This window comes from Homo sapiens, chromosome 7 (genome assembly GCF_000001405.40).
Source record: "Homo sapiens chromosome 7, GRCh38.p14 Primary Assembly".
In the NCBI taxonomy this organism is placed as follows: domain Eukaryota; kingdom Metazoa; phylum Chordata; class Mammalia; order Primates; family Hominidae; genus Homo; species Homo sapiens.
In genome coordinates, this window is record NC_000007.14 from 156,087,144 (window position 1) to 157,110,155 (window position 1,023,012).

At 44.0% G+C, this 1,023,012-nt stretch overlaps 4 protein-coding genes, 16 long non-coding RNA genes, 1 other non-coding gene and 3 pseudogenes across 90 annotated transcripts, besides 79 other annotated features; 14 read left to right on the forward strand and 10 right to left on the reverse strand.

Moving 5' to 3' along the window:
• Positions 4,660-5,159: an enhancer, noted in NCBI's record as "H3K27ac hESC enhancer chr7:155884497-155884996 (GRCh37/hg19 assembly coordinates)". NCBI's record gives its function as "activates a minimal SCP1, AML or CMV promoter by ChIP-STARR-seq in primed H9 embryonic stem cells {active_cell/tissue: H9 hESC(primed)}" and the evidence as "EXISTENCE:reporter gene assay evidence [ECO:0000049][PMID:30033119]".
• Positions 18,516-19,313: an enhancer, noted in NCBI's record as "H3K4me1 hESC enhancer chr7:155898353-155899150 (GRCh37/hg19 assembly coordinates)". NCBI's record gives its function as "activates a minimal SCP1, AML or CMV promoter by ChIP-STARR-seq in naive H9 embryonic stem cells {active_cell/tissue: H9 hESC(naive)}" and the evidence as "EXISTENCE:reporter gene assay evidence [ECO:0000049][PMID:30033119]".
• On the reverse strand, positions 52,848-58,846 carry LOC105375603 (uncharacterized). Its single transcript, XR_928250.2, has 3 exons — positions 58,248-58,846; positions 54,406-54,527; positions 52,848-53,167 (listed from the first exon to the last, which is right to left on the reverse strand). It is a non-coding gene; the product is annotated as an uncharacterized LOC105375603 (long non-coding RNA).
• Positions 56,308-56,885: an enhancer, noted in NCBI's record as "H3K4me1 hESC enhancer chr7:155936145-155936722 (GRCh37/hg19 assembly coordinates)". NCBI's record gives its function as "activates a minimal SCP1, AML or CMV promoter by ChIP-STARR-seq in primed H9 embryonic stem cells {active_cell/tissue: H9 hESC(primed)}" and the evidence as "EXISTENCE:reporter gene assay evidence [ECO:0000049][PMID:30033119]".
• Positions 58,847-60,225: 1,379 nt separating the features above from the next.
• LOC105375602 (uncharacterized) lies at positions 60,226-71,024 on the forward strand. The gene is made up of 3 exons (XR_928249.4): positions 60,226-60,344; positions 66,413-66,559; positions 70,958-71,024. It is a non-coding gene; the product is annotated as an uncharacterized LOC105375602 (long non-coding RNA).
• Positions 80,945-81,158: a silencer, noted in NCBI's record as "fragment chr7:155960782-155960995 (GRCh37/hg19 assembly coordinates)". NCBI's record gives its function as "represses an EF-1alpha promoter that drives an FKBP-Casp9 reporter gene in an ReSE screen in K562 erythroleukemia cells {active_cell/tissue: K562}" and the evidence as "EXISTENCE:reporter gene assay evidence [ECO:0000049][PMID:32094911]".
• Positions 81,479-81,633: a silencer, noted in NCBI's record as "fragment chr7:155961316-155961470 (GRCh37/hg19 assembly coordinates)". NCBI's record gives its function as "represses an EF-1alpha promoter that drives an FKBP-Casp9 reporter gene in an ReSE screen in phorbol 12-myristate 13-acetate-treated (for megakaryocytic differentiation) K562 erythroleukemia cells {active_cell/tissue: K562(+PMA)}" and the evidence as "EXISTENCE:reporter gene assay evidence [ECO:0000049][PMID:32094911]".
• Positions 91,589-92,089: an enhancer, noted in NCBI's record as "H3K4me1 hESC enhancer chr7:155971426-155971926 (GRCh37/hg19 assembly coordinates)". NCBI's record gives its function as "activates a minimal SCP1, AML or CMV promoter by ChIP-STARR-seq in primed H9 embryonic stem cells {active_cell/tissue: H9 hESC(primed)}" and the evidence as "EXISTENCE:reporter gene assay evidence [ECO:0000049][PMID:30033119]".
• LOC105375601 (uncharacterized) lies at positions 106,921-116,521 on the forward strand. The gene is made up of 3 exons (XR_001745444.2): positions 106,921-106,983; positions 108,885-109,029; positions 116,441-116,521. It is a non-coding gene; the product is annotated as an uncharacterized LOC105375601 (long non-coding RNA).
• Positions 116,522-116,669: 148 nt separating this feature from the next.
• Positions 116,670-121,602, forward strand: LOC124901790 (uncharacterized). 2 transcript variants are annotated; one of them, XR_007060616.1, is made up of 3 exons: positions 116,670-116,889; positions 120,950-121,035; positions 121,341-121,602. It is a non-coding gene; the product is annotated as an uncharacterized LOC124901790 (long non-coding RNA). The 2 variants fall into 2 exon arrangements; XR_007060615.1 differs by lacking the exon at positions 116,670-116,889 and adding an exon at positions 117,642-117,729.
• Positions 121,603-136,327: 14,725 nt separating this feature from the next.
• LOC124901791 (uncharacterized) lies at positions 136,328-149,024 on the forward strand. The gene is made up of 4 exons (XR_007060617.1): positions 136,328-136,409; positions 146,788-146,892; positions 148,673-148,751; positions 148,867-149,024. It is a non-coding gene; the product is annotated as an uncharacterized LOC124901791 (long non-coding RNA).
• Positions 181,214-182,011: an enhancer, noted in NCBI's record as "SBE2". NCBI's record gives its function as "enhancer in the ventral diencephalon" and the evidence as "EXISTENCE:transgenic organism evidence [ECO:0001131][PMID:16407397]".
• Positions 181,371-181,377: a protein binding site, noted in NCBI's record as "SoxB1 binding site". NCBI's record gives the evidence for it as "EXISTENCE:protein binding evidence [ECO:0000024][PMID:22421044]".
• Positions 181,667-181,676: a protein binding site, noted in NCBI's record as "Six binding site". NCBI's record gives its function as "required for enhancer activity" and the evidence as "EXISTENCE:protein binding evidence [ECO:0000024][PMID:18836447]".
• Positions 314,527-315,027: an enhancer, noted in NCBI's record as "H3K27ac hESC enhancer chr7:156194364-156194864 (GRCh37/hg19 assembly coordinates)". NCBI's record gives its function as "activates a minimal SCP1, AML or CMV promoter by ChIP-STARR-seq in naive H9 embryonic stem cells {active_cell/tissue: H9 hESC(naive)}" and the evidence as "EXISTENCE:reporter gene assay evidence [ECO:0000049][PMID:30033119]".
• Positions 315,028-315,528: an enhancer, noted in NCBI's record as "H3K27ac hESC enhancer chr7:156194865-156195365 (GRCh37/hg19 assembly coordinates)". NCBI's record gives its function as "activates a minimal SCP1, AML or CMV promoter by ChIP-STARR-seq in naive H9 embryonic stem cells {active_cell/tissue: H9 hESC(naive)}" and the evidence as "EXISTENCE:reporter gene assay evidence [ECO:0000049][PMID:30033119]".
• LOC105375599 (uncharacterized) lies at positions 345,226-345,863 on the reverse strand. Its single transcript, XR_928244.2, has 2 exons — positions 345,827-345,863; positions 345,226-345,736 (listed from the first exon to the last, which is right to left on the reverse strand). It is a non-coding gene; the product is annotated as an uncharacterized LOC105375599 (long non-coding RNA).
• Positions 345,864-350,645: 4,782 nt separating this feature from the next.
• Positions 350,646-358,445, reverse strand: LOC285889 (uncharacterized). Its single transcript, NR_038232.1, has 3 exons — positions 357,106-358,445; positions 354,087-354,237; positions 350,646-351,852 (listed from the first exon to the last, which is right to left on the reverse strand). It is a non-coding gene; the product is annotated as an uncharacterized LOC285889 (long non-coding RNA).
• Positions 353,113-353,987: an enhancer, noted in NCBI's record as "H3K4me1 hESC enhancer chr7:156232950-156233824 (GRCh37/hg19 assembly coordinates)". NCBI's record gives its function as "activates a minimal SCP1, AML or CMV promoter by ChIP-STARR-seq in primed H9 embryonic stem cells {active_cell/tissue: H9 hESC(primed)}" and the evidence as "EXISTENCE:reporter gene assay evidence [ECO:0000049][PMID:30033119]".
• A 14,769-nt stretch (positions 358,446-373,214) lies between the features above and the next one.
• Positions 373,215-377,958, reverse strand: LOC124901792 (uncharacterized). Its single transcript, XR_007060618.1, has 2 exons — positions 375,307-377,958; positions 373,215-374,032 (listed from the first exon to the last, which is right to left on the reverse strand). It is a non-coding gene; the product is annotated as an uncharacterized LOC124901792 (long non-coding RNA).
• A 6,997-nt stretch (positions 377,959-384,955) lies between these two features.
• Positions 384,956-553,392, reverse strand: RNF32-DT (RNF32 divergent transcript). 2 transcript variants are annotated; one of them, NR_026865.2, is made up of 4 exons: positions 551,805-553,392; positions 518,045-518,237; positions 393,522-394,477; positions 384,956-385,568 (listed from the first exon to the last, which is right to left on the reverse strand). It is a non-coding gene; the product is annotated as an RNF32 divergent transcript (long non-coding RNA). The 2 variants fall into 2 exon arrangements; NR_103858.1 differs by lacking the exons at positions 393,522-394,477; positions 518,045-518,237; positions 551,805-553,392 and adding an exon at positions 515,908-516,052.
• Positions 404,515-405,041: an enhancer, noted in NCBI's record as "H3K27ac-H3K4me1 hESC enhancer chr7:156284352-156284878 (GRCh37/hg19 assembly coordinates)". NCBI's record gives its function as "activates a minimal SCP1, AML or CMV promoter by ChIP-STARR-seq in naive H9 embryonic stem cells {active_cell/tissue: H9 hESC(naive)}" and the evidence as "EXISTENCE:reporter gene assay evidence [ECO:0000049][PMID:30033119]".
• On the forward strand, positions 436,483-438,167 carry LOC112268012 (uncharacterized). The gene is made up of 3 exons (XR_002956590.2): positions 436,483-436,720; positions 437,499-437,638; positions 437,754-438,167. It is a non-coding gene; the product is annotated as an uncharacterized LOC112268012 (long non-coding RNA).
• Positions 452,500-453,001: an enhancer, noted in NCBI's record as "H3K4me1 hESC enhancer chr7:156332337-156332838 (GRCh37/hg19 assembly coordinates)". NCBI's record gives its function as "activates a minimal SCP1, AML or CMV promoter by ChIP-STARR-seq in primed H9 embryonic stem cells {active_cell/tissue: H9 hESC(primed)}" and the evidence as "EXISTENCE:reporter gene assay evidence [ECO:0000049][PMID:30033119]".
• Positions 453,002-453,501: an enhancer, noted in NCBI's record as "H3K4me1 hESC enhancer chr7:156332839-156333338 (GRCh37/hg19 assembly coordinates)". NCBI's record gives its function as "activates a minimal SCP1, AML or CMV promoter by ChIP-STARR-seq in primed H9 embryonic stem cells {active_cell/tissue: H9 hESC(primed)}" and the evidence as "EXISTENCE:reporter gene assay evidence [ECO:0000049][PMID:30033119]".
• Positions 453,348-453,958, forward strand: LINC00244 (long intergenic non-protein coding RNA 244). Its single transcript, NR_024119.1, has one exon. It is a non-coding gene; the product is annotated as a long intergenic non-protein coding RNA 244 (long non-coding RNA).
• Positions 497,769-498,283: an enhancer, noted in NCBI's record as "OCT4-NANOG hESC enhancer chr7:156377606-156378120 (GRCh37/hg19 assembly coordinates)". NCBI's record gives its function as "activates a minimal SCP1, AML or CMV promoter by ChIP-STARR-seq in primed H9 embryonic stem cells {active_cell/tissue: H9 hESC(primed)}" and the evidence as "EXISTENCE:reporter gene assay evidence [ECO:0000049][PMID:30033119]".
• Positions 498,284-498,798: an enhancer, noted in NCBI's record as "OCT4-NANOG hESC enhancer chr7:156378121-156378635 (GRCh37/hg19 assembly coordinates)". NCBI's record gives its function as "activates a minimal SCP1, AML or CMV promoter by ChIP-STARR-seq in naive and primed H9 embryonic stem cells {active_cell/tissue: H9 hESC(naive and primed)}" and the evidence as "EXISTENCE:reporter gene assay evidence [ECO:0000049][PMID:30033119]".
• Positions 520,442-520,953: an enhancer, noted in NCBI's record as "H3K27ac-H3K4me1 hESC enhancer chr7:156400279-156400790 (GRCh37/hg19 assembly coordinates)". NCBI's record gives its function as "activates a minimal SCP1, AML or CMV promoter by ChIP-STARR-seq in naive H9 embryonic stem cells {active_cell/tissue: H9 hESC(naive)}" and the evidence as "EXISTENCE:reporter gene assay evidence [ECO:0000049][PMID:30033119]".
• Positions 525,798-525,967: an enhancer, noted in NCBI's record as "active region_26907". NCBI's record gives its function as "activates an Ori minimal core promoter by ATAC-STARR-seq in GM12878 lymphoblastoid cells {active_cell/tissue: GM12878}" and the evidence as "EXISTENCE:reporter gene assay evidence [ECO:0000049][PMID:35858748]".
• Positions 526,078-526,197: an enhancer, noted in NCBI's record as "active region_26908". NCBI's record gives its function as "activates an Ori minimal core promoter by ATAC-STARR-seq in GM12878 lymphoblastoid cells {active_cell/tissue: GM12878}" and the evidence as "EXISTENCE:reporter gene assay evidence [ECO:0000049][PMID:35858748]".
• Positions 532,318-533,007: an enhancer, noted in NCBI's record as "H3K27ac hESC enhancer chr7:156412155-156412844 (GRCh37/hg19 assembly coordinates)". NCBI's record gives its function as "activates a minimal SCP1, AML or CMV promoter by ChIP-STARR-seq in primed H9 embryonic stem cells {active_cell/tissue: H9 hESC(primed)}" and the evidence as "EXISTENCE:reporter gene assay evidence [ECO:0000049][PMID:30033119]".
• Positions 532,478-532,678: a silencer, noted in NCBI's record as "peak6867 fragment used in MPRA reporter construct". NCBI's record gives its function as "represses an SCP1 promoter by STARR-seq MPRAs in K562 erythroleukemia cells {active_cell/tissue: K562}" and the evidence as "EXISTENCE:reporter gene assay evidence [ECO:0000049][PMID:32103011]".
• Positions 533,008-533,697: an enhancer, noted in NCBI's record as "OCT4-NANOG-H3K27ac hESC enhancer chr7:156412845-156413534 (GRCh37/hg19 assembly coordinates)". NCBI's record gives its function as "activates a minimal SCP1, AML or CMV promoter by ChIP-STARR-seq in primed H9 embryonic stem cells {active_cell/tissue: H9 hESC(primed)}" and the evidence as "EXISTENCE:reporter gene assay evidence [ECO:0000049][PMID:30033119]".
• Positions 546,171-546,677, forward strand: RPL26P23 (ribosomal protein L26 pseudogene 23; annotated as a pseudogene).
• Positions 553,061-589,987, forward strand: RNF32 (ring finger protein 32). Of its 33 annotated transcripts, none has more exons than XM_047419894.1 (10): positions 553,631-554,891; positions 555,834-555,944; positions 556,658-556,749; positions 557,356-557,614; positions 567,433-567,575; positions 570,398-570,430; positions 570,985-571,109; positions 571,319-571,427; positions 588,553-588,720; positions 589,276-589,987. In XM_047419894.1, exons 3-10 carry the CDS (start codon positions 556,735-556,737, stop codon positions 589,510-589,512), a joined length of 1,089 nt encoding a protein of 362 aa, XP_047275850.1. In that variant the 5' UTR covers positions 553,631-554,891; positions 555,834-555,944; positions 556,658-556,734; the 3' UTR covers positions 589,513-589,987. The 33 variants fall into 33 exon arrangements, 30 of the variants coding, with proteins under 30 accessions (XP_024302434.1, XP_011514113.1, XP_047275860.1 ...); XM_047419899.1 differs by having other exon boundaries at positions 553,631-553,861; positions 589,152-589,987; XM_011515805.4 differs by having other exon boundaries at positions 553,631-553,861.
• Positions 553,062-553,653: an enhancer, noted in NCBI's record as "H3K27ac-H3K4me1 hESC enhancer chr7:156432899-156433490 (GRCh37/hg19 assembly coordinates)". NCBI's record gives its function as "activates a minimal SCP1, AML or CMV promoter by ChIP-STARR-seq in primed H9 embryonic stem cells {active_cell/tissue: H9 hESC(primed)}" and the evidence as "EXISTENCE:reporter gene assay evidence [ECO:0000049][PMID:30033119]".
• Positions 553,222-553,531: a silencer, noted in NCBI's record as "silent region_18851". NCBI's record gives its function as "represses an Ori minimal core promoter by ATAC-STARR-seq in GM12878 lymphoblastoid cells {active_cell/tissue: GM12878}" and the evidence as "EXISTENCE:reporter gene assay evidence [ECO:0000049][PMID:35858748]".
• Positions 563,936-564,155: a silencer, noted in NCBI's record as "fragment chr7:156443773-156443992 (GRCh37/hg19 assembly coordinates)". NCBI's record gives its function as "represses an EF-1alpha promoter that drives an FKBP-Casp9 reporter gene in an ReSE screen in K562 erythroleukemia cells {active_cell/tissue: K562}" and the evidence as "EXISTENCE:reporter gene assay evidence [ECO:0000049][PMID:32094911]".
• Positions 567,042-572,816, reverse strand: RNF32-AS1 (RNF32 antisense RNA 1). 3 transcript variants are annotated; one of them, NR_189274.1, is made up of 3 exons: positions 570,733-572,816; positions 570,312-570,548; positions 567,042-567,276 (listed from the first exon to the last, which is right to left on the reverse strand). It is a non-coding gene; the product is annotated as an RNF32 antisense RNA 1 (long non-coding RNA). The 3 variants fall into 3 exon arrangements; NR_189275.1 differs by having other exon boundaries at positions 567,042-567,544; NR_189273.1 differs by lacking the exon at positions 567,042-567,276 and adding an exon at positions 567,995-569,891.
• Positions 569,471-569,520: an enhancer, noted in NCBI's record as "active region_26909". NCBI's record gives its function as "activates an Ori minimal core promoter by ATAC-STARR-seq in GM12878 lymphoblastoid cells {active_cell/tissue: GM12878}" and the evidence as "EXISTENCE:reporter gene assay evidence [ECO:0000049][PMID:35858748]".
• Positions 569,761-569,810: an enhancer, noted in NCBI's record as "active region_26910". NCBI's record gives its function as "activates an Ori minimal core promoter by ATAC-STARR-seq in GM12878 lymphoblastoid cells {active_cell/tissue: GM12878}" and the evidence as "EXISTENCE:reporter gene assay evidence [ECO:0000049][PMID:35858748]".
• Positions 569,999-571,198: an enhancer, noted in NCBI's record as "MED14-independent group 3 enhancer chr7:156449836-156451035 (GRCh37/hg19 assembly coordinates)". NCBI's record gives its function as "activates an origin of replication core promoter dependent on BRD2, BRD4, P300/CBP and CDK7 cofactors, and independent of MED14, by STARR-seq in HCT116 cells {active_cell/tissue: HCT116}" and the evidence as "EXISTENCE:reporter gene assay evidence [ECO:0000049][PMID:35650434]".
• On the reverse strand, positions 581,869-806,040 carry LMBR1 (limb development membrane protein 1). 28 transcript variants are annotated; one of them, XR_007060133.1, is made up of 22 exons: positions 805,785-806,040; positions 749,670-749,742; positions 746,610-746,649; positions 739,462-739,601; positions 709,246-709,349; positions 676,526-676,652; positions 675,965-676,033; positions 674,991-675,055; positions 669,250-669,322; positions 647,034-647,114; positions 641,501-641,577; positions 640,787-640,864; positions 638,621-638,694; positions 638,292-638,382; positions 636,969-637,035; positions 600,887-601,048; positions 594,686-597,020; positions 593,300-593,431; positions 591,934-592,163; positions 590,760-591,207; positions 589,243-589,481; positions 581,869-582,144 (listed from the first exon to the last, which is right to left on the reverse strand). XR_007060133.1 is itself a non-coding variant. In NM_001350955.2 (19 exons), the coding sequence occupies exons 8-19, from the start codon at positions 676,617-676,619 to the stop codon at positions 596,935-596,937; spliced, it is 1,017 nt and encodes a 338-aa protein (NP_001337884.1). In that variant the 5' UTR covers positions 676,620-676,652; positions 692,512-692,589; positions 709,246-709,349; positions 739,462-739,601; positions 746,610-746,649; positions 747,335-747,432; positions 749,670-749,742; positions 805,785-806,040; the 3' UTR covers positions 590,648-596,934. The 28 variants fall into 28 exon arrangements, 18 of the variants coding, with proteins under 18 accessions (NP_001337884.1, NP_001350342.1, NP_001337882.1 ...); XR_007060131.1 differs by lacking the exon at positions 590,760-591,207 and adding an exon at positions 649,350-649,472 and having other exon boundaries at positions 591,934-592,067; XR_007060130.1 differs by lacking the exon at positions 590,760-591,207 and adding an exon at positions 649,350-649,472.
• Positions 666,715-666,774: an enhancer, noted in NCBI's record as "active region_26911". NCBI's record gives its function as "activates an Ori minimal core promoter by ATAC-STARR-seq in GM12878 lymphoblastoid cells {active_cell/tissue: GM12878}" and the evidence as "EXISTENCE:reporter gene assay evidence [ECO:0000049][PMID:35858748]".
• Positions 672,772-673,066: an enhancer, noted in NCBI's record as "tiled region #13578; HepG2 Activating non-DNase unmatched - State 15:Elon, and K562 Activating DNase matched - State 15:Elon". NCBI's record gives its function as "activates a minimal TATA promoter and a strong SV40 promoter by Sharpr-MPRA in HepG2 and K562 cells {active_cell/tissue: HepG2 | K562}" and the evidence as "EXISTENCE:reporter gene assay evidence [ECO:0000049][PMID:27701403]".
• Positions 678,035-681,014: an enhancer, noted in NCBI's record as "human sZRS fragment used in the reporter transgene". NCBI's record gives its function as "activates a minimal gata2 promoter in the ZPA domain of developing fins in transgenic zebrafish" and the evidence as "EXISTENCE:transgenic organism evidence [ECO:0001131][PMID:29556077]".
• Positions 678,068-678,270: a silencer, noted in NCBI's record as "fragment chr7:156557905-156558107 (GRCh37/hg19 assembly coordinates)". NCBI's record gives its function as "represses an EF-1alpha promoter that drives an FKBP-Casp9 reporter gene in an ReSE screen in HepG2 liver carcinoma cells {active_cell/tissue: HepG2}" and the evidence as "EXISTENCE:reporter gene assay evidence [ECO:0000049][PMID:32094911]".
• Positions 697,011-697,060: an enhancer, noted in NCBI's record as "active region_26912". NCBI's record gives its function as "activates an Ori minimal core promoter by ATAC-STARR-seq in GM12878 lymphoblastoid cells {active_cell/tissue: GM12878}" and the evidence as "EXISTENCE:reporter gene assay evidence [ECO:0000049][PMID:35858748]".
• Positions 697,361-697,430: an enhancer, noted in NCBI's record as "active region_26913". NCBI's record gives its function as "activates an Ori minimal core promoter by ATAC-STARR-seq in GM12878 lymphoblastoid cells {active_cell/tissue: GM12878}" and the evidence as "EXISTENCE:reporter gene assay evidence [ECO:0000049][PMID:35858748]".
• Positions 703,565-704,888: an enhancer, noted in NCBI's record as "1324 bp sequence that was swapped with the mouse sequence via CRISPR/Cas9 editing in ZRS knockin mice". NCBI's record gives its function as "controls Shh gene expression and limb bud development when it replaces the mouse ZRS in knockin mice" and the evidence as "EXISTENCE:transgenic organism evidence [ECO:0001131][PMID:27768887]".
• Positions 703,565-705,936: a biological region, named in NCBI's record as "ZPA regulatory sequence". NCBI's record gives its function as "regulatory_interactions: SHH".
• Positions 703,708-705,936: an enhancer, noted in NCBI's record as "2.2 kb fragment used in the ZRS/pre-ZRS transgene". NCBI's record gives its function as "activates a minimal Hsp68 promoter in the posterior margin of developing limb buds in transgenic mice" and the evidence as "EXISTENCE:transgenic organism evidence [ECO:0001131][PMID:29543231]".
• Positions 703,724-705,891: an enhancer, noted in NCBI's record as "2.1 kb fragment used in the ZRS/pZRS Hsp68-LacZ transgene". NCBI's record gives its function as "activates a minimal Hsp68 promoter in the posterior margin of developing limb buds in transgenic mice" and the evidence as "EXISTENCE:transgenic organism evidence [ECO:0001131][PMID:22495965]".
• Positions 703,945-704,732: an enhancer, noted in NCBI's record as "VISTA enhancer hs2496". NCBI's record gives its function as "enhancer in: limb[5/5]" and the evidence as "EXISTENCE:transgenic organism evidence [ECO:0001131][PMID:17130149, PMID:27768887]".
• Positions 703,959-704,732: a conserved region, noted in NCBI's record as "conserved region; highly conserved ZRS region". NCBI's record gives the evidence for it as "COORDINATES:sequence alignment evidence [ECO:0000200][PMID:12837695]".
• Position 705,639: a transcriptional cis regulatory region, noted in NCBI's record as "position of the TPT-PS associated G>C point mutation in the ZRS/pre-ZRS transgene, where the mutant allele exhibits ectopic ZRS expression in developing limb bud". NCBI's record gives its function as "important for restricted expression of an Hsp68-LacZ reporter gene in the posterior margin of developing limb buds in transgenic mice" and the evidence as "EXISTENCE:transgenic organism evidence [ECO:0001131][PMID:29543231]".
• Positions 733,545-734,045: an enhancer, noted in NCBI's record as "H3K27ac hESC enhancer chr7:156613382-156613882 (GRCh37/hg19 assembly coordinates)". NCBI's record gives its function as "activates a minimal SCP1, AML or CMV promoter by ChIP-STARR-seq in primed H9 embryonic stem cells {active_cell/tissue: H9 hESC(primed)}" and the evidence as "EXISTENCE:reporter gene assay evidence [ECO:0000049][PMID:30033119]".
• Positions 767,511-767,744: a silencer, noted in NCBI's record as "fragment chr7:156647348-156647581 (GRCh37/hg19 assembly coordinates)". NCBI's record gives its function as "represses an EF-1alpha promoter that drives an FKBP-Casp9 reporter gene in an ReSE screen in HepG2 liver carcinoma cells {active_cell/tissue: HepG2}" and the evidence as "EXISTENCE:reporter gene assay evidence [ECO:0000049][PMID:32094911]".
• Positions 777,576-777,770: a silencer, noted in NCBI's record as "fragment chr7:156657413-156657607 (GRCh37/hg19 assembly coordinates)". NCBI's record gives its function as "represses an EF-1alpha promoter that drives an FKBP-Casp9 reporter gene in an ReSE screen in K562 erythroleukemia cells {active_cell/tissue: K562}" and the evidence as "EXISTENCE:reporter gene assay evidence [ECO:0000049][PMID:32094911]".
• Positions 784,935-785,075, forward strand: RNU4-31P (RNA, U4 small nuclear 31, pseudogene; annotated as a pseudogene).
• Positions 785,913-786,155: a silencer, noted in NCBI's record as "fragment chr7:156665750-156665992 (GRCh37/hg19 assembly coordinates)". NCBI's record gives its function as "represses an EF-1alpha promoter that drives an FKBP-Casp9 reporter gene in an ReSE screen in K562 erythroleukemia cells {active_cell/tissue: K562}" and the evidence as "EXISTENCE:reporter gene assay evidence [ECO:0000049][PMID:32094911]".
• Positions 790,682-790,902: a silencer, noted in NCBI's record as "fragment chr7:156670519-156670739 (GRCh37/hg19 assembly coordinates)". NCBI's record gives its function as "represses an EF-1alpha promoter that drives an FKBP-Casp9 reporter gene in an ReSE screen in K562 erythroleukemia cells {active_cell/tissue: K562}" and the evidence as "EXISTENCE:reporter gene assay evidence [ECO:0000049][PMID:32094911]".
• Positions 805,132-805,631: a silencer, noted in NCBI's record as "silent region_18852". NCBI's record gives its function as "represses an Ori minimal core promoter by ATAC-STARR-seq in GM12878 lymphoblastoid cells {active_cell/tissue: GM12878}" and the evidence as "EXISTENCE:reporter gene assay evidence [ECO:0000049][PMID:35858748]".
• Positions 805,682-806,261: a silencer, noted in NCBI's record as "silent region_18853". NCBI's record gives its function as "represses an Ori minimal core promoter by ATAC-STARR-seq in GM12878 lymphoblastoid cells {active_cell/tissue: GM12878}" and the evidence as "EXISTENCE:reporter gene assay evidence [ECO:0000049][PMID:35858748]".
• LOC102723795 (uncharacterized) lies at positions 806,255-834,838 on the forward strand. 3 transcript variants are annotated; one of them, XR_428274.4, is made up of 4 exons: positions 806,255-806,520; positions 808,262-808,369; positions 816,162-816,361; positions 834,148-834,838. It is a non-coding gene; the product is annotated as an uncharacterized LOC102723795 (long non-coding RNA). The 3 variants fall into 3 exon arrangements; XR_928253.3 differs by having other exon boundaries at positions 808,289-808,369; XR_001745446.2 differs by lacking the exon at positions 806,255-806,520 and having other exon boundaries at positions 807,211-808,369.
• Positions 808,564-808,643: an enhancer, noted in NCBI's record as "active region_26914". NCBI's record gives its function as "activates an Ori minimal core promoter by ATAC-STARR-seq in GM12878 lymphoblastoid cells {active_cell/tissue: GM12878}" and the evidence as "EXISTENCE:reporter gene assay evidence [ECO:0000049][PMID:35858748]".
• Positions 827,547-828,746: an enhancer, noted in NCBI's record as "MED14-independent group 3 enhancer chr7:156707384-156708583 (GRCh37/hg19 assembly coordinates)". NCBI's record gives its function as "activates an origin of replication core promoter dependent on BRD2, BRD4, P300/CBP and CDK7 cofactors, and independent of MED14, by STARR-seq in HCT116 cells {active_cell/tissue: HCT116}" and the evidence as "EXISTENCE:reporter gene assay evidence [ECO:0000049][PMID:35650434]".
• Positions 831,671-831,730: an enhancer, noted in NCBI's record as "active region_26915". NCBI's record gives its function as "activates an Ori minimal core promoter by ATAC-STARR-seq in GM12878 lymphoblastoid cells {active_cell/tissue: GM12878}" and the evidence as "EXISTENCE:reporter gene assay evidence [ECO:0000049][PMID:35858748]".
• Positions 831,751-831,820: an enhancer, noted in NCBI's record as "active region_26916". NCBI's record gives its function as "activates an Ori minimal core promoter by ATAC-STARR-seq in GM12878 lymphoblastoid cells {active_cell/tissue: GM12878}" and the evidence as "EXISTENCE:reporter gene assay evidence [ECO:0000049][PMID:35858748]".
• Positions 833,829-833,968: an enhancer, noted in NCBI's record as "active region_26917". NCBI's record gives its function as "activates an Ori minimal core promoter by ATAC-STARR-seq in GM12878 lymphoblastoid cells {active_cell/tissue: GM12878}" and the evidence as "EXISTENCE:reporter gene assay evidence [ECO:0000049][PMID:35858748]".
• A 15,432-nt stretch (positions 834,839-850,270) lies between the features above and the next one.
• LOC105375604 (uncharacterized threonine-rich GPI-anchored glycoprotein PJ4664.02-like) lies at positions 850,271-852,538 on the reverse strand. The gene is made up of 3 exons (XR_928255.2): positions 852,045-852,538; positions 851,598-851,647; positions 850,271-850,879 (listed from the first exon to the last, which is right to left on the reverse strand). It is a non-coding gene; the product is annotated as an uncharacterized threonine-rich GPI-anchored glycoprotein PJ4664.02-like (transcript).
• Positions 854,280-855,045: an enhancer, noted in NCBI's record as "H3K27ac-H3K4me1 hESC enhancer chr7:156734117-156734882 (GRCh37/hg19 assembly coordinates)". NCBI's record gives its function as "activates a minimal SCP1, AML or CMV promoter by ChIP-STARR-seq in naive H9 embryonic stem cells {active_cell/tissue: H9 hESC(naive)}" and the evidence as "EXISTENCE:reporter gene assay evidence [ECO:0000049][PMID:30033119]".
• Positions 855,414-858,641, forward strand: LOC105375605 (uncharacterized). Its single transcript, XR_001745007.1, has 4 exons — positions 855,414-855,473; positions 855,585-855,815; positions 855,967-856,162; positions 857,437-858,641. It is a non-coding gene; the product is annotated as an uncharacterized LOC105375605 (long non-coding RNA).
• Positions 861,721-862,249: an enhancer, noted in NCBI's record as "H3K27ac-H3K4me1 hESC enhancer chr7:156741558-156742086 (GRCh37/hg19 assembly coordinates)". NCBI's record gives its function as "activates a minimal SCP1, AML or CMV promoter by ChIP-STARR-seq in naive H9 embryonic stem cells {active_cell/tissue: H9 hESC(naive)}" and the evidence as "EXISTENCE:reporter gene assay evidence [ECO:0000049][PMID:30033119]".
• Positions 862,310-862,659: a silencer, noted in NCBI's record as "silent region_18854". NCBI's record gives its function as "represses an Ori minimal core promoter by ATAC-STARR-seq in GM12878 lymphoblastoid cells {active_cell/tissue: GM12878}" and the evidence as "EXISTENCE:reporter gene assay evidence [ECO:0000049][PMID:35858748]".
• NOM1 (nucleolar protein with MIF4G domain 1) lies at positions 862,569-886,033 on the forward strand. Of its 4 annotated transcripts, none has more exons than NM_001353366.2 (11): positions 862,569-863,581; positions 865,328-865,455; positions 866,960-867,155; positions 872,708-873,031; positions 875,008-875,118; positions 875,865-876,032; positions 876,762-876,883; positions 879,127-879,259; positions 879,818-879,949; positions 881,944-882,053; positions 882,386-886,033. In NM_001353366.2, the coding sequence occupies exons 1-11, from the start codon at positions 862,595-862,597 to the stop codon at positions 882,558-882,560; spliced, it is 2,586 nt and encodes an 861-aa protein (NP_001340295.1). In that variant the 5' UTR covers positions 862,569-862,594; the 3' UTR covers positions 882,561-886,033. The 4 variants fall into 4 exon arrangements, 2 of the variants coding, with proteins under 2 accessions (NP_001340295.1, NP_612409.1); NM_138400.2 differs by having other exon boundaries at positions 865,331-865,455; XR_927511.4 differs by lacking the exons at positions 879,818-879,949; positions 881,944-882,053; positions 882,386-886,033 and having other exon boundaries at positions 865,331-865,455; positions 876,762-877,045; positions 879,127-879,201.
• Positions 862,940-862,989: a silencer, noted in NCBI's record as "silent region_18855". NCBI's record gives its function as "represses an Ori minimal core promoter by ATAC-STARR-seq in GM12878 lymphoblastoid cells {active_cell/tissue: GM12878}" and the evidence as "EXISTENCE:reporter gene assay evidence [ECO:0000049][PMID:35858748]".
• Positions 881,187-881,378: a silencer, noted in NCBI's record as "fragment chr7:156761024-156761215 (GRCh37/hg19 assembly coordinates)". NCBI's record gives its function as "represses an EF-1alpha promoter that drives an FKBP-Casp9 reporter gene in an ReSE screen in HepG2 liver carcinoma cells {active_cell/tissue: HepG2}" and the evidence as "EXISTENCE:reporter gene assay evidence [ECO:0000049][PMID:32094911]".
• Positions 912,624-912,743: a silencer, noted in NCBI's record as "silent region_18856". NCBI's record gives its function as "represses an Ori minimal core promoter by ATAC-STARR-seq in GM12878 lymphoblastoid cells {active_cell/tissue: GM12878}" and the evidence as "EXISTENCE:reporter gene assay evidence [ECO:0000049][PMID:35858748]".
• Positions 913,171-913,341: a silencer, noted in NCBI's record as "fragment chr7:156793008-156793178 (GRCh37/hg19 assembly coordinates)". NCBI's record gives its function as "represses an EF-1alpha promoter that drives an FKBP-Casp9 reporter gene in an ReSE screen in K562 erythroleukemia cells {active_cell/tissue: K562}" and the evidence as "EXISTENCE:reporter gene assay evidence [ECO:0000049][PMID:32094911]".
• Positions 915,715-916,421: an enhancer, noted in NCBI's record as "H3K27ac-H3K4me1 hESC enhancer chr7:156795552-156796258 (GRCh37/hg19 assembly coordinates)". NCBI's record gives its function as "activates a minimal SCP1, AML or CMV promoter by ChIP-STARR-seq in naive H9 embryonic stem cells {active_cell/tissue: H9 hESC(naive)}" and the evidence as "EXISTENCE:reporter gene assay evidence [ECO:0000049][PMID:30033119]".
• On the reverse strand, positions 917,711-923,520 carry MNX1 (motor neuron and pancreas homeobox 1). 2 transcript variants are annotated; one of them, NM_005515.4, is made up of 3 exons: positions 922,517-923,520; positions 919,336-919,496; positions 917,711-918,730 (listed from the first exon to the last, which is right to left on the reverse strand). In NM_005515.4, exons 1-3 carry the CDS (start codon positions 923,205-923,207, stop codon positions 918,377-918,379), a joined length of 1,206 nt encoding a protein of 401 aa, NP_005506.3. In that variant the 5' UTR covers positions 923,208-923,520; the 3' UTR covers positions 917,711-918,376. The 2 variants fall into 2 exon arrangements, with proteins under 2 accessions (NP_005506.3, NP_001158727.1); NM_001165255.2 differs by lacking the exon at positions 922,517-923,520 and adding an exon at positions 921,855-922,292.
• Positions 918,138-918,790: an enhancer, noted in NCBI's record as "H3K27ac-H3K4me1 hESC enhancer chr7:156797975-156798627 (GRCh37/hg19 assembly coordinates)". NCBI's record gives its function as "activates a minimal SCP1, AML or CMV promoter by ChIP-STARR-seq in naive H9 embryonic stem cells {active_cell/tissue: H9 hESC(naive)}" and the evidence as "EXISTENCE:reporter gene assay evidence [ECO:0000049][PMID:30033119]".
• Positions 918,559-918,753: a silencer, noted in NCBI's record as "fragment chr7:156798396-156798590 (GRCh37/hg19 assembly coordinates)". NCBI's record gives its function as "represses an EF-1alpha promoter that drives an FKBP-Casp9 reporter gene in an ReSE screen in K562 erythroleukemia cells {active_cell/tissue: K562}" and the evidence as "EXISTENCE:reporter gene assay evidence [ECO:0000049][PMID:32094911]".
• MNX1-AS2 (MNX1 antisense RNA 2) lies at positions 919,164-919,977 on the forward strand. The gene is made up of 2 exons (NR_147077.1): positions 919,164-919,281; positions 919,734-919,977. It is a non-coding gene; the product is annotated as an MNX1 antisense RNA 2 (long non-coding RNA).
• Positions 922,682-922,731: a silencer, noted in NCBI's record as "silent region_18857". NCBI's record gives its function as "represses an Ori minimal core promoter by ATAC-STARR-seq in GM12878 lymphoblastoid cells {active_cell/tissue: GM12878}" and the evidence as "EXISTENCE:reporter gene assay evidence [ECO:0000049][PMID:35858748]".
• Positions 922,742-922,811: a silencer, noted in NCBI's record as "silent region_18858". NCBI's record gives its function as "represses an Ori minimal core promoter by ATAC-STARR-seq in GM12878 lymphoblastoid cells {active_cell/tissue: GM12878}" and the evidence as "EXISTENCE:reporter gene assay evidence [ECO:0000049][PMID:35858748]".
• Positions 923,322-923,931: a silencer, noted in NCBI's record as "silent region_18859". NCBI's record gives its function as "represses an Ori minimal core promoter by ATAC-STARR-seq in GM12878 lymphoblastoid cells {active_cell/tissue: GM12878}" and the evidence as "EXISTENCE:reporter gene assay evidence [ECO:0000049][PMID:35858748]".
• MNX1-AS1 (MNX1 antisense RNA 1 (head to head)) lies at positions 923,714-929,281 on the forward strand. The gene is made up of 2 exons (NR_038835.1): positions 923,714-924,164; positions 928,746-929,281. It is a non-coding gene; the product is annotated as an MNX1 antisense RNA 1 (head to head) (long non-coding RNA).
• Positions 929,606-929,715: an enhancer, noted in NCBI's record as "active region_26918". NCBI's record gives its function as "activates an Ori minimal core promoter by ATAC-STARR-seq in GM12878 lymphoblastoid cells {active_cell/tissue: GM12878}" and the evidence as "EXISTENCE:reporter gene assay evidence [ECO:0000049][PMID:35858748]".
• Positions 929,766-929,855: an enhancer, noted in NCBI's record as "active region_26919". NCBI's record gives its function as "activates an Ori minimal core promoter by ATAC-STARR-seq in GM12878 lymphoblastoid cells {active_cell/tissue: GM12878}" and the evidence as "EXISTENCE:reporter gene assay evidence [ECO:0000049][PMID:35858748]".
• Positions 929,866-929,945: an enhancer, noted in NCBI's record as "active region_26920". NCBI's record gives its function as "activates an Ori minimal core promoter by ATAC-STARR-seq in GM12878 lymphoblastoid cells {active_cell/tissue: GM12878}" and the evidence as "EXISTENCE:reporter gene assay evidence [ECO:0000049][PMID:35858748]".
• Positions 929,976-930,025: an enhancer, noted in NCBI's record as "active region_26921". NCBI's record gives its function as "activates an Ori minimal core promoter by ATAC-STARR-seq in GM12878 lymphoblastoid cells {active_cell/tissue: GM12878}" and the evidence as "EXISTENCE:reporter gene assay evidence [ECO:0000049][PMID:35858748]".
• Positions 930,256-930,415: an enhancer, noted in NCBI's record as "active region_26922". NCBI's record gives its function as "activates an Ori minimal core promoter by ATAC-STARR-seq in GM12878 lymphoblastoid cells {active_cell/tissue: GM12878}" and the evidence as "EXISTENCE:reporter gene assay evidence [ECO:0000049][PMID:35858748]".
• Positions 953,286-953,985: an enhancer, noted in NCBI's record as "H3K27ac-H3K4me1 hESC enhancer chr7:156833123-156833822 (GRCh37/hg19 assembly coordinates)". NCBI's record gives its function as "activates a minimal SCP1, AML or CMV promoter by ChIP-STARR-seq in primed H9 embryonic stem cells {active_cell/tissue: H9 hESC(primed)}" and the evidence as "EXISTENCE:reporter gene assay evidence [ECO:0000049][PMID:30033119]".
• Positions 958,264-958,764: an enhancer, noted in NCBI's record as "H3K4me1 hESC enhancer chr7:156838101-156838601 (GRCh37/hg19 assembly coordinates)". NCBI's record gives its function as "activates a minimal SCP1, AML or CMV promoter by ChIP-STARR-seq in naive H9 embryonic stem cells {active_cell/tissue: H9 hESC(naive)}" and the evidence as "EXISTENCE:reporter gene assay evidence [ECO:0000049][PMID:30033119]".
• Positions 962,438-962,638: a silencer, noted in NCBI's record as "peak6868 fragment used in MPRA reporter construct". NCBI's record gives its function as "represses an SCP1 promoter by STARR-seq MPRAs in K562 erythroleukemia cells {active_cell/tissue: K562}" and the evidence as "EXISTENCE:reporter gene assay evidence [ECO:0000049][PMID:32103011]".
• Positions 967,405-967,905: an enhancer, noted in NCBI's record as "H3K4me1 hESC enhancer chr7:156847242-156847742 (GRCh37/hg19 assembly coordinates)". NCBI's record gives its function as "activates a minimal SCP1, AML or CMV promoter by ChIP-STARR-seq in primed H9 embryonic stem cells {active_cell/tissue: H9 hESC(primed)}" and the evidence as "EXISTENCE:reporter gene assay evidence [ECO:0000049][PMID:30033119]".
• Positions 967,906-968,406: an enhancer, noted in NCBI's record as "H3K4me1 hESC enhancer chr7:156847743-156848243 (GRCh37/hg19 assembly coordinates)". NCBI's record gives its function as "activates a minimal SCP1, AML or CMV promoter by ChIP-STARR-seq in primed H9 embryonic stem cells {active_cell/tissue: H9 hESC(primed)}" and the evidence as "EXISTENCE:reporter gene assay evidence [ECO:0000049][PMID:30033119]".
• Positions 990,716-991,273: an enhancer, noted in NCBI's record as "H3K4me1 hESC enhancer chr7:156870553-156871110 (GRCh37/hg19 assembly coordinates)". NCBI's record gives its function as "activates a minimal SCP1, AML or CMV promoter by ChIP-STARR-seq in naive H9 embryonic stem cells {active_cell/tissue: H9 hESC(naive)}" and the evidence as "EXISTENCE:reporter gene assay evidence [ECO:0000049][PMID:30033119]".
• Positions 991,274-991,830: an enhancer, noted in NCBI's record as "H3K4me1 hESC enhancer chr7:156871111-156871667 (GRCh37/hg19 assembly coordinates)". NCBI's record gives its function as "activates a minimal SCP1, AML or CMV promoter by ChIP-STARR-seq in naive H9 embryonic stem cells {active_cell/tissue: H9 hESC(naive)}" and the evidence as "EXISTENCE:reporter gene assay evidence [ECO:0000049][PMID:30033119]".
• LOC645272 (adenosylmethionine decarboxylase 1 pseudogene) lies at positions 1,000,965-1,001,234 on the reverse strand (annotated as a pseudogene).

Below are 1,023,012 nucleotides of genomic sequence, written 5' to 3' on the forward strand. Positions count from 1 at the left end.
TCAACCATGCAAGCACCATAATTTATTTAAGGGTATTTCTTTTACTTTTTCTTTTTCTTTTTTTTTTTTTTTGAGACCAAGTTTTGCTTTTGTTGCCCAGGCTGGAGTGCAGTGGTGCGATCTCTGCTCACTGCAACCTCTGCCTCCCAGATTCAAGTGATTCTCCTGCCTCAGCCTCCTGAGTAGCTGGGATTACAGGCATGTGCCACCACACCTGGCTAATTTTTGTATTTTTTAGTAGAAACGGGGTTTCTCCATGTCGGCCAGGCTGGTCTTGAACTCCTGACCTCGGGTGATCCGCCAGCCTTGGCCTCCCAAAGTCCTGGGATTATAGGCGTGAGCTGCCACACCTGGTCTATTTAAGTGTATTTCTATCGTTTGGCATTTAAATCATGTTGCATTAACTGCTATTATAAGTAATGCTATAGTAAATATCTTCTACTTATGTATTGGTGTAGCTAGTGATTTTCCCTTAGTATAGATTCCTAACTATTGGAGCAAAAGGTAAAACACTATTGAGACTTGACACATATTGCCAAATTGCTCAGCCGTGGGATTTCTCTAGCTGCACTCTGTAAGCATCAGTTTAATTTTACTCACACCAGTATTGAATAGGAGCATTTCAGAGTGGCTTCCACTGGATTCAAAAAATCATATTACATCAGCACCTCATTTTCATTTCTTTTATTGTTACTGAGATGGAATATTTTTTGATATTTATTGTTTAATTTTCATTTCTTTCTGGTTTACCTTGTCTTTGTTCATTTTCTAATAGGATGTTGTATATTACTTATTGATATAAATATGAACCATCTATTATCATATATATTGTTTTCTCAGTGTGTCATGTGTTTTGAATTTTGTTTCCTATTTTATGTCCATGCGTTGTTAGTTCCCAGGTGCGAGAAATCAGTGCATCCTGCACTCTGAGTTCCCTTTCGTCGCTTTCATGTAGAGCTTGGTTAAATACCCATCTACATCTTTCCAGCTCATCAAAATTCTTACTGTTCACACTTAAATTTCACTTATTCTGAAATTAAGTTTTGTGTGTATCAACCAATAGTGTGATGGTAATTGTTTAGCAACTGTCTCTAGGGGGAAAAACCCACACAACCTTGATGTGTAACATTTGCTGCTTTCTGTGGTGTAAATACTCCCAGATGGCCTATTCCCAAGCTATCGCTGCCAGTGGAGCAGGGAGGGGAGGTGCACAGTTGACTCTGGTTCCAGCACACTGGTGGATTTGTGAGACATTCCCTTGGTGAATTTTCCCAACATCTTATTGTGTATGCATTTCTTTCCTTTATACTGTAGAATCCATTTTTATATATCCCATGATGTGATTTAGTTCTGTTTATTCTGTTCCTTGAATATATTTTTAGCTCAGTTAATAGTTGTTGAGTGCAGTACCAGTCTTGGATTTGTTTTTGTTTTTTTATTAGAGATTTTGGTGGGATTAGTATCCCAACTATTTCACCCACCATCTCCATTTTTTGAATTTTTTTGTTATTGTTGCTCGTTTGTCATTAAAGTGTATGTTGGGATCATTTTTTAAAGTTTCCAAATAGACTGAAATTCTGTTAAACCTGAATTGACGTGAGTGTAAAATTCAGCCTCGGCAGCACTGCTACTCTGTGCTTCTCCTGGTGCAGTTTTGTGGGTCCTCTTCCCTTCTCAGATACCTCGTGGCACCTTCTTCTCAGTGGGAAAATGAAGAGACAGAGGAGGGAAATGACAGAGAAAGAACAGGAGGGGTATGTGGTGGGCAACGGGAGGTGGAGACACGGCATCACGTGGCCTTTGCCCAGAGCGGGAATGGCGGCAAAACCGGGGAAGGAGCCCTAGCAATGTTTTGACACAATTATATTTTTATAACATTTGCAAAAGAAAGATGCGTTAATCACAATGTATTTGAGTTGCTGTCTTTCTCTATCACATTTGCCTTCATGTTCTGTGGTGCTGGATTTGCCACGATACCTTGGGTCCAGCTAAGGCAAAGTTGAGCTGGAAATACAGTAATCTGGGTTAATGAGACAGATATTGTGATTCACAGCCAGCTGGGTATGGGGCTGTGTTACTGCTACCCATCCAGGTATATAAATGGTTTCCAGAAATACCTCTCCGGGCCAGAGGTTCCGCAGCTGTGTGAACGTGCCTCTGGAATCTGCCCCAGGAATACTCAGCAGTGGAGGAGAAACGGTTTCGAGTGTCAGGAGCAGGAGCTAGTCTACGGGAAGTTCTTCCAGTCATGAGCCACGTGAAGAGCACGTGGTTGCTCTGAATGCCCAGTCAACATGCTCGTGTCCTCTTGATGAGAACATACTTTCTCATGCAGTGTGTGAACATTTAATGCAGCCTACACCCCTCTGACGATGTAAATTGTGAGAACGAGAATGCATGAGAATCCCTGCAACTGTGGCCTGCCTCCAGACAGTGTGGGTGTGTGGGGAGCTGCCCTCTCAGCCATCTGACTCCTCTTGTTCCATCATAGCGCACTCGGTGCTTCTGGTCTTGACTCATTCTGCCTGTTCCCAACAAAATGGCAGGAAAAATGGCCACCAACACAGTGACACAGCTTGAAGACATAAGCGCTCCAGTGACAAAAATTATAAACACACTCACAAATAACTCAGTAAGATGTCTGATGCTCAGTTAAGTTGCTCAGGGAAGCAGAGTGGCAACTTTAACATCCACTCAACCTACTCTTACCTGTGCCTCTGTTTCCTATAAATTTCATGTTGACCATTACACAATTACAATACAGTAGGAAGCAATGATCCCAGTGGAAGACACAAATATAAAGTGAAAAATGGGAGGCTGGACTTTCAAAATGCCATCAGCCCTTCTACACCACAGCAAATAAAAACTCTGAGTGTCTCAATAATGAAGAATCACAGTATCCAAAAACGAAAGGCAATTAAAATAACAACGGAAGAGAAAAAGAAAGTTGTAAGGATCTTCTTAAACAAGAAACAAAGACAGTAGATGAGAGGGATACAAAGAAAACCAATCGGTATAATCCATAGACACCAGATGTGAAGAACCGATTCTACAAAACTGTCACACGAAGAGGGCGGAAAGCGCGGGAAGAAGTGTCAGGAAGGTGTGCTGCCGAGTAGGTAGGTAAAAGTCTCATTTTTAAAAATGCTGCAGCATCTGCTGCATTTGTCAACTTTTAAGAACTTGTAATTTGTCGTATTCTCTTCTCATTCTAAGTGAAGATTCATTCCATATGTGGTTTTGCAATTAGAGTTTGTATTATTTTTCTTAGGTGTCCCAAAGTGCAATACCTTGGGCCGAGAGAGCTCAGATCTGCCCTTTTGTTAGGTATGGCTTTGCTACTGGTGATTCCTCTCACGTTTATTTCATTTGCTGACAGTGATCTTTGCCTGGTCCTTGGGCTCCCCAGAGGCTGGTCCTGGTGAGGCATTTTGCTTCCTCGCCTCACCATCTCTCTCCCCACATGTGACATCTCCTCTCTGCTCCCAAGGTTCCTGGCCTTCCAGGTTCGCTGGGACCGGTCACCCGGTGCTACCTGAGAGGCTGGAGAAGGGGGTGGCAAGTGGATCCGTAGCTGCAGGACTGCTGTGTCATGTCCGTTGTGCCTTAACTCCATTGCCTTCCAAAGTGCTTAACGTCTATCACACAGTTCAAGAGTTAACCAGTTGAAGGGTACCAAGTTGTTTCAGGCTCAGGAGAATGGAGAATTCTTGAAGATTGGAGCAGGAGGGGAGGGAGCATCCCGGCCTCGAAAAGATGCTGCATCCTGCCTCCTTGGCTCCACTAGGCAAACAGCACGCAGCTGGGAAAGGGATTCAATTCTTTTATGTATTTATTTATTTTTGAGCATCTCAGTCCTGTCTCTTATCTGCGTATCTACACCTGACTGGCTCACAACCCGGCCTTTCCTCCCTTCTGTCCACACTCTCCCTGTCTTGTCACTTTTATCCTTCCTGAGGCTCCGAATCAGGTAAATGCTATCTGTGTTAGCATGTTGAGGGGGGATGACACCATGTGCCTTGGGCCACGCACCTGGGGGCCGTCAGCCCACCCACCCCAGGACACCAGGGAGCACTCTCAGGCTCTGATCTTGCTAGACCAGGCCCCTCCTCCAGGGGCCCCTTCAGAGAATCTCCAGGGCCTTGAACCACCATCAAAGCTGTATTCCCAAAAGCAGCCACGCAGGAAGCTCTAGCACAGCCTCTAGTGCTGGGGAGCCCTGAAAACTTGATGTGCAGTGACAGAGCCACACACAGAAAGCCATGCAGTGCATGGTTCCCTTCCATGCAATGCCCAGTACAGGCAGATCCAAAGAGACAGGAGGCGGATGAGTGGGCCGCAGGCTGGAGTGGAGCAGGGAGGTTGCGAGGATTGCGAGAGACTGTGAATGGACTCAGGGTTTCTATCAGGGGTGATGATAGTGCTCAAAAGGTGATTGTGGTGATGGCTGCATAACTCTGTGAATGTTCTAGAAACCGCTGAATTGTACATCTTAAACCAATAAGTTGTGTGGTGTGTGAATTGTATCTCAAGAAAGCTGGTGAGGACGGGGTAGACTGCTCCCCACCTCAAAAGCAGCCACATCAGAGCAAATGAGGCTGCCTCTGAGTGGAGTGAGACCTCAGCCAGCAGAAGATGGGCCCCGGCACCTGCCCAAGCATCGGCCCCCAGGAGGCTGATCCCAAGGGAGATGACTGCTTCTCTGACCTCACAAGCAAGACGCGCTCCCTGAAGGCTGCCCAGGGGTGTCAGGAAGAGTGTTCGGCCCAAGGAAAGACCCCCGGGTCCTCACCTACCCTGTCCTCTTCCTCTCCCTATTGCATTCCCTGCACGTGTTGAGGAAATCTCTGCTGAAGTAAATTCATTTTCTAAAGAGGGAGCCCAGATTTGCAGGCGTGGCTGCCCCAGCACAGGGAATAGAGGCTTCTGGTCTGGGATTTTCTAAAGGCAGTGAATGCAGCCTGGGGACTGAGGGAGAAGAGGAAATGCACCCCCACCCTAAGGCCCTTTCCAGACAGCTCTGAACCCTCACATTCCTCCCTCCTCGTACTGGAGGCAGGGCAGGTGCCCCCAAAAATGGAATACTGGCCCGCATTACTTAACAATGGGGATGTGTTCTGAGAGAGGCATCTTTAGGCGATTTTGTTGTCATGCAAACTTCCTAGAGTGCTCTCACAGACACCTGGACACCTGGATGAGATAGCCTCTGCACGCCTGGGCCGGAGGGTGTAGCCCACGGCTCCCAGACAGTAAACCTGGACAGCATGGTACCGTACCATGCACAGTAGGCAACTGTCACACAGCGTTGAGTATTTGTTCATCTGAATACATCTGCACAGAAAAGGTACAGTCAAAACACGCGTGAAAGATAAACAGTGGGACGCCTGTGTGGGGCCGTCACCATGAGTGGAGCTCGCAGGCCTGGAAGTTGCTCTGGGTGAGTCGGGGAGTGAGTGGTGGGCAGATGTGAAGGCCTGGGACATGGCTGCATACCACAGTGACTTTATAGCACTCTACACTTAGGCTGCACCCCACTGATTAAGACATTCTCTTTTTTTCTTTTCTTTTCTTTTCTTTTTTTTTTTTTTTTGAGATGGAGTCTTGCTCTGTCACCCAGGCTGGAGTGCAATGGCGGAATCTCGGCTCACAGCAACCTCCGCTTCCCGGGTTCAAGCGATTCTCCTGCCTCAGCCTCCTGAGTAGCTGGGACTACAGGCATGCACCACCACACCCGGCTAATTTTTTGTATTTTTAATAGACACGGGGTTTCACCATGTTAGCCAGGATGGTCTCGATCTCCTGACCTCGTGATCCACCCGCCTCGGCCTCCCAAACTGCTGGGATTACAGGCATGAGCCACCGCGCCCGGCCAGCATTTTCTTTATTTAATAGCAAATTAACCTTAGCTTGCTGCACCTTTTTTACTTTACACACTTTTAACTTTTTCAAACTTTTTGACTATTTTATCATAACACTTAGCTGAAAACACACATTGTATTGCTGTACAAAAATATTTTCTTTCTTTATATTCTTATTCTGTAGCCCTTTTTCCCTATTAGAATTTTTTTTTTTTTTTTTTTTTTTACTTTTTAAATGTTTTTGTTTCAAACGAAGACACAAGCATTCACATTAGCCTAGGCCTATACTGGGTCAGGATTCTTAGCGTCACTGTCTTCCACCTCCACGTCCTGTCCCACTGGAAGGTCTTCAGGGGCATAATGTGGAACTGTCATCTCCCGTGGTAACAATGCCTTCTTCTCAACACCTCCTGAAGGGACCTGCCGGGGATGCTTTACAGTTGACCTAGAAGGAACTCTCTCTAAAATAATGATAAAAAGTCCGTGCAGGAGGTTTGTTTACACCAGCATCGCTGCAGACGCGTGAGTAATGGGTGGCACTGTGACGTTGTGATGGGTGATAGGAGCTTTTCATCCTGTTGAAATCTTATGGGGCCACCATGGCATAGGTGGCCCATTGCAGAGGGAAATGTCATTAGCAGCTCATGGCTGTGCGGTGGTAGTTTTGTTGGTCACGTGGTGGGAGGTAGGGGCCAGAGAAAGGAAGGTATGGGTTTCTGTGGCCTGGGACACCCAGGACCCCATGGAGAGGCAGGCTAAGAGGGGGCCCCAGGTCCCTGAAAAGTTAGGGGGTGATATGGTTTTCGTTGTGTCCCCACACAAATCTCACCTTGAATTGTAAGAATCCCCACATGTCAAGGGCAGGGCCAGGTGGAGATAATTGAATCACAGGGGTGGTTTCCCCCATACTGTTCTCGTGGTAGGGAATAAGACTCATGAGATCTGATGGTTTTAAAAATTGGAGTTCCCCTGCACACGCTCTCTTGCCTGCCGCCATGGAAGAGGTGCCTTTGCTTCTCCTTTGCCTTCTACCACGATTGTGGGGCCTCCCCAGCCATGTGGAACTGTGAGTCCATTAAACCTCTTTCCTTTAGAAATTACCCAGTCTCGGGTATGTCTTTATTAGCAACGTGAAAACAGGCACACTCTTCACAGGGGGAATGCTAGCTACTCCACAGTTCTCCATGATTAAGCTCCACAATTCTCCATGATTAGGCTCCATTCTGATGGACAGGACAGGCATTTTGGAGTTGGAGGTGTAGGGTGTGAGGAATGTCTGGTGTAGGAGAAGCTCTGCCTCATGTAATGGAACCGTTATTTAACTCCACTTAAAAAATTCAATCAAATCTCATAAAAACGCATGATAAAGCCAATGGCACAACAGGGAGGTGTGTGTGGTGAGGAGCCCCCTCCCCAGCCCACCCCAGTCCTACCGCTCAGGTTCATTGTGATCTGTGGCTGACCAGGTGGGAGGGGACCCCGTCTCATTTGGTCTAAACATTGAGTGACAGCCGGTAGGCAGCTCCCAGCCTGCCCACCCCTCAGGGGTCACAGACACTCCCTAGAGGCACCTAGGGTGGGTGTGTGCCCTGCAACACTCACAGTGACTCAGCAGGTGCTAATTTGCCTGGGGTCTGGGACAGCCCTGAAGAGCAGCGTGCTCTGTCCTTGAGCTGACTGTGAGCCACCAGGCCTCCCTCCTGCCATCTGGCTGGACTTACCCAAGGCCATAGGACTTGGCTGGTGTCGGCCCTCTAAGTAACAAGTGACTGTTTGCTAATCGGCCACCACATGCCCCGTGTCAGGCTGAGTTTGATTCCTGGATGACCTGAACATCCACCGAGCAGAAGCTTCGCGGGGACATGCTGAGTGGAGGTAGCGGCAGGCAAGGAGCATGAAGCCAGGTCTGCAGTCAGCCTCATGCCAGGGTGGCCAGCAGTCTTGTGGCCAGAAGGGGGGCCTCAGAGAGCAGACCTGGAGTGACTGGGAGCTGCAGGTGGACCTGAGGTAGGCAGGCCTGGGGCCAGGCGGGCATGCAGGAGACGCTTAGGCATGGGACCCTAAGGAAGCCGGCTCCACTGCCTCCTGTGTTCCCTGGGCCCACTGCACCCCAAGCCATGGCACACAGACCCCTGGGAACCCCATCTCCTGGGCTTTCCAGCCCTCTGCTTCCAGCCAGGTTTGGCCAATGGGAAGCCCTGGCAGAGAGGAGAGGGGTCAGGTATTTACTGTCCCTGGCTCTCCAGCCTTACCCAGCACTGTTGATTTCTAGGGCTACAGCTCCCCCCACCCCGGCCCTGGATGTCTCTGGTTCCCTCTGATTCTCCATTCAGCTGTGCCACCGTGGCAGCGTGTTCTGTTTTTACACCCGGAGTGCTCTACGGCCTGGCTGGTGGTCTTAGCCCCTCTTATGCATCCAAAAACAGTCACATAACTCAACTCTGGGGGTCCCAAGGGAATTTGGGTCAGGATCAGAACCAGGGGCAGAAGATCAGCATCCTTGACTGCTCAGCGATGAATCCATTTCCTGTCCCCGCTGCTGGGTTCTCCTCCCACGGCTGCAGAAGGAAGCCCATTTCAGGGACACCTGCATGTGGGGTCCTGCAGCCTCTGCATGTGGAATAGAGACATCCAGGGCTCCCAGAAGGCGTCCCTGCGGAGCAGACCCCAGGCAGGTGTTTGGTTTCAGGGACAGCTTTGCATCCTTGGTGCCTCGATCCATGCTGAGTGCATAGAAGGTGCCCAGCCCACACCGGTCAGGAGGAAGGAGGGGTCCGGGTGACAGACAGACAGGATGCAATGAGTCCATGGTGATGGTCCCTGAAGAACGGGCCCAGGGAGGGGTGTGCTCAGTTCCACTTCCCCTGTGGAAGGCATCAGACCATCAGCCTCAAACCTTCCCTGGGTCTGTCCTCAGAGCAGGCTGGATGCTGCAAGCACCCCTGTGCCTCTGCAGGCAGTCGAGTCAACAGAGGTGATGATCGCCATCAGGGAGGGCCCGTGAAAAGAGCCCCAAAAAAACAAGTGGCTTTCACTTGCCACCAGCCTTTGAAATCTTCACCACTTTGTTCAAACAGCCTTTGAAGCCACTTCTGGGGCCTGGCTTGTCTCTAAATTACCTGTTGTTTTGGTTTCTTGAGTGCTTTTGGCCAGGAGTTGTTCCCTTGAAAATGCAGTGGCTTCTGTAAATATGCTTTCCCTTCCACAGACCCCAACAGACAGCCGAGGCCCTCCCTGTTCTTCTCTGTCCCCTCCCATCCCACCTGGGCACCCCTCCCCCCACGGTGATCTTATTGCTTTATTTCTGAAACCACATACATAACTTTTTCCTTTGAAACTTCCCCTGCTGCTGAAATACAAGAAAAGCAACTTCTGCTCTGCAGGGGCTGGGGTTGCTCAGCTGGGCTCCCACACAGGTGCGTCCGTGTGAGTGGTTACAGCAGAGGCCCTTTGCCGTCCAGCGATGCTGCTGGAACCTCTCACCACTGGGTTGCAAGCAGGCCTAAGTGGGCAGAATCAAGAATCAAGCCCACCTCCCAGGCATCCGTGCCGCCCTTCCCTAGCCTTCTCTGAGTGCTGGAGCTGTGGACCTGGCATTCCTGACCTTGAGGAGGAGGGTGTGTAGGTCTAAGGGGACATCCTGCAGGACTCAGTAGGACTGTTGGGATAGGGAATGAGATGAGGGGCCAGGACTCCCACGGAGTGACAGCCAAAACAAAGGTCCCAGCCCTGGTGGGGCAGCCTGTTTGGGACAATGTGGCTGGAAGGGGAAGCTAGAGGTCTTAATAGGCGCTAAGTATTGAGCCAAGACACTGGTGCTGTGCTGTAGTGTGTGAACTCTAGGAAGCCTCTTGTGGGGACTCCTGCCATTTCTTTGTTTATATTGGCTCTTTTAAGGGTAAAATTTATGCAGCAACACATGTCTGCTGAGGAAGTCTTATGTGTCAGCGAGACTCCAGGCACGTGGGGCCCGTCATCGCACAGAGCAGAAAACACTTCCCTCACAGCACTCGCATTGGACTGAAGCAAACACGGACCTGGGTGCCGTGTTGCCGTGGGGGGTACATACTGGGGAACCAGTGGGTGGGAGAAGGCAGATGGCACTGCCGTGGGCGGCCTTTCTCCCATGGTGCAGACCTGACCCCCACCCCTGTTTCCACAGGGCTGTCCCGCAGCCCCACAGACGGTGGCGGTAGAGGGATAGCTGGGCAGGGAGCCTTGTGGAAGACCACCGTGGTAGGGACAGAGGGAGAGACACCGGGGGGTCTTCAGAGCTTGGCTTCTCGTTCTGAACACTTGAGAAATGTTGTGCTTTTGACCAAAAGAGAGAACACAGGCTTGGGGGCTCCGGCAGCAGAAAGATAACTGGTGGGCATCTGAACCTGTGGAGTCCCTGGGGCATCCACGCTGGTGACATCACGACTGGATTGGAGCAGGGGAGGGGTCCCAGATGAAAAGTGGAAGGGTCACCTGCTTGTAGCTGAGAGAGAGCAGGAAATTGGAGTTCTGCCCCTGCCTCTCTACTCCTTACTTCTCAAAGATCCCTCTGTGTCCTGACGGGCTTGGCCTCTCCCTTGTCAAGCCTTCTCAGAGGAAAAATCTGATTTGTGTTGGGATGGAAGTAAAAGTAGCTGAAAATAAACTGTTAGGCCTATGTCCACTACAGCCTTCCAGAAGGGTTTGCGTTTGCGTGGGGATTAGAGCATCAGGCAAAGGGGCTTTGCATTCTCAGATGGAATTTAGAGCCTGCCCTGCAACAGATCAAGAAGGGTTTTCTTGGTGCCATAAAACTACAACATACAGGCTGCCTCCTCTTCTGCCATGACAGAGGTCAGCCCTGAAAGAAGAAAAGACAGCACATTAGACTCACTCTAAAATCTTTGCTCTAGAAATGGTCTTTGGCAACTCCACCCACCTTTCAAATTCATGTCCACTAAAATTTCATCCTCATTTTCCCTGGCAGGCTTCCCCTGTGTTAAAAGTACACATTGTGACTATTTTCTTGGGATGAGTCATGGTTTTCAGGTTGGACTTTACAGAGAGGTCTTCTGGTCCCAGGACTCTGTTTTGCAGATAAAGAAACTAAGGCCCAAGGAGGAAAAATGCATATGGCCTTTGGCATGTCAATTAGCAAAAGGATGAAGGCCACAGTCTTTGGGTTCCTGATTCAAAGCAACTTTAACTTGTGGGAGTTTTGAGACAGAGTCTCACTCTGTTCCCCAGGCTGAAGTGCAGTAGCGCCATCTCGGCTCACTGTAGACTCAGCCTCCTGGGTTCAAGCGATTCTCCTGCCTCAGCCTCCCGAGTAGCTGGGACTACAGGTGTTTGCCACCATGCCCAGCTAATTTTTGTATTTTTAGTAGAGATGGGTTTCACCATATAGGCCAGGCTGTTCTTGAACTCCTGACCTCAGGTAATCTGCCTGCCTTGGCCTCCCAAAGTGCTGGGATTACACGTGTGAGCCACCACATCTGGCTCACTCTTCTTTTCACTGATAATTCTAAGGGACAATCAGGATATTTTAAGACTTTCTTTTCTTTTCTTTTCTTTTTTTTTTTGAGACAGAGTCTTGTTCTGTCGCCCAGGCTGGAGTGCAGTGATGTGATCTCAGCTCACTGCAACCTCCACCTCCCAGGTTCAAGTGATTCTCTTTCCTCAGCCTCCCGAGTAGCTGGGATTACAGGCACCCACCACCATGCCCAGCTAATTTTTGTATTTTTAGTAGAGACCATGCTTGCCAGGCTGGTCTCAAACCACTGACCTGAAGTGATTCACCCACCTAGGTCTCCCAACGTGCTGGGATTACAGGGGTGAGTCACCGCTGCACCCAGCCAACAATCAGGATATTTTGGAGCTCAGTGAGACTTTAGGGATGATTTAGTTTCTGGTGCTTTCTACCAGCACAGTCATCACTACCTTCGCCATCTTACAGATGGGTAAACGGAGGCACGTCAATGTGCTAGCTACTAGAGGACCAGAGACCAAAAGCAAGCATCCTCCTCCTCCACCCGGTGATTTCTGCAGGAAGACATGCCACTGGTTTTGTACAACCTTTTGGGTGTGTTGGCGGGGAAGGGTATTACTGGCCACAGAGCTCCAGGGAAGGTTAGAAGGCCATGTCTTGCCTTGGTGTGTGTGCTTTGTGGCCAGTTGATCCCTCCTGAGTGAATCCTGCGTGTCGGTTGTGAGGAGAATGAAAGAGAAGATTCCGGTGCCTTCGAACATCACTCAATAAACGCTTGAGAGACTCCTGTCTTAGCACAAAGCCGGGGGCTCCACTGCAGACAACCACAAGAAAGGAGCGGCCGGGCCTGCGCTCCCCTTAATTCTGGAGCAAACACAATGGTATTTTTTTAAGGATAATGTAGAGGGAGAGACTGTGACTGCTAATTTCTTTTTGGAGACAACCGAGGCAAAAAAAGAATAGCAAAGAATTTATTTTGGCAACAATTCTTGATCTTCTTTTTACAAAGAAAGTTAAAGCCATAATTCCCCCAGGTGCAAATGCTGTAGCCTGAAAAACCTTCCTTGAAACATATTAAACCAGAGCGTAGGTGAGTAAAGAGGAAATCCACCTGGGCTGTGTCAGATGGCCTTAGGTTTTCTCTTGTTTATGAGATGAGAAAACTGAGGATAGTTGCAGAAAAACATTTCTATTTCAAAAATCCAAATTTTGTGCGAACGTGGGAAATGTGTACTGCACATTATCTTTTTGGTAGATCCTGAAAGACATCAGCCTTTTTCTTTTTAATGTGCCTTGGGAGAATCCCTGGGGAGGGGGATGAGAGGGGTGCGGGGGCCTGGATTCCAGCCTTTGCCCTGCCGTGAAGCGGCTCCTTGAGGAAGCGGCTAATTACCTTGGGTCAATCAGTGGCTTTGTTGGGCTTTAGGACAGGGTGACTTGTAAATGACAATACTGCAGAACGTGTCACCTGGAAAAGGCAGGATTCTGCTGGGGAGAGCGCTCCCTGGGTCCAGGAGCACCTTCCAAGGGTGCTTTTTGAGTCCCAGATGCTTAGGAGGTACCTTCTTTCCTCCGGGCTTGCCACCTTCAGCCCCACTCAATTCTGTAAGTTGGAAGATGGAGTGTAAGGTTAAGCCCCCCTTAGCTAATCTGGCATGCCTTGGATGTAGTGAGCAGTGGCCTTCGCAAATCTCTGGGAGCCCGGCTGACGGCTCAGCCAAGTCAGCAGTGCCTGCCTCAGCTGGACGCTCAGGCCCAGTGCCTCGCGCTTTCCTGGAGGAAAAGCTGCTAGAATGTAGGGCTTCTCCCAGCTCCAGCAAGCATGGTTTAATTGGCATCCATCCCAGAATTCTACACATGGAACTAGAAAGTGAACCTGTATCATTCCAATAAGTGTACAACTCCCCTGGGCTTATTCATGTCCTTTATTAAAGAACTTGTATTTTCTAAATATGTGTGTTTTTCTAAGGCCCTTAGGAAGGTCCTTAGGATGGCCTTAGTCTACAGACATTCCAGAGATGGTTGGTGCATCTCTGTTCCTCTCTCTCTCTCTCCCTGTCTCTCTGCCTCTCTCCCCTCCTTTCCATCACCCCTCATTCATTCACCATTTATTAATCACCCACCACGAAAATAGAGAGCCTGGGTCCAGAAGGGAGAACAGGTTCGAGCAGGTGGTTTTTTGGACAGGTCCTTACTGAACACCCACATCTTCAAGGCTCCAGGCTGAATGCTGAGGCACAGCAGAGAGTTGGATCTTAGCCACAAGGACTAGCCCGGATTAACGAGGAGGTGCCCCTATAGTAAATGCTATAATCGCAAATTAATTTCATTCCAGAAATGTTTCCACAGTGGAGCACATCTGGCCAGAGGGAGATTAGCTGGGGTGGGTCCAAACAATAGGAAGTTGTCCCCAAAACTGAGTGAGAATGGCCCAGGAAGCAAGAAAAAAAAAAATCTCCATTCTGTACAATGTTAGAAAAGACAGCAGAACTCATTCTTCCCTTGGCGAGGTCAGAGTTTGCCTTGGAGCTCTGGGATCCTGGGGCGGTTCCCAATGACCCCTGAGCAGCCTATGCCACATTTTGCATGGGAGACCCAAGACCGGGGGGTGGAGGGACAAGTGGAGAGTGTTTCATCCAACTCTGCCTTTCTTTACATTTCTGGCTATGAAAGGCAATATGATACAGTTTATTCAGGTTAAGATTCAATATTCTTGGAGACTATTTTGTAAAAATTCAATACTGAGGGTAAGATTCCAACATTAAATAAGCAAAATATGACATAACAATATGATATATAATATATAACAAGCATCTAGGTGCTGTCTGGTGTGTGTGTGTGCATGTGCGTGTGTCTGCTGTGTGTGTCTGGTGTACATGTGTGTGTGTGTCCAGTATGTGTGTGTGTCTGGTGTGTCTGCTGCACATGTGTGTATGTGTGTGCATGTGTGTGTGTCTGGTGTGTGTGTGTCCAGTGTATGTGTGCCTGTGTGCATGTCTGGTGTGTGTGTGTGTGTGTGCATGTGTGTGCATCTGGTGTGTGTGTCTTCTGTACGTGTGTGTGCATGTGTGTGTGTCTGGTATGTGTGTGTGTCTGCCGTACGTGTGAGTGTGTTGCGTGTCTGGTGTGTGTGTCTGGTGTATGTATGTCTGTGTGTGTCTGGGGTACTTGTGTGTGTCTGGGGTACTTGTGTGTGTCTGGTGTGTGTGTCTTGTATGTGCGTGGGTTTGGTGTACGTGTGTGTATATGTGTGTGTCTGGTGTATGTGTGTCTGTGTGTGTGTGGTGTACATGTGTGTGTATATGCATGTTTGTGTCCATGAGAAAATACGTGATGGGAGGAGCAGATGGTGAGATGGAGGAAAAATCAACTGATCTCCACTCAAGACCCCGAGCTTTCACTTTGGTAAAGTCACTTAAGGTCTTTCAATGAAGAGATTGTTCTAGATTATTTCAAAGTTCTTTATATCCATCCCATTGAGTCTCAGAAGGTTTTGATTGTAAGATGCTTCATTTTTTAAGGTAACATTAAGAGAGGAAAAACACCGTCAAACTATTTTGTGTCTTTACTTGTGAGATATATTCTGATTTCAGAGACACCAAAATGTGAAATAATGTGTCTTAGCATTACTGCAATGTAATGTCTAGTATTTTATTATTTGATTTATGCATATGTGTGTATGTCTGTGCATATGTATATGCAATGTCTTACTCAGTTAGCAAGAGAGAGGGGCCTAGAAAGATACATAGATGATAGATCAATAGATAGATACAGAGAGATGGGTGGATGGATAGTTATACAGATACACAGATAGATACACAGATATAGATGATAGATAGATACACAGAGAGTTGGATGGATGCATAGATAAACAGATAGATTGATAAATACAGAGAGAGATGGATGGACAGATGGATGGACAGATATACAGATGCACTGATAGATAATAGATGGATGGATGAGTGGATGGGTGGATGGATGGTTGGATGGAGGGATGGATGGTTGGATGGATGGTTGGATAGATGGATGGATGGATGGATAGATAGATATACAGATACACTGATAGATAATAGATGGTTGGATGAGTGGATGGATGGATGGATGGATATACAGATACACTGATAGATAGATAATAGATGGATGGATACGTGGATGGATGGATGGAAAGATAGAAGGCTGGATATGGAGGATTCCTGTGGCACTTCTGGTGCCAACCTCATTAATTTCCAGCAGATGGTCTGTGTAAGGTCTGAAACCTGATCTTTCCAAATATCCTTTCATCAGCTAGAGACTCTAATCTGACCCATCTATGCTTCTCTAACCCATTAGTCATTGATATTTTTAATGCTGTTGTCTTATACACAGGCTAAACAAGTACTAAACTGTGTGAGTCATTGCAGGGCAACCTGTCTGTGACATTAGACAACTGTTAGGGAGCCGATTTATTACGGACAGAGCACTGTGTCCAGGTCTGGGGAGGCCAGGTCATGGAGAACCTGGAGTGGTCCCTGAAGAGCATGGACTCCAGTTTTTTCAAAATGGAAAGACTGTGCAGGTCCTGGCTGTCCAACATTATTCCAGGCTTAGCTCAGCATGGCCTCTCATAGGAGCTTTCTCTGATGCTCTCTTCCCTAAATTCATCTCTTCCTCCTCTATATTCTGGATCATTTTCTTTGACTTTTGTTATTTATTTCAAGATTACTACATACACCCTGCCTGACAGTAGAGATGGAAAAGCACTGTCTCATTGCTCTCCCATTGTACTAGCTGGCATCATGGACTTCACCTAACCCTCTTCACTTTCCCCTAGAGTTCAGCCTGGTGGTCTCCATACAGTGGGACCCAGGTGAAATAGCTGAACTTAAATACCTGGTAAAACAAAGTATAAAATAGTCTTTAACTTCTGATGGCTTAAAATTAAATTATGCAAGGAAAGGGGACACAGGAAAACCTTTAAGTAAGGCAATATTTGCTAATACTCTGAGTGGCCCAAGCAGCCTCCACCCTGGGATTTAGGAATAGGGAAAGATGGTGCCAGATGGAAAGTCATGCAGGGATTTGTGGATAGGGTGCATTTTCAGTGCAGTGACTACGCGTGGAGATCTTGAGGGTGTTTTATTCTCTTTGCCACTGCTAATCACTTTGTACTAGACCTCCTTATAAATAAGAATAGTTGATCAAACCATTCCCTGAACATGTTGGATACCCACCTTCACCAGTTGACTGTTGCGATGTGGCTTTGCTCCACACTTTTCGTAGCAGGGAATGAGCCAGAGAAGGAACTGGGATCTTGAAGAGAATTATGGTGACAGTCCTCAGACCCTCCCAGAGTAGTCCCGTAGCAGTGCAGCCGGCTTTGCTGCCTGAGGACACTGTGCACCCTGATGCCCAGGTCAGACTTGTGGTTACTCACCGTCCTAGAAATGGGCATCTGGGCTTGGTGCCTTGTCTGCCAAGTGGGTTCCAGCGGTTCCCACACATAGAGAATGTGGGAGAGAATGTTAATTTCAAGTGATGAGCTTGGAGTTATAGCTGTAAAGCAACAGTGGATTATTTTCAAATGACCCAAAGTTTATATGGTAAGAACTCAGTTATCTGGAGCTCTAGAGAATGAATCACTGGACGTAGCAGAGGCAGAGTTTAGTCCTTTATTCCTTGTTAAAAAACCTGAGCATACTAGATGGACATATTTCTGCTGAGTGTAGAAACCAGAGGACCAACCAGCCCCTTACCCTGGCATCCACCGCAGCAGGAAGCTTGGCCAGGGCTTTGAGGGATCCTCTGAGAGTACAGCGTAGAAACGTCATTGGTGCAAGACTGTGACCTGCCCTGCGTTTTGGGGACTGCTCCTTCACGATGCAAACCAGAGCCCAACAGCCACGCCAGCCACCACTGTGAGCTGTGGTTTGCCTCCTCCATGCATTCACTGTGCTCTTCTCTACTTGTTGGAACCATGGCCGTCACCAACCCACTGGTCTGCTTTCTTTCCACCGCGTCCCCCACCTTCTTGAACCACTCCATCAGCATACAGCTGCTAGAAAGATCTTTCACACTGAAGCCATACCATATCACGCTCTTTCTTCGGAATGTCATCTCTGAAATGACAGGTGTGCACCGTAGCTTGGTGTGCAAAATTCCAAGCCGTGCAGAGCCTGTGCCGCCCTGTGTTTGTGTACTTCACCCATGTCTCCAGGTGAGCTGTTTCTCCTCTCAGGGGCCTCCGCGCGGCGCTCCCTCCTCTGCCACGCTCCTCAGACACCCGCAGGCCACCCTGTACGTCACACTCACACGTGCCCACGTCGCTCAGTCCACGATGGGCGTCTCGAAGGCAGAGCTGGTGTCCTTTCTTCCTCCCCTCAATCCAAATCTTTTTATGGAGCCTCTAATTGTGCCAAGCACCATGGTGGGTACTGGCACCAGAGAGGTGACTTGGAAGACAGAGATGGCAGTGCCCACCAAGCATGTCCTTCCCTTCCCTTCCCAGGCCCTTCCCAGGGCGCTCCAGCCCATGAAACAGGGGTGAAAGGCAAGCGCGCTCACTCCCGGCTGAGGAAGTGAAGCCCAGCAAGGGTTCTCCGTTCTCTCTCTTCCCCCGAGGGGAATGCAGAGACCTGTGTCTCAGATGGTGCCACCCAAAGTGGCAGAGCCCGTGTCAGCGGTGGGACAGGGCCCTGCCGAACCACCCCGGGAGCACAGCGTGGGAAGAAATGCGCGCTTGACAAGCGAAGCCCCGTGTGTTCGCCCGTCTGATGGCAACAGCTGCGCGTCCTTCCGTCTTCCACTCTAGTGGGGGAGGCCAGGGTCAGAACATGCCTGAGAAAGCAGATAAACAAAGGAGACAGGGCCAGGGAGGTCCCACACGGAGAATGAAGTCAGGTGACTTGGCAGAAGGCAAGGGCAGGCCACGTTTGATGGCGCGGCCTGGGCAGCACAGCTGAGGACCCCGACTGCAGGGTGAGCCCTGAGTGATGAGAAGGAAGCCGCGCGGCCAGCCAGGGGCAGGGACATTCGTCAGAGAAGCACGAATGCGAAGGCCGAAAGGGAAGCAAGCCTGGGGAGCTGGAAACCTGAATAAGACCTGCGGGGCCACATGGAGGCGAGGGGAAGTCAGAAGCAGTGAGGGTGGAGCCCCGCGGAGCCTGTAAGTCCCTGTGAGGGCTCCGGACTTTGTGCCGTTCTCCGCACCCCTCAGGCCCGGTGGAGTGCGTGACCCCTACGCCGGGCCCGCATCATTTTGGCTCCACAGCTGCCTTTACTCCCAATTACTGCTTGATCCGGGTTGTGCTCTGGATCGATGAGATTGTCAGCAAGCTCCAGGCAGCCAAGGGGGCCCTGTGTCCGGGAGAGAATGCCTTGCCTGGCAGAAGATGGCTGAGAGGATCAGGTGAATCCTAAGTGGATGAGCGTTGGGCCAATCAGGGTTCATGCGCGAGCAGCCACAGTCCATCTGCTGCAGCCACGTCCTTGAGGAAACCCGTCAAATCAGGAGCAGCAGCTCTCCAGGCCCCTTCATTCCAGGACAGTCGGCAGAGAACTAGCAGAACCAGATATGCAGCTCCAGGAGGGAGACCTGACCCTTGCACGTGGGCTCCTGAGCTGCATAATTCCGAATTTGTGGTCCCTCTCTTGTATCATCAGGGATGGAGGTCCCAAGGCAGTGTGGCAATAAGGAGCTATGTTTCCGGCCCTCTCCTTTCAGCTTGGCTTGTGGGCGGAGCAGCCCTGGGGCTCCCTGGTGTGAGGGTGGCTCCGGGCTGCGCCTGCAGACAGGCTTTCTGGGTCCTTGCAGAAAGGGCACCGGTCCTTGCAGAAAGGGCCCAGCAGGCAGGGCACCGGTCCGGCGTAAGCTCACTCTCAGCTTTCAGTTAGATCGCAGCTCCTGGATTGAGCTGTATACCCAAACCCAGCTATATGCTCTTTACAAGCACATACAATAAAGTGACAGAAAGGGATCCAAAAAGTGTACTGGGTGCGTGCACGGAGGGAAGAGGAGACCACAGGGTTAACCTGAGGCTCGGAGGCAGCACAGCGAGAATCACTCAAGGACAGAGAGGATAATTACAGATTATAAAGGGCACCATTCACATCAGAGATATGTAATTGCTATAAACGTTTAAGTATTAAGTTATGCTGTCTTTAAATAGATAAATTAATGTTGGCGATTTAAGGGACGTACAGAAACTGAATGTGGTAGGAGACTCAATATTTAGTACTTCTGCCTGGCTTAACAGATCATTCAAGCAAATTTTAAACAAAGGTATAGAGGGAATGAACAAAGAAATTAGAATGATTTCATATAAAAATGACTACCTTAGAGAAAATATAACTTTTTTTCCCCACACAATGTCTCTGTCACTCAGGCTGGAGTGCAGTGGTGTGATCACAGTTCCCTGTAGCTTTCATCTCCTGGGCTCATGTAATCCTCCGACCTGAGTTGCTGAAGTAGCTGGGACTACAGGCACATGCCATGTATCAGATCATTTTTTTTTTTTTTTTTTGTAGAGACAAGGTCTCGCTGTGTTTCTCGGGCTGGTCTCAAATTCCTGGGCTCAAGCAATCCACCTACCTCGGCCTCCTAAAGTGGTGGGATTACAGCTGGAGCCACTGCATCCGGGCTGCAACTGTTTTTAATGTCCATTGAAAATTGGCTAAAATGCACCATGTATTATGCTATAAATTACATCTCAAGTTGGCAAAAGCAGAATGTATATGGGTTGTATTCTATAGTCACAACATACAGACACAAGAAGAGAAAAGAAGAAAAGGTAGGAAAGAAGGGAGGAGAAATAAATTAAGCTGTTCACACTCAAAAATTTTAACCTTTGAAATTAAAATACAGACTTCTTTACAACCCTGAAATTAAAATAAAACATAAATGAATCAAAATTTCAATTAAAGTTGCCATTACACTGGGCGCGGTGGTTTATGCCTGTAATCCCAACACCTTGGGAGGCCTAGGTGGGCAGGTCACCTGAGGTCAGGAGTTTGAGACCAACCTGACCAATATGATGAAACCCTGTGTCTACTAAAAATACAAAAATTAGTTCCATGTGGTGGGGGGCACCTGTAATTCCAGCTACTTAGGAGGCTGAGACAGGAGAATTGCTTGAATCTGGGAGACGGAGGTTGCAGTGAGCTGAGATTATGCCATTGCACTCCAGCCTGGGCAACAAGAGCAAAACTCCATCTCAAAAAAAAAAATAAATAAATAAAAATAAAGTTGCCATTACAGACTCTACCTGTGTTATAAGGACATTGAAAACGCTGCTGTGGTGGATTGAGTGGCTGCGACACTGCCCCGTCCACGGTGGACTCTGCTTTCCCTCCCCGTGCGTTAGGGCTAGCTCTGTGCGCTCGTCTCCTGTTTCTCTGCAATGTGCCAGCACCACTGCCCCATCCACGGTGGACTCCGCTTTCCCTCCCCGTGGGTTGGGGCTGGCTCTGTGCTGCTCTGACGGACAGATGTGGTGGAAGTGCCGCTGTGTGGCTTCTGGGTCTGGGCCTTAAGAGGTCTGCAACTTCGGCTTTTGCAACTTGGAAAGCTCACTGGCGGGATTCTCTCGTCAGGAAGCCTCCTGAGCTAGAACGTGGAGCATCGACCTCAACAGAGCACCACGCGTGGGTGAAGTCATCTGGGAGCTTTGAGCTGTCATCAACTTCAACCTGCGGCGAGACCTCAGCCAACACCACATGGAGCGGAGGAACGGCGAGCAAGTGCAGCCTGAAATCCTGAGCATGAAACAGGATGCGTGTGTACACCGGTTGCAGAGCGGCACCTGAAGCTGTGCTGACCTGCCCTAGCATAGATGCCCGTGAGGCACAGCTGCAACCGGGGCTGAGTTTGCAGTCATCTGCCATCCACCAGCATCCATCTGGTTTTGCAGGGGCCAAACTGATGACTTGAATGGAACATGATGGGGGCTATTCCCTGCATTCTTGAAGTCTTGAAGGATGTTGTTGGCCTCTGCCATCCCCGCCCCGGGGTCCACGGGGTCATGCTGTTGTTTTTGACTCTCTCTCTTGGCAGGAGTGAGAGCAATTTCATAAGCTTCTACTAGGCTTTTACGCACCGACGAAATCACCAATGTGTGGGGTTTTCTGACTACCACATTCATGTATCCAATTACATATTCAAGGACCAGAGAGTTGATCTCTAAGTAGGGCTGTGGGTCCAGTGGATCCAATGTGAGCTGAAACCAGGCCTGACTCCATTGACTCTCCGGTCCCCAAATGTTCCCCTCCCACACTGGGCCGTGATAGCACTTTGAGAACCTGGTATCCAGGTCGGATCAGACCCTGCGTCTAACGTTCTCCAAATGTTTGTGCACTCGCCTTTTCCCAGCCTCTGGTTACCAGAGTGAATGGCTCCAGGTTCCTTTGAGGAAATTCCTGAAGAATTCTCACCATGTCTGCCATGTACTGCTTTACGATGGTGACACATCCTGAGAAATGCGTCGTTAGGTGATGCCACCATTGTGTGAACACCATAGAGTGTAATAACACACCTGGATGCTGTAGCCTACTACGCGTGTAGGCTGGATGGTATGGCCTGTTGCTCCTGGGCCACAAACCTGCACAGCCTGTATCTGCACTGCATGCTGTAGGCTATTGTAACTCAAAATGGTAAGTGTAAGTGTATCTAAACATATCCAAACAGAGAAAAGTTATACTAAAAATACGTATGATAATCTCAAGAGCCCACCATGGCACATGCCGCCTGCCATTGCCCAGCACACCCCTGTGTGGCACATGATGTCCCTGTGGCACCACAGTGCTTCCCACCCTCCCTTCTGAAGACCCTGCCTCTGTGTTCATGGGTGGGTCCCCGGTCTGGGAAACTGGGCAGTAATATAACGTTGTATTGGGATGCCTGCCCCGTTCCTCCTGATCTATTTTGTCATTGATTTCTTTTGATAGGTGAAAGCATACCCATGCTGGCCGCCCATCTGTTGTGCCTCAGGAACACCATGTTTTACTGACCGTCTCCATAGTTTGGGGAGGGCGCTCTGGGCCGGTGACCCTTGATGATGCCCCATCCCATGATAGCACCCACCCTGCTGATGGGGAAATGCCACCCACACCAGCCTCTCCCCACTCTCAGTTCTGCCATGGCATCTCCCACTGTCATCCCTGCCTACAAGGACAGTCACTTGCAATGGTTAACTTTATGTAACTTGGCTAGGCCATGGGGTGCCCAGACGCTGGGTCAAACATTGTCCTGGTTGTGTCTGAGGCTGTTTGGGATGAAGTTAACATTTGAGTGGGGAACTGGGGAAAGCAGATGCCTTCCTGAATGTGGTGGGCCATATCTGATCCCTTGAAGGTGTGAATAGAACGAAAGGCCAACCCTTCCACAAGTGAGTGGGCGCTCCTCCCACCTGACTGCTTGAGCTGGGACATGGGTTGTTCTCCAGCCTTCAGACCCAAAGTGAAAAATGAGCTCTTCCAGGCACTGGAGCCTCCAGCTTTCAAACTGGAGCCACGCCATCGGCTCTCTTGGGTCTCCAGCTTGCTGACTGCGATCTCAGAACTTGTCAGCCTCCATATTTTTGTGAGGCAATTCCTTATAATAATTTCTTTCTTCTCTTTATATATGTGTTCTGTTGGTTCTGCTTCTCTAGGAAACCCTGACTAACCGTGGCTGATGATCACCCTTGACCCTCTTGGACAGAGTCCCTTCCCCAGCATAGTTGTCAGTATTCTGGCGAATGGAATGTTTGCCCTCCATGTCCTTGTGCAAGACAGAGTTGGCCAGTTGACTTTCTACCCTTATGAAGCACAGGCATACTTTGGAATATTGCAGGTTCAGTTCCAGACCACTGCAACAGAGCAAATGTCACAAAGCAAGTCACATGGATGTTTTTGGTTTCCCAAAGCATATAAAAGCTACATTTACTCCATACTCTTACATCTTTTTTTTTTTTTTTTGGTTGGAGTGCAGTGGCACCATCTCGGCTCACTGTAAGCTCCGTCTCCCGGGTTCACACCATTCTGCCTCAGCCTCCCGAGTAGCTGGGACTACAGGTGCCCACCACCACGCCTGGCTAATTTTTTTGTATTTTTAGTAGAGACGGGGTTTTACCGTGTTAGCTAGGATGGTCTTGATCTCTTGACCTTGTGATCTGTCCACCTTGGCCTCCCAAAGTGTTGGGATTGCAGGCGTGAGCCACCACACCCAACCCCTCTTACATCTTTTATGTATGCAAGAGTGTTATGTGTTAAAAAACCAACATGTGTAACTTAATTAAAAATACTTGAGGCCAGGTGCAGTGGCTCACGCCTGTAATCCCAACATTTTGGGAGGCCAAGGTGGGTGGATCACCTGATGTCGGGAGTTCAAGACCACCCTGACCAACATGGAGAAACCCTGTCTCTACTAAAAAATACAAAAAATAGCCGGGCGTGATGGTGCATGCCTGTAATCCCAGCTACTCGGGATGCTAAGGCAGGAGAATTGCTTGAACCAGAGAGGCAGAGGTTGCGGTGAGCCAAGATTGCACCATTGCACTCCAGCCTGGGCAACAAGAACGAAACTCTGTCTCAAACAAACAAACAAAACAAACAAACAAATAAAACTTTTGCTAAAAAACGCTAATGCCTTCAGCAAATTGTGATCTTGTTACTGGTGGAGGGTCTTGCCTCGATGTTGATGGCTGCTGACTGATCAGGGTGGTGGTTGCTGAAGGCTGGGATGGCTGTGGCAACTTTGTAAAATGAGACAACAATGAGGTTTGCTGTATCGATCGACTCTTCTTTCACAAAGGTTTGTCTGTAGCATGCAATTCGATTTGATAGCATTTTACCCACCACAGAACTTTCAAAATTAGACTTAATCCTCTCACACCTCCCCTTCTTTATCAACTAAAATTATGTAATATTCTAAACCCTTTGTTGTCATTTCAGCAACCTTCACTGCCTCTTCACCAGGAGTAGAGCCAGTCTCAAGAAACTCCTGTCTTCGCTCATCCATAAAAATCAACTCATTCTTTCCAGTTTGATCATGAGATTGTGGCAACTCAGTCCCATCTTCAGGCTCCACTTCTAGTTCTAGTTCTCTTGCTATTTCTACCACATTTGCAGTGACTTCTTCCACTGGAGTTTTGAACTCCTCAAAGTCATTCATGAGAGCTGGAATCCACTTCTTCCAAACTCCTGCGAATGTTAGTATTTTGGCCTCCACTCATGAATCACAAATGTTCTTAGTGGCATCCAGAATGACGAACCCTTTCCAGAAGGTTTTCAATTTACTTTTCCCAGATCCATCAGAGGAATCACTATCTATGGCAGATGACCTCACAAAATGTATTTCTTAAGTAATAAGACTTGAAAGTCGGAATTATTCCTTGACCCATGGGCTGCAGAATGAATGTTGTGTTAGCAGGCATAAAAATATTAATCTCATACATCTCCAGCAGAGATATTGGGTGACCAGGTGGATTGTCAATGGGAGGTAATATTTGGAAAGGAATCTTTTTTCTGAATACCAAGTCTCAACAATGGGATTAAAATATTCAGTAAATCACGCTGTAAACATATGTGCTGTCATCCAGCTTTGTTGTTCCAGTTACAGAGCACAGGTAGTGTAGGTCTATCATAATCCATAAGGGCCTTCGGGTTTTGGGAACGTTAAATGAGCATTGGCTTTAACTTGATGTCACCAGCTGCATTAGCCCCTCACAAGAGAGTCAGCCTGTCCTTTGAAGCTTTGAAGCCAGGCACTGACTTCTCCTTTCTAGCTAGGAACGTTCTAGATGGCATCTTCTTCCAATAGAAGGCTGTCTCATCTACATTGAGAAATCTATTATTTAGAGAAGCCTCCTTCATCAGTGATCTTAGCTAGAGTACCTGGATAACTTGCTGCAGCTTCTCCATCAGCACTTGCTACTTCACCTTGTACTGTTATGTTATGTTATATATGTTATGTTATGTTATGTTATATATGTTATGTTATGTTAAACCTCATGAACCAACCTCTGCTTACTTTAAACTTTTCTTCTGCAGCTTCCTCACCAATCTTAGCCTCCAAGGAATTGAAGAGAGTTAGGGCCTTGCTCTAATTCAAAGCCTGATGGCATAAGGGAATGTTGTGGCTAGTTTGATATTCTATCGGGACCATTTAATCTTTCTCCATATCAACAATAAGGTTGTTTCTCTTTCTTATTATCCATGTGTTCACTGGAGTAGCACTTTTAATTTTTTCCAAGAACTTTTTCTTTGCATTCACAACTTGACTAATTATTTGGCACAAGAGGCAGAGCTTTCAGCCTATCTGGAAGCACAATCATTTCTAGCTTTTGATTGAAAGTGAGAGACTTGTGACTCTTCCTTTCACTCACAGGCTATTGTAGAGTTATTAATTGGCCTAGTTTAAATTTTGCTGCATCCCAGGAAATAGGAAGCCCTGAAAAGAGGGGGAGAGACAGGGGAACGGCCAGTCAGTAAAGCAGTCAGAACACACAACATTCATGAACAAAGTTCACCATCTTCTATGCGTATGGTTTGTGGTGCTCCCAAACAATCACAGCAGTCACATCAAAGAGCACTGATGGATCATCATAACAGAGACAATAATAATGAAAAAGTTAAAATATTGTGAAAATTACCAAAATGTGAAACAGAGACGTGAAGTGGGCACATGCTGTTGGTAACATTCCACCGATGGACTTGCTCAACTCAGGTTGCCGCAAACCTTTCATCTGAAAAAAAAAAATGCAGTATCTGCAAAGCACAATAAAGCAAAGTGCAATGAAAGCAGATGTGCCTGTGAATACACGCTAGTGTGTACACTTCCCTGAGCTTCTGTGTACACCTGTTACTGATTCTTTTTGTATGAACCATCACCCTTATAAAGTTACCAAGAGCTTAATATCATCCCCTTGGGTTATTGCCAGGGCCATCCCGTGTCCCATTAATGTCCCCATATCAGTAAGCCCTCTCTTACTCACTTTATAGTTAGTTTCCTTTGAACTAGCACCCCTGAATCTAATCCCATAATACTCTCCTTGCTACATCCTGCAGTTCCTTTGGGATATACTCCTTGATGTCCAGCAGAGGAGACTGGAGTAAATCCTGAGGGATGAGAAAGGAAGGGAGTCGTGTCTTGCAAAGCAAAGTTTTCTTCCTTGTCTTGAAGCTCCCTGTCTTGTCAGGGAGCATTGGACCACATCTGCAGGCCCAGAAGGCTCAGGAGGACTTGAAATTACAGTGCATGGACCAGCGCCTTCCTTCTAAGTCTTATGGGCTCTCTCCTTTCCAATCAGGGCATGCCACTAGCCTATGACACTGGTCCTAGCAGAGTATCTGAACTTCTCAGAGCTCGGCTGCACTTATTTTTAACTCCTCAGCTTTTATCACGGCTTTTTCTCTCTTCCAAATGTAGGAGATGAAGTGTTCATTATACATGCTCAGGAGTCCCTTGAATCCCATGCTTCCCCTGAAGGCGGTGATTCATCACCCCATCCCTGCTTTGTCTTTCTCCAAAGCAACAGCCGTCTGCTACCACAGTCATAATTCACACTTACCCCTTCCTCCGTGAAGCCCGAAAGAGGCCACACCCCCAGTGCACTGCCCTTTACTGGAATCTCATCCCAGTTCATTACCAGTGAAAGTTTTAATAATTTCACCCCAAAACCATGCCGGGGATATCACTGCCACCAGTGGTGAAGTCTCTATTCAGCTTCAAAATTAAATAATTAAATTTCAAAATAAAATTGGAAATTGCTGAGTAAGAAAAGAGATACAATAACATTGGTTAAAAAAACATGAGTTGGTTCTTTAAAGAAAAAAATAAGGGACACTTGTGGGGAGAGAAGGAAAAAAGAAAGAAAATCGTAATGAAATAAAGAGTTTAAGAACAGAAAAGATAAGGAAGAAAGAATAGAAGGAAGAAGGAAGGAAGGAAGGAAAGAAAGATTAGAATGGAATAATGAAAGAAAGAAAGAAGAACAGAAAGAATGGAGAAAGAAAGGGGGAGGAAGATTAAAAAAAAAAACCTTGGTAAATCCAGTCACGTACAGTGGCTCATGCCTGTAATCCCAGCACTTTGGGAGGCCGAGGTGGTCAGATCACTTGAGGTCAGGAGTTTGAGACCAGCCTGGCCAACATGGTGAAACCCCATCTCTACCAAAAATACAAAAATTAGCCGGGCATGGTGGCGTGGGCCTGTAATCCCAGCTACTCAGGAGGCTGAGGCACAAGAATCGCTTGAACCCAGAAGGCGGAGGTTGCAATGATCTGAGATCGTGCCACTGCACTCCAGCCTGGGTGACAGAGTGAGACCCTGTCTATTAAAAAAAAAAAAAGTAAATCCAAACAAGAATAAAAGAGCATTGCATTAACCACCTGTGTGTTCTTCAGCAAGTAATTTCACCTTTTAATTTTTTACCTATAAAATGAAGAGGAAAATAGTGCTTACAAATGATGTTGTTATGAAGATTAAATAATATTCAATATTACTTTGCACATTCAACATTGCTTAGCACATTTTGGGGTACATAATAAAAATACTTAAGAAACGAACTGTAAAAAGAAAGCATACATACTAAGTCTTACAGACAAGTTTACTTTTCAATGTAAATGAAAAAAATCTTGAGTAAAATACGAGTAAACATTAATTTAGCATTAAAATGAAAGAGTACACATAAAGCCCAAGTTATATTTAATTCTTATAATATTGTTTTTATTTTAGGTTATGTGTTAATACAGTTCAATCTATGACAAAATATAAATCATAAACTCAGTAAATATTGAAAACACATTGGTTTAAAAAATCCATTCCTGATTAAAATGAAAAGAAAAGCCTCTGAATAAACTAGAAATCTCATGTATGGAATAGGTCTCTCTCAAGCTATATCTAATACCACCCTTTAAGGTGAGGTAGGCCCATCACTCTCCAAGGGGATACACAGATAGTTGCTGTAGCAAATGTCATTAACAATTATTCTTAATGTCCAAGACAAAGCAATGAAATAAGAAAACAAATTAGAGTTATGAACACTGGAAAGTAGTATGGGCTGGAATACATCACCCCCAGATTCACATGTTGAAATCCTCAACCCATACCTCAGAATGCAACTTTATGGGGAAATAGTGTCTTTGTGAATGATCCATTAAAAATGAGATTTTGAAAGTGGCCTTGATCCAGTATGATGGGTGTTCTTATACAAAGGGGAAATTTGGACACAGAGACACACAGGGAGAGCACCACCTGAAGATAAAGGCAGAGACAGGGGCGATGCTTCTGCGAGCCAAGAGATGCCCACGACCCGGCCACCAGCAGACGCTGGAGAGAGGCCTGGAGCAGACCCTCCCTCCCCGTCCACAGAGGGAACCAACCCTGCCAACACCTTCACCCCGGGCTTGCCGCCTCTGAAACACCGTGTTAGAGCCATCCAGCTTATGGGACTCATTATGGCAGTCCTAAAAAAGTAACACAGAAAGCAGGAGATGCAATTATTCTTTCTCATAACTGAAACAAATATTTTTCAAAAACTCAGAATTATATCAGCTAAAAATATAAAATAAACACAAAAATGAGAGCTTACCTGTAGAATAAAAACAACTAGTTTGAAAATAGAATAGGAAAAAGATCCAATTCCCAGTAGTAAAAATAGAAAATAAAGGCGAAACACATCTGGTGGTTCTTCGCTGGGGTGTGTGGCGGATGCACGATACGTGGTGTTTCGCGACGATATTGACAGCAACAAAGACCGTCTTAAAATATAATCCTGGGTGAAAAGAGTAAGAAGCTGAATAAGATCTCTGGCAAAACAGAACACGCACACACACGCACATGCCCACAGCATTCATGTGCACACACAGGCACACACACGATGCTCTTTTTAAGAAGCACATGTAAACCAAAAGGCACACTTAGGATGGTTGTCTATTCCAGAGGATGGTGAAAGGGAATAAAGGCATTGAGTAGAGGAATAAATGAGACAGGAAGTGGGCCCCGCGGGAGCCAGTGATGAGACTGTGACACAAACTGAAGGACCTGATGAATTCAACTCGTGGCTCTTGAGGTTAATACACCACCATACTTAATTTTAAATGTATGCAGTTCAGCCAGACCCCAGTCATATATATGTTTTTGATGTTGTTAAACCTTGAGAAAAGGCTTCATCTGGAATAATCATTTTATGAAAATAAGATAGGTCCAACGCTGAGGGCCATGATGGTGGCCATGACCAGCATGGCAGGTAGAGTCATGCCACCTCTGCATCAGCACCACAAGACAGCCAAGCCCCAAACCTGTGATGAGTGATCTTCCACAGCAAAGGGGACTGTGCAGGTGTGGCTAAGGGTCCTGAAATGGAGATGACACTGGATTATCTGGATAGGTCCAGTGTAATCACAGGTGCTTTGTAAGAGGGAGGCGAAAGTGTCAGAGACGTGGTGACGAAAATGTGGGTGGAGAGAAACAGAGAGAAAGAGAGAGAGAGAGAGAGAGAGTAAGAGGAGAGCACGTGATCTGAAGATGCTCCACAGCTAGCTTTGAAGACAGAGGAAGAGGCCGTGAGCCGTGGAACTCAGGCCGCCTCTGGACGCTGGCCAGAGCCGAGGGCCTCCAGAAGGAACGCAGCTCGGCCTTAACCCAGCAAGTCCATGTCTAAGATTTATCTGTAAGAGATTACCAAAAAATGTATTTAAAAATGTATGTTCAAAGTTGTCTATTCATTGTTTATAATATAGCCAAAACTGGAAACAAAAGTCCAAAAATAATAAAGTTAGTGATTTAGTACTTATTTAGACTGGAATAATAGGTAGTATCCAAATATGATGATATATGTCTATATTCATTGGTATTGGCCAAAAGATCCATGATACATACTTTAGTGAATAAAAAGTTACATAATAAAGTACATACAGTAAAATGCCTTTGTATAATATTCTAATTCACACAAAATGTCTGGGAAAATTTTCACAAACATGTTAACTGTGGTTTTCTGTGGTGCTGTAATGTAATTTTGGGTGATGTTAACTCTCCTCCTCCTATTTTGTATGTATTGTTTGTATTCTCTTTTTTCTTTATTTGCAGTGAACATGGATACTTTTTATGGTTCATGAAGACAAAAAAGATATATTTTATTTTGAAGAAAGAAAACAGCATACAAAACTGGTTAAGCAGATGAAATATATGTGACAAAAGAGGAACAGCCTTTATAGATCAAGGACATTATGAGTCACTAAAAATAGACAAAAGACATAAACAGACAATTTACTCACACAAAAAAATGCATAGTCAATAAAGGCCTGAAAACATCACACACCCCATGAGCAATCCGATAAAACAATAAGACAATGAGTTTGCATTTTCTTCTACCATACTGGGAAGAGAAAAAATATTTTATCTTCATTAGTTTACAACTCTTGACTATTTCTGAAAGTCAAATCCATTATCAGAAGAAAATTAAACGTCACGACAGCTGCCTTTTAATCTTGAACCTACTCAGATTAGCATTATTAATATGATTGCAACTATTAGTCGTTAGCATTGGTTCCACACCACTGCAGCAGCTCTGCAGAGCCAGTCCCTGGGTGAGCAGCCCCGGAAACCAGCGTGTCTGTGGCAAAGAAGGGTTCGGCATTCTGCCATCAAAAAGACCAGGAGCTGGTTGGCCACTTGGATAGAATCCCACTGAGAGCCTTCTCAAGGCTCTTTTAATTTGATTAATGTCTCTAATTTATAAAGCTGGAAAGTTTTTTTGTGCGTTTTTTCAGCACAGTTGCATTATCTCATGCAGTCTTTATAGATTTGAGCCACCAATATGCATTAAAATAGCCACAATTAAAGCAAACAAAATGTCTTTGTTGGTAGGGTCTCTGCTCTTTAGCCTTTAAAACTGCTATCTATATGCTTTATCTTTAGTGGCGGGACGGAACGTTCTGTTCATTCTAACACATCTATTCATCACAGTGGAGATGAAACTCAACTTCAAAAAGTGACCTTGCAGTTGGGAGCTGGATCCTCAGCCAGCAGGAAATGGAGACTATTATTGGAATGCTGCAGAGGCCTGACGAGGGAGTCCCCAAAACAGATTTGCAGAGACAGTGTGATTTCAGGGACACCCGTGATGTTCACCCTCCCGTGCTGAATGAGTTCCTCTTCTTTTTTGCTGTCTGATGCCTGAATTTCTCCAACCAAGCCTTTTTTTGACTGAAGGCCTAACATACAAATGCTCCAAATAAGGAACGCAATGCTGTGTGCTCAGAACAAGGTAGATATGACTGCTATCAGGCATTTTCTAGAACTGAAGGACATGGGGCAGCTGATGCAAGTCATTACTGCTGGAAGAAAGGGTTTAAAAAAAAAAAAAGCAACCAGAAAGGATGGAACAGCAACACTTGGGGCTTGTCCTGGTCACTTGGCAGCCAATGTTGCAAAGCCAGTGGGCGCTATGGATGGATAGATGGATATGTAACCAGCCACGGTCGGCATGGGCCCCTGATCCGCTTCAGCACACTCAGATGATGACGTCTATCTTCATCTTTGAAAATAAAAGCTATCTTCTTGTGTATAGAGAAGAATTTCCATGATAAGAGACCAATAAACCCAAGCAACTAATTAGCCAAGTTTCTCTATTTTTCTTGTACCCTACTTGAAATAAAAGGGAAATGGCAAATATTGAAAGACAAGCAAAATATTCTATACCAGATGACTACACAACATCTAAACCTTCTTTTTCCAAAATCTAGTCCTGGTCAACTAATATTTGTAGTCCTAATGTGGCCCTTGTGATTTGGCAATGTTCTTAAAGTTGTAGTCCTCTTCACTGGATTCTTTTATTAAGGGAAAGAGACACAAACATTTTAGAAAATGTTCAAGAAGGTCTCTATCTCAAACACTGGTCCTTCAAATTCCTTGTGGCTATGGTGCAAGGGCTCAAAATACATGTAACCTCTAAAGCAAATTAATGTGTATTTTTATGTAAGGTTTGCCCTGGGATGTTAGGAAAATATAATCCAATACACCCTAAGCTTTGGAACACTATTAAGCCCAGTAGTTGTTTTGAGATTTCAAGGAGATTTGGATGTGACATTGAAAAATAGGAGGAAACAAATGTGTCCCTATTTAAATTTTTAAAAAAGGATAACAGTCCCGTAATTTTAAAAATTACTATGAAACTCAAGTACTACTAAAACAATAAACATATAATCATCTTCCAAGCTCTTAGGATGGAATAAGATGCTAAGCAGAAACTGATAAGGTTGAAGAAGGTCAGATTGGAGATGGGAGACCCAACAGACTTAGATGTTATTCAAGGTAGGAGGGACTTCATGGGCTAGTCAAGGTGTGACTTGGAGTCCAGTCCATGTGAAATCAAGGGGCCACTCTAGACAGCCACTACTTGAGATCCTGCAATTCCATTTCTAGGCAGCTCCAGCTGCTGGAGTATCCTCACACCCAGCCAGAACCTGTTTCGAATTTCCGCCTGCTCATCCTTGCTCTGGTCTGGGGAGTTGCTGAGACCACGTCCCTTCCTGCCATTGGAGTGCGGCCCTCTGAGTCTCCCCTCCTCCTGTTTCCCTCCAGGTTGAAACCTCATTTCTCATTTCACTCTTCACACTTGCCAGGTGCCTGACGTCAATGAACAGCAACCTTTGCCACTCAAGCCTGGTGCCTGGACCTGAAATTCATTAGTGCAGACCCACTTGTTCAGCTCAGCGAGGAGGGCTGTTAGTGCCCCTTTCTGGGCCCAAACAAATTCTATTACAGCTGCCTCTGGCCGTGCTTCTCCTAGCATCCAGTTCTCACTAACACATCTCTATGAAGATGCAGTAAACTTAAAGAAGGATCGCGTTTCTCCAATAAAGCATCAGGCTCTGAAAGAAGTGGTGCTTTCATCTATTTTATCTTTGATGAGTAAAAGGCTTCTGGTGCACACAACGATTTTCACTAAATGGACGAGACACCTTGTGGATTGCAAAACTATTGTGTGAAGAAAGGCAAGGAGTTGTTATGCCAGAGACACGTGTAACCTGGACTCAGGTGGTTTACATTTTGTATTTTATGTGAGCATACATTTATAGATATAGCCCCTTTCCTCTAAAAGGCATCCTGAAATCTTGACCAAGAGTCGTTGCAGAACAAGTGAAAATACACACTGCCACCTGTGGACAGTGATCCCTGTAAGGGGCAGGGGTGGGATGTATAGGGAGGAAAAGATCAAGGTGGGAGGCGGGGAGGGAGATACAGAGATGGCGAGGCGCTTCTTCACGTGTCCCACCTGCTCTGATCTGCTCCCCGGGAGATACAGAGATGGCGAGGCGCTTCTTCACGTGTCCCACCTGCTCTGATCTGCTCCCCGGGAGATGCAGAGATGGCGAGGCGCTTCTTCACGTGTCCCACTTGCACTGTTCTGCTCCCCGGCTGCTCACTCTCCCCCTGATGTGACGCGTTGTCAGACATGACCAAATGCCACGGTTACTTGGGAGACAACAGCAGAAACGGGGCTGGATTCAGAATAAAAACTTTACATGGCTTATGTGAGAAAGGAAAGTCAGTAAGTTCACGGAACTCATGAACTTCAAAATTTCCCAATGAGTCTAGCAAGCAGTGCGCTGTTGGGAAGACCCTGGACGGGGCCATTGCTCCCAAGTCTGCTGGTGATACTGAGCCACTGTAGAGGGGCCACTGGCCAGCAGGGCGAACTCTTGGTGTGGGTTTCCTGCAAAGCAAGCCTGAGGGAAGGGCTTGGGTGCAGATGGGTTTTTGGAAGTTGATGTCATGAGACCCAAGTGGAGGGGTGGGGATAGTGGGATGGGGAAGGGAGATGGGGGCCCCATCCTGCAGGAAGCCCTCAGAGGCGCTGTGTGAAAGCCATGCCAAGGAATGGTCGGGGGAGCCGGCACCTTCATTTCCTCCCACACTGATGGAGGACTGCCCGGTGTGTGGAGCCTCCACAACTCCAGGTGCCTGTGCACCTGCTGAGGAAGAGCACTGGTCCCCGGAGAAAGCCAAGGAAGCAAAGCCGTCTGTGCACATGGGACCGTCTGTCCACGTGGGACCATCTGTCCCTCAGCTCTGCCAAGAGAAGGCCCTAAAGCACCCAGGCAGGCCCTCAGAAGCACCTGCTCCAGATGAGATGACAAAACCAGCGAGGCGGGTGCAGAAGGCGCCCCTCAGCTGCATGCCTCTTTCTAGACTCTACCCTGTGATGCCAGGCTGGGCCCCCTTGGCCAGCAGGGCCCCTGTGAGGAGCTGCCAGACGGGTGCTAGTGACGCCCCAGTCCAGGGGAGGAAGGGCTGTGTGCCCTCTGTCCTGCAGCCTCACCTGGGAAGTGCCTCCACCTGCAGCAGGAGCCACCCCGCTTGTGTGGTGGGGTTTAGTCATCCCGGCCCCTGTGGCAGGCCACTGCTCCATGGCCTGAGTCCAGCTCTGCCCAGATCCTCATCCTCCTCTGGATTCTCATCACCCCACACCTTTCCTTCTTGCAGAAGCCATTTCACGGTTTCCCTCCAGCCCCATTTCATCAATTGCTTATGTCACTCAATTCCTTGTACTCATTTTCGTGTGGAAACCTGGTGCTGGTGCTTCCTCCTGATTTGGATCACGCCTGCCGTGCTTGGAAAGCCAGCAAAGGCAAGTGAAGGAAGCTGGGCTCAGGCAGTAGCTGAGGGGGAGAGAGCCAGGGGCCCAGGAGGACGGGGACAGGTCAAGGGTGGCGAGGAGTCGGCGGGACAGCAGGGACAACTGGAGGCGATGCACGGCGGCGTGGCCCGCAGGGTGGTGGGACCGGACCCTTCCGTCAACACCTGCGTGAGTCAGAGCCTTGCCAGAAATCTGTGCCTGGTCTTGGTCCAGTGCAGAAGAGAACCCCACGTAAAACTGAAGGCCTGAGCAGCCAAACTCAAAAGAAAGGGGACAGCCCCCACCGAGGCTGAGTCTGGAGCCTGTTTTGAATTACTGGGCTCAAGAAGAGTTCTTTAGGTGAGGGGCGGTCTGCACTCCTAGGTACAGCACGGCCCTGCTTGCTCCCTGGGTCATCCACTCACTCATTTGTTTCATGGGATATATAGAGAGCCTGGCATAGGTCCCCGGAGCTGTCAAGATCCAGGACAGACAGGGGTGAACAAGCAGGGTGGGCGCTTTTCTCCCGGAGGACTGACATCCTGGTGGACACGGGGCTTGGTTGCTGGGAGGATGAGCTTCCTGCATGAGGGTGCACTATCTCATCATCAGCAGGTGGGACGCAGAGGCTGGAAGAGATCGGATCCGTCCACAGAGACCACAGGGGGAAGGTGCTTCTGTATTTCATGATTCCATGGACCCCTGGAATCCGTGAACGAGTCAGCAGCACACAGGGAGACGTCTCTAGGAGGAGGGCTGCAGCCAGGCCCCTTGTGGCCGCGTGTGACTTCCGATCCGCCTTCTCGCCATGCTACCCACAACGTCAGCATGTCCGTGGCTTTGGAGGGAAGTCTGCGTTCATTAGTGAAACAGGCGTGCACTCAGGTGGGCCACGGTGAGCTGAAGAAAGGCCGTCGCCAGCTCCATGTCCTCCCCCTACACGAGGCTCCTCCCTGGAGTCCACGTTCACGACCTCTGCCGTGTTCAGCCACACTTCTTGTCACAGGAGTTTCAGGTGTCAGGAAAGCCATCCCAGGGCCCCCCACTGTTTGGCATCATTTTTAGCCTGTGTGTCCTGCTGAAGCCACCCTGGTCACTTTGGGTTGGTGTGCCCAGCCTCACCCCTCACCTCATCCTCAGGTGACACGGCCAGGACCCACCCTGAGAGAGGAAGCGGCCATGGATGCCCTTCTGGCTGGCATCTGGGGCACCCAGCATGCATTGCCTGCGTGGTCGCTCCACGTGGCTGTGGCTCACTCCTTCTTGGGTGGCCTTAGCCCTCTGCAGCTCCCATGTCTGTGGACTTTTTATGCAATCAAAGGAGAAGCCACCCCAGAAGGACCCGCCATCTCCCTCCGCCTCCCAGGAGTGGTACTGTGGAAACTGACGGCCTCAGGAGCCATGGCAACCAACCTCCGGGTCACATCCATCCAGATGTCTCCCACAGGGAAACGGGTGTCACACGGAGCACCAGGAGAGCATCAGGTCCCTGTCCGCCGAGCTCACACGCAGCTGTTGCGTGGAGAGGGGTCCGCGTGTTGCCCGCCGAGCTCACACGCAGCCGTTGCGTGGAGAGGGGTCCGCGTGTTGTCCTCCGAGCTCACACGCAGCCGTTGCTCGTCAGCGCTGCCGCCTGGCTGCACACACCCTCTACATTAAGTCTTTAACACAGCTATGGCCTGAGTGTCTGGGCCTCTGGGATTTTGCCTCCACCAGTAACTTTTTTAGGATTGCCAAGTCCTAGACAGTGGGGCATTTAGGTGTAGACTGTTCAGTACCAAGCGGTGTATTTTCCTGAATTAAGAAATTATCAGATGCCACTGTTTCCACGCCAAACTGTTCAGGGCCCCAGGGCTCCAAGACCACTCACAAGAATCAGAGCAGAGAGCACTCGTGGGAAACGCCCCCACACCCTGGCTCCCACTGCCCCAGTGCCCTGGGTCAACACGGCTCCTGGGCAGGACACACAGGCGGAGGCAGGTGTGGGATGAAGCCCCGGTCTCCCCGGTTCACGACCTCTGCCATGTTCAGCCACACTTATTGTCACAGGAGTTTCATGTGTCAGGAAAACCATCCCAGGGCCCCCCACTATTTGGCCTCTTCTCCATGCAACGGCTGTGTGTGAGCTTGGTGAGGGCGAGTTTCCTTGTCACGGACCTCAAGCATTGGCGTGAGAGGTCGCCCATGATAAGCTAAGGTCACGTCCACTTACTGGTGAATAAGACGAGACTCTAACATGCAGCCTTTCCATGGATTCCTTTCTGTTGGCCCCAGAACGTGGGAAGTGGGAGGTCCCTCTCTGCGCCGCGCTGTTTGAGGAAGAAGCTGGAAGAAATCCGCACTGAATATGGCCCTTTAGTTTCTTGGGAAAACCAGGCCATGCCCTCCCTGGGCCTCAGGACTCAGAGAGCGCGACACCGGCCAGACGGCCAGAAAGGAGGCAGGGCCTGGCCGTGGCATCGCCATTCCTTCTGACGTCTTCCAGTTCCTCCCGAGCCCTCTGCACCTCGCCCGCCCCCGCCCCCACCTCCTTGTGCTGTCCTGAGTCCCCCACCGGGTCCGGGGTCCCGATTCCAGCAGTGGTTGTGGGCAAGTGTCTGCTGACGGCTGCATCCTCCCCACCTCTGCGTCCACCCCGTCCCTCAGACATGCTGGGTCCTGACCCTTTGGTGCTCAGCTCCCTGGGGCCAGGATGGCCCTGGCATCTGCTGGTCACTGTGGAGAGGCTGTTGTCAGTGGGATCAGGCATGGTTTTTTGATTTGTGGGGCAACTCTAACACCCTCAAGAGCCCTGGAACACAGACCTGCCCACCAGGCCCCGAGAAAAGACGGCCCTCCCAGGGATTGTCCAAGCTCAGAGGCAGGCAGACCAAAGCTCTCCTCCCAGCTCGGGCAGCAGCCTCTCGCAACACCTGTTTCTTTACGGGACTGGTAATCCTGGAAAAGGAAAGGACTGAAAGCTCCCATCCGTGCGGAGCTTCTCAGTGGGACTTGGTGAATTTCATTCAGCAGATCCCGGCCTCTCCCTTCTGCATGGACAGAAACACCACGGCATTTTCTGGGGGGCAGAGGAGATGCCAGAAAAGTGTTCTCAGCAATTAGGCCATGGTTAGCAACCTGAAAGAGGTGTGAGCGAGGCTGAAGAGAGAGGACCATGGCTGGTGTGTGCTGTGCAGTGCTGGAGGGCTGCGGGGGTGCTTCTGTCTGATGTTAGGGACTCAGGCTGCTGATGGTGCCCTCCAAGGTCATGTGTGTGGTCGACAGCAAAGCTCCATGGAGCGGGCTGTGCTGCCGTCACCTCTACCACAGGTGAAAGCCTGGGGACAGAAAGAAAGGAGGCGACCTGCTTACAGCTGCAGGAAGAGTGGGGAAGTTCTGTCCCCAGGCAGGCATGGCTTTGGTCCAGAGCCTGGGCTTGTCACTAGCTCTCCCGACTTCACCTGTGGCCTCTGTGCTCATTCTTGTGCCCTCTGCCCCGAAGGGGACTTCCGTGCTGCCCAACAGTAGAAGTTCTCCCCACCACCTGCACCCGAGGATGATGGAGTCACCTGTCGTCATCCCAGGCAGGTGGGGACCGTGTTGCCTGATTCTGAATCCCCAGCCTGGCAACCCTTTGTTTAGTGAATGCATAGAAATATTAAGCAGCCGGCCTACTCTCTCTTTTCAATTGGGAATTTTGGCGGCAAGAGATTAAACAATGTTTGATTTCTGGAAGCTGCTTTCTTTATAAGGACAGCAGTGCAGTGGAGGTGTCTGCCCTCCCTATTCGCCACCCCACTCCACCCTCCTCCTCAAATGGGGCCCTGAGAACTCTAGGGCAGCTCTGAGACAAGGTTGCTGGTCTTCTGTTTTGGGGGAAATCTTGGAAGGATCCTCCGTCATGACGGTGCTTCAAGTGCACCTGCACAGCCGGGAATCCCTTCTCCAGTCTCAATTTCCAATAGTCAGAACCTCAGTTTAGCAAATCTAATGGCATTAGTTTGTTTTAATTCAGACAGGATGCATGGGGGTGGACTACTGCGGCCGGGTGCAGTGGCCGGGTGGTGGACCGTGCCAGAGAAACAGCCCTAATGCCACACTGGTGGAACACGTCCCTGACTGTGACGTTGGCAGGCCACAGCCTTTGTGCCCTGTTTTTCTTCTTGGTAGAACCAGGATAAGAATTCTCTTCCCGCATATCACAGGTACCTGTCGGCATTGGGGAGGGTCAGATGGGACCCAATGAGAGGATCGTAGGAAAGTGCTCTCAGGGGATGGGCTCAACACAAGGCATGGTGCTGCTGACGTCACTGTGATGGGTCATCCTGGAGCCGGGCTTCTCTGGGCAGCATCCAGAGCGCAGTGTTGGGAGGCCGAGCTTGGCACAGGAGACTGGAGAGTAACTGCGGGGCCACTGCCTGAACAGCTGGGGAGCCCTCTGCGAACGCTGCCAGAGACAGGCAGAGAACGCACTGCTGAAGGGGCACTTGACCGCCCACAGAGGAATGGATCAAACTCTGAACTCCTAAATGGGCGGCCCATGTGCATACTGGTGGCATCATGGGAGAAACATGCTTGGCTCAGGATGATGACCTGGAAGCCGAAGGTATTTTCTAGGCTCATATGTGCCACAGAAACTGCTGTGTGGTGGGAAGATGGCCACCAGGGAGAGGCAAAAACCAACTTCTGGGCCCTTGGAGCAATATAAGGCCTGCAGGCAATGAGGGGCTTCCCTTTCAAAACTCACCCACTGAGTCTTAACATTCCACTATTTCCGATCCGTTCCTTTGAGGTAAGTTTGCCTTCGTTCATTCTGTGTTCTTTTTTTTTTTTGTGAGACGGAGTCTTAGCCCTGTCGCCCAGGCTGGAGTGCAATGGTGGGATCTTGGCTCACTGCAACCTCTGCCTCCTGGGTTCAAGCGATTCTCCTGCCTCAGCCTCCCGAGTAGCTGGGATTACAGGCATCTGCCACCACACCCGGCTATTTTTTTGTCTCTTTAGTAAAAACGGGGTTTCGCCACGTTGGCGAGGCTGGTCTGGAACTCCAGACCTTAGGTGATCCGCCTGCCTTGGCCTCCCAAAGTGCTGGGATTACAGGCACGAGCCACGGTGCCCGGCGTGTGTTCTCTTTTAAAATGAAAATACTCCTGGGAAAAGTGATGTAGTAAATGTCTAGACCTTGGTGGGAATTAAGAAGGAAAAGCCTGTGCTCGAGGCCGTGGATGTGACAGAGGCTGGGGGGTCGTCGGGATGGGAGGTCAGACAGGAAGAACAGGAGCAGAGAGGGAAAGGGTAAACCACAGAAGGCCGCACGCAGGCCCGTGGGGCCCGCAGGAGTGAGCAGTGGAGACAGAGACATGCACATCCTAACAGCGTTTCTGGGCAGTGAGGGTCCCATGGTAGATTCCTGTCAAGCGACAGATCTCCCCGCCTTGGCCTTTTCCCGTTTCGCCGTTGCCTCCCCACTTTGAGATTAATTGACTTCCCTTTAGAGTCATCTCATGGAGACTCGTTCTCCCAGCTGGGGGAGGATTCCAAGGCCAGTTGCGAATTCCTGGCACCGGGAACTTGGCCTCGCCCCTTATTCATCAAGTCCAGGCACGAGTCACTTTCTGCTCAGGTTTGGCCTTTAAGATTACGCACTCCGTGCACCCTGGGGTAGCCAACCCCCCGAAGGAAAACACGATGGAAGTCTTCATCCTTAGAACAGGAGGACAACGGGCTCGGGTTGAAGCAGCTGACCCGGTGCTGGGAATGAGTGAGAGGAGGCGCGGCACCTGCCCCGGCCCGCATGGACGCAGGCACATTAGATGCCAAGTAGTAGGGAGCCCTGGTTCACTTCTTACCTGGCTCGCTGCAAAGAGAACACCGCAGCTGGCCAGGCTTGGTGGTGCATGTCTGTAATCCCAGCTACTTGGGAGGCTGAGTCAGAATTGCTTGAACCCAGGAGGCAAAGACTGCAGTGAGCCAAGGTCGCACCATTGCATTCCAGCCTGGGTGATAGAGCATGACTCTGTCTCAAAACAAACAAACAAACAAACAAAGAAAAACCGCACCACAGCCTTGAAACAACTTTCTGGGCTGTCTCCCTAAGGGAACCAGGGTCAGGTGGGTGGGGGAGGTCTCCCTGCCCAGCACTCATTGTAGGAATGAAGAGAGAGGCCCAGTTGGCCTCCTCAGTTGTGACTTCACAGCTCTGCCACCAGAAATGTGTGCCAAAAGGAAGCATATTTATTTATAAGCAATAGTAACTATTAATAATAATTAATTACTAAGTTCTTCTGTTCCTTTTTTCAGGCGAGTAAATGGTTTCCATTCTTTGCATCTGTTAACAACTTCGGGAACAAAATTGTTACACCCATCTCCAAGTTACAAATCTATTGGGCTCCAAATATTGATTTGCATGTCAGTGGCTTGTCATTTAGGAAACATTTTCTCACGGAAAATGCTAGCCCTGGCTAGGTTCTCAGGCTAGCTCACCAAGGTGAAGCATTTCGTATTGGTAGTTTATATCTAAAAAGTCTTCGTGTCAAATGTAGAAACAAATAAATATGGAAACAAGTGTAGAAGTAAAACAGCTCAGCTCGCTGATGGTTTAAATGGGTGTTTGCGGCAAGCCTGATTCGTGTTTAAAACATTATTTTGAGGTTTGTGGAGAAGTGCTTTCTGTTTCCACCCTGCCATGATAAGAGAATGTTCACCCCAAAACGACAAAGCCCACAGTGCAGGTGTTTCGTTATTTGTAAAGTTTCTGTGTGACATTGTAGTCCGTTTTCTTTTTCATAGGGAAACTGGTCCTAAGAATGATTAAGCGTCCTAGAATCACAATGGCTATTTTTGATTGGTTTTTGTTTAAATTCTAAACACATGATCTTCGCCTCTTCATTAGGAACAGTTGGTGGCTGCACAATCGGGGAGTCGTGGATTCTGCCTGCTTTCTGGCCACTCCTCCCACTTTGTATTCCCGTTTCTTCCAGTTCTGGTTGCTCAGTGTTCTCAAGGTGCCTGAGTCCATACAGACAAGAAGTAGCTGACTTCACATTCAGCTGCATTTTCAATCATAGTCTTCAGGAGGAGAATTGGAGTTTTCCATGTTTTCTGAAATTAATGAACAGGGCTGAATGTCAACAGCCAGCATTTTAAAATACTAAAACTCAGCATCCTCTCCTGAAATCCTAGATCTGACAGCCTCCCATGAGCCTCAAATGGTTTTGTGTTCAAGTCCAAGTTTCAAAAGCAAATGAAGATAAACCGACCAATGCCCAGAAAATCTGTCCAAGAAAAAAGCAGCAACCACATGGGAAATTTGAACAAGGAGACTGTCCTGTCACTAAATTCAGGATATGTAGCCAACAGGGACAACAACCAGCCCCCAGAGAGCCTCTAGGATGAACCTTCAGGGCAAGGACTTTAACAAACAGGCATCGCCTCCACTGTCAGTCCCTCACTAAGTTGGTAATGACAGCAGTCGCTATCTCTGAGACCAAAGGCCTCTGTGCTTTCAAAACTCCTGTTACATAGAGTACAGGCATTCCGAGGTGAGTCCATGAAGTCTTAGGTGAGGACTCCAGAGGAGAGCCCTAAACAGGCAGAGGAAACGCAACTTTGCACTTACAACACCGACGGTTTCTCAGTGCAGGCCCGAGCACACGCACGCCCTGGTCCTCATGCCCTGGTCCTCCCTGCATCTGCATGGGTCAGTCACTGAACTGCTCTGGACCCGGCTTCTCTGTCTGCTCCAGGGGCCATGCCGGCAAATGCTCCCAGCAGCCAGGGAGGGCTCGTACTGCATGAAAAAAGGTGTGGGTTGTTGGGGCGGTCTGGACCTTGCCCTGTCTGCAGGCAACAGCTGCTGCCCGGCTTCAGCCATCACTGGAATTTCTGGGTGCAGAACTCCAGGCTGTGTGTTGCTCTCCCCAGAATTCTGAAGGCGTTTTGTCCTGACCTTCCACTATCTTTGGTTGCTGACTATTTGCGCTTGCTGTAATTATTGTTCCGTTTGATAATCTCTTATTTTCTCACTAGTGGCTTCTAAGATGCTAAGTTCTTTATTCTATATTTATGCTTTCAAACGTTGTATTTTGCAGATATATGGTAAATAGTGCATAGTCTTTATGCTGTTTTTATTCTTTATTATTAATGTTTTACAGTTTCGTTATGACGTCTTTAGATGTCAGCTCATTCTTATTTAAGCGTCTTTGTCTTCTGAGTGCATTTATTTTCAGTGTGAGGACTAAGGTCTTTTTACAATCCTGGAAAGTTTCCAGTCATCCAAATATTGCTTCTTCATGATTTGTTCTTTTCTTTTCTTTTGGAATTCCTTTTTGACCTAGATTGGAAATTCTCTCCCTGCATGTTCTTTTTTTTTTATTTCATTATTATTATACTTTAAGTTTTAGGGTACATATGCACAACATGCAGGTTTGTTACATATGTATACATGTGCCATTTTGGTGTGCTGCACCCATTAACTCGTCATTTAGCATTAGGTATATCTCCTAATGCTATCCCTCCCCACTCCCCCCACCTGGGTATATACCCAAAGGATTATAAATCATGCTGCTATAAAGACCCTGCGTGTTCTTAGTTGCTTTCCATGTGCTTATTTTGCGGGTCTGCCCTGCACTCTGGTGAATTCTTGAGTTCTAACTGAAGAACATAAGTTTATTAGTTTGTGCCTAGGATAGAGTACATTCCATCTATGAAGTACATTCCATCTATGAAGTTAAATGACTATCATTAATTTGTAACAGCTCATCCTGATTTGTTGTTTATGTCTGTTATTATTTAATTTCAGCCTGTTATTGCTTAATTTCTCTGGGTCCTTCTGAATTGTTGTATTATTTTTCTTTCATCTGGTGGGAATTTGTGCTCTGGGGGCTATGCTGGTTGTTTTCTACATTACTTTTCTTCATGTATGGTAGTCCCAGGTTGAGTGGAATACTCTAGTTTCTCTCTGTCTTTTTCGTCTCTTCTGAACCCATTCCTCTCTGTCCCGTGCCTTTTCAGCTGTTTCTTGGGTCCCTAGTCCAGAGCCAACTCACAAAATGCTTGGGGTCCTTGCCCTGTGCTGATGCTGGGGATATCACAGGTAGCTTGTCTCAGTTCCTGGTCTATGATGCGTCTGGATTCACCTCTCCCTTAGGCCTGCAGCTTTCTCTGAACCACAGCTCAACGCAGGGCTCCACAGAGGCTTGTATTTAGCTTTCCGTCCTAGAACTCCCAGTATTTAATGGTGATCCCAGATCTGGTCTATGACATTGCCTGGGGAACGTAACCCTGTTACCCCTTAGAAACCCAACTACGGACACCTCTGCAAACTTCCGAACCTCAAAACTTTGGACCTTTGTCCCGTCACTGTGCTACAAGCTTTTGTTCTAATTAAACTTTTTATTTGAGATAATTGTAGTTTCATATGTATAAACAACACAGAGAGACCGTGTGTGCACTTTATCCAGTTTCTCCCCAGTGGTCATATCTTGCAGAACTATAGTACACCATCACAAACCAAGACACTGACATTGGTATGATCAAGCTTCAGAACACCTCCACCACAAAAGGATCCTCGTGTTGACCTTTTACAGTTAAACCACTTTCTTCCCACCTCGCCCTCTCTGTAACCCTCAGCAACTCATCTAATCTCCATTTCAATGATTTTGTCACTTGAAGAAGTTTATACAAGTGGAATCATACAGTATGTCACCCTGTAAACTTTTGGGACTGGCTTATTCTCACTTAGCATAATTCTCTGAAGACTCATGCAGGTTTTTGCATGTATCAATAGCTTGCTCTTCTTTGTCACTCAGTGGCAGGGAGGCACCACAGTTAGTTTAACCATTCACCTGATGAAGGGCATCTGGGTTGACTCTTAGTTGGGGTTATTAACAAAGCTTCCATAAATATTTGTGCACAGGTTTTATGTGAATATGCTTTTTCATTTCTCTGTGATAAATGGCCAGGAGTGCAATCTCTGGGTTGTATGATAATTGCATGGTTAGTTTTCTAGGAAACTGCCAACCATTTTCCAGAGAGTCTGTGCAGCTTTCCCCTCCAGCGACGTGTGAGTGATCCAGTTTCTCCACTCTTGCCAGCATCTAGTGTTGTCATCATTTTTCATTCTGTTTGTATTAGTCTGTTCTCACACCACTATAAAGATACTACCTGAGACTGGGTAATTTGCAAACAAAGAAGTTTAATTGACTTACAGTTCTGCATGGCTGAGGAGGCCTCAGGAAACTTACAATCATGGCAGAAGGGGAAGCAGGCACGTCTTACATGGTGGCAGAAGACAGAGAGGGTGTGAGAGTGCAGGGTAAACTACCATTTATAAAACCATCAGATCTCATGAGAATCACTCACTGTCATGAGAATAGCATGGAAGAGCCACCCCCATAATCCAATCTCTTCCCTCCCTGAACATGTGGGGATTACATATCCTTCCCTTGACACAAGGATTACAGTTCAAGATGAGATCTGGGTGGGGTCACAGAGCCAAACCATATCATTCCACCTCTGGCCCCTCCCAAATCTTATGTCTTTTATACATTTGAAAGCCAATCATGCCTTTCCAACAATCCCCCAACGTCTTAAGTCATTCCAGCATTAACATAAAAGTCCAAGTTCAAAGCCTCATCTGAGACAAGTCAAGTCCCTTCCACCTATGAACTTGTAAAATCAAGGATGCCCACCCTCACCCCTTCTCTTCGACATAGAACTGGAAGTCCTCCCCAGAGCAATCAGACGAGAGAAAGAAATAAAAGGCATCCAAGTCGGTAAAGAGGAAATCAAACTGTTGCTGTTTGCTGACGATATGGTTATTTACCTAAAACCCTAAAGACTCTTCCAGAAAGCTCCTAGAACTGATAAAATAATTTAGCAAAGTTTCTGTTTCCAAAATTGATGTACACAAATCAGTAGCTCTTCTATATACCAACAGCAGCGACCAAGATGAGAATCAAATCAATAACTCAATCCCTTTTACAATAGCTGCAAAAAAATAAAATAAAATAAAATAAAATAAAATAAAATAAAATAAAATAAAATATTTAGGAATATACCTAACCAAGGAGGGTGAAAGACCTCTACAAGGAAAACTACAAAACACAGCTGAAAGAAATCATAGATGACACAAACAAATGGAAACACATCCCATGCTCATGGATGGGTAGAATCAATATTGTAAAAATGACCATACAGCCAAAAGCAATCTACAAATTCAATGCAATTCCAATCAAAATACTACCATCATTCTTCGCAGAACTAGAAAAAACAATCCTAAATTCATATGGAACCAAAAAAGAGCCTGCATAGCCAAAGCAAGACTAAGCAAAAATAAATAAATAAATAATCTGGACCTATCACATTACCTGATTTCAAACTATACTGTAAGGCCATAGTCACCAAAACAGCATGGTACTGGTATAAAAATAGTCATACAGATCAAGGAAACAGAATAGAGAACCCAGAAATAAACCCAAATACTTACAGGCAACTGATCTTTGACAAAGCAAATAAAAACATAAAGTGGGGAATGGACACACTATTCAACAAATTGTGCTAGGATAATTGGCAAGCCACGTGTAGGAGAATGAAACTGGATTCTCATCTCTCACCATATACAAAAATCAACTCAAGATGGATCAAGGACTTAAATCTAAGACCTGAAACTATAAAAATTCTGGAAGATAACGTTGGAAAAACCCTGCTAGACATTGACTTAGGCAAGGATTTTATGACCAAGAACCCAAAAGCAAATGCAATAAAAACAAAGATAAATAGCTGAGACTTAATTAAACCAAAGAGCTTTTGCGTGGCAAAAGGAACAGTCAGCAGAGTAAACAGACAACCCACAGAATAGGAGAAAAATCTTCACAGTCTATACATCTAACAAAGGACTAATATCCAGAATTTACAACAAACTCAAACAAATTAGCAAGAAAAAAAAACAAATAATCCCTTCAAAAAGTGGGCTAAGGACATGAATGGACAATTCTCAAAAGAAGATATACAAATGGCCAAGAAACATATGAAAAAATGTTCAACATCATTAATGAGATTTAGGTGCAGACACAGAGCAAAGCCATATCACCATTCTAATAGGCGTGTGGTGGTTTTACTTTGCATTTCCAAACGGCTAATGATGTTGAACATCTTTTTATGGGTCTATTTGCCAACTGTATATCCTGTTCAATGAAATGTCTCTTCCTTTTTGTTCTCCATTTTCTTTTCTCACTTTTTTTTCCTCACTGTTGAGTCTTGACAATTTTTATATATTGTAGGTACTAGTCCTTCTTCAGATAGGGTTTGCAAATATTTTCTCCTGTCTGTAGCTTATCTTTTAGAGAGCAAAAGTGATCTACTTTTATGAAGTCCAGTTTATCATTTTTTTCTGTTGTGGATTATGCTTCTGGTGTCAAGTTCAAGAACACTTTGCCTAGGACTAGACCCTGAAGATATTCTTCTGTACTTTTTTCTATAATTTTACAGTTTGCATTTTAATTTATGATTTTTTTAATATAAAGTGTGAGGATTGGGTTGAGGTTTACTTTTTTTCCTATATATTCACAATTTCTCCAGCACCATTTGTGGAAAAGGCCACTCTTCCTGCAATAAACTTCTTTTGCACCTTTGTCCAAAGTCAGTTAGGCCTGTTTGTATGGGTCTATTTCTGTGTTTTCCGTTCTATTCAATTGAGCTATCTATCTGTCCCTCTGCCAAAACACATGCCCCTGATACAGTAGCTGTATAGTACATCTGGAAATCAGTAGACTGATTCATATTGTTTTAGCTGTTCTATCTCATCTACATTTCTATGTAAGTTTAGAATAATCTTGCTTGTATCTTTAAAAAAAAACTTGCTGAAATTTTGATAGGAATTGTGTAAGACTTTGTCAATTTGGAGAGACTTGACATTTTTTTATTATGTTGAGTCTTCCTGTCCAGGAACATGGTATACCCTGCAGCACCCAAGCCCTGTGCATGTTTCAATAGATTTTCTTATATGTATTTAGTATGTTGAGCCGTTCTAAATGGTACTGTATTTTTAATATTGGTATTCATGCATTCATTGATATTCTATAGAAATACAATTGGTTTTGAATGTTTATCTTATATCCTGTGAACTTGCTGAACTCATTAATTTTAGTTTTTTTTCCAAGCTGTCTTAGATTTTTAAAAATGTATATAATCATGCTGCCTGTAAATAGGCACTGTCTTATATCTTCTTTTTCAATGTTTGCCTTTTATTTCCTTCTCTTGCAGTGGCTGGAGCTTCCAGCACTATGTTGAATAAAAGTGGTGAGAGAGGCTGTCCTTGCCTTGTTCCCAATCTTAGGAGGAAAACATTCAGTGTTTCACCATTAAGTATAATATTAGCTGCAGGTTTTTTTTTTTATAGATGCCCTTATCAAGTTAAATAAATTATCTCTTCTTTTTTTTCTGAGAGATTCTATTATGAAAAGGCATTAAGTTTTATCAAATGCTTTTTTCTGAATTTATTGATATGATCCTGTGAATTTTCTTTAGCTTGTTAATATGGTGGATTACCTTGATTGATTTTAAATATTGAACCAGTCTTGCATTCTTGGAATAAATCCTAATTGGTCATGGTGCCTACTTCTTTTCACATATTCTATTTACAGATATTTTTAGGGCAGTTTTTCAATATGTATTCACGCTTTCTTGTTTTTTGACTATGCTTTAAAATTTCCTCTTTCTAGTTGTATCTATAGTTGCTGTACGTTTGGAGCAGGGAAGGGTGTGCTGAAGAGGAAGCTTAGAGAGTCATCTAGAGGGAGGGCTACAGGGCAACTTTTTAAAACTATGGACATAAAATGCTTCGATAAAACTAAACATGATTCGGACTTGGATTGTGTGGAATATCCACATAGCAGATACCGTTGGTGCTCATCCCTGTTCCTCACCCACCACATCAGTGATGCCACCCCAGCTCCTGCCCCATCCTGCCTGCCTCCGTGCCTTTGTCTGACGCCTCCTTTGACTGCTGAATCCCATGCTACTTGTGCATGTGGCACACCAGAGTGCAAGGAATTAATGTCCCCAAGAGTAATTTTCAACCAATGCCTGACAGAAGTTGGTGCATAAATACTCCAGCTCCCTCCTCCTCAGGTCTGTAACTCTAAGGTGTGTGCTACATGCTGGCCTTGAGTCCCTGGTAGGACTGGACTCTGTGTGCCCACAGTGATCCTTTGAGAACGTATCATATCCTCTACTGGCTGCCTTCCTTCCTCAGTTTCACTTCTCCCAACAATGTTTCATGGGATCCTATACCAAACAAAGCACTTCACTGAAATTGTTTTCTCAGTATCGGCTACTGGGGAAATGCAAATTAAGACAGACAAGAAATGAGTCTAATTCAGCCTGGAAAACTGTTGGATCAAAAGGTAAGGCACTTTGCTCACATGAGCAACTTATAATTTTGATATCGAGAGATGTGTCTTCTAGAGAGACAGAATAGTGCTGTGGCTAAAAATATGAGTGTAGTCAGCCTGATCTGGACTTGTACCCCAGCATCTCTGCTTCCTAACTGTGCTTTATAGCAAGTGACCAAACTCGAAGCCTCAGTTTCCTCAAAACAGGTGTAATGATACCATCTTCCTCATGCGACTGCCCTGAGTGCACACAGGGGCCTTGCACAGCAGATCCAGTTCTGGCTCACAGCAAATGCTTCACAAAAGGCAGCTCATTTTTTTATCCTCAGGAGAGTGGCTTAAAGAATGGAATGAGCCTATAAAGGTGGAAAAGTAGAAGGCCAATGTGAACTGTGAGTGAATTAAATAGACCAGTGCAACAAAATCTCAACCTGTGAGTGAATTAAATAGACTAGTGCAACAAAATCTCAAACTTTTCTGGACCAGTCCTTGCAAATGTGTCAGCAAAACTAAGCACTTTTGGAAATACTCCTAAGATGGCATTTCAGAAGAAAGGTGACCCTGACTGTAAGAAGATCTAACCATAACGTGCCTGTTTCACTCACTTGAGGTATCTTGAAGTGAAGTAAAACTAATTTAAGTGATACTGTTCTGGGGAAAAAAGTAAATTATACACTTCTCAATTCTTGAATAATTAAAGCATTTTTTAAAGAAAAATAATTCAATGATGTTTTATCAGTTAGGAAGGTTTTCGGCTGCAAGTAAATTCAGAGCAGTGGCATTAGCAATACAAGAACAATGTGAACTGTGATCGAATTAAATAGACCAGCACAACAAAACCTCAATCTTTCTGGGCCAATCCTTGCAAATGTGTCAGCAAAAGTAAGCCCTTATTTATTTGTAAATACTCCTAAGATGGCATTTCAGAATAAAGGTGATCCTTACTATATCTAACCATAATGTGCCTGTTATGCTCCCTTGAGGTACCTTGAAGCAAACTAGTCAAGGAAAGCTATTTAAGTGATACTATTCTGGGGAAAAAGCAAATTATACACGTCTCAAATTCTTCACAAATTAAGCATTTTTTAAAGAAAAAATAATTTGATGATATTTTATCAGTTAGGAAGGCTTTTGGCTGCAAGTAAATTCAAAGAGTGGTGGCATGGGCAATACGACCTTTTACTTCTCTCCCTTGGTATGAAGTCTGGGGCGATTATCACAGCTTCTTATGCCATGAAGGATCAATATCCAACTTTCCAACCTCCTCTTCATCAATTCATTGATGCAAAGAGGCTGCCACAATTGTACAAAGAAAAGAGAGAGAGGGAGAGTTTCCATGTTCTTCCTCTCAGTTCCATCTATTAAAGATGCACGAGCTTCCCGGATGCCTGTCTGCAGCTCCTTCTCTGGGTTGCTGACCACGACGCATGGCCCACGTACACTAGCTTTATGGGAGGCTGAGACATGCACACCTGGCCTTGTCAGCATCTCTAATGGCAGAGCAATGAGAGAGAAGTGGTTTGTTCCTATTGGTCACTGCGTCAGCCAGCCGCCAGGGTGTACCTCCTCTAATGCCATTGCTTTCTGAGCTCCACCAGTTTATAGGATAGGCACGGCCTTTCTTACCTGTTCCTTCCAGCCATCACTGGGACTTTGCTTTGGCTTCCTTCCCCAAAACAAGTTTTGATCCAGAAATCCCCAAGTTGTCCCAAGTCATGAGCATAACTGGGCTTTATGAGAAACAGGTTTGCTCTGAGGGCCCTCACCTTTCTCACTGTGGTCCTGTGTGGAAGCTGAATGCTGCTTTCAGATGGCCACATTCCTCCTCTTGTGGTTTCTTTTGGGTTCATCTCCTACACTGGGTTCTAGGCTGACTCTTAACCATGTTAAGGTTCAGGTATGCCTGACTAACCCCTGCAGTGGCTCCTTCCAGCTGATGTCATCACAGTTACAGGCCTTCTGAAAACAGTGCCTGACCCCAGTGGTCCTCAGACATGAGCACCTCAGCATCCCAGGGAGGCTCCAGAATGCACAGATGGCAGCCCCTCACCCAAAGTGGGTGGGAAGGAGGGAGAATTTGCACTGCTGACAGGCTCCCAGGTGACGTGGATGATACTGGACCGTACCACATTCTGGGAACCACCACCTTACCCCAAGTACCCAGCATTCCTCCTATGTCCATCCTGGCTGCCTGTGGGTGAGGGTCCCTGAATGTGCTGATGGAGGAGGGAGGAAGGGAGCCCCTGAGAGTATTGTTGACGGCAGTGGCCCCTTCAGTTAAGGGAGGAGTACAGTTTATCACGGGGATAGCTTCCATTTAGCCAAATGGAAATTCACACTCTTACTTGTTACTGCTCTAGAGTGATAAGAAATTCATCTGGGCAAGGTGGTGCACAAACAGTACACCAAGTTCCAGAGCCTTTCCAGAAGCCTCGGAGGACATCACCTGAGTGCATCTGACAGTCATCTGTCCAACCAGTGCACCCCTCCTACTGCACCCCGTTTGTAAATTGAGTACATTTTAGTTACTGGGATCATTCGCTTCTACTGTTAACTTCATTTTCTGATGGTGCTGTTTAAATTAGATGTTGTGATTGGTATGACCCAATTTTTCCATTTCCAAAAGTTGTTTTGCATTTTGTGTACATAGACATATGGAATTATTGATGATTTCTATGGTGCCTCCACATTTTCAAGCAGTCTGAGCCGAGGGAGGAATTGCATGCTGCCTTGATGCTGATGGACATGATCTCTGCTCTATCGACTGGCCATCATCTTCATGCACCTGTCCCTTCAATTGCTGGCTTGCCATGGTCCTTCAGCCGGTGTCACATATCTTGGCATTTTATTTTGTCAGGTTAGCACTTTGCTATGGTTGTTACCGTACATGGTCTTTGCAATGCTCTCAGATTGTCCTGTAGGTCACGTGGTGAACACTTTGAAGCTGAAGGACGGGACTCATTTTTTCTGCAGCAAATGCATCTTTTGGCAGAATGGCCAGTCACGTTTGTTGCATGAGCATTTGCAGGTATGGGTTCTCTCTCCTTTTGTCTTGTTTAAGTGTCTCTAGGAGAAAGGACTGGTTTTCTGTGCTGGTTCTCTCCATGGCACCTCATAGGGTAGCAACATCTGTTGAAGTTCTGAGCTTATCTCAACACAACTCAAACGTAGCTCACAGCAAAAAGCATGATGGAAGCCATCATTTCATGCTCTTTAAGATGCTTGAATTGTGGTGGCTGGAGCCAGAGGGTGAGTGAATGTTTGTCATGTCCACGTGGTTAGACACAGGGGGCTGAGGCTCTCACATCTTTGTGTCTCTGGGACCTGCCTCATAACAAGTGACTGTGGCTAATTAGCAGTGGGGCAAATTCTTTGCTCATGTCCCCACCCAGAGGGAGGCCTCTGCTTTCCCCTTGGGTCTGGGAAGGGCTGTGCCTCCGTGGAGTGTGATGGACATGAGGCTGGGCCTTTGCATGGGGGATCCTGCTGCTTCCTATGCATGGAGGTCCCTCCTGTGGGCCAAGGCTGTGTTGAAGTCCCTCTGCCACAAGGACGTTGTGCTGTGAGGAAGCACAGTGGAGTGGTGTCCCCCATGAAAGTTATGTTCAAATGTAAACCCCTGGTATCTGCGAGTTTGCCTTTATTTGGAAATAGGGTCTTTGAAGATGTAATTAAGATGTACATTAAGATGAGGTCATGCTGGAGTAGAGTGGGCCCTTAATCCAACATGACGAGTGTCCTTATAGGAAGAGAAGTGACACAGGCAGAGGGAAGATGGACAGGGGATAATGGAGACAGAGATGGAAGTGGTGCAGCTGCAGTCAGGAACGCGAGGACTCTGGCAGCCCAGCAGCCAGGAGGGCGTGATTGCCACACTTTGACCTCAGGCTTCTGCCTCCGCAACTGCAAGAACATGAATTTCCATTGTTTTAAGTCAGTCAGTTGGTGGTTCTTGGTTACGATAGCCCAAAAAAACTAATGCAAGCCCGAGTGGGGCATGTGGATTGGTTTCATGGAGATAGAGAGAGAGAGAGAGAGAGAGAGAGAGAGAGAGAGAGACAGAGACAGAAACAGAAACTGAGGCAGAGAGAAGGGGAAGGAGGGGGTGAGAGACAGAGACGTGGAGGGAATATGAGAGACACCCAGAGACAGGGGCAAGACAGAGAGAGGAGAAAGAGGCAGGTGGGGGGTGGGGTGATGGGGAGTTAGTGCTCAGCCAGCCCCTGCGGTTGCAGCTGTTGCAGCCGTCTTAGGTGCTGAACGAGCGAGTGAGGATACACCTCTGACAATGTTGCCCCAGCTGCTAGAGCAGTGGAAACACCAGGCTAAGCGCAGTCCAGACTACAAAACTGAGAGGAGTCATAAGTTGTTGTTTTATGCCACTATGTGTGGATCGTGGTTTGTTACACAGATAACAGAAACAGCAATGAAAATAATTTGCTGAAATGAACTAATGACGCCCTCTGTGTGCTTGTTGACCGATTGAAAGTACCAGCTTCCACTGGCAAGGCAGGCGGCTGCAGTGGACTTTATCTGCAAAGGGTCTGTGGCTGTGTAGATCCTGTGTTTGGTTTAGCACTCAGGATTTAAACCCAAAGGCTGAGTATTTAGATGGTTTCATTCTGAGCTGCCAGTTTGCTGTCTGGGGGAGTACACTGGGAGGCTGCACTGGACTCAACTGCATCAACATCGGCTGCCCACCGTGGACAGTGTGTGCACATGAAGATCATGTGTCCCAGTTCATTCCCCCAAACGAGCCTGCTACTGCATCATGGGTGTTGAGAATAAAAATATTTGCATCTGAAGTTTTCTGAGATGATGGGCCAAATTCAGAACTTCAGAGCCCGGATGAGAGACGTCTCTGAATGACCCTCCACACCTCCCCTCTTCCAGAGCAGCTCAGTCCCAGCAGAGCAGTTTTGGTAGTGATGGCTGTGGCACAATTTCAGAGGTGCCCAGGCCCAAGAATGCTTGGGTGAAATTCTGGAAAGCATGCTTGTGGGCCAGGTTGCAAAAACAAGTGAGTAGATATTTTTTCATTTTCCTATCATGCTTCCAAAAAAAAATCTCAATATGGGAAATTAAATCAAACTATAGACCAGGTTAAAAAGTATTCTGCTTAGAAGTAAAATACAACACACCATCATGAAATCAACGAAGGGCACATTCAGGCTGGGATAATCTCTGCTCCTCGAACTCCTTCCTCTCATAGCAATGTCCTCTGACTGCCACTTCTAATTCGTGTTGGTGGAGTCGGAGTTTTCTTATGAATAGAAAAAGAGGGACTTAATTTGTCACCAAAGCTTGATTCCTTTTTTTTTTCCTGCACATAAATCCTGTCAATTAGGTTAATAATAGAAGCAAACTTCATCATGAAATGAAATCTCCCCCAACATTTAAGACTGTGCAGTCGTCTCTTTGCCTAATTGTATTAATAAAATTTTTAGCAACATACTTTTGGGGATCAATGCAGCAGGCCCTGCCAATCAAGGACTTTTCTACTTACTGAAAAGGTGCTAGACTTTTTAGTTTCTTTGTGACAAACTATGGAAAGGCTGCGTTGCCCCCAGAAGATTAAATCTTTAATTTCACATTATTTCCAGCCATCTCTATAGAACAAAGTGGGCTTTACCTGTTGAATATGGGGCTTACACGACTTGAAGTACTCTTGAGACATTAAGAGGCGGCCGAGAACGGTCTCTGAGATTTAAGCTGAGGGGAATTCTAAAGGGATTACTGCTGCATTTTCCATAAAACGAGAAATAAAAACAGACTTAAGCAATGCATGATCATAAATGCATTCCTGCCGTGATGGAGAGTCCCATTCCCACTGCCACTCTGAGGCCCAGGCAGGAAGCTCTTGTCAAAGGCACCCACACTTGTAAGGATTTGTGCAAGTCCAATGTATAATGAAGTTAGGGCTGAATACTTTGGAAAGATTGGCTATTTGGGAAAAAAAAAAAAAAAAGATACTCTTCCATTTTCTCTGGCCCAAAGGTGAGAAATGTGCACATTATTTTGACATCATTAAGATATCTTTTGTTTGGAATGCTAACCTGTCTTGACCAGAACCGGATAATGCTCTCTATGAATAATTAAGAACAAAGCTCTTCTTGGGAAGATTTTCATGACTGATTAACTATGTGGGCTGAAAAAAAAAACCCTGATGTCTTCCAAAGATTAAAAGAAAATGAGGACCCCAATTAAAATCCTGTCATCCTTACTAATCAGCTTAAGAAACTCAACTAAAACAAAAGTTGTATTAAACATGTAACAGCATTCTCGAGCGTGCGTTGATTACTCAGCAATGCACATTTTGTATAAACACCCTCTAATGTTCTAAGCATATCTTGCTTTGAAATTTAAGATTAAAACAGTGAAAGAAAACTATCATGCACTTGGAACGGTATGATGTAAAAAATGGAATTTTTGTTTTTAAGACCCTGTATTCAAAGTAATGTTCTGACTTTGTGGTAGTTTGGAGAATGTTGAGTGAAGAGGAAACAGTCTCTCTATGATCATGTGTCCCATTTAATGAATGAATTAAGTTAACTCATCCATCCTGACCACACATTTATTCATAAAAAATAAAAATGTGACGGTACATTCGCTTCCTACCCTTGCTCTAAAGGAGGTTGTTATGCTTTCCAGGGGTATTAGTTCATGGCTAGATTCCTCCAGCTCTGAGCTTCTGTAATTCTAAGTATGACACTGTGGTTTCCCAACAAGACAAATACAGGCCAAATATGTGAAAAGAAGATGTAAGAGCTGCATGATTTTCAGAGCGCACCTTCTAGAATTTTATCATTCAATGGACCGACTTGCTCGCGACCACAGACCCGGTTAGTGGAAGAGCGGATATAAAATCCCGAGCATGCTGGGCCTGGCCGGCCTCCGTCTGCGCTTCCGTGCTCCTCTCCTCATTGCGTCGTCCCGAGGTGACCACCCCGTGCCCTGGCTGCCCTGCGGGGATGTGAGCGGCAGGCCCCGGCAGCCCTGCTTGGGTACCTTGCCTTGCAGTGAGGACCTCGGAGGCTCAGGAAGGGGGCTGTCTCCTCCCTCGCCGTTCCCAGTTCCCTCTCCATGGCGGGGACACCAGTCTCCCAGATCCTCGGAGGGGGCGGGCATGTTGGAAGACGCCTGCTTACTAGAACAATTTTGACCAACACCCACCTCAGAAAAGGAGAGTACTGAAGGCACATCTGGTGTCAAATCGTCCCTGTCACCCTGAAAGCTGCATCTGGGACCTTCAGGGACCTCTCACTGCACACGTGGCCTGAAAGGAGGGCCCCAGGGAGCAGGGGTCCTGGGCACTTGCAGAACTGCTGAAGGAAGGGTCCCCAGAGGCAGGAAGCAGTGCCAGGGGCAGATGGGAGCCAGCAGGAGATGGGACGCCTGGCTCACCACCTGTCCCAGCCCAGCAGGAAGGGGCACTCTGGCCCTCACTCCCGGAGGACCCCTCAGCCCAGATGGGCACCTTGTTCAGGAGGACAGGCTCTCCTGGCTCACAGTCTGCCCCAGCCTAGCAGGAAGGGGTGCTCCCGACCTCACTCCCGGAGGACCCCTCAGCCCAGATGGGCACCTTGTTCAGGAGGACAGGCCTCTGGCAGAGGGAAAGGATGGGGCCGTGTATCCCCGCCTCCCACATCCTCATTATTCTTTATTTCACGAGCTCTGGGGTGGGGAAGGACTGGAGGAGTCAGCCCAGCCCTGGATTCTCTTCCACCACGGCTGGGTTTGGGGTCCCCTGACTCTGGCACGTCCTCCCGGGAGTTGGACCCCGCTCTTGGGAGGCCTTAGAAGGACTGTGCAACTCCTCCCCCTGCTTTCCTGCCCCTTCTCTCCATGGAGCCTGGACCCTGGAGCTCCGACCCTGGAGCTCCAGCCCTGGAGGCAGCTCACAGCATTTCCTAAATGATGAAGACAACTACTAGCTGCTTTTCTTCAGGACAAATAAAACCTGTCAGTCCATGGAGCTCATCCCTATGTGACACGGTCCACAACCTCTTGCAGCCTTGTCACCTCTGGGGACGTTGCAATGTATCCTGCGCCTTTTATGTGTGACAGCCCACACTGGATGCAACTACAGGGACCAACTGATCAGCAAAGAGTGAGGTCGGGCTCTTCCGTCTGTGATCCCATTGAAGCCCGGGGGCTTTCTCATCTGGATCCCCAAACCAGGTTTCTCCATTTGGGGCGTCAGTGCAATTCAGTTTCTTAATTTATACTGGATCTTACGAGGGGGATGCTTCCTTTTAGCTTAATATTTTCAAAATTCTCCCCCCAACTTAGGAAAAGTCTACCTTGAAAATGCTCACTCAAAAATAAATACAGTTTTTTTCTCTCTCATTATTTCAAGCCCATGATATTTTGCCTCAGATTTGTTCTAATAGATTTTTCTCGATTGCATTTCAGTGATCAATTTAGGAGCAGAGGTGTGTAGAACATGGAGGGAGGGATACAGTGTTATGGAAAAGCACGCCGACAGCAGACTTGCATACTGTATGACACTGTATGCGTTTGAATACTGCTTTTATCTTCATTCTATTTTTAGGCTGCTTATTAAGGAAGATGGGCTTTCAATGCTCCTTCCTACCTCTTTCACTCCTTGGGAAACATCATTTTGCCCGTGGACACAGGAATCCATGTTCCCTTCTGGGTTCCCGGCTCCCCGCACAGGTGGCACTTAGACCAGAAGGGGTGGTGCCGATTCTTCCAGGAGCCCAGGCTCTTCTCACAACAATAAAATGTGACCTAGAGCTTTACCTTGCTTTGCTGTGCCCAATTCTATCTTTGAAAAATTGTTAATTGACAAATAATAATTATATATAGTTATGGGGTACAATGTGAGGTTCTGAACTATGCTTTCGTTGCAGAATGATTAAGTCAAGCTAATTAACATATCCAGCACCAGATGAACCTGGAGGACATTTCGCTAAGTTTAAAAGCCAGGCACAGAGAGACAAATATCACGTGATCTCACCTGGGTGTGGAATCTGAAAGTGCCGAACTCGTAGAAGCCGGGAGTAGGAGGGTGGTTACCAGGGGCTGTGGCTGTGGGGAGCAGAATGGGGACTGGGGAGACACTGGTCAATAGGTCCACAGTGTCAGTCAGACAAAAAGAACAAGTTTTAGTGAAGCATTGCATAGCCTGATGACTGTAGTTTATAATAATGCATGGTGTGTTTCAAATTTGCAAAAAAAAATTGATTTTAAATGTTTTCGGTTCAATTTGCCTTTTCATTAACGCACTTTGATTGGGTACCTCCTTTTTGGCATGCGGTCTAATTAGGGAAATATACACACATTAAAAAAATCATGAACCCCATGGTACGGACTGCACATTTTGTTCTCCCAAAATTCATCTATTGAAACTCTAACCCCCAGGGAGATGCATAAGGAGGTGAGGCCTCTGGGATTGGTAGGTTTAAAGGAGGTCAAGAGCCGTATGCAAAACTGGAAGAGTACTTGCCAGACATTGGATCTACCAGTGTCTTCATCTAGGACTCGCCTGCCTCCAGAACTGTGAGACATACGTGTTTTCGGTTTAAGCCACCCAGTTTGGGGTACTTTGTTACAGCAGCGCAAGCAGATTAGGATGCCCCGTGGAACAACCCAGGTTCCGTGGATGTCATAGTTAGGGAGTTCTATGGGTAGAAGGAGTAGAGAAGAGATTGCTGTGGCTGGGAGGGCCGGGGAAGGCCTCTAGGAAGAACAGGAAACCAAGATGGCCCCTGAAGGGTGACTGGGATTTCGATAAGTTGGAGAGGAGCAGCAAGGAAAGTTGGGATCAGGACCCACATGAACTCGGCATAAACACCAGCTCACATGGGCTGCGGTGTGGGGGAGCCAGCTGAAGGACATGGCAACAGGTTCTCTCCTATGGGACGACCTTGGAAATGAGAAGGGGAAGGCATATGAAAGGAAGAGTCAGAGGTGGTGGATTCTTCTTATTAATTGTTCCAAAGAGGGGTTGAGACCGTGAAGAGCAGCACATGGGGCTCCGGGAGGGCTGGGAGCCGGGAGAAATAGAAAGCTGTGCTGCAGCTTGCTCTGGCAGGTGGGAAGGATGCCAGGAATGGGTGACAGTCAGCTGAGATGCTCTCAAGGGAGCTGTGCCTGCCTCTGGTCATCCCAGTCCCTCCCGGTCAGCACCTTTGCCATTCTGCTTAAATTCTGCTTTTAAGAATAGCAAAATTCTTAAAAGAAAAAAAAACCAACTAGAGGTGAAATCAAGCTGCACTGCGAATCTGACTGTTAAGAATTTCAAAGACCCAGAGAAAATGTTACTGTGTGCCTTTCTAGTGGTCACAGGCTGACCACCCTCCGTGAATATGGGATTCTTCCTTGGCCTTAAAGAAGTGGAGAAGGGCATCTTTTTCATACACCTCAGGGGAAAAATCACCAAACCCTCAAACAAAACAAATCTTCCTCATTTCTATTATCTTGAAACATTAGCTTATTACTTTCTGGCATTCACACAAGTCACTGAAAACTATTGCAGAAGACTGAAACTGTTTAAAGCCACTTTCAATAAAAGTTCACTTAGCAAAACTTAAATATGACAGACAATTCCTCATGGCCCATTCCAAGCACATAGACGCTGTCCAGTGACAGGGGCCAGGGTATTAAGTGGGATTAAGGGTCTTAATTACACTAAAGATGTAAAAACGATTCATGGTTGGACATTAAATAGGAGGATTGGAGTGACATGGCACTCTCTCCATCCCACGGGAAGAATTCACTGGGGAGATCGAGAAACTTACTGGAATCTCTGGGCTTCTGAACTGGGGTGTCAGGTTAGTTAGTGCCATGACTCTCAAATCCTGAAGGCGCTTTTCACCAGGCACAGTGAGGCAGAGGCCACCCCAGCTTACCGCAGGAGTCACCACAGCCAAAGCCTGATTAGTGGGAATGCGATTTATCAGAAGTCCAAAGTCCAAACTACATTTTTCCCAGCTCTGAAATGACTAAGAGGCTGGTGCTACAAAATATTGTATCTAAAGAATACGATGCAGCCACTCTTTCCAGCTCAGCCTTCCCTTCTGTATGTCAGGGCACAAGTCCCTCCTGGTCTTGGGTAAGTCACAAAGCTTCTCAGAGCCTCATGTAAAATTAGCCACTCCCTAACATTTTATAAGGAGAGTTGAAATCATAGATGGTGACCCAAGGAACTTTAAGAGCCTTCATTGCAGAAATTAAGTATATGGAATTGCCATTTTTGTGGTCAAAGATGGTCAAATATGAGTGCTCCACAATGGTTCAACCTAAGGTATTTGATTTTAGTCACTAGACTCCTCTAAAAAGAAAAAAAAAGTGAGAATGCAGGTAATTTGCAAAGATTTTTACCCAAAATTGAATAAGCTCTCAGTCTCCATCAGCCCCCACTGCCATTTCCAGTTGGTCTGCGGCTTCCTGCAGAGTAGCTGCATTTATGGCCTTTCAGTTACTGAGGAAAGACCTGCCACATCAGACTTGGAAGGCCAGCCAGAGGTCACAGCCAAACACGGGGCTCCAGCCAGCCGTGTAGGTCACAGGGAGTTAGGGGTCTGCCCATGAAGCCCTCAGCTTGATGGAGCCCTGCAAATATGATACCGGAGTGTGTGGAAGGAGGTACACGTAGGAGGGGCCAAAGAAAGTCAGATTGCCGTGTGCTCATGCTTCCTGCCTTCTCCTCTATGGAGGTGGCCAAGGACACTGTGAGGGGGGCCCTGCACCTGCCATACCACCGTGGGCCTGGGCTGTGGACACTATGAGGGGGACCCTGCCCCTGCCGTATCACCATGGGCCTGGGCTGTGGACACTATGAGGGGGACCCTGCCCCTGCCGTATCACCGTGGGCCTGGGCTGTGGACACTATGAGGGGGGCCCTGCACCTGCCGTATCACCGTGGGCCTGGGCTGTGGACACTATAAGGGGGGCCCTGCACCTTCCGTATCACCTTGGGCCTGGGTCGTGGACACTGTGAGGGGTTCCCTGCATCTGCTGAGTCACCGTGGAGAACTGGAAAACCCACCTGTATTTTGGGCCACTTGTCTGCCTGCTTGCTTTGCTTGAGCTTGTATTTTAAAAGCTTTATTTCTGTAGCTGAAAACTTTCCTAGTGAAAATCCGAATCCCCAGGAAGATGACATTATAGAACTCTTAACAGTATCACACTTTTTATGGAAAGGATTTGGAAGGGATTAGAACTTAATGTTCTTGAGAGGGAAAAGGCACAGGCCTGGGATTTGCAGTGAATAAAAAGATAAGTTACCCGAATGAGTTCCCGAGAAAACTGCCCACACGTGGAGGCCTTCCTGCCGTGCTGCTGGTTTGCATTGTGCACCACGGGCTGGAGACGGCTCTTCTCTCCTGGGGTGAACACACCTGCCCTCCTCCCTCTCCAGCCAGGACCAGTGAGTGCCCTGCCTGGCTGTGTCTCCATCATAGGCAAGGTGCACCCCTCACGCAGAGTCTGTTCACCTTGGTCATTTCGTTGTGTGCCTGCTGGTCTTATTGCAGGACAGCCTTGTGTGCTGTGTGGGGTGTGTGCAAAGCTCTATGAGGTTGGCTTTGCACAGAAGTTTCACCCTCCTGGCTGCACATGTGGGGCCTCTTAGGGGCTCATGGCCTCCCTGTGCCCCCTTCACTGGGCTCCTCACGCTCGGCATCCTGAGGCAGAGCTTCCAGACCATCAGGACGGACACCAAGGGCCCTCGAGCGCGCACACACAATACCAGTTTATGGAGGTTTCAAAACCTAGGAAATGTTTCCATGCTGAGTATCTAATTCCTTCCACGAGTTCAACAGGTGAGGAACTGAAGCCTGGCCCATTGGAGGGAGTGGCAGGATGTGGACTCCAGGTCTGGTTCATCGATAGTCTCAGCTCTTCTTTTCACCGAGTGAAGCCCATTAACCAGGACCAAGGGCAGACCAACCAACACAGAGACAACAAACCATTGAAGGCACAGGAAGGATTGTTCCAGCTCCAAGGACTTCTCTCTCCAGAGCTCATCTTCCTGCTTTCACGGGCCTTCCCCACGCCTGTGTTGTTCATATCCACTGTTCTTGCCAGAACCCCGTGGTTCTGAATTCTCCTGATTCGTGCTTCCTCCAGGGCTCACCAATGGGCCAATATTTTCTCTTGAGGGCCACCTGGAGACATGCTGTGAGCATCGCAAAATCTCCTTCCCAGAGCCACGTCTCTCCCTTCTGATTTCATCTTAGATTTTTCATTGCTCCCATAATCTAGGGTTCTTGACTTTGGTTTCACAGTAACAAACACCCAGGAGGCTTTTGAAAAATGCTTAGACCTAGGACATCCCATGCCTGCAGATACTGACACATTTGATCCAGTTGAGGCCTTGGCCTCTGTGTTTTTTTTAAATTCCAGATAATTCTAACATGCATATGAGAACGAGAGACAGTTAATGTCATTGCAGGTTCTCAGTTTATTCCACTTACATCTTTAAATGACAGCTGGGTGATGTCGTCCAGAATTTATCACATCCAAATTAAAGGAAGGAAGCCTCAGGCACGGACTGCAGTAGTCCTTGCTGCCATTTACTGAGCATCTAATACACGCCACACAGCATGCTGCGTGGTTTACAGAGAATCTTATTTAAACCCTATGAAGCCCTGCAAGTTACTATTGCTTTATTCCCCCAACAGGTGAGGAAAGTGAGGCTCTCCGTGCTTAAGCGCTTCCTCTAATCACACTGCTTGTGTTTGGCAGGGCCAAGGCTCCTGCTGTTTGAATGGATCAAAAGACTGTGGTTTCCAGCATACGTCTGTGCCTCACAATCACACTGCACTTTCCGTCTGTTTAAATGAATGTGCCTTTAAGTCAGATACTCCCAGAGGCGCCTTTCAAGGGGCCCATCAGAATCCTAGGGAGGCTTTTCCAAACTGTACATGCTCAAGCTGCTCCTTGCCCCATCCTTGACGCCCCCTCCTTGACGGTGAACCCCCTTCCAAATTACTGTCATGGCTGCGGGGGCGAGAGGAGGTGTTGTTCGATGGGGCCAGCATTTCGGATTTGCAGGATGAAAAGGTTCTGGAGACCCATTACACAGCAATGTGAATATGCTTCACGCGACTGAACTGTACTTTATTTATTTATTTATTATTTTTTTTAGACCGAGTCTCGCTCTGTCACCCAGGCTGGAATGCAGTGGCGTGATCTCAGCTCACTGCAACCTCTGCCTCCTGGGTTCAAGCGATTCTCCTGCCTCAGCCTCCATGAGTAGCTGGGACTACAGGCGCCCGCCACCACACCTGGCTAATTTTTATATTTTTAGTAGAGACAGGGTTTCCTCATGTTGGCCAAGCTGGTCTTGAATTCCTAACCTCAGGTGATCCACCTGCCTCGGCCTCCCAAAGGACTGGAATTATAGGTGTGAGCCACCACTCCCATCCTCGAAATGTACATTTAAAAATGGTTATGATGGTAAAATTTATATGTGTTTTTTACCCCAGTAAAGAAAAACAAACAACAACAACAAAAACCAATCTTTAAAAAATTGCTTATATGAGCCACTACATCTTTTGGGGATGTGTCTTAGCATCAGAAGTATTAGGTCAGATGAAAGGTTGAACATAGGGTCCCTAAAAACTCTGCATGAGAAATTGGATATAATTGACCTTTCTGTCTGGAATAAATAAATTCTCAATGCACCTGCAGGAGATCATATTTTGTTATTAGGATAAAGTTAACAAAAAACTTCAGTGTTTACTGTCCCTGCCCGACGCTCATGGAAATCTTGGGAAAGTGGAAGAGCTACCCCCAAATCACCTGTCACTCTCTGCCTCCTCCTCCTGCTTGGAGTGCTCGCCATGGTGACTTAATGACTTAGCTGCAGGTGACTGACGTGCTCTACCCCCTGCCGTGTTTCCTGTATGTGCACCGCCTCCTCCTTCAAGATTTTAAGTTGTCCGAAAGAAAATGCTTCTCAGTGATCTCTGTTCTGCATTGCACATGTCCCTGGTACACACCCATGGGGTGATGGACGTAGGGACTGATATGACACTGCATTTGACCTGGATTTTGGATGGGACAGCAGAGGACTCAGACTTCTAAATCCTAAACCATTCTAGCTCTTCTTTCTCTTTCTCTCTCTCCCTTTCTCTCTGGCTCTATAAAGCAGTGGTTGTTGGCTGATTCATGGACACATTTCAGCTTGTAAAACTTAGAGTGCTTGTTCATTTTTCTCAAAAGGAGATGTTCTGTCACATCCTCCATTGTTATAAATCATGAGAAGAGCACTCGTCTTCACTGAAGAGAAGGAGAGAAGGCGAAATGGTCCAATTCTTACTGATGCTTTATTAGAAAGCCATGGTCTTCCTGACTCACGTAGTAGCCTCTAGCTGGAGAGACCAGTCTGGGCAGTATTTATTTCATTGTGAGGCAAATTAATTTTGTTATAGATTAAAGGAATTTTTGTCATTTTTAATGTCTTACTACTAGTACTTTATAAAAAGTATTTGTGATGATGTGGACATGCGTTTTACAACAAGAACAGCTTCAGTGGTATTTAATGGATAACTTATTACCAAGAAAAAATTCTTCGGGCCTGCCTTACCTTGTAATTCGTGGCATTATCTTTGAGTGTTTTTGCTGCATAGAAGGAGGCGTGAGAAGTAGTGGGGAAGACAATGATAATCATACATACTTTGCCTGTTGATCCAGAATCCCTAAGAGCCACTATGAGAAGAAGGGAGTTGTCACTTGTCCACGAGGGAGAAACAGAACCTGGCTTTCAGAAGTGTTTCTAAAGCATGACTCCAGGGAAAACAAATTGATAGTGACTTCCACAAAGTCTTAGAAAACTCATTTCTGCCCTTTGGATACAATGCAGTAAGTTCAGGTCAGCTCAGATCTGCAATAAGAAATGTTATTACCACATTGATAAGATGCCTCAAATTTCAGAAATAAAAATGACAATAAAAATTCACATCCATTGACCTAAATTGAAAAATGATCATCAGCTCTTTCCAGTTTCTGATGGACTTGCTCCAGGGAATCAAGGCTGAGTACAGGAAGCTGTCTCTGTGGTCCTCCACAGACCTCCGGAGTGTTTCCACGTCTTCCCTGCTTAGGAGCTTCGACTCTAAGTCAACAAGTTGAGAGGCCAATGCCCATAAAAATCAGGACTCACATATTTCAGTAAATCCGGTAGGTTTTTCTGCTCACATATTTCAGTAAATCCGGTAGGTTTTCCTGCTCACATATTTCAGTAAATCCGGGAGGTTTTCCAGCCAGGCTTTCTAACAGGAAGAAACACAGATCTTCTGAAAGCACTTTCTCCTTCCATCCTCCCATAAATGTGATTCTGAAACCCCTTCCACTCAGGGTTGCCAGGTAGAGAGAGCCAAGTTAAATTTGAATTTTAGATCAACAATGAATTTTTTTTTAGTCTAAGTATCTCCCATGCAATATTTGGGACATACTTATACTTAAAAGTATTTGTTGTTGATCTGAATTTCAAATCTAACTGGGTGTTCTTTATTTTTATTGGCAAGATCTGGCAACTCTGTCAGAGCAGACTTCAATCAATTCTTGGGACTAGCTAACTCCATCCAAACCTGGTGGCCATTAGATAGCAACTAATATGTTTTAGCTGTGTTCCCACCCAAATCTCATCTTGAATTCCCACGTGTTGTGGGAGGGACCCGGTGGGAGGTAATTGAATCATGGGGGCAGGTCTTTCCTGTGCTGTTCTCTTGATAGTGAATAAGTCCCATGAGATGTGATGGTTTTATAAAGAAGAGTTCCCCTGCACAAGCTCTCTCTCTTTGCCTGCTGCCATCCATATAAGATGTGGCTTGCTCCTCCTTGCCTTCCACCATGATTGTGAGGCCTCCCCAGCCACATAGAACTGTAAGTTCAATTAAACCTCTTTCTTTTGTCAATTGCCCCATCTCGGGTATGTCTTTATCAGCAGCATGAAAACAGGCTCATACAGCAACTGAACCATGCCGCTCTGCCCTGGGAGCCATGAACGGCATGACATAGAAACAAGGCTCCACTCTCCACTCTCTTTCTGGAACTTGAAAGAGCACATTCATTTTCCACTCACTGAAAGCTAGGAGTTTTGCACTTTGCCTTCATTTCTTTCAGCTAATTCTTATTCTAATTCTAAGAAGTTGATATTTTATTCCCATTTAGGACTAACAGGGAATAGGTGGAAGGACCAACCTCTGAACCTGTCTGTCGGCTTCCCACTCTTCCCTTCCGCTTCTCCCTCCAGAGAAGCCTGCCATAAAACTGGGGAGAAGACACATGGATAAACCAAGAGCAATGGAGAGATGCAATGTGAGTGAGTGCTGGCTTCAGGGCAGCCAGGCCTGTAGGAGGGACCAGGTTCATTCCCGGGCTGCCCATATGCCAGGAGGCTGCATGCCCCTGGCACCTTCTCGTCCCATCCCCAGGGCCCAGCTGTGAGCACCACACAAATGGCAGAACCCCCCGTCCCCCCCGCAGCAGTCTAGAAAAACATCAGAGTAGGCTAACAGAATACAACTTTGGGTAAAACAAGACAGCAAAAGATAGGATCCGATGACCTCAACGGGAGAGACCCTAGGGAGTCAGCTGAGAAACAGTGACCCCAGTTGTGCAGGAATTTCTAGAATTTTGTTCCTGAACGGCTGGACCCCATACATCCCCATGCACCACACCAGGGTGTTGTCTGTGGGTGCCAGGTTCCGAGGGGACATCACAGGTGTGGACACAATGCGGGTGTAGACATAGAACAAGTGGGGACGTCACAGGTGTGGACGTGGTGCGGGTGTAGACGTAGAACAAGTGGGGACGTCACAGGTGTGGACGTGGTGCGGGTGTAGACGTAGAACAAGTGGGGACGTCACAGGTGTGGACGTGGTGCGGGTGTAGACGTAGAACAAGTGGGGACGTCACAGGTGTGGACGTGGTGCGGGTGTAGACGTAGAACAAGTGGGGACGTCACAGGTGTGGACGTGGTGCGGGTGTAGACGTAGAACAAGTGGGGACGTCACAGGTGTGGACGTGGTGCGGGTGTAGACGTAGAACAAGTGGGGACGTCACAGGTGTGGACGTGGTGCGGGTGTAGACGTAGAACAAGTGGGGACGTCACAGGTGTGGACGTGGTGCGGGTGTAGACGTAGAACAAGTGGGGACGTCACAGGTGTGGACGTGGTGCGGGTGTAGACGTAGAACAAGTGGGGACGTCACAGGTGTGGACGTGGTGCGGGTGTAGACGTAGAACAAGTGGGGACGTCACAGGTGTGGACGTGGTGCGGGTGTAGACGTAGAACAAGTGGGGACGTCACAGGTGTGGACGTGGTGCGGGTGTAGACGTAGAACAAGTGGGGACGTCACAGGTGTGGACGTGGTGCGGGTGTAGACGTAGAACAAGTGGGGACGTCACAGGTGTGGACGTGGTGCGGGTGTAGACGTAGAACAAGTGGGGACGTCACAGGTGTGGACGTGGTGCGGGTGTAGACGTAGAACAAGTGGGGACGTCACAGGTGTGGACGTGGTGCGGGTGTAGACGTAGAACAAGTGGGGACGTCACAGGTGTGGACGTGGTGCGGGTGTAGACGTAGAACAAGTGGGGACGTCACAGGTGTGGACGTGGTGCGGGTGTAGACGTAGAACAAGTGGGGACGTCACAGGTGTGGACGTGGTGCGGGTGTAGACGTAGAACAAGTGGGGACGTCACAGGTGTGGACACAATGCGGGTGTAGACGTAGAACAAGTGGGGACGTCACAGGTGTGGACGTGGTGCGGGTGTAGACGTAGAACAAGTGGGGACGTCACAGGTGTGGACACAATGCGGGTGTAGACGTAGAACAAGTGGGGACGTCACAGGTGTGGACGTGGTGCGGGTGTAGACGTAGAACAAGTGGGGACGTCACAGGTGTGGACGTGGTGCGGGTGTAGACGTAGAACAAGTGGGGACGTCACAGGTGTGGACGTGGTGCGGGTGTAGACGTAGAACAAGTGGGGACGTCACAGGTGTGGACGTGGTGCGGGTGTAGACGTAGAACAAGTGGGGACGTCACAGGTGTGGACGTGGTGCGGGTGTAGACGTAGAACAAGTGGGGACGTCACAGGTGTGGACGTGGTGCGGGTGTAGACGTAGAACAAGTGGGGACGTCACAGGTGTGGACGTGGTGCGGGTGTAGACGTAGAACAAGTGGGGACGTCACAGGTGTGGACGTGGTGCGGGTGTAGACGTAGAACAAGTGGGGACGTCACAGGTGTGGACGTGGTGCGGGTGTAGACGTAGAAAAAAAAAAAAAAAAAAAAAAAAAAAAAAAAAAAAAAAAAGTGGTGCGGGTGTAGACATAGAACAAGTGGGGACGTCACAGGTGTGGACGTGGTGCGGGTGTAGACGTAGAACAAGTGGGGACGTCACAGGTGTGGACGTGGTGCGGGTGTAGACGTAGAACAAGTGGGGACGTCACAGGTGTGGACGTGGTGCGGGTGTAGACGTAGAACAAGTGGGGACGTCACAGGTGTGGACACAATGCGGGTGTAGACATAGAACAAGTGGGGACGTCACAGGTGTGGACGTGGTGCGGGTGTAGACGTAGAACAAGTGGGGATGTCACAGGTGTGGACACGGTGCAGGTGTAGGCGTAGGACAAGTGAGAACCTCACAGGTGTGGGTATAGACATAGTCCAGGTGTGGACACAGTGCAGATGTAGACATGGCGCAGGTGTAGACCCAGTACAGGTGTCAACACAATGCAAGTATAGACCGTACAGGGTGGCCACAGTGTGGTGTGAATGCAGTGCATTCTGGACACAGGGCAGGTGTAGACACAGTGTAGGTTTTGGCACCATGCAGGTTGAACATAGTACAGGTGTGGACACGGTCAGGTGCAGACACAATGCATGTGTGTAGTTGCAGGGCTGGATTACGTGGGACTGACCTGGGCGTGTTCCCAGGCCCCTGGCTGTGATATGTGTGTGCTGTGGAGACAGAGAGAGGTTGTTTCCACACTCCTTCCTTCTATGTCTCCATGGCCTTCACCTTCCAGGGGCAGCCATGCCGAAGCTGGTTAAATGGAGGTGTGGGGACGAGAAACATCTGAGTCTGCTGTTGCCTGTGGCCTGAGAATGGCTGAGAGATGAACAATGGTCCTGAGATCTGAGCTGGGCCGTGAGGAGGAGGGTGAATTGCTTGGATTAGGATGCAGATGAGTGCCGGGCAGAGAGCCAGACAGGAGCTAGACACAGAGAGGCCCGTAGATTGCCATTTGTGGATGTCTCTGATTGATTAAACAGAGGGGAAATCAACTGATTTCTTGAGAGCAGAAACTATAATGGATGCTTTAATTTGGGCTCACTGCAAAGCAATTTGCTCCCAAGCTCCAGGCTGGTTGTGGCCACCCTGGGGTGCACGGCTCGCCTCTGTCTCCTCTCTCCTCCCAGGTGGGCTCCTGGCTGGGGATCCAATGCTCTCTCGCTGCCCCCCACTGCCCAGCTCTGCTGCCAACTCACTCCTTCTTCCCAGGCCCCCTCCACCTGGAGTTGTCCTGATTCCACTCCCCTCCCCCGCCTATGCCTCAGGGATCTTGCCTCTGCCAGGGCTGGGCTGACGAATTCATTTGGTCACTTACTGGCAGATCACGGCCTAATGAGCTCCCCCTTCCGGCCCCACGGGATATTTTCATTTCCTCGGAGGATTTGCAGGGCCTTAGCCCAGAGGCTAAGGCATAACGTGGCCTGCAACCCACCTCCCACTCCAGAGATGAGCCCCTGGCCACATCTCGGTGCCACTGGTTCACTGGCCCATAGTGATACAGAGGTGGGCGCTAGGGAGGAGTGGGGACAATGCCAAGAGGAGCAGGGGAGTGCGTGTTCCCTTAGATAGGTGAGCAATGATTACGTGGCAATGAATGACCACCCTGGCACCTCCAGCCGCCCGGCGAGCACTGCTGGCATCCCGTGTGGGACCTGGATGCTACCAGCACGCAGAAGGGGAAAGCCAGGCAGGTGCGGCTGGGGCAGGAGAAGAGCACAGAAAGGAAGATGTTACCTGAGGAACCGGGCTCTGCTGCAAGCCGGGCAGGAGTGTGAGCAAAGACGGAAGGGGAGAGCGGGATGGAGGGAGACCACCGGGCACAGTCAAAGGCATCGCTGTGCAAGGAGGCAGCCTCTGGAGAGCCGGATGCCACAGGGTGTCCTGGGGGAGGTCTGGAGGCTGTGGTGGGGCCCTTGGGAAGAGCACCTGTGTACTCAGGTGAGCAAATGCCCGTGGGGACGGCTTGTGGGGCAACCTCCAAGTACAGCTACCCCTTCCTCTGTCTCAGGAGGAGACGGTGAGCAGCAAGTTCTCAGCTGGTTGACTTCCAGGACTCACTGTTCTCTGCATCACCTGAGAAATTCCTGAGCAAGCTGGCGACCCAGGGCTCTGGCATTTGGAATGAGGGACTGGTGGAGGCCAGGGCAGCAGAGTTTACTGAGATGACAGGCAAATGGCTTGTGCAAGGGTGGAGGTGCCGAGGGGGGGAGGTGAAGGTGGCCTGCCTCTTTGGAAGTGTATTATGGTTGGAGGGGCTCATTGTGTGTGACAGGAGATGGGAGATCTCGCAAAATGGCAGAAGAGCCTCATGAGGCACTCAACTCCTGCCCCACCCGGCAGAGACGAGGGAGCTGGGCTCTAGGTCAGGTCACCAAGCATGGGTTCTTGGGCAAAACCACTTTGTTTCTATCTGTCTGCAGTACCTGAGGACAAGATTAGAGGCAGAAACAGCGTGATCCAAGAGCATGTTCTCTTGAGGCATTTCCCGCTTCAGGAACCCTGAGTTATCCACGACAAGGGAAGATGGGATTTTCTATAGAAGAAAAATACATTTTTTTTTTTTGCAAAATCCACAGCAATAGTAGGTGTCACACGTGTCTACATATCTCTGCATTATTCTGGTGGCCACAGTGCTGACTGGGTGCAGCCACTGCTTCCCTCTCTAGATGTGCGTCTCCAACAAGAACACAATGCCACCTGGAGATGCCTGGCCTCGCAGGCAGAGTCCCCAGTGGGTATCCCTGATGACACAGGGGGACCCCTCCAGGGCCAGCCCATGTTGTCGTTGCTGGTCCATGGAGGTCTCTATATTCATGTCTGTGTTTCTGAGATTGTCAGGAGACAGGAGAGTGTGGGCAGAAATGCCAGGAGTGAGAGCCTAGTCCCGACCCAGACGCAGCCTCCATCCTGGCCTGCAGCCTTCTGTCTTCTCGCCTCGGGCCCCAGACAGTAGGAATTCGTTTGCACCTTTGTTTATCTGTTCACCTATTCTTTCAAACACACAATGTGTTCAGCGTTTCCTATGTGCAATGCCATCATTAATCATTAGATCATTAATTGTTTCTGCCCTGGGGAGGCTTTAATGGACTATACGTTGGGGTATTGGAGCCCTGGACTGGCAAGGACAGTGGCCTTGACGTGTTGGGGGGAATGTTCCTCACGATCATTTCTGTGTGTTAGTGTAGGGGGAGCAAATGTCAGGATGGGGCATAAAATACCTGTGTCATTGTCTAAGGCTGAGTGTCAGGTGAGGCGGAGCCAGGCCTCGGCCCGGCCTCCCTAGATCCCCTCATCTTTCCAGGCCCCCAGCGTGCAGGAGCACCCCTCTCCAAGCTGACTGTGTCCAGTTGCTTTTCCAATCACCGAGTCGGCTTCTATTTGATCACCAGATAAGAATGGGATTAGTACGATTTGGGCTGTTTGAATGATTTTGAACAACCCCAAACAACAACAACCCTGCATGTGGCTTTGAAATAAGCCTTGAATATCATCAGGTGACTGCTGATTACCTGTAGCAACCGCTTATTAACATTGGAAAAGCAAGCCCTCTAGATGCTATCAGCGAGCCTACCGAGGGGATCAGCTGGCTGCCTCACCCTGCCCTTGGCTGGGGTGCTCAGGAGAGATGGCGGGCCCCTGGGAGGACGGAACTCAGGCGCTGCCTGGTTCCGACAGGCAGGTTCTCCAGGAGGCTACAGCTCTTCTTCCCAGGTGTGTGGGCCAAGCGGCCACTCCTGCAGCATGGGGATGGATCATTTGGTTAGACTCTCTGGGGAAGCGGAGCAGGCTGCCTGTGCATGTGCACACGTATGCGAGCATGTGTCTCCCCGAGAACACCAGGCCCACCAGCTATGGCTTCTCCCTCCTTCCACCTTTCTTTGTGACCTTGGGCACTCTTTGATGGCAGATAATTTCCTCTTCCAGTGCGGAATGCCCTGATGTTAAACTATTAGCTAATATCCTGGGCACCCATTCACACATCTGCTGGGCTGAGTTGCGTGGGGAGGCTCAGAGCTGAGGATGTGGGAAGCACCTGAAGCAAGAGCAGACAGGCTGGGGGGACAATGAGGCCCATGGGCCGAGGGGGCATGCCAACACCTGTATGGACATACAGCCCTGGGTGACCCCAGACCATGCATTTCTGTGTTTTCTAAGTGAAAAAAAAAAAAAAAAAAGCCCAACTCACTCTGCAGAAAATTCGCTCTTCTCATAAGGGGCCTTCACCTCTAGGACTTAGCCACACGGTCCCTGAGGGAGACACACTGTGTGATTTGAATAGCATGGAAGGGCTGTAGAGACCCAAAGCCCACCCTGGTCCTGGCCTCGGCTCCCAGACACTCCACAAACATCTCCCAAGCCTGTTGGCCTCACTGAACGTGGGCCCAAACCAGTCATAAGAACACAGCAGGACCCGTGCTTGTCTGGAGGGCTGGGCAGGCAGGGCAGAGGTTTGACGGTGGGCGCCCAAGACGATGTGCCTGGCGATATTTCTCACGTAGCTCCTTCCACATCTCCCTGCCGTGGGGCTCCTTCTTTCCCTGGACTTCTAAGCACTTCAGGCCTTCCCTGGCCACCTTTAGGAAGGATGCAGAAAGTACTACTGAAGTCAACTAAATATCACTTCCATAAATGACGGGGCACAGGTTTCCTGAGGATCCACTTTCCACACTGTGCTTATCCTGTTTCCCGGTTCTCTGCTCCTTTCCAAATTTTGGAGTGACAGCAGCTTGTGAAAAAAACAAGACGGCCGGGATCACCCGTGTAATCCCAGCACTTTGGGAGGCCGAGGTGGGTGGATCACCTGAAGTCAGGAGTTTGAGACCAGCCTGGCCAACATGGCGAAACCCTGTCTCTATTAAAAATACAAAAAATTAGCCGGGCATGGTGGCACATGCCTGTACTACCAGCTACTCGGGAGGCTGAAGCCGGAGAATCACTTGACCTGGGAGGCGGAGCACTGCACTGCACTCCAGCCTGGGCGACAGAGCGAGACTCCATCTCAGAAAGAAGGAAGGAAGGAAGGAAGGAAGGGAGGGAGGGAGGAAGGGAAAAGAAAAGAAAAGAAAAAAGAAGGAAGGAAGGAAGGAAGGAAACAAAACAGTTACAGAACAAGACTTTTCAGAATTTAATTGCCAGGCTGTACGTAGGACTACACGAAGAGCCTCCCTCCTCTTCTGACCCTGGATGTCTCTTAACCATAAAGCAACCTGGGTTTCCCTTTCTCTCTCCTTGTTGCCTTGAGCGACTCCCACCCCTTCACCCACCAGCTGTAATGCGACACCCTCCTCTCCGGCCTTCTTCTAATGCCACGCCCTCCCCGCCCGCCTTCCTCTAATGCCTCGCCCTCCTCGCCAGGCTTCCTCTAATGCCACACCCTCCTCGCCAGCCTTCTTCCCGGCTGCCTCTCCTCCCGCCAGGAATTCTTCAGTGCTTCTGACCCTCACGTGGACCATTTCAACACCTCCCTCCTCGGCACAACAGATTATTTTTAGAAGTAACCACAGATAATCAGCAATAATCTTTACTCCCTTGATTTGTTCTTTAGAGTCAAAGCAAGTAACAATTTTAAAAGAAGAACACATTTTCAAAATGTGGCACATATACACCATGGAATACTATGCAGCCATAAAAAATGATGAGTTCATGTCCTTTGCAGGGACACAGATGAAGCTGGAAACCATCATTCTCAGCAAACTATCGCAAGGACAAAAAAACCAAACACCGCATGTTCTCACTCATAGGTGGGAATTGAACAATGAGAACACATGGACACAGGAAGGGGAACATCACACACCAGGGCCTGTTGTGGGGTGGGGGGAGGGGGGAGGGATAGCATTAGGAGATATTCCTAATGTTAAATGACGAGTTAATGGGTGCAGCACACCAACATGGCACATTTATACATATGTAACTAACCTGCGTGTTGTGCACATGTACCATAAAACTTAAAGTATAATAAAAAAAAATCTATCTTGAAAAAAAAGAACACATTTTCATTTTAAATATATGATTCAAGTTCAGGGAAATATCTCATGTCTGAATAACAATTTGTAATTACCAAACAAAAATATTCTACCTCCACAGGTTTGCCATTTCACTGTTTTAAATTTTAAATGAAATTGAAAACTACAAATGTTTGAAACTCAAGTTTCGTATCTTCGTCTTTCTGATGGGTATGTCATGATTGTTTATTCTGAATTGACTATTTAAATGCAGAAGTTGGAGATGTGACTTCACCCAAAGCCAACTCAAAGGTTCTGAACGATTAAAAACCTGCCCATTGGGTCAGGAGCCCACCTTGTGAAAGGCAATTCTCCAAATTAACTTCCATGTAAATAAAATGATTAATTAAGAATAAGTGATAGCTGGGCACAGTGGCTCACACCTGTAATCCCAGCACTTTGGGAGGCCAAGGCAGGTAGATCACCTGAGGTCGAGAGTTCGAGACCAGCCTGGCCGAGATGGCAAAACCCTGTCTCTACTAAAAATACAAAACAATTAGCTGGGCGTGGTGGTGCGTGCCTATAATCCCAGCTACTTGGGAGGCTGAGGCAAGAAAATCCCTTGAACCCAGGAGGTGGAGGTTACAGTGAGTTGAGATTGCACCACTGCACTCCAGCCTGGGTGACAGAGTGAGACTCCGTCTCAAAAGACAAACAAAAAACAAGAATAAATGACAAAAATGCACTCCTTTGAATCTTACATATATATCACTAAAAGTCAGCAATAACCACAGTAATCGTTTCAAACAAAGGTTCTTTTGTTAGTGGAGGTCTTTAAGTCATTGCCAGTGTTCAGAATTGCAGGCGCACAGTACTAAGGACGGCAGGCTCACTCCCCCTTGGCATTACAGTGATTGTAAATTCTCCACAAACAAGGCACCTATGCCATGCACTGGAGGGGAGGGGAGCACTCCCACCGCCGGCCCATGGCCACTCACCTGGCTGCCACGCTCATCTTCCTGATGCTCGTCTCTGAGCCTTCAAGAAACCACTTTTACCCATCACATCAAATCCAGATTTTACAGCTCCAAGTCAAGAGTTTCCAGCCAGACATCATCCCTCCAAGCACATCTGCTGCTCTCCGCCCTTTGCCCGTGTCCCCCGGGGCAGCCTGTCTCCTTGGCATCCCTCCACCAGCCTTATTCTCTTATTTACCTGAGAAGTCCTCTCATCTCTGCACCTCCCCGACCCTAACTCTGCCTTGTCTTAAGAGACCGTCTCTGTGTCCTTCCTCTGCTCTCTTGTTTCTTTGGACAATCGCTTTGGTAAGTGATTGCATATCTTACATACTATCTGTGTTACAGGTGTATATAAATATTTCCCCTCCATAAAAGGATAGGCACCATCAATATTTATTTTAGATGGTGCACATAACCTAATACACATCTAGATACAAAATAGGTACTTAGGGAACTTAATCCTAATATGTTGAGCCAAAGACATTTGAAGAAAATATGAGCATTTGGGAAAAACATCACCCCTTCACTGGATTTCTGCCACTAGGTGGTCCATCACAAAGCACTTAAACCTCATAGTACCTCAGTTTCCCCCTTCAGAAAACTGAAATGATAATATTTACCTCCCAGGGCTTAATTAATATTTGCAAGTTACTTTGAAATCCTGAGATGAAAGGAGATACACCAGGCAAAACCTCATCCACATTTTTGAATCTATCATTATAGTTATGGCTGTTGTTCATAAAGATTATTATTATCACCAATCATCATCATCATCATCGGAGGGGTGTTGTGGGATCTTTTCATTGGATCCCTGGTACCTCTGGACGCAGGGCTAGGGGGTTAGAGAGAATGCAAATCCCGGATCTGCCCAGACAGTGTCGGAGGGAAGTGTGCATCTCCCCAGCACACAGATAAGGACATCCAAAATGTTACCTCGGCCATTGTATTCTCCAGCTAGAAATCTTCAGTGGTTCCCTTGGGATGCCTATAGGAAGCCCACAGAGAAGGAGGACCCTGCACTTTGGATCAGCCTGGATCCAAATCCCTAGGTCCTGACTCTCACTACTGAGCTGTCTTGCAAGCAGCACATCTCTCTGGGACTCAGCCTGCTCATCTGTAAAATTGGGATGATTATGTCTACCTTGTGAGGCAATGTGAGAACCAGCAGTAATGTGTGCAAATCATACATTAAATTTTAAAACAATAGAAAAGGCACAATGTGCAAACCCTGTAACTGACTGAGAGAGGGCACAGCCTCTGCATTTGGATGACCTGAGTCTGAATCATGCCCAGCCGCTGTAACTGACTGAGAGAGGGCACAGGCTCTGCATTTGGACGACCTGAGTCTAATCCTGCCCAGCCGCTGTAACTGACTGAGAGAGGGCACAGGCTCTGCATTTGGATGACCTGAGTCTGAATTCTGCCCAGCCACTGTTGGATGTGTGGCTGTGGGGAAGCCCTGAAACAGTCTGGGTCCCACCTGTAGATAGAAATGAGAGTAATACCTGTCTCATAAAGGAAGTTAATGCAAATGGTGAAAATGTTGCTGTTGTTAACTATCATTATCATTATCTTCATCACTTAGGGCTCAGTGCAGGATGCAACTCATACTCAAGGGTACGCAAATAGCAATTATTGATAAAAGTTAAACATCTCAATTTTAGGCCAGTACCATGCTATTTTAATTACTACAGCTTTAGAGTTTGAACTCAGGTAATGTGATGCCTCCAGCTGTTTGTTTGTTTGTTTGTTTTGCACAAGATTGCCTTGGCTATTCAGGATTTCAGGGGAGTTGTTCCTATGAATTTTAGGATTGAATTTTTCTGTTTCTGTGAAAAATGACATTGGAATTTTGATAGGGATTGCACTGAATCTGTAAATCGCTTTGGGTAGTATGGATGTTTTAACAACATTATTAACTCTTCCGATCCATGAACATGTATCTTTCCATATGTTCACATCTTCTTTAATCTCTTTCTCCAAAGCTTTATAATTTTTAGTGCATGGATCTTTCACCTCCTTTGTTAAATTTATTTCTAAACATTTTAATTTTTGGAGCTGTTGTAAATGTGATTTGTTTTCCTGATTTCTTTCTTGGATAGTTTGTTGTTACTATATGGAAATGGTACTAAATTCTGCATGTAGATTTTGTATCCTGCAACTTTCCTGTACTTATTAGTTCTAACAGGTTTTTTTTGTGTGTGGAATCTTTAGGGTTTTCAGCATATAAAATCATGTTGCCTGCAAACAAGCATAATTTGGCTTTTTCCTTTGCAATTTAGATGCCCTTTATTTCTTTCTCTTGCCTAATTGCTCTGGCTAGGGCTTCTAGTGCTTATTGGAAAGCAGCGGTGAGAGTGGACATCCTTGTCTTGTTCCCGATCTTAGAGGAAAAGCTTTTAAGTTTTCACCATTCAATGCAAATGTTAGCTGTTGGCTTGTTATATCCTTTATTGCACTGAGGTACATTCCTTCCACATAAAAACAGACATGTCAACCAATGGAAGAGAATAGAGGCCCAATATGAACCCATGGATTTATTGTCAATTGATTTTCAACAAAGGTACTCAGAATACACAATGGAAAAAGCACAGTCTCTTCAACAGAGCATGTTGGGGAAACAACACCCACATGCAGAAGAATGAAATTGGACCCTTATTGCTCACCATATATCTCTCACACTTTATCCACAACACAATCTCAACAAAAACCAACTCAAAATGGATTACACACTTAAATGTAAGGCCTGAAACTACAACTACTATAAGAAAACATAGGGGAAAACCTATATCACATTAGTCTGGACAATGATTTTTGAATTTGACCCCAAAAGCTCAGACAATAAAACCAAAATAGACAAATGGGATTACATTGAACTAAAAAGCTTCTACGCAGTAAAGGAAATAATTAACTGAGTGAAGAGCTAACCCACAGAATGGGAGAAAATACTTGTAAGCCATACACCTGATAAGGGATAAATATCTAAAATATATAAGGAACCCAAAGTACTCAACACCAAGGTAACAACCCACTAAAAATGGGCAAAGGACCTAAGTGTACATTTCTCAAAAGAAGATATACAGGTGGTCAACTGATACATAAAACATTCTCAACATCATTAATCATTAGAAAAATGCAAATTAAAACCAGAAGATACCACTTCACCATGAATGATTGTTATCAAAAAGATGAAAGACAGGTGTTGACGAGGATGTGGAGAAAAGAGGATTCTTGTACATCGTTGGTCGAAGTGTGAATTAGTACAGCTGTTATGGAAAACAGTATGGAGCTTCCTCAAAAAAACTAAAAAGGGAGCCACCGTACCATCCATCAATTCCACTTCTGGGTATACACCCAAAGGATTTGAAATCAGGATGTTTAAGAGCTATCTACACTTCCATGTTCATTGAGTGCTATTTACAATAGCCAAGTTATCATATCAGTCCAAGTGTCTGGCAATGAATGAATGGATAAAGAAAATGTGGTATATACGCGATTTGGCCTTTTAAAAAAAGAGGAAGATTATGTCATTTGTGACATCATGGACCTGGAGGACATTATGGTAAGTGAAATAAGCATAAAGACAAATGCCACTTGTTCTCACTCCTATGCAGAGGATAAAAAGGCCAAACTTGTAGAAGAAGAGTAGAAGTGTGTTTACCAGAGTCTGGGGACTGGGGTCAATGGGTAAGTGTTGATCAAAGGGTGTGAAGTTTCAGTTAGACAAGGAATAAGTGATGAGTATTTGAGGTGAAGGACATATTAATTGTCTTGATTCAATCTTTCTGCAAGGTACACATATATTATAGCATCACATTGTACCCCCATAATCTATAATCTGGCCCCAAAGAGCAGTGGCTTGGGGGTAAAGACCCTGGGTTCCAGCTTGCTTCTAACCCCATCAACCTTTGAACAAATGACCTGGCTGTGCTTCAGTCCATAAAACTTCAGGGCTATGTTACCCTTAAGCTGGGAAGGCCATTGCTTCTAGGACTTGTCCTCTATCGCTTCCTTACACAAACACTTCAGCCAGAACACAATCCCAACACTGCCCCAATAAATTGCACACTCCATTGTCCTAGACATTTGCTGATGATCTGATGCCTCCTCCCTGTCCTGAGGGGTCTTGCCACATCCTTTCCAGGTATACAGGACTCCTCCTTCAGGTCCAGCTTTTCCCGCCTTCCCTGGTTTTCCTTGAGGACCCCACCTCCAATGTTTGCCTCATTCACAGGCTCTCAGGGGTCCCTGCCACCTCCTTCCCTGGCTCTCATACCTGACCCACAGTGGGTCCTGATTCGTGATCACCCTAACCTGAGCAAAGAAACTGCCTGTGTCCAATGGTACTGAACACACAGCTGGGATTAACATGCCCGTGCTTCTGCCTGGAATGGAGTTCATTCCTTTTGTTCACATGGAGAACACCAGTGTTTTCTTCAAGACCCTCTTCAAACCGTGTTTCTTTCCAAAACCTTCTCTTATCCCAGCAGCAAGGATCAACTTATCCATGTGCCTAAATCTTTCCCTCCAATGCTGGACACGCCCGCTCTGCAGTGCGGATCCTGAGACACGTGAGGAAATGGTGCCTGACTCAGGAAGCCGCACTCCGTGCGCAAGGTGCTGGCTGCAGCCAGTTCTTAGCAACTCTGCGGCCACTAGTGGAACTGGAGAGTGGGGGAGTGAGTGAAATTTTTTCCTACTAAGTTCTTTTAATTAAAAGGATAGTTTGATCAGTTTATAAGTCTTTGCTTATGGGCCAAGAACAGGCAAACATTGCAACCTCTGATAACAGATGCCACTTCAGAATCCCAGATCCCAGGCTTGAGGCTGGAGAGGCCTCAGATGGGTCCCCAGCTGCCATCCTCGTTTCTCAGGTGAGGAGAGTAGGGACCAAAGGCACCAAATGAGCTGTTCTAGGTCACGCTGGACTCTGAGTTCTAGCTCATGTCTAAACTCTGGGCATCAAGCTTTCGAAGGTGGCTTCTGCGAGTGCACATGTAACAGGCCCACTAGACCCGGGAAGTGTCGCATACACAAGGTGAGGCGTTTTGGCCACATGCCGCAGGATGTGAGCTACTATCCCGCAGCCCTTACAGAGCTTGCATTTGCTGCTGGCACGAAGGCCAAATTCCAGTCTCTTGTGATGCAGAAAGCACACATCTGAGAAGAAATAGACATTTCAGAGAGAAAGCTAATTCAGGGCTGCTAAAAGGTGTTTTGCTTCACAGTAATTACATAGCTCTGGAGCCTTTGAACTTCTGCAGGGTCTTTCATCAGTTTATGTGCAGTAAGAGTGAACGGCTGCATATCCTCTGGGGTAGATATTATCACCGCTCCCGCAGCTGGGCAACTGGAGACAGAGAGGAAGCGGCTTGGCAGCTGGGATGGAGGTGAGTGAGCCGATACCTGGATCTCAGTTATTCTGCCAAGAGCTCCTTCTGGACAAAATTGTCCTCAGGGTTCCATCCACCTCCTCCACAAGCCCAGCTCCCAGCTTCCTCCATCTGGGTCCAGAGCCTCAGTGGGGCCGCAGTGTGCTTTGGAGTGGTGGAGGCTTTGGAGTGGTCCAGACCTAGGTTCAGGCCAATCCTGCCTGTTTCCCAGCTAAGGGATCTGACGCATTTCCGCCCTGCACTAAGCCTTACCTGCTGCACTTGTGAAATGGAGCTAATAGTAAGTGTCTCAAATGAATGTTGCAAGGGTTATGCCAGGTAACTGAGCTAGGATAGTATCCTCACCTGGTAAGAACTCAGCCATGAACGCAGTAACTGCTGTTTAGTAATGACAACAACAAAAACACCACCGGCAATGCATAGCCTTCCTCCAGCCCGGGGAGCCCGCGGCCCCTTCCCATCTCACCGTCCACTCCACTCCAATACTTTTCTGGAAGAGTCTTACGCTAGTGACACACCCGGCTACCTCCCTGGGGTGCTGCCGGGTGAACAGTTTACTCCATTACTTCATCTAAGACGAGGGACTGATGGGTAATCAGGCTGCAATGCGGCCCCAAAGCCCAGGAGCTCTGCCATCCACGAGGCCTTCCTACAGCAGCTGGAGGAGTGGACGAGGCCAAATCCGGGGTGCCCTGGTGGGCAGAGAACACGTTTTCCTGCTTGTCTGCAGAGGGCAGCGGGTGGGACACTCCCAGCGGGGGGCAGTGGGTGCGGTGAAACATCCTGGGGGGGGGCGGGGGGAATGGGGGACAGTGTGTGGGGTGGAACGTTCCCAGTAGTGGGGGCAGAGCAGTGGGTGGTGTGGGACGCTCCCAGCGTGGGTAGGGGGGCAGTGGGTGGGGTGGGACGTTCCCAGCTGTGGGGGTGGTTGGGGGCAGTGGGGCAGTGGGTGAAGCAGGACGCTCCCAGCAGGGGGCAGTGTGTGGGGTGGGATGCTGGGGGGGGTGGGCAGTGGGCGGGGTGGGATGTTTCTAGAGGGGGGCAGTGGGTGGGGCGGGACATTCCTGGGGGGACAGTGGGTGGGGTGGGAGGCTCCTGGGGGGATAGTGGGTGGGGTGGGAGGCTCCTGGGGGTGGGTAGTAGGCAGGGCGGGACATTCCTGGGGGGACAGTGGGCGGGGTGGGAGGCTCAGGTGGGGGAGGCAGTGGGTGGGGTGGGAGGCTCCTGGCGGGGTTAGTGGGCAGGGTGGGAGGCTCCTGGGGGGGGTAGTGGGCGGGGCAGGATATTCCCAGTGGTGGGCGGTGGGTGGGGTGGGACATTTCCAGCGGGAGGCAGTGTGTGGGGTGGGATGTTCCCGGCGGGAGGTCACTGGTCTGGGTGGGATGCTCCCAGCGGTCTTGCCAGGGACTCCATCCATGTTTCTTGATAGAAAGAAAAGAAAAGGAACTGAGATGGTCTAAGTGACTTTGCACTTTCACCTCTTTCTATTTCACGGGGTCACAGGTCAGGCGTCCGCAGCTTGTCCCGGGGGTAGGTGGAGGGCTCAACCTGTCCCTGCTCCTGGGGAGGGAACCCTTGTTGGGAACGTGGGGCCCCAGCTCCCCTCCTGCAGCCCATTGTGCCTCTCAGGCTTCCGGCAACCTGGTCCTCCTTGGTCCCCAGGGGGCTGACCTTGCCACTGAGTGGGGAAGCAGCTTCCGTCCCTCTTCAGCCCCTTCTCATCGACCCCTGGGGTCGATGCCGGAGAATCTACACCACGCAGGTGGCCCAGGACCCCTCTGCTGCCACCGGCTGACACCCTTAGAGTGTCGCAAACACCCTCCTCTGAAGTGGGGGCTCCCTGCTGCGCTGCAGGAAGAGGCTCCCCTCAGGGGTTCCTGCTCCTGGTGGCCTGGGACAGCTGTGCCTGAGCCAGAGCGGATGTCGGTGGGGAGTGGGCCCTGAGCCGTCCTGGGACCCGCCAGGACTGGAAGGGCAGTGGGGAGCACAGAGCAGACGCCTGCCCCACCCCTCCCCACATGGTCACTTTCTCTGGAAGCCCAGCCGGTCTCTGCAGGGAGCCCCGGCTCGGCAGTTCCAGCCTGGCTGGGAAAGCACAGTGTTGGGCCCGACTGCGTGTGGACACACCCTAAAAAAGGACACATTCCCACCCCCAGAGCCACTCACAGGGACAGGCCCTCCAGCTCTGCGGCGCTGCCTGTCCTTAGCGAGGCCTGGCCCCTTCCAGGCAAGGCAGGAGTGCTCTCCTCTCCATCGGTCGCCAGCCACTGCTCCAGGACTTTGCGGCTGGCTCTGTGTCCTCACCCTGCGTGAGGACAGCCGGCAGAGACAGAAATGATGCTTGGACGCTATGGTGGCCAAAGCCCAGCGCGGCAGGTCCTTCTGAGATGTCTGCCTGCCGGGGCCTGCACGGCCACACAGATCAAACAACGTCCCTCCTTGAGGGGCTTAGAGGAGAGGTAGGGAGGTGGCCCCCAGCTTGCCCTCATGTAACCGTCAGCAATATCCATTTCAAGGCTTAATTGCTGAGAGCCTAAGCCCTGGAATCAGACAGCCGGAGGTGAACCCCGCCTTCCTCTCAGAGGGCGTCCTCAATTGGGTCCGTCCACCTTGCTGAGCACCAGCTTCCTGATCTGTGATATGGGAGATGGCTGGTGCGCAACTCACTGCTCACTGTGAGGACTCAGCCTAGAAGCAGATGTGCGGAGTGCCCAGGGTGTAGCAAGGCCTCTGCTAAGTCCCTGCGTTTCACGCTCAGCCGTGCACACGTTCATCACTGTGCTCATGGCTCACCTGCAAGGGCCCTTCTTGCCTACTCCACCACTTCCAGGCCATTTTCTTAGATCATCATCATTCTTAAAGCTGAAAAAGAGGCCAGGTGCAGTGGCTCACGCCTGTAATCCCAGCACTTTGGGAGGCCAAGGCGGTGGGGTGGGGGGGATCACCTGAGGTTGGGAGTTTGAGACCAGCCTGACCAAAATGAAGAAACCCTATCTCTACAAAATTAGCCAGGTGTGGTGGAGCATGCCTGTAATCCCAGCTACTCATGAGGCTGAAAAGAAACATCCCTCCCAGGACGCTGTCTCTGCCTTCCCGAGTCCCAGCATGCTCCCTCTGCTGTGAACTCCTAGAGCACCTACCATTTTGGAGCCTAGTGTGGCCCCTCAGATGTGGCCTCTCCTGGAGAGAGCTGTGTGCTCCTCTCTGTTCTAGGCTGACACTGTCCTCAGACAACCAAGGGCAGCTTCCAGCACAAGCTGTGTGTGACATGGAGGTTTCCTAGTAGCCATGTTGTTGAAAGTAAAAAAAAAAAAAAAAAAAAAAAAAAAAAAAAAAAAAAAAACAAAACAAAACACAGGTGCAATTCATTTTAATACTATATATTTGAAACTGAACAACCTAAAAGATTAGGTTTCAGCATAGAATTAACACCAAGAACTCTCAGTGGTGGGGTCACATTCTTTTCCTAAGTCTTCAAAACCTAGAACGGCACATACCAGTTTGGGCTGGCCACCTTTCCAGGACTCAGGGACGACGGAGGCAGGTGGCAGCCACACTGGGTGCAGCTCGAGACCAGAGTGTTCTTGGGAAAGACAAAAATGAACTTTCACAGGATAATCTCACATGTAGGACCTGCAAGAACTTTTATGAAAATGGGACAGAGTACTCAGTAAGTTCTTTGTCATACTTTGCCATGATGCATACCAATTTGTGGCTGCCCTTGTCCTATTTTAGGTATCATACTTTCTGGCACTGATTTTTCAGGAATGCCATTAAAAATCAGGTATGCATCAAATCCCTGTGTCTGCCCTGTCTGCTTTAGACAGTCCTGCCTTGGCTCCCAGTAACTTAAAGACTTGCTCCATCATTGGCCTGTTCCACGACACATGCAATAGTTTCCTGAGCTTTTAAAACACCAGAGCTGCCACTCAGTCCACAAATGTTATGCAAGTGTGCAGGAGACCACAGGGAATGACAAACGGGAGATTCCTTCTTCTCCCCAGGAACTTATATGAGCAAAATGGATGCCCACTCATTCCAGCGAACTGTGTATCATTTCCAAGTGGCAAAGGTTCTACCTGCTCTTCTTTAAACTCTGGAGCATTTTAAAGCAGTCCAAGGAGCATAGCAGAGGCCTTTCTCAGTGGAATGTACAAACACGTTCTGCAGAAGAGGCTGGTTTGCAAATGAACCTCAGCATCTTTCAGTTCCATGTTAGTTTATTTTAAGTCTTAAAGAAAGACACAGCAAACTAGTTTTTCAGGTCTCCTGAGGGGATTTCAAAGGCAAAAATCCTGAATTGCTCCATAGAGTAGAGGTCTGGTTGAGTTGTAAATTGTTGGTTATACCAGAGGCATTAGAACACATCTATAAACTCATGTCAAAAAATAATATCTCACCAAGGAAGACTCTGATATTAGGAACATTAAATAATCCACAGTTATGAATGATTTGGTTCTTTCCTATTGATACGTACATTTGCACCTCTTAGTCATAAACATTGTCAACATGTTCCTTCGGTGAACATCATTTAGACTCATGCTCTTTGATAATGTTTTTAAAAACACACAGGTCCTTCTTTAACAACACCGGATATTGCTGTGTTTGATTGCTGTCTGAAAGCTTAAGGCATTTTTATAATGAAAGAGTTATGCTTTCAAAAATCCCCCAAATTATAAATAGAGCATCCTGCCTCCTGCTTTGCCACAGAAGGTAAGGCAGATGCCTCACCTCAACACACCCCTGACAGCAGCCGCCACCAGGCCTGGTGGACTGCATTGCTAGGGCAGAGAAAGATGGAAAAATTTTAGGATGAGAGTTACGGAATAAGGTGGTCCGCGTTGACCAGCAAAGAGAAAGCCTGTACCTGGCGGACCCAAGCACACAGCCACCCGAAAGGTACTCTCAGTCACAGAGAAGTGATCCTGCAGGCAGCACACTGTTGGGAATATCCCTTCTGTCCTCTTGCTGCCTGAGTGAAGGCTTGCTGAGCAAATGTCTGATGAGCCCATAGCTCTCTAGGAGAGAAGTGACCTGGGTACCTAGGAAGGGACTCAACTCCCTTTCATCATTGATATTGAACTGGTTCTTGGCTCATTCGTTCCCTAAAGTTCAAGACCTGGAATGTGTTACCTAGAGTTCTGCAGCTTGCCAAGAAGGTGAGAGAACAAAGCCTCTCTGTCTCCTCCCCAAGGGCCAGGCTGTCCCCACAGTGATTGTCCTGCTCTGAACTGTCAAAAGTAGACTGCAGCCTCTGGAATTTCCTTGGTTCTCCAAGATAGGTGTGAGATTGGGTGAGACATCAAGATCAACGGGACATTTGGGCCTCCGAGAGGAGAATAGGGCAATCTGAGGAGACGGGCACGGCAGGGCTGAGGCTGGAGGAAGTGAGAGGAAGTGAGAGAGGGAAAGGAAAAGAGAATGGAAAGTGAGCAGTGAAAAGCCTTGAAGCTGCTGCCGCGTCTCCTCTGGGAGGCCTGACTGGCCCGTGCTGCCGGCCCAACACGCTCCATCCCTCTGAGCTGAGGCTGGGCCAGGCCAGGCCATTTTGTGTTGTCCTAGACCAGCACGGTGGTGGCTCTGAATGCCAGTGCCCTCCAGAGACAGGGCCAACCCGGCTTTCGGATTTGAGGAAAGAGCAAAGTCCTGGCTTTGCTCTGTCCAGGTCCTGTTGCCCCTTTCACAGAACACACAGCCCGAAGCTTCCAGCCCCTCTCTCTTGACCTCCAGTTTCCTCTCTCTCCCTCTCATTTTTACGTGTGTGTCTGTGTTGAGCGTGTATGTGTGTGTCTGTGTGTTGAACGTGCATGTGGGTGTGCAAGTGTGTGTCCACTCCCGAGGGGGCAAACCCACCTCTGCTAGGGGCAACTCTGTCCCCAGCCCTCAGGAGTGCCTGGCTCATGTGAGAGGCTCAGGGCGCATGTGCTGAACGGGTGACAGCTGCTGGGTGGTTCTCGACAGTGAAGGGTGAGGCCAGGGCTCCACATAACGCAGTCGGCTGAGACCTTCTCCAAGGCATGTGGGATCCCAGGGTCTTCAACGTGGTGGGCACTCCATAAACCTCGTCACGGACCAGCGAGCCTGTGAGCTGTTGACTCCAAGAGGTATCCCTGCTTCAGCTCGTCTTTCCTGCCCTGCTGCTGAAGACACTCGCACTGCTGTTCAGCTTCCAGAGGACCCCAGGTGCAGGGCTTCCTACAGCCGTCCATGCTGAGCCCAACACCCCAGGGCTGCGTGGTGGGCAGCAAGGGCTATTTCCAGAAGGCCCTTCTGCTAGGGATGCTCTCCTCCTGCCAGAATCCTGACAGCGTGCACCTGCCAGCCCCGGGAAGGGGCTGAGATGTCAGCAGAACACCCTCAATGCACGGCCAGCTTTGAGTTTGTTGGAACATGGAGGTGGAAACAGAGAGGGCTGGCAGAGAAAGGGGCTACAGAGGAGCAAAGGGCAGAGGCCGGGCACCTGGGAGGGGGCAGGGTTCCCATCCAGCCCAGCTGGGCCACACAGCACGGGGAGCAGAAGGAGAAGAACGGGACAGAACACTTGAGGCGTGGCCTACGCCGCTCTGGATTGCCGGCTCACAGGTCGGGGGTCAGAACCCAGGCTCTCTGGCATGATGAACAGGAGTTTACAGAAATCGGAGAAGAATGGGGGCGTGAACAAACCCACTCAGGCGGGCCTTCGCCACGCTGTCCTGGAGGCAGTGGGGGCTGGGGCCCCAAGACGCTGCCCAGATCAGATAGGCTATATCGGCCATCGTGGATGTGGCTAAATTCCCTCTCTTGGCGTTGAAGGGAAGAAATAATCCCTCAAACCACAGTGAAATCTTGAACATCCAAGAAACACCCTCAGCAGTTCTCTACCTACCAGAGCACATTTCCCTGAGGTGGGTGGGTGTGGAGAGAGTCAGGGGCTGCTTTGGGGCATCGCCTACTATACGGAAGCTGGGCCCGGTTCTGGCTCCAGTGGTGCAGGGGCCCTGGGTGCTCAGATGGAAGGGCCTGAGCCAAGTGCTGGGCAGCAGATCTTTCATCTGCTCCTCTCAACAGCCCTGCCCCTGGGGACCACATCCCGCACAGCCATAGAGACAGGAACTGGAGACTGGCTACAGCTACTCGGTGAGCCCTGAGCCTGAGCTGTGTCAGGCCTTTCCCAATCCACGTGGCACCACTCCGTGGACCAGCTGAGGCCTTGAACATCCTCACCGCCGAGGCATCGAAGGGAGTGTAGCTATGGGGGTGCGGGTGACCCTTCTGTGCCTCCGCACCAATGGAACTCCCTTCCTGCGTGGTTCTCAGCCCCTGAATGACTGCTGTCCCCAGCCCCTGCCCTCTAATCTCAGACACACACTCTATTGCCCAAGGTGGGCAGTGCTGGGCCCCCGCCACAACGCCTGTCTGTCAGTCTTCAACCTGTTTCCCCATTCCTGTTCTTTTTGTTGACTCTGTCTGGTGGGCCCCGGGGGAGTGGGGGTAGAAATCCTGCATGGCTGAGAGTTTCTGGGCCCACAATGGGCGGCCTGCTGTTCCATGAATTTTCAACTTTCACCCACACAGACTCAGGCAAATATTGTACATCATGGCAAATGAATGGGCATCCCACTGAAGCTTAATAAATCAGTTCTGCCAAACTGCCACCTCCCAATAAAAGTCAGTCATTGCCAAATTTCAGTGCTCTAGTCCAGGAATTGGATGGTGTTTTCTCTAGAGGGCCAGATAGAAATGCTTAAGGCACTACAGGCCATACAGTCTCCATCAACTCTGCATGGTGGCATGGAGATAATGTATAAGTGAATGAGGGTGGCTGTGTTCCAATAAAACTTTATTTACAAAGATAGATGGGGGGCCGGATGCAGCCTTCAGGCTGTAGTTTGCTGACTCTGTGTTCTTTCCTGCATCTGGTCAACATGGGGTGTGTCGAGGACCTCCAAGGTCACTTACCCCACCCCTTCCTTTCATAGAGAAATGAAGTAATCTTCCCATGCCACATGAGTTTGTGAATAGCTGAGCTGGGTCTTGGGTCCCTGTCCACACCTCTGCTCGGTCACTTTATCCTTTCCTCCTCTTGCCATTGGTGAGCTCGCTCCCAGGACAGTCAGAGTGGCTGTGTTCCAATGGCCTGGGCTAAGGGATAGGGGACATATATGTCACCCTGGAGTGGCCCTGGCCTGCATTCTGGCTGGAAGGTCCGCATTGCACACCCTCCCTACAGGCTCAGCTTGTGCCGTGGCCGCAGAGTCATAAGCTGCAGCCCAGACCACAAGTCCCTCAGAAGGTGGCTGCATTTGGAAATGGGGTCTAGACAGAGGGAATCAGTGAGGTCACTAGGGTGGCCCTTGTTCAACGTGACTGATGAGGAGAGGATATCAGGACACAGACTCGCACAGAGAGGCTGTGTGAGGATGCAGGGAGAAGACAGCCATCTACAAGCCAACGAGAGAGGCCCCAAGAGGAACCAATCCTGCTGACATCTTGATCTTGGGCTTCAAGGCTCCAGAACTGTGAGAAATAAATTTCTGTTGTTCAAGCCCCAGCCTGTGCACTTTGTTATGGCAGCCCCAGGGGGACTCACAGCGTGTCTGCAAGGAAGGGATTGCATTGGCGACGTTCCTAAGAGGAAGTGAGGCCCAGGTCTCCACCTCACTGGCTAGGACATCACCTTGGCTCTTCCTCGGGCCGCAGTCTTCACACCCTCCCTCTGCAAGCTGCACTGGGAAGTCCATTTCATGTTCAAAGATACGGGGTCAGAGTCTGGAGATCGAACGCTGAGGGTAATGTTAAGGGGCCTGCAGAGCTGTGGCCAGGAGGAGGGGGCCTTGAATGAGGTGGGTCGTCTCCACACTTTGGGAGCCATAGAAATGCTCAAAGGCTAAGGTGGCTGCAGGGCCCTTCCTGAGGTTAAATCCTCTCAAAGCAAGAGTGGTCCCACATCAGGACTCCGGAGGGCTCCAGGAAATACCGGCCTCATGGCAATCCAACAGCAACAATCCTCATTTATCGAACAGAGCAGGAAATACTTCAGGCCTCCTGGAGGAGAGCTACTAAATTAAAATAAGTGGCCAGAATGTCCTTGAAGACTTTAATCTTTCTAATTTTTTCCTATATCTTCTAAGATTATTTTCGTTCTGAAATGAATCGGGAATGACACCAATTGGCAGGAATTTCTTATCCCCCACCCCAAGATACACAGACCCAGATTGACAATGTCTCTTTAAGACTCCAACCCCAAATTTTGCTCTCGTGGTTTTCAAAATAAAAACATGTGATCAGTCCTTTTTATTGAAAAGAAATTTTTTAGGAAGACTAAGAAATATTACACTCGATTAGGTCTGTCTCTGCCCAGAATTGGAAGAGAAATGGTGAAACAAATTATTTTCCCCTACAGAAAAAACATTGCCAGAGGGAGAAAAATAAAATGATTTGACAGGTGCAAGGAGCCCCGAGGTGTGGGCTCGTGAGGCTCGTCCCCGTGGTGCAGCGCAGACCTGAGAATGAATAAAAATCTTTCCTAAGCACTCCAGGATGCTCTGTGTACGCGTGTCAGAGACAATGCGGACCGGCTCGAGGGGCCTCCGCGTCGTGGCCTCGTGCCAGCCTCACCACAGCTGTGTGGTACATAAGAATCACAGCAGCTGTATTTAAACTAGAAATTAAATCTCCTTTTATTTAATGTGCACAGTCTTTTTAGTTATCAAAAGGAAACATTAGCAATTAGGGAATGTGTATCTCGTGGATGGCGTTGGATTTGCTGTTTTTGTTTTGGATGTCTATGATGTCTAATTCTAAGGCAGGATGACGGCGGCGGCCAGGTCTCTTGAAAGAGGGAGCTTTTCACTACCTTTTCCTTTGTCAGCAGACAGGGAATTTCAGACGTGCCCTTCTCCCCACTTTGGGAGAGGGCTGGGGAACCACAGGACTTTTATTCTTTATTGCGTTTGGTTTTGATTTGGATGCTGAAGTCGGGGAAGAGGGAGAAGTGGGTAGGGAAGAGGAGAGAAGAAAGAAGGGGAAAGTGAGGAGAGGGAAGAAGAGAAGAAAAGAGAAAAGTATTCGGGTGATGAGTGAACCAAAATCTCAGAGATCACTGAAAACTTACTGATGTAGCCAAACACCACCTGTTCCCAAAAACCTACTCAAATAAAACATTTAAAATTAAAAAATAAAAAGGAAAAAAATAAAAGAGAAAAGTGAAAGAGGAAGAGGAAGAAGAAAAGCAGAAGAATGCACACGCTGCACACTCAGACACACGGAGGCTGAGAAGATCCACGCTTACATTGCGTGGGGACGGGGAAGGAGCAGGCCTCTCCGGGGACATCTCTGCAGCCTCTGCAAGGCCATCCTGCTCCGGAGGGTGACTGTTAGCATGAGCCTGCGGTGACAGGGAGGCAGGAAGACAGCGCTCCCCTGCTAAGCTTTGGCACATTCTCCCCACCAGCCAGGCTGGAGTTCGTATAGAAGGGAGAGGCGGGATCGGGGGCGAGGAAGGGAGGGCGTGAGAGTGAAGGCAGAGGAAGGAGAGAGGAGGTGAAGGCTGGGAGGGAAAACCGAGGTGGCAGCATCTTCTTAAAAGCTGAACTTGAAATTCTCAAAAAGAAAACTAAAGGGGCACCTTCCTTCCTTGCTGTCTGTTGAAATCTGGCCCCTAGTGTTGCTGACGATGGCGGGAGCATGTCGTGGACCCGAGGCAGCCACAGGCTTTCCTGATGATTCATGATAATGGTAATCATTTCTTCCATAGCATCTCCCTTTGCACTAAAGTGTGCTCACTGCATTCGTCAATAGACCTTTATTTAAACCTCGTGGCAGGACAGCTCAGGCCTCCACTCCGTGCAGGAGGAATCCAGGCCCAGGCCCAGTCCTCCTCAGGGCCACGGAGGCACTCTACGTCTTTCAGGAGGAAAACTGATACAGATCATTCTCATAAAGTCCATGCAGGCCCTGAGGTTACCACAGAGGGGCCGCTGCACCCTTTGGCATCATTAGAGCCCAGAGTCAGGGCCCTTGCCAGGAATAAGAGCCGCAGAGAGGCCGGGGCAGCAGGGCAGGCGGGGGAAGAAGTGGCACAGGCTCCTTTCTCCGCCGCCCCACAGGTTTCCACCTGTGCCTCCTGTTGGCCAAAGCTACAGAGGAGCCGGAGGTCAAAGGCATCCGGGAAAATGTAGGGCCCTGTGGCGTACCCCACAGCGGAAAAGGGGGACCATGGATCTGAGAGCAACAGGAAGCTGCTTGGGGCCCAGAGGAGCAGAGACGGGGAGTCGGATGTTGCCCGGAGCTCCCAGCTGGCAGATCGAAGGCTCTCCAGCCTGTGTGACGTGTCTCCCGTGTGTTCTCCAGTCCTGGCAAGGGACTCTGGCAACGTCAGCACCAGAAGAGATGGGAAGCCTTCCAGCCCTGCTTGGGCAGGTTGAGTAGCTACAGCCCAATAGGAGCAGAACATTCTCGAGACACATCAGAGATGGCAGGAGCTGTTCCTGGGGATCTGCAGGGTCGCTGGGGTAGAGGGCAGGCCAGAGGTGGGCATGGGAACTGCCTTCCTGTCATCTTGAGCCTTGCTGGCTCCCAAATGAAACTTCCAACGCCCTAAGACTCCAGGACCTGTCCCCGAGTGATGGAGAAACCTGGCCAGAGGTGACATGTAGGCGAGGATGTCTTTAAGGCCCCAGGTTTAGACTTTTTAAAGTGGAGAACAGCTGACAGTGGTGCATACCAATTTCAGCAGTGTTCTCATTGGTAGTAAGGCTCACAGAATTGCCCTCGCAGGACTGTCCTCAGAAACACTGTTTACAGCCATGAGCCACAGTTCATCCCAAATAAAGTCACCCAACTCATCCCCCAGCCATATTCCTGAGTGATTTTTACTATTTCCAAAAATTAAACCTAGACTTAAAGGATCAATACTTGCTGCTGTGAAAATATTCAAATGCTATGCTGTACACATTGAAGCCGCGCTGTAAAAGGACTCCCCAAAGTATTGTGAGTGAAGACAGCCACATTCAAAAGAGACAGCAGGTTCTCAGCAGACCCTTCCCGGGGGATGTGCTACACACGCGTTCTTGTCATCACAGTCTCACCTCGCTGCACAGACCTGTGGAACTGGCCACCTTGGGGTTGCTACGAGCCACTGGACTCGTCTAAATGACCAGGAGATGCCGAGGCTCAGGCAGGCAGCCCAGTGTGCTCAGGAGACTCTCCTGGGGTGGAGACAGCACTGCTTAGTTTTGGAAGACGTCCATGCCAGGTGAAGACAAGGGGAGGAGGAAACTCTGACGGAGAAGCACATAGAAGGGCCAGATGTATTTGAGAGGCCTGAGGTGGAAAGCACAAGGTGATTCGAGACGCCCAGGGTAGAGAGGGAATCAGGTGAGAGATATCAAGAATTGTGACATGTGCCATAACAGTTCTTGATGTCTCTAACCTGATTCCCTCTCTGCCCTGACCATTCTTAGAATAAAAGTTGATGAAAATAAGATATAAAATAAAATAATAAAATAAAATAGTAAAATAAAATAAAATGAACTGTTACTCGAATCTGAGAACCATGGGCTGCTATGGGAAGGTCGTTAGCAGGGGTGATGGGACCGATCTGCCTCTGCAGTGAGCAGCCTCAGGGAGGAGGGTGGGAGCCAGGGCAGCCCCGCAGAGGCAGCCTGCAGAGGAGCCTGCTCACCTGCACAGGTGGGAACACCTGGGGACTGACAGTCCCCAAAGGGGAGGGTGGTGGGTGGACAAATTCTTCAGGAAACTCCTCGACCTTCTTTTACGCACCCTGCCCACCTTCCCCTCCCTGTATCACAGGCACTTTTCAATCCTTGGGAATCTGTGGCGCTTCACCCCTCTTCCTTTCACCAGCATGCCTCTTCTAGGAGAGAGTCAGCTTTCTTCCCCAGGCGACCTGCCTCAGCCGGAGGGTCTGGGCCCTGCCAGGCCAAAAAGAGGCAGTGTCTGGAGAAATGAGGAGAAACAGAAAGCACGAAGGCACAAATTGCTCACAGCAATGCCTTCACAGTCTCCACCAGGACACCCTCCAGCCCGCAGCTGACTCCTTGCTCTGCACCAAGACACCCTCCAGCCCGCGGCCAGCTCCTTGCTCTGCACCAAGACATCCTCAAGCCTGCAGCCAGCTCCTTGCTCTGGAAAAAAAGCACCACTTAATGAGACTGACTCCTGCCACTGGAGTGCCCTAACATGACAGGGTTGGAGCTCAGAGGATGAAATACTTCCAACGTGGCCAGATGATTGGCTCAAAGCATCTAGTCATGTGGCCATCCTTGGATTCTTTTAGAGCAAATGCCCACACAGCACCTTGTTTTCTGAGCTGACTGAAATGTCGATGTCCCCATTGGTGGCTTTTGCACATGAAGACACAGAAACAGATAGTATCTCCAGCTCATCTGCTCCACTTTATGCCATGCAGCCACCTTCAATAACACAGATAAGACCTGGTTTGGGGGTTTAGATCCCATAAAGCATTCAATTAATGTGATGTCAACATCAACAGAACGTTAGTCCCATGGAACCAAAGCTTTACAAGATTTCCAGGCTTCTCCCATCCAGGCGTGAGCAGCAACACCCAGGAGGATGAGAGAGTCCGGGGAAAGGGACAGAGTCAGAGATGCTGCCATTCATGCTTCAGGATTCAGGAGCAAATGTTGCTTTTAGAGCCAGAAGGTGGGAAGACAGACTGGATACAGAGAAACTTGCTTTCCTAAACAGCTTTAGAAGCAGACGCAAACCTCACGTGCACATACTCAGCCTCAGTGCTCCCTGCCCCCTGCTGACCACATGTTTCCCTTAGAGGGAAAGTCTGAACAGCCTCCTGAAGACCCACGCCCAGTGCTCTTCCCCTTTCCCAGTGTTTACACATCTGGTTGTTGATGGAGTCATTACGTTCTTCTGCCTTAGCAAAGGCAAGACCTAACTACTGGCTCATTCTGTCCCCCTGAATGTGTCTGACTTTAAGAGAAAATCACTCATCATGATAACGGGTGAACTTTCTGGAGGTGAAAAACGATGCACATTCTTCTGTCTCCCCACCCCTCACCACTCCAGATATCCAGCAGAAACACCCGAAAGCTGGTCCTAATTGAGCCATTTTCTGAATGCTAGCCTTGGACCGGCTGGGTGAGAGGCAGGCGGAGTGGAATGTGAGCTGCGTCATTAGTGGGAATGACAGCTCTCCTGGAAGGCATGATGGAGATGCATTGAGTGTGCAGGTGAAGACGTGTCATTTGCTGCAGGTATACATTATGCTTGGCCTGTAGACTATTTGGTAGTAAGTTGATATTGAGAGGAGTTAAAATACAAGGGAAGGCTAACATAGAAATAGCCATCATTTAAATACAGGCCCTGGAACATTTTAATGGAACCATCACCGTGGACCTGACCTTCAGATTTAAAATCACCTTTAAGAAAATGCAGGTATTGGCTATAAAAGAGGAAAAATGTAAGGTGATTTTCCCTTTCTCCCTTTTTACCTGCCTTCTACATATCACCATTGATAAAAGCTTCCTGAATATCTAAAACTCCCAATAGACACAGATGAAGTCACTGGGTTATAAGGAAATGATTTGCCCACATGGCAGTTGCGTGGAACTTTGCAGGGGTTTCAGGAAACTTTGTAAAGAAATAAGTTTCATGGGACCCAAAGTCTGTTTGGTTTTAAGACATGTGAAGCCTTTGGCATGAGGGGCACTCCTGTTTTCACTTCTTTGCCTGTGAGGTGGTATGTGAGGTGGCTTTTTAAATTCCCTTTTACAGCCGTGGGAACTAAGGCCAAAGGCCACACAATTAGAACAGATAATGTCAGTCCTGGAAATAAACCCTCTCAGTTCGGGTTGAGCATTCTGTCTGCCACGCAACCTAACACATAAACACGCATCATGGTTTAATAAATGGCTTACGAAGTTGATTGTGACATTTTTCTTCTAAGAAGTCTCCCACTGCAAAAACTAAGCATACTTTGAGACAGAGGACATTAAATTCCCTGTCTTTTTTGTGACAAGTAGTTACAATTTCATCTTAACTGACTCCAGGTCATATTTTGATTACAAAACTAGGAAGCACTAACAAATTACCATATAGGAGTGGAATCAAGATTTGACAAATGTGCGATATTAATGTTATTTAAACTGTTTCAGGACATAGAAAACTCATTTTATGAAAGCAGCATGACTTTTAATACAAAAACCTATTGATGATAAAAACAATATTAAAAAGTATAAACTAATCTCACTTTAAAATATGTGCCAAAATTATAAATATAATATTAGCACTATATTAAGAAAATAACACACCATGACCAAGCAGAATGCAAGACTATATCAACATAAAAAAGGCAATCCATATACCATTATCTCAACAAATTAGTCACATCAATAGATACTTCAAAGGTATTTGAAAAATACAGCCATAATTTCTAATGAAAACTTTATGTAAAATACAAAAAAGGAAAAAACATAAATATCAATTATTTAACAGAAAACAAAAGCAAATGTTACAATACTAAATGTCGAATAACAAAATATTGAAATAATTGAAATTGAAATCCAGAACTAGAAGATTTGTGTATAATAGCATTACACTTTAACATTATCTTAGAGATTTTTAGTGAATTCAATAAGACAAGAAAGTGAATTAACTTGTATAGACGTTGGGAAAAGTAGAAATGAAGTCATATCTGGTTGCTGAATTTGCTGAAGATTGATTGATTGTATACCGGAATCCCGAAGAAGTTACATTGAAACAAAAACTACTAGAATTAATTTGAAAGCTTAGTAAGTTGGCATATATATGTTAATCATACAAAGAGAAAAGTTCTACAGTTTTTTGGAAGGAGCAGTGGGGACAATATGGCAGCCTACATTAAAATTAAAAATACATTTGCTCTTTGACCCAGAGATTCTTCCTTGAGAACTTCTCACAGAAGAAAGACTTTGTCATGTCAGGACTTATATTCTAGAATGTTTATTGCAATATTCTTCACAGCAGAAAAAAAATCTAGGAAGAAAGAGAAGTCTGTCAATAGAGGAATTGTTGGCTGGGTGCAGTGGCTTACACCTGTAATCCCAGCACTTTGTGAGGCCAAGGTGGGAAGATCACTTGAGACCAGGAGTTGGAGACCAGTCTGAGCAATGTAGTGAGACCCTGTCTTTACAAGAATAATGGAGGAAATGTTAAATTAATGATAGCACCCACCCTATGGAATAGAAAGCAACCATTAAATTAATAAACCAGAGGTAAGCAGAGTCACTTGGTGAGATCTCCATACGGAGTCACTGAGTGAAGCAGGAAAGTGTATGATGTAATCCAGTCTTTGCACAACAATGATTGCCTGTCAGATGTAGTCATCAGAGTACAGCATGAGAATGGAAGGGAGACTACTGGGTTGTTACCACAGTTACTGAAGGATAGTGAAGTATGATGAGTAGAGGCAAATGAGGAGAAGTCAAGCTTAAAAAGAAAAAGGGAAAGAAACCACTATAAAGAAAATAACATACCAGAGAATCACATTTTTGCATTCACAAAATTATATATTGCACATATGAGCATATGTGTATGATTCAATAGAAATTAAATTTAGAAGTTAGCGAAGCAATGACCAACTCCAAATTGATATTCCATCTCCACTTGGATGTCCAATAGCAATCTGTTTGAAACAAAACATGTCAAAAATGGAATCCTTTATTTTTCATGCAAATATGCTCTTCTCGAAGTTGGTACCATCCCAGTAACAGGCACCACCTTCCATCCACTGGCTGAAGCCAGAACTCTAGGAGTTGTTCTTATGTTCACTCTTTCCTTCACACCCCACATCCAGCAACCTTGTGAACTGTCCTGCCAAAACTTATCTATTTTTCTGCTTCTCTCTCTTTTTATTGCTGCAACCACCCCGATCTTCCTGTGCTGTTACAGTAGCTTCCTAAATGGCTTTCAGCTTCTAAATGTCCCCTGTGATAAGCTATTCTCCACACAGGATTCAGAATAGTCTTTTAAAACTGTAAACAGGATTGTGTTTTTCATTTACTTTACCATTGGATGTGTTCACATTGCACAGGATTTTTGGTTTTTGTTTTAGATAATTTTATTGAAGTATCACATACATACCTAAAGTGCCCAAATTTCAATTGTACAGCTCAGCAAATTCTTGCCAAGCTATTACATCTGTGTAACTACCACCCAGATCAAGATGTAGGCTGTTACAACATCCCTCTTTCAAGATGCAATCCCATTGTCTTCCTCGTTCCATCATTTCCATTGAAACATCAGCGATTTCTAATCTTATTGCTTGTTTAAAAGCAATACTTATTTTCTCTGCTTTCTATTAAGAGTTATTTTTGTCCCAATTTTTCAGCACTTTGACTCTGATGTACAGAGTGTGATTGTCTTTATTTCTTTCCTGCTAATATTTTTTAGGGCTTCATGAATCTGTGACTTGTTGCCATCCATCAATTTTGGAAAATTCTTGGCCAATCTCTCTTCAAATACTGCTTATTCCCCTAATCTCTCTTTTCTATCCTTCTTAGACTCTAGTTACTTACACATTAGATCTTTTTGTCACCTCTGTGGCCGCCATGGAGGTGTGCTTCTTGGATCTCCTTTCAAAAGAAGGACTTGCAATTCATCCAAAATGAATGCATTTAGTTGACAGGCCCTAGTTCAGTGTCTCCGGGATCCACTTCAGCTTTCAGTCTACCATCACGCTCTTCCTTCCAAGTCCTCTGCTGATGACCAGCCATTTCTACCTAATGCAGGATTCCTCTAAAGGGAAATCTTTGCTCTTATGCTCCCTTTAGGATTGGCCAAGACTTTGTCAGGCCTGCAGCTCTCCCTGTCCAAATCCTTCTTACTCCCACCCCACTTAATTTTATGGGATTCATACATGCATCCTGGTCCTATTCTGCTTCCTCTGTCTTTTGTATTTCATGGGAATCATCCTCAAAACAATTGCATGCACTCCCAATTTTGTTTGCTTAACCCTAACCCTCACCCTAACCCTAACGGATACAATGTTTTGTATTAATAATTGTCAAATTTTCTGAGGAGAAATAGTGCTGGGAAATGTTGGGCTTGCCTCAATTTTAGTTTATCTTTTTAAGGCTAGTCAAGTGAAGCTGTGGGAGTGGAGAAGGAACAAAGAAATCTGTAACTGGTTGTGATCAATTAGGTGTAAACACCACTGCACTCAGACCAGCAGAGCGCTCACCTCAATTTTATGTGGATTCTTTAAGGATGTTGGCTGTTTAGCCTTGCCTATCTTAACTATTTCCTGATGCCTGCCCACAGATGTTTTGTATGTACATATTGTATAGTTGTCCTTAGTGGGAGGATAGCCTAAAACCAGTTATTCCACCATAGCTAGAAGTGAAAATCCTTCCCACCAGGGCTTGAGACCTCTTCTTGTTAACTTGAGTTGGTATTCAGCAGCCAATCTTAGGAGCTCCCTCTTAAATTGATGTAGGAATTTTAAAAACGGATATCCTTGTAGTCTATGACAGTTGAAGAAATCTTTAAGTAGAAAGTAGACCTTCCTTCCCAAAGGGAAGCCTTGGCTCAAATACCACTATATTAATTTATTTTAGAACTCATATTCCTCATCCATAAAGCTATTTTCCCTAAATTCCAAGAATCTCTTTCTCTACTGAACTTTCACTCATTAATTCATTTTACTCAGTGCTATGGTCTGAATGTTTTTGTCTCCCCCAAATTCCTAAGTTGACACCTAATCACCAATGTGATGGTGTTAGGAGATGGGACCTTTGAGAGAAGATTAGATCGTGAGGGTGGGGCCCTCATGAATGTGATTAGTGCCTTTATAAAGACTCCATGGAGATTCCTCACCCCTGCCATCATGTAAGGACACAGGGAGAAGGTGCTGTCTATGAGCCAGAAAGCAGGCCCTCACCAGACACCACATCTGCGTTGACCTTGAACATCCAAGCCTCCAGAACTGTGAAAAATAAATTTCTGTTGCTTATAAGCTACACAACTAACAGTATTTTGTTATAGCTGCCCAAATAGACTAAGACACTATGGAAATATTTACTGAGTATCTACACTGGCTTGGACTCTCCACTGGGAAAGACATAAGCCTCATGAGTGAGTCCCTGCCTTGACTAGCTCACAGTCTAGTGAAGAAAACATAAAGGTTGACATCGTAACACACAAAGTCCTGGAACAGAGTTGGGATTACCAATGCATTGGCTACTGATGCAGTGGAATAGGGGTGAGGGATTTGAGGAAACTTTGGACTACTTAAATGCAGTACCGACAGCATGGCTTGGTACTGTTTACTATGAATATTCCAAATATAAGTTGGAGACCACACAAGAAGTGGGGACATCCTGCACTATCTACAGTAAGCCAATCAGCATAGCACAGCTCCACTCAACCCACAAGTGTCATGTGTGTGTCTGAGCCTGAAGTCCTTCATGTCACTCTACACGTGTGACTCCTGGCAGCAGGCTGCTCAGCTGTGGGCTTGCCTACCTGGGCACTGAGCCCTGGGGTGCCCTCCAGCAACACTGCAGTCCCCAGGGGGTGCTGGGCTTTGACAAGGCAACATCGGCAACATCTGAAACTTGATTTTTATAAAACATATTCTTTTGCTCATAATTCCCCTTTAAAGGAGATGCACAGATAGTTAAACCAGGGAGATCAGCATTCTCTTCTTTTATCCTGGAATTCATTGTTCTTCAGATAAAAAGAAATGGGCCACTGAATATGAGCAGAATTGCTTGCCGTATTACGATTGTGAGCAGAGTCTAGTCAGACTGCCTGGGTTCCAGAGTGGGTTCCAGACTCTACCACTTCCTAGCCCTGTGTCTTCAGGCAATTACTCCCATGCCTCAGTTTCCTTACCTACAACATAGCACTTTTAATAGCACTTATCTCAGAGAGCTGCCATGAAGATTAAATTATTATAAAGTGGCAGTTAGAATAGTGCCTGGCACATCTAAACACTGAATGGATGATTGATACTATTAGGACTATTATTAATATTACTAAGAAAGAGCATTTATGTGCTTGGAGGCATTACTGCAATAATAACCACTTCTAATTAATAGTCACTGATAAAAACTATCCAGTGATAGAATTTTCTTAAATGCATGTGGTATTTTCTATGAAAAATAAAGGAGTTTGATTTAAGCAATAGGACATTATACAATTCCAAAAACTCCCTGCAAGATCCCTCTAAATGTCACTTTGCTGAACCACGTCCTCCTCCACTCACCCCACTGGCTGTGTCTCCTGCTTCAGCAATCGAGGGCACATGTGCCCACAACGCAGCATCAGAGATAATGGCCACATAAAACCTAGATGTGCAAGGATATCGTGAAAGATTTTTGGCAAAGTCATTGTTCACATTCACTGAAAAACACTAGAACTTTCAGAAGTCACTTGGGGGACAGAACACTCAAGAGACTCTTTAGACAAAAGCGGTTCATATCCTACCCTGAGCCCTGGCAGTGGTAGAAGTTTCATGCTCAGTCCACCCAAAATCTTGAATGTTGGAGTCATCAGGAAACCGACTGTCTTTAGAGGAAATCTTATAAGGAATCCCCACATAGGAAGCAGGTAACAGCAGAGACACTCAGGTAGATTTAAGATAGAATCCTCGGAATGTGTCCCTGTAGTCCACCCACACTTCCAAACTCCAAGACTCTCCTGCGTATTCACCCCTTGGATATTCAGGGGTACATTTTGAAAACCATGAAGATAATTACTTAAAAGCCTTTCATCAACCATAAAATGCGCCTTCACATAAGGTCTTCTGTGTTATAAATCATCGCAGTTGCATTACCAGTGGTGTTGTTACCTAATGTGACACAATTAGTGGCATAGCCATATTTTTAAACGGCATAGTTCTGACTATGTCAATTATCAAATGGATGGCTATTGGAGGTCGCAACTTACTTTTTGAGACTCAAGAGAAGAAAGAATTGCTTGGCTTATGCCTCTGGTGCCAATCGTCCCCTCTGTCACTCTGCTGCAGCGAGCACCTTTGCTGCTTTAAGTTGGTGAATGAATAAATCCAAATTGTGTGAATATTAGTGTGTCCGGGATGAACAACACAGGAATTGAGACAAGAGCCTATCCAGTGGATATTCTAGGAAAGTTGGGAGTTTCCCAGGAAAAAGCCTTACAGCCAGGAACTTCTCTACTCAGATTTACAGATTAAGTATCTGGGTAGAGACACAGTCAGGAATTTTAACGTTTGCCTACAATAAACCAAAAATAAAATCACCCTGTAACCCCAACACTTTGGGAGGCCAAGGCAGGTGGATCACCTGAGGTCAGGAGTTCAAGACCAGCCTGACCAACATGGTGAAACCCTGTCTCTATTAAAAATACAAAAATTGGCCGGGCATGGTGGCGGGCGCCTGTAGTCCCAGCTTCTCCAGAGGCTGAGGCAGGAGAATCACTTGAACCCGGGAGGCGGAGGTTGCAGTGAGCCAAGATCACACCACTGCACTCCAGCTCTGGGAGACAGAGAGAGACTCCATCTCAAATAAATAAATAAATAATAAATAAAATAAATAAATAACAATTCCAGAAATGGTATTTCTAATTTTTCAAAAGCAGTTCCAATCATGTGTCATAAGACAGGTTCACTAAGAATCAGCCCCCAGAAGTTCTGACCTTTGCTACTGCAGTGGCCTTGAGGCTACTCCACACTCGCATGGCGCCCTCAGCCTGGCCAGCACCCCTGCTGCCCTGAGTGGCTTATCAATGTGGAGAAAAACCATATTCCCACCTGTGATAATCATGCTCTTCTTAGCATGTAACTGCTGTGCTTGCCCATTTACCACCAAAGCTGGGCACAGTTCCAACAGATGCCCCAGGGATTCATCTTCAAGCCAACGAGTTCTCCATCAGGTTGATGGCACTGGGATGGACCAGTTACTGCCATGATCTTGTGCCTCCTGCCGACTTTCTTTGGTGAGATGTGGCTTTCATCCAAGGAGATATGATGGCATGTTTTGTGTTAGCGGATCCAGCCTTATGTTAGCCTGCAGGTAGGGAAGACAGTCTTATCCTATCCCTGTAATGTGTGTCCATCCCAGTCCAGATGAATCACTGCCCCTCTCCTCCAGAAGGAATCCAGTGCAGTCAACTTGCCACTGAGTGGCTGGTAAGTGTCCTCAAGATATGGAGCCTTTTTGGGGGGTGAAGCATGGGTTTCTGTTGCTGATGTGGTGTGTTGGTTGTACCAGAAGCCTGGGACCCAATGCATGACTCCCACCCTTGCCAACAGCATTACCCTGTTCAGGTGCCATTGGGCCAGCATTGTGGTTTTGTGTCTTCTTTAGGTTTTAGTGCCTCCTCCCTGATGGGCATCGTTTGTTGAATACTAATATTCCACACAAAGATACTTGCACTTCTTGCCCACTCCATATGTCCAGCCACAAGCCAAGATTTCCTTGTCCCCAGTATTCGAGCTTCACCCCTTCCAAGCCCCTGACTAGCCAGCCAGACTGTTTGCCATTGCCCAGGTGTCTTTTCATTTTCTCAAAATTTATTCTTACTTTGAGCTGCTTCTTGTTCCACATCAAGTGGACGGCCATGGACTCCCCGCAGCCTCGCCCACTGGGAGGACATTCCTGGCCAGGTCATGCAACATCACTCAGGCAGAAGACCCAAGTGCAGTGCTCAGGTACTTTTGGGTGGCACCTACATATCGGGATCAAAGCAACCCATTCATAAAGCGAGTGCTCAGGCCTTTCCTCCCCACCAGCTGGTTGTACATGACCCTCCACGTGGCGCTAAGCATGGGATGAGGGAGTGGTGGTGTTGGAACAGTCGTGAAAGTCCCAGGACCCCAGCTCCCTGCCTGTGCAGCCTGCTTGTGCCCTGTGGTTCTTCACGTGCACGATCCACATGATGGATCGCTGGGCTCACGCGAATCTTTGATGTGGTGGGTCTGTGACCTGCAGTTGTCTCTGCGAGGTCAGTCTGTGTCTAATGGCCAGGTGCTCTGTTTCCACTGGAACCCAGTAGAACACCAGGAACTGTTTGTCAACAGGCATGTAATTCTCTGCTGCAGAGGGCATGGCCTTCTTGGAATCCTAGGGGATTGCCTGAGATTCTCCCATTGCGTCTTCTCCCAGCAATGACATCTCTAATGCCATGGGAGCTGCCAAGTTCTCGGTTGCTTGTACCACAGCCTGGGCATGCAGAATAGCTGTTTCCTGCTCTGGGCTCCACAGAAAACTGGTGCGGGGAGCACCGCTCACAGGTACAGTCTATGCTGCCTGTGGAATCCTAGGAGGCCTACTACACACTGCACTTGCTTCCTTGTGGCAGGATGGAGTGTTTATTCTTTACTTTAAATGGGACACTCAGCATGTCCTTGGCCATTGAACTGCCTAACATTTTATGCTGCAGCAGGCATGGAAATTTTTGCACCCTTTATCTTGTCATGATACTGCCTGTGGCCCAGGAGCTGCAATGGGGCCACTACTCAGCCAGGCCTGTGGTCAGGGCCATCTACTGTCAGCTTCCAGCCTCTGTCTGGTTTTGCAGGGAAGGGACTGGGGAATTAAATGGAGATAAGCCGGGGCCACCATGCTCGCATGCTTTCCATCTTTACGAGTGGCACTGATTTTCACCATCTCCACTGGGAAACAATACTATTTTTATTTACTGCTTAGCCAGGTCAGGGAGTCACTGGACATTTTTGAGTCTTCCACTTGAAGTTCCTCAGAGGGGAAGCGAAGCAGCCAAGTGTGCCTGGTCCCCTTGTACATTGGGGCTGGGAATATGGCTTTGAGGCAGGCCTGTGGACCCGGGGGTCCAGGTGAGCCAGTCCTCGGCCAGGACACCATGTGTTGCCTGATCCCCTCCCGCTATTCTAACACAGACAACACTTCAGTCTCTGGGTGCAAAATATCTCCCCTGGCTGTGCCTGCTGGAAGTTGTCACATCCTTGCTATTCCTCTTTCCTCAGGGTGTGACCGCCTGGGCAAATGGCTGCAGAGCCCTGTGGGATGTGTTGGAATCATTGTTAGGAACATCTGCTGGGTTACCGGAGGCCTCTTTCAGGGACCCACTCTCTTCTTCTGTCCATGGGCTCAGGCCCAGAAACGAGGAGAGAAGCTATGATGCTTGCTTGGAAGACCTACGCCCAGCCACCCTGGATTTCATCTGATAGCACAAACTGTGTGGCTCCTCCTTGGCTCTCCATTTATTTTCTATTTAAATACTTTTTTTTTTTTTTGAGATGGAGTTTCAGTCTTGTTACCCAGGCTGGAGTGTAGTGGCACAATCTCAGCTCACTGCAAGCTCCACCTCCCAGGTTCAAGCGATTCTCCTGCCTCAGCCTCCCGAGTAGCTGGGATTACAGGTGCCTGCCACCATGCCCGGCTAATTTTTGTATTTTCAGTAGAAACGGGGTTTCCCCATGTTGGCCAGGCTGGTCTCAGACTCCTGACCTCAGGTGATCCTCCTGTCTCTGCCTCCCAAAGTGCTGGGATTTCAGGTGCAAGCCACCACACCCAGCCTTAAATACTACATTTCTTTGAAAATATACGTGTTTCTCTAAAACCGCTCTCTGTAGTTCAGGCCCTGAGCTACCCCTCCAAACGGGCCGCTAGTAACAAAAATGCCTGAGTGCTGCCGTTTGGCTTCTGTCGCTTCTGGTTGCGTCGTTGCTATCAGCATGTCTAGCTCCGTGATGGGCTTCTTTCCGCCAGGGCAGACCTACTGAGAACGGTCACCAAGGAGCTTCTCGGAGATTCCTACGTCCAATCCCCAATACATTCCCTATGGGCATTTATAGTTTTTCAGGGAACTTGTTCCTACCATCTAAGTGTTGTTAAGTTTGTTGGCATAAACCTTTTCATAATATTCCCTCTTTATCCCCTTAATTCCCTAGGATCTGTAGTGATAATCCTTCTTTTATTCCTGATCCTGGGAATTTATTTTTTGATCAGTGCAGGGAGGGGTTTATCAACATGGTTTATCTTTGCCAGACTCTTGCTTGCCCAACTTCGGGTCCTGAATTTCCCTTTGATCCAGCCCCCAGGTATCCATGTCCACATCTCCTCTTCTAGCCTCTGCTGGCCCTGCTGACTCAGCTCTCGGCTGTGCTGCTGAGTCATGCGCTTCCTCCCTTCCGAGGCCCAGCACCTTCATGGCTGGGATATGCTGAGCCTGGATCCTAGCTACTGGTCCAGGGCCTAGGAGAAAAAGAGGGAGGGTTCCTAGGGGATGCTGTGCAATTGGAGGGAGATAAGATTCTCTCTATATATTAGTCTGTTCTCACACTGCTAATAAAGACTGGGTAATTTATAAAGGAAAGAGGTTTAATGGACTCACAGTTCCACATGACTGGGGAGGCCTCACAATCATGGTGGAACGCTAAGGAGGAGCAAAAGCACATCTTACATGGAGGCAGGCAAGAGGGTGTGTGTAGGGGAACTGGCAGGAGGGTGTGTGTAGGGGAACTGGCAGGAGGGTGTGTGTAGGGGAACTGCCCTTTATAAAACCATCAGATCTTATGAAACGTATTCACTATCACAAGAACAGCATGGGAAAGACCCACCCTGTGATTAAATTACCTCCCACCAGGTCCCACGTGTCACGTGGGAATTATGGGAGCTACAATTCAAGGTGAGATTTGTGTGGGGACACAGCCAGACCCTATCACTCTGTGTGCTTCCCAGGAGGCCTTGCAGCACTCACACTGCACCTCCAGGCTTTCATTGGCTGCCTCTGACACCTCTGTGACTCCCAGCAGAAGTCATCCAGTTCCATGCCCCTTACCATTACTCCTGCCCCAGCACCTCTCACACGCCTGAGATGTGGCACTTATGGTTCTCTTCCATGGTGCTTCACCCCAGTTCACCCTGGTGCAGTTTTAGCAATGCCCCCCTGCATGTCAGGGCCATCAGCACCTCATCCACCACCAATGGTGCATTCTCACTTCCAGCTGGCCAGCAGGAGATCCAATACCAAAATCCCAGTTTAGAGTCTGTGACCTACGACTGCCCCGCCCATGAATTGTTCAGTCAGATTCCCCAGGAAACAGACTCTGAGATGGAGATGAGTGTGCAGGGGTGTGTGGAGAGCTCTTGGGAATAGCACCTTTAAAAAGGTAAGAGAAGCAGAACTGGGCCGAGAGAGAAGTTGACCTGCTACGGAGTTATCCCAAATCCGGGTGGGACAGGGCCTTGAATCCCTGTAGCAGTACGTCAGTGAATGTGGGTGCCCCCGGGAAGAGGCCCTAACCCTGGCAAGGCAGCTCCTTCATTGGGGGACAATTCCTGGAGAAGGGGAACCCTAGGACCCCGCAGGCTGGAGATGAGTGTCTTGCTTGGAGGGTCTGGGTGGGACAGGCAGCATCCCCTCCATGGTGACCCAGCGATCTCCTCCAGAGGCTGGAGCTCACATGCAGAGACTGCTAGATGTGTTTACTCATTTCTTTTCCATACTTATTCTTCTTGGAATAAATGTATCTCACGTAAAAACTAGTCCTCTCGCTGACTACTCGTGTGATCTTTTTAAATTGCCCCTTCGGTTAAATGTGGATAATAATAGAATGTAAACCATAGTGTTTTTTGAGGGAGACAGAGGTGATGTGTATGAAACCTCCTGCACAGTGCCAGTACCTCATAGGAAGAGTTCAGCATAAGCTGCTATTATACACATTTAAAAGTGATATATGGTCACTGTGCCCTCCTACACCCTTTTTAGAAGTGCAGTTAAACCTTAGAGTCTTGTCACTCAGAAATCCTGTTGGCGTCTTTCTGATCTTCTTTCCCTAACCCTGATATCTTCACTGGAGTTTTCCTCTGAAATGACCGCAGCTGGGCCTTTGCAATGGGGCTACATGTTGAAAAGGATTTGGGGAGCAAAGATGAGCAGGGAGAGACAGGCAGAGCCAGGTCCCATCTGATTACCAGGTTCAGCGTTACTAGTGCAGAGCCGTGGCCGGGTCTCAGGCACCTCCCTGTCGGTCTCCAGGGCTGCCCCTCCTGCCAGCTGCGTAAGGCATCTATTTCCTGCCATGCCCCGGGGAGCCACAGAGTGCCACTGTGGGGGTCAGAGCCAGGGCGGGAATGAGGACTCAAGGCAGCCACGGGTTCAGAGTCTGTTTTTTCCCTTAAGTGGAATGGTTCCGTTTCCTGCCATGCCCCAGGGAGCCACAGAGTGCCACTGTGGGGGTCAGAGCCAGGGCGGGAGTGAGGACGCCAGGCAGCCACGGGTCCAGGGTCCGTTTTTTCCCTTAAGTATAATGGTTCTGAGGACACCGTGTAGATCATTCAAAAAAGTCATTTTACACACTTACGAGAGGCTGTTTGCAACTGCTGACAATGCCTTTTGGGGCAAGTTAACTGTAGCCTCATCAGAGTGTATTCCACAGAACCAATTTATTTTTATTGGTTTTATCACTAGGATATTAGCAAGAAGACTCCACTAGGAATTTCCTAATGGATGGTAAATCACTGTTTGGGGGGTTAGAGAGGTAATTGGGGCAGTTAGGTGTGAGCTGTATTCAGAAACTGACAGGGGAGACAAGGAAACAGGGCTAACAATGCCCACCTCCAACACCAGGAAAACCCAACTGGAAAGAACCCCTGTTGTTTGAAGCAAAACACAACGTTTCTCTCTGTCAGTTATCCGTAAAATAAGATACACCCAGATCTAACAACCCTCATTTGCAGTAGGCTGACAGCTCTGCCTGTCAAAATTGTTTGGATGTCCAAATTAACTTGAAGTTAATCCAGCTCTCAAAGGCCTATAAGAATCAGATCACAACATGTCTGCATAATAAGTTCTTTGTGCCAGGAAATAGGAATTAAATTGTTTTAAAGCAATAATGTTAGGTAAGTAAAGGAAAAAAGGCTTCCTACTGAGAGATATTTGCTGAACAAAATTAAATATTATAAAACCATATTATTAAACTCTGTCAAAAAGGTATTAATCTTGTTACTTTGGCACAGTACTTTAGGACTGTGGATCACTGTAAACTTAACCTTTTGTGTTATCTTGCAGCCAACATGAACGGAGGATTGGAAAGAGCGAAAGAGTAATACATCAGAAGTAGATGTTTGCAGTGTGCTGAGTTTGACCAAAATCAAAGCCGAAGCTGTCTATTGGACGGGTAAAGTTTCTGCTACAAGGCGTTTTGGAAACCACAGTAAGTCAAGCACGCACCCTCACACACACTCCCACAAATGCATGCCCATTCCACTCCTTCTTTGCTGTTTGATTTTTTCATCTGAAACCTATTCAAAGTGTGTGACAAGAGAATAGCCCCTTTCCAGGGTGGAATGTGCGCCGTGTCTCCTTATATCTGATGGTCTATACTCCTTGGTGCTGGAGTGAGTCCACCTTCCAAAAGGATCTTCTTTGCAAAAATCTCTCAGCACGGTCAAATGTCATCACAGCTCATGGTTTTTTGTTTGTTTGTTTGTTTGTTTGTTTGTTTTAAATAAGTAATAACCAACGTTTTCCACTGACTCACTATGTGCCAGTCACACCACTAAGTGCTGTTCATACTCACAGCAAGCCTACAAGATGTACACTGTCACTAGATCCATTTTATAGAGGAGGAAACTGAGTCCAGTGTTGGTCTGAGGTTTTGGTCATGCTCCAAAGGCCACACTCACCATCACGACACGGTGTGGCCTCGGCCAGTGCGGGGAACGTGGCCTGCATCAGCAAACGCTCAGAGGTGAGGTCTGGTCATGCTCCAAAGGCCACACTCGCCATCACGACACGGTGTGGCCTCAGCCAGTGCGGGGAACTGTGGCCTGCATCAGCAAACGCTCAGAGGACAAGGAAGCTTTCCTCCCACTTGTTTCATACCAAGGCCCTTCATTTTCAGGTTCTCTCCCCGACTCTCTTCACTTCCTCTTTCTTTCTCCTGCTCCTTTCCTCCTATTCTCATTTTTTTCTTAGCTTCTCTTTCTTTCTCCTCTAAATGGTTCTGTAGGCAACATGACCACCCCGAACTAAAAATAAAATCCACCTACACTTTCCAATGATGGCCCCACATCCAAGCATCTACCCATTTTCCCAGCCAGGGAAGGATGCGTGATTTACAAGAAACCACAGAAACACTGGGATCACTGCATTGTAAAATAAAACGTGTTCTTCATATGATTCGTGCTCTGTTAAAACGTATGGCATATTCGCTTCCCGCAGCTGCTGTAACGAATTACGTTTCGTGGCTTAAGACCACACAAATCTCTTATCCTACAGTTCTGGAGGCCGGAGGTCTAATATGGGCTGCAGGACTGGTTCCTGGGGGTTCCGGGGCAGAATTCTCCTTGCCCCTCCCAGCTTCTCAAGGCCACCTGCCTTCTCTGGCTTACGGCCTCCTCCTGGTATCACTGAGCTCTGCTTCCAGCTGTGCGCCAGTGATCTCTGACCACGCTCCCTGTGCTACAATCATTAACAACATTGGGCATGTCCTGTGCAAATGGATTTGAAACAAGTCAACTCAGCTCTCAGTAGTTACGCCTGGGCATCGGCACTGGACACCCACTCCTTAGGAGGTGCTAACCTTGATAGGAGTCGAAACGTGAAGCATCTCCCCCCTTGGACTTAGGACATAGCTTAGGATACAGGACACCTTTGTAAAGAAGAAATAATAATAATAACAATACAAGTTTGCAAATGCCAAGTGCCGTCAGGGTTGTATGAGTTAAGTTACTTACAAGCTGTCTCCTGTGGGAACTTGACTTTGACCTAAGCCTACTGTGGTCCCAGGAATGACCTGTCTCACCAACAACTCCTGGAGGTTGAATTTCCAATCTCTAAGTAGGAAGGTAGCAGAGAGTTGTGGGGGACACCGTTCCACCCATGATGACATCTGTCTCAGCCCTAGTGGGAAAGAATTGTGTGATGAGGAAGTCCCTTAAGCTCCAGTGCCTGTGTTTCCCCATCTGTAGAATAAACATATCAGTGAGAACCACTCTATCTTCATCCCTAGGATGCTCTCAGTTTAGGGAAAACTATAAAAAGTAGAAGCAGCTGTGATGGCTTGGGCCCTGAGACCTCTCTCCATGTGTTCCTCCAGTAGTCCTGCCGCGGGAGCTCTGCACAAGCCGCAGGGTCACATGTGAGGCCATCTCCACCTTCATCCCTGGGCCCAGGTGCAGTCTCTCTGTGCCGAAGCCTCTGGATTTCCAGCCCCTGGAACAGTGCCTACATCACAGTAAGGGCTCCAACGCTGTGTTGACCCAACACCGGAACAGAATAAAGCGACGGTGGAGGACACTGGGGGGTGCCTCAGGCGTATGCCCTAAGAAAAGTCAGAACGGGAGGGACTCTTTCCCAGCACAAGTCACTGCCTTTATTCTGCTTTGAGTCTGCATTTTCTTCCTTGGCATGCCTGTGATTCACGCATTCTCAGCCTCCCCGAAAGTGCCCATCAGGGCTCCCCTCTGTTTAATGAGATCCACATATGCTTTGTTTGATTATTTCTGTCAATGACTCAAGCTGGACTTACCATAAGGTGACTCACCTGTGTTTAACACAGGTGCCAATGCGATCTCCCGGGACCACAAGGAGCCAAAGGAAGCTGCCCCCAGGTGTCTTCAGTTCACCTGTTCCACAGGGGTGGGCCTTGCCCGGGTCAGCCCAAGTCCTGCGCCAGTTCAGGGGAGCGGATATTCTTGGCTTATTCTTAAAGGGAGCAGGCTTTAGATTTCCTAATATAGAATTTAAGTCCGGATTTTAATGAGCATACGTCCTTTACTGGAGAAAACAGGACCCTACTGGAGACAAATAAATAAATGATCGCACTCTGGCATTGTATGATCAGTGATAAGGAATTTACACATCACTCATAGCTCGAGGAAACCATAGGCCTTAGGAGAGATAAGGATGTTTATTTGCAGCCGTTAAGAGAAGAAGATGGTACAAAGAGGAACTGTGAACAAAAGGTGAGGGGTTAATTTTAAATTAAGAAAATGTGAGTCTAGAAGACTAGGGAGAAAAGAGAGAAAGAAGCTGAAGAGAAGGAAGGAAGGGAGGAGGGAGAGTGAGACAGAGGGGAGGGCAGACAGGCTCAGTGGGGAGAACACCCGGCAGAGGCAGGGCCTGCACATGCAGCTGCACTGAGAGTACCGCCACGATACCCCTGCCCCGGGGTGAAGGGCTGTGTCCCCAGCCATGGGAGTCCCTGCTCCTTGAGTCCTCACAGTCAACTCTGGGAATTGTCTCAGGTGAAGAACAAAACTGCCTCACTCAAGGCCACAGTTCCAGGAGCTGCCTACATCCTAGATCAGTCCGTGTGGGGTCTTCATACCACCCAGCCCTTGCTCCACGGCTCTGGACACCTCGGAAGGGCCCTCCAGCTTTAGTTTCCCTGGGGGCCCATGAGGCCACTCACCTTCTCCCTCTGCCTCACCTGCAGGTGTGGACCCTCTCCTAGGCACCAGGCTCCCTTCCAGAGCTGGTTCCTGGGGAGCCTGCCCTGTGGCATCTCCCTGTGGCATCATCTCCCTGCAGCATCCCATTCAGATCCCTGTGTTTGAGCTGGGTTTCTCAAAGGGTGGTCTCCAAACTCACTGAGAGCCCCACAACGGTGAAGAGTTCTGCGCCACCCAGACCTATGGAGTCAGCTTCTTTGATGATGTGTCCTGAGTATCTATACTTTTAACAAGCTCTTCAGGTAATTTGTTGCAAGCTAAATTCAAGAACCACTATTTCAGAAAGTGCAGAGCCAAAAAGACCAGACGAAGAAATGTAACAGAACTTTAATTTCTATCTATGGCACCGATAAAAGATACTAGGTCCTTTATAAAATGTTGGCTCCTAATAACATCAGGTGAGTGCTCCTCCCATTTCATGAAGGAGGTCCCTAAATCTTCACCTTGAGCCCTCATTTGGCATGGACAAATTCAACACATTTCTTTCTCAGGGCGCATCTGTGTCTCGCTCCCACTTTGCTGCAGTGAGCTATCAGGCAGCTGTCGCTCTCCTCGTCCTTCCTGCTACCTCTTGGGGGATAGCAGCGAATTGATGTCATTTGAGATTCTGTCTTAATCTATTTTGGCAGCATGAGGATGGCATACTGAATCCTATAAAGAATGCCAAGTGACTTATCAAACTGAGTGATGTCGTATGGCCAATAAATTGTCCCGGGCCACAGCAATGTGATTCCACCCAGGTCTCCACATCCAAGCTGTAGTTCAGGTGACTCCTGGCTGTGGATGACACATCCCCAACCCTTTCCTTTTCTGCAGCTGATCCGCATGAATCTGTAGTTTCTGCCCTAGGCTCTTCTCCAGGGGCCAGGGCTGCTGTTCCTGTACTTTACTCTCCTTTGTTGGGGAAAGAGGATCACAGAGAACTGCGGGTGTGTCCTTGGATTTCTTCTTCTCTGAAGCTGTGTATTAGAGCTTGCTTGTAGGTGAATGAGTCCCCCCCATTTCGATGACTCTTGTCCTTTGTACCTGAGTGTTGACAGCAGGTTCCATTGCTTGCCCAGGAGTGCCACTCTCCAGGTCATTGCAGTGTCAAGGGAGCAGCACCCGCCCTGAGGACCATCTCTCTGGCCTGGGGGAAACCCTTGCTCTGCCTCAGATCACTGCAGCCCACAAAGACCTCGTTTTGATTTCACTTCAGGACTTGTGCTGAATGGCCTCATGTACTCTGTGGCCTCATGTATTAATCTTCCTAAGGAGAAAGCATCAAAAGCTTTCCTTAAAGATAAGGTAGAGTGCAGCCACCCCTCTCCACATAGCTTGTTGGAGAAGAGCAGGGCAGTGGGGAGCGTGGCCATTTGGGTCAGGGGGCAGCGCAGGGTTGGTGTCCTGCAGTTTCCCAGCTAGCTGAGCAGGGGGAGCAGGGGCTCGGGTCTGACTCTTGATGGCTGAGTGGCTCTGTTCTGGTGCCAGCAACTGGCCCCATGGTGACATTTATCTGTGCGGGCCTATTTTGATATGCTGGTGAGCTGGGGAGTCAGAAATCAAAAATAGTGGGTTTTCCTTTAACCAACCCCAAATTGTTACAAGGAGAATCAAAAACAAGACAGCAAGTCTCTGGGGACCAAGATGGACTCAGAAAGCTTTTGTCTTGTGGGAAGTTAGTCCGGAGTATTACACAGAAGGACTAGTAAAGCACAAAAGATTCACATGTGGCTCATTTACTAATTCTTCACAAGAAAAATAATGTGGGCCAGTGAATTATACCACATAGCTTAGATCCAAATACTGTGTCTATTTGAAATATCCAGATAATTTAGGGAGAAGGTTCAGAATGATTTGGCTTTAATTAACTGGATCTAACTAGAGGATGTTAAGTAACCCTAAGAATTTCCCAAGAATATATGGGAACACTACGTCTATTTGTCCTTGAGTGCTACCTGTGTTCTAAAACAAACAGTATTCTAAATCCTTTCCTATTGGTTTGTCTCTAGAAAATGTTTGTTATACATTTAAGGCCAAAGAGCAAAAACAAACATGGACATATTAATTCACAGAGGGAATGTAGGACATCTGACAGGCAAAAGATGAAAGGCTGCACTTTTTTCCCTCACCTTTTATCCTGAAGTGAACACCTTCAGGAAGCTGGCTTAAAGAGATGCTGAGATTTAAGAAATAAGCTGGAGGCCTGTTATTACACAACTTGTTTTTACACGGATGTTGCATAGATCAGACCACGCCCTTTGGAGCATCCCAACGACCCCCTCGTTAGAGTCCGGAGGGGCCGGCTTCATTTGACCTGAGCTCTGAACTCCACCCTGACTCTATCACTGAGAGTCGCAGTGCTGTGCTGGAGAGAGCTCTCGACGGGAGAAAGCCCCCTGGTTTGTAGCACGTGCTGATTCCTGTGGTGTAAACGTTCCTGAAAGTATTTCCCCACTGGGTGTCAGGAGCCAGTCCAAGGTGGCTCTGCACACCACTGCCTGCTGCAGGATGATGAAGAGAGCTTGTCACTCAGGTCGTCAACAAACATTTGTTAATAATTCGTCCCATACCTCTACTCAGCAGACCCAGCCTCACCTCTGGAGAGACCAAAGGGAGTCTCGGAATCCCCCAAGGAGCCTCACCTGGTCTCTGACTGTAATTTGGGCTCCAGATAGTGCAGGCCCACTGAGCACACATGAGATGCCAGACTCCAGGCTCCCAGTGTGTCCCAAACAACCGGGATGCCTGCTTTTCCCAAGCTCAGATGCGCCAAGGCTTAAATCTTGTTGGAATCTTCAGCTGCAGATTCCAATAAGAACTTTTAGGGCCTTATCAACCAGAAAGTGGAAAGAGTGAGAGGGAAGCATTACCATCATGGGAGTAAAAACTCACTGGGTCAAAATGCTGATGAATTTATGGAATGTTGGCTCCGCTCCAGGAGAGAGATGGCCCCAAGGTTCTCCATCATCTCATTGGCTCCAAAACAAAATCCACTGGCTGGCAGATTACTGCAATGAGCATTTCGTGACAGGTAGCTTCTAATTGTCTAAAATGTCGCTTAAAAGAGTCAAAGTACAAACAAGTAAAACAGCATATGAGGCTACCATAGATGTCTGAGCCACATCTGCCAGGCCCACATCTGTGAGGAGGTGACTGGGGGAGTTCCCACACCTGCAGGGGCTGCAGGCTCCAGCCCAGTCCTCTCCTTACTGACCCTCAGCATGCTCCCGTGAATGAGATGGTGCTATGTGCAAGGGAAAAATGTATGGCCATTAGTTAGTCATCAGCAACTTATCTCCAAACAGCAAGTCAGGTTCCAGCCTGAGGAAGGGGTTTCTAGAGGACGGAAGCCCAGGATCTGGCTTTTGATGGGAAGGGTCACTTTGGCAGGGCTAATAAAAAAAGAAAAGACAAACATCAAAAATGAGAAGAAAGAAGAGGCAGATGTCATCTTAAATTGAAAAAACCAGGAATTATTGTTTGTCCTCCATGGGCACAGTGCTTTGTACATAAGAAAAGTTAGGGGGATGTATTCTGATCGTGTTCTACAGAAATCTGAGGCAGTCCCCCAACCCCCACAGGCTCTTCTGCACCTGGCACGGCCCTGACCAACCCCAGCCACAGTCGAGTGCTTATGACACAAGATTATCCCCCTTGACAGACCCCTCCCATCTAGAATGTTCTGCCATCTTCTGAGTTTCGGTGCCATTGGATCTCTGAGGTCTGCGGAACCCAGGACCTTCTAAGATGAAAGTGGTGCTGTGGCTGGCGTGGTCCTGTTGGTCCCGCCTGCGCAGTGGATTGCCTTTAAAGAAGAGTCAGGTGTCCCCGATGCCCAGGTTTCCTCCTCTGAGTCCGCTTTCCCCACCCCCAGCCCCATAGAATTTACTTAATTAATGTTTTTCACGGGAGTGTCTCACCGTTCCCATGTATTTACTGAACTATTTGCCGCTGCAAAGGAAAATGATTGTTTTTATTTATTTGAACTTCTGAATATCTCCCATTGTCTGTTTTACTATTCAAAATTCCAGCACTTTAATAGTCTTAGGAGAGGGGAGTTGGAAATCTTTGTATATTCATAATTCTATGAAATAATTGTTTACCGAGATTATTTCAGTCTGTAATCGTGTCTTTGTTTTCCCCTGTGAAACATACCGTGCTCAAATGCCTTTGTTCAATTCTCAGGAAGGGAAGAGCATGACACCAGTTCTCCCCGAAAGATCAAAGGGAGATTCCGATGCAGGTCTCCAGGCCGCTGAGTAAAGCGTCGCCTAACTTGCCCTCCATTGATCCCCAGGATGTAAAGCTCTACTTGGCGTCTTGGACAGCGAGATTGGCTGTGGGAAGCTTCCCTTCCGCTGTCTGGTGCTTAGAGGCCGGGCACATAGAGACGTCTCTCTGAGCTCTTGACCTTTGTGGGTTTGGAATAACAGGCAGGAAGATGCCCCGAAGGGAGCATTTGGAGAGAGAGAAGCAGGACCCCGGGAGGCGTCAATGTCCTTGCCGTGGCACCATCATGTCTTTGCTCCATGGAGAAGAGATGAAAACGGGAGCCTCTTTGCTGCAAAGCCGATGAGGCCAAGCTCCCAAAGCGAGAAGCAAAACATAGGCAAGGAGCAGCATCTCTCACCCCGGTACGATGCCCGCCCTGTTGCAGGGTCTGGGTTTGCTCACGATATGTCTGCTCGGGGTGGATGACAGCTGGAGACTGGTGAGAAATCCTCCCTGCCTCAGTCAAGGCCCGGGCCCATCGAGCCATCTTGCCCATGGACACACAAGGCAATTTCCAGAGGCCTGCAGAGCCCATTGCTCTCACTCCTAGGAAGGGGGAGGCCAGGAAGGCTGGGCTGCTCAGGAGAGACCTGTCCCCCAAGGAGGGAGGGGCTTCAGGAGCAGACCCAGGTCTTTTCTGTGGAAATCCTTATACCTTATGTAAAGATCCCATTGAGTCAAAGGCTCTTGAATCCACTGCTGACCTGCGGTCACATAGTCAAATTCATCTCAGCCTTTACTGCATCCTATAAGCTTTCCTGACTCAAACCCACATTCATCCCCTATCCATCTCAAAGCTATGGGATTTTGTGAATAGAACCCATGGTAATTTTTTCAAACACTCCATCTATAGAGATCTGTGTACCTGAAGAAGCAGTAGAACTACAGGGAGCCTGATAGGGCAGGATAACTCCAAAGTTAGTTAAGAGTGAAATCAGGGCTACCAAAGTTTAAGTCAGCCCAAGACAGACTGACCATGCCCAACCTGTATATGATGACCCTGTACGTCTGAGCACAGGGCCGCTCACCATCACCCCTCCATCTCAGTGCCTGAGCCCTCCATCACCTGAGCACTGTGCTTCTAACCATTATTGCACCCCCAGACCCCAGTCTGCCTTCAGTCTGGCATTAAACAAAGAGCACTACATCTTTTCCCGATGGCCAACCACACAGATCCACCCTGGCACATGCACACCTGAAAGGTAAGGCCCCTGAGTCAACGCTGAATAAGCTCTTATTTCCCTAATGCGACTTGACCTCAGAAGTCCTTTTCACCAATGCAGCTTAATGTTTTTGTAAATAGTTCCCAGTCCATGTGGAATTCAACCCTGAGTGGTTCTCCTGTTAGAATGTGTCATGTATGTTCACTGCCTAGCCTGTCAGTTCTCATTACCCTCTCTGCTCGCCATTCGTCTCTCCCTGCATTTCTAAGCAGAGTCTGCCGTCCTGTCAGGAAGATCCCCTAATAGCCTCTGCCTTGGTTCCCAAGCCCTTTCTTTTCTTTTCTTTTTCTTTCTTTCTTTTTTTTTTTTTTTTTTTTTGAGATGGAGTTTTGCTCTTGTTGCCCAGGCTGGAGTGCAATGGCGCGATCTCAGTTCACCACAACCTCCACTTCCCAGGTTCAAGTGATTCTCCTGCCTCAGCCTCCTGAGTAGCTGGGATTACAGGCATGTGCCACCACCCCTGGCTAATTTTGTATTTTTAGTAGAGACAGGGTTTCCCCATGTTGGTCAGGCTGGTCTCGAACTCCCGACCTCAGGTAATCCGCCCCCCACGGCCTCCCAAAATGCTGGAATTATAGGCGTGAGCCACCACACCTGGCCTTCCCAGCCCTTTCTCCTATGGGGATCCCTGATTTCATATTTTCCTACTCTGTCAATTCCAGCAGATCTAGAATGTGTTTCAAATTGCTTCAAAGTTTCAGAATACTGCACAAATTAAAACTAATAAAAAGCCACAGAAATCCTAGCAGGAATAAGGAGGCAGTGGAAAAGTGGTTTCCTGGGCTCTGAGAAAGGGCTCAAATTACTTATGGGAATCAAAGCAAGTAGGGAACCAGTTTGGTTCGGGTCCTAGCTCAGAGGACAATGAAGCTCCACTTAAACAGACTTCCAAAGGTCGTTAATGACAGCTTCTTTCTACCACGTGGAACCTGAACACGACAGGTGCCTTCTGGCCTGGTCCTCTGTGGTACTGAGGGCCCACTCAGTTCTGTCCGAGCAGAGAGAAGAGTTATCTGGGAGGACATTGTCTGGCGGATCAGACCATTCCAGCTGTTCAGTCCCAATAATTCAGTTCCAAATTTACTTTTTTCCTTAACAGAAGAGTCTTCATCCCTCCAATGCTCCATTTTAATGTGCCTTATATAGAGTATTGATTTTTTTTTTTTTTACTCTGCATCTTATTTATTTATTTTGAGACAGAGGCTGGCTCTGTGGCCCAGGCTGGAGTGCAGTGGTGTGATCTCAGCTCACTTTAACCTCCGCCTCCTGGGTTCAAGCAATTCTCCTGCCTCAGCCTCTTGAGTAATTGGTATTACAAATGCCTGCCACCACGCCCAGCTAATTTGTTTGTATTTTTAGTAGAGACGGGGTTTCGTCTCTGTGGCCAGGCTGGTTTCGAACTCCTGACCTCAAGTGATCTGCCCAACTTGGCCTCCCAAAGTGCTAAGATTACAGGCGTGAGCCACTGCGCCCAGCCTGCATTTACTTCCTAAGTGCAAGGCAATAGTTTGAATGCAGGCTTGGGCTGAGAGTATAAAGATGGTCATCGTCATGGCCATAGACATCTGTGATTTCTGTGATGACCGGCAGGACAACATTCAGGAGCAGGGCTCTTTTGTTAGAAGTCCCCTACACTGTTTGAGGAAGGATGAAACATACTTTCCCCACTCACCTCTTCAGACATATACCTCACTCACTGCTCCTACATTGTCTAATCACAATGCAGCCTGGATCTCAGTTTAACATAATACAACAGCAAAAACAGCAACACAGACAGAGCTGAGAAGGCCCAGCCAGAGTCAGACAGAGGCAAAACAGTGGCAGCCTATACAATCCAGCTTCACCCCCACCTCTAAATTCTTCTCCTGCCAGATCAATGGTATTTGAAATTTCTTTAGCTAGAAAGAGGTACTTTTGTTTTGTTTTGTTTTGTCTTCCATAATTGAAGAAGGCTTTAAAGAGGAAACGCTCTGAGTGAGATGGAACATATTGGTAACCATTTTCTCCTCCAAGTGGTGAGAAGTTGGCATCAAATTCCTCCTTTCCTGAAGGTTACCATTAAAGGGAACAGAAGGTCACTAAACAGAGGGGCTGCCACCCCAGTGAAAGACTCCCCTGTGTTCTGGTTTTACTCCCCTCTAGCCTTGTTTTGGTCACAAGTCACGTTGGTGGAAGAGGCGATGGTTGTCTCATGGCTATGTACTGAAAAAACTTCCAGGATTGTGCCCCCGGCCCTGGAATTATGAGCTCTCATTACCAGACAGCTTGGTGTTCAACAGAGAGATTATCTTCCAGGGTATGCGACTCTTTCTCCCCACTGAATTGGGACCTCGGTCTGCCACCAGACGAGTCATGTGGTGCAAGGTTAACCCGGGTGATTTCATTCCTGACCAAACAAAGCGACATACAACTTCTGAATCAAAATCGATGGGAAGTATATGGTGAAATATGGCGACTCTTGCAGGCCTCTCCTTAGAGTATCGTGTTCAGTGATCACAGCAGTGGAAAAGCACCACAGCCCTCTTGAGGAAGAACGGCCAAGACCCAGCCCCTGTAGGAATAAATGCTGCCACCCCTGGCAAGCAAAATGGCCCAGTCCACAGGAGGAGGAAAGAGACAGAGCCAAGGACAAGGACGAAAGCACGTGATACTGGCTGTAGCCTAAGCCAGCTGTCATCACTAGGCTTCCTGATTTTGCTTTACCTTCCTGGCTGTTTCATATAATTTAAAAAGTACTTCTTTTCTTCTTTCTGCTTACCATTTTTAAATATATTGTGCATTGGGCTGGGTGCAGTGGCTCACACCTGTAATCCCAGCACTTTGGGAGGCCAAGGCAGGGAGATCATTTGAGGTCAGGCGTTCAAGACCAGCCTGACCAATATAGTGAAACCCCGTCTCTACTGAAAATACAAAAATTAGCTGGGCATGGTGGTGCACGCCTGTAATCCCAGCTACTCAGGAGACTGAGGCAAGAGAATTGCTTGAATCTGGGAGACGGAGGCTGCAGTGAACAAAGATGGTGCCACTGCACTCTAGCTTGGGCGACAGAGTAAGACTCTGTCTCAAAAAAAAACATATATATACATAATTTTATATAAATATATATATACGTCGTGTGTGTGTGTATATATATATATATACACACACACACATATATATAATGCATTGATGTTGGCAAAACATGCCATGTATTCCACAGGCAGGATCCTGCTAGGATCACGATGGGATGCACATCAGCCGAGATCGTCCACCTGGAGAGCTGTGACTCCATGGCACCAACTGTGGGTGAGAGGGTTGTATATAACCTTGGGTTTTCCTCCCATGGGTGAGAAAGTGAGCACATGGTTGCAGTTGTAGCAGCAGAACTCCATTACGTTGCGGGTGGAGGTGGGGGTGACGTGGACATCAACACGAAGAAGAGAGTGTGGTATGTGCTAGGTGGCCAAGCCGTGGACCATACCATGGCTGTGTCTTTAGTCTTCCTAGCAACCCCTCCCGACCCTATTCAGGTAGCAAGTCCTATCTCTTGGCCACAGGGCAGGCATGTGAAACTCACTGGGTTGATCATAGCATCTTATCTCCCCAATCAGGTGGCAGGCCCACTGGGTGAGCACCAGAGGAAATGAAGAAGTGGAATTCTCTCATGGGACTTGTACATTGAGTGCAAATAAACAGAAGACAGTCAGTGCCAACACATCTGATGGTGGCACCTAATGGGAAGTCCACAGGACCCCCTGCAGAGATTCCTAGAGCTGCCCTAATCCCTCCCTTTCCCGAGCACTGGTTTTTCTGATTTTCTCAATTTTTTAATAAGTTAGAAGTCATTCCTGTGGCTTGCAGAATAGAACCTAAACTGACACTGGGTACCACCTTCTGGAAGAGAAGCAATGGCCTTAAGATTCTTCAGAAAGAGAGAGATTTCCTGAGTAATGGATCTTTAACCCCTGATCTAGTTTGGTGAATATGGACAGTTCATGGTGACCTTAATTCTTGATTGTGGCAGGAAGCACCAGTAAGCTATGCCACTCAGGAAGACCTGACCGGGTTCCGGTGGAGAAGCATTTTAATCCAGCCACATGCTGAGGCTTGTGAAGGTTTTCCTTTTGGTTGACCATAAAAAGAGCCCCAGTGGGAACAACATCTTCCCAGGTCCCAAAAATATAAACAGGGGTCTCCCAGACTTCAAATCCACCCTTTCAGACATGGGTGTTTTCACGTCTCCGCATCTGTGGCAAAGGGAAGGGGCTCAGAACTGGAAGTTACCAGACAGGATTATCTCCAGCTTGGCCAGTTGTTTGGTGAGAATTGCTCTTGGGAAACTTCTCTTCCTTATCTTTGGAGAAAGGCCAAGGTCAGAGGCAAAAACAAAGTCTGATGCAGATTGCTATCTCCATTTTCTTGGAACCAACCCTCTCGTTTTCCAAGGCTGGAAAAGAGGAAGAGAACATCGCTGGAGGAAAGAGACAGAAAAGGGAAGGCGAGCTCAGCCCCCTCGCCAGCCTGGCTGTGCCGAGTTCCTGGAGCATCACAGGACTCTGCTAGTGCTTGTGGGTTTCTGATCCTCTTGCCCATGTTTTGGGGAAATTTTCTGTACTTTTAGCCAGACTCCAGGCTTGGTTTGGCATCACCCAGGATCCCAGATCGGGAGTCCCAATCCCTGCACCTCCTTCTTCCGCCTCAGGTCATTACTCTTCCCCAGCCGCAGGCTATGCAGTGAATGAGCTTCTTAGATCCAATTTGTCTAGGACTCTGACACCCATCAGCTCTTTTCAGGTTCCTTTTTATGCTCTCCCGATTTGTGCTTCCAGGAGCTAAATTCTTGACCATGGTCACTTCTTACCTAGACCCTTCCTACCCTATTGAGCGCTCTGGTCTAAATGATCCTGCAGTTCCCAGGGTCCTGGATCCACCCCAGACCTGACATCAATGTCTGAAGGAGACTTTTTCCTGCAGAAAAGCTTTTAAAGAGTGGAGACACTGTAAACATTGTGGAATAAATGAAAGATTGAATTAATGAATTGTAGACCACGTTGGATACATTAAAAATTTGTGTTTTTTTATTTTAATGTTTTAAAAATTCATCCCTATCACATGTCAGACTACACATGCAGTATGAGGTAGCTGAAAAAAATACAGTTTCTCAGATAAAAGTTTTGGTTTAGTTAACGATAGAGTGAGGGTTGGAGAACAATGCCGGAGAGACAGTAGGTGCTTGGTAAATATTTATCATATTTGCCAAGTGAAAAAAGCCTCAGACACAGGCAGAAAAGATGATGGGGGAGGTTCATGTAGACCTGGTGGATCTGTGATATTTGGGGGCATCCATGGGGCTCAGGAAGGGAGTTTATTTCCCACAGCAATGAGAAGTGGGGGCTGAGGGAAAATGGCCTGCTTCACAGCCACGGTGACAAGCTTCCATCTGATGGTGATGGATATTGATTTTTTCCTCCTCTTCTTGGCCTGTAATGTCCTAAATCACTTCCTTTGTGCAATTGCCCAAACTCCTACCCCAGCTCCCACAGTGAGGGACCTGAAGGTTAGGGCTCCAAGGGGTGGGGCATCCACATTAGGAGCGGCAGCGAGAATCCAGCCGAGGCGAGCAGATGGCGCTGAGACAGAACCCCCATCCTGGGCAGCTTTCTCCATAATGGAATCCACATTAAAAATGATATTATCTACACTTTTAAAGGCCCTAATGGATGATATTTATGTCTGTGAAATATGTCCCTGACTAAGCCCTACACAGTAGAGGAAGAACAAGCCGTTGGGAGAAGGCTGCTTCTGAGTGAAGGAAACAGTGATGGATAAATTTCTTTTCCAAGCAGCCAATCAGTAAAATAGGTTTTAATACATGACAAAAAGTATAGTTTGTCCGTTTTCCCCACAGAGATGGCGAGTAGTCGAGCTTTAATGTGACTTGACAGCCTTGTGATCCTTTCTGCCATCCTTGTTCTTAGCAAAGTGCTCTAAAAACGCACCTATAATTTATTTATGGGACCTGTCAGTTAACTCATGAATAACCAGAATGTTCCAAAGGGCATTGAGACTCGACACTTCTTCCTTTCTCTGGGAAACACTGCCGTCTGGATCCCAGGGAAGTTAAGTGACGACTTACCGTACACTTTGTGCCAGAGAGAGAGATGGGAGAAGACACAGCCAAATTACCGGCACTCACTAGAGCAGCACTCACTAGAGCAGCACTCACTAGAGCATCTCAGGAATTATGGTTAGGTTGAATAAATTAGGGAAATTTATTTAAAGTCCCCAAAGCTCCAGATTCTTTTCATTAATGACCAAATATTTACAAAGAAGAAAAATTTTCAACTGGAGACTGAATTTATAGCATTCGGCATCAGAAAATCTCTAATATCCAAAAGACAAGCCAAAAAATAAAATCACACTCTCAGAAATTTGAAGGTTGGACTCCACAGTTGAATTCTTGGTAACATGGGCCTGAACCAAGCACAACACAATAACTTCACTGAATGTAGTATTTTGCCCAATATGATCAAGAAATCTTAACAGAACCACAAACTATTTTTATTTTCAAGTATCAAAAGAAAATGTCATATACTGTTTTATTTTGGCATAGGTCTCTCTATATTCACCAAAGAAAGAAGATAAGGAGCTGTTCTTCAGTGGTTCTGGCCATTGTCAATAACCAAACCAGATCATTACAGGTGGATGAAAGTTATTGTCAACCTGCACCACCCAGAGTCCCCAGACAGCTCCCCTGGCCACCCCATTGGTTGGAAGCAGATCAGGGCTCAAGGTTTTCGGTGTGGGCTGGACACCTGCGTGCTGTTTTCACAGTTAGGGATCTAACATTGCACATTTGCTCAAACTTCAGGCCTGTTGCTTTACACACGATATGCATACACACAACAGTGGATATCCTGAGTAATCCTTCAATGTTTAAAATGTTTGCGTCGTAATTCCCAGCTAAGACAATAGTGATCACAGACACAATACATAAAGGCAGTGAAGCTAAGGTGTACATCATATGCACCCTTTACTCATAGATGCCAAACATTTCATTGATTCTCTGCCAAAAAGAACATTCAATATTCCAGGAAAAAATTTCCTAACAGGTGACGTAGAATATATGGCATTTAATTGAACAATAAAAAATAAGGTACAGAAAGATTCAGACTTTTACTACTTTTACTATGAATCTTTGAATTTTAGTATGAATCTGTACCACTCCAAAACAGCTCATTGGTTCACTCTAGATGTACACACTAGCCCTAAGTGTATGGAAAATTATAGTTACAAATCATTAATAGAGCAGCATTTGCTAATCTTCACACAATGATCGACTTCAGCCTTGGTGGAATTAGGCTTCTGCCACAGTATGAATAGTAGGCAGTTTTAGGAAGCCCAGCCCCGCCTGGTCAAGGTACCCTGAAGGTGCTGATGACAATGGTGATGACAGCCAGGGGCTGTGGGGTTACCTGTGCCACCTGCTTCAGTCCTTACAACAACCCAGGTAAGGCACTGTCAGGACCCCCGTTTACAAATGAGGAAATGGACGCTGAGAGAGGCCACTGACTTGTCCGAGCCCAGCCCTCAGTTTGCAAGTGACGGACAAAGGATGTGATCCCAGGAAGTTTGCTTCTGAACCTGCTCTCTTCTTTTTATGAACCTGCTCTCCTAACAGCTAGAATGTGGTCTCTGATCCCCAATTAGCAGTGGCTGTAACTGATGGTTGAGAGAGAAAATTCACACACAAATGGTATGCAGATTTTCATGGAGGTAGGGCAGGGGCCCATTATAAAGAAAAGATGCCACACTGGAGACAGAATTTTTAGCAAGTATTAACATGAGACAGCACAGGTGAGACAACTGAGTTACAAGCCTCCATCAGAAGTGATCAATCAGCGTACACGCTGAAAATGCTTAAACGACACCTGCAAAGCCTGAGCATATTGCAAAGCCTGCAGTGACTCTTTTAGACTGCAGTAACCTAATTCATGATGCTTACTCCCATCTTCAAAAACTCTTCTCTAGCTCCTGACTTTCTACAGCAAGAAGTCTCCCCAGTCAGACTTCAGGGCCTCTCCACAGCCAGGTCACCTGATTTTCCAACTTGATTTCTTTTTCCACAAGTGCTTTGGCAAATCTGTCTGCTAGACACTTTCAATCTCCGTCGCAACATTCACGCTGCTCTCTCCCGTTCATTCTGCCAGTCTGCATTCTGTTTTTCTATCAATGCCTGCCTTAAGAATTAATGAAATGTGCAAAACCTGATGGTACATTTACAACCCCTTATGGGGTGGATTCTGTTGTTATCTGCCAGAGGAGAATCTGCCAAAACCATGAGAAAAGACCTAGGATTCGAACCCTGGTTGACACAGGCCCAGAGCCAGTGTTTATCTACTGCCACACAAGTCCCAGAGCCCACGTCTCCCATGAGGGGTTCTGAGACCTCCTGGATTTGGTTTGCTTCTTTCTCTAAACTCATAGCCTTGAGGAAAAGCCAAATTGTGCATCTCTCTTCTCAGTGTTTCTATGTCTCTGGGTTAGGAGCTCCATGACAGGAATTGTCAGATGTACCCCACAGAGCTCCTGGGAGACACCTGCTGACTCAGAAGGTAGGCACAATGCATATGAGGTCTTGCCCAAGCACAGACTTCAGTTTACAAACTCACTCCTCCTTCCTTCCTTCTTTTTTTTTTTTTTTTTTTTTTTGATGGAGTCTCACTCTGTCGACAAGGCTGGAGTGCAGTGGTGATCTCGGCTCATCACAACCTCTGCCTCCCAGGCTTAAGTGATTCTCCTGCCTCAGCCTCCCGAGTAACTGGGATTACAGGCAAGCACTACCATGCCTGGCTAATTTTTGTATTTTTAGTAGAGATGGGTTTCTCCAGGTCGGCCAGGCTGACCTTGAACTCCTGACCTCAAATGATCCACCTACCTCGGCCTCCCAAAGTGCTGGGATTACAGGTGTGAGCCACCTCGCCGGGCCACAAGTTAACTTTTTCATAGTGAAAAAATAATTTGCAACTTCCGAAGATTTACTCTGAAGGCAAGTATCGCAATTTCCAGTTTTCTGCCTAACACACCGAGGCTGGGCTGCCTCTGAAGCCCAGCTTTGTGGGGTCGAGGCCTTGGATAACAGGCAGAACTCGTGAGGGACTGGCCCGAGGCCCAACTGCAATGATGCTGGGACTGACGTGCATTTCTGTGGGTGAGAGGGTAGGTCCTTGGCCTGGGTTGGAGGGATGTACCCCCCTTCTCCCTGCTGCAGGGCTTGGATTGTGCCGCAGGGCCGGAAGTTGAGTCTACAAGGAATCGGTAGAGACCTTGATCGAGGACCTCGTTCCAGCTGCTGGGTGCCACTCGTGGGCCTGCAGGAGGGGTCTGAAATGGCCTGTGAAATCTAGATGCATGATCTGCAGCTTAGATCACCAGCACAGACACTCTCCTCCTTGCAGAGCAACCAGAAAGTATTCTGTCTGGGAAGTAAAAGAGGTTTTCTGAGTAAAATTCAAGTGAAACTACTGTTAAGAATGACTTATTTAGCCCTGTTGGGAGCTGGGGGTAGGGGGAGGCAGAATTAGGAAAAGGATCAGGAAATAGAAAACCTGAAATCTGTGCCTAATTGGAACTAATGTGTTGTGTGATCTTAGACAAGTCATTTAATCTTTCTGTCTCATGTCCTTATCTGCAAATGATTATAATAATCACTCTGTCCCTTTCATAGAGATGTGAGGATGTCCAATGATCTAATAGCTGTGTAAGTGCCTTAAAAAATAAAGATCTGTGGAAACGTGTGGTGGGATTGGCATGGTCCTTGCCATCGCTGGTGTTTGTTCACCCATTTCCTTCATGAGCATGTCTTCAGTATTGACCAGAGGTCCAGAATTTGGAGTCTTTGCTGACACAAATTCAGCCAGCATATTCATTTTAGATACTGTGTATGGGAAGGATATGCATGCTACTTCAGATACTATGTATGCTTCAGGGATGGCTCCCCTGTTTGGGCAATGCCTCCTTAAACTTGAGATTTAACTATGGCTCACACCTGCAATCCCAGCACTTTGTGAGGCCGAGGTATCGGGGGATCTCTTGAGGCCAGGAGTTCGAGACCAGCCTGGCCAACATGGTGAAACCGTGCCTCTACTAAAAATACAAAAATTAGCTGGGTGTGGTAGCACACGCCTGTAATCCCAACTACTTGGGATCTGGGGCAGGAGAATCACTTGAATTCAGGAGGCGGAGGTTGCAGTGAGCCAAGATCGTGCCACTGCACTCCAGCTTGGGTGACAGAGCAAGACTCTGCCTCAAAACCAACAAACAAAAAACCTTAAGATTTAGAGAGTTCCCAGTGGTGTGTGAGGCTGACTGGAGAGAGCTGAGCGTGAAATGTGCAAGAATTTGGCCAGCCAGTTTAAGTGACACGGGTCCTAGCAGGAATATTTACAGTGTGGAAACCAGTAAACGCTGCAGATGAAGGCCCCACCCTCCTGCCCTCAGCCACCCCAGCCCCTGGAGCTCTGTGAGAAATACGGCCCCTGGCATGTTTCTAAGGGCAGAGGAGGAACGCCTAGTGACCGACCACCTGGGACCAGAAACATGCTTCCTGGATGGATGGTCCTCATTTCCCAGTTCCTTTTCTTGGAATTGCTAGGACAGTTGGGGCCTGAAGTCCAGGAAGGCCCTTCCGAGAGGTGAGACATCAGGGTCTGACACACAGCCCCTGTAGATCTTTCATCTCTCTCTCTCTTTTTAAAATGTGGAATTCTTGTTGATGTGTAACCTTGTATTTCAGTTCTCTCCTATTTTGTTTTATTCCTAGGGGCATGGAGTCACCAGTTTCTAGGCCCAGTTAGAAAGCCCCCTGTGTTAAAATCCCCCCTTGGCTTTTCTCTCCCAACTCAGTGGATCATTCATTCCAGAAATGTTTGTTGATAACTCGCGATGTAACTCAGCATTGTATGCGAAGCCCCACAGAAGTGTCAGAGATGAAGAAACATTTTCATCGTACAGGAGCTCAGGACTCCTTGAATAGCTGAAGCAAACACACGAAGCGCTTTCCCCAAGGTGCAGTTGTGCTAGTGGATTTTCTCTGTGGCTTTCCAGGGTTCCCCTGAGTGCCCACTGCAGTGACAGTTACGGACCCACCTTAGTCAATACGACCCCAAGAGCTGGGTGTGGCAGAGAACGCGCCGGAGTCAGAGACAGAAGACCTGGGTTGGAACACAAGTTCCACCACGAGCTGCATAAATAGGAACAGACCACAGGATCCTCTAACCTCGAGGTCCTCAAATGCAACATGCAGTCCAGTTCACAGCCTCGAACCCCGAAGCCCAACCTCGACACCCTAAGCACTGAACATTCTCACTCATTCGGTGAATCCTCTTCTGAACTGACACGGAACTATTTTTAGTCTTTATTTATTCCACTTAATGTGAATATTCAGGTTTCTTTGCAGAAGAATTCATGTGCTTGATTCGGGGGCACTCCAGATTCTCTGGGTTTGTTGCATAATCCTCACTGTGTGCACTTTATCACCTTTCTAAAATCACAGCCACTCTGAATTCTGAAACACTTCTGGTCCCAAGGGTTTCAAATGTAGAAGGAAGAGTGAACCCCACTGGAGGTAGCTTTTGTCTTCCATCAACAGAACAGGTTTCCTTCACCCGAGGCCCTGTCTGTCTCTGAGTCTCCAATGCCTGCCCCGCCTGCAGGTGAAATAAATGGTCCTGATTCCCCCATGTTCAGCATCTGAGCTCCTTCCATCGTGAGGCTACAGACAGAACAAGGAAACATCGAAGGATTAAAACATTCACTAATGAACTTAACGCTTAAAATATGTAGCCTCCATTCTTCTATCCATGAGGTCAAATTCTCCCCTGGCCAGTGAGTCAGTGATGGTCTGAGGTTGCAAACACCCAAGAACACAGGGCAAAGGCAACAGGAGTCAGTTCCAAGGAGACGCTGAGAGCGTGACACAACATGTCAGATTCCAAGTCAGTGAAAGGGACGTAGAACTCTCCACGTTCTAAGCAAATGGACACAGCTCACAAATGAAGATATGGCAGAGTTTGACTTATGAACAACAGGAGAGAAGACATTTAAAAGATAGTTATAAAATATGCACTCAGAAGAGATTGATTTAAGAAGTTTTAGAGAACCTCTTGGTAAAATTGATGCTACTCTTGATTTTCTTGTTGTATGTTAAAAAAAAGATTCTCTTTAGATGATGTCAGGAAATTCAAATGTGAAGTATGGGATACTATATAATGCTACCTTACAACTTTATCCAGAAGATTATGACATGGCTAGTCAACACTTCGTTCATTTATTACTTTAAAAATTAGCACATAATTACAATGATAGCATGTTTTGTTGACTAGAAGAAAGGAATATATTTTCATATTTTTAGCTTCCTATTTTTCCTAGACAAATTTCCAATCGACTCTTTTTTTTTACTATTTACTAAAACATACTGGCTTATGTTTTAACCGAATTCTTTCTGAGCGACCTTTTCCCTGTGCTGAGTGATCTTGGATGATAAAGACCTTCTGTCTATGTTCTAGAACCTCTTTGTTTTTCTGAGCAGCTGTCTGCTCCTGTAGCTTCTTCTACCCAACCCGGCTGCCACCCATTGGGCCTGGAAGCTGGGGAGCAAGCACATCAGCATCAGTCACCCTGGCCATTTGCTGTGGTCAAGGGGATGGAGGGTCTAGACACTAGTTGACACGGCACAGGGACTAGGGAAGGCTAAACCTGAAAAATACTCCCACGCCTCCTGGAGAGGGACCCAAGGCCTCCGGGCTCCTGCTGTCCCACCCTCCCTGGTGATCCCTGCTGAGGAAGCCAGCATCATGCTCAGCAAGCTCCGCCTCCACACAAATTTTCACCCTTAGTTCTGGAGACTTCCCGCTGGAGCCAGACAGGAGAAGCCTGGTGACAGCCCTTCTAGCCCTCGAAGACACCTTTCCCATCCTCTCTGTATCTTCTTTTCCGGGGCATCTTTCAACTATCTCCATGGCACAGGTCCCAGGACCCCTACCTGGCTTCTCCACCTCCTCAGGCTCCTTATCGACCCTTCTCCTACAACTCTATCGCCAGAAATGATGTGATTCTTGAGATATGTTATGAACTGCCTCGGTCATCAAAAATGAAGAGTAAATAATAGGCTTTAAGAAATATTCCTGGGGAACTTATGTCTCATTGACAACTCCTATCGAGGTCAGTGAAAACAAAATCTCTCACAAAATGATATTTTAAAGTATTTTTCTCTTATTTTTTTTTAACAGAGTTAACTTTTTGGACCCAACTACAAAAGACTGTATGAACTCATATTCCATTTCTTCTTGTCACAGTTTAGTCATTTTTATAGACTTCTGAGTTATTTTAATAGTCTTCCTTTATTTCTAATAGGAATTTTAGAAAGAGAGAAAAGTATAACCAAGGAAATAAAAATGATCCAAACTCTTATTGTTGGATATTTAGGTTGTTTCTAATCTTTGCATAGTATTAATCAATCTGCAATGAACACTCTCATAAATCATTTTGTGCACTTCTGATTATTTTCTTACTGTAAATGGCTTTAAGTGAAATTCATGCATAAAGACCTGGCAATCTTTAAAGCTCTTGCAATCTTGTTGAAACTGGATTAAATATGCAACATGTTAATTGTGTACATTTACATATTTGATAAATATCCTCCAAATTTTAGCTAAGTGTTCAAAGGCACAGTCTTGGGGCAAAGTAGTTTCTGCTTTTGTAATTTTATCTGAACCTTTTTTCCTCTGTTATCCTAAAATGTGGGTACCTGTACACTGAGCAAGCGTTGTGTATTAGACTATGCCTAACGTTCACCTGCTTCATCTGGCTGAGTCCTTGCAGCAGCTCTGAGTGGCAGCGTCATTCTTCCTGTTTTTTAGAGGAAAAGCTGAATCTGGTAGACTTTGCTCAAGGTCACATAACTGGAGATCAACAGAAGCAGCCTCCAAACTGAGGTTGGTCACACTCTGAAGGCTTAATTCTTACATGCCCTCATGAAGACATCTGCCTACGTGTCTGAGAGGTGAGCTCTCTTTCTGACGAGTTGCTGGGTTTATTTCAGGTTCCTTTGGGTGCCACTTTCATTGCCACATGCGTCAGCAGATGGACAGCTGTCAAGGGGGGTGCACATTTGCTGATGCGTCCCGGCTGAGGCCCCACAGAAGGAGCACCGCCCCACTGTCCCCTCAGTCTGCAGAGAGCACAGAGCAGGAGGAGGTCCTCAGTCTGCAGGGAGCACGGAGCAGGAGGAGGTCCTCAGTCTGCAGGGAGTGCGGAGCAGGAGGGGGTCCCAGTCTGCAGGGAGCACAGAGCAGGAGGAGGTCTCAGTCTGCAGGGAGCACGGAGCAGGAGGAGGTCCAAGTCTGCAGGGAGCACGGAGCAGGAGGAGGTCCTCAGTCTGCAGGGAGCATGGAGCAGGAGGTCCTCAGTCTGCAGGGAGCACGGAGCAGGAGAAGGTCCTCGGCAGCAGGAGGTATTGAGGCTGCATCCTCTGAGCCTGTGATTCTCCCTACCCCACAGTGACGCATGGGCCCTGCTGCTTCCTCCCCAGCATCCCCGCCTTGTCCCATGGGCCCAGGACTTCCGACTCTCCTGCTTCTCCTTGGTCTCCTTTGTTCAGACATTCAATCCAACGCGGACTTTGACGTCCCCCCCATCCCTTAAGGTCCTTTTATTTTGGTCTTCACTATTTATTCCATTCTGTGCGCCCTTTGCAATGGGTCCCAGGGGATCCCGAAGGCTTTCACCTTTCCTTTAAGCACCAGGCTGACTTACACTGGTGAGTCCGGCTCGGATGACAGCAGCACCTGCTTCGCGAGCCTCAGATGGCCCACTCCTTCTCAGAGAAGCTGGGCTGGAGGTGCTGTTGTTGTTGAACAATTTCCTCATAAACTGTGACCGATGTGGTAGACAGTTTGATTTTCCCACACCTGCCCCTCTGGGCCTCTGAGGATGCTTTCTGTAACCTGCACGGCCTCTGCCTGCCCGCTCCTTGCCAGGGTGCAGTCGGGCTGAGCCACAGAAGCAGACACTGCTCCTGACCCAGTGCTCCAGCAGAGGCCACAGAAAACCCAGGGAAAAGAGGGGAGTTGCCTTCACATGTGCCTAGGATTTCTTCCTGCTCTTTTTTGTTTAGTAAGACTGAGGATTAAGAGACACACAGGAGAGGGAATTCAGGAAAATCCAAGGAGAAAAGGGTGCTAATAGAGTTACCCTGCAGGCTGTGTGCTGTCTCCAGAGCATGTGAACGTGGTGAGCCGCAGGCTGTGTGCTGTCTCCAGAGCGTGTGAACGCGGTGAGCCGCAGGCTGTGTGTGTCTCCAGAGTGTGTGAACATGGTGAGCCGCAGGCTGTGTGCTGTCTCCAGAGCATGTGAATGCGGTGAGCCGCAGGCTGTGTGCTGTGTGTGTCTCCAGAGCGTGTGAACACAGTGAGCAGGCATTCGGGGTGAGCGCTCTGGGGTGTTGTGAAGCCAGTCCTGCACCAGGAGGATTGGGGACTCCATGACAACTTGATTTTTCCAAGAAAGGCACGACATGCAAAATGCATCTCCAAAGAGCAAGAAGGTGGCTCCGGAATGTCCTACTGCCCTCTGGTTTGGGTGAATACTTGGCACATCTATTCCGTCCCCAGCTCTCATCTTCTTACTTGAGCACTCCCTTCCCCGCCTCCTCTTATCTCCCTGCTCTTCTCACAGAGACCCTCTTCCCTGCTCCTCTCAAACACCCAAATGCCAAGAGGATGTTGGGGTGCAGGGCTCACGGTAACAAGGCAGAGGCATCAGGCTTTTCTCCACCCTGTACCGCAGGCCCCAGCTGCTCCAGCTCCAGCATGAGCTTCATGGACGTTACCACGACAGTAACAATATTAGGATCAGTGACGCTTCCCTGGGAGCCACACGTTAACATTTTCATATACTGGGGCTATTAGCTGCAAAGAATGGGACAGAATTGAGACACATTCATTTCTGTGATGCCTTCCATTAATCACTCTTAACAGCCAAAGACTGTCAAAACAGACAGGTGATATGCACTGTGAGAACCCACTCGTCAGCTCAGAGCTTTGACATTTTAATCTCCGTCATCTCAACTGCTGGAGAAACGAGGCCGAGATAACCTGGAATTCATAGACACACATGCACACACAGCATAGATGACACCACACACACTGTGTGTGTAATGATGCGTGTGCACAGATGGCTGTGTGGTATGTGCATAGAACAAATACACAGCACACACAACATATACGCACCCATGGTATACAAAGCAACCATGCTTATAAAACAATTCTGAAGGTTAGAATGGGGAGAAGACACTGCTAGGAAGAATAGGGTTGGGGCCACGGCCACACTGACCACTTCTACTCCCCGGGGACTGGCCTGTGGCCTGCGAAAATACATGCCTTTTTTTGTACATTTCAGAGCCATGTAATCTCTCACAGCTCTTAGCTGTTAGCACACACATGCTTTTAAAATGAGAGACTTTTAGGGCTCAGAGAAGAATAAGATGCAAGGGAGTTCCAGCACAGGCAGAAGGCAGCTGAGTTCATGGAAGCAAGGATTTGACTCGTAGGGTTCTTATCAACTGGGTCTCTGCACTGGACACAAATCCCATGGTTTAGGCATCCTCTAAACAACTTTGAAATGCGGGGCCCTCCCTGCTGAGATCGTCCTGCTAAAGGAAACACCTGGATTGATCATGTTCCCCTCTTTAATGTTGGTATTGACTTTGGCCTAAAAATGACAGGTTTCAAGACTGTCATTAGTCTAAATTACAAACAGATTATATGTTGATATAATAAATGTTTTACCTTTAATTTTTGTTTTAGTATCTTCTTATAAATGGGTATCAAACTATGCTGAACCTATTTATTAAGGCTTTCCTCTGAAAGATGATTTGGTTGCAAAAGAAAACCTTTCTTTATCAGAGGCTGCAGTAAGGTTCCTGTTCTGCTGGAGTGGGCTTCGGGCTCTGGACGGGGCAGCCGCTTGTGCACACTGTGTACAGCCCACCATGCTGCCTCTGCTCCTGTTATCTGTTGCTCCACAAACATTACTTCTTTTTCCCTGCCTGTAAAAACCTCCTCATCTTAAAAAAAGCCTGGCATTTTGGCACAATTTTATCCCACCCTATCCCCGGATTCATATGCTGGAGTCCTGAATCCCAGTACCACAGAATGTGACTGTACCTGGAGATGAGGACGTTAAAAAGGTTATTAAGGTGAAATGAGCTCATTAGGGTGGCCTCAATCCAATATGACTGGTGTCCTTCTAAGAAGAGGAGATGAGAACAGAGACACATTAGAGAGGACACCAGGAGAAGACGGCCATCTGCCGGCCCAGGAGAGCGGCCTCAGGAGAAACCAACCCTGCTGACACCCTGATCTGGGACTTTTGGCCTCCAGGATGGTGAGAGAAGGAATTTCAGTTGTCCAAGTCCTGCAATCTGCAGGACTTGATTGCGGCAGTCCTGGCAGGCTTGTGCACCTGGCTGGGGACACTGGCCCTGTGCTAGTTCCAGAGAAGAGCCTGCCCCAGGCATAATAATGAATAGCACCTTCCCATTACATAGGATTTCCTCCATTTCTAAAATCTGCTTGAGGGCAGAGACTTCTTTTCTCTGGCCACAAAGCTTCATGCCTTGCACATAACTAGTGCTCAAGACACTCTGGGTGACTGGGGATAACTAGACTCAGATCTCACTTCCATTTGAAGACCAGCTTCCCCTCCCCTTCCCCTGGACCCACACCATGGGTGCTGCCTAGAAGCTACCTGGCAGCCCCTATGATCAGGCCTCATCCTGAATTGCAGTAGGCCAAGCTGTGATTAGTGAACATGGAGGAAAAGCACAACGGGTTTTTGCAGAAGCTGCTCTGTGCACGGCTTTCCTCTGCTTGTAGAAAGGGTCAAATGCTCAGGACCTGGGGGGCTTGAGGCAAGAGGAAAGGCAGATTCCTTTCCAGCTTCCAACGTAGTGGATGGTGCTGAGGCCAAATCATTCACTCCTCCTACGAGAAGGCAACAATGACCAAGCGAACCCACAGGACACAGGCTGTGCAGGAAGCACGAGAGGCCCAATGGTGCGGACAGGTTTAACTGCAGGGAAGGGCATTTCAGTTTATTGTAGTAACATGACTCCTGTAAGGCGGAATTAAGATTCTGAGCAAAAACTCAGCAGAAGCTGCATGAAAAATGTCATCACAACTTAAGTCTGCAAATCAGCAACTCCGCTGATCAACCACAAAGTAATAAGGAGTAACAGCCTAGGAAGTTATGTTATTGAACCAGTGGGCAAACGTCTATCTGAGTGTAATGCGTTGATTTGTCACACTTGTGTGAAACCTTTACTGTTTCTTGACTTCCATGTACTAAAAGTCCCCATTTAGGACAATAGCTATGAGTAAAAAAATAGGCTGTTCTCCAGAAGAATCATATGCAGACACCTTTGCTTCTGATTCTTGGTGCATTTGTCTTTCATTGTAACAGTGATACATTCAATTGTGTCACAATTGCCCTTTAATTTGGAGCAACACCAACTGTAGCCAGCTACTCACAGGAGGGGCTGCACCACCCTGGGGCGTTTTCAGGAACATTGGCTCACCCTCTATCAGTGTCAGTGATAATGCTGGGATAAAACACCACAGGTTGGTAACAACCATCTTCTTTCGTATTCTCACTTGCTCTTCTCTTTTCTCTTCTTCTCCTCTCCTCCCCATCTCCTTCTCTGTCTCTGCATCTCTCTCTGTTTTTCTCTTTATCTCTGTCTCTGCGTCTTTGCCTTTTTCTCTCTCTGACTCTGTCTCTTTCTGTCTCTGCTCTCTCTGTCTCTATGCCTTTCTATGTCTGCCTCTTTCTGTCTTTGTCTCTGATTCTGTCTCTCCATCTCTATCTCTCTCTACCTCTTCCATCTCTCTCTATCTCTGAATCTCTCTCTCTCTCTCTCACTGTCTGATACACACACACGCACACACATACACAATTGTTTCCACTGGTTGAGAAGTAGGCTAAGCTTTTCACAGTTGAAGGCTCAATCCCAAAGTCTAAAGCGAAGCCATTATCAGTGAAAAGTTTGCTCAAGGATTTTCTGGTTTGTGGGGAACCAGGCAATTCCCTGGCAAGCCCCGCATTCTGGCCTCTGCTTGCTGGTGTGTACCGCGGCAACAATGCATCCCCCTCCCACTGGGCTGTTAGTGGAGCAGTGACAACGTCAGCCTGGAGCCCCAGAGGCCTCGCAGGCTTTCCCAGGGGAGACCAGCCCATGGAGCCACACAGTGGTGCTCAACCTGGGTGCAGCAGGGGTAAGATGCCAGGGGCTTCAGAAGCAGGAGGTTCCCAGCCTTTTGGAAGATTAGGACACAGACTCTCTAGCTGGCATGAACACTCAGGCAGCTCTCTAGCCAATGATTTCCACTGGCAAATGAGCAGGTTTCCATGGAAAGTCATTAATTATCTCCTATTTAATCATCCACTTTAAGAGTTTCTGTGGGTTGTGTAATTAAAGACACAGTACTTTATGGGGATTACTGGGGTACATAAAATCCCCAGCCCTGTGCCAAGGCTGTAGCGTTTGTCTCAAACACTGAGAATCTGTTCTGATGGTGACGAGGCATTCCTAGGCTTGCTTTGAGGCAGTGGGGCTGCTGGACTCACACTTCCTTAGCTTCTTGCTGCCTCCCAACCCACTCCCAGACTGAGGGAGGCAGGAAGGAAAAGCCCAGACTGTCTTTTGTCATGAAAGGGTTCCAAGGAATCGAGGAGCAGGCTGCCCTGCCTTGCCAGGACCAGATGAAAACTGCTAAAGAACAAGAAACTGGGGTGAAACGCAGGCAGACCTTGCTGTGGCAGGCATCTTTCCAAGATGGTCTTCAGTAACCCAAGCTCCCTTCTCTTCACTTCTCTGTGATATCCCCTTATTTTAAGTGTGATCTGCATCTAATGACTTGCCTTTAACAAGGAAAATAAGACAAAATTGATGAGATGTCACTTCTGTGATGAGGTGACAAAAGACTGTCACTTCCATCTCTGTGGCACTCTCTCTCTTGACTTCTTGTCCAGCATGCTTTCATGAAGCAAGCCGCCATGTTGGAGCAGCCCTCCTGGAAAAGAGCTGAGGATGGCCTCTGGCCAACAGCCAGTGAGAAACTGAATTCTGCCAACAGCCATGTGAGTGAGCTTGGATGCAGATCCTTCCCCAGTCAAGTCTCAGATGAGACCACAGCCCTGGATGACACCTTGTCTACAGACTTGTGAGACCCAGAAACAGAGGACCTGGTTGAGCCATGCCTGACTCCTGATCCATAAAAACTATGAGATAACAAATGTTGTTCTTTCAGGCCACTAAGTTTGTGGTAATTTGTTACGTAGTTATAGATTACTAATCCACTCCAACTAACTAAATAGAGGTTATGACTGTAATGAATCTTTATATTTTCAACACAATTATTTTTCAGAAGGAGAAATTACAGGCATAATAGTTATGTGTTCAGTAACTAATGTTGAGCTCCATTTTTAATAAGTTGGCAAAGGGGAGAATGGCCAAGTTGAAACCAAGGCATTTCTCTTTCCTTCATACTTTCAATAGGTTATGCAACCTTGTGCGGTAGCAAAATCCTATTGAATATTCAGTTTATGAGCCATTCATTTCTTGGAATCCTCCTGTTTTACCTGGTACTTGCAAATAGGTACTTCTTGTCCTATTTTACCATCAGAGTCAAAGAAAGGAGAAGCTCAGCTCAAACTTCCTGTATCTATATAGAAATTCTGATAGGCTTAGCTACTCATTTGTAATATTAGGAAAACATTGGTGAGACACATGGCAAAGGTAGCTGGTACATCCTTAGAAATTAGAAGATGTAGCCAGACCATAGAACAAGAGAAAAAGAGAGGAGGTGAAGGGTACCAAAGAAAATCAGACCACTTCATGAACTTACTGAGCACTGGTCCTGCCTGCAATCTTTGAGAAGTGACCCTTCCCTTTTTTTAACCCTGGAGTTTCACTGCCAGGGCTTGTGTGGCCCAGCTGAATGACAAGGTGCACCAGCTTGGAAGAGGAGGAAGAGAAGGTGGTAAGAGCCTGACACAGCCATTCATTTCCTCATCTACGTACCACAAAACTTCAGGCTCCATAGGAATATGTCTCAGAAGTCAGCTTAAAAATAATAATAACAAGCCTTCTGCATACTCATTTTCAAGGGCTCATACTGAAGCAACTCCAAGTGCCAGTCATCTCTACATAGTTGTCTAAACAGAGCCATCTTTCAAGGCTGACCAACAACAGAAATGTGTGCCACAGAATATAAATCATAGAAGGCAACTGTAAAACATGCACAATTTCACAATGTACCTGGCATTTTTTAGTATAGTGCCTTCTTTTCTTTTCTAGTTTTTTTGCTTTGTCTCTTTTTAAAACCATGACCAATGTTTTCTTTCTTCAACTACCCTTCAAAGCTCTGGAAAAGAACAGGCCACTGTGAGGTGAACATGGCACAGAATTCCAAGGGTATGACACATGTGATTGCTTTTTTGGTTTCTATCTGAAAGGATTGTCAGTGGAGGTTTGCTGTTTCTGTGAGTGTCATGGGATATTCTTCAGACACTCATTCTGTTTTCTGAGTATAAATTCCGTGAGTATATATAAGTCACCACAGAAGAAACTCCATTGGGCCCTTGTTGGAGCGCCATGTGAGATTACGAAGCACCACATTACAAACCCATTGTGATTAAGCAGCTTCTCTCAGCACAGGGCTCAGGTCATCGCCAGCCACTGAAAACCAAAGTTCAAGCTGTTCCATGCCACAACTCAGGATCTCCTTGTGAAGCGTGATGTTCTTCTTACAAATGGCAGTATAGAGGGGGACTGAATCAGAAGACAGAACTCACTTAAGAGACAGTACTACCGCAGAATTAGAAATAGAAGAGCAGACAGGGTTACAGGAGCCAGAGATGGTGCCAGGATCATGCCCAAAAAAGTGAGCAGCAGCCCTTAAAAAATTGCTCTACTGAGCCAGCAGAAGAATGAGGGTAGGAGTGTCCCAGGCAAGTGCCAGAGGGGTCAGGGATGGGGGCATCAGCTAGTGACCTCTTGGTTCATCAGGCCTAATAGAGAAGAAAGAATAAGACAGAAGCTAATTCCGGACTTGATAAACCAGGTGGACTTGACCTTTGGTTCCCATCGCCTCTCAGGATTGGAGGAAAGAGGACAGTGCTCAAGGCAGCCTGAGGTGTTTAGAGGAACTCTCTCCATGAACTTTCATTGCCCTTATTAAAGGACTTCAGATGAAGCATTTAGGAAAAATACCTCTCAGGAGACTTGGCATTTTCCATCTTGAGTAGAAGAGGTGAAAATATCTCTTGTGAGTTTTCAAAACTAAAAGCAGTCCCCATGCAAGTTTGTCTTTCAAATTTGTATTATCCAGTGGTCCATAAAATCTCAAGCCAACATTTTTGTTCTTGGTGAATTGGGCTTAGTAGTAACCCAGGCATTTGAAGAAGCAAATGAAAATCCTCTCCACAAGAACTTAACTTCAAACCAGGCCTCAGAAAATCCCCATAGATAAAATTCCAATAAATGTGAGCTCAGACTCAAAAACAAAAAGTGCACAAGAAAGCAAGACACCATGAAGAAAAGGCAGCAGAAATGATGCACATGCAATCAAATCTGCACAGACTTTAATCACAGAAATATCAGACCCATGTTTGCTTCATTTTGTATGAATGGGTTGGACCCAATTGTGGTGTTAGAAATGATTACAAGTGGTTAAGTTCTGGGTATACTTTGCAGGTAGAGTTGACAAGAATTGCAGACAGATTGGATGTGAGATATGAAAGACTGAAGTTGTGGATGAGTCTGAGTTTGGACCTGAATAGTTGAAGGAATAGATTTGCATTGTTCCAATAGCTGTGGTCCATCACTGCCACTTCCAGGACCCTTTGACCAATGGCAGTCCCAGGGCAACACCTTATTTTCCAGGAACAGCCCAGGAGTGGTCACTGTTTCAAGAACTGCATTCTTCCAGTGGTTTGGGTTCACTTTCCAAGTAGGAAAGACATCAAAAGGAGGAGGGCAGGGAAGGGATAGAGATCAGCCCTCTGATCTACCAAGTTTGCAATGTCCAAAAACAAACAAATGATGAGGTAAGGCATTCAGATAATGTAACTCTAGACTTCAGGGTAGACATATGGGCTCAACGTGTGATTCTGCATAATTTTTAGCATATAGTATTATAATATAGCTCCCAGGTCAAATGAAATCACTAAGAGAATGAAGGTACACAGAGAAGAGAAATGGACCAAAGGAAGCCCCAGGACAAGAAAATTTTAGGGGCCAAAAGATGAACCATCAAAGGAAATTGAGAAGGAAGAACCAGTGAAGTAGGTTGAGAACAAAGAGAGATGGATATCCTGGAGGCCACCTGGACGTGTCTTTTAAGAAGGAGGCTGTGAGCATCTTAGTGAAAGCCACTGATAAGTGGAGTCAGGTGAGAACTGAGAATCTACCCCCGGACTTGACAATTTCCAGACCTTTGGTGGCTTGAGGAGGAGAAATTTCCATGGAATGGTGGAAGGCTAAATGGCTGGTTGGAGTGAGCTAAAAAGAAAATGGGAGAAGAGGAAGGTCAGACAAGGATAGAAAAGCATTTTGTAGAGTTTTGCTATAAGTGAGGCGGGGGAAGGAAGTGGCACATGAAGTTAGTGGTTACGAACACAAAGTAAGACCCCCGTCAGAATGGATCAGGAGCTGGAGGCATTCCAGAAATGAGCAGAACACAAAATCACCACAGACCAGAAGTCATATCAGAAACAGCACAAAGGAGATGAGACACATCTGTGAACACAGTGACAGACATGGAGAAGTGAAAATGAAATAGAACTACTGCATAAAGAGAAAAAGACAGGGACAGAATGTTAGATTTGAAAGCTAGACAAAAGAAATCTCTTGACATACATACATTAACATCCCTGAGGAGAACTAAAATAACAGGGCATAAAAATATTTCAAGATATAATTCAAAAAAACTTTCCAGAAATAAAAACAAATCTATAAGCATAAAGAACACACCAAAGCAAAACACACAACAAAATAATATAACAGACTATGAAACAAAAGAACCAATAAATATCCAAAGCCTGACATATGTCTTGGGCTGCAGTAACAAAATACCTGAGACCGGGCAATTTATAAACAACATGACTTCATTGCTCACTGTTCTGGAGGCTGGGAGGTCCAAAATCAAGGTGCCAGAAGATTAGGTGTCTGGTGAGAGCCTATTCCTCATAGATGGCACCTTCTATGTGCCATCACGTGGCAGAAGCTCAAGAGGAATAAATAAGCTCGTTCTCTAAAAGGGCACTAATCCCATTCATAGGGCTCCACCCTCATGACCTCCTCACCTCCCAAGGCCCCACCTCTCAACAACACACTGGGGATTCAAATTCAACATATTATTATTTTGAGAGGCACACAAACATGAAGACCACAGCAACATCAAATATGGATCAATGTTACAACCAAACATCCATTAGTTAAGAAGTATACATGTAATAAACTCCCATATTTAAAGAAAAAGATCAGGTAGAGTATATCAATAGGATACCATGGCAGCCAACGTAATACACAAGAAGCACACCTCAACAGTGACTCATAAATTTTGAAAATAAAAGGATGCAAAAAAAAAAAAAAAAGTACCAGCCAGATTCAGGTCACAAAAAAAGAAAAGAAAGGAAAACCTGCAAAAATTATTATACTAGGACAACTTTGCAGAAGAGAAATGAATGGAAAGGAATCAAGGAATCAAGCTACAATTATCAAACTGCATTACACTGGAACGTGAATAGATAAATAGATCAGTGTAACAGAAGACAAAGTCCATTAATAGGACCAAATACATATAGAATTTCATGTAGAATAAAAGTGAAAATTCAAATCAGTAGAGTGAAAGATGAATGGTCTCATGAATAGTGTTGTAATAAGTGGGTTGGCATCGGAAAAAACAGTTATAGCACTGCTTACTTCTTCAACAAATGTAAATTTTAGAATGATACAATTTTACACATAAAACCCCAAATATAAGAATAGTCTAAGAAAATATGGGGTGGTTTCTTTAAATCTTAGAGTATGATACAAAAATCAGAAGTCATAAAAAATGATATAATATTTAAAATATAAAATATTATCTTTATAAGGAAAAGTGTGGGAAATATAGTCAAAAAACAATTCAAAGTAGGAAAATAGAAAATATTTGCAAGATATAACATAGAAAAGAGAATTTTTATCTATAAAGAGTTTTTCAAATAAACAACCAAAAAATACAATAGAAAAATTGGCAATTTTTTCCAAGCATGTACTTCATTGAAAAGGAAATCCAAATAACTCTTAGGTATATAAAAAGAAACTCTCACTCAGAATAAGAGAAGTATACATTAAAAATACAAGGAAATAATTTTTAGAAGTCTGTCAGTTGGACAAAGATTAAAGGACTTGACGACATATTACGTTGTTAAGAGCTGGGGAAGCGGGCTCTGCGGTACAGTGATGACATAAATAGGAGCAGCTTTGAGGGGAACAACCTGGTAAGAGCTATAAACACTGAAATCTCTCAAACAATTGACCCTGCAATTCCACTTCTAATGATTTGTCCTATACATGAGAATGGCATACATACAACGACACTCAATGTAGCACTGATTTTAATTGCAAAAGATTGAGAACAGCAGAGGGAACAGGTCAAAGAAGTCACGCTATAGCCACGCAATGAAATGTCATGCAGGTGTGAAGAACAGAGCCATTTTAGATGCTTTTATATGAAACAAAATTCTACTATAACTGTTGTTAATGCAGGACATACAGAGCATGCGACATAAGGGGGACGGGCATGCGCTGGTGTGCGTGCCCACCGTGTGCCCGCCGCGCACCCACGTATGTGTAACTCACCTCTGGAAGAGCCCAACAGCCACCTCCATGGAGGGTTCCAGATGGCAACACGACAGCAGTGGGAAGGAAAATCCTTTTTTGCTCTATATTTTTTATAATTTTTGAATTTCTTTTTACATGTGCATATGTGACTAAGAAAAGGCCCTCAAAATATAAACTATGGGTTTCTTTTTATATATACATAAAGAAATGGATCCTTTGGTATCTCTGGTAGAAGGAACTTTTGAATTCTGATTGGGCAGGGGACTCTGGGCTGATACAGTCTAATCAAACCATTGTCCCACGGTGGGGGTGGGGAGGGTAGAGAAAAGAAACCCAGGACTGTGTTATAGTAAAGTGTCCCATTGGCACCGCTATTCCACGGAATGGCAGGGGCTCGCGACCAATCAAGGTGATTTTAGCTGCTCTTACTCACTTCAGGAGAATAACAAACAACTCAGCTTCAGTTCTACCCCTTTCTGGCCTATATTTTCTATAAATTTAGGGCAGGTCTCTGAGTGATGGCCGTGCCTTGCACAGAATTTTCTCTGTGGTGGGACAGGCTATATTTTTTGTAGCATCTCCCTTTGCTCCTCCAATGTCTGCCTCTCAAACCAAATAAATTCCTTTTTTATTGAGAAAACTTTTGCTGCAACCTACCCTGTGGTCCCCGTTAGGGAGCTTTTCTCCATTTAATTTTCAGATGTCTGCCTCTTAAACCAAAGACATTTTCAGTGTTTTGGGAAGAACAGCCACTGTGGCTTACCTGGTTACCGTCCCTTAGGAAGACTGTTTTTAATCTTTTGCTTCTTAGTCTCAAACGAGGCAACAGATGAATTCGAAATTACACCAAAAATAAAACACTTATAGATGCTTTCTTGTTTGTTTTAAGGTAGCTGTGAAAACCACTAAAAACATGGGTAACTTTAAGCCTTCTTAATGGGACTTAAATGTTCATGGTGGGAAAGGATAAAACTAGAAATTACGGGCCGAGCGCGGTGGCTCACGCCTGTAATCCCAGCACTTTGGGAGGCCAAGGCGGGCGGATCATGGGGTCAGGAGATCGAGAACATCCTGGCTAACACAGTGAAACCCCATCTCTACTTGGAAATACAAAAAATTAGCTGGGTGTGGTGGCGGGCACCTGTAGTCCCAGCTACTTGGGAGGCTGAGGCAGGAGAATGGCGTGAACCCGGGAGGCAGAGCTTGCAGTGAGCTGAGATCGCGCCACTACACTCCAGCCTGGGCGACAGAGCGAGACTCCTCTGCTCAAAAAACAAACAAACAAACTAGAAATGACAATGGAATTCAATTATCCATGACATCATCATCTAGTGAACCCAGGGAACAGAGAAATGCCACAGGGGCAGGTGTTCAGGTGTGGCTTGGAGAGGCATGGCAGCTGGAAGCAGCTTGAGATTGGCATTTCCCTTTGGGCACAGTGTCAGGACACCCAGGTTCGGGGCCAAGCTCTGCCTCTCACTAACTGTGACTTGGGACAAGTTGCTCAGACCCATCTTTTCTTCTAGGTGTTTTGCCTTTATCTCTCCATTAAGCCAAGACACTAAAAAGCTGTCTCTTTTTTATCTCCCCTTGAAGAATTCTTTGGCCTGAAATCCCAGGGTCCTCTGTGGGTGCGGCCAGCCTGCACCCACCTGGCCGGCTGTAGAACGCTCATGAGGGCCTGGCTGCCGCCTGGCTGCACCCACCTTGTGTCCCCTTCTGAGCACTGAGATCCTCTTCAGTCACCTTTTCTTGACCTTGCAACTGGTGTGACTTTAGCTCAAAACAAAGATAAACTTTGGAAAATGTCACAACTCCTTTTTCATTTTCCCTCTTAGTACAATCAGAGCTGAACCTACAGCCCCGTCTTAAAAATCACGTTAGATCTGACAGCACTTGCTTGCTTCCCTGCTGGCTTCTGGTCCTGTTGCAATTCTGCACATTTGTTCTCCACCAGACACGCTTACATGTGTGTGCACACATATGCATTTCTTAATGTCCGTTTAGTTTTTTAATTCATCATTATATGTGCATTGTAATTGAATTGTGATAGGTCCTTTTTGGGAATATGTGGGGCTTAAATTACGTAAATCCATGAGGACACACTCCTGCCCCCAGTCCCATTCTCCAGTCAGATTCCATGTTGTAAAGGTGGAGTGGGGACCGTAGTGCCCAGTGTCCACATTAGAACCCTGCTGTTCCGTGACCCAGAACCAGGACAGGAGCCACCTGTGGTTCAGGTGAGGGCAAGAGTCCACGGAGCCCGGACAGGAGCGGCAGAGCAGGCCGCACCTCCCGGGCACCTTCCGGGGCTGAGCACCCGAATGCAAATGCGCACCCCCCTGTCTGTCGCGGGCGGCGGGCGGGGTCGGGGGGAGCAGATGCTGTCCTCTGACGAGGCGGCTGTTCTTGCTGAGTCTGAAGAATCCCTTCAAGAGCCAGTAATGAGAGGAGCTGAAGCTTGCGTTGATTACAGACTGTATCAGAATGTCAACGACAAGGGCAGCACGTGGGAAGCGGCGCATTCCACCCACAGAGCCCGCAGGGAGCACAGAAGTGGAGCAGGGGGGGCTCTCCCCGAGGTCCCGGCCTCCCTGGATGGATGTGCCCCACCGCTGGCAGGGGGTGCTTGGGCGGCTTAAACGGCACAGGACAGGTCTGCATGGAGGCCCGGGCCTCGTGATGCCATTCTGGGGAGGGGGAGGGGCAGCCCCAAGACCTTGCAGGCGGACTTGGCCTGGAAGGTAGAGCCACCACCAGGACCCGTGCAGGGCTGCGGGGAACGGGGAAAGAAAACAGGTGTCCTCCCTGGAGAGGCTGCTTATGTGATAAAGTCAGGTCCCCAGAGCTTGGAGGGCCCTGCGGGAGCGTGTTCTGGGAGGGAGTCAAAGAGAACAGAAGAGATGGTTGGACAGAGGTGGGGGTCACAACAGGTGGAACTTCCAATGAGGGCAGCCATGGGACATGGGATGCGGCTTCTCTGTCTCCCCTGTGGCGTCTGTCCACCGTGACAACCTCTAGGTGACTCTCAAATTCAGTAGACGGAGGAGAAGCCACACATGTTGCCACCAGTTCTGACTTGCTGCGTGGGATCTTTCTCCCTGCTCTAGGATGCAGAATGCTAATGCTAATCACATGCTGCTGCTGATACTGATACCAATAGCAACACTAATGCCAATAGTACCACCAACGCCAGTGCTAATGCTAGTACTAATGTAAGTAGTAATGCTGACGCTAAGAGTAACACTAATACCAATGCAAATGCTAATACTAACACCAGCAGTAATGCCAATAGTAACATGGATACTAATGCTAATGCTAATACTGATACCAGTAGTAATGCAAATGCTAGATGCTGATAGTAGTACTAATGCTGATACCAATAGTAACGCTAATGCTGGTAATATTATTAATGCTAGTGCTAATACTAATGTCAATGCTAATGCCGATACTAATGCTGATAGTAATACCAGATGTTAATGCTCATACTAGTAATAATGCTAACACTAATGATAATGCTAATAACAACACACACTAATGCTAATTCTAATACTATGATTATATAGGTAGTGATGCTAATGCTAATAGTAACACTAATGCTGGTGCTAATGCTAATACCGACAGTAATGCTAATAGTAACACTAGTAATAATGCTAATGCTAATATCACTAGTAATACTCATGCTAATAGGAACATTGATACTAATGCTAATACCAAGAGTAAAGTAATGCTAACGCTAGTAATAATCTTAATGCGAATGCCAATGGTAATGCTGATGCTAATACTAACAGTGCTAACGCTCATGGTACCACTAACACGAACGCCTGTGCTAACGCTCCCATGGCAGATGTGCTGGGCACTGTTTTGTGTGCTTTACAAGTACGAAACCCTTTAATCTCCATAACAACCCTATGGGGTTATCAGCCCCACTTTATAGTTGAGCAAAGTGGTAAGGCTGGGAGCACACACCCAATGAGTGGACTCCACATGTTACCCCCATCTTATTGGTTACAGACCCTGAATGGCATGGCTGCAGGAAATCAGACCCCAGTCCTAGGTGGGGAGGGGCCCTCACTGCTTTTACTGGACCTCTGCCCTGGAAATGCCCCCTGTCTCACGTGGTCACTGCAAGGAGAGCGAGCGGATCACACTTCTGCGTTTATTCAGCTGCAGTGTGGAAAGGGACCTACCAGGCTACATAGTGGACAGCATCCTAGCAGACTGCGCTTGTGCATTTATTCAGCCGCAATGCGGAAAGAGGCCTCCCAGGCTTTGTAGTGGACAGTGTCCTAGCCAAGGGCCCCTCTTGGGCCAGGTCTGCCTCTTTCTGCTCCCTCCTTTTCAGGATGTGGCTTTTCTACTTTGGGCCTCAGTGGTGAACAGGGTCCAAGCCTTTCCTAATCTCATAAAAACCAGTGGCTGCATGTTGTGAGGGGACAAGCCACCAAAAGCCCCTCCCAGAAAGCATTTGGGCTTCTGCCCTGGCCAGCCTGCTATCGGCCCAGTGAATAGAGACTCACGTGGCCAAGCCACCCAGATGCTTATTCTGAAGACCCAACCCCTAAAAGACCAGTGAGTCTGGGTATCTTTGTGCACATAGATTATTGTAGCAAGTTCATCATTCAAATGGCTTTTTTTTTTCATGGACCTTACTTTACTTGCACTGTTGTTCAACAACTTAATGCAGCAACAAACCAGACAAAGTGGTCATTTAGGGATGGAGTCTTTGCACGGACTTTGCTGAAAGTCCAGGCTGGTTCAGGTAGGATAACAGAGAACTGCAGCAGGGCAGTGAGGACAAGGGACCCTTCACTACCCTTTGAAATATTATCACCTTGACAACCACACATGTGAGACCAGCCCAGGGACCAACTGCCGCTTCCTCAAATGCATTCCCTACTTACCTGCTACTGAATGCACCTGACCCTGTAGCACTAGAGCATTCCTAAAACGAATGCTTCAGAGACCATGACAAAATGCACATTCCCTCTACAGGAGTGACATATGGAATGATTATCAACTTGGATGTTTGAGGATTGGCAGCATTAGCTCCACCACTGCAGAGTTCTGAAGGGTAGGACACAGGGCAAGAAAGTGCTGGCTGGGAGGAAGGAAGTGAAAGTGATGGAGAATATGGCAAACACCTTCAAGTCTATGGACCTATTCCTGATGGCTCTCCTGTTCCACAGGGAGCACTGTCATGCCTGATGCAGGGGGACCACGCTGGTTGGAGACGCTGAAATGGAAGGGGAGGGGGAAAAGAAGATCGTGCCCACGTCAAACCCTCCAGGTGAAAAAACAAAGCAAATCTGAAACGCATTTTGCTTTTGGAGTAACAAAAAAGTAAATGGAGATGGTGTTCCTATTTTTGTCTTTATTTTCTTTGACACAGGGTCTCGCTCTGTTGCCCAGGTCGGAGTGCCATGGTGTGATCCAGGTCACGGCAACCTCGACCTCCTGGACTCAATCAATCCTCCCGCCTCAGCCTCCTGGGTAGTTGTTCCTATTTTTGTAACAAATCCCAACCGTCCCCGCCTGCTGTTCAAGGAGGATAAAAGAGAGAGGAGAGATGAGCAGCTCCATGGGCTCTGCTGATTGAGGCGCAGAGGATCGGTGCTGAGAGTGGCATGGGTTGAATAAGGGCAGTGTCCTCACCACCAGTTTGCATGCACTCTTTGTGCTGGACACAGCATAAAGTCTCGTCAGTTTGGGCAACTGGAAATCCTTATTAAGGAAGTGAGTCCCAAGCATCCTCAGTCGTCCCTCTAAAAACAGGGACAGCCTGGAAGAGCCTGGAAGCTGACGAGGCTGCAGCGCAGCTCCCCTGAGCGTGCCCCGTGTGGGGCAGTTGTCTGCAGCGTTGACACCCGTCCCGTGCGGTGCACACTGCCCTGGAGCTGCCGGAGCCTCAGAGCCAGATTCTCGGCAGATGTTGGAGAGAGCAGGTGGCCTAGGGAGGCAGGCAATTTTAACATCATCTCTCCCAGGCCAAGAGCTTTTGTCAACGTCCCTGAGAGCAGCATAGACATCAACCTTGATTCCCGAAGGTCCTTAATTGTCCCCAGCACTCAGGATTTCATCACCTGGATGTTCAGGCTGAGCAAGAACAAAAAAGGCAAAGGCGGTCGGGGATGTGGACCATTTCACCAAGGTCGGCCTCCACTTCAGCCCCAATTTCCAAACCCATGTCGGGGGCGACTTAGTTAACACCAACAAGGGGACGTGGGGCTATACAGTGAGACTGTGGATTCTGATGTGCCAGGGTTGAGTGAACTCCCCAACACACACACACACACATGTCCATGCGTGCCAGGCTGCTGAAGAGGGGAGGTCTGCCCTCACCGGCTCAGCACCACTCCTGCCCGGGCACCAGGCTGCCAGGCCAGACCAAAGGAGGCATCACAGTCAGGGAGCTTGCAGGCATTTCTCACTAGAGCAGAAAGTGACAATCATCCTGAATCCTTCTATTGAAGATTTCAATAGAACTGATCAAGATCACCACCGCATCTGTGCAACGCAGAGGCCTTCAAGAGAGCACGTGGCACTCTCACTGTGTGGTGTGTGTGTGTGTGGGGGGGGTGTGTGCATGCATGGTGCTTCGGTGTGGTGCATGTGGTATGTGGGGTGTATGTGGGATATGTGGTGTTTGAGGTAGTGTGTGTGTGTTTCATGTACGGTGTGTGTGTGTTGTGTGTTTTTGTTTTGTGTGTGTTGTGTGTGGTGTGTTTTATGTGTTGAGGGCTATGCATTATGTGTGTTGTGTCTGCACGGTATGTGCCTGCATGCATGGTGTGTGTTGTGTGTGTGCATGATAAGTGCCTGGTGTGTGTGTGTGCATGGTCTGTATTGTGTGTGTAGTGTGTGTTGTATGTGCTGTGTGTGTGCCTGGTGTGTGTTGTGTGCCTGGTGTGTGTTTTGTGTGCATAGTGTGTGTTGTGTGCCTTGTGTGTGTGTGCATGGTCTGTGTGTGCACAGTGTGTGCACAGTGTGTGTACATGGTGTGTTGTGTGTTTGTGTGCACGGTCTGTGCTGTGTGCCTGGTGTAGGTTGTGTATGCTGTGTGTGTGTGCCGTGTGTGTGTGCATGGTCTGAGTTATGTGCCTGGTGTATATTGTGTGTACTGTGCGTGTGCCGTGTGTGTGTATGCATGGTCTGTGTTGCGTGCCTGGTGTGTGTTGTGTGCCTTGCGTGTGTGTGCTGTGTGTGTGCATGGTCTGAGTCATGTGCCTGGCGTGTGTTGTGTGCCGTGTGTGTGCATGAGCCATGTTGTGTGCATGAGGTGTGTTGTGTGTGTGCCCAGTGTGTTGTGTGCATGGTCTGTGTGAGGTGAGGTGCCGTGTGTGTGCGCTGTGTGAGCCAGGTGTGTGACAGGCACACCTGGTGAGGATGGGCAGGTGGTCGGCTTCCAGGTTGGGCCCTTGGAGCCCTTCCTGGAGGTCCGGGCAGGTGGAGCAGCCCCTGTGCAAGGAAAGCGGCAGGGCCTTACCCGGGAGCAGAAAGCCCTGGGCCATCTCTTCCCCTTCTTTGATTCTGCAGCAGCACAGTTTTTATGACCTGTGTTCCCTAAAAGTTTCTGCAGAAAAATATCACTGTTTCACTTTTCCTGAGGTAAAAGAGTTCATTTTAGGTAATAAATGCTGCCTCGCCTAATCCAAGGAAGCGATAGCGGCGATGATACAGACAAGGTACTATTTTTCTCAGTCATGATTTAGGTCACAGCTTCCTCAGATTGGCTATTGCCATAGCAACCAGAGCTTTTGCCTTTGTGCGGGGACTTGTAATACTATTCCTCAAGGTAAAGGCAACATCCAGAATCCTACAAAAGATGCCTACCTGACACCCAGGACACACCACCCCTGCACATACACCCCGCAAAAAGGAAAGTCAGCATCATCTCATTTGTTTAAGAACCCACTTCATCTTCTTAAAGATGGAAATGTTAGCAGCCATCTCTTTCCTGGAGGCCTTCTGGAACTAAATATAACTAGTGTTCTGTAAGGTCTTGGAAAAATCAAATTAGTGGGAGATTATCAAGGCTCAGAACCCCCGCGTCTCCCGCAGTGCAGTGAGGTCACCCAGCGAACGTGACGCTTGAGCCTCATGCTGCGCCCGCCTCCATGGTCCAGCCCTGAAGGCCTCCTGCGTTCTGCTGCTGGTGACAGAGTGCCCGTCCTTGTCAGGGCATGTCATATTTGTTGTCCAAAATGCACACTTTTGAGCTCTCTCTGCATTCAAAGAAATTATATTCCAGACAGCCCCGCAGTTGTCTGGTTCAGATCTGGACGGCTCCCTTGTCGTTCATTTGAAATGCACCCAAGGGTTAACTGAGCACAACACTGGCTGATAGAGGAGAACGGCTTCACCACCTACACCCCCCTCTGCCCACGTCCCCAGGAAGCCATGTCAGGGCAGACCAGGCACCTTCTCATTCTGAGGAGAGTGCATCTCAGCCCAAATATTGTGTTCCATTTAGAGAACACTGAACAGATTAACAGTGAAGCTTCTCCAAGAAACGGTGGACAGAGAGCACCTGGAGAGTCCCGGGCTGTGGCCACAGAATTGCGCCAGTGAAGCTGGCGGTTGACTTCAAATACCAGAGCATCTTACTTGGGGAAGGATTGGCCTCATTCATGTGATTCTAACCCAAGGTAACATTAGAAACATGCTAGGGTTTATCACATGCCAAGCATGCTGTGGGCTGTGTTGCGTGGGAGCCCTCATCACGGCCCTGCAGTAAAGACGCTTTATCTTTGTCTCTGTCTTTGAAGACTCTGAGAAGCAGGTAGATGAAGCACAGCACCAACTGGATGTAGCCACAGTCTCCAGAGGTCAGTCCTGAAGGCAGGTGTGCTAGGAGGCTTCTGAGCCAGCCCAAGAGTCCACCCCAGGTGTATACACCTTGTGTAGCCCCTCTTCCCCAGTGTGGGGAGGCCTGTGAACAGGCTAGGATGCCACTCCCAAGATCAGGTTATGTCTACAGTGAGGGTGAAGGGATTTTGAAGATGTAAATAAGGTCCCTATTCAGTTGACTTTCAGTTCAACCTTAGGGAGATGGCCCTAGGTGTGCCTGACCTACCCAGCAAGCCAGGCCTTCCCTAAAGGGGAGACAAGAAATCAGGTATTCTTCTCCCAGCCTTCTAGAAGCAAACTGCCATGAGTTCTGCATGAATTCTGCCAACAAGCCTGTGAGCTTAGATGAGAATTTCAGCCCCAGCCTGCAGCCTTGATTGTGGCCCTTGAGAGACCCATGCAGAGGAGCTAGCCCACCTGACCCCAATCTCCTGACCCACAGAAGCATCATAAATGTGTTTTGCTTTCAGCTGCTGAGAGTGTGGTACTTTGTTAAGCTGTGATAGAAAACTAACACTTGTCTGATAGCCAAGTCCATGCTTTTATGGCTGAGGATAAACTGCCTTGCTCAGTGGGGAATTTTCAACAAATCGGGGTTGTCCTACGATGAACCCATCTGCATTGCCACACGTCAGTGAAAACAGCTAGGCAGAGGCTGAGAGACAATCTTTTGGAAGAATTTAGAATGAGGACGACTAAGTCACCTCCAGGGTCCTATTTAATTCAGATTTTATGACACTTATGAGAAGTATAATAATGACAATTTATTGATTTGAGAAGCTTAAAATAAATGTATGGCTCTAACTGTTCCTATAATATTTATACACCAGAAGTCATTCTAAAACATGAAAGCTAAGCTAATGGAAAGCTTAGGAGATAGGTAAATAAATACACTTTAATGCTTGTATTAGTCAGTTCTGCTGCAGTAACCACAATCCCCATCCCAGGGGCTGGTCATAACCAGCCCTTATTCCCTGCATGTGTGGTGAGTTGGCTGCTGCACCTCTACCACAGGCCTTTTCACTCAGGGATCCAACCTGGCAGGGAGCCACCTGGGGCAAGTGGTTCTCAGGACACAGGGAAAGAGCCAGACAGCCAAACTGGCACACCCCACACACACAGGCTGTGGGCCCAGTGGCTTGGGGAGATTATTTGACCTCCAGAAAAACTTTGCTGATCTCATGGGAATACACAATCCTCTAACATGGAGTAGAATAAAGTGGCTTGGGAACCACATGGCTGGAAAAAAAGTGTAGACAGGATTAAGTCATTGACTTAGTGAACACACTTTCCTAATATCATTTTAAATTTAATTATAAATATTCCTATGCTGTCTGTCCATAATTCTCATTCATAACCTTTTCCATGGAATGAATTACTTTAGGGTTAATTTATAGTATTAAATTCCTACTTCTGCTTTTTACTTACCTTTTACATTCCACAAGTTTTGAAAACTCCCAGGGATTCTCTACAACTTAGATATGGCCATATTGCTCATTTGAAAGTTTTAAGGACAAATATTCTATAATACCCTAATTTATTTAGAGGCCCATTATCCAGAAACCTCATCTACCTGCAATCACTGGGAAATGTCTCTCTAGGTTCACACACTGGGCTCAGAAGAGATGCTTTTGGAGGCCTTTTTTCAGACCCCAAAGAGCTTCATTTTGCTGAGGATTACAACAAGCTTTGTTATCTCATTTTCTACAACACAGCAGAATGACAGGAATTTAGGAAAGAGGAAAGTGGGGCTTCTGGACACAGGGCAGGAAGCAGACCATCTCCTGACAGATTAACAGGAAGAGAAGAGAAAGAAAAACCATCAAAGTAGGCTCAAGAACTCAAAAAGCAAAGTAGTCTGAGCTCCTTCGCTATGTGACAAAAGCCCTCACATGTCAGCAGCCCCTAAGGCTTGTATTGTATCTCAGCAAACATTTATTGGGAACTTAGCCTGTGCCAGTTCTTAGCAACATGAAAAGGAAGAGCACAACAACCCCTGCTATCTGGCAGTGTATGTCCTTGGCATCTTTGTTGAAAATGAGTTCACTTATAGGTGTGTGGATTTGTTTCTGGGTTCTCTGTTCTGTTCCTTCAGTCTGCGGGTCTGTTTTTATGCCAGTAACATGCTCTTTTGGTTATTATAGTTCTGTAGTATAATTTGAAGTCAGGTAATGTGATTCTGCCAGTTTTGTTATTTTTGCTTAGGATAGCTTTGGCTGTTCTGGGTCTTTTGTGGTTTCACATAAATTTTAGGGTCTTTTTTTCTATTTCTGTGAAGTATGTCATTGGTATTTTGATAGGGGTTGCATTGAATCTGTAGATTATTTTGGCTAGTGTGGACATTTTAACAATATTTATTCTTTCAATCCATGAAGATGAAATATCTTTCCATGTTTTTGGTGCCCTCTTCAATTTCTTCAATTTCTCTTCAATATTTTATAATTTTTATTATAGACATCTTTCGCTTCTTTGGTTAATTCCTAGATATTTAATTTTATTTGTGGCTATTGTAAATGGGATTTTTTAGATTTCTTTTTCAGATTGTTTACTGTATCATGTAGAAATGCTACTGATTTTTGTGTATTTATTTTGTATCTGGCAACTTTACTGAATGTGTTCATCACTTCTAACAGGTTTTTTGTGGAAATTTTAGGTGTTTTCAAATATAAGATCATATCATCTGCAAACAAGGATAATTTGACTTCTTCCTTTCCAATTTGGATGCCCTTTCTTTTTCTTGTCTGATTGCTGTAGCTAGGACTTCCAGTGCTATGTTGAATAACAGTGGTGAAAGTGGGTATCCTTATTGTGCTCTAGATCTTAGAGAAAAGGCTTTCAGTTTTCCCTTCAGTATGATACCAGCTGGATCTATTGCATATGGTGTCTATTATGTTGAGGTATGTTTCTTCCATACACAGCTTTTAGGATTGTTTTAATTATAAAGGGATGTTGACATTTTATCAAATGCTTTTTTAGTATCAATTGAAATGATCATATAGTTTTTGTTCTTCATTCTGTTGATATGATGTAGCACATTGATTGATTTGCATATGTTGAACCATCCTTGCATCCCAAGGATAAATCCCACTTGGTATTGATAAATGGCCTTTTAAATGTATTGTTGAATTTGGTTTGCTAGTATTTTGTTGAGAATTTTTGCATCAATATTCATCAGAGATATTGACCTGTAGTTCATTCATTTTCTTTCTTTCCTTCTTTCTTTTTCTTTCTTTCTTGCTTTCTTTCTTGCTTGCTTGCTTGCTTTCTCTCTCTCTTTCTGTCTCCCTTCCTTCTTCTCCTTCCTTCCTTCCTTCCTTCCTTTCTTCCTTACTTCTTTTTTTTTTTTTTTTGATGTGTCTTTGTCTGGTTTTAGGATCAGGGTAACACTGCCTCATAGAATGAGCTTGGAAGTATTCCCTCTTCCTCACTTTTCAGAATAGTTTGAGTAGTATTGGTATTAGTTCTGCTTTAAATGTCAGGGGGCAGTAGGGGGAAGAATTCAGCAGGGTATTCATTAGATCAAAGAGTTAACTGGGAGACTTTTTACTACAACTTTGATCTTGTTATATGTTATTGGTCTGTTTAGGTTTTCTTCATGATTCAATCTTGATAGGTTGTATGTGTCTAGGAATTTGACTATTTCTTCTAGATTTTCCAATTTATTGGCATATACTTGCTCATAGTAGCCACTAATGATCCCTTGAATTTCTGTGGTATCAGTTGTAATGTCTCCCTTTTCATCTCTGATTCCATTTGTTTGGATTTTTTCTTTTTTTCTTAGTCTGGCTAAAGGTTTGTCAGTTTTGTTTAACTTTTCAAAAAGCCAACTTTTTGTTTTTTATTTATATTTTATATTGTTTTCTTCCTATCATTTCATTGATTTCTGCTCTGCTTTGTTTCTTTTCTATTCATTTTGGGTTTTGTTTGCTCTTGGCTTTTTTCATTAAGATGTATCATTGAGTTGTTTATTTGAAGTTTTCTTCCTTTTTGATGTAGGCACTTATATAGCTACAAACTTCCTTTTTAGCACTCCTTTTGCTGTATCTCATAGGTTTTGGTATGTTGTGTTTCCATTATTTGTTTCAATAAATTTTTCAATTTCATTCTTAATTTATCCATTGACCCAGTGGTCATTCAGGAGCATATTGTTTAATTTTCATGTATTTGTATAGTTTTCAAAATTCCTCTAGTTATTAATTTACAGTTTTATTCCATTGTGGTCAGAGAAGATGCTTGATATTATTTCAGTTTTTTAAGTGTTTTAAAACTTGTCTTGTGATCTAACATATGATCTATCCTTGAGAATGATCATGTTCTCAATGTGCTGAGGAAAAGATACATATATTCTGCAACTATTGGGTGAAATGTTCTGTAAATATCTGTTAGGTTTATTTGGTCTATAGTGGAGATTAAGTCTGATGTTTTGGTGTTGATTTTCTGTCTAGAATATCTCTTCAGTGCTAAAAATAAGGTGTTAAAATCTCCAGCTGCTATTGTATTGGGAACTGTCTCTCTCTTCAGCTCTAATAATATTTGCTTTATGTATTCTGGGTGCTCCAGTGTTGGATACATATATATTTACAATTTTTATATCTCCTTTATCATTGTATAGTGACTTTCTTTGTCTCTTCTTACAGTTTTTGTCTTGAAATCTATTTTGTCTGATATAAGTAAAGCTACTCCTGCTCTTTATTGGTTTCCATTGGCATGGAATATCTTTTTCCATCCCTTTATTTTCAGACTGTATGTTTCTTCTAAGCCATAGATCATTGGGTCTTATTTTTTTTAATCCCTTCAGACACCCTATGTCTCTTGATTGGAGAGTTTAGTTCATTTATCTTCAATGTTATTATTGATAAGTAAAGACTTACTCCTGCCATTTTGTTATTTGTTTTCTGATTGTTTTGTGGTCTTTTCTTCCTTCTTTCTTTCATTCCTGTCTTTCTTCTAGGCAAGGTGATTTTCTCTGGTGGTAGATTTAGTTTCTTGCTTTTTAGTTTTTGTGTATTTGTTGCATATTTTTGGGTTACCACGAGGCTTGCAGATACTATTTTATAACTCATTACTTTAAGCTGGTAACAACTTAACACTTTTTGCATAAACAAACAAAATGAAAACTAATAAAAACTCTAAGCCTTGAGTTCGTCCCCCCACATTTTAACTTTTTGTTGTTTCTATTTATATCTTATCATACTGTCTTATGTCTTGAAAAGTTGTGGTCACTATTTTTTTTATTTGTTCATTGTTTAGTCCTTCTTTTTAAGAGTAGTTTACACACCACAGTTACAGTGTTGTAATATTTTGTATTTTCTGTAAACTCACTATTACCAGTGAGTTTTGTACCTTCAGATGATTTCTTATTGCTCATCAACATCCTTTACTTTCTGACTAAAGTAATCTCTTTAGCATTTCTTGTAGGACAGATCTGGTGTTGATGAAGTCCCTCAGCTTTTGTTTGTCTGAGAAAGTCTTTATTTCTCTTTCATGTTTGATAGTGAATAGTATATATTGTTTGATTTGAATACTATATCTACCAGATATACTATTCTAGGGTAAAAGTATTTTTTCTGTCAGTGCTTTAAATATGTCATGCCACTCTTTCCTAGCCTATAAGGTTTCCACTGAAAAGTCTGCTGTCAGACATATTAGAGCTCCATTTTATGTTATTTGTTTCTTTTCTGTTGCTACTTTTAGGATTCTTCTTTTATCCTGAATCTTTTGGGGGTTCATTATTAAAGGCCTTGAGGTAGTCTTCTTTAGGTTAAATCGGATTGGTGTTCTATAACCTTCTTGTACTTAGATATTGATCTCTTTCTCTAGGTTTGGAACATTCTTTGTTATTATCCCTTTGAATAAACTTTCTACTCCTATCTCTTTCTCTACCTCCTCTTTAAGGCCAGTAACTCTTAGATTTGCACTTTTGAGCCTGTTTTCTAGATCCTGTAGATGTGCTCCATTTAAAAAATTATTTTCTGATTTGTGTCCTCTGACTCTGTATTTTCAAATAACCTGTCTTTGAGTTCACTAATTATTTCTTCTGCTTGATCAATTCTGCTATTATTGCATTTTTCAGCTCCAGAATTTCTGCTTGGTTCTTTTTAATTATTTCAATCCCTTTGTTAAATTTATCTGATAGAATTCTGAATTCCTTCCCTGCGTTATCTCGAATTTCTTTGAGTTTCCTCAAAATAGCTATTTTGAATTCTCTGTGTAAAAGGTCACACGTCTCTGTTTCTCCAGGACTGGTCCCTGTTGCCTCATTTAGTTCATTTGGTGAGGTCCTGTTTTCCTAGATGGTCTTGATACTTGTAGATGTTCATCTGTGTCTGGGCATTGAAGAGTTAGGTATTTATTGTAGTCTTCTCAGTCTGGGCTTGTTTGTACCTGCCCTTTTTTGTGAAGGCTTTCCAGATATTCAAAAGGACTTGGGTGTTGTGATCTAAGCTGTATCTGCTTTAGGGGGCACCCCAAGCCCAGTAATGCTGTGGTTCTTGCAGACTCATAGAGGTACCACCTTGATGATCTTAGACAAGATCTAGAAGAATTTTCTGGGTTATCAGGCAGAGATTCTTGTTCTCCTCTCTTACTTTCTCCCAAACAAATGGAGTCTCTCTATATCTGTTCTGAGCCACCTGGAACTGAGGGTGGAGTGACAAAAAGCAACCCTGTGGCCAACACCACTAGGACTGTGCTGGGTCATACCTAAAGCATTGGGGTCTCACTTAAGGACTCCTGTAATCACTCCCTGGTTATGGCATATGTTTGCTGTATGCCCTGGGGCTCTACAATCAGCAGGTAGCAAAGCCAGGCAAGCCTGTGTCTTCTTTGGATGGCAAGCTCCCCCAGGCTCTGGGTGGGCCTTGATGTGCTATCTGGGAGCCAGAGACTACAGTCAAAAGCCTTAGAACTCTACCTGGTATTCTATTGTACCGCAGCTGAGTTGGCACTCAAACCACAAGATGCAATTTTTCTCACCCTTCCCTCCCCTTTCCAAAGGCAGAGGAGCCTCATCCCATGGCCATCACTGTCACAGGCCCATGGAGAATACTAGCAGACTATCACCAATGTACCCTTAAGGTACAAGGGCACTTCAGTCAGCTTATGGTGAATGTTGCCTAGCCTGGGACTCATTTTTCAGGGCAGTGGGCTCCCCTCTGGCTCAGGGCAGGTCCAAAAATGCCAAGACCCACGTCCTAGAATCAGTGACTCCAAGAGCCTACTTGGTGCTGTATCCCTCTGTGGCTGAGCTGGTCTCTAAGGTGCAAGACAAAGTCCCCTTTACTTTTCCCTCTGCTTTTCTCAAGCAGGAGTCTTGCCCCATGGCCACCACAGCTGGGAATGTGCTGAGTCTCACCTGAAGCCATCAAGCCTCAGAGTCTCACCCAAAGCCCTCAATGTAGTATCTGTGTATCACTGCTGGTTATTCAGGGCCCAAAGGCTCTTCAGTTAGCAGGTGATGAATCCTGCCAGGACTGGGTCCTTCCCTTCAAGGCAGCAGGTTCCCCTTCTGGCTCAGGGTGTGTCTAGAAATGTTGTCTGGGAGCTAGAGCCTGGAAAGGGGGCCTCACAAGTCTGACTGGCCCCCTAGCCTCCTGTGGCTGAGCTGGTATCCAAAATACAAGACAAAGTTCTCCCCATGCTTCCTTCTCCTCTCCTTAGGGGGAGGGAAGGGGTCTCTTTTGGAGTTGTGAGGCTGTGCAGCTTAGGGTTAGGGGAAGAGTGATGCCAGTACCCCCTTAGCCACCCCAGCTTGTTTCTCAGTAGGTCACATGTCCTCCCCCTGCCACTTCCCAGTCCACTGTCTCTGGGCCCAGTTCAGCACTAGGACTCCCCTTGGAGTTGCAGTCCTTATGGCCTAGACTGCCTTCCAAGTTATTTAGAGCCCAGAGCACTTTAGCTTGCAGAGGCAAGGCTTAGCTCAGCAGTTCCCCTCTGTGTAAGGCTGGTTTAAATGTTCCCTCCATGTGTGGGCATCAGCTGAGTTTGGTCTGGTTTTGTTTTCTGTTATAATAGGGCAGCACTGAATCCAAAGCCTCACAATTGCTGCACTCTCCCCCTCCCTATCACACACTCTCCACTCTCCACTCCATGCCACCACTGCTGGAGGTGGGGAAGGGGTGGCATCAGCGATTCAAGACTTTTTCCTACCTCTTCAGTGCCTCTTTCAGTAATATGACATTAAAACCAGGTACTGTGAGTACTTATCTGATTTTTGATTCTTATGAAGGTGTTTTTTTGTGCAGATAGTTGTTAAATTGGTGTCCTTGCAGGAGGGATGATCAGTGGAACCTTCTATTCTACCATTCTGCTCTACCCACCTTCCAGGATCCCTCAAAGGTTTTCAGCATAAGGGTAACATAACAGTTTTATATTTTTAAAAGATAGCACTGTGATCAGAGTAATGAGTAAACGAGAGAGAGAGGTGTGTTGGACACTATTAAGTACCCATGGACTGGGAGTGGTGGGATGGCCATGGGGTGCAGAGAAATGGACCACAGAGGTGCCTCACAGGTAGTGTCACAGGCTTCTGTGTGGGTAAAAAAGAAGGAGGACTAAAATCTTACCTGCAGTTTCTTGTAGGACAAGATAGAGTGATGTCTTGAACCATGATAGAGACCCAGGAAGACCAGAAGGTTTTGGAAGAAAGATAAGGAGTTCAGTTTTGTTAATACTTTATTTGGGATGCCTGTGAGACATTCACATGGCTATTTCCCATAGAAAGAACATTCAGGTTTGGAATTCAGGAGAGCTACGGTCTCAAAAATCATCAGTGTGTAGATGTTTGAATAGATCAGATCATCCAGAGGGATCTCAGAGGAAAAGGATGAAGAGAGATTGACAGTCATTTAGGGGTCTAAGCAAGCCCATCCCTCACCACCCTGCTTCCCATGCCTCCCTGTGCAGCAGAGTCCAGCCCACACGCCTGCCCTGCCCTCCAGATGGAAGGTCTCCAGCACCCTTTCTGGATCACTGGCCAGTGACCAGTCTTTGTCCATTGGGCTTCACAGCATTTTAGACTTGAAGGAACTGTGTTCCAGTTCTGATCCACTGAACACTTTTCATGGACAGAGAAAAGACAGAATCGTACTGGGTAAAATGCTGTTTTGTTACTAGACATATTGATGATCTATTCAAAGATGTCTTTTGCATAAACTTCAAAGATAGGCTTCATCCTGGATATAAGGAACCGCAAAGATTCCTCCAACCTGAAATTAGTTCACTTCAGGGGAGCAAAGGCTGGATTCACCAGGAAGTGTAATGTGGATATTATAAAAGTAGCAGACAAAAGTTCAAGTTCAGGGAAGTCAGAAATGGATCCAATTAAGTTACTAAAATGTACCAAGTTCAAGACACTGAACCAGAAATTGTGGAAACGCTATGATGTGTACAAGACACTCCCTGCCTCCAAGAGAACAGGAGCTCGTGGGGAGACAGACACATGGAGAAATCACTCTGGAGAAAAGGTAAATGTGGTACATGCAGCAGTCGCTGTCACTAAGAAAATCCATGAGTAAGGAAGGAAGGAGGGGTTGTTCTGAGGATGGAAAGTTGGAAGGTTTTGGGAAAAGCACCAGAAATGGCTACTTTAGCTGGAACTGTCATCACCAGACATGAACACGTTAGCTCACAGAAGAGGTAGAGGTCTACAGGCAAACACGACAGTAGCGAAGCTGAGGCTGGCCCCAGGGAGCATCTATACCAAGGCACCACCGGGAAGGCTGCGGCAGACTGTGCCATGCGCTGTCTGTTGGGCCTGGAGCACCACGAGAAGGAAGGCGGCGTGGGGAGAGTGAAGCTGCACTGAGGTTCTGCTAAGACTGCTGTGAACTTTCACATACAAGACTTTGCGTGGGTGTATCATTTCAGTTCTCCTGGGTGTATGCTTAAGAATAGAATCACTACAATTTTCAACCATTCCTGTTATTATTAAGAAAGTAATACATGCTTGTAGGAAACGGTCAAACAACACAGCAGAGAACAGGGGAGGAAGTGTGGGGACACCCACTGCATTTCCCATCCACAGAGACAGCAACTCAGGAGATTAGTTTGCATCCTTTCCATAGCTTTTTATATGCACACACATATTTATTTTGTAAATACAATTATTCTATACATATTGTTCTACAAATTGTTATATAACTCTGCCTACGTTGTGGCCATATTCCTAAGTCAGAACACACAGATCTATCTTATCTTTTTTAATGACTACCACATATTTTCTATTGCAGATGTACCGTAAGTTTTTAACCAGTCCCTTATTAATGTATATACAAGTTGTTTTTACTTTTTTACTATTACAGATAATGTACAAAGAATATCTTTGTGTGTGTGTGCATATAGACATACTTTTCCTGTATATTTTGGTCTGTATTTCTGTACTCTAGTATCTTTTAAATAGACCAGCTATGTCAAAGAATTGTTGAAAATATTTAACCTAGCTATATAAAAACATGCCAATAAGTAATGGGAAACAAAATCTGAAATAAAAATATTAGAAGTAGTAGCCAAACTCCACCCCTGCTTTCTTTCAGAGCCTCCATTCCACGCCCCTGGAATTCCTCTACTCCCTCCGAACCTATTCCTTCCTCCCCAGCCACTCCCCTACTCAGTAGCCTCAGTTGACTTCCAAGTATCTATTGTAAGAAATCCAAATTTGTGGCAGGGCGTGGTGGCTCATGCCTGTAATCCCAGCACTTTGGGAGGCCGAGGCGGGCAGATCATGAGGTCAGGAGATCAGGACCATCCTGGCTAATATGGTGAAACCCTGTCTCTACTAAAAATACAAAAAATTAGCCAGGTGTGGTGGCATGTGCCTATATTCCCATCTACTCGGGAGGCTGAGGAAGGAGAATCACTTGAGCCCAGGAGGGGAGGTTGCAGTGAGCCCAGGTCGTGCCACTGCACTCCAGTCTGGGCAACAAGAGTGAAACTCCATCAAAAAAAAAAAAGAATGAAAGAAAGAAAGAAAAAGAAGGAAAGAAAGAAAGAAAGAAAGAAAGAAAGAAAGAAAGAAAGAAAGAAAGAAAGAAAGAAAGAAAGAAAAAAGAAAGAAATCCAAATTTGTAAATCCTTTCCCATTTGCTATTTCTTTTGGTTCCCCATTAGAGTTCCTATAAAAGTTACTGATGAAGCACTAAAACCTCCCTGACTTTCCATTATCTTCCAATAAGGCTTAAACTTTTTGATAACAGTCCTACAATTATTAATGAGTTTTCAGCCTACAGAAGTACAATTTAGCAGCTGTAGGTGAGATAAAGGTAATACAAGAGATTTTGGTCATCAAGGTAAGAAAAAGGAATCTATCTAGAGGGGATCCCCCTGCCAAACCCATGCAGTTGTGGAAACGGCAATGCCTGGTGCTCTGGTCACTGGTGGCCTTTGAAAGGGCAAGACAAGGCTGGGATGTGCTCTCGTGAGAGCCGCAGTGTGTGTGCAGACAAGGCAGGGGCCCGGGGAGGGCAACTGCAACACTGGGATTTCTAGCCATGAAAGTCACATATAACAACTGGAAAACGGAAATTAAAACTACCATAACAAAGCCATTCTGTGCGTATTGAACTAAGAGATGCATTTGCAGCTTGGTCTGGCCTCCAAATCCATGCTGGCCCCGTGAGTGGAGAAGCAAGCTTTTGTTGACTTGCCGAGGAGGCTCCACTGTGCGTGGATCATAATAGAGGTGATTGATATTCATGTGCTGCTGTGCCCACTTCTGCTCGTTCCCGTGCCGCTCTGTGAAAGCTAACCAGCACTTAGACGTCTATTCATAGAGAAATTACAAGTGCGTCTACATCAGGATCAGCAATGCAGAATGAGGGATTCCTGTGCAATTTGCATCAGAGGTAGGTTATCTGGAAGCCAGAAATTATGAACATTCCAAAATAAAAAGCCGAGAGTGTCAGGATACTGGACAGAGGGTCAAGTTTATTCTCACTACATATTTTGCTAAGAGATAGAAGGGAGCAAAGCTCAAGGATTCCCAGAAGAAGCAGAAGTCCACGCTGCAGCTCAGTCAAGGAGACGCTGGTCCTCTGGCCAGAACAGACAAAGTTGAGACCTGGACCCTGGTACCTGCTGCTGCTGTGGTCCCTGGTGCATGACCTCTGACTAGGACTTAAACATCAACACCCTCAGCTATAGTTGAGAAAAGTATCTGCCCTATTGACTTTGCCACCTTAGTGGGAGGCTTAACTTGCATCCTGGATGGGAAAGCACTTTGGGCCTGCAGAAGCTCACAGACACAGGAGCTCATCAGAGACACATTCGGCATGGCGCAGCTCTTCTGCAGCAGCATCCGAATCGAAGGCACATTGAGGAGGCACCGAGCCCTCCAGGGAGGCTTGTGTGTGTTCCAGTCATTGCTATCAGGCTGGAGGGCTTTGGGCCACAGGGGTTCTCCCAGGGAAAGCTGAGTTAGCTAGTGGACCTGGAGAGTGCGCCTTGGTGGTTACTCTGTTGTGCATCCCATGGCCCTCGGCACAGCACTTGGGGGTGCCTGGGTATGTTGTAAATGAGTGATTTAGGACATAATATCCAGGTAGAGAAACATAAGAAGGGGGGAGGAATCGGAAGAACAACGAAAGGGAAAAATATAAAGGGTACAAAAGAGTCCTGTTCCCAGCTCCGCCTCCACCTGGTGGCTGCAGGGCCCTGGGCCATTGAGCTTCCCTGGTTCTCAGTCTCTCCATCTGTACAGCAGGAAAAGTGAACCCATTGACCTTTGTGGTTCCCTCCAGTGACAATTAAAATATATATATATAGGCAGGCCAATGGCTTTAGTGAAGGAGGCTCATGTATGGGCAAGGCCAGAGAGAGCAGCTGTTTCCAGGGAAGCCCCACCGTACTGGGGACTCAGTCCTTGGAAACGTGGCAAAGGTGTAATAACTTACATCTCTATGCATGCCTCCTAATTGATCAAAACAGACACACAACTCAGGCACAGGAAAGGATGTTGACCATAGTTGGTTGAGTCTCACTTCTACATAGAAAACCTACAATTATTTTAAAAAACAGAACTTTTCAGCCTCAGTAGCTAACATTTGTGGGCAAATGAAATTGTTGTCTGTAAATCATATTATAGAGAGCGCACACAGGGGCTCATTTTTCAGCTCTGAGGGGTTTAGGGGATGCCTGACACTTCTAAGGTGAACACAGAGGAAATCCTTTGCATGAGTTAATTAAAAATATGTCTGGCTCAAATAATAATGGGATGCTCAAATAAAAATGGCTTAGATGATGATGGTAGTTAATGATGTCACAAAACGAGAGGAACAGAGGTAGGAGTGTCCACACCCCGTCAGCAGCTCAGCGTCACTGAGTGTCACTCCCTCTTCCGGGGCTGCTGGTGGATGGAGCAGCTCCAGGTGTCCTAAGTCAGAAGGAGGAGCAGGAGCAGGTTTTCTCCTGAAAAGGTCATTCATTTTTGCCAGGAAGGATGTATTTTCCCAAAGCCTCTTGGGAGACTCCCTTCATTGGCCCCCAGCTCCAGAGAGAACAGGAGAGCAAATATTTGGTGAATGGGAGGGGCTTAGACCACCTTGGACCCGTGATTCTCAACGGCAGGCAGTTTGGCAGTGTCTGGAGACCCCATGTTTGGTTGCCATAACGTGGGGAGGGGTGCTGCGAGCATCTCATGGGTGAAGGCCCGGGAGGCGCTCATCATCCTACACCGCACAGAGCAGCCCCCACAGCAAAGAACTATCAGTCCCCAGGCCCATCGTGCCGAGGCTGAGAAGCCCTGATGCAGAGCAAACGTGATTTACCTCCTGGGGATGGTGAAGACCCAGGGGCCTCCATCACCGCTGAACAAATGTCCATGTTTACTACTGGGAAGAGGGATGCTGTGCCTGTGGGGTGGCTTACAAAGAGTGCCTGCCACTCTGAACTTTCCAGAGCCAGTTTTAAACGTATGGAATGTTTAAAAGAGATGATGGTCAGGTTTGGATGTGTGTCCACTCCACGTCTCATGTTGAAATGTGATTCCCAGTGTTGGGGGTGGGGCCTGCTGGGAGATGACTGGATCAGGGGAGGGGATCCCTCAGGAATGGCTTGGTGCCAACCTCTTGGTGATGAGTGGGTTCTCACTGGGTTAGTTTACAGGGGATCTGGTTGTTTAGAAGTGTGTGGCACCTTCCCCTTTTCTCTCTCTCAGCAGGTGGTTTGTTGGCTCCCTGTCACCGTCTGCCATGGTTCAAAGCTTCCTCAGGCCTCACCAGAAGCAGGTACCAGTACCAGGCTTCCTGTACAGCCTGCAGAACCATGAGCCAGTTAAATCATTTTTCCTTATAAGTTATGCAGCCTCAAGTATTTCCTTATAGCAATGCAAGAACGGATGGACACAGACAACAACTTGGAAACCGGTGTGTGCATCTCCAGACTTTCCAAAAGGAGGAGCGACATGACGGGAAGCAAGAGACCACCCGAGAGACACTTGGGCTCCAGTGGGAGCCGTCGGAACAGATGCCAGGGTCTGCACTGAGAGACGGTCCTGGAGAGGAATGGTGGAGGCGGGATGAGGCAGGAACCACAGAGTAATAACAGATACAACCTTCACAAATAGCATGTACTTTGCAACAGGCCGTGTTTTAAATTATTTACAAATATTAACTCAATTCATCCTTACCACCATCCAAGGAGGTAAGAGAGTGTCCACATTTTACAGCTGAGGAAATGGAGTCACAGAGAGTTCAAATTGGCCAAGGTCACTTGGCCAGTGGCGGGTGAGGCTGGAATTTGAACTCGGTCAATCTAGCTGCAGGACAGCCTCTGTGATGACGAAGGTTGCTATTATTTTTCTTGAGCGTGGATGTTTCTCTGACTTTCCGGAATCGATCTACCTCCATTACATTACAGTCCATGGGCAAGGAGGGGGTTTTCAATGGCAGTATCTGCTCTCTCATTCCCGTCTTCCTCCCAGTGGCTGTCAGCTTGCAGGGGATGTTGCTACGATACAGATGCCACGGTCTGAATGTTTGTGCCCTCCCAAAACTCATGTGCTGGAACCTAACCCCTAACTCCCAAAGGCAGCGGGGCCTTTGGGAGATGATGAAGTCATGAGGGCAAAGTGCACGTGGATGGGGTTAGTGTCCTTATAAAAGACCCCAGGGAGCTCATACTCTCTCTTCCTGTCCCCATAGCCATCCTGTGAGGACACAGGAAGACAGTGGCTGTCTATAAGACAATGAGATAGCCCCTGCCAGACACCAAATCTGCCAGCGACTTGATCTTGGACTTCAGCCCCCAGAACTGGGAGAAACACATTTCTGTTGTTTATAAGCTGTCCCATCTGTGGTCCTCTGTTACCGCAGCCTGCATGGACTGAGACACCAGCTGACTGCTTCAGGACTGGATGATCCACGCTGGCCACCCAGTCTTGGAGCTCCCATGGCCAGGCTGAGGTCTGGTGGTGGCTTTCCAAGCTCAGCACCTCCCTCCACCCAATCCTGCCGCCTCACTCTTCCCCCCGGGTGTGGGTCCTGGGCCTCTCCTCCTATGCTTCCTGCTTGCCAGTCTTCCAGTGTTGGCTTTCTGGGGAGACCCCCTCGATAAACAGGGCCATTCTCCTTGTCTCCTTCCTCCCATGCCTTGCACTCAGATGGTGGGGAAGACGGTGTAGTTTCACTTTCTGCAACATACACTGGCCCAGAAAACACATTTAACTTTTCATCTCATCGACCTCCTAACACAGTGCTTAGCACAGCTATAAATATTTATTGTTGACTTTGATTTGTAGAAAAGTATATTTTACCTTCATTATAGGAATCTCAACAGATTAAGAATGCTTTTTTGATCATCCTTGAGTTCCCCTTAATAGTTGATTTTGAAATGATTGTCAACAAATTTATGTAAAATGCTCCTTGAGCTTGTTTTTTCTCCTGGTCTCAAAGGTGGGGAGTGACTGTATTGCTCTCCTCTTTCGGAAGCTCATTTAAGTATGCCTAGTTATGTTGCATTTCCTGGCGATTCTCTTCCTCACCTTGACATGCTTAAATCAAGACCCTCAAAATGTTAAAAATGTGGCCATGTAAGCCAAACCTCTTTTAAAATTAAAATGAGTATGAAAAATGTTCCCATTATGTAATGTTTATGTAATGGTTTTGCTCTTGTCCAAACTAAGCAACAGCTTTGTAATAGTCTAAGTTAATGAATGATGGAATCATCAAGAGACACCTCTCCCATCTTTAGAGATGAGGCAAGTGCGGGGGAGACCGGCAGGTGTCCGGGAGTTCTCCATGGGGCTCAGTGCAGCGAGTGTTTACACCGGAGGAAGGCTGAGAGTCCTGAGCTTAAGAGTTTTGGTGCATGACTATTTGCATTTATTTTTTCTGAGAACTGATTATGCATATTCCTTGTCTATTTTTCTAAAGATGATCAACTATGTTCTTTTAGGCAGCAACATAAAAAATTTTACCTATCCAATTGACAAAGGTTAAAAATGAGTATAGTTGCATGCAGCATTAATAAACCCGTGGGGTGAAACATACTGTCACACACTGTGAGTGGAATACAATCATTTATATCCACACAGTCTTTCAGAGGGAAATGTAACATCATTTATAAAATCTACAGTGTGCACGGTGTTTGACCCAATGCTTTCACCGCTAAGAATTCAGCCTACAGATTTGCTCACACAAATAGGCAAAGGTGTGTGAGTGGTGGTTATTGTAGCGTTATGTGCAATTATAAAATATTGGAAACAAATGTTTTGTATAGAAACCTACTTGAATGGGCCATGATATAGTTATACAATGGGATATTTTGTGACTGTCTGGATTGATGAGGCAAATCTATATGAACTTCCATGGAGAGAGAGTGGAGGTGTCTCAGAAATCAAAGACAGCAAGCTTCAGAATAATGTTTATCTTTCTATGTTTAGAAAAAAGATTCTGCATGTGTGCAAATACACGTACATAAATGGCAAGGTGTCCAAGCAGTGGTCGGTAATGGTTACATGGGACTGAAGGGCCAGGCAAGAGGCAAGACTTTTATTATTACTGTAAATCCGTCTCTTCTAATTTTACTAGAAAAAAATATCAATTTTAAATTAAAAAGAACTTAGTGAAAACCCACAATTTCTAAAACTTTAAGCTAATGAAGAGCATGTTAAAAAAAGAAAGACATTAAGCATTGAATTAAAAAAAATCATGTTTGGGGCTGGGCGCAGTGGCTCGCACCTGTAATCCCAGCACTTTGGGAGGCTGAGGCAGGAGGATCACTTCAGGCCAGGAGTTCAAGACCAGCCTGTCCAACATGGTGAAACCCCATCTCTACTGAAAATAGAAAAATTATCCAGGTGTGGTGGGGTGCACCTGTAATCCCAGCTACTCAGGGAGGCTAAGGCACAAGAATCACTTGAACCTGGGAGTTGGAGGTTGCAGTGAGCTGAGATCTTGTCACTGCACTCCAGCCTGGGTGACACAGTGAGACTCTGTCTCCAAAAAAAGTGTTTTGTAATGTTTATAATTAATTTATCTTACTTAATAAAGTTTCAAGGAATTTTTAAAATCTTCTTTTTGTGATTGAGGCTTTGATATAGGATCAATGTATCACTAGGCCAGTTAATTATTCTAGGACATTACACCACCTACTCTCTGGGCGAAAAGAATGTGACTGTGTTGACTTGTAACAAGAATGTTCTAGTTGGTTCAGTTTATTCAAAAATTATTACATGAGTTATTGTTACTGACTTATGGACTGATGATAGTCAATTAAGAGTTAAGGCAGCTTACCAAGGTAGAAAGAACCCAAATCAGATTAACTTCAGATCCAGCAGAACAGCTCAGCCTGCCCACGAGGCTGTTGCTTTCCTAGGAAATTATCCCAGGGAAGTAAAAAGTGTTAGTAGTGGAGGTTTGGGCTGCTGGTTGCCCCCCAACATCCATTCTCCCTGTATTAGTCTGTTCTCACACTGCTATAAGGAAATACCCGAGACTGGGTAATCTATAAAGAAAAGAGGTTTAATTGGTTCGTGGTCTGCAGATTGTACAGGAAGCATGGTGCCAGTATCTGCTCAGCTTCTGGGGAAGCCTCAGGAAACTTACAGTCATGGCAGAAGGTGAAGGAGAAGCAGGTACGTCTTACACAGCCAGAGCAGGAGGAAGAGAGGGACGGGGGATGTGCCACACACTTTTAAACAACCAGATCTCGTGAGTACTCTATCAGAAGAACCACACCAAAGAGATGGTGCTAAATCATTAGACACCACCCCCATGGTCCAATCACCTCCCACCAGGCCCCACCTCCAGCACTGAGGATTACATTTCAACATGAGATTTGGGTGGGGACACACACAGATCCAAACCATATTGCTCCTCCTCTTCCAGTAACCTCTTGTTTTAGCAAGACACCTGGCTACCTGCTACAAGAGGATGTTTGTCAGCCTCCTTTGGAGTTAGGTGCAGTTCTATGAGTAAGCCCAGTGAGATGTGAGTAGAAATGTTAAATGAAGCTTCCAGAAGGAGGATTACAGGAAGCTGACTCAGCCAGAGGCACAGCCCTTTAGTTGTTCTGCTTTTGCTACTGCTTGTGGCTTGCAACACAAACATGATAGCTGGAGTTCAGGCAGCCACCTTTCACCATGAGGTAACCTGAGGATGGAAGCCAGCCCTTACGAACACTGAGCAGAAGACCAGAAAGATGGCCAGTGATATAATGGAGCTGCCATACCTACCCATGGACTTTATATGTGTGCTCTTCCTAGAGGAAGAAATAAACTTGGTGGCTACCAGTTCAAGCCTGGCTTCCAAATATCTCCTAAGGGTTCCTCCACCACCTCTCTTTTCCTATCTACAAGCTGAATGGGGATGAGAAGAGAGTGAAGCCCTAGAATATGGCAAAGTCACCCAAAGTAGCACAAATTATAAGGCTGAAAGTCAGCATGGATGTGCTCTCTGAAGCCTGCAGAGGAGACGCCCTCTTTGCCCCTCCTGGCTTCTGGCGTTTGCCAGCAATTCTTAGTGTTTCTCGGCTGTTGACTCATCACCCCAGTCTCTGTCTCCACGGTCACCTGCTGTTCTGCCCATGTGTCTGTGTCCTGTCCAAATCTCCCTCTTTATAAAAGGACACCAGTCACATCACATTAAAGGGCCCTTCTACTCCAGCATGACTTCATCTTAACTAATTCCATCTGCAATGACCCTACTTCCAAATGAGGCCACATTCTGAGGTACTGAGGGTTAGGACTTCAACATGTCTTTTTAGAGGACACAATTAACAGCCTGATTAATTGATCTTGTGTAACTTTGATCTTGTTTAGAGTACTATTATTTAAAATTTTACTGTTATATGCAGCTGAACTAATCCTAACTGGTACCCAGCGGGGTCAGCTTATTATTACACTCTCTCACTCTGTGTATTACTTTATTAGTATTACTGAGGAATAATTATAGACAGTAAAAAACTTTAAAGGACAAATAACTTGTATAATTGTTAATAAAATGAAAATATAAAAGGTTCTCTGTTTAAGATTGCAGACTGTGTTAACAATTCTTCTCTCCAAATCCCAAATCTGTACTTAGTAGCTTTTATAACCTTGAACCCGTTACTTGGCCTCTCAATAATGCCTTATAAGATTGAAGATGATAAGATGATTAAATGAGTTAATACATGTAAAGCACTTAGAGAAGTGCCTGGTAAGTAATAAACACTCAATAATTGCTAGATCTGATCCTGAGATTTTTACAGCTGATATTTATTGAGAGCTAACATGGAATGTTAGAAAAAGATAAAAATTGGAATAGATCAGTACATAGCACTGCTAGAAAAATTAAAAGCGAACTATCATTCAATTAGAAACTCTTACCATTTTTGAGACAAGATAGGGTTGGAATTACAGATCTGAAGAGTTTGCAACTCAAGAAAGGAAAATATGGTATCGATAGTCCCTGCAGATCTTTAAAAGACATTCAAGCTCAGCATCAGAAGAGCTGGGGAGGGGTGGCGAGGCTGAGGTGCAATTTAAATACATCTTTGCCATACCAATGTGTCACTCTGCACACACAGACTAGTGCGCTGGGGCTGGCAGGAATGACCCCAAGTATGAGATGTTTTTAAAGGAGCAGGTCTTCCAGTAGACTTTGGTCCTGAGAGAAGAGGATACGGAAAAAATAAAAGAGAAGCTTTTAAAGAGGTGGCTGAATTAGCATGTGTTCACTTTTCCTGCTTCTTCAAATCTCATTGAAATGACAAAAGAAATTTTTAAAAATTGAGTTTAGGAAGGTTTCCACCAGCAGAGCGAGCAGTAAGGAATCGCTGGAAGATACCTCGTGAATGGACAGAATGGATCCATTTGGAGGATGAAAACCAACAAAGAGTCAGCAGTCCCGACCAGGCCAGAAAGAACCTGGGGAAAAGTGGCTTTTCCCACAGAATTCAGTCAGAATAGACACAGAATTTGAGACATCACAGGTTGGAAGAAGGAGCCCGGGGTCTCATTACGTCAGTGATTAATCACAAAGTGGGGTCCTGCTTCTGAACTCACTGGCCTCGGCGTTTCCAGTTAGGCGAGATCTGCAAATATCTTTTTGTGACTTGTGAATCCTGTGCCCAGACGAAGCCACAGCCATCATGAAGAGGGAGTTCCTGCACCCAGAGGCCTAACACCCTTCAACAGACAGATGCTCATCGGGCCACCCCCATTCCCCGCTCACTGCTCCCTGTAAACAGCCTGGGCCTGGGCCCCTGCACTCCCTGCAAGGAGAACCGATTCCCATAGTTAAATCTGCTCAACCCACACCCTTGTCCAGAAAGCTGTATCCACAACAAGGGAAAGAATCATTCAATGTTGGAGAAAACAAACAATACGAAGAAACGTGCCAAAATCAATATTTAAAAAATACATTCAGAGAAATTGGAAAGGATAGCTCATGCATACAAATAGAAGAGATGATATGAAAGTGAATTTATCAAATATATTATGAATTTAAAATATGAATGTAAAAACAAACAAAAACCTCCGTAGAAGGTTCTAATAGCAGGAAGAGCCAGATTAAAAAACAGGTTAGTAAATATAGCCATTATGAAAAACAGTACGGCGGTTCCTTAAAAAACTAAAAATAGAACTACCATATGATCCAGCAATCCCACTTCTGGGTATAGACCCAAAGGATTGAAATCAGTATGCAGAAGGGTGTTTGCACTCCTGTGTTCACTGCAGCACTATTCACAATAGCCAAGACACAACCTAAGTGTCCATCAGCAAATGAATGGATCAAGAAAAATGTGATACAATGGCACAACATAACAATACTATTCAGCCATATAAAAGGAGGAAATCCTGTCATGTGCTACAACATGGGTGAACCAGGAAGACATTATGCTAACTGAAATAAGCCAGGCACAGAAAGATAAATACTGCATGATCTAACTTAGATGAAAAATCTAAAGGAGTTTAACTCATAGAAGTAGAGAGTAGAACAGAGGTGATTAGAGGCTGGGGGTGGGGGCGGGAGGATTGGGCGGGAAAAGGGGAAATGTTGGTCAAAGGGTACACAGTTTTGGATAGACAGGAGGAATAAGCTTTAGTGATCTATTGCACAGAAAGTGATTATAATAAATAATGATGCATTATGCCTTTCAAAATTGCTAAAAGAGAAATGATAAGTATGCGGGGGGGGGGTGGATATGTTAATTAGCTTGATTTAATCATTCCACAATGTAAACATATATCAAAATATCACATTGTGCCCATCAATAGATACAATTATTATTTGTCAATTAAGAAATAAAATTAATAAAAGCAAAGAACTGTAGATATTACTTACATATTTTAAACATCGAACGTGCAAACCTGTCATACTTCCAGATGCTGAGAACTATGACTGAAACATGCTTGAAAATAAAGGAAACAATAATAATTAAGAAAGTAGGCTGGGCATGGTGGTTCATACCTGTAATCCCAGCACTTCGGGAGGCTGAGGCAGGAGGATCACTTGAGCCCAGGAGTTCAAAACCAGTCTGGGAAACATAGTGAGACCCTGTCTCTACAAAAAAAAAAATTAAAATTAAAAAATTAGCCAGACATAGTGGCACATGCTTGTGGTCCCAGCTACTTGGAAGGCTGAGGTGGGAAGATCACTTGAGCCTGGAGAGTCAAGGCAGCAGTAAGCTGTGATTGCGACACTGCACTCCAGCCTAGTCGACAGAGCAAGATCTTGTCTCAAAAAAAAACAATAAATAAAAAGAAAAAAAGAAATTAAAGTTGAAATGGCTATTGCAAAACAATTTTTCAAAATAGGTTAGGACACGAGAAGCTGGAGCTAAATTGTTTTCACAGAAGACAATGCAAGAAAAGAAGAAAATGAGAGAAAGACTGAAAGAAGTGGGAAATAGATCCATACATGTTCACAGCTGTGGAACAGAAGATATGATCAGAGAAATGACAGAAGACTTGCTGTGTAAACAAAGACTCCGAGTTTCCCATGGGAAGGGACTCACGGCGCCAAGCATGCCCACTCCCTCACATGACTTACAGAGATTTCAGGTTACCAAGGTTCCAGAAAAGCCATAGACTTGGGAAGAAACCAGCTTACGTACAAAGGTGCAATGATCACACTGACATGAAATTAGTTACTGACAGCATGGCTATGTGAGAATGAAATAATGCCTTTAAATTTTATTAGAAAAATTATTATTTAAAACCTAGAATTTGACACCTAGTTAAAATTTGATACAAGCACAAAAATAAGATAAAGATAATATATTTCAGATTCAGATTTTTAAAACTTACCAATATTTAAATCTTGCTGAAGGAGCTCATAGTGAATATATTCCAACAAAAGCAATAACAGAGATGCAGGTGAAAATGCAGATGTGGGACACAGAAAGACAAAATAGCAAAGGATACATACTTAACTGTTGTGGGCACAGCTGAAAACATGAAGCCGAAAATGAAGGCAATTGTTAAAAAACTACTCTTTTTTTTTTTTTTTTTTTACTTTAAGTTCCAGGATACATGTGTAAAACGTGCAGGTTTGTTACATAGGTATACATGTGCCATGGTGGTTTGCTGCACCTAGCAACCCATCATCTAGGTTTTAAGCCCCACATGCATTAGGTATTTGTCCTAATGTTCTCCCTCCCCTTGCCCCCATGTCCCGACAGGCCCTGGTGTGTGATGTTCCTCTCCCTGTGTCCATGTATTCTCATTGTTCAACTCCCACTTATGAGTGAGAATATGCGGTGTTTGGTTTTCTGTTCCTGTGTTAGTTTGCTGAGGATGATGGCTTCCAGCTTCATCCATGTCCCTGCAAAGGACATGATCTCATTCCATTTTATGGCTGCATAGTATTCCATGGTGTATATGTACCACATTTTCTTTACCCAGTTTATCATTGATGGGCATTTGGGTTAGTTCCATGTCTTTGCTATTGTAAATAGTGCTGCAATAAACATGCATGTGTCTTAATAGTAGAATGATTTATATTCCTTTGGGTGTATAACCGGTAATGGGATTGCTGAGTCAAATGATATTTCTGGTTCTAGATCCTTGAGGAATCGCCACGCTGTCTTCCACAATGCTTGAACTAATTTACATTCCCACCAACAGTGAAAAAGTGTTCCTATTTCTCCACAGCCTCACCAGCATCTATTGTTTCTTGACTTTTTAATAATTGCCATTCTGACATGTGAGATGGTATCTCATTGTGATTTTGATTTGCATTTCTCTAGTGACCAGTGATGATGAGCATTTTTTCATGTTTGTTGGCTGCACAGATGTCTTCTTTTGAGAAGTGTCTGTTCATATCCTTTGCCCACTTTTGGATGGGGTTGTTTCTTTCTTGTAAATTTGTTGAAGTTCCTTGTAGATTCTGGATATTAGACCTGTGTCAGATGGGTAGACTGGCCAAAATTGACAAATGGGATCTAATTAAACTAAAGAGTACAAAACCGTGGCAGACGTCATCTTCATATGTGGATTCAGAACCCAACTGGGAGGTGACAAGGCCACTGACTTTGTCATGACTTGGGGTTCCTGGGATTACGCAAAGAAAAATGAATTCAGACATAGACTTTCAACACGTGGCCTGTCTGAGGACAGAAAGATCTCAAAGAAGCAGCAGAGGGAATGCAAGGGCAGAGTGAGGAAGTGAGGGGTGCTGCGGGGCTGGTGTTGGCACTGACAGACAGCAGGCGGGAGACTGCAGAGTGGCCAAGGGAGATTCTGCATGACTTCAGCCGCGGTTGTCGTGTGCATCTCTCAAGAGGAGTAATAAACTGTAAAAACTTAAAAAAAAAACCCCACTAAATTCATATTCTATAACATTTGTAGATACACAAAAATGTAGATAAAGAATAAAACTGCACATGGGAGTGGTGAACGCTGCACTGGTGAAAGTCTCTACTAGAAAGGGAGAAACAGGGGCCAAGTGTATTTGTAATTCTTCATTAGAAACAAATAATAGTAAGACGCAATATTAAGATACACAAACATCATCTGCATACGTGCGTGTGTTCATTACGCATTTATTTTTGTTTATTTGAAATGTAAATCTAAAAATGATGATTTTATACTACAATTACCACAAAAACTAAACCCAGTTCAATTTACCAAAAAATAAAAGATATGTCACTGGTGATAGCAAAAAGGTATTCTCAAAGAACAGATTAGAATTTTACTGGGTTTTGAAATCCCTGACTTGCCCTATCTCATCAGGGTGTGACTAGAGGGTAACTGTGCGTGTCTCAGGCCAAAGAAAGATTTTTATTTTTGTGCTAAAGATCATTTATTTTGTTCATCTTAAGGAAAAGGTAGCTGTTCCTCTATCTACTTTCCAGCTGTGAAATTTGTGAAGATAATCGTGTTGGTGAAGAAGCTGGGCTCATGGTGCAGGTAGGGTCAGCGCTGGGGGCAGCAGGGGTCGTCCTGGAAGCCGTTTCTCCCTGGATGGCCATGATCACCCCACTGTGCATCCAGAGAACTGCCTGTCACGTCCAAGTCCCCCTCCAAACAAAACGTGTGCGTCCCCCACCACAACATCTCCTGGACTCCGCTGGCTCTGTTCCTCCCCGTGCCACCCAGCCCTGAGATTTAGCAACATGCACAACATCCAGCGTCTCCCCACTGTCTGCCTTGGGTTCCTTGGTTACTCTTGGGGTGCTCTCCCGTAGGCTGACTTCCCAATCTATGTCTCCAACTCAACCTCTCCCATCAGCTCCACCCTGACGTTCCAGCTTAGATTTCCCATCAACAGCAGAAGTTCCACCATTTCAGAATGAGCCCATTTGCCCCTAAGCTCAGACCTATATGCTGAGTCTGTCTACCTGCTGGAGACTGTCCTGTTTCTCCTCTATGCTGAGTCTGTCTACCTGGTGCAGACTGTCCTGTTTCTCCTCTATGCTGAGTCTGTCTACCTGGTGGAGACTGTCCTGTTTCTCCTCTATGCTGAGTCTGTCTACCTGGTGGATACTGTCCTGTTTCTCCTCTATGCTAAGTCTGTCAACCTGGTGGAGACTGTCCTGTTTCTCCTCTGTGCTGAGTCTGTCTACCTGCTGGAGACTGTCCTGTTTCTCCTCTATGCTGAGTCTGTCTACACGGTGGAGACCGTCCTGTTTCTCCTCTGTGCTGAGTCTGTCTACCTCGTGGAGACTGTCCTGTTTCTTCTCTATGCTGAGCCTGTCTACACGGTGGAGACTGTCCTGTTTCTCCTCTATGCTGAGTCTGTCTACACGGTGGAGACCGTCCTGTTTCTCCTCTATGCTGAGCCTGTCTACCTGGTGGAGACTGTCCTGTTTCTTCTCTATGCTGAGCCTGTCTACACGGTGGAGACTGTCCTGTTTCTCCTCTATGCTGAGTCTGTCTACACGGTGGAGACTGTCCTGTTTCTCCTCTATGCTGAGTCTGTCTACACGGTGGAGACTGTCCTGTTTCTCCTCTATGCTGAGTCTGTCTACCTGGTGGAGACTGTTCTGTTTCTCCTCTATGCTGAGTCTGTCTACATGGTGGAGACCACCCTGTTTCTCCTCTGTGCTGAGTCTGTCTACCTGGTGGAGACTGTCCTGTTTCTTCTCTATGCTGAGCCTGTCTACACAGTGGAGACTGTCCTGTTTCTCCTCTATGCTGAGTCTGTCTACACGGTGGAGACCGTCCTGTTTCTCCTCTGTACTGAGTCTGTCTACCTGGTGGAGACTGTCCTGTTTCTTCTCTATGCTGAGCCTGTCTACACGGTGGAGACTGTCCTGTTTCTCCTCTATGCTGAGTCTGTCTACACGGTGGAGACCGTCCTGTTTCTCCTCTATGCTGAGCCTGTCTACCTGGTGGAGACTGTCCTGTTTCTTCTCTATGCTGAGCCTGTCTACACGGTGGAGACCGTCCTGTTTCTCCTCTATGCTGAGCCTGTCTACCTGGTGGAGACTGTCCTGTTTCTCCTCTATGCTGAGTCTGTCTACCTGGTGGAGACTGTCCTGTTTCTCCTCTATGCTGAGTCTGTCTACACGGTGGAGACTGTCCTGTTTCTCCTCTATGCTGAGCCTGTCTACATGGTGGAGACTGTCCTGTTTCTCCTCTATGCTGAGCCTGTCTACACGGTGGAGACTGTCCTGTTTCTCCTATATGCTGAGTCTGTCTACCTGGTGGAGACTGTCTTGTTTCTCCTCTGTGCTGAGCCTGTCTACATGGTGGAGACTGTCCTGTTTCTCCTCTATGCTGAGCCTGTCTACACGGTGGAGACTGTCCTGTTTCTCCTCTGTGCTGAGTCTGTCTACATGGTGGAAACCGTCGTGTTTCTCCTCTATGCTGAGCCTGTCTACACGGTGGAGACTGTCCTGTTTCTCCTGTATGCTGAGCCTGTCTGCATGGTGGAAACTGTCCTGTTTCTCCTCTATGCTGAGTCTGTCTACCTGGTGGAGACTGTCCTGTTTCTCCTCTATGCTGAGCCTGTCTACATGGTGGAGACTGTCCTGTTTCTCCTCTGTGCTGAGTCTGTCTACCTGGTGGATACTGTCCTGTTTCTCCTCTATGCTCAGTCTGTCAACCTGGTGGAGACTGTCCTGTTTCTCCTCTATGCTGAGTCTGTCTACACGGTGGAGACTGTCCTGTTTCTCCTCTATGCTGAGCCTGTCTACACGGTGGAGACTGTCCTGTTTCTCCTCTGTGCTGAGTCTGTCTACACGGTGGAGACTGTCCTGTTTCTCCTCTATGCTGAGCCTGTCTACATGGTGGAGATTGTCCTGTTTCTCCTCTGTGCTGAGTCTGTCTACACGGTGGAGACTGTCCTGTTTCTCCTCTATGCTGAGCCTGTCTACCTGGTGGAGACTGTCCTGTTTCTCCTCTATGCTGAGCCTGTCTACATGGTGGAGACTGTCCTGTTTCTCCTCTGTGCTGAGTCTGTCTACACGGTGGAGACCATATTGTTTCTCCTCTATGCTGAGTCTGTCTACATGATGGAGACTGTCCTGTTTCTCCTCTATGCTGAGTCTGTCTACACGGTGGAGACTGTCCTGTTTCTCCTGTATGCTGAGCCTGTCTGCATGGTGGAAACTGTCCTGTTTCTCCTCTATGCTGAGTCTGTCTACATGGTGTAGACCATATTGTTTCTCCTCTATGCTGAGCCTGTCTACATGGTGGAGACTGTCCTGTTTCTCCTATATGCTGAGTCTGTCTACATGGTGGAGACCATATTGTTTCTCCTCTATGCTGAGTCTCCTCTATGCTGAGCAGATTTCTCAGCCATCTTCTTGAAAACTTGTCTTTATAATCTTGGCTTCCACGACCCTGCAACAAGAACGTTGTGTTTCTACTAGCTACACCTGCTCTTTTACTCTAAATGTCAACACCAATAGTTTGATACTCATGATAGACTGCATGATCTTGCTTTTGAATTTGTGTATCTGTTCTCTCTCTTTGGGTCATGAGTTTGTAAAAGTTGGGCATTACTGCTTTCTATTTTTTCTCTCCTTGATAGACACAAGCTGTACATCATCATAAATGAATAAATGAGAATAAGATTTTATGCATCTGCAAAAATTTTCATTTCAATGACTGAAAATGAGCATATCAAAAATGTGTCACTTTTCCTTTCAGAATTTATTTTCTTTATTGCTCAATAACGTTGGACTGTTAGGAAAGGGAAATAGGGATCCTATCCCATTAGGGATAGGAAATTGAGCTCACATTCTGGTTTTGCTTGGGAAGCATGCATAGAAATAAACAGGCTTTTGAAGTTATTAAAGACAGATGTGAGCGTCACTGTATAAACTGAAACTATTGAGAAGTGAAATACTCATCGAGTTAGTTACTTTTCATGCTGGCTTTGAATACTATGGAATCCAACCCTTTAACAAAGTGAAATTCGGGGACTCTGATTGTAAAGGGGTGTGCGTGTTTATTTTACATAACTGTTAATTGCCACAGTGACCCCAATGGGATGAATTAGTCAAGGATAGTCATAAAGAAATTCTGGCTACTAAGAAAGCTACAGGGTATGCACCTAAGACATCCTAGGTTCAACATTTGTCTGGGTTTGTTCTACACAATGTAATGATAGATTTTATAATAGTCATGTCACGGTGGCTAAAAACTTAAATGTCATATCAAGAGAGATTAACCTAAAAGCAAACCATCATCTTCATGTTTTTCAATGCACAGCTTAATTACTTTTAAAATTCCAGTCCTGACGATGGAGATGCAGATGACCTCGCAGTGCGTGAGGTCACACTGTGCGGTGCCCATCCATTTGCCTAGCGTTTCCAACATGCAGCCTCACCCGAGCAGGCTAACCTGGAGGCCACCGTGTGACCTGGTGTTTGTGTGTCTATCTGCATATTTTTTTGATGAGTGTGAATGTGAGTTGCAGGACAACAAAGCGACTTAGAGAATCTTTAATTTCATATTCTAACTAGTTAGCCCTATTTGTTTGCTTTGAATTACTCATTTCAATAAGGTGAAAACTTGTGCTAATCCTCTATTCATCAGTTGCCTGGGTGCGTGTGAAATGGATCATGTGGACAAAACAAACCCCGGCCAGACGCAACCTGCCATTGTCTCCTAAGCTGCTTCGAGGGGACTCTTCGCAGGTACCAAGAAGCCACTTTAACCACTTCACATATTTCTGAAGATCCTCTCCTTTTCTTCGCATCGCACATGACTCAGGCACAGAAGAAAAGCCAAAAGCAGGCATCAGATGAAGGAAAAACTCAAGTAGGCCGAACTCATTTTCCACACACAGAGAGATAATTGGCACTGCGGCGATTTTGGAGAGCTGAATTAAATGAATAAATTGTGACATGGGAAAAACTGAAAAGGACAACAGTTTCCTGGCTCACACGGAATCCTTACCTTGGGTAGGCATTTTTCTTGAAGATCAATTGATAAAACAGGACAACAATGTTTTTCCCCATTAATTGCTTTCAAACACTGTCCCGTTAAACACCCAATTAAAAGGTAGAAGTGTGGTCCTCTGTTTGCTTCTAATGACCACACATGAGAGGCTGGGGGCAGATGGGGAGGAGGGATGGGAGAGGGAGAAAGGAATGAATGGGAGAGTCTAGCATTTTCTTTTATGGGTTGCAGAATAAAAAGATCAATGGAAAAGGTTTATCACGTCTTTAGCCTGCAGCAGCCTACCGAAAGACCAGCACCTTAGAAACACAACGTAAGCCACATAACTCTTCTGAAAGAGAATGGTTCTTTGGAACTTCCTTGGAATTGACATGTCTAAAGACACTTGCACATCCAACCAAATATCCAGGTTAATTTATGCACAAGAAAATATGTGGTCAGCTCAAAAATATATTAAATCTGCCGCTTACCCAGTAATTTCAAATTGTGACATTCTAAACATTGTCTAAGTCACAAATGTAAACAACAAAATAACAAAGTAAGCAGAATTGGTTGTATTTTGACCACGGCAGAACTTCTCATCTGGGAAGAGACCAATGAGTGCTTTACTGTTAGAGCCGTAGCTTGTGTGGAGGGTTCAGTTGGGGTTGGGATGTGAAAGAGGGAAAGAGGGGGAGAATCTGTGAATGGCCAGTGTATCTTGGGCACAGATCCCAGTCCTTTCTCTCTTCCATATCCTTCACTTTCTCCCATTCTTTTACCCTCTGAGTCCTGTTTTTATATCTATCTTGCAGTGTGTAGAATTTGATAAATGAAAATAGTGAAAACTACTTCCAGCTTTGCATGGCATCAAATAATTTGGGGGTAGGGAGAGCAAGGAGACAAATTTTAGAATACACTTTGTCTCTACTTATATGGATTCTTCTTGGTTAGGACAGAAAATTGACCATAACAGAAAAGATACTGAGAACAACTGTTCCATTTAAAGTTACCATTTGAAGATAGTATGGCGTACCCTGGGGAAGCCCATTCAGGAGTTGGTTGAGACGACCCTATCTACAAAGTATGCTCAGGGCAAGTTAGGTTCAAATTTGACATGGCTAGCCCATTGTAACGCAATATTGTCTGTAGATTTTGTATTTCTATTTGGTTAATAAATAACAATGATGATGACCATAGCTAATATTTCTTGAGTGCTTACTACAAGCCAGGATTGTCTAAAGCATTTGTGAACTTATTGATTCACACAAAAATCTAGGAGGTGAGTCCTAATAGTATCCTCATTTTATAGATGGAAAATCTGGGTCACCAAAATGTAAAATAATACTTTTGTGTACACACAGCTAAGAAGTCTTAGAGTTGGAATGTGAATTGTTTTGTTTCACTTTTGTGTGGGACTTCGTCTTTAGCCAAAAATCTGTGCAAGGTGATTACCATCTTATTAATTTATCCCATGATTATCTGGCCAAAGATATTAACCTTTAAAATGATGTGGTTACAAGAAACATGTTGAGTCAAAGTCAGTTTGGGATTTTGCAGAGCTTAATATATAGATGAGAAGAAGGTTGGCAGGAATGATCCAGTTTATAGATGGGACACGATTTCCCTGACAAAAAGCCCTGATACTTCCTCTTGAGTCCTCAAAGCTGAAGCAAGGCTGATTCACTGACTGCTAGGATTCATTTAAATTCAAGACATCATAAAAGTAACAGGAAAATTGAACAACAACAACATTAATAGAATGGGACACATTGTGAGATTGCTTTTGATTGTATCCACAGGATTTCTGAGAACAAGATGAACAATCGCTCCATGAATCAGGGCAGTGTAGTTGGTTTTGAATATTAATCCATACCAATGCTATAACTTTCCACTTACTACTTAGAACATTCAGACAAAAGCAGATCTTGGAAACATACATTAAGTCATCTTTATGAGGACAAAGCCATCCCTGGCCTTAGGACACAGATATGGCCCAGGGGGATACTCCAGGACCGACCATTTTCTAATGCCGGTCCAGCTGACACAGGATTTTCCAGTGTCACTTCACCAACTGGAGGCCTCCATTGCTGGTGACGCCCCTGCCCAGGCCTTGCTCAGCCCCAGGCTCGCTGCTGGAGGTATCCCACCCACTGGGCCCATTTATGTTACAGCTCATTCAGTCCCCCTGCCCCACTCTGGTCCATGGCTCTGGGGCTGGCCTGGCTCTGTTGCTGCTTCCTGTCATGTGGGGAAGCTCCCTGGCACTGGCAGAGGGCAGAGAGCTACTGTGTTACAGCCTTTTTCATACCTGTTTTTAGAAGGTCCTGAGTTCTTGTCCTACATCCAAGAAGAATGAGGTTATGCTGACAGCTGGCAATTGAGCAAGGTGAAGAGTTTTATTTAGTGACAAAACAGCTCTCAGCAGAGAGGTGACCCAAGTTGGGCAGTACCCCCTACCAGAAGGCAGGGAGTCCCCAAGTGTGGCTGAGTACAGGGCTTTTATGGGGTCAGAATGGGGGAGTATGTGCTGATTGGTTTGTGAGTATGCAAAAAGGCTACAAAAAAGGCACCACTCAAAGATGGGAACGACAGTGTAAAAAACTAATTAGGGAAGGGTAGGTATATGTAAAATAGGTGAAGGATGGGAATCAATCAGAGGAAAGTGCACCAAATGGGGAGAGAAGTTCTCAATCTCATTTGTGGATTTATCTGAAACTTGTGGCTGGGTTTTCAGGCTTTGAACTGTCTTTGGTTTGGAGGTCAGGTTTCCCCTGGACCTGCCCCTGTCTGCTTAGGATCTGTCTGCCTCCTGCCACTATCACAGCCACTGACCATCTCTGTAGCTTGTGACTGTTGTTAATTTTCCTTCCAAGAATGTTGTTGAGACACGTCCCTAGCCCTTTCTTTTAAAAAGGTAATGGCAAAACCTACAAAAAAAATCTGCTTAGAAAACTGGGTGTCCACTCAGCTTCTGTGCCATCCAAAACTCGGGGAAAAAATGGCAAAAGTGTTCAACTGCGAAGGGTAAGAAGAGCAAGGGAATGCAGAATCCTGAGGTCTGGTCACTTCTCCATCTTGAAATCTTAGCTAGTGGAGTCCATAAAACTTAAGGCAAAACAAGTAGGAAAAGGGTAGCCATAATTTCTGGCCTCATGTACCCCTCACAGTTCTCTTGCAAGGGAGAGACCTCATTATGTCTGCAGTTACCTTCTTTTTCAAAAGTCAGCAAGCATTTGTGAATTCTACTCTGTCCACAGGTTACTTTGCTTATGCAAAGATCATAATACAAGAACACAGCTGGGCGCAGTGGCTCATGCCTGTAATCCCAGCACTTTAGGATGCCGAGGCAGGGGGATCACGAGGTCAAGAGATCGAGACCATCCTGGCCAGCATGGTGAAACCTTGTCTCTACTAAAAATACAAAAAGTAGCTGGGCGTGGTGGTGCACACCTGTAGTCCCAGCTACTCGGGAAGCTGAGGCAGGAGAATCTCTTGAACCCGAGAGGCAGAGGTTGCAGTGAGCCGAGATTGCGCCACTGCCCTCCAGCCTGGCAACAAAGCGAGACTCTGTCTCAAAAAACTGGGCAGGTTATTTCAGGAGCAGAGAAACCAGTATCTCTTTCTCCCCAACTTTCAGCTGTAAATGTGAAATAAATGAACATTTTAAACTGTGATTTCACTGATTACTGGTAAATCATGAATTACATTTAACATCATTCAGCTTCTTCCTTTGCACTAAACACAGTGGGCTTATGGAAGTTACCGTTATAACGGAAATGTGTGCCATCTCACTCTTCAAGATGACTCCTGGGTGAAAAGGTTGAATTTGTGATTCACGACAGGTAATTTAGTTTCTAATGAACAGTGGTAAACATTAGTTTGCTTTGAATTTAATATTTTAAAAATTCAAAATAAAAGGCCTTCAAAGCACAAGTACATTTTTATAACAAAAGACAAATATAAAATAAACAATACCCCTAGAAACAAAAATCTCTGGACTTGGGTGAGACCCAAGTCCAGAGACCTGTATTTGGACGTTGACATTTCATCAAAAGTGATGCATGTTACATCCTTCCTCCCTTTACAGAGTAACGTGACTAAATATTATATGCAAGGTACTGTGAGGGCTATAGAAGCAATAACAAATTAAGCAAAATACAAGCTCATGACCAGGGGATGGGGCTTACTATGGGGGTCACTGAAAGGAAGAGGCATGGGGGGCTTCACGGGGATGGGTGTGGACACACCTAAAACTCACTGAGCTGCAGGCTAAAGATTTGTGCAAAGAGCCTTAAGCTAAATTAATACCAAGGGGAGTGAACAACATGGTTGGTGAATTCAGGGGAGACTGGATCCTGCCTCGAGCCAAGCCATTCCTTCCCTTGCTTGACAATCTGCCACCTGGGAAGGCCTGCACATCAGGACAAGAGACAACACTTCCCGAGAGCCTTTCCCTCTGCTCCAGACCCTCCTCCCTTTGGAAAAGGACAGCAACATAATAAAACCACTTTGGAAGGATCAAGGTGATATCTCCCAGATTCTGGAAATAGAGATGGAGCCTAATGGACAAATAGAAAAAAGAAAAGAAATCAACAAGCATGGCTGATGGATCCCCTCAGGGCTGGGTTAGGGGACGGCCCTGAACCTTCAGGCTGACATGACTCGGAGAATGACCACAACATTCCTGAATGTGTGCTCTATTGGCCCAGTGTTAGAGATTTTAAGTCACAGATAGTGAAATGTGATTTCAATGGCTTATCTCTTCTAGGATATGTAAGTTCTATGTTCAAAATAACTCCCCTTTTTTCTGCCTGAATTAAAATATCAGAAATATAATCTTTAAAAAGTTGTGGCATCACACAAGGAGACATGCAGAGTCTGCAGCAGCCTAAGGAAAAGACGGCATTTGCCAACGTCCCTAATTTGCCTTGGGATTGGTGCCTGTGGCATTTTCCTGCACCTGGGCTGTACTCCCAGGACAACATAAATTGACAACTTACAAAACGTTTGGATCATAGCTGGTGGATCAGAGTAAAGACAAGAAATCAAAATAGACAAGATCACAATAGAATAGAGACCAATACTTAAAGGAAATTGCTAAGGCTTAGATTACTACTAAATAGTTCCATTATTTTCCTAATTATTTCACAAGAAATGTTGGGCATCTCATTAAATTACCTTTAAATTACCTGAGATGTATGTCACATTCAAGATGAATCTTAAAAGCTAGCTTATCAACAACACTCGCATTTTTAAAGACCTCATTAAAACAACTCTATTAAAGTCCATAGTTCAGAAATGAATTTAGGACCTAAATTAACAGGAAAAGAAGAGTAGGGGGAAGGGATAATTACCATGACATATCACAGAGAGTGTTATTTAATTAAAATAATAAAAAGAATTATGTGCTGTTCCACATTTGTAATTTCTTAGCTCTTTAGCTTGCCATGAAACATTAAAAGAAAATAAAGAGGATCTAAAAGAATAATTGAGGACAGAGCATTATAATGAGCTTGTTGATGTCTCATTCCCATTGCCAAACTGATCGATGTTGGAATCCATTGTTCCATTAGTTATTTTATGTACACTTAAAGGGCCCATCATTAAAATCAAGAGCCATCTCTGTGGGCACGGGAGTGGGAAAGAGGTAATGTGATGTGGTGACGGGGCTGCAGGGTGGGGTGAGACGGGCTGGGTTAGACCCTCTACAGTTTCAAGAGTTTTATCCACTCCATGATGCTCACTGGTACAACTTAAAAAGCAGCCAACTCATGTAAAAGTAATTTCGATTTTATTCCTACCTTTTAGACTTGGGCTGGGCCTTACATAACCAACCTGGTGGCATCTCATTCCACTCTCTGCCTATCACCTGCTGGGGAATAATAGTTTGAGCTCAAAGGCACAGAGAGATGAATAAAGACCATTTGATGGGATATTTAAATGTAAGTAGTATTATGTAATTAGCCACATGTAAGTAACCATAATAATAAGAATTATGTGCTTTATTTTTAAGATACTGGCCAAGACTGTGTAGATGCTTTTATTGTATAAAAATCTGTTTGCATAAGCATGAAATCCCTTATTAAAAATTATTTTCATCTCAACACTTTATTTTTAATTCAGTTACTTTAATTTAAAAACATTTTCCCATAAAAACAATGTTATAAATGGTGACAAGGTTTCTAGACTCGCCCACAAGGCTTATTTAAACCAAAAATACAGCTGCAATACCATGGCTGCTGGAAAAAAATAGTAGAAATTAGGATGATGGCACCAATAATTTTTTTTAAAATCCTCTGAACTCCAAAAGTGATAGTCATTTTTTCCTCTGCTGTAGCCTAAAAATAGATTGCTTTAGTGGAAGAAAGGCAGTAGATACGGTTTTTTGGTGGGGAGGGGGAAAGAATTTCTGAGCCTTTCCAATTCTTTAGAAATTGAAGTCACTGGCACTCTATTATGGATAAATTACATACATAGTACTATGTATGTAATTCTTTATTGTGTATAAATTAATTTTAAAAACTTGGAGCTCCCTTTTCTCTTTGTGTGGGCATAGTACTATCATGACTAAGCACTAATTGTCAAGAATTCTTGTCAGTTCCAACAACCACTGCTTTTACGACTCTTAACAAAAGTCTTTCCTTTGAGACTGATGCCTGGCTATGGGGCTGCTCATCAGTTCTGTTGCTCTGGTCTAGCTAATGTCCAGTTTCCCCACATATTAACTGAGAATTTTGTCACTCGTCTCTTTGAGGACGTCTTCTCTTGCCCTTGGTTCTACCATTTTCTGAGCAGCTTCTGTGGCCTCACAAATCCCAAGCATTCTGAGTTCCAGCCGACCTTACGCTTCCCTCTCCTTTACAGGCACCCACCTGGGGACATGCTGAGACCCCTGCACCTGGTCCCTCCTCATTCTTCAGGTCTGTCAGCCCACACGGCCCCAACTTCCTATAGTCTCTCTGATGCTGGGTGCAGAAATGCTAACATCTATTGAGCCTTCTTTTGTTTTAAAACATTTTTATTGTATTGGGGGTAATATTGAGGCAGGAGAATAGGGTCTGGAGGCAGGGAACCTAAGGCCATCTCCCACCAACTTCCTAGAACTAAGTTAAAAGGAAAACCCTAACTTTCCATTCCTAAGAAACAAAAGGACCAGAAGCTACTCCCTTTGCAAACTCCAGCCTTTTCAGCGCTGCAGATGGGAAATTGAAAGTACCTTTGATTGGTTGCTTTTTGCTGTCGCTCTAGAGGCACCTGGTGGATGTGTATATCCTGGGAAATGTAGAGATGACCTACCTTGTTTTCATGGACCTAGTACTCATGAAGTGAACGATGATAATGTGACTGATAATTTTTAAAACTGATTCTATATTTTTTTTTATTCCCAGTGAGTTCCCTGTTTAAATTCACAGCAACTTTTCCTGAGCCCACATTGTAATATGGGACTTTTCCCAAGTCCTAAGTTCACAACAAAAATTATAGAAAATATGAAAGCTCTATGATGGCCTATTTTAATAGACATAACTATTGAGGAGAGATAAAATGAGTATTTGCATCTCTGAAAGGGAATTTATACAATAGAGTTTCTAAATGTCTACACCACTTTAAAGGGAAATTTTAAAAGTAATATATTACCATTACACATTAGCCATCAGAAACTATCTTAAAATTGATTAAGCTATTACTTATCTTAAGTACTGTTGACCTATTTTCCTTCAAGCTTGTCATCTATACCTCTAGAATATACAGTTTGTAAGGAAACAGAATATCAATCTGGACACTAGAAGCTTCTTCCTAGAGAATAATGACCATGCTCAATAACTTATCACTCCACTAAATCATAAGCCAGTGCCCAAGGCTGAAGATATTGTATTGCTCAGGGTTCTCTAGAGGGACAGGACTAATAGGATAGATATGTACATGAAAGGGAGTTTATTAGAAGTATTGACTCACATGATCACAAGGTGAAGTCCCACAATAGGCTGTCTGCAAGCTGGGGAGCCAGGAAGCCAGTCGGGGTCCCAAAACCTCAAAAGCAGGGAAACCAATAGTGCAGCCTTCAGTCTGTGGCCAAAGGCCCAAGAGCCCCTGGCAAATCACTGGTGGTATAAGTCCAAGTGTCTAAAAGCTGAAAAGCTTGGAGTCCAATGTTCCAGGACAAGAAGCATCCAGCACAGGAGAAAGATGGAGGCCAGAAGATTCAGCCAGTCTAGTCCTTCAAGTTCCTCTGCCTGCTTTATCCGAGCGGTGTTGGCAGCTGATTAGATGGTGCCCACCCAGATTGAGGGTAGGTCTGCCTCTCCCAGTCCACTGACTGAAATGGTAATCTCTGTTGGCAACACCCTCACAGACACACCCAGGAACAATACTTTGCATCCTTCAATCCAATCAAGCTGACACTCAATATTCACCATCACAGATATGTAACAGGAAAAGAGATTTTTCACTTGATGTAGGAAAAATGTGGGGCATTCAAGCCACCAACTTGGAACTGATCCTTAAATTAATTTCAAATCCTGGGCATACATGTGAAAGAGATCAAATGATCCATGGTTCTAACATTTAGGCCAAAAAATCCAATTCATGCTTACCTGTAAATTTTTCTTATTTGCTGTCTTTACTGTCTCATGTTTTATAACGATAATCCAATGTAATGAAAAATGCTTTCTATTAGCAATTAAGAGAACTGGGTTCTTTTTAAATCTATCATTAACTGACTGTGATGGTTAATTTTAGGTGTGAACTTGGCTGGATTCAGGAATAGCTGGGAACCTGGTAAGGCATTATTTTGGGAGTGTCTACGAGGATGCTTCCAGAGGAGATCAGCATGTGTGTCTGAGTGGACAGGGTGGGAAAGATCTGCCCTTGGTTTGGGTGGGCACCATCCAATCTGCTGGGGTCCTGGGGGGAACAACAGAGAAAAGGCAAATGTGTTGATCTGCCTGCTGAGCTGGGATACCCTCTTCTCCTGTCCTTGGACAACAACCCCAGGCAGCCGGCCTTTGGACCCCAGGACTTGCCCCAGTGGCCCCCCAGGTTCACAGGCCTTTAGTCTTGCACTGAGAATTACATTCTCAGCTTCCCTGGTTCTGAGGCTTCAAGACCTGGATTGGGCCAGGCTACCAGCACCCCAGGGTCTCCAGCTTACAGACAGCCTGTTGTGGGACCCCTCAAGCTTCATAATCACTTGAGCCAATTCCCCTAAGAAATCCCCTTTCATTCACCTATCAATCATATATATCTATCAATCATGTATCTATATATGTGATTATATCTATATATGTGATATATATATATCAATCATATATATCTATCAATCATACATCTATCTATCACCTATCATCTGTCTACCTATCATCTATCTACCTATCCATCTATCTTATTAGTTCTATCTATCTCTCTGGAGAACCTTGAGTACACCAACAGAGTATTTGAAGGCAAATAACTTATTATATATGTTAATAAAAAAAGGAATTGAGGTAGACAACTGGGTTTCAAACTGAGCTTCATGGAGTTCTAGTCATAATTTCACCACAACTTCATCATTAGGAAAATAGGGAGAGACAGAAAAATTGAGGCAAAGCCACTTGTATTGCAACAGAGACATCATACTTTTCCCTACTTTGTATGTTAAGAATCTGTATAGGATTTTGTTTGAACAGAATTGTTCTACCATTACAATATTTGTAATTCACTAGACTCCATTTGATTTTCAATAATATGGTGGACTAGATCTCCTGATAAAACTTTAACCTAAGACATCTGGAAATTCTGGATGAAATGAAGCACAGGTCCTTTTAATCCGTAGCTGAACTAATGGGAAAGTAAGAAATCTTCAGGGAACCAAGCAAAGAGGGGCTGAAAGGCAGTGTGTGAAGCCACCTCTGATGCTGGGGCTGGAAGAGGCACTGCGCTCCGAATAAAGGGGACACCCACACAAGGCTGAGCATGTCCATCAGGATCCTTCCCTGGCTAGGATTTTACTGTAAATTCAAGGAGGAAGTTACGAACAGAGGAATGGGAAGGGTTGAGGGGCTGGCAACTGTGGGAAGCCCCTGAGCAGAGGAGACCTCAGTCCGAGTTGGAGCCACAGGAGGAGGCCACCCATCCAGCAGAAAACGCAGTGGACAGGGTTCATAGTCCTTGGCCAAACAATGCCACTGGGGCATGGATGGGTAGGGCAAGACGGGCTATGAGTTCTTCTTCCTCTTGCCCTCTGATCTCCTGCCCAGGGCTTCCACTGGCTAAACCCAACCAGAGCCCAACCAGTGGGCAGGAGGTTCCTTGTGCCATGGTCATAGTGTAGCCCTCCACGGACAGTGTAGGGACTAAAAGGAGAAGGGTCTTGGGGGTCGGCCAACTGGAGGATCAGCTCAAAGGCAACACATTCCGGGAATGTACAGACGAGGACACACCTGCTGGTGAAGGGGAGTAAGAAGATTTCTCTGACATGGCTTTGAAGAGTAAAATTTACTCCCCCCAAGGATGCTGAATCATAGACTTGTCTTCCTATGTTTGTGGGAGGTTCAGCTTTACAAATTAAGTGGGGTGGGTTCAGGGAGCCCCAAGCTGAGAAATGAAAATACAGTGTCTAAGCCAGTTTCTGATCTCAATTTGCCTTACAATACTTACCTTAGCAGGAACTAAGTACTGTATATAAAATGCTCTGCCATGGCCCCTGGGACACAGGCAGAACTGAGAAATATTAGTGGATCGATCTTGTTGTTATTATGACAATTTAATTTGTTTAACAAAATTTATACAGGCTTACCATGTGCCAGGAACTGTCAACTATTAAGTCATTTACTCTTCATAACGACCCAATAGGGTAATTATTATTATCCTATTTTACAAATGAGGAAATGGAGACACATAAAGATAAGTAATTCGCTCAAGGTCACGCTACTAGAAAGTGGGAAGTGTTCCCAGTTTTCCTGCTCCTTAGAGGAGCTGGTGCCATAGTGACATTATTCTCTCCTTAAGTATCTGGTAGAATTTACCAGCCTAAGTAACCATCCAAGCAGTTTCTCTGAGGAAAAATTTTTAAATTTTTTCTTAATTAAATTTCTTTAATACTCATAGAATTATTCTTATATTTCTTTTGGGGTCAATTTTTGATAAGTTTTAGTTTCATTTCATCTAGTTTTACAATTTACTGACATAAAGTGGTTCTTAAAAACACTTCTGCTCATGCCTGTAATCCCAGTACTTAGGGAGGCCAAGGTGGGTGGATCATTTGAGGTGAGGAGTTCGAGACCAGCCTGGCCAACATGGTGAAACCCCGTCTCTACTAAAAATACAAAAAAATTAGCCGGGTGTGGTGGTGCATGCCTGTAGTCTCAGCTACTCAGGAGGCTGAAGCAGGAGAATCGCTTGAACCCGGGAGCCAGAGATTGCAGCGAGCCAAGATCATGCCACTGCGCTTTAGCTTGGGCGACAGAGGGAGACACCGTCTCAAAAAAAAAAAGAAAAAAAAGAAAAAAGAAAAAAACACATTTATTTTGTTGTTAATGTCTAAAAGATCTAGAGAGGTGAATCCTTCATTCTAGACACTGGTTAACTACTTCTTTTCTCTTTCCTCTAGTTAATCTTTCCCAAAGTTTACTAATTTTCTCAGTCTTTACAAAGATCCAAATTATGCACCTTTTTGATCCTCTCTCTTGCACATTTTTAAGCTTATTAATTTGTGTTTTTTAATCATTCTATTTTCCTTGAGTTTAATTTGCTGTTGTCATCTAATTGATTAAGATAGATTCTTAACACACTGATTTTATGCTTTTTTCTTTTTTTAAAGTGCACATAAACCCATACATTTTCTTCTAAGTAAGAAACTGAAACTTTAACTGAACCCTACAGGTGTTGATATATTACATTTTTATTATCATTTGGTTCAGTGTATTGTCTAATTTCCACCATCACTTTTCTTTGCACCCATAGATTATTTAAAAGTTTATGTCTTAGTTCTCAGAGGAATCTTTTTGTCTTTGTTCTTGTTTCTTAGTTGTCCTATTATTACTGGTATTCAGTTTAAGTAAATTATGTTCAAAATATACCCTCTTTTATTTTAGTTTATTGAAATCTTTTGATATGTGCTTGCTTTGTGGCCATAATACATCAACTTTTATAAATCTTTTGCATGTGTTTGAAAATAACTTGTACTCTGCAGTTACTATTGGTTGCAGTGTTTAAAAATATATCCGTAAGATAGTTTTCTCACTGTTGACATGTTTAATCTTTATTGATTATCTTAGTCCATTTGTGCTGCCATGACAAAATACCTGAGACTGGGTAATTCATAAGGAACAGAAATGTATTTCTCACAGTGCTGGAGTCTGAGAAGTACAAGATCAAGGCCCCAGCAGGTGCAGTGTCTGATGAGGGCTGCTCTCTGCTGTGACAGTGCCCTGCTGCTGTGTCCTCTGGAGGGAGGAACGCTGTGTCCTCACATGGCAGAAGGGACAGAATGGGTGAAAAGACCTGAATTTCTCTGCCAAGCCCTTTTAGAAGGGCACCTAATCCCATTCATGAGGGTGAAGACGTCATGACTTAGTCACCTTCTAGAGGCCACACCTTTCAATTCTGTTACCTTTGGGATTAAGTTTCAACACGAATTTGGGAGAGAACACCAACATTCAAACCATAGCATTGATTTTACAACAAACACAAGTCTTTTTAAAATTTATTAAGTCATTTTATCAGATAATTAAGAGAGACATGTTTTTTAAATGTCCATTATGATTATGACTTTGGCTCTTTGACTCCATGTAATCTCCATGTCAGTTTGTGCTTACTAGAATTTGAGGCTGTTAGAATTGTTATATCTTCTGTGTGACTTCAGCCTTTTTTTAATTTTGAAGCATTCCTGTTTATCTCTAGTAACACTTCTGAAATTAATCTCTATTTTAATATTACTGGAACAATACCACTTTTAGAAATTTAGTTTACAGGTTCCCAAATGTTCCCTGTTCATGGCACCCGTAGTGTCTCAGTAATTCCGTCAGGAGGGCCCAAGACAAAAATAAAACCCAATAGTTTTATCAAACAGGTCCAAACAACTGATAAATATTTCTGTCCTAAGAACTTGGCACTTATTGGGCACTGTACAACTTCTCAGAACTTGGAATCAGATCAGACACCACCCCTTTGTTTATGGGACCACAAGAACTTTTCCACAGTATTTGCTCTTTTATTACAGCAACTAATGAAAGATCAACTTCGCAATGACACAACATCATCAAAAGAAATCTAACACTGAAACTACAAACTTCCGAAAGCTTATGGTTTGTGTGGCATACAACGGATTTGATATGTTTTCTTACAATTTTTTAAATATTCCATGTAATCCTGAGTTGGCTATGGCAACACAGGACACATCAGTGCACCACTTGGAACTTACAGGGTTAGTATTTGAAAAATATATCTTTACCCATCTCTTTACTTTTAACCATTCTGTCTCCTTATATGTAAATATGTCACTTGTAGGCAACATATAGTTGGCTGCTATTTTATTTTTTAACCCATTGAGAAATTCTGCCTTTAATTGAAGTGTTTAGTTCATTAATGTTTAACATGACAAGTGATATATTAGGGAATATGAATATATTCATACCATCTTAAGTGTTTTATATTTAGATCACCTGTTTCATGTTACTTTTTCCCTTCTTTTGGATTGAGTCTTTTTTAGTAATCCTTTTATTTTCTTTGTTGGATTAGTTGTTAAATTGTTTTGGGGGGATTTTGTGGGTGGGGGGGTGGATTTGGGTTTATAATATACACCTTTAACTTATCACAGTATACCTTCAAGTTATTCATACCATGTAGCCTATGAAATAAGAAGCTTAAAATAATATGCTTCCATTTCTCTCCTCTCAACCTTTGTGATATCATTGTCATCTATATTTTCTCTTACACACATTATCAAACTCAACATACATTGTCATTTTTGTATGTCTAAAAAAGTATTTATTTTTATCTTTGGTTTAGAAAGATATTTTCACAAGATATATAATTTTAAGTTAACAAGTTTTTCTTTTAGTATTTTAATGACGCCATTCCACTGTCTTCTCAGTTGCACTGTCTTCAACAAGAAGTCATCTGCCATTCCCATATTTTTTCCTTGCTATATAACCTGCATTTTTCCGCTCACTGCTTTATAATTTTGCATTACTTTGTTTTTGCAAAATTTATGATGCTAATTGAATTTATTTATTGATTGATTTTTCTAATTGAATTTGAGAAATTAGATTATGATGTGCTTCTGTATAGTTTCTTTATATTCTTGTGCTTGGGATTTGCCAAACTTCTTGGATGTGTAGGCTCAGAGTTTTAATCAAATTTGGAAAGTTTTTGTCATTATTTCTTCAAATATGTTTTCTGTTCCATCCTTTCTTCCCTTTGGGGGGTGTGTGTTTGTGTGTGTGTGTGTGTGTGTGTGTGTGTGTGTGTGTGTGTGATTGAAGTGGTTCAAGCTGTTCAACAACAGTTCATTGATGTTCTGTTCATTTTCTAAGATCCTTCTTTCTCTGTATTTTATTTTTTTATAGTTCCTATTGCTATGTCTTCAGGTTGCCTATTCTTTTCTGCAGTATCTAATCTGCTATTAATCCCTTCCAAGTATTTTTTATCTCAGACACTGTATTTTCAAAATCTCTACATAGTTACTTCTGGTCTTCTTTCATATCTTTACTATTTCTACTTAACTTTTTGAGCATATGAATACAGTCATAATAACTGCTTTAATGTCTTTGTTGGTTAATTACAATACCTGTGTCAGTAATCAGTCAATTTCCAATTGATTGACTTTTCTTCTCCTTATGTATTATATTTTCTTGCTTCTTTGTATGCCTGGTAACTTTCTATTGGATGTCAACTATTGTGAATTTTACCTTGTTTCGTAGTAGGTATTTTAATATTTCTAGATATATTCTTGATCTTTATCTTGGAACACAGCTAAGTTAGTTGGAGACAGTTTGATTCTTCTGCATCTTGCTTTTAATATTTGTTAAGTGGGACCAAGACAGTGCTTAGTCTGGGGCTAACTGTTCTTCACTGAGGCAAGATCCTTCTGACTATTCTACCCATTGCCCCATGAGTCATAAGATTTTCCAATCTGGCTGGGAAAAAACAGGCACTTTTTGCAACTTAGTGTGAGCACAAGACATTGTTCCCTCTAATCATTTTGGGTCATTTTTGTGCTAGCCTTTGGTATTTTCCTCATATGTTTATGCTGATCAAAACTTATATAAATAATTGAGGAGGGCCTCAGTAGATTTTCACACTTCTCTCTCTATGCAGCCATCTCCTCTTTGGTACTCTGTAATATGAACTCTAGTAGCCTTGGTCTTCTAAAATTTTTAGCTTCATCTCTTCAAATCAGGGTGTCTTCTGAGTTCTGTATGACTTTCCTGCATCTGTGTCCTGACCTGGAAACTCTTATAAGGCTGTTTGTGAGTTTACTTGTAGGACTTACCCTGTTTATTTCCCATTTCTCAGGGATCTGTGTTCTTTGTTGCTTGATATCTAGAATAATAAAAGCTGTTGTTTCCTATAGTTTGTCTTTTGTTTGTTTATTTCCTAGAAGTTTAAACATACACTTACCATATAACCCAATCATCCTTCTATTTTACTCAATAGTAATAAATGCATATTTTCACAGGAAAATTTGCACACAAATGTTCACAACAGCTTTATCTGCAGCACGCCAAAACTGGAAACAACTCAAATGTTAATCAACAGATAAGTGGATAAACAAACGCTTTCTATCCACAATGGAATACTATTCATCAATACAAAGGAATATTACTCACCAATAAATCCTTAACATACATAACAACAAGGTTGACTCTTAAAATAATTAAGCTGAGTATAGGAAGCTAAACCAAAAAGAACTCATTGTGGCTAATTCCATTTAAATAAATACTTTAAAATGCAAACTAAACTATGGTGACAGAAAGCTGACCAGTGATTGCCTTGGAATGGGATTAGGGTAGAGAGAAGTGAATTGCAAAGGGGCATAAGGAACTCTGGAGCGTGGACCATCTTCATTGTCTTGGTCATGGTGATGGTTTTATAGTCTTATACATGATTCAAACCTATCAAAACCACATAGTTTAAATATGCATAGTTTTTTTTTTTGTTTTTTTTTTTGTTTGTTTTTTTTGAGACAGAGTCTTGCTCCCAGGCCAGAATGCATAGTTTTTTATTTTTTTTTTTTTTTTGAGACAGAGTCTCGCTCCCAGGCCGGATTGCAGTGGTGCTATTTTGGCTCACTGCAAGCTCTGCCTCCTGGGTCACACCATTCTCCTGCCTCAGCCTCCCAAGTAGCTGGGACTACAGGCACCCGCCACCGTGACCAGCTAATTTTTTTGCATTTTTAGTAGAGATGGGGTTTCACCAGGTTAGCCAGGATGGTCTCAATCTCCTGACCTCGTGATCCACCCGCCTCGGCCTCCCAAAGTGCTGGGATTATAGGTGTGAGCCACTGCCCCCGGCCTAAATATGCAGAGTTTTTATACACTAGTTACACCTTACTACAGCAGAAATACAGAGAATTGACTATTAAGAACAAAAACAATAACACTAAATTGCGGGGTTTGTAGCATATGTAGAAGTAAAAATGTATGCCAGCATTATACAACAGAGAGCAGGAATTTACAGAAGGAAAGCCTCATAAGGTCCTTACACTATATGTGAAGTGGAAAAAAGGTAACAAAGATCAGGTAGGACAAACAAAACAAAACCAAGATGGTAAATTTAACCCAAGCATGTCAATAAATGCTGAAAGATAGATGGTGTCAAGTTGAATATAAAAAAGCAAGACCCATCATTATGCTGTCTACAAGAAATCCACTTTAAATACAAAAAAAATATGGAAAAAGGTACCATGCAAACACACACACACACACACACACACACACACGTGTACAGCTTGAGATGTTCTATTAATAGCAGGCAAAGCTGATTTTAGAACAAAAAGTATGACCAGGGCTAAAGGGAAATATTTCAAAATGACAAATTGGTAACCAAAAGGATAAAAAAATCCTAAATAGGCACACACCTAATAACGACACTTAACGAAATGCGACAAAAGGTGAAACAATTAAAAGATAAATGTACAACTTCACAATTGTAGTTGAAAATTTCAGCCTTACTTTCTCTCTATTTGACAGAACAAGAGTGACATACTGAATGCTTGTGCCCTTCCCCCTGCCAAATTCATATGTTGGAACCCTCACCCCCACGTGATGGCTTTAGAAGGTGGGGCCTTTGAGAAGTGATTAGGTTTGGAAGAGGTTTAGATGGGATTAGTGTCCTTATAAGAAGAGAAAGGGACTACAGCTCTCTCTCTTCTATGTGAGGACACAGCAAGAAGACAGCCGTCTGCACACCAGGAAGAGAGCCCTCATCAGGAACCAAATCTGCTGGTATCTTGATCTTGTACTTCCCAGCCTCCAGAACTGTGAAAAATAAATTGCTGTTGTTTAAGCTGTCCAGTCTATGGTAGTCTATGGTAATTTGTTATAGCAGCCAGAGCAGACAAGGACAAGTAAACATAAAACCAGTAAGGATAGAGAAGATTTAAACAACCCTGTCAAGCATTTTGACCTAACTGACGTTTATAGAACCCTCCACCCAAAATAGAAGAACATTCTTTTCAAGGGCATATGGAATAGTCACCAAATAGACCATGTTCAAGTCTTCTAAACAAGCCTCATAAAATTTAAGAGGATTGCAATAAAGTGTTCCCTCTGACCGCAAAATAATTAACATAAAATATTAACAGAAAGATTTGGGGACATACGGAAATATTTAGAAATTTAACAACATACATCTAAATAATGTATGTATCAAAAAGAATTAATATGCAGCCATAAAAAAAGAATGAAGTCATGTCCTTTGCAGCAACATGGATGCAATTGGGGGCCATTATCCTAAGCAAATTAATCCCAAAACAGAAAAACCAAATACCACATTCTCACTTGTAACTGGGAGGTAAAAACTAAGTACTCATGGACATAAAGATGGTAAAAATGGACACTGGGGACTACGAGAGGGAGGAGTGAAGAAGGGGGACAAGGATTGACAAACTAACTGTCAGATACTATACTCAGTATCTGGGTGACTAGATCATTTGTACCCCAAATCTTAGCATCACACAGTATACCTAGGTAACATGTACCCCCTGAATCTAAGGTAAAAGTTGAAAAAAAATAAAAACATAAAAAACAATGAATAGAGGGAATGAGAAAATAGTTTGAACTGAATGAAAGTGAAAACACAATATATTGAAATTCATGGGATGAATTTAAAACAATAATTTTAGAAAAACATGCAGCATTATGCCAAAAATATACCAGATTGACTAATACACCAGATTGTTAAGATTGATTAACACCAATCTTAATAGTAAAAAATGAAAGTCTTTCTCCCTGATTGAGAACATGTGCAGGATGACCACCCTTGCCATTGTTACTCAGTGTTGTATTTGAAGACCTAACCAAAGCATTTCTGCAAGACAAAAAAATAAAATGCATACTATTTGGAAAAGAATAGGAAGAACTATATTTGTTTGAAGATGACATGATTGTCTAGGTAGGACATCTTAAAAAATTAACTCCCCCAAAAAGGTTCTAAATGAATAAGTGAGATAAGCAAGTTTTCAGGATACAAAGACACAATCACCAGTGATGAACAATGGGAAATTAAAACCACTATAATGGCAACAAAAAGATTAAATGCTTATGGATACATGTACGCATATGTATATATATGTGTGTGTGTGTGTATATACATATATGACACGAACGCTGACAACTGTAAAATGTTGCTAAGAGAAAATTTTTAATCTAAGTAAATTGAAAGATACATCATATTTGTGTATCAGAAGACTCAGAATTGCTCAGATGTCATTTCTCACCAAATTGATCTATAGCTTCAATGGAATACCAGTACAAATCTCTTGTACATGGAAATTAACATGTTGGTTCTAAAATTTATATAGATCTACAAAGGATTTAGAATAGCCAAAATAGTTTTGAAAGTAAACTAAGATGAAGCATTTAAATTACCTGATTTCAAGACTTAGTAATCTATAGAAAACAACATAATATATTTTTGGCATAAACATAGACACAAAAAGCAATGGGACAGTATAGAGTCAGAAATACACCCACACAAATATCGTCAATTGATTTTACACAAAACTTCCAAGAAAACTCAATGGGAACAAGAATCATCTTTTCAATAAATGATGCCAGATATCCACATGCAAAAAAAATAAATAAATAGGCCAGGCATGGTGGCTCAAGCCTGTAATGCCAGCAGTTTGGGAGGCCAAGGCAGGCAGATCACAAGGTCAGGAGTTCAAGACCAGCCTGACCAACACGGTGAAACCCCATCTCTACTAAAAATACAAAAATTAGCCAAGCGAGTTGGTGCATGCCGGCAATCACAGCTACTTGGGAGGCTGAGGCAGGATAATCACTTGAACCCGCAAGGCAGAAGTTGCAATGAGCTGAGATCACACCACTGCACTCCAACCTGGGCAACAGAGCAAGAGTGAATCTCAAAATAAACAAACAAACAAACAAACAAACAAACTTCAAACCTTACTTCACACAATACACAAAAATTAACTTGAAATTGATTAGTCTTTGCTAGATCACTCCTAAAGAGTAGGCTTTCAGGGCCTCCACCCCTACAGAGCTGTCAGCTCTCTACCCTTCCCCTAGTCAGCCTCTAGCTGCTCCCTTCTGAATCAGAGAATTTCCCAGGGATTGAAGTTGCCTTCATGCTGGGTTACCTGCTCCTCTCAATTGTCCCCCAGGCCCTGCTGCAGGACTTCTTCACCAGCTCATTAACTCTCCAGATTCTTCAAGGAGTGTGTGAGAGAGAGGGTGTGTGTGTGTGTGTGTGTGTGTGTGTGTGTGTGTGTGTGTGTGTGGTCTTCCAGTTGTTCTCAGCATATGCTTTGGTCTGAATTACCTGGTGCACCATTACTGGAAGTAGCCATGTTTGCTTATTTCATGTTTGCTTGTCCATTACTTTCTGAAAGAGATGTACTAATAAATCCAATAAACTTTGTTCATTTATCTATTTTCCTCCAATTCACTCAGTTTGTGATTTATGAAAGGATTGCCTTTTCTTCATTCCTTTTATTTTAATGAGTAAGGATTTTTCCCAAACACATTCTGCCTCTCTCTGCCCCTTCACTTATTTGTCCCAAGCAAAACACATCTACTTTTTTATATTTTTACATTTTTCACAAAATTATACTTTACACAAAATTAAAGTTACTACTTTGCCTTCCCTTAGTTTCACATTTGTGTGGTATATTATTTCCCTTTGCTGTATTTTCAGCCTTCCTGGATCCTTTTAAATATAAATCTTGCTAATGACATATTTCTGAGTCTCCTTTGTTGGTTTTAGAATCTGAGAGTCTCTTTTCTTTTGAGCAATGATTTTAAACCATTTATATTTATTCAAATACTATAATATTAGGCAATTTGTTTTATCTTATTGCACATTTTTAACTTATAAATTTTATTTTTTGTTTTCTTTTTCTGTCTTGCCTTGAGTATAGACATTCATTCTACTGGTTTGAAAGTTATTTATTTTATTTTTGTTACTGCTCTCTACACATTGTTAAGACCTAATATCAGCTTATTCCTCTTATTAATGTCTAAAGCACAACATCTATATCTTTAAGGGCTTCCCCTGTACAAAATGAGAAGCATAACATTCCTCGTATCAATATTCACACCTTGCATAGTGTATTTGTTATCTATTGCTGTGTGACAATTTATCCCAAAGTTTAGCAAATTAAAACAACCAACATTTTTTGTCTCACAGTATCTAAGGATGAGAAATGCAATCATAGCTTTCTTGAGTACTGCAGGTATACTATCTAATAAGACTGCAGTCAAGGTGTCAGCTGGTGCTCTAGTCATCTTGCGATGATGATTTGATTCCCAGCTCCTTCATGTAGCTGTGACAGAGACATCAGTTCCTTGTCACGTGGGCCTTTCCCTAAGGTTGTTCACAACATGGCAGCATGGTCCCCTCAGAGCAAGTGAGCAGGCAAGTGAGTGAGAGACAGAGCCCAAGACAGAAGCCACGGTCTTTAGGTAACCTAACCTAACCTAAGAGACAGCCCATCACGTGTGCTGAAGTCTATCCATTCAAAGGGAATCACTAGGTCCAGCCCACATCCAACATGAGGAGATTACACAAAAGCATGAATATCTGGAGGTGGGATTGTTGAGCTTTCTGTCACTACAGAATACTTTGCACTTTTCAGAGTGCTACATAAATGGAGTTATACAATCTACTCTTTTGTGCCTGGCTTCTTTTGACTGCGGTTATTTTGAGTTTCATCCTTTTTTTTTTTTTTTTTTTTTTTTTTGAGACGGAGTCTTGCTCTGTCACCCAGGCTGGAGTGCAGTGGCACTATTTCAGCTCACTGCAAGCTCTGCCTCCCCAGTTCATGCCATTCTCCTGCCTCAGCCTCCCAAGTAGCCGGGACTACAGGCACCTGCCACCATGCCCGGCTAATTTTTTGTATTTTTTAGTAGAGACGGGGTTTCACCGTGTTAGCCAGGATGGTCTTGATCTCCTGACCTCGTGATCTGCTTGCCTCAGCCTCCCAAAGTGCTGGGCCACCGCACCCGGCCCATCCGTTTGTTTTGAGTATCAGTCATACATTTCTTTTCTTGCTGAGTGGTATTCCATTGCAGGATCCCCACAATGTGTTTGTCCATTCAGCTGTTGATCTGCATGTGGGTTGTTTCTAATTTTTGGCTATTATGAAGAGAGTTTTTATTAACATTCATTCACTAGTCTTTTTATAAAAATATATTTCCTTCTTCCTTTTGTCTTGGGCAAATACCTAAAAGTAGAATGGCTGAATAAGACAGTAGATGGATGTTTAACATTTTTTTTAAAAAACTACCAAACTATTTTCCATTGCATCATTTAAAATCCCAAGTAGCAGTGTATGAGTGTTCCAATTCCTTTACATCCTTCCCAACACTTAGTGTGATCAGTCTTTTTATTTTTAACTAGCCTGCTAGATATGGTATCAGATATAGTATCTCATTATGATTTTAATTTGCATTTTCCTAATGCTTAATGGTGTTAAGCATCTTTTTCTGTGCTTATTTTTCATCTTCTTTGGTGAAGTATTCAAATCTTCTCTCATTTTTAATTGTGTTGCTTATTTTCTTGCAGAATTTGAGAGTTCTTTACATATCAAGGACACAAGTATTTTTATTAGATATGCGATGCAAAGTTTTTCTCCCAGCCCATGGCTTGTTTTTTATCATTCTCTTAACAGTGTCTTTAAAAAGTGTTCAATTTTGAGAAAGTCTAATTTACCAATTTGTTCTTTTATGGATTATTTTTTGGTATCATACTGAAGAAATCTTTGCCTAGCCCAATGTCGCAATTATTTACTCTAAGGATTTCTTTTAGAAGTTTCACAGTTTTAAATTTTACGTTGTCTATGATTAATTTTGAGTCAATTATTGTATACAGTGTTAAACATGGATTCAAGTGTTTCATTTTTTTTTTTTTTTTTGCCTATGCAATTATTCCAGCACCATTTATTGAAAGAATATTCTTTCTAAAATGCATGGCCTTTTGACATTTGTCAAAGATCCGTCTTCTGTGGGTTTATATGTGTGAGTCTATTTTGGGATGCTCTGTTCTCAGAAATTGATCCATCTTCTATCACAAGTCCAATTCCTCACTGCTTTGATTACTGTAACTTTATAATCATTCTTAAGATTAGATAGGGTTAGTCTTCCAATTTTGTTTCTTTCCATCAAAGTGTTTTGTGTCTTGTTTTTTGTTGTTGTTGTTGATTTGTTTTATGCCATTCTACATCTTTTGCATTTCCATATACATTTTAAATTCAGTTCAATTTCTTTTTTAAAAAATCTGCTGGCATTTTGATTGGGATTGCACTGACTCCATAGATAAACTTGGGGGCGAGTGGCATCTTAAAAATATTGAGTCTTCTGACCTACAGACAAATAATAACACTCCATTTATTTAGGTTCTTATTCCTCTGTATGTAATATGTCTGTGTCTGACTGTGTATCCATCTGTCTCTCTCTTGGTTACACTTAAGATTTTCTCTTTATCACAGCTTTTGAGTAATTTAAATATAATGTGCCTCAGTATCATTTTTAAAAATATGCTAGGGTTTATTGATCTTCTTGGATCTATGGGCTCATAGTTTTCCCCAAGTTTAAAATATTTTGGTAGTTATTTCTTCAAATATTTTTATGCTTCCCTTTGGGTATTTTAAATACCCATATATTAAGCTACTTGAATATACCCCACAACTCACCAATGCTGTTTTAATTTTCTAAAAATTCTTGTTTCTTCCTGTGTTTCCTTTTGGATAGTTTCTATTGTTTTGCCTTTAAGTTCATTAATCTTTCATTCACAATGTCTAATCTACCATTAATCCTTTTTAGTGTATTTTTTCTCATAAACACTGCATTTTTCATCTCTAGAAATTCTATTTGAGTAATTTTATATCATTAACGTCTATACTCATATAGAATATATGTTCTTTTAAAACATGTAGTTATAATAACTGCTTCAATGTCTTTATCCACTATGCTAACATTTTGTCAGTTCTGGATTACATTTGATTAATTGATTATTCTTGTAGTTATGCATGTAATTATCTTGCCTCTTTGTAGACTTAGTAATTTTGATTGAATACCATATATTGAATTTTACATTGTTGTATAGTTAGAACACACATTTTTACATTGGTGTGTGCTGGATATTTTTGTTTTCTAAAAATCTTGAACTTTATTCTGGGATGTAGTTTAGTTACTTGTAAATAATTTGAGCCTTTTGGCTTTTGCTTTACAATTTGTTGAGTGGTTCTTGAGTAGAGATCAATGTAGGGTAATTATCGCCCTGTATTCAGGCAAGATCTCCCTGAATGCTCGACCCAGTTTCCCATGATCTATGATTTTTTTCCAATTTGGCTGGAAAAAAAACAGTATTTCCAGAAAAAAACAGTATTATCCTGAGACCTATTTGAAGACTGGACACTGTTCTCTCTAATTCTTTTACAGGGTTCTTTCTCTGCGACCAGATAATTTTGTCACATGCCTATGTTGATCAATACTCTGTGGGATATTCGTTGGAAACCCCCTGTAGATCTCTGGAGTTTTCTCTCTTTGTGGCTCTCTCCTCTGGTTCTCTGTCCTATGAACTCTAGTAACCCTCTTCTCTCTGACTCTTAGCTCTTTCTCAACTCAGGCAAGTCCTCTGGGATCCACCTCAGTTCCCCCTCCTGTACCGTGTCTGGGAAGCTCTCTCCAGGATGCATACCCAAGCAGTCACGGGGTCCACAGTTCAGCCCCCATCTCTCAGGAATCACTGTCCTTCATCGCCTGATGCCCAGTTTCTTGAAAACCATTGGGTTTCTTTTCTTTTCTTTTCTTTTCTTTTCTTTTTTTTCTTTTCTTTTCTTTTTCCTTCCTTCCTTCCTTCCTTCCTTCCTTCCTTCCTTTCTTTCTTTCTTTCTCTCTCTCTCTCTCTCTTTCTTTCTTTCTTTCTTTCTTTCTTTCGTTGGTTTTCCCAGGCAGGAGGATAAATCTGATCCCTGTTGCTTTATTTTGGCTACAGTATAAGTCTACAAGTTATTTATTCATAGCTAGTTGTTCATTTTCCACATTCCCAATATCCTCGTTCAGCTCTCAAAACATATTCAGTCCCTAAGAGCACCTTCCTAATTTCAGTTATTATTCTGTCTATTCCACGACATCTGCTTCCTCTGGCTTAGACTGCTCTGTTGGTTGTCTTTCACAGTGCTTGAGTTTATTGTATGGCAGGTGATGTTCCCTTTGGGCTCGATTTCATTCTCTGGGCTGTCAATTGATGTCTAACAGTGAGGAGAGGTGGAGAGTTGAGCTTACTGTGTTCTTATCCAGGTGGGTGGACAGGACAACCCCAGGGAAGGGTGTCCCAGTTTCGCAGCATGGTTTCCACCATTCTTTGTTTTCCCCTAAGAAGTCTACTAGTAGGTCCGCCTTAGGCATTACTTCACCCGTTCTTTTCAGGAGCAGTTGTGCCTAACTCTTGCATTGGAAAGGAGTAGCAGAGACCATTAAGGGTGGGCCAGCCACCAGGGCATTTTACTGTTGACTGCTTGGTCCCCAGCCAGTTTCTGCTGCTGTCCTGATAATAAATTTGTCTGGCTGGCACTGTAGTTTTCTTGATACAATTATATTTTGCAGGAAATGACCCATTCAGAGCAAGGTAAAGAAGAAGAAAGAGCACAACTAGGAAGACAGGCCAAGCTGATCCCCCATTTGTTGTCCCTGACCCTCTCTAGCCTTGTTCCCTCACATCTGGACCCTCCCACCATTTGACTGCTTGAGATCATGCTCACGTCTGCTGTTGAACATTTCCGACTGTTCATCACCTCATAGCTCGCATTACATCTGCAGGGTTGGGTTTGGGAGAAAGGCTCAGCAGCTCCATTTGTTCTTCATAGCATCCAGACTTTCTTTTTCCTTGTTGATAACTTAATTATTTAACTACATAATTCTCTTGAATTATAATTCAAAACTTTTATTCATGATCCTGACTCCAATTGGTAATCAGCAGGTAGAAAGTGTTCCAATTAGAAAAATCAAATTAATTCTTTTTTTAAATAAGGAGAAAAAACTACTTATTCTATACCCATGGGAAGTAGAAATTAGGTAGAATTCTTAAAATGAGAGGGACAATTATATCTCCCTCATTTATTTTATCTTCTCTTTTTTTTCTATGTTCTCTGCTCCCTAAAGCCCAAGAAATTACTAGGGGAGGAGATTATTCCACATATTATACTTCCCACCCACTGAAATTCTGCCACAAGTCAAACCATTGGCATGGCTTATGGATTAGACACTCAAGTCTATAAAGTCAGGAAATTGCTATTGGATGTTTAGAAGGCTAAAGGTGATCCCTCTGCTTTTATTTATCTTGTATCAGTCAAGGTCTGATTAAAGGGGTGAAGCCAGTTGCAGCAGAATACTGTCAGTGCTTCCAAATCTCTTCATCTCCCCACTTTTCTAGGTCCATAGAATTACATGCATCATTCTAAATGTTTTTTTAATCAGGTATTTATTACATTAGAATGTGTTTTTAATAAAATCCTATAATTCTTCCCAAAGATGAGCAACTGAGAACCCATGCTGAAATATAATTAGTTTAGTCAAGGTATACTGTAACTCAAAGATCATTTTTTTCAACTTCACAACACAACTATATTTAGAAATAAAAAGCACTAGGTGGAAAAGGCTAAAATTCTGGAATTCCTACTGTCACCATAAGTAAATGGCAAATCTCATTTGAAAGGGTTTTAAGTGTGCTTTGGCTACGGCGATTCTTTTGTTAGCCTGTTTCTCATAGCCCTCATTTCTGCAGCCAGCAGACAAGCTCTGTCCCAGACAAAAATTTCATGAAAATCACCATTTTGTTGAATGTTTTGTGAACTTATTTTAGGCCTAACTCCCAACAATGCATTCCCATCTAAACATCTAATGATTTACCATGTGAAACTAAAACACTCTACTGTATTTTAAAAACATCATAAATCCTGGATCATTCATTATTCCATTTGGAAAGAATCCTCTGAGCAATGATTTGAACAACATGGCAACCGTGTATCCCAGACGACAGTGATCCTTGGGGACATGAGAAGCTGGGCATTCAATACTCTCGTTTCCCTAAGGGTGGGGGAGGCACAGGGCAGGGGAAGGTCTCTCAGCATTGTTCACGTAAATAATAACAATAGGAGTTTCCAATCATGACAACCAAGATAACTCAGAGATGAAGAAAGGAAAGTAGTTACAACTGGTGGCTCTATTAAGAGGAACAAAAAAGGTTTGTTTAATAATTGTGGGACTTTGCAGCAACCGAATAAAGAAACTATGGTGCTGTCTTGCTCCAGGCCAAGTGAGTCTTGGAACGATCTCAGTGTTAACTGTAGAGGAAGCTAAAGTTGGATTATTTGATAGTGGAGACCATAATGGTTTCTATGAGATGAAGAATAATTAGGAAATCAATATAGGATAAGATTTCCAAATATTAGTAAAAGACACTTTTTTTCTTGTAACTCTGGCCCTCCCTTAGGAAAGCACATTTGAAGGTGTTTTGCTGGAAGTACAGATTGGGGAACAGCTGGCAGTGAACCCTTGCTTGGATTGAGTATGAGCCGAAGTGTTAGAAACTCCCAAGGTACCTAAACATGGAAACAGTAGGCCAGGCAAGCCCACCAAAAATAACATTTTATGCTATGTGGAATTTTGCACTTTACAAAGCGCTTTCACATCCCTTGTCTCATTTGCTTCTCGAGAATAGTTCTGTAGATAAGGCCAGCATTTTCACTTTCCCTCCATATACAACTGAGGCCCCCAGTGCTTCAAAGAATTGTCTAGATTCAGACATTGAATCAGAGCAGATCCCAGTCTTAGACCTGTAATCTAAACTCCTTTTATCTTCACCGCACTGTCTCTCAATATTGCCAACACAGTTTTTGGTAACTATTGTCTCCTCTCATTGCTAAACTTCCCAAAAGAGTAGTCTAAAGTTGATCTTTCCACTTTGTCACCTTCCACTGTTTCTGTATCCCATTTCTCACTGGCCTCCTGCCTTTAATAAAGTTAGGTTCCCCAGTGGCCACCTTGATTCTGGATTTAGTGGAACTTCTCTGCGTTTATTTTCCTTGACCTCTGAGCAGCATATTTCCACTCTGGTAGACAGAATCATTTCCCTTCCTTAGAGAAGCCCATGTCCAAGAAACTGTGAATTCTAGATTCTGGGACCTGTGAACATGTTAGGCTTCATGGCAAAGGGGAATTAAGGTAGCAGACAGCATTAAGGTTGTTAATCAGATGAACTTAAACTTGGACATTCTTCTGCATTACCTGGGTGGGTCTGAGGCAATCCTGAGAGTCTATAAGTGGAAGAAAGAGGAAGAAGAGGAGGAAGATGATCATGAACGAAGGAATGAGGCAACTTCTACAAGATGGAAATGAAAGAACCATATGCATTTAAAACACAGCCCGCTTCTGCAGACACACAAAAGTGGGCAGAGTTCATCACCAGAAGACTTACACTACAGAGAGTATGAATGGAAGTTCTTTGAGCAGCACGGAAAACAACACAACTTGAAAACCTAGATCAACACAAAGAAATGAAGAGCATCAGAAACGGTTACCACATGGGTAAACATAAAAAAATTCTTATTACTTGAATCCTATTAAAAGACAGTTGTATTATGGAGTTCATACCATGTGTAGAAGGAAAATGAATGACAGTAAGAGTATACAGTCTAGAAGGGGAAAAATGAAAATATATGCTTGAAAAGTTCTAATACTATACATATGTACTACATTATAATTTGCAAGTAGACTTTGATAAGTTCAAGACATATACTATAAACCCTAAACAAATCACTAAAATAACACAACAAAGGGTAATAACTAAAAAGACAAAAAAGGAGATAAAATAAAATTACAAAACATACTAAATCAATCTAAATAAAAAGAGCAAAAGAAAGAACAAAGAAACAGAATGAACATTAGTCAAAAGAAAACAAATAGCGAGATGATAGACTTAAATCCTACCATAGCAATAATTACATTAAATATAAACAGTCTACAATGGCATAGAATAGAGAACCCAGAAACCAATGCTCACATATATGGTCAACTGATATTTGACAAGATGGCAAGACGAGTTAATGAGGAAAGGGCAATCTTCAGCAAATGGTACCAGAAAAACTGGATATTCACATGTGAAGAATGAAATTCAACCCTTACCTTATGCCCTGTAGGTAAATTAACTCAAAATGGATCAAATACCAGAACCTAAGAACTAAAACTATAAAACTCTTAGAAAAAAAGAGGAGAAAATTTTCATGATATTAGATTTGGCAATAACTTCTTGGCTATGAGAAATAGTTAAATTCGATTTCATAAAAATTGAAAACTTTGAGGGCATTAAAAAGACAATCCACTGAGTAGGAGAAAATATTTGTGAATCATATACCTGATAAGGGATTAATATCCAGAATACATAAAGAATCTTAACTCACCACCCCCAACAACAACAACAACAGAAAAAAGCAATTTAAAAAATGGTCTAAAAACTTGAAAAGATACTTCTTTAAAGACATACAAATGGCCAATAAGCACATGAAAAGGTTCTTAGCATCACCAGTCATTAGGGAAATACAAATCAAAACCACAGTGAGATCCACACTCATTAGGATGGGTACTATCAAAAAACAGAAGATAAGTCTTGGCAAAGATATGAAGAAACTGAAATTGCTGGTGGGAATGTAAAATGGTACAGCCTTGGAAGAAAACAGTAGGACAGTTTCTCAAAAAGTTGAACATAGAATTACCCTATGGTCCATAAATTTCACTTCTGGGTATATCCCCAAAAGGATTGCAAGCAGGGACTCAAGCAGATGTTTGCATGCCAATGTTTATAGCAGCATTATTCACAATAGCCAAAGGTTGGAAATAACCCAAACGTCTATCAGTAGATAAATAGATAAACAAAATATAGTATATCCGTGCAATAGATTTTTCAGCCTTAAAAAGGAAGGGAATTCTGACACATGCAACAACCTGGATAAACCTTCAGGATGTTCTGCTAAGTGAAATAAGCCTGAACACAAAAGGACAAATACTGTATGATCTCATTTGTATGAGGCAAGTAGAATGGTGGTTACCACGGGCTGGGGTTATGTGTGATGGAATGAGAGAGGGTAGAATTGGGAGTTATTGTTTATTGGGTACAGAGTTTCCATTCGAGATTATTAGAAAAATTCTGAAAATTGATAGTGGTAGTGGTTACACATCATTATGAACATACTTAATGCCACTAAACTGTACACTTCAATGGTAAAAGTGATTAATTTTATGTCATGTATATGACAATAAAAAACAAAAAATACATATAAAGACTTTAACCATTCCCAAGTAAAAGGCAGAGATTGTCTGACTGAAAGAAAATAAGAAAGACCAAATGTATCTTACTTATAACGAACCTACTTTTATTTAAAAAAAAAAGACATCTCCCATGCTATTGCTAATCAAAATAAAGCTATCAGACAAAATAGATTTCAGAGCAAAGACTATTATAAGGTCTACTAGCTTTCTATTGCTATGTAACAGTATCGCCACACACTTAGCATCACACTTTTGCTGTCTCACAATTTCTGCAGGTCGGGGTCCAGCATGCCTCGCTGGGTGTCTGGTCATGAGGACTTCCCAAGCATGGCTTCCTGCCTCCACAGTCAGAAAGGAAGTGCAAGAGAGATGCAAGCAAGAGGGGCACTTTAATTATGAAACAAAATTACGTATTATTTACTTATAATTATGCACATGTGGTCACCTTTGCTGTAGTCTTTTGGTTAGAACCAAGTCACAGGTACTGCCCCCGTCATGGCAACGTCACACAGGGCATGAACTCCAGGAGGCAGAAACCATGGGGACTCTGTAAAACAATGCCCGTTATACAGAGATAAACATGGCCATTTCCAAATAATAAAAGAAGAATTCATTAAGAGGACACAGAAATTTTAAGTGTTTATGGATGTATTAACAGAACCTCAAAAGACATAAAGCAAAATCTAATAGAAAAAGGAGATACAGAAAACCCATACTTATAGATCCAAATGTCAACACCCCTCTCTCGAGAATTCAAGTAAGCAGAAAGTCGGTAAGATATAAAAGATTTCAACAACACTATCAACCAACATGACTTAATGGATCTCTATTGAAAACTCCATCTAAAAACAGCAAAATACACATTGTTTTCAAGAGTACTTGGAACATTTTCCAAGACAAACTACATTATGGGCTATAAAACAAGTCTAAATAACTATAAAAGCATTCAAGTCATACCACAATGTTCTCTGATAACAATAAAATGAAATTAGAAATTAATAACAAAGATATTTGGAAAATCTTAAAATATTTAGGAACTAAATAACATCTCTAAAAAAATTTTTTTTAAAAACTTATCTTCAGCAAAGAGAGCAAAAGAGGAATTAGAAAATATTTTGAACTGAAAAAAAATAAAAATTCAACATGTTGGCCAGGTGTGGTGGCTCATGCTTCTAATCCCAGTGCATTGAGAGGCCAAGTCAAGAGAATAGCTTGAAGCCAGGAGTTCAAGACCAGCCTGGGCAACATAGTGAGACCCTGTCTCTACAAAAAAATTTAAAATTAGCCAATGTGGTAGCATGCACCTGTAGTCCCAGCTACTCAGGAGGCCGAAGTAGGAGGATCGCTTGAGTAGGCTTGAGACTGAGGCAAGATGATTGCTTGAGCAAGTCAAGGCTGCAATGAGCTATCATCACACCATTACACTCCAGCCTGGGCGATAGGGAAAGATGCTGTCTCTAAAATGCACACACACACAATTCAATATGTTAAAAAAAAGTATGGGATGCCACTGAAGCAGTACTTATAGGGAAATTTATAGCACAAAATATCTATACTCAAAAATAGACAGGTCTCAAGTCAATGATCTTAGCTTCTTAAGAAACTAGAGAAAAAAAGAGCCAACAGAAACCGAAATAATAATAATAAAAATCAAAGTGGAAAATAATACAAGTAGAAAATAGAAATATAATAGAGAAAATCAATGAAACCAAAAATGATACCTTGAGAAAATTAGTAACATCAGTAACTTATAAAAGACTGATTTTTAGAAGTGAGAGAGGAGGAAGATGCAAATCACCAATATCAGGAATGAGAAATGTGACATCATTAGAGATCCTACAGATATGAAAAGTACAATAAGAGAATATCATAAATAACTTTGCACCAAGAAATTGGACAACTTAGATGAAATGGTAAATTTCTTGAAGGACACTATCAGATTTTACTAAATAAGAAACAGGTAAATTGAATACCCCAAAATTTATCAAAGAAATTCAATTCATAGTTGAAAAACTTTTCACAATGAAACCTTCAGGCCCAGAAGGCTTCACATCTGAGTTCCTCAAATATCTAAGGAAAACCAATAACAGCTCTATACAAACTCTTCCAGGAAATTGAAGAGAAGGACATACTTCTTAACTCATTCAATTCAGTCATCATTATTCTCACACTACAATCAAAGACATAACATTTAAAAACTCACAGTCAATATCCCTCATGAACATAATAATCAAGTGGAATTTATCTCAGGAAGGCAAAGTTGTTTTGGCACTCAAAATCAATCCATGTAATTCAACTTATTAACACACTAAACACCAAACCATACGATAGTCTTGCAGAAAAGGCATTTGGCAAAATCCAACATCCATTCATAATTTTTAAAAATCTCATCAAACTAGGAAAAAGAATCTCCTCGGCCTGATAAAAGACATTTATGAAAATGATAAAGCTGACCCATACCTAATGGTAAGAGACTGAGTGATTTCCATCTAAATTCAGAAACAAGACAAGGATGTCTGCTCTCATCCCTCTATTCAACATTGCATTTGAGGTTCTAGCCAGTGCAATAAGAAAAAAAAAAGAAAGAAAGAAAAGAAAAAAATAAATTAACATCCTGTTGGAAAATTGGGAGTTAAGTAGCATTTCTTATGAGATGACATGACCATCTATCTAGGAAATCCTGTGGAATCTATAAAGATACTACTGGAAGTGAATTGAGTGAGATTGCAGAATATGAGACGGATATTGTTTTGGAGTGAATTGCGTCAGCCTAAAATGTATATGTTGAAGTCCTAATCTCAGTACCTCAGAACGTAACCATATATAAAAATAAAAACTTTAATGAGATAATTAAGCTAAAATAAGAAAGAGCTCAGAAGAAATCAACCCTGAGGTCATCTTAATCTTGGATTTCTCCAGAACTGGGAGGTGAGAAAATAAACGTCTAATGTTTAAGCCACTCAGCCTGTGTGGTATTTTGTTATAGAAGCCTTAGCAAGCTAATACAACATACATAAAGCATTTGTATTTCTCTATTCCAACAACAAACAATCAGAATTTGAAGTTAAAAACGTAAGACCACCTACCATAGATCAAAATATAAAGTGAAATTCTTAGAAATAAATTTGAGAAATGTGTAAAAACTGTACCTTGAGAACCACAAAACATGCAGAGAAAAAAAATAGCAGAATTAAATAGACAGCTACAAGATGTTCATGGATCAGAACACTTAGTATTGTTGAGATAATGGTTCTCCCCAAAGTGATCTACAGACTCAATGTACTCCCAATCAAAAGCCTAGCTGGCTTTCTTTTTTTGAAGAAATTTAAAAAGCTGATTCTCCAACTCACATGGAATACAAAGGATCTCAAATAGCCAAACAACTCTGTAAAAGCACAATTTGTAAACATATGTACTGATAAATTAGGTTTCTTCAACATTTAAAACTTGTTCTTCAGAAGACACTGTTAGGAGAATGCAAATATAAGCCACAGGCTGGAAAAAAATTGAAAATAATATCTGATTTTAAAAAAAAGTATCCAGAACTTTCAAAACTCAATAATAACAGAACAATCTAATAAAAAGTATGAATGAACACTTCATCAAAGTGATAGACAGGTGGCAGATAAGCACCTGAAAAAGATCCTCAACATCATTAGTCATTATAAACATGCAAATTTAAACCATAATGCGATTAGACACCTATAAGAATGGCCCGTGTGAAACTGAGACATTGGTCATACCAAGCACTGGCAATGACACAATGCCCTTGGAACTCTCCCACCTTCTGTTTAGAATATGAAATTAAGGGCCGGGTGCAGTGGCTCATGCCTGTAATCCCAGCATTTTGGGAGGCCGAAACGGGCAGATCGCAAGGTCAGGAGATCGAGACCATCCTGGCTAACACGGTGAAACCCCATCTCTACTAAAAATACAAAAAATTAGCTGGGCATGGTGGTGGGCGCCTGTAGGCCCAGCTACTCGGGAGGCTGAGGTAGGAGAATGGCTTGAACCCGGGAGGCAGAGCTTGCAGTGAGCTGAGATCACACCGCTGCACTCCAGTCTGGGCGACTGAGTGAGACTGTCTCAAAAAAAAAAAAAAAAAAAAAGAATATGAAATTAAGACCTCATTTTAACTTTATTACGGTACTTTTAGAAACAGGCAGTTTCTTTAAAAAGTTAAACATGCACCCATTTTACAACCCATTTTATGACCCAGCCATTCCATTCGTAAGTATTCCCCAAGAGAATTGAAAGCATATGTCCACACAAAGAATTATCCATGATAGCTTACAGCATCTTTATTTGTAATAGCCACAACTGTAAACAGCCCAAATGCCCACCAACAGGTGACTGGAATAACAAATTGTGCTATATTATAATAATACAGTAGAATCCTACTAGCAATAGAAGAATGAATTGTTGATATGTATAGTAATATCTCAAAATAATTATGCTGTGCAAAGAAGTCAGAAAAAGTGAATGTATACACCTTATATTTCCATTTACATAAATGTCTAGAAATTGTAAATGAATCTCTAGTGACAGGAAGCTGATCAGGATGGTCGGGGTAAGAGCAGGGACCAGGCCTTACAGAGCAGCATAAAGAAGGTTCGGGGGCTGTGTCCATTGTCTTCATTGTGATGACGGCTTCACAGGTATATACAGATGTTACATTTGTCAACTTGTACACTTTTTTTTTTTTTTGAGACAGAGTCTTGCTCTGTCACCCAGGCTGGAGTGCAGTGGTGCGATCTCAACTCACTGCAACCTCTGCCTCCCAGGTTCAAGCGATTCTCCTGCCTCAGCATCCCAAGTAGCTGGGATTACAAGTGCTTGCCACCACGCTCGGCTAATTTTTGTATTTTTTTTAGTAGAGATGGGGTTTCACCATGTTGGTCCCTGTCTGGAACTCCAGGCATGAAGTGATCCACCCACCTTGGCCTCCCAAAGTGCTAGGATTACAGGTGTGAGTCACCATGCCCAGCAAATTGTACACTTTTAAGGGGTGGAGTTTATTGTGTGTATCAATCTTATAACCCAAGGATACTGTTAAAAAATTGTGATAGTATATTTTTCCAATTTTGATATCTACAACAACAAATTGTCATCAACAGGTCATTCAAACTGGCGGTGGCATCTTTTTGACGCATCCCCACCATGCTTCGAGCACTTCCTATTGCAGGCTCATCTCATTCCCTGGCCCAGCCCAGCCCTTAAATCAACCTTTTCTCCAAAGAATGCTCTGTCCTTTCATTGCAGAATGGGATTCAGAAACCAAAGCCTGGGCACGTGGCATGCTCATTGCTTTAGGGTGTCTGAGCTTCCAGGTCCTCTTAGCAAAGCCAGGAATCTACGTAAGAAACACAAACACAGGAACACTCACCTGTATCTGCTCCCCCAGCAAGCTGGTGACCTACCTAAGTATATTAAAACTATGAGTTCATACTAATACCTCCAATTCCAGTTCAACATGCAGGGTTTATACACAATTTCTGAAAGAAAATGCTCACCTTTGAGCCATTCTATTAAATGAAAGAACAGCATCAAGAAGGTGGCTTAAGCCCACAAAACCAAGGGCACATAAAAAATAAAGGGCTGGCTTGCAGGCCTATGGACCAGGGCACCCCCACCGAGACCAATTCTGCCGTTCTCGCTCTGTATCTGCAGACATCCCTTCCGGATTTTCTTCCTAATTCCACATATGCAATGCTTTCGAGGCCTACGATATGGAAGAGTCTTTGCTGGCCATTGAAGTTTAAAGAGGTGATTAAGGAGACCAGACTTCATCCTTAAGAAACCTACCAAATAGGGGGAATAGGAGACACATATACTACACACACACACACACACACGCACACACACACAGGCACACCCCTCTAAAATAAAGCAGTGTATGCTAAGAACCAGGGAGGAAGGTGTTGACTTTGTGGCTCAAGGTGGCACTGAATGAGATGATTTCTGCAAATCATTTGGTGCAGTGCCTAACGCAGGGTAAGCACTCAATAAACAATACCTGTTTTGTGGTAAGAAGTGGAAAACCCAGCCCAGTCGCCTCTAGAGCGTCTCATCTCACAATGAAGATTGCAAGATCAAATCCACCAGAGAGGCTGGGGAGCCTTGGCGTTCTCTCCAAGCTCACAAGACTAAAAAGGCAAAATAAATTTCACGCAATCAAGTGTAATCAGCAGCTCTTCTTGTGAAATCCAGGGTCTCGCATCTTCCTCCTGGCAGGTTCTCTTCTGACTCATCTCTTCCCTTTCCCTGGAATCCAAGGTCCCCCATCCCCGCCTTGGAGTCCCTGCCGTGTGTCCCACCAAGTGATGGTTTCAGGGCCCCTCGAAGCAAGAATGCATCCTCTCCTGCTTTTTCCTGTCCAGGTTAGAGGAGGAAAGTGAGTATATTCAGTCTGGAACCTGAGCACCTGTCCTTTGTATTAAATACCTACGCCAGGCCAAAGTTCTGATTCCTGGCTCAGAGCAGGTTTGGATGGGAGAGAGAGGGAAACGGTACAAGGGCAGGGAGGTGGAGGGGCCTCAGGACCGGGTGCAGCAGGAAAGCAAGACGAATGGAAAAGCACTTACTAATCATCCCGTGAATAAATGAACACAAGGAGCCAGGAATAAATGCAGGCATGCATCCGCGAAAGAATGTGTAACCCACACGTCACGGTTCTTACCCCACCTGCTAAACCTGAATCCCTTCCAAGATGTCTCTGACTTGCCTGGATGTCTCTGTCATATTTGCAGGTGTTGCCTCCAATGGCTTCTGGGACCTATTCCTGCTCGGGACATGGTCCTGCTGGGCCCCACTGTCCCCTCCCCACCCCAGGGACTGTGACAGCCAGCACAGTGCTGCAGGGTGCATGCTCTGCCCAGAGCCACAGAGCGCATCTCTCGTCCTCTCAGCATTTCCACCACCACCCACATCCTGCTGCAAGCTTGGGGTCTGGGGCCTCCAGCATCTCCAGCGTCCCACAGCCTTTTTACAATGGAGTTATTGCATTTCTGTCCACAGCTCATGATAACGAGGGGAGCTGAGTCTGATGCAGCTGCTGAGGGAAGTCCTCCTGATGGTCCCTGACTTAGGATGGCTCCACTAACAATTTTTTCATTTTTCAACCTTACAATGGGGTGAAAGCAATAGCAATTCAGTAGACACCATCATTCCAGTTTTGCATGGTGATCTTTTCCTGGGCTACGGATATGCAGTATCATACTCTTACTATAAAAAAGGACTTGTGTTAGCTGCTTTTTCCCCACTGTAGGCTAATGTAAGTGCCTGAGCACACTTGTGCTGAGCTATGGTGTCCTGTAAGTTAGGTGTATTAAATGCAGTTTCGACTTTTGGTATTTTCAGTGCAATTGGCATATTGGGATGGGGCCCCACTGTAAGCTGGGGGGCATCTGTAAAACTGAATGCTGCAGAGAAAACAATAGGATGACAGTGTGAGATCATGACTGTGCCCACAGTTCCTGGTGGGAATCAGGACAAGGACATGAACAGGGAAGGGAACCACATGAAGCAACACAGGATCCCACAGTCACAGTCCCTGGTGGGAATCAGGACAAGGACATGAACAGGGAAGGGAACCGCATGAAGCAACACAGGATCCCACAGTCACAGTCCCTGGTGGGAATCAGGACAAGGACATGAACAGGGAAGTGAACCACATGAAGCAACACAGGATCCCATAGTCCGTTCTGCAGCCCATCCCTCCAGGGTCAGAGAGGAGGGCTTGTCACAATAATAGCCTGGACAGAGAGCTGGGAAACCAGATTCAAATCCTAGTTTTGCCTCCAGCTCATCAGCAAAATAAGAAAAAAATCATCAAACCGCATTTGAATTTTCACAAAATCGACAGTGCTTCTAACCAGCAAAACAATAGCAAAGCCATATTATCTGTGATTTGCAGCAATTTATTGAGTTAGTTCGTTAGTTACTTATTCATTCGTTACAGACGGCTTTGAGAATCTGATGAAAGCTCTAAGCCCACTCTCCAGACAAACGCCTGCGTGGACAGTCCCATGACATTTTGCATCCAATTGCTGGTTAAGCGTTAAGGGTCCCTAATATACATTCATTTAGAACTTTCCATTGTTCAAAGTGCTTTCATGCCTGTTATTTTATCCTACCCTTTTCTTGAGATCGAATAAACATATTCAGTAATGAGCACATTTGTGCTGAGCTATGGTGTCCTGTAAGTCCTAAAACCCTATCCTGATTCAGGTGTCTAAACTGTAACAAAGCACATACTGCTACCAACCGCAAGATTCTGAGGCCTAGGAAATCGTGGATTACCTGAAAATGTCCTCTTGTATTTCATAATCCAAACTCCAGGGCTGAAGGAAGAAAACATAGAAGACAGGGTAGGGAGAAGTTTTGATGTGGTTCTTCATCTCAAAACTACTAACAGTAGAAGGTTTTGAAAACAATAGAGCCCTCCCCAGACCCCGTCCAGTAGCGTTGACCACCCATAACCAGCAGGTGGAATCCGCTGAACTTCAGAAGAGAGGCTGGCCTCTGGTAATCACGGGCAGGAGAGGAAAATCCTTCCATGGCAGAGGGTTTGGTCTTGGGAGTCCCAGGATCTCCCGGCACCCCCACCACAGCTCAGCAAGGGGCCTGCCGGAGGAGGCAGGGGGCCGAGGGACTCATTAGCACCCCAGAGAAAGGGGCGGCTCCTCGGAGACAGGCCCTGAGCAATTACAGGGTGGCCGAGATGAATCAAAGGGGAATGATGATGGATTCCCCTCATATCGGGAGCAATCAGCATAATTTATCTCCAAATCAGCAGCGAGACGCGGAGGCAGTGTGCCTGACGCATGGGCAGGCGGTGTGACAGAAATTGTTTTTTAAGTAGTTGCCCTCTGAAAATATTACCCTCTCCCTGACACTGGGTATAATGAGACCTTGATTATCTGTCAGGCCTGTGAAATTAGGAGTGGTTATCGAGGATACGGGAGCCAGTTGAAGCTACCCCTTTCCAAAGTGCTCTCATTTTTTTCCTCTCTGTAGCATCGCTCTTTGTTCTTATTCATGCCCTTCCTGCTTTCTTTTGGACTTTCTCTGTTGCCTGCCCTTGTGAGAAGCAACGTGCCCTTTCCTGCACCCACCATGCAGTGCTGGGGGTGAAGTCAGTGCACACAGAGTGGCAAATCCTGAGAAGTAATGAGGCCGTAGTGGATGCCAAACAGTCCTCTGATAACACTTGAGGAAGGCAGTTCCTCGGAGAGCCATTTCTCTTTGCTAAGTTCTATCCATATTTCCGATTTTGTTCTAACTCAAGGAAAACAAAGACGGAACAGGCTAAGACTGATAGGGAACTGGCCGTCCCTTTCCCAATACATTTTATTCACTTATGGAAAAAAATGATAAGGAAAAGAGTGAACAATAGGCTTTCCTCTTCCGGGGAGCAGACCCTTTTGCTGTGAGTCCCTGGAGGAAGTCTGTAAAATGCAAGGGGGTGGGTGGAGAACTAGGTAGCAGGAAAGACCACGGAGGCTGAGTGCTCCCTGCTCTGAATTCCTTCTCATTGCCCCACTGGCCTGGGGTCAGACATCTGCGAGTGTCATCTTTTATTACCTCAGATTATTTGCTCCATCTCAACAGTGACTTGTAGAGGTTAGAGACCTGCCCGTGAATCTTCACACAGCAATACTGTTCTAGGCTGGTGAGGAAATTTCACTTTGCTTAAAATTGGGCATTCATTCATTCATTTCTTCAATAAATATTCAGTACTAACTTTAGGCAGGGAGACTGGAGGAATAAAAAGATAAATCTAAAACAAATCCTGCCATCGAGAAACCTAAATGAATAGTTGATAGAAAGATCAAATTAAATGAAAGATGGTGCTTTGCAATTGCCAATGTTGCAAATGTAAGATGTTGTTGTTTTACTTCTCCGGCTCCCCAAATGGCAACTGATGTTTTGCATGTAGACTGTGCTCAGTGTTTGCTAATTGATTAAGCTGTACTGACTTTGGCAGAAAGCCTTAAAATGTTTTCTGGCAGCAAAGGAAAAAATATATTTATCTACAAAGGAGAGATTTAAAATTCCATTGTATCAAAACCAGTGACAATGCCTTAAGACTTGCATTCTATTTCCCAAATAATCCTATGGTGTTGAAGGACCTTCTCTAGTTGTCGAAAGCATCACTCAGGAGAAGCAGCAGCAGTGTCTGGAATACTAAGTGGGCACGAAGGCAGCTCTCCAGCAAGCCGCTCTGAGCTGCTGCTGGGCCAGAGACGGCAGCCAAGACTCCAGCCCCAAAGGAAGGAGCCGCTTAACTCACTCCCTGGAAATCCACTGGCACTGAATAACGTTCTCAATCTGAAGCTGTTTGTTGTAATCGGCTGGAACAATTTGATAAATCTCTCATTACATCCCGAGAAACTATGACATCTATTCTACTATCAGCCAATTGAAATGGCAAACATAACAGGACCTTGGCTCTTCCTGAACAGTCTGGCACGGTTATGGGACAGAAATTCCATCTCTCACGGAACGTTGTTGCTGCTTCATGGCGGGAGAGAGTGGGAATGCGGGGCTGGTGTGACGATGGAGGGAGCCCTTTCCAGGCATCCTCAGCTGCTAGCACTGCTGGGAGAAACTAAAGCACCTGTCCATTTGCTTCTTTTATTTGTCACGGCTAGACTGGATTTGAAAATAGAACTCCCTGAGCAATGAGAACACTTGGACACAGGGAGGGGAACATCACACACCGGGGCCTGTCAGGGGGTGGGGGCCTAGGGGAGGGAGAGCATTAGGACAAATACCTAATGCATGTGGGGCTTAAAACCTAGACGACGGGTTGATAGGTGCAGCAAACCACCATGGCACATTTATACCTATGTAACAAACCTGCACGTTCTGCATATGTATCCCAGAACTTAAAGTAAAACAATAAATAAATAAATACATAAATAAATAGAAAATGGAACTTTTTCTCCAATTTTATTGAGGCATACTTGACAAATAAAAATTGTGTCTATTTAAGATATATAATATGATGTTTTGATATACCTGTACATTGTGAAATGATTACCACAATCAAGGTAATTAATACATCCATCCCCTCACATAGTTACCTTTTTTTCCATTGGTGACAACAGTTAAGATCTACTTGCCTAACAAATGTCAGGTGTGCAGTGCAGCATTGCTAACTGTGGTCCCATGCTGTCCCAGAAGTTATTCATCCTGCATAACTGAAACTTTGTACCTGTTACCTGAATATCCACATTCCACACCCCACCCCCCACACTCTGCTCAGCCCCTGGACACCACCATTCTACTCTCTGGTTTTATGAGTTCAGCCTCTGTAGGTTCCACATATAAGTGAGATCACGCAGTATTTGTCTTTCTGTGTCTGGCTTATTTCCCTGAACATCATGTTCTCCAGAGTCGTCCGTGTTACAGCATGTGACAGGATTTCCTTCTTTTTTAAGGCTAAATAGTATTCCATTGTGTATACATACCACATTCTCTTTATCCATTCATCCATTGATGACACTTAGATTGATTCCACATCTTGGCTGCTGCGGATAGTGTTGCAGTAAACGCTGGAGTACAGACAGCTCTTTGACACACTGATGTCATTTCCTTTCAGTATATACCCTCCAGTGAGGTTACTGGATCACATGGTCACTCTATTTTTCATTTTTTGAGGAACCTCCATACTGTTTTCCATAACGGCTGTACCAATGTACACCCCCACCACAGTGTACAAAGATTTCCTTTTCTCCACACCCTCACCAACATTTATTATCTTTCATCTTTTTATAATAGCCATCCTAACAGATGTGAGGATAGCTCACTGTGGCTTTGATTTGCATTTCTCTGATGACTAGTGATGCTGAGCATGTTTTCATATACCTGTTGTCCATTTGTTTGGAGAAATGTCTGTTCAGGTCCTTTGCCTAGTTTCCAATCAACTTTTTGTATTTTTTGGTTCTGTTTTCCTTCGGGTTTTGCTATTGACCTGAGTCCCTTATCTATTCTGAATATGAGCCCCTTGTCAGATGAACAGTTTGCACGTATTAATTTCTCTCAGCCTATAGGTTGTCACTTCACTCTGTTCATCATCCTCTTTCTTGTGCAGAAGCTTTTCAGTTTGATGCAACCCGACTCGTCTATGTTTGCTTTTGTTATCTGTGCTTCTGGTGTCCTATTTTTAAAAAACACTGCCTGGACCAATCAAGGAGATTTTTCCCTATGTTGTCTTTTAGTAGTTTTACAGTTTCACATCTTACTTTTACACCTTTAATTCATTTTTGGGCTGATTTTATTAAGTGTGAGATAAAAATCTAATTTCTGCATGGGATTGTTCAGTTTTCCCAGGACTGTTTGTTGAAAACACTATCCTTTACCACTGCGTTCTTGGCACCTTTTTTGAAGATTACTTGACTGTAGGTGCATGAATTTATTTCTGGGCTCTCTATTCTATTCCATTAGTCTGTATGACTGTTTTTATGCTAGCATCATGCTGTTTTAATTACTGCCATTGATAATATTTTAAAATCAGAAAGTGTGATGCCTTCAGTTTTGTTCTTGCTCAAGATTGCTTTGGCTATCTGTAGTCTTTTGTGGTTCCATATGAATTTTAGGATTGCTTTTCTATTTCTATGAAAAATGTCATTGGAATTTTGATAGGGATTGCATTAAATCTTAAGATTCCTTTGGGTAGAATGGACATTTAACAACATTAATTCAATATGTGAGCAAAGAATATATTTTTATTTATTTGTGTATTTCTTTCTTCAATGTCTTATAATTTGCAGTGTACAGATATTTCACCTCCTTAGCTAAATTTATTCCTAAGTATTTTATTCCTTTGGATGCTATTGTAAATGAGATTGTTTTCAGATAGTTTATTGTTATTGTCTAGAAATGTAACTGACTTTTGTATGTTAATTTTGTATCCTTAAACTTGGCTTATCTCACTTATTAACTCTTACAGTTTTTTGGTGGAGTCTTTAGGGTTTTCTATATGTAAGGTCATATCATCTGCAAACAGAGAAAATTTGACTTCTGCCTTTGCAATTTGGGTGGCTTTTATTTCTTCCTCTTGCCTAATTGCTCCAGTATTATGTTGAATAGAAGTGGTGAGAGTGGACAACCTTATCTTGTTCCTAATCTTAGAGGAAAAGTTTTCAGCTTTTCACTAATGAGTGTAATGTTAGCTGTGGGCTTGTCATACATGGCCTTTATTATGTTGAGATATAGTCTTCTACACCTGATTTGTTGAGGGTTTTTATAATAAAAGAGCATTAAATTTTGTCAAATCCCTTTTTCCATTGATTGAGATGATTATATGATTTTTGTCCTTTATTCTATAAATGTGGCATATCACCTTTATTGACCCGCATGTGCGGAACCGTTCTTACATCCTAGGGAGAAATCCCTCTTGATCATGAGGTATGACACTCTCAATGCATTGTTGGATTTGGTTTGCTAGTTTTTGTTGGGGGTTTTTGAATCTATATTCATCAAGCATATTGTCCTTTAATTTTTTTTTCTAGTGCCCTTGTCTGGCGTTGGTATTTGGATATTGCTGGTTTTGTAAAATGAGTTTAGAAGTATTTCCTCTTCTTCAACTTTTTGGAAGAGTTTGAGACGGACTGGTGTTAATTCTTCTTTAAATGTTTTGTAGAAGTCACCCATGAAGCCATCTAGACCTGGATTTTTCTTTGTTGGGAGGTTTGGGAGTACTGATTCAATCTCTTTATTGGTTATTGGCCTGTTCAGATTTTCTATTTCTTCATGATTCAGTCTTGGTAAGTCATATGTTTCTAGGAATTTATTCATTTCTTCTAAATTCTCTAATTTGTTGGCATGTAATTGTTCATAGTAGTCTCTTATGATCCTTTGTATTTCTGTGGTAGCTGTTATAATGCCTTCTCTTTCATTTATAATTTTGTTTATTTGCATCATCTTCTTTTTTTGGTTAGTCTAGCTAAGGGTTTTTCAATTTTGTTTGTCTTTTTAAAAAGAGCAAGTACTGGCCGGGCACTGTGGCTCACGCCTGTAATCACAGCACTTTGGGAGGCCAAGACAGGCGGATCATGAGGTCAGGAGTTTGAGACCAGCCTGGACAACATGGTGAAATCCCGTCTCTACTAAAACTACAAGAAAAAAAAATTAGCCAGGCCTGGTGATGCACGCCTGTAGTCCCAGCTACTTGGGAGGCTGAGGCAGGAGAATCACTTGAACCTGGGAGGCGGAGGTTGCAGTGAGCTGAGGTTGTGCCACTGCACTCCAGCCTGGGTGACAGAGTGAGACTCCATCTCAAAAACAAAAACAAAAGAACAAAAACAAACAAAAAACACAAGTACTAATGTTGTTGATTTTTTTCTATTGTTTTTCAAGTCTCTATTTCATTTATTCCTGCCCTGATCTTTCTTGTTTTCTTCTTTCTCCTAACTTTGGGCTGATTTTGTTCTTCTTTTTCTAGTTCTTGGAGGTCTAATGTTAGGTTGTTTATTTGAGATCCTTCTTTTTTTCTTATCATAGACATTTATCATTATAAACTTCCCTTTTCAAACTGTTTCTGCTTCATCCCACAAATTTTGGAATGTGTATTTCCATTTTCATTTGTCTTAAGGTATTTTTTAATTTCCATTTTTATTTCTTTTTTGATCCATTGCTCAGGAGTATGTTGTTTGATTTTTACATACTTGTTAATTTTCTAGTTTTCTTCCTGTCTTTGATTTTTAGTTTTATACCACTGTGCTTATGAAAGATACTTGATATGATCTCAATCTTCTTAAATTTGTTGAGACTTGTTTTATGACCCAACATATGCTCTATCCTGGAGTATATTCCATGTGCACTTGAGAAGAATGTGCATTCTACTGTTTCATTAAATGTTATGTATAGTCCATTAGTTTCATTTGGTCCACAGCGTTGTTCAAGATTGCTGTTTCTTTATTGACTTTCTGTCTGGATAATCTATCCATTGTTGAAAGTGGGGTTTTGAAGTCCCTACTATCATAGCATTATTGTCTATTTCTTCATTTGTTTCTGTTAATATTTGCTTTCTGTATTTAGGTGCTCCAATGTTGGGTGCATTACAATTGTTATATAGTATTCCCCCCTTATCAGTGGTTTCACTTTCAGTGGTTTCTGTTACCCACAGTACAGTACAATAAGATATTTTGAGAGACAGAAACCATATACACATAACTTTTATTACAGTATATTGTTATAATTGTTCTGTTTTATTATTATTGTTGTTAATCTCTTACTGTGCCTAACTTACAAATTAAACTTTATCATAGGCAGGTATGTATAGGAAAAAACATAATAAATACAGGGTTTACTACTCTCCATGGTTTTGGGGCATCCCCCATGGATAAGGGGGACTACTCTATACGCTTGATGAATTGACCCCTTTATCAGGATAGAGTGAACTTCTTTGGCTCTTGTGACAGTTTTTGACTCAAAGTCTATTTTGTCTCACATAAGTATAGCCAGCCCTTCTCCCATATTCATGGAATATCATTTCTTTATTCCTTTACCTTCAACCTATTTAGGTTCTTAAAGCTAAAGTGAATCTCTCGTAGGTACCATATAGTTGGATTTTGGTTTTTTTTTTCTATCAATTCAGCCACTCTGTGACTTTTGATTAGAGAATTTGATCAATTTATAATTAAAGTAATTATTCATAGATAAGGACTTTCTATTGCCATTTTGTGAATTTTTTTCCAAATGTAGTTCTTCATTCCTTTCTTCCCCTCTTGCTGTCTTCTTTTGTAATTGATAATTTTTGTAGTGATATAATTTGATTTATTTCTCTTTATCTTTTGTGTGTATCTGCTATACCTTTTTTCTTAGTGACCACTGAGGCTTACATAAAATATAGCTATAATAGTCTACTTTAAGCTGCTTTAAGAGTTTAAGCACATACAAAACTGCACTTTTATTTCTTCACCACATCTTTTATGTTATTGATATCATAAATTTACATTTTTATATTGTGTATCCATTAATAAATTATTGTGGATATAGTTATTTTTAATATTTTTATCTTATAACTCTTATACTAGAGTTAAATCTTTATGTACCACCATTACAGTAATAGAATATTCTGAATTTAACTATATACTTACCTTTACCAATGAGTCCTATACTTTCGTATGTTTTCATGTTATTAATTAGCATCCTTTCATTTTAACTTAAAGAGCTCTCTTTAACATTTCTTGTAAGGCAGGACTAGTTGTGATGAACACTCTCAGTTTTTGTTTGTCTAGAAAAGTCTTTATCTCTTCTTCATTTCTGAAGGACAGTTTTGCTACATAAAATATTCTTGGTTTATAGTTTTTTTTTTCTCAGCACTTTGAATATACCATTTCACTCTCTCCTGGCTTTCAAGGTTTCTCCTAAGTAATACACTGATCATCTTATACGGACTTCTCTTGTACGTAATAAACCTCTTTTCTCTTGCTGCTTCCAAAGTTCTCTCTTTGTCTTTGACTTTTGACAATTTGAATATGGCCTGGTGCAATCTTCTTTGAGTTGGTCCTGTTTGGACACCTTTAAGCTTCATGAACCTGGATGCCCATATCTTTCCTAAGATTTGGAAAGTTTTCAACCATTATTTCTTTAAATAAGCTATATGCCCCCCTCCCCCTCCCCTTTTCTCTTTTTGGAACTTCCATAATGTACATATTGGTTTGATTAATAGTGTCCCATAAAATCCACAGGCTTTCTTTATTCTTTTTCATTCTTGTTTCTTTTCTCTCCTTTGAGTATTTCAAATGACCTATCTAGAAATTTAAAGATTCTTTCTTCTCCTTGAGAAGTCTGCTTTTAAAGCACTCTATTGTATTTTTCATTTCATTCATTCTACTCTTCAGCTAAAGAATTTCTGTTTGGTTCTTTTTTATAACCTCTATCTCTTTGTTGAACTTCTTGTTTTGTTCATGTATTTTTTCCCTGATTTTGTTGAATTGTCTATGATCTCTTGTAGCTCACTGAGCTTCCTTATAATAATTATTTTGAATTTTTGTTATTCAATTCATAGGTATCCATTTCTTTGGGGTTGGTTACTTACTGGAAAAGTATGCTCCTTTGTTGGTGTCATATTTCCTTGATTTTAATGTTCCTTGAAGTCCTGCATTGCTGTCTTTGCATTTGTTGTTGTTGTTTTGTGTTGTTTTATTTTGTTTTGTTTTGAGATGGGGTCTCTCTCTGTAACCAAGGTGGAGTGCAATGGCATGATCTCGACTCACTGCAACCTCCGTCTCCTGGGTTCAGGCAATTCTCCTGCCTCCGCCTCCCGAGTGGCTGGGATTATGGTGCCCGCCACCATGCCCATTAATATTTGTATTTTTAGGAGAGATGGGTTTTCACCATGTTGGCCAGGCTGGTCTCAAACTCCTGACCTCAGGTGATCCACCCGCCTCAGCCTCCCAAACTGCTAGATTTACAGGCATGAGCCACTGTACCTGGCCCTTTGCATTTGAAGACATGGTCACCTCTTCTAGTCTTTACTGACTGGCTTTGAGAGAGAAAGACCTGCAGTCAGCTCAGTGAGGGATTTGAGGGTCTCTCAGATCTTTTCTGGAGATATGCCCACTTCACTCCCCTTGCTTACTCTTGGGAGTGGACAGAGTCTTATAATTATAAGCCTTCCCTTCATTCCCCAAAGCCAGGTCAAGTCCAGAGTGTCTTCCATTTATTTGTCCTAGTGTAGTGTCCTGACTTGTTCAAAGTTGTGTGCCTTCTTCCAGTCTCGCAGAGTTGAGCCAGCTATCTACATGTGTTTGTGCACAATCTACAGAGACTAAGACACACAGTCTGCAGGGCTATGCACAGACTGCCAGCTATAGGGGGTGTAGAGGAAATGCATGGAGTGTGGGGAGTATGCATGGGCTATTTGGTGGGGGAGGGGGTCCACAGTTGATCCATCCTACATGGTTTGTGGGCAAACCTCTTGGTGAAGTGCATAAAGTTGTTAGTAGAAACTGAACCCATTGTTGAGTTCTGCACCCAAATGCTGTGAGCCCCTGCTCCCTTTCTTTGATCACAGCTACATCCAAACTGTTCAGCCATGCCAATCTCCTCAGTGTCCTGGTATAGCGAGAAAGGCGTGAGCCTCTCAGGTAGGTGGAGAATCTGGGCACTCACTACATTCTCATGTTTCCCCTTGGGAAAAATCACAGGCCAAGGAGGTCTCCTATGACACTAAGCAGTGCCATTTTGAGGGAGAGGTAATGTGGGTAACATGAAACTATTCTTCTTACCCTCTTCAATGTGTCTGCTATTGGATTTTTTGCTCCAAATGGGTGCTGGGACCTCTCCACTGAACTCTCAGGCTTCCACGAAGGTACTCTCATTCATGGATGTTTGAAAACTCCTGCATTTGGCCTTTAAACATAGTGTTCCACTATCACATTTACTATAATAATGAAATGAAAAATAATGTATTTATAAGATCTTATAGAAAAACTTAAAATATATAAAAATAGTGTTTTATAAAAACACATATGCGCCATGGTATAATTAGGTTTGGTGGTCACATAGTACATTTCATTACCTGGGTTCTGATGGATATAAAAAACTTTCTTGCTTTTGTATACTTTAATTGCTTGGCTTCCAGAATGGGGTCTGTCAGAAAGCCTTTAGAATAAAGGGAAATATTATCCACAGGAGCAGAGTGATCTTGTGGGAAGAGCTCGGAGTAAAGTTTCAGGGCCCAGGTTCTACCCCCAAGCTCATCATCCGCAAACTATCTGGCCATGCACAATTCCTCAACCCTATATATCAGTGTCAATAAAACAAGTCAAAGAATCTTATGGTAGTAAAGCCTAGACTATGAATGCCACAAAACTTTGGTTATTCAATAAGATTAGTGAATAAATATTGAAAGACCGAAGTCCCATTACAATGGCAGAGGTTTCTACCGTGATTATGTGAGCCTGAATATTTAAGTAATGACAGAATTTTTTCTTCAAAATCAGACCTTGATTGAGCCCCAGCTCTAAGAGGAGTTTGGGTGCCAGGACAATCGCCATTCTGATTCACTGGAGATCTACACCGGTAAATGAGGCAGACAGCCTCTGCCTGCTATTGCCATTCATTGGTAGAAAGTATATGAAAACACAAGCTTTCGCAAAAAGTAACAAAAGTAAAAGATGATTGTTTCTGTAGTGTTATCTTTTTCCCTCTACTATAAAGGAGGATGACGTTTTGTGACACCTCATCCTATTTTCCTTGGTTCTCCTGTAACTTTATGGACAGAGATGAACCGAAGCATCCCCTTCTGGTGGTGGAGTTTCATGTTTATAAAAGATGTGAAGTTTCCATATGTAAAATATGATCACCAGACCTCAAGAAACACATAAAATAAGCAGGAAGCAGTCAGAAAAAATAACAGTTATCAAGAAGGGGATTGGAAAGAAAAGAGAGAGAGAAAAGGAGAGAGAGAGAGACAGAGAAAGAGAGAGATCTTTAACCAAAAAATGCCAAAGCTTGGAAGAGAAGAAATTTAAAAATAATCAATAGTAGGATAAACAGCTGCAGTAAAACCCAGAATGCAAAATCTGTGTGTTCTCATGAAGCTTGAGAAGGTGAGGGTAGTTTAAAACAAAGTTTATCAAGTGCACCCTAGAATGTAAAGAGCTCCAAATCACGAGTAGCCCAGCTCCGGCGCTCCCTCACTGAGTGCCTGGGAACAGCTTCCGGATGGCTCGGTACCTGACCCGGAGATGAGGCCCCTTCCTGACTTGCGCACACGGACCTGGAGATGAAGCCCCTTCCTGACTTGCGCACACGGACCCGGAGATGAGGCCCCTTCCTGCCTAGTGCACACGATCACGGGGATCTATAGGCACACGATCACGGGGAGAGAAGCAGAACCACTCGGAGAGCACATTGCAGGGGTTCAACCTCACGCAGTGATGGGAGCGGGCTGGACACTGTGTGTGAAGACTTTCTTTCTGTGTCTGGTGCTGGGCTCTGAAATCCATGGAGCACACAGCCAGGAAGGGGAAAATGAAAATGAAGTGAGGAAAACAGGCACAACCATGACACGGAGGCTGAGCTGGACCCGCCAGGGCAGCCCGGAACTGCATCCTCTTTCTCCCCTGGCAAGGCCCATGCTTCCTTACCGGGCTTCCTGCAGGAGAAGCGGATTCCCTCCGTCATCCAGCTAAACACACGGACACTGAAGGCGGCTCCATCTGGCAGGAGTGGAGGCTGCTGAGGGCCCAGTGGCTGCCCCACCCACCCGGTCAGCCAACAGCAGGCACCCATGTGGGAGCCACAGGGAAGCCTTTGCCCTCGCTCTTACCTTCTGAGTCTAGAATCATGACAAGCCGCCAAAACACCACACCTGCTAAATATCACACAAAATGTCTCTGGGCCTCACAGCCCAGGACCAAGCAGGGAAGGGAATTCAGGTAAACACAGCTCCAGTGTACTTGTGTTGACACAGCCTACGTCCTTCAAAACCAGCGCCGAGCTCAAGGCACAGAGATGCTGTTTCTGGCCTCTGAAAACTGAGTCTGCTGGGGAAGACAAGGTGTACGGGGCTTTTCAGACTACACTGAGTGTCAGAGCAATGATCATGAGAGCTCAGGCCCACAGGACGGAAAAGGGCTCCCATTTGACTCTGTGAAGTGTTTGGGGAGCACAGAGCAGGGTGATAAGGGTTTCGTGGCTGGAGGGGCCGTCTATTCCTGCACAGAGGAGCAGCCGTGGGAAGATGGCTCGACGGCTCAGGGTACGGTGAACAGCAGAGCAACACTTCCTGCAGTAAGACATGTACTGTAGAGCCGGGCGCGGTGGCTCACGCCTGTAATCCCAGCACTTTGGGAGGCCGAGGCAGGTGGATCACCTGAGGTCAGGAGTTCGAGACCAGCCTGGCCAACACGGCAAAACGCTACTTCTACTAAAAATACAAAAATTAGACAGACGTGGTGGGGCATACCTGTAGTCCCAGCTACTCCGGAGGCTGAGGCAGGAGCATCATATGAACCCGGGAGGCAGAGGTTGCAGTGAGCCGAGATGGCACCACTGCACTCCAGCCTGGGTGACAGAGTGAGACTCAAAAGCAGAAAAGAAAAGAACTGTAAGCTATGTAAGTACTTCTCATATTTCCTAGTTATGATGGAGGACAGCCCTGTCTTTCCCGACGCCTTCACTGGCACCTGGTGAGCCCCGACATGAGGCAGGTGTGGACCATGCCTGGCCCGGTGCAGCAGCTCTTGGACACTTAGGCAAGGCCCTTGGCTGCAGCTGGAGAATCCTAAGGTCTTCCGGGCCAGCCTCAGAGACCGCTGAGGGGTCTGAAAGACCAGCTTCTGAAAGTGAGTGATTCAGAAGCCCTGGTTTTAACTGAACAGAATAGTTATTAAACATAAAAAAATTTATCCAGAGGGCCAGCTTAGACATAAATGTGTAAGTGAATGTGGCTCTTCGTCTCTGGAGAAAATCTTGTGAGTTTATTTTCTGTTATTATTTAGCTATTTGATATTGATATTTACACCATATATTGGTGAATTGGCATGTGGACTTTACTCCGCTGTTGTACAGGAGCTAACCTATTTGATGTTTCTATAGTTAAAGACCCTTGAAGGGCATCAAGATTCTAAAGGTTGGCTTTTTTTATTTGACAATATGCAAAAGAAAACTCAAATAGGGACTGTGACCAATGCCCAGATGTATTTTTCATGTGAAGCAGACATTTCTTAATGTATTTGCTTCCCTTTTTTTGCATTAATCCCTCAGTTATTCAGTTTACTGTTAATAAAAGATTATCAAAAGAGCGTTTATAACTCAGCATGGTAGCAGCCAAGGACTTAACGCTGAGATTTCTGGAAATGTGCTATCAAAAGCTATGTACTTGTGTATGCGTGTACCTATAGATCCCCATGAACACACAGACTTTAGTTTTTGTTCATTTTAATTCTATAATCTCACTGAAAGAAAAAGCACCTGCATAAAATAAAAATCTCAAAGAATGGGTCAATAGCCATTGAAAATAATGTTGGAACAGGTGTTGTACAAAAATCTTTGATCTTGAAGACCCTTTTAAAAGTGTCAGGAACAAAGTACATGTCTAAGTCAAAGAGAAAACCCCACAAGTATTGTTTTCTAAAGTAAGGGAGGTTTTTTGTTTAATGCAAACTTTGTCCTATTACCTGATATTTCATCAGTTACCATTGAAAGGACAAAATCCATGGGAATTAGAAATATGGTGCAGAGGGACGCTGTTCTTTCCTTGAACCACAGATACTACAGCGAAGAGGAATGGCAGACAGGCAGAAGGAAGTCCTGGGCACATTCTAAACATTAAGCTAAGATGTAGACAAGCATCTCCTCATCATACCATTACAAGTGCCTAGCTTCTTCTTCTTCTTTTTTTTTTTAATACTTTAAGTTCTGGGGTACATGTGCAGAACGTGCAGGTTTGTTACATAGGTATACACATGCCATGGTGTTTTGCTGCACCCATCAACCCATCATCTACATTAGATATTTCTCCTAATGCTCTCCCTCCCATTGCCCCCGTCCCCCAACAGGCCCCAGTATGTGATGTTCCCCTCCCTGTGTCCATGTGTTCTCATTGTTCAACTCCCACTTATGAGTGAGAACATGTGGTTTTTGGTTTTCTGTTCTTGTGTTAGTTTGCTGAGAATGATGGTTTTCAGCTTCATCCATGTCCCTGCAAAGGACATGGACTCATCCTTTTTTATGGCTGCATAGTATTCCATGGTGTATCTGTGCTACATTTTCTTTATCCAGTCCATCATTGATGGGCATTTGGGTTGGCTTCTTCTATCAGCAACCCTCAGAGCAGTTTGGAAACCAGAAGACGATTAGTTGAGTTTGGAAAGTGGTTAAGAGAGAAAGGAATGGTAGAGGAAGTGCTAGTTTCCTAGAATTTCATGGTTGGATCCCAAGCAGTTGAATTTCCACTTTGCTGACTCCAATGCCTTAAACACCTCCCATTAAAAGTGAAAGGTCCAAACAGTATTTGGAAAGAACCTGGAATTTGGAGTCAGGCACACTCAGGGCAGTTGCAGTGGTGGGCAGCACCCCCCATGCCCACATGAGCTGGCAATGCCCTAGATAAGCAGCTATCTAAGCACGCTTCTCCAGCATTTTTGGTCACAGGGCCCCTTCTCATTCTTAAAAATTACAAAGAACTTCAAAGAGTTTATGCTTATGTGGGTGATGTAGGTCAAGATTTACTGTATTAGAAATCAAAACAATTTGGAGTATATATATATGTGTGTGTGTGTGTGTGTGTGTGTGTGTGTGTGTGTGTGTGTGTGTATAATTTTTTTTTCTTTGAGATGGAGTCTCACTCTGTTGCCCAGGTTGGAGTGCAGTGGCACCATCTCGGCTCACTGCAACCTCTGCCTCCCGGGTTCAAGCAATTCTCCTGCCTCAGTCTCCTGAGTAGCTGGGATTACAGGCATGCGCCACCATGCCTGGCTAATTTTTGTATTTTTAGTAGAGACGGGGTTTCACCATGTTGGTCAAGCTGGTCTCAAACTCCAGACCTCATGATCCACCCACCTTGGCCTCCCAGAGTGCTAGGATTATAGGCATGAGCCACCGCACCCGGCCACATATATATTTTTTAATTCACATAAATATTCTATTTATAAATATTTTTTAAACAACATACTGTTTTGGAAAATAGTTACATTTTTCAAAGCAAAATAGACATTTCTTAGGAGAGTGGCATTGTTTTATATTTTTACAAATCTCTTTAATGTCTGACTTAATAGAAGATGGCTGGGTTTTCAAATCTATAGGCACACCTCACAGATATTGTGAGTTACATTCCAGATCACTGCATGAAAGGGAATATTTCAATAAAGCAAGTCACACAACTTTTTTGGTTCCCCAGTGCATATAAATATTATATTTACACTATAGTAGCCAATAAACTGTACAATAGCATTATGTCTAAAAAACAATGTACATACCTTAAAAATACTTTATTGCTTAAAAAATGCTAATAGTCATCTGAGCTTTCAGCAAGTTGTAAACTTCCTGCTGATGTAGGGTTCTGCCTCACTGTCAAAGGCTGCTAACTGATCAGTGTGGGGGTTGCTGAAGGTTGGGGCGCCTGTGGCAATTTCTTAAAGAGGACAACAATGAAGTATGTCATATGATTGACTCTTTATTTCATAAAAGCTTTCTCCGTAGCATGTGATGTTGCTTGATAACATTTTACCCACAGTAGATCTTCTTTTAAAATGGGAATCTACGCTCTCAAACCTTACCACTGCTTTACCAAATAAGTTTATGTAATATTCTAAATTATTTGTTGTCATTTCTGCAATGTTCTTAGCAACTTCACCAGGAGTAAATCCCATCTCAAGAAACCACTTTTCTTTACTCACCCATAAGAAGCAACTCCTCATCGATCCAAGTTTTATCAAGAGATCACAGCAATGCAGTCCCATCTTCAGGCTCAAGTTCTAATTCTAGTTCTGTTGCTGTTCCCACCACATCTGCAGTTCCCTTCTCCACTGAACTCTTGAATCCTTCTGAGTCATTCATGAGGATGGGAGTTAACTTCTTCCAAACCCCTGGTCATGTTGATATTTTGACCTCCTCCCATGAATTACAAATGTTCTCAATAAATGGCATCTAGAATGGTGAATCCTTTCCAGAACATTTTCAATTTAGTTTGCCCAGATCCATCAGAGGATTCACTACCCATGGCAGCTAGACCCTTATGAAATGTATTTCTAAAATATAAGACTTGAAAATCAAAATTACTCTTCAGTCCATGGGCTGCAGAATAGATGTGGTGTCAGCAGGCATGAAAACAACATTCACCTGCTTGTACATCTGCATCACAGCTCTTGGGTGACCAGGTGCATTTCCAGTGAGCAGTAACACTTTGAAAGGAATCTTTTTCTGAGCAGTAGATCTCAACACTGGGTGAAAATATTCAGTAAACTAGCCTGTAAAAAGATATGCTGTCACCCAGGCTTTGTTATTTCATTTACAGAGCACAGGCAGAATAGATTTAACATCATTCTTAAGGGCCCTAGGATTTTCAGATGGTAAATGAGCACTGGCTTCAACTTCAAGCCACCAGCTGCATTAGCCCCTCACAAGAGAGTCAGCCTGTCTTTTGAAGCTTTGAAGCCAGACACTGACTTCTCCTCTCTTGCTAAGAAACTCCTAGACGGCATCTTCTTCCACTAGAAGGCTGTTTTGTCTACACTGAAAATCTGTTGTTTAGTGTAGCCTCCTTCACCAAATGCCTTAGCTGGATCTTCTGGAGAACTTGCTGCAGCTTCTCCATCAGCACTTGCTGCTTCACCTTGCACTGTTATGTTATGAAGATGGCTTCTTTCCTTAAACTTCATGAACCAACTCTGCTAGTTTAAAACTTTTCTTCTACAGTCTCCTCACTGCTCTCAGCCTTCATAGAATTAAAGACTGGTAGGACCTGCTCCGTATAAAGCTTTGGCTTAAAGGAATGTTGTAGCTGGTTTGATCTTTTACCCAGACCACTCAAACTTTCTCCCTAGTGACAATGAGGTTGTTTCACTTTCTTCTTTATCATTTGTGTGTTCACTGGAGTAGCACTTTTAATTTTCTTCAAGAATTTTTCCTTTGCATTCACAACTTGGCTAACTGGTGCAGAGGCCTAGCTTTCAGCCTATCTCAGCTTTTGACCTGCCTTCTCCACTAGGCTTAATTATTTCTAGCTTTTGGTTGAAAGTGGAAATGTACAACGAATCTTCTTTTCACTTGAACACCTTAGGAGGCCATTGTAGGTTTATTAATTGGCCTAATTTCTATATTGTTGTCTCTCAGGGAATATGGAGGCCTAAGGAGAGGGAGAGAGTGGGAGGAACAGCTGGTTCACAGAGCAGTCAGAACACACAATGTTTATCAATTAAGTTTGCCACCTTATATGGGCACAGTTCACTGTGCCTCAAACCAATTACAGTAGTAACATCAGAGATCACCATTACAGATATAATGACAAGGGAAGAGTTTGAAACATTGAGAGAACTACCGAAATGTGACACGAAGAAGTGAAGTGAGCGCAGCCTGTTGGAAAAATGGCGCCAATAGACTTGCTTGGCATGGGTCACCACAAACCTTTAATTTGTAAAAAACATGGTATCTGTGAAGCACAATAAAGCAATGCACCATAAAACAAAGTGGCCTGTAATAATAAGTAAGGTGACAATAAGTTTCTGTTTTACCAAGCTCTTGAACATGTTTGTGAGCTTCTTTGAACTTGGTTATAATTTTCAGAGCCTTGGGTGACAAGAGCTCTGAAATAATTCATGTGCAACTAGAAAAATAAGCTTCTCGGTATGACACAAAAAAATTCAAATTCTTCTGCTAATAATCATCAAATGCAATTTTGGAGATAGGGATGGAGGCTGGGACTCAGGTCATCAGATTCAGAGGCCTCTGTGTGGACATATCAAAATACTTTGAGAACCTTGGAATGGCTCTTTCTTGGTCTACAGATCTATGTATTTAGTGAGCTCTCAAAAATCAGAGTCCAAATGGCCTGCAGTATAAAGTAAGTTACTATATTTTCAAGTTAAATTTCAAAACATATGTGTGTGTGTTTTGTTTTAAATTGTAAAATAGATTATACATAGCGACATGTTATTCAAGGGATGATAGACCCACAATCTGAAACAGATGCTGTGTTCCGAGGGTTTTGTGGGAACTTGCAGTCTGGTGAGTGAGACCCAGGAATGCTGCTGCTGATACTGAATGGGAGCCTTCATCTCCATAAGCAAAGTCTTCCCAATGTTAGGTTTTCCAATACAAAGTAGTATTTTATTTACCCCCCAAATTTTCCAAAAGTCTTGTGATAAACAGAACACTGCAGATGCCCTTACATCAGAAAACATTTGTCAGTTCCTCTCAACTTAGAGACATGTGCTGAGGGAAAGCCTGGAGCTTTGAGACCAGTACTTTCACTCTGGAGATACAGATGTGAGACTCCCAGCACCCTCACCACTGCCCCAAACTGCAGCAACAGGGCTATTTTGAACTATTCACTTTTAAGGTCCAATTCAGATGGATTCTCCTCTGTGAAGCCCTCCCCAAACCTTTAGTCAGAATTAATAACTCCTGGCTGGGCATGGTGGCTCACACCTGTAATCCCAGCACCTTGGGAGGCCAAGGTGGTGGATCACCTGAGGTCAGGAGTTCAAGGCCAGCCTGGCCAACATGGTGAAACCCTGTCACTACTAAAAATAAAAAAATTAGCTGGTTGTGGTGGTACACGCCTGTAATCCCAGCTACTCGGGAGGCTGAGACAGGAGAATCACTTGAACCTGGGAGGTGGAGGTTGCAGTGAACCAAGATCCCACCATTGCACTCCAGCCTGGGCGACAGAGGGAGACCCTATCTTAAAAAAAAAAAAAAGAAAAAGAGAGAGAGAATTAATAACTCCCTATTCCATATATCCCAAATGCTTTGTAACCTTGACCTTTTTAAGGCCTCTTCCACCCTGTAATTGTGTGTTTTTGTAATCATGTATCTATCATGCTAATTCCCAACATCTGAGGAGTTGTTTGCAGTTTGTATCCCCTATTGGATTATGAATTTCCTGAGAGAAGATATTGCCTTACCAATTGTCGTTACTCTCAGCAGGTAACAAAATAGCTTACATATATTGGGTGTCCCTAAAGCATTTATTAAATTCACTAAGTTATGGGGTTTTTTTTCATGTTCAAGTAGCCAGAATGTAGAAGAGCCAACATTTGAACCCTGACCTGCTGGTCCAGTTTGTAGCTCATTGATGTTTCCTGTACAAAATGCTCCCCCTTCTGCAAAATTAGGTTGCATGTTCAGCTAAATGCTCCCACCTGCAACTTTCAATCAAACTGGACACTTTGGGCCAGTTTACATGAAGTATGAAGCATCAAACTGCAAAAGAAGGGCAACTTCAGGAACCTTCCGCAGAGATGTCCATAATCACAGCTCCTCCCCCATGCATAATACTGTACCCCAACTACCAGGCAGCTCCATGGGCCCCTTACTGACAGGCACTAAGAAATACTAACAGATAACAACAGACACCATCAGATATCAACAGACACCATCAGATACCAACAGATACCATCAAATACCAACAGACAACAACAGATATCATCAGATATTAAACAGATACCAACAGACACCAATATATATTGTCAGATACCAACAGATACCATCAGATACTGACAGACAACAACAGATACTATCAGGTATTAAACACATGCCAACAGACACCATCAGATACCAACATATACCATCAGATACCGACAGACACCATCAGATACCAACAGACAACAACAGATACTGGCAGACAACAACAGATATTATCAGATATTAAACAGATACCAACAGATACTATCAGATACCAACAGACACCAACATATACCATCAGATACCAACATATGCCATGAGATAGCAAAAGACACCATCAGATAATGACAGACACCATCAGATACCAACAGACACAATCAAATACCAACAGATACCATCAGATACCAACAGACACCATTAGATACCAACAGGTGCCATCAGATACCAATGGATACCATCACCATACTTGTGCCCAAGGCCATGCTGTTGCCTTAATCACAAGATCTACTTCAAAACCTGGCACCCCAAATCCCTTCTCTTTGGTAGGTAGATTCTTGACTCCCTTCCTAGGACTGGTGACACCTTACGGGTTTTCAAGTCAGGCCACCATCTGTATTTCCAATGCACAGCACTGGCCTTACCTGCAGAGCTGGCTGGCCAGGCTATTGCCCAATAGTGAAAGCAAGTCTAGACATGGTATTCATGCTCACTGGAATGTCCATGTTAGAACTAATTTCTTAACTGTTGGTCATGATTTTCAGCAAGGACACTGTTCTTGGGGATCACCCATACTGACTGCATTCTATTGTGAAGCTAATCCCCTACAACTAGCCTATGAGCTCTCACGGCCAGGGACAGGGGCTTTACAAAGCCACATTTCCACAAAAACCAGAGTGGCTAAAGCCCGAGTAGCTCAACATTCCCTGAGGTGTCTTATGAAAACATTCAGAAGCTTAGCAGGGCACTTAGTTTGTAAAAAGGTTTGTCTCCCCAGCCCATGTCTGCAATAAAAAAAGCATTGAACATCTTGGGATTACAAGAGCAACAATTAAAGCAAAGCCTAAAAGCTGACCTCACTCTCTCAGAGGCCTGCGCTCTTGCAGGCAGGAGAAACTATTTTAGACTGAGGTGCCAATTTTTACATAAGCCCTGAACCTTCCTTTAGCAAACAAAAGCTAAAGAAAAATTCAGGGCCCTCCCTGGACTGGAGAAGAACATAAACAAGGGAGGTGGGGGAAGGGGCTGCGCCGATGAAAGCTGGTCCTGTCCGGGGAGGGATCCACAGTTCACTCTGTGCAAGATCCCCCAACTCCTTTCAGCCTGAATAGGAAAACATGAAGCTTTTCCACACAATCCCTTTGGTCAACTTAGCAAGGATGGCACTTTAGCGACTCCTTTTCACACCCTCCTGCTATAAGTTTGACTTGAAAGTGTTCTTTAATGTCTTGAAAGCAAAAAGCAAATTGAAGGAAGAGTTGAAGACCCTTTGATGGGCGTGGGAGCTGCTTGAGGTCTTTAAAGGTACAGTACAGCAACTAAAAGAAAAGCCTTTTGTAGTCGGGCGGTTTCTCTAAACCAAATGCTTGCTTGCAGTTCACCACACAATTTCAGGGAATATTGAAACCCTATGGGAAAACTTTTGTTGGCTTCCTGAGTCAGCCCATTATTAAATGTCTAAAATAATTAGTAAGAATATCAGTGGCTCCTTGCTTCTTCTTGGCCAGAGACAATGAGAACAAATGATTCTATTGTTGGTATAATTGGGGTTTTAGTGTGATTATTTTCCCCTATAACTCACCTATTATGTATTTCATGCTCTTAAATTAAGGAGAATTACCAGGATAACAAATACCAACGTGAACAAAATAGCAGCAAAAGTAAATACATAAGTGTGTTTCCACATTTCTGCACCAAATATGGACATACATTTCCAGGGACCAGAGTCGATATGAGTTTGTGGGATGCTGGCTCCAAGACATCCACAAGACATGGTTTCTGGATGCAACTGTGCTAAGGACATCTCACCAGCATAGTGGGAGGCACAGCTCTGGAATAATGATGTGATGAAATTACAACAGTCATTTTCCCTGGGTCCCTCTCATAAGCAAAGCTGTTGAAATGCTAAGTCCCAACTCATCACTTCTGGTGCAAGGGATCATGACAGTTTCTGGGTCTTCTGAACCCCAGACCCTTCTCCACACCCTCCCTGGGCCCCACAGCCCCAGGCTTCCCATCCTGCTTGTGGCTGGCACCTGTACCAGCCTGTGGAGGGGACAATGTCCACCTTGCCTCTCAGCAAATGCCACTCTCAAACTTTACAAGGGAGCAGCCTTGGGCTGTTTTCCATGGCCCTCTACAGGGGTGATTCCTTCATCTGGTTCATTCTTGATTACACTTTCCCACCTCTGGCAGCTGACACAGATATCCTGAGGCCAAGTGAGCCACGATTTGAACCCTGAGCCCCACAAGCCCCTGGAGCTCAGTGTGTTCCCTCACGATCCTCCAGCTCAAAGAGATTTCTCTGCCATCCAGCATGCTGCCAAGGAAGCTGCGGGGGCCTCAGCTTCTGCACATTGCCTGGGAAATGGACATCTTTCCCGTGAGGGTAACCAGGTTGTCTTACGCCTGCTCAGCTCATCCTAAAACTCCTGCCATGTTTGAATGTGCAGGAATATATACGTGAAGCCTCCCCAACCGTGGGATTATCTGTAGAGCTTTTCCACAAACTTCCAACATTTCAACCAGCCTTCCACCCTCTGCTCAGAAAAAAAGAGGGAAAATTTCAAAACAACTAGGAACAAATACCCTGTCAATGGGAACAGTAACAGGGCAAGTGTTGTCTTTGTCTGAGAGATGAGAAAATGAACTTATGGGCAGTCCAGCGAATTGCCGGCTGGCCAGAGATGCATAACTGACCCTGGAAGTCACATGCGGAGATGACCACGCACAGCCATTCCCTTCATTCCCACACCTACACCATTGCAGAAAAGCATGCAAAGGTTAAGTTCTCCTTAACGTAAAGAAAAAAACAGTAGAAGTTACAGTGTCTGCCTACTTACTCCCTATGAAGACAACATTCAATTAATCTTATCCCAATACTAAGAGAAATATGAATTTAGACTTTTAAAAAAGTATTTTACAGGCTGGCTTGTTTGGTCACGTAAACGTACAGTGAACATTTCATGTTTCTGCAGCAATGAGCTGTGTACCGTGTATCTTAGTGGGAAGAGAAGCTTCTGTGAGGGTCACAGTGTGCTTGGACCCTATTCTAGGTGACAAGAGACACCGAAGGTAAACTGAGCTCTCCTGGTGCATTTTGAAAACTGACTTGGAGACCTCAAAGCCAGACGCTGCTTCAAAAAAGAAATCCCCTCAACTCAAAATTCTTTGTTGATTTTATTTTCTAACACAAGATGACCTGATTTCTCTTTTGACTTTCAAGAACCTTCAATATGACCCCAGACTAAAATAGCCATTGCTGTTTCCATGCTTCTCCCATGCACACTGCCTGGCCTCCAGGGCAGGGTCTGCAGGGCTGTGCGCCCGTCATCGCCTCCTCTACAGTCTTCCTCAATTTTCCAAATCCTCCCTGTCCCAGCCCAAGCCCTACGTCCCCTTTCAGACCCTCTCACTCCTACAGCTTCAATACGCTTTTTCATAACTAAGAGCTGTCTGATGACTGCTCCGTGAGCACCTATTGCATGCCAGACCTCAGCTGTGGCCCAGTGGATGGCGGTCCCTGTCCTGCGGGACTCAGCCTCAGGAAAGGACAGGCTTATCACAGAATTGCCCAGGTGAGCAATTCCTTACCAAGAGGGCAAGTGCCCCAAGGGAGGAGGTCAGAGGCTCTCAGTCTATGGAGAGGAGCTCACCCCATCCAGGGATGGGGGGTTTACTTTGGAAAGGGACCTCTTAGTCCAGCACCGCAATGATGCACAAAACCAGCCAGAAGAAGGCACGGGGTCTGCAGAGGGGTCGCTGAGGTGGAGGGACTCCTCAAGCCTGCACCCTCACCCCTGCCGGCAGGGGAAAGAGGCCAGGTGGAGGCTGTGGTGAGAGAGCTGAAACAGACTTCTCTGGAAATTGAGTTAAGAAGGACAGCAGAGGAACACAGAGTTGGCAAGGCCATAGGGCAATCAAAACGGAGCAGAGAGTGTGCAGAGCCAGGAGGCACGGTGCCGAGGCTGAGGATGGGGAGGCCCCACCATGTCATGTGCGGGCTACAGAGTCCAGACCACTCCTAAGTCAGCAGAAAGCCAGGCAAGCACCTCACATTCCCCTTCTGGACACACAGTGGAGAAGTGAGTGTGGGGGCAGAGCCATAGCAAAGGTCTCAAAGGAGTCCCAGCAGGAAGGAGCCAATCGGACCAGTCAAGGTCAGAGCTGGGAGAAATGTCAGAGTTGGGAGAAATGTCAGTCAAAGGTGGGTGAACAGGACCTGGAGACTGATTCTGTTTGGGGGCGAGAGAAAGGAAGGTGCCCAGGCTAGTTCCCAGGCTTCCATTGTGAGCAAGGTGGGCAGACACTGCCATTTATCTGAGTTAGGGGCAACTGGAGGAAAGACGGGGAGGGGTGAGGGCACCGTGGGTTTACTTTGCACACGCTGAATGTGGGATGACTGAGGTATGTGAGAGGTGTCGGGTAAGTGGCCGAGAGTCAAGACTGGAACCAGCAGTCATCATGGGAGACAAGTGCCCACAGTCAGCACACTGACGGCAGGTCACAGGATCACTGACAGGCACATCACGGGATCACTGATGGGCGGGTCATGGGATCACTGGCAGACTAGGCATGAGATCACTGACAGATCGTGGGATCACTGGTGGGATGACTGATAAGTCGTAGGATTACTAAGAGGTCACGGGATCACTGACAGATAATGGGATCACTGAGAGGTCACAGGATCACTGACAGATCCTGGGATCACTGGCAGGATCACGACAGGTTATGGGATCACTGACAAACAGGTCATGGGAATCACTGACAGATCATGAGATCATGGGTGGGATCACTGACAGGTCACAGGATCACTGACAGGTCATGGGATCACTGGTGGGATCACTGAGAGGTCACAGGATCACTGAGAGGTCACAGGATCACTGACAGGTCATGGGATCACTGATGGGATCACAACAGGTCATGGGATCACTGACTGATCATGGAGTGAGGGGAGGAAGGCTCACCCCTTTCCCAATGTCTGTTGCTCTCAGAGCTCACATGGCGTGGTGCTGCCCTCCATTATCCTTTGTAGCTGTTTGGCTGCAGGTATCCCATCTACTAGATTAGAAGGAGAGTCCTTAAGGAATGGAAACCACAGCTTACCTGGCTGGGTGACCACTGCAGCACCCAGTGTCCTGGAGGAGCACTTTATACAGGCTCAAAAATCACCTAGGGAGTGATACAAACACACTTTCCACATGAAAACAGTAGTGACAGCCAAGCACAGGGGCTCATGCCTGTAATCCCAGCACTTTGGGAGGCCAAGGCAGGAGGATCACTTGAGGCCAGGAGTTCAAGACTTGCCTGGGTGACATAGCAAGATCCCATCTTTACAAAAATGTAAAATATTAGCCAGGCATAGTAGTGTGTGCCTGTATTCCCAGCTACTCAGGAGCCTGCGGTGGGAGGATAGCTTGAGTTCAGGAGTTTGAAGTTGCGGTGAGCCATGATTGCACCTCTGCATTCCAGCCTGGGCAACATAATCGGATCCCAATTCAAAAATAAATAAAGAAATAAAATAATTACAGTAGTTACTCTATTGTATAGTGTAATGCACTGTGGGTAGTATACTAATAATAATTGCACTCACAAAGTGGATACTATGTGCCAAGCACCATTCTAAACACTTTACATAAATTAACTAGTTGAATCCTTACAAAATATTATGAAGTAAGTCTCATTTTATAGATATTTCCATTGCAGCGGCTGGGGCTACACATATGCTCTCATGGCTTTCCCTCTGTGCCAGAGGCTTCGACCATGATCTGTGGTGTACAGTGCGTATGCAAGGCTTTCCTGAACAAATAATTCTATTTTTGGTAAAAGCCACTGGGCCTTTTTATTTCCTGTACCAAAGCAGTCAGACTCACATTGCTGGCAAGAGGGGAGATGGTGAAATGATGAAGCAGGCTGCCGTGGTTTGCTTTCTCTCCCTCTCCTCTCGGCTCCCTTCTCACCAGCCCAAAGAGCTAAACTCTTCCCTTCTTTCTTTCGTCAAAGTCCATTCTAAGCTCCTTCACTTTCACTGGGATGTAAATGACAGGCACTGTTTAAAAAGCTATAAAAACCTCTCTCTAAGCGGAGCAGGACTGGGCTCTCCATCTCTCTTGGGTCTCGGTCCCGTCTTTCAAGCCTCCCCGTCTTGCTCACCATTTTGCCCTCTCTGCATTTTCCACCCCAGCCTCAGATCCCAGAGACATCCTGGTCTCCCATTATTCTGTGACTGTGTATGGAGTGAGCTCCATGAGCTCCTTGAGAGAAAACTGTCCGTGGAGCACACATGCTGCCTTCACATGTGGCGGCCACAGGCCACGGTGGTTGCAATGCCTGGATGTGGCTCCTCTGAGTCCATGAGTGGCAGGGGCAGGTGTGGAGTACACATGGGGTTCGAGGAACACACATGTCTCATTCCTAACCTCCACACTGATTGCCCACTGAATGGTGTTTTGGACAATATATTGGATTAGGTGAAATATATTGTTAAAATAATTTCACGGGGGCAGGGCATGGTGGCTCATGTCTATAATCCCAGCACTTTGGGAGGCCGGGGTAGGTGGATCATGAAGTCAGGAAATCAAGACCATCCTGGCCAACATGGTGAAAACCTGTTTTTACTAAAAATACAAAAATTAGCGAGGTGTGGCGTTGCACACCTGTAGTCCCAGCTACTCAGGAGGCTGAGGCAGGAGAATTGCCTGAACCCAGGAGGCAGAGGCTGCAGTGAGCTGAATTTGTGCTACTGCACTCCAGCCTGGGTCACAGAGCGAGACTCCATCTCAAAAAATATAATAATAAAAAATAATAATTTCACTGGGTCGGGCTCGGTGGCTCACACCTGTAATCCCAGCACTTTGGGAGGCTGAGGCAGGTGGATCACAAGGTCAGGAGTTTGAGACCAGCCTGGCCAACATGGTGAAACCTTGTCTCTGCTAAAAATAAAAAAATTACCCAGGCATGATGGTGGACACCTGTCTTCCCAGCTACTCGGGAGGCTGAGGCAGGAGAATGGCGTGAACCCAGGAGGTGAAGGTTGCAGTGAGCCAAGATCGTACCACTGCACTCCAGCCTGGGCAACAGAGCGAGACTCCATCTAAAAAAAATAAATAAATAAAAAATAATTTCACTTACAAAAACTGTATATGGCGGCTACTGTTGAATGTAAAGGTGCAGGTGTGTCTCACAGCGTCCATCGCCCCCCTTACCTGCATCATGCAGGTGAGAATGGGGCCATTGGGAAGCTACACGTGCAACCCTGGTAGCAGCTGAGGGTCCCCATGTGAAAGCCCCTCGGCTGGACTCAGGTGAGATGCTGGGGCCAGGGGATGCAGCAGGGGCCATGTGGAGGGTCCCCTGCTATCTAATCTCACTGTCAGTGGTGGTTTCTGAATGTCTTCACTAGATGAGGAATGAAAAGCATGAGTTTTCGGAGGCTTTACAGGAGCTGTTTGGCAGGGAGTTCACCTTGTTGCATCAAGACTCCCAAGTGCGAGTGTTCACATACATTCCTTTGTAAGCCTGGAGGCAGCACCGCCCACCCACTTCAACCCAGCACTGCAGTTACAGGGAGGAAGACAGGAGATGGGGACCTTCTGGCACACAGCAGGCCTGGCTTTGTGGGTGACGCACAACCCAGGTCCAGACATCAGGTGGCAGCCAGCCCATACTCACCGAGTCACCAGGGGAACTGAAGACACTGTGCCATGGCCCCAGGAGGCTCTGCAGAGTCCAGAAACATGGGAGAAGGAAACTGACTATCTAGTTAGTCATGCAGGCAATGACACAGAAGATGCCTGGTGCAGAATTTCCCTGCCTGATCAGTGAGCAGGTAGCAAAAACTGAGGTCAGCAGAGGCTGGGTCTAGGAGGCTGGCACGGGATAAAGTCTTCCACTGGCCCTAGCCACATGGGTCAGAGTGGAGACTGCGTAAGGAAAGGTCCTTGATTACTCTTCCCTAGCTCATGGGTCCCCATCACAGTGACTTACCAGAACTAAACCAACGCACATGCAGCTGAGTCTCACTACTCATGGTTGTTACACTCTGTAAAGCCACTGTGAATGCTAAACTAGAGGCTGCCAAACCATCGCTCCTACGGTAAAAACAAGGTTAGGTTCCTGCAAGCCTCTGCAAGCCTCTGGGCACAACACTTTGATCAACTGATCAATACGTACCATGTTTGGTGTGTGTTTCTGTCCCAGGACACCTTATTGAATAGGTGGATATTGCTGGTTCATCAACACTGAACTCACAGACAGCAGCATGGTACAAAGCTTCTCTGACACACGTGTTTTCTGTAAGGCACATCATGGCCTTTCTGCACTTGGGAACATGGACAGCGCCTCAGCACTGAGCTTGGGGCCATATTAAACAGCAGAATTACCAACAAAAAGCACAAAAATGTGAAACTAAACAGATAACGTAAAAGACACTTGTTTACAGCTTGAGCTGGAGCAGGAAGGCAGGGCACTGCCTGTTTCAGCTCAGCTGGGAACCTGCACATGGGTGCCTCACACATTCTGCTGCTTCACGCTTGTTTGTGAATGACCACGTCAGCACCACGAGTACTAATCTGGGGGCTAAAAATGTCAGTGCATACACCAATTCACAAATATGGAATCCACCAATAATGAGGATGGACTGTATTTATAATGAACTGATTACTCTAAGTTTCCTTAATGTTCTCTTCTCATTATAAAAACATGACATTTAGAAAAAATTTTAAATAACTAAAAGTATGAAAAAAATTCAAATCTATTCTCACTACCCAGAGACAGCCATATTCTATTTCCATTCAGTCTTTATAATTTATACTTTTTTTTTTTTGAGACGGAGTCTCACTCTGTCACCCAGGCTGGAGTGCAGTGGCACAATCTCGGCTCACTGCAACCTCCACCTCCCGGGTTCAAGCACGGTGGCTCACACCCGTAATCCCAGCACTTTGGGAGGCCCAGGCAGGTGGATCACCTAACATCAGGACTTCAAGACAAGCCTGGCCAACATGGCAAAGCCCTGTCTCTACTAAAAATACAAAAATTAGCTGGGCGCAGTGGCGTGCACCTGTAATCCCAGCTACTCGGGAGACTGAGGCAGGAGAATCACTATAATCTATACTTTTACATATAAATTAAATTTTATGGTGTTTATACAATTCTGTTTCCTGTGTTTTTTCACCTTATATCATGAGCTTATCATCATTAAATATCTTTAAAATGTGTTTTTAGCACAGCTAATTTTTATTACGGAAATAAGAAATGACCATTGTAGGAAAACTTGAAATACAGGGAAAAGTACAGAGAATAAAATTGAAATCCTTTCTGCCCCTACTTTGCCACGAAGAGGCAGCCAGCTGAGAACCAGCACATTTCTGATAGTGTTTTCCTGCTACTAAAAGCATGTTAATAATGATAGCTAATGTTAGCTGAGTATTTATACTTACTGGGCAATTTGATGCCTATAAAATTTAAGCCTGTGCATACTGTGTTGTTACTCCTATTTCATAGACCCAAAATGTGGAGCTTGGAAAGCTTGGTTAACTATTGAAGCAAGAATTCGAACACTGTGCCTGCTGCCTCTGATGTCTGTCCCCTGGGTCTCCGCAGTTGTGTGTCATGTGTGATGCTAATGGGGTGCTGCCTCTTCAATGTTCTTGAAAAACAAAATGCTACATCCGTCTTTTGGGGAGCCATCACTGGCTTAACCACCTCATGATCATGTCATACAGTCAGCCCTCCATACCCATGGGCTCTGCATCCTCAGAGTCAATCAAGAGAAGATCAAAAGTATTTTTTAAAAAGTGAATATAACAACAATTAAAAATAATATAAATGAAAAAACAATGTGGTATGACAACTATTTACATAGCATTTACATTGTATTCACTATTACAAGTCATCTAGAGATCGTTAAATTACACGGGGGTATGTGTGTAGGTTATACACAAATACACCACCATTTCATAGACGGGACTGGAGCATCCAGGAATTTTGCTACCCATGGGGGTTTCTAGAATCAATTCCCCGCAATCGTGTTATTCACAATTTCAGTTTTATAAAGTTCTGTTGTACATACCAATCTAATTGTACATAACTCTAGACTTCTCCATGCGGAAATTATTTTAAGACACTTGATACACAGAACGAAGTTTATTTTCCAAGTTGGTACCTCCGTGCCAATTTTCTGGTCTCTTTGACATTATTGAATATTATTTTTTAATTTTAACAGTTTAATAGGCAGAAAGTGTTGTTACATTATTATTTTGTATATAACTTATTTTATGTTTTGTAGTTGTAACATATTACTCTTGTATGTATTTTGTGAGGTGTAACCCTGATTCTTGATGCTGTTGCAAAAGGTATTGTTTTTAATTTCACTTTCTAACTGTTCATTGTCAGCATACAGAAACACAATTGTTTATAGTCTGACCTTGTTTGCTATACGAGTCCTAGTACACTTTTTGTAGATTATTTTGGTTTTCCTATGTAGATAATCACATCATATGTGAATAAACAGTTTTATTTCTTCCATCAGTATATATGAATTTTACTAATTTTTCTTTCTTTACACCACTGGTTACAATCTCAGGTCCAATGTTGAACAGAAAGCATCACTTTTGCTCTCGTCCTGATCTCTGGGAAAAAGTGTGTGCTCTTTCACCAAGGAGGATGTTAGCTGTAGATTTTTCACAGATGCCTTTATTAGATTAAGACAGAGCTTTCTATTCAGAATTTTCTGAGAATTTTTTTAAAATCATGAAGTGGTGTTGAATTTTGTCAAAACTTTTTTGTTATTTATTGAGATGATATATGGCTTTTTCTTTTTTAGTGATGCATGATGTATGTTGACATACAGAAATTCTTGATTTTTACCAAGCCAAATATATATTTCATGAGTACAGGCAAAGTATCTCTCATCATGATCATATTGCAATTATCCTAGAAATATGATGGTTTAACATTAGAAAATATAAGAGCATCAGGGAGAAAAACAGGTGTCAGTGATATCAACACACAGTCAAAGGGAATATTTGATGAGCATTTCAGGTTAAATATCCCTTATCTGAAATGCTTGGGACCAGCAGAGCTTCAGATTTTAGATTTTTTCAGATTTTGGAATATTTGCATTATAATCACTGGTTAAGCATCTCTAATCCAACATTTAAAATGCTTCAGTGATGCATTTTCTTTGGGTATCATGTCAGTGCTCAAATAGTTCACCATCTGGGAGCGTTTTGATTGTTGAATTTTCAGATTAGAGATTCTCAACCTGTACCCATTTTATGTTTTAAAACAACATTTCTTCAAAATCTAATATTGGAAACTTTAATATTAGCTACTTAATAAAAAAAAACAAGTTGTTTTCATTAAAAACAGGGACCAAACTCATCCCTTATCATCATTAATACTTAGTGATTTTTTGGAAGTTCTGTTCAAATTAATAAGAAAAAACACTGGAGACCCTATAGAAAAACCGGTAAGGTGCAGGAACAAGAAATTCACAGGAGAAAGACCACAGGCCAAAAACCATAGAACAGGTTCAATCTCACCGACCATAAAACAAATTCCATGTAAGATAATGTGATTGGATTCTCTGCCTATTAAACAGCCAAAATTTTAAAATTTTGGATATTAATCCAGTAACACCAGTGAAGTGAGGAAATCGGCACTCCTATTGGTACAAACTTTTAGGGGAGAGATTTTGCTGAGAAAAATAAGAGAAATGCTAAGTCAATGGATAGATGTACATTGGACTTCATCAGAATTAACAACTACTGCTCTTTGAAAGATGCTATTCAGAAAAATAAAAAAAGCAAGATAACGATTGGGAGAAAATGTTTCCAAACACATATCTAATGAAGACTTGCACCAGAATTTATAAGGAACTCTTACAAATCAATCATGAGACAAACACTATGATTTAAAAAGGGAAGAAGGAAGAGATTTGAACAGACACTTCACCAAAGAGGATGTATCTATACATCTGAGACCATTTGTCATCAAGGAAATGCAATTGAAATCACAATGAGACATCATTACATATGTATTAGAATGACTAAAGTTCTGGTAAAGGCTGGCTGTTGGAACTCTCACACATTTCTGATAGGAATACAAAATGGTGCAGCTATTTTAGAAAACAGCTTGACATTTTCTTATGTTTAGTAACCATATCCACTTACCCACTCCAGGTATTTACCCAAGAGAAACTAAGACCTACACAAGAATGTTGATATTAACCTTATTCATAATAGCCCCAAACGGAAAACACCCAGATGTTCATCCAATGGTGAATGGATAAACAAATTGTCAAAAGTAGTATAATCGGATATGACTCAGGAATTATTAGAAGCAACACACTACTGTCTACCATACCTGCAGAGGAATTTTAAAAGGATTCTGTTAACTGGAGGAAGGCCAGACATAAAACCCTGCATAGCATATGATTCTATTAATACAATATTCCAGAGGAGATAAACTATAGGGACAGATATCAGATCAGTGGTTTCCAGGGTCTTGGGTAGAAAGAGAGAATTTATTGCAAAAGGCAGGAGGAAATTTGGGAGATTGTGGGAGTGTTTTCTCTATTGGCTGCGGTCATCGTGGTTACACAACTGTAAACATTTGTCAAAACCCTAACTGTACACTTTAAAGAGGGTTTTTTACTGTATATAAATTAAACTTCAATAAACATATCCAAGGGAAAAGAACAGACCAAAATTCCAAATATAACCCAACAAACAGAGAAGTAAAGCACACTTCTCCACATGTTTTAAATTGTACCATCAGACATCTATCCTTTGGACCATGGCTTTAGGTCTCCTGGGTCCTTATTAGAATGCAAACACCCTTACAGTATGAGTCACATCCAAATTTTCTCCATTATTAATGCATCTGCCCCTTCAACTATCAGCAAAGCTAAGGCTGGGGATTGCAAGGGACAAGCATATCCGGGGAGGGGCCCTGACCACACTGGGCAGATGGAATGAGAGGCCTCAGATGTGAACAGGAGGAACCCAAGAGGACGCCTGAAAGCCCGTGGAAAGGCTCCCTGCTCCACTGCCTTGGCTTTCCAAGCTCCACTCTGCTCACAGAGTCTTCCTTCTGTCCTCAGGCAGGTTCTTCCCACCACTGGAACACTGACAGTGTGAAAACATCATCATGGTGTCACTGTCAACACGTAATTACACAAATGCAGAAATATCCATGTCGATAACAGAGTCATGGTCTTCAGAGAGCAAAGCCAATCCCCATCCTCAAGGGTTTCCTCCATGTTCACTCAGACATTAAGAGTGGACTCTATCAGGCCGGATGCAGTGGCTCACGCTTATAATCCCAGCACTTTGGGAGGCTGAGGCGGGCGGATCACCTGAGGTCAGGAGTTCGGAGACCAGCCTGACCAACATGGTGAAACCCCGTCTCTACTAAAACACAAAAAAATTGGCCGGGCATGGTGGCACGCACCTGCAGTCCCAGCTACTAGGGAGGCTGAGGCAGGAGAATCAATTGAACCCGGGAGGAGGTTGCAGTGAGCCCATATCACCCCACTGCACTCCAGTCTGGCAACAGAGCAAGACTCCATCTCAAAAAAAAAAAAAGAGCAGTCAGAGTGGACTCTTAGCAGAGAGGTCTTTCCCTGGGAGGCACTCTAGCTTCTCTTGACAGAAAGGAGGGAGAGACTTTGGCTTTTATTTTCTACTCTGGCCTTTTCTTGGCAGCACATTTTGGCAAACGTTGGTGCATATCATAGGAGGGTCTTGCACATTTGGGAGAGAGTCTCTCCCTTGCCAACTCCAACACCCCAGGCCAGGAGCATCCTGCTGCCTGCCCAGCGCTCCAGCAGGGAAGCCCTTCTACATTCAAGGGGCAGAGTTAAGCCAGAAAATCCTACTGCTAAAATGCAGTCCTGGGACACTCACAACAGAAGTTGTACGTTTCAAACTGTGCAAAGAGCAGCAGCAGAGCCTTCCGAGATGCAGGAGCGACTGGACCCCACATCCTGCCCAGGTGGGCCCACACTCTGTTCAGGATGGCCCAGGCCAACCCCTCCTTTCTGGACTTTGCCAAGGCTGCTTTGGTGTGAAGGCAAGAGACCCTCATTGACCCCAGCTGCATGGAATTGTTCTTTCAGAGCAAACGTTGTTCATTAGAGCATGTGAAAACCTTGTTTAAAATAGGTCCAAATGTCCTAATTTATTTTTTAGGGAAGCGGCCCTTTTAGAAAACAATTTCTGAAGAGCCAATAACAGTTCAGCCATGGATGTAGGGGTCAGGGGCTGGGCCAGGTGCTGGTCGCTGAGGACAGCGTGTTGTCAGTGAAGGCCCAGTGAGGGCGTGGGAGCCTCGGTGCCCAGGATGGGGACAGCTTCAAGAGCCCAAGGCAATGGCTCCAGAATCCCAGCCACAGACCCCAGGCAGGCGGCGGCTCTACCCCACATCTATGGGGCCCAAGGCCAGAGAGGACAAGGGCAAGCCTGAGCCCATTTTCTGTGAATGATTTCTGTGCAGGGCCTGAGGGACACCCAAACTCTAAGCAACCCTTGGGATTGACCGACAACACTTTGTGGGAGAGGAGGAGAAGAAAGTGGGATGTGTTGTACTGAAATACAGTAAATGTCTACTAAAACTGTAAATTTATTTTAGAACCAGAATTAAAGTATGGCAGGCACATACCAAGACCCACATAAAAATCTATTTAAAAATCAATAAAAATCTTCATAATAAATCCCAAACTTGCCCTTTCTATCACTCAAACTCGCAACTTTACACAAACTTGCAACTTATTATCGTAAAAGCATCTAAACAGCTAATTTTATGTTAACCATTTGCTGTTCCATTTCGCTAATGCATCACATTTGAGAATGATGTATTTAAAAAGATAATAACCACGTGAAAAAGTGGTGTTTCTTTATATATTCTTCGAAATTCTTGAATATGCATTATTTTATTTCTATTAACATAAGCCTATAGGATAATTCTTAGTTCTCATTTCATACATAAGGAAACTGAATCCCAGAAAAAAATAAAATAAAAGATTTGCTCAATACAACCAAGTTACGGGCACAGCCAACATCAAAATCCAGTTTCCCCGATGGCTAGTACTTCTGTTTACACAACACCACATCTCGTGAACTAGAAATATGGGTCTTGGAGCTAAAAGAAAGCTGCAGACAAGCCGTTCACTGGGCTCCTTCCAGCCACACCACGTTGCCTCTGCTCCCTATCACCCAGTCTCCTCCATCCTAGCCCTAGAGTCACCAGAGGAGCTTTGGGCTCTTGATGAGCTTGCTAATCCTCCTTGTCTACCTGGAGAAAGGAGAGGGCTTTGGTCTATGTTGCTGAGCTTGCGAATCCTCCTTGTCTACCTGGAAAAAGGAGAGGATCTCCAAGGATGTGGTCAATGTGCAGCCCATTCCAGCCAAAAGTTCACACTCACCCAAATCCCTGGCCGGTTTCTCAGAATCCACACGTGCAGAGAATGCAAAGTTCCAGATAAACACCTGAACTGTCAGGGGCTTGCCTGAGCCTAAGCTAAACTTGACTGGGGTGTCTACTTCTCTTCTGCAGTCTTATCTAATGCCCATCTCTTGATTTGCCAGCAGGGAAGTTGTGGGAATATTCCCAGGCACTGTGATGAAAGTATTTTGCTGTGTTATATTCCTTGCACAGCTGCAAAAGCAACATGTCCAATTGGCTCAGTGGGTTGGAACGCTGCAGGTGGCAAGGCGCAATTTGAGCTCTCTGTCCACCATGGCCACTTGGTCGGATGCCCGCTTCCCTGGTGTCCAACCACGTCAATCGACCAGCCCTCCTGAGTGCAAAGGGTGGGAGCCCTGATACTCGTGTGTCAATCAGAGGAAATGACTCGAAATGAGATGAGCGGGAAGGCATGCCCCAAGAAGGAAGAGTGCCACACTAGTCATGTACACACGTGTCGTGGGAGCTCAGATGGCAGGTGGACTTCGTGTTACTCAAAGAACATGAGAGGAATCCCTCTTTTTCTTCTCTGTCTTCTCTCTTCAGTAATGTTAGGAAAGATGATCCAACAAGCTAAGATCTGGGAGGATGATGCCATTTTGAAATAGACATTGCCAAATATCCCTAGACCTCAAACTAACTGTGCAAAGGAAGATTTGGGTGTTGGGAGTGCTGCAGAAAAATATCTGGGATAGAAACAAAATGTAACCCGTGTGCGAGTTGTCCAAAGACTAAGGTAATTGCTATAAGAAATGTCACTCAGATTTCATCTCCAGATGACTTGTTGCTACTGTTGCTCCAGCCCAGTAGGTCTAGATAATTACAACAAGCCCAAATGAAATACAAAATGGTCTATAGCTGTGGCTGGAAAAGTCGCTGTTTTCAGAATAACCATTTAAAGATACAGAAGAACCATCCAAGCATCTGATTCTCAAAGTTGGCTGCGCCAGGAATCACCGAGGAAGCCTTGAAAATCCTAATGCCGGCCGGGCGTAGTGGCTCACACCTGTAGTCCCAGCACTTTGGGAGGCCGAGGTGGGCGGATCACGAGGTCAGGAGATCGAGACCATCCTGGCTAACACAGTGAAACCCCGTCTCTACTAAAAATACAAAAATTTAGCTTGGCGTGATGGCGAGCGCCTGTAGTCCCAGCTACTCGGGAGGCTGAGGCAGGAGAATGGCGTGAACCCGGGAGGCGGAGCTTGCAGTGAGCAGAGATCGCGCCACTGCACTCCAGCCTAGGAGATAGAGCGAGACTCCGTCAAAAAAAAAAAAAAAAAAAAGAAAAGAAAGGAAAAAAGAAAAAGAAAAGAAAATCCTAATGCTGCCAGGGTCGCATCTCCAGGATGCTGATTTAATTATGGTGGGTTGAGGTGTGGGTGTGGGATTTCTGAAACTTCTCTAGGTGAGTTTAGTACACAGAGGGTGTGGGGAAGCCCTGAGCAACTCAAGTCAGGCTGCAAAGCTGCTCCTGTGCAGAGGGCTCCTCGGGGAGCTGAAGCTGTGCAAAGCCCAGTGAACGTTAATGACTGCGCAAACATAACCCAGGACTGGGCCAGGCTGGTCTTCAGTTCCAGGTCATATATTCAGAACCCAGAAACGTTTTGGTCACAAGGTCAGACAAGTACTCAGCCCCTCTTCACACGTGCAAAGCCAGTGCAGTTGGGAGCTACCAGCTCCCCAGAAAGATGCATGCACAGCAGCGTCACAGCCAGCTCTGCACCAGGCCACAACTGTGTGTGTGCAACCACAAGCCCTGGGGCTGGGCCTGTCCTATGGAAGAGCCCTACCGAGCATCACACATTCACACACACACGCTCACGCATGCTCACACAGAGACACTCATGTACCAAACACACTCACATTCACAAAACACACACAGTGACAGTCATGCCGACACACACACATTCACACTCAAACTCACAATCACACACTCATACACAATCACACACATGCTCACACAGATACACTCGCATACCAAACACACTCATATGTGCAAAACACACAGTGACACCCCACACACACAAAACTCACATTCATACCACACACGGTCACACTCACACTCACGGTCACACACATTCACACTCACACATAGTCACTCACACACAGTCACATACAGTCACATGGTCATACACACATTCATACTCATGCTCTCACACACACATTCACAGTCACACACCCAGTCACACTCACATACACACATTCACACATAGTCATTCATATGTTCACACTCAGTCACATTTATACACATTCACAAACACATTTTCACACTCATGCACACATTCACACTCACACAAGCTCTCACATGAAATATTCTCATGCACACATTCACAGTCACACACTAACACAGTCACACACAGTCTCACTCACAATCACACTCACTCTTACACACAGTCACACTCATTCCCGCATAGTCACACTCACAGTCACAGTCACACACACATTCACTCACACACATTTACCCTCACACAGCCACACTCATTCACCCACAGTCACACACTCACACAGTAACACAGTCACAGTCACTCACATAGTCACACTCACTCACACTCATACACACTCACACAGTCACACTCATTCTGTCACACTCTCACAAAGTCACATTCATTTTCACACAGTCACACTCACAGTCACACTCATAGTCACACTCATACACAGTCACACACACTGTCAGTCACACACACCGTCACACTCACTCTCACACACACACTCATTCTCTCACAGTCACACTCTCAGTCACGCTCACTCACACTGTCTCACACAGTCACACTTTCACACACACGGTCCCACTCACACACAGTCCCACTCTCTCACACACAGTCCCACTCTCTCTCACACACACACACCTCTTAATCACCCGCATTCGCCCTGGGAGGACAGCAGCTGTCCCCTTGGGGCCTCTGCCTGGGCCGCAGCGGGTCTGACTGGCTTAGACTGGCACCTCCCCGGAGTCCTGCAAAGGAGCCGCCTTCCTTGTTTGCCAGCGAGCGGGGAACAGCGGCCTCGTGCTCTCTCCTGTCTCAGTCTTTAGTTGATTTTACCCAATCGACCACTTGGCACCTGTTCACTCTTTCTCTCGAACTGAATCAAAGCCCATAGCTGTGAAGGGAGTAGGCCATCCCATCCTAATTCTACGTCGACCATGACAAGTGGGCTCACAGAAGGAAAAACCCCAAGAGCCAATAATAAGAACCAGGTCACTGCAGCCAACAGACCATCTCGACAGCCAGCCTTCACCAGCTCCCCTGAGGAGCCTGCAGGCCTCCCTGGAGCTCACAGCAGAGCTCCTTGCAGCCCTGGTCAGCTTGGTTACTGCTGCAGAACCAGGCACCGCTCCCTTCCTTCCACCAAATGCCACCTTTCACCTCCCTGGGTGTGCATCGTCCCACACGGGATAGGCCCAGGGGAACGCGGCTTCAGCCCTGTTCACTCCACTCCTTGTCATCACGGGCCATCCCACCCGGCTTGCAGAGAGATGTTTGGGGAATATTTGGAAGCGTTAGCCTGTGACCTGGCAGGTTTTCTATCTTGTTCCAGTTCCTCAGTGACAGAGCTTGCTACTTCTGTTGCTACAGAACCCTGGAAAGGTAACATTTGTCTCTGTTCTGACCTCGGCCATAGCAGGGCTTGTCAACAGCCTAATGCCTCTGATTCCTTCACTCTTCCACGAAGAAGAGCAGAGGCTCTAGAGTCAGTGCTGGTCTCATCTCCCCGGAGACGAGTCACACATCAGCAGAAGGAAGCAGGGAGAAGGAGAGAGGATGGGGCCAGGACTCATCAACACTCCGGATCTTACACAAAGGGCCTTTGCAGGAAGCTGTGGTGAAGGACTGGGCCAGGACTCAGAGCGATGCATGCCAGAAAGTTCTCAGTACGGAAGCCCGCCTTTCATCCAGTACTCACTTGAACCCTGCAGCAGGGAAACTTTGTCGGGATTTTTGCTTACGCTCGAGAGTGGGCGAGCCTGAGAGAGAACCACTTGAACCATCTTGTACCGTACCAGGGTGTACCTACCTCAAAGGGGTGTTGTACGGAGCTTAATTAATTAATGTTGCAAAGTGCTCTGGGCTCGTCGGATGAAAGGGAGCTCGAAAAGTGCAACGTATTATTATTATTAAAATGATATTTAGTATTTGCAGGCGGGCCAGATGCTGAATGCAGATAGGCCTCGATAAAAGATGGACCACAAAAGAAGAAAAAGTTAATAAGGTGTTTCGGGCATGCTGCTGATAGTCTCACTGAAATTGCTTCTCTCTCCTGTGATGATGATTTGAGCAGAGATAGGATCTTAACTGCTTTGCAGAACCAAAGGGTATTTCCATGGCAGGCGTTCTGAGGACCCAGAGACTGGTACAAAACAACAAATGCCCACCTTGCCCTACCTTCCCTCGCAAAAGGTAAAACTGCCCATCTCTGAACTAAAGCAATCCTGCTGCAAGCCAGGGAAACCAGACTCAGATTTGGTATTTTTAGATGATTAAGAAATAATTTAATATGTTATTACGGCCTCCGTCCAGTAAGCGACATGCTAATGTTTGACAGTGATTTGAGAAAATAAGGAAATGAATGAAGAGTTAAAACGGTGTGTGGAGCAAGTTAAGTAGTGAAAATCCCTGACTGCACAGTCGAAAGCCCGGCCCTGCACTGCCAGCTACAGACAGAGGTGCTGGCAGAGCAAGTCCCGACACGCACGTCTTTATTAAATCTTTTTTAAAACACAGAAGTTAACTGTCTCCTGAAATATTTCGGGTGTTTAAACGTGCCACAGCTGACAAAAAGTAATTTTTAAAAGTCCTGGCACACGATTACACTTGGTAACATGTATCTGTTTCTGCTCCAGAAAAAAAAAAAAAAAAAGCAAGGCAGTGATTCAAACACCTTCTCTGCACGCAATGAAGTTTGAACCTACACGTTCTAGGGGATAATTACCACTCCTTTTACTCCTTAAATTCATGGCATTTTAGAGGTCATCTAGTTGATTTTTCAAATGAAGACGTAGGCCCAGAGAGATAAAAATTTCTTAATCAAGTCTATATATGTAGTCAGTGATTTAGAACTGGAATATAACCAGTTCTATATAACTGGAATATAACCAGAGGTCATTAAGGGGCCCCCAAATACAAATTTGAGGAGAGCCTCCTGTGCTCTGTTAACTGCCAAATAAAGGACGGTCCCCTGGGAATGGAGTCCCTGTCCACCCATGTGAGTATGGTTAGAGTGACGGGCACTGCGGCTGGGTGGCTCTCGGGCTGGCACTGCGGCTGGGTGGCTCTCGGGCTGGCACTGCGGCTGCGTGGCTCTCGGGCTGGCACTGCGGCTGCGTGGCTCTCGGGCTGGCACTGCGGCTGCGTGGCTCTCGGGCTGGCACTGCGGCTGGGTGGCTCTCGGGCTGGCACTGCGGCTGGGTGGCTCTCGGGCTGGCACTGCGGCTGCATGGCTCTCGGGCTGGCACTGCGGCTGCGTGGCTCTCGGGCTGAAGGGGTTCCACACACATCGCTCCTGGGACCTTGGCTTCCACCCTAGAGAGAAGGTCCAGTTCCCCTAGTTTACCCACCAGGACACAAAGCTTCCAAGCCTCCAAGTGACTTGTTAAAGGACAAACACACACCTGGGATCTACCGGCCCCACCTTAGTGTTTGTTAGTGGGGGTGATGGACCCCGTCATTCTTGTCCGTCAGCCTCTGCCAGTCTTTCTCATGCTGTGCTAAGCAGTGCTCTAGTTGTTTAATGAGATATTTTTCTTCCTTCTAAGTTGTAAGTTACTTGATAGTAACGGTGGAATTTATGTTCCCTGGTGTTCTCTGTAGTGACTAGCAAAATTAACACCTACATATTTATTACTTTTTTTTTTTTTTTAATGGAGTCTTGCTCTGTCACCCAGGCTGGAGTGCAATGGCATGATCTCTGCTCACTGCAACCTCCGCCTCCCAGGTTCAAGCGATTCTCCTACCTCAGCCTCCCGACTAGCTGGGATTACAGGCGCACACCACCACGCCTGGCTAATTTTTCTATTTTTAGTAGAGACGGGGTTTCACCATGTTGGCCAGGCTGGTCTCAAACTCCTGACCTCAGGTGATCCACCCACCTCGGCCTCCCAAAGTGCTGGGATTACAGGCGTGAGCCACCGCACCTGGCATTTATTGCTTTTATACCCACCTCTGTAGGAATTTTTCTATTTGCTTGTACGCATATGTAGAAATGCAAGAGAGTGAAAGATTTTGTAATTAGATGTACAATCTTCTGAAGCGAAAAGTGCAGGTGGAATTTTGGGGGGGAAATAAATATAAGTAAAATGAGGTCGTCCGTAAATATTCACAAGTAGACTAGGGCATCAGAAAGGGACCTTCAGGTTCAGCCAGCTCCTTCGTGGAAGTAGAGTCAGGACTCAAAGAGTCAGGACTGGCATCGGGCTGCATTCCGTCAGTAGCAGAGGCAGGACGAGTGTCCGGGCACTCAGGTGTCCGGGCACCAAATCTGTTGTCCTTAGAAGGCAACAAGGAACCATTCACATCTCAGTGGAAATGCTGAGCTTTAAGAAGTGAACATTGGGATCATAGTAAAAGATTGTGTTTTCTTGAATTACAACATCTTAAGAGATTTGGCAATAGATACACATCCAAAGATTCTTGAAACCCAGGTTGTGTTCTTAGCTCTGTCATCGGTTCTTCCTGACTTCCAGATGGCGAGACGTCTATAACCAAGGGCCACGTCTCAAACTGAGGTCAGTTCTGTGTGATGAATGTCGCGAGGGATACTTCATTTCACAGAATCGATATGCTGCTCCCAGATTTGCCAGAAGTGGAATGTTTGTGCTAGAAGTCATATTTCTTAAACGGAACTTTATGATAGAGGTGTGATCGTCACATGCAGGTCTCTATGCACATGTATTTTGCCTCAAGATAATCGTGAAGATCATGGTGGCAATGACCCGATCATAGATGCACAATCCTTCAAAGGCACGTATTTAAAAGACATAACAATTCAACATGTGAAATGTTTAGGACCATTTTAAAATTTGACCCCACAGCTCAGTACCTAAGGGAAGACATCTAACTGCAGGGGTGGATTGACGTCTAACCACAGGCGTGGACTGCACTCACTGAAGAGCCCTCACCTCCTATTGCCCACCCTCTCCAGACCCTACAGTGGGCTTCCTGCACCTTCCTTTAGTCATTGTTTGCTAATTTTAGAACTTTTGGGGAATTACTGTCTTTTCAAAATGGACAGGCAGAGATGGCCACAGCAGGAAGACACACTGGACCGTGTCATAAGCAGAGATGTAATACACATTCCGAAATATGTCATCTGTCACCCTACCCCTGGGTCAACAGGGTTTGCACATTTAATGATAAGGGTGGATGGAGACTGATGGAGAAGCTCTGGATTTTCTGTTTTCTTCTGTGAGAAGGATGACTTTAATTCCAACAAGCCCAAAAGGTGCTTTCAGCAATGAAAGGGGTCATGAAACTCAGATGAAAATCCAAAATCTCAGCAAAATTTAATTGGAATTAAAGTCAGAAATTAAATTTGAATTCAATTAAAGCAGAAAATCCAAAATTTCAGCTAAAAACAAAGGAAACCTGTCCACAGTGAACATTTTAATTAAAAACCTGCTTCATCTAGTATAAAACTCTTATAATCAGTTTCTAAGAATTCAGCATTTATTTCCATCCTGAATTACCCACACTATTTTTGGTGTGTTCATCATTCTGCATGTCTATGTTCTTTAAGTCCTAATCAATCTCTTAACAACACAGAGAACAGCCATTGGGTATGAATTCATCCATACTCCAGGAAATCCTGATCACTTAGAGAACGATGCTCTGTTTTCCGGGCCACGTTTAGACTCCCACGACACCTCTTTGTTGCCTATCTGACATAAATGTTTGTTTCAATCAGAGCGTGAGTAGAAAGTGAATGAAACTTATCAGCTAGTTGTGGTTTATTGGTGCTCTGATTAAAGCTTTAATGGCAGTAAAATTTCTGATGAAAATTAAGTATAGTCCCTTCACTTTGGAAATGAAATCCTACGTATAATTTTGCCACAAGCAGAAAATGAAGGACATTACTGCTGGAAAGCAGAAGACCCCAGGACTTGGTGACCAAAAACAAATACAGCCTCCAGGTGGGGCCCAACAGAGCAAACCAGTTGTAGAACAAACACTGGGGGCTTTGGGGAAGCCTGAATACAGGTTAGATAACAGATGAGAACAGAGTTTTTCTGTTAGGTATTTGCCATTGTGGGTATGAGGAAAACTACCCTTATACTTTAGAGATGCATATTGAAGTAATGAGAGACAAATTACCATTATGTGTCAATTTTCTCTAAAATGCTCAAGTAGAAAAATAGCTAATGCAAAGATGGCAACATTTTATTAAACGCCAGTCATAGATACTTTGATATTTAATATCTTCTTTTCCTTGCTTTTCTAGAAAGTTTGGATTTTTTCTTCTTCTTTTTTTTTTTTTTTCTTTTTTTTTGAGTTGGAGTCTCACTCTGTCGCCCAGGCTGGAGTGCAGTGACATGATCCCGGCTCACTGCAACCTCCACCTCCCAGGTTCAAGCAATTCTCCCTGTCTCAGCCTCCCAAGTAGTTAGGATTACAGGCGCCCACCACAATACCTGGCTAATTTTTCTATTTTTAGTAGAGACGGGGTTTCGTCATGTTGGTCAGGCTGGTCTTCAACTCCTGACCTCAGGTCATCTGCCTGCCTCGGCCTCCCAGAGTGCTGGGATTACAGGTGTCAGCCACCAAGCCTGGCTAATTTTTTCTTAATTAAAAAGAATTAATATCCACTTTATAAAAATGGGAAGGTGCTCTGTGCATTCTCTGAAACACTGAGTAACAATATTGAGGACCGATGAAGAAACAATCTAAATGACTGTGTCTCACACCAACCTGGAAACAACACAATTCTCATCTGTGTTTTTGATGAGATTTCTAGGCCTTTAAGTATTCAACAGTCAAATATTCTTTATTAAAATTATAGGAACAAAAGTAACAACTGGTTAATATTCAGAGGGTGGGTTAAAATGCTTACAGTCTAATGACTCAGGAAAGGTATTTGTGGGTCCTGTCTGCATCCAAAACCATCCATTTCATGGAAAATAAATACTTTGACGTTTGATGGTGGCGTCTCCCACCCGGCTAATAAGCAAGTTCTGCTCATCAATCTTCTAATATATTTCATTTATTTATTTATTTTTATCTTTTTTTTTTTTGAGATGGAGTCTTGCTCTGCTGCCCAGGCTGGAGTGCAGTGGCATGATCTCAGCTCACTGCAACCCCCGCCTCCTGGGTTCAAGCGATTCTTCTGCCTCTGCCTCCCAAGTAGCTGGGACTATAGGCACGCACCACCACGCCCAGCTAATTTTTTTGTATTTTTAGTAGAGACAAGCTTTCACCATATTGGCCAGGCTGGTCTTGAACTCCTGACCTTGTGATCTGCCTGCCTCAGCCTCCCAAAGTGCTGGGATTACAGGGGTGAGCCACTGTGCCCAGCCTAACCTATTTTATAAATCAAGTCCTTCTTGTCATCCTGGTCACTGTTACCCAGAGGAGCACTTCATCCTCCCTCTTCTAGTCTACCTCAGTAGATGCATAGCACATCTTCCCTCACTCCGTCTCTCTCTTTCATCATATTACCCTTCATGAGAACCACATCGGAATAAACTGTCCAAAATGCTAATTTGTCCCCATCAATTCTCTATGTAAAACTATCTTTTTTTTTTTTTTTTTGAGACGGAGTCTCACTCTGTCACCCAGGTTGGAGTGCAGTGGTACGATCTCGGCTCACTGCAACCTCTGCCTCCTGGCGAGTAGCTGGCACTACAGGCACCCACCACCACGCCCAGCTAATTTTTTCTTTTTTCTTTTATTTAGTAGAGATGTGGTTTCACCATGTTGGCCATGTTGGTCTTGAACTCCTGACCTCAGGCGATCCACCTGTCTCAGCCTCCCAAAGTACCCGGATTACAGGTGTGAGCCACTGCGCCCCACCTAAAAACAATCTTTCAAAGACTCCACCTTACCCAAAGGCTCGACTCAACCATCCTGCCTCATCTAGTACAGTTTAGAGTAAGTCCAGACCCAGTCTCTCTAAACCAGGGTGGTCCAGGGAAGAGCAACTCTTGTGAGATATAAGGGTGGTGCTGATAAAGGGGCTTTCACTGAGCATTGATTAACAAAGCTGGGGCATTCCAGCAATATAGATCAGCGAGAACAGAAGTGCAACAGGATAAACGGAAGCAGACCCGCACGAAGAAGGAAGAGTGCTTCAGCTTGATTTCCATCTGAGCTCCAAATATGGAGGAAACGTGGGGAAGGTGCTGGAAAAGGTTATGTCGAAGTGAGACAATAACAGAAAAATACTGATTTTTGTCATTTTATTTAATTGTTGTGGGTACATAGTAGGTGTATATACAATATTTATGGGCTACATGAGCTATTTTGATACAGGTATATGATGCATAATAACCACATCTGGGTATAAGGGGTATCCATCACCTCAAGAATTGATCCTTTCTTGTTTCTTGTTTCCATTTGTAAGAATTTATCCTTACAAATGACCCAAGCATATGCTTTTAGTTATTTTTAAATGTACTGTAAATTATTGACTATAGTCACCCTGTTGTGCCATCAAGCACTAGATCTGATTCATTCTCTCTACCTATATTTTTGTGGCTATTAACCATCCCCACTCCTGCTCCAGTTCCTGGTACAGGTACTCACTGCCCCTCACTACTGCCCTTGCCACACATGCTTGTATCATTCCCAAGCCTGAGTTTTACTATGTTCCCAAATCTTATCCACATCACTCCCAACTTAGTCACCCAGATATGCACACACGCACACACACTGTCATGCACACACGCACATTCGTGCACACACACACTCGTGCACACACACACACTCGTGCATACACACTTGGCTCCCATCTGTCCTTGGTGAACATCTATTCATTCCTAGTAATTTTACTACCGTCTTTCCTGGGACCCTTCCCTGTTCCCTCCATTCCTTGCGCTGCTCCTCTGTGTTCTCCCAGAACTGTGTGTACCCCTCTGTCCAGAACCCAGGCCCACCTTGAGATATGTTCGTGTGTGTCTACGCCTCCCCCCTCCTCAAGCAAGTTTCATTTTTATTCATGTCCACACCACCCAGATCTAATTACAGAGTTGGCACACAGCAAATGTTCTCCTAAACTGAAGTAAAGTAAAAACGAGATCCTGAAATGTTTTCCTAAAAACTATTTCAATGAATCCAGAAAATAAATACCTGTTCACAATGCACTGTGGATACGTAATGCAGAAAGGCTTTCCACAGCACTGAACCTCCACCAACGAGGTCTTTGCTTGTTTGAAAGTCAAATATTTCATTTTTAATTTTAGTTGATTTCTTCTTGATCTCACAGATGTCACAGAAATTAGGCAGGACCTATGAGATTTAAGATCTTACTAAATAGTTCTAGGTAGAAATATGCATAGATTGTAATCAGATTAGATCCTCCGGCCATTTCTTTTGGTTTAACAACCCCTACACTTAGATTGCTTGCTCTTTTTCCAAAAAAGAGGTGAGATGACAAGTGTCTAGAGGCACTAATTTCTGCACTGTCACTAAAAGAACCAGTGCCCAAGGCCACGAGTGATCCTAGAACATGTTTTACCAACCCAGGTGCTGAGATGGGTTCGCTTCAGTGTTCCCAGTTTTCCAACTTGGTCTGCTTCAGTGAGGTGTTGTTAGGGGACATGCACAGATTTCTGACACCTTTTAAATGGGTGTCTCACCTTCCTTATCATCCGTGATTGTGTGCTGCAAATACCAATAATGTTTCTGTTGATTATTCTGGAAATCTATGTGTCTACTGATCACCTGGCTCTTTTAAAAATATTATTACTTACTTATTGTATATATGGTGAGTTTTTGTCTGTGTTTGCCAAAGGTGTCAAATCAATGATTTAAATCTTTTTTGAATAACTTTAGTTTTGGACATGCCTGACCTGTGTTTGCTTGGTTTTTAAGTAAGCTGTCCGTTAACAGTTCAGTGTCCTCCTCTATTGTTCAAAGACTTCTCAACGCCAGCCTCTCTAGTCCGTCGTCTTTTTATTTCCGCACCTTAAGCTCCACTAAGCCTTAAGTGTCAAGGGCCAGGGCTGCGGTTGCTTTTAGCTATGCCCAGACCTAGGAACGCTTCACGAGAACTTGCTACTGAATGTGTTTACTTCCTTTGCTTTATTTTTCCTCTTGCAAATCAATAGTATTCATAATATAGTTTTATAAATTAAAATAACTTATTAAAATATTGAGTTAAAACATGATTATACAAGGTTCTTATATGTATATTTCAAGGTGTAGATTTTTGTATAGATGAGTTTGATGGGCATAAAATCCTGGACATTATGTGGGTTAGATTCTCTTCTTCAGTCAACACCAGCATTCCCTACACCTGCAGGCCCTCGTCACTCCCAGGCCATCTCACCATGTCCTGATTTCTCACCCATGGCATGCTTTCCATGCTGTCTTGTTTAAATTCTAATGCTCTGGGGCCTCTTGTCCCATGGTAGGGATCTTACAGTCAGTCACCCCTGGGGACCTTCCTCTCACTAAATCTAACTGTAAACTCTGGTTATTCAGTGATAAATCAATGCACTTTTTTCTATACCTTCTCATATCAATTTTGAATCAGATAACTCCAAAATTATACTGCAGTGCCTACCTGTATTTTTTCTGCTATTTATTTAGTATGCCTCTCTGAAGAATTCTCCTTTTGTGACTAACAGTCTTACCACCAGTACACCTGGAGCATCCCATCCTCTGCTGGAATATTTGTCCTTATATACCAAACACCTGTCTTTGTGGGTGTGTGGGGCTAGACTTGGATATGCAAACTACTCTTATCAGATTATGGTACCCTTCTTGAGGACAGGTTTCTGATGTATACGTAAAATGAGAGAAACTTTTCCCTGAGCTACTGCATTCTAAACCAGCTTGAGAGATTTCCATTGATTGTAAAAGCTGTGAGATAAAGCATGCTTGCTTTGGGAAACCCAAAGACAAGGTCGAGTATTTTGAGATCTCTAAAGAAGAATAAATGTTCTCATCTTCTTATTTTCACTGCCTCCGGCTGACACTGGGTGAATGCTCATGGGGGCCACTTTGCAAAGCATCTTCCCAGAATAACCTGCTGCTCGGTGGCATGACTTGCAACATGAGCTATCTTCCAGCCTCCCCGCCCTCACAGGCACAGCAAGATGCACTCTAAGTACACGCTAAATGGACATCTTGGCCCAGGAAACGACCATGTCAGCAGCAGCCACCACCTCTTTGATGATGAAGGGCAATGATACAGGTGGGGATGGAGGCAGGAAGCAGATGGTCCCCTGAACTCCCAGCATGCTTTGGCGCCCTGTGAGGTTGATGTGTGTTTCCTTGTTCTGATGGTTTCCCTCTCGATGGCCTCTCTCATTGGTCTATTTGGAGGCCCATTTCCCATATGCCAGATGTCTCACTATACCTTGGGTAATTGTAACTATTTGAGGAATTTCAAGAAAATGCCAGCTCATTAGTGACTGAGAGTACTTGACATTCTCTCTGATAAAGGCCAGTTTGTTGAGGAGTTTAAAATTCAACAACATGTAGCACAAAACAGGACCCAATTTGAAGGAATCAGAGTGTAATCCAAATCTGAATAATGGAGGTATGACCATCGAAAGCCACGGTGTTTTCTACTGAATTGGATTTTCATACAATGTGATCCCATCCTTATATTTTTTATAGATGTCAAAGTGATGACTGGATTCATAGACCTATAAAGTAGGAAAGTAAAAACTCTATTGAATGGTAATACTGGAGGAAGACACATTCTAACCAGCAAAATACAATGTTTACCTCAAAATCACCAGAAAATAAAAGCCCTTTTATTCCTCTCCTTATCACTGCTCTGTGAGCAGGACTTTACAAGTGGATTTTAAATGACTTTTCTTGTTGAAGACACTGCAGTTCCACCCAAACTTGTTGCTTCAAAGCTCAGCAGCCACTACCTATGAGTAACATCATGGCGTCAGTATCTGTGTTTTCCGCCTCGGGGGACCATTGTGAAATACGAGAACCAGGCTAAAGCCATAACAACTCCAGGAAAGCAGCTGTCAATACCATTTTTCAATGTATTTGCCCTTTCATTTTAAAAGAGAACGTGTCACAATGGTGATAATATTGCACCTGACAGAGTGTGCTGCAGCTGGATGGAAGAAAACCTAAAGAGCAAATTTATCCTGGAATGAAAAATGTCGCGTAAGACTGCCTCCATCCTTAACAAGAATATTATGAAATCATCCCCCAAAGAGACCATCTACCCCTTACTTCAAATTAATCCAGAAAAGAATTTGACCACTACCCCTGACACAGTCAATAATTATTTACAGCACATCAGACACCTGATGATATTTAGCACCAAATCCAAGAGTAAGTCACAACCACAGCATTCAGGCCAGTCTGTAGGACTCAGAGCCAGCTCCCTGACTTTCCAGTCTGTAATTTGGGGAAATTTCTTGAACATTTCTAAGTCTCAGTTTCCCCATCTGTAAAACAGGGCTAATAATTGTACTCAATATATAGGTTCCTCGTGATAATTTAGTGCCACCTCTTCACACCGTGTTGTCAGTAAGTGTTGGCTGCCATCACGGTTGTTGAGATCTCACATCTGCATGCATGGTGCCTTTGTGAGGCTTTCTCTCAGTGATGATCCAGGATGTGGATGGTCAAGAGCATTGTTACACAAATGCCTGGTTGGCTGAACAATGAATAAAGGGTATGGGCCCGGTGTCGTGGCTCACGCCTGTAATCCCAGCACTTTGGGAGGCCAAGGCGGGCAGATAACGAGGTCAGGAGTTCCAGACAACCCTGACCAACATGGTGAAACCCTGTCTCTACTAAAAATACAAAAATTAGCTGGGTGTGGTGGCGGGCACCTGTAATCCCAGCCACTCAGGAGGCTGAGGCAGGAGAATCACTTGAATCTGGGAGGTGGAGGTTGCCGTGAGCTGAGATGGCACCACTGCACTCCAGCCTGGTGACAGAGCAAGACTCCATCTCAAGAAAAAAAGGAAAAAAAAAGGGAACAAGGGTCTTCATTGTTCTGGAGGAAAGTGGTATATGGCAGGATTTTGCGTTGGTCCATGTTCCATGTTGATGTTTGTGAATTGACTAGAAGAAGACATAGAAGACATGTCCTTGAGTGGAGAAAATGCCTGTAAGCTGGAAGGTCACATTCATTTAGAGGTGTGGGGTGCCGGCTGTGCAGCCCTCAAATGCTGATACAACCCTGAAAATCAATGAAGAAAAGATGCAGCAGCCAGACCAGCCTCGAATTTTAAAATAAAATCTGCTCAACCGAACTGCAGGTGACATGCAAAGCTAGGAGAGACAGCAATAAAATCAATGATGAATCAAGATTCAACTCTACCTGGAGAAGCTGAGATGAGCCCTTGAGAGCGTGCCTGCAGTTCAACTGGAAGGAAGGTGAAAACCCTGCCCTTGAAATTTTAAATCAGCTACCAACTACTGGGGTCAGGAAGCCTCGTCTACCTCAATCTCTCAAACAAACGACACTCTAGGGTTTGTGGTTGAATGACAAATTCAAGAAGCCTACATGGAGATATGTATCACATCATGGAAGGCTGCACAAAACAGGTACAATCAGGCGTCCTACGTAAAAGTTCAGACAAAACCATGAACTAAAGCCACTGCTCATTTTAGATTGACATTCAAAGCTCTGCTCAAGTCCGAATGCTTTATTTGAAACGAGGTGGCGCACAGTCCGGATGCGTCCAAGCGGAGCTAACGAGACAGAGGGGGGCCCGCAGCTGTTTACTGACCCACTCCTGCTGTCATAGCAAACACTGGCTGTGCCCAAACATGTGCCAAATGTGTGTGGCACGTTCACACAGGTGTTCTTTTTGTTTCAGTTTGGTTTGGTTTTGTTTGAGATAGAATCTCTGTCTCCCAGCCTGGAGTGCAGTGCTGCTATCTCGGCTCACTACAACCTCCGCCTCCGAAGTTCAAGTGATTCTCCTGCCTCAGGCTCCTGAGTAGCTGAGATTACAGGTGTACACCACCATGCCCAGCTAATTTTTGTATATTAAGTAGAGACTGGGTTTCACCATGTTGGTCAGGCTGGTTTCAAACTGCTGATCTCAAGTGATCCCCCCACCTTGGCCTCCCAAAGTGCTGGGATTACAAGCGTGAGCCACCACGCTCGGCCCGCATAGGCATTCTTGATTTATACTCAGAACAACCTTATAAGGCACGATTTTTGTTCTCATTTTACAAGTGAGCAAATACAGGCTCGTAATCAATCTCAAAAGTGTTCAATGAACACACCCAGTCTCATGCAGCTAGAACGTGTCTCAGCTTCAACTCAGACTCCAAAATCCCAATCATTTCCATTGTGAAAAATATTCACAGACGCTGAGAATGACTGTAGGAGACTGGGAAGGCAACACTTGGGTGGAATGGAGAGTCTCGCTAACTTTCTTCAAATATTCGGTACTTTTTGTGTTGCTCTAAGACAAAGAACTAGAAGAACTATTAAGTAGGAATAAAAGAAGACACATTTGGGCACAATATAAGGAAGCACAGCATAACCAAGCTGGCCGAAAATTCAGTGGTGATGTTACCAGGTGGTCAGTGCCCATCATAGGAGGGGCAGGATCAGAGCTGGCCACTGGCCAAAGTCATCCCGGCAGTGCCCCCTGTGTGACCGTGACATAGACTGTGTGACTTCTGAGACCCTTCCACCTCTCCTGGTTCCATCCAGAATCTCGCAGACTCTAAGGGATGATGTCTTTTTAACCTTCATATCCTCCACGGTCAGCACATGCCCTAGAACCTAAGGGGTATGTAAGAGTTTTTTTTTCAATTAATGAATGAATTGAATAATTGGAACTATGATTTATCCATGGAGACTGTTCACACATTGGTAAAGAAAGTACATCTTTGTACAATGTTATTTTGCAGATTTTTTAAAGCCATCATAATAGCAACATTTCTCTCAAAAAGCCATGTTTCTCCTTTTAACCATGTCCTCATGCCTCAAATTCTATTAGGGACCGCCCCTCCCCCCTTGAGTTAATCATTGTTACTTTTTATTAAAATATATGTTGGTATCACTTTAAGTTTTCTTTTGGAAAACTTAAATAATGGGTTTTTGGAAAGAACAAATCCAGCTTCTGTGGGAACAGTGCACAGAGCAGACAGATTTGATTGGGGGACATGTGGGAGAAAGACCGGAATTCTGAGGAGCACATGAGTGCAGGGGCACTTGGTGTGTCCTTGGCGTGGGGTCCTGGGGAAGGCGGGAAGGGAGGATGTCGGTGGGGACCCATGAGCCGCTCTCCTCTGGGCAGCCTGACCTCCTCTCCAACCACCTCCCCTTATCTCACCCTGCACCTGGGGACACAGAGGCCCGTTCCACCGTCCTCCTCTCATTTACCTCACCTCCTTGGTGCCTCTGCATTCCAGACTCTTCTAAGACATGCATGTTACTGAAGAGCAGGGAGGTTTAGGGATGATGAGGGTGTGGGAGGAAAGAGAGGGCATCCCATCAAGAAGTAAATGCCACAGTAGCATCCAAACAGTAGAAGATGCTGGTGATGTGGTGCTGAGTGACAGCAATTTTACTATGATGTGCCAGAGAAAAAAATCTATCCCAATAGCTAGAGTCAAAGAAGTACGAGGGCCCCCCATACAACTGAGCTGGGCTTCAAGGAACAAGCCGTAGAGAGGGTGGTGGGGATGGGCCCAAGCCAGGCAGTCAGGGCTTATGCGGCCCGTGATTGTCTCCTGCCCTGGATGGGAGCTGGGGGATCTCGACGGGATTGAGACTGCAGAAGTTAATAACTCTACCTTTGAAAGGACTGTGACAGCAGCACTGACTGAGACGGCCCCTGCGCCATGAAACAAAAGACTACAACTCCAGGGCTAAGGCGAGGAACACAGTGGAGACCCGGGTGATTATCAATTGACATAGTTTAACTTGAAGAGTTACATTTGTGTGGCCCTTTCTACAATGACCTTGGTCAATATGTACAGAATTTTGCTTTACGAAATGCCTCTCTTGGTGTTTTCTTTAAAAAACTTTCCAAGCACCAATAAGCATTTGCTTACAGCTTCTTAATTACTCAAAGGAATCAGGCAGAGAGATTTTTAATGTTTTAGTAGCTGATGTTGATTGAAAATCAATCAGAAATTAGGGTAGGATTTCCATCTCTGAGAGGATTACATAAGTCAATAGAGAAATGCATTTAGATTTTGGAAGATTCCATTTTCAGACAACTTTTACGATGACATCATCTCCATGAAGTCAACACTCGAGTCATAAATCAGCACCTAAAAATAGAAAATCCCTAACCGAGCCATCCAGTCCCGTCAGGACTTTCATGCGTCTCCTAAAACAGGAGCAGCATTGAGGCTATTTCAGGTGAGCAAAACGACCCCTGAATGGGCAGTGAAGCATTAAGTCACTTCTGCTGCAGTGGAAAGGCTCTGCATGCTAATGAGTCCTTTAATCCTCCTTCCCAGCCCACGGGCCACAGTCAGCAGAGGCCTCCATCCCACGGGAGGCAGCGTTCTCACAGAGAATCCTTACACAGCTGTAGGACATACTGGAGAGCCAGGCCAGGTCTTGCAAGGTAGAGCCAACCCATGCCCTATCATCCCGCAGGGGCAGTGGGCCTGGCCAAGAAGTTTCCCAGGGTGGCGCCCCTGCCTCAGCTGCCCTCCTGACTCAGCAGCAACGCGTGAGTGAACAGTGGGGATGGGCTTGCTCTCTCCCTCCTGCCCAACTGCAACCCACTAAAGCCCTACTTCCCCTACTGCCTCAGGATCAGCCCTAGATCTGGCAACCAACCAGGCCAGGCACCAGCTTGTGTTTGTGAAGTGTCCACCACGAGCAGGCGTGATGCTAGGCACAGTGACAAAATCAAAGATTCCCCTTCAAAATATACCCCAAAAGGTCATCCACAGCATAAATTAGCCTCCTCCTAGAAATCATCAGACCATGGGTCTCGAAGGAAACAGCAAGGGCTGAGGACGTTGGACAAGGTGTCTGTGGGCTCAGAAGGAGTGCAGCCTTGGAGACTGGGCAGACTTCGCAAAACACAGCGGCTCCCAGTGAAGAGAAGGCAGGTGCAGAGCACAGGGTGGGCACGGCCTCAGCTCGCCCCTGCTCACCCCGGCAAGGAGTTGCATGCATCTGTTGCTCTCCTGTTTCTGCCTCTAACTATGTCCCTCTGTGTTTTACGGATATGGCAGCTGTGCCAGCTTCAAAGAGTTCCTTTCCTGGAGCAAAGTTTCCTCTCCTGTGAATCCTGCAGCCGCACTCCATGGGAGAAGGGCTCCTGAACAGAGATGTGACCCAAGAGCAGGCAGCTTCTGAGGAAGAAGAGCCTTTGACTGCCGTGAAGGGGACAAGCAGCCCCCCAAGTCACCGCGGTCACCACGCACTGATGCCCTGTCTGCACACGCTTTCCACAGCCGTGACTTCCCTCCAGCCAAAACCACCACAAACCAGTCTAGCGTGTCTTGAGCCCCAAATAACATAGGAACGGCAGGCCACTGGGGTCAGGCAGTCACGCAGGTACTTCATTGCTTGGTTGGGTTAATCATATTGCTTAAGGAGGTTTCAGCAAGAGAAGTGACAAAACCAGCCACGGGGATGTCAAAAGGCATCAGAAAAGGGATCCGTCTTGGGAATTATTATTAGGACACAATTTTTATTGCCTAGTAAGAGCCACAGATACTGCTGGAAACACAATAGAGCCACGGGGACTTTCTATGTCATCCTAATAGGCCGCGGCCCGCTGGGGTGGGAGCAGTTCCGATCGCTGAACAGGAGGTGGAGAGGGTCAGACTTCAGTTCCAGTTTGAGATCACATGCATCATTTTCACCATTAACCCTCAATCTTCACACTGTTGTTTGTTTGTTTGTCTGTTTGAAGCATGGAGGCATACACAGAAACGCCACCTGCCTTTGTTGCTGCTGCTGTTATTTTGGTTTAGTTTGGTTTTGTCCGGGCTCAAAGGCAGCACTAGGTTTTGGCGGAAAAATGAAGTTGGACCCCATGGGACACGTGTCGTGGTTGCAATTTTATCATTTCAAGAAGCAATTCAATGTTTTCATTAAAACATGTAGAAATACAAAAAGGACATTCGAAATGTCATAATGGCTTGGCTAATTTCCTATCCACAACAGGCCTTTCGGCACAAACTTCTTGGAAGACTTTAGTCTCTTGAGTGAGGCTCTCTTTAGAACTCCTAGTTATTTCGTAGGGAAACGAGGTCAGACTGAGATGTGGCATTGCAAGCTGCTCTGAATGGAACGGCAACAAAATGACCAAGGAAAGCCCAGGCCCCAGGGCACAGCTGCCAAAGTGCATTTCCGTGTCTCTCAACTGCACCCTTTCCATCTGGAGCAGGCTCCTCTTCCAGTGAATTCTGATACTGAGGAACTCCTGCCACATGGCCTCTCCTGAATATCAGAGCCCAGGGCCTCCCTTGTATAGATTTCTGGACCCTGCTTCCAAACCTCAGACCAAAACTTACACTTCCTCACCTGCTCTGTAACCAGGACACCTTGCTGACCGATCTGGCCTCCTTCGTTCAGAGATGACCTTGTCCCGAGGCGTCAGCTTCTGCATAACCCAGGAGCCCAGCATTGCTGAGACGCATCAGCTTTGGTCAGAGCCACTGACCAACACAGCAGGGACCAGGGCCAGTTACCCTCTGACTGGCACTTAAACTAGCTGGACAGCCTCAGTTCTCAAACACTTTTTTTGTGGATCACTTTTGCACTTATGGTTTTTCTCCATTTCTTTGAATTGGTTCAGGCATTACTAAGAGGTTTTAAAATAATATGCTAGTGTATTTTAACCACTAAAGCAAGGAAAAAGCAACAAGCAAAATTTTTCCCAGTGGCAGTTCCAAAATATTGCCCCACTGACCTACCTCTCCTGCTCCACTATGCCACCCCAAAAGAGAGCTCAGAAAAAGAAAGTAGAGCCCAAATCCCTCTGTTTCAGACACCAAACAAGAAGTGTCATTTTTTCTTAAATTTGCATGACTATATTATTAATTAATTAAGCACTCCACAAATCTTTTAATTAAGTGCCTACTCTGTTGCCAGGCATTATTCTGTGCAATTTATCCCAGAAGCCTTGAAAGAAAAAGACAAATTCCCTAACAGGGTAATCATTTCTAATGGCAAGTCATTGCTGGGAGCGTGTGAGCTCCTTGGGGAAGCACAGTAATATCTTCTGTTGCGTTACTATTTAAGTGATCACGTCGGGAAGCATTTGTTTCAGAAGTCCTCAGTAGACCGGAGGATCAGAATTAGGCAGCAGCAGTTAAGAGCTGGGGGTGAAAAGGATTCATCTCCAATCTCTCCCCAGGGTGAGCCTGAACTGGGGGGCACTCTGCACCCAGCACAGCTTAGTCATCATTGTCTGTGTGTGACCAGGCTCTCCTGGCACTGGTCTCATGGAATCTGAGAGATGTGTCCTACTGTTCACACTTGGGGGGTGGGCACCTCCAGGAAGGTGGGTTCGTGTCAGGGTTTTACCCAAGGGTTCCCCGCAGGTTCCAGGTAAACAGGCACTGAGCTTGAAACCAAGAAACTGGGTCCTGCCCCACACTTGCTACCCAGGTGCTGTTGTGCAACGGTTTACCTCTCTCTTACAGTTTCTGTGCTGAAAATGAGGTTAGAAATGCCTGTCTTGGGATTGTCATGAGACTCAGATTAGAAAATAACTCTGAAAGTGCTTTTGTGAACCAAACGTCACCACTCAAGGATATAGTTATGAGTATGGTTACTAATGCAAGCTTGGTGGTGGGGTTTGCAAGAAGACATCTGGACCTGGGCCCAGCCTGGAGCCATGCATTTTAGCTCCCCTCCGACGAGGGGGTGAGACGGCAGAAGAGGAGGAGCTCCAGAAATGACACCAGGAAGATGGGTGGTTGGGGAAAGGTCATAAAGGTCGTGCATGTATTAAACAGGATTCAAGACATGGAAGCAGTAGTGTTGGCGCCAAGAGAGTTGAGGATGATAGGCTGCTGAGAGACGGGAGAGGGCAGAGGTTTGGGAGCAGATGTGTTGGAATCATTGCTGGGCAGGTGAAGAATATTCACCTCTTCATCAACAATTGAAAAACTCATGACTGCCCGTTAGACTGGGAAGCCGCCATTGGAAGGTCAATATTCCTAAGCGCATCTTGCTCCTGTGGTGCTTGCCAGTCGTGGCTGGTTCTCGAGCCTCCCATCCGTCCCCTGGGGCCACGTTCAGACACAAACTCTACGCATCCTGATGAAAAAGTGCACCTGCTAAACCACGTGCAGAGGATCTCTCACAGAATCTCACAATTACACACGCGAACGGGCCCCTCTCCTGCATGCAAACCAATGAAATAGATCACACCCAGCTCCGCGTCCCCAGGCTTCTCACCGGCTGCCTTGGATGCCCCATCAGGAGCCTTCCAAGACAGCAGCGCTGCTCATGAATATGTCACTACAGCCCCCTGCGCTGACTCAATGGTTTGCATTTTTTATTCCGTGTTCTCTGACGTGGAATTTACAAACAACTGAACCAGAAGAAACTGGATGGTGCCCCCTGCCTGACCCCTCTTTGATGTACAAGGAAACTGAGGCCCTGAAAGCAGAGGTGGCCCCATCCCCCTGCAGACCAGATTCTCCGTGGCACCACCGGGGCTCACAGGAGAAAGTCATGGTCCCTGCCTGGAAGTCAGCTGCATGGCAGTTGGTGACGTCCTGTCCTCACATTTTGAACTCTCAATGAGGAGACGCACTGTGTGTGTGAGCCCTGCTTCCAGGTGGGGCCCACGTGTGGTCAGGACCTACCCACCGCAGCCTCCTCCTGCTCGCATAGGCACATGCTGGCACCAAAATGCTGAGTTCAGCCCCAGCCCGCCGGCAGCTCAGGACCAGCCCGGCTTCTGACCATCACGTTTCGGCTGCACTGAGGTTGAGGCTGGTCCCGGGTGTCTGCTCTGCGTCTCCCTGGGAAGGCCCACCCCCTCGGTCTGAGGGGCATGTTGGTTTCTCACGTGCCCCAGCCCTTTGCAGGGTCCTGGGCATGCAGCTGGCGCTCATTAAACCAACACTTCATTGAATTGGCTGTCCCCTTGTCAATGCTGAGATTTTTCTCCTGACTTTCCCCGCCAGTTTCACTGTGGGTTTTACATTTCAACCTAAATTGGTTTGAAATCTCACAACTGATTTAAGTAACCTGGAAGGTGAGTCTTTTCCCACTTTGCAGATGAGGAAACTGAAACACGGAGAGTTTGAGAAGCAGGGCTGAGGCCCCCGCGGAAGAGCAGCTGGCCTGTGGGTGCCTTTCTTATCAGGAATGAACCAACGGTGAACAAGGCCAAACTCAAGCCTTCCATTTTCTGGCTGATCCTGGGCAAAGCAGTTGGTGGCAGAGCAGGTGGGAAAATCCGTCTACAGGAACGGGAGGTGGCGGAGCTGCAGGTTTCGGCTCCAGCAGTCACTTGTCACCTTAGGCTGTTTGACCCCTCTGGGCCTCAATGCCTCATCCATAAAATGAGAAGTCTGGACAGGAGCAGTGGCTAAGACCAGATGATTTCCACCATCCTAGGAAATGAGACATGCGGACCACTCTGTCCACCTTCCTTTCGTGGTTAAGAACCTGTGTTTTCCTTTGTGCTGAGCTGACAGGCTGACCTTTAAATGATAAACTGAGCACTTGTTGAAGAGAAGGAGTGCTTTCCCTGAAAAGCAGACTGATGGCCATTCACAGCAGCCACGGGAAACAGGAGAACCAAGGCCCAGGTCCAGACCAGGACTCGCAGGCAGGGTGAGAAGGCAGGGCCAGGCTCTATGCTTTCCCCCTGGGGCTGCCGCACTTGGAGGTCCGGTGTCCACACACCCTCCTTCTCTCCCCGCTGCAGCCTGCCCCTGTCACCCTGAGTCCTCTCACCCAGGGAATTCCACAGAGGGAATCCTCCTGCCTTCAATGGGTCCCTGAGCCCCTACGAGGAGTGTCGGGAAGAGTGAGAGGGAGGAGGCTTCACAGTCCGGCATTCCTGGGGCCTTTATTCCGAGTGACATGTTGCCACGTGGCAGCCACTTGTGAGGCGACTCCAGTCACCCTGCACAGGATGGCTTCAGCGGCACTGCGAAAGAATCTCACCCTGAGCATGCCACAGCCTCCCACATTTGCTCCACGGCCGTGACTGCGGCAACGTTCCTAGCAGACCTTGAACAGACGAGGCCCAGCAGCATCCTCAGAAGAGGAGAGGGAAGCTCGCAGCGCAGGCCCCAGGCCACAGCCTTAGATGACCTTCTGTTTGCTCTCGGGACACGCAGACGGGCCGGAGCGTTGGCTGTGTCCGCACCCTAGATCATCTGGTTCCGCTTCTTCATTGTATGGAAAAATAAGAGACCAGGAGGGTTTTGATAATTTAGGCAAGGTCATAAGCCAGTCAGTCAAGGCTTGAAGAAGATCCACGCTTCCTAATTTTTTGACTGTGCTCTCTGGCCTACTGTGATGTCTTTGTTTAACACCTCCCTGTGAGGGATAGCCTCCTTTTATGAATGGAGAAATGAATTAATGAGTATAATATAAATAAATTAATAAAGCCCTTCCAAATTGGACGATACTGGTAACGCCAAAGAATGTGCCTACTAATACATAAAAATTAAAGAAAGACAAATGCAACTTGTGAACACAGCATCTCAAAGACACGGTTTTAACTGAGCCCCAGCTAAAGAGCTTAGCTATCTACAATAGTTTAACTAATTGGTGATTTACTTATATTTATGCAAATTCAACCAGCACTGAGCACCATTTACTATCTAGCACCATATTACAATGTGAAAGTCACAGTGGAGATAAAAATACATAAAGAACATTCCCTGCCATCAAGTAGCCTATTCTTCCAGTAGAAACAACGAGGTAGAAAGAAAAAACAAGGGCACAGTGGTTAAACGCTCAGACAAATTTAGAAAGTGTGAGAATGGCTGGCCAGTTAAACAGTAAACGGTCATTGGCTGAACGTCTTGGGTGGAGTTCAGTGCTCTTTTCCAGGTTTCAATTCCTTCATCGATAAAGTTAGGGAATTTTAATTTCCTAATAATGTCACTTCTGAGATTCTCTGTTCTGTATGATCTCAGGGAAGACTGCTTTGATGAGGTGGGACTTAGGAGCTCAGTAAGATGAAAGGCACCTCACCATCTTTGCTGCAACTCCAAGCTGTGGACCCATTGATGACAATGTCAAGCCTATCTTTACCTCTGAACAATACCTACACCAAAAAATCTCTTTAAAATCTTTATTACTTTCACTTTAAAAAACCTTTCCCTCAACATTTAATCTTTCATTAGACGTGCCAGCCAGTCACTTGGGATGCCCAGGCAGAGCTGGCAGGCGGAGGACGTGGGACACTGGAAGGGCCAGCTGTGTTAGGCAATCACTGTAATTGCCAAACTGTTTTTTTCCACTCCAGCCTAATTTTCTGTTGTAATTTATCAGTTACGCAAAGGTTGGATCAGCTCTTGGAAAAACAACCCCCTCTCTGAATTAGAGGCATTGCAAGAGGTGAGTTCTAAAGAGAAGGTTCATGGAGCATTCGACGGGGAGGACATTGCAGGGAAGTGGATTCCTCTCAGCACAGGGCTGCCTGCAGAGTCATCATCCTTCCCTTGCCAAAGCCTTAAAAACTCATCTCTGCTTTCACTTTTACAGCAATTATTAATCTTCTGCCACTCAAGTTTCCATCCTTCTTAAACCACCAATATTTTAACCTGCATATCCCCTAAGTCAGTTATGGATAAACTAGGACAATTTAGGAAACGCACACACAATACAGGCTATTAAACATCTGTACAATAATTAAACCCAAGTAAGCCAGGCCTGCATGGTGCAAGATTGCTGACATGCTGGGCCGCCTCGCTCACTGCTTGTCCCCAGGCGACACCCTGCAAGCGTGCATGTCAATCAAGCAGTGAAAAGACAGTCATTGAGCCCTTCCTGGGTGCCCAGCTCACTTCAGGTGTTGTTTAGAACATGAGAAATGATGCTCAAGGGTTTGTCATTTTCGTAAGGCATCAAGTCTTTCCAATCAAGACAATTTAAAGAGCAATATCCTAAATGGGAATTCAGGGAAAGAAGAGATTGGAATTAGAGATTGGAATTGGTTGAAGTAGTTGAAAAGGTTTGGAGGGGGAAACAATGAGATTTACATGATCTTGGAAAGAGGCATAAAATGTGGATCCCTGAGGGAAAACAGGGACATTCCCAACAATGAAAGGTGAGATTCTTAAAGACCGAGGCGAAGAGAGAGTGGAAAGGGTGGGACTGCCAGGGTCTTACCCAGCAGAAACAAGAGTCCATGATCCAGAGCAGAGGACCCAGGGTTCAGTGAGGATTTCAGGTATCTAAGATCCTGTACACGACCTGTTCAGAGGGGACAGAGAGGACCTAAGACATGATCCCAGCACTCAATGAATCAGGACGACTGGCACTGTCTCTACAAAAAGAAAAGAACATTTTAAAGGCTTTGTAAGAACCTCACCACCCCTTCTTATGATATGAACAATGATATTTTTGTGATAAGACTGTAATTTTAAAATGTCACCTCCAAGACAAAAGGAAAAAGAAGAGATGAAGTCAGTCAGTCATCAGGGAGAATCTAAAATCTGGCAACTGAAGAACAGACACATAGCACAGGAAAGGCTAAATTATCAACCCAGTCAACATCTGTTATCATCTTATAAACATGGAACTATGAGCCCAATAGCTCCCCAGACTGGAGACTGGAACCCTCTTGAGGTTCCCAAAGTACACAGGGTGCTCAGTTTGTGTTTTGACAGGGAAAAACGACACGTGAATGGATTAAGTTCTAGAACTGGGCTATGTGAGGGTCCATAAGCTTTCACCACAGCGGAAACAGCAGGCGCCCCTTATCTGTGATTTCACTTTCCATGGTTTCAGTTACCTATGACCAGCTGCAGTTTGAAAATAGGTGAGTACAGTACAGTAAGATATTTGGAGAGAGAGAGAAAAAGCCACATTTACTTAACTTCTATTACAACATATTGTTACAATTGTTCCATTTTATTGTGTGTTATTGTTGTTAATCCCTTACTCTGCCTAACTGATGAATTAAACTTTATCATAGGTAGGTATGTGATATGATTTGGCTGTGTCCCCACCCAAATCTCATCTTGAATTCCCAAGTGTTGTGGCAGGGACCTGGTGGGAGGTAATTGAATCACGGGGGCAGGTCTTTCCTGTGCTGTTCTCGTGATAGTGAATAAGTCTCACGAGATTTGGTGGTTTTATAAAGAGGAGTTCCCCTGCACAAGCTCTCTCTCTTTGCCTGCTGCCATCCATGTAAGATGTGACTTGCTCCTCCTTGCCTTCCGCCATGATTGTGAGGCCTCTCCAGCCACGTGGAACTGTAAGTTCAATTAAACCTCTTCCTTTTGTTAATCGCCCAGTCTCAGGTATGTCTTTATCAGCAGTGTGAAAATGGACTAATACAGTATGTATAGGAAGACACATAATATATGTATATAGGGTTTGGTACTATCCAGTTTTAGGCAACCCCTGGGAATTTAGAACACATAGCTAGAGAGGGACTTCTGCACTTATATGAAACGATCCCCCCTGACTTTAAGTAGAGAAGGAAGATGCAGGATAGTGTGTGTAATTTGCTACAACTTTTATAAAAAAGAATGTATATATGCATATAATTGTATATGAATATATGCATATACAATTTCTCAAGGGATTTGTCTATCTTTATCCACCTGCCTATCCTCTCTCTAGTTATCTATCTCTCAGCTACCATGAGATGCCTCTGGGAAGGGAGATTTTTCTTCTTCCCTTCTATCCTTCAGGACATTTTGAGTTTGTACATATCCACATATTATCTGTTTGAAAAATACCTTTTCAAATTTTTGAGAGTCTAGTAGGCTTCTCTTAATCTGGCTGATGTGAAGCCCGCTCACTAAAGCTGGATATTAATGATCTTCTGGCACTTTTGATGAGTCCAAGCCCTGAACCATAATACAGTGGCTCTCCCTTATTCAACAGAGTTCTGTTGCAAGACCCCTAGTATATGCCGAAAACCACAGATAGTACCAAACCCTATATATACACACTATGTTTTTTTCTATACATACATACCTATGATAAGGTTGAATTTATAAATTAGGCACAGTAAGAGATCAGTAATGATAACTAATAATAAAATAGAACAATTATCACAAAATATTGTAATAAAAGTTATGTGAGTGTGACCTCTCTCTCTCTCTAAATGTATTACTGTACTGTACTTGGCTATTTTCAGACTGGGACTGAGCTCAGGTAACTGAAACCATGGAAAGCAAAACCACAGCTAAGGGGGGACTGCTGTGTGCATCTTAGTTCAGGCTGCAATAACAAAATGCCATAGACTGAGTGGCATAAACAACAGAAATTTATTTCTCTCAATTCTGGAGTCTGAGCATCCAAGATCAAGGTGTCAGTAAGGTAGGTTTTTATCCTGAGGTCTATTTTTGTGGCTTGTATAATAGGTGGCCACTATCTCATTGTGTGTTCACCTGACCTCACCTTGTACAAACTCAGGGAGGTGGGGGTAAAAGACAGAGAAACAAACACAAAGAGAGAAAGAGATGGTGGGGGGGAGTAAAGAGAGGACACTCTCATCTGTTTCTCTTCTTATAAGGCCATCAATTCTATTGGATCGGGGCCCCATCCTCCTGACCTCATTTGACTGTAATTCCTTCCTTAGAGGCCCCATCTCCAAATACAGCCATACTGTGGTTAGGGTCAACAGATGAATTTTTGGGTCAACATGATTCATCCTTAGCAGTGCACGTAAAGGTACCTCATTGTTTTTAATAACAAAGAGCATTCCATTGCACTGATGTAATGATTTGTTTTGACTTCCTCTTTGATGTAAAAATTGTTAAATAGAGATGTCTTTAATTTTGAGTGGTAGAGGGTTTTTTTCATTCGTTTGTTTTGTTTTCTACTTTTACTATTACGTTCTAGTTTCATTTCACTGCAGTCAGAAAAATTTATCTGTGCTATTCCTGCTTTTGCAGAATTTTTAAGGTTTTATTGTACCCTAGTATTTTATCATTTGGGGGAAAGATGCACTGTCTCTTTTTAAAGTATAGAACTCAATATGTATTTACGTATCTACCTCATTTTTTCAAACCACTTTTTCTCCCATAGACCAAGTTCAGGATTTCTCCCTAATGTGCTTCTATTTGTCCTGTAGATTTTGTTTTAGGAACGCTAACATTATGACATTAGGTACAAATGTAATTTGGTGCATAACTGTCCCTCTTTGTTTCAGATAATGCTTTGGGCCCAGAATTCAACTTTAATCTTTGTGTCTTTGTATTTAAAAATTCATTTTGAGACATTTTGTTTTAGATGCATGTCTTACACACAGTTTATAGTTGACTTTTGTGTTATGACATAATCTAAAAATCTCATTAACAGGTGATTTAGCTCACTAACTCTTATGAACACTGCAGTTTATTTTCTTTTATATTTTTGTTAGAGTCTCTGTTTTTAATTCTTTTTTTTTATTATCTGCTGGATGGTCTTTGCCTTTGTTGTATCAGTGTGTGTGTCTTAGTTCATTTTCTGTTGCATAACAGAATACCATAGATTGGGTAATTTATAAAGAAAATAAATTTATATAGCTTACAGTTCTGGAGGCTGGGAAGTCCAAGAGCATGGTGCATGGTGCTGGCATCTGGTGAAGACCTTCTTGCTATGTCATAACACAGTGGAAGGCATCGCGTGGTGGGAGGGTGAGAGCATGCATGTCAGCTCAGGTGTCTTCCTCTTCTCTTAAAACCACCAGTCCCATCATGGGGTTCCACCTTGAAGCCTTTATCTAATCCTAATTACCTCCCAAAGGCCCCACCTCCAATCAACATCTGAATTGAGGGGTTCAGTTTCCAGCACGTGAAGTTTGTGGGACACATTCAAACCATAGCAGTGTGTTTCTTCTAATAATTTTAAATGTCTTTAATTTTGTTCTAAAGGTGGCTTTAAGATTATAACTTTATACAATATTCTGAAAACACTATTCCATGGACCACTGCTGTCCAGTAGCACTTCCTGCTAAGATGGAGATGTTCAATAACTGTGCAGTCCAGTATGATAGCCCTGGCCAGATGTGACTATTGAGCACATGAATAGTGGCTTGTGCAACTAAGAAAGTGATTTTATCTAACTTTACTTGTTTTAATTTAAATAGCCACATGTGTCTCATGGCTTCTATTGTGAACAGCACAGTTTTAGACAATATCCATGGACACCTTACTAACAGCCAAGCACAATGAGGCTTCCACATCTTCCTGATGAGAGCCAGGATAGCAGAGTGGTGAATGGAGTGCAGTCTGGAGTGTGATTGTGTGTGTCCAAACCATCTTCCTCTTCCTCCCTAGCTGAGTCTCTGGGAGGCTTACTTAACTTCCTTGTGCTCAGTTTCCTCATCTACAAAATGTACCTACTATTGTTTTTGAAAGTAAATAAATTAGTATCCACAATAAAGTAAAACTGACACTGGCATATAATAAATACTATTATATAAGCTAATGATATTATCGCTATCCTCATTCTCATTTTCTTCTTACCCTCTACCCAAGTATTCTCATACATCACATAATTTCTTATAATCTTTATCATTTAAACTTTTTTTTTTTTTGAGGCAAGGTCTCACTCTCTTGCCCAGGATGGAGTACAGTGCTGCAATCACAGCTCACTGCAGCCTCCATCTCTCAGGCTCAAGTGATCTTCCCACCTCAGCCTCCTGAGTAACGAGGACTACAGTTTTGTCATTCATCTCTTTGACTGAAGTTTGTCATCTGCTAGTATCTTTAAGAATAATCTTTGGTATGACCCATGGGAATTATATTATCTGAGTTCTTGTATGTCAGAAAAGCAATTGCCTGTCACCTTTCATACCTAAACATTAGTTCAGCTGTGTTCTGCTTATCTGTTGCTGTGTGAAAAACTACCCTAAATTTAGAACCACCCTCATTTTATCATGTTTAAAAATTCTGGCTGGGCACAGTGGCCCATGCCTGCAATCCTAGCACTTTGAGAGGCTGAGGTGGGCAGATCACTTGAACCCAGGAGTTCAAGACCAGCCTGTGCAACACAGTGAAACCTCGTCTCTACAAAAATACAAAAAATTAGCCAGGAGTGATGGCACATGCCTGGAGTCCCAGCTACTTGGAAGGCTGAGGCAGGAGGATCGCCTGAGCCCAGGAAGTCGAAGCTGCAGTGAGTGGTGACTTTGACACTGCACTCAGCCTGGGCAACAGAGCGAGACCCTATCTTTAAAAAAAAAAAATCTGTGTGTCAGGAATTCAGAAAAAGCCCAATGGGGATGACTCTTCTTTGGTCTACAATGTCCTGGACAACCACTGAGATAATTCAAAGGGCTGAGCTGGAGCACCCCGGCTGTGAGTCCATTCCCAGAATGCTGGCACGTCTGGCCTCTGGGCTGGGCTGGCTGACTGCTGGGCCACGCTGGGGCTGCCTCCCAGAGCACACAGCTGTGGCTTCTCCAGAACAGTGGCCTTTGGGTAGTGAGCCTGTTTACGCGGGGGCTGTGGCTCCATCCATGAGTGTTGCCAGGCACAGCTTCATGACCCAGCTCAAGGGACACTTCCACCAGACTTCATTGTACAAGGAACCACAACCGCCTGCATGCAAGGAGTGGAGAAATAGACCCAATCTCTCAAACAGGGGCATGTCAAAGAATTTGCATATGTCTTAAAACTGACACAGACTTGAAATACATTTTTCTTTTGTTGTGTTTTCATTTCCTGAGTAACTTGTGGGCGTCACCTCACTCCTAACATAGAAAGCTATGCTAAGAAAGTCTATGGCTGGTCAGATTTTATACCTTCTATTGGTGTCTCCATCTTCTTTCTAGATCCCAAAGTACTCTTTCTTTATATTGAAGTGCAGTAATACTTTCAGGCTATCTGGCAGATTGCTCACCATTTGTCTTTTTTTAGCATCACAGTGTGCTTTCTAAATTATTTAATTCTTCTATTTCTTTCTTTCTTTTTTTTTTTTTTTTTTTTGAGATGGAGTCTCGCTCTGTCCCCCAGGCTGGAGTGCAATGGCACAATCTCAGCTCACTGCAACTTCTGCCTCCCAGGTTCAAGCGATTCTCCTGCCTCAGCCTCCCGAGTAGCTGGGATTACAGGCACCTGCCACCATGCCCAGCTAATTATTGTATTTTTAGTAGAGGCAGGGTCAGGCTGGTCTCAAACTCCTGACCTCAAGTGATTCACCTGCCTCAGCCTCCCAAAGTGCTGGGATAACAGGCATGAGCCACCATGCTAGAACTAGAAGCCTTGATTCTTCTAGTTCTGAAACACTTTTTAAAGTATACGTATTTTTAATTTACCTAATAATAATTTTGGTTTTTTCTTCAGTGAGACAGTGATGTGCATCATGGATCTTTTTTTCTGTCTTCTCTCATCTTTTCATTTGCATTTCATTTTGCTCACTTTGTCTCAGTCCTATCCTCCATGTTCCTTAGAGTGTTTTTTACAACTATTTCTTCTTTCTGAGGCTCCCAATTCAACTTTCCTGCCTATAACAGTTTTATGGTTTTACTCAACTCTTTCCTGAAGTCTGGCAGCCTATAGTTGATTATTCTCTACAGCTAGACAATATTTCATGAGCTCTTATACCTTGTATTCATATTCTTCTTTTACAGAAGTAAATTCCTTTCTTAGTGTTAAAATTTCATAGTGATTTGTTTGCTCACAATTGTTGTTTGCCGTTTAGAAATATTTTACAAATAAGGGCTTTCACTTGCTGTCTGTTCATCCTGTTAACTTAATACACTTCCCTCTGGTGTTTTAGACCTTTAAGATTATAATTTATTATTGAGCAAGAGGATTAATTCCTAGGTGCCAATGAATGAAGCTACACATGGTAGAAAATTGCAGGCCTTATCCTAAGCAAGGAGGAGTGCTCCTTACATCTTAGGTTCTCTGTGTGAGTAAATTCATTTAGATTAACTCAGCTCCAGCCAATCAAGACAGGACTGCACGGCTGTGCCTAATGTGGAGTTTCTCTCCACCCTGCCTCACCAATATGCTGGGGTTTTTTATTTTTATTTTGTTTTTGTTTTTCACAAATATAGCCCCCTGCATAATTTCTCAATGTCTCCATGCCTTCTCTGCTTCTTGAGACTTCATGGCAAACTACACCCAGGAAACACCTGCTCTTAGTCCCATCATTTTCTTCCCTCATTCCAAACAAACAGTTGTTGGTCATCCCCATGGGATAGGTCACTTTCTCTGGAAGGGGTGGTTCTGTCTGCATTTCCTGAGATCTGCAGCTGTGGGTGTTCTCCCTAAAGTCTTCCTGAGCCTCTCTCTGACCTTCTCTCTCCTTGGCAGCCTTCCCTGTATATTGTGTTTCAGGCTTACAGATGTCTCCTGATTTTGTTGTGAAGATGGCATTTGCATTTTTTATTCTCATTCTTCTCACTGCTTTTGGGTGATTTTCAACAGGATAAGATGGAAAATGCTGTCTTTACATAGCTAGTTCTAAACTGGAATCTCTCAATAAATTCTGAATACATTTTTTAAATGCACATGGGCAAAAGGGCAAAAAGGAGATGAGCAGAAGTCTGATCACCTTCGCGGGGACAAGCAGGCCCAGGCTGAGCTGTGCGGGTGGCAGAGCAGACGCCTCGTGGGTAAGTTTCAGAGAAGGCTTCTCTCCCCTGGGACCAGTGCTTAGGGAGCAACTGCAGCCCCAGCAGCTCTGCAGAGATCAAGTGCAGCCGCTCAGAGGTTTAAAAATGTGCTGTGATGATCTCACTCCAAAGAGACTAAAAACTGTATTCTCACAAGAACAAGGGGCCAAATATCAATGTGAACTTGTCGAGGTCTCTCCAAACTGGCAATGATCTAAGATGTCCACCTTCAGCAGTTTTATTTTCTTTCCTTTTTTATAAAGTTTCTTTTAGAAATAAATTACAACCCTTCTCCGCTTTCTTGGAGTAAAACAAAAAATATTTTCTGCTTTGTTTTGTCCAGCTAGAAAAGGATGAAAAGTTAAAAATAAATGGATTCAGAAATAAACACACAAGACATCAAGGGTGTGTGTGTGCCTGTGTAAGCATGTGTGTGCATGTCTGTCTGCCTGCACATATGTGTGCACACACATGTCTGTGTCAGTGTGCACGACAGACAAGGGACACCAGCTTGTTTCTGTCTACGTAGTGGCCCTCTCTGACCAGATCGTGTCCTTCCTGCCCCCATGTGCTCCAGAGGACATCTGTGATGAAAGCACCATTCCATGAGGGAGCCAGGCACTCCGGGGGGTGGTGACGAGGGACACAGCTCCCCAGACAGTGGAGCAAAGGGGTTGGGGCTAGAAAGTGAAGAGTCCTGAATTGCAAGTTAAAGAGAAAGCATCCAGCATGGCTCGTATCTCACAGATGTGGAAGAGTAGATGCCATTTTTCTTACTACTTGTCTAATTCTTTCTGTATGACACCTGCACTCTCCATTGTAGAGATGAGAAAACTGAGGCCAGGAGTCCCCAAGGTCATGCAGGTGACCTTCCCAGGGCTGAGAAATGAGATCTATGCTTCACACTCATCAAGCTCGTCCCAACCCCACCAAGCCATACGCTCCTGATGCATAATTAATCATGGGAAATGAATAACTCCATTTCTGTTATTTCTGATTCCCAGATGGCTCAATAATGATTTTTTTCCAAAGGACATATCCACCTAGGAGATGGGTATTAGCCAGAACATCTAGCCGTCCCTTCTAGACTTACCTTCAGGTAAAACCGAGGCTGGGACTTCAGCACTGCAGAGGAAGACCTTCCCGTGTAAGGAAACAATGGGAAACAATGTGCCTTCTAAGAGCCGACTATTCTCTGATCGAGTGTGATTCCTCTGAACGTCACACGAAGACCAGGCATCTTGCAAGGGTCTCATCACAAAATGACCCATTCTGGGCTGGCCGCAGTGACTCACATTTGTAATCCCAGCACTTTGGGAGGCCGAGGCGAGCAGATCACGAGGTCAGGAGATCGAGACCATCCTGGCTAACATGGTGAAACCTCGTCTCTACTGAACAATACAAAAAAATTAGCCAGGCATGGTGGTGAGCACTTGTAGTCTCAGACACTCAGGAGGCTGAGGCAGGAGAATGGCGTGAACCCGGGACGTGGAGCTTGCAGTGAACCGAGATCGCGCCAGTGCACTCCAGCCTGGGCAACAGAGCGAGACTCCATCTCAAAAAAAAAAAAAAAATGACCCATCTGCATCCCCAGTCCCTTGTCTTCAGTAACCTCACAGCAATTCATATCACTCTGGGTGCCTCGAGTTTTCTATTAAGAAGTGCCAAGATCTTCTCCAGATTTCACACTATTTTTTTATTCTTTTAGCTGGTGATATAATTTGCATCATTTCTAATTTTTCATAGAATGTATTCTTTGGAGTCAATTTGTTAAAGAATGGCAGCACAAACAAGGAAAAAAAAAGAAAGAGGAAATAAGAGGTGTCTGTTACTTTCTTTACACTCTAGTTATTCAACAATAGAGGAAAATGCTAGCAGACACTATCACTCATAAAACATTATGTACAATAAGTGTGTCAGGGAGACCGAGCTGTTGCCGGTGGGAATGACAGTCAGGTTGGCTTTGTTTGAGGTGGTTTTTTTCTGGCTGGTTTACTTATTGTGGGGGAAGTGGCAGCCCCAAGCCATCAGGAAGTGTCCACACCCATGTTCCTTAAAGATTCTGAACCCGGAGTCCAGAAACCTGAGCTTGAGACCCAGGCTGCTATGGAGGGGCTGGGTGGCCTCTGCGAGGGAGTCCGCCTTGTTGGTCCTGGCTTTCTTCATCTGAAGACTAGTGGATCCTATTCACCCATCCAATCATCCACAAATGAAAACTAATTGTCCGGGATGTGCTGAGAGTGAGACAGGCCCCGTGGCCGCTGCCCCCGTGTGTCTGGGGGTGTAGGGGAGGAGGCGGGAGGGTGAGAGAAAGCAAGCATTTCACACCCGTGGGGTCCTGAGAGGCTCCCATGTATGGGACGGGAAGGAAGGCACACTCCCCGAAGGCCGTTGCTTTATCACACCCCAAAATTCAAGCAATTTCTTTCCTTAGAAAAGACCCTACGTGAACATTCTAGACTCCTGAGAGCTGATCAGAGGAATGGCGGCTGTCCTGAAAGCGGCACCAGCTTTGTCTGGGAAAGTGACCAAAACGCCCCAGGAGTCGCTGCTTTTATAGTTTCTTCCTGGAACAAAACTGGAAGGAAGAGAAACACTCCTCTTACCATTAGCTACTATAGGGAGAATTGTGGCTTTTTTCACCTAAAACACAAAATTTAATTGCCTGCAGATTTTTTAAGACCAGGTAGCCCGTGTACATTGTAATCTTACAATAAGCACTGGCATTGAGGTTGCACAGTTGAGTTTTTGACACAAATTATTTGAAGCCATTTGTATTTCATCTCAGTTGATTCAAGAAATTACAAGTGTCCTAATACTTAGTGACAGAAGCTGACATATCAAAGGATTCGTGGAACATAAACAAAAAATAAATCACCATTTCACTGCCCCTCCCCAGAACGAAATTCCTCATTTTACAAAGACCATATAATCCTTTCATTTTCAAACAAATACCACTGCATCATTGTTATTCTAGCATAAGCTAGCATAAATCTTACAGCAAGGAGCATGGTTAATGTGCTTTTTAATAGCCCTGCTTGAAGAGCTCCTGCCTGACATCATACCAGAGCCGCATCGGAGGGGATTACACGTGTCAGCCCCATCAATTGGTGGCAATTGCCACACAAAAGATCTACCTGAGGACTCACCACAGGAAACTATGCACTATATTTTCCTGCCTTGTAAAAGGAAGAATTAAAAAACAGCTATTAAATTAATTGGCACTAAAAGCATGTAACGGTTATCTAATCTATTAATTTTGAGTTTAACATTAACTCCAGTGTCTGCTGTGACACGCATTTGACCCACACAAGGAGCCAGCGCACCGTTCCAGCCTTTGAAGGGAGACGAGTGGTTGGGGGAAGCCAGAGGGAGATGCCATTCTTTCACTTTGACCTTGTATTCGAAGATTGTATTTGCTTTTAGACAAGTATTGACTTTATGCAAGGCCGGCCTCGTTGAGCCTGATGTAGCATGTTCCTCCGTAAATTTTAAAGGACTGCAGGTTCAAGAGGCAGCTTTTAACTCTCAGACATTTGAAAAAGTTAAGGTGATCCCATCATTCTTCAAAGGAGGAGAAAGCATTAGTTTCTAAGTAGGACGGAGGAAGAGGCAGAGTCCCCATGGCTTTTTTTTCCCCATGTTTCTCTCATTTTTGTTTAATCATAACCACAGAAAAAGCACTGCGACTTTCTGTCTTGCATTTCAGGAACAATGCTCAACTCTAGAAGAAAAATCGTAGCAATAAGACTCATGCAATTTGCTCCTACTTTTAGAAGACATGTCCCCAAACAGTCACTATTTAACCCATCAACAGCCTTCAGAAGGACGATGGTGGAAGATTATAAAACTCCCTGGAAAATATTTGATGGTCTAAACCATGTAAAGGACTTCCTGCTGAGTCACTCGGGTGCTTGAATGAAAGTAGAATGGCCTCTTGGCTAAGGCTACCTGAGACCTGCTTCCTGGCTGTTCATCAAATTCGATCAAGCCCTGGCACAGGTCATTTCTTACACTGTGCAGTCCTGGGTTTCTGAATTTCGTAATCTTGGGTTCATAGTACAACAAAGGAAGTTGAGTGTTTTCATGAAATAAATCTTCACCAAGCAATTATATGGCTCTATTTTAAAAAATGGTCTCCACCTGATAGGTACATACCAAAGTTACAAAACACATTCAGGAACACAGGAAAGCAATCTGGGAGGCACCTTGCTGCACGTTTCAGGAGGGGAAAAAACGAAGATGAATTTCTTGTTCTCTGGAAGGAGGCATCGGTTGACCTAAGCCGTGCAGCAGAAGGCTAAGGATCAACCAAGTTGTTCTCCTAAACTGTCCATGGTGGAGACAAGCCTGGCTTGTGGGCTATTCTCTGAGAGGCCATCTATTAATCAAAGACCACCTATCAGAAAGCCATTCGTCCTGAAATCAAGTGTGTTTGTGATCTGCTTCGCAGCGGCAGTCTCTAACCGAGGGCCACCCTTCTATGTGAAGGGGGTGGGCGGACTCAAGGCAGGACCACCCCAGGTCCTGTGCAAGCCACTCTCAGCCCAGAACATCAGAAGCTCTGGAGCCCAAGCTACCAGAACCACAGGTGTGTTTCCAGCTCTGAGTGACAGCTCTGAATCCACCAGTCCCCAGTGGGTAAATACAGCTGAAATATAGACTGGTAGTTTAAAGATGTTTTCACCCATTGGTGCTGCGATCCAGCCACCACACAGGGCGTTGCGTGTCATAGTAAATGTGTTTTAATTCTGAACATTGGCTCTGCAGAAACTGCAAGTTACCCTCATCTGGCAACGTGAGAGCAGCAACGCCTGCGGTGGAGAGAAACCGCTTAGCTGACAGGGCCTGAGCTCCAACAGCTGCCTGGAGACCCTCTGGGCCAGTGGCCCTGTGGCCCCCGAGAAGTCAGAGGCAAGCAAACATCCTGTGGGTAAGGCTCCCTTTTGAAAGTGGGAACTGTTTCCAATGCTTCACCCCTCACGGCTCCTTCCCACTCCTCCCAGGATCTCATTCCTGAAGAGCCCGTCACAGGCAAGGAGGGAAAGCCAGCCACATGCACCCTGCAGCCCATCACCCCTGCACCTGAGTGCTCCTCCCAGCTGGGCCCCGTGTTGATATTTTGTCTGGCATGCAGCTTCAGATGGTGTGAAAATTCCTGACACTCCAGTAGCAAAAGCATAGGACACGGAATAAGATGAGGGGAGCTGAAAGAGGTGGCTGTGCCCGGAACGGTGACTAGAATGGCACGAGTGCACGCTGAATCATGGCCCCTGTTCATGGAGAATGTGTTTACTTCGTGTAGTTATTTATACATTACAGACACTTAATAATAGTTAACATTTGCTAAGTACCAAGTGCCAGGTATTATGCTAAGCACTGCACAAGGATGACCTCATATCGCTTTATAAAAGATGACATTATCGTCCCCATGTTTTATTTATTTATTATTATTATTATTATTATGAGACGAAGTCTCACTCTGTCACCCAGGCTAGAGTGCAATGGCATGATCTTGGCTCACTGCAGCCTCTGCCTCTCAGGTTCAAGTGATTCTCCAGCCTCAGCCTCCCGAGTAGCTGGGACTACAGGCATGTGCCACCGTGTCTGGCTAATGTTTTGTATTTTTAGTAGAGACGGGGTTTCACCATGTTGGCCAGGCTGGGTCTTGAACTCCTGACCGCAGGTGATCCACCCGCCTCAACCTCCCAAAGTGCTGGGATTACAGGCTTGAGCCACCACCCCCAGCCCCGACTTTTTAGGTAAGGAAAAACTCAAGTGTCGAGAGGCTCAATAACATATCCAAAGTGACTCAAATCCAGGCCCTCTGCCTCAGAGCCTGAGCTCCCAGCCAATGGGGGATATTGCTGGGGGCTCCCGAGTTGGTGCTGGGGTCCCCTGTTCTGGCCACAGGTGGTAGCGTGTGTCACGGTTTGCTACCCGTGGGCATCGCATTCCACATCGTCGACCACGGGATGCCCTTTGCTGCTCCTGAAAAGTCCATCTACCAGCTGTCCCTCTGAGGCCCTCAGCCTGGCGGGTGGAGGGCAGTTCTGTTGGCATTTCTGGCTCCAATCCATGGGCAACACGGGGCCCTCGGGGGTTTGTGTGGGGTTCCCTCAGTTCTCACTCCTGGCAGCAGCCTGGACCTGCAGGCCAGCACAGCTTCAAACGCACCTTGCTGGAAGGAGCTGGGGCTTCCTCCTCCCCTGCTGGGGGTGATGTACGCCTGTCCATCTGTGGCCCCTGTAGGTCTTGGGGAAAGTTGAATCAGACAATCTCTAATCGCTCTCTCATCCCTGGCCTTTCTTCTTTTCTATTTAAAGGTGGTTGCTATCCTGCCTTGCCTTCCTTGGGCCATGCACTACGAAGTGTTTTTGTCAGAAGCTAGGACCCTGTGCAGTTCTCATCAGTGTGCACAAAAGCTGAGGTTCCTGAAAGGAGGCCAGGCTGAGACCCTGCCCCATGGGAGACTCGATGCTGTGACTGTGGCCTCCTGACCTGAAGTCTGACCCTGGAGGCTGGCAGGGCCTGCTGCTCCCGGGATGCTCCAGCAGATGTGTGCATGATGTCGAAAGCCACGCAGAGACCAAGTTCTCAGCCTCGGCAAACCCCGATTCCTCAGTAACAGATTACTTTTTACTGCCCTGGAATGTTGCTCGCTGTATATGACACATCCACAGGTGTAGATATCAACAAGCTTTCTAATGCACTGGCCTGTCCTCATGAGGGGCCTAAGGCACAGAGAGACCCGCCTTGCTTCAGACCACGCCCTAGTGTGGCCGAGGAGGAGCGTGCCCAGAAAACACACCTTCAGTTACAGGGCCCAGCGCTCCGAGCAGCCACCCTTCATTTCCCTCCCATGCATTTGGACAAACATGTCCTTTCTCAGCAAACTGATTCCCAATCAGCAGGTGCCAACTATAACAACGTCAAGAAATGTTTATCAGGTACCGGCATTTAATGGGATTCTGCAAAATCAAACTGGCTTTGTAGCTCACAATGAAGTCTCCATTTGGACTAAAAAGTGCACGATTTGCTATTCTCACTTAATTTTGGCCAAATTAAAAGATGCATAGAAGGCTGAGGTCTGCTTTTCTTGAATTCTTGCCGATAGACCAGCAGTGCACTTCAGAGATAAGAGCCACGAAGCTCAGAAGACATGGAGATGCAGAAGCATGTTTGGAATTCAGAATGACTATAGAGATTATGGAATGTGTGTCATTCCAAGCCCAAAGCCCTTTGCAATGGAATGAAATGCTAAAATGAGGAGCGAAAATCTTTCTTTCTTTTTCCATCATGTGGGAGAAAATGTGAAGCATGCTTATGGCGGCTTCCTTGGAAAAGATAACATCATTACCTATGTTGTTTACTATGCCAAAGCTACCCTGTGCTAGAAAAGTAACATACTTTATTACAGAGAAAGCACAAACAGTTTACCAAAAAAAATCACACACTCTTTATTCTGTTCTCTGTCTTCTATACAAAAGAGAAACAAATTCTTAAGAGACACAGGATACAGTTTACCTCCACCCTGAGCACCAAGAACAGAGCTTCCCTGTCCCCTTCCCACAACCCCAGTGGTCTGGGCCAAGAAGTCACTGAAAGCGAATCTGGGAGGAGCTTGGTTTGCAACCTGGGAGAGTGAAGTGGGGAAGTCAGAGACGCTGAGAACTTTTACGCACACACAAAACTTTTACCAAAAATAAGTTTTTGCAAAAGCTGCCATGCAGCAGAATTTGTGAATGGGGTGCAGTTTGCCAAGAGCTGAGCTTATGAATGGGGCATGCCCCAGGATCAGATGCAGATGTAAGTGTGCCATGTGGCCCACAAGTGGCTGAATGTATTTCCCCCAGGGAACCATCCCTTATAACCTGGGGTGTGTTTATGGGGCTGCAGGAGGCATCACCAGCCCATCCTTCTTGGGTTGCCCTCAGTGCCCTCAAAAGTTGAAGCTCTGGGCTCCACTCTGCCAGACCGAGGAAGCTGTCCCCTGGGACGGCTCAGCACATGAGTGCCACCTCCTCCCCACCCTGGCCTGGGGCTGCCAGGATTCCATCCACCCTGGATGGGGTGTCCTCATGTCCACATTTGCCTGACACCACAGCAGAAAGTAGAAGTGCTCAGTAGACCCTGAGGTCCTGCCGGGCAGGAATAGAAGGACTCGTCCACCTACTTAATTCCCTCTCCATCCCAACCCAGGCACAGAAAAAACACCTTATTAAAAACAAAACAATGAAATGGTGCTTCCAGAAGCAAGTACACACAATAAAAATAAAATTTAAAAAGAGGCACTACCACCAGAACAAAGAAAAAATAAGGATGGGAAAAATCAGATGAAACAGGGGCCACGTGTGCATATTGAACACGCACTGGAAGCCCCACGCCTGGGCTGACTGCGGCCGTGTGGCTGCACCTGCGTCTCCCCTGCCGGGCGGTTCACGTTTTGAAGGGACGTGCCAGCCGTGTTGTGTACTCATTCGTCTCCACTGCTAGCAAGGTCCTGGGCACACAGGCAGCGGTCAGTAATGTTTGTCGAAAGAAGAAAAGTTGCCCTTTTGTGAATTGCATTTTAGCAGTGGAGGCCCCTGTAGGAACAAGCCAGGTAACCTCACTGTTCCACGTCCTGTCGGGCTAGGAGAGCTGCTGTCATTGCATCTCAGTGGCCGACGTGGGGACCTGCCTGGGAAATTCTCCATCTCAGGACCAGAAGAGCTGGGGTGCACTACATTTTGCTTGCCTCGGTTATGCTGTTTGTCTGTGCGGACACTGCTGAAGCTGTCTCCAAATGCCACATAGGCTCAGTACTACTGTAAAATTATACTGCCTGCTGCTAGACCTTGTTAGCAAATGTTACTCTAAAAGTAACATTGTACTTTTAGAGTTACCAATTTGTTTTAAATTTTTAATTTTCTTCCTTTGCAATGACATCTTTCAACAAAATTTGTTTCATTTAAAATTCTCTATATTTTATTTGATTTTATGCTCTGGGAAATTTTATTCTGAGAAGGAGCCCAGAGGCTTCACTGGAGGTATGTGGCCCATCAATCTGTTAAGCAAACAAGCAAACAAAAACAATGAAAAACAATTCTTTTTAACATTCTCAGTGGTGCAATGTGTGAGCTAAATATCTTCCAGGGGCTCCTCCCTCAATGTTTTTTCTTGCAAATGACCTTTTGATAATAACTGAATAGCAGTGAGTTCCAGTGTAGTTTATCATGAAAAAAAAAAAGAAAAAGGAAGAAACAGCATTTCTATAGAATAAAAAAAAATTAGTAAACTTCAACATCCACTTTTGATTTAAAAACTCCTGGAAAACTGTGAGAACAGAATGCTCTCAACCCAATAAAGAATGTCACCAAAAAACCTACAGCAAACATCCTGCTCTAACTGTGAAATGTCTCTTTAGAGAAAGGGAGCATTGCCCGTCCTTACCACTTCTGTTTGACATTGCACTGGAAGATCTAAGTACTTCAATAAGGCAAGAAAAGGAGTAAAAGGCAGGGGACTTCTATAGAAGAAGTAAAACTGTCACTTTTCACAGATGATATAGCCGTGTAGGTAGAAAATCCAAAATAATCCATAGGTAAATTACTAGAATTAATGAGGACATTTTGAAAAGTTCCTGGGTTGTGGTCAATATATAAAAATCAATTGGATATCTTTCTACTAACAGCAAACAAAATTTTAAAAAGAAAGAAAGAAAACGTGGCAGATGCTTGCAGTGCCTGAGCTACATCCCATTGGCCAACCTGATTTCAGCACAGCCGTGGTGGACAGTTCCACACGCATTCCAGGGACCGCATCAAGGGAGCATCTTGGGGTCTCTGGGTTTCCGCCTCTGGGCATTCACCCAAGCCACAGAAGTCCCTGCACAGGGGGCTCAGAGGCACGCAGAAGGCCAGGAGCATCCATATCCCTGAGGCAGCCCTCAGCCACTGGAGGGTGGGACCACTGGCAAATGTGCCAACCTGCCCTTTTAGGGGGAAACCCTGAGGCCCATTCATTTCTGTGAGACCAAGCTGTGAGTGTCCACAGTGATTCTAGTTCAATAACACTCTTTTTCGGCTTCCCTCTCTTCCCTGTCCCACCCTGCCTCTCTGGATCTTGGGCAGTCCTCTAAATAAACTCCCTGCTGCCACGTTTGTCCTTCAGAGGTGTGTAAACGAAGGCCGATCCAGCATCGGCCGATACCAACAACTGTGAGTGAATCTTCCAGGAGGTTTGCCAGGCCTCTCTGCACATAGTAAAATATTATCATGAGAAGTTAAAAAATAAATGAATGGAAGTATATAAAGTACTCATAAATTAGAAGACTACATAGGGTAAAGATATCAATTCACTCAAAATGGATCTATATATTAAATGCAATTTCAATCAAAACCCAAGAAACTTGTTTTAAGGAAACTTGGCAAGCTGATTCTAAAATTTTATAAAAATTCAAAGAGTAAAGAAGAGCTAAGACACTCTTGAAGAAGAAACACAAGGCAGGAAATGTGTGCTAGTAAATATTAGGATCTTTTCAATTTATAGGCATTAATATAATGTGGTACTGGTGAAACTATAAACAAAGAGACCAATAGAAAAGAATTGACAGCCAGAAATAGACCTCTAAATTTACAGTTAATTTATTTATGAAGAATTAATAAATGAAGAAGATGGTGATAAAGAGTGAGGACAAGCTATTCTTTTTAATAAAAGATTCTGGGACAATTAGATATGACTTTTTTTTAAAGAAGGCTTGATTAGTACCTCATACTGTGCATATAAATCAATTACACATAAATTGTAGAACTGCAAAAAATAAAACTAGACAACATGTTGAATATAATATAGGAAAATATCTTCATGAGTTTGGGACAGGAAAAGACTTCTTCACTGGGACCATCTCCACCCCCCACAAAAAAAACTGTAAAAGATTTGATAAGGTTGTCTTTATTAAAATGAATAATTTCTGTTTGTCAAAAAGTCCATTAATCAAGTGAGAATGAGAGCCACAGATGGGAAGAATTTGCTTACAATACAAAGTACTTGTATCCAGGGTAAATAAATCTGTAAGACTAAGAAAGACAACCCAAGAGAAAACTGGGCAAGAGACTTGTTCCCATCACATCTAAACACCGGAGCCAAAACAGCCACAGTCTTTGTCACCTCTCACTACTTCTGTAGGTCACAAAATCAGCAGTGGCCCTGCCGGGCAGCTCCGACATGGGGTCTGCCCAGAGGCCACCTTCAGATGGCAGCCGGCGCTGGGCCCTCTCAGAGGGATTTTCCTCACTATTCTAGTGCTTGCTATGAAACAGCTGGGACACCCTGGCATCTCTCTTTATCCCCAAAAGGCACACATCCAGACCCAACACAGAGAGTGCTGCACGGAAGCCACACCACACTTCCCAGCTACTCACGGAGGCTGCCACAAAGTCTAACCCAGATTCGGGGGGCAGCTGCACCCCACCCTTGTGAGAGAAGATGCTTTAAAACCATTGCAGAAGACTTTCTGCCACAGGTCATTTACATTCTTCATACAAAGCACACTTGCCTCCAACGCCACGCAGGCCACTGCTCTCCTGGCATTGAGCTCAGGGGTGAGATACCGGAACCCACTGTGTGCGTGCGTGATGACCTCATGGGGTGCAGTTCCTGGAGGGCGGCACCTCGAGGAGAGTTTCTCTCTGTCTGAAGACCGGAGAACTGAAGAGACAAGGTATCATCACACACCCCCATGAAGACCTGGGCAGACACAGGTCAGTGTGGTGGGCGCCCTCTTTCTAAATGGAGGAGAATTGGAGACATCGCAGCCACCAGGCCACAGAAACTCAGGAATCCATGTGGGCAATTGCAGTCAACACATTGACAAAGCTTCATTCCTCCTGCCCAAGAAAGCCCCTCACGGCCCCAGGCTCTGCCCCCTGGACTCCGGGCTCTGTCCTCTGAGCCTTTTCCGCAAGAAACAGCCAGTGGTTGCATCCGTCTCTTCAGTGGCTACACCTGTCTCTTCAGCAGGCTTCTTTCACTCAGGGGTTTCAAGGTACAAAGTCCTCTTTTGATTTTTTACTGTTTCTGTTCCTTTTAGTCCACATTGATATAATTTTTTTTTTAGATGGAGTCTCGCTCTACTGCCCAGGCTGGAGTGCAGTGGCACAATCTCAGCTCACTGCAACCTCCGCCTCCCAGGTTCAAATGATTCTCCTGCCTCAGCCTCCCAAATAGCTGGGACTATAGGTTCACACCACCACACCCAGCAAATTTTTGTATTTTTAGTAGAGATGGGGTTTCACCATGTTGGCCAGGATGGTCTTGATCTCTTGATCTCGTGATCCACCTGCCTCGGCCTCCCAAAGTGCTGGGATTATAGGCGTGAGACACTGCACCTGGCCAATACAATTCTTTTCAACATTTTTTGGGTTTTTTTTTTTTTTTTTTTTTTTGGTATATACATTGGCTCGTAATCCACTCCATCGGACAGAAGAGCCCGCCTTGAGCGCTCCACTGAGGCAGCGCCTCCTCTGCCTTGAGCCTCCTATGAGGCTGCGTGAGAAAATGCCCTGAAGACCCTGAGAGAGACGCCTGCCTGTCTGAGGCATCGCCCGTCCATCTGCTGTCCCCACCAAGGCCTGGCCGGCTCCCTGGCCTCCTTCTTCAGACCAGGTTTCTCTGACACACTCACTTCATGGTAGTCTTCTCTGCCATCCAGAAAAGCCTGGAATGAGAAAGGTTCATTTTCACACCGGTACGTCCTGGCTCCTTCGTGCCCGGCAGTCCTTCCTCCAGCTGGTGTCCCTGCCCTCCTGTGGTCCTGTGGGCGGTGAGGGCGGTGAGGACAGTGGGCAGCAGCCCCGGTGCTCTGGCTAGAAGCCACCTGCACCCACCGTGCGGTTCCTGAGGCACAGCTTCTGCTCTCCACGTCAACACAGGTGGCCATTTTCAAAACATTTCCTCACTCCTTCTTCATTCCTCACCAACACACACCTCATGGGGCACCCCCCGCCAGGTCCACCCTGTTCCCTCGCCGACCAACTCCAAAGCCGCCCGTGAGGGCCACAGGTTTTGATGGAGCACCGCCCTAGCCAGCAGTGGTGAAATCTGTGCCAGCCTTACTGCGTGATGCTGAATCGCCACACGCGCAGTGCGTAACACGGAAGCTCATCATTCCTTCTCTTCCCAGGTCGGTGGATCAGAAATTCAGGAGGGGCTGCTGTGGGCCACGCTGGCTCTTTTCATGATGCGGCCAGTGGCTTGCATCTGGGTCCTCCCTAAGACTCCATTTAGACCTCTGGCACCGGGACTGGGATGAGTCTGGAGGGGAGCGGGAGCAGCTATGGCTACCCCAGCACTTTGCTCTCCCTCCCCCTCAGCCTTCTTCCTCTCTCTCTTTCCCCTCCTCAGAGCTTCTTCCCTTTCTGCTAACCTCCTCCCCTCCTTTCTCTCCTTATCTCTCTCTTCCTCCCTTTCTCCCTTTTTCCCTCCCTCTTTTCTCTCCCCTCCCCCATTTTCCTTCCTCCCCCTTCTCTCCCTCTCTCTCCCTCTCTCCCTGTCTTTCTGTCTCTGTCTCTCTGTTTCTCTCTCTGTGTGTCTCTGTCTCTCTGTCTCTCACTCTGTCTCCCTGTCTCTCTCTCTGTTTCTGTCTCTGTCTCTGTTTCTCTCTCTGTTTCTGTCTCTGTTTCCCTTTCTCTCTCTCCCTCTCTCTGTCTCTCTCTCTGTTTCTCTCTCTGTGTCTCTGTTTCTCTGTGTGTCTCTCTCTGTTTCTCCCTCTCTGTGTGTGTCTTTCTGTTTCTCCCTCTCTGTGTCTCTCTGTCTCTCTCTGTGTGTCTCTGTCTGTCTCTGTCTCTTGTCTCTCTCTGTGTGTCTCTCTCTGTCTCTCTGCAATTTCTCCCATGCTCTCTTCGAGCTTCAGGAAAGCAGGCCCTCTTAGACAGTAACTGAGAGATGCAGAAACACACCCCCAGGGAAAAGAGAGAAACAGGTGGAAGCTATGAAGCCATCTGAGGCCTGCCTTGACCATCACACAGCACCACCTCTGATGAATTCCATTTGTTGAGGGAGTCACAAGTCTACCCCACATTCAAAGGGAGAGGAATTGGTATCGCCCCTTGGAATGTCAAAGAATTTGTAAACATGTTTTAAAACCACTATGTCCTGCACAAGTGATTACCAAAGAGGATACCCACATGACTCATAAATAGATGGAAAGACACTCAACCACTTCAGTAGCCAAGCAAATTCAAACACACATCACAATGAGGTATTACTATACTCTGCAAACACCAAGTATCGGCAAGGATGTCGAGCGACAGGGAGTCCCGTGCACTGCCAGGGGAGGTGTGAATCGGCACATCCAGGTGGGAAAGCAAAGTGGCCATAGACAGGAAGGGAGCCACATGCTGAGCCCAGGGCTCCCCTCCTGGGTCCACCTGGGTGTCCATGTGCAGCAGTGATGGTGAGGTCCCGGGCACGCTGACAGCCTCTTCCCTTCATGCCAGCGCCTCTCCCCTCCTTGCTCTTGTGTGATGGAACTCAGCCCACGTACGCGGCAGCCAAGAAGCACCGAGAGTCAGATGTACCTGGAACAGCCTTCACCAATACAAGAGAGGAGTGCGTACCACAGCCGCAGGATGAGAGTAGAGAATGGTTATTAAAGGGGTGTGCTCTGTGCTTCACCAGGCAGTGCCTTTTCTCTGTTTCTGGTTAAGAAAGAATTATGGAATCTTTCACTCCAAAAATAAATTCTGCTCCCATGGGATGAGCAGACACTTCCTCGAGCCACGAGATGGATTCTAAATGCAAGACTGGGAAACCTTTTAGGCCAACCAAGGGACACACCCCGACCAGCCCTCACTACACGAAGGAAAATTCTTCGAGCAGCCAAGTTGAACATGAGTGGAATGAAACGAAATATTAAACCTTGTTCATGGGAAAACACCAGAATTACAAGGATGTATCATCCTAGATTAAATTCTAATTTACCATTGCAGGAGTGAGAAAATGGACAGAAAGTAACTTAGAAACAGTGAAAAGATTTTGTGACCAAAAAAATTAAGAAGTATGAGCCTTTAATAGAGAAGAAGAACATCCCATTGGAATGAAGTCACTAAATGCTGCCAGCAGGTCGTAAGGAACTCTACCCTATTTGCGTTCCCAATGAAAATCAGGAAAACTATGGATTCTCTCATGAAAAGTCAAAGACGAAATGGCAAGACAATGAGCTGAAATGGAAAGTAAGTTGGCTGGGATGAAGAAGGATGGCAGAGACCGTGATCACGTGGTGAGATCCCCATTAGAATCAGCACATGGAGAGGGCGGGAGATGACGATCCCCACAGAAAATTATTCATCCACCTGGAGTCCAACCTGTAAAGCTTTCAAATGCCAACACAATGAACAGTGATAAAAGTAAAATGGGAGAAGACGGTAATTATAAAAGATAGAAAATAAAGATCCAACGTAAAAATAATTGGAATACTTGAGGAAAATACCAAAATAAATTTTAAAAGAGCAGTATCATAAAAGTCATTAATTATGTTGATCTTCCCACATACATTGTTGGGGACAAGAAGCCATCTGTGAAACTGAAAATGGATTCGTGATGTCAGGAATAGAGGGGGAGACGGGAAGAGATGGAGAGAGGCAGAAGGAAAAGGCCAGAAGGTTTAACCAGAAATTGTCGAATACAATTCAAATTGATATCTGGAGTGCTTTTGGTGGGGCTCTCCCAGAAGACACCCTGAGGTGAGGGTTTGTGCATGGATGGTTGCAACGGTGCTTGTGGGGCATGAGACGATCGTGACTCTTGGGGCCCAAATTCTCCAGCAGCTGCTGGGAGAGAGGTGTATTGTGTCCTTCAATGTCGCCTCATTCCAGGGAGGAGGAAGCTGGGTGTGACTTGAGGACCCTGGAAACGGAACACTCCAAGGGCTTGACCTCCAGAGAAATCTCAGGCAGGGAGTTGGAGCTGCTTCCCGGGAGCCACAGGCATGGAAGAAAGCAGTGGCTGCTCAGGATGCCGGCAGAGCACGCATGGCACCTGGTGCAGCTTACAAAAGGAAAGGTGGAGATGATTCTTCCCACCATATTAAAATATAAAATGTGGCCGGGCTCAGTGGCTCACACCTGTAATCCCAGCACTTTGGGAGGCCGAGGTGGGCAGATCACTTGAGGTCAGGAGTTTGAGACCAGCCTAACCAACATGGTGAAACCCTATCCCTACTAAAACACAAAACTTAGCTGGGCTTGGTGGTGGACACCTGTAATCTCAGCTACTCAGGAGGCTGAAACAGGAGAATCGAACCCAGGAGGCAGAGGTTGCAGTGAGCCAAGATCGCACCACTGCACTCCAGCCTGGGTGACAGAGCAAGACTCCCTCTCAAAAAAATATATAAGTAAATAAAACATTCCACACTCATGGGTAGGAAGAATCAATATGGTGAACATGGCCATACTGCCCAAGGTAATTTATGGATTCAATGCCATCCCCATCAAGCTACCAATGACTTTCTTTACAGAATTGGAAAAAACTACTTTAAAGTTCATATGGAACCAAAAAAGAGCCCACATTGCCAAGTCAATCCTAAGCCAAAAGAACAAAGCTGGAGGCATCATGCTACCTGACTTCAAACTATACTACAATGCTACAGTAACCAAAACAGCATGGTACTGGTACCAAAACAGAGATATAGACCAATGGAATAGAACAGAGCCCTCAGAAATAATGCCGCGTATCTACAACTATCTGATCTTTGACAAACCTGACAAAAACAAGAAATGGGGAAAGGATTCCCTATTTAATAAATGGTACTCGGAAAACTGGCTAGCCATATGTAGAAAGCTGAAACTGGATCCCTTCCTTACACCTTATACAAAAATTAATTCAAGATGGATTAAAGACTTACATGTTACACCTAAAACCACAAAAACCCTAGAAGAAAACCTAGGCAATACCATTCAGGACATAGGCATGGGCAAGGACTTCATGTCTAAAACACCAAAAGCAATGGCAACAAAAGCCAAAATTGACAAATGGGATCTAATTAAACTAAAGAGCTTCTGCACAGCAAAAGAAACCACCATCAGTGTGAACAGGCAACCTACAGAATGGGAGAAAATTTTTGCAACCTACTCATCTGACAAAGGGCTAATATCCAGAATCTACAATGAACTCAAACAAATTTACAAGAAAAAAACAAACAACCCCATCAAAAAGTGGGCGAAGGATATGGACACTTCTCAAAAGAAGACATTTATGCAGCCAAAAAACACATGAAAAATGCTCATCATCACTGGCCATCAGAGAAATGCAAATCAAAACCACAATGAGATACCATCTCACACCAGTTAGAATGGCAATCGTTAAAAAGTCAGGAAACAACAGGTGCTGGAGAGGAAGTGGAGAAATAGGAACACTTTTACACTGTTGGTGGGACTGTAAACTAGTTCAACCACTGTGGAAGTTGGTGTGGCGATTCCTCAGGGATCTACAACTAGACATACCATTTGACCCAGCCATCCCATTACTGGGTATATACCCAAAGTATTATAAATCATGCTGCTGTAAAGACACATACACACGTATGTTTATTGCAGCACTATTCACAATAGCAAAGACTTGGAACCAACCCAAATGTCCAACAACGATAGACTGAATTAAGAAAATGTGGCACATATACACCATGGAATACTATGCAGCCATAAAAAATGATGAGTTCATGTCCTTTGTAGGGACATGGATGAAGCTGGAAACCATCATTCTCAGCAAACTATCACAAGGACAAAAAACCAAACACCGCATGTTCTCATTCATAGGTGGGAATTGAACCATGAGAACACGTGGACACAGGAAGGGGAACATCGCACAGCGGGGACTGTTGTGGGGTGGGGGCAGGGGGGAGGGATAGCATTAGGAGATATACCTAATGCTAAATGACGAGTTAATAGGTGCAGCACACCAGCATGGCACATGTATACATATGTAACTAACCTGCACATTGTGCACATGTACCCTAAAACTTAAAGTATAATAATAATATAAATAAATAAATAAATAAATAAATAAGATATAATACAAAATGTCAAACCCTATTGGGATGTTCCTAAACAACATCCAGGATAGCAATAGAGAAAGCAAGACCCGTGTCCATCGAGTGAGCCGTGCATGATCCAGAGTTGTGGGGAAGGGAAGAAGATAGGGAGGGAGAACGTGCAGACACAGAGGGCAGGGGGCATCCAGCTCGAGGCTGGGGTCTTGGGATATGTGGCTCAGTGATCAGGCCAGGTGTGTACAGAGGCAGGGCTGGTCCAGGGGGCAGGGTCTGCCAGGCAGGATTGCTTTTACATCAAATCCAGAGAGGCAGAGGAGGCTGAGGGAAAATGCCAGAGGTAGAAACCAAAGAACCTATGAGGCAAAGTGCATGGAGAGGTGAAAATGATTGTTCTAGAAACTTAGCATTTATCAAATTAGCTAGAATCCAGTTGTGTGAGGCAGAGTGCATACATCCCACAAAGCTACAAGGCATCAAATGCAACCTGTCCTCTGCCAGCTCCCTCCCCTCCTCTAACCCTCTAGTCCAGATATTTATAGATATAACAATCTAGTAATTTAAAAGTCTTCAAATGTTCTGCACTATGGAAGTCAGCTCGCCCTCCCAGCTATATTCAAGAGCAGGAATTGATCTCTAATATTGAATGCTGTTTACTCTCAAGTTACAAATGGCACCTGCTTTTTGCCACAGTTTCTGCACTGTACTGCCCTGAAGGTCTCTTCTCACTACCATTTGACGGCTTCTACATAGGACACAGAGTAGGACTGAATAGACAAAATAAGACAGACAAGATGACACATAACATTTCTAAACTATCTGGGAGAGCCGGTATATTTCCCTCGGGGCCACCCTGCATGCTGACCCATTCTTAGGGACACGGTATATCTAAAGTGGCTGACTGTACTACTTAGTTCTAACTCAAATCTCACCTGCTGCAATTTAAGCCTCTGCAATGATATTATTAGTGAGTGCTCAGCCTACATCCCAACAGGAATATAAGATGACAACTGAAAGTTGAAGTGACACCAAAAAAGCTTAACAGAGGCGCTTCTGATGGGTATTCGGGCACCAGCAGAGGCTCCATGATGCCTCGAAAATCCAATAGCAAATTTGTAAATCAAATCAAAAGTAGGTGAAATGAGCCCAAGTGGGAGAGCTAAGTGGAGCTGAAACAGAAGAAGGGGGAACATATTGCATTTGGTTGCTGAATTTAAAAATGAGAGGCCATCTTGGCATGAACTAATCACTTTTTGGCTGACCACTTTCCTTCCAGTGAAGGTTCCTGTGTGGACTATCGAGTGTTATTAGAAATAGTTTCTGCCTCATATTACCTATTTTCTGGTCTTTTTTAAACCTGCTGTTAGGTTTCATTCAATTGTCACTTCTTCAGCACAAAGTCAGAGCTAATGGGGTCATGCGGACAGAATATATTGTCAGATCCAGAGCCACCCACACTCCCCAGCCTCCCCCAGTCCCTCCCACCGCCAAAAAACTTGAAGTGTCTCTACCAAAGCCACACATACCACCGCAAAAAAATGTATTGCTTGTGATGGTATATATGAATGAATGTGTGTGTTATATGTACACATCTAATCTGAATTTTTTCACAAACAAAATCAAAGGACAAAAAGTTACTCAGACGGGGCCCCAATGCTGCATCCCCCCACCCCAGGCTCCTCCAATCTCCCCATCTCTGAGTTGTGGACAGGCCTCGGGGTTTCATGAAGCTCCTGGATTAGGAAGGTGGTTGGGTGTGAGCAAGTAGGCAGGGTGACCGTGAGAGCACAAGGCAGCTCTTCTCATTCCACCACCGCTCACACCTTCTCCATGTATGTGCACTGGTGCGCACACACAAACACACAATCTCAGAGTGAACAGAGGTACACTTCAGGCACTGACAGTGTTGACTGAATAAAAGGCATTGAGTTTAGCCTGCAACCTATAAGTGAAAAAAGCTATAAATACACTTGCAAGTGTGACCACGTCCCACGGTTACACACCCAAGGAGCGTTTACCTTGTCAAATGGAAGCAATGGGCTGGGCGCAGGGCTCATGCCTGCAATCCGAGCACTTTGGGAGGCCAAGGTGGGTGGATCACTTGAGGCTAGGAGTTCAAGACCAGCCTGGCCCACATGGTGAAACTCCATCTCTACTAAAAATACAAAAATTAGCAGGACATGGTGAGGGGTTCCTGTAGTCCCAGCTACTCAAGAGGATGAGGCAGGAGAATCACTTGAACCCGGGAGGCAGAGGTTGCAGTGAGCCAAGATCATGCCTCCAGCCTGGGCTACAGAGTAAGACTCCATCTCAAAAAGAAATAAATTCATTAATTAATAATAATAAAATGGAAGCGATATGTACCTTCTAATTGGACTTTGAATCCAGAAGTGGCTGTTTTGACTTTGGGCTGTGAATCTCCCCCATGGAAAGGTATCTTTTCCCAACTGCATCCATGCTGTGCTCCTGGAGCAAACTCCCAGTGTAACCAGAAAACACAAGCAGAAACAGAACAAAGCAAAAATCCCCAGCAACTGAGGACGATTTTTTTTTTCTCCCCCAGACTCCGACAACAGCCCTTGGTGTCTACTTCTTATCCTAGACACACAGTATTTCAGGTGGCCACGCGTGATGCTGCTCCTTCCGTGTTAACATCTGCTGCATGTGGGCTCTGTGCTTTCTCCCTCCCTGAGAATTCAGTGTGTGCAAGAGGCTTCCTCTTCCACATTCTTTGATTCTTTTCTCGCATCCTGTGCAAGTCGGCACCTTCTTTCCAGGGCATGCGACGTGATCATTTTCACGAATGCAGCGTGTTTTCCCGGCACTGCCTGTGCGCATCGCGTTCTCCAGCCAAATCAAAACATGCTCCGGGCCCAGGGTCCTGATTTGCGCTTTGTACCCGCATCCCTAGCAACATGCAAGGCGCACAGCAGGAGCCCGACGAGTATTTTTGATTAATGGGGCTTCAGCCATGAAAGACAGCCCTCTTTGGGGAGTGCTATCCGTTAAGTGGGTCAATTAGCTTGTCTGCGCCCCTCATGACTGATGGGATATTGTGAATTACTCATGTCTACAATCAGCAGATTCAGGTACTCATCACTGTGAATAGCTTTCCACTATTTCAAGCGACCAAAAATAGCTGTACAGTAAACTCTCATTATGCAGAATGATGGTGAGATGGGATCTTCTAATTAATTAAACATTCTGGTCAGTGAAAAAGAACCTATATATGCAGAAGACCCGCTTTCACAAATTACGATAAAATTATACCAAACATGATGTAAGTGCATCATTCGAAAATGACCTAAAGGACTCATGTCAGACCCTGTGGGGAGTGTGCAGGGAATCAATTTGGAGAGAAAAATCCATAGTCCTATAGGCACAGCAAGTTACAGCACAGGCTTAAATCTCTTCTGGCCCCCCAAATATCCATGACATTCCCCCTTTAAAATGTTATAGTATCATCATGATTTTAATAACAGAGACTATAATTAATTACATGAACTTCCTGGATGTTATAATTCTGGATAAAAAATATATTAAAGAAGATCATTTCTAGATGTTAAAATGAATGAGAGGATATTTTGAGAGCAAATTTTTAGGGGGCTTGAATGTTAAGCATTTTCCACTAACAGAAGTTTTTCTGTTTTACAGTATTCTCTCTCTGAAATCCTGCTCCAGGTCACACAGTTGACCAGCCCCCTCAACAGAAATTAAAGTGGACAAAACTAAATTTTTAGTATGTTGATATAGCTTTCATGAAAGTTTTTATGTATTCATTCAAAGGTTTTCTAATAAACAAAAATAACATACCCACTATCATTTCCAATCTGTTTTTCTCTGGGAAACATAGGTTTCTTTATGCATATGTGCTCATGAGTCTTTGAATGATGAGTTTTGTTTTGTTTTGTTGTGTTTTGTTTTGTTTTTTGAGACAGAGTCTCTCACTGTTGCCTAGGCTGGAGTGCAGTGACGTGATCTCGGCTCACTGCAATCTCCGCCTCCCGGGCTCAAGTCATTCTCCTGCCTCAGCCTCCCAAGTAGCTGGGATTACAGGTGCCGGCCACCACGCCCAGCTAATTTTTTGTATTTTTAGTAGAGATGGGTTTTCACCATGTTGGCCAGGCTGGTCTGGAACTCCTGACCTCGTGATCCACCCACCTTGGCCTCCCAAAGTGCTGGGATTACAGGTCTCAGCCACCGCACCTGGTCAAGTATATTTTTATATGAATAAAATAACATGAAAAGATAATGTGACTCAGTAGATCTGCGGTTCTAACCCAGTTTTACATTAGAATGACCCAGAAGCCTTTAAGACAAACTCTGCCCAGGCCCATACCTAGAGGTTTTTAAAAATTATTATTACTTAAATGGTCTAAGGCAGGGTCCAACCATTCATGTTTTTTAAAAGTTGGGAGATCCTAACCAAAAGTAAGACCCAAGAATGTGACAGAGAGAAAAACTGAGCTTTCTAGTTAAAGTGTATTACAATGAGAAGTATCTGTCTGAGCTTTCTAGTTAAACTTGTATTACAATGAGGAGTATCTGTCTGAGCTTTCTAGCTAAACGTGTATTACAATGAGAAGTATCTGTCTGAGCTTTCTAGCTAAACGTGTATTACAATGAGGAGTATCTGTCTGAGCTTTCTAGTTAAAGTGTATTACAATGAGGAGTATCTGTCTGAGCTTTCTAGTTAAACATGTATTACAATAAGAAGTATCTGTCTGAGCTTTCTAGTTAAAGTGTATTACAATGAGGAGTATCTGTCTGAGCTTTCTAGTTAAAGTGTATTACAATGAGGAGTATCTGTCTGAGCTTTCTAGTTAAAGTGTATTACAATGAGAAGTATCTGTCTTACCTAAACAGGAGAAGGAAATTCACATTTTTATCAGTGGAGGAATACTCAAGTAGGTGTTTCTGCTGTGTTGAGGACTTACCTTTGTGCCTAGAAGTAGTATATTAACTCTTTACTTAGGTTCTGACTTTTATTTCCCCATTTTAACAGGCTTTCTTTACCTTGATGCTCAAGCTGTTATCCTAAGCATTAAAGAAAAACATATCAACAAACTCTTCTCATCTTTCTATTAATTTAGAAGCGGACCAATTCCTCATAAAAAGTACTGAAAACAGGAATATCTCGCAATTGGTTCCCATGTATTTACACAGGGAACACACGTTTACGAATGAGATAACATCTTGGGTGCATGCCTGGAAGGAGGGGCACCAAAGCTTCATATCACGACATCAAAGCTGCAGAAAGATGAAAGGACATCTTTATATTTGCATCATAAACAAGTTTTACATATTATGATATTCCAAGAATCTTTCATTTTAACAGGTGGAAAAACAGTGACAGAGGCACCTATGTAAAACGCAGCCTTCCTTGTGGTTGGTGATTATTTTATATCGCTTTGATATAACCACTGCAATTAAGTGCTCGGATGAGCAAGGACTTGTTTCACTCTTTATAGGGCACACATTGTTTACTGATCCCTGGTTTAGGCGATAAATCCATCATCACTGGGCACAGCTGCAAATGCATTTTTAAAGGGATGATTTTTGTTCTGTAGAACAAATTTTAAATTTTGAATCTCCTTTTCTGAAGCCTTGTGACTTAAATCAGGCAGCTCGATCAGTTTCCAGCTGCTTGGTACAAGTGAGGATGTGCATTCTAACGGACACTCTACATTGGGACGTCTTCTCTGCAGATGCAGGCATTGTGATTCCATTTGCTGGCTGGTTGGTGGTGAGCAAGGGCTGTCACTCTTTACGCCTGTTAGAGCATCATGGGAGAGGTGGGTGAATGCCCTGGCTGTTGACTTCTCCTCCACATGCCACCCTCTGAGACTGATTCTGTGAAGGCCAGTCAGGAAGAGGTGTCTTACACCTGCCCTCCCTGTCGACCTTCCCCTCCCTTCCTCCCCCAGCCAGTGGCAGAAGGAGGGAGTGTCACATCACAGTCCTCCTGTCCTGGGTCTTCTCCACCTCAGACCTAAAGTCTTAGCAGTGGTGGAGCCTGCAGGGTCACAGGGCCTCACACCTGCCTCACTGGGCTGAGGCTAAACACACAGCACACCACTTATTCATCGCCTGTGGGGAAGGGCAAAAAGACAAGGAGCTTGACTCAGGAATGAGGGAATTAGGTTCCTTCTAATTGTACCTAGAACCTTTCAAAGAGTCCTACTCAAGTTTATTTGATTTCTCTCTCTCTTTTTTTTTTTTTTTTTTTTTTTTGAGATGGAGTCTCGCTCTGTCACTCTGGCTGGAGTGCAGTGGCGCAGTCTTAGCTCACTGCAACCTCCGCCCCCTGGGTTCAAGCAATTCTCCTGCCTCAGCCTCCCTAGTAGCTGGGATTACAGGCATGTATCACCATGCCCAGCTAATTTTTGTATTTTTAGTAGAGACAGGGTTTCACCATGTTAGCCAGGATGGTCTCAAACTCTTGACCTCAGGTGATCCACCTGCCTCAGCCTCCCAAAGTGCTGGGATTACAGGCGTGAGCCACCGCGCCCGGCCTATTTGATTTCTTAATTACAGAAGCACCTCTCTGAAATGGCTTCCACTTTCAAAATAAAGATGCTGTCATTCATTGCATACTATGGTCTACCTTCCAATGAGAAGGGTAAAATCATTAAAAGTTCCAGGGTGCAGCAGACTTAAACAAAAAATATTTCACTAAAACAGTTTTTCCTAGTTTAAACAATGTTATCTAATACAGAAACTGAAGTCTGTGTCAGAGATACATTCTGAAGACAAAGAACTTTAAAATACTTAAATAAATTAGATTTCTAGTGAAACTGAGAAGAGGCACATTTCACAGCAGCATCATTAAAGATAAACATTGCTATTTCATTAAACGCAAGAAGGAAAAGCAAACAAGGACTTGTTTCACGGGGCATTCCAAGAAGACACCGGGTGCCAGTTAGAATGGATTTCAGGGCAAGAAAACATCGATGACACAGAAAGGACCAAGGTCTTGCATATCTCTTTAATCAGCTAATATTTACTGGGCATGTACTTTTCTAGCACTATGCTAATTGCTAGGGAGTGCAAAATAACAAATGCCCTTTCTCCGAACCCTGGATATCCTTTTGGGAAGAGGGAGAGGAGAAATCATATTAAGTCAGTAAATGAGACAATGTTCTGGTGTGCGCTGCGGGTTCCACAGTAAAAACCAATGATCACATAGTATCAAAGTGTATAGCAAAGATGAGTTGGCCAGGAACATCTAATAATTCACTAAATCCCCAGGAAGTTGGACCAGAGACAAGGCCAGCAGCTCCCCGTGTCCCGCCAGCCGCTCTGCTGCGCCACACTGCCTGGTCCCTCCTCATGGTGACAGTCACAGCACATGGGGAAAAAAAAGTGTGTACTTTTGGAGTGGGTGGAAGGAGGACCACAAATTACAACAGTGCAAGACGTCGTCCCAGTCTTCTCCATAGTCATAGTCTCTTGCAGGTAAATGTGCAGTATTCCTAAGATGTCTGAGGTTTCTGTGACCGAATGGCAACAAGAAGGAGAGGCACCTGGTAACATTCAGGGCTCTCTGGACCTGCTGGTCTCAGCTCTGCAGGCTGAGACCCTGTGACCTCTGAGCAGGTCACTGCTGAGTTACACTGAGACCTCAGCGACCCCTGAGCGGGTCACTGCTGAGTTACACTCAGTCCCATCAGGCCTGTGGGGGCCACAGGGTTCTGGCCATTACACCCTAGTTATGAAATCCTCACACAAACAGCTCCTCTTTGCCCTAACTCCAGGTCTCTCCCCACACCCTGGGCCACTTACCCCCACTGCATCCCTTCAGCAAGACCCCAGCGGACACCTGGACTCCCTTCCTACCCCAAGGAGACCACGGGGAAGCCAGGAATATGTCCGCAGTTTCATCCACCGGCCAGTCCCACAGCAGCTGTGGCGCCATCTTGGGTGTGGCTGCAACTCCTGCTAGAGCATCATGGGAGAGGTGGGTGAATGTCCCGGCTGTTGACTACTACACGCCACCCTCTGAAACTTTGACTCTGTGAGGGCCAGTCAGGAAGAGGCGTCTTACGTCTTCCCTCGCTGTTGCCCTTCCCCTCCCTTCCTCCCCCAACCGGTGGCAGAAGGAGGGAGTGTCACTTCATGGTCCTCCTGTCCTGGGTCTTCTCCACCTCAGACCTAAAGTCTTAACCACAGCCCTTGTCCTCAGTGGGTTAATGGGAATAAAGGAATTTAGAGATTTTCTTTCTTGACTAAGCCTGGAATTCATGATCGTCTTGTCATTGTAAAGATCCTATTTGGGACATCAAACACTGAACATCAGCGTGCTTTGACCCTTCCCACTCCTGTGCACCAATTCTAGTCCTCCTGAGCCACGGGTGTCTCAAAGAAGAGGAAAGGCAGTGAGCTGAGATCGCGCCACCGCACTCCAGCCTGGGCGACAGAGCGAGACTCCATCTCAAAAAAAAAAAAAAAAAAAGGAAGAAGAAAGGTCACAGAAAGTAAAGCGAACGACAATAGCACATTTATATACATGTTTAATATCCAAGTTTTATTATGGTTATTTTACTTATATTTGCTATATTACCCCAGATCACCAGGGAAGCCTTCGTGGACAGAGTCGGATTTGAACTTGGCGTTTATGGATGAATAGAATGTAGTAGAATGTAGTTGAATGTGCTGGACTGGAGAGCAAAATGGAGACAGACTTGAGCAGAGGAACAGAAATAAAGCTATAATGAAAAGCGTAAACTATCTAAACATTTCTGAAAATGAACATTGATGCAAACATAGAATTTCCCAGCGTCTATCTGGGATAGACCTATCACCTTAACTTTCTAGCCAGTAAAAAAACTGGTTTTGAAAATGGTTACCATGAGGCTTTTCAAGATCTTCAGTTGTCAAACAAATATTCAACAATGACTCCAATAAATAGAAAGATTCAACTAAACAAACTACCTAATGTTAGTAGCTGAGGTTATGATGGTATCAGTAAATACAGTAAAAAAGAACCACAAATTACCTAATAAACAGCAGAGCAGAACTCCAACATAATTCTCCAAACTTTGAACTCTGGATTCTTTCCGTTATACAACATTGCCTCTCTAACTGTCAGCATCAGTAGAATTTTATAAATTGCAAGACAATGGAGAGAGCGGCCTCCTACTTAGCAGTCGGGATTGGCTTGGACACTGCATACCCACTCTCCTCCAGCCAATCAAATTGCTTCCCACTTTCCCAGGTGCAACGTCCATGGGTCATAATCTGGACCTCTGGGCTTAGGCACCACATCCTGCTACTCAACAATCTACCACCTTGTGGCTTGTTTCGTTTTATTTTGCATGGGTGGAGGTGGGGGTAGTGGGAAGGGAATTCCTAAAATCTCATCAGTTCCAGGAAGCCTAGAGGCCTAGGCCTTATTCTCCTCCTCATATGGTACAAATGCCAAATCCTACATTTCCTTGAGTCCGCGTCCTCCCTGTAGATACTCTCAGTGAACTGGACCTGTTGTGGAGGAGTAGAAAATAAACATGCCTCGAATTCTCCAACAGGGCATTCAGTGTCTGCATGGCCTGTGCATTAGGATCTCTTTCTTAGCTCTCCATCTAGTGCAGGTACACGTTCCTGTGATCCGTGTTCCAGTTACTTCACAGTACAGTTATCAACACCTGCCTTAACACCACCAACAAGATTGAGTGGCGATCGAAACCAAACAACTAGTGAGGAAAGGCAGAGGCACCACAGCCTCCTGACTTGGTCATTGCAGACATGCACTATGGGTTATACGTGGAAGTCTCAAGATCCAGCACCAGTTTCAACAATTATATGCCTTCTACCATTTTTATTTCATTGACCTCCAACCACTTTCCACTTTCTACTGTCCACTCAATTATTATCATTATAATTTTTTGCAGTCCTTTTTGGAGAATAAATCTAAGCACATTGAAATGCATGCCTCATAACTGAATAATTTTGACAAATAGTGACACCTGTGCAATCCACACACTCTCATGATCTAGAACATTCCCACCTCATGAGGACATCATATCCTGTCCTTCCCCAGCCAATGCCCCACCTCCTAGAGACAATCAATGCTGGTGTATATTTCACCATTGATTAGTTTAGCCTGTACTTGAACATCACTTAATGGTGTAATACAAAATGTGCTTCAGGGGGTCTGGCTTCTTTTCTCAGCTTAATGTCTATGCCAATGATCCACATTGTTGGCTCTGTCCATAGCATGTTTCTTTTTATCGGTTAGTGGCCTTCATTGTATGAATAAATACACCACAATTTATCTTTTCACCCATCGATGGCCATTGGAGTTGTTTCCAGTTTTTTATCATTGTGAATAAGGGTGTTATGACCATTAGGATACAAATATTTTGGACATATTTTTCTTTTTTTTAATAAATACATCGGAGTACAATTACTACATCAAAGGTTCAGTGTGTGTTTAATAAGAAACTGTCAAACATTTTCTGAAGTCATTATACCACTTTACATATCTACCAGAAATATGTTAGAACTCTAATTGCTCCTTTTTTAAAATTCTAGTCATTCTAATAGATGTGTAGTGTTCTACTGTAATGGTTCTGATTTGCCTCTGATGACTGTGATATTGAGCACTTCTTTGTGTGCTCATTTGGCCCTTTACAAAGGAATACATATCTTCCTTTGAGAAGCAGCTCTTCAAGTCTCTTGCCTATTTTATTATTATCGAATATAGGAATTATAATCTTACTACAAGTCCTTTGTCACCTACATATATTGAGTATATTTTCTCCCAGTCTGGGCTTGCTCATTCTCTTCTTAAAAACTGTCTTTTTAATAATAAAAAAGGAATTTTGCTCCAATTTGATTTTTTTCTCTTATGAATACAGTTTTCTGTGTCCTAAGAAACCTTTGCTTACCTCCAAGTAATGAAGATATTCTTCAATGTTTTCTTTTAAAAACATTATTATTTTAGGTTTTATGTCCATGATCCATCTCCAATTAATTTTTGCTTACAGTGTTAAGTAGACCAAGTTTCTTATTTTTCTACATGAGTATCAAGTCATTCTAGTAACGTTTGCTGAAAAGACTTACTTTTCTCATTGAATTTCTTAGATTCCTTGGTCAGAAATCAATTGGCCATACTCGTGTGGGCTCTAGAATCTCTATTCTCTTTCATTGTTCTACTTATTTATTCTTACACCAAAACCACACTGTTTGATTACTGTACTTACTAACAAGTCATAAAGTCAAATATCACAAACTCATAATTTTCTGGCTATATTCTTTTTCATATCAATGTTATAATCAACTATTTAAGTTTCTATGGACTTACGATTGAGATTGTGTTGAAAATATAGATCAAATTAGCAATGAGTAACAACATTTTAACAATATGGAGCCTTCCCACCATTCATGAACATGGTATATCTCTGTTTATTTAGGTATTCCTTATTTTATCTGTTCAATATTCCATAGTTTTTAGTGTAGATCTGTTGCATATGTTTTGTTAACTTTATTTCTGTTCATTTATGCTTTTTTGATACTACATTAATTTGTATTTTATTTTTTAATTTTTTGCTGCTAATACAAATTCAACTGTATTTTTGAATATTGATCTTTATCCTGAGACCTTGGTAAATCCACGTATTTGTTCTAATAAGCTTTTTTTGTTGTTTTGTTTCATTGTTGTCATCAATAATTTTGGATTTTCTGTGTAAACAATTATATTGTCTGTGAATAAGGCAGTTTTACTTCTTCATTTATAGTATGTAAGCTTTTTATTTTTTTTCTCTTGTCTTTCTACACTAGTTAGGATCTCCAGTACAATGACAAATGGAAGTGATGATAGCAGGTATCCTTGCCTTGCTCTCAATCTTAGGAGGAAAGCATTCAGTCTTTCAACATTAAGTATTATGTTACATGAAGGTGTTTGTAGACGTCTTTGATCACATTGAAGAAGCTCCCTTTTATTCTTAGATTCCTGAGAGGTTTTATCTTGAATGGGTTTGAATTTTTGTCAAATGCTTTTCTGCATCTATTGAGATGAATATATCACTTTCTTGTGTATTAAATTACTATGGTGGATTATATTGATTTTCAAACATTAAACCAACTTTACATTTATAGGAGAAAGCCCAGTTGGTTATGATGTATTATCCTTTTTATGTAATGCTGGACTTAATGTGCTGATATTTTGTTAAAGATTTCAGCATCTATGTTCATAAGAGATATTGGTCTATAATTTTCTTTTCCTGTGATTCTTTTGTCAGGTTTTGATGTCACAATTATGCTGCCCTGATAAAATGAGTTGAGAATACTGTCTTTTCTCATTTCTAAAAGAATATTGTAAAATTGGTAATATTTCTTCCTTAGGTGTTTGAAAGCATTTACCGGTGAAACCATCTGAGTCTAGAGTTATGTTTGTGGAAAATTATTTTGATAGAAAGCTTAAGATCTTTGATGGGTATGAAGCTATTCAGATTTTTTCTTTCATTTTGCATCATTTTTAATAAGCTAGTTTTTTTGAGGAATCTGTCCATTTCAACTTGTCATTTATTGACAAATTTTCAATGTTTGCCAAGTTTATTGGCATAAAATTGTTTATAAGACATATTTTTAGGTCTGTAGCATCCATAATTATCTCCCTTCTTTTATTACTAATATTATTAATTTATGTTTTCCATATTTTTTCTGAATTATTCTTGCCAAGGTTTTATGAATTGTATTAATATTTTCAAAAGACCAAATTGAGCATTGTTAAATTCTCAACTGTTTTGTCTGTTCCCATTTTATTTATTTCTGCTCTTGTCTCTATCATGTCCTTCCTTCTAGTTACTTTGCATTTAATGTGCTCATTTGCTTCTAGCTTTTTAAACTGGAAAATTAGATCATTGAGTTAAATCACTTCCTTTCTAAAATAAGAATTTTGACTTATAAATTCTTTTCTAAGCATTGCTTTAACTTTAACTATATTTCATAAAATTTTATATGCACTATTTTCATTTTCTTTTTTTTTCTGTTGCCTATACTGGAGTTCAGTGGCTCAACAATGGCTCACTGCAGCCCCAACTTCCTGGGCTCAAGCAATTCTCCCATCTCAGCCTCCTGAGTAGCTGGGACTACAGGCACGTGCCACCATGTCTGGCTAGTTTTTTCATTTCTTTTGTAGAGATGGAGTCTCGCTATGTTGCCCAGGCTGGTCTTGATCCCCTGGGCTCAAGTGATCTTCCTGCCTCGGTCTGCCAAAGCACTGGGATTAAAAGCATAAGCCACCATCATTTTCATTAAGTGTGAAATATTTATTGTTTCCATTGTGATTTCTTATTTGATATGAGATTTATTAAAGATCATAAAACAAAAATATTTGTTGCTTTCCTAAAGCTGTTACTCTTATTGATTTCAAATGCAATTCCACTGAAGCCAGAACACAACTCTAAACATATTTCAGTCTTTTGAAATTTATTAAGAATTGTTTTGTGGCTCAACATGTGGAGTATCATTTCATGCACACTTGAAAATGATATGGATTCTGCAGTGTTGGGTGGAGTTCCCATAAATGTCAATTATGTCATTTAAATTCTATAATTTAGATTTATGATTTAAATGTATATATTTACAAATAAATATAATGCATTTCTCACTTTCTCTCCCTCTCACTTCTCTCATTTATTAGCCCATATATTTGGAAGTTCTGTTACTAAGCTTGTAAATATCTTTAATTATGTTTTGCTGATGAAGCCTTTTATTATTATGTGATATGGTTTGGCTGTGTCCCACCCAAATCTCATCTTGAATTGTAGTTCCCCTAATCCCCCCATGTCATGGGAGGGACCCAGTGGGAGGTAATTGAATCATAGGGGCAGTTTCCACCATGCTTTTCTCCTGATAGTGAGTAAGTTCTCATGAGATCTGATGGTTTTATAAGGGACTTCCCCCTTCACTCGGCACCCATTCTCTCTCCTGCTGCCCTGTGAAGAGCTGCCTTCCACCATGATTGTAGATTTGCTGAGGCCTCCACAGCTATGCAGAACTGTGAGTCAATTAAACCTGTTTCCTTTATAAATTACCCAGTCTCAGGTATTTCTTCACAGCAGTATGAAAACACACTAATACATCATGAAATGTTCTTCTTTATCTTTGGTAATATGCTTTGTCTCGAGGTAGCTTTGTCTAGTGTTACTGTAGCTATTTCAGTTTTCTAATAGTTGCATATATATATACAGAGACTTTCCACCTATTATGTCTTTGAATTCAAAGTACATCTCTTAAGACAACATATACTTCATCTTGCTCTTTAATTCAATCGATAATCTGCCTTTTAAATGGTGTATTAGTCTATTTATATGTTTCTAGTTATTAATATCATTGAATTTAGGCTCTACAATATTATCATTTGTCTTCTATTTGTCTCATATGCTTTTTGTTTCTCCTTTCTTGACTTTTTTTGAGTTCATCAAAGACTTTATTTGACATTCCTGTTTAATTCTTATATTGACTTTTTAGCTATATATACATTTTTTTAATTTAGTGGTTGCCTTAGAAATTACAATATACATCTATAATTTCTTATATCTACGTACAGGTAATATTGTATCACTTAATGTAAAATACGGTAATAATGCAACACTATAGTTCAATCTTCACATGTGCTATTGCTTTCATATATATTGTGTCTACATGCATGATAAATCCTAGAACACAGTTTTATAACTTGCATTTTAAAAAATCTTTTGTTTCCTTTAAAAAAAAAAGTTTTTTGAGACAGGGTTTCACTCTGCCACCCAGGCAGAAATGCAGTAGTGCCATCTCAGCTCACTGCAACCTCTACCTCCTGGGCTTAAGCGATCCTGTCACCTCGGCCTCCCAAGTACTAGGACTTCAGGTGTCCGCCACCACACTGGGCTAATTTTTAAAGGTTTTATGAAGACAGGTTTTTACCATGTTGTCCAGGCTAGTCTCAAACTCTTGGGCTCAAGCAATTCACTCACCTTGGCCTCTCAAAGTGCTAGGATTATAGGTGTGAGTCACTATGCTTGGCCTTCTTTAAAAATTTAGACAAGAAAAAAAATCAATATAGTCTTTTGTGTTTACCCACATATTTACCATTTCCAGGGATCATCACTAAATATTCTAGATCCAATTACCATTTATTATTTGTCTTTAACCAGAAGAACTTCCTTTAGCATTTCTTATAGTGTGGGTCTGTTATAAACTATCTTAGTACCTGCTTATCTGAAACATCTTTCACCTTCATTTTTATAATGCTATTAATATGTTTTATTTAACCCAATATACTCAAAATATTATCATTTCAACATGCTATAAGTATAATAAAATTATTACTAATGTAGTTTACCTTATTTTATTCACTTCTTTGAAATTTGATATGTGTTTTACATGTACATCTCCATTCAGACTAGCCACATTTAGTGCCCAATAGTTTTCATAAGCGGCTACTGAAATGGACAACACATCCCTGGAATGTCTCTTTCCCTTTCATTTTAAAGACTAGTCACATGAAAATAGAATTCTAAGTTAACAGACCTTTTTTCATTGCATCACTTTGTCATTCCATTGTTCTCTCACCTGCCTCATTTCTGCTAAGAATTATTCAGTCGTTTGTATAACCATTTTCTGTATGTAACATGCATTTTTCCTCTGACTGCTTTTTAATATTGTATATTTATATTTGGATTTAATCAACTTGATTATTATATGCTCAGGTGTGGTTTTCTTTGTATTTATCCTGCTTGGTGTTCTTTGAGCTTCTTGGATTTGTTACTTGATGTCTTTAATCAAATTTAGGAAGTTTTTAGCCATTGTTTCTTCAACACAATGTTTATGCTGCATTATATTTCTTATCTCTTTTTTGGAATTCTAATTATGGTTATATTAGACTACTTGATACTGCCCCACAGGCCTCTGAGGCTCTGTCCATTTCCAAGGCTTCTTCCGTTCTTTGAAAATCATAATTTCCATTGATCTATCTTCAAGTTCACTGATTCTTTATGCTACCATCTTCATTCTTCTGTTAAGTCAATTTTATACAATTTTGTTTATTATTATTGAACATCTAAGTTTTTAAAATTTTATTTATAGGCCAGGTATCGTGGCTCATGCCTGTAATCCCAGCACTTTGGGACACCAAGGCAGGAGGATCATCTGAGGTCAGGAGTTCAAGACCAGCCTGGCCAACATGGCAAAACCCCGTCTCTACTGAAAATACAAATCTTAGCTAGGCATGGTGGTGCGCACCTGTAATCCCAGCTACTTGGGAGGCTGAGGCAGGAGAACCACTTGAACCCAGGAGACAGAGGTTGCAGTGAGCCGAGATCGTGCCACTGCACTCCAGCCTGGGTGACACAGCAAGATTCTGTCTCAAAAAAAAAAAAAAACAAAAAAAACATTTATGGTTCTATGTCAGAGTTTCCCATCTATTCATTGATTATGCATTTGTTTTCCTGCAAGTTCTTTCACACACTTTATTTGCTGCTCTAAAGTCTCTGTCTGTTCATTGCAACATCTGGCTCACTCAAGGTTAGGTGTTACTTGTTTCTTCTTTTTTCTTGAGTATGGGTCACATTTTCTAGTTTCTTCACATGTCTAGGGTTTTCTGTTATTAGTAAATGCAAGTCATTCTGTATGAAACATTGTAGAGTCTCTGGATTTTTTTTATGCTCCTCTGGGGAATAACTTTTATCTTACCAAGCAGTTAATTTGGCTAGACTCAAACTCCATAATCTACAGGGGGCAACAGACAAAATGTCTGTTTAATCATATTGGCTTCCAGATGCTGCTTTTTCGCCAGCTCATCTGTGATCTCCCCGCTACTAGCATAGCTTAGCAGTCACCTCTGATTTGGGTAGATTTTGGATACAGATTTGGAGCAGTCTCTGGGTTTTCCCTCTAACTTTCTAGATTGTCTTCCAGCCCAAAATTCTCTCTTCTGACACCTCAATCCTGTAACACTGCAGGTTTCCGCTGTCCAAAGCCATGGACTGGAGAGTAGCCTCAGGCAAAAGGTTTTTACAAGTGTAGACCCTGTATTCCAAAGGTAGATTCTCCTCCAGTTTCTACCTATTATCACTCTCCAGTACTATCAGAATATTGATTTGTGCATTTCATTCAGATTTTATAATGGTTATCTGTGGGAGTGTTAAGATGACCCACCTATTCTGCTGCCACAGACTTGAACTCCCATGTTCTGGGTTTTGATTCTTGCCTTCCGTTAAACCCAGTGATTCCCCATATCGAGTTGTAACCTGAACTAGCATTGGCTAGTTTTCTTCCTGTATCTTTCCCAGCAGAAGTTCTTATACTACTTAGAGTATCAGAGCAGGTCAGGATTGCCTCTCAACGTTTCTCTCAAACTCTGAAGACAAGTAGAACAGAAAGTTGAGAAGCACTATCAGAAAATTAATCTAAATTTGTCATGCTCCTCCTCAGAAAAGCAACCACAATCACTTCTCATAGACAGTATTTTGAAGCTCAGGTTGAGACTGTATCCCTTTTTAAAACTAATTTGGTAGAAAAAAAAAACAGATGAGCTGGGAATCTTCAGAAATTCTGTTTCTGGGAATAAATGCTCCACCTTGTTCCCTTTTCCTACCTATCTTACAGCTGGCCAACATTTTATCACATTACTGTGTTTTTTAAAATTGTGACCTGATGTCATTTTATTAGATCCTAGACCTGAAAAAGCAGAGGGAACGGGCTGTGACCATTGACAATAGCCAAGCTGATCCTGGACGTGCACCCAGGCTTGCCATCCCTGCAATCTGCGACCGTTGACGACAGCCAAGCTGATCCTGGACGTGCACCCAGGCTTTCCATCACTGCAATCATCTGTCCTTTTCTTTTTCCTCTGTAGGGCAACATAAACTTAAGAGAAAGGTGCTCAATAATTAATTCTGCCATTTTAAAGGAAGCCAGCGATCATCGCTGTGTATTTTGAGGAAAATAATATATTAATATTTAAGGAAAACATAGAAGGAAAAGAAACACATGCCCCACCAGAGTGACAGTGCTAAGTGTTGCAGAGATGTGGAGTAATTGAAATGTTCATCACTGCTGGTGGATGTGAGCATTGGCACAGCCATTTTGGAAAATATTTTGGCATTATCCTGTAATGTTGAACATACATATACCCTTCAACCCAGAAATTGCTCTCTTCATTTATTCCCTAAATAATCTCATGCATATGTGTACCAAGGCCCAAGAACACGTAAAAGAATGTTCTTCATAGCATTTTTGTATGATAGCCAAAACTTAGAAACAATCCAAATAGTGACCAGTAGGAGAATGAATAAAAGTATTTGAGTATATTTACATGATGGAACACTATACAGAAATACAATTAAAACTAAATGAAAATGAAAATAAACTATAACAACATGTGACATCATGGGTGAGCTTTACTAACATATTAATGGCAAAAACTGCAATTAATTTTGCACAAACCTAATATTAGCCAATAGAAACAAGATGCCAAAGAATACAGACTACATGACTCCACTCATATAAAGTTCACAACAAACCTTTTTAATTCTATGATTTAGCGATGCATAGATAGGTGGTAAAACTACAAGGCAAAGCAAAGAACAATGACCATAAATGGGACATAAATAGGGGAGGGGAGGAGGTATGGTAAGAGAGGTGGGTTCACATTTTGTTTATAATTATTTATTAAAGTATGCATTTATGCTTAATGCACTTTGCCATACGTATATTTCACAATGACATCTTTAAAAATATAATAAAAATAGGGAAATATTAAGGACCATGAAGCCCTCTGAATATTTGGTACTTTGGTATTTTTAGTGCCTTGAGAAAGTTTTGCAATACACTGGACTTTCAGGGCTTCCGGGCTTCCTCTGCCCCCACTCACACTGGCCTCTCTGACTATCCTGGGCTCACCAGGGCCCTCACATGCACCCTTCTCTCTGACTCCCCTCAGATGTCTGGGCATCTCTCTCCTCACCTCCTCCTTTACTCAAATACAATGGCACCACTTAAAATCGCAGCCCCATCCCCCAGACACTCCCCACGCTTATGCTAACAAGGTGCTTTTTACTCATTTATTTTGTTGATTGTCCTTGTTACGCTAAGTGCTCCATGAATCAAAGTTTCTCCACTTTGCTCACTGCTGTGTTCCCAGTACATAGAATAGGGCCTTGTACATAGCAGGGTCTCAATAATGTTTGTTGAATGAATAAAGAAATGAGTGCAGCGATACGTCCATGGTAGAGGCATGAGGAAATGCATGCAGCAATGCATGGTGGATGAATGAGGAAAGGAGCACAGACATGCATGTTGGATGAATGAGAAAATGGGCAGAGCTATGCATCTGTGGTGGAGGCCTGAGGAAATCCATGCAGCAATGCATGGTGGCTGAATGAGGAAGTGTGCACAGCCATGCAACCATGGTAGAGGCATGAGGAAATGCATGCGGCAATGCATGGTGGAGGCATGAGGAAATGAGCAGAGCCATGAATCCATGGTGGAGGCATGAGGAAATGCACAGCGATGAATCCATGGTGGAGGCATGAGGAAGTGTGCAGCAATGCATCCATGATGGACACATGAGGAAATGCGCGAGGAAATGAATGAGAAGCAGCCTCCTCCTCAGACTCCCATCCAAGGGTCCACTGAGGCCACAAATTGTTCCATTGTCCCTGATTCCCTAATACCCATGAGTTCAGCCAAGAACACTGGGCACACTCAGCACTATCCTGACCCCTGCATCCTACAGCACTACCCTGACCCCTGCATCCTACAGCGCTATCCTGACCCCGGCTCATCAGAGGCTCCATCTGCTTCCTGAGCTGCCAATTGGCCATGACTGTGGTATCGAGCAAGACCAGGACACAGCAAACCCATCGGGGCCAAAAATCATCTTTTTGTGCCCAGAATAATACCATTTCCACTAATTCGCCTGAAAAAAAATAAAAACCCACACCTTCCAAGAGAGTTAGCATCTTTAATGCTCTTGTGAGTGTTTACCAAAAGCACTGTTAAATGTTGACATTTCCCGAGGGCTTGTTATTGGCCTGTGGAGTGCTGGGCCTCTGGGGTGGGAGAAAGCACAGGGCACATCTCTGTCCTCCACCTCGACTCATGCAGACGAAACTGACCTAGAACTATGGAGGCGCTCAAGCTCAGAGGAAAGTGATGATTTAAGCACAGTGCAATTTGTCCATGGACAGAGCAGGCAGGACACACACTGGGAAAGTGAGAGAGGGGGGCCTCTGTGCTGGGGGACCTGGGAATGAAACGTTGTGAACAGCGCAGAATTGGCTGAGCTGAGCAGAGACAGTGAGACCGAGGGAGGGGACTTGAGGGCCAGAAGGGAGGGACATGTCTTCCACCTTTCCACTGCCACTGTCCCAGGGAGGCTGCCTGCAGACAGGGCTCAAAAGTTGAGAAGGAATTCACACTCTGTGTTCCTACGCTGTGAGTTTCCTCCATCTGACTTCACCCCGAAGCTTTGTGTTTCAGTAATGTCAGAGCTAAGCACTGGAAAGAGCACCGAGGCCACCCGCTAGGACGTTCAGAATTGGAAAGGAAAGGGATGTGTTTTTCACTTGCTTTTTCACTCAGTCACCACTGACTGTACACTAAAGTAACAATCACAGAAGCTGCTTCACTGAATCCTAGCTACATAAACGTACAACACACAGGAGAAATCACAATAACCCTGCAAAGGCAGAACTTGTACACAGATGAGGAGGCTGAAGTTAGGAGCGAAGGGAAATGGCTCCTCCGGCACCCCAGAGCTGGGCTGGCAGGGTTCTGACTCAGGTCCAGTCGATAGCAGACGCCTTCCCACTGTGCTGTGATGTCTTCCCATGGAATCCCATAGGAATGCCGGTGCCAGGGACAAGAACAAGACCCATACGTTAGACTTTCCACTTTCCATTCTACACGACTCGCTATTGGAAACAGCACCACTACCTAACAAAGACAAGACACGCTGCCTGTCATTCAGCCTCTCTCACCGTGTGGCTTAACTGCCTTTTCAGGCTCACTTCCCACCTCCTCATGGCACCCCATGCCACAGCTGACCAACACAGCAAAAGTCCCAGCAGGCAAGATCCCCTGTGTCTGCTCCTTTCCTTAGTCAATTTCCTAACCACCTCCTGACCCACCTCCTACTGCATGCCACATCCCAGTCCACATAAAACGCCACCTTAGGAATGTCTGCATCCTCCTAAATGCCCAGGGCTCCTCCAAAGACAGTTACGCCCTTAAGTGGAAGTTGTATATGTTCACGATGGGACAACTTTGCCATAAAAGGACACGCGCTTTTGAAATTCTGTATTATTTGCAGGACTCAGAACTAGCAAAGTGCTTGTCCCGCTGTTCAGTCGTCATTACCGCCCTGATCAGCAGGTCCTCGACACCGTGGCCCTGGGAACACATGACGGTTTCACCATTTTTACCAAAACTACAGCAGAACAGTGTTTTTCCTTGGATGTGACTGTTAGCTTCAATGGGTGTTTTAAGGGAATTTGCACAGCAGCTTCCTGCTGACCACAAACACCAGATGCCTAGGCAGCACTGCCAGCAGGGAGAGCCTGGCCTAGTCTCAGGCCCACGGAGGATGGGGCGTGGCCTCTGTCCAAAATTGCTCCTCTGTCCCTGGACTTATCCTTTTAATTCAAAGCCTGCTCCCCGTCTGAATTGCAACTATGTCCAAAAGGGGTAACACAAATTGATTCTTGTCACTAACATTAGGTCCCCTGTTTGTATGGCATTTCCCTCCAAGAGCTGCCACCCTGGTCCCCACCTGAGGCCCTGGAGGAGAGAGGATCACTTGACTGTGGGCCGCTCAGCCCCGACTGTCTGGGATTCGCCAGCACAAAGTGCCCATGACCTGGCCTGGTCCTGCCTTGCCTCTGCTTGCTCTTGAAGTTTAGCACCCACCCGGAGCCCAGCTCTCAGATGGGGCTCTCGCCTTGTTCTCTGTCCTGTGACCCACCTGCTGCTCTGCTCTTTGATGCCCGGAATCTGATTGTATGCTTGCAAGTTTTCCTCTCTGGCACTAACCCAGGGACTGCCCCTTCTGCCTGGGACTGGCCTCTCCAAAGCTGGCTGTCAACAAGCTCCTCCAATTTTGGCTTTTCCAGATTTCACTTGCCCCCAGCCTCTCTGTCCAGCTGTAGCTAATCAGACGATGCAGCCACGGCAAGAAAATACGGCATAAATATTTCAATCAAAGCAAAGATCCTGATAGAGACAGAGTTTCAGGACTTTGCGTAGGTGGGTGCGTGCACACACGTGTGCATGTTCTGTACAAAACCCCGTGTGAATCAGTACCCTGTACAGAGGAAGGAAAAGGTGGAAGCTGGAGACCAAAAGCCAACTTCACCAACCCCACAGTTTTGCTGCAGCCACAGGTGACGGGTATCAGAGCCGCTGATTTCCAATCGCTGTGCTCACATGTGACGGGCCAGGGATGCCACCCTGAGATGCAGCGTCTGCAGGCATCATGCTCTGTGCAGGCAGAAGACCATCGCTAATAGGCCCAGGATGAGCATGCCAGCCGGGCCCCCCCAGGGCTCTCGATCATGAGCCATCACAGCTCCAGGCTGATGCACATACAACAGCTCCAAGTACTCTTACTCCCAGCTCAGCCAGGAGCTCCCCCAAAAGTCATAACGGTCCTCATCTTTCAGGGGAAGAGCCAAACGTGGAGGTAATGGTCAAGAGCTTGGCCACTTCTGAGATTTTTTATTATTGTCCTTTGAAAGCAGAGAACAGGAGAGATGCACTGGTGCATGTACAGCAAGCAGGTGCAGCATCAGTGCAAACACACACCCAGGCGGGGGTCTGATCCACACTAGGCAAGGTTCTGCAGGCCATCACCTTCTCCATGGCAAGCTCATCTGAAGCCCAATCCACCTGCTCTTCACTGTGTCCCTTTGACACAAACCACTCAACTCAGAACTGACAAGAGAGTTGGTTTGGGGCGCACACAATCAAGCTTGTTTGAGACCAGTTCATGACCAACCATTCTCCAAAGCCTGCAGCTGAGACTCCAGGCCTCAGTGGTCTCCTTTCTCCTAAAATCCGATTGTCCCTGCTGTTTGAAATAACCCATGGTTCTATATGGTCCCATCATGGTCACTAATTGTCTGCTGTGAGTCCATCTAGACCTCCTAGCTGGATCATGGACTTCTGATTGGCCACCCTCTTGCCTCTTTTGTAGCCTCCACAACACCAAGGAATGGGGTCAGCCACATGAGGCCATGCTTACTCAGCCATGTTGGTTCTAAAATCTCCCATGGAGGGACCCTAAAGATTCCCCAATCCGGCCAGATGCAGTGGCTCACGCCTGTAATCCAAGCACTTTGGGAGGCCGAGGCAGGTGGATCACCTGAGGTCAGGAGTTCGAGACCAGCCTGGCCAACATGGTGAAACCCCATCTCTACCAAAAATACAAAATTAGCTGGGTGTGGTGGAACATGACTGTAATCCCAGCTACTCGGGAGGCTGAGGCAGGAGAATCGCTTGAACCCAGGAGGCAGAGGTTGCAGTGAGCTGAGATCATATACCATTGCACTCCAGCCTGGGCAACAAGAGCAAAACTGTCTCAAAAAAAAAAAAAAGATTCCCCAATCCAGCCACCCACATGATGTTTGAAGATGATATAGTAACATAATTTTGGAGGCCATACAAGAAGTTTAGATTTTAGATCTTCACAACAAACTTTAATTCCAATTTTGGTTTTAAGTTAAGTGCCTACCCTGGGTCAGGCACCTACAGGGGCCCAAGTACACACTGACATCTAAAACAAGACACAATCCCTGACCTCAAAAGATTCAGAGTCGATGAGGAAGAGAGACGATCCCATGTAAACAAATAAGTAAATATGTGATTGTAAATATTGTAAATGTCAGCAAAGGAAATGAACAGTGGAAAAGCATAGTCAGTCTGGAGGAAGGAACTTTCCAACAGAAATATTTATTACAAAGCTCAAAGGTCATCTCTGAGAGCTATAGTTTAATCTTAATGGAGGGTAATACTACTTTTGACAAACTGCACAGCCATAATTCTCCATTAAAGCCAGGAAAAAAGCATAAGAATCTCTTTACCTTGGTAAAATGTAAGAAAATGTGAGACTTATTCTACTAAGGGCCTCTCCAGGCTTGTGAATGTTTTTTCGCCCCCTGCACTCCCTGTTCCTTACAGGCAGACAATCTCGAAGATCAGCAGAGAAAATGAGGCCATGCAATTTAAGATTACATAAACACAGAAGTCAGGCGAGGTGAGAACATTTTGAATCTGCACTTCTGTTTAGCTGAACACTCTTCATTAAGAAATCCATGAGCCTCCAAATGCCTCTCCTCATTGTCTGAGATGTTCATCGTCTGATGCTAGGAACAGGGTCTGATGAAAGTGATGACACCACAAGTTCTCACTGGGCCCAGTCAGGCCGCTGAAATTACCTGGGGTGGATTTTGAATTCCTTACTAATTTGACTGAGTGTATTCCCAAATCCAGCTCTTAGGCTGGAAAATGCATACATTATGTTTCTTCATGATCACAAAGCTTTTCATTTCTCCAGCTCGATTATAATTTGAAAGTATCTAAACTTCACCTTGGTGGTTTGGTTTATCTATTAATAACTGGATCTTCAGAATTAATCTCTTGTAAAAAAGCTCTTCTTCAGACACCTAATTCTAGTTTCTCAACATGCCATGGAAAAATTTCTGGTTTTCTACAAATTTTGGAGTCTCTGAAAGCTTCTGGGGTTGGACGGAGAGTGCTGAAGGCTTCCTCTTTTTAACCAGAGTAATTGTCATGCTTCTACTTCTATTTGAGCAAAGATACAAGGTACTTATTAGAAGATGCAAAAGTATATCATTGATTGATCCAACATCTTGTCACAGTGTACTAACCAAAAAAGCAATCTGCACAAACAACTGGGTTTCTAATTAGAGTAAACCACCAATCAAATTCTTAATTTCAACCAAGCTCCTGGGAAACATAAATCATGGACTGAATGGTGTGGAAGGTCCATGTATTGATGAAGGCCCTCCCGGAGGGAAGCCTCCAGGGCTCTGCCAGAAGGCTCCATGTGTGACCCTGTTCTGACGGATATTCTTATCAACAATTTGGGTAAACTACTGCAAAGTACATTCATCAAGTGCATCTGTGACAAGGCTGAGGAGAAATAATATGTGGCATTACAAATAATTGACAGGCTAAAAAAAAAATCTCTAAACAGCTGAAACTAACTGTCTATAAAAAGTCCTGCGATTCAAAATTTCAGTGGCATTGTTCAGAATCTAGGGGAAACTGATGATAGCCATTTATGTTCAGAAAAAAAAAATTCAGAGTTTTTTTTAATGACAGCATTTAAATCCAGTCCATCAGAGGACAGGTGATTAAATTCCCCCATCCGGGGCTGTGCCTTGTTTGCTCGGCATCACACCCAGTAACAAGCACATATTAAGCACTTAGTAAACATATGCTGGGTGAGTTAATTGTGAAACCATGTAAAGTGGGCATGAAAGAAGCCCCGGTATGGCCTGTTCCCATGACACTTCTCTGTCCAGGCAAGAACAGAATGGCCCCATGGGGCTAACACTGGCCAGCATCCATTGGTAATTCCAGTTTGGTACAGACACTGTGTTGCAAGCCCAAAAGTAGAAAAATGAGATATTGAGGCAATGTTGAAACTGTGTTGTAAGATGAACCTGGTGAAGACACTGTAAGTATTCATATTGCGGAAAAAAAAAAAAAAACAAGCAAAAACCAAGGTAAGCATGATGACCGCTTTCACTGACTGAAGGACTGTCATATGGAAGTGGGTTTACTTTTTGTAGAACCTGAGTTCAGAACAAGGACCAAGGGATTGACCTCCAGGGAGACATATTTTTGTTAGAGCAAGAAAGAATTTTATCCAGACACAGAATTGCCAGGCCATAAAACAACCAGCCTTGGACAGCGATGATTCCTCTGGACAGCGATCATCTCTCCATCATGGACCTATCAAAGAATGATCCAATGACCTCCTACAAGAACTGCTAAAAGAGGAATCTATCTGCTCTTACAACAAAGCCTACAATGAGCACCTACTGTGTGTCTGGTGTACCATGAGGATGAGGCAGAGAAAGACTTTGCCAGGAAATGTTGCCACATGTGGATGTCCTCAGTGTTGGGAGAGACGTACCTCATGCAGAGAACTCACCTGTGTTGAGGTTTGAAGGGGGAGGTGGGGCAGGAGGTGGTATGGAAGGTGACAGGAGCCAGATGTGTGGAGAATGTCATGCCAGACACCTCTTCCCTGGGGTCTTTCATAAGTCTGATGTTTCAAATACCCTGGTATCAAGTGAACATCATTGAGTATTTCAGAATCTCCAAAGAAAACAGATTTAAGATACAACTCCAGGCCCTGACTGGATCTTCCAGGCAGATCCCCTGACCATAACCTCAACTCTAAATAGAAGAGCTTCCAGATTCACCCAGCAATAGATCTATTAAGGAGTTTCTGCTAATAAGCCATCTGTAGTCACACCACCACAGCATGGAACACACTTATCCATGGAAGAGGGTCATTAATCCTTACAAGGGGCATGACTAATGGAGTCCATCATTTCCACTAATTTAAAATCATCCAGTAAAGCTTCCAAGAGCCTCCAGAGGTTAGAACTCCCAGGATTGCCTGGGACAAGCCAATGCTGCAAGCATTGGTAAACATGTGAATCTAAACGTTTTTCTGTTTGTTATGTAGAGTTACTCCTGAATATATACCACATTGTTTTAAAAAGTTTAAAAAGCAATCCCACCTTGCTATAGTTTGGATGTGGTTTGTCCCTGCCAGAACGCATGTTGAAATTTGATCCCCAGTGTGGCATTGTTGGAGGTGGGGCCGAGTGGGCAGTGTTTTGGTCATGGGGGTGGATCCCTCATGAACAGATTAATGTCTTCCCTCAGGAGTAAGTTCTGGCTTTCACAGGAATTGATTAATTTCCATAAAAGCTGGTTGTTAAAGAGTTTCACTTCCTCCGTTTCTCTCTCTTGCTTCCTCTCTGGCCATGAGATTCCTCTGTACACGCCTACTCCCCCTCCTCTTTTCACTATGAGTGGAAGCAACATGAGACCCTCACCAGACACAGCTGCCCAATCTTGGACTTTCCAATCACCAGAATCATGAGCCAAATACGCCTCTTTTCTTTATACAGAATACCCAGGCTCAGGTATTCTGTTATAGCAACACAAAATGGACTAACATAGACCTCCAGAAAACAATAGTCAAGATCTTTGGACCAAGTGACTTCCAACAGGAAAATCCTGAAGGGAGAAAATTGGGCAAAATGAACCTTTCTTAATATTACAAAAGCCTAATGCCAACAATGCATCTACTCAAAAGGAAGCTGCCCAGCAGTTATTTCACAAACACATTGTGCTGTGCAGACAATTCTTTCCAAATATATTGTTCAAAGTGTGTGGAAAATCATAAAATATGGTTTGGTTGTGAAAAACTTGTTCATCATTGAGCTAGTACACAGCTTCATTTCATATGTGAGAACAGCAAAAGAAAAGAATTGACTTAGATTAGCATTTTCCAAAGTGATTCTGCAGAATGTTGCTGTCTAGTGAGCTGTTAACAGGTATTAGGGGAAATAAGAGCTCCCATGGACAAACAAGTTGAGAAAAAACAACAAACCTTCCTTTTGGAGTCAAAATATGTATTAATTTATTAAAATGTCTGAGAGGTTCTGCAATTTATCTGTTTAACCAAACATTTTCCAAACATGTGTGATCTCAAGACTATTTTCCCACCACATAGCAATTAATACCTTGGAAAGACTCTGAGATTTTGACTCAGACACATAGAATGTTGGGGTGACTGTCCCTTTTAGTATCTTCAGTCTACAGTCGAGGAAACTGAGGACCAGAGATAAGAACACACAGGCCAAGACCACACAATGTGATGGGTAGAATGGAAACACAGCTGTTGATCTCTAGGCCAACTCTGAATCTTCCATACCAACCCAATATGCTCGTCAGTTCTGTGAACTAAAGTTGCCTCAACATATAGCTAAAACGTTTTGTAAACTTTTGAAGGGTACAGAAAAACAATATGAGAGATAACTACATTTATTAAAGATGTTTTGTTGTTTATTTGTTTTTATATTTTTTTACTTTTTTTTCAACTTTTATTTTAGATTCAGGGGGTACATGTGGCAGGTTTGCAACCAGGATACATTGCAGGATGCTGAAGTTTGGGGTATGAATGATCCTGCCGCCCAGGGACTGAGCATAGGACCCAATAATTCGTTTTTCAACCCTTTCTTCCTTCCTTCCCTCCTCCATCTAGTAGTGCGCCCAGCTTCTATTGTTGCTGTCTTTATGTCTATAAGTACCTGATGTTTAGCTCCCACTTACATGAGAACATGCAGTATTTAGTTTTCTGTTTCTGTGTTAATTCACTTAGGATAATGCCACGTTGCTGCAAAGGACATGATATTTTTTATGGCTGCATAATATTCTGTGCTGTGTATGGACCACATATCTTTATCCAATCCACCATTTAGGTTGACTCCATGTCTTTGCTATTATGAAAAGTGCTGTGATGAACAGGCAGGTACATGTGTCTTTTTGGTAGAAAGATTTGTGTTCTTTTGGATATATACCCAGTAATGGGATTGCTGGGTCACATGCTAGTTCTAAGTTCTTTGAGAAATCTCCAGACTGCTTTCCACAGTGGCTGAACTAATTTACATTCCCACCAAGAGTGTGTAAGCATTCGCTGTTCTCCACAGCCTCACCAGCATTTGTTGTTTTTTGACTTTTTAATAATAGTCGTTCTGACTGGTGTGAGATGGTATCTCATTGTGGTTTTGATTTGCATTTCTCTGATGACTAGTGATTTGGAGGCTTTTCTCATATGTTCATTGGCTGCTTGTATGTCTTCTTTTGATAAGTGTCTGTTACTGTCTTCTGCTCATTTTTTAATAGGGGTATTTGTTTTTTGCTTGTTGAATTAAGTTCCTTATAGATTCTGAATATTATTGTTAGATGCATAGTTTGTTAATATTTTCCCCATTCTGTAGGTTATCTGTTTACTTAATTGGTAGTCTCTTTTGTTGGACAGAAGCTCTTTAATTAGGTCCCACTTGTCAATTTTTGTTTTCATTGTAATTGCTTTTGAGGACATAGTCACAAATTATTTTCCAAGGCCAATGTCCAGATGATGTTTCCTAGGTTTTCCTCAAGGATTCTTATAGTTTGAGATCTTACATTGAAATCATTAGCCCATCTTGAGTTAAATTTTGTATATGGTGAAAGGTAGGGGTCCAGTTTAATTCTTTGGCATATGGCTTGCCAGCTATCCCAGCACCATTTATTGAATAGGGAGTCCTTTCCCCACTGTCTATTTTTGTTGACTTTGTCAAAGATCAGATGGCTGTAGGTGTACAGCTTTATTTCTGGGTTCTTTGTTCTGTTCTATTGTTCTATGTGTCTGTTTTTGTACCAGTACCATGCCTATTCTCACCACTTCTTGTCTTTTTCCACTTCTCAAGGGGAATGTTTCCAGTTGTTGCCCATTCAGTATAATGTTGGCTGTAGGTTTGTCATAGATGACTCATTATTTTGAGGTCAGTTCCTTTGATGCCAAGTTTCTTGAAGGTTTTTATCATGAAGAGATGTTGAATTTTATCCAAAGTTTTTTCCCTGTCTATTGAGATGATTGTATGGTTTTTGTTTTTAATTCTGCTTATGTGGTGAATCACACATTTATTGATTTATGTATTTGAACCAACCTTGCATCCCAGGAATGAAGCCTACTTGATCGTGGTGAATTAACTTTTTGATGTGTTGTTGGATTTGATTTGCTAGTATTTTGTGAAGAATTTTTGAACCTATGTTCATCAGGGATATTGACCTGTACTTTTCTTTTCTCATTGTGTCTTTTCCAGGTATTGGCATCAAGGTGATGCTAGCTGTGTAGCAATGTTAGAGAGGAGTCCTTCCTCTTCAATTCTTTGGAATAATTTCAGTAGAATTGCTAACCACTCATAAAATTGGTAATAGCTCTCTTTTTATGTCTGGTAGAATTCAGCCATGGATCCATTTGGTCTGGAGCGTTTTTTGATTGGTAGGTTTTTTATTATTGGTTCAATATTGGAACTTGATATTGTTCTGTTCAGGGTTTCAATTTCTTCCTGATTCAATCTTGGGAAATTGTGTGTTGCCAGGAATTTATCCATTTCCTCTAGATTTTTAAATTTGTGTGCATAGAAGATGTTTATAATGGTCTCTGAGGATTTTTTGTATTTCTGTGGGATTGCTTTTAATGTCACTTTTGTCATTTATGGTTTGGATTTTCTCTCTTTCTTGTCAATCTAGCTAGCAGTGTATCAATCTTGTTTATCCTTTCAAAGAACAAATTTTTGGTTTCTTTGATTTTTTTTATGGACTTTGGGTCTCAAGTTTGTCCAGTTCTGCTCTAAATTCAGTTATTCTTAAAACGAGCAAGTTTTGTTCATTTCTTTTAAGCCCATTCTTGTTGTTTGTGTTGTGTGTTGTGTGTTTGTGTATGCGTCTGTGTGCATATATACATATGCACACACACACTTGCAGACAAGTTCCCGATTCACTGGTGTTTCTGTAAGCACAGTCTGATTAAAATGTAAAAAAAAAAAGCATTCTGGCTCCCTACAAAGGTTTCAAATGCAACCACTGAAAACACTTTAGGCTAAACCTGAAAAGGGCAGGGGAGGGGAAATCTTATGCAACAATTTCTTGTCTTTGCCAAACACTAGTGCTTCGAAGTGAAGAAGAGAGCTGCACACCTGTGTCCATTGGCATCAAGTTAAATAGATACAAAAAATTAGGCAAACAGCCAATCATCTGTCATCTAAAGATTCACTTGAAGGATTTTAATAGAATTTTTACAAGTAGGGATTTAAAATTTCCATACTTGGAGAGTCTTCCTCAGATATTTACAGAGACATTACAATTTTTTGTGACATTCATGCAAAATTAGGAAGTCATATTAATTATAGATATTTAGAAGCAATCATGTTAATAACTTTGGGGAAACCCAGGTAGGTTTGAGTAAGTGATTGTTTATCACACTTCACCATTTACTTTTGTTTTTACCCTTGATAATTCTGTCTTCATATAATGATAATCATATATCGTTGACAACTTTTATCTCAAATACTCACTGGTATTAACTCTCTGTTACAGATTTCATCACTCATTTGTTCAAGCTTTATGGAATTCCATTCTTTGCCAGGCACTGTTCTCTGCACCAGGGATAGAACTGAACAAACACATAACTCTGTCCTCAAGAAGTTTATGTTCTAGAGAGAATTTTTAACATTTTCCTAAATTTTGTTTTGTAAACCAAACTTCCTCTGTTCCAACAGCAGAAAATAAAAATAAATGGACTATCTGTGAAATCTATTATGAATCTCATTTTGGAAAAGCCATTACCTGGAATTCTGAACTCTGAAATATGTACTTGCTAGGGATTTCCATGACCAACAGGCAATGGTAAGAAATAAATGTCCCTGTATGGATTGTCTCAGGGGCTTCAGGTGCTGTGGCGAGAGTATGCCATTTTAGTTATTTATTTTCATAAGACTCAGGAAGTAGGTATTTTTAAGAACAGTTCTAATAAGACAGGTTTCATAATATAGTGGATAAATAACCACTGGCAGCTTTTAGCACTTTAAAATTTCTAAATTGCTCTCTAGAACCACTTTGTCATTAGCCACATATAGTCCTATGGGGTCAGGTGGGGTGGGAGATAACCCCACTGTAAGCACACTAACTTCTAGCCTCAGAACAAGGCAGCCCACCAGGAGATGGGGCACCTACCCTTGTCACTTGGTCTCTTGCAGAGTTGGCTTCCTGGAGCAATGTGTCTTACTGAGGGTCACTGCAAGAAATCTCTTTATGAAAACGGTCACTCCAAATCTTTCATGGAAAAAATGAGAATATAAATAAGTAATTTCTTGTTGCACTTGTTACTGTTGTGACACTGCACACTAACCCTCAAACCTGATAGAAAAATCCAAGGTAATGCCTTTCGCATTTGGTTTTCAGAAAAGATTTCCTTCTTCCAAAGAACTAAAATGTTTTATTCATGTCTAATGAAAATGTTGCTTCTCACCATGTCTCTACTTTTTTATGCATTCCAAGAAACTCTGAGTCAAATTTGAAGGTGACATATTATGTTTTTGTAGGGCTTTTGGTCCACAAAAGATGGGCCTTTTCTACTAAGTAGGACCACTTTCCTACTTCCATTTTCACACTACTAATTCTTAGTAATGGTGTTTTTTCTGCCTGTTTCAGGCTGTTACGTTTTAATAGTATGATATTTTTCTGCTTGTCTTAACCTGCCTCAAATCCTTTTTGGAGTGAGTAGAATGAGATGGAGTATACTTACATTTATATGCATCCTAAGTTTATAAGTAGAGAAATTAATCATAGACATTATAAGTGCTGGGTCCAAGGTAACAAAGCTTGGATAGACCTAGACTTGGAACCCAGATTTCTGAGCAATTAGTCTGTGTTCATTTTATTATGCCACCTCCGTTCCCCTTATTTTTTTTTTTGGATTGGCAAATTCTTTATTTTTTTATTCCCCTTATTAACTATAAGGTAAATACCAAAGACATCTTGATTGGAAAAGTGTCTGAACTTTACAGAACCATAACACATTTGCTGCCCCCATGAATCTTCTCCGCAAATTGACCCTGTCTAGCTCTACTGTTCAGATTCTCTTCATCAGTCCAGGTCACTAGCACCAGCACAATAAAAATTCACTTCAATTTATCCAAAACCTAAGCTGGTTTGGCCAAACATTGATGATTTAACTATGTGGTTTCAGTCAGTCAGGACTTAAACATTAAGAAAGAAACACAGACCCTAAGGGAAAAAATTGGTTGGCTATGAATGCCGCTGAAGCTAAGATAGATGTCTATGATGTACTCGTAGCTAAAGATAATCTTTTCTTAAAGTTCTTCTTCTGCCTAACAGAATCCCCTTGGACTTACTTAAGTCGAAGTCCAGACATTTGGATTTCATCCAAAATGCTCAGTTCCCAGTTTCAGAAGGAGAACTCAGGCAGTCCCGTCAGTTAAAGAGCGATAGCAGCACAAGAAATGCTGCCATGTCTTTATCAATATTCAAGCCCTGGCTAAGCGATCCAAATCCGGTGTAGGAGTTTGTATTTCTGTCTCTCCATTGATCTAGGAGCCCCAGTGGTGTCATCCCAGGGAGCTGAATGCCAGTTTATTTAATATACTGATCTCTGAATTCCATTAATATAAATGGCCGCCTACAGTGTTAAGCCTGTCCATCGCAAAGACAGATTTCTGCTAAAGCGATGACTACTTAAGGTGCCACCTCTTCGTGATGGTTATTCCCCTGCCTACAATCTCTGGAAATAAAGATTTAATAATAACAATGGGTTTCCAGTGAAGAATTGTAAAGGTCATCAGATGGCCCCGGGGTAGCTGGCCAGTCCAGGCTCTCAGCACCTGACAACAGGCCCACAGCATAACCTAGGTCAACTGAGAGAGGTAACCTATCCCGTTGACTATTTCAACCAACAGATACCCGTGGAGCCCCTTCTAAGATTCAGGCTAGAAATGCTTGCTGTGGATACTGTCATAAATATAAAAGACACTGATGGTTTTCAAGTAAGCAGACTTTCCCAGCTCTGACAAAGGAAGTGGAAGGAACATAGATGGCTGGAAGCCACTATAGATGGACTTCAGAGAAGCTCAGCCTGAGAAAGGGTCTCAGGGAGGGAAGGGAGGGAGCTGCACACAGACAGGGAAGACACAGCCCAGGGAACCACAAGTGCCAGGGCAGAGCCAGGAGCATGTGAGCCCTAAAGTGGCTCCAGAAGCCCACAGATGAGGGGACACACCACTGAGTTTGCAGAAGTGGGAGAAGGGAGCTCAGAGCCACACAGAAAATGGCTGGGAGCTCAGATTGGAAATGCCATAGAAAGCAACTAAAGTCTTTTAAGCAAAAGAATGACAAGATCTGAGTCACATTTTAAAGTCACCAATATGACTTCTGTGTAGACTATAGACATGCAGAGCAAAGGCGGGAACACCAGGAAGGGGCTCCCAGAATCCAGCGCTCATTCTGCAGAGCAAAGGTAGGAACACTAGGAAGGGGCTCCTAGAACCCAGCAGCTCATTATGCAGAGCAAAGGCAGGAGCACCAGGAAGGGGCCCCTAGAACCCAGCCGTTCATTATGCAGAGCAAAGACAGGAACACCAGGAAGGGGCCCCTAGAACCCAGCTGTTCATTATGCAGAGCAAAGGCAGGAACACCAGGAAGGGGCTCCTAGAACCCAGCTGTTCATTATGCAGAGCAAAAGCAGGAACACCAGGAAGGGGCTCCTAGAACCCAGCTGTTCATTGTGCAGAGCAAAGGTAGGAGCACCAGGAAGGGGCTTCTAGAACCCAGCTGTTCATTATGCAGAGCAAAGGCAGGAACACCAGGAAGGGGCTCCTAGAACCCAGCTGTTCATTATGCAGAGCAAAGGTAGGAGCACCAGGAAGGGGCTTCTAGAACCCAGCAGCTCATTATGCAGAGCAAAGGCAGGAGCACCAGGAAGGGGCTCCTAGAACCCAGCTGTTCATTGTGCAGAGCAAAGGCAGGAACACCAGGAAGGGGCCCCTAGAACCCAGCTGTTCATTATGCAGAGCAAAGGCAGGAACACCAGGAAGGGGCTCCTAGAACCCAGCTGTTCATTATGCAGAGCAAAAGCAGGAACACCAGGAAGGGGCCCCTAGAACCCAGCTGTTCATTGTGCAGAGCAAAGGCAGGAGCACCAGGAAGGGGGTCCTAGAACCCAGCAGCTAATATGACTTCAGGAGTGCTTCATGTTCGTCTTTGACTCACCTTCTGGAAGTTTTGCTGTATTTTAGCACTTGCCCAGAAGTACAGGGCTACAGAGAGGTAGAAATGAAGTTAGCTACTCACTAGTAACTCAGATGAGGGAAAAACTCAGGGCTATGTTTAAAGGTGATCAATTACCTGACAGCCAGTTACCAGGCACAGCTGTTCACTGGATATATTTTCATCACTACCATGTCCCAAATATATCCGCTAGAAAGCAACCGAAAATGAAACCATGGCGACTACAACAATTCTCCTACCCACTGATAAAGTTTGCAGATCTTGCCCATAAACCTGAACTAAACTTTAGTCATTCAAGTTAGCCCACAAGGAGTCCCTGCCGTGCCATGGGAGGTCAATCTCGCATGAGGAGCACCTGGTTGCCTTGGCCTCTCAGCTGTGCAGCTCCCAGTTAGGCCTCTGAGCTATAGCTCCCTCAGAGGTCAGATGGTTTTCAAACTGTTTCCTCAGGAGATGCTCAGGGCCCAGGACATGAGAGGGAGACCAAAGGGATGGGGCTCCAGGCCTCACCCCTGACTCAACTGGATCAGCCAGGTAGTATCTGTTTCCTCCCTGAGGCTCTGAGATTTCATTTTAAAGTAGGATTCCCCTGTCCCAGAATACTGCAAATTATGTAACTAGATGATCTCAGAGGACACTTGTAATTCTGCAATCTGCCATTTGTCACTTAGCCAAAGCCCAAGCGACCAGCCTCTACTTTCACTGCTGCAGCCAAGACCGCCATGACTCTTTTCGCTGGACCCACAGTCCTTGTCCTACTCGACCCAGAAGCAACATTTGAGGCTGTGGACCAATGGCCTCCCCCTGGGGACTCACTTCTCACCCACACTTGTGGCCTCGAATGCCATCAGCAGACTGATGCTTCCACAATGTATACATCCAGCCCAGGTCCCTCTCCCCAGTGGCGCCAGGTTGTATACGTCCAGCCCAGGTGTCTCTCCCCAGTGGTGCCAGATGCACATTTCAGCTTCTGGAAACCTCTGTTTGCAGTTCCCACAGCAACAGAAACTCAACATGGTCACAATGGAGCCTCCTACTTTTCCCAAAGCCTGGCTTTCCTCATTTGCATATCTCATTGTAGCTATGCGTAACAGTCTTCTCATGCTTAAGGTCTCCCATATAATGAGCTCGGAAGTTGTGTGTGTGTGCACTTTCGCATATGTGCACATTTGTATAAAATCTGCATCCTCGGTTAAGGCTAGAGCTTAATAAGCTATTAATTTGTCATCTCTCCTCTCCATTATCCTGACCCCTTACATTCAGTATCTATTTCCTAGACCAAAAACGTACTAACCTAGGCACCATTTATTCAGGACCTAACTAAGGAGCAGCCAGTCAGATTGATAAACTAATGTGACACCAGCTGAGTCGATGGGGTAATAGACCAGGCAGCATTCTTGGATGTTATAGAACTCTTCTGGAAGCAAAGGCTAAACCTAAATGGCTTTGACCCTTAATTGTGGACAATTTTAGACATCATAGGAAGCTGGATGCTTAAAAATCACATTCACTGAGCAGAGCCCTTGGTAACCTCCATATTCCACCGCCTTTGGGAACGCCTGCTCACCCTGACGCACACAAGTTGTTCCTCACCACTTTAATAAAATTTTGCTTTGTTAATCCTAAACAATTTTGCAGTTCATATTAGATAGTACTTTTAAGCCTCAGACATATCTCTTATATAGTAGTGTTGTGTAGACAACAAAGATTCTGGAAATAAGAGGATAAAGGAGAGGACTGTGATAGCAATATTGCACCACCAGGGAGAAATCACAAGGCTGCAGGCCATTTCTAAAGCACTTGTGATCAACTCCTGCATATACAATGCCATAGTTACCCAAATCAATATTTCAGGACAGCAACCACAGAGAATATTTTCTAAGCATTAATTATAGCTAATGTGTAAATCAAAGGATAAAAGCACTGTCACTAACTGCCCTTTATTTGTTCTTAAAATTCTATCTGCAGTTGCTTTATATTTGAATATCTTCATTCGTTATCAGAGACCATTCACAGGGAGAGAAGGCAATTATTGAACACAATCAACTTTCTTTGCCCATATGTTTCCCTGTGTCATTAGATGAATAACTCTCTCTATTTCATCCCTCTGATATCTTCTCCACACGTGTAAATCCTAAAGAACCATTTTGGTAACCTCACACTACTCAGACTATTTTGGAATATTCTATCCAACTATGGATGTCATATATTAAAAGTGTTGGCAAGCTAGGTGATATGGTTTGGATCTGTGTCCCCACCAAAATCTCATGTAGAATTGCAATCCCAAATGCTGGAGGTGGAACCTGGTGGAAGACGACTGGATCATGGGGGCGGGTTCTAATGATTTAGCACTATCCCCCTAGTACTGTTCTTGTGATAGAGTTCTCATGACTGTTTAAAAGTGTGCGGCACCTCCCCTGTCTCTCTTCCTCCTGCTCTGGCCATGGAAGAGGTGCCTGCCTCCCCTTTGCCTTCCACCATGATCGTAAGTTTCCTGAGACCTCCCCAGAAGCTGAGCAGAAGCCACAATGCTTCCTGTACAGCCTGTAGAACCATAAGCCAATTAAACCTATTTTTTTTTGTAAATTACCCAGTCTCAGGTATTTCTTTATAGCAATGTAAGAACGGATTAATACACTACAATTCATCCAGAAGAGGGTGATGACGAGGATGCAGTGATAGAAACTGCCACTTAAGGAACTATCAAAAATGAGGACAGAGAAGAGAGGGTTTGGAGAGGACATGATGGCTGTTTCGAAGCACCTGCAGGTCACGTGGAACGGGAGGAGCACGTTCAGGTCCCTCAAAGGGAGCGCAGTAGCTAATGGTGCAGATAGACTCTGGGTTCCAACCCTGACTCCAGCCAGCGCTCGCTGCATGGCCTCACGGGGGTCCTGGGATCACCTCGCCCAGCTGTGGGGCAACTGCATGAGACAGTCAAGGAAAGTAGTAGTTCTTGGCACATGGGAAGGCACTCAATAAATTTTATTGACAAACTAATCAACAGCAGTTTGAAAATCTACAAAGAATTCCCTGCAAAAAAAAAAAAATTTCCAAACTGAAGTCAGAGGTAACTCTATTTGTTGACCGTGGTGAAATCTGAGGTTGTCCAAAGGCAGTTGGCAAAGAATATCATCCACACCTGTCTGCCGGGGTCCGTAGCACCTTGCTGCACTGCACCATTGGCTCTCACGGGCCCCCAGCTCCCCAACTCATCCCACGGATCTTGGGACTCATCAGCCTCCATAATCATGTGAGCCAATTCCTCATCATAACTCTTGTTCTTTCCTTCTTATTGGTTCTGCTTCTCTAGAAAACCCTGACTGATAGATCCAAGTCTCTCTGGCTCCCCCGTTCACACACAGCCCTTCAGACCACAGCTGCAATCTCAGTCCTCTCTAGCTTCCAAGCCTGCTCTTGAAGAGAACAGCTTCCTAACGGTACATTTGTAGGCCGGTACTGCAAGGAGATTTTCAGTAGGCTTGGAAAAGAGGAAAAATATTATGATTAATGACAATCTGGGAGTTTTTACTTAAGCTAATTTTTTTATTCTAATATAATGTCCTCGTACCATTTTGCTGTTTTGTTTTGTTTTGATGGAGTCTCACTCTGTTGCCCAGGCTGCAGTGCAGTGGTGCTATCTTGGCTCACTGCCAGCTCTGCGTACTGGGTTCATGCCATTCTTCTGCCTCAGCCTCCTGAGTAGCTGAAACTACAGGCACCCACCATCATGCTCAGCTAATTTTTTTTTGTATTTTTAGTAGAGACGGGGTTTCACCATGTTAGCCAGGATGGTCTCGATCTCCCTGACCTCGTGATCCACCCACCTTGGCCTCCCAAAGTGCTGGGATTACAGGCGTGAGCCACCACACCTAGCCCCATTTTGGTTTTAAATGCTATGTCTTTTGTGGGATTGTGGTGAGAAAAAAACAAACATTATTTTAATCAACATCTTCACTTAGAAAATGTAAAGATGGCGACCTGAATGTAGTTTACATTTTTCCTGCAATTTTAATGGTCTATGAAATTCCTAATTCTGGGAAGCCCTGCTCTTAAAAGCATTGAATGTTTATGACCTTGATGGCAGTGATGGTTTCACAGGTGTATACATAGCCCCAAACTCATCAAGTTGTATACATTAAATATGTGCAGCTTTTGACATATCAATCATACCTCAATAATGTGGTTTAAATATGTATATACATATATATGTACACACATATACATGGACCATATATACATATTTAACATATATATTTATATACATGTATATACACATATACATATATGTGTAAGTAGAGTCCAGGAGCATCCATATGTATATCTGAGTGCGTGCATATATACAAAGCTTGGCACTCCAGTACCTCTGAATACACTTATTTGCTCATTCAACTAGCATTCATTGAGAGTTTACTATGGCTCATACTCTGACCAAGCCCTGAGGATCCAAATCTTCTCAAAGCTATAGACCAGCAGGGCTATATATAATGTAAAATCAGCTTCAACACAGTGTCACGGGGTCTATGCTATAGAAAGTGAGGGTGCTACAGAAGTGTGAACCTGGAGCCCTGCCTTGGCTAGGATGGGAAAGAAGGTTACTGAGGGAGAGCTGTACCAGCCAAGAGCCAAAGGGCTGGGCAGAAAATAGCCAGAGAAAGTGAGGAGGAAGAAGGAAAAACACACAGAACACCTTGAGGAATCAGAAAGCCAAAAACAAAGTATTTGTACGATTAGAATATGAAGAGTGTGGAGGAGGCAACTGAGGTCTGGGAGGAGAGGAAGGACCAGAAGGATAGAAACACAAACAGGAACCAGACCAAGAGGGGCCTGAGCCCTGCCTTTAGGACTCGGGATTCCAGCAAGGACAATGGGAAACACGCAAGAGTTTAAACAGGATTGGATCAGGTTTACGGTTGGATCTTCGGTGTGGACAATGGGTTAAAGGTGGACATGGTGAACACAGGGAGACCAGCTGGGAGTAAGCAGTCTCAGACAGAGACATCCAGAGCTTGGGCCAGGGACAGCAGGGAGCCTTGGGCATGGTCATAGTCATGGAGAGAGGATCCCATGTTTCTTTCTAGGCTGCTGGGGTGGCAACCTCGGACAGAAACATCCAGAGCTCAGACGAGGGTCGGTGGGGAGCATTGGGCATGGTCATGGACTGAGGCTCCCACATTTCTTTCTAGGCTTCTGGGGAGACAATGGCACCATTCGTTAAGCCAGGCAGCTTCAGAATGGATGAGTTCGTTTGGGGACATGTTTGAGATATTTGTGGGACACGCAAAATGCAATGTCTCTCGAGAAGACAGGTGGGCCTGAGGCTGAAGAGAGAGACCGAGCATGAGATGAGGATGCAGAAGGCACCAGTACAGAATGTACAGCCTGGAAAAGCCAATGCCAAGAGAAGGTTAGAGCCTGGAGAAGCCTGAGGACCACCTGCGTCTAGGAAGCAGCAAGAATGAGGTGGGGGCAGGGGGATCTCAGTGTCTCAGAAAGAGCCAGGAGCCACCAGATTGGTGAGGACCAGAAACCCCTTCGGACTGGGTGGTCAGTCCAGGGACTTAGGGGCAGAAGCCCCATGAGGGGGCACTAAGGAGTGTGTAGGAGCAAGGGACGGCTAGCACGGGTGGGCTACTTCAGAAATTTGGTGTGACTGGGAGGAAAGAAATGGAGTTTGGGGTGATGGAAAACCAGGGTGCAGGGAGAGGTATTTTGAGATTGAACTCTTCCGGTCTAGATAAAAGTGTCAAAAAAGAGAGAATTTTGCAGAGACATCCATAAGGGAAGGTCACTGCAAAGGCAGGTGGCCAAGTTGCCCCTAGTAGGAGGGAAGGAGGACAGGTTGGGAGGACGCCAGGGAGGGGTCAGGTGGCATTGCCTGATGTCTGTTCACTCTGGAGGGAGGCAAGGTCATCTTATGAAGCTGCATGGAGGAGAGGCTGCATGGAGGAGGCAGGCAGGTGAAATGTTCGAGACTGGTGTAGAAGGTGAGGCATCCATGAAGGAAACAGAAGAGGCAGTGTCATGTTTCTGTGTCACACTGACAGAAATCAAGTGCAGCCCCCACCTTGTGACTTTCTGGATAGTACTTCCCCAAGCCCTCCTTTACATCATGTTTTACTTTTTCTCCCCACTGTCTTGAGAGTGAGACCAGGTCCTTACCAATTGAATCTCAACATTTTGTGTGTCCCAAAATACCCACACAGCACCTCACACATCACCATGACTCAAGAAAGCCTCGATCGAGATTGGCTGGTGTGATTTCCGCGCCTTTGCTCCCAGCGGCCCAGCCCCCGCCCCACAGCCTCACAGCCGCCCATTCTCCCCACTAAGGAGCAGCAGTCCCTTTAACTCACTCACGCAGCTCACAACATGGCAGACAGGTGACAGACAGCTCGTGTGCACCTAAAGAAACGTGGGGTCAGTCATTTGAGCACAGCAGAGCAAGGCGCCCAAAGGAAGTTATTGGACTAGACCCATTCTTTGTCAGGAATCTGAAAGTGAGAATTGACGGTATATTAATAAATAATATAATACAATTAATTAATTATTAGTTAATATAATATGTAACTATGAATGTATGTTATGTATTATATTAACTAATAATTGTTTTATACTTATATTATTTATACATTAATTTGATTTATTATTAATCATTAAATTGTATGTTAAGAAATACATAAATTTATGTATTAATAATATAATTATATTGTTATTAATAATTAATTAATTGATAATGTGGCCAGCATGCCAGCTTGTCCCTGGGTTCTTCAGAGTTCTGTCCTGTGGGCTGATCCCAAATTGTCCTTTAATCCAGACCCATCCCCCTCACCTACCCCTACAAAAGGGCTCAAATCACCAGGTTATTATTAGTTAACTGATCAATAACCCATGGAGGGGGAATCCCCAGAAAACCCTGCCTGTCTAGACCATTGTCCCCTTCACACCAGGAAAGTTTGGTTTTGCAAGCAAGACCCTCAGAACCTACACACAGTAAAATCACAGTTCTTCTCCCATAGACCCTGCAGTGAGTCAGATGTCACCACCACCAGCTCTCACAGGCAGAAGGAATTGTCGAGACTGAGGCCTGAAAGAGAGAGAGCTTTCCTTCAGGTTGCCGGCAAATTCTAGCAGATCTGAAGCCGTAAGCCGGGGCTTTTTAATTCCCAGCCAGTTCTTTCCACTGCATTCGTCCCAATCATTCAATTTTGAGCAGATAGGGTAAGAATCTCTTGAGTTTGGGTGGCCCAAGCCAAGATCAGAACGTAGCCCGCCTCGTTCTCCCAGCTCCTGTTTTGTGTCCCAGAGCTGGGGGCAACACTTAAGTCCTTTCCTCTGACTGGGCCTGGAGGCCCCCAGAGCCGAACATCTCCCATCTTTATTTTTCTTACATGGTGTCAAAGTCAAGTTAAGCTGAGCACTGAAATTGGTGTTTTCTGCCTCAGAGATAAAAATAGTTGGTGAAGCTTAAAGAAGTTCTGCCCCAGTTTATTTAAGGCATAATCTCAAATATCCCTTTGTCCTAATTATCATGCTATCCCCCGAAGGCAAGGAGCACAGAGAAAATCGGAGAGCAGTGCTAGGTTTTATTTTTGATCTTCAATTCAACTCTGTCAAATATTTACAAATCCCCTCAGAGCGTGAGTCCACTGGGCGAGTGTCATTGGGTTCACCAAGTGGGAGAAAAAATTAAAATGAAATGAAGCAAGGGCAGAATTCCTAAGGAGTAGGAAGCCTTCATTCCAAAGCCGTTCGGGGATGGTCGATGGTTTTAATGCACTGACAGGTGCTCAGCCTTTTTCACCATCTCCCTAACCTTGAACCAGGAACTCAGAGCACTTCACAGGGTGCCCCATCCACATCGCGGTTCAGCCAGGGCCAGCAGAGCCAGCTGCTTCTGCATTAGTCCTGTCCCTGGTAAGACTGCCCTAACATTTGGGTTCTACCACAAGGCAAATACCATGGAAATCTGAATTTATGATGATGAGGGTATATATTTTTATGGAAAAAAAAATGCCTAGGCAGACATTTTCTTTTAGGATGCTGGATTGAGCCATAAATCCAGCCTAAGGTTTACCTTTGGGCCTCTTAGTGAAGTACCTGATTCCATTAAGAGTAGAAACATCCTTCAAAAACAGCTGTGGAACAAATACAACCTGCAAACAGCAGGTCTGAAACAGACTCTCCCTCGTCAACCACTTCTCAATTCCTGCAGCCCTACGTCTATCAACACAGACGTCTTAGAGTCTCTGGGACCTCGTTCTATACGGGACTTGTCTTTTTTAGAGTCTGAAATTCGCATTTCTCCCTTCAAATTCCCCACTTTAAATTAACATGAAAAGGCTAAACTTTAATAGAAGAGCCGCTCAATTATGATCTGGGCAATGGATGGGTGTGAATTCCTTTATTCTACAAATATTTATTGGGCCTTCGATATGGAGAAGGCCCATGCTAGGCAATGAGAAATGCTGTTACACTATGAAATGTTCTAACAATTAAATGCTTCTGTGTGTAGAATGGTTTATAACTAACTCAAAGTGCTCTGTGCAAAGGATCCCCGAAGTGAGCGGCGTGCTGGCCACGAAGAGTTTCATCACTTACTGTAAATCACATAAACAAATAACAGCATTATTTAAATGAGGGCCCTTTACTTACAGAAACCCTATTGCAGTTATTTTCTTTCAAGATCTAATTAGATTTAAAGCTTCATTTGGAAAACAGAAGATGAAAATGAACCTCTTATCCTAAGGGCATCTGGATGAGAATCAAATGCATACATGATTTTTTTTTATCATACAGCATATTTGCCCAGGTCATAAGCAAACAAAAGAGCTCTGTTCTACGGTGTAGTAAGAAGGAAGAAAAAATAAACTGAGCCATGTCTTGTGACAGTCGATGCTCATGCTTAGTGTGTTCATGATTGATTCCCTTGTTTTTGACACTGTTTTAGGAAAATTAGCACTAATTTGATCAGTCCCTGTACATTTGAGATACATAAATTTAGGGATTGTATTGAAACTCCCAAAACAAACATACACTACACCATACTTTTAGGAGTCAATATAAAGTATTCTGAAATTGAAAATAAACAGATAAGTAAGTTACACCCATCCTTAAAGATGTACAATGAGTAACATGGCCCTTAGTGGGGCCTTTAAATATTTGAATGATTGGCTGGATGAGCCAGTGAGACAACTCAGCGGACAACTTTTGAACTTGGCCCACTTGGAAAGCACATGCCTTTGTCAGAAGCTCATTCTATCAGGCCACAGTATTTGTTACAAAACATACAAATATAACTGCTTTCTGATTGTAGTAACTATATTTTTTTAATGTTCCTAAAACAAAGCATATGAAGAAGAAACACGCTTGTATTCTTCATTTTGCCAAAAGATTCTTAAATTTAAAGGAGCTGCAGGAAAGTTCTTGCGTACATGAAGCTGCCAGGTGCATTTAAGTGGTGGTCTATAAAGCAGTGGCTTTCTGGCTGGGCGCGGTGGCTCATGCCTGCAATCCCAGCACTTTGGAGGCCGAGGCAGACAGATCGCTTGAGCACAGGAGTTCGTGACTAGCCTGGGTAACACGGCAAAACCCCATCTAAAAAAAATAAAATAAACAAATACAAAAATCAGCCAAGCATAGTGGTGTGCACCTGTAGTCCCAGCAACTCAAGAGGCTGAGGTGGGAGGATTGCTTGAGCCTGGGAGGCAGAGGCTGCATGAGCTGAGATCATGCCACTGCACTCCAGCCTGGGTGACAGAGTGGGACACTGTCTCAAAAAAAAAACAAAAGAAAAATTAAAAAATAAAGTGGTGCCTTCTTGACCACACTCAGCAGAGACGGATAAGGCACAGAAATGTACAGTTCAGAGGAGCCACTGCTGAGAGATTGGTCGGGAATGACTATCAGGCCACCTCTGGAAAGACCAAGTCTGTGTGAGTCCATTATAGAGATTCTATCCACACTTGCTCTGTGACCACATCTACCCCGTCACATCCGTTGGTCCCTGTGGAAGTTGCCTCTTTGCAGTGACACTTTCATAGATTTCTTGAGGAGTCACTGACTGGCAGACAGTGGCACTTTTAACAAGATGGAAACTCCCTGTGCAGATAATTAAGAGTCCCAGAGAGAGGAGAAGTAGTGCTTCCCGCATCTGCTCCCACCTCCAGCCTCCTGGGTCCGCTCAGCTCCATCCACTTACTCCGTCTGAGCTTCCCAGGGACTTCCAGCCACCAGGTGAAGAAAGCATGTGAGAAGCTGTTCGCTGGTCAGTGTCCTTCACTGGCTTCTCCAGGTTTCCCCTAACAGGAAAGGGTTTCTCATTCCAATCTGCGTTTTAGGGTGCTGAGCACCTCCATGTAGGGGTGCCAAGCCACCTGCGTGTCTGGGTGCTGAGCCACCTGCATGTCGGGGTGCTGAGCACCTGTGTGTTGGCGTGCCAAGCCACCTGCGTGTCTGGGTGCTGAGCCACCTGCATGTCAGGGTGCCAAGCCACCTGCGTGTTGGGGTGCTGAGCCACCTGCATGTTGGGGTGCTGAGTGACCTGCATGTTGGGGTGCTGAGAGACCTGTGTGTCGGGGTGCTGAGCCATCTGTGTCTTGAGGTGCTGAGCACCTGCATGTTGGGGTGCCGAGCCAACTGCGTGTCGGGGTGCTGGGCACCTACTTGCTTGTCCTCACTTATGCCCCTTCCTTCTCTGGCCCTGGACTCTCAGCCCATGCCTGGCCACCTGGGTGTAGACCTCACATGGCTCCAATCTGACTCACTTCTGCAGTCACTCCTGTGCCCACGGCTGCTCCCTGGGAATGGATGGAGTGTGGGCTTGGTGCCTGGCCTAGAAGACGAAAGAAGAGGGGGCCCTGTATGGACACCTCCACTCTGGCCCCGCCAGAGTTAGGGAAGAGGGAAGGAGAACGGGCTGGCTCAGATGGGGCACCAGGTCCCTTAGATGCCCAGGAAGGAGGCCGTCGAACCCCTGGCTCACAGTGCATCCTCCTCTCCTGGCTTCCCCTAACAGCTGTTTTCCACACGGCCTATGTGATAGCAGGCTTGTTTGGTCACATTTCTGCCTAATTATTTCATGTTCAAAAATCATTACTGACTAAACGATGAGATCCTTAAAGGCCCCTGGCACTTGCCCAGTGGAAAAGTCAGTGAGGAAATCGACGCTGATGCCTCCCAAGCCCAAGCTGAGGTCGCAACAGCCCTCCCTTCTAGACCGGCAGGTCCAGCTGCCAGCCCCTCCACGGGTCCTGAAGGCTCTACACCCAGGCGGCGATTCCCCTGCACCCCGGCCTCCTTGAGGGTCCCTGTCTCAGCGCCACCAGCTACACACACCAAAAACCAGGGCACACTCCTTGACACACTTTCCATTTCATCCCCAAAATCAAACGCAAGCTGCTACCAACGTCCCATCGGGCTTTCCCCTGTGCCTGTGCTTTTTCCACACTCCACACATTTGCCTCGGCCCTTCTCCCACCCCCATCCGAGACACCGCCGCTTCTCACCTGCCCCCCCGGCAGTAGGTCCTGGTTGTGTAGGATGGACCACACTCTCTGCAGCCCATTCCCACACGACAGCCAGAGTGTCTGATCTGCCACTGATCTGACTGGGTCACTCCTGCACCCAAAACCCTCCCATGGCTCTCCGTGACCCTCCAAAGCGATTCCAGACCCATTCTCCTGCTTCATCATAAGCCCCCATCGACCTCACCTCCCATCCCCCAAGGCCGTGAGCAGTCCCTCTGGCCTCCTTCCGCCAGCTCGGCAGCATCCTTGCACCTCCGGCTTTTGCACAAACTGCCCCCATTGCTCTTCACCCCCCTCACTTACCTCATTCTCGTTCTTCCAAACGCCACTTCCTCAGCAAAGCCTCTCCCCGCTGTCAACTTCCCTCTGTACATGCTCACGACACTGCACTTGTCCTCCCTTCGTACCCTGTGATGATGGCTCCACTTCCTGCTGCATGGACTCCTGAATACACCTAATAAATAAATAAATAAATAAATATAAAACAGCAAGCAAACAACAGAAACCACCGCTGTGCACTCCTGCATTACATCAGATCCAATTTACCTGAACCACAAGAGGTTAATTGCTTCCAAAGGTGGTGTGTTTTCTAACTGGTGCAAAAAAGACCATTGCAAACTCTGGGATTTAGGACTTTTCTACGACAATTCATGACAGTGATGATGAGACTGTGTGCTCGGAGGAGCCACAGAGCAGAGGGTACACAGACCCTGCAGAGGCACAGCAGGGCCTGGAATTCAGCAGGGGACTAAGGCACCCGGAGTCACACAGTGGGAGGCCATCACAAACCCCAGCCCTAAGGGACCAGGGAGAGAGTGATTACCCGAACCCACTGGCCGCAGAGAGAGAAATGAGACCCCATCCAAACACGACCTGGCAGGAAAGTTGCCAGGAAATAAAGGCCCCAGCCTCTCCCCTTACCCCCTTCTGATCTTACACCAGGGCCTTCCATTGCCCAAACCCAACCGAAGGCCAGAGCCCTGGAGGGTGGAGTCCCTAGAGACCAGCCTCCCAGGGCCCAGACCGGACGTGGAATGTCAGCATATGGGTCTGAAAGGACAAAGAGGGACTTCCAGGCACACCTGTTCCTTTTGCCAGGTGGACATAAGAGAAAGATGATGGAGAAAGCTCCCACCTCCAAGAGCTGAGGTCTCTCTTCTCTCACACACAAGGCCTTGTTTTGTGTGGGGTTTAGTGAAGCAACAGGTGCTGGCTGTTGGCACGGCTCAGAGCTTATGCATCATACACAGGTGTCCTGGGAGCATCTCTCCTCAGAACCACAGGAACCTGGTTTAGGAACCGCACTCCTGGGGTCACCGCTGCCCTGTCCAGGAAACAGGGCTGACCATGTGGCCCTTGCTCGTCTTCCCCTTTTTTTCTTATGATACAAAAACTAAAACTGGAGGCATTTTGAGCACCTTACAAAATGTGCAGCTTCCAAACTTGTGTGACATTGGCCAAGCTGCCTTTCTGAGCTAATCAGGTGCGTGAACATCACGGCACAGTAGACAACCTCCAGGGCTGGCCTCAAACAGTCTCCCTGCTTCATCTCCTCAAGTGCATTAAGACATTTTCGAGCTTGCTTGCAAGTTCCAACCTTAAAATCCTGATTATTTATTTATGCCCTTTTTGTCTAAGAAGTTAAATCCCCAAAGCATCTCAATTTAGATCAAAAGCAATTTACCAAACTTCACCTGGCGCACCTGTGCCTTGTGATTTGTTAATTACCTGCTTAGCATTTCCAGAGCTGCGAGGCAGAGCCGCAGCCTCGTTGGCTGCAGGGAGAAACCTCTGATACTCGTCTCCTGCATCACAGCCTTCCAGAACGCCTGGGGTGTTCACCGGGTGAAGCTACTCCACCAACTAAGTCACATGCACTTCTGCAAATTGCTCTTATTTTCCAGGGTGAAGAACTCGGCGTGGAGCAAACACACACGTGAATGCAGTAAGCTGCTGACATATTTCTTGGCTACCTGATCAAATTCTACAATGGTCCTAATCTGTCTTATCAGCAGCGTCCTATCACACGTGAGATCATCAAACAGCAGCACCCCGTTTATTCCCCCAGCGCCTTTGGTTGACAATTTGGCATTAGAATATTAGGAATAACAGTAATTATGGCTTTTACAATTGCTTCAAATGAAAGAGATCATTAAAGTGCACACATGAAAAGATTATCTCATTTCTGAGATAGCTCTGTTAGGTTTTCTTCCTTTTTTTAATTTTTTCTCCTTCAAAGTTCCTAGCAATCATCCCTGTGAGTGTTTTCTCTGTAGCTGGGGAAGCAGCAGAGGAATGAAAAAGATAGGGGGTTTGTTAAACAGCACAGTGCCCTGACGTTTTTTGTCCTTCCTCCCACCCCCCAGTTTTCTTGTGAAGAAACAGAAAGCATAACCTTTTCTGAACTCAACACTGCCAGAGAGGGCCAGGGAAGGGTGGCATGTGCCAGGTGCTGGCCTGCCTGGGTCACCTGCATGGAGTTTTTCCTTTTTAAGTTAAGCTCTGGGCAAGTTAAGTATACTCCATGCTTTGAGGCATCTAGAAAATTAAGATTATAAAATTCACTGGCTTCCGGAAGTAATAATAAAGACGTAGCTCAATGCCTCTCCTCTGCAGAGGCGCTCTGATCCTCCATGTAGAAGTGATCACTCCCCCATTGAGCTCCCACTGTACTTTATTTTTATCTCTTCCATGAAACTTGCCACGTTTTGACTTGCACCCTAATTGTAATTATGTCCCAGCTCATTCATGATGCTGCAAGTCCTTTTAAAGCCAGATCCTATCGCTGACTCCTCTGTATCCCTCTTCCGCACCCAAACTGCCTCCCCCTTGGACCTGCACATGGGCACCACTCCTGGCCTGCGCTCAGGGCTGCCACTGAGCCACCTCGTTTACCAGCTCTTGCATGGTTCGTGTCTCTTGGAGTCTTTACTCGTCTGCAGGATTTGCAACATATTCCCAATCAGAACTTGTATTTCCAATCTCGCTTCATGTTCTAAAACTCCATCAGAATTTCTTCCCAAATATCCCACACTATCCCAGTCTTACTGCAAGATCTTGATATATTGATTAGAAGAAATGGTACCTTACAGCAGGGGGCGGGGAGGGAAGTTATCATAGCAATCACAGTTAAATAAATCCTATCCTTCATAAAATAATGAAATGAGTAATCTAAAAAAAATACAATGAATAATGAATCAAGATCAATTGACTTCCAGCTGCTACGAAGAAAAACAGGCTCTGGTTGGTTTTCTACAGGAGCGTGAAATGAGTGGAGCTGCTTCATCCACAAAATGTGATTCATTTGGATAACGGCACTCACCTGGCTCTACATGTGTTGAGTGTTCCAGGACCTGGGGGTGTCTTCACACTAATAAATATTCATTTATGGTTGTAGTTGTGCAAACTGAAAAGATATATGTCTATTTATTCACATCGATGATGATAGTTGGACTAATTCCAAAGCAATACAAAACCAAACAACGCAAGCAGTGCTGTGCTGTATGTGGTGGGAGAGAGTCCTCGCGTCGGAACACCTGGGTTCAAGTCCCTCCTCAGCTAAAGAGCCCGTGTGTTCCGGCCACTGGCTTCCCTCAGGCCCTCAAGCTCCTCAGGCCATAAACTGAAGGGGCCGTAGTCAGGACTTTTCAGATCTACACTGTGCCTGCCCAAAGAGAGTTTTTATCCTTTACAGAAACCCCAGAACTTCCAACAGGTCAAATAAAAACCACAGTAATTTGAAGGTAGAAGCTGCTTGTATCTCTACTGTGGAGCCGTTTGCTCCTATTTCTTCTGTATCTCTCAATGAGCCTACCAAAATGGCGGCCTTTGGGAAGCCTCCAAGCAGCACCGCTGACGGACAATGTACCAGAGACTCTAGGATCTAACCAAAGGTGGGGAACGGTTATTTGAGTTACAGCCTCTCGGACACACCAAAAGTCAAAGCAATCAAAAATTGTGAAGGAGGAAAGCGTCTGCATTTCCGCTCTTTCTAGAGTGGCAGTGTGAAAACATCCCGGCCCGCCATGCTCAGCCACCGAGGTGCAGACTTTGGACGAAATTGCTTTTGGCAGGAAGGTGCGCCCTTCCCAGCTCCATTCCAGTCTAGAATTAAATTGCCTGTGGTTGATATCAGCACCCAGAGCAAATGACGATGGGCCAGAAGGCACAGACCACGTCTCCTCACACCCAGGGTCACCGGGTGCCCCAAACACTGCGCTGAATGCTCAGAGTGAGCCTGAGTGAGACCTGGAGGAGCACAGAGCCCCAGCCTCTTGCCCCCCTGTCCTGGCATGGAGCCACCCTGTGTTCATCTCCTGGGGCTGCTCTCACAAATGACCACAAACTTGGTAACTTCAAACAGAAATGCATTTTCTCCCAGTTCTGCAGGACGGAAATCCAGTATCAGATTTGGTTCCTTCTGAAGGCTCTGGAGAGCGTCAGCTCCATCCCATCTCCTCCTGGGAGCTGCTGGCAATCCTTGGTGTTCCTTGGGCACAGATACATCACTCCAGTCCCTGCCTCCACTGTCACATGGAACTCTCCCTGTGTCTCTGTCTGTGTCATGGGGTCTCGGGCCTACCTGATTAGTCCAGGAGGATTTCATCTTGAGGTCCTTAATTACATCTGCAAAGACCCTTTTGTCCGAATGAGGTCCCATTCATGGGCTCCAAGTGGACTAATTTTGGGGGGTTGGGGAGGCATCATCCAACCCCTTGCACAGCATTCTTCCTCAGGATGCTTAAAATTGCGAAACCTTTTACTCCTGTTTTTCTATATCTCTCAATGAGCCTAACAAAATGGCAGCCCTTGGGAAGTCTCCAGGCAGTGCCATTGACCAACAAGGTTATCGCCAACCCAGTTTTCCTGTAGAGCATGCTGACCTTGCCTTTCCAAACTCCTGGAAAGCAAGAACAAAAGTTTTTTTAAAAAATTTACATAGAATTGGCATATATTAGACACTTCATGTTTAATTGAACGGATCATTTTTGAGTAAACTTTTCTTGTGATAGCCTGTGGTCGTTGCATTATTTCCCCAAGAATGCATTTTGTGAATCTGGATCACGGATAAGAGAAAAGAAAGAAGAATAGAGAATGTTGTCTTTTCAAACATTCATTCAACAAACTGATTGCCAGCCATGCACGCAACCTGTGTAAAGGGCTGGAAAGAAGCAGCTGAACCGAGAGCCCGGTCCCCTCAGAACTCACAGCCCATTTGGGAATTCACTACTGATCCATGTGGTCAGGCAATCATGCACTTGCACACAGGTAAGGGCACAGGGGAGGAAGCAGCTCGCTCCGGAGTCGGGGAGATGTCTCAGGAACGGGCCTGCACTGGGTGGGGAGAGAAGGAAGTTCAGAGCCAAAGGAGGAGATTTGGGAATTCTACAGGTTTGGGGTGGGAAATGGAGGAAGGCAAGGCTTAAAGTGTGAATGGAAGCTGGTTTGGGAATTATCTCAAAGGCTACCTTGAACCCCTCCCTGTAGGCATGGGGTGTGATGAAGCCACTGGGCACAACAGCTCCCCGCTTCTGCAGTTGGCAACACCCTCGCCCCCACCAGGGTCTCTGACATGGAGGTGAAGGCCGCACAGAACACCCTTGCCCCTGCTGGGGCCTCTGATGTGGAGGTGCAGGCTGCACAGAGTACCCTCACCCCTGCCATGGTCTCTGACATGGAGGTGCAGGCTGTACAGAGCACTCTTGCCCCTGCCGGGGTCCCTGACGTGGATGTGCAGGCTGCACAGTACACCCTCACCCCTGCCGGTGTCTCTGACGTAGAGGTGCACTACAGAACTGCAGGGGTGGCCGTTCACATCGGAGTCTGTGAGAATGATGCTCCCAGGCTTATGCAGTGTTCAACAGTTCAGCCAGATGGGGCTGCCCTGCTCTTCACTCTTTCTTCCCACCTGTCTTGGTCCATTTTCTGTCGCTTATAACAGAATATCTGAAACTGAGTCACTTGTAAAGAAAAGGAGTTTATTTCTTACAGTTATGGAGGCTGAGAAGTCCCAGGTCAAGGGGCCACATCTGATGAGGGCCTTCTTGCTGGTGGGAGGTCTCTGCAGAATCCAGAGGTGGCCCAGGGCATCACACAACTTGGAGGCTGAGTGTGCTGGCTCAGGTCTCTCTTCCTCTTCTTACAAAGCCACCAATACCCACTCCCAGGTTAACCCATTCACCCATGAACCTATGAATAGATTAATCCATTCCCAAGGGCAGAACCCTCATGATGCAATCACCTCTTCAAGGCCCCACCTGTCAATACTGCCACATGGGGGATTCAATTTCAACAAAAGTTTTGGAGGGGACTTTCAAACTGTGGCACCACCCCTAACAGTTCTTCATATAAAAAGCAGGGTTTTGCAGTTACATATTTTGGGACTTGAAACTATCACCAGCCATGCATTAGAACTTATCAGAATAAAGCTGACAGACTGTCCTAAAAGCTTGCTTGGTAACTTATCCTAGCATTTATAACATATAAATAAGTCATGTCTATTATAGCTGTGCAGAAATCCCGCAACAAGAGGGCAAATAAGAGATGATAAAAGGTTGCCAAACTGGAAATGTGTCTACCCGGGTATTACAGGAATTATTTTAAGGTTTCATTTACGAAGGGAGCATAAGAACAGATTTATGAAATGGGAAGAAGCTCAAGTTACGCACAGTGGCCTGAGCAGTTGACTTCCCGTCTTTCTGAGCCTCAGGTTGCAACACCTATAAAATGGGACATCAGATGTTGCCTCTCTGTTTTATGAAGTGACTGTCAGGATCTTACATGAAAGCTCGTGGGGAAACTTAAAGGGAGAGATTCGTGTAAAATACCGTTATCGTCAGGGAAGGAGATAAGGGGCACTGACTCTTAGGACTGGGAAGGAAGTAACGCACACCTCCTTTTACAGTACCGAGCTTTCTTCTCCTCCCCGTTTGCATTCCATTCTCTAACACATTGGGGAGATTATTAAAAAGCAATAATCCTGCACGAAAAAATAGAGTCGGCAGAGAGCGGAGAATCTGGCTTATACCTACAGATAGAAATGGGAGATGAGAGAGAGAAGACAATCTTAGGAGACCTGGGCCGAAGTATTACCATGCTGCAAGGGTGCATTAGCGAGTCTGTACGCATTACAACAGTGCTTTCAGCTTACTCAGGCCTGGCAGCTCAATACAAGAAAGATAGACAATTTGGAAGAGGTTCAGAGAAGAACAGAGTAACAACAATATTAAGGGGCTGGTTTCAAGGATTGATTTAGGAAGAAAGATTAAGGACGCTAAGTGTGTACAGCTTTCCTAATCACGGACTAAGTGAAGACAAGACAAACATCATCAGATATTTAAAGAGTAGAAGCAGTGAGGATAGAAGGGGATTATTTCGACGAGATTCTCAATTTATGCAACATGGTGTAAACTGTCATAAAAAGCTCCAGGATGAGGACTTGGCTCATTCAGATGAAGTGGGAAATGGAGTTCAGCTGGAAATAGTTTACGGCGCTACACTTACTCTCACAGAGAAGTCTCTCTCTCAAGACATTAAGGCTGAAAGCTGAAGTTGATCTTCATTTAGAGAATGGGAGGCTACATTTACATTAAAATAAACCAGCATCTTGGCAGTCCATAAACTGGCATGGATGGGATTCAGGCAAGGACACCAATTGCCCATCCCAGTCTCACCATTTCCCAGTGAGCCACCATGGAAGAGTGTAAAGCCATGGGCTACTCATGCCTACCAAGGAGAAAGAGATCTCACAGTGTCTGACTTCTTAACTCATCCCCCTCCTCCATGCTCTGTTGACCAGTATTTTAGCTCTACCATGGTCCTACCCACTCACATCAGGTATTACTATTACTAATAATAAACATGCTTTTTTGATTTCTTGTTTGCCATTGCCTTTGGTTGTTTCTCATGAATTTTGTTAAGTTTTGTTGCTGTGGTGGTTGTGGTAGTGGGGTTGGAGGTGGTAGAGGTGATGGTAGTGACGATGCTGATGGAAGTGATGGTGGTAGTGGTGGTGGTGGTGATGACAATGATGGTGGTAGTAGTGATGATAATGGTGGTAGTGGTGATGGTGGAGGTGATAGTGATTATGATAATGGTGGTGGTGATTGTAATGGTAGTGGTGGTGGAGGTGATAGTTATGGTAGTGGTGGCAGCAGTGATAGCAATGATGATGGTGATGGAGGTCATAGTGATGATGATGATGGTGGTAGTGGTGGTGGAGGTGATAGTTATGGTGGTGGTGATGGTGATGGTGGTGATGACAATGATGGTGGTAGTGGTGGTGACAATGATGATAATGGTGGCAGTGGTGGAGGTGATAGTGAGCATGATGGTGGTGGAGGTGGTAGTGATTATGACAATGGTGGTCGTGATTGTAATGGTGGTAGTGTGACAGTGATGATAGTGGTGATAGTGGTGGTGACACTGATCATCATGGTGGTGGTGGTGATGGGAACGGTGGTAGTGGTGGTGGTGGAGGTGACGGTAATTATGGTAGTGGGGTGTAGATGTTGTGGTGGTGCTGGTGGTGATAGCAATGATGATGGTGGTGGTAGAGGTGATAGAGATGATGGTGGTGGTGGTGGTGGTGGTGGTGACAGTGACCACGATGGTGGTGGTGGTGATGGTAATGGTGGTAATGATGGTGATGGAGGTGATAGTGATGATGATAATGGTGGTAGTGGTGGTGGAGGTAATAGTTACGGTGGTCGTGGTAGCAATGATGATGGTGGTGGTGGAAGTGACAGTGATGATGATGGTCGTGGGGTAATGGTAATGATGGTGGTGGTGATGATGATAGTGGTGGTGGAGGTAGTAGTGACAGAGGTAGTGGTGGTGGTACTTTTTCTTTGTAAACCTCAAGAATGGACAGTTGAGTTAACTGTATTTTATTTATTTATATACACATATATATACATACACACACACACACACACACACACACATATATATGTATATCTCTTTTTTACAGATATTGCCACTTAACATAGGCAATATATTCTTAAAAATTGTGAAAATGCTAACTGGGAACCTATATCTACTATTTTCAAAGGAAATTTTTAGCCAATAACTCCAAGCCAACTTTTCCAAATGTAACTACAACACCTCCATACTGGAAAGCAAATTATTGTGTTCAGATGAGTTATGCTCCATGCAGCGATGTGGCCTTACCCAGTGTTAACAGCATCCAAGACACACAGCCCTGTCTTTCACAAAACATCCACTTGGGACTCTGACCATCCAGTCATTGAATTTAGAATGGAATGAGATCTCCCTGCTTATTTCCTGTTTTGTTTTAAATACTGTATTCATATTGACATTTAGAATCCTAAACATAAGATTATTTTTTGTAAAACATCAGGTGGAAAATGTTGCATTGAAAGAAATGTGCCTCTCTGACAAGTGGGTATTTAAAAACCAAGAGATATTCCACTGGAGGATAAAACAATGTTACCCAGGAAGACTCAACAGACAATACCTGCAGCTTTTTGTGTGTATGTTGTACATTGATCTAAGTGGTCATGAAGTATAGATCTCATTCTGTCTGTTATTTTTTTGGCTGACACATTTTTAAGATCTGTTTCTGCTACTCAAGCCATGCCTCATCCATCACTTACCACTGCCCCGTGTCCCACAGTGTCCATTTGCCACATTTGACCCAGCCATTCCCAGGTGATGAACCCCTAGGCTGCCTCCAACACCTAGCCTCGCATTCAGAGCTACAGCAAACACCCCAAACATGGGATACATGGACCTGTATGAGAGTTCCTCTGGGGTATGCCCAGGAGTGGGGTTGCTGTATCATCAGATATATGAATATTTAATTTTGCTACGGAATTCCAGATTGCCTTCCAGAATGGCAGCCCCACCCACCCCTCTTCCAATGGTGCATGAGATCTCCCATTTCCCCACATCCTTGCCTATCTTGATATTAAAACACTTTCTACTTTTTGCTAACCTGATGTGTACAGAGCAGTGCATATAACATTCTCGTCCTGATTTGCGTTCCTTTAATTACTAGTAAAACTGCCCATTTCAAAGGCAGCATTTCCTTCCATTGTCCATGGCTTCCATAGGATAGAGCTCCTGAGCTTCTGAGAGATTCTGGGGCTCCCCTCACCCCTGCATTTCTCAGCACATGTGACAGGAAATGTTTCTATTTTTGATCTGCTTTTACAAAAATTGCTGGGTTATCCATGTGCCTTTATCCTTCTAAATCAATCATCTTGTTGAGTTCCTAAAATTATTTGCTGAAATGTTTGTTGGAATTACATTGAAATTATTGATTAATTTGGGACAAATTGACATCTTTATGGTATTAAATTGTTCCGTCCATGAACCTGGTATGGCTTTCCATCAGTTAAAATCCCCTTTTATGTTGTAGAACAGAGCTTTCAATATTCTTGTAAAAGTCTTATGCATCTCTGTCAGTTAGGTTCTAAATATTGTATAACTGTATTACTATTTCGAGTGTTGCTTTCTTTGTATTATATAATCGAGTTGCTTTCTGTTGATGAAGAAAAACATTACTGAAAACTGTAAGTTAATTTTGAATCCAGTTTCTTTTCTAGACTTTCTTATGAGTTTAATAATTTATCTGTTGATTCTGTTAGGTTTTCCATATAGACAATCATATCATATGAAAAATGATAGTTGTGTCTATCTCCTATTATCTTTACATCTATATCTTTGTGGGTTTTTTTTATCTTTGTGTCTTATTTCTTGGGTCGGCACGTCTGTTGAACATTAACAGGGATAGCAGTCATCCATGTCTTGATTCTAATCATAAAGAAATAATCTTATATTTCTCTATGAACTATGTTGCTTACTGTTCATTTTTGTTTATACAGACCTCACAAGGTTAAGGAAATTTCTTTCTATTCCTAGTTTCTGAGAAGGTTCATCATAAGTAAATGTTGAACTTCATCAAATGCTTTTTCTGTGTCTACTGAAGTAATTATCAATTGGTACATTAATATGGTGAATTGCTTAGAGAAATTTCTGATGATAAAACAGTCTTGTTTTCCTGAAATGAACCATGCTAAACCATGATGCATTTATAATGCACTGTTGGATTAAGGAAACTAATATTCCTTTAGGATACTGCATGCATGTACATTAGTAAAGTAGGCTTAAAGTTTTCATTTCTTCTAAGCTCCCACACAGGATCCTTGGCCTTGTTCCCTCTGCCTGGAATGTTCTTTCCTGGTCTTCACCGACATGGTTCCTCTGGACATAGAAACCTCAGCCCACATGTTCTGTCCACACAGAGGCCCTTCCTGACCATCCAGACCCCTCCTTGTCACTCTCATCACATTGTGCTGGTATTTTGAGTGAGAGGGGAAGCGTGGTACTTATCCCAGTGCTTCCTTATTCCTTGCTGAGCTTGCCCAATACAATATAAGCACCTTGGGAACACAGACCTCCTCTGTCTGGTGCCATGTTGTGTCCTCACTGCCCAGAACACTTTCTGGAATACAACAGACTGTCAACAAATATTCAGTTATTGAACAGATGCAGCAGCAGGGACGCAATGCACAGACATCGTGCAAAGCAAAGTTACGCAGGGACAGGGACTGACTGAGGACAGCTCTGATTCCCCAAAATGCCTTACAAAGGCTCAGTGATACTTACATTCAGGTGGGGCAGGGGGTGTGTGGTGTGTAAGAGATAGTGAGAGAGAAAGAGAGAGAGACTTTGGTTAAAATTAGAAAAACACAGGCATGAATACAGGTTCCCTAAAGATATCTGTTCCTAGCATACATCACTAAATACATCTTGGTAGATACTTGCAGAAACCAACCATTCAGTAAACATTTTTCAGCCTTAACTATGTGCTCAGCACCCTGCTGAACACCAAATGAGACAGAGAAACCAAATTCCCCGATCTTCAGAAGCTTAAATTACAGTCAGGGAAAGGTATGGGTACAGAAAGCTACTACATACCAGAGCAAAGTCATCATAAAAATGATAGCAGTCACCTGTAGAAGGAAGAAATATGTGATCTGGGGATGGAAAAGAGGCACTCCCAGAGCAGCCGAGCAACTTCCTAAGGGTTGGAGAGTCACAGGGTAGAGGATGGGCCATTTGGCCAAGAGGAACACGGGAAAGTTTCAACGTGGGGAATGAATATACATGGTTCCCTGGAAATGGAGAGCAGCCTGCTCAGGTTGGAGGTGAGAGCTAAAAAGGTGAGAGATGATTGCTGCGAACATCATCCAAATGCCCCCAGAAGAAAATCATCCTTTACGGAGTGCACACCCTGCAAAAAGAAAAATGTTAAGAAAGGAGAACGAAGGAGCATTGACAATATATTGCTTGATTTTACATAAGGCTCCAGATACATTTCATATTAAACGGTGTTTATCACTGTAGCAGTAGATGACTTTCTGTTGTGGAGATGATTTCTTTTTGGTGCATTTAGCATGCACGGTGCCAAAGCACCCTGTGCCACAGGCCACAGTGGGAAAACAAACATATTTGTCTATAATATGCGTGGGTGGGAAGCCCACACAGATTATAGGGGCCACGGGGCTTCTCCTGCCTGGTGGAAGTCTTGAATGGGGCAATCGGAACTGTGGGATGAATTCTGGGCATCTTAGATCATTCTCCAAAGGGCTGAGAACCAGCCTTGCACTCAGGCATTCCCGACATGGAGGGACGTTTGTCCAGAGACTACAAAAGGGATGAATTGTGATCCACTTAATTCCCTGATCTGGAGGGAGACAACAAAGTGTGCCCACTTCACTTTGCTGTCCACTGGAAGACGGTTTTCAGGACTTTCAGTTGACTACGTGAACTAGTGAAGATAGTAATTAGTTTTTCATTATCAACTTACCTAACTAAAAAATGAATAAGCTCACACTATTAGGAAAATGTCTTCCTTTTCCATATTTTGTGGGTCTCCCACAGGTGCCAAGACTTCGTTAAAATGCTAATTGTCTGTAAATCATAAGAATATGAGTCATTTATCTATCATGCAGTATACTGTGGTCATCCTAGTGGTTCAGATGAGCTCATTATGTATTTAGCAACAGATGGTCATTTTTTGGAGGCAAGAATGCACTCAAACTCAGGCAACTATGTTCATTTTAGCTCTTCAACTTCTTCTGATTCTAGGAAGCATATCATTAATTTGCACAGCGTGAAAAACTCTCCCATATTCTTGCTTACCCTATGTGTGTCTTTAGTTAAACTTGTATGTGCAGAACGTGCTCCCCCCCTCAGTGTTCAAAGGACACAAAGCAAAAGTGTCTGCAGGAACAGAGATGAGGCAGCCACAGGGATGTCTGGTAGGCTGGCTTTCCTCTGCAGCACTGATTTTTCTTTTCGCTGTTTACACATCCATAGCACCTTTTTAACACCCCTCCCCCCGCCTTCTAACATCGTATGTGCTGTCAGGATGAAAACATCGAAGTCACCGTCACCCTAGTGTTCACGAATGTTTGTCTTCCATGTCCATAGCTTCAGGGAGTATCACTGACACTTCTTATTTCTTTTCTTTTCTTTTTTTTTTTTTTTTTTTTTGACGGAATTTCACTCTTCTCACCCAGGCTAGAGTGCAATGGCGCAATCTCGGCTCCCTGCAACCTCCGCCTCCCAGGTTCATGTGATTCTCGTGCCTCAGCTTCCCGAGTAGCTGGGATTACAGGCCTAAGCCATGCCACCATGCCCAGCTAATTTTTGTATTTCTAGTAGAGATGGGGTTTCACCATATTGGTCAGGCTGGCCTCGAACTCCTGCTGGGATTACAGATGCATGCCACCATGCCCGGCCAACACATTTATAAGTGTGGTACTGAGTCAAGGGGAGATAAAGACCTTTGGAGCTCTGGAGCTCCCGAAAAAATTGCTTCAGCCCATACCCAATTCTTTAATAAAATGGTTGTGAAGAAGTTCAACAGGTTCTGATTTCTTCATGAGAGTTATTTCAATGCTTAAAAAAAAAAGAATCTAATTCCTTCTACGACCTTTTCTTCCCTCTCATGACTTTGGAGCTTCTGTTTTGCTTGTGCCCTAATCCCCTGTGTGGAGACCCAGGGCTGGATCAAACTTTTTATTTCTTTATAAAGAATTCCATTGAGCAGGTAAAGGAGACTCGAGAAGGGATTGCCTGGTGATTTTCTTTACTCGCGAGTCAGGCTCTGTCTGGAGGTGCCGCACTACCTTTCTGATTGTGACTCAGAACTCCTTACTGGGTCTGTGAAACCTGTTTCAGAAATTCTAACATGAGCCCCCAGCAATCCAGAACCCATAGGTCTGGAAACGTTCAGAAGACCTGAGTCAACTGTGAGCAAATAAATAAGATGGAGGTGTTGAAATGACAATCTCCCCAAAACTCCACAAATCACTGATGCAGAAGTGGGTAGACACAGTGGTTGATATGCATGTGGGGAGTCGTGCATGTAAGGCAACAGGTGTCTCTGAGCCCTGTCACTGCAGGTGACTCCGTGAGACACTCGTGCTACCAAAGGCATGAGGGCACTGAGCCCCCTGAGGCCCCCAGGTCTGCACCACCAGCCACGGGACCAACTCCAGCAGCGAGCCGATGTCAAACGGCAGGTGGAACCTGGGCTCTGTTTGAATGGCGCCTCTCCCAGGGCAATAGAGTCGAACTGACGTAAATTAAACACATGCATGATTTCACTTCATTGTAATCCTCGTATTTTGTGAATGCTCTGTTTTCCCAAATGTTATTTTAGATGCTATCTTGTGGTTTTTCACGAACCCCATGGGGTGGGTCATAGCTATATCACCCTCGCACAGATGAGGAAATCGAGGATCTACAAGGATAAGCAACTTTCCCAAGGGCAGAGAGCAAGCTCATGACAGCTTAGAACAAGATTCCGAAGCTCAGAGCTTTCAGGTCTCAACTCCTCCCATATTCCTTGTCAAAATGAAATTCAACCAGGAAAGCTGAAACGCACCTCAACACAATGTGCCTGTGCCTCCGTGGCCTCCACACTGGTGCACAGCTCCTGTCACCCACAGTGCAGCAAAGGGAAGACTGCTGAAATGCTTACGGGCTCAGAGGCTTACGGCAAATCCATCTTTTTAATGGCTCACAATTATCAAATAAACATGAAGGGAGAAAGCCTTCAGCTTTTGATCTGATGTAGTTTTGGTCACATTAAAGTGCTGTGCAATTGAGTGAACGGCATTTAGTCTTGGCAGGCCCCTTAAAGATTCAGCCAAATAATTTAAAAGTCCATTTGGGGAAACTGAGCAGTCTGAGAGCATTGCGTTGACGTTGCTGATCTCGATCAGGGATGGTTAAATTACTAAAAGTAACTACAGCTTATAATATTGTGCAATCCCTTCATAAAAATGTAAAAGTAGCTCTTCCAGGGTTACGGAAACTAGCAGAACTTTCTCAGTGTGAGGTGCAGCTGTGACTTTGGTGGGGTTTTCTACGTGCATGGGCATGCATGGGGGCGAAATGTGAACATATGTGAAGTGTTTTGGATGCCAGGGGAGAATGACAATAGCAATAACACGATTCCAAGGTTTACAGTGGGAACCCAGAGAGGCTAATCCTAGCAGGGTGTCTGTCTGGAATGGAGAACGTAGCACGTACGTAGCAGGGATTTGCACATGTGCCATGCCATTAGGGGCAAGAAGAGGACTCCTCCAAATTTGGGAGATGGGATTTGTTTTGACTGCCTCACTCTTAAACACCACACCTGGCCCAGGGTGAGGGCTCTGTCCTGCTGGCTGAAGGAGTGGAGTGGGGTCAGGTTGCCTTGGATGGCACCTGTGAGGTGTCTCACGTAAGCCATTCTCATGGCCAGAGCCCCAGGGACTTACCTTGGGAAAAGCACATTCCTCTCTCTCGCTTGTGTTTTGCATACTGATAAAGTGAGACCTGTCCCAGCCGCCCTGCCCACCTCAGCAGACTGTACCGAGGGCTAACTCGGAGCTGCGAAAGGGCCTTTAAATGCATGGCACCCAGGAAATAAGATGTCATTGCTGGCTGGAACGAGTCCACGATGAGAACATGGCTCTCTTGCCTAATCATTAACTAACCTGGAGGCTTCTGACTCCACTCCTGCATCAAAGCCTTTGTAACACATCCCAGCTTTTGATTCCAGGTCAAGACTGCGAAGCCTTCCCAAGTTTATGGGTAAATTTCGAGGCGCTTAAGTGCAATGTATTATTAGCTTCAATGGCTTAATGCTCTCAATTCCATTTTTAACGGATACGTGTTTCCACATCACAAAACCACATAGCAATGGACTGTGGAGGCTGAAAGGCTGGAGCCACGCAAGACAGGGACAGTGGGACAAGGGGCTACAGAGTTCACAGGACATGAAAAGTGGGCCGCCGGCTCACCCACTGCCCCTGACAGGCATGGGAAGAGGGGACAGAGGGAAGTGGCTAAGTCCTGAAAGGTAATCCTTTTAAGAATAAGGACAAGACTGGCTGGGCGTGGTGGCTCACGCCTGTAATCCCAGCACTTTGGGAGGCCCAGGCGGGTGGATCACCTGAGGTCAGGAGTTCGAGACCAGCCTGGCCAACATGGTGAAACCCCGTCTCTACTAAAAATACAAAAATTAGCCAGGTGTGGTGGCACATGCCTGTAATCTCAGCTACTTGGGCGGCTGAAGCAGGAGAATTGCATGAACCTGGTAGGTGGAGGTTGCAGTGAGCCGAGATTGTGCCACTGCACTTCAGCCTGGGCGACAAGAGTGAAACTCTTTCTCAAATAACAATAATAATAATAATAATAATAATAATAATAATAATAATAATGACAAGACTGCAGGAGCCACGCAGAGCCCTGGGGCTCCCTGAATCCCATTGCAGAAAGGATGCAGGCCTCTGGAGTAGAGATAAGCATGTTTCCCACAAGGTCCATCTTTTGTATGAGCACATGAGTTATGAGTTATGATCTTATGTTTTACAGAGAAAATTCAGCTGTTACTTTAGGCAGCTCACTCTGAAGTGTCAGTCAGGTATTGATTGAATAGACAGGACCAGGATTCAAAAGAAGGTGCAACCCCTGCCCTCAGGATGGAGATGTTTCAGCTAAGAGTCTAGGAATAATTCAGGGTGTGCCACTGATGATGGGTAGAATAGGAGTTATTAGTGCTCTAAATCTGTGTGGGGTAAAATGAAAAATAAGCAAACATACACCGGGGAGAATGACACCAGCCGGACCTTCCGAGATGACAAAGCATCAGACAGGAGGAGGGGAGCATTCCCAACGAGGAGCCCGAGGAAGGTCTGCAGCGGACAGAAGGGACGGGGCTGGGTGTGCCGCCAGTCCAGGGCCAAGCTCTCAGGGCAGCATTGGGCGGGGAGGGCAGAGGAAGAAAGGGCCGGAGAGAAGCCCGAACAGGAAGTGAGCTGGACCTCAGGAGGAAGTTGTCAACACCACTGAGAAGAGATGAGGTCTCCGACAAGACACTGGCCCTCCCCAGCCACAGCCTCCTCAGCAAAAGCGAGGGAATCACCTGGGCGTTACCTTCGACTGTCAGTTCCGTGGGGCAAACCGTGGCCCTGGGCTTTAAGGAGGCAGATGGAGCTCTCTTTCCAAAGCCCTCGGTCTGGCAGAGCCACTGAGCATCCACTCAGGAATTTCTGCGATGACAATGGAAATAAAGGTGACACTGCACAGAAAATGTCTGTGTGCTCTGAGGTTTCCATCTGAGGACCCATGATTTTCAAGAGCTCTTGATCACTAGGAGTCGTTGGATTGACGAAAGTCATCAGGATTGAAATTATAATACTAAGAAATATAGAAGAATCAGAAAACTGTTAATAGAATGACCTGGCCAGCTCACCATCCCAAATCATCCTGCCCCCAACTCAGGTGGCTTCACTCTCTCTCCCGCACCCACCTCCAGCCCGGTCGTCCGGAGCATGGCAGTTCTGCTCTTCTCGGTTCTTTGAGATCCACATCCTGGCTCTTTTTAACTATGTCCTTTTTGGCATGGGGCTGATTGCCACAGCCCAAAAACGCTGAGACTCTGCCAGCACCCTGCCTTGAAATTGCCTTGAATTACTGCCTTGAAAGTTGTCCTATCTTCCCTTCAGGAACTGAAGTAGTCCTCCCTGCCTGTCATGAGTTTCCACCACAGCTGCTGTTGGGTCTCTCCTCCAGCACTTGCCCCTGCTGGGCAAAGTGTCTATTCCATGAGACCCAGAGACTCACCACCTCCACCCTTGAAGCAAACCCTAAGGGCATCCAGAGAAAGGAATTGTGCAACTCTTCCTTGACAAGGCCAATCAACCAATGAACAGGGCAACTCTTCCTTGACAAGGCCAATCAACCAATGAACAGGGCAACTCTTCCTTGACAAGGCCCATCAACCAATGAACAGGGCAACTTTTCGTTGACAAGGCCAACCAACCAATAAACAGGGCAACTCTTCCTTGACAGGGGCCAATCAACCAATGAACAGGTGTTGATGGGCAGCATCTTAGGTAGGTGAGACATGTTTCTGAGCACCTATCATATGGTGAGAGAATAAGGCAACTTCAAATCACCAGGCACAGGGATGCCACAGGAATCCCACAGGAATCCAGAGGGAGAGGAGAAAACATTTCAGAATGATGATTGCACAAAAGGGCATTTGAGCTGAAACTTCAAGAAGGGAATAGGTTCTGGAGAGGTGGAAAGGATGAGAAGTTAGCCCATCTGAAGCCATGGAGTCTGGAGGACACGGGATGTGTTCAGAGACCCCCAGATATTCGCCCAACACACTTGTGGCAGGCATGAGTCCAGGCGCCGGGATCCATCAGTGGACAAAACAAATAACCCACCCTCGCGTGCACTATATTCTAGTAGCCACGTGTCAGGAGTAGGAGTCCATGTGGGAGAAGCGGAACTGAGGTTAGAGTGGGCTATGGACAGCTGCAGCACCGCCTGACAAAGCCCCGCCGCCCTGTTCTGCCCCTGGAGAGACCTGGAGTTATGGCCAGAAACCGGCAGCACCTGGCCTGCCTGCCACCCACTGCCACAAACCCTGACCTTGGGCGTTTAACCCTTCAGCACCTCAGTTTCCTCATCTTTAAAATGAGGGGCTGGAGCCAGGCCTAGCTCAAGAATTCTGGGATGCTGGTTATATCCTGGTGTTCAAATCATAAAATGTGTGGGATTTGTAGGGGAAAATCTAAGTCGCTGTTCATTTTTATTTCCTTTGCAAGTTGCGGTTGTGTTTATTTTTCTTATTTTGTGATTAAAGTTCTCCCAGTGTGTGTTCCTCAGCCCTCATTTCTACTGAGCTCGGGATGCCCACCTTACACAGGCAGAATTGGTAGCTAGCTGTGTGCCTATCGTTTGAAGAGAACTAAAAGCCACCAAAATTATTTTCTGTTCTGAAGTCCCTGTGAAAATAAGGCCTGGGTGGATAAAGGGACACCTTCTGGAAATGCACCCACTACTTTGGAAGCTACATTACATTACAAAAGGGTTTGTCGCTATTGGCAAGTCACACTGATTTATTTATCAGACGACTGGAGGTTGGTCAGGAAAAGAAAATGAGGAGTTGAGGGGAAAAGGCACAAGTGTTTTGAATGATCAGGGAGCTAAGTTTCCTCCTTCGGTGAATTAATGGACAGAAAAGCCCAGAATCCCAGGATAGACACAGGATGATCCCATTTTCTCAGCTCCATCTCCTTTTGCTCCGTCCTGGGCTTCAGTCTTAAACCAAAAGAGCCCTCCAAGGTCAGAGAAGTGCATGAGGACTGCCAATAAATGTCTCCAACCCATGCGGGGCCCGAGGTGTCTGTCTTGGGGTGCTGAGGCAGGTGAGGATTTGAGCAGCAGAGGCAGGCTGAGTCCAGGCAGGTGGTGGTTGGGGTTCGTGGGGCCCTCTGAGGTCCCGGGGCACAGTGGGTTATAAAGAGAATGCAGGCACCAAAGCATTGAAGTTCAAAGCCGGTGACACAGAGAGAAAACTGAGATACTAAGTTCAAAGTCAGCCAGCAGCAAGAGCAAATTAACGCTGCGTCCATGAGCTGCTAATTTGGGTTCCTTAGAAAGCTCTGCCCGCATCTCTGTCTGGGTGCAGCTCAGCTGTGGGTGGAGTTCCAGCTTTGAAGTTCATGGAGATGCCTGTGAGGGAGCCCAGATCAGGGTGCAGGTGGAGCCCACAGAAAGGAGAGGGCATCAAAGACACACTTCGCTGGCTGCACCATTTGCTCAGGGTTGGGCCCAGCTCCGGTTACAGCTCCATAATCCATTGTGTTCACCACTGTTTGCTTAGGTTTAACTCGGAGTTAGAATTCTGGTTTTGTTTCTCACTTAGGGAAAAAAAATAGCTTTGTAAAGGGAGGTTACTAAATAAAACTTTGAGAACTCTATTCACCCTCACAGGATGACTTTTGGCTTGCAATTCAATCCCTGGCAGGTTACTGTTCATGTATAGAATTTCCAGGCGACTAGAAGGCATTTGAAAGGAATTCTTACCGAACATTAACCTGCCTTGGTAACCACAGAAGGCATTTCTACCTGCCAAGCTCAGGCTGGGAGCTTTGGTGCAGTCCGACCTCGGCAGCATTCTCTTACTCTTTCAGGAAGCAGGTGTGAGCGCCTGCTGTGGACTAAGCAGAAAGTCAGGTGCCCAGGGACATACTCGGGTATATAAAACACAGTCTCTGCCTGCAAGGAACTCATAGTGTAACACAACTTCATGAAGAATTCTGCTCATCAATTTAAAGGAAAAAGACTTCTAGCTGATTAAATGGTATCAGATCAAATAGGAAAGGCAAAAGCCCTGAGCTAGGTCTTTGAGAATAAAAACAATGGAAAGGGGTAAGACACCAGCTACTACGATGGGACCCACAACACAGTCAGGGTGCCCTGAGAGTGTCTCCCCACAGAGAGATGGTCAGATGCTGCAGATGGAGCCATGCAAGACAGGGACACTGGGACAAGGAGCCATGGAGTTCACAGGACACAAAAAGTGGGCTGCCAGCTCACCCACTGCCCCTGACAGGCACAGGAAGAGACAGTCAGATGCTGCAGCCTAGGGTGTGCGGGGGAGTGTTAAAGATGTTTGGCATCATCTCGAACCCAGAGGACTCACAACACATGTGCACATGTGCAAGGCCCCTGTGAGACCCGGTTTTGTGTACATGTTACTTAATTCAGATGAATTGCAGCATCCAGGGTGATTTACAGATGAACTCCATCTGAGTACACCATGCTTACTCTGGGGGGAGAGCAGGCTTGAAGGCCAAGGTGGTGTTGATGGAACTCACGAAGGCTAATGCAAGGTGCTGTTGGGGAGTGAACAGCCAAGACGCCCTGGGGCTGTCCTCGTGGGTTCCACAAGAGGCAAACCCTGCACAGGAGGCTGGCACACAAGGCGTATGCCAGGACAGCCTCCAGAATCTCAGCCTGCAGGGAGGAGGAGAGCAGGACTACAGTTTCAGGGAGCCCTCCACCTACCCCACGGCCGTCGGCATTCTCCCTCACAGGGCGAGAGACCAGGCCTTTGCACACCTGCTTCTCTCTGTCACTGAATGTGGGTTTCTCTGAGGAGACGTGCACTTGGGCAGGTCTGTCCACTCACCTGAAGCGGTTCCCAGGGAATGCCGACGGTGAGTGCTGTCTGCTGGCAGCATTCCCGGGAGCTGGAGGAATTCATCCTTTTTCCTGAAGGGAGATCCGGGTGCTGCATTGCAGTGGCTCTGCGTGGCCTGAGATGGAGGCGCACACCCGGTGCTGTGTTGAGAGGCGCTTCTCCTTGCCCTCATACTATGCGGTCTCACTGAAACATCTGGAGCACGCACTGGGCTTCTGAGACACAGTTCCTCAGTGCTTGGGCCAACCAAAGACACACATTCCTCCAACACACCAACGTCCCATGTCCCCAAACATTTGATCCTGGTGAAGATTCAAGAGTAAGATGGAGCCAGTTCTGCTGTCTTCCAAAGTGCACAGACCCATCTTAGCTCTAGTTCATCGCCAGATCTCCATGGGAGCATGGGGCCAGGTTAAAGCCTCCCACAAGGAGCTCTTTGTTTCCACATCCAGACACTTGTACCGACATTAGATTGAACTACTGGCAGGAAGATGACCACCGTCACCAAAAACAATGGGCCATCTTTCAGGGTAATCTTGCTTCTGTTATTGTTTACCCTGTAATGCCCTATAAGAAGCCATCTATTTATGTGGAAGAAACTGTGAGACACCCTCATGTGCAAGGTGTATGAAGGGTAGGCTCTGTCTCTCCTTCAACAATACTGGTGGAGCCTGTTCTGATCTGCCCACCACGGGGCCAGAAAACCAGCAGGAGACCAAACGAATCACAGACATGACCTCTATCCTCAGAAGCTCTGCCTGTCAGAGTAGAAGAGCAAGACCTTCCCACAAAACAACATGATTACATGATCAGATGGCTTGAAACCAGCAACAACAAAAGAGCTTTGAGATTTCAGAGAAGTGGGAAAGAATACAGGCTGTGATGGTGAGAAAGGATCTTACAAAGGGGGCAGGTCTTGGAGTACCCTGGAAACCTGGGAAGAACCTCAGTGGTGGTGGGAGCAGGGGGAAGAGGTGGGAAGAATTGGTTATCATGACATCATCTCATGCAGGGAGACAGCTGAAGTGAGGCCCAAAAACGAGACGCTGGGGGGACGCATGGGGGGCTGGAGGCTTCTCCAGCTCCAGGGAGAGCTCCAGCCAGGAAATCACACGGGCAGATTCCATGTGGGACCTGTTCCTCTCGTTCCCACATGGCTGACGCCCAGAGAGCCATCAGACCATGAACATAGGCCTGACGAGAAGACACGAACATTCGTCAGGTTTGCATAAGAGTTTCCATAATTAAGACTCGGTGGCTCCTAGCTGCAGCTTGGGATATGAAATGGAAATCACTGTGACCTGAGAATAAAAGGTTTCTGTGAGACCTACAAAAGGAATTTCTTGGCCCTCGGGATTCAGGTGTCACCTGGGGGAAGAGGGGAGATTAGGGGAAAAGGAGGGAGCTGGCTTAAAGGACAGAGGAAAGACCGAGAGGTACAGAGGACAGGGGAGGATGAGAAGACAAATGCCACAGCCCTTCCAAGGAGGAGCCTTTTCTAACGCTGCTGCTGAGTGGCTGTTCTCACGTTCCCTCGCTGCATCCCATCAGGTGCTTTCTGTGTTTCATTCTGTTAGCTGGGTCATTATGTGACCAGAGATACACAGGTCACAGCAGACCCCTTTCCTCGTCTCATAGCCAGATGCAGGCGGTTCACAGTAGACTGCATTTGTATCTGCAGCAGAAACTTCCCTCGGAGCCCAGTCTCACCCGTCCACCTGCCACTCAGCCCTAACCCATCCCCACCACATCCACAGCCAAAGAGCATCTCAGACATAACGCATCCAACTCTAGCCCTCTGGCCCTCCTGTCCCCAGCTGCTCCTTCCACATCCCTCAGAGCAGAGGAAATGCCTTCCTGTCTGTTGCTCAGGCCAAAGACACTGGACCCCTCCCCGGTGTTTCCTTTTCTCTCAACCCAACGTTTAACCAAGCAGCAACGCCTGTGCCCCACCTCCCACCATCCCAGGACACAACCGCCACTCAGCACCTCTGCTCCCACCTGGACAGCTCCTCCTGCCCTGGCCCTTGACCCTACAGTCTTGTCCCAAAGAGAAGCCAGTTTATCAAAAAAGCAGAAAATAAGCATCGGTGAGGATGTGGAGATACCCAGGCCCTTATGCACGGCCGGCAGGAATGTAAAACGGTGCAACACTGTGGAAAAGGGTGTGACAATCCTTCAAAATATCCCACGGAGTCACCACAGGACCCAGCACTTCCACTTCTGGGTGTGCATCCAAGGAAGGGAAAACCGGGACTCAAACACATGTCTGTGACAACGTTATTGTCAACAGACAAAAGGTGGACGCCACCTAAGTGTCCATCAACAAATGAAGGGATAAACCAGACATGGTCCATCTAGACAGGGGAATATTCCTCAGCCTTAGAGAGGTAGGAAATCCTGGCACACACCACAGTGGGTATGAACCCTGAGGACACAACACTCAGTGAAGGAAGTCAGTCACCAAATGACACACACTGTCTGATCCGCTCGTATGCGGTCCCTGGAGTCCTCAAATTCAGAGACACAGAAAGTGGAAAGGTAGGTGCCAGGGGCTGGCAGGAGGATTGGGAGTGAGTAATTTGATGGGGACAGAGTTTCAGTTTGGGAAGATGAGCAAGTTGTGGAGATGATGGTGGTGATGGTTGCACAGCAGTGTGAATGTACTTAATGCTGTTGCACAGTTACAATGGTAAATTTTATGTCATGCATATTTTACCACAATAAAAAAAGAGAGAAGCCAGAGCGTGATTTTCAAGCTCAGATCAGCCCCGTCTCTGCTGGGCATGACCCTCAGGGCTCCTGCTCACCACGCTTCTGTGCTCACGACACTGCCCACTGGCCTGGGCCAAGGGCACGTTCTGCTCTCTCTGTCCCCGACATGTGGGCCTCTCCCCACAGCACCTGCAGCCACCCGGCAGACACATCTCCCAAGAGCCAGGGGATGCCCATGCTCCTGCACCCTCTGCCCAGAGAGGCCCAGGCCACCCTTGGCCCCCACCCCACCCAGTACGCCCTGCCTCGGTCTCTCTCCACAGCACTCATGGCCAGCTGACTTAATGGGCATGGAACTTATTCGCTTATTTACTGTCTGTCTCCTCAAATGAGAATGTGATTTCTATTAAAGCTCAGATTTGATCTCTGTATGTTTAACATTTCCCAAACACCCGAACAGTGCCTGGCACAGAGCAGGTGCTCTGTGCCCACCTCTTGTACCTGCTGAGTGAGTGAGTGAGTGAGTGAGTGAGTGAGTGAGTGAGTGAGTGAATGAAACCTACATCCGGCTTGATTATAAAAGGAGAGGAGTATTTTCTCTGAAATATTAGCTTTTTCTAAAACTCGAAATCTGTGTATGCTGATTGTTTCCCTTTATGTGAAGGTAATGTTGTTAAAAGAAATCCATATGATGTGTGTATCAAGCAGAGGAAAATATAATTAGCTAAGCATAAAATGGCTTTTATAACAACACGGCACCTATTTACCCTGTTTACGATAAATTACAAGGTCACAATTTCTAGGTTACAAGCACATTAGTGAACACATATGTGTTTATATGTGTGTGTATTAAAGAGTCTTTAACAAATTTAGCTTTAAAACATAGTTGTAAAAGTTAGTGGGAAAAACACCTTCACTCTACATTTTACTTGCAGGTCATTTTTGTAATAAAATGTCCAACGGTGGTTGTTGCTACACTGGATTTCCCAAGGCTTCAAAAAGCTGAACTGAAGGACTACATACTTGAAGCTCTGCACATGTCTGAAAACCCCTCTTGAAAATGCCGATAATATTCAAACAAATAGCTGGATGTTTGGGAAGAGAATGGCATTCTTTACTCCGAGCATTTTCTCCTAAACCTCAGCTGTCAACACTGGCTAAGACCCCACCTATCAGATACCGCGGCTGTACCTGACTTCCCCTCACCCACCAGCCACTTAAAATACTTTGCTTCCTTTTAATCAGAATAAGCTCTGCTGATCTCCCTTCAAACCGAGATTGTTGTTTTTACAGCGTTAACAGTCTGAACCGGAGCATAACGATCGGCTGTCTCAGGCGTTTCATGGCCCGGGACAGGCGGCTCTCTTCTTACAGATTACAGGGAACTCACACAATTAAACAGCATAAACATAGATGAGGCTATCCCGTAAACAACAGGGGACATACCTGCAGCTTCAGGGAGCACAGCATGCTGCAAAAAATGACAGAGGAGCGGAACCTTTTTGCTCAGAAGTGAATTGTATCTGGATGTTAATCAGTGAAGTGAGAGGGTGCGGGGAAGCCAGAATTTTGCTTTCTCATGCATTGTTCTAAATTGATGAAAAATACACTATCAGCTCACTACCTCTGAGGAGCAGAGGTAAATATCTGAGTAACCAAAATAAATCTGAAAACAGAGAAAATGAGGACGGTTACCCTGACATTACGGTTCGCGATCAATCGGGATTCATTAAGCTGCTAGTAGTAAATGGTTTCTGTGCAGTAAACTAGAAGAAACCCAAGAAGCGTTTGTTCCAATCCTCTCCTAAAAACATTTCCCTCAAATTATTTTTAAAAGGACCAGAGCTCCTATTACCTGCATGATCTGATTATGTAGGAACATAAGGACAGTCACTCTCAGTGACATCGTGGCCCGACAGAGCAGAAGGAGAAGAGGGAGGAGCCTCCGTTCCTCCTGCAGTGACCCCGGGACTAACGGGCCAGTCACCATTCACTGTCCAGCTGCACCCACAACTCGGTGGACGGAGCTTCCACATCACTTCCTCACTTCCTGGGAGGAAACTTTCTCTTTGTTTTAAGGGAGTGGTTCCCTCGTTTTTAGTCCACCTGAAATGTTTTTCTTGAGGGGAGATGTGGGACCTAGAATTCTATTTAAGAATACTGGAATTTCAGGAATAAATGGTTATTTTCTCTTTGTGCCACCCTCCAACCTTTGGGGACTCTGCTAGGTGCCCCAGTTTTGCCTAGTCCCCTCGGCCTGGCCCACACATCTGCGCCTACCCTTTCTCCATCAGGTCCCCTGTACTGTGGGAGTGGTAAGAACAAGATTTAACATGAAATGAAATCTTTTGATTGTTCTCTAGCACAATTGTATCTATACTGATTCAGTGCAAAACTAGAAAAAGAAAGTTCTAACTTGATTAGGAAAACCATTAGCCATGTACTACATTACCCTGATAAGGTTCTAGGCAGAAAGACTGAGATTCGCAGCGTTAATGCTTTTCCTACTTCATATTGCTGCAGCCAACATCCACAGGTGCAATATCTTGTGCTCCAAGCTGCGTCCTGGCAACTGACTTGTTAGTACAAGGCTTTGACTGTCGTTTCCCATTGAAATGAGAGGTTTTCAAGATTTCTGTCACATCATTAATAACTTCATTCAAAGATCACACATCTTTACTTCAAATAAAGCATTCAACCATGTCGTCAACATGTTGTTGACCCCACTTATAAACAGCCTGAGACAGTTCGGCAGAAGTATGAGTGATTGCTTGTCACGTCTCTACTTTCAAAATACTTTCTATATGTTGCTAATTATCTTTCCGCAGCTGCACAAAGAAGGCATAGAAAAAAGATGCATCCATGTCTTGGAAATAATTTCATAAAATACATGGATATAAGTATATGTCCAAGAGACACATACTTTTTGCATATTAAATTCTAAAACAAAATGATTAGCTCTAACCTTTCATACAATAGTCCTTAAATGAGAGATTCTATACTATTATCCCAAGGCAATTATTTCACATCTAAAGGTTAAATTATTTGGTTTTCTTAATTAAATTGATAAAAAAAAACTGAACAGTGATCTGATGGGTTCTGTCAAGTGGTTCAAACCGAAGCTCCAACGCCCTCTCCACCTTCAGAGAGCAGGATGCAGCGCACGGTACTGGGAAAGTTTCTTTTCTTTGTATAGTCTTTAGCTGGGTTAAACTGTCACTAAAAAATTTACTAAGCAGGCCGTGCGTGGTGGCTCACGCCTGTAATCCGAGCACTTTGGGAGGCCAAGGCGGGTGGATCACCTGAGGTCAGGAGTTTGAGACCACCCTGGCCAACATGGTGAAACTCCATCTCTACTAAAAACACAAAAATTACCCGGGCATGGTGGTGCACGCCTATAATCCCAACTACTCCAGAGGCTGAGGCAGGAGAATTTTTTGAACCCGGGAGGCAGAGGTTGCAGTGAGCCGGGATCATGCCACTGCACTCCAGCCTGGACGACAAGAGCAAAACTCTGTCTCAAAAAAAAAAGAGAAAAATTTTACTAAGCAGCTCTTACGGACCTAGCATTTGACCCAGCCCTCCTATTATTAAACTCAGAAAAGTCTCCCTTTTCAGCATGGTAATGACAGACTGTGAATCACCCACAGTATTTGTTCCGTTCTATCAATTGACTTGTAAGCATCATTTTAAAAATGATAAAAATCTTGAACCAACAGACAGTGTTTAGCGGAGCTGGTAAGAACAATAGTGGCCCCACCAACATGTGGGGCAAAGAACATGCAAAATAGACAGAAGTGAAAAAGCAAAAATAAACTGAAATATGAAATCAACAGTAACACCCATCTACAACTTTCTCTTGCTTCTCCATCCTGTATTACCTGGAAAGCCCTTCTGGAGTTTCCCATTTTTTTAGCCTCCTTTCAAAATTTTAGTTTCAGAGTTTTCTGAGTTTTATAAAAAGTATTTAATCTCAGAAGAAAAAAAAATGCCACTGAATATATACATTTAGATTTGCCAAATGTTGTAATCTGCTTCTGTTTATCTTGATATTCTTGGGAAGACACTGAATGAGATCATTTTAAAACTTGACCAGTAGAAATATAAATGTGATTCAATTAGATTTTTGTTCCTGAATGCAGGTTATCTTTGAGTTCATTTACCTGTATTATCTTCACTTTGTGGGGGCAGAGGGTATGGAGAAAGAAAAATGTGACAACCTTGAAATTCAAAGCTCTGTTTATCTCAAGAACAGTATGTCAGAGTTCTTTCAATGTCCAGAAATTATTTCAGTGTTCTAAAAAAAAATTACTGGAAGTGCAGAAAGCTCATCGTTGTAAAAATTATTATACCTTTAGTTTGCTTCCTGCAAAAAGGTCAGAGGGCCTAGATCCAATTAATGGTAAAAATCTACTTCAGTCCATGACATAATTTAGTAGTGACTACATTTTATTATTCCTCCAGTCTGTTGGAGACAAAAGCTACTCCTGCGCTGTGTTATCTAAACCCATTTATAAAGGGACTCATTATATGGTCTAAATCCCTACAAATAAAACCAAAAAAAATTCTACAGGTTCTCTTAAAATGGAATTTTGTCGTAACAAATAAACTGTTAAAACCACATTCGTGATCTGCAAGACAAAGTGAGGCAATACACGAATCCCTGGGTTCCTACGGTAAATTAGTAATTAAAATGAAACACTTTGTACCCAGGAGAACAAGAGGGCACCATGCAAACGTTTCTCCTTCTCTGGGATCTGAGGGCAGCTCTATGTGTGTCTTTGCTGTTGGTAGCTGAGGAGCTGAAGTGAGTTTTCCTGGCTGGAATGGTTGGAATTCTTAAAGTGGTAAGAGGCAAAGTCAGGATAGCAGAGTAGAAAAATCACAAAACTCAGCAAAGATCGGTCAGCTCTAAGGCCCTTCCAGCTTATGAAGTAAACTGCTATACAGAGCTTCTAAGAACGAGGTGTTCTCTGATTAAGATGAAGCATTTTTGCCAAGGATCACCTAACATCAACTGTTGTTCACTGAGCTGGAGGGACACTGCACTCTACGAAATTTCTCTGCAGTGGTTTCTATGTGATGATGTTTCACCTGAACTGTAGGTCCCAGCGAGACACCCGGGCAAAGACCAAATGACTGGCAGGTGTGCTGTGCCAGGAGGGTGGCGACCTGTGGGGCCGCAAGGATGTCTCGGTCCTGACAGTGACGGTCATCATGGCATGCAGATGACAGCTGCTCATGCACGGGCCCTGGACGGGATGGGCCCCCACAAAAGGCTTCTCAGGATTCTTCCTGTGCTCTCAGCCTTGAACTCAACAGCACTAATGTGGCCCAACAGAAAAGCCACTTCCCAGGCCACAGTTCAGCGGACTAGCAGGGATGGCTGGGGCCGGGCCCGCCCAGTCTCTCCATCCGGGTCAACAGAAACCCCGCCTCCACGAGCCCAGCTCAGCTCCCCTCATCCGCGGCTGCCCTCCGGCGGCCTCCAGTGCCCTCAGACACCCTCCCTCATCTCCCCACACTTGCCGCTCCAGCCATCCTGCCCACTTTCTATAGTTGGGATGTGTGTCTCTGCCAAACCTCACATTGAAATGCTATCTCCAGTGTTGGAGGTGGGGCCTGGTGGGAGGTGACTGGATCACAGGGGTGGTTTCTCATGAGTGGTTTAGCACCGTCCCCGGTGCTGTTCTCGTGATAGTGAGGGAGCTCTCACGAGATCTGGTCGTTTGAACGTGTGTGGCAGCTCCCCGCTCTCCTGCTCCTGCTCCCGCCATTAAGACCCGCCTGCTTCCCCTTCACCTTCTGCCATGATGATGTTTCCTGAGGCCTCCCCAGAAGCCCAGCAGATGCCTGCACCATGCTTCCTGTGCAGCCTACAGAGTCATGAGCCAATTAAACCTCTTTTCTTTCTAAATTACCCAACCTCAGGTATTTCTTTATAGCAGTGCGGAAACGGCCTAACTCGCCCCACTTACTGTGGACTCACTGCCTTGGACGGCTCGGCCTAGTCTTCGTCTTTATCCTGTTTTCTACAGTTCTCCGCATGGAGTTGACAGTAAGCAAGCCTCCAGGTCGCCGGAATCAAAGACCGAAACCCTTCATCCTGAGGGCTGCAGGATCATGTAGTTGAGATGGAGAACAGTTCAGCACAATGTTCCTTTGAGACTCACCGCTAACACCGAAAGTAAGTGGTTGAGGACAGAGCCAGGCAGTGAGAATACAAGGAATGTCTGGAACCCGTAGCAGTGCCTCTCTGGGCCTCCCCTGCATGTTGAGGAAGACAACAACGCAAGCACCAGCAGCAGAAAATGAGAAAATTGCTTCACAGCACAGGGCCCTTCCTTTCTTCTCTCCTTTGCCTCTGCCCTTTGCTGAGAAAAAGCCTCTTCAGCAATCACTCATTGCTTCCCAGCCCGTAGAGCAAGGACAGGCTACTTGGCTCTCTCCGTCAGAAGCTTTAAAACAAGAACCAAATCCTGAAAGGCCTGAGAAGAAGGAAAAAGCAGAAAAAAAGCTGAAAGCTGACGTGGAATCCCGGTTCCAGGAGCCGCTCTCATTCTGCCAGGCCGGGATGCAGTATGAGCCTCTTTCCATCTGATTTGTCTTTTGTTCCAGTACCTGGCCTATTAAGTGCTTGTGAATGAAGAGAACTGATATTCACTAAATTCCTACTATGTGCCGAGGACTACTCCACGTTCTTTCCATAGCTCATCTTTACCAGTTAGCTCATCTTTACCAGTGGAGGTGAAGAGATGAGGACGCCCAAGGTCAGAAAGCTTGCAGGTGGCTCAGGTTGGCAAGGTTTATAAGCGTGGGGATTGCAGTAGAAGACCTAGCCCGGTACAAGCTTAGAACACACTTCATCAATACTCATCGAATGCTTGAGTCAATACATGTCAAATAATAGAACAAAGGACTTAGTTCTGTTCCCATACTAGGAGAAACATGGGCCTTTATTGCACCTCAATAGGGAGGGGGTTGGAGGGACCAGATATGCATGCTTGAGGCTTTGTGGTGGTGAAGACGTGGCCCCTTCATGAGCAGAGTTAACATGCAGGTGCACTAACATAATACTCCCCCACTGTGGAGACCGTTACGACACATGCCTATGTTCCTTATTCTTGAGGATTTTAAACCTTCGGAAAGACAAACCCATGGGGACATTACGTGCTCATTCACGTCCCTGCCCTGTTTCCAAAAGATCATCATGTTCTGCAGATTCTACTTCCAAAATGTCTTTGAACCTGGCCCACCCAGGGGAACTCCCTTCCTCTGATTCCACTGGTCAGAGCCTCTCACAAATGAACTCATCTCTCCTCACTTATTACTGACTACGATATCCCCATTGCCCGGTACAATGCCTGACACACAATAGGTGCTCATTAAACGTCTTTGGATGAGTGATTGAGGGAACGAAGCCATCTCCTGGTCCTGCGTGCTTTGCCTGTCATTCCATCCTCCTCACCGCTGCAGAGTCCTCTTTCTAAAGCACTCATCTGTCTTGAGAACGGAGGGCTGAGAAATATTCTTCCCTGAGAAAGAAAAGACACTGCTTAATCTCAAAATATATGTTCAGCAAGAGGAATATTTTTATAAAAATAAAGGATAAGCTGAAAGAATGTAAGCAGAAGCTGTAATTTCAGCAGTGGCATTTACCCCGTTTGTTTTAAGCATTGGCAGTGTATATTACCCTGCATTAGCCGCAAGGATAAACAGTGTTTTCAGATTCAAATATGTCAATTACAACATTCCTGGATATTCGGAGGTCTTTTCCTGTTCTATTTCTTACGCTGTTCCTCTCAGAGTTCAAATCAAACCTCCAAAAACTATTTTTTTTTGTTCATTGTGAGCTCAGCGTGGCTAATCTTAATTTTACTACTCTTGTGAAAACATCCAAAACCAAATTTGCCTTGGTAAGAAAAATTCATCATACAAAATGTCATATGTTTTTATTATCTGTTCACATAAAAACAGTATTAGTAAGGTTAGAGGTAAAAAAGTAAATGTAAATCTTAAACATAGTTTCTGAACTGCCTTGTCACTGAGAGTTAAAAATCCTCTAGCAACCTAACCCTTTGCATCTGACATTATTTTTTGTGACTATTCCTCTAGTGAAATAAGTCACTGACACTTTAGTGTAAGTTACTCCTAGTAAATCACTTTTACACAGGTTAAAGGGAAGCACAACAGAAAAACTGTAAGGAAGGTGGTGCAGATATCCAGATTTTGCCCAGGACAGCCTAAGCAGAAAGCTGCTTCCCTCACTTCCCTCCAAAGTCAAGAATTGAGAGGGAAGATGGCCTTCCAATTCCAGCCACTGATGAGAATAAATTCCGGAAAAACATATTAAACATAGCGTTTGACGCTTCTATCCACAGCTGGAAACATTACACAAATTTTAGTGAGCCCTGAATGCCAGCAGCCATAATTCCCAAATTCTTTTTTAAAATAATGAACTAATCCAGGTGAAGGACCTGCGGCTTGGCGCCATCTGGTGCCTGCACAGAGAAAGAACGTTCCATCGAGGCTGCAGTGCTGAGTCCCTTTGTTAGTCCAAGTGGGGAACACTTTTTAAAAACACAACCGTTGTCTTTCATCACAGTAAATCCTAAAGTGCTACTAACAACAAACTCAATCTGAAAATAAACTTGAAAATTATTTATAGTTTTTCCAACAATGATCTTATTTTGAGAGAGAATACATTAAGTTCTGCTAATACCAACCCTGGGCTCTTACAACATAGTGACTTCTACTAACTCTTTCTATGTGCATATGTTTTTTTAAATGATAAAAGCATTTTCCACAGGGGGATGCCAGTGAACTTTCTTTATCATTGAAGTGTACAGCACAAATGAGAACTTTTTCAAACACTGTTCCTAAGGCAACAAGATGCTACTTCCTAAAAGATATATTTAAGGGGCTAAATCTAAAGTTGATTTGAAAATTGGAAAAAAAAAATGAAAATGTTGATTATCCAAAATAATTAGGGAAATAAAACTGCAAAGATCTCAGAGTAGAATATTTTTACTTCTCAAAATATGGGCCTCGTTTCCTAGTTGTATCTGCCTGCAAAGGAACGGAACTAAAAGGCCAAAGCTCAGGGTCAACCCGGCTTCCTCAGCCCTGGTTGGATACATTCATCTGCATGCTCAGAACCAAGCTGACACCCATGAATGGAGATGAGTCACTGCGTTTACAAAGTTGTGGTTAAACATAGAAGGGTTTACTTCGCTTGTTTCATCCTTGCTTCTAATTTCTTCTTGACTTCAGTTCATCGTACAGACAGCCACTGAGTTAACTCTTCTCCAAGCAGTAGTTGGCTTCTGGGATGATGCTGACCCACCATCTTATTTCATCAGTTTTCTCCATGGTTCACCCCATATTCTTCCACACAAACTCAGTATTTCAGCCCGACTGGCACAGGAGGTGGCTTCCAAATACATCATAAACCTTCTCACCTGGTATTCTTCCTTTCTAGAATATTCTCTCCCTTCCTCTCTCATTACCTAAAGCCTCCAGGCTCCCGTTCAAGTCCCATTGTTTCCCTAAACACTTTCTGCAGGGGCTCCAAGTTGTGATCTCTCCACGTTCCTTGGTGCGGATAGTAGATTCTACACATTCATTTGGGAATTTCTGTACAGAATTGACATTTTTATTTTTATTTTTGAATTACACATTATTTTCCCAGCTAGACCATGAGATCATTCAATTTAGGAGCTATTTTATAGGTTTGGACACTAAACATTTTACAGTGTCCAATGATGATAACTAGTACTTGTTGGCAGTTGTTACATAATTGCTATGTTTTAAGTGATTTATCTAAAAACTCTTTAAGGTAGACGCTATTATTCCCTTCACTTTAAAGATGAGGAAACTGAGCAAAAAAGGTAAAGCCATTGAGCGGGAACATGATGGAGCTGGAATCCCACCCAGCTCTGCCTGCTCTGCAACCCACGTCTGCATGGCCATGTGAACCTACACCTCAGCACAGGCTCGAGGAGACGGCAATCAGTGACAGACAGCAGGCTTGTGCATGTTTAACTGAGAAGGCTGAGAGCAGCCAATGCTAATGAACACTTCAAGTCCACCACATCCTCCAGCCACAGCCATGCAGCCACACACCACACACTACTACCACTGTCCACACTCAATCCCTGCGGCTCACCACACACGGAGGGGGGTGCTGGCATGAAGGAGGAAGCATGTCAGGCTTCTCAGCCTCACGTCACCCACTGGCCAGGTGCTAACCTCAGATGACTGACTCCACCTCTCTGACCCTTGGCTTTCTCGTTCCTATAATGGAGCCAATCATGCACTCTGTGCAGGGTTGCTATGAGGGTTACAAGAAACCCATACAAGGAACGTCAGAAGCAATGTCCCCAAGGCAGCTGGTCACTGGCAGTTATCTGTTAGTCTGTACAACAGGTCTGGCATCTCCCTTGAGCTATAAACCAACCATAGACTGCAGTCCCACGTCTACAGGATGGATGGCCCACAGGCTCATCCCCACCACTCCCCATGCTCCTGCCACACTGAGCTCCGTCGCTTGACAACCTCAGAGCTGCTTACTGCCCCAGGAATAACAAACCTAATTCTTTCAGGACGTGGCCTGGCCCATTTCCCTTGCTTCCCACGTGCAATGTGCCTTTCTGGAATGCCTGTCCACTTGGCAGACTCCTACTCATCTGGATGACTCAGCCCAAAGCCAGCTCCTCCCAGGAGTGTCCTCAAGTCCCTAAACAGGGCCAGCCCTGCCTCCACCCCACCCCCCCATGCTCAAGCAGCTCCTTCCTCCATTTTGATCTTATTTCATGCCTGATCAACCTCATTGATGTGTCCTGAGCCCTGGGCTGCAGGCTCTTGAGGGCAGAGTTCGCATGCTTGCCTGGTACAAGGTGCTCAGTAAACGCTGATGGAATGAATGCACAAATGCACAAGCAGATGAGAGAGAAGGAAAGAAAACAACAAGAAGAGATGGAGACCAGGAGAGGCCGTGAGAAGGGAAGAAGGAAGAACAGGAAGGGAAGGGCACGTGGCCTAGGACCTGAAGACAGCAAGTGGGCACACTGCCATCCCCCCAACTTATAGGGTCCACATGGGAGACACCCATGCTTTGTGTCCTCAGGGTCCCATCAATGCCCTACTCAGGCAGAGGAGAATCCCAAATCCCACCTTCCTTCTCCTCCAAAAGAAACCACTCTGTGTCCATCTCTCATGGTGCCAGATTCCACTAGAGGAGGTGGGAAGAGTGGTTAATGAGTTTGAATCCAACATGGCTTTGAGAGCACCAAAAATCCACACCAGGTTTTTCTCTCTGCAAAGCCCTCTGTCTCCTCCAAGCAACCAGCTTACAACTTCCCCAGTGAGCGAGTCATGGAGCCAAAGTCAATCCATTTCTATCTCCAACCCCTGCCCACAGCACGTCCCTGCATGGGGAAAAGCACGGACAACAGGAAGGTTTAGCATGGGTATTACAAAAAGGGCTTCAGAAAATTATATTGAGAGGCTTTGCAGTCTTCAACTACCTATAAGTCCACCTCATTTTTAACTTTGGGGGGCATCATCCATGTTTCTGTATGATTTTTAAAGCTTCGTCCAGCAGTAGGTTCATGATCAGGCAGCCTCTCTCAGGTCCCAAGAACACCGTGGGGAAGTGCACAGGGCTCCCAGCCCAGAATCCCTGTCTGTGACCACAAGGGTTTGCTTTCCTTTGTGAAATGTATGTCACTCTCCTTCTCAAGAAACTTCAGCAGGGGAAAGCTCAAAGCTTTTCCTCTAAGATCAGAAACAAGACAAGGATGTCCACGCTCACCACTTCTACTCAATGTAGTACTGGAAATCCTAGCCAAAGCAATTAGGCAAGAGAAAGAAAGAAAAGACATTCAAATTGGAAGGGAAGAAGTTAAATTATTGTTGTTAGCAGACAACATGATCATATCTATGGAAAACCCTAAAGACTCCATCAAAAAACTATTAGAACTAATAAATGAATTCAGTAAAGTTTCAGGATACAAAATCAACATACAAACATCAGGAGCCTTTTTGTACACTAATAGGGAAATATTGGAAAAAGCAATGAGGAAAACAACACCATTTACAATAGCTACAAAAAATAAAATAATTAGAAATAAATTTAACCAAGGAGGTGTAATATCTCTACACTGAAAACTATAAAACATTGATGAAAGACACTAAAAAGGAAATAAAAAGATATTCATGTTCATGGATTGGAAGAATAATATTGTTAAAATATCCGTATGACCCAAAAGTGATCTACAGATTCAATATAATCCCCATCAAAATATCAACGATATTCTTCACAGAAATAGAAAATATATAATTTATATGGAACCACAAAAGAACAGCCAACGTTATCCTGAGCAAAAAGAGCAAAGCTGGAGGCATCACATTACCTGACTTCAAAATATACTACACAGCTATAGTAATTAAAAGAGCATGGTGCTAGCACAAAAACAGACACACAGACAAATAGAACAGAATAGAAAGCCTAGAAATAAATCTGTGTGTTTATAGCCAGGTGATATTTAGCAAACATGCCAAGAACACCCAATGGAGAGAGGAGAGTCTCTTCAAAAAATGATATTGGGAAAACTGGATAGCCACATGCAGAAGAATAAAACTAGATCCTTGTCTCCCACCATGTGAAAAACCTACTTAAAATGGATTAAAGATTTAACTGTAAGACCCAAAACTATGAAACTACTGGAAGGAAACACAGGGGGAAACTCCAAGGCATGGGCGTCTGCAGTGATTTCTTGGATATGACCTCAAAGCACATGCAACAAAAGCGAACACAGACAAATCGGAATGCATCAAACTAAAAAGCTTCCATACAGCAAAAGAAACAATCGACAGAGTGAAGAGACAACTTAAGAATGGGAGAAAATATTGCAAAACTGTGCATCTGATAAAGGGTTAGTCCCCAAAATACATAAGGAACTCAAACAACCTAATAGTAAGAAAACAACCCAATTTTTAAAAATGGACAAAAGATCTGAAAAGATCCATCTTTGGATCCCATGTTGTCCAAGCCTGAATTCTTGAGAAAATTCTTTTCTGTGAGGGACGAGCCAGGAGGACTGAGATGGAAGTGAGGATAAAGGAGGTAACAAAGTTGTGTTTGATAGTGACGCTTCGGACGACGGCCTCAGAGATTCTCCGAATGGCAGGGTGGGAAGGCTATAATGGTCCTAAACTACTTCTTCATGTCCCAGTAAAGAAACTGAGGCACAGGGAGTCCAGTGGCTCACCCAGGAACCCCAGGTCAGGGCCTTGGACCAGGGCTTGGTAGCTCTGCCTCTGCTGACCCTGGAGGCAGTGACTTCAGGAGGTGAGGAAGCCCTGGGTGCTGCCCAGCCCGAGGCAGGCCTCCTGGGTCAGACGTTCCTGCTGCCTGAGGTCCGTTCATCCCAGCCACCCTCCCCAGCTGCCGGCTCCCCTTGCCTTGCAATTCACATGCCAGCCTCGGGGCTGCCAGCCGAGCTCATCCTTGTGTCCTCCAGCACCCACCACGTCCTCCCTGCCCGCTGCGGGCCTTGGCACCTTTGCCAGGGCTGCCCCCACCCCCAGCCCCAGCTGTCTCGGAGGTGTCAGAGCCTGAGAGTCACCCCCAAGAGCAGCCCTCTCTGACCCACCAGGCAGGCCATGCGACTGCCTATGTGCTCCTACAGAGGCCTGTGCCCCACCCTGGTCCACAGCTGACCTGTGTGCTGCACACTCACCTCCTTGCTTATCTGTGTGACTCCGGTTGGAGGGCTTTCTCCTCACTAGGCTGTCAATTCTGAGGGCATGAACCGAGCCTATCTTGTTTCTGCATCACTGTGGGGCCCAGCAGGGCCCAGCACCCAACAAATGTGTGTTGAATTGGGCCCCCTGAGCCGAGGGTGTGGATTAAACGACCCCCACAGAGCCCTTCTAGCCAAAAGGTCTGCCATCTCAGGGGTGTGTGTGTTGACAGAGAGAGGGAGGGAAATCAATTTAAAGTGAGAGAGAGAAAAAAAAATGCTGCATCTACAGTTCTTATTTATTTTTCCATTCCAATTTTATGTAATTCACAATAAAAAGATGCTCAATGTCATTACTCATTAGGAAAATGCAAATCAAAACCACAGTAAGATAGCACCTCACACCCACTAGGATGCTATAATCAAAAACTGGGAAAGAAGTGTCGGTGAGGACATGGAGAATGGAGGTCCTCACACAGTGCAGCAGGAATGCAGAGTGGTACAGCTGCTATGGAGAATAGCTTGTTCCCCACAAGTTAAGCATGGAATTACTGATTGGTGGTATCGTTGGATATTCACTGGAATATAATACTCGCCATCATGACTGCTACTGTTGTTTTACTCAATAGTTATGAAAAGAGGGAAAAAACAAAGCTTTATAAATTAAATCTATTATATCAACCCTTGAAGGAACACTGTAGTAAATTATTTTATAATTGTTCTATAATTCACCCTGTAATTTATTGATCTATAATTCTTTTGGGAGAGGCAGACCTGTATCATTAGCACTGTAACATCAGTTAACACTTCCCTTAAAGCAAAGGATGTAGCAATATCCCCCAAATTAAGTAATAACGTGCAGCTCTTACTGACAGTGTTTTAAATGACACTCTCTTGGGCAAGTAGAGGCATAATGGCTGGGCTAGTGAAACAAGAAAAAGAAAGAGGAGGGGAGAGAGAGAGAAGGAGATGAAGACAGAGGGAGGAAAGAAGGAAGAGAGAGAGAAGGGGGAGGTTGGGGTGGGGATAGTTATCTTGAACACTTGAAGCGTGTGGTCAGACACTCAGCCCTTTCAGTGTCACAATGATGAGTGTGTAAGAGTGTGCGTGTGTGTGTATGTTTAGATGGCTAGGGAATGCGATTCTGAAAGTTTCCAGAGATAGAGAATTGCTCAAAAGGGAATCCCAAACCCAAGTAACAGCCAATAAGCTCCATTCCAGGACACATGAGGTTCTAAGAAGGGTGAAGGAGAATTGAGTTGTACTTTACCCGGTTCACTTTCTGGCAAGTGCTTCTTCCAAATAAGGGTGCACAAGCTACTGCAGAATCCCTAGGGGAAAAGATATTCTAAGACATAGAAACAGAATCTGCAGGGTGACTTAGAGATGTTCTTAGTGGGTAAAGAACTTCTCGGGCTAGTTTCCTGTCGGAGACACTATCATTCAAAATATCTGACTGCTATTTATTTGGGAGTTCCAAAATTTCCTAAAGTAGGGAATGAAATAATGGTAGGACATTTTTAAAATAAAAATGGGTTCTGTGCAGCTAATTGGTTACTAATGTTTAAATTGTGCAGACATATGCCAAGCATCTGAGCTTTTGGAGAGATAACACATCATCCTTGCTGATAGACTGCTCCATAGCAGACACTGTCGCAAAAGCACCCTCAGAAATGAAACAGCGCGGGCCAGGGAAAATAGTAAATTCAACCTCACTCACGAAAAAGTAAGAAAACACACCACGTTAGGCATCCGCATGCTCCGTGGAAGCCCAGCCTTCACCTTCAGAGATGTGTCAGGAGGAGGTGCCACTGCTGTCCCAGTGCCAACCTCGAAAGGCTTAGCCATACCTCTTCCACCCATTTTACACTCGCTGCTCGTGTTTTCAGGCTGTATCCCATCTTGAAGTGAAGACATTCTTTAAGTTGGCTGCCCCACGGCGTTGGTGGCCATGAGAGGAAACGTGAGGCTCCGTCATTCTGTGATTAGGTGGAGACGTCTGAGGAGCTGCGTGAGGAGCAGGCAGGTGCTCTGGATGTAACCTGAGACAGCTTTGGCTTGTTTCCTACTGTCCCTTTTAAACCTGTTCTCTGGACACTCTCTGTCCCTGGATGAAAACCCAGGTGGGACGTATACATTTTCTAATCAGTCCCAGGAAATAAGAAGCGCTTTGGCCACGTGAAGTCAACAAATGCATCCAAAGTCAGCAATTTAAAATGCCCAGTCTGCTCCAGACACCAAAAACTCTGCCCTGAATAAATCGACCTTTGCCACCCCACCAAGGCCGCTATGGCCACCCAGCTCCTGCTGCAGCTCCACGGTTCATGACGCTCCTCCTCCAGCTGGCAGCTTAGGTGCCTGATGCCATCAGCCACCACCAAGTATGTCTTTCTTGTTGGGGTTCAAGGGGCTGTGGGAGGCAGGAGAGATCCAAGGGCAGGCGAGGTCTTACCCGATGACACCATCATAAGTCAGCTTTGGTCCCGCAGCCTGGCCAATGGTTGATGCTGCCCTTTCTCCAGTGGGTCAGAGCCCATTGATGGACTTGACACCTGTATCCCTGGAGGGTCTGTCCTCAGCAGTGGGCTGCAGCCCAGGTGAATTCACTCCTCTCCCAAACTTGCTCCCTCCCTAAATGCCTCCAGGAATCTGAAGACCATCAACAGGTTCTTTGGAAAGAGTTAATAGGAAAACTTCTGGAGAAACGGATACAGAAAAAGACAGAAGATACAACAAAGAAATGTTAGTCATGAGTAAAGAAACAGGATGCCAGATATAATTCTTAAAATGATTTAATGCCAAAAATGGGAACACGTGGACAAAGATAACTTTTTATAGTATAACTTAGAAGAACTTGAATATAAATAGAATTCCTGAAGAATCTGTTCACTATTAAAGAAACCAAAGCCATAGTTAAGGGTTTTCCTAGAAAGAAAACACAAAGCAAGATAGTTTTTACAAGTGAGTCCTAACAAATTTTCAGGAAACAGGTCATTGCAATCTCATGCAATCTTATTTTTCTAGGGAATAAAAAGAGGACTATCTCCACCTTATTCCATGAGGGTAGTGTAACCTTCCTGTTGAATTGAGGCAAGACTAACCTTATTCATGAATATACATGCCAAAATCCTAAACGAAATATTAGTGAATCGGCCCCAGCAGTGAATAAGAAAATACCTCATGCCATGGCCATGTTTGATTTATTTTAGAAATTCAAGAGTGTTCTAATATTTGAAAATTCATGAACTTCATTCATCATATCAAAAGATTAAAGAAGAGTAGGCTGGGCACGGTGGCTCATGCCTGTAATCCCAGCACTTTGAGAAGCCGAAGAGGGTGGATCACCTGAGGTCAGGAGTTCAAAACCAGCCTGGCCAACATGATGAAACCCTGTCTCTACTAAAAGTACAAAAATTATTCTGACATGGTAGCAGGTGCCTGTAATCCCAGCTACTTGGGAGGTTGAGGCAGGAGAATCGATTGAGCCTGGGAGGCAGAGGTTGCTGTGAGCTGGATCACACCACTGCGCTCCAGGCTGGGTGACAGAGTGAGACTCTGTCTCAAAATAGAAAGAGAAAGAGAGAGAGAGAAAGAGAAAGAAAAAGAAAGAAAGAAAGAGAAAGAGGAAGGAAGGAGAAGAAAGAAAGAAAGAGAGAGAGAGAAAGAAAAAGAAAGAAAGAAAAGAAAGAAAGAAAGAAAGAAAGAAAGAAAGAAAGAAAGAAAGAAAGAAAGAAAGAAAGAAAGAGAAAGAAAGAAAGAAAGAAAGAAAAAGAAAGAGTATTACCTGGTTATCTCAAATGGAGAAAACACATTTGATCTCATCAAACATCATCCAAGCTAGGAATAGAAGGACACGTCTTCAGTCTGGCAGAGTGTGTATGAAATACTTCCCATGAACATCGTTCTTCATGAGAAAACCGTGGAAGGAACATTCCCTCCAAATCAGGCCCAGGCCAGATAGGCCCAGTGGCTGCCGTCAGCACCGCCCCGGACATCAGAGGTAACGCTATAAGGAAGCTGGAATGTGTTAAAGTCAGAGGCTTGGAAAGGAAGAAATAAAGCCAGTATTGACTCCAAAGATAGAACTGGCCATAGGGAAAATCCAGTCCACATGGGAAAAGACATTAGTCTCACTGGTCATCAGCTGCATGTAAACGGAGCACAGTGAGACCCACTCTATGTCTACTCTACAAGCAAAAGTTAAGAGTTCTGACAATACCAAAGTTTAGAGAGCATGTGGACCCTTGAATCACAGAGAGAAACTTGCACAACCTCTTTGGAAAGCAACTTGTTATCATGTTGTGAAGGTGAGGGTTTGCCTAGACACAACAATCCCACCTCAGGGTACATATCCCAGAGAAAGCCTCACGCCTGCACCTGAAGAAGCATTCAGTGTGTGAATAGCAGGAGAGTCTGCAATAGTCAAAGAAACAATTCCGGTGTTCTCAGTTGGGGAATGGACAAATTGTGGCAGAGTCACATAAAGGAATGTTATGCAGCTGCAAATGGATGGATAGCGGCTCTATGCAGTAACAGCTAAATCTCACCATTATCCACATATTTCTAGAAGAATAGGAGCAGGCAAAGCAGCTGGGAGAAAATCGTCCAGCATACATGACAGACGCCAAGAGCAGAGACTCAGGTATAGGCCAGAGGTGAGCAGATTGGAGAGGTGCTTAGGGGTCACATGAAGAGGGCGTGGTAATCCACTCGCTATGGGAAGTGCCGTGCTGAGGCCTGGGTTTCATGGGTTAGGTGATGCTGTTCTCTGAGAGGGGAGACAGGAGGAGGGGGAGACAGGAGGGGGAGGGAGAAGGGGGCATGACGTAGATCCAGATAGGGTGGGGAGAGACACACTGAGAAGGGAATGAGGGGAGACCACGCAGAGAGCAAGAAAGACACATGGCCAGGAGGCATACGTGCCAAGACCCCAAGGCAGGAGACGGTTTACTGTGTTCAGAAACATTCAGAATCCCAGAAGCCTGGAAAGACGCAAGGTGTGGGAGGCAGCTGAGATGGGAACAGCCTGGGAGCAGCAAGCACTCAGCAAATGTTAGCGATCGTCCTCTCTCAGCTTCTCAAAGTGCCTCAGTGTATCAGGTATCCCAGCTTCAGAAGCATGGAGAGATTGCCCTTCAGTAATTCCAACAGTTACTGGAATAACACAAATAATCATTTCTTAATTTATGTTGATGTCATCTCAGTTGTGTTTTGTTTTGTTTTGTTTTGTTTCTTTTTGTGAGACAGAGTCTTGCTCTGTCACCCAGGCTGGAGTGCAGTGGTGTGATCGCTGCTCACTGCAACCTCCATCTCCAAGGTTCAAGCGATTCTCCTGCCTCAGCCTCCTGAGTAGCTGAGATTACAGGCGTGTGCCACCATGCCCAGCTAATTTTTGTATTTTTAATAGAGATGGGGTTTTACCACATTGGCCAGGCTAGTCTCGAACTCCCCACCTCAAGTGATCTGCCTGCCTTGGCCTCCCAAAGTGCTGGGACTACAGGCGTGAGCCACCGTGCCCAGCCCTCATTTCTTAATTTATTTCTACATTACTGAATTTTCCCCCTCAGGCTATGTAAGTTACGTGTAAATCAGTATTCTGTCTCATTCAAGCTTCTTCTTTCAAGCCTAAAATTTCCAATTTATCAAATTTTTTTCTAAACAAGGAGCAATAATGATGAGATAGAATGGCATGTTGATATAGTTATCCCAAAACCCAAAATTAGACTTTCATCTACAAAACAAACCCACAAAATCCATTAGCATGCTATTCATTTTGCCATTTTCCTCTGGGTCGAGCCCATTTCAAAAAGAACCTTCATTACATAAAATCACAGAATACCTGTCCCACAGCGAGAAAGAGATAGATCAGGTAATTGAAGCCCACGGGTAATCCAGAAACCTCATTTCAGTTCAATTTCAAACCCTTCTGTCATCAGTACTTTATATCCACACTCAGGTAACGAAATTGGTTGATTTATGAACTTGGACAAGTTCCTTGATCTCTCTAGGCCTCCATATCCTCAGTCGTCAAGTGGAGAGGCTGACAGATGGTCCCTGCAAAACCCCAACAGTCCCAGCACCCACACCTCTCCTCCCATCCCCATAGGCTGGAGTGCTGTTGAAGAGACCTCAAAAATCGATCATCAATGGATTAGCAAAAAAGACATTGAAACTTAGATTCAGAATTTACGCATTTTCAGGCTATAAAATATCATGCCTAAGAGTAAGACAGTACCAGCCAAGAAAGTAGGATATTGTGACTTTATTCTGTGCCAACCATAAATAAAAGGAGAGAAAAGCTAAATAGAGAGGGCTGTAAGTGAGTGTCAGGAGATACTTATCTAGGAGATGACTCTGTGGTAGAAGAGAAAGAAGAGATAGAGGACAACAAATAGAACCCAGTATATAGGATATACACCCACGTTTTCAAAGTGCAACAAAAATGTTTAGAATGTCACCAACTTTAACTGCTTAATTTACCAAAGACTGTCAACTCAGTTTAGTGGCTAATACTTTTTATAGTTATTTGTTCTGAGTTTAATCACAACAAAGTGCAAGAAATTCTTTCCCCAAAATTCACATTACACCCAACTTTGCCAGAACACATAGCATCAATAAGGAAGGGAACCGACATAGACCAGTGGTTCCGCAATCTTGGCTGTGGACTGGAATCACCAAATCTTTTCTGCGGGTTTTTTAAAGGCTACTGCCAGAGCTCCACCCTAGGGAGTCTGATTTAATTGCACTGGGGTGAAACCTAGGCTTTGAAATTTAAAGAAAAATCCCAAATGATGCTCACATGCAGCCCAACTTGAGAATCACTGAATGGTCCAAAGACAGGAAGCAAACAGAGGTGGGACATATAACAGGATGGCCCGCCCATGTCAATCAAACAAGGAAGGAGACACAGGCCAAGCCAACTCAAAGCATCCCCTTCCTATCCTGCAGAAGTGCAAGAGGAAGAGAGGCCTCAGTTCCACGGAGCACTCAGTTCCAGTCCGGTAACCAGGTCATGATCTTGCCATTTCTTTTCTTCAAGCAGGTTTTCCCACTGCAAAGGATGCAAATATATTACCAATCCATCCAAAATATATAGGTCTGATTGTCTGATAGCTCTTTTAAATTTTCTTTTAACTGACTAAAGTATGTGAAAACTGTGCCTCACGCTGATAATTTTCCAGCTTGGGTCGATAATTTTCAGGCAGGGTCGAGGTCACTGGCTCCCAACCCACACACGTGGGCAGTTGTTTCAGCCCCGGGTGGGATTCAAATCCCAGCTTTGAAAATTATCAGCTATGTGCCCTGAGACAACTCCATGACCTGAGTGTTTCGCATGCGGATAAAATGAAGACCCTACTATCTGCTGCACGGAGCTGGTGTGGGGGACCCGGCAGGCATTCTCTTACGGCTGCATATCCATCGGTGCCACATTTTGATGGTCTGGAGGGAAAGCCCAGACAACATCATGGATAGAATACAGAGGCTACAATACAGAGATGCTGTAATTGTCTGATTAATTTCAACCAGCATTTTAAACGCAGGGTCTCTACTGTGCTTATAGGAAGAAAAAGATTCATGAAATCAAAGTGTCCCTTTATCCAGAATACTCATTCAGAAAGCCTAAAAGTGAGGCTCATGCCGCTGGCCAGCCACCCACCCTTCCAGCCCCAGCTGTGTGCAGACCCATGCTCTGCGGAGGACATTGCCCCCACCCCCTTCTCCCCTCCACCCTGCTTCACTGAGTTGGGTGTCTTTGTGCCTCGAACGCTGAGATATTGAGCAGGGAAAGTGAATGGGTGCTTTTACAAATATGCATTGATTTTGTAATCAGAGAAAATTAATAATACATATTTTTAAAAGAAAAACTCAGTGGTCTAGAGTATAGGCATGCTCATGAAATACTGACGGAAGTGCAGATGGGTCAAAACATTCTGACGGAAATTTAAATTTTTTCTGGCCAGGTGTGGTGGCTTACGCCTGTAATCTCAGCACTTTGGGAGGCAGAAGCAGGTGAATCACTTGAGGCCAGGAGTTCAAGACCAGCCTGGCCAACATGGCAAAACCCCGTCTCTGCTAAAAATGCAAAACTTAGCCAGACATGGTGGCATATGCCTGTAATCTCAGCTACTTGGGAGGCTGAGGCAAGAGAATTGCTCGAACCCGGGAGGCAGAGCTTACTGTAAGCCGATATCACACCACTGTACTCTAACCTGGTAGACAGAGTGGGACTCCGTCTCAAAAAAAGAAAAGGAAATTTAAACTTTTTCCAAATAAGCATTTTGGTTAGACCTACCCTTTGACACTGCAATTTCACATCTAAGAATCTGTTTTCAGGAGATAATTTAGGATGTATGCAAAGATTGAGCCACAAGACTGCTTATCTCAGCATTGGTTTTCATAGAAAAAATAAAAAATTTGATATTCAACAATAGGGAATTGTTGGGAGAAATTATGATCTAGTCATGGGAGAAATAAACACTGGGTATTAAAAATTACATCTGAATGCTCAAGTAGTGCTCTTAATTCTCTTCTTAAAATTTCTGAATCTCCTGAAAATTTTCCATAGGTATGTTTATCATCAAAATAAACTCTACAGTGTTGTGGAAAAATAGTTTTTAACATAGAAAGATGCTAATAATATATTATTAAGCAACATTTACAAAAAAGAATTTGTAGTCTGTAAATTTATGTAAATATATGTGCCTATGTACACACATATATTTATATGTTATAGTAATAATTAGATGAAAGACAGAAGCCCAGAAGTTCATTTATTACATCAGAATGTCAATGTATCTGTCTCTTAATAGCTGAGTTGTGGGCAGATTTTATTACCTCTTATTTGCTTATCTATATTTTCTACCAAGAGCACATGCTATTAATAATTAAGTACTAATTTTTTTGAATAATGAGTTATTTTAAGTAAGTATTTATGGAATATCTCAGGCCTTGTTGCAAATATGATGAAAATGACACTCTTCGTGAAAAGCAAAAGCTAACAGATGATATTCACAGAGAAACACACAAGTGGCTGTAAACGCAGGATGTGGTGCTGTGGGAGGAGCCAAGGGCCCAGGGAAGGGGATGGGACAGTGCAGGGTCCTGAGGAAGCGTGGGCTCAGTGGGGAGCACGTGGGCGAGGGGTCTTCTCATGAGAGAACAGCGCCTGTGCAGAGAAGCACCGTAGCCGGCCCCTGCCTGAACACAGCCCCTAACAGCCCCTCTCTGCTGCAGAATCCAGGAGGACTCCGCCTGAGCACCTCCCGATCTTCCCCACCACTCAGCCTCAGCCTCCCCACAAGGCCTTCCCCGCCCCAGGCAGGCAAGCCCCTACACGCTGCCACACCACACCCTCTGCTTCTCCATGATGATAGCAACCACACTGCAACTTAATTACTTGACTATAGGTTCAGGAGGGCAAGGGCTGCCACACCACACTCTCTGCTTCTCTATGACAATAGCAACCATGTTTCACCTTCATTACTTGACTCAAGGTTCAGAGGGCAAGGGCTACCTAAGTTTTGTTTGCAGCCACATCCCTCCCACCTACAAGGGTGTCTGGCACACAGTAGAGACTCAGCACACATTCTTTGAATAAAAATGAATGATGTGCCTGTTAATTGTCCACTAGGCAAATCAACAAGGCTGTCACAAGAATAAAGCTTCACAGGATAAAAGCTTGCAAAAGCTAACAGCTATGGGCTTTTTGGATTTAATTTACACACTCCTTTTCACAGGCACCAACGACTTATGTGAGTGGCTCAGTTTTCTTCTCTAGTTATATCTGGTTAACTGAAATCATGCACGGGCCATGAAAATATACAACGAGCCTCTCTCTCTCTTGCAGTAGGTTGTCTGAAAGTGGGGCTCATAGGAAAAGGCAGAAATCCTTCCCTGACTCTTAAGTAACCTCCCTGCCATTTACTATCAGGGATTGAAATCCAAACATGAGTCATTTATTTAAATTTAAGGCCTATGCTAAAATTCAAATATATTTTCAGAGAGGTGATTAGCAATATTACACCATAATCAACCATCAACATTTGTAACTAATGGGTTCTCTTTCACTTACAGTCTATCCAAATGGGATTTCAGATGGCTTACAACAATATAGACATAATATGACCAAAATTAACCAACACTGAGAAAAAAAAAGGAAGTAAAGACTGACCGTAGGGGTAAGGAAGGTCACTATGTCTTTCTACCTACATGGGTGGGTGGGTGGGTGGATGGATGGAAGGATGGAGGGATGGATGGATGGACAGATAGATGAGATAGATAGATGGATAGATAGATAGATAGATAGATAGATAGATAGATAGATAGATAGATAGACAGACAGACAGACCGACAGACAGACAGATAGATGCATGGATGGATGGATGGACAGATTAGATAGATAGATAAGATAGATAGATAGACAGACAGACAGATAGATGCATGGATGGATGGATGGACAGATTAGATAGATAGATAGATAGATAGATAGATAGATAGATAGACAGACAGACAGACAGACAGACAGACAGACAGATAGATGCATGGATGGATGGATGGACAGATTAGATAGATAGATAGATAGATAGATAGATAGATAGATAGATAGATAGATAGATAGATAGAAAATCAATAGAGGAGATGGATGGATGGATGGATGGATGGATGGATGGATGGATGGATGCATGCATGGATGGACAGACAGATGGATAGGATAGATAGATAGATAGATAGATAGATAGATAGATAGATAGATAGATAGATGGATGTTGCAGAAATTAAATGCAAAACTTTGCTCTGAATAAGCTCCCCGGCAGTCAGGCTAGAGTTACTTTGTCCATATTTGGAGGAAATACACAGCTAATGTGAAGCTGGGGTTCTTCTTGGTCATGAGCTATCAGAGGGACACTGAGCAAAGGAATTCTGAACAATACCGTCAATGGAAGTTTTATTAAAATGCAAATTTAAGTTACATATGGCTGTTTCTTTTATTGGCCTTCTGGGCATAATGTAAAAGCATAATTATGCACAGTTACTTCTCCAGGGTCAGAATGATACAGTGCAGGTCACGGAGCCTTATCTATCTTGAAAAATAGAGATATCAATGGGGAATGATATAAATTATTAGCACTTCCCTTAAGTATCTTTTATACATCCTCATTTCAGTCAAGCCTTCCATAAGAGTTACAGGGAAGGCTGTTCAAAATGAGAGATTTTTCAGCCACGTAGATGGCAAAGATTATTTCACTGGCACAGGAACCTGGCTTGTGTCCTTGCCAAAGTGGAGGGCAGCACCTTTCTGCAGGGAGGTGAGAAGCCCGAGAAACCCTAGGCAGGCTCAGTGTTTGTGGCTTCATAGTGATTTCTTGGAGCTAAAGTTCTCTACCAAAGAAGTATGACCTAGTTAATCTGTGTTATGGGTGATATCGCCAAGTTCCCACCTACAGAACTTTCGTGCGCGTCTTGTATTATATGTGCCAGTAGATTGCATACAAAATGAACAGCTGAATAAGTAAACTTATTTAATAGAATTATTTCATAATATCCATCTAAATGCCAAAGGAAAATCACCAGCAATGATTATTTCTGTTTGGACATAATCCCAATCCACACGACATTCTTGCCCATAATTTGCTAAATCAAGGGCTCTTGGACACCACTCCAGAAAGCATGGATGCAGGACTGGGATCACCAGCCAGCCGTGAAAGCACTCAGTTCATCTGAACTGTGTAGAAATGTGAAAGTATGCATTAGAAGTAAAAGGAGTTAAGTCTCAATGTTGGTTTACACCATTTGATGTAGAAATTTGATGAATTAGAAAATCATTTTTGCCCTCCTGATTCTCATGATGGCATTAGGATAAAATGTCTAAAAAACCATTTAAAAGCTTAAATCAATATTAAGATCATTCGAATTGCCCAATTAATAATTTCTGTCAATCGAGTCAAAGGTTGATGGTAGATACTAAATTCTATGAAATGTCTTGAAAGATTCTTGACACGCGCTTTCTATTATTAAAGCAATTGGTGTTTTGCAATTAGAGCTCGGAATTAGGAAGGAGCAGCAACGGAAGAGAAAGTGATCCGGGATATGTCTTAAAGGACAGATGAGCCCAGGTAGCCACCACAATTTGGGACCCTGGGTATGCTGGTGCCACTTGGCAAGGGACATCTGACGCATGTCAAGTTAGCAGAATGGTTCTCTCAAAACCGTACTTGGCTACTGAGGGGGAGTTGGGGGATGCGGGGACTGCTTCCCCTCACCACTCTCCACCACCCTCAAAGGAAGCATCGATCTCCCAATCCTCCTCCGCACAGCGGGTGAAAATCTGCAATAAAGCGGCGTCTCAGAGCGGGTTTCACCTGTTAATTTTTCAACAGGCTCAGCCTGGCTGACCTGCACCTCGCAGGTCATGGGGTTCTCATCTATTCTTTGAGTCTGGTTTTAACACCCTCACCAAACTTAAACAGCTAGCTGGAAAAATCTGACTCTGGCCAAGATTAATAAGAGGAGTATCTCCTTTTGAGATTATAATGGATTTTCATATGCAGAATTTTTTTAATATTCTACTAGGTACATGACACGGTTTTAAATTCATATTGAACTGAAGCAGGATGCCTTCCTAGATAATGGTTACCGGCTGCATTTTTAAATAGCAACTTTCAGGGTGTAACTTTTCCATTAATCACACGGGCACACACTTAAAAACGCTTACTCATCATACACCAATTACACAGTTGCCACCAAAAAAGTGTTTTTTTCTAAACTTTAGAAATTAGAAAATCTTGAATGTTGCTCTAATACAGAATTTGGGTCTAAAATAGTATAAAATGTTTTCTCCCCAAGCCAAACTTTCATAATTACACTTCAATCACGTTCTTGGGTAATTATCAATGATGGTCCTAAAAAAAAACATAAACTGACAAGGCAAATTAGTGCTGGTGAGATTCTGTCAAGAGTGTAATCATCTACCCGTCTCCATCCCCGCTTCCTTCCTGGGTGAGCCCACCCGATCCCACTACTTGGCTTAAAGCAACCTCCTTCCTGCAACCTTCCCTATCTCAGCTCGCCGCCCAGATCCAAGGGACAGAGGCAGGCCCTTCCCCTCAGCAGGACAGACATGCTAGCCTCACCCCAGACTTCAGCGTGCAAGGCCACCTCTGCTTGCACCTGACCTGCTGTGCCCCGGCCTTCCCGCTCATGCCTCCTTGGTGTCCCTAAGCCTCTCTGCTCCCCACCTTTGCACAGCTCACTCCTTCTGCCTGCTCTGACCTCCGTTCAACTGGCACCTCTTCTGTGAGTTCTTCCCTAGCCCCCATCTGAACCAGCCCCTGGCTGTCTCTCCCCAGCACACCTTTTGCTCCTTCACAGCCCTGCTCACTGTCCCCACTGCCAACCCACTGTTCACTTGCCTGGGCTTTGTGTCCCCAGCAGGACGCAGGCTCCGTGAGAGCCGGGCCAGTGGGACTGCTCATCCCAGAAGCCCCCGCCGGAGAGCACCTTCAGGGCGGACCCCCAGCAGTGTGTCAAGTGGGTGCATGTGTGCGGATGGGTGCAGGGGCTGTGGTATTGAGGAAGACATGGTGTGGTTAGATAGCAAATGCCCACAGCCTGGACAATGCGATTCCCACCTGAGACACCATTGCCTAAGGGGCCCAGAGGCTTGGCTTTGATGAACAGGGGTTTGTACGGACAACAGGGACTGCAGGAATACAAGAGGGTGGCCTTGACATTCCCTATTGTTCCAAGAACCATCCAGCTCAGGGCCTTTGTGCCCCCGACCCTTCTGGAATGTTCTTCCTTACACAGCACTACATGATACAGAGAAACGCAAGCTTGCACTCACACGGCTTCCACATCAGCCAGGGCTGAGTACTCTCATGAGGATTCCTGGCTTCCCCGTGATTTACCGCAGATTCCCTCTAAGCCCAAAATCCCCACGTGCACGAAGAGCTTTTCCTTCCTTTCCATCTTCACATGCACTCCTTTCCAGGGCACAGCTCTGCTCCAAAGGAAAACATGCCTTTCCCACCGCCCCCCAAGCTTTAGTGAGGTATGCTTCACAAATAAAAACTGTACACATCTAAGATGTACAATTAGTGAGGTATGCTTCACAAATAAAAACTGTACATATCTAAGATGTACAATGTGATGTATTGGTGTGTATGTTCATATATAGTGAAATGATAATAAAAATTACAGTGATGTCAAAATTAATTTCCAAAATGCATATTGTGTGTCACTGCACTATAATTAGGATGTTACCACTGTCCATTTGATCTGCTAAACTGTAGAATCTCTGAAGACAGAACTGTAATCTTACAGATATTCTATAATCAGAAAAAATTATATCAAATATCCAGTTTGGGCCATTTCCTGGGACAGTATTCGATGATTAACTTGAGCCTGAGGAGACTATATAAAATCTTAACATTAGGGGCAACTGAAAAGAAAGGTTGAGATGGCTAAATTTTTTTCTTTTCCTGGGAAAATGCCCCATGTCAACTCCATATTCACTACATTACAGTTAATAATAATTTCATATTTTAAATCACTGATTCCATCAAATTTAACATGTATTTGATGATTACCTATTATGGGTTCAACATTGGACTGGACATTTAAAAAGTACAAGATACATTTACAATATGTAGTTCCAGCCCTCAAATAGTTATAAAAGTTCCAGCCCTCAAATAGTTATAAATCTGCCTGGGAAGGTAATTTGTTTACACTTGAACATTCCGGTTACATTTAAAAAAATCTATATGGACAATAATGTATACTGAAGGAGAACGACAGATGTTTCCTGAACACACCAGGCACACTCTTACTTCAGAGGCTTTGCACTCATTATTCCTTCTAGAATGTTCTTTCCTTAGGCTACCTCCAAAGCTCCCTCACTCACTCAAGTGAGGGTCTCTGCTGGAGCGTCCTGTACCAGTGGGCCCTCCCTGACCACAGTGGATGGCAACCTTCTACCTGTTTCCCCTCTCTCCCTACCCTACACTCATTCTTCACAGCACTTGTCAGTCCTAACTTATATTATTTATCTATTTTATTAGTATTTTCTGCCTTCCTCCTTCCCATGAAAGCAGGGACTTGCTCTGTTTTGCTCATTCCTCTGTTTCTAACATCTGGAGGGTGGCCAGCTCATCACAGACATTCAATAAATATTTCTTAAATCAATGTCTAAGGGATGAATCACACAATGCATGGTATTGCCCAGTCGGATGTCACGTGAATCAAGACATTTTTCAGGAAGGATTACAACTACCATGCAAATTGCAAGCTCCCTGGGAGGCATAAGCCCTCTCTCCCAGCATCCCATCAGCATTGCAAGGTGTGCCACCAAACTCCACCGCGACTTGCTGATGTGCACGTGTATTTCAAATCAATACCGGGTTTACGTGTATACAAACACACAGCCAGCTAAACACCTTCTAAACTCGGAACATTAATACCTAGACAGGTGCCGATTTCAGATGTTCACACAATTGAAGCAAATGAATTCCATCTCTATCTGAGCCACATTTTCTAAAGACAAACTTCTTCTTCAGCATGGATTATAAAGAAGAACAAAAACAATTACTCAGCCATCTAACATGCCTCATGTTAGTCAACCACGATGTGAATAGAAATGCCCAGGTCATGTTAAGGTTTGTTTCATTTGTTGTGTTTGTGTGTTTATTGCATTCCCAGGTCATGTATTGCATTCCCAGATTAAGGCTGGAATACCTTGCACGTGTAATCTTCATCCAACAAAATAAAATGCAGACACGCACCCTCCCAGAAAATCCTCCAGTGGCAGCGGCATGTGAGAGCCAATGGAAGGCCAGGCCCAGGGCCCATGCGAGGATCGGGAAATTGTGAAAAGAGTGGAAGGAGTAGGGACTTTGAAATCAGACCAGGGTGAGGAACGGCCTCCCTCCCTTTCGGACTTTCCAGCTGCTGGACATCTCCGAGCCTAGCCTGTCACTCTCAGAACATCTCAAATTCATCATCTTCCCACCCCACTTAGCAGCTGGTAGCCACTGCCCTGTGTTTCATGATGTGAAACACACAAGTGCTACCTCCACACCTAGCATGTACACCATCCTGTATCAGAGATGGCCACACCTTGTATTTCCTAGAGCAGGGGTGCCCAGCTCCCCCACGATACCTGTCCATGGCCTGTTAGGAGCTGGGCCACACAGCAGGAGGTGAGCAGTGGGCCAGTGAGCAAAGCTTCCTCTGTATTGACAGCCGCTCCCCATAACCCGCATTACCGCCTGGGCTCCGCCTCCTGTCAGATCAGCAATGGTATTAGATTCCCATAGGTGCACAAACCCTACTGTGAACTGTGCATGAGAGGATCATGTTACTGTAATGCCTGATGATCTGTCACTGTCTCTCATAACCCCCAGATGAAACCATCTAGTTGCAGGAAAACAAGCTCAGGACTCCCACTGATTCTACATTATGATGGATTTTATAATTATTTCATTCTATATTACAATATAATAATAATAATAGAAATAAAGTGAACAATAAATGTAATGCGCTTGAATCACCTCAAAACTATCCCCACTCCCTGTCCATGGAAAAATTGTCTTCCACGAAACTGGTCTCTGGTGCCACAGAGGTTGGGGACTGCTGTCCTAGAGGCTTTCAGGACCAAGTGCACAGTGTAACTGGTGTTTGTGTCTCACAGCCAGGTGGGCACAGCCTGCAGCATCCACGTTCTATAGACTCAGAATCAAAAGCACTTATTAGGTACCCCAGCATCAACAAACACCACCCACTGGCACCCAGATGTCCTCAACGTACTCTTTGTCCACCTGAGCAGATTTATCTTCATGACACGGTAGAATCTTTAGCTAAATACTAACAAGTGAAAACTTTTGTCACTCTGGTTAAACATTAAAATAATCCTGCTGCGACATGAAGATGCTCATTTCAAAACAAAACAATGGGAAGTGTTTTAGAAAGCATTCTCTTCACGGGGATGGAGGGAAGGCAGTAAAAGGAACCCCATGTCAAAGGAACCCACAAACCAACCTAAGGAACAGACCAAATGTAGATGGGAGATGAAGAAAGCATTGTGTGTGTCAGTTTCCATCCGTCTGTCTCCCCGCAGCCCCCACCTCCTGTCCTGGAGAGTTGTACAGAAAGGGCACATCACACCCACCCACTGGAAAATGGACAATTGTTGTGTCCAATTTCACTGTCATCCCAGAATGGAAACCCTGAGCTGAGGAGAGCTGTCAGGTAGGAAGGACAACGTTCTCTCCACCGCTTTGATGTAAACCAAACTCTGGGTGCTGCCAAGGTTTGACTAATTCTTCCTTATTCCAGGCTTACCTTGTTGCCTAATTTTTTTCATATAATTCTGCAAAGCTTTAAAACTGGGTTTAGAAACTACAAGGGCAGGAAAATGCACCCATGATATGCTTTACATGATATAAAAATCCCCATGCCCTGTCCTCTCCCAGCCCCACTGTAGAAAGCAAGTTTTATTAACACGAGGCAAGTGCTCAGTTTTCAAGAGGACTCTGAGCATTAAAGCAGATTGTTTTATGTCTCTGACATGAATACTCCGGGTGGATGAACTATCAAGGCCCAGGTTTAAGTGTGATTAATGCCTAGTACTTGGAAACCATCCAAACTTATTAAATCTGATGGAGTAAAACAGCATAACTTTCTCATATTATTTCCAGGAGATGTGATTAGGCTGAACGTGGTAGTGAATGGAACTGCAGGAATAAGCCACGGTAGCGGGGAGGGGGAGCTCTATTTACAAAGAATTAAAACAGAGTGGAGCGTTTTAGCAAGTACGGGCAGAGTTCGATCACCTCAACCCAAGAAGAGGGGTGAGGACTGAAAACAAAGTCAACACAACCTTCCTGTATATTCCATGACTTTGTCCACACACTACCAAGAGTAAGAGTTGACTTATTGGAAGAAAAAGAAAAAGAAAGTATTTGATAAATGTTCCCTTTCGCCCACCCCAAAATGAATATATCAGTACACACGTGTACTTACACACACACACACACACACACACACACACACCCCTGTCATTTTATGTTCTGGTATGTAACAGAAGCATCAGAGATATATTCAACGCTCCCCTTTCCACACAGAAAACAGGAGCCGTACAATCTTACAGTCCAGTCTGTCTACAGATCCAGGCAAGCGTGTCTGAAATTGATTACTGGTAGATGTTGCAGCTTAGGGGCAGTGCACGTTTGTCTTTCTAAGGTGTGGTGTGCTTCTCCAAGGCCAGTAGCTTCCAAGCACAATACCTGTACTTCGTTAATTCCTTCGGTTCTGCTTTGGACAAAATAACATTCCAAAGAAATGAACAAGAAAACTACACAGGGATGAATGAGCAGCCAACGTCCAACAAAGAGGAACTTGCCGAGCACCTCCACGGACCAGGAGGCAGCTGGGTGCTGAGAGGCTGAGCCTGGGTGGGTACGGCCTCACTTTGGGTCAAATGCTCTACGGGAAGATGTGGGGAGCGCAGCAGTCAATCCTCCGGGGACCACATCCCTCAGCCCAGTGCAGACGCGGCTGCATTAACACTGGACATCTAGACACTTGGACACTTGCATTTAGGGCTCTTATTGAAGAAACAGAAACATAACAAAAGTATTTGTAATCTTAAAATCTGTCCATTATGGTCCCAAGGCAAATCTGGGCCGTGGAGAGGAGAGAGAAGGTGACCCCCACCACCCCCCCGCCACCAGTCTCTGCACTGATAGAAGAATAACAAATATAAAAAAATCTGCCAAACAACAAAGCTTCAATTTATTATACATGCTCATCAATTTAACCCAAAAAAAAAAAAAAACCCTTAAAAGCCTGAGGGTGATCCAGCCCCTTTAATACCCAGGCCCTGAGCATGCCGCAGATCAAGGCCCAGGCCCCAGCCTGCTTTGTCTGCGAAAGATGAAAGCCAGGCGCAAACAGGTGAAGGCTTTTTTGAATCATCACCTGCAATTAAGCAAAGGAAAACCAAGAGAAGCAGAGGTGAGCTGAACTCGCTTGAAAAAGGCGCCCGCGGAGCAGGTGGATGCTTGCTGCCGATGGCTGCGGTGTCTGCTGACACTCCCAGATGACGAGCCCTCCCCGGGCTCCCTGCATGCACGGCAGATTGCCCGGTGGGAAGGGGGGTGCACAGGGAAACACACACAGGTGCACACCCAGACACACACACACACAGATACAGACACACAGACACATAGACACACACAGAGACACAAACACAGACACAGAGACATGCACAAACACACTTACACACACCCAGACACACACACACACACACACACACAGATACAGACACACAGACACACAAACACACAGCTACACCCTCACAGACACACAGGGACACAAACACCCACACAGACAGAGACACGCACACGCAGACACACACATAGATACAAACACACTCACAGACACACAGAGACAAGCACACACAGAGACACGCACATAGATACAGACACACACAGAGACACAAACACACAGACACAGATACACACACAGAGACATGTACAAACACACACCCAGACACACGCACACAGATAGACACACACAGAGACACAAACACACAGACACAGAGACACATACACACACACCCAGACATACACATGGATACAGAACATTCGCTATCACACGGACGCACAGATACAGACACACACACAGACGCACAGAGACACAAACACACACAGACACAGAGATACACACACAGATACAGACACAAAGACACACAGATAGAGACACACTACAGTCACACAGATACAGACAGATACAGACACAGACACAGAGACACGCACAGACACACACACAGACACACTCATAGACAAATACACAGACACACAGATACAGATGCACTCACAGACACACAAACACACACACAGACACAAACACACAGAGACACAGAGGTATGCACAAACACACAGACACACACAGATATGCACATAGACACATACATAGACACATAGATACAGGGACACAGGCAAGTACACACACAGGAAAACACACAAACAAACACAGATACACCCACAGACAAATACACAGACACACATAGGTGCACAGACACAGAGACACTGACACACAGGTCCACACAGACATGAGGACACTCACAAACACACTGACACACAAAGACACACAGAGACAAACAAGTGCACACACAGACACACTGACACACAGAGACATAGAGACACACACGAACACAGACACACACACAGAGACACATAGGTGCACATAGAAACACACAGACACACTAACACATACAGGTGCACACAGACATGTAGGCGCACACACAGATATGCACAGAGATAGGGACACACATAGACACAGAGAGAGACACACACAAATACACAGACAGGTACACAGTCATGCAAACACACATGGGCACAGGAAAACATACACGCAGACACAGATACACACAGACACACATACAGACACACAGACACACAGAGACTAACACAGAGACACACCCAGAGACAGACACACACACACCCGTATGCTGCATACCACCTGTGTCTCGCCACTCACTCTTTCCGTGCATTGTTTTGACTGGTTCCTCTTTCCATTCTTTTGGAAACACTGTCCCAAACTCAAGTTTGCATGAGACTTAACTATTAATATTGGCATCTAAATGTTTTCCGTTCTCCACGGAGACCCAGAATTCTAATAACCACAATTATTAAGGTCTTTTCAAAAGGTAGAGGAGCATTGACCCAGAATTTTCAGATTTGACTCATTCCACGGGAACAGTATTTCCTGAACAGAGCTCCCTTTGCTCTGAAAGAACATGGTGATTTTAATGAAGAGTCTAGCACCATGTTACGCCTCTGTGTTGTCATTTTTGACTTCTTGTAGAAAAATTCCACCGTTTGAAAGCGTCTGGTGTGTACATTTTGGATCAACTCTTCTGCGACAAATGGCACGGCACTGCTCAGATCCATTGTACCTCTGGGCAACTCCCTCTGCCAAAACTTCGTATTGCTTTCTCAGACGTGGAAGAAACCTCAGAGCCAGCAGCATATCTTGCTTACCCATTATATATATTTTAAAACATACATTTTTACCAAAATATGTATTGGGTTTAAAGGAATTTACTGTAAAAAGGAAGCTCATCCTCACTAATGCAGGCTTCAAGTTTGTGTGATGCCAATGAGACGTCCCAATGACAGCTCTCAGATGAGCTCCGATTTCACACAGAAACCTCAATTGCACCAAAATGAATGAATGAGCAGGAGATAGGGCTGGCTTGCTGTATGATATTAGCTCAAAACTCTTCATCTTTTTCTAAAGATCATTTGGAAGAAGATGGAAGAAGGCTTGGCTCCTTGTACCAGATCTGTTTAGAAGCTTCGAAAATTCCAAGTACTGCTTTCATATTTGGAAATCGATACCAAGAATCAATGTGAGCTTGCTTTCTGTCATGTGGAAGCCAAAGGTGAGGATAATGCATTCGACCAGCAGAGAAAATTGCTGTTTTTTGGCCTCTGGGAAGTATCTTCTCCAAGGTAAAGTAGCAGGAATGCTCCAAAATATTTTTTCAATCCCACAATCAATGCAGACAACAGAGAATTGTGGCGGAATTAGATACACTTTGGCCTCATGCTGGTCTCCAAGGCCGCTGCCCCAAAATGTCAGAATCAAACTTTCTCACCTTTCTTCTTTTTGTCTCTCTCCACTCTCCCATGGAACATGCTTGGTTCTTCTGTTCTTTCTAGCCCCGTCTCATGTTCCCTTTTACCCTCCCTGTTATCCGTTTCTCAAGGCTCAGGCCAACATCCCATTCACCTGTCTGTCTGCCCCATAAAGAGTGACCTGGCCTGGGCATGGTGGCAGGTGCCTGTAATCCCAGCTACTTGGGAGGCTGAGGCAGGAATTTCTTGAAGCCGGGAGGAGGAGGTTGCAGTGAACTGAGATCAGGCCACTGCACTCCAGCCTGGGCAACAGAGTGAGACTCCGTCTCAAACAAAAAAAAACAATTAAGAGTGACCCAGCCATGAAGTCTTTGCCCATGCCTATGTCCTGAATGGTATATTGCCTAGGTTTTCTTCTAGTGTTTTCATGGTTTTAGGTCTTATGTTTAAGTCTTTAATCCATCTTGAGTGAATTTTTTTGTATAAGGTGTAAGGAAGGGGTCCAGTTTCAGTTTTCTGCATATGGCTAGCCAGTTTTCACAAAACCATTTATTAAATAGGGAATCCTTTCCCCATTGCTTATTTTGTCAGGTTTGTCAAAGATCAGATGGTTGTAGATGTGTGGTGTTATTTCTGAGGCCTCTGTTCTGTTCCATTGGTCTATATATCTGTTTTGGTACCAGTACCATGCTGTTTTGGTTACTGTAGCCCTGTAGTATAGTTTGAAACATCAAAAACAATGGCTACAAAATCCAAAATTGACAAATGGGATCTAATTAAACTAAAGAACTTCTGCACAGCAAAGGAAACTAGCATCAGAGTGAACAGGCAACCTACAGAATGGGAGAAAATTTTTGCAATCTATCCATCTGACAAAGGTCTAATATCCAGAATCTAAAAGGAACTTAAACAAATTTGTAAGAAAAAAAAAACCCATCAAAAAGCGGGAGAAGGATATGAATACACACTTCTCAAAAGAAGACATTTATGCTGCCAACAAACATATGAAAAAAAAGCTCCTCATCACTGGTCATTAGAGAAATGCGAATCAAAACCACAATGAGATATCATCTCATGCCAGTTAGAATGGCAATCATTAAAACGTCAGGAAACAACAGATGCTGGAGAGGATGTGGAGAACTAGGAATGCTTTTACACTGTTGGTAGCAGTGGAAATTAGTTCAACCATTGTGGAAGACAGTGTGGCGATTCCTCAAGGATCTAGAATCAGAAATACCATTTGACCCAGCAATCCCATTACTGGGTATATACTCAAAGGATTATAAATTATTCTGTTATAAAGACACATGCACATGTATGTTTACTGCAGCACTGTTCACAATAGCAAAGACTTGGAACCAACCCAAATGCCTATCAATGATAGACTGGATAAAGAAAATGTGGCACATATACACTATGGAATACTATGCAGCCATAAAAAAGGATGAGTTCATGTCCTTTGCAGGGACATGGATGAAGCTGGAAACCATCATTCTCAGCAAACTAACAAAGGAACAGAAAACCAAACACTGCATATTCTCACTCATAAGTGGGAGTTGAACAAGGAGAACACATGGACACAGGGTGGGGAACATCATACACCAGAGCCTGCGGTGGGGTGGAAAGCTAGGGAAGGGATAGCATTAGGAGAAATACCTAATGTAGATAACGGGTTGATGAGTGCAACAAACCACCATGGCACATGTATACCTATATAACAAACCTGCACGTTCTGCACATGTACCCCAGAACTTACAGTATAATTTAAAAAAAAAAATAAGAGTTACCCAGCCTGAGTCAAGTCAAATTTGCTGAGTTAAATAAAACTGGATTTTCTGGCCAGATCTGTGTCTTTAGTTCAGAGCCTGCAGGTCTCCAACCTGCCTAAGCCACAGTGATCAAAGGGCCCAAAGAAATTGTGTTTTCAAGAACTTTGCTACTTGTCAAGGAAATGAATATGCAAATAGCACCACGTTGGATAAAATGATTTTTTTTCTCAAAACAAGTAAAACCAACATATCCAAAATAATACAATCTTCATTCTGAATCTGTTCTTTTTCTTCAGCCAAATACCATCTTAGCCACCATATGTTTTATAGCCCAGCAAACAACCCCAAGTGACTTCTACATTCTTAACTAAAGCATCAAAATATGAAAAACAATAGCATTGTATGAAAAATTCAGTTAAATGGGTGTTCCAGGTAAAATCTTAAGGAGTATCTCACAGAGGTGCCAGGTCCGCTTCCTGCAGATAGGAAATGAATGCTTTGCTCTCAAGAAAAAGGAACTTGGAGAATTTGTCATCTCAAACTAAGTGTGAATGAAGAAGGCATGGGGTAACTGATATTGTTTTCTCCCCTAGGTATGTGGGTCTCCTGGCTTGCCAGTAACAGGTAAGTTGCACATGAATGGGATTAAGCAAAACTCCTACCCATGCCTGGGAACAAAAATTACCTGCTTTAGAAAACAAGGGATGCATTTGACCCAGCAGTCCCACTACTGGGTATCCACCCAAAGAAAAAGAAATTTTTGATATATTAATTTCCTTTCCTTTAGCTATATATTCAGCAGTGGAACTGCTGGATCACAGCATCATTCTATTTTTAAGTTTTTGAGAAACCTCCATATTATTTTTTAACAGTGGCAATACTGATATACATTTCTATCGTCAGCCACAAGGGTTCCCCTTTCTCCATATCCTCGTCAGCATTTTTTATTCTCTTTTTGATTTAAAATATTTTAACTGTCAAAATAAAAGAGAGAAAACAAGGGATGGATTTCCCCTTAGGAATGAGCTCAGGCAAAGACTGACTAGAGCAGCCTCTAGTGTCCGAGTGAAGCTGGACCAAGTGCTCAGCCCTTTAGGCCCCTCAACCATGGGATTCTGTGAGTCCTAGAGGCCATCCACGCAGCGGTCACTCTGGGGATGTGAGATGTCGGGTTGTAATTCACTTCTTCATATTTGATTAACTTTGTAATCTCCAAGCAGCTGATTTCATTTGCCCTGTATCGTTCAAGGTGATATCAACAGTTTGTATTAGTGAAAGCCAAGTCCCTTTCTCAAACACAGCTGCCCGCGCCATCTTTCTCTCATAGATCACTCTGTCTCGCGCCTTTCAGAAGCAATCATTGTTTTCCTACACGTACATTTACAAATGCCAGCTTCAAACCTGAGAAAAGCCAGACCCTGGCTATGTTCCAATAGCACCAATCCTCCCATCTGTCCCTGAGCGTGGGGACGATCGGGCAGGAGAACCGTGAGACTCATCATTGAGTATTTCATTGAACCTTCTCAGCCTCAGTTCCCCATCTGCAGCACAAGGCGATGTAACAGTGATGTGGATGCCTCCTTTCAGCAGTAACAATGTGTGGTTTCTAAGCATGGGTTCGAATCACTAGTCCCTGCTCTCCCTCCAATAATTCTCAAGAGTCTAGGTCAGAACACAGAACTTCAGACCCTCTAAGTACAGTCACAGGAGTAACTCGTGCCTGAGCTGGAAGGAGAATCCCAGGAAAGGTGGGGCCTGAGGTCTGAAGACCGGCGTCTCATCCTCCCCACCTGCGCCCCCGTGCTCATCCCAAACCAGGCTGCCCTGGCAGTGTGAAGACGGCGCTGCGCTGACGGGGCAGCTGCTCCCGAAACTCTCGTAACTAGCGTCCAGTAGCAAGTGTCTGTGGGAAGGCACTGGAGGCGAGGGCTCCGGTCTGCAGCTGTGAAAAACACGTCTTTCCACATGAGACCGGCTGCTACCTGCAGGCCTCCAACCCACATCCCAATTTCATGAGAACCACATTCTAGCCACGGTTTCAAGAAACTCAAATTACCTGGGCATCTTGGATTTTACCTGGCAACCTTAATTCTTGCCAACTTAGCATCTGACCTGGTCAAACCTGCTGTCCCCGCCCTTCCTTGTATTACCCTCCCCAAGTCACCGTCGACCTCTCTGAAGCTCTGGAAAGGGAGGAGAATAAACGTTTGTGGCCCTACTGCGGGCAACGTGACCGACACTCTGCTCTTTGAGGAAGAAAGGCTTGCTACGGAGAGGTCACACATCCGGGCCCTCCTGAAGGTTGGTTCTAGGCCATTCCTTCCAAACACACCACCCAGCACCTCCTAAGTCCAGCTCCGTGCCAGGCACTGAGGGTGACTGAAGAATGAAGAGGCCGGGTGGGGCTGCGGGGATCCTGTCTTTGTGGGAGGCACCAAGCGATAAGTAAATACCCCTTGCCTCCCGCCTGCCTCGTCCCCACTGACTCAGCTTGTAGCAACCTGGCCCGTGGGTCCCCAGTGTTCAGTTTCTTCAATAAGGCTGTATTGTTCTCACGGGGAAATGCTTCTCTTGGGGAGCTTCAGGCAGTGCGTGCAGGAAGCCAGCTGAGGTCTGCATTGCACCACGTGAGCAGGGGTCAGCCGCCCTGGCCGCTGACTGCCCAGTAGCTGCGCCTAGGGAATGGCGGCCTCTGGACACCTGGTCTCTAAGCACAACCAGGTTGGATGTGTGCATGTCTGCATTTACAAACTCACTACAAGATCAACAGAAGCAGGGCACTCACCCCTTTTATCAGCTCATGCACACTGGCTCTGAATTTGCCTTCAGTTCATCAGGCTATGGAAAATATACTGTTCCCCATGGTTGGGCACAAGGAATGCCCTCCTCTCTCCTGCTCACGTGGTCTCCTGGCAGGCCTTCCACACTCTGGAACAGGCCTGAGAAGGAAGCCACAAACCGCGCGTCACATGCCAACCTGGCGCAGGCCTGCAGTGCTCCACGAAGGCCTGCACACACCAGGCGGTCAAGCTCCACCTAGGCCTGGCTGTCCCTATGGGGTCTGCAGGGCTGGCCTCGCCCCTTCCTCACGCTGTGGGTGCTTGTCACATGTTCCAGAGCAAGGAGGCCAGGGCAGCCTGGGGCTCTGCTGGGGCCGGTGAGTTCTCCCTCGTCGGGCAGGCTGGCGTTTTCCTCCTCTGGCCACTCTCTCTGGTGCCTGGGTGGAAATTCAGCACCTGCAGACACACACGCTCTCTTTTTAAAGCATTCATCCAGATCCAGACGCTTCAGTCTCAGCACGTGTCCATCATTTACTTTTGACCTCCAACATCCAGGACACCCAGCCCACTCGCCAAGCTGCTCTTGGCCTTTTATCCCCCAAACCACCTCGTAATGGACACGGGCAGGGGACTTTGCAGGAAAGACATGAGCCTTCAGCTTTATCCACTCAGTGAGCACCCATGGCGTCCTACATCTCACACTGTGGGAGTCCGGGACTGAGCAGAAGTCATTCCTGAGCTGGGGACATCACGCGATCAGAAGCACAGGAGGTTTCAGGGCAGCTGCTGCTAGTTCCCGGCCACAGAAAGGAGGTCCCAGGGGAGTCTGGGGGCACGAAGAATCAGGGGAGTCCGGGGACATGAAGAATGCTACCTGTGTTTCAAGGTCAGGGCAGCTTCATCAAGGAGGGGCACTGGCTCCAGAAGTTGAAGGAGAGAGTTGAACGTACGACACAAGGCAGGGGGCTCTGCAGGAGGGAGAGGCAGCCCCCGGGCAGGCGGGCAGTGCTGGCCCCGCAGGCAGCTGCCCCTCGGGTAGCAGCAGCAGGGAAGATGCAAAAGCAATGTCAAGGTGATGGACACGTGCTTTTTTAAAACAAAATGTTTACTTCAGAATAGTTTTAGACTTAAAGAAAAGTTGCAAAGATAGTACCCTCACTGAGCTTCCCCCAGACTTAACATCTTATATCGCCAGACAACAAGGGCCCCACCACTGCTCCATTGCTGGCAGAACTCCAGACCGTCCAGGCGCCACTGGTCCTTCCACCAATGTCCTTCTCTGGTGCAGCTGTCACAACACTGCCATGTCTCTTTAGCCACCTCTGGTCTGGGACAGTTCCTCAGTCCTTCCTGGGTTTCCATGTCCTCCTCCATTTTGAGAGATACTGACTGTCCCACGATAGGGGTTTTCTGGTCTTACTCTCATGGTCAGACCGGCTTAGGCAGTCTTCCCCAAAGACCGAGGACACTCTTCCCCAAAATGCATAACCCAGTTTGACTATGCGAGTGAGGCCAGACAAAGCTCCATGGAGGGTTGGTCAGTGTTTCTTCTCGTCCCACCTCAGGATAGGGTGCACAGGGAGGTCTCGAGGAGAAGGTGGTCTTTCAGTAAAGCCCTGAGGGGGCTAAAGCAAGACAGGCTGACGGCTGGGAGGGGAACAGCCCTGAGGCTGCAGACGGCCAGTGCAGACGTCCTGTGGCAGCAGCGGGGCGGGAAGATGGAGGCAGTGCACTGGGCAAGGAGAAATGCAGCAAGTGGGATGAGAGAAACACCGCGGGCCATGTCGTAAACAGTCTTGCAAGAAATAAGGATGTTTTTTTGAAGTTTTTGGTGCAAATGAATGACAAAATCAGAATAATGCTTAGCATGCATTAGAGGCAGCCACAGCTGCCGCCCCACCCTTCTAGAGTCTGCAGGAATCCCCTGCTTGACTCTGGGGTAGGGACCAACAGATTCTGTGACCTTCACCTTCTGGCACAGCAACTTAAAGGGTCACCAGGTGCAAAGGACTCTCCCCCAACCAAGTTGAGCTGAGTCCGTAAGAGTATGTCTCTTAGAAATTTGTCCAGGAGCAGTGGCTCACGCCTGTAATCCCAGCACTGTGGAAGGCAGAGGCAGGCAGATCACTTGAGGTCAGGAGTTCAAGACCAGCCTGGCCAACATGGTGAAATCCCGTCTCTACTAAAAATACAAAAATTAGCTGGGCATGGTGGTGCCCGCCTGTAATCCCAGCTACTCAGGAGGCTGAGGCAGGAGAATCTCTTGAACCCAGGAGGCAGAGGTTGCGGTAAGCCAAGGTCTCACCACTGCACTCTAGCCTGGGCAACAGAGTGACACTCCATCTCAAAAAAAAGAAAAGAAAAAGAAATCTGAGCCAATCAATACAGAAGGAATCAGGCAGTGAGAGGTGGGCACCAGGCCTAGGAGAGCTTAAAGACTGGGGCCAGGCTGGCCATTTTAGGTCATTCTTTAGCAGAGGAAGCCGGTCTACCAGATGAGAGGAATGCAACTAAGATGTTACAACAGCAGCCGTTGTTCTAATTCCTGGCTGTGTGATCCCCACTTTCAGCTTCCAGGGGACCCAGCTGTCCTTCACTCCCTGTCTCTGGCTTTCATGAGTTCTTCTGCTCCTTAAAATAAACCCCTTTCCCCATCTTAACTAGCCTAAGGAGTTTCTGAGTTTTTGCAACTAAAAGCACTCTGACTATAACAGGAAAAGTGGGCCAGCAAGTGTATGTGGGACAAAGTAGAAGGAAGAAGACAGGACACAGGTAGCCCAGCTCAGGAGGACCTTTGCAGTGACACATGAAGGCACTTCCTGCAGGTCATGTCCCCTTCTCCACGCCGTATCACTCAAGTCACCAACAATGTGATATTGCCCCATGGGACCAAAAAGTGTGAAATAAACTCAACCCCATTACAGTGTCAAGGGTGTAATCCATCATTATTTCCATGAAGCACTGAGTTTCTGAAAATGAATCTGGGAAATATAATGCCTTGACCCTTTGGAAGGTTTTCCTCAGGGTAGAATTCCAGGTACCAGAGCACCTGGAGATGGAATATGATTTTGAGCAGGTGAGCCTTTTGAGTACCATCACTCAAATCCCCCCATCTGCAGGATTCTGTGGCCACTCACAGGTGAGCTCGGTTGGACTGCACCCCAATATTAATATAATGCCCTTCATTAGAGGCAGGAATTCAGCAAAAGAAGAAGCCATGTTGAACATTGTCTGTATCCATCTGTTTTCATGCTACTAATAAAGACATACCTGAGACTGGGTAATTTATAAATAAGAAAGAGGTTTAATGGACTCAACTTCCACATGACCTGGGAGACCTCACAATCATGGAGGAAAGTGAAGGAGGAGCAAAGGCATGTCTTACATGGCAGCAGACAAGAGAGAAATAAAAGCCAAGTGAAAAGGGAACCCCCTTATAAAACCATCAGATGTCATGATAACTCACTCACTATCACGAGAACAGTATGGGGGAAACTGCCCCCATGATCCAATTATCTCTACCTGGTCCCACTCTTGACACATGGGGACTATTACAATTCAAGGTGAGATTTGGGTGGGGACACAGAGCCAAACAATATCATTGCCATAAGGATTTTAACTAAATCTCAAGCTTTGTCACAAATGTGAAAAAAAAAGTCTTGTTATAAAACAATCTCACCAATTTATTATGAGGCAGCCTTTCTTTTGCACATACACCAAAGAAGAACTAATACAAGATCTAGAAGTCTGTTGAAATACATATTCCCCAACCAGACCACAAGAATCATTATAAAGTATGTATCTGTGCCGGTCTTTAGATATCATCAAATACTATTTATCGGGGGGAAATGAAAAAACTGCTGGGCTGAGATGAGAAATTACTTAAAAGCCAGGTCCCACAATTTCCAGTCAAACACTGTTCATGACCCACACTCACTCATGAGCTCACACACACACCTGACAGCAAATTCATGTGTCCTCACCAATGTCAACTACATGATAGGTCATTTTTCTACCTCCTTAAGTTGACATTTACTGATCCAGATCAAATATTCCAACTGGCCGTTCACATTCTCCCTTTTTCCACTGTCTGCACAATTATATCCATAGTCCTAGAAAGAAAAATACCCTTTCTTCCTCTCAAAAAAGAAAAGCGGGCATTCATAGGAAGGAGAAATGTCCACTGTCCATTTATTCAGTCAGTGATGGTGCCAGCTCCCTCAACCAAAGAGGCAAGGTGTGCATCGTCAGGCAATGTTTGGAAGACACTCCTCTCAGCTTATCACCATCTAAGCCAGAACAAAGGCTACTGTGTCCCAGATGTAATATCCAGATGAAGTGAACACAACTTCAACACTATGTCCCCACATACAGCTTTCTTTATTCTTTGTCTTTAGCCTCTCCATTGAACTTCCCTCTCTGCCTACCAGGTTGCACAGGTCACTTTCATCTTAAATAATACATCAGTTGCCCTGTCTTCCCTTCTAGCTATTGCTATCGCTCTCTTATATTTGCCTTTTTAATTTCCAGCAACCTGGTTTGGAGCTTTTGTGAGTTCCAGTAACTTGCCCATGTTCAGTCACACCACACCGTCTGTTCCTCCCTCTCTCTTCTCACTGCCCGCACCTTGCCACCTTCTCCAGCATGACCTCAACTGCTCCTTGTGTGGCCCCATACCCTGCCTCTCACCATGGCTCACCCTTTTCACACATTCACCCCGTTCCTCACCCTGACACACCATCCAGGCAACTTCTAAAGCAACCTAGCTTCACTATGGTGGTCTGAGAATATTAGACATTCTCCCTCCACAGAAAACATGTACTAAATGGAAAAAAAAAATTAAAAATGTCCATTTTGAGGCACTGGAAAACAACCAAAGGCAGGTAACAACTTGAGAACTGTTTACAGTTCTCAACAAAGCCAGCCTGCACCAGGTAAGACTGATGAGCCTTCAGCCTTCCTTCCTGGGGCATTCCCACACCACCTCTCCCCACATCAGGTGGGGAGGGTGTGCAGCCTTATGGTCAGAAGCCATGGAGTCTGTAGCTTCTGACCATAAGCTTCTGACTGCCTGGTTCAGTCGTCAGATAAAATGAGAAATTACTTAAAATCCAAGTCCCACAATTTCCAGTCAAACACTGCTCACTACCCACACTCACTCATGAGCTCACACACACACCCAACAGCAAATTCATGTGTCCTCACCAATGTTCAGGGTGGGTGGCAAAGCAGCTAGAGATGTAAGAAGGAGGTTGTGGAGGGAAACAAGCCATGAAAGAGCCGAGATGTGCTCATCACATGTCACTGCTGCCAAACTACACGCGGAAGATGCTGGAAAAGTCTGTCAAAATCACATGCATGAGACACTTGTGAAGTTGCCATGCCTTTGAATACATCCTGCAGTCCACACACAGCCACATAGCACAGCAGAAGCTTTCCTGGCTTGAATGGAACAGCATGACCTCTACTCAAATCATTGGCTGACTGCTAGCCTATGCAGCCACTGGGAGACCACTGGGGAGCCAGGCCAAAAAGAAAGTGAAAAGAAAAACAAAATAAAGATATTAGTGGCTGCACACACAGTGGAGACACTTTGCATTTTGAGTCCAGGCAAGCTAATTGTCTACACCCTCAGAGGAACAAACCAGAATTCATAGTCATTTCAGTGTGGTACTTAAAATGTCCAGTTTTCAAACACAAATTATGAGACATGCAAAAAGAAAATAAAAGTATAACCCATACTCAGGGAAGAAAAACAAAAACCAATCAATATAAAGTGAGTCCATGAAGGGCCAGAAGTTGAACTTAGGAGACAAAGATTTTTGTAAAAAGCTATTATAAATATGCTCAACAATTCAAAAGAAAATACATCCAAAGGATTAAAGTAAAATGTGCTAAACATGACTGAATAGGTAGAGAACAAAATATTGGAAACTATATAATAGAACCAAACAGAAATTCTAGACCTGGAAAGTAAAATAACTGAAATAAAAATTTCACTAGATGGGCTCAGCAGCAGCTATGAGGTAGCAGAAGAAAAAAAAAAATCAATGAACTTAAAGAAAGATCAGTAGAAAATATTCAATCCAAAGAAGAGAGAGAAGAAAGACAAAGAAAAATGAATAGAGCCTCAGAGCCTGCAGATCAATGTTAGACATACCAACATACATGTAATTAGAGCCCCAGAAGTAGAGGAGAAAAGAAGGGAAAAAAATTATTTGAAGAAATAGTTTACAAAAACTTCCCAGTTTTGGTGAAAAACACTAACTTACAGATCCAAGAAACTCACCAACCCCAAGTAAGATGAACAATAAGAAAGCCACAATTGGACACATTATAGTCAAACTGCTGAAAGCCAAAGATAAAGAGAAAATCTAAAAAGCGGCAAGAGAAAAATAACATATCACATATAGAGAAACAGAGATACAATTTAAAGTTAATTTCTCACCAGAAACCATGTGGCCAATAGACATGACATATTCAAGTGCAAAAAGAATAAAACTATCAACCAAGAATTCTATATTCAGTTAGACTATCCTTCAAACATGGTAATGAAATTAAAACTTTCCTAGATATGAAAATACAGATAGAGGCCAGGCGTGGTGGCTCATGCCTGTAATCCCAACACTTTGGGAGGCTAAGGCAGGAGATCACTTGAGGTCAGGAGTTCAAGACCACCCTGGCCAACATGGCAAAACCCCATCTCTGCTAAAAAATACAAAAATTAGCCAGGCATGGTGGCATGCACCTGTAATTCCAGCTACTCAAGAGGCTGAGGCAGGAGAATTGCTTGAACCTGGGAGGCAGAGGTTGCAGTGAGCTGAGATTGCGTCACTATACACCACCCTGGGTGACAGAGCAAGACTCCATATCAAAAAAAAAAAAAAAGAAAAAAAAAAACAGAGTTTGTTGCTATTAGAACTTCACTACAAACAATGATAAAAGAATTCCTGTGGGCTGAAGGGAAATGACACCAGATAGTAACTCAGATCCATAGGAAAGAATAAAACATGCCAGAAATGGTAAATACGAGTTATAATCTGCATAAATACACAAGAATATATACTTTTCTTTTTATCTCTTAATTTCTTTTAAAGAGTGTTTAAAGCAAAAAATATATACTGTGTTGTTGGATTTTAACATATACGAATGTGTGTGTGTGTGCATATGTGTGTATGTATATACATATGTGTAATATTATATATATTTTAATTCTAATTGTATAAATATAGATTTTATACATATATACATCATGCACATATATGTTATACATACATATATATATATGTACGTGTGTGTGTGTGTATCAACAACAGCAAAAAGAAAGGGAAGAGAAAATGAAGCTATATGAGTACAAAGTGCCTATATTTTACCAGAAGAAAGTCAGTAACAACTTGAAGTAGATCGTGATAAGTTTAAAATACTTACATAATCCCTAGAACAACTACAAATAATTTTTAAAGCACACAAAGAAATATAGCTAAGAAATCAATAGAGATATAAAAATGTTCCACTTAAATATTTAATACAAAAGAAGGAAGAACAAGAGAGCAAAATGACAGACATGAATCTAAGCATATCAATAATTACATTAAATATAAATTTACTTGCCACTCCAATCAAAAGGCAGAGATTGTGAGACTAGATCTAACTATATGCTTTCTACATAAGACATATTTTAAATCAAAGCTACAAAGACAGTAAAAGTGAAAAGATATGCAAACTGTACATATGAGAGCAGTAGATTGGCTATGTTAATATCACACGAATAGTTTTAAGCTAAAGAATATTACTCAAGACAAAGAGGTACATTTCATAATGATAAAATGTCCAATGTAGAAGAAATATATAATAATTTAGGCATATATGCACCTAACAATAGAACTCCAAATACAGGAAGCAAAACTGACAGAATCGAAAGAAGAAATAGACAACTAGTTATAGCTAGATGTTTCACTACTCCTCCATCCATAATTCGTAGATCAAGTAGATAGAACACCAGCAAGATCATAGAAGACTTGAGCAACACTGTCAAACAACTGACATCTGGAAAGCATTCCACTCAACAACAGTAAAATATACATTCTTTTCAAACACACAGGGAACATTCAACAGGATAGACCACATCCTGGGATAAAGCAATTCTCTATACATTTAAAGAGACTGAAATCATGAAGAGTATGTTCTCTGACCACAGCAGAATAAAATTTTAAATTAAAACAGAAAAAATATTCTGGCAAATCCCCAAATATGTGGAAACTGCACACACAATGCTTATACATAATCAATAGGTCAAAGGAGACATCATAAGGAAAACATATCTGGAACAAAATGAAAATGAAAACACAACATACCAAAATTTGTGAGACGTAGCTAAAGTAGCATGCTTACTGCTGACAGCTTAAAGTCTATAGTCAATGATATGAAATGCCATTTTAAGAAGCTAGGAAAAGGTCAAATTAAACCCAAAGTAAGAAGGAAAGAGATCATCAAGATAGTGTAGAAATCAATGAAATGGACAAAAGGCAAGCAATAGTTAAAAATCAATGAAGCCAAGAAATGGTTCTTAGAAAGATCAATAACATTTATAAACCTTTAGCTAAGTTGATGAAATAATATACATACATTATCGCTGGATGTAGAAAATGGAAACAGTTTTGGCAATTTCTTATTAAGTTAAACATACACTTACCAACAAACCCATCAATCCCACTTCTAGGCATCTACCCAAGAAAAATGAAGAAATACGTCCACATTAAAAGTTTTATGTGAATGTTCGTAATAGCATCATTCATAATAGCCAAAAACTGGAAAGAACCCAAATATCCATCAACTGGTGAGTAAACAAAATGTAGTATAACCATGCAATGAAATATTACTCAGCGATAAAAACAACTCAACTCTTAACATATGCAGCAGCATGGGTGACTCTACCATGTCATGCCCCAGAGGGAAGCCAGTCATGGGAGACTCCATACTGTATGATTCTCTTTACATGAAATTCCAGGAAAGGTGAAGCTATCGAGGGAGAAAGCAGGTTAGTGATTGCCAGAGGCTGGGGTAGGAGCTGGAATTACCTGCAAAGGGACAGGAGGGAATTTGGGGGGTGATGGAAGTATTCTGAAACGTTATTGTGGTGGTAGTTACAGGACTTCACATCCATCAGAACCCAGTGAATAGTACACTCTAATGGAGTGAGGTGCATTTTAGGTAAATTATACATCAATAAAGCTATGGGTGTGTGTGTGTGTGCGTTCACGTGTGTGTGGGAAAACCCCCACATTGCTTACTTAGTAAAGGACACTTGTGCTGGGAACCCGGGGCCTCTGCATCCTGGCCCTGTATGGTCCTGTCTCACTCACCTGCTTACCCATTTTTGTCTTCCACAGACCCATTCATTTGGTAACCACAGACATCTTATGCTTTTCAACCCTAAATGGTTTACGTATCTGATCCAGTGACTTCAAATCCCATTCCACCGTCTCTACCCATTCAAACCCCAGGACTTTGTCAAGACCATTCCCATTCTTTGTCCTCTGTTCCATGTCCCGCCTTCCGATGCTCCTCACCCTCCCATCCGCCTCTGCTCTCGGACCTTCCAGAGCTTGGAGCAGCGTTTCCCTCCTTCGAACATCAAGAACAACCTGTACTTACTGTGTTGCTCCTCACTGCGCACCGCGTGCCATGGTTATTTGTGTTGATGTGTTGGATTTCCCTTGCAGAGGGGTTGCTCAAGTAATTATTGTCGTAATCCACATAACACTATCACATGACTTTGCAGACAGAAGACACTTAATAAGTATTTGTGAACAAGCTTTTGGGGATGCCAGCTGCGTTACCTCCTTCCTTCAGTGTGCTTTTCCATCCTCCCAAAGTGCAGAGTATTTCATGTCTCTCCTAGTCCCACATATTCTAATAGCTCAGAGCTGAGGACTTTCGACTTCTAACAAGATTAGAAGGGCCTCGAAGTGCAGAGCAGGGCTTTCATGTGTGGCCCTGCTAACTCCCAGTGCCAGTCTTCAAGATGAAATAGACATATTGCATCGAGTGAAACGGTTGTTATGCTCGCCTCAAACAAGCAGGACACAGATGAAAAAGAGAATACAGAAGCTATTTTCCTAGCCATGCCAAATCTCTCCACTGTGCCTCTCTTATGTCAATTTCATTTCAGTTTGAACCCCAGATGTTTTCCCAAAATTAACACTTTTTTGTTTCTATTACATTGGCTTTCCCAAGAAATCATTCACAGGGCATTATTTTTACTAATAATTTAAAGGAAAAAATTAACTTGCCCAAATTCTTGGGTGGGACAGTAAGGTTTGGAAAATTGAAAAGTGAGTTTGACAGTTTGATTCCTTCAGGCTACCGATGCTCTCTAAGGGGCCTTATAATTATTAAAGCTTATTCTTCCCCCACAAAAGCCACCAAGAACAGTGTGAATCACAGGCCTGGGAAGTCAGTGGCAGTTTGGGGTTTCCTGAGTCCCTGAGGGAGAGGAGCCCTTCCCAGAACAAACCAGCGGGGTCCAGAGCTACGTCAGATGAGGGAAGGCAACAGAAACTCCATAATGCGCGAAGAGTCAGACAGGATCAAAGTAAGAGTGTTCTCTTGCATCCGAGAGACACTTCCCCCAGACCCCTAGGGAAGGAGAGCTGGGAATTCACACTCCATCCCACAGTCGGTATTCCCACAGGCTGCTGTGTGGGCCTCTCGCAGCTGGGGACACAAGTTCTGGAGGCCATCGTCTGGCTCACATCCTGGCTCCTGTACTTCCCATCTGTATAACCTCAGGAAGGAACTCGGTCTTGACTCAGTTTCCCTCTAAGAAATGGGGACAATGACCGTGCTTAACCCCACTGGGCGGCTGTAAGACATGCAACCATCTTAGACCAGTGCCCGACACAAAGTTGGCACTCCATAAACGCCACATGCTAATGCTGCCATTACTACTGTTCATGCTCACATTAGTGCTTGCCATTCTCACTGCACTGTATAGGCTCACCCAGCCTCATCGGGACCTTTGGCACCAGCAGGAGGTTCCACGCAGACAATGCCAGGCACAGCTGCAGGCAGCACCCACACTGGAGCGGCCCATGGGGCTTTTTCTATGAAGATTCTGCTGCCCAGACCTGGAGAGGCCGGAGAAGCCGAACCCCACCAAGAACGCTGTTTTCACAAAAGCCGTTTGCCTTCACACTGGGTGGCAGCACATGACACTAACTCATTCAAGGTCAGAGCGACCAGACTCTCAACCCTTATTTTCGTTTGCTTGTTCGGCTTTTTTTTTTTTTTTTTTGCATTCCATTTTGTTGACATTTCTGTTGGACATGACCTTAGGTTGACTATCATTTCAGTCACTCACGACACTGAGCGTCTAAAGTCCACAGTCCTTTTTTAAACCGTTTCTACTCATTCACTTGCCTTACAACTCCACAGCCCGCCCCAGGGCTCTCCAACCAAAACCCTTCCTGGCCCCCTCCATCCTAACAAAGCCTGAGTCGAACACGAAAGGAAGATGGTCGCTGAAGCGAAGGGGAGTCATTTGTGTCCGTTCCATAAATCAAGACTGTCGCCTTTCGAAAAGGGGAGGTGTCGCAGTCTGACAGCCTGATCTGTTTCTAGGACGGCGTGTTTCCAGGAAATTCTGAGCACATATATATGCAGGGAGCAGTCATCGTTTTCCTCCTGTCCAGCCTTCTGCCTCCTGCTCCTCCTCTAGCTGCCTCCCTTGTTTCCAGGCTGGAGGTTCAATCCCTCTTCACCATCCCTGCTGAGGGAGGCTGTGTAGCAGGCTGTGTACGGGAGGCATGTGAGAGAGGCTATGTATGGGAGGTTCATGAGGGAGACTGTGTGAGGGAGGCTGGGTGAAGGAGGCTGTCATGGAGGCTGTGTGAGGGAGGCTGTCTGGGAGGCATATGAGGGAGGCTGTGTGGGAGGCTGTTTGGGAGGCTTTGTGGTAGGCTGTGTGAGGGAAGCTGCATCAGGGAGGCTATGTTGGGGAGGCTGTGTCGGGGAGGCTGTGAGGGAAGCTGTGTGAGGGAGACTATGTGAAGGAGGCTGTCATGAAGGTTGTGTGAGGGAGGCTGTGTGAGGGAGGCATGTGAGGGAGGCTGTGTGGGAGGCTTTCTGGTAGGCTGTGTGAGGGAAGCTGCATCAGGGAGGCTGTGCTGGGGAGGCTGTGAGGGAGGCTGTGTGAGGGAGACTATGTGAAGGAGGCTGTCATGTAGGTTGTGTGAGGGAGGCTGTGTGAGGCAGGCTGTTTCAGGGGGGCTGTCAGGGAGGCTGTGTGAGGGAGGCTGTGTGGGAGGCTGTGAAGGAGGCTGTGTGAGGGACGCATGTGAGGGAAGCCCGTGAGGGAGGCTGTGTGAGGTAGGCTATGAGGGAGGCTGTGTGAGGGAGGCTGTGTGAGGGAGGCTGTGAAGGAGGCTGTGTGAGGTAGGCTATGTGAAGGAGGCATGTGAGAGAGGCTGTGTACCAGAGGCCCATGAGGGAGGCCATGTGGGAGACTTTGTGAGGGAAGCCCGTGAGGGAGGCTGTGTGAAGGAGGCTGTGTGAGGGAGGCTGTGTGAGGGAGGCTGTGTGAAGGAGGCTGTGTGAGGGAGGCTGTGTGAGGGAGGCTGTGTGGGAGGCTGTGTGAAGGAGGCTATGTGAAGGAGGCATGTGAGAGAGGCTGTGTACCAGAGGCCCATGAGGGAGGCCATGTGGGAGACTTTGTGAGGGAAGCCCGTGAGGGAGGCTGTGTGAAGGAGGCTATGCGAGGGAGGCTGTGTGAGGGAGGCTGTGTGAAGGAGGCTGTGTGAGGGAGGCTGTGTGAGGGAGGCTGTGTGAAGGAGGCTGTGTGAGGGAGGCATGTGAGAGAGGCTGTGTACCAGAGGCCCATGAGGGAGGCCATGTGGGAGACTTTGTGAGGAAGGCCCGTGAGGAAGGCTGTGTGAGGGAGGCTGTGTGAGGGAGGCATGTGAGGGGGGCGTGTAAGGGAAGCTGTGTATTGCAGGCCCATGAGGGAGGCTGTGTGGGAGACTGTACGAGTGAGGCTGTGTGAGGGAGGCTCACCAACAAGCACACCTCTGACGGATTCTGCCTGTGGGGCAGGCAGGAGGCCATGTCCTTGTGATGGCCGCAGTCACCACGTTCATGGCGGTGCTATTCACAATGGCCACATGTCTGTCAGCAGAGGAACACACAGGCAAATGGTGGCTCTCCACACCATCCATCTCAGACATCAATAACAGAATATTTTATGAATGTAATGGCCTGGTGGACACCCCAGAGGGACTTCAGAGCCATAATGAGCTCTTGGATTAAAATGACCAGGAAAAATGAACTTCAGATGAAATACTTGTTGTAGTTGAGTAAATTAACAAAATTTAATTAACTTTCAATACACAATGACACCGAACAATATCAAAAATATACACTAAGATGATGAGAAAGATAAAAGCCTCTGTGCATATTTGAAATGGCCACAACCTCTCTGACCCACACCTCATCTACCCGCACGTGCTCCATCCCCACCTCTGGAGTATGGGCAGGGCCTGTGACTGCTGGGCCGACATGAGGAGACAGAAGTGATGGCCCAGGTCTGGGCCCAGGCATTAGCATGACGGCAGCGTCCACCTCCTTCTCACAGAATCCTTGCTCTAAGGGAGGCCAGACACCATGTGAGGCCCTTGGCCACCCAGAAACCACCATGTGAGGAGAAGCCCCTGCCAGCCAAGTGGACAGGCTGTCTGGAGGGAGCGAAGTCCCTGGCCAGCCCCAACTCTTCCAGCCACCCCACCCTAGAGGACAGAGAAGCAACTGACAAAGCTTCTAAGACGTTCCAGCACCCGAAGCTGCAACTCAAGAGGAACCAAGAGCCAACAGGCATGAGCGAGGCTCCACAAGTGACCCCAGTGAAGCCACCCCTGACCCATCCGGCTACTTGAGCCGCCCCAGCAACCACAGGGCAGACACCAACCAGCCCTGCTGCACCTGCCTGGACACCTGGACGCCTGGACGCCTGGATGCCTGGCTCACAGCACCGTGAGCATGATAGGTTTGTCGTTTGATGCCACTGGTGTTGGGGTTATGACACAACAAGAGAAAACCAGAACAGATTAAATCTGGGCTACAGAGTTTCTACATAGAGGGGCTGAGCGGCAGCCATCCATTTGCAAGAGGAGACGAAGGCAATGAGTTAGGATTCGGATGGGCGTGGTAGGCCCGCTGTTTTTCGGATGTGCATGGTAGACCCTCTGTTTTGCCTACATGGCAGGCATTCACCGTCCTTGTGCAGGGATGACGGTGGCCAGTGGAGATCAAGGGAGGTGTCAAATCTCCCCAACATAAATGTTCTTTGAGAAGACAGATGGTTGGTAAATGCAAAGCTAATTGCTCGTCAGGTTCCTGGCTTTTTATGTATGAGGTTCCCTTTGTTTCTCTTTCTCTGCTTGTTTTCCTGTTTGCTTTTGGCCCGTTACTGAAAAACAGATTGCTAAGTAATAAGCAGAAGAACATAAATATGTCTAATATTTTTCTTACAAATATTTTTTAATCATCTCACTTGCATAGTTACTTTCCCAAAACACCTGTTAGCCTCTCACAGATCACTCCCCTCTGTGAAGCATGGTTTGGGAAATGCTGCACTTAAGTGGTCAGAGAAATTAAAGAGCCAGTAAGAAAGACATGGAGTGCTCCAGAGAGATGATGCTTAATGAGGAAGAAACTCAGAAATGCTTCAGAGAACAAAACCAAGGAGGATGTCACAGGAAGAACCAGGAGAACAGCACAGTAAGGACCAGAAAAATATCACAGTGAGGCCCTGGGGGACATCACACTTGAGACCTTGGAAGAAAACATAGTAAGGGCCTACAAGGACATCACAGTAAGCCCAGGAGGACATCATAGCAAGGACCTAGGAGGATGTCATAGCAAGGACCTAGGAGGACGTCATAGCAAGGACCTAGGAGGACGTCATATCAAGGACCTAGGAGGACATCATAGCAAGGACCTTGAGGATGTCATAGCAAGGACCTAGGAGGATGTCATAGCAAGGACCTAGGAGGATGTCATAGAAAGGACCTAGGAGGATATCATAGAAAGGACCTAGGAGGATGTCATAGCAAGGACCTAGGAGGACATCATAGCAAGGACCTTGAGGATGTCACAGCAAGGACCTAGGAGGATGTCAAAGAAAGGACCTAGGAGGACATCATAGAAAGGACCTAGGAGGATGTCATAGCAAAGACCTGGGAGGACGTCATAGCAAGGACCTAGGAGGATGTCAAAGGACCAAGGAGGATGTCATAGAAAGGACCTAAGAGGATGTCATAGCAAAGACCTGGGAGGACGTCATAGCAAGGACCTAGGAGGACGTCATAGCAAGGACCTAGGAGGATGTCAAAGAAAGGACCAAGGAGGATGTCATAGAAAGGACCTAAGAGGATGTCATAGCAAAGACCTGGGAGGACGTCATAGCAAGGACCTAGGAGGACGTCATAGCAAGGACCTAGGAGGATGTCATAGAAAGGACCTAGGAGGACGTCATAGCAAGGACCTAGGAGGATGCAACAGTAAGGTCCTAAAAGGACAATGTGGTAAGGACTAGGAGAACATTGTAGGAAGGACTTACGCAGCAAAGAGTATGATGAGAAAAGAACAAAACAACAAACACATCACAATTAAGCACTATTGATCACTTAGTTCATGTCAGTGAACTATGTAAGCCCATTCCATACACCACTTCAAGGGACAATCATGGAATAACATTCCCAATTTACAGATAAGGCAAGGAAGACTTAGAGTATGGTTACACTTTAGTCTAGGCCCATAGGCCCCTCCTAACCTTCAAGCCCCGGTGCTGAAGAAGGGGAAGGGGAGTGGCAGGAGGGGCTGATTTTCCAAAACAAAATGTGTGTGTGTGACAATTCTCTCTGGATCTATAGAAAACATAAAGGGATGAGACAGGAGGATAAGGGTGCCTCCGGTGTGGCCTGCAAAGATGAGCTCCGACATAAATCACACAGTTTGGGGGAAGAGAGCACTTAAGTATCCTAATGCCAACAATGTGGGGAAAAGTGTCAATGCATTTGCTATTTACATTAATAATGTCCACTGATAAATTTCCTAGTGTTGTCACAAAGAAAAGGATGTTTCTACAAATTTATCTTATTAGATTTCCATCGTAAATGCAAGCTTTACCCCTTTTTTCTCCTTCCCCATCTCATTTGTGCTTTGAATTATTCGAAATGTGTTCCATTATACTAACTTTTTTTTAATCTGATGCCTTCGCGGGCCTCTTTGCTTTCCATATTGAGTAGAAGTATTTTTAGCCTCCTAATGCTATTGATTTCATTACTTTTAATTTAATGATCTGTACTTGACATTTTTTGACCTTATGTTCAAAACCAAAATCTTCATTTCTTCACCTTAAAAAAAAAAAAAATCATAGCAGAGTTTTCTTTGATTATTGGCCAAATCATGTGACTGACGAAAAACCAGATGTCAGACACAAAGCTACTAAATATCAAATAGGTTATCAAACAGGAGGAAAATGCAAAGATATGAAGGTTAATGCAATCCTATCTTTAGACAAACTCATTTTTCCCACCCTAGAGACAAAAATGTCAATCTAATAGTAGAAATACATCAAGAGTGTTTATTATCTGCCTGATCCTAGGGCTATATATAAAAGTAATTCTGTGACCTTGTAAAGTATCTTGACAACAGTAAATCATTATGTTAGGAAGTAGAACTGCATTCTGTGTTGTTAATTATTGTATCCATTCAAGACAGCTTATCAAGAAATAGAGACAGAAACTCAAATAAAGCCTATGGGTCCCTCATGGGATGTCTATTTACCACGCACCTAAAGTTGTTAAGTTCGTGCCTTCTTGATGTAATATCAAACATGCCTTATCCTTTCGGCAGCACTAACTTTCAAAGAAACCAACAACCATAAAGATTTTTTAAAGTATTTTTTTATCTCTAGAAATAAAGATGAGGAGAGTCCACAAACAAATTCATTACTTTAGAAAAGACTTTCAAATAAAAATCTTTCCAGGAGTAGTAATTGCTATAAAGGTCAAGAAACTACATTGTGGGAAATTAGTAAATATGCAAAATATTGATTGAAGAAAATTGCATCAAATCTCCCAAGAATGTATTAAATCCTGGTAGAGTTTGAGTAACAATGACTGCTTTTCTACAATTATATTTGCAGAAAGTTAGAATTTCTAAGACGTGAAAATGACACCTTGCCATCAGTTTGCTTTTTATTTTCAAAGTGCTTCCTCATGAAACAGGTGGTAATTGTATTAATAAAATTTAAACGATTAATATTGTAGCGTGCTTGGAACAATATATGGCATATGGTAAGTGCTCGATAAATGTTAGTTATTTACATGTATCTTTAAAATTTCAAATCCCTTCAAACATATTATCTCATTTGACCGTCAGGCGACCTCTCTGGGTTGGTGAAGTACTGGATGCATCCTTTTCACCCACATTTCTTAGTGTCTCTTCTGTGCCAGACCCATGAGACATCACCCTGAGCAGTGGTCTCCTGAAAGATGACTGTGCAAAGAAACAATCACAGAAATAATGCAGCAAATGAAAGGCTTATTCTAGGAGGGGAAAGGGGATTCCTGTGACGGGCGACTGGTGAGGGCCCTTTCAATGACGACGCCATCTTCAAACAGACACAGAGCGAGCCGTAAGCACAGCAGGCAGCATCACGGGATGCCGAGCTTTTAATGACGCCTTGTGTTGCACAGTGCGTGTGCCACGAGCTATGACATCTGCATTTTTGGGCCCTCCTTGGTGGGAGGGGGACCCATGGGTGGCCTAAGAGCAGAAATAATGCCTGGTGCTACGGAAGCAGGCTGTGGGCAGGCGGGCCCTGACACGCCATCAGCATTTCTTGGCATCACGACTTGCGTCTGAGGACCAGGTAGACATGGAACTTTGCAAATGAGGCGGCCCCGCTGATCCAGGGGCACAGGTCCTGCAAGACCTTGACAGATGTCTCCAGGATTTGTGTCCTCTCCGCCAGAAGGCAGAATGTCCAATTTATAACTGTAACCCGGACCCCCGCAAATACACATTCCAGTGCCAAAATGAATAAAGCTGAATGTAAGCGTTTTTATTTTTTCTATGACCAGAAAATGCTCACCACTTTTTCCCTATCCAGTTTTAGAGGCGATAAATGCCGTGCAGTTTCTAGGACTTGATTCTATAGTGCCGTGTACTTCCTATTAATTAGTTCATTTATATTTGTCCTGCTCAGGCTAAATCATAAATAGTCATAAGAATCATAATATCCTCGGATAGCACCAGGCACTGTACTCAGCATAGACTTGAAGCTTAATTAACTCGAGCAAATTGGATGGAGAGCAGAGGAAAATGAGAAAGATGTGAAAATGATGGGAGAGAAGACAAGAAGCTCCAGCCTCCTCCTGAAAGCTGGAGCAGGAGAGACGGCAGGAAACACAGGCTCGAGACGGAAGGCGGAAGGCGGAAGGCGGAAGGCGGAACTCAACCCAGGAGCCTCCCGCCGGAAGTTGTGCGATTTCTTTAATCAGAGTGGCTTCCCACAAATGTATTTCCTGCCTGATCCCGCTGTCTGTGTCCTTGCAGTGTGAGTGGCAGAATCCCTTGAAGAAGACCGAGCCAGTGACCTCGTTTCTGAAATAAAAGGCGGGAAGTGAGGGAGCCAGTGGTCACCGGGCAGCCAACCCAGAAGGAAAAATCTCCAAGAGTGGGAACAGGTGAGGGTAGTGTTAAGGAACAGAGAGCAGGCCACATGCACTTCACGACGCCGTCAGCAATGACAGTGACAACGTGTACTGTGCTGACCACACTCCATCGGGAACACAGGGCAACCTCCCTTGGTGGAAGGTGTCTACCGGGTCACACTCCCAAGCCCAAACAGGCGACCGGGGATTCTCTCTGCTCGATTCTCCGCAACTCACCTCTACAGGAAGAACTTACATGGAGATATTCTGTGTTCTGGCAGAGCGCGGTGGCACACGCCTGTAACCCCAACACTTTGGGAGGCCGAGACAGGAGGATCGCTTGAGCCCAGGAGTTTGAGATCAGCCTGGGCAACATGGCAAAACCCTGCCTCTACAAAAAAATATATATATATGAAAATTGCTGTGCATAGTGGCAGGCATCTGTGGTCCCAGCTACTTGGGAGGCTGAGGTCAGAGGATCACTTGAGCCCAGAAGGTTGAGGATGCAGTGAGCCATGATCACACCACTGCACACCAGCCTGGGCAACAGAGCAAGACCCTGTCTCCAAAAAAACATATTCTTTAGCAGATGCTCCTTGGTTCATATTTCTTGGCTAACATATAATGTTCTTTTCATCTTTATTAGGGCTGGGATACCACTGAGTTCTCCTTATAGAGAATGTAGAATTCAAATAAGCAAGTATTTCAACTAAACATAATTTGGGGGGCCTCCATTTTTATTAGAAAGAGGTTAGCCTCTGCTCAGCAAAGTGTGTTACCTATTGCATTTTTGTTTTTCTTTCTATCCGAGTTAATCATCATCATCATGATAATTAGCATTTACCAAGTACGTTTGCCACATCTCGAGCTGCGAGCTGCCTGTGCCCATCTCATGGAGCCCTGGAGTTTTTATTCTCCCCACCTTCTATTCAGGCAAACTGAGGCTTCGAGGTTTGTCCCATTTATTTCCTTAGTGCCCAAGGGAGGACTCTATCCCCATTGGCCAGCCCACCCCAAGCATACTTGGTTTGGGCGAACTCACAGACAAAATGAAATTTGCTTCCAGAATCATGACCCAGGCAAACTGCAAGATTCTCGGTAACACGAGAAAGACAGGACTTTGCTCACTGGCTAGTGTTTCCTATCACAAAAATAACAGCAGAGTTCATACTTCTGACAAAGTTTTACAACTAAGGAAGAAAAAAAATCAGGTTCCTGGTTGGTCACCCCTCGGCTCCAGCAGATGTAGGGGCTGGAGCACTCCCTGTGTTTGGTTCAACAAGGCTGACGTCGGGCTCGTGTGCTGGGACTGGACTCCGCCGTCAGCTCCTTAGGACCTGGCAGCTTCTCCTCTTGGCTTTTTGTAAAAATTAGAGTAATTTAAATCTCCAATATGTTGTGGTAATCCATGAGTTTTTAAAGATGATTACACTAGTTTACTAGTTAAACCTTTACATTAAAAACTGTGTTTCCAGCTAAAGGAAGTTTTAATAGTTTCCTTTATTAATTTCTTTATTAATAAAAGGTCTAGTTATTAATAACTTCCTTTATTAATTTCTTTATTAATAAAGGGTCTAGTTATTAATAACTTCCTTTATTAATAACTAGATCCATTGCTCTTTTCCCCTCGAAATTCTGACTCCTAAGAACAAAGTAAGTATTATTCTAATTACCCGCTGTTGCTCTCAATTGCCATGTGGCAGGCCACACAAGTGGATTTTCAATTCACAGGCTGTTTGCTGATGCTAATTTTGTGTCCCAATTTCATCTCCATAGAATATTAATAATTCCATTTATGTTTCAGAATAGCTTTATAATTCTATTTTTTAGAAGCCCTAATATTACATATACTTTTGCAAAATCTAAACAAGAGATTGAAAGATGGTATAACTTAACTTTCTAGGAACTTTCTTGTCAGCACCATAAGAAAGGTAAAAAAATAAAAATAAAATGGAAATGCAGCTTACCTTGAAGTTATGGGGAAGACATAAGTACTAGGAAGGATACTCAGTGTATAAGAAAATCAGAAAAAGAATTATGAGGCTGGGCATGGTGGCTCACGCCTGTAATCCCAGCACTTTGGGAGGCCGAGGCAGGTGGATCACCTGAGGTCAGGAGTTCGAGACCAGCCTGACCAACATGGTGAAACCCCATCTCTACTAAAAATACAAAATTAGCTGGTATGGTAGAACATGACTGTAATCCCAGCTACTCGGGAGGCTGAGGCAGAAGAATCGCTTGAACCCCGGAGGCAGAGGTTGCAGTGAGCTGAGATCACACCATTGCACTCCAGCCTGGGCAACAAGAGCAAAACTCTGTCTCAAAAAAAAAAAGATTCCCCAATCCAGCCACCCACACGATGTTTGAAGATGATATAGTAGCATAATTTCGGAGGCCATACAAGAAGTTTAGATTTTAGATCTTCACAACAAACTTTAATTCCAATTTTGGTTTTAAGTTAAGTGCCTACCCTGGGCCAGGCACTTACAGGGGCCCAAGTACACATTGACGTCTAAAACAGGACACAATCCCAGCACTTTGGGAGGCTGAGGCGGGCGGATCACCTGAGGTCGGGAGTTCAAGACCAGCCTGACCAACATGGAGAAACCCCTTCTCTACTAAAAATACAAAAATTAGCCAGGTGTGGTGGCGGGCATCTGTAATCCCAGCTACTCAGGAGGCTGAAGCAGGAGAATTGCTTGAACCTGGGAGGTGGAGGTTGCAGTGAGCCGAGATTGCACCACTGCACTCTAGCCTGGGTGACAGAGTGAGACTCCATCTCAAAAAAAAAAAAAAGAAAAGAAAAGAAAAAGAATTATGAGGGAGATAAGCTAGAATCATTATCATTAACCTTGGATTATGCTAAAAATAGACTTCTTAAAGGGACTTTACAGATCATTCCGTCCAACAATTTTGAAAGTAAGCGTCATGAGACACTAGACTCCACAAATGTCAAAGGATACCATAGTCACTCACTCACTCACTCACTCACTCACTCACTCAAGAGAGGTCAGGGATCAACAAGCAAATAATTTTGAAAAATTCTGAGCTTAACCAAATTATACAGGTTTCTCTATTTCAGGACATTTAAAGACATTGTGATTCTCCAAGAGGAAGATAAAATGTTTGGCGTTTCCCAAGTCTATCTGATCATGAGACTCTTTTTCCACGAAACATCTTACAGGCTAATGTTGCAAAGAAGACATTTGGGAACCACTCCTCAGATCTGCTCCTTTACATTGAGAGTGAGGAAATAGGGACCAGGGATAATCGGCGGTCCCAGGATTGAAACTCAGGTCTCCACCTTCCCCCTCATCCTCCATGAATAGTCCACCTTCCTGAGTCCATTTGGCTCCCCTCTACTTTGTAATTAGCTCAGCCATGCTTGGCATAGCCCCTTTCAGGCTACAATCCAGTGCCACACATGTACTCAGTAAGTAAGAAAACTCTTCTTTTCATTTTCAAATAATGAAAACAGCTCATGTTCGCTGGGCATCTACTATGTGCCAGGCACTATACTAAACATTTCACCCACATTATCTCATTTAATGATCTCAACAAGCTACGAGAGGGGCCCTATTGTTATCCCCATTTCCCATTTGAGGAAATGGAGCCTTAAGATTGCTGGGCAGTTAGAAAGCTGTGGACAATACTCAAACCCAATCCAAGCACTCAGTCCCCACACACAAATGTGCGGCTGTCTCTCCCACTTAGTGCTCAGTAAATGTTAATGATGACAGATGGTGAGTGACACAGGATAAAATAACAGGAAGAGGTGTTGCAAAACAGGGAAAAGATTGGCCACAGCTTAGAGACTGTCTTGGTTTTCCATTTAAGTGTGCTGTTGGGCCGAGCTAATCATTAAAAGACCTTGGTCTTATCCTGAATCTTGCATTTCTACCTGGCCGGGCTGCTCTTCCTCTGAAACTCTGCCAGTGGGAGGGTTCCACAGAGACTTTGGTCTCCTGTCCTTAATGCCTCTGATTTTTAAACTGAGGTCAAATTCTTCAAGGAAGTAAAGATTGCAAAATATTTCCCAGAAGAACGGTGATGACAGAAGCCAGGTGCCTTATGCCACATTTTGTCATTAAAAAGCCTTAGGTTTTTCTTTTAAGGATGACACTAATCAAAATTACTTATGAGATTGGAGTTCCTCTCCCATTCTTTGCTCACTATTCAAAAATGAAAAGAAGGGCTTTCTCACTTACTGAGCAATACTTATGAGCTGTAACTAGCACATACTCATATCAGCATGGAGACTTTCTGGGACATAAAAAGTGCATATGGAACTACCTCTTGCCTTTTGGGGGCTGATAGTTCATTTGCAGAGATACGACACCCTGAACATTTAAAAAATGCAGAATTTGAGGTGTGCCAGATTTCATAAGGTAAACTTTTATGGTAAATGTCACATTTCTGAGTTAAAGTGAAGAACTTGTGTTCAAGTTGGGGAGACCATTGTGGGCTAGTGTGATTGGAGGCTTTCTCTTGATGGAAGCAAAACTGGAGAAGCTCTAGAAGGATGAACCTGAACAAAAGTGTTGAGGTGCTCTGTCACCACCCTTCAGACCCAGATGGTTTGTTCAGGGTAACAGGAATCAGACCATGCTGTGAGCCAACATCCATGAAGCTGTGGTTTTTTTCCTTGGCTTCCATTTTTGTGCCCCTCCAGCATGGGGGATCATTTTCTGTGAAGCAATGTGTGGGCTACCTGAGTCCCCCAACACACAGGCAGCTCTTCAACATATATCATCTCCATTGCAGTGACAGCTAGTGTGAGAAGTTCCACTTTCTTTATCACTAAGAAAAATGATGAGTTCATGTCCTTTGTAGGGACATGGATGAAGCTGGAAACCATCATTCTCAGCAAACTATCACAAGGACAAAAAACCAAACACCGCATGTTCTCACTCATAGGTGGGAATTGAACAATGAGAACACATGGACACAGGAAGGGGAACATCACACACCGGGGCCGGTCGTGGGGTGTGGGGAGGGGGGAGGGATAGCATTTGGAGATATACCTAATGTTAAATGACGAGTTAATGGGTGCAGCACACCAACATGGTACATGTATACATATGTAACTAACCTGCACGTTGTGCACATGTACCCTAAAACTTAAAGTATAATAATAAAAAAAAAGAAATCTCATCTTCAAATAAAAATAATCCCTGAAGTTAGAATAGTACTTTCTGTCTGCCAAAGGGATTCCATATCTGTTTTTTCATATTTGCACGAAATTCCTCTAAGACAGGAAACACAAACATTATTATCACCATTTAGCAAGTAACAGGAAAAAAATGAGGCCCAGTGAATTTGTCCAAAGTCACAATACCAGACACAGAATCGAAACAAAAATGAATGATCAATCAACCCCAGGGTGCAATGGGCAAAATGTGAATATAGACTGAGTATGGGATGGCAATTGGGAATTTTGTTTGATGTATGTATTAGTCCATTCTCATGCTGCTAATAAAGACATGCAAGACTGGGCAATTTGTGAAGGAAAGATGTCTAATTGACTCACGGTTCAGCATGGCTGGGAGGCCTCAGGAAACTTACAATCATGATGGAAGGGGAAGCAAACACATCCTTCTTCACACGGCAGCAGCAAGGAGAAGTACAGAGCGAAGGGGGAAAAGCCCCTTATAAAACCATCAGACCTCATGAGAACTCATTCACTATCATGAGAACAGCATGAGGGTATCCACCACCGTGATTCGATTACCTCCCACCAGGTCCCTCCCATGACATGGGAGGATTATGGGAACTACAATTCAAGATGACATTTGGGTAGGGACACAAAGCAAACCATATCAGTGTGATAGTGGCATTGTGTTTACCTTGGAAGGCTTCCTGATTTTGGAAAGGTAAATGCTGCAGCTCTATAGGACCAGGTGCCGTGACATCTATAACATCCTTAATTCATCTTAGATGCTTCAGCAAAAATGCCACGGCAACAAGTTGCCAACTACTAAGGTATGCAGCAGCTAGACATGGGTTTCCACTGTCCTATTCCTCTTTTTTACCCTTGAACCCATTCATGTAGAAGAAAAAGATAAAACAGTCCATCCATGATGTTTGGCACACAGCCACAGGTACCAGGATGTGTCAATGATGGGAGAAGACCCTGAGCTCTGCTGCAACTAATTGTGTATGCAAGAGTGGCAAGAGGAGATGTGCACACACCTTAATTTCTTAAATTATTAATAATGAAGGAGGAACTAAGAGCAATTCCGCTTGAGTCCAGATATGCAGAGTCTCCTTGCTGATCAGTCTCTAAATTGCATCAGCCACTGCCTTTGAGGGAGCAACAGCTTCAAGCCAGACAAAGGCCTGCCCTTGAGAATGACATTTCAGAAAGCCCTCAGAAGGCTCCAAGGCAAATAGCGCCGTCCACAAGCAACGGCCACTGGCCAGCCTTGTCCCCAGCTGCAGCCTCAGCCTGGTCTTCTTGTTGCATACTTTCATTTTTAGCCTCAGATTGACCCGCAGCCTCCACAGCTGTCCCTCCACTCCAGCTCCCCCACCACACAATCTGCTTCAAGGTGCTACCAGTCGCCCACCTCCTGACCAAGCCGAGCCGGGCCCCTTGTTTTGGCTTCCTATCTCCCTCCTAGCTTGCACCAATTCAACCTTGTTACCTGGCTCATGAAAAGGACTAACTGGAAAATTCCATGCTACACAGGCTGAAAGGGCTGGAATATATTCTAGGAAATTAATTTCATGGACAGTTTAAAATTCTGCTATTTATTTCAGACATACTCAGCAAGTTTATTTTGACATGACATTATTGCATACTGAAAACAAAAAGTGAAAACATATGCATGTACATGTATGTGTTTGCAAAGTGTGCATTCATGTTTAGTACATGCTAGGCAGTAGATGCTGTGTAAAGTGTGTATATAGCGCAAGCTGCGTGTGTGCATTTGTGTGTTAAGGGCCATGTTTTTCTCCTCACAATAACTAGATTGATGTGTTTGAGATAATAACCTGAAACGTTAGGATTAGAAGTATTTTGCTTACTTATAATGTAGTGACAGATAAAGAGACCCATTGCCCTATTTTTTACTGGTTTAAAATGAAAAATACATTTATAAACCTATATATGGTTCTATTTTTAAATAGTAATTTAAAATGGCTATAATAAATGACCTCAGATTGATTTTTCACAAAATGTGGTTAAGTACAAGTCCATATTATGTGCTGCCTGATGTGAGTTAGTCACTAAAAAATACCAAGTTTAAAAATACTAAGCCCCACAGAGGCCTCTGGCTGTAATGTTCACTGTATGTTACTAGTGCCAGATATATCATAGATAGTTGTTGGATAAATGATTAAATGAACCAATCTGAGTAACTCCCAAAGATGGCATATATCCAGGGACCATGTGACATGCCATGCTCCCTGTTAGCTGGCTCCTGTAAGATAATGCATCCATTTGCTAGAACTGCCATAATGAAGTTCCATAGACTGGGCTCTCAAACAACAGAAATTTATTTTCTCACAGTTCTGGAGGCTGGAAGTCCAAGATCAAAGTCTCAGTGGGCTGGTTCCTTCCAAGCCTCCTTCTTTGGCTTGTAGGTGGCCGTCCTCTCCCTGTGTCCTCCCATAGTCATCCTTGTGCATGTCTGTGTCCTAATCTCCTCTTCTTATAAGGACACCCGTCAGATTGGATTAGGGCCCATCCCAGTGACTTCACTTTAACTTAGTTATCTTTGTAGAGACCCGTCTCCAAACACAGTCACCTTCTGAAGTCCTGGGGATCAGGACTTCAACATATGAATTTTATGGGGCCATGACTGAGCCCATAACAGGTGAATATGGACAAATTGAACACATCTCCATTTAGAGAGGTAAACAGAGACACAGTTCTGGATTCTTGGAGTAAGGTTTGAACCACATACAGGTACAGGAATAGTTAACTATTCATCAGATTAATAATGAAAGTGGAAAAACAGAAAAGAATTTATTAATTGTTGTAAATGCAGCCTGCTCTGCCTTGGATGAATTGGGCCGTGTAACCACCAAGGCCTATAAGAGGACCAATATGGCGAGATGTGGAAACAGATTCCGCTATGCCAGTGCAGCAGCAGGGGCCTGTGTGGGAAGGTGAGAGATCAGAGACTGGGGCCTACTTAGATAGGGGGTCTCGGCTGAGAAATGAAAGGGTTTCTATAGAAAACTGTATGATCCGTGGTTAGCATCTCCATGGTTTTTTATGTGTGCTCCTTACTTCCACAGGGAGCCCATATCCTTCCCAGTGAGCAGAAGTCTCTTCTCTTTTATCTCCACTTTATCTGCATCTGACTCTGTGAACTTCTTTATCTTTCTGTATTAGCCACCTCAGGCTGCCACAATGAAGTAGCCCAGACCAAGTGGATGACACAGCAGATGTTTACTTTCTCACAGTCCTGGGGGCTGGAAGTCCAAGTGCCAGGGTGGTTCCTGGTGAGGGCTCTTCTCCTGGTTTGCAGATGGCCACCTTCTTGCTGTGTCTTCACCTGGCAGAGAGAGTTCTGATGTTTCCTTTTGCTAGAAGGGACTAGTCCTGTCTGTCAGACCAGGGTCCACTCTGATGACATCATTTAACCTTTATCACCTCCTCACAGGCCCCATCTCCAAACACAGTCACATTGGGGGTTAGGGCACCAACATAGGAATCTGGGGGGTGGGGTACAAACATTCCATCCATAACATGTTCCTCAAATAACACAGACAAGCCTCAGTCCACGCCTTCCAAAATGTACATGAAACTGCAGCTGCTCCAGCCCAACCAGATGACATTTCCCTTTTTTGAAGGATGGGAGCAGCAGCCCATGTGAATGAATGATGAGGGGGCTCAGGCACATTGGAACACAAGGAGGGGAAAACATGGGAAGGGGGTGGCTCTCCCTAGCCCCATGTTCATTTATATGGATGAAAAATCAATAATTTTTTTAATTTTGTTTAAGTACCAGGTTGAATTTACTCTCTCTTCTTACTAAAAGTCATTATAAGAGACTCTTTCCTATCTAATTGCTCATAAGTTTATGAGAGAACTAAAAATCTCTCAATACTTCCAAGGTAAACTACAATTTTAATTATCATTTCTCATAATAATTAAGTCCTTCAGCAAAAAAGAAAATACCATGCTGGTTTTCTAAATGGTGATGACTTCCTCTTCAGTGGTCTTCATTAGCATTTTGTTTTTGGGCTGAGAGGATGGAACAGAGGCCACAACGCAACGCAAACAGTTTTCACTGGGGTGTTATGAGAGGGTTTCACACCTGCAAGTGTAGCTGCAGGACCTGTGTGAGTTACAGCCTCACTTGAAAAGTGCTTTGGGATTAGAATTCAGGATCTCATAGATTTGAGAACAGAAAGGGACCTTGAAGTCCAGGCAAAAATCTTTTGAGGTGGAGAACGCTGCTTCTTTAGGCAGAATCTGAGTCCCTGTGCTAGTTTATCTGTGGGGACAAATGCACAGGAGGTGTGCAAAGGACGCTAGAAATGGGCCCACGGGGCCATCATTCCATTCCTGAGGCCACCACGGCGTCCGTGCCTCATCCTTCCCATCAGCTCTGTGACCTGGCATCCTCTGCCCACCCGTGCTGACCCTCCTCTGTGGCCTGTCCTCCTCTGCCCACCCGTGCTGACCCTCCTCTGTGGCCTGGCATCCTCTTTCCACCCATGCTGACCCTCCTCTGATGGCTCTGTGCCCCTAGGACCACCTCTACAGCCGCATCACCTGGACCCCCGGGACCTCGGGCTGCTAGTCCAGTCCAACGGGAGACACAGGCAGCAGACGACCAAGTGCCGCATCCAAGACTGGGCCTCATGCGAACGGCCCTCCCTGGGCTCCGCACACTTTGTCCCCTCCATGCCAGGCCAGCCCTGGGGAGCAGAACCCTTTCCAGTGCTCTCTGGGTGCCTCAGTTTCTCGTGTCTGTTCCCTAAACTCACCCGTCCCTCTGTAAATGGGCCCTGTATTTGTGTTCTGTCTCGGCCGGACCTCACCTGGGGCAGTGAAGGCAGAAGGAAGAGGGCTCCTCAGACCTGAGTTCCACTCAACAGACCATGTTCTCACTGCTTCATTACAAATAAACCAGGTTCTACATTAAAAAATGTGGCAAAATGCACACAGACCTTATTAATGCAGATCTCTAAGAGAATGAAGAGATCGATCCCGGGATGTGAACTCTTCAAAGCCATGTCTCGGACACTCACAGTCGGCAGCAGTCTCTGCTTTCATAACAATGCCCTTAAGTTGATATATGGTCTGTTACACAAAACCCAGAGAACTGCATAGCGCCACAGCAAGACCAGCTGGCCAAGGCCGACCTGACTCCACCATCCCACTCCCGGCACTGGGCCAGGGCCCAAACAGGAACCCTCAGCCAAGAGGCTTGGCTCCTCAGCTTCCACCTGGACATGTGATTCCCATGTCGGGAAAGACCCTTGTGTCCCTTTAGGGAGTGGCAGTGAGGCCTCAGATCCCACCAGTGTGCCTCTAACAGCCTTTCATTCAACGCAACTGGCCTCAGCAGGTGCAGCAAAGCCAGTGTGGGTCAGAAAGCCTCTCTGCCCAAAAGGTTACAGACCACTTACAAACAAGTTGGTTGTAGACTTGATGAAAATTTTTAAAATGTATTTTTTGAAAATCAAACAAACCTGATACCATGGTGAAATAAAGAAGTTACTACTTCTGGGCTGAAATTAGTCTGCAGGAAAAAAAAAAAAAAAAAAAAAAAAAAGACGATCTCCTGGTTTCTTTACTAGGAAAAGAGACTTTTGCTTGAAGCAATAAGTTTCAGGTTCCTGATTTTCCTGTGAACTCTTTGCAAATCTTTTAAGACTTACCAAGATATTTATGACCAAATACTATTAAGCAATTTAGGAAATGATATGCTATTTACCTTCATCGTTTGTGTTGAGGATTTTCTGAGTGTCTGTGCCTTTGTGTTCCCATCAGAAAGATTCATCAACCGTCAAAGTTTTCAGATCACGGGCTACCTTCATTAGAGTTGGCATGACCCTAGAAAATGCTCTGGCAACAAAACAAAACTTCGCATGAGGCCAAACATAAAGGCAGGTTATGAAAGATGTTTCCTGGGCACGCCTGGAATTCCCCTCATTAGCAGAGAATCCTCCTAATCTGCTTAAAACGTATCATGCTGTATTCCAGAACACCTCCCGATGTTTCCTCTGCCTCGGTGCTTTCTTCTTTTAAGTGTGTTTTCTTTTGAGGCACTAGATTTGAACATGTGACAAGACAGCATCGCCTAGTGGAGACAGAGCATTGGGTAAAATCCAAGACTCCCAAGAGTGACTCGGCTTGTTGACGACTTGACTTTCTCAACTATAAAATGGGGATCATGCATCATCACATTCCGTTTCACAAATACACTATAAAGACAAATTCTGTTCATTGAGGAAGGGCTTCTAACTTCTCAAAGGAAAGGCAAAGTTTGAGTTAGTCAAGACTTCGCTTTGAGAGCTCTGGGGTTGATATCCTCGCTGTTTAGAAGCAGCTTGAAGCTTCAGGTGGAGTGGGGAGGTGTGAGATCGGTAAATGTGGGCTTTTGTATCTTTCCCCTTCAGGACCTGATATCAACAGTCCTCTGCCTCCCAAGTCCTCTTGAGGTGTCAGTGGATGTCAATGCAGCTACTTCTCTGAGATACATAGGGGTCTTTTTGCATTTCACCAGGAAATTGTGGAAAACGTAACATGTGTCTGATACGAGAATTCCAAGGGCTCCCACGGGAGGCTCGGTGAATCTTCAGGAGTCTTCCAGAACAGTCCTCAGTCTAACCCACCTGCAGGACACAGCTCTGTCCTACCTCCCTGGAGTCAAGCCCTTCCTGAAGGAAGCATTCTGGCCTTACCCACAAAATTAAAACTCAAGAATCCAGACAAAGTCAAAAGCCAGATAAACACTTGTAAGTTACTGGGGTAGAAACCCAAAAGAAGAGGCAAAGTTTTGATGGAAGTATTTTTGGCTCAAGGAGGCCCAAATTCCTCCTGCTGCTCAATCATTTGATCTGATTTTGCATCTCATGATTAGACCAGCCCCATCAGTGCACTTCCCATCCATGCAGCATGGAGCCTGTTCTTGCCCTACTTCAGCCTTGTTTTTTTTGTTTTTTGAGACAGTCTTGCTCTGTCACCCAGGCTGGAGTGCAGTGGCGTGATCTCGGCTCACTGCAAGCTCCGCCTCCCAGGTTCATGCCATTCTCCTGCCTCAGCCTCCAGAGTAGCTGGGACTACAGGCGCCCGCCACCACACCTGGCTAATTTTTTGTATTTTTAGTAGAGACGGGGTTTCACTGTGTTAGCCAGGATAGTCTCGATCTCCTGACCTCGTGATCCACCCGCCTTGGCCTCCCAAAGTGCTGGGATTACAGGTGTGAGCCACCATGCCTGGCAAACTTCAGCCTTGTTAAGACCCTCCCCAGGTTTTAGCCTGTTTTCTGCTTCAGTGAGATTCCCTCAACTGTGAGTTTTTTAAGGGTTTATGTTCCCTGTATCTTTTCAAATGATGCTCCTTAATGGAACATTGAAAATCTTCCCCAGAGCAAACTTTCCTCAAATTTGTTTGGTGGAAGAAGAATAATATCTTCCTATTATTCAAAGCAATTCCTTCATTTCAGGACATCTCAGAGATACAAAACTATGTCCCAATGTCAACCTAGCCAGCTGGGTCAGCTCACAGCCTCGGTGACACTGAATCAAAAGTAGAGTTGGAAGTGTGTGAGTTTGATCAGGGAAGTGCCTGTGAGTAAGAGAGAGGGAGCAGGAGCAGGAGGGGAGAGCCTGCAGCTGAACTGCAGACCTGACCTGCTGCAGGATGAGGAAGGAGGCTGGAGGCACAAGGTCCCACAGCTGCCGCACAGCTCGAGAGTCTCTGCCAGCCTGTGCAAAAATGGCACAGAGGGAGCTGTTGGCCTATCATCCAGTAGGACCCCAGCTATGACCACTAGCAAGAATTCTCACTCTTGGGGGACTAGAACTAGCCTTGAAGATACCACAAATGTTTGATTACCACCTTTATAGAGGCTTTAATGTTTTGTAGCATTTGTGTCTCCTCACCACCCTTTCTTTTTTAAAATGTCATGTTTATTCATGGCCATTCTCTTCTGAATACATGGAAATTAGTTAAAAAGAATCTAATACCAGTAGTCACTAAGTAAATGTTCGTTGTTATTATTAGTATTATTTCTTATTAGGTTTATTCCATCAGATGAACAGTGGCAAGAAGAGGAAGCACCAAGTCTCCCAATGGGCCAAGAGGAGGGATGAAAGTGGGGCTACTCCTTTCTCCACCCCTGGTTCCTGGGCTCCCTTGGGAACACAGTGCCACAGAGAGAGCTCAGATTCTGGGCATAGCCTGCCGCCTCACAGAGTACTGCCCTCGAGCTGGGGTTTCAGCCAACACCCCCCAGCTCTATCAGGCCTCAAGCACGTGGACAGGTGCATGATGCTTCCAGTAGGTCCTGTGGCAGGGGCCCTCCTGCCCCTCTGATATGGTCTGGCTGTGTTCCCACCCAAATCTCATCTTGAATTGTAGTTCCCATAGTTCCCACGTGTCATGGGAGGGACCCAGTGGAAGGTAATTGAATCATGGGGGCGGGTCTTTCCTGTGCTGTTCTCGTGATAGTGAATAAGTCTCACGAGACCTGATGGTTTTGTAAGGGATAGTTCTCCTGCACACACTTTCTTGTCTGCCACCATGTAAGATGTGACTTTGCTCCTCCTTTGCCTTCAGCCATGATTGTAAGGCCTCCCCAGCCACGTGGAGCTGTGAGTCCATTAAACCTCTCTCCTTTATAAATTACCCAGTCTCGAGTGTGTCTTTATTAGCAGCGTGAGAACAGACTAATACACCCTCCCTCCCTGTGATTCCCTGAGGTTCCATTAGAGTCCCTGCCTGTGCCCCTGATACTCAGACAGTGGTATTGCCTGAAGCTTTGAAGAAGGAACAGAAAACCAGCACCCAGGATGGGTGACTGCTACCATGAGGCCAAGCTGCCATTCCTCCCAGACAGAAAGGGTGCAATAAAGCCAGTTTGTCTCCAGGTGGTCAGAGGTCCCTTGAGGAACAGAGTCACATCAGGGGCTCACCCATGACTTTTCTTGCTGGCTGTTGGAACATCAGCCACCAAATTCACCTTGGCAAACAGGAATTCCTGCTAGTGGGGCCACGAATAGCCCCTATCTCTGCCACTGCATGCTTCATGGCAGCTCTTACCTTGCACGGCTAAGGTCCCAGAGTGTGTGTTTTCAGGGGGCCCAGCTCTGTGGGTTCTCTACTACTCACCTCAACCACTGCCACTCAATCTCCAAAGCTTCCGTTATTATCTATATGCCAGTAACTCCAAAATCTATATTTCCTTTCAAGACTGGTCTCCTGAAACTCAAACACACATGTCTAGCTGTCTATTACATGTCTCCACTTGGGTATTCCAGAGCACTTCAAACTCAGCATGTCGAAGAATGAACACATGAGCTTCTCCACCCAGCCTGCTTCTGCACCTTTCCTGTCTTGGTGAATTGCACCACTACTCCCAGCTGCCCAGCTCCTCCCTCTTCCAGAACCTCATGTCCCATCCTTCACAAACTCTTGAATATTTCTGTGTGTTCATGATCTGCACGTTAACCCAAGCCACCACTGGCTTTCCTGGACTACAGTAATTTCCTGGCTGGTCTTTCTGCCTGCAGTATAATCCACCTCCAAGTCACTTTCCATTTTGCAAATGAGTGATAATTCAATGACATTTGCCTATTTAAAACAGTTCGAGAGATGATAGCTAAAGTCATTCATCGAGGGGTAAAGTCCCTTTATGGTGTAGTCAGAATGGAGAAAAGTCTGGGAATCAGAATTAATGAAAAGTGGCTGAGCTGAAATGAAATGTGTGGCCCAGAGAAGATTTGGGGGAGACCATGAGAGTATTTTTCCATTTTTTATGGCCTGATGTTTTTTACATTTTTACCTCATCTAAATGTAATTCATTTGGGAGAATAAAGTCAGCATCTAAGTTGACCTTTTAAGACAATATTTAAAATTAGTAGCCAACTGCAACATATAGAATATATGACATTTTCCTTTACATAATATAAAGATAAATAAATTCAAAATGAGCACTTGTGAGACTCTCTGATTTTGAACTTATTCTCCTGAACAGATACCACAAATGTTTGATTACCACCTTTATAGAGGCTTTAATATTTTGTAGCATTTGTGTCTCCTCACCGCCCTTTCTTTTTTAAAATGTCATGTTTATTCATGGCCATTCTCTTCTGAACACATGGAAATTAGTTAAAAAGAATCTAGTACCGGTAGTCACTAAGTAAACGTTCATTGTTATTATTAGCATTATTTCTTATTAGGTTTATTCCATCAGATGAACTTTAAAATCATTCTGGCAATCTCAAAAACATGAAGAAGAGGAAGCTTAATCCCATTTTCATTGATTATTTTAGTCCTAACAATTAATTTTAGGAAAACTGCCATCTCCATAGTATTCATCTCCCACTGCATCAACATGGAATGCTTCTCCATTTATTCTGTTTCTATCTTTTCTTAAAATAAATGATTGCTTTCCTCTAATATGTTCTATACTTTCCTTCTTAATATTATTTTAGGCAGGAAAATCTTTGGCTTCAATAAACAAGAAAAGCCACTCAAATTAACAAGAAAAAGAGATTTTATTGTAGAATATACCTCATGGAACTCAAGGAATTCAAAGACAGAACACACAATATAGACAAGCACCCCAGGGGCTGGAACAAGATAGCCAGGGCCAAAGCTCTTCTCTCTCTCTCTCTCTCTCTCTCTCTCTCTCTCTCTCTCTCTCTCTTCCCCTCCCTCCCCCTGCTTCTCTCTCCCTCTCTCTATCTCTTTCTCTCTCTCTCTCCCCTCTCCCTCCCCTCTCTCTCCCCTCCCTCCTCCTCCTTCTCTCTCTCTCTCTGTCCCTCTCTCTCTCCCCACCTCTCCCCTTCTTCCCCCTCCACCCAGCAACACACACACAACGTCTCAGTCTCTGCTCTGCTTGGTGAATCCACTCTGGTCCTGAGTGTCTCTCTTCAGACCAGCTTCTCGGCTTGCTCGAGGTGTCTGCTTCTCTGTGAATTTAGTTGGCACGGGGATTTGATTTGTTGTGGTCCATTTTCCCACCAACTCTGCATGAATTTTCACCTCCGTGCCACGCCCCCCCACCATCACCACTGAACTAGCCTGTATAGTCTCTGTGTCTCTTCATTCAAATTCAGCAGAGAGAGAATTGGTGGCAGGTGTGGGTCAGCCACTTCGCTCCGGGACCCATCGGTTTGGGACATGAGGGAGGTGCAGGAGAGCCGCCAGGCAGCAGTGTGGTGTCTGCATCATGTGACGCCGAGGTCGCCCCTGCCAGGGCAACGCACAGGCGGCAGGGCCCTTAAAAGTGCAGTCAATAGGTCTGAAAATGATAGACGTGGCTAATGGCATTCCTAGACATCACACAAAGATTTATCATAGCAGGATTTATCTTTCATTGTATTACCCACAAGTTGTTCCCAAATATAGTAATAATCTTGACATCTGTGTAGTTATTACACATCCAGCAATCAAATTCAATCATTTTTAACTTGATTCCTTTTAGAACTTTCAGTCCTAATATTTAAAATACTGATTCCTTTTTTCCTCCATTTTAAAATTTTATTCTAGTTACCACATTGTTCTTGCAATTGCTTGGATTTTTCAGAATAGTAATAAATAATAACGGGAATCCTAGGCATTCGTGTTTTTCTATGTTTTTAACAGGATTTTCTCTAATGTTTCGCTATTAAATACCATGCAGGAAATTGGGAAATAATATCACAACCCAAGGTAAATGGAGCTAACAGCATAGATGGGACAAGCTAAGACATGAGGACCAGCTTGCGACTCCAGACCTGGGAAGACCCCATGAGAAGCAGGGAGAGGGTGGGGGCAGTCATGGGCAGGCTGGGAAACTCCCTCTGCTCACTGAGCCTGTGGGAGCAGGCCCCTGGAGACCCCAGGTTTCACATAGTAGCCACACGAAGCAGAAAGTCAGAAGCACAGAAGGCTTCTTCCCAAGGTGGTGTGGCAGGCCAGGAAGCAGGTGGCAGGGCGCTGGCATGAAGGCCAGCCAGAGAGCAGAACGCCAAACACCAGCCCCTGGGGTTCCACTGGCATCACCAGCTCCCGCCGTGCTAAGTGGAATTTTCAGGTGGAGGAGAGTTGGGAAAGGATAGAAGTGATATGCTATGGAAATCCTTACATTGTATGCTATTATGAAGTTGAGTTTTAAAACATTATAATGTGCTATTAGAAAAAAATCCTTTTTTATAGTCATTATTCTTCTATGGTCATATCTTTTTATTTTGTTGATGGGCTTAAGCCAGCTTAGTTGGTTCTAATGTGATTTGATTAGCACTATACTATAGCCTTTCTCAACGAATTACAACCTCCTAGAACAACAGCCGTGGCTTCATGGCTTTTACATTCTTCACAGCAGCTACTATTTGGCTGTGTCTATGATAGGTACTCAATAAATACTTACCGAATACAATCAAAAATTCTAAAAAGTATTGATACCCGGAACCTACTACTAACCTCGATCATTCTCTCATAACTCCTTCCTATTGGCATCAAGTGCAACGGCGGCCAAGAGAATGTGAATAGGCTGATACCAACCACTCTCCGTCCCAATTCAGAAAACATCAGCCTGTAACACAGTGTGACCCAGGAAACATGCCAGAGTGTGTGTGTGTGTGTGTGCATGCGCGCGTATGTGCACGTGTGCAAGTGAAAGTAAATGCTGATTTTGTTTATAGGATTTTCATTTTTGTTGAAAAGGGAAATGGGGAAAGGATGGCCCTAAAAGGCTAAAGCATAAAAGCTTGTAAGCGAGCCCTTGAGGCTTCACTTACAGTAAACTTATTTCTACTTTACATATCATTTTAATAATCCTGGGGTTTGTCAAGTTTTTACATCGAATGTTTTATATAATAAATATCACTCATTTTTAAAATAAAATCAAAATCCAAAACCATCCACCATCTACAATTCTTTTGCAAGAACTGGAATGTGTGCTGCAAAGGAAACGATCGACAGAGTGAGGAGGCAAACCACAAAATGAGAAAATATCCGTAAACCATCCATCTGGTGAGGGGCTAAACATCCAAAATACATGAGGAACTCAAGCTACCCTGCAGCAAGAAAACAAAGAACCTGATTACAAAATGGGCAAAGGATCCAAACAGACACGTCTTAAAGGATGAGATGCACACAGCCAACAGGTACATTAAAGATGCACAACTTCTCAAGTCAGCAGGGAGGTGCACATGAAAACCACTGGATATCACCACGCGCCTGTTAGAAGGTTATTACGAAAAACACAAATGGCAAGTGTTGGCAGGGATGTAGGGAAGGGGGAAGCTTGCACATTGTGTGTAGGAATGTAAACTAGTACAGCCATTTTGGAAGACAGCATGGAGGTTCCTCAAAAAGTTAAAAGTAGCACTACCATACAATCCAGCAATCCCACAGCGGGGGAAAGACCCAAAGGAAATGAAATCAGTATGCAGAAGGGATACCTGCATTCTCAGGTTTATTGCAGCACTATTCACAATAGTCCAGATTTGGAATAACCTAAGTGTCCATCGACAGATGAATGTATAAGAAATCGTGGTATATGGCCGGGCATGGTGGCTCACGCCTGTAATCCCAGCATTTTGGGAGGCTGAGGCGTGCAGATCACGAGGTCAGGAGATCAAGAACATCCTGGCTAACATGGTGAAACCCCGTCTCTACTAAAAATACAAAAAATTAGCCAGGTGTGGTGGCGCACACCTGTACCCCCAGCTACTCTGGGGGCTGAGGCAGGAGAACCGCTTGAACCCAGGAGGTGGAGGTTGCCGTAAGCCGAGATCACACCATTGCACTCCAGCCTGGGCAACAGAGTGAGACTCCGCTCAAAAAAAAAATCGTGGCATATATACGCAATGGGATATTATTCAGCCTTAAGAAAATATAAAAGGAAATTCTGTCATTTGCAACAATAAGGATGAACCAGGAGGACATTATGCTAAGGGAAATATCCAGGCACAGAAAGAAATACTGTGTGACCTCACTTACAGTGAAATTTAAAAAGTCAGTCTCATAGACACTGGAAGCAGAAAGGTGATTTTTGCCCCAGAGGCTGTGGTGGTGGGGAGAGGACGATGCTGATCCAAGGTCTCCCTTCGCATGGAGGAAGAAGTTCTAGTGATCTAATGTGCTTCATGGCAACCACAGTTAATAATAACATACTGTATATTTCAAAATTGCTAAAAGAATAGATTTTTAACATTCTTATCACATACAAAAAAATAAGTTGGTGAGGTGATGGATATGTTAATTAGCTTGATTGAATCTTTCTACAATGTATTACCTAGATCAAAACATCACAGTTTACCCCAAAAGTATACACAATTATTTGTCAATTAAAAACAATATGTGGCCAGGCACAGTGGCTCACACCTGTAATCCCAGCACTTTGGGAGGCCGAGGAGGGCAGATCACCTGAGGTCAGGAATTCGAGACCAGCCTGGCCAACATGGTGAAACTCTGACCCTACTGAAAAATACAGAAACTAGCTGGGTGTGGTGACGGGTGCCTGTAATCCCAGCTACTTGGGAGGCTGAGGCAGGAGAATCGCCTGGACCCGGGAGGTGGAGGCTGCAGTGAGCCAAGATGGTGCCACTGCACTCCAGCCTGGGCGACAGAGCAAGACTCCATCTCAATAGTAATAATAATAATAATAATAATAATAATAATAATGTAAAAAGTAATGTCTATTAAAAAAGTAGGGTAAGTACACTTTTGATGAAGATTTTTGTTTGATTAAACAAAGAACTAGAATGTGTTTGGGACTAGAGGTGGAATAAAACATTATTTTCTCAGGTTGATTTTTCACTCACAGAATCAGGAAGGCATTCCAATTCATTGAAAGGAGAGGCAGAGTGGGCGAACCTGCACCGGGCACGCGCACATGTGAGAAGCGCTGCCTGTGGCCGCTGGGAGGCTGCGCCATGGCCCGCTCCGGAGAGCTGCGAGGTGGCTCTGCGAGGTTTGGCTGGAGCTGGGCAGCGAGGCCTGCCCACGGGTGGGAGAGCCGCCGACCCGTCATGTTTGCTTCTCCCGCGCGCAGCCTCATGGGCCTGCGGTGAGATTTATGGTATCTATTATTGAGTTGTAGATCAGCCGAGATATTGCATGTCAGTGTAAACACCTTTTCACACTCTTCACCATATAACTTGTCATTTTTAATCTCCTACATTGATGTTAAACATCTCCTTACCATCAAACTGTAAATACAGCATGGACCATTTTTCTACGTGACTAAAAAGAGTGATTGAAGAGCTGATTAAAAAAAAAATTCCTTGATTTATTTCACCCGAGTTTCCTCAGAAATATGCTATGATTTATGTCCTAGCAGAGGCTGTCTGATTAGTTCACTCTGGGCTAAAAAGGCAAACCATTAAAGGCATTAAAATTTCAACAAGAACGTTATCTCCACAGTCAGCACAATAGTGACATCTTGTGCCTAGGAACTCGGGAGATAGCACAGCCCTGCCACTTCTCGGGTCAAACCTGGGGCCCCAGGAACCAGCACACGGCCAACCGCGCACAAAGACTAAACTATTTAAAACGTTGACGGTTCCTCCATAGACGGACGGACTCCAGCAAGGGAGGCTGCTTTTTGAGTTAGACTTTCCATGTGCAGAACACAACTGGGTGGTCCTAGCGCCTTTTCTCATCATACAAGAGAGTCTGCAGCTTCCAGGCGTTCCAGGGCCAGGGTTCCAGCCCCACTCAGGCCAACTTTAAATCACGAGCCCATTCTTCTTCTGTAAAGTAAAGGCCTCAAGTCTGAGGTCAAACTTTTCATATTTACAGTTCTTGGATTATTTTCATTAGGAAGACTATTAAAAGGAAATAGAAAGCCTGTCGCATTGTCAGTTAACACATTTTGTATCACATTAAGACAAAGACAGTGCCTCTCTGTCTCAAGGCGTCCTCGGTTAACACTAACAGTTACCTGTAGGCACAGACCCAGGCAACCACAGAACTCCAGCACAGCACACAGAAGGCGCTTCCGTGGCTCCCACACACCTGAAGGTCAGCTAGGGGTCAGCCGATCTAGGCTGGGTTCAGCTAGAGCAGCTCACCTCTGCTCCTCCAGTCTCTTCCTGGGAAGAGTGGGCTATCCTGGGCCAGGTCCCAACTCAAAGGAAGTGGGCTATCCTGGGCAAGTCCCCAACACAAAGGAAGAAGTGCAAGAGGCTGGGGGAAAAAAGGCCTCTGAGTTCTAGGCTTATGCCCCGTTCCATACGTCAATGCAACTCACACATCTGAATCCAAAGTCCAGGGCAGGAAAATGCAAAGCACCCCTTCAGCAGGTGGAGCTGCAGAGTCACATGTGTGAAGTCATGTGAATAACCCGAAGTCTAAGGAGGAGTAAAGGAGGGAACAGGAAGGCAATCTACCACTCCACACTGGGAGAAAAGTGAACGGAAATGCAGAGACCCCATCTGCATTTCCATTGTTCCTTGCACAGTAAACGCTCCAACCAACCCAACTACCAGAACCCACTTATTTGATTTAATTTAATAAGTATTTGTTTTGACTCTGTCTGACCAAGCCTTGGTGGTAGGCCAGAATCGGGGAACTGGTTTACCCACCTCCTACTCAGGCCTCTGGACATGCACCGCCTGGCCAGAGATCACACCAGGTAATACGGGGGCATATGCATTCAATACTAATGAGGCTTCCTGCTCATTACACAGAACACCAGAAAACACACACAAGATAAGTACAGGTTTCATTCAATCACTCTTTGAAAACACATCATCAAATTCAAATGAGTAAAGCAAACAGGTGTGTATTCCGAAGTAAAAAAAATTAAAAATTTTCTTTTTATAAAGAACTTTAGCATAAAAACCTGGATGTGAGAAACCTGGGAATACCTTAGTCAACAATTTGGATATAAAATTATTTTTAATTTGTTGGCACTGAGGTAATATTTTTTTTCTCAGTATGATGGCCTTTTTATCCAAGCATATATTTGTGAATTTTGTGTTAGACTTATTCTATATCTGACACATTTCGTGAATGGGCCGGAAAGGTCTCCTGACATCAGTTACAGGCCTGAGAAAACTCATTACTACAGCGTTTTAACAATTTTAAATTCAGGTGTTCCCTGTAGAGTAACAGATGAAATGCACACAGGATCTCTTGGGGAGGAGACTGAGAAACGTGGCACAAAGCTGTTGTTGCCCAGGAAACAGACACAGCAGCAGAAAACCACGGGAGGGCTGCCTCCCGGTCCGTCATCATTGGAAAGCCTCCTGTGCTGCAACTGCTGTCCTTCCAGCAGTTAGAAATCACGGAAGTGAACACGGATGATGATGAGGATGAAGGGAAGGGGTGGCTGCACGGCGAGATCTCTCATCCATCAGAAACTGGGTCTTCTCCAAGCTCTGAAAGACTCTCTTGGAGGTGCATGTTGCACTAAGGAGCAAAGTGACAACATCCAAAATGTGCTTTTCTCAGTTCAGCAGAGAAGTTGTACACACATCAGTTCAACATGGCAAGAACGCTCACCAACGATTATCTGCACCCGTGTGCTCCTCACAGCATTCTTCAACCTTCCTGCTGCGCTTGAGCCTTTTCCAAACAAAAACGTTTAAAACATTCAAAAATAAATAAATGTCCTCTTGCGGGCTTCTTGCCAAGATGTCATTATAGCATCAGTTTTGAGGTTCCCTCTCAGGCCCAAACATTTACCATGACAGATAAAATCTACCAACCACACCACCCCCCGCCCCACCCCCTGCCAAAAAAAAAAAAAACATGATCAAGCTCAAATTTAGCTAAATAACTCTATGAACCAAAGGTGATACAAAAATGGAAAGCTGGCTGAGCATGGTGGCTCACACCTGTATTCCCAGCACTTTAGGAGGCTGAGGTGGGTGGATCACTTGAGGCTAGGAGTTCAAGACCAGCCTGGACAACATGGTGAAACCTCATCTCTATTAAAAATACAAAAATTAGCTGGGCGTGGTGGTGCATGCCTATGATCCCAGCTACTCAGGAGGCTGAGGCAGAAGAATTGCTTGAACCCAGGAGGCGGAGCTTGCAGTGAGCCGAGATGGCGCCACTGCACTCCAGCCTGGCAACAGAGCGAGACTCCATCTCAAAAAAAAAAAAAAAAAAAAAAAAAAAAAAAAAAAAAGGAAACCTGAGAGTAGTGGAGTTTGAAAACAGCACGACAACCATGACACAGCATCCCCGAGGTACCAGGTAAACCAGGCTCACAGACGAGCAGGGCCAGAGGAGGGTCCGACCCGTTTAACGCAGCCAGCAACATTAACACTAGAACCAGAGCGGGAAAATGCAGGAAAACGTCACTTGCCATCCCTGCTCTTGCTCACACACGCAAGAATTCCAAACTCAATATTAGCACATCAGCCGTGTATACAGATCATTTATCATGGCAACGTGGGATTTAACCCAAGAGTGAAAATGGTTCAACACCAGAATATCTACAAAGTAACTACTAAGTTAACCTAACAGATTAAAGAAGAAAAGACATATGCTCTCCTCAGTTGATTCAGAAAAATCATTTTATAAAATTAACAATCATTCATGTGTTTAAACAATATACAAAATAGAAAGGAACTTTCTTAACCTGACTTTTTTTTTTCCAAAAAAAAAAAAAAAAAAAAGGGTCGGGGGAAGAATCAAAAACTCACAGCAGGGCATGATGAAATTTCAGCTCACTGCTAGGTGCCTGTCTAATTCTTCAAATCAGTATAGGGTTGCTTTTCCCTTGCAGCTTCCAAGAGGACAGTTATTTATTATTGATGTTTTAAATTTTTTTTATTTGGAAAAAGCTCAAGTTGCTGATGTAGGAGGTTGCTTGTGGTGAGCCAGTGCTCCTGCCAATATTAAACAGAAAATCTGGGGAAAAAAAAAAAAAAACACCCCGAAGATCTGTTTGAAAGCATTGAAGCACCACAGAGACCACAGGACTTGAAACGGCCAAACCACGGAGAAGGGTAAGCTCCCCAGAGAGGGGGCCACGTCCTGCAGCTTCTCCCATCAAGCCTGATATAGAGCGAGACTGCGGTCTGCACAAAGGGCCGGTCCTGAGGCCACGACTGAGAGGCAGAGACCCCACCCAGGCTTCGGCAGGCTCATGTGGATGGAGAACTAAAATGAGAGACTCGAGGGACCAGGTTCCCCCTGAGAAGGGGAGGGATAAACCAGTCCTGGCGGGTGTCAGCATTTTCCTTCACACATACGCTGCCTTATGAGGCTGCAAGGGGTGGAAAGGCACCAAGCCAAAAAGAAAGCCCCAAGCCACAGTAGCGAATGTTTAGCAAGTTCTAGAAAAATCAAGGCTTGGAGATTAGCACCTGCCGAGAAGAGGAGCCTGCTGATCCCCACGGCCTTTGGCTGAGACCCCAGGAGGGGAGAGGCACACAGAGCCCAGCTGACGGCCCAGCCTCAAGTCAGCTTAGACCACAGCGAGGGAAAGGCAACCATCGCCTCCTTGATCTGCCTCGCACAGAAAGCATGAACCCTCTCTGGGAGCAGACAACACCCAGAGATCTCACAACTGTTCATATACAAGGTCTAGAATTCAGGGCGGGCAGGGGAATTCCAGGCACATTAACGTGACAGAACTCAGTGACCAAAAGTCAGGGGAAACAAGTCAACAGAAATACACCCACCTTTGATGCACATATTGAAATTACCGGGTAAGGAATTTAAAATAGTTTATGGATATGTTCAAGGAAATGATGGGGAAAATAATGAAAAATGGGAAATCTCACCAGAGAATTGACATCTATTAAAAAGAACCAAATGGGAATTTTAGAACTGGAAAATACAATAATTGAAATTAAGAACTCAACAGATGGGTTTAACAGCAGATGATACCCAGCAGAAGAAAGGGTCATGAACTAGAGTCCAGGTCAATGGAAAATGTCGCGACTAAAGCACAGAGAAGAAAAGGGTGGGGACTGCAGAAGACAGCATGATAGGCCTGCTGGACTTCAGGGAAATGACCTAACATGCCTCAAACTGCAGATCCAGAGAGAAACCAAAGCCAGAGTACAGAAAAACCACTGTTTAAAGAGATCATCGGTAACATTTTCCAAAACTAATGAAAGACATCATCAAGGCAAGCCATACATTTATAAAGTTCCACAAATTCCACCAGGATAAATAGAGGGTAAAGACATGAAACCCTCCACACATACTCTGACAGGTAAAAGGTTTAGCCTGCAGCAAAAGCCTGCGGAAACCAACAAGCCACAGCCTGGGATTTTTGCAACCCCTGAAACCAACGAAAGGTGAAAAACCACATTATATATTTTTAAAGCTGAAAAATCGATTTTTAAAAGACAGGCAAATCACATTCTTATCCAAGTCTGGGAGGCCTCACATGACTGGACCAAGGACCGAGAGCACCTGCCATCGCATCCATCTGCCCGCACACCGCCCAGTCCCCTCCTGGGCTCCTTCTCTCCCAGTACTTGGCTGGAAGCAGCAAGAAGACACCAGGACTCACCAAAGCCTTTCTTCTTCCCAGAACTGCCTCTCCTGGAACAATGGGTTCCACAAGCCACAGCCTCCTGTCCGGGTTCCAGACCATGTGGGTAACACTTCCACCAAACGTCTTCCCAGGACTTCACAAGACCATCATATTCACAGCCCACAATGTCTGTTTCTTCATGCTTGCCCCTGGCTGCTGGGCCAACGCACATTTTGTAAGGTTTTATTACAGCAGATCCCCATCCGCAGGCTCACGTTTCTGATGAGGTTACTGACCCCAAATACAGCGAGATGAATGAGCTATCAGTGTACATCATGCTCATGTCACAGTCCAGAGCTCCGCAGTAGGTACATGACAATGGCATGATGCTGCTGGAGGTCCAGGCTGGCCCGGCGGCTCTGCCATGCTGGGCGCATGGCTGTCTCTGGGTGGAGGCTACAGCTGTCTCCACATCCTACCAGCCGAAAGGAAAAGCAGGCATCCAGGCAAGATGTCACCTCTACCTTCTCACCAGCCCAGACAGTCATATGGCTACACCAGTTGCATGTGTGTCTTAGAAACGCAGTCAGCTTTCCAACCACTGCAGATACCAGAAGGATGAAGAGAGGTGGAAGGAGTCCACATGAAGTACCATGGGGCTGATTCTTCCATCCCACAGTCATATCCCCTCCCCAGGAGGCTGCCTGAGGAGAGATGGGCTACACAGATCAAGGTTTTGACTCCTCCAGGCTCACGGCCACTGCCCCTCTCCTCCTCGTCTACTGATCCATCTCTTTCTGCCACCAGGACAAAGTTATTTCAGGGACTTACCTCTTCTGACCCTTGACTTACTTCGGTGCCAACTTGCTAAGCCCTGACAGATCTCCCCAGCCCCAAATCCAGGGAGGAAAAGGCTGAGGTGCTGGTTCCCCCACACCAGGAGACCCTGGACTCCTTCTACTATATAGTAACCCCCTTCCCCAGGCCCTGCATTCTCAAGGAAGAGCTGAGTGGATGTGTCCGACTGAGGTCCTGAATGTTAATTTTGCCAAGGTGGGGGTTAATTAAGAGACATCAATTTATAAGGCAACGTAGATTTCCTCTATGGCAATCTCCTGCATCTATCCATAAAGAAAAGCAACTAGCACATCTTTTCTCTACACACACACACACACACACACACACACAAACACACACCCGCCCCACGCTGAGGCATTCCATTACACACTGTATGCCACCCAAGGACGTGAAAGAAGACTTAAGAGCATTTACACCTGTTGTTCCAAAATTCAGCTGTCTAAAATATCAGTTCTCCTTAAATTAAAAACATCATTTTTATCCAAATCTTAATGAAGTTATTTTAGGAATTTGAAAAAAAAAAAGATTTGAAAATTCTTCAGGAATCTTATATACATACAAAAAGAAGAGCAATTAGGGAAAGTGGTGCCAGCAGATAATAAAACCACACATTGGAACAGTCTAGAACAGGCGGAGGAAATACAGCTCCCTGAGACTGACATCAAAGCAGAAACCATACATATTGGTTGACATGAAAATGTGAAACGTCTGCATGCCAAAAAGAAAACACTGTTTATTGATGAAAATGCAAATAGTCATATAACTATATTGAAAGGGAAGGCCTGGTGATACAAAATCATTAAATCCTCATCAATCATAGGAGGAAGTGGAAAGACATTGTCCAAATTGCTAAAATCAAGGAGCTGCAGAATACTCGGATAGCAAGGACTGGGGGAAAGGGAGTGTTACCTCAGCACTGGGAGAAGAAGGTTTGCTCATTCACCGCTGGAAGTGTGAGAAGTATGGCTTGTTACCATTTTCTTCACTAAATCTAGCAACATATAGAAAAGCATATATCCATCTATTTTTCTATCTTTTCCTATCCCAAAAAGCAAAACGCACCTTATATAAGTACTCGATGTGTACAAACACGAGGGTCTTATAAGCCTAGTTTTAAGTGTCCAAAAAAGAATCGAAAGTAAAATAAAACTGGGTCTGAGATGACAGATTCTGGCACAATGCCATGGCATCTACTACACAGAATGAGACAGAACTATGCCAATGGGCTTCGGGGAATTTCTGTGTCTATTTTTTTTCATTCCATATTTATTATAAGAAATTTATATGCCGGGCACAGTGGCTCACACCTGTAATCCTAGCATTTTGGGAGGCTGAGGCAGGTGGATCACTTGAGGTCAGGAGTTCGAAACCAGTCTGGCCAACATGGTGAAACCCCATCTCTACTAAAAATACAAAGAAGTTAGCCAGGCATGGTAGCACACACCTGTAATCCCAGCTACTCAGGAGGCTGAGGCAGGAGAATCACTTGAACCCGGGAGGCAGAGATTGTAGTGAGTGGAGATCGCACCACTGTACTCCAGCCTGGGTGACAAGGAGACTCTGTCTCAAAAAAAAAAAAAAAGAAAGAAAGAAATTTATGTAAGCATAAGAAAAAATAAGATGTAGTGAAATGCTTATAATATGAATGTACTTCTATAAAAGAATGAACTAAAAAATACATACACCAGCATATTAAGTGTGCATAGAGAAATAGATGAAAGTTTACACACTATAGTTTTCATAATTTTGGTGTGGCGCTGAGAGAGAATTTTAGAGGGATATTAAGATGCAAAATGAACAGGGAAGTAGAAGAAAAAATATGAAGTTGCATGAAATAATTTCATCTGCATAAAATGATACAAGTTTGAATCTCTCCCGAATGCTGATGTTTGTTATCACAGGTGGTGCATATCTAGGTGAAATTCACTTTCTCCTAATACTTTTGTCCAAATGTTTTACAAGGAAGATGTCTTACAATATTATACTATGATGTAATCAGAAAATAGTTTTGGGTGTGCAAGACATATGAATCAAATTGAATCCAAAGTAGAAGAAAATAAAGAGTTAAAAACAAACAGAAAATAGACAGACAATAAAGGAAAATCAGGGTTTTTTTGAAAGATCAGTAAAATTTATTAATTTTAGTTAGAAAAAAGAGAAAACACAAATTGCCTATACCAGGAATAAAAGAGGAAATTTCATGATAAATATTACAGATATAAAATAGATAACAGGGGACTAGTATGAACTACCTTATCAAAATGATTCAACAATTTAAGTAAAAATGATGATCTCTGTGAAACACACAAATTACCAACTTAAGAATAAATAAAATGTAAAGAGATGCAAAAAATAAACTGATTTAATAATTTAAAGCCTTCCATAAACTTAAGCACAAAAAAAGAAAAAAACAAACAAAAATTAAAAAATAAAGCCTTCCTACAAAGCCTTTCTACAAACTCCCAGACCTACAAAACTTCGGTAAATTCTATCAAACCTTTAAGAAAGTAGATAAAGGAAACAGAACCACTTTCCAACTCAATTTTGTGAAACCAGTTATTCCCTGAAATCAAAACCAGAAATATCATTACAAGAAAAAACTACAGACTATATCCCTAGTTTAAGTGTAGCCAAATATTAGCAAATTTAATTCAGCAATATATAAAGGGGTAGGAAAAAAGAGTAATACACTGCTGGCCAATATCAATATCAAAAATAATAATAAGCACTTAGAAAACTAGAAACAGAAGGGTCCTTCTTCTACCTGCTTGGACATGTCTAGGTGAAGCCCACAGCTATCATAATGTTGAAAAACTGAATGCCTTCCCCTTAACACTGGCAACCCCAGGCAAGGAAACCGTTGGTACCACTCCTAATCAATATCATCCTGGAGGTGGTAGCCACTGCAGTCAGGCAAGAAAGAGAAATTAAAGGCACACAGATTGAAAGTTTAAAAGAAAATTCTTTATTTGCAGATGACATTATTGGATATGTAAGAAATCGTGGAAAATCTATAAGGAAAAATAAACAAGTGAGTTTAGCAAGGTCTCAGGATATAGGGATAGCATACAAAAATCAATTTTGCATCTCTATACACAATAAACAATTAAAATTTTAAAGTTTTTAAATGCCATTTATAAGAACATCCAAAAATCTGAAGTACCTAGAGATTAATCAGTACAAGTCTTGTACTTTGAAAGCTCTAAGAGATCACTTAGAGTAGTTAAAGAAGAACAAAATAAATGGAAAACTGTACTGTGATCATGAACTGGAGGGCTTAAGATGGCAATTCTGTCCAAATTGATGAATGGATTCAATGTTATCCCAATCAAAATTCCAACTTTTTAAAAATTATCAAGTTGATTCTAAAGTTTATAAGGAAATGTAATGGACCTACTTTACAAAAGAACTTATACTACCTGATTTCAATACTTACTATAAAGCTATAATAACCAAGACAGTAGGGTAATGATGTTAAGTATAGCCATACGGATCAAGGAAACATAACAGAGTTCAGAGAACACACTAAGATGGCCAATTGGTTTCCAACCAGTGGGCTAAAGCAATTCAATACAGAAAAAAAAATCTCTTCAAGAAACGATGCTGAAATAACTGGATATCTGACCTTACCTCACCCCATAAAAATTAATTCAAAATGAATAGACCTGAGCCTAAACTAAATTCACATCTCTTCTAGAATACATAAGATAACATAATTATGATCTTTGGTTAGGCAAAGAAGTTTTAGTAAACACAAAAAGCTTATATATTTTTTTTCCTTTTTTTTTTTTTTTTGAGATGGAGCCTCCCTCTGTTGCCCAAGCTGGAGTGCAGTGGCTCAATCTCTGTTCGCTGCAACCTCCACCTCCCAGGTTCAAGTGATTCTCCTCCCTCAGCCTCCTGAGTAGCTGGGATTACAGGCACGCGCCACCACACCCAGCTAATTTTTTTTGTATTTTCAGTAGAGACGGGGTTTCAGCATGTCGGTCAGGTCGGTCTCAAACTCCTGACCTCGTGATCCACCCGCCTTGGCCTTCCAAAGTGCTGGGATTACAGGCGTGAGCCACCATGCCCGGCCAAAAAGCCTATATTCTAAAAGAAAAAATATGATAAATTGGACTTCATCAAAATTATAAATTTTTACTGATCAACAGACATTGTTAAGAAAACAAGGCAGAAAACCACAGATGGAAGAAATTGTTCTCAATACATATATCTGATAAAGACCTGATAGAATTTCAGAATAACATAATTCAATAACAAGGAAATAAGTAACCCTTAAAAATAAATGAAAAAAGACTTGAACAGATATTTCACCAAAGAAGATATTATGCACAAATGGCCAATGAACACATGACAAGATGTTCAACGTCATCAGCCACTAGGGAAATGTGAGTTAAAGCTGTGACAGGATCCCACCACACAGCCGCGGGACGGGTAAATGGAAAGACCCTTCAGCGCCAAACACTGCTGAGGAGGTAGAGCAGGTGGAACACGCATATGCCACAGGCGGGAAAGAACAATGACAAACACTTTGCAAAATGGATGGGCAGGTTTGTTTGGTTTTTCATTTGTTTGTTTTAACGTGCCCTTACTATGCAGCCTAGCAATTCTACTCTTGGGTATTTACCTAAAACAAGAAAAAATATCCACACAAATACTTGTCGCCCAAGTGTTCATAACGCTTCATTCGTATCAGCCCAAAACTGTAACAACAGTCATGTCCACCGACATTTGAATAGATTTTTAAAACTGTAGTATAGCCACACTGCTCAGCAATAAAAAGGGAAACTCTATAGACATATGCAACAATATGATGAATTTTGAAAACGTGATGCCAAGCAAAAGAGGCCAGACACTAAAGATGGCATGCTATATGATTCGATTTGTATGAAAGTAAAGACTAATCTGATTGAGAGAGAAAGATGAGTGGCGTCCCAGGACCAGGGTGGGCCCAGGGTTGGATGGGAGGGAGGGGGCACCAGGGTGTCTCCTGCAGTAATGAAATTGTTCTAAGTCTTGATTTCAGTGGGGGTTACACCAGGGTACGTATTAGTACACTCAAAACAAATGCATGGCCGGGTGCTGTAGCTCACACCTGTAATCCCAGCACTTTGGGAGGCCAAAGTTGGCAGATTGCCTGAGGTCAGGAGTTCAACACCAGCCTGGCCAACATGGTGAAACCCCATCTCTACTAAATACAGAAAAATTAGCCGGGCGTGGTGGCAGGCGCCTGTAATCCCAGCTACTCAGAAGGCCGAGGCAGGAGAATTGCTTGAACCCAGGAGGTGGAGGTTGCAGTGAGCTGAGATTGCACCATTGTACTCCAGCCTGGGCGACAGAGAGAGACTCCATCTCAAAAAAAAAAAAAAAAAAAAAAGAATGCATTTGCTGTACATATGTTATAGTTCAATATAGTATTTTTTAAAGAAATATGTAAAGTACTTGACATGTATTAGGTGCTCACAAAATGGTATGTGTAAGCAGTACAATTATAAAATGAAAGAAATGGCAGCTTAAGCCCACAATTTAGAGATGGGGGGGTGCCAATTGTAGCATAGAGGCAAAGAGCATAAGCCCTGCAGACCCCCTGTCTGAGTCCCAGGGCTACCACTTAGTAATGGTATGACCTTGGAAAGGTTATTTAGCCTCTCTGGGCCTCAGTATCCTGGTCTGAAAAAGAAGTCTGCCGTAGTATATACTTCATAGAGTTGCATAAGATAGTCCCAGCTCAACAGATGCTTATTATTTGGTTATGATATTACTGGGAATATTTATCACAATCCAAAGTCAAAACTATTGAGGCCAAGCACAGTGGCACATGCCTGTAATCCCAGTGCTTTGGGAGGCCAAGGTAGGAGGATCACTTGAGGCCAGCAGTTCAAGGCTGCAATGAGCTATGATCACACCACTGCACTCATTCCAGCCTGGGCAACAGAGCGAGCCCTGTCTCTAAAAAAGAAAGAGAGAGAGAGAGCGAGAGTAAGAGAGAGAGAGCACAACAGTGACAGAGAGAGAGAGAGAGAGAGAGAGAGAGAGAGCAGAGCTGAAGGTATCTGCCATGAAGAGAGGAGCATGGAGCTGGGGAGGACTAGCAAGGGATGCTGCATTTTCTCATAAAGCCTTATATATGGTTTTATTTTTAACCAGATGTTGATAATACCTTATTTTTTCAAATTTAAAAAGATAGGATAGAAAAAATACAAATATATCAACAAATAAAAATCATGACAAATACATGAAAAAACAGTTTACAAAAGAAGTATGCATAAGAAACAAGAAATTCTTACAAAAGAATTTCTATGCATATGAAACAAGGTCCAACATTACTAATAAAGAAGATAAAACAGGGTATCGTTTTTTGTTATACTGGACTGGCAAAGATCTAAAATAATGGGAAAGAACTTGAAGATATAGGCATTTTTATGTTGTTGGAAGGAGTGAAAATTGTTACGAGCTTTTTTGGAGAAAAATTTAACAATATATGTCAAATTTTAAAAATCTGTATAATCTTTTAACCGTGACTACACTTCTCAGAATTAACCCTTAGATTAGACAAGTTGGGCCTGGCACGGAGGCTCCTGCCTGTAATCCTAGCACTTTAGGAGGCCAAGGTGAGCAGATTACTTGAGGTCAGGAGGTCGAAACTAGCCTGGCCAACATGGTGAAACCCCATCTATACTAAAAATACAAAAAAAATTAGCCAGGCATGGTGACGGGTGCCTGTAATCTCAGCTACTTGGGAGGCTGAGGCAGGAGAATCACTTGAACCCAGGAGGCAGAGCTTGCAGTGAGCCAAGATCAAGCCACTGCACTCCAGCCTAGGAGACACAGCAAGACTCTCTCTCGGAAAAAAACAAAAAACAAAATACTAGACAAGTATGAACATTTAAGAATAGCCATTACAAAATTGTTTATATTTGTAAAAATAAAAGCTGGCAACAAACTGAATGTTAAACAATATAAGGCCAGGCGCAGTGGCTCACGCCTGTAATGCCAGCACTTTGGGAGGCCGAGGCAGGCGGATCACGAGGTCAGGAGATCGAGACCATCCTGGCTAACACAGTGAAACCCCATCTCTACTAAAAATACAAAAAATTAGCAGGGCGAGGTGGCGGGAGTCTGTAGTCCCAGCTACTCGGGAGGCTGAGGCAGGAGGATGGCGTGAACCCCAGGGGCGGAGCCTGCAGTCAGCTGAGATCGTGCCACTGCACTCCAGCCTGGGTGACAGCGAGACTCCATCTCAAAAAAAAAAAAAAAAAGAAAAAGAAAACAATATAATATTAAAATTATATAGTTAAATTAGAATACATCTATGACATTCACACAATGGAATGACTGATAGTCAATAATGATGGTATAAATCTATATTTATTGAATTAGAAATATGTTCAAACTATGATATGTAAAAGCCAGGTTATAAAATAGCATACCTGCTATAAACAAATTTAATTTTCTTTGAAAGTGCATTTGTATGTTTTTGTGGCAAAAGAAAAAAATCTGAAGGGATTTTTACCAAAATGATAATAATGATTATTAATGGACAGTAAGATCTGAGTGATTTTTACTTTTCACTTTAAAGCTGTCTCTGTCACATAAACTTTTTATAATGATCATACGTTAATTTTTAATCTGCATTTGTAGTTCTAGATGTCAGGATGTGCTGGAGAAGGCTCAAGTTCTTGCCTCTCCAACATCAACTCCTTACAAAAGTTCGTGTTGTAAAACATTTTACATTTAACAACAGATTGTAGTCTATTCCTATTATTCTTTTTTTTTTTTTTTTTTGAGAGGGAGTCTCGCTCTGTCACCCAGGCTAGAGTGCAGTGGCGCGATCTCCGCTCACTGCAACCTTCGCCCCCCCAGTTCAAGTGATTCTCCTGCCTCAGCCTCCCGAGTAGCTGGGACTACAGGTACCCGCCACCATGCCCAGCTAATTTTTGTATTTTTAGTAGAAACGGGGTCTCACCATGTTGGCCAGGCTGGCCTCGAACTTCTGACTTTGTGATCTGCCCACCTCAGCCTCCCAGGTTCCTATTATTCTTTTGTGCCCACAATGATGAACACACCTGGTGATTCAGACCTCAGGAACCCTGGCCTCATCCCATGCTCTGATCTCATCCACACTGGCCTGTTGCCTGGTTAATGAGCTGTGATATCATAGCTTGTGAGGATGCATACTTGAGCAGGGATGAGACGCTAGGCAATGTTAGAGTCAACGCAAAGAAAAGAAATAAATACATTCCAAGCAGTACAGAAGGAAAAAAAATCTTAGGTATAATGGTTTTTTTCATAAAAGCATTCTAATTTCCTGAGTACATATTATAGTAATGTTTTAGTTTAAATGTTTTTTGATACAGAATTTCACTCCATTGCCCAGGCTGGAGTGCAGTGGTGCAATTGAAGTTCTGCTTATGATCATCTAATCTTAGAAAATAAAGTTAAGAAGTTGCTAGCCGATATATTAGAATATTTCCCACAAAAGGTGATCTTTGTCCCTTGAAAAGCAGAACCAAAAGTGGTTCCATGTATGTTTCAGAGTCATATAAACGTGGACCGCTGTGGAGGCAGCAGGACTCGCTCAGAGGAATGCTTGGAACATTATCATTTTTAATTCTAAATCCTCAAATGAGATAAAGTAGCCATCAAAATAGATTCCCGGCCTCTGATGGGATCTTGGGGAGCTAAGCCCCAGCTTCTGGTGTGAGCAGCCTAGGCCAGGTGACCAGGTCATGAGTAGGCCCATTTCTAACAGAGGGGTGGGGGGGGGTCTGCGTGGCTCAGGGGTGCATCCGGGAAGAAGACAGGGACCTGCTCAGGCGCGGCGACCACTCCAATGCACAAGCTGCTTGCTTTTGGCCAACTGGACTCCAGTAAGCTTCTTCACTGAGAGCTACAACAACCTGAAAATGATGACTCAGCCACAGGCATGACCAGGGCCACAGCTCGCATCTGTCCGTGCCAGGGAGGCTGTCCTTCAGAGCAATGGGCAACTGGAGCCTCTCCTGTCCTTGATCGCCTGGGCTGCCATAGCCAGGTGATGGCCTTCTTATCCAGGCATGGTGACTCGTGTCACCAGAGGGAGGGAGAATGCTTCCCATGCTAACCATGTTTGACTGTCCCTTTGTAGAACATTCTGATGTGTGTAAAGGATGAATTTGGGAATCTCCAAGCTTGGTTGACTTTGTAAAAGGAAAAGGTAAGAGATAAATGTGGACTCTGCCAATCCAGCACTGTCTAGGAGAGAGGACACTTTGAGACCCCCACACCTCTCGAGAAAGGCAACCCAAAGGGGAGCTGGGCACTGGGGTTCCAGGCAGTGGGGTCCCAGTGTCCTCATCCCAGGAGTGAGACCACCCCCACTGGATGCCAATAAAGCCCCTGAGGACAGCATTCACCTCCTTCTCTCTTGGGATTCCTGTTCACCGAACAGAGCACTCACTCCACACTCTCCCCTGGTATTCTGAGCCCTTCCACTGTTGCTTCGCCTTATAAATTAATAAAGCAGGGCCAGGCATGATGGCTCACACCTGTCATCCCAGTACTTGCTGAGGCCAAGGCAGGAGGATCTCTTGAGCTCAGGAATTTGAGACCAGCCTGGGCAACATAGTGAGACCCCCATCTCTGCTAAAAATTTTCAAAAAAAATTAAAATTAGCTGAGTGTGGTGGCCCACCTGTAGTCACAGTTACTTGGGAGCCTGAGGAGGGAGGATCACTTGATCCTGGAAGGTCGAGGCTGCAGTGAGCCATGATCGCACCACTGCACTTCAGCCTGGGCTGAAAGTGAAATTCTGTATCAAAAAACAAAGCAGACAACAAACAACAACAACAACAACAACAAAGTGGCATTCTGATTTCATGCATGTGTCTCATGAGTTCATTTAGGATAAGTTTGTCCCTGGGATTGGCAAGACTTTCAGGTTAGACCCAGAGCGCCAGGAAATCATGATGGCATCCCTAAAGACCTGTTGGGAGACAGTGAGCAGAACTTCCCTTGGCCGCCCCTAGAGGCTGCCACGAGTCTGGGAACATTGTGACTTTCTCTCCCAGGATAACCCACACTCCTGCAAGCGGCATTGAGGTCTTCGTCACCTGGCTCAGCCCAGCTCCTGGCCTCAGACCGCAGCTTTCTTATGCTGCACTTCCCAGCAACTCACAACTACTTGTACCCCACACACCTGCCCATGAGTGTGCATCCGCCCATCGCACGCACACAGCCTTATTCACAAGTGGGTCCTTAGCCTGCGGCTTCCTAAAACACCTACCCCCGATCTCCACGCCACAGGCTCCCTCGGCTTTCAGGTTTTGGCAAGATCACTTCCTCTTTATTGTGGCCAATCCCACTGCCCCAGCCACCTGAGCCCTCCCTGTCTCCATCTCCTCCGTCGTCATCATTTTATTACAATATTTAATGTATCTGTCTCCTCCCAGATAGTGAGCTTCCAGAGATGAGCAATTCTATAACTTTTAGATGCCTGGGATTTGCAACCTACTAAGTACAGGTATTGTAGGTGTTTCTCAAATGTGAAGTGAATAGCTAGAGCAAGATGTATTATCTATGTGTCAGAGGAAAATGCAAATGCAGTGAGTCTCCTGAGTGTTTCCTCACAGCACCAGGAGTGAAATGTTGGAGGAGGCGGAATGAGGCCTGAAGGAGCTTCCACCCGACCAACACCGGAGCCATGGGGAGGAGGGGGCTCCGCGCTCTCCCTCTCCTCTTCCCCCCTCTCCCTCTCCTCTTCCCCCCTGTCCTGACTGCTGGAGCCTCTCAGGAAGCAGTGTGTGAGAAAGGCGTGAAAATGAGAGTGAGGGGGATGAACTCCAGGCATCTGCGGGATCTGCCATGAAGAAGGAAACAGAAGGCAGGAAGTCACTGTGTGACTGCTGGAAGGAAAGAAAATTCCAGGGGCCAGCCATCCATCCAGGGCAAGTGTGCCTGGGTATCTGTTCATTTGCAAAAGTGCCTAAGTCTTCAATTACCTGTAAAATCAGACACACTTTCTCCCAACAATTTTTCTAAATTGGGTAAAGAAAGATATTAAATCCAATTTATAATATAATAAATTTTCCAAATTTGAAAAACTACTTTATATTCTCTAGGGAAGAGTCAGGCTGGAGGAATCTTGCCTTAACTCGCAGCTCCTACAGATTGCTTTTGACCATGAATATCTCATTTTATAGTCCCATTTTTCTAAGTGATATCCTGAACTAAGGAATAATTTAGATAATAAATCCATTTCAATTACTGTCCATTAGAAGACAGGAAAACATTAAGCCCAACCAAAGCTCGTGGGAATTATGGTTGCCCTTGCAGGTGAAAATGAATTTAGTGCAGCCATAGGTGATGCTGCCCTCCTCTAGCCCACGTTCTTTCTTATGGAAAGAGCACTCCACATTCAAACGACATGTTTCTCTGTCGTGCTTGTGAATGAAGAAACCATCATCTTTGAATTTTCGTAACACAAACTCGGACCCCATGACACAAAGTCACAACAGTGTGGGTCACAGAACTGTCTGATTCCCCGTCCCTTCCCACTCTCCTCTCCTCTCTCCTTTCTTTCTCTGACCTCCTTTGCTTGGCCATTCTGCAGCTCAGGAGACCTTCCCGCATTTCCAGACAGAAGCAGACAACAACTTGGCGGGGGCTGGGAGGCCCAATGTCAAATCTCTCAGAGAATCTGATCGGCTCCGCCTAGGTCAATACCCACCCTGGTCCACTCAGCTGTGCCATGGCCATCAGATCACACAAGTCGAACATCACTGATGGGTCAGGGCTCAGAGAAAGCAGCTGGTTCAGGGGTTAAGCAAGTGCTCCCGACATTTACTTCATAGTTTTCCCTAAAGCATTATGGGAAAAGTACATTTTGAAATACAGACAGGTCCCAAATTACAACAGTTGACTTATAATTCTTCACCTTTACAATAGTGTAAAAAGGGAGATGCCTTCAGTGGAAACCACACTTCAAATTTTGATCTTTTTCCAGGTTAACAATATACCATAGGATACCCTTACACTGCCTAGCAGCATCTGTGGCTCCCAGACAGCCAGCCCCACAGCCATGAGGGTGAGCAGCCTACCCTCAATAATTTTGCCAACTACGGGCTAACAAGCATGCTCTGAGCATGATTAAGGTAGACGAGGCTAAGCTGTGGTGTTCCGGAGGGTAGGTATATTAAATGAAATTTCAACTTCTGATATTTTCAATTTGAAATGGGTTTCAAGTTGAAGTTTCAATGGGTTCCTCATCATAAATTGAGGAACATCTGTAATTATTTATGCCTACATCAATGAGAAGATGGAGAAGTTTATTTTTCTTGTTTCCTTATGATTATTAGCATACATGCATCTTAACTCTTTTTAAACAGTGAGGAGCATGGGTAAAGATGGCCCAATTCCATCCTGTGTGAAGCTCTTATCATCACTCATGTTCAATCAGGATAAATAATTAAATAGCAATTATTTTGTTCTTCATCATTCACACTCATAATAATCATGGGAAATTCATCACGAATTTAGTAATTCCAAGGGGCTTTCAAGATGATTGATCAGAATGAGGAAGAGGAAATTGGCAAGGCTGATGAAAATATACTTGTTTGTCCTAGAAAATTACATCACACACATCCTTTTGTGTGATGGAGAATGGAGATGGACTTCCTCCTTACCATGCCGGCTGCTCCCTCTTCTCCCTCATTCTCTCAACCCTACCAGGCTCACTTCAAGGGCCATCAATGAGTCCCATAAGCCTCACAGGCAATCCACTGATTAAACTCTTCCTTCAGAGGATAATGAAGGCAGGAACTATAAGTGGATTTAAGAATTATTGGGATAAAATGGTAATATTAGAGTCATAAATGGCTACAGAGAGAAGGCAGGATATATTTAATTCTTAAAGATGGTGATTTTAGGGGTAATCCTCCAACCCAATCCTCCTATAAACAGAATTTAATTAGAAAATACATAGAAAGGGAGAAGATTTCAGACAGATGAAACAGAAGGAATGAAACTGAGGAGACAGAAATGAGAAGCTGTGCTTAGGGGAAGGAAATAAAACCTGTTTTATGGAAGAAAGGATTTCTCCTTTGGCTGGATGTTACAGTCATGACACATCAGCTAAACATCACGCTTTCGGGAGGTCTTCCCTGAGTTGCCAATGTAAGTACCTCCTGCCCACTCTGTAAGACATGCTGTCATAGCACTTACCACTACCTGATTTGGGAAAGGGGGGTGTATTAGTCCTTTTTCACATTGCTATAAGAAACTACCTGAGACTGGGTAATTTATAGAGAAAACAGATTAATTGACTCACAGTTCCACATGGCTGGAGGGGCCTAAGGAAACTTACAATCATGGCAGAAGGCAAAGGGGAAGCAAGGCACGTTTTACATTGTGGCAGGAGTGAGAGAGAGCAAGGAAGAAAGTGCCACACTCTTAAACCATCAGATCCTGTGAGAATTCACTCACTATCATGAGACCAGAGTTGGGGGAAACCACCCCCATGATCCAATCACCTCCTACCCGGTCCCTCTCCTGACACATGGGGATTACAATTTGACATGAGATTTGGGTGGGGACACAGAGCCAAATTATATCATTCTGCCCCATCCTCTCCCAAATCTTATGTCCTTCTCACATTTGAAAACACAATTATGCCTTCCCAACAGTCCCCCAAAGTCTTAAGTCATTCCAGCATTAACTCAAAAGTCCAAGTCCAAAGTCTCATCCGAGACAAGACAAGTCCCTTCCACCTATGAGCCTGTAAAATCAAAAACAAGTTAGTTACTTCAAAGATACAGTGGGAGTGCAGGTATTAGGTAAATGCTCCCATTCCAAAAGGGAGAAATTGGCCAAAACAAAGGGGTTACAGGCCCCATGCAAGTCCGAAACCCAGCTGGGCTGTTATTAAATCTTAAATCTCCAAAATAATCTCCTTTGACTCCATGTCTCACATCCAGGGTATGCTGATGCAAGGGGTGGGCTCTCAAGGCCTTGGGCAGCTCCACCCCTGTGGCTCTGCAGAGTACAGCCCTCACAGCTGCTTTCACAGGCTAGTGTTGAGTGCCTGCAGCTTTTCTAGGTACATAGTGCAAGCTGTCAGTGGATCTACTCTTCTGGGGTCTGGAGGATGGTGGCCCTCTTCTCACAACTCCACTAGGCAGTGCCCCAGTATGGACTCTGTGTGGGGGTTCCAATCCCACATTTCCCCTCCACACTGCCCTAGTAGAAGTTCTCCATGAGGGCTCCACCCCTGCAGCAGACTTCTGTCTGAACATCCAGGCATTTCCATACATCCCCTGAAATCTAGACAGAGGCTCCCAAACTCTTGCCTTCTGTGCACCTACAGGCCCAACACCATGTGGAAGCTATTAAGGCTTGAAGCTCACACCTTCTGAAGCCATGGCCTGAGCTGTACCTTGGCCCCTTTTAGCCACAGCTGGAGCTGGAGTGACTGGGACACACAGCACAATGTCCTGAGGCTGCACATAACAGCAGGGCCCTGAGCCCAGCCCACAGAACCATTTTTCCCTCCTATGGGAGGGGTTGCCATGTGATGGGAGGGGTTGCCATGAAGGTCTCTGACATTCCCTGGAGACATTTTCCCCATTGTCTTGGTTATTAACATTTGGCTCCTCCACTTACGCAAATTTCTGCAGCCAACTTGAATTTCTCCCCAGAAAATTGTTTTCTTCTTTTCTACCACATGGTCAGGCTGCAAATTTTCCAAACTTTTATGCTCTGCTTCCCTTTTAAACATAAGTTTCCATTTCTGATCATCTTTTTGTGAAAGCATATGACTGTACACTTTTAGAAACAGCCAGTATACTTCTTAAATGCTTTGCTGCTTAGAAATGTTTTCCACCAGATACCCTAAGTCATCTCTCTCAAGTTCAAAGTTCTACAGATCTCTAGGGTAGGGGCAAAATGCCACCAGTCTCTTTGCTAAAGCATAGCAAGAGTGACCTTTACTCCAGTTCCCAGTAAGTTCCTCATCTCCATCAGATCCTGTGACAACTCACTCACCATCACAAAAACAGCATGGAGGAAATCCTCTCCCATGATCCAGTCATCTCCCACCAGGTCCCTCCCCTGACACATGGGGATTACAATTCAACGTGAAATTTGGGTGAGGACACAGGGCCAAATCATATCAGGGAGTCTGTTTTTCACTAGAGTGTGAGCTGCATGAGAATTTGAATATTGTCATCTGACACATAGTAGGCACTAATGGTGCTCATGGAGGGAAGGAGCAAAGGAAGGAAGTGGGTGGGGGAACTACAGAATGCTTGTTATATTATGGGTGATCCTAGCCTTCACACTTGATTGCTTTTGAGTGGCATTTTAATGCATTGTTGATATAACTCAAGACACTGACATTCTCTTTTAGCTTATTTTCCCAATTAATCATCTGAGCCAATACTTCATTGAGTTGAATTTATTTCTTAATTTTCAGCCTTATAAACAAATCCTGAAATCGCATACCTCTGTCCTCTTTCTGTTGTTGCTTCCTCCCCTTGGAATGCCCTAATCGCCATGACCAAAAGTGATCTCTCCCTCTGTGCTCATTATCACCCCTCTCTGTACCAATTACTTGGGAGGTCTTATATTGTTATTGAACTCCTGAGTGTAATTTCACTTTTACCTATTTGTGGCTTTCCCCCAGTCGTGCTGTAAGCTTCCAGAGCCCAAAGACCATGACTTGTATTTGATGTCCTTATGGTCCCAAGAGTACCTGGCATCAAATTTTGCACAAAGTAGGTGCTCAAATATTCTCTATTCACATATTTATGTGAGGAGCTAGTTTATCTCAGGAATCATAGTTTGCCATGTTTCATTACAATACTAATCACAAAAGTCAAAATTTTGATGAGTGAAACTCAACCAGAATTCCTGAGTTGACATAAATATTTTGATTTGCATCACTTTTATCAGAGTTATGACATTTCATTGAGAACAGAAATCTCAAAGTCTTCACCTTCCACCTTTCACCTGGCCATCCCAAAGGCAGCCTCTTCTTCCTATTCTACACCTCCAGACCTGAATAAGGAGAATTCATCTGGAAATCACTACTTCAGAGAAGATTTACCTGTAGATTGTGGGCTCTCAGAAAGTGGGAACTTTTTCATCTTTATTGTTCCCATTTCTGGTACATAGATATTAGCTAATTCAACATCAGTCATTATTGAAGGATTCAATTATTTTTATTACATCATCCTAAAGCTTGCAATAAAACTTCAGATCATTAAATAACTACAATTTTTTGAGCATCTCCTCTGTGCTAGGACACATTTTTCCTAATTTAGTCCTTCCAAGAACCCTTGGAGGCAGAGATTAGAATGATGAATACAAGAGATTAAGTAATTTTCCCAAGTTCAAAAAGCTGGTAAATGATGGCTGGTTCTCAAATCCAGATCCTTCCAATTTCAGATAAGGGTCAAAATGATTTTTGAGTTTAAAAAGAATAATCCTCCATGGTTAACTCTCAATGAATCAGAACATTCACTGAAACACAATGCCCTTTGTATTCCCTGGGGCATACAAATAAAATAAAAAACACAATACCCCAGTCCCCAAACATGTGACCTTAAATAAACCAACAGGCTTAACTGGGCTGAAAACGTAAGCTCATAACTTTCTAAAGTACACATTTTTAAAACTAAATTGTGAATGTACACAATCACTTGCCTTTCCCACATGAGCTCCGTTTGTTGAGCCTGCTCACCTGTTCCGCAGGATAAGAAAGCATGTATTTTTCATCTTCCCCTGATGGATAAAATGACAACAGGAAATGAGGTGTTTCAGACCAAGGTGTTCACACACTGGTTGGCAAACACGACTACCTAAAAATTCCTTACCAGAAATGACCCTTCTTGAGCCTATATGGCTTCATAGAAATTGGCAACAATCACAAACAGGATTTTGACACCACCTTGCACATCTAGCACAGGTGAGTCTGTCTGTTGTTAAATCATATCACTGTAACTCCTAAAACACAAGGCCATCAGCAGAGCCAGCGCTGGGCCATCCTGGCCCCACCATACCTTCAGGTTCTGCCAGGAGCTCAGGGCTCCGCCTCTCCCCAGCAAGCAGCTGTCGTCCCTTCTGTTCTGTTTTAGCCTCCACCCTACGCTATCCCTGCCAAAGGTGTTAACTCATTAACCAACCAACTCTTGCTGTTGGTTCAGTTGAATTAAATAAAGAGTTATTGAGTGCTGTGATGTGTAGGCTCAGCATTAACTGGCAGGAACTTAAGTTCAGGCCCCACCCAGAAGAGACTTGCCCTTTAGTGGGAAACTTGAGGAAGACGTTGCTGTGATGGTGTTGAATCTCAGGGCTAGGACCCTGCCTCACCTGCTGTGAGGTCAAATGTCTGTCCCTTCCCAAGGCAGTGATGAAACAGAAGTGGGGGCACCAGCTATGCCCTCCACTCCACCAGGACTCCTGTCTTAAAGCAAATGCTGTGTAGATGTAGCTTCAAGATCATTTCCCCAAGATCTCTCCACCAAACCAGAGGGCTCCCCCAACCCAACCCTTTCTGTACTAGAAATTCTGCAGCCTCCACTGCACCATCCAGGACCATTTGTAAAAATATTAAAATTTCCACATGCATCTGATAATGTCATAATAGATTTCTAGTTTAGAAAGCATTCAAGCAGAATCAATAGTGAAAGTCAGCATCAAAGTATCACAAATTGTTCAAAAAATAATAAAGCTGATTCTTTGTGTTAAAAAGCCCACTCACCAGAAGTTATATATATATATATATATATATATATATATATATATATATTCTATACTTTAAGTTCTAGGGTATATGTGCACAACGTGCAGGTTTGTTACATATGTATACATGTAATTTACGTAATCAAGAACAACAAACTTTATTTTAAAACAGAAGTAAAAATTATTTTTTAATCCTTAAGTATAAAACACACTTGTTGGCTATATTTTATTGGCACATCTTAAAATAAATTTAAAAGTGCTCATTGTTGATAGACACAAAAAGTATCTGTGCCAGAAAAGTCATAATTAGACTAATAGCTGTGACATCAAAAATCTTGTAATTGAAGTAGAAACTCTGAATGAGCTCTGTTGTGGCAAAACCTACAGTCTCTTCTCTGGAATTAATACTCCAGAGACCAATAAAAGATTAATCAAGACAAAGAATCAATAACTTCTCAAGTGCTAATAAGCACTGCCTTGTTCTGTGATATGTTGAGCAGTTTATCATGTTTAGTCGTATGAAGATTTATAGAAAATCCATAGTTAAAACTGGAGGATGAGGTAATGCAACACTTAGTAAATGAAGCCAATTAAAATTTATGCTTGATATCATGCATTCCAAGGACCTGAAAAAAATCACTTTTGATTCCTCCTCCCCTTCTCTTAAGGATAAGAAAAAAGAGTTAGTCATGTCACTTAACCGTGTTACTAGGGAATAACTAAGAAAGGTATCATGCTATTCTAATGACTAGCTCCCTGTTCTGGAGTGGAGGGCAGGAACATGCATGGAAAATTCGTCATTTTTTTTTCTGCGCTCTTGCTCATGCAAGAATCAACTTTTCCTGGAATTCTTTGTGAAAGTTATATAAAATACCTTTTAGGATCATTTAGGTCTCTACTTTCAATCAAGCTGATGGATCTACAGGTCGTGTGAGTGGATGAGTTAATGGGTAATTAATAGCTCATCAATTGCAGGTCTTGACCATTAGGTTATGTCATGAGCTTTACACTATGGCATGTGATTAATTAAAAGCATCAGATTATATGTTTAGTAAATTAATCTTTGAAGCACTATTATGATCATGAGAATATGCCTAATCAAATAGATGGGCCACAGTAAATGTTTTCATAAATTTGGAAACATAAACTACTGTGAGCAATTAGAAACAAGTAGATCCTGGTGGGGAGTTTCCTCCAGTGTCAACAATTAGAAAGATGAGAGAGCTACATTAGATAAATTGAAATCACTAGTTGAACCAAGGTTTAAATAAAATATATGAAAACTGTGAAAAAGATCACATTTTCTCAGTAAAAAATAAAGTTCACCACCACAAAGTGGTAAATAATACTTTTTAAATTGACAATGTAGGCTGAGCATGGTGGCTCACACCTGTAATCCCAGCACTTTGGGAGCCCAAGGTGGGCAGATCACCTGAGGTCAGGAGTTCGAGACCAGGCTGGCCAACATGGTGAAACCCCGTCTCTACTAAAAATACAAAAGTTAGTGTGGTGGCATGCACCTGTAATCCCAGCTACTCGAGAGGCTGAGGCAGGAGAATTGCTTGAACCTGGGAGGTGGAGGTTGCAGTGAGCCAAGATCGTACCACTGCACTCTGGCCTGGGTGACACAGCAAGACTCCATCCCAAAAAAAAAAAAAAAAGAAAAAATTGATAATGTGATCCATCCTTAAAAATAAGTAAAGAATTCCCAGAGAAAATTCTGATGTTTTTAATGCTTTCCGGTCCAATTACACTGGGAATTTTTTTTTAATCAGAAAGGTCTGGTGAATAATGAGCTAAGTAAGCTTTATTTAACAATGGATACTGACAGGAGTGATCGGAACACATACCTAGGCAGGCTCCCCGACACGGGCACTACCTCGACACACTGGTTGAAATTTGCTTGAAACGCTTCTTTTGAAGTGTCCTTGGGAAGTTCATTTGAGGGTTTCAGGGATGTCAAATCTCTTCCCATTTACAGTTTAGTTAATGTGGAAGTGGCCAGAAATCACACATAGGCCAGTGGAGCAAATATGGAGGCTTGAGAACCAAGGGTACGTTTCACACATCAGTAGTCCCCAGAGGACAGGCTGGGTGTGTGTGTCAGTTAGTATCCCTGTGCCTTCGAGCAACAGAAAACCAGAAGCTGCATGGCTTAGATAATAAGAAAATGGATTCGATCACACAAGAGCAAGTCCAGAGTCCTCAGGCCTTCAAAGGTCAGCCCAGTGGCTCGGCAGCCTCTGCTCAAGCCCGAGTGACCACCTTCCCTGCAGCCACCCACGGTGTCCCTTTGCCCCACTGCTGCTTTTCTCACGGCTGCAACAAGCCTCCCAACAGCAACCCCAGCTGTGTGCTTCTTCATATCGTGGAAGGAGAGATTTCTGTGACTCTCCGTAACCCATCAATCAACGAGTGGATAAAGAAACTGTGGTGTATATATGATGGAACACTACTCAGCCATAAAAAGGAATGAATTAACAGCATTTGCAGTGACTCGGATGATAATGGAGACGATTATTCTAAGTGAAGTAACTCTGGAATGGAAAACCAAACATCGTATGTTTTCACTGATAGATGGGAGCTAAGCTATGAGGACACAAAGGAATAAGAATAACACAATGGACTTTGGAGACTTGCAGGGAAGAGTGGGGGGGCGGGGCGAGAAATAAAATACAACATATATGGTGCAGTGTATAGTGCTCAGGTGATGGGTGCACCAGGATCTCACAAATCACTACTAAAGAACTTACTCATGTAACCAAATACCACCTGTACCCCAATCACTTAAGGAAAAATAAAATTAAAATTAAATTTCTTTTTAAAAAGTGAGAAACAGCTTTCCTTAAGGTCCCCAGGAAACTTCTCCTAAGTTTCATCGGCCCAAATTGGGTCGCAACCTGATTCCTAAACCAGTCAGCAGGAAGACTGGAATTAGTCAAGTCCAGGCCTAAGCATGGAGACTTTTGCAGTGTGATGCCCGGTGGGCTCATCTTTTTGAGGAACGGTAAAAACATGGGCTGAGACAAACAAAGTCCATAGCACACAGCAGTGTGAGTACCAGGCCGAGCTCACATCCGCAGGAGAGGCAGTCCACTCATATATGTCTCAGTGGAGAGACGGTGCACAATTCTCTATTATCCACGTCTCAGTGGGGAGACGGTGCACAGTTCTCTATCATCCGCGTCTCAGTGGGGAGACGGTGCACAATTCTCTATCATCCACGTCTCAGTGGGGAGACGGTGCACAATTCTCTATTATCCACGTCTCAGTGGGGAGACGGTGCACAATTCTCTATCATCCACGTCTCAGTGGGGAGACGGTGCACAATTCTCTATTATCCACGTCTCAGTGGGGAGACGGTGCACAATTCTCTATTATCCACGTCTCAGTGGGGAGACGGTGCACAATTCTCTATTATCCACGTCTCAGTGGGGAGACGGTGCACAATTCTCTATCATCCGCGTCTCAGTGGACAGACGGTGCACAATTCTCTATCATTCCTCCCAAGGACGTGAGCACTGATTTGCATGCAGTTAGTTGCCCTCTCACCCAGCAAGATCTGGTTCAACAATGTAATTACTTCAGAACCTAGAACTAATTAAGGTAGAGTTCAAGGTCACAGCCTCATAATCAAGGGATAATTATCTTTGCTGTTTAAATCACATCATTTTGATGACATAAAAGTTACATGGCAAATAAACATCTAATTACATGGCAACTTCAGTGTAATTACTATTAAGTCATCTATCAGATATAAAATCACTACTCAATGTGCTTATTATGATCAGCCTTGCTATTGCCAAAATGTTTCCCATGACTACTATGTCTCGGAAAAGACGCAATTCTAAAATAACACCAAGCATTAAAAAACAGAGTTTGTTTTCTCTTTACCAAATAGGATCCTAAGTCTTTTCATTTGGGTTCAATTCAAGGCACTTCAGAACATCAGAAAAAGAAAAAAAAAAGATACAGTATAGAAAAAAACAGCTAAAGGAACATGAAGAAAAAACAGAAATAAACAAAATCTTCTCAAATCTCATATACTTTCAGATTAAAAGAAAAAAGTCTGAAATCCAAAAGGCAATATAGCAAATGGTTGAAGAAGTGAGGGATCCAGTTGAAGAACTGCTGCTCATGTTTTCAGAATTTCAGGATGCAGAGACTTTTCCATTCCCACCTCAAGGGAGAATAGATGGTCACAAGATTATTACAAGCCTCTCTCGAAATTAATGACAAAGAAAAGCTCAGAGTTCACTATTTCTACATTTTATAAGGAGGCAGACACCTATCTTTCTCACCATGGATTCGTTCTTCCACAAAGTAAGAATAAAACAGCTTCACAAAAAATAACATCACCAATTTCTGGTATTCATGCCCATTTGGACAAGAAATTGAAATTGATGTTTGCTCAGATCGACTGCCTTTATAGGCTCCATTTTGTTGTAATGATTTTCTCTCTATTCTTCATCACTTTTTCCCAAGTGACTTTATATTCTTATTTCTCTAGCCCTGCAAATATTATATATGCTAGTTTTCATTGACTTTGCATTCCAGAAGCTGTGTCTATTTGCCATATATTTGAAGGCCTTTATCATCTCTTCAATTACTCCAAAGCCATTACTGTGCACATAAGAATTAGATTCAAATTTTAAGTCAGTCAATACTGAGAAAATAGGAGTAAACTGGAGTTTACTCAAAATAAGGAGGAGAAAAGGTGAAAGGGTGAAAGAGGTAGGGGGAGAGGGTGGCAAACAGCTGGGGACCACAGGGTAAGGCGAGGCACATAGGAGAAGAGATAAAGCGGCCACACCCAGGCTCACCTCCTCCTCCCAAGGGAGCGGGACCTGGGCGCCCACAGCCTCCTCCCTCTGGGGAAGATGCACACGGCTCAGGGAAGCCCTGTCTTCTCCTCCTCCCTGTGAGTGAGCTTCCCACTTCTCTTTTGAAGAGCAAGCTTGGCTCCAGGAAATCCAGTCCACCAAAGAAGGGGAAGAGACCGGCTGATTGCAAACACCCAAGGATGCCTCCCTGAGTTGTTGAATACCGAGTGCCCGCCACGTACCATGAGCTGTGCAGATCGGATGATGCCTGCCCATCTTACATATTTTCTTTTCCTTTTTGGTCTTTCTCTAAATTCGTGTCGTTTTTCTATTTCGTGTCCAGGTTATCTACGGTTCCTGCGGCAATGGAGGGCAGAGGGCTCGGAGCCTCCTTTGACCTCGGCCTCCTCCCTCACACCCTGTCGGCCAACCTCCCTGTGCCAACGCCGGCCCTGCACCCAGCACACTACTGGCTCTGCGCCCCTAAGAGTTCTCAACCTTTTTCCTACCAAATTCAATCCCCATGTTTCAGTCTTCATTCCTCTGTAGTTCCCCAAGCATCTGAGCTGATGGACACCCCGTTCGTGCGTCCCAAAGTCTCCCCTCCGAGTTTCCATGACACTGAGTCTTCCTGCCTCACTTGCTTCCCCTCCATGATGACCCCGACTCAGTTATGTCCCACCACAATCATCAGAGCCCCGCCAGCATTCCCTCCCCACCTCCCTTTCTCTAGCTCCGTGGGCAGCCTACTCACTCCCCCTACAGCTGCTCTGACCCCTGTTCTTTCTTTACTCCCCTCAAAGCAGCTCAGAGCTCCCGCTGTGTTTCTCTTAGGTCCTCTATATCCTGTGGTTGTTGGGTAGAATGTTCTGTAAGTATCTGTTAAGTCTATTTGTTCTAAGGTATAGTTTAAGTCCATTGTTTCTTTGTTGACTTTGTCTTAATCACCTGTCTAGTGTTGTCAGTGGAGTACTGAAGTCCCTCACTATTATCGTGTTGCCTTCTTTCTCATTTCTTATGTCTAGTAAAATTGTTTTATAAATTTGTGAGCTCCAGTGTTAGGTGCATATATATTTAGGATTGTGATATTTTCCTGTTGGACTGATTCTTTTATCATTTTATAATGTCCCTCTTTGTCTTTTTTAACTGTTGTTGCTTTAAAGTCTGTTTTGTCTAATATAAGAATACCCCTGCTCACGTTTTGTTTCCATTTGCATGGAATATCTTTTTCTACCCCTTTATCTTAAGTTTATGTGAGTCCTTATGTGTTAGGTGAGTTTCTTGCAGACAGAAGATATTTGGTTGGTAGATTTTTATGCATTCTTCCATTCTGTATCTTTTAAGTGGAGCTTTTAATGCAATTCCCATCAACATTCATCATCATTCTTCACAGAACTAGAAAAAATTATAAAATCCATATGGAACCTGCATTTTATCCAAAAAAGACCAAAATCCAAAAAAGACCCTGCATTGCCAAAGCAAGACTAAGCAGAAAGAACAAATCTGGAGGTATCACATTACCTGACTTCAACTATACTACAAAGCTGTAGTTTCCAAAACAGCATGGTACTGGTATAAAAATTGGCATGTAGACCAATGGAACAGAATACTCAAAAATAAAGCCAAATATTTATAGGCAACTGATCTTCAAGAAAGCAAACAAAAACATAAAGTGGAGAAAGGACACCCTATTCAACAAGTGGTGCTGGGATAATTGGCTAGTCACATGTGAAAGAATGAAGCTGAATCCTCATCTCTCACCTTATAGAAAAAATCAACTCAAGACGGATCAAGGACTTTAAGACCTGAAGCCATAAAAACTCTAGAAGATAATATCAGAAAAACCATTCTAGGCATTGGCTTAGGCAAAGAGTTCATGACCAAGAATCCAAAAGCAAATGCAACAAGAACAAAAATAAACAGATGGGACTTAATTAAACTAAAAAGCTTCTGCACAGCAAAGGAAACAATCAGCAGAGTAAGCAGACAACCCACAGAGTGGGAGAAAATATTTGCAAACTATGGATCCAGCAAAGGACTAATATCCAGAATCTATAAGGAACTCAAACAAACCAGCAAGAAAAAAACAAATAATCCTGTCAAAAAGTGGGCAAAGGACATGAACAGACAATTCTTAAAAGAAGATATACAAATGGCCAACAAACATAGGAAAAAATGCTCAACATCGCTAATAATCACAATGCAAATCAAAACCACAATGCAACACCACCTTACTTCTGCAAGAATGGCCATGATCAAAAAATCAAAAAATAACAGATGTTGGCATGGATATGATAAAAAAGGGAACACTTTTACACTGCTGGTGGGAATGTAAACTAGTGCAACTACTGTGGAAGACAGTATGGAGATTCCTTAAAGAACTAAAGGTAGAACTACCACTGGATCCAGCAATCACACTACTGGGTATCTACTCAGAGGAAAATAAGTCACTATATGAAAAGGACACTTATACATGAATGTTTATAGCAGCTCAATTCGCAATTGCAAAAATATGGAACCAGCCTAAATGCCTATTAACTGAGTGGATAAAGAAAATGTGAGATATATATATATATACACACACATATATATATGTATCATGGAATACTACTCAACCATAAAAAGGAAAGAAAGAATGGCATTCACAGCAACCTGGATGGAGTTGGAGATCATTCTTCTAAGAGAAGTAACTCAGGAATGGAAAACCAAACATCATATGTTCTCACTCATAAGTGGGAGCTAAGCTATGAGGATGCAAAGGCATAAGAATGATACCATGGACTTTCAGGACTTAGGGGGAAGGGTGGAAGGGCGTGAAGGATTAAAAAAAAATGCTATGCGAAAAGGTTCCCAGGAACAATTTGGGACAATTTGAAATTAACAAAACTAGATGGAAATACATTGAGTATGTTTAAATAAAAAAATTAATAAATTGGTTAATTTTATGTTATGCAAACCTTCAATAAATTTACTTTTAGTTTTTAGAAAATTCCCTTTAGGAGCAAAACATCACAAAATGCAACATGAAAGGGAAAACGAAAAAGGAAAGGGGTAGTTTCATAACTTTGCATTCATGTAAATTGTATTAGGGCAGTGAGAAGAGCTTATAAATGGCTTCCATACAAATATGACTCGGACCTTTTTAGCCCCTCCTGGGATCCATCTTCCCCTCCCCATCAGGACACATTCTCCCTGAAGCAAAGGAACGTATCATTCCCCGGGTCCTTCCAAGACTCCAAGAGAGTCCCAGCAATTTGTCTTCATAATTTTATGTCCTTTTACTTAAAAGCATTCCCAAAATCGTATAAGCTTCTGGCTTCCCCAGAACTTTCTAGACCCATCCTGCTGAGTCCTCTCCAGCCCTGAGTGAGAGGTGCTGCCCAGGCACTGAGCCAGCTGCTTCCATTAGGGAGTAGCGACTGAAGCCAACGCCAGCCACTAAAGGAATATCCTTCTCTAGGACCAAGAAAGATTTCTCAAGTTGCCAATAAGACCAATCTGCTTTCTGTTTTCAAAACTCATATGTTTTATTTTGCTTTGATTTCTGGTTTATCTAAGCAAATGAGAGACTCCTGTGTCTCAAGCATTGCCACCTGGGGGACATAGATGATGCAATCCCCTCCGTTAATTAATACATCCCAAATCTGGCTATCAAACAAGATGTTCGCCAGAGCTTTGTCCCCTCCAAATAGGAAGATGGCATTGAGCTTCCAAGCAAATAACCCAAGTCCCTAACCGGGTCCTAGAGTCCACCCTTCCCCTTCCCCCTGGGCTCACTCTGGTCACACCCACCACACACCAACCGCACGCGTTGCTCTTGAATTGCTCTTGAATTTGAGGTTTGCTCCTGTCTCGCACCTTTGCAGTTGGTTTCCCCTCCACCTGGAAGGTGCTCCCCAAAATATCCACGCGGAATTCCCTTTCCTCTTCAGGTCTTTCTCCCATGCTTCTCCCCGGTTACTCGCTCTGAAACTGCACTCTACACCGTTACTTTCTATTCCCTTCCAAGTTGATTTTCCTCCCTAACCTTCATTAATCACCCAGGACAGGCCGCACGTTCTGCCAACACCTCCTGCTGTCTGTCTTCCCCACCTGACTGTCCACTCTGCGGGGGCAGGAATGTGGGCGTTTTAAAATACCACCACATCTCTGAGGTGCAGACCACTGCCTGGTGTGTGATGGGTGTCAGTGAGCATCTGTCTGGGGAGGTGAGGGTCGGTTAATTAATCATGCAATGAGGGACGGGCTAAGGAGATGAGCCGCTCAGACAGAACATAGCATAGCAAGGCACACGCTGCGCTTCTCATACAGGTAGCACCATCCTACAACACAAAACAATTCAATGCAAGGGGAAAAAGTAAAGTCAAAAGTAATTCATTCATATTTGTTTAATTGTGGCATATTTATACCACCGAGGACTATTCAGCAATAAACAGGAACGAACTACTGATGTATATGACCGTGGGGATCAATTTCAAATGCGTTACTGGGTGGAAGAAGTCAGACCCAAGAGAGTCTATGCTGTCCATCAACTCCAGGAACAGGCAACATTCACCCATGGTGACAGAATTCAGAAAGTGGTTGCCTGATTTGGGAGCAGGAAATGAGGAATGACTAAAGAGGGTCATGAGGGAACTTTTCTGGGATGATAAAAAGGTTCTGCATTTTGTTTGGGGCAGGGCTACATGGATATGTGTGTGTTAAGACTCAAATTGAGCACCTCAGATCTCCGCATCTTATTGAATGTAAAATGATCTCAATTATAAATACATACAAGTATACACACACACCATGAATCATTCATCTTAGAATTTGGGCCTCTCCACTTACCACATTCTGGAAGGCGCTGACTGAGGGAGATTAAATAAAAGGGGAAGGCACCATAAAACCCAGTTCCTAACCTTTATGCTATCTCTCTGTTTCATAACTGGACAAATCACTTTAACTTCTCTGTGTTGTTTTATTTTGTTTTTTCCTTAAAGTCAGGGTCTTGCTCTTTGCCCAGGCTGGAGTGCAGTGATGCAATCATGCCTCATTGCAACCTCGAACTCCTGGGTTCAAGTGATCCTCCTGCCTCAGCCTCCCGAGTAGCTGGGACCACAGGCGCGCACTTCCACACCCAGCTTGTTTTCTTAATTTCCAGAGTTGTCAGTAGAGACAGCAATGCCTGCTTAGTTGTTTTACAGAGCTAAAACCTCTATGAGATGCAAGCAGCTGTGAGCAGGCAATCCTCCAAGCTCATCTTCCTTATTAATAAGGCCGTCTTACAGTCCTCACACTTAAAGAACTAAGCCCCTTGGACAGAGGCCAAGACAGACATGCCTTTGTCAATTGTCCCCTTTGGTGACTGCTCCACATTGAGCTGCCAATGGGGTAATAATAGAACATCAGATTTGTAGGAAGAGCTGTCTGCATTATCTAACTTACCAAAGACGAAATGTCAGAAAAGGGGGAATTCATAACAAAAAAAAAAGCATCTCTCCAAATGACAATGAAGGTCAGAAGTATTTTTTATGCATCTCAATGCACTCAGTCTTCATGATGTTCAGAAGCTGCGGAATCGGGAACAAGCGGTCCTGCTCCTGCGGCCCCTGCTTTGCTCCTCCTCCTCTGAGGCGCTGAGGACATCCTCTGGCCCAGACCTAATTTCTTTTTCTTTAGAACACCTGCCAGGGAGGAAAAGGAGGGCATGCATCCATTCTGAGCATTTTCTCCTCCCAGCCTGATATTCACCTGACAGCCCGACCTGTGCCTGACACTGCTTCGGCAGCGTTCTACAGGAGAAATACGACTGGTCAGAGACAGACCCCTGGCTTCGCCGTGATCCGCCACCACCACGCACGCCAAGCAGCCCTGGGTGTCCTCGGGGGGCAGTGCTGCATGCTGGCCAGCAGGGCGGACGCTGGCTGCCATCCCGGCTGACCCACGGCCACCCGAGTGACCTTGGAGTCACTCGCCCTCTCTGTGCCTCAGGCTCTCCACCTGCAAGCTGGGTACACATCTCATCCATGGTGACTACACGGTATGACACACACAAAGTGCCTAAAACAGCGCTGGACCCTTCGCTTCTGTGCTGAAGGGGCACGGAGCGCTGAGGGGGCCGAGGACATACCCGCGCTGGCCGCCACGCAGTGTGTGTACCCTAGAGACGTGTGACGCCCCAGGACCGGAGTTCACAGCCTGGGCTCAGGGGGTCTGAACACCAAGGTCACCAGTAACTGGGGAGCAGATGCATCTGTGCATCTTCCTCACAGGAGGCTCCACAGCCTTTGCAAATGGGCACTGACTCCAAAAGCAATTCAACTCAGCAAAGGCTGTGAGTCCCACAACGCGTCAGACACTGCTAAGCCCAGAGGGCGTGATGACAATGGTGAATGAGACCAAAACAGACAAGCAATTGAGTCCTCATGATCACAGCTGGGTTAGGGAAGCCCGGGGAGGTGGTGGGGGGGCGGGGGGGAGTGGGGACAAACACAAGGGCAGCTGCCCTACGGAGAAAGAAAAGACCCAGGAAGACCTGGAGGAGGCGGCGTTTACCTTGGGATCTGAAGGATGCCAAGAATCTGCTCCCCTGCTTGCTAGAGGAAGAAGGGTCCAGTCTGAGAACAACACACATGAAGACCCAGAGGTGAGAGCCGCCCAGAGACTGAGAAATGGAAGATAGTTCCATGACAGGAAACGGCCAAACACAAAAGTGGAGGGTTCCGTGGAGGCAGAGCCCAAGAGCTGTGAGCATTCGGTGTGCCAGGGAGATTCTGAAGGGTTTTAAGGAAAGAAAAGACACAGCCCGGTTTTTTGGAGGGGGATCTCTGTGCCTGCAGGGTGAGGAAGGGTTACGAGGGGCCAGCTGGGCAGCCACCATGTGAGAGGGGATAGGCCAAGGCAATGGGGATGAGAGGGACTTGTGACAAGTTCAGAGGCGAGTCCATGGGGTGGTGGTGTGTCTGTGAGTGGTGGGGGGAGGGGCGGCAGGCGAGAAAGCAAGTGTGATTCCTGAATTTCTGCGGGAAAGCCAGAGGGATGAGGTGTCATGCCTGGGTGAAAATGACTTGTAGAAGTTGAAGTGCCTTGAAAACATTCAAGTGCAGGTGACCAGAGGCAGGTGGGGAGAGAGCTCCGCTAGACATACAGATTTTGGAGACTTGGCGTATGTTAACATCAGGGTGGTGGGGTGAGCTCACAAACAAGGAAGTGCATAAAGAGAAAAGGGAAGAAGGTCTGGAACAAAACCCTGAACAATCAGAATGTTCCAGGTAGGACCCAAAACAAAGACCCCACAAAGGACCCTTGGACAAGGACAGCCAGAGGATGGGGGAGGAAATCAGAGGCGTGTCATCGACGCACAGGAAGAGCATTTCACAAGCATCTCTACCATGCAACACTGGACAAACATTTTGAAAAACAGGTAACATGACCTGAAAAGAGGTCCACAAAATACTGGATTTAAAAAGATTGCATAAGGCTGGGCACGGTGGCTCATGCCTGTAATCCCAGCACTTTGGGAAGCCAAGGTGGGTGGATCGCTTGAGCCCAGGAGTTCAAGACCAGGCTGGCCAACGTGGTGAACCCCATCTCTACAAAAAGTACACAAATTAGCCGACGTGGTGGCACATGCCTGTCATCTCAGCTACTGGAGTGGCTGAGGCACGAGAATTACTTGAACCCCGGAGGCAGAGGTTGCAGTGAGCCGAGATTGCACCACTGCACTCCAGCCTAGATGAAGCAAGATTCTGTCTCAAAGGCAAAAAAAAAAAAAAAAAAAAAGATAGCATAGTATGATCTACTTTTGTAAAACCAGAATCAAAGCTATATGATAACACATGTTGAACCCTTTCAACATGCCAAGCCTTCTTCAATAGGCTTTACGTATATTAACACACTGAATTTTCACAATAGCCCTACGAAATGAGTATGATTTTTCATCATCACTTTACAAATGGGGAAACTAAGGCCCAGACGCATCAAATGTAGTTCCCAAGGCTACAGCTGGTACGTGGTGAGGGATGGGTGTCAGCCATAAGCAATACATGTAGCTGGACAGAGGATTCACTGAAAGAAACATCAGGGGGTGTTTTGAAGAAAGTGAAATGAGTTTGAGATGCTGCAGCATGTGCAGTGATGTCCAGGAGGTAACCACAGATGTGAGCGGCAAGCTCAAGACAGTCAAAATCCAAAATGCAGACGTGGCATGTTGTAGTCCATGAGCAGTAGCTGTGGACAGAGGAAGAGAGGAGCTGGGGGCCGGACGTGGTGAAGCATCTGTGGGAGACGGGAAGGAAGGCAATGCTTTGTGGAAGTTTGGCCATCGAGAGAGTGTTGCAGCTGGAGGGGCCTCAGGTGGAGAGAGGAAGGCGCATCTACCCAGCACACCTGTGTAGATGGAAGAAAGGAAGAAAGACCAGAAGGCAGAAAGCCTCAGGCAGGGCGAGGATGGAGGCAGACAGATGAGGCCCTGGGGTGGCGTGGGAGCACCTCGGCATGGGCTCCTCCAACATTAGGAGGGAGTCCAGGGGAACATGGCAAAGGTGAAAAAATGATAGAAAATCAGAAAGTGAGGAAGAAATTAATGCCGTTTTATGATAGTCTCAACAGAAGAAATTAAACTCGATGAAATGTGAATACTCACACATGACAATGCCCAACAGAGGCTGAGAAAAAGCCAGTTTCGTGTTGCCATAACACAAAATGTTTCTTGTAACTCCATCTTTGAATTGTAAAGTTACATAATCATCCAAATATAGTATACTTTATTTGTAAAAAGGAGTATTTCCTTACACAGTCTCTGCATACTGTTTCTTGATACTGTGTGCCATCTTGATGCTTTATCTCCATTAAACTCTAGACTTAGGTTCATCCATCAGAAAGGTAAGACGTGGAGCCAAACAGATAGATAGCTGTGTGCACAACTGCACTCTGCGGGGCCCAAAGACCATGCCCACATATAGTTAACTGAAAGTGTGGAACTTTAGTGTGCTTGTGTGTTTGTTTGTTTTGAGAAGAATTTTCACTCTCGTAGCCCAGGCTGGAGTGCAGTGGCGTGATCTCAGCTCACCACAACCTCTGCCTCCGAGGTTCAAGCGATTCTCCTGCCTCAGCCTCCCGAGTAGCTGGGATTACAGACATGTGCTACCACGTCCGGCTAATTTTGTATCTTCAGTAGACACGGGGTTTCTCCATGTTGGTCAGGCTGGTCTCAAACTCCTGACCTCAGGTGATCCGCCCACCTCGGCCACCCAAAGTGCTGGGATTACAAGCCTGAGCCACCACGCCCAGCTGGAACTTTAGTATTAATGTAAAGAGAGAGAGAGAGAGAGAGAGAGAGAGACGGAGAGAGAGAGAGAGAGAGAGAGAGGGGGAGAGAGAGAGAGAGAGAGAGAGAGAGAGAGAGAGAGAGAGAGCTCACTGGTATTTCACTAAGTAATGCTCTATAAATAATGATAATATTTTAATCTTTTACAAACTTATAAAGCCTACACATTTCTAAGTCCTGCTGCCTCTCCCTGTGTCACGCAGCATCTTCACCCATTTTAACCACATCATGACAGTCTAGGTGAATATCCTGCATTTCTAAGAACCAAGATAATATCAAGATTTTGTCTTGGTAACCACCATTCTTCTGCTTCTATGAGTTCAACTTTTTTAGATTCCGCATCTAAGTGAGAATATGCAGAATTGTCCTTCTTCTGTACCTGGCTTATTCTACTCCATGTCCTCCAAGTTCACCCAGGTTGTCATAAATGACAGAATTTCCTTCTTTTCATGGCTGAATAATATTCCATTTTGTGTGTATATATGTGTGTACACACACACGCACATATGTGTGTATATCTCTCTCACACACATCTTTTTTATCTGCTGATGGACGCATAGGTCACGTCCATATCTTGGCTACTGTGAACCGTGCTGCAATGAACATGGAAGCCCTAGGCCCAGGCCGCTGCTTTTCCAAATTTTTACATAAGGCGGCTCCCAGGAAAATACCTCAGCAGGCGTGCTTTGTAGCAAGCACAGAATTTTGAAGATTCATATCGAATGCCCTTAGATGGTGCGTGGACTCTCCACTTCTACACAAGCCTTGCCATTCTCCATTGCCTCACAGCCAGCTCACTCACGGGCACCACCTGCTGGGCCCCGTGGGTTTTTAGTTTGTGACTTGGGGTGCAGGAATGAGATGGAATGGGGTAAGACACACAAACAGACACACATACACACACACAGTCCTTGAATTCACAGATATACATTTGAGTTTAGCTCTCCTACTTATTTTCTTTTTTTTTTTTTTTTTTGTGGCACAGTCTTGCTCTGTCACCCAGGCTGGAGTGGTGCAGTGGCGTGATCTTGGTTCACTGCAACCTCTGCCGCCCAGGTTCAAGTGATTCTTCTGCCTCAGCCTCCCAAGTAACTGGGATTACAGGTGCATGCCACCACCACACCTGGCTAATTTTTGTATTTTTAGTAGAGATGGGGTTTCACCATGCTGGCCAGGCTGGTCTCGAACTCCTAACCTCAGGTGATCCACCCACCTCAGCCTCCCAAAGTGCTGGGATTACAGGCATGAGCCACCGCACCCAGCTTCTCCTACTTATTTTCTACAGAAGACTTCCTGGTGAGCATCTTCAGTAATTCTCAGGCTCCTCATCTGTGGGAACAATAACATCTTGCCAACCCAATCCACAGAAACATTCAACTGTGTTACACCTCACAGAATTGGTGTAAAAAGCAAAATTAAATGACAATGCTTATAAACTATTTTAAAAATTATTCAGTGCTGAGGATTGTCACTTCCAAAGGTCAAGAGCCAGAAAGGACGTTGCAAACTAGCCATGAGTTGGAGGCAGAAGCAAGTGCCCCACCTCTAGCTGCAGGGTAAGTCCACACACACATGGAAGAGGGAAAATGAAAAGTTGCCTTTCAAACGTCTCTTATTAGCAGCCTGGTCACAGGTTAGTGGCAAAGTGTACAGCGGTTAAACTAATTTTTACTGCACTGATGTACCGTTTTGAAAATCAGAAGCACAAGTAAAACATCTTGTTTTTTCTTCTGATTTTTCAAAACCTCCAGATCCCTATTATTTCAATCTGGAGTATTTGCAGTAAAACACAAATGCTAACAGTAACAAGAGCAAACGACATGACCACACTTGACAATGCCAAAGCCATGTTCCCAGTGCTCTGCTTCACAGGGATCACTTACTATGAGGATATTTTTCTGGAAGGGTGAAATGGAATTCAACCACACAACCCCTAATAACACTAATAGAAACCACACTGCACGCGCAGCACATTTCTGATAGTCTACCAAATGGATATCAGATTTTGTGGTGACATCAGTGGCTGGCACACGGGCTGAAACACTTGCTAGTAAGCAAAGAAAAGTTTGTTTCTGAAAATCTCACCTGTATCCTCTGGTGACAACGTGAGTCAGGCTGAGGTGAATTTGAAAATTACACCTGCTACATAAGCAAACGCGTCCTCAGAGCTCATTCTGGATAAATCAATAAATTCTGCCGACCTCCTCTGTGGGAAGTCACTCCGTACTGTTAAATTTTGCAAACAGTATTTTCCTTCCTGGTATTTATTCCATCTTAATTAAAAATGGTTCGTACAGTTTTGTAAGTAAAGTCTGTCTCCTCCACTGTAATCTAAGTCCCATGGGGGTGAGGGCCATTTCTTTCTTATTCATCTTCATATCGTCCAGAGCCAAGGGCACAAATCTCTGTTGACCAAAAACACAGGTATGCTGAGTTTTTTGGGTGGGGGGGTCGGGGGTGCCAAATTTAAAGGGGTATAAGTCAGCTCCCCGTCATCAGGAGTTCACAAACCCAATCGACTAATGAGACATCACAAACGGAAGACAATTTACAGCATAGATTAAGCGTAAGACAAATGACAAATGATTTAGATTATAATCCCAAAAGACATGCTATACATATTACTACAATATATATCTTTGTGCAGAAAGCCTTATTCTGTAAAATTATATTCTTAAGTGATACTCCCAGAGCTGGAATGATGTGGTAGTATTTTATAGAAAAATAATATTGACACCCTTTTTCTGCAAAAATTAATTTTAAAAATGGTAATATTTGTGATAGTTTAACAAACTTCCTAGCTTAAAGCTTTTGAAAATATTTTAAAAGAAAAATTATTAAAGTGTGTGTAAAACAAAGATGAGGAACTTTAAAACAATTCCTTAACCACTTACTAATCGTTATTACTCCAATATGGAAAAAGCTTAGATCTCCCTCTTGTCCTTAACACAAGGAAAAGACTGAACAACCTGAAAATCAAGGACCTTTTTTGTATCCATTGAAGAATTGAGGTCATAGGGAAAACCGCTGCTCTGAAAACCAGAGAGACAATACACGGAGGATCACTGCTGGAGTCAGCTGAGCCGGGGCTGCAGGGCAGGAGCCCCAAGCTGGCAGGAATATTAGATGGTGATTTGGATGAACTGCTGGAGGCTGCACATAGCCCAGCCTGAGAGTGAGAAATTCCTGGGGCCCAACCTTAGGGGGGGCCCACACTCTCGTGGTTTTACCTCCAGGAACCCCACCAGGTTCTCAAATAAAGAGCCAAGAAAAAAATCCCTTGTATTTTAGGCAGGGAGAAGGGAAAGTAATCATTTTAAAGGACACCCAGGGCATTCTCCATCACAAAGACCTCCTCTGCAGGGAAAAGACTTTACCAGGGACTAATCTCACCTACCACCTGCAGGGAGGACAACTACCCATCTCCAGCCCCCTCTGGCTCCCTTTGTCACCGAAGGAAAATAATATAGGGCAGCGGCTCTGATCTACTTAAAGAAAGGAAGAGCATCACAGAAGGAATACATGAAAGGAAAATATTTTTTATGCTTAATCTTTTCTTATCAGTAACTATTTTTTCATTGTAACAATGGTAATAACGTATTGGTTGATTATAGTATATGGATAAGTAAAATGAATGACAGCAACATTATAAGAGATGGGCAGAAGGGATTGGGAATATTTTGTTATAAGTTACCTACCTGCACTCTCGTGAACTGCATATTGTTATTTGAAAGTGAACTTAAAGTAGTTGTAAATGTATATTGCAAACTATGGGGTAACCACTAAGAAAATATTTAGATATAATTATAACTGATAAGCCAAAAGAAGAGAGAAGGAGAGATCATATAAAATGCTTAATTAAAGCCAGAGAACTCAGTAAAAGAGGGGAAGGGGAAAAGTTCAACACACAGAAAACAGTTACAAACATGGTAAATATTAATCCAGCTAGATCAAAAATCACTTTAAATGTAAATGGTCTAAATACACCAATTAAAAGGCAGAGATTGTCAGCGTGGATTAAAAAAATCAAGACTCAAGTAAATGTCTACAAATATGATCATGCTTTCTGTCTTCCTGGCTGATCACAGTACTCCTGCCAAACTTGAAGCTCTGCAAAGATGAAACCTAATTTGCTTCAGCATTTTTCAGCATAGGGTTGTTTTCATTAGTATTTGTATTACTATAGAAATGATAGAAATAATAATATCCACCACTGATTAAGCACCTACTGTATGCTAGGCATTGTGATCTCAATACATAGGAGGTCCTTAATGATCACTTGATGAATGGATGGATAAACTAATAAACCAATTAATAAAAACTCTAAGCATGCTGAATTTTGTCTTCACCTACATCTATGCCCAGCTTTCTTTTAATGAGTGACTACCATACAGCCAGGTCTGGTTTATATAAGCTGCAAAGGGAGAGGAAAAAGCATAGATTTTAATCTAATATTAAATTCTCCATGAAGAAATTGTCTCTAGTTATCAGTAAATTCATCTTTCACTGCCTTGCCATTCACCAACCCTTCTAAGGACTGGTCTGTCTGCTTTTTCTGTCCTTGTTCACAGTGATGGAAAATAGGAAATGCATAAAAGTACACACCCCACTGCTTCACAAATTGGGTTATCACTAACAGAGAATCGTATGCTCTATGAAGGAAAGTCCTAAAAGTAATCTAATCTACAGGGACCCAATCTTCACTCCCAAAAATCATGACACGCAGAATCTGGAACTTTGGCACCAAGTTTGAGGAAGGACCTGGATATATGGAACCACATCAACCTGGAAGCCCAGAGTGTAACAGTTACCAGGTCAGGACGACCACATGGGCGCTGGCCTGAGCACCAGGAAATCCAGGTTGCAGATATGAGCTGGTAATTCTTATGCACAATTATGCACAATTCCCCAATTCTCTGGCCTCAGTTTCATCGTCTATAAAGTGAGCAGACATACCCTAAGTAATCTCTCATATCCTCTCCAAATTCAAAGTTCTAGATTGATGAAAACAATAATTATTGAATCTATATATATAACTCTGTTGTGCGATTCAATCCTATATGAGAGTGTGAACACAGAGACAATATAAAATACAGCAAGTTCCCATTGCCTTCATTAATATTGTTTCATAATTTGAAAGCCAAATGGTATTTATCAAACGTAAACACAAGGTACATAAAACTAGTCTCATTCCACACCACGTCTGTTACCTCTCTTCACTCCTAAACTTACTTAAACTTCAATTAACACCATGTTTCCTCACAACCAGCCAGCTTTCGAACTTCTCCACACACTAGTCCAGAGCTCCTGACTCTTGATTATTCTGTCTTAAAGCCAAAAATCCTACCACATCGCAATAAATGAACAGTAATCAATACTATATAGTGTCCATCAAGGGTATGTCAGGCACTGTGCTCAGTGGTTCCTACGTTATCTATTCCATCCTCATTGCAAATCCATGAAGTAGGTCCTACCCATATTCAACCCACAGAGAAGCTGAGTCTCTGGGAGATTAGGTGACTTGGTCCAGGCCATAGGTCTAGCAGGTTTTAGAACCAAAAGTCAAACTTAACTCTTCCTGAGTTCCTAGCCATGTTCTTGCCATTTTATCAGTTTTTAAATATCTTTAGTAGCAGAACGCTCTTTGGAGTAAAAATATGTACACAGAACTCCAACATACAAAACAAAAGTGATAGTATATTGGAAGTGGAAACATATAAACGAACACACTATTATAAAGGAAATATTTTCCTATTATAAAGGAAATCAATGAAAAACACAACAAATGCTGATAAACACAGAAACCAGGAGTTGCTCATGACATCTGCAGATATTTCACCAGCCTCTGCATCCTGCTTCCTTTGGTATTCTGTTTGAGTTGCACATTGCCCTACATAGTTGAAAATAACCATGGGTTTTTAACATTTCACCTTGCAATCTGGCTATTCTTCAATCAAATTGACCCAGACATTTGCAACAAGAGTAGGAAACTATAAAAATATGTAAAGCAACCCCAGGCGTACAATATCTACCATATGTAGCAAAAATATAAGGGCACGATGGCCAGATGCATATTCACTTGTTACCATACAAATGACTGATAAGCTGTCACTAGATCAAATGTCAAGTAAACGTGAAAGCTTGTGTGGCCATTCATTGAGCCAGTATTGCCACTATAAATACACACACACACACACACACACACATACATACACATCTATACACACATATATGTAATGCTTTGGAAACACTGTCTTTTACAGACTTTGACATAAGTGAGAATCACAAGCCTAAATTCCAAGAAAGATCATTATAGAGATAAAACTTTTAAATTAATAATGGATTAGAAGAAGTTCAAATATTGACCCCAAAATGACAGGATTATCTTCATTTCAAAGTCTTCCCCAAAGAAATTAATCTAGAAGCACAAAGTAATGTCTTAATGGCTTGTTATTTTCCAGTGTGTTAAAATGTAGCATACACTGCAATTCGAGGATGTTATTGTTATCACTACCTTTACAAATAGTTTAAATTATCTATGAATATACATATTCATAAACACTATACTAATGCACATGGTTTGGTCCTGTGGTGCTGAGTCCTGCCTGGGCATGCAGAGGAAGTTTTCTAGTACAGAACGCCCAGTCCAGGCTGGGCATGGTGGCTCACACCTGTAATCCCAGCACTTTGGGAGGCTGAGGTGGGAGGATCTCTTGAGGTCAGAAGTTCAAGACCAGCCTAGCCAACATGGTGAAACCCTGTCTCTACTAAAAATACAAAAATTAGCCAGGCATGGTGGCGCACGCCTATAGTCCCAGCTATTCGGGAGGCTGAGACAGGAGAATCACTTCAACACTGGAGGTAGAGGTTGGAGTGAGCCGAGATCACGCCACTGCACTCCAGCCTGGGAGAGAGAGCGAGACTCCTTCTCAAAAAACAAAAAACAAAACAAAACAAAAAAACACAAAAAAACCCCAGCATATTATTTTTTTTAAAAAAAGACTGCCCAGTCAGACTCTCTGAATGAAATGAGTTCTTAAATGGAGCCGACCACCTGGTTTCATTAGTTGTCCCTTCTTGTTAGGAAAGTGCCAAGTCACCTTGCACTGGGCATTTTCTAAGTGATCCCATTTGAGGTGCAGCTTTAAACTGATATTTTGCAGGCTAGCAGTCACCTACCCAATGTCAAACGTAAAACAGTAGAAGGATTGGTGTCAAGAATTTTCTTAACTAATGTAGTGTTTGGGTGCTGAGGAATTTATTAACAAAACTATTAATGCTTGAAATGTTTTTGTCAAGTTTTGCAAAAATGTCACAAATGTTTAAGATGCCATCCACACAGGCTATCTGCCAGGAAAAAGCAAACCCATTACATAGGACTTGATGGAATATTTATAAGATCCAATTTCGAACAGATCCAGGCACTCGGCCAAAGTGCAAGATAGATGCTTCATTTTTAGAATTTAAGCTTCTAATGAAATTCAACAAAACAGAAAAGAAAGAGAATTCAAATAATTTTCAGTGCCCAATATTTTTCTTGAGATTGTTCAATATACTCAGAGATATAGTTTTATGTAGTTATCCATTTATCCCAAAGAATTCCTGAGATATCTTCAAAATTTAGTTATGCTGCAAAAAAAAAAAAAAGTGGTCTTTCATGGATATTCAGTTTAATCAACTTATTAAAGAAAGCAGAGACACTACATGAAAGACCAACAAACTAAAAAAGGATCCCTGGAAAGAAAGAGTGAAATTATTGGATAAAGTTACGGTAGACAGATACTGTAAATGTTATAACCCTAAGTTGCCCAGTGAGGAGGAGAATCTCTAGCAGCTGAGCTCTCTAGCCTCATCCTCCTCTGGAAAGACTGATGCGCTGTGCTGGAGATGGCTCACCCCCCAGTGGTAGCTTATGCCTAAAAGAATAGAAAAGAATGCTCATGCCAAGAATTTTGCTACAGTTCAACATTTCATTGGGGAAAAGTATAATTGAATGAATCACATGAACTAATTTTTTAAAGTCCAGACTCACTCCAGGCCACTTAAAGGGGTGTCATTTACTTAAAACAAAAATTGTGCTTGAACATCAGTCCTGGTGAGATTGAATTTTGTGGCCTGTTTCCAAGAATATGGGGGCCTGGATTGATGCAGCCAGTGCCTCTCCCACTGCCGTCACACAGAAAAACTAGTTCAAAATCAACATTTTTAAAAGACACAGCTGAGCTCAAGAGAAAGAGCAGAAAGCCCCAGAGGTCAAGGGTGAAAGAAGCAGCAGGCGGCACATGGGTGACCCAAGGCCTCGGGCAGGAGACTGGACCCGGCAGTCCAGCTCACACAGCTTCCGGATGTGCAGCCTGTGCCCACAGCAGGGAGACTGGCTGAGCTCTGCAGATGATGTGCAAAGCCACAAGGCCACGTATCAATGGATGGGGCAGGGTAAAGATGCTTGCTTTCTCCCCAGGGTCTGGGGAGGTAAAACCTCATCCATAAGGTGCAGAATTTCCAAATCTGCAGCAGGAGAAGGGTGTGGAGTCTGAATGTGACTGCCCGAAGAGAGCAGGAACTCCAAGCAAAAAAATTACCTCAAAATTTAGACTGGAACTGCTGAAGCCTGCATGGACCAAAAGGAGCAAAAATGAGAACACTTCGAATGAGGAATTACCAAACCAGGACGGTGGAAACACCGCACACACGCACACACACTACAAAACGCACCTTGTTTTTCCCACTTTGGAAGTGAGGAAACAGTTGTTGCGGGAAGTCAGGGACCCCGAACGGAGGGACCGGCTGAAGCCAAGGCAGAAGAACGTGGATTGTGAAGATTTCGTGGACATTTATTAGTTCCCCAAAATTAATACTTTTGTAATTTCTTACGCCTGTCTTTACTGCAATCTCTGAACATAAATTGTGAAGATTTCATGGACACTTATCATTTCCCCAGTCAATACCCTTGTGATTTCCTATGCCTGTCATTACTTTAATCTCTTAATCCCGTCATCTTCGTAAACTGAGGAGGATGTATGTCACCTCAGGACCCTGTGATGATTGCGTTAACTGCACAAATTGTTTGTAGAGCATGTGTGTTTAAACAATATAAAATCTGGGCACCTTGAAAAAAGAACAGGATAACAGCAATGTTCAGGGAACAAGAGAGATAACCTTAAACTCTGACCACCGGTGAGCCAGGCGGAACAGAGCCATATTTCTCTTCTTTCAAAAGCAAATGGGAGAAATATCGCTGCATTCTTTTTCTCAGCAAGGAACATCCCTGAGAAAGAGAACGCATCCCTGAGGGTAGGCCTCTAAAATGGCCGCTTCAGGGGGTGGCCATCTTTTATGGTCGAAGCTGTAGGGATGAAATAAGCCCCAGTCTCCCATAGTGCTCCCAGGCTTATTAGGATGAGGAAATTCCCGCCTAATAAGCCTGGGAGCGCTATGGGAGACTGGGGCTTATTTCATCCCACATAGGAGTTACGTAAGTTACCCCCTGTCAAAGACCTATTTTGCAATAAAGCTGCCATTTGAACCCAGGCAGTTCTCTGGAGTCATCTTTAAAATACGATGCTTAAGTCCATTTCATCACTAAGTTGCTGCACCCACACAGCTGAATGACATACATGGCCCTGCCAACTGATGTCACTTTGCAGGGCAATTACAAATTTAATTTGAACCAAATGATAACGAAGGGTAATACATATCAAAAATTTGGAGAAACAGCTCTCATAGTACCCAAAGAGAAATATTTAGCCTTACATGCATGTATGAGAAAAAATTTAAAATTAGTAAGCCAAGAGTCCAACATAAGCTTGCAAATCCTGAGAAAGGAAGAGGAAGGTGATGCGGATGGAATGTCTGCGTGCCTCTGTTGACTGTGATTATGAGACCTCGGTTCTTTTCTTTTTCGTTAAAAGAATGTAAACCAGAGACACACATCAAAGGAGGTGCAGCACAGAGCCACTGATTGCAGGGGAGAAAGCATACTCTGAGCGTTAGGTGCAAACAAGGAAGTAACACTCTGGAGAGCATTTGGAGCAGGCTCCTCATGAGGACAAGACAGCATTGACAGTTACTGGGCCCCTTTATGGAAGTCTTACCTGATTGTTCAAAAGGAATGGGAAGAGGTGTTGCTAGGAAGCATGCTCTGTGCAGTTCCCTGGGCACACCTGTGCAGTAGCTGTACATGCTTGTTCATAAGTCACATGTCTTATTAACAACTGAAATCTCCACCCAGGGGTGTGTAGTTTACTATTATAGTGAGCAAAGGGTCAGTCTGAGGACAGGCAAAATCAAAATGCACATGCTGTCTACAGGAGAAATTCCCTACTGGAGACAGCTTTGCTTGAGTGAGTTTGACTACAGTGCGAATGCCAGGGCTTTTTTGTTGGTGGTGCGGTCACCATGGTTGCCACATCTCAAGGACATGGTTATTTCCTTGACTACCTATGCTGCCTTACCTCCAAAACTCATATGTTGAAGTCCTAACCTCCAGTGTGGCTATATTTGGAGACTGGGCTTCGAGGGAAATAATTAAGGTTAAATGAGGCTATAAGGGTGGGGCCCTGATCCCATAGAATTAGTGTCCTTATAAGAAGAGACACTCTCCCTTTCTCTCTCCCTTTTTCTCTCTCCCTCTCCCTCCTTCTTTGTCTCTCTGTCCCTCTCTCTCTCTCTCTCCTTCTTTCTCTCACTCTCCCTCCCACTCCTCCCACCGAGCCCTGAGGAAAGGCCACATGAGGACACAGAAGATGACTGTCTGCAACCCAAGGAGAGAGCCCTCACCAGAACCTGACCATGTGCCACCTTGGTCTTGGACTTCCAGCCTCCATAACTGTGAGCAATAAATGTCTGTTATGCCACCCAGTCTACACTACGTTGTTATGTCAGCCTGAGCCAACTAATAGAGATGGAATTAAAGATAAAAGCAGAATAAGGAAAATAATGATGATAAGGAAAATAATGAGATTAGATGACATGTTTTATAACACATGGCCTTCATAAATACTTGGGCCATTTTAATCTATGATAACTTTGGGTATTTACAAGATGGGTCATCTTTGAACTATTTTTCTTCTTCAAAATTGCCTTTGCTATTCTTGGCCCTTTTTATTTTCATATAGATTTTATCATGAGTGTATCAATTTCCAAAAAATATTGCTGAGATTTTGGTTGGAATTGCATTGAATCTACAGATGTTCTTGGAAATAATGACATTTTTACAATAACATGACACCTCGTTCATGGGCACAGCAAGTCTGTCCATAGATGAAGCTCTTCTTTCCTTTATTTCTATCATGTTTTCTAATTTTCAGCACAGAGATCGCCTCATTTTTCACTACAGTTATGCATGGAAATTTCCTATCTGTGATGCATTTATTAAAATTTTATTTCCAGTTGTTTAATGACCATATATAGAAAGGCAGTTATTATTAACCTTGTATCCTGCAAAATTTTATTTCCAGTTGTTTAATGACCATATATAGAAAGGCAGTTATTATTAACCTTGTATCCTGCAAAATTTTATTTCCAGTTTTCCTTGTTTAATGACCATGTATAGAAAGGCAGTTATTAACCTTGTATCCTGCAACCTTGAAAACTTTACCTATGAATTCTAAGACTTTACCTGTAGATTCTTTCGGATTTTCTATCAACAATATTTAATATCTGAACACATTAAATCTGATATCTGAACTATTTTCCATTTGCTGACTGATTTCCTCAGTTGCATTCCTGACTCTGTTTTTAAAAAGAGTATTAAGAAATTATGCTTCCAGGAGCCATCCATTAGATGAGAGGATGCCAGAATTCTTCCGTGACTGCCCCATCTGCAGCTTGGCTGAGCTAAGTACCCTCCCTTCATGCTTGGACAGCACACCGTGTCTATATCTATCCTCCTGAAATGAGCTGTGTATGAGGATCATCTTGTCCTTGTCTTTCCCTTCTCCTGAAGACAAGGCCCATTCTCTTCAATTTTATATCCTTAATGCCTCCTGGAAGATAATAAGCTCTCAATAAATATCTATGGAACTGAAGAGCTAAACTAAATTATTAGCGTCCATGATGGCCAAGGGTTTCACTCTGTGCTCTTATTCAATCCTCATGAAATCTATGAGGTAAGAAGAGCAGACATAATTAATAACCAGGTTACAGGAAGCTACAGGTCAAAATAGTAATTAAGTGGGAATTGTCCACAGCGATAAACCTGGTCCACAGCAGACCTGGGGCCAGGAACTCATGCTCTTTCCCTTCCCCTTTTGCTGTTTCCAGACAAAAATGAAAATGCTGAGAGTGTGGCTCTGGGTCAGACTTTTTATACTATGCACATAAAAAGCAAATACTTTGGTAGAGGTCATTTATTGATTTATGTGTTTGTTCTAGCATCCAAGGCTTCAGGAACCAAAGGGCCATCATGTTTTTGTAGCAGGCAAGAGAGTCTCCTACAGTATTTAAACTGATCATTACGGAGCTACGTGGCTCAAATCTACAGATCATTATATTCATGATGGGATGTTATGGACTGAATCGAGTTCTCCCTCTCTCAAAATTAATATGCTGAAGTCCCAGCCCCTGCAATGTGACTGTATTTGAACATAAGGTCTTTAAAGAGGTGATTAAGTCAAACTGAGGTCATTAGGTGGGGGCCTAATCCAATCTGCCTGGTGTCCTCATAAGAAGAGGAGATTCAAACACAGACACACAGAGGGATGACCCTGTGAGGACACAGGGCAAAGATGCTTCTACAAGCCACGCAGAGAGGCCCCAGCAGAAACTAACCCTGCTGACACCTTGATCTTGGACTTCCAGCCTCCAGAGCTATGAGAAAAAATTTCTGTGGCTTCGGCCTCATACAGTCTGTGATCTTTGCCACAGAAGCCCTGAGACACAGGTGGCACTGTCAGATGAAGTCCTCTTCCATGTGTGGATACCTACTGGGCTTGTCTCTCCTCCTTTCCTGTGCTCCCCCTTCACATCTAGGCACGTAGGGAAAAAGGAGGACAGCTCTTCCCACTCACATCTGACCTCCCTGCAGCACCTGACATCAGACCCTTTCCCCACCCTCATCCCCAAGACATACCCATCCTCCACATGGGTATAACCTCCCACATGAGCACCTCACATGTGAACAGAGGATGAGCCAAGGGAGAGGAGAGACGAGGAGGAGTGTTGCTCATGGGAAGAACAAATGGAACACTGTCTGCAGGACTCACCATGTCCATGCAGAGGATACAGCCATTGCACTGTCAACCCCTATCGGCTCCCAGGCTGGGTGGACCTCACGCTGTGGACAGCAGCCAGGGGAGAGGGCAAAATCAGACAACAGGATTCCCTGATTGTTCTGACATCAGGCCAACCCACTGAAGGCATGGGAGAGCAAGGTCTTGCCCTGCCTTCTCTCAACTCATGTGTCATTATGCTTCCATAATGCTTCAATTCATGTGTCATGAATTGAGAGACACCCATCATGAGACACCCCTTCTGCCTTTCTCCTCTACTGCAATGGCAGCACTAGAAGAGAAAGGAAGAATGGGTATGCAACTTAGGCTGAGTCCAATGCGTCCTTTGACCTGTCACTGGAGGAGCAACAGGCTGCCTGTGCCCAACAAGTTTGCATACATTGGGCTTGGATTTATATATTTATGCAAAACTCTAAATGTTTATAAGTATTTAAGCTCATACAAAAAAATCCTCAGTCCTTCATTTCTTCTCTTGACTTGACCAAGGTTCCCCCCAGTACCTCCTTCGGGACAGTCTTATGGTATTCTTTTGTTTTTCGTTTTTGTTTTTTTTGAGATGGAGTCTCGCTCTGTCGCCCAGGCTGGAGTGCAGTGGCACGATGTTGGCTCATTGCAACCTCCACCTCCCAGGTTCAAGCAATTCTCCTGCCTCAGCCTCCCGAGTAGCTAGGACTACAGGCGCCCACCACCACGCCTGGCTAATTTTTTGTATTTTTAGTAGAGATGCTGTTTCACCGTGTTAGCTAGGATGGTCTCGATCTCCCGACCTTGTGATCCACCTGCCTCAGCCTCCCAAAGTGCTGGGATTACAGGCATAAGCCCACACTCGGCCTATGGTGTTAATTCTGGGATCAAATTAGGCTCAAGCTGGGTGCAGTGGCCCACGTTTGTAATCTCAGCAGTTTGGGAGGCCAAGGCGGGCAGATCACCTGAGGTCAGAAGTTCAAGACCAGCCTGGCCAACATGGTGAAACCCTGCTTTTACCAAAAAATACAAAAATTAGCTGGGCACAGTGGTGCACACCTGTAGTCCCAGCTACTGGAGAGGCCGAGGAGGGAGAATCATTTGAACCTGGGAGGCAGAGGTTGCAGTGAGCCGAGATCGCACCACTGCACTCCAGCCTGTGTGACAGAGTGAGACCCTGTCTCAAAAAAAAAAAAAAAAAAAAAAAAAAATAGGCTCACATGTCTAGTTACTTCCAGTTTCACATCAATACACTTGTGGTTCTGAGCCACCTAGTAGTCTTTCTTTGGTGATAACACTACAGGCAGCTGGTTGTCTTCCAACTGTGTAAAAACCATATTTTGCTTCTGTAAGCCAAAGTACACAAGAGTCTCACATTTTATTCCTACTATGTCTTACCAGGTCCCTCAACAAGTGAAATCCAACAAACTCTGTCATTTAATTAATAGTATTTATCGATATTAATTTCTTAGTTTTGATTACTATATGATGGTTATATAAGATATTAATACTGGAGGAAGTTGAGGGAAGGGTATATTGGTAACTGCAGTATTTTGCAACTCTTTAAGTCTAAATCATCTCAAAGTTAAAAGTTTAAAAAAAAAATCAGGCTTTGGAATTGGTCTGGAAATGAGGATAAAGAAATATTAAAGTTGTTGCCTTCGTTTTCTGGTTCAGGGATTGAGGGATGGTGGTGCCACAGCCTTTAATAAGGAATCCTCTTTTAGGTAGGAAAATATTGGCACCTGTAACAAATAATCCTCAAAATTTAAACAGCTTAACAAGACAAAATTTTTATTTTTCTCTCAAACCACAATTCCAATGTGGATATTCTGTCATGACTGGCAATTGAGGGGTGGGTTCCAGGGCACTATGCCCCATGGCTGGCAATTGAGGGGCAAGCTAGGGGGTGCTATGCCCCATGGCTGGCAATTGAGGGGCGAGTTAGGGGGTGCTATGCCCCATGGCTGGCAATTGAGGGGCAAGCTAGGGGGTGCTATGCCCCATGGCTGGCAATTGAGGGGCAAGCTAGGGGGTGCTATGCCCCATGGCTGGCAATTGAGGGGCAAGCTAGGGGGTGCTATGCCCCATGGCTGGCAATTGAGGGGCGAGTTAGGGGGTGCTATGCCCCATGGCTGGCAATTGAGGGGCAAGCTAGGGGGTGCTATGCCCCATGGCTGGCAATTGAGGGGCGAGTTAGGGGGTGCTATGCCCCATGGCTGGCAATTGAGGGGCAAGCTAGGGGGTGCTATGCCCCATGGCTGGCAATTGAGGGGCAAGCTAGGGGGTGCTATGCCCCATGGCTGGCAATTGAGGGGTGAGTTAGGGGGTGCTATGCCCCATGGCTGGCAATTGAGGGGCAAGCTAGGGGGGTGCTATGCCCCATGACTGGCAATGGAGGGGTGGGTTGGGGAGAGCTACCCCACACACTGTTATTTCAAGACTCAAGCTAATGGAGGCTCTGCCATCATCAATGTGTGGCTTCTAAGGTTTCCCAGGGGGTCAACATCTACCTGGAAACTGGGAAAGAGTAAAAGGATTGCCCAAGACAATCCCATTTACAATAGCTACAAATAAAACAGAATACCTAGGAATATATTTAACCAAGGAGGTGAAAGATTGCTACAAGGAAAACTACCAAACACTGATGAAAGAAATTGCAGATGACACAAACAAATGGAAAAACATCCCATGCTCATGGATGTTAAGATTAATATTGTTAAAAAAACCATACTGCCCAAGCAATCTACAGATTCATTATAATCTCTATCAAAATACCAATGTCATTTTTCACAGACTTAGAAAAAAAAATCCTAAAAGTTATATAGAACCACCAAAGAACATGAACAGCCAAAGCAATCCTAAGCAAAAAGAACAAAGCTGGAGGCATTACATTACCTGACTTCAAATTATACTACAAGGCTATAGTTACCAAAACAGCATGGTACTGGTACAAAAACAGACACATAGATCAATGGAACAGAATAGAGAACTCAGAAATAAAGCTGTACATCTATAGCCAACTATTCACAAAGGCAACAAAAACATACACTGGGGAAAGAATACTCTTTTCAATAAATGGTGCTGGGAAAATCGGATTGTCATATGCAGAAAAAAGAAACTGGACCCCTATCTCTCACGACATACAAAAATCAACTCAAAGCCAGGCATGGTGCCTCACACTTGTAACCCCAGCACTTTGGGAGGTGGAGGCAGGCGGATCACTTGAGGTCAGGAGTTTGAGACCAGCCTGGCCAATACAGTGAAACCCCATCTCTACTAAAAAAAAATACAAAACTTAGCCAGGCATGGTGGTAGGCACCTGTAATCCCAGCTACTCGGGATGCAGAGGCAGGAGAATCATTTGAACTTGGGAGGCCGAGGTTGCAGTGAGCTGAGACAGCTGCCTCAAAACAAAAACAACAACAAAAAAAGTCAACTCAAGATGGATTAAAGACTTACATGTAAGACCTGAAACTAAAAATACTAGAAGAAAACCCAGGGAAAACTCTTCTACACATTGGTCTAGGAAAAGAATTCATGCCTAAGATCTCAAATGCAGAAACAACTAAAGCAAAAATAGACAAATGGGACTTAATTAAACTAAAAAGCTTCTGTACAGCAAAAGAAATCGTCAACAGAGTAAAGAGATAACCTGCAGAATGGTAGAAAATATTTGCAAACAATGCATCCAACCAGGGACTGATATCCAGAATTTACAAGGAATTCAAACAACTCAACAACAACAACAAAAATAAGCCCATTAAAAAAGTGAGCAAAGGCACCATCACTGGCCATCAGAGAAATGCAAATCAAAACCACAATGAGATACCATCTCACACCAGTTAGAATGGCGATCATTAAAAAGTCAGGAAACAACAGGTGCTGGAGAGGATGTAGAGAAATAGGAACACTTTTACACTGTTGGTGGGACTGTAAACTAGTTTAACCCTTGTGAAAGTCTGTGGCGATTCCTCAGGGATCTAGAACTAGAAACACCATTTGACCCAGCCATCCCATTACTGGGTATATACCCAAAGGACTATAAATCATGCTGCTATAAAGACACATGCACATGTATGTTTATTGTGGCACTATTCACAATAGTAAAGACTTGGAACCAACCCAAATGTCCAACAATGATAGACTGGATTAAGAAAATGTGGCACATATACACCATGGAATACTATGCAGCCATAAGAAATGATGAGTTCATGTCCTTTGTAGGGACACGGATGAAATTGGAAATCATCATTCTCAGCAAACTATCGCAAGAACAAAAAACCAAACACCACATATTCTCACTCATAGGTGGGAATTGAACAATGAGAACACATGGACACAGCAAGGGGAACATCACACTCTGGGGACTGTTGTGGGGTGTGGGTAGGGGGGAGGGATAGCTTTAGGAGATATACCTAATGCTAAATGACGAGTTAATGGGTGCAGCACACCAGCATGGCACATGTATACATATGTAACTAACCTGCACATTGTACACATGTACCCTAAAACTTAAAGTATAATAATAATAAAATAAAATAAAAGTGAGCAAAGGACAAAAATAGGCATTTTTCAAAAGAAGTTATACAAATGGCCAACTAGCATATGAAAAAATGCTCATCACTAATCAGAGAAATGTAAATTAAAATCACAATTAGATACCATCTTATACCAGTCAGAATGGCTGTTGCTTAAAAGACAAAAATAACAAATGTTGGCAAGGATATGGAAAAAAGAGAACACTTATACACTGTTGGTGAGGATGTAAATTAGTGCAGCCTCTATGGAAAACAGTATGGAGGCTGGGCGCGGTGGCTCATGCCTGTGATCCCAGAAATTTTGGAGGCCGAGGTGGGAGGATCGCTTGAGCCCAGGAGTTTGAGGCCAGCCTGGCCAACGTGGTGAAATCCCATTTCCACTAAAAATGCAAAAATTAGCCAGGCGTGGTGGCACACGCCTATAATCCCAGCTACTTGGGAGGCTGAGGCATGAAAATTGCTTGACCCTGGGAGGTGGAGGTTGCAGTGAGCCGAGATCATGCCATTGCACTCCAGCCTGGGCAACAGGGCAAGACTCTGTCTCAAAAAACAAAACGAAAACAGCATGGAGATTTCTCCAAGAACTAAAAGTAGAACCACCATTCAATCCAGTGATCCCACTACTGAGCGTCGATCCAAAGGAAAAGAAACCATATCAAAAAGTTACCTGCACTCGTATGTTTACAGCAGCATTATTCACAATAGCAAAGACGTGGAGTGAACCTAAGTATCCATCAACAGAGGAGAGGATTAGACAATGCGGTGTATATATATGGAGGTCATTATCTTAAGGAAAACAACTCAGAGGCCAAATACCACATGTTCTCACTCATATGTGGGAACTAGAGAAAGTGTCCACGTGGTAGCGAGAGTGCAATGATAGACACTGGAGCCTCGGAAGGGCGGGGGCAGGAGGGAGGTGGATGATTTAAACACGACTTAATGGCTTCTTTGTACACTATTTGGATGATGGTTCCACTAACAGCCCAGTCTTCACCACTATGCAATATATGCATGTACCAACACTGCACCTGTACACCACACATTTATACCATTTTTTAAAAAAAAAGATTGCCCAAGAGAAGTGTCCCTGGCCAGGCCAGCAGCAGCCCACATCACTCCCTCTCAGACCCCACTGGTGAGGACTCAGGTGGCCTCACCTAGCTGAAAGGGGCCCTGGGAAACGGAGCCTCGCTGTGTGCCCAGAAGAGGCTCTGAGCTCCGTGCCTGGCTGGGAAACTCCACCACCCCTTCTCATTATCTGTACACTTTAATAGCTACCAGGCCTTTCAAGGGAAGGGGCGTCACTTAGACAGCAGTTAAACAGTAAAAAGGAGCTCACTCTGGGCACTGAGACCTCACCTGTGCCCTTTGCCATCACAGGTCATTGTGAGCCAATCACTGAATCATTAGTGAGAAGTGGCCGGTTTCAAGTTCTCAGTCTGGGTCATGAGCGTTAAGAAGGAAGGACAACGCCAAATCATAACTGGTCAAATTGGGTTTGCCACTGTAGGTCCAGGAGTTAGGTGAGGACAGTGCAAAATGGCAAAGCCCCTGGGAAAGTGCCTGAGCAGCTCCGATATGGGAAAAGGGCATGGACGTCTTCGTGAGCCTCTAGAAAGCGCTACGCTTGGTGCTGTTAATAGGTGTTTTACCTACTGTTACCTCATTTCGTACTCATAACCGCCCCCCTCCATGAATATGCCCACACTAGGACTGAGGAATCTTAGGTTAGAAAAGTCCCAGAATCCTCAAAAGAACAAGACACAGTCCTTGCTTTCCAGGCCCCAACACTCGAGTGAAGGGGTTGCAGCTGACATGTGTGAGCTGGGCACATAAATCACAGGCCCGAGTGCCAAGGCCCCCACAGCCAGGTCCACTGGTGATGGTCACCCACTGCCTGACTGGTTTAACGAGCACTGAGACAACAACCCATTCCTGCAGAATTCTGGTAACTTTGCAATGGAGGCCTAAGCACTATGGCCAGCCTGTCCGGTCCACTCAATCCCTTCACAGCTGAGACCCCTGTGGTTCTCTGACCGGCGTCCACCTAAGGCTCGCCTGGCAGAGGCACCTGCTTTGGAGGACTCCTAAGAGGAGTGTCATACCATTTCTGAAAACCGCACCCCAGGACACCTCCTTACTGTCACATTTAACCTCTGATGGTAAACCCCCAAATTTGAAGAGCAAATACAACCCTAACTCTCTGCTTAGTTATTGGAAGTCCCTATTCAAAAAAAAACAAAAAAAAAAACAAAAAACCCTCTACCAAAAGGAGAAGAAACTCAGCACCCAATCTTAAATTTCTATACTGGCTCTTTCGCATTTCTCTGACACATGCCAGCTTAAACCCAAACTGAATGCAAAACTCACATTTTGCAAACTAAAACTACTGAAAAGATAACCTGCCCACCTCCTCCTCAGACAGGCCGCCTCCTTTCCCTTGGGTCTCTAGCCCATTTCTCCTCCTTTAGGATTCCTTTAGGCTTTGCATTCTCTTCCCAGGACCAAAAGAGTCCCCTGTAAACCTACTATCCTTTCTTTTCTGTTTTTTTCATAACTAGTGAGGGCACAAATGGTTAAAGCAACGCGCTGACAGGAAGCCAGCACCCAATTCAAGGACAGCCTCTTGCAAGGGCCTGGCCCACCCATCATCCCTGACTCTGAACAGTGCTCTCTGTTCAGCAGTGCTGATAGTGAAATTAATTATCTTCCAGCCCAGCCGAGAAGCTGGGGTTGCCACATGGATGTGTCTCCAGTCACTTACCACACAGGGACTTACTCATCACAAGTGCTAAGGGTCTTGAAAGGATGCACATTCCTGAGCAATATTTGTTCCTATGCTCATTTGATTTTGGAAAAACCAGGCTTCCCCCCCGGAAGAAAGGCAAGTGAGAGAAAGAAGAGCAAGCTTTTGCTAAAATAAATGGGAGGAAGAATCCAATTCAACTTTTCCTCGTTTCACGGTTTACTCTCTGCTTTCCATTAGGGAGTTGAAGAGGGACTGCCCCTTCACCTGTTTGTCTCTGTGACCTCAGACAAATCCAGTTGACGACGACAAAGCACCTTCTTTGTCCTTATCATCAGTTAATTTAAAGGGTGCATGTTTACTAACAGCTTAATCTATTTGGTGCAAACACTCTTTCACATTCTTTTCCTCCATCAAAAACAAAACCCCAAAACCTTCCAAAAACTCACATGGAAACTTCCCAAGTCTGAAGTCGGCCTGGATGGCAGCATCATAGCTACAGAAATCTTAGCCGCTCAACCATGTCTCAGTCGGTTCATGAGCCTTCCTTTCCCCGTGAAATGTCAGGACCAGAAGCTCGCATTTTGAGTGGCTAGTCTCAACTTTTACAACTCTGCACACTGCAAACACTGAAGTAGCAATGAGAGCTCCCTTTGACCCAAAGAAACTCCTTCCTCTGAGAATCAACCGAGAGGAAATCAACTTTTATGTTTCACACACACAAAAGTTGACAATAAACTTAATTAGACTTGGTATCTTAAATAAGCCAACAACTGCTGGTAACTTCACAAACAGAATGAACCAAGTTTACTTTCCTTGAGTTATTACCTAGCTGTATCAGGAAACATTTGTTTCTACCAAAGTAATCACTTGCATGGGAGTTTTAACATCAGTTGCAAGAGAAGTATGGCATAATTTTAATACTGTACTTGCTTGTATTTTATTTTAAATACAGAGTAATATTTCAAATTGAATTTAACTATAAAACTTCCATAAAATAAAAATGCATGATCTCATAAAATCAAATCAGTCTTTAATTGTAATAATAAAAATTACATTTAAGTAATGGTGTCTCTGAGTTAATAGCTCCATAAAATCGCCCCTGAAAAGCCAATCTTTGCTACCTGAGTGACTCTTTCTTTAACATTCTGCAATTAAAAGACAAAGTTCTGCCATGACTCACGATGTGTCTGCCGTGGAACTCCTATTGGGAGTGAATTTCCAACTGAGCTCGCCAGTGAGTAGTGAAGGGAATGTCGGAGCAAAGGCGCATTACCTGGGCCCAGAAGATTCCACTCTCCACGTTTTAACTACAAACCACAGAAAAAGGGCAACATGAAACCAGGAAACTTTTTAAGAAAATTCTAAAATAGCTCCCATCTAGAGATAAAGTAATTTTTTTTTCCAGTGCACACCAGGAATAACATTTCCCCAGTGTTATACACCATTACTACTCATTTGTGGATTGGGGGATTTATAAGGATGATGTCCATTTTTTTAATGCATCTTGAAGTAAGGCAAGAGGAGATTCCACCTTACAAATGCATTTTATTTCTAAGAAAGGCTTCGTCTGTTCCTTTACATCTTCCAGGTAACAGACATCAAGAAACACAGCACCGCGGACTTAGCACCCAGGCACACGTTCGCATGTTCCTATTTATTTCACATGTGCTGACCTCCTATCCTGATGAGGCCTCAGGTCCCCTGAAGACAGGGACTGTGTATTTTATCTTCCCCATGCATTTGCTCTAGGACTGGATCTTCAACACGTACAAGCGGGTGCGGGGAGCGAGGCCCTGAAAATCTTCACCAGCATCGACGCAACAGGCCAAAGCCAAGCTGGTCTTCAGCATCAGCCTCCAAAGGCCCCCCCTCGTCTCCCCAGCCTTCGCCTCCTCCCACGTTCCCTCCACCAATGCACCGGGGCTTCCTCAGCCTGGAAGTCGCCTGCGGACTTATGACTCACACAGAATTAGGAATCCAGTCCCATCAGGCAATTCCCAGCTCTCCAAGCCCATGCGATGCCTGTGGATGGGGCAGCTGCTGAGCTCCCTAGGGCTGCGGCCACACACTCTCGTCTGCCAGAAACCTGCTTTAATCTCAGGGTTGTCCACCTACACACAAGCCTGATTCTAGTAAGTCCCTGACAAGGAACCTCTGTTAACTTCCTTCACCTGCAGAATAAAGTGGACCCGCCAAAGCCTCCCCAAGGTCTATTGCTTCCTGTTCCTCTCCTCTCACTCTCCCTCTTCCTAGCCTTCCCCTTGGCCTCATGTAGAAGATTTTTTCCTACTTTGAAATAAGTGACTTAGGCCAGAGAGTGCCACGGCTTCTGAGTTACTCTCTACCCTCACCCCGGCCACCAGCGCTGGAGCCACAGCCCTGCATCTGAGCTCTGTGGCCGAATGCACAGCCACCTGGCCAAGACTGCCGGCCACACACCCCAGCCTCCATCACCCGCACCCACACTGGCAGAGGCTGCCCACGAGCAGGCCCCTGGGGCTTCCAAGACTAGGACTGTGAGGGATCATTTTACTCATAAACAGGACAGGATAATACTTGTATTTTTAAAAGTGTTTTACGCACTGCGTGAAGAAAGGCTGGGCAAGCGTGGGTGGTGGGCAGGCTGCCATTTCCATGAGACCAGAGCTCGAGGCTTCGTCGTTTAGCCTCTGTCCTTCCACACAGTGCAGGCAGCAGGCAGTGAGGACAGGTCCCTGGATGAGCAGGCAGGTGCACTGGGACTGCAGGGGACCCGGTGGGACATGATGCTGGTCACCTAGCCCATGGGCGGTGGAGAGAAAGGGGCAGATTCAGGACACATTCAAGAGAGAAAACCCGCAGGGTTCGAGTCATACATACGGTGGATTCAGTAAAGGGTATCAAGGATGAGGCCCAGGTGGCCCCCCTCCCCTGGCCACCACTTGAGCAGCTGGGTGGATGGGATGTGGATGCTAAACCAGGGGCCGCTGCAGAAGCCCCACGTCTAGGCCAGAGGGCTGTGGGCTCCACGCCAAGAGAACAGGAGACAAGTTGTGCAAAGGGAGGTGCCTCACCCACAGCCATGCGGCCTGGAGCCCAGCAGAGAGGTCCCCCTGGAGATATCATGCAGAGCAGATGACACTGGAGGCCAGGGGACGTGATGGGATCTCACCAGGAGGGCCTGAGAAGGGAAAGGCAGGTGGAATGGACAGCGCCTGCAAGGTGAGGCGCCCCTACAAGGTGAGGCACCCCTGCAAGGTGAGGCCCAAGCAGGAGAGTGGGGACCCCACGGCCAAGACTGCCAGAAGCAGAGGGAAGCCTGCTTTCCCTAAGCTCATGAACTCGTTTAAAAAGGAACGAGAAAATCTTTCTTATTCAGTTGTATTATCACTAGAATAATGAGTACTTTATCCTCTTTTTCTTGGAACTATTCCGTATTTTTGCTGCAATATTAGTTAAAATGGGTTTCTTACTTAACCTAAAAATTCAAATGTGGTTTATAGCTTGTCACAAGTAAACTACAGCATTTTTAAAAAATGATTTACAAAGGTACTTTGGGGAAGATATTCATGACTGAACAGAGACTTCATAAAACAAAACGAGTTGAAATCATTCAAGGAAAAGACAGAACTTCTCATCAGAAAGCATTTATAGCTAAGTCTAAGCCTAAAATTAAATAGTTAAAATTTCCAGCACTTCTGCTGTTGTATGAGGTTGATGACCGCCCTGCTACATTTGGCCAGTTGGGCCATTAGAAATGGAAAGGTACAAAAGTGCAGAACAAGCGTCTCGTGCACACTCGCCAGTGCTGGGTGCTGCTCAGGCCTGTGCTCTATCAAATGCAATTGGACTGCAAATATGTATGTATATATTTTTATAATGAATTTAATAAGTAGCCAACATCTCATAATATAGAATTTAACTGTCATTGTTTTCAGCTGGTTTTAACTGGGAGCCCTTAACTAAAGAATAAAAATTATTCTTATCTCTATAACTAGATAATTATAATCTACATAATTAATTATATCTCATTCATCTGCATGGAAGAAGACTTTCTCTTGCAGAAATCAATTTGCCTCTCCTCACACAGCACCCTCATCTCTCGGCTCCGGCAGCCAAGTCGCACCTGGGCTCAGCACCTGGGCACCTGCATACCACTCCTTGCCCACACCTGGACACCCCACTGCTAGCACCTGGACACGGCCCCCACCCCCCCCACACCTGCACACCACCCCACGCCCCGCCTGGGCACCACCCTACCTCCCACACCTGCGCACCACTCCATTGCTGGCACCTGGGCACCGCCCTGCCCCCCCCACCAGGGGACCACCCGGCCTCCCACACCTGGGCACCACTCCACTGCTGGCACCTGGGCACTGTCCTGTCCCCTTCACCAGGGGACCACCTGACCCCACACCTGGGCATCACCCCACCCCCCATCACCTGGCCACCACCCCACCCCCCTTCATCTGGGCACTGCCCTGGCACCCCTCAGCAAGGGACCACCCGGCACCCCACACCTGGGCACCATCCAAGCCCCCCTCACCTGGGCACCGCCCTGGCCCCCTACATCTGTGCACCTCCCCCCACTAACCTTGGCACCGTCCAGCCCCCCCCCTCAGCAGGGGACCGCCCAGCCCCCAACACCTGGGCACTGCCCCACTCCCCTCACCTGTCACCTCATCACCCAGCCCACGGTACCCTGCAGCTTGGCTCCAGGCCCACCTTCCAGGGCTCCCCTCGAAGCCTCCTGTCCGCTCAGCCCCAGGTGCGGCATCCGCAGGTCCCGTGGGTTCCACCTTCCCAGCGCCTCTGAGGCCTCGCGGCCGCTTCTCCCCGCGCCCACCCGCGCCCGAGCGAAGTCCCGCAGCGAAATCTCCGGGAGGCCGCGCCTCTCCTGTCCCAGCCCCGGGGTCTCCCGTCTCACCCCACGAAAAGGCAATCTGGGCCGTGACCTCCGAGGCCCCCAGATCCGCCCCCGAACGAGGCGGGCAGGGAGAGGACGCGTGGCCCCCACCCACTCAGCTCCCAGCGCGGAGTCCCGGGACCACCTTGCGGAGAAAAGTCCGCCCCGCACCTGCCACGGAGGAGAAGCTGGGGGTGGGGGACCCAGGAACTGCGGCTCGGCCCAGGCGGGGGACCTGGAAAAACCTCGCGCGGGGCGACTGGGGACGGCGGCGAGGAGGGAGGCTCCGCGGACGCGCGTGGGGCGGCCCGGGACAGCGGGAGCCAGGCAGAGGAGGCGGCGGCCCGGGGCATCCGAGCTCAAGCGCCGCTCCGCCGACGTGCATCCGGCCGGGCGCCTCCCCCTTTACTTGGCTTGCTCCCCCACGACCACCCTCGGCCCACCCTCCAACAACAGGGGCACCCCGCGCTCCCCCTGCGAGGCCACGCGAGCCCCGACCCCCCGCGCACCGGGCTGCAGACGGGAGACGGGCTCCAGCCTCAAGAGGCCCCAGACTTGCTGGAAAGGCAGATGTGTTTAAAAATGAAAAGAAAACCGGAACGGAAAGGTCTGTTCACTGGCAAAAGAAGTATTTACAAATCATTGTGGAAATATAGAGACCGAGGGGTAGAAAGCGGATGCCTCCTAAACCTGCGTGCGATCTTCTGAGGATAGGAGGACACCAGGCCCAGCCCCTGCAGCCCGGTGGGCTCCGCGGCGCCCCCACCCGCTTCCCCTCCAGGCCGTTCCTCCCACTGCGGCCGCAGCGTCCAGCCAGGCTCCTTCCTGGCCCTGAACACACGGTGACATTCCTGCCCACACGTCCACCCGAGGAGACTCTTTCTCAAGCCCCTGCCTGGGACCCATCCGCCCCTCTGACTTCCTGTCAAATGGACAGATGCTTAGTTATTCCTCGTTTTGTCGATGTTAAGTGAGTCTTTTTTTTTTTTTTTTTGAGATGGAGTCTCACTTTGTTACCCAGGCTGGAGTACAATGGCGCGATCTCGTCTCACTGCAACCTCCGACTCTCCGGTTCAAGCGATTCTCCTGCCTCAGCCTCCCTAGTAGCTGGGATTACAGGTGCCCGCCACCACGCACAGCTAATTTTTGTATTTTTAGTAGAGAGGGGGTTTCACCATGTTAGCCAAGCTGGTCCCGAACTCCTGACCTCAGGTGATCCGCCCGCCTCGGCCTCCAAAAGTGCTGGGATTACAGGCGTGAGCCACCGCACCCAGCCACGAGTCTTCTTAATTTAAACAATATGCCCCTTGAAGGTGTTGTGGAATCATTATTAGATCAGAAGATGAGTCGACTTCGTGCTGATCATAATCTACAACCTTGTCCAATTTACTTACTTTCTTCTCAATTTACTCTTCTACAAAGGAAGGGCGATGAGCCAAGTCATCTTAATTGTTCCCAAGGGGATTTTTATTCTGTTACATATTTTCCTCCTATCTGTATTACAGGAGGGCGAGCACTCACTACGTCCTTGCTTATTGGGGTTTTTTCCTCTTTAATATCTTACAACTAAGGCACACTGGAAGGTAGGAAAAGCCCTGGTCCATGCCAGGGGAGCTCTCCCAGGCTCCCAGCCCCCCAACAACATCTACAGAATTCTAGAGATAAGAGGCACCTAAGCGAGTCTTTATCTACCCTCCCCAGTGAGCAAACAGGAAAGCTGTCAAGAATTTCAGAACGCCCAGTTCTGCACAGCCCATTGTTTGAAACTGAACTCTGGACCAAAGTGCTTACAGTGAAGCCCAACATTTATGACATGATCTTAGCAGGGTCAGATGGCTCTGAGAATGGTTTTAGCTGGTGATTCTTTTCCTACTAAAGAAAATAGTATATCTGGAAAATTCTGTTTTTGGTTAATTCCTAAATAAACAGAACACTAGGAAGTAATTACTCTTGGCATAAATCTAGTGTTTAGAATTTTAGGATTTCTTCCCACAAAATGTCAAAGTTGGACTTAACACATGTCACATCATTGTCATTCCTTAAAATCAGAAACAATTTCAAATTGCTTCAGACTGACTTATCGGTGACAATAAACCAGAATTGAACATTTAAAATAAGTTTTATTTCATGGACTTCCTACAAGCTTAGCGTATGGAACAAGTGCTAAACACAAAACTATCTGTGAGTTCTGAATAAATATTTACCAATTCCACCACTACCACTTATTACCTCTCTGAACAAGTCTCTTAGACTCTCTAACTCTGGGCTGTTTGGCTTTTTTTTTCTTAACACAGAACGTGCTTCCCATTTTAAAAGGTAGAATGAGGATTAAATATGACGATTTATGCAAAATTACCTAAAATAATGCCTGGTGAGTAGTAAATGCTCAGTAAATATGTGTGCCTTTCTAGTATCCTTTCCAATATTAGGTTTGCCTTGTAAAACCGACCATTTTAATAGGAGCAATAGGGTTAAATAAAGTGAACTGTTGTGGAGATGAGTCCTAGCACACACCAAGAGAAAGTTCTAGCTCAGCATCCATCCAGTGCATGGGAGGAAAAGTAAACCTGACTCGATTTTTCAGTATTCTTATACTTAGAACATCAAAAACTAGATTCTAACCTAATCCCGATTTGAGGCATATGGATTACAGAAGACAAATTAAAGACAAAAACACATAAATAGTATTTATTCCCTTGCCCTAAGACTCCACAGCTACGTCTTGAGATTCCTCCTTAAATCTTCGCTGCATTAGAAGCTGGGGTGCTGAACTTGAACGGGCCCCGTGCTTAGAGATTGAGTCAGGAGCTGCATCTGTGCCTCCCGAGCACCTGGTGTGCGCCTTGCTGGGGAGCTACTTAGCCCCACTTCTGTTTCCGAATTCAGGAAGAAAAGTGGAGGAGCCGGCAGCAAGCAGGAGCCAGAGGGCAGGAGGCCCTGGAGCAAGAACGGGCAGCTGGTCAGAGGCCCAGCACGGCAGCCAGAACTTTCTTCTTTTGTCGCTGGCTAAGAAGAGAAAGACTACTTTGAAGTTCCCAATAGGTTTCAGGTACTACTTTTGGCTCCAGAGTATGAAGAGATGAATAGGAAAAAAAATCCCTTCCCTTAGGAAATTCAAGGTCTAGCAGAGACACAGGCACAAAGCCACCATCACGATTTCCTATCTGACGTGTTAGGACGACTTGCCTGTGTGGACAGGGAGTTACAGGTGCTGGGATGTCTTGCAAGGGAGCGCGTGTGAGCCAAGTCTTGCAAGATGAGAACTACCTGGGGAAAGGGTATTCCTGGAACGTGGCTCTCCAGCTTTTAGCTGCATCAGAGTCACCTGAGTTCATTAAAGCATGGATTTCTGGCTCTCCTTCCCAGAGTTTCTGATTCAGTGAGTCTGGAGTGGGGCCCGAGAATCTGAATGTCTAACAAGTTCCCAGTTGCTGCTGCTGCTGTGAGAACGAAGTCTGAGGACTGCCGTGGAGAAAGCGTGGCCAGAGCCCAGTGGAGACGGAAGATGAAGACACTGCTGAGAAGCACCAGCCAGGGCCTGCTCCCCAAAGCATCGGACTGCACTGGGACGCTTTTCAAGCTCCCAGGTGATTCCAATGTACAGCCCAAGGTTAAACATCAGTTCCCGGCAACTTCTCTATTCAATCATGAGTGATAGATGAGGCATTTGCTGTTTCTCCGAGCTTTGTGTCATTCCCAGACGTACTGGACATTCTTTAATGCTCTGCCTCAGTCATGGATTAACTGTTGACCAAGACAGAGTCAGAAAGCCCCCTGGAGATGCTGTTCCTCCCGAGTCAGCTGAGCTATCTAATGGCCTGGAGTGGGGCCTGTGCACTGTGGTCTGCTCACTGATTTCTTGGGGTGAGTCTTAGCCCCGCCTTACACTAAATTATAAGCTCCACAGAGCAGGGACCTCAGTTTCCTGCCTGCTGCTGTCCCCCACTGCCCAGCACAGGGAATGGGACAGAGTAAGTGCCCAGTGTTAACTTTTGCTGAGCGAATGCCCTAGGAGTCACTAAAGCCTGTTGTGTGGGAATGCCTGTGGAATCTGGCCTTTTACACACAGCCTGTCACTGAACTTTGTGTGTGTGATTTAAAGAAGGAAATAGAGACCATCTTTAGTGTTGCAACGCCTAGCGTTTCAGCCAGGCTTCTCAAGACAGAACCGACGTGGTTCATAGGAGCTGGAGGAAAGGGATTCATCAGGAAATTGGCTCACTTGATTATGGAAGCTGGGGAGGCCCACAGCAGGCCGTCTGCATGCTGGAGACCCCAGGAAGCTGGCAGCGCGGCTTAGACCACATCCGAAGGCCTCAGAACCAGGGAAGCCGGTGCTATAACTCTCAGTGTGAGGCAGAAGGCCCCAGTACCAGAGAGGGTCATGCACAGGGGGCTGGTGTGAGTCCCTGAGTCCAAATGCCATAAAGCCTGGAGTTCCAGTGTCCAATGGCAGGAGACAAAGGGCATCCTGGCTCTGGGAGAAGGGGCCAGAATCCACCCTTCCTCTGCATTTGTGCTCCATCCAGGACCCCCCAGCCAATTGGAGGATGCCATCCACATTGAGGGCAGTTCTTCCCCACTCAGTCCACTGACTGACACACCAAACTCCTCCGGAAACTCCCTCACAGACACTCCTGGGGCAGCACAATCATTCTAATCAAACACCAGGCCAACTGGATTTCCCTTACAGTAGAAGAGGGCCATGCCCAATGCCCACTGAAGCATAAGAATAAATGGTGCTTTGCCAGCTATTTGGGCATCCCTTAATACCCTGTCACCTTGACATCCAAAATCCACCATCCCAAGCTTCCCCCCTTGTCACTTTGGTACCCATACACATCTCCTTAAACCCGATTTAATCTCCAAATAAAGACAATAACAAGGTCATATTTCTGCCTAGCATGATACAGCCATGCTGTATACAACCAAAATCACATAGAAAACCATGCTGTGGTTTGAACATGCTCCTTCCAAAATCCAGGTGTTGCCAATGGGATGGTATTAAGAAGTGGGTCTTTAAGAGGCGATTAGGCCATGAGACTAAATGCCCTTGTAAAGGGGCTTGCTGGAGGGAGCCGGCTCTCTCTTGCCTTCTGCCAGTGGTCCTCCAGCTTTAGCTGCATCAGAATCACTGAGAACACAGCAAGAAGGCCCACACCAGATGCCAGCACCTTGACCTTGGACTTCCAGCCTCCAGAACTGTGGGCAAATTAATTTCCATTCTTTGTAAAGTACCCAGTCTCAGGTATGCTATTGTAGCAGCACAAACAAAGACACCTTTACCTGGTAAAGGTAAAGAGAACCTTGGATGCAAGCAATAGATAAGCTTTAAAATTCCTGAGGTAAGATCTATACGACAAGAAACACAGCTTATTGCTTACTTGAGAGAGTGTCTGTTCATTTTAATTTATCAATAGAATCCTCCTATATCTGATTTGGAGATATTCTTTAAAACTTCAGATTTCTTTTTTGCAGGGAGGCAGAGAGAGTTTGCCCCATTTCTCCTCCTCTCTTACGCTTCACCATGAGCTGGGTGTTTTCCGACCACAAAGCCACAGCAGCTTTCTGTCCTTGAGTTGAAGTGGTGAATATTGGCTCCACCCAAGATGATTCTAAAGCACAAGCCACATGGGCGCGTGGCTCAGATCCCCGTGGCGCCACTCTGCCAGTCACATCCTCTCTCAAGCAGGCCTGCAGCCCGGTGACGAGCACCCTCCACCCGCTGACTGAGAAATCAAAGGTTCAGGCCTCATTTACAGATGATTGTGCACAATACATGCTACATCTGCCCAGAAATGGAGAGACGGCTCTGAAGGACAGTGTTGAGGGAAGTATTTGCAGTGGGCAGAACTCCCAGAAAAGCACCTGGCTGTTCATTTTGCCCCAAAGAGAATATGGCCCAAGACAGCAGGAGCCATCAGTATGAATGGATGGCCCAGGACTTGGAAGGAATACAGCTGGAAAACTGATAACAGGGCAGTCTCTGCAGGAACTATGTGGATAGACTTCTTCGGTGGACACGGAGTATGGATAAATTTGTGTTACGCGGGAAAGCTTACCAAAGGGCAACTTCATCGGAGAAGGCTTAGAACAGATCCCAGTCTTTCTGGCACCAGAGACCAGTTTCGTGGAATACAATTTTTCCATGGACCTAGGATGGGGATGGTTTTGGGTTGATTTGAGCACATCACATTTGTGCACTTTATTTCCATTATTATTACATTGTAATATATAATGGAATAATCATACCACTCACTGTAAGGTAGAATCCGTGGGAACCCTGAGCTTGTTTTCCTACAACTAGCCAGTCCCACCTGGGCGTGATGGGAGGTGCTGGCTGCACATGGGCACCAGGAAACTCGTGATGATGGGTATGTTTTTCATTGTGATTTCCATGGTGGTTACAAGACAGTCTGCACTTGCTAAAATTCATAGAATTGTAAAATTTTAAAGGGGTATGTGTTTTTTAGCTCAATATACTTGAATTAAAATACACCAGGTACATAAATATAAATGGACAGGAATATTCTTACTACAAAACACAAAACAGAGAATGCCAATAACTAAAGGAATGCTTGAATAAATTGTTGCATCTGGACCATGCATTATTCTGCAGCTATTAATGATCATTTTAATATACAAGTTTAAAATTCCTACTAATAATTAACTCTGCAAATGCAGATTTAACAGCATAGCTGAATTTCTTTTGAGAATCATTCTCTAGAAGAGTACAGACTTAGGTATGCAACAATGTTCCTCATTCCAAACCTCTTTATTTTGCCGTTTTATTGATCTGGGCCATTGTCTGTTAAAAATCAGAAAGGAAATGGAAGTACACAGCTATCCTGGGACACGATTAATTTATCTCACAGAATAATCAACCCAAGCGCAATAAAAAGAATCTGAGACCAAATGTTCAGATTAAGATTATATGTTGTTGCTTTTCATCCAGTTTTTACGGTGTTTAAACAAGGATTTGGTGGAGCCTTGACTTCTAAAAGGTCACACTGTGCGACACTGCTCTAAATCTTTGTCTGATCTCACAACAAGGTGAGTTTCCTTAACGCTGCCACGAATCAGGTAAAAGGCACGCCAAGGTGAAAGTTAAATAAGAAACGATCTCAAATAGCATTTTTTAAAAGGCAAACATCAACCTTGTAAGTATTAAAAGCACGTTCTAAAATCCACTCTGATGACAGTTGAAGAAAGCCGCCTTTATGTGCACGGAGTCCCGGCTCTGCGCGGTCTTTTAAATGCGAGTGTTTACCTAAGGCTGCAGGCCAGGACCAGGCTCTGGCCTTGAGGAGGTGCCTTTGGGTTGCACACAGTGAACCCGATCTTTAACTCATAAATCGCTCTACACCTTTGTCTCCCCCGAGAAAGGCAGAGGTCTGCTCTCTCACAAGAACGTACAAGCCTCTTTAAAGTCAGGTGGCTTTTTACTCCGCGTCTCCATGCTTGTTGATTTAGAGTCTCTGAGTGACAATGCACATCACTGGCTTTTTTTTTTTTTTAGCTCTGTCATCTGTGCTACTGAGTGTACTTTGCCTCAGATCAAAGTTGAAAGCTTCTAGAAAGATACACAAACCACAATGTGACAAATAGCATGCTGTGTTTGACACAGCAAACAATAAATTACTTTCATCAATCCAGATAAAGAATCCCATGTTTTCAATGCTAATTCTGATGTCTGAAATGATAGAACTTTACTACACTCTCAAAGAATGAGGAGCTTTAAATAATGAGGAAAAGACACAAAACTCACATACCAGAAGTTCTGAAATTGCCATTGTTCAAAAACCTGTGGTTTCAACTTGCTAAATTTAAACTCTGCAAAACTTAAATGGAATGGTCTATATTCAAATAAAAAATGTTCATTTGTCTCTATTTTCTTAGTTTAAAAACAATTTTTCTGTGGTATATCTGTACCCAACCAGACTGTATCAAAAGAAGGTTTCAATATTATTTAACAATTCTACAACAGCCTATTTCTTTCCCATGTTAACTTTTGCCACAAGGTGCCCATTAATAAGGAATGGCATTGAATAAAGTTGCCACATAATCACTCATTAGACCCAGGTGGTACGTCTCATCGGCCATAGTCTGGGCCAAAGAACAAAGGACACTGCGTTTCCTGAGCACTGCTGCCCACTAGGCCCTGGCAAAGGGTCTCACAGGTTACCTAATTTAATCCCTCCACAATCCCCCGAGGCGGATATTATCACTCTCATTTTCCAAATGAGGGACTGAAGCTCAAAATAAGTGCAATAAGTTGCCCAAGACCATACGCACCCAGTGACAGAGCCGAGCTCTGCACCTGTCCTTTTACTTGTAAAACCCAAACTGTATGGGAACAGTTCCTTCCAATGAATGAGTTACTCTAACACTTAAAAACGGATGCCTTCACCTTTTCTTTCAGAACCCTTCCTGAATCCGGGAGAAACCCTCCTGTTATTTCACCTGTTACAAAGTAGTTTAATGTACTTCTACCACCGGATATTATGAATTCCACAACATCCTTCGGCTGCCCACTCCGGGTGGGTACTGGGCCGCGTGGTGAGGACAAACAGTTAAGAAAACAGGAAAACAATATTTTGGATCCCAGGAGAACTGTGTTTTCCACTTATAAAAAGTATATACATATATGCACTTTATATATATATATATACACACACACACACACACACATGCACTATATATATACACACACACACATATGCACTTTATATACACACACACACACACACACACACACACCCCTATATGTTTGGATTCAGACGTCCCGCCAGAACCTGAAAGTTCAACTGTGGCCAGCCGTCACCCCTCCACAGTCTCAGCGGGCTCCACCCGCACGTGTCAGCGCCCGCGACCCGGGATCCTCCAGAACCACAATTTGGGAGTGGGCCGGTTTAGGGTCAGCAAAAACGCTGGGCTGAATGTATCATCACAGAACCCAGGAGGGAACCAGCAAAGCGGCGTTGGCGCCCCGGTCTTTCCTGCGTTGGCGCTGGCCGCGGGGCCCAGCACCCGGGACGTTGGCGGCGGCAGAAGGGAAGGCCCCGGCCGCCCTGCTCCGCTCCGCTACAGCTGCAGGCCTCTGCGGTGACGGGTGGGGGCAAAAACCCTGCAGAAAAGTCACCGTCACACGCAGAGTCCAAAACTCCCCTTTCCCCGCTGGAACCACTTTCTCCAAGGAGCTCCGCCCCGCGCTCTCCCCGACCCCGTGCGCCCCCAGACCTCGCGTCCCCCGCGCTCTCCCCCGCCGCGCCCTCCTGCCCCGCGCCCCTCCTCGCCCCGACCCCGCGCCCCTGCGCCCGGGCTCCAGCCCGGTCCCTGCCGCCTCCCGCGCCCCGCGCCCCGCTCCTGCCCGCGGCCCGTCCCCTCCCTGCAGCGCAGCGCTCTGGGTTCGGGTCTCTGCCCTCTCCACCCGCCTTTCCCGCGAGTCTTCTTGGCTTCCGTGTCCCCCTCCCCAGCCGGGCGTCACCCCCGCACCCCGCATCTGCGCCCCCCTCCCGCTAACCCGCGGCCTCCGCAAGGGCAGCGCGCTCAGCCGGGTGAACCTGGAACTGTGTTCCTGGCCCAGCGCTTTCATAAAAGGGCGCGGAATAGTAAGTCCTAGTTCAAGGAATAAACACGGATCCCCACTGGCCATGCCGGGACTGACGCAGGAAAAGACGCGAATAAAAGCATTCATTAAAATATGCCACGACCAAACCACGGAGAGAGTTACAATAAAACAGAACAATTTCAGAAACAGAGGGAAGTGATACTTGCGTGTATTATCCGTTTATTTCTGTTTCTTTTAGTATTTCTACTTGCATAAAACTACTTTTTCCATTAATAAAGTGTACACGAGGTAAAGGTTTTGGGCAGAACATTTGTCTTAGTGGATATCAAGAGAAAACTGCTTCTTGGATGATTTGATGGTCTCCAGGCAAGGGCGCATCTCAGGGCAGTCGTGGCAGGACGGGCACAGCTGTGGTGTCTCCCCCAGGCTGGGCTGCACCCGTTTCTGTGCACGCAGCGCACACGGGAGTCTAGAAGCGCACACCTGCTGAACTTAAATACAGTCTAAACTCCATTCCTTTATGATTCATTTTAAGAGTAATAAAGAGTGACAGTTACTACACAGGCTTTAAATATGGGGGAAATGGAACCCACCAGCAAGACTGTTACTACTTAATGGCTCCTAACTGGGAAACTGAGTCCAGTCCTAATTAAAGGAATAAATGTTTTCCTGTGGATGTTGAAAATAAATCCTTAAATACTATACGAATGGAAGAGCCACCCATGACACTTAAAATTTCCACAAAAACATTTACTTCCAAATTATCTCTGCACTGTGAAAATAAAACAGATATGTGAACTGCAGAAAAGCAGTCCAGTGGCCTCGTTTTAAATATTCTATCTATGAATTCATAAATTCTGGACTCATGGACTAAGATCTCGTTTAAAAAGCAGTAACAGGCCAAATGCAGTGGTTCACACCTGTCATCCCAGCGACTTGGAAGGCTGAGGTGGGAGGATCACTTGAGGCCAAGAGTTCACGACCAGCTCCAGCAGCATAGTGAGACCTCCGCCTCTACCAAAAAATAAAATAAAATAAAATTAGCTGGGCATGGTGACTTGTGCCTGTAGTCCCAGCTACTCAGGAGGCTGAGGTGGGAGGATGGCTGGAGGCCAGGAGATTGAGCCTGAAGTGAGCTATGATGGTGCCACTGCACTCCAGCCTGGGGGACAGAGCAAGACCCTGTCTCTTATAAATAAATAAATAAATAAATAAATAAATAAATAAATAAATAAATAAAAGTAGTAATGCTGTGTTTCATACATGGCAATTGTCAAACCATCCAAGAAGCAGTTTTCTCTTGATATCCAACCATTTTCACTTTCCTGAACAAAGCAAATCATGTGGCGACACCCGGAAAATCACAAAGTCACTGGGTAGAGTGCGGTGGAGACCCCTGTGTGCACTCTGCCGGGCAGCTGTGCGGTCCCTCCCCCTGGAGACCTGGGCTCAGCCATGTGTCCTGCTTCGACGGCTGGCATGTTAGCAAACACGCCGGCCAAGGCCCACAGCGGGCGTGCACACAGGCTTCCCGTCCTTTCTCATGGAGAAACACAGCTGAGCTGGGTAGCTGGAGGATGAAGAGCTTTGGGGCACCACGGCTGAGTTGCCCCGGCCCAGGCCAGGTTAGCCAGCAGCCTGCGGCTCCGTTTGAACGTTAGCTGCTTTGGGTTTCTTCTTCAGCAGATTGCCTGTCCATACGGTAAGTCATCAGTGAGACCAAAACAAGCTCAAAACAAGCTTCTGCTCAGCCCGGCCAGGACCGCCAGCCTGCAGGCCCACTCGTAAATCCAGTGAAGCTGAATATCTGAAACCAGAGTCTGGGGGTGAGCAGGGTTGGAGTACAGGGTTACTGAAACACTCCCTAATAACACAAGCCTGGAAGCATCAAGAGACAGCACACAAACGGATGAGAGCCAGAGGCCAGGCCAAGTGTGACAGCATAGCGCTTACCACGGCCTCCGCAGCAGCAGCTGGGGAAGGAAGGCCAGGCTCTCTGGACCGACTGGCCGGGAACCCTGGGACCTGGTGAACAGCCTGACCAGGGAAGCCTGCGACATGTTAGTCAAGGGGCCTAGGCTGGAGCTGGGAGGCCACTTGGGCTTGAGCCTCTGGCGGCTTAAGTGGAGAATGTTCAATCCCAGACTACAACCCCCTGGCTGAGCGGGGGTGAGCCAAGGCATCTGTTGTGGTGGCCCTCTCCCTCTCCAAGGGCGCTTCTTACAGTTACACCCAACCCTCAGCTCCAGGGCTGCTTTGACTGCAATCAAACCCATTGTAAGAGTTGAAAAACGACTTTTGCAATTGCCCCCTCTCCTGATTCATCCTTTTTTCTTTAAAAGCTTGGAATCCTCCCTTGTCCTCTGAAGCACTTCCCAAGGTAACTGGGAAGCATTTCCTGGGCTACAGTCACTCAAATGTGGCTCAGAAAAATTCTTTGTGGCTTAAGCTGTGCCTCAGTTTCCTTCCAGGTCCACGACACCCAGTTTCTGTATATTTTGCCCCTGCTTCCAAATTAGGACTAACTAGAGAAAGCCAAATATGTTCGCCAAACCACTGGCATGCGATGCTCACTTTGCATGAGCCACCCCCACACTGGCAACCTCCAATCAGGACACCCTAGAAGTTTTCCTTTCTTCACTCTACAGCTTTCCTGCTCTCCACCTCTGAGCCCCTGCTGAATGCAGGTGGTGGAGCTGAATTCCTTGTTATCACAAGCTGTAAATAAACAGCCTGTTTGTTCTCCTTTGGCTGGTCCTTGCCTCCACAACCAAAAGCGGGTAGAGAACTGGGGCCATTACTGTTACAGGAAAGTGGTCCCGATCTGGACCCCAAGAGAGGGTTCTTGGATCTTGCGCAAGAAAGAATTCAGGGTGAGTCCACAGTGCAAAGTGAAAGCAAGTTTATTAAGAAAGTAAAGGAATGAAGAATGGCTACTCCATAGACAGAGCAGCCCTGAGGGCTGCGAGTTGCCCATTTTTATGGTTATTTCTTGATGACATGCTAAACAAGGGGTGGATTATTCATGCCTCCCTTTTTAAACCATATAGGGTAACTTCCTGACGTTGCCATGGCATTTGTAAATTGTCATGGCGCTGGTGGGAACCTAGCAGTGAGGACGACCAGAGGCCACTCTCGTGGCCATTTTGGTTTTGGTGGGTTTTGGCCGGCTCCTTCACTGCAACCTGTTTTATCAGCAAGGTCTTTATGACCCGTATTTTGTGCTGACCTCCTATCTCATCCTGTGACTTAGAATGCCTTAACTGTCTGGGAATGCAGCCCAGTAGGTTTCAGCCTCGTTTTACCCAGCTCCTGTTTAAGATGGAGTTGCTCTGGTTCACACGCCTCTGACAATACTACAAGCTACAACAGACATAGGAGCCAAATGGATGGGTCACAGGGCATAAGCATGGTTAATATGTGCCAGACTGAAAAACTGCATTGTGGTATTCATTCAACTTTGACTTCCATTGTGTTGCAGATGATCAAGAGGCTCTTCAATGCATTCCTGAAGCCTTCCTTAATCCTTCAGTATGCAAGTCTTTTCTCTTCTGAAGCTCCTGGCCATCAGTCTTGTCATTTTCTCTTCTAAAATTATCAGGTCTATTTCCGCCAGATCTTTAATCAGTAACAGCTTTACCTAAGAGCCTGCCACGTCATTTCCGTCAATTCCATTAAATCCTGAACCTTTCATGGAATTTGCAGTTTTTTCTTTGCAATCTTTTTACCTTGTATCCTTAAGTGTCCATGATGCCCTGCACTGGTGAGAAACAAGTTGACAAAGATACCGATGGCACAGTTGCCAGTGGGAAGTGGGAAGGGATATTTGAATAGCAATATTCTTATAAATGTTTCATTAGAAAATTTTCATAATAAAATCAGAATATCAATGCCTGTCTTTTCATTTTTTTCTATATTTTAGAAAGATCCTTTAGAAACAAAATAAATTATCTAAAAATTAAACTCACTACTTTTTACTTTCTATCTGTAGGAAAATCCCACTTGATCATGGTGAATAATTCTTTTAATGTGCTGTTGAATTTGGTTTGCTAGTATTCTGTTGAGGATTTTTGCATCTATGATCATCAGGGATATTGGTCTGTAATTTTCTTTTCTTGTAGTGTCCTTGTCTGACTTAGTATCAGGGTAAACTAGCCTTGTGAAATGAGTTTGAAAGTATTCTCTCTTCTTCAATGTTTTAGGAAGGGTTTGAGAAGGATGGGTATTAGTTCTACAATTGTTCGGTAAGATTCAGCAGTGAAGCCATCAGGTCTTGGGCTTTTCTTTGATGAGAGATGTTTCATTACTGATTCAAATCTCCTTTCTCATTATTGATCTATTCAGATGTTCTGGTTCTTCGTGATTCAGTCTTAGTAGGCTGTACGTGTCTAGTAACGTATCCATTTCTTCTAGGTTGTCCAATTTGTTGGCATTTAATTCTTCACAGTAGTCTCTTATGATCCTTTGTATTTCTGTGGTATCTGTTGTAATGTCTCCTCTTTCGTTTCTGATTTTATTTGTCTTTATCCCAGGGATGCAAGAATGGTTCAACGTACACAAATCTATAAGTGTGATTCACCATATTAAGAGAATGAAGGATAAAAACCATATGATCATCTCAATAGATGCAGAAAAAGCATTTAACAAAATTCAATATTCTTTCATGATAAAAACTCTTGACAAATTAGGTACAGAAGAAGTGTACCTCAACACAATAAAAGCCATAGATGACTAATCCACAACTAACATCATAAAGGCATACCTTAGAGATATTGTGTATTCAGTTCCAGATCACTGCAATAAAGCTAATTTTGCAATAGAGTCACATGAATTTTTTTGCTTCCCAGTGCCTACAAGAGTTATGTTTATACTATAGTATATTAAGTATGCAACAGCATTATGTCTAAAAAATGTACATACCTTAACTTAAAAATACTTTATTGCTAAAAACACTGAGAAAGCAAGCACAGGCTGTGGGAAAAAAATGGCACCAGTAGATTTGCTCGATGCCACAAACCTCCAATTTGTAAAAAAATGCAATATCTGCAAAGTGCAATAAAGTGAAGTGCGACAAGATGAGGTATGCCTGTACTCATGGTAAAAAAAAATTGAAGGCTTTTCCTCAGAAACCAAACAAGCATGGGCAGGCTCACTACTTTTATTCAACATAGTACTGGAAGTCCAAACCAAAGCAACTAGACAAGAGAAAGAAATGGAAAGCATCCAAATTGTGGGGATGCTTAAAAAAAATAAGTTAAATTGTCCCTGTTTGCAGACAACATGATCTTATATATTGAAAATCCTGGCAGGGCACGGTGGCTCATGCCTGTAATCCCAGCAATTTGGGAGGCTGAGGCGGGCAGGTTGCCTGAGCTTGGGAGTTTGAAACCAGCCTGGGCAAGATGGGGAAACCCCATATCTACTAAAAATACAAAAAATTAGCTGGGCATGGTGGCGGTGCCTGTAATCCCAGCTACTCGAGAAGCTGAGGCAGGAGAATCGCTTGAACCCAGAAGGCAGAGATTGCAGTGAGCCAAGATCGCACCACTGCACTCCAGCCTGGGCGACAGAGTGAGTCTCTGTCTCAAAAAACAAAACAAAACAAAAACGAAAAAGAAAACCCTAAAATTCCATCAAAAAACTGTTAGAACTAATACGCAAATTCAGTAAACACACATGAAATGAAATAAATATACAAAAATCAGGAGCATTTCTATACACTAACAACAAATTACCCAAAAAAGAAAACAATCCCATTTACAATATGTAATACCTACAAAATAAAATAAAATAAAATACTTAGGAATAAATTTAACCAAAGAGATGAAAGACTTCTAAACTGAAAACTGTAATACAATGATGAGGGAAATTAAGAAGACACAAATAAATGAAAATCCTGTGTTCATGGATTGACAGAATTAATATTGTTAAAATGTCTGTATCACCCAAAGCAATCTACACATTCAATGCACTCCCCATCAAAATTCCAATAACATTTTTTCACAGAAATAGATAAAACAATCCTGAAATTTGTATAGAACCATAAATGACCCTGAATAGCCAAAGCAATCTAGGTTCTTGAGCAAAAAGAACAAAGCTGGAGGGATCAAACTGACTGACTTCATAATCTGCTACAAACATATAATAATCAAAACAGCATGGTACTGGCATAAAAACAGACACATAGACCAATGGAACAGAATAGAGAGCCCAGAAATAAATACACACATTTATGGGCAATTAAGTTTCAACAAAAATGCCAAAAACACACAATAGGGGAAGGACAGTCTCTTCCATAAATCATGTTGGGGCAACTGGACATCCATATGCAGAGGAATAAAATTAGACCCTTTCTCACACCAGATTTTTAAAAATCAACTGAAAATGGATTAAAGACTGACATAAAACCTGAAACTATAAAGCTAGAAGAAAACATAGGGGAAAAGCTCCATGACATTGGCCTGGTTCATTTTTGGATACGACCCCAAGAACATCAGCAACAAAATCAAAAATAGACAAATGGGATTGCAACAAACTAACAAGTTTCTGCAGAGTAGAGGAAACAATCAACAGAGTGAAGAGACCACCTAAAGAACGGGAGAAAATATATGCAAACTATGCACCTGACAAGAGGTTAATATCCAAACTATATAAGGACGCCAAACAACTCAATAGTAAGAAATCAAATAACCTGATTAAAATATAGGCAAGGAACCTGAATAGACATTTCTCAAAAGAAGACATACAAAGAGCCAAAAAGTATATAAAAAATTGCTCTGCCGGGCGTGGTGGCTCATGCTTATAATCCCAGCACTTTGGGAGGTCAAGGCGAGAGGATTACCTGAGGCCAGGAGTTCAAGACCAGCCTGGCCAACATGGTGAAACTCCGTCTCTACTAAAAATAGAAAAATTAGCCGGGTGTGGTGATGGGTGCCTGTAATCCCAGCTACTTGGAGGCTGAGACAGAAGAATTGCTTGAGCCTGGGAGATGGAGGCTGCAGTGAGCCAAGGTTGTGTCACTGCACTCCAGCCTGGCCAACAGAGTGAGATTCTGTCTCAATAAAAAAATTAATAAAAAAATTGCTCAACATCACTAATCATCAGAGAGACGCAAATTAAAAACACAATGAGGTATCACTTCACATCTGTTAGAATGGTTATTACCAAAAAGATCAAAGATAACAAGAATTGAAGAGGATGTGAAGAAAAGAGAACACGTGCACACTGCTGGTGAGAATGGAAATTGCTACAGCCATTATGGAAAATAGTATGGAGGTTTCTCAAAAACTTAACAATACAACTACCATATTCAGCAATTCTACCGGATATGTGTTCAAAGAAAATGAAAGCAGTGTGTTGGAGAGATAACTGCACTCCCATGTTCACTGCAGTGTTATTCACAATAGCCAAGATGTAGAATCAACCCAAGTGTCCATCAACAGATGTGTAAAGAAAATGTGGTTTATATGCACAATTCAGTACTATTAACCATAAAAAGAAGTAAATCCTGTCATTTGCAATCATATGGATATTATGTTAAGTGAAATAAGTCAAGCACAGAAAGACAAATGCCAGTAATCTCACTAATATATGGAATCTAAAAAAGTTCATCTCATAGAAGTAGAGAGTCGAATGGTGGTTGGCAGGGGCTGTGGAGAGGGAGAGGTTCAGGAGATGTTGGTCAAAAGATGCAAAATTTCAGTTAATAGGAGAAATAAGCTCAAGAGATATATTGTATAACTATAGTTTATTGTATAACTTATTATATGACTATAATTAATAACAATGTATTAAATTCTTGAAAATTGCTAAGAGATTTTAAATGTTCTCATCACAAAATAATTACACGAAGTAATGCGTACATTACTTAGCTCAATTTAGTCATTCTACAATGTATACATATTTCAAAACAACACACTGTACATAACAAATATATATAGTTTTATACATTAAAAATAAATAAATAAGCTAGGCGCGGTGGCTCATGCCTGTAATCCCAGTGCTTTAGGAAGCCAAGGAGAGCGGATCATGAGGTCAGGAGTTCAAGACCAGCCTGGCCGACATGGTGAAACCCCATCTCTACTAAAAATACCAAATTAGCCAGACATGGTGGTGCATGCCTGTAATCCCAGCTACTTGGGAGGCTGAGGCAGGAGAATTGCTTGAACCCAGGAGGCAGAGGTTGCAGTGAGCGGAAATCAGGCCATTGCCCTCCAGCCTGGGCAACAAGAGCGAAACTCCATCTCAAAAAAAAATATCTAAATCAATTCATTAAATAACTTATTAAGAATTTATGAAACTAAAAATATAGAGGAAAAATTTAGAAAATGTACATAAACCAAATAAATAGTAGGTGCTAGACAGCAAAGGGAATAAGTACCAAAAAATCCTCCTGGGATCATTATAAAATAAAAGGTAGAAAAACTAAAAAGAGAGATAATTAGAAAGAAAGAAAAAAAATCCAAAGAATGTGAATAAAAGAACATGATACAACAAGAGGACAGTTAAAGGCAAAAACAAAACAAGGACAAACAAACAAAAAACCCATTTGGATTCACAAATTCTGGTTTTTACTCTGACATGCAAAGAACTTGCAGTACTTGCTGTCAACCTCACAACAAGAAAAAACTGAACAAACTGAAAATCAACAACACTTCTTAGAATAACCAGAGAAATGAGGTCACAGGGCAAATCACCACCTCAAAAGCTGGGGACAGACATGAATACAGAGAGCCACAGTTTACAAGGTACAAAAGTTACTGCTGCAGCCAGCAGCTGGCAGGCACAAATTGCTAGAGGCTGAGTGTGGACTTGCCTAAGAGTTAGAGACCACTGGGGGCCCACTCCTTTTTTTTTTTTTTTTTTTTTTTTTTTTTTGAGTCGGAGTTTCACTCTTGTTGCCCAGGCTGGAGTGCAACGGCTCAATCTCGGCTCACTGCAACCTCCACCTCCCAGGTTCAAGCGATTCTCCTGCCTCAGCCTTCCTGAGTAGCTGGGATTACAGGCATGAGCCACCATGCCCGGCTAATTTTGTATTTTTTTAATAGAGACAGGGTTTCTCCATGTTGGTCAGGCTGGTCTCGAACTCCCGACCTCAGGTGATCCGCCTGCCTTGACCTCCCAAAGTGCTGGGATTACAGGCGTGAGCCACTGTGCTCAGCCTGGGGGCCCACTCTTAAGGTATCCTCATACTTTCATAAATTTTACCTACAGGAGTCTGAACAGGTTCTCACACTGAATTTCACAGAAAAACTCCTTTGTGTTTGTGGCAGTAGGAGAGGAAAAGTAACCATTTTGAAATAGGCCATGGAGAAAGGTTGCCATTATGAAATACACCTGAGCTTTCTCTTCTTCACGGCAGGGACCGGTCCTCAGGGTAAACTATCTTGTTAGAGCCTTGTCTAACCTACGAAAAAGACAACTGAATGCATTCCGTTCCCTTTAGTCTTCTTGTCTCACATAAGGGGAGAAGGGAAAGGCTAAGGAACTATTAAATTTAAGTTTAGCCTAAAGTCGCCTCTTTGTAAGTTCAGCCTAAAAGTTTTTCTGTACATAGTAAACTGTAACCTAACTGGACATGCAAACAGACTGTAACCTACACTTGTGACAAGTAGCTGAGTCTCAGCCAATCACTGCCATACTTCAACCACTCACAGGCAGCCACACCATGTTCAAATAAGGCAAATGCCGAGCTGTAACCAATCCAGCTGTTTCTGTACCTTGCTTCCATTTTCTGTACCTCTCTTTAATTTTCTGCCTGTAAATCCTCTTCAAACATGCAGCAGTGTCGGAGTATCTCTGAACCTATTCTGGTTTGGGGGGGCTGCCTGATTCACAAATCGTTCTTTGCTGTATTAAGCACTAGTAAATTTGATTTGTCTCAAGTTTTTATTTTAACAGATGGCATCAGAAGTGGGATCCAAAGTAGAATGTCCAGTGACACCTAGGAGCATCGAATAACCAAACAGGATCCCCACGGGGCCCACTGTGAGTATTGTGTCTCACAGCTGTTGGGGATGCTGGGTAAGCTTCGCAGATTTGTGTTTTGAGCTATCCAAGTTTGAGCAAAATTTTAATTCCAACTGGGTTCAGAAGTCATAACAAACTGGACTGGGTCCAGGATCAGACTGGATCTGATGATTAACTGGCTTGAATCCAGTTAGATAGAGGCCTCAGACGTCTGACTGGGTCAGGCAGAAACTGGCAGTACATGGCAGCACTGCAGGGGGCGCAAACTCCAGCTTTCGAAAATTTGTAGCGATTTTGTGTGTTCCATCCCCTTTGTTTCTCTTTCTTGCATGCTTAGGTAGGAAAAATCATTGGCTAAGTTGATTATGGGGATCTCGTAGCCAAAGCCAAGATTCAATGTAAAAATGGAATCCTTAATTTCTGAAGAACTGAGTACTCTACCTTCTGGCTTTGCCTATCTATATATGTATAAGTATTAGGCCCTACAAACAGCAAATAGGGCATGTAGACATGGTGAAATATTATTAAAGACAATTAAAATCTACAGTAGGGGCCAGCTGCGGTGGCTCACACCTGTAATCCCAGCACTTTGGGAGGCTGAGGCGGACAGATCACCTGAAGTCAGGAGTTAGAAACCAGCCTGACCAACATGGTGAAACCCTGTCTATTCCAAAAATACAAAAATTAGTTGGGCATGATGGTGGGCGCCTGTAATCCTCGCTACTCGGGAGGCTGAGGCAGGAGAATCACTTGAACCTGGGAGGCAGAGGTTGCAGTGAGCCAAGATTGCACCACTGCATTCCAGCCTGGGCGACAAAGCTAGATTGTCTCAAACAAACAAACAAACAAAACTATAGTAGGACATTCAAATAAACAACACTGCACTTTAAGAAGTGCATTTGAAAATGAGGGCTCCCAAATTAGTCTCATCCAGCAATGCCTGTTGATCTGCAGAAGCTTCTAAAAAGATGTCAATTTTTTTATTGCCTCTTTTAAAAGAATCATTCTAAAAGACAAACAAAAAGTTTAAGTGACTAATTGATAAGAAAAGTTAAATCTGCTAACCTTTTGGCTTAGTTACTATCCCACCCCAAAAGCAAAAAGAAAGCTATCCTGGATAAAGTGTTTATAAAAGGTAGGCCCTCGGGTAAAGTAGGCTTGCCTCTTTTTCAGAGGTATCCACGCTGAGTCCAGACACAGAGAATGCTTTCTTTGCCCTATTTAATGGGCTCCACCCTGAACTCAGTAATTTTAACCAAGAAACGGTACCTAAGTTAAAAAGACCACCTATTGAACAAAATCATGTCTCTAAAATACATCTTTCTGGCAGTCGACTGGTGATATGGTCTGCATCTGTGTCCCCACCCAAATCTCATGTCAAATTGTAATCCCCAATGTTGGAGGTGGGGCCTGATGAGCAGTGATTGGATCATGGGGTCAGATTTCTCCCTTGGTGCTGTTCTCATGATAATGAGTGAGTTTTCATGAGATCTGTATGGAATCCCACCACCCCACCTCTTGCTCCTGCTCTGGCCATTTAAGAAGACATGCCTGCTTCCCCTTTGCCTTCTGAGTGTTCTGAGGCCTCCCCAGAAGCTGAGCAGATGTCAATATCATGCTTCCTGTACAGCCTGTGGAACTGTGAGCCAATTAAGCCTCTTTCTTCTTAATGAATCACCCAGTCTTGGGTATTTCTTTATAACAGTGTAAGAACTAATACAGAAAATTGGTACCAGAAGTGGGGTATTACTATAAATATACCTGAAAACCTGAAAGCAGCTTTGGAAAACAGAGATTGAAAGAGCATGAAGGGCTCAGAAAAAGAAAGGAAGATTAAGGAACATTTTGAACATCCTAGAGACTTGCTAAATTGTTGGGACCAAAAATTTGATAGTGAAACAGACAATAAAGTCAAAGCTGAGGAGATCTCAGATGGAAATGGGAAACTTATTGGGAACTGGAATAAAGATCACTTTTGCTATGCTTTAGCAAAGAGCCTGGCTGCATTGTGTCCCTGCTCTAGGGATCTGTGGAACTTTGAACTTGAGAAACATGATTTAGTGTATCTGATGGAAGAAATTTCTATGCAGCAAAGCAATCAAGATATGATCTGGCTGCTTCTAAACAACCTATGCTCATATATGTGAGGAAAGAAATAACCTGAAACTGGAACTTATATTTAAAAGGGAAGCAGAGCATAAAAGTTTGGAAAATTTACAACCTGGCCATGTTGTAGAAAAGAAAAGCCCATTTTCAGGGGAGGAATACAAGCAGGCTTCAGAAATTTGCACAACTAAAAGGAAGGCAAGTGCTGATAACCTAGACAATGGCAAAAAGACCTCTAAGGCACTTCAGAGACCTTCAAGTCAGCCTCTCTTTATTCATCCATTTTCATGCTGCTGATAAAGACATAGAGACTTGGCAGTTTACAAAAGAAACAGGTTTATTGGACTTATAGTTCTATGTGGCTGAGGAGGCCTCGCAATCATGGCAGAAGGTGAAAGGCACATCTCACATGGCAGCAGCAAGAGAGAGAATAAGAGCCAAGAGAAACAGGTTTACCCTTATGAAACCATCAGATCTCCTGAGACTTATTCACTACCACAAGAACAGTATGGGGGAAACTGCCCCCCGATTCAATTATCTCCCATCAGGTCCCTCTCACAGTATGTGGGAATTGTGGCAGTACCATTCAAGATGAGATCTGGTTGAGGACACAGAGCCAAACCATATCACCCTCCCATCGTAGGCTTGAAGTGCTAGAAGGACTGAATGGTTTCCTGCACCAGGCCCAGCCCCTGCTGCCCTGCACAGCCTCTGGACACTGCTCCTTGCATCCCAGCCACTCCAGCTCCAGCCATGGCTAAAAGGGGTCCAGGTACAGCTTCGGCCACTGCTTCAGAGGGTGCAAGCTCTAAGCTTTGGTAGCTTCTACATAATGTTAAGCCTGTGGGTGCAAAGAACGCAAGAGTTGAGGCTCAAAAGCCTCCACCTGGATGGATTGCAGAGGATGTATGGAAAACCCTGGATGTCCAGGCAGAAGCCTACTGCAGGAGCAGAGCCCTCTCAGAGAACCTCTACTAGGGCAGTGCAGAGGGGAAATGTGGGGTTGAACCCCCCTATAGAGTCCCCACTGGGACACTGCCTAGTGGAGTTGTGAGAAAAGGGCCACCATCCTCCAGATCCTGAAATGGTAGAGCCACCAACAGCTTGCACCATGTACCTGGAAAAGCTGCAAGCACTCAACCACAGCCTGTGAGAGCAGCTGCAGGGGCTGATCCCTGCAAAGTCAAAGGAGCAGAGCTGTCCAAGGACTTGGGAGCCCACCTCTCACACTGGTGTGTCTTGAAATTGGGACATGGAGTCAAACAAGATTATTTTGGAGCTTTAAGGTTTAATAACTTCCTTCCTGGGTTTCAGACTTCAAGTGGGGCCTGTAGCCCCTTTCTTTTGGTGGATTCCTTCCTTTTGGAACAGGAGTATTTACCCAATGCCCATACTTGCATTGTATCTTGGAAGCAACTAACTTGTTTTTTTTATTTTACAGGCTCATAGGTGGAAGGGACTAGCCTTGTCTCAGATGATACTTTGGACTTTTGAGTTAATGCTGGAATTAGTTAAGACTTTGGGGGACTGTTGGGAAGGCATGATTGTATTTTGCAATGTGAGGATATAAAATTTGGAAAGGTCAGGGGAGGAATTATGTGGTTTGGATCTGTGTCCCCACCCAAAGCTCATGTTAAATTGTAATCCCCAATGTTGGAGTGAGGTCCCAATGTTGTAATCCCCAATGTTGGAGGTGATTGGATCACAGGGGCAGATTGCTCCCCTTGGTGTTGTTCTCATGATAGTAAGTTCTTGTGAGATCTAGTTATTTAAAAGTGTGTGGTACCACCTCCCAACCCCAAAAACTCTTAACATTATTTTAAATTTACATAACAAGTATTACCTTTATGGCACTTTTCTTGGTCATCTTGTCTTAACTATGCCTTTATGTACAATCTTTTTCCTTTAAGCCTAAAGTCTCAGCTCCGAGCTTTTCAGATATAAATTTTCTACCTTGTTTCACCTAACAGTCATCCCTAGAAATGCAAATTTAGGGCTGCCTAGCTAACAATTGCTTAGGGCAATGAAACAGGTAATTGGAAGATTAAGTCTGAATAGGGAAATAAAAACTATTTGAAAGCCAGCAAATGAGAATTACTTGTAAAAGCTATAAGCTCTGCTTCTCCATGTGTCTGTATGTTGATATGTATTATGTGTATAATATTTGGCAAATAAAGCTAGCTTTAAAATTGTTGATAAGATAGAAATGGCTTCAGAATTGTTAGTTAAATATAATTCAGATATTTTTGGCTAGATCTACTGGTCAAATAGGTTTATGCTATCTCTACATGTTTTTAAGGGCATAAAACTGCTGCTTCTATAATACTTTATATACTTTCTTAATTTGTCTGTAATATTTTGTTCTTGGTTTTGAGCCTCTGGATTCTGGGGTCTGGATAGGTGGCCATAGTGAGGCCTGAGGACATGTTATCAGTGGCCAGACCACCAATTACTAGGCAGAGTCAAGCCCAAGATGAGCCCCTTCTTCCTTGGCCCAGCTTTGTCTCCTAGCCATGCTGAAAGGGTTTGGATCTCCCAGGCATCATCTTCACAGGTGTCTTCTGTCTTGAGCTCTACATTTGGTATGTAAATTCAAGACCCAAATAGGCCCTGCCCTTCAAAGCCATCCTGGATACGATGTGACTACTTGAGACTCAGAACAACTGAGGAAAATATTAGCAGGAGAGTACCTGTGTCATTGGCAGGAGAGTACCTGTTTCAAAGTTCTTTTCCATAATTTAAAATCTTAAAGTTATGCTATATTGAATTAAGTAATAAGCATAAATGTCTGAATCATTTCTAAGTAAGTTAAAATACTGAAACATTAATTAGTAAACATAAATTTAAGTTTATATATTTTGGCATCTTATTTTTAGATGGTATAGAAAAGCTACATATATTTACATCTATTAATAAACTTGAGAAAACCTATCTAAAAAGTTATGAAATAGTTTTCATCTACAATTATTGATATAGAACAGTTCAAAACTACTTCCTAGGCTTTCACTAGAAATTAGGGTTACTAGTAGTTAAAACTGTAGTTAATATATGTAATTGAAACTAATAGATATAAAAAACAATTTTGTATATAGTGTCTAAAGAAAAGCAAAGTATTTTTCGGTAAGGAAAGTTGTAAAGGCATGAAAATGTGTGTTGAGAAAAAAAATAATTTTGTCTAGAAGCTGAAGATTGTTTCAAATTGAAGGAATAAAAAAGAAAGATAAATGAATAAAGTTGGAAAGAATAAAAAAATTGTAAGAGATTATAAAAAGTTTATGGAAATTTTCTGTGGTCAAAAGATGACAAATTGGACAGATCTGTTTATAAGGTTTTATTAGCTTAGTGTTGATAATACACTATGCAAAAGTAAAATTTGGTTTTCCCTTTTGAACAAGAATTTTCATGTAGTATTATTAATAAGAGGTAGTAAAAGACTTTTGTTCACCTTTTGAGTAAACTGCAAAAGAGAGACAGAGGAGAGAAGGAGACAGATTCTGTCTCATGCTGTCTTTCTCAGATCTGTTGATTGGAAAACTGAGTCTCCCCTCTATCAAAGAAGAAAGGTTTTTGCTTTCTAACCCCTTTTATCACTTTGGCTAAATGAATATTATCTTACAATGCCTTGTGATCCTATTTTGATTATTTTAAGCCTTTGACATATTTGACAGCCTTCCCAAAATCAAATTTCAAATTGTCTTTTTTTGTTGTTACCTCAAACTAACTTTGGGATGCTACAGAGGGCCCCTGCAGCATCCAAAAGACAGAGAAACAGGATTATTTGCTATGTTAAGTTTATAAGCAAGTAAAATCCTAGAGTATCATGCCTTCAAGGAGATTCATGAAAAGGATGGAAAGGACCCTGACAAGCACTCTTGAATGCGAAGTTTCTGATGTCTTTAGGATCATATCGTTTAGACTGGGTATGAATTACCAGCACTCTAATGAACACACTGACTGGCTTATGAAACTGATAATCCAATTAGGATAAAAATTAATTGAATACCAAGGAACTACTCTGCCAGATCTTCAAGCTAAGTCAGCCAGTACTGAAATTGTTTTGATATGTAGTTTAGATGAATTCCATGATCCAAGTCAAATTTACCTATGATAACCCATCTAATAAACAGTGCTATGCACGTGAATTGGAGAAACAAAACTGATATTTAAGAAGACATAAATCTTCCATTTTGCAGCTATCACTGAAGCAGCAATCGCCAAAATGAAGTTCAATCCCTTTGCGACTTCCAACCGAAACAAGAACCACAAAAGGCATTTCAATGCACCTTCCCACATTTACAGGAAGACTATGTCTTCCCCTCTTTCCAAAGAGCTGAGACAGAAGTACAACGTGTGATCCATGCCCATCCAAAAGGATGATGAAGTTCAGGTTGTACGAGGACACTATAAAGGTTAGCCAATTGGCAGAGTAGTCCAGGTTTACAGGAAGAAATATGTCCTCTACATCGAACGGGTGCAGTGGGAAAAGGCTAATGGCACAACTGTCCATGTAGGCATTCACCCCAGCAAGGTGGTTATCACTAGGCTAAAACTGGACATAGACCGCAAAAAGATTCTTGAACAGAAAGCCAAATCTCGCCAAGTAGGAAAAGGGCAAATACAAGGAAGAAACAATTGAGAAGATGCAGGAATAAAGTAATCTTATATACAAGCTTTAAAACTTGAAATGAAAAACAAAAGGAAGATATAAATCTAATGTTAAGGATGGACTCATGGAGCCTGGACAGATGCCTGGTCCTTCCTGAATCCTTAAAGCTTCCATTACTAAAAGCTCTACACTCCAAGGCCCATCATGGAAGAGGTAAGATGATCCAAATAGAATATTGGCATGTTCTAAATTGCTAAAATAGTTTATGTCCAATGTTTGGTTTGTCAAATCTACAATCCTGGGAAGGCAATCAAAACTTCATGTACATTTCTGCTACATTATAGGCCACTGAAACATTTTTAGAGGGATTTCATTCCATTGCCATTTTCAATGCATGTTTTCTGATTGTATAGAAGCTTTTCCATTCAAAAAGTCTCGTGCTGTAACAGTAGACAAAAGGTTATTAGGAAACATGTTTCTCTCATGGGACATACCTGGAAAGATTGCTAGTGATAGAGGTACTTGTTTCATCAGACAAGTTGTAAAACAATGAGATAAGGTATCATAGGTACAATCACATCAGGCAAAGCTAACTGAATTGACTGGATTTCCTTGGTCTAAAGTACTGCGGATTGATGACAGATCCACTTCCATGTGCAAAACGTTAAGTTGATCCCTTATGCAATAGTCACTGAAGGCCTATGCTCCTAATAATAAAACCTCACACATCTTCTCCTCCTAAGCTCTGATATGACTAAGTGCTGCCAGGCTTTAATGCATTATGCCCAAGTCTATTTTCACCAGGTAAAGAAAGCTTTCCATGGTCCACTGAGGACAAACCCTACATGATCTAAAGCCTAGAAACTGACTCTTCTGGAAACATCATCAGGGAAAGACTGCCCCTGCCACTTACACTGCAGCAAAACTTCAGCACCTTGAGCCTTGGGTTTACAATCTCACAGCTGAAATGGGCCCCTCCAGACTCTTCAATCTATACACTTGTTGGAGACCTTAAGGTAAAGCTAACCAGGAAAGTTTCTCCCTAAAAGCAGACAGCATCCTAGATGTGGACAGCTTTCCCAAGATCATGGATCAATACTTTTCTGCTATCATGAGACTCTTATCTCTCAATAGTTCCTTTGCTTGTGCCTCTATGAATAGAACTGCAGAAGGGGTCTCTCCTGTGTACTTGTGGGGTATACTTTTATTTGCGGAGAATTTCATAGTCAACATTAAACATGAACAACCTTATTGTACATCAATTTTAACAAATATAGCATACAAATGGCAAATAGGGGAAACTGTTGCAAGGAGAGGGAGCTCTCTGTATTATTTGTTCAATTTATCTGTAAAATTTATTAAGAAAATAAATCTATTAATTAAAAAAATTATCTGGATGTGATCAGGAAACATCCTGTCTCTTGATATATTTAACATATTAGAGCATCAGCTGATTCAATTTTTAGAGACATTCAGCTTTAGCCAAAGTGGTTGAAACCAGTATATGTATTTATTTCCCAGGTTATTTTAGAGTTTCTACTAATAACCTGACATTTATGCTTTTACAAACCTGTCAAAACTTTCAATTAAGGCAGAAAAATCACAAATGTCTGAAAGGAGTCCACATTACCCAAACACCTTTCATACAATCAGTATGCCTAACAGCTTTTGGCAACATTTTTGAAGTGTCTGGTATCTGGTGATCACAGTGTAGATAGCAAGAATATCTCCATCGTGTCAGATATTAAGGCATAGTAGGACATTATTCTTTACCAAAGTGATAAATTACTTCTAAGTATATTGAATTCAACAACAAAGAATGAATTTGCTCCATTTTTTAATTCGGAAAACAGTTTTTAAAGGCTCGCTTGTTATACCCGTGACTTTAAATTATAGAGTAAGAATGAAAACAAGATTTCTCCTCTCTTCTCCAGTGTCGGAAGTGTTTTCATCAGTGTTTCTCTACTACTATTTTAATGTTGACAGGAATGATGTCATCATGATATGTCTGCCACAGGTATTTTTTTAAATGCATTTTATCAGAGGAGTGGAAACAACTCATCCTAAGCCCTTTTTCATTATTAAAGACAAAACAGAACTATAATATAATCTCTAGGAAAAAAAAAAAAAAAACACTTCAGTAAGTTCCCACAAGTATACCTGAGTCTTTACAGCAACTGCTGCTACAAAACACTCGGAGAGATTGGCAAATTTCCAAACAATTGCTGGACATCACATACTGCATAATATAGGCAATGACTTAGAATTATTTGAAAAAATAATCTGGGTGGAAGCAAGGGTGTTAGTTTGTTCTCATGCTGCTAATAAAGACATACCCGGGACTGCATAATTTATAAAGGAAAGAGGTTTAATTGACTCACAGTTCCACATGGCTGGGAGGGCTCAAAATCATGGTGGAACAGGAAGCAAGACAGGTCTTATATGGCAGCAGGCAAGACAGAGCTTGCGCAGGGCCACTCCAATGTATAAAACCATCAGATCTTGTGAGACTTATTCACTACCACAAGAATAGTATGGGGGAAACTGTCCCTATGATTGAATTCTCTCCACCTGGCCCTGCCCTTGACACATGGGGATTACTTACTACAATTCAAGGTGAGATTTGTGTGGGGACACAGCCAAACCACATCAGCAAGTTAGGAATAGAAATTGATAATAAATATACAAGTGTGGGAGGAGGGATAGCATTGGGAGATATACCTCATGCCAGATGACGTGTTAGTGGGTGCAGCGCACCAGCATGGCACATGTATACATATGTAACTAACCTGCACATTGTGCACATGTACCCTAAAACTTAAAGAATAATAATAAAGAAAGAAAAAATAAATAAATAAATAAATATACAAGTGTGAGTAGAAAGTTAAAGGTAATACAGAAGATTAAGAAAAATAAATGGAGAGATGGTTTTGGTGAAGGTTAAAATTGAGAACTAAATTAAAGATGAACCCCATGCCACCAATTTCTGCTCCTTAGGTTTGTTTTAGATGTCAAGGACTGTGTTAAGAGAGACAAGAGTCAAATAGGCACTGAGTAGGCTTTGAGAATATTTTGTACATAACAAAGGAGAAATGTGAGAGCATTAAGATACTAAAATGTGAGAAGGATATTGAACTAAGAACCATTCTGACCCTGCCTAGGCTTTCATTAGTGCAGTGTTTAGAGACTAGGCAGGTGGGCAAATTCAAATATTATGGGTATGATACATTAAGAATCCATAGGCCAGGCACGGTGGTTCACGCCTGTAATCCCAGCACTTTGGGAGGCCGAGGCAGGCGGATCACCTGAGGTCAGAAGTTCAAGACCAGCCTGGCCAACATAGCGAAACCCCGACTCTACTAAAAAATACAAAAATTAGCTAAGCGTGGTGACGGGCACCTGTAATCCCAGCTATTCGGGAGGCTAAGACAGGAGAATTACTTGATCCTGGGAGGCAGAAGTTGCAGTGAGCCGAGATGGCGCCACTGCATTCCAGCCTGGGCAACAGAGACTCTGTCTCAAAATAAATAAATAAATAAATAAATAAATAAATAAATAAATAAATAAATAAAAATACAGGGCCAGCACTAGTATCCAATATCATGATCTCTAGTGTCATCATGAAGAAAACCCCATCTTCCACAAGCTGGACTCCAACTGCCTATTCTAGTATTTGAACACTTTCTGTGAATTGCGCTCTACACAAGCAAAATATAAGATTTTCCCTTCATATCAATGTCTTCCACTTAAATAGTCCGCTATTGCCATCCATCTTGGGCTGCTCTTCCTTGGATAAGCACAGGTATCATCACTCTTTTTGTGATAATGTTTATACAACAGATCTCTTAGAGTACCACCCGCAGCTTTCTTCTTAAGCACAGTGGAGTACAGAAGTGCATCTTAATCAGCCAAGTACACTGGTGCCCTTCTCCTTGTGACTAAGCACCTCAACATCCTTAACATCATGCACCTCTAATTTTCTCTTCCGTCTCCACTATTCCTAGGACATTCAATTAGTGGTTTTGAAATTCTAAAACAATCATGTGGGTGCTTACACAAATGGCACTGAACAGCACCATGGAGAATGTACTCAATAGCAGTTTTCTGAAGATGTAAACATGCTTTGTATACATGCAGTTTCTCAGGCCCATCTCAAAAAAACAAAAAAACTTTTTTAAAACAAAAGGCATAATGTTAAAATACAAATCATTGATAACATGGTTTTGGGGACAAGATAGGTTGACTATATTTTTAATTATCCCTATCCAAGAATGTTGCATTCTGATCATCTAACTCATTTCAACAGAACACACTATCTTGAAGAATGAATGTATTCTTCAAATATCAACTATGTTAGCTTTGTTTTTGTCAAGAATTAGAAAGCAATAAGGTTAAATTTTCAGTCAAGCCTATACTTAACACAAATCGATTGCACATTTCAAAATAGCTAGAATAATTTGAATGTTCCTAGTGTAAATAGAAGATAAATATTTAAGGGGATGGATATCCCAATTACCCTGATTTGATTTTATGAATTTATCGAATTATCACGTTATCCAAAAACATGTTCATCTAATATGTATCAATAAAAAATAAATTTAAAAATAAAAAATTCACAATATTCTTCGTGGCTAACTGAAGAATGACCAATTTATTTTGAATAGAAAACATGCAGACAGAAAAACTATCATGAAAATTTAAACATGTGAACAGAGGGTAGGAATTTTAAAACGGTAATTTTTCTTAGAACTTTAAAGTTCAAGAAAAATACCTTAAAACCAACATAAAGAATAGCAGGCACTGTACTAAGCAGTTCACCCACAGTATCATGTTTTAATCTCACCACAGCCATAAGGCGGTAATAGCATGCATAGATATCATTCCAATTTTTCCTGTTGCAAGTAACAGAAAACCAGACCCCATCTGGCTGAAGCCAGTAAGAGAAAAGACTAACAGGAGGGCCAGCCTCAGGACTCAAATACGTCACCAGGACATGGGTTGCGTCCCAGTCTCAGCTCTGCCAGTTCCTGTAGAACCCTCCTTCCAAGGTTCACAGGGTGGCTACCATAGCTTCAGGCCCTCACCTCATGATAAGACAGCAATACAACTGCCATTTCATGTCTGTTGCTGTTTCTACATTCAGTTAGAATTAAATAAATTTTCCAGTAGCACCCACAAAAATACTGAGTCCACCTGGTTGGCCTACCTAGATATATCGCCAGCCCTGATCAAGTCACTGGTCACGGGCCTGGATTTTCTGGTTCGCTTAGGCTAATCATACGTCCCATCCCAGGACTGAAGAAGTACCAGGGCTGTTGCTGGAGAGTGGCTAATGTCCCCTTTACAAATAAGGAGCTCATGGTTTAGGAAGATGAGCTTGCCAAAAATCACACACTTGTAAAATAAGTCAAAATTTGAACTTAAGTCTACTTATCTGAGCCCAAAGTCTTACAACCATTTATGGCTGTTATCCTAACACCTACGTCGCGGAACGGAAGAGTCCTAAGACTGCAAAGACCCTTCCTTTTCTTCTAGATCCAGTCTAAGTTGGTTGGTAATTTCTTTAGACCCTGCTTTCAGGGAAGTTTAAAAAAAATTACTTGCATTTGTATATTTTCCTTGTATTTTCGGCCAAATTTCTTCTAATTAAAGTACAACATAAGTTGAACCAACACAATAATTGTCATATTAAGAAAAGATAAAACAAACTTTACTCATTTCTGCTTCTGGGCATGGAGTGTGAGGGACCAGACTTAAGTTCTCAAACAACTACAAAATCAGACCAAAAAATACAATGGTTTCCAGGCACCGGACGACAGGCAGTGCAGGGCTGTGATCCTTAAGAGAAGGGAAGCAGCGAGCCAGAGTATCCAGGCCACAACCCAAATGGAGGCCAAGAGAGGAACAGCAGAGGATACAGAGGGAGGGTTCCAGGGGCCAAGACGCAATCCGAGGGGAAGCCCTTCCGGGGAGAGCTGGAGTCCTGGGGTGGCCTTCTCGAGTCTTCCCGAGCAGGTCTGTGCAGCGAGGAAACATCCGAGGCTGGAGTGAGCCACGCGGAGGAGGAAGAACAGCCCGAGCTCACAGGGGCGGGGAAGAGTTCTAGCTCGCGACAGCCCCTGGGAGGAACCCTGCACTATTTGTGGCGTCGAGTAAAGCACCGGAAGGCTCTGCTCAGGAGCGTGAACGACACCGCCCGCTGCAAGCCTGGAAAGGAACGCGTTGCCTCAATTCACTCCGATGTGTCACACACGCGGCTCAGTCACCTAGGGAGCAGGAAAAGGCCAGCGGGCCACGCAGGGCTCACCCGGGCCTGCATCCAAACGCAAACGGCCAGGCCCACGAAGCAGGAAACACAACCCGCAACGAGAAGCAAAGGGATCCACAGAGAAGGGCCAGGAGTCACGGACGACGCCAGGCAGTCGGCGCCTGCGCTTCCGCGAGCCAAGACGCCTGAGCGGCGCGGGGGGATCGGGGGATCCCCCAGAAAACTGCCCTCGACTAACAGCGCAGCGAAGGGGCGGTGCGCTCGAGACCCTGGAACGGGAACGACCACAGCCACCGCAGGGAAACAACCGGGGCCCAGGCCCAGGTGGGCGGGCGGCTGAGGAGCGTGGCTGCGCCCACAAAGCCGCCGGGGGCTGCGGACTACAGCGAAGCCGGCGCGGGGCTCGGCCCTCACTACACGAGGCCTGGGCGCCTGCACGCCCCCGTGCTTCAGCCCGCGGCTCCCGAACACCCCCGCCAGGCGATCCCCAAAAACGCCCGCTGCGCGAGCCTCGACGGGAACGCACCTGCGTCTAGACGCTGACGCCGTGCGCGGGGCGGGGGCCGGCGAGCATGCGCAGTGTGGTGTGGACAGGGCGTGGTTGGCAAGCATGCGCAATGTGGGCCGGGCGGGGCTGGCGAGCATGCGCAGTATGGGGCGGGGCGGGGCAGGGCTGGTGAGCAAGCCCGCGGGGAGCGAGCGCGGAGGCGGGCGTTGCTACGGCAACGGTGGGCGGCCAGGGAGTTGCCTGAGGGAAAAGGGGCAGACGTCCCTGGGTTCCGGTGTTCGCGGAGGAGTCGAGGCACGGAGAGGCTTCGGGGGAGGGACGGAAAGAAGGGTGGCCCGCCAGGCGGGCGGGGTCCATGGATTCGGGGTGAGGGCCGTCCGCGGCCTCGCTTTCGCCTCCTCCGAGCCGGGCCGGCGATGGCCGCAGCTGTGAGGCGAGGTCGGGTCCCGTAGCGGCGCGCAGCCTCCTTGGGGGACTCGGGGTCCTGGTTAGTTTCCACAGCTCCTTCTATCTGAGGGGTACGAATTTACGGCTGCCTAAAGCCTTAGAACAGTGATCCCACGTCGGTAATTTTAGAACCCGGTAGGACCGGCTGCCATCAGGGGCCCCAGGTGCAGGGTGGTGTCAGCTTTGAGAGGAATTGGAGCCTCGTCACCGCGCGCTTCCTGCATGAGTGGAACCTCAGAAAACGGTCAGCGGGGTTCAGAAGGCAGGAGATAACACCAAGACCCTACGTAGGATTGCATCTTTACGTCGTAGGCTTGGTCTCGTGTATTTTTATTGAGCGTGTTTAATTAGCTGAGGTTACTCGCTTTGGCACCCCAGTGATCGTTTTTGCCACCAAGCTCTGCCTCTTGAGCGTTTAATACTGGGATTTACAAAGCAACGGGTTCCTGTTAATCTTAGCTTTCAATACTGGGCAAGGGTTACGTTTCTAACCCTACCAGTGCCGCAGGCTCATTATATATTGAAGGACTCACCTGGTATTTGGTTTTCTCATTTATAAAGTGGAGTTGGAGTAGGTACTTGAAGGGTTTTCAATACCTTTAAATTCTGAATTTTAAACTCTAAAACTTAATGATACCGTAGGACTTTAAGAGAGTATAGGTTTTAAAAGCTCTTACCTTGATATTAATGACAGTGGTCTACTGTGTAGAAACTTGAGATTAAATTGCAGACTGCAGCTATGACCGGACCATTTTTAGTGTGATGCAAACTGTATCTTCTGCAGGTTATAGGCATTTTGGAAGCAGGAACTGAGAAAATTCTGGCAGTGATCTTTCAGTATTTTAAATTCCACCATTTCTCCAAGTTCAGTTGTCTTGATGAGATACAGGGTGGAACTTATTTCAAACATCTCTTGATGCCAGAATTGAACGGGAACAGAAAAGGGCTGTAGTAAGAACCATCATCAAAGCCTCCAGGACTTGAGCAGCGACTGACGTTTTTACTTCTAACCCTGGATATCTCAGAGATTTGGTTCCACTGTGCTTTTCTATCTCTCCACTCACGCCTTAGTGAGTTTGTTCTTTCGGTTGGAGTAATTTAATACAAGTGTTAGTCCTTAGAAATACATTTTGGATTAATTTCTTTCTATTTTTAGAGTTAGGCCCTCAACACAGTAAGTCTTCACTTAACATCATCCATAGGTTCTTAGAAACTGGAGCTTTAAGCCATGCAGTGTACAAGGAAACCAGTTTCACCATAGGTTAATTGATATAAATAAGAGGAAAGTTCCCACAGCACATTCCTGGTCACAAAAACATCGCCAAACTTCTAAATAAAGACCAAAGCACTTCTAATATGAAACACTGAAGTACATATGAGCTCTACATTTAAGAAATATCATTACCCAATTTCTGGTGAATCCATGAGTGACCGGGTTGTGGAGGGGCTGTGTTAAAGATAATGTTGGCCAAGCCAAAGCTCTGAAGCACCTCCCCCTACCATGCAGTTTCAAAACAAACAGGAGCCACTTCTCAGCCCGCTGGGCCTTTCTTACTGCATCGGGTATTGTCCTGCATCTCTGTGTGAATACCGTATGCTTTACGAGTTTTTATTTGACAATAATTTGTATCCTTTCATTTTCCAACCTGCTTATTCCAGTTCAGGGTGGCAGGGGGCTGAGCCCATCCAGGCAGCTCAGGACCAAGGCGGGCAACAGTCCTGGAGAGGACGGCATCCCATGGCAGGGCACACTCACACTCACTCAGACGGGGACGCCCCAGTGAGCCTCACGTGCACAGCTTTGGGATGTGGGAGGAACCCGGGGTACCTGGAGGAAACCCACAGCACATGGGGAGGACGTGCAAACTCCAAACAGACAGTGGCCCCTGCTGGGGATCAATTTTTTTTCTCATCAGCGTTATAGGGAAACAACATTAGAAGAAATATGTTCAAGGGCCTTCTGTGCCAGTTCCTAGATTACTTGAATAACTTTCTATTTCTCCTCATCACAGTATATTTTGAATACATCTGTCTTCATAAAATACACCATGTCCAAAATCTAAAAGGGCCAATTCCAAATTATTCCACCAGCTTTGAAGGGAATTGAAGCAAGAATAACAAGAGTAAGTTCTGTGTGAAAAGACCTACTTTAGATACTTCAAAGGTTGTCTCATTAATCCTTGCGGCAACCCTGCAAAGCCAGCGTTATTATACCTGCTTTATAGATGAGGAGCCTGGGGCTCAGCTGTGTCCAGTATCTTGCGCAGCAAAGCGGTAGAGTTCAATTGGAACTCAAGTTGGTCTGTCCCCATATTCTGTACTTCTGTGTTCTGGACAGACTGAAGTTAGCCAGTGTTCCTCTTGCGTTCCAGTTTCTTCATTGTTCCCTTTCTCCCCAAAATAAGCATATCATGCTGATTTCCAGCCTGCCAGTTCTTTCCTCCTACCTGTAATGTGCCATCTTCATTTCCCTCTGTGTATCTTTCAAATGCCAGTTTAACTGGTTTTTCCAAGTCTCCAGTGTTAGCCTGAAGTTTTGTAGTACTTATGTATCATGTTATATTTAGCAATGGATTAATTCATAGTAATTAACCATTTGTATTAATGTGTCCTCAGGAGCTCAGGGGTGAACTATTTGAGGACAGGGATGAGTCGAAGCATAACTGACTTGAGTTCACCCCCTTCCTCCAGAACCAGAATGTGTAGCTTAGTGCCACCCTGTAGCAGGCATTCCTGCTGCTTCAGGATCTGTTAGACTCTTACAGAGCATCCTCACAAACTTCATGGTTTTTCTGTGCACTGTAACTTTGACTTTCTGTTGACCACGTCTTTGCAGCAGAAGAATAGAAGGAAGGTGATAGGATGTGATGATAGAATTTGTGATAGCCAAGCAACAACTTTTCCTAATTCGGCATGTTAAAAAATAAGGTACGCTATTCTTTTCTTAAACATACACGTTATTTGACTCATGAAATGTATTTTAATTCAGCCATTTGAGAGTATAAAAACTAGTTTGCAAACCCTGCTTGAACTAGGAATTGTCAGCAGGAATGGGCGATGCCAAGTGTCGCATGGGGCAGTGGACAAGCCAATGGAAAAACAATCTCTGGCGATATTTACTGCAAGCATCTCTTAGCTGTTTGGTGATTTTTATTCTGCACAGGAAATTATTAAGTTTTCACAAAAAGGCATAAGCTGAAATGGCAGGAGTCTCCTTAGTAGTTGCCTGGAGTCTAATTTAATTATAGTGAAGCAGCGTGGGTTTGTTTAGGCATGCACAGGTTTATGGGTCATAATGAATTTATTCATATTATAATTAAGGCTTTCATAATTAAATGAAAAGATATTCCTGTATTGTTAACATAAATGCTGAGACAAGGGTCTGCTCCTACTTAGGTAACAATGAGTCAAGCATTCCTTACTATTTGATTTGGTTGTATGTGCCATCAAGGTTGAGTATTGAAGCCTCAGTTCTCTTCTAAATGATATATTACATAATACTCCTCTAAATATGACTTTTTTCCTACTTTTTAGGGTCACTCATCTAAGAAAGATAACTTGGCAGTCAATGCAGTTGCTTTACAAGATCACATTTTACATGATCTTCAACTTCGAAATCTTTCAGTTGCAGATCATTCTAAGACACAAGTACAAAAGAAAGAGAACAAATCTCTAAAAAGAGATACAAAGGCAATAATAGATACTGGACTTAAAAAAACTACACAGTGCCCCAAACTAGAAGACTCAGAAAAAGAATATGTTCTTGATCCCAAACCGCCGCCGTTGACTTTGGGTAAGCTGACGTAGTCATTCATCTTTTGGCTTATTAGGGCTAAAAAAATCTATTGAGATTAATAGTATAATTTTTTATGTTACAGAAATAACTTATTTATAATTATACAGAGAGGTGTGTATGTATTGAAGGTATGTATGTATTGAAGTTTAAAAATGATAGGGGACCATTAGAGCAAGAAGGTAAAGATAGTAATGGTAAGTAGAATAAGTAAAAATGGGAGAACAAAAGAAATATCTATTGATTCACATTGATAAAAATAAATAATTGAGTAAATAAATGATGGAAAAGAAAAATCCCTTATAGTAGAATGAATATAACTCATAAGGATAGTAGACGGGGATAGAAAATCACCTTTGGCAAACACCACAGTAATGATCATCAATACTGAAATTAGGAATGAGAAAAATTTACGTACAGACACAGAATATTGAGGTAGTTTCTCCAGAGATGCAAGTACATGGCAGGGAGAAAAACAATAACTTCACAATTACTTCAGCTGTACAGTTGTAACGCTTGGCAAGCAGCACCTGAACCAAGTAATCCTAGTTAGGTCAGCAGTAACGCACGGGCCAGCATCATGTGTCTCCTGCTGAAAGGTACAACATCACTTCTGTGGCATTCTTACCAAAATGTATATCTGAATTTAATCATGAGGAAACCTCAGACCAGTCCAAGTGAAAGACATTCCACACAGTTCCTGGCTAGTACTCTTCAAAAGTATCAAGTCAACAGAAGCAAATGAAGACCTAGCAACTGTTCCAGATTACAGGAGACCCAGGGGACATAGCTGCAAGTGCAATCTGTGATCCTGGATCAGATCCTAGTTCAGAAAAAAGACATCAGTGTGACAGAGAACCAGATCTGCAGAAGGCATGTAGGCTAATTGATAGATTATAGCAACATTAATTTTGTGGTTTTGATCTTTGTACCAGGGTTATATAAAAGGTTAACATTTGGGGTTAAGAACATACGATAATATTTTCTTTTTGCAAGTGTGAATATGTATTTAGAGTAAGACCAAAACTTGCAACAAATCAGGAATTTCAAAACAACATGAAATGTATCCCAAACAAAAATCAATAAAAATAGCATAATATTTTGTATTAGTTAGCTGCCTGAAATATCTCTGTAATACTTTTTCCATCTCTTTTGATTGCTAGATACTCTTTGATCATATTTTCATGTGACAATAATTCTGTAATGTCATTCTCTATAGAAATAAGTCAGCCTTACCTCCGTCATGGCTGATTGAAATTCTTTATGATAGGTGGGATGCATATAGCATGCAACTTCACACACATTCTTACTGTGTATGGTATTGCTACAAGTTTGTGCCTGTAAATAAAGGCATGCAAATCAATTCCATTTCTTCTAATTAATAAAAGGAGATGTATTATGCACTTATAATTGTAAATGCTGTTTTTAAGGATATTCGTTTCCCAGTGCTGCCACAAGCAATTAGTACAAACTGGGTGGGTTAAAACAAAAGAAATGTATTCTCTCAGTGTCCTGGAGGCCAGAAGTCCAAAATGGCGCTGTTGGCAGGGTTCTACAGAAGAATCCTAACTTACCTTTCCCTGGTGGTTCCTGGCATTGCTTAGCTTGTGGCAGCGTCACTCCAATCTCTGCCTCTGACTTCACAAAACCTTCTTCTCTAGGTGTGATTGTACTCTCCCTTTCCTCTTCTTATAAGGATACCATTCATAGGATGTACAGCCAACTTTAAACCAGTATGACCTCATCTTAACTACATCTGCAAAGACCCTATTTCCAAATAAGGTCAACATCCAGAGGTTCCAGGTGAATAAGAATTTTGAGATGACACAATTCAACCCAGTACATCAAGTATGTCCCTGATAGGGGAGAACTTCCATTTAGATTAGGCATCAATGAGAACGGAATCCTTCACTTACATTTGTTGTCTGGAAGACTTTTTCACAGCATCAAGCTAAGTACTTTTCATACTTTGTTCCTTATCCACTACTCACATATATTACTATGTTGATAGGTACCAGAGGTCTTTTGATAGCTCACAGTGGCTAGGCTATGGTTTGAATGTTTGTCCCCTCCAAAACTCATGTTGAAATTTCATTTTGTTTTGTTTTTTTTGAGATGGAGTCTTGCTCTGTTGCCCAGGCTGGAGTGCAGTGGTGCGATCTTGGCCCACTGCAACCTCTGCCTTCCGGGTTCAAGTGATTCTCGTGCCTCAGCCTCCCAAGTAGCTGGAATTACAGGTGTGTGCCACCACACCCAGCTAATTTTTGTAGTTTTAGTAGAGATGGGGTTTTGCCATGTTGGCCAGGCTGGTCTTAAACTCCTGACCTCAGGTAATCCACCCGCCTCAGCCTCCCAAAGTGTTGGGATTAAAGGCGTGAGTCACCATGCCTGGCCTGTTTTTTTTTAATTTTTTGTTTGTTTTTTGTGTGTGTTTCTTCTTTTTTATTTATTTTTATTTCAATAGCTTTTGTGGTACAAGTGGTTTTTGGTTACATGGATGAATTATATAGTGGTGAATTCTGAGATTTTAGTGCCACCACCAGAGTAGCCTACCCTGTACCTAACGTGCAGTCTTTTTATCCCACACCCTCCCACCCTCCGCCTCCTGAGTCTCCAATGTCCATTATACCACTGTGTATGCCTTTGCATACTCGTATCTTAGCTTCCACTTATAAGTGAGAACATACAACATGAGTTACTTCACTTGGAATAATGACCTCCAGTTCCATCCAAGCTGCTGCAAAGGACATTTTTTCATTCTTTTTTGTGGCTGAGTAGTATTCCATGGTGTATATATACCACATTTTCTTTATCCACTCATTGGTTCATGGGCACTTAGGTTGGTTCCGTATCTTTGCAGTTGTGAATTGGGCTGCAATAAACATACGTATGCATGCATCTTTTTCATATAATGACTTCTTTTCCTTTGGGTAGACACCCAGTAGTGGGATTGCTGGATCGAGGGATAGATCCACTTTTAGTTATTCAAGGAGTCTTCATACTGTTCTCCATAGAGGTTGTACTAATTTACATTCCCACCAGCAGTGTATAAGCATTCTCCTTGCACCACATCAACGCCAACATCTGTTGTTTTGTGACTTTTTAGTAATGGTCATTCTTGCAGGAATAAGGTGGTATCTCACTGTGGTTTTAATTTGCATTTCCCTGATGACGAGTGACGACCATTTTTTCATGTTTGTTGGCCATCTGCATATCTTCTTTTGGGAAATATCTGTTCGTATCATTTGCCCTCTTTTTGATGGGATTATTTGTTTTTTTTTTTTCTTGCTGATTTGTTTGAGTTCCTCGTAGGTTCTGGATACTAGTCCTTTGCTGAGAATTCTTCATACTGTTTTTACAACCTTTTGTAAATCTGAAATTATTTTAAACCGAAAAGTTAGAAATATGATTTTTTATTGATAGGCATGGAAAATAGGTTTGGTTGAGGATGGCGTGTCTTGGCGCAGGTCAGATGGATCTGGAGGTGCTGGAAGATCTGTGTGTTGGAGTCACACAAGGTGGAGGGGACCTGTTTCCACAGCGACGCCAGGGGAGATATTTGATGCTGTCTTCCTCTGAACTTCTGCTAACAAGCTCGATGTCTTCTAGAAAACAGCATGGCTCATGAACGTGTTGAGACTTGGAATAATGTCGTACAGTAGTTTAGTGAAGATCTTCTGTTGTACCTGTATGGTTTATGTAGATGACCAAATAGTTTCATCATAATCAATCTTAAGAGTTTTATCAGGAAAAATTTAAATTAGATATAAAGAGGAACGTCCCAATTTGGAAAATAAGTAAAGTTATTAAGGAAAATAGATGAGACCTTTTTTCAGGACCTCTTTATGGAAAAAATCTTGATTGTGCGTATTAGTTACTAATGACATTGAACCATATGCTCTTTACTGTCTATACATAATATTCCACTTGGATTTCTGTCTTTTCTTGCTGATTTACTGGAGTTCTTTGCATATTCTACATAGTAATCTCTTGTTGATTTAGCCACTGAAAATATCTTCTGTTCTTTTACCATCTTTTAAATTATATCTATTGTTTTATATTGAATACAATTTTCATTCTGATTAATGTTAAATCCATTGTTTTGTTTTGTTTTGTTTTTTTCACTTTATTGCTGTTTGGGAGAGACTTTAGATATACTTCACCATTCTGAGAGTGCAAAGATTTTCCTACATTTTCTTTATTTACCTTTAACCTTTTACCTTTCACATTTAGATGTCACCACAGTTTGTTTTGCTTATGATACTGGGAAAATCGACGAGATTAAAGCGTGTTTTGTTCTCTCCTTCCAAGGCTTCTGCTTCTATGTCAGTATTGCACTGTTTTGATTAATAGAGTCTTGCAATATGTCTTAATAGCTGCTAGGAAAAGACGTTTCCTCTTTTTTTTTTTCCTAAAACTGCCTCATTTTCTACATAAAATTCTGCTGGAGATTTTTTTTGAATTGGATTTATAGATCGGGGAAATACTGTATTTACAGTGTTATCATCTGATCCACAAATATGGTAGCATCTCACACCATTTAGGTCTTTTTGTCTCTGATTCCTAGGGGTTTTCTGAGTAAGTTGATCTCTGCAGTGATTCTTATTGTCTGTGCCTCTCTACTTTTATGCCCCTTCTTTTTTTTCCCTGCTTTTTTTTTAATCTGGCCAGGATCTCCTGAGCTGTGGTGAATACGAGTAGTAATACCTAGCATTTCTGTCTCGTTCCTTAGCCTAACACGTTTCATTTACTTACTTATGTGATGTTTGCCCTTTGTTTATTGTTGTTTTGTGTTGTTTGTTGGCCTTTATCTAATTATAAAATTTCCCTTTTAGCCAGTTGCTACAGGTTTTTAAACTCATTAATAGGTGTACTTTTTTAAATGCTTTTTTTCCTGCAACTTTTTAGATGAGCGTGTTTGTTGTGGGTTTTCTCCTTGAGTTTGTTTGTGCCGTAAATTACAGTGACAGACTCTGATGTTGAATCTTCGTGCATAGCTTGAATAAACCCTACTTGCCCACGGTGTTTTTCACATTCACTGTTGCATTCTGATAACTAATTCTCGTTTACGATGTTTGACGTTTAACCATGGATTACCCTGGACTATGATTGTCCTTGTCTGGTTTTATTATCAAAGCCATATAAGCTTCACCAAATAAGTTGGGCAGTGTTCCCTCTTTTTCAGGATTCTGGAATAACAGAAAATAGGGATGATATGTTCCTTAAAAGTTTGGGGAAACTCACTTGTAAAATCATCTGGGCCTGAGGCTTTTTTTCCTTTAAGCGGGGTGAGGAGAGGTGATGGGTTAGGATGCATTTGGCTGCAAATATACAAGCAACACACTGAAAGTGATGTAAAGCTTAATGGTGTGTGTCATTGTTCACAGCAGTTCTGGTTTGGTGGCTTATTGATGTTTGCCGGGACCAGCCTCCTTCCGGTGCTGCCGTCGGGAGGTGCTGCCCCGTGCATGGACACAAGAGGGTGCACAGCCCCAGGGTCAGTCCTCAACAACAAGGGAGGAGCCAGAAAGGCAGGGGAGAAAGCTCCCAACAGACCTTCCTTCCGCTTCACCTGAGACGGTCACATGCCCATTGATAGTCTAAAAATTGGCAAAGGGTAGCAAGACTTCCACGACATGCTTAGATCCATCAAGAGACCTCTGTGAGGCTGAGCCCATTTCCACTGACGCGCAGTGGGGTTCTAAAGGCAAGATGGGTGCTGGACGTGCTATTGATTTTAAACATTATTACATTGTGGCCAGAGAGCACAGCAGTTTGCTGAAATCTGTCAATACAATTTACCTATTCTCCCTCCCGTTCTAAGGTCTTGATTAGTTTATAAATATAAGGCCAGGTTTGCATGATGGGGAGATGTGGATGTTTGAAGTTGAGGCAGTTGACATTGACCATAGCAGAGTCTGGATTGTACAGCAAGTGCCCACCCAAGTCTAAGAGGAAGGGTGGTGCTGGGGGCCCTGTCTCTCCCTGCTCCCACACCTTGAGCCAAAGGCAAAGAGCTGCCCTGAGGCAGCGCCCCTCCTCCGCAACCTCAGTCTCAGCCTCTTCAGTCTTACTGTTCATTTGTTTCTCTGCAGGCCAGGTGCTCTCTCACTAATGGCCATCTGCACATCCTTTTCCTCCATCTAGAAAACCTCCCCCTTCACCTGCTGCTGTTACTCTTAACCCTGCGGGTCTCCATTTAATGCCACTTTGGTCAAGTAACCTTCTCTGGGGTCACAGCCCCATGCATCCTGCACACCATTCTCCATAGCGTTCATCACACTTGTAGCTGCTTGATTCTTATCAGAAGATCCATGGGCATAGTTTTAGAAGTAAAATTGTTCTATGAGGATTATAACAGAAAGTGTAGCATTCCCCTGACCCATTTTGGGCATTACTCTAAGGCAGCCATTTTCAAATCCTTTGGTTCATTCTTCTGGTATTATTTTTAATATTTCTTTTTTTTTTTTTTTTGACACACAGTCTTGCTCTGATGCCCAGGCTGGAGTGCGGTGGCACAATCTCGGCTCACTGCAACCTCCACCTCCCGGGTTCAAGCGATTCTCGTGCCTGAGCCTCCTGAGTAGCTGGGATTACAGGTGTGTGCCACCACACCTGGCTAATTTTTGTATTTTTAGTAGAGACGGGGTTTCACCATGTTGGCCAGGCTGGTCTCGAACTCCTGACTTCAGGTGATCCACCCACCTCGGCCTCCCAAAGTGCTGAGATTACAGGCGTGAGCCACCATGCCCAGCCATATTTTTAATAATTCTAAATAACATGTCTACGCTGCTGTTTTGTTAATTTTCAGTTCTGGATATCTCTTCTTACTGCAGAAGATCGAGATTTAGCATATTGTTTTCATAACTTGTGGTTAGACTAATAACATTCAGTGTTTACTCTGTTACAATTCCGTGACTTCACTCACAGCTGAGCAATGTGGTGTTCTATATTACAGTTTCCTTCTCAGACATTTTTCTATTCTACCTGAAGTTCTGTCTCATTTTTTCACATTTTAGTTTCCTCTATCATCACTCATCACTGATTCATCCCTAAAATCTCCTCCAGAAATACATTATCTCAATACATTAAAATATACCAGGGCACTTTATCAATGGGGACGTTGCTTCTGGAATCCTCCGTGGTCCCCTCCCCCGGCCCCTCCCCGGGCTCCCTCTTGAGCAGCATCCCGGGACCCTGGGCTCTCTCCTTGGATTCTGTCTCCCTGGACCTCATGGCGGCCTCCTCCTTGGTTTCTTCCCTCGTAGTGGCGACGCTTCTCTGTCAGTAGCTCCCTGGAGGAGTGCGGAGGAGACCCACACAGAAGCTCACATGTGTAACAATGTCTTTGCTCTTTTCTCACATTTGATTGATAGCTAATAAGGAATCTTGATATGGAAATCTTTCCTTCCTCCGAATTTTGAAGGAATTGTCTTCTCCTGTCTGTTGTGCTGTGGATGAGTCTGATGCAGTTCTGATTCCTGATCCTTTTTTGAGGCCTGTTTTTTTGAGTCTGCTTTCTGTCTCCGAGATTCTCACAGTGACGGGATTCGATGTTCTGAGTACTTACTGGGCCCTCTCAAACCAGAAGCTCATGTCCTTTGCTTCTGGGAGATGTTTTGGACTATTTTCTTTAAAATTTTTACTCCCCATTTTCCATGTTTTCTTTCTAAAATGCCAGTTTTTCAGATGTCACAACAACACCTAGACCGGTCCCTTGATTTTCTTATTTTCTGTCTCCTGATATATGTTTTTCTGTGAGATTACAGTCACGTGCCACATAGCAATGTTTCAATCAACAATAAACCACAGTGCTCCCATAAAATTATAATGGAGTTGAAAAATTCCTACCACTTCATGACGTCTTGATGACTCTGACCCTGTGTTGGCCTAGGCTAATATGTGTGTTTGTGTCTTAGTTTTTAACAAAAAAGTTAAAAAAAAAAGATTTGAGAAATAGAAAAAGCTTATAGAATAAGGATAAGAAAGAAAATATTTTGTATTAACTGAAAAATTAGCTGAGCATGGTATTGTGTGCCTTTGGTCCCAGCTTCTCAGGAGGCTGAGGTGGGAGGATAGCTTGAGCCCAGGAGACACAGCCTGCAGTGAGCCATGACCACATCACTACGTGCTAGCCTGGACAACATACTGTTTTAAGCTAAATGTTATTGTAAAAAATTTAAAAGTTTAGAGAGTAAAAAAGTTATAGGAAGCTAACTTTAATTTATTATTAAAGAAAATATATTTTTATAAATTTAGTGTAGCGTAAGTGTAGACTGTTTATGATGTCTACAGTGGTGTACAGTCATGTCCTAGGCCTTCACACTCACTCAGCACTCACTCACTGACTCACCCAGAGCAACTTCCAGGCCTGCAAGCTCCATTCATGGTGAGTGCCCTACACAGGTACACCATTTTTAATCTTTTATACATATTTTTACTATACCTTTTCCATGTTTGGAAGCACAGATCCTTACCATTGTGTTACAGTTACCTGCAGTATTCAGTACAGTAACATGCTGTGCAGGTGTGTAGTCTAATCAGCTGTACCGTGTAGCTTTGGTGTGTGGTGGGCTGTACCAGCTAAGCATGTATACATATGCTGTGATGTTAGCAAGATGACGAAATCGCCTAACAGCACATTTCTTAACAACAATCGCCTGTTGTTAAGCATCTCAGGACTGTATCTTAGCTTTCTCTTCCAGCCTTTCAGTGGACGTTCACATTTCTACTCTAAAAGCCCAAGAGCTCTTTCTGTACTCGAAAGTGTCCCTTCATAGTTTTCTGTCATGTTTTGTCGATGTAACATTTTGTCTTCCATTTCTGAAGATATCCTTGTAAGTCGATGCTTTTTTATGCATTGACCCGTCTTTGGGGTGCGGGGAGGTGGTGGAAGGTGAACTTCGCTTCCTGCATTTTGCCTGAGGATGTTGCAGTTGCTTTTTCAAAGTGAGTGTTTCCCACCGCACTATCAGCTCGATGCCGAGACAGCACATGGTGGGTACCCACGTGTTATTGAAATAAGAACTTTATTCTGACCGTGATGATACGTCATAGAAAGTTTTTAGCAGGGGAGGTGCAGATTGATGTAGAGGCCACTGGTGGCAGAGCAAGGTGAGCTGGGAGAGGCAGTGCTGAAGGCTGAGGGCTGAGGCAGGTGAGAACTGGGAGAAACTTGGGCCAATACGTGTGAACAATGAGTATTCCTCAGTTTTTCTTTCATAAACTTGGATATCACTCCTGCTTGCCTTATTGAGTTATTGGGAAATGAAATAAGATATGGGAAATGCTTTGTAAATAAAAAATAAACGTATTGAAAATGTCAGGTATTATTACCACTGACTTTTGCGCCCTCATAGAAAAACGGCATCCTATATACAGTCCACCATTTGTATCCGTGGGTTTGGCATCCACAGATTCAACCAGCCACAGATCAAAATTTTAATAAATGAATAAAAAATAACAATACAACAATATAATAAAAATAATACAGATTAAAAACAATATAGTATAACAGCTATTTACATAGCACTTGCATTAGGAATTATTGGTAATCGAGATGACTGGCAGTATACAGGAGGATATGCATGGGTTGTATGCAAATACTCCACCATCTTCTATCAGGGACTTGAGCATCCTTGGAATGTCCTGGAACACATTCCCTGTGGATACCAATGGACAGCTTCTATTGTGAAATAAAGTATGTGATCTATATGTAGTTCTTTAATCTTTGTTTGCAAATGGTGTCATTAAAGTTATAGGTGGGTGCCATATGCTAAAAGACACTCTAACTCCTGTCCTGTGCTGTCTTACTTTAGCACAGAAGTTGGGCCTCATTGGGCCTCCACCACCTCCACTGTCATCAGATGAATGGGAGAAGGTGAAACAGCGCTCTCTCCTGCAAGGGGACTCCGTGCAACCATGCCCCATCTGTAAAGAAGAATTCGAGCTTCGTCCTCAGGTGTTTAGCATACGAGGGTGAGCTAGAGAGCTCCTGGGCTGTTTCCTAGGGACGAGGCCCAGAGCTGGAGCCTAAGATTCCAAGCTTCCTTTTTCCAGTTTCATCCTCCTGTGTGAGCCTCACACACTTCCATTTTGTTTTCCATTAATTAAAGTGTGTGAAGAGCTAAACACCCTCATTAAATAGTTTTGTTTGTTTACTAACTGGTATTCTCAAGTACTAAAGTTTGTACAAAAGGAATGTTTCTGTTCAACAGGCCCCATGCGGCTGTGCAGACAACTGGGGGGCTTCCCAGGAGCAGCTGTGTCCCAGCGCGGGAAGGATGAAAGCAGAGGGACTCTTAAGTGGTTTTGTGATTTGAGTCAGAAAAGAAAAAAAAAACTGTGCTTGAATGTCTCCAAAGAATTTGTGAGAGAATCTTTAAGAAAAGTAAAATCTTTTAATGATTTTTATTCATGAAACTTTACCATAGTAAGACTGATGATACTACTCTGGGTTAACAGATAATATACACGCGCGCGCACACACACACACACACACACACAGAGAGAGAGAGAGAATGCATATATATATATAGAGAGAGAGAGAGAGAATGCATATAGGGTTTTTTCTATACATATTTTGTCTGCCTAACTAAACTATTGTCCCCTGAAGTTGGGGACACTTAGATTTATCAGAAGTGTGTGTGTGCGTGCACGTGCGTGCGTGGTTGCCCTGTAACAATTTCCCACGTGGTGTGGCATTACGCTTCCTGCATAGCAGGCCCTCAGAGATTTGCTGAGAAAACACAGCAAATACAGTTAAAATCAGCCTTGGAGTTTGTAGCCTAGGAACCCAGGCTTATTACAATCTGGGCAAATGAACTCTGAGTCTTCATTGAATTTGAGTAGGTTTCATCAGCAAGAAAGCTCACAACAGTTACACTTCTATTCACTAATTTGAATTCATAAGTTACTTTAGACATACTTATTATATTCCAGTTCTCTATCAGGACCTAATCTTACATATGTGAAAGTTGGGTATTTTGGACAGATTTTAGCCCTGAAACCACAAATTGTCTAGGATAATTTAGTAATTTAATGTAGCAAAACTGTGAATAAAGCCAGAGGGTGTCTTTCTGGCTAAGCACCCTCTTTCTTACTTATACTAAAATATCCAACCCGAGTGTCTGTATGAAGAATGAAAAGTGAAAGTTACTATCTTATGGGGATCAGGGTGTACCCTGCCCAACATTTCTTTCTGATTTTTATAAATTTCTCACTAAATTCCATTATTTTTACTTGGTTTTGATATAAGACCCATCCTGTATATTTTGCATTTCCAGTGATCATTTCCATGTTCAGATTTTTCCTTAGTTATAAACAATAGTTGGCATTTTTATAACATTTAGTGATTTCAGAGGGCCTTCAATTAATTCCGTATAGTAGGCATTCTGCCCATTTAGCAGATGAGGGAATAAAAACAATTCAAATGACTCATAGTAGGCCGACGCAGAAAGTATCAGAGTCCTGCTGGAATCCAATCCTAACTTCTAGGCCATTTTTAGTGTGTTTTCCACTACTTAATCCTTGATTTTTGTTACATCAGAGAATGTTTGCCAATAACAAATATTTGGGGACACTTAAAAAGATAACACTTTAATATACTGACGTCTAATGTTGCTCCATATAGATAGAATATATGTTGATAAAACACTGAAAAGTATTCTATAAAGAATGAATTAAGTATAGAAAAGATTGCTATTAAATGGTGGTAATGAAAAAGGACCCTATTACTGAGTTTATTCAATTCAGACTTACTCTTGGCAATAAGTTTCAAGAAAAGGTTTTACAACTTTCTGAGTTCTAGTTATTTCTGTATTTCTTCCATTTAAGAAGAAAAGCATACATTGAGTGAAGGCAGGTGGGATTCACTTTAAAAACTGTTAAGTTTTCCCCACAGCAGGCATCCTGGGCCGGCTGAGATTGAAACCTCACCCAGGAGTGCCCCAGACTGTGGTCACCCAAGTCAGATTCTTGACAAAAAGGGAAAACCCTTCGCCTGACCCCACCGCTTTGCTCAGTCTCACAAGTTTCCCCTGCTTTCCTCCCCGTTGCTGAAAGCAGCCCCTCCCAAGGGAAGCAGGAGCCTGGCCTTTGTGTGGCAGCCCGCAGGGCCTGGCGCTGGTGGGCTGGCGGCTGTCCCTTCTACTAAGTACCCACTGCCTTCTTCTTCATTTGGTCTAAGCTTCAGTCTTTTGTCACAGCCCAGTATATCACTGTTTAGTGGGGAATTTGGGTCACAGAAAGGTGAAGTTTTCTTGTGAGCACACTTTCCCTGCATTTAAAAAAGAAAAAAGACTCCATGATTTGTTGCTATTTAAATTTAAGACTGTCAGAATTATATCTCAGTAGAGCTATGATTTCACAAAAATTGGGGGGCATAACTGAGCTGAACAAAGACCTAAATGGTATTTACTTAGCGTTTCCCTGGCCCCACTGGACAGGCCCCCCTCCTCACCCCTCCAGTTTGCAGTCACTGCCCGCATCTAAGGGAAACTTTCATTTTGTCATTGTTTCGCTCTTAAGTATACACTCATTTTAATAGTTAAATATCAAACTTCATGTGTTTATTTGATATTTCAGATCATGAATTTTTGTTATTTAGAGTATATACTTGTGCTGTGCTAAACAAACAATAAATAGTATAAATATCAAAGTTATTAATTTGCTTTTTTAAAGAAATAATACAGCTTACCTTCTAAGCATTCAGGATTTTAACTGTTGGATACATGCTGCTTCTCTTTTGTAAACTTCAACGTCGTTCTGTTTCCTCATGAACAGGTGCTGCTTTCATGCTCCCATGTGTTCCACAAAGTAAGTCCACCCCTCACGCCTGCCCAGGTGCTGCACATGTCGCTCTCACAGTGCAGAGAAACCATAGTCATTTTCAAGGCTCCTAAGGAGAGCCATTTATTTTATTCATCACCACCATCTATAGTTAAAGAAACATGACTGTAGGCTGCAGTACAATTCATCCTATTTTGAAAATCATGAGTTTTGTGACAAAAGAACCACAAATGTTTATGTAACAGATTGTTGTCAGTAATGCATGTCAAAGTGACAGCTAAATTCACATGATCGATCTGCATGTGGCCCCATACACACGCGTGACTCACCTTTGTGCTAGTGGATTTCAGAAGTTTTTGATGTCTCTGCATGTATATTCTTGTAAGAAATCATTTTTGGAACAGGTTTTGTGAGGAAGGTGGTAGCACCTGATGAAGCCTCCTCACTTTATAACCTAAATTGGGCTAAGTCTCATAGTTATGGGAGAAAAGAACACTATAATTAGAACACTAACATTGGAAGTAAAAACGTTGTTTATAAGTAATTACTTGTAAAATTTTAAGTGAAATGTTTTTCTTCAGGCATGTCTTCAGGCTTTTGAAAAGTTCACAAATAAGAAAACCTGTCCTCTCTGTAGAAAGAACCAGTATCAAACCCGAGTGATACACGATGGGGCCCGCCTGTTCAGAATCAAGTGTGTGACCAGGTGAGGACGCCAGGCCCGTTTGGCGCTAAGCAGACACAGATCAGGCTATGACAACTAACTTGTTTTTTGAATAGTGGGATTTTATCTCTCTTCTTGGCCACCATAATTTCCCCAGGGCCTTGTACAGCACAGGGCTTATAACAACTACTGAAGTATTGGTTGACATAGAGTCATCATAAATTAGTCATTTTCAAATATCTGTGTTTTAGAATCCAAGCCTACTGGAGAGGATGTGTTGTTAGAAAGTGGTACAGAAACCTGAGGAAAACAGTACCTCCCACAGATGCCAAGTTAAGAAAAAAATTCTTTGAAAAAAAGGTAGGTAAAGATCATTATGTTCTCCAGATATGGTCTCCGTGCGGGTGGTTCACTTGGGGTCAGGAAGGCTAACAGAGGTGGTAAAACTTTGAGACTTACTTCACTTTGAGGGCTTTTTAAAAATGGGTGAGATGCTGCTAAAAATCCTGTTTAACTTTAGTTGGCTTTCCAACCTAGATGTTCAAATACTTCTAGACTTTCTTTTCTAGTTAAATCATAAAATTAGGTTAAATCAAAGCAACTTCTGTTTGGCCATTTTGTGCTAATTGTTTAAATAAACTTATCTCTTCAGACACAAGACTGGAAACCAGCTTAATTTTTCCCATCTCCTGGGCTATATGTAAATGAAGACATCTGCTGCACATCTCATAGTAATGAAAATAGAAGCTGCCTATAAAAATAAAGCCCCCACATGCTACCATTGTATTGAGTACCTCGTGGGGTCATCACAATGAGCTTTAGAGCTAACTTCCATGTCTACCCTTCCTCTTAACCACTATTTATGCTTTAGTTTTACTTTTGGGGGACTTATTTAACAATTTCCCATTCCTTGTCCCCATATGAAAAGGACAGTCCTACCCCATCAGCCTGTGGCTTCAGGCAAACAGCAGCAGCTCCGAGGCTGTCATATGAAAGCCATCACTTCTTCCTGGCAGTGTTGGCCTGAGAAGAGCTGTAGCATTTATAATGGCCCAGCACACAGTAGGTGCTGGAAATTCTGTATTTATTATCACTATTAACTCCTTTCCTAGAATATGGAGATGAGTTACTGTGTGTTCTGTTCCTGAGAGCAGTGTCTCTGATCTTCAGAGATCATTCGTCTCGGGTGTTCATTCTCAATTTGGTAAAGGACCGCCATGCACGATTGCGTCATCCTTCCTTTACATTCTTTCCAGTTTTTTATCTTCAGTCGTTGACAGTCAGTTGTGTTCTCTGGGCTACTCTTAGTAATTTCTAATATGTCATAGTAGGTTGTCTCTTAAATCAGAAGTGATTTTTTGTCACCTCTTATACAATTTTAATTACAGATTTGATAGTCATTTTACCTTATATATATAAATATTTTTCATGTGCACACATCATTTTATAAGAACTCTTGAAGATAAAGGCCCACTGAAAGTGTTGGTGGTCTCAGCCCATTGAACTGGACGAGAACTGGCCCAGGTTGCTGGAAACAAGTGAAGCAACCATTACAATGTGCCTTGTGTTATCTTGTAAAGTAGCCAGTGAAGGTTAAGTTTCAGCGTTCAGTGCTCAGGTGTTCAAATGCTGCAGCCTTCAGCTTCATGGAAAAAGGAAACGAAAAATAACAAAAAGCAAGTGACCAAGAGCAGTCGGGGCAGGGAGACCTGATCAAACAAGTTCCTCAGTTTCTAATTCAGTGTCTCCCACAGAGAGATGGAACTTTACAAGGCAGATTCATAGCTCTGTCCCACTGGACGTTGGGTCCGCTGCCCTGTGGCCATCCCACCTCCCCACAAATACTGTTTTTTGTTTTATCCTTGGTTCATCCCAACTGCTGCCTCCTCGTCCTGAGCCCTCATCGCTCGGAACGCCCCGCTCTGATCCCCGTGTCTGCTTTTCTGAGCACACTCTTGCCCGCCCCCGCATGTCCTGCCCGTTCCTACTGGTTCCCTCTGCCTTGCTTAAAATGTGCCAGTTTTTCAAAGCCTAGCTGAAGCTTTCTTCCAATTTCTTTGGTCTTCTCTAAACCTCTATTGTATGTTTAAACAACACCATCTAAGAGATCAAGAAGAACAGAAGTATGAATGCTATTCTAGCTTGTATATTACAAATGTGGTTTTTCCTTTGGGGCTTTTAAGATGATCTCAGATGATTTCAATAGCAAATTCACTTAAGCTGAATATCTGTGAAGAAACTGATAAGTAAAACTGATTTTTTATTTTTTGCAGGGGTGGTAGTTGAGAACAAACTGTATAAGTTGTTTTTTATTTTTATTTAGAGACAGGGTTTCGTTATATTGCCCAGGCTGGCCTCAAATTCCTGGGCTGAAGCGAACCTCCCACCTCAGCCTCCCAGTTAGCTGGGATTATAGGCAAGAGCCATAGGCTAGGGCAGTGGCTTTCAGACTTTTCCTCAACCACAATAAGAAATATCTTCTAAGCAATGTTGACAGAAAAACCAAACTCTGTAAAGTATTTTAAAGAAGTTGACTCTGACTGATACGAGTGACTGCAGGCCAGGAAACCCACTCTCAAGGAGTCCTGAGAAAGTGCACCCCGGGCGGTTGGATTACGGTTTGGTTTCATACATTTTAGGGAGGCAGGAGTTACAGGCAAAGACATCAGTCAGTACATGGAAGTTATACATTGGTTTGGCCAGAAAGGCGTGATATCTTGAAGTGGGGGTTTACAGATTGTAGGTGGATTCAGAGATTCTTTATTTGCAGTTGGTTAAAGGAGTAGGGCTCTATCTAAATACTGGAGTCAGCAGAAGGGAATCTCTAAGTTGAGGATGCTGCGCAGCAAGACTGATGGCCTGCGGCATGACTGTCCCTTGCCGGGCATGGCCTTAGGTCTTGTTTGTACTTTGGTTTCTTACTGCCTCAGACTGCCGTCAGCCTTATCACTTTTAAAGGAATACTGGTCACTTCAGCTTAAACTCCAGCAAGGAGTGGGCATAAGGGGCATCTCACCTTTCTTCCCATCGTGGCCAGAAATTCCATTGTTAAGGTTTTCCTAGGGCCCCCTTGGCCAAGAGGGGGTTCGTTCTGTTGCTGGGGGCCTTAGGATTTTTTTTTTTTTTTGAGACGGAGTCTCGCTCAGCTGCCCAGGCTGGAGTGCAGTGGCACGATCTTGGCTCACTGCAACCATCGTTTCCCGAGTTCAAGCAATTCTCCTATCTCAACCTCTTGAGTAGCTGGGATTACAGGCACCCGCCATCATGCCCAGCTAATTTTTGTATTTTTTAGTAGACACAGGGATTCCCCATGTTGGCCAGGCAGGTCCTGAACTCCCAGCTTCAGGTGATCTGCCTGCCTTGGCCTCCCAAAGTGCTGGGATTACAGGTGAGAGCCACCATGGCCTGGCCAGGATTTTATTTTTAGCTTACAGCAATGACCCACCACATGTATACAGTTAACAGAAACGTAACTTTCGCAAAGCAAAATCTGCTTTCACTGCAGGCACCACACTGTGTTCATTTTTATTCCACTTCGTTTCCAAAGTGCTGGGCCTACTACATTAATGTTATGGGTCACTGATGGGTTGTAGATATCAGCAGTCTGCATTATCAATAACTGCCACCTTAAACATAATACAAGTGACCGTGTTATCTGCTGAACTGTAATCTTACCTCATTCAAGTTTCAAGTGTGGGGGTGGGGAGGAACAGATGTATACATATACGCACACACACTCAGATCATAGTGAGGTTATACTCATAATTTGTTACATGAATAGGGATCCTATCATGTAACTCTTGCTCACTTAACTCATTTGGCCATAAACACTTGAAATCTGTAAACTCAGATCTCATGTTAAATAAATGAAGATTGAACTTACTGTAAAATAGTGTATTAGCAGTAGGTAGTAGGTGCCTATATGGGTCCATGCCCTATGTGCTTGTATGCCTGTATGGGTAGAACTCAACAGCTGTCCTTTATAATAAAGACCACTTCTTAATCATTTACCAAATGACCTCACCATTTGATGCTTTTTTTCTACCTTTCCAACTTAATAAACTCATTCTGTGAGCGATGGGAATCCTCTGAGAAATGTTAATCTACAATTTTAGAATGCCCTGCATATTTAATGGAATCCAAAAGGTTACTGAACTAGGTTATTGAATTTCACATTACCCAGGTGTGATGGTTAATTTATGTGTCAACTTGACTGGGCTAAGGGATGCTCAGGTTATCTGGTTAAACATTATTGCTGGGTGTGCCTGTGGGTATTTCCAGATGAGCTGAGCATTTGAATCAGTGGACTCAGTAAAGTGAATTGCGTGTGTACACAGGCACAGTCTCACTCTCTTGCGTGTGCTTTCTCTCTGTCTCTGCCTGACTGCTTGACCTGGGACGTTGGTTTTCTGTAGATACACAGAAAGGGAGGTGTACCCATATAAATAGAAATCATTTTAAAATTACAAAATTGTTGTATACAACTTTATGCAATAGAAGTGAAAATATAATTGAAATTACTTCCTGTAAAAATAGCAAACGTGGAAAGAAATTTAAAGTATGAAATGACTGAAAAAAATTATATGAGCATCTCCGTTTTTACTGAAAAGATATTAAATAAAATTTAACAGCCATTCTTTTTTTTTTTTTTTTTTGAGGCACAGTCTCGCTCTGTCACCCAGGCTGGAGTGCAGTGGCGCGATCTCGGCACACTGCAACCTCCGCCTCCCAGGTTCAGGCCATTCTCCTGCCTCAGCCTCCCAAGTAGCTGGGACTACAGGCGCCCACCACCATGCCCGGCTAATTGTAGAGATGAGGTTTCACCATGTTAGCCAGGATGGTCTCGATCTCCTGATCTCGTGATCCACCAGCCTCGGCCTCCCAAAGTGCTGGGATTACAGGCGTGAGCCACTGCACCCGGCCTTAACAGCCATTCTTAATAATGAAAGACACTAGAACTAGAATGAAATTTCCTTGTCACATTAAAAACTATGTGTCAAATACTAAAAACACATTGTTTTAGAGAGTAAAAAACCATAAAGAAAACTAGGTTACTTACTGTCATCACACTTGAGCCAATCCTTGCCAATAACACATGAAAACAAAATATATGTGTGTGCACATATGTGTATATGTTATGCATATTATATAAATCCACACATGTATATTACAATTTTACATTATATTTATATTAAAATAAGCCAAACAAGGAATGTACCACACTGATAAGAAAAAATTTTTTCTGATGGAATAAAAGGCTTGAATAAAATGACAGACATTTTACACTGGAATGAGTAAAAATGTCCACTTACTTTATATAAATTTAATGTAGTTTCTAACTCCCAAAGGAGTAGGATTGGCTGTGCATTTAGGACTTTACAGGTTAACTCTAAAGTTTATCTAAAGAGGTATGAAGAGCTAATAATTTTTTTAAAAGACAGATTGATGAGATAGAACAGCCTTGTTAGATATCAAAATATATAAATTTGGCAACTAAGATTCTTGGGGAATAATAGACAAACAATGAAACAGTAGAAAGTCACACATCTCAGCATACAGGAAATTTTAGTGTACTAAAGAAGGTATTTCAGACCAGTGGAGAAAAAAATTATTTGAGAAAAATCAATTGGGAAATTGAGTTCATTCATCTGAAGGGGGTTAAAGAACACTGCTTTATGCGTTACTGCCAAGAACATTCCACACGGATTACACTCTCAAATACATTTTAATGGATACATGAAATTAATGGAGTCAAATAGCTTCCTGGGTGCCTGCTCTCTGCCTGTGCTTTGTTAGTCAGGGGAGATAACGAGGGAACAGACAAAACACCACAATCCTAGCAGAACGTGTGCAGCTCAGAGCGGGGAGAGAGCCTGGATCTCAGATTCTGCTCCAGTGCACACGGCACATTGCGTGATTGCCACCGTGGCTTTTACAACGTTCTGAAGGCTATAGAAAAACATTGCAAGGGCCGGGCGCGGTGGCTCACGCCTGTAATCCCAGCACTTTGGGAGGCTGAGGCGGGGGCATCACGTGAGGTCGGGAGTTCGAGACCAGCCTGACCAACATGGAGAAACCCCTTCTCTACTAAAAATACAATATTAGCCGGGCGTGGTGGCGCACGCCTGTAATCCCAGCTACTCAGGAGGCTGAGGCAGGAGAATAGCTTGCACCCGGGAGGCAGAGGTTGCAGTGAGCCAAGATCGTGCCATTGCACTCCAGCCTGGGCGACAAGAGTCAAACTCCATCCAAAAAAAAAAGAAAGAAAAAGAAAAACACTGCAAGAGCACACTAGGTGGTAATTTGTCCTGGTTGACAAGGCAAAATGATCATCTTGATTTACATGTTTGGTACAAGTGGAGAATTTCCTTGTATATATTATATATTAATGTTTAGGGGTTGCATCTATTTTATTGTTCTTTTTTAAAGATGTAATCAATGAGTAGAATATTTTACAGCTCAAAACTGGAAGAGCTTAATAATAAATGTGAGACAAATAATACACGGACCCTATCTTAGTAAAGAAAGTCATCATCATCCTCAGATGCCTTTAGAAAAGACTCTTTTCATCTAGCATAATAGTATACTATTAACAAGTTTATCTAGTTTAATCTGGGCATAACATGTGAAAATGTCATTTTTCCAATGATAGAAACAGAATTGTATTGTTTTCACCAAGAAACAAACATATGTTTCAGTAAAAAAGAGAAAATTGAACTGCTTTCCTTTAAGTACCTATAAAAATTTTAACGTAAGATTATAAGTAAAATGAGGCTTGTTAAGCTTCTAGAAATCAGATTAAGATATTTAAAATAAAAACATAACTGTGGGTCTCAGGTTCTCAACTCAGGCTTCATTTTCTCCTTACATTTGTCCTTTATATTTCCAAAAGTTCTTCAGAACTAAAAATGTGTACTAAATAAGGACCAGCTTCAGATTCATCGGTGTCTATAGGTTTCCTAGTAATACGGCCATTAAAAATAAATTCCAAAGCCAGAATGAACAATGACTTTATCAAGGCCCCTCTGAGTGAGAGACTAGCTTTGTAATGTAGTGAAATTCCAGGCATGCCAGGTTTTTCTGCGTAGTATGGGAAGCCACCCCTGAGTCTGTTCACATGCGTTCACCTCATCACCCCTTCCATACTTCTATGTGTATGCAACTCTGAGGTTTGAATTTTAGAAACTGGAAATCTTACAAAGCAAAATGTGTGGCAATTAATAAGATTGAATATGGCAAATTCTTAATGATCTGGGGAACAACAGTTTTTAAGTCTGGGAATAACATGTGAAACCAGCAGCTACATTTCTAAGTGGCATCTCCATTCTCACTGTTGGTGAACGTTAAACTGTTGCAAATTCATTTTATTTTTAACCTAAAAAAACTGAAATCACAAATTACTAGGAGAAATCAATCACATGACGCACTCCAAAGTTAAAGGTACGTCAGCGTCAGCTCCCCTGACTCTCTGTCAGTGGCTGATTCTCCACTCCCACCCACCAGCCATCTCGATTCTGCACTCCAGTGCTTTTCAGTCTTCTAGACTCTGCTGAACTATGAGAGAAATCTGGGGCTTCAACAAAGTCAGTGCCAACTTTTTAAACTTACCTTACCAAGTTAGAGGAAAAAACAAAACACCACGTACCATCAGAATCATTGTGTAAAAGAAAGACCATTTTAACACCAGAAAAGAAAAAAGTACCTGACCGCACACTAAAGGATATTCCTTTCACACTGCAGACATTTGGCCTTACACATATTTCACTCCACTGAATTTATTCTTTCTTTCTTGGCTGGCAGATAGGTGAAAACTTGTTTGCTATACTTGGGAACCATTGGTTTCGATCAAAGATAAGTTGCCTTTGGGGAAAGAGAAGTCTAATCAATAGAAAGGAGGGCAAGGAGGGATAATAGTTTGATATTTTTAGACATAGCTGATTAGGAAGTGTTTGTTTCCCTCATATGTTTTAGGATCTCACCAAGAGGGATACGTTTTTAATACTCAGGATGAGATTAGCCCAAGCCATTCTGTTTTTATAAATTAATCTATTTTGCTTGTCGAACTTTGTTCCTACATTTTTACTCCTCTACTACAGGGAGAGTTAGTGAAGTCTTTTCTTTAGTTTTCATGCACCTTTTGGGTGTGTTGACGAGTGAAAAGGGACCCTCTTTCTGTGAAGAGGAATGCTTGCATACACTGCAGGTTTCTTTTCACAAAGTTGTGTTGCTCTAAGATGTCACTGACACATTCCTAACAAAACCCAACCACAGCAGTGATGTCGTGCTACAATGTAGATCCTTTCAGCTATATTGAAGTCTTGTGGTAAGAATTGAAAAGGTCAGATGTTGAGTTTTGTACCCTTAGGTAAGTGTCAGAGAATAAAAATTCACTCAGAAATGCCTGTGTCAGAGAGGGTGTTTGAGTTGTCTCGGGATGATACAGTAGTCCTCGAACACTTATTCATTCAGGTTTTGAGGAACGCAGATCAAAGAGGCCTGGAAAGGTCACTCAAGCTGTTCTACTAATACCTAGCACCGGTGTGTACAGAAAGTCCACAGTGTTGCCCAGAATGCAGCGGCTAGGCCTGACTGCCTTTGATCCTTATCTAGAAACTCTGCTAGCATATGTCATATGATTGAGGTAGGGTCTTTTATTGCTGCAATTAAAACTTCTCAAGTGCATTATATTATCTCCGCCCCAGCTAAAAGTCCCAGACATTGTTTAGAAAGTGGGGTGAGTGATTTGTCAGATGCTGGGGCGGCTTTAGGGGCTGCTGGCTCCCACACCCTCCAGCACAAGATTTCTCTGACTTTTTTCATTTACATCTCACCAAACAGCATAATGGTCTTAAAGTTTGCTTAGTCCTTTGACTTCCTTTATCACATAGAGATGGCAAACATTCTGTTGCTAACTTGAAGTGGCTCCAAGCAGCAGGACTGGAAGGATATTAAACCAGTAAAAGCTTATCAACTGATTCATTGATATGCTGTAAATTCCAGGCTTTTCATTTTGCTTTTGAGGGCGGCCATAAGTCAACACATTAGTAAGCAATTTGCTGACATCAAGATGGATCACTTAAAAAGCCCTCCTGAGTAGACAGAGTTCACCTGGGTGCTTTTGTTAGTATATTTTTTTTAAATGTTTAGCCAGCTTGTTACTTGTAAATGACCAGTAATTGTTTTACATATCAATAACTCAAACTCTTATTTAGTTTATCAAGTATCTGATATGTGAGGCTTAAAAGGAAAAATTACACTAAGACATTCATTCTTTGTAAAATTGAAAATGTTTAGGTATTTTGTCTGTTTCTGTAAAATTCATAATATCAACCACTTGTTTAAAAACTAGAAGTCAGTTGTCATTTGTTTTTGACAGTTCTTGCCCTTTCAGTTACTAAGGTCATCTAACCCACATAAAAAGCGAGGGAGTAAATAAAGGAATAAAGAAAGCTGCACACGGAAGAATCTGACAATTAAAAATATCTAATAGTAGCTGCCCATAGGATAGTACTTTGAATTAACTACAATAGTTAATAAATGTTGATTTGACTTCTAAAAGTACCACCCTTGCTAACTTCTGAATACTCAAAGCTGTAAGAATATTCATCCCAGTTCACTGTTTAAATTTGTCATAAATGTCTATGGAAGGACTTTCAGTATATTTATTAATAAGCTAATGTCAATGTTATGATTATAAGCTAAAGTTGACGTTTTACTGAATTTTGACGCTGAAAGTAACTTGAAAATCATTTTAGGTAGGCAGTGTTTTTTCTTAGTTCCCCCAAAAAGGATTTCTACTGCACTCCTTTGGAATATGTACATTTGAGGCATATATTTGCTCTCATTTCTCATCTGTTGCAAACCTAAAGTCAAAATTTCTTGAATGCTAAGGGCCTTACAAAGATGAATTGGTGCTTCCCTGAATCTAAGGCACTCATTCAAGGAGATAAGCAGTGCACACAGGAAAAAGTTAACACTGGGCAGCTGACGTGTGTGGAATGAAAGGAGCAGCAGCGCCCTGTGAGAGCTCAGAGAAGAGAGGTCACCTCCAGCCCAGGTACCTGGGACACATGGATCCCACCAGTCATTCATGTGCAGTCAAGGAAACAGAAAAATCTAACAGTGATTCACTGAACTGAGTCAACAAGTTTGGCCAGACCATAAGATTCACACAGGAAAGGAAGGAACAAGAAGGAAGGAGGGTGGCCCATGGGGAGTGACCTGGGAGAGTGTTCCCAGAGGACAGAGGCTGTTGAGGGGAGGCGGGTGGAGCCGGGCTCCAGTGACTTGCACCTGTGGGTCTTGCCACCCTGCTTCCCTCTGCCTCTGTGTCCTCACTCCTTCCTTCCCAGGTCCCCGTCCCACTGGCTGCATCTGCCCAGAGCGCCTTGTAGGCTGACTTCCCAAGAAGCCTGGCGATCCCTCCCTCACTCCGTGTCTCCCGGAGTCCAGTGCCACAGCAGCACGCTTTCCATCGTCAGCGGGGCTTTTCTTGCTACACGGGAGCTCTCTGTTAAAGGAACCAGTGTTTGTCATCCAGACCATCAGGCTAGCACAGTGCCTGTTCTATGGCAGCTGAGCAATTCCCCAACTCTTTTCACCCCAGCCCCTTTAGAAACTTGTCATTCACCATGCGGATCCTGTAAGTGGTAAATTTAAGTTAAAATTATTTACTTTAGATTGATTAAAATGCATATTAATAGTCTTTAACCACCATTACATATAAAGGGAATTGTTTTTCTCATTGAGGAAATGCTTTAATTCCTCTTAAGGAAGAAAAAAGTATGAATTGTTAATAAGTGTAAAAATGATATTTGGTTACATAGGGTAAGTGGATAGTAAAATATAAATTAGACTCAACTGCATGAAAAGTCTATGCGAACTGCTTTCATGGACTGGCACTTGGAGTTGTGTACTTTGTGAGCCTTCATTGTAAAGGGTGTGCTGACCAGCCCCTCTGGGCAGACACAGGTGCAAGGGCCCAGGTGTGAGCACCCAGCCGGCGTGCCTGTCTAGGTGCATGTGGAGGCCGCTCGGGTGGTTCGCGCCTGCTGCAGGGCACGCTTCCTGCAGGGAGCTGGGGAGAGACAAATAATAAAATATTTTGTTACAATTTTCAAGAATAAGTGCCAGGAAGAAAAATGCAAAGAGAGGAAGGGGAGAGAGAGTGAAGTGAGGGGTGAGATGTTTGAAATAAGGTGGAAATGTCTGAGGAGATGCACCCTGAACCCAAATGGAGGAACCGTGCCGTTCCCTGGAACCTCTGTCCAGGCAGAGGGCAGCACGGCTTAGCATGTGGGAGGGGCAGGCTGGCAGAGTGTGAGCCGCTGGGCACAGGTGACCCTTCCAGGACCCAGACCCCTGTGAGGCCCTGAGCTGGGCGCTGAGCAGATAGGTCATTTTCAAGAGGGCGACCCACAGCCACGTGAACACTGGAAACTGCCCTCAGAGCCCCGGGGATGCGAGGTCAGCAGCTGGGACCCAGACCAAAGAGGGTGAAGAGGGCAGGGCTGGGACTCCCAGGGAGAAGGGGCCATGGCTGGGCCCCTCCAGCACAGGCGCTTCCTGGGAGCCTCTGCAGGGCGTGCCCATGGAGGGGAGGCTCAAAATAACCAGATGAGACGTGCAGTTGGGCCTGCAGCACGCAGGGCTTGGGGACTCTGTTCCAGGTGACAGGAGGGCGGGCGGTCATGGCCTAGTGCCATGAAAATGAAACACAGATCCCTGTTTAAAAGAAAGAAAACATGGGAAAGTGCCATCCAAGTACTAAAAGTATAAAGCTGTATGTACTTCTGTGGCCTCTCTCTCCAGTGGTCATGTAGTTTTTTTTATTTGCTGTTTATTTAATGTTATTCTAAGAAAAAATTAAATTATAAATTTTATGACTTTCACAGTGCATCTTTACACCAGAATGTCAGTTTTAAGTGCAAATATTAGAGCATTTAAGTCATACGTGGAATCACCAAAAGCACACAATTCGTATTTCCCACCCACTAGGGCACACACATTTCCTTCTTTGCAGAGGAGCTGGATGCTAAGCACGGCTGGCTCTACTGTTTTGACTTTGGCTCTTGATACACACACATTCTAGTCAGGCCCTGCCTTCAGCTCACTGAGGAGTCAGGTCTGCAAGGGGGGCCCTGCGTTTTGCATCCCCTGGAAAGCGGGTCCAGGGAAGTGACTTGCCTAAGAGAGGATGTGGCGCAGGATGTCACTGTCAGAATTTGAAGAGAAAAGAGAACACGTGGGACAGAGGCAACAGCTTGAAGCAACAAAGGCTAAGAATTTTCCAGATCTGAAGAAGATACAAGCCACAGATTTAAGAAGCCCAAGGAAGCCCAATATGATTTTGTTTTAAGTGTCTAGTGAGCCTGCAGAACACAAAGCACGGAGTCATCTTGGAAGTGGCCAGGAACGAGGACAGACGATGGCAAACCCTGGGACCTGCAGATTTCCCAGTGGGAGCGGCAGAAGGTGAGATGGCATCTCCGTGTGTCGGGAGAGACCTAACCGCCAGTCTAGACTCCCATGTGAACCAAATGAAAGTTACATTCAAGACGAGAGGCAAAAGAAAAGCCAGACAAAAAGTGTGCCACTAGAACGTCTTCGTTAAAGGAAATTCTAAAGGATGCCTTGCATGAGGAAGGAAAATGGCCCCAGACGGGAAATCTGAGATGTCAGTGGTAAAAATGTGAGTAAATCTAATAGACATTGATTCCACCGAACAAGAAAACTCATGTCTCAGGTTAAAAGAGAGAGAGAGCTTATGACAAAAATAACATAAAGCAGGAGAGGAAAATTAAGTATGCTCAGATCCTTGTATTGGTTCGAGGGATAAAAATTCCAATTTAGACCTTAATAATGTAAGTATGCACTTCTAGGGCAATAGCTAAAAGAATAGAAACAGAGTTTTAACCTTCAAAACAGTAAAGAGAATGAATAGAAAACTTTAATTGAAAAGAGCAAAAATTAAGAAACCAATGGCAGGGCAGATGGAAGACAGAGCAGGATGGGTGCACCGTTTGTCTGTCAGTAACAACACAAAGCGGACTGAGTGCTCCAGCACCAATCAGATTATGTATGTGTTACTCAGAAGAGATGCCTGAAAACGCGAACAGTGTGTGTGTGAGTGTGGTAACATATTATATGTACTATAATATACACATAAGCTCTTTACAGAAGAAGGCTGATGTGCTGATACCTGACGAAAGAGATTCTAAAGCAAAGGCATCATTAGAGATAATGGTGTAGAACACCACACCGAGCAACGGCAGCACATATTTTCTTTCAAAGTACAAATATATCATTATAAAAACTGACCATACGCTTGTCCATGATGCAGATGTCATCATAGGTCGAGACATTTATGTTTTATAAGTTCAGCTTCTAGATTCGGGGGTGCCTGTGCAGGTTTGTCACTGGGTGTACTGCAGGACGCCGATGTTTGCGGTACAGGCGGTCCTGTCGCCCAGCTCATGAGCACAGTCCCCAACAGTTAGTTTTTCAGCCCGTGTCCCTCCCCAGTCGTCCTAGTATCTCATGTCACCATCTTTATGTCCACGTACTTGAAGAAACTTAAGTCGTGTAGAGTATGTTCCCTGACCACGGTGCAGCTGAGGCTAGAAATAAATTTTTTTTAAAAAAATAGAACTATCTCACGTTTGAAAATAAACGGTTCTAAATAACGTATTAATCGAAGACAAAATTATAATGGAAATGAGAAGAAATTTCAGTTGAATAGCAAAAGTACATATCAAAACTTGTGGAATGGAATATTTCATCAAAACTTGTGGAAAGGAATATTTGCGTCTGCCATGCTAGGTTTTCTTCTGTGGAATCAAACACCTGAGTGTGGAATTAGTTTGTGATTCTTATGTATATTAAAATATCCTAAGCATTTATTTGCTTTCTTGCTATATTACACCAGTTACCATTAAGACTGGAGCACTAAGTGTTAAGGGCCACCCTCCCTGAGATTTATTTGGTATATATGCAAAACTGACAAGTCTGTTTCTTTCAACAAGTGCCTACTATGGTCGGTGCGTGTACTGAGCTCTTGAGAGGGTTTAAAGGCAGGGTGTGACGACGACAGGTGCAAAACCCTTTAAAAACCCTGGATGCTATTACCAGCGTTAAGAACAGTCCTGGCCCCAGGACTAATAAAGGAGATAGGACCTGTATGCCACAGTGACTGAGGCAGAAGGAGGCAATAGGTGACATCAGTATTGGACCTCAGGGTCTTTGTCATCAATAGGGCCACTTAGGAGTCACCCAACACAGTTGTTCAGAGCATATGAGCTCTATTTCCATCTAAAGTGTTTGAAGGAAAATGTACTTTAAAAAGTCCTAATGATGCTGTCTTTGGAAGTTTATCTTGAGCTAAGTAACTCATTTATGTAACATCAGGACAGCTGGGATTGCTCCAGGCATCCTGTAGAGAGAGCGATACACTCACGTATGATAGAATATATGCACACACAGGTGACACTGTAACATAAATGCATATAGATGTACATACATATTTATATGTGGCCCGCACACTTACTCTGTTCCTCTCTCAAGTGGCTTCTGAAAGCGCACGCACAGCGATACCCATGCTTGGAGTTGGGAGGTGACACCTCCAGGAATGATAACTAATGCTGTGTTAAATAACTTTGCATATTTAAAAATGTGATCGGTAACTTCTATGACCGTGGTTCTTAAACCTGAATGGGCCTCAGAATCACCTGGAGGGCTGTAAAGCATATCGCAGGGCTCACCCCGCGGACTGTGGCCTCGGCAGGCCCGGGGCAAAGCCTGAAAAGCTCTGCTTTTCTCACAGATTCCCAGGAGCTGAGGCTGCGGGGTCTGGGCCCCACCTTGAGAATAAACACCCAGATCATATCGATCATTTCATTCAATTGATCAGTCATTCCAAATAGTACTTTTATGTCCAAAACTAATCTCAGAACATACCTCACAAGTTGAAACACTTTGCAAGGTCTGGACTAGAATGTGACCCTTTTTCTGAGGTATAATTTTGAAGGAAGAAAAGATCTTGCTTTTCAGGCATATGTGGAAAGTATCTCACACTTAAAAACAATTTACAGAAAACCTGAATTACAAAGCATCAATTGGAGGTAACTGTGTATATTTCCAAGTAATTTTTCCTTTTACAATGTATAGAGAACTCTTCTACTTTCAATAATTTATTTAGATATTATTAGATATTTGAAAGGCCAAGGAATAAAGAAAATTAAAATTAAAGCCTTAGGAAACGTTACCGATTCAAGACCCTAAATTAAGATACAGCTGCTTGGCAATTATAATTACATTCAGAGTGAAAGAGAATTTGACTCATAAATAGAAAAGCAGCTTCCACCAGGCTTCCAAGTACGGCTAATCCCAAAACACAGGTGCCTGGAAGATCCTCAGCCACCCCCTTCATTCAAACCCCAACCCTTGTGGACTGCCTGCTGTGTTCACAGAATGTTCTTTACTCAAAAGGACCTCTCATCCTTAAAGCCAATACTCATTCTTCTAACATCCCAGGGAGAAAGGCAGCTCATAGTCTCCACAGCACTCGACCCTGCGCTGTCTCACGATCTTTTTGCAGAAGGGAGAGAATTGGAAGAGAACTCCATGTCCTCAAAGGCACCTTCAGAAGTCTGGTGATTTAAATACACACTACGTTCTGCCAGGTTGCTCCACATTAATAAAAAAAAAAAAAAAAGAAAAAGTGAACGTGAGGACTCCAGTAGACTAGAATATTTGAAACCTGGACAGTCATGGACCATCCAAAATGCATTTTCCCCATCACATATCTAAATGTGTGAGATCTCCACGGGACTTGTTCATTTCATCCTTCTTTGTGCTTCAAGCCGGATTCCATGAAGCAGATGTAACTGCTGAATCGGCACTTCTCACTGCTGGACAAATAACCCCCCGAATTTCAGTGACTGAAAGCCAGAGCTTCGGTCTCATAGGACAGTTCAGGTGTCCTGGCTTGCAGGCAACATGCCAGCCTGTGGGGCTCGGGAACTGTCTCCCTCTGCCCTTTATCTGCCACCCCCCGGGCCTGGAGAACACCCAGAAGAGACATGAGCCACGTCCATCTGGAAGAACTACTTCACGTGGCCCCACCTGGGCATGGGGGAATGGGAAATGTCATCTCTGGGTGAGCCACAGCTCTGTACTTGAAAGGACAAGCAAGAGGGCAGGAAGTGTGGCTGACAGTCACCATTGGCACAACCTTTTACACACCTTATTCTCCTTTGCTTTACACTCTTCACATGTACTAAAAAGGAGCCGCTGGTGTGGCCCTGAATGAGCCACCTACCCGTGCCTCAGATGACACTGGTGGCCACTCTGTAATGACTCAGACCTTTCTAGTGTAGGATGGCTTGAGCCCGGGAGGCCGAGGCTGAGTGAGCATTGATGGCCCCAAGCACTCCAGTTTGGGTGACAGAGCGAGATGCTGTCTCCACCAAACCAAACAAAAATACCAAAAAAAACAAAGTACTGTATTCAATTAATAAACGTTGAAGTGATAATATTTTGGATCTGTTGGGTCAGATACAATATTAAAATTAATTTCACCTTTTAAAAAACTTAATGTGACTGCCAGAAATTTTAAAATTACATACGTAGCTCACAGTATGTTTCTATGGGACAGAGCTGATCCTGCGAAATTCGAACTTTTCTCTCAACTTTTAATTTCAAATGTGTTCCTGCTAATGGTCAAAGCTCACAACCAAGAAAACAGCAGGGGAGGGAAACAATATACCCTTTTCCCCTACCCTCCTAAATTCTTCAGCTGGAGCCCTGTAAGTTAAGCTTAACGAGAAAATTACACGGATTTACTTAGTAAGTCCCATGTGGTATGGAAGCCTTCCTAAGGCAGCGCAGACCGGAAGAGATAGTGCAGACCCGAAGAGGCAGCGGCGACCCGAAGGGGCAGCGGAGACCCGAAGAGACAGTAACGCCTGAGCGCTTTCTATGCTAGGTTGGATGAGGACACAGAGGTCGTGGGGAAGCATGACAGGACAAGGGGTGAGCTGAGGGTGGTCGGTGGGAACCACGGCAAGGCCTGTGTGCTGTCTCCTCCCGGCTCCCTCCGTCTTTGGAGACGAGGGTGCCTCTCACAGGAGGGTCCTGTGACCCACTTTAGGGGTGGGGAGAGGTCAGACGGTCCCTCCTGCAGCTGTCATTTCTCAAATTCCTTTGGGAAGGAATGTTTTTTCCTTAAAATATTCAGTATGCCAAGGTGCCGTATTTTGGGGTAGTGTGTTCTGGACTCCATCAGATAGGGGTTCTTGTGGTCATCTGTCCAGATTATCTGGATTTATAGTTAAGTAAAATAGACATATATCTATTTCCCTAAAAAGTATTATTCGAAGACAGAGACGAGGAAGGTTACCAAAATAGATGGTCAGGCTCGAGAGCGCTTCCCTGCAACCTCCACCGAGCTCAGGTGTGAGCTTACCCGCCCCCGCCTCCTCCTCAGTTCACAGAAATCAGCCACCGCATCCTGTGCTCATACAACACCAACATTGAAGAGCTCTTTGCAGAAATCGATCAGTGCTTGGCCATAAATCGAAGTGTTCTTCAGCAGTTGGAAGAAAAATGTGGCCATGAGATCACAGAAGAGGAATGGGAGAAAATCCAAGTGCAGGTAGGTTTGGCTGGCAGCCTGGCAACCAGCAGACTCAGCTGCAGCTGCAGAGGCTGTGGGGAGTGGCATGTGGGGGGAGGTCGAGGACTCACTTTGGGGAGCCTAGGAGTGTCAGGCCCGGGGTGCAGCCGTGGAGGCTGTGGGGGTGGCATGTCGGGGGAGGTCGAGGACTCACTTTGGGAAGCCTAGGAGTGTCAGTCCCGGGGTAACCGCTGCCCTAGCTGCCCCTGCACCTGTGGTAGGACTTTCCTCATGGGCTTTAGGGTGACGGCAAAGGTCCCTTCAGTTTGAAATTCTGGAAGTTCCTGTTGGATGTTGCTTATCACAGGTGGGTTACTAACCCTTTCCACAGTTCCCAGGAGTAACAGAGTATATGTGTGTGTATATATATATGTATATATATAAATAAAATGCATGTGATTTTAACACAGAATGAAACTTCCGCATGTTTCGAAGACCCATGTCTCGGGGCACATGGTTCGCATTTCAGTTTAAGTAACTTTCTGCTGTGATGAAACTAACCCGCGTGGCCTCTTCCCGTCCTGTGTGCCGCAGGCTCTGCGCCGGGAGACCCACGAGTGCTCCATCTGCCTGGCCCCTCTCTCCGCTGCTGGCGGTCAGCGCGTGGGTGCAGGCAGGCGTTCCAGAGAGATGGCCCTCCTGTCCTGCTCACATGTGTTCCACCATGCGTGTCTGCTGGCACTAGAGGAGTTCTCCGTGGGAGACAGGCCTCCTTTCCATGCCTGTCCTCTCTGCCGCTCCTGCTACCAGAAGAAGATTCTTGAATGTTGAATTCATAGTCAAGGAAAGTTAGGTAATTCTGAGGAAAAAAGTTTACCATCATTTTGGATGAACTGCATGAGTTCTGGGTTAAGTACTACAATGTAATCTGTTTCCCAGGGAAATAAGCTATTGGTAGTTGTAGGAAATCTTAGTATATTTTAAAAGCTGACATCCCACCTAATTTTAATCTTTGGTCTCTAAAAAGTAAATTTCAAATTTATGAGTTTAATCACTTCAAATATGAATAGCAAAAAATGAGAGCTTGCTTACTTCTAAAAATTGAGGTTAAGATATAGCTAGTGTCTGAACGACACTCCTTAAAGTAAGTTCCAAATGTAAAACACTCCTTAAGTTCCAAATGTTTTCCGCTAATAGTCTGTCCTAAAGCCTTTGCCATTCCTAATACTCGTTTTGTAATAATTGCTGTATTTCTGTGTAATAAAATATAAAAATAAAATATTCAGTGGTATTCAACATCAAAAAAGTGCAAATTTTAATGTCTTAGAGCAATAAAGACTGTTTTAGTTCACACATTTTAAAAAAAAGTGAACCTTTTTGGATAAGAATTGTTTTTGTCACTGGTTTACTATTACTGGGAGCTTGGTTATTTACAGTAACCAGTTACAGTCTCATCGGTTAGGTTACCCCTAGCCGAGTAACAGATAAAGCCCCAACTCTCAGTGGCTCGCTGAAGACACATGATTTCTGAGGTGTCCAACCCATGTCAGCCATGGGTGAGGCAGGGCGAGGGTACACCATGTGTGACCCTGGCTCCTTTTGTCTTGTGACACAGTCTCCTTTGCCCCCGAGTCCCCAGTGAATCCTGTCACTGCTGGTGGAGGGGCAGGAGGACATTGTTCCAGGCCATGCTTGGGAGTGGCGCTCATCACTCCAGCCACAGTAACTACAAGGGGCAAGGAAAGGGCAGGGTGTAGGCCTAAGAGGAAGAGGCCAAGTGGGTGTGCACATGGCATGGGCTCAGAATAACCCAGCATCTAATGTGAGAAGAAATGCCAAAATTTCTATTTATTCTTATCTCATCCCTTAGAAAAAATACTCTCCTATGTTTTGTGATGTACACATTATATAGCTACATATGTATGTATCATTTATGAATAAATATGCATATATTGGGATGTGCTCATTTTTTAAGGATGTATACTATCAAAAAATTTGCAGACTAATTTGGAGAATGCTTTAAACAATGAGTAAGCACTTTTATTCTAAGAGAGCAGAGGGAAACTGAATCACAGAACCTCAATTTTCTGTAAGCTGACATCTCTCTCCCCATAGCGTTGACAGGCAAAGCACAGGCACGTGTCAAAGGCCAGAGCAGTCCGATTCCGCCGCCCTAAACTTTGGATCTAGAAGGAGAGTCCCGGAGATACATGGATCATTCAGTGATGGGAAGAGCCCAGGAAAGGTTGTGCCTAAGGCTGTGCCCAACACTTCTTCCGGGGCTTTCTCATCACATCTGTGAGCCATGCCATCCACCCCGTAAACCTTCCGTGCCTATGTTGGCAGAGTCCATCTCTATTCTTTGCAACCAAGTGCAGTACTTTACTGACACAGGAACTAGTGTTAGTTGCAGGCAACAGATACTTAGGAAAATCGGTGGGATGAAAGGCAGGAATGGTCATCTAACTTCACTGAGGATGAGGGTCGCGAAAATCCCATGAGTTCTGAGGAATGGTCCAGGGCAGCCTGTGACAGTTAACAGAAAATCAGGCAATTTTCTTACTGAAAAGTGGCCATGGAATGGCGCGCCCATCGAAAGCTTGCGAGACCAAGTTGCAACCACAGAACGCTAAAAAGGACCTGAATGAAGTAGCTACTTCTCTGGACAATTTGAAGATAACGCCACATTGTCAGGTCAAGTCAGGAAAACAGTGCAAGCTTTTATACAATTACTCCACAGCCTCATCAGGTCTCTTCTATAAAAACTGGGACACTGACCAAGAAAGAGTGGGGCCTTTGGAAACATGAGTTCATGGGAGGACTCAGCGGACAGGGAGAGCCCTGTCTGCTGCCCTCATTGTGTCTTCCTGGTCAGCTACAGCAGTCCCTACGGGATGTGGCCATTCCTCCCTTATTTTAACAGGTTGGAACCCACTTGTCTGACAGTCACCTTGCAAGATGAAGCCACTTCTTGTGCCTTCTCACACATCCCTTTTTGCCTTTAAATCCACTTAATTAGGAGCCTACCATTCCATGGGCGGGGGGAATCATTAAATCACTATCAAGTCCAGAAAGAGAATTCTTAGCGAATTGTGGGACTGGAGGCATTTGATAAGAATAAAGGTTATAATCTAGAATGAGGATACCTGTCATGAATCTTTATCAACCAGATAATAGAACTGTAAGGTACATGAATGAACAAGAAACTGAAAACCTAAAACAAAGAAAAAATGAGACTGCGGTTGTACTGGCCTGTATTTACATCCAGTTCATCTGCCCACTGTAAGCGTGACCCCAGGCAAATGTCTGCAGCTTTCTCAGTGGCGTTCCTTGTCGGTAAAATGCAGATGTGTATTTTCGGCTTCGCAAGGTGGTCCTGGGGGTGACTGTGGGACGACAAAGAACTCGACCCTCCACACCACGCCCCAGGCCCCTCTCACCACCCCTGCTTCCAAGTCTTTGATGAGATTCCACAGTAAAGACTAAAAAGAAAAGAAAAAGTGAATCACTCTTCAGACTGAAGGATAGCCAGGCCAGAGAGGTGGCGAGGAGGAAGTGAGCAGGAGGAGGACGATGCTCCACTTGTCACTTAGTTCTCTGACTCTACTGTGGAGTCCATATAGAACAACTGTGGATGACTTCAAGATGCTGTTAAAGAGAAGTTGCAGAATCAATATAAATAGCTACAGCAGTATCAAATATGCTTGGTTCTGAAGTGTCAGTGTTTGTAAGCGGCATCGTTCATTCAGTAACAGCTTTTCAAAGGAAAGGAAAGGAGAAGACATTACAACAGCCACAAAACAGTTTTAGTAACTGTTAAAACTTCAGTTCTCAGACCCATAGCCCACACGTGACTCTCCACCTCCTCACACTCAGACACAACAGATTCTTCTACATCACTCTAGTCCTCCACAACCACTCACATCAGGGCCGCCCTGCTGTTCATAATCCAGGCTCATAAACTTGACTTCTGTACCACCTTTAGAAGTAACAGCAGAACACCAAATCCATATCCAAGAATAATGAGGTTTTGTGTGAAGTTCCTATTTGATTATAGTTAACCTTGAAAAAATTTTTTCCTAATTAAAGAACACAGAATTGGAAGTTAAATAACTTCTCTTGAAAAGGTAAGTTTATTGCCTAATATTCCTTCAAGACATATGGATCAATCACCAAGTTTTGAAATTTTGTATATATTTGTGAGTTTTAGGAACTTCTCCTGATATTACATTTTCTACAGTGCAACAAGTAATTTGCGTACACAGTACTTTTGCTTCAGTTGTGTTTGCAGCAATAATTTTTACCTAAACAATATTCAAAAACCAAAAAAAAAAAAAACTCCAAAAAGGTCTTTGTATTATTTCTTCTTTTAAACCACATTCCAAAGGGATGCTTTTCAAACTGAAGTCTGCCATCTATTAGGAGGCCACAAAGTAACTTAGTGTCTGTGTCTAGTATTTTTAAAAATAATAAAACAGAAGATGCCAGCATGCACACTTAGGAAAAACAAGTACTGTCTTGTTAAATTTTTGCTTATACGTATCTGAGAGACAGAGAGAGAGAGAGAGAGAGAGAGAGAGTGTGTGTGTGTGTGTGTGTGTAATGGGTTATTTCTTACTGTGGTCAAAAAGTTGAAAGCCACTGTAAGTAGGCTTCTGTCTGCCAGTAAATTAACCAGATGCTAACAGCATTTATTCTTCCAGGAACTCTGGGTTAAGCTGTCCAGACCACAAGTAGGTGCTGTTCAGTCCTTTTATGGAAAAAATTAGAGAAATCAAGTCTAAATAATTCAAGTAATTAAATAAAATACATGCTATCAATTATTGATGCTACATTGTGGGTTATAAGAAATTGATCTACCAATAACTGCACAACAGAGAAAGAAAATATCCATTTCTTAATTCAACATTCATCAGAATAATTACTGCCCTCTATAAAACTGAAATGGAATTAAACTATAAATACCCTTAAGTTTTAGCCATGATAATATTTAAGATGGAAAAAACAAAAGAACAAATAAACCCCACATATAAATGCTTATAAACCAAATATGAAATCACTTTTTGTACAACTTTTAATTTCTAAGACATTTAAAAAGTCACACTAAAAGTATCTCATAGAAACAAAGACTAACAATTTGTAAACAAAACAATCTGTAAACAAAAATCAATTACTAGTGTGTCCAAATGTTATTTTTAAAAGTTAACATTATACCAGTTTTTTCAAGTTTAAAAAGTCGGTGCTGCATCTATGTTCACATTAAAAAAAAAAACTTGTAAGAATTCTGCCTTTATGCATTAAATAACGTGCTACCAACAAAACTAGCACATAAGAGCCTGTAAATGATGAAAACCTGTGTCCCTGGCAGACGAGGTCATCACTGAGGCTGCAGGGAGGGCCATGGGCACCCAGCAGATGGGGAGGCCGCACTGCCGCTGAGAGCAGGTACACGTGCGCCTTTAACACATCTGAGAGCAAAACGCGAGAGGCTCCGTCCATCTCTACTAACCAGCACCTTAGTGCAGCAATTTAAGGAGCTAACATTAGTGTGTATGTGTGTACAAATTTCATGTAAAGCCTCATATTTAGAGGTCTATTTTTACAGAGAATGTACATAAAGCTACGTAAATAGTAAATCTAAGAAGTATCTTGGAAAATCAGTAAAAATTAATACAAATGTTATAATCTGAAAACTTATAATTGTAAAATAATTTATTTAAGTATTGCAGAACCAATTAATAAGAATCTGCAAGTTTTCCCCAAGAAACTCTGGAACCATAGTGCCTAATGCCCTTTAAAATCGATACTAAAGGAGAGAGAATAAAAGGACTGCTTGATGTGACAGTCACTGGTGCATCCCTATCCAGTCAGAAACAAAACTGTAGCTCCAGAATTGACCTGATGATGAGCATCTGCAGCTCTGCCTTCCAGGGTCTATCTCCTCTCTTTCACTGGCGTGCAGGAACTGCAGTAAAATGAGGACCCCCAGAGCGACTGTCCTTACCAGGACTCAGAACGTTTGGCCTCCGTATTCTGGCATCCATTTCTGGAGTTCGTCATATAAAGCAGCCTCCGACCTAGCTCCAATGGAAGCACCTGCATTTGGAGTCAGTCTCTCCAGAGGCAGATGCTTGGGCATGTGCTCAGGAAGAGCCTCGAGGAACCGTGATTACGCAGCAGCCCAAGGCTGTAACAATCTATTTGTTCTCAAGGCATATGAGTCCCAGGTTCGAAGCCGTCCTTCCACCCCATGCATATCCTTTGCTTCAACAGCAGTGAGGATGCCTCCAGGAAGTGTATTGTACTCAGGGCTTACAAATCCAAAACTGGCTTAAGTCCTCGGATGGAGAGAAACTTCCAAATGAACAAAAAGTTGAGCTAAACACTGAAAAGTTTAGTATTTTACTTAAAAATTTTCAGACATTTTCCAAGTATCTAGGAACTCTTTGGATGTGCCTGAAAGTGGTGTAAGTGAGAAGTGATATTACTCTACTCCTGAGTTTCTTTCTGTTCTTCCCTTCACTTGGTCTGCTCAAAGTATGGACTCCAAGCTTCACTAAAAATCAAACCTGGCAATTAATACTTCAATAGGCATAACAATGAAATTGGAAAAGAGCTGAATTTTATTAACTTTTTAGGTATGTCGATTTTATGCTGAGAAATTCACCAGTACTATACTGGTGGTATTTACTGAAGCTTGTTTAGAATCACAAAATGAATGTTCTTTTATTTTAAAACCAAGCTGCATTTTAGAAAGATGTGAAGCTCGGAAGGAAATGCAGACGTATAAATAAGGGGGAAGTGTACTCAACAAAGGTTGTAAATATACAGATTAAAGTTTCTTATTATTTTGGTTTAAAGTGGAAATTTCTGATGTCAAATAGACACAGCCTGCGTTTCATAAATTTCTCCCAGAAAACCTTTAAATGTAACAATTTGAAAAAAATGTTTTACTTTTGTCTGAACACAGACCATCTATTTTCATACACACAGTGCATGTGAACATATTTATATAGCAGACTGCATAACTACGAATTGTGTGCAAATGGGCCCATCTCCTATTTTTGCATGCACAGATTTCGGTATTCTATCCTAGTGGATGGTTGACACAGAGTGCAATTTCATAGTTTTTATTCAGTGGACTTAAAGCCAAGAAACCATCCCAATAATTATTTACAATTTAATAACTGAATGATTATCAGATCGTGTTATACTGCAAAACTGTTCTTACACCATGAATGCTGATGCTGTGAACTTTGGATGTTAAACTGGTAAAAGCTGGAGGCTTCAAATGGCATATGCAAATGTAACCAAAGCCTGAGGACTATGAAGAAAGAGGAGTTTCTACCACTCGGCATTTATAGTTTTTATATGCATTGCAGAAGCATGGGGAATTAAGTGATCTCTGAAAAAAATGCTTTAAAAAACTGAGTATACATATAGCCTATAAGGTAAAAATCCAAGTTACAAGTGTATTAAACACTGGCAACTATGTTATCAGAGGGAATACTGAATTATATATATACATAAACTGTCATTAAACTGTGATTACATGATACTTCCTACCACAGCTTATTAGACTGTACAACAGAAGATATTCCTGTGGCTCTCTAAGGCTCCAGGTTTAAAAGAATTTAGTATTTTCCCCTTGGCTCAAAGTCTAATCAGTATCATTCTATAACATAAATCAGAAACTACGCTTTTTGCTTTTAAGGAAATAAGAAACATAATTGCAACCATTACAGCTCCAACATACACTGCAAAAATGATATCTACAAGCAGTTGCCATTGCATTTGAAAAATGCATTTTCTGAATAAGCTTCACTTAGTACCAAGGATGCCTTTCAAGTCAGCTTCTACATTCTGAATAAAGTACATAATGGGATTTAAGTAAATCTTTAGAAGTCCCGGAGTTTGCCTTTTCTAACATTTTCATATCAGGTGAAAACAATTTTTTCATATGGGTGATTGTATTTACCAACATGAGCAAATGTCTACAGAAGAATGCGCTGTTCTATATGTCTGTAAGGAATCTGCACTTAACTGGAAACTACAGGGTCCATCAGAAAGTTAAATTTAAAAAAGATCAGCCATAGCCAAGTTCTTCGTAGATTATGAAAAAAAAATGGCACTGATAGGTCTAGGTTCTGAAGAGGGGCCACGGTTGAATGGAAATGCTTCTACATGGGACAGGAATGTCGTGAATCTGGAGTTCTCGGGTCTCTTGGTGGCAGAAGACGCCGTCTGTGCGTCTCACAGTGCTTTCTGATGCCCATTTACAGAAGGCTTGGCTGTTTCTGAATCCCTTGAAGTATTTGGTAAGTGAAGTTTATGAAGCCCTGCAAAAAAATTAAGAAAATGGTGAGAAATGATATATTGCTGAGTGGCTGGGAAAGGGTTAGGGTAGGGAGAAGAGGAGATTTACAAAGCTAAGTGTTATTTGGAAAGCTGTGAGGTGCTGGCCAGATCCCCTTGAGGAATGAATGATTTCTTCTCCCTACTGGCAACCTCCCTTTGGGGATGGCCTAAGCTGAAGACTGCTGCAAGGCGGAAGTCCTGCCCCTTCCAGGACAGCACGTGAGGGTCCTAAGAGCCTGTCCCTTCTTCTCAGTTCAGTGGAGCTCTGAAGGGCCATCGAAGTCACAACATCCCCGAGGGCCAGCGGAGGCTTCCAGTGTGACTGCATCACGGCACAGTTCCTCCCTCTGCACAGCCCCTTCCTCTTCCGTTGTCCCAACCCGGCTAATAAACCTCTTCCTGGCAAGCAGATTCCCATCTGAAGTGTGCTTCTCAGGGAACCTAACCCGAGACAGATACGTTCCCACTTGCATTTTAAAATGCACACACACAGGCTGGGCGTGGTGGCTCACGCCTGTCATCCCAGCACTTCAGGAGGCCGAGGTGGAAGGATCGTTTGAGCTGAGGGGTTTGAGACAGGCCTGGGCAACATTGTGAAACCCCATGTTCATGAAAAACACAAAAATTAGCTGGCTGCAGTGGCTCATGCCTATAATCCCAGCACTCTGGGAGGCTGAGGTGGGAGAATTCCTTGAGCTCAGCAGGTTGTGACTGCAGTGAGATGTGATCACACCACTGCACTCCAGCCTGGGTGACAGAGGAGACCCTGTCTCAAAAAAATTTTAAATAAAGTAAAATAAATTGCCCCTTACACACATGCAGGAAAATGTAGGGAAAGCCACAGCCAAATATTAATATGTAATTAAAAAGAAAAGAATGGAAAACATTACTAAAAAATAAAGAAATGACAAAAGAATAAACTGAACATAAATAATATCTCACTACCCAAAGGTATTTCACAGAATAAAAAACTATCACTATCTTTTAAAGTTACATTTATTTCTCTCTGTATCATAAAACAATTATTTACATAATATACCTGATACACAGACCAACATTGCCCTCTCACAGGGAGAAAGGGCAGAAGAAAATGTAAGAGCTTCTGTGGCACTGGAGCGTCAAGCACTTTAATAAAAATGAAACACAATGACATACAGCAACACAGTCAGGTGTTGCCGAACAACAGGAATGCATTCTGAGAAATGCGCTGTCGAGCGATTCTGTCGCTGTGATGCCATCATAGAGTGTATCTATACACCCAGAGGGCACAGCCATGCCATCCCTAGGCTGCAGGGTGTGGCCGGCTGCTCCTCAGTTACCAAGCAGACAGCATGTCACTGTCCTGAGTGCTGCAGCCACTGCGGCACCATGGCACATATCTGTGCATCTAGAAACATATGAACCTAGAAAAGCTGATGCGTGGCGCCAGGACATTACAACAGCCGCCACGCCACTGCTGGCAGAAACGGTTCAGCTCCATGATCATCTGCTGTGGCCACTGTCACATAGGCAAGTGGTCTGTTATTGACCAAATGATCATCATGTGGCCTATGGCCACACAGCAGCACTTCCACAGGGCAGATGTTGAGAAAATACTTTTCACGAAGCTCAGACCTTTCTGGCATCTCAACAACTTACTTGGAAAAGATTTTTCTCCCTAAAATTTCACATGGTAACTGACCTATTAGGCAGTTTTACATCACTCATAAACTAATATAGCACTCCAAATTTTAATCTTCCTGTCACCTGCATATCTTAATGAAAGAAAAGGTAAAACTGAGCCTATGTTTGAATGGGAAGGGAAAAAAGAAATCAATCCAACACAAAAAATGGTCAGGTCCCAGGAATGACAATAGGAACCCACAGCTGCTGGAGTTGAGGAAGTGTGCTAAAATCAAGCTTGTTAGAAAAGGGACTGAGTGAAGACAGAGGATCACTGCGGTACCCACTGACTGAGCTGAAATGAAGGCACCCTTTTAGGATCGATTATCTGAGTTCACGCCTAAAACTTGGCTGTCATGTAGGTTATGCATTCTGAAACGTTCTGATGTGTCTCTTCTGCAGACAACTCCAGAAACAATCCCGTCCATTACCACCATCACCACAGCTAAATTTCTAGTGTTTACTATGTGCTAGATATTCTCTGAGATGGATACTATTATTATCAATGGGCAGAGTAGCAGAGGGGAAAAAATCTCTACAAAAAAAAAGAAAGAAAGGGGATAGCTACTTTACAATCAAATTACAAGTCTCAGCTAAATCCCTGTTAAGATCTCAGATCATTCAAACATTACATATACTTAATAAGACTCTTTTTCTATGTATAAATTGCCCCGTAGCACACCCCAAAGAATACTGAAAAACACTGGGGAAGAAAAGTAAATGTATCTATTAGGTAGTTTTATACAACTCTTGCTAATTCTACTCTCTCTTATGGTCAAGGAACTGACATGCATATAAGGCCTTTTATATCAGGTTATGTTTTATTACTTTAATAAAGGCTTTCTTAGCAAAATGATGTCCAGAATACCTAATTCAAAAGCTAAAGTTACGGCAGTTCATTTGCAACCATCTCATTTAGCGAATGGAAAGTGGAAATTTATCTGAAACCATGGCTAACTAATCTTGCTGATATTATAACAGGCTTAAAAATTAAGTTTTAATGCTAGACATCTGATAAAAAGGACTGTTTGATTCCTACTTCAAGTTGGGCCAGCTTTATTAAACCTAAGCATTAAAAGGTATAAGTTATCTGGTGTGTCAGCTGAAATGAGCTGTGACTTTTTCCTGTCAGGCATTGCAATATTTGATGAGCCATCCCCTCCCAGGGCATATTCAAAGTAAAATACATATGGACAGCTCATCTGAAATCTTTTGTGCCTCCCAAAGGTCACCCTCTCAAACATCAAGGTTGGAAAGGCCTGGTGATCTGAGAAGCTTTATTGCTGCTCATATCGTTTAAGTTATCTGAAAACTGGACCTTAATGAATCCATCAGTATGTGGCCTTTTACAATAGCTAAAAGCCCCAGTATGGAGTCATATGCATTCAAATCATGTCAACTCAGGTAAATGAGCTAATGTCAGGATTTTTAAAAATTTTCTACAAGAAGTCACTGCCTTTCCCTTCTTCTGTCATAAAATTACAACCCCCTCCCACCCCAAACCAAGATAATTTACTTTGTCCTGGTATTTTTAAAGTATAAAACTTGAAATATGTTTAGCACTAATGTGGAAATAAGCATAAAAATACATTCATAGGTTACGTTTGTACCCTTTAGCTAAACCTACCCGTTTTTAACACCATTACAATACATGTGACTCTTGGAACACATAACAGTAAATCCCCTCTCTTCTATTACATCAATGCCAAGAATGCTAACGTTTTCATCTTGAATTTATTCTCTGGCTTAATGAAGAGACTTATGGGTTAGCCTAATACTTGCAAAATCCAAGCCTCAAAAAAGCTTTAACTAAAAGGTATTATTACCAAGAGATAAGCTTTTCACACCGTATCATCCTCACCACCACCATGACCACCATCGTCATAATAAAGGGGCTAATATTTACTGAGTTCTTAGGATGTGCCAGGCGCTATGCTAAGGATCTTACAGAATTATTTCCGTTGATCTTCACAAAAACCCTAACAGGAAGATGATACTATCACTGTATTACAGATAAGGAAGCTAAGGCTTAATGAAGGAATTTTGCACAAAGTAGGGGATCAATAATTTGACCTCTAAGGTTTTACAAATTTGGGAAACTAAATAGCTGAAGATGTAATATTAACTCAAATGTCAAAATTATTTAGTAGAAAGAGGAAAAAATACCCATAAACCTCAGGATTACCTAGGGCCTTGAAAAGTTCTTCTCGAACTGCAGAGGTGAATTTTCGGACCAGACACAATGTTGTCACAATAGCAAAAAGCAAATTGTAGGATAATACAATATAGAAATTTCCCAGCCAATTAAACCTTCCAAAGTCGCCAAGTAGATCAAATCTAGTGATTCCTGTTAAAAATAAATAAAATAGCCCTTAATGAAATCAGGTTAAGACATATTTAGTGTGCTACAAGTAAAGTACAAGTTAGATCGAATTCTATGGACTTTCTCACTTCTGTGACGTGAGATGCTCTAATGAATAAATCCTAATTTAAAATATGTAACTATTATCTAGTGGGACAGCCTCAAGCCAGACCTAACCTACTTCACATACACGCCACAGTCACTAGCAAGTGATGAGTAATGAGGTCAGAATGAACGCCCCTCGACATTCGACGGAACTCATGCTGATGTTAAAAATCAAGCACTCGTGCTGCTTACATGGGGAGGATGGCTGACTGCATGCTCTACCGAGACAGGACGGCTGTAACTGATCACAGGAAGCAAGAGTCACGATGAAAAAGATGCCTGAGAACATCCTTACACCTCCTCTGCTGCTGCTCTCTGGAGGAACTGCCCGTCCCCTCTCTTTAGTCGGGTCTCTGGGCAAATGCCATCTCCTCGGACAGGAAACCTCTGACTCCCCTACCTAAAACAGCAGGACCTTCCATGGCCTTCTATACTAATTACGAGTCTTCACAGCATACATAGACTATTTTTTTTTCTTTTTGGCTTATTATTGCCTGTTTTCCCCACTAGAATGTAGGTTCTATAAGAACAGGAACTTTGTTTCACCCCTATAATCCCAGTGCCCAGAATAATGTCTTATACACACTTAATATGTATAATATAAATGAATAAATAAGGTAATTTCCTTCCATTAAAAATTGTTAATCTGAGTTTAATGCTTATAGGCTTGTAGGGTAAAAAGACAAAGCAGGAAATACAGTAGGATGATCTAATATATGCATTGAAGTTACTTAAATTCACCTATACACATTTGTAAAAGTATTTTTACTTAAAAATAGTTTAAATAGTCATTCTATTAAATGAGCACATGGCCAGGTCCAGTATTTACTGGAAAAAAATACATGAATGGTAGGATTTTTCTGACCACTGACAGATAAATAAATCACATCATTCAGGTGTCGGTCAAGAGACAGATAATGGGAATGTCAACATTCTTCAAGGAAAAAAGGATAGAGCATTTGGGGGCCATATAAAATTTAAACTACAAAGAATTAGAATAAGTAATAACAATCGTCTATAAAATTGTATAAATAAAATTATGTACCTTGTATTTTAAGGGTGATTTAAGGATTTTTATGGGTGATCTCAAGAATAACTTTGACTATACTCAATTTTACATTATCAGTTGACCTTTGAGCTGAACTCTAATCCTCCCTCCAATGCAATGGCATAATCTACTACAGATAGCCTCTACAAAAGCAGCTTAGAGAGACAACAGAAAAACCAAATACAAACATTGTCATAAAAACAGGAGATCTCAAAAGTAGCTCTTCTGTAGCCACTTCTACCCAGGACAAATGTGTTTGAAATTAAAAGACAGTAATATACCAAAATATTTTTTTAAGGTAGATAATTAATGAAAACATACAATAAAATAGCTTTTTTAAAAAGGTTAAAATGCAGACACCAGAAGAGTACACAGCATATGTCACACATGGTTATGAGATGATGACAACAATCTTGGCTACAGTTTCTCAGCTATTCATATTAATAAAACTTTACTTTGTTAAAAGGAATACATATCTAATTATAAGTTTTATTTTTCAAATACAGTACCATTTCATTTAGCCTAGGAAGTGATCTTTAAACAAGATATAGTCCTACCAAAACAAGCTTCAGTGGCTTCAACCCAGAGATCTCAGATAAGTAATTTTATCATTAGGGCCAAAGACTCCTTTGAGAATCTGCTGAGAGCTATGAATCTTCTCACAAGAAAAACCCAGACACAGACACCCAAATTTTACACAGCACGAAGTTCACTGACGGAGGACACGGGAGATCCCAGAATCAAACCCTTGCCCAGATGCTCTATACCAGTCTTACCTGCTCTTGAAATTTTTTTTAACATATACTACCATCAGTAAAAACAAAATTTGAGCATCTATACCCCATATATGTGTATTTAATTATTTATAAGCTACATATATACTATTCAATGACATATACAGACAAAACAAAGACTTTAAAAATCATAACAATAAATATAAATGCAAGTTCTAATAGTTTCTTCACACAGTCCAACGACTTACTTTATGAATGCAAGGAAATGCACAAACTCCACTTTGGAAACCACTGGTATATGCTCTGTGGTGGGTAATCCTACCAGCCCTGTACATGGCCTGTGTCCTACGTTGTGACAGCAATACCATATAATGAGAAGTCAGGAAGCTGAATGCATCATCACGGTAAGAATGGAAGGTATGTTTTGCAAAACGGGAAAGTGCTTTCACTAGAACTTCTTAGTGGACTCAACTTGGTATCTTGAGACTCAGGGTCAAGACTTAGACATATCTAGGCAAAGAACAGTCTCTATCATCAGATGTTTTGGTTTTCAGGCTATTTCAGGTTGACTTCATCAACAGAAACCCAGGAGCCTGTTGCTATAGTGCACCGAAGAAATAGACAAATATTACCTCATAAAAACTAGTTCCAAGACATCATTGTGTTGAATTTAATATTTTTAAAAATCTGATAGATTGACTAACAGATCACTCTGACCAACACACAGTTCTTCAATTCTGAAAATTTTCTATAAAGACTGGACCACAAGAAACCTTAAAAATGAACTTCTCTAAAATTCTGCCTGAGAGGTTTCTGGCATGGCAATAATTAGATTATAAAATGTACTTTTAAAATTAAAAGCACCAACAATTAAGAAAAAATGGCAATACTCAGACAAAGCTTTAATAGCAATCATTTGACAAATGTAAAAGAGTTTTAAACCTCTATTTCCGTAAAAAGGTAAAAGCATTTTAAAACCAAGCAAATTTTTTAAAATACTACTATTAGAAGTAATACTACTATTAAAAGCAAGCAAATATTTTAAAATACTACTATTAGAAAGATCTAATTATCAAATGTTGTTAACTCCCTTAGTCAAGTATCTAAATGCTTATGTCCATTTGGAAGTTCATTTTGTTAAAAGATTAAGTAAAATACACACCAGGCAAGAAGCTTAGTAAGTTAAGCAGTAGTTAAGCATAAGGTTCACATTATCTAGATTATCTGTCAATAAAAAAAATTCTTCATGACAAACTGCACATCACCTCCCCCAACTAGAATTCAACTGAAAATATTTTATGCATAATTCCTTGAATAATGATCTTTTTCTATTCATACCTATAAAAGAATTAACATACAGAATAAAATCTCATTTAAGAAAGGGCTGGTTTCTCTACCTGCAATATGAGTCAATAGAATTTATGTTCTTTAGCCCACCTGAGTAAACTTCTACTTTTAGCAAGCTTATTCATCTTCCTAAAGCAGCAAAAAGTAGTTAAGAGAGAGTTTATAAAGCTTGACACATAAAGGGATCATTAATATGACTTTATCAATAAATTATATATGTTGGCATTTACACAAATGGCTGACATAAATATCCATGGTTTTAATGTAAGATTACCAGAAAGAACACGTACATCTTGTTATTTTAAAAAAAAAACTTATAGATTAAATGTTCTTTGCTGAAATATTAGGATTAGCATACTTTTTTCCTTCTGAACTCAAAGGTTAGATTATTAGACTATGTTTTCAAATCTCTTCCTCTAAACCATTTTTTTGAAATAATATTAGCTAAGACAGTGTTGGGAAAAAAAAGTGACAAAGAGTATGAAATAATGAAATCTACAGTCATTTTAAAACAGGAATAATTTAAATTGGCTCATTGCCAATTGTTTTATTCATTCAAAAACAAAGTCATCATAAAACGAAAGAGAGGCTCCACTTCTGAGGTGGAATGAAAGATGATGCTGTTGAAGCAAACGCTTTACCTTTTTTTTTTGAGATGGAGTTTTGCACTTGTCGCCCAGGCTGGAGTGCAGCAGCGCGATCTCAGCTCACTGCAACCCAAGCCCTCCTGGGTTCAAGCGATTTTCCTGCCTCAGCCTCCCAAGTAGTTGGGAATACAGGCGCCCACCACCACGCCCGGCTAATTTTTGTATTTTTAGTAGAGATGGGGTTTCACCATGTTGGCCAGGCTGGTCTCAAACTCCTGACCTCAGATGATCCGCCCTCCTGGACCTCCCAAAGTGCTGGGATTACAGGCGTGAGCCACTGTGCCCAGCTGACTTTACCTTTTCACCAGTCTTACTGTGCAAGTATATTTTCATGAAATTATATCAATTGGAGATATACTTATTGACTTCAGGCTCCAGCCTATATGGAGTAAAAGAGGCCAGATTTTCCCTCTCAACTTTATAAACTGAAATACTGAACAAAGTATATGAAACAACAGTTTTCAAGACCCTAGACATCAGGAAACGAAGGACAGTGATCACTGAGAGATGAGAAACAAACAAGGTGGGCCCTATGATTGCCACAGTTTACCACCTAAAGAGAGACTGCAGTGTAGAGAGAAGAGCTGAGGAGAGCTCCAGCCATCTCCCTAAGTTCATGAGACGAAGCTTGGAGCATAAGGATGACACAGTGGCCAGTGGGCTGCACAAAGGAAGAACCTGGCAGACAACTGACCAGTGTATGCTTGTGGGGAGCAACTAATCAAGAAATGAAGCAGGTGACAGAATGAGTAGCAAAGACATTAAAACGGTTATTTTAACTACATTTCTTATTTCAAAAGCTAGAGGAAAGATAAAACTTGCTAAGTAGAGATATGAAAGAAAATAGACTGAAACTGACCTTCTACAAAGGAAAATTATACTGTGGGATATGCAAATTATACTAGATAGGATTAATGGCAGATTAGACACTGCAGAAGAAGAGATTAGTAAATTTAAAGACACAGCAACAGGAAAACAAAACAAAGAGCAAAATAAGAATGAAAAAAGCATCAATGAACCATGAATTAATTTGAAATGTCTTATGTACTTGTGATTAGAGTCCCTGAAGGAGAAGAGAAGAAAAAACACTATTTGAAAAAATAGTGGCTGAAAATCTTTCAAATATGATGAAAATTAACCAAAGAAGTATAATAATCTCAAAGAACAAGGAATCAGAAAAGAACAAACTAAACCCAAAGTTAGCAGAAGAAAGAAAATAATAAAGACTGAAGCAGAAATAAATGAATTAGAAAATATAGAAACATTAGAAAAATCAACAAGAGTTGGATTTTTTAAAAGATAAAAGTGATAAAAACCTTAGCTAGACTAACTCAAAGAGAAGTCAGAAATAACTAAAATAAGAAATAAAAAGAGATATTCCAACAAATGACACAAATAAAAAGATCATAAGGAACTATTATGAACCATTATATGCCAACAAATTGGATAACCCAAAAGAAACAGATAAATTCCTAGAAACATACAATCTGCCCAGACTAACTTTAGAAGAAATAGAAAACCTGAGCAAACTAATAAACAAGAAGATTGAATCACTAATCAAAACTTTCCAGCAAAGAAAAGCCCAGGACCAGATGGCTTCAAAAGGTAAATTCAACCAGACAATTCAAAGAAAAACTAATATGAACTCTTCATAAACTGATCCAAAAACAGAAAAGGAAAGTAAACTTCCAAGCTCATTTTACAAGGCCAGCATCGCCCTGATTCCAAAGCCAATAAAAAGGCAACAAAAGTAAAGAAAACTACAGGGCAGTATTCCCAGTAAACACAGATGCAAAACTCCTCAATACAATGCTAGCTAGCAAACCTAACTCAACAACACATTAATAGGATCGTACGCCCTAGCCAAATGGGGCCAATTTATTGCTGGGATGCAAGTATGGTTCAACATATGAAGGTCAATCAATGTGATATACCACACTAGCAGAATGAAAGACAAAACCACATGATTAGCTCAGTAGATGTAGAAAAGAGCAACTGACAAAATTGAATATACTTTCATGATAAAAACTCTCAACAAAACAGGTAAAGAAGGAATTTATCTCACCATAATAGAGACATTTTTTTTTTTAAGAGACAGAATCTCACTCTGTCACCCAGGCTAGAGTGCAGAGCCTCAGCCTCCTGGCAAATGATCCCACCTCAGCCTTCCAGGTAGTTGGGACTATAGGCGCATGCCACCATGCCAGGCTAATTTTTGTATTTTTTGCAGAGACAGGGTCTCATTTTGTTGCCCAGGCCGGTCTTGAACTCCTGGACTCAAGCTATCCACCCACCTTGACCTCCCAAAGTGCTGGGATTACATGCATGAGCCACTGCACCCAGCCAAGACAATAGATATTTTTAGAAACCCACAGCTAACATTATAATCAATGGGAAGAAACTGAAAGCTTCTAAGATCTGGAAGAAGGCAAGGATGCCCACTTTTGCCACTGCTATTCAACATACTACTTGAAGTCCTAGCCAGAGCAATCAAGTTAGAAAAACTTTAAAAATCCATCCAAATAGGCAGAGAAAAAGTAAAATTATCTACATATGCAGTTGAAATGATCATACAGGCAGAAAATCTTAAGGACTCCATCAAACAAAACTTTTAGAATAAATGAATTCAGTAAAATTACAGGTTACAAAATCAACATAAAAAACCAGTGGAATTTCTATACACTAAGAATGGACTTTCCAAAAACGAAATTAACAAAATAATCCTACTTGTAATAGCATCAAAAAGAATGTCATAATAAACTCGACAACTTAGATGAAATAAACAAATTCCTTAAAAGACACTAACAAAGTTCACTAAAGAAGACCTAAACAAAACTACAAACAAGAGAAAGTAAAAGACATGTAAAAGACTCAATATTGTAAAGATGTTAATCCTTTCCAACATGTTTTATAGATTCAATACAATCCCAGTCAAAATCCTAGCAGATGTGGTGGCTCATGCCAGTAATCCCAGCCCTTTGGGAGGCTGAAACAAGAAAATCACTTGAAGCAGGAGTTTGAGATCAGCCTGGGCAACACAGCAAGAGCCAAAGACTACACGAAATTTAAAAATTAGATGGCCATAGTGGTGAATGCCTGTAGTCCTAACTTCTTAGGAGGCTTAGGCAGGAGGATCACTTGACATCACGAGGTTGTGGCCACAATGACTTAAAATCATACCACTACACTCCAGCCTGGGTGACAGAACAAGACTTTGTCTCCAAAACAAACAAACGGTATTAGTCTGTTCTCACACTGCTATAAAGAAATACTTCAGACTGGGTAATTTATAAAGAAAAGAGGTTTAATTGGCTCATGATTCCATGGGCTGTAGAGGAAGCATGATACTGGCATCTGCTCAGTTTCTGGGGAGGTCTAAGGAAACTTTCAATCATGGGGGAAAGTGAAGGGGAAACAGGCACATCTTACATGGCCGGTGCAGGAGCAAAGGGTTGGGGGAGGCACCCGACACTTTTAGACAACCAGGTCTCACAATAACTCACTATTGCCATGACAGCAGCACCAAGGGGGATGGTGTTAAACCATGAGAAACTGCCCCCAAAATCCAGTCACCTCCCACCAGACCCCACCTCCAACACTGGGAATCACAACTGAACATGAGATCTGGGTGAGGACATAGATCCAAACCATATCACATGCACACAAAACAATTTTTTAAAAACCTAAAGAACTTATACTACCAATGTCAAGTTTTATGACCAATCTATTGTAATCCAGACAGTGTAGTACTGATGTAAAGAAAAAAAAAGACACTGATGGAAAAAAAAAAAGAGAGAGCACAGAAACAGAATCACATTCACACATATGTGGACAATTGGCTTTCAATGAAAATCCAAAGGTAATGCAGTGGAAAATGAATAAACTTTTCAAGCAATGGTGCTGGAATAACTGGCAACCAGTATGGAAAAAAACCCCTCCAATCTATATGTCATACTATATTCAAAAATTAACTCAAAGTGAGTCATGGGCCAAAGCACAGAAACTAAATGTATAAAACTTCTAGAAGAAAACATAGAGGACAGTCTTTGTGATCCCGGGTTAGAGAAAGATTTAGTAGATTATGACATCAAAAGCACAATCCATAAAAGAAAATTTAATAAATTTGACTTCATCAAAATTAAGGATGTCTGCTTGTTCAAAGATATTGTTAGGAGAATGAAAAGACAGGTAACTAAATGGAAGAAATATTTACACGTCATATATTTTGATAAAGAACTTTAACCAAGAATATGTAAACAGCCCTCAAAGTTAAATAACAAGAAAATAAATCCAATCGTTAAAATTAACAAAAGATCTTAATAGACATTTTGCCAAAGAAAATATGCAACAGTGTATTGGTCCATTTTCATGATGCTGATAAAGACATACCCGAGACTGGGAAGAAAAACAGGTTTAATGGAATCACAGTTCCATATGGCTAGGAAGGCCTCACAGTCATGGCAGAGGGCGAAAGGCACTTCTCACATAGCGGCAGCAAGACAGAATGGAAGCTTGTGCTGGGAAGCTCCCCTTTTGAAAACCATCAGATCTTGTGAGACTTATTCACCATCACAACAACAGCATGGGAAAGACCTGCCCCCATGATTAAATTACCTCCCACTGAATCCCTCCCACAGCATGTGAGAATTCAAGATGAAATTTGGGTGGGGACACAACCAAACCATATTATTCTGCCCCTGGCCCCTCACAAATCTCATGTCCTCTCATTTCAAAACCAATTATGCCTTCCCAACAGTCTCCCAAAGTCTTAACTCATTTCAGCATTAACTCAAAAGTCCACAGTCCAAAGTCTCATCTGAGACAAGGCAAGTACCTTCTGCCTATGAGCCTGAAAAATCAAAAGCAAGTTAGTTACTTCCTAGATACAACGGGGATATATTGGGGGACCCTGCTGCCAATATTTCAATGTAGGTTCTATTTTCCATAAGTGTAGGCCAGCTGAGAGAGAGAGACAGTACAAAGAGAGGAATTTTATAGCTGGGCCGCCAGGGGTGACATCACATATCAGTAGGACCGTGATGCCCACCTGAGCCTCAAAACCAGCAAGTTTTTATTAAGGGTTTCAAAAGGGGAGGGGGTGTAAGAACAGGGAGTAGGTACAAAGATCACATGCTTCAAAGGGCAAAAAGCAGAACTACTAATAAGGATCTAACAAAGATCACATGCTTCTGAGGGAACAGGACAAAGGGAAAAAGAAGAACCACTGATAAGGGTCTGTTCAGCGGTGCACATATTGTCTTGATAAACATCTTAAACAACAGAAAACAGGGTTCGAGAGCAGAGAACTGGTCTGACCACAAATTTACCAGGGCGGAGTTTTTCCCCACCCTAGTTAAGCCTGAGGGTACTGCAGGAGACCACAGCATATCTCAGTCCTTATCTCAACCGCATAAGACAGTCATTCCCAGAGCGGCCGTTTATAGACCTCCCCCCAGGAATGCATTCTTTTCCCAAGGTATTAATATCAATATTCCTTTCTAGGAAATGAATTTAGCGATATCTTCCCTATTTGCATGTCCATTTATTGACTCTCTGCAAGAAGAAAAACATGGCTCTTTCTGCCCGACCCCGCAGGCAGTCAGACCTTATGGTTGTCTTCCCTTGTTCCCTAAAAATCACTGTTATTCTATTCTTTTTCAAGGTGCACTGATTTCATATTGTTCAAACACACGTTTTACAATCAATTTGTACAGTTAACACAATTATCACAGTGGTCCTGAGGTGACATACATCGTCTGCTTATGAAGACAACAGGATTGAGAGATTAAAGACAGGCATAAAAAATTATAAAAGTATTATTTGGGAACTGACAAATGTCCATATTAAAATGAGATCTTCACAATTTATGTTCCTCTGCGGCAGCTCCAGCCAGTCCCTCCATTCGTGGTCCGTGACTTCCCGCAACAGGGATACAGGCATTGGGTAAATACAGCCATTCCAAACAGGAGAAATTGGCCAGGACAAAGATGCTACAGGCCACAGACAAGTCCAAAATCCAGCAGGGCAGTCAAATCTTAAAGCTCCAAAATGATCTCCTTTGACTCCATGTCTCGCATCCAGGTCATGGTGATGCAAGAAGTGGGTTCCCATGGTCTTGGGCAGCTCCACCCCTGTGGCTTTGCAGGGTACAGCCTCCCTCCCAGCTGCTTTCACAGGCTGGTATTGGTTTTCCAGGCACACAGTGCAAGCTGTCAGTGGATCTACCATTTTGAGGTCTGGAAGATGGTGGCCCTCTTCTCACAGCTCCACTAGGCAGTGCCCCAGTAGGGACTCCGTGTGGGGGCTCTGACCCCACATTTTCATTCCGTACTGCCCTAGCAGAGGTTCTCCGTGAGAGCCCTGCCTTTGCAGCAAACTTCTGCCTGGGAACCCAGGTGTTTCCATACATCTTCTGAAATCTAGGTGGAGGTTCCCAAACCTCAATTCTTGACTTCCGTGCACCACACGCTCAACACCACATAGAAGCTGCCAAAGCTTGGGGCTTCCACCCTCTGAAGCAACAGCCCAAGCTGTACCCTGGCCCTTTAGTCACGGCTGGAGCAGCTGGGACACAGGGCACCAAGTCCCTAGACTGCATACAGCAGAGGGACCCTGGGTCCAGCCCCATGAAACCACTTTTTCCTCCTAAACCTCCCAGCCTGTGATGGGAGGGGCTGCCGTAAAGGTTTCTGACATGCCCTGGAGACACTTTCCCCATTATCTTGGTGATTAACATTCAGCTCCTCATTACTTATGCAAACTTCTGCAGCTGGCTTGAATTTCTCCTTAGAAAATGGAATCTTCTTTTCTATTGCATTGTCAGGCTGCAAATTTTCCAAACTTTTATGCTGTTTTCCTTTTAAAACTGAATGCCTTAATGTTTTAAATGTTTTATGTTTAAATGTTTAATGTTTTAAAATTGAACAGCACTCAAGTCACCTCTTGAATGCTTTGCTGCTTAGAAATTTCTCACACCAGACACCCTAAATCATCTCTCTGAAGTTGAAAGTTCCACAAATCTCTAGGGCAGGGGCAAAATGCCACCAGTCTCTTTGCTAAAACATAACAAGAACAAGGCTACAGTAACCAAAACAGCATGGTACTGGTACCAAAACAGAGATATAGATCAATGGAATAGAACAGAGCCCTCAGAAATAATGCCGCATATCTACAACTATCTGATCTTTGACAAACCTGACAAAAACAAGAAATGGGGAAAGGATTCCCTATTTAATAAATGGTGCTGGGAAAACTGGCTAGCCATATGTAGAAAGCTGAAACTGGATCCCTTCCTTACACTTTATACAAAAATTAATTCAAGATGGATTAAAGACTTAAATGTTAGACCTAAAACCATAAAAACCCTAGAAGAAAACCTAGGCAATACCATTCAGGACATAGGCACGGGCAAGGAATTCATGTCTAAAACACCAAAAGCAATGGCAACAAAAGCCAAAATTGACAAATGGGATCTAATTAAACTAAACAGCTTCTGCACAGCAAAAGAAACCACCATCAGAGTGAACAGGCAACCTACAGAATGGGAGAAAATTTTTGCAACCTACTCATCTGACAAAGGGCTAATATCCAGAATCTACAATGAACTCAAACAAATTTACAAGAAAAAAACAACCCCATCAAAAAGTGGGCAAAGGATATGAACAGACACTTCTCAAAAGAAGACATTTATGCAGCCAAAAAACACATGAAAAAATGCTCATCATCACTGGCCATCAGAGAAATGCAAATCAAAACCACAATGAGACACCATCTCACACCAGTTAGAATGGCGATCATTTAAAAGTCAGGAAACAACAGGTGCTGGAGAGGATGTGGAGAAATAGGAACACTTTTATACTGTTGGTGGGACTGTCAACCGTTGTGGAAGTCAGTGTGGCGATTCCTCAGGGATCTAGAACTAGAAATACCATTTGACCCAGCCATCCCATTACTGGGTATATACTCAAAGGATTATAAATCATGCTGCTATAAAGACACATGCACACGTATGTTTATTGCGGCACTATTCACAATAGCAAAGACTTGGAACCAACCCAAATGTCCAGCAACGATAGACTGGATTAAGAAAATGTGGCACATATACACCATGGAATACTATGCAGCCATAAAAATGATGAGTTCATGTCCTTTGTAGGGACATGGATGAAACTGGAAACCATCATTCTCAGCAAACTATTGCAAGGACAAAAAACCAAACACTGCATGTTCTCACTCATAGGTGGGAATCGAACAATGAGAACACATGGACACAGGAATGGGAACATCACTCACCTCGGACTGTTGTGGGGTGGGAGGAGGGGGGGAGGGATAGCATTAGGAGATATACCTAATGCTAAATGATGAGTTAATGGGTGCAGCACACCAACATGGCACGTGTATACATATGTAACAAACCTGCACGTTGTGCACATGTACCCTAAAACTTAAAGTATAATAATAATAAAATTTAAAAAAAAATCATCTTTGCTCCAGTTCGCAACAAGTTCCTCATCCCCACCTGAGACCACCTCAGCCTGGACTTTATTGTCCATATTGCCATCAGCATTTTGGGCAAAGCCATTCAACAAGTCTCTAGGAAGTTCCAAACTTTACCATATTTTCCTTTCTTCTTCTGAGCCCTCCAAACTGTGCCAACCTGTGCCTGTTACCCAGTTCCAAAGTCGCTTCCATATTTTCAGGTATCTTTTCAGCAGTGCCCCATTCTACTGTTACCAATTTACTGTATTAGTCTGTTTTCATGCTGCTGCTAAAGACACACCCAAGACTGGGAAGAAAAACAGGTTTAATGGACTCATGGTTGCATGTGGCTGGGGAGGCCTCACAATCATAGTGGAAGGTGAAAGGCACTTCTTACATGGCAGCAGCAAGAGAGAATGTGAGCTTGTGCAGGGAAACCCCCTTTTTAAAACCATCAGATCTCATGAGATTTACTATTATGAAAACAGCAAGGGAAAGGCCTGCCCCCATGATTCAATTACCTCCCACCAGACCCCTCCCACAACATGTGGGAATTCAAGATGAGATATGGGTGGGGACACAGCCACACCATATCAAATGGCAAATAATCACATTAGTTATCAGGGAAATGCAAATTAAATCTTCCCTTCCTAGATATGCATCCAACAGAAATGTTGATATGACTGTTCAAGCTGCATTATTTGCAATACCCAAAAGTTGTAAACAACTCAAAGGTCTTCCAATGGGTGAACAGATAAACAAATTGTGATATATACATACAAGAGAGTACTATTCAACAATAAAAAATGAACTATTCATACATACATCATCACAGATGCATCTTAAATATGATGAGTAGAAGAAGTCAGGTAAATGGTACATATTGTATGATTTCATATATATAAAATTCTAGGAAGTGCAAACTAATTTATAGTTATACAAAGAAGGTCAGGCACATGTATGAGAATGGCCAAAATCCAGAACACTGACACCATATGCTGGTGAGGATGTGGAGCAACAGGAACTCTCATTCTATGCTGTCAGGAATGTAAAATGGTACAACCACTCTTTTCAAAAATTGAATTTTATTTTAAGTTCTGGGATACATGTGCAGGATGTGCAGGTTTGTTATCATGTGCTATGGTGGTTTGCTGCACCTATCAATCTATCACCTAGGTGTTAGACCCCACATGCTTAGCTGTTTAACCTGATTCTCTCCCTCCCCCGACCAAGGCCCAGTGTGTGTTGTTCCCCTCCCTGTGTCCATGTATTCTCATTGTTCAGTTCCCACTTATAAGTGAGAACATGTGGTGTTTGGTTTTCTGTTCCTGTGTTAGTTTGCTGAGGATAATGGCTTCCAACTCCATCCATATCCAGGCAAAGGACATGATCTTGTTCCTTTTTATGGCTGTATAATATTCCATGGTGTATATGTACCACATTTTCTTTATCTAGTCTATCACAGATGGGCATTTGGGTTGATTCCATGTCTTTGCTATTGTGAATAGTGCTGCAATGAACATATATGTGCATGTATCTTTATAACTGATTTTTATTCCTTTGGGTATATACCCAGTAATGAGACTGCTGGGTCAAATGGTATTTCTGGTTCTAGGTCTTTGGGGAATCGCCACACTGTCTTCCACAATGGCTGAACTAACTTACATTCCCAACAACAGTGTAAAAGTGTTCCTATTTCTCCACCACCTCACCAGCATCTGTTGTTTCTTGACTTTTTAATAATTGCCCTTCTGACTGGCATGATATGGTATCTCATTGTGGTTCTGATTTGCATTTCTCTAATGCTCAGTGATGTTGAGCTTTTTTTCATATGTTTCTGGACCACATAAATGTCTTCTTTTGAGAACTGTATGTTCATGTCCTTTGCCCACTTTTTAATGAGGTTTGTTTTTTTCTTGTAAATTTATCTAAGTTCCTTGTAGATTCTGGATATTAGACCTTTGTTAGACTGAAAAAATTTTCTCCCATTGTGTAGGCTGTCTGTTCACTCTCATGATAGTTTCTTTTGCTGACACAACCAATTTAGAAGACACTTTGACAGTTAAATTTTCTTTTTTCATTTCTTAATATTTTTACTTCTTTTTCACATCTCAGCAGCAGCAGAGAAGGTTTTTTAAAAAAGAAAACTAAACATACTCTTAGCATATGATCCAAGAAAAATGTTTTTTGATATCTACCCCAAGGAGTTGAAATCTTTTGTCCACACAAAAACTTGCACATGAATATCTATAGAGAAGCTTTATTCACAACTGCCAAAATCTGGAAGCAACCAAGATGTCTTTCAGTAGGTAAATGGATAAACTGTGGCAAAAGCAGCTTCCTGAAAAGGAAAAGTCGAATTCTGAAAAAGAGAAGGAAAACAGGCAGCCCATGTGGCCTGGGGCCAAAAATGGGGAATGAATCCCCCATATGGAAGAGTGTAAGTGAGTGTCCTTCTGGGGTCCACTTTCCCTGGGAAACTGTACAATCCAGGCCATTGGAGAGCACCTTGACTCTCCTAATCTCAGAATCACATTTAAGGAGCAGCCAGGAAACCATGAGAAGAAACTGCTCCAGGGTGTGTCCTATGTGCTCTCTCAGACCCAGGCAGCTACAGTAAGATGCCATTCTTGATCTTAGCTGCTCAACAATGTGTGGAAATTAGCAGCACCAACCACTGGAGTTAGGGGGACTTGGGCTGGGGTTTGCAGAAAAGAGGCTTGAGTAGGGGAAGAACTCCTGCAGCCAGAACTGAGAAATGAGCATGACCTGGGATCCAGCCCAACTGGCACAGGAACCAGGCTGTCTCCTAAGACCTCAGCAGGAGGAGAGTTGCCTCAGAGGCCAGGATGGGGGCTGGGTGGCATCTCCCACGGCCCTAAGCTGAGTGGCAGACTGGATGCAAACTTCTAGGACTGACTAGATACCTGGGTTCGCTGCCACAGTCGGAACAAGGGAGGGAGCACTCCACGAGAACAAGGATAGGAGAGGGACACAAGTTCCATGTCTGCTGGCCACAACTGTGGCTGCTTGGGCTGTCAATGTCAATCCTTCCCTAGGCTGAGACCCTGGCATAGTGGTGGCCACCCCTCACCCAAGCATTTTCCCAGGGGCTTGGGGGCTGCCTCACTACCCTTGTTGGGACTTTTGCATACAATCACCATGGGGGACCTGAGTACAATTGCCCAGTCCAGCTCTGCCTGGGCCCTTCCCCATGCCTCTCCAAGGTGGAGCATGGCATCCGGGCTCATGAGTTTTCCATTACCCAATCTGCCACCTGAGACACCCAAGTACTTCTCCCATGGAAAAGAGGCTGGGCACAAATCCTGTTGTACCCACTGTAGCTGGCTCTAACCTGTAAACATCGCCTACTGACCTAGAGGTCAACATGCAAAGCCCACTGCAACAACTTCTAACACAAGGGCAAAGTGCTTGGAAACTAGAAGATCATTGCACAACCACTGCTACCACCATGACCCATGCCACCCTGGGTTACAAGGGGGCTGAGGGCCCACTTACCCATTCAGCATACACAACTACAACCAGCATCCAGGAAAGCTACACAGAGGCCCAAGAAATAGCCTGGAACTGCCAACACAGGCGCCAGAATACACTGTCCCATGGCACAAGAACAGACATGCTTAGCCCACCACTGCTACCAATGAAACCTGAAAAGGGATCCATCAGGCATTCCAGTCCCCAGTACAACTTCACAATAGCTGCCACCAATAACCGCCCCATAACACCAACAAACCCACAGCTACCACAAAGGCTATTTATAGCCAAAGAAATCATGCAGCGTTTTTATCACTGCACATCCTGAAACAAAGCCAAACAGCCCTACCTGCCCAAACACATCATGGTCACATAGTCAAGAAAAAAAGTCCCCTCCCAATGAAAGTAAATTTAAAAATAAGCAGCAACTATTGCTCCGGATGCGCAGAAATCAATGTAAAGATACAAAAGGCCTGAAAAAGCCAAGGCAATATGACACCCTCAAAGGAAAACAATAATTCTCCAGCAATAGATCCTAACTGAAAAAAAAAAACCCTCAAAATGCCAGATTAAAGCTCAAAATACTAATTTCAAACAAGCTCAATGAGATGTAAGAGAAATCTGAAAACCAGTACAAAGATCAGAAATCAATATAGGATGTGAATAAGAAGTTTACTAAGGAAATAGTTGTCTTTAAAAAAAAAAAAAACCAGAAATTCTGAAACAAAAAAATTAATATAAGGAAGTATAAAATATAATCAAAAGCCTCAACAATAGACCAATAGAAGAAAGAATCTCAGAACGTGAAAGACAGGTCTTTTGAAATAATCCAGGCAGACAAAAATAAAGAAAAAGGAACAAAAAAGAATGAAGCCTTGGAGATGTTTGAGACTACATAAAAACCTAACGTACAGATTCCTGAGGGGGAAGAAAGATCAAAAAGTTTAGAAAACATATCTAATAAAATAAATGGTGAAAAGATCCCAAGTATAGCAAGAGATTTAGACATCCAAATACAGGAGGTCCAGTGGTCCATGAAAAATACACTGCACAAAGGACTTCACCACAGCATATTATAATCAGATTGTCGAAAGTCAAAGTGAAAGAATTCTAAAATCAGTAAGAAAAGAGCAATGGCAGACTTTTCAGCAGAAATCTTATAGGCCAGAAAAAAAATGAGAGGGCATATTCAAAGCACTAAAACAAAAAGCCTGCCCCTGGGCATAGTGGCTTACACCTGTAATCCCAGCACTTTGGGACGTCAAGGTGGGTGGATGGGTTGAGCCCAGGAGTTCGAGACCAGCCTGGACAACATGGTAAGACCTCCATCTCTACAAAAAACACAAAAGTTAGCTGGGCATGGTAGCATGTGCCTGTAGTCCCAGCTACTTGGGAGGCTGAGGTGGAAGGACTGTTTGAGCCTGGGAGGTAGAGGTTGCAGTGAGCTGTGATCATGCCACTGCACTCCAGCTGGGAGACACAGTGAGACTCTGTCGCAAAAAGAAAAGAAAAAAGCCTGCCATTGAAGAATTCTATTTTCAGAAAAATTAAGCTTCATACATGAAGGAGAGATAAAGTCTTTTGCAGACAAGCAATGCTGAAAGAATTCGTCTCCACTATACAGATCCTGTAAGAAATGCTCAAAGTCCTAAATGTGGAAACAAAAGGAAGATATTCACCGTCATGAAAACACATGAAAGTATAAAACTCACAAGTAAAACAATCACACAAAGGAGAAAGAGAAGGGAATCCAATGGCAATACTACAGAATTCCACCAAACCACAAAGAGAAATAGAGAAAAAGATAACAAAGAACTTACAAAACTAGAAAACAATGAAAAAATATGACAGGAACAAAACCTCACATATCAATATTAACCTTGAATATAAATGGATTAAATTCTCCTCTTAAAAGATACAGATTGGTGGAATGGATAGAGAAAAACATGATCCAACCATACACTGCTCACAAGAAATCCACCTTACCTATGAAGACACAGCCTCAAAGTAAAGATATTCCACACAAACAAAAAAACAAACAAGACCAGGAGTAGTTATACTGACACCAGATAAAACAGACTTTAAATCAAAAACAGTTAAAAAAAAAAAAAGACAACAAAGGTCATTATATAATGATAAAGGGACCTATTCAGCAAGAGGATATAACAATACATCCAAATATACATGCAGCCAACAGCACCAAGATTCATAAAACAAATATTACTACAGCTAAAGAAAGAGGCAGACAGCAATGAAATAATGGTGGTGGACTTCAACACCCTATTCATAGCTTATCGAGAAAAAAAATCAGCAAAGAAACACTGTACTTGGTGCAACGGACCTAAAACACATTTACAGAATATTCTGCTCAACTGCAGAATTTATGTTCTACTCATCAGCACATAAAACGTTCTCCAAGATAAACCATATGTTAAAACACAAAACAAGTCTCAACAAATTTTTAAAAATCAAAAATTTTCATGCATCAATATCACGAAATCAATACCAAGAAGAATTTCAGAAAACATACAAGTACACAGAAATTAACAACATGCCTCTGAATGACCATTGGGTCAAAGAATAAATTAAGTCAGAAATTAAAAAAAAAATTTTTGAAACAAATGAAAATGGAAACACAACATACTGAAACTTGCGAGATACAGCAAAAACAGTGCTAGGAGGGAAGTTTATGACATCAAGTGACTACATGAAAGATACTGAAAGATACAAATTAACAACCTAATGTCATACCTCAAGGAACTACAAAAGTAACAAACCAAATCCAAAATCAGTAGAAGAAAAGAAATAACAAAGATCAGAGCAGAACCAAAAAAAAAACAATAAAATAAAAACCAAAAAACAGTACAAAGGATCAGGAAAATGAAAAGTTGGTTCTTCGAGAAAATAAATAAAACTGATAAACCAATTGCTAGAGTAACAAGGGAAAAAAAAGAGACAACACAAAGAAAATCAGAAATGAAAAAGTAAACATTACAACCGATACCACAGAAATACAAAAGATCATCAGAGAATATTATAAACAACTATACATTCACAAAATAGAAAACCTAGAGGAAATGGATAAATTACTGGCTAGAAACATACAACCTCTCAAGATTGAACCGGGAAGAAATAAAAAACCCGAGCAGGCCAATGATGAGTAGCAAGATTGAATCCATTAAAAAAATCTCTCAACAAAGAAAAGCCCAGGACCAGATGGATTCACAGCTGAATTCTACCAAATGTACAAAGAAGAACTAATACCAATCCTCCTGAAACTGTTCCCAAAAACTGAGGCGGAGGGAATTCTTCCTAAGTCATTCTATGAGGCCCAAATCACTCTGATACCCAAACAGACAAGTACACTACAGACCAATATCCCTGATAAACACAGATGCAAAAACTCTCAATGAAATATTAGCAAACTGAATCCAACAGCACATCAAAAAGATAATACACCATGATCAGGCAGGTTTTATACCAGGAGTGTAAGGATGGTTCAACATACACAGTCAGTAAATGTGATATATCACACTGACAGAATTAAGGGCAAAAACCACATGATCATCTCCAAAGATGCAGAAAAAGCATGTGATAACTTCAGCATCCCTTCATGACGAAAGCCCTCCACAGATTAAGCATGCAAAGAGCATACTTCAAAATAATAAAGATCATATACAACAGTACCACAGCCAAAAATCATAAGAACTGGAAAAAGACAAGGATGTCAATTTTCACCACTCCTATTCAACAGAGTACTGACAGTTCTAGCCAGAACAATCAGGCAAGAGAAAGAAACAAAAGGCACCCAAATTGGTAAAGAGGAGGTTAAGTTATCCCTGTTCGTTCATGATATGATCTTATCTCTAGAAAAACCTAATGGATCCCCCCACAAAAAAGCTCTTGGATTTGATAAATTCAGTAAAGTTTCAGAATACAAAATCAATGTACAAAAACCAGTTGCATTTCTATATAAAAAAAAAAAAAAACTACTATCTAGCTGAGAAGGAAATCAAGAAGGCAATCCCATTTACAATAGCCAGAAAAAAAAAATTGGAGGAAGACGGCAGACAGGAGGCAGGACTAATGTGCAGTTCCCACTTGGAAGGACAGAACAGTGCGCGGAGACTCACACCATCAACTTTTGCTCCAAGAACCATTGTAGGATGTACCAGGAAAACAAAGAATTCACGAATCCTTTGAAAGAAGCAGCATATCATTGCAAATTCCATGAGACACAGGCAAAAAACTGAGTTCCCAGTGTGTGAGGTGGGGAAAACCTTCCTCTGAACACACATCCTCACTGTGGTAGCTGAAAATCCAGATAATGGGAAAAGGATTTAACCTTACTTAGAGTTGAAATAGATTCAGGGAGCCACACAAAAAATAAAAGCAGCATCAGTGGCAGGAAGAGCCCTGTAGGCTCTCCCAGTCTCCAGCTCAAGCCCAGGGAAGCCATCCCTGACTATATCTCACAGGGGACCTTGGGGAAGGCAGCCAGTGGAATTAGGGTGGGGTTACAGGATGAAAGAAGCTTCCAACTGAAATTTGTAATAACTTTGGGCACAAATTTTCTTGAGCAGAATTTCTTGAGCAAATTTTCTTGAGCAGAATCTGGTAGGGGGGCAGGGTGCAAATGGGAACTGCTGCAGATAAGAGCACAGAAGCCACCACGGACAGTGTGGGCAGATGGGGAAGGGCAAAGCCTGAAAGCCATGCTTGCTTTCTCAGCGGGGAAGCTTACGGCCTGGGACAAGGTCTGCGGCAGGGACTGCAGAAGAGAGACCAGCCTTGCCAACTGTGTGGGAGCTGGATGAGGCCTTTCACTACTGGCTCTCCCCAACTTCCCTGGCAAACTATATAACACAGCACAGGTGGCCAAGATCCCCTCTGGAACAAAACCCCATTGGCCTGAGAACCACCCCCCAACAACCACGGTGGCTGCAGCAAGCCCTGCCCAGGGAGAATCAGAACCCAGACCCACCTGACCTTGCCCCCAGCTGATGGTATTTCTCTACCTACCCTGGCAGCTGAACACAAAAGACATAAAGTCTAGGGAGCTTTATGGCCCCACCCATCACCTGAGAAACCAGAATACTTACCTTGGCCAACTTGGGGCAAGCTTAGATACCTCTACTACTATGGCAGCTGGAACTCTCTTGAAAGTGAGGCCAACCAACTGGCCAACCACATCAGGCCATTACAGCAACTCATGACAGAATAACCCTGCTCCCAGGAAGGAGAAAACAAAAGCTAATTCCACTGCCTGCAACATCCTGGCTAACCAGAGGTCCTGAGTCTGTCCACATGACACTTTCACTCCTGGCATAACCAGCATTTGAGAAAGCCAGCATACTAAACATACCTACAACCAGGAACTCTCACAGAGTCTCCATCACTCCCCTGCCAACTCCACCAAAGCAGATGCTGGTATCCACAGCTGGGAGACCCGAAGACAGACCACATCACAAGACTCTTTGCAGGCATTCCCCCGCACCATCCCAGAGCCTGGTAGCCCTGCTGGGTGGTTAAGCCCAGAAGAACAATAACAATCACTGCAGGCTGGCTCTCAGGAAGCCCCATCCCTAGGTGAAGGGGGAGAACACTGTATCAAGGGATCACCCAGTGGAACAAAAGAATCTGAACAGCAGGCCTTGGGTTCCAGACCTTCCCAATGAACTAGTCTACCCAAATGAAAAGGAACCAGAAAAGTAATTCTGGCAATATAAAAAACCGGGTTCTATAACACTCCCAGAAGATCACACTAGCTCCCTAGCAATGGATCCAAACCAAGAAGAAATCTCTGAATTGCCAGTTAAAGAATTCAGAAGGTTGATTTTTTTTTTTTTTTTTTTTTTTTTTGAGATGGAGTCTCACTCTGTCACCCAGGCTGGAGTGCAGTGGCGCGATCTTGGCTCACTGCAAGCTCCACCTCCCGGGTTCACGCCATTCTCCTGCCTCAATCTCCTGAGTAGCTGGGACTACAGGCGCCCGCCACCATGCCCGGCTAATTTTGTGTATTTTTTAGTAGAGACGGGGTTTCACCATGTCAGCCAGGATGCTCTCGATCTCCCGACCTCGTGATCTGCCTGCCTTGGCCTCCCAAAGTGCTGGGATTACAGGCATGAGCCACCGTGCCCGGCCCAGAAGGTTGATTATTAAGCTACTCAAGGAGATACAAGAGAAAGGTGAAAACCAATTTAAAGAAATGTTAACAATATAGGATATGGATGAAAAATTCTTCAGAGAAATAGATATCATAAAGAAAAAGCAATCACAACTTCTGGAAATGAAAAACACACTTAGAGAAATACCAAATGCACTGGAAAGTTTCAACGATAGACTGGACAAGTAAAAGAAAGAACTTCAGAGCTCAAAAACAAGGCTTTCAAATTAACCCAACTGGACAAAGACAAAGAAAAAAGAATTTAAAAACACGAACAAAGCCTCCAAGAAATTTGGGATTATGCTAAATGGTCAAAACTAAGAATAATTAGTGTTCCTGAGGAAGAAGAGAAATCTAAAAGTTTGGAAAACTTATTTGAGGGAATAACTGAGGAAAACTTCCTTGCTAGATATGCAAATGTCCAAATACAAAAAGCTCAAAGAACACTTGGGAAATTCATCACAAAATGATCATCACACAAACACGTAGTCATCAGGTTATCTAAAGTCAAAACGAAGGAAAGAATCTTAAAAGGTATGAAACAAAAGCATCAGGTAATCTATAAAGGAAAATCTATCAGATTAACCGTAAATTTTTCAGCAGAAACCTTAAAAGCCAGAAAGGATTGGGGTCCTTACCTGTAGTCCCCTGAAACAAAATAATTGTCAGTCAAGCATTTTGTATCCAGCAAAACTAAGCTTCACAAATGAAGAAGAAAAATAAAGAAATATCTAGGAGAATATTTAGCCAAGGAGGTGAAAGATATCTTTAAGAAAAAAATAAATAAATAAAATAAACTACAGGCTGGATACAGTGGCTCACGCCTGTAATCTCAGCAATTTGGGAGGCCAAGGTGGGCAGATCACAAGGTCAGGAGATCGAGACCATCCTAGCTAACATGGTGAAACCCTATCTCTACTAAAAATACAAAAAATTAGCTGTGTGTGGTGGCGCACACCTGTGGTCCCAGCTACTTGGGAGGCTGAGGCAGGAGAATCGCTTGAACCTGGGAGATGGAGGTTTGCAGTGAGCCAAGATTACGCCACTGCACTCCAGCCTGGGCGACAGAGCGAGACTCTGTCTCAAACAAACAAACTACAAAAAACACTAATGAAAGAAATTGTGGATAACACAAACAAATGGAAAAACATCCCATGCTCATGAATCAGAAGTATTAATATTGTTAAAATGACCACACTACTGCAAACAATCTATAGATTCAATGCAATCCCTACCAAAATACCAATGTTATTTTTCACGTAATTAAAAAAACTACCCTAAAATGTATACGGAACCAAAAAAGAGCATGAATAGCCAAAGCAATCCTAAGGAAAAAGAACAAAACTGGAGGCATCAACTTACCTAACTTCAAATTATACAACAAGGATACAGTAACCATAAGAGTATGGTACTAGTATAAAAACAGACACAGATCAATGGAACAGAATGGAGAACCCAAAAATAAAGCCACGTATTTACAGCCAGCTGATCTTTGACAAAACTGACAAAAACATACAATGAAAAAAGGATACCCTTTTCAATAAAAGGTGCTGGTAAAATTGGATTGCCATATGCAGATAAAAGAAACTGGACCCCTATCTCTCGCCATATATAAAAATCAACTCAAGATGGATTAAAGACTGAAATGTAAGACCTGAAATTATAAAAATACTAGAAGAAAACCTAGGAAAACTCTTCTGGACATTGGTCTAGGAAAAGAATTCATGACTTAAGACCTCGAAAGCACAGACGACTAAAGCAAAAATAAACAAATGGAACTTAATTAAACTAAAAAGCTTCTGCACAGCAAAATATCAACAGAGTGAACAGATAACCTGCAGAATGGGAGAAAAAGTTTGCAAATGATGCATCCAACAGCAGACTGATATCCAGAATTTACAAGGAATGCAAACAACTCAACAACAATAACAAAAATGACTTCATTAAAAAGTGAGCAAAGGACACACTTCAAAAAGTGGGCAAAAGACAGACTTCAAAAGAGGTCATACAAATGGCCAACTAGCATATGAAAAAATGCTCCACATCACTAATCAGAGAAATGCAAATTAAGAACACAATGTGATATTATCTTACATCAGTCAGAATGGCTACTATTAAAAAGTAAAAAAAAACAACAAATGTTGGAGAGGATGCAGAAAAAAGGGAACACTTCTATACGGTTGGTGGGAATGTAAATTATTACAACCTCTATGGAAAAACAGTATGGAGATTTCTCAAAGAACTGAAAATAGAACTACCATCTGATCCAGCAATCCCAGTACTGGGTATCTACCCAAAGGAAAAGAAATCATTATATCAAAAAGATGCCTGCACTCATATGTTTATAGCAGCACTGATCACAATAGCAAAGATATGGAATCAACCTAAGCGCCAATCAATGGACAACTGGATAAAGAAAATGTGGTATAAAAACACAATGGAATACAATTCAGCCAGAGCAAAGAATGAAATCATGTATTTCACAACAACATGGGTGGAATCATCATCTTAAGTGAAACAAGTCAGATACAGAAAGACAAATGCTGTATGTTCTCAATTATAGATGGGAGCCAAATAATGCATTCACATGGATGTAGGGTGCAGAATGATAGAAAATGAAGACTGAAAAAGGCAACAGGGCAGGGGGGAGGCTGGACGATGAGAAATTATTTAATGGGCATAGTGTACATTATTCAAGTGACAGACACCCTACAAGCCCTGACTACACCATTACACAATCTATGCATGCAACAAAATTGCACTTGTACCCCTGTAAATTTATACAAAAATAAATTAAACTGTGGTATATCCAGACAATGGAATCTTATTCCACGTTAAAAAGATATGAGCTATCAAGCCATGAAAAGATATGGAGGAACCCTAAATATACGTTAAATGAAAGAAACCTATCTGAAAAGGTTATATACTGTGTGATTCCAACTATATGACATTCTGGGAAAGGTGAAACTACTGAGACAGTAAGAAGATTAGTGGCTGCCGGGGGTGAGAGAGAGAGAGAGGGATAAATAGACAGGGCACGGAGGATTTTTAGGGCAGTGAAACTACTCTGCATGATGCCATAACAGTGGATATGGGACATTATACATTTGCCCAAACCCATAGAATGTACAACACCAGGAATGAACCCTAACGTAAACTCTGGACTCTGGGTGATAATGTGTCAGTGCAGGTTCATCAACTGTAACCAATGTGCCACTCTGGTGGGAGATGTTGGCAGTGGGGAAGGCTCTGCATGTGGGGGACAGGAGGTACGTGTGCTATCTCTGCACTTTTCCCTCAATTTAGCTGTGAACCTAAAACTGCTCTAAAAAATCTGTCTGGAAAAAAAAAACAAAAGGCAAATGAGTGGCTGCCTGGAGCTGATGGTGGATAGGGGAACACGAGCGGAGTCTGAGGGGAGAAATGTTTGGGGGTGATGAATATGTTCACTATCTTGATGGCAGTGGTGGTCCTACAGGTGTTTGTATAAGTCAAAACTTATAAAATTGTCACTTTAAACATGTGCAGTTTATTGTATGTCAATTATACCTCAATAAAGCTGTTAAAATGCATTTATTAGACTTCAGACTATATACCCAATATCATGCATTAATATATTAATGTATGGCTGTACCAATTACATTTATTTAGAAACTCTATATTTTCTGTATTTGTTTTTGTGTTATAAGTTAAATTTTTAAAGAATTTTTGAGTCCCTACCATATTCCTACATTGTACTGTGCATGTACTACAGAAGCTACAAAGTAAGTATGTAAGACATTTATTCCCTTCACGGTATTGATAGCCTTCCTAGGAAGACAAGACTTTTTAAACAATGCAATATTTCCAGTATGGCCAAATGTCTATATACAAACAGTTAAGTGAACTGGGAAGTGAGAGTGTGTAAACCTCCCACCGCATATGTGTGCTAAATGTTGTGTGGCAGGCCATCCCTTTCTTCAAGGAGCGTAGAGCTTTATGGAGGAAAAGAAAAGCCATTGGATAGAATGTGATAAGTGACCTGGTAGATAAACGGAAAACTGCACCAAGTGTTATATGAGAGTGCACGGGAGATACCTCATGGCAAACTTGATTTGTGGAGTTCATGGCTGAGCTGAGTCTTGAATGACATGTTAGGTTTTGCCGGAGAACGGCTGGTGAAGAAAATTACTCGCAGTAAACAAAGCAATGTGTTCAAAGGCATAGAAGGCATAGCAGATGTACTTTGTTTCTAACACACCTGAAGATTATGTCTTTATTACTAATGGCTCAGAATGTGAGGTTTGGAATGGCACGAGACACAGACGGGGTCAGGTATAGATCGTATGTGTTACCTTAAGGAAACTGTACAGTATTTGAATGGCAAACGTCTTTGCAGCATTTGGAGCAGGGAAATGACAAGATCACACTTCCACTGTGCATGTGTGTGTGTGGTGGGGATTGAACTAGCCCTTAAATAACAAGTAGACTCTGAATGGAAAGAAGGGACAAAGGAGGTGCCCCAGGTTAGGACTCTATACACCAGAAAGGCGACTTTCAAAAGTCCTTCCACCTGCCTCCCCTTATCAAGTGCCTGGCACTAAGAAGGCAAATGCAAACACATAAAGACTGACTTACTAAAAACAATTAGGCCCTGGCATTAGACTGCCACGCCAAGGAAACGGAGAAGAGGACAAATATTTACTGAGTATCTACTGAGTAAAAGACTTATAAAAAAATACTTTTTTCTTTTTTTTTTTTTTTGAGACAGAGTCTCGCTCTGTCACCCAGGCTGGAGTGCAGTGGCACGATCTCAGGTCACTGTAGCCTCTGCTGCCTGGGTTCAAGTGATTCTCCTGCCTCATCCTTCCAAGTAGCTGGGATTACAGGCGCACGCTACCACACTTGGCTAATTTTTATATTTTTAGTAGAGATGGGGTTTCACGATGTTGGCCAGGCTGGTCTGGAACTACTGGCATCAAGTGACCTGCCCGCTTCGGCCTCCCAAAGTGCTGGGATTACAGGTGTAAGCCACCACACCCAGCCAAAAAATAACTTATTGAAGTGAAATTCACATAACATAAAATTAACTATTTAAAAATAAACAGTTCAAGGGCTTTGGATATATTCCAAAAAAAATCCACTTTCTGTCTATGGATTTTCCTATTCTGGACATTTCATGGAAATGGAATCGTACAATATAACAACATAATGTTTTCAAGGTCCATTCATGTTGTAGTATGTACCCATTTAGTTACTCTTTTTTCTTTTTTAATTGTGATAAAATACATATAACATGAAATGGACCAATTTAACCATTTTTAAGTGTACAGTTCAGTGATAGGAAGTATATTCGCCATTGGTACTACCCATCCCCAGAATTCTCTTCATCCTAAAAAATGAATAATCTATACTCATTAAACAAGAACTCCCATTCCTCCTCACCCTAGTTCCTGGCAACTCATGAAATGAACTACTCTAGATACCTCTTATAAGTGGAATCACACTTATAAAGAGGTGCCTTTTTGAGACTGGCTTATTTCACTTAAATGTCCTTCCTTCTTTTACCTGAATATTCCATTATTGTTTATGTACCAAAATCTGATCATCCATTCATCCAACGATGGACACTTTGATTGTTTCCACCTCTTGGCTACTGTTGTAATGGTCTTTTAAAATATTAATAGCAAACCAAAATATTTGGTCAGAAAAGCTTAGAATATGGAAATAAAGACCACCAGGGCAAAAGCAAGACAAATGGAGTATCTTAGTTCATCTATTCTAGAACACAATATACACTCAACATGGTGGCACCCACTGACATCAAAATACTTATTAACATCAAAAATACTTATTAACTAGATGCTGTGAAAAATAAAAAGATGCAGAAAACAAGTCTTGTCCTTTAAGGAACATAAAGTTTCATGAGAAAGTCAATACAGACAGGTACGTATAATACAAGGTTGAAAGTGCAAGACTCTGAGACACCTTCACGTGTGATGCAGGATTTGACTCTGCCTCAGAGAATAAAAAAGATTTGGATAGATAGAGAAAGGTGAATGGGAGAAGACTGTGGGAACAATGGGAACCAAAGCTTAGAGATGGAAAACTGTATTTGCAAATATCGAATCAATTTTAGTCATGAGGATTTACGTGCAACAATTTCATTTTGTTCTAATCTGGAGGCAAATTAAATTTAGTCGTCCAGAACTAGAGTATGTGAACTTGAAGACAGACTAAAATCCAATGAAAGAGAATTATAATTAGAGTCCAGGAAAGAACCTTATGTGCTAATTTTCAAAGAAGTGCACGCCTAAGCCCTCCAGCATGGATGGTAACTGGCTGCGATCTTCCTGAGGAAAGTTCTCCAGAGACAGGTCTCCATGGTATGGCTCAGTCAAACTTTCTCACTTGGAAAATTAAATATGTCCTTATTTCTTTTGGTTTGGTTTGATGTCTTCTTTCTCTATCCTTCTCAAATAAAAGGACATCCGCTTAGAATCTACTTCACAAACACTACTCTCACAATAAAATACTAAAATCATATACTCAGCTCTCTGCTTTTTATGCTATACAAGTCTGACTCTTCTCACTTTTAAAAAGGAAAATGAGAAGCAAGAGGTAGATGTGAGGCCAGGTGCGGTGGTTCACATCTGTAATCCCAACGCTTTGGGAGGCCTAGAGGGAGGATCACTTGAGCCCAGGAGTTCAAGGAGTTCAATTTTCCAAGTGAGAAAGCCCAGGTAGTAGAGTGAGACCCCATCTCTACAAAAAATTAAAAAGTTTAGCTGGGTGTGGTGGTGGGCAGCTGTTTTCCCAGCTACTCGGGAGGCTGGGGTGGGAGGATCACTTGAGCCCAGAAGGTGGAGGCTGCAGTGAGCTGTGAATGATTGTGCCAATGCACTCCAGCCTGGACAACAGAGCTAAATCTTGTTTCAGAAAAAAGAGGTAGATGTGAGAAATATTACCAAGATGAAAGCAAGTACTGCCATGAGGTACTGGCACAGAAGGTGGAAGCATTTACCATACGTCTCAAGTTTCTGGTTTGACCACTTGGATAGAAAGTGTCCCAGAGACTGAAGGGAAATACAGGAGAGAGAGAAATGACAGGTTCTGTTTTAGAAATGACCAGTGTGAGGTGGCAGGAGGACACCCGTAAGTAGCACAGAGCTAGATTTCTCTGTTTTAGCTTAGGGTGGGTGGTGGTTTGGAGGTCTCGATTTGGGGGCAAGTGAATGGGTGGTAGTTGAAGAGCAGTAAAAGACACAGCTAAGGAATGGCCAGAGAAGCAGAGGGAAAAAGAGAGGAGCAGTGACCAGAAATGAAGACAGACAAGATGTGGGGGGTGAAATTACAAACAGTAAACACCACAGAGAAATTAAAAACAGAATCCATAGAATGAGGCAATTACAAGTCACTGGCAAACATTTAATTATCTCTTTCTGTAACTCTCTTTTGGTTTGAAATTAATGTTCAGGTGACTGAGATCTGATAAAGGAAATTATTTCAAAACATTTTCTTCTTTTAACTCTCTCTAGGCAGCATAGGAAGTTAAGAGTCATCAGAAAGAAGGAGAATGCCAACAAAACAATTAGAAACAAAGTAATACTCAGGTGAGATTTTAAAATTTTCTACAAAGTACACATATATACACACAAACACATGTATACATATGCACAGGAAAAGGTCTGAAAAGCTGTAAACCAAAGACATTTCTGGAAACTTGGAAGAGGAGACTGGAATTAGAAGTGGCGGCCGGATCTCTAATTTTTAGTATTCTTTATCAGGACTATTTATTTATGCATTCACTTATATGATTAAAAACTAAAAACACAATTTCCTACAAATGAAATAATTTGTTCATCTATCTCAGAAATGACTGTGCATATGTATTATTAAGAATACTCAGCCTGGCTAGGCACGGTGGCTCACACCTGTAATCCCAGCACTTTGGGAGGCCAAGGCGGGCAAATCACTTGAGGTCAGGAGTTTCAGACCAGCCTGGGCAATATGGCATAACCCCGTCTCTACTAAAAATACAAAAATTAGCTGGGCATGGTGGCAGGCGCCTGTAATCCCAGGTACTTGCGAGGCTGAGGCAGGAGAATCACTTGAACCCAGGAGGCAGAGGTTACAGTGAGCCGAGATTGTGCCACTGCACTTCAACCTGAGCAACAGAGTGAGAATCCATCTCAAAAAAAAAAAGAAGGAAAAAGAAAAAAAAAAATACTCAGCAAGGACAGGCACGTGGCTCCCGCCTGAAATCTCAGCACTTTAGGAGGCCAAGGCAGGTGGATCACTTGAGCCTAGGAATTTGAGGCAAGCCTTGGCAACATGGCAAAACCCCGTCTCTACAAAAAAATACAAAAAATTAGCCAGGTGTGGTGGTGTGGTGTAAGTAGCTGCCAGTAGTCCCAGCTACTCGGGAGGCTGAGGTGGGAGGACTGCTTGAGCCCAGGAAGTTGAGGCTGCAGTGAGCTATGATGGTGCCACTGCACTCCAGCTTGGGTAACAGAATGAGGATCTGTTTCAGAAAAAAGAAAACAAACAGAATACTCAGATAGCTAGAGGTCTTTATTCTTAGGACAAATTAGACCCTTACGATCATTTGTCTAGTTTTAATTGTAACATTTTAACTGTAACGTTTTTCAAGTTACTTTTTTTTTTTTACATAAAAATCAATTTAATTGGATTAAAAACTGAAAGGTAAGACCTGAAACTGTAAAACTACTAGAAGAAAACAGGGAAAAACTTCTCAATGGTGGTCTGGGCAATGATTTTTTTATTATTATTATACTTTAAGTTTTAGGGTACATGTGTACAATGTGCAGGTTAGTTACATATGTATACATGAGCCATGCTGGTGTGCTGCACCCATTAACTCGTCATTTAGCATTAGGTATATCTCCTAATGCTATCCCCCCCCTCCCCCCACCCCACAACAGTCCCCAGAGTGTGATGTTCCCCTTCCTCTGTCCATGTGTTCTCATTGTTCAATTCCCACCTATGAGTGAGAACATGTGGTGTTTGGTTTTTTGTCCCTGCGATAGTTTACTGAGAATGATGATTTCCAATTTCATCCATGTCCCTACAAAGGACATGAACTCATCATTTCTTATGGCTGCATAGTATTCCATGGTGTATATGTGCCACATTTTCTTAATCCAGTCTATCATTGTTGGACATTTGGATTGGTTCCAAGTCTTTGCTATTGTGAATAGTGCCGCAATAAACATTGAAATAAAAGAGGTTACAAACAAATGGAAAAACATTCCATGCTCATGGGTAGGAAGAATCAATATCATGAAAATGGCCATACTGCCCCAGGTAATTTATAGATTCAATGCCATCCCCATCAAGCTACCAATGACTTTCTTCATAGAATTGGAAAAAACTACTTTAAAGTTCATATGGAACCAAAAAAGAGCCCGCATCGCCAAGTCAATCCTAAGCCAAAAGAACAAAGCTGGAGGCATCATGCTACCTGACTTCAAACTATACTACAAGGCTACAGTAACCAAAACAGCATGGTACTGGTACCAAAACAGAGATATAGATCAATGGAATAGAACAGAGCCCTCAGAAATAATGCCGCATTATCTACAACTATCTGATCTTTGACAAACCTGACAAAAACAAGAAATGGGGAAAGGATTCCCTATTTAATAGATGGTGCTGGGAAAACTGGCTAGCCATATGTAGAAAGCTGAAACTGGATCCCTTCCTTACACCTTATACAAAAATTAATTCAAGATGGATTAAAGACTTAAACGTTAGACCTAAAACCATAAAAACCCTAGAAGAAAACCTAGGCATTACCATTCAGGACACAGGCATGGGCAAGGACTTCATGTCTAAAACACCAAAAGCAATGGCAACAAAAGCCAAAATTGACAAATGGGATCTAATTAAACTAAAGAGCTTCTGCACAGCAAAAGAAACTACCATCAGAGTGAACAGGCAACCTACAAAATGGGAGAAAATTTTCGCAACCTACTCATCTGACAAAGGGCTAATATCCAGAATCTACAATGAACTCAAACAAATTTACAAGAAAAAAACAAATTACCTCTTAAGGTTCCCTCCAGCTAAATGGTCCTAAAGGAAATTATTTTCCGCATGAAAATTATAATAAAGTAAATTTAAAGTAGCTGAATATCAACAGGTGACTAAATTTAGGTATGTGTGACCCACAGACATTTTCTCAGACAGGGCTGTTTGCCCTGAAAGAAGTGTAGTGTCAGGAAACACATTTCGTAGATATCAGGAATATGAGTTTTTATGGTGGTATCATGAGTTGCTCTCTTAACTGTTTTAGACATTTGGCACAAAACATTTTTAAGAATTCTTTATTCTTAAAGATCTCAACTGTATATATAAGCTTATTGCTCAGATATAAGAACATTAGTAATCAACCAAAAGTTAATTACTATAAGTTAATAAATAACTTTAATAAAGTTAAATAATAAAGTTAATAATAATAAGTCATATTATTCATTTATTATTTTCTATAATATATCTGAATATAATAAAATCATATATACTTTTTGGTGAGAAATTTTCAATATAGGGTTTGAAATTATTTTTATATCAATGTCATAATTAGGAATATATGACTTATACTTCCATTTCACATTTGTCATTGCTAAGCCTCTGTGAAAGCATTGTTTATTTCTGTTTCACAACAAGAGCTAGAGAAAGCCCAGGGTACAGATAAATAGGGATTACCAAAACCCCAAATAAAGACCTCTCCAAAAAAGACCCGTTATAAAACAAGGTCCCTTCATCAAGAAGCAAAAAGGAATAATCTACTTTAACTCCTGTAAGATAATAGACTATATGGGACCCAAATGAGAAATATGTGAAAATACTGAAAATAAATTCAAGCTGATTTGAAAGAGTAAGTGTTTTTGTTTTACTACCATAAGTACATTAAAAACAAATTGTATTTGGACACTAAATAACTTACAAATTATAGAAAGAGCTTCCAAGATGAAAAATAACTGTAAAAATAATTACAATATAGAAATTATTAAAAGCATTTCAAAGACTATCATTTGCATTTGAGAAAAATTTTCCTCTTTAAAGGAGAATTCAAATAAAGAATAACACAAAAAATCAACGTCTTAATTGTTTCATGATTAAGCATAATAAAGAACATATCAGCAATCACACAGAATCTATTCTTCTAAAATTCACTGCAACATTCAAAATATTTTATTGCATAGAATTTTGGACATCTATAGATAATTAGTTTGATCTTGTTCTATTTTCACCTTGTTTGCAAACATCTCCTTTTATCACCCTGAGAGTCTATTAAACTACACAGTAAACTGTTTACTAAAAATACAGACATCAAATCTCCCCAAATTTTGGATTCTGAAAACTTAAATATAAACAGGCAGCAAAACAATGTTTTGAAAAATATATTCATTTACATAGCATTACTTTTTCAGGGTTCTAATAAAAAATTTTAACTACAGATTCTTTGTGTTTCCTATGAAAAATAAAACCATCATTTATACTAATTCTACTTAACCAAGAATACATGGTCAAAATTTTTCTCACAACTTAATTCTTTGTGGCAAGAAATATGCTTATAAAATTTACTTAGTGGTGATTTTTCAGTTAGTACAAAATTTTTCATTCAAATATAACAAGCTATTTAAAAGGAATTATTTAATAAATATGTCATATCACACCATGTACTTAAATCTAAAGCCTGCGATGCATCAACAATAATAGTGGGCAAATGTTTAAAAAAGAAACATGTCCATTGAACACTTTCATTTTTGAAGCAAAAACATCATCATTTCTTTTATACTAGATTCGATGTATTTCAAGTTATAATCAAATTTATATTCTTCACTAAAAAAACTGTTGAAATAATAGAGAAATTACATATATAGAGATAAAATATGATTTTTCTTGTTACTGCATTTCTCATTCCATTGTAAGTGATGGGACGCTGCTGGCTGATTTCACAGGAGCAAAGGAGACCACACTAAGGTCAGGGTTTCCTTGAGAGAGGCGACAAGAAAGACTGAAAAATGTCACAGCTTGGAATCTGATTGCTTAAATACATCCTCTATTCTAGTCTTATAAGCTTTTCAGCTGGTAAATCAAAATCCTGTTATACACTAGGATAATATTCATGACAATTCCCTATATTTTATCTTCTTAAAATCAAAGACTCAATTCTAAAGGGTTAATAGAGGAATTACAAAGTAACTCTCTAGTTTGCATTTCCCATAATGCTAAAATAAAGCTTTTTCTTTTAGTCTAGAAATTTGCTTTTTTAATACTGTGAAAAGCCTCTATGAATCTGTTTAACGTATTTATTTCTTTTCATCTATTCAATGCCACTGGGCATAACATGTAATGCAGTGCGTGTTGATATTTTGCAAAGCACCACATGACTCACTGTACCCTAATGCACTCCATTAATCCTGTTTGGACAGCTGGGTCCAGGCATTTGTTAGCTGCATTTTAATTGTTCCATCTTTCTTTTTTTTCTTTTTATTTATCTCTATGGCAAACTACTCTGGAATTTAATTTGTTGGCCTTCAAAAAGTAAATTTTACCATTAGTTTGTTTTCTTTGTGTTAAAACTATACTCAGCATGTAATTTTCTTCCATAAAATCGGTATATATTAATGATTAGCAATCAATCTTAAATAATAGTACAGTGAATGAGTTTCCTAAGTATTAAAATGATAGGTTGGCTGAAATATAACAGAAATTATTTAATAGACTGTCATAATATAAATGATAACATTTAACATCAAATCAGGTTGCTAAAGAGCATACTTTTGGCATTTTCAAGATTCACATAAGCAGATGTCAAAACAATTACAAGTCCTATAAAGCAAACACAAAAGAAATAAGACTATTACACACACCAGTTTTTTATTAGCTTATGGAACAGTGGTCCCTTTACATTTATACTTTTTGTTTTCTATTACAAACATGAAATCCTTTGTAAGAATTATGAAGATAACTACAAAGCTTCTACTTTCTTTGCACAGCCTGCATCCCTGGTATCTGTAAGTCTTCAATAAATAATGGAGGCAATATGAGAGCTAATGCAAAAGCAACTCAAAGTTACCAGCAATTTTTGTTATGAGCAAGTAGCTAAAATTTAATGATCAAAATTTTCCAATCATTCGTGTGCACTCTTAAGTCAAAACCTAAGTCTAGAGAATTAGATAGAAATGCTTAATGGAAACTTTTGTCTGAAATAATATTTAGTGAAGAACTCAGAATATGGTCTACAATAGCATTTTATAAAAGACAACTAAGGGAAGACTTACTCAACTATTTCAATGACAAAGCAAAAATCTGTTTTTCTTTTAAAAGATTATCAAATTCTCCGTAAACTGAAACAATAAGAAAATGACAGAAATGAATGACAGGCAAGTAGGAACTCTCAAGGGTGTCCTTTGAATCAGAGTGTGTTCTCAGAGATTACACTGCGTTCACCTCTATTTTGTGGACACAAAGCAGCTTAAAATAATTTACAAATTTTCAATTTTTTAAACCATACTAAATTATAAACGCTCAAAAGCTTTTAAATAGAAAAATTAGTTTAATGCAGTTTCCTCACTAGAGGACTCGAAAGCCTAACTTATAGATGTGTCAGTAAAAACAAAATACAACAAAAACCAGCCCGTTGTTTGGAGAAAGAATGCTTTTAAGTGTTTAAAAAATAAGTAGTCATTATTTGATAAAAGTATTTGTCTTGGTATGCCCCTATACATAAAGTATAGAAGTAAAAGTGTAAAATAATGTAGGAAGAAACACTGTATTTCAAAGGTAATCTTTATGAGTAAATGTTAAATAAGTTCAGTAAAGACAGTTTTTAAAAACATGGATCTTTAAGTGAAAATTTCTCACTGAAACTTACCCAGTGTTCTCGACATCACAGGCAGAGCAGAGCTCAAAACCAAGATGGACACACAATTTCCAATGATCTGTTATGAGAAACGAGAAAGAATATTGGGCAGTTAAACAGCAGGATGACAATCAAACCCAGTAACATTCTGAGAAATGATTGTGCATTCTAGTTACCTAGTGTACTTTGCCGATTTCTTAATGATACTATTCAGTACAGAATTTTCAAAGAATAACACACTTTTAAAATAAATAAAGTTATATCTGTAAGTTCTAGAAGATGTTTACAGTACCTAGCACAGATATAGTTATAGAATACTTAAATTACTTGACACCTAGATAATGCACTTTACATTACTGATTGCAGCTGTTACTTTCAAAAGGCTCTGCCTGTCAAGCAAAAAATAATTAACATATTGGATACTTCTGACTACATTTTTAAGGCCAGATTATTGCTTAAGATCTCTTTTATCACATCTATTTCTAATGTTAATTGTAAGATTTAAAAAGCACCAGAAATCCAAAACCTCTAAACTTTTGTAATAATGCATCCCATGTTTATTCTTCCATAGTAAATAAGAGGAGTTGAAAATATCAATTAATATTTATGATCACTTAAACTAGATACTAAATATCTCAACTACTTATTAAGTTTAAAGAAATAGCTGTGTGTGTGTGTGTGTGTGTGTGTGTGTGTGTGTGTGTGTGTAAAATAACTTCTCCCCTTTAAGTAGGCTAAAAATATAAAATAAAAACAAAACAAGCTTTCAGCTCTTATTAGTTATTCTTCTTTGTCAGCCTACGGGAATATTTTATAAAGATTCAGTCACTATATACGGCAACAGCCTTTTTATTCTGAACCCAATGACATGTTGTGGAAAAAGTCAAATTAGCCTCAGACTACAAAATGTTTCTGAATAGAACTCTTCCGTCTTACTTTAATTATTCAAATTTGAAATACTTTGTCCCTACTACTTGTAGCAACTAAGTTCTTCAGACTTCAAACAAGCTCCCTGAAGTACAGTTAGCACAATCCAAGTTACTCATTAGCAATACGTTTTCTTTAGAGGAAAAAGAGTCCTTTCAGGAGCCTTCTATAGCTAGTTAACAAGCTCTGCAGTTCTCCGCATTTACAGTGAATGGACGCCATCCAAATTAAACAGGGTACATCCCTTTCCCACTCACTCAGCATTTTGAAAATCTTCCAGTTTGTGTTTACGCAACTTACAAACAAATACCTATCACTGCAAATGAACCATTCAGAATGACTATTAAATAAAGCAGTCTGTCAGGGAAGGCAAACGAGAGGCCACAGTCACCTAAGATTCTACCTTACCTTTGTCATAGTTGTGTCATCTTTCTTGGGAGTAAAGTTTCCAAAAAATCGAAGGCTATAGAAGCCGACAACAGAGGACACCATAAGATAGCTGTGAGAATCAAGGAAAAAAACTCTCCAACAGAATGCAAGTTTCCTAAGTTCTCGGCAGTCTCCAAAAAGTCTTAAGGCCCATAGGAAAAGCAAAACAAAAAGCCGCTTTAAGTGCTTGAGGAAGACTAACCTGTTGTTTTCTCTTCTAGACAAGTGTCTTAGTAAATAACTACTGCCCCAGAAAACTTGGTATAAAATTTGTGGATAGGCTGAACGTTCAGTTAAAGAAAGGATACAAAATCAAAATGATTTCAAGCGCAGCTCCCACAAAACCAAACGTAGAAAGAGAGGCATTTCCTATTCCAGGCCCCTGGGGTGGGAGAAAGACACTTTTCAGAATTTGATGACACCATTATATTGGTTTCCCTAAAACAGCTGTTTCATAAAATAAGACAGTTGAAATTATGAATGTTTACTACTTTGAAATAACATCTAGACTTTCAAAGGCCAACAAGACATGACATTAGACTGATTTCATCAACAAATTCAGGCACCATGTTAACAATTTTAATAAGCTCAAGAAAAATTACTTATCTCAAATGTAATTTAAGTTACTTGTCAAGATGACATGATTATGCTTACTGTTATAAAATGGGGCAACTTGCCACTTGAGGAAAAAAATCCTGAATAGTTTTGGGAAAGAGTTTTTAAAAACACAATAGAAAAATAAGAATAGGATACATAGCTATCTGAATGCTTACACAATATACAAAGATTACACAATTCAAGTATGTCAAAATTAAGCTAAGAGTAGAAAGAGAGTAAATGTGCATATCCTGTTCCCATACCTGAAAGTTTCCTTTGCCCAAATTTTCCTTGGGAATTCAGAGTTACAAAGGATGTAACTGTTAACATAGATTTTTAAAAAAGTAATGCTATAAATTTTTTCCTAAACAATTATCCCTATCTCAAAAACTATCTTTACCTAGAACTTAAAAAAAAAACACAAAAAAGTTACTATTTTTATAATTAGATCTGAAAAAATCATTCCCTACTGAAGTATTTTCAAAGATTACTAATAAAAGAAACTATCTGAATGTTTTACTAGTCAGCACAGATTACATCTAATAGAAACACCAGGGATAATTAAGAATCTACAGTCAGCCCAATAAAAAATAACTTTTTGACAATCTTTTGAAGAAGAAATAAATGATGCTGGTAGAAAGTGATGGGGTTCAAGACACACTACTCCAAAATTTGGGACCTGGTATTTGAGAAAACCTAGGAAGGTCACACACTGATCTGTCTCCTTCTCCTGCGAAGCAGGCCATAAGACCCCCATCCAAGGGTGCCCCCCGCAACCCACCCAGAGGAGAAGCACATGTTTATCTCCGGAGACACGAGGACACCGAGAAGAATATGAACAGGCCTTGCTAAATCCCCCCGGTTTATAATCATTAGATCACACCCCTGTCTTCCAATCATACTTCCCACTACTGTCCACTCTTCAACAAACCAGAGCATAAAAGTACACAGCTTTTTCTGTTTCTTTGGTCTTCTTTATTTCTGAAGACCCCTGTGATATGTAAAACTTATCTTAAATAAGTTTGTCAGCTTTTCTCTTATTAATCTTTTGTTATAGGCATCTCAGCCATGAACCTTCCAATAGGTTAGAAAAAGGTATTACTTCTTCTCCCCTACAGAAGCTTATTGATCAACAGAGATAATACTTTGGAATTATGCTATCTCAAGAGAAGCCATGTAGGAAGGATTAAGAGTATCTAATTTTTTTACACAATTATACAGGGATCTCCTATGACGTACAAGTCATTCTCCACTAAGCACTAAGGGGGATGGGTACAAAAATATACTATAGGGCTTGGGACTTGTTTTGTTGGTATAGTAAAATGGGTTAAAAGTGACTAGGAAGTCAGTATAGTAAGCGACTTCCTGTTCTATCAGTGGGTTTGGGTATAAAACTAAAGAAAAAGATAAGACTGTACATGGCAAAGGGTAGTTTCTTGTCTGTCTGTAGGATGAGGCACCTGGAGCATGATGGTGGGCTTGTACTCATGGAGAAGAGGCTGTAAGTGAATACAACAATGGCAATAACAGATGGCACAAGGTCCTGGAAAGACTCAGGTGGGGGGATCTGAATCAAGACTATGGCTAAAGGAATTTCATATAGCTAAATGAATTTCAGTAAAATCAAGATAAACTCTGATAAGAAATCTAAAAGGAAATTCCAACACTTGAAAAAAGGCCCTGTCAATCCAAAGTAAAAAATTAGAAACAAAAATCACAGTTTATATTTTAAAGGCTCTTTGCATAAAGAAATTCATACAACTTGAAGTATATACATGCACAAAGGTGAATGTTTTCATTTGCTTACTTGAAATACTCAGGGTATAGACATAGAATACTTTTGCAAAAGAAAGACATTTTAAAGGATTTTACTTTACCCTTGTTCCTTTTGGCATTGCTGTTTCATCAACCAATAGGCAAAGAATATTACAAGCCACCAAGAGGACCGAGATGGACTACAAGACAAACAGCAAACTGTCAGCTCTCAAGATTTTTCACCAATACAAAATATTAAAATCTAGGTAACCAAATACACGTTTCAGAATAGAGGGAAAGCAGTCAAGACCAAAACGCTATATATAAAACTAAAGTAATCAGACTACAAACAAGAACTGAAGAAATTCTAAAAGATTCTGCAAGTTATTGTCATTTCAAAGCTTGTGACAAAAGCTGGTAGTATATAGATCCTTTTACTAAGTGATCTCACCAATTGGAAACACACAACTCCACAGACTTAAAAAAGTGGTAAAATATTATCAGAACTAACTTCATAATGTAATTTTCATATTTTATCACAGAATTTAAAGCAGGTTATCTGCAACACCTTGTTTTCTTAATTTTCAATGAAAACAAAGACTGAATTTCCTGCTTTCATGAAGAAACAGATAATCTTCAGAATTTTTTTTAAATTGCCATTAATTTCCATTTTTGCTTTATTGGATTTTCATAAATAAAGGCATAGATGGATTTTAATCCTGTTGATAGAAAACTAGTTTATGAAAAACCATTTAGCTGAGGGAGCTGCCATACTCAAATGCTGAAGTAAATAAAATATAATTTGCTTTTATTTAACTAGGCAAATAAATTCTTACTGTCTCAATAAGAAGGAGAACCATAACAGCGGGATACACCAAATTTCTTTCCCATGCTGAAGCCTTTTTTCGCCTCTCTATTAAAAGGAAAAACAAAATAAAACAAAGTTTTCTCCAAATTAACATTTTCCTTCCATAATGCTATAATCTGTTTTATACATAATTTCTTTTTAAAAAACATAAATTACTTTTAATTTTCCTCCATAAACTAAAAAAACTACAGATAGGGCCTTGCTCTGTCACCCAGGCTAGAGCACAATGGTATAGCCGCAGCTCACTGCAACCTCCTAGGCTCAAGTGATCCTCCCATCTCAACCACCCAAGTAGCTGGGACTACAGATACATGCCACCATGCCTGGCTAATTTTTTTATTTATTTTTTGTGGAGACAGGTTCTTGCTATGTTGCCCAGGCTGGTCTTGAACTCCTGGGCTCAAACGATCCTCCCCGCTCAGCTTCCTAACATGGTGAGATTACAGGCACGAACTACGATACCCAGACAAAAATCAGAGTTTTAAAACCAGTTTGCTACATTAAACACCTCAATCCTGTGATGCGTAAATTTCAGCTCTGTGAAGACATCTCAATCATTAAGGAAATATATTGTTGATATACAGCTGACTCTGAAAATACAGACATACAGTAGGCCTTCTATAGCCACAGGTTCTGCAATAATTTTCTACCATATGTGGATTTTGGTACCCATGGGGGTTCTGAAACCAGTCCCCCACGAATACTGAGGGCTATATTTGTATTTCATATAGATCTACATATTGATATATATATATATATCTGAATGAATAAAGTTATATGAATAAAAATCCCTTCTATTCTTTTTTTTTTTTTTTTGAGATGGAGTCTCGCTCTGTCTCCCAGGCTGGAGTGCAGTGGCACAATCTCGGCTCACTGCAACGTCTGCCTGCCGGGTTCAAGTGATTCTCCTGCCTCAGCCTCCCAAGTAGCTGGGACTACAGGCACATGCCACCAAGCCCGGCTAATTTTTTGTATTTTTAGTAGAGACAGGGTTTCACCATGTTAGCCAGGATGGTCCCGATCTCCTGACCTCGTGATCCACCCACCTCGGCCTCCCAAAGGGCTGGGATTACAGGCGTGAGCCACTGCGCCCAGCCCCCTTCTATTTTCCCAAAGATAAGCACTTCTAGTTTTCTAAAGGCTGGAAGCAAACTTCTACTTTTACCTATAACACCAATCCTCATGCTAAGAACAAGAAGAAAAGATAAATCAAACTTAATTTTTAAAAAATCTGTATGAACGTATCAGAGAGCTATCAAGACAATGAAAATTGAGGGGCCAATATTCTGTGAAGTAAACTGAGCTAAGACCTCCAATTTGTACTACACCTTCTTCTGCAAGACATTTCCCAATATATAAATGGCATGGACCCAAGAGGGTGAGAAATCAATGGGTAAAAGGCAATGATTCTAAAGCAAACCTTTCAGCAAACTCAACAGAGCCAAGAGGACAGACATTGGCATTTGGGGCTACCAATGCAGTCAAAACTTGAGAGGCTATGATCATACAGAAAAGAAAAGGGCAAAGAAGTGAACCTGGCAGACAGTGCCACTTTCCCTTCAAGACACCAGTGGCTAAGAGGCCAAGAAGAACAACAGAAAGATGCAACTATGAGGCTGAGAAGCCAAGCAAAGCTTCTGTCAGGCTCATGTTTCTTGAGAGGTAAAAACTAAAATTCATTAAGAAAATGAGGTCATAGTCAATAACTAATGAACTAGGCTTTCAATTAGGACCAATGAAAAGCTATATCCTAGTATGAAGGAAGGACAAAGTGGAAATGGACCGGTCGTCATAAAGACTGAAGCCTGGCCTTGAATGATCTCAAGCCTAATGGATTAGACTGATACGTCCCTACCGTAACTGTCTACCAGAAGCAAAAGTACATCCTCCCAAAAAGAAGAAAACACCATGCAGAGTTTCTATAGTTTTGTATAAGAAATATCTGGCATTCAATTAAACATTACCAGATATGGGAAAAAGAGGCCAGGCACGGTGGCTCACGCCTGTAATCCCAGGACTTGGAAGGCCAAGGCAGGCCAATCACGAGGTCAAGAGTTTGAGACCAGCCTGGCCAACATGGTAAAACCCCGTCTCTACTAAAAATACAAAAAATTAGCCAGGCATGGTGGCATGCACCTGTAATCCCAGTTACTCGGGAGGCTGAGGCAAGAGAATCACTTGAACCATGAGGTGGAGGTTGCAGTGGACTGAGATCAGGCCACTGCACTCCAGCCTGGGCAACAAGAGCGAAACTCCATTTCATAAATAAATAAATAAATGGAAAAAGAGGGAAAAAAAAAGACAATGGAAACAGACCTCCAGGTGATCCATGTATTGGATTTATCAGAAAGATGCTTTAAAATAAATGATTAACATATTCAATAAAATAAGTGATAAATGGAAAATTTTGCAAGTAAATTTAAATCTATAAAAAATAAACAGAAAATCTAGAACTGAAAAATAATGTAACTAAAGTGAAGAATTCAATAGTTTTAACAATAGTTATGACATAGCTGAAAGAAAGCAAAATGGAAGACAGACCAGGAGAAAATATCAGACTGAAGCATGAAGATAAAAAGGAGATAAATACAGAAAAGAATATAAGAATGAAAAAGCCTAGCATGTGTGTAACTGCAGCCTAAGGAAATAAGAGAGAATGGAGCAGAAGCAATATCTGATAAGACAATGGCCAAGATTTTCCCAAATAGATAAAAGACATCAAGCCACAGTATCATGAAGTGACACATAGATTTCAAGAAAGATAAATACAAAGAAAACCAAATCTAAGCATATCAGAGTAAAATTGCTAAACAAAGACAAAAGGAAAATCTTTAAAGCCCTTTGAAAGAGCAACAACATGACTTTTAACAAGAAACCAGAAGACAGTAGAACAACATCTTTCCAATGCTGATAGCTACCAAACAAAAATTTTTAGTATGTTTTCCAATAAACAAAAACTGACAGAATCTATTGCCAGCAAACCTGTGTTTTTCAAACAGAAGCTAAATGAACATTAGAAATGTAAAAATAAAAATACAAATCAGGAACATATGAATTAGAATACCAAAGAAACACCACTTCACATCCACTAAGTCAGTAAAAATTTTAAAGTCCAACATTGTCAAGTATAATACTCATGCCCAGCAGGAATGCAAACTAATACAACTATGTGAGAAAACTATTTGGCTTTATCTACAAAAGTTGCACAGGCACATATACAATGATCTTGTAATTCCATATCTAGTATGTACCCTGAAAAAACATATATACCAAGAGTTACATACCAGAATGATTATAACAACATTATTTGTAACAGCAAAAAACTAGAAGCAAATCTAATATCCACCAACAGCAGGATGACTGAAGTAACTTCAGGAAATATTATTAACAGAAATGAAAATAAATGAACATCGTATTTGATTTTCAAGAACATAACACTGGACTTCCACTTCTGAAGCTGCGGCAACAACAGGGACCAGGTGTGTCATCCAGCTTGAAACAATTAAGAAACCAAAAAGTACACAGATAATGAAACAACAGTTTTCAAGACACTGGACATCTGATCGTGGAAGAACAATGATGCCTGAGACACAGGAAACAAACCACACAAGCCCTTTCTGACCCAGCTTACTGTCTTGAGAGTTTCCAGGCCGTGATGCAGGAAGGAGGAACACAAGCTGAGCCCAGCTCATCCCTTGAGTTGAGAGCATGAAATGGGAATCTGGGGAGACTATGTCAGCTGGAGTCTGTGCAGCAAAGTGCCAGACAGGAGACTGAAGCACAGAAAAAGAACTCCAAGGATCTGCAAAGAGTCACCCTTGAGTATTCAGTAAAGAATTCATAAAAAATTCTCAAGTATATCGGCTCAGGCATGTGAAGAAACAACCCAGGGCTAAAGAAAGAACCACCCCAAAATATGAAAAGAAACAGCACTCAACAATCACAAAAGGCCAAAAATAGTTGCTTCTTCCACAAGACAGTACAGAATGTCATCAATCACAGGACATTGGATAGAATCTGTGGAAGGGTCTTGCCTGAGCAGTGGGGAATACTTAACCCTAGAGGCAATGATCCCCTGGTCCAGCCTAAAAAGTCTTCAGAACAAGATACAATAATATCAAACTGTTTCCAAGTAACTTAACTACATTTCAGAACAAAGTTCCTCACTTACACAGCTACTATAAGTGGCCAGGCATCGTGGCTCATGCCTGTAATCCCAGTACTTTGGGAGGCTGACGTGGGCAGAACACTTGAGCCCAGGAGTTTGAGATCAGCATGGCCAACATGGCAAAACCCCAACTCTACCAAAAACACAAAAAATTAGCAAGCTGTGGTGGCATGCACCTGTGGTCCCAGCTACTCAGGAGGCTGAAGTGGGAGGATCACATGAGCCGGGGAGGCGGAGGTTGCAGTGAGTTGAGATCGCACCATTGCACTCTAGCCTGGGCGACAGAGTGAGACTCTGTCTTAAAAAACAAAACAAAACAAAACAAAAAGAAATACTATAAGTGAGGCACCCAACAAGGGTAAAATCTCACCTGACAAGGTAAAATTCAAAATACCTATTTTCTAATCAAAAGTTTCCAGGCATGCAAAGAAGCACGAAAATACCAGTGATTATGAGGTAAAAAAATCAATCAATCAAAACATATCAAGAACTAACACAAATGTTAGAAGTAGCAGACAAAAACATTGTAAGTGTTGTCATAACTATATTCTATATTTTCACAAAGAGGGAGGACACAGATTGAACGTGTTAGAGACATAATAGAAGATACAAAACAGGCCCAAACAGGCCCCCAGAGATGAAAACTGCAGATGGTAGAAAAACAAAAAAAAAGCAAAAACCACTAGATGAGATTAAAGGCAGATTAGACATGCACAAGATTGGTGAAAGTGAAGACACAGCTATAGACGCTAATCAAAATGAAATACAGCAAGAAAAAAACTGAAAAATAAAGGAACATCCTTCAGCTATAGCCTAAAATACATGTAACTGGAGTCCCTGAAAAGGGAAGCATGAGGGGAAAAGAAAAAATATTTGGAGAAGTAATGGTCAAAAAATTTCCAAATTAGTTGAAAACTATAACCTCCTAGCTCTAAGAAGCATGAAGAAAACTACTCTGAGGCGTATCACAATCAAATTGTTCAAAATCAACAATAAAGACATCTTAAAAGCAGATACAGAAAAAAGACACATTAAAAGATAAGTATGACAGATGACTTGTTGGAAATAATGCAAGTGAGAAGGCAATGGAGCAACATCTTTGAACCTGTGAACCTTTGAAAAGTCATTTTGTATATATATAAAACCAAAAAAAGTGAATAAATGTAAACTTATCCTCTCCCCAAACTGTAAGATAGTCTTTATTAATGATTTTGGGCAGGTCAAAAGTTTTAACATAAAGATTTCATAAATTTTCTAATATTTCAGACTACAGTAAAGTCTTTAATAAGAAACCAAGGCCAATACACAAGTCAAGAAAAAAAAAGTACAATACCTAATTTTGTCTTAAGAGTCTTTACATTTTCAAGTTCTTGTTCCAACTCCATTATGTTGTATTCCACCGATGAAGACAGCCCTGTTCAAAGCAAAAAATATTTAGAAGTAAAACAGAACCCCTAACACTATAGAACAGGTAGCCCTTTAATTAAAATCTAAAATAACACATGGCAAATCCTGCTAATCAAAAATAACAAGAAATGTTGCTGTGATTCAGAGGAAAGCACATCCATATATTTACCAATTAAAACTTCTTGCTGATTAAACACTACACGTTTCCACAGAGTGATATAATGGACTATGGAGAGTCAGAAGGGAGAGGGTTGGGATGGAGGCAAGGGATAAAAAACGACATATTGGGTACAACGTATGCTACTCCAGTGATGGGTACATTAAAATCTCAGATCACACCACTATACATCCATGTAACCCAAAACCACCAGTACCACAAAACCTATTGAAATAAGAATATTAAAAATAAATGCTACATGTTTCCTAGAAAATTTCTTAACGTGGTAAAGTTCTAATTTGATCTATTAATAATCTTTTCTTAATTACAAAAGCAACTTGGGCTTACTATAGAAAGTGAAAAAAATCAAGATCTTCTCTTCTCTATCTCACCTCCTTAAAATGACAATTGTGAACAGCTTGGCTGATGCTTCCATACCTTTCTTCACATTCAGAAGCACATTCACACATACATATGTATCATATGCATGGTTTTTATTACATGTTTTACACGAATGGGGTCAGACCTATTACTTTACCATTTGCTTTCCTAGTCAATTATATGTCCAAGTTGACAGCTGAATAACATTCCATAGTACAGATGTACTACAACTTTATTCCCTTTACACATATTCAAGTTTTCAACTTTTTGCCACTAGAAACAGTGTTGCAATAAACATTCTTGTATGCCCATCCAGTACATTTTGGTTCTAATTATTTCTGTAAGACAGATTCCCAAAACTTAGATTGCTGAGTAGGGTATGAACATTTATAGAAGGTTACTTCCCCCAAATATTGTAATAACTTAAACTATTGTAATAATTTACATTTCTATCAATAGCTTTGAAAGTATCTATTTTCCAGTATCGTCTTCAGCACTGGATGTTATAACTCTTGAATTCTACCAATGTGATGGGTGGAAAATGTTTTCTTCCTGTTACTTTAACATGCATTTCCCTAAATGTGGTTGGACATATTTCTATGCATTTATCACCTGAATTTTCCCTATTCCTGTTTTCTGCTTGTTTCTCTAATGGTGGATCTTCGTATTCTTTATATTTTACCTGTTAAATTCTGAAACAGAGAAATTAAAATACCCACTACAACTGTACTTTAAGTTCTCTCAGTTTTTAAGAGTGGTGTTTTTTTTTTTTTCATTATGCAATTGTATTTGACTGCTGAGACTGGGAGGTTCTGTTTGCTAGGGTTTTTTTGTTTTTGTTTTTGTTTTTCATCCTAGACTGTTACATCTTCCTTATGAATCATATATTTTATCATTTCATAATGACCCTGTTTGTTTCTAATGCCTTTCAACTTAAATTCTGTTTTGTGGATTTTAAGTTCTGCTTTCTTTTTGTTTTTACCTATCTTGCTTGCTTACTTACATACATTTATACACACACCTTTCATTTTAATCTTTCTTTTTCTCTTATCCAGCTGAATCTTATTGGAGGTTTCAACTGTATCAGTTAGAGTTCATTGGCTATAGGCAACTGAAATAGACTCACTAGTTAAAACAGAAAAGGAATTCGTAAGATAGAACCAGTAGGAAAATTTTCCAGTAAAGAAAGTAGAGCAAATGGGTAGCGAAGAGGTCCAGGTGGCAGAACAGATGGACAGTTTCCTCATATTGTAATAGCTGGGATGACTCAGTCCCGAGTACTCCCAGTCTGTATGTCACTATGAGGAAGAATAAAAGTCTAGGAAGCAGACGTCCTAATGGCATAGCTTAGAGTCACATGTCAGTTTCTTGGAGAGCCGTGAACTTTGATGAGCAGTTCTGCCAATCTCATCTAACCGGGGAAATCCGCAAATCCAAATCAGGTACTTTACTAGAAGAAAGGGCAATAGATGCTTGTAGCAAAAATGATAAATACAGGTTGAATAATCCAATCTGATAAACTGTTCTTTAACAGTCAAATTCAGCCCATTTACACTTAGTAAAATATAGAGCTTGCATTCATTATTTAGTATAATAGCTGATAAACTTTATTTTATACTTTCTATACTACTTAAGTGATTTTTTTAAAGGTTTTATCTTTATCAAGATGAAGCATGCACATAGCTCAAAGTGTCAAACACATACGTGGGTTTGCTATCATGTCTCCTCCCTCCTGAATCCATTTTCCCAAAAGTAGCTGTCCAGCTTGTTCTTCTGGCACTTGTCTTCCTGTTGCAACTTCTGGATTTCCCGCACAAAGCATTCCCACTGTGGCAGGTGAGGACACAAGTGTCTGAGCCACACACCTCTTCACTCCTCCCTTTCTCTCAATATGGCCATAATGCTCATTTTAGCTAGATTGATATTCAATGTCTACATTATTATAACAACCAAAATGCCTATCCACATAGCAAACTATGACCAGCTTTCCTTCTTTCCTTAACATTCTTCCCACCCCTAGAATTAGCAATAATTTTTCTTTTACTTAATTTTCTATGTACTTAACACAAATTCAAACCCAAAACATCCTGCCAAAGGTCTTTATTTTCTCCTGGTTTTTCTATTCCTCAGTTATACTATCAACTTCACTCTCTTGAAGAAATTTCCCCCAGTGTCTTTAGACCTGCCCACCCCAGATGGACTGCCCTCTGTGCCTCCTGCACCCTTTCACCCCGGGACTGCCTGCCCGCGTCTCCTGTGGAGCATCTCTTGTTTCCTACGCAGCCCGTATCTTTTCTTGATTTACTCCCTTGCTTCGATGGTGTGTATCCTCCAGTGGCTTGCTAAGAAAAGGTGAATGTGAGGTAAATTTTTAAAGACTATACAAGTCTGAATACTGTACCTTTGCTCTTACATTATAGTTTGATTAAGTATAAAAAATCAAGGTCAAAACTAATTCTCCTTCAGAATTCTGAAGGCATTGCTTCATTGTCTTCCTGCTTCTAGATTTGCTTTTGAGAAGTCTGAAGCTATTCTTATTCCTGTCTTTTTGAATGTGAGCTGCTTGTCATTTCCCTTTTAAACTATGTAGGATCTTTGTCCCCAGTGTTCTTGATGAGAGTCCATTTTCATGTACTGTGTTGGGCACTAGATGATCCCTTTCAATCTCCAAATTCATGTCCTTTAGATCTGGGAAATCTTCATTTTGTCATTTCCTCCACCACATTTTCTCTCCTCAATTTGGAACTCCTCTAAGTTGGACACTGGATCTCCTGAGCTGGTTCTCTAATATTCTTAACTATTCTCTCCTATTTTACCTATTTTTGCCATTTTGACCTATCTTCTGTAAAAGTTCTTTATCTTCTAATCTTTTTGCTATGTTATTTCTAAATTTCAAGGATCCTTTTCTGCTCACTGAATATCCCATTTTTATGGAACCTGGTCTTTCTCATGAATGTCATCTCTATCTCTGCCAGGATATTGACGGATTTGTTTTGAGACATTCTTCTCCCATGCATATTTCATCTCCTCCAAGCTCTCCTGTTTGATGCATATGGGAGGCTTTCCTTGGATATGTGGTGAGCCTTAGTTGTCTGCTCATATTTAAGACTGAAGCAGTAGGAGGGCGGAGCAAGATGACCAAATAGAAGCCTCTACCGATTGTCCCTGCTGCAGAAGCACCAAATTTTAACAACTACATACAAAATAGCACTGTCATGAGAACTAAAAACCAGGTGAGCACTCACAGTACCTGGTTTTAACTTCATACACCTGAAAGAGGCACTGAAGAGGGTAGAAAAGACAGCCTTGAACTGCCGATGCCAACCCCTCTTCCATCCCCCAGCAGCGGCCGTGTAGTGTGGAGAGAGAATCTGTGTACTTGGGGGAGGGAGAGCACAACAAATGGGGGACATAGAATTGCACCAATGCTGCCCTGTCACAGCAGACAGTAAAGCTGTGCTGGGCTCAACCACTGCATGCCCACAGAAGGAGCATGTGGACCAGCCCTAGCCAGAAAGAAATTCCCCATCCCAGTGGTCAAAACTTGAGCTTCTCAGCAAGCCTCACCACAACGGGCTACAGTGCTCTGGGGTCCTAAGTAAACTTGAAAAGCAGTCTAGGACACAAGAACTGCAATTCCTAGGCAAGTCCTGCTGCTGGGCTGGGCTTAGAGCCAGTGGACTAGGGCAGCATGTACCAGACACAGTGGCTAAGGGAGAGGTTGCACCACCTCTCCACCAACCCCAGGCAGCAGAGCTCACAGCAAGGAAAGTGACTCCTTCCTTCTGCTCGAAGAGAGGAAAGTAAAGAGAACTTTGTCTTGCATTTTGGATACCAGCTCAGCCACAGTACAATAGGGTACTGGGCACAGTCATGAGGGCCCCATTCTAGGCCCTAGCTTCTGGATGACATTTCTAGACACACCCTGGGCCAGAAGGGAACCTGCTACCTTGAAGTGGGGGACTCAGTTCTGGGAGGATCCATCACCTACTGACTAAAGAGCCCTTGGGCCCCAAAGATCCAGGAGTGACATATAGCTAGTATGCCATGGGCCTTGCTTGGGAAGACTCTGAGACATGCTGGCTTCAGGTCTGATGCAGCATATTCCCAGCTGTGGTGGCTACACTGAAAGACTCCTTCTGCTTGAGAAAAGCAGAAGGAAAAGTAAAGAGTACTTTGTCTTGCAGCTTAGGTACTAGCTTGGCCACAGTGGGGTAGAGTATCAGGTGGGCTCTTGGGGCCCCCGAAACCAGGCCTAGGCTATTGAACAGCATTTCTAGACCTGCCCTGGGACAGAGGGGAGCCCACTACCCTGTAGGGTGAGTCCCAGGCCTGGCAACATTCACTACAAGCTGACTGCAGAGCCTCTGGACATTAAGTGACCACTGGCAGTGGCCTGGCAGAACTCCCCATGGGCTGGCAGTGGCAGGAGCAGGGAAGAATAGGAAGGTCTTTGTCTTATGGTTTGAGGGTCAGTTTAGCTGCAGTAAAACAGAACACCAACTAGATTTCTAAAGTTTCTGACTTCAAACTCTGCCTCCCAGACAGCATCTCTGGACCTGCCCTGGGTCTGAGGGAACTTTTCACCCTGAAGGTTAGGACACAAACCTGGCTGGCTTCCCCCACTACTAATCGTAGAGCCCTAGGGCCTTGAGAGAACACAGGCAGTAGCCAAGCAGTGTTTACAGTGGGCTTTGAGTGAGACGTAGTGCCGTGCTGGCCTCAGGTCTCACCCAGCGTAGTCCCAGTGTTGGTGGCCACAGGAGTGCTTGCATCACCCCAACTCAGCTCTAGGAAGCTCAGCACACAGAGATGCCATTTGTTTGGAGAAAGTAAGGGAAGAAAACAAGAGTCTCTTCCTGGTAATCCAGAGAATTCTTCTGGATCTTATCTAAACCCACTGAGGCATTCGTCTGCAAGAACCACAGCATTATTGGGCTTGAGGGCCGAGTTCCTTTGAATATCCGGAAAGCCTTCCCAAGAAAGACAGGCACATACAAGCCCAGACTGTGAAGACTACAATAAATACTTAACTCTTCAATGCCCAGACACTGACGAATATCCACAAGCGTCAAGACCATCCAGGAAAACATGACCTCACCAAACAAACTAAATGAGGCACCAGGGACCAATCCTGGAGAAAGAGAAATATATAACCTTTCAGACAGAATTCAAAATGGCTGTTTTGAGGAAACTCAAAGAAATTCAAGATAATACAGAGAAGAAATTCAGAATTTTATCAGATAAATTTAACAAAGAGATTGAAATAATAAAAAAGAATCAAGCAGAAATTGTAGAGTTGAAAAATGCAACTGACAAACTGAAGAATGCATCAGTCTCTTAATAGCAGAACTGATCAAGCAGAAGAAAGAACTGGTGAGCTTGAAGACAGGCTGTTTGAAAATACATAGTGGAGACAAAAGAAAAAAGAATCAAAAAGAATGAAGCATGCCTACGATAGCTAGAAAATAGCCTAAAAGGAGCAAATCTAAGAGTTATTGGCAGCAAAGAGGAGGCAGAGAAAGAGAGAGAGGTAGGAAGTTTATTCAAAGGGAGAATATTAGAGAACTTCCCAAACCTACAGAAAGATATCAACATTTAAGAACAAGAAGGTTATAGAACACCAAGTAGATTTAACTCAAAGACAACTACCTCAAATAATCAAACTCTCAAAGGTCAAGGATAAAGAAAGGATCCCAAAAGCAGCAAGAGAAAAGAAACAAGTAACATCCAATGGCGCTCCAATCCACCTGGCAGCAGACTTTTCAGTGGAAACCTTGCAGGCCAGGAGAGAGTGGCATGACATGTATAAAGTGCTGAGGGAAAAACACTTACACCCTAGAATAGTATATCTGGTGAAAATATCCTTCAAGCATGAAGGAGAAATAAAGACTTTCCCAGACAAACAAAAGCTGAGGCATTTCATCAACACTAGACTTGTCCTACAAGAAATGCTAAAGGGAGTTCTTCAATAGGAAAGAAAAGAATGTTAATGAGCCATAAGAAATCACCTGAAGATACACAAACTCACTGGTAATATAAGTAAACACAGAAAAACACAGAATATTATAACACTGTAATTACGGTGTGTAAACTACTCTTATCGTAAGTAGAAAGATTAAATGACGAACCAATCAAAAATAATAACTACAACAACTTTTCAAGACATAGACAGTACAGTAAGACATAAAAAGAAACAACAAAAAGTTTAAAAGTGTGGGGACGAAGTTAAAGTGTAGAGTCTGTATTAGTTTTCTTTTTGCTTGTTTGTTTTTGCAATGTGTTAAGTTGCCCTCAGTTTAAAATATGGGTTATAGGATAGTATTTGCATGCCTCATGATAACATCAAATTGAAGAACATACAATGGATACTCAAAAAATAAAAAGCAAGAAATTAAATCCTACAACCAGAGAAAATAACTTTCACTAAAAGGAAGACAGGAAGGAAAGAAGAGAAGACTATACAAAACAACCAGAAAAGAAGTAACAAAATGGCAGGAGGAAGTCCTTACTTATCAATAATAACACTGATCGTAAATGAACTAAACTCTCCAATCAAAAGACATAGTGATTCAATGGATAAAAAAGCAAAACCCAATTATCTGTTGCCTAAAAGAAATACACGTTACCTATACAGATACGAATAGATTGAAAATAAAGGCATAGAAAAAGATATTCCATGCTAATGCAAACAAGAAAAGTACAGGAGTAGCTATACTTATATCAGACAAAATAGATTTCAAGACAAGAAATGTAAGAAGAGACACAGAAGGTCACTACATGATGATAAAGGGGTCAATTCTGCAAAAGGGTATAACAATTGTAAAGATATATGCACCAATGGAGCATCCAGATATATAAAGCAAATATTATTAAAGCTAAAGAGAAATACCTCAATACAATAACAGCTAGAGACTTCAACACCCCACTTTCAGCATTGGATAGATCTTCCAATAACAGAAAATCAAAAAGAAACATCAAACTTAATCTGTACTGTACAACAAATGGACCTAATAGATATTTACAGAACATTTCATCTAATGGATATCAGAATAAACATCCTTCTCCTCAGCACAAGGATCATTCTCAAGGACAGACCATATGTTAGGTCACAACAGAAGTCTTAAAACATTCAAAAAATTGAAATAATGTCAAGTATCTTCTCTGGCCATAATGGAATAAAACAAAAAATCAACAAGAGGAATTTTCAAAACTATACAAACACATGGAAATTAAACAAAATGCTCCTGAATCACCAGTGGGTCAATGAAGAAATTAAGGGGTAAATTGAAAACTTTATTGAAACAAATGATAATGGAAGCACAACATACCAAAACCTACAGGATGCAGCAAAAGCAGTACTAAGAGGGAAGTTTATAGCTACAGGTGTCTATATAAAAAAAGAGAAAAAACTTCAAATAATCTAATGATGCATCTTAAAGAATTAGAAAAGCAAGATTAAACCAAACCCAAAATTAATAAAAGAAATAATAAAGATCAAAGCAGAAATAAATAAAATTGAAATGAGGAATACAAAAGATCAATGAAACAAAAAGTTGTTTTGAAAAGTTGACAAAACTTTAGCCAGACCAAGAAAAAAAAGAGAAGATCCAAATAAAATCAGAGATGAAAAAGAAGACATTACAACTGACATCACAGAAATTCAAAGGATGGTTAGTAGTTACTGTGAGTAATTACATGTCAATACACTGGAAAATCTAGAAAAAAATGGACAAATTTCTAGACACATACAACCTACCAAGATTGAACCACGAAGAAATCTAAAACCTAAACAGACCATTAATAAGTAACGAGATCAAACCTGTAATAAAAAGTTTCCCAATAAAGAAAACCTCAGGACCTGGTGGCTTCACTGCTGAAGTCTACCAAACATTTAAAAAAGAACTAATACCAATCCTATTCAAACTACTCTGAAAAACAGAGGAGGAGGAAATACTTCCAAACTCTTGTTAAGGGGCCAGTAATACCCTGATACCAAGACACATCAAAGAAAGCAAACTACAGACCAACATCTCTGATGAATATTGATGCAAAAGTCCTCAACAAAATACTAGCAAACCGAATTCAACAACACATTAAAAAGATCATTCATGATGAAGTTGGATTTATCCGAGATGCAAGGGTGGTTCAACATATTCAAATCAACCAATGTGATACATCATATCAATGGAATGAAGGACAAAAACCATATGATCATTTCATTTGATACTGAAAAGCATTTGATAAAATTCAACATCCCTTCATGATACAAACCTTTAGAAAATTGGTACCTTGGATGGAGCGAAAAGATGTGGCAATCAAACCATTATATAAACAGGATTTCCAATCAATTCTCTTATGAAGTAGCTCACTCTACTTCGTCTGGTGGTGCCACTTTTTGGGACTTTTGGGGATTCTGGGGTATAAATTTATAAATCAAGCACAAATGACTTACGATTTAGCTTCCTTGGGTCTGTGAAACTGGTTACTTAAGTCCGCTAAATTTTCTCAGGTCTTCTAAATTCCAAAATTTTATTGTGATTTTCTCCTCTCAACTTCTCATCTTTTTAGGTTTATGCCTCTCTGAACCTCAGTGTTTTCATCCGTAAAAGGGGGTGTATCTATTAGGACACTATATACTGAATCAGAAAACTAAACTCAAAGTAGCTTAAAAATGAGGAAATAATTTCATATAATGAGAAGTTTAGACACAGAGCAAACTTCAAAGAGGATTTTCCAGCAGCTCAACAGTGACATCAAGGGACTAAAAGTACTGCCATCCTCAAGTTGACAGGAAGACTGGTGCTCTTTCTCTTTTTATGTAACTCTGTAATTTCTGCTCATTATATTTGTTCTTTATTTCTTCATTTTCTTCTTTCCCAGCTAGTGAAACTTTAGTTTATCCTTTTTGCCCATGTTAATTTGGCAGTTCAATGGTTACTTTCACATTTTTAATACTCATACTTAGATATACTTTTCATTATAATATCAGCATCACACAGTCCTAGCCCTACAGGGATGCTTTTCTGAGTAACTTACCCCACACCAAAGTGAAGCTCTCACAACGCTTTAATCATTCTCTCACTGCTGCCCACCCATGCCCCCAACTCCTGGATCTTGCTGCGACAGTTTTAACAATATTTAGTTCAAGACTGTTACCAAATGTTTCTTTCAATATGGAAGTTAGAATAGTGCTTGGCACAAATTAGGTGCTCAATATACAGATATAAAACGAACAAATGAGGGAATGCATAACAGATGAATGACATCTTTGGGAATATATGAATTTTTTTTTTAAGAGACAGGGTCTCACTTTATATTACTGCCCAGGCTGGACTCGAACTTCTGGGCTCGAGCGTATACTCCCACCTCCCGAGTAGCTGGGACTACAGGTGCGTGCCGCCACACTCAGCTGAGTTTTCAACTGCAGTCTTTATTCCTCCCTTACAACTATGGGTACTATTCAGCAACCAGTAGCAGGTTGCAAATGGGAAGCTTGATGTTGATCTCTCTCTTCTTTGTCTGGAATTTTTCTATGTGAAAGTTTGTAAGGGCTTTTTTTTTTTTCCATTGTTCTTGGAATTCAGGAATCTTACAAACTAAATCCAAATCTTTTTGATTTTCTATTGAATAATCTTGCCTAGGAGTGTGTGGCCTTTTAACCTGAACTCAAGTCTTTCTTAAGCTCATTGATATTTTCTTCTATTTTTTATTTACCTACTTTTCCTACTTGTTCTTTTCTCTCCTTTTAGATGCCTATTATTTACATTCAGTATCTTAGCTCTGCACTTCACGTCTATTTTTCATTAATACTTTCCTTCTTTTTGTACTTTTGGTGTGTGACACAAAATAGTTCTTCCCCTTGATTCTGCAAGATGATTAATTCAATTTTTGAAGGACTATATTAGTATGCTATTGCTGCTGCTGCTGCTACAAATTATCATAAAGTTTCTGGCTTAAAACAACATAAATTTATTGTCTTACAGCTCTGGAAGTGAGAAGTCCTAAAATCAAAGTGTTAGCAGGACTATAATCCTTCTGGAGACTCTAGGGGAGAAATCATTTCCTTGTCTTTTCTAGCCCTTGAGGGCCACCTGCATTCTTTGGCTCATGGTCCCTTCCTTGAGTCACTCCGACCTCTTCTTCCATTACCAATGTCTCCTTCTCTGACCATCTCAGCCTTCACTTATACCAACTCTTGTGAGTACAGTGGGCCCACTACATAATCCAGAATAATCTCAAGATCCTTTACTTCATCCCATATGCAAAGTCACCTTTGCCATGTAAGGTAACATATTCACAAGGTCTGGGGATTAGGACTTGGACATCTTTAGGAAACCATTATTCTGACTACCACAAAGACTATTTCTTTTTTTGTTTGTCTATTAAGCTTTTTATTTTTTTCAAGTTCTCAGCATCAGTCTTTTTCTGTTCTAATGACATTTCCTTGGACATTCTTACTACTTTTGAGGATTAGGTATGAATTCTTATTTGTCTCTCCCATTAATTGTTAACTCAAGTGGGAACCACTTGTTCTAGATATCTATCTTGGTCTTCTTCACTGAACCTTAAACAACTGGTAATTTTTCTCTATCCACCTCTGTTGTTCCCTTCATCTCTAATCAGGTCAGACACTCCCTCAAACAGTGACAAACCAGCTAAAAGGTACAGCAATTCAATTATGTTCCTAGGGGCTAGGGACCAACTGGCCAGAAAAACTGATTTAGGAGGAGGAAACCTCGCTGGGTCTCTCTAGGTGCAAAGAGTGGTCCTTTCTCAAAGGGAGAGACTGAAAGGAGGATTCAGAACAACAACGCAAGGCCAGCAAGATCAGACAAACCTTTGCAACACAGGGGCAAATGCAATCTCACTAAGGGAATTCAGAGGCCTCTTTTTCTAAGCCCCTTTGGGGAATCACAAAATTCCAGTCTTATCCCAGGTTTCTAGGAGAAGTAAATCCCATTCCCTTTGCAGCTCCTTGCTCACTTCTGCCCATCACTGAAGAGACAGCAATCGAATACCCTCTCTTTCAAAGAACCTGAGATCTCAAATCCACTGAAACGTTTTATAGTGTTTTCAGAGTTCATGAGTTTTATCACTTTACTTGTTAATATATAATTGATATATTTATGAGAGGAGGGATAAAGCTAGTACAGAAATATTCAGGTAATGTGACACAAGCTACTAAACTTTGATTACAAAGTTAGTTTTGAGTTTCTGGCAGCCACAGCAAAGGGGGAAGCAATTAAGTTACATAACGAATGAGTATTTCCATATAATGTGATTTACAGAAAGACAGCACAGCTCTGTAAGGTTTTCAGGTGTCTTTGAATCAAAGTTTAAACTACATAATAGTCTTAGTAATAAATATATTTTACTTTTATCTCCATTCTTTATCAATTAAACTGTGTATCTGTAATTAATGCTCATTTAACTTGTATATCTCATTGACTGGAAATACAATTCCAAACTACATTCATTCCCCATTCATGCAAAGATTTATTATTCTGGTAACCAGCTGAAGGGTAGAAAAAATAAGCTCATGAGTATTTAGAATTTCAAAAGAGAATGGACATCAGAATAGAAAGTATTCCTGATGCCAATTTGAAATTAAGTGAAAAGACAAAAATGCCTACTTTGTGGGTATGTTTACAGAGCTCAATACAAATGTCTAGACCACTCAATGTATGATTCTTCAAAGGAAAATAACTAAAATGGCATTTCTGAAATGCTGTGCTTCTATTTGCAGGTGATATAACACTAGGCACACAATAGGTAATTAATAAATACTGACTGACTTGCATATAAAAATCAAAACTACATTCTTGTTGTCCTCAAATAAATCATACTTTTATTAAATGACTAGATTCATCTGAGATGACACATTATTCAAGGACAAGACCACTCTTTATTATAATAGAGCAATACCTAAGGGAGAAATGTAAGCTTTTTTGAGTAAATATTTCATTATAAATGACCAGAAGGAAACAATGACTATCGTAAGAAATTATGACATACTGCAAACAAATACTGAGGCATTATGTGGATTTAAGTTATACCAAAAATTTAAAATATCCCGAGGAACTGCATTATCATTACTTTATTTCCAAATGAATCTAAAATGTCCAGTGTCAGCATTGTCTAGTCAATAAGTCAAACTGGTAGACAAAACCTGTTTAGACAAGTCACAAGAAATAAAAAGGGATTCTCCAAGAAAACCACAAAGCAGCTCATTTAAGGTCAATTTAATGGTATTATTCTGTTTTTCTTCCAGCCCCAACATAAGATTTCACTACCTCAAAGGAAATTGTAAGAGTATCTATTTGCATTCCCCTTAGGTGATTGGCAGTTCAACACCAATTAGTTCAAAATTACACTGTTAACTAACATGCAATAAAAACAACACCTTTCATCTTTCTTACATAGGTAAGAATAACTTCAGAGCCAATAACTTTGATCAAGTAAGTATTTTTGATCCTGCCCCACCCGTCTCTTTGGATTCAGGAAAACTAATAGCTGAAGGCAACTTTTCCCAGCTTTATTCTTAAGCTGAAAAACTAGTGTGGTATTAAAAATATTTTGCTTCCAAGATAACAGAATTTCCCAAAGTCCAGTATTTATTCAATAACTAAGCTGTCCTTACAACTTTCTTAATATATAAGACAGCCTTCATATATAAAAGGAGAGGTACTAAGTATTTAACTTAAAATATAAAATGTATTTTTAAAAACAAATACAAATTTCCAATTAGATCTGCAAGCCCTTCAAATAATTGATGAAATACAATTATCTCCCTAAACAATTCAGTGTCCTAAACTTAGTCTCATAATGAGTACTATTTGGAAGTAGATACCTCTAACATAAACAGATTGATGTTACATTTAACTTTTAATTTACCATATAACCAAAAAAAAGTTTGATTAGAAAATATTATCCAAGAAGCTCTTTAAAAATTTGATTATACTTATTACTTTAAATTTGACCAAAGTGATCTCTATCACAAAGAATGTGAGGTCACTCAAATACTATAAATTATTTCTAATCACTTAGGCAAACAACTTTGTTGTTAAAGCCCAAATCTCCTAATAATTCACAGAGCAAACAGTTTCCATCTCTCTAAGCAAACACTACTTACTGTACACCACAGAGCCAATGCTGATTAGGCAAACTCCAGAAAGCATTTGAAAACTGAAGCCAGGACATTCAAATCTCTAATGTATCTATTTCAGCATGAACTAACACTGTTACTATCTACAAAGGAGAGAGTCAGCCCATATACTCGAAAACTCTGTATCTATGTCTATTCCACTTGCAATGCTAATAATTATTAAAATAATAGTTTCTTTTTACTTCTGACATATCCACAAAAATATGGCTATTGACCTAGTAATGTGAGACTTTTGAGATCCAACAAAACTGTGAAAATGCAAATATGCTTTCATTACTAATGACTGCAAGATAGAAATTGTTAAATAATCAACTTTAGGAACATTATATAATGCTAGGTACAATTAAAACAATGGTTTGGCTTTTTTCTACTTTAGATATAAGCTACTAGATCTAAACTAGATAAGATGTTAAGATAATTTTTAAACTTTTATGTTTATATAAGCTACTATTGGGAATACCATCACCTATCTAAGTTGTAGTTGAGAAAGTAGCTCGGGTATATTAAATTCATCTTCTACTACACAAATTTGGATTTTTTTTTCTTTATTGAGGCGGAGTCTTGCTCTGTTGCCCAGGCTGTAGTGCACTGGCATGATCTCGGCTCATTGCGACCTCTGCTGCCCAGGTTCAAGTGATTCTCCTGCCTCAGCCTCCCGAGTAGCTGGGATTACATGCGCATGCCACCACGCCCAGCTAATTTTTGTATTTTTAGTAGAGACGGTGTTTCACCATGTTGGCCAGGCTGGTCTTGAACTCCTTACCTCAGGTGATCTGCCCACCTCAGCCTCCCAAAGTGTTGGGATTACAGGCGTGAGCCACTGCACCCAGCCAATTTGGATCATTTTTATAGAATAACTCTCTCTATATATATATTTCATAAAATATATGATATTTAACTCATTCTATAGTTCATTATTCCTAAGCATTCCTCATTTACTGATTTTATATTAGCATATATCTCTGGCAGTCACCTCATTTCATCTTGCAAAAAAATAATTTCTATGGGCCACATTTTATTGTCATAAATTGTGAATAACGGCCCAAGAAGCTGAATAAATTATAACAAGGAATTTCTGACCATTTCAGATCCTTGGACACAAATGTTTTTTGATTATATTTGATCACTTTCACGCTAATACCAGACATTTCTCAAAGTGGCCCAGAGTCTGATAAATTCAAAATATTCTCCCTTCAGTGACGTAACTAACAGCAAATAGTATTTGTAGGATTGTCATTGCCAGAACCTAGAAGAATGCCTAGAGAAAGCCAAGATGAAAGTAATTTAGAGGACAGAAGAGAATCTGGCATGAGCTTCCATATATCAAGTGTGTTATATGAAAGAATGTAATGACCAAATTAGCAAATCACCTTGCCAATGATAACTGAAAATGTCTCTGACAGACTACTACTCTGAGATAGTCTAAAGAAGCAACTGCTCTAAAAAAGCAACCATAAATGCCACCCTAAACCTTGGCACCTTCATAAAATTCCCTGGCAAATTCAACTTGGTTATAAACAGCAAAATTCAAGGACTGATGATGACACTAAGTGCTTCTGACAGGTCACAAATTCTACAAAAAGCTTGTATAAGACATGTCTTGTTTTTTTTCAATCCCTTTATTTTTATTTTTTAGGATAAAAAGGTATTCCAATCTGACACCCAGCAAAAATGAAACAACAATATAATCTGTGCTTTTAAGAATAAATAATTAATACAAGCTTCAATGGCAAGGACTTTTTCGTTTTTTTTAGATGGAGTCTCGCTCTGTTGCCCAGGCTGGGGTGCAATGGCGTGATCTCGGCTCACTGCAACCTCCCCCTCCCAGGTTCAAGCGATTCTCCTGCCCCAGCTTCCCAAGTAGCTGGGATTACAGGCACCTGCCACCACACCCCCTAATTTTTGTATTTTTAATAGAGACCGGGTTTCACCATGCTGGCCAGGTGGGTCTTGAACTCCCAACCTCAGGTGATCTGCCTGCCTCGGCCTCCCAAAGTGCTGGGATTACAGGTGTGAACCACTGAAAAGATGAGAATCAAGCAGGAAAGTAACTGCCATAAGAAATGATACACTAACTTTTTATCATGAAGATGAAAATCGTATCTAAAGAAACTGAGTTGAATTATTAAGTTCAAAGACTATGATATTTTAAAATAAATTAAAAGAACTCCGGAGGTTTTGAACTTAAACAACAAAAAATAATTTCTCTTCATTATGGTACTACTTCCAAAGTTACCCAGTACACCCATAGGCTATACACACACAAAAGCTGATTATTTCAATTAATGCCGTTGCATTACTTAAACATTTAAACATGTTAAGTGTGCGTGTGTGTGTGTACGTGTGTGTGTGTGTGTGTATCCTCTTAATGCTAGGAAGGAATTACAAAAGATTTTCTACCACAATTAATGTAATGGGACTTTCTGTTGGGCTACTCTTTAGGAGTCTTGGAGTAGAAATGGTTCTTGATTACTCATATTCCATGGCCATAACAGTAAGGGGAAAACTGCCTTATTTCGGCCTCTTCACTAACACTCCAGTGCACGTGGTCTTCCTGCCTCTCAACGTTGGTGTGTCCTTGGCAGTCTCCACTATGGGCCTTCCTAAGAAATCTCTCCAAGTGATTCTGTCCGGTCTTGTCACCAAATTTTACTTCCTCTTCCTTTTTCACTTCTATGGTAAAATGACAACTCTCCATCATGTGCGTTTTTCATCTATTAATTTACTTATGGGACAAATGTTTACCACATATCCACCATGTGTCTAGCAACATTATAGAATCAGGGTACAGAGGGAAAGAAAACTAACAAAAATCGCTGCCCCAATAAGGTGCGGTGGCTCCCACCTGTAATTTACAAAAATCCCTGCCCCAGTTAGGTGCAGTGGCTCACACCTGTAATTTTAACACTATGGGAGGCCAAGGCTGGCAGATCGCTTAAGCCCAGGAGTTTGAGACCAGCCTGGGCAATATGGCAAAACCTTGTCTCTACAAAAAACACAAAAATTAGCCGGGTATGGTGGTGGGCGCCTGTAGTCTTAGCTACTCAAGAGGCTAAAGGGGAACGATCACCTGAGCCCGGGAGGTTGAGGCCACAGTGAGCCGTGATTGTGTCACTGCACTCCAGCCTGGGTGACAGAGTGAGACCTTGTCTCAATAAATATAATTAAATAAATAAATCCCTGGAGTTCATGTTCTAGTGTGGAGAGACAGGCAATATACTAAAAGACTTAACATGTGAGACAGTAAAAAATGCTATAGAAAAAAATAATGCAGGAAAGGGGAAGCGTAGAGCAGAGGTAGGGCTTAGTGATACAATCGATATCCACAAGGCTCACTCCAGAGTGGGGGAAAGCTCCACGAAAGGGTATTTAGGTAAAGACCTGGAAGAGAGAAGGTGGAGGAAAACACAATAAAAATGCCCCAAGGGAAGGGGCTCAGTGGGGGAAGAGCAAAGAGACAGCAGGCATCAGACATGGGGCAGGAGTGAGCAGCCACTGCAAGGACTCTTGCTGTTATCCAGACTGAAACAGAAACCATCATCTGAGGACTTGGAGCAAATAAGTGGGAAGATCTGACTCATATTGTCAGAGACTCTCTCTGACTCACTAGGCCCAAGACAGATACGCACGGAAGCCATTAGGAAGCTACCGCAAAAACCTCTCCAAGGGGTGGTGGTAGCACAGGTGGTGAGGCACAGTCAGATTCTGGAGCTACTCTGAAGCTGGAGCCAACAGCTTTGCAGAAGGAATCCATATGGGAATTAAGAGAAAGAGACTCCAAGGATTTGGCCTGAGTAGCTGGAAGAATGATTTGTCACCTGTAGAGAAGGGCCGATGGCAAAAGCAGCAAAATCTAGAAGTAAAGATCTTGAGTTTACTTTGGACATATGTTTAAGATGCCTATTGGACATCCAAATGGAAATTTCCACTAGACAGTTAGATCTTTAAGTTCAAAGCTCAGAGTAGAGGTCGCAGCTTATAGGTGGTATTTAAAGCCATGAAACCAGATGAACTAATAAGGGAGTAAAAGCAAATAGAGAATTTTAAAGACGGAGGCATGAGACTTTCCAGGTGAAGAAGTTATAGACACAGAAAAGCCAGAAAAGTGGATTGAGAAAAAGCAGCCCGTTAAATAAAAGGAACAGGAAAGTATGGTGAACTGAAAACCAAGTGGAATAAAAGACATTTCGAGGAGGAAAGAGAGGAAGATAAGGACTACGAAGTCACAGACCAACCTGACCATGGCATTTCATAGAACAGTGGAAGCAAGAGTGAGTTTCAAAACAAAATGTGAAACCCATGAGCACACAACTCTTGTGAGCTTTGCCATAAAGACCAAAGGAATGGGTGGTGACCTGGAGGGGATATGGGGTCAAGGCAGATTCCTTCTTCTGTCTCTTTCTGGGAAAATTATAGCATATCTTTATGCTGATGGAAAGGATACAGTTGGGGAAAAACTGGATCATGACAGAGACAGAGAGTCAGAAAGAGGAGAATTGCTAGATCGTGTCCTTGAATCAGTGAGAAGAGATGGAATCCAGGGCACTAGGGGAGCGCTGGCATTAGCCAGGCACACAGACAATTCAGCCACAGCATCGAAGGAAAAGGCAGCTGTGAGGGGAGCTGCAGGGAGGAGGGTTGGCATGAAGGAAAAAGCTTGTGAAAATTCTCTTATGATTGCTTCTGTTTTCTTAAGAAAATAGAAAACAAGGTCACCAGTGGAGAGTAAGGTGAAGATCTGAGGGAAGAAAAGACAGAATAAAGTCATCCAGGAGAATGTAAAGTTAATTTAGGATATTGGTCACATATATAAAGGAAGGCCAGGCAAGAGGGTCAGTCAGCCAGCTAGGAGTGAGAGCACAGAACAGGGAGAGGCTAGCAGAATGAAGGCTCGGGTTTCAGCACAATCCAGTGAGACCACAAAAGGGAGCTAAGAGTGTACGCAGGGGACTGATTCTAACAACAGTCCAGGAATGTAAACTGTGCAAGGAAGTAGGGGGATGGGGAAATGATGGGGGGTGAGAAAAAGGTGTTAGGATCAGGGTATGTTAAATCTCCATACTGAGGAATTGTAGGAAATGGGAGTGCTAGAAGAAGTGAACTGGAAAAAGGAGAAGTGGTAGGTGGAGAGTAGGATGCTTGATTGTAAGATTATGCAAAAGAACTTGGATGGGTTATGTCACAGGCACGAGCGGGTGAGGCAGACAACCACAGGGACAGGCAAGGAGTGTCCTGGAGTGATGGGAAGGACATGCACACAGACACCAAATCACCACGAAAAAGGCACAGAATCAGAGAAGGATTAGAAACGAGGAGCAAAAATCCTCCAGAAGGGAGCAGAAAAGGCCTGGGAGGTGAGCAAATGACAGGACTAGGTCATGGTCTGATGACATGAGATCCAAAGTGCTGGAGAGTAGTAAAAGGGAACAGGAGGGCACCTACTCAAACTCCAGGACCAGCCAAATGAGGGATGTGGGTAGAAGCGAGCCATCACATGAGCGGGTGGCAGGAATGTGTGCCAAGTTTCTTTGAGCAAGAAAGTGGCAGTTGAAGATACAGGGGTTTTGTTCATGAGTTAATTCTCAGTTCCAAATGGCACAAGCAGAAAGTTTCAGAAGCTAGAGGAAAGTGGAAAATCAGGTCAGAAATGGGATGTATAGAGACACAGGGCGCAAGGAACCTGGATGTTCTGGGCTCCATGTGCTGACCATGATAAAGAGGAGTGATGGACACAATGTACCCATTAGTCCTGACAGTCCCAAAGCAGACGGCAGAGGGGAGGCTGTGTGCTGTGGGGAAGGGGAAGGCCGCCTGCCGAGATCACAGTGAGCTCTGTGGACATCTCTCTACTCCTGCCATGACAACAGGGACATGAGGGAGGCGCTGTCTTAGCCAAACGACAGGTGCTCTGGGGCTCCCTCCTGTCTCAGAAACACAGAACTCCTTCCTCTCTATTCCTTTTTTTCAAGTAGTTAAGCACTAGATGAAAACTTACAAATTCTTGTCCTTTTTTCTCTTCTTCTTCAGGCAACTAGCCTATGATCTCGAGACTCAGCGTCTTAATTCATCTACACAATATCTAGTGCTTAATTAAGATCCGTAATAAGCAAAAAAGGAAAGAAGAAAGGGTAGAGAGCAGCTGATAACAAGATGGCTTATTCAGGATACCAATTAACATTATCACAGCACACAGCTTTGCTTTACTTTATTAACATTCCATGAAACAATATTAACAAGAACAAAACCTCCCAATAGCTTTATGCCTACAGCACCATCAAATAAACAAATTGAGAAGTCACAGTCAGGCATTCCAAAACAAACTGATACTGATTATTTTTAAAACCAAGTATGAAAATTCAACTCTAGTAATATCATAACTACCACAATAACTCAACGTTACTTTTTAAAAAAAATACTGTTATTTCTACAGCAAAGCACTTCTTGGTGCTGGCTGTCATGTTTTTTTGCATTAACGGTACAACTGAGCTCAGAGTAAGCCACACTGACACCCCAAAGATTTCTGCAATGCACACCACACATCCCAACACACACTAAGAAAGCGCCGCCAGCAACTCTGTGATCAATCAGCAATGGAATTTGTATTTTTTAAAAAGTCTTTTAGTCTCATTATTCTGGAATTCTTTTTAATAGCAAGAGTAAAACAATAAACTCTTTACTTTTGTTTTATAAATTAAAATAGAAAGTAACTGTTACAACAAAACACACTAGTCATAATACTAGATTAAATAAAATCCAGGGGATGGTTTCTCTTACCTCCTATTTCTATTTTCTGAAGAAATGGTAAGTCGTGATTTTTTCAGTCTTGCCTTCCTACACATATTTCTAAGCATACCCTACTGAAGCTCACAATTCTTAATCTGTATTAGTCAAAATGTCCATTTTGCCATAGAACCATTTATGTTATAAACATAAATCATTTAGCTCTTTATTTTCCACCTGAAACAGTCCACAGTGGCTAACCAGCAGCAAACAGCAAAATCATAATTATCCTAACACATCACTTAAAGAGTTTCACTGAAAAGATTTTAGACAATCTACCAAACGGATGATAAACAGTGCATGGCCTACCAAAATGGTATGTAAAAAAATTATACTTAGCATTAGTTATCATAACATCCTCCATCCTCTCCAGGTCCAATCCATCTCTTCTCTGTAACATTTCTATGCCAGTGAGGTGTTTTTACTGATTTTGGCTTGGCTTCATTTTATAATACATTTAGCCATCTAGCAAGGGTTTCCTTTTCAACTTCTTTACATATAATCAGCCACTTTTAAATTTGAGGAGCCAAAGGATTTATAAAGATTCTAGAAAGACCTTTTTTACTTTTCCTACTGTGGAAGGGGAAAGTGAGAAAGGCTGTATTTTTGGATTTTGTTTTGTTTTGATTAAAGTCAATTCAAAATTCTTCAATTCATGGGGCACTACATTTTACCCTTCCTGGATGTCAGCCTCCTTATCTGTGAAACAGAAATGGTGGCTACCTGAGGCTGAAACAATCCTACACTGCAGGGAGCAGCTTGACACATACTCTTTACAACTCAGGCATGTTTATTGCACAGTAGCATGATTATCCAAATAAGACAAATTTATTATAATATTTACTGCTTTAAGGAAACTTTATAAAGCTGACATTGTTGACTAAAGTTTATAACTCTGAAATTAAACAGGTTTAAACATTAGTTTTAAGTAAGTTAGAAGAATAAAAGACATATGTAGTTCCAGTCTAAAAGTTTATCTGTATCGAATTATATAATGTTACTGACAAGAATCCTCTAGAACAGATACAAACTGAAATTCCTGGATCGAAGGAAAAAGCTCTAAAATATTATGAACATTTTTGGGGTGATGATTTAAATTCACTATTTGTAACTGAAGAAAGTAGGTAGATACCTGTTTCTCAGCATTTCATAAACTAACCTTCTATTTTATACCTACTCTTGAATCATGATTCTGAAATGCAGTTCGTTATTAATTATCTGATCTTGTTGGCGGGAGACTGGCTTTTCAACATTTGAAAACTACTTAAGTAAAATTAAAGAAAATTTACCTATACTATCTGTTAAACTATATCATTACTCTTTTCTTCATTGGTTCTTCAAAAACCATCAGTAATTAAAAATTAAATTTTAAAGTCATATGCTTAAAACATAAACACAGTTGGCAGTAGAGAGGTGTCTAGTCCCTTAGTGGCCAAAGTCTCATAAAGAATGGGTCCTGCTAGGTTACAGCTCATCTCAGCCAGGGTCTGCAATAACCCTCTCTTCACCAGGGAAGTTCTTTTATTACTCTAAAGTGTTCTCCTCTTGTAGCAGCACAAGATTCAGAGAGGTTTATATTTTTTCTCTTCAATTATCTATCTTTTTGAAATTAAAAAGATTTTTTTATCCCCGTCTAAATATGTAATATAAACATACCATTTAGTCGTCTCTGGAGTGCTTCTTCCTCTAAGGTAATGATATAAATTTGTTCATCCAGGTCTTCAAGAATCTAAATTTAAAGATAAAACTATTCAATAATTCAACGTTATAAAACGAATGCTTATGAGACCATTTAGGCTATTTGGTCAATTTATTTTAGGTAACGTATTCATTCAAATTTCTAAGAACACAAAACAAAAAAACTCCAACTATGTTATTTATAAATTAAGTACAAATACTTTAGTATATAACCAAACACATCAAAAGTTATCACAAACCCTATATACATTTAAATTGGATATTTTTAAAGTTTAAGGGATTAAACTAAGGAACTCTTCTCAATGGCCAACAAATGTATGAATTTTGGGGTTTTTTAGTGACATTCTGAGATGTGGGCTACATGTATGAATTTTTTTATTATTGTTTGTTTGTTTGTTTGAGACAGTCTCACTCTGATGCCCAGGCTGGAGTGCAGTGGTACGATAATCTCAGCTCACTGCAACCTCTGCCTCCCGGGGTCAAGCGATCCTCCCACCTCAACCTCCCTAGTAGCTGGAACTACAGGCACACACAACCATGCCCAGCTAATTTTTGTATTTTTAGTAGAGACGGGTTTCACCGTGTTGACCAAGCTGGTCTTGAACTCCTGACCTCAGGTGATCCGCCTGCCTCAGCCTCCCAAAGTGCTGGGATTATAGAAGTGAGCCACCACACCCGCCCAGCCTACATGTACCAATTTTAAACAGCCAAAAAGCTAACTACGGTAAATAACTACAGTAAATATAGGCCCAAGCCAATATTTTAGAGATAGAAGGAACAGACACCCAGTCCAACATTTGTTTTCTCATTTACATTTACCTACATAATGTCTAAAACAAGAAATCCATAAACTACATCAGTAACATGCAACACTTTCCATTTATATCATCTTTATGTACTAAAAACACTCCATGAATATTAAAGATTGGTATTATCAAAATCATCCAATAGACCAAAATCTAGAGAAGTGGTATGTTTACATACAAACCAAGTCAAACAACAGTAGTTCAAAAGAAAAAACCATACTAATAATTTACCAATTGTATGGGATATTGTCTGCACTGTTAAAAATCCTAAAATTGATTTAATTCTAGTTTTGTTAACATAGCTATCCTTCTGAGAGGATCCTTATTATCTTCGTAGCTGTAGGGCAAATCTCAAAGAAGTCTAGAGCTGATATCAGTGTTCCATATCCTCACATCCAAACTACTCACACTCAGCAAAAAAAATAAATTGTGAGGAGCTAATGGACAAAAAGACAGAAACCATATATACATCTCCTTTCAGACTTTAAAGTATTTTCAGAAAACAGATTTTCAAATCATGCAATCCCTGTCAGATGTCCAATTTATACAGCTGATGTGAAATTTATTTGAAGCAATCCAATAATTCCCAGCCTTTCAACAAATCTTTACGGTCCCCTATGACCTAGCACTGAACTCATCACTGGCACACATACCAACTCGATCCTTGAGAAGCCTGACTTGGAAGGTGAGAAAAAACAAATACTAAAATAATAATCAACAGTAATAAACAAATAAATATACAAACAAATAATGACAAAGAATGACCATCCTATGAGGAAGAAAGGAATAGGAAGAAAAGGGGAAGAGATACCTAAATGGCCAGCCAGCAAGCCCTCTCCAAAGAGGGAACATTTAGGCTGAAATGAGTGGCAAGTGCTGGAATGTGAGCTACTCCCGAGGAGAAAGAGTGGTACACGGAGAGGATCTCCTGGATGCAGTGGGTTAGGGGAGAGGAATCCCAGAGAAAACCCACATGTCTGGGACCAGGTCCTTGGGGGCCTTGATCCAAAGTTCCTTTCCCATCAACACTTCTTTTCACTTTCTACTATCTGGATCAGAATTGACAGTTTTTACATAAGGTCTAAGGCATACAAAAGGATTTTTATCTTTCTTATGCAAATTGTCCAAGAATTACTTATCACCACGGGTATGTCTTAGTGTGAATGAGTGACTGATGTAGTTTGGATATTTGTCCCTTCAGAACCTCATGTTGAAATCTGATCCCCAGTATTGGAGGTGGGACCCTGTAGGAAGTATTTGGGTCATGGGGGTGGATCTCTCATGAATAACCGATTTGGTGCTGTCCACACAGTAATAACTGAGTTCTTGCTCTATTTGTTCACATGACAGCAGGTTGTTTAAAAGAGTATGGACCTCTCTCTCGCCTGCTCCCTCTCTTGCCCTGTGACACAAATGCTCCTCGTTTGCCTCTCGCCATGACTGGAAACTTCCTGAAGCACTAGCCAGAGGCAGGTCCCAGTGCCATGCTTCTTGTACAGCCTGCAGAACCATAAGCCAAATAAACCTCTCTTCTTTATAAATTACTCAGCCTCAGGTTTATACCAATGCATAATAGACTAATGCAGTGACAATGTAAATAACACACATATATTTGTGTTAAGTTCTTATGAGCACCATCCTCCTTGATTTCTACAACAATCCTACGAAAAACAGACTGTTCTCATCTCCATTTTATATTCCAAGAAGCAGGGTTACCAAAGAAATGTTACGTGCCTTCAAACCCTATACTCAACTACTATGGGCTAATGGGGGCTTAAATATGGGTAAGACATAGTCCTTGACCTCAAACAGCTGATATTCTAGTGTAGCAGAAGAGAGCAGATGAATTTAAAAAATAATTAGAAGATTTGTTAAAGTCATAACCGTGGCTTAAATAAAACATTACAAAAGTTCAAAGGAAGAAAAATTATTCCCAGATGGGGAGACAAAAGTTTCGACCAGTGTTTTTGATGGTAGTAGCATAGTAGCATCTTATCTGACAGCTTAAATTACCAAAAGAAAGGCATTTCAATTAGAGGAAACTGTAAGCAGAACACAGAAGTGGAGGGGTAAAGTCCACTCAGCAAACAAATCGGTTTTACAGCTCTGGAGCTTACAGCAAAATAGAATGGCAGACCAGCTTCTGGTATGAAACCAGCCTCTTGGGTTCACACTCTGCCCCCTCATAGATCTCTGATCTTGTACAAGCTACTTAATCTTCCTGAAATGACATTAGTTTAGCCATAAAATAAGAATACTACTATCTAACTTATAGGTTTGTCATCAGGATAAAATGAAATTATGTGTGTAAAATATAGTGTTTATTGCTAGCATATATAATACACTCAATTACTCAATAAATAATCTTTATTACTGAATGTTACCAACAAGAAAAGAAACAAAGACAAGACTTTGAGGATACTGTTAATGTTAGAAATGCAAAATGCTCGTTCCCTGGTGCTGCAAAGAAATAGCACTCGAACATAAATTTAATTTTCTCAGCAAGGCAATTTTTACTTCTATAGAAGGGTGCGACTGGCAAATGGAGTAATGGAGAGAGCACACCTGCACAGGGGAGGGGAAGGAGTTCTTATTTCTGACACAGGGCCCTACTAGTGTGTCGTTCCCCTATTGACAATGGTTGGACCACACAGTCTAAGCTAATTCCGACTGGCTATTTTAAAGGGAGCAGGCATATGAGCCAGAGTGGCAGGGTGACTAGTCTAGCAGGAAGGACAGTTAGGAACAGGTAACTAAAGATGACTTAGGTCAAAGCAGGTGACCAGGGGTGACTCAGGTCAAAGAAGGTGACCAGGGGTGAGTCAGGATGGAGCAGGTGACCAGCGAACAGATGTGAAATACTGATTAGGACTGGTGGGAAAGTTGTTTACTGAAACCAGAGGCAAGGGGGAGAAGAGAACCAGGAAGTTAAACTTTAAAATGGAGAATCGAAGAAGAAGAGAGCTGAACACACTGACATACTGATTCTTTGAGGAAAAACTTGGGGTTCACTATATTTAACATTAATAAGAGACAAGTTAAGGAGAAAAATTAGCTTGGGGAAGGGAGCTAAGTAAGTAGTTTCGTTTTATATACGTTGAGTTTTCAGCTCCATGGGGTATTCAATTATAGCACTTAAAATGTACTGGAATTTGTTTCCATTGTCTTTTCCTCATTAGAATTAGGCATTTAAAAGTGATGTGGAAATGGCAGAGATGGTTTAGGAGCAGAGCATTAATAGAAATTTAGACCAATGATGGAACTTTAAACATTTGCCTATAGTTAGGGGTCAGGAAGCAGAAAAGGAGAAAGAAGACCAAACAAACAAACAAACAACAACAAATGTAGGAAGAAACTAAATGAATTCAATGTCCCAAAACCTCTTTACAAGGGAAAGGAATTTCAAGACTTGGCAGCATGTGTGTGGTACACAAGTGTGTATACAACATTTACATACTTTTTGTAAAATGTATTTACGCATTTTTTAAAAATAAAAAATTAAACTTCATCTTTAAAATATAAAAATATTATGATTTTCAAAATTAAGCAAGCATTTACTAAAAGTATAGCCCCTATAACACTTCCTCAGTATTTTCCCTAAATGAATCATGACAAGGAAGACAAACACATAACTATAACGATTTAATAAGTATTACTAGTGAGACAGAAACAAAAGGGAATATGAGAAATGCAAAGAAAGGACTTTAATTCTTTGTCCTTGAAGAAGCAAGGCAACGTTCAAAGCTATGTAGACAGTGGAGCTGATATTTGAGCTAGGCCGTAGGAGGCTGCTAGGTAGCTGGAGCAGGTAAGAGGCCTTGAAGGGAAAGAGACAGTCCTGGAGACAGAATGCATAGAGCCTATTCAGAGCACAGCAAGTTCGCTCATGAGCTAGAGTGACAGTAAACACAGGGACAGCTAGAGGAAAACTGAGTGTGGACCAGGCTGTGAAAGGCTTTGTAACATGTAAGTAGTTTACTCTTGAGTTCATAGGCAGTGAGGATCCATGAAAATAAGTGACAGATTTCCTAGGGGCAGCTAAGAAATCGTTTTTATATAATTAAATATCTGACAAAATAGAGACCAAAGAAAGCGACAAATCATTAGAATTACAATCAACTGAAAATCATTTAAAAACTAATATATAGTGTTTCTAAGATGAAAGGTAAAGTATGCTTCAATTAATCGAGACACAATATGCAGACAAATTTTCAGAAATATAACCATTTTGTAAATTAAAGCATACATGTAAATTTTGAAACATAATAGAGGTACTTTTTGATATTAGGCAATGGACACCTAAAATACCTGTAAATATTTGTAAATTTTGTCCTAAAATTTGCTAGAGGAATTTTTACCTATGCACCTATAGTTAGTATTTTAAAAGCAAAACCAAATTTGGTTTCCAAAGACTGGAAATTTAACCAAAGTTCTATTAAACAAAAAACTTAATAGGCCAAGTGCGGTGGCTCACGCCTGTAATCCCAGCACTTTGGGAGGCCGAGGTGGGCAGATAACGAGGTCAGGAGATTGAGACCACCCTGCCTAACACAGTGAAACCCCGTCTCTACTAAAAATACAAAAAAATTAGCCGGGCAAGGTGGCAGGGGCCTGTAGTCCCAGCTACTCGGGAGGCTGAGGCAGGAGAAAGGTGTGAACCCAGGGGGCGGAGCCTGCAGTGAGCCGAGATCGCACCACTGCACTCCAGCCTGGGCGACAGAGCAAGACTCTGTCTCAAAAAAAAAAAAAAAACTTAATAAAACAACAATTTGAGTGATAAACATACAAAACATATTCTTCTTCTATTTCTAAATGCTAGCTCACAATATCAAAGACAATCAAATGTAAACACATTTATTTAATAAACAAAATGATTTATAATTAAATACTTACTGTTGGCTTCACTAGCAACTGACCCATCACTGTGAACATACGAGAAAGGCCAACTGGTGTACACACTGCAGAAATAAGATCACCAAAAGACAGAAAGCGACATTATAGAGCTTGGAGAAAGAGATAAACAACTAGACTGTAAAAATAAGGGAAATTCAAGGATTATCATTTTAAGAACATTCTTCTCTCCAACTGAGATTGTCAGTGTTTTGTCAGAGAACTCTTCACCATCATCAATAAAGAAGCTAGAGGGGCCATGTGAGCAGGATAGGTGTAATTAGTTATGAAAGATATGTGACAACAAAAAAAGGCTTAGAATAATATTCAAGATTCTAGCAGTTGAATAATAATAAATACTTTTGCTTAAAATAAAGAAAAATTAGCAAAGAACAGGTTAAATTTCAAGTATTAATAGGACTGAGAAACAAACAAGAATATCTAAAGGTGACAACCATAGTCTTAAGTCCTTTAAACTACATTTATCTACTTATCCCTGAGATAGGCTGTGATGCTTCAAGTAAAACAAAACAAACTTTTAAAAAACCACAAACTTATCATACATAATTCTACCATTTCCATTTAAAAGTAGAATCTAGCATTATGACAGGTATGGGGGTGAGGCTATAGCATGTGTGTATGAGTGTGCACATGGTTTGTGTGTCAGTGTATGTAAGTATGACTGTATATGAGTGTGTGAAAGTGTGTGAGTGTGAGTGTGTGTGTGTGTGTGTGTGTGTGTCTGTCCGTCTGTCTCACTCTACAACCCAGTAGAAGAAGCTTTCCTTAGAGAACAATAAAAGCATCTTATTATTTCAAAGTTTCCATTTATCAAAATTTATTTTGAATAAAAATAGTTAAGGCGAACTCAAAAAAAATCCAAATAGTTAAGAAATCTCATCAGAAAACTTCCCTGAATTTTCCAGAATAAGGACAACTCTACTTTTCTCTTAATATCAAGTCTGAAAAATACTTACAGAGAAGTAACAAACATCCCATCAATGATATACAGGAATATAAATAGGGTAGATAGAACTCCCAGAGATCTATTAAAAAAAAGTAAATATATTTTAATAAATCCAAAATACTGCACATTAAGATAGTCAGTCTATCTTACGATAAGATAGAGGCTGACTGTACCTCATGTAAACATTGTAATTGCCTATTTTAGTTTATTAAGCCATATAATTTCTAAATTGTACAATAAAAAGATCTAAAATAGAAAACCAAGAAGTAACCCTTTAGCAAAACCTGTCTGGAGGGAGAAAAAATGTCTCCACGGAATTTGAAGAACAGAAACCAATTAACAAAAACAAAAAAAAAAAATCTGAAAAGCTGCTTACTTGTTCTTCACATATAAAATAAATAAAACTTCATTTTTAGATAAAAATATCTAAAGATTTCTTAATTCTGTAAATTAACATCAAACATCTTTGTTAACTACACAAAGATTTAAATGTTTTTAAAATTGAGTGTGTAATTATATCCCAAACTACAGTTTCCAGTAAGGAAACTGGTTAAAACAAGGAAATCCATACCATATAAAGATTCCATGCTTGCGGCATCGTTGTCAATGAGTGCTGAAGCTACCCACACTATCCCAAGAATGAGTAACGCAAGAAGAAGAAGCATGACCAAAGTCTCTAAAATGCGGGCTCGGATTCCCTGAAAAATAGAGTAGAAATATAATTTTAGTATTTTACTTCATTTCATGAACAATAAGGTTTCTGCCTATATGAAAGCATAAAATAATCCCTTGGAAGGAGAGGAAATTTATATTTATTAAAAGGAAAAAAACACTAGGTACTTATGGTTTACAATGTTTAGACTGACTTTTCAAATTATGGAAAATATTATTAAGCTTGGATAAAACACAAAAAAAATTCTTCATAAAAAACATCTGCAGAGCCATTTTTAACAATTACTTTCCTAACACTTTCCACTAACAAAGCAGATTAATGAATTTCTATCCGTGATTCTAATCAAGGGAATAGAAGGCTAATTATGGCACAGAGCCAAACAGTTCAGTGAGCACTGAACTTGGTGCGCCACAATGCTCCGAGCTGCTGGAGAGCGCCGGCTCTCTCTAGCATGGACTCTGGTGCTCCTCACAGCCTCCGGAGCCCTCTACTGTGCCGCTGAAGAACTGTCCATTGTAATCCAGCATTATAAACTATAGAGATACTGCTTTTATCAGTTCTATATGATGCTTTTCTTCACATTATATAGAATTTTCATTAATCCATGAGACAAGAATATAATAATATAATCATTATGCACAACTTTGTTTTAAATGTAAAACAAATTCTGACTTCAGGACCAAACTAAAGGCCAGACTTTTAAAACTTAAAAACTGCAGGATAAGACAAAAAAAGAAACCGCTTTTACTCCCCAAAAAATCACCCAATGATTGAATCTGCACCTATAAGTTAAAGCATCATATTGATATTTTGTACTGCAATGCACTAACCTACAATTATCTAACACAACCAACAAAATTATAAATACATCCATATTTCTCAATAAATTATGTTATCTCATTCCACATTTAACATAAAAATATGAGTTATAAAATTCCAAAACATACACTTATTTCAATTTTGTCCTAAGTATTACTTTCTAGTTTCTGAATTGCAGGAATAGGATGCATTAAAATCACGGCACCCCAGTTCTTCAAATTCAATAGAAAGGAAAGAAAACGTCCTAAAAGCATGGAGAGGTATACCTAGCCCTAAATGATAACCTCTGAGGTGAAGTGACTTTTTCTTACTAGTCCTTCAACAATATCGCAGACTTACCACAAGGCTGCATTTGGCAAGTTTAAAACACTTCCTCAAATCTGAGAGTCAGCTCACCTTAAGTGTTCATAGCATGGGAGGCCAGTGAACCAGAATGAATTAGGCTTGTATTTTAACACATGAGATCTCATAGTAAGTAGCTATTAATCACAGGAGATGAAATGTGAATAGTCACAAAACACACTACTACTTTACTGAAGAGTCCTTTGAACTTCCACTTCACAACTTTCAAACTATTTAAGATGCTGATATGGTTTGCCTGTGTCCCCACCCAAATCTCATCTCGAATTGTAATTCCCATAATCCCCATGTGTCGTGGGAAGGACCCAGTGGGAGGTAACTGAATCATAGGGGTGGTTTCCCCCATGCTGTTCTCATGATATTGAGTGAGTTCTCATGAGATCTGATGGTTTTATAAGCGTCTGGCATGTCCCCCGCTGGCACTCATTCTCTCTCCTGCCACCCTGTGAAGAGGTGCCTTCTGCCATGATTGTAAGTTTCCTGAGGCACCCCAAGCCATGTGGAACTGAGAGTGAATTAAACCTCTTTACTTTATAAATTACCCAGTCTCAGGTATTTCTTCATAGCAGTGTGAGACAGAAAACAGACTAATACAGATACCAAAACATAATCTACCACCTTTAACAATGACTTCTCTCTTCCTTTCTTCCTCCTCCCCTCCTTTTCTCTCTTTCTAAAATCCTTTTTATTACACACTAAATATTTTATGGAAAGTCTATCAATAAACAGACAAAAGGAGATAAAATTATATCTTGCACGTTTATGCAGATTTGTTCTAGCGTTTGTGTTACACTCTCTCAATCCTGTCTTTCCCTGCCTCCAACCAGCCCCTAAGAAATATATGAACTAAAGAGTAGGGCTCCCAAAACAAATAACACATGCATTATACCTGTAATATACATGAGCTAAACAGTGTTAATAGTGTCTGAAGTGTTACAATATATGAACTACACAGTGTCAGCTCCTTGGAACCATTTAAAACCCACTGTCCAAAAGAAGTTGTCATTGTAATGTTAAATAATTATAACACTGTAACAATAATTTTTAGGATGATAATCAGTGTTGGGAAATCAATCACCATAAAATTTAGACTTCCTTTGATATTCTGGTAAGAACTATTTCTTAGTAATTAAACTTGTTTTCTTCAGGTATGTGCCTGGGTGCTGGGAGACAATCTCCACGGCGCTCTCACATTTCTGTACATCTCACAAGCAGAGGCAGGGACAGACCTTATTTGGAACTGTCTTCTTAAGGTCGTACAGCAGATGGCCTTGGGATTTAGAGATAGTGTATCTCTGAAGCAAAGGAGAGGTTTGTTTACTGTCTGGTAGCACAATGTTCACCTCCAAGCAAAGGTTAGACAGGGTTGCTTGCAGCCCGATATAAATATGGTGGGTTCCCCAGCTGTGATACAGGCCCACTGTGGGGCTTGGGTTCAAGGGCAACTGGCACCAAAAGGAAGCTTGTGCACTCGGTTATGTGCTGTGCATAACCAAGTCCTTTGTCTCTGACCCAGACATCTCAGGTTTACAACTAGCATCCATGAAACTCGGAGACTAACTTGTTAGTTTGCAAGCAGAATAAAATCTCAGACTTTTCACAGTTCTTGACGGTTTTTGGCAACAAGGATAGGGGACTAATAGATGGCTTTCTGGAAAAGAAAGAGGAGGGGCCCATGCAGATTGGCTTAAGGGATATGAGAAGACTCCTGGGATCTATTAATAGCAGTGAGTGTGCTCACCCAAGTGGTGGGCAAGCAGGAGGAGCAGGGACCCCAAGCAGTCCTAGCTGCTGGTGACAGTCTGCAGGCTGAGGTAAGCAGTGAGGCTGAGCCCACTGCTGGCTAGGTTGTCACTCCCTCTCCTCTGAGCGGAAGCATGAAGGAATGTCATCATGATGGTGTGAACTGTGAGCCATGCAACACCAGGTAAAAGGTCCTGTGGGTACAGCTGCTATTTCAAGGAGTCCCAAAGCTGAATAAACAGCGTCAGGAATGAGGCTGTAGACCAATGCCTAAACTGATGTCATTACAAATTTGGTTGAGCCATGAGTAGCCACTAGCCACTCAAAATGAAACGCGCCTTGCTTAACGGTGTGGGCCAGTCGCTTTTGCCATGCTCATTCAACTGTCCTCCCCCAATTCTGACCTCAGATGCTTAGGAAAAAAGATGATGGGGTAAAGTGGGGGTCTCCCTGTCCTTCAGGGGTGTAAAAGCCGTACAGACCCCCCTGAGCATGCAGGGGAACTTTAGGAAGCAGACGGACTCAAACTCACGGCTCTGCTGAGTACAGGAGCCCACGTCACCATCCTACCTGGTCCTTCACAAAGGACTGTGAAGTGACTGCACGGAATTGTTGGTGAACAATGACAAATTTTTTCTAAATAAAGAGAAATATAAATAACGATATATATAGTTATAAACTAAAATGCAATGCCAAAAAATATTTTTGAAAGATAAATCATTTAATAATTTTTTATTATCTTATACATTAAGAAGTGACATTCAGATGAGAAAAAAAGAGTTAAAGAAAAAATTCCATTTTAAATAGGGGTCATTTAAAACGATAATATTTCACTTTTTACTGACAGCAGAGAAATTAAAGTTAAATAATGCTACTAAAAACTTAAGGTTACCACTAATCTTACTAGTATCAAAATAATAAAACTAGTAACAGTAATAGTAACTAGTATCAAAAGTAATATTACTAAGATACTAGAAAACAGAACAAAAATGTAATAGTTAATATAGTAAAAAACAGAAAATCAAGTTTAGCAAAATATAAACATAACAAAATATATAAAATACGAAAACAGGAAATGATAAAAACCAAATATATCTACTATAACTATATATGCAAATTAGGTCAAAAAACACAATTAACTGTCTAAGACCTATCAAAACGAAAGTGATACTAAAAAAAGTGAAAATGATTAAAAATTATTGTTTAATTTTTTAAAAATGTACAGGAGTCTGGTTTAAATACAGAAGAATGCAAAACAAAAAACATTAAATGGGATAAAGTAGGACATTTCATATTGAAGAAATTTACTATCCACTATATTATTATGTTCTATTTCTTTAGATTAACTGGTGAGTACATAGCGCTTCATTGTTATTATTCTTTATACAATATTTAAATAAACAGAAAACGAGGCTGGGCACAGTGGCTCACACCTGTAATCCCAGCACTTTAGGAGGCCAAGGGGGATGGATCCCTTGAGGTCAGGAGTTCAAGACCAGCATGGTGAAAGCCCGTCTCTACTAAAAACACAAAGATTAGCTGTAATCCCAGCTACTTGGGAGGCTGAGGCAGGAGAATCGCTTGAACCTGGGAGGCGGAGGTTGCGTTGCAGTGAGCCAAGACTGCACCACTACACTCTAGCCTGGGCAACAGAGTGACTCGGTCTCAAAAAAAAACAAAAAAGTAAATAAATAAATACAACAGAAAACCTTTATTCATTATATTTAGCATGTTTATGCAAATTTGATAAGAAATTCATTTAGAATTTTAAAAATAAAAAATTCCTAAGTATGCCTCCATTGTGATGGGCTGCCACCACTCAGTGAATACCATCAGCTTCTGATGCAGCCAAAGGTCAGAGAGCCCAGCCTCGACATTAGGAGGGCTCAGGGGATTGAGGGCCTAACTGGGTGGTTTGGCTTCAGCAGTGGATTAGGAAATAGGGTTTCCCCCAGGAGGTATCTGCCACTTTTTCACATGAAACCTTGATACCAGGTAGCGCCAGGCAGGTTGAGCTCTGGAAGAGACCATTTTTATTTGGCTAGGAGGCCTGTTAAGCTTCTTCCATTTTACTGGACATGGAATCTAAATTGTTCCACCCCAGAAGAGGGATGCCAGGCTAGAGAGTCACATGGCCCCACAGGTTGGGTAATCCATTTCAACAAGAGCTGAGCAGCAGATTCACAGCTGTCCTTTCTCAGGAGTCCACTCGGAGGCAGTGGCAGGCAGGAGAGGCACCTGCTATTTTAGGAAATGGCCTCCTGGAGTATTTGTGAGCTATTAAGTCTCTCACAAAAGCTGAGATATTCGCTTCTCCTCCTGGGGCCCTATACTGTTTATATTGGGCCAAAGGGAAGGCACAGTCCCTGAGGCCAAGCTTGCATAGTATGATCATGTAAAACACGAATACCAATTTAATATAGAGTCAGCAGTGCAAGCTACATCACAGATGGAATAAGCCCAAACACCCTACTCAAAAAGTCACCTGATGCCAGGCTCAGTAGCTCACACCTGTAATCCCAGTGCTTCAGGAAGCTGAGGCACCACTCATTTCAGGACTGAGACTCCTTGACTCAGCAGCCACACCCATAATGCCTTCTGACTGGAGCTGGGGGCTTACTGCCCTGGTGTCATACCAACATTCCTTCGTCTTACAACAGGAGAGGAATGAACGACAGCCAAAGCACCATTCAGACTCATTACAGGTAGGAGTAATGTAATTACCAGGGGCCCTTCCTCCTCCGCCTCCCTCTCACCACTGAGTTGAGCACATCCACCACCAGATCTGAAGGTCTTTTCATATCACTAAACCTGGAATACAAGGTCCTTGTTCTTTCTCTGCACCATCCAATCTCATTGCCAAAACTGTCAGGTCTGGGGTCTGGTTCTATCCTTACAAATTAATAAGTTAGCCTGTTGCTGTTACATGGATGCTGGCAGGAGACACAAGACTCCTGGATCAGAAGCAAAGGATTTTATTACTCCGGTACAGCAAGAGGCATGAGTGCCAGCAGGTCATTTCCCCTGCTCCCAAGTCTTATGGATGGATGTTGCATATGCGACAGATCTGTGCAGCAGCTAAAGAACAGTGAGCGTGGGGAATCCACTGTTTTCACAGCACGTGGTAATAAGCCAGGCTGCTCTGTGGCCCAGAGGGAGCCATCACTTCATCCCTCAAGTTTGCTCAGAAGAAACACAACCCTAACAAATGGCCCAGGTAAAGAGCAGTCAAGACCTCACAGTCTTGGCACACCCAGAAAGAAAACGCAGGAATGCTTACGGCCCATGCAGACCGCCTCTCCTGACACACCACTCTATCAGTCTGTGACTGCCCAAGAATGAAAAAATATTAACAATGATACACAGAATCTGAAAAATAATAACAAGGTTGACTTAATAAACCTAAAGTAATCCCTTATAGGGAATATACCTCTATTTCAATCACTAAAGGAAAATTTACAAAAATGAATTTGAAATTAAACTACAAAAAGTATGTCTATCTTTTTTTTTAAGATGAGATCTCACTATGTTTCCCAGGCTGGTCTCTAACTCCTAGGCTCAAGTGATCCTCCCATCTCAGCCCCCTGAGTAGCTGGGATTACAAGTGCGCACCACCCTGCCCAACAAAATATATCAAGTTCTAAACTGCATCAGAACTACTGCATTAACAACAGAGAATAAGTCAAAATATCTGAATGCAAAAAATTAACAACAAAGCTTAAATTAAAATACACTAATGCAATCATAGGCCAACTAAAAAGTAACAAAACAAGAATACTTTATAAAAACATAAAGTGTAGAAAATCTGTATTCAGATGCTCAAATAAATGAGTTTTATTATGAAAGAAAAAATAAAAATAAAAATGAAGCACTCAACTCAAGAATTTGTAAAAGGAACAACAAAATAAATCCTAGCAAACCACAATACAGGAAGAAATAGGCCAGGCACGATGGCTCATGCTTGTAATCCTAGTACTTTTAAAGGGGGAGGCAGGAGGATCATTTGAGCCCAGAAGTTCAAGACCAGCCTGGGCAACATAGCAAGACCTTATCTCTAACAAAAATTTTAAAATGAGATGGGCATGGAAGCACACACCTGTAGTCCCAGCTACTTGGGAGGCTGAAGTGGGAAGATCACTTGAGCCCAGGAGTTTGAGGTTACAGTGAGCTATGATCGCGCTAGTGCACTCTAACCTGGGCAACAGAGTGAAATCCTGTCTCAGAAACAAATAAATAAAACAAAATACAACAGGAAATTAAAGTAAGTATAATAAAAAAGAGCAAAAAAGTAGGAAAAAATAAATCGAAGAATTCAGAATTCAAAAGAATTCTGATAAATGTCTGGCTAGAAAAATCAACAAAATAAAGTAGCAAAAACACATTAGAAATATGAAAAAAATGTAATCAAGACATAAGATTTTAAAAAGAATACCAAGTATAACTGTCAATAAATGGGAAAACAAACGACTTGAGGAACTAGAAAAACAAGAGCAAACCAACCCCAAAGCTACCAGAAGACAAGAAATAACCAAAATCAGAGCTGTTCTGAATGAAATAGAGACACGAAAAACCATATGAAAGATCAATGAAACCAGGAGTTGATTCTTTGAAAGAAAAAATAAGGTAGATAGACTGCTAGCTAGACTAATAAAGATAAAAAGAAGATCCAAATAATCACAATCAGAAGTGACAAAGACGGCATTACCACTGACCCCACAGAAATACAAAAAACCATCAGGGACTATTATGAACACTTTCATGCATACAAACTAGAAAACTTAGCAGAAATGGATAAACATACAAACATTCCGGGAAACATACAGCCTCCCAAGACTGAACCAGGAAGAAATTCAAACCCTGAACAGATGAATAATGAGTTCTGAAACCGAGTCTGTAATAAAAAGCCAACTGACTAGAAAACGCTCAGGATCAGATAAATTCATGACCGAATCCTATCAAATATTTAAAGAACAGCTGGTACCATTCCTACTGAAACTATTCCAAAAATTTAAAAATAAAGGACACCTCCCTAACTCATTCTATGAGGCCAGCATCATTCTGATACCAAAACCTGGCTAAGACACAAAAAGAAAAAGAAAACTTCACACCAATATTCTTGATAAACACAGATGCAAAATCCTCAACAAAATACTAGCAAACCAAATCCAGCAGCACATCAAAAAGCTAATCCACCATGATCAAGTAGGCTTTATCCCTGGGATGGAAGGTTGGTTCAACACACTCAAATCAATAAATGTGATTCATCAAATAAACAAAACTAAAAACAAAAACCACATGATCAGCCAGGCGTGGTGGCTCATGTCTGTAATCCCAGCACTTTGGGAGGCTGAGGCAGGTGGATCATGAGGTCAGGGGTTCAAGACCAGCCTGACCAACATGGTGAAACCCCGTCTCTACTAAAAATACAAAAATTAGCCAGGCATGGTAGCGCAAGCCTGTAATCCCAGCTACTCAGAAGGCTGAGGCAGGAGAATCACTTGAACCTGGGAGGCAGAGGTTGCAGTGAGCCAAGATCGTACCACTGCACTCCAGCCTGGGTGACAGAGCGAGACTCCATCTCAAAAAGAAAACCACATGATCATCTCAACGGATGCAGAAAAAGCTTTCTATAAAATTCAACATCCCTTCATGTTAAAAACTCTCAACAAACTAGGCTTTGAAGGAACATATGTGAAAATAATAAGAGCCATCTTTGACAAACCCACAGCCAACATCATATGGAACAGGCAAAAGCTGGAAGCATAGCCCCTTGAGAACCGTAACAAGACAAGGATGCCCATTCTCACCACTCCTATTCAGCATATTACTGGGAAGTCCTGGCCAGAGCAATCTGGCAAGAGAAAGAAATAAAAGGCTGGGTGTGGTGGCTCGCACCTGTAATCCCAACACTTTGGGAGGCCGAGCTGGGTGGATCACCTGAGGTCAGGCATTTGAGACCAGCCTGACCAACACAGTGAAATCCTGCATCTACTAAAAATAAAAAAATTAGCTGGGCGTGGTGGCAGGCACCTGTAGTCCCAACTACTAGGGAGACTGAGGCAGGAGAATAGCTTGAACCCGGGAGGCAGAGGTTGCAGCAAGCCGAGATTGTGCCACTGCACTTCGGCCTGGACGACAAAAAACGAAAAGAGAAGAGAGGAGAGGAGGGGAGGGGAGGGGAAGGGAGGGGAGAGGAGAGGCATTCATATAGGAAGAGGAAGTCAAATTATCTCTGTTTGCAGATGATATAATTTCATATCTAGAAAATCCCATAGTGTCTGCTCAAAAGCTGCTGGATCTAATAAGCAATGCCAGCAAAGTTTCAGGATATAAAATCCATGTACAAAAATCAGTAGCACTTCTATAGACCAATAACATCCAAGAATGGCCACAAAAAAATGAAACAAAATAAAATAAAATAAAATAAAAACCTAGAAATACAGCTAGTCAGGGAGGTGAAAGGTCTCTACAAGAATTAAAAAACACTGCTCAAGGAAATCAGAGATGACACAAACAAATGCAAAAACATTCCATGTTCATGGATAGGAAGAATCATTGCTAAAATGGCCATACTGCCCAAAGCAATTTACAGATTCAATGCTATTCCTATCAAACTACCAATGACATTCTTCACAGAATTAAAAAAAACTACTCTAAAATTCATATGGAACCAAAAGAGCCCATATAGTCAAAGCAATCCTAAGCAAGAAGAACAAAGCTGGAGGTGTCACACTACCCAACTTCAAACTATACTACAAGGCTACAGTAACCAAACGAGCATGGTACTGGTATAAAAACAGACACATAGATCAATGGAACACATAGATCAATAGAGGGCCCAGAAATAAAGCCACACACCTACAACCATCTGAACGTCAACAAAGTCGACAAAAACAAGCAAAGGGGAAAGGATTCCCTCTTCAATAAATGGTACTGGGATAACTAGCTAGCCATATGCAGAAGACTGAAACTGGATCCCTTCCTTACACCATATACAAAAATCGATTCAAGATGGATTAAAGACTTAAATGTAAAACCTAAAACCGTTAAAAACCCTGGAAAAAAAACCTAGGAAATACCATTCTAAACAGAGGCCCTGGCAAAGATTTCAGGATGAAGACACCAAAAGTAACTAAAACAGAAACAAAAATCGACAAATGGGACCTAATTAAACTAAACAGCTTCTGCACAGCAAGAAACAAGCAAACAAACAAACAAACCAACAGAGTAAACAACAAGCTAAAGAATGGGAGACAATATTTGCAAACTATGCATCTGACAAAGGTCTAATGTCCAGAATCTATAAGGAACTTAAACACATTAATAAGCAAAAAAAAAACCACACTAAAAAGTGGGCAAAGAATAGGAAGAGACACTTTTCAAAAAAAGAAATACATGTGGCCAAGAAGCACATGAAAAAAATGCAACAACACTAATCATTACAGAAATGCAAATAAAAACCACAATGACACACCACCTCATACCAGTCAGAATGGCTATTATTAAAAAGTCAAAAAAACAACAGATGCTGGTGAGGTTGCAGAGAAAAGGGAATCCTCATGTACTGCTGGTGGGAATATAAATTAGTTCAGCCATGTGGAAAGCAGTGTGGCGACTTCTCAAAGAACTTAAAACAGAACTACCATTTAATCCAGCAATCCCATTATTGGGTATATACTCAAAGGAATATAAATGATTCTAACATAAAGATATATGCACTCATATGTTCACTGCAGCACTATTCACAATAGCAAAGGCATGGAATAACCTATATGCTCATCAAGGGCAGACTGAATGAAGAAAATGTGGTACATATACACCATGGAATACTATGCAGCAATAAAAACAAATGAGATCAGCCGGGTGAGACAGCTCACACCTGTAATCCCAGCACTTTGGGAGGCTGAGGTGGGCAGATCATCTGAGGTCAGGAGTTCAAGACCAACCTGGCTAACATGGTGAAACCTCATCTCTACTAAAAATACACAAATTAGCCGGGCGTGGTGGCGGGCACCTGTAGTCCCAGCTACTCAGGAGGCTGAGGCAGGAGAATCACTTGAACCTGGGAGGTGAAGGTTGCAGTGAGCCAAGATTGTGCCACTGCATTCCAGCCTGGGTGACAAGAGCGAGACTCCATCTCAAAAAAAAGGAATGAGATCATGTCTTTTGCAGCAACATGGATGGAGCTGGAGGCCATTGTCCTAAGCGAACTAATGCAGGGATAGAAATCCAAACAGTGCATGTTCTCCCCTGTAAGTGGGAGCTAAACATTGAGTATACATGGACGAAAAGAAGGGAACAACAGACACTGGGGCCTACTTGAAGGTGGACGGTGGGACAAGGGGAAGGATCTACCTATCTATCAGGTACTATGCTTACAACCTGGGTGACGAAGACAAGCACGGTGGCTCACGCCTGTAATCCCAGCACTCTGGGAAGCCCGGGTGGGCAGATCACTTGAGGTCAGTAGTTCAAGACCAGCCTGGCCAACATGGAGAAACCCCATCTCTACGGAAAATTCAAAAATTAGCTGGGTGTGGTGGCACACGCCTGTAATCCCAGCTACTCAGGAGGCCGAGGCAGGAGAATCACTTGAACCTGGGAGGAGGAGGTTGCAGTGAGCCGAGGTCAAGCCACTGCAATCCAGCCTGGGCGACGAAGTGAGACTATGTCTCAAAAATAAAAATAAAAAATGAAGATCTTCCTAAATAATTTTACCAAATATTTTAAAAGATCACACATGCACACATACATTGACAAACTAAACAACCTCCACCTCTAATTGTAAAAAAACAGATGAATGAATTATTATACTTCCATAGCGTAAGACATTATATCTTAAATCATGGTGAATGTTCATAATATAACCTCACTGCATAAACAGTATGACCTATTTTTAAAAATACATTTAGAAAAAATATGTGAACATGGATAATTAACAGTCTTATCTCTAGAACTACAATTATAGGGAATAATTCTTCCATTATACTTTATGCTTTTCTGTTTTTTTCTGAATTTTTTAGAGTGGGTGTGTATGACTTATGTAGTAAGAGTACCAACTAATGTTCTTTTTAATTTTTAATTTTTTCTTAAGAAGTAACTTCCAAGAGACTGGAACCCAAAAAAGCTTTTAAAAAATAGATCTGATTTCAGTTTATGAGACATACTAGGCTGGTTAAGAGCCCCAATGCCAGAAGTAAATTGCTTGGGTCCAAATCCTGTTTCCACTACTGTATAACCTTGGGCGAATTACTAAGCTTTGCTGTGCCTCAGTTTCCTCCCATGTGAAATGAGGATATGAATAGCACCCCTACCTTATAGGGTTGTTATAAAGATCGAATGAGTATTATATATATATGAGTTATATATATTATATATGTAAATTATACATATTTTATACATTTTTATATATGTAAATTATATATATTTTATATATATATATGCTTAGGACAATATCTGGTTCTTAGTAAACACAATGTAATGGTTCACTATAATGACTCAAACTATTACCTTTGTCTCTGAAATTTCCAAGGCTTGGGAGTTCACATATCATTTGTGTTTCTAAATTAAATGTATGCCACCTTCTAATGCCATCCTATCACTCTCTTCCCAACTTTGTTCCCGACCATCTACAAACCTATAAGAAGCAGTCCCATCTTTCTCCATGATATGAGCACCTGGTTCACAAGTACTTCTTATCACATCCCCTGCCCTCGTAAGTAACATCCTAGCTCATCACCTCAATTCCAGTGAGATTCATTCCCATTCTACAGTAGCCACCCACACATGCATTGATCCTATTCCACCATCTCTCAGGATCACCTCTAAGAACTCCAACTTTGAAACTGCCCTCTTAGTCCACAATTTCCTGTCTTTTCTTGTCCCCTCAGTGCCCTAGCCTAGCTCTGCCTCCACATCCTCAGAACCTTCACTCCCTTGTTCCCTCCTAATCCTTCCAACCAGTCTTCTCTTCCCTGGCCTCAACCCCATGGTTCACTAGTGAATTTTGATGATGAGCCAGTATCAACAATATTCTGGAGCTCCCTGAACCTTTGGCTTCCACCAGGCCAGCTTCAACAATCCCCTGGCGCCTACTCCTTGATTCCCAGCCCTGTCAAAAAAACTTTGTATTATACAATCATGAGAAAGTTTTACTACGACATTCCAAAGTGGGCCTTCAATGCTACTTGGCAATCTTTATACTGATCTCTGGCTGACTTTAGCAATTTTCACAACTTTTTTTTTTTTTTTTGGTTTTGAGATGGAATCTCGCCTGTCGCCCAGGCTGGAGCGCAGTGGCACGATCTCGGCTCACCGCAAGCTCCGCTTCCTGGGTTCACGCCACTCTCCCGCCTCAGCCTCCTGAGTAGTTGGGACTACAGGCGCCAGCCACCACGCCCAGCTAATATTATCTCTGTATTTTTAGTAGAGATGGGGTTTCACGGTGTTAACCAGGATGGTCTCGATCTCCTGACCTCATGATCTGCCCACCTCAGCCTCCCAAAGTGCTGGGATTACAGGCATCAGTCACCACGCCTGGCCTTTCACAACATTTTTTAAAATGTTTTCCTTTCTTTTTTATCTATAATCTCATCCTCTACTTCCTTCCAACTACAATTGACTTTCCTCTACCTCAGTAGGACACAGCTGAGTGGGGTCTGTGAGTCCCTCACCTTCCCTCCTCTACACCTTAGCTACTGTTTCCATTTCTAATTCTTTCGTTCTATAAAAGAAAATACCTTGAATCCCTTTTCTCCTGTGGCCCAATCTCAGATGTTCATCTTCTCACATGTCATATCAGTGCTTCTCAAATGTCAACCTGCATCATAATTACCAAGGGGCCTGCCAGTTCCTGAGCATCAACCACAAAGTGGTGACTCAGTTGATTCTGATGAAGACGGTTCACAGATATACTGCTCAGTTTTTACCTAAGTGATCTTGCCTCTTCCAATAGCCAACAACTCTGAAGTTTATATCTTTAGTCCAAATCTTACTGCTGTGGCCAAGAACCATATACACCAACTGCCGTCTTTCATTAGACATCTCACCAGTACCTTAAACTTAATTCTAAGACCAAACTCATCATTTTATTCTCTATCTCTGCTCCTCCTTCAATATCACATACCTGAAAACATGACATCATTACCCACTTTGTTGTTTATGCCAGATACTTTGGAAACACCCTTGTCACCTACCTTTCCTGCTGAACCCCATACCCTACCCCCACCATACACCCTGAGCCTCGGTCCAGTCAAACACCAAGTGCTTCTGATTCTACTGTGTAATTACAACTCAAATTCATCCCTTCTTTTCCTACTGCCACCATACCCATCCAAGACGATGATTTTTCTATTATAGGTACACAAATAATAACAAGAACTGTCTGAAATACATACTCACATGTTTAAGCAGTCCATTCAGAAACATTTAGCCAAAAGAACTCTCTGTAGTCAATCATATAAATTGTTCAAAAAGTTATTTCAAATTAGTCAATATTTCTTTTGAAAGTCAGTAAATAACTCACAAAAAGAAATCTGCTCATTTCTAGTTATCGATCTACATTACAAGAGTAAATCAACAATACTAATAGAAAAGGCTGCCACGGTACAAGCCATCAAAATTATTTAATATGATTATGCTTGTCCTATGAAATATTAAGATAACTGATATAGTAAGAAAGAGCTGTTATTCTGACTTAATCCACTGGGAGGCTAGGATAGTTAAGTTTTCCCTTTTGTTAATTTTATTTTCTTTCTGTGATTAAATGAGACAAAACCTGTCCAACTTAAAATCAATTAAATACCACATGCGTGAGCTTTACATAAACCTTTTAAAAAGATAAATATGTTCATTAAATGCAAGGTGGCAAATTTTTTACCTTCAAAAACTTTGAGCTAGAGAGAAGAGAGATGATGAGACTATAGTCAGAAATTTCATTTGTTAATTCAGCTTCCACTAGTAAATATACAAGTACTCAAAATCTATAAGCTGTTATCACTATCTTTCTTGAGATCATAAAAATATTACCAAGCTTCAAGAACACAGCCTTTATGGCATGCCATGTGTGAGATTGTTAGACTTTTGGATGCCATTCTGACTACAAAGTAATGAAAAGCATTGTGAGCACTTTTATCACCACCATTAATCACCAGCAGCACAGCATATAAGCAAAAAATATGCCGACTGCTCATTTTTCCATTAAGGGTCAGAATCAGGAGCTAGAAAGCCCCGAGGGGAAGCTTCCTATCAACTCCATTCTTGCATATACTGAGCTAAAAGATGTACCAGATGTCAGAATAACTTATTAAAATGCGCTTCAAACAACAAAGTGGCAAAACACTGTAAACAAGGAAGAAGGTCTTCATTGTTCCTCTAGTGAAAAAAGTCTCCTGAATACAAGATCACAGGACTATAAGAACTTCTATTTATTAATCAATAACTGTACTTCCTTCACCTAGTTTTGAATGCTTAGATTATGTCATATATCACCAGGATTTCATGAACTTCACAATATTTTTATTTCCCAGTATGAACACTTATCCTGCCATCCCCCACAAAAAAACCCGTTAAGTTTAAATTACTTTAGCGAAACTCCTTCCTTCTGATTAAAATTGCAGTATAATAAGCAGTCAGTATATTAGAAACACCACTGAAATTAAGTACTTTTCTGCCAATGAAACATGAGTTGTTTTGAGTAAGCTATAGAATTAATCACGTTATTTCATACCAGCATTTTTTGAAATTACAACAACCTCAATATTATAAAAGGTTAAATTCGATGAAATAGATTAGTAAAGACTAAACACTTGTAGACACACAGATTTCTTTTAGATTTAAATGGGAACTAAATGGATAGTCTACTACACTCAAATGGTTATGATATAATTGCTTCTTGGAATTTTTGTGCTGGTCAATTATACATTTAATTCACATCAATGAAGTGAAAATTACAATGTACTTACAAAAGCTCTATGGAGAAGCTGTCATGTTTCTATGGTGATGAACATTTAAACAAGGTTTTGCCTGGACATCTTGCCCTCCTGTAAGGGATGTAAAAACCACTTCATACACTATGTCTCTACCCATTAGGAAGCCTGGGAAAACTTCTACATTCACAGAACATTTAAAATAAATATCAAGCTATTGTTTTCACTTAACAAAAAGGGTCTCTCAGTAACATTAAAATAAGGTTTGCTCAGCATGGCATCAAGATTGCACCAAACATATACACAGTCATCAGGGGAAGATCGGTAGAAGTACTAATAAAGAACAGAAAATAAAAGCAGGTATTAATTATTTTATTTTAAGCCATGAAAAAACTACAAATAAGCATCTCTAGAGAGTGTCAAACATTTCTCCCTTTGCTCCCAAGTAATCATTAAGAGCATACACGAAAAAGCTTTGGTCTCACGTCAGAGAAAACGGCTTTGTGAAAAGCTTTGTTAAGGTCTATAGTAAAACAGTGAAATGTTTTTTAATATTAATATGCTATGCAGTCTATTTTATACACAAATATACTTAATGTGGTCTATACAAGATGAAAAAATTAAAACTATAAGATGCTCAAGCTGTTAAAGCTGGACAAAAAGAAAGTGCTTGGGGTAAGCTAAAATAAAAACACCAACATTGCCAGTTCATTGAATTAACATCTCCATTGCATTAAAATTTGTAGGCAGAAATTCCCCATGATATTAGACAAATAAAAATCCTCCAGATTACAAATGAATTAATACATGTTTTCAATATGTAAATGAAAGAACTGAATTATAAAAAGACTATGGTAACTAGATATCAAAATTTTTACACATAATTCTGAATTTGGGAAAAAAATATTTCTTAGTACACCAAATCACATCAAATAATTCACTGGTTCACTAGTAAGGCTCTTTTCTTCTATTTTTGTTCTAATAATTCTTCAGTTCAAAATTCATAGAAAAGAAGAAATGAGAACTAACACTTGCAGAGCTCCTACTAGTTGCTTTATACGTGCTTACTGAATCTTTGCAATATATTAAAAGGTAAATTTGATTACACATAACAAAGTTCACACTCAAAAGTGAAATAATTTGCCTGCATGCCAGAATTCACTTTCAATTCAGGTCTGTCAGCCCTCAGGGCCCTGTGCTTTCCACCCCTACCCTTCACCTCCACCCTTCACCCCCACCTCCCCAGTGACAGAAATAAGTCACAAAAGACAACACCACATGGAAATGAGGAAGTGGGGGAGAATGCTTAAAAGAAACAAGACAAACCTATGATTTTAGTAAAGGACCTAAAAGCTTCTTTTACTGGAACGTTAGTTTTCAGTTCCATAAAAGCAAGCTCATACTAAGGTCAAATGCTCAGTCTTGTAAGAAACCTGTAATGCAGAAGACCATCTTAGCCAATATCCACTTTCATTTCATGAAACACTCAGGCACAAACTCCAACAAAGATACAACAAAAGAAAGATCATTAGCATTATTACTTATTATTACAGTGAAACATAAAAGATATTAAGTTTTAAAATATAATAAAAAGCAATGCCACGTGACAATTTAGGTAATAACATCATATTGCTTATGTGGCAAATAATACTTTACACAAAAAGCACTAGAAATTCCAAAACACCACAGAAGATCCTTTATGACAGTGAACAAAATAGGAAAGATGTACATGAAAGCTTCCGGCTTCCTGCTCTCACTCCAGACTAGTCCCCCGTTAGCTCCTTTGGGCCCTTCTCTCCCAGGTTTCCACATTTCCTGCATCTCTCAATAAATAATAGCTACTTTGGGTGGGCAGGTATCAGTGCAGATGCATACATACATATTAGTATTTTATTAATATATTTATATATTTTTCCATTGAAAATCAGCAAGTTGGCATTTGGTTTTATGTATCAGCCTCTGTTTAGCTAATGTGAGCTGATCATCAAGGGATACAAATCACCCTTTTCCCTTTCTATTTTAAAATAAAAGTTTACTATTTAGCTTTACATGTCTATTAAATACCCATGGATATACTACCCAACTAGAACAAACATTACCATGACCATCCTCCCAACCAAGTCAACCTTCTGCACCAACCTACCCACAGGTAACCACAAAACACTGCCATGTTTATCATCCATTTGCGTTTTTTAAAATTGTGGTGAAATATGCATAACATAAAGTTCACCATCGTAACCATTTTTAAGTGTACAGTTCAGTGGCATTACTACATTCACACTGTTATGGTACCATCACCACCACCCATCTCCAGAATGCTTTTCATATTCACCAACTGAAACTCTGTACCCATTAAACAATAACTTCCCCCCCAATACACAATCCCTGGCAACCACTATGCTACTTTCTGTTTCTACAACTTTGACAATGCTATAGGTATCTCATTTAAGGAGAATCATATAGAATTTGTCCTTTTGTGACTGGACTGTTTAACTTAGCAAGGTTCATCCACGTTGTAGCATGTGTCATAATTTCCTTCTTTAGGGCTGAATAATACTTCATTGTATGGATATATCACGTGTGGTTTACTCATTATTCATCATACACAGTTGGATTGCTTCCACCATTTAGGTATTGTGAATAATGCTGCTATGAACATGGGTGTACATGTATGTGTTGGAGTTCCTGCCTTCAATTCTTTTAGATGTATATCCAGAAGTGGAATTGCTGGATCAGATGGTAATTCCATTTTTAATTTTTTAACAAATCGTCATATTGTTTTCCACACCAGCTCTTCCGTTTTACCTTTCCACCAACAATGCACAATATTCCCAATTCCTCCACATCCTTACCAATGCTTGCTGTTTTCTGGGTTTGGCTAGTAGTCATCCTACTAGGAGGTATCTCATTGCAGTTTTGTTTGTTTGTTTGTTTGTTTGTTTTTGAAACAGGGTCTCACTTTGTCATCCAGGCTGGAGTGCAGTGGTACAATCTCGGCTCCCTGAAACCTCCACCTCCCAGGTTCAAGCGATTCTCCCGCCTCAGCTACCCAAGTAGCTGGGATTACAGGCACACGCCACCATGCCCAGCTAATTTTTGTATTTTTACTAGAGACAGGGTTTTGCCATATTGGCCGGGCTGGTCTCAAACTCTTGGCCTCAAGTGATCCTCCTGCCTCAGCTTCCCAAAATGGAGGGATTACAGGAATGAGCCACTGGGCCTAGCCTCATTGTAGTTTTGATCTGCATTTCCCTAGTGATTAGTGATGGTGATAATCTTTTTATGTGCTTATTGGCCATTTGTGTATCTTCTTTGGATAGACTTTGGATGTCTATTCAGTTTCTTTGCCTATCTTGTAATATTTGATAGAGGAAGTTCCATCACCTAGTTCTTCAAAATTGCTCCGGCTATTCTTGGCTTTCTGCACTTCCATTAAATTTTTACTACCTGCTTGTCACATTCTATAAGAAAACTTTGCAGAATTTTTATTAGAATTGCAAAAACTCTAAAAATTATGAACACAGAATATCTATCAATTTATTTAGGTTTTCTTCAACATCTTTCTTTTTTTGAGACAGGGTCTTCCTTTATCACCAAAAGTGAAGTGCAGTGGTACAATCATGGCTCACTGCAGCTTCAAACTCCTGGGCTCAAGCAATCCTCCCACCTTTGCCTCCCGAGAAGCTGGGACTACAGGCATGCACCAACCAGGCTCAGTTAATTTTTTTTATTTTGTATTTTGTAGAGACAGGGCCTCGCTATGTTGCCCAGGCTAGTCTCGAACTCCTGGCCTCCTGCGATTCTCCCACCTCAGCCTCCCAAAGTGCTGGGATTATAGGCATGAGCCACTGTGTCCAACCAACATCTTTCAATAAGATTTTTTGTTTCCATTATTGTTTCCATAAAGGCTTTAAATATCATTCGTTAGATTTATTTCAACATACCTTAGGCTGTCTTGCTATTATAATTGATTTTCAGTTTGTTGCTGGTATTTATTGATTTTTTTAAATATATTAATCCTTGTACCCAGCATCCTTGTTAAATTTTTTTATTTGAATAATCTATTTTTAAATTCAGCTGAGCTTGACTTTCTAGTTTTATTTGCCGCTATGCAGTTTCATTAGGACTCATGTACAGGTAGTGCATGAAAACATTCCTATCCCTTCTAGACACTGCTCTTACCCATAACAGGAAAGAAAGAAGACAGCTCCTTCAATGGTGTAAGAGATCAGGCCATGTCAGCTCATCAACTTCATCATCAAAGTGTATGTGTAGAATTTGCTTCAGAAATGAAAGTCTTTTTTGTCAGATAATACCTTCGTAATTATCACTCTTCTTGTTGTATTTTGTTTATTTTTTGTTATTTTGGGTTTTTTTCTGTTTTTTTTTTTTTTACAGCATCACACTATAATACTAGCTTGCTTCTAAAAGTGGTAACCAGCTCTGAATGGTGTAGAATGACTCAGCAGCATGCATTTCTGGCAATACTGAGGACTAGATATCCTTAAGTTTTTCTGTTAAAGAAAATCCCCTAGATAATATATTAAAAGTCTCCTTGAAATATTTTTTGTCTACTAACTCTTTGAGTAATACACCGAGTTTGGGGCCTCTCACGGTGTTGGCTTTTCTCAAATGTTTGTTCGTCTTTGAATTCTCTGTTCATCTCCGTATTTAAGAACTCTTGTCCTGCTTGTTCTCCCTATCATCTCCTGCCTCTGATGATACTGAATTTAGTGAATAGATCTAGAGAGTGGACGGAGGCAGGCAGGACTAATTCTGGGAGCTGTCTTGTATGTTGGTGGACCTTTATGAGCATTAACATGAACTCTCACATCACCAGTACCCACGTTCACTACTTCAGCCCAAAGCAAATGCTACACTGCCTGCTGACTGCAGCTCCCTTCTCAGCACCCTGCTTCTGTCTGTCCCTTATGTCCTTCAGTAGCAGAGCCACATGGTTTTAATTCTCTTAAAGCCAGGTCAAAGGAGAACTTGAGGAGCGCAGACAATCAAAAATCCTAAAATCAATCTGTGAAACTGCATAATATCCTATGGGAAAATAAAATGAAATGTTAGGGTTATCTTTTATACGGGGGAAGTCAATTGTGTCTCTATTAGATAAAATTCATCTGCATTGCTCTCTACTTCCTCCAAGGTAACTCTAACTCTACACAGATGTAAAAGGGCCTAGGCAGTGGAAAGTCAGTCAAAGGCACATACTCCTCCAGGACCTGATAATCCCCAGGATCTACCACACAATGCCCAGGACTCCATTAACAGACACCTGCATCTCTTTTGCCCATCCAGGACTCCACTAACAGACATCTGCATCTCTTTTGCCCAGTTCCAAGTCTTGGACAATTTTTCCCGGCACCAGAAAAATATATGTACACAAGATGAACTGTTAAAGTAAGAAGGACATAAAATATAAGTACACACTAATTACAGTAAAACAATAATCCAAGTACAAATGTTGACAGGTACTTTGGAATGATACAAAACATGATTTGGGGCCAGGCACGGTGGCATACACCTGTAATCCCAGCTACTTGGGAGGCTGAGGCAGGAGAATCACTTGAGCCCGGGAGGCAGAGGCTACAGTGAGCCAAGATTGCACCACTGCACTCCAGCCTGGATGACAGAGCAAGACTCTGTCTCAAAAAACACAAAAACAAACAAACAAACAAAACCCAATATGATTTGGGGTTAACTGGAGTTCTATAAAATTGTAAAAATTAGAATATTAACGAAAATGCAATAGAAGGCAAGCTAAACAGTAAAAGTAACCAAAACCATCAGTGTAATATGCTTCACGCAAGCCAAATAAGACCCAGGAGAGGTAAACACTAAGAATCCTGACATACGGATGTATTCAGCAGTGGCTCGCAAACTTATAGGAATCATCTTGCAACCTTGAGAAGGAGTTTCTGAACGCTGCCTTGGAAAAAAATCTTCCTTCAACAGAACCTTAAGGTCAGGAGAGACTGACACAACTACAAAGCTTTGCCCTGTTTGCTACAGAGCAAAGGACAGAAGAAAAGACTTGGGCTCCATACCTGTAGAATAAATCTGAGCAGATTCAAGCAGAGACAATCTGAATCTTCCCAGAGGTGGAAACAAGGCCAAAGAATGCAAAAAAGTTAATAAAGAACTGAACTACTACTATGTTCCAGATAAAAGGTCAGTAAAGCTAACAGGTAGAAGAGGAGTCATTAGTTCAAGATGATGGGTCTCACAACACACACTTTTTAGCATAAAAGATGAGAGAAATATACAATAAATCACCAATCTACATGTCCCTAACACTAACAATAGTACCTAGCATGCAATAAGCCACCAATAAATATTAACTGAATGATTTAATTATGCCAGAGGACAGAAGCACCAGCAGACTAGTGACATTGAGAAGTTCCTAAAAGACAGCAAATAAATGGGATCAAATCTATGGGAAAATGTCCAAGGAAAGGTATAGATGGGAGGCAGGGAGGGAGGGAAGGAGGGAGGCTGTGAAGGAGGGAAAGAAGGAATGAGGCCGGGAGGGAAGGAAGGAAGGAAGGAGGGAGGAAAGGAAGGAGGTAGGGAAGGGAAGGGAAGGAAGGAGGAAGGGAAGAGAAGGAGGAAGGAGGAAGGAGGAAGGAGGAAGGGAAGGGAAGGAGGGAAGGAAGGAAGGAGGGAGGGGAAAAAAGAAGAAAAAGGTTAGCAGTGATTCCCAGTGCTACAAGCTTATAGTCAAGAAGTTCAAAAATACGTTTAATAATAGGTAAGAATATTAAGAAATCATAGGTAAGGGTAACGTTATTGTATAAATTGCTCTAGAATAACTGAATAGTAATACAGAGAGAAAATAACTTAGATTTTCTCTTTTTAACCACCTCACAAAATTAGCTACAGGTAGACGAAAATATTAGATCTTTGCAAAACTCAAGGACAAAGTAGCCAAAATAGAATAGACTATATTATTCATCCCAACTTTGAAGGAATGATAACACTTGAAGAGTGAAACCAACTATCAAATTACTAAGAGTTTAGTTGAAGTGTAAAAATGTAGAAAAGCTAGCAGAAAACAAAATCAGGTTTTGTTTGGGCCTGCTTATATAATGTTTGTTATCAAGTCCTGAGTTTTCTCACACAATTAATTTAAAGAAAATTAAACAGCATGTGACATGGTTAAGTAGGACCAAGTCAAACATATATATTATGAATCTTAAATTATAATAAATCAACTTTCTAAAACCAGCCTTAATTATATCTTTATATATATACCCTTTCTAATCAAAATTTACCTAATATATATTTGATTAAAATGATTAAATTATACATAACATTTTTAATCAACTTTAATGCTATTTTCTTGGCTTAGGATTTTCCAACAATACAGGTATCTATAGTAATATTAGCCGCAAACTCTTGGGAAGTCAGCGCCTACAGATGAGCTCGCAGGGGAGACTTTCTTCTGCCCAGAGCTAAGGCTGACAGTCTTCCTCTATCAATGGGCAAGGTGTGCGCATGCTTTAAAATCTGCCCTTTGCCTGAGCGCTTCTTACTGAGCCTCAGTTCTGACTCCTAGTCTCTATGTGCCTCTAACCTCATTTTTCCCAAACTAAAGGTCCCACGTTACCTTGTGACCACCCTCTCTCCCCTGCTGAGGAAACCATAGCCTGGCTTATTCACTTACTCTTGGGGTTTTGTTGTTCCTGTTTGTTGTTCTTCAAATACTCAGAGATTTTTCTGGCTTTCTTGAGAACTTATCTATGTACTTAATAATACAGGCTGCTTGTTATATAGTTATATTTTTGACAAGGTCCTATTTTACAATAGGATGTGCTGTTTAACTTCCTTTAAACCAACTATGTAAAAAAAACTCATGAGGTGACAACAAACATATATAATCAGGCTCAAATAAAGCCTGATGTAGAAAATACAAAGACCAAAATTTCTCTTTGCATGACAATTTAACAATATTTTTGAAACTCTAATCTGCTGAACTTCTAAAACCCTGATTTATTTTTTATAATTTCCATGTTATTTCTACATGCTGAAATAAGAAAACATTTCAAGGAGTTATTTCCCAATAAGTGATAAATATTTCTCAGTAAGTAACATTCCATGTCTAAGTTGTCTATTTTCAATAAAGTCAAACTAGATATAACTGGATCTTTTTTTCTTTTATTTTTTAGAGACGGAGTCTCGCTCTGTCGCCCAGGCTGGAGTGCAACAGCACGATCTTGGCTCACTGCAACCTCCACCTCCCAGGTTCGAGCGATTCTCCTGCCTCAGCCTCCTGAGTAGCTGGGATTACAGGTGCCCACCACCACACCTGGCTAATTTTTATATTTTTAGTAGAGACAGTGTTTCACCATGTTGCCCAGGCTGGTCTCAAACTGACCTCAGGTAATCCACCTGCCTTGGCCTCCCAAAGTGCTGGGATTATAGGTGTGAGCCACCATACCTGGCCTAGTACTCCATTTCCTCTGTGTGGCATTAATTTTAAGGTTTTAGGGCCATCCTGATGTGCTATACGAAAGTTTTCATAAGGCCGGGTACAGTAGCTCAAGCCTGGAATCCCAGCATTTTGGGAAGTCAAGGTGGGCGGACTGCTTGAGGCCAGGAGTTGGAGACCAGCCTGAGCAACATAGCAAAACCCCATTTCTTTAAAAGAAAAAAAACAGTTTTGATCAGCCAAATACAGGATCTAGTGAAGATTAACTTGGACAGAACTTTACTATCTGTATTGTTACTATTAGTATGCTCTTCGTTACCTTGTATTTAAACATCAGTGTACCTTTTATTTATGATACTTAACCAACTATCCATTATAGGCATTAGTTAAGCAATCTATGACTAGGAATTTTTTAAAATAGAAAACAGCTCAAAACCACGCCTATGGCTTGTCCAGTTCAGCTGAGTCAAGCACTGAAATCATGAGCATTCTCCCCTGCCCTCTACTAATACCTGGCGTACTCACCAAACCCCACATTCACAGGCTCTCAACATATCTTGTTTTAAAGAAAAAAAAAATACTCATAAATATATAATATTGATTTTTATTTAAAAAAATAAGAAATAGTACGAGGTATATTTACAGAATGAAACTGCAGAAAACCTTCTGTAATTTCTAGGAGATCTGAGAATCATTTGGTATAAATTGGCTGGGCACAATGGCTCACGCCTGTAATCCCAGCACTTTGGGTGGCCAAGGCAGGTGGATCACCTGAGGTCAGGAGTTCAAGGGCAGCTTGGCCAACATGGTGAAACCTCGTCTCTATTAAAAATACAAAAATTAGCCGGGCGTGGTGGTGGGCACCTGTAATCCCAGCTACTTGGAAGGCTGAGGCAGGAGAATCACTTGAACCCGGGAGATGGAGGTGCAGCGAGCCAAGATCTCGCCATTGCACTCCAGCCTGGGTGACAGAGCAGGACTCTGTCTCTAAAAATAAATAAATAAATAAATCTAGCATTATAAAACAACTTAAAATTTCTTCTTCCTCTGTGCTACGAATAGAATAAATGTTTTCCATAAAACTGATCATTTCAATATATTGAATCCTAACTTTTTCTACTGTTAGTGTGTCCTTATTTTTTCCGTTTTTGCCTGCTGATCTTATTTTTAATCCCTAAAAGAAGACACATTCACATACATATTTTTTAATGTTTCGGTTGCTTTAGAATTCAGTCACTTCAGAACAATACAACCTTGTCTTTCTCGATGAGAATTTCCTTTCTTTAACGTAAAATGTGCAAACCAATAAATATTTAAGTCGTATCATGTTAGTGACTTAAGTTTTAAAGAAAAGTAGATTTATCACAGGCTAAAATATTACCTAACGTCAAACTATCAAACAATCTTACTGCCTTTGATGTGTATAAATACACAACTTCTATTTCTGGTATACTAAATGACAAATAAATGGACTGTAAATTAATGTACCAAGGTTCAGTTATATATTGACAAACGTTTCATAGATCAAAGATCAACATTGTGACCCACTGAATAAATGATTTTATACATGAATAAATATGAGCTTAAGTGCCAAATAAATCTAAGATTGTAACAATTCAACCCCTAGCCTCTCTGGTGAGCTCTTGTCCTGCAGGCCTGTGGTATCCTAATGACTTAAGAAGCTCTCTAGTAGCACTAAATCTGACATTTAATTTTCCTTTCAAATAAAGTTTATTCCAACCAAGGGTGAGTAGTTTTCTATTCCCCCCAAAAACTTTTAGAAAAGATACTCTAATTAACAATGACTATTTCTATAAAACTGTTTCATGAGTATTGGAGTAGTATTACAGCCAGTTTAATTTAAAGTATAATTACTTTAAAATCTGTACTTGGTAACTTTCTGTTTCCTCTCTGCCAAAGCTTTTCTTCATTTAAACAGAGGCCTGAACTATCAAACATTATGAGACATTAGTTAGTAATTTAATCATCATATAAAAGGGTTTGAAGTTTAGTTATCTATTAAACAAATACCTATTTTTTTACAACCTATACTGTTCTAAAACAGATCCTATTTCAAAAAATAAAATAAAAGCTGAATATGTCAATACCAATGTAATTTTTCATGTCACTTTGCTGTTAGATATAAAAAGTAATCCTACACAAGTTCTCCTGATGTTTCATCATCAGCTTTAACATAGTTGGTGCATTTAAGCACCTAATAATAACTGCTATTTAAAATGTGTCTTGGGTACTTTACCAACCTTTTAGGTGAGGCTACTAAATCCCTCAGCAACCCTGGTAGACAGGTACTGTTAGACTCATTTTATAAATGTGGACACAATGAAATATGCCCTAAGTCACAGTCAGTAAGAAGAGTGAAGATTGAAGTCCAGGTATTCTGAATTCCAAAGTTCACATTTTTTGCCACTGTTATGCAAATAAAGAGACAATCTAGCCTTTAAGTATAGAAATTTATCATTTTTCAATACTGAGAGGCAAAGATGAACATACTATATAGGGTTCAATTCAAAGTATACCATTACAGTGTATATGGAAACTGAGTGATGTTTTTAAAAAAAGCTGTTACTTAACAGTAACAGATACTATAAAGCCATAATTTAGTGCCCTCCTAGATCCAACTGTATTAAGAACAGTGACAAAATTAATGTCATTTCCTGAACTAAATGATTTTCAATTCAAAATTTTTATAACCTCTAATGATTTTTAAATGAAATAAATGTATTTACTCTTTTCCTCAAAATAATACTTTCCTATTTCTTTCTGAGTTCCCATACGCCCAGATTTGATGTTTCAAATGCTCACTTTACATGGTTATAACCACACCTTTACAGTAAAACAATTCCAAAAGGAAGCTGAAGTATCACAGCATTATCAGAATAGAGTATTTTCAAAATAATCATTCTGATCCATAACCATTTCTAAGGTAAAAACTAGTGCTCTCAATTGGGGGATTGTAGAGGATTTCTATTAATAAATTGCTCTATGATTTTTTTTCTTGAAGGTGTTGGGAAAATCAAATTAACACGTAACAATAGTTAGTGAGATATGGCTTCATTTTCTGTAATAAACACTAAGATCAAAACATGACCCAAGTTAAATTTCCTTGCAGGGTTCCCAGCAGGGGCTTCCCTTTTGTCTGTGATTTCCTCTCACCCACCAGAACCAGGCCAAATATGCGCATGTGCCACTAACACTAAGCAGCACTTCCTTAATCACTCATTTCCAACAATTTATGGATCATCAGTGGCAAAAAACGAGCAAAAATAATGAAAGAATGCAATGAAAGCTCGTGGAGACAGAGGCTGGACTTCCTACTCACTCTGTGTCTCTTTAAGATGGAGGCCTGATACAAATTAGCCACTGGGGGGAAAAAGTCATCTGGTCATAAAATACAGTACAAGGTCACTTTTATGTAAGTTTGCCAAAAGGGACATAAACCAGGACAATTTCAAACTGTGACACAGGATAGAAACATATTAAAAAAATCTTTGTTCCTCCTCTATTGTGCTGTCATGTTGCTCAGCTTTATAGACATTCCAAGCACCAGCACAGAACTCTTCGCTTCCACCTGGTCAGTCCAATTAATTAAGAAAGGAAGTTACCTAAAATTTTGTACTTTTTGCTTTTATTATCAGGCACTTTGTTTGAAGTTATAGGAGTTAACCTCTTAATCCTACAGACCGTGTGCTACGCTCTGGCCATTCAGGGATGTCTGGATGGTTTGGATAATTGGTCAGGATGTTGCTTATGTTACCTTTTATGCTATGACTTCAAATCAAACATAGGCATTAAAGTTAAGTACAATAGAAATTTACTCCCAGAAAAATCTTGGGTTTATGAATTAATCTGTCATAAATTTTACATAACAATCATATGGAGATATTTTCTCCCACTTTCATTAAGTTGCTGAATTTTTTTTCCTCCTGACATTTTTATTCAAAATAAGATGTTAAGATATAATATAAAACAAATATATGCCTAACTACCATTTAAACACTGGCCAGAGGTTATACCTCCAGAGTTCCTTACAAAATCAGAAAACATCTCTGATATTAATCCAGATAACCTGGAGGTCTTTTCTGGAGTGGAGGAGGGAGATAAATCATACAGCCAATCTGAGGTATGATAAGCACAGCAGTGATGGCTGCCTTAAGATGTTCCCTGAGCCCTAAGAGCCACATACTGCAGAAAAAGCAGGCTTACTGCAAAACAAAACAAAAATCACCAAATGGAACCTTTTTATCAGTTGAAAAATTAAGATGTAAACGGAGTCACTTTCAAATACCTATGAACATACCTAAAGCTCAATACACATAGGTGACAGCAAAATAATCTAAATTTGGTAAACATTTAACTGCTAATAATAAGTCTAAATTCCAAGATAAAAGTTAGCTGCTTACTAAAAAAAAACTTTTACTTTATCAAAACCATTTCTATGCTCTTACACTTCAGAATTATAAAGTAAGGGAATAGCAAGGAGATGGTCCTAATAAAATAGAAACACACACCGCTGCCACGGTAAGAAGAGAGAAGCAAAGCTATTGAAGGCCCTTAAAAGGACATAGTCAACCCCCCAGGCCTAATATGTCCTGTTTGAATTAACATAGTGGTTTAATTAAAAACTAAGTAGAGAATTCTGCTTAATTTGATTTTCAATTCAAGCTCTGCATCCGCCCATGGCCAGTGGCCAATTTCCGCATCTCGGCACAATATGCAAGAAGCTGTTTGAACATCGATTGCCCAGGGGAATCCATGGGAGTAGAGTGGGGCCATATGCCATTTAGGGATACACCAGACTTAGACACAGTAAAACAGCACCAGGAGGGTGGCCACAGGAAAAAAAAAAAAAAAGGAAATTTTACTTAACCATATTACAAGTTTGTCATTGCTCAAATTAGTGCGCTGAATCTACCCATTAGAAATGTTTCTAGCCTCTCTTCAGTATCACTTCAGCAACTATATGTGTCAAATGTAATCGATGAGCAAGCAGCTTTAAAGGAATATACATAAATATATGTACTTATTCGCCAAATATGTTAAACATTCTAATGACTGTGATCAATCATAACATTAATTTCAATAAAGCAACGAAGTTAATTCTAATAAGCACTGTGTAAAGAACCATGTATCTTTAAAAATGTTATTTAGAACTTACACAGGTAGTTAACAAATGATTCTAGACTACAGAAATATACAACATGAAAGGGCTCAAATGTATGCTTAACACATTTAGACTTAACGACACAATATTAGTAACCTTTCCAACTTTCATGTGACTGATTTTAAAACCGAAAAATATGAATATTTTAAAATAACATGTCTTGATTAGCTTAATTTTAAAACTTTCTAAACATTTCTACTAGGATCTAGAACACACCTTATCTTCAAACAAGTTTGTTTCAAAGTATGCTAGCTGTAATGCTCAAGCTGAGTTATTCTACTTCAGTACATGCCATTGCAAAATGGGAAACATATTTTAAAACCGCCTGAGATAATAATCTGTGAGGAATTAAAAGATGACTGTACTGTATTCAGTTGCTTGCTTTCTGAGGCTCATATTTTATAGAATATTTAGTGATAATAAGTATTCTAGAAAACTTATTAGTGATTAGTGATATTTTATAGAATACTTATTAGTCAAATGCATTTAAAGACTACCTCGAAGATAAAGGTAATTTAATAATAGCTAATTTACTAAATGAAGTCCTGGGCTATGTGCATTACATGAATAATCACATCTCATTTAATCACCAAAATGATACAATAAAGTAAAGATCATTATTACACCCATTTTATAGAAAGCAACCCCGCGGTTTAGATGAAGTCACCTCCCAGGCAGTCTGACTGATGCCAAATTTTCTCACGGTTGCAGCTTCACCATCTTCCGCTGGCCTCTTTCCCTACCTTCAAGCTAGAATCCCATCTCCCTCCTTCCTTTAACGGCATTAACAACCAAATTCTTTAATTTGGTTTTCTGCAGCACCTATTACAACTTCCCAAGTTGGACAAATGGCAGTCGTCCGGGGCTCCACCTTCTGCTGTGTTTGGGAATTAATTGGATTCATAGTTGCCTGTATCCTACAGTCATTCAATATTTCAGTCCCATTTGAGGTCAAGAAACACAGCTGGTGACCCTCGAGTGATTTTTAGGCAACTAACATGGTCAAAGATGTGCTAAGAAAAGAATATTAATCATGTATAAAAAGACTAAAAATTTTTTTAAAATAGAGGAAGTAAGTGCTGTACAATCGTATGTGTGAAATATCTCTAATTAACTTCTATGATCCCTCCTCAGCTGATTCTCCCTTTGACCTTAAGTCTGTAAGGGGGAACAGGAGAAAAATGACATGTCACTGGGATTTTTTGTCATTTTTTTCTTTTTTAATTCTGGAGATTGTTGCTAATTCTTCAAACAGATTTAGCCAAGTCCCTTTCCTAGTTGGTTAATTCACAAGAAGGGAAGAAAATAACTTGGAGGCAAAGAGTTTGTCCATATTACACCCTGTTATTGTAAATAACAATCTATTCAACTAGATTGTTATAAAAAGTATAAATTAGGTAGATACTGTTTATAATGTCAAATATGAAAATATAGTTCACACCAAGCTTTATCATTTGTTTTTTGTATGTGGTACTATTACACAAGAGGTAGTGTCAGGAAGAGGGAAGAACTTTGCTTATTGAAAGCAAACGTCGGCAGGCAATGTCACAGAGTCAGGTGCAGGACTGATTCGGTGCCGTGTCTACAGATCAGTGTTCTGCACTGTGTGGGGCATGTACTCCTTTGTACTCCTTTCCTTTGTGACCTGCACAAAGTCTAAAATGCATATTTATCTCTAAATATACTCAAGTGGTAGATGAAAAAAAATTATTTTCAAAAATCCTATTCTGGCTTCTCTGTTGCCTACAACATAAAACTCAAATGACCAGATGGAGGACTCCAGGCCTCCAGAATTCGACCCTGGCAAGCGGCTTGTGCACCCTCATCTCTCACCATTCTCCAGTATCTAAGTACCGGCCATTCCCTCAATACTGTCAGAGCTCTAGGCCTTTGCTCAAGCCTGGAATGCCACACTCTAGCAAACCCCTGCTCATCCTTCAAGTCCCAGCCCAAGTCCAGATTGACTTCCCCTGTGAAGCCTGCTCAGATTCCCCAGGAAAATCAAGATATCCTTTCCTTTCAGGGTTTCCCATAGGACTTCATTATATAAAAGGGCTTCAAACTGCATCTTATTTGTTTACATCTGTCATTTCTCCCACTGTCCGACCCTTGAAGGCCAGAGGCCCATCTTTTCATCTGTGTCCCCAGCAAGCTCCTATAAAGAGCATAATAACTGCTACTTAAGGAATTGGTTAATAAAACTGAATTCTCAATAAAATTCATTCTCTGTTGAATGAATGAATATCCATCAAAAGTTATGTTTCCAAAATTCTACAGAAATTGCCTTCTCAAGAGTCTACAATGACCTCCTTTCTTCTTGTTGTTTATTCTTGGTTTTTGTTTGTTTCTGAGACAGGCTGGAGTGCAGTGACGCAATCACAGCTCACACCACAGCTTCAACCTGCAGGCTCAAGCAATCCTCCCACCTTAGTCTCCAGAGGGGCTGGGACCACAGGTACCCATCGCCACACCCAGTTAATTTTTTTATTTTTAGTACAGACAGGGTCTCACTGTGTTGCCCAAACTGGTCTCGAAAAACTGGCCTCAAGCAACCCTCCTGCCGCAGCCTCCCAAAGTGGTGGATTACAGGTGTGAGCCACTGCACCCGGCCATTGACTAAATTTTAATTGCCTGTCTTAAGAATACATCATGATTTTTTAAATTCCAATGCATAAAAGCCAGTTTTCTTAATGTCAGGTTTGACTGCCAGAGTCATTCATTCTGATCCTGGTATATTTACTAAATGTGAAATCAGCTGTCAGTTTTCAGCTGCAGACTGTTAACGTATGGAATAACAGCTAGATAACAGAAAGGGGAGCCCATGGAAATAACACTTTACTGTCACCTTAAACTAAATAAGATACCCTAAGGAAAGAATAAAAGCTATTATATCAGGTTTATCCATTACACTAGATGTATGCATACTGTAAAAGTACTCACAGGTCTAAAAGATGTCTCTCTCTCATGGACATGCAAAGTAATTCAATATGCAGAATTACTGTTATTGTTAACAATGTGTTATCAATATTATTTACTACGCATTTTTTATATTCCATTTAAATAATTTAAGTCTGCTTTTTCTAGTTCAATGTGAATGATATTTAATTCCTCACTTAACCAATTTAATTCCAATACTAGATTCACTTACCTTTTTCAGGCCAGCAAAGCCTTCTGATTCCAGAAAGAAAAAGGCAAAGGGCATCAATACAAATAAACAAAGGTTGGAAAAAAGGGAAGCAAGATTCCACAAACCTATAAAAAGGGTAACAAGAAAAGAAGAAAAACAGGTTAGATATTGAAATTGTGGTATTAATCAAGATCTATACTTTTAAATAGTAAAAATAAACAAAAAGTAACAAATGACCTAAACTTAGAAATCATAAAATAATTATAGTATGTATTTATTTAAATTTTTTTAACATTGTAACTTGTACCTATTGGGAAAAGTCAGTATAGAAACTAATGTTTTTTTCCATGCCCTAAAGTAAATTCACTAAAAATATGACGTGTGCAGAGATCCAAAGGCACAGCCTCTTTAGACATATAGGCACCGGAATATTTAAATTAGAGCCACTAGCATTTATTGAGCCCCTAATAAATGCCAGATACTCTACTGAACATTTTACATGCATAATCCCATTTAATTTAAGCCTCATAAAAACCCTAAAAATAATAATTAGCATTTATTGAGCCCTTATGTGCCAAGCACTATTCTAAGTGATTTACAGACATTATCCGAACTCATTTACTTGCCACAGCAATCCCATGAGGCAGGTAGCATTACTGCCCCAAGATGACAGAAGAGGAGCAGGCTATGCAACTTGCCACAGCTGTAGAGCATCCAAGTGGCAGAGCTGACTTAATTCCAGGATTTTAAAAAATCACTACATCACAGAAATTTTGGTAAACAATTCCAAGTGGGAAAGAAAAAGTCACAGAGACTGGCAATCTTAAGTGACCTTTTCCTCCCTGGCACAAAATGGCAAGTAAAATAAGAACAGATTTAGCAAAAGACAGAGCCCTGTTAGGTATGTCATTGGGAGGGTATTTGGCCCAACATGTCAGATCATATTTTTTACAGGTAAAAAAATAAAATTTAAAACTGAGTTTCAAAATGATGGTGATAATCATTACAAAAGTTTATAAAATCAAGAGTCAAAGATAAAATTTACGTCAAGGATAAATTCAATGAACTGTTTGCCATTATAATTCAATGTTTTTGAAAGTAGGCAACTAATGCTTTCTCAACACCTTCATTTCCAAGCAGTGGAGATGTGGTGATGAAGAAACACAACCCCTCTGCTCTCAGAGCTGCTCACGCTGCAGAGCTGCATGCAGAGACTACCTCTGAGCTGGCAGTGGGCACAGGGAGCAGAGCCGTCCCTAACTACTGCAGTTTTGAATAAACATAAAGGTTTGTAACTGTCCTAATGTCCTTTGGAATAGCATGGAGTATAAACAAACACAATTAATTTAGCAATTAATACGGGTCAGCTGGGGAGATTCACTTCCTTTAGTAGACAAGGTAATATAATAAAATCAACTCACAGTTTCTTATTCAAAAATCTACATGGATTTAACAAATTTACAATGTACATTTATCTTTGTAGAAAGTAAAATCTTTTATAAAACAATATCTTAACATCTTTTAGTGGAAAAACTGCAATTTGAACTATTTAAAATTTTTAAAAATTTTAAATTTTAAAAAATGTAAATAATTTTATATTTTCCAGCCTTTAAAAAAAGCCAAACATTCTGTTTTCTTTATTCAAAAAGAGTATAATTAGAGTCAATTGTTTTATTGTGCTAATTACTGGAAGAGCATACAGAACGATGGCTGCATGCACACAATTGAGTTCTAGGCAGACCTGGGTGCACGTCCTGCTGCACTTCTATGTGACAACATTGCTAAATCACAGGTTCTTCATCTATCAAATATGGCTAATGACGGGTCTGTAGACATTGGTAAGCATTAAATAATGCACGTACAACAACTGACACAATGCCTGTCATAAAATAAGCATTTAATTAATTTTTGCTTTTAAGTTACAGCACCAGAGGCTACTAGTAACAGTGCTATCAGCTCCCACACCAAACTACCATCCTTCCTGAGACTCCAGGCTCGCTTGCTAGTTTTCCCTTTCATCTTCTTTCTACCAAGTGTATTGGCTCCTGGTTTTTGTTACTAGAAATGAGCATGTGTCCAGGAACAATCTCTTCCCTCCCCCAACAGCCTATGGGTAAAGGTATCATATACGCAACTTTTAAAAGTTGTATCTAAAGAATAAATTGACCTGGATCAAAGCTGTACCTTCCAGGTCCAATTCATAACCTAAAGTGCATGGTCTTTGGCCTCTCTTTTGCCTGCTCAACAGCATTTTCTCTTCTTTATGGTTTCCAAGTAAGTTACTTTCAGATATGTGGGGTATAACAATAATTAGTATTATGTAAATTACATTATTATTATTCTTTAGTAGGCTAGAGAACCATGGTTGTTAATCTATTGCTTTATTTAGGCGTGGTGAAAAATACATGACCGTTTCAAATCATTTGTGTTATGAAAGATAAAGGTCAGTGTGTCACGAATTATATTCATTTTACACAAGATAGTTTTATTCCAATTAAATATCTCATAGTCTTTTTAAAAAAACATTTTTAAAAGTTATCTACTGGCCGGGCATGGTGGCTCATACCTGTAATCCCAGCACTTTGGGAGGCCGAGGCAGGCAGATTACGAGGTCAGGAGTTCGAGACCAGCCTGGCCAGCATGGTGAAACCCTGTCTCTAATAAAAATACAAAAAAAAAAAAAAATTAGCTGGGCATGGTGGTGCGCACCTGTAGTCCCAGCTACTCAGGAGGCTGAGGCAGGAGAATTGCTTGAACCCAGCAGGCAGAGGTTGCAGTGAGCCGAGATTGCACCACTGCACTACAGCCTGGGCAACAGAGCGAGACTCCATCTCAAAAAAAAAAAAAAGAAGTTATCTACTACAAGTATACCTAAAGCCGATTGCATGTTGCTGTACTGTGCTTTGCAGATACCGTGTGACGGTTTGTGACAACTCTGTGGTGAACAAGTCTATCTGTGCCATTTTCCCAATACCACGTGCTCACTTCATTTCTCCATGTCATATTTTGGTAATTTTTGCAATACTTCAAACATTTTCACTATTATTACATCTGTTATGATCTATGACCAGTGATCTTTGATGTTACTATGTTAATTGTTTGGGGGCGCTGCAAATTGTGCCCATAAAAGATGCCAAACTTAATCAATAAATATTGTGTGTGTTGACTGCACCTCTGCTTGGCTGTTCCTTCATCTCTCTCCTTCTCCTAGGGCCTCCCCATTCCCTGAGACACAACGATATTGAAAGTAGGCCATGTAATAATCCTACAATGTCCTCTAAGTGTTCAAATGAAAGGAAGACTCACACATCTCTCACTTTCAATCAAAAGCTAGAAGCTTAGTGAGGAAGGCATGTCAAAAAATGAGATAGGCTGAAAGCTAGGCCTCTTATGCCAGTTAGCCAAGTTGTGAATGCAAAGGAAAAGTTCCTAAAGGAAATTAAAGTGCTACTCCAGTGAACACACAAATGACAAGAAAGCAAAACAGCCTTACTGCTGATATGGAGAAAGGTTTTGTGCTCTGGACAGATCACACCAGCCACAACATTCCCTAAAGCCACAGCCTGAGCAAGGTTGTAACTCTTCACATCTATGAAGGCTGAGGGAGGTGAGGAAGCTCCAAAAGAAAAGTCTGAAGCTACCAGAGGTTGGTTCATGAGGTTTAAGGAAAGAAGCCACCTCCATAACATAAAAGTGCAAGGTGAAGCAGCAAGTGCTGATGGAGAAGCTGTAGCAAGTTCTCCAGAAGATCTGGCTAAGACCATCAATGAAAGTGGCTGCACAAAACAACAGATTTTCAAGGTAGACAAAAACAGCCTTACACTGGAAGAAGACGCCATCTAGGACTTGCATAGCCAGAGACAAGTTCAATGTCTGGCTTCAAAGCTTCAATCAACAGGCTGACTCACTTGTTAGGGGCAAATACAGAAAGTGACTTTAAGTTGAAGCCAGTGCTCATTCACCATTCCAGAAATCCTAAAACCCTTAAGAATTATCCTAAGCCCATTCTGCCTGTGGTCTATAAACAAGAACAACAAACCTGCCCGGATGGCAGCACATCTGTTTACAGCATGGTTTACTAAATAGTTTAAGCCTACTGTTAAGACTTGCTACTCAAAAAAAAAAAAAAAAAAGATTTTCAAAATACTACTGCTCATTGACAATGCACCTGCTGATGGAGATGAAAGAGCCCTGGTGGAGATGTTTAAAAAGATCAATATTTTCATGCCTTAACACAACATCCATTCTGTAGCCCATGGATCAAGGAGTAATTCTGACTTTCAAGTCATATTATTTAAGATACATTCTGTAAGGCTATACCTGCTACAGATTCCTCTGATGGATTGTGCAAAGTAAACTGAAAACCTTCTGGAAAGGATGCACCATTCTAGATGCCATTAAGAATATCTGTGATTCATGGGAGGTCAAAATATCAACCTCACCTGGAGTTTGGAAGTGATGGGTTTGAGATGTCAGTGGAGAAAGTCTCTGCAGATGTGGTAAAAATAGCAAGAGGACTGGAATTAGAGGTGGATCCTGAAGATGTGACTGAATTGCTGCAATCTCATGATAAAACTTGAAATGAACGAGGAGCTGCTTCTTAGGGATGAACAAAGAAAGTGGTTTCTTGAGATGGAATCTACCCTGGTGAAGATGCTGTGAACATTGTGGAAATGACAATAAAGGACTTAGAATATCATAAACTTAGTTGATAAAACAGAGGCAGGGTTTGAGAGGATGGACTTCAATTTTGAAAGAACTTCTACTGTGAGTAAAATGCTGTCAAACAGCATCACATGCTACACAGAAATCTTTTGTGAAAGGAAGAGTCAATCAATATGGCAAACTACACTGTTGTCTTATTTTAAGAAATTGCCACGGTCACGCAACCTTTAGCAAAATCAAGGCAAGACCTCCACCAGCAAAAAGATTACAGCTCACTAAAGGCTCAGATAATTGTTACCATTTTTTAGCAATAAAGGCATGTACACACATTGCTATTGCACACTTAATAAATGGCATTATAGTGTTAAGTATAATTTTTATATGCTCTGAGAAATCAAAAAATTTGTGTGATTCACTTTATTGCCACATTCGCTTCATCACAGTACACTGGAACCAACCCTGCAGTATCTCCAAGGTATGCCTGTCACTGTTAGGTATGTAACATAGTAGGCATTGTTCTGGATACGTTAAGATGCTATCTTTTTTTCTGAGACAGTGGTGTGATCATGGCTCACTGCAGCCTTGACTTCCCAGACTCAGGTGATCCTCCCGCCTCAGCCTACCAAGTAGCTGAGACTATAGGCACATGCCACCGTGCCAGGCTGATTTTTGTATTTTTTGTAGAGATGAGGTTTCACCATGTTGTCCAGTCTGGTCTCAAACTCCTGGGCTCAAGCGATCCACTCACCTCAGCCTCCCAAAGTGCTGGGATTACAGATGTGAGCCACTGCACTCAGCCAGCTACCACCTTAATATTTTATGAGGGAAGGTCCCCCGTTTTACAGACGGACTTCAGGTTCAGAAACGTGCCCTTGTCCCAGAGCAAGAAAAACTTAAGCTATTCCTTCTAATATGCTGTAATGTTTTTAGGCAACATAAATTCCACCATTTCCTAACCTTTTTTTTTTCAGATGGAGTCTCACTCTGTTGCCCAGGCTGGAGTGCAATGGCGCAATCTCGGCTCACCGCAATCTCCGCCTCCCGGGTTCAAGCGATTCTCCTGCCTCAGCCTCCTGAGTAGCTGGGATAACAGGCACGCGCCACTGCGCCAGGCTAATTTTTGTATTTTCAGTGGAGACGGAGTTTCACCATGTTGGCTGGGCTGCTCTTGAACCCCTGACCTCAGGTGATCCACTCGCTTCGGCCTTCCAAAGTGCTGGGATTACAGGCATGGGCCACCACGCCTGGCCCCTAAACTTCTTATATTCTTTAGAGATGCTTGCAAATGTATGATTACAAATCTCTAGATCAAAGGTCCATGAGGCATGAATATATTTCTACACCTCATTTTTTATTTCCCAATGCCTGCTACAGTGCTGAGTAATCAATAAAAATGAGTTCCATAAACAAACAATATTACAATCCATATAGCTAAATGTTAACAGGAAAAGACTCTCTCAGGAAAAAGGTCACAGGCTGAACTAAAGAAGTAGTCTCAGAATTAATTCTCAATTGTCAGTACAAAATGAACAAAATTATAACATATACAAATATAAGAAATATTAATTTTTAACAGCTTTATTGAACTACATAAAATAAGCTACACATGGAGTATATAATTTGATAAGTTTTGTCATGAGAATGCACCAATGACACCATCACCACAATTAAGCTAATGAACATAAACACATCCATCACCCCCAAATTTTCTCATATCCTTTTATAATCCCTGCCCCCTGCCACTCCCCACCTCCCCCTGATTCCCAGTCAGCCACTGACTCTGCACTTTAGAAAAGAACTCAGAAATAATGCCGCATGTCTACAACTATCTGATCTTTGACAAACCTGACAAAAACAAGAAATGGGGAAAGGATTCCCTATTTAATAAATGGTGCTGGGAGAACTGGCTAGTCATATGTAGAAAGCTGAAACTGGATCCCTTCCTTACACTTTATACAAAAATTAATTCAAGATGGATTAAAGACTTACATGTTAGACCTAAAACCATAAAAACCCTAGAAGAAACCCTAGGCATTACCATTCAGGACATAGGCATGGGCAAGGACTTCATGTCTAAAACACCAAAAGCAATGGCAACAAAAGCCAAAATTGACAAATGGGATCTAATTAAACTCAAGAGCTTCTGCACAGCAAAAGAAACCACCATCAGAGTGAACAGGCAACTTACAAAATGGGAGAAAATTTTTGCAACTTACTCATCTGACAAAGGGCTAATATCCAGAATCTACAATGAACTCAAACAAATTTACAGGAAAAAAACAAACAACCCCATCAAAAAGTGGGCGAAGGATATGAACAGACACTTCTCAAAAGAAGACATTTATGCAGCCAAAAAACACATGAAAAAATGCTCATCATCACTGGCCATCAGAGAAATGCAAATCAAAACCACAATGAGACACCATCTCACACCAGTTAGAATGGCGATCATTAAAAAGTCAGGAAACAACAGGTGCTGGAGAGGATGTGGAGAAATAGGAACACTTTTGCACTGTTGGTGGGACTGTCAACCCTTGTGGAAGTCAGTGTGGCGATTCCTCAAGGATCTAGAACTAGAAATGCCATTTGACCCAGCCATCCCATTACTAGGTATATACCCAAAGGATTATAAATCATGCTGCTATAAAGACACATGCACACGTATGTTTATTGTGGCACTATTCACAATAGAAAAGACTTGGAACCAACCCAAATATCCAACAATGATAGACTGGATTAAGAAAATGTGGCACATATACACCATGGAATACTATGCAGCCATAAAAAAGGATGAGTTCATGTCCTTTGTAGGGACATGGATGAAACTGGAACCCATCATTCTCAGCAAACTATCGCAAGGACAAAAAACCAAACACCGCATGTTCTCACTCATAGGTGGGAATTGAACAATGAGAACACATGGACACAGGAAGGGGAATATCACACACCGGGGACTGTTGTGGGGTGGGGGGAGGGGGGAGGGATAGCATTAGGAGATATACCTAATGCTAAATGAGGAGATGATGGGTGCAGCACACCAACATGGCACATGTATACATATGTAACAAGCCTGCACGTTGTGCACATGTAACCTAAAACTTAAAGTAGAATAATAATAAAATAAAATAAAAAAAAGATGGATTTTCTAGAACATTATACAAATGGATTGTGTGATATATACTCTTGTTTTTGTCTGGCTTCTGTTATCTAGCACAACTATTTTGAGATTAGATTGAATCGCTATTGGACTGCATCCATTCACCTGCAAACAATCTATGTTGTTCCCAATTTGTGGCTATTAAAAATAAAATAGTCATAAATGCTCATGTACAAGTCTGTGTAGACCTATGCGATCATTTCTTTTGGGAAATACATAGGTCATATGGTAGATACCTGTTTAACATTTTAAGAAACTGCCAAAATGTTTTCCAAAGTGGTTGTATTTTACAGTCTCTCACCAGCAGAGATCAAGTTCATCCACATTTTCACTAAAAATAATATTTTAACCATTCTGGCAGGTACACAGGAATATCTTATTGCTGTTTTAATTCCCATTTATCTAATAAATAATGATGTGAACATCTGTTCATGAGCTTATTTGCCATCTATTCATGTCTTTTTTAGCTAAGTATCTCTTCAAATCTGTTGCCCATTTTTTCATTTTTTTTTAATTACTGAGTTTGACAAGTTCTTTATGGGCTCTGAATACAACTCCTTTATAAGGTATGTGATTTGTCAATATTTTCTCCCAGTCTGTAGACTCTCTTTATTCTCTTAACAGTATCTTTAAAGAACAAAATTTATTAGAAGTCCAATTTATCCATTTTTTTCTTTTATGGATTGTGCTTTCGCTATCCTACCTAAAAAATTATGGCCTAGTTCAATGTTACAAAGACTTTCTCCTACATTTTCTTCTACAAGTTTCATAGTTTTAGGATTTACATTTAAGTCGATGATCCCTTGAGTTACAGTTTGCGAATGGTGCCAGGTATGGACTGAAGTTCATTTTTTGCCTATAATTAAAAAATTGTTCTAGCACCATTTGTTTAAAAAAAAATCATCTTCCCACTAAATTCCCTTGGCACCTTTGTCAAAAATCAATTGACAATATATGTATGTATCTAATCCTGGACAGTCTATTCTGCTGATTTGATCTGTTTATCTTTATGCTAACATCATGCACTTTTTTTTTTTTTTTTTTTTGAGACAAAGTCTTGCTCTGTCATCCAGGCTGGAGTGCAGTGGCACGTCTCGGCTCACTGCAACCTCCGCCTCCCAGGTTCAAGCGATTCTCCTGCCTCAGACTCCCAAGTAGCTGGGATTACAGGTGCATGCACCACACCAGGCTAATTTTTGTATTTTTAGTAGACACAGGGTTTCACCATGTTGGTCAGGCTTGTCTCGAACTCCTGACCTCAAGTGATCTGCCTGCCTTGGCCTCCCAAAGCGCTGGGATTACAGGCATAAGCCACCGTGCCCAGCCACACCACACAGTCTTGATTACTGTAGCTTTAAAAGAGTCTTTAGGTCAGATGGTCAATCCTCTAACTTTGTTATCTTTCAAAGTTGTTTAGGCTATTCTAAGTCCATAGAATTTGCATCCGAATTTTAGATCAGCTTGTCAATTTCTACAAAGTATGCTGGAATCTTGACAGGCATGGTGTTGAATCTCTATCAATTTGAAGAGAGCTGACCTCTTAATATTGCTGTTACAGACTGAATGCTTCTGTCCCCACCCCCAAATTCATAACTGAAACCCTAATCCTCAGTGTGATGGTCGTTAGAGACAGGAGCCCTTGGGGGTAGTTAGGTCACAAGAGGGCAATCCTCATGATGGGATGGTGCCCCTATAGGAGGAGACAGAAGAGAGTTTGCTTTCTCTGTCTCTGCTCTCAGCCATGGAAGGATGCGAGGAGACAACCATCCGTGAGCCAAGAATAGGGTCCTCATCAAGAACCCAACCATGGTGGCACCCTGATATGGGACTTTCAGCCTCCAGAACTGTAAAAAATATTTGTTTTGTATTGTAAGCCACCCAGTCTATGGTATTGTTATAGCAGCCCAAACTGATAAAGTGTCTTCGAATCCATGAACACAGTATCTGTCTCCACTTATTGTGGTACTCTTTAATTTCTCTCAACAATGTCTTAGTTTATAGTACTTAGGTCTCACGCATCCCTAAGTATTTCGTATTTTTGATGCTATTGCATATAAGTGATATTGGGTTGTAAATTCAATTTCCAATTATTAACTGCCAGTATATAGAAATATAATTGTTGTATATTGATCTTCTATCCTGCAGCCTTGAAGAATTTACTTACTGGTTCCAATAGCTTTTTTATAACAGATCCCATCAGAATTTCCGCATAGAAAATATCATCTGTGAAATAGTTTTACTGTTTCCTTTCCAACTTCAGTGACTTATTTTTTTTAAAAAAAACCTCCAGAATGATGTTACATAGAAGTGGTAAGAACAGATGTCCTTGCCTTGTTCCTGATCTCAGGGGGAAAGCATCCAGTCTTTCACCATTAAGTATGATGTTATCAGTAGGTTTTTTGTAGATGCTTTTTTTTTTTTTTTTTTTTTTTTTTTTTGAGACGGAGTCTCACTCTGTCGCCCAGGCTGGAGTGCAGTGGTGCGATTTCTCAGCTCACTGCAACCTCCACCTCCCAGGTTCAAGCAATTCTCCTGTCTCAGCCTCCCGAATAGCTGGGACTACAGGTGCACACCACCATGCCCAGTTAAGTTTTATATTTTTAGTAGGGACAGGGTTTCACCACATTGGTCAGACTGGTCTCGAACTCCTGACCTCAGGTGATCCACCCGCCTCAGCCTCCCAAAGTGCTGGGATTACAGGCGTGAGCCACTACGCCCAGCCTGATGCATTTTATTAGGATGAGAACATCCCATTTCAGGCCTACTTTGCTGAGAGATTTTACCAGAAATGGATACTGAATTTTGTCATATGCTTTTTCTGCATGTATTGTTACGACCATATGACTTTTTTTTTTCTAGCACGTTAATAAAATCACATGGATTGGCATTGCAAAAGTCATGATGTATTATCATTTTTATACAGTGTTACATTTGATTCGCTAAAATTGTATTTAGAACTTAAGCATCTATGTTCGTGACACTGGCCTGTCATGAAACTTTCAGTTTTCATGTATTGTCTGCCTGGTTTTGGTATGAGGGTAATGCTGACCTCAGTGAATTAGGAAATGTTCCCACATCTTCAATTTTCTAGAAGAATCTGTGCAGAACTGCTATTATTTCTTCCTTAACTATATGATAGAACTGACAGTAAATCCTCCTGGCCTAAAGCTTTATTTGTGAGAATGTTTCTAACATTCCCAGAATATTTGAGAAGGCTTTAATAGTTTTTGCCTGTTAAGGAAATTTGTCCATTTCTCTAAGTTGTTGAATTTGTTGGATAAAGGTGTTCATAATATGCAATTATTATCCTTTTAATCACTGTTCAATATGTAGTGATGTCACCTCTCTCATTCCTAATACTGGCAATTGGTCTCTTCTTTTTTGCTGATCATTCTGGCATTGTTTATCAATTTCAGTGTTCTTCTTGGTGATTTCCTGTTTTCTATTTCATTGATTTCCTCTCTCAAGATTTTTAAAGAAAGATTTCCCTTCTTTGGGATCTATTCGTTGACTCTGCAGAAACTGATTTGAGGCCTTTTTTCTGTTGTAATACAGGTATTTCGTGCTATACATTGACCTTTAAAAACTTTTTAGACACATCCCGCAAATATTAAAATGTTTTATTTTCATTTCATTCAGTTCAAAGCACTTTCAAATTTCCCTTTTGATTATTCTTTGACCAGTGAGTTATTGTAAAGTATGTTATCAATTACCAAATACTCAGGGATCTTCTAGATTGTTTCTAGGTAAGTTTTCTGACACTTATTTAATTTCATTGTCCTTACAGAGTGTATCTTGTATGACTTAAAATCCTAAAATGTATTGAGACTTATTTTATGGCAAAGAATGTGATCTCTCTTGGTAAATGCCCACATTGTACTGGAAAAGAATATGTATTCTATTCTTGGATGTTCTATAAATGTTAATTAGGTCAAGTCAGTTGATAGTATTATTCAAATCTTCTATATCGTGATTTTTTCTTCTATATGTTCTATCAATTATTGAAAGAAGGGTGTTGAAATATCTGAATGTAATTGTGATTCTGACTACACTTTCCGTTTTTGCTTCATGTACTTAATATATGTCATTAGGCAGATATATGCTAAGTATCATTAGGCTCTTTGGGTGAACAAACCACTTCAACATGATGAAATGATCTTCTTTATGACTGGTAATATTCTTTGCCCTTGTCTGATAATCATATAGCCACTCCAACTTTGCTCTGTTTAAAATTAGCATGGTGTATCTTTTTTCTCCTACTGCCATTGACCTAGTTTTGTCTTTACAGTGGGTATCCTGCAAGCAGATATACTTCAGTCTTGCTTTTATATTCAATTTGATAATCTCTGCCTTTTAGTTGTAGTGTTTAGAACATTACATTTAAAGTGATTATTGATATAGTTAGCTTTAAATCTATCAACTTGCTTTTTGTTTTCTATTTGCCCCATGTGTTAGCTTCCCTTCTTCTATGTTCCCACAGATTAAGTATTTTTTATGATTCTAGTTTATTTCCTTTGTTTACTTATTCACTATATCTCTGTTGGGCTATTTCTGGTTTGTCTTCAGGTTTATCATATACGCCTTTAACTCATCACAATCTGCCTTCAGATGATTTTATTGGCTGCTCTGCCAATGAAATAGCCATTCCTTTTATTCCTTTACTTTCTTAATAAACTTGCTGTCACTTAGAAAAAAAAAGATAACACTTCACGTAGAGCATGAGAACTTCACAACAGTGTGCTTCCGTGGCTTTCCTCCTGTGTGTTATCGTTGTCATATAACTTACTTGTACATCTATAATAAAATTCATAATACATTGTTACTACTTTTTAAACAGCCAATTATCTTTTCTAAACACAGGATTTTTAAAAAGCTTCTCTACATATAAACTGCTGCTTCTAGTGCTCTTCATTTCATTTTGTAGAGTTAGGAAATGAGTTAAGATATATTCCCTCGGGTTTGTTTAGCTCACGGTTCCTAGATATCTATCTCCTACCCACCTCCTACCACATGAAGGACAACCTGTAACATTTTTTAATGTACAGCTCTGCTGATGATGAATTTTTATCTTTTGTGTATCTGACACTATCACTATTTTGCCTTTGTTTTGAAAAATATTTTCACTGGGGATAAAACTAGACTGGCTGGGATTTTTCTTTTAGTACAATCCTCCCTCAGTGTCTGTAGGGGATTGGTTCCAAGACCTCCCATAGATACTAAAATCCACAGATGCTCAAGTCCCTTATGTAAAATGGCATGGTATTTGCATATAACCTATGCATATCCTCCTATATACTTTAAATCATCCATAGATTACTTACAATACCTAATACAGTGTAAATCTATGTAAATAATTATACTATATTGTTTAGGGAATAAGAAGAAAAAACTCTGTACATGCTCACTATAAACACAACCATCTTTTTTTCCAATATTTGTGATCCGTGGTTGGTTGAATCTACAGATCTAGAATCCACAGATCCAGAGGGCTGACTACACTGTTGCTACACTGTCACAACGTCATCTGGCTTGCATTGTTTCCCACCAGAAACATGCTGTGATTCTTATTATTGCTCCTCTGAACTTAACGTGTCTCTTTTTGTAGATGCATTTAAGATTTTCTCTTTATCACTGATTTTGAGCCATCAGATTACATGCGTTGGTACAGTTTTCCTCATGTTTCTTGTACATAGAACTGGTTAAGCTTCTAAAATCAGTGGGTTTATAGTTCTCATCAATTTTGAAATGTTTCTGCCATTAAGTTTCCAAATATTTTTCTCAACTCCCCTCCTTTAGAAACACCAACTACATCACTGATACCCTGTGTGTTAGCCCACTTTGCATTGCCATCAAGGAATACCTGAGGCTGGGTAATTTATTAAAAAAAAAAGAGAGAGATTTATTTGGCTCACAGTTCTACAGGCTGTACAAGAAGCTTGGTGCCAACAGCTGCTGTGAGGAGGGCCTCAAGCTGCTTCCATTCGTGGCGAAAGGCGAAGGGGAGCTGGCATATGCAGAGATCACAGGAGAAGACAGGAAGCAATGGAGAGGGGGTTGTGCCAGGCTCTTTTTAACAACCAGCTCTTATGAGAATAAAGAACTCACTCACCCACCTCCCGGGAGGGAATTCATCTATTCTTGGGGGATCTGCCCCACTGGCCCAAACACCTCCCACTAGATCCACCTCCAACACTAGGAATCAAATTTCTCTCTCTTTTTTTGAGATAGTGTCTCGCTCTGTCCTCCAGGCTGGAGTGCAGTGGCACAATTTCAGCTCACTGCAGCCTCTGCCTCCCAGGTTGAAGTGATTCTCCTGCCTCAGCCTCCCGAGTAGCTGGGATTACAGGCATGCACCACCACGCCTGGCTAATTTTTGTATTTTTAGTAAAAATGGTGTTTCATCATGTTGGCCAGGCTGGTCTCAAACTCCTGACCTCAAGTGATCCACCCACCCAGGCTTCCCAAAGTGCTGGGATTACAGGTGTGAGCCACCATGCCTGGCCCTGGGAGTCAAATTTCAACATGAGGTATGGGGGAATAAACATCCAAACTACAGCACTATTGTCACTTTTCAGCCATTTTTCCCTCTGTGTTTCACTTTCACATAGTTTTTTGATTTTTTTGTTTTTTGTTTTTTTACATGGAGTGTTGCTCTGTCACCCAGGCTGGAGTACAGTGGCGCAATCTTGGCTCACTACAACCTCCACCTCTCCCGGGTTCAAGCGATTCTCCTCCCTCAGCCTCCCAAGTAGCTGAGTCTACAGGCATGCACCACCATGCCTGGCTAATTTTTGTATTTTTAGTAGAGACGAGGTTTCACCAAGTTGGCCAGGCTGGTCTTGAACTCCCGACCTCAGGTGATCCACCCACCTCAGCCTCCCAAAGTGCCAGGATTACAGGCATGAGCCACAGCGCCCAGCCCCACTTTTGAATAGTTTTCTATTGCTATGTCCTCAAATTCATTAATCTCTTCTGCAATGTCTAATCTGCTATTAATCTACTGTTTTATATACTTTCACATCACATGCTATAGTTTTCATCTCTAGAATTTTGTTTTTTTACATCTTTTACATCTCAGTATGTTCAACATTTCCTCTAAGTTTCTGGAACATATGGAATAGTTATAAGAATTGTTTTCCTGGCCAGGCGCGGTGGCTCACGCCTGTAATCCCAGCACTTTGGGAGGCCGAGGCAGGTGGATCACGAGGTCAAGAGATCAAAACCATCCTGGCCAACATGGTGAAACCCCGTCTCTACTAAAAATACAAAAATTAGCTGGGCATGGTGGCACACGCCTGTAGTCCAGCTACTCGGGAGGCTGAGGCAGAAGAATCACCTAAACCCGGGAGGCGGAGGTTGCAGTGAGCCAAGATTGCACCACTGCACTCCAGCCTGGGCGACAGAGTCAGACTCCGTCTCAAAAAAAAAAAAGAATTGTTTTCATGTATTTGTCTACTAATTCTGACATCTCAGTTGCAGACTCAAGGTAGGCATAGTGGACAAGGTCCCCATGCCTGAATCCCCAGCCTTCTGTGAGTATGTTGCATGGTGTACTGGTTTTCTGGAACTGAGGAAACAAAGCACCACAAACCGAATGGCTTCAAGCAACAGAAATCTACTCTCTTACAGTTCCAGGGACTAGAAGTCTGAAATCAAGGTGTCAGCAGGACCACGCTCCTTCCAAAGTCTCCAGGGAAGAATCCTTCCTACTATCTGTGGGTGGCTGCCTGCAATCTTTGGCATTCCTGGGCTTGCTGATGCCCTTATTCCATGCTTGGCCTCTGTCTTCACACAGCTTTCTTCCCTGTGTGTCTGTGTCTCTGCTTTATGTTTTTAGGGGGATACCAGTCTTTGGATTTGGGTCTTCGCTAATCTAAGATGACTTCATCTTCACTAATTATGTCTACAAAGACTGTTATTTCCAAATAAGTTCACATCCTGATGTTCTGAGTGAACCTGAATTTTGGGGGAACACGATACTACTCACCTCAGTACATATGGCAAAAAGGACTTGGCAGGTGTAATTAAGGTTATGGACCTTCAAATAGGAAGACAGCAAGACCATTTTGGATTATCCAGGTGGCCATAATCTAATTACATGAGCCTTTCATGTGATTTTTAAACACACAGAGAGAGAGAGAGAGAGACAGCAAGAGGGAGAGAGGGAGAGAAAACACAAGAGCGCAGAGGACTTTCTCCAGCTGCAGTCAGAAAGATGCAGCAGAAGGGAAGTCAGAGAAAAACTTGACCCACCTTTGTTAGAGGGTATCACATGGAAGAGAAAAGAGGCAAGCAACCTCTAGAAACAAAGGCTAGCACCTGGCTGAGAGGTAGGAAGGAAATGAGGGCCTCAGTCCTAAAACTACAAAGAACCAAATTCAGCCAACAGTCTGAAACCAAATTCTTCCCCGGGGCCTCCAATGAGGAAGGCAACACTGTGAACATCTTGATTTCAGCCTGTAAGACTCTACACAGAGGGCCTTCATTTGCCAAAAACAGAACACCAGTTTAGTAAGGTTTTACTACGGAAAACGTTCGAACTGAGAAAATGATATCCCATTAATTCTACCCATCAGTGTAAAACAAAATGATTCTCTGTGCAGCAATCTCCTTTCCAGTACTCTGCCTGGTACACTCTAGCCCCCTTGGTCTCTCAAAACTCCTGGGTTCTCAACCCAGAACACTGCTCAGCTCCACCTGGGTTCCCCCTCTCTGTACTGCAGTGTGGAAATTCTCTCAAGGCAGCACCTTGTTTGCCCCCATCTCTGGGGATTATTGTCCTTCTTTGCCTATAGTTTCTCAAAAACCTAGTCATTTCAGGTGGGAGGGTATATATCCAGTCCACCTTACTCCACCTTAGCCAGACTATTTAGCTTTTAAAGTGTTTCTCTACCAACACTTGAATATTGGCTTTTTGTTGTTTGTAGATACAGGGTCTCGTTTTGTTGCTCAGGCTGGTCTTGATCTGGCTTCAAGCAATCCTCCCACCTCGGCCTCCCAAAATGTTGGGATTACAGGCTCACCACACCTGGCCTAATTTTTCATACTCCACGTCTGAGCCTTAGTCCTCAATAATACAGAAAAAGCTCTGGGCATAAAACATCAGCAAAGAGTGCTTGTTCTTCACTACCTATCTATCCTAATGGATTTGCTGATCATAGAAAAAATGTTTTAAAACTGTAGTTACCTACTCTATTTCAAGTTGGCCTCCCCAAATACTTATTGATATCCTTGCCCCTTGTTTAATTCTCTCAACATACAACTCAACAACAAAACAAAGTCTGTTTATTACTAAAAGAGTAAGCCTCAACTCCTATGTCTTAGTTTTCTCTTACTAGATGGAATACTGCTCCCTATTGTGAAATATACGTTCTCTTCATTCTCTTGCCCCAAATTCCTAAAACCTAACTATTCCAGTATACATTTCTACAGTGGGCCTCCAAGATGCTTCACAGATATCATCAAGCTTATTCTTTTTCTCCTTTTCCCACATTCTTTCTATTATGTTCTTTGATACACTCAGAAAATAAAGTCTACTCAAATGATGTTGTATTAGAAAATTTTAAAATAATAATGAAATAATTGCAAAGCCTCACTTTGGTTAAGTTCCTTTACACTGTTCAATACCTGCTACTTTGAATCCACATTCAGAAAAAACACCATCTCTTGAAGAAAAAAAGTCCTAGTTTTTTTTTATCTTTTCCAGACAAAGAATTGTTTTAGACTGAAATAACCTCTTTCCTCTAACGAACTAAAATACATATTTATTTCAATACTTAAGCAGAACAGATACAATTGTAAGAATCTAAAATTAAAATCTGTTCAAAATAAATAAAACCTTGCTCTTATTTTAGTGCACCAAGAATAAGATACAGAGCAGAAGAGAACCTAAGATCCCCTTAGCCAACGCACCCATAAACTGAACTTTTTCTTAAAAGAGACTCAATAAATTCCTCACAAATTCCACAACTTACAAATGGTAGCCCTGGGATTAAATCCCAGATCTCTTTTTCTTTCTACATATGACTGAATAATGTCTCATACTTAACATTCTGGGTGAAAAAGGAACAATGTTTTGAGTTTTCTTAATATTATCTGCCAAAAAGAATATATTAGTTTAGTAAGATTTTACTAAGGGAAATAATGAATATGATATTCCATTAATTCTATCAACATAAAACAAAATGCTTAACTGAGCCTGCAATCAGTTTTGTAAAATGGAACAAAACATGTCTGCATTTGTTTTCTCAGTTGTTTACATGTAGGTGTGTACATGTACAAGCAAGGCTTCTTAAAACACCAGGACATCTTTCAACTACAGAAAGGTTTTTAAAAATCTAATTTCAGTAAAATATTGAATATATTAGATCTATTTAGTGTACTATAATGTACTCTAACAAAATCAAGGTATTCACACAATTTGTGATTTTTAAAACCTCACCAGTTCTCAATGGCAGATAGCTAAGTGCGTAGCACTTTACGTCTAACAGCCTGGATTTGCACCTATCACAAATACGTGACCTTGAAGAGGGACTGCAACTCTGTCACCCAGTTTCCTCAGGTATGCAATAGGCTATAATTCACAGGGCTCTTATGAAGAACAGAAGATAAATTAACACCCAATATGTTAAACAAATGTCAGTGCCTCTTCCCTGCCCTGTCTCAACATCATAAAAATGGTACAAGGCCAAGCGCGGTGGTTCACACCTGTAATCCCATCACTTTAGGAGGCCAAGGCAGGCAGATTACCTGAGGTTGAGAGCTCGAGACCACCCTGACCAATATGGAAAAACCCCATCTCTATTAAAAATACAAAATTAGCCAGGCATGGTGGCACACGCCTATAATCCCAGCTATTCGGGAGGCTGAGGCAGGAGAATCGCTTGAACCTGGGAAGAAGAGGTTGTGGTGAGCCAAGATCATGCCATTGCACTCCAGCCTAGGCAACAAGAGTGAAACTCCGTCTCAAAAAAAAAAAAAAAAAAAGTACAAAAAAACTGAAAAGTTCTGACATACACCAGCATTTAGACCATATAACAACAACAAAATGATGCAGGTTGTAACTACAGTTAGCTCTCAACCCTTTCCTTAAAGAATTATTCTCATTAATTTCACTAAAAAAAAAAATTTAACCAGCAAAACCTATATACATAGGTGTTATTGAAAATATTTTAAAATGACAATGACAAAAACCAGGCATAGAAAATCAACTGCAAATAAATACCCCAACTAATTAACAATATCAATGTAGCACAACTGTGCGTGATTTTTTTGTCTGGATATTCTAAGTTTTCTGTAAGAAGCATATAAAGTCCTCTAAAATTCACAAAGCATATATTTAAACATCTTTGTGAAACTCAAAATTCCCCACATCCCTGTATCATACAGTTTCCCCCATAAAATGAATTAAAAGGGCAGAAAATAATAAAGCTAAACTGAGATGGGGATGCTGAGCTAGGCTCACTCATTAGCCACGTGGCTCACTTTACTTACTAGTTTCTCTGAGTGCACAGTTTAGATTTTAGCCTCAGCAAAATTACAAATTACCACGTGTTGGGGAGCCTCAAATATTGCTCTCAAATTGTTGTAACCATGAATATAAATCCTCGAATACTAAGGGTCCACTATGCTTTTATATTCAGAAGAAAAAAAGTTTAAAATCTATTTCTAACTTTTAACATCCAGAGAAGAATTTGAATTTTACTGTATAAAAGGGACATGTATGATTAAAAAGATAAATTCTGGAGCATAAAAGAAGGCTCTTTCTATTGTTATTGATCCATAAACATACATGCTTCCAGAATTTATCTTTCTAATCATACATGTCCCTTTTATACAGTAAAATTCAAATTCTTCTCTAGATGTCAAAGTTAAAAAAATAAAACTTTGCCTTAGGCAATGCTCACAAATCACTAAAAAGTATCTCTTCTGACTAACCAATACACTTACTTTTATTAAAACAAAGATAGTTTATCAAAAGCTAAATGAAAAAAATATTTTTTTTTCTTTCTTCCTTTTTTCTTTTCTCTTTTTGGAGACAGAGTCTCACTCTGCTGCCCAGGCTGGAGTGCAGTGGTGCAATCTTGGCTCACTGCAGCCTCCACCTCTCAGGTTCAAGTGATTCTTGTGCCTCAGCCTCCCGAGCATCTGGGATTATAGACACGCACCATCACACCAGGCTAACGTTTGTATTTTTAGTAGTGATGGGAGACGGGGTGAAGAAATCTTTATCAGTAGATCAAACAAGGAGTAATGTCTGTTGGACAACTGAAGAAAACGATTCAGTACCCTGAATCAAGAAGGGTTCCAAATACCAGTTAATTTAGTTTGTCAAGAAATTAGATGCCTGTTTCATGTACTGATCAACCAGCTTTTTTCAACCTAGGTAATTAAATGCAAAATAATAAGTTTATTAGCCAGAATAAATAAATGTGAAAATTTCAGACTCAACTTACGCTAATCTAATACAATTTGCAATATATAAGAAAGTAAAAATACTATGAGAAGAACATCTAATACATAGACATAATAATGTATCTAAGATATATTGCTAAGTAGTAATTACATTCTTGGCAATTTTGCAAAGCTTAGTAAATTTCTAACATTTTATAAATATACATCAACATACACACATACATATTCCTTAATAATATTCTATAATTTTGATAAATCATTCTTAAAAATTACTGTTAGGGCCAACACATATATTTCATTATACATTATTTCATATTAATTTGTAAAATAAATATTAATCAAATCGCTCTGCTTTAGAAAGGTAAAATTACATATTTCCATATAGTAGTCAAACCCTAAAAAATTCAGCAACACTATAACAGAAACCTATTTGAAAGATATCCAATGCCCATCCCCAGAAAAGGTATTTGAATTTAAAGTTATTTAACTGTGGTTTAAAATAAAACAAAACAAGACTGAATTTCCAGATCACCATAGGATGCATTAACTTCTAGCTCCATCTGCTGGAGTTACAAAATATTTCAAACTACAATATACAATACTATAGAGGAAATAATTTATCATTTTTCCTCACATAGACAAAAGCCTTCATGAATTTAAATTAAAAAATTAATCAGAGTTCAGCCATACTCAATAATTTCCAAAATGACAAAAGTTCAATATTTCAGTAGAATTAAAGATCTAATCCAATTATCAAAAAGCAATTTACACAATTTTTAAAAATTCTACCAACAAAGCATAAGGCTTAGAAAAGAGATTACAGTCTGTTTTCAAGTAGTGTGAGGACTTCAGAATTATTAGCCACTGTTGATTTGGGGTAAAAAGAGACAGAGAGAGAGAGAGAGAGAGAGACAGAGACAGACAGAGAGACAGAGACAGACAGAGAGAGAACTTCAGAATTAGAATAGCCTCTGCTTATTTACTTAGAAGAAAAATAAATAACAACTACCAATGAAATGTGGGACTTTTTATCTTCACATAACTTTTTTCTTAAAAAACAAATAATATGTCCATTGTATAAATGCAAACACCAAATGCAATGTAAATACCAAAAAAAAATGCATATCATAAAATCCTACAAAAAGTTAAACTCTTTGTATTTACCCTTCCAGGTATTTTTTGATGCAGCTACCTACACATGTACTCTTTTTTCTTTTTACAAAATAGGCATTGGATCGTAAATATGGGCTTTTTTCTGGTATCTCTGTATATCAACAAATACCTACATTATCATCTATAATGTCCAGAAAAGCACTCCACTGTTTGGATCGACAAGATATGATTAATTTCCTATCCCAAACACTAGGATTTTTCTATTTGTAATGTTATAAACAATACCTCAATATCCAGTAACTATCTTGATACACATTATGATAAATGACTGAACTACTGAGCCCAAATGACTAGGAACATTTAGTGAACAACAGTACATTAAAATTTATTAGGGACTTACTTTTGACTTAGCATCTATTCATAAGTAAATATAATATTTTCTTAAGTTTGACTGCTTATACTCTAAAAGTCTGGTTTTTTGGATCTTCTATGGAACTTAAAAATGAATTTTAAAAGGATGGATTTTGCATTGTTCCTTCATGATGTCCAAACAGTGTATCGCCTATTCCTGATGACAAATCAAAATAAAGCACACAGTCCTTGCAGTGACTTGTCGGATTCATTGTGGTTATATTTTAACAGACAATCTCAAACTGGGCATTCATGTCACAAATGTTTGTTTTGTCTCTATCTCTGGTCATAAGTGAGTGGACAGCTTAGCCAAAATTGGGCCCCACTGGGGAAAAATCACTCAAAAACTGAAGAATTATTTCCTGGTTTTATTTAAGGGTACAATCTAACTCCATCATTTTCCTATCTTCCAAATTTTTATTGTTATTTAGCTCTTATTTTGATATTAAACTCACATTACTTAAAATTAGCGATTTTAAAGTGAACAATTCAGTGGCATTTGCACTGAACTGTTCATTTGCAATGGTGTGCAACCACCACCTTTACCTAACTCCGAAACATTTTTATCACCCCCAAAAGGAAAACCCACAAAGCAGCTGTATCATTGTTTTTCAACTTATGGAAATGAAGAGTTTCATATTTTCCTATTAATTTTTTAACAGTACACAAGATATAGAAAATGTATAGAAGTGGATACTTTATTTTTTCGGTCCATTTTTTAACCCTTTTTCCTATTTTAACAACAAAAAGAACTTACACTACCATTTTAATTTGTCATCTCTGCCCTATCCTACAACAAACTACAGTTGCTGGCATGTCATGGACCCACACTGTGTGAATGACAGAACACATCTCACAGCATCAAGCTGACAAGTGATGACAACCACCAGCCAAAACCCAGAGGCCAGAGGATCATCATCAGGTCTCCTAACTCCAATGCTCCAATGTCATTTTTCTGTATCACATTTTTCAAGCTATTTTCTCACTGCAGACAGAGATACATCTTGCTTACATGACACAGTTTACTAAGGTTATTATTTTATTTGTGTTACAAAATTCTTGCCCAGAAAAGTAAAGTAGCATTCCAAGGTAATATGGTTAACACATAACATCTCAAACCTGTATCCAAAATCCAAACACTATATTTAAGCCAAACTAAATATATTTGCACATACAAAAAAAAGCATTATCAACACATTTAGCCTCTAATCCATATGTGATTTACACATTAAAGGCACAATCAAAAACATCCATACTGACAATTTTATAAAATAAGCCATTAAATTTCCTTTCAAATTCACTTTTGCCAAAATATTCCTAATGATATAATTATAATGACTTTTATTCCTTCAATCAATCAATATTTATTGAACACTTTCAACATGAAAGTACTAGAACAGATGCTCCATGGGAGATTAAAGGAATCTGAACATTTTCTGAGTACTCACAGAATCCCATAAATGTCACAAAACTGTAAATGACAGATTGACAAATGAATATTAGTGATATAACTGTGCTCTGGGGAAAAGGAAATAACCAGACCGTTCGTGAACTTCTGGACACTGGCTCTGAACTGACACTGATCCTAGGAGACCTTCCCTGTGGCTCTCCAGTCAGAGTAGGGGCTTATGGAGGTCAGGTAATCAGTGGAATTTTAGCAGAGGCCCAACTCAGAGCGGGTCCCTGAACCCATCCTGTGGTTGTCTCCTCTCTTCCAGAAGGCAATTAATGGAATGGAATGGCTAGCAGAATCCCCATACTGATTTCCTGACCTGTGGAGTGAGGGCTATTATGGTGGGAAAGACCAAGTGGAAGCTACTAGAACTGCATCTACCTGGGAAAACAGTAAACCAAAACCAATACTGCATTCTTAGAGGGATTTCAGAGATTACTGCCACCGTCGAGGACTTGAAAGATGCAGGGGTGGGGATTCCCACTACACCCCCATTCGATTCTTATCTGGTCTGTGCAGAAGACAGACAGAGCTTCCAGAATAACAGAAGATTATCGTTAAGCTTAACTAGGTGGTGAGTCCAATTACAGCTGCTGTACCAGATGTGGCTTCATTGCCTGAACAAATTAACATGCCACCTATCTGGTATGCAGCTACTGATCTGGCAAATGCTTTTCTCTCTGTCCCTGTTAGTAAAGACCACTAGAAGCAGTTTGCTTTCAGCTGACAAGGCCAGCAATACGCCTTCACTGCCCTACGTCAAGGGTATATAAATTCTGTAGCCCTGTATTATAATTTAGTTCACAGAAATCTTGATCACCTTTCCCTTCCATAGGATATTAATATCACACTGGCCCATTATGTTGACGATATTTTGCTGATTGTAACTAGTGAGTGAGAAGTTAACAACCACTCTAAACTTATTGGTAAGACATTTGTGTGTCAAAAAGTGGGAAATAAATCTGACAAAAATTTAGGGGCCTTCTATCTCAGTGAAATTTCTAGGGGTCCAGTGTTGTAGGGTATATGGAGATATCCTTTCTAAGGTGAAGGATAAATTGTTGAATCTGGCGCCTCCTGCATCAAAAAAGAGGCATAACATCTAGCAGGCCTCTCTGGACTTCGAAGACAACACATTTCTCATTTGCGTGTGTTGCTCCAGCTGGTTTACTGAGCGGCCTGAAAAGCTGCTGGTTTTGAGTACAGCCCAGAAGGAGGGAAGGCTCTGCGGCAGCTCCAGGCTCTGTGCAGGCTGCTCTGCCTCCTGGGCCACATGACCCAGCAGATCCAAGGGTGTCTGAAAGGGCAGAGGCAGAGACGCATGCTGTGTGGAGCCTTTGGCAGGTTCCTCTCAAGGTGAACTGCAGCACAGGCCCTTAGGATGTTGGGGCAACGCCCTGCCATCCTTGTGGGTAACAACTGCCTTTGAGAAACAGCTCTTGACCCACTATGGGGCTTTAGTAGGGATTGAATGCTGAAACATGGACCACCAAGTTACCATGGGACCTGAGTTGCCCATCATGAACTGAATGTTTTCCGACCCACCAAGCCAGAAAGTTGGGTGTGCACAGCAGCATTCCATCATCAAATGGAAGTGGTACATGTCTGGGCCTAAGTAGGCCCTAAAGGCACAAGTTACATAAAGAAGTGCCGCCAATGCCGACGGTCCCCACTCCCGCTACGCTGCCTTCTCTCTCCCAGCCTGCACCTACAGTCTCCTGGAGAGTTCCCTAAAATCAGCTGACGGAGGAAGACCTGGGCCTGGTTTACAGATGGTTCTGCATGATATGCAGGCCCCCACGTTAGTGGACAACTGCAGCACTACTGCCCCTTTCTGGAACATCCCTAAAAGGACAGCGGTGAAGGGAAACTCTCCGATGGGCAGATCTATGGGCTGTACATCTGGTGGTTTGCTTTGCTTGGAAAGAGAAATAGCCAAATGTGTGATTATTACATATTAATGGACCATGGCCAATGGTTTGGCCAGATGCTCAGAGTCTTGAAGAAACACAATTGGAAAACTGGAAATAAGAAAATTGGGATGAGGTACATGAACAGACCTCTTTGAATGGGAAAAAAATGTGAAAGTATTTGTGTCCCATGTGAATGCTCACCAAAGGGTGACCTCAGCAGAGGAAGATTTTAATAATTAAGTGGATAGGCTGACTGGCTCTGTGGATACTAGTCAGCCTCCTTCCCCAGCCACCCCTGTCATTGCCCAATGGGCTCAGGAACAAAGTCACCATGATGGTAGGGACGGAGATCATACATGGACCCAGCACCTTCTACTCACCAAGGCTGGCCTGGCTACAGCCACTGCTAAGGACCCAATCTGCTAACTGTGACTTTTGTTTTCCAAATCTCCCCACCAAATATTTATTTATTTAAACACACACGAACATGTTTATACACATACATTTCCCTAACACAGACAAAACAATTAAAAGACAAATTTCCATAGCATTGTAATGTCCCATATTGCACAAAATACATGCCTTTGCTTACGAAAACCTTCATAAAATGTATGAACTTTTTAAAACCTAGTAGGAGCAAAGTATTACAAAACTACAGTCTTTAAAACAATATGGCACTGGCATAGGAATAGACAGACAAACCAGAGGGAAAAAACAGAAAGTAAAACTCAGCATTTATTTCCTGCTTACTCTTGGCCACCAGGCAATAGACTAGGTACTTTATACTATACATATATTCCACTTACTACATATAATAATTCTATAAACTAGACCTTGATATGGTCATTTTATAGATAAAAGACTGAGACTCTGAAAGCGTAAACAATATGCTCAAGGTTGCTAAGGGTTTCAGACAGATTTGAAATTCAAGCCCAGGTCTATCTGACTCCAAAACCTGCATACCTGAGCCCAGAAACAAACGCTAATATAATATTTAGCTTACTGAAAATGAAGCATAAAAAATCAGTACAGAAAAGAATATTCAATTAATGGTATTGGGACAACTAGCTGTCATATCTCAGGGTGGGAAACAATCTTCTAAACACAAAAACAATTAGAGACACCAAGAGAAAAAGAAAAACCAAATATTATAAAAAATATTCAAATTCTGGAAAAAAGCAATTAATATTAAAAAGCAAAATAACAATCAGAAAAACATGTAAAAAATTGAAATGAAAAGCTGATGTGTTCAAACAAAGAGATCATAAATTCAATATGAAAAAAGCAACAACCACAAAAAAGGGCAAAGGACATTAATCAAATAAAATATACATGGGCTGGGCACGGTGGCTCATGCCTGTAATCCCAGCATTTCAGAGGCCGAAGAGGGTGGATCACTTGAGGTCAGGAGTTTGAGGCCAGCCTGGCCAACATGGTGAAACCCCCTGTCTCTACTAAAAATATAAAAATGATCTGGGCGTGGTGGCACACACCTGTAGTCCCCGCTCCTCAGGAAGCTGAGGCAGGAGAATCGCTTGAACCCGGGAGGTAGAGGTTGCAGTGAGCCAAGACTGCGCCACTGCACTCCAGCCTGGGCAACAGAGCAACACTTCATCTCAAAAAAATTATAATAATAAAATAAATAAATAAAAATAAAATGATATATGTATTAGATATTTTTCTATATTTTATAAATTAAAATTAAAATGTCCTATCTGACTAAAAATTTTTTAAATTAACATTACAATAATGAGAAACTACCTTCTACCCATGAAAATGGAAAAGATTTTAAAGATACTAATATTCACTGTTATTAAGTTTATGGCTAAAAACAAGAGGCACCTTCATGGTCTATCAAGAGAATATAAACAAGTAATTCTAGAAAACAGTTTAGCAATTAATACTCATTAGCCTAATAATTTTCATTCTAATTTCCATGTAAAGAAATTGTCAGAAACCCAAATAATAATGAAAATTTAAAAATCCTCTAGATGCTCAACAACAGTTTACTGGTGAAGTGAAATGTTTCACAAAGAGGACAGGGTGGGTTTGGTGCCTGAGGAACAACTCAGCTGTTTTCTATTGCAAATCTGAAAAAAATGCAGGTAGCAAGTCACTGGAGGGATAAATGGTTCCACCCTTTAAAATGACGAAATAGCCTTTGAAAACCACTAGCTTAATATATTGCTAAATACATGGCTCAGGTTACACCACTAAAAATGGTTTTGAAGAACATAAAAGGTATGGAAAACACAATATAATATTAAAGGTTTTAAAGGTATAAACTGCATATGCTATATATAATACACACATGCAGCCGGGCACGGTGGCTCACGCCTGTAATCCCAGCACTTTGGGAGGCTGAGGCGGGCGGATCACAAGGTCAGGAGATCGAGACCATCCTGGCTAACACGGTGAAACCAGTCTCTACTAAAAATACAAAAAAATTAACTGGGTATAGTGGCAGGCACCTGTAGCCCCAGCTACTTAGGAGGCTGAGGCAGGAGAATGGCATGAACCTGGGAGGCGGAGCTTGCAGTGAGCTAAGATCGCACCACTGCACCCCAGCCTGGGTGACAGAGAGAGACTCCATCTCAAAAAACAACAACAACAACAACAACAACAACAACAACAATATATATATACACACGCGCGCGCGCTGAAAAAATGTGGAGTTTTCCTTGTTTCTACATTTTAGTATTTTCTATATTCTGTATAGTGAGCACACACTACTTTATGAGCAGAAAAAAATAAGGGAGCGGTTGGTGTTGCTGTTGTTCTTAATACACAGGGCCACAGTCTCAGCAGAAGCTTACGGGATTGCTAAGGTAGCATCACCTACAAAAATTATCTTCTATACTTTCTCAAACAACAAGAGACAGGAAATAAGACAAATAAGTATATTTATCTTACATATAAAACTAGTAATCTCTTAAATTTAAACTTGCTTTTTCTTCCACTGGATTACAGCACCATGAACATAATAGCAATGAAAAAAGAATATACATTATTAGTCTAATGCACCACAGCCTTCTACAGCAACTCAAGTAATCACGTGTCACACATAAAAAGTGACATCTTGGCAACATGTCTAGTCCCGGCACTTTGGGAGGCCAAGGTGGGAGATCACTTGAACCCAAGAGTTCAAAACCAGCCTGGGAAACATGGCAAAACCCTGTCTCTACAAAAAAAACACCAAAAATTAGCTTGGCGTGGTGTCACACACCTGCAGTTCCAGCTACCTGGGAGGCTGAGGTGGGAGGATCACCTGAGCCCAGGAGGTGGAGCCTGCAGACAGCCATGATCGTGTCACTGCACTCTAGGCTAGGCGACAGAGCGAGACCCTGTCTCAATAAAAAAAAAAAAAAAAGTGATGTTTTCCAAGTGGAAAATGCCTACTATAAAAACGAAAGCACACTTAACTGTAACGCTACCACACAGGCAAGAAATTCTATTTCTTTCCTTGGATAAAAACGAAAGCATACTTAGCTGTAACGCTACCACACAAGCAAGTTATTCCATTTCTTTCCCTGGATTTGAGATCCTAACACGTCCTTATGTTAACTCAGAAATTCCAAATTCACTGACCTATAATACAAATTTAATGGAAACAAGCTATCTCTGATATATATTTAAGTCAAATGGCAACTTAGCTTAAATATTGTCAAAGGAGGACATTTTACCATTAACTCATAAGGTTCTTACTAAGAAAAAAAATTTTCAAAAAACTTTTACCTTAAAATGAGATGAAGAAATTGAAATACATAACAAATTAAAATAACTATTAACACTGATAACACCAACTAACTACATTAACAAAATAATAATTAGTAATATAGTTACTAGTAACACAAATCAACACTAATAAAATGAGAGACGGGTATGGGTATGATGAGCAAGAAAGATATCCAAATTCCTAAGAGCTATAATTCTAAAACATAATTACAAAATCTTAACAAAGAATAAATGCTTGAGGTGATAGACACCCTGTTTACCCTGATGTGAGTCTTTTGCATTGCATGCCTTTAATATATACACCAACTATGTACTCACAAAAATTAAAATTAAAACATTAAAAAATAAAAATAAATTAGAACTCAAAAAAGAATTATGCCAGCATGTTCTATGAGAGACAAGAGTTCAGTTTACATACACTAAATTGATTTGTAAAAACAGTAAGATTCTTCAGAAAGAAAACACCTCACAGCCTAAATAACTATCATAATAGCTACCACCTATTAAGTGCCTACTAAAAGACAATTACTTTACATACATCATTCCTATTGCAAAAACAAGCTGGGTTTTATTTATCATCCCAACTAAGACAACAGGAAGCCGCGGTGAGAGGACAGTGGCTTTCCCAAAGACTACAAAGCAATACACCATGATATCTATTTGTACTTGACATAGAGTGTTTTTCCCCTTCTATATTTTGAAATGACTAAAGAAACTACTAGCAAATAAATAAAATAGAAACTATAGCTGCTGTTTTTTAGTTCTTTTGAGATGGAGTTTCACTCTTCTTGCCCAGGCCAGAGGGCAATGGTGCGATCACGGCTCACTGCAATCTCCACCTCCCAGGTTCAAGTGATTCTCCTGCCTCAGCCTCCCAAGTAGCTGGGATTATAAGCGCGTGCCACCATGCCTGGCTAATTTTTATATTTTTAGTAGAGACAGGGTTTCTCCATGTTGGCCAGGCTGGTCTCGAACTCCTGACCTCAGGTGATCCACCCACCTCGACCTCTCAAAGTGCTGGGATTACAAGCATGAGCCACCACGCCCGGCCAGTTTTCTAGTTCTTAAATGGAGGTTGAGTTCTTCTGACATAGTCAGATAAACCAAAATACTCTAGCTAAATACTGAAATGAAAATGTATTTATCAAAATCATAAGTATAAACACTGCTTCTTAACTAAGAGAAAAGTCTTTCACAACTAATTAAACATAGAAATGATAAGTAAAATCTGGTTTTCTGACATTATTAAAGACCCAAATCGTTTACTGGAGGAAGTCACAAATTATGAAGAAAACTGAGAAAAGAAAAATCTAAAAATATGGTGCAGTAAAAAATTAAAATATTAATTGTGATTATATTAAGCAATATATACTAACCATGAATCAGGGAGCCATTTAGCCACTGAATATAGTAGTTCTGAGGAAAAGAAAGCAGGATTTCATTGCTGATGATTGAGAAGGGTAAAAGCAAAACAGCCCCAGCTGACACTGCGAGAGTGAACGTGCTCAAAAACAACCTGGAAGAAAGGAGAGTCACCATCACAAGTGATCTGAAAAAGCAATGAACACGAAAGTCATCAAAAAGAATGCAAACTCTTTAATGTTTTAATCAAAAAAGCATTATATTAAGAACTTTATTAAATATATGTAGTTGGGAGACAAATGATATACATATGGGCCTAGAAGTTAAACTAGATAAACTCTAAAACTCCTTACTCTATGAAAAGGTCAGTAAGTCTAACAAATAGTACCTAAAAGATAAAGACATACTGAAGACACAGTACTTCACATATTTTACAAAGAAAAAATTGTAGTTCATTCCTCTTTTAAATGTAAGTATTTATTTCACAATTGCATTTAATTAACAACTTTGACAACATATGCTAACAGCAATGCAACAACTGAGGTGAAAAAATTACTATGAAAGCAGTATAAAAAAACAAATTAATTTAAAATGTTTATTTCAGAGGAAAAAAAACTTAGAAAGCCATTGGCCTGACATCTTTTTAATGGGTAAAGATTAAATAAATTATAGTAATAAAAAACAGAAAACTATTAAACAGTATTGTACTATTAATATTTAAAACACTACTTTGTCATAAAAAAGATAGCTTTAATAGGTACTAATATGGAAGAATATCTAAAATAAGTCAACAAAATAATGAAGAAAAGCATGGACAATAAATGTAAAACATGTTCTCCCCCCACCAAATGCATATTTATACAGAGGTACAAAAAAATCCAGCATAACATGTAACAATCCCATAGGAAAGAGGGATTATAAGGTGCTTTCACCTTCTCAGTTACACATTTCTGAAACATTTTTATTTTCTACAAGAAACACCTAACTTTTTAAAAGATTTTAAAAGGATAAATTGGCAAAGGAAAAAAGAACTTCACTAATATTAGAGATAGAATGGATATTAAAGTTCTATTAAAGTTAATATTGGAAGAAAGTAAAAATAAATATAAGAAAATATTTTTTAAAAGCAGGAAAAAAAAATACTAAATACCCAAAAACACATCTAACAGAGAAACTTTGAGGCCAATGCCATCTTGTGGCAACCAACAGAAGTGTATTCCTACTTCAAAAGCCAAAAATAACCAGGAAACCTCCTTGGTTTAGTAAATCAATTATAAATTTTAAAATACAGACCATATGATACTTAAGAAAAATACAACTGATATCAGATACAGAATTTCTGTGAATTCATTTTGCTCAATAGACACCGCATTTCCTGGGAAAAGCCCTCAGACAAGTGCTGTCTCAGGTCCGCAGCCAGCTCTGGCAGCGACCAGCCAGCAAGCGGTCTCCAGCAAGCTTCTCCAGTCATGGGAGGAAGCTATCCTGATTGCTATCATTCCTTCCTATGCTAAAATTGAGATCAAATCCAAAATCTCACCATTCCAGGTCCCACACGGCTATCCCAAGATAATTTTCCAGGCTCTTCTCTCACTATGACCCATTTCGACATACACTTAGACTTACCTAACCCCCTCATAGCCCAAACATGAAATGGATTTTCAGGGTTCCTTCTTGCCCCTCTGCACAGTCTACTCACTCCCTAGAATACCCTCTAAGTTGCATGGCAAACTCATACATGAATTTCAAGACAGACCCTAAACATCATTTGCCCTGTGAAGCATTCCTCAACTTCACCTTCTGAAATGGAGCATTATTTTTAAAAATTACATCTTCAGAGTAATGCATCTTTTCTAATTGTGGTAGTAAGACAAGTGTTTCCCCAAATATCTGACATTTGTGACTAGGTCCTCAATCCAACCAGGAAGACAGAACCTTTGTCTAAATAAAATAAGGTGATGAGGGCATACACTCAGATGCTGAATATAACTAGTCACTGAATATAACTAGTGTAAAAAAAAGCCATATCTACAGATCATATTGTAAAGTGTCTTTGCAAGGTGATGATAATTAAAACAATAAAACCACCTTAAATCACTTTAACACTCCACAAAGCTTTCACATACTTTCAGTTAGCAAACAAGGACCAGGATCCTTGATTTATGAGTCTCTCATCTCCTGTTCTTAACCCCCATCATCAGTGATGTGGGATATGATGAGGTTTCTCTTCGAATAATCTGATCAATCTTTTACTCTTTAATTCATGGTGCCCCACCCAAATTTTCCCTTTTCCTCCTTTTTCCTTTTTGCCTTTGTTAGATGCCCAGGCACACCACAGTACCAGGCGTTATCAGTACCAGCTCACATTCCTTATTTGGAAAGAGAACTTTCTAGCTCATTAGACGCCCCTTTCCCTTTCCTCTCCGCTTTTACGTGCCTACCTTATCTAAAAAAAATCAAACGTTTAGCCAACTGGGATTAGATTGTACAATCCGACCCCAGCCAACGGGGAAAGCATACAGGGGCAGGACTTGCGTCAGGAATAAAGGCTCTCGTGCCCCTTTATTCAGGTGTGCTCTCATGGCGACTGGCCAAGGAGACACCCCTCTGCGCAGAAGTAAAATTGCTTTACTAAGAATTCTTTGTTTGAGCGTTCAATTTCCTTAGGATTTTCAGTGTTATTCCTAACAGTGATATGGTTTGGATATCTGTCCCCTCCAAATATCATGCTGAAATGTGATCCCCCAGTGTTGGAGGTGGGGCCTCATGGGAGGTACTGGATCGTAGGAGCAGACAGACCCTACAGTAATGAGTGAGTTCTCATTCTGTTAGTTCACAAGAGAGCTGGTTGTTTAAAGGAACCTGGCACCTTCTCTTCAATCCTGATCTCCCTTCACCTTGCACCATGAGTAAACGCTTCCTGCGGCCTCACCAGAAGCCAAGCAGATGGCAGTGTCATGCTTGTACATCTGCAGAACTGCGAGCCAAATAAATCTTTCTTTATCAACTACCCAGTTTCAAGTGCTCCTTTATAGCAACACATAACAGACTAACACTATCAGGCTCTTCCTAAGCTTTCTACCATGGCCCTGCTGCTCCTCATTCCCAGCAAATGACTGACTCTCCCGTTTCAGAATGAAAAAAGGGGTATGATCCCTCCATACTTACCACCTGATAAAGCTATCAACAGACACAATTATTCTCCTATCTGTCAACCTCCTGCTCATCTGTGCCGATCTCTACCTCTGCCGTCTCCAGGGGCCTTGCTTCACCGGTTAGTCATCCTCCCTCTAGCTGCTGACCGGCCAAAAATAAATATCCTCAGGTGCTTCTGCTCTTTCAAAATGCTTCTGAAGCAGAACTCACATATCACACCTTTACTTCTTTATCCTCAACTTCTTTATTAACCCACTACAGTAGGACTTCTGCTCCTCACCTAGAGTGAAACAGGTGCTCCTTACGGTCAAATCCATCAGATCCTTTTTAATTGCAATCTGAATGTGACCTTCTATGACATTTCAAATTGATAAGCACTACTTCCTTCTTGAAACTCTTTCCCCAACTTCTACAATACTCCCTCTTCCTCATTTTTCAATCTCAGACTCAATGTGACACTCAATTTTTTTAAACAAAAAATAAATGCTTTTTATTTATTTGTAGTTATCAATAAAATGAAAGACCTCACCTTTTTAAAACTCCACTGCAAAATACAGATTACTATAAAAATATATTTCATGGGTTAGTATTTCAATTTTTTTAAATTAAAAAAACTAATCATAAGCAAAACCTGCCACTTTACATCTTAAAGTTTAACAGGTTGATAATATCTAATCAAGAAGTACATATGGAAACAAGACTTTATCATAGTTGAATTTAAATCATTCAAAATTATTCAGTAAGATGTATATAGTGTTGATGACAAAGAAAGTTTCATATTTAGCATTTTGCTCACACCCTCCCAAATATCATCAAAAGGTCTGATTCTCTGTGCAACAGAAAAGTAACAAATTGAGTGACATTTTACATTCATCTGTGAAATGTTGGCATACCAGCATTCCATCTTAAGTCTTCATCTCAGCTAATCAATAAACATTTGCTGCATGAATTAGGCTTCCTAATACGTCACTCTAAACTAGTGATTCTTAAGCGGTAACACTGTCAGGATCACCTATGGAGCTTTTGTTAAAGCCCATCTCGGAGATTCTACCTCAGTGGGTCTTTCAGGTGGGGCTCCCTCACTATACAGGTATTTGCAGAGTGCCTGCTCCCGTGCCAGGACTGTGCTAGGCACTTGAGAACAGTGAACGAACACAAGCGAACATTCTTGCCCAAGGAGGGCTTATCCTGGACTGCAGAGAGTCAGGCAATAAACAATAAAACATTAAATATGTAAATGTATAATAAACTAAAGATGATAAGTGTTACAGGAAAACACGGTAAGGAAGACTGGAAATGGGGAGGAGGACACACAGGTTTCAATATTAAGTGTGGCACTTAGGGAAGGCCTCACTGAAAAGTTGAGACTTAGGGAAAAACACAAAGCAAAACAAAACTAAATAAGGTGAGAGTTAATTCAGTGGGATATCTGACAGAAAAGAATTCTAAGCAGACAAAACAGGTCAAAAGCGCTACGGTGGAGGAAACATTAATTTCACCCCTAATTGTATCAAGCACCCTACCCTAGATTTTTTTTTTTTTTTTTTGGCAAATGCTATTTAATCCACACAACAGTACTGCAAAGTAGGTGAGAACTCTGTTTTACATACACAGAAAGTGAATATTTGTTTCTCCATCTCTTCTGGACTCAAGTTAATCATGGGTCCAGAATTTGAACCCAGATCACCCTAACTCATCAGTTCTCACTCATTCTACCACAGCAAAAGACAAAGAGATCAATAAGGGCAGGGAAGAAAGATGAGGGAGACTAGTCAGACTCCTCCTCAGGTGACCCTCTTCCCCATGCCCCTCCCTTAACTGTATCACCACTTTATACGAACCCACTGACCTTCAGGAAGAGGATTTCTGTATGCATCCCCAGGATACAGAAACCACCCGTGACTCGGAAAACCCAAACCCCTCGCACGTGCTGTGCCAGCTGCCCCAAAAGCAGGTAAGATGCTCCTGGGCATCTACCATAAGGAAACAGCACATCACCCTATTGTCATTCAATGTACTTTTAGGGGTAAAAGACAAAGTGATGTGTTCTTTTCTGTTTATAAATTACGGATCTACGAGTACACTGAAGTCGATTTACCACCACAGGTGGCACACAGACTGAATGGAGAGGAGAAAGGTATGTATCTCACTTGCCCTTCACACCTAGAGGGTTTCACATGGAGAGAATATCTACCTTTTATTCAGTCTCTTATTCGTTGTAGCTTTTGTGAGGTGAGTGAAGTGAATTTTTAAAGGAGCTCTAATTTATACAGAGGAAAAAAATGATTCACTTAATTTTCACAAATGTCACAGGGCTAAGAATAAAACTAAAACCCGTAATTCTGTAAATTTAAAACATCAAGTTTTGGGCCTAGGTTTTAAAGTGAGAGTAAGAATTTCCAGCATAAAGTTACAGCTATTTTTGTTTCTTATCTAGCTTCCCTATGTCATTTAAAATAAATTACCAAATCTAGTAAATCACAATCCATTTATATTCATTTTTCAGTTATGAATCAAATCAGGCAGAGTCAAGTCATTTATTAGCTGGGAGTTATTAATTTCTTTATTGAGGTGAAATTCACATTACATAAAATTTACCATTTTAAGGTGAACAATTCAGGGGTGTGTAGTTCATTCACAATGTTGCACAATCACCTCTTTCTTTCATGTTCATTGCCCCAAAATAAAATGCCAAACCCATGAAGCAGCTGCTCCCCATTCTCCTCTCCCTCAGCTCCTTGCAATCATCAATCTGCTTTTATCTATTCTGGACATTTCTTATAGATGGAATTGCACACTATGTGGCCTTTTGTGTCTGGCTTCGCTCACTTACTATGGTCCATCCACAATGCAGCATGTATCAGTACTTCATTTCTTTTACAGCTGAATACTATTCCATTGTATGTAGAAGCATTTATTTGTATGTGTGTACAAGTATGTGAAAGCACACAGAATCTTTCTCTTCCTCTTCCCCTTTTCTTACTTCCTCATCCTCCTCAGCAAAGGATGCATAATCTGATACTAATTATGAAGAAAGATCAGACAAAACCAAATAACTACTCAATAATCTTCAAAATTATCAAGGTCAGGAAAGTCAAGGAAATAATGAAGAAGTGTTTCAGTCTGAAGGAGACTAAAGGACATGACACCCAAATGCAATGTGTGATTCTGAACTGGATCCTTTCACTACAGAAAGGACATTATTGGGATAACTAGTAAGTTTGAATGGAGTGTGAGTGGTACCGCTGTCTATGCTAATTTCACTATTTTGATACATAGGTAGAATGCACTGTTTATTGGAATTATACATAAAAGTATCCTGAGGAAATGAAGCATCAGATGAGCGACTTCTAAACAGTTGGAGTAAAAAAAACTTTGTGTTCTACTTCCACCTTTTCTATAAACTTGAAATTTCAAAAGAATTTTAATGTATCAATAAAAAAATCCTGGAATACAGAACTTTCCTACATAGGTGCATCTGTGCAATTTCACATTTAAACAAGCAAAAACTAACAGAAAGGAATTCGCTGCTTTCCATTCAGTTTGATACTTCAATAAAATTACAGGACCTCCCTATCATATCTCACCGGTGTACATAAGGAACCTACAGGACGGTCTGGGCCCATGTTCCTGCTCACAGCAGGCAGGTTCAGCTAACCAGAGGAGATGTCCGCTGCTCGGTTCAAGAGCATCATAGTCTTCTCAGCAGACTGTTCAAACAGCCAAGAGTCTTCTTTCTTATGACCAAGCAATTAAATTAAGGCCATTTCCTCATTTAATCCCCTGAGGATAAAATCTGTCAGCTCCTTAAATATGCAAATTCCAATAGGAGATTGGATTATCCACACATATTTGCTTACATGTGCTTTCTAAAATTAATATGATAAAGCTATTGTAATGTGCTGGGTGAATATTTTCCATACTTCTATCCAAAAATTAGAATTGGATTTTGAGAATTGATGACTTCAGAATCAGAAACAGAACAACTGAACTTTAAAATACATACGAAATCCTGTTGACGATGGCATCTTCATCTTCTTGTTCATCTGCAAAAATGTTTAAGGTATTAATATTCCTTTATCTTCTAACAAAATGCGTCATTAATTTATTAAAACTATAAACACAATATAAACTTAAAAGGCAATTATTGAACAGAAACAATTTTCAAAAAGCACTGTATTTGTTTCAGCATAGATCCAAATTTAAATCTCATTAAATCAAGTAGTATGGTATATAGAGAATGGGATGTTTCAATTAACAAAATCCTGATTAATAAAACTACCATATGTAAATTAAAATTTGCTCAAGAAAATAAAACTTAGTACAACCTTAGGACCACTACAAAGTAAATTATTATACAATGTTAAGTGAAACTGCTAATAAATAAAATTTTCTGGGTGATAACAGCCAACAAAAGTTACTATAAAATTAAAATTCAGAAACATAGAACTCATAATTTTCTATAATATGAATTTGTCATTAATAATAGTAACAAGGAGTCTCCTGGACCATCCTAAATAACTTGGATACTACTGCCTCAGTAACTCATAATTATTGTTACAAACAGAAATTGGCTGGGCGCAATGGCTCACACCTGTAATCCCAACACTTTGGGAAGCTGAGGTGGGCAGATCTCTTGAGCCCAGGAATTCAAGACCACCTTAAGCAACATAGGGAGACTCCATCTTTACAAAAAAATTTTAAAAATTAACTAGGCATGGTGGCACATGCCTGTAGTGCAGGATACTCAGGAGGCTGAGGTTGGAGAATCACTTGAGCCCAGGAGGTCGAGGCTACAGTCAGCCATGATTGCCCCACTGCTCTCCGGCCTAGGGGACAGAAGGAGATCCTATCTCAAAAAAAAAATTGTATATATATATTTAGAAATAAAAATTATATATAATATATAATAAAATATATACAATTATAAATATATTAAATATATTGAAATATATTTAAAATTATATTATATATAAAGTTTGTTTAATCTTTTTTAAGTAGCAGATGGTCTTCACTCACACTCTCCTTCTCGCTCATGCCTGTCAGCAATCTCTTTTGTCCTCCCACATAAACTTACAAGCTAAAGAGACTGCCCAATTATAAGAATACCACAGGCTGGGCGCAGTGGTTCATGCCTGTAATTCCAACACTTTGGGAGGCAGAGGCAGGCGGATCACAAGGTAAAGAGATCAAGACCATCCTGGCCAACATGGTGAAACCCCATCTCTACTAGAAATACAAAAATTAGCCAGGTGCGGTGGCGGGCGTCTGTAATCCCAGCTACTCAGGAGGCTGAAGCAGGAGAATCACCTGAACCCAGGAGGCAGAGGTTGCAGTGAGCCGAGATCACGCCACTGCACTCCAGCCTGGTGACAGGGCGAGACTTGTCTCAAAACAAAACAAAAAAAAGAATACCACAAACCCTCCTGGCCCCTCCTTCTTAAATGCCTAATGTCCTCCAAGACTCTCTGCTCAGGTCTCTGGAATTCTGAGCACCCATCTGCTTCAGTGTCAAGGGTGTATTTGGGCCATTCTGTTAGTCCACCTCCATTCTTAATTCCAAGATTCCCAAAAGAACTTTTACAACCAAAGGGACCACAAAAGAACATAGTTACAATTAATTTTTATATACTGTTGTGCTCACATCCAATTAATTATCCAGTCTTGGCCAGGCGCAGTGGCTCATGCCTATAATCCCAGCACTTTAGGAAGTCAAGGCAGGCAGATTATCTGAGGTCAGGAGTTCGAGACCAGCCTGGATAACATAGTGAAGCCCTGTCTCTATTAAAAATACAAAAATTAGCTGGGCATGGTAGTGCATGCCTGTAATCCCAGCTACTAGGGAGGCTGAGGCAGGAGAATCACTTGCACCCAGAAGGTGGAGGCTGCAGTAAGCCGAGATCGCACCACTGCACTCCCGCCTGGGCGACAGAGTGAGACTCCATCTCAAAAAAAAAAAAAAAAAAACATCAAGTCTTAGAGAATGTGTTAATGTCTCCATATTCATTTCACTTCTATTCCCAGCACACTACCAACTAGGTCCAGGGTCCTCATCACTCTCCCACCACTCCTGCGTTACTCTAAAAATGATCTAATAAATCTCCAATTTTCCCACTCACCAACCTCTAATTTCACTTAGAATGATGCATTTATATACATTCATTCTTTCTCTCTCCCTCCTTCTGTGTCTACAGTTCATGAAACCATGCCAATGAATTTTTTTAAATAGCTACGATACTATTTTGAATCTGTATCTTCAGAATTTTTAGAGGTTATGGAATCCATGGAGTACTTCAAGTGCAGTCACAGAGCCAAGTAACAGTACTAAACTAATACACTAGAGCAGGCACTATAACCTATTTCTCTCAAAAGTCCCGCAAGTTTAAACTGATAGCATAATATTAAGAAATCATTAAGTATTCATACAGCACCTACTATTAGCCCAACATCACAAGCAGATAATCCTGTGATTTTCAGAAAACAGCTGAGATTTAACAAAAAATAGTAAGGTAATTGCTTAGGTACTTATAAAACCCTGACCTAAAAAATCTGAATTAATGAGCACAAAGTTCATTAAAAAGAGTAAAGATATGGTAGTCCCTCTGGCTGGATAAGGATATATGTGAAAGAATAAAAAGATAATACAAGATGCTAGTAATTGGATACTAAATAGTATTATGGAGACTCTAAATATCTACTATATGCTCTAGTAGCCAGAAAAGGTATGAGGTGTGGATGAGTAAAACATTCAAAGTCAGAGCCGCTCACAAGGAACCAAATATCCTTATAAACTCGGGAATTTCCCAGATACTAAATAGCCTAGCACTATTCTTAGTTGGACATAAGAATTGTGATAAACAAGGACTCTGGTCTAAGAGGATGACTCTAAGAGTAGTCAGATTCCCTGGAGGTTATTTTTAGGTCTCCTAGTACCAGACAACTGCTTACTTCAATCACCGGCATATTCAATACACTATGACACTGAAGTGTACTAATATATCTTATATACCATGCCTAGACCATGTGGCATTCTAACAAAGGTTTTAATTGACATGTTTCCACTTGCCTGATTTTCTCTTGTATCTTGTGATGATGAAGTAGGAAACAACGTAGAGAATGGCAAAAAGAAGGAAACATATCTGAAACAAAACGAAGTTAACAGATCATTTACTTTTTTGCATATCTTTTTTAAATACTAGAAGATATATCTGTGATATTTATAGGAAAAAAGGATTTAAACTACTAAAAAGTTAAAATGCTGGACATTTTACTCATTAAAGTTTTAATAAAACATAGGCTGGGCATGGTGGCTCACACCTGTAACCCCAGCACCTTGGGAGGCCAAGGCGGGTGGATCATCTGAGGTCAGGAGTTTGAGACCAGCCTGGCCAACATGATGAAACCCTGTCTCTACTAAAAAATACAAAAAAAAAAAATATTAGCAGGGCATGGTGGCGGTGCACCTGCAATCCCAGCTACTCGAGATGCTGAGGCAGGAGAATCTCTTCAACGCAGGAGGCGGAGGTTGCAATGAACCAAGATCACACCATCGCACTCTAGCCTGGGCAACAAGAGTGAGACTCCATCTCAAAAAAAAAAAAAAAAGTGTTAATAAAATATTAATTTATATGAACTAGTCAATTAGCCCCATTTAATACCATTTGAAAAAAAAAAAAAGCCCAATGGAGACTTTTCTTTCCGTAACTTGATCCAATGTTTTTCAAAATCATGTGGAAATGTGAAGAATCAGACCATCACCACTGACAACTCTGAAAAATAAAGTCAACTGGAAACTACTAACACAACCAAATATTAAAACATTATCAAAAGCTTCAATTCATTTAAAGAATGTGCCAGCACCAAAAATTGACAGATACATTAAACATTTTCCACTATATAAAAATTTAACATACAAATGGAATCACAAATCAATGTAGGTGGGAAATAATTATTCAATAGATATACCCCATATCAAAATAAAAGGCAGTTGAAGAAAAGACTTCTTTAAGATATCATTAAATTCTGTATTTTTAATTTTGCTTTTTTTTTTTTTTTTCTGAGACAGGATCTCACTCTGTTGCTCAGGCAGGAGTACAGTGGCACAATATTGGCTCATTGCAACCTCCGCCTCCCAGATTCAAGCGATTCTCCCATCTCAGCCTGCCGAGTAACTGGGAATACAGGTAGGCAACACCATGCCTGGCTAATTCTTGTATTTTTTGGCAAAGATGGGGTTTTACCATGTTGGCCAGGCTGGTCTCGAACTCCTGACCTCAAGTGATCTGCCCACTTGAGCCTCCCAAACTGCTGGGATTACAGGCATGGGCCACTGCAACCAGCCTAATTTTGCTTTTTTAATTGACAAATAGAAGTTATACATATTTACTGTGTACAAAATGTTTTAAAATAAGATACATTGTGGAATGGCTCAATCAAGCTAATTAGCATACTCATTACCTCAAATATTTATAATTTTTTGTGATGAGAACACTTAAAATCTACTTAGTGATTTTCAAAATATAATACATTGTTATTTATTATAGTCTTCATGTTATACAATAGATTTTGAACTTATTCCTCCTACCTAACTGAAATTTTGTACCCTTTGACCAACATCTCTCCAAGCCCCCACCCCTAGTCCCTGGCAACCATCATTCTACTCACTGTTTCCAAAAGTTCAACATTTTTAAATTTCACATCTAAGTGAGATCATGAAGTATTTGTCTTTCTGTGTCTGGCTTATTTTACTTAACATAATTAATGTCTTCCAGGTTCATCCATCTTGCTGCAAAGGACAAGATTCTTTCTTTTTTACAGCTGAATAGTATTCCCTTGTGTATATACACTACATTTTCTTGATCCACTCATCTGCTGGCAGACACTTAGGTTGATTCAACAACTTCACTATTGTGAACAGTGCTGTCATGAACATGGGAGGGCAGGTATCTCTTCAACACATTGATTTCATTTCTTTTGGATATATACCCAGCAGAAGTACTGCTGGGTCATATGGCAGCTCTATTTTTAATTTTTTGAGGAATCCCCACACTGTTTTTTATAACGGCCATACTAATTTGCATTCCCACCAACAATGTACAAGGGTTCCCTTCTCGCCACATCTTCATCAACCCTTGTTATCTTTTGTGTTTTTGATTACAGCCACCCTAACAGATGTGAGGTGATAGGTCATGGTGGTTTTGACTTATATGTCCCTGATGATTAGTGATGTTGAACACATTTTCATATACCTATTGGCCATCTGTATGTCTTCTTTTGAGAAATATCTATTCTAGTCCTTTGCTTTTTTTTTTTTTTTTTTTTGGACAGAGTTTCACTCTTGTTGTTCAGACTGGAGTGCAATGGCGCGATCTTGGCTCATTGCAACCTCCACCTCCCAGGTTCAAGTGATTCTCCTGCCTCAGCCTCCCAAGTGGCTGGGACTACAGGCTCACACCACCACACCTGGCTAATTTTGTATTTTTAGTAGAGACGGGGTTTCACCATGTTGGTCAGGCTGGTCTCGAACTCCTGACCACAGGTGATCCACCTGTGTCAGCCTCCTAAAGTGCTGGGATTACAGGTGTGAGCCACTGTGCCCAGCCGCCCATTTTTTAATCAGGTTAATTGTTTAATTTCAATTGAATTTCTATCAGATCTGGGGAATGCCAGACCGACAAAAAAGGATGGGTCAACAGGAGATCTCGTTACAGTCAAAGACTGTGTGCTAGAAATAAAGGTTTGCCACAGCTTGTTGTGGAACATGGAAAAAAAAATTGAAGACTCTCAAATGAAACCATTCTGAGTGATGATGAAGTCTAGAGAATATCCCTTGTGTGTATTTCTGAAGAAGTACTGGTGGCCATATGACTGAGAACAACTTTGGACCAGGATAGTGGACATTCCCTGCACATCATCATGTAGGAATGACAAACGGAGAATGAAGAAGACTACTAGCTGTGTGCCAAAGCTCTCCCAATACACAAGGGAGAGAAACAGAAGACAGTACTGACAGCAACCAAAAGGACCAAAGGGCATCAAAGATTCCCTGCCACTGGAAGCCACGTACCTGTTGGGAACACTGGCTAGACAAGAAAATGTCAACAGCATCGCTACCTTCTCCCAAAATTATCTGGAGTGTAGAAGATGGGCCAAAGAGGAAAACCAGCTCTTGGAGAAGAAATGTAAATGGAGAGGTCTTCTAAGAAGTTGAGAATAAGGGGAAATTGTTTACAATGGAATGAAGTCTGAGTAAGGCTACAAGAGCAATGGAGAGAAGACAGAAACACAGTGAATCATGAGGTTAAAGTCAGAGAGATTCGATGACCAAGGGAATTAATATTTAGGACAGAGGCTGATTTAAATTCATTCACATTTTATTCATTCAAATAAAAACAATTTTTACTGTGGGCTTGCTATATACCAGGCACTCTTCTAGGAACTGGGACATAGCAGTGAACAAAGTTATAGCCCTCATGGAGCTTACAGTACACTGCGAGAAAAAGACAATAAATAAATATAAAGTGTGTCGTATGATAATTATGCAACGTTAGAGGAACAGGAAGTGCCAGCAGGGGTGGGGGCATGTCTCACTAATAAGGTGACATCTGAGGAAAGAGTTGTGGGACAAGAAGGGCCAAGACATGCAGAAATCTAGAGGAACGGGGGAGGATTTGAGGCAGAGAGAACAGTAGTGCCAAGGGTCGGAGGCAATAATGGCTCTGGTGTGCTCAAACAATGAGTGGGCAGAAGTAAGAGACAAGGTCAGAAAATAATGGGAGCCCACTATTCGGGTCACGCAAGACTCAGGTACTGTGTGTCGGTTTTTACCCTGAGTGAGACAGAATTCCACTGTAGGATTCTGAGTAGAGGGTGATAGGATCTGACACAGTGCAAAAGGCTCACTATAAGTGCTATGCAGAAAATAAACTGGAGGCCGGGCGCGGTGGCTCACTCCTGTAATCCCAGCACTTTGGGAGGCCGAGGCGGGTGGATCACGAGGTCAGGAGATCGAGACCATCCTGACTAACATGGTGAAACCCCGTCTCTACTAAAAATACAAAAAAAAAAAATTAGCCGGGCGTCGTGGCGGGCGTCTGTAGTCCTAGCTACTCGGGGGGCTGAGGCAGGAGAATGGCGTGAACCTGGGAGGCAGAGGTTGCAATGAGCCGAGATCGTGCCACTGCACTCCAGCCTGGGCGACTGAGCAAGACTCGGTCTCAAAAAAAAAAAAAAAAAAAAGAAAAAGAAAAGAAACTGGAAAAGGGCCAGGACAGAGGCAAGGAGAGCAGGCAACAAAGAACTGCAGGAAGCCGAGAGCAGCCACTCGGACCTGTGCAAGGAGGTGCTCAGAAGACATGGAATTCTGGGCACGTTTTGAAAGCAGACATGATAAGATTTGCTAGAATAAATATAAGGTTCTTTGCCTGAGAAACTGGAAAGACAGAGTTGCCATTTCAGGACTCAGGAAAGATTAGAAGAGGAGTAGTTTTGAGGGAGAAATAAGTATAGCTTAACACTGTTGAATCTGACATACATATAATTCACTCAGGTCAAGAGGCTGGATGGGCAGTTGGATAAAAATCTGTACCATTCAGAAGAAAGGGCCAGGCCATAAATTTTTTAAAACCTTAGAATCATCTGCAGATGATATTTAAAGTCCTGAGACTAGACGAGATTTCCATCCCAGGGAGTAAGTATAGCCAGAGAAGAGAAGTCTGAGAATAGAGACCTAGAGCTCTCAAATATTTAGAAATCAGCTTGGCAGAAGGATTCACAAAAGCTGACTGAGAAGCAGCAGTCAGCAAGGGAGGAGGCAAACCAAGAGACTAGATGTCTTGAAAGCCACATGAAGAAAGTTTATTTAGGAAAATGGAATCATCGACAGTGTCAAACACTGCTGACAGGCCAAGAAAGATGAGGACTGGGAATTAACAGCTGGATTTAGCACCATGGAGGTCACTGGTGACCTTGACAAGAGTTATCTTGATGGAGTAGTGGAGGTAAAACCCTGAGGCAGATTAAGAAAGAAGAATAGTTGGAAACAGAAATGCAAGTACACAGAACTTTCCAGGAGTTTGATTATAAAGAGGAGCAAAGAAAATGTGAAGGGATTGTGACGTGTTTTTTTAAAAAATGAAAAGCATTACAAATGATTATATGAATAATCCAGTAGAGAGAAAAATTATTGATGCAAGAGAAAAAAGAAGCAATTGCTGAAGTTATGTGCTCAAGTTGTGGGAGTGATATAAAATGTATCCATAAATAAAAAGGAGGAGAACAAGGAGGAGACAGAATATTTCAGTTCAGTTGCAGGTAGTTACGTGTGGTGAAAGCAGAAAGACATGACTACATTTTTTGATGGCATCTATTTCCTCAGTGCAACAGAAGCAAGTTCATCAAATCAGATACATACGGAGAGTGAGGGAAGAAGTGCTGCAGGGTAATAAGGAATCAGAGAGACCGATGGGGTTGAGGAGTAATTATTTAATTATTTAGGTGCCCCAACCCAGTCAGATTAACATCTAAAGGACTGAGGCCCGAACAAAGAGTCAAGCTACCTTTTAAGCATTTTGTGGGGCGGGGGGAGATTTGTACAGGGGGAAGCGTATTATAGAAGTGAGAAACAAAGACAGTTATTTAATTAAGATGTGCGTTATATTATTTTTTACTTTTTAAGGAATAACACGTTTTAAGACTTGAGATTATCTGTTGAGTGACCTTGCAGCTGCGCAGCTAGAGAAACAGTGTCTGTACAATGCCTGGGAAAGGGAGAGATAAGGCTCACTAGCCTCAGAAAGAAAAACAGGCAGTTAATTTTAAAGAACTCCAGCCCTTTCTCTTCCTCAAGGGGAACTGGGTTTTTGACATACAACTGAGTTTTTGCTTACACAGTTTTTAATTTCTTTTAATTCCTATTCCAGAAGGAGTATGTAAATCATATGGGAGAACAAATGGAGCAAATATAATAGAAATAAGAGTCAAGGTAAGATTAAATGGCCTTTAAAGTTCCAGGCAAGTCCAAGCTAAAACCCTCAGCAGTGCTGGCAGCCTGGTGGTGCTGTAAAACATGAGAGCCAGATTCCTAGATGCTGAGGCAGATGCAGGTAGAGTCCCCAAGAAATACTAGAAGCTTGATGATTCTAACAGATATCCTAGCTCTCTCCTCCCCTTTCCAGCCAAGCGCTTCAAAATAATAGCCTGTGCTTGCAGACTTCTACCTTTCACCACTCACTCCTTCCAGCCACTCATCAAACTTCACACTCATCGACCAACTCAAAGTGGTCAGTAAACCTAACAGGAAAATTACACTTCATGATTTTTGCTGAGCTCTATGCAGCAACTTCTGTCAGCAGTCTTCCTCCCTCTCTGTTGTTCTCCCAGTCTCCCTCACAAGCTTCCCTTTTCCTGCCAGCCTTTAAACAATCTTCTCTGTAATTTCTGGGATGAGCACCCATCTATTCTTACTCCACAAGCTCTTCATAGGTAACATCAAATACTCCCAGGATTTCAACATCAATCCCAAGGAAGCCCCTGACCACAGTGTGAGAAGCACTGGTTTAGGGTATTAGCAAGAGTGAGTGAAGTGACTGGCCATGATACCAAAGTAGATTAGGAGAAAACTGAAACTAAGGGTAGGCTGATGGACAGGAGAAACAAAGACTTCAATCACCTAATGTTCACGGTACAGAAGTAGCTGCAACGAAAGCACTTGACCAAGGAAGCTGCAAGAATAGAATGTTTTGATCAAAGGATGTTTCTGAATTTTTTAAAAATTATGTTTAAAGGTGAAACACAATCATTTCATAAAATCCAGGGAAGGCTGGGTGCAGTGGCTCCCGTCTGTAATTCCAGTACTTTGGGAGGCTAACGCAGTTGGATCACTTGAGGTCAGGAGTTCAACACCAGCCTGGCCAACATGACGAAACCCGGAAACACAAAAATTAGCCAGGTGTGGTGGCACACGCCTGTAATCCCAGCTACTCAGGAGGCTGAGGCACGAGAATAGCTTGAACCTGGGAGATGGAGGTTGTCATGAGCCAAGATGGGGCCACTGCACTCCAGCCTGGGCAACAGAGCAAGACCCTGTCTCAAAAAAAAAAAAAAAAGAAAGAAAAGATTCAGGGATTTAGTGCACAAGTGGTAGATGAGAAAGCATGAAAATGGAGAAAAGGAAAACAAGTAACCAAAATGCATTGGATAAGACTAATGGAAAATAATACATTTAAGAGTACAAGTAAGGCTAATAATTTAAAAACAAATGTAAGTATTATTATTGAAATAAAAGTCATACATTAGGGCCAGGCATGGTGGCTCACACCGGTAATCCCAGTACTTTTGGGAGGCCGAGGTGGGTGGATCACCTGAGGTCAAAAGTTCAAGACCAGCCTGGCCAACATGGAGAAACCCCGTCTCTACAAAAAATACAAAAATTAGCCAGGATGGTGGTACACGCCTGTAATACTAGCTACTCAGGAGGGTGAGGCAGGAGAATCGCTTGAACCCGGGAGAAGCAGGTTGCAGTGACCCAAGATCACGCCACTGCACTCCAGCCTGGGTGACAGAACAAGACTCCGTCTCACACAAAAAAAAGCTACACACTATGAAAATAAGAATACAACTATAACAGACCAAAACAAAAATCACAGAACTCATTAGACTGTGTTTCTAGTTTCAAAAGTAGGACGAGGAGTAGGTTCTACTCTAAAGTTGTAAGTCTCTTCCAGAGACAGAGTCAGAGGGATGAGTGAAATAAAAGAAAGCTATAATGATGCCTATTCTCCCTTTGTCCAGGATGAAAGGAAATTCCTAACCAAAAAAAAGAAAAAAACAGTCCAGCTTCTCATCACTAAAAGTGAAGTACACCTGAATGAAAAAAAAAAAAAAAAAGATGGGCTCTATTCTGGCATCTTGTGATACTGTGAACAAATTGAGCTTTGCTCCTGGTCAGGGAAGGAACAGCCATGCCCTATTTCAGAGCTCACAGCAAAATACCCACTGGGATGCATGTCCTACTGTGCTAGCTAGCCCAGAAAGAAGGCAACGCAGCCCTGGAAGAAGGAGGCAGCATGGCTTTAGTCCTGATGCTGCTGATCAAGAATGGCTAGGCACTTGAGAGGTGACACAGTCATAAGTAACTGAATAGTACCTTTAATATACATTGTTAAAAACTAATATTCTTAAATTTGAGGAATCACACCTGAATCTAAATTCAGACTGGTGCGTTATAATCAAATTGTACCACCCAGCCTTTCATTTAAGGCCTATCGGCTTCAACTAATTTCAAGTGAAGAATAAGTATCATAAAAGAGTGATGAGTACAAAGTGGGTTCAAGGACTGCTATCACCAACACATTTCTAACAAAACCCATGATGGATATACCAATTGCCCTGATTATTTGAATGTATCAAATTATCATGTGTACCCCAAGAATATATACATCTAATATGTATCAATAAAAAATTAAAAATAACAAAATCCTGAGAGAGAAAGCAAGTGAACTATTTTTAAACCAATAATCTTATATTCCATAGCAGAGAGGTCACAGATAATGCAGCCTGGGCAATGGAGCAAGATTCCGTCTCCAAATAAATAAATAATAAGCTACCCACTAAAATAATTAAAATTAAAAATACACTTCTTTGAAATTACCCTAACAACAAGAAAAATAAAATAGAAAAATCCAGACTATGTAGTAAAAGACAGGAAGACAAAAATAGTTATGAAGATAATAATGTAATAAAGATGAGACATATTTAAATCAATAATAGTAAACGGGAAAAACTATTAAAAGAAAACACTGATAGAATGATACATATCTTAAAACAAAGTGACTCAGAAGGGTTGAAAATCACAAAATAAACAGAGACATACCAGACTGATGGTAACAAAAAAGAAAGATGGGTTGAAATTTTTTTTTTTAAGAGACAGGGTTTTGCTCTGTCACCTAGGCTGAAGCGCAGTGGCACAATCACAGTTTACTGCAGCCTTGAACTCCTGGGCTCAAGTGATCCCCCACTTCCATTCGCCATGTAGCTGAGATTACAGGTGTGAACGACTGTGCCCAATTCAATTTATTCTTCTCTCAGACAAGGCTGAATTTAAGGCAAAAGTGTGAAGTAAGACAAAGTAGGGCACTTAAGGAAGAATGGTGTAAACCACAATGGGAAAAGAACTGTCATGAATCTTCATGTACCAAAAAGCACAGTACCAAAATACCTCAGAAAAAAAAAAACAAAACAGGAACAGTGGCTCACACCTATAATCCTAGCTACTCAAGAGGCTGAGGCAGGAAGATCACTTGAGACCAAAAGTGATCACTTAACGACACCCTGGGCAACCTAGAGAGACCCCATCTCTGCAAAAATAATTTACAATTTTTTAAAAATTAGCCGGCATGAACATGTAGTGCCAGCTACTCAGGAGGCTTAGGCAGGAGGATGTCACTCAAGCTCAGGAGTTCAAGGCTGCAGTGCACAGCTATTGCTCATGCCACTGCACTCCAGCCTGGATGACAGATAGAAACCCTGTCTTTTAAAAAAACAAACAAACAACAACAACAAAAACAAAGATGCCAAATATGCAAAGATAAATCATGCCATAATCATGCCACTACACTCCAGCCTGGCAACAGAGTGAGACCCTGTCTCATTAATTAATTTAATGTAAATAAATACATAAATGTAAAACACTATTTATATTAGCATTCCACCAAAGCAAAATACTTAACTATAAATCTATCAAAATATGTACAGAATCTGTATAAGAAAGCTATAAAACTCTGAAAGAAATCAAAGAACTTAATTAGTGGAGAGAGATTGCATGTTCATGTATAGGAAGACTCAATATTGTCAAGATGTCGGTTCTTCCCAACTTCATCTATACATTCAGTGCGATTACAATTACAATCCCAGCAAGTTATTTTGTAGATATCAACAAACTGATTCTAAATTTTACATGGAGAAGCAAAAGATCCAGAATAGTCAACACAATATTGAAGGAAAAAAACAAAGTCATCTATTACATAGTAGGGTGGCTATAGCTAATAACAATGTATTGTATAGTTCAAGACAGCTAGAAACGAGTATCTTGAAAGTTATCACCACAAAGAAATGATAAGAGTTTGAGGTAATGGACATGCTAACTGCCCCTTTTTGATCATTACACAATGTACACATACATGCACTGAAACATCACACTATACCCCATAAACATACAATTATGCATATAAACAAAATTAATTTTAAAAAGAAGAAAGAGGACTGACACTACCCAGTTTCAAAACATTATAAGGCTACAATAATTAAGACAGCATGACATTGATGGAAAAACACAGACAAATATAAATATAGATCCACAGAAAAGACAGCCCAGAAATATACCCACATAAATACGATCAACTGATCTTTGACAAAAAGAGCAAAGGCTATATAATGAAGAAAGGATCACCTTTTCAACAAATGGTGCTGAAACAACTGGACATCCACATGCATAAAAATGAATCTAGACATAGACCTTATACACTTCACAACAATTAACTCAAAATGGATGATGATTACAAACCTAAATGCAAAACACAAAACTGTGAGACTCCTAGAAGATAACAAAGGAGAAAATCTAGATGGCCTTGGGTTTGGGGATTGCTTTTTAGATACAGCACCAAAGGCATGATCCATGAAAGAAAGAATTGATAAGCTAGACTTTACTAAAACTTAAAACTTGTGCTCTGCAACAGACACTGTCAAGGGAATGAAAAGAGAATCACAGGCTGGGAGAAAATATTTGCAAAAGACTCCTCTGATAAAGGACTACTATGCAAAACATATAAAGAGCTCTGAAAGTTCAACCACAAGAAAACAAACAGTCCTATTGAAAAATGGCCAAAGACCTCATGAGTGAAGATACGCAGATAGCAAATAAGCACACAAAAAGATGCTCCACATCAACACAAAGTAAAACAACAAGATACCTGTGATGACACACCTATTAGAATGACTAAAATCCAGAATACGAACACCACCAAATGCTGGTGAGGATGTGGGGCAACAAGAACTCTCATTAATTGCTAGTGGGAATACAAAATGGCACAGCCACTTTGGAAGATAACTTGGCAGTTTCTTACAAAACTAAAAACACTCTTACCATATGATTCAGCAATCCCGTTAGATTTGGTATTTACCCAAAAAAGTTGAAAACTATCCACACAAGAACTTGCACAGGAATGTTTATAGCAGCTCTTTTCATAATTGCCAAAACTTGGAAGGAATCAAGATATCCTTCAATAGGTAAATAACTAAAATGTAGAAGATCATTCAACACTAAAAAAAAAAAAATGCAAAAGATGGAGTAAAGACTTAAATGTAAAACCTAAAACTATAGAACTCTGGAAGAAAACCTAGGAAATACCATTCTGGACACAGGCCCTGACAAAGACTTCATGACAAAGACACTAAAAGCAACTGCAACAAAAACAAAAATTGACAAATGGGAATCTAATTAAACTAAACAGCTTCTGTACAACTAAAGAAATATCAACCGTAAATGACAACCTACAGAATAGGAGAAAACATTTGCAAACTATGCATCTGACAAAGGTCTAATAAAAGCAACCCCACTAAAAAGTGGGCACAGGACAAGAAAAGACACTTTTCAAAAGAAGACATACATGCAGCCAACAAGCATATGAAAAAATGCTCAGCATTATTAATCATTAGAGAAATGCAAATCAAAATCACATCTCACACCAAGTCAGAGTGGCTATTATTAAAAAGTCAAAAAATAACAGATGCTGGTGAGGTTGCAGAGAAAAGGGAATGCTTATAAACTGGCTAGTGGAACTGTCAATTAGTTCAGTCACTGTGGAAAGCAGTGTGGCAATTTCTCAAACCATTTAAAAGAGAAATACTGGCTGGGCATGGTGACTCACCCCTGTAATCCCAGCACTTTGGGAGGCCAAGGTGGGTGGATCACTTGAAGTCAGGAGTTCTAGAACAACCTGGGATCATGGTGAAACCCCGTCTCTACTAAAAATACAAAGATTAGCTGGCTGTGGTGGCAGGAGCCTGTGGTCCCAGCTACTAGGGAAGCTCAAGTACAAGAATCACTTGAACCTGGGAGGCGGAGGCTGCAGTGAGCAGAGATCGTACCATGACACCGCAGCCTGGGCGACAAAGCAAGACTCTGTCTCAAAAAAAAAAAAAAAAGCAAAACAAAACAAAACAAAAACAGTACTACCATTTGACCCAGCAATCCAATTATTGGCTACAGACCCGAAGGAATATAAATCATTCTACCGTAAAGACACATACATGCATTATATTCTTCAGAGCACTATTCACAATAGCAAAGACATGGAATCAACCTAAATGACCATCAACAGTAGAATGGATAAAGAAAATGTGGTATGTACATACCATGGAATAGTATGCAGCCATAAAAGTGAATGAGATCATGTCCTTTGCAGCGACATGGATGGAGCTGGAGCTAGAGACCATTATCCTAAGTGAACTAACACAAGAACAGGAAACCAAATACCACATGTTCTCATTTATAAGAGGGGGCTAAATACTGAGAACACATGGACATAGGGAACAAGAGACATCAGGGTCTACTTGAGGATGGGAGGGAGAGGATGGAAAAACTACCAATCAGGTACTACGTTTCTTATCTGGGTGACAAAATAATCTGTACACCAAACCCCTGTGAAACATAGTAACAAACCTGTACATGTGCCCCTGAACCTAAATAAAAGTTAAAAATTAAAAGAGCTGTCAAAGCAATGAAAAGTCATGGAGGAAACTTAAATGCTTGCTGCTAAGTGAAAGAAGTCAATTTGAAATGGCAACATTTGTATGATTCCAACTATATTCCGGAAAAGGCAAAACAAAACTGTGGAGACACTAAAAGCATCAGTTGTTTGTTGCCAGGGGTTGAGGGGAGGAAGGAATGAACAGGCAGAGCTTAGAGAACTTTTAAGGACAGTGAAACTATTCTGTATGATTCTATAAGGTTAGATACATGTTCTTATAAAATTTTCCAAACCCATGGAATGTACACCACCAGAGTGAACACTAATGTAAACTATGGAATCTAAGTCATGATGTTCAACCCAAGGTCATCAACCATAACAAATTTTCCACTCTGGTGGGGGATGCTGATAATGGCCAAGGCTATGCATGTGTGGAGCCAAGGGATATATGGAAAAATCTCATTACCTTCACCCAATTTTGCTGTGAACCTAAAATTTCTCTAAAAAATAAAGTCTAATTTTAAAAAGTAATACGATTGCATTAGTGCTATGGTTTGTGTGTTTCCCAAAGTTCATGTATTTGAAACTTAATTCCCAATGCAACAGTGTTGAGGTGGGGCTTCAAAAGTGATCAGGTCATGAGGATTCTATCCTCATAAACTGACTAATGTTATCACAGGAGTGGGTTAGTTACGGTGAGAGCAGGTTTGTTATAAAAGCAAGTCTGGCCCCCTTCTTGCCCTTCTGCCTTCCACCATGGGATGATACAACACAAAGGCCCTTGCCAGATGCCAGCCCCTTGATCTTGGGCTTCCCAGCCTCCAGAATCATACACCAAATAAATTTCTGTTCATTATATATTATCCAGCCTGTGGTATTCTGTTTCAGTAGCACAAAACAGACTAAGACAGCTAGTAACAAATGTGTTTATTAAATTCAATGTCCTATATTCCTCCCACCCTGCTTAGACTCTTGTAACCACCAATCTACTTTCTGTTTTTATGTATTTGCCTATTCTGGGTATTTCATATAAATAAAATCATACAGTATGTGCCTTTTTGTGTCTGGCTTCTTTCACTTAGCGTAATGTTTTCAAGGTTCATCCATGCTGTAGCATGTAACAATAGTTCTTTCCTCCAGACATTTTATGAGAAAAACCTCTGTTTCATTAAAAACACATTGGGTATATTTTTGCTTGCAGCTGAAAGCATTCCTTTCAAATACAATTGTATACCCACACAAGGATGTATATATAAAGATGTTCACTTTTCTATTGTTTGTAATTGCAACAAATCACCCTTTGAAATGGTTTGGATGTGTGTCCCCTCAGAATTTCATGTTGAAGCGTGATCCCCACTGTTGGAGGTGAACCCTGGTGGAAGTGTTTGGATCATGGAGGCAGATCCCTCATGAATGGCTTGGTGCCCTCCCCTTGGTGATGAGTAAGTTCTATTAGTTCACACAGGATCTGGTTGTTTAAGGACTTTGGCACCTCCTTTCTCTCTCTTTATCCATTCCCTCTTGCTCCCTCTCGCCATATGACACCCGCCACTTCACCTTCTGTCATGATTGGAAGCTTTCTGAGGTCTTCAACAGAAGCAGATGCCGGCAATATGCTTCTCAAAGAGCCTGCAGAACTGTGTGCCAAAATAACTATCTTTTCCTTATAAATTACTCAGTCTCAGGTATTCCTTTACAGCAACGCAAAATGAACTAACACACCCTTCAAAACAGAGAAGTAAACAAAATTACCAATGCCCTATCTTCAGAACAATTAATTTGAATACAATACACATGCTGATACCTACTCTTCTCATAGTTGCTAAACTGTCATAATAAATTGCCCTGTGTCTTTCAACTTGTGCTTCAATAAAGGCAAAGCAATGCTTCCTCACAGAAAACACTAAGACCCTTAGCAAGGGGTAAATATTCACTTTTTCAAGATTATCACAGCATATTTCAAGTTCATTAATGTCATCAATAATATTATACTTTAATACAACATGCTGTGAAATATTTTAGGCCCAGTAACAAGAATGGACGACTATACACCAGATTACTCTTCCTACTGGTTTCTTGAGGAGATGGTAAAGTTGGGGGGCTGGGGAGTGAGGAGAGAAGAGGGTAGAAATAAGTCATGATTGTAAGCCAAAAACAATGGAGAGAGAAAAAGTAAAGATACTCGCACATAAAAACAGTAAACACATAGTGACTAATGTAAAATTATTTAAGTCGTATAGATATACATAGAGGTATGAAACAATGTGCTTATTTCAGAATGGTGGAATTTCAGATTATTTTTACCCTTTTACCTTCTTCCTTAGATCTATGAAAAAATTAAAGTTTTAACAATAAGGACTTTTATTTACACAGGATGAAAGTACTATTTTCAAAATGAACACAATAAAATTTATTCTAATAACCTTTCAGGAAAGCAATATGATGGCCTATGTATGCACTCTGATTCAATACTGTTATTCCTGGGAATTTATATTACAATAAAGAAACATTCCTCCACTTTTAGATAATTAGGTTACCATTACTACTACTAGCAACAAGAATCACAATAATAGCTGCCACTTGAGACTTTAAGAACACACCTCTAGGAACAAAGTAATATAACAAGTAATAAAGATTTCGGTCCAGGTCTCAAAAGGGTAACCAAGAGAATAACAAATAATAATATAACAATAAACACCAGAGGAAATGGGAAAAACAAAGTAGTGTGAATACTCACTACTGTAGTGTAAATCCTATCAGAAAGCTAGTAGTTAAATCCTCAGTGTCTGTATTGGGAAGTCAATATACGTGTTCAATGTTGGTAAGCCAACAAATATTACCAAGCATTACAGAAATCACTTAGAAAAACTAAAAAAAAATAAGAGATTGCTTATGGAAAATACTTGGATAGGAGCCTTATTCTTCTTAAGGTTTCCTGTACTATCTGATGGATAGCATGTTTCTATACTATCTGATGCATGCATTAGATTTAAAAAATTATAGGCTTCTACACCCCTGACACAATAATTTTCAAGTAATCCTTTAGAGATCTATCTATGATTCTCACTTGGAGTTTTACGTTATTTGGAAAAGTAACACCAAATAAAATCTTTACATTATTGCCTTTTGCTAAACAGGGTTGAGACCTATGATTCTCAACTGAGGGTGACAATGTCCCCCCCAGGAGACATGTTGCAATGTCTGGGGACAGTTTAGTTGTCACAACCAGGTGAATCGTGCTACTAGCATCTGGGGTCAGAGAACAGAGATGCTGTTAAAATCCCATGATGCACAGAACAGACCCGAACAATAAAGAACAATCTGTCCAGAATGTCAACAGTGCCAACGTTGAGAAACTCTGTTTTAGATTAACTGCCAAAAAAGTACAGAAGATAAGCACAGAAGTAATTACATATACAACATAACTTGAACAGTAAATTACAAATAATGCTTTTTTTTTTTTTTGAGACAGAGTCTCAATCTGTCGCCCAGGCTGGAGTGCAGTGGCCCGATCTCAGCTCATTGCAAGCTCTGCCTCCCAGGTTCAGGCCATTTTCCCGCCTCGGCCTCCCAAGTAGCTGGGACTACAGGCACCCGTCACCACACCCGGCTAATTTTTTGTATTTTTAGTAGAGACGGGATTTCACTGTGTTAGCCAGGATGGTCTCGATCTCCTGACCTCATGATCTGCCCGCCTTGGCCTCCCAAAGTGCTGGAATTACAGGCGTGAGCCACCGCACCCGGCCGAATAATGCTTCATTTTTTATTGTAAGTTGCCACAGTAGAAAATGTTAATACTAATTTCACTAATATATTGTAATAAGCACATTCCTTTCTCTTTTAAAAAAAAATGGGTCACATAAAGAAATATTAGCCAGATTAAGGGACAGATCATTCCAAACTACTTAATGTTAAAAGAAAAAAAAAAGCACTATCCCTTATGATCTCACACCCTGTGCTTTAGAAAGAAAAACATTTACACTAATTTTTGTCATGCCATCCAAAACTGTATTTAAAATTAAAAGTAAAATAGAACCACTTTCTAAAAGTCCTAGAATAACTTCTCTGGATTAAATCTATGCAGAAACTGGGTATCAAATGAAGATTCTCAAGCAGCTGCCAAATGATGAACCCAAAGGAAGTCACCACATAGAATAAAGCTTTTGTTTGTTTTTGTTTTTTGAGACAAAGTGTCATCCTGTCACTGAGACTGGAGTGCAGTGGCGTGATCTCAGCTCACTGCAACCTCCACTTCCTGGGTTCAAGGAATTCTCCCGCCTCAGCCTCCCAAGTAGCTGGGATTACAGGCACCTGCCACCACACCCGGCTAATTTTTGTATTTTTGGTAGAGATGGGGCTTCATCATGTTGGCCAGGCTGGTCCCGAACTCCTACCTCAGGTGATCCACCCACCTCAGCCTCCTAAAATGCTGGGATTACAGGCATGTGCCATCGTGCCTGGCCCACATAGAATAAAATTAAAAAAAAAAAAAAAACCACCTATATACATCATATGCCATACACTAAAAGCAATCTTCAAGTAAATCAGACATAAAGGTAAAAGATAACATAGTGGCTTCTGGCTTCCAGTCCAACATGAAAGGAGCTTGGAAGTCATCTTTCCCATCCTCGTAACAAGAAAAAAACTGAACAAACTGAAAGTCAACAACTCTTCTTAAATCCATAAAAGAAGTTAAATTACAGGGCAAACTACTGCTCTAAAAAGTGGAGAGACAAAAGCCCTTGTACAGAAGCCTGCTGCTAGAGCCAGCACTGGTAAAACACTTCAACTGTAATTGATGAATTACTAGAGGATCAGTGTGGACTAACTAGAGAGAGAAAAACTCCAGAAGTCTAGTCTCAGGGGGGACTCCCACACTTTTTTAAAGTTTTTCCTTCAGGAGTCCTACCAGATTCTCAGAGTAAAGATTAGGGAAACTGTTAATTAAAAAATAATAATAAAAAAATAAAATCCCTTCAAGCTTCCAGCAGGAAAAGGAAAACGTAAACATTCTGAAATATGCCCAGGGCATGCTGTTCACCTCAAGAAAGGCCCGTCTGCAAGAGAAACCATTTGTACCCACAGCTTAACCTATTTGAATTTTATCAGAGCCTAATCAACCTGGAAGAAGAGAGACACCCAGCTTCAGCCCCCTCTAGCCTTCTTCACCTAAGGAAGGAGGTCAAAAGCCGAGTAGCACCTGTGAAGGTCACAGACCGGGGCATAGGCTCCATAAAAGACTGAGACCTAATCACAAGACTACAAAATGTTCCCCTCAATCAGGCTGGAGTATAATAACAGGAGATTACAGCTAAAAGAACTGCAAGGCTCAAATTCTATTTAAGAAGTAGTCTCTAGGGGAAACCAAAGACAACAGAAGAGATAAAAACAAGAACACTAGGGGAAATTATACCCTCTGAAACCTGTAGCTACTTCAAACAGTAAGCAGCCTAACTCACACATACATAAACATAAAATCTAACAGTAAAGGCCAAATTACCTCAATCCCTTTTATCTACATCGTATCCGGCTTCCCACAAAATACGAAGCATGCTCAAATGCAAAAATCACAATCTAAAGAGTCAAAGAGTCAGAACCAGACTCACATATGACAGAGATTTGGGGATTATGAGAGTCTGAATTTAATTATTAATATGCAAAGGTGGAAAAGTAAACAACATTCAAAAATATGTGTGTAATGTCAGCAAAGACATGGAAATGTTAAGAATAATTTTTTTAAATGGGAGAAATCAAATATACTGTAACAGAAATGAAGAATGCTTTAATGAGCTCATCAGTAGACTAGACACCTGTGAAGGTCACAGACCAGAGGCATAGGCTCAATAAAAGACTGAGACCTAATCACAAGACTACACAATGTTCCCCTCTCCCCATCTCTTAACACCATAGCAATTAGTCAATTAGAAGATATGTCAATGGAAACTTCCCAAGCTGAAAAGCAAACAGAAAAAATAACAATTCTGAAAAGAAACAGAATAGCCAAGAAGTACAGAACAATTACAAAAGGCATAACATACGTAACAGGAATACCAGAAAAAAAGACAGAAAGCAACAGATAAAATATTTCAAGTGATAATGGCTGATAATTTGCCAAAATTAATACAAACACCTAACAGATCCAGAAAGCTCACAGACCAACAAACAACGTAAATACAAAAAAAAAAAAAAAAAAAAACCTATGTCTAGGCATATCATATGCTGCAAGCTGCAGAAAATCAAAGATAAAGAGAATATCTTGAAATAAGCTACAGGAATAAAAATGCCTTACAAATAGAGGATCAAAGATTAGAATTGCATCAGACTTCTCTTCAGAAACCATGCAAGCAAAAAGAAAGCTGTAAAATATTTCAAATGTTAAAAGGAAAAAACGAAAAATGAAAACACCAACCCAAAGTTCTGTATCCAGCAAAATTATCTTTCAAAAATAAAGGAGAGCACTTTGGGAGGCCGAGGCGGGCAGATCACGAGGTCAGGAGATCAAGACCATCCTGGCTAACAAGGTGAAACCCTGTCTCTACTAAAAATACAAAAAATTAGCCGGGTGTGGTGGCGGGTGCCTGTAGTCCCAGCAACTCAGGAGGCTGAGGCAGGAGAATGGCGTGAACCTGGGAGGCGGAGCTTGCAGTGAGCCGAGATCGCACCACTGCACTCCAGCCAGGGCGACAGAGCAAGACTCTGTCTCAATAAATAAATAAATATAGACAGATAGGTAGATAGATAGATAGATAGATAGAATTTGTCAGACAAAAGAAAACTGAAGGAATTTGTTGCCAATAGACTTAATTAGCAAGAATTTTTTTTCTTTTTTTGTTTTTACTGGAGGCACAGGTGGCTTAGCAAGAAATTTTAAAAGATCTTCATAAAAGAACATGACCACAGGACAGAAATTCAAATCTATGTAAAGAAAGATCATTAGGCCAGTGTCATGAACGGTGGCTGGGCTCATGGCTGTAATCCCAGCACTGTGGGAGGCCAAGGTGGGTGGATCACTTGGGCCCAGGAGATTGAAACCAGCCAGGCCAACATCGAGAAACCCCATCTCTACTAAAAATACAAAAATTGGTTGGGCATGGTGGCATGTGCCTGTAATCTCAGCTACTCAGGAGACTTGAGGCACAAGAACTGCCTGAATCTGAGAGGCAGAGGTCACACCACTGCACTCCAGCCTAGGCGACAGAGTGAGACTCCATCTCAAACAAAAAAAAAAAGAAAAGAAAGATCATTAGAGAAGGAGTAAGTGAAGGTAAAATAAAGTCTTTTATTTTCTTTTTCTTAATCTAACAGACAACAATTTATTGAAAGTAATAATAACAATAATGTATTTGGTGATAACAGCCTCTAGATAAGTGAAATGAATGACAGCAAGAGGGGAACTAGGAATATTCTCTCATAATGTACCTGCACTACTCATGAAGCAATACAATGTTATGTGAAAGTGAAGGTAGATTACTTGCAAATGTAAATTGCAAACTCAAGGGCAACCACTGAAAATATTTTGAAAGAAGTATAATTGATATGCTAAGAGAGGAAAGAAAACAGACTCATAAAATGCTCAGCTAGAACCAAAGACAGAAAAAAAGACCAAAAAAACCACCAAGAACAAGGACAATAGAAAATAGTTAAAACTATGGTAAATATTAAACCAATAATATCAATGATCACTTTAATATGAATGGTCTAAATATACCAATTAAAAGAGACAGAGTGGATAAAAAATACTTAACTATATGTTGTCTATAAAAAAGTATTTTAAGACAGATTAAAAGTACAGTGACAGAGAAAGACAAACCATGTTAACAATAATCAAGAGAACGGCAGCTATATTAATTTCAGGCAAGGCAGACTTCAGAGCAAAGAAAATTATCAGGACAAAGAACAGCAATACATAGTAATAAGGGGTCAATTTTCCAAGAAGAACTAACAAAATGTCAAAATACGTGAGGTGAAAATGGACAAAAATGTAAACAGAAATAGATGAATCTACTATTATAGTTGGAGACTGCAACATCCTTCTATCAGTAATTGGCAGATGCAGCAGGCAGAAAATCAGTAAGGGTACATAGTTGAACTGAACGGCATCATCTATCAACTGGATCTAATTGACATTTATAGAATATTTCATCCAACAATAGCACAATATGCATTCTTCTCAAGCTCACGTGAAAACACTCACTAAGACATATCATATTCTGGTTCATAAAGAATACCTTAACAAATTTAAAACAATATAATTCCTAACAACTATGCTCTCAGATCACAATAGAATTAAACTATAAATCAGTAACTGAAATATAGCTGGAAAACTTCTTGGAGATTAAACAAAAAGCCTCTAAATAACACATCATCAAAGAAGTCTCAAAACAAATTTTAAAATATTTTGAACTAAATGAAAATGAAAATAAATCTTATGAAAATGTGTGAGATGCAGCAAAAGCAGCGCTTAGAGGGAAATGTATAGCACTGAATTGCTACATTACAGAAGAAGAAATATCTAAATTGAATAAGCTTCTACACCTTAGGAAACTAGAAAAAAAAAGAGCAAAGTAATTCCAAAGTAAGCAAAAAAAAAAAAAAAAAGTTTAAAAAAAGCACAAATTAATGAAAACAGGAAATCAATTTTAAAATTCACAAAATCAAAAGCTGGTTCATCAAAAAGTGCAATAAAATTGATAAACCTCTAGCCAGGCCAACCAAGTAGAAAAAGAACACAAATTACTAACACATGAAAATGAAAAAGGGGCCATTACTCCTGTTTCCACAGACACCAAAAAAAAATTACAGGAATATTATGAACTCCGTGCCCACAAATTTGAAAACTTAGATGAATAAATACCTTCAAAGACATAATCTACCAAAACTTCCAAGTCAAACAAATCATATTACTAGTTCTATGTCTATTAAAGAAACCGAATCAACAATTATCTTCCAAGCACCAGTCCCAGATAGTTTCACTTTTGAATTCTACCAAATTTAAGGAAGATGTGATACAATTCTCCAAAATATCTTACAGATAACAGAAGCAGAGGGAATGCTTTCTAACACACTATATGAGGTCAACATTACCCTAATACCAAAATGAAATAAAGGCATTGAAATAAAGGAAAACTACAGACAAATCTCTCTCATGAGCACACATGCAAAGTTCCTCAACAAAATATCAGCAAACTGAATCCAACAGTATATAAAAAGAATTATATACCACAACCAAGTGGGAATTATCTAGTTATGCAAACCTGATTCAACATTCAAAAATCAATTAATACAATCCATCACACCAACAGGCTAAAGATGAAACATAACCTATCAATAGATGCAGGAAAATCATCTGACAAAAATCCAACAGCCATTCATGATCAAGATTCTCAGAAACCTGTGAATAAAAAAAAAATTCTCAACTTGATAAAGAATGTCTACAAAAACCCCACAGCTAACATCATACTTAATGATTAAAAAAACTAGGGCTGGGCACGGTGGCTCAGACCTGTAATCCCAGCACTTTGGGAGGCCGAGGCAGGCAGATCACCTGAGGTCAGGAGTTTGAGACCAGCCTGATCAACATAAAGAAACTCTGTCTCTACTAAAAATACAAAATTAGCCAGGTGTGGTGGCGCATGCCTGTAATCCCAGCTACTCACTAAGGCAGGAGAATTGCTTGAATCCAGGAGGTGGAGGTTGCAGTGAGCCGAGATTGCGCCATTGCAGTCCAGCCTGGGCAACAAAAGTGAAACTCCGTCTCAAAAAAAAAAAAAAACACTAGAATCTTTCTCCCAAGACTGGAATCAAGGCAAAGATATCTCCTCTCAACACTCCTATTCCGTATCATACTGGAAGTCCTAGCTAATACAGTAAGACAAGAAAAGGAAATAAAAGGCATACATATTTGGAAGAAAGAAATAAAACTCTCTTTGTTCTCTGATGACATGATTGTTTATGTAGAAAATCCTAATGAATCAACAAAAATTCCTGGCACTAATAAGCAAGGATGCAGGATAAAAAGTTAATGTTCAAAAATAAATTGCTTTCCTATATACCAGCAATTAACAACTGGAATTTGAAATAAAAAAAAAAACCACCATTTACATTAGCAGCCCCAAAAAAGAATTACTTGGATATAAAACTACAAAACTCTGATTTTAAAAATATCTAAATTAATGGAGAGGTATTCCACATTCACAGAAGGAAGATTTGCTGTTGTTAACACGTCAGTTCTACCCAATCTACTCTACAGATTCACACAACCCCAATCAAAATCCCAGTAAATTATTTTCTGGATATCAAGAAAATAATTCTAAAATTATACTGAAAGGCAAAAGACCTAGAATAGGTGACACAATACTGAAGAAAAACAAATTGGAGGACTGACATTACCTGACTTCAGGAGACTTATAGGCCTACAATAATCAAGACTATGATTTTGGTGAAAGAATAGAAAAAGATCAATGGAACAGAATAGAGAGTTGATAAATAAACCCACACAATATGGACAACTGATCTTTGTCAAAGAAGCAATGAAGAAAGAATAGTCTATTCAACAAACGGTGCTATAACAACTGGACATCCACGTACAACAAAATGAATCAAGACATAGACCCTATGGCGTTCCCAAAATTAACTCAAAATAGATTGTATTAGTCTGTTTTCACACTGCCGATAAAGACATATCAGAAACTGGCAATTTACAAAAAAGGTTTAATGAACTTACACTTCCACGTGGCTGGGGAGGCCTCACAATCATGGCGGAAGGCAAGGAGGAGCAAGTCACATCTTACATGGATGGCAACAGGCAAAGAGAAGAGTTTGTGCAGGGGAACTCTTCTTTATAAAACCATCAGATCTCATGAGACTTATTCACTATCACAAGAACAGCACGGGAAAGACCCGCCTCGTGATTCAATTACCTCCCACTGGGTCCCTCCCATGACGTGAGAATTGTGGGAGCTACAATTCAAGATGAGATTTGGTAGGGGACACAGCCAAACCAAATCATTCCACCCCAGCCCCTCCCAAATCTAATGTCCTCATATTTCAAAACCAATCATGCCTCCCCAACAGTCCCCCAAAATCTTAACTCATTTCAGCATTAACTCAAAAGTCCATGGTCCAAAGTCTCATTTGAGACAAGGCAAGTCCCTTCTGCCTATGAGCCTGTAAAATCAAAAGCAAGTTAGTTTCTTCCTAGACACAATGAGGGTACAAGCATTGGGTAAACACAGCCATTCTAAATGGGAGAAACTGGACAAAACAAAGGGGCTACAGGCCCCATGCAGTCTGAAATCCAGTGGGGCAGTCAAATCTTAAAGCTCCAAAATGGTCTCCTTTGACACCATGTCTCACATCCAGGTCACACTGATGCAAAAGGTGGGCTCCTACAGCCTTGGGCAGCTCCGCCCCTGTGGCGGAGGATAGCCTTCTGTCTGCTTTCACCAGCTAGCATTGAGTGTCTGCAGCTTTTTCAGGCGCATGGTGCAAGCTGTCAGTGGACGTACCATTCTGGGGTCTGGAGGATGGTGGCCCTCTTCTCACAGCTCCACTAGGTGGTGTCCCAGTAGTAACTCTGTGTGGTGGCTCCAACCCCACATTTCCCTTCTGCACTGCCCTAGCGGAGGTTCTCCATGAGGGCCCAGCCCCTGAAGCAAACTTCTGCCTGGGCATCCATGCATTTCCATACATACATCCTCTGAAATCTAGGTGGAAATTCCTAAACCTCAATTCTTGACTTCTGTGCACCCGCAGGCTAAACACCATGTTGAAGCTGCCAAGGCTTGGGGCTTGAACCTTCTGAAGCAACAGACCCAGCTGTTGTTTGGCCCCTTTTAGTCACAGCTGGAACAGCTGGGACTCAAGGCACCAAGTCCTGAGGCTGCACAGAGCAGGGGGGCCCTGGGCCCTGCCTATGAAACCATTTTTTCATCCTAAACCTCCCAGCCTATAATGGGAGGGGCTGCCACAAAGGTCTCTGACATGCCTTGGAGACATTTTCCCCCTTGTCTTGGGGATTATCATTCAGCTCCTCATTACTTATGCAAATTTCTGCAGCCAGCTTGAATTTCTCCTCAGAAAATGGGGTTTTCTTTTCTATCTCATTGTCAGGCTGCGAATTTTCCAAACTTCTATGCTCTGTTTTCCTTTTACAACTGAATGCCTTTAACAGCACCCAAGTTACCTCTGGAATGCTTTGCTGCTTAGAAATTTCTTCCACCAGATACCCTAAATCATCTCTCTCAAGTTCAAAGTTCAACAAATCTTTAGGGTGGGGCAAAATGTCACCAATCTCTTTTCTAAAACATAACAAGAGTCACCTTTGCTCCACTTCCCAACAAGTTTCTCCTCTCCATCTGAGACCACCTCTGCCTGGATTCCACTGTCCATATCATTATCTGCATTTTTGTCAAAGCCACTCAACAAGTCTCTAGGGAGATCCAAACTTTTCCACATTTTCCTGTCTTCTTCTGAGCCCTCCAAACTGTTCCAACCACTCTCTGTTCCCCAGTTCCAAAGTCACTTCCACATTTTTGGGTATCTTCAACAGTGTCTCATTCTCCTGGTATGAATTTACTGTATTAGCCTGTTTCCACGCTGCTGATAAAGACATACCAGAAACTGGGCAATTTACAAAAGAAAGAGTTTTAATGGACTTACAGTTCCACATGGCTGGAGAGGCCTCACAATCATGGTGGACAGCAAGAAGGAGCAAGTCACATCTTACATGGATGGCAGCAGGCAAAGAGAGAAGTTTGTGCAGGGGAACTCTTCTTTATAAAACCATCAGATCTCATGAGACTTATTCACTATCACAAGAACAGCAGGGGAAAGACCTACCTCCATGATTCAATTACCTCCCAGTGGGTCCCTCCCACGACACATGAGAATTGTAGGAGCTACAATTCAAGATGAGATTTGGTGGGGGACACAGCCAAACGATATTGTGGATCATACACCTAAATGTAAAATATAAAACTATAAATCCTCTAGAAAATAACATAGAAAAAAAAAAAAACTAAGTGAACTTGGGTTTGGCAATGACTATTTAGATACAATATGAAAAGCATGATCCATGAAAGAAAAAGTGATAAACTGGACTTCATTATAATTTAAAACTTCGCTCTGCAAAAGACACTGTTAAGGGAATGAAAGGACAAGCCACAGACTAGTGGGAAATTTCTGTAAAAAGTGTATCTGATAGAAGACTTGCATCCAAAACACAAAGAACTCTCCCTACATAATGTGGTTGGGCCTCATCCAATCAGTGGAAGGCCTGAATAAAGCAAAAAGACTTAGTAATAGGGAATTTCTTCTGTCTGACAGCCTTCAAGCTGATACATCAGTTTTTTCCTGCCTTTGGACTCATATTCAAACATCAGCTCTTCCGGGGCCTTGAGACTGTTGGACTAGGAATGAAACTACACTATCAACAGTTCTGGGTCTCCAGCTTGCCCACTGCAGACCATGGGACTTGTCAGTCTCCATAATCACGGAGCCAATCACTTATAATAAATCTTTCTGTATATATGTACAAATCCCATTGGCTCAATTTCTGCTAAGAACCCTAATTGCATTGGTCAGGGTTCTCTAGAGGAACAGAACTAATAGAAGATATATATATGTATAGATAGATACAAATAGATATATATATATAAAGGGGAGTTTATTAAGTATTAACTCACATGATCACAAGGTCCCACAATAGGCCGTCTGAAAGCTGAGGAGCAAGGAGAGCCAGTCTGAGTTTCAAAACTGAAGAACTTGGAGTACAATGTCCGAGGGCAGGAAGCATCCAGCATGAGAGAAAGATGTAGGCTGGGAGGCTAGGCCAGTCTAGTCTTTTCACATTTTTTTTTTTTCTGCCTGCTTTATATTCTAGCCATGATGGCAGCTGATTAGATGGTGCCCACCCAGATTAAGTGTGGGTCTGCCTTCCCAGCCCACTGACTCAAATGTTAATCTCCTTTGGCAACGCCCTCACAGACACACCCAGGATCAATACTTTGCATCCTTCAATCCAATCAAGTTGACACTCTATATTCCATCATGCTAATACACTCGGCAAGGTAAAATTTGCTTATGTTCGATTTAGTAAATACTTCCAAACAGTTTTCTTAGGGGCTGTACAAATTCATACTCATACCAGCAATGTATGAGAGTTCTGGTTGCTTCCCATCCTTATCAGAACCTGGCATTTTCTTTTTTAAACTATTTTATTTTAGCCATTCTCTGACTTAATTTTTCTCTTTCTAAAATAAATACATTAAATATATTTACCATTGCAGTAGGCTATATAGAGGATTAATAAGGCAGGAGCTTTTTAATTTTAGTATGAAGCAAAAGTATTAATAAGTGTTATTAATAGCTAGAGAAGACCAGGCGTGGTAGCTCACACCTGTAATCCCAGCACTTTGGGATGCCAAGGTGGGTGGATCACTTGAGGACAGAAGTTCAAGACCAGCCTGGCCAACACGGTGAAACCTCATCTCTACTAAAAATACAAAAAAAAATTAGCCAGCTGTGGTGGCACACACCTGCAATCCTAGCTACTCGGGAGGCTGAGGCATGAGAATCACTTGAACCTGGGAAGTGGAGGTTGCAGTGAGCTGAGATCACGCCACTGCACTCCAGCCTGGGTGAAAGCAAGACTCTGTCTCACAAAAAAAATAAAAAATAAAAAATAAAAATAGCTAGTGAAAAGAAAATCAAAATCATTTACAAAGCTCTTCTAACCAAGTGCCTCCAAAAAAGGTTGGTTTCATAATCTTAACTCTTGTTCATAAACATAATTAGAACCAGTTGTAATAATCTGTATTGGTTTTGTCAAATCACTGCCCTTTAAGTTAACAGCAGCCTATATGATAATTGTAAGTTAGTGAAAAAATGTCTTATCACCTTATTCAAATTTCACTCTATATTAATATGTTTCAAACAATAAACCTATGATGATATATTTTTAAATTCATTCACACTGCATGCCTTGGAGGGTGAAGATATGGTCCATAGGAGGTTACGAATGAAGACTCAATAAATGTTAAATAAGGCAATGAAAAGAGGTTTTTATGAGAAAATAACATTTTCATATACCTCTATATACTTGGAATAAAACCAAATAGAAATCCTAACTCCTAATTTGTGCTCTAGAAATGAAAGAATACTTCTTAATTTTCTAAACCTAGCAATAAGCAATCTGAAAATAAAATTTAAAAAGCAATTCCAGGGCCGGGCACAGTGGCTCACGCCTGTAATCTCAGCACTTTGGGAGGCCCGACACGGGTGGATCACGAGGTCAAGAGTTCGAGACCAGCCTGACCAACATGGTGAAACCCCATCTCTACTAAAAATACAAAAATTAGCCAGGCACGGTGGTGGGTGCTTGTAATACCAGGTATTCAGGAGGCTGAGGCAGGAGAACTGCTAGAACCTAGGAAGCAGAGGTTGCAGTGAGCCGAGGTCGCGCCATTGCACTTCAGCCTGGGTGACAGCGCGAGACTCTGTCTCAAAAAAAAAAAAAAAAAGCAATTCCCTTTCAGCCAGGCGCAGTGGCTCATGCTGTAAAACCAGAACTTTGGGAGGTCAAGGCAGGAGGATCGCTTGAGCTCAGCAGTTCAAGACCAGCCTGGGCAACATAGAGAGACGCCAGCTCTACAAAAAATATAAAAATTAGCTGGGCGTGATGTTGCACGCCTGTAGTCTCAGCTACTAGGGAAACTGAGGTGGGAAGATCACTTGAGCCTAGGGGTTTCAGGCTGCAGTGAGCCATGATCATGCCACTGCACTCCAGGCACAGTGACAAAGTGAGACCTTATCTCAAAAAGAAAAAAAAATTCAATTTCAAATAGCATCAAGAAGAATAAAATACTTAGGAATAAATTTAACAAAAGAGGAGTCAAACTTGTACTCTGGAAGCCACAAAATATTATTGAAAGACATTAAAGAATTTCTGAATATAGAAAGACATCACATGTTCATGGATTGGAGAATTTAATATTGATGGGATAACACTTCCCAAATTGATCTACATATTCAATATAATTGCTATCAAAATTCCAGTTCCTACTTTCTTACAGAAATTGACAGGCTTATCCTAAATTCACATGAAAACGGAACAAATCCAGAAAAATCAGACAACTGTGGAAAAAAAGAGCAAAGCTGGAGGACTCACACTTCCCCAATTTTAAACTTACTACAAAGCTGCACTTGTCAAGACAGTGTAGTACTAGTATAAAAATAGACATAGAGACCAAAAGAACAGAACTAAGAGTCTAAAAACAAACCCTTACATTTATGGTCAATTGATTTTCAACAAGAGTATCAAGATAATTCAGTTGGGGGTATGGGGGAAATAGCCTTTTTAACAAATGGTACTGGAACAACTGGATATCCATATGCAAAAGAATGGAGATGGGACCCCTTCTTACATTATACACAATAATTAACTGAAAATGGAACATAGATCTAAATGTAAGAGCTAAACTTGTAAAATTATTGGAAGAAGGTATAGAAGTAAATCTACATGAACTTACAGTTGGCAAGGTCTTCTTGCATATGACATTAAAATCTCAAAAGACAAAAAAAAAAAAAAATAGAGAAACTGAATGTCAACAAAATTTAACTTTTGTCCTACAATCAAGAAAGTAAAAAGATGACCCATAGAATAGAAAATACTTGGAAGTCATATGTCTGATAGGGGTCTTATGTCTAGATTATGTCAACCTAAAATAGTGACAACGAAACTCTCCAAAAGAAAATTTTATTTGGGAGTGACAGGCGATTGCAATCCAGGATATGTTTGCTATAACAGATCAAAGGCATATACAGATAGGATGAAGTAAGGTGAAACTTTTAAAGGCAAAGAGGAGAGGTCTACGTAAGCTATTTTGAAACAAAAATCATTAGTTACAGGGGCCAGTTGTAGATGCTGGTGCTAATTCATTGTTGGAGACAGCCATTGCTATGCAAATGTTCGTCTTGTGAGAGCGGCTTATCTAGAATGCTGAAATCCATGAGGAATTTCTTGCAATAAACCCTGTTACAGATGTGTGCAGAATATGCAGGATGACTAAGACATGTAGGACATACAGGAATTTCTTATGAGTTTTTTCTGGGGATTTTTTTTTTTTTTTAATGAGACATAGTCTTGCTCCATCACCCAGGCTAGAGTGCAGTGGCGCAAACTTGGCTCACTGCAACCTGCCTCCCAGGTTCAAGAGATTCTCCTGCCTCAGCCTCCTGAGTAGCTGAGATTATGGGCGCCCGCCACTGCACCCAGCTAAATTTTGTATTTTTAGCAGAGACGAGATTTCACCATCTTGGCCAGGCTGGTCTGGAACTCCTGACCTCATGATCCACCCGCCTTGGCCTCCCAAAGTGCTGGGATTACAGGCATGAGCCACTGCGCCCAGCCTCTTATGAGTTTTTAGAAGATCCTTGTGATAGTTCTTATCTCAGACATACAAGCGTGAGACCTTCGTCATGACCTCCCGGTTCCACTTTGTTTGGGTCGGATGTAAGTGACTCTACCACAGCATTGGTGACTTTCACAAATTATATAAAGAATTCTTACAACTCAATAATAAAAAGAAAAATAACCCAACAAAAAATTGACAAAGAAGTTGAAGAGATATTTCTCCAAAGAAAATACACAACAGCCGATAAGCACATGAAAAGATGCTCAACATCATTAGTCATCAGTAAAATGCAAATCAAAATGACAATGAAATACCACTTCATACCCACTAGAATGGCTATAATCAAAAATCATAATGACAAGTGATGATAATGATGTGAAGAAATTAGAATTCTCAAACATTGGTGGTAGAAATGTGAAATGATGTAGCAACTTTGGAAAACAGGTTGGCAGTTCCTCAAAATATTAAATATAAAGTTACTTTATGACGCAGCATGTCCACCCCTAGGTATATGCTCAAAAGAAATGAAAACATGTCCACCCAAAAACTACACAAATGTTCACAGCAGCATTTTCATAAAAGCCAAAAAGTGGAAACAACCCAAAGGTCCATCACCTGATGAATAAACAATATGTGACATATCCAAGTAATGGAATATTATTGGACCATAAAAAGACAATGAAGTACTGATACATGCTACAACATGGCTAAACTTTGAAAATATCATGCTTAAATGAAAGCAGCTAGATATAAAATAGTACATATTACATGAATCAATTTACGTAAGAAATATCCAGAATAGACAAATCTATATAGGCAAATCTAGGCAAAGTAGATCAGTGGTGGCCTAGGGCTAGAGGAAGGAGTATGTGGGTGCAACAGGGGATGACTGCTACTGAACATAGGGTTTGTCTCTGAGATAATGAAAATGTTCTATGATTAGACAGTGGTGATGGCTGTCCAAGTCTGTGGATATGCTAAAAACTACCGAATTGGATAAATTATATGGTATGTGAATTAAATCAATAAAACTGTTTCAAAAAAAAAGAAAATAGTTGAGGCTGGGTGCCATGGCTCATTCCTGTAATCCCAGGACTTTTAGAGGCTAAGGATGGTGGAAAGAAAATTTTTTTAATAAAAATAAAAGTTTTAAAAATGAACCAAGGACTGTGATTAATGCAATTCTGTGCACCTTAAGTCCAAATGAAAAAGGGAAAAAAGACAAGAAATAAAGTGTCAGCTAAAGAATCATGAGATCTATAGATCTATAAATTTGAAAAGGAGATTTTCTTTTTTTTTTTTTTTTGAGACGACGTCTCACTCTGTCGCCCAGGCTGGAGTGCAGGGGTGCAATCTCGGCTCACTGAAACCTCCACCTCCCGGGTTCAAGTAATTCTCCTGCCTTAGCTTCCCAAGTAGCTGGTATTACAGGCACACACCCCCATGCCTGGCTAAGGAAAGGAAACCTTCTAAAGACTTGAAGTGGCAGGCCGGGCACGGTGGCTCACGCCTGTTATCCCAGCACTTTGGGAGGCCGAGGTGGGCAGATCACAAGGTCAGGAGTTCAAGACCAGCCTGACCAACGTGGTGAAACCTTGTGTCTCCTAAAAATACGAAAATTAGTCAGGTGTGATGGCATGCACCTATAATCTAATGCTGAGTCAGGAGAATTGCTTGAACCTTGGAGGCGGAGGTTGCAGTGAGCCTAGATGGTGCCACTGCCCTCCAGCTTGGGCAACAGAGCAAGATGCCATCTCAAAAAAAAAAAGGCTTGCAGTGGCTAGGTGAGGTGGCTCACACCTGTAATCCCAACACTTTGGGAAGCCAACGTGGGCAGATAGCTTGAGCCCAGGAGTTCAAGACCAGCCTGGGCAACATGGTGAAACCCCATCTCTACAAAAAATATAAAACTTAGCCAGGCATGGTAGTGCAAGCCTGTAGTCTCAGCTACTTGAGAGGCGAGGTGGGAAGATCACCTGAGCCCGGTAGGTCAAGGCTGCAGTGAGCCATGATCGCACCACTGCACTCCAGCCTGGGTAACAAAGTAAGACCCTGTCTCGAAAAACAATAAAAAGTAAAAACTGGCATTGCACAATATAAAGATAAATGTTAAAAATCATGCTATTAATAGATATTAACAGTGTAAAATCAGAACATATTTTCTTTACGTGGTGTTCTTTCTAAAAATTATTTTATTAAGTGTTAAAACATTTCTAAGGGCTTTCAAAGATAAATTCTGAACATCAGACTCTCATGTCTATTTTTCCCATCATGCCTTAAGTTTCTTAAATTATCTTACTACCAAGGTGTTCAGGAAATTAACCTGTACTATTATATTTGGATATAATATTCAAAACCCTAAGATCATCAAGAATTAGTATCTACAAATATCTACTACAGACGTGAAGAAGAAAAAAAAAGCTTAAGGCTCTCGGAGACTTTATATTCTGTCTTATTGCATAACTTTTGCTTGGAAACAAAAGGAAGACTAACACCAGAAATCATGCTGCAAGACCAGAACATCCTTTGGATGTCTAACCTCTCAGGTGATATACTTTCAACTGTAATTTAAGAAGGAAAGAACATAAAATACCTACAGAAGTTACCCAAAGGAAAAAACAGAAAATAATCAAAGCCTACAAATACAAAAAATCAGCAAAACCCAAAGGTAGACAGCAAGAAAGGGTAAGACAACCAAAAAAACTATAAGACTAACAAAAAACAACAAAATGGCAGTAGTAAAATTCTTCCCTATCAATAATCACTTTAAATGTAAATAGATTAAACTCTAGTAAAAGCCTGAATAGATTTAAAAACAAAAAAGATCCAACTATATGCTATTACAAGAAACTCTCTTCAGATTTAAGGACACACATAGGCTGAAAGTAAAGAGATAATTAGATATTCCATGCAAATAGTAATCAAGAAAGAGCAGAGATAGCTATACTTACATTGGGAAAAACCGTCACATGAAACACAAGACATTCATCATTTCTCATTATAAAAAAGGACAAGTTTTTGTTTACAAAGGACAGAAATAAAAGAAAAAAACAAAATTTAAATAAAAGACATTTGACAATGATAAAAGGATCAATCCACCAGGGAGATATGACAATTATAAGTATACATGCAACCAACATCAGAGTACATAAATATATAAAGCAAACACTGACAGAACTAAAGGGAGAAATAAACGGTAGAATAACGATTGGAGACTTCAATACCCCATTTTCAATACTGAACAAAACATCCAGACAGAAGATCAATAAGAAAACAGAAGACTTCAATAACACTGTAGACCAAATGAATCTAATGATATATACAGAACATTCTCCTCAATGGCAGCAAACTACACATTCTTCTCAAGCAAACAGGAATACTTCTCCAGGAGAGAACACAAGATAGGTAACAAAACAAGCCTTAGCAAATTTAAGAAGGCTGAAATCATACTAAGTGTATTTTCTGACTATAAAAGAATGAAAACTGAAAAATTTACAAATACATGAAAAGTAAACACCACATTCTGAACACCCACTGGATTGAAAAAGAAAAAAAGGAAATTAGAAAATATCTCAAGATGCCGGGCGCAGTGGCTCACGCCTGTAATCCCAGCACTTTGGGAGGCCAGGGCAGGTGGATCATGAGGTCAGGAGATCGAGACCACCCTGGCTAACACGGTGAAACCCCATCTCTACTAAAAATACAAAAAATTAGCCAGGCGTGGCAGCAGGCGCCTGTAATCCCAGCTACTCGGGAGGCTGAGGCAGGAGACTGGTGTGAACCCAGGAGGCAGAGCTTGCAGTGAGCCGAGATCGCGGCACAACCTGGGCGACAGAGCGAGACTCTGTCACAAAAAAAAAAAAAAATCTCAAGACAAATAACAAAAACACAATATACCAAAACTTATGGGATGAAACAAAAGCAGCAGTAAGAATGAAGCTCATAACAATAAATGCTGACATTAAAAACAAGAAAAGTCTCAAATAACCTCACTTTACAGCTCAAGGAACTAGAAAACTAAGCCCAAAGTTGCCAGAAGGAAGAAGTAACAAAGATTAGAGCAGAAATAAATAAAATAAAAAATAGAAAAATAGGGAAAAAACAACAAAACTAAGAGTTGGTTTTTTGAAAAGATTTAAAACTGAAAAACCCTTAGCTAGACTAAGAAAAAAAGAGAAGACTCAAATAAGAAAGGAAAGAGACATTACAACTGATGCCTCCAAAATAAAAAGGATCATGAGACTACTAAAAACAGCCATATGCCAACAAACTGGATAATCTAGAAGAAATGAATAAATTCCTAGAAACATAACACCCTACCAACAAGACTAAATCATGAAGAAGTAGAAAGTCTGAACAAACCTATAAGAAGTATGCAGACTGAATCAGTAATCAAAAACCTCCCAAAAGAGAAAAGCCCAGGACCAGATGGTTTCATTGATGAATGCTACCAAACACTTAAGGAGCAATTAGCACCAATCTGTCTCAAACTCCTTCAAAAAACTGAGGTGGAGAGAACACTTTCAAACACATTTTACAAAGCCAGCATTTCCCTGATACCAAAGCCAGACAAAGAAGCCATAAGAAGAGAAAACAACAGGACAATATCCCTGAAGAATACAGATACGAAAATCCTCAATGAAATAGTTGCTCACTGAATCCAACAGCACATTAAAAGGATCATAAACCATGACTAAGTGGGATTTATGCCTAGGATGCAAGAATGGTTCAATATATGAAAATCAGTTACTGTGGTACACCACAATAACAAAATAAAAAGATAACAATCCTATGATCATCTCAATAGGCAGAAAAATCACCTGAAAAATTCAGCACCCTTTCATGGTAAAAACTGTCAACAAACTACAAACAAATGGAAATTATCTCAATGTAATAAAGGCCATATATGAAAAGCCCACAGCTATCCTACTTAATTGTGAAAAACTGAAAGGTTTCCCACTGAGATCAGGCACAAGGCAGAGATGTCCACTCTTACTTACTTTTATTCAACATAGTACTAGAAGTCCTACCTAAAGCAATTAGGCAAGAAAAAGAAATAAAACGCATTCAAATCGGAAAGGAAGAGGTAAAACTGTCCATTTGCATAAGACATAATCTTAGATATAAAAAACCATTTAACAGTTTTTTAAAACTGTTAGAACCAATAAATTTAGCTTTGAACACTGGCAGTATCGTAGCCAGTCAGGTTTATCTGAGGTGTGATTACTGCTGATGGAAAACTTTTCCTGATACCCTGCCATGATGACTTGTAATGCAGTGAGCACTGGCAATTTTTGACAGTCTCCATGGAGACTGAATTATAAAGAAAAAAAAACTAATAAATTCAATAAAGTTGCAGGATAGAAAAATCAACATCCACTAATAAACTATCTAAAAAGGAAATTAGTAAAACAATCTCATTTACAATAGCACAAAAAAAGAAGAAAATACCTAAGAATAGGCCAGGCATGGTAGCTCATGCCTGTAATCCCAGCACTTTGGGAGGCCCAAGCAGACGGATCACCTGAGGTCAGGAGTTCGAGACCACCCAGACCAACGTGGAGAAACCCCATCTCTACTAAAAATAAAAATTTAGCTGGGCGTGGTGGCGCATGCCTATAATCCCAGCTACTTGGGAGGCTGAGGCAGAAGAATCGCTTGAACCAGGGAGGCGGAGGCTGCAGTGAGCCGAGATCGCATCATTGGACTCCAGCCTGGGTAACAAGAGCAAAACTCCGTCTCAAAAAAAAAAAACAACCTAAGAATAAACTTAATTAAGGAGGTGAAAGACCTGTATCCTGAAAACCATAAAACATTGATGAAAGAAATTAAAGAAAGCTACATTTGGAGGAAAAACGGCAGATGGGAGGCAGGACTAGATTGCAGCTCCCACTCAGACAGAGTAGTGTGTGGAGACTCACATCGTGAACCTTTGCTCCGGAACTACTGCAGGAAAGCCTAGAGAACCGAAAGACGCTCTGAAAGAAGCAGATTGCTCCTGCAGGACCCAGGAGGCAGTCCAAATGTGTCCGGAATTGGTGGGTTCTTGGTCTCACTGACTTCAAGAATGAAGCCGCGGACCCTCACGGTGAGTGTTACAGCTCTTAAGGTGGCGCGTTGGCACGTCTGGAGTCTGTCCCTTCGTGGTCGCCAAAATGTGTCCGGAATTAGTGGGTTCTTGGTCTCACTGACTTCAAGAATGAAGCCGCGGACTCTTGCGGTGAGTGTTACAGCTCTTAAGGTGGCGCGTCTGGAGTCTGTCCCTTCTGATGTTCAGATGTGTTCAGAGTTTCTTCCTTCTGGTGGGTTCGTGGTCTCGCTGGCTCAGGAGTGAAGCTGCAGACCTTCGCGGTGAGTGTTACAGCTCTTAAGGCAGCGCGTCTGGAGTTGTTCATTCCTCCCGGTGGGCTCCTGGTCTCGCTGGGCTCAGGAGTGAAGCTGCAGATCTTCGCGGTGAGTGTTACAGCTCATAAAAGCAGCGTGGACCCAAAGAGTTAGCAGTAGCAAGATTTATTGCAAAGAGCGAAAGAACAAAGCTTCCACAGTGTGGAAGGTGACCCGAGCGGGTTGCCAATGCTGGCTCGGGCAGCCTGCTTTTATTCTCTTATCTGGCCCCACCCACATCCTGCTGATTCGTAGAGCCCAGTGGCCTGTTTTGTCAGGGTGCTGATTGGTGCGTTTACAATCCCTGAGCTAGATACAAAGGTTCTCCACGTCCCCATCAGATTAGTTAGATACAGAGTTTCCACACACAGGTTCTCCAAGGCCCCACCAGAGCAGCTAGATACAGAGTGTCGATTGGTGCATTCACAAACCTTGAGCTAAACACAGGGTGCTGATTGGTGTATTTACAATCCCTGAGCTAGACATAAAGGTTCTCCAAGGCCCCACCAGAGCAGCTAGATACAGAGTGTCGATTGGTGCACTCACAAACCTTGAGCTAAACACAGGGTGCTGACTGGTGTATTTACAATCCCTGAGCTAGACATAAAGACTCTCCACATCCCCACCAGACTCAGGAGCCCAGCTGGCTTCACCCAGTGGATTCCGCACTAGGGCTGCAGGTGGAGCTGCCTGCCAGTCCCGCGCCATGCGCTCGTACTCCTCAGCCCTTGGGTGGTCGATGGGACTGGGCGCCGTGGAGCAGGGGGTGGTGCTCGTCGGGGAGGCTCAGGCCGCACAGGAGCCCATGGAGTGGGTGGGAGGCTCAGGCATGGTGGGCTGCAGGTCCCGAGCCCCACCCGCGGGAAGGCAGCTAAGGCCGGACAAGAAATTGAGCACAGCGCCAGTGGGCCGGCACCGCTGGAGACCCAGCACACCCTCCGCAGCCACTGGCCTGGGTGCTAAGTCCCTCATTGCCCGGGGCCAGCAGGGCCGGCTGGCTGCTCCGAGTGCGGGGCCCACCAAGCCCACGCCCACCCGGAACTCCAGCTGGCCCGCAAGCGCCACACGCAGCCCCGGCTCCCGCTCGTGCCTCTCCCTCCACACCTCCCCGCAAGCGAGGGAGTGGGCTCCAGCCTCGGCCCACCCAGAAAGGGGCTCCCACAGTGCAGCGGGGGGCCGAAGGGCTCCTCAAATGCCACCAAAGTGGGAGCCCAGGCAGGGGAGGCGCCAAGAGCAAGCGAGGGCCCCGAGGACCGCCAGCACACTGTCACCTCTCACAAATGCTGTGCAGTTATCGACAGCTGAGAGACCTGCAGACGGTTCACATCACAGGACTCTGTGCAGACAACCCCAGTACCAGCCCTGCCTGGTAGACCTCCTGAGTGGCTACATCCAAAAGAGAGATAACAATCACTGCAGCTCGGCCCTCAGGAAGCCACATCCTTAGAAAAAGGGGGAGAGTACTACATCTGTGGAACACCCCGGGAGACAAAAGAATCTGTACAGCAGCCTTGAGCCCTAGACCTTCCCTCTGACATAGCCTACCCAAATGAAAAGGAACCAGAAAAACAATTCCATTAATACGACAAAGAAAAAGTTTTTTAACACCTCCAAAAAATATCACACTGGCTAACCAGCAATGGATCCAAACCAAGAAGAAATCCCTGATTTACCTGAAAAATAATTCAGAAGATCAGTTATTAAGCTAATCAAGGAGGTACCAGAGAAAGGTGAAGTCCAATTTAAGACAATCAAAAAAATGATACAAGAAATGAGGAAAGAAATCTTCAGTGAAACAGACAGCATAAATAAAAAACAATCAAAGCTTCAGGAAATAAAGGACACACTTAGAGAAATGCAAAATTTTCTGGAAAGTCTCAGCAATAGACTCAAATAAGCAGAAGAAAGAACTTCAGACCTTGAAGAGAAGCTTTTTGAATTAACCCAAGCCAACAAAGACAAAGAAAAATGAATAAGAGAAAGAAAAAAGTAAGAAAAAATGAACAACGCCTCCAAGAAGTTTGGGATTACGTTAAGTGACCAAATCTAAGAATAACTGCCATTCCTGAGGAAGGAGAGAAATCTAAAAGTTTGGAAAACATATTTGGAGGAATAACTGAGGAAAATTTCCCGGGCCTTGCTAGAGACCTAGACGTCCAAATACAAGAAGCTCAAAGAACACTTGGGAAATTAATCGTAAAAAGATCATCTCCTAGGCACATTGTCATCAACTTATCAAAAGTCAAGATGAAGGAAAGAATGTTAAGAGCTGTGAGGCAAAAGCACCAGGTAACCTACAAAGAAAAACCAGAGTAACTGCAGATTTCTCAGCAGAAACCCTACAAGCTAGAAGGGACTGGGGCCCTATCTTCAGCCTCCTTAAACAAAACAATTATCAGCCAAAAATTTTGTATCCAGTGAAACTATGCTTCATAAATGAAGGAAAGATACAGTCTTTTTCAGACAAACAAATGCTGAGAGAATTTGCCACTACCAAGCCAGAACTACCAGAACTGCTAAAGTAGCTGTAAATCTTGAAACAAATCCTGGAAACACATTAAAACAGAACCTCTTTAAAGCATAATTCTCACAGGGCATATAAAACAAAAATACAATTAAAAAAAAAAAAAAACAAGGTATATAGGCAACCAATAGCACGATGAATGGAATAGTACCTCAAATCTCAATATTAACATTGGATGTAAATGGCCTAAATGCTCCACTTAAAAGATACAGAATTGCGGAATGGATAAGAATTCACCAACTATCTGCTGCCTTCAAGAGACTCACCTAACACATAAGGACTCACATAAACTTAAGGTAAAGGTGGAAAAAGACATTCCATGCAAATGGACACCAGAAGTGAGCAGTAGTAGCTATTCTTATATCAGACAAAACAGACTTCAAAGCAAGAGCAGTTAAAAAAGACAAAGAGGGACATTATATAATGATAAAAGGCCTTGTCCAAAAGGAAAGTATCACAATCATAAATATATATGCACCTAACACTGGAGCTCCCAAATTTACAAAACAATTACCACTAGACCTAAGAAATAAGACAGACAGCAACACAATAATAGTGGGGTATTTCAGTACTCCACTGACAGCACTAAACAGGTCATCAAGACAGAAAGTCAACAAAGAAACAATGGATTTAAACTATACCCTGGAACAAATGGACTTAACAGATATTTACAGAACATTCTACCCAACAACCGCTGAATATATATTCTATTCATCAGAGCATGGAACTTTCTCCAAGACAGACCGTATGATAGGACACAAAACAAGTCTTAATAAATTTAAGAAAATTGAAATTATACCAAGTACTCTCCCTGACCACAGTGGAATAAAACTAGAAATCAACTCCAAAAAGAACCTTCAAAACCAGACAAATACATGGAAATTAAATAACCTGCTCCTGAGTGATCATTGGGTCAACAATGAAATCAAGATGGAAATTTTAAAATTCTTCAAACCAAATGATAATAGTGACACAACCTATCAAAACCTCTGGGAGACAGCAAAGGCGGTGCTAAGAGGAAAGTTCATAGCCCTAAATGCTTACATCAAAAAGTCTGAAAGAGCACAAATAGACAATCTAAGGTCACACCTCAAGGAACTAGAGAAACAAGAACAAACCAAACCCAAACCCAGCAGAAGAAAGAAATAGCCAAGATCAGAGCAGAACTAAATGAAACTGAAACAAACAAACAAAAAAAATACAAAAGAAAAATGAAACAAAAAGCTAGTTCTTCGAAAAGATAAATAAAACTGATACACCATTAGCAAGATTAACCAAGAAAATAAGAGAGGATTCGAGGCTATTATAAACACCTTTAGACACATAAACTAGAAAACCTAGAAGAGATGAATAAATTCCTGGAAAGATACAACCCTCCTAGCTTAAATCAGGAAGAATTAGGTACCCCAAATAGACCAGTAACAAGCAGCAAGATTAAAATGGTAATTTTAAAAATTACCAAAAAAAAAAAGTCCAGGACCAGATGGATTTATAGCTGAATTCTACCAGACAAAGAAGAATTGGTACCAATCCTATCGACACTATTCCACAAGATAAAGAGAAAATCCTCCCTAAATCATTCTATGAAGCCAGTATCATCCTAATACCAAACCAGGAAAGGACATGACCAATAAAACAAACTACAGACCAATATCCTTGATGAAGACAGATGCTAAAATCCTTAACAAAATACTAGCTAACCGAATCCAAAAACATATCAAAAAGGTAACACCATGATCAAGTGGGTTTCATACCACAGATGCAGGGATGGTTTAACATACGCAAGTCGGCCGGGCGCGGTGGCTCATGCCTGTAATCCCAGCACGTTGGGAGGCCGAGGTGGGCGGATCACGAGGTCAGGAGATCGAGACCATTCTGGCTAACACGATGAAACCCCGTCTCTACTAAAAATACAAAAAATTAGCTGGGCGCGGTGGCAGGCGCCTGTAGTCCCAGCTACTCGGGAGGCTGAAGCAGGAGAATGGCGTGAACCCGGGAGGCGGAGCTTGCAGTGAGCAGAGATCGCGCCACTGCACTCCAGCCTGGGCGACAGAGCGAGACTCCACTCAAAAAAAAAAAAAAAAATACGCAAGTCAATAAATGTGATACACCACACGAACAGAATTAAAAACAAAAATCACATGATCATCTAAATAGACACAGAAAAAGCATTTAACAAAATCCAGCATCACTTTATAATTAAAACCCTTAGCAAAATCTACATACAAGGGACATATCTCAATGTAATAAAAGCCATCTATGACAAACCCACAGCCAATATAATACTGAATGGAGAGAAGTTGAAAGCATTCCCTCTGAGAACTAGAACAAGAAAAGGATGCCCACTCTCACCACTTCTATTCAACATAGTACTGGAAGTCCTAGCCACAGCAATCAGACAAGAGAAAGAAATAAAGGGCATCCAAATTGGTAAAGAGGAAATCAAACTGTTGCTGTTTGCTGATGATATGAATGTATACCTAGAAAACCCTAAAGACTCCTCCAAGTAGCTCCTAAAACTGATAAATGAATTCAGCAGTTTCAGGATACAAAATTAATGTACACAAATCAGTAGCTCTCCTATACATCAACAGTGACCAAGCTGAGAATCAAATCAAGAACTCAACCCCTTTTACAACAGCTGCAAAAAAACAAATAAATAAAACACTTAGGAATATACCTAACCAAGAAGGTAAAAGGCCTCTACAAGGAAAACTACAAAATACTGCTGAAATCATAGATGACACAAACAAATGGAAACACATCCCAAGCTCATGGATGGGTAGAATCAATATTGTGAAAATGACCATACTGCCAAAAGCAATCTACAAATTCAACACAATTCCCATCAAAATACCACCATCATTCTTCACAGAACTAGTAAAAACAATCCTAAAATTCATATGGAACCAAAAAAGAGCCCGCGTAGCCAAAACAAGTCTAAGCAAAAAGAACAAATCTGGAGGTATCACATTACCTGATTTCAAACTATACTATAAGGCCGTAGTCTCCGAAACAGCATGGTACTAGTATAAAAATAGGCACACAGACCAACGGAACAGAATGGAGAACCCAGAAATAAACCCAAATACAGCCAACTGATCTTTAACAAAGCAAACAAAAACATAAAGTGGGGAAACGACACCAACAAATAGTGCTGAGATACTTGGCAAGCCACATGTAGGAGAATGAAACTGGATCCTCATCTCTCACCTTATATAAAAATCAACTCAAGATGGATCAAGGACTTAAATCTAAGACCTGAAACTATAAAAATTCTAGAAAATAATATCAGAAAAACCCTTCTAGACACTGGCTTAGGAAAAGATTTTGTAACTAAGAATCCAAAAGCAAATGCAAGAAAAACAAAGATAAACAGCTGAGACTTAATTAAACTAAAGAGCTTTTGCATGGCAAAAGGAACAGTCAGCAGAGTAAACAGAAAACCCACAGAGTGGGAGAAAATCTTCACAATCTATACATCTGACAAAGGACTGATATCCAGAATCCACAATGGACTCAAATTAGCAAGAGAAAAACAAACAATCCCATCAAAAAGTGGGCTAACTGGCCGGGCACGGTGGCTCACGCCTGTAATCCCAGCACTTTGGGAGGCCGAGGCGAGCAGATCCCGAGGTCAGGAGATCGAGACCATCCTGGCTAACATGGTGAAACCCCGTCTCTACTAAAAACACAAAAAATTAGCCAGGCGTGGTGGCAGGTGCCTGTAGTCCCAGCTACTCGGAGGGCTGAGGCAGGAGAATGGCGTGAACCCGAGAGGTGGAGCTTGCAGTGAGCCAAGATCGCACCACTGCACTCCAGCCTGGGTGACAGAGCGAGACTCTGTCTCAAAAAAAAAAAAAAAAAAGTGGGCTAAGGACATAAACAAACAATTCCCAAAAGAAGATATACAAATAGCCAACAAACCTATGAAAAAATGCTCAACATTACTAATGATCAGGGAAAAGCAAATCAAAACCACAATGTGATACCACCTTACTCCTGCAAGAATGGCTGTAATCACAAACAAAAAATAATAGATGTTGGTATGGATGCAGTGAAAAGGGAACACTTCTACACTGCTGGTGGGAATGTAAACTGGTACAACCACTATGGAAAACAGTGTGGAGATTTGTTAAAGAACTAAAAGTAGAACTATCATTTGATCCAGCAATACCACTACTGGGTATCTACCCAGAGGAAAAGAAGTCATTATACAAAAAAGATACTTGCATACACGTTTATAGCAGCACAATGTGCAGTTGCAAAAATGTGGAACCAACACAAATGCCCATCAATTAACAAGTGGATATAGAAACTGTGGTATATGTAACTATGGAATACTACCCAGCCATAAAAAGGAATGAAATAATGGCATTCACAACAACCTGGATGGGATTGGAGACTATTATTCTAAGTGAATTAACCTAGGAATGGAAAACCAAACATCGCATGTTCTCACTCATAAGTGGGAACTAAGCTACGATGATGCAAAGGCATAAGAATGACACATGGACTTTGGGGACTCAGGGGGAAAGGGTGGGAAAGGGGTGAGGGATAAAAGACTACAAACTGGATTCAGTGTATACTGCTTGTGTGATGGGTGCACCAAAAGCTCACAAGTCACCACTAAAGAACTTAACTCATGTAACCAAAAACTACCTGTTTCCCTAAAACCTATGGAAACAAAAAATTTAAAAATAAAAAAAAAAGAAATTAAAGAAGGCACAGACAAAGGGAAAGACACCCTATGTTCATGGATTGGAAGATTTAATATTGTCAAAATATCCATAATACCCAAGCAATTTACAGACTCAATGCAATCCCTATCAAAATCCCAATGGTATTTTTTTTTCTGAGACGGAGTCTCACTCTGCCACCAAGGATGGAGTGCAGTGACACAATCTCAGCTCACTGCAACCTCTGCCTCCTGGGTTCAAGTGATTCTCCTGCCTCAGCCTCCCGAGTAGCTGGGATTACAGGCATGCGCCACCACGCCCGGCTAATTTTTATATTTTTAGTAGAGACAAGGTTTCACCATGTTAGCCAGGCTGGTCTCAAACTCCTGACCTCAGGCAATCCACCCGCCTCGGCTTCCCAAAGTGCTGGGACTTCAAGCATGAGCCACCACGCCCAACCCCCAGTGGCATTTTTTTTTAACAGAAATAGAAAAAATAATTCTAAAAGTCTTATGGAATGACAAAAGACTATAAATAGCCAAATTAATCTGGAGAAAGAACAAAGTTGGTGGCATCACACCTCCTGATTTCAAAATATATTATTACACAAAGCTAGTTATCAAAATAGTATAGTACTGACATAAAGACAGATATATAGAACAACGGAACAGAACAGAGAGCCCAGAAATAAATCCATTTATGTACAGTCACCTGATCTTACACAAGGCTGCAAATAATACACAACGGGGAAAGAAAAATGTCCTCAACAAATGGTGTTGGGAAAACTGGAGATTCACATTCAAAAAATGCAGTCTTCTCTTACACCATACACAAAAATCAACTTACAAAGGATTAAAGACTTAAATGTAAAACATGAAACTATAAAACTCTCAGAGAAAAACACCGAAGGAAGCCTTCACAACACCGGCCTTGGCAATGATTTCACGGATATAACATCAATAGCACAGGCAATAACAACAAAAATATGTAAGTGGGAATACATAAAACTAAAAAGTTTCTGTACAGCAAAGTAGACAATCAACATAGTGATGGAAATGAGAGAAAATATCTACAAACTGTATATCTGAAAAGGGGTTAATATCCAAAATATCTAAGAAACTCCCACAGCACGAAAGTAAAAACAACTAGTAACTTGATTAAAAAACAGGCTAAGGACTTGAATAAAGCATTTCTCTAAAGACATACAAACAGCCAACATGTATATGAAAAAATGCTCAATGTCACCAATTATCAGGGCAATGTAAATCAAAACCACAATGAGATATCACCTCACACCTGTTAGGATGGCTATGATTAAAAAAAAAAAAAGAAGACGACAAGTGTTGACAAGGCTGAAGAGAAATCGGAACCCTTGCACACTTGGTGAGAATGCAAAATGATGCAGCTGCTATGGAAAATATGTGGGTTCCTGAAAAAATTAAAAACAAAACTACCGTATGATTCAGCAATCTCCCTTCTGAGTATTTATCCTAAGAATCACCATCACAATCTCAAAGAGATATTAGCACTTCTATATCCACTGAGGCAATATTCACAATAGCAAAGATGTGGAAACAACCTAAATGTCTATTAACGGATGGATAATGAAAATGTGGTATACAATGGAATACTATTCACCTTTAAAAATATTTGAAAAAAGGACACTCAGCCAGGTATGATGGCTCATGCCTATAATCCCAGCACTTTGGGAGGCCAAGGCAGGAGGATCACTTGAGCTCAGGAGTTTGAGACCAGCCTGGGCATCATAGTGAGACATCGTCTCTACAAAAAATAAACAAAAAATTAGCCAGGCATGGCAGTGGGTGCCAGTAGTCCCAGCTACTTAGGAGGCTGAGGTGAGAGGATCATTTGAGCCCAGGAGGTCAAGGCTGCAGTCACCACATTCCAGCCTGGGAAAAAGAGTGAGACTCCATCTCAAGGGGGAAAAAAAGGAAATTCTGCAAAATGCAACAACATAGATGAATCTTGAGGACACTAACCTAAGTGAAAAAAAGAGAGTCACAAGAAGACAAATACTGCATGATCCCACTTATATAAGGTATCTAAAATGGTCAAATTCACAGACTCAAAGAGTGTAAATGGTGGTTCTCAGGGGCAGGGACAGGGAAGGAAATTGAAAGTTACTAATCAATGGGCATAAAGCTTCAGTCAAGCAAAATGAGTAAGCTCTAGAAATCTGCTGTGCAACATTGTACCTATAATCAACAATATAATTGCACACTTAAAACTTTAAGAGGGGCTGGGCGCAGTGGCTCACGCCTGTAATCCCAGTACTCTGAGAGGCCGAGGCAGGCAGATCACGAGGTCAGGAGTTCGAGACTAGCTGGCCAACACAGTGAAACCCCGTCTCTACTAAAAATACAATAAATTAGCTGGACGTGGTGGCAGACGCCTGTAATCCCAGCTACTCAGGAGGCTGAAGCAGGAGAATCACTTGAACCCGGGAGGTGGAGGTTGCAGTGAGCCGAGATCACGCTATTGCACTCTAGCCTGGGCAACAGACAGTACGAGACTCTGACTGAAAAAAAAAATTTTTTGTTAAGAGGGTAGATCTCACATTAGGTATTCTTACTGCAATACAATCAAGTTTAAAAAAGAAGGACAGGGCCATGCATGGTGGCTCACACCTGTAATCCCAGCACTTTGGGAAGCCAAGGCAGGCAGATCACCTGAGGTCTGGAGTTCAAGACCACCCTGGCCAACAGGTGAAACCTGTCTCTACTGAAAATACAAAAATTAGCCAGGTGTGGTGGTGCACACCTGTAATCCCAGCTACTTGGGAGGCTGAGGCAGGAGAATTGCTTGAACTCGGGAGGCGGAGGCTGCAGTGAGCCAAGATCATGTCACTGCACTCCAGCCTGGGCAACAGAGCAAGACTCCATCTCAGAAAAAAAAAAGGAGGACAGAATAGGAAGACATGAAAAATTATCTCAAATGTAATTAGAATGTCCCAGTTTCCTTTAACCTCAAGTACACAACTATGGAGTGGTAAGATATACAGGGACAGCAGTGAAAGTCAAAGCCTCCTGATGAAGGAGTAGGAATCTCCTATGGCTGCTGTAACCAAATTACACAAACTTTGTGACTTAAAACAACACAAATTTATTGAGTTTCACTGGGCTAAAATCAAGGCGTGAGCAAGGTTGCTTCCTTCTGGAGACTCTAGGAAAGAATTCATTTCCTTGACGTTTCTAGCTTCTGGAGGCCGCCCACACTCCTTGGCTCATGGTCCCTCCTCCTTCCTCAAAGGGCATCACTCCAACTCTGCCTCTGTCATCACATCTCCTCTGACTCTGACCCTCCTGCCTCTCCTATAAGGACCCTGTGACCACATAGAGCCCACCTGGATAATTCAGGGTAATTCTCCTTTAACATACTCACATCTGCAAAATCCCTTTACCCATGTAAAGTAACACACCACAGGCTCCAGGGATTACCACATGGATTACCAACTTCAGGGGCCATTATGCTGCCTACCGCAGAGGGGAAGCTGATTTAACCCAGTTTAGAAAAGTCAAATACAAATGAAACCTCTATACCTCTATCCCATTCCTTTTTGCTCTTCTATGTTAGAAAATCACTTCAACTTATGTTGGCTATTGGATTTGTTTCTAATACATCATTCCACTAGAAGACTTTACAACCACGTGAGAAAAAGAAATGCAGCCCCTGACATCTGGGAGCTGGCCTGGTAATATCACAGCTGGGCCTTGGTGTTGCTGTAAACTGGCTAACAACTCAGAGCAAGGCACACACCTAGGCCTTGATGACTGACTCTTCTGCTGAACATCAACAATTTCAGAGAACATCAATATCAGACAAGACCATGATGGATAAAGACTAAACAAGACCACTCTGTAATCACTCCTGAACACAAGCAAAAAAAAAAACATGAACATTGTCCAAATCACAGAAATGACCAACTCTCTATCCTGGCTAACAGGAATGACTGTTGCTTCTTTACCAGTTACAGCTTTAGCTTTATTCCAGTCTTCTTTCCTTCTAGAAAAGATTTCTTAAGCTATCCAGTTACAGAATTTTTCCAGCTTCCTAACAGCACCCCATACAGATCAAAGCCTCACTTCCTTAAACCCTTCCCAAACTACCTAGTAGAAGCCCAAATCCCATTTGAAAAGTTACTGAAACACCCCACAGTTCCCCATGGAACTCACTGAAATATGCAATAAGCCCAATTTGTCCAACTACAGGTGTGCTCTTGGAGGTCTTTCACTGGAGGGCAATGACAAAGGTCAGAAGACTACAGACTCCAAGATAACTGCATTCTGAACTTACATACAAGATTGGTGATTGGTTCCCACCTTCTGCCCAACCACTATTCCCAAGTGGGAAGGACTAAAGTTTTTTATCTCCTGCATAAAGGGTAAGCCATAGAGTTGAGGGCAAGACACCAGTAGAAAACAGCAGGTAAACTCATCTAGAGAGGCAGTAGATGAAGGATACTTCTATCCCCATTATCTCCCCACCTCCCATTTGGCCTAAAAGGAGCCAACTAAATGGGAAGGTTCTAAAATCTCTGTTGTGTAAGTCCCAGTCTGGCTGGGCACGGTGGCTCATGCCTGTAATCCCAGCACTTTGCGAGGCCGAGGCAGGGGCGGATCACCTGAGGTCAGGAGTTCAAGACCAGCTTGGCCAACATGGCAAAACCCCATCTCTACTAAAAATACAAAAATTAGCCAGGCATGGTGGCAGGCGCCTGTAATCCCAGCTACTTGGGAGGCTGAGGCAGGATAATCACTGGAATCTGGAAGGCGGAGGTTGCAGTGAGCCAGGATCGCTCCACTGCATTCCAGCCTCGGTGACAGAGCGAGACTCCGTGTAAAAGAAAAAAAAAAAAAAGTCCCAGTCAACCCCAGACTTGGTTCCAAAAATATTCTAGCCAAGAGGGGAGCTTAAGCCATACCCAGGATAAGGAAGAATTTAGATTGCGCAGCCAGGCCAGGCATGGTGGCTCACACCTCTAATTCTAGCACTTTGGGAAGCTGAGGCAGGAGGATTACTTGAGGCCAGGAGAGTTCAAGACCAGTCTGGGTAACACGGAAATAACCCGTCCATACAAAAATGGCCAGACGCATTGACTCACACCTGTAATCCCAGCACTTTGGGAGGCCAAGGCAGGAGGATCACTTGAGGTCAGGAGTTTGAGACTAGCCTGGCCAACATGGTAAAACCCTGCCTCTACTAAAAATTCAAAAACATTAGCCGGGCATGGTGGCAGGCACCTATAATCCCAGCTACTGGGAGGCTGAGGCAGGAGAATCACTTGAACCCGGGAAGCAGAGGTTATCGTGAGCCGAGATTGTGCCACTGCACTCCAGGCTGGGTGACAGAGACTCCATATCATAAATAAATAAATAAAATTAGCCAGGCATGGTGGTGGCACCTGTAATCCCAGCTACTCAAGAGGCTGAGGCACAAGAATTGCTTGAACCCAGGAGGTAGAGGTTGCAGTGAGCTGAGATAGTGCCACTGCACTCCAGCCTGGGTGACAGAGTGAGACTCTGCCTCAAAAAAAGAAAAAAAAAAAAAAAAAGACTTCCTTCAAGTAGGAAGATCTCTTGAGCCTGGGAGATAGAGGCTACAGTAAGCCGTGTTTGTGCCACAGCATTCCAGCCTGAGTGACGGAACCACACTCTGCCTCAAAAATAATTTTGTAAAGAGTCACAGCCTACAAGGTGGCAATCCTGATAGCTGGGAAGCATCCTCCCGCAGAGCACAGAAACAGACCTTCAAGGGAGGATAGAACAGGGATTTATGCTGAACGGGTTGGCCAAGTTTATATATTTAACAGGTTATAGGAGGAGCTATGAATATTCACAAAGTGGGGGAGGTCATGCACATGCAGGCTGAATAAACATGTATGTTACATACTTATCCATATTCACTTGTGGGTGGAGACTTAACATCTAAAAGGATTACAATGAGGCCCTGTAGTCAGATGGCGAAGCAGGGACATGAAGGCACTGAAGTGCACAGCCTCTGTAAACTGGCCAGAACCAGTTCATGCTCAGTGCTCTTATCAGGAGAAAGTTACTGAAATCAGTCTCTTGTCCAATCAAAGCTATAGTTATGGCTTGTGGAACAGGAGAGTGGGGATCACTTAGGGTCTGGCAGTGAGTGAGCTGCAGTTATCTTAATATTGCTTATCTGGAGGCCAGTGCTTGTTTAGCCGCTAGAAAAAAAGAAACACCTTGAGGCAGTTAGAACCAGTTTATTCTTTAAGGGGATGCTTTACTTAACCCTTGCCTGGCATGGCCCTACATTTTGTTCACAGTTGGGTATTTTATTGCCACAAAGAGTCTGTTCTCTCAGTCTTCAGATCTCTATTTTAACATTAATGCTGGTCAGCTGTGTTTAAACCTCAAAAGGGAGGGGGTATACTGAGGCGTGTCAGATGTCCCATCCCATTCTGGTTGGGAATTCAGTTTTTAAGGTTTCCTGGGGTCCCCTTAGCCAAGAGAGGGTATACTCAGTTAGCTGGCAGCCTTAGGATTTCATAGCTAGCTCTCAAAAGAAAGGAAATCAATCATTACTACCTGATACTAATAGCCAAAGTCAAATATGATCACTAAAGCAACTGACAAGAGAACTATGAGATATTCATAATACAAAAGACAAAATTATTACATGAGTATTTAAAAGTTAAACACTAGGCTGGGCGCGGTGGCTCACGCCTGTAATCCCAGCACTTTGGGAGGCCGAGGCGGCAGATCACGAGGTCAAGAGATTGAGACCATTCTGGCCAACATGGTGAAACCCCGTCTCTACTAAAAGTACAGAAATTAGCTGGGTGTGGTGACGCTCGCCTGTAGTCCCAGCTACTCGGGAGGCTGAGGCAGGAGAATTGCCTGAACCCGGGAGGCGGAGGTTGCAGTGAGCCTTGAGATTGTGCCACTGCACTCCAACCTGGCGACAGAGTGAGACTCCATCTCAAAAAAAAAAAAAAAAAAAAAAGTTAAACACTATATTGTACAAAAAAATTAATTCAAAATGGATCAGACCTAAACCTAAGAGCTAAAACTATACAACTCTTAGAGGAAAACCTTCATGATGCCAGTTGGTGATGATGCCAGTTGGTGATGAATTCTTGGATATGACACAAAAAAACACAGGCAACAAATGAAAAAATAGATCAATTGGACTACAAAATTAAAAACTTTTGTGCATCAAAGGACACTAGCAATAGAGTAAAAAGGCAACCCTACAGAATGGGCGAGAAGTGTTTGCAAATCACATGTCTGATAAGGGGTTAATATTCAGAATATATAAAGAACTCCTAAAACTAAACAACAAAAATCAAGCAACTCAATTCAAAAACAGGCAAAGAACAGATATTTCTCCAAAGAAGATGTCCATATAGTCAATAAGCACATGAAACAATGCTGAACTTCACTTATAATTAGGGAAATGCAAATCAAATCCAGCATCAGATACCATTTCACATCCATTTTAAAAAAAAGAAGAAAAACAGAAAACAATGTGTGTTGGTGAAGATGCGGAAGAACCAGAAACTCTGGCTCCTTGCTAGTGGGAATATAAAATGGTACAGCCTCTGTGGAAAATGGTATGGCAGTTCCTCAAAAAAATTAAACATAGAGGCCGGGCGTGGTGGCTCACGCCTGTAATCCCAGCACTTTGGGAGGCTGAGGCGGGCGAATCACGAGGTCAGGAGATCAAGACCTTCCTGGCTAACATGGTGAAACCCCGTCTCTACTAAAAATACAAAAAGTTAGCTGGGCGTGGTGGCGGGTGCCTGTAGTCCCAGCTACTCGGGAGGCTGAGGCAGGAGAATGGCATGAACCGGGGGGGCGGAGCTTGCAGTGAGCCGAGATTGAGTCACTGCACTCCAGCCTGGGAAACACAGCGAGACTCTGTCTCAAAAAAAAAAAAAAAAAAAATTAAACATAGAATTATCATATGATCCAGCAATTCTACTTCTGAATTGAAAGCAGGGACTCTAATAGATATTTGCATACCCATGATCACAGCAGCATTATTCACAATAGCCAAAAACAGAAACAACTCAGGTCAATTGATGAATGAATGGGTAAGCAAAATACAGTATACACAAAAAGAAAATATTATTCAGCCTGAACAAATTCTGGGCCAGGCACGTTGGCTCCCGCCTGTAATCCCAGCACTTTGGGAGGCCAGGGTGGGTGCATCACTTGAGGCCAGGAGTTCAAGAACAGCCTGGGCAACATAGCAAAAACCCCATCTCTACAAAAAATTAAAAAATGAGGCCAGGCACAGTGGCTCACACCTGTAATCCCAGCACTTTGGGAGGCTGAGGCAGGTGGATCACCTGGGGTCAGGAGTTCAAGACCAGCCTGGCCAACATGGTGAAACCCATCTCTACTAAAAATACAAAAATTAGCCAAGTGCGGTGGCGCATGCCTGTAATCCCAGCTACTCGGGAGGCTGAGGCAGGAGAATTGCTTGAACCAGGGAGGGAGAGGTTGCAATGAGCCGAGATCACGCCACTGCACTCTAGCCTGGGCAACAGAGAAAGACTCTGTCTCAAAAAAAAAAAAGAAAGAAAAAGAAATTTTGACACATGCTACAACACAGGTGAACTTTGAAGGCATTATGCTAAGTGAAATAAGCCAGATAGAAAAGGACAAATATTGTATGGTTCAACTGGGAATAGTCAGATTCATATAGGCAGAACCAGCAGCTGGAGAGAGTGAAGAATGGAGAGTTACTGTTTCATGGGTATCAAGTTTCAGTTGATGAAAAAGATCTGGAAATGGATAGTGGTGGTGGTTGCACAACAATGTGAATGTATTTAACGCCACTGAACTGTATATTTAGATATGGTAAATTGCATGTTATATATATATATCTTATTATGATAAAAAAGTTAAGCAATTATAGCATTATGTAGCAAAATCAGAAAGAATTGAATAATTTTAAAAATTGGCAACAGGTCTTAGAGAAAAAGTATTTACATTCACTCTAAATATAAATCATTTGAGAAAGAAATGCCAAAGACTGGGAACCCTGAGCCTGGTCACTGTCTGCGCTGGTTCTGTAGAAGATGGAGTAGACTCAACCAGCCAGGGGTACTGGGTTGAGGGAAACAGGTGAGGAGAGTCAGAACTAAAGAACTCCATAATCGGTACCAAAACCGTTTTCAGGGGAGTAGACGAAGCTCTGGACTGTTTTACAATGTGTCCCTTTCTCAACCCAAATTCTAGAATATCTAATTAATTAAAAGTAAAGCCAAAGAGCAGGAGGATCACTTGAGCCCAGGAGACAGGTCTGGGCAACACGGTGAGACCTCACCTCTACAAAAAATTAAAAGATTAGCTGGGTCTGTTAGTGCACACCTGTATGATTCAAGCCTGTAGTCCCAGCTACTTGGGAAGCTGAGGTGGGAGGATCGCCTGAGCCTTGGAAGTCAAGGCTGCAGTGAGCCATGATTGCGCCACTGCACGACAGCCTGGTCAACAGAGGGAGAACCTGTCTCAAATTTTAAAAAATAATAAAACTAAAGACAAATAGACCAATAAAACCACATAAAGTCCAAAATTAAACCCTATGAATATACAGTTACCTATCTGTGACAAAAGTCCTAAATAGTGCTGAAGCAATTGGACATTCCTGTGGGAGAAAAAAATATGACTCCTACCTTGCACCAGACACAAAAAAATAAATTCGAAATAGATTGCAAATTTAAATGAGAAGAGTAATTCAATAAAGCATTTAGAGAAAAGAAGAAGAGAACATCAGTCTTAGAGTAAGGAGAGATTTCTTAATCGGGACATTAAAAGTACTCAAAAAAATTTTAATAAATTGAACTATATTAAAATTAATAATTTCTGTTCATCAGAAGATATCATTAAAAGTGAAAGGCATCCACAGAGTGGGAAAGAAATATGTGCAGTATATATTTCTGACAAAGAAATCATATCCACCTGTATAACAATATAATACAAGTTATTCTGTAAAGACCTTGCAAATCAATATTAAAAAGATAAACTTAATTTTTAAATGGGGAAAAAAATTTGACCCTTCACAAGATTTCCAAATGGCTAATAAACAAACAGGTGCTCAAATTCATTAGTTATCAGGAAAATGCAAATTAAAATTATTTGTATGATGAACACTATAACACACTTGCTAGAATGACTAAAATTAAAAAGGACAGAAAATATCAAGTATTGATAAAGATGAGTAACAACCACACCTCTGAGACTGTCAGTACTGGCGGAAGTGTACACTGGTACAACCACTTTGGAAAATTGTTTTAAAGTATCTACTAAAGATGAACAAATGCACACTCTTTAACCTAGGGATTCCATTCCTAGGGCTATCCCCAACAGAAATGCACAAACATGTCCACCAAAAGCTATGTACAAAAAGTTCATAGCCAGCCCGGCGTGGTGGCTCATGCCTGTAATCCCAGCACTTTGGGAGGCCAAGGCAGGTGGATCACCTGAGGTCAGGAGTTCAAGGCCAGCCTGGCCAGCATGGAGAAACCCCGTCTCTAATAAAAATAGAAAAATTAGCTGGGTGTGGTGGTGTGTGCCTGTAATCCCAGCTATTCAGGAGGCTGAGGTAGGAGAATCACTTGAATCCCGGAGGCAGAGGTTGCAGTGAGCCGAGATTGTGCCACTGCACTCCAGCCTGGGAGACAGAGCGAGACTCCATCACAAAAAAAAAAAAAAAAAAAAAATATATATATATATATATATATACACACACACACACACACACACACACATATATACATACACATATATATACACATATATATATTCATAGCCAAAACCTAGAAACTACTGAAGTGCCCATCAACAGTAAAATGAAAAATAAATTGTGCTATAGTCACACAACTACTGCACCGAGAATGAATTATAACCACATACAACATGGAGAAATTTCACAAACATTGTACAAGAAACTGGACACAGAAGAGTATATACGGTAAGATTCCATTTACATAAAGTTCAAAACTAAGCAAAAACTAATCTATGATATTAGAAGCCAGGGCAACGTTTACCCTTGGTGGAGGAGAAAGTAATTGGAAGAGGGAAAGGAATCAGTCTCTGGGATCCTAGTAAAATTGTGTTTATTTATTTATTTTTTTATAATGGTAGAGATGGGGATTCACTATGTTGCCCAGGCTGACCAGTCTCAAACTCCTGGTGGATTCAGGAGTACACAGGCGTGTTTAGTATGAAATGATCTGAAGGGTACATGTATGATTACATGAACTTATCTCTGTGTATTTTAGCTTCAATTATAAAAATTACAACTAAATGTGTACCAAATTCCACTAACTCAAATTCCACCAGCTCAGACTTTATATGTCCTCTTTATTCAAAGTATGACTTCCAAAGTGATTCTCAATTTTCAAGATCAGTGAGTACACAAATTAGATAATTCTAAAGCAGAATTTTTTCACCTCAAACCAAGTGTGACTGAATCGTAGACAACTTAGGAGAGGCGTAAATATAAACATAAAAAATTGACATATTTTACAACAGTTATGAAAACACAGATAAACCCAATTACAATACATTCTAGAGCATCATGAAAAGATAAAAACATCAAAGTAGACTTTCCAAGGTCAAGTCCGCTTCCTGACTCCTGCCAACAGCACACATGGAACATGGGCCAAAAAAGAAGCTGCTTCCCTAAGAAGTTGCTTCCATAGCAAAATGGACTTTTGCTGAGGTCCTCACTCCCAAAAATAACCAATATTCTCATCCCAAACGGTAAGGTTTCGAACTCAACCCACGTGGGGGCTGGGGGAGATGAAAGAGGGATGGAAACGTGAGGCGCCAGGAGGGCAGGAGGTGTTGACCGGGACAAGGTAACCGGCCGGGTCCAAACGCGAGAGGCGGGCGGGCTCCGCGCAGCCCGGCCCTTCCCGGACCCGCCGGGCCCACCCAGGCTCTCCGGGACGCCTGCGCATCCACCTGCCTACCTGGCCTGGCGGCGGAGCGCGGGGGCGCGCACTGGCGGGGCCGCCGTCCACACCCCGAGGCGCGAGCCGCACACCCGCCCAGAGAGGAAGCCCCTGGGGTCCCAGAGCGCGGCGCGCACCGCAGCCCTCCCCGCGGGAAGGGAAGGGCAGCACCGAGGCCGCGGGGCGGGGGCGGGGTCGGGGCTCGAACGGAGGGAGCGCGAGGGGGCAGGGGAGGCAAGAGCGGAGCGGGGGGGCAGGCAGAGGAAGCGAAGGGGAGGGGAGGGGAGAGGAGAGGTGGGGAGGGAAGGGGAGGGGAGGGGAGAGGAGGGGTGGGGAGGGAGAGCGGCAGAGGCCGGGGCGGGAGGCGCGAGGCGAGGCCCGGAGGTGAGGGGTCCGGGGACCGGGGGCCCGGGGGCGGGGACGGAGGGCCCGGGCGGGCACGCGGGACTGTCAGGGCTGCCTCGGTCCCCACGCACCGTGGACTCCCGCACTTGGCTGTGGAAGTGCTGCTCCCGCGCCGACACCTCGTCCTGCCCTTCCATCCTCCTTCATGCCCGCCGCCGCGCCGCCCGCGTCCGCGTGCTCCGCCACACCATCGTCCGCCCGCCGCAGGGGCTCGGACAGCCGCGCCGGGGACCGGAGCCGGCACGGGCCCGCGAGCCGTGTTGGAACAGGTACCGCGACCACGACACCGGCCGTCGCCTCAGCAGCCTCAGACGAGCAGCTCTGACTAAGGGAGGGCGGGCGCCGCGCAGTCGGGGGCGGGGCGGGGGCGGGGCAGGGAGGGGAGGGGGCGGTGCAGGCATACGTCAGACGAAAGGCGCCGATGCGTCAGAAAAGCGCGCCTCGCGGTCTTCCGAGCTGCTGGGCCGGGAGGCGCTGAGGGGGCGGGGCCTTGAGGTCGCGGGGCGGGGCTCCGCCCACGCTCTCAGGGGCTACCCCAGTTAAGGAGGCGCTGTCCTGGCGTCGGATGGGGACGGGGAACGCGGCGAGGGCGCTGCGACCTCTGCCCACCTGGCCCGGCCGCAGTCTCGGAGTTCCTGTTCCTCACAGGAGCTAATTATTTATGACAGCTGCATGGTTCCCCTCCCCCAGTTACTCAGTGCTTGGCACTCGGCACCCCTTACTCAGCACTCAGTACCGCACTCGGCCTCAGGGGACCTGGGCAGAGGGAAGCAGGGAGTCTCCCGCGGAAACTCTTGCTCTGCCAAAGTAGGTTGAAAGGTCGGAAATCGGTGGTTTGGGGCCGGGCTTTGGGCGGAAACCCAGCTTCTCTGGGTCTGAGAAGGGTCTTGGGCTGCCCCACCTGGAAAACGCAGATAACCGAGCTCGCTAGACCCTTGCCAAGTCCTTCCGGTAGCTCGGTCACTAGGGTCAGTTTTATGACTCTCAGTGGACCCTAAACAGCACGTAATATATGTATTTTTCACCGCCAAATATATCAAACACAATAATTCACCCTCCGTTCCCTATTATCTTTCTTTTTGTTATAAAATTTGAATTTAAGGGAATGTTTATAATTTTACCTTAGGATTTATTTGGCTACGAGGAAGTCATTTAAATTGCTAGTGGCTGCGATTTTTGTTTTTGGCATCTTTGAGAATTCTTAGGAAGTGTGAAAATCTACAAATTGCTTTCAAATGTCATTTAGTTTTTGTTTTTGTTTTTTTTTTTTTTGAGACAGAGTTTCACTCTTGTCGCCCAGGCTGGAGTGCAATGGCGATCTCTGCTCACAACAACCTCTGCCTCTTGGGTTCAAGTGATTCTCCTGCCTCAGCCTCCCGAGTAGCTGGGATTACAGGCGCCCGCCACCACGCCCAGCTAATTTTTGTATTTTTAGTAGAGACGGGGTTTCACCACGTTGGCCAAGCTGTTCTTGAACTCCTGACCTCAGGTGATCCGCCCACCTCGTCCTCCCAAAGTGCTGGGATTACAGGCCTGAGCCACCGCGCCCGGCCGTTGTTTAGATTTTTATGAATCTAAATTTAACAGTCAATGAAGTTGTTGTAAAGTTCTTCAAAGACAAATATGTGGTAATTTAAACCTTGCCGTTTCTCTTCACAATTTTGAGTAGAGAAAATTTTTTCACAACTCAAACTTCTTATGGTGCTTGGCGAAGTTGGAGGCCCCGACACACGGTTTCTATGAGTTCACTATAGCTGAACATTGTGGTGGTGGGAGAACTTAGAGAACCTGAGGCTTGTTCTCAGCATGTGCCCTGCTGCCACAGGCTGATTGATCATAATCCAAGAACAACTGTCAACTGGTTAAATTCAACGTTCACCTTTATTTTTTAGAATGTCTTGGAGCCCTAAAGAACCTGGATAATTTCTGGGTTAATTCTCTCCAAATCAGAGGGCAAGCAGATTAGATTTTAAAGTGTATGGCATTTAAACACAGATTCCAGAAAGTGAATGCATGTAGTATTCCTCATCTTTTTAATGCAATACTCCAACCATCTAGACCTTTTGATTTTCTTTTATGCAATCATCCCTAGAGGTTTACCCACCACTGGTACTTGTAACACTTAACCCAGGGTAGTCAACTTCAACAATGGCCACGTACTCACCACTCCCTATACGCTCACCCTCTGCCATCTGGCTTTGTCCTTCCTCCCAGCAAGAAATGGACTCTACTTTCCAGCCCTGGAATCAGCCTGGCTGGGTGACCTGCTCTAGCCAGTGGGACATTGAAAAATACAAAACTATAGGAAAGTGCTTGTACATTAGGACTTGCCCTTTCTTACGGACCCTAGGGACCCTCAATGGCCACTGGCCACTGCATCATAAGCCCCAGCCCAGCTGAAGATAGGTGACCTGGTCACCTCCATCACCCCAGCCAACACCCTCTTTCCCACATCCCTAAACGCTGTTGTATAAGACCACATGGGCCATTGTAACGGCTTTGGCTTTTATTCTGGGAGAGGTTAGGAGCCACTGTGGGTTATTGACAGGTGTGATGTGATCTGACTGCTGCTCAGGGCCTGGACAGCAAATGAGGAAGACTTATTGCAGAAATTCAGAGCCTAGTGACCTGGACCAGGGTGGAGGCAGCAGAGGAGGTGAGAGGCGGTCGGTTTCTGAATGCATTTTGAAAGGAGGATTTCCTATCAGGATTTCCTATCACATGGGGATGTGGTCAGAAAAAGAGAAAGACAGGGAGGGCTCCAAGGCATCTGCCTTAGCAGCCAGAAGGACAGTTGCATCACCAAAGGGGGGGAAGGCTGCAGTTAGAACAAGTTTTGGAGAAAAGACACAGAGTTCTTAAAATGTGATGATGACACCTCCTGGCCACCAAGATATGCTGTGTGGATATGAAGTTTCATTTCATATCAGAAGAACATGGCTGGCAATAAACATTTAAAAATATGTTTCATCTCAACAATACCCAGGACATGCAAATTGAAACCTAAATGAAGTACCTTTTCACTTTCATTGGGTGGGCAAAATTCTTCTAATTTGACAATATTGAGTGTCACAAGAATGTGGAACAGTAGAAATTCTGTGCCACTGGAGGTCGTGTGAACCAATATGATATCTCTGTAAATAATTTGGCATTATCCAGTAAAGCTGAAGATAAGCAACTAGCAGTTGCACTCCTACCCATGTATCCTAGAAAAGCTCTTGAGCATGTACACCAAGAGATGTGAATGAGAATCCCCACAGCTGTGCCACTTGAACTAGCAGAAGTCTACAAATAGCCCAGCTGTCTATCCACGGTGGAATGGGTAAATAAACTGATATGTTCGTGGGACAGAATGCGATTCTGAAAAATTAGTGAACAATAGCTGCAAGCAGCAATACAGATGAATCTCTAAAACAAAGTGTTGACCAAAAGAAAGTACCAGAAGAAGACACACAGTGACTCCATTTAGGTAAAGTTCAAAACCACACAAAACAATATACTATTGTATTATTCCATTCTCACACTACTACAAAGATACTACCCAAGACTGGGTAATTTATAAACAAAGGAAGTTTAATTGACTCACAGTTCCACATGGCTTGAGAGGCCTCAGGAAACTTACAATCATGGCAGAAGGGGAAGCAGGCATGTTTTACATGGTGGCAGGGGAGGCGGGAGAGGGTGGGGGGGAAGTGAGGAAGTGGGGAAGAGGGGCAGGGAGGTGGGAAAAGAGGAGGGAAGAGGAGATGGAGGGAGGAAAAGAGGAAGAGAAAGGGGGAGAAAGAGCAAGAAGGAGGAACTGTTAAACACTTATAAAACCATCAGATCTCATGAGAACTCAGTACCATGAGAACAGCATGTGGCAAACTACCCCCATGATCCAATCACCTTCCTCCCTCGACATATGGGTATTAGAGACCCCTTGCTTGGTGTTTAGGCTAACATGCTCCATTTAGCAAGGGGTCAAGTTGCGGTAGAGAACCCACAGTTTAGGCTACCAGGAAGTGGTAAACCCTCCACACATGGTGACTACAATTCGAGATGAGATTTGGGTGCAGACACAGAACGAAACCATATCAACTATTTGGGGATACAACCATGCAGTAGAACTATAAAGAAAAGCCAAGGAATGATAAAACTCAGAGAGGTCAGAAAAGGGATTGGTGAGAGGCATTCAAGGGCCACAAAGAGAATGATAATGCTCTATTTCTTAAACCAGAATGGAGGAGATCCACAACCCTATCTTGTATTGTTATTCTTTATACCTACGCATTATCTGTCATGCATAAACAGCATCTATTTAAAATTTAATAAAGTAACTTTCAAGAAGCACCACTTCCCGGTAGCCTAAACCATGGGTTCTCTACCTCAACTTAACCCCTCGCTAAATGGAGCATGTTAGCCTAAACGCTAAGCAAGGAATCTGTAAACCAGGTGCCAGTTCTGTGGTAAATTGCTGTGTGACCTTCCAGGTCTCTGTTCAATTAACAATGCCTGATGTTCCTTCCAGCACTAATATTGTGTTTGTTGTCTTAAAAATTAACTTGGAGCCGGGTGTGGTGGCTCACTAATGTAATCCCAGCACTTTAGGAGGTCGAGGTGGACAGATCACGAGGTCAAGAGATTGAAACCATCCTGGCCAACATGGTGAAACCCCATCTCTACTAAAAATACAAAAATTAGCCTGGCATGGTGGCACATGCCTGTAGTCCCAGCTACTGGGGAGGCTGAGGCAGGAGAATCGCTTGAACCCAGGAGGCAGAGGTTGCAGTGAGCCAAGATCACGCTACTGCACTCCAGCCTGGCAACAGAGCGAGACTCCGTCTCAAAAAAAAAAAAATTAACTTGGAAACTTTCCATGCAAACCCACGTTTCTGTTGGCATTTGTATGGGTTAGAGGGGAGGAGGCGATCATGAGCATCAGTTGCTTAGCGCCAAACCTGAGAGTCATCCTGAATTCCACACTTTCCCTAACAACGCACACCCCATCCATCAGCCAGTATTTTTTATTCTACCACTAAAATATGTCTGGAATTCAGCCACTCCTCCACACCGCCTTTGCCACTCTCCCGTTCCAACTGGCCTCATCCTTCAGTGGCCTCTGGGCTGGTCTCCCTGCATCTACTCTTCCCAGGCCCTCACCATCTTCTCCCTCCCATCATCCATCCCGTGCAATAAGTATGTAAATTAGTTGTGTTCCCCAACCCCAAGGCTTCCCATATCACTTACGCTCAAACTCTGACCCCTAACCAAGACCTGCAGAGACCATAGGACCAGCCTCTGCCCACCTCCCCAATCTTGTCTTCTGCTGGGCCCCCCACTGCCTTTGTACTGTGCCCTCTGCCCAGGATGCTCTCCCCAGAATCACAGCCGCCTCTCTCTCCTTACTCACAGTGTAAAGATTAATACTGTAGAGAGGGCGTTTTAGATCCTGAGCTGAGGTAGCACCTGAACCCAGCCCAGCTATGCCGGCTCACTTCACCTTGCACTGTCTTCAAGACAGGACCATAGAAGTTATTAACACATAGGGGCTGGGCTCATTGGCTCACACCTGTCATCCCAGCACTTTAGGAGGCCGAGACAGGCGGATTACGAGGTCAGGAGATCGAGACCATCCCAGCTAACATGGTGAAACCCCGTCTCTAATAAAAATACAAAAAAAATTTAGCCCGGCGTAGTGGCGGGCGCCTGTAGTCCCAGCTGCTCAGGAGGCTGAGGCAGGAGAATGGTGTGAACCCAGGAGGCGGAGCTTGCAGTGAGCCGAGATCGCGCCACTGCACTCCAGCCTGGGTGACAGAGCAAGACTCCATCTCAAAAAAAAAAAAAAAAAGTTATTAACACATAGGTAGGCTTTTTGTCTGCCCTAGTCATGGCAAAGACTTTATCCTGTTCACTATTTTTCCAACACCAAGCACAGTGCCGGGCACATGATAACAGGTTGATAAGCCTTTGCTGAATAAAGAGTCATACATGTAAATGGGGGGGGGGGGCGGTAGTGGGGAGCTAGCTTTTGCGGAATAACTACTGTATTCCAGGCACTTCCCATGCAGTATTTAATTTAACCATCACAGTGGCCCAGTGAAGTAGGTGCTGTCAGCTCCATATTACCATTGAAGACATTGAGGCTCAGAAAGGTTAAGCAACCTGACCTGGTTTGTACATCAAGATTTGAACCTAGATTCATTGACTTATTAACACCTGCTTTTCTCACAGTTCCATTGCTCTCTGCCATGCAATAAAACAAAAACAATTGCATCACCATGCATGACACATAGTAAAACATCCAGGTCCCTCTGTTGGAGATTCTGCCCTGACAACCCACCCCCCTTCCCCACTGAATTCTTCTGTAGTCCTGAGTGTGCTTGAGTATGTGCTTGAGTGGAGTATGCAACCAAGCATACAAATGAATCCAAGCTCACTCTCTGCCCCTCAAGTTTCGGGAATGGTGCATCAAGGCTCTCCAGAGGAATAGGACTAATTAGGGGGTGGAGGTGTAGAAAGAGAGGGTGGGAGAAAGATGTATTATGAGGAATTGGCCCACATGATTCTGGAGGCTGAGAAGTCCTAAGATTTGCAGATGGCAAGCTGGAGACCAAAGTATAAGTTCTAATTCGAAAGCCAGCAGGCTCAAGATCCAAGAGCTGATAGTTGAGTCTGAGGCCAAAGGCAAGAAAAGACCAATGTGTCAGCTCAAGCAGGAGGAGCTCCCCCTACTCAGGGGAGGGTCAGTCTCTCTGTTCTGCTGAGGACTTCAGCTGATTGGATCATGCCCACCCACATTGGAAGGGCCATCTGCTTTACTCAGGCCACCAATTCAAACATTAATCTCCTCCAGAAGCACCCTCACAGACACACACAGAATATTGTTTGACCAGCTATCTGGGCATCCCATGGCCCAGTGAAGCTGACACATAACGTTAACCATCACAAGTAGGGACCCCTGTTTTTATTCTCTTCTTAATAGGCTTGGGGAGAGGTTGGCCTCTCATGCTTCTAACTCATCAGCTGTTACCTGTGGGAGCTACTACCTACTCAGCATCGCTCAGGGCACTGCATTACGCCTTCCAGGCAATTATACAAGGTACTGCTTGAGCTTAAGCAAACTGAGAGAAGATTTAGCACACTTTCTAAAGGTAATATCATAAATAGACATTGATTCCAATCATTTTGTTTATTTTGAGATGGAGTCTTTCTGTGTCACCCAGGCTGGAGTACAGTGGCGTGATCTCGTCTCACTGCAACCTCCACCTCCCGGGTTCAAGCGATTCCCCTGCCTCAACCTCCCAAGTAGTTAGGATTACAGGCGTGCGCCACCATGCCCAGCTCATTTTTGTATTTTTAGTAGAGACGGAGTTTCACCATGTTGGCCAGGCTGGTCTTGAACTCCTGACCTCGGGTGATCCACCCACCTCAGCCTCCCAAAGTGCCGGGATTACAGGCGTGAGTCATCATGTCCAGCCTTGATTCCAGTCATTTTTATTGGCTCATGATACATCATCTTCAGTCATACATCATCTTCCTAAGCTTTACTTATCTATCTTGACTCTTTTTCTTCCAATTTCAACACACACAATTTAGGAGGGAAATGAGCCAAAATGGGGCAAGGCGAGAGAAGGAACAAATGGTCAACTGAACCTCTTTATGCCACAGAAGGAGCAAGACTGTCTATGGAGCAGTCAGGAACCACACATGTGTGAAGCCTAAAGGACCTTGGGGATCTCCTAGCCCTATTGCAACTAAGTCCCAGAGAAATTTAGTGACTTTCCTAAAGAGACACACGTTAGTGACCAGGGTAACCCAGACTTGCTGACTTCCAGCCCATCATTCTTCCCCTTGTTCCCCATTCCCACTAGAGGAGAACTTAGTGCCTTCCCAGCTTCTGAACCCACTCCTTGCCCCGGGTCCCCTCACCATCCTGGCTTCACTCTCCACTGGAGACTCATCCACACAGGGTCACAACTGCACTTTGTTGGAAGGAAACGGGTTGAAATACAAATTCCATGTGTTACACTCCAGCCTGGTGTCATGCCAGCTTTCATTTCTCAAACATTTTTGTTTTACCACCATTTTTAAGGCCATTCTGCCTTTCAAGCTTTTATCTTTTAGTTAAAATAACAAATATTTCTGAGCACTTAGTATTTGCCAGGCACTGTTCTTTTTTTTAATTTTTAAAAAATATTTCGTGTAGAGATAGAGTTTTGCCATGTTGCCCAGGCTGGTCTTGAACTCCTGGACTCAAGCAGTCGTCTTGCCTCAGCCCCTGAAAGCGCTGGGATTACAGGCGTGAGCCACTGCACCTGGCCTGTTTTTTTTCTTTTCTTTTCTTTTTTTTTTTTTTTTTGAGACAAAGTCTTGCTCTATTGCCCAAGCTGAAGTGCACTGGTAGAGACAGGGTTTCACCATATTGGCCAGGCTGGTCTTGAACTCCTGACCTCAAGTGATCCGCCCACCTCAGCCTCCCAAAGTTCTGGGATTACAGGCATGAGCCACCGTGCCCAGCCTTAAGTTATATTTTTAAAAGGTAATAAATGCTCCGACTCCATCATGTCCTGCTTGTGTTATTATACTTTACTCTTGAGGCCGCTTTCGTCAGCTGTAAAATGGTGTGCTCCTCCACCCTCAATATCGGTACATCTGGTAGCTAGAACTGGCCACAGTGGGAGTATTTACAGCACAGAAATCAGTCAATGATAACAAATCAGGGCCCCCTTCCCCTCCTTGAAGAGCTGGTTGTTAAGTAATTACAGCACACCATGGGAGCCAGCAACCGTTTTAGAAAGAGCCTCAAATGAAGATGTTCACACTGTGGGCTAATGTTGAACAACCAGATGATAAAAGGTGGAAATTGAGGAGACTGGACAAGACTCTCACCTGGTGGTTGGTCATCCCACGTGTCTGCAGAGGCGAATCAAGGGGATTACTAAAGGGAAAACAGGAATTTTTCTCAGGAAAACAGTTCTAAATTCATGAAAATACAATTAAGTTCAGAAACATCGATTACTTTTACACCAATCAGAAGTTCTTCTAGTCATACACATGTTTGTCGGTTTCTGAAAGGGGTGTGATACGGTTTGGCTGTGTCCCCACCCTAATCTCATCTTGAATTATAGCTCCCGTTATTCTCATGTGTTGTGGGAGGGACTCAGTGGGGGATAATTGAATCATGAGGGGGGTCCCCCATACAGTTCTCGTGGTAGTGAATAAGTCTCACAAGATCGGATGGTTTTATAAGGGGTTTCCACCACTGCATTCCAGCCTGGGTGACAAAGCGAGAATGTCTCAATAAATAAATAAATAAATGACAGAACCTACAAAGTGCAATGACACTGTAAAAGTTGGCTGTTAGTAATAGTATCAACGTCATCATCACCATTATTGTTATCATCTAAAAACCAAGATCTAAGCATGGATTATGCTAATATTTACAAATTGGGTTATATATGTATGCGATACTTAAACATTTTTTTTTTTTGAGATGGAGTCTCGCTCTGTTGCCAGGCTGGAGTGCAGTGGCACGATCTCGGCTCACTGCAACCTCCGCCTCCTAGGTTCAAGTGATTCTCCTGTCTCAGCCTCCTGAGTAGCTTGGACTAGAGGCACCTGCCAGCATGCCCAGCTAATTTTTTTTTTTTTTGTATTTTTAGTAGAGACGGGGTTTCACCATGTTGGCCAGGATGGTCTTGATCTCTTGACCTCATGATCTGCTGGCCTCGGCCTCCCAAAGTGCTGGGATAACAGGTGTGAGCCACCGTGCCCGGCCCAACATTTCTAAGGAATTCATGACAAACTTGTAACTTTTACACAGGGGATGAAAGACTAAAAGGATACTTAAAATGGAAGACAGGACCTTTACTTTGCAAAGAAATTCTGTGGCTGTCCTATCCATGAATCAAGATTTACAAGAACTAATCAGAGGAAATTGGTAGACACAAAACTGGAATTAGCTTGAGGAGAATTACAGGGTATCATGTGGAATTTAAGTCCACACATAAAAATAATATCACCCTCCTGAATCTTTCAGCCTTTTTCAATCTATCACCACTTCAACCTTCCGTGTCAGTCTCTGATTATTTTTTTTTTTTTTTGAGACGGAGTCTCGCTCTGTCGCTAGGCTGGAGTGCAGTGGCGTGATCTCAGCTCACGGCAACCTCCACCTCCGGGTTCACGCCATTCTCCTGCCTCAGCCTCCTGCGTAGCTGGGACTACAGGTGCCTGCCACCATGCCAGGCTAATTTTTTGTATTTTTAGTAGAGACGGAGTTTCACCATGTTAGCCAGGATGGTCTCGATCTCTTGACCTCGTGATCCGCCCGCCCCGGCCTCCCAAAGTGCTGGGATTACAGGCATGAGCCACCGCGCCCAGCCCAGTCTCTGATTTTAACAAGATTTCATCTTGGGACTAATGGTACAAATTTCACCCATCCCTAACTAACTCTCATTGAAATGTAGAGAAACAGATGATCAAGACTCTGCTAGCAGGAGAAAAAGAGAGAAAAGAGAGATGAAAAAGTCTTGTGTGACCAGAAGCTTATCAACCTTGTGTGCTGTTGGCTTACTTTAACATTTACAGCAGATGATAGAATTGTGTTCAGATGACACAATAAGGTATCAAATGACTTCACGAAAGCAAGACGGCACTGAACCCCAAGGTAAGAGATTGTACGGACATCATTTAAAGGTTTGTGTCCCCCCTTAAAGGTTTGTGTCCCCCTTTGGTAGTCCAGACATGAAAACGTCTAATCTGGGTGTGGCTCAGATACCACTCTGGAGTAGGCTAACTTTGTAACTCGAGCGCACAGAATGGCAGGAAGCAAAGCAACAGTCGGAGGAACAACCTGGGCCAACATGGCACGAGATCAAAGAGGAGAACAAGACGTGCTGAGCCCAGAGGGGGTGAGTCAGAGAGAGAAGAGGATGTTTTCTTTTGGTCACTGCAGACATAGGTTTTGTTGTGAGCACTACATTGTCTGAAAAGCCCCCATCCTAATTCTAGGTCTGCAAGCCAAGAAGATGGAGCAGGTTCTCGTGGGGCTCTGTCTCCAGAGACCTTGTGTGAGCTTGGTAATGAGAGGCCCAAAGCCAACATTTAGATAGTGCTGCTCCAGGAAAGGGAATTAAGGGCTTTAAAAATGGATGCTGAATTGCTTGAACCCGGGAGGCAGAGTTTGCAGTGAGCTGAGGTCACACCATTGCGCTCTGGCCTGGGCAACAAGAGCAAAATTCCGTCTGAAAAAAAAAAAGCGGATGCTGAGGCCAGGCTCACTGCAACCTCTGCCACCCGGGTTCAAATGATTCTCCTGCCTCAGCCTCCCAAGTAGCTGGGATTACAGACACCTGCCCCTACGTCTGACTAATTTTCTTGTAGTTTTAGTAGAGACAGGGTTTCACCATGTTGGTCAGGCTGGTCTTGAACTCCTGACCTCAGGTGATCCACCCACGTCAGCCTCCCAAAGTGCTGAGATTACAGGTATGAGCCACCACACCCAGCCTTAGGCATAGTGGCTCATGGTAGCTCATGCCTGTAATCCCAGCACTTTGGAAGGCCAAGGCAGGAGGATCGCTTGAGGCTAGGAGTTCCAGGCCAGCCTGGGCAACATAATGAGACCCCATCTCTACAACATAAAAATTAAAAAAAAAAAATAGCTGGATGTGGTGGCACATGCCTGTAGTCCCAGCCATTCAGGAAACTGAGGCTGGAGGTTGACTTGAGCCCAGCAGTTCAATACCACAGTGAGCTGTGATTGTGTCACTGCACTCCAGCCTAGGCGACAGAGCCAAACCCTATCTCTAAAAAAACAGAGAATGGATGCTGAACTTACACTTTTTTACACTAGCTCTTATTTTTATTTTTATTTATTTAGCTTTTTATTTTTATTTTTTTATTTTATTTATTTATTTTTTTGAGATGGAGTTTCACTCTTGTTGCCCAGGCTGGAGTGCAATGGCGGGATCTCAGCTCACTGCAACATCCGCCTCCCAGGTTCAAGCGATTCTCCTGCCTCAGCCTCTTGAGTAGCTGGGATAACAGGCACCTGCCACCACGCCCAGCTGATTTTTTGTATTTTTAGTAGAGATGGGGTTTTACCATGTTGGCCAGGCTGGTCTGGAACGCCTGACCTCAGGTGATCTGCCCGCCTCGGCCTCCCAAAGTGCTGGGATTACAGGCGTGAGCCACCACGCCCCACCTATTACTTTTTTCTTTTTTCTTTTTCTTTTTTTTTTTTTTTTTTTTGAGACAGGGTCTCACTCTGTCACTCAGGCTAGAAGGTAGTGGTACAATCTCGGGTGCCTGCAACCTCTGCCTCCAGGTTCAAGTGATTCTCCCACCTGAGCTTCCCAAATAGCTGGGATTATGGGCATGCGCCACCACACCCAGCTAATTTTTTGTATTTTTACTATAGATGGGGTTTCACCATGTTGGCCAAGCTGGTCTCGAATTCCTGACCTCAAGTAATCTGCCTGCCTCAGCCTCCCAAAGTGCTGGGATTGCAGGCGTGAGACACCGCGCCTGGCCACTACACCAGCTTTTAAATATACTTTCTAGAGGGGAAATGATGGAAACAATGAGGAAGGCACACTTAAGAAGTTAGTCTTTCTCCCTTCAGTCTCAGTTCTATTCTCTAGATGCAACCAGGACTAAGGGTTTCTAGCCATTCTTCCAGAATTTTCTACACATATATAAGCATTTTTAAAAGTACACAGTTGAGATCTGTTTTGCCACTTACATTTTTACTTAATAATATATCTTGGCTGTCTGACCATATCATTACGTACAGGTCCATTCCATTCCTTTGCTTCTTGCTTAGTAGTCCCCTGACTAGTATGTGCTGCATTTACTGAACCAATCTTCTGTGAGCGGGCGTTCAGGTTATTTACAGCTTTGTTCTGCTTTGCAGCTCTCTTCTAACAATGCCGTCACATATATCCTTGCACGTATTTCCTTGCATACTTGTACAGTTTTAGGGGTTGGGGGCAGGCCCCTGGTATGAGGTGGAAGCAGCTAGATCTTTTGGATAAGGCTCCACTGTGCCCAGGCCATGGCATGGCAGCAGCCCAGGGTTATCAGAGGATTCCAAGAGCTACCTGCTAGGGACAGAGTCAGAGCTGGTGGTGAAAGGAGTGGGTGGTATTTTCTGTCTCATGTGACACTGGGCCAGGTGGGGACAGGCAGTGTTTGTAAAGACCTCAGGAAATTCACCCAGGAGAACACAGGCTTCATCCAGGCCTCCCCTGTGATTGCAAGCCCAGAACCATGCCCTAGAACAGCCCAGTGCACTGAGGGTAAATGCAGCACCCTTGGGCGAGGTGGGGCCAGCTGGGAGTGTTCCACAGCCCTGGGCGCTTTGGAAAACACTCAGTGGTACCTCCTGAGAGCCCAGGCCCTTTGCTGGGCGGCCCAGGGGTTCCAGGCCTGAGCAACCCACCCAGAAATGAGCAGACAGAGGCAAAGGCAGCTGTCCAGGTTGGGAGTGAATCCACTGAGCATCTCCCTTGTCCTCAGGCCAGAGTTTCCTGGTTACTCCCACATGTTTATTTTTCCAGATGAATTTTGTATCATCTGTCATTACCTTACCCACTCCTCCCCCCACATCCTCTTGGTATTTGATTGGAAGTGAATTAGGGAGAATTGACATATTTACAACACTTAAGTCTTCGTAGCCAAAACAAGGAATGTTTTTATTTAAGTGAACTGACATCTGTTTTTATTTATTATTATTATTACTATTACGACAGCATCTCTCTCTGTGGCCCAGGCTGCACTGCAGCGGTGCTACCTCACTGCAGCCCTGATCTCCTGGGCTCAAGCAATCCTCCCATCTCAGCTTCCAGAGTAGCTGAGACTATAGGTGAATGCCACCAAGCCTGGCTAGTTTTTTTCATTTTTATTTTTATAGAGACAAGGTCTTGCCATTTTGTCCAGGCTGGTCTCGAAGACCTGGCCTCAAGTGATCTTCCTGCCTCAACCTCCCGAAGTGTTGGGATTACAGGCATGGACCACTACACCCTGTGACTTACTTATTTATTTATTTATTTATCTATTTGAGACAGAGTCTCACTCTCTCTCCCAGGCTGCAGTGTAGTGGCATGATCTCGGCTAACTGCAACCTCCACCTCCTGGGTTCAAGCCATTCTCCCACCTCAGCCTCCCGAGTAGCTGGGATTACAAGTGCTTGCCACCACGCCAGGCTAATTTTTGTATTTTTAGTAGAGATGGGGTTTCACCATGTTGACCAGGCTTGGTCTCAAATTCCTGACCTCAAGTGATCTGCCCACCTCGGCCTCCCAAAGTGTTGGGATTACAGGTGTGAGCCACCGCACCCGGCCAACATCTTTTTTTAATCAGCTCTTGGCTCTTGGGTTATAAGCCAAGATAGTGGACAAAAGTATTTGAAGAGTTTCTCTAGGAACTCTTTCTCCCTTTCTCCACAATCTTCCCTACCAATGGCACGTCATGCCTGCAGGGCAGCTTTGCCTCCTACACACCACCTGGGCTCACTGTCACAGCAAAGGGCAGCCGTAAAAGAACCAGGTCCCGGCTCTTGGCCATATCCTCCCAGGAACGAAGCAGGTGCCTCTGCCAAGCGTTACTTGAGGTGGAAGGGCTCATTTAGGTAACTTGTAAACCTTGACAGAAGCATCTTGGCCACCTTTATGCACTCTTACACTGCGGCATCCCAAACATCCTGCTGCTAATGTTCCTGTTTTACAGCATTTTAAAACCAATTTTCAAGTGAGTGTGTCATAAAATCACTCTATACAGGAAGTCAGTTCCATAATCTCCATGACATAAACTTTAAAAGCAAGATGTAGAATGCTGTTGGGATGCTCTGACATGCTTTTACACTGCACTCATTTGTAAATTTATTAGCAAATCATTAGGATATAAAAATCCACATCCGGCAACTGCTTACCAATTGTGGTAGGAGACATGGTAGGTTTTGTGACCTGGCAGGATGCAGAAAAATCATTCAGTCTGTGCATGGCTTCCTAATTTCCTAAGAGTTTGCTTTCTCGGAAGGTTTCCATGACAAACACAAACAAACCATTAGCCTGAGAACCTCATGTTGCTTTGTGGTTTAATATGCTGTATGACACAATAAGAAGTTCCTATCCTTGCCTCTCTTTTTACGCATTTGGTTTGTCTTCCTAAGCGTAGCATGATTCTCTAAGGGCAGAGACCATGCACTGTGATTTCTTTTTATTTTTTATTTTTATTTATTTATTTATTTTTTTTTTTTTTGAGATGGAGTCTCGCTCTGTCGCCCAGGCTGGAGTGCAATGGTGCAATCTGCAACCTCCGCCTTCCGGGTTCAAGCGATTCTCCTGCCTTAGCCTCCCGAGTAGCTGGTATTACAGGCACCTGCCACCATGCCCAGCTAATTTTTGTATTTTTAGTAGAGATGGGGTTTCACCATGTTGGTCAGGCTGGTCTCGAACTCCTGACCTCGTGATCTGCCCGCCTCAGCCTCCCAAAGTGCTGGGATTACAGGTGTGAGCCACTGTGCCCGGCCTGCGCTGTGATTCTTCTATGCAGCTCCAAACATACTTCTCTCAGTGGTTCTCAGGAAATACTTTTTGCAGACAATGACTGTGAGTCCACAGTAACAGATTCATAGAAATGGCTTATGTAGGCCAGGCGCGGTGGCTCACGCCTATAATCCCAGCACTTTGAGAAGCCGAGGCGGGGGCTGATCACCTGAGGTCAGGAGTTCAGGATCAGCCTGGCCAACATGGCGAAACCCATCTGTACTAAAAATACAAATTAGCCGGGCATGGTGGCCTGTGCCTGTAATCCCAGTTACTTGGGAGGCTGAGGCAGGAGAACCGCTTGAACCCAAGAGGCAGAGGTTGTAGTGAGCCAAGATCGTGCCACTGCACTCCAGCCTGGGTGACAGAGCAAGACTCCGTCTCATAAACAAATAAATAAATAGACTTCAATGCAATAACCATGCACAGGCGTGCTTGCTTGCTTTACCAACAGCATTTGTCTGATGTGAGCAGTATGTGCCTGGGCTTGCAGTGTTAAAAAACAACAACAACAACAAAAAAAAAACACCACACACACATGAACAGTAGTTGGGGGTCTCTCTCCCGGGGACAAGGGCTGGAGTTCGTGCTGACCTCCACCTGTCCTCATACTTACTCTGCCTGCTAGAGGGAAGGTGCTCCTATGTGTTCCTGGGAAGTTGCTGCAATGCGGCCTGAGCGCCAGCGGGGCTAGGGGGCGCTGAGGCCACACGGAACGCCGGCGACTCACTGCGCCAGGCCGGGCCACCGTGCAGAACGCGCGCGGATCTCACACCCCACCATGCGGAACGCGCGCGGGTCACACACCGCACCGTACGGAACACAGGCGGATCATGATTCGTTCTCCCCTGCTCCTGGGGCCTTGGAGCCATCTCTTTTCTTGAAAGGCCTCCAGGTCTTGAGTGCCATCATGAATTAGAGTATGGGATATTTTGGACCAGAGGTGATGTTATTCATCCTACTTTACACTTAATTTTTCTTTACATTAATTTTTCTTTTTTTATTTTTTATTTTTTTTATTATTATTATACTTTAAGTTTTAGGATACATGTGCACAATGTGCAGGTTAGTTACATATGTATACATGTGCCATGCTGGTGTGCTGCACCCATTAACTCGTCATTTAGCATTAGGTATATCTCCTAATGCTATCCCTCCCCCCTCCCCCCACCCCACAACAGTCCCCAGAGTGTGATGTTCCCCTTCCTGTGTCCATGTGTTCTCATTGTTCAGTTCCCATCTATGAGTGAGAACATGCGGTGTTTGGTTTTTTGTCCTTCTGATAGTTTACTGAGAATGATGATTTCCAATTTCATCCATGTCCCTACAAAGGACGTGAACTCATCATTTTTTATGGCTGCATAGTATTCCATGGTGTATATGTGCCACATTTTCTTAATCCAGTCTATCATTGTTGGACATTTGGGTTGGTTCCAAGTCTTTTCTATTGTGAATAGTGCCACAATAAAAATATGTGTGCATGTGTCTTTATAGCAGCATGATTTATAGTCCTTTGGGTATATACCCAGTAATGGGATGGCTGGGTCAAATGGTATTTCTAGTTCTAGATCCCTGAGGAATCGCCACACTGACTTCCACAAGGGTTGAACTAGTTTACAGTCCCACCAACAGTGCAAAAGTGTTCCTATTTCTCCACATCCTCTCCAGCACCTGTTGTTACCTGACTTTTTAATGATTGCCATTCTAACTGGTGTGAGATGGTATCTCATTGTGGTTTTGATTTGCATTTCTCTGATGGCCAGTGATGATGAGCATTTTTTCTTGTGTCTTTTGGCTGCATAAATGTCTTCTTTTCAGAGGCATCTGTTCATATCCTTTGCCCACTTTTTGATGGGGTTGTTTTTTTTTTCTTGTAAATTTGTTTGAGTTCATTGTAGATTCTGGATATTAGCCCTTTGTCAGATGAGTAGGTTGCAAAAATTTTCTCCCATTTTGTAGGTTTCCTGTTCACTCTGATGGTAGTTTCTTTTGCTGTGCAGAAGCTCTTGAGTTTAATTAGATCCCATTTGTCAATTTTGGCTTTTGTTGCCATTGCTTTTGGTGTTTTAGAATTGAAGTCCTTGCCCATGCCTATGTCCTGAATGGTAATGCCTAGGTTTTCTTCTAGGGTTTTTATGGTTTTAGGTCTAACGTTTAAGTCTTTAATCCATCTTGAATTAATTTTTGTATAAGGTGTAAGGAAGGGATCCAGTTTCAGCTTTCTACATATGGCTAGCCAGTTTTCCCAGCACCATTTATTAAATAGGGAATCCTTTCCCCATTGCTTGTTTTTGTCAGGTTTGTCAAAGATCAGATAGTTGTAGATATGCGGCATTATTTCTGAGGGCTCTGTTCTGTTCCATTGAGCTATATCTCTGTTTTGGTACCAGTACCATGCTGTTTTGGTTACGGTAGCCTTGTAGTATAATTTGAAGTCAGGTAGCATGATGCCTCCAGCTTTGTTTTTTTGGCTTAGGATTGACTTGGCAGTCCTTTTGGTTCCATATGAACTTTAAAGTAGTTTTTTCCAATTCTGTGAAGAAAGTCATTGGTAGCTTGATGGGGATGGCGTTGAATCTATAAATTACCTTGGGCAGTATGCCATGTTCACCATATTGATTCTTCCTACCCATGAGCATGGAATGTTCTTCCATTTGTTTGTATCCTCTTTTATTTCATTGAGCAGTGGTTTGTAGTTCTCCTTGAAGAGGTCCTTCATGTCCCTTGTAAGTTGGATTCCTAAGTATTTTATTCTCTTTGAAGCAATTGTGAATGGGAGTTCACTCATGATTTGGCTCTCTGTTTGTCTGTTATTGGTGTATAAGAATGCTTGTGATTTTTGTACATTGATTTTGTATCCTGAGACTTTGCTGAAGTTGCTTATCAGCTTAAGGAGATTTTGGGCTGAGACAATGGGGTTTTCTAGATATACAATCATGTCGTCTGCAAACAGGGACAATTTGACTTCCTCTTTTCCTAATTGAATACCCTTTATTTCTTTCTCCTGCCTAATTGCCCTGGCCAGCACTTCCAACACTATGTTGAATAGGAGTGGTGAGAGAGGGCATCCCTGTCTTGTGCCAGTTTTCAAAGGGAATGCTTCCAGTTTTTGCCCATTCAGTATGATATTTGCTGTGGGTTTGTCATAGATAGCTCTTATTACTTTGAGATACGTCCCATCAATACCTAATTTTTTGAGAGTTTTTAGCATGAAGTGTTGTTGAATTTTGTCAAAGGCCTTTTCTGCATCTATTGAGATAATCATGTGGTTTTTGTCTTTGGTTCTGTTTATATGCTGGATTATATTTATTGATTTGCATATATTGAACCAGCCTTGCATCCCAGGGATGAAGCCCACTTGATCATGGTGGATAAGCTTTTTGATGTGCTGCTGGATTCGGTTTGCCAGTATTTTATTGAGGATTTTTGCATCAATGTTCTTCAAGGATATTGGTCTAAAATTCTCTTTTTTGGTTGTGTCTCTGCCAGTCTTTGGTATCAGGATGATGCTGGCCTCATAAAATGAGTTAGGGAGGATTCCCTCTTTTTCTATTGATTGGAATAGTTTCAGAAGGAATGGTACCAGTTCCTCCTTGTACCTCTGGTAGAATTCGGCTGTGAATCCATCGGGTCCTGGACTCTTTTTGGTTGGTAAACTATTGATTATTACCACAATTTCAGATTCTGTTATTGGTCTATTCAGAGATTCAACTTCTTCCTGGTTTAGTCTTGGGAGAGTGTATGTGTCAAGGAATTTATCCATTTCTTCTAGATTTTCTAGTTTATTTGCGTAGAGGTGTTTGTAGTATTCTCTGATGGTAGTTTGTATTTCTGTGGGATTGGTGGTGCTATCCCCTTTATCATTTGTTATTGCATCTATTTGATTCTTCTCTCTTTTTTTCTTTATTCGTCTTGCTAGCGGTCTATCAATTTTGTTGATCCTTTCAAAAAACCAGCTCCTGGATTCATTAATTTTTTGAAGGGTTTTTTTGGTCTCTATTTCCTTCAGTTCTGCTCTGATTTTAGTTATTTCTTGCCTTCTGCTGGCTTTTGAATGTGTTTGCTGTTGCTTTTCTAGTTTTTTTAATTGTGATGTTAGGGTGTCAATTTTGGATCTTTCCTGCTTTCTCTTGTGGGCATTTAGTCCTATAAATTTCCCTCTACACGCTGCTTTGAATGTGTCCCAGAGATTCTGGTATTTGTGTCTTTGTTCTTGTTGGTTTTGAAGACCATCTTTATTTCTGCCTTCTTTTCATTATGTCCCCAGTAGTCATTCAGGAGCAGGTTGTTCAGTTTCCATGTAGTTGAGCGGTTTTGAGTGAGTTTCTTAATCCTGAGTTCTAGTTTGATTGCACTGTGGTCTGAGAGACAGTTTATTATAATTTCTGTTCTTTTACATTTGCTGAGGAGAGCTTTACTTCCAACTATGTGGTCAATTTTGGAATAGGTGTGGTGTGGTGCAGAAAAGAATGTATATTCCGTTGATTTGGGGTGGAGAGTTCTGTAGATGTCTATTAGGTCCACTTGGTGCAGAGCTGAGTTCAATTCCTGGGTATCCTTGTTAACATTCTGTCTCGTTGATCTGTCTAATGTTGACAGTGGGGTGTTAAAGTCTCCCATTATTATTGTGTGGGAGTCTAAGTCTCTTTGTAGGTCACTCAGCACTTGCTTTATGAATCTGGGTGCTCCTGTATTGGGTGCATATATATTTAGGATAGTTAGCTCTTCTTGTTGAATTGATCCCTTTACCATTATGTAATGGCCTTCTTTGTCTCTTTTGATCTTTGTTGGTTTAAAGTCTGTTTTATCCGAGACTAGGATTGCAACCCCTGCCTTTTTTTGTTTTCCATTTGCTTGGTAGATCTTCCTCCATCCTTTTATTTTGAGCCTATGTGTGTCTCTGCAGGTGAGATGGGTTTCCTGAATACAGCACACTGATGGGTCTTGACTCTTTATCCAATTTGCCAGTCTGTCTTTTAATTGGAGCATTTAGTCCATTTACATTTAAAGTTAATATTGTTATGTGTGAATTTGATCCTGTCATTATGATGTTAGCTGGTTATTTTGCTCATTAGTTGATGCAGTTTCTTCCTAGTCTCGATGGTCTTTACATTTTGGCATGATTTTGCAGCGGCTGGTACCGGTTGTTCGTTTCCATGTTTAGTGCTTCCTTCAGGAGCTCTTGTAGGGCAGGCCTGGTGGTGACAAAATCTCTCAGCATTTGCTTGTCTGTACAGTATTTTATTTCTCCTTCACTTATGAAGCTTAGTTTGGCTGGATATGAAATTCTGGGTTGAAAATTCTTTTTTTTAAGAATGTTGAATATTGGCCCCCCTCTCTTCTGGCTTGTAGAGTTTCTGCCGAGAGATCAGCTGTTAGTCTGATGGGCTTCCCTTTGTGGGTAAGCCGACCTTTCTCTCTGGCTGCCCTTAACATTTTTTCCTTCATTTCAACTTTGGTGAATCTGACAATTATGTGTCTTGGAGTTGCTCTTCTCAAGGAGTATCTTTGTGGTGTTCTCTGTACTTCCTGAATCTGAATGTTGGCCTGCCTTGCTAGATTAGGGAAGTTCTCCTGGATAATACCCTGCAGAGTGTTTTCCAACTTGGTTCCATTCTCCCCGTCACTTTCAGGTACACCAATCAGACATAGATTTGGTCTTTTCACATAGTCCCATATTTCTTGGAGGCTTTGTTCATTTCTTTTTATTCTTTTTTCTCTAAACTTCCCTTCTCACTTCATTTCATTCATTTCATCTTCCATCACTGAAACCCTTTCTTCCAGTTGATCACATTGGCTCCTGAGACTTCTGCATTCTTCACGTAGTTCTCGAGCCTTGGCTTTCAGCTCCATCAGCTCCTTTAAGCACTTCGCTGTATTGGTTATTCTAGTTATACATTCGTCTAAATTTTTTTCAAAGTTTTCAACTTCTTTGCCTTTGGTTTGAATTTCCTCCTGTAGCTCAGAGTAGTTTGATCGTCTGAAGCCTTCTTCTCTCAACTCGTCAAAGTCATTCTCCGTCCAGCTTTGTTCTGTTGCTGGTGAGGAACTACGTTCCTCTGGAGGAGGAGAGGCACTCTGCTTTTTAGAGTTTCCAGTTTTTCTGCTCTGTTTTTTCCCCATCTTTGTGGTTTTATCTACTTTTGGTCTTTGATGATGGTGATGTACAGATGGGTTTTTGGTGTGGATGTCCTTTCTGTTTGTTAGTTTTCCTTCTAACAGACAGGACCCTCAGCTGCAGGTCTGTTGGAGTTTGCTAGAGGTCCACTCCAGACCCTGTTTGCCTGGGTATCAGCAGCGGTGTCTGCAGAACAGCGGATTTTCGTGAACCGCGAATGCTGCTGTCTGATCGTTCCTCTGGAAGTTTTGTCTCAGAGGAGTACCCGGCCGTGTGAGGTATCAGTCTGCCCCTACTGGGGGGTGCCTCCCAGTTAGGCTGCTCGGGGGTCAGGGATCAGGGACCCACTTGAGGAGGCAGTCTGCCCGTTCTCAGATCTCCAGCTGCGTGCTAGGAGAACCACTGCTCTCTTCAAAGCTGTCAGACAGGGACATTTAAGTCTGCAGAGGTTACTGCTGTCTTTTTGTTTGTCTGTGCCCTGCCCCCAGAGATGGAGCCTACAGAGGCAGGCAGGCTTCCTTGAGCTGTGGTGGGCTCCACCCAGTTCGACCTTCCCGGCTGCTTTGTTTACCTAAGCAAGCCTGGGCAATGGCGGGCGCCCCTCCCCCAGCCTTGCTGCCACCTTGCAGTTTGATCTCAGGCTGCTGTGCCAGCAATCAGCGAGACTCCGTGGGCGTAGGACCCTCCGAGCCAGGTGCGGGATATAATCTCCTGATGCGCCATTTCCTAAGCCTGTCAGAAAAGCACAGTATTAGGGTGGGAGTGACCCGATTTTCCAGGTGCCGTCTGTCATCCCTTTCTTTGACTAGGAAAGGGAATTCCCTGACCCCTTGCGCATCCTGAGTGAGGCAGTGCCTCGCCCTGCTTCAGCTCGCGCACAATGCGGTGCACCCACTGTCCTGCACCCACTGTCTGGCACTCCCTAGTAAGAGGAACCCGGTACCTCAGATGGAAATGCGGAAATCACCCGTCTTCTGCGTCACTCACGCCGGGAGCTGTAGACCGGAGCTGTTCCTATTCGGCCATCTTGGCTCCTCCCCCCCATTAATTTTTCTTTAACCCTGGGCTTATTTAGACTTGAAAGGATCTCAAGACTATGTTGTTCAATGTCATCGATGACAGTATTACAAGTGAGAAAACTGAGGCTCCTGGGCCCTCCTCAATGCTTCACAGGGTCTCTCGAGGTGAACAAAGCATAACAAAGTGCAGTCCTTCTCTGGGGGATGAGCCTTAAAATGAGAATTTACCCCAGTTTATTATCACCTCCCAAATTGGACCTAAAAAATTTATCACTAATCTTGTTTTACTTTTATGTGGTATTCTATAACCCACAAAGTACATGTTGTCCACTATTTAAATTCACAATAACTCAACAAGATAAGCAAGGATTATCATTTCTAACAGAGGAGGAAACTGAAATACAGTAAGGTTAAACAACATACCCAAGGTTTCACAGCCAATAAATGGCAGAGCCAGCTCTAAACTTCAGATCTCTGCTTTCTGCTCAGAGGTCTCTTTTCTACTCTGCGTAGCCACTCCAGTACAGAGAGAGAGAGAGAAAGTTACAGATACAGATACAGATAGGGATGCAGTTAGAGATAGAGATAGAGATAGATAGAGATAGAGATAGAGATAGATGTAAACACATAATTATAATTATAGATATGGGGCAGAGTGTAGTGGCTCATGGCTGTAATCCCAGCACTTTGGGAGACTGAGATGGGAGGCCAGGAGTTCAAGACCAGCCTGGGCAACAGAGTAAGACCTCATCTCTACAAAAAAAAATCAATTATAGATATGGATATAGATATTATAGATATAAGTTTATTGCTGTGGTTATGGATATAGATGCATAGTTATAGATAGATGAGATATAGATGTAGAAACAGAGACATTTAGAGATAAATATCCAGTACCCCTTTGAGTTAGCCAAATTAAAACTCTAATATGCAGCTAGAAAGCACCTGTCCACACATTCTGGCTCCCGGTTGTCCCCTTGAGCCCCAGAAGGTCTTGTTTAAGGGAGATGATTGTTCGATCGTAGAAATGATCTCTGCAATGCTGGGGAGTTCTGTGATTGCTGGTTCCTAGACTGAAATGGTTGATAAAACTTCCCTTTCTCTTGTTCATCAAAATCAGCTTTTTATATAACTAGGAAGTCTGGGAGCTTCCTGGGACAGTCTGGAATATTAATGTATAGACAGTCTTGCTTTGTCTTTATATACATGAAGATAAAAGGTAAAACTCAAAAAAATTAATGCTAAAAATGTTACTTATGTCTTTTACTATTATAAAATTAAATTATAATTTAGGAGCTCCTATACATTTCCGACTGTGGTAGATTTTAAGGTAATTATATATCTCTTCAGTAATGTATTTGCAATCAACTTATTGCATAAAAGGCTTGCTTGTGAATTCAAGATTATTTATAGATTTATAGCCCTTTCAAGTGAAAAGGGGGTTTTTCAGAAGTACTTCCAATTTCCAATGTCTGGTGAATCTTCCATTTGCCATCAATAATGCCACCTACAGAAATCCTCTTTCATATAAATCCAGCCTGACATTCCTATAATGCACACCGCCAAGGATTGCTCTGAGGGCGAGAAGTAATATCTGTGTGAATTATATCAGGCCAGCATGTGGAAAAACATTCATCCCACAATTTATGAATTCAGAATGCTCCTAGAACATGTTTTGGTATTCTAAATAGAGGGAAGTTTTATTGTTATTATTATTATTATTACATGGCTGTCTTGATAAATGTTTATTGCAGGCACTGTGAAAACTGCTGATTTGAAAAAAGTATATTTGTTATCATTTTTTTGGCCTGCCTCTAATGTTTACTATTCACATTATTAAAATTGTATGGCTCTATTATCTGTCAAAGGTTTTTCGTGTTGTTTTTTCAATGTAAAGACTATGTTAATGGCATCAACTGTGACCTCAGAATTTGGCATAATCTATAATCATGCTGAGCACCTCGATGTCAATGTACCTCTTGGCCACTGCTTGACTTCAGTCTGTTAGGGAAGATTTGGAAAGGATCTGAGTAGGTAGCAGAGATCCAGTTAAAGATATTACATTATATTACATTATAATGTTATGTTGAATTGTATGACTTTATGTTGTGTTATATTAGTGTGTTATGTTACATTGTTTTGGTTTTTTTTTTGTTGTTGTTGTTTTGTTTTTTTGGGGTTTTTTTTTGTTTTTTTTTTTTTGAGATGGAGTTTCGCTCCGTTGCCCAGGCTGAAGTGCAGTGGCACAATCTTGGCTCACTGCAACCTCCACATCCCGGGTTTGAGCGATTCTCCTACCTCAGCCTCCCAAGTAGCTGGGATTACAGGCATGCACCACCATGCCCGGCTAATTTTTTTTTTATTCAGTAGAGACAGAGTTTCACCATGTTGGTCAGGCTGGTCTCGAAATCCTGACCTCAAATGATCCACCTGCCTCAGCCTCCCAAAGTGCTGAGATTACAGGCATGAGCCACGGGGCCCAGCCCTGTTACATTGTTATATTATTTATATTGTATTGCCTAAGACCACAAAGCTATAGTTGCAATACAGGCAAATAGCAATTTTGTCAGAATTATACTGTAGATAATTAAGGATGGAGTAAGTATTCAGGTTAAATGATACATTTTGTTTACAGTGTCTAAATTCACTGGATAATTACCCTTCTCTCACTTTCTATCCTAATCATTAAAATGTAGGGGGTGGGTTGTTTTTTTTGTTGTTGTTTTTGTTTTTGTTTTGAGACGGCATCTCACTCTGTTGACCAGGCTGGAGTGCAATGGCGTGATCTTGGCTCACTGCAGCCTCCACCTCCCAGGTTCAAGTGATAGCTGGGATTACAGGTGCCTGCCACCATGCCCAGCTAATTTGTGTATTTTTAGTAGAGATGGGGTTTTACCAGATTGGCCAGGCTGGTCTCGAACTCCTGACCTCAAGTGATCCACCTGCCTCGGCCTCCCAAAGTGATGGGATTACAGGCGTGAGCCACCACGCTTGGCCGGGTTTTAATTTTTCATTTGGCTGTTTTACAAGTTAAAGTTTGAAACTTCAAAACTTAGCCTCCTGCTTTCAGGTAAGTGTGTGAGTGTGTGTGTGAGTGTGAGTTTGTGTGTGTGTGTGTGAGTGCTTACAGACCTCAAGGAAAAGTGATTCTATTTAATACAACAAATCTTAGTAACCAGCCCTGGCATCATCAGCCTTTATTCATCCAAACATTGAAGGAGCAGATGCTCTTACTTCTCCCCTCAGGTAGTACATTTAATTCTAATAGTGATGTCTGCATAGCCTAGCTCCTGATATGAGTCTAAGGGTAGACTTTAATCTGAAATATGAATAATAGTTACCAGGAAAAGCATGCAAATAAACATGTGGCATTAACTGAGGAATCATTTCTGAAGTCACTGACTGCATTCCTGTAGTTAGAAAAGAAACCATGCACCATTCTACTTCTGAAAGATTTGTTTCAGAAGCATTAGAAATCCTAGCCAGTACAAATCAGATTAATTCGAGAATTAGCAGGGATAGGCTTTATTCTGAAATCATGAATGTTCTAATTAAGTTCAAATGTGGTTAATTCCTCTTAGGCATGTTACAATAATAAGTAGTGGACTTGATGTGGGGTGAATATCCTTGATCCCTGTCAATAATTAAATTGGTTGGCATAATGTCTAATGTTGTAAAAACCCCAATCTTCCACTTCTGTCTCATTAGCAAAAATAAATAGGCTGGTGTTAACCGCACAGACTAATAAAGGCATTCAGTATTGTTCAAGGACACGCCAAAGGAGGTCCAGGGTGCTTGTTTGCCGACAGTTGTTTATTCAGCTTGGTTTTCTTCTTCCCAAAAAGAGAGTGAGAAAACGGGGTGAGATTAGCAGCTCTCACACATTCACACTGCTGGGCAACCTGGTCACTCGCCAAGGGGCAGAGACAGGAATTGGTTCTGCGCAGCGCGGGCAGGCTGGGCGACGGCAGCCATCAGTGTCCTGTGGCCTTGGACCACCGACAGGCCCACGCTCACCTGCTTCCGTGCTTCAGGCAGAGGCAGCGCATAAACCCCAGAGGTGCGCCGGACCCCTCACACTCTCCTCATTGTGTTTGCAGAGTCAAAAGGCACATTCCTCCATCGGTGAATGAATGCCTACCCGTACTCAGGCATGAGAGGAGAAGCAAGTTTGTACCGTGGGCAGACAGTCACACTCGCCTGGCCTGTCCCAGTAAATTGTTCTCTCTTTGTGTACTAATTAGGGTGACTCAACATGTTGTTTGGGGGTGAAGACATCTGCATTCACTCTTGTTTTTTCCTTTGGTTTTCACGCACTCACTTGGCTCACCCTCACCAGGATTGGCCTGCCCTGCGCCCACCCCTACTCTAGGAGCTGAGAATACTGACGCAAATAAAGCTTACACATAAGCCCTGATTCAAGAACAGTTCTTACAGGTCTCAGCTATCTTATGCATATACTTTAGGAGGAGAGACAAATACAATTGGTTAAGTATTAAAATATCAGGTAATTGATCAATGCTATGGAGATAATTGAAATCGGATGGTGCAATCAAGTGCAGATGAGGCAGTCAGGAAAGACAAAGGGGAACTCTGAAAAGTGGAAAGAGGAAGGCAGACGTGTAAGGGACCCCAGACTGGAGGAGCACCCCAGTAGCAGGATGCCTTACAACTCCCCACCCACAGCCCAAGTGACCCGGGCCAGGTGTCTTCTCACCCACAACCTTGAACAGAAGGTGGCCCAGGTAGGCTCACTCCTCCCTCAGATCAGACAGGAGTTCTGCCAAGAGCACCAGTCAAGCCTGGCAGCACTGGCGAGGGGATTGCCAGGGAGCTCGCTGACACCAGGGCCAGGGGACCTATAGGGTCCAGCCCTACAGGGCTTAGTGAGTGTTCTCCCCGTGTGCAGAGATGAGAGATTGTAAGAAATAAAGACACAAGACAGAGATAAAGAGAAAACAGCTGGGCCCGGGGAACCACTACCACCAAGATGCGGAGACCGGTAGTGGCCCCGAATGGCTGGGCGCGCTGATATTTATTGCATGCAAGACAAGGGGGCAGGGTAAGGAGGGTGAGTCGTCCAAGTGATTGATAAGGCCAGGCAAGTCACGTGATCATGGGACAGGGAGCCCTTTCCCTTTTAGGTAGCCGAAGCAGAGAGGGAAGGCAGCATACGTCAGCGTTTTCTTCTATGCACTTACAAGAAAGATCAGACTTTTTAAGACTTTCACTATTTCTTCTACTGCTATCTACTACGAACTTCAAAGAGGAACCAGGAGTATGGGAGGAACATGAAAGTGGACAAGGAACATGACCATTGAAGCACCACAGGGAGGGGTTTAGGCCTCCAGATGACTGCGGGCAGGCCTGGATAGTATCTAACCTCCCACAAGAAGCTGGTGGAGCAGAGTGTTCTTTGACTCCTCCAAGTAAAGGGAGACTCCCTTTCATGGTCTGCTAAGTAACGGGTGCCTTCTCAGACACTGGCGTTACCGCTTGACCAAGGAGCCCTCAAGCGGTCCTTATGCGGGCGTGACGGAGGGCTCACCTCTTGCCTTCTAGGTCACTTCTCACAATATCCCTTCAGCACCTGACCATATACCCACCCGCCGGTTATTTATTGGTTGTATTAGTAATACAACAAAGAGTAATAGTAAAAGCTAATGATTAATAATGTTTATACTAATGATTGATAATGTTCATGATCATCTCTATATCTAATTTGTGTTATAACTATTCTTATTCTATTTTCTTTATTATACTGAAACAGTTTGTGCCTTCAGTCTCTCGCCTCGGCACCTAGGTAATCCTTTGCCCACAGGACCACACCACCCTCCCCCAGTGAGAGGAACCAGAGTGACGGGAAAGGGAAGCCCCACACAACCAGCACTCGAGGCCCGGCCCACTGGGAGCACTGGGTGGCCTGGCCTGGGAAAGCCCCTTGTGCCCCTTGGGTGGCACCAGCAGGTACCCGTGGGAGCTCCAGCAGCACCAGACAAACCAAGCAGACCCAAGATAGCACCATGAAGGCTCTGAACATCAAATTGTCACTGGAAGCATGGCCTGCAGAAGCGGGCCACAATCCTCACACTAAACCTAAGCAGAGCGACTGGCTGCAAAAAGGAAAGACTTAAAAAATAGGATCCAGAGACCTTCCTCTTCCTCATGAGTTTTCCAAATCACACTTGATTGAAACAAAAACGTTAGCACCATCTGAGACTCAGGACAGTGATATTTATGAGCGGGGAGGGTAAAGGAAGCTCCATGCTATAAGTTCCGCACCTCGCTTGAAGTAGGAAAAGGCCACGGCACGCAGGACTCACTGAGTGGCTACCAAAAGAAACCAACGCTGAGCTATAGCATGGCAAGCTAATACTACATTTTGGAAAAGCACGCATATTGAAATTTGCGTCATTTGTGCTATTATTTGTGCTATTATAAAGACCTGACGCCTGGTGGAACCGTGCTTACAATGTGTGGGTACTTAAACGCGTGTTCTGAAAAACTCCTCTGCTGCTTCTTCCTCTGATTTCACATTCGGTAAACCTGCAAGTGCACACATTTCATCCCCTTGCAAGACTGTTGTCAGTGCTCAGTAAGTCTACATTTTACATAGGATGAGGTGATTACAAAGATGGCACCATGGATAAACGACACTACCTGTGTTAGCAGTTGTGACTTTTCCTTCTTTTTTTTTTCTTTTTCTTTTCTTTTCTTTTTCTTTCTTTTTTTTTCTTTCTTTTTTTTTTTGAGATGGAGTCTCACTCTGTTGTCCAGACTGAAGTACAATGGCATGATCTCAGCTCACTGCAACCTCTCCCTCCTGGGTTCAAGCAATTCTCCTGCCTCAGCTTCCTGAGTAGCTGGAATTGCAGGTGCCTGCCACCATGCCTGGCTAATTTTCTATATTTAGTAGAGACAGGATTGCGCCATGTTGGCCAGGCTGGTCTTGAACTCCTGACCTCAGGTGATCCGCCTGCCTTGGCCTCCTGAAGTGCTGGGATTACAGGCATGAGCCACCGTGCCCGGCCATGACTTTTCAGATGTTATCTAATAAGCCACTATTCTAAGGGGCAGGCACACATCCACATTCGAGTGCCGCCTCTGTTGTCTGCTCTTTAACCATGTGCTGCCATCTAAAGAATGAATGGATTCTGCTAAATTGGCACCAAGAAGTGAAGATACTGCAGAAAGTGGGAGACTAGAAAAACAGGCCAGGGTCACTAACCAGAAATGGAGACCAGAGCAGCAGCCCTCCAAATGGCAGTGTGCTTAATCAACGCATAAATGCTCTAGATGAACATTCCATGACAAAGTAACATTTAACAGCAGGAGAAAGGAGATAGAAGAAAGGGTTAACAGGCCAGGCGTGGTGGCTCACACCTGTAATCCCAGCACTTTGGGAGGCCGGGGCAGGTGGATCACCTGAGGTCAGGAGTTCGAGACCAGCCTGGCCAACATGGTGAAACCCCGTCTTTACTAAAAATACAAAAATTAGCCAGGCATAGTGGTGGGTGCCTGTAATCCCAGCTACTCGGGAGGCTGAGGCAGAGAATCACTTGAACCCGGGAGGCAGAGGTTGCTGTGAGCCAAGATCACACCACTGCATTTCAGCCTGGGCAACAGAACGAGACTCCATCTCAAAAAAAAAAAAAAAAAAAAAAATGTGGAGGTTCACAAACCAGCCCAGAAACAGTAATGAAGACAGAAAGAATCTCCTGGTCTGGTCTGCGTCAGGCAGCTGTGGTCTTGCACGGAAGTCTTTAATGTGGCAGAGCCTGGTCTGGTCTGCGTCAGGCAGCTGTGGTCTTGCACGGAAGTCTTTAATGTGGCAGAGCCTTTGGGGCCGACGCCAGGTGATCATGAGTGACAGCAAGACCGGGTCTGTCGAGATGGCTGTGTCTAGCTGGTTACGTCACGCTCGTTCATGGCCACGGAGCCCACTGGCAAGGATGCTAGTGGAAGAGTGTGCTTGGTTACATCCTTATCTGGTTGGATGCAGACTTTATCGATCAGGCACAATATCTGGTCCCTGTTGGCAAAGTGCCTTTTGAAATGTAAGATGGAGTCTTTTTCTAAGATGGAGTCACTTATGTCAAGGCGCTCTACACATGGGGACAATTTCAATGGAGAAGATTGAGAAACAAAAATAGGGCCGGGCACGGTGGCTCACACCTGTAATCCCAGCACTTTGGGAGGCCAAGGCGGGTGGATCACCCAAGGTCAGGAGTTCAAGACCAGCCTGACCAACATGGTGAAACCCCGTCTCTACTAAAAATACAAAAATTAGCTGGGCGTTGTGGCAGGCACCTATAATCCCAGCTACTTGGGAGTCTGAGGCAGGAGAATTGCTTGAACCCAGGAGGTAGAGGTTGCAGTGAGCTGAGATCGTGCCACTGCACTCCAGGCTGGGTGACAGAGCGAGACTCCGACTCAAAAAAAAAAAAAAAAAAAAGCCCCCAGCTGACTGAACAGACCTTGTGTTGGCGAAGGGGAGAAGACTTGGACGCCATGACGGGTTGGGAATTGGTCCCTCTCCCTCACTTCCCGGCCTTAGGCTCTCTTCACTAAGGGCTGAAAGAAACGGATCCTTTCAAAAGGCTCCTCCCCAACTTCGTGGGTTGATTACTGATCTGCCCAGGTACAGAACAAAGACAAGATGAGATCAATTGTTCCTTCACCCCTCCCTGGGCCCTTCCTTTTCTTCAAATGTTTGCCTTATGTTGCGTGAAATGTAGATTTACTTGGCACTAACTACAGTCTCCCAAGTATATAATCATTTGTCTCATTGCCACCCCCCACCTTTTAAGGAAACTATAGAAATACTCCTGAGAACCTCTTTGGAAGAAACAGCCACAGATGTGTCTGTGGTGGGTATTCTTCCTGGGAGTGCCCTCAGCTGGCTCAGTAACCCCGATGATCTGAGACTTATGCCTCAGTCGCTCATTTTGGTTGTCAGGATGAAAACAGCTCTAGAGACCAATGGTGGTGATGATTGCTCAGCAGTAAGAATGGATTTGATGTCACTGAACTATACACTTGAAATGGTTAAAATGGTAAATTTCATATTATGTACATTACCACAATAAAAAAAAAGTCACGACAACATATATCTGTAGCATACTGAACTATTTCTGGGAAAAAATTCTGTGTCAGAGATTTCACTCCAAAATAATCCAACAGGAAAGGGAAAGATGGAGGGATGGGTGGGGTGCGGATGAAGCTGGATGGATTGAACATTGGTTAAGCTGAGTGGTGGGTATGTGGGGGCTAATTACATGATTCTCTCTACTTTTGTATGTTGTAACATTTTCATAATAAAAAGTTAAGCAATAAAATGAGTTGGCCGGGCACGGTGGCTCACGCCTGTAATCCCAGCACTTTGGGAGGCTGAGGCGGGCGGATCACGAGGTCAGGAGATCCAGACCATCCTGGCTAACACGGTGAAACCCCATCTCTACTAAAAATACAAAAAATTAGCCGGGTGAGGTGTTGGGCACCTGAAGTCCCAGCTACTCAGGAGGCTGAGACAGGAGAATGGCGTGAACCCGGGAGGCAGAGCTTGCAGTGAGCCGAGATCGCGCCACTGTGCTCCAGCCTGGGTGACAGAGCGAGACTCTATCTCAAAAAAAAAAAAAAAAAAAAGAAAAAAAAAAGAAAATGAGTCTATCAGTTGTTTTCCAGCTATAGAAGGTGTCTGCTGTAATTCACCATAACCATGGGGCCTGAGGTCGCACAAGTTTTAAACCTAGAGTTTTATTCGTAACAACCTTACCCATAGCAAAGAAAAACATTTTTATTAAAAAGTGGACAAAGGATACTTGTTAGAGGTAGGAACGTTCACTAAGAATTTGGAAATTCAGGAAATAAGATTTCCCTCTCAGAGTTAAACTGTAAAATCAATACTGACCGATTGGGAAAGAGATATCCAAAGGACTCAAGTTGTTCTGGCATTTGCAGGAGAAAATTCAACCTGCTCTGACTGGTGGGAAGGGCTGAGACCCAGGACAGACCACAGAGGTCTCGGCAAGCACCTTCCTTCCTCCATGAGTCTAAGGGGTTTGGGAGTGCGGGGGTGGTCTCTGGCTGTGCAGTGAGTCTATGTCTGCTCATGAGTCCTTCTGGTTTGCATTACCCAGGCCAGGTGGAGGAGATGAAGGAATCCTCTGGAACAGGTAACTATAAACTAATTGAATATGTTACTATATCTAAATAATCAATGCATTGTGAACCCAAAAGGGGTTTATAGTCAATAAAAGCTTAGAGAAAATGCTGCCCAGGCGCTGCGCACATGCTGCAGGCTCACTCGTGGACTCCGGGTCTTCCTTAGAGCCCGCCCTCATGGTTCATCCTGTGGGGGACAGGAGAGCCAGAGGCTGCAGGTGGTGGACGCAGGCACCGTGGGGCCCCTGGCAAGGCCTGTGGTGGACGCAGGCACCGTGGGGCCCCTGGCAAGGCCTGTGGTGGACGCAGGCACCGTGGGGCCCCTGGCAAGGCCTGTGGTGGACGCAGGCACCATGGGGCCCCTGGCAAGGCCTCGTGGGCAAGCTTCCCACAGAGACCTGCACACAAGCCAGGCGTGGTGGCATGTGCCTGTGGTCCCACTCACTCAAGAGGCTGATGAGGGAGGACTGCTTGAGCCCAGGAGTTCAAGGCTGCAGAGAGCTATGATCACACCACTGCACACCAGCCTGGGCAACAGAGGAGACCCTGACTCTTAAAAAAAAAAAAAATCAACAAAATAAAGAGACCTGCATACAGCAACACAGGGGCTGGTCTTGGATGAGACCCAACCGCCTTGTCCCTCTGACCATTCCACTGTGTGTCGAATAAACCAACATTGTGTGCTCATCACTGCTTCCATGAACCTGGTTATTGTGCATCTGTCCCTGAACTCACTTGTGTTAGGTCTTCTGCTGAAATAGAAACTCTATTCTGGGGACATTAGCAAAGCACCTTGGGTCTCCACAGCCTCTGGGCCCCGCTGGCCTCCCTCAGACCATCCTGGTGAAACCTGTCAGTAGTTGGGGGTCCAACTCCTCCAACCCCACCCCCACTACCTTTTCTTCCTGGCTTTCAAGCTCATTGGCCTACTGTATATGGCTCGCTCTGTATCTGTTTGCACATAGAGGTAATGCCACAAATAAAACGCGAAACAGCAGCATTTCAGAGAGAAAAATCACATCCAGAATATTCCAAGCCACTTAAATCTTCTGGAAAAGTGGAAGAGACAACCATGAAAGTGTTAATATTGAACCAAGACCACATTTTAAAATGCCAAGCTTGTATGTGATTGTGAGATGTAATATAAGCTGAGGAATTATTGTAATTCTATCATAATTTACTACTTTACCAAAAATAAACTGATAAGATAAATAAGTACTGCTGCTAATGCCCAATTGACTAATATGACCTGAATAGAAATAAAATATTAGATGAGCTTGAGTTGCCAAGATTAAACTAGATTAGTGATAGAATCTCAGAGTCCTGTTTCGATATAATTAAAGTGGTGATTTAATGTGTCTTTAGCTCAGAATCGTTGTAAGAGCTTTTTTTGTAATAGCGTAGAAATGAATACACACTCGTCCAAGCCACAGAGGAATAAAAGGTTGTAATATTTTTGAGTTCCCTTGGCAGGGTAATCCATTCTCATCAATCTCACACTCTGCAGGGGAACATAAGGATGTTTTTCTTCCAATCATTGGCCGTCATTATTTAATGTAGGCTAACAGCCACAGTCTTCATTAATATATTAACCTATGGCTCACAAAGGCCTTGCAGTAAACCAAATGACAATTCCTCATGACAGGTTTATATCATAGGGCTCAGAGATAGTCACCATCTGAAACGCTGACCTCTGGGATAAGCTTAATATTGATACCCAACTGAAGAAGAGGCTAGCCAGCAAGAGAGAGGAATTCAAGTGCCCAGCTCGTGAGTTGCTACTCATTGCTATTAAAGACAAGCTGGTCAAAAACACATCTCATGCAACCATGTAATGGAAGATTTTACAACTTTCATAGGAATGAGGCAGATCTACATGTTGCAAAACAGAACAGACAAAAACGGATATATATGGTTACAGGAAAAACAATGGTGAGTACATGTCATCAGTTCTCATTTGCTCAGCATTCTGGCATGAAGGGGTCCCCAGAGAAATGGCTGACTGCCGTCCCGATCACCCCAAAGCAAAACCCATCCACAGCTCCGGGGAAACACAGAGCACAGCTTCTCCATGCCCCCAGCTTTGAGTCATTATAAAGGCAATCACGGACTCTCATAAAAGTGTAACTGGCTTGTAAAACATGTGTTTATGGACTTTCTTTTTTTTTTTTTTTTCTGAGATGGAGTCTCGCTCTTGTCGCCTAGGCGGCCCCAATCCTGGGAGCGTGGTGCCGCGGGCCTGTCCATGCCTGATCTGTGCCTGGAGGCGTCCTCCACCCCGACTACTGTCAATGAAGAGAGTCAAACTCTAAAATATTTGAAGAGATTTCCTGTGAGCCAAATATGAGTGACCAATTCTTACAGTTGGTAGCAAGTCAGACATGAGCAGACAGGAGAGGGCCCCCCTCCAGCCAGGAGTGTCAGGTGACCATCAGGTGATGGTCATGTGGCTGTCAACTGTCTCTCTAAAATAATTAGTTGCAGCTGGCACCAAGGAAAAGCAGCCCCCACAATAGACAGAAACACCTGCAACTGGTGATCAGCTGCTTCCTGATAAGATCTCAGGAGCTGGGCAAGTGGCTCAAGTATGTGCACTAAGAGGCAAACCTGGAGGATGACGTTCCTCTAGGAACGCCGGGCTGGAGGATGACCTTCCTCTAGGAACACCGGGCTGGAGGATGACCTTCCTCTGGGAACACTGGGCTGGTAAGGGAAGAATGCCTCAAGGGAGCATGTGTACAACTCCAGTAAACACACTATGCACGCAGCCCCTACCAAGTGCTGGCAGGCCACTGTGCATGTGGACAGCCCACCCCACAGGAAGAATCAGAGCAGAAGGGATGTAAGACCCCTGGCCCTAAGTCAAAGGCCGTGGACTTGATCTCTCGAGTCGCCCACTTGGCCGTCTTCCAAGTATACTTTCCTTCCTTGTGTTCCTGCTCTAAATGTTTCAACAAACTTTCAGACCTGCTCTAAAATGTGCCTAAATCTCTCAGTCTGCTTTGTGCCCCTCAGCTGAATTCTTTCTTCTGAGGAGGAAAGAATTGAGGTTGCTGCAGACCCATGCAGGCTCGCTGCCACTAACACCATGACCCAGGCCACAGCCCTCCGGAGACCCTGAGAACATATGTCCAAGGTGGTTGGGCTACAGCTTGGCTTTGTACATTTTAGGGAGACATAAGACATCAGCCAATACATGTAAGATGTACGTTGGTTCGGTTTGGAAAGGTGGGACAATTGGAAGGGGCAGGGGCTTCCAGGTCATAGGTGGATTCAAAGATTTTCTGATGGGCAGTTGGTTGAGTTATTATCTAAAGACCTGGAATCAATAGAAAGGAATATCTGGATTAAGACATGCAATTGTGTGCCAGGGGTGCAGTGGCTCACACCTGTAATCCCAGCACTTTGGGAGGTCGAGGCAGGCGGATCACAAGGTCAGGAGATCAAGACCATCCTGGCTAACACGGTGAAACCCTGTCTCCACTAAAAATACAAAAAACTAGCCGGGCGTGGTGGCACACACCTGTAGTCCCAGCTACTCGGGAGGCTGAGGCAGGAGAATCGCTTAAACCTGGGAGGCAGAGGTTGCAGTGAGTCGAGATCGCGCCGCTGCACTCCAGCCCAGGCGACAGAGCCAGACTCCGTCTCAAAAAAAAAAAAAAAAAGATACGGAATTGTGGAGACCAAGGTTCTTACTTCGCAGGTAGCAGGCTTCAGAGGGAGAATAGATTGTAAATGTTTCATATTGGACATAAAAACGTGTCAGACTGTTTGTTGATTGTCTCCTGGATCAGGAAAAAGGTCTGGAAAACAGAAAGGGGTTCTCTACAGAATGGATTTTCCCCACAAGAGACAACTTTGCAGGGCTATTTCAAGATCTGGCAAGGAAGCATATTTGGGTTAAAATATTTTTATTTCCTTCCTTATCTGTCATGTGAGGTTATGCCAGAGTCAGGTGGAAAGTGAACCACATTATATAGGATTAAATAAAACCCTTCCAGTAAGACTACGGTTTATAGTATGGACTCCCCAGGCCCCTTAGATAGGAATTTGGGCAAGAGAAGAAAAAGATCAGAGTTCAGACCCCACTGCTCTCCTCCAGAATGTGGGCAAAGAGTTGGCTGTCTCACCTGTGCAGGGGGCACAGTGACATCCATCGCAGACCATGGTTGGGAGGAGCAAATGAGAACATCATCGAGAGCTCTCACCCCTGCCTGGCACACGGAGAAGGCTCAACAAATAGCAGCTATCGGTGTGACTGCTGCTGCTCGAAGAGAGGAAATTCTGCAAAGCTGAACAGCCTGAGGATGGTTTCTGGGCATTCCCCAACCACGGTTCCTCCTCACCCCTGGTTCCTCCTCATCCTCTGATCTCAAAGCTCCCAGTGCCTCAAGGCTCCCCCGGGCGGGTTTTCTGTCTGCCCTCCCTCTTACAGGGAGCTTATTCCTGCTCAGGGTTTTAAACGTCATCTACCTGCTGATGACTTCATCTCCAGACCAAGCCAAGCCCCTGAAATACACACTGTATTCCACTGTTTATCTGACATCTCAACTTGGATGCTTAATTAATCCCCAGGGGCATGAACAGAACCAGCCAGTAGAGACCCGGGAGCTCATTCCGATTCCTGGACCACGATCCTGCAGGGACAGGGCCGTCTTCCTCCCCTTCTCCCAGTGGGAAGTGCTGGGATTACAGGTGTGAGCCACCGCACCCAGCCTAAATGCATTTTTAAAGTGTTATCTGTAAAACATCATACAGTTAAAAATGACTTTTTTAGATGACAGTTCTATGAACTCTAACACGTGTACAGATATGCGGAACCACAGCCACTGTCAGAACAATTGTACTCCAAAACAAGAAAACGGGCTGGGTGCAGTGGCTCATGCCTGTAATCCTAGCCCTTTGGAAGGCCAAGGCAGGAAGATCACCTGAGGTGAGGAGTTTGAGACCAGCCTGGTCAACATGGTGAAACCCCATCTCTACTAAAAATACAAAAATTAGCCGGGCATGATGGCAGGCGCCTGTAATCCCAGCTACTCGGTAGGTTGAGGCAGGAGAATCGCTTGAACCTGGGAGAAGGAGGTTGCAGTGAGTGGAGATCGTGCCAATGCACTCCAGCCTGGACGACAAGAGCAAAACTCCATCTCAAACAAAACAAAACAACAATCAGTTTGTGCAGTTTACAGCCTCTCCATCACAATGCTCTCCAACATCCATGAGAAGGTTTAATAACTTTAAAAGCAAAAGCCCTGTTTTTAAATTCTTGAGAAGCAAACTAGTTTTTTGGTTTTCTATCTGGTACCCTCCAAAATATAAACCCATTAAGTGTAGCTTCCAAGTAACCTGACCTCAAGCAATCCTCCTACCTCAGCCTCCCAAAGTGCTTGGATTACAGGCGTGCGCCACCTCGCCTGGCCAGTACTTCTTGACATTACCAACATCGTGAGTTCAGCCCTTAAACAGGGTTGCTTTGTATGATCAATTAGATGCCAGGACTGGTCTGACAAGAATACCTATTTTGATGTTGGTTGGCATAACTAATACTTTGCTGTTTCTGTTGACAATGGTTGACCGGTAGGTTTAGTTGCTCTTTGAGGCCTGCTGAGAACTCAGCCATGGCCCTGTATCATCAAGATGGAGGATCATCTCTTGCTTATTTAATTTTAGAGGCCATAGGACCAGATTGGCAAAGAACCATTCCAAAATCTTTAGCTGTATAGGCTGAGTAGGTCAGAGCCATCTTAACATAGTTAAACATGCCGTTTGATGTCAGAAGGCTATTCCTACCCACTCTGATTTTCTTGGTGACATTATGATAAAGGCGAAAGGTACATTAAAAGCTTTGGATCTATACTGGGGTCGTAAAATGTCACCCATAGACAGTTCCTGTCTAGGGATTCATTTGCCAGACAGATCAATAAATGCTGTGAAAAGTTCTACAATAAGTATTCCCAACCAGCTGTTCTGCAAAGCACCCGTGAGTGTACGCTAGTGAAACAGTAAAATGTTTCTGTAATTTCAGTATCAAATATATAATTTACTCAAATAGAATAAATTGGTTTTCAGGAAACTTAATTGAGAAACGGTGTGTTAGACTTGCCTTGTTTTCTAGGATAAAATCCTGATAATTACCACTGCCTGAGAGCCAACCCCAGAGAGGCGGATGCTGGAGATTTTACTCCTCAGTGTGGGGGTTAAAACTTGCTATGTAGTGATGGTACAGTGTCTGTCATTGAGAAATGCCTTTATTATGGCAAAAATCCAGGTATTTCCAACTCACCAGGAAGAAGACAAAATAAGCAAATGTATCTTGGTAGATGTTTACTCTTTGAATGTCAATAAGAATTTCACTCTGAAAGACAGCAGGTTTCCATTGTCCTCAGACAGGCAGCAGACAGCTGGGTCAGGAGCCGTGCTAACAAGTGAACCCAAGGTGAGGGAACTTTCAGATCCACACTCAATCTCTCCAACAGGAAGCATCGCTTTCCTGGCAACGGAAAGATTAATCATACATTGCACCAGGGAGAGACGAAGCTTGGTAATGTGAGACTGTGATTTACAATGATCTCCTGATTTATTGTTGTGTATTTTTAAGCCATATTATTTAAAATGCAGCTAATTTAAAAGCTAGTGTTCAGCACCGCGTGACTGCTGCTAAAGATCTACTCTCTGCTGATAAGAGAAGCACCGTGTTCTGTCCACTTACTCCCAGGTCCCCACAGCAGATCCAACCTCTAACAAAATCGCCTGTCAGGCGACGAATGTTGCTTTTCTTTGGGAAGTTATTATTTCTGTCTTTTTGTGTGTGTTTCCAATGCAGTTTATTTTTATTTTTATTCTTTATTTCTTAATTTTTTTTTGAGGCGGAGTCTCACTCTATTGCCCAGGCTGGAGTGTAATGGCACAATCAGCTCACTGCAACCTCCACCTCCCGGGTTCAAGAGATTCTCCCACCTCAGCCTCCCGAGTAGCTGGGATTACAGGCGCCCACCACCATGCCCAGCTAATTTTTGTATTTTTAGTAGAGACGGGGTTTCACCATGTTGGCCAGGCTGGTCTGGAACTACTGACCTCAGGTGATCCGCCCACCTCGGCCTCCCAAAGTGCTGGGATTACAGGTGTGAGCCACAGCGCCTGGCCTATTTCTTCCTGTTTTTTTTTTTTTTTTTTAGAGACAGGGTATCTGTCTGTCACCTAGGCTGGAGTGCAGAGGTGCGATCATAGCTCACCGTAGCCTCAGACTCCTGGGCTCAAGTGATCCTTCCAACTCAGCCTCCTGAGTAGCTGGAACTACAAGCCTGTGCCACAATGCCTGGCTTCAAATGCAGTTTAAATATTACAGAAGCCCACATAAGGACAGTACTTAATACTAACAAACAGCCTTGCTGGATGAATACAGTGATATATATTTTTAGTTTTACTTTAATTATTCTTCATCATTCGACTTCAAACATGTATTTTTAAAGGGGCCCTTTTGTAACCAGCATAACTGACACCACTTGTGTTACATGAAGCTCTTGCAGATGGTTCCCTTTAGTCCTAGCTTAGTTCCACAGATGGGCAATTCAGCCAACACCCTCATTTCATGGGTGAGGAAACTGACGTGTCCCAAGCCACACAACAGCCTTTGCTGCACTGCATTCCTGGTTAGGTGGGCACTTACTGAGTCTACCATTTGCAGAATCTGCAACTCTACTTCTATGCCACACCAATTGCTGCCTTCTGGGATTTGGGAGGCATTGAATGAGTGGATTTTTTTTCAAGCTTAGGATAGTGCTTGTCTTATGGTAAACACACAATAAATGTTATATCCTTATGATGACTGCTACGGAACAATTAAAATCTATCCGACTTCATTATGTGCTAAATATGGTTACTACGAGACAACAGACTGTGCAACACTAAACGCGGTACTGCATGTAAATAATGTTTTGAAAGGACCTGTCAAACTTTTTCCCCAAAATTTACAATGTTGCAATGCAAATAATTAAAATGAAAAATAGACACGATTTCCCATGTGAACCTTGACATCCCCAACTTGAGCAATTTTTTTACTTTTTTTTTTTTTTTTTTGAGACTAAGTCTTGCTCTGTCACCCAGGCTGGAGTGCAGTGGTGGGATCTTGGCTCACTGCAACCTCCGCCTCCCGGGTTCAAGCAATTCTCGAGCCTCAGCCTCCCAAGTAGGTGGGATTACAGGCACCCGCCACCATGCGTGGCTAATTTTTGTATTTTTAGTAGAGAGGGGTTTTCACCATGTTGGCCAGGCTGGTCTCGAACTCCTGACCTCAGACAATCCGCCCGCCTTGGCCTCCCAAAGTGCTGGGATTACAGGCATGAGCCACCGCGCCTGGCCTTTTGTACAAATTTAAAACATCTCCAATCAACGGACAACCGCGTGTTTTCTGAAGGCCCTTATGCCAGGCCCTGAAAAGATAATTTCCAACCTTAGGGAGATCGAGAATGGGGAAGAAAAGACTCCAGGGCAATTTTCTTCAGGGCAATTTTTTTTTTTTTTTTTGAGACAGCATTTTGCTGTTGTCACCCAGGCTGGAGTGCAATGGCACCAGCTCGGCTCACTGCAACCTCCACCTCCCAGGTTCAAGCGATTCTCCTGCCTCAGCCTCCCAAGTAGCTGGGATTATAGGCGCCTGCCACCATGTCCAGCTAATTTTTGTATTTTTAATACAGACGGGGTTTCACCATGTTGGCCAAGCTGGTCTCAATCTCCTGGCCTCATGATCCACCCGCCTCAGCCTCCCAAAGTGCTGGGATGACAGGTGTGAGCCACCGCGCCCGGCCCAAGATTCCAGGGCAATTTCAAAAGGGAGATGGGATTCGGCCTGGTTGCTGTGTGAGAAAGCGTTGGCCACATGGCAAGGGCAGGAGCCAGGCTGGGGAGGCTGTGCTGGTGGTGGTGGGCACAGGTGTGGATCCCGCACTGGGAGGCCTGGGCTGCAGGGGAGGAGAATGAGCCTCATGAAGCCTGCAGCAATGTCATCTGGCACCCAGCCCTTTCCTCTGGCGAATTCCGCTCTCTGCGTTCAGGGCATGACTCCTGCCTCCCGACCTCACAAGGCAGGAATCCTCAGGGAGCTGCCACCTTCACACCAGCCACCCTCCTGGGCACTGAGGTAAGGAGAAGTAAGACAGTAAGAATGGAGGATGATTCCCTCCTCCCCTTTGTTTCTCCAAAACTGTGTGTGTTGAAGAAAGAACCTTAGGCTGAGGAGAAGAAATCCGGCTTGGTTTCAGAAAGAGAGAGGGCCAGGCGCGGTGGCTCACACCTGTAATCCCAACACTTCAGCACTTCGGGAGGCCAAAGCAGGTGGATCACCTGAGGTCAGGAGTTTGAGACCAGCCTGGCCAACATGGTGAAACCCTCTCTGTACTAAAAACACAAAAATCAGCTGGGTGTGGTGGCATGCGTCTGTAATCCCAGCTACTCAGGAGGCTGAAGCAGGAGAATTGCTTGAACCCAGGAAGCCGAGGTTGCAGTGAGCCAAGATCGCGCCACTGCACTCCAGCCTGGGCGACAGAGCAAGACTCAATCTCAAAAAAAAAAAAGAAAGAAAGACAAAGTGAGAACTCCACATGGCTTTTGCTTCTGAGTAGCCACTGGTTATTATTGGAGTTTGGCTGTTTTGTTTGTTAGCTGCCGTGGTAAGTCAGATTCTTTTGCCCACAGAGACAAAGATGTTCCTGCGAGTCACCTCGCTGGGAGTGGAGCTGAGAAGCCCTGCACTGAGCTGGTGTGAGACAGGGAGGTAAAGCCTGCAGGGAGGAGGTGGAAGGGCGAGGCCACCCCATGGGCAGCAGCCCTCAGAGTGGGCCAGGCCTGGAGGAGGGGAAGAAGCTGGACTGTGTATCCTCGATGCCCAGTTGTGCTGTTCCGGGACTGGCCCCACTGGCCCCCTGGGACCCAGAGAGAAAGACCTTTGCTCTGGGCATCACAGGCGTGCACAGCCGGAGACAGGGAGGCACCCACGGAAGCACCTTCTGCGGCCTCTCTTTCCAACTTTTTAAATGGTCTGCCATTTTTATTTTGAACTGTTTTTTTCTTTCTTTTTGAGACAGGGTCTTGCTCCGTTGGCCAGGTTGGAGGGCAGTGGCGTGCAATCGCAGCTCATTGCAGCATCTCCCTCCTGGGCTCAAGTGATCCTCCTGCCTCTGGCCCCCGAAGTACTGGGATTACAGGCATGAGCCACCATGACTGGCCTATTTTGAACTTTTCATAATAAGAAAAAACTTTTTCCATCTAGAAAACATAAAATACACCTGGATGTTGCACTGACAGGATTTCCGTATGGAGAGAACCATGTTTGGACTTAGTTTGTGATCTGAGTAATACTAAAGGGGAGGTGACTTTAGCCAGTGATGATACTAAGTAGTGTCTTATGCAATTTGAAAAAGCCACATTCAAGTTCTATTAGTTTGCTCTAGGCCTGAGTAACATAGCCGCATAGAAAGATAGAGGGTTTTTTTGTTGTTGTTTTGTTTTTTTTTTTTTTTGAGTTAAGGTCTTGCTCTGTTGCCCAGGCTGGAGTGCGGTGGTGTGATCTCAGCTTACCACAACCTCCACCTCCCAGGTTCAAGCCATTCTCATGCCTTCTCATGCCTCAGCCTCCCAAGTAGCTGGGATTATAGGCAGGAGCAACCACACCCAGCTAATTTTTTTCTGTTTTTAGTGGAGATGAGTTTCACTATGTTGGCCAGGTTGGTCTCAAACTCTTGGCCTCAAGTGATCCTCCCACCTCGGCCTCCCCAAGTGCTCGGATTACAGGCATGAGCCACTGTGCCCAGCCAAAAGACAGAGTTTTGTAAGTCCTGTAAAAGCAGCACACACCCTCGGTCCAATGTTGGCTAACCCGGCAGCAAGTACAAGGCATTAGGGTGAATCTTCTCAAGCAAGAATGTGAATGGGAAACCACCTCCAGGTAAGATTACCCTGCGAGAATACAAAACTGCCTGGCATAGACACAACAAAAACAAAGAAAGTCACAACAAAATAATGAGAAGTCTTACACAACTAACAAAATAGGCATAATTTTTTTTTTTTCCTGAGGCAGGGTCTTGCTCTGTTACCCAGGCTGGAGTACAGTGGTGTGATCTCGGCTCACTGCAGCCTCCACTTGCTAGGCTCAATGGATCCTCCCACCTCAGCCTCCCCGAGTAGCTGGGAGTACAGGCCCATGCCACCACACCTGGCTAATTTTTGCATTTTTTGTAGAGATGGGGTCTCACTATGTTGCCCAGGCTTGTCTCAAACTCCTGGGCTCAAGAGATCCTCCCACCTTGGCCTCCCAAAGTGCTGGGATTATAGGCATGAGCTACAATGCCCTGCCCCAATAGGCATAACTTCTATCAAGAAGGTAAAGTATATAAGCGTCAAAAATATAGCAATTCTTAATTTGAGGGCATTTGGTAACATTTGCTACAAATGAGGGGAGCACCTCTAGAAAATAGAAAAATGTACTCAAAAGAAGGAAAGTGGATAGAAAGAACGGGAAGAGCTAGTGAAAATGAATGATGCGTCTGAAATACAGCCAGTACTGGATATAACTGTGTTAGTCAAATGCGTGAGAACTGGCCAACGAGGCCTGGTCAGGGAACAAAGTGTTTTGCAAAGACTCTGGTAATCAGGGTGAGATTGATAACCACGATGAAAGCCGCAACATTAATAACAAAAGATCAGCGACACAGACAAACATATTTATAGATCATTGCCTCAACTGGAGGCCCGCGAAGGCCCAGATGTATCACTGCTTTCAAATTTATTTATAGATCAATGTCCTGATGTGATAAACAGTTGGCTTGTAAACTAAAGATACTGAAAACCACAACATACAACTATGAATTTTTCCTTTTCTTTACTGTGCAAGAGATGTCAGCGCAGGTCTATAGTCCGGGGACAACTCCTTACTCATCTGATGAATGGGATGAACCATGTCAGAGGAAGAGCTAACCCTGCAGCCAAATTCTAATAAACAACAGGCTCAAGACCCTTGTCGACAAGCTCAGCCCAGACTCCAAAGTTCCACTGGAAGCATCTCCCACAGAAATGGCCTTCTCTGTGTTGCATACGACCCTACTGCTACAGCTTGGTGCTGTCCAAACTCCGGGGAGAGGAACCGGAACCTTTCAGTTCTTGGCTCAGCCATTCCATAGACAATATTGCAACAGGAAACGACTGAGGCTGTGGCGGCCTCTGGAAGTTCATTTCTGCCCACGTGTATCTGCCTTGAGTGTTCTAAGGCACTTATTCATTCATTTGTTCGTTTGCTCACTTGCCCGTCAAACATCTGAGTGCTGACTGCATGTCAGGAGTTTAAATAGGCCCTGGGGTAGAAATGTGAACAGTAGTCAGTTGAATAGGAATCGGAGGGCTAGACTCAAAGTCTCATGTGGGAGACAGAGGTAAGCACAGAGAGTTCCGTATTGTCAGGGTTACCCATCAGGGCACCAGGCACAGGAGTGGAGGACAGAGGAGGCCTCTTGCCTGGGGAAGCAGGGAATCCATCACCCAGCAGAGCAGAGGCAGAGGGGCAGAGAGGGTGCCAGCCAGAGGGCAGGTAAGGTGCCAATGTAAGTGCTGCCCTGTGGCAGCATGGGGTTCCAGCTACTGGGGAGACTTGAGCCCAGGAGTTTGAGGCCAGCTTGGGCAACATGGTGAGACCCTGTCTCTTCAAAAAAAAAATTAAAAAAAGTAGTCAATGTGTGTGTTGGGTGGGCGGGGAGGAGTCCAGAATGGCCTTAAAGGCCAAGCATGAAGGAACCCGGCACTCCTGGTACACATGCAGCCACTGAATGATTTGAGGAGGGGAATGGGACATTGAAGAAGGGGAAGTTTGGGGACTTGGGGACGGTGGAGTCAGGGCTTCTCCCCTCTCCAGGAGGCTGACCTCATGTTACTGGGAAAAGACGAAACCGCCTGAGACCACTCGGTATAGGGAGGGTGTGGGGGATGGGTGCTTACTCTCCCTGGGAGTGCAAACCGGCACAGCTTTTGGGTTGGAAATTTGGCATTATCTGTTAAATTTAAAAATAATATTCCTACCTTTCCCTAAGCAATTTCCAGAAGGAAATTCTTGTAAAATTTGCACAACTCTGCAAAATACACAAAGGGAAGTTTACTATAGCATTTTTTTTTAGATGGAGTCTCGCTCTGTCACCCAGGCTGGCGTGCAGTAGTACAGTCTCGCCTCACAGCAACCTCTGCCTCCCGGGTTCAAGCGATTCTCCTGCCTCAGCCTCTCTAGTAGCTGGGACTACAGGCGTGCGCGACCACGCCCAGCTAAGTTTTGTATTTTTAGTGGAGACGGGTTTTCATCATATTGGCCAGGCTGATCTCGAACTCCTGACCTCAGGTGACCCACCCACCTCGGCCTCCCAAAGTGCTGGGATTACAGGCGTGAGCCACTGCACCTGGCCTACTATAGCATTTTGTAATAGTATAAAAAAAATGTACGTTGTTAAAAGAAAACAATAAAATATTCCCCATTACCGGATTGGTTACATAAATCACATCCATAAAGCCACTGAAAAGAGTGAGGGATCCAGACTTTCCGACTCCAGTGTGCAAGCGAATCATCCAGGGAGGCTGTGAGAATGTAGACTCTGCCTCAGGGTCTGGGGAGGGCCTGAGGGGCTGCACTTCTCATAGCCTGCAGGTGCACAGCTGCTGCCACCCTGGGGCCCTGCGCCAGGTAGCCAGGACCCAGATGACCAAAAGCAAGCGGGAACATCAGAAACAGTATATCCTACATTGGTTTAAAAAAATAATAATGCAAGTTAATATACACATCACATATCCAGAAAGATATGCATTTCTGGAAGGAAGAACTTATGGTGGACTTTTCCTTCTACATTTTATATACATAATTGTAACATTTCAATTTTTATAATAATCACGAATTATCTTTGCAACCAGAAAAAAAAACTCAACATGTTAAGGTAATCGACCAATAAATTGATGCATTAAAACAAAAAAATTGTGAACCTGAGTCAAAAGTTACACTTTATTATTATTATTATTATTATTATTATTATTATTATTATTATTATTTGAGACAGAGTCTCACTCTGTCACCCAGGCTGGAGTGCAGTGGTGTGATCTCAGCTTGCTACAACCTCCATCTCCCAGGTTCAAGCAATTCTCCCACCTCAGGCTCCCCAGTAGCTGGGATTACAGGCATGCGCCACCACGCCCAGCTAATTTTTGTACTTTTAGTAGAGTTGCGGTTTCACCATGTTGGCCAGACTGGTCTCGAACCCCTAACCTCAAGTGATTCACCCACCTTGGCCTCCCAAATTGCTGGGATTACAGGCGTGAGCCAGTATGCCTGGCCACAAGTCATACTTTAAATCACATATGATATTACTTTTAATTACTTTTTTTTTGAGACAGGGTCTCACTCTGTCGCCCAGGCTGGAGTGCAGTGGCGTGATCTCAGCTTGCTACAACCTCCATCTCCCAGGTTCAAGCGATTCTCCCACCTCAGTCTCCCCAGTAGCTGGGACCACAGGCATGTGCCCCCACACCTGGTTAATTGTTGTAATTTTTTTAGAGATGGGGTTTTGCCAGTGTTGCCGAAACTGGTCTCCAACTCCTGGGCTCAAGTCATCCTCTCGTCTCAGCCTCCCAAAGTGCTGGGATTACAGGGCTATTATTTTTAAAGAGCTGTTCTAATCAGAGCCCCAAGTGGCTACTTTTTTTCCAGGCTGGGGGACGTTCTGGGATACAACAGCCTTCTGTCCACCCATCCGGATTGCAAGGTCCTGCAGGCTGCAGGGTGGCCTGCGGAAAATGCAATGCCGTTACTGTCCCTCTCTCACCCTCACCCACGCCCCACCCAAAACATGGCCATGCTTCCTGCTGCTCCCAGAACAAACACAAAACACTCCCGGATCGGCAGAGCTTTCACGCCCGGCCCTGGCCACCTCGCCAGCCGCATGTCTCACGCAGGTCTCCTCATGCCCGGCACTCTTGCTGCCCTTCAGACCCTAGTGTGTGCCACCTGCACCCCACAAACCGACCTCAGCATCATCAATGCGCTGGTTCATGTTTGCATTCCTCTCCTGTCCAGCCAGGTGGCAGAGCCTCCCATTTCCCCACTCCGAGCCCCTTTACCCAGGACTGTGGAAATAGGACTCTTTCCCATGCGACTGGGTGATGAGGCGCGACCGGGTGACGAGGCGCGACCGGGTGACGAGGCGCGACCGGGTGACGAGGCGCGAATGGGTGACGAGGCGCGATTGGGTGACGAGGCACACGCTGGGTGAAGAGGTGTGCGCTGGGTGACGAGGTGTCGTTGGGTGACGAGGCGCGAATGGGTGACGAGGCGCGATTGGGTGACGAGGCGCGACTGGGTGACGAGGTGCGAATGGGTGACGAGGCGCGATTGGGTGACGAGGCGCGACTGGGTGACAAGGCGCGACTGGGTGACGAGGCGCGATTGGGTGACGAGGAGCACGCTGGGTGAAGAGGTGTGCGCTGGGTGACGAGGTGTCATTGGGTGACGAGGCGCGAATGGGTGACGAGGCGCGATTGGGTGACAGGGCGCATGCTGGGTGACGAGGCACGTGCTGGGTGACGAGGCGCGACTGGGTGACGAGGCGCAAATGGGTGACGAGGCGCGATTGGGTGACGAGGAGCACGCTGGGTGAAGAGGTGTGCGCTGGGTGAAGAGGTGTGCGCTGGGTGACGAGGTGTCGTTGGGTGACGAGGCGCGACTGGGTGATGAGGCGCGACTGGGTGATGAGGCGCGAATGGGTGACGAGGTGCGACTGGGTGACGAGGCGCGACTGGGTGACGAGGCGCATGCTGGGTGACGAGGCGCGTGCTGGGTGATGAGGCACGACTGGGTGACGAGGTGTCGTTGGGTGACGAGGCGCGACTGGGTGACGAATGGGTGACGAGGCGTGACCAGGTGACGAGGCGCAAATGGGTGACGAGGCGCGATTGGGTGACGAGGTGCATGCTGGGTGACGAGGCGCGTGCTGGGTGACGAGGTGTCGGGTGACGAGGCGCAACTGGGTGATGAGGCGCGAATGGGTGACGAGGCGCACGCTGGGTGAAGAGGTGTGCGCTGGGTGACGAGGTGTCGTTGGGTGACGAGGCGCGACTGGGTGAGGCGCGAATGGGTGACGAGGCGCAATTGGGTGACGAGGCGCGACCGGGTGACGAGGCGCGAATGGGTGACGAGGCGCAACTGGGTGACGAGGCGCGATTGGGTGACGAGGCGCGATTGGGTGACGAGGCGCGAATGGGTGACGAGGCGCGACTGGGTGACGAGGCGCGATTGGGTGACGAGGCGCGAATGGGTGACGAGGCGCGATTGGGTGACGAGGCGCGCGCTGGGTGAAGAGGCACGACTGGGTGACAAGGTGCGCTGGCATCTGCAGGGTCACAGATGCAGGGGTCTTTCAAGTGGGGAGCAGCCAAAAATGCTCACATTAGGCCTCCCTCATGTTAGGATCTTCGGTTGAAAAATCTCCCACATAGGCCGGGCGCGGTGGCTCACGCCTGTAATCCCAGCACTTTGGGAGGCCGAGGCGGGTGGATCAAGAGGTCAGGAGATCGAGACCATCCTGGCTAACACGGTGAAACCCCGTCTCTACTAAAAATACAAAAAATTAGCCGGGTGTGGTGGCGGGCACCTGTAGTCCCAGCTACTCGGGAGGCTGAGGCGGGAGAATGGCGTGAACCCGGGAGGCGGAGCTTGCAGCGAGCCGAGATCGCGCCACCGCACTCCAGCCTGGGCGACAGAGCGAGACTCCGTCTAAAAAAAAAAGAAAAATCCCCCACAAAGTATTAGAAGTCCTGGCTTCAGAGCAAAGAAACCTCCACCCCAGGAGATCAGAACCAGCGCAGATGGCCCAGCGGCCACCGGCCAGGCCTCAGAGAACGATCACAGACAGAAAACTCACGCAGGTCAGCGGCCTCAGGGAGTTCACCACCAACCACTGAGCCGTTCTGTGCGCCAGACCCCGGCTGAGCACTCGGCGCAAGTAATCGATTTTCACTCATGGGGTTCCTGTGGAGCGGGATGGCAGCGAGGCTGCGGGCTCCTTTTCCCCAGTGAGTCGCGGAGGAGGACTGAAGGAGGGGCCTGGGTTCCGGGAGCACCAGCGGTGCAACCCCGGGGGAGGCCCTGGTCTACGGCGCGGGGAGCTCAGCCAGTGCGGCAGGCGTGAGGCTGGGCGGGAGGAGAGCTCTCCCGCTCCGCTGACTCACCTGGCGGCCTTGACACACAGAAACAGGCCCCAGCTGAAGGTGCGGCGGGCCGGCACCCTCCTCTCAGGCTGGGAGCTACGGGAATCCTGGCTCCCCCCAGGCTCCTCTCCATGAACCGAGTGGCAAAGCCTGCGGGATGAGCAGTGTGGGGAGGTGTTTGTGGAGCCCGTCACCCTTCAGCCTCTGAAAGACTCACCGTCAGACCAAGGAGCTGAGACCCCAGGAGAACGCACCCTCGCGGAGCCTGAGTCCGCAGACGTCTCAGTACAACCGCCCCCAAATGAAGACCTCAGAGGGCAGCCGACAGCTTGGGAACAGTGAGGGAAGGAGCAAGCAGCCCTCAGGCCCAGCACAGCAGCCACTCAGGGAGCACGGGGAGGGCCGGTGTAAGTTCCAAGCTGAAACGAGCATTTTTATAACAGCCCCGTGGCGTCGGCACCACCGCATCCCATTCCACAGATAGACCCAGGCTGGAGAGGTGAGCAAGGCCACGTGGCTGGAAATGGGGAGATCAGGGTTTCACCCCAAGCCTGAGAGCCCAGGGCCGCGCTGCTGACTACTCTGTGTGCATCTGGCAGCTGAACCTTCCTGTTCCCATCACCGTGAGGCCGTAAGTCTTGCTCACAACTACTTCCCACCTACCTAGCTCAGGTTCCTGGCAGGCGCCAGGATCCCCGGGAACTCCCCAGCACAGCCTGGTCTCCCAGCAGCCCGAGCAGACCGTGGTCAGCGGCTGATGGTGACCAAGCCCTGACGCTTTGTTCCAGCACAGCCAGAGTGCAGGTCGGGCTCCCACCCACAGTCTGGGGCGGGGACAGGTGGATGGGAGCAGTGCAGAGCACAGGAGGGCAGCTCCTGGAATGGTGACAGCCAGGGAAGGGAGCAGGGCTGCAGACAAAGGCCAGGCAGAACAGGGACATTGGTACAGTAGAGAAACCAGCTCTAAAATGATGCCTCACGGGCTGGGAAAGTGACTTACTCCTGACTCCTGTGTACACACAGTACCCTGAGGCGGTGAGCCGAGCCCCGGCTGCCGCCAACGCTCACTCCTGTACAGCACCCAACACACTGGGTGTTGGGGGCCCCTGTATCTCGTTTCTACACACCACAAAAAGTGCGGCTGTTGACCCAGAAGATGGAAATGTTTTCAGTGAGAAGATGCAGGGCTGTAGGTGTAGGTTGGAAGAGACGGGAGAGTGTTCAGCAGAAACTTGCGCCTGGCCCTCTGAATGGGGGGAAATGAATTTCTGTCTCCCCACACTTCCCGAACTTCTGTGCCAGAGCTTCCTTCCCCACTTCTAGACAACACCCCAGGTGCATCTCAGAGCTTTTCCAGTCACTTTTCAGCTTTAGAACAGCATCCTTTGCAGATTTTTAAAATAAATTCCAGCTAGACTGAAATCAAAATTTCATCTTTCCACCAGTTCAGACCTCACCTCAGTTCAGAAATCTGCTAGGAGGAGTGGGGCCTTTTCCTCACTTCCCTAACTTAGCGCATCCTCACATTATTGGGGGCTGGAGGTGCAGGGGGCACGATGTCATCCTCCCCTCTGACAGTTCCCCCACGCAGGACACTCTCCCGATGCCTCCTGTCCCCTGGGAATGGGTGAGAAAGCCATGCTTACGCCCTTGCCACCCTCTGCCTCTTCTTCTCTGACAGGGAAGGGTCTCAGGACCTCCCCAGCCTCTCTTGGCAGATCCTGCAGCTCCTGGACGGAAAAGAGGGGGAGCTCATCACCTACAAACCTCACCAGAGCTCCCAGGAAACAGAAAAAGCCCACATTCTTCCTGGTCACTCCACAGCACCCCCCCTTTCCTTCTGGGTCCCTTCCCTGCTCCAAACACCCCCAGCTCCCTGGAGACTCAGCCTGGACCACCGCAGACCATAGATGGGCAGACACCAGGGCCCGCCTTCAGGCGGAATTGTGCCCATCTGTGCTTCAGAGCCTTTCCCTGCACAATGAAGACGTGGTCTGCACCTCACATGGTGGCTGCCGTGAGGATGAAGGACGAGGCTTGGGAAGCCATCTGCACAGCTTCTGTCCACTGCAGGTGGGATACATGCTCTTGCTGCCCAGCTTGGCTTTCCTTCTGCCCGATGCCCATCCTCCACTCCAGCCAGGCAAGCTCACTGTGCCATGTGCCAGGCTCATTCAGAAGCCCTCACCTCCTCCCGCATTGTCCATGGGAAGTCCCACATCCTCTCAGGCATCAGAAATGCCCCTCTGAGTCAGGGTCCCCCCATCCCCCGCCTTTTCCAGGACACGCCCCTCCCCCTCCTCCTCCTCCAAGACAGGGAGCCCAGGGCACCAGGACACTTGTGCTGCAGGAGTTAGCGAGGCAATTCGGAGAAAAACGAGACAGATAAAAGTTGGAAAGGAGAAGGTTGGGACAGGGAAAGCTGATTGTCCCCAATATCTGTTCTTTTCATGTTCTCTAATAACAGAGGCCCAGATTTTTGGATGAGCACACACTCTTCATACATGTTAGAAGATGTAATGATCCCATTGACAAAAACAGAGTGATAAGACACTTAAGAATAAATTCTGCAAGAAACGTATGCACAACCTATATGAAGAGAACACAGACTGTCTGAATGAATGGAAGGTATATACTGTCCTTAGAGAGGAAGATTTAACATCATAAATATTCTATTCATCTTTCCACCAGTTCAGACCTCATCTCAGTTTAGTCTACAAATTAAACACAACCCCGGTTAAAATACCAACAGCATTTTTCATGGATGATCGTTAATTCTAAAGTTCGCTTTTTAAGTTGGGTGCAATGGCTGTCACTGGTAATCACTGTACTTTGGGAGGCTGAGGCAGGAGGACCATTTGCACTTAGGAGTTTGAAACCAGCCTGGGCAACATAGCAAGAACTCCTCTATACTAAAAAAATAAAATAAAATAAATTAGCCAGGCATGGTGGCATGCACCTGTAGTCCCAGCTACTTGGGAAGTTGAGAAGGGAGCATCACTCGAGCCCAGAAGGGCGAGGCTGCAGTGAGCTATGATCATGCCATGGCACTCCAGCCTGGGCAACAGAGCAAGGCCCTGTCTCCAAAAAATATATAAAAATAAAGATAAAGTTTTTTTTAAAACAAAAGCACTAAAGAAAACAATTACGAAAATGAAGAGTAACAAGGAATGAGAAGACTGATATTAAACTACGTTATAGAGCCATAATAGTTAAAGCAGTAGAGCACCGAGGCATACACATGCTGGAAGATTAGGAAAAAGAGAGCCCAGAGATAGGCTCAAATACATTTTAAAAACTGCTGTATTATCAAGATGGTGTTTCAAATTGGTGGAGAAAAGGTAGATTTTTCATTAAAATGTACTGGCATTGGCATTTTCTGGGGAAAAAATAGGTTGGTCTTACCTTGTTTTATACATCAAAATAAAAAATACATTGGTCAAAGATTAAGTATTTTAGGAGCCAGGTATGGTGGCTCGTGACTGTAATCTCAGATACTCAGGAGGCTGAGGCGGGAAGATCACTTGAGGCCAGGAGTTTGAGACCAGTCTAGGCAACATAGCATCCCTTAAAAAACAAAAATAAAAATAGCTGGGCAGGATGGCTGAAGTGGGAGGATCACTGGAGCCCAGGAGTTTGAGGCCATGGTAAGCTATGATCCTGCCTGTGAAGAGCCACTGCATTCCAGCCTGGGCAACATCGAGAGAACTTCATCTCTAAAAGGAAGGGGGGGAATCTTTAAAAAAAAATCCTTGAGTGGGGAAGAGCTTTCAAAGTATAATACAAAACTTTAGAAGTCATAAAGACTGATAATTTTAACAATGCAAAAGAAATTTTAATCGTCCATGGCAAAAAAATAAAAATGAAACTAGTCAACTAGAGAAAAATACATATTTGCAACATGTCATGAACAAGAGCCAATTTCCTTAATATGTAAAGAGCTTCTGTAAGAAAAGACTGTCATAAACCATAGAAAAATGGGCAAAGGATATGAATCGCAATTTTGCAGAAATGAAATGGAAATGGCTCATAAGCATATGAAGGATGGTCAGCTCCACTTTTACTGAGGAACATGCAAATTCAACTTAATGAGATTTTTTTCTTCCATCAAATTGGCAAAGATAAGTTTCATAACTTTCATTCATTGATGCAACTTCCATGGATGGTCCTTAAGCAATATTTATCAAATTTACAAAATACACACCATCAATTTCAGAATTCACACACTTCTAAGAATATATCCCTTAAACTGTACTCTCACATGAAATGCTGTGTGTGGAAAGCTATTCATTGTAGCATCATTTTTAGTATGAATGTGTGGGAATAAAAACTATCAGCAGGGGCTGTGTCACTAAATGATGGACGGCCTCTCCATCACTGACTTTGCAGCCAATAAAAAATAACAAAGCATCCATTCATTCATGTCTATTTACCGAGTGCCACTAACCCTGGGGACAAATCCACAGACCAGAAGTCATGCCCTGGTGAGAAGGAGACAACAAACACATAAGTCAAATGGGGAGGGAAGTGCCAAGGAAATAGGATGACAGGAAACAGGATTTTGAGGCTGCTGCAGCCTCAAACAGGGTTGTCAGGATGGACTCGCTGAGACTTTTGAGCAAAGGCTGGGATCAGAAAGGACCAGGAGCCTGTGCCTGCGCTGGAGCGGGGGGAAGCGGCGGGAAGCGGCGGGAGAGAGGGGAGACAGGGTCAGGAGATGAGGTGAGGGCAGATCCAGCAGGACCTCCAGCGTTCCTGGAGAGTGAGCTGGCACGCAGCCACGTGGTCCTATTTTCATATTTTAAAAGCATGCCTTTGGCTGCTATGTGGAGAGCAGACTGAAGGGTTGAGGGGATGAAAGTGGAGAGACCAGACAGAGGCCTTTGCAATAATCCAGGCAGCTATGATGGTGGCAGGGAAGGTCCATTGGTCCCTCCCTCTGCTGCAGGATGGTCTACAAGATACATTGTTAAATGAAAAAAGCAAGATGTGGAACAGTGTTTTGTAAACTAGCACTCATGAGACACAGCACACACACCTATTTATGCTTCATTGAGTATAGAATCTATTGGGAAGATCACTTCAGAATGATATATTGCTGCTTCATGGAAGGAGAACTGGGTGGCTTGTGGACAGGCACAGCACAGAAATTGACCTTTTCATTTATATCTTTTTGTACCTTTTGAATTTTGGACCCTGTACATAGAGTATATTGCTTATTAAAAATTAAATTACTTATTTTTTTAAAGTACCTTAAATATTTGAGAGAGGAAAATATTTGCACATAGGAGATACAGAGGATTATTCAAAATTTTTTATTTGTAAAGAATTCCTTGCCGGGTGTGGTGGCTCACACCTGTAATCCCAATACTTTAGGATTTGAGCTTAGGAGTTTGAGACCTGCCTGGACAACACAGGGAGACCCTGTCTCTACTTTAAATTTATATTAAATAAATTTTATATTTAAAAAAATTCGTAAAACCTATAAGGAAAATGGACAAAGGCCATAAACAGAGGAGGAAATACAAATGGCCAGTGAACAAAGACACCCACTCTCATCAGGAACTAAATGACAAGATGCCATTTTGAGCTGACAAGTTGACAAAAATTAAATCATTTTAAAGTCAAGGACGGGCCGGGCGCGGTGGCTTGCCTGTAATCCCAGCACTTTGGTCCGCCATTGCACTCCGGCCTGGGCAACAGAGTGAGACTCGGTCTCAAGAAAAAAAAAAGAAAAAAAATTAAATTAAATTAAATTAAGTCAAGGGTGGGAACTCTGTGGAAATGAAGCTTCTGAAGCTGTCCGGGAAGAGAAGCGGCCCCTGGTCAGGCCGAGAACCCCACAGCAGCAGCCCCGTCTTCCCCCAGCTCACTGCTAGGCGAGGCTGCTCCTGCGCCTCCGGGCTTCCCAAAAATCCAGACGCAAACTGCGCGGCCTCTGCGTTCGCTTCCCGGTTCAAGTTACCCAGTAAAGAGGAACCTCAAACGCTCTGCCCTCGGGGCCCAGCGTCCAAACCCAGCCTGGGCAGGGCCGGCTCCTCAGGGGTCCTCGGCCGCCTGGGGGCCACAGGCGTCTCCCTGGTCCGTATCCAGAGCCTGCTTCTCAGGAGAACGCTGGCTCTGGGGCCAGTCCTAACCCACGAGGGCTCCTCTCGACCACATCTGCAAAGGCCCTATTTCCAAATAAGGTCGCATTCCTGGGTCCTGGGCGGACACGAACCTGGGGCCCGCGCATCCCAGCGTCGTCGCCGCCGCCAACCTCCGGCACCGCGCCGACCCGCGCGGAGTCTCCCCTCCATCATACGCGAGGATTTCCCTTTGGAGTCTCGCTCTGTCGCCCAGGCTGGAGTGCAATGGCGCCATTTCGGCTCACTGCAACCTCCGCCTCCGTGGTTCAAGCGATTCTCCTGCCTCAGCCTCCGAGTAGCTGGGATTACAGGCGCGTGCCCCCACGCTCAGCTAATTTTTGTAGGGGGGTGGGTGGGTTTCACCAGGTTGGCCAGGCTGGTCTCGAACTCCTGACTTCAGGTGATCCACCCGTCTCGGCCTCCCAAAGTGCTGGGATTACAGGCGTGAGCCACCGCGCCCGGCCGGATTTCCCTTTTAAATGTGAAGGCACCTCCATGCTCATCGCGAGCCTGACGTCCACGCGGCGCCCACCCGCGGGCGCGCCTGCCCCGGGCGCCACCTGCCCGGCTGCCCCCGCACCCGGCTCCGCGCAGCTCTGCACGCTGTCGCCCTCCGGCCAGCAGGGGGCGCCGCCCGCCCGCCCCGCGCAGCCGCCTCTTCCCCGGAAGTCCCGCCTCGGCCGGAAGTCGTGCGTCCACGCGTTTCGAAAGATGGCGGCGTCCAGGAGCGCGGGAGAGGCCGGCCCGGGCGGCTCCCAGGGACGCGTGGTCCGCATGAAGCGCAGAGGCGGGCGCGGGCCGCGCCGCGGTCCTGCTGGCGGTGGGGAGAAGGCCCTGAAGAGGCTGAAGCTAGCGGTGGAGGAGTTCGTGCACGCGACTTCGGAAGGCGAGGCTCCCGGGGGTTGCGAGGGGCGCGGCGCCCCGGTGAGCTTTCGCCCGGGAGGGAGAAAAAGCCGTAAGGAACTGAGGAAGGAGAAGCGGCACCTGCGGAAAGCACGCCGGCTGCAGAGGACGGCGGGCCCCGAACAGGGTCCCGGCCTGGGAGGCCGAAGCGGAGCCGAAGAAGCCAGCGGTCACCGGCAGGACACGGAGGAGCGCGCCCGCCCAGCCCCTAGTCGGGACCCCTCGCCTCCCAGGAAGCCGCGGCCGTCCCGGGTCAAGGCCAAGGCCACGGCCGCCACCGCAAAGACCAGACCCTCCGCAGCCGCCACCGCCGCTGCCCGGAAACGGGCGCTTTTAGCGGCGAACGAGGAGGAGGACCGAGAGATCCGAAAGCTGGAGCGTTGCCTCGGTTTGAACAAGCGCAAAAAGAAGGACGGCAGCAGCTCCGTGCCGCTGAGCTTTGCACGCGACGGTCTTGACTATATTCTGGGAGCCCTGGAGTCTGGGAAAAATAGCGGCTTGTACGACAGCAGTGGTGAGGAGGAGGAAGATGCCGGACAGACACTCCCCGAAAGTGACTTAGAGAGTGACTCCCAGGACGAAAGTGAGGAGGAGGAGGAGGGAGACGTAGAAAAGGAAAAGAAGGCGCAGGAAGCAGAAGCGCAGAGCGAGGACGACGACGAGGATACAGAAGAGGAACAGGGGGAAGAAAAGGAAAAGGGAGCGCAGGAGAAAAGGAGGGGGAAGAGAGTCCGTTTTGCAGAAGATGAAGAAAAGAGTGAAAATTCCTCGGAGGACGGTGACATAACGGATAAGGTATCGTGTGAACACTCTCTAGGCCCTCTGGGATTTCCTTCAAAATAACGGGACAGGGAATGGGGCGTGAGGCAGAAATGACACAGACTTGGTGTCTTGATAATGGTTTCAGCTGAATGTGAGTAAATCGAGTACGTTACTCTATTCGGTCTTCTTTCATGTTTTTAAATTTTCATAATGTAAAGTTTAGGAGAAAAGCAATATAGAGACATTTTTATCCCGGGGACTTAAGGGCCATTTCCACAGTGCAGCATCTTCATTCTGTGTTTACCAGCCCAGGTCTCTAAACCTGTTAACCCTACCTCATCTGTTAAGGCCTCTTTCGAGTATCCGAGGACATCTGCCGTGCCCGACTTTTAGAGTGAATTTTCTAAAACTCGAAGCTAATTTACAGCACTCCCTTAGATAAAGTCCAACATTGAATTAAAGATAAAGGCTGAGGCGGGGCAGATCATTTGAGGTCAGGTGTTTGAGACCAGCCTGGCTAACGTGGTGAAACCCCGTCATTACTAAAAATACAAAAAACAGCCGGGCGTGGTGGCAGGCGCCTGTAATCCCAGCTACTTGGGAAGCTGAGGCTTGAACCAGGGAGGCAGAGGTTGCACTGAGCCGAGATCGCGCTACTGCACTCTAGCCTGGGCGAGAGAGCCAGACTCTGTTTCAAAGAAAAAAAAAAGTTCAGAATCTAGGACGTAGCAATCAAGGCATTCATGGGCTGTCATCTTGCATATTTTATCTCAGCGTTCCTTTGCATGTAGCTCATGGTTGGAGGCAGCTGTGTGGAATTGCCTGCATTTCCTTCTCCCCACATCGCACTAGTTCTATGTATGTAAATATTCAGCTTCTATGTATACAAATATTCTTTATTGAACCAGGTTTAAACTACCTAGCAGTGAGGATCGTGCCTTGCAAATGTTTGTGTCCTTAATGATTTGCAAACACCACCACCCCCCTTGATAATTTAGGAAATAGCAGTGAGTTGGTTTTGATTTTTTTTTTTTGAGACTGAGTCTTGCACTGTCGTCTAGGCTGGAGTAGAGTGGTGCAGTCTCCGCCCACTGCAAGCTCCGCCTCCCAGGTTCATGCCATTCTCCTGCCTCATCTCCCAAGTAGCTGGGACTACAGGCGCCCACCACCATGCCCGGCTAATTTTTTGTATTTTCAGTAGAGATGGGGTTTCACTGTGTTAGCCAGGATGGTCTTGATCTCCTGACCTCGTGATCCGCCCGCCTCAGCGTCCCAAAGTGCTGGGATTACCGACATGAGCCACCGTGCCCGGCCGGTTTTGATTTTTATCATATAAACTTAGATATTACTTTTAAACAAGTTTGAAATTGTTTTTAGGACACTTTCCCTCCAAAATTAGCGGTTTGTTTAATTTAGGTTCTTGTATGCTACTGTGCCTGCAGTAAGTTAAGGCCGAGCAAAAGCGCAGTAGATAGGGCTCTGTTGGAGTTGAGCAGATACCAGAGGTGCACAGCTGGGTCTGAAGAGCTACACAGGGGAAAACGAGATGGTGAAATGTATTATTAATAGCATTAATGGGAATAGTGACAGGCACAGCCTGGTGAGTGGAATGTTTACCCATATACTAAGCACTCAATAAATCTGATGTATTTAAGCAGCAATGATCAGTAGCAGCTTCCACCAGTTCTTGGAAGTTTAATATTTAAATACACATATGGCAAAGAAAAAACACAGGATTTGGTCAGTGTAAATTTTTTGTAATTTATTTCTCTTTTCAAGCAGAGTCTTTGTGGAAGTGGTGAAAAGTACATCCCACCTCATGTGAGGCAAGCTGAGGAGACAGTGGACTTCAAGAAAAAGGAAGAACTAGAAAGGCTGAAGAAACATGTAAAAGGTCTACTTAACAGGTGACCTTGTAGTGTTGTTACACTGTGTCACTTAGAGAGGTTGTCTGTTTCCTAAAATGTAGGAATTATCCCAGCAATTCAAATAGAAGTGATGGGGACAGTCGATTGGATCCTTTCTGTTCTTGGCTTGATGCACCGAGACCCATGAGACCCATACCTCGAGAAGGAGAGGATACCCGACTGTTGGCTACTTTGAATCCCTTTAGGGTTTGAGAGCAGCCCAAATGCTCACATTGTTATTCTGAGAAGCAGGAAGGAAAGGGGCAGAGGTTCTTTGTCCGTCTAAGGACAGTGTTGGAAGGACTGGCTTATGTCCCCTCTCTGCAGAAACACATTCACCTGGTCTTCCATCCCCCTTACTCATTGCTCATGTCTGCATTTTGTTGTTACCCACTTTAAGAACAGAACATTTAAAAAACTGATTGGAAACCATACAGGTGGGGCTTTGTCAGTTACACGTGCCCATCAGCTCTTTGGTTTTGAGGATGTGTGTGTGCATGTGATTCTGTGTAGGTTTTTTTGTTTTGTTTTGTTTTGTTTTGAGATGGAGTTTTTGCTCTTGCTGCACTGGCTGGAGTGCAATGGCGCTATCTCGGCTCACTGCAACCTCTGCCTCCACCTCCCAGGTTCAAGCAGTTCTCCTGCCTCAGCCTCCTGAGTAGCTGGGATTACAGGCATGCGCCACCACGCCAACTAGTTTTGTATTTTTAGTAGAGACGGGATTTCTCCATGTAGGTCAGGCTGGTCTCAAACTCCCGACCTCAGGTGATCCGCCCGCCTCAGCCTCCGAAAGTGCTGGGATTACAGGCATGAGTCACCGCACCGGGGCAGTTCTGTAGTTTTATCACATGAAGATTCGAGTCACCACCGCTGCAATTGAGATAAAACTCACCACCATCTCTCCCCTGCTGCCCCTCCATGGCCTCACCCACCCCCTTCCCCCTTGTATTGCTTTTTGTTTCCTGTTATCCTGGGAATTTATATAAACCTCTGTTTCAGTGTCGAGTTCAGTATTAGCACAGGTTCACAGTGAGTAACCTTCCACGTACATATGTGTGTAGTGTCCCCACTACCCGTTCAAACAGAGCAGCCTTTTCTAGTGTTAGGAACTAAGGATTTTTGTGCCACCTAAGAAATAAAACGTTAGCATTTTTTCTAACAACACGTCCTAAGGCTGGACCCTGCCTATGGGATATCAGGTCAGAATATTCAGGGGAGTATCCTCACGTATGTTTCTGTAGACTTAATCCAGGGTATGCCTCAGTGTGGCCACATTTCATCTTGTAAAGACAGCAATTACATTGTTTTGGGATTCCAGAATATTATCTGGTTATGAATAATATATGCTGGGTTATTGGGGCAAGATAAGAATAGTTAAGGGGTCAAAAGTGTACATAAAAATAGAATATATTGTTGGTATGGATAACTCTTTAATTTTTTAAAATTGAACTGAAAATTCCTAATTGGAAACATTGTTGCTCTCTGTCTTTACAATTCTCTGCAGGTTGAGTGAACCCAACATGGCTTCCATCAGTGGGCAGCTGGAGGAACTGTACATGGCCCACAGCAGAAAGGACATGAATGACACCCTGACCTCCGCTCTCATGGGTGCCTGCGTCACTGCCTCGGCCATGCCCAGCAGACTGATGATGGAGCATGTTCTCTTAGTCAGCATCCTTCACCACACAGTTGGAATCGAGGTACAGTTGTACCTTTTCTCCAGGCTGTCACTAGTGTCTCATGGTGATTATTTTAATGATAGGCTTGATAAGTGCGTAATTGTGTGCTGTGGGTGGTTCTTGTGTCGATTCCTTTTTGTTGTGAATAAATACTCTATTGTCTATGTCATGTAGTTGTAAAGAGCATTCAGGAAGTACTTGATTACTTGATTTTGCTTAACTTTGCTTTTTTGTTCTGTCCATTCTTTTTTTTTTTTTTTTTTTTGAGACAGGGTCTCGCTCTGTCGTCTAGGCTGGAGTGCAGTGGCACGATCACAGCTGCAGACTCGAGTGATCCTCCCACCTCATCCTCCAGAGTAGCTGGAACTGCAGGCGCACACCACCAGGCCTGGCTAATTGTTTTGGTGGGAGCAGAAGTGGAGTCTCACTCTGTTGCCCAGGCTGGTGTCAAATTCCTGGGCTCCAGTGATCCTCCTGCTTTGGCGTCCCAATGTGTTGGGATTACAGGCGGGAGCTGCCATGCCCAGCCCTGTTCTGTCCAGCCTAGCATGTCTTTTATGTTAGTTAATTTTCTTCTCGACTGACATCTCAGACGTGCCTTCATTTCCTTTGCACTTCTCCCTTAACACTGATTTATTTCAGATGTTTGGAAGATAATGGTTGGTGTGGTCTCACTACTGAGGTGTTGGTATTGATGGGAGATGTGAGAGCACTGGGGCATGGAACTGCCTGGACATGTTCAGGGAGACCTGGTGCCCTTTCTGTGTCATGGCCCTTTCTCATCAGTGAAGTGGGCTTTTGTTGGGATTGAACTGAACAGTGTACAGAAAGCATCTGGCACCCGACAGGTGCTAAGTAAATGTCCACCCCACCCCCACATCCCTTTCGTATTCTTCTTGCTCCACAACCCTTGTGGTTAAAGTCAGAGAGGCTCTTTGGTGATGGCCTTGGTTCCACAGTCACTGCCCTCTTCTGGGCCTGTTCTCTCTTAATTGAATACAGGAAAGTCATAACACTCCCAGTCAGTATCCCAGTTCCCCCAAGGTAGCTGATTTCAGATGTGTTGAAGTAAATCCGTCCAACTAAAGGAGATTGTTGTGAGGTTGGTGAACGAATGGAGGGTTGGGTCAGTGAGGCTTAGTTTTCCCGTGATACAGTATTTACATGCAAATGCAGTGTTTAACCCATTTGGATCTTTAAATGATAGTCTCTTTTAATGGTGGTTCTCTTAGTTTTTTGCCTTCTGACAGCTCTACTCCAAAAAATAGGCCACAGCAGCACAGCATCCCTAAAAGTCTAATTACCTGGTGTACGTTTATATACTTTCGTCTCCTCCTCACCTTTAATCCTAAAGTGTCCCGGTGAGATCAGGGCAGACCTTTACTGAAGCTTGCTTTGCAGTGCAGCAGGCAAAGCCGCTGAAGCGCTATGTGAAATTCCCAAGATCACGTCTTGTTAAAAGTACACAGAACTTGTTTTCTGGGCTCCTAGGCAAGCATGCTTTCTACTGCAATGCTAGTCACATTCATTTCATTTTTATATTACTTTCTCTCAATTATAATCTTAACAGTTATTTAGAGTCTTACCAAGTGGGGCTCTCCAAAGCTTGCTTTAAGATGCACATATTTGCCGGCCGGGCGCGGTGGCTCACTCGTGTAATCCCAGCACTTTGGGAGGCCGAGGCGGGTGGATCACGAGGTCAGGAGATCGAGACCAGCCTGGCCAAAAAGGTGAAACCCCGTCTCTACTAAAAATACAAAAAAAAATTAGCCAGGCATGGTGGCGGGCGCCTGAAGTCCCAGCTACTCCGGAGACTGAGGCAGGAGAATGGCGTGAACCCAGCAGGCGGAGTTTGCAGTGAGCCGAGATCGCGTCACTGCACTCCAGCCTGGGTGACAGAGCGAGACTCAGTCTCAAAAAAAAAAAAAAGATGCACGGATTTGCCAAAATGAAGTAGCCTTCTTGTCACTGGGGCTTCTGTGCTGAAGGCGGCATGGGGTGGGTGGAGATGCTGCCTGAGTACAAAACATGCTGTAACGCGCACGGTCTGTGTCACTTAGATGAACTTGTGCCTCCGAGTCTTCCTGTGTCCAGTCGTTAAGGTCAACGAGTTAGTTCATGTAATAGGCATAGGAAAGAGCTGGCCCACAATAAGCGCTCATTGAAGGCTCATTATTTATGTACAGAAGGAGATTTTCGTGTTTTAATTCTGTTCTTCCTCTGGCTGGCTTTTCCTACCACTGCTGATTTCTTTGTTGTTGCTAGATAATGTTCTGATCCACATTTTTCCATGTCTAGCAGTAGTTGCATGGTGGCAGCTTTTTGAAAGGCCTGTGGGGCATTAGGAAGCTGAGGGCTGGAGAGAGGGGCACAGGCCTGAGCATCTGAGTGCGGGACTCTTCTGAGCTACATGGGTCATCTCAGATATGAAAATCTGCACCAGCTGCTTTGGGAACCCTCTTGTTATTTTTTATTTCTAAGAGCTGTCCTCATTTTCATGTATGAGCATGTGGGAGTCTGTTTTCTTGTCATTACAAAGTGATGGAATCACTGGGTGCCATTCCTGGGCCCTGTGATTACCATAATCAGGGCCATTCTGTGACTTTCTTGGTACCTCCCTGTCCTCCTAGAGGACACTGGTATGCTTCAGCTGACTTAATCATCAGAATGATCTTAGTATAGGCAGTATCTCAGTGAGTTACAGGAAAAGCCACAGACCGTGACCACCCACAGCACATCAGGAATTTACTTGATTGGAAAACATGAGATAATTGGGCCTACTTTCATTTAAACCTTTGCTAATTGCATGAAGGACAATGAAATGACTTGTTCCGAAGGGAAGTCATTACAGTACTTTAGTTAATGACATCCACAGAAACTTCTGCCAGCGTGTGATGAGCTTTCAGGGTGCTGGCTCCATTCAGCTGCTTTCAGTCCTGTACCGAGAAAAACATTCTGTGTTAAAGACGATGGTGTCAGCTGCTGAATTGCTTCTGTAAGTCCTTTAAAACTCAAAAACCCAATCTATGTAGATTCATGTTAAAATTTCCACATCAGAGTTAACGTACAGGATGTGCTTGAATAACTTTACCAACGTGAATTTTACTTATATTCTTAAATGTTATGCTGTTATATTTTATTTTGAAGACATTAAATGGAACTTCAGATTTAGAATTTTGAGAAATTTTGATGTAATATACATAATTGAAAACATACAGCCGGGTGTGGTGGCTCACGCCTGTAATCCTAGCACTTTGGGAGGCCGAGGCGGGTGGATCATGAGGTCAGGAGATTGAGACCATCCTGGCTAACATGGTGAAACCCCGTTTCTACTAAAAATACAAAAAATTAGCCAGGCATGGTGGCAGGTGCCTATAGTCCCTGCTACTCGGGAGGCTGAGGCAGGAGGATGGCGTGAACCCAGCAGGCGGAGCTTGCAGTGAGCCGAGATCGCACCACTGCACTCCAGCCTGGGCGACAGAGCGAGACTCCGTCTCAAAAAAAAAAAAAAAAAAAAAAAAAAGAAAAAGAAAATATACATGAATATGTTTTATGCCTAAATTTTTATTGACGTCTGCAGAATTCTAATTTACTTTTAAAAATTATATTTGACTATAACATGGTTGCCATAATAGAATGTGTCTTCCAGTTTATCTTCATTGAAGGGGCTTGAATGGAAACTACAGGTTGGCTTGGTTAAGTCTCAGGTCTTTACAAACTGAAGTGTATATCCAGTCCATCAGAGCTGGCCTCCAGGAAGTCACTGTGGCCTCCCGCCAGTCTGTTGCCTTTCTCTGGATTCTTCTAGCGTTGATTTCTTTGCAGTCCAGCAATGATGTCTGTGTACTTCCCCATACACTCAAGACTGTCTGGTGGATCTCAGCCTTGCCTGCGATTTTCACTGACACCCTTAGATCTCCATCCAGTCCTGTCTGGATGGCCCCTGTTGAAGCTTAATAACCCCTGAGCTGGTCTTGTCCAGCCCCACTAGCTTGCTGCCCCTCACGTAGTTCCTGGTTACCCAGACCAGAAACCTGGGAGTCACAGATCCTTCAGCTTTTACAGCCGGTGTCACACACTGCCATGCGTTGCTGTGTTACCCAGGCCCTTCATCCCTGGTCCAGCGCAGCTGCGTTATTTAGGCCATCGTCTCCTGGCTGGGCTGTGGGGGTCACTCTTTGTCACCACCATGTCCCTGCTTCCGCCTTCTCCCTCCAGTCCCAGCTTAAGTTGAGATTTGACGGAAAATGATGACACGGTAGTGTTGCCAGCAAGACTGAAAACGACTGTTTTCTGCCTTCAAGTTTTATTATCTCTCTTTTACACAGTGAAAAAACAGGGTTCCAGGAACTTGCTGAAGACCACACAGACCCACATGCAGGTCTTCTCATCCTTCAGTCCACAGTTACGGAATTCGGGATAAAATGTACCAGAACAGCACAAGGAGAACACTTAGGCCTTGCTTAGCTCCACCAGGCCCGGCAGTTCCTGGCCCCACTTCCGCCCCTCAGGGCAGTGTCTGGTTTACCTGCTGGTCCCCATCAGGGCCCAGTGCCCCTCAAACCACTGGCTGAGCCAAGTGAGTGTATTCACAAGCTACCTTAGTGCCAGAGACTCAGCCCTGGGAAAGTAGGGCGTCTCCTCCGTGCCACCTGGAGCCCTTCCAGAGATTATTAAGTACCTGTCTATTTGGCAACCTCTGATATTCAGAATGTGTTGCGTTTATCTGTTTTAGAAATCACTCGTATTGCTTCCTTGTAAGAAATGAATTTGGGGTAAAAATCTGCAAAAAAATCTTTTAAGAAATGAATATTGTTAGGTAGTGGAACTTTTTTTTTTTTTTTACACAGAGTCTTGCTCTGTCGCCCAGGCTGGAGTACAGTGGCGCAATCTCAGCTCACTGCAACCTCCATCTCCTGGGTTCAAGCGATTCTCTTGCCTCAGCCTCCCAAGCAGCTGGGATTACAGGCATATGCCACCACGCCCGGCTAATTTTTTGTATTTTTAGTAGACACGGGGTTTCACCACGTTAGCCAGGATGGTCTCGATCTCCTGATCTTGTGATCCACCCACCTCAGCCTCCCAAAAGTGCTGGGTTTACAGGCGCACACCACCACACCTGGCTAATTTTTTTTTGTATTTTTAGTAGAAACGGGGTTTCACCGTGTTAGCCAGGATGGTCTTGATATCTCCTGACCTTGTGATCCACCCACCTCCGCCTCCTAAATTGCTGGGATTGCAGGTGTGAGCCACCGCACCTGGCCAGTAGTGGAATATTTTGAGAGACATAGGTGTGTTTTTAACATCATTTTTAACAGTTTTATTTTTCCAAGGAGTCAGAATGGCTGCTGGCCAAACAGTGCCCCTTGGTTGTTGATTTTAACAAGAGGAAGGTGCCCTTGCGTCCAGGCTGGGGCACTCTGGCCGGCTGCTCTGGGTTGCCGAGGGATGCCTTGTTGGAATGCCCTGCCTTGTGGCACTTTGTTAATTTAGAAAGTGCCAGTTCTGTGTGTTGAAGGAGAAAGGAAGGTTTCTAGGAATAACATAATCTTTTTTCTGTGTGGTTCTTTCAGGTCGGTGCCCACTTTCTGGAGGCAGTGGTGAGGAAGTTCGATGCCATCTATAAATACGGAAGCGAAGGGAAAGAGTGTGACAACCTGTTCACCGTCATTGCCCATTTATACAACTTCCACGTGGTACAGTCTCTCCTCATCTTCGACATTTTGAAAAAACTGATTGGAACTTTCACCGAAAAAGATATTGAACTGATCTTGTTAATGCTGAAAAACGTGGGTTTTTCATTGAGGAAAGATGATGCTTTATCACTTAAGGAATTGATCACTGAAGCCCAGACCAAAGCCAGCGGGGCAGGCAGCGAGTTTCAGGACCAGACCAGGGTACGCGTGCGACGCTTGATCTGCTTCCTAAGTCCCTAAAGCTCACAAACTGGCCAGAACCTAAAAATCAGTATCTGGGGTAAATATTACACTTGCTTTCCTAGTGATTTCTGTTTTTTCTGTCTCATCCTGTTTTCTGGCTTTAATATGTGAATGGACCTTATTCCTTTACCAGAAAAATATTTTGTGAATTTAAAAACTGATTTATTTAACATTCATCCGTTAAAAAATGCTTACCGAGGAGGCCACAGGACATGGGGCTCTAGGGTCAGCCTGGGTTGGACTTTGGGCTCTGCCACTTGACAGCAGCATAACCTGGGTCTTCTGAGCCTCAGTTTCCCCCTCTGTAAAACAGGGACTGATCACAGCTCCCACATTGTGTGCCGTTCAGATGATGAGATGTGTGGAACCGCGTGTTCCTGGGAAGCCGTTTGGGGAAGAACCCGAAAAGGGTTAGTTTGAGAGCCTGGAGGGGGCATCACAAGAGAAAAAGGCAGAGTTCAGGTCTCTGGTCCCTTGTTAATTACTGCAGGGAATTGAGGGTTTTATCCTAGAGGCATCTGAAGGGTTCCAGCAGGTGAATGACAGGTTGGAGTTTTCCTTCTGATGGTCACTTTGACTCCAAGGCAGAAAGAGGCATGAGGTGGTCGAAGTCAGGAGGAGTTTTGCAGGAGCTGGGGAGTAGGTGGTGGCAAATGTTGGGATCGTGGCAGTGGGTGTGGACATGGGCGTCAGAAGTGACCAGACCTCATGTGGATTGGGATGAAGGGAAGGAGGGCTCAGGGTCACCCATCAGGGGCACAGGGGACCGTGCAGGAGGAGATGAGGATTTAGGACAGGCACCTCCATTTTTGAAAGACTGGGTTAGCTGTGAACAGAGTGGGCTGAAGGGATATGGGGCTGCTCTCGTAGAGGGGGTCCTGGGAGCCATGGAAATGGGTGGACTTGCCTGGCAGCAGGTGGGCTGTGAAGAGGACCTTCAGGTTAAGGAGCACTGACGTCTAGCTGCAGGCAGGAGGGAGAGCTGGCAGGTGAGAAGGAAATGAGGATGGTCCCAGGAGCCAGGGAACACTAGTGTCCCCAGGAAGAATTCACGCCCGTGTGGGATGCTGAGGACCAGCAAGAGGAGGAAGGGATTTGCATTTTGGGCTGAATTGTGACGGCGGTCCTGACTGGCTTATCCTGGTCCCCGGAGAAGCCAGTCTGAAGAGGAGGGGGCTGGAGAAGGGAATGGGAGCAGCGGGCTCAATGGTGGTTTCAAATGGAGAAGAGACAGAAAGTACATTAGTGGGCTGGGGAGCTGGCTGGGGAGTTGGGGAAATGGGGAATGGTTGTTAATGGGCTTGGAGTTTCTCTTCTGGGGTGATGAGAAAGTTCTGAAATTGATTGTGGTGATAGTTGCACAACTCTGAATGTATTAAAAGCCACATAATTATATACCTTACATGAGTGAGTTTTATGCTATGTGAATTCTGTATCAGTAAGAAGTTGACATTTGGGGACATCTCAGAGGGTATGTGGGAATTCTTTGTGCTGTTCTTGCAACTTTTCTGTATGACATTACTTCCAGTTTTAAAGTTAAAAAAATTACAAGGCCAGTGGTAGGAGAGAGGATGTCCAGAGCAGGTCGCGGGGGGCCAGGGTGGGAGCAGGAGCGTAGTAGAGGCCGGGGTGGCCGAGTAGGTGTGGACGGTGCGGAAGGGTGAGGCGTGTGGCGAGCAGAAGGGAAAAGAGATCTCTGGGGAGTTTGGGTTCCCACTTGACGTTGGGGGACACATTTCCATTTTGAAGTATTATGTAGCCCTGAGTAAGCGGCTGAGACTAGTTTAGACTGTCTCTACCTAAAGGCTGTCCTGACTTTGTATCGTGGCGGTGGCGGCCATGTGCATCAGGTGTGGTAGATTTCTTGCCAACTTGAATGGGCCGTTTAGACTGTTTGAAATGATGGACTTTCCATTTTTTCATTTTTCTTGAAGATTCGGTTTATGCTAGAGACGATGTTGGCCCTGAAGAACAATGACATGCGCAAAATTCCAGGCTATGACCCCGAGCCCGTGGAGAAGCTGAGGAAACTGCAGAGAGCTTTGGTGAGTCAAGGAACTTTCAATTCTGTTTTGCTCAGAGCTTCCGTGTCGGCATGAGCCTGTCATGAAAATCAAGAAATAGTCAGACCTGCACGTCAGGGTGGTGTCTGGTGAGTGAGAGTGCTCAGAGGCAGAGTGAACGCGGCTCGGTTTTCCTCAGGGGCTGTCCCAGTGGTCTGGGCGTGCTCGTGCAGAATGTCCGTGTGTGGGGAAGCCCATGTTGGGCGAGCGTCCTCTTTGCCTCACCCCGGGTGCTAAACTTGGGCTGCACCATTGGATCATCCGATGCTTTCAGAGAAGGCCAAGTCCCCATCCGGACCAAGGAAATTGGGATGACGTAGGTCCTTTGACTCTCTCTGACATGCAGCCAGGATGGAGACTGGGGCAGCCTCCCTGTTGGAGTGAGTCTTTCAGCCCCTGTCATCTCAAGTCCAAATCATTGCTGACCCAGGCTCTTCCAGGCATGTGCTCACCTGCCACTGAGCCTGAGGCAGCTCTGTTACTCTCTCCTGTTGGGACAGCTTTCCAAACACAGCGTGTTTGGGGTGATGGACTCTCAAACACAAAACACTGAGTTTACCGCTAGTTTTGGCATTTTTCCAAACAGGCTAACCGTCCCAATTGCCAGTGACCCATTCCAGTATTCATGCACCAGAAATGTCATGGTCAAAAACAAAAAGCCACCGGTGATGGAAGGACGGAATATGAACCAATTAAAAGCATTTCATTAGCTCTTCTCTCTTCATCAGGTCCGCAACGCCGGCTCAGGTTCTGAGACGCAGCTTCGCGTCTCCTGGGACAGTGTCTTGAGTGCGGAGCAGACGGGTCGCTGGTGGATTGTGGGGTCCGCCTGGAGTGGGGCCCCGATGATCGACAACAGTCACCATACGCACCTGCAGAAGCAGCTTGTGGGGACGGTAGGGACACCCATGCTCAAGGCTGCCAGGCAGAGGCACCCCCCTGTGTGGTGTGTGGTCCTGGCTTTACCTGGAGCAGCTCTCTTACTGTTCTTGAATGGTCACTGAAATGTACAAGGTTTATCTGGAGGCCTTACAGAAATTGCTATTAATATTACATTGTGATATAATTATTCCATTTCTGTTGTATCTTTTTATTGGACTTTAAAAGATCTAAAAGTTGAATGGCACGGGGCAGGGGAGCGCATGAGGACCTGAACGCTCACGGGGCAGGAGTCCGTTGCTGAGACCCCTCAGGCTGCCCCCCGGGCTGTGCATTCTAGGCTACAGGCTATGGATTTCACATTGTGGAAATTCAAGCCCATTTTTCATCCAGACTTCCCTCGTTATCCCCTCATGTCCTTCCCTGTCCCAGATTCTGTGTCACTCATGGTCACGGTTTCCCAGGCTCTGCCAGTGACTGGTTCTCTGTTTTATTCATCGTCGCTTGCCCTGAGGTTGAACCACGACTGAGAAGCCTCCCACATGAGTGTTTTCTCCCCCAGCGGCTGTGGCTTCACTATGTGTTCCCCTTGCACAGAGGGGCGTTGCCCGAGAGTGGACTTGGTGCCATCCGCCCACGTAGACCTCACAGTTCTATTCAGTGACACTGAAGTACAGTTTGGCACCTCTCGGGAGGCAGTTTGCATGGAGACATGCGTATGACTTGTCCATTCATCGTGCTTCCAGGTCAGTTCAAAGATCCTAGAACTCGCCCGGAAGCAGAGGATGAACACAGACATCCGGAGAAACATATTCTGCACAATAATGACAAGTGAAGATTTTTTGGATGCTTTTGAAAAGCTTCTGAAGTAAGCATTTGTGTGCACATTTTGACCTATTAATGAGATGCTGTAAAATAAGTAAGTTGATTTGCTTTTTGAGTTTTGGACGACTGAGTCTGATGCTGCCTAGGGAGGACTGGGCTGTTCTCATGACCATCCGCTCACGCTGTTGGATTCGTGCATCTCTGGGTTAGTCGTCATGTTCCTATTAATTTGCCTCTAGTAGTTCCTCATTAGAACATTTTATGATATATAAAGATTGGGGGTTTGGGGTTTTTTTTTTTGAGACAGGGTCTTGCCATGTTGCTCAGGCTGGAGACTGGGGAGTTTTGACTGAAAGTATCTGATGACCTTGTCAGTGGCTGTTGGTTGTCACGAATTGCTTAAAAATACATAAATCTTCATAATAAAGCTATTCTGATTCTTCATTTAAAACATCCTGGTATAGTTTGTATAATTAGTTGTAATAAGATTTTAAAGATCCTGTAATCCCAGCTACTTAGAAGGCTGAGACAGGAGGATCACTTTAGCCCAGTAGTTCAAGACCAGCCTGGGCAACATACTGAGACCCCCATCTCATTTAAAAAGAAAAAAAAAATCTTTAAATGTACCTGTGTAGTTTTATGAGGTACTTCTAAACAATGTAATGTTAATACATATTCTTTTATTTGCTTCAAACTAGGATGAAATACAGGGAGAACATGGTTCCTTTTAGGATTCTGATAATTAGGGTTTTATTTTCTAAACTAGAGTTTCTAGTTGGAGTGGAAGTCCTGAGTTCCCTTTGCCTCTCTGTGGCCTTGCCGTTTTGCCGAAAACCTCCCATCTCCCTAGTCACCCTTGGTCTCTAAAAGGGCTCTTTTGAGGAGAACTCTTATTCTCTAGTCAGCGGGTCTAGCTTATCCTTTGTACTCGAAGGACTTCGTTTATTTTTCCTCTGGTTGACTTCATGTGTTGAAAATTTTGGCCTATCAAACTACGTGTATTAAACAATAGTTTTTCCCATTCTTATTCCTCAAAATCATGAGTTATGAGTCTAAGCTTTTAATCAACATGAATTGATAATCAATGCAGCTGAAACTCAGTTGGTTCTTTGGGCCGCCTTCGCCGCCTGCGCTGCCTTCACCTGAGTGCTCTACGTGGGGCTGTGCTGTTTGCAGTGGAGCTGGTGCTCCTCTCCTGAGGTACAGAGTGTCTGCCTCTGTGCAGAGGTGGCAGCCTCAGCCGTATTCGGATCTCACCAGAAACTGGAAGCAGCCCACATACCCCTCAGTTGGGGAAAGGATAAACCATGAGACGCCGTCTAAGGGATACTTACTACTTGGCATCACGAGGGGCAAACTCCCAAGGCCCCAAGAGCATGGTGACTCTCGAGTGTATTCTGCCGTGCAGGAAGCCACCTTGCCCTGAATCTGTGTGACAGAGGCAGAGTCAAAACTAGAGGGACAGAAGCAGATTAGCAGTGGCCCACGGCAAGGGTGGCTCACGGCCCCAGGTTCTCACGGGTGATGGAGAGTTCTGTTTCGGCATTGCCGGTGGTGACCTGACCATATGGGCTTATCCACACTCAGGACTCTACACTACAAAGGATAGGTTTTACTGTGTGTGAGCTCTAACTCAAGTTTTACAAACGACGGCAGGCACCGTGGCTCATGCCTGTAATCCCAGCACTTTGGGAGGCCAAGGTGGGTGGAACACCTGAGGTCAGGAGTTCGAGAGCAGCCTGGCCAACATGGCAAAACCCCATCTCTACTAAAAACACAAAAATTAGCTGGGGGTGGTGGTGGCACCTGTAATCCAGCTACTCGGGAGGCTGAGGTACAAGAATCACTTGAACCGGAGAGATGGAGGTTGTAGTGAGCTGAAGTCATGCCACTGCACTCCAGCCTGGGTGACAGAGCAAGACTGTCTCAAAAAAAAAAGTAAGAAAATGTGAAGTCATCGCCATAGCAGGAACCAGCTCTAAGGGCACACACGATTGAGTCAGTTTATTGTCAGCCGGGCACAGCTGTCGACTTTTGCAGCGACGGGGGACCCCCTAGATGGTCTTGTCTCCTCTGACATTTTGCCACATTGTAGGAGAACCTGAGGACCAGAGAGGTTGTGACAGGGCTGGGCCCCTAGCTGGTGTCTGCCGCTGCCTCCACCTCCTTTACGTGGCTCGCCTCTAACCAGACCCTTCCAGGCGGGAAGATGTTCCCCTGAAAGGTATCAGCCATTAAACTTTGGAAGTCGAGTGATGTTCCAGTCATTGCTGTTCTGTTTTCTAGGCTTGGACTTAAGGATCAGCAGGAGAGAGAAATCATTCACGTTCTCATGGATTGCTGCCTTCAAGAGAAAACTTACAATCCCTTCTATGCTTTCCTGGCTAGCAAATTCTGTGAATATGAAAGGAGATTTCAGGTAGCTTAGTGCGGAGGCACCAGTTACGTCCGCTCTACTATTTTTTCTACACAGGCTACCTGGCTCAACCCACCTGCAAAGGAGTTCCCCAAGTCAGGAGGCCCCTGATATCCCCGTCACCTGGTCCACGCTGGCTGCCAGGCCACCTTCACTGGGAGCGGAAGTGGGAGGGCTAGAGGGGAGTGTCAAGGGTCCACCATGTCCTCATGTCACCTGCTTCTGCCACAGATGCAGGCAGTGTGGCCAGGCCAGCAGGAGCACCTCGTCGGTTCACAGTGCACCAGTCTGTTCTGATGCCCCTTGCTGTGGCCTTTTCCTTAGAATGTTCTGTTAGTATCTGCTGATTTGGGGGGAAGAACTGCACCAGAAGGAGATTCTTGTGAAGCTGTTTGGGACTATGCTCTATAGGCAAGAACAGTGAGGCCACCACTAAAAGTCTTGATGTTTAGAATATTAAAAATAAGATAATAAGAAAATACCTTTAGGTTATGTTGTTAGTGATATATTATAGTAATTTGTGGCCGTTTGCCTTTTTTCTCCTTTTAACTATGATACTAGATGACTTTCCAGTTCAGCATATGGGACAAATTTCGGGACTTGGAAAACTTGCCAGCTACGAATTTCTCTAATTTGGTTCATCTGGTGGCCCACTTGTTGAAGACAAAATCGCTTTCCCTTTCCATCTTAAAGGTTCGTGTAACGTGTGAAAATATTGAAAGCAATGGAAATGGGAGTGTAATTGTTTAGTACCTGGTAAATCAGGTCCTGTTTTACCAGCGTATTTTCTTCGATTCTGATTCATCTGAAAAGTGCTTGCATTATCCTAGCCAGGACAGAAAACGGCCAGACTAACATGTGCTACAAATTGATCTGGTAAATGAAGGCACCGCTGCAGTTCTTTTGCTAATCTGAATGAATGTGTTTTGGAGCTTGAGGTTAATTTGCTGGTCCTAATTATAAAATCCTGAACTGGTCACTGTTAGTGAGGAGAAGGGCGGATGAAGTAGGGCCTGGTCTCCTTAGAGGTGAGGTGAGTTTGCTCACGTTGATGTAAGGTGTTTTAAAACTGTAGGCTTTCTCCTGCCCTGCTGTGTTTTGGGACTTTGCAGTGGACCATGAAACACAGACATCTTTTTTCTTCCCCCCCCAAGATGGGAGTTGCTCTGTCACCCAGGCTGGAGTGCAGTGGTGCAATCTCTGCAACCTCTGCCTCCGGGATTCAAGCGATTCTCCTGCCTCAGCCTCCCAAGTGGCTGGGATTACAGGCTCATGCCACCACGCCCAGCTAATTTTTGTATTTTTAATAGAGACGGGATTTCACCATGTTGGCCAAGCTGGTCTGGAACCCCTGACCTTGTGATCTGCCCTCCTCAGCCTCCCAAAGTGCTAATATTACAGGTGTGAGCCAGTGCGCCCAGCTGAAACCTAGACATCTTACCAGGTGGAGTTGGGGTTAGATGTGGGCCTGTAAGGCTTGGATGGTGGGACCAACAGACTCTGAATAGCCAAAAAAAAAAACTGGAGCGCCTGGGGGGCAAAGGGAAGTGAAAAGCAGAGATAGTTGAGGGGCGTTGACTGCAGTGGCCCAGACCCACAAGACAGCCGCAGCCACAGCTTCCCGTGTGTTTCTGTGTGTCGTGTGCAGTTCATCAGCATGCCGGCTCCAGTTCACCCTGCGTCCCTTGCTGTGTGGTGTCCAAGTTTGGCCACTGTACTGAAAATGAGGGCACCGAGCCTTACGCCAAATCCTGACAACTGGAATAACTTAGCTCATGGAGGAGGCGTTGCTCCCCCTCCGCTCCCCTGCCTTGCCTTTCGCTCGCCCAGGCATTGCGCTCATCCTGGAACAGCACAGATGCTACCACCGATGAGCGGGAGAGGCGTGGCAGGAGCACACCCTCAGGCGTAGAGCTTTAGAGATGCCCCCCGCCCTGCCCCTCCGGGCTGCTCTCATTCCGAGTTTCTCTGTGTTTCGACCATGCTTTTGTGGTCTCGCCGCGTCCTCGGGTCCGCAAGCGCCTGTGATGGTGTTTGGCTGCGCACCTCCCTGTGGGTAGCATTCCCGTCACCATGCGTTTAGTCCCCTCCTCTAGCTCGCTGACATTCAGCTAAGATTGCAGTGGGTCCACGTTGGCGCCCGTGAGTCTGTTCTGGGTAGCATCCTACTGTATACGTATGCCTCAGTTTATATACTTACTTATCCTACTGATCCGTGTTTATTTCTGATTTTTTGATAGTTTTCTAGGGCAGAGATATATATGGATTAGTCTTCTAGAAGTAAATTTTATATATATATATATATATATATATATATATATATATATATATATAGTTTTAATTAGGGGATGGGTACTTTTGGGAATGGAGGTAATTTATGGTTCAGTTCTAGATACTGAATTTCTGATTCATAAGGTGTATGACCCGGGAATTCCACTTACACTGCTGAGTTGTTCTCAACGGTGGCTGTGGCCGGCCACACCTCTGCCAGCAGTGTGTAGGAATTCCCAAGGCCCACATCCTTGCCAACAGGTGTTCATTTCTTAGCTCTGGAAATAGCTTCTTAAATCGGGTAGAGTGGGGGAAGGGGGGAGATTAATTTTTACTCTAATTAACTATATTACAAATCATTGAAAAAGTTGGCTAAATCAGTGTAACTTTATTTTTCTCCATGTCCTGACCATTAGGTAGTTGAATTCAGTGAATTGGACAAACCCAGAGTCCGTTTTTTACGAAAAGTATTAAGTATCCTATTAATGGAAACAGAAGTTGAAGACCTCAGTTTAATTTTCACAAGGTATGTGCCCCACCCTTTCCGACGAGACATGGAAGAGAAATGAAGAGATTGTTTTCACTTGTGTTGATTTACAAACACAAGGTTGTACTATACGTGTAGCTTAATCTTTTCGGTTTTATTTTTAAGCTGGTATGCATTAGATCTGGGGAATAGAAACTTGTCTGCTAGCAAACTAACAATGATTGTTAATAATAAAATATGTTAAGAAGTTCTTAATTGAGAATTTTATTTTTAAAAGAAACTGGTTATGTCTCACTATGCGAGATACCCAGGATTGAGATCTAGGAGAGGCCAGCTCAGCCCTGACATGTGTTTATACGATTCCTTTCCAGAGTATCTGACAACCCAAAGCTGGGGGTGTTACGTGAGGGTTTGAAGCTTTTCATCAGCCACTTCTTGCTAAAGAACGCACAGGCCCACAGAAGCGCCGACGAAGCCAACGTGCTGAGAGAGAAAGCTGACCTTGCAACGAAGTGTCTGCAAGGAAAAGCTTCCCTGAGAATGTAGTCAGGGAAGGAAGGAGGGCAGGTGGCCCTTTGACTGTAAAATGTCCTTGGTAAACCCAAAGGCTTATTCTGTTGCCTGCGTGTGAATGTTTGGTAGAGCTATATCATTGTCTGTTAATGTATTATATTTTGAGATTTTTTTTGATCTAAGGTTTTATTGTTTGTATTTCAAGCCATTTTCAAATAACTATCTTGGGGGTGAGAGGAGAAGGAGGGAGGGAAAAGGGGTCAGGCACACTGGACAGGGTTCTCTAAGCAGTGAGGCTGGTGTGTATGATTGTCTTAAAATTTTTTAATAGATATGGCCGAGCGTGATGGCTCACCCCTGTAATCCCAGCACTTTGTGAGGCCAAGGTGGGCGGATCACTTGAGGCCAGGAATTTGAAACCAGCCTGGGCAAAACCCTGTCTCTACTAAAAATATAAAAATTAGCCAGGCATGATGGCACATGCTGGTAATAGCAGCTACTGAGGTGGCTGAGGCACAAGAATTGCTTGGACCCTGGAGGTAGAGGCTGCAGTGAGCCAAGATTGTACCACTGTACTCCAGCCTGGGCTGGACAGTGAGACTTTTGACAGTGAGACTGTCAAAAAAAAAAAAAAAATTAATAGATAAAACAGGCCACTAGAGGGTGCAGTTATAAAGAAATTGATGAGGTTTTTACCTTTTTAAAATATTGGTTAGAAGTTCAAAAACCATCCCTTAAAGGTGATTGTTTTTTTGAGACAGAGTCTTGCTCTGTCACCCAGAGTGGAGTGCAGTGTCCTGTAATCTCAGCTCACTGCAACCTCTACCTCCCGGGTTCAAGCGATTCTCCTGCCTCAGCCTCTTTAGCTGGGACTACAGGCGCACGCCACCACGCCCGGCTAATTTTTGTATTTTAGTAGAGATGGGTTTCACCATGTTGGCAAGGCTGGTCTTGAACTCCTGACCTCAGGTGATACACCCATCTCGGCCTCCCAAAGTGCTGGGATTACAGGCTTGAGCCACCACGCCCAGCTTAAATGTGATTCTTGATACTGTTTTAAGTATTTAGGTTGCAATTAACTTTGGCAAAGTCAGTCGACATAAGCCCTGTGGATATGGCCTTATGTACACTGTAATGCAGACAGGTGCTTTTCATCATTCATGTAACATTCTCACACAGTTGAGGATATTCATCTCCTCACCAATTCCAGATTGTAAATGTACCATCTTAAACAACTCTGAGGTCACCAAACAGTAGTTATTTGACTGTTAATAGGTGCTACTTGCTTGCAAGGATTTGGAGATGTAAACATGAAGAAAATATAGTTACTGCCTGCAAAGAATTAACATCCGTCTAGTGGGAGAAACAAACACACCCCACTCACTAAGTATGGAAAACTGATTCTGGGAGGAAGCAGAAATGTCCCTAGATAACAGCATGTATTGCAGATACCCAAATGTTTATTGTTTTCTCAGCCCTTCAATTTTGCTTTTCTCTCTCAAATGCTACAGACTCAATTTAAATCTTACCTTTGATTGTTGAAAAAAGTCACTAAGATGTGAATACAGAATAGACATTGAGAGGTTATATATGTCCAAAACTCATCTGTCCAGCAGTCACCGTCCTCTTCAGAGTGGTCACGTTGGGCAGATGGGCACAGGTGCTGGTGATGCCTCTCCTGGGCAAAACGCCCCATTTGTGGCACTTTCAGATACTATTTATTTACTTTTTAAGAGAGAGACAGGCTCACTCTGTCACCCAGGCCAGAGTGCAGTGGCACGATCATAGTTACCGCAGCATCAAATTCCTGGACTGAAGCGGTCCTTTTGCCTCAGCCTCGCGGATAGCTAGGACCACAAGCAGTAGAGACAAGATCTCCGTATGTTATACAGGCTGGCCTCAAGTGATCCTCTTACCTTGGCCTCCCAAACACCGGGATTATAGGCGTGAGCCCCCGTGCCTGGCCTCAAATTTTATTTTAGCTCGACCCTATGGCAGTTTGTGTTTGGAAATCGTGATGTGAAGTCATCAGTATCTGTGCATATCCCTAAACTAATGGTTTAAGCTTTGAAGCATGCGCAAGCAACATGAACAACTGAATACAGAAAGTAACTGAAAGCAGCACAGAGACTGTGTCGTCCCTACAGACTTCTAACCCTGCATTCAGCAACATCATTCGACCCGAAGCCAGATTCAAACCCTATGTCTTCTAGCAGGTTCTGAATTTAGAGGACAAATAAGGTGACAGGTACTAAGAGAAGAGTGAATTAAGTGAAAATCTTCCCTTTGTTAAGGAGCTTTTTAACAAGAGTGTCTTTGCTGGGTGGTGATTGGGATGTAACAGATCAGTTCTACTGGACTTGTAGCTTGATAGTGAAATAAGGAGCTTGGGCTAAGGTATAAATCAACACACTGCTTCCTTCCTCCAGAAGGTCTTACTGTGAAGGAAAAAATGTCAGTTGAACTAAATTGTGCTTCACGCCTCGGTAGATTTGCATTCTGATGCAAGCCCCCAACCTCACGGACCAAGAGGATCCCTGGCTGCCTGTGAATGGCCCACATTTGAGTGGTGCTAACTTGATGTGAGTAGGCATTAATTATGGGTGCGGCTACTAAGATGGGAAAAACTATCACGACAGTGGCACCACCTGATTTCATGATGTACCATATGCAGTAACCCATGTTTGAGGTACAGAATTGAAGCTGATTTTTCTGCAAAAGATGAATTTCTATAAACAATCCCATTTTTATATTTTATTATTAAAACAAAAATACCTCTCTTTGCTAGAGAGTTATATGTATGACTTAAATTATTAGCTATGGTTTGCATTTAGTACATGGCAGATTGCCTGTAAGTCTGTTCATTTTAACAACATACAGGGCTGGGCACGGTGGCTCACGCCTGTAATCCCAGCACTTTGGGAGGTTGCGGGTGGATCACTTGAGGTCAGGAGTTCGAGACCAGCCTGGCCAACATGGCAAAACCCCGTCTCTATGAAAAATATAAAAATTAGCTGGGCATGGTGGCAGGCACCTGTAATCCCAGCTACTCGGGAGGCTGAGGCAGGAGAATCGCTTGAACCTGGGAGGCGGATGTTGCAGTGAGCAGAGATCGTGCCATTGCACTCCAGCCTGGGAACAAGAGTGAAACTCTCAAAAGCAGAAACAAAAACCCAACATATATGGGCTGTTAGATAGTAATTGTAATTTCGTATAAATAGTAAATGAGTACATCTTGATTAAAAGCTATGAATTCAGAATTGCTTTTAAATATATAGGGGGTTTTTTGAAATTTATTACAGTGCAATTGAAAATACACTTAAAATACTGCAGGATGCTTAGTGCTCAGTGTTATGTATGAACTTGTGGACTTTACAATGCAGGTTGAGAACTGCTAATGTATAGAATGACTAAACAGCTGTCTTTCAGGGTATCATTTTTAAAGGTATAAGGAACAAACTTTAATGTATTGAAATGCATAAATAAAATTTATTTTTTATATTTTGTTTAGAGTAACAGTGAATGTTTATTTTGAAAGACCAGCTTGGCCGGGCACGGTGGCTCACACCTATAATGCCAGCACTTTGGGAGGCCGAGGCAGGTGGATCACCTGAGGTCAGGAGTTCGAGACCAGCCTGGCCAACATGGCAAAACCCTATCTTTACTAAAAATACAAAAATTAGCCAGGCATAGTGGCAGGTGCCTGTAATCCCAGCTACTCGGGAGGCTGAGGCAGGAGAATCACTTCAACCCAGTGGGGGGAGGTTGCAGTGAGCTGAGATTGCGCCATTGCACTCCAGCCTGGGCACAAGAACAAGCCTCTGTCTCAAAAAAAAAAAAAAGCTTTGGTGGTAAACTGAGGTCTATACCTTTCCTTTACCTTTTAAAGAAGGCTACTTAGCTCTATGATTTAGGAAGAAAGATTCATTCTCTCCACCCCCAGAGAGAGAGAACGCCCAGGAGGTGGAATGTTAACCACTGGAGAACTTGGAGAGGTTTATGCGGGTGAAGTGTGTTCTTGGAACTTTTCTGTAAGTGTATAATTGTTTCAAAATAGATGTTTTGAAAGCATTCATAATTCAGAACTCATTCTATAAAGATCTAAAATATACTATTCTTTTACAAAAGTAAGCAAACATTCAAATCACCTTTGCCTCCTTAAAAAATTGCCTAGGCCTTAGCGTACATCTGCCAAGATTTACCTTAACTTTAGGGTGGGTTGGTTTCCTTCAGCTTGGTCAGGTGACCGCCTTAGCTCCCTGTCGCACTACCTGCATTGGCAGGGGAGGGTGGGAGAGCTGGAGAACGGAAGGAGGGAAGGTCCTGTCATTGACCGTGCTCAGGGGCTTCAGTATCAAGAACTGCACTGATGATGGGCTTGGTGTCAGTGGGTGTCCAAATTACCCAGGCACCTGCATCCCTATAGGGTTGAATAGAGTGTATAGGAGTGAGCTGGAAGATGCCAGCACCCTCCCCCTCTCCCCACTGTGGCAGGTGTCCGACGGGCCAGGTCAGCTTCATTCATTCATTTTTTTTTTTTTTTTTTTTGAGATGGAGTCTCACTCTGTCTCCCATGCTGGAGTGCAGTGGCACAATCTCAGCTCACTGCAACTTCGGCCTCCTGGGTTCAAGTGATTCTCCAACCTCAGCCTCCCAAGTAGCTGAGATTACAGGCATGCGCCACCGTGCCTGACTAATTTTTGTATTTTTAGTAGAGTCAGAGTTTCACCATGTTGGCCAGGCTGGTCTCAAACTCCCGACCTCAAGTGATCTGCCCGCCCCGGCCTCCCAAAGTGCTGGGATTACAGGCGTGAGCCACCGCACCCGGCCCCGTATACCATATTTTCTTTATCCATTAGGTTGATGCTGTATCTTGGCTATTGTGACTAGTGCTGAAACGAACATGGGAATGCAGATGTCTCTTTGAAATGGTGACTTAGTTCTTTTAGGTGTATACCCAGTTGTGGGATTAGTGGATCATATGGAAGTTCTATTTTTAATTTTTTGAGGAGCTTCCCTACTGCTTTCCATAATGGCTGTGCCAATTTACATTTCCACCAACCGCCTGTGAGGAAAACGGTGTGGGTTCCCTTTTCTCCATGCCTTTGCCAACACTTACCTTTTCTGTTTTTAGTAATAGCCATTCTAACAGGTGCAAGGTGATAGTTCATTGTGGTTTTGATTTTCATTTCCCTGATGATTAGTGATGTTGAACATCTCATATAACTGTTGGGCATCTGCATGCTTGCTTTGGAGAAATGTTTATATGCATCCTTTGCCCAATTTTTATCAGGTTTTTGGGGGTTTGATTTGGTTTTGTTATTTGTGGGTTTTTGGTTTTGTTTTTTTTTGTTTTTTGGTTTTTTTTTTTTTGCTATTCAGTGGTATGAGTGTATTTTAGATAGTGACCCCTCATTAGATCTATGGTTTGCAACCATTTTCTCCCACTCGGTAGGCTGTATTTTCATTTTTTTTTTCCTCTCCCGTGCAGAAGCTTTTTAGTTTGATGTAACCCCATTTGTTTAGTTTTGCTTGTGTTGCCTGTGCTTTTGGGTTCACATCCAAAAAGTTATTTCCTAGACCAATGTTGAGGAACTTTTTTCCTACATTTTCTTCTAGGAGTTTTGTGATTTCAGGTCTTAAAAGATTTAAGCCTTTGATCCATTTGAGTTGATTTTTGTGTACGGTGTAAGATAAGGATCCAGTTCCACTCTTTTGCATTGGAGATCCATTTTTCCCAGCACCGTTTATTGAAAACATTATCCTTTCCTCACTGCATATTCTTGGTGCCCTTGTCAAGTATTAGTTGACTGTGTATGTGTGGGTTTATTTCTGGGCTCTGTTCTGTTCCCCAGGTCTATGTATCTGTTTTTATGCCAGTACCAGACTGCTTTGATGACTGTAGCTTTGTAATGTATAGTCATGTGTCACATAATGACATTTTGGTCAATGAAAGACTATATATATGACAGTGGACGCATAAGATAATGGAGCTGAAAAATCCCTTTTCTATGTTTAGACACACAAATATCACTGTTATAAGTACTTAGAATATTCAATACAGTAACATGCTGTATGGGTTTATAGCCAAGGAGTAATAGGCTATGCCATACAGCCAAAGTGTGTAGCAGGTGCACTCTGTGATGTTTGAACAATGATGAAATTGCCTAACAACACATATCCCAGAATGTGTCGCTGTCATTGGCAACATGTGACTGTAGTTGTTCTGGTTTGGTTTGGTTTTTTTGAGACAGTCTCACTCTCACCCAGGCTGGAGTATAACGGCGCAATTTGGGCTCACTGCAACCTCCATCTCCCTGGTTCAAGTGATTCTTGTGACTCGGCCCCCCAAGTAGCTGGGATACAGGTGCCTGCCACCATGCCCAGCTAATTTTTGTATTTTTAGTAGAGATGGTGTTTCTCTGCATTGGCCAGGCTGGTCTCAAACTCCTGGCCTCAACTGATTGACCCGCCTCAGCCTCCTAAAGTGCTGGGATTACAGGCATGAGCCACCACTCCAGGCCAACTGTAGTTCAAAATCAAGAAGTGTGATGCCTTCAGCTTTGTTCTTTCTCAAGGTTGCTTTGGCTGTTTGGGGTCTTTTGTAGTTCCATATGAATTTTAGAGTTGTTTTTTCTTTTAATTAATTATTATTTTTTTTTTTTTTTGAGACAAAGTCTCGCTGTCTGTTTGTTGCCAGGCTGGAGTGCAGTGGCACGATCTCGGCTCACTGCAACCTCCACCTCCCAGGTTCAAGCGATTCTCCTGCCTCAGCCTCCCCAGTAGCTGGGACTACAGGCACGTGCCACCACACCTGGCTAATTTTTGTATTTTTAGTAGAGTCAAGGTTTCACCATGTTGGCCAGGCTGGTCTTGATCTCTTGACCTCGTGATCCACCCGCCTTGGCCTCCCAAAGTTCTGGGATTACAGGCGTGAGCCACTGCGCCCGGCCTGTTTTTTCTGTTTTTTCTATACACGTGAAAAATGCCATTGGAATTTTGATAGGGGTTGCATTGAATCTCTAGATCACTGAGTAGTATGGATATTTTAACAATGTTAATTATTCCAATCCATGAACATATGATATCTTTTCATTTATTTGTGTCTACTTTAGTTTCTTTAATCAATGTTTTATATAGTTGTTAGTACACAGATCTTCCACCTCCGTTAAATTTTTTTTTTTTTTTTGAGACAGAGTCTTGCTCTGTTGCCCAGGCTGGAGTGCAGTGGCGCAATCTCGGCTCACTGCAAGCTCTGCCTCCCGGGTTCACGCCATTCTCCTGCCTCAGCTTCCTGAGTAGCTGGGACTACAGGCGCCCGCCACCACACCTGGCTAATTTTTTTGTATTTCTAGTAGAGACAGGGTTTCACCATGTTAGCCAGGATGGTCTTGATATCCTGACCTCGTGATCCGCCTGCCTCAGCCTCCCAAAGTGCTGGGATTACATGTGTGAGCCACCATGCCTGGCCTCACCCCAGTTAAATTTATACTTAAGTATTTTGTTCTTTTTGATGCTATTGTAAATTTATTTGTTTTCTTAACTTCTCTTTTGGATAGTTTGTTGTTAACGTTTAGAGACACAACTGATTTTTGTATCCTCAACTGTACTAAATTTGTTTATTAGCAGGTTTTTTATGGAGTCTTTAGGGTTTTCTAGATATAAGATCGTGTCATCTGCAAACAGAGAACGTCTTCCTTTCCTATTTGGATTTTTTTTCTTACCTAATTGCTTTGGCTAGGATTTATTGATTTTCGGTCTGGATGATCTGTCTGTTATTGAAAATGGATAATCAAGTCCCTACTGTTATTGCACTGCTGTCTATTTTCTGTCTGGATGATCTGTCTGTTATTGAAAATGGATAATCAAGTCCCTACTATTATTGCACTGCTGTCTATTTTCTGTCTGGATGATCTGTCTGTTATTGAAAATGGATAATCAAGTCCCTACTATTATTGCACTGCTGTCTATTTCTTCCCTCTTTTCTGTTAATATTTGCTTTCTGTTTAGGTGCCCCAATATTGGGTGGATATATATTTATAATTGTTATATCCTCATGATGAATTAGCCCTTTTATCATTATATAGTGACATTCCTTTTTTTGAGATGGAGTCTTGCTCTGTCACCCATGCTCGAGTGCAGTGTGTGATCTCAGCTCACTGCAACTTCCATCTCCAAGGTTCAAGTGATTCTCCTGCCTCAGCCTCCAGAGTAGCTGGGATTACAGGCATGTGCCACCACACCACTACTAAAAATACAAAAATTAGCCAGGCATGGTGGCATGCGCCTGTAGTCCCAGCTACTCGGGAGGCTGAGGCAGGAGAATCACTTGAACCTGGGAGGTGGAGGTTGCAGTGAGCCAAGATGGTGCCATTGCACTCCAGCCTGGGCAACAGAGTGACACTCTGTCTAAAAAAAAAAAGAAAGAAAGAAAGGAAAGAAAGAAAGAAAAAAATATATTTATTATTCATTAAGTAGAAGTAGATCATCATAAATGTCATCATCCTCATCATCCTCACATTGAGTAGTCTGAGGAGGGGTTGTCTTGCAGTCTCAGGGATGGCAGAGGCAGAAGAAAATTAGCTTATAAATAGACCCACAAAGTTCAAACCCTCGTTGTTCAAAGGTTAACTGTATAAACTCATAACTTGAATTGCATATATTTTTACCTCTCCACCCCCACATGCATTTTATATTATTGATTTCACAATTTAGATTTTTGTGTGTGTCTATCCATTAACAACTTATTGTAGCTACAGCTGTTTTTGATACTTTTGTCTTTTAACTTTTATACTAGAGTTAAAAGTGATTTACACACAATCATTAAATATTAGAGAATTGTGAATTTTGACCATATACTTACCTTTATCAATGAGTTTTATACCTTCATATGTTTTTATGTTGTTAAATAATATCTTTTGCTGGGCGCGGTGGCTCACGCCTGTAATCCCAGCACTTTGGGAGGCCGAGGCGGGCGGATCACAAGGTCAGGAGATCGAGACCATCCTGGCTAACACGGTGAAACCCCGTCTCTACTAAAAATACAAAAAATTAGCCTGGCGTGGTGGCGGGCGCCTGTAGTCCCAGCTACTTGGGAGGCTGAGGCAGGAGAATGGCCTGAACCTGGGAGGCGGAGCTTGCAGTGAGCCGAGATCGCACCACTGCACTCCAGTCTGGGCGACAGAGCGAGACTCCATCTCAAAAAAAAAATTAATATCTTTTTGTTTCAAATTGAAGAACCCCTGTTAGCCTTTCTTGTAACGACAGGTCTACTGATGATGAACTCCCTTAGTTTTTGTTTGTGTTGGGAAGTTTTGATCTCCCCTTCATTACTGAGGGACAGCTTTGCCAGGATAGTATTCTTGGTTGGCAGGGCTTTCTTTTGCTTTTGGCATTTTGAATATATCCCACTCTCTTCAGGCCTACAAAGTTTCTGCTGAGAAATCTGCTGATAGTCTTATGCAGGGATAAGGGGGGATTTTTTGAAAAGAGTTGCTTTTCTCTTGCTGCTGTCAAAATTATCTCTAGCTTTGACTTTTGGCAGTTTGATTATAATGTGTCTTGGTGAAGACTTCTTTATGCTCAATTTATTTGGGGTTCTTTGGGCTTCATGGATCTGGATGATCATTTTCTTCTCTAGTTTTGGGAAGTTTCCTGTCATTATTTTTTTTTAATAAGGTTTTTGCCCCTTTCCCTTTCTCTGCTTCATCTGGGACTCCCAGAATATGTATACTGTTTTGCTTGATGATATTCCCAATTCCCATAGGCTTTCTTCACTCTTTTTCATTCTTTTTTTCTTTTTGTTACTCTGCCTGGATAATTTCCAATGATCTATCTTTGAGTTTGTATTTTTAAAAGTCAGGGCCTTACTCTCTCACCCTTGCTGGGGTGCAGTGGCACAGTCGGGGATCACTGCACCCTTGACCTCCCAGGCTCAAATGATTCTCCCACCTCAGCCTCCCACATAGCTGGGACTAAAGGCTGTGCCACCATGCCCAGCTAATTTTTGTACTTTTTGTAGAAACAGGGTTTTTGCCATGTTGCCCAGGCTGGTCTCAAATTTCTGAACTCAAGTGATCCTCCCACCTTGGCCCCCCAAAAGTGTTGAGATTATAGGCATGAGCCACCACCCCTGGCCGAGTTCATTAATTATTTTTTCCACTTCATCACATCTTCTATTGAAGCTCTCTATTGAATACAATGTCTGACATTGTATTCTTCAGCTCCAGAATTTGTTTGGTCCTCTTTTATAGTTTCTTCCTCTTTATAACTTTGCATTTTGTTCATGTATCGTTTTCCTGGATTTCGCTTAGTCATCTATCTGTGTCCTCTTGAAGGTCACTGAGCTTCTTTAAGATGATTACTTTAGGCCAGGCATGGTGGCTTGTGCTTGCAATCCCAGCACTTTGGGAGGCCAAGGCAGGAGGATTGCTTGACGCCAGGAGTTTGAAACCAGCCTAGGCAACATAGTGAGACTTGTCTCGACAAAGAAAAAAAAAAAAAAATTAAAGATGATTATTTTTGAATCCTTTGTCAGAGAGTTTGTAAGTCCCTTTTTTCTTTCTTTTCTTTTCTTTTTTTTTTTTTTTTTTTTTTTTTTTTTTTTTTTTTTTTTTTTGAGATGGAGTCTTGCTCTGTCACCTAGACTGGAGTGCAGTGGCGCAATCTCGGCTCACTGCAACCTCTACTTCCCAGGTTCAAGTGATTCTCCTACCTCAGCCTCCTGAGTAGCTGGTATTACAGGCGTGCACCATCACGCCCGGCTAATTTTTGTGTTTTCAGTAGAGATGGGGTTTCACCATGTTGGTCAGGCTGGTCTCGAACTCCTGACCTTGTGATCTGCCTGCCTTGGCCTCCCAAAGTGTTGGGATTACAGGTGTAAGCCACTGAGCCTGGCCATTAAGTCCCCATTTCTTTGGGGTCAACTATTAGAGCTTTATTTTGTTGCTTTAAAGGTGTCATATTTCCTTGATTCTTTGTATATATATATTTTTGAAGACTTGCGCTGCTATCTTCACATTTGAAGAAGCGGTCACCTCCTTTAGTCTTACTTGTTTCTTATTAAAATTTTTTTAATGTTTTTTTTTAAGAGATGGGATCTCACTATGTTGCCCAGGGTGGTCTCAAACTCCTGGCCTCAAGTGATCCTCCCACCTCAGCCTCCCAAAGTGCTGAGATTACAGGTGTAAGCTACCATGCCTGGCTGTCCCCCAGTCTTTGTTGACTGGCTTTGGGAGAGAAAGACCTTCATCAGTCATCCTAGCTAAGGATTTGAGGGATCGCTCAGATCTTTTCTGTAGATACACCCACTCTACTCCTGTTGCTCCCTCTTAGGGAGAGAAGTCTTAGGTTGTAAGCTCCTCTCAATCCTCCAAAGCTGGGTCTACACTGAGCACCTCCCATTTTCCCTAATGCAGTGCTCTGAAGCATTCAAGGTTGGGCACCTTCTCCCAGTCCAGCAGAGTCAAGCCGGCTGCTCAGATTTGCATCTGCCGTTGAGATCTGTGTACTGTTTGGGAGGAGGGTGCATGAGACACCATATGCTCAGGGGTACGTGGAGTGCTGGGGGCATGGATCAGTTGGTTGGGGGGCCCACAGGCAAGTTGTTCTGTGGGTTCATGGGCGGGCCTCCTGGTGGAGTGTTAGCTGGTTAGTGGGATCCATGGCTGGCTGTTGGTTGCTAGGCATGTCCTTCCCTTCTCCTAGCAGTCCCCAGGTGACTCAGCCATGCTGATTCCTCAGTGTTCTGGGGAGAGACACAGGTGGGCTATTGGGCAGCATCCTATAAGGTTGGGGAAGCTGGTGCTCACTCAGCACTCAGTTTCCCCTGTGGGAGAAACCACAGGCCCAGGGGGGCCTCATTGGAGGAGCACTAGCACAGGTAAACTGAACCTTCTTAGCCTCTTCGGTGTGCTCTCTTTGCCCTGTGGGGTGCTAGAACCTCTCAGTGTTTCTGTGGGGGCATGAGGGCTGGAACCTCCTATTCTGTCACCTTCCTGGCCTCTTCCTACAATTATTTTTATGCTCAAATTGCCCCCGATTTGGACAGGGGGAGAGCCTTCAGGCTGCTCCTCCAGCCCTCTCACATGTCCCCAACGTTGTTCAGCATTTCCTTATTTTCCAGCACTAGACATTCTAAGGCTCACCCTGTACTCTCTCTGCTCTTCCCTGGAAATAGTCATTTCTCCAAAGAGTTCTGTTCCCTTGGAATAGAGAATGGTATTTACAAACCAAGAAATGGATTTCAGGTGTGCCAGTTGTTTCTGGGGTGGCATTGCTTCTAGGCCCCTTCGGTGGACAGAGCTGGGAAAGAAACTGTGTGTATCATATATATCTGCACACGTAAGCTGTGTGTGTATCATATATAATACATCTGCACATATAAACTGTGTATGTATCATATATAATACATCTGCACTTATAAACTGTGTATGTATCATATATTAATACATCTGCACATATAAACTATCATCTGTACATATAAACTGTATATCATATATATCTGCACATATAAACAGTATCATATAATACATCTGCACATGTAAACTGTATCATATCTGCACATATAAACTGTATATCATATATATCTGCACATATAAACTATCATATATAATACATCTGCACATACAAACTATCATATCTGCACATATAAACTATATCATATATATCTGCACATATAAACTATCATATATAATACATCTGCACATACAAACTATGTATCATATATAATACATCTGCACTTATAAACTCTGTGTATCATACATAATACATCTGCACATATAAACTATCATATCTGTACATATAAACTGTGTATATCATATATATGCACATATAAACTATCATATATAATACATCTGCACATACAAACTGTATGTATCATATATAATACATCTGCACTTATAAACTGTATCATACATAATACATCTGCACATATAAACTGTATCATATCTACACATAAACTGTATATATCATATAATATATGCGCATATAAACTATCATATATCTGCACATATAAACTATGTATCATATATATCTGCACATATAAACTGTGTGTATCATATATAGTACATCTGTACATATAAACTGTATCATATACATCTGCACATATAAACTATCATATATAATACATCTGCACTTATAAACTGTGTACCATATATATCTGCACATATAAACTGTATCATATATATCTGCACATATAAACTATCATATATAATACATCTGCACATATAAACTGTATCATATATAATCTGCACTTATAAACTGTATCATATATATCTGCACATATAAACTGTATCATATATATCTGCACATATAAACTGTCATATATAATACATCTGCACATATAAACTGTGTGTATCATATATACATCTGCACATATAAACTGTGTGTATCATATATAATACATCTGCACTTATAAACTGTATCATATATATCTGCACATATAAACTGTATCATATATAATATATCTGCACATATAAACTATCATATATAATACATCTGCACATATAAACTGTATCATATATAACTGCACATATAAACTGTCATATATATCTGCACATATAAACTGTCATATATATGCACATATAAACTATCATATATAATACATCTGCACATATAAACTGTGTATCATATATAATACATCTGCACATATAAACTATCATATATAATACATCTGCACATATAAACTGTATCATATATAATACATCTGCACATATAAACTGTGTATCATATATAATACATCTGCACTTATAAACTGTGTCATATATCTGCACATATAAACTATCATATAATACATCTGCATATATAAACTATCATATATACATCTGCACATATAAACTATATCATATATCTGCACATATAAACTGTGTGTGTATCATATATAATCTGCACATATAAATTGTGTATAATACATCTGCACATATAAACTGTATCATATATAATACATCTGCACATATAAACTATCATATCTGCACATATAAACTATCATATCTGCACATATAAACTATCATATATCTGCACATATAAACTGTATCATATATAATACATCTGCACATATAAACTGTATCATAATACATCTGCACATATAAACTGTCATGTATATCTGCACATATAAACTGTATCATATATATTTGCACATATAAACTGTGTGTATCATATAATACATCTGCACATATAAACTATCATATATAATACATCTGCACATAGAAACTGTGTATCATATATCTGCACATATAAGCTGTGTGTGTATCATATATATCTGCACATATAAACTGTGTGTATCATATATAATACATCTGCACATATAAATGTGTGTATCATATATATCCACACATATAAACTGTGTGTGTATCATATATCTACACATATAAACTGTGTGTATCATATATAATACATCTGCACATATAAACTGTGTGTATCATATATATCCGCACATATAAACTGTGTGTGTATCATATATATCTGCACATATAAACTGTGTGTGTATCATATATAATACATCTGCACACATGCTTCTCTGTATTGAAAACCAAATTGTCACGGACCACTCCCATTCTCACGCAGCATTTAGGGCTGTGGCTAGCCTTTCCCAGCTGTAAGAAACCTGTCTTTCAGCATGATAAACACATTTACTTATTTGCTCAGTCCTCTAATATGCAGAAAGTAGTTTTAGAATTGCCAAAACCATACAACTTGGAAAAACAAGCATGATTACTTCAAGATGTGTTTGTAGCTCCTTCTGTCCTGGCATTGGACGTGGAGAGAAAGCACAGACTGTTCCAAGTTTCATTTTTCCCCTTCTCTGAAACGCAGAGAGCGTTGTTTGTTTCTGTTTGTATTTCATTTGGGTCCTCCCTCTAGCCTTATTCATAAATTTGTAAATGATCTTTAACAATCTGTTATATTTATGATGTTTTACTGCGTGCTGCCTGTGAAAATGTTTCCTTCTTCTGACACGTTCCAGAACAACTAGGCTTTTAAATTCCAAATATTCCTGTTTCACAATAAACCAGATGAGGGCCTCTGTTGTGCCACAGCTTTTGGAATGTGGTTTATTACCAATAGAAGTGGCTGCGTGGCTTGTTATGGTTTCAATTACACGTGAGTAACAACCGGGGCCCTTCTGTGTCAGGTGCTGCTGATCAAGGCTGGCTAATGGGGACCTCGCTGTCCAGAACGGGCGTTTCCCATGGCCCGGCCCAGCTGTTTACCACTTCTGTCTACCATTTCAGAGGGGCTTTGCGGAGATTAAATGAGGTGAAGCGCTCTGAGAACCTCAGTCCTAAAGAATAGCAGTTATACTGGTTTTTGTATTATATTTATATATTCTTCTTGTTAATATACTGGTTTTAATGTTCATCGTTCTCTTGGGATCCCATGACAGTGAGCCTGGTGTACCTGAGGTCTGGGATACTCACACCTCTCCCCAGTCCCATGCTCCCCACTGTGGCAGTGCCTGTCAGGGACCCTGCTGACCCCAGGAAGCCTCGGTGTCCCCAGCGCTGGCTCTGCTCACACAGGCAGCAGGCTTAGTGTTCTCTGGCCTGGCTGCACTGACTGGACCAGGGACAGGGGAAGGGCCCCAAAGCACCCTGTTCCAGGCAGCCGGCCAGTCGTGGCCGAGGAGCTCCATTCAACAGTGGCACCCAGAGGGGCCAGGGTCTCATAAAGCTGGTCAGACGCCCCCTCTGGGTAGGGGTGTAGGAAGCGGCTGTGCAGCCGGGTCCCAGGTAGGGAGGCATAGAGTGAAGGCTGTGAGCAGGAGCCCTGGGGCGGAGGGCCAGGAGAAGGCTGGGCACAGGTCCATCGGTGGCAGCTGGGTGGGCAGAGCAGAGAGGCTGCATCTGCACGACGGCAGGGCCCTGGTGTGGGAACAGCAGACGGGGCCCCTGGGTGCGGCGCCTCCTTCCCACATCCCTGCTGCTCCTGCATCTGCTGCTGGAGAAGACCACGACGTGCTCAGACCCCGGCACTGGAGAACTCCAGATGTGGTGAGGGCTGCACGTTAGCTGCATACGCACATCTGGAAGGTGAGGCAGACGTGCCCACCGCCTCCATGCCTGGCCCACAGTTGTGGGCATGCAGAGCTCCTCTGTGGCAGGCCCAGGCTGCACCAGCTGCCTGGAGAGGCACTGGGGGCGGGGCCTCACTTGAGGGGCAGATTCTCCCACCCAGCCAGTCCAGGCCCAGCGGCTGGAGCATCCCGTCCAGCAAATTGTCCTGCAAGTTGCCCTGGAGACCCAGCGTCTCTCATCACGTCTCACTCCCCTGCCAGATGCCTCTGCGGCAATAACGAGAGTGGCTCTGCCTTCTGCACTGAATGCCGACAGGTGACCAGAACATGACACTGGGGTTATGCAGTGCCCTGGTTGATATTCTAGTTCATCAGGGAGCTTCTGGAATGATTTTTTTTTTCTTTTTTTTTTTTTTTTGAGACAGAGTCTCTCTCTGTCGCCCAGGCTGGAGTGCAATGGAGCAATCTTGGCTCACCACAACCTCTGCCTCCGGGGTTCAAGTGATTCTCCTGTCTGAGCCTCCTGAGTAGCTGGGATTACAGGTGTCCACCACTATCACTCAGTTAATTTTTATATTTTTAGTAGAGATGGGGTTTCACCATGTTGCCTGGGCTGGTCTCAAACTCCTGACCTCAGGTGATCTGCCTCCTCAGCCTCCCAAAGTGCTGGGATTACAGGCATGAGCCACCTCACCCAGCCAACTTTCTTTTGCTTCACTTTTCCTCTGGTTGCCCCATCTTTATTGTCAAGTCCTGTTAAGAGGAACAACATTAAAATGAGAGCTTTCATGGCAAAAAGGTTGCTGTGGGTTGAGCTTGCAATGTTAGCTGCGTGTTAGGATTCAGCTGACATCTGTCTCTGGAGTCTCGCCCTTTCTGTAATTCGCTTTTGACTGTAATAAATGTTGTACAGGCCAGGTGCAGTGACTCACACCTGTAATCCCAGCACTTTGCAAGGCCAAGGCAGGTGGACCACGAGGTCAGGAGATCGAGATCATCCTGGCTAACACGGTGAAACCCCGTCTCCACTGAAAATACAGAAAATTAGCTGGGTGTGGTGGCACCTGCCTGTGGTCCCAGCTATTCGGGAGGCTGAAGCAGGAGAATCACTTGAACCCGGGAGGCGGAGGTTGCAGTGAGCCAAGATTGCACCACTGCACTCCAGCCTGGGTGACAGAGCGAGACTCTGTCTCAAAAAAAAAAAAAGAAAAGAAAAGAAAAAGAAAAAAACGTTGTGCAGTGAATGTGTGGGTGGGGCCTCTGAGTTACATCGGCTCAAGGCCTCTTTTAAGGAGGACCCAAATAAGAGTGGGGATTGATGTATTTGACTGGGAACCCACTCAGGGCCACCATGCAGTGAAGCTCCGGAGCAGGGGTGTAGACGCCCTGCTTGAAGCGTTGAGAAGCCCCACAGTACAAGTGTGCAGAAGTCAAGCTCCTCCTGCTGGAGCAGGGACAGGGCAATAGGGAAAGGCTTTTCCAGAGGCAGGGTCATTGGGACTGGCTCTTCCGGGAGGAGCTGAGGGCACACGCTGGGCAGAGCTGACCTCTGTGTGCGGATCGCCTGGGATGGCGCCTCCGGTGGCCTCACGATAAAGCACCTCAGAGGCAGGAGATGAACTTGAGACCTGACCGTGAAGGAGTGAGGAGTGAAGTCCTCTTCTCAACAGAAGGAAACCATCAAAGAGGTTACATAATCAAAACTGTGTTGTCAAAATATTGCTGGACAGAGATGGCGGCTGGTCCGGCACGTGGGAATGTTGGTGACAAGAGGTCAGTTCGGTGGCTCTTGGACCTCCCAGGCCAGGAGGGAAGCGCCCAGGCCAAGGTGGGAGCCTGAGAATAGAGATTTCAAGAGACGCTTCTAATGAATGCTCATCAGAATGTTATTATTATTTTATTTTATTATTTTATTGGGACTGGATTGACTTGCATTTCCTTCACTAATCAGAAGTTTGAGGGCAAAGATAAATCTCAAATAATCACCTTGCATTTCTGATGAGTTAAATGAGTGTGTTTTATGCCCTGGTTGTATGAGCTTGCTTTTCCACAAATAAGAGTGGAAATTTTATTTTATTATTATTTTGTATTATTATTTTATTTTATTTTTGTATATTATTTTATTTATTTATTTATTTTTATGTGGCCCAGGCTAGAATGCAGTGGTGCGATCTCAGCTCACTGCCACCTCCGCCTCCCAGGTTCAAGCAATTCTCCTGCCTCAGCCTCCCGAGTAGCTGGGATTACAGGCACTCGCCACCACACCCGGCTAATTTTTGTATTTTTAGTAGAGACGGGGTTTCACCATGTTGGCCAGGCTGGTCTCGAACTCCTGGCCTCAAGTGATCCACCCACCTCGGCCTCCCAAAGTGCTGGGATTACAGGGGTGAGCCACCGCGCCGGGCCAGAATGTGGTGCCCTTAAACGAGAGGGTGGAGGGGGCAGTGGAGGCTTGGAACGTCTCTGAGAAGGGGGCGGAGGCTCATAGATTTCAGAGGAGGAGGATTTCAACCTGAGGCGCGTTGCGTTTTCTGGGGCTAGTGGCACCCGTGGAAGTCAGGGCTGAAGGATGTAGACACCAGCTCTGGGTGGCAGCCTAGGGATCCAACAAAATGTGCAGTCCCTTGAGGAGAACGAGGTATGAGAGGAAGGGGCCCCAGAACAGAGCAGCGGGTGAGTCCAGCGGGTGGAGAGAGGCCCTGTGAAAGCAGCCACAGACCAGCCGTGGAAGCATCTAGAGTCAACTCAGACACCTCCCAGGGAAGGCAGTTCTACAGCACGGAGCCAGCATCACGTAGAGACTGAACAGTAACTGAAGTGTGTGGGCTTCTGGAGGGCCGCGCTGTACCTCCCTGAGCGTGGAGGACTCCGGATGTCTGTGTGGATGCTTGTGTGTAGAGAGTGTTATCAAAGTGCTATAAAACTTGGATTTTTCTAGTGACAGTAACACTGGCCAGGGAATGGGGAGCTTTTCTTGTTCTCAGCCTTAACTGTTGCATCACAGGCTGCACTGATGAAGCCGATGGGGGGTGTGGCTGCACAGGGGCCGAGTTCACCAGAAGGTGACACTTATCTTGAGTAGAGCTGGACAATGATGAAAAATGATGTTTGCGTGGTAAAATGATGAAAGGGAACAGGGCCAGTTTAACATGTCCTAAGGATGCAGGGGGTGTTCAGAGTTCGGGGGCCGTGTGTTTGGGGAAACAATGGCCCCTGTGTGTCCCACAGGCCAGGCGGGCTCGGGTGCCAGAGCTAAGCAGTGCTGACCTTGACATGTCCAGATGACGATGCTTGGCCCCAGGACTTCCGTGGCCCCCTCCTCACTCTCCCCAGCAAAGGCTGACCTTTCCGAGCACGACTGACCATGGCCACCGCGGTGTTTCCCTCCCTCCTGCTCTGGGGAAGGAGCCGTCAATCCCTCGTGCACTCAGTGCCACCAGGGCTGCTCCCGCCCGGGGCTCACACTGATGTAAGGCCTGATGAGCCTGGGCCTCGCCAAGCAGAGCCAAGTCTCAAGCCCACGCCGGGGCAGCTTCAGCTCTGGTGGAAGGAAAAACGATCAAGACCAGCTTTTAAGGTATTTTCTATAGAAAATCACTGAGAATGGGCTGGGCGCAGTGGCTCACACCTGTAATCCCAGCTACTTGGGAGGCTGAGACAGGAGAATCGTTTGAACCTGGGAGGCGGAGGTTGCAGTGAGCCAAGGTTGCGCTACTGCACTTCAGTCTGGGCAACAAGAGCGAAACTCTGTCTCAAAAAAAGAAGAAAAACATTGAGAATGGATTATTCATTTCATTTTGTCAGTGTTTCCAAAGAAAGAGGGCAAATTCTTCCACTTACATTATTATTATGTTTGCCAGTTAACATTTGGCCATGTTTGCTTTTCCTGTGGTTTTTCAGTACACGTGTATATACAGTTACGTAGGGAGCCATTTATACCCATGCATGTTCTGATGGGATTGTTGGAGTACAGACATGGCCACGCTTCACTTGGTAGCCTCAGCCTGCAGCCTGGGAATGAGCGCGTTCTCCAGGGCACCACAGCACCTCTCGACCAGCTTCCAGTCCCGTCATTCTTCATTAAAAATAAGACTTCCTGTGCCCCTCTCCCTCTCTCCCCCGCAGAGATCACTCTGCTCATCTTTAGGCCACTGAAGTAGTCCCGGAGGGCCTGGGTCCGCGAGCCTGGTGAAAAGCGATGCTCCGACCTCATCTGTGACTCTCGAGGGCTCCTCGTCCACTGTGGCGAGTGCAGAGGACGCGGCCTGGGCAGTGCCTGCGGGGAGACCGTGCTGGCCTGGGCTTCCCAGTGAGCGGGGCTCCTCAGGCTTCCTGGGCCCTCGTCCTCCCGGACTGGTGGCACTGTGTGCCTGTTGGGGGGTGGCAGGCAGCGGGAAGGCCCAGGTGTGGCTTGCAGGCCTCTAACGCCAACTGCACAACCTTGAAGCTCCACTCCAGCTACGCTGTGGCCCCATAGCCAGGTCTGGGGTCATTTCTTATGACACCACCTGTCCTATTTTGTTACCTTGTCCCTGCGCTAGTTAAAAAGCAAGTAGAAAGGTTAAGCATCACTTGTGCAGTCCCCTGGCAGCTAGGCGACGGCCCCTCTGTCAGCCTGTCAGTCAACAGGGCTGGAAGGGTCCATGCTCACCGGACCTGTCTGGCCTCCTCCTGACCGTCAGCCAGGGCACCACCCACTCTGAGCTGCTGTGGCCCATCATGTCAACTTACCATTTCCTTTCTCTCTAACTGTTCAGGCAGGCCTGTGAGCCCACAGAATCACAGCCTCAAGCTCTTGGCCTCAGGGTGGGCCCCCTGACAATGATTCTCAGTTCTTCTCTCCGCTGATCTTTCTTCCTGATGGAGAGGCACGGGGTAGGCGGCCGGCTAGCTGTCGCGGGCTCTAGTGAAATCTGTGGACAAGTGCTGAGATAGGAGACACTGCACTGGTGACGCCTCAGGGCCTCAGGGTCACACCAACAGGGTCCGGCTGGTGCCGCGACCAAGTCACAGCGCCTGTCTCTGTCATCAGCTTTTCCTTTTCTCCCATATTTTCAACTTGGTTAGAGGGCAGGAGTCCCGCTCGGTTTGCCAGCAACCTCACATTGATAAGAATAAGTGCACTTCTAGCTCTCCGATCCTGGGATTTTATGACGTATGACGGGTTTTGTGTCCCTGAAAGGACGTAGGACTGTGTCTATCATTGGGTTGGTTCTCATCGAGACAGAGCGGGTGCCTGTTTATTGAGCAGACTGGGTCTCTTCCCATGGAAGTGCACATAGGAGGGTCTCTGAATCCATTCTTCTTTTCATTCCCCATTCTGCCGTGAATATTGTTGCAAACATCCACATTAATATCGATTTTGTCATTCTTTTTTTTTTTTTTGAGACAGAGTCTTGCTCTGTCGCCAGGCTGGAGTTCAGTGGAGCGATCTCAGCTCACTGCAACCTCTGCCTCCTGGGTTCAAGTGATTCTCCTCCTGCCTCAGCCTCCTGAGTAGCTGGGACTAACGGGCACGCACCACCACACCCAGCTAATTTTTGTATTTTTAGTAGAGATGGGGGTTTCACCATGTTGGCCAGGATGGTCTCGATCTCTTGACCTCGTGATCCACCTGTCTCGGCCTCCCAAAGTGCTGGGATTACATATTTTGTAATTCTTAAAAGCTGATGGATGATCCAGGACATCTGTGCTGTCTCCAGGAGAACTATCCTCATTGAAAGTAAAGCAAGCTTCTTTTTTATTGGCCGGGCACGGTGGCTCATGCCTGGAATCCCAGCACTTTGGGAGGCTGGGGTGGGAGGAGTGCTTAAAACTAGGAGATTGAGATCAGCCTGGGCAGCAAAGTGAGACCCGCCCCGCATCTACACAAAAATTAAAAATATTAGCCAGACATGGTGGCATGCAACTGTGGTCCCAGAGGCTCAGGAGGCTGAGATGGAGGATCCCTGGAGCCCAGGAGTTCGAGGCTGCAAGGGAGCTATGATCACATGACTGCATTCCTGTCTGGGCAACAGAGTGAGACCCTGTGTCTTTATTCTAAAAAAAAAAAAAAAAAAAATTGAAATGGAAAGTCAAGCAAAGCTTGCAAAGTACAAGACAAGACCCAAGGCTCTGAGGACCAGCCTAACATCTCGGAGCCCAGCACCGCACGGCAGGCACCTGACAGCCACCCTCCATCAAACAGAGGCTGTTACTGTTTCTATTACTATTACTACTATTATTATTGCTTAATTTTGCCCAGCCTTGGCCAAATCCCTGATTTCCTAGGAAGACTCAATCCCAAACAGATGTGTGCAAAGGCCTAATTATCAGACAGGATGCAAAAACAAAGCACAACAAACCTAGACCTCCCGGGAAGTCTTTGTCCGGCACTCACCGCGTGTGGAAAAGCAAGCTCATACAACCGGGGCGTAAAACACACTCATTTAACTCATCAGAAATGCAAGGTGATTATCTGAGATTTATTTTATCCTTGCCTTCAAAATTCTGATTAGTGAAGGAAATGCAAGTCAGTCCGGTCCCAAGCCAGCTGGAGCAACCCTCAGATCGCCAGTATTCTCGCCCTTTCTGACTTCAAGGGACAAAGGGTTTTAAAGGCCCTCTGTTTTCTGAATCAGACTTAACAGGGCCGACGGAGTCTGGTTTCCTACTTTAGCAATGGTGGAAATAACACTGATAAATCAAGTTTTGGAGGTGTTCGAGCCTCACACCTAGGCAGCGGAGTGTAGGCTGGGGAGCTTGCGGGGACGTGCTGCACTGGCCCAGGTGTCCTGCCGCACCCACAGAGCACTCAACACAGAGCTCAGAGACAGCGGGTATATCACACAAGATGCACTTCCGGAACTGTGCCTCCACCCCTGTGTGTGTGAAGGAATGAGTGTTCCTTTTTTCCTTTTATTTTAACAGTTGACACTGTTAAAATAGTTCACATGAGGGCTGGGTGCGGTGGCTCACGCCTATAATCCCAACACTTTGGGAGGCCAAGGCAGGCGGATAACTTGAGGTCAGGAGTTCGAGACCAGCCTGGCCAACATGGTGAAATCCCGTCTCTACTAAAAATACAAAAATTAGCTGGGCGTGGTGGCAGGTGCCTGTAATCCCAGCTACTCGGGAGGCTGAGGCAGGAGAATCGCTTGAATCTGGGAGGCGGATGCTGCAGTGAGCCGAGATCATGCCCCACTGCACTCCAGCCTGGGCAACAGAGTGAGACTCTGTCTAAATAAATAAATAAATAAACAAATAAATAAATATAGCTCACACGGACGGGCAGAGGGCTGTTCCCCCAGAAGGTTCTGGATGGGTCTGGTCTTCCTCAGAACTCTGAGGCATCACGGGCAAGGCACCAGGAGAGAGCGGGATTTTCACTTTGCCGTCTTTCACTCCAGGGTTCCCCTCTGCAGGCCCCGAGTCAGGGCCTGGACGAATCTGAGTTGCCGCAGCTCCCTAGGGGCAGCTGGAGCAGCTGTTCTGCCCCCAGACCTGCAGGGACCCCCATCTTCACGCGGAGACAGGCGGGTGCTGCAGCCTCCAGGACCCGCTAGCTTCCTAGCTGAGTGCTTGGGAAGCACCTGGAGCAGCAGAAACAGCCACTGGGGCTGAGGAGTCAGGAGAGAGGCAGCGGCGGATGAGCTCTGTCTGCCCAAGCAGATTCCACGGCCAAAGCAGGGGGTCCGGGTATGGCGGGAGCTGGGCCCTGGCGGCTGCAGGCTGTGCACGTGGTCAGGACTCAAGGAGGTCCGGGAGTCGGGCCAGGACACGGGGGAGCGCCTGGGAGCTGCTCCCTTCCTTCCCTGCTTCCCTCAAATCGATGTCCTCTGGTTCCTACGGCCTTGGGGGCTTTGAGGGAAGCGACTCTGCACACGGATGGCAGGAGCTCTGTGCCCTCAAGCCTGCCACCCCGGAGAGCTTCCCAGGGCCTGGAGCCCAAAGTGCCATTGAAGTCGCAGTGGGAACACCTTGCCAAGCTGAGGCGCTCCGTGCCTAATGGGATAATAAAGCACTTTGTCACCCGTGAGTGAGAGGTCTGATAAAAGCAAAATATTATCACAGCATCTGTGATTAGGAGGCAGCTGCACACTGGAGACACAGCCACATTTATGAGTAAATAGAATTTGTTTCTGTGCTCTGATTATGAGGGTCACAGTGGTTTAACCCTGTTGCGGAGGCCTCAGATACATTATCTGCTCAAATAGAACTGGGAAGGAAAACACCGGCGGTCATTAAAAGCAAATTACTTTGTTGTACAAAGATAGAAGGGAGAAGGCCGTGGAAATCTTGAGGTGTGGGGCCCTGGGGGTGCCACGGAAGGGCAGCATCTCTGGAGGCACCTGCAGGCGGGAGCTGGGACATGGGAGTGACCCGCCAATCCACCGGCAGCCAGAGATTCAAACAGGTCGAGGGCTCCCTGCGGCTTCCTGGAAAGCTCTCGGGATATTTTTAGTCAATTCTGGAAGCTGCCTAGAGTGCAGGAGGTGAGGGTGTCTGTGCCTTCTTTACCTGTGAAAACAAAGGGAAAGATTTCTGCGAGATGAAATTGGCCCGTGTTTCTGGTTTTTATTTATTTGTTTGTTGAGACCGAGTTTCGCTCTTGTTGCCCAGGCTGGAGTGCAATGGCGCAATCTTGGCTCACTGCAACCTCCGCCTCCCAGGTTCAAGCGATTCTCCTGCCTCAGCCTCCCAAGTAGCTGGGACTACAGGCATGCACCACCATGCCTGGCTAATTTTCTGTATTTTCAGTAGAGATGGGGTTTCACCATGTTAGCCAAGCTGGTCTTGAACTCCTGACTTTAGGTGATCCACCCGCCTTGGCCTTCCAAAGTTCTGGGATTACCGGTGTGATCCACCGTGCCTGGCTGTGTTTCTGGCTTTAAATGTATCAAAGGACTTGCTTGTGTTTTGATGCATTGATGCATTGGCTTTATTTTCAAAGTGAAATCTCTGGCCAGGGGGCCTCTTTGGAAGGAGGGCTGGCACAGTGCCATCTCTACACTGGATACTGTGGGGAGTTAAAAAAAGAACCAAAAACTGGCCAGGCACAGTGGCTCACGCCTGCAGTCCCAGCACTTTGGGAGGCCAAGGCGGGCGGATCGCTTGAGCTTAGGCGTTTGAGACCAGCCTGGGCAACATAGCAAAACCCCATCTCTACAAAAAATGCAAAAAAATTAGCCGGGCATGGTGGCATGCATCTGTAGTCCCAGCTAATCGGGAGGCTGAGGCAGGAGGATTGCTTGAGCCTGGGAGGTTGAGGCTGCAGTGAGTCGTCATCGCATCACTGTACTCCAGCCTGGGCGATAGAGTCAGACCATGTCTCAAAAAAAGAAAAAAACAAAACAGGCCAGGCGCGGTGGCTCACGCCTGTAATCCCAGCACTTTGGGAGGCTGAGGCGGGCGGATCACGAGGTCAGGAGTTCAAGACCAGTCTGGCCAGCATAATGAAACCCCGTCTCTACTAAAAATACACAAAAAATTAGCCAAGCATGGTGGTGTGTGCCTGTAATCCCAGCTACTCGGGAGGCTGAGGCAGGAGAATCGCGTGAACCCAGGAGGCGGAGGTTGCAGTGAGCCGAGATCGCGTCACTGCACTCCAGCCTGGGCAACAGAACGAGATTCTGTCTCAAAAAAAAAAAAAAAAAAAGGAAAAACAAAACAAAACATATCTGGAATAGGCAGATTCGTAAATGGAGACGACCAGGGGCTTGGTGCAGGCGCAGGGGACGTCATGGTTAATGGGTGCAAAGTTTGTGTGGAGATGACAAAGAAGTTTGGGGTGTAGCTAGGGGTGATGGCTACCTTGCATTTCAAGTGTATCTGACACCACTGAATTGTACACTTACAAATGGTAAGAATGATAAATGCTGTTATGTATGTTTTACCACAAAAAAAAAAAAAAAGGACTAGATGGATGTAGTGGCTCATGCCTATAATCCCAGCACTCTGGGAGGCCAAAGCAGGAGGATCACTTGAGTCCAGGAGTTCAAGACCAGCCTGGGCAACATGGCGAGACCCAGTCTCTGCAAAATTTTTAAAAATGAGCCGAGTGTGGTGGTATGTGCCTGTGGTCCCAGTTACTTGAGAGGCTGAGGCAGGAGGATCACGTGAGCCACAGAGAGCCATGATCACACCACTGCACTCCAGCCTTGGTGACAAAGCAAGACCCTGTCACTAAAATTAAAAAACACTTTATTGCTAAAAAATGCTAAGCATCATGGCCCTTTAGCAAGCTGCAATGATTTCGCTGGTAGTCTTGCCTCAGTGTGGTTTCTACTGACTGATCAAGATGGTGGTTGCTCAAGGTTGGGGTGGCTGTGGCAATGTATCTGCCTTCCTCCCTCACTCCCTCTCCCTTCCCCCCTGCCCCTCCCCCTCCCCTCCATTCCCCTCCCTTCCTTCTTTTTTCTTTTGTTAGATAAAGGGTCTCACTCTGTTGCCCAGGCTGCAGAGCAGCACCACAATCATAGCTCACTGTAGCCTTGAACTCCTGGGCTTCAGCAATCCTCTGGCCTCAGCCTCCGGAGTAGCTAGGATTACAGGCATGCGCCACCATGCCCAGCTAATTTTTTGGTAGCAGGCTCTCCATATGTTGCCCAGGCTGGTCTCAAACTCCTGGGCTCAAGCGATCCTCTCACCTCGGCCTCCCAATGTGCTGGGATTACAGGCATGAGTCGCCATGCCTGGCTGCAATTTCTTAAAATAAGACAACAATGAAGTTTGTCACATTGATTGACTCTTCCTTTCATGCCAGGTTTCTCTGTAGTATGAAATGCTGTCTGATAGCATTTTACCCACAGCAGAACTTCTTCCAACATTGGAGTCAATCTTCTCGAACCCTCAAATTTATGGACTATTCTAAATCCTTTATTGTCATTTCCACAATGTTCACAGCATCTTTACCAAGAGTAGATTCCAGCTCAATAAGCCACTTTCTTTGCTCATCCCTCAGAAGCCACTCCTCATCGGTTCATGTGTTATCCTGAGATTGCAGCAACTCAGTCCCATCTTCAGGATCCATGTCTAGTTCTAGTTCTCTTGCTATTTCCACCACATCTGCAGTCACTTCCTCCACTGCAGTCTTGAGCCCCTCAAAGTCATCCATGAGAGTTGGAATCAGCTTCTTCCAAACTCCTGTTGTGATATTTTGACCTCCTCCCATGAATCATGAATGTTCATAATGGCATCTAGGATGGTGAATCCTTTCCAGGAGGTTTTCAATTTACTTTACCCAGATCCATCAGAGGAATCACTATCTATGGCACCTATAGCCTCACAAAATGTATTTCTCAAATAAGCACACTTGAAAGTCAAATTTACTTCTTGATCCATGGGCTGCAGAATGAATGTTTCATGTCTGTGTTAGAAGGCATGAAAACAACATTAACTACCTTGTGCATCTCCATCAGAGCTCTCGGGTGACCAGGTGCGTTGTCAATGAACAGTAATGTTTTGAAAGGAGCCTTTTTTCTTAGCAGTAGGTCTCAACTTGGGCTTAAACTATTCAGTGAACCATGCTGTAAACAGATGTGCTGTCATCCAGGCTTTGTTGGTCCATTTACAGAGCACAGGCAGAGTAGATTTAGCATCATTCTTAAGGGCCCTAGGATTTTTGGAATGCTAAATGAGCACTGGCTTCAACTTAAGGTCATCAGCTGCATTAGCCCCTCACAAGAGAGTCAGCCTGTCCTTTGAGGCTTTGAAGCCAGGTGCTGACTTCTCCTCTCCAGCTATGAAGGTCTTAGATGGCATCTTCTTCCAATAGAAGGCTGTTTTGTCGACACTGAAAACCTGTGTATGAAGTCACCGTCATCAAATACCTTAGCTGGATCTTTTGGAGAACTTGCAGCAGCTTCTCCATTGGCACTTGCTGCTTCACCTTGCACTTTTATGTTATGGAGACGGCTTCTTTCCTTCAACCTTATGAACCAACCTCTGCCAGCTTCCAGCTCTTCTGCAGCTTCCTCACCTCTCAGCCCTCCCAGAAGGCCCTTGGAGTTAGGGCCTGGCCCTGGATTAGGCTGTGGTTTAGGGAATATTGTGGCTGGTTTAATCTTCTATTTAGAGAATATTGTGGCTGGTTTAATCTACTATTTAGAGCACTAAACCTCTCTCCACATCAGCAGTCAGGCTGTTTCTGTCTTATTATTTGCATCTTTACTGGGGTAGCACTTTTAATTTCCTTCAACAACTTTTCCTTTGCATTCACAACTTGGCTAACCGACACAAGAGGCCTAGCTTTCAGCCTGTCTCAGTTTTCAACATGCCTTCCTCACTAAGCTTAATCATTTCTAGGTTTTGATTGAAAGTAAGAGATGTGTTACTCTTCCTTTCACTTGAACTTAGGGGACATTGCAGTGTTATTACATGGCGTAATTTCAATATTGTTGTGTCTCAGGGAACGAGGAGGCCCCAGGAAAGGGAGAGAGATGGAGGATAGCCAGTTAGTAGGGCAATCAGGACACACACATATTTATCAATTACGTTCACCATCTTATATGGGCAAGGTTTGTGGGACCTCAAAACAATTAAAATAGTGACATCAAAGGTCACTGATCATAGATCACATAACAGATATAATAATAATGAAACAATTTGATACTTGCAAGAATTCTTGGTAATTGCAAGAATTACCAAATGTGACACAGACATGAAATGAGCACATGCTGTTGGAAAACAGCGCCGACAAATTTACTTTATGCAGGATTGCCACAAGCCATCAATTTGTAAAAAAATGAAATCTCTGTGAAGTGCAAGAAAGCAAAAAGCACAATCAAACGAGGTCAGCCTGTGCTTAATCCGATGACATGTGTGTGTCTAAAGACCTGGAATAAGTTAATCACGAGAATAAACGGACCAGGTAGTAAAAGGTAATACATACATATTGCAGACTGAAGAAAAGACACAATTTGTATTGCATGTCCTCGCTCATTTGTGGGATCTAAGAGTCAAGACCATGGAACTCATGGAGATAGAGGATAGAAGGCTGGTTACCAGCAGCTGGGAAGGGGAGTGGTGGTGGGCGGCGGGGACATCACTGGGTAGGTAGGGAGGGTTAATGGGTACAAAAAAATAGAAAGAACGAATAAGACCTAGTATTTGATAGCACAGCAGGGTGACTATAGTCAATAATAATTTAACTGTACATTGAAAAATAACTAAGAGTCTGATTGGATTGTTTGTAACATAGAGTAAATGCCGGAGGGCATGAGTGCACCATTCTCCATGAAGTGATTACTGCGAGTTGCTTCTCATATCATCTCATGTACCCCAGACATATATACACCTACTATGTACCCATACAAATTAATATTTAAAGAAAAGATAATAACAAGACGTAGTAAAGCTGTTAGGACCCCTCCCCCCCACCTTGCATTTCTTTTACAGAGTTATCTACTATTACAGAAACACTGCAAGCTTCCTATTACAGGCATGGCCCCCCTGCTCTGAAGAGCCAGAACCCTCAGCCTCCTGGGTGCGGCCCTGCCTAAAGCAGGGACGTTGACAGACGCAGTTCGCAGGAGCCAGCTAAGCCTGAGGCTTAATGGGCCAGAGCCGGAGCCTCCTCTCAGGTGCCTGTCCTGTCCGAGCTTTCTAGAAAAGACGCTGGGCGCTGTCATGCTCCTCACAATGTCCCCTGCCCAGGAACTGATCCTTACGCTTTTTTTTTTCCTTCCTTTCCTTCCTTTCCTTCTTTCCTTGGCAGAAAGGCTGCTAAGCGGGAAGGTGAACTGCAATGTTAACAAAAGGCAAATACAAAACTACAGGCTTTGTCATAAAAGCAGGCTGTTTCTTCCACCTTCTCTGAGTAATAAAATACCTACAATAATACATATCAATTTTTTTTTTTTTAAAAAAACGGGTGCACTTCTAGCCTGAAGCACAAGCAGCAGTTCCAGTCTCCAAGAGTCCCTGTTCTTTCGCTTCCAGGGCCCACTTCAGCAGTTTCTTCCGGACCCGGACACCCTCAGGGCGGCGATCGGGGGTGAAACGCCTCGGGCCGAGCCCCTGGGTCACTGCGTCCTGAGCCCACCCAGCAAACCCCGAGCCCAGGCCTGAGCGGCGCCCCCGACCCCGTCCCGGGCTGGAGAGGCCCCGCCCGCGGCCCCCGGCCTGACCCCGGCCCGCCCCGGCCCGCGGGCGATAAGGCCGCGCCTTTGTTCCTGCCCCCAGCTGGGTAAACCGCGCCCCGCCTCGCTCGCCGTCTCGGGGGCACCTTTGTCCGGCCCGGGGCGCGCATTGTCCGCACGGTGTGTACTCGGGGAGGGGCGCCAGGTGCGCGGGCGGAATGTAGGGTCGGCGCGGGGCCGGGGGGCGGGCCCGGGGCCGGGGGGTCCTCAGGAAGCCTCGGCCGGGCCCGCCTCCTCCCCGAGGGTCCCCTGCAGCCGCGGATGGGGGAGCCCGGGGGCGGAGCGGGGCGCGGGGGGCGGAGCGGGGGAGGCGCGAACCCGGGGACCCCCGCGCTGGACAAACCCGCGGCCGCCGCCCGTTCCTGTCGTGTCCAGCTTGAGACACACCTGGCGCGTCGTAAAGTGATTTACGAAGTGAAAGTGTGAAACCAGGGCCACCAGCTGGAGGCCCGGCCGGCTTTAGGAGTTTTATTAGGTGCCCTATTATGGAAAATAAACTTTAATCCCACCATAAAAACCAAATCTGAAAAACATACTTGCCCTTGTGGTCGGGAGCGCCGCGGCATCCCTGGTGGAGGTCACACCTCCGACGGGATTAGTTTTAAGGAGGGAGACAGCGCTCCGCAAGACTTTGATACCGGGGGGCTGGGGGGCGCCCCCTTCGCCGCCGCGCCCCACGCGGGTCCCAGCGCCCCTCCGCGCCGCACTCCCCTCCCCCGGACGGTTCCGCCCGGCAGCCCCCTCCAAGCCTGGGGCGCACTCAGCGCTGCCCTCCGCTGGCGGGGGCGGGGGCGGGGTGGGGGAGGGAAGGGGGAGGCCGCGGGTCAGTTGACCCGGAAACCTGAGAGGTGCTGAGGAACAGGCCCGGGCGCCCCTCCGGAGCAGCTCAGCAAGGAGGGGCTGGGGTCGGAGGCGAGGAGAGGGAGAGCAGAGGGAAGAGGAAAAGGAAGGAAGAAAAAACAACAAAATTATTTTTACAATCATTGTGACCATTCACGTGTTAGTACCGGAGGGTTAACTATGTGCATTATGCAACAGACGCTAGAACTTTCTCATCTTCCCAAACTGAAACTCTGTCCCCAAGAAACACCGACTCCCCAGTACCCCACTCCGAACCACTAGCAACCCCCATTCTACTCTCTTAGAGTTTGACTCATCTAAACTGATATTTCACACGATCTTGCGGCATTTGTCTTTTTGTTCATTTGCTTGCTTATTTATTACTATTTTTTTTTAGAGATGAGGTCTCACACTGGCCCAGGCTGGAGTGCAATGGTGCCATCATAGCTCACTGCATCCTGGAGCCCCTGGGCTCAAGCCATCCTTCCGCCTGGGCTCCGCAGTAGCTGGGACGGCAGGAGGGCACCCCCACGCAGGGCCACTGTTTGTCTTTTGTAATTGGGTATTTCACTCAGCATAAAGTCCTCAGAGTTCATGGGTGTTGTAGCATGTGACAGGATTTTCTTCTTTTTAAAGCCTGAATGGCGCTCCACCGTATGTGTGTACCACATTTTCCTCATCCATTTCTCTGTTGATGGACACGTAGGCTGCGTCCACCTCTTGGCAATTGTGAAGAGTGCTGCAATGAACTCGGGTGTGCAAATGTCTCTTTGAGATCTTTTTGTTTTTTCCAATTCTTTTGGATATATACCCAGAACTGAGACTGCTGGATCGTATGGTAATTTGACTTTTTTTTTTTTTTTTTTTTTTTTTTTGAGCCCTGTCGCCCAGGCTGGAGTGCAATGGCACGTTCTCGGCTCACTGCAACCTTCGCCTCCAGGGTTCAAGCACTTCTCTGCCCCAGCTCCCAAGTAGCTGCTACTACAGGCGCCCGCCATCACGCCCGGCTAATTTTTTGTATTTTTAGTAGAGACGGGGTTTCACCACCTTGGCCAGGCTGGTCTTGAACTCCTGACCTCGTGATCCACCCGCCTTGGCCTCCCAAAGCTCTGGGATTACAGGCGTAAGCCACTGCGCCCAGCCTGATTTTTAATTTTTTGAGGGAAATTCTGTACTATTTTACATAATGGCTATGCCATGTTACATTCTGACCACAGCTGCAATTTCTCCACATTCTCACCAACACTTGCTATTTTCTGTGCTTTTTGTTTGTTTTATATTGGCCATCTTAGCAGGTGTGAGGTGGATCTGTGGCTCTGATTTGCATTTCCCTGATGCTTATTGGTGTTGAGCATCTTTTCATATGTGTGTTGCCGTTTCAAAATTTTATTTGGAGTCATATCTATTCAAGTCATTTGCCCATTTAATTTGGTTTTGTTGTAGAGTGCTGAGAGTTACATAATCTGAACATTAACCCATTCCCTGATTCGCGTGTTGCAGATGATATCTCCCATCCCCAGGTTGCCTTTCACTCTTGTTGATCGTCCTTTGTGGCGCGTACGTTTTTCAGTTTGATGCAGTCCCATTTGTCTATTTTTGCTTTGGTTGCCTTGTGTTCAGTATCAAAGAAGGAAAGTCACCGGATGAGGGAAGGGACAGGTCCACCTCCTCTCCCTTCGAGCTGTTTCTTTACTCCCTGACACCAGGGATTAACCGGGGTCTCCTGGCTGCCTCTCACCTGGCAGCCGGAGCTCCAGGAGGGGCTGGAAAGGAGCCCCCTGGGCCTCCGTCTGGGGGGCGTGTGTGAACTGTTTTCTCCCGTCACAAAAAAGGCTTCCTCCACATGCGTTTGCACGCCCGGCAGAATTCGCCCACAGCAAGGCCCCCCTTTCTAAGAAGGGAGGAGAACCCACATTGGAGCAAAGAAAACGGTGGCCAAGAGGTGGGGGCCTCGGTAGGGCAAGGAGGCAAGGCTGGGTTCCAGGGGACAGGGTCAGCTTTGGGTGGGGCCCAGAGCCCCGGGTCGCAGTGACGGCCGCCGCAGGGGTCTCCCCCCGCGTACCTTCGCTTCTGTTGAAGGCAGTGAGATCCGCAGGCCTCCGGGACAGCTAGAGGACAGCAGACATGTCCCGTGGGGGAAGCCTGGGCCTGTCTGAAAACACCGCCTCAGCTCCCTCCGGGGTCCCCCTGCGTAGACCTGGCTTCAGGTCCGGAGAACCGGATTCTTGAGGGCTGCAAAGACTTTCTCCCCCATGCGCGGGGTCAGCTGGCGGCTCAGGTGCGATTGGAGGCCTGGGCCCCGAGGGACCACCGCCCCAGGCCGAGCCGAGTCAGCGACCCCGAGCGCGGCGCCCAGGGGTGGGGGTCGCGCCCGCAAGGCGGGCAGAGCCGGGCCTCGAGACCGTTCATTAGGCAGAATGAATTGTTCACCGTGCCCGGAGTGGATGAGGACGAGCCAGTGATTATATTTAAATTTGCTATAATTGATTTGGGGAAGAGCTACTGTGACAAGAACGAATTGATCATTAAATTTATTAGCGAGATAAATTCCGCGGCGACTGAGCGGCCTGCTGGAGGCGCAGGGGCCGGCGCAGGTCCGGGGCCTGGCTCTGCTGGAGGACGGGGGAGGGGCGGCCCTATTAACAGCGTCTTCCTTTGATGTCGCTCTTCCCCGCGTCCCAGAGGAAGCGCCTGTCCCCTGGGGGTAGAGGGACAGACCCTCCGCGGAGGCCTGGGGCACCCCAGCTCCAGGCCGAGCCCCCACTCTTCCCTGGCTGCCCAGTGTTGGTGAGGGCGCTGAGGCTGGGCCGGCTGAGCCCAAGGGGAAAATAATCCCCAGATGTGGGGCCAGCCAGGGGAGAGATTGCTGCAGGCTGAACCTCACCAATGTGTTAGAAATTAAAAAGAAATGTAGGGATTGCAGATTAAAAAAAAAAAAAAAAAAAAAAAAAAAAGCATCTGTCTTCCCCCCTTCCCTCTGGTTTTCCCACCCTCTTCCTCTGGGCACTCTGCCTCCTCCACCAGTGGCAAACCCTCTCCCAGTTCCCCTAAACACCTTTGGACCCCAGGCGGCGGAGGCCCGGCCCCTGCGCCAGCGCCCAGCAGCTGCTTCTGCCCGGACTCCCAGCAGCCGCGCCCCGGCCTTGGATGAGGTTGATTTTATGGAAGGGGCCCGGGGTGATAATGAGTTGCCAGAGAGGATATTAATCTCCCCGCGCCCTGAGGCAGAGGAGTGGCTGCGCTCGCCCCGCGGTAATCACCCAAATGAAACGCCAGGCCCTTCTGAACTCATTTTATCCGCTGGGAGGAGGGGAGGGGAGGAGGGAGGAGAAGGGCACACGCAGGTGCTGCTGAGAAAGTGACAAACAGAAGGAAGGAGGAAGGCCCGGGAGAAGGGATAGGAGCGGCGTCCCCGTCGCCCGTCTCCTCCGGGGCCAGGAGAGGCCACTGGGTCATCGATGGGGGAAGGGGGCCGGGAGTCGCGCCGGGCTGGGTGGGCCGCGGGCCTGCGCTCCTGGGCGGACGAGAGCGCGGGCTGAGCCCGCATGTGTGCAGCACATGGCGCTGGGCCTGGCTGCGGTGATTGATGGCGCGCGCTGCAGAGGCTGATTAACCCGGAGCCGCTGCAGCCGCGGTGTGGAGCGCTGCTGCAGTCCGCCGCTGTCCTCGCGGACTTGTTTGCACAGAGCCAAGAAGACCGATCCTGGCCAGCCAAGGAAGGTTCTGCTAACAGAGAGGGCCGGGGTCGAGGAGAGAGAGAAGCACCGCGCAATTCGGTGCGTTCCGGGAAATGTGCCTCAGTAGCGCCTGAGGTCACAGGGACCCCACATGCTACTAACGCCTAGTCGTTTTAAGCTTATTTTCTGAAACGTCCAAATAGCGTATTTCCACTTCTGGAGTGCCAACGAAGCAACAGCTAGCAAGGAAATAGGAAAATAAATAGAGTCCACAGCTCCGCTTCCGAGGGACACGTGTCCCGGGACAGGTGTGCACCAGGCAGCCGGGCATGCGCTGACACCTGGCCACAGGTATTTTTGCCAACACTTCACATTGCGACTCCCCAGTAGCAGGCGCGGAGGTGGTCCTGACACCCACTTGAGACTCCGATTTTCACCCTCAGCTGCCAACCGCCGAGTAGACACCCTCCCCATCATTTCTACAAGCAAATTGTAATGCCGCGGGCATAATCCCCCAAAACTCGTGCACGCTGATCCAGTACAAAACCAATTTATTTTACATTCCATCGTGGGCGATGGGAGAAGCTAAATAATAATTTAGCATGCATACGTAGACGTTTCTTTTTATATATAAATACAATATACAAAAATAAAGACAGTACAGTTTTGAGATTTCCAGCAGTTTGAACGCTCGTGACATAATCCCCCCGACCCCAGAGACGTAAGCATAAACCCTTTTTTCTTTTTCCAAATACTCTGCAGAATGGCGGCTCCAGAGGCGGTTTCAAGTTTCATAAGTCAGGTAACACTGTGGGTTTCCGCCTTCTCGGACGCGGGGAAAGGGGAGACAGGAGGCTTCCCCTTGCGCGGGGTGGGTCGGTTCTTCTCACACGCACTCGCGCCTCCCCCAACACCAACCAAAATTAATTTTAAAAGAACCAGAGTTCAAGTTTCAGCCCCCTGGGTCTCCCTCTCGCTGTTTCTTGAAGAGCAGGTGAGGCGCCCTTGCTTAAAAGGGAAGCGCCCAGGACCGGAGCCGCGGCCGAATCCCTCCAGCCCCGGCCTGGGCGAGGGGTCCATGGGGCGGCGGTCGAGCCTGCTCTCGGGGCCGGGCCGGGTGGGTGCGGGCGCCGGGGCCTCCGGGAGAAGCCGCCGGCCGGGGCGCTCCGTGCGCGCCGCACCTGCTGGGCCGCGGGGCTCCTACTGGGGCGCGGGCTGGTGGCTGGGCCGCGGGGGCGGCGAGTCGTCCTCCGAGGAGCAGTCGGAGGAGGCGGCGTGGACGCTGGCGCCGTTGCTGTAGGGGAAATGGTCCTCGTCGTCCTCGTCCTCGTCCTCCTCGGGGTCACTGTCCCTCAAGTCCCGCAGGCGGCGTCCGCTGCCCTTGTCTCCGGGCGCTGGCGGCCCCAGCAGCTCCTCGGCTCCCGGCTCCTCCGCGCCGCCCTTCCCCGCGCCCCCGCCGCCGCCCTTCTGTTTCTCCGCTTCCTGCGCCGCCTGCTCTTTGGCCTTTTTGCTGCGTTTCCATTTCATCCGCCGGTTCTGGAACCAAATCTTCACCTGCGGGCACAAGCGGGCGTGAGAAACCGGCCACCGCCACCCCAGGGCTTCCTGTCCCCGGAGTCCCCCGGCCGCGTGCGCCTGGGCCCCATTGGGTCGGCCCTGGAATGGCCTCAGGGTGAGACGACTTAGAAGCAGAATGGGGAGGGGGCTCGTAGCTTCCTCCTCCCCGCAACCCCCCACTCAGCAGCAAACCCCAGAGCTGGGCTGGAGCTCCGTGGGAGCTAGGACTATGTCCCCAACGACCCAGGCCGGGGACTTTTCTACCCGCGCCCTCCGTCTGCGGAGGAAGGGTCAGGGCAGCTGGCTACGTCGCGGTAAATCTCAGGATGTTCCCTCCTCTCTTTCTGGAACAAAATTTCTCGAATGCGGCCTGGGGATCACCTTCTTCAGAATGAAAGGAGGGGTGGTTAAGTGCTGATTCTTGGGCCCCACCCGAAGCTACTGAATCGGCGCTCTGGGCACCTTAGATGAACCCGTGCGCCCGCCGTCTGAACCGTCGAGGCGCAGCGCTAGATGCCTCAGACCGCCCGTGGGTCACAAGTGCAAAGGTAACAGTGTCCCCTGGGAGGCCGGGATGCGTCGGGGGCGGGGAGGGCGCGCACCTGGGTCTCGGTGAGCATGAGCGAGGTGGCCACCTCGAAGCGCTTGGGCCGCGACAGGTACTTGTTGAGCTTGAACTGGTGCTCCAGCTCCAGCAGCTGCTGGCTGGTGAAGGCGGTGCGCGGCCGGCGGCACTTCCCCAGGAGGTTCGACTGCGCCTGGGCTGGGGACCAAAGGGCAGTGAGGCCCACAGCCGGCTCCGGTCCTCGCCCCAGCCCCTCCCGTTGCTGCTTGTACCACTACACTCAAGGCCCCAGCGCCAAGGCCTGGCCCTGCAGAGGGCGGGGCTGTTCCCTCACTATCAGTGCCCACTCCCCAAGGAATGCGGACTCAGGACCACCAAGTGGAAATGGATAGTTTGGAGTTAATGAGACCAATTTTTTTTTTTTTTTTTGTCTAGGAGACGTCTGAGTGTCCCTGTTAAACAGGGCCCATCGCAGGAGGCTTCCTCTCCACAGGAGCCGGCTTTGGTAGCAGTGGATTGACCCAGAGGCAAGAGGAGAACTGAGGCCAGTCGGGGGCCAGGAAGGGAGGTTCCGGGAAGCCCAGGAGTTGAAGGCTGCAGTGAGCGAGACTGCACCCCTGCACTGTACCCTGGGTGACACAGCAAGACCCCATCTCTCAATAAATAAAAAATAATAAAATAATAAAATAAAGGAGCAGTGAGTGATGAGAACCAAATCTCTCCCCCTCTCCTCACTGCGCCTTCCTAGAGATTCAGGCTCAGATCCAAACAGGTCTGGGAAGAGCTGGTCCTGCTGTTCCAGGTCTCCCTGCACTGCCTCCTTAAGACAGAAAAGGAGGAGGAGGAGGAGAAAAAGAGGAAGGAAGGAAGGGAGAGAGGGAAAGAGGGAGGGAGGAAGGAAAGAAGGAAAGAAGGAAGGAAGGAAGGAAGGAAGGGAGGAAGGGAAGGGAGAGAGGACAGGTGGAACAGGACCAAACCCAGGGTCCAAGTCTGTGTATTCACCAGGGACCCTCCCACCTTCCAAATGTTTTCCTTGGCATGCCCCCTCCTCAGGGTGCGGGCGGCAGGGGCAAGGCCTGAGGAGACTAGAAGCCTTTTCAGGACAATTCTCATTACGCAAATTACAGGCAGAGGCGCAGGCAGGATCCGGTTCTCTGTGTGTTCAAGGAGGCCTGCCCGGCTTTATTTACATAATTTCGCACGGTTACATCACAGAGAATTTTATGACCTCAAAACGAGACTTCCCTTGATTTCCCAGGAGCCTGACAAGTGTTGGACAATAAAAGAAAGAAAGCAAAGGAAAGAAAGGAGGCCAGCCCCAGGCCTGGATGAGCTCAGGTCCCCCGGGATGGGCAGTTTGCTTTAGAGGATGGCCCACGCCCCCTGCTTTAGTCAAACAAGGCCCCGAATTCCCAACTTGACAATACATTAGAACTTTAATTAAACCACTGGCTCCGGAGGGACCATTTGGGAAATGCCATCCAACAGGCAGAGACAACCAATTAAAGAAACCAAACAGGTTTTCCCCGGACCAGCGAGGAGGACTTCTCAGAACACATTCCGCCGTCTTTGGCACGGTTATGCCTGCCCTTTTGGATTGCCAGGTGCAGATACCTCTTCTGAACTTAAGACTGGTTGTGTTTAAAATTTGGCCAACTCTAGGTCAACATTTGGAATCAGAAATAGGCAAGGTGTCTCACTTTAATAAATTTTCTGAGTGACCCTGGGCTCCACGAAGCTCCAGAAAGCACCCCTAGGAGGCCTAGGACCACGGGCCCCCGGGGCTGGCCAGCCCCCTCCGTGGGCAACTTAGCGTCCTTGGCTCTGGGAAATGCAGGTCATATTGGTGGCTTTCTATCAGAAGGGATGGGCCCTGGGTCGGCACCCTGGGTTTAAGCCCAGGCTGGCAGGGGATTCGCAGACGCAGACGTGTCTGAGGTGAGGGGCAGCTTTCCCTCTTCCAGCCAGTCAGTAGGGCTGACTCTCCCAGGTGAGGGATGGGTGACCACTGGGGCCTTCTTGGAGCTGAGCTAGGAAAGCCTGGGGCGGCTGTGGGCAAACAGCCTTCTGCAGGGATTCTTCTCACCCTCTTGTGACTTCTCCAGCCTCTGGGGTCCTAGATTTTCTCTGTTTAGTCACAACCACAGCTTCCAGCAAAGGAATCTGAATTCTGGAGTGTTTATTTCTGTTTTCTTTTTTGCTTTTCCCCTGCTCTGCCTGCATCTCCCCAGTCTAAACAAATCCACTCAGACAGAAACAATGGGGTCTCTTTGTTTGGGTGTTCGGCGGCTGAAAGCGTTGAGCCATATACATCTGCTCGGCCCGACTCATAAGTAGCTGACCCCGATGGGGCGAGCGGGGAGAGCCAGAGCCCCAGAGAGCCAGAGCCCCGGAGCCCCAGCCCGGAGAGTCCGCGTGTGCCAGGAAAGCCTGAGGGGCCCAGGCCTCTGGCGAGGTGTCCCGCCCGGATGGAGAGGAAGCTGCCCGAAGCCCAGCGGCTCTGGGGTGGGGAGAACAGGGGCTCCCTCGGCCCCACCTTGGAGGGGCATTCGTTACCTTGTTGGGCGCCCAGGATTCCAGGGCAGGCACCTACTGTTGAGAGTCCCCCCATAGCTGGTTCAAGCCAGGCCACCTGCCTCGGCCATCGCACCCCGGATCCAACGCCCTTCCAGAGGAGGGCAGCGCCCTGGTAAGAGCCGGGGGTTCCCTGGGCCTTGGCCTTGCCTCCCCGGGCCTCCGAAGCCCATTTCTCTTGTTTGCTGCTCCTGAAGCACTCCCTCTCCCTGGAGGGGCCGCGGGTCTCTCTAACGCCCCAGTGGGGGACCTGGCCCAAGTTCCTTTCCCCGGTGATAAGCCCTGACCCCCATTCCCGGGCCTGCCTAATTCAGGGCGCTCTCGGCTCGCCTTCCCCCGGCGACTTCCTTCTCCTGCAGCCTTCGGGTTAATCATTAGATCTCAGTCTCACACCTCCAACTGCCCCTTCCCGTTAAGAGAGGAAGAGAAGGCAAGGCCTGCGCATGGCCATTTTAATAATTCGCTGCCCGTCTCATGCCTGGGGGTCCGGGCGAGTCCTCGCAGGCCCCGGGCAGAGCCGAGGCGGCTTCGCAGCTCTTCCCCCGCTCGCTGGGAGCCAAGCGCAGAGAGGGGCAGGCGGTGCCGGTGGAGGATGCGCGAGGCCCTCCCGCCACGCGCATCCACGGGGGCCGCAGGGTACTCACAGTTGAAGTCGGGCATCTTAGGCAGGATCATGCCCGCGGTGGACGCGCGCAGCCACTGGTCCAGCTGGAAGGTGCCGGCGCCCAGCTTGATGGGGTCGGCGGGGTGCGCGGGGTGCGCGCCTTGCACCTGCGGGTACGAGTAGGAGAGCGCCGGGTGCTGGCCCGCCAGCGCAGCCGCCGCCGCCGCCGCGGAGTAGCCGTAGACCGGGTGGCCGTAGAGCGCCGCCTGCGCCGGGAGGCCCGCGCCGCCCTGCGCGCCCCCAGGGTGCAGCCCCAGCGCCAGGCCCCCAGCGGCGGCGGCGGCGGCGGCGGCGGCGGCAGCGGCCGCTGCGCCCGGATGCGCGTGGTGGTGGGGCCCCCCGTGCCCGCCGCCCGTGCCGCCGCCGCCGCCGCCCGCGCCCAGGAAGCCCGGCTTGGGCAGCAGCGCGCAGTGCGCGGCCAGCAGGCGCGGCGGCGACGGGCTCTCGGCGCGCAGGCGGTCGGCGGGCGCAGCCGGCGGCTCCGAGGACGCGGGGCTGCAGCTGCCGCTAGTCCCGCCGCTCGCCCCGCCGCCGCCGCCGCCACCTCCGGTGCCAGATGCGGCGGCGGCGAGCGACGTGACCAAGGCCAGCGGCGCGCTCTGCGCAGAGGCGGCTCGTGGGGGGTCCACCGCCAGCAGGGCGTCGATGCGGAAATTTTTGGATTTTTCCATCGGCTCGTTTGGGGCTGGCGCTCAGGGCCCGGTGGCGGGCGACGCGGCCGTGTGCGGGCTCGCGGAGTCAGTGCGTGCGGTGCAAGCCCGGGGGCTCGGTATTGTTATGGTGGTTATTTGCCAATAATCAAAGTCGCCGCCGGAAACTCAGCCGAGGGTGACCATGGTCCCGGCGCCTCCTCCGTGCGGGCCCCGCCCCGGGCCGCGCTCGCACAAACTCCCACGCGAGTGCTTCCCCGCGTCCGGGCCCGGGAGCCCGGTTCTTTGCGCTGCAGCCCTCAGGCGACCGCGCGGAGGCCGCTGCCGCCGTGGTGGGGACCCGCGCCCCTCCGCGCACTTGAAGCTCAGCGCGGCTTCCGATTGGCGCGCGCAGCGGGGGCCCGGGGAGGGCCGCGGGCTCCGCCATTGGCCGAGGGGCGCACCTGTCACCGTCCCGGCCGCCCGCCGCCCCGCCCCCGCGCCGCGAGGTCCTAAGCAGCCCGGGCTGTTGCGCGGCGCTGGCGGGCGGGGACACCAACGGGGAGTGGATACTCCGAGGCTCAACCTGGGGCCTCTGCCCGCCCTCCCCTGGGTGCGGAGCCGGACGGCGGGCACTGGCAACCCCCGGGCCCCTGGAGAGCCCCGCGGCGGCCCAAGACCCGCTCCCGAGACACGTGGGCCCCTCCGGACTTGGTTGGTCCCTGGAGCCAGCTGCGCGCGTCCTCTCCGGCCTCCTTGTCGGCGCTGGAGTGGGTCCACGTCTGCCTTGCGGAGCGCGGTGGTTCCACGCTCCTGAGCGCCCACGCTGCGCAGACCTGGCCGCTCTGCGAGGCGACGGCAGCGCACTGAAGACCGTGGTGTTTCCCAAGCCCTCCCTGCTCTCGGGCCTCCAGGGCGCAGCAGGGGAGGGTTTTGTCCCCGTGGCCAAAGCTCTGCAGGTCGAACCTTATCTGCTATGGGAAGGCCCCGCATTTTCAGGTGTGTGTGCGGGGGTGTGGGGGTGTAAACGCGCATGTGAGTGTGAGTTTGGCCTCCACGAATCCTCTCTGGGAGCCCCTGCCCCAGTCAAGGCGGAGACGGTAGATCTGGGCGCTCTGGCCTGCAGAACCCAAGTCGGCTTGCAGACGTCGCCCACGTGCCTGCTCAGTGGAGCGGGTCCTCGGTGACAAGGCTCTTCCTCGCTGCCGAGGGATGCCCATGGGCTTGCGGGAGTCAAGGCCCACACACCTCGGCCCTGAAAAACCCGTGGGGCCCGGCATCCTTCGGAAGCCCTGCCGCTGCGACCCCCGGCCAGTCCCCGGGCAGGAGCGGGGAAAGGCTATGTCTCTCGTGCTGCCGGGGCCTCCTGGGAAGTGGAGAGGAAAGGGCTTCCCGTGAGTGAGCGAGGCACGGAGTGAGCATCCAGGTCTCACCCCTCCCCCACACGCACACTTCAAATATTTACAGTAAAACCACTTCCAAGGGCGTTTTTGAAGCTGAAAGAATCCACACAGGGGTCGGGAAGTCAAGCGGCATCAACACCAGGCTTTGTCAATAGCGCCATTAGACCCAGTTATCTTCCCCAGCAAGCGTGAGAACTGGGAGGGAGTTCCAGGTTCCAGGGCTTGCTATGCAGGTGAGAGGTGAATAAAGGACCGGAAGGGGCTGTGGAGAGGGGAGAGAGCCAAAGAGAAACTCAGTGCCAGGTAAACTTCAAAATTAGCACGCCAGGTTGCTACAAGAGGGATTTTTAAAAAGGCAAATATAGAGACCTTGCCACTTCTCCTCAAAAGGCTTTTGACCTAGGCGAGAGTTGATGACAGTGACTCTGTTGCCATGAGTGGTATCGTTTTCATTATAACACAGGGTAGTTCCCAGATGCACAGGACTGGTTGGAAGGTTAGGAGGATGGCAATGGATGAGTAACTGCAACTTGGAGTAAATGTGATCTGGCTTTGCAGAGCCGACCACTGGTAAAAAGAAATCCCAGGCATTCACATGGAGTTTGTCGTGCCTTTAGATGTCTTTGTGGTGACACAAATGCAGTTCTACCTCTCACTGGAGAGAGGGAAACACGCGCATTTCTTGAACACCTACTATGTGCTATGAGCTTTCTGCAATTCTCATCCGTAATCTTCACTATGACACTAGAAGGAAGATTTTTATCATCTCCGTATCTCCATTTTCTTTTCTTTCTTTTTTTTTTTTGTATTTTTGGTAGAGACGGGGTTTCACCGTGTTAGCGAGGATGGTCTTGATCGCCTGACCTCCTGATCCGCGCGCCTCGGCCTCCCAAAGTGCTGGGATTACAGGAGTCAGCCACCGCGCCAGGCGCCCCCCACTTTTTTTTTTTTTTTTTGAGATGGAGTTTTGTTCTTGTTGCCCGGGCTGGAGTGCAATGCCATGATCATGGCTCACTGCAACCTCCATCTCCCAGGTTCAAGCGATTCTTCTGCCTCAGCCTCCCCAATAGCTGAGATTACAGGCATGTGCCACCAGGCCAGGCTAATTTTTGTGTTTTTAGTAGAGATGGGGTTTCACCATGTTGGTCAGGCTGGTCTCGAACTCCCGACCTCAGGTGATCCACCCACTTCAGCCTCCCAAAGTGCTGGGATTACAGGCATGAGCGACCGTGCCCGGGCTATCATCTCCATTTTCTAGAGTACAAGTTCAGAGAGTTTGGGATCCTTGTTCCCAGCAGACAGTTTGGCCTTAGAGCTGGGAGTGGGACCAGGTCTGATTGCAGAGGCCACACTGTTCCCACCCTGCTGCCCTCAAAGCTTTCAGGTACACCTAGCCCTGAGTCCCCATCCCATCTGTTTCTTTTTGGGGAGGGAAGGATTGTAAAGGAGACCAGAGATTCTTAGCCACCTGTCCCAGGCAGGAAGCCCTAGCTGTGACTCTGCCTCCCCAGGGTAGAGAACACAGCCTTGGCCTCCTCCTCCAGGGGTTTGGCACCAAGGCTGACTTGCCTTTCTCTTCTCATCACCCCCATCTGCTGGGGGCAGATTGCTTGGTCCTGAGGTCAATGATTTAGGGAGCTGGGGGAAGGGAGTGGCTGCAGAAGAAATCTCCCAGGATGGACCTTGGAGAAGATGCTGTTCCTCTCTCCAACCAAAAATACACACTGCCAGGGTGATTTTAGTTGGTGATGGGGTGTGTAGTCTAGACTCATGACATCAGCCATCTCCTTCAACAAAATCACAGTGGGTGTTTTCTGGCTTTTTTTTTTAACTCCTAGAGGAATTAATTTCACCCCTTTTTGTTCTGTAATAACCATGGTCCAAAACCCCTTCACACCCTGTCTCATGTTTCTATTCTGCCTGAGACCTGCTGAGGACACCTCCCTGAAAACACAGACAGGACAACACGTGTGCAGGTCCTTCAGGTGTCTGTACCACCTGTGGGGCTGTGCAAGGCTGTCCGAGGAGGCCTAGCCTAGCAGCCCTGCGTCCTGTCCGGACCGCCCCTCTGGCTGAGGTGCCATTTCAGGAATCTGAAGCTCCTTATCTCGATGGATTTGTTTCTTTGTCTACAGAAGCAGGGGTTGGACCAAATGGACTCTAAGGAGCTATAGGGCCTTAAAATGATCAGATGTTCTGCTTATATTTAAGAATATGTTAATATAAAAAGGAGGTTCTCTGTAAAGCTGCATGGAGAGAGGCAGGTGTGGGGGAGAGAGGGAGCTATCTGGGAAGTGTGGATCTTTGTGTGGTTTACAATGTGTGAGGCGGAGCCTGCTGGGTCTCTTCCTGTTCCCAGTATCTGTATTGATCCAGCCCAGCTGGCTTTGGGGCAGTCTGGAGCTGGGCTTGGGTCTTGGGAAGGGCCACAAAGAGAGATCAAAGGTCTGATCCTAGTAGTGCTACCAAACCTGAGTCTCCAGGTGAGTTTTCTCTCCAGCGGCCCCAGGGGCAGAACTCAGCCCTGGAGAGTTCTCCCTGGAGCTCTTGGTTTCTCAAGACAGGCAGAGAGGGCCTGGTGCACCCTAATCAGCTGGCCCCCACCACAGCTCCTCCCTGCCCAGCGCGGGAGCCTGCTTTCTACAGGCCTCCTGTTAAGGAACTGAAGAGTGCCTGCAGCTGCCCTTCCTTCCACTACTTGGGAAGGAGATGGTGATTTCTACAAACCATCACAAAAGAAAACGCCGTTGTAGTCTGTGTCTGTTTACATCTGGACTTACACACACAACTGGGAACCCGTGAGGACTGGGGAAAAAACCTGTACATTCACATATTCACAAGATGCGAGGCAGGTATCATGCATTTATTTATCATTTAGATATTGCTTTTTTTCCATGTGAAATGGAGCAGTTGCCTGGAAGGGCACTGGGTGGCTGAAGCAGGGGGCAGATCTTGCATTTCCAAAACTGAAGCCCAGGGCCAACAGAGAGGACTTGGCTGCAGAGGGGCCCAGGCACATTAGTCCTGTCCTGCTGAAGCCATGTGGTCTTCGGGGACTCATGCAGTTCCGTTTCAATGTAAACTGTCAAGGCTTTCTTCAGGAAACAGGCATGAAGATGCTGTGTAACTGGCCGGAGGGACCTAAGCACGAGTTTGAGATGGGACTTGCCCCTGGCACAGGAAGTAGCTTAGTTAGGCTGGAGTGGGAGCCCAGAGGGTCAGAGCAGGAACTGCTGGGAGATGCTCCGACCTCCTTCCTGGAGCTCAGAGGGAAGGAGAATCTGTGGAGAGGGCCTAGGCTCACCGGAGCTGGGGACATCTGCTCAGGTCCCCCCACCAACCCCAGCCCCTTCAGAGCAATGGGGGCCAAAGGCATCAAGTCATTCATGCTGTCCTTTGATCTGCTGACCTCCTCTATGGCCCCTGGGAGCTGGGCCTTAAAGGAGTCTGGAAAGGGTAGGCTCAGGATTAGCAACCCAAAGACCTGCAGCTCAAACCCTCAAACCGAGGCGGGGCCTGAGGTGGGCCCAGGTCTGCTGTGTGCTCCGCTCTATGGGTTTTCTCCCTCAGCCCCTCCTCCTCAGCCTCTCCCTGCAACCTGGATTTCCTGTTGCCATTTTAGAGGGCACCCTCACCCCGACTCCTCTCGCATGGCCAGCACCACCCAGGCTGCACTGGCAATGTGAGCCCCCCAGAACACCCCAAGTCACTGGCTTGACCCTCTCCTCTGAGCCCAGCCCTGGCTGCAAACAACCAGCCCCTACCAGGGGGGCTTGGCGAGAAGTTAGGGAGATGCCACAGGATTTAAATTAGTCAAATTCAGTGACCCAGGGGCCTTCTATTTTTGGAAATTTCCTCCAGAGACAAAAATCTCTGCTTCCTTCCAGACCTTGGGCAGCCTCCCAGCTTCCCTGGACCCTGAAGGGAAGGGACAGGCCTGGCCACCCTGGGCTCAGCTTCTGGCCCAGGTCTCCTTCTGACACAAGGTGAAATCCTTTCCAGCCTCTTCGAAGCTTCTTGTGTCATAAAGAGAAACAAACCTTGGGAGGGAAGAGAGGCTCCTTTGAGCCCCTTTCATTGTTTTGGGGGAATAACAACCCTCCACAGAAATGAAAGCCTTCTCTGGAGTCTTTTTCTCTTTGCTACAAACATTTTATTTTGTTTTATTTTATTCCAGATTCACGCAGGGCCCTCTGCAGACTGTTGGCAGAAAAAAGGTAGCCACCAAACACATGCATAAGCTGGACTTTTCCCAGAATGCTGCAGCAGAACTACCCTCCAGATAGACACTAGCCTGCGGGCCACAGTGCTACGTGAGTCTTGCAAAGAGGAGATCTTTATGGCGAGGCTGAGAGCACTGCCTGCATGCTTTACCAGAGCCCAGCCTCCAGCCTCCACGGAAAATGTGTTTTGGAATCAACACTCTTTGCAAAGGCTCCACACTGCTTTCTGGTAGCATTGGCCTGGGCGCCCAGGCACTCCTTTAGAACCCACCTGTTCCCCCCACCCACCCTAGTGGGAGGAGGAGAGGGTTACACTGACAGATACCGGCAGCTCTGCAACCCGGGAACAACGCAGACAACATACAACTCGACAGAGTCACAGAAGGTGGCGTCCATCGCGCCTGGATGGTGACTACTGCCCTGCGGGCTGCTGGGTGGGTGAAACACACAGGGAAGAAGCACAAATACACACACAGATGTGGCTCAGGGACATTTGAATGCTTCAGTGTGTGAATTTTTTAGCGCATTCTGACTCGAAATTATGGCTGAATAGTGGCGCACTAATGTCCAAGTCCATGTTCGATAATGGCAGGAAGTCTGCACTAATTGGTCTATTTAGTAGTTGCTGAGGTGGCAAAAGCTGCAGCTGCTGGTGGCTGAAAGAGAGAGAGAGAGAGAGAGACCTCCTCTTAGGCCACTTCCCAGAGCTGTGGCAGTGGGGGAGGGGGAATTCCCCAGGATGGTGTTTGTGGTCAAGTTCACCTCTGGCAACCCTGCCTAAGCTCTTCTCACAGGTGCACGCATTCAAGTCCTGAAGAGCCCTCCCCGCCCCCAACAGTGTTCATGTCCCGGGCTGGGGGCCCGCCTGGGAGGGGCTCTATATGCCGGTGGGACCTGGCTGCTTTGCCTCGCATTCTCCCCACTCTTCCCCTTCCCAGGGCAGCTTTTCTCCCCGCACCCCATCTCTCTCCCCTTTGCTTTCTAACTGGGTTGGGAAGCTAATCTGCCAAGAGCCCGCTGCTTAGCCGGTGCGGTGGCATGTGCCTGTGGTCCCAGCTACTTGGGAGGCTGGAACAGGAGAATCGCCTGAGCCCAGGGGTAGAGGTGAGGCTGCAGTGAGCTAGGATTGCACCATGGCGCTCCAGCCTGGGCCACAGAGCAAGACTGTCTGAAAAAAAGAACCTGCTGCCCACCTCACCATTTGAACTGGGAATATTTTACCAGAGAGAATGTGGACATGGAGAAGCCACCGTCACACACAGAGTAAGGGTGTGTGGGGTGGGGGCAGATTTAAGATGGACTCTGGACAGTTCCCGAGCCACTAGAGTGCCCATCCCTGCCAGGAGGCCCCAGATGCTCAGGGGTTTCAGCGGCCTTCTGCAGCCTCAGCCAGTGCTTACACCACACCTGGGAGCAGCATGGGCCGCCCTCTGCCTCACCGAGGGGCAAACCGGCTGAGGACCCAGGCACGAAGAGTGTCACCAGCTCTGACCACAAGCCCCGTAGACCAGGGCTGCGTCCATAATCGGGGTTGATGGCATTAGTTATTATATTATAACCTCCTTGTTGCGTGATTCTAGTAATTTATTTTCCCACTTGGCCTTTGACTGGGCTGGGCTCCTCCCAGTGGAACAACAGGGGGTGTCGTGTTTGCAGCAGAAACGCACACTGGGATCCTTTCTTGCAACAGCTGGGCCGGCTGGGTCTTTTCTCTTGTCTTCTGTACACAGGCCCCTCTCCGCTGTTTCTGCAGAGACCGAGGTGGGAGGGAGAAAGACCCTCCAGCCCTCTGCTCCCACCCTCCCCGCAGTCTCCGGGGCCCTGTGCTGCAGGCAAGATAATTTGGCTAATGAACTCGTTAAAGGGCCCCTGGTGACCCGCCCCGGCTTCCCCTCGGCCCATCTGGGAAATTCCATTGAAAGGCTGGAGAAGGTTCCTCAGCCCCGCCGCCTTCTGTCGCTGCTAGAGGCGCGAACCCGGTGACTCTGGGCCCCTTACATTAAAATAATTACCCGGCGGAACAGGTGGCCCACTCCCGGCGCCTGGGTGCATCTGGGCCCCCGGAGCCGCAGCCCGGGAGGAGGGGAGCGGCACGCCCAGGGGAGGGAAGGTCAGGCCCGCTGAGCCGGGAGCCGGGAGGGTAGAGAGGGGCTTTCCTAGGGACAGACGGTCCCGGGGCACCCAGGCCTCCGCGGCCGAGCGGGCTGAGGCCTAAGCAGGGAGGCCGTCGCCTTCAGGCACAGGTAAGCGCAGCCCGCGCACCGCTTGGGACGCACCTGGCCACCTGCGCTGCCACCCAAGCTTGGGGTATGCGGGTGCCCGAGCAGAACCCCGAACTCGCACCGGGCTCCGAGGTTGGAGCAACTCCTAACACTGGGCTCGGAGCTAGGGGCTTGCTGGAGGGGCGCTTGCCGCGCCGGCCCTCGGGGCTCACAGCCGGGCACGCCGGACTGCGGCGAGCGCGTGGGCGAGCGTGTCAGGAGCGTGCGCCCTGGGTGCGCGCGTGCGAGAGCGCACGTGTAGGGTGGCTTCCAGTCCTCCCTTCCCGCCTGAGAAGCGTCCACGCGGAGTTCCAGGCCGGGCGCTGGGGAAGGAGGTCCCGGGGACGCTGCTGAAAAGAGAGCGGCCAGCCCAGGCGCGGGGCCAAGCCTATTGCCAAAAACATATTACCCTGCGACATTCTGTAAATGAGATAATGATCCATAAACCCGGATGATAGATGTGGCGTGCCTGCGATGTCTTCTCTAAATGAGCTGCTCGCATCGACTGCTAATAATGGTGAGTTTATGGAAGCGATTTCAGCGCAAACTGCGAGAGGGTCTTCTTACTCTAATCAGCCTGCCTGAGCTAATGGACGAGGGGGTCAGGCTGAGAGTTATTGACACGCCCGTGCCCTTAACCTGTTTCCCAATAAAGCTGATTAGTTTTTGTCAATTCATCAGCTAACCACTCTTGCTGGAACTGCATCAAAGCCTTATTTGCTCAGGGGAAATCAACAAGTCACAGATCAGCTCCATTAAGGGGCCCGGCCCGGCAAGGACAGTCCTGGAGCCGAGGGACGCCCCGACGGACCTCGGGCCTCCCCCGAGGTTCGCAGAGGGGCTGACAGCGTGGCCCCCCTTAACTCCGAGCACCACGACCCGGATGCACATAACTGTGTCCGGAAACTTCTCTTTCTCTGCAGGTGGAGCAGCGCCTGTGCGGCTCCGCGCTATGGCTCCAAGGCTCCGGCCCTGGCGTCTGGGCTCGGTCGGGGACAGTTTCCACGCGAGGCGGAGCCTAGCTGGAGGTCACAGGGCGGTGGAGAGCGAGGGCATGAGGGAGGGAGCTGGGAACCGCGCAGTGTCCGCGGCCACGAATCTCTCCTACGCGTCCCCATGAGGCGACCTAAGGGGAAGAGTGCAGGACCCTAGGACCCCCCCACCCCGGGCAGCGCGGGCCTGAGCTTGGGGGACAGGCAGAAGGGGATCAAACCCGCACCCAGCGCAGACTCCTACTTGCTCAGTGACTTCGCAAGCTCGTGGGAGGGAGCTGGGCGCGCCCGAGGGCACCTGGGCTGAGGTTCCAGTAGCTGGCTCTACCTGCGCTTCAGGTGAGCGGCTGCAGGAAGGGCCCTCCCAGGTATCCCTCGGCTCCCGCTGGCAGGAGTGAGCCCATCGGCCGCCGCCGGCGGAGGTGACCCCAACGCCCTGGCTCAGGGGCGGGGAAGGAAAATGTGCGTTGTCCCTTTAAGCCCCCGGCCACTGCCACCTCCCGGCCCCATCCCCCTTCAATTTAATTTCATTAAAACAGAGCATGAATATTTCTATTAAACCTAAAATGAAATATGAAGCCATTTAGACTCTGCCTGCACCAATCACCCAGATTTATGACTTTTATTCATCACATCAAGAGCTTGGAAAAATGAATTTTCTTCACCCAGGAAGGAAATAAAACCTCAGGCTTGGTCATTTCCAGAAAGCTGTTAATTTGACCATGTGGTAATTACTTTCACAATTAACTAAAATACAAATCAACTTGACAAATTGGGCTAGTTTATATATTAATTAGCCCCCTTAAATTTATTCATTATGAAAAGACAATTTAAGGGGACCTGCGGTGTCTGTTTTATTGCAATAAATTATTGTTAGGAAATGGGTCTAATAAAATATCTTAATATTTAAGGATATTGTATACGCGGGGGGTATGCTTTATTGACAATTTCATTTTCCAATTAGTAATTTTGTTGTAATATATCTGCGAACCGGGGACTCCCGGGCAGGGAGGCAGGATTCTCCCGGCTGGGGCGGTCTGAGTAGCTGGGTCTGAGCCTCGGGCTGAGAAGAGTAAATTCTGCAGAAAGGGCCGCGTCCGATCGGCGCAAACGTTCGGTTCGTAGCAGGAGCTTCTCCAGGCGGCCACCGAACCCAGGTCCAGGACTCGGCACTCCTGGAGCCCTCCTCCCCACGCAGACCGCGGGGGCTGATTTAATAGAATGTCGATAGAATCATTCGATGCCTTTTAGCTTGTGATCTTTATAAATGTCCCTCTATTAAATTAGAAAATGATTCTCTTCTCGTTTAATTGTATTCTTTCGTTTCTTATTTCCAATTAATTAGTCCTATCGACGTTGCAATATTTTAAGTGACTTGAGTCCGTTTCCAGTTAGAATATATGGGTCAGCACATGCAATTTTATACCCGACAGGACTATATAATGTGGGTTTTAACTACTCGTTCCTCATCTGTCTTAAACATCTGGCCAGGATGCGCCACCCGGCCTCCTCGCAGATCCTTCCTGGGGCAGGTGGGCACCACGCGGGACCCTCCCGGGGGCTCCCGCAGGCGCCTCTTGCTGCCCGGGGCCAAGGGTCGGGCAGCCCATAGCGTCCGGCCTGGGCCTTTACTTGGAATTCTTTCTGTTGAAGACTTGGTCCCAGCCCAGTGGTTCTGGGATAAGAAGACCCCGCAGAGGGGCCCAGCGCCGCGTTCCTACGAGACACCTGAGCTGCACTGTGTTTCCACGGGCTAGGAGAGCGGTGACTCCCCAGCCTCCCCGTAGGCCTCGCTCGCACCGCAGAGGGATGGCTGGCCCGTGCCGCTCCGCGGTTCCCCTCCCCGGGCGGATCCGCGCAGGGAGAGCCCGGCGGGCCTGGGCTTGGGCCTGGGCCTGGTTCGGGGGTGCAGGCCAAGAGGGGCGCCAGGCCGGGCTCCCCTACCCGAGCACGTCAGTTCCACCCCCTCCCTTCTTGCTGCCCTACAAAACTTTAAAATCACTTTTTAAAAGACCGTGTCTCCTCTCGGCAGCCCCCCTCGACCTCTTCGCAGGCGCCTGAGCAGCCCCGCACCGAGGGGCGCACCTTTGCTTTTGCGAGCTGCGCGGCGCGGACACCCGGGCTGCGCTCAGCCCCCACCCCCACAGGCTTCCCAGCCGTCTGCCCGAGTTCGGCTTCAACGGGAGCGGGGCTCCACTTTTCCTTAATTGACGAAGTCACGGATTCCTCCCGGGCGGATTTATGGGGCTGCGCGTTGTGCCGGCGCCCGCTGCTTCGCATCTGCGCGCCCGCCCGGTGCCGGGCCCCGCCCTCCGCCTCAGCCCCAAGCTCGGCCCGCGGGCCCGGCCACAGGTGCCCCGGCGGCCCCGCCTGGCCCGAGGGAAGAGGGCAGCTGGGAGGGGCCCCGGCCGCCGCCCGTTCCTGCTGCGGGTGAGCACCAGGTCCCCGCGGGCCTTGCGCGGTGCCCCCCAGCTCAGCGTGGCGCTCGGCGGCCCAAGGTCTGGGGCGTGGAGGGCGTCAGCACCTGGCCGACTCGCCGGTTCCCATAGGCTGCCTCGCCCCGCGTTTTCCTAGCGGGGGATGGCGGCTCCCCGTGTCCGCATCGCTGCCGGGCCCTGCCACCCCAACCCCGGCCGCAGTGGCTGGAAGCCGTGGCCTTTTCCGGGCTCCGAGAGCCGGCGGGGCGGTTTTCCTCCGGGTTTCCTCCCGCCGGGGTCTTGGGAGCCCCTCAGCCTCGCCCTCCCTGCAGGGAGAAACCTGTCTACTGCGTGAATTTCTAAGCAGCTGATCCTTCAGGCCCAAGACTCCTAGAGTGGAAAGGGTTCCCCGGAATAGTAAGCGCGCCGTCACCTTGGGTTTCTTCTTCCCAGAGCAAGGAGACCCCCGTTTTCCTCATGACCCGCGTCCTAAAAGGTGGGGAGGTGAGATTCACTGGGAATCGTGAACCTGCCCCCGGCTTCTCCCGGGGCAGCCTCCCCCGGTCAGGGGAGGAGGGAGCCCTTCCCTTCAACCCCGAAAGGTTCCTTCCTGGTCCCTAGCTTTGCTCTTTGCAGGCAGGGATGGGGCTGGCACGCCTTGCGGAGAATTTTACCGTTTTAAATATGGACCTAGAGGCCAGGTCGGAAAGGGGAAAGAAGCTGCGCCTTGCCGAGGGTCCTGTGGCCGGAGCAGGGCCTGACTCCTGACTCCCATCCAGCGCCCCTTCTAGAAATTGTCCCTCTGGGGAGAATGCCTGCTGTTACACAATGGCTTTTTTTTGAGGGGAGAGGAGGATTTCAGGTCAACTGAAGCTAGCAGCCATTCCTTCAGGGCCGCTGGCTAAGATGGAAGGGGAGAGAAGGACGCTGTGGTCTAGCAGGAGAAGGTCAGAGACTCCCAGAAATCTCTAACACTGCAACCGCAGGCTGGCCATTCCCAGCAGGATCTCAACAGCTGACCATCTTCCTGTGTGCACCCGAGTCCATCTGGGGGGGTAAATTCAACATTTGCTCATCTTCTCTTACTGAATGTTAGCTTCTATTGTCTACGTACGGGTTAAAGGGGAAAAGGAGTCCTTGGCAATTAAAGAGCACTGGATGGCTGAAATCTGCAGAAATCGGCCCAGCCTCCCCCCAGCAGCCCCTGGTCCACCCTGGGAAAATGACTAGCTTTCTTTCCATCTCTCCACTCCATCTGAACGTGATCGGAGCTATAGCTAAGAGGCCAGCCCAAGGGTGACCTGCCAGACTTGAGTGCGTGAGCGCTGGCTGAGGCCACACCTGCTGGGCATGTGAGGCGGCCCCTCCCCCTGCTGTGAGTGACACTGGCCTGCACTCTTCTAATCTCAAGGCTCCAACGAGGCTATTTAACGTGGTTCAGGTCAGCAAGTGCTTTGTGTGACCCACTTGATACTGAAGGATAAGGAGGTGCTTAGAATGCCCTTTCCGTGCTCAAGGAACTGAATGCCTCCTTGGAGGAGGAAAGTGTGCACCTGTGAAAAACCAGAGAACATCAGCAAATCCTGGACACAGAGACCAGAGTGGGGAAGGAAGCAGTGCTCTGGGAAGTCAGACTTAAAGCCTGCTGTTTCCGCACGATGGGGCATATCATAGAGTGTGTTTCCCAGAGTCCTTCAAAGGGAAAAGGACATGGGGATGCGTGGGAAACAGCCCGCATCTTCCATTTTTCTGTTCTGTGCAACAAGACGATGTCCTGCTTGTGGCCCTGGTTTGTCATTTTATTAACCATTACCTTGTACACAGAGATAATTTGCATCCTGTAGACAGGATGAAGTTTGCACATTTCTGATGAGAACTCTGGCCACACTACCAGCTCAGCCCGTTTCCGTGTCATTCAGGAGTTGGCTCCAACCACCTGTCTACTTGGAGCACCTTCCCAGGCAGCTTACAGTCGGGCATCAGGACACAGTCGCAAAATACGCAAACTAATGGCATCCGAAGGCAGGAGATGGCTGGGACAAACGGAGAGGTTATAAAACTGTGGGACTGAGAGGGAAAGGGAGAAGATGGAAAAACCTCAGGGAAGATCAGCTTCATTTCATAACCTAATGTAGCCAAGTTACATAAGGAAATGTTTCCTAACTACTGGTAGGCAAATATTAAACATAAACACAATAAAGATAAAAATTTAAAAGCCAAAATAAAAACTACAGAAATGTAACCAGAAAAACACAAATCATAACCAATAGGGGAGGAGAGAACTTTTGTTTAAGCCAGCTTTGTTAAAGTATAATTGACAAATAAAATTCTATATATTTAAAGTATACAATGTGATGATTTGACATACATATATATTATGAATGATTATCACAATCAAGTTAGTTAATCTCATATAGTTACCTTTTTCTTTTTTTCTGGTGAGAACATTTAAATATCTCAGTAAATTTCAAGTATACAATACAGTATTAACTACAGTCTCCAGAGCTTATTCATCTTAGAACTAAAAGTTTGCGCCCTCTAATATCTTCCCATTCCCCTCCCGCTCCCCCTGCTCCTCCCTCTCCTGGCAGCTATCATTCTACTCTTTTTTTTTCTTTTTGAGATGGAGTCTCTCTCATCTCCCAGGCTGGAGTGCAGTGGCATGATCTTAGCTCACTGCAACCTCCACCTCCCAGGTTCAAGCGACTCTCCTGCCTCAGCCTCCCAAGTAGGTGGGATCACAGGCATGAACCACCATGCCTAGCTAATTTTTGTATTTTTAGTAGTGACAGGGTTTTGCCATGTTGGCCAGTCTGGTCTTGAACACCTGACCTCAGATAATCCACCCGCCTTGGCCTCCCAAAGTTCTGGGATTACAGGCGTGAGCCACCGCCCCTGGCCTATCATTCTACTCTTTGCTTCTATGAATTTGACTTTTTTAGATTCCACATTTAAGGGAGACCAGTCTGGGCAATATAGTGAGACCTTGTCTCTATTAAAAATAAAAAATTAGCCAGGCATGGTGGTACATGCCTGTAATTCCAACTACTTGGGAGGCTGAGGTGGGAGGATCACCTCAGCCCGGGAGTCTGAGGGTGAAGTGAGCTATGATCACACCACTGCACTCCAGTCTGGGTTACAGAGCAAGACCGTGTCTCAAAAAACAAACAAAAACAAGTATTTGTTCATGATCATGCAGTGTTTTGTCTTTTTCTGTCTGACTTACTTCACTTAGCATAAGGCCCTCAAGGTTCATCCATGCCATCACAAATGGCAGGATGTCATCCTTTTTTATGGCTGAATAATATTCCTGTGTGTGTGTGTGTGTGTGTGTGTATCACATTTTCTTTCCATGCATTTGTTGGTAGACAGATTATTGCATGATGTGGCTATTGCAAATAATGCTGTAATAACGATGGGAGTGCAGATGTCTCTTTGAGATATTGACTTTGTTTCTTTTGGGCACAAACCCAGAAGCGGGATGGCTGGGTCATATGGTAGTTCTCATTCTGAATTTTTTGAGGACACTCCAAGCTGTTTCCCGTAATGGCTGCACTAATTCCTATTCCCACCAGCTGCGTAGGGGATTCCTCTTTCTCTCCACCCTCACCAGCACTTACCTATTGTCTTCTTGATAACAGCCATGCTAACAGGTGTAAAGTGCTGCTTGTGATTTTGATGTGCATTTCTCTGATGGTTAGTGGCATTGAGCACCTTTTTGTGTACATGTTGGTCATTTGTATGTCTCCTTTGGAAAAATATGTATTCAGGCCCTTTATCCGTGTTAACGTCAGATTATTACTTTTTTTTTCCTATTGAGATGTATGAGCTACTGATATATTTTGGATATCAACCTTTTATCAGATATGTGGTTTGCAAATGCTTCCTCCCATTCCATAGGTTGTCTTTCCATTTTGTTGACTGCTTTCTTTGCTGTGCAAAAGCTTTCTGATGTGATGAAATTGCCCTACTTCATTTTTGCTTTTGTTTCCTGTGCTTTTGGTGTCAAATCCAAAAATCATTGCCAAGATCAATATCAATGAGATTTCTCCCGTGTTTTCTTCTAGGAGTTTTGCCATTTCAGGTCTTACATTTAAGCCTTTGATCCATTTCGAGTTAATGTTTGTGAGTGGTGTAAGATAAGGGTCAAGGTTTATTCTTATGCTTGTGTGTATCTATTCTCCAACACCGTTTATTGAAGAGATAATACTTTCCCCATTGTCTATTCTTGGCATCCTTGTCAAATATTAGTTAACCTGAGCCAGGCATGGTGTTACGTGCTGTAATCCCAGCTACTTGGTGGACTGAGATGGGAGGATCACTTGAGCCTAGGGGTTCAAGATCAGACTAGGCGCTTTAGTGAGACCCCATCTCTATAGGAAATAAAGTAGAAAAAATATCAGTTAACCGTATATGTGTGGGTTTACTTCTAGGCCCTAGATTTTGTTCCATTGGTCTATGTGTCTGTTTTTATGCCAGAACCATGCTCATTTTTATCACATAGGTTTACAATGGAGTTTGAAATCAGGAAATGGAATGCCTCCTGCTCTGTTCTTCTTTCTCAAGACTGTTTTGGCTATTTGGGGTCTTTTGTGGTTCCATATGAATTTTGGGATTGTTTTTTCTACTTATACAAAAAATGTCATTGGGATTTTGACAGGGATTGCATCGAATTTGTAGATTGCTTTGGGTAGTACCGACATTTTAACAATATTAAGTCTTCTGATTCACGAACAGGGGATGCCTTTCCACTTATTTGTAGCCTTCTTTGATTTCTTTCTTCAGTGTCTTATAGGTTTTATTACACAGATCTTTCGCCTCCTTGGTTAAATTTACATGGAAGTATTTTATTCTTTTTGATGCTATTGTAAATGGGATCATTTTCTTAATTTCCTTTTCAGACAGTTCGTAGTGTATAGAAAGGCTACTGATTTATGTTTGTTGATTTTGTATCCGTCAACTTTACTGAATTTGTTGATCAGTTCTAACAGTTTTTTGTGGAGTCTTCAGGGTTTTCTGTGCATAAGATCATGTCATCTGCAAACAGAGACAATTTTACTGCCTCCTTTCCTATTTGATGCTCTTTATTTCTTTCTTTTGCCTAATTGCCCTGGCTAGGCTAGGACTTCCAGGACAATGTTGAATAGAAGCAGTGACAGTGGGTATCCTTGTCTTGTTCCTGATCTTAGAGGAAAAGCTTTCAGCTTTTCACCATTGAGTATGATGCTAGCGGTGAGCTTTTCATATATGGTCCTTACTATATTGAGGCACGCACGTTCCTTCTACCTTATACATAATTTGTTGAATTTTTTTTTATCATGAGAGGATGTTGAGTTTTGTTAAACACTTTTTATTCATCGAATGAGATGATCATATGGTTTTTGTCCTTCATTCTGTTAATGTGGTATATTGTACTTATTGATTTGTAATATTGAACCATCGTTGCATCCAGAGATAAATCCCACTTGATCACAGGGAATGATCCTTTTAAAGTGCTGTTGAATTCAGTTTGCTGGTGTTTTGTTGCGGATTTTTCCATCCATGTTTATCAGGGATATTGGTCTGTCATTTTCTCTTCTGGCTGTGTCGTTATCTGGCTTTGATGTCAGCAAAATAGTAGACTTGTAAAATGAGTTGGGAAGTGGTCCCTAAAAGGGAGGTTTTTTTTTTTTTTTTTTTTTTTGAGATGGAGTCTCACTCTGTCACCCCCAGGCTAGAGTACAATGGCGTGGTCTTGGCTCACTGCAACCTCCGCCTCCCGGGTTCAAGTGATTCTCTCGCCTCAGCCTCCCAAGTAGCTGGGACTATAGGCACGTGCCACTACACCTGACTAATTTTTGTATTTTTGGTAGAGACAGGCTTTCACTATGTTGGCCAGGCTGGTCTCGAACTCCTGACCTCGTGATCTGGCCTCCCAAAGTGCTGGGATTACAGGCGGGGCTACCGCGCCTGGCCAATAGAGAAGTTTTTAAAATCTTTGAAATTGCCTTCTCTGGCTGCCTTTCATGATGGATCCCAGGAAGGGACAGAGGGGAAGTGACACAGCCTTCACACTCCCCAGTCAGAACGTCCGACCTGGGTGTGTGCAAGGGACACAGGCCTCAACAAGCTGTGAGGGAGCAGACACCAGGAACTGACTTAGACCAGAGGCAGCAACATCTGAGATATGGGAGGATGGGGATCTAGTGGTGGGGAAAGAAAAAAGGGGGCGGAATTCAGGCCAAGGGAATTGTGGAATACTGCCAAATGTGTGATGAGAAGCTTTAGTATTTGCCTGCTGGGCATTAAAATACCATGAATCATTGACAAGAAACCAAACAATGCTGGATCTATATAACAATTTGAACCTATATTGCTCCAAGTAAAATCAAATTAGAAGCCTTTCCCCAATTAGGTTATGCAAACGCTGACACAGAATAGAGTTGTGTTTGCTGTACACATGACGCAACATCCACCTTACACCTCGCACAGCGCAGATACTCTCAAGCACACCCATCTCGACACCGGGGTTGTGTCAACATTCTACCCCTAGATAATAAATACGAGACACAGCACACACTGCTTTTAATTGCATCGATAAACTGGGATTAACCCCCCAAGTCAGGTTTCACTATTGCAATTAAATGTCCTCAAATAAATTGTTTCCTCAATAAACAAATGGAAGGGGCTGTGTTTGCCCTGAATAATAACAGGTGTAATATTTTACTCGCTAAAGTTAAGTATTAAGTGGAATCACTTGCTAGTCCTGATTTATTCCCTGAGATCGGAAAGTCATTTTTCATACGTCATGTGCTGCTTCAGTACTGTATAAACAGCTAATAATGCACTAAATCAACCTGGCACGACCTTGCATTTCACCTAAAGCCACCAAGCTTCAAAATCCTACAGTTGGGTGTTCTCACGAGAGCCAAAGAAAACAGATGTCCTGCAAAAATCGCTGGCTGACTGCTTTTTGGGTTTTTGTCTTTAGCTTCTAAAATTCAAAATGTAAGCATTCCATAAAAACCTCGTGAGTCGTTGAACAAGCCAGTAGCTCTTTATGGACCGTGTTCTCACTGGTCTTCTGGTTGCTGCAGACGAGGCCGGCAGGCTCAGCCTACGGGAAGGCCACAGTGGGAGGACTTCCCCTGCGCCTGGGCTGAGTCCCCACCTTCCACGACCCTGTCCCCTTCATCGGTGAAACAGCACAAGACATTCCTAGAGTGACATTTCTCCCTTAATCACAGAAATGCTTGCCTCATTTTTGATGTGTTTGTGGACGTTGCATGGTTTTCAGGGCTTTTGATGTACATAGGTAAAGTCAGTATATCAATGCTGCCCTTTATTTTTAAGAGGACAGGGAAGGGAAAAGACAGTGAAGTGTCCTTGGAGGTTGGGGGTGAACATTATATTGGTTCTCAAATAACTAGGACCTATTCTTTTTCAATAGCATAGAATAACATTCTTGTTCTAGAATAGTCTACAGGGTGTAGGCCAGCGTTTTCTAAATGGTGAGTGGTGATTTGCTAAGCTATTAATATTTAATATAAACTATTAAAATTAACTCATTACTAGTTCATTTTATTTGGTCTTTTCAAATTCGTGGGTTTTTTCCCCTCTGGTTTCTTAGCCAGATACTTAGTAATGAGAATTTGTAACCTATGTGTTTTGATGTTCATTATAAATCGTTTTTTTTTTAAATAGAGATGAGATCTTGCTATGTTGTCCAGGCTTGTCTCAAACTCCTGAGCTCAAATGATCCTCTCGCCTCTACCTCCTAAAGTGCTGGGATTACAGGCATGAACCACCACACCTGGCCATAATTGTTTCTTAATTTGTCTGTATATGATCTTTCTAGAATTCATTTGGTTGCTGCTTAAACTTTGCACCATGAAAGACCCCCTTTTTTTCCCCTAATAACCTTATACTTGCATACCAAGCTGTATTTAAAATAATGCATTGCTTTAAAACAATTAATTAAATCTATATTGAGCATCTTGTCCACATGAGAGGGAGAACACACATCCTGCACTGAGGCAAGCTAACTCCATTTCCAACCAGAGATTCCGAAGACTAGCTAAGGCCACCTCTTGAAGAGAGAGCGCAGGATTTCAATTAAGCTTTTATAAATAACATATGGGAATTACCTGGAAGACACTGCCCTCCCCTTCCCCATGGCTACCTTCCTAGGTGCCTAGAGACCTGGACACCCTAGGTTGGGATTTATTGATTTAGTTAAGGAGCAATTTAGGAAACCTTTTATTAACATACTCTCGTCATCAGCATCACTGTCACCTTTCCATCATTCTGAGTGATCACCACTCTACACTTATTGTTTGTTAGTGAATCTTTCATACTTAGATCACCTAAGGGGAAATGCTTGCTGGGCTCCTCCACAGACAGAAAATATGCAGAGGAATCATGGCACAACTTACATACATCAAAACAGCGCTCCTTTTAATTGATGGCCTATAGCTTAAGAGAGAGAGTTGGCTGGGCACGGTGGCTCACACCTGTAATCCCAGCACTTTGGGAGGCCGAGGCAGGCGGATCACAAGGTCAGGAGATCGAGACCATCCTGGCTAACATGGTGAAACCCCGTCTCTACTAAAAATACAAAAAATTAGCCGGGCGTGGTGGCGGGCGCCTGTAGTCCCAGCTACTCAGGAGGCTGAGGCAGGAGAATGGCGTGAACCCGGGAGGCGGTGCTTGCAGTGAGCCGAGATTGCGCCACTGCACTCCAGCCTGGGCGACAGAGTGAGACTCTGTCTCAAAAAAAAAAAAAAAAAGAAAGAAAAAAAAGAGAGTTTGCCTTCCCCAAACTATTATAAAACATTTTTAGATGATAAAGGGCATCAGATGCAGAAGATAAAATGTTTAACACATAGGACCTCATTCAGACCATGAATATAGAGCTATAGGTAGTTGTAAGCTCCTAGGAATATTTGATGGGAAATATATTGATAATACAATTATTCTTTTGAAAGGGACTGTAATGATGGCGAATTTCATTTAATAAATTAATAAGAACCATTTGATTCAAACATGAGCCTTTTAATGATACACAGAGTTAATAATATCTGTCTTGCCACCTAAAGAGGTTTTTTTTTTTTTTTTTTTTTCTGAGATGGAGTCTCGCTCTGTTGCCCAGGCTGGAGTGCAGTGGCACAATCTCAGCTCACTGCAAGCTCCACCTCCCAGGTTCACACCATTCTCCTGCCTCAACCTCCCGAGTAGCTGGGACTACAGGTGCCAGCCACCGTGCCCAGCTAATTTTTTGTATTTTTAGTAGAGACGGGGTTTCACTGTGTTAGCCAGGATGGTCTCAATCTCCTGACCTCATGATCCACCCGCCTCAGCCTCCCGAAGTGCTGGGATTACAGGCGTGAGCCACCATGCCCGGCCCTAAAGAGGTTTTAAAAGACTGCATCGAGCGATCCACAATTGAGCACCTATCTGCCGTTTATTTTTTATTTTTTGAGAAAAAGTCTTGCTCTGTCACCCAGGTTGGAGTGCAGTGGCACGATCTTGGCTCACTGCAACCTCCGCCTCCTGGGTTCAAGCGATTCCCCTGCCTCAGCCTCCTGAGTAGCTGGGACTATAGGTGCCCACCACCATGCTCGGCTAATTTTTGTATTTTTAGTAGAGACGGTGTTTCACCATGTTAGCCAGGATAGTCTCTATCTCCTGACCTCATGATCCACCCACCTCAGCCTCCAAAAGTGCTATCTGCCCTTTATTAATGCAATGTTGGTTTTTATATTAAAACACATTTAAGTGTAGTCTCTGAAAATATTAAAGAAAAACAAATGTAAAATAATGCTGCAATATCCTTATCTTATAGTTGTGAATAAAAATATATAATTTTCCAAAAAATATGACTTTTTCTTTTTTATTAAATTACATTAATAAATCATTTATTTTTGAGACAGAGCCTCATTCTGTCACCCAGGCTGGAGTGCAGTGGTGCGATCACGGCTCACTGCAGTCTTGACCTCCTGGGCTCAAGCGATTCTCCCACCTCCACCTCCCAAAGTGCTGGGATTGCAGGCATGAGCCACTGTGCCTGGCCAAAATGTGGCTTTTAAAATTTTAGGACTCCGTTGCAAAATAGAAATATAAATGACCAAATCTGTGTTAAAGAGTCTCAGAACAGGATCTTAGAAGTTAGTGATGTGTGCGAAGAAGGTGAGAACACGCATGTCTGTGTTTCCTATACAGCCTGGGCGTTGTGTCATTGCTGTGGGGAGAAGTGCAGCTTGGGAGAGGGAGCCTGGCTTTGAAGCCAGGCAGGTCTAGGTCCCAGTGGCTGTCACTGCAGGTTGTGATGGGACCTCGGACAAGCTCGCCAATCCTTCTTAGCATCAGTTTCCTTATCTTATCTGTAAATGGAGATGATATGTGTCAGTCCTAACGGGGATGCTGGGAACATTGAAAATACATCGGAACACCCAGCACATCATGAGAATGTACACTCGCTGGCTCACCTCGCTCTCCTGGCAGGATATGTTCTATTTTCTATGAATTTATTGTAGCTGATGGTGGTGGTGGGAATCTGTACGGGTATGTGTGCCTAAAAACTGAAATTGGAAACCAGAAGCTAAAGCTATTTGTCTTAACTCCACGCCAGACTGTGGTCAAAGCACATTGGTCAAAGCACATTGCCTCATCTACTCCTCATATTTCCATGAGTTGATTCTATAGTTGCCCCATTTTACAGATCAAGAGACTGAGGCTCAGAGAAATGAGATGACCTGTCTAAAATCACCTGCCTGGCTGGACGCGGTGACTCATGCCTGTAATCCAGCACTCTGGGAGGCCAAGGCAGCAGATCACTTGAGGTCAGGAGTTTGAGACCAGCCTGGTCAATATGGTGAAACCCTGTCTCTACTAAAAATACAAAAAAATTACCAGGGTGTGGTGGTGTGTGCCTGTAGTCCCAACTATTCAGGAGGCTGAGGCAGGAGAATTGCTTGAACCCAGGAGGCAGAGGTTGCAGTGAGCCGAGATCGCACCATTGCATTCCAACCTGGGTGACAGTGAGACTCCATCTCTAAATAAATAAATAAATACATTAATTAATTAATTTAAAAAATCACCCGCCTGGTAAAGTGATCACACGCAGTCTGCGCCTGACTTGCTGGTTTCTTTCAGGGCTGCTCAGGGTGAAGTGAGAATCACCTGGGGCTCAGGCGGGGCTTGGGAGGCACAGGTGCCTGGGCGGGGCGGTCTGCAGGGCTCTGCTCTCTGGAGGTCTAGCCACGTGTTCCTTGGCTTTTGGCTGCCGGAGTCCAGGGCTCGGCCCCTCCCATTCATTCTCCTGGGGGTCTCTGTGGTGAGCCTGCATCTCGGGCTGCTGACTGCTGAGATCCTGGAGGGAGGCATCTCCTGACGCTGCCCCCGGTCACTGCTTTCACCCTTTCCAACGCAGGCTTTTACTAACCACAGAAAGTCACAGGAAGCAGAGCAGGACCTGGCATTCCCTCAGAGGGAAGCGCTTGGAGGGGTGACTCGCCCAGAGCCACAGAGCTGGGGCAGCAGAGCCAGGATGAGGGCTCAAGTGTGTTTGACTGCAAAGCCAAGGTCCACAGCACGAGTCTGAGTCTCCTGCACAAGGAGGGCCCAGCCCCGAGAGAACAGGGCGCCTCAGCCCCAGCCCAACGACAACGGCCAACATCGACTGGCAGCTTACAGCAACCCAACACTGTTTGAAACACATGGCAGTGTCTTGTCTCGTCGGCTGCACAGTCGGCATTATTATCATCACCCCTGCTTCTCAGATGCACAAACAGAAGAGGAACTTGCCCAGGGCAGCAGAGTGTGTGGTGGCAAAGCCCAGGCTCACAGCCTGGGAGTCAGGGACCTCACTCTGCCGGGTGTCTGGAGTGTGACCCCAGCCAGGCGGCAGCTCCGTCATAGGCTGAGAAATGACAATGTGGGTGGCAGGCAAGGCCTCAGTGCTCAGCGCCCACAGGTGTCCGGGGGTGCTGACTGGGGCCGCAGGACCTGTGCCAGGCCCCACTGTCCAGGGCGGGGCTTCCTGTGGCCTCTCAGTCACACCTTGCTGTGCTCCAGGCCTGGCCAGGGCTGAGCCTTCAGCCTAACACCCTCCCCATGGATTAACCAAACACTAGGACCTCATTAAGGAGGCCCTGGGTACATCCCAAAGCCCCTTTCTGTCCATCTGCACGGGAATTCTCACCCCCTCCTCTGTCCTTGTGGATTCTAGATGAGGACAGCAGGTTTCCCTGTGGAAAGCCGCGGCCATCGCGATGAGGGCCTGAAAGAGCAGAGCCTGGGCTTGCAGGGCCATGGTGATAGAGATCCCTCGGTGGGACCTGGGCCCAGGACGTGGGGTGGGAGGCAGGAGTGAGCTGGCTGTGGAGATCAGGAGAGAAGCAGGGATGCTGAGAGCCCCAGGGCGGAGGAGAAATCAGAAGAGGAACTAGGACTTGGGGAGCACTGTCAAGGGGGGCAGGAGCTGGGGCCAGTTTTGTTGGGGGCCGGATTACTTTTCCCCTACCACTCCCAAATCCCTGCCCATCTACAATAGTCAGGCGGTGCTAGGCTCTGAAACAACTGTGGAGCAAATTGGAACATTTCCAGGGTGCTGGACAGACACCCAGGGCTTTGGGCTGACTCGGCCTCAGCCTGTGCAATAGGGGCACCTGTGGGTCCCTCTAAGAGTGGCGGGGCTGTGTCTGCTCTGCGACAGCTGGAGGACAGCATGGGGTAGTGCTGGTGTGGCCAGGCGAGGGGACAGCGCTAGGACCTCACAGGTGTAGGTGACACTGCCATCTCCGTCTTTCCAACTACTAGACAATGTTTCGTTAAGAACATTAATTTCCCAAGAGGTTTCTCTGTATTACTCTAATTGTTTTCTCCTTGACTAATTTTGTAAATTGCAATTTTACAAAACAAAAAACAAAAAAACCCCACAAATATTTCTAAATGAGAAGAGTCTCAGTGGGAATACAGCTTTCAGGAAGGTTTGTAATCTTTACATCTGGGTTATATAGTACCCTCCTATTGACACTACTTTTTGATTAATATTGTGTATAACATTCCTTAATGCATCTGCAGAATTAATTATGCAGAAACATTCAGGCACACAGACATTATATTGATGAAATAACGTTTTATTGACAAAATGACAGTTTAATACTGAGCTTTCCTGAAGCTATATATCTAATCGATTGCCTTGGTTCTGATAGCGAGGTAAATCTGTCCTGTCTACAGTGTACTCTCGGCAGATCAATCTGGGGCATGTGAGCCATGTACAGTATATTTCTGTACAGAATTCTGATTTTTAAATATTTTTTAATTTTGAGACAGGGTCTTGCTCTGTTGCCCAGGCTGGAGTGTAGTGATGTGATTATGGCTCACTGCAGCCTTGACCTCTTGAACTTAAGCAATTCTCCCACCTCAGCCTTCTGAGTAGCTGGGATACAGGTGTGCACCACCACACCCAGCTAAGTTTTTTATTTTTAGTAGAGACGGGGTTTCACCATGTTGACCAGGCTGGTTTCGAACTCCTGACCTCAAGTAATCTGCTTGCCTCGGCCTCCCAAAATGCTGGGATTACAGGTGTGAGCCACCGCACCCGGGCTTTATATAACCATTTTATTTCTTCATTCTTCAGTTGGTGGACAGTTGTATTGCTTCCATCTTTGGGTTACAATGAAAAACATTGCTATCAACATTCACGTGTGACTTTTGGGTGGACATACATTTTCATTTGTCTCAGGGTCATATGGTAATTCTATGTGTCACATTTCGATGAAGTGCAAAATATTGTCACCATTTTGTGTTGTCACTGGCAATGAGGGTTCTCCAGATCCTCACAATACCCTTGCGATCTGTGTTTCACTGTAGCCATCCTAGCAGGCATGACTTGGTTCTCGCTTTGGTTTCAATTTCATTTTCCTAGTGGCTGATGATGTTGAACATTCTGCGTGCTTATTGGCTATTTGTGGGTCTTCTTTGGAGAAATATCTATTCAGATCCTTGGCCTTTTTTATTTTTTTATTTTTTGGAGACGGAGTTTCGCTCTTGTTGCCCAGGCTGGAGTGCAATGGCACGATCTCGGCTTACTGCAACTTCTGCCTCCCTGGTTCAAGCGATTCTTCTGACTCAGCCTCCCGAGTAGCTGGGATTACAGGCATGCACCACCATGCTTGGCTAATTTTGTATTTTTAGTAGAGATGGAGTTTCTCTGTTGGTCAGGCTGGTCCTGGTGATCGGCCTGCCTCGGCCTCCCAAAGTCCTGGGATTACAGGCATGAGCCACTGCGCCTGGCCCTCCTTGGCCCATTTTTAATGGGTTTTAAAATTATTATAAGAGTTCTCCAGATGTTCTGGATACGAGTCCCTTGTCAGATACATTATTTGAAAATATTTTCTCCCACTGGAAGTGTTGTCTTTTTACTTTCTTTAGTTTATTTTTCTTCTGTCACTTATGCTTTTATTGTCATATCTAAGAAGGCTTTACCTATTTGTTGAATTTGTTGAATTGTCTTGATATCCTCACTGAAAATCAATTGACCATACGTGTGAGGGCTTGTTTCTAGACTCTCAATTCTATCCCATTGATCCATATAGCCATCCTTTGGCCAGTACCACACTGTCTTGATCACTGTAGCTTTGTAATATGTTTTAAAATTAGGAAGTGTAAGTCCTCCCATTTTGTCCTTCTTTTCTAAGATTATGTGGCCACTGGTAATCTTCCATACTCTTTTGGATCCACTCCATACAGTCTACCCCACCCCTTCCCTGAAATTCCTCTCATTATGATCTTAGAGACCGCTGTTTTGCTAAATCCAGTGGCCAGTTCTCAGTGTCAATATTACCAAAGCTCTTTGCAGCAGTTGACATAGTGGATGACTTCTTCTTTCTGGAGGTGCTCTCTTTATTTGGGATCCGGGGTATCCCCTTTTCAGGCTTTTTCTATTTTTCACTCACTGCTCCTTTGCAGCCCTCTTTTCTGGCTCCTCCCCATTTTCCCAAGCTTTGAGCTTTGGAATGTGCCCAGTCTCCATCCTTGAACCTCTTTGCTTCCTTGTGTCAAGTCTCTCCTGGGGGCCTTCACCGAGTCTCATGGCTTCGGATGTCTTCTACTTAGTGATAACTCCCAACTTTATATCTCCACCCTGGATTTCTCCTTTGGGTTTCTGACTCATGTGTCCAACTGACACTGACCTCTCCAGGTAGGTACCCTGTGGGCATTTCAAACTCAGAACATCCAAGAACAAGACTTTAGCCTCTTCTCTCATCAAGACGCACCTTTTCTCTTCCTCAGGAAATGGCAATTCCATCCTTCCCATCACTCAGGCTCAAACCTTGGGGTTACTCTTCACACCTCCCCTTCTCGCCTGCTCTTACCCAACCTGTCTGAGGATTATCTCAGCTCTGTCTTCCCACTAGATCTGGAATCCAGCAATACAGCAGCAACAGCACTCATCTCCCTGGTCCAATCCCCTCCTTCCTTACTGGAGTAGAGCAAAGCCTCCTGCCAAGCCCTCCTGCCCTCCTCATCCCCACGCAGCCTCTGATCCAGGACATGGAGAGGCAGTCACAGACCTTCCTGCTCAAAGCAGTCCAGGGGGCAGAAGCCAGAGCCCCACAGAGGACACTCTTGGGGTCTTGCTATGCTGCCCAGCTGGTCTTGAACTCCTGGCCTTAAGCGACTCTCTCAAAGCGCTGGGATTACAGGCATGAGCCACCACACCCAGTCTTCTTTGTCTTATTTCTTGTCCACTCCTTACAGTGTGTGCTCCATGAGACCAAGAATCAGATCTGTGTTGTTCTCTGCTGTTGTCCTCGGCATCTGGAAGAGTGTCTGGGGCATGGTAAAGGCTAAAAAGAAAAAGTTAAATAAATGCATAAATGTTTTCATTTGCATAAATGAATGTGTTAGCAGAATAATGACCCTCTTTCCCCCGTCCCAAGGTATCCACATCCAAATCCCCGGGACCCACGAATATGTTAGGTTACATGGCAAAGGGTATTTAGGATGGAATTGAAAGTGCTGCTTGGTTCACCTTCAAATAGGGAGGGAGGGTGTCCTGCATTATCAAGGTGGGCCCAGTAAAATTACAGGGTCCAGACAGGGGAAGAGGGAGGCAGGAGAAAGGGGAGGGAGCCTGGGGAGGGGAGAGGGGAGAGGGCAGAGGGAGGCAGCTCGGTTGTCTTTGACCGTGGAGGACAGGATGAGAGACACGGTATGTGGGCACCTCTCAAGCTGTGGAAGGCAGGAAGCGGGTCCTCCCCACAGTCCCTGAAAGACCACAGCCCATGATGCGCTGATGTAACCCTGGGAGACCATGCAGGGCTTCTAACCTGCAGAGCTGGAAGAGAAGACATTAATGATATTTAAGCCACTGCGTTTGTGGCGATCTGTGGCAGTAGCCATGGGGCATCGATGCAGGGACAACGGTAGTGAGTCCTTAATTCAGCAATTTCTGTGCGGTGTCACAGGCTTCCACTGCAAACCTAGCTTCCACCGCAGACCTAGCTTCCACCCTAGAAGCGTGTGGCTGGTCAATGGAACACGTTAACGGGTCCCTTTCTATGCACCCAGACGTCTGTGGATTATTTTTTAAAGGATATGCAAATTATGACTATAAAATAAAAAGATGTGGCCAGGTACAGTAGCTCACGCCTGTAATCCCAGCACTTTGGGAGGCCGAGGTGGGTGGATCACCTGAAGTCATGAGTTCGAGACCAGCCTGGCCAACACGGTGAAACCCTGTCTCTACTAAAACTACAAAAATTAGCCAGGTGTGGTGGTGGGTGCCTGTAATCCCAGCTACTGGGGAGGCTGAGGCAGGAGGATTGCTTGAACTCAGGAGGTGGAGGTTGCAGTGAGCCGAGATCGCGCCACTGCACTCCAGCCTGGGAGACAGTGAGAGTCCGTTTCAAGTAAAAAAAAAATAAATAAAACCCATAAAGACTTAAAAACAAACTCCAGCTACATCTGCCTGGGTGTTGGTCTCCAGGGCATTCTTCTCATGACCGTGACACACGTGTATATTGAGCCCACTGTGTAGGTCTCCTGAGGCCCTTCTGGGCTTGCTTGCCTCAGTACATGGGACCTTGGGACTTTCTAGTCCCAGTTCACCCTTGACCCAACAGTGTCTCAACCCAACTTCATCGCCCATATCTGGTGCTTCCAAAAATCTATTTTCCCCTCAGAGAATCAAGTTTTGTTACCATTGAGGAAACTTTTTTTTTTTTTTTTTTTTTTTGGAGACAGAGTTTAGCTCTTGTTGCCCAGGATGGAGTGCAATGGCTCGATCTCGGCTCACCCCAACCTCTGCCTCCCGGGTTCAAGAGATTCTCCTGCGTCAGCCTCCCGTGTAGCTGAGATTACAGGCATGGGCCACCATGCCTGGCTAATTTTGTATTTTTAGTAGAGACGGGGTTTCTCCATGTTGGTCAGGCTGGTCTTGAGCTCCTGACCTCAGGTGATCCACCTGCCTCGGCCTCCCAAAGTGCTGGGATTACAGGCGTGAGCCACCACACCCGGCCGAGGAAACATTTTTTAAAGGTGCCATGAACTGTGGAGGTGATTCTGGAGCGGGTTTGGAAAGCGCCCTGAGTTAGTGCTGCTGAGACGACCTCCTCCAGGTCTTCTGCTCAACTGGATGTCTGCATTTAGAGTGTCAGCTAAGCCGAGCACGGTGGCTCACACCTGTAATCCCAGCACTTTGGGAGGCTGAGGCAGGCAGATCACCTGAACGCAGGAGTTCAAGACCAGCTTGGGCAAGACGGCAAAAAACACGCCTATAATTCCAGCTACTTGGGAGGCTGAGGCAGGAGAATCGCTTGAACCAGGGAGGCGGAGGTTGCAGTGAGCCGAGATGGTGCCACTGCACGCCAGCCTGGGCGACACAGCAAGACTCCGTCTCAAATGAAAATGAAACCAAAACAGAATGTCAGCTAAACCAGGTCACATTCCCCACGGCGAGTCTGCTCAGATGGCCCCGACCGAGTACCAAGACACATCCTTGAAACGACAGAAATCTGTTCTCACAGTTCTGGGGCTGCAAGTTGGAGATCCAGGTGTGGGTAGGGCCTGCTCCCTCCAGACGTTCTTGGGGATCGTCCCGCCGCCTCTCCCAGCTCCCAGGGGCTCGGAATTCCTGGTGTTTCTTGGTTGCAGCTGCCTGGCTCCAATCTCTTCCTTTGGTGTCACAGGCATTCTACCCACCATGTCTCTGTGTCCGCGGGACCATCTTATAAGGACACAGTCACATCGAATTGGGGGCCCATCCTACTCCTGCACAGCTAATCACTAACCACATCTTGTTCCGCAGTAAAGTCCCATTCCGAGACACTGGGGCTAGGACTTCCACCTGTCTCTTGGACACATTTCAACCCGCAGCACCACCACTGAGGAAACGCAAGTGTGCTGAAGACGCAAACCTAACACGCAGGAGGCAGGAACCGTCTGAGGCAGCCCCCGGCAAACGTCAGGCTGTGTGGCTCAGACCCGGCACAGCCTCCGCGATGGGAGCTCCGGGGGGGGCTGGCTGGGGACAAGGACAAGCGGACTTGGGAGCGACGGGGTTTGGGCATCTGGGAGACGGGAACTCCTTCCCGGGAGGAAGACCGTGAGGGAGGCGTGGAAGTGGATGTGAGCCGGTGTGCACTGGGCTGCAGTGCGCGCTGCTGGGCCGGTCCGGGAGCCCACACTGTTGGGTGCTGGCTGCTAGAAGCCCACAGCAGGGGCCCGAGGCCCACCCCCTAGCCTCAGGGCACAGCTTCCCCTGTCCAGCCAAGGCTGCCTTACCCAAGCCCTGGTCCTGCCTGTTCCGTGCCTTCTCCCGCAAGGCTTCTTCAACAGCACACCGCGAAAACGTGCAGGCATCGCCCCCAGCACAAGGGTCGCTGCTAGGGAAGCTGCCCTTCGACAGGGCGGGCTGATCCACCTGGAGCATGTGCTGTTTAGGCTGTCGAGGAACGGCCAGTTCAGTGACTGACCCGAGCCTCCAGTTCTTCTTCCACCTTTAAATTCCATGGATGTGGCGGGGTGCAGTGGCTCACGCCTGTAATCCCAGCACTTTGGGAGGCTGAGGTGGGTGGATCACCTGAGGTCAGGAGTTCGAGACCAGCCTGGACAACATGGTGAAACCCTGTCTCTAATAAAATACAAAAATGAGCTGGGCGTGGTCAGGAGGCTGAGGCAGGAGAATCGCTTGAACCCAAGAAGCGGAGGTCAGGGTGAGCCGAGATCACGCCATTGCGCTCCAGCCTGGGTGGGTGACAGAGCGAGACTCCATCTCAAAGTAAATAAATAAATAAACAAATTCCATGGACAGGATTGATGGGCGCCACAGGACATGGAGCTCTAAGGTGAGCAGATCGAGACTGAACACCAGCCAGAAACACATTCCTAGGTGTGAGTTCACATTGTCATTCTTTCTGCTTCGGTCATTGATGTAAGCACTTCTGATTGCAGTGTGGAGAAGGAGCCGGTGAAGGAGACTGCGGGGAGCGGCGTGGCCCCTGCAGCTGCGTGACAGATCTCGGGGTGCCGGCATGGTTAGAAGGTCACCACAGCAGACACATGCTTTACTCTGGCCCATTAGCCCTCGTCTGCATCTGCAAATGAGGGAGGCGGCTGCCTGGGAAGATCAGCTGCTTGTAAATGTTGCATCAGCGCAAACATCTGACTCCTGGACGGACCCGGCACTGGAGCTCAGAGTGTGATTAGCATAATGAAGTGAGGGAAAATATTGACATTTTGTGTATCTGCAGCCTGATAATGTTATATGAAAAGGGATATCTACAATGCTAATGGAAATGTAATTGATGTAAAACTGCAATTCCTACAATGAACTCAGAAGGCAAAGAGCTTACTTGTAAAATAGATAAGATTAGAAGGAGAGGCAGGAATCCCAAGACATTAATCCTGACTGTATTTCTGGTGCCAAGCGCTAATAAGTAAGTGATTGTTTTAATTCACGTAGGTATCACAATATTTATTGTATGCTCCAGATCAAGTTTGCCTGAGGATGAATAAATCAATAAGAGCGTCTCATTACTTGATTTCTTCTCCCTCAGCAGTGTCTGTGGCACAAGCATGCCTGCTGTTATCGATGAGATAAGCGGAGGGAGGTGACTGCAGGAGCCCAGGAGTGGACATTCCGGATGCATAAATAACACGCAGAGATGCGATGCTTTCTGTGGCCCAGCCAAGCCCAGGTGGCCAGAGTTGTTGGTGGATGGACATTGTGGGCCATGATGTTGAGACTGTGGTCTAACATCTGAATTTTCTCTCAAACTCTTTGTGTTGCTTGAGCTGGTAGCACGTGTTTGGACTTCGGAGATACCCAGGACACCAATGGCTGTGCTTGGGCAGGCGAGCACTGCAGGATCCCACACCCTGGTCATTGCCTGGGGCCCTGGCCTCACCTTCCCCTGCTCTGCTGGGGCCCCAGCTGGCTGACCCTGCAGCTCCGCAGACCGCTGGCTTCTGGCTGGATCCTGATAACGAAGGTACAGGTGAAAGACGGGAAACAGAAAGAAGGGTGACACCAGGCGTTTTGAGTCTTGGTGACTCAGTGGGCGTCCCTGGCTGCTGGGTCGTGCACCCCCTGTGGCTCCAGCTGTTCCAGAGTCTGAGAATGAGTAATGTAGGCAGTTGTCACACAATGGTAAGGATTTGCATATCCAAACACGTCGAGCATAGAAAAGGCACAGTGAAAATATGGCATTAGAAACTTACGGGATGATGGCCAGGCGCGGTGGCTCACGCCTGTAATCCCAGCACTTTGGGAGGCTGAGGCAGATGGATCACTTGAGGTCAGGAGTTCAAGACCAGCCTGGCCAACATGGTAAAACCCTGTCTCTACTAAAAATACAAAAATAGCTGGGCGTGGTGGCGGGTGCCTGTAATCCCAGCTACTCGGGAGGCCGAGGCAGGAGAATCGCTTGAGCCTGGGAGTTGGAGGTTGCAGTGAGCCGAGATTGTGCCACTGCACTCCAACCTGGGCCACAGAGTGAGCCTCCATCTCAAAGAAAAAAAAAAAAAAAAAAGATTCTTACAGGACCGCTGTTGTCTATGTGGTCTCGAGGTGACCGCAGTTACATGGTATATGACTGCACTCACAGTGCCTTCTACTCTCCTTGTTGGAATCTGACTCCAGTCCCAGCCCTAGGTCAGGGGCTCCCAAGGTGCCTTCCATTGCTGAGCTATTTGGTGGAACCCAGGGGTAGCTTCTCAGAAGAAAGTGTTTCAGTGAATAATGCAAAATACGTAGGCTTAAGAAGGAGAACACTATACTGGAATATACTTATCAAAACATTTAAACAAATGTGTGAAAGAGCACCGTGTACACCTCTCTGTTAACGCACGAAATGACCAGATCTCTCGGAGGGTCTAACCCTGGCTATTTTGAAGGAATGACGTGTGTAAACAATCTAAGATCTCTGTGAAAATGTGAGGCATATGGAGATGTCTGCACTAGTGTGATAGTAAAAATATCTGTGCTTTCTGCTGGTGACAGAGCCACAGGATGAACTAATACAACTGTGCTTTGTAGTTCACGTTCATTATTGAAGGGCATGTGAGATTTTAGTTGGAAATTAGTGAAAATAAAGATATAATTATTTCTCACTCAGGTTCACGGACTTCTAAATTTTATCCACTGACCTCTTGGAGGGTCTCTAAAATCCAGATTAACAAACTTGCTGGAGATAAATTAAACGTTCCCTTGAATTCTCAGGCTGAGACCCACACTGTTCTTCCCATTTCAGCTGGTGGTTGGTTTTTGAGATGGAATCTCACTCTGTCACCCAGGCTGAAGTGCAGTGGTGTGATCTCGGCTCACTGCAACCTCCGCCTCCTGGGTTCAGGCGATTCTCCTGCCTCAGCCTCCTGAGTAGCTGGGATTACAGGCACCTGCCACCATGCCTGGCTAATTTTTTGTATTTTTAGTACAGACGGGGTTTCCCTATGTTGGCCAGGCTGGTCTTGAACTCCTGACCTTGTGATCCTCCTGCCTCAGCCTCCCAGTCAGCTGGGTTTGAAGTGACCATCGTTCTTTCTCCCGACCGCACAGCTGCCTTCCCCACGGTGTCTGACTCCTTGCAGAGTTAAAGTCGTTGCTCTTTGAGGCTGAATATTCTCAGCAGGCACCTCTGTCTGGGCTCAACAGAAGTCCACATTTTCCCAAAACAGCACTTCGGATGTGAAAGGCTTGGTGTAACTTCCAAAGCCCTCCAGGCTTGTCGTCCCCAGGTTGGTGTGAATCAGTGCAAGCTGGTCCTCTCCAAGCAGAATTCCACTTTTAATATTTTAGGGAAATTATAGAATAATATATTTCCTCGCTGGAGACAGTTTCCTGGCCCCAAAAGAAGCATTAGTCAGCTGTGGCGCAAGCAGCTTTCTTTCCTAATGGAGCCCTGTGCACGCATCTCTGGCCCCACTGGGGTTCTGAATTAGGTCACAGATGCAGACGTTTGCTCGAAGTGGCTGCCGAGCTCAGACCCGGCGAGATGGTGGCAGGCCTCCACCCACAGCCTCCCTTGGTCACCAGAACCACGGAACCGAAAGAAAAGGGAGGCAAACTGCTGATGGAAGAGGGGAAGAAGATCCGCTAAACCAGTTGTCCGACGAGCTTGTCTTTTTTTCCTTTTAATTAAATGAATGGTTCAGATGAAAATTCTCCACATGACTTCTATTTATGGACCCTGCGTTGACAGTATGACTCATGGGGTCCTGGAGCCCTGCTGCGTAGTGACTTGCTGCACACGGTGTATTATTACTTTCCCAGGACCACCGTAACAAAGTAGCACAATCCCGGGGCTTGAACAACGGAAATGTGTCAAATGTGTCAGCTCCCAGCTCAGAGACTGGGAGACCAGGCCGAGGCGCCGGCAGGGCTGGTTCTTTCTGAGGCTGAGGGGGAGTCTGTCCCAGGCCGCCCTCCAGCTTCTGGAGGTTGCTGGCAGTCTCTGGTGGCCCTGGCTTCTGGAAGCATCACCCCACCTCTTCCTGCGTGCTCACCTGGCCTCTCCCCGTGTGCGGTCTGTCTCTGTCTAATCTCCCCCTTTCATAAGGACACAGGCACTCGGGATTAGGGCCCATCCTAGAGACCTCATCCTACCTTGATTACATCTGCAAACACCGTATATCCACATGAGGCTACCCTTACGGGTATTGGGGCTTAGGCTCTGATGTGTGAGTTTTAGGGGACATAATCCCACCCATAACACACATGATCTCTTTGGAAAGTGGAAGCTTCTCAATGCAGAAGCAGCGTCTCCAAGGCCTTCTTGCCTCTCAGACACAGGGTCGAATTCAGAAGTACGAGCTGAGCCAAATTCCCCCAGCCCCATTTCCTGCCTGACACCCCATGCTCAGGTGAGTTGGCCAAGGACTGGAACGGCTGATGCCGATGGAAATCCATGCTTTCTCTGTGACGTGCTCACACCCCACTGCTTTTCTCCCGGTCTTAGAAACCCCCTTCAACCGTGGCCTTGGCGGTGAGCTGTAAACCAGCGGTGTTGGAGCCGATGCCTGTCAGACGGAGCAGTTTATCACCACACTCAGTTGATTAATACCTGTCGGCGGGTGTTCAGACACGCGGCAATGCTGCCCTGGAGTCCCAGAGGTGTCTGTGCACACGGGAAGTGGCAACGAAGGATCCGAGTCTCCCTATCTGCTGGGCAGACCTTGAGGTGGCCCTTGGGTGGAGGGTGGAGGCACGTCAAGCAGGGGGCACAGCCTCTATGCCACGGTGTCTGCCCCTCACCAGCAGGCTAGGGGCAGACTCCCACCCTGGCAGAAGCCTGGCAAGGCAGAAAGGACCTGAGGAACTGGAGAACTGCCTCCAGGCTCAGCTTTCCGCAGGCACGCCCGCAGCGTGACTCCAGGCCTGTCATTCACCGCCGTGGCTCCCCGTGTCCCCATCTGTTCACGAAGGGCCTGAGCCGGAGGAACTCTCTGGCCCTTCCACTCCTTGTATCTGTTCTGTGATCCGGCAGCCTGTCAGGGAGCACAACTGCCTCTCACTCATGGAGGGGCTACGGGACCCACCTTCCGGGTGTCATCCCCACCCATGACTCCAGTGCCTAGTGCTGCTGCTGTGCCCGGCACAGGGTTGGCATCTGTCTTCATCAGGGGTTGTGTGGTTACAAGGAATAGAAACCCACTCGGCCTTGCCTGGGTGGCATGGGGCATGCTGGAGGATACCCAGTTCACCCCACAGACACTCAAGGCAGAAGCCAAACCAGGCCACATGTGTCTTAGACACCTTGGGCTGTCAAAGACACGGCTTCTCCCTGTTTCATGGGGGCACATGGTCTGTGCATATACACCTGTGCATGCCCATGCCCCACGCATGCACACACGTGTGCACACATGCACACAGGCCTTCAGCTTGCCTCAGCACAGACTCTGGTTCGGCTCTGCTTGGCCTTTCATTCCAGCATGAACCGTCATCTGTTGACTCCTGAGCTCTTAGTTCAAGGTACCAAGACAGAGAAGGAGTAACTTGGGCTGATGCTCCGTGGGTTATGCTTTCATCCTTGGTGTGATCAGCTGTGGAAGGAATTTAGAATAGAAAAAATGGCAAGGAGAAAGGCAGGGGCTGGGGCCGGGGAAGGGTGTGGCGGGAAGCCAAAGCAACCAATGGTATTTCAGTTCCGATGCTCAATGAATGTTTATTGATTGATTGATTGATTGATTGATGAATGAGTCTCCAAAGGGGAAGCTTGGGTCACTGCAGTAGACAGCTGCCCAGCATCCAAAGCTCATGCTCTGGGTGAGGAACCCCCGTGCTGAATCTTTGTAAGAGAAACGGGCCAGGTGCAGTGGCTCACGCCTGTAATCCCAGCACTTTGGGAGGCCGAGGCTGGCGGATTATGAGGTCAAGAGATTGAGACCATCCTGGCCAACATAGTGAAACCCTGTCTCTACTAAAAATACAAAAATTAGCTGGGTGTGGTGGCGCGCGCCTGTAGTCCCAGCTAGTCTGGAGGCTGAGGCAGGAGAATCACTTGAACCCAGGAGGCGGAGGTTGCAGTAAGCCAAGATCGGGCCACTGCACTCCAGCCTGGTGACAGAGCAAGACTCCATCTCAAAAAAAAAAAAAAAGAGGAAGGGCCTGCCCAGCATCCAGATCCCCAAACTCCAGGCAGGGAACCCCTGTGCTGAGTCTATGTAAGAAGGACCTGTGTCCAGCCCCCATGAAAGCCAAAGGGACCCATCCACCCTCCTCCCAGCTCCTGTGCCCCAGCTTGTCCAGCTGGACTTTCCCATGCTGGGCCTGGAGGCAGTGACACATGATGAAGGGACCACTCAGGATTCGTCACAGAACCACAGGCAGCTGGGGCTGTGAGTGCCTGAGGGGAGCTTGGCTGTGAGTCTACCATCAGCAATGCTGCTCTCTGAGCCTGATCTCAAGTCTTCCCATTCATTCCATGATCTCTCTGATGTATTTCCAATAAATTCCTTTTTTTTTTTTTTTGCTTAAATTAACCAGTTCCTGTTTTTGTAGCCAAGAACCTCAACTAATTGGATTTAGTAGAAGATTTTTAAGTAAATCGTTGCAGGAATGCTGGCCATGGATGGCGGAAGAAGCACAGATGACCCTCGGTGGTCTCTCCTGTGGGGCACCTGTCACAGGCCAGTGCAAGGTGCGGGGAACCCCGAGGCCCTGCTGCCTTTCTGTTAGATGAGGCGGGGCTTGCCATGGCTGGCCTTGGGAAGGAGGTGGATGCTGTCTTCAGTGCCCTGCACACTCTCTGTTATTACCTTTCTGCGGCCTGTCTGATACAGTCAATGATTAAGCTGCATAACTTAAATATTTATTGAGTGCATGCCTTACTCTAAGCCAAGATGAGGAGCCCTTGGCCCAAGGTGCTACTAAAAACTACTATGATGGAAGTCCTTATAAAGATATTTTTGGCCAGGTGCAGTGGCTCATGCCTACAATTCCAGCAGTTTGGGAGGCCGAGGCGGGAGGATCGCTTGAGGCCAGGAGTTGCAGACCAGCGTGGGCCACATGGTGAGACCCTGTCTCTACAGAAAAATAAAACAAAATAAAATAAAATGGCCAGACGTGCTGGTGTGCACTTGTGATCCCAGCTACTTGGAAGGCTGAGGTGGGTGGGAGAATTATCTGAGCCTGGGAGTTTGAGCCCAGTGAGCTATAATCGCACCACTGCACTCCAGCCTGGGTGACAGAATGAGACTCTCTCTCTCTCTCTCTCTCTCTCTCTCTCTCTATATATATATATATATATATATATAATACATTTATATATTATGTATATAATATATATAAAGATATATTTACAAGGACATTTACAGAGGAATTCTTGGGGCAGAGGGTATATTCATTTAAAATTTTTATAGATAATACCAAATTGTCCACCAAAGAGATTGAGCAATGTGTGAAAAGATTGTTTCTCTACCTCCTTACTCCAAACTTTATCATCTTTGCCAGTCTGGTGGGTGAGAAACAGTATTTCAATTTAGTCTCTTCCTGCCTGCCTTTCTTTGTTTCTTTCTTTCTTTCTTTCTTTCTTTCTTTCTTTCTTTCTTTCTTTCTTTCTTTCTTTCTTTCTCTTTCTTTCTTCCTTTCTTTTTCTTTCTTTCTTTCTTTCTTTCTTTCTTTCTTTCTTTCTTTCTTTCTTTCTTTCCTTCTTTCTTTCTTTCTTTTTCTTTCTTCCTTTCTTTTCTTTCTTTCCCCTTCCTTCCTTGCTTTCTTTCTTTACTTTCTTTTTTTTTCTTTTTTGACAGAGTATTGCTCTGTTGCTCAGACTGGAGTGCAGTGGCACGATCTTGGCTCACTGCAACCTCTGCCTCTCGGGTTCAAGTGATCCTCCCGTCTCAGCCTCCCAAATAGCGGGGATTACAAGTGTGAACCACCACATGCGGTTAATTTTTGTTGTTCTTGTTGTTGTTGTTGTTTTTGAGACAGAGTCTCACTCTGTTGCTCAGGTTGGAGTGCAGTGGTGCAATCTCAGCTCACTGCAACCTCCACCTCCCCAGCTAAAGCCATTGTCGTCCCTCAGCCTCCTAAGTAGCTGGGATTACAGGCACCCACCACCACGCCCAGCTAATTTTTGTATTTTTAGTAGAGACGGGGTTTCACCATGTTGGCCAGGCTGTTCTCGAACTCCTGACCTCAAGTGATCTGTCTACCTTGGCCTCCCAAAGTGTTGGGGTTATAGGTGTGAGCCAACATGCCTGGCCTCAATTTAGTCTTAACTTGCACTTCTCTTTCCTTATGAGTGATGATGGGGATGTTTTCATAGGCATAAAAGCATTTGTGTTTCTTTTCCTAAGAATCATGTCTCAGTTTATGTCCTTTGCCCATGTTTTTCTCTTGGATTCTTGGTCTTTTTCTTCCAGATCTGTAGGAGCTCTTTGCAAATCGAGGAAATGAGCTCTCAGTGTACTGTATGTGTTGTAAATGTTTATTCTCAGTTTGTCTCTATAATGGTTTGATTTATGCATTTTTCTTGTAAAAAAAAACTGTTACATTTTTATCAGTCAAATTTATCAATATTTTCCTTTATGGCTTCTGGGTTTTACGATGTCTTAGCAATGCCGTTCCCACTCTGAGGTTATTAAAAGCACACGAACCATTCTTTCTTTGTACTCCATGCATGAGTGCGGAGCCCCACACTCAGGAACAGCCTGCCGCTTTCGTGACCCGTGGCCACTCCCTGTGCTCCGTGTGGCTCTCCCCACATCCCTCACCAAGGCCATGCCAGTTGTGGAACATTCTGAACACTGCACCTGTTTGATTGGTTCTGTGTTTCCTTGTGTTTTCTTTAAAGATACTGAAGATTTTACAGCGGGGAATGGACATGGTCAGACTCACATCTAACAAAAGCCGGAAGATGATTCTGGAAGACACCGCCGTGGCAATTTGGCCAGGAGGTTCCAGAGATGGTGGTCTCAAAGGGGAGCAGTAGGAGCAAATGGGACCAGGAGGATTTTTCTCTTTTTTCTGGGAGAGGTATTTTTAAGGATGTAGAACTTATTTTCTGACAGAAAAGTAAACAAAATATGTAAGTATTGTGGCTATCTACTGTTCAGTGGAGATTTTCTGTACACCCATCAGGCCCCCAGTTCACACCACATCGCTAAGAATGTGCTACGTACTCCCCCGGGGTTCCTTCACAGCGTGCACATAAACAATCCTGCATCTGTACATGCACAGGTTACCACGTGTACGGTTTGCGCATAAACAATCCTGCATCTTTGCATGCACAGGTTACCACGTGTATGTAGTTATCAAGTATATGTTAATAAATTTCTTTTTGAGACAGAGTCTCGCTCTGTCGCCCAGGCTGGAGTGCAGTGGTGCAATCTTGTCTCACTGCAACATGCATCCCCCAGGTTCAAGCGATTCTCCTGCCTCAGCCTCCCGAGTAGATGGGATTACAGGTGCGTGTGAGCACGCCTGGCTAATTTTTGTATTTTCAGTAGAGACAGGTTTCACCATGTTGGCCAGGCTGGTCTCAAACTCCTGACCTTGTGATCTGCCCGCCTCAGACTCCCAAAGTGCTGGGATTACAGGCTTGAGCCACCGCGTCCGGCCACGAGTACCTTTTAATTGCAATAAAAATTGAATGTCTATCTCCCTCATTTCCCCCTTCAAACCCACTCCTTCACCGTTAACAGTTGATGATTTTAGTTCTTCCAGTGATTGTAAGTAATGTAAGTTAATATACAATTTGTGACATAACGTAAATAGTAAGTTTATATAAGTAATATAAGCTAACAAATGTGCCTCACTATGCAAGACGTGGAAGGTGTCTTAGGAAGGCAGGGCGCCTTGTCCCACCTTTTCTCTTCATTTCCTGCTGTTACTTATGTCAACATATTTAATTCTAGTTCTTGCCTCTCCTTGATGAAAGAGGAGGATATTAGCACACTAAACTTCCTTCTGCGTTTCTTCACTTGTCTCCTCCAGCAATTTTTTTTTTTTTTTTAGACAGAGCCTCACTCTGTTGCCCAGGCTGCAGTACAATGGCACAATCTCGGGTCACTGCAATCTCCACCTCCCGGGTTCAAGTGATTCTCCCGCCTCAACCTTCCGAGTAGCTGGGATTACAGGCGCCTGCCACCACACCCAGCAAATTGTTTGTATTTTTAGTAAAGATGGGGTTTCACTAAGTTGGCCAGGCTGGTCTCAAACTCCTGACCTCGTGATCCACCCGCCTCGGCCTCCCAAAATGCTGGGATTACAGGTGTGAGTCATGGCGCCCGGCCTCCAGTCTTCGTTAGTTGTCATTTTTACACTCCCAAGTTCTATGCTTACATTTCGTTTTGTAATTATAATCAACTCTTCTACACTTTGTCTACAGGGTGGCAGTATAACTGGAAAATGCAGTAAAAGACATTTGCGTTATTAGGGAAATACAACTCAAAACCACAGTGAGACACCACTTCACACCCACGAGGATGGCTATTATCAAAATCATGGGTAATAACAAGTGTTGGCAAGATGTGGAAAAACTGGACCCTCGTACACTGCTGGCGGGAACATAAAATGGTGTAGCCACTTTGGAAGCAGTTTGGCAGTTTCTCAAAAACTTAAACATAGGCCGGGCGTGGTGGCTCATGCCTATAATCCTAGCACTTTGGGAGGCCAAGGTGGAAGAATCACTTGAGCCCAGGAGTTCAAGACCAGCCTGGGCAACATAGAGAGATCCTGACTCTACAAAAAAAATTAAAAATTAGCCAGATGTGGTGGTGCATACCTGTAGTCCTAGCTAATCGGGAGGCTGAGGTGGGAGGATCTCTTGAGTCCAGGGAGTTGAGGTTGCAATGAGCCATTATCGTGCTGCTGCACTCCAGCCTGGGTAACAGACTGAGACCCTGCCTTAAAAAAAGTTTTTTTTAATTAAAAAAAAAAAGAAAAAAGTTGGCTGGGCGTGGTGGCTCACGCCTGTAATCCCAGCACTTTGGGAGGCTGAGGCAGGCGGATCACGAGGTCAGGAGATCGAGACCATCCTGGCAAACACAGTGAAACCCCATCTCTACTAAAAATACAAAAAATTAGCCAGGCGTGGTGGCAGGCGGCTGTAGTCCCAGCTACTTGGGAGGCTGAGGCAGGAGAATGGCGTGAACCTGGGAGGAGGAGCTTGCAGTGAACCGAGATTGCGCCACTACACTCCAGCCTGGGTGACAGAGCGAGACTCCGTCTCAAAAAAAAAAAAAAAAAAGGTTAAACAGGGCTGGGTGCAGTGGCTCACGCCTGTAATCCCAGCACTTTGTGAAGCCAAGGTGGGCGGATCACTTGAGGTCAGGAGTTCGAGACCAGCCTGGCCACCATGGCAAAACCCCATCTCTACTACAAATACAAAAATTAGCCGTGCGTGGTGGTGCACACCTGTAATCCCAGCTACTCATGAGGCTGAGTCAGGAGAACTGCTTGAACCTGGGAGGTGGAGGTTGTAGTGAGCTGAGATTGCGCCACTGCACTCCAGCCTGGGTGACGGAGCAAGACTGTTTCAAAAAAACAAAAAAAAGTTAAACATAAAGTTGCCATATGGCCACTCCTAGGTATATACCCAGGAAGAATGAACACATATGTTCACCCAAAAGCTTGTTCATAAATGTTCACAATAGCATTATTTATAGAATAACCAAAAACTGGAGACAACCCAAATATCCAGCAACTGATGAATGGATAAACAAAATGTGGAATATCCATGCAGTGGAAGACTATTCAGCAATGAAAAGGAACGAAGGATTGATACATGCTACAACACGGATAAACCTTGAAAACATCCTGCCAAGCAAAAGACACCCGTCACTAAAGACCACCTATTACATGATGCCATTTATAAGAAATGTTCCTAATAGGCAAATCTACAGAGACAATAAATAGATTCGTGGTTGTCTAGGACGGGAGGGTGATGATGTATTAGGGAGAAATGGAGAATGACTGCCATGGGCAAAGGGCTGCTTTTTGGTGTGATAAAAAAGTTCTAAAATTGGTTGTGGTGATGGTTGGCCAACTCTGACTATACTAAAAAACACTGAATTGTACAGTTTAAATGGATGGTATATGAATTACATCTCAGTAAAATAGCTTAAAAATACACTTATGATTTTATGATTATGTGATTCCCTTTGGAGCCAGACAGTATGATTGGACCTATAAAAAGGAAATGTGATCCTTGGCTTCCAAAGCTTTGCTGCTCAAAAGTAGACTCTTCCAAACACCAAGGTCTAGGTGACTCTCTTTTAATTAATTTTTTCTAGCTTTGCACTTTTTGTCTAATAGACTTGTGCTTTGCTTTGTTTATATTTTTGTTTTTCAAGTTTTATAATAATGTGTGTGCTTGTACATTCTCCTTGTAAAATTTAAAATATTGTTGAAAGGTCTGAAGTCACTTTGATCATTCCCTCTGCTCCCAATACCCCCAACTTCCTCCTACCATGCCTGTGTATACTCACAGACCTTTACATTTGAATTTTCCTAAATCTTCATGTATCTATAATAGTATATAAGATTTTGCATCTGTGTATGTGTGTGTTTAGCATAAACAGTATTCCCTGTCATGCTGCAACTTGTCCTGTGCACTCAGCGATGTCCGTGTTGGTCTCTCCTTGTTGGTCGCATTCTTCTCAGCTGCTGCTTAGTTTTCCATGATGTATCAAGGCCATAGTTCCTCCAATCATTCCACTATGGCAGATATTTAGTTGCCCCAGAATCCTGTATTTCATGCTTTTCTCTTTGTGAATTCCTTTTTCATTTTGCTGGAGCACCACCTTGAGTAATTTTTTCAAGTCTTGTGTGGCGTGTTGATATCCTTTTTTTGACCTCACAGGTGGCCATTTGTTCATGTGCTATAGAATTCTAGGTTCAGCAACTTTTCCCTCTAAGTTTTGGACACTTCGTTTCATTGTATTATTATATATTATCACCAAGAAGCAATCTGAGGAGTCTTGTCACTTTATACGTACCTTCTCCTCTCCTCCCAGAAGCTCTTAGGATTTTTTGTTTTTTAATTTTTGGAATTCTGAAATTTCATCAGAGTGTGTCTAGGTTTGAGAGCATTTTTTAAATTAATTCTGCTGGTATTCTCTAGGTCTTTGTCATCCAATAATATGACTTTCTTCTGCTCAGAGAAATTGTCTTCTATTATTTCTTTCATGTTTTCTTTTATTTCTTTGATATTTTCTTTCCTTCTGTAGTCTCTTTTCTGTAACTCCTATTACATAGATACCAAATCCCTGTGGGGTTTTTGTTTGTTTGTTTGTTTGTTTGTTTGAGATGGAGTCTTGCTCTGTCACCCGGGCTGGAGTGCAGTGGCATGATCTTGGCTTACAGCAACCTCTACCTCCCGGGTTCAAGCAGTTCTCCTGCCTCAGCCTCCTGAGTAAAGTAGCTGGGATTACATGTGTGTGCCACCATGTCTGACTAATTTTTGTACTTTTAGTAGAGATGGGGTTTCACCATGTTGATAGGCTACTCTTGAACTCCTGACCTCAGGTGATTTGCCTGCCTTGGCCTCCCAAAGTGCTGGGATTACAGGTGTGAGCCACCGCGCCCGGCCCTCTATGGTTTCTTAATGTTTCTCTGATAATTTCCGTCTCTTCATTGTTTTGCTCTATTTGGAGGGAAGATTCCTTCCCATTTATCTTCCAGTGTATCAACTTAATCTTCAGTGTATCAATTGAGTTTTTTATTTCAGCAATTATATACTTATTTCTAAAGATAATTTTGATTTCTCCTTTTCTGAGGAACTCACCCTTCTTTAATGAAGCCACCCACTCTGTTGAGCGTCTCTGAGGATACTGAGAATTTTTCAAAAGTTTTGTTCTGTCCTCCTGGTTATCAGCTGCTCTGTTGTTTCTCTTGGGTCTTCTTTCACATGTTGGGTTTTTGGAAATGGCTGGTGGGTTGTGTGTTCCATGTGTTTATGAGACAGGGGCCGTGTAGGTCTCTGGAGTCAATTTAGTTTAGTTCTAGGGTTTAGTTCAAGAAAAGGACTTAGTTCTAGAAAAGCCTGGCCTTCTGTCTCTTCAGAGGTCCTTCGACGTCTTCCCTCTCAGGTTTGTTTCCTCAGCTTCATGGACAGACAGCCTCAGCCTCAGCTCTGCACGTTTGCACAGAACTTCCCTCCCCCAGACCCTGCCAACAGAGGATGCAAAGGTTTCTAGGAGAGGGTAGGTTGTGATGTAAATATATTTACATAAAATACCACTGGGTGTTTTATGGGTCTAAACTCCAGTTCAGAGGAGCTACCCCTCCAGGGATTTCACTTTACTTCCAAATAAAAGAGCTACTGTCATGAAATCCCAAGGAATCCAGGCTCACCAGGCCCGGCTCTGTGCTGGGTCTCCACGTGCATCACTCAGTGCAGGGTGCAGACGCCACAGTTACCGTCCCTGTTGTGTAGGTGGGAAATAGGTACTGTCATCATTCCCAACATAGACAGTAGGAAATGACTGCATGGAGAGATCAGGTGATCTGAGGCTGCAGAGCAGCGTATGGCCCAGGCAGGACGTGAACCCAGGGCCTGAGCTCCAGCCACTGTCAGTGGACGGCTGCGAGGCCGCTTCCCTCCCACAGCCCCACCTGCAGGGAGAGATCCCATGCCTGTCCTAAAGGGGCACACAGACGGAAATGGAAACTCTGGGCTGTCTCTTACCAGCCATGTGGCCACAGACAAGTGACAGAACCTCTCAACAGCCCGCTTTTTCAGCACTAAAATGGCAACAAAAATACCAAGCAGCTCCTGGGTTGTTGTGAGAATTCAGCCAGGGGTAGTGTATACAGCAGCTGCCAAATACATGTTTGTTACCTGATGGTCTCACTGGGGGCATAAGACAAGGGGCCCGTGAAACAATCACAGAAAAAAAGCAAGAAAATATCACATTTTGCTAAATATGCTATGTCCCATGCTATATTAAAAATTAAACACCTCAGCCGGGTGTGGTGGCTCACACCTGTAATCCCAGCACTTTGGGAGGTTGAGGCAGGCAGATCACCTGAGGTCAGGAGTTCGAGACCAGCCTGACCAACATGGAGAAACCCCGTCTCTACTAAAAATACAAAATTAGCTGAGCGTGGTGGCGCATTGTAATCCCAGCTACTCATGAGGCTGAGGCAGGAGAATCGCTTGAACCCTGGAGGCAGAGGTTGTGGTGAGCCTAGATCGTGCCATTGCACTCCAGCCTGGGTGACAAGAGCGAGACTCCGTCTCAAAAATAAATAAATAAATAAATAAAAATGAAAATTAAACACCTCTTGGTTAAATGAACTCGGATCCCATCCCATAGGCTCTCAGGACAACAAGGTGGCTGGCACATTAAAGGGCAGGTGACTGGCCAGGCACAGTGGTTCATGCCTGTACTCCCAGCACTTTGGGAGGCCAAGGTGGGCAGATCACTTGAGGTCAGCAGTTCAAGACCAGCCTAGCCAACATGGCAAAACCCCGTTTCTACTAAAAATACAAAAATTAGCCGGGCGTGGTATCATGTGCCTGTAGTCCCAGCTGCTCAGGAGGCTGAGGCAGGAGAATGGCTTGAACCCGGGAGGCGGAGGTTGCAGTGAGCTGAGATTGCACCACTGCATTCCAGCCTGGGCAACAGAGTGAGACGCCGTCTTAAACAAAAAAAAAAAGGGCAGCTGACCAAGAGACCAAGAGATCCACCAGTGGGTGGACGGAGAGCCCTCGGCAATCCGGGAGCCATTTACTTCCCATGACAGCTCACACCTGGGCACAGGTGGGCCATCTGCCCTCCCAGGGGACACCGCCACCATCCCTGCCTCTGCGGGAATGTAGGGGCCTCTTGGGGAGGAGGGTGCAGTCTCACACTGGCCGCTAGGAACTCCTCCTCTGCCTCCTCCAAAGTGACTTTCCGAAAGTTACCCTCCCCCTATTCAGCACCCAGTGCCCCTCCCACTCCTTTCTGGAGACTTCTTTCTTTGTTGGAGCCCTGGCCTAGCTAGCTGGGCCTCCAGTAGACACCCTCTGTGGTTTTACATAGAACAAAGGAGTCTATAAAGAACCGAGTGCCAGCGCCTCCCCCAGCTCTGCAGAGTGTACTGTCATCCCCCGTTCATGCCTCCTGCCCTTCTGGGAAGAACCCGTCCTAATGTCCAAGTTGTAAGTGGGTACTTGGTTTAGGTTGAAATCATGGCCTGATACTTGGACAAGGCATCAAAGCCATTCTTAACATACTAAAAACAATACCACAAGTGTTGTTTCTGAATAAAAGGGAGGATTTTTGTGAACCGAATAACCCAGATTGGTTCTGTCCAACGATGGCCTTGGGCAGGGTTCAGGCCCAGCTCTCTTGTCCCTCAGTCTCCGAAGGCCTCTTCTGGGAAATACCATGACTGTGCCTTGACTAGACTCAAGAAGGCCAGCTGGGGTGCCTGTCCCCCCTGAGGTCCCAGTCCTGTCCCTCCCTGCGGTCCTGCTCATCTCTGCTGGGGTACCTGTCCTTCCCTGTTGTCCCGCTCATCTCTGCTGGGGTGCCTGTCCCTCCCTGCGGTCCCAGTCATGTCCCTCCCTGTGGTCCTGCTCATCTCTGCTGGGGTACCTGTCCCTCCCTGTGGTCCCACTCATCTCTGCTGGGGTTCCTGTCTCTCCCTGTGGTCCCGCTCATCTCTGCTGGGGTGCCTGTCCCTCCCTGCGGTCCCAGTCCTGTCCCTCCCTGTGGTCCTGCTCATCTCTGCTGGGGTACCTGTCCCTCCCTGTGGTCCTGCTCATCTCTGCTGGGGTACCTGTCCCTCCCTGTGGTCCTGCTCATCTCTGCTGGGGTACCTGTCCCTCCCTGTGGTCCTGCTCATCTCTGCTGGGGTACCTGTCCCTCCCTGCAGTCCCGCTCATCTATGCTGGGGTGGCTGTCCCTCCCTGCAGTCCCGCTCATCTCTGCTAGGCTTACAGGGGAAGAGCCGCTCTACCGAAGCCACAGCAGGGACTCACTTCCCATGAGGGAGCACTCTTGCGGTCCCCTCCCCGTGGTAAGGCACTTCCACTTCAGTCGCTAGAGTGATCATGGGGTAACTCAAGCCTTTGATCCAAGGTTGTTTACCTCCTCAGGGACACCGATAGCTTTCCTGAACAATGGCAACCCTCCAGAGTTATCTTGGACCCAAGTCTAGTTCCAGAACAATCAACTCTAAGTTGTTTAAGAAGGCTGTGTACATTAAAACAGCCATAAATCATGGTAATGAATCCCGCAGCATGGAGAGAAATCCATTACACATCTGATACGTGGGGCTATTACTTCAGGACTTGATGCATGCACCTATGAGGGCATAAAATGCAGTATTAACAAACTGCCCATGAACAGAAAACATTGCACTTTCCGGGGGTGGAGGGGAGAGAACCTACCCAACATGGAAATGCTTTATTATTATAAAATTTCTTGAGGCCAACAGTTCAGCAAGGAGGATGTATAAACACATCACTTCGCCTCTTGGAAGGATTTCAGCATAATTAGCTGAGCCCCTTCAGCAAGGTGAAGTGCATCCCAAGTCTCTGCGGAGCCATAAAAAAGCAAGAAGTGGCAGTGGTGTGTGCACATGAATTCACAGCATCTGAAAATGCTTCCTACTTTCCAAACTAAATGGGTCTGCCTTTGAAACGGGCAGGAATGGCAGGGAACGTCCTGAGCCTTACCAAAAAGCACAGGCACTCTGAGCAGAAGTATCGGCGCCAGGCCCGTGCCTGCCAGGCAGCCCAAGGTCAGCTGTCTTCTGAAATCCTTGCAGTTGGAAGTGAAAATGCTGATGCATTTCGGCACAGTCCTCATTTGATTTCCATTTGCAAATGAACAGGAATGATTTCTTCCACTTACCCTTGGTGATTAACCGTTGGCAATCAACATTGCACAAACAGATGAGCTTGCCCCAGTTTTCAACTTCATAAATTGGACACTTCAGAAATGCCACATCTCAGGCTTCTGGGTCAAGTGTGAGCAAGCCCAGGGTAAGTCTACACGTCCTTAACCTTGCGTGTGGGTCTGGCGGGTTCTCATCTTGAGTCTCTTCTTTTCCGTTTTTAGTCCTGCTTTGGGTTCTTTTGAGTGGGAGGTCACCATGGACAGTCACCTGGGCGACCTTCACAAAGAGCACTGTGATGTAAGAAATGGCAGGTCTAATCGGCGGTGTGCATTCCAGGGTCAGGACACCTCCAGGATTGTTCCGGAGGATCAACTCACTTTGGCTATTAGGGAATTCTGGTTCCCCACTAACCCTGGAAGTTTTCAGAGCAGTGTCCCCACAGTGGTCCCTGGGTGGACACCTTCTCCTTGAGGTGCCCATGGGGAAGGCGTGGGGCAGATGTGGAGCTGCTTCTCGACACTCCCTCTGAGCTTCCTCAGCACAGGGAGCATCCCAGGCCCGCACTGGGTCACAGCGAGGGAGGCAGCCACTGAGACACTAAAGGACCCGTGTCCGTGAAGGAGGAATGAAAATCCACATCTGCAAGAGAAAACTTCCGGGTCCACACGTTACTCTTACTAAACAAATGTGACCACAGAAAGTCTATTTACGGTATTCAGGCTGGAACAAGCGTTTCATCATCGCCTGGGTCCCCCAAGGGGGAAAGGAGACAACTTAGGACAGAAATGTGATGGATGGGAGGTGGTTAGAAGAAAGGAAAGGATATGTGTCCCCACCCAAATCTCATCTGAATTGTAGCTCCCATAATCCCCTCGTGTCATGGGAGGGATCCAGTGGGAGGTAATTGAGTCATGGGGGCAGGTTTTTCCCATGCTGTTCTTGAGATAGTGAACAAGTCTCATGAGATCTGCTGGTTTTATAAAGGATGCTGTCTTGCCTGCCGCCATGTTAAGACATGCCTTCGTTCCTCCTTCACTTTCTGCCATAACTGTGAGGCCTCCCCAGCCACGTGTAACTGTGAGTCTATTAAATCTCTTTTTCATTACAAATTACCCAGTCTCGGGTATTTCTTCATAGCAGTATGAAAATGGACTAATACAGGAAGTCATTTGGCAATTCTAAGAATCAGAATTACAGTGGGAATTCTAAGATCTACAAATTTTACAAAACAGGGCAGTTTTATTCCTGAGTCCCTCCTGGTTTTCCCCCTTTCTCTCTGGTGGCTCCTGCTCCCTCTCCATCCTGCCCAGCAGGGCCCTCCCACAATCTGCACGCCCCACCCATCACCGACCTGCATAGAACCTTCCCCCAGAATAGTTCCTGAACCTGTTGCTCTTCGTCCTCACCTCTCTAGTCTCAGCCCTCATCAGCACCTGCCTGAGCTTTTATAATAGTCTGTGGGTCTCCCTGCACTTATTAAACGTGGGTTTTCCTCAAGGTTCAGGCCTTGCTCTCTTCTCATTCTAAGCTATCCTCCTGTGCAACTAATCTAGTTTCATGGTTCTAACTCCCAAATCTATATCTTTACCCAAAACTTCTTTTTAGAACTCTAGATGGAAATGTTCAACTACTTATCTGATGTCTCCGCTTGGATGTCTCACAGGCCACTCAAATTCACCCTGTCCCAAACTGGACTCCTCCTTACTCCCAAACCTGTTCCTCTTCTGGTGTGGTGTCCGGGGAGGCACCATCCTCCAGCCAGCTAAGAAGCCAGACACCCAGGAGACATGCTGGCATTTTCCCTCATGCTCCACCTTCTCACCAACCCACCACCGAGATGCATGGAGTCCTCCATCCCAACCGCTCCTGAACCTGCTGCTCTTCACCCCACCATGGTCTCTGCCTTCCTCAATAACTTCCTAAGCTTTGGCAATGGCTTGCTTGTGTCCCTGTATTGATTCTGGCTTTCTCAAATCCATTTCCCAAACTTTTCAACAACAACGAAGTCTTCTGATAGTTTCCTGTGCACACAGAGTCAAATCCGAAGCTTATAATGTGGTAGACAAAGTTCTGAGTGATTTGGCAACAACAGAATGGACAAATAAATCACGATGTAGTAATTCAGTGAAACGCCATACAGCGAAGAGAACAAACCAACCATGGCTACACACAACAATGCGGACGAAGATCTCAAAATACTTCAAAACGTTTTCTTTAAAAGTGGATTGTGTCGGCTAGGCACGGTGGCTCATGCCTGTAATCCCAGCACTGTGGGAGGCCAAGGCGGGAGCATCACCTGAAGTCAGGAGTTCCAGACCAGCCTGGCCAACATGGCAAAACCCCATCTCTACAAAAATTAGCCGGGTGTGGTGGTGGGCGCCTGTAGTCCCAGCTACTCAGGAGGCTGAGGCAGGAGAATCGCTTGAATCTGGGAGGCGGAGGTTGCAGTTAGCTGAGATTGTGCCACTGCACTCCAGCCTGGGTGACAAGAGCAAGACTCTGTCTCAAAAAAAAAAAAGATAGATTGTGTCTACTGAAGCTTAGCAAATAATAAATATAACAAAAATAAATGAAAACCACAAAGGAAGAAGAAAAAAGTAGGAAAAAAGAAAATATGAAAAAAAGAAAAAGAAAAAAATGGATTGTAGTCTGGGCAATATAGTGAGACTCCATCTCTACAAAAAAAAAAAATTTAATTAGCCAGACATGGTGGTGTGCACCTGTAGTCCTAGCTACTCAGTAGGCTGAGGTGAGAGGATCTCTGGAGCTCAAGAGGTTGAGGCTGCAGTGAGCCAAGATCATGCCACTGAACTCCAGCCTGGGTGACATAGCAAGACCCTGTCTCACCCCTTGCAAAAAAAAAAAAATCGTGTTTGATAGTGGAAGAGACCATGCATATGTGGGAATGGGGTTTTGTAAGAAATCTCTCTACCTTCTCCTCCATTTTGCTTTGAACCTATTTTCTAACTGCTGGAGTGCAGTGGTACGATCTCAGCTCACTGCAACCTCCACCTCCCGGGTTCAGGAGATTCTGCTGCCTCAGCCTCCCAAGTAGCTGGGATTACAGGCGCCCACCACCATGTCCAGCTAATTTTTTTATTTTTAGTAGAGACAGGGTTTCACCGTGTTGGCCAGGCTGGTCTCGAACTCCTGACCTCAAGTGATCCACCCACCTTGGCCTCCCAAACTGCTGGGATTACAGGCCTGAGACACCACACCTGGCCCTACCCCCTATAATAACTTTTTTTTTACAGTTTCCTTTATTATTTTTGCCTCTTTATCCTTTCTTTTTATCTCTATCTTCATATTAGAGGCTTTCCTCAAATGTCTTGTGATCTTTGGCTATCAGCTCACATTTGAGAATGAGATACTAAAAATCTATTGAAAGCTTCATGTGTGTAGTAGATTAAGATAGCCACAAATTATTTCTCAAACTCCTGGCCTCAAGTGATCTGCCCACCTCGGCCTCCCAAAGTGCTGGGATTACAGGCACGAGCCACCATGCCTGGCCTGCCACAAATTATTTCTATTTCTCTTATTGAGAGGTGGACCTAATCTCCCTTCCCTTGAACTTAGATCCTTAATGACTTCCTTGACCAATGGAATATAGTAGAAGTGACTTCTAAGGCTTCCAAGATCATAGAAAGTCCTGTGACTTCTACCCAGGCTTCTTGGCATTCTTGCTCATGGAGTTCAGCCACCATGCTGTGAGGAAGCCCAAGCAGCGCCCTGGAGGGGCCCATGTAGAGAGGCACCAAGGCCACTGGCAACTTCCTGGATTGTTCTGCCAGCCTGCAGCCACATGAAGGAGCATTTTGGAGGCAGATCCTCTGGCCCCAGCCGAACCACTCCAGATGACATCATGTGAAGGAAAAATGAGCTGTCCTCACTGAACCTGCCCACATTCCCGATTTGTATGGAATGTAAGTGATTGTTGTTGTTTTAAACCACTACATTTTGGGGTGGCTTGTTACACAGCAATAGACAACCATTCACCTCCTGCCTGGGTGCCAAGTGGAAGGTGGCAAAGCATGTTGCCACCCCGGTCTGAGACTCATCTGCTCTTCCCACCTCCTTCCACACTCGGTGTCCTCATGTAAGAAGTCCCTTTAGTTCAATTTCTCTAGAGATCTCCAGTCTCCTGAAGAGGGCATTGCAGGTGGGGGAGGGGACAGGCAGGTCTCACATCAGTGCATCCACATTTCCAAACCATCCTGTGTTTGATGTACACGTGGCAAATAAACACAGGAAGAGTTGTTCAACATTGTCCTCCATCAGAGACATGCAGGTGAAAACCGCCACAAGACATCACTGCACATCTATTAGAAAGGCCAAAATCAAAAACCAATAACACAAATGCTGGCAAGGATACTGAGAAACAGGACCACTTATACATTGCTGATGAGAATACTCACTGGTAGGGACAGCTGCTGTGGACTATAGTTTGGCAGTTCCTTTTAAAACTGGGAATGGACTTACTATGTGACCCAGCTTTTGCACTCCTGGGCATATATTCCTGAGAAATGAAAACTGATAGAAACTTGTGAATGAATGTTCATACCAGCTATATTTGTAATAGCTCCAAATTGGAAACTACCCACATGTCCTTCAATGAATGAATGGTTAAATAAATGGTGGGTCATCCATACAAGGCAATGGCATTTAGCAACAAAAGGTAACGAGCTATTGATATGTACAACAACTTAGATGACCCTCAAAGAAATCGGGTTGCATGGGAAGCACATCTCAAAGGGACACAGACTGCATTCAGTGTTAATGTAATTATCAGATTGGTGGTTGCCAGGAGTTAGGGATGGGGCAGAGAGGGAGGGTGTCTGGGGAGTCCAGGGGAGTCCGTGGTGCTAGTCTAGTTGAATGCCTGATTGTGGTGGTTCCATGAAGTTACGTGTGTGGTAACGTCTTAGAGCTACACACGCGCATGCACACACGAGTGCACGTTTACTGATGAAATCTGAAAAAGATCCGTGGATTGTACCAGTTTCCTGGTTTTGATATTATTGTATAATTGGGTAAAAATTCAACACTGGGGGAGGCTGAGTGGAGAGTAGGTGGAAACTTTCTATACATTTCTTCACAATTTCTTGTGAATCTGTAATTATTACAAAAGTAAAAGTTATGGCCAAGTGTGGTGGCTCACACCCATAATCCCAGCACTTTGGGAAGCTGAGGTGAGCGATCACTTGCGGCCAGGAGTTTGAGACCTGCCTGGACACCATAGTGAGACCCCATCTCTAAAAACAAAAAGCAAAAGTTAATTAAGAAATAGGCTTGGCTTATGGACAATGATAAATAAATAGTAACTTTAAAGAAACATGTGGACAAACTTCCCTGTACAATCAAAATCTCTTCTGTCAACCTTTATGCTCCTCACCGTATACTCTTCAGTTTCCTGGGAAGAGCAATGCCTTGTCCCTCTGAGTCAGTGATGGCTACGTCTCCTCCAGCATCTGTTTTCTTTTTCATCTTTAGTGATAGAATCTCTGATTCTTCCAACAATGATAGACTGGATTAAGAAAATGTGGCACATATACACCCTGGAATACTATGCAGCCATAAAAAAGGATGAGTTCATGTCCTTTGTAGGGACATGGATGAAATTGGAAATCATCATTCTCAGTAAACTATCACAAGGACAAAAAACCAAACACCACATGTTCTCACTCATAGGTGGGAATTGAACAATGAGAACACATGGACACAGGAAGGGGAACATCACACTCTGGGGACTGTTGTGGGGTGGGGGGAGGGGGGAGGGATAGCATTAGGAGATATACCTAATGCTAAATGACGAGTTAATGGGTGCAGCACACCAGCATGGCACATGTATACATATGTAACTAACCTGCACATTGTGCACATGTACCCTAAAACTTAAAGTATAAAAAAAAAAAAGGAATCTCTGATTCTTAGCTAGATATTTACCCACCCAGAATTAAAAGTGACCTTTTCCAGTCTCTCTGGGATCTACATGGGTTTGTAAGGAGGGCTATCTGCAGTCTCTAGAATGGACACTTCATGGGAAGCATCATGTCCTTTGCCTCTTTCCCCTTCCTGGAAGGTAGGCGATGGCTGGAGCTCAAGTATCCTCTTGAATAGAAGAGGTAGGAGCCACTATTATTCTGGATTTTCCATCCTCAGTCAATTCCATTCTTCACTTACACACCATCTCAGGCTTCTAAACATACCAACCTCAGCCCAGAACTCCTCTCTTGATATGGTTTGGCTGTGTCCCCACCCAAATTTCAACTTGAATTGTATCTCCCAGAATTCCCACGTGTTGTAGGAGGGACCCAGAAGGAGGTAATTGAACCATGGAGGCCAGTCTTTCCCATGCTATTCTCATGATAGTGAATAAGTCTCACAAGATCTGTGGGTTTATCAGGGGTTTCCACTTTTGCTTCCTCTCATTTTCTCTTGCCGCCGCCATGTAAGAAGTGCCTTTTGCCTCTCACCATGATTCTGAGGCCTCCCCAGCCATGTGGAACTGTAAGTCCAATTAAACCTTTTTCTTCCCAGTCTCAGGTATGTCTTTATCAGCAGCGTGAAAATGGACTAATACATCTGTCTTCCATCTTTCTGCTCAAATGATGCATCTTCTTTTTTAAGATCTTAGGTTAAATTCTGCTTCCTCCAGGAAGCCTTCCCTGAGCTGAAACTCAGATGAGTTATAAGCCCCTTTAGGGGTGACTTCTGGTTTTATGATAATTTCCCTTCACTGAGAACTTCCAGCTCTCTAAAAACAGAATTACAGGGAAAGGCCCCAGGAGCCATCTCTGTCTGTCACGTCTGACGAGGGACGGATGGACCCTGACCCAGCCTGGGCGAAGTGGCACTCTCTGCTCTGGGAGCTTGAGTTTGAGATCCAGCCTCCTCACGGGGTTGAGCCTGTGAGCCTCGACTAACTTGGGCACTGTGGACAGCCATGCTGTGTTACTCAACCTGAGGGGCAGGAAAAGCTTGTTTGCAGAGAGAAGAGAGTGAAGCTGACCCAGAGGCAGAACAGAAACAGGGTCTATGAAGAGCGGGTGTTCCCACTCCCTGGTTTCATCCCACCAAGATGGCTCTCTGTCTCTCTCCTTGGTTCACTCAAACAACACTATCACCTTATTGTCATGGTACTATATTCTACCCCACTTTTTCTCTACACCCCACCCAAATTGTGGTAAAGTATGCATAACGTAATATTTACCATCTGAATGATTTGTAAGTGTCCAGTTTGGAGGCGTTGGGTACATTCATATTGCTGCGCCACGACCGCTACTGTGCACCCACAGAACGCTCATCATCTTGCGAAACTAACACTCTACTACCTTGCTTATATAAGAAGCTGGCTTCAACTGGTTTCCAGTACTTGTAGGTAAGAGTTCTAAGGCATGTGGGATTCTGCAAGATGTGTCGAAGTCACCAAGAGTTCTGCAGTGTTTCTGTGAGAAGCTGTGGGCGAAAGGCGAGTTTGAATGGGATTGAGGTAGGTTTAAAGTTAGACTAAGAATGTTACTTCCTTAATGATAAGATGCTGTGTGTTTCTGAACAGGGGTAACAAGTGTAGAACTGGGTCTTGGGAAGTCGGATTCAGCACTGATGATACTCAGTAGTATAGCTTAAAGAAGAATATTTAAAAATGTTTTAATTGATATGTAATAATTGTACATGTCAATTAATGTATGGAGTACAGACTGTTTTTTGTTTTTGGCTTTGGTTTTTGTTGTTGTTGTTTGAGACAGAATCTTGCTCTGTCACCCAGGCTGGAGTGCAGTGGTGCGATCTCGGCTCATTGCAACATCCGCCTCCCGGGTTCAAGAGGTTCTCATGCCTCAGCCTCCCGAGTAGCTGGGATTACAGATATGTACCACCACACCCAGCTAATTTTTGTATTTTTAGTAGAGACGGGGTTTCGCCATGTTGGCAAGACTGGTCTCTAACTACTGGCCTCAAGTGATCCACCTGCCTTGGCCCCCCAAAGTGCTGGGATTACAGGTGTGAGCCAGCTTGGCTCACAAACCAATATACAATATATGTATATTTGATACATATATCAAAATATGTATACAATGTATAATAATAAAATCACAGTAATTAGCATATCCATCACTTCAAACATTTATCATTTCTTTGCATCGGGAGCATTCAAAATCATCTCTTCTAGCTATTTGAAAATACACAATAAGTTACTGTTAACTATCGTCACTTCACAGTGCTATAGAGCACTGTAACTTATAATGCCTATCTAGCTATAATTTTATATCCATTAACCTATTGCTCCTGTTTTTTTCTATTTCCGTGAAGAATGTCATTGATATTTTCATGGGGATTGCATTGAATCAGAAGATTGCTTTGGGTAATACAGTCATTTTAACAATATTAATTCTTTCAATCTGTAAACATGGAAGGTCTTTCTCTTTTTTGTATCTTCTTCAATTTTTTTCATCAATGTTTTGTAGTTTTTATTGTAGAGATCTTTCTCCTCCTCAGTTAAATTTATTTCTAACCTTTTTGTTTTTGTAGCTATTATAAATGGGATTGCTTTCTTGATTTCTTTTCAGCTAGTTCATTGTTGGTGTACAGAAACACTACTGATTTTGTATGTTGATTTTGTAACCTACAACTTTACAGAATTCATTGATCAGTTCTAAGAGTTTATTAGTGGAGTCTTTAGGATTTTCTGTATATAAGATCATGTCATCTGCAAAAAGGGACAATTTGACTTCCTCTTTTCCAATTTAGATGTGTTTTATTTCTTTCTCTTGCCTAATTGCTCTAGCTAGTATTTCCAGTACAATGTTGCATGAAAGTGGTAAAAGCAGACATCCTTGTCTTGTTTCAGTTCATAGATAGAAAGATTTCAGTTTTTCCCTGTTCAGTATGATGTTAGTTGTGGGTTTTGTTATTTACGGCCTTTATTGTGTTGAGGTACTTTTATGCCTACTTTGTTGAGTTTTTATCATGAAGGGACATTGAATTTTATCAAATGCTTTTTCTGTGTCTATGGAGAGGATCATTTGGTTTTTGTCCTTCATTCAGTTAACATGATGTATCACATTTGTTGATGAGGCAAACCATCCTTTCATTCCTGGGATAAATTCCACTCAATCATAATATAATCTTTGTGTTTGGTTTGCTAGTATTTTGTTGAAAATTTTTGTACCTATGTTTGTCAGGGATATTGGCCCATAGTTTTCTTTTTTGAGGGTGTGTCCTTGTGTGGTTTTGGTATCAGGATAATGCTAGCTTCGTAGAGGTAGTCAGGAATAATTTCCTCCTCTTCAATTTTTTGGAGTAGTTTGAGAAATTGGTGTTAGTTCTTCCAGAAAAGTTTGATATGCTGGTGTGATGGCTCATGCCTGTAATCCCAACAGTTTGGGAGGCCGAAATGAGAGGATTACTTAAGGTCAGGAGTTCAAGACCAACCTGGGAAACACAGGGAGGCCCTGTCTCTAAAAAAAAATCATTTTTTTTTTTTTGAGATGGAGTTTTGCTCTTGTTGCCCAGGCTGGAGTGCAATGGCGCGATCTCTGCTTACTGCAACCTCTGTCTCCCAAGTTCAAGTGATTCTCCTGCCTCAGCCTCCTGAGTAGCTGGGATTACAGGCGCCCGCCACCACACCTGGCTAATTTTGTATTTTTAGTAGAGATGGGGTTTCTCCATGTTGGTCAGGCTGGTCTCAAACTCCTGACCTCAGGTGATCCACCCGCTTCAGCCTCCCAAAGTACTGGGATTACAGGCGTGAGCCACCATGCCTGGCTACAAAAAAATAATTTAAAAAAATTAGCTGGATGTGGTGGTGCACTCCTGTAGTTCCAGCTACTTGGGAAGCTAAGGTGGGAGGAATGCTTGGACCCAGGGGTTTGAGGCTTCAGTGAGCTATGATCATGCCATTGCACTCCAGCCTGAATAACAGAGAGAGTCCCTGTCTCCCAGAAAAAAAAAAAAAAAATTGGTAGAATTCAGCAGCGAAGCCACCCAGTCCCGGGCTTTTTGTTGTTGTCGTCATTGGGAGGCTTTTCAATACTGATTCAATCATGATACTCATTATTTATCTGTTCAGGCTTTCTGTTGCTTCCTGGTTCAATCTTGGTAGGTTGTATGTGTCCAGGAGTTTATCCCTTTCCTCTAGGTTTTCCCATTTGTTGGCATATAGTTATTCATAATAGTCTCTAATAATTCTTAGCATTTCTGTAATATCAGTTGTAATATCTCCTTTTTTGTTTCTGATTTTGTTTGTCTTCTCTTTTTTCTTAGTTTGTCTAGCTAATAGCTTGTCAATTTTGTTTATCTTTTCAAAAAGCCAACTTTTCATTTCATTGATATTTTGTATTTTTGTCTCTATTTTGTTTAGTTCTATTCTGATCTTTTTTTTGGAAACAGAGTCTCACTCTGTTGCCCAGGCTGGAGTGCAATGGCACTATCTCAGCTCACTGCAACCTCCGCCTCAGTCTCCCATGTAGCTGGGAGTACAGGCATCCACCACCATGCCCAGCTAATTTTTGTATTTTTAGTAGAGACAGGGTTTTTCTATGTTGCCTAGGCTGGTCTTGAACTCCTCACCTTCAGGTGATCCACCCACCTTGGCCTCCCAAAGTGCTTGGATTATAGGCGTGAGCCACCATGCCCAGCCTATTCTGATCTTAATTATTTCTTTCCTTCTACTAATTTGGGGTTTCATTTGTTCTTGTTTTTCTAGTTCCTTAAGGTGAATTGCTAGGTTGTTTATTTGAAACCTTTCTCCATTTTTGATGTAGGCATTTATTGCTATAAACTTCCCTCTTAGTATTGCTTTTTCTGTATCCCGTACATATTTGGTATGCTGTGTATCTATCTTCATTGTTTTAAGGAATTTTTAAATTTTCTTCTTAATTTCATCATAGATGCATTGGTCATTGAGGAGCAGGTTATTTAATTTCCATATATTTGTATCATTTCCAAAAATCCTTTTGTTACTGATTTCTAGTTGTATTCCATTGTGTCTGAAAAGATACTTGATACAGTTTTGATTTTTAAAAATTTGTTGAGACTTGTTTTGTGGCCTATCATATAATCTATCCTGGAGAATGTCCCATGTGCTGATTAGAAGAATGTGTATTCTGCAGCTATTGGATGAAATGTTCTGTAAATGTCTGTTAGATCCATTTGGTCTAAATGGGTTTAACTCTGATGTTTCTTTGATGACTTTCTGTCTACACAATCTGACCAATGGTGATAGTAGGGTGTTAAAATCCCCAACTATTATTATATTGGGGTCTATTTCTTCCTTTAGCGCTAATAATATTGGCTTTATATATCTGGGTGCCCTGGTGTTAGGTGTAAATATATATTTATAACTGTTATATCCTTTTACTGAATTAATCCCTTTATCATTGTATAATGACCTTCCTTGTCTCTTTTTACATTTTTTACTTAAAGACTATTTTTTCCAAAATAAGTGTAGCTATTCATGCTAGCTTTTAGTTTTTGTGTGCATGGAATATATTTTTTCATCCTTCACCTTCAGTCCATATGTGTCTTTACAGGTGAAATGAGTTTCTTGTAGGCAGCTATAGTTGAATCTTATTTTTCTATCCGTCACCCAATCTATATCTTTTACTTGGGGGATTTAAATTGTTTATATTTAAAGTTGTTATTGATAGATGAGGACTTACTCCTGTCATTTTGTCAACTGTTTCCTGGTTGTTTTGTATACTTTTCTTCCTTTTTTCCTCTCTTATTGGTTATCTTTGCAATTTGATGTTTTTCTGTAGTGAAATTATTTGATTCTTTTATCTTTCTCACGTGTGTATCTGCTTTACTTGTGAGTTTTATATGTTTTCATGATGGTAGGTATTTTCCTTGTGTTTCCAGATGTAGGACTCTCTTAAGCATTTATTGTAGGATCAGTCTAGTGGTGATGAATTCCCTCAGCTTTTGCTTATCTGGGGAAGACTTTCTCTTTCGTTTTTGAAAGTTAAGATTTGTGACCGGGCGCGATGGCTCACGCCTGTAATCCCAGCACTTCGTGAGGCCGAGGCGGGTGGATCATGAGGTCAGGAGATCGAGACCATCCTGGCTAACACGGTGAAACCCCATCTCTACTAAAAATCCAAAAAATTAGCTGAGCGTGGTGGTGGGCGCCTGTAGTCCCAGCTACTCGGGAGGCTGAGGCAGGAGAATGGCGTGAACCCAGGAGGCAGCACTTGCAATGAGCCAAGATTGCACCACAGCACTCCAGCCTGGGCAATAGAGTGAGACTCCATCTCAAAAAAAAAAAAAAAAAAAAAAAAAAGTTAAGATTTGTTAGGTATAGTATTCTTAACTGATAATTTTGATAATTGTCATTGAAATTGACATATTAATCTGTCAGTATTTATTTATTTATTTATTTATTTATTTATTTATTTATTTGAGATGGAGTCTCACTCTGTTGCCCAAGCTGGAGTGCAGTGGCACGATCTCGGCTCACTGCAACCTCCACCTCCCAGGCTCAAGCAATTCTCTGGCCTCAGCCTCCCTAGTAGCTGGGACTACAGGCACATGCCACCACGCTCAGCTAATTTTTTGTATTTTTGGTAGAGTTGGTGTTTCACCATGGTGGCCAGGCTGATCTCGAATTCCTGACCTCGGGTGATCTGCCCTCCTCAGCCTCCTAAAGTGCTGGGATTATAGGCATGAGGCACTGCACCCAAGCTGTCAATATATATTAAAAATATATACTCAGCACTTTGAATAAATCATCCCATTCTTACCTGGCCTGTAAGGCTGCTACTGAGAAATCTGCTGTTAGTCTGATGGAGGTTTCCTTATATCTGACTTAATGCATTTTTCCTTGCATTGTCTTTTCTCTGTCTTTGACTTTTGACAGTTAGATAATAGTGAGGCTTGGAGAAGGCATTTTTGGGTTGAACCTGTATAGAAAATTTTGAATTTCCTGTATAGGAAATTTTGAATTTCCTGTATTTGGATGTCCATACCTCTCCTATGATTTTGGAGATTTTCAGTTATTATTTAATTTGTTTTTCCTATCTCTTCTCCTGTGGAACTCCCATAATGGAAACACTTTTTCACTTAATGGTGTCCCGTATGTCCTGTAGGTTTTTTTCATTCTTTTTTCTTATCTAACTGGATTATTTCAAAAGATCTGTCTTGAAGTTCAGAAGTTATTTCTTCTTGATCTAGTCTATTGCTGAAGCCCTCAATTGTATTTTTTCTTTCAGTGCCAGGAGTTCCATTTCATTCCTTTTCATGATAACTTTTTGTTAAATTTCTCATTCAAATTATGAATTCTTTTCCTGCTTCTGTTGAATCATCCGTGTTCTGTTAAATCTTGCTGAGTTTCCTTAAGATGATTGTTTTGAATTCCTTTCCAGGCATTTTATAGATTTCTTTTTCTTTGAAGTCAGTTACTAGAGGATTATTGTGTTCCTTTGAAGATATTCTGTTTCCTTGCTTTTTCAGGTTTCTTGTGTCCCTATGTTGATATCTGCACATCTGGTGGAACAGCCACTTCTTCCAACTTTAATGGAGTAGCTTTTGTAAGGAAAGATTTTTCCTGTAGATGTGTCCAGTGGTGTCAATTGGGTAAGGTACTTTGCCTTTGGTTCTGGGTAGCCATAGTAGTATAGTCTTCATTTGATTTCTTCAACCATAATCAGTGTCAGTGGTGTCTGTGAGTGCCCGGGTGGCCTAGGCTGCAGTTGTTTGTGAAAGCTATAGGATGGCTGTGTTGGGAGCAGGGATGCTGGACAGGCCAGTCCTCAGGCCCTGCAGTGGGTATGTGCAGGTATCTGGTGACTCCACCTTTGGAGGGGGCAGGGTCACTAGTGAGGCCAGCAGTGGGTCCCAGTCAAGCAGCTCTCAGGTTCTGGGGAGCAAGTGCATCAGCTTCCACTGTCCTGGAGGCAATCTCCTCTCTGTGCCGGACTGCCTATGCCTTCAAGTGCACACTGATGCTCAGGTGCCAGAGTCATGGCTGCACTGCTGGGTCCAGCTGGTGTTGTAATGCCGCAGTCTTCTGTGTAGATGTGGAGGACTGTAAGTGGGGTCCCAGGGATGTGGTGATGTGGGGGCTATTGGGACTCAGGGCAAGATGCACTCAGATGGTGGCTCTGTTCTCACATTGATGACATGCTGTGGTGTCCTGGGAGTGGGGGACCCAGTGTGAATTTCCTAAAAAGGAATATTAAAGGAAAGGAGATGACATCATTAATTCAACAAGTATTTATTGAGCTCCTGCTATATAGCAAGCCCTGAAAATACAACAAGGAATATAATAGATAAAGTCATTGCCACCATTAAATTAACATTCTACTTGGAAAAGACACGTAATGTATAAGTCAGGCCGAACACGGTAGCTCATGCCTGTAATCCCAGCACTTTGGAGGCCACGGCAGGCAGATCACCTGAGAGAGCTTGACCCTAGCCTGGCCGACATGGTGAAACCACGTTTCTACTAAAAATACCAAAATTAGCTGGGTGAGGTGACACATGCCTACAGTCCCAGCTACTCGAGAGGCTTGAACCCAAGAGGATCACTTGAACCCAGGAGGCAGAGGTTGCAGTGAGCCAGGATTGTGCCACTACACTCCAGCCTGGGTGACAGAGTAAGAGTCCATCTCTAAAATAAATAAATTAATTAAATAAAAATATTTTTAAAAAAATTAAAGAAAAAAAATAGGGCCAGGAGCAGTGGCTCATGCCTACAATCCCAGCACTTTGGGAGGCCGAGGCAGGCAGATTGCTTGAGCTCAGGAGTTCAAGACTAGTCTGGGCAACATAGCAAAATCCCGCCTTTATAAAAAAAAAAAAAAATTAGCTGGGTGTGCTGGCGTGAACCTGTAGTCCCAGCAACTCAGGAAGCTGAGATGGGAGGATTGCTTGAGCCTAGGAAGAAGGGTTGCAGTAAGCTGAGACCGTGCCACTGCACTCCAGCCTGGGTGACAGTGAGACTCTGTCAAAAAAAAAAAAAAAAAAAAGGCGTGTAATGTAAAAGTAAACAAATGCACACAGTAATTTCAGATAGCAAAAATTATTTTTAAAGCAATGAAATGAGATGTTGTCCTAGTCTGTTTTGTGTTGCTATGAAGGAATGCCCGAGTCTGGGTAATTTACAACTAAAAGAGGTTTATTTGGCTCATGGTTCTGCAGGCTGTACAAGAAGCATGGGTGCTAACATCTGGTCAGCTTCTGGTAAGAGCTTTTCTGTTGCATCAAAACATGGCAGAGAAGTTCCAGTGGGAAGCAGTCATGTGCAAAGAGGAGCCAAACCTAAGGGATGTCCTGGCTTACAGCCCACTTTCATGAGAATTAATCCATTACCTCAAGAACCAATCCAGTTTCCCGAGAGCAAGAACTCAGTCACTATCACAAGAACAGCACCAACCCATTCATGAAGGATCCATCCCCCTGACCCAGACATCTCCCACTAGGCTCCACCTCCCAACCACCACATGGGGGATTAATTTCAACATGCAATTTGGTGGAGACAAACAAACCACATTCAAACCATAGCAGATAGTAAGATAAATAGTGACAGGAGAGGGTCTATTTTAGACTGGAATTAAAGTGGGGAAATGGAACTGATAAATAGGAAAGATTTTAGCCAAGAAAGAATTTGAATCATTCCAGTTAAACCCATTATGGTCCATCTACTTGCATTAAAGCTTCATGGTGTTGGGCATTATACCAGCCTATAGTCCAGTCATCTCTTGCTTAGACGGAGATAGGGGATTGAACAGGAGGCCAGGGGTTAGGCGGTGCTGTAGTGTAGGCAGCACTACAACTTGCTGAATAAGAAAATTGTAGGGGAATCAGAATGTCTGAAGGAGAATTCATTTTGGGGAGAAGTTGATTCATTCCGCTTGAACTTGGTGGTTTTGGTGTATTCATGGGATAGCCAAATGGAAATGTCCAGCAGATCCCAAGGTCAAGCCTGAAAACTTCAGGTCTAGGAGCATCCTCAGCTCCTTCCTCTCCCTCTACCTCCTCACCCACATGGACACCCAGTGCTGTGGCAGCTCCCTCTTCTCAAGCCAACTGTGTCCTCAAGCTCCATCCCACTGCCATGGCCTAAAAAGCGGCTTGGGATCCTCGCTGCCTGCATCTCGGCAGCTGCCACCTTCTCCGATGTCTCTTGGGGTGTGAGGCACACAGTAGATGCTTTATAAATGTTGGCTTTGTATGAAAGGAAATCAGAAAAGTATGAAAAGAGAGGAGTGTCAAGGTGCTGAATTAGGAGTTGGCAGCATTTTTACTTATTTTTAATTTTGTTATATTATGAAAGTAAAAGAATAAAAGAATGGCTACTCCATCGGCAGAGCAGCCAGCGTTTTTATTTTTATTTTTCTAGACTGGTAAGAAGAGGAGGCTGATGGGTTACCAAATGCAACCACAGTAAGGGCATCTTGGCACCTATGGGCCTAATGCCATGGTGTTCTGCTGTCTACAGAGAGGGATGGAGAACGTGGTGAGGATAAAGGGCAGCTTGGGGCTTTAAGGAGTGGAGCGTCAGCAAGTCCTCAGCAGCCCACACCCATGTTCTGGGGCCATGTTTTGGTTTAGGTTTATACCCCATTCTCCTCTCCAACCTCACCACCTTCCTCATTATTTAACAATCATCTGCTGACCCTTAAATCACTAAGCAATTAGCGTGGTGTCAGGGAAAGTCATCGCTGAGTGAGCTGCAGCAGAGAAGGAGGAGATTGAGGCTCAGAGATTGAAAGTCACTTGTCCGAGGTCATACAGTGGGTTAGGAATGGCAGATGACAGGGTAGGTTGTGGTTTTTTTTTTTTATCACATCATCCTGCTTCAAAATTTGAAACAGTTTTGACACCTCTGGGTGTGTCTAAGCACTTGCACTGCTAGCCCATCCCAGAATGGATCCCCTCCTTCCCTCCCTGTACCCCCTTCAGACAAGATTTACTGAAGTCAAGTGAACCTTGGTTCAACCTTGTTCGTAGGTTCTAAGTGGTCGTTTCATTTAAGACATTTAACTAAAAGCCCTTTCCATAGAACCAACTCCTGCAGGCGTGCTGCCAGCAATTAATGAAAGATGATAAAATAATAAAAGAAGTAATACATTAACTATATTATCCTTGCACATTTGGGCAGTCCTTTTCATTATATCCTCTTTATGGACATTCTCCAGCAACATTTGAAGAGCTACTTTATTGCTGTTCTGCGACTGTTTGGGTTTCCAGACATTAACGGGCTCCTTAAACGCTAATGCTCTGCTGGCTCCCCGTCTCTATCGGGTGGGTTGGATGCAAATGCTCGGTGGGGTGCATTCCATCTGCACCTTTCCCTCTCTCTGCTTGGAGAGGCAGCTGGAAGAGAACTTGGGATGACAGATTTCATTTTTGGACTCTCAGCCTCTGAAAGAAATTGGTTTGTTAATTAAGAGAAATGATACAATTGGCCTCTCTCTGTAATTTGCTTAAAGAACAATTTGGTCTAGGAGCTGAGCGTCCCTGTGGGGACTTACGATTTCCAGGTCACAGTGTGTCGTGGGCATGACTGAGGTCTTTCCTGCCCTGAGCAGCAAAGCCCATGGGGACACCTGCGTGTCTGCCCCTCTCCTCTATGGAATCGGCCCTCCCCACCTTCCACCCCAGCTTTTACCAGATTCCCTAGCACCAGTGTCTGAAATTATAGTCCTACACGTTGCACCTGAGGCCTAAGCACTTCCTTACTAAAAGAACTCTAATTTTGGAGGAGGGGAAATATGCCTGACTAAAACGCCAACCTGCCAAAGACTCTTTGCAGCTGTGGGGGCCATGTCTCACCATTCTGACCGATGGGATGTGAGGTGAGGTATGGGCAGGATGTCTGGGACAGTTCAAGTGACCATGTGGCACAGCTCTGACCAGCGAGACATGAATAGAAGTAGAGGTGCGATGTCTGGGAAGGTTCTGCTAGCCTGACACAGAGCGCACTCCTTCCTCCCCTTCCTTCCCTTCCCTTCTTTTCTCTGTCTGGAACCAGGGCAGGTGTAACTCCTGGATAGGCAGCCAGCCTGCATCTTTGTTTTTTGAGGCAGAGTCTCACTCTGTTGCCCAGTCTGGAGTGCAGTGGCACGATCCAAGCTCACTGCAGCCTTGCTCTCTCATGCTCAAGTGATCCTCCCACCTCAGCCTCCCTAGTAGCTGGGACTGCAGGCTCGCACCACCACACCCGGCTACATTTTAAAATGTTTTGTTGAGACAGGATCTTGCTATGTTGCCTAGGCGGGTCTTGAACTCCTGGGCTCAGGCAATCTTCCTGCCTCAGCCTCCCAAAGTGCTGGGGTTACAGGTGTGAGCCACCGCCCCCAGCCCAGCCTGCTCCTTGGAACCACCAAGTGACATCCATGAGGCTGGAAGCACCTTCACCAGGGAGGACGGAGCAGACAGACAGAAAGGGTGTGAGTCCCTGGCTGTATTTTTGAGCTGCTGCACCTGCCATGGGTTGCCAACATCAGAACTTCTTGTAATGTGATACGAAGGGGCTGCAGGTGCTGAAGCCACTGTTGGGAAAGCTTTCTGTTACTTGCAGGGGGTTGCAGTCCTCACGGGTACAGGATCTCAGGAGCGAGCATGGGGCTGGACCAGTGCAGTGGTCCCTCTATAAGCCTGGGGAGGACCGAGTGTTGGCCATGGTCTGCTCTGGCCAGAGCCAGCATCCTCTCCATTCCTTCTTCTGGCCTACGCTTGACTCTCATGCCTCCTCAACTCCTGTCCTGTCACCCTCATGCTGAGCTGTTTGGGCAACGACTCTGACCTCTGCAGCCCTGGCCTTCACCAGGACGAGGAGCCTCTCTCCTTCTCATTCCTGTGTTCCCACCTTGGCCGTGGCTTCCAGTCCTGACCGTGTTGATAAGGGGGGCCCCAGCCCTCACTTCTGCCTCCAGCAGACAGTGGCTCATCAGAGGCAGAGCCTGTGGCCTGAGTGGGCCGAGGGTAAGACAACAGTCCCGGAGGGCAGCAGTGCGTGTCCTGATGGCCAGAGCGCGGCCGCCTGACAAGGAACACACTCTGTAGCCTTCCTGTGTCTCCCTTCCTTCCCCAAATCCTCACTACAGGAACTTCACTGGCTTTTTTTTATTTTTCCTAAGCCAAGGAAATGAGTGAGCCTGGAAAAAAAAAAAAAAGAGTACCTTGGGAAGAAAAGAGGGTGTTGGACTCATACGACGGGACTCATTGGTGGTCTCATATGAGCACTGTGAGAATAGAAGAGTCACTAGTAACTCCCACACACGTTTTATTTTATTATTTTATTTTTTGAGAGACAGAGTCTCACTTTGTCACCCAGGCTGGAGTGCAGTGGTGCAAAAATGGCTCACTGAAGGCTTGAACTCCTGGACTCAAGTGATCCTCCTGCCTCAGCCTCAGCCTCCCGAGTAGCTGGAACTACAGGCACGCATCACCATGCCTGGCTAATTTTTTAATATTTTGTAGAGATGGGTTCTCACTACATTGCCCAGGCTAGTCTGGAACTCCTGGGCTCAAGCAATCCTCCCACCTCGGCCTCCCAAGGGCTGGGATTACAGGTGTGAGCCACTGCACCTGGCCTCCCACCCGTTTTAGAATTGTCTTTTGTCATTGTATTTTCCAGCTATTTTTTATCGAGAACCCAATGTTCCCTGCGTTGAGTTGCTGGTCCCTTTGCCTGGCTGGGTTCTGGGAAGCCCAGTGCCTTTGCCAGTGTGGTTCCAGAATCCCAGTGTCCGGGGCCAAAGCCTGACTGGTTTTCACTCCTTTCCTTAGAGGGAGATGCGAGGCCCGCCAGTCTCCGCCCCCGGCCGTCTTCAGTGTCCTGGGTGCCTCCTTTCTTCTGGTGGAACAAGAGCAAGCGCAGCAGGAGACGCTGGGGAGGGAGAGGCCCAGCCCACGCTGAGGTTGGGGACACCGAAGTCAGAGAGTCCTTGTCAGGCAAGCTTGGGGGCAGGGACGGGAAGCGAACCCACGAGGTGCAGAGAGCAGAGGGCTCCCCTAAATCCGAAGCTATCCCCTGCCCTCCCTTCCTCGCGTGGCTTCCCGGGCGCGCTCTGCCTGTCTGCGGGGACTCCAGGCGTCCTTGTGTTTTCAGCTCCCGGCTCTTGCCCGCGCGTGTGGCCCGGCTGGGCGCTCGGGCTTCCTCCTCCCAGGCCCGCGGCGGCTTCCCGTCCTCGCAGGCGCGATCTTACCCCGGCCGGACAGTTAGGACGCGGTTGTGCTGACCTGAGGCTTGGCCCTGACTCCCGTGCACAGCGCCCGAGCTCCAGAGGCGGGGGATCTGAACACTGGCCTGTGAACCCCGAGAAAACCCCCGGTTTGCAGACCAGGTGTCCTTGTAGAGGAGGGCTTTGAATGCTACAGAGATTTCATCTTCAAAGCTCTTGGCAATAAGGGGTTTTTAAACTCATGACCCCCTGCAGAGAGAACCGACTAAAGAATCTAGCGGGGCAAACACCCACCCATACGTTGCCAATAAGAAAAGGTCCTCACTTTTACAACGCTTCAGCTCTACTGAGCAGTGAGATTGATTTGCTCGCTAGTGAAAACACAACCGGGGCCTGTATTTCCCATATCTGTATTTTGTGAATGCTTTTTCTTAGTATCTTTTAAATTTCTTTTTCATTTTGAGCTCGGAAGAAACCCTCATAACCTTTCAATGTAGAGATCTCATATTATTCACTATGGAAATCAAACAGCTTTGCCAGATTGGAACTGAAATGTCAATTAATTGTCAATTCTTCACATCAAGTAATTGATTAATTGGCACAATGTTAATCCCTAAATCAGTGGTAATAAATTACTTGGTTTTTAGTCTTGACCTTCAAAGTGCTAAAGCTCTTCAAATTGCCACTGTCCCTGCGGGAAATGACTGATGAAGCTACTCTCCTCCCATAATTCGTGTTGCTCCTAAACTTTCTACCTAATTGAGAATCACAGGAGTGCCTGGAAGCCGGTCTGCCAGAGAGCGCCAGCCTTGCCCAGACATCAGGTGGAAACTGGGCCACTGCCGGGCTGCAGTGACTTTCGGCTGATGATTTTTTTTTTCCTGCAAACCTAATCACTTTAATATCACATATAGTTAATTTAATAGGTGTCCTATTTATCACAAAATTTATGGCTAAACCACTGGGAAAGTGTTCTTTTCTCCTTTCTTCATTGGCCAGGCAGAACACGGAGTGAGTGGTGACTGTGTCTCCTGCAGTTTTTAACACCTGGTTTCCTCCTGTTACACCTTCACGTTTACACAGCCCATGTTCTCCTTGAGCAATGGCCGTGTGTCTTTAGATAAATGCCTTCAGCCTGACCCCAGATGGCTTCACTGGTTAACATTTTTATAGTCGGGGAAGCTTTGGGAATCGCTCTGGTACTCCCTTCTAAACATAGGCTTGGCCAGGCACAGTGGCTCACACCTGTAATCCCAGCACTTTGGGAGGCTGAGACGGGCAGATCACTGAGGTCAGGAGTTCAAGACCAGCCTGGCCAACATGAAAAAACCCCGTCTCTACTGAAATACAAAAATTATCTGGGTGTGGTGACCTGTCCCTATAATCCCAGCTGCTCAGGAGGCTGAGGCAGGAGAATGGCATGAACCCGGGAGGCGGAGCTTGCAGTGAGCTGAGATGGTGCCACTGGACTCCAGCCTGGGCGACAGAGCAAGACTCTGTCTCAAAAAAAATAAAAATAAAAATAAATTTTTTAAAATAAACATAGCCTTGTTCAGGAATATACCTGCTTTTGGTAAAAAATAAACACATGCTTGGATTTTTGCTTTTGCAGGACAGGCTCGGGGTGAAATTGTGAGGCAGGTCTACTCCCATGCCTTCAGCCCTCTATTGCGTCCTCTGTCTTTCCTGATGAGGTACAACACATAACTAAAATGTCACCTCTCAGGGCTGCTTGTGAATCAAGTCCTCTTGAAGAAGTCCCACAGCTGTCCCCTTGATGCCCGGGAGCCGCTGATGGGCAGCCCTGGCCCCTCTCCGCATCACTGTGGCCTCTCGTGTCACACTGCTCCACGGGCACCGTCCACAGGCTGCCGTGGGACTGGAACATGAGCCCCTCCAGGCAGGGGCAGTTCCTTCGTCAACTTATACCCACCAGGGCCAACCATGAAGAAGAAGCTGCATTATTTAAGCAGGTTACTCAGCCATTTAGAATTTCTCTGTCTGATTCCTTTTGAATTAGTTGACATAAGCCAGGAACAGTGACTCACACCTGTAATCAATCCCAGCACCTTGGGAGGCTGAGGCAGGAGGATTGCTTGACTCAGGAGTTCAAGACCAGCCTGGGCAACATGGCAAAACCCCCATCTCAACTACAAAATACAAAAAATTAGTTGGGGCTGGACACAGTGGCTCATGTCTGTAATCCTAACACTTTGGGAGGCTGAGATGGGTGGATCACCTGAGGTCAGGAGTTCAAGACCAGCCTGGCCAACATGGTGAAACTCTGTCTCTACTAAAAATACAAAAAAATTAGCCAGGCATGGTGGCTTGTGCCTGTAGTCTCAGCTACTCAGGAGCCTGAGGCAGGAGAATCACTTGAGCCTGGGAGGCAGAGGTTGCAATGAGCTGAGATTGTGCCACTGTACTCTGGCCTGGGCAATAAAACAATACTTCATATTAAAAAAAAAAATTAGTTGGGCATGGTGGTGCATACCTGTAGTCCCAGCTACCCTGGAGGCTGAGGTGGGAGGATCACCTGAGCCTGGGAGGTCGAGGCTGCAGTGAGCCATAATTGCATCACTGCACTCCAGCCTGGGCAACAGAGTGAGACCCTGTCTCAAAAAAAAAAAAAGTTAGCTGACATATTTTAATGAAATTTGACTAACATAAGTGTCAAAATAAGCATAAGCACATCAATAGGTCCATCGACCTTGCTAACACAAAATGGTGGCCAAGTAACGCTTTTAAATATACACATCATCTGTAAACCCCAGCGGTCTCCTGAGAGTGTGGGTGCGCTTTCAACGTTAGATGAGATCTGCTTCCATGGAGGGAAAGCTCTGCTATGTGACATGAGCCGCCACCAGCCATGCCAAGTGACCGCTTACTCCTTCAGCTCTAAGGCCAACCAGAAAGAGCTAGAATGATCTTCCTCCTGTCTGCATCTGGGCGGTCTCAGGAGGTTGTTAAGTGAACATTGTCCAATGTCCAAACACCCAGGTTCTCACCACCCGAGTGCCGGTCACTGTCTGTTTCTGAAAATTCACGCTCATCTCCCTGAGGGTGTCCCGTTAGCAAAATGAGGACAATGTTGCTTACCTCAGAGGGCTGTTTTTGAAAATTAGACAGTATATGCAAACATGTTGATAAAATGTTGCATTATGGATACGTTAGGTAGAGTTGTGCTATTTCCATGTTTCTGGGAGTTCTGCTGGAATTCATGGCTTTCTCTTCTGGGAACCTGCAAGTGTGGAGCTGGGACGCCTGGAGCCCCGATACTACCTTGCAGCCCCCTAGAGGGGTCAGCTTGGTGGAATGGGTTTGGCCAGGTCACTGCATGATGAGGGTCACCTCCAGGCCTCTAAGGCACTGCTTCCCAGGCCAGACGACTTGACTGTGGACTCCAGCCCTCCCTGAATCCGATTCCAGGGGTCCAGGCAGGGAATGTGAAGAGGAAAGTGGGCTGGCTCCAAGAGAGCAGGATGGGAGGGAGAGAGAGCACATCAACCCCTTGCCCACGCAAAAAGATGATCTTCAGTGTCAGCTTCACCTCAGTTGCACCCATCACAGGCATCCCATTGGGAGGTAGCTGGAGGCACAGCCTGGACTCCCAACACACTGGGCCTCTGGCCTGTAAGAGACACCGGAGGGACCCCCAAGTGCAAAGTACGAATCATGAGTGGATCTTGACATATTAAGAAGTCAACCGGCAGGGCGTGGTGGCTCATGCCTGTAATCCCAGCACTTTGGGAGGCTGAGGCGAGCAAATCACCTGAGGTCAGGAGTTGAAAAGCAGCCTGGCCAACATGGTGAAACCCTGCCTCTACTAAAAATACAAAAATTAGCCAGGCGTCATGGCACACACCTGTAATCCCAGCTACTTAGGAGGCTGAGGCAGGAGAATCACTTGAACCCAAGATGCAAAGGTTGCAGTGAGCCGAGATTGTGCCATTGTACTCCAGCCTGGGCAACAAGAGCAAAACTCCATCTCAGAAAAATAAAAAAATTTAAAAATTGAAAAAATGTAAAGTCAACCTTAAATGATGTGTAGGGAGAATTGGGAAAATGTGAATGTGGATGGTGGCACATTGTGTGATATTGTGGAAATGCCTGTTGTCTTTGGTGTGACAGTGTGATTGAAGGGATGCAGGAGAATGCCCTAGTTTTAGGAGATACCTGCTGGCCAAGGGTTTACAGGTGAGCAGTCTTGATGTTTGGCATTGACTTTCAAATGGTTCAGCAAAAGAAAAAAAAAAGGGCAAACACACAGCCATACCTACATATATATGTGTCCACACTGCCACACCTGAACCTACATGTATGTACTCATCCACACACTCACCCCTACACATATACAAATCCACTGATATGGTTTGAATCTGTGTCCCTTCCCAAATCTCATGCCAAATTGTAATCCCCAATGTTGGAGGAGGGGCCAGATGGAGGTGATTGGATCATGGGGGCAGATTTCTCCCTTGCTGCTGTTGTGATAATGAGTGAGTTCTCATGAGATCTGGTTGTTTAAGAGTGTGTAGCGCCTCTTCCTTTCCTCTATTCCTTCTTCTGCCAGGTAAGATGTGCCTCCTTCCCCTTCTGCCATGATTGTAAATTTCCTGAGGCCTCCCCAGCCATGCTTCCTGTACAGCCTGTGGAACTGTGACTCAATGAAACCTCTTTTTAAAATAAATTACCCAGTCTCAGGTAGTTATTTATAGCAATGCTAGAATGAACTAATATAGAAAATTGGTACCAAGAAGTGGGGCATTGCTATAAAGATACCTGAAAGTGTGGAAGTGACTTTGGAACTGAGTAATGGGCAGAGGTTGAAACAGTTTGGAGGACTTAGAAGAAGACAGGAAGATGAAGGAAAGTTTGGAACTTCCTAGAGACTTATTAAATTGCTGTGACCAAAATGCTGATAGTGACCTGGACAATGAAGTCCAGGCTGAGGAGGTCTCAGATGAAGATCGGGAACTCATTGGGAATTGAAGTAAACATCAGTCCTGCTATGCTTTAGCAAAGAGATGGGAGGCATTGTGCCCCTGCTCTAGGGATCTGTGGAACTTTGAACTTGAGAGTGATGATTTAGAGTATCTGGCAGAAGAAATTTCTAAGTACCTGGCCGGGTATGGTGGTTCACTCCCATAATCCCAGCAGTTCGGAAGGCCAAGGGGGGTGGATCACCTGAGGTCAGGAGCTCGAAACCAGCCTGTCCAACATGGTGAAACCCCATCTCTACTAAAAATACAAAAATTAGCCAGGCGTGGTGGCGGGCACCTGTAATCCCAGCTACCCAGGAGGCTGAGGCATAAGAATCACTTGAACCCGGGAGACAGAGGTTGCAGTGAGCCAAGATTGCACCACTGCACTACAGCCTGGGTAACAGAGCAAGACTCTGTCTCAAAAAAAAAAAAAAAAAAAAAAAAAAAATTCTAAGCAGCAAAACATTCAAGATGTAGCCTGGCTGCTTCTAACAGCATATGGTCATATGCATGAGCGATGAGATGACCTAAAACTGGAACTTATGTTATTTATATATTTTTCGAGTCAGAGTCTCACCTTGTCTCCCAGGCTGGAGTGCAGTGGTGCAACCTCAGCTCATTGTAGCCTCTGCCTCCTGGGTTCAAGCGATCCTCCTGCCTCAGCCTCCCAAGTAGCTGGGACTATAGGTGTGTGTCACTACACCCAGATAATTTTTGTATTTTTAGTAGAGACAAGGTTTCGCCATGTTGGCCAAGTTGGGCTCAAACTCCTAACCTCAAGTGATCCACTGGCCTTGGCCTCTCAAAGTGTTGGGATTACAGGTATGAGCCACCATGCCTGCCCTGGAACTTATATTTAAAAGGGAAGTACAGCATAATAATTTAGAAAATTTTCAGCCTGACCATGTGGTAGAAAGGAAAAACCCATTTTCTGGGGAGGAATTCAAGCCAGCTACAGAAATTTGCATAAGTAAAGGGAAGCCAAATGTTAATAGCCAAGACAATAGGGAAAATTCCCAGAAGGCATTTCAGAGACCTTCTCAGCAGCCCCTCCCATCACAGGCTTGGAGTCTTAGGAGGGAAGAATGGTTTCACAGACCAGGCCCAGGGCCCCACTGCCTTGCACAACCTTGGGACACTGCTCCCTGTGTCCCAAAAACTCCAGCTCCAGCTGTGGCTAAAAGAGACCCACAGATGTCTCAGGCTGCTGCTCAGAGGGTGCAAGCCACAAGCTATGATGGCTTCCACATGGTGTTAAGCCTGTGGGTTCCCAGAGGGCAAGAGTTGAGGCTTGGGAGCCTCCACCTAAATTTCAGAGGTTGTATGAAAAGGCCTGAATGTCCAAGCAGAAGTCCACTGCAGGGGCAGAGCCCTCATGGAGAACCTCTACTAGGGCAATGTGGGAGGGAAATGTGGGGTTGGAGCCCCTGTACAGAGTCGCCACTGAGGTACTGCTTAGTGTAGCGGTGAGAAGAGGACCACTGTCCTCCAGACCCCAGAATGGTAGATCCACTGACAGCTTGTACCATGTACCTGGAAAAACAGTAGGCAGTCAATACCAGCCACTGGGAGCAGCCGTGGGGGCTGTACCCTGCAGAGCCACAGGGGCAGAGTTGCCCAAGGCCTTGGGAGCCCACCCCTTGCATCAATGTTGCCTGGATGTGAGACATGGAGGCAAAGGAGATTATTTTAAAGCTTTGAGACTTAATGACTACCCTGCTGGGTTTTGGACTTGCATGGGGCCTATAGCCCCTTTGTTTTGACCAATTTCTTCCCTTTGGAATGGGAGTATTTAGCCAATGTCTGTATCCCCACTGTATCTTGGAAGTAACTAACTGGTTTTGATTTCACAGTATTATAGGTAGAAGGAACTTGCCTTGTCTCAGAAGAGACTTTGGACTTTTGAGTTAATGCTGGAATGAGTTAAGACTTTGGAGGACTATTGGGAAGGCATGGTTATATTTTGAAATGTGAGGACATGAGATTTGAGAGGGGTCAGTGGCAGAATGATATGGTTTGGATTGTGTCTCTACTGAAATCTCATGTTGAATCATAATCCCCAATGTTGGAGATGGGACCTGGTGGGAGGTGATTGAATCACGTGGGCAGATTTCCCCCTTGCTGTTCTCATGATACTGAGTGAGTCCTCATGAGATCTGGTTGTTTAAAAGTGTGTAGCGGTGGCTTGCACTTGTAATCCCAGCACTTTGGGAGGCTGAGGAGGGTGGATCATCTGAGGTCAAGAGTTCGAGACCAGCCTGGCCAATGTGGTGAAACCTCATCTCTACTAAAAATACAAAAATTAGCCAGACATGGTGCAAGCGCCTGTAATCCCAGCTATTCAGGAGGCTGAGGCACAAGAATCACTTGAACCCAGGAGGTGGAGGTTGCAGTGAGCCGAGATCATGCCATTGCACTCCAGCCTGGGCAACAGAGCCAAAAGTCCATCCAAAAAAAAAAAAAGTATGTATCACCTCTCCCTTACTCCCCCTTTCTTCTCTTCCTCCTTCTCTGGCCATGTAAGATGTGCATTGTTCCCCTTCACCTTCCAGCATGATTGTAAGTTTCCTGAGGCCTCTCCTCCCGTCCTGTACAGCCTGCAGAACTGTGAGTCAATTAAACTTCGTTTCTTTATAAATTACCCAGTCTCAAGTAGTTCTTTTTTTCTTTTTTTTTTTCCCCTTGAGATGGAGTTTTGCTCTAGTTGCCCAGGCTTGAGTGCAATGGCATGACCTCAGCTTACTGCAACCTCTGCCTCCCAGGTTCAAGCCATTCTCCTGCCTCAGCCTCCCTAGTAGCTGGGATTACAGGCATGCACTGCCATGCCTGACTCATTTTGTATTTTTAGTGGAGATGGGGTTTCACCATGTTGGTCAGGCTGGTCTCAAACTCCTGACCTCAGGTGATCTGCCCACCTCAGCCTCCCAAAGTGCTGGGATTATAGGTGTGAGCCACTGCGCCCAGCCTCAGGTAGTTCTTTATAGCAATGTGAGAATGGACTAAATACACACCACACACCCACCCCTACATATATATACACCACACACCCACCCCTATATAGATACAGGCCACACACCCACCCCTACATATATACACAGCCACACGTCCACCCCTACGTATATACACACACACATACCCACTTCTACATAGATGCACACCACACACTCCCCTATATAGATACATACCACACACCCACCCCTACATATATACACACCACACGCCCACCCCTACATATATACACACCCACACGCCCACCCCTATGTATATACACACCACACAGCCACACCTACATATATACACACCACACACCCACCCCTGCACAGATACACACCCACACACCCACCCCTACATATATACACACCACACACCCACCCCTGCACAGATACACACCCACACACCCACCCCTACATATATACACACCACACGCCCACCCCTATATAGATACACACCCACACACTGACCCCAATATAGATACACACCACACTCCCACACCTACGTATATACACACCCACATGTGCACATCTACCTATACACACGCCCACATGCCCACCCCTACATATATACACGCTCACACACCCACACCCACATATATACAAGCATCCCCTGGTCCACATTCCCCTACACCTGTGTCTATACATTTGCACCCCAGGACTACACACATTTAGCTACACGTGACTAGGTAGAAGAAAGCAAATGTGCCATAATGTTAACTAGCAGTGAATTGGGGGGCAGGATATATGGATAATCCTTGTACTATTTTTTAAATTTCCTGGAAATCTGAACATTTTGAAAATAAAAATGAGGTGAATAAGACACTGTCCAGATAAAAGTAAAACTCATTTGTAGGTTGCATTTCACCCACTGGCTACTTATAGTAAATTTTGGAACTGGAAGTTTCTTTAAATTCAGATTGAAGCTTTCTCTTTGAGTCTTTCAAGTTGCTGTAACTTTTTAAAAATGTATATTTGAAACTCAGTAGAGAAATAGTATTTGCTCTAACTTTCTGCTCTCTTTTTTGTTTTTGGAAGAAAAACTCTACTTTGACAAAAATCTATATGAAAAAGAAATTGGTTTAATGACATCAGTAGAGAATCTAGGGGAGAGGCCAACACCTAATGAGAAAGCAGCCTCCTGTGTGGGGAATTTGGGGTGAAACCTGGAGAAATGCTCCACTCTGCACAAACCAAGTTGAATTGTTTTCAGAAGCGTAAGGTTCTACGTAGCAAGAGGCTTTTCTCATATGCACCTCACTTTCTCGGTTGGAGTGGCAGAAATACCTAAACGCAGAAGAATGTGCATGCAAGGGCTCGCGCTGGCATACAGTAGGGCTTGCTATTGACGATGAGCGCACCCACGGCTCCGGCAACTACAAGGCGGTGCTCACGGACAGCACGGCCCTCGGCGTGGATATCCGGAAGGCAGCCACCACCTTCTTCTGCGTTCTTGTTTTGCATTTTCCTTCATTTCTATCAACCGACTTTGCTGCTATAGCCGCTGCTTAGCAAAGCCGGTAAACATGAGGTTGTAATCGTTGAATACGGCACTCTGGCAACCGAGACGCTGAAAGGCTGCCTTTTCCGGGATGAAGAAGGACTGTGTGGCGTTGAGATATCTAATTACATACAGGATGGTCACAGATCTTCCTGGCTGAAGATCTGCACAACTTTTCTGCTCAGACCACCACAGGACGTCTGACTTGAATGTGTTTCAAAGCTAACGTAAGTAACTTCTAGTCCTGGAGTGACGTGCATTGTCCCATGAATTCCACCTGATTTCATTCCATTCACTGAATCCCCAGAAGGGCTGCCCAGTGAGTCCTCAATGACAGAACCTGGTGTCAGGTCGAGAGTGCCACGCTCACCCTTTGCAGAAACAGAGTTGCTCACGTAGAACTGGTCCATAACTGCTGGTCAAGCTGCCTCATCAGGATGGCCACGGTTGACTCTGGCTGGCTGGTTAGTGGCCCTGGGAAATCCGGAGTAGACAAGTACTAACGGTCAGAATTCCTGCGTCCCATACAATACGCTGTTCCATTGGGGAAAATTACATTAAGAAGCTGTTTCTCTCTGGAAGTTTCAAGGTAGGCATCCTTGGTGAGGGGACTACATTACATTCTTATGAAAATAAAATAAACTTTGTGGTTTTTTTTCTTTCTTTTGAAACAGTCTCACTCTATTGCCCAGGCTGGAGTGCAGTGGCGCGATCTCTGATCACTGCAACCTCCGCCTCCTGGGTTCAAGGAGTTCGCATGCCTCAGCCTCCTGAGTAGCTGGGACTACAGGCGCACCACCACACCCAGCTAGTTTTTGTATTTTTAGTACAAAAACTAAAAGTCCAGGCCCTGCTTGGACTTCTAATTGTGGTAGAAAATGCCTGGCTGTGGTGTGACATGCTATCCATGTTTAACATCTGTAATCACAAGTCCTCTTTCCAAATCAGAATGTTAGAAGTTTAGGGAGTGTAGTCACCTTTGTTTTAATTAGGAACATGTTTAGAGGGCAGGAATTAGCTTGAATGAATAACGGGGTCCCCACTTGGCATGCGAAAGTCGGTATCTGCCTGAGACACAGCCACAGGTGGGAAATTACAGCCTTTATTGCGTGTTCCTCCACCATACCAACCTTTCTGCTTTGGAGGAAAACTAGATGTTAGCACAGAGCCACAGCTGGTGGCCTTGGCCTCTAGGAGGAGGGTTCCTGGCCTGAGTCACGTGTTGGGGATGACTTGCAATCAGGGCTCCCCTGACAATGTTTGCACCCGCGCTTGCCACACTCGGCCAGGGAGCGGAGGACAGATGGCTCGGCCAGCCTCTCATTTACAGAAGTGGCTTCACAGAAGGCTTCGTTTTTCCCACTGCTCACCGCCCCAGCCCATGACACCAGGCAGGAGGGGAACTGCTCCTCCCAGGATGTGGGGGCTCTGGGTCCTCGCTGTCTGTCCTTCCATGGGAAATTGGAGTCACGCCCTCGGAGGCCACGTCTGGACTGAAACCATTGTCCTTGGGTTTGGTCGGGGAGTTTCCACGGGGACCATGAAAGGGAGCAACAGGGAAGACAAACGACAAGTCTGTTTGAAAGGGGACAGGCTACAAATCAATACTGGGAGGAGTGGGGGAAGAGGGGAGTTAAGGTTGGAGGCAGGAATGAGGGAAAGATGGCGGAGGCTGTGGCCCTGCGAGTAGGACAGGAAGCCTTTAAAAAGAGATACCACTTTTTACACCTAAAAATATAAAGCTGTCAATTTTCATTAAGGATGAAGCAAATGAAATCTAGATGGTGCCAAATAATTAACGACTTTTAATAACCCTAATAAATTTGGATTTCATCAAATCCATGTTGCCGATCATTGGCGATCGCTAGCAGGAATGGGGAGCTGGGAGGGGCCTCACACCTGTGTAAAACTGGACGCAGCTGACATCCCTCCCAGGTACATCAATTATCATTAAAGAGTAATAAGAATGCCAAGATGGACTGCTTTAGCACTTCAGTATGGAGGCCCTTACATTTAAAATTAAATCCATTAATTGTAACTACTCTACTTTTGTGATCCCGCAGGTAGTGCACAAACTAATTCATTGCTTTGGCAATCACGCAGGTCTTTGTTCATTAAGGATCTTGATTTATTTCTCATAGGGAAGTCCGCACGTGTGTGCCCAAAATCACACTGATAAAGGGTCATTCGATCATTTTGTTCCAGACAGTTAGAAACTGACTGTGAAATATGTCTCTGGAATCTGGACCAGGGTTGACTTGCGGAAGGTGTGGAAATGGGCGACAGGGGCCCCCAGTGCTCCAGGCAGCTAGGCTCCTGGAAGCCCTAGGAAGAGGCAGGGCTTCCTCTCACCTGTGTTGCACAAATTTATTTTAAAATAAAAGTTTCTTAATGGCGCTTGGCATGTTCTCTGACTGTTCCAGGTGGCAGCCACTTTGATTCATCAGATTCCATGCTGCCAGGGGCTGGAGGGAGAGAGGAGGACTTGGCCTCATAGGCCTGCAGGGCCCTGGCTGGAGGAGGAAGAGGGATTTGAATAACAGCCCCCCGGGCTGCGCTAGCCCAGGGGCACCTGGGGCAGCCTCGAGGCGGCTGGACTCAGCACGCAGGCCCCCGGGCTCTTGTGTGGCCGTAGGGACTTGCCCAGGGAGTCAGCCTGGCTGACCAGCCCTGCCTCACCCTCCCCCAGGACCCCAAGGTCAGGGGCGCCTGGCCTGGGCCCTGGACGTCATTCTGAGGACTCAGTGCCAGCCTTGCAGCTAGCAGGGGCAAGACCAGCCAACTGCGTTTTGGGGACACGGTGGCCCTGAGAACAGCATCTCAGGGGACGCAGGCTGAGACAGGACAGGAGCTGTGCAGGGTGGGACACCGCAGGTAAGGGCAGGGACTGCCAGGATGAGCTGCCTTGCGGCTGACACCGTGACTTTCGGGTGGCACAGAAGCTGTAGGCATCAGCGGAGAGCAGCGCAAAGTGGACAGCAGAGATTTGCACAGCTGGACAGGGCAGCTCCGTCACCCGTGACCATGAGAGTGAGCCACCTGCTCGTTGCGGTGGGCTGTGCCGCCCCATGATTTTGCCAACTGTGGGCTCATGCGAGTGTTCTGAGGTGAGTGTGGTTAAGGTAGGCAAGGCTAAACATGGTGTTCCATAGGGTGGCTGTGTTAAATGCAGTTTCGACTTTCCATATTTTCAACCTACCAGGGGCTTACTGAGACATAACCTCGTCCCTAGTTGGGGAGCATCTGTAGTTACCATCTCTTGTCCGGGGTTATAGGCACCCTAAGGAAGCTTCCCTAAATGGTATATGAGCTGACAATACTCAGCCATAGCTCCTGCATCCCCTCAAAACCGTGCTCTTTTTTTTCTTTCTATATCTTTATTTTATTATTTCATCCACTCGAGCACATATATGATCTTTCTTCAATCTGACAGTCTCTCAAGTATTTAAAAGATATGCAGGCTGGGTGCGGTGGCTCATACCTGTAATCCCAGCACTTTGGAAGGCTGAGGCGGGTGGATCACTTGAGGTCAGGAGATGGAGACCAGCCTGGCCAACATGGTGGAACCCCGTCTCTACTCAAAATACAAGTTAGCTGGGTATTATGGCGTGAGCCTGTACTCCCAACTATTTGGGAGGCTGGGAGACAGGAGAATCGCTTAAACCCAGGAGGTGGGGGTTGCAGTGAGCCAAGATCATCCCACTGCATTCCAGCCTGGGTGACAGAGTGAGACTCCATCTCAAAATAAATAAATAAATAAATAAATAAATAAATAAATAAATAAAAGATACGCTTGTGGTAGGCAGAAAATTCCCACCAAGGATGCCACACCCTAATCCCTGCAACCTGGGACTACGTTACCTTACAGCAGAAGGGACCTTGCGGATGTCATGAAGTCAAGGATTTTGCCAGGTGAGACGATCCTGGGTTACGTGATGGACCCCATGTCATCCCAGGGTGCCTATGATGGGAAGCCAGGAGGGTCAGTCAGGGAAGGGAATTGAGGACAGAGCAGTGGTTGGCATGAAGTGATTGCTGGAATGGGTCACGAGCCAGGGAATGCCAGACAGGGCTAGAACAGAGCCTCCCCCAGCGTCTGCAGAAGGACCCCGCCCTGTGACGCCTTGGTTTCAGCCCAGGGAGACTCATGAGGACTTCTGACCCCCAGAACTGTAGGGCAACACATTCATGTTGTTTTAAGCAATTGAATGTGTGGTCACATATTACCGCAGCCCCAGGGAATTCACCCAGTAGAGGCTCACCTCTCGCCATTGAACCTGCAGCTCCCCTCTCTCCACAAGAGCAAAGCGCAACAGAACCCAGAAGATTGGCCCAAAGGGAAAAAGAAAGGCAAAATGAATATAAGCAGAGAGTTTATTTGGCCCAAGTTTGAGGACTGCAGCCCAGGAACATAGATACAAGTTGCCTCCAATGTGGACTCCGATTAGCAGCAGTTACAAGTGAGTTGTAAAAAGAAGCAAAAGCTGGAAGGAAAGAAAGGGAAACAAAGGGAAAGAAGAGGGATGGTCTGTGTGGTGGCTCACACTCGTAATGCAGCACTTTGGGAGGCCAAGGTGGCAGGACTGCTTGAGGCCAGGAGTTTGAGACCAGCCTGGGCTACCTTAGAGATAATGAGACCCCCATCTCCACAAAAAATAATTGTAAAAAATTAGCCAGGCATGGTGGTACCTGTCTGTGTACCAGCTACTCAGGAGGCTGAGGTGGGAGGATTGCTTGAGCCCAGGAGGCTAAGGCTGCAGTGAGCTATGATTGTGCCACTGCACTTCAGCACCCTGGGTTACAGAGCAAGACCCCTTCTCTATACGAGAAAAAAGAGAGTTCCTAAGTTGTTTACCAGTAAGTTACATTAAAGTAACATATGCTATCGATTGGCTACATATTGTTCTTTGTATCACAAATTCCAGGAACATGAAGACAATGGGTGAGGTTGCCAATCAGTATCAAAATACCTTTCAACAGTTGCCCCCAGATGTGGGTCCCTGACTGCTCTAAGCTACTTTTCTTTTCCACTCAGCTATTTTCAGCCCCGTAAGTGGATGCCCCACCAGTCCTCTAAGAGGGGATGAGTGAAACTGCCTCTGCAAGATCTTCTGACAGAGAGAGAAGCCTGGCATGGCTGACCCCATCTTACCTCTGTCCTCACCGGCGGGCTGTCCTCATTGGCTCCTGGGTGTAGGCCATGCTAACCATGGGGGGGAGTTAGTTAATTGTTTAAGTTGAAAGCAAGGATGATATAATAGTCCCTCCCTGACATTGCTCCCCTCCTTGTGTGGGACTGAAACTGCCTTTGTGAGACTAATGAAAGGCCACGAGATTCAGATGCTAGGAGGAGCCTGGGGTTGTGCCAACATGCAGGTACAGCTAAACATCAACCAGCCATCGTTCCCCAGCTTGTTTTCTGTAATTTCTTAACACTCAGGAGTCACGTGGCCAGAGGTCACAAGATTTGTGGCTTCCTCAATTGCTCCTAGAGATGACATGACTCTCCTAAGACCTAAGGTTGGTCTTTTGAGATGTTTTTCAGACTTTTGCATTCTGGCAACCAACGGACCCCACCCAGACCTGTGACTCATAACTCAACTGTGGCCCCACCAAGAGGTGGGCTCAGTGCTGAAGGACCATCTTTCACACTTCCATTACTTCATCCCCAACCAATCAGCAGCACTCATTCCCTAGCCCCTCTGCCCACCTAATGGCCCATAAAAATCCTAGTCTCTGTGGCCAGGCGCATGTCTATAATCTCAGCACTTTGGAAGGCTGAGGTGGGAGGATTGCTTGAGCCCAGGAGTTTGAGACCAGCCCAGGTAACATAGCAAGCCCATATCTCTTAAAAAAAAAAAAAAAAAAAAAAAAAACCAAAAAACTGGGCGTGGTGGCATGCACCTGTAGTCTCAGCTATACTCAAGAGGCTGAGACAGGAGGATTTCTTGAGCCTGGGAGGTCAAGTCTGCAGTGAGCCATGGTTGTACCATTGTACTTCAACCTGGGCAACAGAGTAAAACCTATCTCAAAAAAAAAAAAAATTTAAAAACAGGCCAGGCACAGTGGCTCACACCTGTAATCCCAGCACTTTTGGAGGCCAAGGCGGGTAGATCACGAGGTCATGAGTTCGAGACCAGCCTGACCAACATGGTGAAACCCCGTTTCTACTAAAAATACAAAAATTAGCTGGGCGTGGTGGTACGCGCCTGTAATCCCAGCTATGCAAGAGGCCGAGGCAGGAGAATTGCTTGAACCTGGGAGGCGGAGGTTGCAGTGAGCTGAGATTGTACCACTGCACTGCAGTCTGGGCGACACAGCGAGTACTAGCCTCTGAGTTCTCAGGGAGGCTGATGAGAGTAGTGATAAACTCCTGCGCTTCCACTTGGCTGGCCTTGTGTTAATTAAACTCTTTCTTTACTGCAGTAACAATGTCTCAGTGAATTGGTTTCCTCTGCGCACTGGGGCAAGAAGAACCTGTCAAGCGATTACTTGAGGACCTTCCAAGACTCCCCTGTTGGCCGCCTCTTGGGTTTGTCCGGCCACTTCATGACAACCACGGCCATCTGGTGTCAGCGCATTCTGAAGAAGCCCCCGACTGGCCTCTGTGGTTTTTGTTGTTGTTGTTGTTGTTTTTTGTGGTTTTTTTTGGCAGACTCTTGCTCCATCGCCCAGGCTGGAGTGCAATGGTGCGATGTCAGCTCACTGCAACCTCTGCCTCCTGGGTTCAAGCGATTCTCCTGTCTCAGCCTCCTGAGTTGCTGGGAGTACAGGTGCACACCACCACACCCGGCTAATTTTTGTATTTTTAGTAGAGACGGGGTTTCATTTTGTTGGCCAGGCTGGTCTCGAACTCCTGACCTCAGGTGATCCACCTGCCTCGGCCTCCCAACGTGCTGGGATTATAGGCGTGAGCCACTGCACCCGGCCTTGTGGTTTGTTAAGTAAAAATTATTAGAGGCCATTGCTCTAGACTAAGCTCCTGCACTAGATCATGACATACCTGACTAAAAACCAACATGGAGTCACTCACACTAAAGTTCCAAGTCACCCAACAGAAACTGAGTTGCTATCTGGCCTTCTAAGAAATCACGAGAGAATGACACCAAATTTCCCAAACTGGCAGCTTCAGTGGGCCTGATAATGAATCAAATGTCGCCTGAAGAAACCTGAAACTCACCAGCTGGCTATTTTTCTGTTTCCCTGTTCCCACCATACAAGGAAAGTAACTTTGAAATGACCAATTCACTTTTTTTCTTTTTTTGAGACAGGGTCTTGCTCTTCTGCCCAGGCTGGAGTGCAGTGGTGCAATTACGGCTCACTGCAGCCTTGAACTCTGGGGCTCAAGTGATCCTCCTGCCTCAGCTTCCTGAGTCGCTGAGACCACAGGTGCACACCGCCACACCCAGCTGACCAATCTGATTTTTTGTTCTTTGTTTCTGCTTTCTTCAGCCCTTTTCTGTCTTTAAAACCAACTTCCTCTGTTTGGTTCATTTGAGCACTTATTTATTTTATTAATTTTTTTGACACAGAGTCTCGCTCTGTCGCCCAGGCTGGAGTGCAATGGCATGATCTCGGTTCACTGCAACCTCCGCCTCCCGGGTTCAAGCGATTCTCCTGCCTCAGCCTTCCAAGTAGCTGGGACTACAGGCACACACCACCACGCCAGCTAATGTTTGTATTTTTAGTAGAGACTAGGTTTTGCCGTGTTGGCCAGGCTGGTCTCGAACTCCTGACCTCAGGTTATCCACCCGCCTTGGCCTCCCAAAGTGCTGGGATTACAGGCTTGAGCCACCATGCCCAGCCTATTCTATTTTATTGAAAGAAGTGTTGCCAGATCCTAGAATTGCAAATAAAGCAATAGTTTAGATCTTCAAACTAAATCTGTTGTAACTTTGTCTTTTCACAGGTTTATTCAATTATGACCCTAAGACTGTCTGGAGCAACAAACAAGTGAATCTGAGATTGTCTAGTACGTTAATAACCGATCGCTTAATCCAAACGATCGCACTGTGGGTGGGTGTCCTCCGTTTGGCTTTCGACATTCTAGACTTTTTATTATTTTCATTTGAATCTACCTTTACAACGTACTCAATATCCTCAGCCACATCATCCAATGCTGGTACTTTCTTTTAAGTCTAAGAGAATGAAAATTTAATCTTGAAAATTATTTCAGCCTGTCTTAAGACCCCGACTTTGCTCTGAGGGTCCCCCAGGTTTCACCAGCTGTGGGCCAGGGTGCTGCCAGGTGCAGTGTTTGCTATGGCGATTGCACAGGGCAACTGTCACCTGGGGCTTGGTTTATGGGCTGCCACATGAGGCTCGTTCTGAGCAGGAAAGCACCACCCGTAGCCTGCTGTTCTACGCCTGCTCAGGACGATGTGAAAAGCATCGCAAAGATGTGCAGCCTCTGTGGCAAAATGCTATTCCCATTGCTATAAGGTGGGTCCGAACAAACCCCCCGCAGCGTGGGAGAGGCAGTGGGGTGGAACTTGCTAGGGCAACAGCAGCCCCACGGCCTGGAAGGGGATGGCAGCAGGGTGCGCAGGAGGGCAGCGAGCCGGCCATTTCCAGAGCGAAAAACGACGTGCGGTGGTTGTTTTGGTTTATGAATTTCCTCTCCAGGAGCAGGGAACCCTGGTGGGGCCTCTGGCCAGGCCTGCGAACAGCGCTGGTTCCTCTGAAGATTAGGTTGTCTGGATTTCATTTCATCTTACAGGCTGAGTATATTTTATGGGTTTTCGTGAAAGGCGTGATTTATGCTTTGAGACTCCTGGAAAAGCCCTGGCTTTTAAAAATAATCTCTGAAAATGAATTTCTCCTGGGGGTCAGTGACATTGTCTTGTGGCCCAGGAGGGCTCAGTCCTCGTCAGCATCAGAGTTTAGGTGTTTCCCTCTCCTTTCAAAATTCGCTTCTTCTTTCAAAATTTGTTTTAAAAATATCAGCTATGTGAAATATGTCCGTCTACTTATCTTTTCCATGTTTGTGCCCCTCCCCTGGCACTTATCTGCGCTCTTCCTCCACAGCAGGCCAGTTGTAGCCATTTGTTGATTGAATTTGCAGGGAGTGCACAAACGTCGCTCAGGTGGAAGCAGGGGCAGGGCTGTGCTTTGGCACGGAGGGCCTCGGGCTTTTACGAGACCCCTACTGCTGGCCCCCCCATGCGCCATCACACGCTCCGTAATCAGGACTTCTGAGGACGCATTGGGAGGGGTTGGGCTGTGGCTTCACTCTGTTCTGCTTCACATTGAAATGACCCTTTTCCCGGCAATTGCCTGAAAAGATTAAAGGTCAATTCGCTGCAGCTCAGTGGGTGTCAACCCAGCCCCTGGCCAGCCCGTCTGGGAAGGGAAGACAAAATCAGTGAGGGGACTGGGCACAGTGGCTCACACCTGTAATCCCAGCACTTTGGGAGGCCGAGGCAGGTAGATCACCTGAGGTCAGGAGTTCGAGACCAGCCTGGCCAACATGGAGAAACCCCGTCTCTACTGAAAATACAAACACTAACTGGGCGTGGTAGTGCGTGCCTGTAATCTCAGCTACTTGGGAGGCTGGGGCAGGAGAATGGCTTGCACCGGGAGGAGGAGGTTGCAGTGAGCCGAGATTGTGCCACTGCACTCCAGCCTGGGCGACAAAGCAAGACTCCATCTCAAATTAAAAAAAAAGAAAAGAAAAGAAACTCAGTGAGGGAATAAGAAAGGAGGAGGGCAGGTGGAAGAGTCCTATGATCTCCAGGGACAGGCGGTGGCAGGTGGCAGGTGGCAGGCAGCAGGTGCTAGGAGGCGGCCGTGTGCCCCTCCCTGGTCCTAAGGGGGAATTGAAGTGAGGGCAGGAAGGAAGGGCTGGGCACTGTGATGAGGCTCCTGATGGGGAGGGGCAGGCACAGTGGCCACCAATCTGCTCTGCAGCTTCCTGTCTTCTATCGCTCTCCAGGCTCCCTTCAAATCCCTTGTGTTTAAAAGTTTATTATTTTATTATAATTTTAAGACAGGGTCTCCCTCTGTCTCCCAGGCTGGAGTGCAATGACACAATCATAGCTCACTCCAGCCTCGACCTCCTGGGCTCAAATGATTGTCCCACCTCAGCCTCCTGCATGGGACCACTGGCTCACACCACCACACCAGACTAATTATTGTATTTTTAGTAGAGACAGGGTTTTGCCATGTTGCCCAGGCTGGTCTCCAGCTCCTGGGCACAAGTGATCTACCTGCGTCAGTCTCTCAAAGCGGTGGGATTACAGGCATGAGCCACCTCGCCTGACCTAAAAAAGTTTTAAATTTATTTTTATTTTTAATTATGGTAAAATAAACGTAACATAAAATTGACCATTTGAACATTTTTAAGTGTCCTTTTCGGTGGCATCAAGCACATTCGCATTTTGTGCCACCATGAGCACCATCCATCTCCGGAGCTCTTTTCATTCTCCCCGACTATAATCAAGCTCTGTCCCCACTCCACACCAACTCCCATCCCCTCACCCCTCAGCCCTTGCCAACCACCATTCTACATGCTCTATTAATTTCTCTTTTTTTTTTTTTAAGATGGAGTTTTGCTCTATCACCCAGGCTGGAGTGCAGTGGTGCGATCTCGGCTTACTGTAACCTCACACTCCCGGGTTCAAGTGATTCTTCTGCCTCAGCTTCCCAAGAAACTGGGATTACAGGCACCTGCCAGCACGCCTGGCTAATTTTTTCTATTTTTAGTAGAGACGGAGTTTTGCCCTATTGGCCAGGCAGCTATCGAACTTCTGACCTCAAGTGATCCACCTGCCTCGGCCTCCTAAAGTGCTGGGATTACAGGCGTGAGCCCTCTGCACCCAGCCTGTGTTAACTTTAAATATATCTTTTTTTTTTTTTTTTTTGAGACAGGATCTTGCTCTGTTGCCCAGGCTGGAGTGCAGTGGTTCAATCTTGACCCACTGCACCCTCTGCCTCCCGGGTTCAAGCAATTCTCCTGCCTCAGCCTCCCAAGTAGCTGGGACTACAGGCGGACGCCACCATGCCTGGCTAAATTCTGTATCTTTAGTAGAGACGGGGTTTTACCATATTGGCCAGTCTGGTCTCAAACTCCTGACGTTGTGATCCGCCCGCCTCGGCCTCCCAAAGTGCTGGGATTACAGGTGTGAGCCACCACACCCAGCCTTTTTTCTTTTTTAACTATACATCACCGTCCTGGGAGAATTTTACATGTTTCACATAAGTAGAATTAGACAGTATTGGTCCTTTTGTGTCTTGACAGTGAGCATAATTGAAACTGCCCTCACAGGGTTAACCTGAACCACATGCCGCGTTCTGGGTGCAGATAGAGTTGTGATGAAGCATTCTTCAGGCTGCACTGTGGCCCAGTTCGTGGGTGCTGAAGTCCTGTAACCCTCGCCCTGGACCACGTGCAGCCCCAGTATTCCTACAGAGAGGATGGCTGATGTTAGCATTATGAGGCTCTTGTTTAAGAATTGCCAAGTTGTGCCTCAACTCCTGGATTCCAGCAGAAAAGCTGACTCCGACCAGTGTGAAGACCCCACAGAGGAGCGGAGTCCGCCTGAGAATGCAGGTTCTTCCTCTCTCTGTCCCATGACTTCTCCCCGCGCTCTTCCACCCATCAATGATCTGGTCCCACACCTCGGCCCACCCTGACCCCCTGAAATCCCTAGCCCCAAACTCGCCAGGGGGCGGATTTGAGTTCTCCCTTCTGCTTGTTTGCAGGCCTTGGGATTAAAACTCTGTCCTCTGCAACCCTGGGTGTGGGTGTCTGAGTACTGACTCACTGTGCCCCGGGCCTGTTACAGTCACAGTACATCCTCAGGGCCCGTCCATATTGTCGTCTGTGTCAGAAGCCCCTTCCTAGGATTGAATAGTATTCCAAAATTGTTTGACTTTTTCAACCCATAATTTTTTTTTAATTATACTTTAAGTTCTAGGGTACATGTGCACAATGTGCAGGTTTGTTACATATGTATACATGTGCCATGTTGGTGTGCTGCACCCATTAACTCGTCATTTAGTATTAGGTATATCTCCTAATGCTATCCCTCCCCCCTCCCCACACCCCACAACAGGCCCCAGTGTGTGATGTTCTTCCTGTGCCCATGTGTTCTCATTGTTCAATTCCCACCTATGGGTGAGAACATGCGGTGTTTGGTTTTTTGTCCTTGTGATAGTTTGCTGAGAATGATGGTTTCCAGCTTCATCCATGTCCCTACAAAGGACATGAACTCATCCTTTTTCATAGCTGCATAGTATTCCATGGTGTATATGTGCCACATTTTCTTAATCCAGTCTATCATTGATGGACATTTGGGTTGGTTCCAAGTCTTTGCTATTGTGAATAGGGCCGCAATAAACATACGTGTGCATGTGTCCTTATAGCAGCATGATTTATAATCCTTTGGGTACATACCCAGTAATGGGATGGCTGGGTCAAATGGTATTTCTAGTTCTAGATCCCTGAGGAATCACCACACTGACTTCCACAATGGCTGAACTAGTTTACAGTCCTACCAACAGTATAAAAGTGTTCCTATTTCTCCACATCCTCTCCAGCACCTGTTGTTTCCTGACTTTTTAATGATTGCCATTCTAACTGGTGTGAGATGGTATCTCATTGTGGTTTTGATTTGCATTTCTCTGATGACCAGTGATGATGAGCATTTTTTTCATGTGTCTGTTGGCTGCATAAATGTCTTCTTTTGAGAGGTGTCTATTTATATCCTTTGCCCACTTTTTGATGGGGTTGTTTGCTTTTTTCCTGTAAATTTGTTTAAGTTCTTTGTAGATTCTGGATATTAGCCCTTTGTCAGATGGGTAGATTGTAAAAATTTTCTCCCATTCTGTAGGTTTCCTGTTCACTCTGATGGTAGTTTCTTTTGCTGTGCAGAAGCTCTTTAGTTTAATTAGATCCCATTAGTCAATTTTGGGTTTTTGCCATTGCTTTTGGTGTTTTAGTCGTGAAGTCCTTGCCCATGCCTATGTCCTGAATGGTATTACCTAGGTTTTCTTCTAGGATTTTTATGGTTTTAGGTCTAACATTTAAGTCTTTAATCCATCTTGAATTAATTTTTGTATAAGGTGTAAGGAAGGGATCCAGTTTCAGCTTTCTACCTATGGCTAGCCAGTTTTCCCAGGACCATTTATTAAATAGGGAGTCCTTTCCCCATTTCTTGTTTTTGTCAGGTTTGTCAAAGACGAGATGGTTGTAGATGTGTGGTATTATTTCTGAGGGCTCTGTTCTGTTCCATTGGTCTATATCTCTGTTTTGGTACCAGTACCATGCTGTTTTGGTTACTGTAGCCTTGTAGTATAGTTTGAAGTCAGGTAGCGTGATGCCTCCAGCTTTGTTCTTTTGGCTTAGGATTGACTTGGCAATGCGGGCTCTTTTTTGGTTCCATATGAACTTTAAAGTAGTTTTTTCCAATTCTGTGAAGAAAGTCATTGGTAGCTTGATGGGGATGGCATTGAATCTATAAATTACCTGGGGCAGTATGGCCATTTTCATGATATTGATTCTTCCTATCCATGAGCATGGAGTGTTTTTCCATTTGTTTGTGTTCTCTTTTATTTCATTGAGCAGTGGTTTGCAGTTCTCCTTGAAGAGGTCCTTCACATCCCTTGTAAGTTGGATTCCTTGGTATTTTATTCTCTTTGAAGCAATTGTGAATGGGAGTTCACTCATGATTTGGCTCTCTGTTTGTCTGTTATTGGTGTATAGGAATGCTTGTGATTTTTGCACACTGATTTTGTATCCTGAGACTTTGCTGAAGTTGCTTATCAGCTTAAGGAGATTTTGGGCTGAGACGATGGGGTTTTCTAAATATACAATCATGTCATCTGCACACAGGGACAATTTGACTTCCTCTTTTCCTAATTGAATACCATTTATTTCTTTCTCTTGCCTGATTGCCCTGGCCAGAACTTCCAACACTATGTTGAATAGGAGTGGTGAGAGAGGGTGTCCCTGTCTTGTGCCAGTTTTCAAAGGGAATGCTTCCAGTTTTTGCCCATTCAGTATGATATTGGCTGTGGTTTGTCATAAATAGCTCTTATTTTGAGATACGTCCCATCAATACCTAGTTTATTGAGAGTTTTTAGCATGAAGGGCTATTGAATTTTGTTGAAGGCCTTTTCTCCATCTATTGAGATAATCATGTGGTTTTTGCCTTTGGTTCTGTTTATATGATGGATTAGGTTTATTGATTTGTGTATATTGAACCAGCCTTGCATCCCAGGGATGAAGCCAACTTGATCGCGGTGGATAAGCTTTTTGATGTGCTGCTGGATTCGGTTTGCCAGTATTTTATTGAGGATTTTTGCATCAATGTTCATCAGGGATATTGGTCTAAAAATCTCTTTTTTTGTTGTGTCTCTGCCAGGCTTTGGTATCAGGATGATGCGGGCCTCATAAAATGAGTTAGGAAGGATTCCCTCTTTTTCTATTGATTGGAATAGTTTCAGAAGGAATGGTACCAGCTCCTCTTTGTACCCCTGGTAGAATTTGGCTGCAAATCATTCTGGTCCTGGACTTTTTTTGGTTAGTAGGCTATTAATTATTGCCTCAATTTCAGAGCCTGTTATTGGTCTATTCAGGGATTTGACTTCTTCCTGGTTTAGTCTTGGGAGGGTGTATGTGTTCAGGAATTTATCCATTTCTTCTAGATTTTCTAGTTTATTTTTGTAGAGGTGTTTATAGTATTCTCTGATGGTAGTTTGTATTTCTGTGGGATCGGTGGTGATATCTCCTTTATCATTTTTTATTGCGTCTATTTGATTCTTCTCTCTTTTCTTCTTTATTAGTGTTGCTAGCGGTCTATCAATTTTGTTGATCTTTTCAAAAAACCAGCTCCTGATTTCATTGATTTTTTTGAAGGGTTTTTTGTGTCTCTATTTCCTTCAGTTCTGCTCTGATCTTAGTTATTTCTTGCCTTCTGCTAGCTTTTGAATGTGTTTGCTCTTGCTTCTCTAGTTCTTTTAATTGTGATGTTAGGGTGTCGACTTTAGATCTTTCCTGCTTTCTCTTGTGGGCATTTAGTGCTATAAATTTCCCTCTACACGCTGCTTTAAATGTGTCCCAGAGATTCTGGTATGTTGTGTCTTTGTTCTCATTGGTTTCAAAGAACATCTTTATTTCTGCCTTCATTTCGTTATGTACCCAGTAGTCATTCAGGAGCAGGTTGTTGAGTTTCCATGTAGTTGAGTGGTTTTGAATGAGTTTCTTAATCCTGAGTTCTAGTTTGATTGCACTGTGGTCTGAGAGACAGTTTGTTATAATTTCTGTTCTTTTTCATTTGCTGAGGACTGCTTTACTTCCAACTATGTGGTCAATTTTGGAGTAAGTGCGATGTGGTGCTGAGAAGAATGTATATTCTGTTGATTTGGGGTGGAGAGTTCTGTAGATGTCTATTAGGTCTGCTTGGTGCAGAGCTGAGTTTAATTCCTGGATATCCCTGTTAACTTTCTGTCTTGTTGATCTGTCTAATGTTGACAGTGGGGTGTTAAAGTCTCCCATTATTATTGTGTGGGAGTCTAAGTCTCTTTGTAGGTCTCTAAGGGCTTGCTTTGTGAATCTGGGTGCTCCTGTATTGGGTACGTATATATGTAGGATAGTTAGCTCTTCTTGTTGAATTGATCCCTTTACCATTATGTAATGGCCTTCTTTGTCTCTTTTGATCTTTGTTGGTTTAAAGTCTGTTTTATCAGAGACTAGGATTGCAACCCCTGCTTTTTTTTTGTTTTCCATTTGCTTGGTAGATCTTTCTCCATCCCTTTATTTTGAGCCTATGTGTGTCTCTGCAGGTGAGATGGGTCTCCTGAATACAGCACACTGATGAGTCTTGACTCTTTATCCAATTAGCCAGTCTGTGTCTTTTAATTGGAGAATTTAGCCCATTTACATTTAAGGTTAATATTGTTATGTGTGAATTTGATCCTGTCATTATGATGTTAGCTGGTTATTTTGCTTGTTAGTTGATGCAGTTTCTTCCTAGCCTCGATGGTCTTTAGAATTTGGCATGTTTTTGCAGTGGCTGGTACCGGTTGTTCCTTTCCATGTTTAGTGCTTCCTTCAGGAGCTCTTGTAGGGCAGGCCTGGTGGTGACAAAATCTCTCAGCATTTGTTTGTCTGTAAAGGATTTTATTTCTCCTTCACTTGTGAAGCTTAGTTTGGCTGGATATGAAATTCTGGGTTGAAAATTCTTTTCTTTAAGAATGTTGAATATTGGCCCTCACTCTCTTCTGGCTTGTAGAGTTTCTGCTGAGAGATCAGCTGTTAGTCTGATGGGCTTCCCTTTGTGGGTAAGCCGACCTTTCTCTCTGGCTGCCCTTAACATTTTTTCCTTCATTTCAACTTTGGTGAATCTGACAATTATGTCTCTTGGAGTTGCTCTTCTCGAGGAGTATCTTTGTGGTGTTCTCTGTATTTCCTGAATGTGAATGTTGGCCTGCCTTGCTAGATTGGGGAAGTTCTCCTGGATAATATCCTGAAGAGTGTTTTCCAACTTGGTTCCATTCTCTCCGTGACTTTAAGGTACACCAATCAGACATAGTTTTGGTTTTTTCACATGGTCCCATATTTCTTGGAGGCTTTGTTCATTTCTTTGTTCATTTCTGGAGACTGAGTCTTGCTCTGTCATTCAGGCTGGAGTGCAATGGCCAACTACAACCTTGGCCTCCTGGGTTCAAGTGATTCTCCTACCTCAGCCTCCCAAGTAGCTGGGATTACAGGCATCTGCCACCACGCCTGGCTGATTTCTGTATTTTTAGTAGAGACGAGGTTTCACCATGTTGGCCAGGCTGGTCTTGAACTCCTGATCTCAGGTGATCCACCCACCTCAGCCTCCCAAAGTGCTGGGATTACAGGCATGAGCCACTGTGACCGGCCTCATAATTTGTTTGCTTGCTCTTGATTGGCAGGAGAAAGGTGAAGCTCTTCACAGACTGTGAGTCAAATCTTGCCCCATGCTGCTTCAATCCCCCTGTGGCTTCCCTTTGGAGGTGGGGCAGGCCGAAGCCCCAGCCCTGTCTTCCTGGCCTTTCTCTCTCCAGACAGCCCCAGGCAGGTGCTGGGATCCTCGCTCTTCACTGCCTTGAATGCGCTGAGGCTGCTTTGCTGCAGGCCATCCCTCCCTGCTGTTCCTAGGCCCTAAGTACCTTCTTCAAACTCTGTCTTTTGGGTCTTGTTGGAGAAAAGAGTCAAACTCTGTAAAACAGTTGAAATTTATTCTGAGACAAATGAGTGACCATGGACTGGGGCAGGATCTCAAGAGGTCCTGATGCGTAAGGTGGTTGGGCTACAGCTTGGTTTTATATGTTTTAGGGGGACATAGGCCATCAATCAGCACATGTGAGATGTACATTGGTTCAGTCTGGAAAGGCGGGACAGCTGGCAGCGGTGGGGTGGGGACTCCAGGTCACAGATGGATTCAAAGATGCTCTGATTGGTAATTGGTCGAAAGAGTTAAGTCATATCTAGAGACCTGGATGACTAGAAAGGAATGTCCTGGTGAAGATAAAGGGTTGATAAGGTTTGGCTGCATCCCCATTCAAATCTCAACTTCAACTGTATCTCCCAGAACTCCCACATGTTGTGGGAGGGACCCAGGGGGAGGTAACTGAATCATGGGGGCCAGTCTTTCCTGTGCTATTCTCGTGATAGTGAATAAGTTTCACAAGATCTGATGGGTTTATCAGGGGTTTCTGCTTTTGCTTCTTCCTCATTCTCCCTTGCTGCTGCCACATAAGAAGTGCCTTTCACCCTCTGCCATGAATATGAGACCTCCCCAACCATGTGGAACTGTAAGTCCAATTAAACCTCCTTGTTGTTGTTGTTGTTGTTGTTGTTCTTGTTGTTGTTGTTGTTGAGATGGAGTCTTGCACTGTCGCCTGGGCTGGAGTACAGTGGCGATCTCAGCTCACTGCAACCTCTGCCTCCCAGGTTCAAGCGATTCTCCTGCCTCAGCCTCCCAAGTAGCTGAGATTATGGGCGACCACCACCATGCCTGGCTAATTTTTTTGTATTTTTAGAAGAGATGGGGTTTCACTATGTTGGCCAGGCTGGTCTTGAAATCCCGACCTCGTGATCCACCCACCTTGGCCTCCCGAAGTGCTGGGATTACGGGTGTGAACCACTGCGCCCGCCCTAAACCTCCTTTTCTTCCCAGTCTTGAGTATGTCTTTATCAGCCGTGTAAAAACAGACTGATAGAGGGGTTTTGGAGACCAAGGTTCTTCTCATGCAGATGAACCTCTCCAGGTAGCAGGCTTCAGAGACAATAGATCGCAGTTGTTCCTTATCAGAAGGTGCCAGGCTCTTAGTTAATTATCTCCTTGATCAGGAAAAGATCTAGAAAGGGAAGGTGATTCTCTACAGAATATAGATTTTCCCCACAAAAGACAGCTTTGCAGTCCACTTTAAAATATGTCAAAGAAAAATATCTTGGAGTAAAATACTTCCATTTCTTTCAGGATCAGCCACCTGCCATGTTGATACCCTGTGGCTGCAAAGGGTCTGCTTTGTCCTTCTTCAGGTCTCTGTTTCAGTGTTAATCTGGTCAGCCGTGCCTGAACTCCAAAGTGAAGAGGGCAGAATGAGGGGAGTCTGACCACCCCTTCCCATCATGGCCTGAGCTAGCGTTTCAGGTTTACTTTGGAATGTCCTTGGCTGAGAGGAGGGGTCCATTTAGTTGACTGGGGGCCTTTGAATTTTATTTTTGGTTTGCAGTCTCAACAGTTCAGGTCACCCTCTCGAATCTCAAAGAGGCTTTCCTTGCCTTCTTCGTCTTCTTCTTTTTTTTTTTTTTTTGAGACAGAGTCTAGCTCTGTCACCCAGTCTAGAGTGCAGTGGCACGATCTGGGCTCACTGCAAGCTCCACCTCCAGGGTTCAAGCAATTCTCCTGCCTCAGTCTTCCAAGTAGCTGAGATTACAGACATGCACCACGAAGCCCATCTAAATTTTGTATTTTTTTTTTGATAAAGACAGGGTTTCACCATGTTGGCCAGGCTGGTCTCAAACTCCTGACCTCAAGTGATCTGCCTGCCTTGGCCTTCCAAAGTGCTGGGATTATAGGCGTGAGCCACTGTGCCAGCCTATTTTTTCTTTCTTTCTTTCTTTTTTTTTTTTTTGAGTCAGGATTTTGCTCTGTCATCCAGGCTGTGATGTGAAACCACCTTTGCAAAATTATGACAGCAAAAGAAATCTGCCACAGCTGACTCCATCTTGCTTCTAAGCGCTAAGCTGTCTTCCTTCATTCCTGGGTTTAGGCCAAGCTAACCTTGGGAGGAATTTAGTTTATAGTTTAACTTGAAAGCAAGGATAATAATTGTCCCTCCCTAAAACTAAATCCCTCCTTGCCCAGGGACTCAAAACTGCCTTTGTAAGACTAAGGAAAGGCCACGAGATTAGGCTTGTGGGGGGGAACTGAATTCTGCTAAAATGTACATATAGCTTCTATAATCTCTTCCTGTTCAAGAGTCATGCGGCCAGAGGTCACAGGATCTGTGATTTCCCAAATTGCTCCTATAGATAACATCACTCTTATAGAACCTAAGATTGGCCTTTGAGATTTTTTCAGACTTTCTGGCAATGGACTGATCCCATCCAGATTCATGACTCGTGCCTCAGTCAGTCCTGGGGCCCCACTCAGAGGTGGACTCAGTGCATGAAGAGTGTTTTCCATGCCCCTGTGATTTCATCCCCAGCCAATCAGCAGCACCCATTCCCCAGGCCCCTGCCCACCAAGTTGTCCCTAAAAACCCTAAGCTCTGAGTTCTTGGGGAGACTGACTTGAGTAGCAACTCCGTCTCCCATGTGGCCAGCCTCACATCAATTAAACTCTTTCTTTACTGCAATGCTGTGGTCTCAGTGAATTGATTTTGTCTGTGCAGCAGGTAGGAAGAACCCATTAGACAACTACAATGATCTTCTCTTCCTCTGCAGAAGGAAGCTAGATCTACATGAATAAGGACCTAGTTTTTCTAGTCCAGAGTTTGGTTGGGCATGGCACAGGTGCACTGGAGACCCACCTGTTACCCTCGTACCTGAAGCTGGGTGAGCCCCCAGTGCAGAAGGTGGAGAGTGAAGGGCTGAGCAGGGAGGGTCAAGAGGTGAACACCCAAGTGTACCAAATTTCCCTTCTCACCACTTAGGAAGGAGTTTGGGAAGCTAAACCAAAGGCTGTGAGCGTGAATGAAATCTCACTTGCCTTTACTAAATTTAGGCAACTTGTCCATGTGTGTGATTCCTCTGGCTTTATCAATGAGCAGGCAGGAGAGGCAGAATGGCAGGGCAGGAGAGTGGTTTGCACTGGATGGAGGGGCCCGGGACTGCAGCCGACCAGGGACCCTTTGCGCCTTGATGCCTTGCGTGAGTCCAGCTGTAGTTACCTGAACAAGCGAAGCCTGGGGTTCCTGCTCCTAATCAAAGTGTGTGGCTATCTGCCCCATTAATGCGCTAGTGTTTTGCCAGACCCCTATTGACTCCAACAGGGAGGGCACTGTGTCCCAGAGGCTGAAGAATAGACTTGGAATCAGTGAGTGGGGCATAAGGGTTATTGAAAACTTACATACAGGGCAGTCCAGGAGCGGTAGGCTGGACAGGAAAACTCTACTGGGTGTAAAAAGCAAGCAGTTTATGTGACATTTTCCCTTAGCGCCCTCTCCTAGCAACCTTCATTTAACCCAAAACAGTGGGCCTCGATCCCCTGTTAAGTCTGTGTTCCAAGGAATGGCCAGGCGTTTGGAGGTCCTTCATAGATGGAGAGAGAACCTCCCGGTTGGCCACCCCCAGATTCCTTCGCTCAGGACGCTGAACACACACCCTTCTTAGACCACAGCTTCATTCTCAGGTTATGTTGAGTCATTGCTGTCAGGTGCATCTGCATCAGGTAACCTCTAATGCTCTGTAGCCACCACCTTGACTGGCAGCAACTGGAACGTTTCTGTAGAATGAAGTCTATTGTCTAGATTTTGTTTCTGGAGTATGTTCAGTAATTCAGAAAGAGCAAGTTACTTGTCACTCAGGGAACTTACAAGTGGTTTGTTAGAGAAGGGTATCGTGACTCATGAACTCTCCTGAGAACTCTTTAGGGTGGTCGGCCCTAGAGTAAGCAAGTGTGGCTGGAAAATAGAAAACCTAAGGAGTGAAAAGGAGGCTGGGCGTGGCGGCTCATGCCTGGAATCCCAGAAGTTTGGGAGGCCGAGGAGGATGGATCACCTGAGGTCAGGAGTTCCAGCTTGACTAACATGGTGAAACCCCATCTCTACTAAAAATACAAACATTAGTGAGGTGTGGTGGTGCATGCCTGCAATCCCAGCCACCTGGGAAGCTAAGGCAGAAGAATCACTTGAACCTGGGAGGCGGAGGTTGCAGTGAACCAAAATCGTGCCATTGCGCTACAGCCTGGGCAACAACAGTGAAGCTCCATCTCAAAAAAAAAAAAAAAAAGTGAAAAGCAGAGAACCCTTCTAGTTACACTGTACTCACATGATCATCACACCCTTCCTTGGATCTTGCCAATATGAAGAAAATAAAAATGGCTCCCACATATTGAGCACGTACTATACCTTAAACAAACACTTTACGTGTATTAGCTTAAGTCGTACCACAACCCTATAAGTAAGGATTATTGGAGAATTAAAATGATGAGTTTGATTACCCAATGTTACACAGCTAATATACCACAGACTGGGGTTCAAATCTAAGTCTGTGTGGCTCCCAGGTCTGTCCCTTAAGTAGAAATACCACCCTCACTTAGCAACAGAAGTTTAGGATTATCTAAAGATCTCTAACCAAAGGTATGGTCTGATATCAAGGGTGCAACTCCCTCCCTTAGGAAGTTTGGAAAAAAGCAAGTCCTAAAGAATATTTGTAGCAAGATATCATCTATCTTACTATAGATTTTTAATTTAAAAATCTTAACTAAAATAATAATTTGATTTAAACTATTATTTTAGATAGTTGTGTGCATTTTTTTAAATACAAAAATCTTACTGTTTCTTTATTTTATTTTTTTTTATTTTTTGAGACAGAGTCTCACTCTGTCTCCCACACTAGAGTACAGGGGCACAATCTCGGCTCACTGCAACTTCTGCCTCCTGGGTTCCATTGATTCTCCCGCCTCAGCCTCCCGGATAGCTGGGATTACAGGCGTGCGCCACCACACCTGGCCCTACAGTTTCAAGATGATGGGATGACAGCATT

Coding starts and splice junctions, on each gene's coding strand:
- RNF32 (XM_011515811.3), top strand. Junction 557,615..567,432: donor ACCGCCGCCGTTGACTTTGG/GTAAGCTGACGT, acceptor GTCTTACTTTAG/CACAGAAGTTGGGCCTCATT. Junction 567,576..570,397: donor AATTCGAGCTTCGTCCTCAG/GTGTTTAGCATA, acceptor CCTCATGAACAG/GTGCTGCTTTCATGCTCCCA.
- LMBR1 (NM_001350953.2), bottom strand. CDS start 805,850: ATGGAAGGGCAGGACGAGGTGTCGGCGCGGGAGCAGCACTTCCACAGC. Junction 746,650..749,669: donor AAGATACAAGAGAAAATCAG/GCAAGTGGAAAC, acceptor ACATTTTTGCAG/ATGAACAAGAAGATGAAGAT. Junction 675,056..675,964: donor GGGATGTTTGTTACTTCTCT/GTAAGTATTTTT, acceptor TTATTTCTGCAG/TGTGTACACCAGTTGGCCTT.
- NOM1 (NM_001353366.2), top strand. CDS start 862,595: ATGGCGGCGTCCAGGAGCGCGGGAGAGGCCGGCCCGGGCGGCTCCCAG. Junction 876,033..876,761: donor AGAAGCAGCTTGTGGGGACG/GTAGGGACACCC, acceptor TCGTGCTTCCAG/GTCAGTTCAAAGATCCTAGA. Junction 879,950..881,943: donor TTTCCCTTTCCATCTTAAAG/GTTCGTGTAACG, acceptor CCTGACCATTAG/GTAGTTGAATTCAGTGAATT.
- MNX1 (NM_005515.4), bottom strand. CDS start 923,207: ATGGAAAAATCCAAAAATTTCCGCATCGACGCCCTGCTGGCGGTGGAC. Junction 919,497..922,516: donor TAAGATGCCCGACTTCAACT/GTGAGTACCCTG, acceptor TTTGGTCCCCAG/CCCAGGCGCAGTCGAACCTC. Junction 918,731..919,335: donor TCATGCTCACCGAGACCCAG/GTGCGCGCCCTC, acceptor TTGTGCCCGCAG/GTGAAGATTTGGTTCCAGAA.